Source organism: Felis catus, chromosome A1, assembly GCF_018350175.1.
Source record: "Felis catus isolate Fca126 chromosome A1, F.catus_Fca126_mat1.0, whole genome shotgun sequence".
Taxonomy (NCBI): Eukaryota; Metazoa; Chordata; class Mammalia; order Carnivora; family Felidae; genus Felis; species Felis catus.
Window position 1 is genome coordinate 49,917,276 of NC_058368.1, and position 1,117,732 is coordinate 51,035,007.

Sequence of the window (1,117,732 nt, forward strand, 5' to 3'; positions counted from 1 at the left end):
AATCATATAGAAACAGCGCAATAAACAAATAGAAGAAAGTATATCAGGCATAGATAAGTGAAAATAAAGCCAGGGTAGTGGTTTCAATATCAAATTAAATAGAAAGTAAACTAATGAAGGGGGTCACAAAGAAAATTTTGCCAGTGAAAGTACTAAGAAGATACTATTTTTTAACACATAGACACTAAGGAAATTGATTCCAAATACATAAAACAAATAAAAGACTGACAGGAAACATAAATACATCAACACTTTTAGTTGATGACTTTAACAAATCATTCTCAGATACAGTAAAATTAAATAAACTAATAATAATCAAATTTATAAGTTTGATGAGTAGAGAATGCAAAATTTTTATAGAGTACCTGTGAAAGAAACAAAAATTGGCAGTGCATCGTGTCACACAAGAAACCCATAAATTCCAAAGAATTGCAATCATATAGATCATGTTTTCTGACTATTATTCAAGGCAAATCAAAAACAAAAACATAGGTTTTAAAAATCATTATGTCTGAAGAGTAAAAACATAATGTTGGATAATCCTGATCAAAAAGAAAATTATGAAAGAAAATTCTATTATATGGAATTAAGTGATAAAATGATTTTATGCCAAAACTTGTCAAATACAGGTAAATGTATTGATTAACACAATAAATAATAATAATAAATAAATAATAAATATTAATAAATAAATAAGTAAAAATAAAACTAAAATAATAAATAATAATAAATAAAATAAATAATAATAAAACTAAAATTTAAAAAAAAGAATGAATGAAAGTAAATTAACTAAAAATTCAACTTAAAAAAGTAGAAAAACTGTCATGGGGAAGCCCAAAGAAATAATTAGAGATAATAGAGATCAATTTAGATATTAGGAAAATAAAAAATGGGAAAATAATAGAAATTGATAGCAAATAACAATCTCTTCATGTCTATGAATCATCTGTATTTCTCCTTGAAGTATTTGGTGCTCATATCTTTGCATTTTTTTTCTTAATGTTTTATTTATTTATTTATTTATTTATTTATTTATTTATTTATTGAGAGGGAGAGAGACAGAGAATCCAAAGCAGACTCCACACTGTGAGCACAGAGCCCAATGTGGGGCTCGAACTCACAAAAGAACCCGCAAACCATGAGATCATGTCCTGAAGTTGAACACTTAACCAACTGAGCCACCCTGGCACCCCGCCCACCACTTTTGGTTAAGTCTGGGTCAAATTACAAAATTATCCTGTATGTGGGCATTAAGGATAATAACATTTTGTCCAAAATATATTTCGTATGTTTTTCCCAGTTTATCATTTATCTCTTTTGAACATAACAAAAAGAAAGAATACAGATTTTTTTTGTTTCAAACATTCATGGAATATTCAAAGACATTAACCACACCTTACCTTTTGACATTAAGATGTCTTGACAAAAATGTAGGTAATTATTCATTTACGTCAGCCCACACCTCAAATACAGGCATTACTTATTAGCACTCTTGACAGATAAATGAGTGGTAAGAATAGAAAAGTGCCATTTTTTTTAAGTTAGGAAACTGAAGCACAAGCTAAGTAGGTAATGAGAGTAATGTGGTAGAATACGAATGGAACGCATGGCGACTGATGGCCAATCAAATGCACAGTCCTTTTGCACACAGAAGGTGATCAATAAATGTCTAGTGGATGAATGGATTTACAGCTCTCTCAAATACTAAAGAACAGAATCAGTTAGTTCCAGAAGTTAAATTTTTACAACGGAAACAGATTTTTCTTCTACCATAAGGCTGGGATAATTTTACAATAGCTATTTTTGTCTTACTGTGTAATTCAGAAGTGCCTCAAGTGGTCTGAAAAATTCTGTTGTCATAAAACCTGCTTGAGGGGTAAAAGGAAACAGTTAAAAAGAACATTTATTGGGGCACCTGGGTGGCTCAGTCAGTTGAGCGTCCAACTTTGGTTCAGGTCATGATCTTGCAGTTTGTGAGTTGAAGCCCCTTGTCGGGCTCTGTGCTGACAACTCAGAACCTAGAGCCTGCTTCACATTCTGTGTCTCCCTCTCTCTCTACCCCTCCCCTACTCATAGTCTCTCTCTCTCTCTCTCTCTCTCTCTCTCTCTCTCTCTCTCTCAAAAATAAATAAACATTTAAAAAAATTTTTAAAAAGAACATTTATTTAGTGCATGCTTTCAGGTCAGCTTCACCTCAACCAAGGGTATGAAATCAACCACAGGTTTTGAAGTACTATATATTTGAGTGACGATATTAGTATAGTGAGATTAAACATTTTCCCCACTAGACACTCCTTTATCACTGAATGAAATTTCACATTTATGCTCTTCAGAATTATGTAGGTGTACATTGATTTAATTGACTATTTCCTCTTGGACTTTGTGAATTTTTTTTGCAACCAAAAGCATATTAATACTGAAAAAAACTGTCCACCTGTAAAAATCTTCTTGTTTAATTACTATTTCTAATGGTCTCTAACAAGATTAAAAAGAAATCTATTTTAAGTCTGTCATAAATGAACTAGTTCGTATTTTCCTTGCAGATTTTACTTTTTAATGTTTATTTATTTTGAGAGAGATAGAGACAGCATAAGTAGAGGAGGGGCAGAGAGAGAGGGAAAGAGAGAATCCCAAGCACAGAGCCTGATGTGGGGCTCGAACCCACAAACTGTGAGATCATGACCTGAGCCAAAACCAAGACTCAGACGCTTAACTGACTGAGCCACCCAGGTGTCCCCATTTCCTTGCTGATTTTAAAATGGATCATTCAAGCTTCTAATACAATAGAGATTAACATGAACAAAGATATAAGTAGTATTTTTAAAACCTATAATTCTTTGGAATAGGCAATATATGTAGATGGTAGAAAATTCAAAAGTTACAAGAAATATAAATACAGCTAAATACAAGCTTACCTTCCACTCCTTTGCCCAGCAACCCATTTTCTTTCTGGAAGCAGCCATTTTTACAGGTTACTATGCATGGATCTGAAAATGAGATAATAATAATGGCCCCCATTTGTTGAATACTTACCTACTCTGCATGAAGGATTTTCACAACAATCATCTAGGATAAGCAGTACTATTTTTTTTTTCCTTTTTTACTAAGGAGATGTATGCCATTTTTGATGTAGCCTCTTCTCTATGATTGGCTGTGGAGAGTCTATTCTGCCAGTCTTTGGGTCATTTTCTGGGCTATTTACACTGATACGGATGTTGTCTAAGTGTATCTGTGGAATGAGGTGATCTTAAAACCCTCCTCTTCTGCCATGTTATCTAGAAGCCCCAGATAAGTAGTACTACTATTCTCATTTTATAGGTGAGAAAATAGTCATACAGGCATTAAGAATCATTTTAAGGGTCACACTTTGTATGTAGGATTTGGTTCAAACAAGGGCCACTGCACATATTTGTACAGATTGTATCAAATAGGTAGTATAATAAAGACAACAGTTAAGAAGAAACTAGCTGACAGGTCGTGATCTCATGGGTTGTGAGTTCGAGCCCTGCATCAGGCTCTGCACTGACAGCACGGAGCCTGCTTGGATTCTCTCTCTCTCCCTCTCTCTCTGCCCCTCCTTCTCTCTCTGTCTCTCTCTCTTTCTCTCAAAAATAAATACATAAATAAACATTAAAAAAAGAAAAGAAGAAAGTAGCTGAACTAGAGTAACAGTTTCTATGCTAATAGAGATTTGATAAAACTTACAATGATGCCCTAAAAGCCTCTTTAGCTATTAAGAGTTACTTTTTTACTTATAGGTGATATTTATTGGATACCTACTGTGGTCCAGGCATTGGAAACATACTTGCCAGCTCCATGGTGTTTGTCCAGTGAAGGTTGCAGATGAGCGAAATGGGGCCATGGGAGGATGCCATAACAAAACTCTAAAATATGTGACTTTGATTCCAGGACCAGGTGGCACATAGGAAGGAAACTGTTAGTGGAGGTTGGAAAAATACCAAAATAATTATTTCTGGAGACTGGAGAAATGGTGAGAAAACTGTTATAGAAGCTTAAAAAATAGTGACTCATGTTATGTAGCAGGCATTCCCTGCTGTAACTTGAAAGATAGTGTCTTGATGGACTTTGGGGTCTGAGCAGAGATTTCTAAGCAGAAAACTGAGAGTATCAGCCAGTTTATACTAGCTGAAGTATAAGGAGCTTCAAGAAAAAAATGGACTTAGAAAAGAACTGGCCAATTTGTAAGCAGAATCTAGAGATTCAGAGAGGCTAGAACCTGCCAGTCTGGAATATAAATTATCTCTTATTTACAGCTTCTCAAGCAAGTAAGATTCTCAAATTAAGACACAGCCCAAGGATAAAGGTCAAATCAAAAGTATGGATGTAAGACACTTTTTAAAGGCTTCTAAGGAATTAAAAAAAAATTTTTTTTGAATGTTTACTCATTTTTTGAGAGAGTGAGCCTGAGTCGGGGAGGGGCAGAGAGAGAGGGAGACACCAAATCTGAAGCAGGCTCCAGGCTCTGAGCTGTCAGCACAGAGCCTCATGTGGGGCTTGAACTCACAAACCGTGAGATCATGAGCTGGCTGAAGTGGGGCGCTTAACCAGCTGAGCCACTCAGGTGCCCCAAGGCTTCTAGGGAATTTAAATTGGTACTTTATCAGCTAAACAAAACGGTTTCTTGAAAGCTTAAAGATGTAGTCCCACAGAAGCCTGATCCCAAAGTAGCAGTAAATCAGTCTAAAAGGAGAAAACTGTCTTGAAAACAACTGTGGCTTTGGCTTCTAAAGCATGGAGTGGGATTTGATCTGATATATAGAAAGCCCCCAAAGTTCTTTAGGGAATTGTATTAGCAAAAGTATTGCCAGCCTAGACTCATAGAGACCATGACTATTCAGATTGTAAAGAGGTTTCTGGGCCCCTAACTTTACACAGACAGGAACAGCAGGAAAGTTGTTCAAAGGGCATTTGGGGGGATGCAATGGAATTGGGCATTTGGATTTTAAGTAACTGTGGGATTTCAGAGCAGAGAAATCAGAGGATATTCGAGCAGAGAAATCATACAGTTCTGAACCCTGAGAGACAGATCTGGGCTACATATATAAATTTGAGAGTCATTAGCACATAGCAAAAATACAAAAGTACAAATCCAAGCTTTCAGCCTTGGTTGAAGTATAGGTGAAATCTTGGGACCCCATATCACATTATTCAATGAGAATCCTAATAGAAGCAGAAAATGGCTGACACAAGTGAGAATGCATGGCACTGGTTTAGTTATACAACACTATCCTATCAGGCAGGTGTTTGGAAAGAAAAAAAAATCACCCAAAGTGAGTTCAAATTAAGACGTGAATGAAAGGAGTAACAAAGGTGTGGGCAGATATGATGGAAAAAACAGAATATCAAGGCATGGAGAGACTTGCAACAATGGGAAACCATTATTACACCTAGAACCAAAAAGTCAATAGTAAAAAATGTCAATGGAACCTCACAGGAGGCACAGCCCAGAGGAGCCTTTAGTTGGGGAGCCACACAGCTACTGCTAGAGATATGACACTGAGCAGGGAAGGGGCAGAGGAGAAATACTCTGACCTTGCTGGCCTCCTGGTTTGCATCTCCTGCTGGTATACCTCCCATGGGACAAGCCCAAGGAGCACAGGTGATATAAAGGACAACATTCCAGGGCATAAGGCAAAGAAGAGAAGGGCAATGTATCCAATACACAAATGCAGAATAATAAGCACAGGATTTAGGGTAAAGGTGAAGATTTAATAATACTTATAAATCACATATCACCAACCCGCTAAGGATATGTAGCAGTAGCCAGGAGGGAAGGCAGCTATGTTCAATGTACATATACAGGTTCTGTCCCTTATAAATATGAATTACTGAAGGCACCTGGGTGGCTCAGCCGGTTAGGTGTCAGACTTTGGCTTAGGTCATGATCTCATGGTCCATGAGTTCAAGCCTCATGTCAGGTGTGGACAGGTTGGAGCCTGGAGCCTACTTCAGATTCTATGTCTCCCTTTCTCTCTGCCCCTTCCCCGCTTGTGCGCTCTCTCTCTCTCTCTCTCTCTCTCTCTCTCTCTCTCTCTAAAAAATGGATGAACATTAAAAAAATTTAAATATGAATCACTGGACAGTTTGCTGAGAACAACAAAAAGAACCTTTTTTGTGTGATAGTCTACTTTTTCATTACAAAAGGATCATCATCATCTTCTTTGGAATGCAGCATTAACTCAAGACAATAAATACTGCAAAGTTTGTTTTTCATTTTGTTGTGATAATGTGTTAATGCACCACATCAATGTTGCCTGAAACTTCATTGTTGTAACAGTTGACTCCACACAGCTACGTTGTAAAATATCCCCAGCATTGTGATGACTAAGATACTACTATAAACCTAGTAACTTTCTTCTGTCACTCCACTGGTATTTAATTGGCATGAAATAGATTGTTCATCAGGGTTCGTTAACAGATTTATTTTTTCCTTCCCCTTATAGAATTATTTAAACAAAACAGTCTTTGAGATTCCAGCAGCTTCATGTCAAGACAATGTCAAGTATCTTTCTTACTTGACTTGGATGATAATTACAGTCTCAGGAGCTGATGACATCAACCATAGTGTGCTGACAAAGAGAAGGCAAGACTGCCGAGGAAACCCTGAGGAACATCAACACTTAAAGGAAATACAGACCAAAAAGCCTGGGAAGGATGCACCAGAGACATAGGGGGAATGTGGTATCAGGGACGCCCTGTTTAAGAAGTGGTCCACATATTTATTTTTTTTTTAATTTTTTTTTCAACGTTTATTTATTTTTGGGACAGAGAGAGACAGAGCATGAACGAGGGAGGGGCAGAGAGAGAGGGAGACACAGAATCGGAAACAGGCTCCAGGCTCCGAGCCATCAGCCCAGAGCCCGACGCGGGGCTCGAACTCACAGACCACGAGATGGTGACCTGGCTGAAGTCAGACGCTTAACCGACTGCACCACCCAGGCACCCCCAGAAGTGGTCCACATATTTAAATGTGGCATCCAGATCAGACCAAGTGAGAACTGAAGTGGTTCCATTCAGTGTAGCCACAGGCTGGTTTTTGATGACCACAGCAAAAGCCCTCTTACTAGAGCCATAACAGCAGAAGCTAAAATGCTGTAGATCGCAGAATGAATGTGACATGCAGACATGAAAACACTGAGTATGGATGGTGTTTTAGGGATGTTTGGCTTTGAAGAGAAGATAGGGTAGTCGCTGAAGAAGGGGGCATGGTGAAAGGAGGGATTTTTTTCTTTTTCGGTTGGTTTGGTTTAGTTGGTTTTTCGATGGGAGAGAACGTTGAGCATGGTTAAATGCTATTGAGAGAAGTTGAATCCACAACAGAGAGAGGAGCTGATCAATGGATGGAGCATCATGTCTGTTACAGACTGGGTGCTCAGTGTTTATTAAATAAATGACAAATCCCTTGAGAAGCAGGGAGGCATTCAATCCAGAAACCAGGTGAAAGGCTTATCTGTAGACAAGAGGTAAGATATCTCTTCCATCAGAAAAGCAAACAAGAGGAAATAAGTGGAGATGCAGATCCTTTGGTAGATGTGGTATGAAGAACTAGAGAAATTTCCAACAGTTTCTTGAGTGTCTCTTGATTTCGGCTCAGATCATGATCCCAGGGTCATGGCATCAAGCCCTGTGTTGGGCTCCACACTGAATGTGGAACCTGCTTAAGATTTTCTCTCTCCCTCGGCCCCTCTCCCCTACTCGTGCATTCTCTCTCTGGAAAATAAACTAAAAACATTTCCATCAGATGACTTCTATTTTCTCTATTAAATGAAAGATGGGATCATCCGAGGGAAATAAAAGTATATTGGAACCACTGAGAATAATGAAAAAGGCCTGTGAAATACTTTCATGCTCTGGAGAGATGCTTCAGAGGAATGCCCCTTTAAGCAACTGCCAGCCTCTGCAGTATATAGTGGATCATGAAAAGGGTTGCCCTGCATATACTCCCGGTACTGGGCCTCGGTATTGAATCCGGTCATCTGGCACCTTTACCTTTTCCTCTCTCACTTGAAACTCTAGACCACAAACTTCAATAATTGCTCTCTCCTTTATTTTCCTGATAGTGCTCCACCAGATTTGAAACATGATGGCTCCTGGGAGCCCATGGCCTTCCACAGTTCTGCCTCCCCTCCCCCAGAAAGTGTTACATCGTTCCACCTTGAGGGCATTTCTTACAGTTCATTATGGTACTGAGACCTGCCTACCCAGATACCCACCCAGCCATCAGGGCACCCACCAGCCTTCAAAGGAGCAAACTGAGCATAACGTATAAGAAGTAGGGTAGGCCCACTTCATTGTCCACATAGTCCCTTCCCACAGAACTTGAGTCGTCTTTGGGCAGAGTTACAAGGGCCATAGAAACTTCCCCATAACCCCCTGCTCTAGCCTCCCAAGGGCTTAAACCCTCTACTGTTTCCTGTGGCTGATGGTGGAAAGGACTTCTCTAAGAAGAGACCCTGCTCAAAAGCTACAGCACTATGATCTTAGCCCATGGCGTCAAAGGAAACCCGATCAGGATATTCACAGAAAACCTAACAGCCCCCTGAAAGAGAACATAGTCATAAGATGAGTGGTTTTGTTACACAATCAGAGGAACTGCCAAATCTATATAAGGATAAATATTATAACCCAGCATGAAAATGGAACAGAAGATTCAGTAAACTATATGTTAATTTGCAGTCCTTACCTAACCAATAAACAACATGTGTATAATGCATTTGCTTACAAATTTTAGGGAATCTTAAATCAGTTCTCAAAATTTAGCTTCATAGAAAACTTGGCCAAAATAGCTGATTAACTAGCAGTGAGATTACTGAAGAGAAAATACTGAAAAAGGTGGCCTAGAAAATTCATTTTTAAGCATATGGATTGAAGGACAGGATGAAAGAAATAAAAACTGATGGCTGAGGAGTTAAAAACAAAACACTCCAGGGAAGCAGTGGGATTTCTTCTGGATTAGTTACTAACTTTCCTCGTCAATTTGCTCTAATATGTGTGGAATAGGTTATTTAGATGAGGCAATATTTTTTATGGTTATGGCTACAGCTCTAGAGTAGAATTATTAATCTGTTTTGGATCACTAAACTCTGTACGTACCTTTTATTAAAATTCCACTCCCTTCTCAGCTACCCATTATGATATTCCATTTTAAAGTAATTCTCCTTGGGACATCTGGAGATGTCCAGTCAGTTAAGCTTCTGACTTGGGCTCAGGTCACCATCTCCCAGTTCATGAGCTCGAGCCCCACGTTGGGCTCTGTGCTTATAGCTCAGAGCCTGGAGCCTGCTTCAGATTCTGTGTCTCCCTCTCTCTCTCTCTCTCTCTCTCTCTCTCTCTCTCTGCCCCTCCCCTGCTCACGCTCTGTTTCTCTCTGTTTCTCAAAAATAAAGATTAAAATAAAATAAAGTAATTCTCCTTTGTTAAGTGATCCATTGCTTTCCTCAAAAAAAAAAAAAAAAAAGGCAGTGAGAGGCAGATCTCTAAAAGAGATCTTCCTTTTTCCTCTTCTCCTTTTCCTTCTTCTTCTTACTTTGCAATAACAGAAGGATTCCTGGAATAGGGATGCTAGAAAATCTATCTTTTTGGAGTTCCCCCATTATAAAAGTGTGGGAAAACTGATTTCATTTTCCAAACAAGCAGTAGAAAAGAATTGTGGCCAAATTTCATGCAAAAAAATATTATGAGAAAAGAAGAAATAAGGAGACTAAAACCCACACACACAATGATGAAAACTCTTCAGAAAGATATGCAAACACATTGTGAAACTGTAAAATCTAATATTTCCAAATAAGCTAAAAAATTTTAAGAAAATATAGCAGCCATTAAAAAAAGACCCACATAAATTAGCATTAGGAAAACTCAAAAACTGCAAAACAAGAACCTGGGGTTCTAAAGCGGGAAACCAAGATTTCTGCTAATCTTCTTTCATCTGTCCCTTCAAAGACCAACTGGAACCCATTCATCTCTGGGCTAGCTTGGCCTTTGCCATGGCCCTCAGCAATATAGATATGTCATAGCAGATTAAGCACATGATAGCCTTCATTGAACAGGAAGACAATGAGAAAGGAAAAGAGGCAAAGGCAATGCAAAACATTAGAAAGGTGCAATCTCGTGCAAACAAAAAGACTGAACGTTACAGAATATTATGAAAGGGAAAATGCAGGTTGTGTAGCAGAAGGAAATTTAAATGTCCAACTTGAATCAAGAAAATTTAAAAGTCCTCTGAGCCAGAAGTGACCTTCTTACTGACCCAAGAAAAGCAAAATAGATGCTCAGTAAGGTGGTAAAAGATACAACCAGACACTGAGTGTTGGAAACACTGGTCGTCAAGGGTTTATACCAGTTGCTATAGCTTCTAATGACTGTTTGCTGCAGGAATCAGGATCTCCTTCCATTAAAGGCGGCTGAAGTGCAAAAACTTAGCCCTGTAGACAAAATCCCACGAAAAAGATGCTGAGGTCTAAATTGATCAGAGGCCTACTTGTCTGACTAAATAGCTGGCAGTGTTGAAATCCATGATGAGGTCACAAAATAAAGGTTTCCAATACCCTAAAAAGCCAGCTGGATCTCTTAGGTTCAGGAATGATGCCAGAAATACGGTGAGCCTTGTTTGGCATGAATAGCAACAGAAAGGTTTTGGATTAAGCCTTTGGGAGGTGGAGCTTTCTCCACTGCATGTAACTATAATAATAAAGCATCTGATATTTGAAAAAAACAGGATTTTCTAGGTCACTTCCTTTTTGATGTTCTGATATAGTTCTCTATTCATTAGTGGAATACCTCTTCCATAGCTATTGCCTTTGTTCTAATCATTAACATGGGGAGAAAGATGCCCTTGAAATACAGGAACATGCCTCCAATTCTAGAAGTAATGCAACTTTCAGGGGTTCTGAGCATGAGGTAGAGGAGATCAGACAATGGTTGTATGACTTTCATCCAGTTTTCTGCCCTTTTTCTACTTCCAGAGATCTAATTCAGAGAATTTTACGTGAGACAGACCAGGGACTAGACTTGAGTCCCCTCAGTCCTGACCACAAAATCCAGTGTTCCTGGACAGCTGAAACCCTATGCCTGTTGAGTAGCATGTTTGCAGATACGCAGAAGCAGGCTGCTTCCCAAAGAAGGGATTCTACTAGGAAGACTGGCAAAGACCCAAGCAAACCAGTCTGCACGAAGGTGGACTCCAGTGCTGCCCTTTCACCTATTTGTTCCCTCATTACAATACAAAAAATCACTCCCAGAGGTGGGGATTTAACACGCTAATGAGACATGTGGTACATGATGAAGCATGTTTTGTCCGCTGTACCTACATGCTTAGATGTCACTCCTTTCCCACATCAGTTTCTTTAAAACCTTGCCTCAGCCTTTGTTTGGAGAGGCAGCATGAAGGACCCTTTTGTTTGTGCTATGTCCCTTGCAGGGGAGCCCAAGCCCTAATAAAAGCCTTGCCTGGACTCTGGGCTGATGGCTCGGAGCCTGGAGCCTGTTTCCGATTCTGTGTCTCCCTCTCTCTCTGCCCCTCCCCCGTTCATGCTCTGTCTCTCTCTGTCCCCCAAAAAATAAATAAAAAAAAATAAAAAAATAAAAAAAGCCTTGCCTGGAAACTCCAGCTTGGCCTCTAGTAAATTTCTATTGCTTGGAGAGCCCAAGGTCCTGAGTGGGTGACATAAGTACCTTTAAGTCTCTGCTCTTTTGATTTAAAATGCATGTGGCAAGCATTCATTATTGCAGTAGTAGCTTCGCTGTTATTTGGGCCTAGTAGTTTTCCTCATAAGTAAATGTGAAACAGGTTTATGTGAGGAGAAAAATGAAAAAACTCAGGACATAACTAAATATTTCTTAACAAAGCATAAACAAGAAGGAACATAGAGCATATAAAAGCAACAAATAGTATCTTAACAGAAATAGAACTATAAGAGAAGAAAAATGCTAAAAATCAAACAGAAATGAAGGAAAGGGTGAAAAGGATTTGAAAGTAACAGATAAAGAAGACAAAGAAAGTTCCTACATATGTATATCCAGAAATACCCAAAGAAGAGAACCACAGCAATAGAACAGAACAAATGTGAAAATAATCTAAGAAACTTTTCCTGACCAAAAAAAAAAAAAAAAAAAAACAAAACCCAAAAAGAAACCTGGAAAATCTATTGAAAAGCAAATCATGTGCCTGAAAAAACTGACCCCAAAATGGCCGACATCAAGAATTATTCTAGTAAGATGAATGAATTTTAAATGCTTATTTATTTATTTTGAGAGAGAGAGAGAGAGAGAGAGAGAGAGAGCCAGCAGGGGAGGAGCAGAGACAGAGAGGTAGAGAGAGAGAATCCCAAGCAGGCTCTGTACTGTCAGCAAAGAGCCTGACACGGGGCTCAATCCCATGAACCATGAGATCATTACCTGAGCCAAAATCAAGTCAGATGCTTAACTGACTGAACGACTTATACACCCCACTAATGAATTTTAAAGAATAACTTTAAATATTTTTTTATATCAAGGAAAAAAACCCAAAAACAAAAATGCAATCACTTATAAGAGAAATGATATCAATTGCCAGATCTTTCTACCTCAACCCTTTATGGGTTAAAGATAGTGACATATTTAACACACTCAAGGCAAGAAAATGTGACCTAAGGGTTCTGTACCATGCAAACTTATATTCAAGTATAAAGACCATAGACAAATTGTTATGAACATTCGTGAACTAAAGAAATATTGTTTCCATGCCCCTTCCTAAGATATCTACCGGAGAATAAGCTTCCAACAACCAAAATGACTAGACAGACATCAACATCAGGACTGGTGGGAACCATTACATATATATTGACTTATGGAACTAAGACAAAATAATGGATACAAAGGACAGGGTATAATATGTTATTGGTCATATGCTCTAATGAGGTGGAGAGTACAATTATCAAACATAGGAGGAGGGGGTGTGAAATGGGGAGAACATATGAAAAGTAGAACAGGCAAGCTGACTGCCTTATAGTTATTACCTGAAAATAAGAAGATATTACTTCACATCAGATGCTGGGATAGAGTAAGAGGAGGAAGGAAGAAAAGGTGGTCAACCAATTTTGATTATTTCTCATAGTAGATAATAGAAAATTACTAAGGGTACAACATAATGGTATTAGTATACAAGCAGCCATCCAAGCAAAACCAAAAATTTTACCAGTAAAAGAAAAGCTGGGGGGGGGGGGGATGGAAGGGGAGAGGAAACAAAGATTATTTGTACAGAGCGCTTAATATGTATCTATTAATATAATATAAAGATAATATGGCAGTATGAGAGCCCTTGCCAGAGCAATTAGGCAAGAAATCGAAATGAAAGCCATCAAAAATTGGAAGGAAAGAAGTAAAACTGTTATTTGCAGATTAAATGATATTATACATAGAAAATCCTAAAGACTCCATCAAAAAACTATTTGAACTAATAAAAGAATTCAGTAACATTGCAGGATACAAAAGTAATATACAAAACTCTGTTGCATTTTTATGCACTAATAATGAACTATCAGAAAAAGAAATTAAGAAAACAATCTCATTTGCAGTTTCTTCAAAAAAGAATCAAATACCTAGGGATAAATTTAACCAAGGAGGTGATAAACTTATACATTGAAAACTGTAAGACATTAATGAAAGAAGTTGAAGAAAGCATAAATAAATGGGAAGATATTCCATGCTCAAGGATTAGAATAATTAATATTGTTAAAATGTAATACTGACCAAAGCAATCTACAGATTCAGTGCAATTTTTATCGAAATTCCAACAGCATTTTTCACAGAAATACACAAACAATCCTAAAATTTGATATGGAACCACAAAAGATCCTGAACAGTCAAAACAATCTTGAGAAAGAACACATCATGCCCCTTGATTTCAAACTACTACAAAGCTATAGTAATCAAAACAGCATGGTATTGGCATAAAAACAGATATGAAGATCAATGGAACAGAATAGGGACACCAGAAATAAACCCACATCCATATGGTCAATTAACAAAGGAGGCAAGAATATAAAATGGGAAAGGGACAATCTCTTCAATACATGGTACTGGGAAAACTGGACAGCCACATGAACAAAGAATAAAGCTGGACCAGAATCTTACACCATACACAAAAATGAACTCATAATGGATTAAAGATTTGAACCTAAGACCCATAACCATAAACCTAACACCCCTAGAAGAAAACATAGATGGTAAGCTTCTGCAGTTCTTTTCTTGATAGTAACAGTTTTTTAAAAAGGCACATCTTAAATATTCCTTTGCCCTTTCCCCTGGCATAGGAATGTGAAATACAATAAGACATGTAAGTGCTTTTCTTTCATCAGTGTTCCTCATGTGCTGAAATAGTAACTAGCCAAAGACGAATAGCTACTTTCTTCTAGGGGCACTTGTAATTCAAAAGAACATAAATCAAAGTCAAGTTAATCAAGCTATGCAATCCATTATATTTAGTATTTCTTTGTGCTATGAAATAGTGGTTAAATCCACAGCTGGAATACCCCCTTATCAAATAAAGACCCTAGTAAAATCAGCGTACTTGTTTGAGAATGACACATGAAATTATAAAATTCCATTTAACCTATTTCACACGTAAGAAGTTTCTTATTCAAATTCGAAAACGTAATATTTAAGTTCCGAAGTTCTTGATCAGTGAATTCTTAATCAGTATAGTAGAGTATATAGGCTAAATTTACACTAGCATCATTCATTACTTGAGAACTAATAAAATTAATGAACTAGCACTAAAGCAGGTAGATTATTTCTTTAGGCAAATATATAAGGAGCTTTATAATAAGTTATTTCCAGAGTGTTTAGATAAGTTTAATTATCTGGGTGTGGAAAAAAAGTTAACATAGCAGTCCTAACTGCTTATACTTTAAAAATCCTTCTTGGGGACACCTGGGTCACATAGTCAGTTAAGCTTCCGACTTTGGCTCAGGTCATGATCTCACTATCTTTGAGTTTGAGCCCTGCATCAGGCTCTCTGCTGAGAGCTCAGAGCCTGGAGCCTGCTTCAGATTCTGTGTCTCCCTCTCTCTTTGCCCCTTCCCCACTCACGCTCTGTTTCTCTCTCCAAAAAATAAAGAATAAAAACATTTAAAAAATTAAAAATCCTCCTTATAGTGTTGGCCCTTAGTTGGCATCTGGGCACATGGATTTCAAGAAGCTTCCTACCACTAACTGGTATGAGTGGTTCAGTGTCTAAACTGTTTGTACAAACAAGATCATCTTCTGCTTTTCTTCTAAGAGATTGAAATTTAGGTATGTGCAAGACAGGGAGTAATATGATCAGACCCCAATAGAAACCCTGGGTGTTCAATCTCTAATGAGTTTCCCTGATTGGCAACATTTCCCACAATTTGTCCCACCTTGTTGTTTGAAGAATTAAGCTCATCCTGTGTGACTCCACTGGAAAAGGAATCTTGAAAGTTTACATCTGGTTTACTTAGCCCCATGTCCCTTTTCTCTTTGCTGGTTATGCTCTGTATCCTTTCACTATAATAAATCATAACCATGAGTATAACTACACGCTGAGTCCTGGGAGTTCTCCTAAGGAATTACCAAAACTCAGAATGATCTTGAGGACTCCCAACACAATCCCCTAATCTACTTTTACAAGAATCATTCAATTTGATGATTAGTTGTGTATACCTCAATATAGGAAATGACTTCTACAGGCATTACTAATGAAAATGTAGGGATTCCCTAAGCACTACAAATCAAGAAATCTACACAATTGATTTTAATTGTAACTTAAGAGTTTGGTTACAGTGGTGTAACCAATGTTATGAACCATTGGTAAGAAATTCTCTTTCAGCTGTTGTCAGGATGTTATCTAAGATGACATCCTGACATTCTAGAGTGCCCTCTATTAGGTGGGAGCCCAGGGCAAAATTCAGATCTCTTTTGACTAAATTATGCTTACCTTGAACTGTATGTTTTGCTTTTATTATATAGCGACTCTAATGAGTGGTTGAGGGTTTTTTGTTGTTTTTTTTTTAAACTAGAAAACTAATAGTCAAATTACAATCCAGTCTAAACCACTGTACAAGATAGTATCTTATACATATTTCTCTGCACTAAACTCAGCTATACTATTTTCTGACTCGTATTTTTTTTAAGTTTATTTATTTTGAGAAAGAGAGAGAGAGAGAGACAGTGCAAGTGGGGGAAGGGCAGAGAGAGAGAGAGGTAGAGAGAATCCCAAGCAGACTCTACACTGCCTGCACAGAGCCTGACGTGGGACTCGAACCCATAAATCATGACATCATGACCTGAGCCGAAACCAAGAGTCAGATGCTTAACCGACTGAGCCACCCAGGCGCCCCTGTTTTCTGACTCGTATTTTTAACATGACCTAAATTCCTCAGTATTTTTCTAACTCCTTTACTGTTTATATTACTGCCAGACATTTCAAAACTTTTCAGATGAGGCATGCAGGAAGGAACTTTTCAGATAAGCTGTACAGGAAGGGAGAAAAGAAGTACTGAATCTGTAAAACATCCAAAGAAAGATTAGTGGGAAAAAAACGGCAAGCAGTTAACACTGGAAAATGGGAACCAAAGACTGAAAATTCTAAGTGATTAAACACTTTTAAAATCAAGGCAGCATGTTGGAAGTTTCATTTCCTTTAAATAAATATGACTATTTTACCTTTTTTCCTCATAAATCTGATACTTATGTTAACTTGTCAACAGCAGAATATATGAAGACACTTGGGTTTATGCTTGAACTCAAGGCAATTCCCTTTTGGAAACTAAAAGTTCATTAATACATATTCCAACTTAAGAATACATTTTCTTTTTCTCAAAAGTTTACATACATTTAAGAGCAAGTGTTTGAAACTTGGAACACATTTTTCCACAGAAATGTTATTACAAACAGTGGTTAATTCCCAGGCATCCCAGTAAACTCAATAAACTCATAAAGAACAAAAGTAGACATTTGTAATGAAAATGGTATAAACATGAAAAGATGCTCAACGTCACTCCTCATCAGGGAAATACAAATCAAAACCACACTGAGATACCACCTCACCCCAGTCAGAGTGGCTAAAATGAACAAATCAGGAGACTATAGATGCTGGAGAGGATGTGGAGAAACGGGAACCCTCTTGCACTGTTGGTGGGAATGCAAATTGGTGCAGCCACTCTGGAAAACGGTGTGAAGGTTCCTCACAAAATTAAAAATAGACCTACCCTATGACCCAGCAATAGCACTGCTAGGAATTTACCCAAGGGTTACAGCAGTGCTGATGCATAGGGGCACTTGTACCCCAATGTTGATAGCAGCACTTTCAACAAGAGCCAAATTATGGAAAGAGCCTAAATGTCCATCAACTGATGAACGGATAAAGATGTGGTTTATATATACAATGGAATACTACTTGGCAATGAGAAAGAATGAAATCTGACCATTTGTAGCAACGTGGATGGAACTGGAGAGTATTAATGCTAAGTGAAATATGTCAGGCAGAGAAAGATAACATATTTTTTCACTCATATGTGGATCCTGAGAAACTTAACAGAAGACCAGGGGGGAGTGAAAGGGGGGGAAAAAAGTTACAGAGAGGGAAGGAGGCACACCATAAGGGACTCTTAAATACTGAGAACAAACTGAGGGTTGATGGGGGATGGGGGAGAGGGGAAAGTGGGTGATGGGCATTGAGGGCACCTGTTGGGATGAGCACTGGGTGTTGTATGGAAACCAATTTGACAATAAATTATATATAAAAAAATAAATGAACACTTAAAAAATAAACGTTAAAAAATAGTGTAAAACCCTACTATGAAAGAAACCTTGCCTTTTAAATTCAAAAGTTAAAATTAAACATGCAATTTAAATTGAAAATAGCATAACCAATGTTACACAGTGAGCAGGGCCTCACTTTGGGCTTCTGCATATCCTTAAACATTGCAAATGGGGAGGGAGAAGTGGAAGATTTTGAACTCAGGTGGGTGGGCCTTGGAGAGACCCTATGCACAGTCTGGAAAGGAAAGTACGTTGTATTTACCCAGACTGGGGTGGGGGTGGTTTCTACTCTGATTTCTGGGAGTACAATGATGTTGGTACACCATAGGAGAGTAAAAGGGATGGAAAGGGGATTTTGGCTTCTCAAAATCCTAGAATCATTAACATGCTACTATCTAGAGCCGGGGTAACAGGGTGTATCTCTGGGCTGCTGGTAAGCATGAATGACCAGTTGGCTAACTCTTCAAGCAGGGGGGACCTAAGTACCCAGGTGGGTAGCCGCAGGCTGTGGATCTGGGCATCTCTAGCAGAGAAGCAACGTGGATTCACACAGGAGACCTGTGAAAATGCTGACGGTGTGAAGAAGACATAAATAACCAACATGGAAGATCAGAAGAGGAGACAAAAGTGTAAGAGGTGTTTCCTGCGTGGCGCCAGCCGACGTTAGCCCCAACTGGGCTCAACGTCTCTAAAACATGGCTAGGCCTGTGTTTGATGTATTTCAGGTTTGTCTATCCTGGTTTGGGGAGGCACTTCACAAGTAATCCTCATTCTAAACACTACACATTTGTTAAATTAAAATAAGAAAATATTATACCATAAAAAGAATTATAAGAATTTTTCAAAAGCATATTTAAAACAAATATTTTTAAAACTCCTGTATTTTTGGGGCACCTGGGTGGCACAGTCGGCTAAGCGTCTGACTCTTGATTTTGGCTCAGGTCATAGTCTCATAGTTCATGAGTTCAAGCCCTGCGTCAGGCTCTGTGCAGACAGCATGGAGGCTGCTTGGGATTCTTTGTCTCTCTGCCCTGCCCCGCCACCTCTCTCAAAAATAAACATTTTTTTTAAAAATCTTATGTTTTCAAGTATTTAAAAAAATTTTTTTAATGTTTATTTTTGAGAGAGACAGCATGAGTGGGGAAGGGGCAGAGAGAGGGAGACACAGAATCCAAAGCAGGCTCCAGGCTCTGAGCTGTCAGCACAGAGCCCCACGTGGGGCTCAAACTCACGAACCGCGATAGCATGACCTGAGCCCAAGTCGGACACTTAACTGACTGAACCACCCAGGTGCCCCTCCAGTATTTTTTTTTAAACCATACTTATTTATCATGAACCATAAACTTAAACAAAATAAATTTTTTAACTTGCTCTTTCTCCCCCTCTCCAGACACCCTCTCCACTAATGCATACAAGCTGGTAGACATCCTTCTGTACGTTTGTAATTTTCCACTAAGTATTCAAATACATATGAATTTGAATAATTCATTTTTTATGACACAAAAATATGTACTAATAATATCTCAAAAGCAAATCTTAGTAGATGTATGATATGCCATATAGCATAGGGAGGCCAAATTTATTTAACCATTCATTTATTGACAGGTATTCACTTTTTTCCTTTGTTTTGCATTTTTGCCACTGGAAATACTACAAGAAAATTCTTTATACATGTATTTTCTGTTATTCAAGTTTATGCTCACTCACCCCAAATATCTCACCAGCTTATGACAATAAAAGTTGGCTTCTGGTTCCCACCACTGCCTAACTCAAGGTGGGCTATTATTACGAGGCATTTGCCTCCAGTAGTGATTCAGGGATCCATCTTACGGTTTTGCTATCTTAGAGTCCTTCATTTCCAGCAGGAAGGATGTGAGAGAACTTGGAAGATGAGAAGGATTTTTTTAACTAAAATTCTTTATTTCAGTGTACTGACACAATGTTACATTAGTTTCAGGCGTCGAACATAGTGACTTGACAAGTCTGTATGCTACGCCATTTTCACAAGTGTAGCTACCATCTGTCACCATACGATCTCATTGACTATTCCTTATGTTGTGCCTTTTATTCCTGTGACTTAATCATTCTGTAACGAGAAGCCTGTATCTTCCACTCCCCTTCCCCCATTTTGCCCATCACCACCTTCCCTCTCCTCTAGCAGCCATCAGATAGTTCCTTGTATTTACAGGTCTGATTCTGCTGTTTATTCATCTGTTATGCTTTTTAGGTTCCACATCTGAATGAAATCATATATTTGTCTTTTTCAGTCTTATTTCACTTAGCAGAATACCCTCTAGGACCATCCATTGTTGTCACAAATGGCACAATCTCCTATTTTATGGCTGCATAATATTCACACACACACACACACACACACACACACACACACACACACACACACACTTTATCCATTTGTCTACTGACAGACACTTGGGTTGCTTCCATATTTTGACTATTGTAAATCATGCTGAAATAAACATAGGGGTGCGTATATCTTTTCAAATTAATGTTTTCATTTTCTGTGGGTAAATACCCAGAATTATTGCATTATATGGTGTTCCTATCTTAAATTTTTTGAGGAATTTCCATACCGTTTTCCACAGTGGTCATCCCAGTTTATATTCCTACCAGTGGTGAGTGGGAGTTCCTTCTTCACATCTTCATCACTTGTTATTGTCTTTTTGATGTTAGTCTTTCTGACAGGTGTGATATCTCGTTGTGATTTTGATTTGCATTTCCCTGATGATTACCAATTTTGAGCATTTTTCATATATCTGTTGGCCAGAAGATGAGGATTTATGAGGAAAACTGGATGTGGCTTAGTATGCTTCTGCCCAGATTCCATTGGCTACAACCCAGTCATGAGATCCTTACCTAATTGCAAAGGGAGGCTGGAAAATGCAGTCTGCCTGTGAGGGCAAACAGCGGAAATGAATGAGCATTCAACCACTTTTGCCAAATACCCCTTTACATACTCGTAACTTTATTTCAAACGGTTTATTTCTGGACTGACATTTCTGGACTATGAAATTGCTACATCGTGTGCATGATCACTTTGCAAAAGACCATAATAACTCCTATTTCTGTCAGCGGAGTAAAAATGCTCAGCACCATTCTTCCTGTTCTAAATCTCCCCTCTTAAAGTGCTAAAAGACTAGAAACTGAATTGACTAGATTCTTATGTCAACAGGGTCCTGGTTTACCTTCCACCAATGAGAGGCATTCTTGCTGTAACATTAGGAAGGGCAAAGAAAGCAAGCAGCTTTTATTTCATTGCACACGTGGACAGCAGAAATGGCACATGCACCGGCTTCCAAGTAATGTTCTGCATTGTGCAGTTTATTGGCAACGGTTTGGCCTGAAATTCCTGCACCACTGGATTTCTAGAAGCCAGGAGGAACTTCTACTGACTTGTTTCCTTAGTCTGATGGTTTAGGGAGCATATCATTTCTTATATAAAATCTCTTCCTACTTGAAATATTTAAAGTAATTTGTTTTCCAGACCAAGAAGTAACTTCTACATCAACCCAGCATGTCTTTTGTCTTTAATGACTTTTTTTTCCACATATAATTTTTTACTTCTTGTATTTTAGATGTATCTATGTTGTACATTATAGTTGTGGAGTTGTTTACCTTAGTTAACATAAATATTTTGTAAAACTTCTAAATTTTATAATTTAAAGTCATTTAATCTATCTGGAATTTACTTTTATCCACATTGTGACAGCTAGTATAATTTATTAAATAAATCACATTTTCCCATCCAACTGAAATACCATCCATGTCCCAAATGCCTTGATCGATTTCTAGGCCACCTAGTATATTCTAGTGGTGTAGTTGTTTATTCCTAAGCAATGCCATATAGTGCTGATTGCTTTGGCTTTATGAAATATTTTCACAACTGCTTTATAAATTTAAATTCAACAGAAATCATCTAACACAGTAATCTGTGCTACCAGGTTAACTCAGTTATATAAAGAGCTCAAAATAAAACTTATTTTTCTATCTCTGAGCATGTACTTGAACTTCCTATAAATGTTAATAACAAACGACTGTTTTAAGGCAGCAATGGTCATTCCTAACCTGATCTAAATGCCTGAGAGGGAGCAGGCTCACTATTCTCACCGATTGCTGTTATTATAAGTGAATACTGAAAAACTGAATTTGAAATGTTATAATAATCAAATACTACCTTTTAAAAAATTTATACATATTTTATATATAGGACTCCATAAAAGATTTTGTTTATAAAATGGGTAGCATTATTAATAAAATTTAAAACTCTTGGTCTAGGGGCACCTGGGTGGCTCAGTCAGTTAAGTGTCCGACTTCAGCTTAGGTCATGATCTCACAGTCCATGAGTTCGAGCCCTGCATCAGGCTCTGTGCTGACAGCTCGGAGCCTGGTGTCTGCTTCAGATTCTGTGTCTCCCTCTCTCTGACCCTCCTCCATTCATGTTCTGTCTCTCTCTGTCTCAAAAATAAAAAAATATCAAAAAAAAATTTAATAAATAAAAAATAAATAAATAAATAATAAAACTATTGGTCTAATACATAAACTTGTGTTGCCTTCAAAATCAATCATTTAACTCTGATTTTTTATTGAGATATAGTTTACAAAACAGAGTTTACCCTTTAAAGTGTTCAATTGAGTAGCTTTTAGTATATTCACAAAGTTTTGCATTGACCACCACTATCTAATTCCTGTTTGTGTGATTTTTTATTATTAAAAAATAGAAAAACAAAAGTACAATTTTCAGTCAATAAATATCATTGGATCCATATACAGTTTGTTACAGAAAGTGAAGTCCACGATTTTAGAATGATGGCCATAACTTATCAACCAAGTAATCAGTTTTCACACAGTTTCAATAACTGCAGCAATTTCCTTGAACTGTCTGTAGAAATTCTGCAGAGAAAAAAGGAAAATATTAACTTTGCTTTTAGAGGATAGGTTAAGTAGTTATTTTACTTATATCTGACCACTAGAGGCTATAGGACATATTAAGTTTGTATGTTAATGTCTATATCACAATTATTATTAGAAAGTTATACAAAACAAACAAATGCAATTTGCAAATTGCAAGCAAAATTACTATTGTAGGGTTGGATAATTAGCTCATGATTAAACTTTTCAGAGGAGCACCTGGAAGGCTCAGTCAGTTAAGCGTCAGACTCTTGATTTTCAGCTCAGTTCATGATCTTAGGGTCATGAGATTGAGCCCCCCATTGGGCTCCATGCTGGGTATGGAGCCTGTTTACAATTCTCTCTCTCTCCCTCCACTGCTCATGCTCTCTCTCTAAAAAATAATAATAAATAATAAAAATAAAATAAAGCACAAAACAAAATTCTTTTGAGATTATACCAGAAAGCGTTATTAAATACCCAACATTGTACTAGGCAATGAAGACAAAAACAAAAATGAGTTTGGGGGGCACCTAGCTGCCTCAGTCAGTACAATATACAACTCCTGATCTCGGGGTTATGAGTCTGAGCCCCATATTGGGTGTAGAAATTATTTAAAAATAGAATCTTTGAAAAAAATGACAGTTTGGTTTCCAGGCTTCAAACCACTTTAAATTTAGTGAAAGACTGTATTTCAGAATGATAGGAGCTGCCTTGTTTAAGATATGGGTTTAGTTACAATAAGAGAAACCCAACAATGACAATGGTTTAAATGGTAGAAGTGTATTTCCCTTTCATTTAAAAATTAAGATGGTGGGGCGCCTGGGTGGCTCAGTTGGTTGAGCGTCCAACTTCGGCTCAGGTCACGATCTCACCACTCGTGAGTTCGAGCCCCGTGTCAGGCTCTGTACTGACAGCTCGGAGCCTGAAGCCTGCTTCGGATTCTGTGTCTCCCTCTCTCTCTCTGCCCCTAACCCACTCACATTCTGTCTCTGTCTCTCTCAAAAATAAATTAACATTAAAAAAAATTAAAAATTAAGCTGGCATGGTTGTTCTCCCATAAAAGTCATCTTTTTTTTCCATCTCCCAAATCTCCAATAAGAGAGGGAGCAAGCAAATTCTTTTCCTTTCTTCTCCTCTACCCACCAGGAAGCTAAGAGGCAAATTTGAAACTTAACCTCATCAATTAGGATACTCTCTAATGACTTACATATTTTCATTTTCCTTCTTATTTGGTCTTAATTCTCTATTTTACTACTTAAGAGTATATATATTTCGTTTTAATTTATATGTAAACTCATTATGGAAAGAAGTTGGATGTCACTATTTCCTTTTTTTTTTTTAAGTTTATTTATTTATTTTGAGAGAGGAAGAGAGAGAGAGTGCAAGTGGGGAAGGGGCAGAGAGAGAGAGGGAGAAAGAGAATCCCAAGTAGGCATGAAGCCTATTTCAAAGTTAAGATTCATTTAGCTTATCATTCTTGAAATTAAGCCTAAAAAGAATAAGAATAAAACAGTTAAATGCAAAGTAAGTATCCTACCAGAGAAGACGAAAACGTCCTAAATATATTCACAGAGGAGCACTGTGAAAGTGATCAAATGTGACGGTACACAAATTCAGCATTATATTGAAAGTACTGAAATTTATCAAGTTCCCAAAGAAAAAAAATTTAGATCTTTTGTGTGTACTAATAAATACACATCAAAACAACTGCAAATACAAACAATTAAAATTTTCCCTCAAGAAAGATTGCATGTTTAAGTAGCAATTACAGAATCAGGAACTACAATTGAATGAGTGAAATCACAAACCTGAAACTGTGGAATGGTCATTTCAAAGGACTTGTTCTTCACTTGGCCTGAATGATCCATCACCTTCAGCAACACTGCAACGTAAGGATACTTGAGAGATCTGCAACTGTCTGAGCTCACTGCCATCCCCAGTTTCCACTGAAAATCTACAAGCTGTAATGAAACATTACAGAACAATACATTGGTAATAAATAACAATGCCATGAATGCAGATATTTATTCAGTTTTACTGCTCTCACATTGAACTTTTAGTTTCAATGCTGGTCAGAGAAAAAGAAAATACCTTCATTTAATACTGTTATGGGAACAATAATCAAATGAAAATGGAGAGAGGCAATAAGGGATATAAAGAGCTGGAAAACAATACTGTCATAATTACAACAGTAAACACACACACGCACACACACACACAAATCTTCACCAGGTATAAAATGGAGGTAGAAGGAAGATGTGGTATTCCTAGGTTTCCTTTCATTTTGCTCTGGCGTTTAAGGGGACTCCCAATGCCTTGTGGCCTCTCTTACCTTACTTTCCTGTTCCACATATGCTTTCTCCCATCCCACAACCCAAAAGTCCTGAAGTGGAAGGTGAATTAAATACCATCTCCTTATGTGACTGAGACTCACATGGGAATCATTCCAGTTTCCTTCTTCATGAGGATCCTCAGCCTAAAGCCTTACACTGACATAAACACTGGGTGATAAGGTGGTTTTAGATTTCATCACTGAGGATGATGAACACTTGCCAGGTGAGGTCCTATGTAGTTTACATGTATTCAATGCCTCACTGAATCATCATAACATCATAGGCTATTATTTCTATTTTGCAGATGACAAAACTGAATTTCAGAGAGCTTAGATAACGTGTGCAAGGTCACACATTTCTGTGATCAGAACTGAAACCAAAGTCTGTTTGACTCCAAAGATTACTGCTTATTGACTACTAGCTGTCTTTGCTTTTAATCTATTTTCTATCAATGACTGCTCAGTGTTGCTGTGGCATAAAACAAGATTGGATAAATGCAGCTCTTAAAACTGACTCTAAAACAGCAGACTGTGAGTAGAGGAATTCTGTTTCTTGTTTTCAAAGCTTAGACAAGTAAATGATACACAGCAGGCACTCACAAAAAATACTTGTTGACTACTTTTTTTGAGAGAGAGAGAAGGCAAGTATGCATGTGCACATGAACAAGCACTCGTGTCGGCGGGGGGAGGGGCAAAGGAAGAGGCAAACAGAGACTCTTCAGCAGGCTCCGCGCACAGCACAGAGCCTGATGCGGGGCTCAGTCTCATGACTGTGAGATCATGACCTGTGCCGAAATCAAGAGTTGGATGCTTAACCAACTAAGCCACCCAGGTAACCCTTGAATGATACTTTTTGCTACCAAATTAATGCTGATAGGACAAAAAGCTTTCCTTGTTAATAAATCTCTTTTTATAAAATTTGGGATCTTTTATAAACAAGATTTATCTGTATACCGCCTAGACGAGACATGCTCCAGAGGTAAGAAGGCAAACAGAGTGAAAATGAAGGATGGAAAAAGAATTTCCATGCAGATAGAAACCAAAGAAAGCTGAGGTAGCTATGCTTAATACCAGACAAATAGACTTTAAAACAAAGACTGTAATAAGAAACAAAAAGGAAGTTACATAATGATAAAGCAGTCAATCCAACAAGAAGATATAACGTGTAAATATTTATGCATCCAACATAGGAATACTAGATATACAGTGCAAATATTAACAGACCTAGAAGGAGAAACAGACAGCAATATGATAGTAGGAGACTTTAATACCCTTCTTATATCAATGGATAGAACATCCAAATGGAAAATCAATAAAGAAACATCAGCTTTAAATAACACGTTAGCCCAAATGGACTTAACAGTTATTTACAGAACATTCCATCCAAAGGCAACAGAATACATATTCTTCTCAAGTGCACATGGAACATTTGCTAGGATCGATATCCTCTGAGGCATTTCTTCCAACCACAATGGTATGAAACTAGACATCAATTACAAGAAAAAATCTAGAATATCCACAAATATGTGGAGACATAACAACATGCTACTAAATAATCAACGGGTCAAAGAAGAAATGAAAAGAGAAATCTAAAAAAATACCTTGAGACAAAGCAAAATGCAAATGTAGCATGCCAAATTGTGTGGGATGCAGCAAAAGCAGTTCTAAAATAGAAGTTCATGGTGATAAATGCCTACATCAAGAAACAAGAAAAATCTCAAATAAATAAGCTAACTTTACACTTCAAGAAAACAGAAAAGGAACAGAGATGCCCACAGTCAGCAGAAGAAAGGATATAACAAAGATTAGAGTAGAAATAAATGAAATAGAGACTAAAAAGACAATAGAAAATATGAAGAAAACTAAAAACTGGTTCTGCAAAAGACAAAATTGAGCATTTTAACTTAAAGATTAAACAAAAATTAAGGCTTTAGCTAGACTTACCAAGAAAAAAGAGGAAAATAAAATCCAAAATGAAAGAGGAGATGTTATAAGTGATTCCACAGAAATACATAGGATCATAAGATACCACTGTAAACACTTACATACCAACAAATTGAACAACCTAGAAGAAATGGAAAAATTCCTAGCAACATACAAACCACCAAGCATGAATCATGATGAATTAGGAAATATGAACAGACCAACTACTAGCAAGGAGAGTGAATCAGTAATCAAAGACTTCGCAACGAACAGAAGTCAGAGACCAGATGGCTTCACTGATGAATTCTACCAAACATTAAAACAAGAATTAATATGAATCCTTCTCAAACTTGCCACAAAACAAGCAAAACAAAACAAAAAACCAGGGAGAACTTTTCCAAATAAACTTATGAAGCCAACATTACCCTGATACTAAAAGGAGACAGGTAAGCCACAAGAACAGAAAATTACAGGCCAATATTCGTGATGCACATAAATGCAAAATTCTCAAAAAAAATTAGCAAACTGAATTCAACAGTATATTAATAGGACCATATACCATGATCAAATCAGTTATTCCAGGGATGCAAGGTTGGTTCAACATCTATAAATCAGTCAATGTGATACACATTTTAAAAAAATAATAAAAAATAAATAAATAAAATAAAAAGATAAAAGATAAAAATCATATATAATCATCTCAATAGAAGCAGAAAAAAGCATCTGACAAACTTCAATATCCATACATAAAAAACAACAACCTCTCAACAAAGCAGCTATAGAGGGAATATACCTTAACATAATAAAGGCTATATATATGTATATGTGTGTGTGTGTATATATATATATATACGTATATATATGTATATATATATGACAAATATATGACAAGCTTACAACTAACATGATACTCAATAATGAAAAGCTAAAAGCTTTTCCTTTCAGATCAGGAACATGAAGATGATGTCCACCCTCACCAATTTTATTCAACATAGAATCAGAAGTCCTAGTCAGAGCAATTAGGCAAGAAAAACAAGTAAAAGGCATCCAAACTGGAGGGAAAGAAGTAAAACTGTCACTATTTGCAGATGACATACAAAGGAAACCTTAAGGATTTCATTAAGAAAGAATAAATAAAAAATAAAAATTAAAAAAAAACTGGTAGAACTAATAAATTCAATAAAGTTGTAGGGTATAAAAGGAATACATAAAAATCTGTTGCATTTTTATGCACTAATAATGAACTATCTGAAAGAGAAATGTTTTCTCAATTTCTCTTTCAGATAGCTCATTACAAAATAATACCATTTATGATTGCATCAAAAAGAATAAAATACCTAGGAATAAATTTAACCAAGGAGGTGAAAGACCTATACACTGAAAACTACAAGACATTAATGAAAGAAATTGAAGACACAAATAAATGGAAAGATATCCTGTGCTCATGGATTGGAAGAATTAATGTTGTCCTTACTACCCAAAGCAATCTACAGATTCAATGCAATCCCTATCAAAATCCCAATGATAATTTTCACAGAAATAGAAAAAACTCCTAAAATAAGTATGAAAGCACAGAAGACCCCAAAGAGCCAAAGCAATTTTAGAAAGAACAAAGCTGGAGGCATCACACTTTCTGGTTTCAAACTGTATTACAAAGGTATAGTAGTTTTAAAAGTACGGTATTGGCATGAAAAAAGACACACAGGTCAAATGCAACATAATCGAGAGCTCACAGAAATAAACCCATGCATATAAGGTTATTTAGCTTATGACAAAAGAGGTAAGAATATACAGCAGTGAAAGGACAGTATCTTCAATAAATAATACTGGGAAAACTGAACAGCCACATGCAAAAGAAGGAAACTTGACCACTATCTTATACCATACATAAAAATCTACTCAAAATGGTTAACGACTTGAAAGTAAGACCTGAAACCATAAAATTCCTAGAAGAAAATGTAGGCAGTAAGCTCCCTGACACAGAAGTCTTGGCGATGATTTTTTGAGTTTGACACCGAAAGCAAAAGCAGCAAAAGCAAAAGTATACAAGTGGGACTACATTAAATTAAAAAGCTTCCGCACAGCAAAGGAAACCACCGGCAAAATGAAAAGGTGGGGTGCCTGGCTGGCTCAGTCACTTGAGTGCTGGACATCAGGTCAGGTTATGATCTCATGGTTCCTCGGTTCAAGCCCTGCATTGGGCTCCCACTGACAGTGCCGAACCTGCTTGGGATTTCTCTATCTGCCCCTCTCCCACTCTCTCTCTCTCAATAAATAAATAAACTAGCAAACAAACCTTACCAAAAAGGCAACCTACTGAATGGGAGAATATAACTGCAAATCATAAATGACAAGGGGTTAATATCCAAAAAATGTAAAGAACTCATACAACTCCATACAAACAAACAAAAATCGGACTTAAAAATGAGCAGAAGCGGGGGTGCCTGGGTGGCTCAGTCAATTGAATGACCGACTCTTGGTTTTGGCTCAAGTCATGATCTCACAGTTTATAGATTTGAGCCCCACGTCGGGCTCTGCTGTCAGTGTACAGCCTGCTCAGAATTCTCTCTCTCCATCTCTCTCTGCCCCTTGCCTGCTCATTCCTCTCTCTCTCTCTCTCTCTCTCTCTCTCTCTCTCTCTCTCTCTCTCTCATTAAATAAACTTAAAAAAAAAAATGAGAACACTAAATAGACATTGTCCCAAAAAAAGACACCTAAATCTCCAACAGGTACATGAAAAGATGCTCAACATCATTAATCATCAGGGAAATATGTGTCAAAATCATAATATCACCCCACACCTGTCAGAAATGCTATTATAAAAAAAAACAAGAAATAAGCATTTATGAGAATGTAGAGAAAAGGGAACCCTCATGCACTGTTGGTAGGAATAAAGATTGGTGCAGCCACCATGAAAAACAGTATGAAGCTTCCTCAAAAAATTAAAAATATAACTGCCAAATGATCTAGCATTCCCACTTCTGGGTAGTTATCTGAAGAAAATGAAAACACTAATTCAAAAAGATATCTGCATTCCCATGTTCATTGTAGCATTGTTACACTAACCAAGATATGGAAACAACCTAAGTGTCCATCAGTGGATGAATGGATAAGGAAAATGTAGTATATACGAACAACGGAATATTATTCAGCCATAAAAAAGAATATGCAACAACATAGCTAGACCTTGAGAACATTATGCTAAGTGAAAAAGAACAGAAAAAGACAAATACCGTATGATCTCTTACATGTGGAATCTACAAAAGAAAACTAAGCACATAAAACAGAGCAGGCTGGTGGTTGCAAGAGGGGGTTGGGGGAGTGGGAGAAATGGGTGAACTTTTTTATTAGTTTAAATAAACTGAACTTTTAAAAATTTAAATTTAAAATTAAAGGAGGGATTGGTGGAGACCAAAATTTTCTCCCATCTCAGAGGCACTTTGGGCTACTCTGTTAATATAATAAAGCCAGGCTAGTGCTATAGAAGGTTAACATCTTTAATAGGTACAAAGATTGTGTAATTCCATTTTAAATAAAAGTTTTCTATGTAAAAATAAAGAAGATAACAGAAGAACTACAAATGGTTAAAAAACTTATGGAAAGGTACTCACCTTCATTAGGAAACAGAGAAATGCAAATTTGAACCACAATAAGATACCACCACACACCTACCAAAATGGCAAAATCTTTAATCTGCCAATTCCAAGTACTGGCAATGAAGTATGTGTCACATGCTATCGATGGAAGTCTAAATTGGGCTAATGTTTTGGAGTATTGGTTTTATCTAGTAAAACCAAAGTTACGTATACCTCTGATCCAGCAACTCAATTACTAGAGATATATCCTAGAAAAACTTGTGCATATGTACACACAATACATGTATGTTCTGAGCAACTATATCCCTAATAGCCCTAAACTGAAACCACCCAAATATTCATCAGTAGTAAGATGGATAAATGAAGTATGTGCAGCAATGAACTTCAGCTACACTTAACACCAAAAATGTTGAAAGAAACGAAGTCAAAAGTTATGTGATTCCATTCACTTAAACTTGAGAAATAGGAAGTATAATAGTAAGGTTGCATACACAGGTGGGAAAACTATACATAAAGGTCAGAACATGATTATCACAAAAGGATCATCATTACCTCTAGGGAGGAGGGAAGGGAGGGGTTTGATTGGGGAAGGGCATGTGGTGGGTTTTTGGGATACTGGTAATGCTCCATTTCTTGAATTTGATTGTGGTTACAAAGGTGTTCACTTTAAAATTATTCATTAAGCTGTCCACGATAATGCACTTTTTTTGCCTATGCTATCTTGTAGGTATCAGGTGTGGGAAGTGAATATAAATCAGTGAGTTTCACATTTCTGGTTGAAAGGAAAATTTTATTGTACAATACAGTGACCAAGGGAATGCTTTACAGAGGGCATAAGCTTTCAGCTCAGTTTTGAAGATTAAATACAACTGAATATGAGAGGAAAATGTGTTTTCTTTATATATTCCATAAATATACATGTAACAAAAAAAATAAATGTTTAATAATATTTAGCTGAACCAACTAGAGATGGAGATAGTCAGTATCTGGTATAAGAGAGAGCACTGGGCGCCTGGGTGGCTCAGTCGGTTAAGCGTCTTAACTTCGGCTCAGGTCATGATCTCACAGTTCGTGAGTTCAAGCCCCACATCAGGCTCTGTGCTGACAGCTCGGAGCCCAGAGCCTGCTTCAAGTTCTATTTCTCCCTCTCTGCCCCTTCCTCTCTCATGCTCTGCCTCTTTCTCTCAAAAATAAATAAAAATTAAAAAGAGAGAGAGAGAGAGAGAGAGAGAGAGAGAGAGAGAGAAAGCATTTACGTGCCTTACAGGGGAAGGCTCCTATAAGTATGGAATATAAAGCTGACAAAAGAAGTCAAGAAGCCAATAAATCTTTTCGAATTCTGAGTTTTCAAAGGTTTTCAAAGTATTCTCGAATACTTGATCTCATAGGAAATATATCATATTAAGTCATTTAAATGTTTCCTGTATGCAGAGGGGACTCACTGAAACTTTTCAGTAAAAGGAATGATATGAAAGTATTGATTAAAAAACATTCATCTGGTGGCAGCAGAATACAATAATCCAGGTGCCTGATTATTTTAAGTGCCTGAACTGAGGTGGTAAAGGTAGGGTTAAGCTGATCCTTAAAGAATGAATCAGTAGGCCTTGATTATTTTCCTCATAATTATGGGAGAGATCCAAGACAACTATGAAAATCCGAGTGCGGATGATGAGAATTCTGATATCATGTATCAATTAGGACTCTATATATCCAGTCCAAAGGTATTATCAAGTGGTGATAGAGGATATTTAAATAGCAATGTTCAGTAAGTGGCTAAAAATCCAGGAACAGAATTTGAGTTCATGATTAGACATACAGTTTTTATATTAGATCAATGGTGATACTCATTCTTAAACTTATTCAGCCTGTACAATTCCTTGTTGCTTTCCTGTATACAGGAAAATGGTACAGAAAATCATTACCTATTTGACTTTGTCTGAAATAAAACTCTGGATTATTTAGACCATTTCAAACCAAAAAGCAATTAAGAAATACAATGTTGGAATCCACTGATCATTGCAACGGTGGAATGGGCAGGTGAGGAAATATGAAGAACTTACTGTGCAAAATGAGTATTCCTAAATAAAAAAAAGCTGGGGTTAGGTTTATGAGATGAGAATTTTTCAAATCGTAACCTGAACATTTAAGTGCAAATTAAAAGCAAATTATAGGGGCGCCTGGATGGCTCAGTTGGTTAAGCATCCAACTTCGGCTCAGGTCATGATCTCACAATTCATGAGTTTGGGCCCTGTGTCGGGCTCTGTGCTGACAGCAGCCTGGAGCCTGCTTTAGATTCTGTGTTTCCCTCTCTCCCTGCCCCTCCCCTGCTCATGCTCTGTCTCTCTCTCTCTCTCTCTCTCAAAAATGAATAAATGTAAACAAAAAAAAAATTTTAAAGCAAACCTTCTAATAAATGTGGTTTAGCCTTAAATAGGAATTAACTGTATCAAGGATTTTAATAAGAAAAGAACAAAAGAGAAAAATCAGAACAGAACATGCTTCCATTAGGGAGAATATTAAGAATGAAGTAATATAGCCCAAAAACTCTTGTAGAATTACGAACGTGAATTAAAAATGAAAATGTACAAACTAGTACATGAGTAGTGAAAAAAATATGAGAACATCCCAAAGTAAAATGAATACAAAGAAAAAAAAATCACAAAACAAATATAGATATTGAAAGATAAACGAAGACATTAGCTGTAGTCAGTCACACTTAAAATTGATATGGTAGCTGCAATTACTTACACAAAACATCATAGAAAAATTGTCCATAAAGAAAAAATATCGATAAAGACCACTTCGGTTTAAATTTAATTTTTATTTTGTCAAAATACGACATAAAATACTAGAAAAACAATCATGTATAACTCCATCCTAGAAACTATTTTCTTATTCCTGTATCCCCATTTCTAGTCCTCATATGTAATTTTTACAGAGTCATAAAATACACACTTCTATGGCCTCTCCTTTTTTAAGTGAAAGTTTGCCAAAGGAAGGAATGCTAACTATTCTGCACACATTAATCTCTCTCAAAAGTATTGAAAGCAAAAGACTGGTCAAACAACTCATCCAATGATCTCAAACTAATATAGCTGTTATTCCAACCCTAATTTGTCTGATGCCATATTCTATCCAGTTTTCATTATGCCTAGCTGCAACATGATTACTATCTGGAATTAAATTAAGTTGTAGTAGGTCAAGAAAGTAAATTGGTCTAGGGTGGCATGAAAACATTTGTCACCTTCTAAATGCTAAACCTGAGCTGTCCAATACAGCAGGCATTAGCCAAATGTGACTATTTAAATTAATAAAATAAAAATCGTTTTCAGTTCCTCAGTTGTGCTAGCCACATAGCAAGTGCTCCACGGCCACATATGGCTACTGCTCCCATACTGGACAGTGCCAACCAACACAGAACATTTCTGCCATCATAGAAGTTCTATTGGACAGCGCTATGCCACACCCTGTGTTTACATGTGTAAAGTGATTAAGGCAGGAGTTATTAGCAAATTTCTACTTAAGAATTCATATTACTCTAGTCCAAGTATACATTTTCCAAGTCATTAGTCTTCCTCATTTTCTTAAAGGATTTTTTTTAAGTTTATTTGTTTATTTAGAGAGAGAGAGAGAGAGAGAGAGAGAGAGAGAGAGGACATACACACAAGCGGAGGGAGGGACAGAGAGAGGAGAGCGAGAATCCCAAGTGGGGATTTGGTTGCAGTGACAGCGCATAGCCTGAACCTGAACTGGGGCTGGATCTCACAAACTGGGAGGTCATGACATGAGCTGAAATCAAGAGTCTGACGCTTAACCGACTAAGCCACCCAGGCTCCCCCTTCCTCATCTTGTTTACAGGCACCTTCACCCATACTCCTTTTAATGTTCTCAGTAGCACTCATCATTATCTGAAATTATCACATTTCCTTATTTATCACCTGTCTCCCCAAAAAATGCAAACTTCCTAAGAGAAAGAACATTATCCATCTAGTTTACTACTGAATCTACTAGAACAGTATGTGGTACAAAGTGAATGTTCAAATAAGTATTTGTTGAACTAATATGTTTGGAAATGCTCAGGCATGTGGTAACTGGTCTCTAAAGATGGCTTCCAACAATTAGTGTCACCCCTCCCTGTACGTACATGTCATTCCTCATATTAAGTGGAGCTTATTCTCCCCCTGCAGCCATCTGAGTTGTCCCTGTGATTGCTTTAAGCAACAGAATATGACAGAAGAGGCTTTCTGGAATCTTTGAGCCTAGACCTTAGGAGAACTGAAAGTGTCTGCCTCCTTCTTCATGGAAGGCTGGCTCTTGGGCCTCTCCCTCTTGGAACCCAGCTACCCTAATTTGAGCAGCCATGTAGGAAGAATCAAGTCACTCCAATTATTAGCTCTGGCTGAGCTCTTAGCCGAAGTTATCACTAGCCATGTGAGCCCCCTTCGTTTCTGGCTCAATCACACTCCTAAATGACGGGGAGTAGAAGCTAGCTAAGTCCAGGTAACCCCCAGAGTCTTGGAAGATCATTAAACTGTTGTTTCAAGTCACTGAGTTTTCGGTAGTTTGTTACACAGCAATGATAACTAAAGCAGTGTAAACATAATCAGCTGAGAATAACTTTGTCAATAAACTTAACATTTATTCGTTAATGACATCGAAAATTCATTCTCATGGGCAGAAGACATGAACAGGCATTTTTCCAAAGACATCCAGATGGCTAACAGACACATGAAAAGATGCTCACTCACCATCAGGGAAATAACAAATCAAAACCACGAGGAGATTCCACCTCACACCTGTCAGAATGGCTAAAATTAACAACACAATAAACAACAGCTGTTGGTAAGGAAGTGTAGAAAAGGGAACCCTTTTGCACTGTTGATGGGAATGCAAACTGGTGCAGCCACTCTGGAAAACAGTATGGAGGGTCCCCAAAAAGTTAAAAATAGAACTACCCTACAATCCAGCAGCTGCACTACTGGATATTTACCCAAAGGATACAAAAATAAAGATTCAAAGGGGTACATGCGCCCTGATGTTTACAGCAGCACTACCAACAATAGCCAAACTATGCAGAGTCCAAGTGTCCAATGACTAATAAATGAATAAAGAAGTTGTGGTATATATGTATAATGGAATATTACTCAGCCATCAAAAAGGAGGAAATCTTGTCATTTGCCACAAAGTGGATGCAGACAGAGTGTATTATGCTAAGTGAAATAAGTCAGAGAAAGACAAATAGCATGTGATTTCACTCATATGTGGAATTAAAGAAACAAAACAGATGAACAAATAGGAGGGGGGAGAAAAGAGAGTGTGAAACAAACCATCAGAGACTCTTAAAGATAGACAACAAACTGAGAGTTGATGGAGGCAGGTGGAGGTGGGATGGACTAGACAGGTGACGGGTATTAGGAGGGCACCTGTTGTGATGAGCACTGGGTATTGTATGCTAGTGATAAATCACTGACTTCTACTCCTGAAACCAATATTGCACTTCATGTTAACTAACTAGAATTTAAATAAAAATTTGAAAAAAAAATTCTCATAATCATATAAATCTGAAATATATTAGTTTCTAGAAATTTTGACAAAAACAGCTAAAAGATATTTCATATTTGGTTAGTGAAACCTGTTATTTACCTCTGAGAGACGCTAATACCTCCAATAAAAATAATACAGAAGAACAAAGCCTTTGCCATTAAGCACGTTCACTACTAATAAATTCATAGTACATATGCCCTCCAACACCAGGTACACATCATCTTCCCTCAAAAGTGTTTTTCATCCTCATTTCATGTCTACTGATGAATGCCATTCCCATAGTGTCACGGGTTTGAAATGGCGGTAAACTGATTTTTCTCTCTCTTACTCAAAATATGTAAGAATTGATAGGTATTCAAATTTTATTTCAGAGAATGCCAACATTTATTCCCTTCTTCCGAGTCTCACTGCTATAGACCTACACAAAGTTGTTTTTGTTTTTTTTAATCTTGCCTTAAATTTTACCATAGCCTCCTAATTAGTTTCTCGCCTACAGTCTTTGTTGGCTCTAATCCAGATTAGAGTCTCCAAATACTGTTTATAGATGAACCAAATCTAATAACACAGGTCAAAACCTGTAAAGTCTACTGTCTCACGAGTTAGTTACCAACCGGGCACTTGAGTCATTGCCCGAAACAATCCCAGTTTTCCCACCCATATCCAAAAGGGACGGCCTCCCTTCTTCAGATTCTCATTCAGTCTTTACACTTATGCTCATACTGCTCATCCTTCTTGCAACAGAATTCTCAAACATCTACTTCAAACTCCTCTCAAAGTCTACCTGCTCCATGAAGTCTTCCCTGGGTTTACTCAACCTTTTTTTTTTTTTTTTTAATTTTTTTTTTCAACGTTTATTTATTTTTGGGACAGAGAGAGACAGAGCATGAACGGGGGAGGGGCAGAGAGAGAGGGAGACACAGAATCGGAAACAGGCTCCAGGCTCTGAGCCATCAGCCCAGACTCTGACGCGGGGCTCGAACTCACGGACCGCGAGATCGTGACCTGGCTGAAGTCGGACGCTTAAACGACCGCGCCACCCAGGCGCCCCTTTACTCAACCTTTCTATGAATATTCCTGTCATTTCTTACACTCGACCATTTAGAACATTCTACCTCGTACAGGAGTCATTTGTGGATTTGTCTCCCACCTCTACATCCACTAGACTGTAAACTTCTTAAGGGCAGTTCATACATCCAACACAATACACAAAAGAACAAAAACAGTCATACATTTATGAACCACTTTATAAAATGCACAATAGTTTAAGTCACTATGTCTCATATATGGGAAGAGGGAAAGTAACACAACATATTATGTGTCAATAAAACATCTTACATTGATTTATACCATACAACTGGTAAGAAAGAAAGCGATAACATGTGGCAGCAGTAGGACTAATCATTCATCTGTGAGGAAGAGTTCTAATTAGACATCTAAAGGAAAATCATGAACTACTTCGAAACACTATCAAAATGTGTAAAAATGGATAATCTGAGACCTCTGGTGCTGGGTCATATGTAGCACTATGACTTGTTAGATTTAACAAACAGATTCTGAAGCCAGACAGACCTGAATTTGAATCTCAGCTCTGCTACCTTCTAACAATGTAGCTTTGGATAAGTTACTATGTCTTTATGCTCTAACATTCAATAAGAATTTACTGAAGAATACGATTTTCTAAGCACTGGGGATATAAAAAAAGAATAAAACAAAGTTCCTGACCTCAGGACCTTAACTTCCAGTGGGGAAGGCAGACAATAAACAAATAAATATTAACAACAAGAAATAAATATAAAAAGTGTAAAAAAAAATGCAGAGTAAGGGGATAGAATGACTGGGAAGGTTAATTAGGTAGAGCGTGGGGGAGACTTCTCTGAGGAGTGGCTTTTGAGTAGAAAGGGAACAGAATAAAGGAAAGGAAAAAGCACATGGACCTCTGGAAGAGAGAGCATTCTGGACAGAGGGAGAAGCATGCCTGACACAACTAGGGAACAACAATGGGGCCCAGGTAGCTCGAGCGGCATGAGCTACAAGAGATGAGAGATCAGTTTTTGAATGGCCCCGCAGAACATGGTCAATATATAAGACTTTTTTTCTGGTGTGACAGGTATCACTTAAAAGACTGAGCAGGGTAAAGACCTGGTCTAACTTAAATTGCAAAAGGCTCACCCAAATTGCTGGATAGGGCATTATGTTTAAGAAGGAAAGCTAGGAGACTCAATTAGGAGCCTATTGTAGTAGTCTAGACAAGAGGATGAAGGCTTGGCACAGGTGGTGGCAGGGGAAGATGCCTTTAGAGTATATTTTAAAGATGGAGAGAACAGTATGCTGATGGCTGATAGACAGTATGGGGGGGGTACGTGAACTCTCACTGGAGGTGTGATCCCAATTAACCTGACTAATTCATACATTGGTGAGAAATATTTAAAGAACAAGAAAAGGTATTATAGCTCAAGCCTAAATATTAGCTATATCTGGTGCATTTTAAAAAGCATATACTACAAACATAAATGACTGAGAGCTGGGTAATGGATTCTTCTTCCTTCAATGATATTCTTGAATAATCTACCCCCCTGGCCGAGCATTATGTTTAGAACCACATCATAAACTAGGAATTAAAAAGTTCAATTTAGGAGTTCCTGGAGGTGAAACTCACAGAAGTGTGAGGGTGCCCCCCACCCATGACTGGATCCCTGAGATTCTAATTCTCAGACTTGTCCACACTGAGCCTCTAGCAACTTATCAATTATAGTTTGGATGTTCCCACCCTGGCACTGGTTTCCACAGAGATTTCCATTCCGGTAAATTGTAATTCTCTGTATTCACCTCACTGTCTCTCCAGTTTGGGGGCAGCAGTTTGTCCTGTGACCTCACTTCTCTGACGGATCTAAGACTTGTTCATTCTTTGGTTTGTTTCGCTTCTTACTCATGGTTAGGATGAAGTGACGACTTCCATATTCTGAGCTCCATACATGCCAGACTAGAAACTGACAGTCTAGCACTCATCATAATTTTCTTCATAAAGGTTTTAAACATCTTTTGTTAGATATATCGCAAAGTACTTTATAATTTATGTTGTAAATGATGTCTCTTATAAAAATATTTTTCGGCTCTGTGTCTGAATTAAACAATTGAATCATCTTGCTAAAGTCTCATACTAATTCTAATGTTTGTGCATTATCTTGGCTTTTTCTATGTAAACGATCATATAACCTGTGAATGATTGCACAAAAGGAATGAGGAGTAGGCTGAAAACAGCCCCCTCCCCTGACCAAATGTCTGCATTCTAATCCCCAAAACCTGTGAATACGTCATCCTATATGACAAAACAGACTTTACAGACAGGACGAAATTAAAGATCTTGAGATTGGGAGAGTTTCCTGAATTATCCAGGTGGGCCCAACATAGTCATAAGGAGGCAAAAGGCTCAGAGTCACAGGAAAGAGTTGTGGTGATGGCAGCAGAGGTAGGAATGCTGTGCCTTCAAGACAGAAGTAAAAGCCACAAGCCAAGGAGTGTAGACAGCCTCTAGAAACCGGAAAAGAAAAGGAAATAAAATCTTCCCTAGAGCTCCCACAAGGAACACAGCCCAGCCAACACCTTGACTTGAGCCCCACAAAACTAATTTCAGACTTCCACCTTCCAGAACCATTATAAATCTGTGTTGTTTTAAACACTACCCCCCCAAAGAGGTTCAATTTATTAAAGCCCTATAATCAATATAATTCAGCTTCAGCACATCTTACTCAACTAAACATATGATTTGGTGTAAGTGAATGGATACAATAATTTATAAAAGACTGAATCAAAGTACACTAACCCAATAACTCAGAGCAAAGCCAGATAAGGGGGTTGATTAATCTTTCTGAGTGCCCCCTACTTCCCAGGAATCCTCGGAAGCAATAGCATTTGGAGACAGATGACAGAGAGCAGTCAATGGACATCCCTCTGCCCTTTTATTTCTTATCTCATCCCTTTCTTACATTTTGTTTGGGCCTGGGAAACTCCTGACCTAAAATGCTCTAGTTTTAGTACTGTTCCTCTGGGAAATGTGTTATTAGGCTATCTGCCTAAAAATAATTTATTACCTGGAACAGGACAGGAACACTTAGAACAAAGAGGCATAAAAATATTTTAAAATTCAAATTCTTATTTCTGGCATAAAAAAGGTAGACATTGAAAGGTTAAAGGCGGTATACTTTCCAGCTACAAAGTAACTTTTTTAAAGACTTCGAACATGTTTGCAGCTTTACCTTTGTATACTTTAACAATTTCTTCTCTTTATATAGCACACGCCACAATACTGTGTACCTGGCTTTGAATACACTCTCAGCACGAACAGTAATTGCTCTGTCCGCTTTGGGCTGGAGTGGGTGGTGCAGGTTCAATTACAATGGCAGCAGCTACTGCGTCCGGGGCAAAGTGGAAAGAGCAATTCTAGGTGTCGGGACGAAAGTCACAGACTCGCAGACACAGGCCTTGGACTAGGGGGACAGCTGAGGAAGGCTCACGGGGGCTTGGTCCCAGGCTGACGGAGGCAGGAGGAAGGCCAGGTGCTACCGCCAGCCCCTTGCCCAGCTGACGCCGGCAGAGGGCGGGGCCGCCCATTCACTCACCTGGTTGGTGACCTGAAATGGAAGCAGAGAACACAATTTAGGGAAAGATCCCTCTAGCTCCAGAGCCCCGCTGCCCCGGCTCGTCTGAGGACAGGACTTACCTTGGACTTGGCATCCAGTTGCGGCTCGCCGCAGTCCTCCATACCAAACCGCTAGGGCTCACACCACCAACCGATCAGGTGGTCTGTCCCCGGGCGCCAGCACTTCCGCTTCCTCCTCCCGCCCCTCGCGGACCGGCGCACGCAGCGGAAGTAGGGGGACTTGAAACAAACATATTTGTGTAACTCACCCTGAGTGTTAATTAAATATTAGTTTCAAGGAGACACTCAGCAGCAAGGAAATTTCTATGGGGGAAAGGTCCTAAGATTTTGGAGATACCTTATGAAGTGATGGATAGATTAACTTCAGTATGCCTCCTTCCCCTTCTGACCTGGAGACGTGGACTCTTCCGGTCTGGGCCCACAGCGCTTTTTGCGCGCGTGAGCTGGCGGGCGCGCGACTAATGTATCTCCACAAAGTTCAAGAACAGCTGGATCACCACACCCTTTCCTCCCACAGAAGTCTTTGGGCTGGGAGATCCCAGTGGTAACTATAGTTATATGATTAGCTTTTGTCACTCGGATTTACTGCACTGGCCCAGCTGCGGTGGGATGGGGATGCTATTCTTTATCACGCTGCCACTGACCTACTCCAGCCCTCTACGTGACCGTGGGAATAGCCTTCTCATCTGGTCTTCTTTCCTCTACGCAGCTCACATCCATTCTACCCAGTAGCTAAAGCGACTTCTCTTTCTCGCCAAATTTTTATTTTAAAAAACGCAAATTTTTGGAGAAAAGTTGCAAAAGCAGTTCAATGAACATCTCTATACCCTTCATCTAGATTCACCAACTTAACATTTTAACCATTTGCTTTACCTTTAGCTCCATACACGGTAATGATGGCACCTCATCTCTAAATACTTGAGCCTGTGGCGCATTTCCTAAGTCATCACAATACTACCACAATACTACTACACAGATTTAACACTGACAAAATACTGGGATCTAACACGTCGGGCAAGTTCAAATTTCTCCAGTGGTCTCAACGACATTCTTTAAAACTTTCCAACCCTACCCACCCCCAGAATCTAATCAAGAACTACTTGTTGAATTTAGTTATTGTGTCTGCTCCGTCTCTTCAAATCTAGAACTGCACTATTGAAGGGTCCATCGGACTGCAGTGGTTTTTCACTGGACCCTCTGAGGGAGAATCTGTTCCTGGTTGTTGCCAGAACTCAGTTCAATGAAGGTCCCACTTCCTTGCTAGCTTTTGGATGGGGGTTCTCAGTGTCTAAAGGACATCAGCATTCTTTGGCTTGTGGCCCTTTTCCTCTGTCTTCAAAGCCATTAATGGCAGGTCAAGTCCTCCTCACACTTTGAATCATTCTGACCTCCCCTTCTGCATCATCTCTCCTTTCTTGTCTTCTTTCACCAATCTCTGACTCCAGCTTGAGCAGCTTCTGTCTTTAAGGTCTCAAATGATTAGACTGAGCATACTCAGATAATCCAAGATAATCTCTACATCTCAAGGTCCACAACCTTAAATAACCTACACAATCCTTTCAGAGCAGTACCCAGATTAGTGCCTGATTCAATAACCAGGGGAGGGGACCCTTACGGGGAGGGGCATCTTTAAAATTCTGCCTACTGCAAACAGTCATAGGATTGTTGGAGAATTACATTAGTTAACACATGTAAAACCCCTAGAATTGTGCCTGGCATGTAACACTGAGAATCTGTGCCAAACAGCCACTGACTCAAGGTTATTGGACATGATTAAAAGTCCTAACTGGCTTGGGAACATAGCGCTGAATTAATCCAGTGGTTTCTTTCCTATAAAGGAAACTCTGGATAGGACACTGGTGATGCATCCCACTGGTATGTGCATCAATTCTGTTTGTAAGGGAATATTTCTCTGAAGTTCTTGGTTGCCATCATATTATGATCCATGTCAAGATTATGCTCCTTGGAGGGCTGCATGCCTGCACACACGCATACACACACATACACACATACACACACTCAAACACTTCTTAATTACATAAAAATGCTTCCAAAAGGTGAAAAGATGATATAAAGAAGTTAATTTTTGTGTTTTTCACACAAAAAGGTTTTTTTGTATGTTTTTTTGTTTTGTTTTGTTTTTTTAGACATAAGTGTCCCTTTTCAAAAATCTATTGATAAAATTTGGGGAGAGTAAGATGTCAGTAGAGTTCAGGCCAATCTTGGCCCATCGTTAATCTTGTTCTTGCGCTCTTGACACTTCATCAGCACATAGGATCAAGTGCTTTTTTTTAAGACCTCCATCTTATAAAAGATCAGAATGTATGCAAGCTTCAGACTTGAAAAACACAGATTTTGTGAATAGAGTCAAGAAAAATGCTAAAATTAAAGATGTATAGGCATAACTTCTGCTTCATTTATATTTATTTTTTGTGATTATGTGTAAATAAGACATAAATAAGAAAACGTTTTTTTGGAACTGTTTTTTAAAAATTATTTTACTTATTTTTTTTAAATTTTTTTCAATGTTTTTTTATTTATTTTTGGGACAGAGAGAGACAGAGCATGAACAGGGGAGGGGCAGAGAGAGAGGGAGACACAGAATCGGAAACAGGCTCCAGGCTCCGAGCCATCAGCCCAGAGCCTGACGCGGGGCTCAAACTCATGGACCGCGAGATCGTGACCTGGCTGAAGTCGGACGCTTAACCGACTGCGCCACCCAGGCGCCCCATTTTACTTATTTTTGAGAGAGAGAGAGAGAGAAAGAGAGAGAGAGAGAGAGAGAGTGTGTGTGTGTGTGTGTGTAAGCAGGGGAGGGGCAGAGAGAGAGGGAGACACAAAATCCAAAGCAGTCTCCATACTCTGACCTGTTAGCACAGAGCCGGACACAGGCCTCAAACTCATGTACCATGAAATCACGACCTGAGCCGGAAGCAGAAGCTTAACCAACTGAGCCACCCAAGCCCCCCTTTTTTTGAGCTCTTAAACAAACAAACAAACAAACAAACAAAATGAGCACTGACCGATGTATAGGAGGATGTCCATAAAACTATGGCATGAACTCTGACCTCACAAGGGTTACAGTGTAATGGAGAAAATATAATTGACACACATGAAGAAGTAATACTTCAATCTAAGCTTTATTTTAGGGCTTTTTTTTGTGTGTGTGCCAAGTGGTATTAGCCCAGCTCAAACTAGCCTGAGAAAAATAGCAAAATCATCGTCTCATAGGCATGGCCTCTGAAATGTAAGGGTAGAGCCAACTGCAGGAATCTCATAGAATTATGAGACTTGAATAGCAAAGGGACCAAACTCTGTTTCTCAACTGTAATCTGACCTTCAATTTGTCTGTTGGCTTCATTCTCTTAGGCTTCTCCATATCTGCCTATGGACACATGACTTCTAGCATCTCTGAGGTCATAACCTGTGGTTTATAATCCAAAGGGAAAGAGAAAGCTGCTCTCCCATCTCAATTCTTAGAAAGGAGACCAATTTGCTTGTTTGGGTCGTCTGTTTACCCCTTGGACCAATACTGGATTTAGGGTGATGCAATACTATTCTTTCCCTATGTCCCGTGTTGTGGCCACAAGAGGTAGAATTGTATAATTGGCAGAGTCACTAGTAGCAAAAGGGATAAGAAGATGCACCCTAGGAGGTGCAGGTGAGGACAATGCCACAAAACTTGGATGAAAAGATACTGAAGGAACAAAAACAACAGATAACCACTAAATACATTTACTAATACTGTATTATACTATTCTACACAGTCAGTGGATGTGGTAGGCAGAATAATGGGCCCCCAAAGATGTGTTAAAAGATAAACTGAGGCCAATCAAAAATTTTAAGAGTTTATTTGAGCAAAAATCGATTCCAATTGGGCAGTGCCATACCAGAAGTCGGTTAGGAACACTCCACTGATGGGAGCTCAGACAGAGATTTCAGAGAGAAATGGTAGAAGCAAAGTAAGGAAAATATTGATTGGCGGTGGCTTAAGCCTAGTTGTCTAGTTATGATTTGGTTGCCCTTAGTATTTTGGTCCCATAACCTTGAGGCATTTGTAGGCACAGATTTTGGTTTGCTTACGTAGGCCACCACAGAGCCATCCCAGTCTGATGGCCTCCATGTTTAATTAATTTAACAAATATTCACTTCTAAATCCCCAGAATCTATGAAAATACTGTGTTACATAGCAAGGGAGCATTAAATTTACAGATGGAATTAAGTTTGCTAATCAGAGAATCTTTAAAAAGAATTTTTTTAAGTTTATTTATTTTGAGAGAGAGAAAGCACAAGTGGGGGAGGGGCAGAAAGAGAGGTGAGAGGGAGAATTCCAAGCAGGCTCCGTGCTGCCAGCACAGACAGAGCCCAATGTTGGGCTTGAACCCCTGAACTATGAGACTGTGACCTGAACCAAAGTTGGATGCTTAACCAACTGAGCCACCTAGGCTCTCCTCAGAGAATCTTTTTTTTTTTTTTAATTTTTTTTTCCAACATTTTTATTTATTTTTGGGACAGAGAGAGACAGAGCATGAACGGGGGAGGGGCAGAGAGAGAGGGAGACACAGAATTGGAAACAGGCCCCAGGCTCCGAGCCATCAGCCCAGAGCCTGACGCGGGGCTCAAACTCACGGACCGCGAGATCGTGACCTGGCTGAAGTCGGACGCTTAACCGACTGCGCCACCCAGGCGCCCCAAGAGAATCTTAAAATAAGGACATGTTCCCGGATTACTGAGGTGCCCAGTGTAATCACAATGGCCCTTATATGTAGAAGATGGTGACAGAGGAGTTAGAGTCAGAGAGAAAGTGTCAGTGGTGGAGGCCAAGAGCCAAGGAAGGCAGGCAGATTCTTGAAGCTGGAAAAGGAATGAAAATGAGTTCTCCCATCCAGGAGTCGAGCCTGCTAACACCTTGACTTTAGCCCAGTGAGACCAGTTTTAGACTTCTGACCTTCAGACTGTAAGATAACAAATTTCTGTTTTTCAAGTCACAGAGTTTGTGGAAATTTGTTCCAGCAGTAATAGGAAACCATGACAGTGCTGGAGGCTGTAGAGTCACTTAGGCCTGAATCTGAATCTAAATCATTTGACTTACACGGTTTTTATTAAACGTTAAATGGGATCACATATGTAAAGCACATAATTGGTTCCTATTATCACCATCATGCTATTCAGTCCTCAAAAGAAACCTATAAGCTATCTATATCATGCATCATCTCCATTTTAAAGATGAAAAAACTGAGGTTCAAGAATGTTAAGCAACATCACCTGGCTAATAGGGAAAACTTCCAATTCCGCTTTTAATTTACGGTCTGCAATCTAATTTCAGAGAACTCCAGAGGGACTCCCAGAGTAGGTGCCGAAATCCTTCTCAGCTGCCTTGTGCTAACTGAATGTTCTACTTATTCTCCAGGATATTCAAGAATATGAGTGATGGTGTGTGTGTGTGTGTGTGTGTGTGTGTGTGTGTGTGTGTGTGTGGTGGGGGTGGGAGGTTGGAGATAGCAGTAGTCATCAATGGTCAACATAAGCAAAGATGCAGAATTGGGAATAAACCATAATCACTGATCCTAGATTCATAGAGGTTTTAGAGTTTAAAGCAGATTACGCAAATTCTTAGCCTTTCAGCCAACCTGGCCTACCCATGTATTTAAAACCAAACAAGGAAAACAAAACAAACTATATCAAAAACTGAGTAAGAATGCATTTAGATACCTTTTAGATGTTACAGTGTGTCATTGTCCCCACATTCCTTTTTCATTTCACCCGGCCAATTGGCACATTTATCTGAAACTTGCAAGACACAGGTTTCAACTTTTGGCTGAAAGTGACCTTATAGAGTCTGTTATTTAAAATAAGACCTAAGTAGGTTAAGTGCCTGGCTTATAGAAACATGGCTAGATTATGGTAGTCATGACTTCTGATCAAATGGGGAGAATTATTAAGCTGTCCCACAGGCAGATGAGGCCAAATAATGTAAGGTTAGGATATGTTCTTAAGTACTGCAAAAACGTACGTTTTGCAATGGTGGTTTGGCAATGAGATGCAGGTTCAAGGCAGGTGATGACAGGATCCATATCCATACAGTAGGAAGACAGCTAGACATATTCCTATTTAGATAAATAATATAAGACAGTGAGTAGTCACAGTGGTACACCACAAATGAGTTACAGGTGTACAGAGAAATTGATCCCCATAGTTTTCTAGGGAAAACTGGGTGGCCCTGAGCCTAGAAGATTCCCTGGGCTGGTTAACACTGTGAGGACAACCTTATTTGATTGGCAGGTGTTATTACAAATGCTGCATTTTATCCATTGTTAGATTCCTATTTTTTCACATTTGACATCTCAGCAATCACAATGCACATTGCATCAGATGGCTTCTTATAGTGACAGGTAGCCAGGCAGCAGCTGTGACCCAGTTATTTTTGTCAGTGCATGCATGAACTTGGTCACAGCTGATCAGCACTTCTACTGAGTTATGGGTATTGTTGGCTGTATACTTACTATATTTAACCGCCATGTAAAGTGTCTTTAGAAAGATTATGCTTTGACTTGGCCTAACAAAAGTTACTAGGTATGGAAATAGAACAATGGGTATCAGTAAGGCAAATATGGCTCATTGGAGGAATGACCAAAAATCCATGTTTTCTTACAAAACAATCCAATAATTTACAGTTCCTAAAAATAGGTAGATGGCCTTGAGTAGATAAAACAAAAAGGTAGCTTATTCCGGTTTAAGGTTGGAATAATTGCCAAATCGCTCAGAATATAAAAATGAAACCTATAAGGATGAGAGAGCAGGTTTTGAGACACAACAACTTTTGTTAAGACATCAAACATCACTTTGTCAGAAACACCCTGCTATTTTTGAGTAGAAGTTACTGAATTTTCATCAGTGGCTGAGAAAATGAATTAGTGAGTTTAGTCAAGTAAGAAATGGTGACAAACCTTGATATTCTTTGACAACCATCGAAATCAATCTGTAAGTGTTAAAGTCAATAAAAGTGCATGGATTATTTGATATTGCTGATCTGTATCACGTGGGGAGAAAGGTTGGGAAACACTGGAATACATAATAAATTCTGCAGGGGCTTTAAGAAAGAATTTTAGGATGGATCAAGGGTGAAAAGATGTGAAATTTCAGCCAAAAATAACTTGAAAAATGTCCAGACTCATTCATGATCAATGAAAATAAAAAGATATTTTACAATGCACTAAGTTCTAGGATTTTTCTCTCTTTTAGACTCCTCTCTCATGCTCCTCACTTACCTCCTTTTTTTTTTCTTTTTATCCCCCTCCTTCTCATCCTCTGTCTCTCTCTCATTGTCCCCTTCCTTCTCCAACCCTCCTCACACTCTTCTCTCAGGAAGAGATGTGTAGTAACGATATGCTGTTGCTTGTTTTCCTGCCAACTTGGATGTCCCTGGGTCTCAGGGTGTGGAATTTTTCTGGATGGACAGTTCAGAGGAATGCTGGCACCTGCTGTTGTAACAATACTTTGTAGCCTCCTCCAATCCCCAGCCTATCTTCTGAGTACCCTTCTCTAACTGTCAGCATGTTCACTGCTCTTGTCTCTTTCCGGCTTTGAAAAGAATTCTAGATCTGGCTGCAGGAAATATAGGTTGAAGTCCCATTCTGCCACCTGTGAAACCTTGGGAAACAATTTAAACTCTCCAAGCGGTAGCTACTGTGTTTGTAATATGGTGACATCTCTCTCTCTCTCACCTGCCTGCTTGTCAGACTGTAGTGAGGATCAAACAAATGCGTGAGAAGGGTCAAAGTTTCTATGAAGAGTAAAGCCTGAATTAAGTCTGAATATATATTATTGTTTCATTGCTATAATAACATCTCACTTAGTTAACATAGTTGGACAGTTTACTAACAAATTAAATTGTATTAACATATACATTTAAAAATTTCTGGAGGTAAAACTACACATCTTTATTTGGCTATTAGAATTTGAGCAAGTGTATCAATTACCTATATTCCTTTTAATTTGATTATTTATAAAGTTTTGGCAGGTATAGTAATTAGTTGCTGCTAATTGGTTTGTTCTCACAAACTACCCCTTCCCCAACACACACAAATTCCCAATGTCCTACTACAAGCAAATATTTATTTAGCTTACATTTCTCAAGGGTTAGTGGTGGGTTGGCCAGTCTAGGCTGGGCTCAGCTGAGGTGGTTCCGCTGTGCTCCAAGTGTCTTTTGCTGTGTTTCTGGGACCAGCAGGCTAGCCCAAGCACATTCTTCTCAAGGCAGTGGCAGAAATGCAAGACAACACGCAGAAATACAAGCTCATTAAGGCCTAGACTTGGAACAGAAATGCAAGACAACACGCAGAAATACAAGCTCATTAAGGCCTAGACTTGGAACAGACTTATTTCTGCCCTACTTTATTGACTAAAACAAGTTACATGGCTGAACTAGGTGTCAAGGAGTGGAGAAATAACACACCTGATTTTCATTATTTGTGGTAGTTATGGTCTGTAAAGTCACCATGAATACTGCTTTAGTAAATACAGAACCACTGCTCCCAGGGGAAATATCAGTTAGGTTCCTGTGAGCCTCTGATAACATTTGCATCAACAGATCGATATATAACCTTGTTTTATGTGTTTCTTTTTAAAGACACCTCACCTGATATACATTGTTGAATCATTAACATCAAACTCCTGGCCGACAGCACCATAACTCATGCCTGAAGGAACAAATCTAACACATGTATTTTTGGTATAAGGCACATCACAGTGCTCTTGTGTTTGGGAACATCAGACAGAATGTCTGCACAATGCTTGGGGCCATATATACACTGAAATCATCAATAAAAAGTGCAAAAATGCAAAAAAAAAATATATGGCACTAAATAGAGTGCAAAAAGGACACTTGTTTCTAGGATGAGACCTGAAACAAGGCAGAATATTGCCTGTTCACTCTCAGCTGGGAACTCAAGTTTTTTTGCCACTACACATGTCTGCAAATAACTGTGGGAGAATTAATTTGGGGGACACAAATAATGTTAGCAGGTAGGCAGATTCAAAGTGCAGAATCCATGAATAATGGGGATCAACGCTACTTTGTCCTTTAGTGGAAAAATTTTAAAGGAGGTAGATGGAGAGTTAAAAAAAATAGGGCCTATAATGCCTAATCTTGAGATCCATCTCAGATGTATTGAATCAAATCTGCATTTCAGACCCCCAGATGTTTTTGTATGCGCATTCAAGTCTGAAAAGTACTTCCCTTTAATATGATGATAGGTACATTCATGCCAGAGAGTGGTAGTTAAACCCTACAAAAGTTAGGGCCCTAGTGCAGAATTGTTATGAGTCTAAAAGTTTGGGGCATACAGGAACAATCTTTTTAAGGTGAAGAGTAACTTATTTCATCTTGCAACTCCTATAATGGAAAAGAGGCAGAGTAATTGGGCCTCTTTGGCTTTTCGAGAGCAGCATATGTGACCCTGGAAATTACAGCTATAACACATTTATTGGGTAACATGGACGGCTGACGGTTTGAGGGGGTCCCTGAGCAAGACAGTGCTCTGCAGCAAGTCCGTGCAGAAAGGCCAGCTGCCTTGCTGTTTGGCCCTATGTCTCAACAGATCCAGGGGTACTAGAGATGTCCATGGTGAGTGAGTAAGGGTGTATGTGGAGTCTTAGGTAACCCTAACAGGAGAATCACAGGGAAGAACCTCAGGGCTCTGGAGCAAGGCCATTCACTAACAGCAGGCCATTTGAAAAGCAGCCTTGGCACACCACTGAAAGCCTGGCCATAAAACTCAAGTATGATGCAACTATAGCTGCTTATCATGAGCTGGACATTTCAGACTTACCAACTCACTCTAGGGGGGTTTAACAGCAATCTGTCAGATGGATCAGGAGAAAGAGGAATCAAAGTTCTGGAAATTCCTTGGAGGTCAAACATCGGTGGCCAGAATATGAGTGGGAAAGTTGGAAGTTCTTCGAGAAAGGCAAACTCAGCGCAATAAAATTATCCTTTTTTTTTTTCACCCGTAAAAGCTCCTCTCCCTGAATGCCTTCTATTGGGAGCAGAGTGGTAAATGCACTCTACCCCAAGTCAGATCTCTGAAGTTATCATTGACAATTTAGGCTCACCAAAGGGATATCCTATTAAAATGGTTTCTATTTAATTTGTGCCTCCTTCTCCATCTCCGTGGTTTATTGCCTTAATTCTCTCATCATTTCACCCTTGCAAATATCCTACATTATTGACAAATTAAGTTTCTGCATATCTGATGATTCTCTTCATTCCTCAAGTATTTATCGAGCATCTATTATGTATCAGGCACTGGGGTAGGCTTTGGGGAAACAGTGTGAAGAATTTAAAAAGACACTCCTGCAAGCCTCATGGAATTTACAGGCTGGTGGAAGAGAGATATGAAAATCCTGCTTAAAAGCCTTCAGTGGTTCCCTGCTGTTTACAGAGTGAAGCCCAGATGTCTTGATGGGACTGTCCCTCCTTACCCCTCCAGCATCACCTCCAACCAAAGCCCTTCAACCTTGCAGGCTCTGCAGCCACAGTGCACACTTCACTTCTTCTGAGCATAATCAGATATGCAGAAACTTAATTTGTCAATAATGTAGGAAATTGCAAGAGTGAAATGATAGAATTAAGGCAATAACCATGGAGATGGAGAACGAGGCACAGATTAAACAGAAACCGTTTTAAGAGGGTATCCCTTTGGTGAGCTGAAATTGTCAATGACAACTCCAGAGATTTGACCTGGGGTAGAGTGCATATTACATTTCAAGGGCCCTCTCCAGCTTTACACCTTTTGCAGGGAACCTCTGGACACACCTCCCCTCTTTAGCTGCACGTCTCTTCAGTTCTACATCTCATGCTACCACTATCATATATGTATCATACTTCGTTGCAATTTTTCATTCTTCTGCCCACCTCTTCTACTCTACGGTGAGTGCAGTGTCTGATTCATAATAGGTGCTTGACATTTTTTTCATAAATAACTAAATAGGTATATAGAGAGCAACCCCCCTCCCCCCTCCCCCCGACACACACACACACACACACACACACACACACACACACAGACACACACACACACTCTGCAATAGCAGATGAGGCTGACATATCACCTCTGCACCGTGGCAAAGGAGCTTTTGGGACTTGACTCCTGGGCATTCACTGGCCTTCAGGCCTCCTGATGCATGGCAATCCCGTTGTTCGCTCTTAGAATAGGACTCAGTGGCGCGCCCCCTAGCGCCTCCAGCTGAAGCTGCAGGAACGGGAGGGCGCCCGCGAGCATGAGGTCCCAGGCCCGCGCAAGGCGCAGGCGTAGCACGCGAGCGCTAGGCTCGGATGGGAACAGTCCAAGTGAGAGGGGAGCTAGCTGTGGATTCAGATTCTTTTTCCTTTTTCAGTACGGAGATGGCTTATCTTGTCTTCTCCGATTGTATCTTAATTTAAAATGTAAGACTTGAGTGTGGCTCTGCAGGGAAGGAGAAAAGCACTAGAGTGTTTTGTCAAGCTGTTTTTCGTTCTTCAGCACCCCTCCCTGGGGGGGGGGGGTGGAGGAGGGTTGGACGGTCCCAGGTCAGAGCGCGCGGGGGCGGAAGCGGCGGCGGCTGCTGCTGTCAGAGCTGGAGAGGGGCCGGGCGGAGCGGCCATGGAGGGTCAGCGTTGGCTGCCGCTGGAGGCCAATCCCGAGGTGTGCGCTGCTTGGATCTCGGCTTGAGGCCGCGGGCATGGGCGGAGGGAAGCGGGATGCCGCGGCTAGTCCAGAGCAGTTTGTTTCTATAAATTGTGTTCTCTGTTCCGTTTTCAGGTCACCAACCAGGTGAGTGAGGTGTCTGTCGCTGGGGACCCCGGAGCCCTCCCTGCCTGCCTGCACCTCTGATCTTCCTAGGAATCTGGAATTAGATTCAGTGAGGGCCCCTCTTGCTTTGCTTCATACGGGTGTGCCCCCTTTACGGCCGTATCCCTACCACCTAATTCCTGGAGATGCTCCCGGCTATTTCAGCCCTTCCTCTGGGGCCATTCCCCTGTCATCCTGGGGTCTGGGTCTGAGGCTTGTGGCACATTGACCCTGTATTCCTATTTCTCTTCCCTCTTCGTTTTGCCTCCTGCTAGTGCCAATTCCATAATTTCCCAACTCCTGTACCTTCTGGGTGACTAATTTGTCTACACTACCTGACTCCAAGCTTTGAAAACTCGCCCACCCAGTCCTTGTAATTTCATCCACCGCCTGCACTATGAAATCATCTTCCAATCATCTTCTCTTGCTCCATCAAGTCACTTGTCTTCCCCGCCACGCCCCCTTTCTCTTCCAGTCCCTTAAAACTGGAATTTAGTTGTTTCTATACCATAGAAAGCTCAGTATAATAGTTCCCACGCCATTCTTGGCCCACCTACAAACACTTCAAGTTCGTCTGGGTATTGAAGGTTCAAGTTTGGGGTGGGAAACATCTCCCAGCCACTCCATTAAAAGTTATTGTGCTACCAGGTATAAACTTTTGATTTGCTCAGGTGTATTTTATCTTAACCTGTTTTAAATTCTCATCAGCTCATTTACTTTTTATGGCCCTTTTAGCTTGTCATCTGATGTACGTTCCCGCCCCCCCCCCCATAATTTTCCTTTTCATCATCAAGGAATAATGATTCATCACATACTTGATTTTTGATTTTCAAAGCTTGTAGAAAAATTCCTTATATACAGAAAGTAGATAGAAACGCTTGATCTTAATGTTGACAGTAAATCTTTCATCTTATGCAGTTTATTGTATGTTTTTGAAATGACTCTGGAACTCTTGTCTCTTTAGTAATCCTGAGATGTACAAAACTTAAAACCCTGCATATATCTTTTATATTGTGCTTTAGATGGCATTCTCTATATGCATGCTAATTTTCTTTTGTTTCCCCCTTTTGAAATTTGCTGTTCATTTTTTCCTTAAAATAGTTTCACCCCTTTGTAAAGAGAGAAAAATCTTTAGGCTGAAGAAATCATTTGCACCTTCTGATTTAGTCCATAGGGGAGACCTAAGCCAAAGCTATTTTTATACCTTTGTGAAAAATCAATTTACCATATATCTGAACTTTGTTCTTTTCCATTGATCTTTGTGTCTGTTCTTTTCCCGATACCACATTGTTTTGATTATTGTAGTTTGGTAGTAAATCTTGAAATCAAATAGTATGAATCCTCCCACTTTGTTCATTTTTGAAATTGTTTTAGTTACTTTGCCTTCCCATATAAATTTTAGAATCGACTTGTCAAGTTGTACAAAAAAATCATGGTTTTGATGGTAAATGTGTCTAAATATATAGATTTAGTTTGGGGAAAACTAACATCTTAACAATATTGAGTCTTGTATTCCATTAAGATAGTATATCTCATCATTTGCTTAGGTCTTTGATTTCACTCAACAGTGTTTTGTAGTTTCAGCGTATAGTTCTTGCATGTATTTTGTTAGATTTATACCTAAATATTTGTTACTATTGTAAATGACACTGTTTTAAAATTACAATTTCTAATTGTCCATTGCTATGTGTAGAAATATAGTTGATTTTTATATGACGGCTTGTATCCTACTACTCTGCCAAATGCGCTTATTCTGGTGGCTTTTTTGTCGATGTTTTGGGATTTTTGTATATAGACAATCATATTCTGTGTGAATAGACTGTTTTTTACTTCTTCCTTTTCAATCTGTGTGCTTTTTATTTCTTTTTCTTTTTTGCATTCGTTGGGACCTTTAATACAAAGTTTTCCGCCTTCGGTGGAAAACATTTGATCTTTCATCATTAAATATGTTAATTGTAGGGCTTCGGTAAATGCTTTTTGTCAGATAAAGAAGTTTCTTTCTTTTCCTAGTTTACTGAGAGTTTTTATCATGAATCCATGTTTAATTTTCTTAAATGGCTTTTCTGCAACCCTTGAGATACTCTTTTAAGAAATAATATCAATTGTATATAAACATAGAAGAGGAGGGACACTTACCAATTCATTTTATGGCCAGCATTACCAGACAAGCCATAATAAGAGTAACTGCAGACCAGTATCCTTCATGGGATCTAAAAATCTTTAGCAAAATATTAGCAAATTGAGTGTAGCAATGTATAAAAAGAATACTATTTCATGACTAAGAGCAGTTTATCCAGGGATCGCACAGCTGGGTTCACCATTCAAAAGTCAATCAATGTAATTAGCCATATCAAGAGACAAAACTATTTTTGGTGATATTATTTGTTAATAAGATATAAATTTATTTAACTGGAAACATACATATTGTGATCCAGCTGCCAATGGACCTTGTTCCTAGGTAATCTTAATATTAACTATAAAACACATTCACTTTCAAGAGACACAAACAAACACACATGCACATTTACTTATTCACATAGATTAAATGGTATTTACGGAGCACCTTTTCTAATCCAGGTATCTGAGAAGGAGCTGGTTATTCTTTGGTGATTAAAATATTCATGGTTTTCTGCTTTTCAGTGGGAAGATAGACAATAAACAAGTAAGCAAACAATTAGCAATTGTTTTAAGTGCAATGAAAAAAATTAATAGGGCACTGTGATCAAAACCATCAGGAGAAACATAATAGGTTAGTTGGTGACAGGAGGCCAGTCTGAGGTGGCGTAAACAGGGAAAAAGATGTTATTTAGTGTATGATTTGACACTATTTCTGGCTTGTTTTGGCAGGGTTCAGTTTGTTTTAAATTTATTAAAGAAGTAATGTGATTTTAGGGCAGAATGAGCAAATATTTTAGAAGTGATTGGTTTTAACCAAAATTTTTGTGGTTGGTTTTAATTCTTTATACGTTAGTGACAAAACTGAGACTAGAAAATGAACAGAAATTTGATAACTGACTTAGAATTTGGAGAATAAATTAAGCCACAGATAAACCCGAACAATATCCATCCCCACACTATTTCTTCAACTTAATGGAATCTTAGGTATTTTACTTGTTACAATTTGGTAGTTGCATACGTTATTATACTCTTAGTTTTATGTTCTAATGATGCCTAGTTTGTAGGAAAATGGTTGACATATTTATTATATAGAGATCATTATTAGCTGTTAGACATTAACTAGTAACCATGTGTCTCAGTAGATGTGGTAAGCAGTGATTTTTCTTGTTGATTAATGTGCTGTCAATCCATTCTAAGGATATTTTATCATGTTACAGGTAGGACTTACCCGGAATAAAATCAGTTAGGTGATAAAAAAAAATTATTCTCATTTAACTTCTAGTTACTGTCTACTTCTTCTAGCAATTACTGCTTATATATATTTATTAGTAGTAATATCAAGTGCTAAATAAGCATAATTTCTGTTACAATCTAAATCATTAACAAATGCGTAATAAGGTGGAGTCTGTCACTGCCCTGAGCATGCCATTAAAGACCAGAAAAAGTGGCTTAAAACAAATTTGAAAGGAAAGTGAATGTTATTTTTCTGTTTTCTTAAATTTACAAAATCAGAGTTTTTATTTGACTGTCATCTAAAAAGGAAGAATTCATTGTAAGTTAGGGGCAGAGGGTAACAGTTTTTCAGGTAGAGAAGTCTAGTTTGTGTGCAAAGACCTGGAGGGAAGAGGTGGTTATAGACTCTTTGTTCATTGTGGCTAAAGTTAGAGAACACCGTATAAAAGAAGATACTTCAGTGAAAGAAAAGTAAATAGGGATGAGAGCAGCCTGGAGCTTTGCGCGTGGGTTCTGGCCATGTGAATTTGAACAATGCTATAATCTCTCAGACTCCGTTTTCTCATTGGTAAAAGGATCTAATAAAAGCTACCTTGCTCCTTGCAGTAAAGGTGAAGTATATTAAAGCTTCTAGCATGCTTTCTGATACATGACACTTTTTAAAAATATTTACAAATAATTTTAAATGGTGTTTATTTGGTGGAAAAATTTATCATTGGACCATAGAATTAAAAAAAAAAAGTTGCCTCATATTTTAAGGGCACATATCCTAAATTACTCATTTTTCTTGATTGGACAAAATTACAGTGGCATTGTGAAAATTTAGTGGGCTAATCGGTCAGAACTTTGTTATTACCCAATGTTTAGAAAGGCCAGATTGGTATTAGGTTGTAAGTCCTTTTATCCCGCTTGATGCAAACTGCATGCTTCTATTGTGTAGAGATGGCTTTGGAAATGCATATACGGAATACTCTGTGGGTAGTCTGGAGAAATTTTTTTGGAATAGTTTTAAGGTCATTACTTTGAGTTTTTCTCCCAGTTTTGTAAATTTAACTAAAACATGTGTATCAGTTCTATAGATTTTTATAACTTACAAACTACATATAACTATTATAAAAATAACACATTTTTTAAAACTGGAAAATAAGTTGAGTTCACATCACCCAAGCTAACTGCAGTCAATATTTTTATGTATGTATGTATGTATGTATGTATTTTTAAGCAGTCAATATTTTAGAGAACTTCCTTCCAATCATTCTCTATTTACGTAGGATAATTTTAAACACAGATGCGTTTGTTTAATTATCAAAGTAGGACAGCTTCATGATTAAAAAAAAAGAGAGAGAAAAGTAAACGTTGAAGACCTTCCCCACCCTTTCTCCACTTCCCAGAGGTAGTGACTATTAGTAGCTGCTTTTGTCTTTTCATTCATAGATGACTTCCTGTGTGAATCTTACAGCAATCCGGAATCAGAGGATGCAACAAATGTACTTGATAGATATTGATTGGCCTTTTTATGTCAATCTCTTTGAGATTAGCAGTATGAGTAAAAATTTAAGTGTGATTCCAGTTAAAATGTAGCCATTTTTATGTTAATGTAGTCATTCATTCCTCAGTTACTAATCATTCTTTCTACAGTGGCTGCCTTGGATCTTAGTATTTTTCATCCTTAATAGCTTTGGCTGACCTGAAGTAAGACTGTCCCTAAAATGTTTCACTGTTACTTCCAGTTTGCAGCACAGATGTGTTTCTCTGTTACGTGTACCATGCTGTTTTATAATTTTATGACAGTATGACTTTTTGGGGTGTATAAAATTAACAAATTTAAATCCTCTTATCAGGATTTATGATTCTTTTCCCTTTAGAGCTTTCAATCCTAGGCAGATAGTATTCTCCTATCCAGGTTCTAACCAGGTTCAACCCTCCCTAGCTTCCAAGGTCAGAGGAGACCAGGGCACCTTCAGGGTGGTATGGCTATAGACTGGGCAGGCAGTGTTCTGTGTTGATTAAATGAATGCCTGGTTTTCGATTAGAAGCCAAATATATCTTTCCTCCTTATTTAACATGACATAAATACAAATGAATATATTTTAAATTTTTAAAAAAATATTTATTTACATTTTGAGAGAGAGAGAGGGGGACAGAATCCGAAGCCTGCTCGAGCTGACAGCAGTGAGCCTGATGCGGGGCTCGAACTCATGAACCATGAGATCATGACCTGAGCAGAAGTTGGACACTCAACCGACTGAGCCACCAAATGAATATGTTTTAAATATTCATGATAAATACAGCTTAATGGACATCCATAGACATACAGATGGCAAGATTATCTGTTAAAATAGGGATGTGATCTTCAGTTCAACAAATAAAACTTGAGTGTCTTTGGGTTAACCAGGTACAGTGCTAGGCGATGGGATTAAAAAGATGATTAAGACACAGTTCCTTCTCTTGACTTGTGGGTCAGTTTTAATTCTTTCTGGTTTCTAGATCAAATTGAATATAGAGAAGGGCATAGACTAAGGATTTTGGAGAAAGTGGAGAACAGAGAGGGAAGTAGTTTGGAGTACTTGAGTGACCTTTATTAAAAGTGTAGAATCAGATGAAGAATAGGTATGCTATAGAAGAGTCCATTGATTTCTGTGGCCTCAGACTTTGGAAAGCATGTGACTTAAACTCATAGGTGTTGAGTACATTCTACCAAGAGTCTTTTAATTCAATATATTTCTTTTTTATTTTTTTTTATTTTTTTTTTCAACGTTTATTTATTTTTGGGACAGAGAGAGACAGAGCATGAACGGGGGAGGGGCAGAGAGAGAGGGAGACACAGAATCCGAAGCAGGCTCCAGGCTCTGAGCCATCAGCCCAGAGCCTGAAGCGGGGCTCGAACTCACGGACCGCGAGATCGTGACCTGGCTGAAGTCGGACGCTTAACCGACTGCGCCACCCAGGCGACCCTCAATATATTTCTTATTAAACCTATCTAGGACCTTATTTTTGACCAACCATATTATCGTTAGAGTTTCTTTGCCAGGCCGAGAAGCAGAGTGATGGAAAGTAGCCCTTTAACTGGGAAAGTCTTTTCTTACAGAACCTGACTGTGTGAGATTAATGGCACGGTTCATGTGACATAACATGCTTTCTGTTGGTTTTATAAGATCTCAATTGATGGTCTAGGAACATGTGATCATTCTTCAAGGAGAAATACTCAAGGCACCTTAGTTTCAAACTTCAGATAGTGTTAGACTGGTAGATAACTTATAATATATTCTTGAGGTAAGGAATAATGATGCATTTTTTTTTTAACGTTTTATTTATTTTTGAGACAGAGACAGAGCATGAACGGGGGAGGGGCATAGAGAGAGGGAGACACAGAATCGGAAGCAGGCTCCAGGCTCTGAGCCATCAGCCCAGAGCCTGACGCGGGGCTCGAACTCACGGACCGCGAGATCGTGACCTGAGCTGAAGTCGGAAGCCCAACCGACTGAGCCACCCAGGCGCCCCAAATGATGCATTTTTAATACATTTTTTTTCCTCTCCTCCTTTTTTTCCCCCTCTCACCTAAAACTTATTTTGTGATGGTGTACTTTTGTAAATCATCAGCTTCATTCAACACAAACATATATTAAGACTTTATTGGGAAATTGACATTATTCACATTACTTTTTCTTTTTCCCTCTGCAGTAGATTAGGGTCTGACATTTTATTTTCCTGTGAAATCTTAAGAGTTTAAAAAAATACTAATCTTCTGTTATACTCGTTTTACCAGGTATGAGAGACAGTGGAGTCGAGTGGGTTTCATTGTGTACTAGAGGTCAGGAAGCCAGTTTACTTCTAGCATTTTCTGGCATTCATATAATCACTTGGACTCTTTTGGCTTTATGTACTTTTTGCTCATTGATGTAATTTGTGATATCTGTCTATCTTTAAACCTCAGGCGTCATTTTTGGTAAGTAGGATAAACTGTGTTGATCATCTAATATAATTGTTTATTTGAGAGAACTTAAAATACATCTTCCTAAAAGTCATTGTAGTGAAAATGAGTTTAACATATCAACCAAGCTAAGCTGTATGTGTTTGGTGAAGTCCTGGCTTATTATGTTTAATCCCAAAGTAATGGATTTTGAAAAGGATTTTGCTTAATATAAACTTTTAATGTTTGTTAATTGATATAAATAAATTGCTATCTCTTCTCACCCTATTCGTGGAAAACCTTTACTTTTCTTGCTGAACATTAGTAATAAGTATACCTTGCATTCACTTTATTTATTAGATGTGCAGTAATACATGTTATTTCCCTGTTAATGTTGCAATGTTTGTTTGTTTTCAACTTTTACCAGTTTCTCAAACAATTAGGTCTACATCCTAACTGGCAGTTTGTTGATGTATATGGAATGGATCCTGAACTTCTTAGCATGGTACCAAGACCAGTGTGTGCAGTGTTACTTCTCTTCCCTATTACAGAAAAGGTACTTGTTAACTGAGATGAAGTCTCTGGTAAATGTAATGTTCTCTTTCAATGTTGAGTTAAAAACATGGTCTGCTTTAAGAATAAATGACTCCCTTCTTGCATTAAATGAGGAAATCTAGGGGCCCCTGGGTGGCTCAGTCGGTTGAGCGTCCAACTTTGGCTCAGGTCATGATCTCATGGTTTGTGAGTTCAGGCCCCGCGTCAGGCTCTGTGCTAACAGCTCGGAGCCTGGAACCTGCTTTGGATTCTGTGTCTCCATCTCTCTCCCCCTTCCCTGCTTGGGCTCTGTCTCTCTCTCTCAAAAGTAAATAAACATTTTTACAATTTTTAAAAAATATGAGGAAATCTAAAAGACATCTTAGGGGCACCTGGGTGGCTCAGTTGGTTGACTGTCCAGCTCTTGGTTTCAGCTCAGGTCATGATCCCAGGGTCCTTGGATCAAGCCCTACATTGGGCTGAGTGTGGAGCCTGCTTGGGATTCTCTCTCTCTCTCTCTCTCTCTCTCTCTCCCTCCCTCTCCCTCTCCCTCTCCCTCTCCCTCTCCCTCTCCCTCTCCCTCTCCCTCTCCCTCACCCTCTCCCTCTCCCTCTCCCTCTCCCTCTCCCTCTCCCTCTCCCTCTCCCTCTCCCACTCCCTCTCCCTCTCCCTCTCCCTCTTTCCCTTTCCCCCACTCACATGCTCTCTCTCTCTAAAATTAAAAACATAAAGGACATCTTAGAAACTTAGTTTTATTAAAGAGCTGATATTTAGATTTTGATTTATAAATTCACAATAAAGCCCTGAATTAGACTTTTAAACTTGGGTAGTTTTCTTCTTTTATAAAATATGATTAGTTTGCCTCAGTGTGTTTCGGTATCACATTTAGTCACATTTTGATGTATATACTTTAGGAATGTTAAGTACTAGAATAATCTTAAATCTGTCTTAGAGAAGGTATAAATAAATAATATTCACATTTTAAGTATATGTGTAATTGTTTCCAATCCATAATTAAAAACAAGTCTTTAAGGAGGAAGGTATAATTAATGATAGGGGTTACATTATTTTCAGAATAAACTTGATATGTGTGGAAATCATTAAGTTTAAACAGCTTAATTGGCAGGTTTAGGATGTGTTGGGGATTATAATTATCTATTTTTAGAGTTTGATATTTAATTTCAAATCTCCATATTTCAGCCTTTTCTTAGAATGTCATATAGATATATGTATTTTGAAACCAACATTTTTAAGTTCATTGTGAAACAGCTTTTGAGACTATATCCTTCTGATTTCTATTTTTAAACTTAACAATAGGATGAACTTAGTAGCTGTGAAAGATGAAGAAGTGAATGTTTGGGAAGATGTGAGAGAAGTGTTGGTGACTTTGTCATATACATGCTCAGGCCATGTTATTTTTCAGGAATAAATGGAGCCAAGTCTCATAGAAATTAAGAATTAGGCTTTGTTCAGTCCTAGAAATTTCTGGATAATTTTCTTTATGCCATAACTAAGTAGCCTCAGTTTAATATAAACAAAAAATACTGAAATAGTTCTCTTTTCTAGTTAAAGTTCTACCAAACAAATTATTTAATTAAAGAAGGGGTATTTCTTGGGGCATCTGGGCGGCTCAGTCCGTTAAGCGTCTGACTCTTGATTTTGGCTTATGTCTTGATCTCATGGTTTCATGAGTTCAAGCCCCATGCCACGTCAGGCTCTGCGTTGGTGGTACAGAGCCTGCTTGGGATTCTCTGTCTTCCTCTCTCTATCCCTCCCCCTCTCGCACTATCTCTGTCTCTGTCAAATAAATAAAATTTAAAAAATTTTTAAAAAGAAGGGATATTTCTTCATATTTGCTGTTTGTAATATAGAATTCAAAGTTATTAATTTCTTAGTGATTATCCATTATTAGACCAAACTACTTTTAATGGTGAGGTTGTAATTATTCTGAAATTTGAGGAGGGGTTAGGACACTTAAGTTTACTCTCTTAGTCCAATGTTATTCTCATTTTTCTTTTTTTTTTTTGTTACTAAAGTAAGCCAATAGCTATCCCAGGACCCCAACTGTAAAGAATAATAAAAAGAAAAGAAAAAAAAAAGCTTAAAGCTTAGGCTTTCTTAGTTGGTGTTATACAAATGTGAGTTTATGGTCCAAGTTGGAAATTTCCCAAAGCATTGAGATGTAGACCTACCTTTTTTTTTTTTTCCTTATTAAAGAATAAATTGGATTTGGTCTCCTTCATGTAGTGGGTCATCAGTTTTTAAAAAAGCATGTTGTCCTTATCAAGCATGTTGTCTTCATTTAGTGGATAACCTGTACTGAAAAGGTCATTGGACCCATTGTTAGAAAAAAAACACAATTCTAAAATATTAAAGCGAAGAATATAATGGCATCTGCCATGTTTGGTTGTTTCTTATAATTTGGCATATTTCCATTTCAGTTCATAAGGGACATATTAAAGTCACTCAAAGGGTATCTAGTGGATGTTTTAGGAGATACAAAGTGTTTCAGTCTTCTGTGTTCTGATTTAGAAAGTGATTATGTAATTGCACATGGCTAAAGCATACTAATACCAAAAGAACTGACATGGATACTTCGTTACTCTTTAAAGAAAGTCAGTTATGGTGATTTAAATGTGTGCCAATGAATTGCAAGGGAAGAGGCTATAAATTTCTCTCTGATATTTTTGTCTCTTGACCCTGTGTTTTCACTTTAGTCTGCTATTAATAACTTTTTCTCCTATGCTTGCTCTGTGTCATTTTAGGATTTTTCTTCTTAAATATTAAATCTTGAGAAGTTGCCATTTTGCTTTGTCAGCAAAGAACACTGATATTAAACAACGGTAAACTAAGCTGTAGGACCATATAAACATTTCAGCATAAGCTTACTATATTGAATCTTTTACAGTTTTTATCAGTTAAAGTCATATGAATGAATTAATGATTCAGAATTTATTCTGAAAATGTAAATTAAAAATTTGATTTTGAAGCAAATTCATAAAAATTATTATTTTTATTAATGTTTATTATTATTATTATTTTTTTTTTTTGAGAGAGAGAGAGAGAGAGAGACAGAGCACAAGTGGGAGAGGGGCAGAGAGAGAGGGAGACACAGAATCCAAAGCAGGCTCCAGGCTCGGAGCTGTCAGCACGGAGCCCGACACGGGGCTCAAACTCATGAGTCATGAGATCACGACCTGAGCTGAAGTCAGATGCTTAATTGGCTGAGCCACTCAAGTGCCCCCATAAAAATGATGTTTTAAGGCATATATACATTTGTTGTTAGAGGCAGTTTCTGAATTATGGGTTTAGTGTAGACATCATTTGTCTCCTTAATTGCAAGGATCAGCCATCTTTTTCTGTGGAGGGCCAGATAATGAAGATTTTCAACTTTGCAGGCCTACAGAGTCTGTGGTAAAACTATCGTACTTTGCTTTTTAGTGTGAAAACAGCCATAGACAATACAAAAATAAAACTTTTCTTATGAGAACAGGCAGCGGGCCAGATTTGGCCACTAGGCTATAGTTTGCAGATTTCCTACTTTATTGGATTCTGAACATTATAGAACAAAACAATAAAATCATCTTTCTACTCTCTCCCTCCTCCTTCTCATCACTCGTTTTTTAACCTCTTTATTATTTTTTAACCTTTTTTTTACAATTAGGAAAATGAGACACAGAGTCATTAAGTAACTTGTGAAGTAATAATCACACAGCAAGTAATAATGGAGCCAGGATGTGGGCTTAGGCAGTCAGGTGTAGAGCACACACTTCTGACATTTATTATTCCCATATTGTTTTTAAATCAGTTATTAGAGATAATGGTGAACGTTTGTTATGAATACAATATGCTAAGAATTTGTTAGTACAGTATAATTTAACAATATAGAAATGTAAAGAAAAGAGTGTTTTATTCTAAAGATGAGATAAAAGTCCTCCAGTAATCTATGGTCGCAGAGATAACCTGTTACATTTTTGTATACTCTTTCAGATTTTTCAATGCATACATAAAGTATATTTTTTAAAAACATAAATGAGAACCATGGTAATATATATTGACCTAGAACCACCCTATAATCATGGACAGATTTCTGAGTCAGAATATATAAATCTATTTTATTCTTTTCTAAGTGCTTTATAGGATTCCATTAAGATATGCTGTAGTATGTTAACCAAATGCCCATTAATGGGTATTTAGAAGTTTCCTGGTTTTTTGTTTGAGTACTTTTTAACGTATTGTTTTCATAAGTAGACTATTGACTTTTTTTTAATAGTATGAAGTATTCAGAACGGAGGAGGAGGAAAAAATAAAGTCTCAGGGACAAGATGTTACGTCATCAGTATATTTCATGAAGCAAACAATCAGCAATGCCTGCGGAACAATTGGACTCATCCATGCTATTGCCAACAATAAAGACAAGATGCACTTTGGTAAATAATTTTTTATTACTGCTTGTCCATCACCTCCCCCCAACCCCAGCCACCAGAAGTCATGAGTTGACTTATTGAGCAGTAGGTGGTGCTGTGGTTCTTTCTTTTAAAGTATCAAATAAAGCATTTTCCTTTCTTTTTCTTCTTTTTTTCCCCTAGTGGGAATGTATATACTGTTAGAAGAAATATTAATCTTTCCCATTCTTTTATAATGTTGATAAAAAGAGGTTTCACAAAAAACTTAAAGCCTATCATTTATCCCAGTATTCTTATATTCCCAACTTAGCAGTGAAAGGGTTTTTATCTAAAAAAAAAAGAGCATGCTTCTAGTATTTTCATATATCAGTGTCTTTGAGATAACAAACCTTCTCAATTTTATCTTCTTTAATATTCTCAGAATCTGGATCAACCTTGAAAAAATTCCTAGAGGAGTCTGTGTCAATGAGCCCCGAAGAACGAGCCAGATACCTAGAGAACTATGACGTCGGTACCTTCTTTCTGTCTCGATCTCATTTACGGGCAGTTTTGTGGGATTGTAGATACTTTTGGGATGTTTGTCTTGAAACTTTAGTTTTGAGCAATTATGGATTTTATTGTGTCCGTTAAAAAAGACCTTCTGTACTTCATGTAACATTACCTGAAATATCCAGAAATGTTGATGAATTGCCACTTCTTTTCTACATCTAGAGCTGAATGACAGAAAAAAAGTTTGATTTACAAATTTTTAAAATATTTTATGATTGACTGTTCCTTACCACTCCCTCCCCATAGTAAATAGATGCCTGCCAATGCCCTGTGTGTGTTTCACTGGGAATTTGGAACAAGGCTGAAGACCAGTGGAAAAAACAAAGGCTTAAGGCTAGATGTCAGATCATATGTTAGCTATTCTATCAGCTTAGTAATGTTTTTGCCTGTGTGAAGACATAATCTACTTGTACCATTTCATAGAATTGTTTTAGAGTGACATTTAAATCTTACTGGTTTTGGACTCTTATTTTTCTTTTGAAGGACTTTTTAACTTTAATTAACACTACTAGGTAGATGTTAAGTTCTTTGGAATTAGAAGGAGTATAATGTACAGATTATTTGGCTAGAAAAATGCCTTATACAGAGTTTGTGTCCAATAGATTCATTGATTTCATCATGTTTTAGCATTCTTACCTACTTTGACTATCTTAAATTGTTTTTTCTTTAAAAAACCTGCAGATCATAAAACATCTTTATTTTACACAAAAGTAAATTAAACAACATAAAAGTCACCAGTAATCCTACCAATAAGAAGTAGCTGCCATTATTAATATTTTTATAGGGAGTATATATGTATATACACAAGTTTTTAAAACAAAAAGTTGATCACACTGTAATATTGTTTTATAACTTGCTTTTTTCACTTAACTTATCACAAACGTATACCATACCAGTAAGTATATATTTGACATCATCATTTAATGGCTGCATAGCTTTCCATTGTACAGTATTTTATTTTACCAATAAATTATTGTTGGTAATTTAATACTTTTCCTCTTTATTCACTATTTAAAGAAATACTACAAGGTATATTATTGTAGCTAAATCTTTGAAAATGTCCTTAATTATATATACTTATGTACAGTTATATGTAAATACGTAAACTCCCAGAAGAGAAATTGCTGGATCAAACAATTTGCATGTTTTTAAGGCTTTGATACTTATTGCCAAATTGCCATTCATAAAGGTTGTACTTTTCACCCGAAAATGACTACTTTTGCCCATTTTCTTCATGTTTGCTAATAGTGGGTACTGTAAGGGCATTTTTTTTTTTTTCTTAAGTTCAGAAAACTGAAATCTCTAGCTTCTGATAAATGCATGCTTTTTGCTCCACATTTTTAAACTGCTGACTGAAGCTGCATGATTAAGCATAACTACAGCCAGAGCCGCAGAGGAGCATGTAACCTGGAGAAACAGATGAGATCAGCTTTTTCAGTCTCTATCTGTGAGATGCTTACTTTATTCTAGTACCAGTTGAATAAAGTGTTAAGTGTTAGTTCTAACAGATAATTTAAATGACTCCCACTTAACACCTGGAAATTACAAATAATCAAATATTCAGTTTCCTAAGTCTTCAGGGATTTGTGGGTTAGAAAGTACAGCAATTCATTTGGTTACTCAGAAATCATTCTTAAATATGTAATGCTAAACTGTTCCTAAACTTTCTTCCGATTTGTTGTTTCTTAACAAAGCTTTAGATGTTAAAACTTAGCATTGTTGTTTTCTTTTAGAAAGTTGGACACGGTCATTTTTTCCTGTTAATTCCTTGTGTTCTCATTACAGGCTATCCGAGTCACTCATGAGACCAGTGCCCATGAAGGTCAGACTGAGGTATTTCCCATTTTTCAAAACTTTCCTTGCCATGTGTAAGTCTAACCACAGTGTTCTCATATGGCATGTAGTTTTAGAAAACCACTTGGACTTTTTTTTCCTTTGAAGGAATCTGCTTATGTAAAAGTCGTCATGAAGTAGCACAAGAACGTATATTGGTAAACTATTAGTAGGCACTTTGATATCAGCTGTCTCAGTCTGTCTAATCATTTAGACAGATTGCAGGCTGTGGGCTGTTTGCGTTCCCTATTAGAGTCCTCTGATTTGTGCAAGTGTTTCGAGAAAAATACCTGTGCTATAGTATGAGCAGATGAGCCTGTATGATTTTCAAGACTCTATCATGCCCAACTTGTGGCAAAAAGCTGCGTCCTTCTCTTTGCTCGGTAAATCTGTTCCAGGGCAATATGATGGTTTTTTACCATTTTCACCCGGGTAGCTAGTTCCTCACCTGGCTCACCTCTCCTCTCCTTCTCTTGCCTCTTTTTTTCTTTCTCTTGGTTGTCTTCATTCCCTCTTCCATTTCTTTTCCTTCCCTCTAAGCCTTGTGCTCCTGCTCGTGGGAGGGGTGTCAAAAGGTATTTCAGCAAGATGAATTAGAGTTCAATTGAAGTTGTTTGGTGAATTCATAGCACATCTGAGTGTTAACACCAGAGAATTATAGATTTTCTTTCTTATCCATCTAGGACTTGAAACCATAGTTTTTCGTGTACAAAGATCATATTACCTTTATGCATTAAGAGTACTTGAAAACACATTTGAAAAATACCTGATTTAAAAATATTGGTCTTAAATATTTGCACTATCTGCAAAAAAATTTAAGGAGAAAACAATTTGATACTATGGTATGACTGCAGTTTTTCATAGATTGAACTGGATAACTGAGTGTTTATAATAAAACCATCTAAGAATTTGAACACTAATTCCCCCTATAATTATATCTTCTTGGTTGGTCTCAGGTTCTACTTTCAGAGGTGTGGACTATTGTTTTTTGACCAAGTTTGCACAAACACACACACACACACACACACACACACACACACACACACACACTATCTCCAGATGGCTATAACACCAGATTGTGGATTAATCAAACACTCCCTTTTTTTTATTGCTTTGTATGATCCTAAGCATGTTCTTAATCTTCACTCTGCTTTGCTTGTTTGTTTGTACATTTATAGTGTTAGAATTAGCAATGACGATAATCAGCATGAGATTGTTATAAAATACGAAGATAGCTATTTGTAATGAAGCAATTGTGTAATAAAGCAACATTAATACATGTTTACTTCAAAAATTTGTCTTTGCGTTACCTTATCTTGCCTTTTTTTGGTGGCTTTATCCATATTATGGCTTCAGTAACTCCTTTTATTTTATTAAAAACATTTTTTTAATGTTTATTTAGTTTTGAGAGAGAGAGAGAGAGAGAGAGAGAGAGCAAGCAGGAGAGGGACAGAGAGAGAGAGAGAGGGAGACACAGAATCTGAAGCAGGCTCCGGGCTCTGAGCTGTCAGCACAGAGCCTGAGATGGGGCTTGAACCCTCCTGAGCTGAAGTTGGAGGCTTAACCAACTGAGCCACCCAGGCGCCCCTTCAATAACTCTTTTTAGATGATGTTCACAGCTCTTTCCAGACCTGACTCCGCTTTTTCTAATCTTGGATGTATTTTAGACATCACCTGAATGACCCCCAGTATTTTGGAATACACTTGTCCTTGTTTGAGCTTATTATATTGTATTTTAAACTTTTCTTTCCTTTATTTTTTTCTGTTTCTTGTAATAGTTTCATCATACGTTTTCCCCACTGTCACTAATTTAATAGAAATTTGTTTAACTTCTTCCTGGAAGATCAGCTTCTTATGTAGATTGTCAATCCTTAATCTTTATTCTAATACTCATTCATTTTTACACAGTTCTCCTGGATTACCTTTCCTGAAATGTAACTTGAATTATTTTGGGTACTCGGATTTTTCTGAAGTGTTTTAGTGTATAGAAAACAGTGATTTTCAAGGCAAGGTAGAGGTAGAAGTTAGGATTTTCTGAATAGCTTTTTCTAAATTTACTTTCAGAAGAATTAATCCCTTTTGTTCATTTTGCATCTTTCATAGTTGAGAATCCTTGCTAGAGTGAACCCTATTTTTTTGTGTATTATAGCCCTAAAGTGTATTAGGGTAAAAAAAAAAAAAAAAAGAAATGTGTTTGAGAACCATTTCCCAGGCATATACAATAAATTTCAGGCTCTTTAGCCTAGCTCTAGTCAAGCTTTTCCTAACTCTTGTCTTTCTAACTTTTCAACAGTGTTCTCTCGTTAAATATTTCTCTCTTGCTTTCCTTCACTTAACTGTTGCTAGGCTTTACCTCTTGCAGTTTACTTTTCTAAAATTATTCCTTCTGTTCATCTCTGCTCTTCCTACTTCTACCCATCCTTCAAGATCTGGCTTAAATACTACCTTCTGCATGAAGCAATCCATTCCCTTTATGGACTCTTTATATGACTTCTATTATTTGCATTTAGCTATTTTCATATTCTTTTTCATTTATTTAAGATGTATATATTTTCACCTTTTAACAGCTCTGAAATTAGGATGTATTTTTGCAGTTAATGTCGTAATTTACTCTTTAGTATCCCCTGATTAGTTGTGTATAAAGTGACATATCTTATAGCCACTGGTCCCTTAGCTTTGACGAAATGTGGTGTCATGTCTACCTTACTGTGGCACTTAGACCTAGGATTGGTGTCTGATTCATTTGGACATGCTCCAAAATATCCACACTATTCCTTGCACATGAGCACAGTACATATTTATTATTTCACCAAAATTCCCTCAGAACTATCCTTAGTGGTGTAAGAACTTAAAAAAAAAAAATTGTTTTTTTCCATAGTCCTCTAGGTAAACAGGACATACCCATTACCCGTTGTTCTTCAATACCGCACTATTAACATTTTGGGAAGGGTTCAGTTCTTTGTTGTATGGGCTGTTTTGTGCATTCCAAAGTGGAATATATATTACTATAGTCCAGGGGCACCCAGTTGGCTCAGACGATTAAGTGTCCAACTCTTGATTTCAGCTCAGGCCGTGGTCTCACAGTCATAGGATTAAGCCCCACATCAGGCTCTGTGCTGAGTGTGGAGCCTGCTTGGAATTCTCTTTCCCCTCTCTCTGCCCTTCCTCAGTTCACGCTCTCTCTTTCTCTCTCAAAAAAAAAAATTACTATATTATACTCACTATTTTATTGACTCTCAGTCACTGAGAGAACAAAACTTAATAGCATTTTTTTTTTCCAACGTTTATTTATTTTTGGGACAGAGAGAGACAGAGCATGAACGGGGGAGGGGCAGAGAGAGAGGGAGACACAGAATCGGAAACAGGCTCCAGGCTCCGAGCCATCAGCCCAGAGCCCGACGCGGGGCTCGAACCCACGGACCGCGAGATCGTGACCTGGCTGAAGTCGGACGCTTAACCGACTGCGCCACCCAGGCACCCAATAGCATATATTTTCAAATCTAGTATGAACCAGCTTAAAACTTTTGCACCAGGTACTGTTTTTGTGATCATCTTATTTCAGGTTCATCTACCATCTATGGGCTGAAGAGTCTTTGACATATTATTACCTCCATTGCTCTCTATATTCTAAGCACACTGGTTTTTGTCAGTTCCTGGGAAACACCTAAGTCTTTCCAGTTTGTTTTTGTTTGCTTGGGCTGCCATAACAAAATATCACAGACTGGATGACTTAAAGAACAGAAATTTATTTTCTCACAGTTTGGAGGCTAGAAGTCAATATGGTACCATCAGGGTTGGTTTCTGGTGAGCCTCTCTTCCTGGCTTGTAGATGGATGCTTTCTCACTGTGTCCTCACATGGCCTTTTCTCTGTGTGCATGTGGAGAGAGGGAGAGAGAGAGAAAGATATATATATATATATATATAGAGAGAGAGAGAGAGAGAGAGAGAGAGGGATCAATCGATCAATATCTTGTATCTCCTCTTCTTCTTCTAAAGACACCAGTCCTATCCAAGGTAGAGCATTACCATTATTAACCTTATTTACCTCCTTGAAGACCCTATCTCCAAATATAGTCACATTGGGGGTTAGGGCTTCAACATTAGAATTTGGGGGGAACACAGTTCAATGTATAACACCACCTGACTCAGTCCTCTCCTGGAAATGTCCCTCCTGTTTGCATGGACCTCTCATCCATGGGGTCACTCCTTAAAAGTCATTTTTTCAGAGGTGTTTCTTTTATCACTCTCATATACATCCACCTCTGAATTTTCTGTCACAAAATCCTGTTTATTTTCTTCCTGGCACTTTTAAATGATTTATAATAAGGTTTTTTGCTTGTTTGTTTCTTCTGTTTATTTATTAGACTGTAAGTGCCATGAGCTTTGTCCCATTCACCTTGAATCCCCAAGACAATGCTTGGCATGTGTAGGAATTTATGAGAAATTACATATACAAAGGTAAGGAGCACAAGATGTAGGTTTGTATGCTCCACTACTTAGCAGCTTAGGCAAGATACTTTCCTCAGTGTAAAATGGAGACAGCAGCATCTACCTTATGGGATTGTTGTGAAGATTGATGAGCTAATCATATAAAGTCCCTGGCATATAATGGACCTTCAATAAATTTTAGGTGGTAATTTTATTTTATAAGCATTCAGAAAAATGAATATGAATGGCAGAGGATGAGGCTATAAGAAGGTGAGGATGAGGCAGAGGAGGAAGTTAACAAGGTGAAGCCAGACAAGGAGGGGGCCTGGATTTTATAGGCAACAGGAAGCCACCAAGGATGGTGTGTTTAGTTTAGTTCATGGGTCATCTGTGTGGAAGTTGGATATGGAGCCTCACGCTATGGGGAGATAGCTGAAATCTTTTGTATTTGGGTAGTAGTTAGAGCCTTGAGAATTCTATAGAGGGGGAGTGGTGGTGGGCCACAATAAATCCCTGGGGCATGTTGGTGTTTACAGAGTGGGTAGAGGGGGAAGAGAAGCCAGTAATAACAGTGTCATAGCAATGGCAGTTGTCAGGGACATCTTTGTTACTCTGTCAGAACATGTCCATGGGAGTAGAGCAGCCCAGAGCCTTAGTGCATGCAGAGATTTATAGCCTGAATGAGAAATCAGTAAGTTGAGTCACCCAAATACAGTGGTATTTTCAGAAGACTGGCTTACTTAATAGGTTTCTGTAGACCAGTTGTCTGTTTACTCATGTCGTTTTCCCATCCCATCATCCCACCATGATCGTCAGGCAGCCTTTGGCTAATCCAGAAATTTGGACAGTAGCCCCACTTCACTTAAGTTTCATTAACCCAAACTGAAAATTATTGCTTTCGTTTTTCACTTAAGATAAAAGAACAATGGGATATGAGGAACTTAAATTGTGTGTTGTTAAAATTGTGAACAAGTGTCAGTGATACAGTCAGTAATGGAAGCAATCTGCCAAGTCCAAGGTGAAGAAAAGAAAAAAAAATCCAGAAAGGTTTAATTTGCCTTTAAACTCTACTTTTACTTCATTGATGCTTACCTAAAAAGCAGTTTCTCCCAAAATATTTGAAAAATTAAAAAAAAAAAAAAAGCAATTTTAAAAGTTTGTCTTTTGTCCATGTTAGTCTAGGAGCTAGTCCAGATAGGAGTAGAGCTCTCCTGATGATTTATTGTTTATTTAACTTTTTACAAAATAATACATTTATCATACTTTTCAGAGCCTTCCATTCAAGTTTATCACAACCGTGAAAAGTAATAGAAATGGCACTACTGTTTTATTTATGGTTTTAAATAAACATGCCAAAGTGGAAAGTGCTTTTTGACTTACATATATTCACTTCCAATCTTTTTAAAAAATTTTATCTTTAAAATAGTTAAGATCAAAGAATTTTGTGGGAATTTTTTTCTTTACATTTTATCATGAGCATTTTCTTGTTTCATCAAGACCTCTTCATAAAAAATTCTATGTGGCTATCTACTGTTATGTGAATGAACCATAATTTACTTTCCAGGTTTTTTTTTTTAACTTTTGATGTTTGTATTGTTTTCAGTTTTTCAAGTTAAAATGGTAACTTTACTGAATGTCTTTCTTTATCCAAGTATTTATTCTACGTTCTCTTTTTAAAGATAGTTTCCTATATGTAGAATTACTGAATCAAAGGGCTGAATATTTCTAAGTTTCTTATTATATAAAATAAAATTGTCTTTCTTTCATTTGATCAACTAAGTAACCTGTTTGAGTACCTGTAGTACCAGGCACTGGGCTAGGAGATGTACGTACAAAGGTGAATAATATGTAGTTTGTGTCTTTCAGGATCTCTTACTTCAGTGGAGATAATCTCAAAAGTAACCCTTACCGGTGTTGAATTCTGTTTTTAAATTTTACCATGTGTGATAGAGGGAATATGTTTGATTGCTAAAGATAGTTCAGAATTCTTTACTAAAAGTTTATAGAAGGAATTTAAATCATGACATTGAATTATAATTTATTTATAATGAAATACGTAATAATGTGTTTTGCTTAGTGTTGTCCATTAAGTGGGAGTTTATTTGTTAGGTAAGCAGTAGATAAATTGTGATTTTAAGTATGTGTTCATATATGTATACACAGAGATAAAGTGTGTGTGTGTGTATGCATGCGTGTGTGCGTGTGCATGCATGTATGTGTATCTGGTTGGCTTGGCCCTATCAATGCAGACTGTCAGTGGAGGAAAACAGTGTCAAGTCTCATTTTAATTCAGTGTATAAATATACTTTGCATGGCTTCATTTTGCTCTTCAATACAGTTTTGAGTGATTTTGATTATGTTAGAGTAAATTAAAGTGCTTACATTTATTTCTCTTCTTTAAGGATTTATTTTCTTCTTTCCCATGTTTGAAAGAAGCTAAACCTGTTAGGAAGAAACTTACTTCTTATACAACATAAAGTTTAAGTTTCTAATATTCTTAGAAGAATCAGATGGAAACAAATGGAACTCTGATGCAAAGTATGCTTTTTAAACCATATGGCCTGCTTTTGTTAGGAAATCTGAAATTGCACTTTCTGACTTTTTTTTTCCATTTACTTTCCATGCCTCATTTTCTTTGTTTCATTCCAGTAAGACTTAAGGTAAATCTTTTTTTGGGCAGCTTCATTTAATTTCATTCTTAAAATTGAGAAATTCTCTGGAACTCCTGGTTCTTTATACTTTTGCCTCTGTTTCTCTTATTTTTCTTTTTTATTGTTGTCATTCCTTCTTAATATTATTACCCAGAGAAAGGCATGTTTTGAAAGTATATGTAAAGTTGAATGGGGGAGCTGAGTTGGAAGGAGGGAATACAAATTAGAATTAGTCACATTTGGGAAAATGTTATTGGAATGGTTCTTTTTGTTCCTGTATTTTCAAGCACTGACACCATGTCTCCAAGCATGTAATCAGTTCTTTAATATCACTAGAAAAAAATGTATAGATAGATTAAATTAGTTGTTGAAAGGTAAGAAATGTAAATACTACTCCATCCTGATTATACTTTTTTCCCCCTTTCTTAGGTTAAGTGCTTTGTCCTAAAATGGATCAAGATATTCTTATCTTTCTTCTTCGTCATCTTTTTAACTTATTTATTATTTTTTTGGTACGCTGAGGGTTTTGGAAATAGCAATATTAAACTATTACTTATTTTGAAGGAAAATTCTTAGACTGAATTAATGAGTATACTCTTTTAGATCTGACTAAATGTAACCCTTCTGTGTAAAAATGTCTTCAGTAATAAACATAGAATCAAGATTAGGTTTGAAGATGGTGAGGTTTTTGTTTGTTTTGTTTAAAACCATAGCTTTCCAAAATGAAGGGGGTGATGCTAGGATTTAAGATTCTTTCATTTGTAATAAATGAGAACCTGTTCTCACGTTGTTAAAAAAAAAAAAAATCTGGGAATTAGCTTGACCAGCTTAACAATGGTAAGCTTGAATTTAATGTAACATGTACAGATATGTCATTATATTGATAGAGATTTCTGACATGGAGAATTGTAAATTGAAGTGAGGAAACACAGTTGTTAAATTAGTAGAGGAAAAGTCTTTCAAGAATGTCTTGAAATCTGTGGGCATCTTGATTTATTAGATGAACAAACTGAATACATTTGCCATCGTGCAGATTTTCCATGGAATATGTAGTGATATTTTGTGTATTTTGATATGTAGCCCATGTTTCACTTTGACTTCTTTGCCAGCTGAACATGGACACTCTGTAGGAAAGTTTGTATCTTTTGCATGAATATGGTTTTACTTTCCTATTTTAAATTTGGACCTTACCTTTAGTGCAATCCGATATATTGTACTGAGCTTTCCAAAAAAATCTACAGAAATCCATTTAGAATTAATTTATAGTTGTGATTTTAAACTTTTCAAGTTTTACGTATATGGGCATATTCCCATGCATGTGCATATACATACTCATACATGAATGCACACACATTTACAATTTAACTTCTTTTCATAGCATTTGGCAGCCCTAGAGAAGTTCCTCATACTTTTTCTTTCCATGTGCCATTTTAAACTCAGCGATATTGCTGAGGTCTGAAAGGACATATACATTCAGGAAATAACTGTTAAATTTAATTGTGATCAAATACATATTTTATCAACAGGTCAATAAAAGGAGTCATGATTTCCAATGATCATATAAAGAAGCTAAAATTATTTTTTAAAGTGGAATTTGAATTTTTTACAGCATTTTATTCTCATTTCTACCCTGTAGAAGGAAAGGAGATATTATAAAGGAAATGCACATTGTTTTCTACTAGAGGTGCACAAATATCGTAGGTTCTCAAGCCAGAAAACTCTCACTCTGAGATGACTGGGGATGCTTGGAGACATTAGGCGTCACTTTGGGTGCCACAGTGTCAATTGAGGAAGTTTTCTTTGTACTCTTAGTGTCATTTATGGTTGAAAGTAATGGAAATTGAGGTGCTTATTAGCTTCCAAATATTCTCATCTTAATCCTCACTGCTTTTGAAACCATGTTTGTCATCTTCCTTTAATGATGGTTACATTTACTGAATGCATCTTACATGGTGGGCATTATACTATAGGACAGGTGTCCCCTATTCTAATCTTCTAAATTCCTTAAGATCTATGTTACCCCATTTTACAGATGGTAAGACTAAGAAGTAACTCATCCAAGGTCACATAGCTAGTAAGTACTGACCATGCTATCAAGGCAGAAAAACAAAATAACTCAAAATTGCTAAAACAAAAAAAGAAGAAAGGGAGGATTTTTCATTTTAAATTTTTGTTTTTATCCTAAGAGCAAAGTTAAACACAGCTAATAATTTAATGCAAATATGTAATGCATCACAAGCGACCATTCTTAGTTGTACTGAATACTTTTATTCTTTGTTACCCTTATATCTAAGTTAGCTCTTAGTAGATTTTTCCTTATATTAAACATAAAATCTTCCCCTTAAACTAACCACAGTCTTTTGGTTATCATATTGTGTATATTTCAGAAAACAGTAATTATTTTAAGTATCTACCAGCTAATGATCCCTTCGTGTTCAGAAAATTACATGGTTATAATGATATTTTTCTTAATAACAGGATGCCTATTAAAATGAGAAAATGTTTTGGGTGTAAGCCAAAATCACTTAGTTTATTTTCGCATTTTAGAATAATTCAGATTTAAGCACTTACAACAACCTTCCAAACACTTGATTTCTTAATAGACAAGCATTTTTTAGGCAGACCCTTGGCCCCCTTTTTAAAAATGTGTGTATCATTTCTTTTTAGCCTTTACAGTATTTTTAATTCATTGGTTAAACAGTTTAAAGAGTAATCTTGTCATTTACATACACACAGGGACATGTACATTAATGGAAAGAAGGTTTTAAACAGACACACATCCTTTTTAAACAGGCACACAACCTCCACCTTTTAATTAAAGGTTTAGATCATTTCTTTGTAGCCTTCATGATATTTCTAATTTTTTTTTTATTGTTATTAAACAGTTTAAAGAGTAGTTGACTCATTTTCTCACATACAAAGTGACATGCACATTAACTGTGAAGGAAAAATAATTTGGCTTTGTAGGACCTGGGTATTTTATTTTTGTTTTATTTGTTTATTCTGAACTAGCTATAAGTGTTTAAAAACAGAAACATTTGAATTGTGTTTGAGGAATACAAATAGAGATAGTAATAGATTTCCCTCTATGAATCAGCTAAATTAATTGACAGTTGACGGGTGAGTGGCTCTGTATGCAATGAAAACACTGAAATTAGAGTCAGGAGTCATGTGTTCTGCCTCTGGTTTTGACTGTTACTAGTTGAATGCTTTGGGCAAGTCAGCTAAGTCCTTGTGCTTCTAAATATTAAAAAACAAAAAACCAGCTCCCCCCCCCCCAAAAAAAAAAACCACTGTCCTAATAAACCCACTCTGTGTTAGTATTTTATTTTATTATTTTTTATTTTTTTGTCTTTTATTTTTGACTCTAACAGGATTTAAGTTAGAATCAGAATGCTTGAAAATCTCTGAAAATGAGTATTTATGCCTAAATCTTTCATGCAACAATAATTTATTAAATTCCTAAGGGTTCTTTGTGAAGAGCAAAACATTTAAGCTGCTTTTGAAATGCCTGGGGTTCTGAAAAGTCTATTCTAGATTTTCCTGAATATTATGTAATGAAGAGATAGATTTGTTATTACATGTGAAGTGTTCTATATGAAGTCACCCTATACTGCTGCATTGCCTACACAGCAGAGGGGATGTAGAGTCAATGGTAAAGTCTGGCACATGTTGATATTTTTAATAATTTTAATGAAGTAAGTAATTTTTTAAGCAATTTTGGATTCTAAAAGACTATAAAATCACCATAAGCAGTCCCAAAAGGGAAGCTCTCATTCACTCCACCAGCCTCACTGATACTTATGAGATAGACTAGGGACAAGACTAGAGAGAGCTCTAAGGTGCAAACCTGGGGAAGGGAGCAGTTTCTACTTTGGTTATGGCACCAAGTCTGGATTCTTCTCTACAGAGCAAAACCTAAAGATGCTAGGACAAAAAAACCTTCTTTGGGGAAGGGAATAGATAAAAACCACCCCTTGGGGGAGGGGCAGAAATCTATGAGACAAATCACTGGAGGAGGAAAGCCTGATTCTTGATATTCAGGGACAAACAGCCTACCTATAATGGTAGAGCCAATGGCTAAACCAGAACAATAAAGAATGTCTCTATCATCTCACCATTAAAGACCAGCATGCACCAATAAATGTCAAAAGTTTGAGAGTGAGCAAGAACAAGGAGAAAAACCTCTGAGCACAGGCTCTGAGAAAAATCCTCTATCTGTCAGTGGAACAAGAACATTGAAAAAGAAAGCGTCAAACAACCCAGCTGCTACCCTAAGCACAGGGTAATGGTAGATGAATTTTAAGGTGGTAGGTTGGTAAGGTTAACCATAGCCAAATAAAACCCAAACAGCTCAACTCCTGACTAGATTGATTCAGTTCCACACATTAAGGCCTACCAGAAGGGACATGCCCATTCTCAGGCATAAGTACTATTTATCTCAGTTTGCTCTTCCACAAGATGTATAGCTTTTAACCAAAAATTATAAGACAAGAAACAAGAAAAATAACAGTACACTGTTATAAGACAAAGCAGTCAAAAACCAGAGTCAGATATGATTTGGATATTGGAACTGTCAGATGCAGCTTGAAATAACTATAATTAACATATTAAAGGCTCATGTGAAAAAGGTAGACATGTACTAACAAATAGGGAATATCAGCAGAGAGTTTGAAAGTACAAGAAAGAATCAAATGGAAATGATAGTAATGAAAAATATGGTACCAGAGATGAAGAATGCCCTTAATGGGCTCACCAACCAATAGAATTGACAAAATTGAGGAGAGAATCAGTAAATTTGAGGGCACATCACTAAAAATTGCTCATACTGAACCACAAAAGTAAAATACACTGTGGTAGTGGTTTTAGGGGACCCAGGGCATCTCAGAGTTGTGGAGCAATCTCAAATGATCTGATACATGACAGTAGAATCCCAGAAGGAAAAGAGAGAGGTGGGGGCTAGATGGAGACATAGACAGTAAAAATATTTCAAGATCTAATGGCTGTTTTTCAAAGAATAATTAAAGACATCAAAGCACAGCTTCAAGAATCTCAACACTAAATACCTCTATGCTCCCAAAACCAAACACACATAGACACGGAGATATATAATATTCAAACTGCAGAATATGAAAGCTCAATAGAAAATGTTCAAGGCAGCCAGAAGAAAAAGACACATTGGATACAGAGGAACAAAGATAAGAGTTACATCAAGCCTCTCAGATATTATACAAGCCAGAACACCATGGAATGATATTTTTGAAGATGAAAAAATTAAAATGAAACAAAAATATCTTTTAAAACTAAAGGACACATAAAGAGATTAAAACAAAAACAGAGAATTCATTAGCAGGTTACCTGCACTACGATTTGGTACTACACAAAGATTTGTGGAGTGCTGAAAATGGAACAAGTGAAAGTAAATATAAATACTGTTCTTTTTTTTAATGTTTATTATTTATTTTTGAGAGAGAGAGACAGAGTGCAAGCAGGGGAGGGTTAGAGAGAGAGACAGACACAGAATCCGAAGCAGGATCCAGGCTCTGAGCTGTTAGCACAGAGCCCAATGCGGGCAGGACTCGAATCCACAAACTGTGAGATTATTACCTGAGCTGAAGTCAGATGCTCAACTGAGTGAGCCACCAGGCGCCCCTATTGTTCTTTTTAAAAATTGTTTTAGAAGACAATTGACTATCAAAATAAAAAATGATAATCATGTATTGTAAATTTATAGCATATATAAAAATAAAATGTGTGACATTAGCACAAAGGATGGAAGAAAGAATTTGGAATACTGCTGTAAGATTTTTAGATGACTTACGATGTGGTATAATATTACTTGAAGGTACACTGTGACTAAAGATATGTATTTTAAACCCAAGCACAATTACTGAAAAAGTTAGAAGTATAAACAATAAGACAATAGTACATATTAAATGGAATCATAGAAATAATTCAAAAAAAAGGCAGACAAGGAACAAAGAACAAATGGAGAAAGTAGAGAACTGACAAGATGATAGATTTTATTTTATTTTTTTTTTCAACGTTTATTTTATTTATTTTTGAGACAGAGAGAGACAGAGCATGAACGGGGGAGGGGCAGAGAGAGAGGGAGACACAGAATCGGAAACAGGCTCCAGGCTCTGAGCCATCAGCCCAGAGCCTGACGCGGGGCTCGAACTCACGGGCCGCGAGATCGTGACCTGGCTGAAGTCGGACGCTTAACCGACTGCGCCACCCAGGCGCCCCCAAGATGATAGATTTTAATTCAACCATGTTAATAGTTACATGAAATTAATAAAATATAAATGGACTAAATGTGAACAAACAAATTGAAAGAAAGATTATCACATTAGTAAAAAAGCAAAACTCAATTATGTGTATCTACAGGAAAGTCACTTTAAATATAAAGACATGGAAATATTAAAATAATTGGGAAAGATACACAATGAAAACATCAAACAAAAGAAAGCTGGGATAACTGTATTGAAATTAGGTGAAGTAGACTTCAGAACCAGGAATATTACCAATGATAAGGACATTATAAGAATAAAGAGATCAATTCACCATACCTAAAGTTTGTGTATGTAGCTAAAAATAGAACCTCTAAACATATGAGATGAACACTGACAAAACTGAAGAGAGTAATAGACAAATCCACAAATACAGTTGGATATTTCAACACTCCTCTCAGTAATCAGTAGAACAAGTAGACCCAGAAAATTAGTAAGTATATAGAAGACCTTAACAGCATTATTATACAACTTGGCCCTACTAACAGTTGTGGAACATTCCATCCCAAAACAGCTGAATATACATTCTTTTCAAGTACACATGGGATGTTCACCAGGACGTACCATATCCTGGACCAGGAAATTAACAATTTTTTAAAACGTTGAAATCATACAATGAATGCTTACTAGCCATAATGGAATTAAATTAGAAATCATTAACAGAAAAAATATCTGGAAAGTTACCAAATATTTAGACTTGAAACACTATACTTTTAAATAGTTCATGGATCAAAGAGGAAGTCACAAAGGAAATTAGAAAATATTTTGAATAAAAATTTAAAAAATCCAAATTCAAAAGCAGGGATTAGAGAGAAGTCGCTAACTTTAAATGCTTATAGTAGAAAAGAAAAACAGGAGTTACAGAAAAATCTATAGCATTGAATGCATAAAGTAGAAAAGAAAAAACATGGATTCTAGAGAATTGATAGTATTAAATGCTATGATAGAAAAGAAAAGAGGCTTCAAGTCAGTGATTTAAAGTTTTACCTTAAGGTGGTAAAAGGAGCAAATTAAACTGAAACCAAGCAGAAGGAAGAAATGATAAAAGCAGAAATCAATGAAATTCATTATTGTATTAAAGGTCCTTGCCAATGCAATAAGGCAAGAAGAAAGAAAAGGCATATGGATTAGGAAAGAAGAAATAAAAGTGTCTGTATCCATAGTGAGCATGTTTTTTTTATGTAGAAAATTATTTATATAAAAATGTCAACTAGCAAAATATGGGCAGTCTAGATGAGATATTATAACAATATAGAATCATGAAGGTGATAACTACACTGCTGTTATGCAAGAGAGTTCTCTTGGTTATAGGAAATACTGAAGTATTTAGGGGTAAAGGACCAAGTATGTAACTTACCTTAAACCCTCAAATGGTTCAGGAAGAACATTACATAGAGCATAAATGCAGAGGACAAAGCAAATGGGGGGTAGGATGTCATAGGCATACATTTCAGTGTTTCCTGTACTTTCTGCTTTTATAACTCTATAAATGTGAATTAAGAGTTTTTAAAGGGTTTTTTCAAAAATGGCAAAAAAAGAGGGCCATTAAACTTCAAGTCGGAAATTACTTACAGTAAGCAAACATGAGGGATTAGGTAATATCTGCCTGTAGGAAAGAGTATGCTTGCTTACTGCGTGCTATAAAACATGTTTCCCCAAACTGAGTGTTTCTCTCCTGTAACACAGCTCACATGTGTGCAGCCATCCTTCTGGGCCCTCTGTGTTGCCTTGATGTGAGTGGATGCAAACATATAGATGATCATGCTCCTGGCTGTGCTATAAGTAAAGTCCTGTTTCTCTGACCCAGGAGTCTCATGTCTTCTCCCAGGATCAACTTTTTCAATTGAAAGGGTGAAATCAAATCTCAGACCTAATGGTCTAGTGCTGTGAACATTTCCTACTTGTCCCTATTTCTCTTCTTTTTCTCACACTGAATTCTTTGCCAGGAATCCCTTTCCCATTTCACCTGCCCAAACCTTACACATTCTTTCAATGTACACCCTTCAGTTCTGCTTCTAGCTTAGTGATCACTCCCTCCCAGATTCTTTTTTTTTTTTAATTTTTTTCAACGTTTTTATTTATTTTTGGGACAGAGAGAGACAGAGCATGAACGGGGGAGGGGCAGAGAGAGAGGGAGACACAGAATTGGAAACAGGCTCCAGGCTCTGAGCCATCAGCCCAGAGCCCGACGCGGGGCTCGAACCCACGGACCGCGAGATCGTGACCTGGCTGAAGTCGGACGCTTAACCGACTGCGCCACCCAGGCGCCCCGACTCCCTCCCAGATTCTTAGAAGATTTTTGTTTTATTCCACTGCTCAGTCATCTTTCCTTCCCTTTCCTTTTTTACTCCATTTTCTTTTCCCTCTTCATCCATTTTTCTTCTCTTCCCCATTCGCTCCTCTCTTTTTCCTATTGAAATGTAATTGGATTGAATATGACAAACTTCTGATTAGACTATGTGAGAGCAGTTTATTCCTGTATACAGCCAAGTATAGGTTTTTTTAATGTATTTCTTTTTTTTTAAGTTTTTTTTTTTTAATGTTTTATTTATTTTTGAGAGACAGCGTGAACCGGAGGAGGAGAGGGACAGAGAGAGAGGAAGACACAGAATCCAAAGCAGGCACCAGGCTCTGAGCTGTCTGCACAGAGCCCAAGGCAGGGCTCAAACTCACCAGCTGTGAGATCATGACCTGAACCCAAGTCAGACATTCAACTGACTGAGCCACCCAGGCACCCTTATTTATGTATTTCTGATTGACTGGTTCTTATTAAGAGCCACTGAAGTGTTCACAAACATGTTTTTTAAACCCTCATCACAGAGATAGCTTTATTTTAGGTTAGTGTATTGTTTATATAGATTGAAAGTACTAAGTAGGATCATAAAATTTTCAGGGTTCAGAGAGTCCTAGAAATCATTCAGGGAAAAACATGTCATTTTCCTGAAGAGAATAAGGTCATGGTTAGTGAAATTATTGCTTCCCAAGGACTCATATTACTATTCTTATTGCTGCTTCTCACTATGGTTATAAATGATTATAGTTTTTTCATACTGCTTTAAATCAATTTTTTTTATTTCATGTACTGGTTGTATTTATTGGAAGTAGCAATCATAAAATTATCATTTGGATTACCATTAATAAGTTAGGTATTGTAATGTGCATTTTGTGGAAAACTGTTGGACCAGATTCAACGTTTGTGGTATAATTATGTTTGAAAGTTTCCACTCTCAAAATATCTAATTTTAAGAGGATTATACTTCTTGTTATTAGAATCTAGTCTAATAAATTAGTAATAAAATCTTTCTTGTGGACAGTTGGGCAATACATCAAGGTGATTCTACACATTGCATTCCAGAACCAGATTTCCTGTATTTGAATCCCATCCCTGCCACTTGCTAGCACTGTGGCCTTTATATTGGTTATATCGGTTGTATTCATTAACCTCTATGTGCTCTGATTCCTCATTTGCAAAATGGGAATATAGTACCTATCTCATGGGTTACTGGGAGATTAATGAATTCATATATGTAAAGTGCTTAAAGGAGTGCCCAGGACAAAATAAGTGGTACATATTTTAACTAACACTGTTGATTACTAAAAGATGGCTAGTAGGCTGTGATAGTTTCTATTTGTCAGCCTAAGTAAGAGGGTAGTTTATGCAAGCCATCAGCTTCAGAGGGGTTAAATTTCACTCCTCTTTATATTCTGAAGGGGGTTTTTCCCCCCTTAGAGCTTATTCTCGCTAAGGAATTCTTTTCACCAGTGCCTCTGTCACCATTCAGTTTTCTTCTACACATTATTTTTTGTTTTGTATGTGTAACATATTGTGTGTTCTCCGTGTGTGTGTGTGTGTGCCTGTTTTTTAAACCATTTGATGTAATAATTCCATTTTAGTGGCTTTTAAAGAATTCCATGAGTCTGTGTTATGCAAATGAGGATAGGTAAACATTTTAGATGGGTACTTACAGAAGCTATGGCATATAACCTGATACTTGGTTATATATTTCCACTTTATCTAGTTTTAACCAATATTCATATATAATTCTTTCTGGATTATGGTTGGTTAAAGTACTAGACCATATAAATACAAATATGACCATACGTTGCTTTGAAAAAATAAATGATCGCCCAGTAACGTGGTCTAAGTATAATGTTCTCTTTTTTAATTATGTAGTCCTCCTCGCCATCCTCATCACAGCCTCATTCTAGCCACTGCAGAACGAAGGCCTCATCATTGTGTCACCATGCATCCCTGCCCTGGGTCAAACGTAACCATGTAGGCCCTGCAAAGGCTACCAGTCCATCTCTCCGTCTTCGTCGCTGGCGACCCTTCTTACGCCTACCATCTATGGGTCTCCATTCTGTTGTAAGTGTAGTCAATCTTCCATCTCTTCTTCCAGTGACAAGGATAGTCCATTTTTTTTCCCTACACTTCTTCAGTCTTCAAAGTGCTTTTCTCTTGGTTCACTCAACCATTAGCTTTTTCTCCCCCAATAAGATTGCAAGCATACCTCTATGCTTTGCAGTCTAGCTTGACTTTCACCAGTGCCTCGGTGAACATTCATCTTCCCACTCCATATCCCGCCAACATAAGGATGCCTGCCTTTTGATGAGTACTGATTGACGTTCATGATAATGTTTAAGTTCCTGTCAGTTGTTAAAGTGAATATGTATTCTCTTACCCTTCATCTTTATGATTTCATTTAGTTGACTTAGGTCAACAAATGCTATGTACCTTCTGAGTTCTTTGCCATCTCTTTGGTTTTTTTTTTTTTTTTTTTTTTTCATGTTTCTGAGCATGACTATAGTCTCTTGTCATGCTCTGGGGTCACTTTACTTACTCTATCCTTAACCTAATCCTTCCATGGTGTAGGGTGTTTCATCTAAGCTATTTTATTCCCTGAGGTGTCTCAGGTACTTGGTTTAATCTTGATCCAATCTTCCCTGCCTATTCAGTTTCTAAAGATCTTTTCCAAGTAGGAGGTGAAGATTTTCTCCTTGTGAATTGATGTAGGCTTCCCACAAGTTTTATGATTTCTCCTTCTTAGGTTGATAATATTAGCAAACTATTAAAAAGTGCATTCTTTCTTTTAATCTTGCTAATTATCTTAAATGTTGAGGTTGATGGTGGAATTCTAATAATTCTCATAATTGACATCAACTGCAGGGTTAGGCAACTCCAGCTCTATCTTTCTGCTGTTTTAGACTTATATAGCAATGACTTTCATTTGGCAGAGCCTACCTAGAAATGCTACCTCTGAAAGATTTGGTGTATGCCATCCATTTATGAAAAACTTCATGCTTCTGGAAATCATCATGACTTTTGAAGCTAGAGGAAGTCTCATTCCTCATACATTTAATGCTTCAATAAATTGAAAGTTGATGTCAAACATTCTTTCTTCCCCTTTATGTACTCTTTTAGAGCTATGCTCAAACTGTGAAGCAGAGTTTTGACAGTTTTCCTAAAATATGTACATCCCCCAAATATCAGTATGGTCATAAAATAGCCTTTCATTTGTGCTGAGTATCAAGCAACAAACTGGTGTCTATTTCATTTTCCTCATTGGATCACAACATGCATTTGCCATTTTTATTCATTTACCTGTTTAATATTTTTTGCTTCCCTACTGTGCCACACATTGGCATAGTAGGAGATATAAGGTGAATTATAGGACCAGAGTAAAACCCTAATTTTGTAAATTCTAACTTGGGCACAATTGATTCTAAATATTCCTTTGTACTTTTAAAATATTCTGAATATAAATGAACATATCATAAAGTTGGTGTTTCCAGTTTTATATGATTTTATATAAGTTTGATCTTTGCTTTCCATATTAATTCTGTTGCTTTATCGCTTCATAAATATTTTCATAGCATAGCGTGGATTCTGGAACTACCCTGCCTGAGTTTGAAACCAGATTCCATCACTTCCTAGCTGTATAACAGTTTTCTTGAGTACAAATGAGTGTATTACCTGCCTCATAGAGTTTATATGATGATTCATTGGTCAGTACTTTAAGTACATAAACATATACCAGTGCCTGGTATATATTAAGTATCAGATAATTACAAATTAAATTTAAACTATATTTTCTACAATTTGAAATTTATATTTAATATTTAATTTCTAATTGATTTATTATGTGACTTTTTAATTGTTTGAGATAATAATAAGTGTTATAAATTAGGGAACTTTGTAAAAAATAATATATAAAAAATAGGCAAAATATGATCCAATCTATAGTTTCTGGTTTCTTCCTTCTTGGTCATTTTTTGAAATTGAAGACTTTGCCTTTTCTTTTATTGTTCTTGTTTTTAGTGGAATAGTTTTTAAGCATTTGGGATAATTGCAAATTTCAGACTAATGAAGTTGACCAAAGGGAAAGGCTCCTAGTAGGTACTGAGGTTTTGTGGAAGGCTTAGAAATTTCGAGCTTTACTTACCTTTTATAACAATTTGAAGGCTTCTCATACCCTCTTTGGAGTTTTATATTTTTAGTACACACTTTTGGATAAAAGGTGTAATGACTCACAATTATGAGTCACTAGCTTGAGTGATTTCTTTTATTTGTGATAATGGAGTATTAATATTTTTAACATTACGTAATGCTTTTATAGCACTTAACAATTTACAAAGTACTTTCATGCATCTCACTTCAACTTTAAAACAGATAAGAAACCCAGTGCGTACAGGGATTGGGTACATATTCAGGTCTAGAACTCCAGTTGTACTACTTTACCTCTAGAATGGTTGTATGTACTGACAGATTATGAAAAATAGAAGCTATAAGATGTATTATTCTTAAGAGATGGGGTTAAAATAATTTATACTTTTTGAAAATACAATAGTTCTAAACATTTAAAGTACTTGATATCTTGTTGGGAGAATTGTCTTAAAATGAGTAAAGACCACTTTCTAGTTGGATAAAAAATCATTTCTAGTATTTGTTGTTATAGAACTGAATGTATAGTTTGTAGAATTGCTTAGGTGTAGCCTTGAAAAATTGGAATTTTCTTTTGGTCATTAGTAAAACGAGGATATTGGATTGAGTGATCACTAATATTTTTTGATTCTCTGACCAGGAAAATAAGGGAACTCAATATCACTGTCTTTAAATATCTGAAGAAATACCATGTTCAAGAGGGGCTAGACTTTTTCTAACATAATGGAAAATAGTGGGAGACATATATTAGCCTCAGATGAAGGATAACTCCAACAAATGGTCCAAGATGGAATGGACTCCCTCCTAATCCATTCTCATAGAGGCCACTGCAAGACGGGGGTTGAGAGGAGTCTACTATTGGAGCAATAGTAAAAGTAGATAATTCTGATTACTACCAACAGTGGAATTCTTCATTCTAAATTGAAATTAAGAAGAACTAGTTTGCCACATTAATGTTACATTGAGGTTCTCCCATTCATAATTAGGGGGAAATAGTCTCTGAAGAATAATGTGAATTTAGATGAGTCACACTATCTGTAAATGTTTTAGAAGCATTCAGTAAATCCAAAATAATGTTTATTCTATAAATTTCAATTTTTGCATCTGAAAACTTCTTATTAAAACTATTTTAAAATTATAAAATTACCTGAAGGTGAAAAAAAAATTTTGCAGTTCAGATAGTGTTGTGCTACTTACAGGATGTTAATATGAGATGTAATTTGATTTATGCCTCTTTAAAACGTTTGCCTCTAAAATTTGTACTTGCATTTAACAGTGATTGCATTTTCTTTCAGACTATTTAGATTTGATATATAGCTAACACATAGTAGTGTTAAACTGTACAGCTTACTCGGTATCATAGACAGTGCCAGTTAATCATGTATTGACCTTGGGTAATTTATTTAAATTTCTAAGAAATGTAGCAGATATTACTTAATGAAAATTGAATTCAGTGAACTAAAACACACACACACACACACACACAAAACAAGAAACAAGTAGACGTAATTTTAATTTCAAATAGTTTACTAAGAAAGCCGGAGAAAAATCATAGGTTATAGTTAATTGTATTTTAATTTGCTTTTATCTTTTTTTCCCCCTTTACTCTTTTGGGCTATTTTCCTGAATTTATTCATTTTTAAACCTTTTGATCTGTGATGAATAATGAGAGTTATTTTATTCTAAGACTATTTATATTACATTGTTCAAAAACTGAGATTATCAAGTTCAAATCATGAAGGAAATAATTCACTTTCTTGATGTCTTAAAATTTAGCTTGAAAAGTTTCTTTTAACTTTATGCTATTACTTTTTTTAAAAACATTCTTATTTCAAATTTCAAAAATTAGACAAATCAGTTCACGCACTCATGTCATTCAGCAGGTATGCATCGTGCATCCACTAGACACCCAGCTTGTACTAGGTACTGGGCCTTCCAGGGTTGGACAATACTAAAGGTTTTTAGATCTGTTGAGATTAAGAAAGATGTGCTTTAGTCGATGTTTTCCTGGTGGATGTTTTTCAGTGTTTCCACATTGTCATAAATGTGGTCATGTTCATTCTTTGTCCACCATATCAAAGATTAATAAGCCTTGAATTATGTTGGATAAATGTTCTCTCATGCCATTTCATATTTGTATGTGTTTACAATGTACTTGATTGACTACTAACATGTATAATATATATTTTTCCCTCCTATTTCAGGCACCAAGTATAGATGAAAAAGTAGATCTTCATTTTATTGCATTAGTTCATGTAGATGGGCATCTCTATGAATTAGGTAAGATCTATTTAAATTTATTCTGGGGAAGGAAATGATAAATGGGAAAGTATTTATGATTAACAGGATTGTTGACATTTACTGTATTTACTTGAGTTGGCATAAGGACAGTTTTCCATTTAAGATTTTTTACTAGAAAAAAATAATTTTTTTGACGTTTAAGCAACTTAAAATTCAAGAAAGTGTGCATACCACCTTTGCATCTCAAGCAAAGCACAGAAGTAAAAATCATAGAAAACTCCTATAAATCACTTCAGCATTCTTAACTAAATTACTAAGTTAGTTATCATTATCTGGATGAACTATCTTGATCCTGAAACAACTTTTAAAACACCATGTAATATTCATAATGACTAATTTTTGTATTCAGTAATGGGTATTACTAGTTTCAGGCTTTTGTACTATCTCTTTGTGTTGCCTCTGATTTTTTAACTTTACAGGAGTTTGTGTTTTCTGGCAGCCATTCCTTAAGACGTATGTCAAAGTAACTGTGATTAATTATTTGGCATTCTGGCCTATAGCTGCACTTATTTTCTAGAAATTACCTGTAGGTGGACTACTTCAGGGAGTGGTGGAGGAGATCCTCATAGTGTTAATTGATCCATTCAAACATAACACACCTCTTAACGATTCTTTAATAGTTGGTATATAGTACTTATTGTGAGTCCTTCTTGTCTCCGCCATGACACCTTCTTGGGCTAAAAAAAAGACCAAATACAAAAGAGAAGTCTTTTCAATTTCTAGACACCATAATTTTTAGTTATCTTTCTTCTCATTTGCCATCTACATATTAACTTGCAACTTATTTAAAGGTGGAAGAGTTCTGAAAGAACTCCTGTGACTGTAAATGTGGTCCATAAAATTTAGGTAGATTTTATGTTTGGAAAATAGTAACAGAATAATATACTTGATTAAAAAGAATGGCTCTATTAAAGGGGTGAGGAAAGGAAAGAACACAATTGTATAGATACCTGTACCCCTGAGGGTTGTTTACAATAGTAGAGTGTTTTGAGTTAGAATCAAGCTGAAGGGAAGTCATTGTCACGGGAGTGTGTGACAGACCCGCATGGCTGCGTGAAGACAAGCTTTGCTAACTCAGTCTACCAAGTCTGTATAGAGATAAGATGTAGCAGTGATTGGGGATCACATGTCTGGTTGCTGGAAGCTGAGTTTCTACTCTGAAGCTTAAATAATGAAGAATAGCTAGTGGAAATGGAAGTAAAGAGAGTGCTATGACTTACCAGACACATTTTGTTGACTTCAAGAAAGTAGACTTAGGAAAGGCCAGAGAAATAACAACTATGAGCCATAACCAAAACCATGAAAGTGATGATGACTTTCCTAATGAGAGAATTATCATTAGAACGAAAAATAACATCTAAGAAATATTTAGGGAAAAGAAATCTCTGATCATCTCAATAGGAAGGAGTTGACTAAAAAACTCTATTTGGTTAGCTAGCTCTATGAGCTCAAAGGCCAAAAAAGACAGAAGGAAAGATGTGTATCAAAGGGTAAGCTACATATGAAGAATGGTTTTCTTTTGTAGCATGCCAAGATCAGCACAAAAGGATTTTAAAATCGGTTTGAACACCAGAAAAGGAAGAACATCAGAAAAGAAAGGCACAACTACTGAGGTCTTGTTTGGTTAGGTGTTCTTTAGCAAGAAGAATGATCATGGCTAATAGAGAATTAGAGCCCTCTGGGGATTACTTTCTTTAAATGTGTTTAAAGAATTTCAGAGTTCTAAAGAATAGCAGTAATCTTTTAGATGTCATAGAGAAGAGGGATAAGTACAAAACAAATGAAAATGGGCAGTTGCTGATTCACTGCAAGGGAAACTGGCAGCAAAACCCTGTTGAGAATTCCTAATAAATGTAAAAGGAATGTTGAGGGAGAAGACTATGGAGTCAGTGAATAGAAAACAGTGATTAAGAGAACAGCATGTGGTTTTTAAGGAAAAAAAATCATTTTGAAGTAATCTTATTTTTAAAAATTAGGCTATCAGGGACTCCTGGGTGGGTGGCTCAGTCGGTTAAGTGTCCAACTTTGGCTCAGGTCATGACCTCACAGTTCAGGAGCTTGAGCCCCCTGTTAGGCTTTATGCTGACAGCTCAGAGCCTGGAGCCTGCTTCAGATTCTGTTTCTCCGTCTCTCTCTGCCTGTTCCCTGTTCACGCTCTGTCTGTCTCTCAAAAAATAAATAAACATTAAAAAAAATTAAAAATTAAATAAAAATAAGACTATCAGAGTGTAGACATAGTGCAAGTTAATTTCTACACGGTAATTATTCAACAAAGGATAGTGGTCATCTTGAATACTATCATTCTCTACTAAATTGTAAGTTTAGCTGATGAAAGGAATGGAATTATTCATATTTTTCTTATCACATCTTCCTTTTCCATAGGGCTTCATGTCATTCCTGCATATGTAGGGTGAGGAAGAAGTACATATTTTTAAATAGATGTAATTAGTCTTTATGGATACATTAGAATAATGAAGTTTGAAAGTGGATTTAGAACTGATTGAACCAGCAGATTTGAAAACTGTTAACCAGAAAATTATTGTCTACCTAGAGTAACAAGAATACTAGTTGATCATTTAAAACATTTTAACATTTAAAACATTTAAAACATTAAAACATTTTAATTTTGAAATCATATTAATTTTATATAAAAATGTATAGAAATTATATGAGTTCCCATAAACTCTTAGATTTCCCAGATTCAGTTAGTATGTCTGAACTATTTGAAAATAAGGTGCAGACATGGTGCCCCATTATTCTGTAATATTTATGTATTTCTTCAAAACAGATGGATGCTCCCTTACATAACTACAGTGTAACTATCAAAATCAGGAATTAACACTGATCCATATTATCATTGAATTCGCGGATCCTAGTAAAATTTTTCTGATGTTTACAATATCCTCTGTAGGTCCAGAGTCTAGTCAGTCCAGGGTTGTGTGTTGTATTTAGTTGTCATATTTGTCTCCTTTAATCTGGAATGGCTCCTCAATCTATTCTTCTTTTTTTTTTTTTTTTAATTTTTTTTTTCAACGTTTATTTTTTTATTTATTTTTGGGACAGAGAGAGACAGAGCATGAACAGGGGAGGGGCAGAGAGAGAGGGAGACACAGAATCGGAAACAGGCTCCAGGCTCCGAGCCATCAGCCCAGAGCCTGACGCGGGGCTCGAACTCACGGACCGCGAGATCGTGACCTGGCTGAAGTTGGAGGCTTAACCGACTGCGCCACCCAGGCGCCCCTCCTCAATCTATTCTTAACTCTCATGTCTTTCACATTAATTTTTAAGCATATAGGGCAGTTACTTTGATATTATTTTCCAATTTGGGTTGTCTGATAATTTTCTCATAATTTGTACATTTTTAGCACATGTACCGTAGAAGTGGTGCTGTGGAGCATCATTTCAGGAGGCTCATGATGTTGATTTGTCCCATTATTGGTGATGATAACCTTTATCATTTGGTTTAGATGGTATATGCCTGGTTTCTCCACTATAAAGTTAACAAGTATGTTAAATATTAATATGTTAATATGTTATACTTATTAGTTAGGAAGTGATGAATAAATATTCAGGAGATACTTCAAGCCTATGTAAATGTACAGTTTCTCTTTAAGCCTTTATCAGATTTAGCATCCATTGATGATTCTTAACTGAATTATCACTATGATGGTTGCCAAATGGTGATTTGAAAAAAAAATTCCTCCAGCATTAGCAACGTTCCTTTTTTTTCCCTTCATTCATTCAATGTCAGAATGGACTCCTGGGTTCATATTTTACTCAGGAGGTTACAGTCCATTACCATAATTTATTTTCATCCTCAGATTTTCCCAGACTTGGCCTTGAAGGGAACCCTTTCAAGCTGGCTCTTTTGTCCTTTTGATATGTTTCTGTCATTCTTCAAGCACTTTCTACCTATCACGTAGAATAAGATGTTCTAGGCTCATCTTTTATTTTCTGTGCCCCAGCCCTCTCTTCAGTTGCTTTTTCATAGAGCCCTGGTTCTTTTTAGCAGAAAATAGTATTTAGAACCAACATCTGGGCTGTAAGTGTGCTCATTGCTACCAGGCCCTCTCAGCAGACAAAGCTATATTTGTGTGTATTATAAAAATACGCTCACATATGTATATGTACATATGAGTATAGATGTACCCACAATTATATGTTTATATAGTTAAAAGCATTCATTTACATTAATACTTCTAAATCTAATCTAATACCATACAGTTTATTCTAGTGTTCTTCTCCATTACTCTTTGTGTATTTCTTGATTTACCCAATCGTCTTGTACATAAATGAGCTCTTGGCCACCCCAAGCCTAAAACTCAGACCCAGACACACTGCTCCCTGCCCCACCTGGCACGCTGATCCTGGCCCAGACAAAGAGCAACAGCTCTGCAAAGTGGGGAGCTACTTTCTCTCTGATGTTGTGCAAATTCCTGAACTCTGCTCTTGTTCTGCTCAGTCTCCTCATTAAGGCGATTGTGCTCTACTTGGGTTTCCCATTATGGACTTGGCAGGAAGCTACTATTACTCTTGGGCTTTCATACAGGCTACCTATTTTCTAATGTCTAAGAACAACTGTTTCAGCTATTTCGTCCAGTTTTTTAAGTTGTTTCTGGTGGGAGGCCTCGTCTGGTACCAGTTACTCCATCCTGGCTGGAGGTGGAAGTGGCCAAAGTATTATTTCTTCACTCCCCATGAGGAAAAGAATTTACTTCTCCTGTGTCACCCTTGTTCCTTACCCACCCTCCCAATCACAAAATAGATTATTTCCTTTCTCTTCTTCTAGTTCTGTTGTAGTTGTTTGTATTATTGTAACCACAGAAATATTATTCTAAGCTGAGCCATAATTAATGCACTTTTTAAAAAACTTTTTATTTCTCCAGACTTAGTATTTGTCTCATTTTGCCTTTCAGTTTGTTTGGTTAATCTTCCCTCATATTTTTCTTCCAAAGTGGTTTCTATCGGTCCAACTCTTATCATTGTATATGCATATGGATTCAAACATTTTTATTACATTTGGAAGCCAGGAATTATAAAAGGGATTGTGTTTTATGAATTGAACTTGACGTGCCACTTATAAGACATCTGAGATTTAGATTTGGATAGAGTATCAATTAACTTTTGGTTAGGATGAGTTTATATAATACTGGACTTTTTCCTTTTTTCATAGCATTCATGAAGGAGTAGTTTGTTCAAGATGTTTATATTTGTGTTTAATTAATTTTGGTGATCCGTGAAATGACCCTCAGTTGTTTAGACTGCTGCTCTGTACTCCTGCCTTGGTGGTACACAATTATTGGTGGTAATAAAGAAATCTTGTGGTGGCTCCCTTTCATTGGTGTAAGCATGTCAGTCTCACTTAGGAGCCTTCTGATTCAGCTTTTAAAATGAAGCAATACATTTTTCATATTTATGAGAGTAGAAACTAGGATTTTAACTTTTTATTTATTTTTTATTTTTTTATTAAAAAAATTTTTTTTTCAACATTTATTTATTTTTGGGACAGAGAGACAGAGCGTGAACAGGGGAGGGGCAGAGAGAGAGGGAGACACAGAATCGGAAACAGGCTCCAGGCTCTGAGCCATCAGCCCAGAGCCCGACGTGGGGCTCGAACCCACGGACCGCGAGATCGTGACCTGGCTGAAGTCGGACACTTAACCGACTGCGCCACCCAGGCGCCCCTAGGATTTTAACTTTTTAAAAACTGGCTTACTAGTTTTGCTTTTCTTAGGGAAATTAAAACTGTGTATGTTTCTAAATCTTCTGTTTATGAAGCTAATTTAGACTTTCAAACATGGAAGCAAGGTTCTAATAACATTTAATGTAGAAAAATATTGATAGCACATTTGAAATCGTTTTTATAGGATATATCATTTCCATTATCTTTTAACTTTGCCTCCCTGTGGGAGGAGGAAGATGCAAGCTGGAAGTACATTGTCCTGTATAAGCAGCTAAACGTTTAACTGTTTCTTAATTTTCCACAGATGGACGGAAACCATTTCCAATTAACCATGGGGAAACTAGTGATGAAACTTTATTAGAGGTAACAACAAAACTTGTTGGCCACGTTAAGTGTTATTAATGTTCTTGTTATCCTTAAAATACCTCTAAAGATCACTTGTATAACATTTTCTCTGTATTTGGGTGCTTCCATGTCTTTCTTTTTTGAGAAAATCCAAAAAGAAAACTCTGAATTCGTGTTAAAAATCTACAGCAAATGAAGAGGTTTTCAGAGCTCTTTGTGTGAACAAGTATCAAATTTGAAAAAGAACAAGAACAGTATTGAAAGAGGTGCACATCCTATCCCGTATTTCACTGAATCAAAGATACCATCATTTGTGTCTTGATCCTCATTTAGAGATTTTTAAATTGATGAACAAATTGTGTGGCTGATAATCAACAAAATATGTATCTTATAGTTTTGTACTAAGCAAATTAGGCCACCAACCATTCACTCTTCTGGTATGCTTAAAGTTATTTTGCATTGGGAAAAAAGAGGGCTGCAATATAAAATTAGTATGAATTAGGAAAATATGAAACACTTATTTATCATTTAGTAATAAAATGCATGTTTATAAACTGAAAAATTACCCGTTTTTGTCCCTATAGGATGCCATAGAAGTTTGCAAGAAGTTTATGGAACGTGACCCTGATGAATTGAGGTTCAATGCAATTGCTCTATCTGCAGCATAGCTTGTCAGTAATGGAAACACCAAATACTGTATTATTTGCAACAAAAATTAAGTTTCTGCTGCCATACACTAACTGAGAAATTTTGATATTTTCATTAACTTGACTGATTAAACTTTATGTGAATTAAACTTTGACTTAATCTGCGTTTTATTTTTGCCCCACATTACAGCTGCAGTTCTTTTCTTACCTTTCTTTCTTGTGAAAGACTTACCTTGTTTGCGGACTGGCAATAGCTTTCTTATTCTCTTTTTAATTTCGTGGGAGATTTTGTACGGGGACACAGGCACAATTTCCATCTGCGTAGTATGAATATATGTTGTATCATAAATTTTGACATTTATTTAACGACCATTTGTTGCACATCTACTTAGAATGAGCTGGACAGTGTTCTAGGTGCAGAAGTTACAGCAGTGAACACCATCCACAGGTTCCACAGTCATGGGGCTTATGCTCTTGTGAGAAGAGACAAATAACAAACACATCAATAAGAAATATACCAACGATAGGTACTATGCACACAAAGTCGAATTTGTTTTAGAAGATGACTGAGTGGGGACTTTAGATTTTGTAGTCAGGGAAGGCTCCCATGAGGAAGTAACTTTGAAGTTGAGATCGGAACAGCAGAAAAATAGCCAGTCAGAGAAAGGTGAATAATTAATGCAGAGTCCCTGAAGTAGGAAAATCTCACTGTGTTGTAGGGCCAGAAAGAAGGTCCATATGGCCAATGACCAGAGCATAGAAAGTAATGGGGAAATTAGCAAGAGCTGAGGTTAGAGAAGGAGGGGCTTAGTGATACAGGACAACAGAAAAAGGCGTTTGGATTTATTGCAAATGTGACGGTAAGCCTTGGAAGATTTTAAGCAGGAGAATGACCAGATTTGATTTATAATTTTTGAAGATCACTCTGAGTCCTCTGTGAATAATATATTGGGGGGGCTAAGAATGGAGGTAGAGAGGTTTGTGAGGAGATCACTGCAATTAGTTCGGTGACGGTGGTGGCTCGGTCTTAAAAAGAAGTAGTAATTTAGATAGAGGTATGTGTGTGAATTTGATGTGTGTTTTGAAGAAGGAAGGGCTTCAGCTGAGTCCTCAAGGATAGGTGAAAGGCGGAGGAAAGGTGGAAGGGTATTTATAAACCTGGGTCAAAACACAGGGTTGGTGTGATGGCAATGTCCCATATCTTTGGGGGAGGGCATTGGTTACACAGGTGTATGCAATGATCAAATCTGTACTTCACTGCGTATACATTTTACCTCAGGGGAAAAAGATGCAGAGGTGGGTTGGAATGAGCATAGCAGTTAGGAGAAAGACCACATTGGTCTTGAATGAAGTTCTGGACCAATAACTGATTGCCAGTGTGTACACGCGATCCACAGAGTTCACCTAGATTCCTGAGGCAGTGACGAGATCAGTATTTTAGGAAGAGTAATGGGGCAATGGCTTACAGAATGGGTTAGATCTATGTTATCCAAAGTGTGGTTGTATCAGTATTACCTGAGAGCTTGTTAAAAAAGAAGAATTTCAGACCCCAGTCTAGACCTACCAAATCAGAACTTACATTTCCACAAGATCTCTGGGTAATTCAGTTGCATATTAAGTTTGGGAAACGCTGGATTAGAAAAGATAGACTATAATGAGGAGAGTCACTTTGGAAAAATCTTAAGTTCTTTTTGTGGTGAAGAGGGCCTGAATGAAGTGATGGCAATAGGGCTGAAGAAATAATCTGAAACAACTGAGAGTGTTAGCAGATGGTGCCTCTGTCCTGCCAATAACAACCAACCAAGTGTCTCTTTTTTTTACATCAGTTGCATTTTGTACTCACGTCTATCTTGTATATTATCTTAGAATTTTAAGTATTCCTCAATAGTTTTCGCTGAATTTCTCCTAACATAGAATTTATTACTAAAATTTTACATCATTTCTCAAAGATTGCTGTGAGGAGTACTAATTTTTCAGACACTTAATATGCAAGAAGGGTTTGAAGTCAAGTATCGTGAAAATATCGGCTTAAAGTTTTGGTTTTTTTTTAATTACAGTTATATGGGCGGGGGCAACTGCAGAACTCAGAGCTTTTTAAAAAATAATCTGTATTATGGATGTCATTTTATAGACATTTTATGGAGCAACATTTTAGGGCTGGCATTCTTTTGCACACACATTAGGATGCTGGTCCCTTGTGAAACTCTTTTCTCTTAGGTTTATGCCTAGAATTTCAGTCCTACTGTATTAACTACAATACGTGGGTCACTTTCTTAAAATTTAGCACTTGGAGAAGAAATTGATGGTTAATTTTGTGTAGAAACTTCCAGAGAGACACACTAAGGGTGGTCGAGTCATGGGTCACTTCTGGAAATTGTTGTTAATGATTGATATACAAGTGGAACTGAATAGAACTAACACCTTAAATGTTTTTTGCTTGGACTTTCGGGAATTGACGAAACATCACCTTTCAGTGGTTGTAATGGTTTGCTTTCAAGTACTGAAATGGTTTATGATATCCATATTTAACCTCTAATATTCTCCATGTTCATTTGTGACTAAAATAGGGATTTTCTGTATTCCGTGGTGAATCCATTTTAATATGTCTTAAGTGAAAACTATCTTTAATACTGTATAAAAATTGTTTACGCCTGATTTAAATTTAGTTCATTCCATCTTAGATTTGTGTACAGTTCTTATTAGGTAAGCTTGGTATTGGGTTATGTATAACCTATAACTTGCTTGTTTCATTTTGAAAACAATATAAATTTTCAGCTATTGTCTGTGTACTATAATATCTTTCAAAGTAGCATCTATAAGCTTATTCCTGTACTGGAGCTTGTAAAAGAAAACTGCTAAAATTAATATTTTCATCACTTAAAATTTTTTTCTATTTATAGAAATTCATTTCTTTTAGAGAAAGCTTACATATATGTCTATATATATTTGTACCTATATATATTTTTATATATATGCATTATTTGAGAACTAACAAATATATAGATATGTTTGTTCATGCATATATATGTGTAAACACATGCACACATGTTCACACATTCATACTTTGAATAGGCAAATAATGGGTCTAAATTCTCTGTGGATTATTTAAATCCTTGGCTGAAATTAAAGTAAAACCACTCTGAAAACTATATAATCATTGTAGAAGGTTTAGAGCTAATTTAAAGTACACATATAAAGTTTAATAGTTAATGTCTTTATTAACATTCTCTGGTAATGGGGCGCCTGGGTGGCTCAGTTGGTTAAGCATCGAACTTTGGCTCAGGTCATGATCTCAGGGTTTGTGGGTTTGAGCCCCGCATTGGGCTCTGTGCTGATGGCTCAGAGCCTGGACCCTGCTTTGGATTCTTTGTCTCCCTCTCTGCTCCTCCCCCACTCACACTGTGTCTCTCTCAAAAATAAATAAACGTTAGAAAAAAATTTAAAAAAAATTCTCTGGTAAGATCTTAAAACGAGGTTCCTTGTGCTGTCAACAAAATTAATACTAAAATCCAAGTGTGGAATATATTGAGTTTTCAGGTAGCCGAAAGTAAGTTTCGTCATTTCTTTTGATTTCAAAATATGGCCTGCAGAAACTATTGTGATGTAGAAGATCCAGTGTCATGAAGAACATTTGTCTAAGTGCTAGTGGCACTAGCTGATCAGACAAATCCCCATGCCTGGTTTCCTGTATATTTTTACTTGTTTTGCTTTTGAATAAAAGTTATTCTAAATCTTTCTCTTGATTTCTTTGTTTAGGATAGTGGTTCTGAACCTGTCTGTTCCTTCCACCTACTTGATAGGTGAGAGTCCCCAGTATGACATTTCCATAGTCCACACCTAGGTGATACATGGGAAGTTATGTAGACAATAAAGGCCATATATTGTGAGCATTACCTTATTGTGTAACTGTTGGAGTGATGGGAATCCGTGGTTTAGGGCATTAAGTGGACATAACCTATACTAAAAGCTATTTTGCAAAATCAATTATTTAAATGGCTTGGAAAAAGATAACAAAGCCTTCCTACTCTATAAGACAGCTATGAATATAAACTGAATTATTTAGAATAAAAATCCATGTGGTCAAGAATAAATCCCAAAGAATGTGAATGACATATTTTAGTGTCAAAATGTGTCATTCAAAATGTGTCCTTTATCAACATGTAAACATAGTTGGTATTTATTATTTATTTTACAAAGTCATCCATTTATTTGCTCTGCCACCCTATTATAACTACAGTTAGTAATATGTCACCCTTTTATTATATGCTTGGTGTGTTATTACATCCATGATCCTACCCACTCATACACTTTCATATCCTGCTTTATTATTTATAGACTTCCTTATGTTTTCCATTCTATTCATTACTAATTTTCAATGAGTACACAATGTACCATTCATTGGATACCATGGCTATATATGTTTATTGACTATTTCCCTATACCGGGGGTTGGCAAACTTGGCTCTGCATTTGTAAATAAAGTTTTATTGGAACACAGCCAGGCCCATTTACTTACATATTGTCTATGGTTATTTTTGTACTACAGACACCACATTTGAGAAGTTTTAAGAGAGACTATATGGCTTGCAAAGCCTAAAATATTTCCTTTCTGGCCATTTACAGAAAAAGTTTGCTGACCCCTCCCTTAAACTTTTAAGTGGTTTATAATTAGGGCCATTACAACTAATACCACTTAGGATATCTTTGTGCATATAATTTTGTATACTCTAGGCACCATAATTGGGAGGTATTAACAAAAGTGGAATAACTGGGTCTACTTAACAAAGATGTTTCTAAGGCTGACACTGTCCTCACCATCTCTCTAATATTCTTGCCAGGATACAATAAGGGCAGTGGTAAGAATAGAAAGCAAGGCCCCATGCTCTTATAGGCGGCACTATTAATCTACACGTGTATGTACTTTTACAGTCAGAATGAGCATATTTTTACTTTTGATTTAAAGTTAACAGTAATTGCCACAAAAACCAACTGAAAGAAAACTTTTACTTTCTATTGGGGATTTCAATAAGTTATGTTCAATAGGGTATCCTTTTAGAGCTACAGGATACACTGTCCTGCACATGTTTTGGGAGGACAAGATGGAAACAAACTGCTTGAGGCCGTATTTGTATCCTAAACATGAAAGACTTGAAACACATGCAAAAGTTGCAAATTAGACTATATTTAAAAGTGTCCTAAAACCTGTCTGTGAAAAAGTTGCATTGCCTACAGAGAGTTTAACTACCTGTAGTAGAAGATGACGGTATGACAAAAGTTTACATTTCTATTTTCCTTTAGGGCTAAGCAGTAGTAAGAAGTTATTTTTTCTTTATTCTTCCTGGAATACAAAGTCTTTGGAACCAGAAGTTCCTCCTGTCCTTCATCACCGCTAAAGAACTACACGCATTTGATAATAGCATGGACAGTTAATGGGGATGTGACATTGTTCACTGTTCACGACCAAAGTGTGATATTTCATGGTCTGAGTATAATTTAAAAGATGCATTCTTCTAAAAAATTGATTTATTTTAGAAACAAAATACAAGTCCTGAAATATTTCTTCATTTTAATGTTGTAAATATAATTGCTCTTATAGCCACAGTCCAGTATGGCTTGATAATCTAGTACGTATGAAGGATTCAAGATAACAGCATAATTGTACTTACTGATTTTATTTTTAAGAACTTTAGAAAATATTGCTTGTGGGCAACATAAAGACAGAAGGAATATTTAAAAACTGTTTTAGTTTTTACCTTGTTGTCCATTTTCAGGAGACAGGAGCATGGATCTCAGTTGCTAAAAATATTCCAGGGAAGACTTAGTTTTTCAGGGCTAGTAGCCAACTATTTCCAACTAGTTCAGTTGGTTTCCTGACTGTGCATGAAATGCCTAGAGAAAGTTTCATCTTTAGCTAAATTAATAAAACATAGGGTAGACATGCTTAGGCCAATTTATTCATATCCCTCTGATATTACTTGTATAGTTGATAGCTACAGAGTTCAGTGATTTGTTGAGCAACTAAGCTGGTTTTCAAATGGGATCTAGTTGTTCTCAAACTTTTCAGTCTCGGGAGCCCCATTACATTCGTAAAAATTATTGAGGAGCCCAGAGAGAGATTTTATAGCGATGACATCTGTTGATCTACAAATATTAGACATTAAAACACTTTCACAATATTTATTCATTTTAAAATTAAAAATAACCCCATAATGTTAGCATAAAAAATTTTTATGAAAATAACTATTTTGGGGGTGCCTGGGTGGCTCTCTCGGTTAAATATTCGACTTCAGCTCAGGTCATGATGTCAGGGTTCATGGGTTTGAGCCCCACATCGGGCTTCACACTGGTGGAGTGCAGCCTGCTTGGGATTCTCTCTCTCTCTCTCTCTCTCTCTCTCTCTCTGCCCTTCTCCCACACTCTCTCTCAAAATAAAAACACTTAAAAAATAACTATTTTCCTTAAAAAGGTAGGGAGAAGAGTAGCAGTATTTTACATTTTTCCAAAATCTCTTCAACCTCTGACTTATGGAAGACAGTTGAATCCTCTTACCTGATAATGAACGAAAAGTGGAATTGGCAATTTAGAGAGTCAGTTGGTTATCGATGTCAAAGCAATTTCAGAGACAGTCATTTGAGGACAAGAACTGTGTCTCTTGCACAACCAGTTTATCCTCAGAGTCTGGTACAGTGTTTGGCATAGAGTAGAGGGCCAGATGATGTTCGGTGGGTGATTATGCTGCAGCAGGTTGAGACGTGAACAAGAGGCAAGATGTAGATTCGGGGAGTACAGACAGCTCCTTCAAGGCACTTGGTTGAGAAAAGAGAAATGACGCGGGATGCACGGAGACAGCAGAGGACTTTTAAAGGAGTATTTCTGTGTGAGGGTAAACAAGACAAAAAACAGCAGAGAGAAATTGAAAACACAGGTAAGAAAGGGGATGATTGAGGATCTAAGGAGGTGGGAGATAAGAAAATGCATCATCTAGTAGAGCATTTCAAACTTTAGTGAACATACAAGGTGCCAGATCTTGTCAAAATGCAGATTCCAATTCAGCCATTAGGTGTAGGGCCTGAGATTATACGTTTCTAACAAGGACCCAATCTGATGGTCTGAGGACCCACTTTGAGTAGGGAGATTCTAGAACTCAGTTGAAGAGGTAAACCACCTCTGTAGGATTAAACACCTCTTCTATTCAATTTGGAGATCCTGGCTGATGGAACTTTTTTAAAACAGAATTTCCCCCCCTAATGTCCAGTTGGTACTCTTTCTCACTAAATGGATATCTTGTGAGAATTGCTTCACTAGAAAATTTCTAGCCTTGGTGGGTTAGAATCTCCGTATTCTCACAATGCTTGATTGATGACATGATACTGAGGTTATGGCATAAAATACAGTGGTTCTACAAAAAAAATTATCTAAATGTCATTGATTCAGGAACACAACTTAGACTTTTGTGTTAGACATGGTTTGATTCTTGGTTCTTCTGTCTCTGTGTGGTCTTGAGCAAATGAACACATTAGATAAATGACTGATGTGGGTCTTTTGTGAGAATTATAAATCTAGTACATAAAAGCCGGCGCTCAAAAATGATAGCTATTATTATCATAATCACCCCCAAGAGTGCAACAAGCTATACTGAACATAATTTTAAAGTTCGTTTCATGAATCATCAGACTCACCTAATTTTCTAAAGAATTTAAATAAGATGGAATGAATAGATAACATTTCGTTTCCAGGCACAAGGGAACTGTGCATACTTCTTCTGTAACTCAGAAACGGTTTAACTTTAAAAAAAATCTCAAAATAGCTGAAGTTAGCAAACATGCAATTTAGCAAGGACGATTGGAATTTTGGTCTTTCCTGTAATAATACTATACCAGAGCATACTGCTCATTAGGAAAACATTTTTATCTGAATCTTTTACTCTGGAGGGCCAAGAATGCTGTTTTTCTTTTTGACAGCTATGTTTACAGAATCTAAATCACCCTGAGTAATTAATTCAACATTTCAAGTTAGTATTACTGTCCATGCTTCGTTTATAAGCTATTTGAATTTTGATGAATTCCAACATGGTGCTAGAATGACAAAACAAGGTCAGATAAGTTCAATATATATATGGTTGTGACAAAACCTATTTTAATTTTTATTACAACAGCTGTTAAGAAAATTCGGATATTCAATATTTCCACTTTTCACAGTTGGACTTCTTATGCTGAGGACAGACCTCTGAGCACTGGAAATTTGGAGGCAACTGGTCAATGCCTACATCCGGCTACATGTGGGTTGGCTATAACCCATGGAGGGAGTCAGCATCATGGAAGGTAATAGTTCTTTGACTCCTTCTATATTGTTGCTTTGAAAGCTCGAAGGTGTGTCTCCATTTGGCTTTCTTCCAGAACACGTGCAGATGGAAAAAAGGAAGTCAGAAGGAGGTTAGGAAGTAAATACTACAATTGAGATAAAGTTGTCCATTTTGCAGACTATCCCCAGGCATATTCAATCTGAAATTTCATTGTCAGTAGCAAGAATACTGCAAATATTTAGCCCCCTCCTAAAAATTTTATACAATCATTATTGATCTCTTGCACTGGCAGAGTATGTCTGGGTGGTGGAGGATATTAAGGTAGCATAAAGCATGTTGTAGTTTGTAAGGTGCTATCCCATACAAGGTGTTAAGGGCATGCAGAAATGTCAACCAAGCTACTCAAAGCCAGTTTTAGTTTAGATTTGTGGGCCCAGTGTTATTAAGATCCTTCTGGACTTAGCTTTGAAAAGTTTTTCTCCTTTTTCTAAATCTGGTAATTGTCTGTAACTACTACCTTCGTAATTGATGCTCCCACTCTAGCCATGCTTTTAAGAGTTTTAAGAATTATAAGCCCAAAGACTCCTTTCAAAAGAACCAAACTAGAAATGGATACTTAAGGCAGGTGACATGTTGATTTATGGTCACGGTCCTAACCTGACATTAGATCTATTCAACTGATAGGACAATAAACATAGACACTACTAATGTCTGATTCTGAAAAATCTAGTTATGTGGGAGAAGAGTTTATTTTCTCTTCATGGTTTTAGTTGGATATGTCAATTAAAAACAGGTCAAAAACAAATCCTGCTCTTTTGGTTTAGTATACAATAAATTTTTCCCTGGCCACGAGGGCTTAATGAACAAAGCACCTCTTTGGCAAATAATTTTTCTGGCATGAAATAGTACTGTAAATTTATTTTGTTGTACAGATTAAAACAAAAGATTAATTTTACATTGCCAATATATCTTGCAAAGAATTTTTCCTGTCTACAACAAACAGCCCTCTATATTATACACAGCAAAGTTTTAGGCCTTTCTCCCCATATTCTTCTATTTATCTAGATCGTGCCTGGAGGCCTATCTCTGCAAGAATAAAATACAGTCCATTATAATACTTCCTAAAGTAACAAAGCCATATGGCCCTAATCACTACATCTCATTATTCAAAGAACCAGCAGAAGAAGATATATGTGTGTGTAATCTGTGGAGGAGTGTGCATGTGTGTGTATACATGTGTGTGTAGCCTTGATCCATATCAAAGTCTAATTTATTGTCTCGGTAAGCAGAAATGGAGTAGATAATTGTCTTCTTTCTCTGTCCTGAGAAAGCCCCAATGTCATGTTTTTGTTTTTATTTTTTAATTGAGTTATATAGGATTGAAATAGTTTGGCCTGACTGGTCTATTTCTGTCCACAGCAACCAGAGAAATTTATCATAGACTCATGGATGGAGCATTCCTCCAGGGGACTTGGGTGATTTATCTCAGAGGCCACTTGCTTTCATTGCTGATTCTCAGGAGCATTCTAAACTGAGGTCCACCTTCAAGGGAACTCCTTTACCTCATTTCGTATGGAAGCTGCTGCTCCTCCTGCTTCTTCTTCTTTTTTTAATGTTTGTTTGTTTATTTATTTATTTATTTATTTATTTATTTATTTATTTGAGAGAGAGAGACAGAGACAGAGAATCCCAAACAGGCCCCACAGCTGTCAGTGCAGAGCCCAATGTGGGGCTCATACTCACAAACAGTGAGATCATGACCTGAGCTGAAAGCAAGAGTCAGATGCTTAACCAACTGAGCCACTCAGGTGCCCCACTCTATGGAAGCTTCTGATGGAGCTGAGTGCAAGACTGGCCTCTTCTGTGACTATTTCTAATCCTTGAGGGAGCATCAGACCTGTGTCAGCACAGACAGATTTCATGGCCATACTGGAACTCTGAAGAACAGTCAAAGGCTTCTTTTCATTGCTGTTTGTAGTTTCTTTACATCGCATGAAAGTAAGAGTGAGCTTTGTTAGAAATCTGTCATCTTACGACTGAGGCCTGACTAAGTACTAGTGGTAAGCCTAGGAGCCCAACTTGGGTCTCGTTTCCCAAGCCAGTTTATTTTGTGGTTTTTGAATCCTTTCCTTTCCTTTTTTTTTTTTTTAAGTTTATTTATTTTTGAGAGAGAGAGAGAGAGACCGCGCACAAGGGGGGCAGGGGCAGAGAGAGAAGGAGACAAAGAATCCCAAGCAGGCTCCTTGCTGTCAGCACAGAGCCCAACACAGGGCTCCAACTCACAAACTGGCAGATCATGACCTGAGCCAAAGTCCAGAGTCAGACGCTTAAGCCACTCAGCTCCCCAAATCCTTTCGTTTTTGCAGCTAATATATTATCAATACCCAGCCAGTTCTCATACAATAGGGAGAATGAAAGGGTTATTAAAAAATTCTTTCCTATAATTATATAAAATTAAGTTTCCTATAACAGATGAGCTGTTTCTTCTGTGGGTTCAATATCAAAATGTAAACAATGGTTATTACAATTCTAAAGTATTAATAATATAGTAAACACCATGCTTAATTTTTTCCCTCTGGCTTTTTAGCAGAACAATTTGAACAGGTAGTATGGCTGTTGCTCTTTTTTAGTTAATTTTTTCAATGTTTATTTTTGAGAGACAGAGCGTGAGCAGGGGATGGTCAGAGAGAGGGAGACACAGAATCAGAGTCAGGCTCCAGGCTCTGAGCTTTCAGCACAGAGCTCTATGTGGGCTCGAACTCACAGACTGCGAGATCATGACCTGAGCCAAAGTCTGATGCTCAACCAACAGAGCCACCCAGGCACCCCTCTTTTTTTAGTAAACTTAATGAGAGGCCAGGAAAATCTTTTCTACCAAAACATAAAAACACAAAGAAAAAAATAAATGTATTTTAAGGAAATCTGGACTTCACAATTTTTATCTGATGCTAGTTATTAAAGATATCCTTTTAAGGAAAATACAGTTTATTTTACTCATCTTACTGGGCTTCCAGAAGAGAAGTGTAGTAAACACACATTCTCTCCTTTCCCAGAAGCCCCAATAGTTTATTTTAAAGCTAATTCTAGGGTAAGTTCTTTTGATCTCGCTGCTATCACTCAGAGAATTATAGTGTGGTTTTGCAATTCTGCCTAGAATGAGGATGCAGGACCTTAACAACAACAAGAAGTCCTAGATTTTATGTTAAATGATTTGAGTTCAATGATAGGAAACTGTTCTACATGTTAAAACAAACAAACCAAAAACCCCCAACAACTCTCCCCCCCCCCCGCCCCAAACTTCAAGCCCTTAAGATCTTTACAGTAGGAAGAAATAATCAACTGTTCTTCATGTTATGGGCTTGGTCGCATGGACCAAAGTTACCATCTGCATCGACCTCTTGATGAGAGGTCTGTGAACACAGGGGAATATTGATAAGGACCAAGGGCTTCTCATCTGTCTCTTCTCAGTTAACCATCCAGCAGATTCAGAAGACAAGTGTAGGACCCTTGCCTTCATCCATTGGGCAGAGCCCTCATCTCATCCTAAGGCTGCACTGAAAGCCTTCTCAAGGTTTGTCTACATTTTAGGGGGAATGATCATATATGGGTTTACCTTGATTGTCCCCTTCTGGCTCCTGGCACATCTCTATCTCCACCCTGCCTCCCCCCAACTTCCCCCCGCCCACCCCCACCTTATCTTTCTTTCTTTTCTTTCTTTCTTTCTTTCTTTCTTTCTTTCTTTCTTTCTTTCTTTCTTTCTTTCTTTTCTTTCTTTTTCTTTCTTTTTTTTTAATTTTTAAAAAATGTTCATTTATTTTTGAGATGGAGACAGAGCGCGAGTGGGGGAGGAGCAGAGAGAGAGTGAGACACAGAATCTGAAGCAGGCTCCAGGCTCTGAGCTGCCAACACAGCCGGATGCGGGGCTCAAACCCACGAACCGTTTGATCATGATCTGAGCCGAAGTCGGACGCTTAGCTGACTGAGCCACTCAGGCACCCCTGCCTTGTCTTTATTTCTTAACTATTATCTGTTTTTCTTTTTTTTTCTTTAGTTTCCAATTCCAAGTACAGAATCGAACCTACTTGTCTGAATGTCATTCTGTAAGTACTGACATCATAATCTTCTAATTACTAACACTATTGGATATATTTTTGTGGGTAAAGGTGGGATAATTGGGACTTTATCATTATATATGTGTGTACTTTTTATTTACATGAACTTTATTTTTTCCAGTTTTGAGATATAACTGCCATACAACATTACGTAAGTTTAGTGTGCACAACATGATTTGATAGACACATAGTTGTGAAATGATTACAATAAGGTTAACACCTCCATCACCTCACAAAATTAACATTTTTTTCTTTTTATTGTGTTAATAACACTTAAGATTTACTGTTAGTAACTTTCAAGTGTATAATACAGTATTGTTAACTATAGTCCCCATACTGTGCCTTAACATCCTAGAATTTATTCATCTTATACCTGGGGAGTTTGCACCTTTTGACCAAATCTGCTCATTCTATGCCCCACCTCCCCCCGCCCCCCAAGCCCTTGGCAACCACCATTCTTGTCTCTATTTCTATGGGTTTGGTTTCTTTAGACTCCACATGTAGGTAAGAATATACAGTATTTGTCTTTCTCTGTCTGACTTATTTTCCTTAGCATAATACCCTCAAGGTCCATCCATGTTGTCCCAAAAGGCAGGATTTCCTTATTCTTTTTTTTTTTTTATGGCTGAATATTTCATTTTGTATGTGCATGTGTGTGCAAGCGTGTGTTTAGATTTTTCATCTATTGATGGATACTTGGGTTGTTTCCATGACTTGGCTATTGTGAATAATGCTGCAATGAACATGGGGTTGCAGATTTAGTGATTATGTTTCCTTTGGATATATACCCAGAAGTAGAACTGCTGGATCATAGTTTTATTGTTAATTTTCTGAGGAAACTCCATATTTATTTTCACAGTGGCTGCACCAATACCATTTGCCACCACAGCGCACAAGTGCTCCCTTTCCCCCACATCCTTGCCAAGACTTGTTATTTTTTTGTCTTTTTGATACTAGCCGTTCTGACAGGTATAGGGTGACACGTCATTGTGGTTTTGATTTGCATTTCTCTAATGATTAGTGATGAGCATCTTTTCTTGTACCTGTTGGCCATTTGTATATCTTCTTTGGAAAAAATGTCTATTCAGGTCCTCTGGCCATTTTCTTTTCTTTTTTTGTTTTTTAATTTTTTTTTTTTAATGTTTGTTTATTTTTGAGAGACAGAGAGACAGAGCACGAGCCAGGGAAGGAGAGAGAGAGAGGGACAAAGAGAATCTGAAGCAGGCTCCAGGCTCTGAGCTGTCAACACAGATCTGATGCTGGGCTCAAATTCATAAGCCATGTGATCATGACCTGAGCAGAAGTTGGACGCTTAACCGACTGAGCCACCCAGGTGCCCCATCCTCTACCCATTTTCAAGTCATATTTCTTCTTTCTTTCTTTCTTTCTTTCTTTCTTTCTTTCTTTCTTTCATTTTGCCTTTGAATTATATGGATTATATATATATATATATATATATATATATATATATATATATATAAAACTGATATTAACTCCTTATCGGATAGGCGGTTGCAAATATTTTTTCCCATTATGTAGGTTGTCTTCTCATTTTGTTGATTGTTTCCATTGTTGTGCAGGAGCGTTTAATTTGATGTAGAACCACTTCTTTATTTTTGCTTTTGTTGCTTGTGCTTAGTGTCATATCCAAAAAATCATTGCTAATCCTCATGTCAAGGAGTTTTTCTCCTATGTTTTCCTTTGGTAGTTTTATAGTTTCAGGTATCACAATCCATTTCAGGTTAACTTTTGTAAATGGTGAAAAATAGGGGTCCAATTTCATTCTTTTGTGCATGACTATCCAATTTTCCTAACACCATTTATTGAAGAGAATATCCTCTCCAATGAATGTTCTTGATAGGGATTGTACTGAACTCATAGACGGCTTTGGGTACTATGGACATTTTAACAATATTAATTCTTCCAACCCATTAATACGAATATCTTTCCATTTAATTTGTGTCTTTGATTTCCTTCATAAATGTCTTGTAATTTTCAGGGTACAGATCTTTCACCTTCTTTGTTAAATTTATTATTTAAGTATTTTATTTTACTTTTTGAAGATGTTATAAATGTTGTTCTTTATTTCTTTTTCAGATAGTTTGTTGTTAGTATGTAGAAATGCAACTGATTTTTGTATGTTGATTTTGTATTCTGTGGCAATTTTACTGAAATCATTCATTAGTTTTAAGTTTTTTGGTGGAGTCTTTGGAATTTTCTCTATGCAAGACCATATTGTCTGCAAACAGGAACAATTTTCATGTTTTATATAATGGAATGTATTTATATATTTATGAAATATATTGAAATATTTTATAAAATATATTATGTTTTGAAATATATTCATATACATACATTTTTTCCATATATTTTATATATATGTTTATCTACCTTGTAGAGGTGAATCTTCCTGTTAATAAAGATATTCTATAAGCATGAGAAATATACAATCCAGATGTTGGCTATCTTGGAACTCATAAGGGCTAGTACTTTTTGAACCATAACCAACGACAGTATAAATTCAGTTCTTTTATTAGAAGCATTTCCACTGTGCCTGTCTCTTCTCGCAGACCTTTCCAGTCACCAGATCCCTTTCCTTTTAGAGTCTTTGCCCCAGGCACCATTCAGTCCAGTTCTCTCTTGCCCCTTCCCCCATTAGAACACAGAATAGCCTTTTTCCTATGGTTCACGCTATCTCTTCTCTACCCCTACCACTTGTTTCAAGAAACCCGGGCTGGAGTTACACTTCATAGTGCCAAAGCATTAGCTATCAAAGCCAGTCACCTCCTGTATAGCAGTGGTTCTCACCTGAGGTGATCTTGTTCTCAACTGAGGGGACATCTGGCAATCCCTGGAGACATTTTTGGTTGTTGAATTTTCAGGGATGCTCCTAGTACCTAGTGGTTAGAGACTGGCGATGCTGCTAAACATCCTACAATGCACAGGACAATTCCCCATAGTAAAGAATTATCTAGCCCAAGGCATTAATTGTACTTCTGTTTAGAAACCCTGCTGTAAAGAAACTCTTGTATTAGCTGCAGTAATCAGCAGTACTTTCTACTCTGCTCTCAATGTTTTATTTTTTCTGTGCATTAAGAGTGATAGTATATTGGGGCACCTGGGTGGCTCAGTCGGTTAAGTGTCCAACTTCGGCTCAGGTCATGATCTCACTGCTCGTGAGTTTGAGTGCCATGTCGGGCTCTGTGCTGACAGCTCAGAGCCTGGAGCCTGCTTTGGATTCTGTGTCTCCCTCTTTCTCTGCCCCTCCCCTGCTCATGCTCTCTCTCTCTCTCTCTCTCAAAAGGAAATAAACATTAAAAAAAGTGATAGTATATTAATTATATATATGTGTATATATGTATATGTATATGTGTGTGTGTATATCTATATATATGTGTATATATGTATATGTATATGTGTGTGTGTATATCTATATATCTATATATAGATATACACACACACATATACATATACACACCCACACCCACATACATGTCGATCAATAAACAGTTGTTGAACACCAGATGTGTGTCACACACTCCTATTGCTCATGGTTCAATGAGAAAAATAGACAATAGAAATATAATACTTCATGAAAGGGGCAAAGACTACATAAAGAAGAGATAACTAACCTAGCCCAGGATGATCTGCAAAGATGTTTTAAAACTGAGATGCAAGAGACCTGAATTGAGCCTGGTAGAATAAGGAGGAGAAAGCCAGGCAAGGAGAGAGAGAAGCACATTTCCCACAAGGGGAGAAATATGGGTCCAAACAGGTGGTTAGAGATGTGGGCAGGCGCAAATTCTGAAGGATGCCACTTAATGTTCTAGAAATCATCAATGGCCCTTGAAGGCAACTGGGAGTCATTGAAGGAGTAAAGGGAGGTGGGATGTTTTGGTAGTGTGGTAAGATTTACATTTTAGAAAGGTCATATGATTTGTGAAATCTAGCTGAGAGCTAATGAGGGCCAGACCTAAGGTACTGGAAATGGGGATGGAGAAGAGGGGCCAATTGGAGAGATATTTAAGAAATAAATGGAAAGGAGTAGTATTGGGGTAGACATGGGGGTGAGAGACAAGAAGTCCAGCACAGTTCCCAAATTTTAGGCATGGTACTATTTACCAAGTCAGAGAAGGCAGGAGGAAGCTGAAGTTTGTGGGATGAGATAGTCAAAAAAGATATTTGGACGTCTCCTTTCTCGTTTATAAAAGTAACATATATGTCTCTTGCTAAAAAAAAAATTGTAAAAGAGAGAGAAGTACCATATCTTCATTTAAAAATAGCTGGCATTAAAATTTAAGTGGAGTTTTTTTCTAGTTTGTTCTATGTGAGAAAATAAGCATTTTAAAAATATAATCACAAATTAGGGTGCTTTATACATTGCTATTTTACCCACTTCACTATATACCTTTAAACATCCCCCTGTGTCACTGAATAGGCTTTTACATTAAAAAACAAATTTTTTTAACGTTTATTCACTTTTGAGAGACACAGAGAGACACAATGTGAGTGGGGGATAGACAGAGATAGAGGGAGGCACAGAATCCGAAGCAGGCTCCAGGCTCTGAGCTGTCAGCACAGAGCCCGACACGGGGCTCAAACCCACTGACCGTGAGATCATGACTTGAGCTGAAGTCAGACACTTAGTGGACTGAGCCACCCAGGTGCCCTGCCTTTTACATTTTTAAAAAGTTTATTTACTTATTTTGAGAGAGACAGAGACAGCATGAGAGGAGGAGGGGAAGAGAGAGAGAGAGAGAGAGAGAGAGAGAGAGAGAGAGAGAATCCCAAGCAGTTCTGTGCTATCAGCACAGAGCCAGAGGCAGGGCTCGAACTCACAAAGCCGTGAGATCATGGCCTGAGCCAAAACCAAGAGTCCAACGCTCAACCTACTGAGCTATCCAGGTGCCCAAGCCTTTTACATTTTTTTTTAAGTTTATTTTGAGAGAGAGAGAGAGAGAGACAGAGAGACAGAGACAGAGAGACAGAGACAGAGACAGAGACAGCAAGTGTGGTTGGGGCAGAGAGAGAGGGGAGAGAGCGAATTCCAAGCAGGCTCTGCACAGTCAGTGCAGAACCCAATGTGGGGCTTAAACTCACAAACCGTGAGATCATGACCTGAGCCGAAATCAAGAGTTGTACCCTTAACCGACTGAGCCACCCAGGTGCCCCCCGCCTTTTACATTTTTAATGACTGTGTAATATCTCACTGTATGGAAGAAACGTGATTTACTCCACTGTCCCTGTTGTTGTTGGCTTAGATTGTTTTGGGATTTTCATTTTTAATGAATGCTTCTTGCCATCAAAGGTTTAGTCCTCCAGAAATGGCATTAGAAGAGCAGGTATTTATTAGCGATTGACCCCTGTGCAATGAAGAGGAAAGAACAAGGGAGAAGCTGAACTGTGACACTGGCCTCATGTTTATGGGAAGAACCTATCAGAGGTACTCAACTCACTTAGGTGGAGATGACTGAGCTTTTCTAAGTACAGTCACTCAATCACCAGATGAGAGCCACTCTGGGAGGACTATGACCTCAGAAGAGGTCTGCAGCTAAGGCCGACCTCAAGGAGCTGGCAGATGCAGGCTGGCTGCTGACCACAGTCCTCCTCTAAAGGGAGGTTTGGCTAGTGTATCTGTGTCCACCACACATGCTCATTTTGCACATAGATCTTCCTTCATATCCTTAGGATAAATTCCCAGAAGTGAAATTGCTGCAACAGAGCACAGATAGTTAAAAAACTTTTTAATATTTATTGCCCAATTACCTTCCAGAAAGATTGTACCACTTTCTCCCACCAACAGTTCATCGGTAACATATAACACATGACAGTTGTACTGTTTTTAAATAATGAAAGTATCTCCAATTCTCCTGGAAAATGAGTAATATTTTTGATGTTTTATTGTTGTGAATTTAATTGTAAACTCCTCAGGTAGGTTACTTTTCTTTATAGGGCTGATTCAATCTTTCCAGAAGGTTAAAACGCTCACTCTCATGCCTGATAGAAGGCAAAGATTTGGATTTGGGTTTTCTGACTTGCAAATTTGCATCATTAAAGAGACAGAAATGGCTGCTGCCTGAGCTGATTTGAAACCAAATTGGCAATGGGAATACTTGAGCAAATAAATGAAATCCCCATTTATAAGGAAAAAATCCATATTTGACACACTACTGTTAAAGAGACTAATGGGAAATAACCATTATTTACTTAGTGTCCTCCTATGCCAAGCAGTGCCCTAGGCTTTTACATACACCATCCTATTTAATTTTCACAACCTTATTTACTTTGAAGTAGTAATTATCAGCACAATTTTCAGACGAGGAAATTGAAGCTCAGCGTGTCTGGTGACTTGGTAACTTCAGTCATTCATATTCGTGTCTATGTGCTTCTTACCAACCTGGGCTGTTACCCCCATAGCTTTAGGTCAAGTTACAGAGCAGTAGCTTTAAACAGTGTAGTATATGTACATAGTAACTGTAGTAACAATAACTCTTATGAAGCTTGGGGAATGTCTGTCCTTCTCCTGGACTAGAAGTACATAGGAGTCTGTCTAACAAGACAATGCCATTCTTAAAAAAAAAAAAAGCAGGAATTTGAGAAACAAAACAAACAAGCAAAGGGGGAAAGAATGAACGAGAGAGAGGCAAATCAAGAAACAGACTCTTCAATACAGAAAACTGATGGTTATGAGAGGGGAGGGGTGTGTGGGGATGGGTTAAATAGGTGCTGGGGATTAAGGAGGGCACTTGTCCTGATGAGCACAGGGTGATGTATGGAAGTGTTGAAAAACTACATTGTATACCTGAAACTAATATAACATTGTATGTTAACTGGAATTAAAATAAAAACTTAAAAAAATTCAGTAATAAAAAATAAAAAAGCGGGTTGGGGGCATTGAAAGAGGAAGCCATTCTAGGTTAAAAAAAGATGTAACCAAATGCAACGTGTGGTCATTGTTTGGATTCTGTTCTGAGTAAGACAGCTGTAAAAGACATTTTGGGATCAGTGGGGGAATTTGAGTCCGGATTGGGTATAAATTGACACTGGGTAATTGTTAGCTTTGGTTAGAGGTGAAAATGGTAATATGATTTTGTAGACAAGTGTCCTTTAAAAAAAAAGAGATTCATATTGTACTATTTTGGGGTGAAGTATAATAATATCTATCTTTAAGCAGGAAATGAAGGTGATAAGCAAATAAGGCAAAATGCAAACGATTGTTAACTATAGGCGCTAGGTTTTAGCTTTTCATTACACTAGACTCCCTGCTCCTTACTTGTTTACTCTTTATGATGAAAAACGACATCAATCAACCGGAAAAACGAAAGTAAGGGGTTATTTACGGGAGTAAGAACCGATCTTTATCTTCCTCCAAAGGTGACGCCATCAACATGTGGCCTAAACAGGGTTTCAGGAGTTTCAAGCGAGGTCCCAGGGAGACTAGACCAACGAACACATTCCTTTCCGAAGACCTGACTTTCGTGTGAACAGAGACCTCACGTAAGCCTTGAGCCTCCGAGCCTCCAGCCCCGGACCTACCCAGGACCGCTGCGGCCACTGAATAACCTGTCACCCTACCGACCGACGCTCGGGGTAAGCGCGGGAGAAACTCAGGTGGCCACCCGCTCGCATCCTTTGCGACGCGATCCAGGTCCCTTCCACCTCACCCACCTGGAAGCGGGGAGGAGCGGGGCCGGCTTAGTGTGGGGGGAAATGGGCGGCACGCGCTCGGGCCACTACCCCCACCTGCCGCCAGGAGGGCCCGGGCGGCACAAGGGGGCGGAGAACTTGGGGTGGGGAAGGCCGCGCACCTGGCTGCGGGGCTGCGCGCAGCGGGACGGCGGGCTCCGGCCGCAGGTGAGGGCGGCGGGCTGGGCGGCTGCGCGTCGCGGAGGGCCGCGCTCCTCCACCGGGGAAGTTTCTTGGCCCGGAAAGGTGCAATTGTGTGCAGCTATTTCTGGTATGTCAGGCGGGCCGGGCGGCCGAAAGCCGAGGGGGCGCCTCTTACCGGGGCCCCGGGACATGGAAGGCGGCCAGGCGGGCAGAGGCTGGAAGGATGCGGGCGTGGGGGCGCCGTCCCTCGGGGCGGAGCCGCGGTCTGGGCGGGCAGCGCGGGAGCGGGAGCGTGGTCTCGGCCACGGCCTCCTGGCGGCCGGTGGCATCCCCTGGCCCAGACAGTCTGACCACAAAGGCGGCTGCGGCCGGGAGCCCCGGGGAGCCGCAGGGGGGGCGGACGGAAGCGGCGACTCTGCGGCTCGCGGTGGGCGGCGGGGTGGGCTGGGGCGGGGCCATTCCGGGGAGGGCGGCGGCTGCGGCGTTGCGACTTTTGAAGTCCAAACAGTTGCCCGGCTGGTGAGACGCGCCGCCTCTAGTCCCCCGTCCACCTCCCGCGCCCTGTCCGGCTGCCCGGAGCCCCGGGGTTGTTTTCAGGAGTTGAGAGGAAGCCACGTCTTCAGGTTCTCGTGGGTTCGAAACTTTAGCGAACTGCAGAGAGCAACAAAGGGAAAGAGAACCCGGGAGCCTCGCAGCTTGAGCAGAGGCCGGGCGCCGGGGCCAGACGCGCGCGGGACCCCCCGCCCCTCCGTGCACTCACCGCGTCTCTCTCTCTCCCTCTTACCCTAGTCCTGGAAGGGATGGAGGAGGCCGGGGCCGACTGCGCCCTGGCGTTCGCCGAGGCCCAGAGATGGGTGGAGGTGAGTGCCTTTACCATTTTCCGCACGAGTTTGCGGCCTCGAGGCCGCTCCCGCCGATCTGCGCCCCAGCCTCCTCCCGGGACCTGCGCCGGCGCGTGGCAGCTGGTTGGCTTTGCAGTTTGGGGGACTTTGCAAGTCCTGCTTCTCTGATCTTTTAACGTCCAGCTGAGCTTAGTGCTGCGCTCCCCACGACAGCCTCGCTGGCTTCCCCAGAGCTCCTCTGCCAGGGCTCAGTGCAGAGCCGAGCGTTCGCCCTCTTGGGTTCGGGGACCGCGCATCCTTGTGAGCCAGACCACGTCAGCACAGGGGCAGAGTCGACCCCGCGTCCTCCGGAGCGGTTCTTTGCGGTGGTTACAGTGGGGATGCCCGACACTTACCTGCGCAGGGTATTTCGTGTGTGTGGTGTGGGAGGGTGAGTGGAGGAGGTTGGACGCTAAAGTCGCATCCGGAGAGATATTTTCTCGCGCGCGGCATCTGGAGTCAAGGTTTTTACTTATTCAAAGTCGGCGTTGATGAGACTAAGATCTCCTGGGGTCACTCACTGACCCCGGTTGTGCCTTAGGGACAAGATCTTCCATTCCCTTTTCCCCCCGTCGAAATGGAGATGGTCTCTAGGAGGTTTCTTCGTCAACACCTAAGGTTGCACTTATCTGTAAAAAAGTTAACACCAGGACTTGCACCCGCTATTCTGCTGGATGAAAAAGGTGACTTTTTAAATGATGCTAAGGCAGTCTTCAGAACAGATGTGAGCCAGGAACAACCGCTTGTTAGAAAATTGTTGCCTACACCAGCCTTGCAGTTATTTAGGAGTTATAGATGCCACGTGCTGGCTTACTCAAGGTATTTAAAAATGCAGATTAGGTTTAAAGGTTATTCCAGCGGGGGGGGGGGGGGGGGGGGAGGAACCAGCATATTTAGGAATTCCCAAAGCACACAATGTTTAAGAAGAATTAATTTGTCCTTAAGAAAACAAATGTATATATGGGGGGAAAGAAGAGAATAAACTTTCAGTGTTCCATTTCTAACAGTAAATAAAGGAATGTGAAATGTGAGTAGGGGGGTCAAGAAATCAGCTGTTGATGTCCTTTTTTGGACTGAAACTTTGAGCTAGTCTGAAGGTGACTTAGAAGGTTGGGGTGGGGGGAAGGTGTGAGGGGAGGGTATGCAGAGGTTGAGAGAAGAATAAACAGTGTATTTTGAATTGAAATGAGAGTTGGGAAAATTCCAGCAGTGCCGTTGAGAGAAATGACTTCCCTCATTCATAAACTTTGAAAGACCAGGGCATCCAAAGGTAATTTTCCATTAGTAGGATTTGTTCTTCATAATTTTAGAAAAGAAATTAAAGTTGCCTTTTTGGTTTTGAGTGTTAGGGCCGGAGGGAGAGAGAAGGGAAGAACTATGGGGACACTTTTGGTCATACGTGATTCCTATAAGGTGTTTGTATCTGCGTGCTCTGTATTTGCACAGGAAATCTATGAATATGGATGATTTCACACTTTCCTTGTTTAGTATACAGATTTTTGAAGTCTAAAAAATTCCTTGTTTGTTTTAGCTTGCTCATGACGGTGTAGGCTTTCTGTGAGAAATTTGCATCTAACAAACCCTAGGGAAGTGTGTTGCAGTAAAAGATATCATAGTGCAGGGTATACGTGCTCACCTTCCCACTCTCAAACGTCCCCTCTAAACGCGTTTTTTTCATCTTTAGCAGAGAGACCATTTTTTTTTACATTTTTTTTAGTGTTTATTTTTGAGAGAGTGAATGAGAGAGAACGTGCGCGAGTGGAGGAGGGGCAGAGAGAGAGGGAGACACAGAATTGGAAGCCAGCTCCAGGCTCTGAGCTGTCCACACAGAGCCCAACTTGGGGCTCGACTCATAGACCGTGAGATCATGACCTGAGCCGAAGTCGGACGTTTAACCCACTGAGCCACCCAGGCGCCCCAAACCTATTGGTCTTCTTTTCTCCAAAATCATTTCCAATACCACCCATCACTGTTTTGCTTCCTACTACCAACACATTCAAAGAAGGCCTGTCTCTTCAAGTACAAGAGCAGAGCTTACCTTGCCATCAGTAAATAAGGGTCAAACATAAGTAATACATGGTAGGACCCAAAACAATCCCAATAAGCTATATAAGTATAGTCATTTTTGAAATCCATTAAAAAAAACAGGGTATAAAAAAAACCCAACTAAATGAACAAAACTCTAGAAAATAACAAGCTCATAAAAAAGAAACAACCCATAGCTGCTGTCATCTCTGAAATAGGGAACGATCTGCCACTGATAAAAGTAATGAGGACCAGTCTACCTTTTTTTTTTTTTTTTTAATGTTTATTTGCTTTTGAGAGACAGAGACAGACTGCAAGTGGGGGAGGAGCAGAGAGAGAGGGAGACACAGAATCCGAGGCAGACTCCAGGCTCTGAGCTGTCAGCACAGAGCCCGATGCAGGGCTTGAACCCACAGGCTGTGAGATGATGACTGAAGCCGAAGTTGGACACTCAACCGGCTGAGCCACCCAGGCGCCCCAAGAGACAATTTTTCTAAAGGCTTTGCCATATCATTATAATATAGTTAATGAAATTAACATTCAAGTCATTTTTTTTTTCCCCCTCCTGCCACTGGGAGCAAGGCAGTATGCTCATTGAAGATATGTGAACGCTTTACATATTCATGTACACTTTGGGCATGCTCTGGGCATTCAGAGTGACAGCAGTGTGCCTACTGTTAGGTTTACTTTATTTCTCCAGTTAGTGTCCAAATTTGTTTGTCTCCTTAGCTTTGCCTTTACAACTAACTAAAGCACATAGTTTAAAACACTGTTCTTGCCAAAAGAAGCAGAATGGGTGACTCCTTTGTTGCCACAATCGCCTCTGAATTCCGAGAACCCCTAATTTAAAGATAAAATATCGATTCCAAAGTGTATCTTATAACATATTTTGGCAAGTGAAGAAGATTATGGTGTAAGTCTTTCTTTTGCCATGCTAATGTTCTTGCTCCTGCTCCATTTTCTCTACCGTACTTTTCTCGACATATATTGAGACATATGTGGGTTATTCATATATATAAACATATATGTATTATATGGCATACTTTGCTGCCTTTATTCTCAGCTGCAGCTTTGACTAACCCAAGGTTGAGGAACTCCAATAACCTTGTAAAATTTTGAGTGACGGCCAGTGTCCATGTTAGTATGTTCTTTGTCATTTCCATTCTTTTGTGATAGCTAATACATTATTTCCCACAACCAGAGTTAAAGTTTTATTTATTTTATTTTGAGAGGGGAAGGTGAAAGGGTGGGGCAAGGGCCAGTGATTGTTATTCTACCAACTAAAATTTTATGGCTATTTTAAATTGTGCTTAAATGGTTAAGAGTGTATGTATTTTTGGGGGGCTAGCTTAACATTTAAATTTAAAGCAAATGTAGGAATGTGCACTCTTTAATCCAACATAATGATATTGGATTATTATCTGGTTGGAAATGCTGTTTGGAATATTAATAATGTAGCAGAGCTGGTTTATGATTAAACACTGGTTTAAAACCAAATAACATAGTAGTTTAAAGGCAAAGGCAGAGAGGAAGTTTAATTCCGGCAAGGTCATGGAGTAGGTGATGAAGTAGAAAGTGCTGTCCAGACCCTCTAATTTTAAACTTTTTCTGGAGCACCTTCTAATTTTCTACACCTAATAGTTGCCTCTGTCTCTCTGTTTTGGGACATTAAAAAGTCTTTGTAGTGAACAGACAAAATACCAATGAGATTGAAAACTGGATGTATCACTCATTGCATTGGTTGGTGGCCAGTTTCCATTCTCTGGGTTAATGTTGCTCTTTAGGTTGAAGTTTATATACGGTAGTAATTTTCATGGCTGGAGAACAGACTAACTTAATTTACCACCTCCTTGCTTACCTGTGCTTCCTGTTATCTCGGAGTTTGATTCTTTCAGTATCACCATCATCCTGTAGAAGGACCTAAGGATGCCAAGTTGAGCTCATTGCCAGACCTGGCACCAGAATATAACTCCTTCCTCAGTTACGTCCAATTAGTCTGTTTCTCCATGCACCTCCAAATCTTTCTAAGTGGTTTCCCTCTTTCTCTGTAAACTGCATCCTTTCTGCTAATGGTTCCCAACCTGTGATCTGGTTTGAAAGGGTTTGCCTGGGATATACGTGTCCTCAGTGCACACCAGCGTTATCTATGGACTAAATGAAGGTTTCATGGATTTGTACTATTGCTTTGCAAATGTATGTGGAATGATGTAAACATTCACTTGAAAATGTCCCTAAATTCATAGAAGAATTTTTGGTAATTTCGTATAATTTCAAGGAACAGTGTTAAACCTGGACATACTATGATGGTAAAAATTTATTTAAAAATTTAAATGTTGGAGGCACCTGGGTGGCTCAGTCAGTTGGGTGTCCGACTTCGGCTCAGATCATGATTTCACAGTTTGTGAGTTTGAGTCCCGCTTCCGGCTCTGCTGACAGCTCAGAGCCTGGAGTCTGTTTCAGATTCTGTGTGTGTCTGTCTCTCTGCCCCTCCCCCACTCATGCTATTTCTCTCTCTCTCTCAAAAATAAATAAACATTTAAAATTTTTAAAAAAATTTAATTGTTAAGAAGCAATTCTTATACTAGCTGTTGTAGCCAAAATTATTTTTTCAAAATAAAAACCTGATTTTGTTAGTTCCTTCTTTTCTGGGGAGTCATGAATAGATTTCACTTGTTTTTTTCTGATTTTTTATTTTTAAAAAGTGTTTATTTATATTTGAGAGAGCGAGCCAGAGACAGAGATAGAGAATGTACCAGCAGGGGGAGGGGCAGAGAGAGAGGAAAGAGAGAATCCCAAGCAGGCTCCCTGTTGACTTGAGATCATGACCTGAGCTGAAATCAAGAGTCAGATGCTTAACTGGCTGGCCACCCAGGCGCTCCAAGATTTTAAAGTCTATCACCTTCACATCTTCGCAGTGTGAAGCATACCATAACATTTACAGCTGTTTACAATCTCATCTCTGCCTATATATCTATTTTTTTAAGTCTTTTCTCTGTAACTGTTTGCCTATGTGCCAGGTGGCATAGAGATTAAGAGCACTGTTTTGAAAATTTTTTTTAGCATTTATTTAGTTTTGAGAGAGAGAGAGAGCGAGCGCATACGTTGGGGAAGGGCAGAGAGAGAGAGGGAGATACAGAATCTGAAGCAGGCTCCAGGCTTTGAGCTGTCAGTACTGAGCCTGAGGCAGGGCTTGAACTCTTGAACTGCGAGATCGTGACCTGAGCCAAAGTCGGACGCTCAACCGACTGAGCCACCCAGGTGCCCCATAAGAGCACTGTTTTGTACACTACATACCCAGTACTTATTTGTCTTATAATTGGAAATTCATACTTTTTGACCACTTTATCCAATTCCTGATGACTGTGGTTAACACTGCCGTATGGTATATTTGAAAATTGCTAGGAGAATATAGATCCTAAAATTTCTCATCACAAGGAAAAAACTATTTTTGTAACTATATTGTAACTTCCTGTGGCAAGCATTTTACAATATATGTATGTGAAGTCATTATGTGTTACACTTTTTAACTTATACTGAACTCTGTGTCAATTATATCTCAATGAAATTGGAAAAAAAAAAAAAAAGAAAAGAAAAGAAAAGAAAAAGCCCTCACTGGTTTGGGAACAAATCATGGTTCATGTCCTGGTTCTGCTGCTTAATTAAACCCACTAGGTCTCTGTTTTCTTCCTTGACCTCCCATGGTGGCTGTGTTGGTTAAGTGACATACTTACCAAAAAGCAATTATTGTTCCTAATCTTTGCTTGAGTTTGCCCACACACAGGAAGCTGTTTTCTCACCTCTAGGTTATCATGTGTGGAATATGCCTTATTCCTTGTTTAAAAAGGAAGGAGAAGGTAAAAGGAGCCAGTTAGTCTCGTCTTTGTGTGCCTGATACCCATTACTCCTCTTCAGTCCTCTATGCTTGGGCTAAAACTAGCTTTTATGTGGGGCCTTTTCTCAACTACCACACTTGTACTGTACCCATTCCTTCCTCCCCTCTATCCTCATGTAGATCTCTTTTTGCACTCATGCTATAATTCTATCCATTTTTTCCATATTAGATTATAAGCTGAGGGAAGGAACAATATATTTTTTTTTATGTTTATTTTTGAGAGAGATATAGAGTGCGAGTTGGGGGAGGGGCAGAAAGAGGGAGACACAGAGTACGACACAGGGCTTGAACGCACGAACTGCGAGATCATGACCCAAGCCGAAGTCAGTTGCTTACTGACGGAGCCACCCAGGTGCCCCCAGGATAATATCTTTATTTCAGGGATTTGGCATGGTTCCTGGTAAGTGCTTGTTGAATGGAAGTATAATCTGAAGGCTACAGCTTTAACAAAACTTAAAAATAGGGTTTTAAGGACCAGAACTTATTTCTTCTCCCAGCAGAAACTTGCTTCAGGGTCTAAAGCTGAGTTCATTGCTTGCGCAGTTAGTTGCTTGGTCAGGACCAGCTAGCTACAAGATATGCCTTCATCTGAGTAGCCGTGTGTACTTGCCTGTTTACCTCACATTTTCTCTTCTGTTCCAGCCCTGCTCCTGAGTCATGGCACTCTCTTCCTGCCTTCTGATTAATGCTGTCCCTCATGGGGACTTGCATTCAGTCAATGTGTTATCCAGAGATTGCCTATTACGTGCTTACTCTGTACTGGACACTTGCTGGGCTTATTGATTCAAATGCCACCTTCTGAGCCTCTTTCCTGGACCTCCAGACGGAGGCATGCCCCACAAGGAGCAGACATGCAAACACACCCAGCAGCACTGTCAGATAAGTGCTGTAGTAGTAGAAATTTGCACAGTTTGTAGTGATGGCACTGAGGGGGCAGCCTGAGTCAGCCTGGGGAGTCAGGTCAGCTCACAGAGAGGCAGCATTTGCATCAAGCTGCAGTGGGGCTAACACATTTGCCCACTTTGTGACTTTATAACTTGGCGTAAGAGCTTCAAGTTCTCTACAGCACAACTTTTAGACGTTGCTGAGAGTAGTTTATTTTTACTCAGGTAATCTTTACATGCAGAGAAATGCACCGATTTTTAATGTACGGTTGTGGGAATTTTGTCAAATGTTTTTATACCCGTGTACCCAGAAATTTAATCAACTTATAGAACATTTTTGTCACTCAACAAAGTTCCCTTCCGGAAGGGCACTTGAGTCTCTCCCTCTTACAGGCAACCACCTTTTTGATTTCTAACATCTTAGATTTCTTCGTGTAGTTTTGAACAGCCAAGCAATATCATGATTGTCAAGTTGTTCCTTTTTTCTTCATGTAGCATTTTACTATTACTTGAACACACTATCTTTATTTGAAAATAAAAAAAATTCTGTGACAGGAAGGATGGCAAGAGATGAGTGTGTACTCACAAAATCCTCTTGAGAAGGAACTGATTCATACAAATAGAAACCAGGGCAGGGATGCCATTAAAATAGCCTGACCCTAGGAGGTATAAGCACACACATGTCTTGGCGTTTCCTGGGCAACTAGGAGGATTCCAGTATAGTGTTATTCTGGATCTTTTCAACGTACCTGTGTACTGAAAGCTAGAAATATGCCTTGTCTTAACATGAGGGGAAGTGCAAGAACTTGTACCTTTAATAAAATGGAGTGTCCTCAAACTAGTTAGAGAAGTGCACTCACTGGGTCAAGGGAAATGAATGATTTCTTGGCTCTTGACACCTCACCAAGTTACCCTGTGAAAGCTTTGTGCTAGTTTGCAACCATGAGTGGAGGTTTATACATTCTGGTATATATAAATGACTATATTAATGCTCTCCAAATTCTGGCCAGAATTGGAAATTGTCATTTGTGTTTTTTCTCTAAATGGATGAAACATGCATGATGTTCTCCCTCTTCTCAGATCCCTGGTGATGCTAAACATTTATGTAACAGATAATACATTGGGTTTCCTCCAATGAGAAAGGATGGCCCTGGAACACGGAGGGTTCTGGCTCCTCTGCATGCAGTCACAAAAGGCTCAGAGGGCCCCTGGCCTGCTAAAGCACATCTCCAAGGTCATGGGCATGGTGGGGGTCCTTAAGGAAGTGCCTCCTGAGTTGTCTTGGGTTTTTTTTTGGGCTGTTTGGAGATAGACGCTTTGAATTCTCAACAAAATTATGAAGAATGGAATGTTTGTCCATTTTGAGGAGTGGAGCACCTCGATATTCCTTCAGCCCTTGATAAAACACAGGAATCCTCTCTTAGGCTGAGAGGAATAACGCCCCAAGTGTGTGGCAGGGAGCGTGTTGCTTCATCTGGTTCATTTGGGTCTCGTTCTGTGTAGGGCTCTAGCAGGCTCCCTCTCTGGATGCCAAGAGTGCTTTGGCTAGTAAGGGACTCCTGTGGAGACAACTGGCTCCTTTTACCTCCTCCTTCACTTTTAAACTGCTGGCGAACATAACGGCATTTGAGTTAAAAGTACTAGTTTTGAGAATGTTAGTTAAGAAAAACAAAGCAACATTAATAACTTTTGTCCAACCTTTTTAGTTTGGAGAAAATGGATGTTGTGGGAAGACAATCTCATGTATTACCATCTGTAGACTGAGTTGTTTCTATTGTTCTGTAGCCTATAATTCCTGGCAGAAAGTTCTCAAATGCTTGTTGAAGGAATGACTGTTTTGTGTCCTGTCAAAAGATTGGCTTATTTACTTAATGCTTGCAGATCTCCTTAAAACTGTTAACTGTCAAAGAGTATATTACAGCTTGAGGAGAGTGATAAAATATGTGCACTTCTACTTAGTCTTCAGTTTCGGAAGGTAATTATTGGGTGTGTGTGTGTGTTTTCTTAAAACATTTCTGATGTACTCAAAGCTCTTAATAAGGAAAAGAGTTGTCATCTGTGCACGACTTTGGGAACAGAGATTTAATACACTCAATCTGCCACTTTTCTCTAAGTAGACGGGCATTAGCAAATTCTACAGATGAATCATGACACAGTCCCATAAACAGTCTTTCCAAAGATTTTAATATCCTCCCTGATAGGGTCCTCGAAGACCGGTTCTCATTTCTGTGTAGAGGAGGATCAGTTTGGTGCTTGCGTGCATTAGATGATGGTGCACAGACATTATGTCTGTCTTTAAGTACAGTGGGGATTGTCATAAGGACAGAGGTTAGAAAAATTCTATGTGGGTTCAAAGGGCAATACTAGTAATAACTGTTCGGGTACAGTGAGACCTTAGTATCAAGTATTTTGAAGATGTTTCTATAAACAAAGGGCTGTCCTATGCCAGAATAGGCTGACTTGAATAGGCTGTGAAGGTTTTACACGAGAAGGTGAGTAACTGACAATTAAAGCAACTAGTACTTCCTTCTACATGTGCAAGACATGGGGCAAGTGTATTGTCCCTGCATACCTTAATAATGAAGGACTGTTAGGACCAGGGGTGTTCTCTCCAATGAGGAAAAAAGAGGACTGAGAAGTCAAATAATTTTCTCAGGAAACACTGAAACTACTAAGTGGTGGTTGGGGACTTGAACCCAGGCAATTTGACTCCACAGCCTGCCCTCTTAATCACTACACTCTTCTGTCTCAGAGAAACACTGGTCAGACAGTGCTCATTCTATCTGAAGCTGTAAGATAAACTATTTTCTGTTTATGGTAAGTCCTTCACACTAGAACGTAGCTTCTGTCTTGTGATGTTGGTGCCTGGAAAGCACATGGTGATCAAATATTTTATAAACTATAGAATTGCTGATAGACATTCCTGAACAATTGCACACTTTAGATTTATGTGTTCTGCTATATCTAAGTGACCAGATTAATGCTCAGTAAACCATTTAAAGTGTTGTAAAAGGGAAGCATTTTTATATGATGACATTGAATTTACTTTGAGCTACAACAGGAGATAAATTATATCTATTAGGTTCTTCTATAAGACTGTTTACAAAAAGTATCAATTTCTTTGTTTTCTTAATATTTATTTATTTTGAGAGAGAAAGCAAGAAAGGGAACATGTGTGTGAATGCATACAAGCCGGGGAGGGACAGAGAGAGAGAGAGAGAGAGAGAGAGAGAGAGAGAGAGAGAGGAAGAGAGGGAATCCTAAGCAGGCTCCTCACTGTCAGCACAGAGCCTGACATGGAGCTCAGTCTCATGATCCATGAGATCGTGACCTGAACTGAAATCGAGTCGGACACTTAACCAACTGAGCCACTCAGGCACCCCCAAAAGTATCAATTTCTTATTGACCTACATTTCAGTAGTCCATGGCATACTAGAAATTTCTTGTAGTACTAGAAATTCAGTACTAGTAAGTACTGGAAAAAAGACCACGATGAAAGATTTTTTCTTCTTGACAAGGTTGAAATTTGATCTAGATGTCTGAGCTGGGAAGGAGAGATCTTGTTTTGTTATACCACAATTTCATAATATTCAAGGAAGGACACTCATTGCCTTCCTTATTATAAACTTTGATTCTGGAATTCTTTCTTACTAGAGTTTAAAGTCTTTCATTCTACCACAGGAAGGAGAAAATAAGCAAACATTTTGCCTTCTTGAGTGGTATGCAATCAATTTGGAACTTACTTTAGTGTCCGAAGAAAGTATTGTCAATCTATCAAAAGCATTAGACACAGACACATCTTCCTTCTTGAAACATTTCCTTCAACTCTTCTCTGGATTTTTCTCCCATTTTACTTGATGTTTCTGATTTTCCTTTGCTTAATCCTCCTGATTACTTGATCAGTAAGTATTAGAGTATCCCTGGGTTCATCTTCCCATGCCTTCTCTGTCTATAATTCTTCCCTAGCAGATATTATCAAATCCATAGCTTTATATACCTTCTATATGCTGATGACTTCGTTTTTGTATTCCTGGCACTGACAGTGTCTCCCTTTTCCTCTCTCCCTGCCCTATGTGTGTGACACACATACATGTATACACACATACACTGAAGATTTCCAATTGTAGATCAAGTAGGCACATCCCACTTTGTTCCAAAAAAAACCTCTGAGTTTCTCCCCCTTCCTATCACCTGCCTACTCATCTCTCCCAGTGTTTCCCATCTTTGTACATGGCACCACTCTCAACCCATTTGCTTAGGTCCCCAGCTTTGAGTCATTATTGACTCTTGGTTGTTGTTGTTGTTTTTTCACACTCCACATCTCGTCTATAAAGAGATTCAATTGGCTGTATCTTCAAATATATCCAGAATCTGACCACTTCTTACCATAGCCACCATCCTCCCTGCTTCAAATATAATAGCCAGATTCCTCTTTAAAAGTGTAAGCTAGAAATAAGACATACAAATGGCCAACAGACTCATGAAAAGATGCTTAGCATCACTATTCATCAGGGAGATGCAAATCAAAACTGCACTGAGATATCACCTTATACCAGTCAAAATGGCTAGACCCCAAAAGACAAGAAATAATAAGTGTGGTTGAGGATATGGAGAAAAAGGAACCCTCATGCACTGTTTCTGGGAATGCAAATTGGTGCAGCCACTGTGGAAAACAAAATGGAGCTTCCTCAAAAAATTAAAAATAGAATTATCATATGATCCAGTAATACCACTACTAGGTATTTAGCCAAGGAAAACAAAAACTCTGATTTGAAAAGATGTATGCAGCCCTATGTTTATTGTAGCCTTATTTACAATAGCCAAACTGTGGAAGCAACCCACATGTCCACCAGTAGATGAATTAATAAAGAAGATATGGCATACATACAATGGAATATTATACAGCCATAAAAAGAATGAAATCTTGTCATTTGTAACAACATGGATGGACCTAGAAGGTATAATGTTAAGTGAAACAAATCAGAGAAAGACATATACTATATGATTTCACTCATACAGAATTTAAGAAATAAAATGACCAAACTTAAAGACAAACAAAACAAAACCCGACTGTTAAATACAGAGAACAGACTGGGTATGCCACGGGGGAGGTGGATGGGGGAAATGGGTGAAATAGGTGAAGGGAACCAAAAGTACACTTACTGTGATGAACACTGAGTAATGCAAAGAATTGTTGAATCATTATATTGTACCCCTGAAGCTAATATAACACTGCACGTTAATTATACTTCAATAAAAAAAAGTAAACCAGAGATCGCATTTCCAACTCTTCCATCTCCTCCCCCCACAATGGCTATCTATTATATTTTGAATAAAATCTGCATTTTTGTTTAAAAAACTTTTTTTTTAATAAAATAGTCCCACTTGCCCATGTCATCTGCTGTCGCTGTGTGTCTTCCCATGCTCTAGTCATACTGACCTCCTGCTATTCCTCAGATGTGCAGAGGTTTTTTATTTTAGGGCCTTGGTGTTGCTGTTCCTCCTGCGTGAGTACATTTCTTTCACTTATTCAGGTCTCAGCTCAAATGATACCTCCTCCTCCCTTTCCTCCCCTTCCTCTCTGTAGAATAACAATCTCTTGTCAGTCCACACTCAAATTTTGTAGCACTTATCGTTTGCTTTCATAGGCTATATTTTTTTTGGATTGGCTGTAACCGTCACTAGAATCTGTAAGTGCCTTATGTGCAAAGGTGTACCTTGTTTTCAAGCCTTAAATAGTGCCAGGTATTTGCTAGATGCCAGTAAATGTTTGTTGGATAAATAAATGGACGAATCAACAAATGTCTTACCTGACACGTTGTTAATCCTGTGACTTGACTGACTCTGGCTGTGCTTCACTGAATGAAACAAGCTGTTTTGTTCTGTTAAGTTTTTTGTTTGTTTGCTTTTCTTAAACTTCGGTTCCATATTGAGTAAGTTCAAAGCAAGTTTTTAAAAAAGCAGGTTTGAAGCATGGGAAATTGACCTTGTTCAACCAATGGTAAAGATGCCTAAATGCAAATAAGTATCATAAGATAAAACAGAACATTTGAAAGTGAGCTGCCTTAGCTGAATATCCTGGACTGGGGACAGTACTTTACCAGGCAACTTTGGGGCATTTGTCATGAAAAAAATCTCACAACTCACCGAATAGTATCCTCCAGCTTGAGTAGGAACCCAGAGACTAATTTGAGACAATGAAGCATAACACAACTTTACCCTTTTAGAAATAAATGAAAATAATTCAAAGAATTTGAGAATAGGAATGTTTTTTCTCTGCCCCACTCAAACACCAGAGGCCTACCTCATGCTTCCAAAATGCTGTAATTTTGTGTGTTTTTTTTTTGTTTTTGTTTTTTTCTGGGTTTTTTTTTAGGAATCATTCTGAAATGGCACATAAAACTGAGGAGTGGAAGTTTTCTAAAGAGCTTTTTTTCAGAAATGAGGGAAAAAGGAAGCTGAAACTAATTGTCTGTTTTGATGCAAACTGACTTTTTCTTAACGTGTTTTTTAAAAAAAAACATTATTCCTCCTAGGTGTCATATGAATTATGAGATATTGTTCTTTTTATAAATATAATTTCCTGGGGGGGCACCTGGGTGGCTTAGTCAGTTAACTGTCCGACTTTTGATCTCAGGGTTGTGAGTTCAAGCCCTGCATTGGGCTCCGTTCTGGGTATGAAGCCTACGTTAAAAAAATAAAAATAAATTAAAAATTTATAAATATAACTTTTTAACAGATGAGAAAAGATTAAAGAAGTGAAGTTGCTTTCCCAGCACCATGCAGCTGATACTGATAGAACCAGTATTTGAAGTTAGATTTTTTTTCTAACAGAAAAACTCAAGCTGAACTGCTTCATTCACTTTCCTCTGTTTCCTTCTGTTATAGTTGTATGTGCGGTTTTGGCACGTATATACCCTTTTGTGCTATTAGCTATTCCATAGATAGTCCATGTGTGTGCCTCTGTCTTTCTCTCTCTCTCTCTCTCTCTTTTTTTTGTATTTCAAGATTGGAGCTAAGTTAAAAAGCATAGGAAAGTTCTCAGACTTAGTATAAAATGTGTAAATTCACAGTAAGATGTGAACAACTTCCTGCTGTTGGAATGTGATGGGTTTAGAGGCAGGGTGTGTGTGGAGAGGGGGGAATGGTGAGGGTACGTGCTATCGTGGTTCTTTCCGGGGCTTGCCCTGACAAGGAGGAGATAAGCCCAAGAACAGCATGGGAATAAATGTGACCATGTTAGACAGCAAATCTGCAGGGATTTTGAGGATAGGAAAAGCATTTGGAAGCTAATAGAGAAAGTCCTTCTTGAGCTTGACCAGGAAGATGGCCAGGGTCCATTGGATTGCCCTGTTGGTAGGGCAATGAAACTAGTAGTCCACTGGTTGTGGAAGGTGCTTATCTGAAGGTAGTGAGAATTACAAGGCCAATTTGTGGATACAGACTTTGAATTTTTTCTTGAAATGCTCTATCAGGTGATGGTGGAATTCTGGGGACAGAATGGGTCAGTGGAGGGGAAAGACCATATCACAGAGAGCGTCAAGGACTGGGCCTTAGGATATGTCTTCTCTTAAGTGGAAAGGAAGCGGAAGGGGAGGTCATGTTCAAAAAGCTAGGCAGAAAACCAGGAATGTGTCAGAAATCTCAAGGAAACATTGTTTTCCTGAAAGAAAGGAAGAGGAGTATCAACAGTGCTCTGGATTAGAAGAAGTGATCGTGGGAAAAGAAAGTGGGAACAAAGGCCATTGCATCTGACAAGAGAGTAGTTAGTCTCTCACTTGTTGAGAGTATAGCTGGACAGTGTTAGTGTGGGAACCACATGAAGCTTCAGAAAATCCTTCTGGAAAGTCTTAATGTAGGGGCAAGAGTGCCATGAGAGAAGAGGGAGGAAGAGCTACCAAGAAACCAACATTGTGTCAAACAAGCTATTAACTTGTGTTCGCAAAACCGTCCCCTAAGCGCAGTTGGTATCACTGTATCTGTCAGAGGTACAAAGCCTTCGTACTTAGGGGAAGTATGTTGTCGGACAACGGGTCTGAAGGAATCATTGCGGTCTGCTATATAAAGTACTCTTACTGTGTTGAACATCATCAGGAATTCACTTTAGTCTTCTGAATTTAGTTTCCTCTTCCATAAACTGGGAAAAATGTCTCTCCTGTCCCCAGGGATTTTAGCTGACAATAATTTGGGGAAGATATTTTGTTTCAAATGTTCAGAAAAAAAGTATCTTCATAGTTTCGATTTAGCGACCCTAAGAAAATTAAAATCATGTTAATCTGAAAACAGAAGGTGATCAGGAGATAAAGCATTTCTCTTAAATATACACACAAAATAGTTATCATGCAGATGAACGTTTTCGGAATGCTGTGTCTTTGTTTCTTCTCTTTGGTCCAGCATGGCGTAGTGGCAAGAGTGGCAGGGTTTGGGGCAATACTGACTAGGTTTATCTGGCATATAGCAGCTGCTGCAGTAAAATGTGTGACCGTGGACAGAATATAAAGCTTCTCTAAACCCAAATTCCCAGAACTATAAAATGAGGATTGCAAGGTGGTGATGGGTTTAGAAGAAAAGATGTGGAATATGTGTAGGCACTCAACATGTGGTAGGTGTCCTTATTATTATTATTATTATTATTATTATTATTATTATTATACTTGACTCTGTATATAATCCGAAATGAGGACCAATTGATGACTTTTTTTTTTTGCCTTTCCTAGAATGGCTTATTTTTTTATTATTTTTTATGTTTTAATGTTTATTTATTTTTGAGAGAGACAGAGACAGAGTGTGAGCAGCCGGGGGGCAGAGAGAGAGGGAGACACAGAATCTGAAACAGGCTTCTGGCTCTGAGCTGACAGCACAGAGCCCCACGTGGGGCTGAGCCCTCGAACCAGGAGATCATGACCTGAGCCGAAGTCAGACACTTAACCGACTGAGCCACCCAGGAACCCCTAGAATGGCTTATTTTTAAGGGTGTGTGTGTGTGTGTGTGTGTGTGTGTGTGTGTGTGTGTGTGTGTGTATCCATCCCAAAATGCACTTAGATAACTTGATGTTTTTCCTAACCTCTGATTTGTGAATATGGGTTTTTATTGAGCCCTTTTTATATTGTTCTTAAGCTGCGATAATGCTTTATGAGAACTTGAGGTTGGAATGAACAAATGCCTTAAGAGTAATGAATTCTGTTTCTTTATGGTACTTCTGTCATTGTCTTCTCTCTGGGGATCCACATGTGCATGTGAGCCATTTTAGCACCTCTTTGCTATTAATTCTGTCAGTGGACTAATAAATCTAAGACTAGTCAACTTGCCTGAGACTTTTCAAGTTGGAGAATTCCATATTTATTGCTCTGTTGAAAACACTGCCATATGTTCTTATACTCCCTGCTTCCTTCCACTTAGCTCCTGTCTGTTTGAAGTTCAAGATTAGACTCTAGGGTATGTAGATTCCATGCATTAAGCTGCTTCTTCTCATATGTATTGTACATAAATTGTTTTTTCAAGTCTCCATACATTTCTGTTATCTCAATTGTTCTTAATGCTTTACTTTTTCATGTTTTGTGTGTGTGTGTGTGTGTGTCTTTGAGTCATCTTATTAATTTAGTTTTCCTGCTGTATTCCATTTGGAAGATGCACTTGTGAGATCTTTCCAAGGACATTTTATGATGTCTTACTAAAAATGAGCCTAATGAGCTATTTTGGTGAAGAGAAGCTTTTATAGTTTCCATGAAGAAAGGAAATACAGTTTTAGGTGTTTTATTCAAAGGATAAAGTTTATACTGCCTGTTTTTAAGCCAATTTGCAAACATTTTTAGACGTGGAAAATTTAAGTCCTAAAAGGTATAGCTTGCCAAATAGCTGATATTTTTGAAATTTGGCCTCCGATCTGGTAAAAGAATGTGGTTGACAGTCACACTGCAATTTACAGTAATCCTTTTTGTGTAAGGAAATGAATCTACTTTGGCTTAATAAATTCCAGATGAGTTTCTGGCTCCTTGATTATTACCAAATCATTTAAAATTCAGGTTTCATTTTTCACTCTAGTTAACAGCAACCCTCTCTGTCCTCATCATGGCCAATGTGATGTTAAAATCCTTCGCAGAACTGAAATAATTTGGGGGATAATTGCATTTTGGGGTGAGTTAATTTGGGACACAAGTTTATGATGTGGCCAGCGGCTCTGCATTTGGCATGACCTGGGACTAAAAAGTGTCAAGCATCTGTGCTTGTGGCTAGTCTAGGCCATGAGGAGATCAAGGTGAAGACCCATAAGGAAATTCTGCTAGTGGCACAAAGGAGAACTTTCTTGGAGTCCCAGCTAAATATTTCTAGTTACTTTTCATTGGTCACCATTATCTGCAAGGGAGTCTGGAAAATGTTTCTAGCTGGACATCTCACTGTCTCCAATAATATGGGGTTTCTGTTACTAAGGAAGAACAGGTTGACAATGTTGGGTTGACACTAAAGTCCTGCTACAGATATTTGCCAATGGTTCCTTTCATGTACCATTTTGCTTTATTATGGCAATCCAGTGATTGGAGAGAGAGGGAGACACAGAATCCAAAGCAGGCTCCAGGCTCTGAGCTGTCAGCACAGAGCCCGACGTGGGGCTGAGCCCTCGAACCATGAGATCATGACCTGAGCTGAAGTCTGACGCTTAACCCACTGAGCCACCCAGGCACCCCCAGGTTCTTTTTTTAGTTAATAAAACTGTAATCTTTTATGTTTTCCCAGTGTTGAGATATAATTGACCTATAACTTTATTAGTTGAAAATGTATAAAATAATATGTGTATATATTGTAACATGATGACTACAGTGTTTAGTTAACATCCATCACCTCACATAATTACAAACCTTTTCTTTTTGTGTTGAGAACTTTCAAGATATATTCTCTTAAGCTTTCAAATATCCAATACATTATTATGCTAACGATAGTTATTAACTACAGTCATCATGCTGTATACATTATGCCTCAAGCTTCTTAAGAACAGGTGCCAACCACCCAGGACAGTGCCTGAAGCTTGGATGATGGCTCAATAGAAATTTCCTGAAAGAAAAATGTTGAATGAATCCAGTGCTTTATATGTACTATACATTCTTATTGAAGGAGACCTGAGCCTTAGATAGTGACTTAGATGTGTAGCTTCTGGAAGGAAGAAATGCTGAGTGAGACAAGGATAGCCATCAGTACAACCGGAAGCAGTCTGTAATGGCTCAGGTATTTTGTGACTTCTGGGAGTATAGTCCACATCTCTGATAACAGATGCTAATAAATAGTTTTCTGTTATTCTTGTGAATTTAGATTTGTAATTCTGGCATCATTAGTCAACAGATAATTCACAGCCTGATACCATAAATGTGAGGTGTTTATATGTTACTCAGGTACAAACTTAGGTGAGATTGCATGGATCACTTAATGTATAGTGATCTTAATTTGTTTAGTTATCATCTCATGTCTTTGTACCTCCTTTTGTTTGCATTTAGGTTTCCTACTGCTGTTCCTCAAATCTTTTCATGTTTTCTGTCCCTAGGTAGTTTTGCTCTGTGGCTGATATTTTTTTGAGGCTTCTAAACTTGTTAGTACCAATGCTTCTTCAGCTCATGTGCTATTTTTTTTAAGTTCATGCAATATACACATAGTTACAAAAAACTGCAGGTATGTGGTTATTTTTCTTTGTCTCCTTGTTGCAGCTCAGGTCCCGCTTCTGGGCCACCTTATGCGGGGGAGGCTCAGTGGTTTCTGTCCATGTGGCAGGCAGTGGTTCTGCAGGCAGGTTCTTGTTCTATCTGGAGACACCAACAGGAAACTCCTCTGCTCCTGGGTTTCTTTACGCTCTTGTACCCTTGCATAGAGGGGTCACATCCCTACTGGCTCTGATCCTGGGGCCATGGAAACTGCTACTGTTATTCCCTTGGGGATCCAGGTCTGTTTGTGCATCACTTCTTCCTAGAAGCCACTGTGGTCACAGGCTTACCTGGGGCTCTTCCACTGCTGGTCCCCAGTTCTCTCCTACTGAAAGGAGATAGTCCTGTGACAGCTCTCTTGTTTTCTCTCTGGGGGTCTTCTTGCTTGTAATGCTGAATCCAGGAGAGATAGATGGGTTTAAAGTTGAGAGAGAAAGGAAGGCTGTATTTAATATACTACCACTTCCTGGTGTATGTAAAAATGTTTTAGGCTTTCTCTAGATGCACTATTAACATTTATAATGTTTTTGACCATCTTTCCAGCAATTCAGAATGATTATTCACCTTTGGGATAGATTTAAAATTTTTTTTTTTTAATTTCAGCATATTTAATGCATAAAGCTGTTTTATATTTCAAAACCTAGACTGTAACATTTTGTCTTATATTACGACTTTGGAATAAATGTAGGCATCTTTTGTATACTGAGAGATTGTCCTAGTTAGGGTTTCTGAGAGGCCATGTTTAGCCTGTGGTCAGTAGACTATAGAACATTTATAGTTAGAGCCAGTGGAGAGAAACCCCAGCCAACAAGTTTTATTTGGATGTAAAATATGGGTTCTTGGAAAGGTTACAGCAGTTGGGTTGGCTGTGAAAAAGCTTAGTTCAGGACGGCCACACTGGCAGTGTGAGGACCTGCCTTGTGAAGATTAGACATCAGGATCCTCCTTTTCTCTTCCCTTCTTGAGTCAACAGTCTATACATGAACCCAGCAACAGTCTTTTTTTTTTTCTTGATTTTTTTTTAATGTTTGTTTATTTGAGAGAGAGAGAAAGAGAGAGAGAAAGAAAGTGAGCGAGCAGGGGAGGGGCAGAGAGAGAGGGAGACCCAGAATCTGAAGCAGGCTCCGTCCAGGTTCAGAGCTGTCAGCGCAGAGCCTGACGGGCTCGAACTCACAAACTCTGAGATCATGACCTGAGCTGAAGTTGGATGCTTAACCGACCGAGCCACCCAGGCACCCCTTAGCATCACTCTTTAATATTACATTGTTCGGGTGAATTTTGGACCAAAATGATAGTCTTATTTTTCTGGAGTATTGGTTCTCACTGGGGGTGATTTTGTCCCCTAGGTGATGTTTCAGAATATCTGAAGACATTTTTGGTTGTCACAGCTGTAGTAGGGAGTGCCTCTGACTCCTAGTGGGCAGAGATTAGGGATTTTGGGAACCATCCTCCAGTGCACATGGCCTGAATATCAAAGATTTATCAGACCCCAAATGCCAGTAGTGCAGAAGTTGAGCAACCCTGTCCTTGAGTCTAGACTCTTCTCCCAAGTATTTTTTGGTGCAATATGTTCTTTAAAAAATTTTTACTTACTTACTTACTTACTTACTTACTTACTTACTTATTTATTTATTTAGAGATTCTCTACTGTTTGTCTGTTGCTGTACCAGTATCACTGTGTTTTTTATTTTAGTTGACTTTGAGCTATGTGAAATATTAGATAGTATGAATCCCTTCTTTTTGCAGTATTTCAAAGTTGACTTAGCTTATTTGTAAACTTGCATTTTTTTCAAACAAACTTTGGAATTTGTTTAGAGAGTTCTTCCAGCAATCCAGTATATGCTTGAAATTGCCTGAGTTTCTAGATGAGTTTGGGGGGGAATTGGCATCTTAATAATTTTATCCCATCTGTGAACAGGGTTATTTCTTTATTTTTCAAGTCTTTTAACATATTCCTTTAATATGTTTTTAAAATTACCGATGAAGTCCTTATTATCAGGTTAAATCTGGGAACTTCATAGTTTCTTGCTGTCCTGTATGGTATTTGATTCAATGACTCCTTCTAATTTAGTGGTTAGTGTTGACAAATACAACTCAGAAGTTTATCTTCAATTTGGAAACTCATCTCTCCCATTGATTTTTCTCTGCACATAATCAGATCATCTCCAAATAACGACAACTTTATCTCATTCTCTCCAATCTTGGATATTTTTTTTTCTTTTTACATTGGTCAGGACCTTCAGCATGATGTGGTATGTTTGACTCGTTCCTGTCTTAGAGGAATGTATAGAAGTTTCCTCCTTTCTACTATCCTGTGTGGTCTAGTTTGGGGTATATAGCATCAAAAATCAATTGAGCTCACTCTTCTATTTCTGGCTTTGAGAGTATTTATCATAATTATGTGTGGAATTTCATCACATACATTTTTGGCATCTTTTAAATTTATGTGTTTTTTTTTCCCCTTCATTTATGTGGTGAAATATACTGATAGATGTTCTAATATTAAGCTAACCTTGCTTTCTTGGAATAAACTTTTTGTGATGATGATTATAAAAAATACTCTTGTTAACTTTTTTACTTGATATTTTTCTAAGATTTTTCTCATTTATATTCCTAAGGAATTAGCCCTGTAGTTTTCTTTTTTTGGCTTAAGATTTGGAATTAAGATTTTATTAGCCTCATAAAAATGAATCGTGTTACTTCTTCTCTTATTCTGTCATGTGTAAAAACATTTAAGTGGGTTTATTTCAGGGAAGGACTGATTAAAAATTTATTCCTTCTTGCATTTATTTTGGTACTTCATATGATTTCAGAAATCTATCCATTCTGTTTAGATTTTCAAATTGTAGTTAATAGTTTATAATGTTCTCTTAAACAAACAAAAAAGCCTGTGTATTCATTGAAAACAATGAATCGAGTGTCACTGAGCACTTACTGTATTCCAGACAGTATAGTCAGTGAGGACACAGCAACAAACGGGTAGATCAAGGTCCCTAGCCTCATGGGACTTAAATTTTGGTGAGCCACCAGGGGGTGTCTGATGGGTGCCGCGCCTTAAGTCACTGCCCTGGGAGACTCCCTGCATCTTGCCTTTTCTCTCCTCTCAGTGTCTTTTCTCTTACTATAATGGGCAGGGAAGGGGCAGAGAGAGAGAGGGAGAGAGGATCCCAAGCAGGCTCTGCATTGTCAGCACAGAGGCCAACAAGGGGCTCCATCTCATGAACTGTGCGATCATGACCTGAGCCTAATCAAGAGTTGGACACTTAATCGATTAAGTCACCCATGCGCCCCCTCAGTGTGCACTTATTCTGAGAAATTTTGATTATTCTTTCTAGGAGCAATTCTTCTATGTATTATTCTACTGCTTGATTTTCACCTCTGGTGTATATATCCCTTTCTTTTAAAATAGTTTTGCTTTGCTGTTTGCCATCCTTATGTGGGAACACTTAAAGGGCTGAGACCCTGGCTTTTTCATCTTTGTGTTTCCCATAGTACTGGGTATACATAGTAGGTGCCAAAAAAACAAAACAAAACAAAACAAAACTTGTGGTGTGTTAACCAAATATCGTCAAATGTTAATTTTAGAAAAGGTGGCTTCTTAACATTGGACAGTCAAGAATAAAATCTCCTGTGTATATATGAAAGTGGTTTGTAAACTATTGAATGTGACCATGAGCAAGTTACTGAACCTCTCTGTGCTTTAGTTTTCTTATTGTACAATGGTTGTAAAACCTGTTTCATGGTGTTTGGAGGATGAGATGAGGCATGTAAGAAGCTGTTTCAACCAGAACAACAGAGGAATGCAGAATATGTGGACACCAGAAGGAAGGAAAAGGGTGAGATTCCAGAAAAGATCAGAAGACACCATCGAGTGCCCAAAGGGTGCCTAGTAACTAGACCCATCTTCCAACCACTGCCGCCTCCTCTCCTGGTGGTGAATCCAGGAGGCACGGGATGTCCCTGTGCAGGACTCTCACATTCAGAATGCATCTGCACTTGAAGCCCATGATTCCCATCTCTTTCTATGCTTTATTTTTATTTATATTTTCACAACTTTGTTGAGTATAACTTACATCTCATAAAATCCTGTGCTTTATTGAAAATTCTTAAGTATCCCCCCACAACAACATTGTTGTAATAATATAGGGTTACTTTTATAGGTGAATAGTCTTTTTTTCCCCCCTCTTCAAATGGGTGTGCTTTCCTGCCACTAGAAATCATAAATGTTTTGTATATGGAATTTATAACTTCTTATTCTCCTGCCATTTTAAATTTTCTTTTGTTTTAAAAATTCTTTTCTCCTTGCCATTTTAATGTTAAGTAAAAAGTGATAGTTTTTTCTTTTTTCTTTTTGGTTTTTAAAATTAAATTAGTGTCAGGGTCCAACATACGGATTCAACGAGTCTAAACATGCTGTGCTCACAAGAGTAGCTACCTTCTGTCACTGTACAATGCTGTTACTGTGCCCTTGACCATGTTCCCTATGCTGTGCCTTTCACCGCATGACTTATTCATTCTGTTACTACTGGAAGCCTGTATCTCCCACAGCCCTTCCCCCATGTCACCCATTCCCCCCCACCCCCTCCCCTCTGCTAACCACCAGTTTGTAAAAGTGACACAGTCTAACTGAATGGCTACTCATGCCTGACCTTGACTCACCCTTAATCATGTGTTAAACTAGATTTCTTAATGTTCCAAAAGTTCTTTGGTGTGGTACTCATGGCATTTTTAGAAACTGATCATTTAACAAGCACTATATAATTTTGAGCTGTTTCTTTGCTTTCTTATTTACCTTTACATTCTTCAAGTATTAGAACATTTTCACAATTACCCTGTGAAGGCCAGCGAGGAGATAATGATTAACCGTTGGAAGAGGACTGGGTGGGCAAAGATGTTGATTTAAGTGTCCCAAGTTCACATCTCTCAAGTTGATGTTCGTGCTTTTGGGCTTCTACTGCCCTGTGTGTTCTCATCTGATCCTTCCGGAACCCCTCTCCACTACGAGTGCCAGGTGAAGTTACCATTTTACAGATAAGGAAACTGAAGCCCACTGAAGGGACCTCTACACAGCACCCAAATGGTGGAGCTGAGGGTCTCCGATTTTGATCCTGATGTCATTTATGGATTGAATATATTCTCCTCCAGGTTATTCTATTTCTTAATTACAAGTAGAAGTAAAGTTTTTATTTTTTAACGTTTATTTATTTTTGAGAGAGAGAGAGAGACAGACTGTGAGTGGGAGAGGAGGAGGGGTAGAGAGAGAGGGAAACACAGAATCCAAAGCAGGCTCCAGGCTCTGTGCTGTCAGCACAGAGACCCATGCAGGGCCCGAACCCACAAATGGCAAGATCATGACCTGAGCTGAAGTCGGACGCCCAACGAACTGAGCCACCCAGGCGCCCCTGAAATTTTTTAATTGTCAATTTTAACTAAGTATTGATTGATTTTCTGGTATATGCCTAGGAGAAAGAAATTACCCTTGTTGGAAACCAGTTGGTTTTGGGGAATAAAAGCAAGCCCTGACCCTGTTCATAAAGAAGGGAAACCTCTTATTAAATCCCTTTAATTACCCCCCACCCCCACCCTTTTTTTTTTCCTTTTGGAAATTTTCTGCTTTTGATTAATGCTAAGAGTTTTAAGGAGTGCTTGTAGCATCTTCTGGTTAAGTAGTGTCTTTAAAGTGACCAGTGTGCCAAGTTTTCCATTTGCTTTCAATGCTGATAGTAACTGAGATGACTATTATAGAGGGGACAAGAATATTGATGATTACTAAGGAGCTTTTGAGATCTCCTTCATGACCGTGTGTAGCGTTTACTTGATCAGAGCAAATGTCATGAGTTTGTTCTCGTTGTTAAATATGAGACTTAGCTATCGAAGGATTTTCTCTGAGATACCTGTATTTTAAATTCAGATTTGTAAAATAGAGTTCAGCCATAATTTTTATTTCTTTATATATTACATGCTTCTTTAACTTAAAGTACAGTTTGGGATTTACATTTTGGAGCTTTAATATGTTTTGAACTGTCAGTCAAACGCTAATTGTAAGATAAAATGGGTTTAGATTTACCTTTAATTATCTTTACACGAACCATTTACAAAATGTTATGCTGAGGAACACAAGATAAAGACACTGCATACCGTTGGAAGGTATGCAGCAACAAAGCAACAAAACAGCAACAAGACCGATGGCATCAACAGCAATTCTTCCTGAGGTATGCTGAAAAAAAAGTGACAGAATTTATTGTGTTACAAATTTAATTACTGCTTGTTTTGTCTTTAAGAAGCAAAATAGAACTTCTAAATATTTAAGTGAGAACCTTTTAAGTTTCAAAATCTTGTGAAGCATCAGTACTAGTGATGAATAGTGGTGTATTTTAGTTTTGGGGCCAATTCTTGTCTTTATGTCAAATGTTTAAAGATCTAAAACGTTACTGTATCCCTTGTTCCAAAAATAGAAAAATTTACACGTAGGAGATTTTTTTTATATAAGCTAAGTCAAGGGATGACCAGGTGGCTGAGTTGGTGGTGTTTGACTCTTGATTTCGGCTAAGATCATGACCCCAGGGTTGTGGGATTGAGCCCCATGTCAGTCCATGCTCAGTGTGGAGCCTGCTGAAGATTCTCTCTCTCCCTCTGCCCCTCTCCCCCACTTACATTCTCTCTCTCTCAAATAATAAATAAACAAACAAAGTCAAGTAACATAATGAATAAGGAAGAATTAATATCTTTGTCCCTTTGCGTTCAAATCTAGAACTTAATGTTTGCCAAAGGAAAAGTTTGGACTTTCTTTCTTTTTCTTGTTTCTTTCTTTCTTTCTTTTCTTTCTTTCTTTCTTTCTTTCTTTCTTTCTTTCTTTCTTTCTTTCTTTCTTTCTTTCTCTTTCTTTCTCTTTCTTTCTTTCTTTCTTTCTTTCTTTCTTTCTTTCTTTCTTTCTTTCTTTCTACTAACTCTGCATGATTTGATACATTTAGAATCCAATAACAAAGTTGATTTTAATTTAGATAACTTCTGGTCCTTGAAAGGATCTTTCTAAATATCTTTGTAAGGCAACAATAGAGGGATTATATGTGTTTTTGCTCATAAGATTTTGGGAAAAATTTGTTTCATGGTTGAAGTTGATCACTGAGAAATATTTCCAACTAGAAAAAAGAACTTACATGTCTCATTTTTGTTTAGTGATTTTGGAAATTTAAAAGTATAACTTTTAATTCTTATTGAATTCAGCATGCTGTATTAAATGAGCACTCCAAATTAGACATAGTGGTAGGTAGAGTAAAATAAGTTTATCTCCTTTGAAAATATATAGGGTTGACTATTTCCTGACTAGCTTCTTTACAGAAATTCTGTTATAGTCTTCCCTATACCAAGAATCCTTTTCTAGTACTGTTTTCTGTGATATTTTCTCTCTCCAGTGGTGCCTTAGATTTTTTTTTGTTGCTGTTGATTTTTATATTTGGTAAAAAGGATTTTGGCATAGAGAAGATGAATGTAAGAAGTCTGTCAATGAATTCTTAAATATTTTTTTTAATCAAAAAAGTTGCTTTGATTTTAATTTTACTCTTCAGGTTGGCTAAGAGAATAAATGACTGTGACCTCTTCTCAAGTTGGACTTCTTGCTTGCTATAGTATTACAAAGAAACGCTTTCTAGACTTTAATTCCACCTTAATATAGTTAAGCATTTAGAGTGGATTATGTACTTATTGACCTCATAATCCCCATCTTTTATGCATTCTGCATTCATAGTATAAAATTAGTGTAAGAAAATTTTTCTGTAGCCAACTTAGCAAGCCTTGTTTATATGATCATACCTGAGGAGTCCTACAGCTGGCATTACCCCCATTTAAATGAGCATAATGATATCAAGGTCAGGTATGTGTGTAGAATGAAAATTTTAAAATATTGTTTGTTTTTGAGGAAATAGAATAGTTATTGTGAGTTATAACAAATGTTTCATAATTTTAAATTTGTTTTCATGCTCTTATTCTTGGGTAGAATATGCTATTAGATTTTTTAGTAATTTCTTTAGAAATTTAAAGCTTTCAGAAATTTTCAAAATTTTTTTTTTAATATATGAAATTTATTGTCAAATTGGTTTCCATACAACACCCAGTGCTCATCCAAAAAGGTGCCCTCCTCAATACCCATCACCCACCCTCCCCTCCCTCCCACCCCCCATCAACCCTCAGTTTGTTCTCAGTTTTTAACAGTCTCTTATGCTTTGGCTCTCTCCCACTCTAACCTCTAATTTTCAAAATTTTTAATATGAACTTTAGATCGAGTTAAAAGTTCAGGAACAAATCTGTAAGGATAGTGTCTTTTTTCATAGTATAGTAATTTTTCCTTATATATTTTGGATATTTGGAAGTAGTCATTTATTTTTTTTAAAGCATTTTTTTTTTTTTTACTGTTTATTCATTTTTGAGAGACAGAGACAGAGCGAGTGGGGGAGGGGCAGAGAGAGAGGGAGACACAGAATCTGAAGAAGGCTCCAGGCTCTGAGCTGTCAGCACAGAGCTCGATGCAGGGCTTGAACTCATGAACTGTGAGATCATGACCTGAGCTGAAGTCGGATACTTAACTAACTGAGCCACCCAGTCACCTCTGGAAGTAGTCATTTAGATATTTTGTAAACTTAGTATGATCACATTTACTTTTGGATCGTTATTTTTATAAATTATTTTATTTTATTTATTTTATATTTTTATTACTGTATTAAATAAAATTTTATTCCGAATGTATTAAATAACTTGATGAGAGTTCTGATTCAGAGGCAATTTGTATCTACTTTGCCTATATTTTATATGTTCTATAGCTATTCAGTGTTGGAAGTTAGAAACCAGAAGTCAGTATGGTAGGGATTTCTGTAAGTGTTGATCGTTACTCAACCCTATGTATGATTTTATTTTAAGATTCTATTTTCTATGTAATGAAAAGTGAGGATGTTTAGATTAAAAAATCATAAAATATTGGAATTTTTTTCCCAATAATGTTTGGTATAAAAATATTCTAATGTGTTTCTGTCTTAGTTTGGAGTCAAAACTTAAAAAACTTTTTTTAGGTTGGAAATTTTTTTGTTATTGATATAAGCCATGCTTATAGTTTACAGTGAAATACATTTTTAAAATTGACAATAAACTGGTTTATATTTAGAAGATGGATATTACTGTGAATAATTTGTGATTTTTATTTTTCAAAATGAGATTTCCCCAGTGTCTTAATTCTTTTATGTGTCAGGATTTAGAAACTTCAAAAAGTAGAAATCCTCCTAAGGTGTTCACAATTCTGCTGTTAATTCTAGAGTGAGACGGTTAATATTCTTGATGACCTAAGAAAGTGTAAAATTGTTGATGCTTCCCTCTGACTTTACTGGCCAGCATTCCCCGCTGATGGAAAGGAAGTAGACTTGCTTTTTCTCCCCTCTTCCTATTCATTCACTGAGTGGTCTGGAGTTAAGAGAGGACTCACATGTAAGATATTTTACTCACCATTCCTGGGGACTGTACCTTTCTGTAGCTGCCCTCCTTGACAAACAAGTGGTGACATTTATCAGCCTGCTGCAGGTTTCTCAATTTTTCTTACTTATTTTTCATTACTTATTTTGTAACTTATGTGAAAAACAGCCAATCGGAGCACTCTTATTTCTCTGTGGGAATTAGGCCTTCGTAGTTCCTCATATATCATCCAGGAATGTGTTCCTGGTGACTCAACATGGTTACTAGGTATTTTGATAGCTGTTTCTTCATCATTGGAAATGATTCCTGTCATTCATCACTTTCTTCCTTTTCTTCACTTTATTTGAACCCTAATAGGTCCAAAATTCTCAGTCTTTAGAACTGAAATTCTATTATAAAGGAGACCCTCCTAATCATTTTAATGTTGAGAAATGAGTTGAGTAGCTTGTTTATAGCCTAACAGACCAGGTTGTTACTTCTGTATTTACAATTTGGGGGAATGACGGACTTTATTTCTTTATGAGATCTGTAACCATTAAGGATCATGTATTTGTGTTGAATGTGTACATAAAATTCTGGGCCTTAATTCTGGGTTAAAGAGATGAGTAACCCCCGTTATATTTCTTGGTTTAGTTGTCTGATAATGCCATGATTCAGGGAGGCAGAGGGAGCTATGGGAGAGGAGAGAAGGAACATGAAAATCAAACTGTATCAGAAAGTTTAGGAAATGCTTTCTGAAGAAGCAATATTCAAAGTCTTGGGAATGAGTAGGTGCTAGCTGGGAAATCTGGAACTGAAAGACTTTTCTTCTAAGGAGAGGTGCAGAGCACAAAGAAAGTGGTGTGCTCAGGGAATTGCCAGAAGCTTGGGCTAGCTGAACCTTTCACGGGCAGCTGGGCGCCGGAGGGAGTCCTGTAAAGCAGCAGTTCTCAAGGTGTGCTCTCTGAGAACCCTGTAGGCCCCTGAGGTCCCTTTTTGGAAGGTCTACAAGTTCAAAACTATTTTTAAAATTATACTAAGATTTCATTTGCCTTTTCCTCTGGATTCTCTTGAGAACATGCTAAGAATTTTAGAGGCGACATGATACATGATGACATCATTGCTATCATGGTTAATGGGATATGTACTTATGGATTCTTTTATCTGAAAAATTTCTCACTTTAAGTTTCCTTTTTTTTTAATTTAAATTTTTTAAATGTTTATTTATTTTTGAGAGACAGAGAGAGACAGAGTGTGAGTGGGGAAGAGGTAGAGAGAGGGAGACACAGAATCCGAAGCAGGCTCCAGGGTCTGAGCTGTCAGCACAGAGCCCGACGCGGGACTCGAACTCACGGACCGTGAGATCATGACCTGAGCCGAAGTGGGACGCTTAACCGACTGAGCCACCCAGGTGCCTCTAAATTTCTTTCCTTTTTAAAAAAAGCTTTTTAAAAAGATTTTATATGTATTTTTAAATCTAGTTTTTTAAACATTTATTGATTTTTGAGAGACAGAGACACAGCACGAGCAGGGGAGAGGCAGAGAGAGAGGGAGACAGAGAATCAGAAGCAGGCTCCAGGCTCTGAGCTGTCAGCACAGACCCTGACGCAGGGCTCAAACTTATGGACTGTGAGATCATGACTTGAGCTGAAGTCAGACGCTTAACCAACTGAGCTACCCAGGCACCCCACTTATATATTTGTTTTCAAGTTTATTTATTTTGAGAGAGAGAGAGAGAGAGAGAGAGAGAATCCCAAGCAGGCTCTGTGCTGCTGTCAGTGCAGAGCCAGACTGGGGGCTCGATCCCACAAACTGAGAGATCATGACCTGAGCTAAAATCAAGAGTCAGACGCTCAGTTGGCTGAGCCACCCAGGTGTGCCCCAATTTTATTTTTTAAGCAATCTCTACACCCAACATGGGGCTCAAACTCACAACCTCGAGGTCGAGAGTTGCACACTCCCACCTACTAAGCCAGCCAGGTGCCCCTCCCTTTAAATTTGTAAAACAGTAAACACTGAGGGATAAGCCTACATAAACAAAGGTTTTTGGGACCTTCAATAATTAAGTGTATAAAGGGATCCTGAAACTCAGAACTCTTAGAATGTTGTTCTAAAGACTTTGGATTTTATCTTGAGTGTAGTAGGGGGTCGTTGAATGACTTTTGCAAGAGGTTGATATAATCTGTATTCTTAGCATGACTTGTGATGTGAAACACAGTGTATAGGGGCCAGAGAGACTAGGTAAACAACTATTGCTGCAATTCTGGAGAGACATGAGGGCTCAAGCCACTTTTTTTTTTTTTGAGATAGATATGGTATGGTGCAGATATACCTAAATGAGGTAGAATCAGTAGTCCTGAGAGCAGGTGAATATGAGGAAGAAGTCCAGCTCACTCCGGGTTTTTGATGTGGGATGCTGGCAGCCAGTGGTATTATAAGCTGAGTGGACTCATTATTTTCGTTCAGCATTTTAAAGGTAATGTGTGTGTGTGTGTGTGTGTGTGTGTGTGTGTGTGTGCGCGCGCGTGCGCGCGTGTGTGTCTGCCCACCCCTCTGACCTTGCAAAGATGAATAAATAAATGAATGCACTAATGTCCCACTGTCTTCTGGCTTTCATTGCCCCTGATGAGAAGTAACTTGTAATTGAAATCAGTGTACTCCTCCATGTGAGGTCTCCTTTCTTCTCTGCTTTCAAGATGTTCTGGTTCTATTTAGTTTTAGCAGTTTGGCTCTGATGTGCCCATGTGGCATGTTCTTTGTACCTATCCTGCTTGGGGTTCGCTTATCTTCTTGAATTGCTTTGGTTGGTAAGCCTCCTGGAAGCTTCCCTGGAGTAATCTGAAATTGGTCCCTATATTCAGAGGGCAGGGAGGGGCCAAAGAAAGAGGCCACCTCCAGGTTAGTAGGGGGTAGTCTCAATAAGCACAGAGAGCTTATATGTGAGTCTTGTACAGGGCAGCAGCAAGACGAGTGGATCCGTGCATCCATCTCCCAAATTGTAAAGGCCTCTTCAGAGGCCCTAACTGGGTTCAGCCATGTACACTGTGCAGGTTTTCTTAACACCAAATCACAATCTCAAGACTGTACCCTTGGAGCAGTCTCTGGGAGCAGGAAAGGCAAGCAGCAGCCACATTCCAAGGACAAGGGAGGGGCTGAGGAGCCTCTGAGTGCCCAGGTCCAGCTCATGGGTCACTTGGTGGTCAGGTCTTTTAAAAGATCTTTTTTTTGATGTTTATTTACTTTTGAGAGACAGAGAGAGAGAGAGAGAGAGAGAGAGAGAGGGAGGGAGGGAGAGAGGGAGAGACAGTGTGAGCGCAGGGGAGGGGCAGAGAGGGAGGGAGACAACAAAATCCTAAGTAGGTTCTGGGCTCCCAACTATAAGCACAGAGCCTGACCCGGGGCTCAAACCCACAAACCTTGAGATCATGACTTGAGCCAAAGTCAGACACTTAACTGACTGAGCCACCCAGGTGCCCTGGTGGTCCCCTCTTTCTGATGCACTCTTCAGCAATCACTAAATGCCTTTCCCAATTTTTGAGGCATTCCCATTATCTTGTCAAATGATTTTTCTGCTCCATTCTCTCTCTCCCTTTTTCTGGGAACTCAATCGCAATTGTTACCCAGTTGTGTTAGACATTTTAATGTTACCCCACGGATGCCTATAAATCACTTTGCAATCTTTCATCTTTCTGTTCTCTAGATTGAGTAACTTTTATTGATGTGTCTCTAATATGTCTTCGGTATCTTCAAAGAGTTCACTGACTTCTCTTTGTCATCTCCACTCTGCTGCAGATCCCACCCAGTGAAATCTTTATCTCAGATACTTTATTTTCGGTCCCTGAATTTTCATTTGGCTCATTTAACATCATTGTTACTCAGTTTCATAGTTTATATTTCTCTGCTGAGTTTTTCTTTCAGGATTATGAGCATTTTTGCTTTCTATGCCCGAATGTTGGAATGAGAGCTGCTTCAGAATACTTGCTTGCTAATTAAAACATCTGGAACATCTTGGAGTCTCCCTTGACTGTCTTTTCCCTTGTGAATAAGCCCCCTGTTGCATGGTTCTTTTATGTCAAGTAATTTGGATTGTATCCTGGACATTATAAATAAATTTTGGGTACTCTCAATTATGTTATATTTTGCCAAAAAATGTTTGTTGTTGTTGTTGTTAAACCAGGCACTAATTCGGCTGCAAATTCAGTTTTCCCGCAGTGATGGCAACTTAAATCTTTGTTCTCGCCATAGCTGCGGTGCTTGGAGTCAACTGGTAATCTGTGGTCAGAGGCCATGTAGAGATTTGATATTTGTTCTCTCTAGCCCTCTCTTGCCTGGCATTTTGTTTCATTTACCAGTGACTGCCGTTGCCCTGGACTCTGTTCTCTAGTTCTGAAGCCCAATGAGACTGTGGGTTTTGTACCAGAATTTTTGGCACTTGCATGGTATGTACTGGGCCTTTCTTCGGGCTATAAATCCTAAAAACTGAAAATTCATTTAGTGCAGCTCCCTCTTTCAGTTGACTGAAGTCAACTCACCTTCAGTAATTGCCTTTTTCATCTGCTCTCCAGTGCATTCTGAACTGTTTTTTTTTGTTTTTTTTTTTAATATTTATTATTCTTGGGGCACTTGGGTGGCTCAGTCACTTAAGCATCTGGCTTTGGCTCAGGTCATGATCTCAAGGTTTGTTGGTTCGAGCCGTGTCGGGCTCTGTCCTAACAGCTCAGAGCCTGGAGCCTGCTTCAGATTCTGTGTCTCCCTCTCTCTCTGCCCCTCCCCACTCACTCTCTCTGTCTCTCTCTCTCTCTCAAAAAAAAAAAAAACATTAAAAAAATTTAAATATATATTAGTCTTGAATTTATATTTCTTTGTATGTGGGAGAGTTGGTCTGATAGGAGCTACTTGGCCATCCCAGAAGTGGAATCATATTGTGTTGGCATTCTTAGTGAGAGATTATAGAAAGACAACCTAATTCACTGAATTTAATTTTGGCCATGTTGAGTATGATGTTAGCCAAAGTGGAGTTATCCACCAAGTGGTAGTTATGGAGGCATGAATCTTAGAAGTGTAGTTCGGTCTGCAGATACAGATTTAGAACTTCTAAGCACACTGATATGACTGAGGTCATGAGAATAGATGAGCAAGAGGGAGTGTTTTGAATGAGAGGCTCAACCTGAATTCATAACCATGTTTAAGAGGTAGGCGCAGGAAGAGGACCGCAGGAAGGAGGTTAAAAATGTAAATGGAGTAATTTGTAAAGAAAAGTTGCAAAAACTGAGCAAGTGGTCAGCGGTTCTTAACCTGGAATCTGTTGACTGAGTTGGTTTACGATGAAGTTTCAGGAGGTTTCTGGATTCTCTGCACAGTGTATGTGTGTATGAATCTTCCGGAGAGAAATTCTGTAGCATTCATCAGATTTCCAAAAAGGTCTGTGACCCACAAATAGTTAAACATTGAAATGAACAGTATCAAAGTTCAGAAAAATGAGTGGAAGCCACTAGTGGCTTCATTATAGCAATTTCAGAGTGAAGGTGGAAAACAAAGTGGAGTACACCGTGAAGTAAATCGGAGATGCAGAGGTGGTGATACGGAGTGTAGAATTCTCTTTCAGGAAGTCTGGATGATAAGGTGAGGAGAGATTACACGATAGAGGGGAATAAGATTAAGAAAAGCGTAGCAATGCCCAGGCTGGCCTCATCTGTCACAGGCCACTTGCCATACTAACCCTTTGGTGCTTATGTACTCAGCTCTTTAGTTTGTGAAAGCTGTGCTGTTGTGAAAACGAGAGACCACTTGTGTGGGCTGGCATGCACGCGTTCACAGCTTTGGATCCCGAAGAGGTTATGAGCTCCATGACAACAAGGACTTATTTTTTCTGTATTTTGGGTGTTCTTTCCCTATACCACTTTTTATTATACTCTGCTTAAAGACTTAATGTGCTTCACTGGCACAGGTTTCAGGATATGGGATAGGGCCACGATCTGGTGGAAAGGGTTGTCTGTGCCAAGGGTGTAGAGAACGTCTCTGGTACAAGGTTTCCCTTACAGCTCTGCCTGGATATTCTCAGGTCCCTGGAGAGATTGCAGACTGCTGTACATTGTAGGCTTGGCTTCCTAAAGTTTACCCATTTAGAGGCCCTTAGAACAGGGAAAGACCTTGACACTTTGTCTAGGAGAGGTAGGGAAAATATGGAATATATACAGTCCCCACCTCTTTTGGGGGCTCACTTCTTAATAGGACAGAAGTGTCGATTAGATGGGGAAACACTTGGCTGAACTAATATGGAAATCAGAAAGGTAGCCTGAAGTAGGGAAATTGAGATTTAATAGCTTTAGGCACTCATCCTGATGGCCTTAAGTTAAGAGACAGCTGCAAAATAACTACTGTGGCTCATTTCTGTTACTTCATTTTCTGCTATCCTGCTTCCCAGGGTCTTGCCCACACCCAATTCACCATGGATTCTTCTTCTTTTTAAAATTTTTTAGTTTTAATTTTTTTAAATGTTTATTTTTGAGATAGAGTGTGTGCAAGCCAGGGAGAGGAGACAGAGGGGGGGGGGGGGGGGGACAGAGGATCCAAAGCAGGCCCTGTGCTGACAGCAGAGAGCCAGATGTGGGGCTCAGACTCACAAACTGTGAGCTTATGACCTGAACCAAAGTTGAATGCTTAACAAACTGAGTCACCCAGGCACCCCATTCTTCCTTTCTTAAAAAATTTTTTTTTTAATTTATTTTTGAAGAGAGAGAGAATGAGTGAGCATGAGTGGGGGAAGGGCAGAGAGCAGGGGAGAGAGAGAATCCCAAGCAGGCTCCGCACTCAGCCTGGAGCCCAACAGGGGGCTCAGACTCACTCGTGAACCGTGAGATTATGACCTGAGCCAACATGAAGAGTCAAATGCTTAAACTACTGAGCCACCCAGGTGTCCCATTATCCTTCTAGCCCGAATGAAGCTCTCAAGTGTCATTCTGCTTCTCTTAAATGCAAGCTAATCCTCCACCAACATTCAATTATAGTAGAAAGTTGTTAAAAAATAAATCTCTAGGGGCACCTGGGTGTTTCAGTCGTTTAAGTGTCCGACTTCAGCCCTGGTCATGATCTCATGGTTCCTGAGTTTGAGCCCCATGTCAGGCTCTGTGCTGACAGCTCAGAGAGTGGAGCCTACTTCAGATTCTGTGTCTCCCTCTCTCTGTCCCTGCCCCACCCGCACTCTATCTCTTTCTCAAAAAAAAAATAAACACACACAAAAAATTAAAAAAATAAATCTCTAGTTGCCTCCATTTGTGGTAAGAACATTTTGGACCTCACCCTTTTTAGGCACTCTTTCTTTCTAAGGAGTGAAATATATCATAATCAGCTTTGGTGTTCTGGTCCCACAGCCAGCCTCCTGCCTTCCTCACCTCTGTGAAAACTCTGTCTCACCTTGAGTTGCCACTGTTTGGTGGGAGCATGCAGTTCAACTCCACATAGTAAATGAAAAAGAAAACCAAATGCTTCTGAGAAATAGAAGTACTTTAGATAGCCTGCAAATTTCATATATGACTTAATTTTTAGGTATACAAATGGAAACATATACACTCAACAGTTTTTGGTGCCTAACAACACAGCTTGGCTACACTTGTACATTGGCACAAAAGGTTAAAAAAATTCTTTACAGTTGCAAAATCTAGTATTTGTCATTATTGTATTCCATTGACTGGAATTTATTTAGCCTGTCCTCTTTTGATAGATACTGAAGTTTCTTCTGATATTTGTAATTATAAGCAATGCTTCAGTGACTAAGATTGGGCCTAGGTCGTTTTGCATAATTGTAGGATTGTTCCCAGCTGCTGAATGTTGGTTTTCCTTTCTAGAGGGTCAGTTTACACTCCCACTAACTAGGTAGGAGAGGGTCTGTTACACCTGTTGTTATTCTTAGAAAGATGAAGATCAGATCTTGTAGTTTTGATTTTGTATTTATCTGATAAGTGAATTTGATCATCTTAATATGTTTAAGGGCAATTTGTGTCTTTTCTATGAACTCCTGATATCTCCTTCCTCCTTTTTTAGGAGCTCTTTACTTATTAAGGAATTTGTTTCTTTGTCTAGCATGTGAGCTACAAATATTTGTGTGTGTATGTGGTGGTGGTGGGGGGGGGTGGTTGTGTTTTGATTGTGTTTTGGTTTTCTATGAAAAGCTCTTTTTTTTTTAATATGTAATTGAGTTAATTCGTCATTTCTTTTATGGTTTCTGAGTTTTATATCACAGGAACTTTTCTCATTTCTGGAGCATAAAAATTCTCCCAGTTCTATTTAGCTTATTTTGTGGGCTCATCTTGCATGCTTTAAAATCATTGATTTACTTGGAATTAACTTATATGTAAGGCATGAGCTATGGATCTAACTTTATTTTTCCCCTCAGATGGCTACTCAGGTGAATTCACTTTTTTAAAAACATGATCTAGGGGTGCCTGGGTGGCTTAGTCAGTTGAGCATCCAACTTTGGCTCAGGTCTTGATTTCATGATTCATGAGTTCAGGCCCCTCGTCCACCTCACTGCTGTGGCATGGAGCCTGCTTTGGATCCTCTGTCCCCCTCTCTCTGCCCCTCCCCTGCTCACACTCTCTGTCTTTCTCAAAAATAAATAAACATTTAAAAACTATGATATACCTATGGCAGACATTACCAGTTATCTACTTGATAGCCATTCTTCCCTCTTCATCATCTGAACCCTGATGTTTGTAAGAATGTTAGTAAATCCTGATGAAAAGATTTGTCTTCTTTTTTATTAAAAAAAATTTTTTTTTTCAACGTTTTTATTTATTTTTGGGACAGAGAGAGACAGAGCATGAACGGGGGAGGGGCAGAGAGAGAGGGAGACACACAATCGGAAACAGGCTCCAGGCTCCGAGCCATCAGCCCAGAGGCTGATGCGGGGCTCGAACTCACGGACTGCGAGATCGTGACCTGGCTGAAGTCGGACGCTTAACCAACTGTGCCACCCAGGCACCCCGAAAAGATTTGTCTTCTTGGATATCTTTGTGCTTAGTGTGGCCTTGCATCATGGAGGACTATGCAGTGGGACTTCCAGAAGAGCCATTCTCCTTGCTGACAAAGAGGGACAGACTGATGGCATAACCCTTTGGTCTTACCTTTTCTCTCTTTTCCTGTTGGAATGAGGGCATAAAGGGCAGATGCCCAGCATTCATGGGCCATTAAGGAATTCACTGTGAATTTCACTTTGAGAGAGAATCCTATGGATGCTGTGAGCATCATGGAAAAATGTAATGGAAATAAAGACACTTGTGGGAAAAGTTCCATTCTCTGGCAGTAGAGGTCAGAGTGCTTCTGTGCATGTGTGCGTGGGCAAACTCAAGGCAGAGGGTGAAGAACAGTGGAAAAAGACAACTACACAGAACGAAGGACTGAATTCTTAGTTTTTAGTCCTAATATGTTGGCCTTCCTCAAATTCAATTTGAGAATTGGGGGATACACAAAACTACTCTGAAATATGATGGCATCTCAGACCAACTATGTTGGTATTCTCACTGGGTTTTTTTCCTGGGTTTTTTTTTTGTTTGTTTGTTTTTAAAGTTCATTTATTGTTTTGAGAAAGAGAGAGCACATGTGTGCACGCACACACAGGGTGTAGGCAGAGAGAGAGGAGGAGAGAGAATCCCAAGCAGGCTTTGCATGGTCAGTACAGAGCCTGACGTGGGGCTCAATCTCATGACTGTGAGATCATGACCTGAGGTGAAACCAAGAGTCAGATGTTCAACCAGCTGAGCCACCCAAGCACCCTGTAGCCTAGGTTTTGAGAGGCAGAGAAAACCCATTCAAAGAAAATGACCTACTGGGTTTCAACATAAGGGCGGTACCTTGATTAGAGTAGTGGAGTAAGTAGTATGTACTTTTTAAAGAATAGAGATTTAAGGGCACCTGGGTGGCTCAGTCGGTTGAGCGTCTGACTTTGGCTCGGGTCATGATCTTATGGTCTGTGGGTTCAAGCCCCGCGTTGGGCTCTGTGCTGACAGCTCAGAGCCTGGAGCCTGCTTCGGATTCTGTGTCTCCCTCTCTCTCTGAACCTCCCCCGTTCATGCTCTGTCTCTCTCTGTCTCAAAAATAAATAAACATTTAAAAAAAATAAAGAATAGAGATTTCATTGTAAAGAAAATGTAAGGAACAATTTGTTGATATTACTGGATTAAATCTGCTAGCAACAATAAATAGTAGTGAGTAGATGGTACCTGAGTTAATTTCAACTCCCTCTCCCTGTTATTTATAATTTTATGTATACTTTGTAACAGAAGTATGTTCAAACGTATTTGTATCCTATATTTCCTTTCAGTTATAAAATGTTTTGTAAGCCAAAATAAGCGAGGTCCATGACTGTAAAGTAAGTACTTTCATGAAATAATACTTAAATAAGCTTATTAGGAAATTGGGCTTTATTTTTGCAGATCTACACACTTTCCCTCCCCCATCCTACTGCCAGCATTTTCTTGTTGTTCCCCAAAATAACTAAACACTCTCTTTTGGAAGATATTCTCTCTTCTGTGGTCTTAGAAGCCTGAACCAGCAGCAAGACAAATCCGAAGACATCTTTGTTGTTAGGGGCAAACTCTGAAGTGGTGGGTGAGCTTTCTGAGAAAGAGCTCTGTATCTAAATGTTACCCCGCCAGTCATTGCTGGAATGCTATTCTTTAAACAGACAAAGAATGAGTTATTAGCTTGGTTGAAGAAGGTGGTCAATGAGAAGTGATACTTGTAACATAAAAAATTGAAGAACATTTTATAAATTGGCTTCCCTGTTCCTAAATGTCTCCTCTTGTACAACACACACAGACACAAATGGGTGTCATTTACATAGTGCTTCCTAGAAGAAGCAAAGTAATAATTAAAATATTATTGAGCCACCCAGGCACAAGGGAGTGGTGCCTGGGTGGCTCAGTCAGTTAAGTATCTGACTCTTGATTTTAGCTCAGGTCATGATCTCGTGGTTCGGTAGTTCGAACCCCTCGTTGGGCTCTGTGCTGACAGTGCAGAGCCTGCTTGAAATTCTCTCTCTCCCTTTTTCTCTGCCCCTCCCCTGGTTAGTGACACATGTGCTCTCTTTCTCTCTCTCTCAAAATATACAAATAAACTTGAAAAAATGCATGGGAAAATTTACAGCATTTCCCTAAAACTGCACACATTTGGGAAAGACTGCATATACAAAATCAGGTCACTAATATATATGCACTGTTAGATGTAGTCACATTCCTGTTGAAAGTATCTTTAGCGTCCCACTGGAGCATAGTAAATGATCAGTAAGTGGTGGAATGGATGAATAAAATTATGTTGTCAAGTACAGCATATTAATTTTTAAGTATGTGCCTTTCTCCAGACTGAATATTTGACTGACTTGATGAAATGGTGGCTGTTGCTACTCATTAATTTTTATGATTGTTAATGTAATTACAGTTGTCAAAAAAAAAAAAAAAGATTTTTCAGATCTTGCCTTTTTTCTATCTGAATTACACACAAAGAAACCAAACCTTCCAAGCTGGCTTCTTTGCATTCGGATGAATACCTTCTAAGTGTTTTTGACTGGAGGGGGAAATGAGCCTGGAAGAAATGTAGCAGGTAATGTAACACCCAGGTGGGGGAGTAAGAATTTGTTAGGTGTTGATTCTCTTTTCAGTTCTGTGAATGTTCTTCTCTTTGTATCAATCCACACCTGAAGATTAGCTTTGTTCTGCTCTGGATAAAACATTCCTTATTTAATGCATTCCACAGCAGCTACCAATTGAATGTGAAACTCAAACCTTGTGTCACTAGCTAACAAAGATGAGAAGGCATTGCATTATTAAAGCTTTTAGCCACTTAGAGGGGTGCTGGGTAAAGAAGCTGAGGACAACCCCCTGCCATTGTTTTTCAAAGAAAAACTACTCTCCAAGGGTAGTGCTTTTCTATAGCAAGGTGGTAGTTCTTTGAAGGCTGCATACAAATTTTTCTTAAAAAGCTTTTCACCTATTAGTGTTTAAAATTGTAGTGTGGACTTCTACTTTAGGTCTGTAATTGAAGCTTTTAATATAAAAGTGGTGAAGTTTTGCTTTTGGATCAAATTCTGGTAGTACAACTTTTATTTTTAGGTCTGAGAGAAGAACAACTTATCTTTCTTTTTTAGAAAAAACTGTAAGACCAGGGCGCCTGGATGGCTCAGTTGGTTAAGCGGCCAACTTTGGCTGAGGTCATGATCTCGTGGTCCATGGGTTCAAGCCCCCTGTCAATCTCTGTGTTAACAGCGCAGAGCCTGGAGCCCCCTTCGGACTGTGTCTCCCTCTCTCTCTGCTCCTCCCCTGCTCATGCTCTCTCTCTCAAAAATAAATAAACATTTAAAAAAATTGAGAAAAAGCTTTTAAGACCTAATTTATGGTATAGAATGAGCCCAAGTATTTTTTTTTTCCTGGATTTGTTTTTCAAGATTTTGCTGAATTCAGAAGAGACATAGCTAAGAATATATATACACCACACAACAAGAAAGATGCACAATTAGAGTGACAGCATGGCCACTGGTGGGAGATAGAGACCATGGAAGGTCCTCTCTACAAAAATCTACTCTAATACCTTTGACTAATTAGAGATGCATTTGCTTAAAGATTTTTTTAAAATTGGAATTATCCTCTGGGAAATTTAACCATTATCATTTAATTCTTGCCAGTATGTATAATCGTATTTTCAGTATACTGGGGGTTATGTTTTATATTGATGTTTATAAGCCACTTTATGTTTTGATATTCATTCAAAAATATTTGAGTACCTACTATGAGTCATAGAACTTTCTATGTGTTTGGGATGTAATAGTGAATAAACCAGACAAACATACAGAGTAATAAGTGTTAAGTTTAATAAGTGTTAAGTCAGCCAGGCTTATTGAATTTGCTGAAAAATTTTTGGTAGAAATTAGCCAGATTTCTTTTATGTCCTAATAAAAGGCTATGCATTTATTCTTGGAACCTTATTTTTTGAGGATGTTGTCTAATGTTGTTCCACAGAGCAGAGCTCTCAATGATGACTTTTTGGGAGATGGGGTGGGGATGGGATTTAGAGAGTATATAGCTTTTCAGTGATGCTCAGAATCTTCTCCCACTTTATTAGACCAGCTGTACTCCTGTGAGTTTACACAGGGGAATTTAGCATGGTATTTCTCTAAAAAAAAAAATATTCTACTTTAGGTTATAAATGGAGTAGATGAGTGTTAGAAAATGGAGATATTTTCTCCATTAAATTTTTTTTTAATGTTTATTTATTTTTGAGAGAGAAAGAGAGAGAGAAAGTGTGAGCAGGGGAGGGGCAGAGAGAGAGGGTGACACAGAACCCCGAAACAGGCTCCAGGCTCCAAGCTGTCAGCACAGAGCCTGACGTGGGGCTGGAACTCACAAACCCTAAGATCATGACCTGAGCTGAAGTCAGACGCTTAACTGACTGAGCCACCCGGGTGACCCTTATCTTTTCCATTTGAAGCTTGCCTTAAACACAGAGAAATTGTTGGTTTGGATGTTCTTTGGTCATGTGGTCCATGTTTGGACCAAAGGTCCAACCTTTGTGGTCATGTTCCATGTTCACCTGTCAATTTCATTTCCTTATTGTCTTTCCAGCTTGGTAAAACCATTCAGGAACACTAAGCAGGTGATTTTCTGAAATCCATAACTCTCTTAGAATTTAAAGTTTGGGAAAGACTCTGTACAGCATTTTGTATTTGATTATGTTTATTATGCCCACACCCTCCAGTGAGAAAGCCCTGTTCCCTCTATTTACAGTTGTTTCTGCCTTTGTAACATCCTGGGTCACATGCAGAACAGCTGGAGTTGCTGAACTTTGGAAACTAATAAGGCTTATTCAGAGGAAGAAATGATGGAAGGGTATTTGTATCAGCCTTTGCCTTGATACTACTGTGGAACAAGCTCAAAGTGTAGTCTTTGGATCACCTGCGTCAAAGTAATCTAGGATGTTTGTTAATGCTGCAGATTCCCAGCTCCCACCCCCCAACTCAGGCATGGAGGCAGAGGTGGAAATCTGTAATATTAGTAAACAGTCCTGTGATCCCTAATTCTCCGTACAAGAATCATTGTATTTTAGCTTGGATAATGGCAACATTTCTGACAACTGATTTTGCATTGTTGTCTTTTTTTAAATTGAGGTATGATTGACAATGAAATCCTGTTTTTAATTTATTTTTTAAATGTTTTTTATTAAAAAAATTTTTTATGTTTATTTTTGGGAGAGACAGAGACAGTGTGTGAGCAAGGGAGGGGCAGAGAGAGAGGAAGACACAGAATCCGAAGCAGGCTCCAGGCTCTGAGCTGTCAGCACAGAGCCTGATGCGGGGCTGGAATGCATGGTCTGTGAGATCATGTCCTGAGCCGAGGTCAGACGCTTAACCGACTGAGTCACCCAGGACCCCGAAATTCATCCTTTCTAATATACTGATTTCTGAGAAATGCACACAGTGGCATGAGTGCCACCTCAGTCACGATTTAGCATTTCATCCCCCACCCCCCACCAAATTTTGTTGTGTACCATTTGTAGTCCCTTTGCTCCTCATCCCCTGTCCCTGGCAACTGCTGATGGGTTTTCCGTCTTTGCTGGTTATTATGGTTTTGTCATTTCAGTAATGTCCTATAAGTGGAATTATCCTATTTGTAGCCTTTTGAGTCCAGCTGTTTTCTACTTAGCATAATGCATTCAAGACTTATCAGTATTGTTGGCTGTATCAGTACTTAAGTCCTTTTTATAGTTGAGTAGCTTCCCTGGAATGTGGATATACCATGGTTTATTGATTTTCATTTGAAGGACATTTGGGTTCTTTCTAGTTTGGGGCAGTTATCAAGTCACTGTGAATATTCATGACAGGCTTTTTATTTCACTTGAGTAAGTGCTGAGAACGGGATTGATGGGTCTTATAAGTGTGTTTAACTTTATCAAAAATTAACGCTGTTTTCCACCTTGGCTGTACCATTTTGCACTTCCACCAGCAGTGTGAGAGAGTTCCAGTTCTTTGACACACTTGTCAATGCTTGTTAATGGGAGTTCTTAAAATTTTAGCCATTTTACAATATAGTAGTAGTATGTTTGTAGGCATGCATCATATACTGGTTTTAATCTGCATTTTCCTAATGCCTTGAGCACCCAGCATCTTCTGCTGGGCACTTCTGCTGGGCTCCCCTCTCCCCCAGGAATTTGTGGATGTCGGGACCAATGACACACAGCCATCAGTGGATGTGAAATCAAATTTATCACTCATATAGTGAATAGCAAGAAGACTTACTAAGGAGAAGAGCTTAAGTTTTGTCAGGAGCTAAACATGGTAAAGAAGAGTTTGGTAGATTGGGACTTTTACTGTAGTTGAGGGATGGAGCCTGGATGAACCCCCCCTTTTTTTCAGCCAGGCTTGTATTTTCTCAGCAGGTTTGAAAATTCCATTGGTCCCAGTGGACAGATCGTGCATATGGGTTTTCTTATCAGGTTTTCCAGATGTGGGGTGAAGGGAAAGAGGAGGGCTGAGGGCTTGAAAGCTGTAGAAACCAAACATCAAAACTTTAGTTTTTCTCTTTACTATCTACTGATATTGAGCTCGTCTTTGCTTGTTATCATCCATACATCTTCTCTGATGAAGTGTTGAGATTATTTGCCCATCTGTTAAATTGGATTGTTTTCTAGAGTTTGTATATTCTAGAAAGAAGTCCTTTATCAGTTATGTTTTGCAAAAAATTTCTCAGTGGCATGAGTTTGGTTTTTTTTTTTAACTCTCTTAACAGTGTCTTTCAAAGAGTAGAAGTTGTGTCCCAGCACTAATTGTCATTTAAGGCAGTCATATGAGTCTGTTTTTCTTAACAGATTCCTGTTCAGCTATTCTTCTCCAGTACTTTTTTTGTCTGTTTTGTTTTTAATGTTTATTTATTTTTGAGAGAGACAGAGACAGAATGCGAGTGGGGTGGGGCAGAGAGAGGGGGAGGCACAGAATCTGAAGCAGGCTCCAGGCTCTGAGCTGTCAGCACAGAGCCTGACGCGGGGCTCAAACTCACAAGCTGTGAGATCGTGACCTGAGCTGAAGTCCGACGCTCAACCGACGGAGCCACCCAGGCGCCCCTCTTCTCCAGTACTTTTAAACCCATGAGCAAGATCTTAAATTTATCCAGTGGCCGCATGCAGTAGTGGAAAAGAGTATTTTTCGTGTATCCAAACTTTTGAAATTCTTGGCCATTTTTTTTTTTCCTTAAAAAAAATTTTACCATGGAAGGCAGAAAGTCTTGTGGGTAGGGCATGAGATTAGCTAATCTTCTTATGAAAATGTGGTTCAATATGAGAGGAAAAGAGAGGATTAGACACTCTCACATAGCCATGGGCGGCAGAGCCTGAAGGGGACAACAGGTGTGTCTAAGCCAAAGCTTGCGCTCATTGCCACATACTGTCTGTTTTCCAGTAACCATTTTACTTCATCTCTTTCAGTGAAGAGACTTAGTTTTCTCTTCTTGCGTATAGTGATTTACAGTTTACAGAGAGCTTTGGATGTCAGCTATTAGGAAATCTTAGAGGCCTCTTCAAGGCTTCATCTTCAAGGACATTGGGCTTTATTGGATTAGCTCTGGTAAATTCCACTTCAGCTATTTTTAAATTATTGTGTAAGAGCAATAGTGGAAATTGTAAGCATGTTTTCCATAACTTCGCAGTCCTTTATCCTACAGGTAATTTCCCCAGAATTTGTTAGATAACGGGAAAAGGTTTTGCCTCTGAGTATCATTTGGTTTCGATTTTCCGTGGAATTTGCCTTTATTTCATTTTGCATAGACTTGGTAAACATCCTGTAAAAGGCAGATGTGAACTCGATGCAACCTGGGTTTGCAGTTTCTGTGAACCCTGCTGGCCACTGGGAACGAGGCCACCACACCACATATTTGAGCGTCTTTCCACTGTATAGCTAGAGTTGACTCCTGTTTGTACAAAGTGGAAGGAAACTAAAGCCTCATCCCACACTATTGTCTTCCAACAGAATGCCAAAGAAAGAGACCAATTAAAAGATGAAAGCCAGGCAGTGTATTTTAATCTTCTCATCTGCCTGTCCTGGGTGGCCTCCAGGCCCTGTCAAGGAGAGGAAGCAGAAGAGCCTGTGGAATATTTACTTTGATTTATCTTATGGAAACTAACTCAGTACTCAGCTGTTCATGGTTTGTGCCAAATGGCTCATGAAGAACACGTTGAAATAAAAGCCGTGCTTTCAGGCTTCCTTTGACTCTCCACAGAAGGGGATCCCTCCCCTCCGTGCCCACTCTGTTTTATGTCCCTCAGTTCGCATACATGCACCTCTGTCCCGCCAAGCTGTCTCCCTCCACGTGTGGAGATTTTTCTGTCACTCCCCAGAAGGAATTCCTGGGTGTTCCAAGTGTTCTGTCCTCAATACAGCTGTGTTTGAGGGACAAGAGAAATCCTGGTTCCCCTACGTCTCCTCCATCTTAACCCCCACCCCCCCTCAGGCTTACCTTTGAATGTATAGCTCTGTGGAGGCCTGTGGTGGTGGCTGACTGATGCAAACATTGAAGAATGAGAAAAGATAGAGGAAGTTTTTTACAGCTTAGATGTAGAGGAAGTATATGTGAGCCATGTCAAATGACAAAACATAATACAATTTAGTAATGAGTTTATCATTTTTTCAAGGGAAAACAATCCATGGGTTGGGGGAATACAGTGCCTAACAAGACTAACAAGAAGGGGAGCATCGTTCCTGAGGGATTTGGACTAAGAGTGAGTTTTATAGAGAATTAGAAGCAACAACATGGAAACAGGGCGTGATTGGCTTGGAGGTCAAGGATTTCCTGGTAAGGCTAGCAGGTCTTATTTTCTAGGGTAAAGTGAGGTGACTAAAGCTGAGTCGGTGGATTGTGAGTAGTGTATGTTAGGTTTCCTCGATCAGTGTTTCCTGAAAGTGCAGGTTTTCCTAGGCTTACATTTGTGACATGGGCAGAACACTGGGGTGGCTTCCATTCTGTGGGTCATGATATGGCCGTTAACTTTATCAGCCATAATTATGTGTATGAAATAATGGGTGAAAAATAACAAGAAATTGGAGACTCAGTTCTGTCAATGAGGAAATGAGGAAGGGAAAATGAGGCTTCATCAAACCCTCCCCTCACCCCCCAGGGATAAAATACATTGAAGTTGGCTTTGTGTGAGGGGTTTTAGATATGACAGACTAATAGAATGTGTACAGAAGGATCTAGGCAAAATTTGTGCAAACAATATCAAAAACAAATCCTTACTGAGAAAGAACTGGAAGAACATTTAGGAGAAGGCAGTACATGTGCAATTAGTTATCCTGTGGGGGGAATGAGGGACATACTACAGGTTCTGCCAGCATGAAGGGTATTGTTCCCATTCTGGATTTATTATTAGTGACTCTTTATAGGATATGTTTATATAAAGTGACCGTTGGTTTTATGGGAGGGCTAATACTTGGCTGTGTTAGGATCTGTTTTGTCAGAAATATTAGGTCACATTGTTATTATCAGTCTTAAGTGACTGGAATAAAGCATGGGTAAGTTTTGAAGGAAAAGGACTTGGGAAAGTTCCAGAACAGTTTCAGTAATTTGGGTGAAAGCCCTTATGGGGGATAGTGCTTCTGAGCCACCAGAGGGCAGTATTCATTCAACAAATACTTGTTAAACTCCATGTTTCAGAGTACCACAGAGAATTGTGGGAAAGGAGCATGGCCTCTGGAGTGAACACAGCTTTGTTCTGATTTTATGTGCTTTCCCCCTTTTCTCTCCCTAACTCCAACAAAATGGCCTTTTTTCCCCCTGGAACTTTTTCTTTCTCCCCAAGCAGAGTTATTCTACATCTTTTAGTGCATAGGTCTATGTGGCACTTACGTTTTATTTTATTTTTCTTTAATTGAAATATATGTGAAGGAATGTAAAATGTAATTGCTATTCCTATTTATTTTACCGTATGACTGAAATATTAACCCCACTGCCTCCCAGTTAAAGATTTAATGGTTACTTTTATAACATTAAAATAATTATGTCATCTGCAAAGACATTATCAATTGAGACCCTCTTGGCACTTACGACTGATTCATCAAAACAAACACTAATTTTAAAATTCCAGGATAGCATTGTTAAGCTGAAATAAAGTATAGGAGGCTCATGGGCTATGCTCTGCCAAATGGATGAAAACTGAAATGGATTTTATACTGTAGGTCTATATAAGTGTTAAAAATCATGGGGCGCCTGGGTGGCTCAGTTGGTTAAGCGGCCACCTTTGGCTCAGGTCACGATCTCAGGGTCCGTGAATTCGAGCCCCGCGTCAGGCTCTGTGCTGACGGCTCAGAGCCTGGAGCCTGTTTCAGATTCTGTGTCTCCCTCTCTCTGACCCTCCCCCGTTCATGCTTTGTCTCTCACTGTCTCAAAAATAAATAAATGTTAAAAAAATTAAAAAAAAAATCCTAGTGTATGCTTATATTTCTTGACAAATAATAGCACTATTTCATTCATTTCACTAGGATAAACTCCTTAGAAAAAGACTGAAAAGTTTCCATAGTTAGCTCCCAGTTTTTATGCTTGCTTTTTGCTACTTCTGTCAATTTCATGACACACTAAATATAAGCAAGAAGATCTTTTCAGTAAATTGAGCACTTGGAGCTCCCAGCTAGATTGAAAAGTCCCAAATCCCATTTTGCTTTGGTTTCCTATCTATTCTTTGCTTCAAATCTCCATACGCATTTATTCTTTTCTTAAACAACCTGTGAATTCTCAGCCTCCTTTTTGGCTCTTACACAGTTGGGGCTAGCAACTGCTCTGACAGTTTTTACACCAAGCTCTCTGGTAACTAGCTGGTTGCTGAGTTCCTAGGTCTTCTCCTTGTTCTACTTGTCCACAGCCTGGTCTATGCTCTCGAAGGCCTGACTTACCAATTCTTTTTTTTTCTTCAAACCTATCACTGACTCCAAAAATTTGAATACACTTCTTCCCCTGGCTTAAAGATTGCCCTTCATTCTTCAACTTGTATTTTCTCCCCTCCCCTGAGTCTTGAGGTTGGGGTTTTATGCTTGGAATGTTTTTTTGCAATTCTTGAAATTGATTCCACATATTTAAGGAAATTCCAGAAGGGCATGCTTCATATGCATTTACATTTTCTTCTGTTTTGGTTTTTGCTCCGTCTATAAAGAAATCTGAGATTTGGTTTTCTAATTACCCAACCTTTCTCTTCCTGTGAGTTCAGGCTTCATCTTTAGAGTTCAAGGCAACATCATTTCACTTAGGCCAAGAGGAAGTAGTCCACGCCACATCTTCTCTTAAAGTTCAAATCTTGAAGAAGACAGCTCTAGAAAGGTATACTTTCTCTGCCTGGTGGCTTTACTACACCTAGAAGTCTATAACTCCAGGGGCAGATTTTCACTTCGGTCCCAGGCACAGGACAAAATGCTCAGGTCCCAGATGTGATTTCTAGCCTGTTGACACTTCCTTGAACTGTAGGTGTTTTCCAGAATAGAATGATTGTAAACATGGTCCATTTTCACAGTGGGGAGCATCCTTACTCTTCTCACTTTGGTTGGGTTGGGATCGAGCAACCCTTTCCCACCAAAGTCCTGGGAAGGTGCTGAGTTACCCTTTCTGTGGGAAGTGTGGGCCTGGCTGGGGTCTTCCATGGCCCACTCTGCCTATGCTGGGCCTCTTGGCAGGCCCTCTGGAACTGTCACCAGGAGCCAATGCCTGTATTTTATTGTTTATTTTGTCCTGTATTTGAAATATACTCAGCGCATGCTGTCTTTCCTGTACATTTGTATCTGTCCCAGCATTTTGGCACTAATGTATTTGAATGAATAAATGAAATCCTTGGTCATTTGTCAATAACAAAAGTTGGCAAACTTTTTCTGTAATGAGCCGAACAGTAAATATTTTAGGCTTTATGGACCATACTTTTCTGTTAGGACTACTCAGTTTTCTCTGCCCATTGTAGTGAGAAATCTCATTGCTACTGATTGGAATCTGTGTTCCAGTAAAACTTTACAAATACAGATGGTGGGTCTCAGTTTGGCCACGAGGCTCTAGTTTGCCTATCCCCGGTTTAAGATGTACTTTTCCAAAAAATTCGGTTTGCAAATTATTTTATCTCCTATATTGCTTTAACATAGGACTAAGAAAATGCACAGAGTGATTTGGTGAATGGATGGCTAAACAATTATTTTCTAATGACTGAATAATAATTAAAATATTTTATTTCTTTTAAAAATTGTTTTTAATGTTTATTTATTTTAGAGACAGCGAGTGAGAGTGGGGGTGGGGCAGAGAGAGAGGGAGACACAGAATCTGAAGCAGGCTCCAGACTCTGAGCTGTCAGAACAGAGCATGACACAGGGCTTGAACTCACGAACCGTGAGATCATGACCTGAGCCGAAGTCTGACGCTTAACTGACTGAGCCACCTAGGTGCCCCTATGATGACTTTTTCTGATAATACTTCATATGTAAGGGATTGTCTGTATGTTGCATTTGTGAGTATTTACTTTAAAATTACACTTAAAACTGGATGTTTAATTTTAGTAAATGAAAAGTTTTGATAAGTCTGTTTGACATGTGCTCTTTAAGCGAAACTAGGAGGTTTTTCTAAGCCAAACTGTGACTGAGAAGAATGTTTTTAAGAAGCTTTAAAAAATTAGTTTTGCTTCAGGTAATGTGAAAATAGCCAAAATATCTCACTGTTTATGACCCAATGACCCAATGTTTGAAGCATTATTCATCCCATCAGTCTCCAGGGTGTGTGTTGGGTAGAGGATGTTTGTTCAGTTTAGTTTCAAAATGTGGAATGGTTTATCACAAGAAAAAATGCATGATTTGTTCGGTCTTGGCCTGACTCACTGTTAAATGTAATAGGAAATGTTTCATATCATGTAGAGGTCATCTTTGTAGCCAGCTGACCTCCATGTCCTCCTGTTAGCTTTTGTTACTGCCCAAGATGGAGGAATTTTGGTCATGGTGCTCAGTACTTGGTCTCCTGGACTGGTGCCCATACTTCCTCCCAGACCTTTCCACTCTGCCCTCTGGAACAATTCTGTGGTATCAACTTCTGTCCCTTCCTCAGCCTTCTCTTTGCTTCCTTTTCATGTGAGACCTAGTCCTCTTTTTCTCCTGTAGCCTTCCCCAGTACACTTTGCTCTTTCTCACACCCTGCATACTCCCCGGGCTGGAAGCAGTGGCCACTTCCAGGCGAACTGAAAAGTGTACATAGAAATATCTATGCCTTATACCACGGGCTTACCTATCCAGTACCCTCCTCCTCATTACTATGCTGACTTATTTTTGTTCCTCTTTATTCAGTGAGGCCTTGAGCTGCTGCCTCACTATTTTTATTCCACCCTAACCCTGCCATATAGATACACTGTGGACCAGGAGGGAGGGCTGATCAAGTCCTCTCACCTCCAAAACCATGTCTTTTCACTTCTACTCCAGCCTCTTTTTTTGATGTCCTAATCCTGGATGTTGTTATTTCGTGAGAGACCTTCACTTTTGCATTGCTACATCCCAGCGTCTCACTCTGCAGCCTGCTCGGTGTCTTACCTTGCAGCTTCAGCTAAACCTACTTAGTCAACACCTCTTTACTTTCTTCCTTCTTACCAGCCTCCTGTCTTTCCCTCCCTTGTTTGCTTAGCATAGTCTGCACAGTCTAAAGTAAGCCCCTTTCTTGACCGTGCCTTCAAACCTGCTGTGTTGTCCTCTCACACCTACCTGGGAAAACCCAGCTGTTGACAGTCTGCTCAGGTCTGCTTGGTCTGCACTAGCTGTGGACCACCTGGACCCTTGTTCTTTGGAGTGGCTCATAAGCCAACAGACACCAGCAAATTTCAGGGCTGTTAGCCCACTCAGTGTCTCTTATTTAAAAGGTTACTTACCTGTGGCCTGCAGGAGTTCTACAATCACCTAATTCTTCTCTAGTTGCTTTAGGGTCCGGCATGCGTGCATATAGCTATTCATGTTCCCTCTGGTTAGCCAGGCAATTTTAGCTCTTTTGACCTGGAGTTTCACTTCATCCCAGATATCAAATGGCTGTGCCTTTCCAAATAATGTCTTCCTGGGGAATAACCTCTCTCCAGGCGATTGAATGCATTTTGTCAAGGCTTAAAGAAGGCAGGTAACACTGGTAACCTTCAGTCTTATCTTGACTTCAGACTTTGATTAGATCATTAAAGAGGGCCTTTTAGGCAAATGTGAAGTAGATCAGAGCATTTCTCCCAGACAAGCTAGAGTTAATAAGGCACTGTGGGCACTCTTGTGTAATCTGGTCTGCTCATTCTGAGGGTTAAGCATACATTTTTATAGTAGCTGTAACTTTGCTTAATTTCTCATGTAGAGATGCTAGGAACTGGCATGTACAAGTCTTCCTCATTCATAGCCAGAGCTATCATTTTGGGTCAAGTGCATGGGTAGCTGAATTACCTGGTCTTTTGTGGTTATTAATACAGTCATCTGGAGAATCAGCTTACGGTTCAAAAAAGTAACATTCATTTTCATGTCATAGACAGTGGTCATTCTCATCGGCAAAAGCACTTATTAAACAACCACATTTTGAAAAATGTACAAATACAGCTGGGTAAATAATGAAGGCAATTTTAAGTCTTTTTTTGTGTAGTACTGACATTTGTTCTATTATTAGCTTGTTTGTGGAAAAGAGGCTTTCATTGTGTGGCCATTAAGGAATTCATCAAAATTTCATATCGCCTATGTGTGTCCCCATTGTCTGTGGCTGCCATCTGGCTCTGCTTTTGATGGGGGATGATAATTATTTCATACAGCACTGCCAGTCCTCCTGACTACCTTCACTGAGTCTGTTTGCCTTCTCCTCCAGCTTTTCCATCTTCTGACTCCATTCCCTGTTCCAGGTTGTAGACTAGCTATCGTCCTCTGTTAGGGGAGGCAAAGGGTAGTTGATGCTGGCTCTTGGCTTTTCCCTTTTCCCTCAAGATATTGGGTAGGCCTCTCAGGCACTCCGAGTGTTTTCCACATCATAGGTACCACCTGTCTGATCTGGGACTCTTCTTTCTGAGTTGTGGCCTGAGAGTCAGTGAGGCTGGCTGGCTTGCCCAGCCTCTCCTTTTCCTGGCTGCCTTCTGTGGATGTCAGGCAGTAGCCTGGTCTTGCCCGTCTCATCATCCCTAACTTTTTTTTTTTTTCAGAAAGTCAAAGTCTTTTTCCCGAGCTGTGCTCTGAAAAAAAATTTTTTTTTAATTTAATGTTTGTTTATTTTGAGAGAGAGAGAGAGAGAGAGAGAGAGAGAGAGCGAGCGAGCATGAGCAGGGGAGAGGCAGAGAGAGAGGAAGACACAGAATATGAAGCAGGCTCCAGGCTCTGAGCTGTCAGCACAGAGCCTGATGTGGGGCTTGAACTCACGAGCTGTGCCATCATGACCTGAGCCAAAGTTGGACACTTAACCGACTAAGCCACCAAGGCACCCCTGGGGTGTGCTCTTTTAGTCTCTGAATCTGAATTAACCGTTCTCTATAATACCTCAAGCAACAGTTTCTCTTTTCTTTTAACCTTTGGCTTTAGAGGAAGTTAATTATTTCTTATTACTTACAAGTACTGGTGTTCAGTGGGAAGGGAGAGAGAAGATGTGTAGAACCTTGACGTCAGTTGCTCACTTCAGTAAAGTTTCTGTGTAGCACAGAAGAAAAGTAACTACATAATGACAGAATGGCTCAACTCTGAGTTAGTGGATCAGAAAATCAGTGTCACAAAGATGTAGAGGTAGAAGGAATCTTTGTGGAGCAGTAGTGTTTGGGGAAGACATTTTACTTTAATGGAGGGATGAACATATTGGAGGACATGGAATTTTTGTGTTCAGGCAGAATCAAGGATTTCTGTGTGAGAATCCAGGGGAGAAAGGCTGAAGGCAGATAGGAAGGCCTTATTCTATAGACCAAATGGACCTTTGGAAGATTTTGAGCAGTGTTTTTTTTGTGACAAAAAGCTTATTTTGATTTTTAAGGAGCAATAGGCAGGCATTGAAGGAGAGTGGATGCAAAGGAGGTTAATTTAGGCAGTGCAGTCAGTATGAGATAGTGAAATGTTACATCTGCCAGACAAGAAGGCTAGACCTTGGTGGAGAGAAGTACACAGACCTGGATGGACAGGGAAGGTACATTCTGATGCTTTGAGTCTGGGCATCTGGGAGAATGTTGGTATCATGATTTCAATAGTGAATTGAGGTGTGGCAGTTGAGTGTTGGGTGAGAGGGTGAGGTCTATTTTACATGCTGGCTCTGTGGTGATATAAGCGTGCTCAAGAGGAAATGCTCAACTGGGAGCCATGAATGTGGGGCCGGAGGGACGTCCCAGGTAGGACCTGAGTTGTACACGTAGGACGACCTGCTTGGAGTTTATATTGGAATGAACAAAGTTTAGAAGGTGGAGGAAGAGCTCTGAGTAGGTGAGCTGAAGAAGAATTTGAAGGAGGGAGTGGTTGGCAGGTTAAGCTTCACAGTTTCGAGGAGGGTGAAGTAATCATGAGAAAGCTTCCAGATTAACCATGCTTGCCTGCCTCCCACACATCCTGTCACACCCAACTGCTCTCTGCTATGGATCCTCCTGAGTTTTGCCTGAACACCCAGGCAGAGATCTTCAGTTTGTTATGATTGGCTGTCAGCCTGTATTATCTCCCTTCTGGAGTGTAGTTCTAGGCTTGGAGAGCAGAATCCATCTGTAAACTAAACCCAGAAGTCTCATAGGACCCAGATTCTTGTGCTCCCTGGTACGATGTGCTCCCTGGTACGATACCAGAGTAGAGAGTAGACATCCTGACCATTGAGAGGAGGAATCATGGAAATCTCACCCAATCAAGGTGAATTACATATGTTTGGCCTAGAACATTTTCTGTATCTGGGGTTTGCTTTCTCCAGAAGCGCAGATAAGTCCATTCTGGAGCATTTTATTGTGGTAGAAATTTGTTCCATGAGTAGGCCCCAAATCTACAGTTATACAGACTGCATACTTTAATGTGCAAATATTTCCACTAAAAGTCTCAGCATGTATTTGTGCGTTTCAAAGTCAGTTTTATAGAAACACATCCAGAAGCTCTTATAGAATTAACAAAGGAGACAACCTTGTGATATTAACATTTAAAAAACAATCAGCTTTATTGAGGTATAATTGATAAATAAAATTATAAGGTATTTATTTTTCCTTTTCACCAAATGTATCTTGGTTTTGTGTTAAAGTATTTTGTTGTATTTTTTATGTACTTGGATCTAGCCATTAAAAATAGAGGACACTGGGGGCGCCTGGGTGGCCCAGTCGGTTAAGTGGCTGACTTTGGTTCAGGTCATGAACTTGCAGTTTGTGGGTTTGAACCCTGTGTTGGGCTCTGTGCTGACAGCTCAAAGCCTGGAGACTGCTTCGGATTCTGTATATCCCTCTCTCTCTGCCCCTACCCCACTCGCACTCCGTCTCTCAAAAAAAAAAAAAAAAAAAAAAACCAACCAAAAAAACCCTATTAAAACAGTGAAAAAAAGAGGACAGTATTTCCAGGGCTGGTTTATACCTTTACCCTACCAAGAACATGCCAGCAGGGGGTAGCAGAGAACAGGAACTAATTTCCCACTTGTTTTCCTTAGACTTCTAATAAAGAGCCAAAGCATTTGGAGCTGGGAGACGCTGTGGTGATTTATTACAAATGCTTTTTCTTCTCTTATCTATTCTTTTCTTTTTTAAAGTTTATTTATTTATTTATTTTGAGAGAGAGAAAGAACACAAGTGGGGAGTGGCAGAGGGAGAGAGAGGGAGAGAAAGGATCCCAAGCCGACTCTGTGCTATCAGCATAGAGCCTGATGTGGGGCTGGAACTCATGAACCATGAGATCATGACCTGAGCTGAAATCAAGAATGGGATGCTTAACCCACTGAGCCACCCAGTGCACCCTCATTCTTTTTCTTATAAGGAAATCAAGACTCATAAGAACCCCATGGTTTAATAGTAAAACCATGTTTATCTGAGACCATTCTTGGCAAGACACAGTAAAGGTGCTTCTAAAAATGGTGAACTTCTGGGTGTCAACGCTGGCAGTTTGAATCAGGACCTCTTAGAGAAAGGCCTGGGTTGTTCTATAAGCACCATAGGTGATTCTTCTACACGCTAAATTCTGAGTCCACAAGCAAGAGTCCTTCCTACAGGGCAGGAGTTGTCCTAGGCCTTGAGGATAAAGTGAAAAACCTCACATAGTTTCGAAGGGACATGCCTGCAGGGGCCAGCCAGGTTGTGTATATGAACGAGAAAGGGCAAGGGTCAGCTGATATGGCAGCATAGGGTTGTCACTGTCTGGAGAGTGTGTACTCCCCCCGGCCTGTCATGGACTCAGGGGCAGCCTGTTGGGGCTGTGAGGTAATGCATGCCCAGTGTGGTCAGATGGTTTCTTTTTTAAAGAGAAGTTAGCAATCTAGAACTTAGTTTTCTGTTTCCCAACTTGAACATGTTGTGTGGGCCAAACAAAACATGTCTACAGGTTGGAGTCAGCTTATGGGCTTTGATAATCTCCTTTAGGAACTTAGGCTGGTAGGTGAGTCATAAATGTGAATACACATTTGCCATTAGGTGCTGTGAATGTCAGGAGGTAAACGGGGCAGTGGGGCAGAAGGAGCCATCAATACTGCTTGAGGGAAGTCATGCTGACTTCCTGAGGTCCAGTTCTCAAGATTACCGATAATTTTTTTGAGTAAAACAATCTCATTCATTCTTTGGGGCAGAGTCTTCCCTCTGTTTCCCTAAAAGGGAACACACATACCACTCTTTTTATGTCTCAATATATCAGAATAGCGTTAAAAAATTATTCTCAGTGCTTCAGCCTTTGTAGCCTTGAAACACAGGATTCCAATAAAGAGAAATGAAATTATTAGCCAAGGACTTTCTTTTTTCTTTTTTTTTTTTAAGGTTTATTTATTTTTGAGAGAGAGAGAAAGAAAGAGAGAGTGCACAAGCAGGGGAGAGGCAGAGAGAGGGGGAGAAACAGAATCCGAAGCAAGCTCCAGGCTCCCAGCTGTGAGCTCAGAGCCTGATGTGGGGCTCAAACTCATGAACGGTGAGATCATGACAACCAAAGTTGGACGCTTAACTGACTATGCCACCCAGGCGCTCCAGTCAAGGACTTTTTATTTATTTATTTATTTTTTATTTTATTATTATTATTTTTTTAATTTTTCTTTAACATTTATTTATTTTTGAGACAGAGAGAGACAGAGCATGAACGGGGGAGGGGCAGAGAGAGAGGGAGACACAGAATCGGAAACAGGCTCCAGTCTCTGAGCAGTCAGCCCAGAGCCCGACGCGGGGCTCAAACTCACGGACCGCGAGATCGTGACCTGGCTGAAGTCGGACGCTTAACCGACTGCGCCACCCAGGCGCCCCCAGCCAAGGACTTTTTAAATGAATAAGTAGGTGTATTATGGAGCCATCAGAATATCTACTTTTTAAAACTTTACTTTGGGGGCAGGGATGGGCAGAGAGAGAGGGAGAGAGAGAGAATCCCAAGCAGGCTCCGAGCTGTCAGCACCGAGCCCGATGCAGGGCCTGATCCTCAGAGCTGTGAGATCAGAACCTGAGCAGAAACCAAGAGTTGGGCACTTAATCAACTGAGGCGCCCCAGCATATTTACTTTTGACATGAATAAACTGGAAGCTTTGTTAAGATCTGTTAAGGCCATGGAGAGAATCTAGGGGAAACTTTGTTCCTGCAGGTTGTTTGAGGAAAACTGATTTCCTAACCATTCTGTTGTTGGGACTGTAATTACTTTACAGCAGGAGTTAATGTGGAAGTGTATAAGCTCATTTTCTGTGGCCCTCTTTGTTGCACTCTAAGTGTGTGTTCTGCTTTGAAACCATATAAGTAAAGCAAATGATCTAAAAAGGGCATAGATGCACATAAGAAAACTTAGGGTTGTGGCATTATTTAGATACAATGCAAAGATGACACATTTAAAAACCAGAAGATAGATACTATTATATAAGAGGAAAAATCATAATTTAATACTCGAACATGTCTGTGTCAGGTAGAGGAAACTCCACTTTGGAAGCTTAGATTTATTTCTGTGAAATTACATGTAACTTTTTAAGGGAGGTGGGCATTTAGAGTACAGAAATTACTTTATTGGCTTAACTCATATTGATTGTCTTTTGTGTATGCGGTATGGATAGTGTCTAAGGCCTTTTAGAACCATCTTTTTAAAAGTCATCTGTATTAACTTTCAGTAAAATGCACAAATGTCTAGGTGTACAATTTTTTTAAAGAGCATATTTATTGAGCTATAATTCATATACAATTCACTTTTTAAAGTATACAATTCGTTGTTGTTGTTACTGTTTTTTGGTGTATTCACAGAGTTGTGCAACCATCACCACTGTTTAATTTCAGAATATTGTCATCCTTCCAAAAGAAACCTTATACACATTAACGGTCACTCCCCATTCTTCTCTTCCCCTAACCTTCTGGCAACCGCTAATCTACTTTCTGTCTCTCTGGATTTGCCTATTCTGGACATTTCGCATAAAATGGAATCACACAATATGTAATTTTTTTGTGTCTGGCTCTTTTCCTTTAGCTCTGTGTTTTTCAGGGTTTCTCCATGTTGTATCATGTATTAGTACTTTGTTCCATTTTATGGCTGAATGATACTCCACTGTATGGTTATGCTGTATTCTATTTATTCATTCATCCATTGGTGAACATTTGGATTTTTTTATTCTTTGGCTAATATAAGTAATGCTGCTGTGAACATTCATATATAAGATTTTGTGTGGGCATGTTTTTATTTCTCTTGGGTATATGCTTAGGAATATATTATAACTGTCTCTTGTTTCCTAGAAATTCATTGCTGAGTGGAAGGAAGATTGACAAGTGGGTCAGAAGGACTGAAGTGTTAGCTTGCCATAGGAATCCATCAAGAATCATTTAGGGAACTCCTGTGTTAGTGCTCACCTCAGCTCCATTCCTTAATACCAAACTTACACAGGCGACTAAAGCATATCATTGGTGCCAGGGGATGTAACTATCAATTTGAAGTTCATATAAAAGAAGTAGTGACTCTTACCTGTAATATAGACACACTATTTCCCCAAATGAATGTTTCCCACAGTGATGACTCTCATAGTAATTCTCTGGGAGATAAGCAGATAATTGTTGAGACTTGCTAATGTGTATGTGAGACATTTCTGGAAAAAAGAACATCTCTTGACTCTTGACAACCCATGATTATATTAAGCATTTGAACTATACTTAAAATATCCTGATAATGGATGTTCACATCTACGTGTGCCTTGTGTGCTAGTTATTTGAAAACTCCTTGATCTGGAAAAAACTAATAATTTATATACTAGGCTAGGCTTTTTGTAGACTTTTTTTCCCCTTGGAATATTTTCCTTATTGTCTGCAACAGCATAAATTGGAGTATGAACCTGTATCTATAGACAAAATGTACTTTATACTTTACCCTTTGGAAGTAGTTTTTGTGATTGGTAACTGAACAAAGTATAGCTGTAAAACCTGAGCACATGTGTGATGTTTTCAGTGAACTTAACTAGCTGCTGACAGGTTCTCTTGGATTTGGTATCTAGATGAAACCTGGCACATAAATGGTCAGCCCTGAAGCAAATCTTCCTCTTCCCTTGCTTTTATTTAGTTCTTTCCAGTTGCTTTTCATTTTTGGCTTATTAATAATTGGTTAAGCCAAGATTATTTGAGACTGTATGCTAAGAGTTAGTAATCGTATAGGGAAGTGGCCACTTCTGGAGCAGAAATTATGTTTAAACTCATTTTTTTTGCACTTCTAAATCTGAGTATAGTTGACATTTGGCCTGATGATGATTGAGTGAGAATTTTGAGTGTTTATAATGATAGTTGGCTCTTAATTATCTGGGAATGCAACTGGGAGCTTTGCATTTTGCTCTTTTTCCTTCCTGGCTTTATGAGGACCTGTGGGCCCTTCCCAAGAGAAGGTGAAGTGGGAGGTGTAACTTATGTGAACCACTGAGACTCAGGGCTTAAGGGAACCATGGGGGTAGGAAAAAGGTTTAGATTTTTGACCATTCAGAGACTTTTGGATTCCATTTAGAATTCGGTGATCTGTGCAATTCTGATTACCACTATTTTGGAAGACTGAGATTTAGCTTTGGATTGGCTATCAAGTGATATTAGTATTGGCAAAAACAGTCCTAGTATACTCCAGGATATTATGTAGTACAATGCCAAATCTTAAGAGAGGCCAGTGACTTGAGAATTATGTTGCTTAAAGCAATATTATTTGCTGAATATACAATATAAGTTAACCAAGAACATGCTGTAATTCAGAGGGTTAATCACATTTTAGAGAGATGCCCCGGCTTAAAATAGCATTTGGGGTATGCATTTCAAAACAGGGTTAGATTTTTAAAGAGGGATTTCCGAGAATTGCTTCATCTCAACTTTTTATATTCCTAGTGCCAAGCGCCACGCCAGGTATGTGCATAGCAACTGTCATTACATGATTTTTGAGTGAATAACTGGGTACTTTCTTAGTATCTCTGTTAAAATTAAGAAATAGTTTAAATGGAAAGTTAAATTAAAACATATTGTTTAGTCTGGATAAAATTTCAGGTAGCAAATCCGTAGTGGTGACAAGTTCTCAATTTTTAACATTTCGTCCAGGAATATTCCCTTTAAATTTTTTTTTTTTTTTTTTTTTAAATTCTCAGGTTAGTTAACATACAGTGTAATCTTGGCTTCAGGAGTAGAATCCAATGATTCAGTACTTACATATAACACCTAATGCTTATCCCAACAAGCGCCCTCCTTAATGCCTATCGCCCACTTTCCCCACCCAACCTACTCTGCCACCCCCATCAAACCTTCTAGTTTGTTCCCTGGATTTAAGAATCTCTAATGGTTTGCCTCCCTCTCTGCTTTTATCTTGTTTTTTTCTTTCCCTTCCCCTATGATCATCTGATAAGTTTCTCAAATTCTACATATGAGTGAAATCATGTGATATCTGTCTTTCTGATTGACTTATTTCGCTTAGCGTAACATCCTCCAGTTCCATTTATGTTATGGCAAATGGCAAGATCTCATTCTTTTTCATCGCCGAGTAGTATTCCATTATATACGTACACCACATGTTCTTAATCCATTCATCAGTTGATGGACATTTGGGCTCTTCCCATAATTTGGCTATTGTTGATAGCGCTGCTATAAACATTGGGGTGCATGTGCCCCTTCAAGTCAGCACTCCTGTACAGGAATATTCCCTTTTGAAAAGGTGTATCACTAGAGTGATATGTTTTCATAGATCCCTGTGTTTATCCTTCAACTATTGACAAAACTAGAATGGGTTAGCTCTTGTGCAGTAGAAGGCTACTTTAATAAAGTGATATCAGGAATTGAGGTAGGTTCTTCCTCCAAAACACTCCCCACCCCCCTCCCATCACCCCCTACCCTACACACTTGAAATGTAACCATCTGTTTGTTTTTGTTTTGTTTTGGTCTTGTTCTGTTTTGCTTAAAATGTTCGTAGTGTAAATACTCAAAGGAAGAGTAATAATTAAATTTCACATAAGTGACTAGTATGTGTACACTGTATTTCAACCAATGGGAAGTTGGGTAAGACAGTTCTGCCCTGGAGACTGTGCAGTGTAGACTGGCATGGCCAGGGCATAGGTTCCCGATTACATTGTAGAGTTCACTCCATGCTGTGATAAATGATAGACATTGGGACTTGATTCTCAACTCCTGTTAGGTAGGGAGCTACTTACTGACCTGGATCTCAACCCAAGCAACCATATTGTAACTTAGTTTCCTCATGTAAAAATGGGCTAAAAGCTCCTACCACATAGGGTTACTGAGCCAATGAAGGGAGATTGTGCACGAAGTAAGCAGAGTAAGTGTTGGCTGTCAAAATCCGGGTACCTGATTCACAGCAGAGAAGACTGAGGCCTGGGGACAATCAGAGACTCACTCTTGATTATACAAAGGAGCCTAAGGTTCCAGTCTCATCTTCTTTGTCTCCAAGTTCCTTTCTATTTGGGACACAGTATTAGGGTAGTTTCAAAAGAACAGGGCCCATCCTTTTAGGAAGAACTGGCTTCTCTAACAATGTGAATAACCTTTTCAATAATTTTACTCCAGGAAAGGAGCTAGGAGGTAGACATTTGTTTTATTTAAATTATGTTTAGTTTCTACCTAAAGCTTTTGATTGTGCACCTCAGTCCTTGTGTTTGTAAGTTTTTGGCATGTGTGACCAGTAAGATCTGTCAAAGTTATTGTATCATTAACCATGATAGAGACAACTAATGGGATATAAAAATTGGACCTGTATTGTGGAGTTGTCGGGATCATGTAGCAGTTGCTTCAAAAATGAATTAAAAAATTTTTTTATGTTTATTTATTTTTGAGACAGAGAGAGACACAGCACGGGCAGGGGAAGGGAAGAGAGAGAGGGAGACACAGAATTGGAAGCAGGCTCCAGGCTCTGAGCTGTCAGCACAGAGCCCGACACGGGGCTCGAACTCATGAACTGTAAGTTCATGACCTGAGCTGAAGTCGGACGCTTAACCGACTAAGCCATCCAGGTGCCCCCCTTCAAAAATGAATTGTAATGGGAGTGCCTGGGTGGCTCAGTCGGTTAAGCGTTCGACTTCTGCTCAGGTCATGATCTTGCGGTTTGTGGGTTTGAGTCTCGTGTCAGGCTCTGTGCTGACAGCTCAGAGCCTGGAGCCTGCTTCAGATTCTGTGTGTGACTCTCTCTCTCTCTGCCCCTCTCCTGCTCACGGTGTCTCTGTCTCTCTCTCTCTCAAAAATAAACATCAAAAAAATTAAAAAACTCGATTTTTAATGGAAGAGAGGAGAGAGAGGTGTTTTTAATTCTTTGACAGCTTTAGAAATTGACTGAAAAGCGGGACAGGTCCTTGATGTGTGCTGGCCTGGGGCTTCTGGCTGTGGAAACAATGCCTGATATGGGCTCTCTCATTTGAAGGCGAACACTCAGTCATTCCCTTGAATGGAAAAATTAGGGCAGACCCATCTTTTGTGAATTGTTTCATGATGTGTGTCCTGTGTTCCACAGTGACTTTTGGTGGTAAATGTTCCTTGGGTTTTGTTTTTGTTCTGTTTTGTTTTGTTTTTTGCGTTACTTAGGTTGAAATGATTGGCATGATGATGATCATATGTGTATCTTAAATATGATCTAGTAGTTGATCAACCAGTTAATATGTAACTCCATTTGGAACCAGTTATGAGACCATTGGAAGCTCATGGCCTAGTTTTTGTTGCAAACATCACTTTCCCTCTTTTAAAACAACTTAAATGGGCACTATGTTTTTATACTGTGATTCACACAAAAATATGATTGAGAGACATTTTTGGATTCTAAACATCTTTTACATGGCTGCTTGAAAGGAATTGAAAAATTTAAACGAGATGAGTGTCTGCTGACTTGCATTAGTGGATGTTTTGCTGATAACCAGTCTGGTATGAAGTGGTCTTTGAGAAGTTCCCAGAATGTTTGGGATTTAAGTCATGTGGATTATGTGGTCAGGATTGGAATGGAGAGATGATGGAGCGTTAGAGAAGCGTGTTGCTCACATTTTGTGGGAAATCTCATCCAGCCGTAGGATTAAAATAAAACCATAAAGGAGACAATAGAGGGTGTGAAGGTAGCTCCCATTTGTTTATTAAATTAATACATTTCATAGCAAAAGAAATGACTTTTTTTGAAATTTGTGAACTTGTACTTATTGCCTGTATACTTAGCTGATATTTTCTTTCACAAAATATGCCCTTTGAAAACTTCCTATCATGGGCTTCTCTGGAGGCTATGGGTGGTAAGACAGGTTTGGCAGTGGTGTTTATGCGGAGTCTGCTTTTGGCCTGTCTCTCCACCCTTAATATGCTCTGGAGAGTAATTAACTTCATAGGAAGCTTCTCACCCAAGAGCTTCCTGCTTGGTCCTGTTTCTTCTTAGCTACTTTCCAATAGGATGGCCAGTCAGCACACGGGACGCACGCTGGAAGAGGCGCTAGCCTGGACTCTAGTGTGTAGTCTTTTTGTTTGTTTGGGTTTTTTTGTTGTTGTTGTTTGTTTGTTTTTTAGAGGGCTCATGTATTTCTACATATCATTTGTGTGCTGTGAAGTAGATAGGGCAAGTATCAGTGTTTTTTGTTTTTGTTTCAATCAGGGGACTGAGCAGTGGCTTGTCAGAAGTGTGTCCATTGAGATGGGTCCAGGGTTAAACCCCAGCCCTTGTTGTCTGATGTACCTCTCAGGTTAGTTCAGGTAATGGTTTTATTTAGCTGCATTAGGGAAATATGGAAAGGGGCACAAAAAAGTAGAAAAAACCCAAGTTTTTATAGAAGGCAAGGTGTGACTGTAACTACGCAGTGATTATTACTCGTTTGTGTTGACTTCTGTTAGCTTATGAGGGAAACACGTAGTCTTTATTTTTTTAGCTCCTATGAATCACAACCTCATTACGTAAAATGTATCACACCTCAAATAATTTACTAATGAGTAAGGTTCAAAATTTTTGAACACAATAGTAATTGTTAGATTAGAACTTCTAGTTTGTTCTTTCAAAATTCTGGAATTTCTGCGCACTGAATCTTTCTTAAAATAAGGATGGGTTTATATTTTAAAGTATGATTTAATTGTTTTAACAAGCTGCCTTCACTGTATTTTGAGTTCCTTTACAGGTTTCTACAATATTTACGCTTTCCAGGATACAGAAGGTAGTCTAGTGGATTTTTATAATGTAGTAAATCAGTCTCTTCCTTTAATTAAAGGATGTCATGTCTGGCAAAACAGACTTTTGTTTGTTGGATAAGATGAAACTTCTTGTCTTCATTGTACAGATGGATGGTAATGGCTAATTACACTAGCTAACGTTTGTCAGTGTTCCTCCTGAGGCAAGGGTTGAGTGTTTCATATATTTTATCTCATTTAATTCTCAGTCGCCCTATGAGGGAGGGTACCTTGTGTCTCCATGGCACAGATGAGAACATTAACAAAGTTAATCTGGCTTGTCCAGAGTTACAGGTAGAAAATGGCAGGGCAGGGATTCCTGAGCTGGCCTCACTGGGAACGGTAGATACCATATTGTATGTTTCTTAAGGAATGTGGCCCAGGTAGTCCTGTAGACCAAACATCCCTGCTATAAATTTACGCTTTCTTTTTGTGGTTTCAAACACTAGGAAAAACTTTTTTGTTTTAGTCCCCTAGGATGGGTCTTAGATGACTTTATATTTACATGGATATATAATTTGCTAATTAAAAATTTGTACTTTACAATAAACAGATGTTTTGAATTACTGAGGTTGGGGTAGCTAGCATATGTAGTATGAATAATTTCTAATGTTCATGAAAATATCCAGGGAATCTCTTAAACCACTTAAAGATAATTTTTCATTTTTCATTTCAAGTACCGTATTTGCTTTCTTTGTCTCTCTCGCACACATAATCATTATATATTAAGACTCAGTTTTCTTTTATCCAGGAACATAATAAAAAAATTAATGGAACATTTTTAACTTACAGAGTTACCTATTACACCCAGAAGAGTGGAGGATTATCTTAAAGGGCATATTACATGGTGAAATACACTAATTTAGATTAAAAAAAATCTAAATATAGATTGGAAGACAAGTTAATTTTTTTAGTTTAGGAATATTTGGTGTATGATGCAGTTGGAATACTTTCTTGCTGAGTACTTACAAAATGCTGTAGGTTTTTGGTTGCATGTGGATGGTTCTGTAATTTTCTAGGAAGTTGTAATTAATACATTAAGTATTCTTTTTTATATTAAATTAAAATTTTTTTAAATTTTAGAGACAAAGCATGTGAGTGGGGCAGGGGTTGGAGGCAGGGAAGGAAGGAGAGACACACACAGAGAGAGACAGAGAGAGAGAGAATGAATCTTAAGAAGGCTCCATGCTCAGTGCAGAGCATCATGTGGGGCTTGATCCCATGACCCTGGGATCATGACCTGAGCTGAAATCAAGAGTTGGAAGCTTAACCAACTGAGCCACCCAGGTGCCCCTACATTAAGTATTCTTTACAAGTGATCTACTTTCATGACATGAGTTTAAATTTCATGTAGTTTTCTGTTTTGTGGTTATATCCTAATTTAAAAAAATTCTTATTGGCCATTTAGGATGTTTATAATTGTTGCTGTTACACATAATGCTGTGAAACAATCCTGTCATGTCTTTGTGTTCTTGTCCTGCTGTTGTAGTATAAATTCCTGGATCTGCACTTGGTGTGCCTCAGAGTATGCATATTTAAGACTTCAAATACATATCCCAAGTTGCCTTCTAGAATGGTGGTATGGTTTTATAATACCTTCAGTAATGTACAGAGAATGCCAGATTCCCATGTCCTTAATCTATGGACTCTTACTTAAAAATCTTTGTTTATCTTTTATATTCTGTTTTCTTTATAAATACAGTATAAAATGGAGTCTGGTTTTATATTATCAATATTTAGATTTTGAAAATATTATAGATATACACACACACATATATATATATATATATATATATATATATATATATATATACACAAGAGTACACTAATATCTTGACATGGATGGGTGTGGTCTGAAATCTACATACCATGAATTTTGCCTTTCTGTAGTCTTTGTGGGGAAATAAACCATTCTGGATAGTTGGGTTTTCTGAATATGTCTGTATATTTTATTATTTCTACTTAATATTCTGAATGTTACTAAGCTTTCTGTATGGTGCAGAGATATTCCTTTGAGGGTTAATTATCAGAGTGTGTTGTCAGAGTGCTAACTTGCAGGTCAGTGCCTGTAAAGAGGTTAAGCTTCATGGCTGTTAGCTACCCTCAAGTATTTGATTGCACAGCGTCTTGGCCATTATAAGCTAATAAGTAGGTGCTATTTTCCTTGTTTGAGATGAGTAGACGGGTTTAGAAAGGTTATTTAACTTGCTTAAGGTCACACAGCTCTTAGGTAATGAAAGTGGGATATGAACATACTTTTGTCTGACATGAGCCCTTTCTCTTTCCATTCCATCATTTGCTGCCATGCCCTCTTGATTGGCCCCATCCAGGACTGTTGAGTGTCTTCACTGCTATCGATGTGTCAGTACGAACAACCTTTCTTTCTTGTAACTTACTGCTTCTAATCTGGGTTAATTTGGGAACCTCAGTCACCAGATTGTGTCAGTGGTGGATAATCAAGTATTGGTGGCTCTGAGGGGCTGTCCTATGACTAGACAGAATAGACTTTGACATCCGTTTTGGATGTTCTTGGGACTTTTTTATGCCTTTTTGGCTTTGGAGAGGAGTTTTCAGGTAAATGAGATGTTACTGTGTTTTTCCTTGTTGGGATCAATGCTTATCTTGAGTTTGTTTTGGATCTATTTGGGGGAAATTCAAGAGAGTTTGTGCTACATGGGGTACCTGGGATAATCCATGGGCCACTTAAGGTTTTCCCCCAAAAGGAATGTATCAATCTGTTTAGATATGTTTTATTGCATTTTTATACTTTGTGTTTACTTATGTGACTGTGAGGTCTTTAAGGGAAGAGCTTCTTGTATTTTTTTTTTCTTTAGATCTCGACCCAGTATCCAGGTAAGTGTCTGTAACAGAGACACTCAGCACATGTTTAATTCATGCAGCAATGTAGCCTTCTGTAGATTAATGCTGTGTATAGGAAAGGATCTACTTCTTGTGTTTGAGCGTATTACCTCCTGGCCCAGGCTCCCATCCATATTTATAGAACCAGCTTATGAGAAACTAACTTTTATTCTAAAAACAACTTGTTTTGCATTTAACGGATAATATGTCTAGCTATAGCAATGTTGGGCATTATGGAAAAGATGCGGAAGGCATACAGGGGCTCTAGGTGGGCTGAAAACCTAGCAGCGGTGAGTAAGGACAGCAGGAGCCTTATAGCTCACTTAGGGTTTAAGGTTAGGGACTTCCCGAGTCAGATTTCCAAGATGGCGTTTTCCCCTGCAGTGGCAGGTGGAGTGAGGGCCCTTGCTTTCAGGTGACGGCTGCACCTCTAGGGCTGCTGGCATCACTGCCATTGTAGTGTACTCTTCCCGCACCGTTAGCTAGGGAGCCAGTTTTGGGAGTTGTTCTTGGACCAGCTTTTTCCCACCGTGGCCTCCATTTTCTCTGCTTCTATATCCTCTGTAAGATCCACTTTCCTCCCAACTACTCCACCCTCAAGAGACCAGATCTGTAGACATTTTTCCAGGTGGTTTCGCTAAGGAACATTGGTTGTGGTGACTGTAGGTGGCCTGTTCATATGTTATAGCCTTAAGGGAGGAATTGTCTGTTTAAAATATGTACCATCTTCCATGTCTTTCTTTTGTCTCTCTGTGTTGGGATTTAATAGCCTTCTCCCTACGATGTTTCAGTAAAGAGCTCATGATGCAAGTCAGGACCATTTCGTAAATCTGTTTCAGGAGAGTCATGCCCTCTGCTGTTTTGCTTTGCCATGAAACTTGAGGAATTTAAGGATGGGACTGAAATTAGTGATATGCATCTATAGTTGGTATTTCAAACTTATATCTTAATCTATTTTTATTTATTCTTGGTAAACTAGGTTGCCCATAGGATTTTTACAGAAAACATATTGGAAATTTAGCTTCTAACTTTTGGTGATCAGCCATTAGATAGTAACATTACAGAAAACTCTCATTATGGTTTTTTTTTTCTTTTTATATTTGCTCATACTAAAATGGTTAATCTCTCTCTTTGTAACTTAAAACTACATGTAATTTCCTAAATGGAACGACTTTTGGTGATATATGCAATTCTTTCAAGTAAAACATTAGATGCATATTAATTAATCTTGTGCTGAATTTGACTTGTGTATTAACCCCGATTGAGAGAACATTAATACCTAACTCTGTCTTTCAGGCAGTAACAGAGAAGAATTTTGAGACAAAGGATTTTCGAGCTTCTCTAGAGAATGGTGTTCTGTTGTGTGAGTAAGTATTTAAAGCACTGAAAACATTCTTCAAAAGCAAAGGTGTGTATGTGTGTGTTGTGAGTTGTCATCATGGCCACCTTAGTCACAGATCTGTTTTCTTGGTAACAAGTGAGATTTGATCTCTGCAAATTGATACCCCTACAGTACCAGACAGCAGGAAGGGATTATCAGTCTCTGCATCTAAAGATAGCATTAGTGAAATATATATTATTTTAAATTAGTAAACAAGAAAGATTCTGTTATTTCTTGATGGGCCAGTAGGGGTGGGTGGTTGAGGAGGAAGCTGTATTACATTGCACCAGCTCTCCCTTACTCTGAGTATTCTAACATATGGAATTGCCTGGCTTAGAAGTTAATATAAGTTTTTTCTTTTTTTCATCAATAAAGAGTGATGCTTGTAGAACAAATTTAAGCAGTAGCAAATTTTTCTTTTAAGCTTTAAGTGGAGTCATTACATTACTGCAATCACGTTGAGTTATGCATGGCCCATTCACATTTAGCTAATATATTGTCGAAAATCGTGTCCCAGATTTTGGTTATCATAAGTAAACTAGGCTTCTGGCATGATTGATGGTATGAGGCCTACATCATATGTTTGGTATACTGCTTTGTCCTTCTGTGGATCAGAGTGCAGTTAGCCAGGTATGTGACCTTTGGGGGTAAGGGAGAGGTAGGGCTGTGGGATGTAAAGATGAAGTCTTGGGTGAGGGTGCAGGTTGCAGAAGTGAGCAAATAAATTATAAGAATGTACTTGAGTATGCACCCACGTTTTTGAAAGGGCTTAAGTACTCCAACCTAGACACTTATCACGTCGGTATTTACGGAATCTGTCCCAAAGCAAACACTGGGAGTATATGCACTTGTATTTAGATGACTTAGATTATCCTTTTAAAGGAAGGTTGTCTGCAGCAAATATCAGGAGTCAAAGGGCTTAGGTTTGATTTCTTGCCCCATTACTTTTGGACATTTGAGCAATTGATTTAACATCTGAGCCTTATTTTCTCATCCATGAAGTGGAAATCAGCATATCTGATCTGCCTAACTCACAGGGTTGCAAAGTTCCATAATATATATATATTAAGGTTTTTATAAACTATCAAACTTTGCATAAATATAAGTTCTTGCTAGGAAGATGGCCATGTATATGACAGCCTATATCTCATCAGCTCTTTTGATAGATGTTCACACTTTTTTTTTTTGTCTTAGAGCAATGTTGTTAAGTTGAACCAGCTGAAGTTATTGATATTCAAGCATTTGTGACTTATAGAAATGTCAATTTCATGTGTTTCTACCTGATATACAGTAGAACAGGCATATGAAGAAGGGCCAAATAAAGTTTAAGGGGTGTTAGTTGTCCTCTTCTGATGTCACATTTAGAAGTGCCATTGCCAAATAATGTTTAAACTAATTCTTGTAAACCATGTGGTCACTCTAATTGGCCAATGTTAGGAAATTATATTAATTTGAAAACTGTAAAATTTAAATGTGTTCTAAATCATTCAGAAAATGGAGGGGGGAAATGATGGTTAGATGTATGTGATCTTAAAGCTACTCAAGCTAGGAGTATGGACTATCTAGAGGTTTGCAGTGAAATAACTTTGTCCGTTGTAAGCTCCACAAGTCAGGATAAACATTAGGTAGGAAGTGTGCCTATGAAGTACTGAATGGTTTGTAGAGATGTGAGAGCATTTAGCCCAAACAAATGATCTTAAAAAAAAAAATTGTTTTTAATGTTTATTTATTTTTGAGAGAGAGAGAAAGAGAGCGGAGTGAGCAGGGAGGGGCAGGGAGAGAGGGAGACACAGAATCCAAAGCAGGCTCCAGGCTCCAAGCTATCAGCACAGACCCCAGTGTGGGGCTAGAACTCATGAACCATGAGACCAAGGCCTGAGCTGAAGTTGGATGCTCAACTGACTAAGCCACCCAGGCGCTCTGGTGATCTTTTCAAAGAAGTCACTTTGTGGGTTTATACTACCAGTGATGAGCTATTACTTAAATCCTTTTTAGGGTTCCTCCTTTTGGGGCATTGCCTGCATAACAAGGTCATTAAACATGCTGGAGAGACTCTTAGAGTTTTTAATTTAAAATGCAGTTTATGCACCAACTGGTCCCTGAATGATTTGAGGTGATTTCTAAAAACTATACCCAATCTGAGAGGATGAGCATATTGTTACCACTGAGGATATGCAGAGTTGATGAAAAACTGTTTGGACCACAAGCAGTATTATTAGATTAAACACAGCAAGCATTTGGATGCATGTTTAGAGATCTATTGGCTTTAAAAAAGTCACTTTAATTCACAACTTCCAAAAGTCATGCTCAGATTGTTTCCTAGCTGGAATAACACCCGTTGGGGGTTTTGTGCATTACCAGAGAAGTCTAATCAATGTGTTTGGTGCCCAGTATTCTTCAAATGAATGTTTTCCAAAAGTAGCGTAAGTAAATATTAAGCTGTGGTAATCAGCAATTGTAGTTTATTGAGGGACATCAAAGTATTGCATGTTTGTGTTAAAAAAAAATCTTTCTCTTAATTGTGAGTCACATTGTTTACAGCCACTGGTCAATGAAGCATTTAATCTAAAAGGTGTAATCCTGGGGGGGGGGGGGGAAGCCTAGGTAACTATATTCTGTATAAATCCGTAAATAAGAAAAGCCTAGCTGGTTGGTCTGTGAAATGATTAAGCAGGGATCACTGTTTGATCACCTCCACCTGAGTTATAATGCCTATGAGGAAAGCAAAATCCGCTGTTCAGAGTCTAGTATTAGAAGTCCTGACTCTTAAATTAATGGTAAATATAGTAAGCTTTGAGAATATTTTACCCATAAGAGATTTCAAGTGTTAGATGAAATATGATTAGGATATTTTAAAATTCTAATTCATTTTCTTACAGAAGAAGGCTGACTTCTGCTTGGTTCGCTGCCAGAAAAATGGATTCATGTGAAATACAGGATCTGCTTGTTGCCTATTAAAAATCTCCAGGCATCCTAGTTCGTTATCATTAGAGTTTTGTTATTACTTCATCTAATTTCAGCAGTCTTTTATTCATTAGTTGCAGTTTATCCTTTTTGAGCTGGATTGTGAAATATCAAAGTCAAGAGTTAGAGGAAGTGAGCTTATTTATAGCTTCCACCCAACTGGCAGTGTTCTGACATTTCAGATAGTCTAAATTGGGCATAAACTCTGTGCTGAGGCTTCAGACGAGATAGACACCTGAGTAATGAGGATAATGTGCCCCTAAATCTGATGGACTATTGAAGTTAGTATCGCCTGTTAATCATTTTAGTATCATTTAGTGTTTACTGACTGTGAGATCTAATTGAGCTGAGGGCTAAAGAATACTGTCCTGGTTAAAGCCTGTTGTAGTAATTCTTTTACTGTATACCCTACACATGTAATCTCTCTTGGCTTTACTAAACAGTGAGATGGAAACAAAATCTAATTTGGGAATTTTTCCAATTAGTAAAAGGATTGACAAGAGTCTGTAAAGTGGCTTCAACTCCTTGTTATTTATTGACGGTATTCATTAGGGGAATAATTAGTCCCCTAACTTCAGTGTTTATTAGTGTTCATGAGGACTACCTTACTGTATATTTTTAAAAATATGAGATTTGCCACCTACATAAATATCCATAGCCTCTCTTGCTCTGTGGTTCTAGCAGAATTATTTCTCTTCTCTAAACATATTTGGTAGAGGCATATATAGCTAGTGATATGAGTTAGTAATTTCACAGTTACTCATCTTATGATAGCAATCTTGGAAATACTAAAACGAAAACATTCTTTATTCTCTTTATGAAGTAAGATCATTTGAAGATAATTTTATTGGGTGTGTCTCTGGTTAGTCAGTTTTATTTCCCATCCCTGGAATATTGCCAGTCTTTGCTCTATCTCAAATCAGGCATGCCCCAGAAGTTTATATCTCTTTGAACTTGGCTCAAATGATTGAGAAAACTCTTCTCACATTGTTACCAGGCCTTCTTTCCATGGCTTGCAGTTTGGAAAGAGTGAATCAAGATGTTCACCCGTTTGGTTTGAGACATCTTGTTTCTATTTATGTCTGTCATGTGACCACTACACTGTCTACCTAAAAGTAACATGATGTTTTGTTAAAGATGCATTCAATAGAAGGAGAAGGTTTATTAAAAAAAATGCTATTAATTTTCTATGGGATACTCAGTTGATTGTTCTAAGACATAGGACAAGGTAAAGAACTTTGTCACTTCTCATTCGCACAAGAGAGCACTGTCTTTTGTGAGGGTTGGAGACCCTAACACATTGAATGACAGTGACATCAGTGGGCCTTTGGGCTTCTATGCAGTGTTCCATGTGAAGCCCAGAGGCCCTTCTTTAATAATAAAGACTTTTTCTTAGAGTTCTTTCTGGTTTTGAATTTTCTGAAGAGGACACTTGCTTCCATAGAGCTCTCTAGCATGCCAACACTATCCATTGATTCTCATACATATTATAGCCATTTATAATTTAAGTAATAAAACAATTTTTCTTCATTTCACTTTTTTGAAGTTTCTATATTGTTTGATAATCCAGCAGTAGGTAAAGATGCAAATATTCAAGTTCATAAAGACAATTTAAAAATTTTAAACTGCTTTATCTTCATGGCAGTAATTAATGATTGCCAATCTGTATGTTCTCTTTTTAAGATTCACAATCCATTTTTTTTGTAATTCGTTATCTATATATAACAAAACATTATTTTAAGAAAATAGTTTGTTAAGTTGAAGGCTAGCTTATTAAACATCAATTTAAAAATGCACTTCTGGGGCGCCTGGGTGGTTCAGTTGGTTGAGCGTCTGACTTCGGCTTGGGTCATGATCTCGTGGTTTGTGGGTTCAAGCCCCGCCTTGGGTTCTGTGCTGATAGCTTGGAGCCTGGAGCCTGCTTCAGATTCTGTGTCTCCCTCTCTCTCTGCTCCTGCCCCACTCACGCTCTGTCTCTCTGTCTCTCTGTCTCTCTCTCAAAAAAAAATTAAAAAATTAAAAAAAATTCACTTCTGTTATAGTAGTCATATTATATGGACTCACTGCAAATTTTGCAGATGGTTTTTTGTATTGTGGCCTCAGACTTGAAGTTAGAAAGCTTCAGTCCTGTTTCATGAACCAGCATGCATCATCTACAGGATTTTTCCACCATAAACATAATTACTGAGAGGAGAACATACGACATTTCAGTGGTAAGACCTCTGGAAAGAAATGAGAATGATGGTTTACTAAAAATAAAAGGAAGTAGTATGTATGCTTAGATGTATGAGATGTAAGCAATTTTATTAAAGTTGATCAGTAAGAAGTTATTCCTGAAGTCAGTTTTATTGTAATAAAGGTACTTAGGTAGGCACATGGAAAGCAGTGTGTTGGCCATTAAATATCCAAAGTACAATAATTCTAGTCAGTGTATTGAGAAGTAAATTAAATAATGGATATTGTAAAAAGAACAAATATATAATGGTGTCACATTAATTAAAAGTAGAACATTTTCCTTATATGAGAGAATCTCTAGAATTTTTATATACTGACAGTCATCGGTCAGAAAATTAGGTGAGATCTAAGGTGACAAAAGCAATAGTGACAAAGTTTAGAACACTGTTTACTGTAGAGAAATGTGTGAGACTTTCATCTTGGATGTTGAAAATGTAATGGTAAACTCTAAGATTTAAGAAATGAAATGATAATTATATTTCTACATAGGGTAATAGATGTCAGTTAATTTATAATTTTAGTCCAATATTCATATTAAATCTAGCCAGGATTTTTTTTTAAATTTTTTAAAGTTTATCTTTGAGAGAGAGTGTGAGTAGGGGAGGGGCAGAGAGAGGGGGAACAAAGGATCCAAAGTGGGCTGTATGCTGACAGCAGGGAGCCCTACACAGGGCTCAAACTTACAAACTGTGAGATTATGACCTGAGCCGAAGTCTGATGCTCAACCAACTGAGCCACCCAACGGCCCTAGTCAGGCATTTCTTAATGAGTATTATTTTAACATTCACATGGAAGAATAAACAGGTGAGAATAGAAAAAATTCTAAAAGTAAAAGTTTCTGCGAAATGAGGTTGTCCCAACATAGGAACATGTGACAAATGTGCAAGGTAATTAAAAATTATGGGTTGCTTTATAAATGTACATACTGGGGCGCCTGGGTGGCTCAGTCGGGTAAGTGTCCAACTTTGGCTCAGGTCATGGTCTCACAGTTCGTGGGTTCGAGCCCCACATCAGGCTCATTGCTGTCAGCCTGTCAGTGCAGAGCCTGGAGCCTGCTTCAGATTCTGTGTCTCCCTCTCTCTCTGCCCCTCTCCTGCTCACTCCATCTCTGTCTCTCAAAAATGAATAAATGTTAAAAAAAATATATAAATGTACATATTAATATAGGGGCAGGGTGCAAAATACATTCTTACCCATAGATATTTGTGATAAAGGAGATATGAAAACATGGAGAACAGATGAATCACTCAATTCATTGTATTGGGATAAATAATTGGTTAAGAATGAATTTATTAACCCACCGAATATCCTAGATTAAGATAATAAAAAGGTGAAAAAATAAAATTTTAGAGTTAAAATCTTTGGAGGCAGTTTAAAATTCTAACCTGTGAAGGAATGAGGAAATAAGAACAAAAAATAGATTTAAAACTATATGTAAATAGTTATTCTGACAAATAACATTCTGAGAAAAATGTATGAAGCAAAATGACTTAATCATTAATCAAATAAATTGGTGAGATATACATTTGAAAACCTTAATAGACAAATAAGCAAAGGATGTGACTAAATACTTTACAAATGAAGAAATACTACTGGAAATAAACAGTAAAATCTCTGCCTTCATTACTAAATAATTGTGCTAAAAGAAGATACTGTGTGTGTGTGTGTGTGTGTGTGTGTGTGTGTGTGTGTGTTTTACAGATTATTCATTTATTTTGAGAGAGAGCACAGGTTGGGGAAGGGCAGAGAGGGAGAGAGAAAGAATCCCATGCACTGTCAGTGCTGAGCCTGACACAGGGCTTAAACTCCCAAACCATGAGATCATGACCTGAGCTGAAGTCTGATGCTTAACTGACTGAGCCACCTAGGTGCCCCACAAGATACTATTTTCTAATCGAAGCCAGTAAATAATTTGAAATCTTACAAAATGTTGGCATATTATGGTGAAATGGTATATACTCAAAATGCCCAATTGAATATAAACTGGTACAGTTCTAAAAAACAATGTGGCAATATCTATCAAAGTAATTATGTGCTAGTTTTTAAATTAATATGAACATGTATTTACTTACCATACAAATTATAGGACTTTTCTTAATAATCCTTGCTTTTGGGAATCGTAAAGAAAAAGACTGCAAGATGGGGAAAATACATATAAAGCTTCTTCATAGTGGAAAATATCAAAAACAACTTAAATATCTATAATGTGATAGATAAAGTTGGGGAAATGTTGTGCATGCCTTAAGAGTGTGGTTGTGAAGGATGCAGCTCTGTGGAAGATCACGTAGCAGGGAGCTGAACTCAGCGCAGAGGAAGGTGCTGCTGTATCCCGCCGTGAGGTGAGCACAGGAACACTGCCTTCTGGTGCAAAAGTAAATTGATTCACATTGTCAAATTCCTTTCCAGACATGTATCAAAAGCGTTGATGAGTTTATTTTTAGAAACAGAACATAAGAAACGGTAAGGCGCACAGGCGAAGGTATGCACACAGACCTGCACTGGAAGAATTTTCACGATGGCGAATATTGGAGCGAACCCAAGTCCCTCCCACAAGAGAAGAGCGAATCACTGTCATTTACATGAAGGGGTGGAGAGGACTTTAGAGATGTTACTTAATGGTAAACGCAAGAATCAGGACAGGAACTCAGAGAGCCCTTGCTCTGGGACATGTCTCATCACCCAGCGATATCTATCTGTTAGTGCTGTAACTGTCAAGGCTGCTTAAAATAAGGGAAATCTGCTGTCAGACCACTCAAGCTTTTCTTGACTCACTTCAGAGATCCTTTGCGCATAACAATGAGGCTAAATAAGAAGGTCCTATCATAATAAAATTATAATTATCAGGTGTATTGATACTGATGTGTTGCTCTTACACTTTCCCATCTTTGCATTTATTGTTAACTATTTGTGTTGTATTCTAACTCAGCCATATTCAAAGTTACTACCATGGGAATTCTAGAAATTAAACTGAGATTAATTTTACTACCAGTCTTTGAAAATATTAAGGTGACCATACTGTTTATATTGCATGCTTTTAAAGTTAAATGTATTTTGTTTGACGTTTATTCATTTTTGGAGACAGAGACAGAGTGCATGCAGGGGTGGGGCAGAGAGAGAGAGACCATGTATCCCACGGTGAGGGATCCCACTATGTATCCCACACAGAATTTGAAGCAGGCTCCAGGCTCCGAGCTGTCATCACAAAGCCTGGCATGGGGCTCGAACGCACAAACTGTGAAATCATGACCTGAGCCGAAGTCAGATGCCTAACACCAGCTGAGCCACCCAGGCACCCCTAAACTTTAAAATTTTAAATTACATATGCTTATTACTTTACCCAAGGAAATGTGATCACTAACTTCTCAGTGTGGTTTTTATTTTAAAGATATTATAGCTTATGAATTTAGATGGGGGCAATTAATGGAAAATATCAGTTAGAAATTTACTTAGGATAACCTGTCCAAAGTAATATATCTGATAGAGAGTTTATTCTCTTGATCAACATTTGACAACTGGGAACCAACATCAAGGTTTGATTTGTCTGGCAACAGAAAACCTAACAGAGGGCAGGTGTCCTTTTTGGGAAAAGCCAAAAACCATTTCTCACATTTGAGTGAAACTAAAGGTAAATTTTTTCTAAATTTATTTTTGTAAAGAACAGAGAGGTTTTCAACCACAGAAAAATATCTGTATTACAAGTTAGTGGGTTTTTGCAGACATTTTTAAAGCACCTTCACAATACCAGGTACCTTGCTAAGTGCCAGATGTTAGCAATGAGAGAATGTCCTTGTACTTGATATCTTCACTGTCTCCTTAGCACAGTGCTCTGTCTTTAGTAAGCATTCAAATGTTTGTTGCCAGAGTTTGCATCTAGAACAAACTAGGCAAATAAAGATGTGCCAAATAGCAGATAAAACAAAAGTCATTTTCCTTTAATTTGTAAGGAAATATATAATATTTTTATTTTGTCTTCTAAAAATTTATCAATAGGAAAATTTCACTAATGTGGGGGTAGATATTTAGAAAATGTAGTCAACAGAAAGATAATAGAAATATGTATGTGCGACTGACTGACCATAGGTTAGCAAGTTCACTCTCAATGTATTGATATGCTGTTTGAGGTCAGTGTCTCTAGTGCATTTAGAAAAAACATCTTTGGAATAGGAAGTTGAAACATGTCTCTAAATTTTCCACCTCTACTGAAGGGCTTTCTGGTAAAGGGGAAAATAAGGTTTGGCATTTAGAACTAGTTTCTGGAGACTAAGAACACCAAGTTCTATCTCTCATTAAAACTGTTTATAACCAAGCTAGATGTTACATTGAACTTTATGTACAGTTTTCCTGGTGTTATATTTAAAGTCAGGTCACATTCACTGGTGACAAAGTTGCAGAACAAAGACAGCTTTCTAGAATCTGTTATGTAACTCAGCTCTCTCGGAGGGAGTGGGCAGGATGTTTTGGAGAAGAGAAGAAAAAGAATTAGACAACAGTACAGGGATGAGCTGAGGGAGAGGGGTTGCAGGCTTTAGCCAATGTGGTCTACCACAGGAGGTAGCAAATGACTAGGTGTTTTCTGTCCCGGTTTTAATCTTAACCAAAAGAGCAAACCTCTGATGTGCTAAAAAGCACATAATCAGATTTATGCCATGGCCTGAGGGAAGACTTGGGGGGGTAGAGGTATAATTCTGCGTAGGATTAGAGGAATGGTCTGCTTGCAGGCAGTTAAAATGGTCCCTTGACTGCCTTTAGTTCCTTGTGCACAGAGGCCATCTGGAAGATTATCATGTTATATGATTCTTAAATAGAGCCAGTGACCAGAGGTGAGTGTTGCCTTTTTGAATTTCACATGTGTAATTGAAGAACCTTTTTTTTTTTAAGTTTATTTATTTATTTTGAGAGAGAGAGAGAGGGCAGAGAGAGAGGGAGAGCAAGAATCCCAAGCAGGCTCCGTGTTGTCAGCACAGAGCCTGATGCGGGCTCGATCTCACAAATCCTGAGTTCATGACCTGAGCCAAACCCAAGAGTTGGATGCTTAACCAAGGAACTACCCAGGTGCCCTGAGGAAACTTTATTATGCAAAGAAGTTCTATTTGTAAAAGAGAATAGTATCTCCCTAGTGTGGCTTTTTTATTTGATTTGATGTTAAGACTCTACCCCTCTTGGGGTGCCTGGGTGGCACAGTCGGTTAAGTGTCCGACTTCAGCCAGGTCACGATCTCGTGGTCCGTGAGTTCGAGCCCCGCGTCAGGCTCTGGGCTGATGGCTCAGAGCCTGGAGCCTGTTTCCGATTCTGTGTCTCCCTCTCTCTCTGCCCCTCCCCCATTCATGCTCTGTCTCTCTCTGTCCCAAAAATAAAAAAATAAAAAAAAAATGTTGAAAAAAAGACTCTACCCCTCTTTTTTTAGATATCCTTAAATTTCACAGAAGTTTAGGGTCACCTGAGTGGCTCAGTTGGTTAAGCATTGACGTCACCTCAGGTCATGATCTCATGGTTTGTTGGTTTGAGCCCCGCACCAGGCTCTGCACTGACAGCTCAGACCTGGAGCTTTCTTCAGATTCTGTGTCTCCCTTTCTCTCTGTCTCACTCCAGCTCACGCTTTGTCTCCGTCTCTCAAAAATGAATCAACGTTAAAAAAATTTTTTTTAATTTCACAGAAGTTTAGATTTAATGAAATCTATGTTTCTCCCTAGAAGAAATATCCTAAAAGTTTTTCCTTTAATTGTATATGAAAATAATTATTCATGATTCACAATCTGATTGGATGTTCAGTTTTTGCCAAAACCGTATGTGCATTTTCTCCATATTCTAGTGCTTAGAACAAATACCATTTTAACATTTGACAAAATAAAACAATGTTTTCTCCTAGTGACGCAACTTTTAGAAGGTCGTTTGTATGTTATGCGGAGTGTTGTTTTTGCCTGGTGGCTATTTCCATGTTTCTACACGTGCTAGGAGACTCAGGAGTCAAGAAAGAAGCTAATCCACTGTGCTGTGTGTTGCTTCTAGGTAATAGCTGTGGAATCTTATGATGAGGGAGGAGTCAACTCATTTTTGGGAGACATCATTTAACTGTGCTGTTTCTTTACTTCCATCCCTTACTTCCTTTTGCTGACTGAATTGAATGCAGGCCGTGTTATTATTCATTCCAGAAACTGTTTTTAAAAAATGCTTGTGATGTTACTAACACTGTAATATAAGAATGATAAATGCAGTAAACAAGTAAATACAGTGATCTGGCCAAAGTCATCAGTGACTCAAATGGGTGGAGGAAGACTTTATGACATTCTTCTGCTAATGAAGACAACTGATGCTAGGCTTTCCTGACATTTGATAAGTTGACCCAGCTCATTTTAGTCTTTAACTTTTTACACCACCATAGGATTACATTTTAAGATCCAAGTTACTGTAGGAAAGTCACTGCCAAGTTAATGGCCAACAACTCTATGAATTTCTTGATTTATACTATGCCAGAATAATGTTCCTATTAAGTAATGTTGCATTTATTAGTTCTTCTATGCATTGCAAGATGCCACTGGTAATAGAATTTAATAAATACCTGGTTAATAGGGAACAGCTAGAAGAATTAATTTGGAACTGTCATTTCTTATAAACCTGTTCAATTCCTTTTCTAGCTCCTCAGCTAGTGATTAAAGAAAAATAATTCAGCTATGAAGGGAGAAAGCCTTCCTTCCTACATAGCTTTCTTTGTACAAATAAGAAATTAGGAATCAAAGAGTAACAGTTCTAGAAAATGCTTGAAGTTGAGGGGGTGATTTTATTATGTATATTGTCTAAAGATCTTTGTGTGAAGAAACTAGGAAAACAGAAAACAGCTCACCAGACTAAATCTTCATAAGCCATTGTTTTGTAATTTTGATTCCCGTTCAACAACATTCTGAAGGTTATTAAGTTGAGACTTTTGTCTTCTTTATTTTTAGCACATTCAAGTGTATATATAAATCTCTGGAATGTTGAAGGAGTGACATTCCACAAGTGTCAGATTTTTTTTTTTTTTCTGTTGCCCATTGTGAAGAGGAGACCAGTAAATTAAGAATGTTTGATTCTTTCTCCTATATCTGCTTTCCTTTTGCAGCTCTGTTTACAGAATAAAGAATTGCTTTTTGTACCCAGATTATTGAATAGGAAAATCACTGTTTTAAATTGCTGTTTTCTGACAGTGACTAATGATTAATTACCCAAGCTAGCATTAGTAGAAAAGCATTACTATAGTATTAAATTTCTACATGGCTTAACACTGTATTGGTGAAAAACAACAACAACAAATAACATACAATTGATGATAACTACATTTAGAACCAAAAATTGTACTCTTAAGTTATAGTTTTTAAAGATGGCTTCTTTTTTTTTGTTGTTCTGGAATGTAGCGACTTATACATATCTTTGCAGATTCTGTCAAAGCAACTTAAATGTGTTCAGTATTAGATTCTGAGGTAACTGTTGCCTTGTTTGGGGGAGTTCTGGCGCATTTAATATTTATCTAGTCATTCTGCTATGGTAACAAAGCAGTTGGTTACATATTTGAAAGAGTTAACAATAAGAACTTGCTGGCCATTTGGATGAGTTCCACTGACCCTTTAAATCTGGCAAAATACATTTGTGACAACATGGATGGACTTAGAGGGTCTTATGCTTAAGTGAAATAAATCAGACGGAAAGACAAATGCTGCATGATTTCATTTACATGTAGAATCTAAAAAACCAAGCAGAGCAAACAAACAGAAATCGATTCATAAATACAGAGAACAAACTGGTAGTTGCCAGAGGAGAGGGATAGGGAAAATGGGTGAAGTAGGTGCGGGGGATTAAGAGGTATAAACTCTGGTTATAAAATAAAGTCATGGAGGTGTAAAATACGGCATAGGGAATATAGTCAGTTATATTATAAACATTTTGTATGAGGACAGATGGTAACTAGACTGATAATGGTGATCATTTCATAGTGTATATAAATGTCAAATCCCTATGTTACACCACTAAAACTAATATTGTATGTTATAACTCTGGCAAAATTATATGGTTCGAATCTACTTTTCAAAATAAAGATCAGTTTGAGAAAAAAATAATATGATTGATAGAAAAAATTATTCTTAGGTCCAAGAGAACTAAATTATAATGAAAGAGATTCTTACACTGCCTCTTGGAACAGAATCAAATGTTACCTTTAATAAATGTGGAACTATTTTTAGGGACATGGCTTTGAAGATAGTGTCTGTATGGTCTAAGAAGATCCTTACTATTGTTTGCTGTGCCGTTCTTCCTACTGTGTTTCTTGACTTGTTTGCTTGGTTGTTTGCCTTTTATTGGGCTCTTGGCTCTGAACCACATGTGGGGGATGGAGTAGTGACATACATGATTTAATACTAAACTGATATCGGCATTCTTGTAATTGCATGTGTTATTTCTTTATTTTCAGTTTGATTAATAAACTTAAACCTGGTGTCATTAAGAAGATTAATAGACTGTCCACACCAATAGCAGGTTTGGTAAGTAAAAAATTATCTTCAAAACTAGATTTCTTTGTTTTTGAAGTGTAAAAAGATGGGTGTAGACCGGTACTCTTATCTGGATCTGGAACTATCATAGAAATTAGGTTTGGAGTTTTTTGCTCAAGAAAAGTGTTTTTAGTGACGTTCTCCTTACACTTTTAGTTCTTTCCTTTCCCTTCTGCCAGGAGGCTTTTATTTTTTTACTTTCTGTTTGCTTTGCTTTTTGTGCCCTCAAACTTCATATATCCCCTTTCTCGGCTTATTTCTTCCACAGATTGCATTGTTTATGATCATGTTCTTTCTGAAGTTCAGCCCTGCATACTTTGTTTGCTAGTTGACCACAGTTTAGGGAAACTGTAGATGTTCACCAGTTGTTACATATCTGTTGCTTCTGCTTAGGGATGACTCTCACTTAGCACACTTCGATCTTGGAGAGTATTTCCAACACTTTTGCTTTATATAGTAGATTTCCTACTAGTGTTCTGTGTGATATTGGGTAGGTCACTGTTTTCTTTGCCTCAGTAATACTACCCATGAAACAACTATGGGATAAGTCTTTAGATTCCTTCTAGCTTTAAATTTAGATTCTGTGTGTGAAAAATACCCTACACTGTCATTACATAGATACTCTGGTGGGTCAATAATAATTGAAAGACCAATAACAAGGTGGGGCTGTATCTTTGAAAGAAATAATTTATAATTAAGTACACATGATGGGTTATTTTCAAAATGTTAGCAACTCCTAAGATTCAAGGCTGATCATAGAAGTCAGTTTAACAAAACTAATTTTATGGGGCACTGGGTGGCTCAGTCAGATAAGTATCTGACTTCAGCTTAGGTCATGATCTTGCAGTCCGTGAGTTCGAACCCCACATCGGGCTCTATGCTGACAGCTCAGAGCCTGGAGCCTGCTTCAGATTCTGTGTCTCCTTCTCTCTCTGCTCCTCCCCTGCTCATGCTCTGTCTCTCTCTGTCTCTCAAAAATAAATAAACGTTAAAAAAATTAAAAAAAAAACTAATTTTATAATACACTGAAGTTTAAGACAGCTAATAACCTGGAATTTAGATAGATAGATAGATAGATAGATAGATAGATAGATAGATAGATAGATAAAATCATCTTTGCAATAGTCAAGCTGCTTATTATATTCAAGAACTTTTTTTTTTGGCCAACCATTTGTTTGCAGATGTCAGAGGCATGAAGGATTAAAGGGTAACAGCATCAAAATTTCTGGATTTGCAGCTGGTATGAAAATCTCATTACAGTTTTATAGGAATAAGTTAGTCACACATTGTGTATTATTGGAAAATAACTGTCTAGGAGAGAAGGAAAGAAGAGTTTTAGAGCTTTCTTTTTTCTTTGAAAGATCAATTATAATTTTCTTTTGAAACATAGAATATATGTAAAGTTCTCAGAGCAGCTGGGCTCAAATATGAATTACTTCTTTCTTACCAAGTTAATTCTATTCCATTTCTATCATGACATGATTTCTATCATGACGTGATATTTTTATTGGTCTCAAATTTGGTTAGGTAAAAAACCTATCAGGCATGCATATATTGCTATATATTGAAGATATGTATATGAATGTATAGCAATATACATATATGTATGAATTACTTCTAGTAATTTATAGTCAGTAATTCATAGTCAGAAGGTATTATTTAAGGAATAAAATTAAAGAAGTTTGTTTTTTTTATTAAAAAAATTTTTTAAATGTTTATTTTTGAGAGAGAGAGTGAGAGAGACAGCATGAGCAGGGCAGGGGCAGAGAGAGAGGGAGACACAGGATCTGAAACAAGCTCAAGGCTCTGAGCTGTCAGCACAGAGCCTGATGCAGGTCTTGAACCCATGAACCTCGAGATCATGACCTGAGCTGAAGTCAGATGCTTAACCAACTGAGCCACCCAGATTCCCCAAAGAAATTTGGTTTTTGAAGTCTTTCTAGGAAGAGACATTCAGTTTAATAAAAATAACTAAGTCTTATATGAAAATCATTTTTATGAAATAATTTCTGTGAAAATTAAAAGTTTGAATTATATTGAAAATCTTAAGTGTCTCCAGTTTTTCTTACTTTAATATTTACATTGTGAATTGTCATTTCTTGGATCAATTATACACATTTTAAATGAAATTAGCCTTTGATTTCAAACACCCTGCATATTTGGAATTCTTGAATTGTGGTGGTTTGTTGTTACTGGTCACTAGAGGTTTTATTCAATCTTCTGATTCTATGATTAGATATAAGCCAAATGTTTTTTATATTTAAATACAACAATCTCTCTAAGTATTTCTCCTTCAAGCATGAAAATTCTATCTAGTTTGGATTTTATCTCTAGAAACTAAAATGAGATGCATTTCCAGAATATTAAATGGGATGATTTCCCAAGTATAGGACACTGAACACTTTTAGTGGGGTGTAGGAGCATAAGAATCACCACAGTTGTAGAATTGACTACAGTTGGTTTGAAGTTGTTATCATGCCACATGGACTCCTTCTTTCCATGCTTGTATGTCAGGATGGTTATGTCAAAACTTCTTGAAGCCTCAGTTTGAAGTGTGCATTAGAGCTCCAGCATCTATCTGGTAGGGTTGTCATATGTGGACAGAAAGGGATTATATAGTGTGACATACAGGTCCTTTTGTAGCACATTCATTTTTTTAACAAATAGTTGAGTGCCTACTAGGTCAAGAATGTTTCTGGTTTGTAGGGATATATTGGAGGAATAAAGACAGAGAAGGACTTTATCCCCAAAGAGCTTAATGTTGTAGTGGTGGAGCAGGATCTGGAAAATAAATTAGTAAATGGGCAAGAAAACACCAGATATATAAATGTGCTGCAATGAATTATAATAGCCTGACATTTATTGAACACACATGAGGAATCGTAGTTGGACTATGAAGTTTGACCTCGAAGAACTCCTCAAGAAAACGTATGTTAGAAGCCTTCATTTTCGATGTGTATAGAAGAAAGATAAAAAGTCTGAGCCAGACTTTTTATACTAGAAATTTTTTTTTGTTCACAGCAACATAATGATTGATATTTATGGGAGGCAAAAATTTTTTTTGAATGAATAAATGAAAAAGGGTTCAGTCGTGAAAAATAGTAAGCTCCAGAATTAGGTCTTTGAAGGAAGAGTGTTATAGGTTGAATTGTGTTCCCCCTCTACCCCTACTCACCAAAACATAACATATTGAAGTCCTAAACCCCAGTACCTCAGGGTGTGACATTATTTGTGAATAAGGTTGGTGAAGATGGGGTCATAATTGGTGGGGCGGGGGGGGAAACTGGTCTACTATGACTGTTGTCCTTATAAAAAGATGGCTATGTGAGTACAGATACACCCAGGAGGAATGCCATGTGACAACTGAGGACTGAAGTGATGCATCTACAGGCAAGGAACACTAAAGATTGCCAGCAAACCACAAGAAACTAGGAAGAGGCAAGGAATAATTTCTTTACAGGTTTTATAGAGCCCATGGCTTTGTGGACACCTTGATTTTGGACTTTTAGCCTCCAGAACTGTGAGACAATAAATCTTTGTTTTTTTCAGCTACCCAGTTTATGGGTAGGAAACTAGGAAACTAATACAGCTAGGTAGTATTTTTTATCTGATACTTGCTTTTTAAAAAATTTTTTGAGATAAATATAGTTTCATGGGAAGTTGGAAAAAAAACAGTACAAAGAGGTCCTCTGTGACCTTCACCCAGTTTCTCTCATGGTAATATTTTGCATAATTGTGATATAGTATTAAAGCCAGGAAATTGACATTGGTATGTCCAAAGACCTTAATCTGATTCACCAATTTTATATGCAGTTATGCTTTTTTTAGTAATAAAAAGAGCATAGATGCTTTCAAGCTAAGTGAGATGAAGTGTTTTATTTTCAGGATTTTTCAGAGGACTCTGTCATTAATTCAGTGTTCAGTCATAAATATGGCAGCCACATTCCACATGATTACTTTTTTCTACCCCATTGCAAATAGGAAATGGTGTCTCTCAGTCGAGGGTCCCAAGAGAAGAGTCTGAATGAATCAAATTACCTTGTCTTTCCAGGCTGCAAATATCATAGGTCACTGGCCAGCTGACGGATGTGTTCCTTGAGAAGGGAGTCATCTTGGCAAAATGGGTTGTAGTCAGGCTGGTAGCCTTTGGCTCACTGAGTTCAGGTGTGTGGGTTAAAGAGGATTCTGTGAATGAGGTTTCTCTAGGGTAGATACACCATATTAAATTAAATATAGTAAAAATTATACAATTTCTGTGCTCCAAGCCCTGTTTTCTATCATTCCATTCTTATTCTCTTTCCTTCAGCTATAACTTCCATCCACTTCATGTCAGCTACTCTGTGTATTTAGCTTTGAAGCCAAGACGATGTGTTTACTGTTTGTAGGTAGACCTGTGTGGAACACATGAATATCCTCTGAGCAATGACAATATGGAGAGAGGTGTTTAGCTGATTTGGAAATATATTGAATGCTTTGCTTGAAACATTCATATGATTTTACGATTTTTTCTTTCCCTTTTGGAGAAACGTTAACCATGTTCTCATAGATCTAGAGATATGGCTTTTCTCACTTAATACTAAGTTCTAATTTTTCAAGAAATAGATTTTCCCTATCTTTTCTATTTTTTTATATTCTTCACAAAGCGATGCCCCCCAAAAATCTAACCAGTCTGAATTTTCCAAAAAATTAGCTGCTGTTAAATGTGGGTATGTTCAATTCATTGAAACTCAAAACTAAAACTTTATTTGGGAATTAAAAAACTCAATCTCAGAACAAAACCATGAGAAACAGGCAAGATATTCTGATGGTGAAAAGAGTCATTGAACCAGAATAATGTTTACCATCTGATGTCTTAGTGTGCCTGAAATACAATATGTGCAGAGAACATCAAGGAAGTTATTAATCCCAAGACTTATAGTAGTCTTGGACCCCTGATGATTTAGTTGTATTTACTAAAGCAAGGTTTCTCAACCTTGGCACCACTATTGACATTTTGGGCCAGATCATTCTTTGTTTAGGGGGTGGTCTTTCCTGTGCATTGTAGAATGTTTAGCAACTTCCCTAGGTTTTACTTACTACATGCTGGTAACACCATGCTCCCCAGCCCCAAAGGATGACCACTAAAAATGTCTTCTGACATTGCCAATGACCCCTATGGAGTAAAATCATGCCTGGCTGAGAGCCATGGAGATAAAGAGTTGAGAAAATAAACGCTACCCCTTTGCATGGGCTGGTTTGTTGACTGAGTATAGATTTGAGTGATCTACTCATGCCTGCTATTTCAATTGCAGTTTCTCTGAGAAAAGGAATCGTATTCTAGAAAATTTGGTTTGAGGGGCCCCTGGGTGGCTCAGTTGGCTAAGCATGCAACTGACTCTTGATCTCAGCTCAGGTTTTGATCTCACATTTGTGAGTTCAAGCCCCACATTGGGCTCTGCACTGGGCATGAAATCTACTTTAAAAAAAAAGAATATTTGGTTTGAATCATTTTTTGTTTGAAAGTTTGTGTCTGTCAGTGTGCTTAATTTAAAAATCTTCACTATATCCACACTTGCTTGAAAAATATGGGCCAAATTTGAATATCCTTCCTCTAAAGGGTTATTCTTTCAGATTATTTTCAAGAGTGGAATATATAAGGTGTGACCATAGAGACTGGGAAGGTTGTCTCCTGATTTAGGGATGCTGTAGAATGCAGGAAATGAAAAGATGCCAGCTAGCTTAAGCTGTTGGATGTCAGTCAGATTCTCTTCTCTTCATAATAGCTACTTCAAGAAATCACACAAGTCTATGGGTCCATTCTTACTGCCATTTTTCAAAAGGTTGTTAGTGACTAATGTTCTTGTGTCTGTAAAATTATTTCTGATTCATCTTCACTCTCCTCTATACTTGGGCACATCAGCAAGGTAGTGCAACCTAGTCTGTGCCAAGGTCACTATTGAAACATCTAGTTGTTCCCTTTCAGCAGTAATAGAAAATGCACCCGAGGAATCAGCTGTAAAATTTAAATATGCTTGTCCAGGTTTTATCATGTACTTTTTAAAACCCACTCTCAGGCAGTGACTCTATGTATCCCACTCTTTTTCCAAGGGGAAGGGGACCCAGGGGGTTGGGAGAGGGAGGTTTATGGGACACTAAGCTTCTGAGCTCTTTTACAAATAAAACCAATAGAGGCCGCGGAGGTTAATGATATCAATAAACTTGATTAAAATTGCTCAATTGTGATTTTATGATTAAAACTACACTAAAGAAATCTTTTAATTTCAAAGGGACGGTGAACCACTATTACAAGTTGTATAATTATGCCTCGAACAATAAAATTTAAACTATTTTTATTTTTCTAGCTTGTCAATCTATTTTCTTTAAAAACAAACACTAATAACTAAAACATGGAGTGCTTTTTCTTCTTAATAGAGTTATAGGAGAGTACTATAGTGTTACTGCTTACAGTGTTATTTAATGTATTGTTACGCTTAGGTAAGATATTATAGCATAAAGGCTGGCCATTTACTAAAAATAAGGCCACCTTATGCATTGAAAATGACATTTTCTGTGGTTGTATTTTAATTTAAATAATTTCTTTTCTAATGTATATTTTCCTGGAATTTCTGTGATCGGCAGTATTTTGAAATACTTTAGCATTATACAATAATCAAGTCTAAGAAAACAGACTGAATGGAGATTGTGCATTGGCTGTTTTCAAGGTAACAAATATTAGATATTTAATACCTCGGCCTTAATACCTCCATATAAATGGCCTATAAATAACTCCATGATAATTGAGTTATTTATAAAGAAATTTTAGGTGATTTCGTCAAGAATCTCCTTATCTCCTTACTTTTCTCCAACTCCCAGTTAAAGATAAGTATCACCAAAAATGAAAACATAAAAACTTAGTGTCAACATTGAAGTTGTTTCCAATACCCTCATAATGATACAGCACTGTAAATCAGGAAATTCCTGTTTTATTTCGGGCCATAATTTGTTAGTCATGGCACCGGCACAAGATAGGAGCATTTCCCTAGAGTTCCAAAACGTACTTGTTTATAAATCTAAGATGAACGTATGCCAACGTTTAGCCTTGAGGGCAACATCTTAAAAAAACATTAATGAATTAGAATTCCTAAAGCAACACCATGATTAGCTTGTAAAGTTAAAGAAAAATTCATTCATAGTAGGATTATGTCATACAGGACAGTTTTATTCAGATATGAAAATGCTCAGAATGTCTCTCTTTAAGCACCTTTTGTTATGTAGAAATTGGAAACAGTAGAGCAAATGAAGTTAATAAGAAATAGAACCCAGGTCTAAGACTGGTATGAACACATCAGTTATTTGATAGGTTTTAGGCCCATGACTATCCCTCCCTTCCTAAAAGTATTTATTGAACACCTACTATGTGCCAGGCACTATTCTTGGAACTTGGAACAAAGCCACAAGTAAGGCAGAGAAAGTTCCTCCCTAATGGAGCATGGTCAGCAGGTCAGTAATAACTTACCAAGTACTAATAGTTACCATGCAGAATATGTAATACCTCGTCAGTTGACAATAATTACACTGGGAAAAATAAAGTGAATGGATAGCGAATGATTGAGTATGAGAAGTGTTTCAGAGAAAGTGCTTAGGGACATCTTGTTTCTGGAGTTGACATGTGATCGGGGACCTGAATAAACTGAAGGAGGGTAATGTACGGGGATCATGAGACTTTTCCAGACAGAAGGAAACGAGGGGGGATCAAGGCAGGATCAAGCTGGGCCAGCAAGGACTGTGGATCTGGAACTGAGTAAGGTGGAGAGGTAGGCCAGCAAAGATGTATGTGGCTCTATCAGCTTTGGTGGTAGATCACATTTTACTTCTAGCATGATGAGAAGCCACTGGGGACCTTTGAGAGGAATTTAATTTGTTGTTAGAGATCTTTGGTTGCCTGTGGTAAAGGATGTACATGTATCTGTGAACATACCGAAAACCATTGAATCACACACTTTAAATTCATGACTTGTATGTGAATTATATCTCAATAAAATGTAAAAGTAAGAAAATCACAAATTGGTATGTGATGAGTAGACTGAAGGAAATTAAGAAGAAAAGCAGGAAGGGCAGCCGAAAAACAGTTTTGATAGTTGTAATGACTAGTTTTGTGTGTCAACTTGACTGGCCATGGAGTGTCCGGATAATTGGTTAGACAGTATTACATTATTCTTAGGCAGTTTGCATAAGATTGCAGATTTGCAAATGTCAGAGTGATCAGTGTCAGTCTTAGATATTGTTCCCTGATAACATGATGGAAAAGATGATTAAAGGGATGGATGGTTTGTGATTATTTAACAAGAAAGTAACATTAGAAGCCAGCCTTGTCCACCACAAATGCTCTAAAGAAAAATATTACCGGGTTGGTACCATGGTGAGTTCAGGAGACCAGCAAGAGGTCATGAAATGGCTCATGATGAGTTTTGTTTGACTTAAACCATTTTTGCTTGTTTTTAAAATTGGAGCCAACATTTGCAGACCCTCAGGTTTCATTTAAAATCCTCATCTCCGGCTTCACAAGGAATGTGGCAATAACAGGCCTGCATGCCCCCAAAGCAACCATTGTGTGGGGGTGTCCTGTGGAAAAGATGGGAGTCTCTGCATTCCTTGTTGTCTGATCATTTCCCTGACATGATGCTCATTTTATTCATTTATGGTTTATTCAGTCATTTTACCACCCCTCCCCTTTTAGACATGTCTTAATTCCTGCCAACTGTCTGTTGTGGCCTTGTTGTAGTCAAGATGGAGAAAAGTAGACCAGATAATATCTGTAGGTGAAATCTTAAGTAGTTGAGTAAAAAAGCTCAATTTTAAGGAGCTAAATGTAAATCCATATAAACTTGGAGAGAAGTTTCTACAGTTTGCCTTAGGGCTTTGTACTTGCGCTATTTTCATTTTTTAAAAAAAGGATGGAATAAAAACATGGGGATTATGCTTAGTCTTGTTTGTAGATGTTGGAACAATCAGACATAGTTAATGTACTGAATATCAAAATCTGCAATTTAACATGATCTAGATGGCTGCAAGTCTCCAAAAGGATATTTATCACGAATAGATTTGGTTTTTTCGGGGAAAAAAAATCACAAGAAAGCAGTGGTTTTGTATTATCTGCAAACTTAATCGTGCACTTTATGCCTTTATCCATAAAACCTCACTTGATAGAATCCTATGATTTGCATTTCAGATTCTTTATATCCACCTTAGTTTATGCTAAATTTCACTAGCCTCCTGGTCCATTAAAGTCCACAGGTCATCTTCCTGTGAATTATCTTGTCCCTGTGAACTGGTTGCTGCCAGTGTACATCTCAGTTAGCCAACAGCATCATATAGATGCCACAAGGCAAAGCACCTGTGGCCTGTAACGAGAAGTAAGGTCCATTTATTGGCTACTTACTATACTCCTAGAAACTGCCAATCAATCACCTGTTTCCTCACTAAATCTTCAAAATCACTGTCATTTGCATTTTATAAGAGGACAATTATTAGTGACCCATCAAATGATGACTTTGATAATTAACCACACCTGGAGTCCTGTTTTGAGTTACATATGCTTCATTTTGAGAAGGAAATTGTCTATAAGGAACAGTGATGGTTGTCATAGAAAGAATGGCTCCCAATAATGTTCATGCTCTAATGCAGTGAACCTGCCAATGTCTTGTAAGAGGAGGTTAAGCATTGGGTTCCGGGTAGAATTGAGGTTGCTAGCCAGTTGACTTTGAGATGAAGAAAGGATCCCGGATCATCTAGGTGGGCCCAGGATAATCCCAAGAGTCCTATTAAGTAGAAGAGAGCAAGAACTAGTCAGATGGTGGTACAATAGAGACTCAGGCTGGTGCTGCTGGTTTCGAACGTGGAGGAGAGGGCCTCTGGAAGATGGAAAAGAAATGGATTTTCTCCTAGATCTTCCGAAAGAAATGCAGCCCTGCCAACACCTTGATTTTTACCACAATGAGACTGATTTTGGACTTCTGACCTCCAGAGCTATAGGGTAATAAACTGGTCTTGTTTTCAGCCACCGATGCAGTGATTTGTTATAGCATTAATGGGAAATCAATATCGTGGTTAAGAGCACAGACTCAGGAATTGAACTGTTTGCTTTGAATCCTCACTCCACCACTTACTGGATGACCTGGGGTAAGTCACACGTTTCTTAGCCTCAGTTTCCTCATGTGTAAAATGGGTACAATAAGACTTCCTAAGCTTTTTTAGTGTGAATTTGACATAGTTTGTGTAAAGGGCCTCAGAATGCTGCCTGGCATACGATAAGAGTTCAGTGGATGTTAACTCGAGAAAATCAGCGATTCAGCGAAGGGCTGGTTGGGATGACATGAGAACTGAAAACTGTCACAGAGGGCCAAGGGGCACTGAGAAAACTGGGGATATTTGAAGAGAAGATGTGAGGTTGGGGGAATGTGTGGAGGGTAGGAGGCAGCAGAACTAAGTAGCTAAGGGGCTCTCGTAGGAGTTAGTTCATATTAAGCAGTCAGATTTAGGATTGGTGTTTTACAATTACAGCGAGGGAGTCTTTGGACTTTTTTTGACATAGAAATGACTAAAAGAGAATCAGTCTCATAAAGCAAGGAGTCCCTGAGGCTGGAAAAGCAAATACAAGGGCTGATGATCCAGACACATCACCTGTAAAAGTGACTCTCGGAAGGAGGGGTAGGAGCAGTTATACTGAAGGAGCGTGAATTCCCAGCTAGCTCTTAAGTTTTACTGTGTTGTTTTCCTTCATTAAACGTGCTTTACTGCTTCCCAAAATGTGTTTTGGTATCATTATGATGTGTTTCTTTAAGCAATTACGTATCTGTTTTACTTTGGAATGTAGAACATGGATAATTTGACGACAGAACATTTTTCTTTTGTTCCCCATGTTGGTCTCAGAAGTTCTTAAGCCTCTATTTCAGCATTTTCTTTTCTTGCTTTCAAAACAGTAAGTATGTTTGAGAACTCCTTCATTTTTGATGTAAATTTCACCTGAACACCATGGAAGACCGTACCTTAATGCACGGTGCAATGTGACAGCCTGTCACCGCTTCTGTGTAGTTCATTGTCACCCGGGGTTGATGAAGCATTTCAGTGACCACCCTTTTACCAGAGCACAGCCCTCTGCTTGCCCTTCCCCTGCTCGCCAGTGCTTGGTTCTGCCTCTCGGTATGGTCTTTGCTCCTCCTCTGCCAAGCAGTGCTGGAGAAAACTACGCCAGCAGCTTGGTGGTTTATCATCTATAATCCCCTGGGCCCTCAGTGTCACTTGGCCATTCCTTTTAAGCATTCCTAGCTGGTTCTTATTCCCATCTCCACTCCACATGTGACAAAACCTTATTACTCTCCTCGTCCCCCAATCCTTTGCTATCTATCAGCACATGACTGAGGCTTTCTCTTGGCAGACAGATAAGAACCGAAGGAAAACGTACTGCTTACTTTCCTCAAATAAGTACCGAAGTTGGATCTGTAGGTTTACCTACATATTGTAATCATAACATGTAGGTATTAGTAACACAGCTTACATTTCTTCACTAAGCCATAAAATAGAGGATGAAGTCTCTAAAATAATAATAAAACTAGTGCCCCTGACGAAAATTGCAACCACACCACTTTCTTAATGGAAACTATATAATTAAAATGCACACTTGGATATATTGTAGTCACTTTGCTGCTTGGGAATTGCTTTCGAATACTTGCGATTGATCACAATTAGTACATCACCAGAATGGAATGTGAGTACTTTTGGAGGTGGTGCATTGGTGAGCTCCACAGTCCCTAGGTGACTTGTGCTCAGACTTTCCTTATTTTGTTACTTGCCAGAAAACTTATGTCTACAAAGACTCAAATCACCTGAGTGATTCTCTTAGCATGTGGGTTCTGATTGAGTGGGTCCAGGGTGGAGCTAGAGTCTGCATGTCTCACAGGCTCCCAAGTGATGGTGCTGGTGTGTGGACCCCGTGTTGAGTGGCCAGAGGCTGGGTCGGCTGTTGTCTAGCGTGTGCATCAGCATCACCTGTGTGGTGACTGTGTGCTCCCTCTAGAGATTCTGACGTGGCTGGCTAGGGACTGTTATTCTAACGTAGAGATTTAGTTCAGTTTCTCTGCCTCAAACAGTGGATACAACCTCTTGATGGCTGGCAAATACTTTCTAACTTTTGACACTGTCAATGCCAGGGAAAGAGGAGACAGGGGCTTTGGTACCATATCATAAATGGAAAAGGAGTTGAGGTCACCAAGTCTCTTGGCCTTCCAATAAATTGATCCACACCGTCATGTTCCCAGGTTCAGAGGAATTGGATAATGTGCTCTCTTTTTTAATAAAAAAAAAAATCTTGCTCAAAGTAGGCCTAGAAACTTACTGGGAGTGACAGGGCACAGGTGAGCACACGAGGAGCACTTGGCTCATTGATGAGGGAATACTCTCAGGTGATGTCATTCTAGCTAGGTTTTGTTTATGGGTGTTGACTATATGGCCCTTGTTGTCTGTACGGCTATAGCCCTGAGCACAGACCATTTTACTCTTTTTCAGAATTAGGATCTTGATCTTATTCAGGGCTTCTGTAATAAATCTCTTTGTCTTTATGTAAAGAATCCATTTTTATTGATGACACTTCTGACCCTGTATACTTTTGCAGAAGTGGGTCTAACTGGTTTGACATTATGAATAGACATTCTCCATTTGTTGTCACATTAAGGTTTCTTGATACAAAGTATTCCCTCTAGAAGTTGGAAGTCTTGAAAGTATATCATTAAAGATATATTTCAAAGAAATGTATGAAAGATACGTTTTTTTAAGTTCCTCCAAGTGAAAATGAAAATGACTTTGGTCAGTGTAAGAGCCTAGGGAGGTATAGTATAGACTTTAATGAGGATTGAGACTTTTGTGTAACAAAATGGTTGAAGCTCTAAGACAAAAATGCGGACCATAATGCCATTTATGTAAATGAGATACATAAGTGAATCAACACTTTAAAGGACATTTACATTTTTAAGCACATTAGAGAAGACACTCCTTCAAAAAATTTATGGAGGTGAAATTTACATAACAAATACGGCCATTTCAAGGTGGACAATTCAGTGGCATATGGTATATTCACTGTGTTGTGCGGTCACCAAACATTTCCATCCCTCCCCAGTGAAACCTCTTACCTATTAGGTCACTTCCTATTTCATACTGTCCCTTACCAAACTCCTCTGTCAACAACCAATCTGCATTCTTTCTCTTAAGGATCTATCTATTCGGGATGTTTCATATAAATGGAATATGTAAATGTGTGTGTTTAGCTTTTACTTAGCATAATGTTTTGGTGGTCCATCCATGCTGTAAAATGTATCAGTTCTTCATTTTTTTTTAAATGGGTGACTAATATGCCTTTGTGTGAATATATCACAGTTTGTTTATCCATTGCTGTAAATGTACATTTTAGCTCTTTCTACCTTTTGACTATTGTGAATAGTGCTGCTATTAATGTGCATGTACATGTACTTGTTTGGGAAACTCTATAATTCTTGAGGTATATTCTTTCTTTCTTTTCTTTTTTTTAAATCTTTTAAACTTTTTTTTTTTTTTTTTTTTTTTTTTTTTTAGAGAGAATCCCAAGCAGGTTCCACGGTCAGCACAGAGTCTGACTTGGGCCTTGATCCCATGACCCTGGGATCATGATCTGAGCTGAAATCAAGACTCAGATGCTCAGTTGACCAAGCCAGAAAGCACCTTTTAGTGAAGAGGAGTGGGAGTGAATGGGGGCTTGGGACAAAGAGAAAAAAGTACTGAGAGAGCCCTTATATTGACTGATAGCAGCTTGCTAAAATATATTCATTCAACTCTGGTCCCCTGATACTCTCCTCAACTCCCATCGCTGATAAGAAAGCAAAGTAATCTGCTGAAGTGACATGAGTCTGTGTTACTGGATAAGTGCTTTGAGAAGGAAAGTGGGGTGAAAGGCTCTGAAAGAGTTCATGTCGCCAAAGACCCATGTTACCTCTGCGTCTAGTGTGAGAATATTCATTTTGGCCTCACGTTATCCTTCTTGTGACTCTTCAGGATGTATAATGGAGACAGAGAGGAGTTAAGATTCCATAGAAATGTATAATATATGATTGTGTTCAAGTACCGTAGCCATCTTCTAACGTGGTCCCGATGATTCTCTCCCTTGTACCTATACATTGTACCTAATTAGGTGTTCTAGCTGAGACCTCCAGGTGGTGTGCTGAAGTGCTGCCTGGCGTCCTCTTGCTGATCATAAGTAAAATGTGGGACAGCCGATAACATGATAAACAAGAGGGGCACAGGAATTGCTGGTTTTGAAAATTGTCAGCCTCTTTAGTCAGTAAAGGAGGCTAACATTGAGAAATGGCTTTCAGGCCAACATCAAATTAAGTGCACACTAGCAGGAAGACAAGGTCTGAAGATGAAGCTGAGCGTGTGGCTGTAAAATCCTTGAAGATCTTGGAAAGATCCAAAGTAGTGCCTCGGAAGTCCATCCAAATGACAGGGCTTCTAAGAAGCATAAAGGTGATGTCCCTCTGTCATTTCAGTGGACTAAGAGGAGGGCTGCTGTTCCCCCTTGAAGGGATTTGTGGGTGCAGCTTTTATCTAATGAAAGTAAGGGCCAATAGGATTCATAAAAGATGGTATTGAGGGAATTCTATTTAGAAGCTGTAAACATAGACTGAAAAGGACAGAAGGTTACAAAATTAGTCCCCCAAACTTTTTTAGGCAGAAAGCAGACTGAGAAAGCTACATACCTGCAGACACAAACTGCTTTTTAAGGAAGCAAATGATGACTTTAAGGGGGAATCAAGAATCCGGAGGATGAAGCAAAAACCATGACGAATTCACTGGCCTTGAAGACTAATGAAAGACCTACCAATCTATGCCTTGCAGGATTTCAGAGTTCCTGAGGTGTAGGGACTCCTGTGTGCCCTCATTTCTCCACATTTGAGCTGGAATATATCTAGAGGTTACCCTACACCACTGTGTTGGGTATGTGGGGACAAGTAACTTGTTGCTTTAGCTCACTGGTATTCGTGTTGAGAGGAACTGTATTCGAGGGCTGTCCTTAAGGATATCCACCTGAGGAGCCTCATGTAAAGCCAGAATTGGTTTAGATGAAATTATGAACTTGGAGCTCACCTTGTATAGGGGTGAACATTTCTAGGGCTTTGGGAAGGGATTAGTGTATTTTGCATATGGGAAGGACATGAACCATTAGGGCTCAAGAGTGAACTGTGGTAACTGGTCCCCAGTGATCCCGCCTCCTGCCATTTATGTTCTTGCGTAGTCCTCCCTGCATTGAATGGGGCTGACCTAGTCCATCAGCAGGATACTGAGGAAATATTGTGTGACTTGAAAAGATAGGCCACGAGACCCTGCAGCCTCTATCTTGCTTTCCTTTGGATCATTCACTCTGTCAGGCAGCCGATGGAGATGTCCATTTGATCCAGAACTAAGGCTTCCTGCCGACAACCAGCCCCAACTTGCCACCTACAAGTGCACCTCTTTGGAAGCGGCTCCTTCAAGCCACAGGAAGGTCTTCAGGTGACTGCAGTCTGGCCTGATGTCTACAGCCTGCTCAGGGACCTCCATGCCAGAACAATCCAACTTGGGTCACTCCTGAATTCCTGACCTTCAGAAACTGTATCAGTCTGTATTGTTTTAAGCTGCTAAGTTTTGGGATAACTAGCTATGTAGTGGTAGATAATCAGTAGAGTTACTGCACTGTGCTACTATAAACCTGGGAATATTGGTAAATTTTTATGGAGTCCTCATCTTGCTTCAGGTGTTAGCAGGTACTGTTCCTGACTCCTTAATCTCTCTCTAATTTACCCTGTTATGATTGCCCTTATAACTGATTCAAGGCAAAGGGATGGAGAGGCTCTGGGGAAGAATGTGAAAATCTTGAGCCATCCCACCTTGTCTGTTTATAGTGTCTGCTTTTATTCCTACCTTAGAAGAACAACACTGAAAGGGGCTATTGCAGATCATCCGGGATCCTCATTTTGTTTTGTTTTTGTGAAGCCACTTTCCGTCCTCAACGTGTGGGAATTGCAGATGCTTAGTGGTGGCTTTTGCCATGAAGTCTTTTCTGAAAGTTGGGCTATGCAATACTCGTGTGAAGGGTTGAGCTGGGGGGGGGCCGGGCTTCTCTCCGCTGGCACAGAGGTGTGTGCCCTTGGGAATGGGGTACGGATCCAGAAACTGCCCATTTCACAGAGGCGGACAATAGGGCCAGAAAGGCTGATACATTAATAATGTTAGAAACGTTATTTCTAAAGTTAGTGGCAGAGCTACTGGGCTCTGTCCTGGCTCACAGTCCAATGAGAAGATGTTTTCACGTTTGTCCTTTGTTTTTACTTTATCTTTGCTAGTTTCCAGGGAAAATGATTCCATTAATGAAGACTAAACGCTTCCCTTTTAATATGTTGAGTGGGGTGTGGTCTCTTGATGGTTCAACAGACATTAAAATTTCATTTGATAATTCTGTATCTTCCCTGAGGGAACTCTCTGCCTAGGTCCTTTGAAATTGCAAAAAATAAATTACCCGTGGGCTCAAGTCCAGTAAGCTGGATTTAGGTTACAACTGTGATCTTAATACAACCTGTTCCTGCTGCATAGGCCATGTGCAGCCTCGTTTGTAAAGTCAACTTGAGTGTCATTGAACTATTTAAGAGAAACTCTGCTTTTTCATGTAAAGGCTTTATTTAAAACTAGAATTTAATCATATTCTATTTTTCCCTTCATCTCTAATTAGCTATAATCACTTTGATTTTAAGTGGTTTCTTTCTAAATAATTGGGTGGGTTTTGAGGCATATGTAGTTTTGTTCTTAGCAATCCGTATATATATTTGTCAACTGGATGACTGCTATTATGTTTTTAGAAAACACATGAAGGACTATTTTGGCAGTCAGTGCAATCGGCTTACTTTCTGTACTTACTTTCTGTTTAACTGTGTCATAATGTTTTATAACATTTTAAACATTCAACCAAATTGAGTTTGTGGGAAGACTTCTTGTGTGTGTGTGTGTGTGTGTGTGTGTGTGTGTGTGTGTGTGTGTGTGTATGTGTTGGGAAGACTTCTAATGGTTTTTTTCTTCCTCTTTTGAAACGTACGTTTCTTCCTGTGGGATTTGGAGTACTGAAACACCAAACCATTCGTTCTTGTCTGCTTCTCTGAAGGCCAGTTTTAGAACCGTTAATTTGAATCATTGGGTAATGAGATTGTATGGGTTTTTTTTTAATTATGTGAGCTTAACAAAATGATCACTGTTGCTCCTTCCGGAATATTGCCAATATGTGATTTCCCCCTTTTGTTTTTTTCCACCAAGTCAGATTTATCATCTTCCATTGAGCCGTTCAACTTTGGAATTATAAATTCTTTTGCTCTTTGACCTCTTACTTAAAGTGAGCATGGATTTTAGCTTTCAGCCAGGTAGTTCACGCTGCCTTTTACTGATAGTGCACTAGAATAACCCCCCTCCCCCCACACACAAATATTTTGTTTTGAATGTCTCTTAGTCCCTAGTAGTTGGTGTGGCTTTTCTCTTGCTGTGCATTTGCTCACCTTTTCCCTAAATCCCCTCACTCTCCAGGAATCCATGCTGCTAAAATTAGCTTCTTCCTCCTTGCTTCTGTATCTTTCCTTCCCACTTTGCTAGGCCACCCTGCCTTTTCTTGTGGGGCTTGGCTTCTCAGCATGGGAAAAGAGTAATTGTCTTTTTCCAAGTGGCAGGCTATCTTCTGGTTCCTCAGAGCCAGCTGTTAGGGAGGTGAGGTTTCAGGGAGGCCCTCTTAAACTACAGATGTGGTGTAAGAGCACTGGCATGTGCACGTGGACAAATGTGTGTTGGCATGCTAGCAGGCTGTTCTCTTCCTTGAGAGTCCTAACCAAGAGAAGGTAGAGTCCCCACGCGATCTTCCCAAGCTCAACCTCGTAAAGGAGAAGAGGGAAACTCCAGCTAATTCTGCCCACCAAATGTGTATCTGTAGTAGTCCATGTTTGGGCAGCAGTTTACATGAATGGAAAGCATTGGTTTGTGAAAGGAGGATTTTGGTTTGTGAAATTAGCCAGGAGGGCAACCTAGATTTCCTTTTTTTTTTTTTTTTTTTTTTTTTTGGCGGCAGTTCCTGAAGCAGGTGCAGGGCGTGTGTGAATAATGTACCACACCTAAACTATGCGATTTAGCCAATGAACGTTAGGCTTCTCCTGGGTCCTGTAGTATGGTTTCCCTGTCTGTCAAGAGCCAGCTCAGCAACCAAACCCAGATTCCAGGTGTGGTATTCCACGGTCGTTCTGTAATTTGTAATCATAGAAACAGAATGTTCCTCCTCTTATTTCTTCCCTGCCAACAGTTTCTGGGTGGGTGACTGTCAGTAGCTGGAGTTATTTTTAAAGAGGAGAGGTGAGGCTTGTCGTGCAAAGCTGGGAAGAGGGCGTTTGTTTGCAGAGCAGAGCTGACATCAAAGTGTAGATTACTGCTCAGTGGCTAGGCACTTGTCCTGTAACAGGTAATGTTTAACGTGCCGGTCACAAAGATCACAGAACAGTGTATGCCCAGGCATAAGCTAGCGCTACCGTGAATGCTCTGGAAGACTGAAAGGCTATACATGCCCATGTAATTAAAAAAAAATGTATGCACTAGTCTTGCTGCCTCATTTTTTGCTGGCTGTAATTGGACTTTGAAGCTTAGAAGTTCTATCATAAAAACGTGTACCCTTTGTTTGAGAGAGAGATCGGCTAAGCAATCACTTTCCACTTCTTTTCACAGGATAATATAAACGTTTTTTTGAAAGCTTGTGAACAGATTGGATTGAAAGAAGCCCAGCTTTTCCATCCTGGGGATCTACAGGATTTATCAAACCGAGTCACTGTCAGGTAAGTTTCACTGGTTTGTTATATGTTTTTTAAGCTTAGGGCTTGTGGCTCAAGTGCAAAGAATTTCTGAGATTTTATGATGACTGAAAAATTGTTCCTCTGTCTTCCTCTGTTCTCATTCCAAAACAGATTATTTAAAAAATAGCTGAGGCACTGTGAATCGAAGCTGTCTGTAATTGAGATCATGGCATGTTGTTATTTTAAATCTCTCTACTAACTGAAATGGTAGTTTATATTTTAATGCTTGTCCAACGTGGTAGTGTTTGGTTTCTAATGGGGAGAATGGCCATTATGCTTATAAAACAAACTTAGAGGTTATATTTATAGAGTAAACAGAATTATTTTCATATGGTCTTTATGTATTTGGAATTAAGACTTGCTGACAAAAATGAGACTGGGACAGTGGTTAAAGAGACTTTCTTTTGTAATCTGGAAGGCAGCAATGCCTGGCGGAATGCTAATGACCTTGTCAGTTGTGGAGGATTTCTAAAAATGAACAGTTTTTCACTATTTTAATAGTGTGGATGAGAAAGTGAAAGTAGGGGTGAAAATGTGCACAGGTGTCTCTGTTGTGTTTTAGATGGAAAATGGTGTCATGTAGGAGTATATGGTTTCAGGAAATCTGGTTTTAAGCCCCTGTGAGATTTTTTTTCCTATAAATCTAATTTGCTTTCAGTGAATCGGAATAAACTTTTGTTACCAGATAATGGTGACAGAAAAATGATTTAATTTTGTGATAATGACTACCTCTTTATCACGACTCTTAAACCTAATTAACGTTTTTTTTCAAAAGGAGAGAATATTATTCTAACTGTAGGAGTAATAGAAATGGGAAAATTAGTTTCTACCATTTTAGACCAAGATTTAGTTTATATGGTTGATTTCCCTGTTGTGGTAGCTTTAAAAGTTATTTAAAATTGATGATAAAATCTTAAAAATGGCCAATATTTTTTTCCTAAAGAAAAATAACTCTCTATGTAAGTTTCATAGTACACATGGTCTTTTAGCAGTAAAACCTAAAATCTCAGATAGAATTCATCTTTTCAAAGCCTAACAATACATATTTTTAAACAAACAGTCCATTTTGAACTTACGTGCTTCTACTTCTGTTGAATTAGCATTTCTAAACTACACAACCTTGATAAGTGCATAGCAGGGAGGGGTCTGTCTGCATTTCTGATTAATCGGAAGATAGTTTGTTCCCAAGTTTCATCACCAAAATGGCACGTTGACTTCTGCAGTATTGCGAGGACATGCTTGATATCCATGAAAAATTACTGCATGGATGAATTTGTTTTATTTTTACTAATCAGCAATCTCTCCAGACACCTATCTGATGGGCAAAGAAAGTTTTCACTTACAAAGTGTTTTATTCTTAATGAACAGCAACAACTTAAGGAAAAAACACACCCCCCCCCCCCACCCTACCCCAGTCATACCATTTTGAAACCCTGTAGCAGATGTTTGAGTAGGCTACCGATTAGGCAAAACATGTTTGTTGGCTTCTAATTCCAAGAATGCTCTGAGCAAAACTTGCCTGGAGCCTGTTTTATGAGATGTTGGGTCTACGGTGTTCAGGAAAAAAGTCAGTACCTGGGCACAGCCTTGAGTGAAATTAAATCCCTGACGAACTGAAACTGGGAGGTCACGTAGTTACAGCTGTAGTAGGAAGTATGCAGAACAACTTGTCTCAGTGGAGACCGCAAGTCCATAAAGGCGTGCCCAGGTAGTACTAGTGAGAATGCCTGAGAGCCTCAACTCTGCTCAGGAACATTTCCCCTGAGAATTCTGTCTTCTTGGCCCAAAGAACACAGGGCTTGACCCTGGGTCTGCTGCAGTGGAAGCATGGGAGCCTCCCGATTATGAGACTTGAGGAAGCTGGCAAGTGGCTTATTTAAAAATTTTGGCCACAGCTCTTCTGCCCCGAGATTGCATTTTTATAAAAGGAAGCAGGTATATAGGAAAGCAAATTATTGGCTAGTAAATATCCATGCATTTCATAGGTTTTAGTCGTTGTTCTTACATAACGTGGAGATTTCTGTAGGTCAAATCTTGTCCTTTCTTTATTGTAGATAGAAGGACTTGGTGTTGGTTAGACCAGTGGTTTTCACCTGGGGGCAGTTTTGTCCCTCCAAGGGATATTTGGCAAGGTTTAGGGATAGTTTTGTCGATATAACTGGGCTGGGAGTGCTTCTGGCATCTAGTGGGTCAAGAATGCTGCTAAAAACCCTTTCATGAACAGGATGGTCCTCATAACAAAGAATTTTCCAACCCGAAATATCAGTAGTGCTGAGGTTGAGAAACCCTGACCTAGACGTAAAATTCCTTACTTATTTCAATGGTGCCAGCAAGACAATCATGTGGAAATGAAGGCTACTGACCAACAGACTGCACTTTCTGCTAAAATATAACTTTCTACTCATTAATATAATAATTTAGTATAATAACTTACATTTCTCTGTGGTAGTATGTTTGCCCACTTTAAAAGGAAATCTTATTATAATTTGAGTCTGCAGTAATGTGTCAGTACATTATTATTTTGCTCTTCTGTGTACATTAAAACTAGCAAAAATGGGGCAAAATACTTAATTATTTTAAATGCTCTATCAGAGCTCAGCTGCTAAGACTGCACAGTTGATAGATGGGCTGCAAGTGCGATCTAAGATCCATGTTTGCATGACGCATGGAAAGCTAATAGGAAAGGCCAGTGGATGCCCTCCATGTTGGCAAATGTGAGGTATTTTTTGTTAGAGGACAGCAGTCGTAAAAAACATGGATGGTGCACGGAGCCTAGGAGAGTGGTGTGTGGGTAGGAAGGAGTAGCAGGAGCAGAGGCTGCCGATTTAAAGAGCCGTTGATATTTCAATCATCCAGGCCCTAAGTACAAATATTTATCTTCCAGCAGTTCCATCCAGATTTACAATTTAATTTGCAATAATAACTTTTCACTGATCAAACAGAATTAGGTTACTCTATAATTCTATAATTATACATATTAATATGTTATGTACATTTTCTAACAATTGCTTCTTGCAGGAAGTAGCTTGAATTTTTCCAAGTGTGTTTGAGTCACTCATTTATTTTGGGACTGCATATATTGTTATCAGTTACTATTTAAAATTTCTTTTTAGATATGTATTTATTTTTGAGAGAGAGGGAGAGGGTGAGTGGGGGAGGGGCAGAGAGAGAGGGAGACAGAAGATCCGAGTGGGCTTTCCCTGATAGCAGAGAGCCTGATGTGGGGCTCAAACTCACAAACCATGAGATCATGGCCTGAGCCGAAGTCAGACGCTTAACCGACTGAGCCATCCAGGCACCCCTCAGTTAATACTTTTAACTTTGACATTCCTGACTTTAATGGGTAGGATCCATCTTGCCCCCCCCCCTTTTTTTTTTGCCCTGAAAGGCTAATGAGCAAATTTGTGAGTTCACCTTCATGAATGGTAGATTGAGGTTGAACTTACCCTACTTGAGATGTTTACTGAGGCCATGAAATTTGGCTTCTGTAGCAGTGAATAAGGACACCATTGTTATTAACCATTTGCTAAATGCCCATACTGAGCTCAGAGCCACAGCCCACAGAGAAGAGGTGCTGTGACTCCTGGAGCCAAGCAAGCACAGTGACCACCACATCACGTCACAGCACACTGGAGAGCCCCCATAGCAAATCTCCTGGTCTGGTCATTAGGCGGCACAGGGCAAGTGCTTGTTGTAGAAAGCAACTCAGCAGAGTGGTTCGGAGGTCATCCTGTTTTAGAGGAATCAAAGTTGGCAGAGAGGGGGAGTTGAATTATTAAAGGTTTTAATTTTATACATTTAGCAGTTTGACTCAGAAACAAAGTCATATATTTAACCATTGCTCTAACGAATTATATATTGAAATTTTTAAGCTGAGAATGTGAGCAGATTGTAAGCATGTTTCTTCTTTCTGCTCCCTTATCATTCCAGTCCAATTTTTAGCACTTCCTCCTTAGATGCATTCTGTTCATAACACAATTACAGGATGGCCATGCTTTTGAACACAGTATTTCAGTCATGCAAAGAAAAAAAAATTATTTTCTAATTCAGTCTTACTCTCCCATTTAGGATATTAATATTTTAGGTATAAATTGTAACTTCAAATGTTTCAGTTTTTAAAAAATGTCTTATCAAAATGGAGGGTGCAGAAATCAATTTTTTTTACACATGGTAGGTGCCAAAGGAACAGTAGTTAGAAACAAAATTAGTGTTAACATATTTCCCGCATGAAAATAAAGGAGGCTCAAAATGATATTTAAGGATTTAGCTGTTCTGTACAGCTTCAAAAGGGTGCTTGATTTTATGGCAATACTGTAAAGTCATTTCTCTGGAATCTGGTTCCCAGATGGCACGCTAAACAGTCTGCCAAATTGGGTGTGGGATATGAATGTGTATATGAGTATTTATTTAAGATTTTAATTCATGTAAGTAAAAATATACCTACTCTGAAGTAATTTTCATCATTTGCTGACTTAAACCTGCTTTTACTTTTTTTCGTGTCTTTCAAATGAGTTTCTCAACATCAATCTGTGGTTTTTTTGTTTGTTTTTGTTTTTTTTAATAATGATATCCAAACTTGGATCAGTAACTTGATCATGGTGACTTCCACCTGTCAATTCATGTTACTATTTTAAAATGTTCTCTTCCTACCAAGCAATTAGAAGAGAATGAAACAGAAAAGAAGTTTGCGCTGCACACGTTTCTGTCCTGTTCAGTTATTCTCTGGTGGTAGGTAATTCCTGAAAGGGGACATTAGTTCTTTTGGGTTGCCAAGACTCTGTTTAAGGCCAGCAGCAAAAATGTACGGACAGTTTTCAAATGTTGTTTGATCGCAAGGTTAGATTATTGAAGAGCATGTTTAGTCGCAGAGAAAGGTTGTGGAATAGGAGGTAGGTCTGACTCTGGACAAGCTATAAAATACCTGAAGTTTTATCTACTATTAGTTTCTCTCCATTTCTAGTTGCTGGTAAGTTCTTGGAGAGATAAATAAGTTTCTGAAAGCCAGCTCTCCATCCTCAGCTCTTCACTCCCTTAAATCCCCAGAGTCACAGGGCCTGATTGTGTGTCTTGGCTTGCTGGGTCGGGCTTGAATGCTTTGGACTTTTCTGGCCAGGGTCTTTGTATTCAAAAGTAACCCCATCGATGCTCATTGCCTCAGAGTCTCATTTGGCGGCTCATCTGCTTAGCAGCTACCTTGAGTTTCTGTAGGAGTGATAGAATTTACTTCCCTTGACCAGCTAGCATTTGTTTTATAATGAGATCCTTCAAAGGGTTAAACCAAAGAAATAGATTTTTCTTGAAGAGATTCTTCTGTCTTTCAAATTATTACCTGTGGGGTTGCATATGTTGAATTAACCAAACCTTTGACATGACTTGCACCATAGTATGGATAGCCCTGTCAGTCACTTTTGAAAATGAGAGCTTTACCACTAACTCGAGGTGTTAAGCATTGCTTTTTTTTTGAATTTTTTGCTATCTTGTGGTATGATTTACCTGATCATTTGTGTGAGGGTGTATGTGTGGGCTGTGTGTGTTTTTACATCTACTTCTGGCGCTAGAGTAGAAAACAGCACTTAATTCAGTAAGGGGAGACTTTGGGGGCAAGAGTCACTCACTTGTTTGTCACACATCAGGCATTGATTGGGCATTTTCTCTGTAGCATCTAAGTATCAGATTCCCAGATGCCACTCTTAACAGTCAAAAAGTACAGAGCCCTGCCCTTAGTGGGGTTCAAGTTATAATTAAGGACATGTCTTCTTAAGTTCACAGAGTACATTGTTTTGAGATAAATGCACAGGGTTCTCAGAGTATATAGAGATGAGAAGCCATTTCAACTTTTTAATCAGGAAGACACTTAATTGGAGGTGACACTGATTTCTCATCTGGGCTTTCAAAGCACTTTTGTCTTCATCTACATCTAATTTTTCCCTAGACTTAAGACCATTTGAAGACAGAAACAATTACATTATTCCTTATTTCCTTAGTTCCCGACATCTTAAGTGTTAAGTGTTTATTTGAAAATTAAATTTTAGTTATTTTGACTTCCTGGATGTTTTAAAGCCATGGCTTTAAAGATGGAAACTTATTTTTTCCTCTTTGTCAAGTTTTTCTTTTTATTACCCTCTTTCAAAATTGCAAAACAGTTCAGGCAAAGCAGCCGTTGATCCTTTGGTTTCTATTGCCTTTCACTTATCATTCCGGAATAATAATATGGCATATTACAACATAGTCTAAATGGATACAATTGAAAAGAAGAATGTGTCTTCACCTCAGTGTATAATACACTAAAATGGGAACTTTAGACCATGTGCCTTTCAAAGTAGTTGTTGGAAGTCTTAATCTTTATGCTAACGTGAAAATGACAACCCCTAATGTTTAATGGACATTTGAAGGATATTCTGTGCTTATAAGAAGTTTTAGAAAAATTTTAATGTTTTCATGTCATGATCACAAATCCCTTCATCTTGTGAAATAAATTGAAATGTATGTTTAATGTATGTGTGTATGTATGTATGTATGTTTAATGAATGTATGTATCTTTTTGGTGGAAAAATATGGTGGCTATATAGGTGCTGAAGTATCTTGTAGAAGTTCAAGGGCAACAAATAGAAATTTTTGAAAGCTAAGACCAATATTGGAGGTAACTTCTTAAAGGAGTCCTGAAAATTACTTTAAGAAATGTTGCCAGCAAGTTTCTAAGTAAGCCTCATTCCTTCCAAAGCCAGGCTAGCTGCATTGGTACATCTTACCTTTGCCTAGCATTAAACATCAAAGCCAGTAAGAAAAAAGTCACAAATTACCTTTGACTTTGATATGATAACTTTGACTATGACATGTAACCATTTGAAGAATATGAGCACACAGAAACTTGAAAATTTCTTGACATTTCATTTGAACTATTTCTACTACACCTTGGGCTGCGTTTCTGTCACCTTCCCCCAGGATGGAACAAGTTCAGTCATTTGTGCCTCAGTTGTCATGGACAGATCTAAGATGAGCATCGAAGATGTGGGCAGGGATTTAGGTGTCCCCTGGCATGGGTTTAATCCCATCCCATTCAGTCACTTGGTAGCTGAACGGCCTTAGGTTAAGTTTCCTCCCTGTGATCACTTTGCTTCTTCTTGAACAAGATGGATGTTACTGCTACTCTCTTGGAACTTAGTAAGACATTTGGGGGCTATCCTTACCTCACATGTTGTAATGATTACAGATCAGGGATGTAAAGTATAAAGTATTTGGCATATACTAGTGCTCAATAAATGGTGTTGACTTACAACTGTGATCATTTTCATAATTTGTCTTTCCCTTCTTGACCCTCTGAAGATACATGTTCCCTGTGGAAGAACATGAAGGAAACAAATCTGGCCCCTGGGTCCTTAAATTGTGACAATTAGCTATAGGCTTTATATTTTCTTATGAGAATTTAGGTCTTTTGAGACTTATCCCTTCTTTCAATTGGGAGCAGATATTAAAACAGGTGTGTTTTTCTTACATTTATGTCTAGTCAACTTTTTACAATTTATTTTGTTAGAATAGCAAAGCTGAAACCAGAGAACAACAGAGAGCTATTTGCTCTTGTCCTTGTATATGTGGGACCAAAACAATTCTGTTACCTTCTATGAGAACTCAACCAACTTTTTTTTTTTTTAATGTTTATTTATTTTTTTTTTTGAGAGAGACAGACAGAGTGTGAGTGGGGGATGGTCAGAGAGAGGGAGACACAGAATCGGAAGCAGGCTCTAGGCTCTGAGCTCTCAGCACAGAGCCGACGCAGGGCTCGAACTCATGGACCATGAGATCATGACCTGAGCTGGTCAGATGCCCAACCGACTGAGCCATCCAGGCACCCCTCAACCAACTTTTTATTAAATTTTCTGAATTGTGAATGTTAGTTTGATTTGAATCTTTTAAAAAAGTTTTGTTGCCACATTTTAAAAACAAAATGTACATAAAAACCAGAATCGGTCTATCATACAAATCCAAATCTAAAACTTTATTGTTTCATTTTAATCATCCCATTTCCCCTCTCATTTTTGTGAAAAGTGTGTCATTTTGGCCACGAGGAGAGGAAGTTATCCTTTGGATGGGCAGGGCTAGACACTATTCTCCAAAAGGCTTTTGCAGGGCTTGTGAGTTTCTTTTGAAAAGGTGTTCATGGGGCGCCTGGGTGGCACAGTCGGTTAAGCGTCCGACTTCAGCCAGGTCACGATCTCGCGGTCCGTGAGTTCGAGCCCCGCATCAGGCTCTGGGCTGATGGCTCGGAGCCTGGAGCCTGTTTCTGATTCTGTGTCTCCCTCTCTCTCTGCCCCTCCCCCGTTCATGCTCTGTCTCTCTCTGTCCCAAAAATAAATAAATGTTGAAAAAAAAAATTTAAAAAAAAAAAAGAAAAGGTGTTCATAATCTTTAGGGAACTCAAATGCATATGCTAGTCCTGTTTTCCACCAGACAGAAAACTTAGCTGCCACTTTGGGGCATCTCCCCTCTGTTTTGTCCGTCAAAAGTCTGCTATACTAACAGCATAAAATCTTGATTATATTATCCAAAATATTTATGGTTTTTGCTCTAGACACTAAAAAAGTGACAGCAGTAGGCACTGTGTGGGTGGTCAAAAGTCTCGCTGCTTACTTCCACTTGTACCCAATGGAAGAAAGTCAAGAAACTAGGAAACATACTTTTGTGTTAATGCTCTTTGACATAATGTAACTTGATTTTTTACAAGATAACGTAACTTGATTTTACTATCAAAAATGTTAAAAAGAGTGGGTATTATTTATTGACCTTATTGGTTATTTTTCAGAGTTTAGGTTAATGGGGTAGCGATGTTCTAGGGTAACTGCCCAGGTATAATTTGTCATGCTGAGCAGCTGTCCCAGGTGGGATTGGCTGCTGGTCAATGGAGACCTACCTTTTTGAGGATCCTTCCTGACCTGAGTATCCCAACTAAACTGTGAGGCAGGGTGAGGTGTTCTCTCTTTTTCTTAAGAGCCTAGTACCATTGCTTCAGACACCACTGACCAGTGAGCCCAGTAAACCTAAGAAAGCATGTTTCTAAAGGATTACTGAAAAGTCTTGAATTTTAAGGAAACAAAGTATACTTGCCATCTAAATGTAAGTAACCCACATTAAGCGTAAGTGACAGTGTAATAAAACTCCATTAAAAAAAAAGATTAAAAACATGCTTGGAACACACTTCATGTAAACCAGTTATTATTATTATTATTTTAAGTTTTTATTATTTACTTCTTTAAAAGCATGAGTAGGGGAGAGGCAGAGAGAGTGGGAGAGAGAGAATCCCAAGCAGGCTCTATCCTGTCAGTGGGAGGTCTGTGATTTGGGGCTCAAACCTATGAGCTGTGAGATCATGACCTATGCTGAAGTCAGCTGCTTAACTGGCTGGACCACGTGGACACCCTTCAACCAGCTTTTCTTAAGCTAAAAAGGGGGGGAAAGTAGGGGATCTTGCTGGCCTGGGAGAAGCAGCTGCTGTGAATTAACTGCATTAACCACTATCAATTTAACCAGGATTTTCTCTGTGTGCTTTGTGCAGGTTGGGGGAGAAATCTCTAAATAAATATCAGGTATCACTGTCATTACATTTTGCTATTTCATTACATTACAGTAACATTGCTGGTAGATTTTTTGAAATGCTTTTGTTCTGTATCTTTTCTTTTTAGTTGACTGAGGTATGGAAATAATCTTCAAAAGAATCACTGTATCTGGGTAAACAGTTTGGCTAACATGTTACTAGAGTACTTTGGGCTTAATACCAAGAAGGAAAAATGTGTAGTGGGTAGTTATTTCATGCTCTGTTTTGTGTATACTAGTGTGTATTCACCTATAAAATGTGCAATAGAGCATACACACACACTCACAATAAGAATATATATGAAAATTTGTGTGAGGCTTCAAAGACTGAGACACCAGATCCTGAGTGTCTCCAGATTTTTGTTTATTTTGGTGATGAATTCATTTTACAAAGGGGCTTGGTCTCTGTCTTGGAGGAGAAACAGCAATAGTACGACAATGACTTATGGGTATCTGGAGCAAGATGATTAAGAAATCGAGCTGTATTCCATTAATATACAATGGAATACTACTTGGCAATGAGAAAGAATGAAATCTGGCCATTTGCAGCAATGTGGGTGGAACTGGAGGGTATTCTGCTAAGTGAAGTAAGTCAGTCAGAGAAAGACATACCATATGTTTTCACTCATATATGGATCTTGAGAAACTTAAGACCATGGGGGAGGGGAAGGGGGGGAGTTATAAACATGGAGGGAGGGAGGCAAACCATAAGACTCTTAAATACAGAGAACAAACTGAGGGTTGATTGGGGGGTGGGGGAGAGGGGAAAGTGGGTGATGGGCAATGAGGAGGACACTTGTTGGAATGAGCACTGGGTATTGTATGGAAGCCAATTTGACAATAAAGTATATTAAAAAAAGAAATAGAGCTGATATCTTTTCTCATGTTTTCCATTCTCCATTGAATTCATCTTGCAAGAAAGAGGCAGGAAAACAAATCTTTTTATTAAAGACTGTGAAAACAAATCTCTTTATTAAAGACTGTGACATCCATGGGTATAAGCCTTGGGCTGCTGGAGCCAGCGAAGGCTGCTCTAGGGAAGCTAGAAGCTGCATAGTCCTGATGGGCTGATGAGGGTGGGTGGGTATTGGGTCCTCTCACCTGCAGGCCTTCTATCTTGTGGCCTGTCAGCCACATCCATTAGGTGTTTCATATTCATTGTGTACAGATCCTGGACCCTGGGTGGTAGAAGAAAAGCAAATCCTACTCCTTTTCTACCTCAATCTTAAGACCGATAGTGGAGAAGATGAAATGCATTCTAAAATCTTAATGTATGCTTTTGTGTCTCAGGGAGCATTGGCATGATATAAGGGAAAACACTGGGTTTGGAGGGATGAATAACAACTAGGTAAGGAAATCACTGTGCTAGAGTGTCCAGAGTATTTCAAATACTCAATCAGATTTAGACAACCCCAATCAGAGCTCTCAGGCACATTAATTATCCCGAACCTAGTAACAGCCCAGCTAGGTGTTACCATTTTGCTTCTGTTTTGCTTCTGATGGGTGAAGTAAAATGAGTCCGAAGAGTAACTTGTTTAGCTGTATGACATTGGGCAAATAACAGAGCTAGAAGTTAAATTCAGGGGCTGTCTTTGCCTACATAGCTTGGACTCCTTCCACTATATTGTCAAAACAATTAAAAAAAAAAAAACCCTAGTATTTCTAGCGCTATATGACTGAAATTGTCTTTTGAGTTGTTTTTTTAACTAGGCCAGCTATACCCAAAGTAGATTTGTGTATATGATTGGTATTGCCACATTTGATACGTGGCAAATATCCTTTCATTATGGTTGAAATTGTTTTTCCTTCTTTGTGAGCTATGTAACATCAAGTGGCTATAGTGCTATACAATATGCCATCAAATATAAGATCATCCATAAGACCTCCTAATCTTAGGAGTGTTGAGTGAACCCATGTGTGCCTTGAAATAGAAGAAATATGCTACATGTGTGGTCTTACCACTGGCTGGTTGGAAAACGGTGGGGTCTTTGGATTTTACTGATATGTGCACATGAATGCTTTTATAAGCTTTATGACTGACCCACAGATACGTATGAAAGTTCAGTTGTATTTGCCATGATAATGCAACATTCCTGTTAAAGGCTGTGGATTGTAAAACCTTACTAATCTAAATTGCTCAAGATCATGCTACCACACTTTGACCTTTATAACACTGGCATGGAAAATATCTTTTAAAATAGAACTGGTAAATAATTTATTTATGATAATTTCTTACCAATATTTGATGCTGTATTTTACTTGTTAAAACCAAGCTAAATTATGAGTCCCTCCTCCAAACATTCTTAGTTGGAAATAAGTGCTTATTAAAAATATGTAAGATGGAAAAAAATATATATATGATGAAATATTTTTATTATAGTTTAGGTCATTGTATATTAAATCTCATAAAAAGCCCTAATGATAAATAATTTGAAGTCTTGTTGGAAAGCCCAATCTATAAGCAAAAAGATGAATTACAGTCATGTTACCTAGTGTAATGGATTAAAGGAAGATTACGTCAGAGCACTGCCCGAAGTCCTGCTACCAGTGTAGCCATTGGGGGGTTAGAAACAGGTGGTGAGCACAGAGCATCAAGTGTAACAATAAATAGCACAGTCTAATTCCCGTAAGATGAAACTCCTTTCTCATTGCAGAGAAGAGTACGGGATCAGATAGTGACTCGGAAAAGCAAAGGCCAAGAAATGACTCAAGGACAGAAGCACTTTTAAAATTCCTTTACCAAGACTTACGATAAATGGAGTAATCACTTCTTTTCCTACCAAGTTATTAAAAATTGCTTCTTGCTGGTTGTTAAACATAAAACATCAGGCATAATTGCCTTTCATTAGTAGGAAGAAATATTTACTAAACTCCTATTTTGTGAATGTAATGTTTTAGACTACCAGAAACAGATGAAACTATTAGTAGCTCATGATAAATACAGAAGAATACAAAGAAATTTTTCCTTTTATTTTTTTAAAATGTGTATTTTTTTTGAGAGAGAGAGTGAGCAAGCGAGCATGGGCAGGGGAGGGGCAGAGAGAGAGGGAGACACAGAATCTGAAGCAGGCTCCAGGCTCTGAGCTGTCCACAGAGCCGACGTGCAGCTCGAACCCATGAACCGTGAGATCATGACCTGAGCCCAAGTCGGATGCTTAACCGACTGAGCCCCCCAGGTGTCCCAAAAATTTTCCTTTTAAATAAATGGTAGGATGGGTTGGATGCAATAATAGAAAACACTTGATTTTTAAGGCTATTAAATATGTAAAGAGGAAAAGTACTGCTTGTGAGAGAGGAGGTGGAGTAGAGTAGAAAGAAAATAACATTTGAATGTTTTAGTTAATGCCTTGTGTGATCTTATAACTGCTTTGTAAGATAGGGTGGTTGCCTGATTTTACAGATACGGAAACCGAGAAGTTCAGTGGCTGGCTCAAGGTCACATGCTTAGTTCAAATGGGAACCCTCATTACAACTCCTGACCCGGTGTTCTTTCCACTATAAAATTCTGCCTCTAAAGTATGCCTTAATGAAAGATATAAAGATTGAATGAAGGACTTCTTTAAATGTGTTAATATATATCTGTCAGACATGACCTCCGTGAAGTTGGTTGGGTAGGAAGGAAGTTTTGGAGCTATGGAGGAATTTGTAATTTTTAGAAGCTATGGGTAAGAAATTACCTAGACTTTATTAGAGGTACAGTGCTTTACACAAGTGCTTCTCAAATTTCAATGTGCTTGTAAAACACCTTAGGAACTGGCTCAAATGCAGATTCTGATTCATGAGGTCCAGGCAGGGCTGAGATTTTGTATCTCTACCAAGCTCTCAGGTCATGACAACGAGGACCACACTTTGAGTAACAAGGATTTTGGCATCAGATGCTGGTGGTCATACACCAGAGTGAGGGTTTAACAGAGGTCCTGGGGGAGATGTAACGCTTGAGCGTGGATCTAAAAGGTGAGTGGGATTTGAGTGAGAGGTAGGAGGGAACTGCAAGAAGACTAGCACATTGGTATAAAGTTCTAATCAAACATTTTCCAGAGCCTTTGGGATTTAAAGTAATGAGTGAAGAAAAACAAGATCTCTTCTTTTGAGGCCCTTGTTTTTGGGGAGATGGAGAATGGGAAGCACATGGAATGAATGCATCTCTAGGCTGGCAGATTGGAGGCAGGATGAATGAAAGGTTGGGCCCAGCTTGAGTGGCACCGTGAGTATCCTGGCTGGGGAGTTTAAGTGTTACCTCCTAGGTGATGAGATCATCTCCAAAAGCTTTTGAGCGGAAGGTTCTGATGTTCAAAGCAGAGATGGAGATCAGTGGGCTCCTGAAGTCCTATGTGACACGGAATGAACTGAGCACGACGAGGCTGGAGGTTTGGAGAGGTGTTTGGAGATTGTCTCCGTTTGTGGCTGTTTTGATAAGGATGACAAGTGCTCAAAGCCATGAAAATGTAAATGAGGAGAAATGCCAAAGATGTTTCACGTAAGGCAGGATGGGGGGTTGATTAGTATGATGGAGCTAGAAGAATCTGCTTTTGAGCTGTGCAACCATTAGCAGAAACAGGAAAGGCAGCCGACTCTGCAGCAAGATGCAAGTCAGGCCTCAGCACACCGCATTGGACACAGCAGAAGAGCATCCACACGGAAATGGAGTCGTCATGGTATTTGTTCAGAAATTCTGGCTGGATGTGTCGATTTGACAGTCCTCAGTGAAGAGCTAACAGGCATTTGTAGAGAAGAAAAGCCACGCTTTGAGGAAGTGAGGGTAGAGAGGAAGTGTAGTGGCTAAGCACTCCTCTTCATGTTCTCTGCGCCCTCCATTATCTGCGTAAGTGTGCATCTACTTTGGAGTCCCCTGTGCCACTGACCTAACTTCCTGCCTCTACTGCCCATGGTCTTGATAACTATAGCTTTAACCATTGTCTTTCCTTCTTTTAAACACAAATAAAAATTTCTCTTTTTGTTAAAGTTCAACATTGTTTTCTGTAGACCTTCTGGAAACGTGAGGCCTGAGTTCTTGTCCTAGGAATTACTTTGCTTTGGAAAAACTGGCACTGGGTGCCTTCAAGACAAGCACCATGGGCCTGTCCTTTTGACCCAGTGGGATGTTCAAATCAGTACAGAATCCAATATCCCTGTATGTCCTGGCTTTGGGGTCCTTAAATTGGGGCTCTCACTGTTTGTGTGGTATTCACAGCATGGGCCAGTGTCAGCTGTACCTAACCCCACTCATTTACTCTGTGGATTCTGCTATAGAATGAGCAAACGTTGTTGCTTGCTTGCTTTTCTTTTCTGTCCTCTTTTTTAAAACCCAAACTCCATGTTTCTCATATACAACTATTCAAAAAAGAATATATACAACTCCTGACAGAGTATTTTCAGGCACATTGCACTTAAATTCATGCAACAAAACGTACTTATCTTCCTGTTCCCCCTCCTTGGAAACCCTACTCCCAAACAACAGCACTGAAAACAAACCCACGAAGTTGACAAAATGATATCTGATTCAGCCTGGCACAATTTTTTATAACCAAAAAACTACTTCTGTTTCTATCTATCGAGGTTGAAGAACAAAAAATACAAAAATATTTTAAGGCATGTGTGATACCAGGGTATTTGATTCTATCACTGTATAAATGGATGGATGGATGAGTTCAACAAACATTTATTGAGCTCCTGCCATGTGCCCAGCACTATTCCAGGTATTAGGGATTCCGTTTCATGGTGAAAAGGACAGGGTCCTATCATTCCTAGGCATATATCCTAATAGAGAGGGCAGATAATGAATAAATAAGACAATGTGAGATGGTGATAGGGCTATGAAAAAACAGGAGAGGGCATGTCTGGAAGGTTCTTTTGGATAGAATGTTTTTAGTGTATGCTGAAATAAAATTTTACATGCACTAGGTTTGAAAGTACTAATACAATAAAAGCACTGGAACTGATGTTTTATTTTTAACAGTATCGTAAATAGTTTTTGTCAAATTATCTCTTAAGAAAAGTTCATGGAATTGATGGTTTAGTGTCCTTTAAGAATCAGAAAGGAGTACACCTAAAACTAATATCATGTTTCAACTATACTCAGATACATTTTTTTTTACATCAGAAAGTCACACTAACTTCTGAAGGTTGGGGCCCATTTGTGTGTGTACAGGAGTCCTTTTCTCCTCTGTTCCTGTACTCCCAACCTGATGAGCTGCTGCTGGCCCTGATCAGATGATTAGATGCTCATGATATGCATCATGCTTATGGATTTTCATAAAGAGATTTGGTATTGTCCATTGCTTTCCTCACATCTTGTGTGAACTTGAACTGCGCATTCACTATGAACCCACCATGGCTACTTGTCTAACATGACAATTCCAAGCACACCCCACAGACTTTCAAGGTGTTTTGCCTTCTGATTACTTTTTGCTTGTATACCTGCATTTATTCCCCTTTGTCAATTAAGCCAGCTTCCTCTCTTTTGCCTCCTGAAGACAGCCATTCTTGGAGGCCAGGCTCCATCTGGCCTCATCCATGAAGCCCACCCTCACTAGGAGAAGAAGCCAGACGATGACTAGTCTCAGTTCAGCCAATACTGCCTGTGTGGGCTTTGGCCAGTTCCTGTGTCTCTTTGTCCTTCAATTTCTTTACCTGTAAAATGGGGAAAAACACTAATACTTGCTGCATAGGGACCATTGTGAGGATTAAATTTGTTATTAGATGTAAAGAATTTAGACGCCTGACGTTTAGTAAATATGTTAGCTATCTAATTATTACTATTGATACTTTTTTTATGGTAAAATTTTATACTGCTCTTTGATCTCTGGACTCCTGTGGTTTGTATGATCTACATGACGACCTTTTTTTTTTTTTTAACATTTTTTTAAAGTTTATTTATTTTTAGAGAGAGAGAGTGCACGTGCCAGTGAGTGGAGGAGGGGCAGAGAGAGAGAGCGAGATGGAGAGAGAGAGGATTCCAAGCAGGCTCTGCACTGTCAATATGAATCTTGACACAGGGCTCGAACTCCTAAACCATGAGATCATGACCTGAGCTGAAATCAAGAGTCAGTCACTTAACTGACCGAGCCATGTAGGTGCTCCCTACATGACAACTTTTATCTTTCTCTTGTTTTTTTACCTGTATGGTAAATACTAAACTGGTATATCTAGAGCTTGGTGGAATTAAAAAATACTTGATGAATGATGATAGGGTAGGTAAGAGTGTGAACACTGGCAGGCACAAAGAATTCTTAGGGATGGATCTTAACCACTTGCATGAAATGTGAGAGGAGGGATGGACCCAGTTGCTGCTCTGTTTTGACTCTTAGATTAATTTATTATTAATTAATTTATGGATTTTCTCATGGTAGTATTCTTTATTGTGGTCTGAATACTTAGCATGAGAACTACCCTCTTAAGTAATTTTTAATTGCACACACAATACAGTGTTAACTTTAGGCACAATCTTGTACACCAGATTTCCCAGAACTTATTTAACTTGCACAACTGAAACTACATACCTGAGCGGCAGTAGGCCATTTTCCCCTTCCCCCAGTCCTTGGCAACTACCATGATACTGTTTCTGTGATGAACAGTATCTACATGGTAGATACCTCATGTAAATGGAATCATGCAGTGTTTGTAAACGCTTTTGTGACTGGTTTATTTCACTTAGTCTACTGATTTCCACTTCTGGGTATATATCCAAAAGAACTGAAATCAGAATCTCAAAGAGCTAACTCTACCCCCATGTTCATTGCAGCATTATTCACAGGAGTCAAAATATGCAAACCTAAATGTCCACTGATGGATGAGTGGATAAAGAGAATGTGGTGTATACCTATGATGGAATATTTTTCAGCCTCATAGTATTCTTAATTTTGTATGTCCACCTCAGTTTAAATCCTTAGTCTCTGATTCCCTAGAGTTTCTTAATAAAGATGCGGGTAAAAAAAAAAAAAAAACTTTGTGGTTAATAGCTTGACTGAGTCTTAAGAAAGGATTGAAAGGGTGCATTTTAAATGAACTAAGCAATTTGATTTCATCCTTGGAAGAATAAGAAAGGAAAGTAAGGCATTTATCCATAGGAAGAGAAAGAAGAGGGAAAAACCTTTCCAGGAGACATCGGCAGGTGTGGGGGAAGGAGAGGTCTGGTAGAGGGACTAGAGCAGTTTCCTTTGCTTGGAGAAGATGGTATGACCCAGGGGACGTTCCCACAGTCTCCATCTATGCAACACACTAGAATGGGAGAGGAAGGGACTCTAAATACTCTTGACCTTATATATAAAAACATTTTTTTATTTGATATTTAGACTAAGAACTGTAAGCCAATTAAATCTAAATCTTAAGGAATGGAAGGATTTAGGACTATCTGATGATCACTGTATATTCTTTGGATATTTGGATTGTCATGACAATAGTTGTAAATGTCTGGCTTCATTATAACTGATAATATTCAACAGTGTTCTTCGAAAGAAAAAGGTGAAAGTGAAAACGTTTGTATCTGCATCCTAAATGTAAAATGCCTAAAAGTATTGGATAGCCCACTAACAATTTATTTTTGTTTTAATCTAGAATATTATTAGGAATGATTATTTTTACTATTTCCTTAATTACTTACTTTTAAATAGATTCTTTTGTCCTCCTAATTTTAGTGACGGTGGTATTAAAGTATAGAAGTAGGAAGAGCAGCATTTTCCCAAGATGTCAGTAGCAAATCATCTTGGCTAAGTGTCTAAAGTCTTGTTTGAAAATCAATTCATTAATAAAATGATGGGAATTATGGAATCAGGAAGGACCTATCTTAGGTACACTTTGGACTTTTAAATATTCAGCCTCCACTCCCAAATATATTGGTCATGATTCTCTTCCTCCTCCCCCACTCCTAAGTAAATAATTTGACAGTTTGATGTTTCTCTTATGGTCTGTTGAAACTTCAAGAAGAAATTTGGGATGCCTGGGTGGCTCAGTGGGTTAAGCGTCCAACTCTTGATTTCGGCTCAGGTCATGATCTCTCCATTGGTGAGATTGAGTTCCAAGTCCAGCTACACACTGAGCCTGAGCCTGCTTGGGATTCCCTCTCTCCTCTCTCTCTGCCCCTCCCCTGCTCACATGTACGTTCTTTCTCTCTCTCTCTCATAAATAAACTTTCTAAAAAAAAAGGAATAAACTTGGGGTTACATCATTTGAAAGCTTATTTTTTTATGTCTAAAGAGTGCTTTTTTGGAATGACTTTGATAACCTACTAATTATCAGTTACCTCGATTGTGATTTTAAAAGCATTTTTAGTTTCATAAGACTTAAAAATTGAGGTAGATTTTCAAGGAGGTAAATATTCAGAGTTCTCAGCCTTCAAATCTGGAGCACATTATCCCACAATTACAATCAAAGTAACATATGAGGACATCTATTTATATTAGTTTGGAATGCTTAGTCATGTCATACAGTTGACAAGTGTTCTTTGTCTGATTTGAACTTACCAAAAAGGCCCTCTCACCAGACCAGTAAGTCTTTATATTGCCTTTCATGTCAATTTTAAATTTGCAGTGGGAATTGTTAATTTCAGAAACTGTACTTTTGATGAATATTCCTTTGTAAGAGGTAAAAATCAGAGTTTCAGAGCCAGAAGGTACTAAAGAGAATCTTCATTTAATGTGTTTTTTCACAAAAAAGAAAGTGGCTCAGAAGAAGTCAGGTGGCTTTTGCAGGGCCACCTGCAGGACTAGTGTCCTGACTTCATTCCCCCTTCTTGCTTTGGGTGTAGTTATTTCTGCTGTGCCTCACTCCCTGCTTTACTACAGAAGCAAAAGACTTGAACAAGGGTAATATTTCATTTTATGGGGTGTTAATCTTATTCATTTCAATGACCGGCTGTCCATATTGGTACTTAATCTACATTTTAATGTATTATTTACTCTATTTTAGATTTAGTAAACTGAATAAGAGCTAGAATGAAGTTTTGAAGGAAACTACCTGCTTGAACCAGCAGACCAGAATATGTTCACATTATTTCAAATTTTAAAATACAAAGCAAGGAGTTTACCAATGGAAATTTAGTTTTTTTGGTGCAGCCACTATTCGTTTTTCTTTATGCATGTTTTGTACCTCTTTGCAACAAGTTCTCTTTTTATGTTTTAAATCTAATACCTTATAGCTCTACCTACTCATGACTGTTTTTACACAAACTACTTTGGTATTGTAACTTTCTGTGTAGGATTTTATAATGCTCATTTAATCTTTTATCACAGTCAGATGAATTATTCCAGCATTATTTAATTCAGACTTCCTTACTGGGGCAAACAAATTAGAGATTAGGCAATGGGAAAACATGTCTAGGCTGGTTTCTTACCACTTACTCTTCTTTGCAGACTTAAAATAGGAATGCATGATATGAGGAAATTATAAGATGAATGCAACAAAAAGGAACTAACTAGAACCTCCTGAATAGTATTCCTTTAAAGCCAGAAGTGGTTGACTTTTCAGCAAATCACTTCTGTGGTTCTTGCTTCTTGAAACATTCTGTTCTGTGGACTCGATGCATGATTTTTATGCTTAGATGTTCTCTTCTGGATCCCTTGGAGTGTTGGTGCTTATGGAGTGTTAAGTAATAAACTCAATGACTTTCCCCGTCCTTTAGATTCCTGCACCAAGACCCCCTGAGAGCCAGCTTAGTGTGCAGTGACAGCATCAAATCAAGTGCATTTTTATGGTGCCCTCTTCAGCATGCCTAAGCACAGTGAAGCATGTGAGGTTTTTTTTCTGCCCACACTTGAAAATTGTTGGCAGGAGTTTCTGGCTTTTCACTTAATTTTGAGTTTCTCTGTGCTTTTTGTTTTAAATTCTAGTTGGGTAAGTCTAGAGGAATTAGGTTTCATTTTAACTTCCTTTTTCAAGAGAGGTAGCTAAACTAGTCGAAGCTGTAGTTTCAGTTAAGATGTAGTTTTAACTTTTGTATATTTTTAGGGCACTGGCTCTCCATCATCAGCACACATTGGGATCACTTGGAGGGTTCAGTAAGCCACATTACTAGACCCCTAACTCCACAGTTGCTGATTCCAGAGGTATGGAGTAAGGCCTGAGATTTTTTATTTCCAACAATTTCTGAGGTACTGTGGATGCTGCTGGTCTGGAGACCATGCCTTGAGAACTTCAATTATAGGGAATAAACCAATGGGAAATACTCTAAAGAGAAGGTATGTGAAATTGTTATCCTAAGCATATTTTCTACTTAAGTTTATAGACTTAACAAAACCTGTTATATGAATAATTATTCATATTAAGTTTATAAACTTAATAAATAAATAAAATGAATAAATAAATAATAAAAATAATATAAAAATATATAAATATTATATAAATATATATTTATATTTATATAATATTTATATAAACTATATAAATTTATATAAATTATATAAATATTTATATAAAATTTATATAATTATATATAAATATATAATATATATAAATATAAAATAAATAAATAAATAAAATTACGTTTATAGACTTAACAAAACCTGTTATATGAATAATGTCTATAACAAGAAAAAGATTAGTCCTCAGAGTTCCTTTGGTGGTGGTGGTACAAGAACACAAGTATTAACATTAGTAATATATACATGTGGAAGAATAATGGTATGGCTTCATATTCCTGTAACTACTATCCATATATACCCAATAGCTCTCTAGAGTGATGGTATTTTCAGTTATATGACATTTTCTTGTGGGACTTTACTGGAAATTGACATTTAAGAATTAAATATGTGACAGATTCTGGCATTTTAGGCTGAAGGAATGGCATGTTTGGCTCTGCAGTGAGAATTAACAGCTCCTCTTGTGTTGGACTTTCTTGACTGAAATTGGAGTATAGTATGGGATACAACAGGAAATGGCTGAAAGATGGAAATGGGGCATGTAACTAAAAATAACTTCAATAGTAAGGCCTAGGGAACCATAAATTTTAATGGAGATGAGAGGGAGTAAATGATTTAGTTAACATGTCCCCTCAAAAATAGTTCTGGATACTTGGATAGAGTTTTAGAGTGAAGAAGCTGAAGACTAATCTGTTCTGCCCGCTAATATTTTTTTGTCTTTTTTGAATACTGAGCCAGAGATGAACAGCATTCTGTCTCTGAATTCATGGCATTCACAGTCTAGTGGAAGAGACTCGGGAGACATCCATGGTACATCACAGTATAATGGAATGCTCTAAAAGCAGTCTACATTGGTTATACGTGGGCTTACATGGGAGAGGCCTCTAGGAGAATATAGGAAGTCTTCAGAGGCAGGTGAAATCTGAGCTTAATCTGAAAGAATGAGTAGCTCAAAGGAAGGGGAGAACAGTCAGGAGACTTCTAGAAAGAGAAAACCTCCTGTTGTTTCCCATGTAGAGATGGGAGTCCCATGTAGGACTGTTGAGAATAATCTAAGGATGCTTTATGGAAAGAATGTTGGGTTTGTGCTGGGGCAGGACAAGAAATGAGGTCACTAAAAGTGACCACAGCATGAATGCAAATGACACGTTTGTATTTTACTCAAGGGAAATAAGCCATAAAATATAAGGATTTTAAGGGAGAAGACATAGCACTCCAGTTTAGGAAGATTCTTGAGTCACCTCTGTGAAGGAGGACGAGGTTGAGGTATGGGTAAAGACTGAAGACAGGAAATCGGTCTGAGAAGGAAGAGGTGAACATAAGAGATATTTAGGAGCTAGAATTGATAGGACTTGGTTGGTAGGGAGGTGAGTTTGAATGAGAGGAATTTGTTTGGGTTAATTAGGCTTTAGCTTTCAGGCTCTGAAACTTAACCCTTCATCAGGACAGAACACATGGAAGGATGAACAGGATTGGGGATTAGATGATACCTGCACTGGACAAGAACTTATTAAATTGTGCATTCTAAGCTGAGATAACGCTAGTGGGAATGTAAAGGGCATGTCTGAGAAAAGTTGTCCGGGAAATATTAGTTGAATTTGGTTTGGACTAAATATGGTGAAGGAGGGGGAAGAAGAAAGAGCTCATTAATTTCGTTAGTCTCAGAAGTTTCAAAAAAGTATTCAGAAATGAAATGGGAAAATTGAAGTTGACTGCAATAAATGCTTGCTAGTCTGAAGGATATCCAGATTGAATGTATATTGACCTTGAAAGTTAATTGAAAGGCATGGTTATGTTAATATGCATTTGAAAGCCAATTATGTTATTCCTTTGAAGCGTGTCCATTCTTTCTCAGTGGTTTATATAGGATTATTGGTGATACTTTGGTGATATTCTGAAATTTCAAGTGTTATATGGAAGGCTAAATAGGAAATGGAAAATCTGTCACAGGTGGTATATGTAAATGGAAAAGTTTTAAATAATGCATGATGTTGGTTTTCTAATAAAAGGCAGATAGCTTTATACAAATTGCAACAACACCTGCAAAATCCCTTTTACCATGCAAGATAACATTTGCAGATTCCAGGGATTAGGATGTGAATATTTTGGGGGAAGGCAATGTTTGTTATTCAGCCTACGATAGTAGTCAAATTATCAATATTGTGAACAAAAAGAATTAGACATGGAATATTTGTGTTTGAACTAGGAAAATCCATGATAATACACTATGAAATAACAATATACGATATATTTTGTATACAGATGTATGTACACACATATACACGTACAGACACACACACGTATATATATAATTATTAGATAATGGCTTAGAGTTTAATTGGAGGACCATCTAAGTTGATCAGACTTTATAAGATATAATTTAATAGGACTGTGATAGAAAAAAATGAAGATCTGATGCATTATTTCTTACCACTTTAAATATGAAGGATAAGCAAGCTGGAATGCATTTTTGCAGGGTAATGAGAACACAACTCCTGGCTTATACTAGGTTGTTGTAATTCTTCAAGCATTTAGTATATATTTGCTGAATGTCAAGTGATGATGTAGGCACTGAGTTAAGTCTTGCCCTTTGATCTAATAGTATGTTTTCTATGAACTCTTCAGGTGTGTAGTCACTGCTTGGCTATTTGTTTTGTTCACAGATTTGATCTGTTTTTCTAGATTGCCATCATTAAATGACCCTTTCCACTAATTTTCAGCCGATGGGCGTGCTTTATTTGGTTAAGAAGAGTTAGTTAAATTCTTAGATCCTCTACAACTGTGGTTCTCAACTATGGGCAATTTTGCCTTCCACGGGGCGTTTGGCAATGTCTGGAGACATTTCTGATTGTCATAGCAAGTGTGAACAGAGTGCTTCTGGTAGCCAGTGGATAAGGCCAGGAATGCTGTTAACCCCCTGCGATGCACAGTATAACTCCCCCACAGTGAGGAACTGTACAGTTCAAAAATTTTAATGCTGGGGTGCCTGGGTGGCTCAGTCAGTTGAGTGTCTGACTCTTGATTTCATTTCAGATCATGATCTCATGGTTTGTGAATTTGAGCCCTGCATTGGGCTCTACGCTGGTGGTTCAGAGGCTGCTTGGGATTCTCTATCTCCCTCTCTCTCTGCCTCTCCCCTGCTCATGCGTTTCTCTCTCCCTCTCCCTCTCTCTTTCTCTCTCTACCCCTTCCTCCTTCCCTCCCTCCTTCAAAAATAAATGAATAAACAAATTTAAAAAACCCAACAAAATATTAATGCTGCCAAGGTTGAGAAACCCTTCCTGGGCTAAATTTATATTGCCTCTGTGAACCTTTGGATTAAATAAAATTGTGAAAACTTTAGGGTTTTTTTTCTACCTTGGAATTGCTCTGGTAAATATTAAAGTGAGGCTTATCTAGAATGGTAAAATTTAGGACTGAAATGATAAAATTGGGGTAGGGATTTTTTTGAGGGGGGAAGGAGTACTAATTTTTCCCATAGTGGAAATTACAACTTTGAAACAAGTATTAGAGGCAAGAGAGAATAATTTACTTCTGAGCAATATGGGGACTTTTGAATGTGTAACATGAACAAACAGTTTAGTATGTAACACTTTGACAATACGGGATTTATATTCTACACACACATGGCACATTTAATATTAATTATAGCTGAGGAATTAGCAGAGTGATAACTTACTGATAACAATTTATATCCTCTTATGCTTTGCTGCAAAGAATTTTCATGTGTATCAGGAAGTAGGTAAGTTTTTACATGCTAGGCACCTGAAATATATCTTAATTTTCACAAACCTAAATGTAGATAATAGCTTTTTATATATATAAGAAAATGTCCTTTATGAAACTAACTAAAAAATTTTCCCATTTCATCTTGTGATTAATTTATAATCTTATTAATTTATAGTTGATGGGTACTTGTCTTACAGAAACCATACTCATAAAGGCTTAGCAGTGGTGACGTGGGGAATCTACACTTTGTAGTTGTTCTCTCACTCTGAGAGTTATTGTGATGTATTTCATTTACGTAGAAGTCTCCTAAAACGCGTTTTGGCAATTTTCCATCTGTGGAATACCAAAATGGGTTGTATGTTCAAGATAGTGGAACATATGTCTAAACTTTTCCAGAAAAGATGGTTATGGGGAGCTTCTGACATTGTCTCTAGGAGACAGGTTTACACAAGACATGGCTACTGCCATAGGTAGGTTTTTGAGCCAACACTTTGAGAAAATATTGAGCGACCTATTTCAGGATAATGTAGAGAGTTAATGGTTCTTTTCAGAATCAAAAAAGAAGTAAGTTATTTAAAAATAGATATGATGGTGAAAAGTGCGACTGCACTAATGCTAAAACACAGTCTTAGTATGGATTTTAGTCTATGGAAAGTATGGGTCACATCAAGTCTTAATAGTTTTATGACTCTGGGAAAGTTTTAAGCTTTTGGAGTCTGAGTTACCTAATTGGTAATCATTAGATGACTGTGGTGATTAAAGGAGATAATACACAGTAGTCAATATAATGGTTAATAGTAAGTGCTTTATAAAGGCAATTATTTTAATATGCATTGTATAATTAAGCATAAAGTGAGCTTAAAACAGAACACAATTGTAAAATACTTCAATACTATCAGTGTCTTTTAAGAGTTTAGTAGGGGCGCCTGGGTGGCTCAGTTGGTTGGGCGTCCAACTTCAGCTCAGGTCATGATCTCGCTGTTGGTGGGTTCGAGCCCTGCGTCGGGCTCTGTGCTGACAGTTCAGAGTGTGGAGCCTGCTTCAAATTCTGTGTCTCCTCCTCTGTCTGCCCCTCCCATGCTCATGCTGTGTCTTGCTCTGTCTCTCAATAATAAATAAAACATTTTAAAAAATACAAAAAAAAGATTTTAGTAACAGTTGTGCCAAAAATATGAAAAAAAAATTCAAACTCTAAGTAAAATGGATTTCTTATTGTAGGACTTCTCAGAACTTTAATTTGCTATTGTGTATATTTAAGAAGAAAATACACACCACTACACAAAAAATTTCTACCTTAAATCCCATTAAAATTTTGCTAGCTTCTCGTGTTCTGTGGCACATAGTTTGAGAAACACTGACTTTGAAAGTACCTCGCTTAGCATGTTCCAATATCATGATGCTAGAAGACTTAGGCTAATAGTTGAACTTCATACTGACTTGGAAAATGGGCTACAGCATCTCGAAGGACACCTGAGCTATGTAGTTCAGTATTCTCATAAATTGTGTCTTTAGGACACCAGTGGTTTTGACAAGATTTTTGTTGATAATTCATTCTTTTTCCTCCTTTGAGGAGGAGAAGCAGCCAGTAATTTAATAATTATGTGTACATGTGTAAGATATTATAAGAGTTTAAAAAACAATCCAATAATAACTCTTCAGCTCTCTTCTTAACAGCATGTTTTGACCCTGTTGGCCCCTCCATCTTCTTCCCTTCCATCTGGTGTGCCACTCTTCCCATCACACTGGGTGGTCCTCTGTCTGCTTTGCTGGTTTCTTCTCTCTTTTTTAATTTTTTTTAACGTTTTTTTTTGAGACAGAGAGAGACAGAGAGAGACAGAGCATGAACAGGGGAGGGTCAGAGAGAGGGAGACACAGAATCTGAAACAGTCTCCAGGCTCTGAGCTGTCAGCACAGAGCCCGACGCGGGGCTCGAACTCACGGACCGCGAGATCATGACCTGAGCCGAAGTCGGCCGCCCAACCGACTGAGCCACCCAGGCGCCCTTCTTCTCTATTTCTTAAACCTTACATGTTGGGTTTTCCAGAGCTCAGTCCCTACATCTCTTCTCTATTTAGCCTTATTTTCTAGGTGATACTATTTTAGCATTATGACCTTACATTTCGTCTCTATGATGACAGTTCCCCAAATTATATCTCCAACCTAGATTCCTAGCTTGACCATCTCACTTGTGTGTCTAATTACCAATTCACATTTCTATTGTATCTGTTAATTGTCTCAACCTTAACATGTCTGAAACCAAAACCCGCTATTTCCATTGCTGCTGCTACCTAGCATTGTTACCTGTGGAAGTAAAACTACGGCTCAGCCTGTCATTGACATCCTCTCTAGCTTCTCCCCAGTACATTTGATACAGTTGAGTGTATAATTCCATTTAGTACACAGCAGACATAACGGGTACTAAATCTTGTGTTGAGAATTGCCTGTTGTCTGTTTTGGGGTTTGGGGTTGCAATATAATAGGGAATATATATGTGTGAGTCTCCAGTGCGTAATCGGTTTCATGTAATAGCAAGCACTTGCTCCACGAAGTAAAAGAGAATTACAGAGAATCTGTAGTTGAGAGAGAGTGAAAACCCATCTTTTAGCTTCTGTTTCAGTTTTTTAGTGGAACTGTGTGCCAGTCAGCGTCTTTGGATGCATGTTGTTTTCTTCCTTTCTCTTTAAGTAAAACTTGGCTATTCTTAGTAGTATGTGGGAGGGTGTGAAATTTAATAAATTATTTTTAACAAGAGGTACTTATTTGATTGAGGAAGCATTTTATGTTGCTAGGGCAAAAACTGTTGAATTTCCAAGAGTTTTTTCTCACATAGGTAAATTCAGAAATCATCAAGTTTATCTATTTGTGCTCACTAATTACCTCCAGGTTTAATGTTATTTTCTCAAGTGTCATTTTTACAGCTTCCACACTCAGGTAGAGCTGAATTTTGCAGCAGTGGTGGATTACAATCTATGAGTCATGGGTTTCTGACATTACTGAAAGATTGTCCAATGAAATACAGTTTCATTTTTAGGGATGAAGGTGGGAGGAAAGGAAGAATTTCATTTTTTTAAATGCAGCTTGCTTTTGAGAGAAAGAATAAGTGCAGTATTCTAAGAATTCACCTTGAAACTGTTATTCACATATCTCTTTCTCCTATCTAACAGTCATTAGAGACAGGTGGTGATATTTGTTCTATATTAAATAATGCAATGGGATGAGATTCCATTAATAGAAAAATAGAGCTTCTGTTTATAGAAAAAAGGAGTCATTATTTGATCTATTCCTAAGTTGCTTCTTTGATTCCTGCATTTGGAAAAAAAGCAAGCCATTTCCTCAGAAAGTAGCGGTAGAAATTATTTTCTTGCTATGTTTCTGAAAATTTCACTTGGTATCTTTAGGGTTGCTCATAATTCCTTTTTTTCTTCGCATTTGGAGGTGACGGTCTTGTTTCACATGTAAAAATGATAGTACTCTTGTCATGAGAAGGACATCTGCTCAGAACTATCTCCACTGTCTCCTACTACCACAAATGTTCCTCCCCGCTTACCCCATACAGGTCTAACAGATTTAAAGCAGATGCTGTCCACACACTTCTACTTGTGACTGCTTATGAAATCATGACTCAGGACCTCATTTCTTGAAATATTTTTAAAGTTGTGAACAGGTGGCTAGACTTCATAAGCAACAACTGGAGGGCCGAGATTACTTAGTGGCTTGGAGAGGGACCAAGTATCTTGTGAGCCCAGTTTCTCTAACATCAGCCTGGTTTCTGAAGAGGCAATATCCAGGTCAGCTGGTGCCATGCAGGGCAGGGCAGACTAACTCTAGAAGGGTTGAGCCCCTAGGAGGAATCCCCGCCTTACTCATTCTGGGAAGTTACCTCAGGAAGTGAATGCCAGGGGACAGAATCACCCAGTGAGTTGCAGTTGTTCTGAGGAACAAAAGTGGAAGCTTATTCAGGGTCAAGAAAGGGGGACCTTAGGGCTGTAGGATTAGGGGCCAAGAGAAGAATGAGTGCATGTGGCAGGGCAGACATGGGTGGGTAGGAAGCTATAGTTGAGCCCCATATAGAATTTCAGATTCCTTGTTAGCCAGAGAAGCTTTGGGGAGTGGCAGGTGGGACCACACTTCTCATCTTTCCTAGTACGATGTAGGGAAGTCTTCCACCATGGTAACTGGAGCAAAAATAATGCCACTCTAGAAGATGTTCCAGCTCGAGTTTTTAATCATGTTTCCTTGATGGTAGAGTAAGACAACTGTATTTGATCTTTACCGATTGGTAAAGGTTTGACAGGATGGGAGCTGAGATTTATGGAGGAAAGATGATTTTGAAGCATGGAGAATTCATTTCTTAGGGGGTTATGATATTGTGGCAGAGCATGAAAAGATTGAACCTTTCACTGTTGCAAATGAGGAAGTTGATTCCTTGAGGAAAAGGGGTATCAAGATATAGGAGAGGAATAGAAAAAGAGAAGTGGGTTTATGCTTAAAACTATGAAGTTTTACCTAATTTGGGGGAAAATTCCCTCCATCTCTTCGTCCTTCATTTTCTGGACTGGCTCTATGAGTGGCTTTAGGTAACTTCTACATGAACGTATTGAGTGCAGGCCTGTGGCTGATTCCAGAGATACATCCATGAGTCAGGTGTGGCCCCAGCTCTCTGCACTCTACCAGAAGAGACTATAGGCTGTAGTGGGTGCATGTGTGTGGACCTGAGGTCAGGTCTTCAGATTAATAGAAGGTATTTAGAAATATAGTAAATTGGATTGTGAATAACTTGTTCTGTGAGTGTTCCACAAGATGAGCAAACATTTCTAATAAATTTTAACTTGATAAACGAGGGATGTCTTGCACGAGTAGTACATGACACCGAATGTCACATGATTACAACTAAGCCAATGGTTCTTGAAATTTGCTTTGATATACAAGTGCTTTGGATTACAAGCATGTTTCTGGAACAAATTATGCTTGCAAACCAAGGTTTTACTGTGCTTTTGATGAAGCCCTAGAACACAACTGGCTACACCAAACTATAATAAAACTATAATGTCATCCTTTGTGTCCAAACTGTGCTATCAGATATTAGGGAGACAGATTTTTGGCCATGTAAGCAGGTTTTTTTTTCCTCCAGTTTTGAGCTTTTGGAGAATTTACAGGGTTGGCCAAGGCAGTTTACAGTAGAAAAAGGATGGATGATGAGGGTTTGATGCAAATATGGATGTTTGGCCAGTGATGGTAATACCCCACCAGTTTGCTTTGCCCTTTGTTTGACTGTATTCTAGAGATCATTAACTGTTCAAAACTTTCCATGACGTGAGAGTGTCTTGAATTATGCTTCACAGAAATGTCTTTTCTGAGGAAGGACTTTGTGTGTAGGGAAACTTGACTGTCCTCTGGCCACTTCTCTTCCCCACATTATTTGGTTGAGATGGATAATTAGAGGATAGTTTTGAAATGTCTCCTTTACTTGATCTGCTTCCGTTAAGCACTTCTTAAATGTCTTATTTAAGCCCAGCAAGACCTGGTGTGTTGTTCCTAGGTAAGACTATGAGAGTTCAGTAATATGACCAAGTTCTCACGACTAGTAAAAGTGGAGCCAGAATTCACACCCAGAGGTGTGACCTCAGAGCCTACCCTCTTAGCTATGCTGGCTCTTCCTGGAAGAACCTGGCATGGGTATCTCTGGAAGAGAGCTAGAACATCTGCATGGAATTTATTTCCCTTTGTTTAAAGATGGTATTTCTTATAAAGGAGGAATCAGACCTAGGACTTCCTGGTTCAAAGGATACCTAAAAGCTATTAGGATAAGGTAGTTACAGAAGGATGTGTTCACTGATGGGCTCACTTGAGAGTTTATGCCTCTTTTCTTCCTGACCTCTAGTAGAAGGTTCAGAGGTCTGTGATGGGCATGTTTTTTGGCCCTTTGTCAGGTAGCAAAGAAATTACCAGAGCTATTTCATATAACAGTGGAGGATTATATCTATGTTTTACTTGTGATTTTTTGGATATTAAACACAATATTCAAAAATTAGTGTATGACACACAGAGAAGACTAGCAACATATTCAATATAGTCATTTATTGACATTATTAATGTTTCACCTCTACCCCCTTTGATGGTGAATTTGGGTTTCAAGGAAAGTTTGGATTCTTTTGGCTTTTGTCTTTCAGAGCTCTGATGGGAAGTTCTTCATTGCAGGGACTAAAACCTTATCTTTGTACTTAGCACTCTTAAGTTGGTCTTTGTTTTTGAAGCTCTACCTTTTTGGACTCACTGATGTACAGTTGTAAAGAATTCCCTTTTATTGCAATTTTAGAAATAGTATTTAAAAAAAGAAACCCAATTATGGGTATCAATACAATTTGAATCAATTGGATATGTTTTAAGCAAGGTAATGCAATTTAACTGTTCGTTGACATCATGAATATTTATTAGGACTCTCCTGAGCTATTATCATTTTAGGCTTTCTCTTGCTAAGTTACATTTTTGTAAGCTAAATAAATGTGTTCAGTCAATATTTGAGAGCATCTGTGTGCCATGCACTGTGCTAGGCATTGTTAATAAAATATTATGTGGTTGCCAAGTGGTAAACCTGTCTTAAGACACCTGAGATATGACAATAAACAAAACCACAAAAATCCTTTTGGAATCTGGTGCAGGAGAGCCGTAATGAATGCATGCATGCAGTAGATGGTTAGAAGTACAGAAATAAAGCAGGGATGAGTGGTGGGGAGTATCAAACAGGCTGGTTGCAATTTTATTTTATTATTTTTTTTTCAACGTTTATTTATTTTTGGGACAGAGAGAGACAGAGCATGAATGGGGGAGGGGCAGAGAGAGAGGGAGACACAGAATCGGAAACAGGCTCCAGGCTCTGAGCCATCAGCCCAGAGCCTGATGCGGGGCTCGAACTCACGGACCGCGAGATCGTGACCTGGCTGAAGTCGGACGCTTAACCGACTGCGCCACCCAGGCGCCCCTCTTTTTTTTTTTTTTTCAACATTTATTTATTTTAACAATTTTAAATATCTGGGTCCAGCATGGCTTCAGTAGGAAGCATTTGTACAGAGCTTGGTGAATAAATGGGCTCTGCCCTCTCTAGCTTATAGTCTAATGATAATGTTCCTTGATGAACACTTACCATGACAGTAGGGATTCTGCTAAGTACCTGCATACATTTCCTCCTCATCTACTGAACTGGGGACCATTATCCCCAGTTTCATAAGAAGGAAACTGAGGCTTTGAGAGTCAAATTGCTCAGAAGGACATAGTACAATCCAGATCTGACCCAAAGCCCATCCTCTTACACATGGTATTACACCATGTCAACTCTTGAAGTATTTGTGGAGGAATTAGCTAACTTTGTAGATAGGGCTGCCTTATTTTTGGTTCTGTTGTGTTGGGCAGTAACTTGGTTGGCTCACGGAAAGTCTTTGTTACCATGAGCTTCCCTTTGAGCCTGTTCTATTTAAAAGGCTTTGGGATTGTGCCCGGTGGCCACAGAAGGCAAGGAAGCCACCTAGTTACTGACTTCCATGCGGTGGATTGTGTTTGCTATGTGTCAGAGAGTGGCCTCAATTGACTCCAGTAAATCATTGACTACTTGAATTCCTGGCATTACATTTCAGTGATAGGATACTAATTTGACTGGACTACATATCATTGTGTCCAAGAATGCATTATAAATGCTCATACATAGAAGAGAATGTAAAGTGCGTGGAAGGTTATGGTGCCAAGGTTACTGCTTATTATGTTTGTTACAGAATAGACCCATACCTCGCATTTATAGCGTTTGCTTTATTGTAATAAAAAGTAAATGGCAAAGGAGTGTGTTGGAATAGAAACCTCCATGAGGGGAAGTGGAAAGGAGGTCAGGGGTTCAAGAGAGCTTTCTTCCTTCTGCCCTCAGTGTGCTTAAGAGAATATTCCACTCAAAGCATCCCATTTTAATTGGATGGCAGTTTTCAGTGTAGCCTATGCTTTGTGTTGAATATTAATAGTTCTTTTGTGCTTAATTTCTGGGGTGTATATGTTGATCATGGTAAAAAGAAGCTCTATATTTTACAACTCTATGTGCTATTTTTTTAATGATCAGCTTTTAGTGACCCCCCTCCATTAACTGCTTCTAATAACTAAATGTTTTTGATTTTTACAAGATGATTTTCTTTTACTTAGGAGATAAGCTATGATTTGAGCACTTAGGCTGTACAATTTATTCTTTTCATTTACCTCTTTGAAGTATAATAGAAATATATAAAAGGATATGTATTATAAGTGTACAATTCAAAGACCTCAGAGAAAGAGAACCCTTAGGTAGCCAGCTTCTAGATCAAAATAAAGGGAAATACCAGTGTCCCCCTTCTTTTTCTAATCATTCCACCATCCTTCTCCACAAGGGTAACCGGTCTCTTGACTTCTCCCATTATATCTGTGTTTTTGTACTTGCTATGAATAGTCTGTACTGTTTGTGTTTGGCTGCTTTTGCTTCTCATTGCTAGACTGAATCATGTGGTTGCATGCAGTTGCAGATTGCCCGCTCTTGTGGTCATATAATATTTCATTGTGGGTATCCTGTAATTTGTCCATCCTATTGTTAAAGACATATGTGCAGCTTCCAGTTTATTCTGTCATGAAAGGTGCTTCCGTAAACCTCATAAATGACTTTTGGTGAATATATGTAGGCATTTCTGTCCAGTAGACACCTAGGGGTGGAATTGCTGGGCCATAGAATATGCATAGACTTGGCTTGAATAGTTACTACCAAATGGATTAAAAATTAAAAAGTAGTTGATCAGTTTATATTTCTGCAATAGTGTGGGAACTTGTGGATTCTATTTTTGTCCTGTGCTGGGATGGGTGGGAGGTGCATGTTATTCTAGGGTCCATTTCACTTCATGTTTGTTTTACGGAAAGGAATGGCCATAGCTGTCTCATTGATTCTTTGAAAGCTAAGTTAAATATTTGTGTGCTCATTCTCTCCCCTTTTTCCTTTCTGTATACATGTCTTCTATGTTAGATATGTGTTTTATATATCTCCTATGTACACAGGACATATATGTATATACATTTTATTTGGCAAATATACATCACTTACAGACTTCAGGCTAGAAAGCCGCCTTAGAGGTCACCTAGTTCTGGCTTCTCCAGTCTGAATTAGCAACAATCCTGCTTATAAGTGTGTCTAATGACAGGAAGTGCATTAGTTTAGGGTAACCCTTTGTTAATGAAGGGTTCCTTCTTCAACATTGTGCTGACATCTGCCTCCTTTTAACTTCTCCCATAAATATCATGCCCTTTTACAGGTGAGGGAGAAAACTCATGATTCTTGTGACAAAGTAAAATCGCTTCAAGCAGAGATTCATGGCCATTTTTTAAATTGTACTTCTCAACATCTGTAGGACCTTGATCTCTAAGCATTTGCTCTGAGTAACTTGGATGAAAAACCCATGGACGATAGAAAAGAAAACTCTGCAAAAATGCTTTTTCTCCCCCTCTTTTTTTTTCTCAATTTTTGTTGCATGAGCACACTGATTCCTGCTTCCTGCTCTCCCCACTTTTTGAATGGTTTTAAACATTGTTTAAAATGAAAATACAAAAAATGCCAGTAGTACACTTAAAAAATCTATAATGAAAAAAATGAGAAAAAGACAAACTTGCTTATAGATAACGGACCATTCTATTTCATGAAATCAGCGAATGTTGAAAAATTCTGATGGATAATATGCAGTCTAAGGTTTTTGAATGTCCAGGTGGTATTAATATTCATTTAGAATAAAAGAATTTTTAGAATAAAAGACCTTTTTCTACTTAATAATTGAAGGCTCATAGATGTTACTTAATAGGCATTTTCTCTTTTCTTTACAGGCAAGAAGAAACTGATAGGAGAGTGAAAAATGTAAGCTATATTTAAGGGAACATTATTAATGGTTTTTTACTTACATGTTCTGTAATAAGACAGTGGTATCTAAAAATATCTGATACACTCTGAATCCTTTTTCTAATGGAATTTCTGACAGTAGCCAACAAGTCAGGAACTCTAAATATGTTTAAATAAGGTTAAGCCATATGTTCTCTGACATCAGAGTGTAGGAGGGTAGGTGAAACCTGGGAAGTGGCATCTTATATGTGAGTAAGGGTGGGAAAGGCAAAAAACACACTTCAGGATCTTTAGAGGTGTAAGTCAAACCACAAGATCAGACTTTAAGGAAAAACACTGAATGTGTAAGAACTCCGGGTAATTGCTCGGTGTACACTTCTATCCTTAACATTCTGCATATTAGAAGAGTTTCTAAAACTGTGACAGCTTTAGTTAAAAAAAATACAAGAGTTCAAGATCCTTATTAAGGAAGCTGAGAATTCCTGATTTTAAGAGTTTAAGCTGTAAATTTGTTGGAAAAATTTATTGCTTTGGAAGTTTAATTTGCTTTCTTCATAAATGTTTTCCTTCAGATGAACTAGTAGATTATACAAATGCCTATTGACATCTGAGCTTTTGGTCTGAGAATGTGCTCGGAGACAGAAATCTAAGAATAATTAACATTTTTAATGGCCCTTCTCCTTCACATAATTTAAAAGAAAACCTACTTTTCAACCGTAGATAAATACACTATCTTCTGTCTGGAGTGCTCAGCTGCATTTGAACTTGCAACTAGTTACTAACTAGACTGATGTTGTTTCATGGCATTTTTCAAGGTTTTGATAACATTGTACTGGTTGGGAAGAAAAGCACAAAGTAACCCCTACTATAATGGACCCTATCTTAATTTGAAAGCATTTGAGAATCTTTTAGGACAAGCTCTGACTAAGGTAAGGAAACTACATCTGGATTCAATGAATACTGTTCCTTATACTACTGCTTTGTCCTCCTCCCCACTCCCTGTATTCCTTTCCTTCCACTTCCCTTTTTCGTTCTTCCCCTCTTCTAACAAATATGGCAGCTCCTATTATCTTTACTCCACTCTGGATTGTGCTGGGTAGAAAGCATTGTTATTTATTTGCTGGCTTTGTATGCCACCGCAAAGCAGTGAGGGAGTCTAGGTATTTATTTCTTAATTTTAGGTAATTCAATGACCGACATATCTGCTTCCTTTCTAAGGCACTGGATATAAGTTAACTCTTTCTATATTAGGAAATTCAACCTGTATTAGAGAGGTGCTGCAGGATAGCTACCGTGTGTTGAAGTTACTCAGTTTCTCTATCTTAATATCTTGTCATGTTTCATTAGATCTCTATGCCCATACTCCATCCTCCCCATAATTCTGTCATATTGCTTGTGTTTCCTAGACAGCAGTAAATGCTGTTACAGGAAACATGATATGGGGCTTAAATTAGAATCTTTTGTTTTAAACACATTTCCAGTCCTTTATGTCCTGAAGTCAGTGTTGTAGCTTTTGAATGCTCAAGGATTCCTTGAGGAGGGTCAAGTGCCAGGACTGACCATAGTTCTGCCAAATTTTCATTTATAGGATCCAAATGGGGAAATTAAGTTCTCTAGGGGGATATTTTTCCAGGGGAATTTACAGTGCTCAGAAGAAAATAGGTAGTTAAAATAATATACCATCATCTGATTCATAGTAGTTGCTCCATGGGTTTTTATGGTGATTAAATGGTACTGTACCAATAAGGCATTTAACATTAGTCTCTGGCACATTGTAAGGATGTAATAAATGTTAGTTACCATGATTGGAAGATAGAAATTTAGGCCAGGATGAAAATGAGCACCTTGCCTAACATCTACTTTGATCTTGAAATCCTTTTGCTTGAGTCTGAGCACATATACTGTAGAAATATGAGATTATAGAGCAAAGAAGATTAAAGTATTCCTTCTTGATTTTTATTTTTGAATTGTAGGGAGTGGATGGTACTTCACCCAAATTCTTTGAAACAGTTAATTCAGGCTATAGAGCATTGTTCTAGATGTTGGAAAAACAGTCACGAAAGGCCCATCATCCTAGAGCACCAGTGTCTGATGGAGACAGATGAACAGGTCACGGAAGTTGAAGAAGATAAGGCTGTGATGGATGAATGTGCAGGTGGCCTGGGGCATGAGCAGAACCTTGCCTTACAGTTATGTCAGCTAAGAAAACGTCCAGTTAAAAATAACGTGGGGCTTTGGCTCCTGCATCAGTGCTCTCTTCACAGCCTTTGGTTCTTTTTATGGCAGTCTGACTCAGGTTGAATAACCCTACTACAGCATTTGTGCTGGGAATGCTTTATTAAAAGCTGTTTCCTGTCACCAGTGTCACAACCAGAATAGGTAAAAAAAAAAATTGATCAAACCTCAGTTGTTGCCATTCCATTATTATGGAGTGGGGATAGCAGTAAGAAGTGTGTAAATACATATGATCTCTGTTGTGCATCTGTTCTGTTCCACTCAAAGTCATTGTGTTCAGATGTTTCCCACTGAAGTAGATAATGCTTAATGGCCAATCCAGAATGTAATTAAAAAACAAAAAAAAATTTGTGAGCTGTTGCACCTGAGTCATCATATAATCGGAGATGACTCATTTTAGATGACTTGTCAGAGGGAAGTCCTCGTAAAAACCAGGCACCAAGGCCAGACTCAGGTTCTTTTATAACTGAGGTGACCCATCATCAATAACTTTAAGATAACTTTTTATGAGGTCAAAAATCATCTCACTGTATGTTGAGGACTCTGATACTTCCACAAGTGCATGTCTAAGAAACCTGAAAGAGCTAAAGATATATTTTAAAAAATTGTAATCTTTTTATATTTTGAGAATTAGTTGGGTGGTACCAGCACTAGGCCCAGCTTCCCCATCTCCTTGAAAATAAGGTACAAGGTAGGTGCTGACATTTTTACGATAGGATATCAATGCTAATGCCAGGGTGTCTGGCATCGAAAGTATATGAAAGCTCACGTAAATCCACTAGATCTTATTGGTGCTTCATACATTTGTCCAACAGTTGAACCATGAGTTGACAGAGTCTCAGCCGAAAGTGTGCCCGGGACAGCTGCTAATGATGCATTGTAAACATTCTTTTTTCAACTTTATCCATATGTTGAAAATGTTCATAATTATAAAAGTTGAAAGAATACTACAACAAATACCCAAATATGTACTGTCTGGTTCAATTGTTAAAAACTTCCCATACTGGCTTTACCCATGTGTCTATCCATTCATCTGTTTTTACTTAACCATTTCAAGGTAAATTGTAGATTTCTTATGTCTAAAAACTCAGCATGCATCTCTTGAGAGTAAGCATATTCTAGGGGCACCTGGGTGGCTCAGTCGGTTAAGCGTCCGACTTCAGCCAGGTCACGATCTCGTGGTCCGTGAGTTCGAGCCCCGCGTCGGGCTCTGGGCTGATGGCTCGGAGCCTGGAGCCTGGAGCCTGTTTCCGATTCTGTGTCTCCCTCTCTCTCTGCCCCTCCCCCATTCATGCTCTGTCTCTCTCTGTCCCAAAAATAAATAAACGTTGAAAAAAAAATTAAAAAAAAAAAAGAGTAAGCATATTCTTCCATATAGCTACAATGTCTATTATGTTGAAGGAAATTATTAAATGTTCCCTACTATCTATTACCTAGTCCGTATTCAGAATTTCCCAATTGTCTCCCAGCTTTCTTTCATGGCTCATTTTATCTGAATTCTGAGTAATCAAGATTCACATATTACATCTGGGTGTTAGGAATTCCTACGTTCTTTAAACTGTCTCTGTAGTTTGCTCATCTGAGACTAGCATTTCTGATTTATATGCTAATGACATTGTATGAAAAAATTAGTCATTAGATGTTCTTTGATTACTATGTATCAGGACAAGGCTAAGGGCTTTATAATTTTACTTAAATCCTAATTTTAAAAAGTCCAGTTTTGGGGCACCTGGGTAGCTCAGTCAGTTGAACATCTGACTCTTGATTTTGGCCCAGGTCCCGATGCCAGGATCATGAGGTCGAGCCCCACGTGAGACTGCTTAAGATTTTGATTTTTCTCTTTCTGTCCCTCTGCCCTTCACCCCAGCTCGTGCTCTCTCTCTGTCTCTCAAAAAAAAAAAAAAAAAAGTCCAGTTTTATTTTGCTATTAGCTTTTTCATAAAGGAATGTTATTCAAAATAATGCTTATATATGTATTATATATATTTGTATAATGTATATAAATTTTAAAAGATTTTACCTTTAATCTCTACACCCAACATGGGACTTGAACTCATAACCCTGAGATCAAGAGTCGCATGCTCTACTGACTAAGCCAACCAGGTACTCTCAAAAGGATACTTGTAATAAGTTCTATATAATTTACAAACCTATGGCTAATCACATTTGTTATCTGTCTATTTATCTCTCATGTGAGCCAAACAAATAAATGCTTACTAAGATTGAGGGAAAGTAAATTTTGAATATCTGCAGACAAGTCTACTTTCCTTGGCTCAGATCTAGGTGTTGTGATCAGTGGAAATGAATGAACTCTGTGGTGTATGCCTGCTGTCCTTGCCCTTTTATCTGTTTTTAAAGTTTTATCTTAAGAAACTATGAGTTAAAGTTACTTTATTCTAAACACTGCAAATATTTCCTGGAGGGTAGGCTGACTAGAATCATGTTAACTTACCTCCTTTGGAACATGGAAATTAAGGTTGACTTTTTGCTTTGACTCCTTTCATGTTTATTGCTAGATACCTGTAGTCACTGGTTTTTAGCATTTGAATCTATTATTAGCTTCTCTTTTATTAAAATGCCCCCTCCCACTTATTTTTAGATAAACTGTAGTCTTTTATTAAATACTATTGAATACCTCCTCATTGTTACCTAAGTGCCAAATACTGTGGGAAAACATTTACAGATTTATACTCTGATTTTTGTCAGATTTTTTTTAATGTTTAACAGAGAAATCTCATTGCCACACCTATCAAATATAGCACAACTTGAGCTATACAAACAAGTAATGACTGATTACATTTTTGGAAGTTTATGCTGACTCACTCTTCTTTAAAAACTTTTCCTTTAGGCTCTTGAAGACTCCAGGTGCCTGAAAAGGAGTGGCAGGGACAGTGGTTACGGTGATATCTGGTGTGCTGAACGCGGAGAATTTCCTACTCCTCCAGGCAACCATAAGAGAGAAGATTCGTTTGAAAGCTTGGACTCTTTGGGGTCTAGGTCATTCACAAGCTGCTCCTCTGATATCACGCTGAGAGGGGGACGTGAGGGTGAGTTGCATCTTTGACTGTCAGTGTATTTTGTGCTTGTTTGCATTATTAAGAGAAAATTGGAAATAGGAGAGAGTAGGAAAATGGAGCAAAAACATTTGGGGCAAAAATTTTACAAAGATGTGATTTCCATGGAGACTAAAACATTGGAGGTTTCTTTCTCGTTTTTCATTTCTTTTTTTTTTTTTCTTCTTTCTTTCTTTTCCTTTCTCATTGCTTCCTCACTGTATTACCACTAGAGTGATCATTGTTTCATTGTTGTTCATTCCATGGTTAGAAGAGAGTGGGGAGGAGACCATTAACTGTGACCTGTTCTATCAATGATGACCTGTCCTGATTCTCTTCTGTCCAGATGCAGGTTTGATAATCTGTGCTATGAGGCCTATTTACCAACGTACCTAAACATAAAAAAGAAAGCCTCTATAAAATTCTGCTCTAGTTTCTGAATACTTTTCATTCCAAAAGATAAAAAAATTTCTCTTAAGGAAAAGGAGGAAACATATCCCTGTAATTCTGTCCAAAAAAAAATGATTGATATCTACCAGAATAGATTATTATGCTAAACTTTGATAAATTAAGTAGCCATACTAGCATGGTGTTAGGAAACCTCTTTTGTTTTTATTAGGGTCAGAGCAAATCCAGGACAGAGTGAGAAAAGAACATAAAATGAAAGTTACTTTGTTACGAGTTTCAAAATCCTAATATTATGGCCACATCAGTTACTTAAATGCATGTCTTCTAACAATGGCTATTGGATGGGGTCAGAAATTCCCGACTGTGTACCTTTAACAATTCAAATTCGGATGGATCAAAACCACAAGTAAAGTTTCTGTGCTTCTAGCATCGACATGAAAAAATGGAGAGTTCTGGTTGTGAGTTGGTGCTAAATTGTTAGGGATTTTACTTTGCTGGTTATTTTGATAATTACTTTTATATTTTTACTTGTTTTTCTTAATGTTCTTATCAAAAAGCATTTAAAACCTCAACAAAGTTGAAAGAATTTTACAGTGAATACTCATGTTCCAAGCCCTAGTTCTTACCATAACATTTTACTGGGCTTGCTTTACCACATATCTTCCCCTCCCTCTATATACATTAATTATCCATCTTGGTGTTTGAGGCACTTCAGAGTACATTAGACTTTGCCTAAATACTTTAGCACACAGTGCTCAACTACAATTCAATCTTTGTTGTTGTTCTGATGTAAATTTATAAAAAAGCAATGGGTGTACAATGGATTTGGTTTTGAAAAATAATCAACAAATTAAGTGAAACACAACCCCATCTCTTTAGGTTTTAGAGTAGTAGTGGCATTTGAAATTTTAAAAAAAATGAGTAGCTATCAAAGAGTTACCCTTTATGATTATTGTTGCATGTGTTGGTGGCTGCTATCCAGGTATGACATTTTCATGGCCCAGATGACTAGTACAGGGTTAAGGAAATGAATCTGAGTTTATAGTTCATCTGAGTGATTAAAACCGTAAAAGCAGAGGCTGACGTTCTTAATGAGCTATATTCCTTTGTCCTGACTGGATAACCTAAAACATTCAGTGTTTAAATTTATATCTGGCCAACAAAGAATAACAGGGGCAAAGACTGAAGGCATGTGGGAATATACAGACTTCCGTCGGTTCAGTATAGTCGTCCCGAGTGTGGAATTAAAGTCCTCTCCTCAGATACTTGGTGGACTGGATGCCTGGTATGTGTGACAGAAAGCAGACGGCCACTGTCACACTGCTTCCTGATCTTGGGAAAGGGGTTGCAGAGCTTGTGTGAAGAGTGCGGAAGGGAAGATGTGGTACTTACAAGTGAGGAAGAAGAGAAAAGCCTGAGGGCCACCCGGATGATCAAACTTTTTTGCAATCAGCATGTTGAAATTCTGCTGCCTGCCTGGTTGAGGTCCCAAACTGATCCCCACCCTCCCCCCCTTAGGATAATATTTTTAAGTTAACAAACTGAAAAGTCAAATTCCTTAGTTTTATACGAACTCCCTTTCCATATCAAGAATATTTGCTTACTCTGCGGGAACTTCACTGCACTCAAAAATAAAAAGATTTTAGCTTTAAAACTTCCAAAGTAGAAAATCTCCCTGTGTGTTTAAAATTCCACATGTACACATTCGGGCAAGAACCTCTAAGACCTTTCTTATTTGCAACAAAATGGGATATTCAGGAGGTGGTAAAAATGGAAGCACCTGATGATTGACCATTAACCCTCCCCGTGTAGCTGCTCATTCTTCCTCCCTTTTTGCCTTTTCTCCTTTACCCTGTTCCAGCCTCACGGTCTCCCAGGGTGTGTGAAACCACTTCCTGTAGGCCATTCTCATTGTTATTTACTGTAGATTTCTGCCAGGCAGGAGGGAGGAGACAAGATGGCCTTGAGCACAGGTTGACCTGCCCTGAGTTCGCTGTGCCCAGAGGCTGCAGCTGTCAGGTACCGTGCACAGCTATCCTCTGAAGGAACCCTGGCGGGAAGGGGGCAACCTCTACAAACTTTCTTTGCAAATACACGGAGGCAGAAAGAACAAAAGGGCAGAAAAGGGAGACAACTCAGCGTGGATCTGTAGTAGTATTTTGTAGTCTCTTTTCTTCCTGTGTCTTTACAAGAGTAGACTTATTTATTTAAGAGAACACATCAGCATTTGTGTGTATCTGACCTTGAGGTGTATCACAGTGTATTCTTTTGAATTTGTGTTTAAATGATTTGATTTGATTTTGGAATCAAAATACAAGGTTCCCAGTATTTTCGTGGCCACCCTGAGAAAGATCCTTGAGTTGTGTGTGTTCATTTAGACATGAGGCTTGATATTCCTTTGGACCAAATGATTACTGAAGTTCCAACCTCCTGTTTAATGTGTGACCCTTGCCTATAGGGATCTCACAACGATGTAGCCAACCCCTTCCTGATACTATGCTTTCTACTGCTTTTTCCATGTCCTCCCTTATCTCTCTTGCCCTCACAGAAATTTGAGACAATGGTGTGCTTTATTTTAAATTACAGACTTTTCCTTGAATGACTCTTTGATCTAGTTTTCGGTGTCTTTGACTCAATTGCTATATTTTACTCATATGTATTCCAGCAATAAATTTTATGTACAGTCACAGGGTCAAGGAGGATTGGGAAGAGAAGAAGTTCAGTGGTTAATGGGGACATTTTCTGTTTAGAATGTTCAACAGTAAAAGAATGTAGCGCATGTGCCTCCAGTATGCAAAGCAAGTTCCTCCTAATGGATCTTATCACAACTTCATGACAAATTTCTAAAAATATTCCCCAGAGTTAGCAGAAGAGCCCTGGGTTTCCAAGGGAAAGACAAAGCAGGCATGCTGTGTGGGTTCAGTTAGACAAATGATCTGGAGAGTAAAGCAAATTCTCATGCTTTTTTTATAGGTTGCGAAAGCGACACAGATTCTGAATTTTCATCCAAGATGCAGGATTATAATAAAGACGATATGTCCTATCGAAGGATTTCAGCTATTGAACCAAAATCTGCTTTACCATTCAATCGTTTTTTACCCAACAAAAGTAGACAGCCATCCTATGTGCCAGCGCCGTTGAGGAAGAAAAAGCCGGACAAATACGAGGATAACAGAAGAAGTTGGGCAAGCCCGGTCTATGCAGAAGCGGATGGAACATTTCCAAGGTACTGGGATGCGAGCTGATGGTGGAATTTTAAGATTCAGTGCACTTTGTGAATTTGCAGGGATATTTAAATGTGGGAAAAGGAATAGTTCTTAAAATGTATTTCATAGCCCAAAAATTTCACTAATGAAAGTGCATTTTTTTTCTTACTATTATCTTTAGTCATGCATATCCTGAAGGTGTTTCTTCCCTTTTAGGATGTCAGCCTATGGTGTGTTGGTTCTTTTTTTAGATACATGCCTTTAGCTTATTGACATCTTTCAGCATATTGGATGACTTCTGCTTTTCACTGTGAGCTGTTGTTTTCTTCCATTTTTTCCCTGTTTGATTGATCTCAGTGGACACACAGAGAATCCTTTAATTTCCCATCAAATTAGCAAAGCAGAGTGGGATTTTTCCAATGCAGCTTCCTGTCAGAAGGAGGTGTACGGTTCTGAAAGTGGTTCGGACTCCGAGGATGAACGAAGGTTGCCTGATGTAGTTTTGGATGACTTAGCCAACCGTAGATTCCAAGTGAAAAAGAGGCCTGAGTGTTTCATCTCGAAAACCACCTCTCCTAGCTCTTATTCGCAAAGGTTTTCTCCTGCTGACCCATTAGCCACTGGGCTGTACGAGTTGACGAGGTCAGAAAAATTCTCCTAGATCAGAATGTCTGTTATGTTGATTTTAATATATAACACCCCAGATTGTTTGCAATTTTATCTCTTTTTAACACATCTTATAATTATCTTTGGCCCTTGCATATCATGCTATCCTCTGATTAAAATGAGATGCTGTTATCATGCCTTAACTTTGTTCTAGGAGCTGTCATGATAGAGTGGCAACTAATTTGTCTCATTCAGTGATATAAACTTTGTGAGCCAGAAAGCATGCCTTTTGTGTTCTGTGTCACAAACTGCTCATTCAGTATCTTAACTGGTTGGATGTTTTGAACAGTAATGAGAGGAGAACTTGGGGTACCAATGTGGAGAATTGGCCAACAATACAAGAAACTTCAAACTCCTCTTGTTACTTGGAAGAGAAAGAAGCAAAGACAAGTACACCCAACACCGTAAAGGATGATCTTTATGTGCGAAAGCTAAGTCCAATCATGCCAAACCCAGGGCATGCTTTTGATCAGTTTCTTCCCAAATGTTGGATCCCAGAAGATGTGAACTGGAAAAGAATAAAAAGAGAAACTTACAAACCATGGTATAAAGAATTTCAGGGATTCAGGTTTGTCTCTGTGCATGTTTCTGTTGTTCTAATGTTCATTCGGCACCCTGGCTGGGTGTCTTCTGTGTGTGCTTTTTACGAGAGGGAAAGAGAAAGGTTCCTTTTCCCTTTAATACCCATAGGACCTCTATCACTGAAAAAAAAATGCTGTTTAAGTTTAAACCTTAGGATCTGGATCTTAAAAAGCCTTCTGCACGGCAGTATTTTCAGTAGTTCTAGTTTTCTCCAACTCTTTCTCCTTTCCTCCCTCCTTTCTCTGTATCACTCTACAGTAGGAGGAATTCAGATTCTGAGGATGAGGATTCAGGCTCTCACAGAAGCTCCTCCATTTTTAGTAGAATCCAAAAAGCAAAGCATAGGCTAGACAGCAACTGCCAAAGACGTTCACTCTTGCTGGAACTGGCTACCAGAGGGGCCAAGAACTCCTGGGACACCCATGCAGCCAGGGGAGCCAGTGGTGCCGCGGACGAGCCCAGGTGTACCTGTGTGCATGAGCCTGCCTGCTTTGAGTCTGGCCTGGGACATCTGTGCCAGTTTCTGCTGCTACTTTAATCTCTGACCATGATGCGCTGGGTCATGAAACCTTATAACATTTAGCATAAAAGCATAATGTATAACGTATTGCTTTCTATGGGAACATATGAGCTTGGAAGTCTATGGAATTAAATATTCTTCACAGTAATGTACAAGATAGTACATGTGGCATCGTCTGTGCTTTTGGAAAATTATTTCTAAAAAGCTTTTGTGAAAGTTGACCTAATTCTGTGGTTTTGCTATGTAAGGAGATGTGGAGAAAGGAAATAACTTTTTTTAAAAAGTTTTTATTTAAAAATTTTCTTTGAATGTTTATTTTTGAGAGACAGAGAGAGACAGAGCACAAACAGGGGAGGGGCAGAAAGAGAGAGGGAGAAACTGAATCTGAAACAGGCTCCAGGCTCTGAGCTGTCAGCACAGAGCCTGACGCGGGGCTCAAACTCAGACCCTGAGATCATGACCTGAGCCAAAATCAGACGCTTAACCAACTGAGCCACCCAGGCGCTCCAGAAAATAACTTTTAGATAGACACCAGGGCGCACAAGTCTAGTGGGAAAATGCAGAGAAAAGATTTTTTTTTAAAGTTTATTTATTTATTTTGAGAAAGAGAGGGAGCTGTGCATGCACGAGCAGGGGAGAGTCAGAAAGAGAGGGAAAGAGAGAGAGAATTCCAAGCAGGGTCCACGCTGTCAATGTGCAGCCCGACTCTGGGCTCGACTGCACGAACCATGAGACCATGACCTGAGCCGAAATCTATAGTCGGACACCTAACCGACTGAGCCACCGAGGTGCCCCCATTGGGGTCTTTTTGAATGCTTCACAGCATTTTATTTTTTTAATTCTGCTGACTACCTGTGCCTATTGCATAAAGTGCTTAATGACCGACTCTTCAAAATCTGCAAGATCGCTGCTTCGCTGGGATGGGGGCTGTATCACTGTGGGTGACAGAATACGGGCAGGGTAAAAGCAAGTATGTATTCATCAGGGAGGTGTGTGCTGTCTACGTTTTAGCCCCATCAGTTGGCCTGGACAGCACCCACCTTTCTTGAGAAGCACACGCTGCATTTGCTTATTTAAATGGTATCCAAGAAAGTCACGGGTGATGGCATTAAAGGCTAGTCTTTCTCCCAAGCAAGAATCCCTCCTGTGACTCCATGACATATTTCACCCGTGGTAACTGACTAGTTGGTCTGCTGCCTAATTACCTGTTCTACCTGAGCTTAATAAGATTCTCCCTTCCTTTTTCTTTTCTGTGCTTCAGTCAGTTTTTATTACTTCAGGCCCTCCAAACATATTCTGATGACATCTTGTCTTCTGAAACAAATACCAAAATTGATCCCACTGCCGGCCCCAGGCTCATAACACGCAGAAAGAATCTCTTTTCTGCACCAGGGTATAAAAGAGATGACCTCGAGATGTCAACCCTAGACCCTGATTTAGAGAATGATGATTTCTTTGTCAGAAAGACTGGCGCTTTCCATGCAAATCCGTATGTTCTCCGGGCTTTCGAAGATCTTAGGAGGTTTTCTGAGCAAGATGATCCTGTCGAGCGAGATATAATTCTGCAGTGTAGAGAAGGTGAACTTGTACTTCCGGATCTAGAAAAAGATGATATGGTTGTTCGCCGACTTCCAGCACAGAAAAAAGAGGTGCCTCTGTCAGGGGCCCCAGACAGATACCAGCCAGTTCCTTTCCCTGAACCCTGGACTCTTCCTCCAGAAATTCAAGCCAAGTTTCTGTGTGTGCTTGAAAGAACACACCCATCCAAAGAAAAAAGAAAGAGCTGTAGAGTGTTAGTGCCTTCCTACCGGCAGAAGAAAGATGACCTGTTGACTCGCAAGATCCAGTCCTGGCAGCTGGGGACGACCGTGCCTCCCGTCAGCTTCATCCCTGGCCCCTGCAGTGAGGCAGACCTGCAGAGGTGGGAAGCCATCCGGGAGGCCAGCAGACTTAGGCACAAGAAACGGCTCATGGTCGAGAGGTCAGAGTGTGTTTCTGCAAGGATGTGGCTTGTAATGGATGGTCTTGTATAACTTTTCTGTGTGAGAAAGTGGCATTGTGTTGCCCAACTCTGCATGTCACAAGCCATTTGGAAGCATCCTGCAAAAAGTTGTGTTGTTTTGAGGAACCTGTAGTGATTTCATGGAAAAAGTGCAATTCCATATTTGCACATCTCTAAATCAGCTAGCTGAGGCCTGTTTAAAAAAGGTGTGTACATAAGCCTTGCCTTTGGCCTTAAGGAAGACTATGGTACTATTTGCAACATGATGTTTCATGAAAATGTTACATTTACAGACTTTATAGTCTCATGTCCAGGCATTTCTGAAACAGTCTGGTTGTAGTTTAGTTTTCTGTGTTTCTCATAATTTGGAATGTATGATTTCTGTGTAACCATGTCCCTTGAAATATGGCATTGCAAATTTCATTTAACTTGATTATAATTTTTGTTTTTGACCTAGGTTCCTTGGATTGTCAATATGTGACTTTTTAAATTTCTAGTTTAAAATTGAGTGCAGACTTTATTAAATGCATGAATGTTATTTGCTGTCTGCTAAATTTTACATGTATGTAATTATGGCCATAAGGTGTCTGCATTTATGTGTTATGCAACTTGCCATTTTGATGTTCAACTTGTTCAACTTTGGGATGGACAAATGTAAGGCTGATTAAAATCACGAGATCCAAATGCAACATTTTATTCTTGACAACAGGAAGTTTTCTGTTATGGATTTGTTGGTTCAAGGTAAATTAGGAGACTGTTTATCTTGCTTAATTTGATTCCTTGAGATATGAGATCAATTAGAATTTGAGACATTAAAACGTGATAAAACTTTTTGAGTTTTGTCCATCTCAGGTTAGAATCTTAAAGTTATTGAACATTTAGAAACTAACATAACCGAAAAATGACTTTTAATTTTTGGTTTTCTGATTTCTTAGACTCTTTCAAAAGATTTATGGTGAGAATGGGTAAGTTTTTTAGTTTACCGTAAAAGAAAAAAATCTTTGCATATTGTTTGTCCTTTGTATAACATGTCGTCGCACTTCTGTCCTGGCATGTCACTAAATGCGGATGCTGTGTGCTGTGCATGTAACTTTTTAAAATGGGGATTTTTTTTCTTAATTTTACAGCTTAATGATGATAATTCTGTATCCAAGTGTGCAGTGCATGAAGTGCTATATGACTGCAGTAGGTTTTGTGTTTATTAGAAGTTTAAAATCCAAGTTTTTTTTTTTTTTTTTTTAAATTTAAGGAGTCGATTAAAGGTAACACAATTACTTGCCTAAGATTAGATATATTTGGTTTGGTATTTGATTGCCATATAGACCAAAATTCTCACTGCTGGATGTTGAAGCCCTAATAAAGGTGTTTTAGAAAAATCTATGATGGAAAGGAATATTAGCATTTACCTTGAAGTTGGAATTCATACAGGTGGTATTATCTATACACTCCTAGCTTATGGAGAGGTTCATTAGTCAGGGTGGTGAATGACATTAATATTCCCTTAGTAGAATTTGGAAGTATTTTCATGATTCCTGATTAGGGTAAAAAGTTATAATATGGCTATGTTACAGCGCCAAATCAGCTTTCCAAATCTGCAAAAATTAAAATCTTTTAAACTCTTCTGGAAATGTTTTCCTTTTCTGGAGCAATGGAGAGTTAAGAGCAAATGCTGCCATACTTTTACTGCACACTGGAGAATCATTTGTGCTCAGGGCAGGATAACCAGGTGGCTGCATCTCAGTATTTTCCATCAGACTTGCAGTAATTTTGTGAATCTAACTGCTAATAGTTTTTTCCAACAAGAAGAAAATTTAAGTATGTCAAATATTTTAATCTGCCTAAGCCTTAGTAACTAAGTATATTCCCCTACTGGGATTTATGTCATCTCTAAAAATCTCCAGTTTTGATAGCATTGAATAATTTTTAGAGTGTAGGAATTTTGGAACTTGCTAAAATTACTGTTTAAAGCAATATAACCATTCTAGGTGTCAAAAGTGTAATTGAGCCCCGGGCAACTAATTGCAAGTACTTCTCAGCCACTGATTTTAAAAATCAGGCTTCCAGCATGCTTTCAATGGGCCATGCAAAGGCACATTATTCCCTATCCAGCTCAAGTGCTTAAAGATTTCTCACTGGTGAGGGTGAACAAGGCAATTGTCAGCATGAAGCTTAAGCATCTGCTAATCTCAGTTCACCATGGGAAAGCTGTTTTAACTGATAAAAAATCTCTGCAGCTTCAAGCATTTTGAATGAAAACTTTCAGAATTTTCATTGCTAATAAGGCTTTATAATCTAAACAGTTTGTTTTTCTGAGTATAAGAACTTGATACGAATATAAACATGTGCAGCCATTTCAATGACTGTACATGTTCCTCCTTAGGGATACCCTGTATGACTGGGTTAAGAAAAAAGAAATGAAACCCAAATACCAAGTTTAGAAAGCTAAGGATTTTTCTGGTCTAGAGGTAGCTAGCAGCAGCAAATACCTTCTGTAGACTATTTCAAGATTGTTGCTTGTGTGGTACAGTATTTGTTTTAAAAGCCTGTTCTTCTTACAGTTTAGCGCCAAGGTTAACACAAATAAAGCAAGATTGTCTGTAAATTGAGATTGATGAAAGTAATGTGAATATGTCTTCAGAAAACTAGAGTGTGCTTTATGCCACTTGTAATCAAAATCTTTTACATGGGATTTTTTTCCCCCATGTTCTATCGGTTACCAATAATTTCCTTAAACTGATTTGCTGCGATGAAAAGAAAAAATTGGATTGAGTATAGGCATTTAATCTAGAACTTGTTTCCTGTGGATAAACATGTTTGTAAATGTTTATCCACAGGAAACTAGGGATATTTCTTCATGATATTTCTTGGACGACATGTATGTGGTTGAACTTAGAATACTTACCTGGAAAATCATTATTGCTCACCATCCTGTGATTGAAAAATGCCTGCCTGTAGCATGAATGCTTTCCTTTTGGTAAGGACCAGGTGAAAGAGAAATGTACATTCCCTTTTGAAGTCTTAGAGTGTTCACTTTTGGCTTGCTTTTATTTGGCGCTTAACATCTGTCACTTTATTTTTACTCTGATGCTTTATATGTGGCGGTCATTTCCTCATGTGTGCTTTTGTGTTGCATGGATTTGTCTGTATGGTTCCATGACATTTGAAAACATGGTTATGATGCCTCTTGGTCAAAGCTGTTAATGACAAAGTTATTGTAAGGGTATATAGCTATAATTTGTGATATGACTGAGCCATTAAATCTTCTGCCAGGATCAACAGGAAATGAAAACTGATTCAAGGTGAAGTTGTAATCAAAGGCAACTGAGGGATACATATTTCACCTATGGGTTTTGGCCAAAAGATTCTATAGAACTGTAAGGACACCTAAGAAAACAAAAAGGAAAGGACAATAAAGTTGATGCAAGTTTCTGGGGATTTTGTCCCTAGGGGACGTTCAGCAGTGTCTGCAGACATTTCTGATGAGTTACATTGGATGGGTTGGGGATGGAGGTTTGCCACCAGCACCTAGTGCTTTTATATCCTGGGATCCTGCTAAATTGTCCTGCCAGATGCAGGACAGCCTCTTACAGTAAATAATTCTCTAGCCCAAACTATCAATAGTGCTGCTATAGGGAAACCCTGATTTAGACTATCAACCTAAAAATGAAAAGTTTCTTATATTATCATTCTAGTTTGTGGCCGTTCTAAAGCCTATTATCCAGGTTTTAGTACTGATTATGCTTCAGAGAATTCCCACAGCACCTAATGGGAATATATTTAAAAGTGCATAAGTAAGTGTATTCCTCTCTTTCCTTGAAAGTTCAGGACTCCGGGGACCCCAAACTTAGTATCATGGAATTTCTACTTGCTGTTTAAGGCAATCAGTGATTTTATATTTAGTAAATTTTGCTACATGTTAGTCCTTTTTGATCCCTTGCTTCTTAGATATTACTTCTTAGACTATCTCTGGTCCTTAATCTCAATTCTATGAGGTAAAGAGGTTGGTATTAGTTGCATTGTAGAGACATGAAGAGACACAGCTATTGCAGCTTTCCTGAGGACATACATACAGCTAGTGAGTGGTAGAACCAGACTAGGACATCATTTAATAAGATAATCCATGCAGACCACTTGCCAGTGTTGCTGGCACATAGTAAGCCCTCTGAAGTTTAATGTTATGCTGTTAACTCTGATAAGGAAGGAAAGAATTCTTCATGATCTGGCTGAAAGACTTCTTTACTCAAAAAGTTCTAGATTTTATCAGTGTGGCCTGGGGTGACCTCTCTAGTCTGAAGCTGTTTGGGGAGTTAGTTTTCAAGAGATCCCATGCAGCCATGTTTGCCTTAATAAGGATCATTGGTGTGTAGCACCTGATGGTTTTAAAATACGATCAGTATAACCTTCCCCTTTTCTCATAATAATCCCATTCTGGCTTAAGTGATGAGGACCTGAGGCTCAGAGAAACTAAGTGATGTTAGGTTAGGGTGAAAATTGGTGCCACTTCCAGGCCTGGAACCCTCACCGCAGTCTCCGGTGCTTGGTTCAGCCTGCATGGAATGTGCTCAGGCTTTATTTAGGTAACTTGACATCCTAGGGAACAAAGGGAACTCCCATTTCTGCCTTACGGAGGGATTAGTCTCCTCTACTCTGTTTGGCTCACTTGGTTCATACTGGGGGCCTCCTGGGGGCCAGGCTCTGTCTCTTAGCTCCCAGGAGGACGATGTAGCATCTGCTCATGGTGAATGTGTTTTCTGAAAAGACACCTGTTAAGGGTTTATAGTGCAGGAGGATGAAAGCTCAAAGAACGTACATGGCCATTTCTGGGCCAGCTGAGACCATCCACCTTCCCTCCCACTGGAAGATTATTAAAGTATTAGCATATCCATGTTTCTTCTGGAACATACATAACCTTATGTGTTGGGTATCCAGATTCCTCTCATGCCTTGGTCCTGAAAATTTTTTTCTTGCCTCTTTTTAGTGAGTCTTTTAAAGTATTAGCACAAAAAGTCTTATTCTTTGCAGTTATAACTTAATTCATACTATCAAATTCACATAAATCTGGTTTATATCTAGTCATACCTAGTTAGGTATATATTTTTAAAGATGCAATATATATAATTATATATGTATTCTGTATGTAATTCCTTAATACTCTTTAGTAGATCCTACAATGTTTTCTTTATAAAACTTTGGGGAGGGATCTTAATTTGTTATACACATAAGAAACATTTCAAGGTTGTTTTTTTTGCTTGATTAAATATGATAAAACTTTCCTCATTCTTGCCATCGATGTTAAATGTGTGTATCCTGTGTGCCTTGTTACACATCAATGTGTTTTTCTCCAAATAACATGTGGACTCATGAGGGAGATAAGCTAAGCGCGCACACACACACACACACACCATACGCACTATAATGCTGAGTGTTAATGCCAGGAGGAACGTATAGCTAAAGCACTAGAGGAGTAGAGAGAAGGGACAGGCCACCTTTAGCATGGAAGAGGTAGGAATCATTATCAAAGTGGTAGAATATTCTGTAGAATAACACATATATGAGCACCTACCATGGGCTGGGCACTCTGCTAGGTGTAGGTGATATAGAAGCTGACAGACTAAATCCTTGCTTTATAATCTTACAGGATGAGGCAGGTGATTTGTAAATAAACTTTTCAAATGACAGTAAATGCTATACGGAGAAATACTATGAGGAGAAATGGTGAGGAATAAGGTGACCAAGGGAGAGGGGCATTTGCTCTTTTTTATAGGGTGGTTAGGGAGGGAAATGCTGAGGTAACATTCAAACAGATGACTGGAAGTGAGAGGTAAGCCATATGGTTGGTTGAAGAGCTTTCTGGGTGGGTTGAAGAGCAAGTAGAAAAGCAAGAGGTTGAGCAAGGAAACCAGTTGGCTGGAGCAAGGTGAATGAAGGGGAACACGGTGGGAGATGAGCACAGAGAGGTGGGCAAAATCCAGGCAATGTCCTAGATCTTAGAACAATCTGCTTTTAACTCGTGTGAGGTGGAAAGGAACAGATGGGTGCAGTGTACATGGATGTCGTGATCTGAGTGTAATTTTGAGAACATCCCTCTGGCTGTGGTATTGAGCATGTGCTATTTGGGCAGGAAGGTGTAGAAACAGGAAGATTGATTATTGTAATAATCCAGGTGGGAGATATAATGGCTTGGATCAGGGTGGTAATGGCGGAGGTGGTGAGAAGTGGTTGTATCCTCATTATATTTAGAAAGTAGACAGGATTTAATGATGGAATCAGTTATGATGTATTAGAGAAAGAGAGGAATCTGGGATGACTGAAAGAATTTTGGCCTATAATCTGGAGGATGGAGTTGAATTTTACCGATGAGTAGATTGTGGGGTGAATAATCATGGTTTTGGTCTGTTACAAGTCAAGTTTGAGTTGTCTGTTAGACTTTCAAGTGGAGAATGAATAGGAAGTTGCTTACACCCATCCAAAATGGAGTGTATCAGGGATCTTGAGGAATGAGTGGCATTTAAAAAAGGCATATATACTGGTGAAGGGCTTTCATGTTGGAACAGTTAAAGAAAGACTCACTGGATCTGGAGGCTGGGTGATAATTTAAGCTACTTTAAAAGTCTAGCTAAGAGCTGGCTGTGTTCTGATCTAGGGTGTTGGCAATAGAAGTGGAAAGAAAAAGACACTGAATAAGAGGACTTGATAACTAATTGAAAGTAGGGAGAAGGGAGAGGCAAAGGTGAAAAATAGTTCTTAGGTTTCAAATGTGGATGATTGGAAGCAGGTTACACCATTAACAGCCACAAGCAGAAAAGCAGGTTTGGGGACAAGATTCAGTTTGGCTACACCAACAATAACCATGTGTTTAGTGAGTTATAGTTTACAAAATCCTTCCTGGATATTATTTCAATTGGTCCTTTTACAATTGAGGTGCCTAGGGGATATCCATGTAGGTAACTTATTCAACAAGTAATTGGAATTGAGTAAAGGGAGGATCTGGCCCTGGGCTGTGGATTGGGAGTCATTTGCATAGAAACTAGTTGAATTCCTGAGCTAACTAAGGGCAAGTATGTTACAAAAGAAATGTGGTGATAACAAAATCTTGGGGAAGGCAAAGTTTAAAGGCCCAAGAGGATGTGGAGTTACTTAAATAACTAAAAGTAGAGTCTGTTTTAATGAAATAAAATCCAAAGTGCATTATGAAAGATCTGTGGGAAAGCACATTTTGTTTTTTTGTTTTTTTGTTTTTTTTAATTTTTTTTTCAACGTTTATTTATTTTTGGGACAGAGAGAGACAGAGCATGAACGGGGGAGGGGCAGAGAGAGAGGGAGACACAGAATCAGAAACAGGCTCCAGGCTCTGAGCCATCAGCCCAGAGCCTGATGCGGGGCTCAAACTCACGGACCGCGAGATCGTGACCTGGCTGAAGTCGGACACTTAACCGACTGCGCCACCCAGGCGCCCCATGGGAAAGCACATTTTGAATACCCCACCTTCAAAAGCTCTGTCTTCTGTCTTTGATTCCAACAATATTCATACTGGACTCCTCTCACTACCCCACTTTCCAGTGTAATTTACCATCCATTCTGTGTGTGTGTAGACAGCACACATATGCCTGTGTCTAACACCCCACTCTGTTCATTGTTTCCAATCTAGAGTGAACTGAGAGCTAATCCACAGTACATACCCATGGCAGGAATCCATATTGGGAGACCTGAAATCTGCCAAAATAAAACACAGGGCTATAGAAGTCATTCTATTATAATTGGCTGTTAGAAACTACCTGTGGTGCTTTGAGAACAAGTCCAGGGCAGTGGTAGGGTGGATCTTAGAGAATCCTTGAGAAGAAGCAACACATTTATTCAAGGTATTGAATTTGAGGAGAAAATATCAGGTAATCATTAAATTATTTAATAAGTGCCCAGAAAAGGCAGCCAAACCTTAAAAGATTATCTTTGGGGAAGACAGAAAATTACAGATGAGTGTAGTAAATATTTCTTTCTAAAGTAATCCCTTTATGCACGGGCAACTCCAAATATGAACATTGGATTATTTTTTAGACTCATGCAGGGTTCATTTAGCCATTTTGTAAAAGAATTCACACTTGAGTTGAGTGTTAGGCTCTTGTTTCTCGTTTTGGAAAAACACCCATTTATCTCTGTAGTGCTATTTCTGTGATATTATCAGTAAAACGTCTAGGTCGTACAGCAGAAATTTAGATGGAATTTCCAAATAAAAGCCCAACCTTCCAGTTTTAACCCTAATCCGGTCATGTGAACCTTGGTTACCATGGGTATTTTTGTCGTAGGAGCAAGTCCATGAGTGATGTCAGCGCAGACGATGTTCAGAACTTGCGTCAGCTGCGTTATGAGGAGATGCAGAAAATAAAATCACAATTAAAAGAACAAGATCAGAAATGGCAAGATGTGAGTACGTTTTATACTGGGAGATGGGAAGACTGGGAGAATGTATTTATTTGACTCTTCCTTGCTTCTCTTAAATGAAAATCAGTATACTTGAAATGATTTTCCTTGATACAGAATTCAGTTCTATAGAAAATGTGATCGACTTCCTTTAAAAAGATTTTACCTTTTTGACCTATTACTGTTGCCTATTTTAAAGGTCACTGTGAAAAATACAATAGGAGGTTTATTTTCTCATATTTGCTATGAGTTCTAAAAAATGTGAACCTGCTTCCTTATAGCATGGTTAACTTGTTAACTTGCTTTGGTTGGTTGAATTTGGAGTATGACTGTTATTGAAGCTTGTGAAGAGAAGAGACTTAGCTCAAAGTTTAGGGGTAGCAGAAGAGTAGGGGTCCAGAACAGTCTTGGCATTAGCAGGGAGAGATGAAGGGGGCTCTGAGAGTTAATAGAGATTTGGGGAGAAATAAGAAATGTAACTAGGAGTACTATTTGGGTTGGAAAAGTAGCTGATATGAATCAAAATCAGATGTTTTCACAGAGCTGACCTATATCCAGATGTTTATATGGATATAGATGTAATATTTAGCTTTGTTCCTGCAGGAAAAAAGCTTGACCTTTTTTTTGAAAGAGGTAATTGTTACAAACCAAAGGAGTGTCTAGAAATACACAATAGATAATTTAAACAGAGCAAACTCAAAGGAGTTTGAGGGCAACTTTATGGGAAGGGCAGAGTGTTAAAATGAACAAGAGGGCCAGAGATAGTAAATCTTCATTTTCAGAGAGATTAGAGTCTATGAAATGAAGAAGAACCCTCTGCCTTGGCTGACACTAAATCCCAGTGTCTCTTTTAGTTGGGAACTCGATTTAATTATCAAGAAACAGTAATTCAATGTCACTTTGCCAAAATACATGGTGGTGGTTTGGGTATGAAAATAACTATTGAGGGGTTATCCATTAAGTCAAGTCAGATGAAAATTCATGCTGATTATCTTGTAGGACTAAATGTACACTGCTTTTGTTCTTTTTGGAAGTAGTTTGTATTGGCTTCAGGCTGTTTTTAAACAGGAGTGGCCCTGTCTACTCTTAAAGGTATAAAGCAAATTTAGTTTAGTCTGAGACCTTGTATGTGCTTCTGTTTGGACTGAAATGCCGCTAGTAATTCTTAACATGGCATTTCTCTATTTTGGAGACATAGAAAAATGTCTTAAACTCCTGAGTGTGACAACCAGCTTAGGCTGCTAGGGCTAATTTAGAAGGAAAATTAAGTTGATTGTCCTGGGGTCAGCCAGCTAGGTTAGACTTCTATTCCTGGGAATATGGGAAACAGATACACTTGTTCCTGTGTGGTCTTCCTTATTGCCCTGTCAGTAGGGGGAGTTTACTGGCTTTGAAATCATGTACTCAAGCCTGACCTCCCCAGGAAAGCCTTTCCAACCTCTGTCCTCCCCTGCCTCAGGTACAATTGACCACTCCCTCTCCTTCAAACCCCCACCATCCTGTGCAATCCAATCATCACATTCACTGTTGAACTTTTATTGACAAGTCTCTTTCCCTTCAAGACCAAGAGTTCCTTGAGGGGACCCACATCTTCTGCGTCTGCATGTTTGTGGTCTTCTGGATTGAGCTGGGCGTACGTTAGATGAAAGAGCGTGCAGTCCTGCTTAACCATTGCAATCCTAGCTCTGTCCCAGTTGTAGTCGTGAAATCTGCCATTTCACATGACAGATTATTGGAGTGACATAAGAATAAATTTGAAACAGTTCCTGATATTTCTGACCTGGCACCCAATTACAAGCACTTAGCGTTCTTTGTGAAATGATCAGGGAGGCAGGAGAAACAGTAATGGGGTCTATCTTACTAGGTCAGGTTTTTTAGACAGACACATGAGATAAAGGTTGGTACAGAAACGCCAGCTATAAAAAGCAAAATTAGGGCACCTTGGCATCAAGTTGGAGTGAATAGTTTCAGCGATGTAATGGGATACTCTGGCAGTCTCCCACTGCTAGAAAGGGTGTGTATGAATTCAGGTATGCCTGTGCTGATGTGATTTTCTTCTGTTAGGACCTTGCAAAATGGAAAGATCGTCGAAAAAGCTACACTTCAGATCTACAGAAGAAAAAAGAAGAGAGGGAAGAAATTGAAAAGCAGGCACTTGAGAAGTCTGAGAGAGGCTCGAAGACATTTAAGGAAATGCTGCAGGACAGGTAAGAAAGCTGAGTGCATCTCATGGTTGCAGATACCAGTGTTAGAAATCCATATTTTATGTAAGTGTAGTGTGATGGAAGGTGTATGCCAATATTAAACCATAAACAGATAGACATTCAAGTCTCAGTATGTTGCTCTGTAAAGCAAAAGCAAAGTATTGGATTAACAAAAGAAATGGGCGCTTAATATAGTGTGCTTTACTTCCTGATTTTTACATTGTATATTCACATGTGATACTGGATGGTGTTGGCTATAATTGGTGCCGAAAATAAACTACTTTTCCTCCTTTTAAAGTGAATTTAGGAATGGAGTGGCCAAATAAAACCAGGTCCCACTCTTCCAAATTGTGTAAAATATGAAGTTCCTTTTCACGTTTTAGTGGTGCGATTAAAATTATATTTTAAAAGAAGACAATATAAACGTAAATGGGAGGGGGTGTATTTTTGGCGTTGCAACGTGACAAGATAAAGGTCCAATTTAAACTTTCCTGTAGAGCAGTTGCTGTGAGAAACCTTGGAATATTTCTAGGTCATGGGGAAGGCAAATATGCTTTATGGATAATGTCAAAAAGGAAATGTGCTGTCAGGTGAAATTAAACAAAACTCCTTTGTGCCCTAGAAGCCAATGGTAAACACCGTTTCTTTCACTTAAAGGCAATGCAGTTTGAAAGGTATTCCCTACTAAACAGGAGTGACAAGGATGTTTCATGAAGTTCTCTATAAATATGAATGGTGTCTTTAATCTGTAACAATTGTCCATGTGAGTTCTCTCAAGCCGTGTGAAATCATATCCTAACTTGATCTTCCTGAAGTCTGAGTCCTTTGTGGAAATCATTTATTTTTACTAAATTGTTTAAAATTGTGTACAGGGAAAAAAAAAAGCTCATAATCTTGTACAGGAAGCCACATTTTTGGAAGGTTCAGATTGGTTGTAAGTTAGTTATGTCTACAGTGTGCTAATTTGGGAAGATTTATGAACTTGTGGGTAAAGCTTTGTGAAGAATCCCTTATTAAATATCTTAATTTTCTTATTAACAACTCTTTACAATTAAAAAAAAAATCCCTCTCCAGTATTTGGAAGTATTTGAGAACCTGCTTAAAAAAAAAAAAAAAGTCCAGTTCTTACAATTTTTAAGTGTGGCACTAAAAAAATCACGTGTATTTATTCTATTACCATTGTATTGGTTATTGTGTGAAGTCGGTAGCCTTTTTATTCTTTGTCTTACGTTCTTGCCAAAGTAACCCGTGTGTCTCTACCTCCTTGTGCTAAATGCATAACTTTATGGTTACGGTGTGCTTCTTTCTGCTAAGGGAATCCCGAAATCAAACATCTGCAGTTGTATCAAGAAGGAGGTTGCATTCTTCTGATGATATCTTGCATGAAGAAAAGCTTTCCCCTAGACTGACCACGTCAGAAGCAAGTTACCAGAGTGAAAGAGTAGAAGAGAAGGAAACAACGTATTCTGCAGAAGTTCCTAAGCAAGATTCTACAACTTTTGCAAAAAGAGAGGACGCTGCAGCAGCTGAAATTCAGCTATCTTCTCAGAGCCCCATGGAAGAACAACACCCAGACGCTTTGTCTTCTCAGCATTCACCGAGTACACAAACCGAGTCGACTCGAATTTCAGCCTCTCTCCCCAGAAGTTACCAGAAAACTGATACAGCCAGGTTAACATCTGTGGTCACGCCTAGACCTTTTGGCTCTCAGGCAAGGGGAATCTCATCACTCCCGAGATCCTACACGGTAAAAAAAAAAAAAAAAAATGTGTTCCCAGTTCATTTAGTCTGTTCTCAGGAGCACAGTGCTGGTAAACTTATGCAGAAGTTTGAGCTCCATTTACTTGATGTATAAAATGTACATAACTTATGTATAAAGAAATTCCAGCCGGTTTAGATTCAAAAGACATTCAATGCTTAAAATATAACAACTCTGTGGAACTATTTTAAACTTTAAAGTCAATGAAAGTAAGGCTGATAACATTTTAAAGAATGAATGAGCTCTTTCTAAGGCAGAGCATTTTTTTAGTGTTATGTTTTCTCAAATACAGCTTTTGTAAAGTATTAGGTTGAACTATGTGAAGATGCAAATAGTTCTTTTTGACCTACAAAACAGCAATTTCATATGGTTTAACCTGAATATTTTCAGGTGCCTTATGAACAGCTTTCTAGTTTCCTCTGAGTACCCACTTTATTAGAATTTACTATGCTTGAAAGTGGTTATTAAAATGTATTTCATGGTTCTATTTATATTGGGATTTTTAAGAATATAGAAAATGAAGTTGTTTGCCCTGAGAATGAAGCAGTAATGCATACCTGAAAGTGGATGTATTAATTTTAACTCTGTGTCTTGAGATCAGTGTTCAAATTCTTTCTACTTCTGCCAATATTGTATCCTAAAAGCTAAGAAAAAGCTTGAAAGAAATATTTAAGGTAAGGAAAACCTGCATAAACTAGCCAGGGAACTCCTAATCATTATATTAAGTAAAATAGAGATATATTTGGTAGCATAAAAATCAAATATATATGACTCATTACTAACATATCAAAAGACAATTTAGAGAGTCAGAAAAATGTTAGATGAATTCTAGATGTAGGGTTAACATCAGTAAGATTTAATATGCTCCTACAAATGGGTAAGAAAAGATAAGCACTAGAAAAGCACAAAAAAGATAAGCACTCATGTGGAAATGAGTAACCAGTTTAAGGAAGAAGGAATTCAGATGGCTGATGACATAAAACACATTGAAGCATGTTCAACTTCATTAGAGCAAGAATGAAATGTACAGCTTTCAGTCATCAGACCGACAAAAGATTTAAAACATTAAAAACGTCTGGTGTTGGCAAGGGTGTAGAGACACAGCCATTCTTGTACATTACATTAGGAGTGCACTGCTATAATTTTTTGAGAAGATATATATATATAGATAGATAGATAGATATACACACACACATATATATACATATAATTTATATATTACATTAGGTTTTGTAATACTGCATTTATTATACATAAAGTATCTTTTGGTCAACAAGTATACTTTTGGAAACCTATGAAAATAAATATTCCAATTGTAATAATATGTAGGTACTTGTTGCAATAATTTTGGAGGTTACAGAAAACTTGAAACGACATTAAATACATATCAAGTGACTAATTTGTAGATATCCCTACTATACAGCATTCAGTAATTAAAAAGTCTAGTCTAGAGATCTATTAAACCCATCAGAATGATGTAAATGAGCAAAGAAAGTTTCAGAAGTCCGTTTTAATATCAACACTTTTGTAAAAACAAGTCCTCCTCCCAAAACATCATTTGTCTATCCGTTAGCATGAAAGAACGTGCTCCAAGCTTTTAGCATTGGTTGCTGTGGGAGGTACGTTACTTTTATAGTTTTAAAGTATTTAGTGTATGTATTTTTTAAACAGAAATCTAACAAGGCCAAGCTTAATATGATGTTTTATTTTTAGATGGATGATGGCTGGAAGTATAACGGAGATGTCGAATATGTGAAGAGAACTCAGAGCAGTTTGGTCAGCACCTCTGTGCACAAACCTGACACGAGCCAGCTTGCTACCAGCAAGTCCAGTGAGAGAGAGGGAGTAGCAGTGGGAGAAGGTGTGATGCAGCTGCCCTCCCCTACCCCCTCCTTCTCATCGCTTTCCCAGGAAGAGGCTGCCACTTCTAAAGCCACACTGTCTTCACCATCTGGCCCTGACTTAATGTCTGAGCTTGGAGAAGGGGGAAGCTCACCACAGACAGAGGTCTCCAGATCCTCACAGGTGAATTTGGGGAGGTTCCTCGTCACCCACTGCTCTGAAACATAAGTATTTCAATCTGCAAACCATGCTTCTGACCTCTAGGCATTATTATCTGGGCTGATAATGTGGAAAACAATATTGCATTTTATTTTTAGCACATCTTGGGAAGAAGGAGGCCTCTTCCACCTTTGAGTTTATGGATCCAGATTACCCTTATGATGTGTGTGAATCGAGGCTTGCTGGACGAGTCTCTTTAGGGTTTGGCTGGTTTTACTCTCTACTCCTCATTTCAGCAACTGCTGCCTTATACTTCTAGTACTCAGCAGTCCCTGGTTCAGCTGTGGGGGTCACTTGGAAGGTTATAGATTCAGGCCTAACAGGTAAATGAGTAATAAAAGCCCTTTCTCAGGGAAATTAACTGACCACAAGGGGAAATTGGTACACATGCTACATGCTGGTCTCTAGGGGCTTGGCATTTCTTTCCTTGTATAAACCATCTAGATTTAGAAAATTTAGATTTAGAAAATTGTAGATTTAGAAAATCTACAATTTTGTCCCGTTTCTTGTATCTTAAAGGGAATATTGAGGCTTAGTTACAGTAGGACAGTTGTGTTCTGTAACATTTGGAGTCCAAACAAGGTATGCCATCAGATGAAGAATGACTGGAGGCCATTTATAGTTTTTCCTAATTAAAATCACCAAGAGAATTACTAGGTAATGAATGCAGTATGTTTTACACGTAAGTTAAAAGTTGTTGGTTGTCCAGAGAACAGAAAGCTTTTCTTTAAAAAAAGAAAACAAAACAACACCTTTGTTAAACAGTTTGATAGCTATATGAACCCCTTGGCATGGAGGAGCTTGTGTGATTCTTTGACTTGTCAGACATTCTGTGGTGCTTTACCGGAATAGATGTGTTTTCCAAGGCACAGCATCAAGTATATAACTTGGCTTAAGTTATAGTAACGAAATAACTATGTGCAATAATTGGGCCTGGTATATTTACTACAGAAAAGCTTTACAAGTTTATGTCTTCTTTTGATTTTGGAGTCCTTTGTTCTTGAGAAAATTTGGGAATGCGGGAAAGTATACATGATGAAAGCCACTGGTTGTCCCATCATTTAGAGGTAGTTGTTGTTAACATTTAGGCATATGTCTTTGTTGTTCCCATGCATGTTTACAAACATAGATCTAAAAATATTTCTTCAGCTTACAAAAATCACAAGTTGTAAATTTTTTGCTTCATTTTTAAAGAATGGGAAAGATATCATTAGCATCATAAGTTTGAGTGGATCAGAACAATCGCCTGTGGTATATGCTCGGAGAACATAAGGTATTGGTGGGTGAATAATAAAAACAGAAACAAGGTGTCTTTTGTTTTACGGACTTGGGACTTGCGTGTTTGCCTTCACCTTTTCAAATAGCAAACCGAACAGAACGGCCTCATTAATGTATTGTGCATGAGGGGGTAGTCACTCCCTCGGGGTGGCAGCTGCCTAGCTACATCCAGGGATTAAGAACAAGAGGCTAAGTGTGGTGTGGGGGTGTGTTCCAGGTTATTGCAGTTCAGAGGAACCTGAATTAACGTGGCATGGATCCAGGTTTCATCATTAATGGATTTATGCTCCTTTGTCTCCAAGCTTGAAATGGTATCCTACCAAGCAAAATTAGGCTTTCCCAAATAAAGCAGTTGGAACGCTTGAACACATGTATATGTCATACGGTGACTTACCTGTCTCTGAGTTGCTTGCACTATGAAGAAAACATCTCGGGTACCGTCACCTGCTCTTGTCACTGAGAAGGAGCTTGCTTGCCTTGGGAATAGGACAGCCAATGACTAATAAGTCAGAGGTGTTTGCAACACCCTTCCAAATGTTTGTCCAAACTCTGTAATATAGGTGTTCAGAGAATAGAAAAATCACAGATAATATGTGGGTGAACATCTAGATGTTTTGGTAGCTTTGTAAGTGTTCTTCAGGGCTTCTTTCTCCTTCTTACTCATGCTTTCACTAGTAATGTCCTTTCATTTCTTTGTTCCAGCATCTCCCACGATGTTCTTTTCTATCTTTGTTTCCACTACCCTGATTCTCAGGCCCTTTCGCCATCAGTGCAAATATTTTGTAAATAGTCACACGTATTTGTACATTCTATGCAAGCCTGATGTTAGATTGACTTGCAGGAGGCCAGGCTGCCCTTGGTAATTTCTCTGCTGCAAAGCCTCCAGTGGCACTCTGTGGTCTGTTCGGTGAAGTTCAAAGCACTCAGGAGAGCACTGTGGTCCCTCAACACTGGTCCCCAACTCCCTTTATAGTGCTGTAACAGCTGTTTATTGAGTGCTTACCATGTGCCAGACAGGCTTCTCAAGCTATTTCTTAGTCCTCAGTGATCCTTGTATCCCTGTTATGCTGTTGTGGAATTTGAGGCGTGGAGTGGTCATGTTCCTTGTCCAAAGCCATACAGGGTAGTGAGCGGTAGAGTCAGGGTTTGAAACCAGGCAATCTGACTCAAGGTCGCCCGCACCACACTATGTTGTGGAAAAAAGAATTGGAAATAGATGACCTGGCCATACCACACCGCTTGCTTTTTCTTGAATACCTAGTATGCTTTCTTAAACACATCACAGATACTCGTTCTTATTGTTCACACATTCTAAAATGCTCATTTTACCCATGTTTGTCTTGTGAAGTCCTCCTGTTCTTTCAAAGCCCAGGAGGGTCACTTCCTTTGTAAATCAGGACCTCTTCTTCCCCTAGTTGGAATTGAACTTTTCACCTTTGAAAGTGTCATTTGCTGAATTCGTCCTTGTTCTAAGTGTTCACCGTTTCTCCTTCACTGGTATTCTTTGTACCCTCCACAGCCTTTACACACAGTTGGCATTTTTGTATTTACTGACTCGAATTGCAGTCAAGGCCTTGATCACCAAACCGAAGTATGAACTTGGTCCAGCAGGTAATTTAGGTCCTTATAGGTTCTTTCCCATCTCCACTGCCAAGCAGGGGTTTCATTCCTCTCCACTCCCTTTTCTCCTGTACTTCTCTTAGGGTATTGTTTCTTTTCCTACCTCTTTTTCTGATCCAGGCTTCCAGGGCAATCCTGAGGGTGACCCTGAGGCGAGGGGAGAGAGTGTGACTCCCAGATTCACTTTGATAACTTTCCCCTTGATTGGTCATCCATAGGGTTTTGTTTCCTGTTCTTTCTTGTCAGAGACCTCTTCTCCCAAACTCCACCCAGATCCACATTTCAGAACCACTGCCCCAGATTTTTTAAAGTTGTACCCAGAAGCCAGATGATACACCTGGAAGGAAGGATGCTTTTTTCATGTTTGCTTCTTAATCAGCAAGCCTGTGATAGTGCCCCTTTAGAATAGTATCCAGGGCTGACCGTGTCATAGCTGCCTCCCATGCACTGTGCTTACTTGTCACCTTCGCTAGACTCTTCTCTCTGGGAGGGCAGGAAGAAGCCTGTCCTGATCACTGTTAGCACAGTGCCTGGATCTACATTAGTTGAATGCTGACTGAGTTCTATTGGCTTCAGAGCTAAGTACGTGAGCATTAAATAGGATTCTCTTTAGTTGATCTGGAAACTGCTTAACCAGCATTTATACACATATATAACGTTGTTTCCATGGGGAACAGAAAATAATTATGGCACAGCAGCCATGCACCTCGGTACCTCTTAAATGTTTCACTTAATCCTCCCAATGACTGCAAATTAGGTGATATTATCCCCACTTTTACTGATGAAATACTTGAGATCTGAAAGTTACATAACTTGCTTTGGGTTGGTTAAGTGCTTAGGCCACAAATGTAATTTCTCTGACCCTAATTTTTTTTGAAATATGAGAAGCTCCAATTTGAGAACTGCCTTATGTGAAGTTAAGTCTCCAAATGTTAAGTCATGTTAACTTTGTTGTATCTCTAGAATTTTAGAGCCAACAGGGACTGAAATATCTTCTGTTTCATAAAGTCATTCTTCAAATTGCTTTTGAGGGAAGCTGTATGGTTATCTGAAATGTAGAATTTCTGAAAGGTAGAGTTTGAAATCTCCTCAATAGGTAGTAAGTAGCTACCAGCAATTTTAAATGGCATACAGTAATAATAATTGGCATATTCTGTGACTGAAATTCTGGTAGCTGTGTAGAAGATGGAGGGAAAGAACGGCAGGGGCAGGATAGCCGATGACAAGCTGGCTGCGTTAGTTTGGGCTGTGGTCTCCCCTCTAAATTAAGATGGTAACCTGAAGAGCAATGAAAGAATGGGACGATTCAGGATAGATTTATGGACTGAGGACTTGGGAGCACTTTTCATGAAGGCATGGGTGTGGTGGAGAGTGGGGGCTGTTGTGTGCAGCTGAGGTGGGAAGGGAAGGAGGAGGAGCCCCTGGTGTTGCTAACTTGGGCATCTGGTCAGGTCGTGATGTAACTGACCAAAGTCGAGAAACAAGAGGTGGAAAAGAGTAGGTTCGGGAAGAGGTCGTGAATTTAATTTTGGGTATCATGGGCTGAGGCAGTAGCTGAAGACACAGCAGGGAAAGAGGTTAACTCAGGAAAGCTTGTAGTCAGAAAGATGGGAGGCTGGCTAGGGAAGAACAAGAAGTGAACGTAGGAGAGCAGGCAGAAGAGCACACTAGTGAAAGTGAGAGGCGGCCAGACAGATGGAGGACAAGACGGGGGGGAAATGGGAGAGTGGATGACAGAGAAGACCGTTTCTGAAAGCAGGAATCGGTGGTAGTGCCTGGTGGAAGGAGGATCGAAAACAGATTCGGTAGGAAAGAGATAAACTTGAAATGAGTTGAGTTAAAGCCATAGAGCTGGAAACACCACCTGCCTCTTGGAATGGAGAAGTGGAGCCAGTAGGTATAGATGTGCCTCTGGCAAAAGAGAGTGGCTCTGGTGCCAGAATGGTGCCACGATTTGGGGCCACCCACCTACGTTCTCACCCTACTCAGACCCTGAAAAAATGATGCAAAAGAATCATGTGTACAAAAATCAAAGTTGATACATTTCCTCTGTTACTTATCACTATAGAGTGTTTTAATTTTGTCAGTTTCAGTGAGGCTTCCCTTAAGTCAACACATTTATCTAATTGAAAAATTGGGGAGAGGGGCGCCTGGGTGGCTCAGTCGGTTGAGCGGCCAGCTTCGGCTCAGGTCATGATCTTGCGGTCTGTGAGTTCGAGCCCCGCGTTGGGCTCTGTGCTGACAGCCCAGAGCCTGGACCCTGTTTCAGATTCTGTGTCTCCCTCTCTCTGGCCCTCCCCCGTTCATGCTCTCTGTCTCAAAAATAAATAAACGTTAAAAAAAAAATTAAAAAAAATAAATAATAAAAACAATGAAAAAATTTAAAAAAAAAGAAAAATTGGGGAGAATAGCTTTCTGACCTGTTAGTACATAAGACTGACCCTATTTTCTACCACTTCTCATCTTTGGTGAGAGGAAACTCTTAATTAATCAGATATCCTAAAATTAAATGTGGTCATTGCTACTGTAGATAGATCATCATATTGTTGTCTAAAAAGCTCAGCTTTCAGTGTATATTTCTGTTTGAATTGTATCTAATTTGAGGGAAATTATTTTTAAATGGTGATATGTTCATAACCATACTCATATCTTTTCCTGCGTAGACAACTGGAACCACTTGACGTGGTTCTTTATCAGTCATCAAGAATCTAGATTCCCCCCAAGAATTTATATTTCTGGTTCTATCTAGTTCCAGCAGTAATAATTCCCTTATCATCATCTTCTGAAGCATGAAAAGCATGGACTGTTTGTGGAATATTCACATGGCATGTGTCTTGCAGAGATAAGTAGGGAAGTAGAAATCCTAACTGAAATCACTGCTGAATAGTTTATGCCAAACTGTAATTATAGGTATGTTCCCCTGCTCATCTAATTCAAGGAGCGAGGATTCCACAGCAATGCCTATGGGACTGCCATAGTGGGCAGGCCATGCCACTGAAATTACAGCTTGAAACTGAAATTACAGCTACTTTTATGGATTGGTTTGGGAGGGAAGTGGTCTACATAAGATTTTCATTTGAAAACAGGGTTTTGCAAAAACAAAAAGCTTGCAAATTAACATCATTATGAGAGAGAAGTTCCTGCTAGAGTCAGGGACAGGCCAGAGGTCACCTGGTTATTGATAGAAAAACACCTGTAATTGCTCCGGGGGTTCTTTCCTCCTTTGCCTGTATATAGTCCTAGGGACCCACACACTTACAGTCTGTCAGGCTGCTGGCAGCCGCAGTGAGGCTGTTCCCTGTTAACTGTTTCTGAGAGGTGGTTATCTGCCCTTGTATTTAATATGTTCAGGTAGAGGCTTCTTTCCAAGGTAAGAATATCCTTTTGTGAGACCGTTCTTCTTGTCTAATAAAATTGTGAGGCTCTTTCATCTTTAGCTTCAGCTCATTCTCTTTTATCCTATTTTTGGTAGAAAAGGATAATGTTCACTTGCTGTCTCCCACAAAGTATTCTTTTTATGTAGTTTGAGACTATTTATTTGAACTCCATCATATCTTTTATTTTTCAAGATAAAAAACATCAGTTAGTATCTTGAATATCTAATGTATCATTTGTCTCTGTGCCCTTTTATAGCAATAGATTCTGTAGATGGCTGTAAGTCGAATTATTATTATTTTTTTTTGGACGGTTAAGTGTGGTGATGACCGCTTGTTTTCACTGAGTCATCTCTAATGTAAGTGTATGGTAGTTTCGGTTAAGGACTGGAACTAACCAGTAATTTTTTCTATTCATAGCAGAGCTTTATTCTGGAGATTGGTGTTCATCAGGCTGATTATTAATGTGTTCTCACTACCTACATCTGGGTTCCTGTATTTAAACTGCTTTACAAGCTTTCTGATGAAGACTTTTCTATATCATTAGCTACAGATTTTTAAAAAATAATTCCATACCCAACTCTTGAAGAGTCAATAATTATTTTTCAAGAGCCAGGACCATGCCTCATCCATCTTTATTTCCCAAGAACTAGGCACTGTGTTTTATACAGAATAGACGTACAATAAGTGTATGTTGAACAAACGATAAGTAAATGTTAAAGCACTTCTGTGTCCATAGAATGTAGTAAGTTCTTGGTTCAGTGTCTTCCTTGCCTTCTATTTCAATTCTTATATAATATCAGTTTTTCTCAGAATATACTCACATGGATTTTAAACTTGTTTTAGAGATGGAAAAACTTCGGCATAAAGCTTTATGAATTGCCCAGTTGGCCCTAGATTTGGTTTTCACGGCCACATTGTACTGGAGAATGTGTAGGGTTTTTTTTTTTTTTTCTGGAAAATTAAGTGACTTTAGGAATAACTTTTTCTTTTAGTCTAAGTTCTTAATTATTTGGAATCAAAGACTGAAACTAGTCTGGGAATGGTAAGTTAAAATTCATATCTGCTGTTGACCCAAAATGAAACACATAAATTATGAAAGATAACTGAAATGTTCACAGACATTGTATATTTTAAAACTTAAAACATTTGTTTTGGGAATGGCTGTGAGTCTGTGGCCCCGAGAATTTGCTGCCGTGGGGTATGGTGGTGGAGGCTGGCTGTTGTCCCGGAGGCCGTCGTTCTTGGGCTCACTGACTGTTGTTACTTTAAGGAGGTTGTGACTTGTTGCTCAGCGTGTCTCAGCAGGGGCCCTCTTGGCATCTGACCTGTGGTTCCTCTGAGGTGCCATCGCTCCATGTCCCACAGCTGTGCGGAGGCTCTGCCCTCATCACTGATCTTCGCGTGGCTGTGGGGCAAACAACACCTTCCCAAAGCTTCAGGCTCTCTTTAGGGGGTGGTGTCAGTCCCACAGGCGCCCCACAGCTAGCTGATTGTGTGTCAATGAACCCCTTGAAATGATGCAGCTATGTTAAATGTCAGAGACACTTTTTCTAGAAGTACGGTGGCATTTTTAAAATGGTTAACAATTTTTTTGCTATTGTCAAAAATGCCATTTGATTAAAATGTATGTTCTGTAACATTGTATACATTTAAGGTATATAGTTAGTATATTAATTTGACACATTTATATATTGTAATATGATTGCCATTGTAGTGATAATTAGCACCTCGATCACCTTACATAATTTTCTTTTTAGTGGTTGAAATAATTAAGTTATAGTCTCTTAGCGAGTTTGATCATAATACAGTGTTGTCTGTATTCACTGTTCTGTGCATTACATCTCAAGGGCTCATTTACTGATTGCCAGTTTGTACCCTTAAACAGCACACAGTCTATGTTCTTACTCTTTTCCTATTTGGGTAATAGCAAATGGTCTATAAAGTAAACCCAGTTGTATGGTGAGCATATGCCCAAGATTTATTAATGTCCAACTGATTTAAAGTATTGGTGTGAAGAAAAATATCTATTAATGTGAAGTTTTCCTTTATTTTATCAGAAAAGCTAACTCACTGATATTTATATAAATGAAGGTTTTACTAAACCCAAGTTAAAAAGATGGATGCTCCTGGTCTATTATGAAATAATTCAAGTGTACCTTGAATATAGCCTCCCTCCTTTCATGGATAGACTTTCCTCCTTGCGGGTGCCAGCAACACCTGATCCCACTGGTTCATATTTGTTTTCAGGATCAGTTCAGTGATATGAGAATCAGCATACACCAGACGCCTGGGAGCGGTCTTGACTTTGGGTTTACAGTAAAATGGGTGTTTTCTGGGATCTTCGTTGCATCAATTGAAGCAGGTAAATCATTGATTTAGCTCTACTGAACTTTCTTCCCCTTGTTATCCTATGCTGTTCACAACCCCCTCCAGAAATTAGTGTGTTTGCTGTAGGAGGAGAAAATACATGTGAAAAGTGCAGCAGTAAAGCCAGGAGGTGCATCCTCTTCCCCGAGACTTCCCTGAGAATGATAGTGTTTTTTCTCTTTGCCTAATTAATTTGAGTTTTGTGGGGTCTTAGTTTTGTGACCTTTACAGAATTCGTCTGTCAAAATTTTAGGTTTGATATTTGGAAATGCTACCAAACAACACCTCACTGGAAATTCAAAAAGAACTTTCCATGATTGGCTGTGTCTGTGGTGGATATTTAAGTGCTGTATAATAAATTGATGTTTTCTGAGCATCCTAATATATCTGTTGTCCGTGGAGTGTCCTCAGGATGCTTCAGGACTTTTACAAAAGTCCTTCCCCATCTGGGGTTATATCAAGTCAGTCCCAGGCAGTCTTCAGCAAAATATCACCACAAGGCCTAAAATTTAAATGAAAGTTACTGTTGTTAAGAGGAGTTCCTCACTTACATGTTTTAGCTATATAAAAGTGCATGCTAACACTGTTTTTTTTTTTTTAAGAAAGTTCTTAAAAAAGACTTTAATTAGATAATGGCAAGTGGCAATTGTAAGCAGTTTTAAGTGGCCTTGCTTTTTTCCTTTTCCTTTTTCTTTAAAAAAAAAAATCCATTCCAGGGTACATTTGGTTTTGGAAGCTCAATTCAAGTACAATATATTTCACATTTTTAATTTAAAAATAATTAAAAATTTTTCTTTGTTCCTAGGAAGGTAATAAATTTTATTGAATAGATGAGCTTATTTCTCCTTTGCATGTTAATGATGATGCTTACTGTGGAGTGAAAAATGCCTTTGCTGCTTTGTATATTGTGGATACCCAAATATTTGATAACGTAAAAAAAACCTCATGGATCTACCCTAACTGAAAAATATAAGAGATGGTTAGTTGACATTAAGAAGGCATTTTTTTTCTTTAAGTAAGCAATTGGTAGAACATGGATTTTGTTGTTGTTGTTGTTGTTGTTTGTTTACTTAGAATTTTTTATTATTGGTTCCTTAATTGATTTTGCTTTATTTAGGTAGCCCAGCAGAATTTTCTCAGCTACAGGTAGATGATGAAATTATTGCTGTTAACAACACCAAGTTTTCATATAAGGACACAAAAGAGTGGGAGGCGACCATGGCTAATGCTCAAGAAACTGGAAACCTAGTAATGGATATCAGGCGCTATGGAAAGTCTGGTAAGTTGGTTTTACCACCGTCTGGCTTTCTAAATCGGGAACTGGTTTTTGGCAAGTGGTTCTAACAGCTTGCTTCAATAACGTCTTCCTCCGTTTTTAAAAATTTTTTGGCTTCAAGATGTTTTGCGGTTATGCTGTCACAAGTCTTGAATGATACTTCCTTGACTATTCTGTCTGAAGACTTTTCACTAGCAAATTTACTGAATTTACATTATTTATCGACTGATTTACATGCTAGACTGACTTTGAATGCAAATATTAACTGGAAGCTATTGTAATTGCATCTGCATTTGGGAGTCATATAATAATGCTGAGTATTAAGAATTACGCTATGATTTTGCTTTCTCTACAGCACCATAACTAACTGGTATGAGAGAGAACATGGTAGGTCATTGGTCATGTTGCTGTTGTTCATGCTCAAGGAACTTTCAGTATATATTCTATTATTGTGTTTCTTAGCTGTTGAGGTTAGATGGAGAAGGGCATTAAGCCTCCCCCTGCCTGTTAAGGTATGATATCAAAATATGATACTCTATCCTGGCTTACAGAAAGATTCAGCAAATTTGCTAGTCTTTACATTATTAACATCATCTAACCCTTGTGTTTTTGGAAGGTGATCTGTTGGTCAGAACACGGAACTCTTGACTTCTTTCACACACTACCTGATTTGTTTGTATGTCTTCTACATGTTCATTTTGTATATGTACATTCAGTAACTTTGTTCTTTCCACTTCAACATTTATGTGTACTCATTTCTTGATCACCATGTGCCAATCAGACTGGGGCAGAGACCAACCTTCCCTGCCATTTACACGGCATAAAACCCTCAATCTCACCAGTATGGCTACCAAAATTATAGGTTCACCTGAAACAAAGTGGATTGATACAACTTCTGGAATTTACAACTCAGACAAATCTTCAAATCTGTCAGTAACGACTGATTTCTCGGAAAGCCTCCAGCATTCTGTAAGTATTTTGAGAAGTGGGAGTATTTGTGTAGAGCAAAGTATCTGTAGGAAGTCTGTGTGGGTGGGGAAAAGGATTTATTTGAACAATTTTGATGCTACTTTAAAAACCATTAGTTGAATAAGATAATTTATAGGAACGAGAGTAAATCCTATGGCATTACTATTAATAGAATAATAGTTACATAATGGTAAAATCAAAAGATCCTGTACTGTTGTTTTACGGGTATTTCTTACCAATCTTCATCATTATGCCCATTCCTCAGATCTTTGTGGATATGAAGTAGTAATAATGTAGAATTATACACTGTAATTTGTCTATGCTTTCTTTAGTCTTTACAGGTAAATTGTACACAATTACTATACTTATTTTAAAACCTCATGAAGCATGTTTAGTTTCTTATGTAGGTGAATTTGATGGTTAGACTTCATGTGTGGTTAAAAGATATTCAGTGACATTAATTGATGAAAAATAATTACAGTCTAGGCATTTTCCTAAGTATCAGTTAAATTTAAAATTTCAAATAAATGCTTATATCGACTCCCTAGATATAGTTGTTGTTATCTAAGATACTCTTTTAGCCAATAAGGAGTTCCAGCTACATTGTGTAAGAAATGCTTAAATGCTGAAGAATCTTATGTGCTTATGTTGCTTAGTCATAAATACAAGCTAAGTGAACTAATTATTTGGCATATCATGTTTCTTGGAAAAGGAATGACTGAATTTAAAGTCATTCATGCTTATCGATAGATGGTCATTAATCCTTCCACAAATATTAAAGAATAATGAAAATTTTTTTCTATTTATGTAAAAGGCTGTAAGAAATACATAAATATCCTGAAAAACTCACCTTATTAAGATATTTTCACCAATGGGATATGCATCATTTAAACCCAAAGTCCAGTTGAGGAAATAGATGCTAACTGGCATTTTATCCTTTCCAGAATACTGAATCCAAGGAAATAAATGGAATTCGTGATGAAAGTAATACTTTTGAATCAAAAGGTAAACATCACCATTGTAACTATATTTATAATATAGAAGCGCTAGCATTCAAGTTTTGCTATTATAAAAATTAATGTCAGAATAGAGGCAAAGAAAAACTGATCCCAATGCAAGTTGAAACTAAAAGGTTAGCACGCAGATCCAGTTGCAGCCAGGTGGAAAGGCATTCAGTTCCAGGGTTTGAATAGTTCAGGAACTGCAAACAACGCTTTGGCAGCATGCCCAGCAGCTTTGAGTGCCTGTGTGTCTAAGCCAAATAAGAAAGACTGGTTTCCCGAGGCCATTAGCCTTCTTGCAATGGTATGTTGGCAGAGGGAATCTTCGTTAAATCTGAAACGATGAATGAAGTTTCCTGCTCCCCTTTATTGTGGTGAAAAGGACAAGTTCATAGGCAGCTAGTCTTAGTAGAGCAATGGCAATAACAGTTATTAGTGAAAAGTACCCATTTGTAATGACAAGGCAGGCGTAGTATCTAGGGAGATCTTGTTTTAGGGAGTTAGTTACTGCTCTCTTCCTCCTTCTGTCTGTTCATAAGTAATTGTCACCACATGCTATGTGCTATTCCTTAAGCATACAAAATAAGGAAGAAAGATCTGGTTCACATAGGCAGGGAGAGAGAGACCCAAAGGAGATAAAACTCCTTTTACCATGAAGCTAAGCTCTGGTTGGGCTGGGTCTTCATAGCAGTTTGATGGCTTTGCACCTGCATTTGCCAGTTCATAATGGTCAAAGCCAAACCAAGTTTGTAAATTTCCCTTTATTGATGACTTATTTTGGTGTTAAATTTCTGATGGTTACAAGTGACTGTGTTTTAATTGTCTGATACTGCATTCTTAATCAAAGAAGTTTTGTAAGCAAACCTAACATTTTTTTTAAGTTTATTTATTTTGAGAGACATAGAGAGGGTGCGTGCCCACACGTGCAAGCCAGCACGAGTGTGGGAGGGGCAGAGAGGGAGAGAGAATCCCAAGTAGGCTCTGCGCTGCGTGGACACGGGGCTCCATGCCACGACCCGTGAGATCATGATCTCAACCGAAATCGGGAATCGGATGCTTAGCCAACAGAACCACCCAGGTGCCCCTAACCTGACTTATTTTTGATTTATGATGTTAAATCCAAGATGCCCAGGTCCTATTCTACCAGTTATTCAGGCAGAGCAAACAGATAATAAGACACTGAACTTGTCATTAGTGACTGGCACTGTATGCTGGCCTGTCATTTGAGGGGTATGTTAAGAGAAGTAAGCACCGACTAGTGTCAAGTAATAATTTCATTTACATTTTATGAATAAACAGAAGTGTAATGATCATTTGCCATGACCTTGCAACAGATCTGTAGAAGTCAGAATGTATCTTTTCATCCTCTCTCTCTTTTTTTTTTTTTTTTTTAATCGGACTGAACTCCATTTACTTGAAGTTAGTGGATGTTACTAGGGCAAAATACAAGAATATTTTAATTTGGGCATTTGTTTTTATTTTGTCTTTCTCTGGGTATTAATTTATTTTCTTGTCTTCCTCCCCACTATTTTTCAGTTCATTTTTTACTTAATACTGTGAAAACTTTAGTTGCAAACAATTCTCTTTGGACTTCTAGACTTTGGATTGATTAACCTAGCAAAACATATTAATGTCCATTTCTCTAAAGCTGTGTGATCTAGCATGGGGCTTCTGTGAAACTATGATGCTATCTGCTAGAATTTATTAATGAAATAATTAGTTCCTCTACTAATCCGAATGTAGTATAGACTTCTAAAAATATGTGTCTCTGTACATTGAAATAATCCATATCTTCCATGGCCATCAGTTTTGTCATTTTGAAACTAGTGCTGCAGACATTAGTCAAATGTTTTCCAGTGGTGAGAGATTAAAATGAATGACATGGTATTGATTTTTTTTTTTTTGTATTTTTCAACTAGCATCTGAACCTATTTCTTTGAAAAACTTAAAAAGGCGATCACAATTTTTTGAACAAGGTAAACTACCAAACTAACAATTCATGCACTTTCATCGACTTGTTCCCATTCTCCACTCTTTCCTAGTCGTCTGTGGTGCTGGGCACTGAGCCTTTCAATTGGCTGTCATGACCAAGCAACATAACCCATTTCCATTCTTTTCCTAGGGTCGTCAGGTTTTTCTTACAGTTCATGGGTCTACCTCTGTGGTAATGGGTCTTTGCGTGTCTTTGTATACCTGTGAATTTTTTTTGGTTTTCTAATTAAAAGATTGAGATGCTGTTAAACACACACTTATTTCTTTCCACTGGGTGACAGTAAGAAATGAGGAACTTCACTTACGCCTTACTGCTTCCTACAAATTGCATACTACTAGATTACACCAACATACAATTGTTGAACATTTATAAAAACTCTAATTTTTGATTATGGACCGTGCTCTTAATAAAGAGCAGAGTTGTTTATTAGTATTGGGGTGATGGCTCTGGAGTGTTACTAGGAGTGCTCTGTGGATTCTAAAGCAAATCAAATGTAAATTTTGGTTGTACTTCCAACAACGTGCATCTTGAGAATCACTGTGTTGGTGTAGTTGAGCAGCTCTGCCTTATGTGCTATGCGTGTGGCATTTCTTACCCCTGTCACGTCTGTCTAACGCCCTGTCTCACGAATGCATTCCCAGCTGTGCTGTGCTATCAAGAACTTAAAAGTAATAGCCAACATTTGAGATGCAATGGCACGGAGAGTAGTGTGCTGTTGGTGTCTAAATGTTGTTGTTTCTTGCTTTTAAGATGATCAAAAATCCTTTACACACTTGTCTTACAGTATACTTCCTGGACTCATGGATTTTTTTTTTTTTTTTTTAGATCTGCTAGCCTTCCTTTGGCAAGTTAAGGTTTCTTTTTGACCATAAATAAGAATAGCTTATCAGCCATGCATGTGCAAGGTCTATTTGTGTCAGTATCCTTCGTGTTTTTGACATTTTTGTTAAATTCCTGTGTTTCTGTGGTAATTTAATTGAAACAGTGTGATACTCCTAGCCCAAACTGGCTAAACTGAAACAATTCCTTTTCTTGCTCTGTTCTAATGTTCACTTACTTTTCTTCAACAGGCTATTTTAGGGAAGAACTTTTTCCTAAGTCTCAAAGCAGCTTTCTTAAAAAAAATGTGCGAGTGAATAAATTTACCAGACAGCTGAGGTTTCAGGAAAATTAAATAAATACTGTATGATAATGCATTTCATGAAACTTGCTTACTTGTTTATAATCCTTGTCCTACATACAGACCCACATTTATGTAGTCCTCCTACGAATAAAAAGAGTGATACTAGGCCCATAGCCTTACACATGAAGTTGAATATCTGTGCTTCAAGTAATAGGAGAGGGAAGGGAAGGATTTCTTGAACATGTTTTTGTGGGGTCTTATTTAAGGAAAGTTGCTTATTAGCAAGGAGACTTGGAAAATGTGATTGGGAGCTGTCACATCGTAATTGAACAGTGGCAAGTAAAATTTTTGATTTGTAGATGTTGTAACACTTGAAATTCTTTTTTTTCCCCCCTATTAGGCTGAGCTGTGAGATACTACCAAGTCTATTCATAAAAGAACCCCAAAACCTCTTTAGAACACACCATCAGTTCAGCTCTAGAAACGGGAGCTAGGGTTCACCTTTGGCATCCACAGTTTCTCTCTCTCTCTCTCTCTCTCTCTTTTTAAATGACTTTGACTTTGGGAGGTAAAAAACAAGCAGATGAAATTAAAGAGAAAAACTAAGATACTGCTGTGGTTTAAAAAAAATCGTTGATGTCCCTTAGTATACTGGCATACAAACAGCTGGTAAGACTTTCTGAAAAGAATTATTTCACAGAAATGAAAAAACTTATTGTCTTTTTCCTTTCCCACATGCTGCAATACAGGAAGCTCCGATTCTGTGGTTCCTGATGTAAGTAGTGTTCATTTGTTTTTGGAATAAATAAGGTGACCTTGGTGGGACCGAATTAGCACCGAGTAGCATCGCTTATTTTCAGTTGCATAAGAATTTATCAAGGAGCAGTCTTTCCAAGTTGGAAAGACCTATTTTGAGATGAAAAGCCAAGCCTCCTCTGGTACTGCTTTGGCAAAGGGTGGTATGAATAATTCATGTTAGCGAGAATGCTTCAGTAGACGACTCAATGATGTCACATGTTCTTCCTTGTTTGCACATCTTCTCTTCTGACTGGTTAGCTTCCAGTTCCAACCCTCAGTGCCCCGAGTCGCTGGGCATGGGATCAAGAGGAGGAGCGGAAGCGGCAGGAGCGGTGGCAGAAGGAGCAGGACCGCCTTCTGCAGGTAGAGCAGAAATATATGGGCTCCCAGGAACTGGTCCCTGTCAACCAGCATTGTGAAGCAAATTAAAAAAAAAAAAAAACGTTAAAAGCTAATAACCTCATAATTAACAAATCTTTTGATAGGTAGCCCATCTTGTGTTAATTACATTTCTATTTTGAAACTTTCCCAGCCCTCTTTTTAAATAATTATTTACCCCGTGTATGTTTTAGAATGAGGCACTACAGTTTTGTGGAATTCTTACATGTGGGAAGTAAGGACTTAACACCCTTTACGCTGTGTGCTTATTCTGTTGCAGAGAAATCCAGCCCCCTTGCTAGCAAGGGGCTCTAATCAATTACAGCTGTGGTAGAGGGTGGCTATAGATTCAATTCTGAGTATCTACCCTTCCCTCAGACTGTGTTTTAATTTGATATAAGCTATTTGTTTAAGTTTATTTATTGCGAGGGGAGAGAGAGAGACAGAGGGAGAATCCCGAGTAGAATCCATGCTGTCAGCGCAGAGCTTGACGTGGGGCTCGATCCCACAAACCATGAGATCATGAGCTGAGCCAAAATCTGGAGTCAGACGCTTACCCAACTGAGCCATCCAGACACCCCAATGTAATAAGCTATTTTGTACTTTAGGGATGGAAGTCCTATTGGTTAAAATAATATCACTGCCTTTAAAGATTGAGATGAATGGTAGAGCTAGAAAAAAATGCTAGTAAAACAGATTCTGTTTAACATCATTAACCTGTCAATTAACTAATTAACTAACATGCTGTCTCTTCTTATAGGAAAAATATCAACGTGAGCAGGAGAAACTCAGGGAAGAGTGGCAAAGGGCTAAGCAGGAAGCTGAGAGAGAGAATTACAAGTACTTGAATGAGGTAGTGTTGGAGTATGCTGTGTTCTCTGTCTTGGTGAAATTAGCTGAAAAACGGAAGATACTATATTTCACCTGGCTTTGGCCACATATTCACTTAACACAAGCTCTTTGGAAAATACAGTGAGCTTTGATTTGTCAGAATTTTGCTTTGATGTTTCAACCTTTCCCTTAGTTTCTCTAGAGTATCATTAAATAATTGTGTTAATCATCTCTAACTGCATCTTTGTCTTCTTCTGTCTCTGTCACCCATGTGTGGCTTTGTTGGCAGTGAAACTTTTACCATCATTCCAAGTGGAATTCCAGGCCAACTGCAATAAAGTCTCTAAAACTGACTATAGATCTGTCTTTATGACATCATAGAAAGACACAGATTTGGACGGGTTTCTTGTTCTCCCTGGTCACCTAGGAACTGATGGTCCTGAACTCAAACAGCATTTCTCTGACTGCACGGGAGCCTGCCGTTGCCAGCTGGGAAGCCACCTGGGGTGAGGGGTCCAAGTCCTCCGACCGGGAAGGAACCCGAGCAGGAGAAGAGGAGAGGAGCCAGCAGCAAAAGGAGGGTGCGGACGAGGACCAGAGAAAGAAGCTGCAGGAGCAACTAACTCTTGAGAAAGAGAGGACACCGGAGGAGCCACAGTATCAGGAAGGGCAGGAGCAGAAGAGGCATCCGGCGGAGGCCGAGGAGCGCAAGCACCAGGCAGAGAGAGAGAGGGAAACTTCAGTCAGAATATACCAGTATAGAAGGTTTGTCCCACAGCCGAAGGGCACTGTTGTATTTTAAATTGGCTTGGCTTAGTTGTATCCGTTTCCCGCTCCAGAGGCACTATGTTGATCCCTACCATCCATTCTGTACACAGGCAGCCCAGTGGAAACCCTTTACATTGTATACCTGATCCTGTCACCTTACTTCCCTGCTTACATCTATTCAGATGGCTCTCTATTGTGTTAGACCACCCAAGTCCTCGTAGTAACCTAGAAGGCTTGCACGAGCTGGGTCTTGACCCTGTGGTCTACCTAGCTTCCTACTACTCTTCCCTTCACTCTGTCTGTTCCAGACACACTGGCCTCCTTTTCCATTCTTGAAACTCTCTGATGCATCCTGCCCCAGGACTTCTGCATTTCTCAGTCCCTGTGCTTGGAGACGTCTTCCCTCACATATTTGTTTGTCTTACCCATTTTCTTTAAGTCTCTGCTCAAATGTCACCTTCTCAGACTTTCCGGAATACCTCATCTAAAATATGTGTCTTTTCCCCACCCCTTCTCCTGACATACCATGCTTTATGTTAAGTGTTTGTGGCCTTCCTGCCCACTGAAACATAAGAATTACATTTAATACTTCTTTGTTTTGTTTGCTTCTCTAGCCCAGCCCTAGAACAGTAGCAGGTATACATCTGTGGGATGAATAAATTGCAAAATATGCTATTAGTAGCTCTGCTTTCTGCAGTGCTTGATTGAAATACTTGTGTTTCGTTTTTAATCCAGAGGCCGTCTCATAAAGAGGCTAGAATAACGTTGTTTTGGTATCAATTCCTCAAGCTCAGGAAAGGCATTGAAGTCTGATAGTTTTACCGTAAACTCCTCTATCTTTTTAGGCCAATTGATTCCTATGATCTACCAAAGAGAGAGGAAAAATCCCCAGGGTTGCTTCCTAGTGACAGGTATGTAGGACATCTCATTGTAATATGGTTGGAATGATTGGTTTAAATGAATATTTGAGGGCTTGCCTAGATGTTTTGTAGGACTACTTTAACTTTTTCTGTGTGTGTGTGTGGGGGGGGGGGGTGGATACAAAGATCTTGCTGGTTGATCTTTGTACGGACTAGCTTTTGCTGTGTAACCAGCTACCCCTAAACTTAGTGATTTAACATGGTTTTGTGGGTATTTTGGGGCTGATTCTAATTGGCAGTTCTCCTAATTGATTGGGCTCCTCATACATCTGCTACTGGTTTACTAGGCAGCTCTGCTTTGGGGAGTTGGCTGACTGTCAGCTGGGATGGTGAGGCTAACTAGGCCATGTGCCTTTCAAGACCCAGCAAGCCAGTGCAGTCTTACGTATGTGGTGGCTGAGCAGAGAGAGGGAAGCGAAGAAGCATGCAAGGCTCCTTGCAGTCTAGGTTCTGAACGAGCCCGCCAACACTTCTGCCACATTCCATTACCTAAAGTCACAGGCCAGCCCAAGTTCACAGAAGAGAGAAAAACTCTACCTCTTTCCATGTAGGAGGAGCCACAATGCCAGGGGAATGGACGCTGGGTAGAAGTGTGTTCATCTTCGGCAATCTACCTTAATTTTTGTTTTAAAGAGGTTACAAGCAATGGCCGAAGCTTACTCGAAGTCATGTGTGGACATCTGAAATGAGAATTGCGGCCTTCTCTTAGGCTGATTAGAACTACCAGTCAATTCCAGTAAATGTTATATATGTCTTAAAATTCCCTGAAATGTTAAACTTAATGTTTGAAAGTAACTTTAAAATGCTTTGCAGTTCTGAAACCATTAAGGACTTCTGGGTAGAACTCTGTCTATAAATACCCAGTGTATGACCATTAATTTGTGTTTTCAGAGGTGACATTTCTTCTTTAGGAAGTTTGCCTTAGAAATATGGAAAGAGTCATCTCTATGGGCAATGAGGATGACTGAGTAGGACTCCAAGTCGATAGGGAACATTAATATATAGGTAGTAATGGGCTGACATGAAGCTAGAAAATGTTTTAGCGATGGATGACCTTATTTATAGTGAAGGTTTCTGGGTAATTGTGGATCATTAAAATGTGTATCTCTCTTTTTTAAAGATATGCATTTACTTATATATTTTAATAACCTTTATTTATGTGGCTTATTACCTTGAGAAAATAATTAGATTGCAGAGGCAAAATCAGTAACTCCTGGAAGTATAAAACACTGCTAGGCATTTATGATGCAGCATGGGCTGAGAGGCATTAAGAGGTGTGGCTGGACACCTCGTAATAAAAGTATTTTCTATGTCAATACAAATGAAACCGTCATGAAAGTTGCTAACAGTTGTGATACATTATTATGTCCTACACATTATTATATGTTGTATATATGCACATGTATGCTCTATGCATACGTTATGTGTATGTATGATAACATATATTATTCGTTATTACCACTATCATTTGGAGTTCTCGTGCTTAAAGAGTGAGAATGAGAACAGCATGGGTTGATACAGAAACCTAAATGTTGCCATTTCAAAGTCAGGTAACTTCATAGGTTCCCTATGCCAGCACGGGTGAATACCTCTTTGCACTGCCAAGATAGCATTGGTCAGTGGCTGTTTCGGAGTAAGTACCCTAGTGCCCAGAAAGTCAACTTCTTGACCCTTGGGCAGCATGAAGGAAGTGGGGGACAGTATGATGTTAGGTAATCTGATGACAGATGTCTGGTATAGCCTGTGAGATCGAGATCTGGAAGAGAATCAAAGTACACAGATTGGTCAAAAATCATAGGCTTAATCATCCTACAAACTGGAGAGGACCTTCACATTTATATCTGCTTCAAGCATCAAGCTGTTTTCTCATTTAGAGACATCGCTGTTTTCTGCTACCTTGTACAACATGAAAAATTCCTTAGTATGAAAATAAATGTTGCTCTCAACAGACATAGGAAATAAATCAACTGCTTTAAAAAGCAATCTTTTTGGTGTTCTTACATCACAAATGTAAAAAAGATGTTCCTAATGAGACGTCTGTAACATGTTGTGTTTTGTGTTGTAGGAATAAATCCAGATCCACTACTGAACTGGATGATTACCCTACAAATAAAAATGGTAAATGTGAATTTCCCCCCCAAATTCCTCAGCACAGTTGCTTGTTTATGCTATCACACGCTATGATCGGTATTTTTAAAGTCAATATATTTCAGAGTCATTAAGATTACATAATTAAAATACCAAGTATTTTTAGCATTTGTGTATAAAAACAAAACTATCTTGTGGTTATTCTGGCTTTACTTTATAATGGAGGGGGTACTGGGAGATTAAAATGGTTTTAAATAGCTAATGAAATATGGGCATTTTTCAGTGCTGCTGATGGTTTTGTGTAGATTTCATCTTGCAGCCAAGGAAATGGGACAGAGAAGTTTTCTGCAGAATACCAGGGGACTTAAAAATTGTTTATAAACTTGAAATTGTACATTTAAGTGCCAAGTGTCCCAAAGTCCGAAATGATAATCATTTCACTAACTTAGCAAAAATGAGCTGGAACCTGATATTATTAGTATAAAGTGTGCTTTTAGAAATGCATGTGGGGCGCCTGGGTGGCTCAGTCAGTTGAGCATCTGACTTCGGCTCAGGTCATGATCTCATGGTTTGTGGGTTTGAGTCCTGTGTCAGGCTCTGTGCTGACAGCTCAGAGTTTGCTTCAGATTCTGTCTCCTTCTCTCTCTGCCCTCCCCCTTTCATGCTCTTGCTCTCTCTCTCTCTCTCTCAAAAAGAAATAAACATTAAAAAATTAACTAAAATATTAATAAAAGGAATGCATGTGACTGAAATTATATAACTAAGCAGGGGGGAACCCCAAGCATAAAGCATCATTTTAGAACAGGGTTTATATATCAGTCTTTGGGTAAGCAGGGTGTTGGCCGGTTATATGAATGAATCGAAGTTCCAGGTGAGGATTGAGATGAATTTGGTGGACATGCCCACTGATGGATAGCTGCTTCCAGCTCCAGCCTGGTGTGGCATTGTGGGAGAATGCAAGCCTGTGAGGGTCAACTGTTTCTGTTGTAAAAGAGAAGTTAATGAAAATCCACATTTTTAAAAAATCTTTTTTTTTTTAATTTTTTTTTCAACATTTATTTATTTTTGGGACAGAGAGAGACAGAGCATGAACGGGGGAGGGGCAGAGAGAGAGGGAGACACAGAATCGGAAACAGGCTCCAGGCTCTGAGCCATCAGCCCAGAGCCCGACGCGGGGCTCGAACTCACGGACCGCGAGATCGTGACCTGGCTGAAGTTGGACGCTTAACCGACCGCGCCACCAGGCGCCCCTAAAAAATCTTTTAAGTGCTGACAAGGATAAACAAAATTTAAAACCCTCTGTGAGCCAAACAACACATCTATAGCCCTAATTGGTCTAGTTTGTAACCTCTGGTTAAAGCTCATAGAATTTAGTTTGTTAGGTTCTATGATCACCTCCTTCTCCTTAACACATAGGACCTTCCATTGTCTGGTCCTAGTGTAAATTTCCAGCTGTTATGCTGTCTTTCCTGGCAGGAACCCTTATCTTAAACCAAATTTTTTTCTTTCCCAGTTCCCAGTATCACATGCTTTCTGATCTTGTTCCTCTGGTCTTACTTGTTTGGATCTCTGAGTTTCTTTCCCCCCTGAATTTGCCCTAGCCACAATTAAAATCAAACTTTAAGTACTTCAATCTTCAATGTTTGCTTTCTTCCCTTTACTAACTGTAAAGCTCCTGAGTAGCAGGCAGTGGAACTAATGAAATGAAGTATTTTATTGAAAGACCCAGTTATGCCAATAAGGCACTTCTAAAATAGAAAATGTTTAATTTAAAATCTGACCAGGGGTGCCTGGGTGGCTCAGTCAGTTAAGAGTCTGACTTTGGCTCAGGTCATGGTCTCACAGGTTTGTGGGTTCAAGCCCCACGTCAGGCTCTGTGCTAACAACTCAGAGCCTGGAGCCTGCTTCGGATCTGTGCCTCCTTCTGTTTCTGCCCCTCCCTTTCTCTCTATCTCTCTCTCTCTCTTTCAAAAATAAAAAAAAAAAAAAAAAAAAAAACCAAAAAAAACCTGACCAAATTGATAAGCTGTATGCATACACAAATGTAAATGTAGGTATGTATGAGAAAACTTTGGCCTTTTTCACTGCTCACTAATGCAGAGAGGCGCCATGAATTTTGAAAAAAATGACAACAGCAGTAAATGTGGAGAGTGAAACAAAACAAATCCTGAGATGAAATTTCCTAATCCAAGTTGAAAGGGGGAAAATACTTCAAAGTTATGGATGTTTTACCCAAATTAGAAATTAATCAGCTTATCCAATGAGACAAAGCCTTCAGGATAAAACCTCACTGAATTGTCATTCATATATTCAGCATCCAAATTCTGGCTTTGTCAGTTTCTTAGAGGACAAACAAATCTGATAACATTCCTCGGTTAGCATTTGGGTTACTTGACTATTTTTCAATATCACAAAAGCTATTTCAGTGATAGAATGTGCTCTTATTCCTACAATTTGGCCATGACTTATTCTAGAACTTACACTCAGGAAGACTTGAGTCATGTCAGCTGGAGATGCAGGCATACATATCTTCCTCCCCCCAGGGAGAGTGTATGTTTTTTGAAAGCGTGTCACAGCAAGCTTTCGACGAGCATGTGTTTGATTGATTTAATTTCATGAGGAAAGAGAAGCGGAAGAGAAAGTATTTCTAGATGATCATTTTGAAGCTTACTAGCACTGAAATCAATGCTGGTTGTTTCCTTTTTGGGAAGCCTGCTTAAGTCTTTCAGGGTGCACCTGTGACGTGCCTCTGGGTGTGGAACTGGAATTCGCAGGAATAGCGGACTTACTTCTGTGTTCCCATGCAGCAGTCTTACTGAGAATTGATGTTACCATATGTGCACAATGTCATATTTTTTGCTACATTGTATTTGGAAATTTATCCACTATCCAACCTCATTTTTTTTTTTAAATAATAGCTAATCCTGCAGTCTTTGATATGTTTTTAATTTAGGAAGCAGTAAATATTTAGACCGAATTGGGAGCACTAGCTCATCACAGAGGAGCTCCAAGAAGGAACAGGTGCCGTCAGAAGCAGAGTTAGAGAGACAGCAAATCCTTCAAGAAATGAGGAAGAGAACATCTCTTCACAATGACAACAGCTGGATCCGACAGCGCAGTTCCAGTGTCAACAAGGAGCCCATCTGTCTGCCTGGGATTATGAGAAGGTGCGAGAGTTTTTAGGAGTTATTTCCTCTTCTGTACTGTGAGGCAGATATTTAATTTCTGGACAGGTGGGTGACTTTGGACAGGAGAGTTGTCGTACTATTTTTTCTTATCTAAAATTCAGTGGAGAAAGGGCAGCACAGTGAATGTGACTGGGCGCATGTTCGAGGGCTTATTTGAGGGCCAGACATATGCCAGTTACTTTGTTTACCTCATCTGACTTCCTCTGGGGAAAATGTTTTGAGGCAAGGATGGTGATTCTGTTCTTCCATGTAAAGAAACCGTGGCTCAAGCTGGGAATACACTTGGACAAAAACACATGGCTAACAGGTTGCAAAGGTGGATGTGAAATTCTGAAGTAACGATTCAGTCACTTAAAAAATTTATGCTGCTCTTTGTCCTTCCTTGGCTGCTGAACTGAGAAAATTAAGCCTGTTTGTTTATAATGAGCTAATGGTTCATTTGGAATCATAATAGTGTTTACACAGTGTGAAACCTAATTTTTATAACTTTAAGGAAAACATATAGATATACATTAATTGAAAATGAGAAGATGAACATTTTGAAAGATGTTGATAAATGAATACTGAAGCTACTTTTATTAAGTGTTTTGCCAGGTGACAAACTGAGGAAAATTTGGAACATGTTACAAGGGCTAATTATCTCACTATACAAGGAACTTTCATAAATCAATAAATAAACCGTGACAACTTTATAGGAACATAGACAGGTGGTATGAACAGACAGTTCACAGAAAAAGAAAGTAAACATATAAAAGGTTAATGCTACTCCTAAGATAACAATGATGTATCTCCTTAGAAGATTTGTAGAGGCTTAAATATTGACTAATTCAATCTAGTCTTAGCAGTGGTATAAGGAAACAGGAATTATTTCTCCCAGTTGAGTGGAAAGTTTTTCAGTATTTATTCAGCAGAAGCTTTTATGTCTGTACCCATGTGAGCTACCTAGTTCCTGGCACTTTATCTTCTGAATGTATTTGGATAAATATGCAAAAGAGAGACCAAAGGATATATACTTAAGTATTATTGGCAATAGGTAAAAAGAAAAGAATCAGAATATCTGTGAATGGGAGTGTACTCAGTTCTTGCTAAACAACTAATGGCACATTGATGAACCCCAGTTTTTAGGTGGTATATGATACAGCAACGTCTCTTTCGTTCTTTCAGAGTTGTGTAATATTCTACATTATCACAATTCTTATCACAACTGACTGGGCAGCACTTTGGATGATGTTGGTTGGGGCACTCGGACAGCCCTTTTGAGCTGGTGTTGGCAAAAAAAAAAGTTACTTTCTCTTTTGATAAAGGATGAGATAGTACATCACTTTGACTTTGTAGGCCACATCAGTGTCTGTCACATATTCTTTGTTGTTTTTTTTATGACTGTTTGAAAATAAAAAATATCCTTAGCTCATGATTTGTGCATATCCTGATGGTGGGCTGTAATTTGCTGACCTCTGATGTAGTTGCTGCACTGAGAGCTCATCTGGAGCTCTTGGTGAGGAGCCTCTGTTCCTGCATGGGCCTCTCCCATAGCTGCTTGAGCTGCCTCATGACATGGTACCTGGATTCAGAGAGGAAACCTTTCAGGAGGATAAGCCCTCATGTGCAGGTGTGTCATGTGGCCAAGCAGAGAATCAGTGGGAGGGGACCACGCATGTCACGTGGCCAAGGAGAGAATCAGTGGGAGGGGACCATGTAATGGCCTGGATGCCAAGAGGATGAGTCACGGGGGGCCTCTCAAGTACGGTCTACACATGAACCGGCGTGAAGATGGTTCTAATATAATACATACTCCATGGAATAAAGTGAGTTATGAAGAGTATGCATTGTGGAATAATCCCAGTTGGTTAAGAAAGTTAAAACCATGAACACATTACATACGTGTATAGATATGGCTGTACTTACGTAAATTTGTATCTGTTTGTAACTCTGTAAACAGGAGAAGTCTAGAAGTTAACAGTGGTTACCTCTGGGAATTAGGGCAGGTAAATTGTGGTAAGTGAGGGTGGTCGGGGGGACTATATTCATCCCTCAGATACCCCTCTATACCGCTTGGGTCCTTTTCATCATGATGATGTAGTATTTCTCTAATTATAAAAGAAAAAAATGCATATTTTACACTTGGGATAAAAGATCAAGTTTTAAATGTAGTAACAAAATTGACCTGTTAGAAAGTAACCATTTATAATTTGGAGTCGACCTTTGTAGATCAGAATTTATGTAAGCACTTGACTTTGTTTAAGAGAGGTTTTCCAGAAGTTGTATTTAATTCAGTTTGTGAGCTAAGTTCTATATTAAGTGCATATTCACTTTAAGGGAAGTGGCTGGTGAATGCTTCCACAAGATAGACATTGAAGAGTTGACTAAATTCAGGGTTTGGGGTGGTGAGTGAATGAGGACTGCATAGTAGGAATGGTCTGGATTACCCTGGAATCAGACAGACACTGTTGAAAGCCAGTTCTACCTAGCTCTTTTTCCTATGGAGAAGTTAGCATCTGTGAGATATAAAAAAATTGTATATAGTGTGTGAAAAATAAAAATTTTGGCTATGTTTAGTCTAACACCTGATATATATAAGTGCCTAAAATGATATTTTTTGGTTCAATTTTAAAAATTAAGGTATGTCTATTCAGCTGAATATTTAAAGGAAGAATGTAGTAGTTTATTTTTAAAAAAATAATATTTTCCACTTTGGTGTTTTTTATTTTATCTAAGCACCAAGTAAATAAAAATAAATGAAGATTACTTGAATATGAAACATCATGATTCTGATGAAAAGAAACTTTGGTTATTAGTGGCAACTTTATATGTAACGGGACTCGCTAGATTAATACCTACTTACAAAATACAGAAGGTAGATATTTTAGTGACTGTAATGATAGATTCTAGTTGAATGTATTATATAACCTTAATTAACCCTTTCTGTGTTCAGAGGCGAATCTCTAGATAACCTGGATTCCCCAAGATCCAATTCCTGGAAACCATCCCCTTGGCTCAATCAGTCTTCAGGAGTCCATGCTTCCTCCTCCGTTCAAGACTTCAGTCGCCCACCACCTCAGCTGGTGTCCACGTCAAACCGTGCCTACATGCGGAATCCATCCTCCAGCGTTCCCCCTCCTTCCACTGGTTCTGTGAAGACCACCACCGCGCCTTCTCCCGCACCACGCAGCCATTCTCCTTCAGCATCACAGCTGGGCTCCCAGCTACGCAACAGGTGAGAACCCTAGTCTTGGGGTATTTTTTCATTAAAATTTCCCCAGAGTCTTGTCCAAGTTTTCTGGTGAAAACCAAAACCAAGCCTTTTGGAATCTGTCAAATTCAGCGTTCCTTTACCAACATTAATTAAGGCTTTCTTAATAGCTTTCCATGCTGCCCTAAGAGCATCTACGGATGTCTTGTGAAGCCATCGGAGACTTTTGAAACATGTGCTTCATTGCCACTGTCCCGTTTGCTTGTGGTCTGTGCACATGTACTTGTGTAGTTCTCAACGTGGAAGCATAAAAATATACAGTAATTTGTGAATGCATTTGAAATTTATGAGTAAGAGCAGTATTGTAAATGACTTTTATTGAGACTATATGCAAACTCTTTTTTTAATAGGAACTGAGTGTAAAAGGAAAGCATTATAACCCAGCTCCATTGTCTGTGCAACTTTTAACAAGCTGGAGAAAAAATGTTAAGTAGTTAGATACTGCTTTTTTTGTTTTTGATTTTCAAACCATTGCTGGCTACTTATGTAGTTTGCCAATATTTTGTTCAGACTACAGAACCCAGTTCTGTAGGTTATATGATGCAGGAACTGGTTAGAGTCGTATCCATAGACCTTGACTCAGCTTGTCTTCTGATGTGGAGTAAAACTCAGACATCAGCCTGTGTTAGGTTGTGAGGTTTGTTAGCCTCTGCACAGACCCAGTGCTTCAAGAAGCCGTGTGTATACTCCGAAGGGAGTTCTAGGAATATAGTACTTTCCATTGCAATGAAATACTGAAGAGTAAAAACACGGTGATTAATATTGGAATTTTTTTTTAGCTATCAAATGAGGGATTTGTTAAGAAGACATAGCCATCTAAAATAATGTTACTTGTTCCAGGATCTCTAAAGTGTGTATCATGGAGTTTTGAATTAAGAAGGGATACGAATTTGTGGTAATTGTGGGGAGAGATGAAGGCTATGGAGTTGGAGGAAGGCAGAGGACAGAGTGTGCACTTACTTATCTGAGAGCTCTGCCCTATAAGAGCAGATAGGAGACGGGCTGTTGACTTTTTTGCCCTGGAAATGTCTCTCTCAAGGAGGCAGCATGGGCAGTGATACACTGTCAGTGTCACTACTGTGCTAGTACGATGGGATGCAATGGTAAGAAGTGACCTTTACCTTCCCACCTGGGACAGGAGAGACATACATCCAGGGGAGAGTAGAACCCCTCCTTACCTATGTAAATGGTAGCTGTCAGCCAACTGTCACCCAGAGGCATCCTGGAAGCCAGAGGCACCGTCCGGAACACTGGGACTTCTGGGTAACTAGAATAGCAAGTGAGTGAGAAAGAGGCTGGGAAAACAAGGTTGAGATGGTAGAGGAGATGTGATCTAAGGACAGTAACGTCAGGAGGTACAGAATGGACGAATTACACTGAAATTGTTCATTTGTACAAATAGGTGTCAAGGGTTTCGGAACCACCATGGAGATCTTTCAAGGTACAACATAGCATACTTTGATTGTCTGGTGACCACTCTCCTCCCACAGATACATACTTTCTTAAGTAGTTATTAATGTTAATGCCAGAGTGTGATTTTAAGTAACCTTGATTTGAGCAGATGAAAGCCTCCCTTCCATTCTTGTTCCGCGTCTAGGTCAGTCAGTGGGAAGCGCATGTGCTCCTACTGTAATAACATTCTGGGCAAAGGAGCCGCCATGATCATCGAGTCCCTGGGTCTTTGTTATCATTTGCATTGTTTTAAGGTGAGACGGAGACAGACAGCCTGTAGGCCCGCAAAGCTTTGCTTGGAGAGCGCATGGCTTCTTTGCGCGCTGGGTGTGGATGTGTCACTAACAAAACTCCGTGCTACATGCGTCAGTCTGTGCTGCACTTTGAATCACAAATTGCCTGTTCTCAAATCTTAAACTAGTTTCAAAAATTAAGTCCAGAAACACTATGTACTGCCAGCCTCCAATCTGTTAAGATTCTAGAAGTCAAATTTACAGCCTATAAATGCTTCATCTAACATGCTGTCATAGGCATACCTGAAATAAAATTTACCAGTGTTATTAAGAGCATGGGGACATGCAATTCCAAGTGTCTGAAAGCTTAGCTTTACTAGGGAGAGTATGTGAAGAAGAACATTGTAAATATTTTTATAGCTGCAAAGCCTGCTTACACCTGGTGGGTTTCTGCCCATAGGAACGAAGCCTGTAATTACTTTTTTTTTTCTTCAATATCTATCTTTAGGGACACATCTATGTGATTCTAGAACTTGCATTGGGCCAGAAAGAGACTTTGGTTCTTATTCCTGGAGTCTCGCAGACCACAGCTTGTTTAAGCCTGTGTGTTGCTGGCTTGAGTGGTTCCTGGGCAGAACAGAACGAGTCCAAGTAATTAGTGTTTGAACATGTGGAACCGATATATGTTGCCTTGAAGTGAAAGTGCCGTGTCCAAACGCTTGCCAGGCTGGTGCAGTGGGGACACTAGGTGTTGCCCACCCCAGAGGAAAGTGCCAGAAACCCACTCCTCATTTACCTTACTAGTTCATGCAATGCCTTATCCTCTCACATTCCCCTACAAGAAACGAAGACTGAATTCTTTCAAGCTAATCAGCAAATCATTTTTACTCTTTTGGTATATTTAGAATGATAATTTTGACTCTTAAAATTGGACTTAAGAATTCTTTAATGTCTCATCTGGCAGGCTTGATTTTCATCTACTAATTATCTTTTGGGCTTTTCCCCCCCCCTTTGCTGAAATGTATTTAAGAGCTTAGAAGCTGCATTCTGCTCAATCTTTTCTTGTTTTTACCTAAGAGTGCCCCAAGACTTCCTGAGCTGACTGACTGTGGTGGTTCTTTCTCATTCCTCAGTGCATTGCCTGTGAGCGTGACCTCGGAGGCTCCTCCTCAGGAGCTGAAGTCAGAATCAGAAACCACCAACTGTACTGCAATGACTGCTATCTCAGATACAAATGTAAGAGAGCAAATCAGGGAGAAAATTTCTTGTCTTCTAAGGAGACCACGGGTTCCCGGGCATTTCCCTGAACCTGCATCCACATTCCCCTCAACCTCCCTGCCTTAGATGCCAGGCTTTAGGAATCTTAGTGTGTCCCCCTCAAAGAGGCTGCGGTGAGTGGGTCAGTGCTCCAATGCCAGCCACACTCTGGTGGCTCAGGGGTGGAGAGTGAGGAATTGGAAAGGGACGTATGGCTGAAGCAGGACAGCATTCTGTGCTGTCTGCTCAGTGTTTGGAGAAACTTCTAATGACGAGGATATCAACAAACCAAAACAGACAGCTAAAATGATCCTTCTGGGTAGACTGTAAGCTGTTTTTTGGCAAAGAGTTGGTCCCTCATCATTAGCTGATTCCTATTAGCTAACAGTGGGCTTTGATTATGTGATTCAGAACATGACCAACTTTAAAACCTATGATTTAAAAAAGTAATAAAGAATAGTTTATGCTTTGTTGCTATACAATCGTATATCCGTATATACAATATTTTAAAAAGGAGAACGTTTATTCTGATTATATGGTGTTTCAGTGTCATTTTTGGAAAAACTGAGTTTTTTAAAAACTTCACATGCTGGTTTGTGTCTAAGCACGTTTTTGTTTGTGTGTTAATAAAACATAAGATAGCACAAATAGATTGCATATTGTTTATAGCCACATAAAGACAACTATTACTGCTGTTTATATTTTGAACCTTGATGCTGGTAACATGTGTTTCTTCCTTATTGTGAAAGGGTGTTACAAGTGGTATCAGCAAAACCATTTGCTTTTGAACTCTGAGGTATTTATATGGCCCTTTATGTGAAGAGTGCTTTGAAAATGGTTTCAGCTCAGTCAACTCTCTCTTATCTGTCAGCGGGTTGTGAACCTTCTCTCCCCAGCATCCCGTCCTTTGGATGCGACCACTGAGGTTGGAGAGTGGCAAGGCTGGGCATGTAATGGCGGGAGTGTGTGTATGTGTGTGCGCTTTTCTCTCTTTAATCAAATTCCCAAGCCAAATATATTTGATCTTTGGAATCTTCAGGGGAAAATTGCCCATGCCTTTTCTCTCCTCCAGTACAAATAATAGAGAGTTGAGTGTAATTTCTATATTAGCAGTTTATTTTTATAAATAAAGAATTTTAGAAACGAGGCTGTGATTTGCCTAGCTTTACCCTAAGTGAGTGACAAGGTCACGCTTTCTACCTCATGGGGCCATTCTCTGAGTGATTACCACTATGTATCCCAGGCAGCGATACTCAAGTATTTCTCAGGCCTAAGTACTTTTCTTTTTTTCTCCTTGCCCGATCAGCTGGACGGCCAACCGCCATGTGATGTAAGCCTCCCTGCGAAAGCACTGTTGCAGATAGAAGAAGAGGTGGTTGCTGCTGATGTAGATCTATAAATACATGTTGGATTTCTTTTGTGCTCTTTTTTAAAAAGGATAACACTTTTTTTTTTTTTTTTTTTTGCCTCTCTAGATTACATCAGAGCATTATAGTCTTGGTAGAACGTGTATTTTTGTTGTTGTTGTTTATTTATAAGAAGGTAATTCTGTATGGGGGGAAAAGTGCAGTATTTACTTTTTGAAGTCAGCATCTTAAAAAGCACAAGGGAAAAATAAGAACTTCAAAGTATTTTTGGAGCTGATAATGATCTAGTTTGACTTTCTAGTGGTGTTTTGAAGAGGGTTATTTTATTGTTTCTTTTTTAAAAAGGTTCTGAAACATTATTTGAAATAGTTAATATAAATATATGATTGCATTTGCTGTTTATTGTAATGTATACCAAATTAATACAGAACCGTATAGAGAATGTCACTAAAATCTACCCACAAATTTGCCTTCTGTATCCTTCTTTTCATCTATGTAATATTGTGCTTTTTTTTTTAAGAAAAACTTTTAGCATACGTGACATTTTATTTGCTTGATGAAGAGATCTCTATTTTCTTCAGAATTGTCGCTAAGCAGTTCTCAATAGAAAGCTGCTGTTTTTCATTAATACAAAATCATCAGGGTTTGTATACCAAAAGTTTTCTCCAGGAACTAACAAGCCTTTCTGTTCATTGCATTTGTAAATAAACTTGCTGTTGCATTAAGGAATGGTTCTCCTTTTTCTTCTCTGTGTGTGTGTTTGTCTACCTCCCAAACCTTTTAATCCTATTTCAGTATGTGGCTTTTCTTGATATTTTTTTATTTAGCGTCTTTACTGAGATATAAACTAACATATAATCAACTTCATATATTTAAACTGTACAATATGACAAGTTAAATATGTGTGAATACCTATGAAATTATCACCATACTCTTGATGATGTTTTATGTGGAAAACTTTCACTAGGAACTTTATTTTAGAGGGAAGGTTATTTCTGAATGCAGTACACTTCGATAGTAAGAGGTGAAATGGATAGTACATTGTTGAATCATTTGGTTAAAATCTTCATTCTTCTTCCCCAATGATAAAAGAAAATAGTGGTTTAGAAAAACCTTCATATGTTTTCAGTCATATGTGGATTTTGAGAAACTTAACAGAAGACCATGGGAGAAGAGAAGAAAAAAAGATAGTTACAGAGAGGGAAGCAAACCATTAGAAACTCCTAAATACAGAGAACAAACTGAGGGTTGATCGGGGTGGAGAAGCCAGGGGTGGGAGGGGGAGGCAATGGGTGATGGGCATTGAGGAGGGCACTTGTTGGAATGAGCACCGGGTATTGTATGTAAGTGATGTATCACGGGAATCTACTCCTGAAGCCAAGAGCACACTGTATAGTATGTTACCTAACTTGACAATAAATTTTATATATTAAAAAAATCTATGTAGAAAAAAACACATGTACTTTGTTTTAGAAATCTGGAATGGCAATGTAAGAATAGAAAACTAGCATGTTTTGAGCAAAAATATCAACTTGCACGAATCTTTTGTAACAAAGTAGATAATTCTAGGGTATGAGAACTGTATTCGGAATAGGTTAGAAATAAGCTCTAATATGGGAGAAAATTTAAAATTTAGTTTGCTCTTATTTTTTAGTACTTATTTTATTTAATCTAAAATAAAGAATGTGCTTCCTGGGGCACCTGGTTGGCTCAGTTGGTAGAGCATGATTCTTGATCTCAGAGTTGTAAGCTTAAGCCCCACGTTGGGTGTAGAGATTACTTAAAAATAAAATCTTAAAAAAATGTGCTTATTGATGAAAATTTATCAAATGCCTCAAAGCATAAATTTCTCAATTCCCAAACTCCAATGACAAGAGCTCTGTTTGGATTCATTCTGTATACATTTACCCTACATTCTTGGTTAACACTGGATTGTGAATTTTTCTGTGTTCTTAAAATCGTTTCTATTTATCTTTATTAATGGTTAATATTTAGTTGATGATTCTAATGGGCATATTTCAGTTGTTTCTAGTAAGCATTTTAATATATGCAATGATTACATATTTACATATAAATGTATTTCTAGCTTAAATCCTGTAATGGACTCTTTGATCATTTTCTTTTTTCTTTTTTTAAAGTTTATTTTGAGAGAAAGAGCACAGGGAGGGAGGAGCAGAGAGAGGGAGAGAGAAAATCCCAAGCAGGTTCTGTGTTGCCAGTGCAGAGCCCAGCATGGGGCTTATCTTACCAACTGTGAGATCATGGCCTAAGCCAAGATCAACAGTTGGACGCTTAACTGATTTAGCCACCCCAGTGCCCCCATTTTATCTCTTTATGTTGTCATAGATATGAATTTACTGACCCAGAATATAAGCGCATGCTTAAAATATGCATTTTAAGACTGTCACAATATATATTGCCAAAGTGGTTTCTGGAAAGATGCTACCAGCTTAGATCCCATGAGCAGCACATGGGCTTGTCCATTTCACCGCATGCTTGCCAAAATGAGTTTCTATTGCCTTGTTGTCTGCCTGACACGCAGTAGCCCTCAATATGTAGTAGCTGCAGAAATTAATAAACTGCTTCAATTTGTCATGTTAATTCTGCTGCTTCTTGCCTGTAGCACGAACTTTAGTTCTTACATCATGATTTTAGTTTTCTGATCTGACATTTTTTCTGTTACTCCTTTTCATCTAAGTCTCTTGTGTTTTCATCTTTTTTTTTTAACGTTTATTTATTTTTGAGAGAGAGAGAGACAGAGCATGAGCAGGGGAGGGTGGGAGAGAGAGGAAAACACAGAATCTGAAACAGGCTCCAGGCTTTGAGCTGTCAGCACAGAGCCCAACGCGGGGCTCGAACTCATGGACCGTGAGATCATGACCTGAGCCGAAGTTGGACGCTTAACCGACTGAGCCACCCAGGTGCTCCAGTCTTGTGTTTTCACCTTATCTGTTCACTTTTCATCTCATTATGTTCTTACGACTTTTTTCTCATGTTTCTCACGTTATCTTGCTTAGTGATATCAATTTTGTTAGTATAAATTGTTAAGACGGTTTTCAGAGGTTTTCTTCTAAGACACTGGTTCTAGATACCTTTGTAGAAGCACATGAGTATGTGTTACTTCATCTAGGAACAAGGAAAGATTCAGTCATTCAGTATTTTTTAATTGTACTTTATGTCCCAGGTAGTTTTGGGCACTGTAGATAGAGCAACAAATCAATACAAAGTCTTGCTTCTGATTGGGCTTAGATTTCAAGTGGGGGGAGAGAAAGGATAAATGCAGGAAAATGTAACTTATAATAAGGGCATCGAAAAACAAATGACCCAAGGTATAAGGAGGATCGACTAAGTGTGAAAATGAGAGTTTGACCATGCATTTTGTTTGTTTGCTTGTTTTTTGTTGTTTTGTTTTGTTTTGTTTTGTTTTGTTTTGTAAGGGTTGTCAGAGACTGCCTCTTTGACCTTTGAGCCAAGCCCTGAAGGAATGAGGGAGCAAACCTTACAGGTACTTGAGAGGAAAGCATTCCAGACACAGAGGTGAGCAAGTGCAAAAGTCTTGAGGTAGGAGAATACATGCTGTGTTCACGAAACAACCATGGGGTTGGAACAGAATGAAAGGGAGGTAGGAGATGTGGAGAGGGAAGGCACAGGTCAGCGGGCTGTTATAGGACTTTGGACCTTACTTTGAGACAAAGAGATGTCGGAGGGTTGAGCAGAGGAGTGAAATAAATTACGGTTTATAAGGACTACAGACCACTGTGTGAACTAGAGATTGGAGGAGGGCAAAGGTAAAAGCAAGGAGACGAGTTTGGATTCTATTGAAATGGTCCAAGCAGAAGACGGTTTTCTTCAACAGGGTAGGGGCAGGGGAGGGAAGGAGGAGTAGGCAGATTATATGGCGTGTGGATGGGTCTTGGAGGTGAAGCTGACAATTCGATGATGGACTGCATGGACCGGGAGAGAAAGGGAAGAGTCAAAGTCTATAGTATTGTCTTGAGGAACTGAAAAATGGAATCTTCATTTCTTGGAAGGGGTCAGGTTGTGGGTAAAGCACATTTGTGGTAGTGGGGCAGGGAGATCAGAGGTTTGGTTTTTAAACAGGGTAAAGGTTGAACAGTCTATAGATCATGAAATGACAGTGTCGAGTAAGCAGCTGGCTAGGCACGTCTGGAGTTCAAGGGTTCAGAGATGAATGTGGAGCCCATCAATATATAGCTAAAACTAAAGCCAAGAACCAGGAAGACTCATCTGGGTTCTGAGTAAATAGAGAAGGTGTCCAAGGACAGCGCTAACTTCAGAAAGGAAAGTAGGATGAAAGTTTGTTGTATTCAAGAATGTAAACTTGGCATTTTACCTAATTTTCATTTATATCACAGGGTGAGAACTAGCCAAACAAATTAGAAACTATCTGGATTCCAATGAAGAGAAACAGAATAATAAGGACTGCCGGTTAGAATTGAGGGATGTGTCTAAAAGGGTATGTCAGGGTTGGGATTCAACTTGTTTTATTTAGCACTTTAACATCCATCCCTGCAATCTGAAAGAAGGATTAAAGGCATGCTAACGCAAGTCCCAGTTCATACCAGTAAAAATTGCATTAAAAAAACCCTAATTTGTGTTTAAAATTCATGTGTATGGGACAGGAAAAACCAACTTCCAGATTCTTGCCATAAAACACATAGGTGCTGGAAGTATATTTGATGAAGACAAAGCAATCCTTATTCTCGTATGGAGGAGACAGGCACACCCCCACAAGATTCTAGTACATGGTATAAGAGGCCAGGGAAATAGAGTGTGTGAGAATCTGTGTGTCCTTTACACTAAGGGAGTAGAAGTGACTTCACTGCAGAGTTGCTATTTGAACAGCATCTTTAAGAGCAGATCTGTAAATGTTGCAGAGTCAACCACAACGTGTACCATAGTTGTTAGCCTTTATGAATGCTCTGGAAAATTGAGTATTTGCATTGTGCAAGACTCTGTCTTGCTTTCATAATCAACACCTTGTCAGTGAGGTTTTTTTTTTAATGTTTGTTTTTGAGAGAGACAGTGCAAGTGGGGGAGGGGCAAAGATGGGGGGGGGGGCGGACACACAACGTGAAGCAGGCTCCAGGCTCTGAGCTGTCAGCACAGAGCCTAACGCAGGGCTCGAACTCATGAACAGTGAGATCATGACCTGAGCCAGAGTCGGACGCTCAACCGACTGAGCCACCCAGGTGCCCCTTTGCCAGTGAGTTTCTTAAAGAACAACATAGAACAGGAGAAGGAATGAGAATATTTTATCATATCCAACAAGGAAAGGACCATGTGAGGGAGTAGTTGCTAGAATAGTTAATATGTTCAAGCAAATAAAGATCAACTCATGGTGGTGATGAGGGGAAAAATTGGGAAATGATAGTTTATGAATACTTTGTGAATATGAATGTACAAAACAGTCATACCTTTTCAGGTTTCTTATATAAAAATTCATAAAAACATATCAAGGGTTAAATACTCATCTCTTTATGACTAAATTTTAAACTTCTTAAGATTTTGGAATTTATATGTTATAATCCCATGATATTGTTTAACACATTCAGTTGACCCCATAACTCTCAAAGATCTGTTTGACAACTCTCTGTGAAGCTTTTTAAAAAATGTTTACTTAGTTTTGAGAGAGAGAGCCTGGGGGAAGAGCAGAGACAGAGGGGGAGAGAGAATCCTAAGCAGGCTCTGCGTTGTCAGCACAGAGCCTGATGTGGGGCTCAAACTCATGAACCATGAAATTGTAACCTGAGCCAAAGTCAGACGCTTAACTGACTAAGCCACCCAGGCACCCCTGTGTGAAAATCTTTAGTGCTTACGCTATCAAGATCCTCAAAGCTCTTCTTCAATAGTATTTCAACACCAATTTTAGAATACAATCTTTGGAAGGTTATTAAAACTTCTTGGTATTAAAATTAAAGAAAAAATAAGATTTATTTAACATTCCATAGGAGCATAGGAGAGGCCTGGCAGAAATCAGGAAAATGATTTAATGTAGCAGTGTTGTCTAGATTACATTCAGACTTTTAGCTTGCATATTTTTGTGTGCCACTTGCTGCTACATTTTTTTTTTTTTAAGCTAAAATGCCTTGTTAGATCCATAATGAATTCGGTGTCACAGACTTGCATGTGAGGCATTGATCTGCCAGTTGCCACTTCAGGCTAAATAGAGAGTTCCTCTTACATTTGTCGGAGGCTCATTCACCTTTTCAACCTGTTCTATGGTGTCAGGAAAACAGCCCTCAAAGATGGCCAGCGGACGTCTGTGGGTGCTCTCAAATCCATTTCTTCCTCCAGATCAAACGAGCTCCCTCTGATCACAAGTCATAAAATGCTCAGTTTGTGGCAGTTTCAAGTTCAGAGGTATAGTGAGGTTTCAGACATCCTTGATGCCTTCATTCTGAATATGTGTAAACTGTAGTCTGGGGAGTGTAGCCCCAAGCCGAAGAGGAGGCCAGGTGAAGTGGATAGGAGAGAGAGAGAGAGGAAAGAGCCTCTCCCTGGTTCACCTTCACAAATGTTTATTGATTGCTTGCCATGTGCCAGGTTAATTAGGGGCATGATAGCAAGTGTATTTTCATACTATGAAGTTCAGCTATGAAAATGACTTTTGTCATTGAAATTAATATCTACTTACAGCCCCGGTCCATCTGAAGGCAGAAAACTCAAATCTAGTCCATTTCTTCTCTCCAACTTTTTCAGATTTAGATCCCATCAAATCAGGATTTTCCCTAGGGTGGCACCTGGCCTTTGGCCTTGTTTACCTTGGGGCAGAGTCGTGGCCCTGTGGAGGGTCTGTGGAAGCACTTTGTTCTCCCCGGTTTCTGTGCCGATGTTCACTGCAGTCCTATTGTCCTCTCTGATCTTTCGACTTGGTCAGCCCTACTTGATAGCATCCACTGGGGTGTCCCCTTTCCCATCTGATCAATGGCTTGGAGGTCTGTGCAGTACAACTTATCCAGGATGCCTCTCCAGCATCCATCCCTTCACTTCAAATATGCCGCTCCCTGGATCAAGAGGTCTGCTGTGTGTGTGTGTGTGTGTGTGTGTGTGTGTGTGTGTGTGTGTGTGTGTGAAACCCAAGCAGACTGGAAGGTAGTTGTTAGCTCTGGAGGTCAGGATCAGTCCAGCCAGATGGAGGGAAGGATGGGCAGGAGGCTGGGATAATGGGAACACAGGCCGGAAACTAACTTCGTGGGAAGAACCTTGGGTGGGAAGGAGGTTTCCAGAGCCATGTTGTGGTTGAAAAGACAGCAGTCAGGAGCAGTGGGGAGCCAGACAGGACTGGGGGTGTCCTCTGTTCAGGGCTCTGCCTCTCCACCTGGAGCCAGCTGGCCTCAAAGCTTAGGATATGAAGCAAGACCATAGAGTCTGCTGGTAGTTTGAATTCTTTCTTTCTTGTGGAAAGGGGGATCCACCCCTAGATCCTTAATCACATCTGCAAAGCCCCTTTTTCATAGAACGTAACATTTCACAGGTTCCAGAGATGAGGATGGGCCCTTCGTTAGCATTCCACAGTCACCTTGGTATTTACCAACCACGCACAGGAATTCATACCCTCCCCTCATGCCTCTTTAAAAGGAGTAAATTAGGATGATTCTGACTAAAAATATTTTTCTCAAATTGTATTTATAAATATGTGCTCATCGCTAAGAGATGCAGTAAAATAGCATTTATAATTCCAGGAGACTTAATTTTCAGTGGGATGGTGGTGGTTCCAATGACCTGGACATTGCCTGCTTTTCCAGTTCACAACGCATTTCTTGTGGGAGTGCTCTCCAAAATGAGGTGCAAGCAAGATGATCCATTGTGTTGTAGGAAGAATATATTACATTTATTTATGTTTTATGTTAAAACTAAAAAAAATTTAATGTTTATTTTTGAGAGAGGGGGAGAGAGAGAGAGGCAGAGCACGAGCGGGAGAGGGGCAGAGAGAGAGGGAGACACAGAATCTGAAGCAGGTTCCAGGCTCCAAGCTGTCAGCACAGAGCCCAACATTGAGCTTGAACCCACAAACCTCGAGATCATGACCTGAGCCAAAGTCAGACACTTAACCAACTGAACCACCCAGGTGCCCCCATTTAAAAAAATTTTTTTTAATGTGTATTTATTTTTGAGAGAGCACATATGTTTCAAAAAAATTAAGCTTTTCTCATATTTCATACAAAGGTTGACACACACATGCCTGTCTTTATGTGTGTTAGTCACTTGTGGCACAGACGACACAAGGTACCCTGAAGGCTAAGTGGGAATTCCATACCGTGGAGGGGTTGACAACGGTGCCCTCATTTGGCATGTTGTGACGTATTACAATTTACTTGTGACATCACGTTGCAAGGTTAAAAAAAGACTAAGCGTGAAGAGCATGAAGAAGAACCTCTAGGGGCGCCTGGGTGGCTCAGTGGGTTAAGCTTCCTACTTGGGCTCAGGTCATGATTTCCTGGTTCATGAGTTTGAGCCCCGCACGGGACTCTGTGCTCAGAGCCTGGAGCCTGCTCTGAGTTCTGTGTCTCCCTCTCTTTCTGCCCCTCCCCTGCTCGCACTCTCTCTGTCTCTCTCAAAAATAAATACACATTTAAAAAAAAAAAAAGCAGAACCTCTACAAATTTTTCAGTGCTGTTTAAAATCAAGATTTAATCTGTCCTTCACATACCACATATCACGATAAATGTTTACAAGTGTCTCTTGCAGATAGTAGAAAGACAAATAGTCTTGTTCTTCCTGCTGAGGTTAAAAAAGCTGAAATAATGCCAAAGGATGGAACCTGACACGCATGTATTTCTTTGGCAACTGGTATTATAGGGAGAGGCATAGAAAATATTGCTGAAGTCCAGAAGAAACAAGTATGAAAACAATTCCTTGGAGGAGGTTTGCTGCTACTACAGGTATTTCCATCATATCTTAGTATGTGGTATTTGCTAAATTCTGTTTCAGTGATGAAATACAAGAAGAACTATTTCTTTATGAGCCGTCAGCGGGAAAACATTCCGGAAGACAAATTCAACATAAATTATTATTTTTTCTTTTTTAAAGAGTTACGCTTTCTACGACTGTGCCAGCCAGTTTATTTATTTATTTTGAGAGAGGCGGACACAGTGCAAGTGGGGGAGGGACAGAGAGGGGGAGAGAGAGAATCCCAAGCAGGCTCTGCGCTGCCCGTGCGGAGCCCGACGCCCGATGTGGGGCTCGAGCCCCTGAAGCCGTGAGATCATGACCTGAGCTGAAACCGAGAGTCAGACACTTAACCAACTGAGCCACGCAGAAGTCCTGTAAATGATTTCTGTATTAAAAATTATTTATGGTGGGGGTACTGGATCAGGACCTGATCTCAGTGCTCAGGAGTTTGAGCCCTGCGTTGAGCTTTCTGCTGTCAGCACAGAGCCCCCTTTTGATCTTCTGTCCTCCTCTCTCTCTGCCCTTCCCCCCTCACCTGCTCACATGCACTCTACTTCTCAAACATTTAAGAAGTTATTTATGGTAAAACTGTGCATGTGTACACCTTGATGAAACAGTATTTTGGAATAAAAAGGAGATTCCAGGATATAGTTACAGAGCGTCTCACATATTATATCATTATATATAATCATCATATATCATATCATTATATCTCACATAATATTATCATTATTATTATGCTATTTTGCCTCATCAATTGCAAGTTTTAGCTTTAAATTATAGCCAGAAATTCACAAATGTCAAGTTTATAAAAATCTTTTCTCAGCTATTTGATGCACATATACATTGTGAAAGGAGTCCTGCGATCGAGTCGAGTAACCTATCCATCACCCCACATACAGCGGTGCCCCCTTACCCTGGCTTTTGCTTTCTGTGGTTTCAGTTACTATTCCCCTCCAACCCACCCCCCCGCCCAACCATCACTCAACCAAGATCCAGAAGCAGGTGATCCTCCTTCTGATATATGGTTAAGAAATCACTAAGAAATCAATAGTAGCCTAACTACCTCATGATGTTTATGTCATTCACCTCTTCTTCTCATTACGTAGGCATTTGGTCATCTCACATCAATACAAGTAAAAGGGTGAGTACAGTAAGGTATTTTGAGGGACCACATTCAAATAATTTTTATGACTATATTATTATTTATTATTAATCACTGCTAATCTCTTACTGTGCCTAATTTATAAATTAAGCATTATCTTACATATGTGTGCATAGGAAAAAACAGAGTATATGTAGGGTTCCATACTATCCATGGTTTCAGGCATCCACTTAGGGGGCTTAGAACGTATTTCCTGAGGATAAGGGGGAGACTGCTGTATTTCTTCCCTTTTTTTGGTAAGAACATTTAAATTCTACTTTCAGCAAATTTCAAGTATACAATACATTGTTATCAACTAAAGTCACCATTGTTATCAACTAAAGTCACCATGTTATACATCAGATCCTCACACCTTATTCATCTTGTAGCAGAGTTTATACCTTTTTATCAAGTGTCCCTATTTCCCCCCAGCCCCTGGGAACCACTTTTCTACTCTTTATAAACAAGATCTTTACCAGACTAGAATACCACTTTGTAATGAAATAGAGAATGACTATGAAAATCATGTGGTGTTTTCTTTGCTATACTTGATGGCAACAATGTTCGATGGCTTTGTTTTCATTACTTTGGCAGTTGTTGAACTTGAAGATGTTATGCATTTTTTCCTTTGCAAAATAGTGTCCCAAATTTGTTGACCTTTTCCTTTTCCTTGGCTGTCCTTAGTTTTTCTGGTAGATATTTAAAGTACAAAAACAAACTCCATAATCTTCGTATACAATAAAGGTGATAAATTAAAAAAATGAATAAGAAATAACTCCTTTTGAAAAAAGCATAGGCCATAGAGTATTTTGAAGATTAATGTTTGAAAAGTTCCCATTGTTAATATGGTTTTGTTGCAAAAAAAAGTAAATATTTCATGCATAACAATTTTCATTGGAAACTAGTATGTTTAAAAATATTTTCAAATGATATATTTTAGAGTTTGAAGCAATATGTTTAAGTTTACACCAACGGAACATTCAGTGAGTAAATATAGCAGGATGAAAATTTACCAACTCATTTTTTTAAGTTTTTATTTTAATTCCAGTTTACTAGCTCATTTTTAACAAAACTTCTGCCTAAACGGTAGGTAGCATTGAGCAATGAGTGTCAGGACTTAGGACCAGCCAAGGACAAACTTTCCACCTGCCTCTGTGTGACAGCATGCAGACCAAGGATGTCCGTACATAAGCCCACACCCAAATCTTCTAATCCTTTGTTTTCTTCCAATATATATATTTTTATCAACAACCAAGATATTTTATAAAATTAGGGAATTTTCATTCATAATTGTGTTTATAAAAACATCTAGAAAAATAACAATTTTGAGGAGGATAGTTTTATACCAATAAATAAATAGTTTAAAATTCTGCTTTTTATGTTGATCTTTTTTTACCTTCTATTTTTAGCATTTTTGATTGTATACAACTTACTATAGTGCTTGTGTGCGATTATACATAAATATTAATAAAAGGGGTGATGTTTTTTCTAAACCAAAGTGGTACATGATTTTCAGAGGTGGGATTAAAAATGTTTACGGTCCTGGCAACTGAAACCCAAAGAAGCAAATTGAATTGATTCAGGGGTCTCAGACCAGAACTGGAACTTAGGTCTGTCTTTTCCTATGTGGGTTTTTTTCCATCTTACACCCTTCTAATGTATTTTTATTGCCCTAGGTGAAGAGGATTGTGTTGAAACACATTTACATCTGCTGGAGAATTGGAGCATGAGCAGTGGGACTCACTCTTTTGTTTGGTTATGATACAGCTGGTGGTAGAAACCTGAACTCTCAGAGATACTCATCTCCATAGGAAAAGCAGTGGGTGATGGGATAAAACATTAGGTCTCAAACCTGAGTTTCGCTTTTTCCATAAAGAACTGTATTTTTTTGTCCCTTAACTCCTTGCTGGTTGGATGCAAGTTTTCTAATTATTTTGTGTCGCCTTCATGGTGATTAGCACTGGGCAGGATGGTCTAATGGTTAAGAAAATAGTGACTGTTGAGAGTCACAGGGTCTGTGGTACGGCTGTCTACTAGAGGTATAAACTTGACTGATGGCCTTTCCATGCCTTGCTTTTCTCATGTGTAAAACAGAAGTAATAAGTGGGTTACTAATAGACTATATCTCATGAGCTTCTTGTGACCAAGAACTGAGTTAATTCATGTAAAGCTCTTAGAAAAGCGGCTGACAGATAGAATGGTGATAGCTGAGTTTTGGAAGAAAGGATAAAGAAACTATCTTCTAGAACCTTTGTTTCAGCTTTTGAGATGAAAGAGGATTGGAATAATCTTAGCAGATTGACAGCATACAGTGCAACTGTGTTCCTAATTCTGGTCTTGATGAGGATTTTGACTTTTATGTATTTATAAATACATACAATTATAAAAAGAATGTCTTTTATGTGTTTATAACACTAGGTGGCAGTGTTAGCACAAGATGGGAAATCCAGAGTAGTTTTTGTTTGTTTTTTTCTTTTTTCTTCTCTTGCCTCTCCCAGATTTATAACTTTCTAGTCAGCTTTTGAATCTCTGATCAGTCCAGTATTAGTAGTCTTAGCACATCCCAGAGCTGATTCCTACCAGAGAACGGCTAAAGGATTAACAGGAAATTTAAATGATCATTGTCTCCTATGGGCTTGTAGCATTGTGGAAAAGTTAAGGTGGCTTTTCTACTGTGCAGGAATGGATTAGGGAAGGCTTTAGTGCAGTAAGCAGTGGCCTGGAGAGACTGTGCCTCTCCCCCAGTACGCCAGCTTTGAGAGGCTGTCATGTTTCAGGAATCTCCATGCTTCTTCTGCTAATGAGCCACGTACACTTAGCAGTGAGGATTCTGCTGCGGCCATTTCTTGCTGACTCTCTCTGTGGGGGAGGCAAGTCTTTATTTGCTAGAACACTTGGGTCTTGATTTTAAAACTGCCAGTGTTTTAAATAAATTTTTTATTCGTTTTAGATTGTTTACCCGGGGCTCCTTCAAGAAAACAGTAAGCAGACTGCTGGAATTATCACCTGTTAAAATGAAATATGCAGCTGGCCCAAGTGGGCAAAGGCATGAGGACCACAGGGACGTGAGGGCTGCTCTTGCTCCTTCTTTGAACTGCATGTTCACAGTGTTAATTGAGCCCAAAGAGTTCTCATTAGGCAGATCAACCCTTCATTGGATTTCAGCATCTCTTTCTCTCTCTCCATGCACACACACATATTTTTGTTCATTCAAACCACAAATATTGAGTGCCCACTATGAGCCAGGCACTGATATCAAAAATGCAGATAAAGCAGTGAACGAAACAAGTGATGACACCTCTCTTACAGAGTTTATATCACGGTATGAGACGCACAAATATGGTAGGTGGTAAGTGTTGTAAAGTAAAGTGGTATAAATGGGTAGTAATGGGAAATAAAGGGGATTCCATTTTAGAGTGACCAAGGAAGGATTCTTGGCTATGGTGAAGTCTAAGCAGACACCTGAATTGCTAAAGACTGAATGGTCCACGACCCCCCATTCATATGTTAAATCCTAATGCTCATTGTGGTGGTATTTGGAGGTGGGGTTTTGGGGAGGTGATTAGGTCATGGGAGTGGAGCCCTCAAGAATGAGATTAGTGTTCTTATAATTGAGGTCTTAGCTGTCTTTTCCACCATGTGAGGGCATAGCGAAATGACATCCATCTAATAACTAGGAAGGGGTATTTCACCAGACACTGAAGCAGTGCCCTGATCTAGGACTTCCCAGCCTCCAAAACTATGAGTAATAAAGCTGTATATAAGCTACCAACACATGGTATTCTCTTACAACAACAGCCTGAGGGGACTAAGACATGAATGAAATGAGGTAGTGAATGTGTAGTTTATTAGGGTAAGAACATTTCAGAGGGAGGTGCATACAAATGGTCTGAGGAAATTGGGGGGTGAGGCACTGAGGCAGGAGGGGCAGATACAAACTGATGGGGCCTCAAGCTTGTGAAAATTAGTCACCCTCTTTAAGAGGGAATGCAAAAATAAATACAAGAGTAAATATTTACGAAAGAAAATCCCAAGAAATTACAAAATAGAAAAAGCTGACAAGTTTTTTCAAGCATCAGAGTCTAGTTAGGGCATTTTACCCATTAACTGCCCGACACCCTGTAGAATGATTTTCCCTTACAGTTTTGGCTGTGCACTCTTTGATTACTTCTTCATTCAACTTTGATGGTGTAATACATGTTTATGGAGACAATGGATAATTTAGTCTTTCCTTTAGCATCATTGAGCAAAATATTACTGATGGTTTATACATTTCTTGCAGCTTCATACCTTTTTTTTTTGTTTCTGCCATGTGAATTTCCAAAGTTCTCAAAATTGGAAAATCTCACAAATTTCTTTCAAATATGAACTATAAGATTTGAAAGATTTTTCCACAAAATGGCTTTCAGTTTTATTCATTTCTATGCTTGTTTTTTTAACCTCTGACCAAATATTTCTAAAGCTGGATGTTGTGGGACCACATTCACATCTCATTTGACTTTTGTCTTCACTGTCACATCATGACATTGTACAATGGGTCAGCATGGAGGAGGACAGCCATTTCCTGGAAGTCCTTCCTATGCCAAGATAGCTAACAACATGCAGAAGTAACAAGGCACGGGGACATATCACACAAATAAAATCCTGGAATCAACTTCTTTTTAGCTAGATCCTCAAAATGCCCAGGGCCGCTCCACAGCCGTCTGATAAGAGGAGGGACACTAATGGAGGGAAAATAGGACTGGAAAGAGACAGAGGTCTTAACTGATTGTGGTTAAAATATTTCTCTTTTTTAAACTTTACCAAATCTTAGGACTATGTCAACACATCACTATACCAGTAAGGGGCCTGAATCTTATGCTTTATTAATTTCATGGTAAAACTGTCTCTTCCAGGGTAGGAAGATACCCCTGCCCCACTGTTAGGTCATTAAAGGGAGAGTAGGTCCAAGAGCGTGGGATTTGTCGAGGACAGTGATATGACAAAGTTCCAGAACATACCCAACAGGCCATGGCAGACAGATTTCCCATCTTGTACAGTTGTGCTTCTCCCCAGAGGACATGAGACTGTGGGATAAACATGGGAGGGTCATTTTACTGGATGGGTGGTGATGGTGGTGGGTGAAGGGGAGGTGGGGTTAGGCCATTTCACTGTTAGTTACCATTTTCATATGAAATATTTAAAAAATGTCAATCCCGCTTATAAAGTATATTGATCACATGTGAATTTTTAGGTCGAAATAATCTTCCAGAAGAATGTTTCCCTTTAAGTGGCCTGTGTTAGGGACATGGCCATGACCTTTCCACAGTTAGGGCTTTCTTGGTAGGAAATTCAGAGAAGTGTATTTTGACTAAAAGTTCCATCTTATAATGGCCTATGGTCTCTTGTCCACCAGTGTGACACTGCTGATGTCACTGGAACTGATAGGTTTTTATTTGTTTTTTTCATAGTTGTGGTTCTTCACACAACCTTTTTGTATGGATAAGGAATATGGCATAGAGGTTAAGAGTGAAGGTCTTTTTTTGTAATGCTTATTTATTTATTCTGAGAGAGAGTGTGTGAAAGGGGGAAGGGCAGAGGGGGAGGGAGACAGAGGATCTAAAGAGATTTGAAGCAGGCCCTGCTGTCAGCACAGAGCCTGATATAGGGCTTGAACCGTGAGATCGTGACCTGAGCCAAAGTCAGATGCTTAACCGACTGAGTCCCCCAGATGCCCCACAAGTGCAGATTTTGGTGCCAAAATGTGGCTTTTCCTTGGGCTCCACTACTCACTTTCTGGATGCCTCACCGTTCTGTTTCCCCCTCTGTAAAATGGGGATCATGAATCATGCAGTTATTATGAGCATTAACTGAATTAATCTTCGGCATGAGTCAGTGCCTGGCACAAAGTACGTATGCTATTTGTCATGTCAGCTACTTGAATGATGTCTCCGTGTGTGACTCCTACGCGGCCTCTTCCCTTTACTTATTATCCATCCTCGCTGAGAGACAAGTTGTTGGCGTTCATGCTGCCACTTCTGAAACGTGTTGGAAGGCCCAGCTAATCAGGATGAGGCTCGCCACCAGGCCTCAAGAGGGCCATGCTCCACTCCCATCATATTTTGAGCAGGTGTCTTATGGCCGAAACTTTTCACTCCGAATAAAATCATGTAAAATGTGGCTGCTTAGTTTAAATCAGAGATGGGACGTCCAGAAGCCCACCTATTTGTGCCCCGTCTGTAGTACTGTCCCCAATTTATCCTCCTACAAATCCACAGAGTCATAATCCTGTGTGCCAACCGACCTTTTAGCCAAATTGTCAGTCGGAATGATTTGAGTTTCTTCTCTGGGTCCTGCCCTGTGTATTTTACAGTTTTAGGTGGAAGAAAATTGAGGGCTGGCTGTCCTCATTTTAGATTCAACTACCACTTCTTGAACATCTAAACATCATGCCACAAACTCTCATTATTAACCTGAAAAGTGTGCATTGTATTTTCAGATGCATCTAGTAAGCCTCAGAGAGTTAAGATCCTTGCTCACAACAGAACCATCATGACTTCGAAACACTTCTTAAAATGCTCTAGACTTTATGCCCACCTTTTAGTGCAACTGAAATCGGTCTCAACTTACATTTATATAAAACTCTGTTATGTAAAAAATTCTTTTACTTTTGAAATGTTGGCATTTGGTACTCAAATATCATTTTTTTCTCCTCAAGTATTTGTTCTCAAACTAGGCTTTTCCAGTTGACAAAATTGAGTCTCTGAAGATTAGTTGAAGACCACAGAACAAGTGAGAGACATAACTGGGATTCCAACCAGGTCATCTGGCCTCAAGCCCAGGGTACCCAGCCCACCATGACTCAGGTGAAGGTGAGAGGACTTCTTTCCTTCTGTCCCACCGTGGCCAGTTTCCTGGTAGAAAACATTCTTGGTGACCCCCACATCAGGATTTTCTTTCTTTTTTTTTTAAAATTTGTCTTTTACATTTATTCATTTTTGAGAGACAGAGAGAGACAGAGCAGAAGCGGGGGAGGGACAGAGAAAGAGGGAGACACAGAATGAAAAGCAGGCTCCAGGCTCTGAGCTGTCAGCACAGAGCCCGACGCGGGGCTCAAACTCACTAGCTGTGAGATCATGACCTGAGCCGAAGTCAGACGCCTAACCGACTGAGCCACCCAGGGGCCCTAGGATTTTCTTAATATGGTTCAACTTAGCTCTTTCTGCCCATGGGAGCCTAGCCCTGATCACAAGCATCTAGAGCCTTCCTTTTGTTTCCCCACAACCATTTGTACCTGGCACCATGGGAGGTTAGCCGGGTGGTGAAGAGCCTTGCAACGTAATCCCCTTCATTATTCAAGGAAAATGGCCTTGTTGCTTAAGTGAGGTGAAATAAAGGGATATCTGTACTTGGTATCCATTAAACGTCCTGCTTAAACTTCCCTCTGCTCTCTACAGTTGATAGAACAAAACATAAAGAGGAGTTATGCGGTTTGCATTCCAATTCTGCCTCTTAAAACACTGTGACCTTGGGGAAGTCGTTTTACCTCTCCAGGCCTCTGGTTTTTAATCCACAAAAGGATAGTTCACCTGTCTGAAATGGGCTTGTGTTACCACTAGGGGGCAGACAAACACAACCCCTGAGGGGCTTCGTAGCTGCCACACAAGAGCAAAGGATGAAAAGTTTTAATACGAATAACGCAAATATAAATAAATTCAAAGAACATTTTTTAATGAGATAAAATGTAGACTTTCTGATTGGGTCTTTGAGGACTCCCGATTCCGGGTTGCACTCTTAATGTTGTTCGGGTTCAGATCAACCTGCACTGTAGGTTACAATACTGTCTAGCATTTACTGAGTGCTTACTGTATGTGATGTACATGTTCCCTTTAATCTGAACAACAAATTGTTTAACGTGGGCAACGTCCACGCTTTTCCTAGAAGGACCCTGAAGCTCAGCGAGGTTAGGTGACTTGCCCAATGTCACTCAGCTGGCAGCTGGCAAAGCTAGGATCCCATGTTTTTCCAGTTGCTCCCAGGCAGACCCTGCTTTTATTCCCCTAGTGCCCCCCTCTCAAAGGTTCCTGTATATGTGTGTGTGGCCCGCTGCACCACTGCAGTCACCCAAGGGCACGGTGATGTCACAGAAACACTTTTCCCTTTGTATGAGTGATTCTAATTTCATAAAGCCATAGACATTTCTAGTATGTAAAAGATTAAGTCATGACAGTATTTCTGGAACATTATTGGATTCACCTGTTCTGTCTCCATTCATCCCACACAGGTCTAAATCCACACCGCACTTTCCCATACAGGCTGCTGCTTCTCAGAGGCCCTCCGCCTTCTCCAGATCCTCTGCTGTTGTATGTCCTCATGGCACACAAAGGAGAGTCCATTGTAAGTTGCAAGTGCCCCATAAGATTCATCATAATTCTTCCTCTGGCTGTCACTGGTCTTCATCCTCCCCACCCACCCCATCTCACCTTAGCTAGGGTTTTGCATGGACCTGCTAATTTGCATGATTTCCATCCAATGTAAATCAATGTTTGTTTCCTAACAACATCTAGCATTGGAAACATCCTTTTCTCTTAACCCCACACTTATCTGTTACTTCTCATTTTTCACGTCAAGTTCAAAATGTCTCCTCTACAATGCTTTCCTGAGATATCACTACTCAACTTGGAATGTGTCTGTTTAATTTTTATTTTCTATTTTATTAATTCTGTCACTTTGTGTATTGGTTCTCAGATCACCGGTTTTGTATGTTTGTAATATGTTCCTGTCTGGACTGCAAGTTTCTTAAAATCACTGGCATTTGATTTTTCCAAGTATTTAATTGAGTATTAATAATAATATATACTCACTGAACTGATCCTTATTTATGAAGCAGGGATCAGATCCAGAGCATGATTTCACTAGCTCAGTGGATCATCAGAATGCCCGCTGGGTGGCATTCATGAGCACCTATGATGTTCCCCATTCTGTGTTTTGTATTCTAATGCATAGTCTGCTATCATCTTCTCAGTAACCCAGTGACGAAGATACCATTACAATTTCCAGTGAGCAAATGACATATGTAATGGTAAGTAGTCTTGTCCAGAGGTACAGTGCTGACTAGGGTGGGATTTGAATTGGGGGAGTCTGACTCCAGAGCTCTATGTACCTTATGTCCAGACTTTGGTACTGCTTGGTCTTGAGGTTTCAGAGCTGGGGATGTGGGAGAGAGGACAAGAGTAACGATGGCAAGAACGAGAAAAGTGGAGTGGGGTAGCTGGTGGAAGTCTTCGTATTCTCCAGTCTTCCTATAACCCTGAACACTTTGAATACGTTCTACCCAAAGTCATGAAATATTTGAGACCAGAGTTCTTACAGAAACTCTGAAGCTGGTAAGTAGCTCCAGAAGATGCAGAAATCTTGGTAGAATACATATCTCTGAAAGAAATAGGTACCTCAGCTAATTCGGAACAAAAGTTACTATTTTGGCCACTAATCTCTAAAACGAAACCCAAACCAACAACAAAAAAACATATATCACTTTGAACTAAAATGATTCAACTCAATGCCAAGTAAAACTCGGTCCCCAGTTGAGATTCACTAGGCTTTTGTGATCCTCCCAAGCCTTCTCTTGATACTGTCACTGCTGTGTGGTCACCGTGGGGATAGCTCTTAGCATTGGGAGTGCAGTCAAGAGGGGAAAAGCAAAGGCTGGAGCTCCCCCTTACCCTTCCGTCTGCTTCTTTGAATCTGTTGTAGCTGCTGCAGAATAGAGGCCTAACACTCAAAATGGCCATAAGTCTCTTACTCTTTGGTTAGTACTGGTGTTAACATTGAAAACTTTGAACCAGTGGACTGGCCCAGATAATGGTCATCAGATGAAGATTATAAACAACTTGGCTAGAGAGTATCAACTAAATATTGGATATGGTTAGTCCAAGCTTGTGCTTTACTGTTTCTCTGCTAGCGAACAAGGAGGAGGTGGTGAAATTAGCTTTTAGCTGGGCTTCAGGTAGTAGGGAAGACTGGGATTAAGTGCTGCATTGGCAATTCTGGTGGGTGCTCAGGAACATATTAGGGGGTGATGAAATTGGATGTGGTATCCAAGAACAGAACATCAGGTAAGTGGTACCCAAATCTGGCTAATTATTGACGCTATCCTATGGGTTAAAAAAATACAGACGCTAGGAGCACCTGGGTGGCTCAGTCAGTTAAGCATCTGACTTCGGCTCAGGTCATAATCTCACAGTTTGTGAATTCCAGCCCCGCGTTGGGCTCTGTGCTGAGAGTTCAGAGCCTGGAGCCTGCTTTGAATTCTGTGTCTCCCTCTCTCTCTCTGCCCCTCCCCCACTCGCTCTGTCTGTCTGTCTGTCTCTCAAAAATAAATAAAAACATTTAAAAAGTTTTTAAAAATACAAATGCTAGATGCTGCACAGGACTGTTGAACCTTTTTAACCATGAGGGATGAACAGCTGCATTCAAAAAATAAAAATTCCCCAGGAGATTTTGATCATCAGTTTGAGAAATAACATATTTGAGGAAGTATTCCACTATTGTTCTTTACTTTTTCTTGACACTTCTTCCTCATTTCCTGGTTGAGATCCAGGATTGTTTCTCTGATTACAAAGATCAATTATCTGAGCAAAGGGATACGTGGATAGAACATTCAGAAGGATTTATGCCATCCTTTGTGTGTGTGTGTGTGTGTGTGTGTGTGTGTGTGTGCACGCATGCATATATGCATTTGAAATGACTTCATAATTAAACCTAACAAAAATGTGCTATTTTAAATCTTGGTTTCATTATGTGCAATATGATAATGGTTATAATAAAAGTGATGATACATTTAAACCATCCCAACAGCGTCAACTGTGAATCACTGCCCTGTCCATGGCTGCTGTAGGTAGACTTTGGCCTAATCCCACAAGAGAGTTATGATTTATTCTCTTCTGAACTTTTAGTCTCTCATAGACTTCCCAACAATAGAACAAGATCAGTACAATGCCCTTAATGACAACTTCCCTTTTCTCAGGCTTTCTATTGCAGGGCAGTGGTTTTCAACTCAATAGATTGGCCAGTGGGAAGTCTATAGTGAAATCAGAGTTGTGCCTGTAAGTTTGCTTGGGGATTACCTCAATAAACTCTAGGAACTAGAACTCTTTCTGCAGAAGAATCAATAATACTTACCTGCCTTGGGGCCAGTTCTGAAACAAAGGACTATGTCACTGATTATAGTTCTATTTCTAAATTAAGGGATGCAGAATGTTTTTAATTACCAGAACCTGATAAAAATGAATATGGTGATTAAATACCCATTGTGTTTATCAGAGAAAGCAGAAAACCAGTGTTGGAGATTCTGTGATTTGCTATATATAGAAATAAACTAAAAAAAAAAAAAAATCAAAGCTACAATTCCCAATCAGGTGTCTCCAAAATAAATAATGAGTAGGGAAAAGAGACTTTTTGTTTAAAAAATTTTAAATCCTAATAAAAGGGCGTATGACTTCTATGAAAAGACCAAATAATAAATTAATATTTCTTGGGAATCAAAACATTTTAAAGATTGGGCATGTGAAGGTATAGAAGGAAATAATAAATGTAGAAAGGGTGAAATTTTGCTTCAAGGTATTCATTACTCAAAAAGAGACCGAGTTCCTTGTATCCCATTATATTTTTAATATAGACTTGAGCATTCTTATTTAGGATAGTGGATCCCAACTGCTTAGTTGCTTAAAACTTCACTTTTCCCCAATACACTCTGTGAAATAGCATTTGTAGTTTCATCTCATAATAATTGGGGTGATGCATATTTACAAGGCCACAATTAATTTAATAGTATTTCAAATCGTTGGTGTTTGATAAACCGGGCAGTATAGATAAGCTATATATGATTAAAAATAGTAGCCACTAGGGGCACCTGGGTGGCTCGGCCGGTTGAGTGTCCAACTTCGGCTCAGGTCATGATCTTGCGGTTTGTGAGTTCGAGCCCTGCATCGGGTTCTGGGCTTATAGTTCAGAGCCTGGAGCCTGCTTCAGATTCTGTCTCCCTCTCTCTCTACCCCTCCCCTGCTCACGCTCTATTCTCTCTGTCTTTCAAAAATGAATAAATGTGAAAAAAAAAATAGTAGCCACTCTATGTGCAAGAAAATTTGTACAATCTATGGACAAGATTTGAGGATGTATGTTTTGAAAATATGGATTCTTCTACCCTCTTTATGTTATCTCCAAATTTCCAGGTGATCCATGGTCCACATATCTGGCATCACTACTTTACAGAGTGAAAGTAAGAATAGTGGATGGTTTGTTAACCTTTTCCTGAGACACACTATCAAACGTCTCTTGGCCGAAATGTATTCTCTCCTACCTGTGTCTGTGTTGACCACCACTTATATCTGGTAGAGTGCATCTTGTTGATTGCAATCCTAACAACTCTAGTATGCGATTCAACAGTATGATGTGGGACTAGAAAAGCAGAACCAGGGGAGAGCGCCCAGTTTCTAGTGTTGGATTGGGACCTGGGGTTAATCATTTTGTCTCCCTTTTTAGGTCCAACGTGAAGACAGTAATGCTCCTGTTATTAACCCAGCTCACAAGGGACCAAGAGGAATGAAGTTAATAAGAAGGAACAATCTGAAAGCTCTGGCTGAAAGGTATTATTTAAGCCACTGGAGAAAACTATCCAATTATGGATAAGGGAGTAGAACTGATGTAAACTTGTGGGTTTTTTCCATTTATGTAAATTAATGGTAAGAGGTCTAGAACATACAATTTTCTTACTTACATTTTATTCTTTTGCTGGTAGATAGAAATAAAGGCACCCAGCTGCAAAAGAAAGTTGAGAATAGTGGGACTGAAATAGCTATTCTTCTTGTTTCCTTGCCCTGTAGCTAGCCCGGTCTGTTATTCATGCTGCACGTTCTGGCGGTGGCTTGCCCCCCCTCAACCCCCCCCCCCCCCCCCGCACGCACCCCGCCTCCCACACCAAGCAATACCCAGTGCTCAGTGCGGTGTAAAGATTCTTTGGAAGTTGTTTAGGTGAATACATAATAATTTTTCATACATTCAAAATACTGTTTATTCCTTGAACTCACAAGAGAGAAACTCTAATCATGGCAATATTAAGTACTATAATGAACCACAGGATAGCAGATGGGCCCTGGGGTAAACCTTTTCTGTACTATTGATTTACTTATTTGGTTTCCTTGTAAAATGTCCATGACCTGAACCATTGCTGCAGAATACAAATACAAGTTTCTGACCCAAGCAAAACATTAAGATTTTTTCTTTAAAACAATCTGAGGGTTTTCTGGAAAGCAAAAAGAAGGCTGGTTAGTGTCTTGGGCCCTGGAAATCAGAGTTTTGCAGTTTTGTCAGCTTTGTGAGGATGAATTCTCCATAGAGAGTACCACAGCTTCTTCTTTTTTTCTTAACTTATTTATTTATTTTGAGAGAGAGAGAGAGAGAGAGAGAGAAAGAAAGAAAGAGAGAGAATGAGAGGAGGAGGGGCAGAGATCTCACAAACCGTGAGATCATGACCTGAGCCGAGTCGTCTGAGTCAGATGCTTAACCGACTGAGCCACCCAGGGGCCCCAAGTGTACCACAACAGCTATCATCATACCACCAATATGATTTCATTTCCAGAAACCTCTATTTAGAGCTCAATATGTGTTTGGCATTCTGTTGTAAACTGTCATGACATGAGGATATGAAGATATGATTTTTGTCCTCAAAGAAATATGTTATATTTATAACATTTTTTACAATTTATTAGAGTTCGCAGAAGACATATAAATATATCAGATGCAAACTTAATGCCTTAAGGGCCACATAGACCGTGTCATTGTGTGGGGCTATTATAAGACCTTAGGGAGCAGTGGAGACTGTGGCCAACTGGGAATGTATTACCCTCTTAAGTTCAAATTCACATTAAAAAACCTGCTCTATTGTTCAAATGAAATACATAGTTGGGCTGTATTTACCTACACCCTTTTCAGATACACAAACTCTTATTTGAGCTTCTAACAACGATTTGAAGTTGACTTCATTGCAAATGAAGAGACAGAAGCTCTGTGAGAGGAAAGTCTTGGACAAGGTAACTTAGCTAAAAACTGGGAGGGCAGGGATAAGAAATTGAAGTTCTATGGCCTCATGCCCAGCTGTTTTTATTAAAAACTTGTAGGTCAGGAAGAGGCAGAAATTGCTAACAATTTTGGTATTTCCTCTTTTATCTAAGTCATCATCCAAGGGCTCCTCCTCTGCTTCTGATAGCCACTCTCCCCATATTTTCACACAACAAAGAATGCAGCATGTGTATGCAATGCCTTACAGTTAACATGCTTCTGGTACGTCGGAGGTCTCTGAGTTGCTTTCAATACATTGATTGGCTCTCGGAAGATGAGAAGTGGCCGAGGAAAATAGCTTGATGCAAAGGGGAGCTGCTGCCTTCCCAGCAGGCTGGTCTATCCACAGTGGACCCAACAGAGAGATTCAGACCTCACCAGGGCTGTCTGGGTAGGGTGTTCCAGAGGATGGATACAAATCAGAGAGCACTTGAGGTGCTATCTTTAGGCCACACTCAAGTACCAAGATATGGGCTTCTGAGTCAGAAGGAATTGGATGCAAAATGTCTTTTCCTGGGCAACCTTGAACAACTGGTTAAACCCTCAATATCGATTTTGTTGTTTGAAAATGGAGAAAAATTATTATGAGGACCAAGTAAGTAAATATATTTAAGCCAGGTGTTAAGGGCACAGTTACTGAATAGTAGGTGCTCAGTAAAGGGTGGTTCTCCTCTCTCCCTCTTTGTTTCTCCTTCGTGCCCAGTGGAGGAGGCTTGTGGCCATGCTGATAAAAGGAGCAGTTGGGAGTTGTGTCCTGAGTGCTGAAAGACCACAGTCCTCACTGGCACAACCAGTACAGTGTTGACAGGGACAATATCTGCCTTGGGATGCTCCAAATATCGTGTCACTCTTAAGGGACAGTGAACAGGAAATAAGTTGTGAAAAACAAAGTGGAATTTCTGGAAACGGCTGGCATAAAAGCTCTTGAAGGGGTCACATGCAGATTAGCATAATTTTTATTACATGTTCTATTTTTGTCCTGTGAGATACTTATTTGGATTTCATTGTGCCCATTGTGAGGCTTTTGTTCTGAGGCTGTGAGTTTAATTATTTAGTTATTTATGAGTGCATCTGGGCATAAGTGCCACAGTTTTATTTCAGTGACAAATTTATGGTCAGTGAATTTTAGTAATTAATGAATAAATTATTTCTCCTTCATAAATGCCTCTGCAATTTGTGATTTCCATAACAATTCATAATACTTAAGAAAGGTTCTTTATTAGTTGAAAAATCCAGTGCTAATGGAATCAGGAGAGGGAGATTTTAAATTGCTTTAATTAACTGTGTTAATTAATACCCAACATGTGTAAGATATTGGATTGGCTTTGGCTGGCTTGATTAGAAATTAGTTGCCTAAAATCTGCCTAATATATAAATGTACTTTGTTAAAAGAAGCAAATGACAGGAATAAAAGGGCTTCCTCTTTTATAATCTTTGATTCCTGGCTTACCCCTGAAATTTTCAAAAAAAAAAAAAAAAATCAGCCCATGCAAACAAATGCACATTTTGACTTTCCAAAAAAAAAAAAAAAAAAAAAACCTTAAAGACACTCTATGATGTGATTTCAAGGAATTAGGGCAGCTTATAAGAGTTTGTATGTTTCAAATCTTTTTCAAGATAATCAATACAAAAAATGTAAATAAACCTTATTCTCCACAAATCACTGCACTAAGTGGACTGGGGCAAAAAAAGATAAATAAGAATAATCCTTACCTCTGTAGAGCTCACAGTTGAGTGAATATGGAAGACACACAGGTATTTAAATGGGAAGTTGAGAAGAGTTTGGACAGGAAGAAATGCTGAGTATTCAGCATTCATCCAGTATTCTGGGTGCAGAAGACAGTACACAGCCCAACAGACTATTTCCTTGAGGTTGATGAAAACTTAGTTTTAGATCCTCCCAGGGCTAGCATATGGGTCTTCAGTGGAAAATACCAAGAATTATTGTTGATTTCTGTTTTCCCTCACACCCACACCTATGTCATCAACAATGCCTGTCAGCTCTACTTTCAAAATATGTATTGAATCTGGACACTTATCACTTCTACAAATACTACATAGTCTAAGCCCCTTCCCAGACTCCCTGTTTCCACCTTGACACTCTCCAATCAATTCTTCACCCAGTAGCCAGAGCATTTCCTGCTCTGATCTAGTCACGTGGGCTTCTTGTTTCTCCAACAGGCTAACTTATTCCTGGCCCAGGGCCTTTGCATTTGCTGAGATTATTCCCTCTTTTGGAATAATTTCCCTCCATACTCTGAGGCCTGATTTAGTCCCTCATTCAGATCTCTGTTCAAATGTTACGTCCTTACAGAGACATATCCGACTACCCTATTTAAAATAATCTCCTCCTGGGAAGGCAAGCTGGTGCAGTCACTCTGGAAACAGTATGGAGGTTCCTCCAAAAACTAAAAATAGAACTACCCTACGACCCAGCAATTGCACTACGAGGCATTTATCCATGGGATACAGGTGTGCTGTTTTGAAGGGACACATGTACCCCCATGTTTATAGCAGCACTATCAACAATAGCCAAAGTATGGAAAGAGCCCAAATGTCCATCGATGGATGAATGGATAAAGAAGATGTGGTATATATATACAATGGAGAATTACTTGGCAATCAAAAAGAATGAAATCTTGCCATTTGCAACTACGTGGATGGAACTGGAGGGTATTATGCTAAGTGAAATTAGTCAGAGAAGGGCAAATATCATAGGACTTCACTCATATGAGGACTTTAAGAGACAAAACAGATGAACATAAGGGAAGGGAAACAAAAATAATATAAAAACAGGGAGGGGGACAAAATAGAAGAGACTCATAAATATGGAGAACAAACAGAGGGTTACGGGAGGGGTTGTGGGAGGGGGAGATGGGCTAAATGGGTAAGGGGCACTAAGGAATCTACTCCCGATATCATTGTTGCACTGTATGCTAATTTGGATGTAAGTTTTAAAAAATAAAAAAATAAAATTAAAAAAAAATCTCCTATGCCCCACTGACCTTTTTTTTTTTTTCAATCATAGCATCTGTATCAATCAGGGTTCAAGCAGAGAAATACACATGATATCTACATGTGTTGCCAGAGTTTGATGTTCATACTACCATAGTCAGGAGGGGAAGGTAGATGTGGAGAGGACAGATCAAGGACTGCCTGGGACCCCACAAGGACAGACTGAAACCTGTGTCTAATGTTTGGCCTCTGACCTTGCTGACAAGGAAGGGTATCCTGCAGAAACCAAAGCCTTTCATCAGGGAGCCACACACACACCTAGCCCAGGACTCAACCTGGCCTAGGTATCAAAGAAGCAGAGGGAGGTCAGGAAAGGTAGTCCCAGCTACCACTTCACGCCAGGGGTATGAGTTAACTCAGCAGATCATCAACAGTATGTGTGAGCTACACAGGAAAGGCTGCTGGTCCCCTTCAACTCTCTACACCTTCCAAGACTCCTCCTCTGGTCTAACAGGAAAGACGTGAGAAGTAGAAATGTAGTTCAGCCCAGCCAAATAGACACATGACAAACCCATCACAGTCCCTATGGTACCTAACACTGTGCTGTATATTTATTTGTTCCACGAAAGTGGGTATTTTTTCCTTGTTTTCAATAGAGTGGTACTTGGCACATAGTTGATACTCAATGAATATTTATAGAGTGAATATAGTAAACATCTAAAGGTGAATATCCAGGTGAATATAAGGTCAACATACTCCTAGGTCTAAGACAGGAGTAAGGGTCAAAGGAAGAGGTTGGGAGGGCAGGTTAACTGAACTGGTGACCGATTTATTGAGTGAGCTGGACCTTACGTGGAGACCGTGAGCAGGAAGTAAATCCATTTTTCTCCCTGCCCATTCAAAGACACTCTGGGCTCAGACTTTTCCACTCTTGGACAAAATTTTAGGCAATCCCCAAAGCATTTATGAACTTTGCAGTTAACTTGGGGTCATTTGACCAAGGTCTGTCTAATAGAATATGGACTGAAGAGATGCTGCTTTTCTTTTCAAGACCAGAACTCAAAGGGATCCAAGTAGCTAATGATAATCAGAACTTGGACACCAGAGCCAGGAGCTGAGGCACAAGCTCCTGAGTGTCCATCGAATTACAGATCCTAGTAAGTGTGTTTGTCCGTGTGGGTCCTTGAAGAAACAGTGCGTCTTTGATGGGGGAGGGAGAACTATAAATTCTGAGAGGCTGATCTTAGCTGGAGAAAAGAGGACGGAACTGAGGTGGCAAATCACACGACATAAGCTTCCATATCTTGTATAGACTATGCTGGAGCGGAAGAGCTGATGAGACAGAAAACAGAGACCTTTGTGGTTTTGAAAAAGAACCGCCACAAGAAATGTGGTGTCGAAAATGAGCGGATCTGGAGAGGCAAGCACAGGATGTGAGAGTTAAATTGTGAGATGAAAGATTTTTTTTTTTTTAAATCAGTGGATACAGAGAAAGAGATAGATCAAGAGAAGCTTTGAAGGAAATAAAACAACTAAAGCTGGTGACAGTTAACTTTAGGGATGGGAGGGAGATGAGTCAAAGTAACTCAGTTATTTCAAGGCTCCAAAATTTGGGAAATGACATTAATGTCACTGGCCGTGACAGGAAATATTTGGGGAGAGGGATCATTTTTCATGGAAACGTGATGAATTTTGTTTTGAATAGGTTGAGTTGCAGTGACTTTGAGACACCCAGAAACATCCAGTAAACAGTTGATCAAGTTCTTCTCAATCAGGCCAACAACTTCCCTTTTTCTTCCAAGTGTAGAATAGTTAGGCTTCTGATTATTGGAGTCTTTCAAATGAATTTTGGGGGTGTCAAACCTGAAGGCAGAATAATAGTTTTCAAGCACTGGATATATATCTTGGGATGATGGAGATATTTAATTCCTCCACCGTTTTGTTATCTTTTATTCTATCTCCCACACCACCATGATAATTAAGGAGTCTACACTTTGTTCACATTGCTAATATATTTATAAGCGTGGCCCACCTGCTCTTTCATGCCCTTGCTAGTTGCAATTTATTTTCCGACTTGACCTTTCTGACTTGGCCTCTGCATGTGTCAAGTTGTCTTATACACGTCCTTGATCTTTTGCCCTGCTAACATTTTGCATGTGATTACATTTTAGAGTTTGGAGTCTTCAATCATGCAGTAAACAGAGATGCTGCATTAATTTTAAATTCAAGAGGTTGAAAAAGAGGTCAACTTGGAGCTAGAGACAAACTGGATTTCTGCAAGAGGCAGCATGCCTTGAAAGCCTGTATTTCAGCCAGATGATTGGTGAATGACCCTTGTGGCTGATATGCAGGGAGAGAAATAAATGATTTGGAGGTGACAGCCGAGTTAATGCATCACTGCTGGTCAGTTTCCTGTTCCCCTGGGAGACCTAATGCTAAAAAATATCAAGGATTGTTAAGACCAGAAAGACATGGGGGTTTGGGTGCCTGTGAGATCTCCAGGCTGTGCCAGGAGAAGCACGTCTGTCCTGATGAGTCAGTTAGTGCCTTTTCATTTCCATACATATGGCAGGAATATTTGGAAACAGCTCCCTTCTCTCTGAAGCTGTGATACAGCCAATCTCACTAGCCAGTTCTTTCTTCCCTTCAATGCCTTACGCAGACACAGTGTAGGTCCAACTATCCTACCTGTCACTGAGTGTGGTGATTGTCAGGGAGGTGGGGGAAATATCACTTTGACAGATATATTTGACATGCTTATTCAAATATGCCCTCTGTCCACTGCTGCTTGTGGAACGACCTCTTGCAAAGGCTGGCCTCTTTGCTTCTGCACGGGAGGCAGAAGTGTGTTTTTCCGTCACGTCCCCATTTCAAATCTTGTCAAAGCAGACATAGACATGAAGGTTTTCTCTTTTCTCATTTCTCAGGCCAACTCTGTGTGCTGATAATGCTATTGCCTTGGATCGTATAGGTTAAAAAAAAGAGATAAAATGATGATTAGTACTAATAAGTGTAGGGTGAAATAATATATGCCTGCAGTGTGAGCGGAGCTGTGCACAAATAAGTGTGCAATAAGGTTTTTCAGTTTATCTCTGTGGACAGGGGGTGCATCAGAATAGGAAGGCTGTTTCAAAAATGCCCACCGAGGTTACATTTTCATTACCTCCATGACAAGCAATGACTGATGATACAGCTAAAAATTCACCGTGAATTTGACCAGCATAGAGGAGAAAAAGGTTGAGCACCAAGTCCTGTGTGATTGATTAGAATAAGGAGGGGAATCATTGTTCAGATTGAAGTCTTTACTGATAGCAGATCAGAAGCTGAATATGAAAACCAGACCAAATACACTGCTATAGCTCAACATTAACTTAGAATTAGATTAGACTTCTTTATGCCTGAGGCTTAATAAGATTAGAAAATCATGTTGCAATTATGCATGTTTTGGTGATTCAAATCATGGAGGGGAGCTCTGAAGCCTGGAGAAGTGAAGATTGCCCATGGTCCATGCGGTGTAAGGGCAAAAACCTAGGCTTTGTGAGCACAAGAATCTGAGTTTGATTTCTTGACCGGCCACTTGACCTTCAGGGAGTTTCTTAACTTTGCTTAGCCATGGTTCCTTATTAGCAAAATCAGAAGGTTAATACCTGTCAGTCAAATTTATGGTAGACAGTAAATAAACTAATCTGCAAAACAGTGTCAGGCATGTCGCAATCACTGAACAAATGGGGCTGCCAGTATTAAATATTCTTAGAAAAGAATGACTTAGGAATAAAAGCTGTACCCGCATTCAAGAATACAGCTTTTATGTTATTATTATTATTATTTTCTTTACATCATATAGCTCCTAAATCAAGTTCCCCACTAACAAGAACTAGCATCTGTAGAGAGTTTGCACACATTTTCAAATCTGCTATTCAGGACAAAAAGGAGGGATCCAGTGTTGCAATCCAGGTGGAATGGTAGGGGACATTGACTTTGAGAGGTTAAATGACTTGCTCAATAATGCTAATAAGAAATAGAGTTGGGACTGAATCCAAACTCAAGGTTCTCTTGCTCCAACCCGCTCCAGCTTTATTCTTTTATAATCAAGATTTTATGAGTCACCATTTCCTCACTCTCTAATTAAAGGGGAAGTATTAGTGCTCCCCAAACATACTCTCTTTCTTATTCCATACACATCCATACATTTCTGATACGGAAATGTAACTGGTATACTGAATCCACTGAACTCTATAGGGTACAAATGGAGAGCCAGTTTACCATTTTCATTATAGTCCTTTCAAACATTGTGGATATTTATTCCTATAACTGGGATGAAATCTTAACCAGCTTTTGATGCCTCCAGGCGATCTTAGATAATAAAGTGTCAACTGACCTTCCAGCCATGACAATAACTGGTACTTGACTACCTCTCCTAACATAAACAACTATCAAGCTAGGCAAATATATATGGAGCAACTATTTTCAGATGACGGACGACAGGCAGTAATAGACTGCAATCTCTACAAGAAGGAAAACACATGAGCCAGTGACTACCCCAGATTGCTGACTGGAGGCACGTTTAGACCATGGCACAGGAATCTGAAATCCAAGCAAAGCACAACAATCTCACTGCACTGAGGTGGCAGAGTTTGGGGCTGCTAAGGTCAGAACTTGCAGGGACGGATACCTGGAAGGAGAAAACTGGGCAGAAAAAGAGCTCCATAAATCTGCACATGCAACCCTTGAATCTTTGGCCAAATAGCTGCATGTGTAGAGAGAAATTCTGCAAGGCCTGGAAGCAAACAACTACTTAGGGAACTGTGAGCTGACTTGAAATTTTGGAGATCACAGAGTTCAGGGTGGCATTAAAATTCAGATCAATCAAAATAGATCTTGCTGAAACTTCAGGCATTTAATTGAAACTCCAGAAAGGCCACAACTCAAGATACTTGGCTACTCTGGCTTATGAAAAGAAGTAGCAAAATGTGCTCTACAATCATTAGATAAAATAATCAATGGCAACAGACCCAGAGATTACAGAGACATTGGAATCAACAGAAAAGAACTTAAATAGCTATTAGAAACATATTCAGTTATTTAAAGAAAATATTGTCATAATTGGTGAACAGTTGGGTAATCTCAGCAGAGAAATTAGAATTATAAAACAAGAACTAAATGGAACTGAAAAACATGATGTATATGAAATGGAAAATTACCTGGATGAGTTTAGCAGAAGATTGAATACTGTAGAAGAAAAGATCAGTAAACTATCCAAATAGAATCAGAGAAGAAGAGCCTGAGAAAAAGAAAGGGCTTCAGAGATTTTGGGAGCAACATCAGTCAGTGTAGCTTGTGTATAATTGAAGTCCCTGAAATAAGGAACAGTGAGATTGAAGCAAAAACAAACAAACAAACCAACAAAACCAAGGAAAAAATAATTACCAAAAAATTTCAAGTTTGACCCCAAAATTTGAGAACAAGCAATCCTAAAACTATTTTTCAGCATTGTATTGGAGGTATACAGTATATTAACATATAACAAGTAAATCTATCTAGCAAGGTTTCAGAATTCAAGATCAATGTATAAAAACCATTGCGTTCCCACATGCAATATAGCAAAAAATAATTGGAAAATGAAATTAAAAGTCAATTCCACTGCCAGTAGCATCAAAAATTATAAAATACCTAGGAATAAGTTTGATAAAAGATGTGTAAATTCTCTACGTGAAACATGACAAAACAATGCTGAGAATATAGAAAGACCTAAATACATGGAGAAATATGCCACTTATGGATTGAAACTATTACCACTTTCAATAGCATTAAGAATAGTATTAAGAAATCAACTCTTCCCAAATTGTTCCATGGATTCAATATGATGCCAGTTAAAATTCAAGCAGGTATGGAAATGTGGACTTAGAGTGGTCAAAACAATTTAAAAAATAAGGAACCTACACTGCTCAATTTCAAGGTTTATTTTAAATTATAATAATCAAAATATTATTTTTGATGTAAGGATAGGTGAATATCAATAAAACAAACAAACAAAAAAAGTGTGTGAATAGACCCCACACATATGATGTTATGGTTTTAAAGATGACAAATTCTCAGATACCTCTCTGATCAGGATGTGGGGTTCTCTGGAATCTGGATGGGCCTGTGACTGCTTTGACCAGAAGAATATGATGGAAGTGACACTGTATCATTTCTGAGAGTAGGCCATGAAAGGTTATGCACCTTCTGCAGTTTCTCTTGGGACATTTCTTTTGGGAGAAGCCAGTCATTGTGTAAGATTGACTACCCAATGATTGCCATACTGGAGAGGTCAGATGTAGATATTTTAATTGCTACTCTCAGCGGGGCTCACAGTAGACCGCCAACACTCCAGTCATGTGAGTGTGCTCCATCTAACGCCCAGCTAATTGAGCCTTCAGATTGCTGTAATCCCATGCATCTCAGTGTATTCATATGAGAAACTCCAAGAGCTGCCCAGCAGAGCCTTTCTCAAATTCCTGACCCACCAAATAGTGACCAAACTAAAAGACCTGTTCTAAACCACTCATTTCTGTGGCAGTTTGTTATGTAGCAGCAGTAATTGGATAATTTAATGGGCAAATGAGAGTCTTTTCAAGAAATGGTGCAGGAACAACTAGATATCTATATGGGAAAAAAAAGGAACTTCAATTCATACTTCACACCATACATAAAACATTAGTTTGAATTGGAGGATAGACTCTAATGTAAAAGGAAAACATATAGAGCTTCTAGATAAGCACATCGAACTATAATTATTCAATGGCATATACTCAGCAATAAGAAAGAAAAATAACCTACTGATAACATGCAACATCGTGGATGTGTCTCAAAAACATCATTCTGAGCAAAATAAGCCAGACATGAAACAGGACATACTATATGAACCCATTTACAGGAAATTCTAGGACAGGTAAAACTAATCTATAGTAGCAGTGAACCATAGTTGTCTCTGCACAGGGGTGAAATCCTGGCACTGGTGCCCTCTGTTCATGGCAGGTCTCTAACGCCGATTATTTTCTTTCAGGTGCTTTTGTGGTTTCCACAGAAATACCCCTGTTGGGTTCTCTAATTGTAATTCTCATACTTTGAGTCTAAGCCTCTGTGTATCCAACAGCTCATCCCATACTAACTCTCTCTTTTGGGTTCTATCATATACTTCGGGAATCGCCTGAGCAAATTCCACTGGAAGGCAGCTCCGGGTCAGTTTCCTTCCCAATGTGGCCCATATCTCACTGCAAAAACACTCACAAACCCTTATCCCACCGTGAATTGTAGTTTGTTTCCAGTGTAGGCTTTTACTCTGTAGTCACAAGCTTCAGCTTTTTGCCTCAGACTTCTTCCAGCATTGGTCTGACATCTGTCTTTGGACCTCACATATGCTAAGCAATCAAAGTTAGATGCTCTTAGCCATTTGCTAGATGCTTCTGTTACTTGCCCTTTTTCCCCTCTAGGAAGGGCAGAGAAAATATTATAGCCCTCCATATCTTGTAATTTTTTCGAGTAATTTTTCTCTGCAATCCCTTTAACTTTCATCTTTTTTATACCTCAAGAGAGTTGATGAAAAATCATGGCAACACTGATTTCTTAGCATTCACTTTGCAAGTTCTGCAGAGGCGATCATGCCCTGCACTTTGTAAAGCAGGGGTACTTAGTACCTATTGTTTGCTTTCTCCAGCTTTAGACTAAGGCATAAAGAGTCCAATTTTAACATCTTGTTACAAAAAGGGGTCATTTCAATGCCCTGGAAGCTGACCTTTAGCTGACATTCTTGGTGTTCCAAAGCAGAGCACTTTTACTAAATTACTGGCTGCAGAAAATCTGTCAGAAGATTCAGTTTGTCCACAATTAACATTAATGTCAAGTGTGACAGCTAATTCTATGACGCTTTCAGCAGTGAAAATTCTCTTGTCTCACCAGTCTTTCTGCCACCCACAAATAAAAAAAGGCTGACAGTCGGTGGATATAACTAGTTCTTCTCCTCCATTAATTAATTCTCTGTTCTCACATTAGAATTTTATTTATTTTTTTTAATTTTTTTTTTTAGAATTTTATTTTTAAATAAAACAAAATCAATGCAGTCAATACTATATGGGATAAGTCACAGTCTCATTGCAGTTAAAAGAAAACTTTAGTTTATTTTTTGTGTTGTTCTTAGCTTTATTGAGGTATAATTGATACACAAAAAATCCACACATGTAATGTATACATCTTGAGAAATTTGGACCTGTGCATATACCTGGGATACCATCACCACAACCAAGATACCAGGAATTTCCTTCACCTCCAAAAGTGTTGTCATATTCTTGTGTGTGTGGGGTGGGGAGTGTGATGGGAAGAATATGTAACATCAAATGGATCCTCATATTTTACAGTGCATATACTGTATTGTTACTATGGGTACCATGTTATACAGAAATATCTGGAACTTATTCACTTTGTATAACTGAAACTTTATACACATTGATAAATAATTCCCTATTTCCCCCTCCCCCCAACACCTGGAAATTATTATTCTATTTTCTGCTTCTATGAGTTAAAACTTCTGTCCACTGCTAGCATCTATTGAGATGACAAATACCTGGGATTGAAGTAACATGACCTCCTTGTTAACAAGTTATGCCAGACAAGATGATTTAGTCATGGATTTCCTGATAAAAATAGTAACTAGAGTGAAAAGCCAACCAATACCCGAGAGTGTGTACTGACTCTTGTGGGTTTCTTTGTGAAGAATAGATTTTCTACTGGAAAGTGAAATTTCTTCTTCTTCTTCCTTTCTTTTTATTGATCTCTGTCATTTTTAGTTACAAAATTGGTTCTCTCTTGAGATCTAGTAATTTCCGTTCTGAAGACAATGATACCAAATTGTGATGTCCCTCTTCCCCTTTTGGCTTGTCCAAAAGCGGCAAGAATGAGAAATGGAAACCTAATATCTGTCTCCAGTAGAAGTGAGAGATAACATATATTTGGAACAACAAAGCAGGTGAAGTATTATAATGGTGGGGGTGATCTACCCATGGGTGGGGGTGGAATCAAAGAGATGTCCATGTGAGTAGATCCCAGAAACCTGTGTGCTTTTCTATGGTAGAGTTTCACCTAGAGGATAAAGCTCTTGGAGGAAATTGGGAACAAGGTTCACGGCTGGCATAGATGTCTTCCCTCTGCTTGGTATTGTTCTGTGAAATGAAGGATAAGACCAAAGGAAGAATTACATAGGTAAAACAATTTGCAAGAAGCTTTCTGTCCTTGTGATCATGGGTGGAACTCTGGGAGTCTTTACGTTATAAACCTCTCTACAGCTGATGAACTCCACGGCTAGGGAAAAGTAAATTCTCAAAAAGCTCATAGATACTCCCATGGGACACGAGGAACCACGTCCTGGCTCCTTTCCCACATGACCCTCATATATACAATTTGTTCATGAAAAACTTACCTCATTCAAATGATGGAAAAAAATCATAAATACATACAGTTATTAGTAGAAGAAGAAAAGGAAAACAAGTTGCTGATAGTGAATGCTCACTAGAAATAAATTGCAGATGAATATTATACCCAGATACTCACCAGTCATTAAAAAAAAAATTAAAGAGGCTATTTCTCTAACACAGAAAAGAGACAAAGCAGAAATATAAGGCATCAAGGGGAGCTGGTTGGAGAGTACAAAGATAGACTGTAAGCTGGCAGAGTTCAGGAAAAAGTCAAAGCCAAATAGAAATAAAAAAGAAAGAAAAACTGCTATAGAACTAAAGCAAAACTATTAGCAGCAAAACAGAAACCAGACATTGATGAAAATACAATAAGGGGCATGATAAAAATGAGCATGCTGAAATAGAAGCAAAAAGTTAGAAAGAATAGTCAAAAATGATATGCATTAGTTGTGTCCTAAAGAGGAAAAATGGAGATAATGAATCAGAAAAATAGGTGATTTGGTGGATGAAAGAAAAATCTACAGTTTGAAAGAGCATGCTATTTCCCGGAAACCTTTTACCCAGAATGATACATGCAAACCTCAAGTAAAAGAGAAAAATTCCAGCCAAACACAGTAATCTAGACTTAGGCTTCTTCACAGAAAATACTGGGCAGCACTTAAGAATTTCATACCCAGCCAAAATATTATGCCTGTATTAGCATGACAGACATTTTGTAATATGTTAGAATGCAGGGAATTTTTGACCCCTTCTTTAAAAAACTATGAGAGGATAAACCTCAGCTAATCAGGAGATAAATGGCAAATACAGAAAAATGGTGGTGTGCACTGAGTCTATTTCATTGCACAAAAACAAATATGGCCACAGAACACAGTATGAATGGTATAAACCCTGACAAATATTAGAAAGGCATGAATGCAAGCTGGTGCAGCCACTCTGGAAACAGTATGGAGGTTCCTCCAAAAACTAAAAATAGAACTACCCTACAACCAGCAATTGCACTACGAGGCATTTATCCACGGGATACAGGTGTGGTGTTTCGAAGGGACACATGCACCCCCATGTTTATAGCAGCACTATCAACAATAGCCAAAGTATGGAAAGAGACCAAATGTCCATCGATGGATGAATGGATAAAGAAGATGTGGTATATATATACAATGGAGTATTACTCGGCAATCAAAAAGAATGAAATCTTGCCATTTGCAACCACGTGGATGGAACTGGAGGGTATTATGCTAAGTGAGACTAGTCAGTCAGAGAAAGGCAAATATCATAGGACTTCACTCATTTGAGGACTTTAAGAGACAAAACAGATGAACATAAGGGAAGGGAAACAAAAATAATATAAAAACAGAGAGGGGGACAAAACAGAAGAGACTCATAAACATGGAGAACAAACTGAGGGTTACTGGAGGGGTTGTGGGAGGGGGGATGGGCTAACTGGGTAAGGGGCACTAAGGAATCTACTCCTGAAATCATTGTTGCACTATATGCTAACTAATCTGGATGTAAATTAAAAAAAAAAAAAAAGAAAGAAATCACTCAATAATTGTTTGATTATAGTAACTTAAAAAAAATAAAAGCATGAAGAGACAACAATTTATGATCATTTTGTTGGTTTTCTCATCGTTTACAGTGAAGCATTAAAAGATATTCTATAAAGCTGATAAAACAACTGAGAGACATGGAAAAGGGTATGTAGCAGTGGGACTGGTGTCTCCTTATGAGGAAGAATATTTTATCACTGACATGTATTACTGGTGCAATGTGGGTAATAGTGACCGACTGACTTGTAGTTGGTTTTATTTTTGTTTTAAAATTTTCTAGTGAACAATGCGCATTCTTACTGCTAGTACTGGGCACAGGCTGTTCCCGCAGGCTTGTTCTTGGTAATCCTCCAGATAAAGGCACAAGTATACTTTCCGTTACAAAGGCGAACACTAAAATGATAATATCATCAGCTCAATGGGGCAGCAGAGTAGAGGGAGGTGAAAGGAAAGGAAAAATATATGGGCTAATTTCATCATTGGTCAAAGCATAAAGTTAATTGGTACTGCAAAAATACACCCCTGTGACTTTGAGTAGGCAAGGATTTATTAAATAAGGATCCCTGCAGCACAAACCATAAAGGAATGATTTTTAACCTATAATAATTCTAAAAAACCTCTCCTCCTTAAAAGAAACAGAGGATTAAATATATTATGTAAAGTCATAGATAGGAATGTAATCGCTAGAAAAAAAGTCTTCCAAATTTTTGGAAAAATTCAAATACAAAACTAATGTAAAAAAAAAAAAAGGGCCACACAGGGAAAGCTTTTTTAAAAAGGAAAATAAAGAAAGTATACTTTTTTTTAAAGGCTTATTTTTGAGAGAGAGACAGAGTGTGAGCGGGGGAGGAGCAGAGAGAGAGGGAGACACAGAATCCGAAGCAGGCTCCAGGCTCTGAGCTGTCAGCACAGAGCCGGACGTGGGGCTGGAACTCAGAAACTGTGAGGTCATGACCTGAGCCAAAGTCGGAAGCTTAACTTACTGAGCCTTCTGGGCACCCCAAGAAAATATACTTTTTTTCTTCAGAAAATGAGATGTTTCTTTCTCTTCCAGATGTCACGGTCTCTTTACTTCCTGACTCACCTGTCTCATTTTGTTCTTTTCCCCCCTCCACCTCCTGCCTGCAGAAGACATGAAAAAAAAATCACCTTTCGCTTTTGAAAAGGCTTGTGGTCGGGGGTATGTGCTGGTAGTGGAGCAGAGAAACCCAGGCTTTTATAATCATAACTATCATCAACTGTTACCGTTACTTGGGCTACCTTTCATTATGCCCAGGAGTTGGTAAGGCTTAGAACAAAAGCCTAGCTGTGAGTGTCACTGAAGGGAGGGTCAGCATGTAGTGAGGCAAGAGCGTAGGTTCTGGAGAATGGTTCTTTTGAATTTAAAATGTAGCTTTGCCATTTACTCTCCGTGCAGCCTCCTCACTTCTCCAGGCTTGGCTTCATCCTTTCGAATATTGGAATAAGATACACTTGGCAGAGCTCTCATATAGGTAATAACAAGTAACGTTTGTGCCAAGATTTTTAAAGCATCTTACCTTGTGTTAACTCATTAAATTCTCACACTTATTTGATGAGGCAGGTACTGCTATCATTCCCATTTTACAGATAAATAAACTGATGTGTGGGAGCATGAAGCTGCTAATTCAAAGCCACACAACTAGCTAATGGAGAAACTGGGATTATGAGCCGAGGCAGACTGATTCTAAGGCCTGTGTCCTTAACCTCTTTGTGCTATCGCCTGTTGAATTCACAGGATTAGAGGTAAAATGTGTTGTGTGTCTCACAACAGTTAGTAGGTGTGAAAGAATAAAACGGATCCCAAGGTGAGCTGGCCTCATCGGTGTTTCAGGTCAGGGCATGGCTGGGGTTCAAACCACCATGAGAAGCAGTTGAAATTTCAGGAAAAATGAAGAGACAGGAGGCTAGTGGACATTCTGGATAAGTAGTAGTTCACCTTTGGAAGCTGGAACAACGAGCAGAAAGTTTGGAGCAGATTGTCCCTGGCAACAGCAGAGTTACTCCTAAAGAAGAGAAGGTGTCAGTCTTGAAAAAGGCTCCGAGGGAGGAGCCTGGAATATCCTGGGGAATGGCTGTAAAGCCATTTTGTGGGGCACCAGGCAGATTGAAGGGCTTCTGTTACTCTCTGGAAACTCAAGGGGTGTCAGTCGGTTCGTCTATAATGAGTGCAGTTAACAGTCGTTGATCTCAAGGTGAAAGTTTCAGTGCTTCATCAGTGAGGAGAATAGATCAGCTCCCTGACTACAGTAAAAAGAGTGGGAGTATGCCCACAAACTCATGCTCACACACGTATATACACATTCACATGCTTGCATACCTACACACACACACACACACACACCCATGACCTTTTCAGGCTGTGAGTCCCAAAGTCCTCCAATCTATTTAATTGACTTCTGTCTGAGGTGAAAACTCCATTGATCTGCCCGAGTGGACACCTCCTTCTCTCTGTGTGAATTCTGCCTTTCAAAGAGAGATTGCAAAGTTCTACAGGGACCACAGGAGCTGACTTGAAATGGAAAGCAAATGTTCAGAAGAAAGGAAGTTACTAAATGCATCACACCTTGAATGCAAAGGCCTCTTTTTGACTTTGGAGATAGAGCCCTTTAATCCCCTCCCTCTGCCTCAGCCCAGAGCCCAGGTGCTTGCTGGTGGCACATCCATCTGGCTGTGGGCAGGGAGCAAAGACCTTGGCCTTCCTGTGCCTCCAGTTTTTCAAAGCTTCCCAGAAGGAAAAGAGCCTTTTTCAGTCCTGCAGAGCATGAGCCATTCCCTTCGCCTCATTCTCTGCTGCCATCCATCATCTCTTGATGTTACGACTCTTGATTTCCAAAGTCCAAGTAACTTATTTGTGTTGCTCAGGCACTACTGTGTCCCTACACGGTGACAGCAGTTATTGTACTATTTGCCAAAAATATTTATCTCCAGTCACGCTGCCTTGCTGAGCTGGCGAAACAGATGCATTCATAATGCCTGCTTTATGCGAGGAGGCTCTTTGCTCTTTGGCTCTCACAGAGACTAACCCGGCAGGGGTGCGAGGCCAGACCAGCTGAAGGGAAAGATTCGGGGTTCCTTCCCCACCTGGCATCCCAAATGTGCAGGCAGACGGGAGCACAGCCGCTTCTGGGCACTAAGGGGATGCAGGCTCATGACCACCCCCACTGGCCTCCACTCCTCTGTTTTCCTTAAGACAGCGGATGGGAGGGAGTTGTTAAAAGACTGTCCTGTGCCGCCAGAGCCCATAGGGAGGCGCAGCATTTTGCCTTAATTACTCTGTGCACCACCGTGCTGTTTAGCAGGGACGCTTGGCTATTTGGATGAAATGAGACCCCCAATTTAAAGCCACATGGGCATGAAATTGTGTGCTAACTGGGCCACGGGATTGCAGATAGACCCTGCCACCTCTGTTCCTCAGGCCACCAGAGGAAGATGCTACTGATATTCCAGGGTTGTTTCTGGAGTCTGAGTTAGAAAAGCTCTAAAATACAATGTCATGGTTAAACTGAAAACCTTGAAAACCTTGGTAAGAGGAGGCCAGTGGGTACCGGCAGGGCTTGGACCCTTCCAAATGTTTCTGTGCAGTTGGCAATATTTCTTTTTCAGGTGACGGTGAATGTATTGTAAGTGTGGGTGAAGCAGATGTGTCCTGTTTTTAAATAGCTGTGATTTAAGAAATGTAGAGATAAAGAAGGAAATGAATTAAATCAAGTAAATAAAAAAATCAATCAGATGAGATTGGATCTGTGCAGAGTGCTATGTATTGCATGATTCCACTTATATGAGGTATCCGTAGTAGTCAAGTTCATAGAATCAAAAAGTGAAATGGTGGTTTCCAGAGCTGGGGGTGGGGCAGGGGTGGTGGTGGAGAAACTGGGGAGTTGCTAAATCAACTGGCTTTAAACTGTAAGATTTCAGTCTGGCAAGATGACAAAGTTCTAGAGATCTGCTGTACAACGTTGTGCCCATAGTCTACCATAGTGTGTTGTATACTTAGAAACTTGGTAAGGGGACACATTTCATGTGCTTTTACTAAAATAAAATAAAATAAAATAAAATAAAATAAAATAAAATAAAATAAAATAAAATAAAAATAATAAAACCAAATATAAAATAAAAATCTGAGAAGCCTGGGTGGCTCAGTTGGTTGAGCTTCTGACTTCGGCTCAGGTCGTGATCTTGCACTTTGTGAGTTCGAGCCCCGTGTTGGGTTTCTGTGCTGACAGCTCAGAGCCTGGAGCCTGCTTCAGATTCAGTGTCTCCCTCTCTCTCTGCCCCTCCCGCGCTCACGCTCTGTCTCTCTCTCTCTCTCAAAAACAAATAAACTTAAAAATAAAATAAAATAAAATAAAATAAAATAAAATAAAATATAAAAAAAAAGCAATCTAAGAAAAGTGCCAGAGGAACATGAGGAGAGAGAACATGAGATCAAAGATGACGTTTTCTACAAGTGTTGGCCTCACTGCTTTTTGGTGAGTGAAGTCTGAGTGTCGGGGCTTCATAAACATGCTCTGCTTGTCATCAGCGTCAGTGCAAGGGAGGTAAGGGTGACGCTGTCCTTTTCACCATTGTATCTGTCTTACCTAGAGATGCTCAATAAATATTTGTTGAAAGCACATGTCAGTGGAATTGCCCTCTGCTGAAAATAAAAGCAGTGGATTATTTTCTCTCAAAAACGCACATGACCTCATGGATTTCTGAGTCAGCAGGGGACCGGTACTCCCTCTGTGTCAGGGAGAAGCAATGGCAGTTGCCCACTGATTTTCTGGCTCTCCACATACGAGTGCGGATGTTGGACTGACCTCTTCCCTGCAGACTGCCAGAGTTCTTAGTCTACTCACAAGGAGGAGAGAGCCTCTCCAAGAATATTCCTGCTCCCCTGATAAGAAGAACCTTGAGCTGGCTTTGGTACACACTATTCAACAGCAGAGATGTGCCAACGCTTATGTCCAAGTCTCTGCAGGAGTTTACTATATTCACATATAGAAATAAATTCATAAACTCATGACTTTGCAGCTGATACAAAGGCACTGATTCAGTAAGAAGGTCCTGGGACTCAAAAACAAAGTTTCCAACATGGATAGCACAGGACAAGAACCATATGAGACACAGATGAGAATCCAGCCTAAAGCCAGACTAAAAAAAATTAATATTATCTTTTAGAGTGAGGAGAAATTATTAACTAATATAAAAATCTACCTCATACCCTGTGAGATTCATGTTTTATAATTATGAACAGTAAAATATACGTCTCAGAGATGTGGACTGTTATTGTCAGTCAACTTTTAGAACAGCTGAATTTAAGAAACCCTCCTGGTTTTGTTATAAACGGACCCCTGGGTCTCGTGGCAGCCTGCAAGGTTCTGAGTGGGCCAAGCGAGGCAAGCTAGTGTCCTTAACAGAAATTTATCTCGAAACTGCTTTTTTTCTGGCATGTTGTGGTGCCCATCAGTTTATGGATGGCGGAAGTAAAAGCAGTGTTCTGATTCTCACATGTTGTTTATCTGCACTTCTTTCAGACTGATGGCACGGTAGCAATTCTTCGGAGGTTGGCAAAGACCTTAACATTTCTGGGAGGAAGTGGAGCGGGTTTGGTTGGGATAGGGAGGTCTTTGCTGTCTCTCAGGGGATATGGTTTTGGAGGGAGGCTGGTGGATTCTCCCATGGCCTCTTTTACTCTGTAGTTTGGTCAAAGAGGAGTCAAGTGATACCAACAACAAAAATAATACTCGGTGTTTATTGAGTGTCCACTATGTTTTGGGGGCTGTGTTAAGTATTTTACATATATTGTTACTTTTTAAATGGTGAGTACAACGCTATCAGTTCAATGGTACTACATTCATTAGGTGGATGGGAAAATTGAGCCACAAAGAGATTTAGAAACTTGGCTGTAGCTAGTCAGAGAGAAGTCCTCCTGTGGAGGTATCACCAGGAGGGATGCAAGGACCCCAGGCGAGGAGACGGAAGAAACTGGAGATAAACTCTGCAGACCTTGCTGGCTCTGCACCTGCCCTGACTGTGTTCCACAGACTGGATTTTCCAGGCACTGTGTGTGTGTATGCGTGTGCGTGCGTGCACACGCGTGTGTGTTTATAATACCAGATTGTAGTTTTAAGCACATTTGGGCCAAGCGAGGATACATTACAGAGGCTAAGTGGGGTGATGCACAAGTGGAAATAAAGGATTCAGGGGTCATTTCCTATCTAAAAACCTATCAAATAAAAGTGATTCGTGCTGCCCACTGCAATGCTGGAGTAACAAATGGATAATAATATCTGACACTTGCTTCACAGAGTCCTACTTTTCCAGAATGATTCCCTGAAACCAACATTATAACGATCTTCTTTTAAGTCCACCTCCCTAAAGTTAGACTCTTTTGATGTCAGAATCAGCAGTGGAAGTGGTTACCAGCTTCCTTTGCTCTTTAGCCACGTTGCCTAGTGTTTTTCCATGTTTTCTGAACTTTTCCTGATTGTGGAAGTGGAAGGGAAGTGGAAGGCAGGAGAAGAGTGAAGGATGGACAAAGCAGAAATACATCCTCTTTTAGAAACATTTATTCTAGTGGTTCAATTTCTTTTCAGCTTCACTAAAGCAGATCAATGTATACCCATGATAGTCTGGGTTTAAAAAGAGAGAGCGAGAGAGAGAGAGAAAGAGAAAGCGTAACAAGATAAAAGTTTCCTCACCAGGACTTCTCTCAGGGGAGGGAGAATTTTGTTGTGTGTGGCGGGGAGAACTTCATTAAGTTGCTTGGGTTGGAGAGTAAGACCCAAAGGGCATGCCCGGGAAGGAAAAGAGAGTCCCCTAATCACAAGATAGGACAAGAAAGGAAATGTATGTGCATAACAGGTAGATACAAAAGAATGGGGGTGGTGGGATGATCCGGAGTGAAAGCTCCGGGAACAGCATGGCTTTAGGAAATTTGGGGGGAAGAAAAATGTGCTCCATGAATTTTTAAGTTGGTTTTTGTCTGTGCTCTGGCAGTTACTCTTCTCTGCTTCTGTTCTTCAAGTCCTAGCAGAATAATCTTCGTTGCAATAGACGTTTCTCACTCTTTTTGGGGGGATAAAAGTGGATTCTTTTGAGAAAACTTGACGATGCTTTTCCTGTGTTTGGGGCAAATGGGTAGCAGGTGGGAACACATCGGGCAGCTAACGTGTGCATGACAGAGTGATGAAGGATAGTAATTTATATTGAATGGCAACTGTCATATTTTTGTAATTGAGAATATCTCATTTTATATAGAGAGCATTTAGTTTAATTTTGTTTTGCTTATGATTTTATCTTTTCCTTTTTGTGTAGTATTTCGTATGGCTCCCTCCAGGAAAGCTAAGGTGGTCGATTACCCGTTGGCGGATAATGCCACTTGTGGGTGATCTGTTGCTTTCTCTAATGAATTATATGTTTTGTGACTTTTTTCAAGGCACATTCCATGGCTTGGCAAGCTGTCGAATACAATAATAGTTCCTTTATTTGTGGTTTTGCTTTCTGCTGTCTCAGTTACTGATGGTCACCCATGGTCTGGAAGCAGATGGTCCTCGTTTTGATGAACCGTGAGAAGGTCCAGAGTAGCCACATGCTACGTGCCTGTGTCGTTCCCCTCACATGATCTCAGCATGTGGGCGTTTTAGCATCTTATATCGTCACAAGAAGACAGGTGAATACAACACAATAAGATATTTTGAGAGAGAGAGAGAGCAACAGCTATATAACTTTTATTACAGTATATTGTTATTAACTATCCTATTTTTATTATTGTTATTAATCTCTTACTGTGCCTGACTTAAAAATTAAGCTTTATGCTTAAGAGACTGTTAAAAACTGAGAACAAACTGAGGGTTGATGGGGGGTGGGAGGGAGGAGAGGGTGGGTGATGGGTATTGAGGAGGGCACCTTTTGGGATGAGCACTGGGTGTTGTATGGAAACCAATTTGACAATAAATTTCATATATTAAAAAAATAATAATAAATAAAAAAAAATAAGCTTTATTATAGGTATGTATGCACAGGAAAAAACATGCAGAGATGCCATACACTCTCCTGGAGAGCTAGTTCTGAGTTGCAAAAATAAGAAAATAAAATTGTAAGAAAGAAGGCATTGTTCATGGTGAGTGAAAATAAATGCACAGGCAGATGGGAATGAAGAGCTGTTTGCCCTGCCTGAAGGAAAGCACTAGAGACTTTTGAAGATAATATCCTTAACATTTATATGGCTCTTCATATTTTTAAAGTGCTTCCTGGTAATTAAGAGTCATTAATCAGATATTAGCTGCAGGTTATTCAATGAAATAGTTGTTGATTTCAACTCAGAGCTGTATATAATTTTGCAGACTAGAACTGATTCCTTTTACATTTCACAAAAATCTTGACTTTCTTGTGCACATTGAGAGTGTCGCTACGTGTGAGTTTTCATTATGCATACCAAGATGTACTTACTATTATATGAATTCACATTTATATACCAGTTTGTGATTTGTTGGCTTGATACAGTGATCCCTCCTTATCCATGGTTTCACTTCCTGCAGTTTCAGTTACTTACAATCCAGAAGCAGATAATCCCCCTTCTGCCGGTTCTGGATTCTGCCAGAATCCCCCAGTTCTGCCGAACTGCCAGATCGGTAGTAGCCTAATGCTCTATCACATTGGCTACGTCATTCACCTCAAGTCATTTCATCACACAGACGTTTTATCATCTCACGTCAAAACAAGAAGAAGGATAAGTACGGTACAATGAGATATTTTGAGAGAGAGAGAGAGAGAGAGAGAGACTACACTCATGTAACTATTATAGTGTGTTGTTATAATTGTTCTATTTTATTATTATTATTGTTAATGTCTTACTGAACCTAATTTATAAATTAAATTTTGTCATAGGTATATATATATATATATATGTAAATATATATATATATATATATATATATATATATATATATAAACCCAATACATATAGGATTTGGTACTATGTGTGGTTTCAGGCATCCGGTGAGGGTCTTGAGACATACCTTCCATAGATAAGAGAAGACAACTGCATTTACAACATGTATGGAGACAAGACTATATAGGGAAACTCAAGTTTTAGAAGTATCACAGTGTAATTCATCACTGAATGCTCTTGCGTAACACAGGGGGACATGCTGGCTTGGAGTGGCCAGTAAAAATCCAAAATAGAGTCTCCTTTCTTCTATAGTTTGAATGTTGCCACTTGGATGCACCAAAAGATTTTCACTGCAAGTGGATGCCTTATCTACTTGGCTATTTCTAGGAATAATAACTTAGTTTACCTCCAATCTAAGCTGAAATAAATTATACATGTTAGACTGAGATTTATTTGGCACATTTGTATCTAGATAGCAAGAAACACTTGTTTCCCATTTGTATTTCTGCATACCTGTTCTTCAACCAATTATCACAGGTAATTGAGGTCTGAGGGAAGCCATAGGTCCTTGGAGTTGAGCTTTTCAGAAATTAATGGGGACTCCTTTGGCTTTGATGTTTGAATATATTAATATCACTATAATTCTCATTGGTTTTCCTATAAAGGCTATGAAACTGTGGTTATTTCTCCCCACAGAGCCTCCACATTTCTCTTCCTCCTATAATCATAAACTTTGTCATAGGTCTCTGCAGTCTGCAGCCAGATGGCCTGGTTTTGAATCCTATTCTCTGACTTACCAGCTGTGTGACCTTGGACAGATTACTTTGCTTCTCTGACACTTGGTTTACTTATCTGCAAAATAAGTATCTCCTGCCATCAGTTGTTAGAGGGTTAAGTGAGTAAATATTTATAAAGCGCTTGGAACAGTGTCTGGCACATTTGTACTACTACATAATTATCTGTTAAACCTATTAAAGGTTTCACATTTCAAAAATACCTTGTTGAGCTGAATGTAGAAGATATTCTATTAATGTTTGCTGAGTCTTTTTTTTATAATTCACATTTTGAAATACTTTGCCAAAAAATGCGTTCAGATTTCTTCACTTAGCAAAAAAGAAATTATACTTTGCTATGGGTAAATTTTAAGGGACAAAAATTGGCTCAATTTCCACTGCCAAGAACTGCTTGAAGACTGGGCAAAGAATATTTGGTGGTGGTTATTAAACATTGTGGACATGTTGGCAAGAAAGAGAAGGGCTGGGTTAGCGTTAGCTTCTCATGCTCGTGCTCATTGGTGAGTTCGAGGCAGGAAGCTTGGGAGGGCTTGGAAAATCTTCCTTGTAGTTCTTCAGCTTTACTCACACCCTATTTCACTGCTACGTAGGTTAAGAAAAAGTCACAAAGCAAGCCAACAGCCAGAAAAAAAGGGAGTGATTTGTTCCAGGAATGTTTAAGAATTCCCCCAGATTCTCAAATGAAACAATTTTCATTAAGTAAAAATATTTTAATGTTATGCAACAAACTTTTAGAAGGGTGAATTTTGTGAACAACAACAACAAACAGATACAGAATAATGGACCATTAAAATTCCTGAAAGATTGCATTACATTTAGAACATTTTTCTTGGAAGTATAAATTTCAGGGTACTCTTAGGATCATACAGATGAGGTCAGGAAACTGATGTTCCAGCCCCAAATCCATCATAGAAACAGTTGCTCTTATCTATATTTCAAGAGCTAGTACAGATTCCCAATATTGACTCTATAGTTCCTTTTTTTTCCATAATGTTGATTCAGGTTAGGCAGATGATTAAGTTATGATAGGCTAAATTGTAGTTCAATAACAGGTGACCCTACCTCTGACTGGTAACAAAACTGTGTTTTGTATTCCTACAGTACTCTGAAGCCAAGTAACCCTCCCTCCCCTCAAGGTTATTTATTCCTCCTCAGCCCTGCCTCTCCTCTAGCTAAAGATGCCTACTGCTTACTCAGTGCAAGACTCTTAGTGGGGACTGGAAGGACCTCCCTCTCCCTCAGGGACTCTGCGTCTACCTCTCCCTGAGAAACAGATTTTACATGGTCCCTGGGGGTAGGAATATTTCCTATCCCTCCCATGCCACTTCAAATTTTTGTTCTAAGCTGGTAGCTGGTAGACCACATTTGGCCTTTGAAAAGTCATTAAAATTGTAGCTGTTTTCTTTTTCTTCTTCTTCTTCTTTTTCTTACCTGCTTTTATGGTGGTCCACTTTTCTTCCCAGCCTTTTCCAAAGGTGATAGTCCTATGACCTTCCTCCTCTGAGGAGCTTGGTACCATTTGTACTTTGTTTGATGCCTTGTAACCTCAACTCCCTGATGGCCTCAAGAAAAATTATGATTTTGTAGACTATCTGACTTTTTCTAGTTGTTAGGGGGGAGCGATGTTCTCTTGCAGCTTTATGCATTTTAAGCAGAAGCTGAATTGATTTTGAAGCCTTCATCAGAAGGTAATTGTGTATGCTTCTATAGCCCAGCCAGGAGATGCAGAAAGACAAGAGTTCCAGAAATTCAGCGGAACAGCTACATTTGACCCAGCCAAAGGAGCATATTCTTGTTCATCTTTCTAATGATGCAGAGAAGTGGGAACTCAGTATGTCCTGTTCAAAATGTCTACCTCGGTAATCCTTTCATGTGGAATTAATCATAATCTCTGTATCTTATAGTCAAGGCCACTTCACTTTGGTCCCCAAAGGCTTTTCTCAACATCTCCCGGCGTGCTCAGCTGCACCTGTGATTCAGTCACATGAGTTGATAGACCTCAGAGAGGGGTCAGACCTCCTTCACTGGAATCCAGAGTACGTCACTTACTAGTTCTGTGACCCGGGGCTAGCTGCTGAAACTCTCCATGGCTCAGTTTCTTCATTGGTAAAATGGAGAAAGTAGTAATACATACTTGCACCATAGATTTGTTATGAGATGCCCAACTTATTCTAGACTATTTCCATTTCTCTGAGAACCTCTTGTGCAAAACTAGAGTATATAAAACTCTAATGTTCAGCTCAGATTCAAATTGGTATCACATTTCCCCTTTGCTGTTCTTAAGATTGCTTTTGTGAGCACGTAAGAAATGTGAGCCTACTTCATTCATGTAGAAAAGTAGGAGGTCCTTCTAAACGTAGGGCAATGGGTGAAGACACCTAGTTTGATGAGTTCTAAATCATTCCCAAGCCTTTTCTCTTATTATCCTGTTTAGCTTACAATCTTGTTATTCCTACTAAAAGAGTATTAAGATTGAATAATAATTGATTTGAAGTTCTAGCTATCAGTGGAGTTTTAAAAAACCACTTTAGTTCTCTGGAATGTGGCTCTACCAACTGTTCTTGCACTAGGAGCCAAGGAAGGAGAGAGCAATGTGTTGTTGAGACCATCTGGAGGATATATGTGGCTGAACCCTGTTAGAACCTCTCTATAAACTTTTAAGAGTCTGGCAGGCAGGTGTGTGGATTTACTCATTTGTAGTCACCAAAGGTGAAAGCCTCATGAGTTCCCTTGCTTGTTAAAACTGCCGCCCATGAGTCTGGGGTGGCCGGCTTCTGTCTTCTCTCTCTCCTTGGCTCTGTGTCTGCGGGCCAGTTGCCAATTTCACCCAGGGAGCTCCTAAGGTTTTGAACCGACAGAGGGAGAACGTTCCCTCCCTGAAACATAATTCCTGAGTCCTTTCCCAGACACCATACACGTGTATATATTCAGTGCCCACAGAAAATCAGCCTCTGTATATATGCTATGTGGTAGACACTTTGTTAGCCCTGCTCTAATGAGTTCAGACCCTTTAGATGTACTTTACTGAGTTTATTGAGTGAGGAAAATGGATTACATAATGTTCCTGACACTGCTTTGTTTACTGAGATGAAGTAATTTGCCAAAACAAACAAACAAACAAACAAGCAAACAAAAAAAACCAAAGCAAAACAAAAAACCCTTCAAGGTTATGTTATAGCATATGCAAAAGCCATAAAATTAGCCTCTAATGTCTCAAATTGCAGCGAGGTACAGTGTAGAGGTAGGAAATTTTCTGAGATGGAGAATGTTCACTATGCTTAGTTTTAAATCCCTTATCCAGTCCATCCCTGTGCTGGGCACATAGTAGGTCTGTTGGGTGACATAGCACATACTGAACAAACGCGTGTTGCATGATTGATGCATAGAAGAGCTGGCGTACTTTGTCACACACACACATACACACAAAGGCACCATAGGCTTTGAAAATGAAGATCATAGTCTAAGCAGGTAGTTGTCCTTTATGGAGAACCCACCATGTGCCTGTCTCTGTGCTAAGGATTTTATCTAGGCGAATTCACTTACTCTCAGAAGAACCTGCAAAGGTAGACTTTATAGCATGAGGCATCAGTGATAGAATTGGAGCTGGTGTTCTGATGAGGTCTAGAAGACAGGGAACAGAAAGAGAGGTAGAGTGTTCTTAACCTTCTGTTATATCACCGCTGCTCTCCTCTTCATCCTGAGATGGGATGAGGGCTCCCATACCTGATGTAGAAGACTGATGTAGGTGTATGTAAAATCAAGGAATTGATAAACATCTTCAGCTTGCTGAGCCATAATTAATTCCTATGCCATGTTCCCTATTTTTAATGACTAAAAAGATCATAATTTCACAACTTCCTCTGTCTGACCATCATTCATTAGAACTATTGTTAGCCTAACAAATCCCCTGGTTCTCATTCTAAATCATCTCTTCATTTAATTTTACCCCGTTTGTTACTCTTAATCCTTTCTGAATAATATCTCATTCTGTTTTTTGGACTGGTTCGAACTTCTCACTCTTTCCCTGTGGATTTTGCTTGTCCAACATACTTATTTCACTCTTGTTAAATTTCCTTATTAGGCAGCTCTTCCACTTCTTAAATTGTTTTGTGTTTCATTCTGAATGATTTCTGACATTTAAATTATTTATGGTTAGGAATGTTGCAGAACCAAATGCAGTATCTTCCAGAATTATGCAGAATGTGCCTGGGGGAAAAGCCTAAGTGTGAGTCCATCATGTCTAACGTCTTCTTTAGGGATTTTTGTGAATGAATTGTGTCCCACAAAAAGCTATGTTGAAGTCCTAACCCTCAGTGCCTATAAATGTGACCTTACTTGGCAATATGGCATTTGCAGATTTAATTAAGTTAACATGATATCATAGTTAAATAAGGATAGGCCTTTAATCCAATGTGATTGGTATTCTTATGTGAAGAGAAGACACACAGAGAAAAACACGTAGCAGGAATGCCCTGTGATAACAGAGACAGAGATCGGAGTGATGTGTCTACAAGCCAAGGAGCAGGAGGGATTGATGGCGACTCCAAAAATTAAGGAAGGTATGGAATAGATTCTCCCTTCTAGAGCCTTCAGAAAGAGCATGGCCATACCAACTCCTTGATTTCAGACTTTTGGTCTCCAGAACTGTGAGACAACAAATTTCTGTTATTTTAAGCCACAAGGTTTGTAGTAATTTGTTACGGCAGCCTATGAAACCAATACAGGGACTAAACCATTTCCTGATTTATCATCATCCTCACCTTAGTTGTAATAATGTCAATATACTGGGCATCAGTGTGTTCCTGGAAATGGGCTAAGTGTAAGCATGTCATATCTGATTGAATCCTCATAGCCCCTCGATTTATTTTTCCTGATATACAGATTAAGAGACTGAGTATTGGTGAAGTTGAATACATTCTAGTAAGAGGTGGATCTTGAAATGGATCCAAATGGATCAACTCCAAAACCAGTGCTTTGAATCACTATGCTTTTCTGCCATCCACGGAAGCAGTATGATCATTTTCTTTTACTGATTTAACATTTGAGGATTATATTCTATATATAGCATTCTAGCTTCATTTTTTAACAGGATAAAGTCATTGTTATTTCCCTCCCCCCCCCCCCCATATTCCATTACATTTCTAATTCTTCTAGCATCCTCTGTTCTCATTATTACTACTCACTTTCCTTCTTTAAATAGATTTTAGTCACTAGTAAAGTAAGGAATCAGCTCAGGAGAAACTTGATTATTATTTGTTTATGTCTCTGAGGAAAAGTATAGGTCAAAACAACTTCTCTGAAGCTTGCAATTCAAGGAGATGAGTGTCTAACTATTAGCACACAAATATGCTGTGTCTGCCTTTCCTTCACGTTATAATTTGGTTAAAAAACTATTCTTGGCTGAAACAAGGAGCAATAATCAAAGATTCCTTGGCTTCATGCTCTGAGGAAATGTTTTGAAAAGCTTCTAAAGTGACCCAAAACCTTTTGGCATGGTTGAGAGAAAAGTCTGGAAAGGAGAAGCCCCAGTAACTATTCTCTCTTTCATTTGGTTACTCGATTTACTTTATTTTTAGCTTATTTGTTACTAAAAATGCCTTAGAGTTTTATCTTATTATCCATAAAGCTCTTTCATTTATATTATTCAGTTGATTCACACAACATTTTTGAGATACAAGCAGGACAGATATTATTACTCTCATTTTAAAGATGACATGTAGAGATGACATGTTTTGCTTAGGGTCATACAGGCAGTAAATGGAAGTGGTATTAGACCCAGAGATTGTGATTTCTAACATCCAGTTGTATTTTCATAAACCAATGCAAATTAATAACAAAAATTAGCATCTATATTGTATATTTAATCTCAGAATCCTCATAGCCACATTATAAAGTAGATTTCTAAAATTGCTATTTCAAAAACCCGTGGACAAAGACCTAAAAGAGAAGCTTAAGAGGGTTGAGTAATGCAACAGAGGATTTGAACCTACGACAAAACACACACCTTTGCTATTTTACTGCACATCGTCCCCAAAGCAAGCATTTGTTAATGTTAAAATTAACGTTTGTTAATATTAACCAAGAAATGGTCCACAAGGTGATGATACACCAGGAAGGTCAATCCCAGCCTGGAATCAGGCGACTTGGAGAATAGTGTAATTTGAATGAAAAGGCATCCAGTAGTCCTCCCTCATCCGCAGTTTCGTTACTTCCGACAGGACGCAGACGATTCTCCTGACGAATCATCAGAGGGTCAACAGTAGCCTAGCGCTGCGTCACAGTGTCTGCGTCATTTTCTTCGCTTCATCTCATCACATAGGTATTTTACCGTCTCACATCGTCATAAGAAAAGGGGTGAGTATAGTGCAATAAGATATTTAGAGAGAAAGAGGGAGACTACATTCACGTAACTTTTATTACAGTACATTTTTGTGATGGCTTCCCGGCCGCTTGGCTAAGGTCAAGTGTAGTATTATAGTACATTGTTATAATTGTTCTGTTTTATTATTAGTTGTTATTATTAATCTCTTACTGTGCCTAATTTATAAATTAAGTGTATTGTAAGTATGTACATATGTATAGGAAAAAAGCATAGTATATATAGGGTTCAGTACTATCCGCGGTTTCAGGCATCCATGGTGGGGGTTGGGGGTGGAACAGATCTGTGGATAACGGGGGACTGCTATATATTTCTTTTACATTGAAACTTCAGTGGAGTCCAGATTCCCTTGATTCCCAATTCACATCACATCTGCCTATTCTGACAGAGCATTTAAATAATTTACTTGACTTTTAAAACATGTACTCATAGGGTTTCTTCCCTGTCAGCGTTTGCTCAGGTACCCTGATGAGACGTGTAGTTGAAATCCTTGAGTGATGACGGCTCTGTGCTATTAGGTGACAGGTTTCAGCACCTGACAGACAGTCTAATTGGTTTAACAGTGATCAGACTTTTGAGAAGTTAAACCCACCTTCGAATCACAATGACATATAATGGGAGAGTTTGGAAAAAAACCCACACACAACAGCCTCCAATTTTTTTCCCCTGCACTTTATTGTTACATGTACAGACCACATTTTTTTTTTGCAGTTAAATCTTAGAGACAAACATTTTTTTCTTTTCAGAAAGAAGGCTGGGTTAGGAGCTTTATCAGAATGTTTTATATTGAGCAAATTTCTTTGGACTCATTTGAAAAAATAGAAATCTCTTATTTAAAAGAGATGTGTGATGGAAAATCTTTGTACACTAACCATTGAATTATTGACTTCTCTGTATACTTAGATTGGAGGATATTGGAAGATTTTCTTTAAATTATTCATTGAATGGCTTTAAAGTAAATTTAATCCCCAGAAATATTCAGAGCCTTTATTTTGAATGAGGAAAGACAATCAATTCACTGAGAATTGTTTGTGTCCAAATATCAATGTATCTGAGTTATGTTTACTTTCACATGTGCCATCTAATGAAATATTCAGAGTGGCTTTTCATTTTCCAGAGTCAAGTCATCTTAAATAATTTATTCATCTATAGAATCAGGCTAGCATTAAATCACTTCCCAGGATATTGACAGAAATCTGTTTTCCTCCCAATTTCAACACATACTAAAACCCAAAATGAATTCAACATTGGAGTAAGTGATTAATCTAATTTGTACTTTATGCAGTTAAAAAGCCTAATATAAAAAGCCTATATAATTTTTTCTTTAAAATTTTAATGACTTAACCTTTAGGTTGTGTGTTGATATTATTGGTTGTTTTAGCAACCTGCTGTCCACTTATGCTGGATTGACAGAACATATCTAATACATTGTTTTTAACAGTCAACTTCAGTGCCATCAGAGGCAGTGTCATAGCACCTCTTTATACTAAAGAATTTATCAGCCATTACTCTATTGTGAGGGGTTTTCTATGTCTGGGTTTCTATGTCTGGGATTCAGTCTACTTGTAGACAGAGGGCCAATTTAATGGAGAGATACACCTTTCTGTTTCAGCAGTGATATTCTACAGCTGAAGAGTAACAAAAAGCAAATCAGGATGTTGACATTAAAACTGCAACTATATTCTGACATTTTCATGGGACTCCTTTTATGATGTGTAATTTTCCTAGGTTTTTTCCTGTTACGTAATTTTTTTCTAGATCTTTTTTATGGAAAGCGAATTCAATGTCACATTTATCAGTCTAGTTTCCTTGCTTAACATGAGAATCTTTGGTTTCTTAGGGTTATTCCTTAAGATACCATTGATATATCAGAGGGCCTTAGTATTCTTTAGTAAAAATTTAGAGGAAAACAATTTGGAACTTTTGCCAAGGCTCTGAATCGCTGAGTTTGGACACTTCTCTGTTGTCCATGCAATGCTGGTGGTGCTTTCTAGGGACTACAAATGCTCACTCTAAACCGAGTCACTGCCATGCAAGCAATACTTCCTAGTGACTCTAGGCAGAGGCTTGATCATGATATTGATCATGTGTGTAACTGTAACTAGTGTGACCTTGGGCAAGGTGATTGCTTTACCCTTTAAGCCTGGGTCTCCTCATCTACAAAATAACAATAATGATAAAACAGTATTTGCTTCATAAAGAGGTCATGAGGATGGAATTATCTAGCAATATACTTTGATATAATAGGTGCTCAAGAAAAAGTACTCGTGTCATTCCTGTATTAGCTAAAGGGGCAGAGGGGTATAATAGGAAGACTGAAGGTAATCAGCTAAAATTTTATTCGTCCTTAAATGAGGTTCCACTGCTCCAGGAACTGAGTTAGGCAGTTGAACATACATATATGGGACAAAGACAGGAAGGAAATATGGCTAAGTGGTATTTCATGCATGGTAGAATAAGAAGTGCTATTTTTTTTTCTTCCTTATACTTTTCTGTGCTTTCTGCATTTTGTACCATAAAGATGAGTTACTTTTTTAATCCTAAAATTTACATTTAAGGAATAATATGGAACTATGCTGCCCTTTGTAATTTTTCTTCCTGTTAACCCAGCTCCAGGAACCTTTGAATTGAGTCCTTTGGAGAGATTTTGCAGGATGATATTTGCCATTGGTGTTGCAATAGGGTCCGAGATGTGGGCGACCCTCAGAAAGCTGGAAACACAGGTTGAGAGTCAGGCAAAGCTGGGCCTGAGTCCATCCACACTCTATCAGTAACAAGCTGTGCAGTCTTGAGAATGTTACTTCATCTCTCTGAGTCTCTTTCCTGATCTGTAAAATGAAGGTGACAATCTCCTTTGCAAGATTGTAGTGATGATTAAATCAAGTGAGAATTCCTATGTAGTGCACTTAGCATAGTCCGAACCATAAAAGTAGTCATATAATGGTGGCTATTATTATTCAGTGAAAGATTATTGAAGGTCAACTTCTTTTTTTTCATGAAGCAACTGAAGCATATGGAAATTACATGACTTCTCTGATATCTTCCTGATAGTAAATGACAGAATGTCAGGTTTACTAACATCAGTACGGCACTCTTTCCAGTAGACAGGTGTTTCAAAATGTGTGTTATTGAATACGATCTTCAAAATTTTTCCATATAAACATAAAACCCTGGTATTATTTGCTTAATACTCTTCTTTATGTTTACTTAAATAACTTCTTCACTTATGTAAATTTGTTTAGAAATTGCCATTATTTTATTTTATTAAAAATTTTTTTTCAACGTTTATTTATTTATTTTGGGACAGAGAGAGACAGAGCATGAACAGGGGAGGGGCAGAGAGAGAGGGAGACACAGAATCGGAAACAGGCTCCAGGCTCCGAGCCATCAGCCCAGAGCCTGACGCGGGGCTCGAACTCCCGGACCGCGAGATCGTGACCTGGCTGAAGTCGGACGCTTAACCGACTGCGCCACCCAGGCGCCCCTCTGCCATTATTTTAAATATAAATCAGTATCACTTCCCGTGTCATAAACAAAAGGTGATTATGAAATAAATTCAATAATGCAAAATAATTTTATTACATTTTAGCTAGATAGTATTAGAAGCGAGTTAAATGTCAGTTTTAAAAGCCTAGAACACTTCATGACATGAAGGAATTGGTGCCCTAATAAGTAAGAAATGAAAAAGCAGAAAGATGTTATGGTACCTGGCTGTAAGAGACTAGCCATTTGCACTTGGTTTCAGAATGGATCAGAATGGGTGATGATAATGTGCAAAGACTGGTCATGGAGTGAGTGCATAACCAGAGTAGAATGTCATTTCTGTTTCAGAAAGGTCTGAAACCATCTCATACTACTCATCAGATTTCCTAAAAGGATATTACTTGTTTAAGAACCTACCTAGTTTATTCTAACTGATTCCTCAGCCATCTATCCCACTTTCATGTAGTTTCTGACTTTCCACGATGGTTTTATATCAGCTGTTGCTGTTACTCTTATGCTAATGCATGGAACATGAGTTTTATAGCAATGAGGCAATCCATTTTCAGTGACAGGTTGTAATGAACTGAGAGGGTTGTACTATGAACTTTATTGTGGTGGGAGAGATGGCAGTACAACATATACATCAGTCAAATTGCCAAAAAATGTCCTTCTGCAAAAATGCCAGTTGGGGATGTAATAATGTGACCATGTTCAGAACAGGTGGGGGTAAGGCAGGTCGGCAGAACACCTCACCAGAAGCTAAACTTCCAGAGTTTTCATCAGTAATGTGTGAGTCATTTCTCTCTGTCTCAGTCAACATTTTAGGAATGTAAATACTAAAGTACACGCGTGAGAATGGCACTATAGTTCTTGAAATGAGGAGGAAGTAAAGAAAGTCATACAAATGACGAAGAAATTAGCAGGGAAACCCCTCTCCTTCAATGAAAAAACCTTTCTGTCCTAATTCTCCCACTTTGATTCTCTTCCTCACTTTTCTTTATGTCTTTGTGTTTTTCTCTCTGACATACTATCCTTCAATTTTTCAAGTAACTTAACTCTGACCCCTTCTAATTTCAGCTTATTATTTTTTTAAGAAGGTCTACAAAGGAGATATGTCCAGTTTGGGAAAATAAACTCTTGAGGAGATTGTAATCAAAGCACATGAAATATATGAAGAGGGTAAAGATAAAACAGGTCATCACCAAAGTCTAATATAAGATTTTTTTCTGTGAAACTTAGAAATGGTAGATAGAAGATACAGAAAAAATGTCAGGTAACTGACATTTAAGGGATCTATCCTGAGATTTTTCAAGAGTCTTTCAAATTATAAATATCAATGAAGTATAAAATATCTCAAATAAAACTGAAGAAAATATACTGAAATATATGTGTGTTTCTTCTAGACTGTTAATGAATCCTTACATTATAAACTGATACCAGACTATGACAGTGGATGATTGGTTGGTTGCTGAAATTAGGATGAGCAGTTTGATAAAGAAGCAGTTTGCCAACTTTTCTGTGAAGGACTTGGTGGTAAATGCGTTGATGAAGCTACTCAAACAATCTTTAATTTTATCTCTTGGGTGATGGTAATTTTCCCACCAGTTGGAACACTAGCCAGAACATTGTCATATGTTGCTTTCTTTCCATTTCTTTATTATGGATTTATTCACTTTATAGCTATGAACACTGCTGAAATAGACATTCTTTAATTTATTGAAGAATTCTATGTTAAGCTATATTGAGTATGTGAACCATCACTTTCTTAACCTTAAAATTCTATTAACAGCACTATTATTGGCCTTTTATTTTGAGAATGACTTTTTCTGTAGGAAATGTGTGTGTGTGTGTGTGTGTGTGTGTGTGTGTGTGTTTTAAATAACATTCAGAATACTACTCTGTTGTTTCTAGAAAATTGTCCAGACCACACACATTTGTGTCTTCTGGGTCTGGTACATATTGTGGTGCAATGAATCTGAATTTCTCCACATGTCTTTTATTTGCAGATGACATAATAGCATACTTGAAAAATTCTAGAGAATCGAAGTAAAGCTAACTCAAACAATAAAAAAATTCAGCCTAGTAGCAAGATATAAAATTAATATGCAAAAATCAATAGCAGACATGTACATGAGTAGCTAGTTAGAAGTTATACTGGGATAAAAATCCCATTTACAGTAATGACAGAAAGGTAATGCATGGAAGAATAAATTTAATAATAAATCATTCTGTTTTGAGAATCAAATGAGAATAGCTTGTAAAATAGGATAGTGTACTATCAATATAGCGTTAGTATACCTGGCATTATGTTGGCTATTAGTAGATGGTGAGTCACTTGAAGACAAGAGTCATAGCTTAGCTCCGTTTTCTGCAGCGCCAACCAACACACGGGTCATGCGTTAGTACTCCCTGTGTGTTTGTTGCAAGCAGTGGAAAGCACACAATTGATGGCCATTGGGAATTCCCAGGGAAGAGGTAGAAATGCTCCTTCCTGATTTTGTGTGGTGGCTAAGGGCTCCTGGGATGGAGCTCTGTTTATTTTGTGCATGATCCTTGCAGAAAAGTTCCATCATAGTCTCTGGGGAAAAGAATAGTGGGAGCTGGACTGGAAGCCCCATTATCTGGGGAGCTTTGCATGCTGATGGTGGTGCTGTATTGGGTCTGCCAAGTTTGTCCACTGGGGCTCCTGGAAGGAAACTGTATGTACATTCACAAAGCAAACATAAGGAACAAAATTATTTCTATGAAAAATTTAAAATTACCTTCCACTCTGTTAAATAGGATGACTAGTATTCAGTATCTTTCTGGCAGTTCTAGTCAACATAAAATGGGAGGAAAAAGTGATAAGCTGGGGCGCCTGGGTGGCTCAGTCAGTTAAGCTACCTACTTTGGCTCAGGTCATGATCTCACAGTTCGTGAGTTTGAGCACAGGGCAGAGCCTGGAGCCTGCTTCGGATTCTGTGTCTCCGTCTCTCTCTGCCCCTCCCCGCTCACACTCTGTTTCTCTCTGTCTCTCAAAAATAAATAAATGTTAACAAAATGAAAAAAAAAGAAAAAGTGATAAGCTATATGTATTGTAACAAAGGAGATAACTTTTTAATGACAGGAGAATTAACTATTTTTATGAGTTAATAAAATAACTTTTATTACAGATGGTATAAAAACCATTAGAAATAAAAAGGTAAATATTGTAAATATAAGATCATATTTATAAATATATTTATAAATATAAAAAGTAAATATTAGTAAATATAGTAAATATATAAATATAGTAAATATATAAATATATTTATAAATATAAAATGTAAATCGTAGTAAATATAAGATTAACGTATAAAAACCAATAGCATTTCCTTATACCAGAAGTAACTTATTAGAAAATATAATAAAAAATTCTAACCCATGATAGAAAAAGCTTGGGAATAATAAATAATAATAAATAATAAAACCCAGCAGGCTTTGAATTTGATGTCATCTGCCCCCTTTACTTTGAGACCAGATAAAGGCCCCTTGTTGCGGAAGCTGCTTCTTGGTACCAAGCCTCAGTAGCTCTAGGATCCCACCTCAGGGTGCAACCATAGACAGGCAACTCTGGTGGTGAGAACATAGTCCAGAGGGAGGCTGCCTAGATTTGAAACCCATCTACATCAAGATGTAATAGGCATATCACTGGCAAGGACAGGTCCTAATTGTTTCATCTGTTAAATGGGGCTAATAACTCTATGTAATGGGGTTGTGAATATTCAATGAGTTACTACATATAAAGCAGCATCTGGCACATATAGTTGTGACACAAGTGTGAGTTCCCACTAGGATCATCACTGTGTATCCTGCTTGACATCGTCCACTGTGTGGTCCTACAGAACTTAGTTCCCCTTTAAGGCCCTGCCTTAACAGTTATAATGAAGTGAATTTCATTTCCAAAATGTTAACAGGAAAAAGATGCTTACATGGCAAAGATGGGTCAGACTCCAAGTTTCAGAGGATTTAGGCATGTTCTCCTGAATGTGCATTCTATCTTCCTACCTTACGAAACTATAAAACCTCCCCAATGGTTTCATAAAACTGTAAAAACCTTCTAATGGAGAGACATGCTATATCTCAGATGAGATTCAATATTATGGATGTGTCAATTCTTCCCAAACTAATTTATACACTTAATTCCAGTGTAATAAACTCTCTCTGCACGTTTTTCCTAACTTAGCAAGTTCATTTTAAACTTTTATTGGAAGACTAACTGCATCAGAAAAGAAAAAACAAATTAAAAATAAAAGGAGAATAATGATGCTGTTTGCTTTACTATAAATCTAACAAAAATACAGCTCTAGTGATAGAAGTGGTCTAGTGCTGGTATCTAGTACACTATGAAATATGGTAGCTGTTAACTAGACATGGCTATTTACATACAAATTAATTAAAACTAAAAATTAAGATGAAAAATTTAGTTTTTCATCATACCACATTTCCAATGTTCAATAGCCACACATGGCTACTGCATCAGACAGCACAGACATAGAACATTTCCTTTCGCACAAAGAGTTCTATTGAACAGTGCAACTCCAAAAACAGATATACGATAATCTAGTATAGGATAAAGATGGCAATTCAAATAAGTGGGCAGAAGTGGATTTTTTCAGGAAGCCATTTAATTTTTTTTCTCATTGGAAAAGTCTATGAAAAATGATAAAATATTCTGAAGCCATGAAGAAAAATAAAGCAAATAATACTACATCAAAAAGGAAACTTTCTGTAAGAAAAATATAAAGAGAATAAATGATAGATGACAACTGGGAGAATTTTGTAACCTATTGACAAAAGGACTATTTAAAGAACTCCTGAAGATTAATTAAAAAAAAAAAAAAAAGTAAAGCTTCAGTAGGGAAGTGAATAAAGTATATCAAAGGTCAATTCAAAGGAGAAAGAATGCCATGGCTATCCAACTTATGAGTAGATGGTCAATTTCTTTAGTTAAAAAAATGCAATTAAAACAACATTGAGATACGATTTTTTTTACCTGTCATACTGTCAAAGTTTAAGAATGAATAGACATCAGGCTTTCTCCATACTATTAAATGGAATAGAGATGGCTGCCATATGTTTGGTGAGAAATTTGGCAAGCATATAAAAATTTAAAACATGCTGACCTCTTTTTAAAAACTTTTAATTTTTTTATTTTAGAGAGAAAGAGGGGGGAAAGGGACATATGGGGGAAAGGGGTGGAGGGAGAGAGGGAGAGAATCTTAAGCAGAATGCAAGCTGAGTGCAGGGAGCCCAAGGCAGGGCTCTACCCAACAACCCCGGGATCTGATGTCCAGTGGACTGAGCCACCCAGGCTCCTTGACACATGTTTACTTCTTTACTGGGCAATGCCACCTTACATAAAGATGTACTTGTATGTAAAGGATTAATTGCAGGACTATTTATAATTCACTACAAATGGAAACAGTACAAATGTCTATCTGTAGTGGATTTAATTATGCCATATATATAGGGTGTATATATGTGCACATACTTATGTACATGTGTAACAAAATATGTACAAAATATGTACATGTATAACAGAAATACTACATAGCCATTAGTACAATGAGGTAACTCTGTATGTTCCAGTATGGGCAAATACCCTCAATGTACACTGAAGTAAAAAAGAAAGAGTATTACTTGTAAATAGATACCATGCATCTTATAAATTTATAATATAATTAAATAATTGCCTTACAGAATTATTTATAAATAAAGCAAAAACTATTATATAGGATATTACCAAATTTTAAAATGCATATTTCCCTCTCTCTCTTTCTCGAACATGTATATTTTTCATATGCTTAGAAATAAGTCTGGAAGACTTAAAACTATTTATAACATGCTTTTAAAAATAAAAATATTCATATGGTAAAATGAGAGACTAGAGCTACCAGATGCAAAGAAGACTTTCTGGGTAACCCAGGAAAGAGGGCTTAAAAGTTTTCAGAAAATAATCTACACTGGTCAGACTGAGGTAAGTATTACATAGTAGGTAGAAAATATACTATGGAGGTCCACACGGAGGTGCAATTAATTCTAATTTAGGGGAGGTAGAATAGGGGAAGGGGTCCCAGAGGATATTTGACTTGATTCTGAAAAGAATAGGATTTTATTGTTCCTCCTTTTTCACATCAAAGAATCAGGGGGTTAGAATAAACACTTAAAACCTTGGATTGTGAGTGACCTGTTCTGCGAGTGTTCCTCAGACAAGCAAACATTTCTAATAAATATTAACTTGATAAATGAGTGATGTCTTGCAATATGAGTAGTGAGTAGTACATGATACTCCATGTCACATGATTACAATTGAGCCAATGGTTCTTCTCTCTCTCTCTCTCTCTCTCTCTCTGCGGGATTGTGGGTGATTGCCTCCCATACTTGGATGCTCAGTCTCAGGCTGCAGTGTTTGGGAAAAATCAGTGATTTTTCATAACTTTGGAAGGTGCCCACAACTGGCACTAGTGTATTTTTGTCACTTCAAAGCTCCTATGGACTTTGCTCTTCCATACAAGAGTGAGCTTAGGAATGCTTTGCTTCTCTCTAGGTCAGGCTGCTGCAAATATCTCTTTCTTCTGTTGCCTTATTGCCAGTTACATTTAATACAGTATATGAAAAGAGTGTATTAATACCGTAGTCAACATCCGTGCGAGTGTATACAATGACCCCCCAAGTAGAAAAAGGTTGAAAAGAAAGGTGGTAAGAGGAAGGTGCTGATTACCATGGAGGTTAAGAAGGAAATCGTCAAGAAGTGTGAATGAGGTGTGTGAGTGGCTGAAATTGCATGATTTTTTAAGAAGTTTACGTCTGCATCTCTTCCACAGAGGAGGAGGAGGCAAAGGCAGAGGAATCCCTCACTTGAAGTGAGGTTAGGGAGATGTATAAAATGTGGGAAACAGTGCAAAATTTTGTAGAAGAGCCCCGCCCGAATCAGGCTGTAGCAGTGTGAGGGATGTATCTGTTTAATGACAATGTAATGTCACATTTTCGCAAAATCCTCAAAAGGAGGCAAAAGCAAGTGTCATTGGATAGGTTCCTTGTTAAAGTTGCACGAAAAGAAAAAGATTCCATTGAACCAATAGATAGCAGTGATTCCGTTAGTGATAGTGAAAGGCATCCTACACAATCCTCTCTCTAATCTCCCTCACACCAGCCCACGAAGGTTTTCAAAGGAAAGTACAGGTTATTTAGTTCATTTTCCCATATATTTTGTATTTTCTTTATTATTTGGTATTATATTGCAGTATTGTAATCATTTTTATATGAATATTTTTGGGTTGTGGAATGAATCATCTGAGTTTCCGTTATTTCTTACAGGGAAATCTGCTTTGATATACAAGTGCTTTGGATTGCAAGCATGTTTCCAGAACAAATTATGTTCACAAACCAAGGTTTGGCTGTATAGAACAATATAGTGCTTGCTAACGAGTTTTGACTGTATCCTACAACTAAGCACAACTAAGCAATAGAGAACTAGTCAAGGGTTTTGAAGAGTGGTGGAGTAAGATCAGACATGTGTTCTGGAACGATAAGTTTGATGGCAGGATGAAGGATGACCTGGAGAAAGAGACTAGAGGCTCCTAGGGTATCGTGTGTTCACACCAAGAATGATGTGATCCAGAACAAAGGTATTGGGAGTGGAATGTGAAGGAGAGAGTAGGCAGGAGAGAACCTACAGGTATCTGCAGAGGTTACATGTATGCCACCCACCTCACAAGATGTTTTGGCTACTCCCAGGGTATTTCACACCATCCTTCCCTGTCATGGGTTTTGTCTATTTCCCTTCTGCCAGGTTTCTCTTTCTTGAGCTGCCTGCCAGCTATTGAGGCTAATGTGCCTTTTTGAAATACCATAAGGCCTGGAAGCACTATTGACTTAAACATTAATTAATTAGTGAGGCAGCCCTCCTAAAGCAGATCCTTTTTGGCCAGGGAAAGCTAAATGTCTAAATGTAGAGTATAAATATGACTGTAGTTCACTGTAATTGTGAAGAGTGTGAAACAATTTACCTAATGGTTTAGGGCAGGTTTAAAGTGGGTTTAATTAGCAACTCATTGCTGTGCAACTCAGTCATTTGATCAGCATTGCCCTTGTCTTTTTAAATAAAAGGAACTGGAGAGTACAAACAAGGGCTCTGAAGGCTAAGTGATTCATCAGCTTCTTCTAGGCAGCACTGCTCCAGGAATCATATGGAGATAGCTTTCTCTTCCTCTAAATTCTCTGTGCTGTCTTGTGGACTTTGTTGATAAGGAATCTGGCCAGGATTGAATGCACATGGGAAGAGAAATTGAAGATGGGCTGGTGTCTGGCCATTTTCCTTTCTGGGACTCGCCAGATCTTTAGCCCTTTACTAGGAAACTCCACGGTGATAATTTCTGCTGGAGTGACTGCCTCCCATAGCTCTTGTATTCACAGAGGTTTCCTTGCATACGACACTAGGCTTGGTGCTGTATGAGGGAAGCCAAAAGATTGAGACTTATGCTGGGCCTTAGGGAGCTTGCAGTTTAAGTGATGAAATAAGACTAACAAATGGGAAACAGAGAACTCGGTGCAAAACTGTCAGAGGAGTGGCTGTCCATATTGTTAACAGGGGACTAAAGACATTTTATCATCAGAGATCACATAGTCTTCAGTCTACATTTGGTTCTTGGGGTACTGGAAAACCCCTGTCTTCTCACAATGGATTGCTCAGCCAGTATGTCACTGACCCCGGGTTGCAGCAACTGAATGAGAGAATTCCTTGTGTGATCCAAGTTGCATTCATCTTAAGGCATTTGGAAGGTGGAGAGATTGATACAGGCCGAGAAGCCTTTGATGCAAAGGTGGCACAGAAGGATGGATGTGTCAGAACAGGCAAGATCTGAGGAACTTTACATCTTCTTTACTTTCAAGTCTAGGAATTCAGAGGCTGATGTGATGCTATTCAGGCCCTTAAAACAAAGCACAATTCTGAAGGGAGCAGGACATGCCAACAGTATTTGTCAACACACACATACTGAGAAAACTGTTCTGTAATAGCTGCTGAGCCAAGCAGAGGGGAAACAGGATGAGAAAGACATGACTTCTGCCCTGGAAAAGCTTCTTGGATGAAGGTGGAAAAAGATCAGACTTAATATCTTTATATTTCCTGCATCTGTTGGAAGACAACAGCATCCGGTACATCCGGCAAAAGGCTGTTTTCTCTATCCAGGTGAAACTGGAGCGAAACACATGGAATGTCACTTAACTGATCAAGTCTTGCTCTCATTACCCCTTTCCCCATATTCACCAAACAACTCGAATGTTACTTTACTGCAGTGATCATGAAGTCTGAAGAATAACGGTGGGAATATATATTGATGTTTGAATACTTACATTTATAAAATGTGCTCCATTGGGAAAAATACTTAAATTCATCTGCATGCTTAATATTTACATGTTTAAAGAGATTCAGAATTACTATCATATTTCTACATTTATGGTGGTGAAAAAAACTGTTGTTACAATGATTTGTTTGATTTCTGTTCATAATTCAGCAATAGTATAATCCTGAAGTCATTCATCATCTTTTTTGTATGCTCTTCTCCCAGTCTGTTTGTCCTCCTACTTTCTACCCTGTCTCTGATCAAGGCATTCAGCACCCTTCCTGTACTCAGCAAGAATTTGAATACTGGGGCCCTTTTTGGCTTCACCCCTTCTTTTACCTGTAGATCTACTTACTGGTCCAATTATGTCTTGCCATGTTGCCTTTCCCAAGTGTGTTCTCTTCTATTACCTCTAGGTTTTAATAGCCTTTAATGGATGTGCAAAATAAAGACTACATCTCCCAGTATTTCCTTACAGCTGAACGTGTTTCTCTGTCTCTACCCTGACAAACGAGATAGGTAGTAATGCTGTGCAGCAACTTCTAGGAAGCTTCGTAAGAGACAATATGTGTGCCATTTGTCATATTATTTTTTGTCTGTGTGCTCCCTGGCTGGAGGTGAGGCAGCCTTTTTTTTTCTTTTAAAGAGAAGTTTTTAATTTTGAAGGTCAATTTTTCCATTTCTTTTTCTTAATGGATTTTTCTTTTGGTGTGCTATCTAGTTGCAGACAGGATAACCAAGGTCACAAAAATTTTTTATGTTTATTTTTCCTAGAATTTTTATAACTTTAGCTCTTATTTAGGTCTGCAATCCATTTTGAGTTAATTTTTATGCATGGTGTTAGGTAAGGATGCATAATCGTTTCCTAGGGCTGCAAGCAGCCCTTTTGAAATATGACGCAACAATACCAAGCATAGCGGAGTATCAGGATAACAGAATGGGGGTCTGCCAGTGTGAAGCTGCTCTCCCACGTCTGGACTGCTTAACTCTGAATTTCTTTCATGTGAGAGAAACATTTCTGTCTTTCAGAAAACACCACTGTTTTCGGTTCTCTCTTACATGACTCTGATCTAATCCTGATTAATACATGTCTGCTGCTGTCTGTTTCTTGCTCTCCTCACTATTGTTATTAATCTCACAGGAGACTGATAAACATAATGTAAGCCATGTAGTGGAAGGCTTAGCAGCACAGGCTCCGGAATATTCTTGTGTGGGTCTCTGCTTTCTATATAGCTGTGCATCTCTTTTCCTCAGTTTTTTCATTGTTAAATGGGGACCACATAAGTTTATTGACAGAAACAAATGAGATAATGCCGATGAAAAACCAGATGCGTGGAGTCCAGTGGCAAGTGCTCCATAAAAGGTAGCTTCCCTTGATATTATCATATTGCATAGTTTTATCTGAGAGAGAGATCTTAGAATAAATGCCGCCAGACACGATACACTGATACAATGATTTACTAAATAGTAACCTGCCAGTCATACTCTTCTCAGCTAAGTCATTTTTATGTTTATACCAAAATTTTATATTTGGCATATTTATGTTTACATTTAAACTCAAGGTGCCCAAATTTATAGGACATATTAAGTCACAGGCTTGCGCTGACTGATCTGTACATGTTGATGTGCCGTATTTCTCAAAATAATTTTCTGGCATCATCTTTTATACTGTCTTCTTTGGCAGTGGAGCCTCTCGTACCCAGGTTTTGTAATATCTTCTATAATATTTACCACACCTGGAGGATTATTCTGATTATTTTTTGCCCTAGGCTTTCTTTATGCAAACATAAAACTGTGAAACAGAATGTTTTCCAGACAATTTCAGCAACCACCTGATTAAATTTCAGACATTCAGTCAAACACTTCTGCCAAATCTCACACTCCATCTTTTTCTTTTCAGGGATCCTTTAAAAACAAAATTTTTAAAAAGTTGATTGGATGTATGTATCCCAATAGTGTTTGTGACCTGGCTGTAATCTGCAACATTTTTAAATAGTCTTATTCTTAAACAGGATAATGTATTTTATTTTGAAATCATTGTTCACTCAGCAATACAATTATTGATGCCTAGTCTGTAACTGTAGCCCGACGACTGTAGCAGATTTCCCCGTTACTCTAGTCCAAGTGCTCTTCTCTCCTGCCTTTCCCAGGTCACTTCCTGAATCCTCCTACACATCGCTGCACAGAACTCAATCAAGTCACTCTCTTGCTCAGTAGCTTTGGTTCACTTTCTCAGTGAACTCAATCAAGTCACTCTCTTGCTCAGTAGCTTTGGTTAGCTTTCTCACCTGTCTCTCTATTATATTTTCTTTAAAAATTTAATGTTTATTTATTTTTGAGAGAGGGAGACAGAGTGTGAGCAGGGGAGGGGCAGAGAGAGAAAGATACAGAAACCGAAGCAGGCTCCAGGCTCCGAGCTGTCAGTACAGAGCCTGATGTGGGGCTCGAACCCATGAACCGAGAGATCATGACCTGAGCCAAAGTCGGATGCTTCACTGAATGAGCCACCCAGGAACCTCTGTCTATACCATTTCCTATTCTTCCAGACATATGCCACCAACTCCATGAAACCTGATACCTGCAGCCAAACATGATATTTCATTCTTCTGCCTTCCCAGGAAGGGGAAAATTCCCACCAAATCATATATCTTGTAGAATTATTATGTTTTGCCTCAAATTATTCAACTTTATTATTCATGACTGCCAAAACTGAACATGGGTGGGCTAGGCTTCCCTTGGCCTCTGTCATGTTGATTTTTTTTTCTCCAAAGGAGTTTGGTAGGGCAGGAGGTTAGAAATCCAGGACCCAAAGATGTGAGCAGAGGCAGAATTCGTGAACAGCAAAACTGGGGAAGTCAGAGAAAGAAACTGAAATAGGAGTTGACCCAGAGCTTAAATCTTGTTGGATTAATGACCAAGTGAGTTGGAAACAAGCAAAGCTGAAGGAAATTGATAATGCGTTTTGGGAAATCAACTTTGATTTCTAGCCAAAGTTTATGCGTTTCTGTCTTGGACTGGCAGGACCAGTGAAAGGTAGATGGGATGGAATTGCTGGATGGGAGAAGTGGAAGTGGAAATCCAATGGGACCAATTAGCTCTGTATCTTTAAATGGCCTTAAAATGTATTTTTTTTTTCATTTTTTTTTCAAAGTAGGGTGGGCGGTATGACATTATTAGAAGGAGAGGCAGATGGTGTCACTAATTTGGATTGTCTCCCAAATGATGCCTCTTGGCTCTGCTCTTTGGATTCTAGATCACATACTGTATTGTGTTTGGTGGCCAACAGCCTCTTCAAACAATAACAAGGTAGAAGTGGGCTGAGCGGGGAGCTAGAAGTAGAAGACCTTGTTGATATGGAATGGTGGAAATATGCAGAATTAGTATCATGAAAATGGGATTTGAGCTAAGCTCATTATTAGCACTGCTGCAAACTGCAAGTTGTAGATGTCTCTGCAGAGTTAATGCTGTGTGTTAAACTGGGGGATTTTCATGGGCCACCTATGGATTTCTATTGAAGGCGAGGCTAAAGATCCTGTGGTGGTTTTTGTGAATGGTCACCTTACCTCCTGGGAGCTGTAAGTGTTGTAATCCCCTAGTGCTCCCATATTTTAGTGGTACTCTGTGTGTGTGTGTGTGTGTGTGTGTGTGTGTGTGTGTGTGTGCGCGCGCGCGCGCGCGCAACTCTTTCAACAAAGGATTCAAAGCAATTTGGACTCTCCCTCCATAGTTCTTCCTGATCTCTCACTGAAACTCTTCTAATATCTCCTAATTGATATACATCTAGCTCCAGCCTTACATCCCTGCAGTGCTTCATTTGTATTGCTGGGAAATCTTTGTGGAACACAAAGCTAATGGTTTCTCATTGCCTGAAGTAATTTGGCCACATATCTAAAGGTGGCATTCACCTACACATCCTGTAGAAAGCAGTCTTTTTGTTGTACAGACATGGCCTTCCACATCCTGGCTTTTCACTGTCTCCTGCCTTACACTGCTGTAATCCTTTGCTCTACTCATGCCTCTCGGCATGCAGTTTACTCACACTCCAGATTGTTTCTTGTCCATGTGCCTTTCCCACAGTACTGTGTGTACTCATGGATCATGCTATTTTTGATGGAATACTGGATGGTGTATATAAAATATGTAACCAATTTTGAAATCTAGGATGATGTTATTACCTACCAGAAATAATATATATGTATGTCTGAGAGGAGGATTTAGCAACCTGATTCTCAGCTCCTCTTTTGTTGGAAATGTGGTCTCAAATGCCAGTCTCACCAGCCTGGGTTTATTTCTACTGCTAGATAGTCTTTACTGACTTAGTACTCTAATGATTTCATATATATATATATATATATATATATATATATATATATATATATAAAACATATGGTGGTTGGTCCATGATTACCAGAAGTGGAAGTATGAATAAGTAATTTTAATACTTTTAATACCCTGGGAAAATTACATCAAATCCTCCAAAGTGGAGAACACAAACGTCTCTTATTCTTGGTGAAGAGGGGTCATAAAGAAATATATGTAGATTATTCCTGGCTCCGCTCTTAATCCAGTTATTTGCCAACAATTTATAGAGTTAGACTAGTTATTTTGATTTTCCATTTGGCAAGTTGTGTATATGAACATGGGTTACTATATTTTTCCATTCTCTTAAGTACTCTTCTTGCTATATATGTTTTTCCTGAGAAAACTATATTTCTAATCCTAATCAAAATTTTTTTAATTATTTAGTTACGACATTTTGTCTCAAAGTAATACTTATGAATTAAAATGTTCTGCCTAAGCACTGTTAGTAACTGGAAGTGTAGGAGGGTGTTTTGGCTGATACTCATAGAGGCACATGAATTTTCTTATCACACTCCCCCAGAGCATCTCTGTTTCCTCTGGGAAGACAAGACCTTGAACTGTCAAGAAGTTCTCATAGGAAAGGCTCTAGCCATTCCTTGATTTACTAGGGCCCTGAATTTAATTAGAGTTTAGAAATATATAAACATGGTTGAAAGACTGAGATGGTCCACCAAAAGCCATGTGCAAGGATGGCCAACACAGTTAGTTCTTGAGATCTTGAGAGAAAAATCATATGAAGGTACAAGGAATCCAAATACGGTGGGCCAGAACAAACTTGATTCCAAATGCAGTGGAAGGCTGTCCTTTGGCCACCCTGCAGTGCAGCACTACCAGATTGCTATTCCTCGTGGTAGTATGATAAAGAAGATCTGTGGACAGGCATCCATGTTTCTCTGCGGTGGGATTCTCCCTTCCCAAGGCTGAATATCTGCCAAAGGTGGTTCTTTATGCCTGAGCACCAAGTGAAAACTGAAGACTTGGCAAAAGATGGTGGAAAGTCCAATGTATTAGCATTGGAGAGTGAAGATAATTTATTTCCCGAGGGACATTAGTGGTTCAGGGAAGAGCAGAGCCTTTGACAGAGAGAGGCATTGCTGAGTAGAGTAAAGGTTAGAAAATGGGACAGATACACAGGGATAATTTTAGTCAAAATAGAGGAACTGTAGAACCACAATTCAGAGACTTTATTCTATGTAAGATACTTCATTTCTCAACTGTTGGGGACTGTTATAGAGTGAGTGCTTGTGCCCCTCCAAATTTATATGTTGAACTCTACCCTCAGTGTGATGGTGTTAGGAAGTGGGGCCTGTGGAGGTAATTAAGATTATATAAGTTCATGAAGGTAGGGCCTTCGTGAATGAGATTAGTGCCCTTGTAAGAGTCACAAGAGAGGTTTCATCCTCTCTCTGCTCTCTGCTCTGTGAGGACATAATGAAAAATCAGCAGTCTGCAACCCAGAAGAGGGTCACACCAGAACCCAACCCTGCTGGTACCTGCTCTCAGACTTCCAGCCTCCAGAACTGTAAGAAATAAGTGTCGGTTGTTTATAAGCCACCCAGTCTGTGGTATTCTGTAATAGCAGTCAGAACTAACTAACATGGGGACTCTTAGTATGACTTAAAAAGAAAGGGATGCCTGGGTAGCTCAGTCAGTTAAGGGACTGACTCTTGATTTCAGCTCAGGTCATGATCTCATGGTTTTTGAGATTGAGCCCTGCATCTGGCTCTGTGCTGACAGTGTAGAGCCTGCTTGGGATTCTCTCTCTCCCCGTCTTTCTGCCCCTCCCCGGCTCATGCTCTCTTTCTCTCAAAATAAATATTAAAAAGGGGGGATGGAGATTCTGTTATTTAAAAGGTGAGAATCCTTAATGTCACTTTTAAGACTACTAAGAGTCTTTAATGAAGATTTCTGAGTAGGCAGAGCATGAGGGACATTTGTATTACATAGATAAGTAACCCTGAGGACATTCAGATCCAGGGGAAATTAATCCTTGGAAAAATCAGGACTTCTTGAAAACCAAGTAAGTGGTGATTCGGAATATGTCTGAACACTGGCTAAAGAAGCTTGAGCCCTTTGTAGTGCAGAATATTAAAAATATATTTATCCTCCTGAAAAACTCTTTACCTTTAACTCCAGAAAATACGTTGAATATAGACAATTAAACTGTGAATTTTGATCTGTCTACAAAAACTAGTTTCTCTAATATCCATGAGCTGTTGTTTATCAGGGGGGATGGCATTTAGAATTTTCACAAAGAGAAGTAGATAATTCTTACTACAAAGATGCCATTTTTTTCCTGAGTAAAATGTATATTGGTAAAAATTATTTTATGAACTAAGACATTTATAGAGTCCTTTTGGAAAGAAATTGCACAGCTGTTTATACATTCATCTTGGTCTTTCAGTGAGTGTGAGGTCACAGCAAGTGACCAAACACCACTGGAATGGCTTATCTGCAGAGTCAAGGGACTGCGGTCCATTCAGGAAATACTCTTTCTGGGATGTGGTAAAAGAACCTGTTGGTTTTCTTGAGCCCATACCTAATCTTCTCAAATCCTGATTTTATTACCAGTGATAGACAATGTTCATATAGGACTCTACATGATTATAGTCAACCTGCAGGTAAAATTGGGGATTTCTCTTCTTTCACCTCAGAAAGAAGCTATGTTAGTACTAGGTAGCCCAGAATGGTAAAAAGAAAAAAAAAGTGCCTAGAACTTGCAGAGTCTCAACCCTAGAGACGAAGAAGTCAGACAATGATACAATCATGGCAGGTTTAGGAGGAATAACTGAAGAGTTCACCAAGATCATGACAGCAGCTTTCTGGTGCCACCATAGCCTGGGTGCCAGGAGCAGCAGGAGGGAAACTGGCAGGAGGAGGGCTAGAGAACGGTAGTGTGCTGTGTTGGGGGGCTCTGCAGTTAGGCACATCTGAGCCATGCTACTGCTTCTTTCTACCTCTCTTATCTTTGCAAAGCAGTTCAGTTCGGTAAGCCTTAGTTTCTTTATTAGCAAAGTTGGAATAATATTAAGACTTTCTTTGTATTATATTAAATAATATATGAAAAGCGTATGATTTATTATCTGGCACATAGTTGGCATTCAACAACAGCAATAATAATTATTCACATAGAGACTTCCCTAAAATTTGCTCTTGTTTATACATTAAAAAAATATTTTTAAATGTTTTTTTGAGAGAAGGAAAGAGTGAGCATGACAGGGGAGGGACAGAGAGAGAGGTGGACAGAGGATCTGAAGTGGGCTCCACTCTGACAGCAGAGAACCCAGTGCAGGGCTTGAACTCATGAACAGCAAGATTATGACCTGAGCTGAAGTCAGACGCTCAACCAACTGAGCCACCCAGTCGCCCCTAAAATTTGATTTTCTAAGAGGAAAAGAAGAATGCCGGTCATCATTGTTGAAGTACTTCAGGGTAAGGAGTAGGGAAAAGGAAGGAATTGTATGAAGGAAGCCATTTTGGAAGATGAGAACAATACTTCGATATTTACTAGATAATTTATGAGAAATAGTACGTCAGAATATTGTGATGGGATCTTGAGTCAGAGATAGAATTTGTGAACTTTAATGTCTTGCAGATAATTAATGTCCCAGGAGGAAGATTATAGTGATAAAGAACTGGAAGTCTGTTGCCAGAAGGTACCTAGGGATGTGCAAGATTATTCTACTGTTACAAACGTGAAATGGTGGATGTAAGAAATGACCCCTGGCAAAAAAGAGATGGCCTGAAAATGCACTTTGAAAAAAGAAGATTTCCCAAAAGAAGCTAAGAAATAACATTCTTGAACATATTTTTTGACACAACTATATTTGTAAATGCAGTAGTTTCTTATTTTGCACAAACGGAACAAAAAATGTGTCAAACATTTGCACTATGGATGCTAGGGCTTGGCCTCTTAATGCAGAGGAGGACATAGCATCTGCTCTGAAGGAGCACATAAAAAAAATCATTTTATACCCAACAGTGCATTGCCGTGGAGGTATATTTGTCTGAAAAAGCCATAAATGCAACCGGACTAGAAATGCCATTTTCATGCTTGGAAACATAATCTAACTTCATACTAATTTGGAAGTCTATATGTTATCTGTTCTCTGATTTGGAAGTTTGTCAAAAAGCAATGTAATTCTGATCTGACCACATATTTAAGGCATGAGAACATCCATCTGTAACAGTTTGTATTATTTTCATCATAGAATGTGGAATAAAATGTCTGATAACAGAAGACACCATATAGATACACGGTCATTTTGCTGTAAAAGACCATCTGCCTACCTCTGTACAACATGGTCAGAGAAGCATAAAATGAAGACCCAAATCCCTTTATATTCTTGAAGACCAGATGCCTTATGACATGACTGATAGTAGGGAGAGCTCCACCCCATTGTCTATCCAGAGGGTAGACGTTAGGTAATAGGCAAACGAACCAGCTGTCAGGAATTGGAAGCGCCATGGCATTTTAGAATTTCATCTTTAAAATTTAGGATCAAGCTTACATGTTCAGATTAGCAATTTTATGAGCTACCTTAGGAAAATAATGGCATTGCAGAATAGGCAAAATGTAGCTGTTTGGTGTCTTACACTAGCTATGGCCAGTACTTTAAAAATGCTATATTCTTGAGTTTTGAAATAAGTTCAATGCTTCTTTTCTTGGGAAATCATGAATTTAATGTTAAGTGTAATGCAGTGGATCAGGAACTGAAGTGTGAGCCATTTGAATCCTGTGTCCGGATGGGGAATGCTCTGGAAACCTGGGCACTGGGAAGCAGAAACATGTTCCAAAACACTTCCTCCCAAGGCAGAAAAATTTTATAATACTTGTCAGGGCATTGGGTGTAAAGTGAAAATTAATAACAATGATTCTTTTTTCAGAGATGAGCCTCTCACTTTTGCTGAAGTATTTTAATATGCTGCCTGATTAGAGACAATATGAGAAATGAGCCTCTCTGATTCTCATTTTTGGCTAAAAGTCTTGGCTGGCTGTTGGGACAATCTGTTATTGCTGGCTATTGCTCTGGGGGTGGGTTAATGCCAGCTATTCAGATGCTCACTAAAATCTATATTCACGTGGAATGATGGTTTTCTGCTTCCAAGTGATCAGCTTGCCATTTTTTTGCAGCACAAGCAAAAAAGACTGCCTTTCTGCCCCTTGGCCTTGCGGGAGTTTAGGGCCTGCAGCTCATATTCTCTGTACTTGCTCAAGCTCGTTAGTCAGTTTACAGCCATCTGTCTTTATACCATTAACCCACTTGATTGGACACCATACTGTTGTTTTCTGTGTCTGTTCTGGTAAATTATGTGCATCCTGAGTTGTCCTAATGACATGCTGTTCTAATGACAGCTCCCTCAGAGGGGATCTGGGTAGAGAATACCTCTGTGAGAATCTCAAACTGTGGCAGATTTTGGTCCTGGAGGGGGTGGGGAGCAAAAGGAGGGATCCAATAAGGGCAGTCCTTGATTCTGCTATAGGAACAATGAAACAATGGAAAAATGTCATCTTTTACTGTCCATTGGGCATGGCTAGAATACAGGGAAGCATAAGAGAAAACCAAATGGAGACTGAAGCACTTTTCCAGCGTTGGTAGAAAACAATGCACGAGAGAGAATGACAACATGCAAACAGTTAGCAGTGGGAGCCTCAGGTTTCTCCTCTTCTTTCTTTAACTTGTCCCATTCCTGCCACATCCTGGATCATCTCCCTAAATTCTGCTCATGCTGCTTGAATAGGATAGAGATAAAGAGATAAAATCAGCCTGTGGTTCCCCAGAAGACCTTGCACAGTTTGAGAAGCAGAGCTCATACCCATCATAAGGAGAGAAGGCAGGATTCTGGGAGCAGAGCTAAAATAAATTTTTCTGTTGCCTCTCCAGAATTCTATAGCAGAATTTTAAGAAATGCTGCGAGTTGACAGTACCTCAAGATATTGCGTGCCGTCTCAGGAAAGAAAGAAATGAAAGTGACAGTGGTTGTATGGGAAGCAAGGAAGAGATGTACCTTTTTCCCATTTATTAATTTATTAAAAATTTAAGCTATAAATATAGATTTATGGATATTTATTTTATCATATGGGTTTTAATCCAGTTTTATTATTATTTATTTTATTGCTCAGAATTTTCTATTTTGCACCTAGGCTTATATTTTCCCTTTCCAATCTACTGCTTCTGTAAGGGGTCCTGGTTTCCCTTACTGGAGAATGATATTTAAAAACCAACATTTGGGAGCCAGACAGGTTAGTTGCTATTATGATGTCATTGCTTCCAGGCCCTTTCAGTGGACAAAACTAGGAACTATATGTATGCATATCCACTCATGCATATATATATATATATATATATATATATATATATATATATATATGCATCTATAATTATTTCCGTACCTGTTTGAAAAAATATCAAAATTCAGGTTATACTGTTACTCTCATTCTAATCCAACACAAGAAAATCCTTCGGTCTTTTCTTTTTTGTAACTGCCTCTCCTAATGGTAAGAACCTTGGCTTCCATTATTGACAATATATTTATTTATTTGTTCAATCCTAGTATGCATATAAGGTGGTTTCAGAATTGCTAACTCATGCTTCTGTGAGAAACACATTTACTGACTAGAATACTGTACTTATATATAGGGGTTTTTTTTGTCTTTAGGATCTAGGTTTATTTTGGTAATACATTTTATTTCCTTAAATTTAGTTTTCAAGGTGACCTTCTTCAATATGAGCTATAGGGAGATACTTATCACTCAAATAGATTTTTGGTGGTACAGGTTATCACTAGTGCACAGCAATGTGCAAACTGTTTGAAGATAACAGAGATACTTGTAATCTAAAAGAAAAAAAATTCACCCAAGTTTGCTTATTTCATAATTAGAAGTAGACACTTTGGTATAACTTTACCATTTTCCTAGTATCAGCTCAAACATCAATATTTCTGTGAAGTCTCAGAGCAACATGCTAAATTAAAGTAAGAGGGGAAGTCCATTCCATCACACAAAGTTTTGATTTCAGTTGTGGTATTAACGAATCAAAAAGACTCAAATGCTCCGTGCAGCTGTCCTGTTGAACAGAACTTAGCTTGTTCAGAGGATTTCAAAATAGTGGATATTAATCCATATTATGTCTGTGTGTCTATATCTCTATATATAATGTGGTACCTTCCTATAAGTTATTTGCACAATTTATAACCTCCAAGACTGATTTTTTTCCAACTTCATATTTAGTGGTAATTTTTCAAATCCGAAGGATACACAAGCAGTTCTTTAAAATTCCATCAGAAAATTAAAGTAAGAACACCTTGACATTTATACCTATTAGTATAGCAAAAGTTAAATAATGACAATGAATGAAAGTAATCCATTCATTCAATGCATATTAATTGAGTCTCTTTATATGCTAGATGTTGGGAAAACAGTTGCAATTAAAACAGACAAATCTCTGTCTTCACAAACTCATATTCCAGTGGAAGAAAGATGGACAATTAACAAAATAAGTATGTTGTATAGTATTGGAAAATGGCAAATGAGGTGGAGCAGAGAAAGCAGGAAAGGTGGGTAGGAAGTGTTAGGGTCTGGTTAGATCAATTTCATTAGGATGGCCAGGGAAGGTGTTATTGAAAAATAGACAATTAGGTAAAGACTTTAAAGGACGGGAGGGGAGAATCTGGGGGGACCATCAGCCTGCAGACCTCAAGGCATGAATGCATTCCGAAGAGCAGCACAGAGGTCAGGATGGCTCAAGTGGAATGAATTAGAGGGTGTTTTAAGAGATGAGGATGGAAAGGTAATGAGGTGGGGTGTAGGGACAAACAGTGAGAAGCAGGCTGGGAGTAGAGTGTCTGAAGCTAACATTAGGGATGTAGCCTTTATTTTATTTGCAGAGGCAAGCACGGGAGGCTGTTGATCAGATGTGAGATGTGATGAAGATCTTGTCATTGCCAACTAACTATATAACCTTCCGCAAACTCAGTTTCATGCAGCCGACTCTGTCATTACCACCTCTTATCTTTTCATTTTACTTTCTCTAGAAACCCAGCTTCAGTGATTCTTTGATCCTGCCAGAACCTCCAGTCCGTTGATAACAGCTCCTTTCTCTTCTCCTTTATCCCTTGATATCTTCTCCCTACTTCTCAGCCTGGTGAAATTCTATGGTCAGGCAGTCATTATGATCATGCCATTGACTGCACCCATAATTCCCTTGCTCTTCTTTCTTTATTTTGTAGTTGTTTGGTAAAATCATAACCCTGGTTAAATTTGGCTCCCCATATTTTACACGTCAACTGGTGCAGCTAAATGAGGCAGGAGGGAAATCACATCTCCAGGACTGGTCTTACTTTGAATTCAAGACCATAAACCTCAGATACACTCTGAGTGTCTCCAAGAAATCATGCCAGGCTTTACATCCCCATTCATACTCCCACCCTACAAGATTATTGATCACTTCCTTGTCCTGCCTGAAACCTGCAACACATTCTCTTCATCTTTCCCATCTTGCTTCCTGTCTTACTAAAATAATTAGAAAATCAGAAGAGGGGTGCCTGGGTGGCTCAGTTGGTTAAGCCTCCAACTCTTGATTTCAGCTTAGGTCATGATCCCACATTTCGTAGGTTTGAGTCTCACATCAGGCTCTGCGCTGATAGTGCAGAGCCTGCTTGGGATTCTCTTGCTCCCTCTCTCTCTGCCTCTGCCTTGCTCACTCTTCCTCTCTCTTTCTCTCAAAAGTAAATAAATAAACAACAACAAGAAAAGAACATCAGAAGAAACCTTCCACAGAGTTTCACACCTATCTACCCATCATCAGTATCTGCCTGATACCTTGTGCTTTCTTGCCCACAACAAGAAATAAACTTTAATGCTACTGTCCAAAGCTTATTTCTCTACCTTGGGCACTGGATCCCATTTTTCACTGTTTACTTAAGCACATCACTCCTTTCATCCCACAGTATCAATTCTTTTACTCCCTTCTGGAACACACTCATTAATATGTGGGTGTTCCTTTCATTAAAACAACAATAACAAAAATTAAAAAAGAACAGTGAAAACATCTCCTTCAACCCTAGTTCCCTCACCAATCCATTCTTTGCTTTGCATTAGAGCAAAATTCTGCAAAAATGTCTCTGCTTATTGATTGTATTCTCTTTTAATTCTCTCTTACATTTATCTCCATCAGGGTTTCATCTTGACCATAACCACTAAAATTGTTGTTGTCAAGGTCTCAAGGTCACCTTTCCAAATCCCCTGCTCAATTCTTAGTCTTACATTACTTGATCTATCAACAGTATTTGTTTTTTTATTTATTTTATTTTTTTTAACGTTTATTTATTTTTGAGAGAGGGAGAGAGAGAGTGGGGGAGGGACAGAGAGAGAGGGAGACACAGAATATGAAGTAGGCTTTAGTTTTTGAGCTGTCAGCACAGAGCCTGATGTGGGGCTCAAACCCACAAACCGTGAGATCATGACCCGAGCCGAAGTTGGACGCTTAACTGACTGAGCCACCCAGGCATGCCTATCGACAGTATTTGTTAACAGTCAGTCCCTCACTCCTTTTCTTCACTGGCTTCCAGGACGCCAGACTCACCTGGTTTTCTTTTCACCATGGTTGTGGCTCCTCCTCAGACTCCTTTGCTGACTCCTTCACTGTTCCCTGCATCCTAATAATGGGGTGCCCGGAAGCTTAGCTCTTGTTTCTTTGTTTTGTTGACACTCATTTTCTTGGATCTTACCTAGTCTCATGGTTCTAAATACTCATATATCAACAACTCCCAAATTTATATCTCCAACAAAGACCATTCTCTTACACCTCACTTCCATTCATTAGAGTATTACTGTCTCTGTATCTTGAAAATATATTCAGTATACTTAGAATCTGATCACTTACCATTAATTCTGTTACTGTCACCCTGATGTATAGTCACCATTATTTCCTACTGAATTATCACAGTGGCCTCATAATTGGTCTTTCAGATTCAGACCTCCTATACACTTTGTCAGCATAGTGGACAGCAGACAAAATGAGAATAGACTCTATGAGGTACTAGTGTGAAAGCAGGAAAGCTGAAGAGAAGTTAGCAGTAGAGGTGGTGAGAAGTAGTCAGATTCTGAATACATGTTGAAGGTTGATCCAATAGGATTTGTTGATTAGAGAGTCAGAATGCCTTCGAGGTTTTTGCCTTGAGCAATTGAGTGCATGGAGTTTGGTGAAAGAAGGGGGCTTCTACACTACAAATAACTCTAAAAATTTTCATTTTTTGAAAAGCCATATGGCAACTTGTAAGCCTTTTATATTCATACTTTTTGAACCACTGGTCCTATCTTGATTTTTTCAATAAAAGGAAAAGGCTCTGCGTATAAAAATGGTTATTATAATATCATTTACAGTGGTACAAAAATAACATGGAAAATATGTATAATATAACATTAAGTGAAAACATGATATGATATGTTCACTAATAGAATACTATATAATATTAATGGAAGTGGATAAATCAAAATCAGAATTTCCAGTAATAAATCAGTTAATTATGCTAGACCAGTGAGAAAATGAGGTATTCGTTTTAAGTTCAAATATTCTTACTGTTTTCTGTTTGCCTTTTTGTTTCTTATTTGGCAGATTCATAACTAAGACCAAAGTTGGCTGTTTTAGTCTTTATGACGTGTGTGTTTGCATTCTGTATATTCATAATGGTTGAAGCCAGTAACCTAGGATTTTGCTTTGTCACAGTTTACCTGTAATCCATCAGCAAATCCTGTTGCCTCTCCCTTGTAAAAAAAACATTACTAAAATAATTTCTCATCACCTTCACTGTTGCTACTGGCCGAGTCACTATCGTCTCTTGCTTGAATTACCATGGTACCTTTTAAATTCATCTCCCTGCTTCTGACTCTCTGTAGTCTATTCTCTATACAATGGTACTTTAAAAATAATATCAAATCACATCACTCCTCTGCTCAAAACCCTACAATAGCTTTCATCTTACTGAGAGTAAAAGCCAGAATCTCTACAGTAGTTCGTAAGACCCTACATGATGCAGTCTCCGAAGATTGAACTCCTACTCTCTCCTTTTTCTTATTTGTCCCTGGCACACTGGCGTTCAGACTATTATTTGTTTATTTTTTATTTATTTTTTACCTTTTGACCCTCTTCATCCATTCCCCTGCCCTTACCTACTGCCTCTGGGAATCACAAATCTGTTTCTTATATCTATGAGCTTATTTTTTTTCTTATTTTTTGTTTTAAATCTTCTACATATAAGAGGAATTATATGGAATTTGTCTTTCTCTTTTTTTTTTCCACTTAGCTTTATGCCCTTGAGGTCCATCCACATTGTCACAAATGGCAACATTTTATTCTTTTTTGTGGCTGTACTAGTCCCTTCTCTACATACATACATCATATTCTTTAACCATTCATCCATTGATGGACACTTACTAGTCAGTCTCCTTACTAGTATGGTTCTGTTCAGGTTTTCTATTTCAACATGACTCAATCTTGGTAGGTTGTTTATTTCTAGGAATTTATCCATTTCAATGGGTTGTTCAGTTTGTTGGCATATCATTATAATCTTTATGATCCTTTGCATTTCTGTGGTATCAGTTGTCACATCTTCTTCATTTCCAATTTTATTTATTTGAATCCTCTCTCATCTCCCCCCACCTCCTTGGTGAATTATGTCAGTTTCATTTATCTTTCCAAAGAACCAGCTCTTAGTATCATTGATCTTCTTATTGTCTTTTTAGTCTCTATTTTATTTATTTCTGCTCTAGTCTTTGTTATGATTTCAGTACTTTTAAATTTATTATGACTTGTTTGTGGCCTATGATTTTTCCTGGAATTTTCCATGTGCACCCGGGAAGAATGTATATTCTGCTACTTTTAGATGGACTTTTCTGTGTATATCTAATAAGTCCATCTGGTCTAATGTGTTATTGAAGGCTTATTTTTATTTTTTATATTTTATTTTTATTATATATATTGCATATGTATACATATATACGTATAAATATTTATATCTAAAATTCTCAGTAGTTAACATACAGTGGAGTTTTGGCTTCAGGAGTAGAATCCAGTGATTCATCACTTACATATAACACCCAGTGCTCATCAACAAGTGTCCTCCTAATGTCCATCACACATTTTCCCCGCTCCTTACCCCCATCAACCCTCAGTTTGTTCTCTGTATTTAAAAATCTCTTATGGTATGCCTCCCTCTCTGATATCTTATTTTTCCTTCCCTTCCCCTATAATCATCTCTTAAGTTTCTCAAATTCCACATATGAGTGAAATCATGTGATATCTGTCTTTCTCTGAATGACTTATTTTGCTTAGCACAATACCCTCCAATTCCATCCACGTTGTTGCAAATGGCAACTTTTCATTCTTTTTCATCACCAAGTAATATTCCATCATATCTACATACCACATCTTCTTAATCCATTTGTCTCAGTTGGTGAATATTTGGGCTCTTCCCACAATGTGGCTATTGTTATTGGTGCTGCTATAAACATTGGGGTACATGTGCCCCTTCAAATCAACATTTTTGTATCCTTTGGATAAATTCCTACTAGTGTAATTGCTGGGTTGTAGGGTAGTTTTATTTTTAATTTTTTGAGGAACTTCCACACTGTTTTCCAGAGTGGCTGCACAAGTTTGCATTTCCACCAACAGTGCAAGAGGGTTCCCCTTTCTCCACATCCTTGCCAACATCTGTTATTTCCTGAGTAGTTAATTTTAGCCACTCTGATGGTGTAAGGTGGTATCTTATCGTGGTTTTGATTTGTATTTCCCTGATAGAGTGACGTTGAGCAGCTTTTCATATGTCTGTTTGGAAGGCTTATTTTTAAAATTGGATGACTAATCCATTGGTGTAAGTGGGATATTAAAATTCCCTAATATTGTATTGCTATCTGTTTCTCCCTTTAGGTCTGTTAACAATTGCTTTATGTATATATAGGTGGTTCTATAATGGGCACAAAAATATTTACAAATGTTATATTCTCTTGTTGGATTGATCCCTTTATCATTATATAACACCTTTTTTGGTCTCTTATTGGAGTCTATGTTTTAAGATTTATTTTTTCTAAGTATAACTATTCTAATCTTCTTTTAATTTCCATTTGTTAGCATATTTTTTTTGTCATTTCACTTTAAGCCTGTGTATGTCCCTATATCTAAGGTGAGTCTATAATAGGCAGCATATAGATGGATTCTTTTTTTAAAAAAAAATCCATTCAGCCACTCTATATCTCCTGATTGGATAACTTAGTTCATTTATATTTAAAGTAATTATCAATAGGCAGTACTTATTGCCATTTTGTTAGTTGTTTACTGGCTGTTTTTATAGTTCCTCTCTATTCCTTTCTTTACTTGGTTCCTTCCTTTGTGTTTTAATCACTTTCTTTGGTGGTATACTTACACTCCTTTCTCTTTATCTTTTGTGTATTTGCTATAAATTTTTGCATTGTGGTTATCATGAGCTTTAGCTTTTGCTTGTTTCCATCTCTCCTTCAATTCTTTTTTTTTCCTCCTTCAATTATGAATGACAACTTTACCAGATAGAGTATTCTTGGTTGGCATTTTTTTTCCTTTAGCACTTTGTGTATATATTTGTACCATTTCTTTCTGGCTGGCAAAGTTTCTGCCAAAAAATTTGCTGATAGTGTTATGGGGATTCACCTGTACATAACAAGTTGTTTTCCACTTGCTGCTTTTAACATTCTTTCTTCATCTTTAACTTTTGACATTTTAATTATAATGTCTCTTGGACTCATTTTGTTTGCAACTCTCTTGGCTTCCTGGATCTAGATGTTGTTTCTTTTTCAACTGTTCTGCTAATGAACCCCTCTAGTGTGTTTTTCAGTTCAGTGTTGTATTCTTTAGCTCTGTTACTTGTATTTGGTAATCTATTATATTTTTCATCTGTTTGCTGAAGAGTCTTACTATGTTCATCCATTCTTCTCCCCAGTTCAGTAAGCATCTTTATGATTTATTACATTGAACTCTTTTTTTTTTTTAAATTTTTTTAAAAGATTTTTTTTAACGTTTTATTTATTTTTGAGACAGGGAGAGACAGAGCATGAACAGGGGAGGGTCAGAGAGAGGGAGACACAGAATCTGAAACAGGCTCCAGGCTCTGAGCCATCAGCCCAGAGCCCGACGCGGGGCTCGAACTCACGGACCGCGAGATCGTGACCTGGCTGAAGTCGGACGCTTAACCGACTGCGCCACCCAGGCGCCCCTACATTGAACTCTTTATCAGCTAAACTACTTCTCTTTCATTGAAGTTTTTTTTTTTTTCTGAAGTTTTATTGTTTCATTTGGGACATATTCCTCAGTTTCTTCATTTTGCTTGGATCTTTGTGTTGGTGCCTATATAGTAGATGAAACAACTACTTTTCCAAGTTCTTGAAGGAGGTGAATCTTGTTGTTGAACCCTGCCCCAGCTCTTTGTCATCTCCCAAACCATTGTGCTCATCCAAGTAGTCTATCATATTTTTTAAAATCTCCCAGTTTGTGAAGATGTGCCAGGCCCTGTTGGTGTCCCAGAAAGGAGGATCTCAGCACCTAGCCCTGTTGGCCAGAGGTTCTGGTGTTGTCCCTCAGGCTGTAGTCACAAAAATTGGAGCTCTAGATGAGTATATAGACTTTTTTCTGGGAGATACAAGCTGGAGCAAGGTAGAGAGAGAGTGCCAAAATGGTGTCCACAGCCTATGTTCTTTGAGAGTAGCCTTATAGTCTACCAGATGTGTGTCAAACCTAAAGCCAGCCTTCAGGCTGAAGCAGCAGAACTGGAAAAGAGACCTCCTTCACAGAAATACTGGAGTGTGTGTCTCCTTCTGCTGTCTGCACAGGGCCCTGGGTTGAGGGGGGCAGTCTGCCAAAAACTGTCTCTCTAATTGCCATAGTCCTGTGGTACCCAAGAATATAAGGCTGCCTAGTTACCGGAGCCAAGTGATCAAGGGGCATCCCCTGGGCAGCAGCTGCCAAAACAGGGGCATCAGATATAAAAACCAAGGCACCAGCCGTGATGTAAATCTCACGCAGACACTGGTGTTCTGGGGTGTGGCAGAGAGAGAGGAAAAAGATAGTGCCCTCCCTCCAAAGTCTCTCTAAGGATTATAGTCAGCTCCTAGATGTGTGTTGAATTCGAAAATGTGCCACTGCCATGGTGATTAACTAGTAGGTCTCCTTTACAGAAAGACTAAGCTCCCAAGTATATTGCCTCTTATTGTGCTCTGGCTGTGGTAGCTATTTAAGAGCTCTTTCTCCATCGCTTACAGTCCTTTGGGCCCGGTGAGCAAAAACCCCACTGGCCACCAGAGTCAAGCTACATAGAGGTATTCCCTCACAGCAGTCACAAAAACTGGGGCACCAGACAGGGGTATGAGCTCCTTTCTCTGTGATACCAATTATTATAGCCACATGGGACCAGGAATTCAAGCTCCTTGGCCTCCAGAGCTAGGTAGTCAAGAGATGTTCCTTGGGTGGCAGCCACAAAAACTGGGGGATAAGATGCATGTAAATGCTCCTTTCCTGTAGACAGTGGTGCTCTGAAGAACAGCAAAGGAGGAGTGTGAAGATGTTGCCCACCAGTCTCCATCCCTGGAGAGTGTTCCAGGAGGCTCTCAGATGTGTGTGTTAAATTAGATGCCTGACTCTCGGGCTGACACTTTAATATAACCAGGTGAGTCTCCGTCACTTTAGGTCTGGACCCCTTTGGCTTCCCTGGATCTTGGTCTGGGTCAAGTGAATCTGAGTACCGGGCCCTGTAAGAGCAGTCCTCTGGGTCTTTACAATCTTGTGGGTCTCCTTGGTTTTTATAGTTAGATGTTTTGGAGGCTTGTGTCTCAGGTGCAGGTCCTACAAGTCTTGGTTCTTGTTGTGCCCTTCACTCCTTGGGGAGGAGTTCCAGGTGCTAAGTCTTCTGGTTGTGGATTGCTACACTGGGGGTAAGGTTTATAGTGAGATTGTATCCCAAACGATCCATGTGCTTTTCTTCTCATTTTCTGATGTGTAGTCACCACCCAGCCGGCCTGTAGGTTGTTGTCAGAGGAAATTATTCCACGTGTCGCTGTGAACTCGGTGTGCCCATGGGAGGAGGTGAGTTCAAGAACTTCTGCACTTCCATCCTGATCTGGAACTCTTGTTTTGAAATATTTTTATATTTATAAAAGGGAAATATGATAAAAAATGTAATTTAGTGTCCTCTTTTTTAAAACAATTTTTGAACATTTATTCATTTTTGACAGACAGGGAGAGAGCGTGCAAGCAGGGGTAGGGCAAAGAAAGAGGGAGACAGAATCTGAAGCAGGTTCCAGGCTCTGAGCTGGCAACACAGAGCCCAATGCGAGCTCGAACCCACAAACCACGAGATCATGACCTGAGCCGAACTTGGAAACTTAACGGACTGAGCCATCCAGGTGCCCCAGTGTCATCTCTTTAATATATACAATAGCTGTATCCTTTTATACATTTTTTTTCTGGAAGGCATTTACTTTTATCAAGTGGTGAAATCAATTCGTTATCTAAGTTCACAAAGGGTTTTTAATGTTTATTTTTGAGAGAGAGAGAGAGCAGGGAGGGGCAGAGAGAGAGAAGGAGACACAATTCGAGGCAGGCTCCAGGCTCTAGGCTCTGAGCTATCAGCACAGAGCAGGACCCAGGGCTTGATCCCATGAACCATGAGATCATGACCTGAGCTGAAATCAGGAGTCAGACACAACCAACTGAGCCACCCAGACACCCCGAGTTTACAAATATTTTTAATGGCTATTTATAAATAAGCTCTCAAAGACTTCTACCCTAAGAGTTCTGTTTTACTGCAACAACCTTGTACTAGAATGCAAAATCAAGGGATTTGATTTCAAGGCCCAGCTCTGTCAGTTTTTCACTGTGTGATTATGAATGAGGTAGGTAACTTGAATCAGGATTTGTGTTTGCAAAATGGGGATATCAATCTCTTTTCTTTATCCTTGATGGAGCAGTTGTGAAGATCAAAAGAAATAATGTATCTGAAAATGCCTGGAAAACTATAAATCGCTACAGAATGTGAGTGGTAATTTAGGTTGAGATCGCTTGTGCTTCATCCTGAATATTTTATCCTTAGGTCTTAATTATCATCTTCTCCCAAAAGTAATGCTTCCCTTTGAATGCAAGTCAATTATTTTTAAGAGACTAAGTACTAATGGAAACATATCTTTTCAAAGTAAGAGCAAAACCATAGGATGTTAATAAATTATGTGATTATTTCACAAAGAGAAGTAAAAAAATAGAAATAGGCATAATTTGTTGGATGATCTTATGCATTCTAAGTGTGCTCTTAACCTAAAAAAAAAAAACACTAGCAAAAGTTACACAAAATTTTAAGCACTTGACAAAAGGAAGTAGCAGACTACTCAGTCATCTTATCTGTTGTTTGAATAGGTCTTTCTGAGCAGGTGAAATATGAAATTAGTTTATTAACAAAAGATTAAAATTTCCATCTGGCCAAAAGTCTATGGGAAGGTGTCACATACACAGAATCTCAGCGTGCAGACTGGTGTCTTATCATAAATCACCAGCACTTTCTTGAGGAGGAAGATTCACAAAGACAGTAATTCAGGTAGAACTGAAGAATGAGAAAAATATCAGTTTTAAAATATAAAAAGTTGAAATCATGGTCCTTTAAGAGAAAGATTTATGCAGCACGTGTTCAACAATCACAAACAAAAGGCAAATGAAAGGGTTTATTGGTCTGCAACAAATCTTTGCATTCTCTCCAAAGCTGCATATATGTTATGGGTGATACAATTCATCAGGATAAAAATAGGATGCATTGTAAAATGAGAGAAGCCAATTATTATTTTTGAAAGGACAACAAAAATTTGCCCAAAGTTTATAGCTACTGCTGCAAAGCTATACAATAAAAGCAATGTGATTATACAGTAGTTTAGCTAAAAGTAAATCATCTGATGCCAGAGTAAATGGACAGAAATAAACTACAAAGTATATTTTGCTCATGAAAATGGGGATCAGTTTTGGCCTCGATCCAAGCTGAACTACATATAAAAAAAAGGGGGGTAAGGCATGCTTTAAGAAGTTTCCTTCACTCCAGACTGCAGCCTTATTCCTTCCTAACTATATGCATCCAACTTACTCTGTGGTGAGTAGAAGCGGGCTGTGTCTGCCAAGAAAGTAGGTGACTTAACCATTTTGAATCTCAGTTCTGTCATCTATAAAATGAGAAAGTAAAAGATCTCTAAATTCCTTTCCAACTCTTTAAAAAAGAATACTTCATGTTTCCAGTTTTAATGTCATCCAACCTTAAACGCCAATTTTAGGAGGGTGGGCTTCAAGTATTTTTGCTGCAAACTACTAACAAAATTGATTGTTCTCTAGGACTACTTGACATTTTAGTTTTCTTTATTTTCCCTTGTATTGGATTCTCTGTGTCCTTTACTCCACATTCTCTTCTGTTGTTCTTTTCCTTGGCCTAGTCCCTCATTTTGTTGGAACATAATCTCCAGGATGCCCTGATGAACAAAAAAATGCAGGGGAGGTGACAATTGAATTCCTGCATGTATGAAAATGACTCTTTGTGTCCTCACTCTTACCTAATCGACGGGTTTCAGAGTTCTGGGTTGAAATGCATTGGTCTCTCAGAATTTTGAAAGCAATGCTTCTATCGTCCTTTAGGGCCTATGGTGCTACTGATAACGCCAAGTGCCATTCTGATCGTTGTGTCTTTGTGTATGAGCATTTTTCTCTCTGAAAGTTTTTGAGATCTTCTCCTTATTTACAGAGTTCTGAAAAATGTGCTGTGGGGTGTTTTTAAACATTTATTGATTTATTTTTTTAATTGTACCTGTTGAACTGGATGTTCATTCTCTTCCGTTCTTTTTATTTTATTTTGAACTTTACAACTTTTATCCCCTGTTCTCCCTAATCTCTCTTTCTGGAATACCTATCAATTAGATGATTGATTTTCTAATTTTCTTATATTTTGTCTCCCATTTTCCTTCTCTGTTTGTTTTACTTTATGAGATGTTATCCTCAACTCTTCTAATCATGGTATTAAATTTTTTATTTTTGTCATCAAATTGCTCATATCCAAGAGTTCTATTTTGTTCCATGAAAGTTCTCTCTTGGACTATCCTGTCCTTTTTGTCTTTCTGGAGACCATAATTTAATTTTTTGTTTTACTGGGATTTTTCTTTGACTTTTCCTTTTCTTTTGAGTTCCTTATTGCTATTAGTTTGTCTTGGTCCTTCTCATTTATACTGGAGACTTTCCTAAAATGTCCAGTAAACCTTGGATGTCAACTCATATTTAAGATAGAGGCCTTAAAAACCAGTTGGAAGCTATTCATTTATTGGTAGGACTTATTGAGAGTTGTTTTGTGGTTGCTTCAAACCTGAATATTCCCGTGAGGAACCCACAATTGTTAGTACATTTGAGGACCCTCTCTTGACCAGTGATCAGCTCCCTCTCTTTGACTTCTTTTTTTTTTTTTAATTTTTTTTTCAACGTTTTTATTTATTTTTGGGACAGAGAGAGACAGAGCATGAACGGGGGAGGGGCAGAGAGAGAGAGGGAGACACAGAATCGGAAACCGGCTCCAGGGTCTGAGCCATCAGCCCAGAGCCTGACGCGGGGCTCGAACTCATGGACCGTGAGATCGTGACCTGGCTGAAGTCGGACGCTTAACCGACTGCGCCACCCAGGCGCCCCGACTTCTAATTCTCATGGGGTCAGGTACCTGGAGGCAAATGTGGCCACCATTTGTTCCTCAGAAACTGAGTCAGAGAAAGGAGCTTAGGTGGCAGGAGGGGGTATCACTGTTTAATTCTGTTTTAAGAATGGCATCTCCCCTTCACATACCTCGATGTGTGTGTCTTCTGAATCCTTAGCGATGATGCATGGTTTCTGCCTAAGTTAGAGAGCAGCAGGTGGACTGTGTGGGGCTCAAGAGGTCCAACTGCTCTTTATAGATTTCGGTAAACTCTTCTGTCGTCAGTCTTCTATATCCATCTGCATTTACAATCTTTGGTCTCCAATTCCTAAATCTATCTAATGTTCTATGGCATTAATTTTCCTGATGATTCATTAGCTTTCCTAAGTTAGATATTTTATGGTTTTCCAAATATCACTGATATCACTTTACTTCTGTCATTTGTTTTGTTCTCTATGTGTTTATGTTTACTTTTCCTTTTCCTGTTATTTTAGTTGTATTTATTTTTTGGGGGTAACAGAGTGAATCTGTATATATTTTTTCATATAGAAATATAAATTATGGTTAGCAAATTCTATATAATAAAACAAACTAACCTTCTATTCTCTAGATTTTAGTGATTAACACAGTAGAAGTTGATTTTTCTTTTATGTAAATTGCTCAGGTGTGTGTTCTTGATGGTTGTGTATCTTTCCTCCATGTGATAATCCAGGGATCAGGCAGCTCCCATTTTATAACTCATCTATCCCCTGGGAGCTCTTTGTCTTTGAATCAAGCTGGCTAAACCAAAAGAAAGCCTGCTTCTTCAAAACCTTGGTCTGCAAGTCATAGGCATTATTTTTTTTTCTCATTCCATTAATAAGAAATTGCCACATGGCCACATAAAATGGAGGGAACAGGAGGTATTGGCTGTTGGGGAAACACAATATTTTGCTTGCCAGATAACCATCTTTGCTAGAGTCTGGCTACCAATGTCCATTTGTACCCTTTTTATTCTTTTTTTTTTTTTTTTTTTTGAGAGAGAGAAAGAGAGAGAGAGGAGAAAGAGAAAGAGAAAGAAAGAGAACAAGAATGAGAACAAGAATGAGAAAGAGAAAAAGAGAATCTTAAGCAGGCTCCGTACTCAGCACAGAACCTGACCTGGGACTTATCCCATGATCCTGGGATCATGACCTGCGCCCAAATCAAGAGTCGGACATTCAACTTACTGAGCCACCCAGGTGCCCCTCTACCCTCTATTTTTCTCTATATATAGAACCATTTTACTCTGTCCTCAATAGAGATAGCCTAAATTCCCAATTTTATTCCTTGAAACATTTCAAAATCCAGTGTCCCCAGAAAATGTCAATCACTTGTATCAGATCTAGATATGGCTCTTGAAAGTTTAACAACTTACAGACTAAAAGACAAATTCCTTTATTTCCTGACACCTTTCTATGCACACACATGTACAATGTACAATGATGGAGAAGAGGCACCCCATCTAGAAAGAGAAGAACTGAGAAACACAATAATTACTGGCTTGGAGCGGTGATAGAATCCTGATGACAGGATTCTGTCTAAAGAGAAATTTCCTTATTTAGGAACTTGATTTAACTCTGGGAGAAACTTTTGTTCATTGCTTTCCAAAGCCACTAGCACTATCTTCTTGTCCATTATCTTCCATGGGCACACTTGAAGCGGGTGTTGGTGAATATATCATACTTTGTATTTGCTTATGTTTTCCAGCAAACATCTGCCTATTTAAGTTTGCAAGGGGGAGCCCTTAGAATTGTTTGAAAATCTTAAAAGTCAAAATCTTTTTGACGATATGCTGTGATGTCTTTGACCAAATATCTGTTATGAGGTCAGACCTTATAAACTTTTCTGCCTTGCTCATAAACCAGCTAACTTTTGCCTGAGCTTATCTCTTTCTTATAATGTCTTGCTAAATCTAGTATTTATTATCCCAACAATATCTTATTCTGGATTTTTAAAATTCTTCTACAATCAAATTCTGGATTAGTTCTATCTGCTGTGATAAATAAAAGCCCAAATTTAATGGCTTACCACAAGCAAAAGCTTATTTCTTATTCATGTAACAGCTCCTGGCTGGTGGGAGACTTTCTTCCATAAGCAGTTTCAAAAATCTTGGCTCCTTCCATTGGTCCTGCCATTTCCCAGAACCGGCCAACAGAAAGGAAAGGGCCCAGGGAGAAGCTTATGTGCTCATGTGCTATACAGACTTTCAAAAGTCTGTATAGATAGTAACACATACATTCCACTCACTGTCTATTGGGAAAAGTTACAGACATGGGCCCCCTCTAGATAGTTGCAAGTGCCCCTGGGAAACATAGTATATGGTTATGCATGGGCTTCCTCACAACAATTCTGTAATGTGGAAGGGGAAGGAAAAATTTTGGTAGACAGTTGCCTCTCTCTACCACATTTGTGAGGAAGCAGAGATAAATTATCTGCCACACTGGGCTATTTTGCTATTTCTTCATTTCAGCTTTAGTCAAAAAATGTTTATTTCAGAATTCTTTCTGTCTTTAAAAGTCTTCTCATTGACTGGAACCAAGGAAGATGTTTTCATTTCTCTTTTCTTTTTAATTCTTTGTGTTGTCTCTAACTCAATAAATAGAGCAGTTATTCGGGGTCCTATTTTATTAGTTGTAAAAAATGAAACTTGTTTTAGTGCTGAGAACCTAATTGTAGAAGACCCTTTTAAAAAGCTCATGATGCTTTCTCCTCTCTTTGGGAAAGTTTTCTAATATAAGACCCTGGTCCTTGGTCAAGGGTACTAATACAAACTGAGCTACACATTCTCTTTTTTAAAAAATTGAAATATAAAAACAGTGAGACCTAGTGTTTATGATTGATAAGAGCTGAGTCACTTGAGTGGTAGTTTTCTAGCAATAAATGTGTCCTTGAAATCCTGTGCTGAGATTCTTGGAGCTGCCTTATTTTCTTCCTTTCTTGACCTTTTTTGTTCAACTGCTTCTGTAACATCTTGATAAATAGCAACACTCTTCCCATAAATTCTCTTTTGTATTTAATCTAGCAAGAGTGTCTATTGCCTGTTGACTACAACCCAGAGACCCTTAATTAGTATCCCAGGGAAGCATATTTATTCTGGGATCTTCAATATCTGTCCAATATCCATTGGCATTTTGAAGATTTTTTTTCTCATTAATTCTCACATTAATGGCTTAGATTGACTGTGTTATACCATGGGCTATATGTCTTTTCAGAAGCCCAAGAAGTGATTTCTTAGAACTAGATGGATGTCAGCTACTCTGTTCAATAGTGTGAAGTTCACTCATATTCTGCCTGTCTTTTCGTTAATAACATCATGATCATAGGAAAATAGGTAACAACGCTTTTTTGGGGATAGTGGCATTAGAGAGAGTAAATATATTGCTCAAGGCCATATAATAGGTAACTGATAGAGATGGTATTTTAATCCTTATCTGCAAAACTTCAAAGCCAAAGTTCAAGACCTCTAGATATAGCCTTTTACATGCCATACATTTAAATAGATGCTAGGAGATTGAAGATACAATTTTTAAAAACTCTGCTCTTTGTTCTTTAAAGTCCTATGGTTTATCAGTAATTAGGCGATATCAATATAATATGGTAGGTAAAGGAGAGAATTACCCTGAGGACTATGGAATGTGGAAGAGGAAACTAGCATCCCCATGGGTGGGTGTATATGCTATCTTATTAACTACTTTCTGGTTGTTTTGTAGTTCCATTGTCCTTTTCTGTTTCTCTTGCTGCCTACTTTTGTTAATTGGTGGTTTTCTGTGGTTATACCCTCTGATTCCCTTCTCTTTATTTTTTGCTTTGTGGTTACCATGAGGCTTACATAAAATATCTTATCAGTCCATTTTACACTGATAGCAATTTAACATTGATCACATATAAAAACTTTACTCTCTTTGCTCCTCCCTCTTATATATTTAATGTCACAATGTACCTCTTTTTATATTGTGTATTCATTAAAAATTATACTAGTGATAGCTATATTTAATACCTTAACCTTTGTAATATAGTTAGGTGTTAACACACCATCATATTATAGAATCTGACTATGTATTTACTTTTACGAGCGTGTTGTATAATTTTGTATGTTTTCATGTTATTAATTAGTGTCTTTTCATTTCAGTTTGAAGAATTCCTTTCAGTATTTCTTGTAAGGCAGTGTTACTGCCAATGAAGTCCCTCAGCTTTTGTTTGTCCTAACTTCTGGGTAGAATATTGGCTGGCAATTTTTTTTTCCCTTCAATACTTTGAGTATATTATCCCATTCTCTCCTGACCTGTAAGGTTTCTGCTGAGAAATGTGCTGATTGCCTATGGGGAGTTTCTTCATAGGTTACAATCTTTTTTTCTCTTGCTGGTTTTAGGATTCTCTCTTTGTCTTTGATTTTTGACAGTTTCATTCTAATGTGTCTTAGAGAAGATCATTTTGAATTGAAATAATGGGTGCTCTAGTAGCTTCATAAACTTGGATGTCGAAGTCTCTTCCCAGGTTTGGCAAGTTCTGAGCCATCATTTCTTCAAGTAAGCTTTGTGTCTTCTTTTCTCTCTTCTCCTTCTGGAACTCCAGGGATTCTGATATTGCTTCTTTTGATGGTGTTCCATAGACTATTCAGGGTTTTTGTTTTGTTTTGTTTTGTTTTGTTTTCTTTGTTTTTGCTTTTTCACTTTTTTTTGTCTGTTCTCCTCTGAGTGGGTTATTTCAATGTTCCAATTCTCTAACTTGCTAATTCTGTCTTCTGCCTAATCTATTCTGATATTGACGTTTTCTATTACATTCTTCGTTTCATTCATTGATTCTTCAGCTCCAGAATTTCTATTTGGTTCTTTCTCTATTTCTATCTCTTTGCTAAATTCCTCATTTTGTTTGTGTATTGTTTTCCTGATTTTGTTGAATTGTCTTTCTATGTTTTATTGTAGCTCATCGAATTTCCACAAAACAGCTATTTTGAGTTCTTTATCGGGTAAATCACAGATGTCTGTTTCTTTGGGTTTGGTTGTTGGAGGATTATTATGATCTTTTGTTGATGTCATGTTTCCTTGATTCTTCATGTTCTTTGATGTTTTACATTGTTGTTTTCACATTTAGCAATGTGAAATCAAATGGCAGTCACCTCCTCTGATCTTTACTATCTGCCTTCAGCTGAAAGATCCCTTTTGTCCGTCCTGCTTATGTGCTGGGGCTTTCTTTGACCTTGTATGGATACACCTGCTACACTATTCTTGCTCTCTCTTACAGTGGAATTTTAAAGCTTGCAGAGCTTCTTTCGGTTTTACAAGCCACCAGGCTGGCTGTTGGTAACTTCTTTTGTTTTCCCAAAAGTGGTGTTACAGCTCAGGATTGTGGTTTCTCCCTTGCCTGCAGATCTTGGCTTGTTTTCTGTGTGCCCTCCTTGTCTATCTGAGCTTACTCTCACCACACCCTCAGGGGCCCACATAAAGACCTGGCTGCAGAGTTGAAGGAGGTATGGGTTTGGCACTTAGGGCCTTAGGTGTCTCCACGACCAGATGGGGAGATCCTTGGGGGAGAGTTTCCTAGCAGCTCATGGGCAGGTTTCCTGCCAGAGTCTAGAACACTTCAGCAGGATCCATGTCCGGTTAGTGTCATCTGATAATCTTATCTACCCATTTTCCTATCTCCTCCATCCTTCCAGTCATAGAGCTCTTACTTTAATGCTCTGGGCCTTTCAAGAACAGAATGAGTTTCTTTAGTAGCATCCTGTATGGCTGGGTGCTCACTCACCATCCTTCCCTTTTTTCCCCATAGGAGGGAACCCTGGCCTCTTTCTGTAAACTGTGCCACCTTTGTAGGGAGGGATGCTATAGGCAAAGTTTCTCTTACCACTCCAATGGAGTGTTGAAACTTCTCCAGAAAATTGGATTTCCACAAATGCTCTTGTCTGTGGGTATCTGCCCAAGTCAGTGTTTCCAGGTGCTTCTGGAGTATAACCGAGAGGGTCCAGAGCCAGCTCACAGGCTGCTAGTTCCAGCCCATACTGGGATCTGTCTGCTTATTACCCAATTCACAGGTGGACTCCTCCTGGGTCCCTTAGTGTTCTGGATCCCACAGCTTTCACAGAGACACTTTTATTCATGCCTAGATGCTGAGTTTTAGATGTTAAAGAAGGAACAAAAATGAAGGACGTCTTCTACCACCATGATGCTGACATCACCTCTCTCCATATTTTTGATTATTGCTTTAAGAAATAATCTTGGGGCACCTGGGTGGCTAAGTCAGTTGAGTGTCCAACCTCAGCTCAGGTCATGATCTCATGGTTTGTGGGTTCTAGCCCCGCATTGGGCTCTGAGCTGACAACTCAGAGCCTGGAGCCCACTTCAGATTCTGTGTCTTCCTCTCTCTCTCTGCCCCTCCCTCACTTGTGCTCTCTCTCTCTCTCTCTCTCTCTCAAAAATAAATAAACATTCAAAAAAAGAGAAATAACCTTCGGGTGCATGGGTGATCACTTGTTAAATGTCTGATTCTTAATTTCAGCTCAGGTCATGATCTCACAGTTCTGTGAGTTCGAGCCCTACATTGGGCTCTGTGCTGATAGTGTGGAGCCTCCTTGGGATTCTCTCTCTCTCTCTCTCTCTCTCTCTCTCTCTCTCTCTCTCCCCCTCCCTCCCTCCCTCCCTTTCTCTCTGTCCCTCCCCTGCTCATGCTTGCTCTCTCTTTCAAAATAAATAAATAAACATTAAAAAAAGAAATAATCTAAAAGTGGGATAATTAAATCTAAGAGAATAATGTAGTTTCACCCTTTTGTTTATTTGGTATTTTTATTTTCTTTCCAAGTAGACTGTATGCTCCTTGATGATAATTCCAAGTCTTGTTTGTAGATGAGTCCTCTTCATCATTGAAAGAATAGCTTGCACTTAGCAGGCAGAGGAGCCATCACTTCAATGTTCTCCATGTTAACTCCATTTCTCCATGGAAGAAATTGATAATTTATATATCTACATCTAGAGCAGTACATGGTCTATGGTAGATGCTCAAAATCTGTTGAATGAATGAATAATTCTAACTTAAGACTTGGATTAGACTGTTTATTGATGGGTGAGGTCACTGTGTGATCAGAAGCATGACCCTATGCCCTTCTTCTCTTCAACGTGATTGTTTCTGGGAGCTGGAGGTGTATATATTGAGTCAGGCAAAACTTTTGGCAATAGGCTAATTATTTAAATTTCCTCTCTTTTTTGAAGCCTGCCTGACTTAGCTGCTCATCATCCTAAGTTTATTTATCATGAGACTGGCCAAGTAATTTGGATTCTGATTTAGGACAAGGTAAAAGACATGCTTTAGAATCTGGCCAGAACTGTGGCCACTAAGCTTTTTTTTACCATGTCATTCTGTGTTAGGGGATTATGTTATGACTCAGATTATGACAAAATTGTGGGTTCCCCCTCCCCAACATTGGTCAGTGTGTATGTGTGTGTTTCCACATGTCTCAGGAACCATGAGGAGGGAGAGGAGAGATTTTGTGGAGAAAGATTCAGGCATTCTTAGGCATTGGCTGCAATACAAGAAATCTTGTTTTTAACAGTAATCATGCAAAATCATTTTCGACTTTAATACATTTGAATCCTGACAAGTTTAGGATCAGAATAAATTAGACACCACTGTGAATCAGTTTGGAGGGTTATGTAGGGTAGATGCAAACCTAAGCAAAAAGTTATTTTAGAACGAGTTTTGTCTTAGCATGTTTTGGAGAATATCCAAGTTTGAGTGAAAAACAAAATGCTGAAGTAAATTAGTGCTGAAATTGAACAGTTTATATGTCAATTATCATCAAAATAATCCTTCAGCCTTTTTCTTTTTAAATTCTTCCATTGGTAACTTAAAATTTCACACTTAGATCTCCTCAGACCGTTTGCTCTGAGTAGATCTTTGGATGACTTTGTCTTTTTACAAGATTTCAGGCACTATGGAGTCTGCCTTGAACACAGTTGGATACCCCCACCTTTTTTTTTTTTTTTGCATCAATCGTATAAGAGAATGTTCCTCTCAACTTAGAAGGATTAATAACTTTCTGCATTCTACCTTTGTTTATAGAAAGAGTAGATTAGAAAAAATAAAACCAGATTGAACTGCAAGAGACTGGCCTATTTCAGCTCCCATGACTTTCTCTATGGTTGTCCCCATTTCAACTGGACCCTCAAGGCTAATATTGGTCAACCTTGAAGTACATCAGGCAAGGACAGAGGGGCTTTGAGAATGGGTCCAAAGGAGCTCAGAAGTTAGCTTGAGCATTAAAAGAGGAGTACTAAAAGATTGGAGAGGAAATGATATGATATTCTGAAGGAAATTGCACTTCCGTTTCTCTCTTTTTGCTTTGTGACCTTGGGTAAGTGGGGTGTGGGAGATAAGAAAATACTGCGGCAACGTTAGATTTTTATTATTAAATTTAAAAGTTTTGAAAATATTACCCTGAGGATAAAATTCTGATCTAACTTTCTCTACTTTAACATAGGAATTTTCCAGTTCCCCTTTTTACAGTCAGAATGTTTCAGGTGATTTTTTTTTTAATAGACGATACTATTTATTTATTTAATACAATTTATTGTCAAATTGGCTAACATACAGTTGTAAAGTGTGCTCTTAGTTTTTGGGTTAGATTTCTGTGGTTCATCATTTACATACAACACTCAGTGCTCATCCCAACAAGTGCCCTCCTCAATCCCCATCACCCATTTTCCCCTCTCCCCAACCCTCCCATCTACCCTCAGTTTGTTCTCAGTTTGTTCTCTGTATTTAAGAGTATTTTATCGTTTGCCTCCCTCTCTTTCTGTTTGTAACTATTTTTCCCCCTTCCCTTCCTCCATGGTCTTCTGTTAAGTTTTTCAAGATCCATATATGAGTGAAAACATGTGATATCTGTCTTTCTGTGATTGACTTATTTCACTCAGCACAATACCTTCCAATTCCATCCACATTGCTGCGAATGGCATGATTTCATTCTTTCTCATTGCCAGGTAGTATTCCATTGTATATATGAACCACATCTTCTTTATCCATTCATCAGCTGATGGACATTTAGGCTCTTTCCATAATTTGGCTATTGTTGAAAGCGCTGCTATAAACATTGGGATACATGTGCCCCTATGCATCAGCACTCCTGTATCCTTTGAATAAATTCCTAGCAGTGCTATTGCTGTATCGTAGGGTAGTTCTATTTTTAATTTTTTGAGGAACCTCCACACTGCTTTCCAGAGCAGCTGCACCAGTTTGCATTCCCACCAGCAGTGCAAGAATGTTCCCATTTCTCCACATCCTTGCCAACATCTGTTGTTTCCTGAGTTGTTCATTTTAGCCACTCTGACCAGTGTGAGTGACACTGAGATATACTAGTATCTCAGTGTGGTTTTGATTTGTATTTCCCTGATGAGGAGTGACATTGAGCATCTTTTCATGTGTCTGTTGGCCATCTGGATGTCTTCTTTGGAAAAGTGTCTATTCATGTCTTCTGCCATTTCTTCACTGGATTATTTGTTTCTAGGGTGTTGAGTTTGGTAATTTCTTTGTAGATTTTGGATACTAACCCTCTATCTGATATGTCATTTGCAAATATCTTTTCCCATTCTGTCGGTTGCTTTTTAGTTTTGTTGATTGTTTCCTTTGCAGTGCAGAAGTGTTTATCTTGATGAAGTCCCAGTGGTTTATTTTTGCTTTTAATTCCCTTGCCTTTCGAGATGTGTTGAGCAAGAAATTGCTGCAGCTGAGGTTAAAGAGGTTGTTACCTGCTTTCTCCTCTAGGGTTTTGATGGTTTCCTGTCTCACATTTAGGTCTTTCATCCATTTTGAGTTTATTTTTGTGTGTGGTGTAAGAAAGTTGTGTAGTTTCATTCTTCTGCCTGTTGCTGCCCAGTTCTCCCATGTGCTTATTTTGGTAAAGTATTGAAAGTTTATTCTTACCAATAAGCACAATAAAGATAGGTAGATTATATACTTTTGTTTTTAAATGCTATTTTGGTATTAACAAATTCTGAAATCTGTGATGCTTACCAATAAGGAACATAGGTATAGTAACAGTTTTCTCATCTTTTAGTCCATGATGCACAAGAATTTTGACATAAACATGTAGATCTTTCAATAGGTGTGCATTTTAGAAGATCATATAGAATAAACCTTATAATAAATCTTATATAAGCTAAAGGGCATTTCCAAATCCATTTAAGTTACCTTGAAAATGGACACATCTCATTTTACTCAATAATGAAACACCAAGAATAGCATATTGCTGTGTGTGAGAGTGTTACATATTTCTTTTTTTTTTTTTAACTTTATTTAACATTTGTTTTTGAGAGGCAGAGACAGAGTGTGAGTGGGAGAGGGGCAGAGAGAGAGGGAGACACAGAATTGGAAGCAGGCTCCAGGCTCTGAGCTGTCAGCACAAAGCCCTATGTGGGGCTTGAACCCATGAGTGGTGAGATCATGACCTGAGCTGAAGTCAGATGCTTAACCGACTGAGCCACCCAAGCTCCCCCAAAGAGTGTTAAGATATTTCAATAAATGGAGATACAATGGTTTGCTGAATTCTATCTTAAGTGATAGCTAGATAAAAATCTAAATGAACTGAGAAAAAATTAGTGCAATTAATCAGACCCTGAGAAAAAGTTTTAATAGAATCCATTTTCCCTCATTTAGCCAAACAACTTTTTGTGAGGAACACCATATACAAGGTGCTATGGCTAGAAGCTGTGTCACAAATCCAACTCTCAATGTGTTTACTCTCAAATTAGGATTACTGACAGATTTGCATATAACTAATTTTTCATTTTATTCATTTTTTTTCTAGAAGGCCTAATAGCATATCTGTATTTATTGAATATATTTCTTGGGATATAGTTCAAATATAATACATAATAATAAACAAAATGCATATTTTTGATTTAATAATTTGGATTGACTTGTCTAATAATTTGGAATTTCCATTGGGAAGTGAAATGTTATTACCCCCTCCCCCCCCCCCCCCAAAAAAAAAGCCTACAATAGATTTCATCAACCTTTTGGATCAATTTTTTTGACTGAATGAAACAAAATGTTTTGACTATCTTAAGTTAAAGTCATCTAGTAACTTAGAGTTTATGTATTAAACAAGAATTTTTGAGCCCCTATTAAATAAATAATAAGGCTAGATATTGAGGATGAAGTTAGAAATGCTTTCAAAAGAACCCTAGAAAAGTGTTTAGTCAACACAACTTGTTTAAATTTCATATTAAATTACTCAAGTGTCAGTGAGATTCTAATAATAAATAATCATCTAAAATATTTATGTAGGTTTGTATACTAGTCCTTTCAGGCATGTCTAGCCTATGAACAGCCATTGCCTATGTTTGTAAATTGAGGGGTCCCCAGTTGTAAATAAATATCTTTTTTACTGTCCTACCAAAACTCATTGTCTGCCATTAAAGCCATATTACTTTCCGTTATTGGTTTAATTTCACACGTATTTACTGAATTCCAATTATGTACCAGCCACTGTGCTAGATATGTAGACGACCTAGAGATTACTTAAGACTACAAGAAAATTATTAAGCTTTGTGAATCCTTGGAGTGAACACACTCCTCCTGGGAGGATGCACTGACTTTCATCTGAGAGCAAGAGGGAGAAGAGAGTTGTGCCACAGATGTTAGGAGGAAGGTGTGATAGTTGAATCAGAAACCCGGAGGGGGTTTTTAGGATACTAAGCTAAATTTAATATTTGAAAGAAAATATTGTTAAGTATCTCATTTCATTTAATGTAGTGATTTAGTATATTTAAGAGTTCAATAATTTGCAAATTGAAGAAACTGTAAAAAATTCTCTCCTGTCTTTGATAGTTCTAATATGATTTACAAACTTAAAAAATTTACAAACTTTAAAAATTAAATGCAGTCTAATTTTTTATTAATTGTTAATGTTTTATTATTTATTTTTGAGAGAGAGAGAGACAGAGCGTGAGTAGGGGAGGGGTAAAGAGAGAGGGAGACACAGAATCCAGAGCTCTGAGCTGTCAGTGCAGAACCCAACATGGGCCCGAACCCATGGACCACGAGATCATGACCTGAGCTGAAGTCAGACGCTTAACTGAGTCACCCAGGCACCCCACAATTGAATTTTTTAATTGAAAAAGAATAAAGTTTCTTGGTATTTAAATATATAATAATCAAATAGCTCATTACAATGTGAACAGAATAAAAACTGTCTCTTAACAACATGATGCCACTACTAAATTTCTTTTGCAAATAATAGACTATTTAGAGATAATGTGATTCAAATGCATTGAATTTGACATTGAATTTATAGTTAGCTTGTAACAGTAAGATCATTCTCACTCCATTTCCATTTGTTTCTATGAACTCTTGTTGCATAACTTCTAGTTCATCTTAAAGTCATCAGTTCTATATATTAAAAAAATTGAAAGTCATATTTCAGGAACAGTACAGTTATATTAGATATTCTGACTTTTTGTTGTTTACATTATAAGAAAACCCATCAATTTCTCTGAATTGTGTCAGCCAAATTGAAAAGTCTAAAGGTATTAAAAATGGAGAGACAAAAGCTCCCTGCTTATATTGAAGTTTTAGCTCTCAAATTAATAATATTCTGTTTTCTTTTCTTGAAAGCAAAAGAAATCTGGACATATAAATGCACAGATAAGTTATCCTCCTGTTGGGTGATTAATGTGCATTTTATTAGCTCTATAAATATGAACTTACATAATAGATGCTAATGGTTTTGAATAAGTTGTTAAGGCCCAACAGGTCAGTGATCCATGGTGTCTAAATTCCTTAAACACATATTTGCATAATTTACCTTTCAAAAATTTCATAAATGCATATTTATAGGATAGACTAGGGTTTAATATTTATTGCCAATTCTATGCTTCATAGTATAGAAACCACATTAGTTTATTGGTTCTTGCACACAAACTCCAGGGACATTTTTGACTGTATTAAAATTTTAATCAATCAGAAGCCAACTAACTGGAAAACTTCAGATATTTAGATTCTCCCGTTAAGGTGCATGTTGTGCATAATAATTGTATAAGAGGCACTTCAGTAAATATGTATCTCATATCTACATACTTGCTACGTACACTGTGTTGGAAACTGTAGTTACAAATTGAATAAGGCATTGACTCTTGGCTGAGCTCTCATTTTGTTGGTTAAGTTAGATAGGTGAGCTGATAATCTAATATAGTTTCATTTTTCTGAAGTTCAATTTAAGAGCAAGAGAGAGGTATAGAATAAATATTTTGGGATAGAGTCTTTATTTAAAAGTTAGTGTCTACACTATGTTCTAGCATCACCAAAACTTTTGTCCTTTCCTGGACTCTGCTTGCATTTCCATCTACACTACTCCACTGTGAAAATTACCAGCCAGAGCAGTATGTTCTCTCTCACTGGTGGCTGTGACCCTGGCTCATCTCATTTTCCTTTTCACATTGTTAAAAAAATCTCTCATCATTTTCTCATAAATTGAGAGTTTAAAAGCATTGCTAAATTCCTAGGGATGTTAATTCAAATCACTTCACTTCAATTCAGTGCCGTGGCATATAGTGTGGTTCTGATTAGTGCAGTTCACATCAACTCCCCAAATGGTTTACAGTGAGTAGTGATTGGCCTTCAGTCTTCTGTCCATTTTTTTCTCTTGTGATCATGGTGGAAAACCAGGGAAAACTGGCATGCACATCTGTAAATATATTGGCTTCATGATATGTGGTATGTTTGATATAGGTAACCACTGACCTTGTCTTTCTTTACAGCATTCAGTTTTTGTGGAATTTTCTTCATTAAGACAGTGGTCTAGAAATTTTTACATCTTAAAATTTTATATCTTAAAATTATACCTAAAACTATACCTTAAAATTATATATCTATATCTACATGAGTCTTTAAATATATTTAAATATATTCAAATAGAAACATATTCAAATATATTCATATATACGTGTACACACATATATGTATATATACAGACACACATCTATATCTCAGTCTCTGAACAAAGCACATTATAATCAACATAACTTAAAAATATTTTTTATTCACTGGTTTCTTTTTAATCCTTCAACTCCACTCACTCCCAAATGCTCCCAATTTCTTGGTCCCTCATACTCTCCCCACCACCACCCTCATTTTCAAATTCTAATTCTTTCTGCAAGTGGAAACTTCCAGTGTTTTAATGTTATTGATAAGTTCCTGGTAAACAAATTCTACTGTAAAGATTTTTATTTCAAACTTTGTTAAATGTGTGCAGTTCAATTCACCTCAACAAATGTTGTTCTATTGTTTCCTCATTAGTAAGAAAAATACCATAAATATTGGGTTTTTAAACATAATTTAAATTATTGAGCTTCTGTGTCTTCACTGGCGAAGATGTGAAGAAAGACACACCAGGAAGATATAGAAAATGTCAGCTCCCTTTCTTCATTGCAGAATTTGAAATTCTGTGCCTGCAAATTTTTGACTTAGAAATGACAGGGTTGAAAATTTTAAGGTTGGGAAGTCTTTCAGGAAAAATAAGGCATTTGTTTGATAGTGTCATACTAAGTTTTAAATCGTAATTCCATGCTTCTGTCCTGGTTTCTAGCAACTTGGATGGAGGGTGAATTTGGATAGGAGGGCTGTCAGCAGCATGCAGAATAGGAGATTCCTGAATAAGACCTAGAGTACAGGCCATGATTCCAAGTTTCTTGTCTAGCCAAGGCCAGGTTAGATTCACAGCAGCAGCCTCCTTCATTTTCCTGACTGCTCAGAATTGTCATGAAAATCAATGTCTGCTTCTTTTTTTTACGTTTATCTATTTTAGAGAGAGAGAGAGACAGAGACAGAACACAAGTGGGGGAGGGCAGAGAGAGAGAGAGAGAGAGAGAGAGAGAGGAGACACAGAATCCGAAGCAGGCTCCAGGCTCTGAGTGGTCAGCACAAAGTCTGACACAGGGCTTATACCCACAAACTGTGACATCATGACCGAGCTGAAGTCAGATGCTCAGCTGACTGAGCCACCAAGGTGCCCCTCAGTGTCTGTTTCTTATGGAAGAACCCACACAAACTTGCTGAGATTTTCTTGCTTATTGTATTTTGCAATATTTACTCTCTATTTTTTTCTTATTGCTTTCACTGTCTAATCTAGAAATGACAAGACATTGACAGGTGATGCAGTGACACCTTTTAATCTTCTTCTGTCACTCTTTAAACTGTTATTTCAAGATTATTTTATTCACCTGCCATTCACCTTCTCATCTAAATTTCAGCTTCTTTCCACATATTTAATGCACCATTTTTCAGAGGAAAGCATTTATGAGGGATCCTTTCAGATAGCCAACATATGAAATTTCTTTTGAATTGAAATACTTTTAGGTTGTTTTATGCACTTCCCACCCCTCCCTCGGCAGACCATCAGTGACTGGGAAATCAAATAAGAGCAAAAGAATAAAGTTAATCAAGAAAATTCTGAACCAACTATCCAATTGAAGGTCATCTATTGTATTTAGTTATCATGTTTTCTTTTTAGTTTTTTCAATCTGGAATAGTTCTTTAGTCTTTTTTCCCCCCATGACCTTGACATTTTGAACAGAGGACAGATATTTTGTGGAATTTGCCTAAAATTGGGTTTGTCTGATATTTCCTCAATATTGGATTTAGGTTATGTACTTTCTGGGGGCTAGGGATAATACAGAAATATACAACATTTTCTTTCTCACTGAAGAATATCAACTGGCACATGAAGTTGAATTGCCCTCCTATTGACGATGTTACTTCAGTCTCTTGGTTAAGGTGATGTCCGTCAGGTTTCTTCACTGTAAAGTTACCACTTTTCTCTATGTAAATTTAAGTATCTTGTAGACTATACATTAAGTTATATAATGTCCTGCTTGTCGTCAAACTTTTACCCATTGGTTTTAGTATCCAAATTGGTAACATTTGAATAAAGACTATTAATTAGGTAATATTATTATAATGTTAATTTATTGACTTTGATAAGTATACTGTATTTATGTCAGAGTATGTGTATCTCAGAACAAAACAATGAAACACTTATAATGAAGCAGATATATAATTACTAATTATCTGAAAAACTTCAAAGGAGGTGAACAGGTTGTAGTATTGGAGAATAATAAGAAATCTACTTATATAGAATAGTCATGGAAGGCTTCTCTAAGGACGTGATATATAAGCCAAGTTCAGTATGACACTGAGTAAGTTAGCCAAATAGAAAGATTAAACTGATATCATATAAATAATATCTACTGAATTTAATGACACATTAAAAAATCATTCACTATAAATGGTTTATCCCAAATGCAATGACAGTTTTCTATTAGGAAATCTATTAATGTAATTGATCACATCTATATATCCATTAAAAACAAAGATATTTAAATAAGGGGTATAGCTTTTAGAAAGGAAGATTCAAATTATTATTTCAATTGGCATGATTGTATGTAATTGGAAATTCCAAGAGAATGAACTAAAACCTCTTACCAATAATAAAGGAGCCAGAGATAATAGAAAGACATAGAGAAATATAAGAAATATCAATATCTATACTATTTAGAAGCAATATCCAGCTACATGATAAAATGGTAAACATTTCTATGCTGATAGCAATGAAAAATCTTAACTAAAAAAATCCTGATAAGACATGCGCAGAAGTTATTGAAATAAAGTATAAAATTTTATTAAGAAAAATAAGTAATATTGGAGTAAACAGGTCTACTGTTTAGTACTGTCATACTAAAGCAATAGTATTTTATCCTTCAGGCCAGAACTTACAAACTTGTAATTCCTATGGATAAAGAGTGAAGAGTTACAAAGGGAATTTCACATTCTTTTTTTAAAAATTTTTTTAATGTTTATTTTTGAGAGAGAGACAGAATGTGAGCCAGGAAGGAGCAGAGAGAGAGGGAGACACAGAATCTGAAGCAGGCTGCATGCTCTGAGCTGTCAGCACAGAGCCCGATGCAGGGCTGGAACTCACAAACTGTGAGATCATGACCTGAGCTGAAGTTAGATGCTCAACTGACTGAGCCACCCAGGTGCCCTGGGAATTTCACATTCTTTTTTTTTTTTTTAGGTGAATTTTATTTATTTATTTATTTATTTATTTATTTATTTATTAAATATATGAAATTTATTGTCAAATTGGTTTCCGTACAACACCCAGGGCTCATCCCAACAGGTGCCCTCCTCAATACCCATCACCCACCCTCCTCTCCCTTCCACCCCCCATCAGCTCTCAGTTTGTTCTCAGTTTTTAAGAGTCTCTTATGCTTTGGCTCTCTCCCACTCTTTTTTTTTTCCTTCCCCACCCCCATGGGTTCCTGTTAAGTTTCTCAGGATCCACATAAGAGTGAACACATATGGTTATCTGTCTTTCTCTGTATGGCTTATTTCACTTAGCATAACACTCTCCAGTTCCATCCACGTTGCTACAAAGGGCCATATTTCATTCTTTCTCATTGCCACATTCTTTAAAATTATATTCCAAGAATCAACAGTCTGAGCACTGTAATTAACATCATCTGGTTGGGAGGACAAAGGAGAGTGGTGTGGAATATAGCCACATAGAAATATGCATTCCTTTGAAAGACAGCAGTGTTACTTAGCTCCTGCTGAGTTGATTCCATACGGGAATTGAAGTACAATTCAGTTTCAATGTTGTCAGATATACTTTTTATTTCCAAGAGATTCCACAAATTAATTCATTGTTTTTTTAAAAGGTTATATGTTTGTTTTGAGAGAGAGAGAGAGAGAGAAAGCATGAGTCTGGGAGGGGCAGACAGAGAGAGAAGAAAGTGAGAATCCCAAGCAGGCTCTGTACTGTCAGTGCAGAGCCCAAGATGTGACTCAAACCCACCAATCGTGAGATCATGACCTGAGATCATTCAACTGACTTAGCACCCAAGCGCCCCTAGAGATTCTGCAAATTTAAAAATGTATATGAAGTGATCTGATCTGTGAAATTTGTCAACCATTTCAACTGTTTAAAAGAGTATTTATATACACCAATACTGCAAAGACCAAAGAAAATACATCTGCAGACTGCATCTAGCTGGAGGGACACATATTTGTGGGCCTCTTTTAAGCAATGGGAAGAATAAATGTCTACAAAAATATCACATCATTAATAGTTCATATCTGGTTTGAGGCCTGGACACTGATCAAAGGGTTGAAATAAAATACAGTTGGTTATTACATTGTAATATAATATGAATTCCCTATTACCTTTGATGATTCGGAACACTTTAGTGTTTGGTGAAGCTCCAGTTATAATTATGATAACTGAATTTAGTTTTTCTATAGAACAGAAGTACAACTGGTTTTACAAAGTGTCAATTAATAAAATGTGATATATCATCTTTTTATTCACTAATTTAAAAATTTTTTGAGTACCTACTATTGTCAGATACTATTTGAGGCATAGGGGACAGGGCACTGACAAGTATACCAAAACTATCTGCCCTCAGGGAGCTTTCATTTGACAGTGCCTTTCTAAGTAGATGAAGTAATCATTTCTGTATCACATAGTTATATGCTGTAAAATAGTAATGGTCCCTTCAAGTGTTCCTGTTTTGAAAGATAATTACATTCTATTGGACTTTCATTAGCTTCTTCTAATGGTGTCCTTGGCCCCAGTGCTCAGTTCATTAGCTTGTGTTAATTAGAATTCCAGAAATATATTTGAAATGCCATAACCTTAATTTTAAAAATGAAATTATTGGTTACATGTTTGAACATTAGATACTACACATAATTTATGCATGGCCCCTGTGAGGTGGTCTATACTTAGATGTGATTGCGGGAATTTGTACTATATTTGCAAATCATTAATGCCAACTTAACTTTACCTATATAATTCTCAAATTAAAAGGCGACTAAGTTTTACATAAACATTTTTTCTGTAATATAGCTAATATAGATTGGAAATAGGGAGAATATATGGAATAATTGCTACTGGGGGCATAACAGGGCAAAATACTGAACATGGAACAGTGATATGGACACATTCCCTTTTTAAATATTTGCATAAACTTTCAGAAGTTTCTTAAATACATTTCTTTCAGACCAGTTGTACTCTGATATTCTTATATGGTACTTGCAGTCTTTAGGGAAGAAAAATGAATGAAGAGTAATACTCATAGGTCTATAAGATACATAAATAATTAAGGCATGCCACAGACATGAAACACACCTGTCGATAAGTGAAATGAATTTAGAACCATTTTGGATAGCTTGGGACCACAAGTCATATAAATGGGTAAAAATCTTGATCAGATTTTCTATAGTATCACTTCTAGAATTGGGTCTGGACACAGGACCCAAGAATTGGGACACAGGAGCCAAGGGAATTGGCCTGGAGCTAGAGTGTGGTAGCAGTAAGTAAAGAAAGAAGCAAGGCAACAGGGCCAATGATTTGACCTGGAAAAGCAACAGATGAACATGATTTTCCAAATGTCATACAGTACTGAGAGACATAGGCCCTTGTCTCGCCTCCTTCCACTACTAGTCCTGCTTCCCCAAAGCAACTATATATACATATAATTATATATATAATACATATACGCATGTACATACGTATGTATATACATATATACATATACGTAGTACATATACATATAATATACATATATACATATAATTATATGTATATATAGTTGAATTAGTAGCAGCTAATGTTTAAATTATGCCTAGATCAGCCAATATGCTGTTGAGCTAATTGACTCACTGTGATATTCCATTTTCTTTTTTTTTCTTTCTTAGAGTTAATATAAATATTTGCATTTTTCATTTGGACATGTTTCAGTGTTCTCTGTTATTAATATATTTTCAAAATGCTCAACAAACCTGATATGGCCAAGCATAATTATTAGCTGCATTCGTTTCTTGGAAGGCTTCCTTCTGGAGCCAGCTCTCCTCTTGCCTCTATGAAGGTTGGCAAATCTCTGGGTCTGTTGGCCAGTAGAACCCTGGTATTCCCTTTCACTACTTCCTGGACCTCATGTATTTTTCTTTTGTGGTTTTCATCCTTGTTTTGTTGGAGAACATCCTCTTATAGCTTCCTAAAAAACCTGTGACCATTAATGGAAAGTTTCAGTTTATAGAATGTGGAACAAACTTTCATTCATTTATTCACTCATTCACTCATCCAACAAATATCTTTTGAGCACTAGCCATATACCAAACTATTCAATAATTTCTCAGGAGAGGCTATATTAAGGATATTAATGAGATTATGCCACCCATTTGTTTGAAACCCTTTGGTTGCTTCTCTTTAGCCTTAAAATAAATTCCATACTGGCTCCTGAATGATTTGACTCCACTTCTCTGGCCACCCACATTTCATGTCACTCTGGCAATCTCTGATTCTAGGAACACAACTGGCTGTTTAGCAGCATGACCTCTTCCGTTGTATATGTTGCTCTTGCCCTAGATGTTTACATGCCTGGTGTCTCATCATTCAGAACATAGCTTAACTGTTATTTCCTTAGAAGCCTCTCTGAGCTCTTTCTAAAAAGTCTCCTACCCCTTTTCATCTTTATCATAGTTCCTTGTTTAATTCCTTTGTGGCAATAATAAACATTTTAATAAATGCATTAATTTATTGACTTGCCTATTGCCTATCTCCTTCATTAGAATGTAAACTTGATCAGGGCAGGGACTTCGGCTTGTTCATCATTGTATTCTTGCAGACTAGTACAGTATAGGGAATGGAATCACTTTTAAAGAAATATTTGTTGATGCATTAATCAGTTTGAAAAATTAACTGAAATGACTGGTTCATAGACTCTACTGTTTAGGGCAAAGTGTTGGGAGAAATGGACTGCTGTTTACCTGGTTTCTGGGTACTACTCTGATTTCTTCTCTCAGTACTCGGCTTTGTGGGTTTCAGCTGCATTGAGCTTGCCAGAGTTTCTTGAATAAGCCACTTGCTCTCCCTCCTTTGGTCTGTAGCACAGTGCTGTATCCTCTGATATGCCTTATGTTCTCTACTCTCCTGTGCCTGACTTATCTCCACTTGGTCCCCAGGCATCCCACCAAATTTCAGCTCCTCTGTGGAAATCAATGCTGACAATTCTAAGACTGAATCTGGTAGTTGTTTTATAAGTTACTATACTCTTTGTATTCAGCCTTTAATAGCACTTTGCATATGGTCAGAATTGGCCCTTTTACTTTTCTGTTATTCACATAAGAAATAAACTCCTAGAAAGCAGAGAGACTGAAACTTGTTCACTCTTTTCTCAGCATGCACAATGGATGTTTCAAAATAGGTACTCAGTTTATAATTGTTAAATGAAAAACTTGTGTAAGTAAATGAATACTGATAGAGAATATACTGCACAGGAAATAATATCTTTAGAAAAATGTTTTGGAGATGGAATGGGCAAACAGCAATCTGTAGAGAGAACTTTTTTTTTTTTTTTTAATGAGGTGATAGACCGTAAGAACATAGCCTGAGGAAAATGGCAAAAATAATTTTATGTTAGCACATCAGAAATGAGGGACTACATCAATGCCAAGGCCACTGTAGGAAGAGTGTTTTAGTGGAGGGTGACAGAATTCTGATTGTAATGCAGGAAGAGATACTGGCTATCAAATGAGGAGGTAGGGTTGATGAACGCAGATATATGTCACACAGTGATGACAACTAACATACAGTGGGAAATTTGATGCAATTATTATTACTCTAATATGTGCTGGGTATTGTATTCATGTGCTTTCTATACATCATCTCTACCCGAACAATAACCTATGTTATTTCTACTTTAGAGATAAAGATAGCCATCTATGGCAGCCTTCAAAACTGGTGTTCTTTTCTTCAGTTCCATTACTCGACACTGTGAATAAACAAACCAAGAAAACAGAGTCGCATGAGTTTTAACATTGAAACAACAAGGTTTCTTAAGTCCTCATCTGGCTTAAAAATATTGAAATGAAGTTCTTGATTTATAAATCTACGTAGTTGTAGAGAACGATGTGTATGCTCAGAGTCTTAACTCCACACACTTTGATGAAAATATTATTCATGGAGTTTTAATAGCTTGAATTTTAGTATGGAAGTTTGGATTTTAAAAAATTATAAAACTATTCATTGAATTATAAAATGCAAACTGAAAAAGCAAAGAAATTATAAGTGTGCAATTGGATTAATTTTTATAAATTAAACACATGTATGACTGTCCTAAAAATGTAGATGTTGAATATAATAGGGCAAAGTCAATATGGCAGTAGGAAGAAAAAGAGAGGAGGCTTGGGAGGAAGCCCATACTCACAGGTTCTAGAGGTAGGGGTCACCATGTGCTACGCAGAGCCACAGGGGAAGCACCAGAGAGTGGTTAGGTGACAAAAGACAGGTGACAGGGGAGAGTCTAGACCAGAGACTGTATTGGGTTTTCCACAGGAAGGCAAGGCAAGGCAGAGTAAATAGTAAACTTATTGATTTAAATTCTTTAATGATATAGGTCTATTGAGATTGTCTCTTTCTTCTTGTGTGAGTTTTGGCAGATTGTCTCTTTCAAGGAAGTGGTGAATGGTATCTAGGTTATCAGATTTATTGGCATTGAGTGTTCATAGTATTCCTTGATTATCCTGTTAATATCAGTGGGATTGGAGTAATGTCCCTCTTTAATTTTTAAATCAGTAATTTGTTTTCTCCATTTTTTTTCTCTGTTTTCCTGGCTAGAGGCTTATTGATTTGGTTGATCTTATCAAAGAATCAGATTTTGATTTTGCTGTTTTTCTCTATTGATTTTTTGTTTTTCAATTTCATTGATTTGTGTTTTAATGTTATTATTTCTTTTCTTTGCTTCCTTTGGATTTAATTTTCTCTTTATTTTCTAGTTTCCTAAGGTGGAAGCTTAGATGATTCATTTTAGATCTTTTCTTCTTTTTAAAAATATATTCATTCATTGCTATAAATTTCATACTTAGTATTGATTTCACTGTATCCCACAAATTTTGATAAATTATGTTTCCATTTTCATTTAGTTCAAAATATTTTAAAACTCTCTTATTTTTTCATTGATTCATGTAATATTTAGATGCCTGTTGTTTAAGCTCTAAATATTTTGGGGTTTTCTACCTATCATCTGTTACTGATTTCTAGTTTAGTTCCATTGTCATTTGAGAGCAGACATTGTATGATTTCTATTAATTTTATTAATGTGTATTTTATGGCCCAGAATGTGGGCTATCTTGGTGAGTATTCCATGATATTTTGAGAAGAATGTGTATCCTGCTACTGCTGTATCACATAGTCTGTAGATGTCCATTATATCCAATTGATTTATGGTATTATTGAGTTCAAATATGTCCTTAATGATTTTATGTCTGCTGGATCTTTCCATATCTGAAAGGGGTGATGTAGTCTGCAACTATCAGTGGATTCATGTATTTCTCCTTGGAGCTTTTGATGCTCTGTTGCTAGGCATATACACAGGATCATTATATCTTCTTGGGGAATTGACCCCTTTATCATATATAATGCTACTCTTTATCCATTATAAATTTCCTTGCATTAAAGTTGGCTTTGCTGAAAGTAGTATAGTTACTCCCACTTTCTTTTGATTAGTGTTAGCATGGCATATGTTTTTTTCATCCATTTACTTTTATTCTATATATGTCTTCATATTTAAGTTAATTTTTCTTGTAGAAAACATATGGTTGTGTCTTGTTTTTGTTTTTTCTCTTTTAAAAAATTTTAATTCCAGTATAGTTAACATAGAGTGTTATATTACTTTCAAGTATACAGTATAGTGATTCAACAATTCCACATATTACCCAGTGCTTATCAAGACAAGTGCACTCCTTAATCCCTATCACCTATTTCACCCATCCTGCCACCCACCTGCCCTCTGGTAGCCATCAGTTTGTTCTCTATGGTTAAGTGTCAGCTTCTTGGTTTCTCTCTCTCTCTCTCTCTCTCTCTCTCTCTCTCTCTCGTTTTTTGCCTTTGCTTATTTGTTTTCTTTCTTAAATTCCACATCTGAGTGAAATCCTATGGTATTTGTCTTTCTCTGACTGAATTATTTCACTTAGCATTATACTCTCTAGCTCCATCCATGTTGTCACAATTGGCAAGATTTTCATTCTTTTTTTATGACTGAGTAATGTGTGTGTGTGTGTGTGTGTGTGTGTACACAATTTGGCTATTGTAAATAATGCTGCTATAAACATAGGGGTACATGTATCCCTTTGAGTTAGTGTTTTTGTATTTTTTGGGTAAAGAGGTTGCATCTTATTTTTTGATTCACTCTAATAATCTGTTTTGTACTTCTATACTTTTTCAGCTTTTTGTACTTTTAATTGAGAATATTGTATGATTTCATTTTCTCCCCTTTCTTATCAGTTTTACTTTTTTACTTATTTTAATGGTTTTCCTAGAGTTTACAATATACATTCATAACCAATCCTTGTCCAATTTCATATAATATGGTACTGCTACATGGGTAGTACAAGTACTTTATAATAACAGAATAATAGTAATTCCTCTTTCCTGTCTCTTGTATCATTACTGTCATTCATTTTACTTAGATTACTGCATATATAGAGTTGACCCCTGCACAACACATGGTTAAAGGTGCTACCTACCCTTGCACTTGAAAATCCACATATACATATAACTTTTGGCTTTAAAAACTTAACTACTAATATCCTGCTGTTGAACAGAAGTCTTACTGATAACATAAACAGTCAATTAACAATGCTTTGTATGTTATGTGTATTATATACTGTATTCTTTCAATAAAGTAAGCTAGAGAAAAAATGTTATAAGAAAATCATAAGGAAGAGAAAATGTTTTTATAGTACTGTACTGTATTTATTTTAGTTCTTTAAATATTTGTTTATTTTGAGAGACAGTGAGAGAGAAAAAGCACAAGTGGAGAAGGGGCAGAGGAAGAGGGAGAAAGAGAATCCCAAGCAGACTCAGTGCTGCCAGTGCAGAGCCAGACACAGGGCTTGATCCCATGAACTGCAAGATCATGACCTAAGCTGAAATTAAGAGTCAGATGCTTCATTTACTGAGATACATACCCAAGCACCCCTGTACTGTATTTATTGAAAAATATGTGTATAAGTGGACCTGCACATTTCAAACCTGTGTTGTTCAAGGGTCAACTATATATATGAGATAACCATATACAGTATGTATATATACATAATTGAATAACTTGTTGCTATGATTTTGGACAAACTGTCATATGTTAGAGTAATTAAGAAAAAGAAAAGTTTTGGGGCACCTGGGTGGCGCAGTCGGTTAAGCGTCCAACTTCAGCCAGGTCACGATCTCGCGGTCCGTGAGTTCGAGCCCCACGTCGGGCTCTGGGCTGATGGCTCAGAGCCTGGAGCCTGTTTCCGATTCTGTGTCTCCATCTCTCTCTGCCCCTCGCCCGTTCATGCTCTGTCTCTCTCTGTCCCCAAAATAAAAATAAACGTTGAAAAAAAAAGAAAAAGAAAAGTTTTAATTTTATTTTTACCTATTCCTTCCCTAATGCTCTTCCTTTCTTAAGAACAGAAATTGATCTACATTGTTTACCTCCTCTCTGAAGAACTTTTTTTAATGTTTATTTATTTATTTGAGAGAGAGAGCATGTGCACAGGGCAGAGAGAGAGGGAGACAAAGAATCCAGAGTAGGCTCTGAGCTGTCAGCACAGAGCCCAATGCAGGGCTTGAACCCACAAACCATGAGATCATGACCTGAACTGAATTCAGACACTTAACTGACTGAGTCGCCCATGTGCTCCAAGAACTTCTTTTAACATTTCTTTCAAGGAAGGTCTACTGGCAACAAACTCTAATTTTTTGTTTGCTGTGAAAGTCTTTATTTCTCCTTCATTTTTGAAGGATAATTTCACAGGGTACAGAATTCTAGATTGATGTTTTTACCCTCTTAATACTTCAAATATTTCAATCCATTTTCTTCTTGCTACATGATTTATGAGAAGTCAGATGTAATTCTTATATTTTCTCCTCTTTTGAGAAGGGTTTTCCCCCTGATTTTTTTTTCAGGATTTTTTTCTTTATCTTTGATTTTCTGAAGTTAAAAATGGTATGCTTAAGTGTAGTTTTGTGTGTGTGTGTGTGTGTGTGTGTGTGTGTGTGTGTCTGTGTATGTGTGTGTGATATCTTACTTGGTCTTCCTTGAGCTCTGTGGACCTGAGATTTGGTATCAGACATTAATTTTGGGGAAATTCTCTGTCATTAGTGCTTCAAATGTTTTTTCTGTTCCTGTCTGTTTCTTCTCCTTTGGGTATTCCCAATACATGTATGTTCCATCTTTTGTAGTTGTCCCACAATTCTTGGATATGCTGTTCTGTGTTTTTTTTTCCGTCTTTTTTCTCTTTACTTTTTAGTTTTGAATGTTTCCAGTGAGAGATCCTCAGACCTGGGGTTTCTTTCCTCAGCCATTTCTAGTCTAGTAATAAGCCCATCAAAGGTATTTTTCACTTTTGTTACAGTATTTTTGAACTGTAGCACTTCTGTTTGGTTCTTGGGATTTCCATGTCTCTGCTTACATTGCCTGTCTCTTCTTGTATGTTGTCTACTTTATCCAACAGATCACTTAGCGTATTAATCATAGCTGTGTGTTTTAAATTTTAGTTTTGGTAATTCCAACATCCTTGCCATATCTGTGTCTGATTTTGATGACTGTGTTGTCTCTTCAAACCATCTTTTGCTTTTCAGTATGTTTTGTAATTTTTTTCTTGATAGCCAGGCATGATAAACTGGGCAAAAGGAGATGCTTTAAAATAGTAATATGTAAGTTGTCAGTAGTAATAGTAAGATGTCAGAGTAAGAGAAGCATAGTCCTGTGATTAGGTGCCACTCTTTTTGTGCACTTGTACCTCTAGATGGGGACCTTTTACATGATTCTCAGTTCCTCCTCCCACTTAGGTGGGAAAGGATGGAGGGAGCTGGAGTGGGGTATTTCCCTTCACCTAATGGAAAACTATACCCAGCTGGAGTCAGTTATTAGGCTCTGATGAAACTCTAGCAGGTTAGTTTCTCCTGAGGGCAGACCTTATTAAGAACAGATGTTCTAAGGTATTTCAAAATGGTTCCTTTTTCACGTCACCTACCAGAGGCACAGGGCAGTTTTCTCCAACGTTTACTGTTAGATAGAGCTGCTGGAGTTAAAACTCACAAAAAATGCAGCATCCCTGATGATTGGGTTACCCTGGAGTTTTCATCTCTCAGATTGTCCACTCTGAGCTTCCAGGAATTTATCAGTTATAGTTCAGGCTTCCTTACCTTGCACTGTTCCTGTGGAAGTTGCTGTTCCTGGATTTCTGCTCAGGTAATTTGTGAGCCTCTGTATTCCCCTGTGAATACATCTTTAATTTTGGTGGTAGCACTTTGCTCTGTAATCTTCTACAGATCTAGGAAGAGTTGTTGCTTTTCCTGTTTGTTGCGCTTTCTACTTGTTAGGATGGAGTGGGAAATTGCTGTCTGCTTATATGTTGGGCTGGAAACTCCTCATACAACTTTGATATTAATCTCTCATCAGCCTTTGATATCACTAATGCTTTCTCCCATTTCATGAACTTCCTTCATTGAATAGAAACTTTGATTTAAAAAATTATGGTACAATACATATAATGTTTACCATCTAAGTCATTTTTAGGTGTATAGTTCAGCAGTGTTAAGCACATTCACATTGTTGAACTTTTTCATCTTGAAAAGTAGAAATTCTATACCTGTAAACAACAGTTCTCAATTCTCCCCTCCCCCAGTTCCTGGAAACCATTATTCTACTTTCCCACTCTGTGAATTTGGTACTTCATATAAGTGTAGTCATACAGTATTTGTGTGTGTGTGTGTGTGTGTGTGTGTGTGTGTGTGTGTGTGTGTGTGACTGGCTTATTTCATTTAGTTTAATGTCCTCACTTTGCCCATAGAAACTTTTAATTTTGATATATTCAAATCATTGAGTTTTGCCTTACTGATTATATAATTGAGATTTTAAGGGGACTTTTTCTTAGGTCACAAAATCACTCCTACAGTTCTGGAACTATAGAGAGCTACATATATGACAATTTTGCAAAGATACATTATTAGTTTTACATTATACATTTCGATATTTATTTCAACAGGGGTCCAACTTCAAATGTTTATATGGTTTTAAACAGGTATTCAGTTTTATCTTCTCCAGTGAGCCAGCTATTCCAATATCATCTTTTTTTCTTCTTTTTTGAGAGAGAGGCAGAGAGAGAGGAAGGAGAGGATCTTTTCTTTTTTTTAATATTTATTTATTTTTGAGACAGAGAGAGTGAGAGCATGAGCAGGGGAGGGGCAGAGGGAGAGGGAGACACAGAATCTGAAGCAGGCTCCAGGCTCCAAGCTGTCAGCACAGAGTGGGGCTCAAATTCACAAACTGTGAGATCATGACCTGAGCTGAGGTCAGACATCCATCCAACTGAGCCACCCAGGAGCTCCAAGGGAGAGAATCTTAAGGAGGCTCTATGCTCAGCCTGGGGCCTGACTCATGGCTCAGTCTGTGAAATCATGATCTGAACCAAAATCAAGAGTCCGATGGTCAACTGACTGAACCACCCAGGTGCCCCCCAAAGCCATTTATTGAACGATTCTTTCTTCTACTAGTGTTTGTAGCCTCATGTGTATCATTTTCTCATGTGTTGTCTGTCTGTAACTTGTATTTTGTTCCACTGGTCTGCCCGTCTGTTACTGTACCAAAACTGGATTGCTTTTTCTTAAAAAAAAAATGACTATTCGTGTTCCTTTATTGTTCCAAATAAATGTTATAGTAAGTTTATCAATTTTCTCAAAATAATCAGTTAGAATTTTGCTTAGGATTTCTTTAATAGTATAGATTAATTTGAGTCATCCTATTCAAGAGCATGGGGTATCTTTCCATTAATTCAGATCATCTTCTGTGTTGATTGATACAGTTTTAGCATTTTTTCCATAGAGACTTTATAAATTCTTGTTAGTTCCTGGATACTTTGCAGATTTTACTGCAAGAGTAATCAATTTTAAATTTTGTTTTCTAGCTGAGTATTGTAGGTGCATAGAAAATTAACTTTTATATGTCACTAACCCTCATGTGTTAAGTCTTCTGTATTTATTATGGCTAGCTACAACCTTGAAGACTTTGTGACCAATTCAGCTAAATTAAGGGCTTAAATTGATCAGAGTGGTTCAAGGCATACATTATACCGAATTCCTCTTGCACACTGCCCTGTGTCCTTTCTGCCTTATCTCTGATTCCAGCCAATATTTCTACACAGGATTTGATCAACTTTATGCAGACAGCATGCTAATTCAAGTGTGTATGCTGGTCTTTTGTTTCCTGTCCTGGAGGTTCTCTGCCTTAGGGAATGGAATGATTGTGGGAGCATACATGACATCCAGAGTAACCAACTCAACTACTGGTGGTCAATTTTGAGATGCATTCCTCAGGTTTCACATTTGATCAAGCACCAGCTATCCACACTGGTTTATAACTTAATAACATGCCTTTACATTGTCTTGAGTCCCATTTCTTTTTATTCTCTGTATTAGTCCAGTTCTCCAGAGATACAGAACCAATTGCATTTATTACAAGGAGTAAGTGCACATGATCCTTTAGCATGAGTTGGCAGGCTCAAGACATAGAAGTCTATGCTTCAGTTTGAGTGCAAAGGCAGCAAAAAGCTGATATCCCAGTTTGAAGGCAGTTAAGGAGGAGGAATTCTTGCTTACCTGGTGGAGGGTCAACCATTTTGTTTTATTTGGGCCTTCAACTGATTGGATGAGCTCGCACTGGAGAGAGCAAACTGCATTATTTAGTGTACTGACTTAAATATTAACCTCCTCCAAAAGCAGCCACCAAAACACCCAGAAAAATGTTGACCAGACATCTGGGCATCCCATAGCTCTATTAAGTTAACACGTAAAATTTACGTGGACGTGCCCATGCCCTCTTCTCTAGTCCTTCACTCCTACTCCTTGGCATCACCTATGAAGTAATCCACCTGCATACCAACCCCGTCTTGTTTTCAGGTAAGACCTGAGCTCAGACATCCATGTAGTATTTAGGATGTGGAGTAAGACTTTCATTATGGGTGCTAATACTGGTGCAAGAGATATTTATGATTGTTGTAATTGCTGTTTAAGTTACTGAGCAATAATAAAATAATGTTGTATATGCATATATATTTCCTTCTGTTCTTTTGAATTCCTTTGACATTTAGAACTGTGTTATGCAAAATATAATTCTAACATTTTTCCAGCATTAAAGCTGGGTGCTCATTTGAACACATCGATACTCTTTTTAAAGGGAAGGATAGCACCCAAGATAGTTTCCAATTTTCTGTGATCAATGCTTTCGCAAAGTAAAGAACAGCAGAGAAGTCATTATAATGTGAGAAGAAGAAGAAAACATATCAAATTCTTGCTCTAATTTGACATGCTGAGTTTAGCTAAATTTATCCTAAGAATAGCTGCAAAATGCTCATTGCTAATAAGACCCATCATTACCATTAATGGCTTGAAGAGTCAAATTCACTTTTATTTATTGAATGGAAGAAAACTGTTAAAATCTTTGAATAACTCAACATGGTCTAAAGATTTAAGAAAATTGTACGACTTAGCATGTTTGCATTAGAAAAGAATTTATTTTTCCTGATTGACAGTGGTTATATGTATGTATTTGTTTTAGCTTCATATGAATTAAAAAACAGATCTAATTTTCTGATATTGTATAGCCTTACTACAATAAGGCTTCATAACAAGTGATATTTATTATATAGAGGAAGTATTGGAATAATGCAAAAAGGATTATATACGGCTTTTGCGTACACCTGACCTTTTAAGCTGCCTATCCATTGGAAGGATTTTTAGCTGTTAGCAATACTGACAGTCCTTTTTTTGTAGGTGACTGTTGGGAAATGTAGCAAAATCATCGACACCATTTAACCTCTGATATTTTCCTTTAAATCATGCAGTGTTATTGTCTGTTGAGTGAAGGCAATTCATTTTTATTTCCCAGACTCTTGGTTCTGTCCAGCGAATCATGCTTTCAGTGGTATTTAAAATGAAGAGAGGGAAGCTGTGCTAAGTTCTGCTGAATTTCAGGTTTGCCCTGGAGATTTCTGAAGATATTCTACACAAACCAATGGTTGCTCTGTCACTAAATAGAAGTCTATTCAAAGAGGAGAGAGTGGCGCTCCCAGAGGGTGGACAGCCAATTGTCTCTTGCTTTCACATTGCTGACCCTCAGTGTAGAGGATTCTTTTCTACTAGAAGTTAAGGAGAAAGACTATCAAGCCTCTGAAATTTAAAATTTACTTTGTAAATGCTTAGAATCTGAATAGTACGGTATCAAGTCCAAGATGGTCTTTTCAGGGAGAATAGAAAAGGAAATAAATCTGTTAGTGACTCAGTTCAGTCTTGTTGAAAGCCAGTTTAAAATCTAACCTAGACTTGGTTAAAAGTAAGAGCAAGCAATATGATTGCTAAAAACAATAACATTAACTCACATGAGCTCTCTTTTTACTTATTGCTGGTTGTCTGTTACACAGATGTTAATTATCCAATGTTGTCAAGAATTTTTGTGTTTACTCTATGAACAGTTTTTGTAGCTGAATGATAGAAGGGTTAGTAGGTTCTGGATTCCCAGATTCTGGATTCAGTTACATCTGTATTAAAATTCTGACCCTGTAATTTATCACCTGTGTAACGTGGGTATATTATTTAATTTACATGAGTTTTATTTTCTACATTAATATAAAGGGAATTAACAGACATACCTCCCAAGATCACTGTCACAATTAGAATCAGTATATATGTAGGGGTGCCTGAGTACCTCAGTTGGTTAAGTGTCCAACTCTTAATTTCAGCTAAGGTCATGATCTCATGGTGGTGGAATTGAGTCCACATTGGGCTCCACACTCAGTGTGGAGCCTGCTTAGGATTCTCTCTCTCTCCCTCTGCCTCACTCCCTCGCTTGTGTTCTCTGTCTCTCTCTCAAAAAAGTAGTAAATGCAAAAGAGCTGGCACAAAGTAAGTGCTCCATTATTAGTAGCAATTCCTAGGTTTATCATTCAAAGGTTAGACATTCTGTGTGTCTCGTGCAGAGCTGAGAAACAGAATGGTCTCTCTACTACATCTTTGTCCTGGATTTCAGTTTCATTATTAGCTGCACTCTCTCTAGTCATGATCATGTCTATACTCAGATGAGGGACATCCCTGGATGGGCTTTCAGACAGCAAGCAGGAAGACTGAGATACCCTTAGACCTAAGTCATGGGTATCATTCTAGCAAGTGTAAAATCCTTTAATGTTTGGTTTATAGTTTTCTCTGCTATCTTTGTAAGTGATCTTATGTATTAGTATTTATTGAAGCTTTGCTTTTTTATTGACTTACAAGTTATATGTATGTTTGGTTATTCTTTGTGAAATAGCTCTTACCAATAAAAGAATATAAAGAATGATCACGCAGCAAACACTTATAGCTACCATGGAGCTTAAAAAATAGAAAACAATAGTTATATACCTGAAGTTCCCTGTATTCATCCTCAATCTGTGTCATTCTTTAAACTAGCCTTAGTCTTATTTTTGGATTGATGATTATTCTTTTCTAAAAATAATGTTACCATATACAAATATACCTATGAAGAATAGCTATGCTACTTGCTTTTGGAAATGTATTACAGCTTACGGGGCGCCTGGGTGGTGCAGTCAGTTAAGCGTCCGACTTCAGCCAGGTCACGATCTCGCGGTCCGTGAGTTTGAGGCCCGCGTCGGGCTCTGGGCTGATGGCTCAGAGCCTGGAGCCTGTTTCCGATTCTGTGTCTCCCTCTCTCTCTGCCCCTCCCCCGTTCATGCTCTGTCTCTCTCTGTCCCAAAAATAAATAAAAACGTTGAAAAAAAAATTAAAAAAAAAAGTATTACAGCTTAAAAAATTTTTTTTAACCATTTATTTGAGAGAGAAAGAGAGAGATAAAGAAAGAGAGGGAGACAGAGGATCCAAAGCAGCTTTGTGCTGTGAGCGCAGAACCTGATGGGGGCCGAACCCAAGAACCCTGATATCATGACCTGAGCCAAAATCAAGAGTTGACCACTTAACTGACTGAGTCATGCAGGTGCCCTAATTTATTAAAGCTTCATAAATATAATCACAAATATGTAGTCACTTTTAGCAGTTGCTTCAGAAAATTCATTGAGATAGTTAAGATCATACTCCTTTAATTTCTTAAGTTGGTGAATTATATTAAGAGATTTTCTAATGTCAAACCAAGCTTCCATGTTTTGATATAAAGTTAGCTGTGATATGTTATCCTATATGTGTGTGTGTGTGTATGTATATGTGTGTGTATATATATATATATATAGAGAGAGAGAGAGAGAGAGAGTTAGTTGCATTTGATTTGTTCATATTTTGTTTTAGAATTATCAATATTCATGGTTTAGATTGACTCACAAATTTTCTTTCTTACACAGTTCTTACCTGTCTACAAAATCAAGGCTGTTAGCTTCTTTGAAGGATATGGAGAATGTTTCCTCTTTTCTCTTCTCTGGAATTGTTTGTATAAATTGGATTTTATTTCTCTGAAGTTTAATAGAATTTACCCGCAAAACCACATTTTATTTGTGGGGGATATGCAGTTGCTGATTACATTACTTTAATAAATATGGAACTTTTCAGATGAGGTTAACTTTTCTAGAAACATTTTTATAATATTTTCTGGGAATTTGTCCATTTTATCTAAGTTTTCACAGTCATACATTGTTAACAATTAATATGACAAATCTGTAGTTCTGTTTACTTTCTGATTTCTAATATTATTGATTTGAAAATTTTGTTTATCTTTTATGATGGCTAAACCAGCCTTTATTTTTTTTATGAAAAAAGTTTTTTTTAAACATTTATTTATTTTTGAGAGACAGAGAGAGACAGAGCACAAGCAGGAGAGGGGCAGAGAGAGAGGGAGAGGCAGAGTCCAAAGAAGGCTCCAGGCTCTGAGCTGTCAGCACAGAGCCCCACGTGGGGCTCACACCCATGAACTGTGAAATTATGACTGAGCCAAAGTCGGATGCTCAGCTGACTGAGCCAACTCAGGCACCCTGGTTGAAACTGTCTTTAAATCTTTTTCTTCTGTTTTTATTAATTTTGACCCTTATAATTTTTCTTAACTTTGTCTAGTCTATTTGGGTTTATTTTGTCTTTGTTCTGTATTTTTCTTTTTTTTTTTTTAATTTTTTTTTCAACGTTTATTTATTTTTTGGGGGACAGAGAGAGACAGAGCATGAACGGGGGAGGGGCAGAGAGAGGGAGACACAGAATCGGAAACAGGCTCCAGGCTCTGAGCCATCAGCCCAGAGCCTGACGCGGGGCTCGAACTCACGGACCGCGAGGTCGTGACCTGGCTGAAGTCGGACGCTTAACCGACTGCGCCACCCAGGTGCCCCTGTTCTGTATTTTTCTAAAGCTAGATATTTAGTTTATTCATTTCTAGCATTTCTCACTTTCCAATTTACATATTTAAGGCTCCAAATTTCTAAGTTTATAGATCCTCTAAGTTTATAGTCCGTATTGTCTCCTTTTATTTCTAAGTATTTTCAAGTGGCCATTTTAGTTGTTTTTTGACCCATAAAATATTTAGAAGTGTGGCTCTAGGGCCACCTGAGTGGCTCAGTTGGTTGAGCAACTGAACTCTTGATTTTGGCTCAGGTCATGATCTCATGGTTCATGGGATCCAGTCCCAAGTTGGGCTCTGTGCTTAAAACATGGACCCTGTTTGGGATTCTGTCTCCCTCTCTCTGCCCCTCCTCCACTCATGTGTGCCTGCTCTCTCTCTCTCAAAATAAGTAAATAAAAACTAAACAAACAAAAAAAACCTTTGCTTTTCTAAATGTAGGAGGTGTTGAGTTTGTGAGTTTGTGTTTTTCTTGTTGGTATCTAAATTAACTACATGGAGGTCAGAAAACAATCTTTAGTACTTTTTGGAATGTTCCTGAGAATTGATTTATGGCACATGGAATTTTCCTAATGTCCCTTGTATGATGAAAAGTATGTGATTTTTCCAGTTTTTATTATTTAAAATTTTTTTTCTTTTTCATGTTTATTTATTTTTGAGAGAGACAGAGATAGAATGCGAGTGGGGTGGGGCAGAGAGAGGGGGAGGCACAGAATCTGAAGCAGGCTCCAGGCTCCGAGCTGACAGCACAGAGCCTAACATGGGGTTCGAACTCACAAGCTGTGAGATCGTGACCTGAGCTGAAGTCGGATGCTGAACCAACTGAGCAACCCAGGCACCCCTGATTTTTGGTTTTTAAATGCAGGATTCCTCATATGTCTCTTGAACCAAACTCATTAATTTTAGTTTTAATATTTTTTCCTACTTTATCCATTGATTATTGAATGAAGAATGTAAAAATATTCTACTTTCACAGTGGACTTGATAACTTTTCTTCATGTTTACACGTTTTAACATTCATTCTACCTAGAAATGAATGCTAGAAATGAATACACATTTCAAAGAGGCTAGGTTTTTACATGCGTACAATTTAAAATTATATCTTTTTGGAATAAAATTTTATTAATGTATAATAACTCCTTTAATCTCTAGCAATATATATATTTTTTGTGATGTCTATTTGGTCTGATTTTAATACAGTTCAAGCTTTTGTATGACTAGTACTGGCTTGGCATGTATCTTCTAAATGTTTGTTTTCAATTTTTAAATATTTCATGTTTTAGGTTGGCAAGTTGAGAGTTTCATCCCTTTATACTGATTTGAATTACTTGTTAGTTGTAATCCTTATATTTATTGTGTTAACGATTTTCTTTAATTTTTTTTTAATGTTTATTTTTGAGAGGGAGTAAGAGAGAGAGAGAGAGCACACGAGCTGGGAGGGGTAGAGAGAGAGAGAAAGAGGGAGACACAGAATCCGAAGCAGGCTTCAGGCTCTGAGCTGTCATCACAGAGCCCTATGTGGGGCTTGAACTCACAAACTGTGAGATCATGACCTGAGTTAAAGTTGGTAGCTTAACTGACTGAGCCACCCAGGTGCCCTATTGTGTTAACTGTTATTTATAATTGTTTAGTGTGCTTCTTTTGTAGTTCTCCTTTTACTCCTTCTGACTTTTTCTTGAAAGATTTGTAGTTTTCTTTTTTTCTTATTTTTCTCTTTTTTCCCATCAATACTAGTTTGGATATCACTTTATTTCTGATTTTTAGTACAAAGTTTAACATGCATTTTTAAATAGCTTCATTGAGATATAACTTACACACCATACAATTCACTTTTTTTTAAAATTTTTTTTAACGTTTATTTATTTTTGAGACAGAGAGAGACAGAGCATGAATGGGGGAGGGTCAGAGAGAGGCAGACACAGAATCTGAAACAGGCTCCAGGCTCTGAGCTGTCAGCACAGAGCCCGACGCGGGGCTTGAACTCACGGACAGTGAGATCATGACCTGAGCCGAAGTTGGACGCTTTACCGACCAAGCCACCCAGGCGCCCCTACAATTCACTCTTTAAAGTGTACAATGGTTTTTATATAGAATACCGAATTGTGCAACTGTCACCACAATTTGAAACTATTTTCATTACTCTAGAAATAAATCCAATATTGATCAGTTGTAACGGCTCTTGTCCCCCCAACCCTAGCAACACTTGAGCAACAATTATTCTACTGTCTTTCTCTATCAATTTTCTTTTTGGACAATTAAATGCAATACATGGAACACAATATGTTTTCTTTTAAGACTGATCTCTTTCACTTAGCATAATATCGCAAGGTTCACCCATGTTGTAGCATTGTTAGTTCATCATCTTTTTTTTTGTCCAAATAACATTCCATTGTGTGATTATACCATATTCCATTTATTCATCACTTGCCAGACATTTGGGTCGTTTACATTTTTTAGCTGTTATGAATAATGCTGTTATGAACATTTATGTACTAGTTTTCATGTGGACTTGTGTTTTCATCTCCGGTGGATATATACCTAAAGGAGGAATTGCAAGATCATATGGTTTATTCTATGTTTACATTTCTGAGAACTGCCAGTTTTCCAGTTTAGCATTTTTCTGATGGCTAAGGATGTGTAACATGTTTTCATGTGCTTATTGAGCATTTACATATCTTCTTTGAAGGAATGTCTATTCAGATCCTTTGCGCATTTTTAAATTGGGTTATGTGTGTCTTTTTATTATTGAGTGGTAAAATTTCTTTATGTATCCTGAGTGCAAGTCCCTTGTTAGATACACGTTTGCAAATATTTTCTCTTACGGGTGGGCTGTCTTTTCACTTTCCTGATGGTGTCCTTGATGTACACTTTTTATTTTGATGAAGACTAACTTACCCATATTTTCTTTCGGGACATAGAGGAGCTTTCTTACAGCTGTAATAGTAGTTGAGCTAGGATCTGGGAATTTAGGATTTTCAACAAATCTCTTTTCTTCAAGACACAACTGTTAATGGGGGTAAATGCAAATAAATATCTCACACGCCCTATACCTTAGTAGTTTACAATCTACCTAGGTAGAAAAATAAGTGCAATAAAATGTCAAATAAGGCTTACAATTATTTAAGCCTTTAATATTGGCTCCAGACTCCTTGAAAGCTACTCTTTAAAATCCTTCCTGTCACGACCAGCCGTAATTAATAGTTTATTTATATCTAATTCAGGACCTGCCTGAACCTTTTTCAGAAGTATTTTTCCCAGTTTTAAAATGCCTACTTTTAAGTTTTTTAATTGTAAAAGGGATGGCAAATTAGATTTGCATTACTGAAAAGTTAACATCATCTGTCTTTCTTTGAGTCTTATGGTTTGGTTAAAATAAACACAAAATTGGCTGATATCATTTTCATTTTTTAAAGTTTCTAAATTTATTTTGTAAAGAATTCTAATATCTATCAAAATGCTGAAGTGTAGGAATAGCCAAGGGAAATGAGAGAAGTGCCTGACCTGGAGAGATAATGACTATCTAAGCAAGCCCAGGGATATTTTTGAAGAGCTAAAAAAAGAGTGGGTTCCTAGGATAGTTCTACAGAGCATGAAAGTAGATATTTCCTTTTAATGCTTGTGTGCGTGTGTGTGTGTGTGCACGTGTGTGCGTGCGCGTGCATGTGATTTCAAAATTAAATGATTCCCGTGGCTGGGTTGGCCTTCAGGAAGATAATCAGGCATTGTTAATCCAGTGTTGACATAACATGGGATGCTTCTCTGATCACTGTCGTGTGTAACTGGTATTTGGCATTTATAGTATTGTACAATTCCATTGAACAAGAGTTATTAGATATTCTGGAGTCCAAGGCACGGAGATAAATAAAACACATTTTTCCCTTCTAAGCTGAAATAGTAGAGTAGAAAAATGAGACATTTAAAAAATTCCAGTTTAATATACCGTGATAAGCACTAAAAAAGTCTGTCTTGGGTCTTTTAAGACAGTCTTAGCATAATATAAAGTAACCATGAGAGTGACATCCCATGACCTTTGACATACTCTATTGGTTAGAAGCAAGTCACAATTTCTCCCTATACTTAACAAGAGAAGATGATGCAAAGACATGTCCCACTGTTGTTTTTAGTGCAGATTTTAGTGTTCTAGGTTCTGCAATACACAGATTGGAAGAGATGTTGAGAAAGTCAGTCTGTTGTACCTAAACCATTATGTTTCAAGACAGGCAAGTGGTCCATTGTGGCTGAAGCCTAGGACCCTGGGAACAGTTCAGTACAGATGAAGCTGGAGAGACAGATGAACCCAAGTTATAAAGGTCTGATGTGTCATGATAGGGGTAAGGATAGTTCACTGTCTTTCTACAAGGGAAACAGTGAAGCCTCCAAGCAAGGAAATGATATAATCAAATCAGAATTTTAGAAAGATTTAAACAAATCTAAGTTTAAATTTAAAGAGAGTGTATTAGGTTTTTATTGCTATGTAATAAATGAAATAAGTTGATAATAAATGAAATAAAATATATTTATATTGCTATGTAACACAAACTTAGTAGCTTAAAACAAAATACATTTACTAGCACACATTTTTGTAGGACAGAAGTCTGGGTGTGCTATCTGGTTAGGTTCTCCACCTACAGTCCCACGAGGCCAAAATGAAGACGTTGATGGGGCTGGTTTCTTACCTGGGGGCCCTAGGGAAAAATCTACTTCCAAGCTTTGGGTTGTTGGCTGACTTCTGTTTCTTGTGGTTGTTGGGACTGTGGTCCTCATTTTCTTACTGCCTGTCAGTAGGGGGCCTGTATCAGCTCCAGACCTGGTGCATGGTCCCTTTTATCTCAGCAGTGGAAAATCTCCCTTCTATCAAATCCTTCTCATGCTTTGAGTCTCTCTGGAACACCCTCCACTACCAACTAGAAAAATCTTTTTGCTTTTAAAGAGTTCATGTGGTTAAATTAGGCCCATGAAGATAATCCCCTATCTTCAGGTTAACAAATTAGCAAGCAACCTTAATTACATCTGCAAGACCCCTTTGTGAAATTTGGAAACATGATCACTAGAATGATATTTCATCATATTTATAGATTCTGCACATACTAGAGGAAGGGATTATATAAGGATGATGATCACTGGGATCATTCTTAGAATTCTACCTCCTACATATGGGAAATAAAAAGGGATTGGAGGCTGCTGGCCAGTTAGGGCTTCCTCCTCTCACTGGAGTCTTAAGTAACAGGCTGGTTACTCGTGGTTCTTTTAGATCCATGTATCAGCATATAATGATATCTGAAGGGGATTCTCACTTAGCATTTCAGGAAGATAATGCAACAGAAAAAAATTTCTGCACATGCCTGAGCTCAAGCTCCATAATGCAAAATCATACACAACTCTCTACAAATGGTATGTGGTGTAATTCTATTTAGTGTCTAACTCAGTGTCACTAATTAGTCAGTGACTACTATCTGTGTAGCTGAGAAAACTGTCTTTGATCTGATTTTCAGTTGTGCATCCCCAATGCTTCTCTGCTCCTCCTTTCAGCTATTTGTTCTGGATGGCTAGATTCTTATTTCTGGGCCCTTATTATCAAATCATGGGCTTACTTCTGCATTTGTTCAAAACAACATCTTTAAGCATCAAATCTCAGGGATTTTTTTTCCTGTATCCAATATGCTCTGCTGTCGTAGACTCTAAGTCTAAAGTTCTCTCTTCGCCAGCAAGACAGCGGGATGTAGGATGAAAAGCAAGAGATGGCTAATGTCTGGGAAAAGACAGGAGCCCCAAATAAGGGTCCTTGCCTCATTTTTCATAGGATCAGAAGGCTTACAAACATGGTGATGGATGTGCACCAAGAGACAAGGAACCTGTGAACATTAACTTGGAGATGTGAGGGAATGGGAGTCTTGAAGATATTCGGGGTTAGGTGTTTGGGTTAATACAAAACAAAATCCTGGTGCCGGACAGTCGAGTGGAAGGTTGTTTACAGGGAACTTGAGGCACCACCTCTGTTTATTTTAGCTAGCCTAGGGGATGAAACAGGTAGGACACGTGACCTCAGGGTTGACAAGGCACCTTTTCTTTTGTTAATCATCTCTGCTCAGGGCAGTTTCTATTTACCTGTTGACCTAACTTGATCCTTCCCTCCTGTGAAAGCAGCTTTCTGCTATAGTACTAAATTGGGGGGCGTTTTTGCCTTGAACGCCTAACCTTGCTTACCTCATATACCTTTGTATTGGGTGCCTTTGCACCACCCCCCCATTGGGGTCCTGATCTTGTTTACCCAAACTTGGGTGTGAGCATCCTATGGCTTTGTACTTCTTTATGCCTTGTTAACCCATTGGTGTAAGCCTGGGGGATTCTTAAGCTTATTCCCCACACTCTGCAAAGTTGTAGCTGCCTCTTTATATCTTAAAAACAAAACCAGAAAAAAACAAAACCCCTCTTTATTGCACCCAATAGTGATGGTTAAAGAAAAAAAACCTGAAAATACACACCATAAAGAGAAATGAGCTAGACAATGAGATAAGAGATGGAAAAATAACTTTAACATATTTGTTAAAGTTATATATATATATATATTTTTTTTTTTTCAATCTGCTTTTTATTCTGGAGAGTCTCCTTTTGTGTGCTCAGTTTTGTGACTGTTCCTTTTATTTATTTATATTGCATACACAGCCCTTCTGCAGACCTTGGAGATCTGCTTGTTGTTTCTGTCAACTGTGATTCATAGTGGCTTGCACTGTGACCTTAGTTTTAATTGTGAACTCATTCCTTGGGGCATCTGTGTGGCTCAGTCAGTTAAGAATCAGACTCTTGATTTCAGCTCAAGTCATGATCTCACGGTTTGTAAGTTTGAGCCCTGCATCTGGCTCTATGCAAACAGTGAGGTTTCTGCTTAGGATTCTTTCTCTCTCTCTCTCTCTCTCTCTGCCCCTCCCCTGCACATGCAGTCTCTCTCTCTCTGTCTCAAAATAAATAAATAAACTTAAAAAATATTTTTAACTCATTCCTTCCGTGGGCCTGACTCAAGCTTTTGTTTAATCCATTTATGCCCCTGCTATTATAAATGGCCACCAACCTGCCTTTGTCCTCCTCAAGGATACTGACTCAGTAGGAGAGAACTCAGACTGCAGCTCACTTTTCTTTTCTCTTTTGAAGGAATGGGAGAGGGAGTCCTTCGGGAGACCCCTCTCCTCCAGTATGGAGAACTTTGGTTGCTGTGGATGGCAAGGAATTTCTAGCACCTCACTGGCCATCATACTGCATCAGAATCAGATGTAGAATTGTTCAGACACAAGAGAAAGATTACATTTTGTTTGTGATACTATTAATTTTTTTTTCCTGGCTAAAACAACTCAATTTTTTTTTTTCACTTCTCACTTCATGCCCATTGATTTTGGGTAATGGGCAGTGTTATATGATTACTAAGTGAATGTTGATCAAACCATTGAGGCTAGTGGGGCTTCTTGAAATAGTTGAATATATATTTCATTTTACTTTTAATAAGAAATAGGATAGTCATTTATAACAGAAACACTTTGTACTTATTAGTAACAAAGTCCTTTTATTCATGGCAAATGACATTTCTAGAAAAGTATTCCACTAGGAATAATTATTTGGACTTTGATTTTCTGTAGAAGCAATGCTATATGATGAATAGAACTTCATATCTGGTATTTAAAAATGTTCCTCAATTATGTACATAAGTGCACCTAATATATTGAGGCTGGAATTTGATTCCCCTCTTTTGTGATTGTCTCAGCACCTTGTGCATTATTAAAGTAATTGTGTACAAGTCTGTCCCTAATTGAAGAATCATCTCTGAGGGCATGGGCTATATTTTATTCATCTGCATGTCCCCAGAAGGTCACAATGCCTGGCATACAATAGTTATGCAGTAGTTGTTTGTTAAATAAAAAGCTAGAGAAATATCTCATTAGAAAAACTTTTCTGAAAGAAAACAAAGCTTATTATTAAAAATGAAGGAATTCATTAGTACAAGACACTTTTTTCTTAAATAACAAAATTATCTTTTTATACTATTACTTGCTTATCTTCGGTCATTATAGTTCTGATTATGAATGTAATGAATTTCAAAGGGGAAGTTTAATCTTGAGGGAATAGAACTATTCTGAGAAGTAGAAAAAAATTTTAAAGTTCAACTAGAGTTGTATGAGTAAATGAGTAAATAAAAACAGAAAAAGAATGCTGACATAATTTTGATATTTTTTCTTTTTTTTTTAAATTTTGCTATTTTTTTGTTAACATAAGTTTTAGTTACCTCATTAAAAAGTTGTGGCCAGTGGAGGACGAACCAAGAGCTGAACCAAGTATCCGTTGTGGAACTTTTATCATATCTCAGAAATCAAGACTTTTGTTTTTGTAATTATTAGGGACCCATGAAGCATTTTTAAAATTCCTGGGGTGTTCACAGTCTTGCTATTTTCTGGTTTTGTGTCAATGGAAAAGTGTCTCAAATTTTCCACTGTGAAGAATATTTACCCAATTGCTGTCAATCTTCTGTATTTTTGCTTCTCATTTTCAGCTACACGTACCCAAGCACACAATCTGAGCTCCAGAGTCCTCCTTTTGTGTGTTTGCAGGACATGGTTTCTGCACAAAGAATGTAATTTCAGAGACTCGCTTGGTAGAGCAGAATGATATCCAGGGTGGGGGAAAATGGTTAAATGTGGTTTTGTTTTTGAAGAAACACTAGTTGCTAGGCAGATACATAGCTGCTGCTATAATTAAGTCACTAGAACAATTGCAAAAACTATTAATTCTTTATCTTCTTAAGTAATTTTATAACAACAGAGTTCTTGGAGTAGTGTTTAGAAGGCACTTGGAGTTGTGTATACTTTGTACAATATTCACCCTATCTGAAACCCTCAAGTATTCTATCCCAGAAGAAAGCGCTCTGGGTAATTTTATTTCCCAAGCATGAAGTACTCTGCTTGATAAATGATCTTGGTCAAATATGTTTTCTCCTTTTCTTTTTAAACTCTTTTGCCACTTTTCCTTATTAATTCATTGAACACAGGAGTTGGAAGGAATCTTATCTGGATGATCATACCATCTAGATTCTCAGGAAATGCAGACTTTGCCCTAGCACAACTCTGACAACCTCTGCTTTACACAATAATAAAAGTAATATCCACCCTTAATCTAGTCCTATAAAAACATTATCATTAATAATTGAAAATACATCTAAGTAGTAACTGTAACATGCCCTCCCCAACTCTCACCTAGGTATTCTATTTGTGCTTTGTATGCTGAAGCTATTTGTGAACTTTCTCTTTGATCGCTTTATATAATCATCTAATTTTACCCCTCATTCCTGAACATTCACATACTGTTGGTTCTACTGACACTTCTCATAAAATATGTAAGCCAAGGTGGTATGTCAGCTGCAAAGTGATCTCTGAATGGAAGTTATTGTTCATCAACATTATTAACATAGAATAAGCAATCCTCCTCTTTAATCTTGAGATTTATACTATGAACTTTTAGTCTCCTTACCCTTTATCTTCTTAGTTATTAGAAACAGATGAGCAGTTATTACTTTTGCTGTTTGTCTATAAGATCAAAGGACTTCAAAGGACTCTTGTTGGTAGGAAGTAAAAAAGCCTAAATATTTTAGTAGTGTTTTAGTTTTCTGCACCTAAGTTATACTTATACAAACATAAGCATAGTATTAGCATATTAGAAATAGGTCTTTTCCCCTAGTTTTTTTTTCCAATTTATTTTTTACTTATTTACAAGCTCAAAAAAAATATTGAGAAAACAAGACCAGGGGCAAAAAAATCACAATTTTTAATTCTCAAAACAACTTTAACTAGATCTTTTTGTTTCCATTTTATAGAGGAGGAAACCTATTTTCAGGGGAGGTACTAAATTTGCCCAAGTTTACGCCTAATAAGTGCCCTTAAAAATCCTTATATATAGAAAAAGGAGCAGTACAACTAGAAATCCTATAAAACAACACAAAGAATACACTCAGGTCTCCCATTTTAATAGGTCTTAGGGAAAGAGGCAAATCTAGGATAAGGTAAAGGAAAGAAATATTCATGATTATGAAGCTATAATAATTATTCAGGTAAAAATAAATCAATAATTATTTCCAGAAGATTCCAGAAAAGAAAAATAATGGGAAAAGGTAGAAGAGAGCCATCTTGAATGTTGAACTTTATGAAATGGCTTAGGAAGAATAGAAGATAATGATAGTAATACTTAATAATAATATTGCATTATATATAAAAATAACATACCTAATACCTGTATCTTGATTTATAATTTATAGATTTGTTTCTCATATATTTCATTTATTGATGAAGATAATCATCCCAAATAAACATGAGAATTTAAAGTAGATGAAGCAAAGTTGGTCAAGTACCGCATGTATGATTCTGGATATAGGGATGTGTGTCCAGTCTTCTCCCATGACTCACGAGGTAGACATTCTGGTGACTGATAGCAAGTGTAGAACTAGAAAATAATTCAAGAAAATATTTAAAGAAATTTAAGAGACTCTGATAGATTCTCTTTATATATTATAAAAAAAATGTGTGTGTATACCATATCATAACAATAGGAATAACCTGCCCAACTTAGGCAAGAGCATGAATTTGAAGTCAAGGAGGTTTGGCTTCTGATCTTAACTCACTTTTTTAAATGATGGAAACTGTCACTTGAATTCTTTGGTCTCTATTTCTTTATCTGTAAAATAAGAGGTTTGGATAAAATCCGTGGTTCTTAGCTGTGGGTGCACTGCCCTCAAGGTGTTTTACGAATTGTGGGCATTTTCTTGTAGAGGACTCTCAAGTAGTCACGCTATGGCATGGTGACACATTGGCTCTGTAAATGCCCCAAAGGGCTCTTACTGGGATTCATGCTACTTACATCCACTTGTTTAGGAGTTACTATTCATCTTTACTGATTCACCTACTGAAGGAGGACACCACCAAACAGGTTTTAGTCAGGAAAATGCTAATTTTTTTTCTAAGTTTAAGAAAGTTAGATTCCTTTAAGGAAATACTTTAAATACTCAGATGCTTGATTCAAAGGGAAGATACTCTATAGCTGCACTGTGAGACATTCCAGTGACTTTAAAGGAAGAATCTAAGCACAAATAGGACCAGACTGCTGAAGTCAGTCCTGCCTGAATAATCTTAGGAGAATAATCCAAGCTACCTGGCCATGGTCAGGTTAAACTCAGGCTAAACCTGAGTGATCAGTTTTCTGTTGTTATTTTGTTTTATCAATTTCTATTTAAGATTACTGAACCAAACCATTCAGCCTTGACATAACCTTCCTTAGGAGAAACTCAAAGTGTTTTCAAGGGCCATTGAGTTTTACTTGAGTTTTTCAAGCAAAACTGTTTACTAAGAATTAAACACTTTATTTATACTCTCAGTGGATAGTTTAGCTTCAATTGAAGATGCTGGAAAATTCTCAGGAAGTGAGGCATGCCTCATAAAATGAGACATTTTTCTCTATTTTAGGATTATTGCTGAAGTCACAAAGCATCATGGTTTTTGAGTTTGGAATGTTTCCTGTGCTTTTATACTTTCTGCAGCACATCAAACAGAAATGATAAAGAAAGGCACTTCAGCATTGCTCTGACCTGCAGCAGTATCTCTGGAGAAATTTTGGTGGATGAAGATTTCTTCTTCAACTTTGGAAAAGCAAAAGTTAATTTGGGATAAGTCAAGATAAGCATCTAGCCTTGGTAGAAGTCTGTATGACCCAGAATATCAACTTCTGGGAACCTTACCCTTTGCTAATCTTAGCCAGCAGATTTCTGCAAGGTCGATATAACTCAGTGGAGAAGCAGCCATTATGTATGTGAGACTTGAGGAAAGAAAGTTTCATAGATTGAAAAGTGATTGGTTGTGGTGGAACATGAAGTATCTGAAAGAAAAAGTGAAATTAAAAAAGTCTGCTCCCTCCTAGATTTTGCATGAGGATTTTGAGAGCAATAGATAATCACCGTGTAATTGATTTCATTCTCAGGTAACTTGAAATACTAGTATGAAAAACACAATTAACTTTATTTTATTTTATTTAAAAAAATTTTTTAAAAAATGTTTGTATTTATTTTTGAGACAAAGAGAGACAGAGCATGAGCAGGGGAGGGGCAGAGAGAGAGGGAGACACAGAATCCGAAACAGGCTCCAGGTTCTGAGCTGTCAGCACAGAGCCCGACGTGGGGCTTGAACTCACAGACTGTGAGATCATGACCTGAGCTGAAGTTGGACGCTTAACCGACGGAGCCACCCAGGTGCCCCAACTTTATTTTTAGAAGTGAATGTTTCTTGCAGTGGTTTGAAGAGGTTTCTTACAGATTGGATGCAAATTATAACTGTAAAATGAGGTGAAAACAGTGATTTACCAGCAACGTTTTTCCTCAGCTGCACCTGTGCTTAGTCATAAATAGTATAAGGGATCCCAGGAAGTACCATCTACTTATCACCACAGTGGAAGATAAACAGGGCAGTCCTTGGGCAAAATTAGGAAGCAGAGAATGTAAGATTTAAAAATATCTCAGGGGCGTCTGGGTGGCTCAGTCAGTTAAGCATTGACTTCAGCTTAGGTCATGATCTTGCGGTATGGTTTACAGGTTCCAGTCCTGGACTCTGTGCTAACAGCTCAGAGGCTGGAGCCTTCTTCAGATTCTGTGTCTTTCTCTCTGCCCCTCCCCCATTCATGCTCTGTCTCTCTTTCTCCAAAATGAATAAACACTAAAATGAAAGCAAATAAGATAATCTCAAACTTCTTTTTGTATATTGGATATATATTTTATATATATTTATTTTATTTTTTTAATGTTTATTTTTGAGAGAGACAGACAGACAGACAGAATGTGAGCAGGGTAGGGGCAGAGAAAGTGGGAGACATGGAATCCAAAGTGGGCTCCAGGCTCTGAGCTGTCAGCACAGATCCACATGTGGGGCTCAAACCCACAAACCGTGAGATCACGACCTTAGCTAAAGCCGGATGCTTAACCACCTGAGCCACCCAGGCGCCCCTGGAAGGATCTTTTTGAAAAACAACATTCTCCCCATTATCAAGGCTCTCTCTCCTCCTTAAAAAATACCCTGAGGCGTTCTTACACCTGCTCTCCTAATTTGCTATTTTTAATTTAATGTAAATGAATGTGAATTTCTCTTAGTGTATAATGTATTTGTATCTGTAACTATTTATCTAAGCCTTTGTTTTCCCATTAGAATATAAGCACCACTAGGATAGGTGGTATTTTTTAGCTTTTGTTTTGCTGATGTATTTCCCCAGAGATATGCACATAGTTGGTGCTCTAAAAGCATTTGCTGAGTGGATTTGAATCCAGGATCAAATTATTCAGAGGTAGAATGCCTGACTTTGGTGTGTAATTTGGTTTGGCCATTTTAGAATTTGGGGTGAAGCTCAAAAAAATTGAGGTGGGCCATCTTAGATGACTTTGCAACTAGATAAAGTGATATCAACGCCATAAATTGTTAAGTTAGAGGTGGAATGGTTCTGCCACACAGCCTTAGTTTATTGAGATGGGAAAGAAAAGCTGTGGGCGCCACCTGGTGGTAAGTGTGCCGCTAGTCTCAGGGGCTCTCTATCACCTGGTGGAGGGGCCTATGATATGGGCCACTGGAGAGCAGAATAGTGAGATGCACACTATCTGAGCTGTTTTGGTGTTACACCTCACTCCTGAAACCTGGAGGTACCCAAGGTGAGAAATTCCTCACAGCTGTTCATTCGAGGCCCCTCCTTTGCCCTTCTCTTCATGTTCTCCACTCCCATTTACATTCTTTTCCCTGTTCTTTCAAGGATCTTGCCTTCTTTCTGCGTGTCTCTCCTTCCTTTCTTCTGCTGCGAGGCCCCCAGGGTTGGGAAACAAGAATATGATCTCATTGCCATCTATATATCGAATATTTTATATCTTTCTGCCATAACATAGGCCTCAGACCTTTCAGCACTATCTATCGCATATGGTGAAATTTATGGTAACTTCTGTTCCTTGAACACTGACTTCATGAGAAATACGATGAGTTCCATCCTAGAAACATGCTTGCAAGATCAGCATTTTTATTAACAGTTGAGGAAATTCGGACAGAGAGAACTTGCTGGTTATAATCTAAACTATTTAAGTGTGACATGAGTATTCAGAGTTATTTCTAGTCTAGCAGGGTTTGCTCAGTCCTTGCACTAAATAGAAGAAACATTATTGAGAAAACTTTTTTTTTTTAATGTGTAAGAGAATTGGTTTGGTTTCTTATGAAGAGTTAATTCTGCAGACCAAAGAAATGGAATTAATTGATTTTTTTATTTTTGATCTAACATACTTAAGTTGGGCTAGATAAGTTTAGAATATATGTAAAAAGCAGAAATTCTTCCTTTTCAGAAACTTGTATTTGATTATAAAGAGGAACGATTGACTTCTATCTCTTTCAGCTCTGTATTTCTATCCCTTTTCCTATGTTCATGTCCTGTGCCAGCTCAAGTGTTTAAAAATCACTTACTCGGTGAGGCAGGGCTTCCGTGTCAGTCCCACACTGCTCTGTTGTCACAGTCTACATTCCATCCTGTTCATTCATTCCATTACTCTATCCCACAGGGGCCTAGTTGAAGTAGTTGAAACCAGAGATTATAAATCGGGGGCCGAGGGGAGTGCATCTGGCCCTGAGATGTGTTTTATTTCACCCACATATCAAATTTTTTTAAAAAATTGAGCCAGCATTTAAATATTAGGAGAGTTCTCATAAAATCCTGATTTCTAGATTATTTAAAAAAATAAGGACGCAGGTAACAATTAGCTGGAAATGAGTATCTACTGACCTGTTAATTCAGGCACATTCTTTCCAATCAGCCATCGTCTCCATCACTCCATATTATATTCCTGACTCGGAGACTAAAGTGTTCATTCACAGTGGTGAAGAGTGAATATGATGACATTACAATGTTAGAATCCTCGTGCGAGGTCCACTCCATTCCACTCCACCTGTTACTTTATAGAAACCAAAGTCTGCAGACTCTGTTATAACAATCTCTACCTCTGGAAAGTGGTTGATTTGGGTAGTCCTTGTCATTTACTAACCCAAGAAGCCCTTCTGAAATGCATCTCACCATACCCAGTAATCTGGTGACTTTCACTAAGAGAAAAGGTATTTCTTAGGAATAAGATTTGAAGCCACTCTATTCCAGTGATGCAAGATCAAATCTCTAAAGGAGCCGCATTTGCCTTAGAGATATGAATTCTGCCTATTTTCCACAGTCTCTAGATCTCAGGAACCTCAGGGGTGGCTCAGGATGGTGTGTGAGTTTCTTCATACTTAGGTTAAGAACCTTGCTCAAGGTCACACAGTTAATGAAAGGCAGGACCAGCATTCAACTTCAGGTCACCAACACTCGAAATCACTGTTCCTGGAGTTCCAGTAGTATTTGTCAACTGCACACATGAATCTGTAAGATAGTATATAACATTATCCATACCATACAATTATAAAGATTCAGTTGGAATCTCAGAAATTAGAAAATTGCCTTGATTTCGTTGTCTTCTCATCACCCTGACTACTTGATTTTGTTTTCATGAAGTATCTCGATCTGTCCATTCCTCCATGTGCACGGTCACCACCTGAGTCCAAGCAGTGACTATCTCTGGGTGGCCTGGTTTAATGGTATACCTGTGCTTCTGCGCCCTCTGCCGCCTATTCTCCACATTGCAGCTACAGTGCACTTCATACTATCTCAACCATAAATGAAATCTTGTCATTTCTCTGCTTAAAACCCTTCTGTCAATTCTTAGGGCTCCCAGGAAAAATTCCAGAATCCTTAATGTGGCCAGAAATACCCTGACTGCGCTGCCTCTGCCTCGTCTCCATCATCACCTAGCATGGTGCTGAACTTGCCTTACAGCAGCTCTTCTGTTTCAGGGCCTTCCTAGACTTTGCCTGGGATATTCTTTTTTTTTTTTTCTTTCCTTCAAGTTTCTATTTAAATTCCAGCTGGCATACAGTGCTATATGAGTTTCAGGTGTAGAATTTAGTGACTCAACACTTACATACAACACCCAGTGCTCATCATTGCCTTGGATATTCTTATCCCTCTTTTTTTTTTTTGTATACTTAGCCCAAATTGATCCTTTCCAAAATTCCTTAGATTCTTCATCACTCTACTTTAGGTCTTTGGGACATGTGTACACATACATGCACACACACATTTTCTCATCATGCTTTGCATTTCCTTCATATTACTTCTTATTCTTTGTAGCTATGTAACTAATTAATTGTATTACTATTTGATTGTCAAACTCTGGATGGGGACGTGTCTCTAACTATCAGTGCCCCAGTGCTGAGCACAGATGACATTCTTAACAAACATTCCTTCAGTTGAATTCTACAAGGTACGTACTGGGATGTGGGCTTTCCCTGAAGGCTGACAAGGAAGAGGCAGAGAGGTGTTAAGGGACCCTCTTGCAGACTCTAATTCTCCTTCCTCCAGATAAGGATGTGGCTGTGCTGATTCTGAGTTACAACATTTCCTTTAATGGATGTACTTGATAATTAGCAGAGAGTCTCCCAGAATGATGTAAGCTCTGACTGGAAAAGACTGTGGCACAGTAAAATTGGGCAAATTCTTGGATCAGACAAGTGTCATTGCATATTGAGGGAAGTGGAAACATTTGAGGAAATACATCAGAATTCGTGTGGGATTGGTTGTAGGACTGAGAGTGCTAACCAAAGCTGATTCTCTTGGGTTCTCTCAGGTCATTTTCATGCTTCCTTGTCATAGATAATATTATCCTTACTTTATAGTACAAGTACAATACAGGTATCTCCAGCAGCCGTACTTTCCATTGGAGAACTAGTAGCTGGGGAAGACCCCACTGAGCTGGGTTCTTTCTGCTCTGTGTGCTCCACTCACTTCTGAGAAGTTTTTATGTTCCCTTGGCTAATTAAGATGGGAACTTAATTCAACCTGCAGGGCATGTGAGAGGTGAGCTAGGTAGAAGAGTGGGATTGTCTTCTTTAGCTATTCTATGACCTTTGGAAGCATTGAAGTACAAACAAATAAAAAATAGTTGTTTGAGATAGAATAAAAGTTTAAAATTAACTACAATTATTAGGTTGTATACTTCTCATAGTGATAGTACCCCAGTCTTAGAAGTATTTGCTATGGGCACCTGGGTGGCTCGGGGGGGGTTAAGCATCTGAGTTCAGCTCAGGTCACAATCTCGCAGTTTGTGAGTTTGAGCCCTGTATCAGAGCCTGCTTGGGATTCACTGTCTCTCTCTCTACCCCTGTCTTGCTCACTCTTTTTTAAGATAAATAAACTTAAAAAAAAGAAAGTATTTGCTAAAATACACATATCATGAAATTGTTTTTCTTTATCCTTATCCACATAGAGCTGTGAGGTATTAGGTGGCTTTGAACATTGACATTTCCCTTCTGTTCTATTGGCACATTATAATTTAAACTGTTGCCATGCCCCAAATGACTACTAGTTGACTTTGGTTATGTGCATACAATGAAGTGAAAGAGATTTGAGGCTTACTCTCATCAGAATTCTTATGGACTCCATGAGGTTCCTTGTAAGTGTCTTGATTTGTTTGAAAGTCGTTAAGAGTGAATGTGTAGTCTTCGCTAAAAGAATAACACACACAAAGTTAAGAATATTTGAAGATGCCATTGTTAACTTCTAGCAAACACTAGATTTAGCAACAGTAGAATGAAAAAGTTCATAAATAGTTACCTGTGACCACATATGATAAATCTAACTAGTGAGACTGGAATAAAATAAAACTTTTCTTCATAGGTATTTATAAGTGAAACAAAAGCTTTTTGGTTATGTCATTTCTTTTTTTTTAATTTTTTTTAATGTTTATTCATTTTTGAGACAGAGAGACACAGCATGAACGGGGGAGGGGCAGAGAGAGAGGGAGACACAGAATCAGAAGCAGGCTCCAGGCTCTGAGCCATCAGCCCAGAGCCCGACGCGGGGCTCGAACTCACGGACCGCGAGATCGTGACCTGAGCTGAAGTCGGACACTTAACCGACTGAGCCACCCAGGCGCCCCTGGTTATGTCATTTCTGTATGTACATCAAGTTTCTGAAATGATCATCTTCATATTAGAAATTGGAGTCTGTGGATCCTTGAAACAAATTCGCTTGGGAATGTATATATGTCTTGTGTGTGTGTGTGTGTGTGTGTGTGTGTGTGTATGTGTGTGTATTACCAAATCAATTTTATATTCTGAGTAAACACACACACACACACACACACACACACTGAGTTGACTGACATCCTGTCAAGATAGCTTGCACGTAGCTTGACACAGTCTGCATCCAAATCTTCAATGGGCCTCACCAACATTGCTGATTGTGTTCATTGAGTTGTGTGCATATGGCCTACAGATACAAGTAGCACCAGTACAGGCTTCATGTAGTCATCTGGAGGCATTCTTACATGTCGTATAAAAATCATGAATATTCAGGGTGCAAATTTTCTCGTGATCATTCTTAAGGGAACATATTGTGGATGAAAATCAAAACTAAGTGAAGCAGAAATGATAGACACTTTTTAAAAAAGGGTTCATTCAAACAGTGACAAAATTTGGCTCGATCCTTATGTTTTCTCCCCATTGAAAGCATCTCTTAGTGGGATTGCTATCTTTTAAATGGTGTTCATGGAAAGCTATAATCATTTTTTTATTATAAAAAAAGATAATAGGATAAAATGGAAAGTTGGAAAATAATGATGTGAGAAGAAAAATGTAAGGAAAGCAGATGAATAAAACAATCATTTGTTCTGAAGCTGGTTATTTATCTACTGATCAAAAGGGCTTTAAAAATATATTGAATAGAACTTCACTCATGGGTTCACCTAGATTTCTTCTGAATCAGTCACAAAAAAGAAGGGAATTTTTATATAGTACTTTCTATGGTATACTATCTTTTTCATGGGAAAAAACAACCTTTAAAATCCACAGGTCTACCTTTTGAAGTTTAACCCTATTCTGCTGAACCTGTAGAATGCCCAGGCTTTGGCCACTTGGGAATTAGAATTATATTGTGATCATCCGAGAGCCCAGTTGCATGAAATATGCTGTGAGAGGTAGAAAAGGAATAGAAGATATGGTCCTTGTTCTCAAAAAGCTCACAATTTAATTTGAGAGAAATTGCCTCATTGTTGCATGCATATGCTCTTGAGCTATCCTTGAATCAGGGACTAATTATTTATCTAGGGTTTACTAGGGAATAAAAAACTTCTTACACATTTCTATATTCTGAAAATCCAACAAATCAGGAATTACAGAATGTCAGAAGGGAAAGGGACATTAAGAATCGTTCAAGTCTGTCCTCTGGAAGTGCCAATTGGGGCAATTGTTTCTTTGAAACATTGTGAAGGAAAATTTTAGAGCATTTTTTGAAATATAAATTAACAAGTTATCTAGGGTACTAATTGATTTTACTTAAGCAGGTTTGAAGTGACCAAATGTCGAAGCCAATCTGAATGCCAAGGACAAGCCGAGGTTTTTAATCAAAGGAACTTATGTCTTTGACCTTATTTTTCTGAGCACAGGAGAGGAGACTAGAGAATTAACCTTAGAGTAACATGAGTAGGGATTATATATGTACATTTTTCTGAAGACTTTAGTCCATAAAATTTGACTGAAGAACTGCCATAATTGACACCTTAAATTAGGAAGTTATAAAAGAACTTGTATTCCATTTTATATATGAATCCAGAAATACCGCCTTTTCCTGGAGTGAAAATTTTTAACTTTTAACAACCCAGTGGTGTGATGTGCGCATCAGTACTGCAATGTGCTATTGTTATTGTGCTGATTAGGACAAGGAGTCTCACAGATGTTAAATAATTCTCAAGGTTACAGAACTTCTTAGAGGCACAGCTGTCATTTGAAACTAAATCTATCTGATCACCAAAGCCAGGGCTCAGGGTACTGACTACAGCCAGCTTGTTCCTAAGCAGCTAAGGGGCAACATCTGAAAATGGCCTTGGACACCCAGGTTTATAGGAAAAACAGCAGAGGACTTCTCCCTCTGCTTCTGTGTGTGGGGTGACCTCGTTAGTTGCCCACTTCAGGGTCCCTGGCTACCCTGAATCCTGACTGGGGGATGTGAGGAGAAAAAAAGTGATCAGCTCACCACAGGTTTGGTGGTGCTTTGAACTCTGGTGTTCCTTTTCAATCCACCTGCTATTCTTTTTAGAGCCCCCAATACCTGTTCACATTGTGACATTGTAGGTGCATTCAGTGAGAGAGAAAATATGGAGTGTGCTTACTCCATCTTGCGCAGAAGCAAACCTTCTTATACAAATTAAAAATATATATTATTTAAGAAGGGGGAAAGACTTGGGAAATAGTATGGTCGAACCACGTGCCTTTACACTGCAGAATCACAAGACTTTCAGACCAGGAGCTTCTTCCCTCTTAGCAATCTATAAAGAAGGATTCTCCTTGTTCCTTCCAGTGTCGGATCACCCTGTTGGTCAGAAAATTTCATAGATGAGGATGGAATCTTCTTTATTGATAAAGGGAATTCTTATTTAACATTTCACTTAATAAAATTCACCAAACATTGAGTACCTACGATAGTTGGAAAGCTGGTATTTTGAGAAATGAACATTCTGTTTGTCAGTCTCCCTCTGCTCTTCCCCAGTAGGTATCATTACTTATTCCTCAGCGTTAAGCTGGACAAGCTAATTTGGCTTCTCTCTGGAGAATTTGCTCTGGTAATGTAGTCCCTCAAGAGAAGTTTCCTCACCTGTCCTCAGCACCGAGCAGGACATAGGTCCAATAAGTACTCCTAAATGGATGAATTGTCCTGAGGCTGGAGCCTTTAGAAGTGAGGTGCCAAATTTAAAGAAACTTAGGGAACATTAACATTTTTAAAGAAAGTATAAGTCAGAGAAAGACAAATACCATGTGATTTCACTCATATGTGGAATTGAAGAAACAAAACAGATAAACAGGGGAAGGGAACAAAGAATAAGATAAAAACAGAGGGAGACAAACCATAAGAGACTCTTAAATACAGAGAACAAACTGAGGGTCGCTGGAGAGGAGGTGGGTGGAAGAATGGGCTAAATGGGCGATGGGCATTAAGGAGGGCACTTGTCAGGATGAGCATTGGGTGTTGTATGTAAGTGATGAATCACTGGGTTCTACTCCTGAAACCAATACTAGACTGTAAGTTAACTAAGTTGAATTTAAATAAATAAATTAAAAAAAATGAGTGGGGGCTTTTCCACTGTCCTTCCAGATGCAAATTCCAGTCTGAAAACCTAGTCTGTTCATCAGAATTTCCCTCACTCTAATTTTCTGAAGGCATAGATATTTTGTGTTTCCATGTTTTGCTGCAGACTTGTCCCTTGGGCACTGCATTTCTCTACTGTTAGGAAGAGTCTGTAGATAGACTGAACTCTTAATTTTTAGCAATACCTATAGCTCTGAATAGTGTCACCTTCTTTCTTTCTCACAGCCTGGTTCAATAATGCTTAACAATTCCAGGGGTAATAATGTCAGCCCAGGTTGACCTGTCAACATGGAGAGAATAACAGGGACACAAAAATGATGTGGTTTGGTGTGATGATGGTGTGGGAAATAACTTTAGATTCCACTGATATGCTATTTACAACCTAATCTAGTCTCATCCTCTTTATTATTCCTGTTCTTTCTTGCACCTTTCATCTTTTTGCCCGAGTGGGGAGAACCTACCATCTACCTATATGGGTGGGAATGCTTCTGCATATAAAGTCTCTGATTTTTTCACTGATCAAGGCAAAAACATGCATCCCGTTGTTTAGTTATACAATCTAAATGTAAGCATAAAGAAAAAAAAGCAATGCACACCATGGAGAGGCATGCTAAACTGCTGTTTGTCAGCGTTTTCCAGAACAATGTGTAAAATCTGGAAATTGCCTGTCAGTAATTTGTTCTACTTGGACATTGCATGGAGACCTTAATATTGAAACTGTACTTCACTTCTGTTCAATCTGAAGACTTGGGCCTATGGAAAATAGGTGAAAAGAAAATTGTAGTTTAGATTGCTAGGAATAAGGACCCATGTCCTCTTTAAAGAATGACAAGAAAAGTCAGCCATTGATGGGTCAAATTTATTTCTTAAGATCTTAAACCAAATTCCATATTTGTACATGGGAAAGTATTTTCTTTCTGCTCAATTAAAAAAAAAAAACTACTTGAGTTGCCAATAAGTAACGGTGAGTCACTGGATTCATTTACTACCAATCTGAAAACTAAGTTGGGGGAAAAGAAAACTGCAACTAATAGCTACGCAGTAGATTTGTGGAAGCACTGTATAATTACAGCACTCACACAACAGATAATGAGTGTTATGGGTTGAATATTTGTGTCCCCTCAAAATTAATTGGTAGCAGCCCTAACTCTCCAATGTGGCAGTGTTTGGAGGGGGGTCTTCAGGAGATAATTTGCTTTAAATGTGGTCATGAGGGATGGGATTATGAAAAAGGAAGAGAGACCATATTTTTCTCTTTCTGCCATGTGAGGATACAGCAAGGAAGAGAGTCCTTATCAGGAACCGAATCAGCTGACACCTCGAATCTTCATAATTCTGAGGAAAAATAGTTGATAGACATTGAATTACAGATCATTACTGGCTACTGTTAAGCTTTTGACTTTCAAATAAAATCTCAGATAGACTAAAACCTCAAAGAAATGTAGAATAAATTAATTTTTCAATTTAGTCTTTTTTTTTCAGAGTTTTGTGTAAGGTACTTTTATAGCATTGGTAATTTTCCAATCACTTTGATATAGATTGTTAGAAATTGTTATTTCAGCTGAAAGTAAAAGGAAGAGCATGACATTGAAGAAAAAACACAAAGATCTTTTTTATTCCAAAATATAGTAATGTATTTTAGGTATGTATAATTCAAACAAAGAATGGATAGAGAAGTATGTGGAATTGGAAACTCAGAAATGTTTGTTTGTTTGTTTGTTTGTTTGTTTATTTGTTAAGTAGGCTTCATGCCTAGTGTGGAGTGAAGGATCTCAAGACCCTGAGATCAAGACCTGAGCTGAGATCAAGAGTAAGATACTTAACTGACTGAGCCACCCAGGCACCCCGGAAATATCTTCTAAATCAACTTACCTTAGAGACCTTACATTGCATTCATATCTGAAAAATTCAAGATTTTCCAAAATAAGAACTTAAAACATTTCTCAGGTTAGTGTTGAGTATGTCCTTCACCTTTTCTTCCCTAACCATTCTTACTCCTTAGGCAAAATCTCATCAACTTCCCTGGTTTTAGATAATATCCATAAGTTTCCGACTTCCAGATTTTTATCTCTAGATCTCATTTCTCCCCAGAGCTCACACTTGTGTATTCAACTTGCTATTTCACACTTATATTAGGAACTTCAATTCTAATTGGCCCACAGATAATATTTCTTCTCTAATATCTCTAATATTTCTTCTCCAGCTTACTCCTCCTCTGTCTTCTTGAACCCAGTATTTAGCACATTATTTTTCCATTGCTCAGGACAAAACTGTTGGCCTGCCTTTTCTTGACCGCCCTTTTTTCCCCATATTTTCAAGACCTATTGATTCTACTTTCAAAATATATCTTGACCCAACCTATTTCACTTATTCATCTTTGTGCAACACTATTCCAGATCCATTGAGATAGTTTATACTCTTGAAGTTTTAATTTTTCCTTTTCATTTAGGTCTCTGGGCCTCTGAAATTTGTGTACCTAGTGTGAGGTTGGATTGTATTTTTTCCCCTCTTTCTCCTTTTATATTTAACAAGTTTTCTGTTGCTTTCAATTTTTTTCCATGCTGATATTGTGAACGTTGAGAATCCAGTCACAGAGCTAGCAATTGGCTTCTCTCAGTTTCTGGTTTTGAGGCTGTATCTTTGTCACTCTACCTCCTGAGGTTCAGAACTTCTAGTAAAGTAATTGCTCCAGGTTGACGAATGGTCAGCCTCTCCTCACGAAGGTGAGTTTTATGGAGTTTTAGTTGTAAGTAGTTCGCATGAGTCTTGTTCCGTCTTATATAGAGATCTTTTAGCCCATAACCCCCCAGAAACTCAGTCTTCTTTACTATCACCTACTTCCTGTCCAGGAGTCCATGGAGCTTGGATTTAAGGTCCACTGTTTCTGTTTTATATTTGATCCACTGATTCTGAGCCTAATTTTGTCTCATTATTTTTATCTGTTAATATTTTATCTGTCTTTGTCATTTGTTCAAGCAGGAGAGTTGGGTTAAGGCACAGACACAGTTATGTGGAAGTCAAGGATTGTAAATCCTTCCACAGGATTGGAAGTCAAGGATTGACCTTTGGTGATAATCTTTGACTGCAGTGTTTTAATCCAAACAAGTACTTCCAAAGGTGGCATTTCTAGTCTCCAAGGTAGACTGATAGAGGAGGTGTTTTGAGCCAAGAGTAGCTTTACATATCCCTCATATCTCATCATGTCTGCCAGTACCATCAAGAGAACTTGGGAGCAGTTACGTGACTTGAGAGAGGGAAGCAGAGGACATTCTCTTCTACAACTACATGTCTGGAAATATTATTAATGATATAAAACAACCACAGGATGAGTGACTTCACATTGAGTGTTAGCACATTATTACTTTAGCACAGTAGCATAATTTTGTATGCCCCCAAAATTGTTTCTAAAATATCAATGAAAATGTATAGAACAGTAATTGTGTGTCATAACTAAGTGTGATAGATGTTTTCACACATTACATATTTTTATCCCCATTTTATAAATGAAATCTCAAAGGGTTATATTACTTACACAGTTGGAGTAGTTTGGATGTGAGCTCCAGAGTCCAATATGTTTCATATTGCTATACTTTTATAGATGAGATGAGAAGCAGTGGGCCCCAAGAGAAAAGATGACTAATGAGACTGATATTAATATCTTTTCCATTTCAATTTAGTTCCCCTTATAAATCTTGGCTGCCACCATTCCAGCATTCCTCATTCATTCATTCATTCATTCATTCATTCATTCAGTATTCTGTGTCTGCAGTATGCTAGACGTGGTTCTACAAAGTCGAACAAGTCATGGTAATTTACTGTAACTCACTAGAAACACTTCTTCTTCCTGTCTAGCATCCCTTAATAACTCTGAAATACTTTACATATGGCAATAAAATATGTACATATTTTCATCCTTGAATCATTTACAAAATATATCCACTGTTTTTCATATAATTGGCTAATGACTTAAGGAACAGATAAAAACCTCTTTCAGACATTTACTTTTCTTTTTTTTTTAGAGTTTATTTATTTTGAGAGAGAGGGGCAGAGAGAAAGAGAGAGCTGGGAGGGGCAGAGGAAGGGGTGTGGAGAGAGAATCCCAATCAGGCTCTGCACTGTCAGTTCAGAGCCTGATGCGAGGCTCAATCCCACAAATGGTGAGATCATGACCTGAGCTGAAATCAAGTGTTGGATACTTGACCGACTGAGCCACCCAGGCATCTCCAGATGTATACTTTTTTTTTTAAAATTTTTTTCTTAATGTTTTTATTTATTTTTGAGAGAGAGAGAGACAGAGCATGAGCAGGGAAGGGGCAGAGAGAGAGGGAGACACAGAATCGGAAGCAGGCTCCAGGCTCTGAGCCATCAGCACAGAGCTCGATATGGGGCTCGAACTCACAGACTGTGAGATCATGACCTGAGCCAAAGTCGGACGCTCAACTGACTGAGCCACCCAGGTGCCCCAGATGTATACTTTTTGATGGAACTATTTGTTGAAGAAAACAACTTTGTATGTAACGCTGAAGGTCTACATTAAGAATATTTTTATGATCTGGTCAGAGAAAAGTTCTGCACTTGCAAATAAGGCATTATAATAAATATTAAAAATTCTCTACAGCAAGGTACATTGCAGAATACTAAATACTAAAATAAATAGCATGGCTCCTGTGCACACAAATTCATGAATTTCTTTTCCCCCTACTACTTGCAAGTGCCTTAAGCACAGATTATGTCTCACCTGTCATTTTTTTTCCCACTGGCAATTTGGCACCTGGTGGATGCTCAAAACATATTTGTAGAATGCATTATTTATCGGATGGATGGATATTCTTTGTTATTGGTTGAGTGGATGTACTGTAAGGAAGAACGAATGAATGAAATGATGGCTGTATTTATATGCAACACTCTGTAAGATATTTGATACTTCACCATGTGTCTTTAGAAAAGAAAGCCTGATAGTGTTTTGGGGGACATGTAAAAAAAAGGCCTGATAGTATTTTGGGAAGTGTGTATTTAGTATTTGGCTTTTATTCCCAGGTTTCAGAAGCATGGGACTACAAATAAATGCCAACTTCCTCTTTTGTATCTTACTGCCAGACAATTTCTGTTATTCCAAATTTGAAAGCATCATCCAAAATCTATATTTTTTCTGTATTTATCTACTTACCTATTGCTTAGATACACAGACTATCAATAAAAGCTTGAAATTATTTTCTTGTACATAGAATTTCATTACAGTGGTACTCACTGTAATGGGCTATTCTGCGATAGAGTAAGTTGTTTTTAATTGTTGGATTAATGTAAGTAATAAAGAGATGCCATATAGCTTTCTACTTTACGATGTTTTTTTTAAATTATATTTGTATATATCACTTAAAACTGACAATCCCAAAAGAAGCTACTTTTTTTTTTGTTATAATTTGTACTTGGGAAAATGAAACTCAGAGAAGTGAAATGACTTGTCTATTTCACAGTCATGCCAGACATTCTTCTGGGTAGGAAGAGACAATCACTACCTTAAGAGACCTTACAGTTTTGGGGAGTGGGAGGACAAATAAAGAGATAATTACATTATAGTAAGTGGAATTATATTTAATGCATGTACAGGGTGCTGTGAATATGTGTGGGATGTATATATCAATTTGTTCAGAAGTCTGTGGAACTTCAACCAAGTGTATGGTTCCAAGTGCAAGGCTTATTCTACCATAGCCAACCTTTCTCTTCTTTATCTTTTTTTTAATGCTTATTTATTTTGAGGAAGAGAGAGAATCCCAAGCAGGCTCCATGCTCAGCAGTGTAGGGCCTAACATAGAGCTCAATCTCTCAATCGAGAGGTCATGATCTGAGTCCAAATCAAGAATGGGATGATTAACCAACTGAGCCACCTAGGTGCCCCTCCCTCCCTTCTCTTTGATTCAGTCTTAGACCTAGTGGAAGTTGGTTAACAGAAGTAAATGTGACAAGTGAGAAATTAAACTTCAAATGAGGAAAAAGCTGGGTCTTGACAGTGTTGCATTTTGGTATTTTAGAGACTTCTAGAGAAGGTTACTGAATGAAATGGGGGAGTGGGCAAGGAGGGACAAGAAAGCAGGACTTCTTAGCAGAAATACTAGTAAACAATTGACTTTAAACTCTAGGCCTGTCTCAGTTGCTTGCTCAGGGAAACCTATCCAGTCTTCCAACACACACATAAGACTTTGTGACTAAGAAAGGGTGAGTTGCATACTTAATGGTACCCTTAAAACTGAGTAGATGATTATGAAGATTTTTTTTTTCTGCTTCTTAATTCACAGCAACTCCTGGTTGAACTAGAGATGACTTTACTTTCCAGTATCTCTTGACTGAGAATAGAATATTCACGATAATGAAATTCTAGACAACAGAAAATGGATGTACTGTGGAGTTCCTTGGTAATGAGATTTGAAAATAGAATTTTAACTGGAGACTAATATTAGAATATTCCTGAGTAATATCTGACCTTTATGGCTTGGAGCACCAGAGCTTCCTTCCCTTGCGTATTTGCATTTCTAATATCCTGAAGTCATTTCCTGTGTGTCAGTTTTATCACTGCCCCACTGTTTAACTGTGCTGCCTATACCCTCCCTCAAATGTCTGTTCTTTCACCACGAATTTAGGACTGCAGAAATGACGTCAACTTCAGGGTAATTTAAATTCCAGTGATCAAATTTTCTGGTTTCCTGACCACTAGCCTTTCTTTCCTTGTTTCTTCTTGTTCCCATTATTTTTTTAGGAGCTGAAAGTTTCTTGATATATAAATATTCCCAGCCCCACTCTTTTTATCTTGTACCTAATTCCCCAAAGGGGTTGCTGCAATGATTCTCGCCTCTTTCCATTATTTCCCTTAAGTCATGGCTGAAGTTTTTGTCCCATCTTAAGAATATGGATTTTCAGCAAAATTGAAAAATATAATGGAAGAGTTCCAGCTTCAATTAAATATTTACTATTTTATTTGTGAGTCTGTGGATTGTTTCTGCATAATTGTTATCTGATATAATCTTTCCTCATCAAAGTTATAATTTCTTAATTTGTTAAAATCTATATAACATACAAAAATATTTGGTTTTCAGGGGACCTGGCTGAAAGCTGAAGTTTTTTTTAGTATAATATGTATTTTAAAAATAGCTTTATTGAGGCGTAAGTGTATGTATGTTGTAAAATACACACATTTTAAGAATAGAGTACATGAGTTTTGATAAATACATGAATGCAATTACCACCAAAGTCAAGATTTAGAACACATTCATCATCCCTAAAAGTAATCTCTTTTTCCTTTTCAAAGTTCACATTCTATGCACAAACCATGGAACCTCTGAACTACTTTTTTTCCACTATATTTTTTTTGTTTTCTATAATGTCATGCAGTTGGAATTGTATAGCATTGCCTACCTGCCCCCCCCCCCCCCCGCCTTCTAACATGGTTTCCAAGGTTTCATTTCTCTAGCATTCTCTATTTTACAGATAAATAACTTGGAGAACAGTAATACAAATACTACAAGAAATTTTGCTGAAGATAGATATGGTTTTACAGAAGTCAGTAGACATTTACATAAGGATCTGTATATACGTGTGTGTGTGTGTGTGTGTGTGTGTGTGTGTGTGTGTCTGGAAATGGGGCAATACTGACCCACCCATGTATGTGATTTATTCTTGGAACAGTCTTGCCAGCTAATTTCAGCAAAAGTTAGTGCTGCAAAGCATTGTTCTAGTCTTGTATAGGATTAAAAGAGTAACAAAACACAGTATTTGTTCTTATAAAAATTATGGTATAAACATAATTCCATAAGACAAGTAGGGTAGGTGTAATAAGGTAGTACAAAGAAAGTGTGTTGAGTACTTAAAAGAGGTGGGAGGAATTTGTTTGAGATATTAGCACAGGCTTCATTAAAATGATGGTCTTTGGATAGATGGCCTTTGTGGGTGAATAGAGGTTTGGTGAGTAAAGACGGTGAAAACTGACATGCCAGGCAGAGAAAAACTACATGAGAAAAGCCAAAGGGTAGGAATTAGAAAAGTGGAGAACACTTGGGGGAAAAGCTTGGCTCAATAAATATTTGTTGAGTGAATGAAAATTTAATATCCTATTCCCAAAGTTAGTGCTAATAAAGTAAAATTTAAGTGGATCTGTAATTAATAATCATGTTGGAGGAGTGTGTTGAAATGTAATGGTAAAAAAACCTCACTTCACAGCCTGCACGTGTGGCTCCTTGCCTGACTCCAAAGGGCCTCCCTGACCCATGCCTCCTTCCTGTCCTGATAGCTGCTTTTTTATCCTTCAAGGTTGAATTTCCTTTCTGTCTTCCCAGGAAGCCTTCCTTGACTTTCCTCTCCAGAGTCAGCTGCTCCATCGCTGTGCCTGCTGTTATTATAGTACTTACACTGAAACCATTCAATTATGTGTAGATCTCCACCACTGAACTGTGAGAAGCTCAAGGGCAGAAATTTTGTTTCACTTGTCTGTGCATAACCAGTTCTTGGATCTGGTAGGTGCTCAACACCGTCTAGTTGCAGGACAGAAACATGCTTAGCTGAGTACTGAGTTGATAGTTTTCTCTTCTGCCTTTATGTTATTCCTTCCTTCAGTCTCAGTGTGTAGTTCTTAGTCTCCAGCTGGAAACTGAGCTGTCTATACACATTTCACAGCTCTGTGCTTTTCCATGTCCCCTCAGCCCCTCATGGCCTTAGCCAGTGTCTCCATGGACCTAAATTCTAAACATCTCTTTAGCTGGAGCTCAAAGGCCTCCTTTATCAGAGTGCTTCTCTGATGTCCAGCCAAAGTGTTTTGCCTTCTCTGAATTTACGTGATAATTTTCTTTTTTTTTTTTTAAATTTTGTTTTTCAACGTTTATTTATTTTTGGGACAGAGAGAGACAGAGCATGAACGGGGGAGGGGCAGAGAGAGAGGGAGACACAGAATCGGAAACAGGCTCCAGGCTCCGAGCCATCAGCCCAGAGCCTGACGCGGGGCTCGAACTCCCGGACCGCGAGATCGTGACCTGGCTGAAGTCGGACGCTTAACCGACTGCGCCACCCAGGCGCCCCTACGTGATAATTTTCTATACCACTTTCATGATGTTTTCTATTTTCTAGACCCAAAGTCAGAACCTGAATTTTGTATACTTCGAATCCCCAAAAGGCTACAAGGTGCCCTCAGAATAGACACATATTCAAGTTGCATTCAGTGTTTTTTTTAATTGAGCACAATTTGTCAGGCCCTACGTTGGTGGCTAGCTATTCAATAAATATTTACTAAACAAATGGTTCACTCATCACTTGCTTTGGGGGTAAACTGCAGAGCAACACAGGCTAAGTGAAAATGTAATTTGGAGGCAGAAAAAGAGAAAGGAACAAATCAGAAATATATCCTGTAGCAAATTACAGAATTTCACAAAACCATTTGAAATCTTGCTTTGCTTATGAAAATCTCCACAAAAATCTAGCAACCCTGAGAGCAGTTTGAAAAAAATGATAACCTGGAAGGAGTTTTAGAGAGTTTTGTAGTTTCTTTTGTAGTTATGAACGTGTCTTTTCAGTAATTACATGGTGACTAATTTTACATTCAAGCTAACCACTTAACTTTAAATGTATTTGATTCTATAGATCAAGTATAGACTTGGAAGCTTTGAATAGAAAGCTAAGTATGGGTTATAACAATAAGGAAATAAAATTAATCTACTTGGAGTTCTTTTCTTTTATCTAAACAAATAATCAGCTTTTATGATTTCAGGGCCATTCATTCCTCTTTCTTTCCTTATAAAAGCATTCACTCTGGTCACAATTTTCTTTGTCTCTTTTGATTACCTTGGGGACTCAGGCTAACACACCAGGTCTTACTCTCACTAACTTCATGATTCTTTTTCCCTACAAAGCTGAATGTAGTTGAGGACCTTAGCGTAGCACATCCAAATGCGTTCTGCTTCCATAGCAAAGGACTTTCATGTTCAATTTCACCAGGATTTAAAAAGTGAAATATAAATATTTCATTTTAGAATTATTAAATGTTAACTGAACATTTCGAGAAACAACATCATCTTGTTTGCCCCAGAGGGTCTCAGCCACCCTGCAGACTACCCACCTCCAGATTAGGGCACCTGAGTCAAAGCTATCCCCAGGATGAATAAGCAAGGCTCTGGAGAAAATGATCAGTTGGGGGCCAATTCACTTTAGAACAGCAATGATGATGCTCTTATTCATAGGTGTTGAAGGAATGGTGATACTTGGCTGGCAGAGTCTTTGTTTACTGATTTATTTCTCCCTCTTTTCTAGGAGATACAGCAAAAGCTCATACTGTCTGTATAATGCTTCCACAAGCACAGTGAGTAGATACATTACTATTTTCTCATTAACTTGTCTAATATTTTGTGTCCCTTTAGCCAATGCCTACTTCTTCTGCATTCCTCACTGAGACCTTTTTCTTGTCTCTAATGTCCCTCTCAAAAATGGAAGCAGCTTTCTATGTCAAGTATCTACTATTTTCCTTTTTTTTTTTTTTTTTTTTGATTGCTCGTGGTTGCTCTACTTTCTAAGCTCATTTTTAAATGGCAGAGAACATGGGGGATTTTCTCGGAACTCTTCAAGATTGACAAAACCAGCACTTTGTAAATAGTTTTATCTTGTGTATACTTGGAAAACTTCTGCACTTGCATCGGAGCCCACCACATGCCCTGGGAAAAATTTCAGAAAGAGCTTGCCTTGTGCTGTAGATGTGCTCTGAACGGGGAAGGATCAGTGAATGTTTGTTGAATGAACGAGTGAGTGAATAAGGAACACAAATGAGAGCTAGCCCTACTGAACACACAGGAAGGCCATTCATGTTTTAGAACAGAATCTAAGATTGTAAATACTATGACCGTCTGGCAGACTGTGTCCTGATTATGTTAACATAGTCTTAGCCACAGCGGTTTGAAGATAGAGCTTGTTCTGAACATGTGGTCAACTGGGAATATGATTCTTAGTGAAAGGATATCGTGTGATTTTAGATCTCCTCTACAGTCTTCTTTTATTTATTTTTAACGTTCTAATTTTTTTGTTTTTGAGAGAGAAGGAAAAAAGAGAGTGAGATAAAGTATGTGAGAGAGCAGGGGAAGGGCAGAGGGAGAGATAGAGAGAATCTCAAGCAGTGGGGCTTGATTCTATGATTTGGGATCGTGACCTGAGCTAGAATCAAGTCTGAAGTTCAACCAACTGAGCCACCAGGTGCCCCCTACAGTCTTCTGTCAAAACAACTCGATTTTATGTGTTTGATTATTGTAAACTTAATTTTTTATAAGTAGGTTACAAATATACTGTAAATAATAACATAAAAATGCAGGAAGACTAAAGAAACACTACCTTTTACATAGTGAAATACAGTCAAGCTGATTAACGTGCCATCTGCTGACTTTGTTACTATTTTTTTTGTGTGTTATGAGAACATCTGGAATCTACTGTCTTAGCAAATTTTCAATATTTAATAAGTATTATTAACTGTAGTCATCACGCTGTATATTTAATCTGTACACTTAACTCATCCTGTGTAACTGCAACTTTGACCAACATCTCCCCATTTCCTCTACCTCTCCTTTCTCTGGTAACCATGGTTCTACTCTCTGCTTCTCTGTATTCAACTTTTTTAGATTCCACATAGAAGTGAGATTTCTGTGTCTGGCTCATTTCACTTTGCAGTCATCATTTCACTGTGTATGTGTGTATGCTCATCATGTTTTACAACTTAAACATACGCAATTCTTATTTTAAAAAGCTCTATATTTTACGAGTCCCTTTATATGAAAAATTAGAAAAGGTGAAGGTTTAATGACAGAAAGCACATCACTGGTCACCAAGGCCAGGAAGTGGAGGAAGGGATTGATGACAAACGAATATGAGTGAACTTTTCGGAGTGATGGAAATGTTTGATATTACGATGGTGGTGGTCTTGACACCATGCACATTTAAGGCTGTACACATAAAATTAGTGAATTTTATTATATGTTAATTTTACCCCATCACAACTAATTAATAAAGTGAAAAACAAAGGAAATAAATAAACAAATACATCTTTGTTGTTTGGAAAAAAATAAGAAAAAATAAACACTGACTGTGGAGGTTGGCACTGGAGGAGAATCTCATGGTGGAGCTGCCCTCTGAGGCTTTCACCATCACCTTGGGATTATTTGCTGTCTCCATTATAGCCTCCAGGGACCCCGCTTATCCTTCAACTTTCTGGTCCCAATTTAGAGAAATGACCTTGCTCTTGCTTTACTAATAGCTTAACTGAGACATGGTAGAATATTTTTTAAATATTGATTATGAAAAAAATCAGGAATGAAAAGGAAAACAATCACAGAGCAACACTTTGAATCTTCTCGATAGTAACATACTTGCATCTTGTTCTCTGCATCAGAGGATGGAAAATTTTTTCTGTAAAGGACCAGGTCGTAGTAAATATGTTTGGCTGTGGACCATGCTATCTCTGTTGGGACTGCTCAGCTTTGCAGTGGTAGTGTGAAACCAGCCGTAGACAATGTATCAATAAATGGACTCCAACAAGGTATTAGGAGATCAGGCAGGGCCAAATTTTGCTTGCATGCAAAATATATATTTGGTTTGAGGTTCTGTCTTTTCTTTGGTTCAATGACATGAAATATTCAGGGTGCCCCTGAATATCACTTTCTACAGTCTGAATTGTGCCCTACCTTTGTAAATGTAAAAAAAATATCATAATCTTGTCAAAAAATGATACAAGAACTGAAACATCATTGGAAGATGCAAACACATCTAGTTAAGAACCAGAGACTCATTTCCTCATGAAATTTTTAGAAACCTAATACAATTATTCTTGTTACTATTAGATCTGTTGTTTATTCAAGACAGAGCATGCACATATGGGTGCATATTTGCTTTGGGTTTCTCAGGGAATCTTGTATAATGTAGAAATAGTTTACTGCTGAAGTCAGAATCATGTATGGTATAGAAGGCCGGAAGGGCCGGATTAAGGTTCGGGAAATGGGGGTTTATAAATCACCTCTGTATGTATTGTACCTACATTCCCACATCAGCTGTTACTGAGACTGTTGTACACAAAGTCAGTCCTAAGCAGATCGCTTTTTTAACAGAACAAACAAGAACCCAATCCACCTCTACTATTACTCTGAGCTTTCACTCCAAGTCAAAAGCTTAGGTCAATGTAGAATGAAAGCCTCTGATTCTTCTCTGTGCCTTTTGTAGTTAAAACTGACTTAGCAGCGGTGGTGTCCCAACAACTTTCAGAACGGTTCCTGCAGCAGGTGTGTGTACCCGTCTTATTCCAGATAAGCAGTCATCAGGTTAGCTCACTGGAAGTTGTATGCCCACATCATTTCATAGATCTGCACATCAGATGTGGTCTCATGAATCTGTGCATCTGGTCGCCTCTTGTCTCTGCATGTCTGATGCCTGCCTGTGTTCCTCTGACACATCTCCATCATTGTGATTATTATTATTTGAGGGGAGGGCACTTTCTTACTCTCTGTCACCATAAGATGCTCCAGGCTCATCTTGTATATTTACTGTCTCAGTCCATGAAACTGCTATTTCCCTTTCATTCCAAGGAGCCTTGGTTCATTTTATGGGATTATGTGGATGTATTTCACAATATCTGGATGCAAGGTGTGACAAATAGCATTTTTCACTTAGGACTAAAAATGGTGTGTGTGGGGGGCTCCCTCTTGAAACCTTCTGTTGAGCACTGTCTTTCCAACACTTGTGTTAAGGATGGAGGTTGGTGGTGGGAGGAAAGTATGTACTCACAAGTTTTCAGGTTTTCCCAAAGAGGCACCACTGGTGTTGAGGAAATGCCTTGCCATTTAAAATTTCTCATCACTGTGTATAAATGAAAGAAAAGGAAGGACAGTAACCCTGCGATCTCTACCATCTGCTCCCACCCCTGACCTCTGAGCTTAGCAGGCTCACCAGATACGACAGTGGATGATGAGAGCTGCTTCATGAGACAACTTGGACTTGGAGTCTTTAAACTGAGATGCTAAGGGCAGCCTAGCAGGGTTTTATATACTATTAATTGTTGTCTGCATTTTGTACTCTACAGGGTGTAGGCTGGGGCTGGTGACTGGATTCAGTCTCCTGATTTGGTGGTTAGTGTTGTGATTCTTTATAGGAACGAGAGGAATAAAGGGTATAATAATATTATGGGAAAGGACTTGATGACTTACCACATGTGGGATAAATGGGGAAGGGAAGAATGAAAAACAGACCTTTTCTGGCTAACTGTGGTTGGTGATACTTGAATAAAAATGGGGACCTTAGGCATTGTTGTAGGGTCTACCAGAAGTTTGGAAATGTATATTTGAAACTCAAAGAGGTCTGTTTGAATGGATTCAGGAGCCATTTTTATGGGCACCATGGTGAATTCTTTTCTTCCAGGGGTCTGACACATGCCTTGAAAATTTTAGTATGTGTGCTGGAAATAGTAATATATGGATGGATTTTACTTCAAAAGGGATACATGAGTTGAATATGAAGATACTTTAAAGAATAAAACTCAATTTATTCACTCATTTCTTTTTAGAATATATGAGTGTTAAAATCAGGATGTAAATTGCAGCAGCAACAACAAAAAAGATTGGTTCAATGAACTGCCAGCTACAAAGTTATGAGCATGTGCTCTCTGCTCATGTGAGAATTACTGTGATTATAGGAGCTATTAGTAAATTGCATATTTTAAAAAGTATAAATTACTTTTTCTTGATAAATGTGGAAGTTATTTCAGGGTTATATTTATATTTCATTTACAAGTTACTTTTCTTGAGAGATGTAACTCTTATTTTGCAGTTTTATTTTTGTTTCATTGAACAGATAGTAATAGTCAACAGTTTATAACTATAAACTATTAGTGCTTCTGGTAAGTGGCATGAATTAACTGCTGTAATTATATCTATGCTGATTGTTCCTGTCAGTTCAACTCACTGAACTGAAGAGAAAAGCCTTTTCTGTATCATTTGTACAAAATGTTGGAGGATAGTTTCAGTATAAATCTATAAAGGAGACAACTGAGAAGTTAAATTAGAAATTGTACTTCGTCTAAAGGAGATTTAAAAATAAGTCCTACATTCATGGGCAGGAAGCTCCAAGATGACTTTTATTTTTCTGTAAGGTGTCCCTGAACAGGCTCGAGGATAAGGTGTGTAATTAAGTGTACTACACCCACAATGCAAGGAAATGGGTTGTTCTACTCTTTCTGTGCCCACCAACACCATTTCCATCACGCCTTTTGCTGATTATTGACAATGGCACAGAGATATGACAAATGTGTAGCTATGGCTCTTCTCTCCTGGACAGATGACAGACATGGCCTAACGATCATTGTAGCTCTGATGTTTTCCACTGTTGGCTCAGAATTCTTCTACACATAGTGGTCCAAATGATTTGAATTGAAACACATAACAGAACCTAGTAGCTATCTTTGTTCAAGAAGAAACACAAACTCATAAGAACACCAGTGGATTTGGGAACCACAATTGGATTTATCCAAAACAGGAATAGTCGAGAACTGGATGAGTTTCCAGAGCAGGCATTTTCTGATTGTGCCCTTGATTCAGTTATTGTAAATTTATCTTTTTTTTTTCAAAATTTAAAATGTTTATTTTATTTTTGAGAGAAAGAGAGAGTGGGAGTAGGGGAGGGGCAGAGGGAAAGGAGGCACAGAATTCGAAGCAGGCTCCAGGCTCTGAGCTGTCAGCACAGAGCCCAAGGCAGGTCTCGAACCCACAAGCAGTGAGATAATGATGCTTAACGGACTGAGCCACCCAGGTGCCCTGTATAATTTATCTTTCTGCTATTAAGTACTCCTTTTAAATATCAGCACTTCAGAATTTAAAGTTCATTAAGATTTTACGAATTTTTATTTTTATTATTTTAGTGAGAGCCCAAGTTGGGGAGGGGAAGAGAGAGGCGGGGGACAGAGGATCCCAAGTCGGCTCGGAGCTGACAGCTTCAGCACTGAAAGCAGTGAGCCGGATGCAGGGCTCAAACTCATGAACTGCTGAAGCTCAACCAACTGAGCCACCCAGGTGCTCCTTGCCAAAATCTTTTTAATAAGCTTTGTATCATTGCCACTTTCGACAGGATTCCATTCAAATCTGTTTTGGTCACGCTTAGCAGCAAGTTGGCCAAATCTTAAGCCCTAAGACAAAATCAACCAGAATCTCTCAGGACATTATTTATACTTTTCATGTCAATGAAGTCTTACACCCAAAGAAAGAAGAGAGGAAAAAATGGCAGTTTGGCAGTGTTCTCCACTCCATGGATTCAACATCCTTTTTCTCTCTATCCCAAATGAACAATGTTCTCTGGCTGTTGACTGGGAGAGGCCTGAGGCACAGTGCCAAAGGGATCTAGAAGATTCTGTCTTTCCAAAAGTGGGTTAATAGTAAGCAGAGGTCCAATGGCCTGAGTTTCAGTCTTTAGTCTTGGTCTTGCCATTAACCAGGTTTTATGTGCTTGACTTTATCTGTAAAATAAAAGAATGTTATAAAAAACATCTTAAATACATAATTTTTACTTCTGAATTCCTTTAGCTTCCTTTTCCTGCTCTCTCTGTTAAATAGAGCATAAGCTTTGAACCACACAGAATTGGCCAAGTTTTAAATCGAGGGACAGTATGAAGCCTCTCCATACCCTTCCTTTGTATTCTTTACAGAATTGTAAAGAATTGGTATTGTTTTTATTTTTTTCCACCTTTAAGCAGTACAGAAAAAGGTGAATACCCTTAGGTAAAGAAAAGACAAACACAAGAAAGCAAATTTTCTAAAGACTAAGAAAAGGGCATGAACAAAAAACTTATAGAAGAATAAATATACTTGGACAGACATGTGGGAATATATTGAAGCTCAGTGGTAATACCAATTCATAAAATAATTTTTCAAGCACCAAACTAATGTACATTTTAAAAGATAATAGTTTGATTAATGCTGGAGTTCCTGGGTGGCTCACTTGATTGAGTGTCTGACTCTTGATCTCAGCTCAGGTGTTGATCTCAGGGTTGTGAGTTCGAGCCCTACTTTGGGCTCCTTGCTGGGGGTGGAGCCTACTTAAAGCAAATAGTATGCTTAATGCTGATGAGATAGGGGTGAGATTTATATTTGCTAGTCAGTGTAAATTAGTAGAATCTGTATGGAAAATAATTTAGTAATATGTAACAAGGGTCTGTTGGGCCCATTGTTTTCCCCTTTTAAGATTTATATTAAGCATTCATTCAGAATGTTGAATAAATATTTCTGTTAAAATATTAGTAAGAGTGAAATACTGAAAGCATAATAAATATGCAGCAACAGAGAGTTAAATAAATTGTGTCAATGGGATACCATATAACATGGTCATTTGAAATGACATTAAAGAATAGTTAATGTTAACTGAACAAAATTGCTCCACAGTAGAGTCTATCAAAACCATATTATTTTAATTATATATATAACATATATAAATGGAAGATAATATATTAACATTAATCACTGTTAAGTGATTTTCTCTGAGGGATGTAGAAATGTTTTCACATTTCTCCTTTAACTTCATTCTGTGTTCTTTAGTGTAGAAATGAAAATGTGTGTCTTCAATAAGAACACTAAAATATAGTAAAAAGTAATATGTAGGATTTTTAAATACAATTTTTAATTTTTAAATTGGTAATATGCCAAATTATAATATACCTAACAATTTCAGTGAACATATTGTGTCAGAAAATTTCCAAATTCCAACTGCACGAGCACAAAATATGATTTGTTACTACCAATTATAAAGAATTAAGAGGAGATATTCTGGGGAGAGGAGGAAATTTAAAATGTAAACAAAAAACATTGCTATTTCTATCCAGAAAACAAATGAAAAGATGGCAAAAAAGATACTCTCTGTATTTTCCCTGGTATAGTTTTCTCTCTGGGAGTGAATTATTTTGTCAGCAGCCTTAATTCTCTAAGTCAGTTGGGATGACTTTTCATTGTCCTTTAGTGAAATACTGGTCCAGTGATCTAAAAAGAGATACAGCAGTATCCAGTGTGCCTCACTAAGAAGCTTTGATATTCCTTCATATAGTTTCTTAGGAGGAGCAGCAATATTACTTGGGGCCTGTCAACTTTTCCTTATTTTTAAAAATAAATATTAAAATAAATTTTAAGTATTTTTAAACTAATGTTTTCAATCAAAACTGCCCCAATACTGTAAAATTTCACAAGTAAATTCTTAAAAGAAAGGTTTATCACTTTGTGTTGATTTCCAATGAAGCTCAGATTTGAAATGTAAATACTGTTTTTAAAGACATTACAAGTAGATTGGGGATTTTACCCCACATCCCTTTCAATCATAGGAAGTTGCTTCTTCCAGTTTTACAGTGACTCATTTTAACTCACAACTAAATAAAACAAAGAATGCTGTAGATCTGAACTATAGCGACCTAATCTTGAAATTATTAAAAATACATGAACCAGATGGCAACCCTCCAGGGTACATCATCTGACGCAGATATCAGATTAGAAGTTTTCTTTCATAAGCAGACTGTTTAATACCACACTTTATTTAGATCTCCATTAAAGAACTGTGCCTTGAATGTGAAATTGTCTAGAGGCCAATTACTTAAGGGCTTGACCCAAACTATAGGAAATAAAAAATGTATTAGCCAATCTGTAACAAACAAAAGTGCTCATTAAATTAATAATAGTACAAAAACAATACACAGTACCATCCATAAAATATGCATTGGCTTGTGAAGGCATCATGTTACCTCATTGGAAGGCTTTTAAAAACAATGCATTTTGAGCAGCTGCTGTATTTTGGATGTGAATATTTCAGCCTAACAGGCTTATTAAGGAACTCACGTGTTGTAACAAATCTATAAGGTAGCTGGAAGATATTTCAAGAGATTTGGGCTCTGTTTAAGCTGTTTTGCGGGGGTAGGGTGGAGGAGAGGGAACTAAGGCTACAAACTGAGTCCTTTGCAAAAATCACGGATTGTAGCAGAGTGGCATGAAAACTTGCCTCCTGACTTAATTCTTTTCTGACACACCACATTATCCCAACTAACACTCAAGTTCCTCTTTGTGAATGAGCAACAGTCATGTTAGTCAGGGAGCCTTGGATTCAACCTGAGGATTATCTGTTCTACCCAGTGTTTGTTAGTTTGCTTCCCTTTGTGGGTCTGTTGTTATTCAACAGCTTTCTTTTGGCCCTAAAACAAGGAATTGTGACTGAACATACTCATCTTCTGTCTGTTGGTGCTGCCCAAACACAATGAGAATATGTAGCCTTTCTTTTACACACTGCCCAGACACTTAAAAAAAAAAATCAATTAGAACTGCATCAGCAATGTCAGGTTTATTCACATTCAAGAGAAAGCAGTCTGCTCAAATTTCTCTAATTTTTTTTTTAACAAATTAGTTTTTTGTTTAAGTTCATTTAATTATTTTGAGAGAGAAACAGACAGCATGAGTGAGGGAGGGGCAGAGAGAGAGGGAGAGCCAGAGAATCCCAAGCAGGCTCCCTGCTGCCAGCACAGAGCCTGACATGGGGCTCAAACTCACAAAACTGTGAGATCATGACCTGAGCTGAAATCAAGAGTCGGACACGACTGACTGAGCCACCTAGGTGCCCCAAATTTCTCTAATTTTTACAGTTGGCTAGGAAATATCTTTTCAGTTAGTAATTGTTTCTTTAATATTTTATAAAATGAATGCTTATTGTAAAAATCTGGAAAGAGGAAAAACATCCATGTCATACAGTTGTTAACCCTTTGATAAATTTCATTTAATCCTTTAAGTATGTATATATACTTGTTGGCCTGGTTTATTCAAGTGATTAAAAAACATGTCCTGATCATGGACAATGTGCTACACATTTGAGAAAGACTGAATAATGTGTATGTGTCTGTGTCTACAAGCACACTATCCTCCAATGACTTAAGTTTAGTGAAGATATGTAGTACAGAAAATTCTATTTGGGTAATAACACTACATATATAATAAATAGTTATATAATAGATATGTATCTTGCTTTCTTCACAGTAAAACATAGTGAGCATTTTCCCACTTCATTAAAATTTTGTGACACTATCATGTAAAAGTTTATAATATACTATGTGTGTTTTTTGTTTTATTAGACATTTCCCTGATAATAAATATATAAGTTTTTTTATTTTTATAAATTATTAAGAAATGAAATTTGGTACTTACATTGTTCTTTTCTTTGCATTTTAGAATAAGTTTTTAAAAGGTGACTTTATGGTTCAAAGCTCAGAAAATTTCAAAGTTTAACACAACTGATTCACTATTTTTCAGAAAGCTTATGAAAACTTATAATATTGTCAGAGTGTATTAGAGTGGCAATCATAGTACTTCTCCACCAACTTTGTTATTTAAAAAAATTATTGCTAACACTTTTTGTTGAAAATAGTAAATCCTTATAATAATTTACATTATTAGTAACTTTATTTAAAATGTGTAGCACATATATAAGTATATAAATTTATATTTTGTATATATATATATATATACAATTTGTGTTTGATTTTAGCAGATTATTAGTTGATGCTTTTGCTTAATATTTTTTTGGAATCCATTTCATTGCAAATGGCAAGATTTCATTCTTTTTAATGGCTGCATAATATTCCTATATATATATATATTTTTTTTTTTTTTTTCTTTTTTAATGGCATCCTTTTTATCCATTCATCAATTGATGGACACTTGGGTTGCTTCCATATCTTGGCTATTGTCAGTAATGCTGCTATAAACATAGGGGTGCACGTATCCCTTTGAATTAGTGTTTTTTCATTTGGGTAAATACCCAGTAGTGCAACTTCTTAGGGTACTTCTATTTTTAAGTTTTTGAGGATACGCCATACTGTTTTACACAGTGGAACAGTTTGCATTCCCACCAACAGTACACAAGGATTCCTTTTTCTCTACATCCTCACCAACAACTGTTCTTTCCTGTGTTTTTAATTTTAGCCATTCTGACAAGTGTGAAGTGATATATCATTGTAGTTTTGAGTTGTGTTTCTCTGGTAATAAGTGATGATGGGCATCTTTTCATGCATCTGTTGGCCATGTGTATGTCTTCTTTGGAGAAATATTTGTTCATCTGTCCATTTTTTAAATTGGATTACTTGGACTTTTTGTTGTTGAGTTTTATAAGTTATTTATATATTTGCACACTAACTCTTTACTGGATATATCATTTACAAATATTTTCTCCCATTCCATAGGTTGCCTTTTAGTTTTGTTGATTGTTTCCTTCACTTTGTAGAAGCTTTTTATTTTGATATAGTTTCAATAGTTTATTTTTGCTTTTGTTTCCCGTATCTCAGGAGATAAATCTAGAAAGAAGTTGCTATGGCCAATGTCAAAGAAGTTATTGCCTCTGTTCTCTTCTAGGATTTTTATGGCTTCAGGTTTTTAATCCATTTTGAATTTATTTCTGTGTATGGTGTAAGGAAGTGGTCCAGTTTCATTCTTTTGCATGTTGCTGTCCAGTTTTCCCAGCACCATTTGTTGAAGACACTTTTTTCCATCGGATATTCTTTCCTGATTTGTCACAGATAAATTGACCATATAATTGTGTTTTTTCCCTGTATTTTCTATGCTATTCCATGATCTGTGTGTCTGTTTTTGTGCCAGTACCATACTATTCTGATTACTATAGCTTTATAATGTAACTTGAAGTCCAGAATTGTGATGCCTCCAGATTTGCTTTTTTTTTTTTTTTTTTTTTAAAGATTGCTTTGGCGAGTTGGGGTCATTTGTCGTTCTATACAAATTTTAAGATTTTTCCAGCTCTTTAAAAACTGTTGTTGGTATTTTGATAAGGATTTTTAACCACTGAACAGTTATTTTGGAGGATAGGGTTGAGGGGCATGAAATGATGATCATGATTAATGAGAAATCTCAAGGCTCTGAATATTTCTAGTTAAACATTCACTCAGCAAATAGGGAGCCCATCATTAAGTCTGGGAGAGTAAATTGTAATGCATGAAATGAAATAATAACTTTTGATATTCAGTGGTTTTTAATATCTAATTTTTATTTTGTTTTGGTTGAGGAAATATCTCATGTAGCCATCAGTTTCCTTATGACTTCAAAGAAATAAATGAACTTTCTTTTGTAATGTTGCTGATTTAAAGAGACAATATACTTTTCTAGCTGTTGACATTTGGTTATTACCACTGTGCACATACTGCATTTTAGAAACCACTTTTCTTCTTTTCTGTTTTTGAGACTGAAGAGAAATTGCATTTGCCCACATTCCCACACTGTGACCAGAAAAAAGAGAAACAAATATAAAATGTTTATCTAAACTCACGTTTGGAGAAAGTGGTTTTTTAGACACAAACAGAGAAAGATTTTTTTCACTGGCTAATATGACACAGGGCAGGATAATTCTGTAATATATTAATAATGTATTTTTTACTTACTTTTCTAGCACAAAATCTTGTAGATTATTTAACCAAACAAAAAACGTTCTCTTCAGTAGAGCATAGATTTTATTTTTCCATTTTTTGGTCTGTCTCTTTCTCTCTCTAAGGATTCTCTGGTTCTTCAGAAATTCAGACCAAAAAGCAGGTTTCCAGTGATAAGAGCTGAAGTCCAAGCGGAACAATAATGTATCCTTAATATTCTGAAAAGTAGGCCCTTTGCCATATGTTGTCACTTCCATGGAAGCAAATAAAATGATACAAATTGTTATTATAAAATTCTTGAGTTTTATTCTAAGATTAGGATCATGATAGATTATTAAAGTGAAATGTACGTTAATATTAAATAGTTCCATATGGTATGCATCAGTCACAATAGAGATGATACCTTTTTATTCTATGCATTTCTATATTTAAATACAAATTTGTTAAACATATTCAAACAATACTTACAAGTAAAGTAAAAATATAGTATTATTTTAACTTTTTACCTTACCTCCATTCACTTCCTTCTCTAGATGTAACCATTGTTAAAATTTAGCACATATGCTAGAACTTTTTCATATCATATAGGCAAAGAGGAAGAGATAAATACACCTATATATAGTTCTAGGATTTTAAAAGAATATGAGATCATACCATATCTATTTTTCTGTAAAAATTATTTTTTTACTTAAAATATGTCTTGATATTTGCTAATATAGACATTTTAAGTGCTCGTGGTTCTTTTTAAGGATTACCGTTTTTATTGAAGCCATCCCCTGCTAGAGTAGACACCTGCGTACACAGCCTCTGCGAGGAATTGGGATACAGAGAAGCATGAGTTGAATAGAAGCAGCAGCCAACTCCACGCTACAGAGCCCTGAAGAGGCTTTGAAGCCTACTCTCTGTGGAGATGTATTCTTGTTTCATATTTTAGCAATCCTTATTCCTTTCTTTGAACATCCTCTGAAATCATAACTTGTCTGCTGTCCTGTTTTCTTCCAGATACGTTCCGTAACATATTTGGTCAGCTGTCCCAGGCTGCAGTGATTTTTATGATGTCCCTCCTTCTGTCAGAGGACTTTCACAAATCCCAAATGATCTGTTAGTCTTTACCTTCTGGAGCTGCTTTTTCATTTCCAGAAGGCCACTCGAGTCATGATAAACCTTGCCCTTTTCACACCCAGCCTGTTGCATTTCCTTCTTTCTCTTTGAAGGAGGTCCAGCATTCTCACTTGCGTACTTTTGATATCCAGTAGTGTTGATACTGTTTGCCAGAACACAAAGTAAATGGCAGGAAAAGAGGCCACAGCTGAGTAAACAACACTTGTTGTGGAATATACTCGACACTGGGCAAAATGATAGAGTACTCTTGGCTGCGACGCTTAGGATTTTGGCTGGGATCCTCTGTAGAATATGGCTCACCAGTTCTCACTGACTGAGAACTCAAGGCATGGGAAAAACACAAAAACGCATTCAGTGACACATACATATTGTTTACCATAAAGGGTTATGATACACAAACACGTCATATACACATATTTATGTATTACATATCAGTAAGATACTTCAAAGATAAAATTAGCACACATTAGTGTTGTGTGGGCATGGTCGGTGTACTCACATATACATGTGTGTATGTATCTTTGCGTGTACGTGTGGATATGTTTGTAGCACACATTTTTGAGTGAGAATGCTGGGTAAGAGGTGATGAGGGACTTGCCAGATTGGTATTGCACAAATAGAAACTAATCTTTTTATTGCTCACTTCACTAATTCTGGGGATATTAACATTATAAGCTAGCTTGTTATAAACCTACTCTCTCAGAGAGACTACCCAGAAAATATAGACAAAATTAAAGGAAAATATCTGTCAGAAAGTCTCAGAGGGCTACCCAGTCAGCAAGGACTCAAGGGGCTGAGAGCAGACATTTGGTGCTGCTTTTCCTTTCAGAGCATTTGCCCATTCTCATGGGGTTTGTGAGACTCTTAGAAACTGAGAAAACCTTTTTGTCGGTCTTGGGGTCTCTAGGGCCAGAAACTAGAGTCCAGGGACTACCAAGAAGGAAGGGCCTGGTATACACCCAAGTCTTCCGCTTGGTATTGGTGAGGGACCATACCCTCAGAGTCAGAGTGACCCTTTTTATTTATTTATTTAAAAAAAAATTTTTTTTTAACGTTTATTTTTGAGACAGAGAGACAGAGCATGAACGGGGGAGGGGCAGAGAGAGAGGGAGACACAGAATCCGAAGCAGGTTCCAGGCTCTGAGCCATCAGCCCAGAGCCCGACGTGGGGCTCGAACTCACGGACCGCGAGATCGTGACCTGGCTGAAGTCGGACGCTTAACTGACTGCACCACCCAGGCGCCCCAGAGTGACCCTTTTTAATGTCAGGAACAGGTTTCACAGACCCTGAAGCCTTGCTCTGAAGCATCTCGATTATCAGATGGATTATGCCTCATAACTGCCTGTGAGGCACCCATCCAGAGACTTGGCTCCATGGTCTTTTATATGAAGTTTCAGGCTCACAGTCACAAATGACTAAACATAGGAAGAAATGAAATTACATGATCAAAATCTATGGAAAACAGACATGGATCCGCAGGAGATCCAGACATTAAAATTAATGAACAAGGACGTGAAGATATTGTGGTTATTGCAGTTATTGTGGTTACCTGCTTCACTAGGGCATGGACGCAAGCTTACGCAGCGAGAGTCACTAGTTCCTGTCACCACCTGGTGGTCTCTCACAAGCCACTTGAGCTTACTTTTTTTTGCTTTGGCTGCCATTGTCTCCATGAGAATTTCCACTTAAAATGACACTTTTTCCTTTCTTTTGCATGCATGTTTATACCTTGCACCTGAAAACACCTTTCTGAAAACTGACAATTCATCCCCAATTCTTCATTTCCCAGCACTCTCAGATGACTTCCTTCCAAATCTCTAATCCCTTTTCTCCCATTAAAATTGTGGAATCAGCAGGGATCTTAAGGCAGATGGATACTGCCACCATTTTAATTGGAAATAGCCTTGGGGATTTCTGGGTGTCATATATAAAACTGTAGAAAAGTAGAGACTGGGTATCTTGTATACTTTTCAAGTTTATTTCTTGGTAATAAGTTTGTCATATTTGGACAGTGATCCCCAGTCCCTAACACAGCTGGGAATTAAAGCAGGTGATCTTTTTTCTATAGACCATGGTGTTGGACACCTTTGCTACTTTTCTGAACCCATTTTAAGTTGAGGATTTAAGGGTCCTGTTGGTGAATGGTTGAACTTGTCTCCTCAAATGGGGAGCATCATGCTATTTTCACTTATGCAAGTGTTACAGACAACTAAGACTTATTTTAAAATGTCCATAATCTTCACAGAGTTCCTTATTTAGAGGTCTATTGGTAGTAGGAAGTGGAGATATACAAGTCACTTTTATAAGAGAAACCATGTACTTGATGTATATATTTTAGTGTATAATGGGCTTTCCCCTCTTTGGTATCAGTAATGCCCCATTCCCATTCCTGTTCCCTCATTGTTTTAATGAAGTGGTAAATAAAACTATCTTGTTGTTACAGCCAAAGGAATAGACTTATGGCCCAGGGCTGGTCAAAGCTGGGTCAGTTTGAGTTCCCTTTTATAGATACATCATCCCCCCCCCCCCCCACACACACACACATACCACTGAAGTAGGAAGAGGTAACAGAAATTTTCTTTTTTTGATTGTGGAGTTTGTAACTGGGATTGTTTGCAGCCATATTTTGCCTCCTGTTCATCTTATGGATGGAGACAGAGAGGCCATTTGGTTATTCGACCTCTGACTCTAGGTTTGGCTGAGACCAGTTCTAGATCTGACTCCCCAGTTATGTGAACCAGCACATTACTTTTCTTCATTGGGCAGGTTTGAATTGTGTTTTTGAAACTTCAACTTGAGAATAGCCCAAATATGAGAATGGATGGAAATTACCCTAAATGAAGAACTATTTAAAAAGGAGAACCTTCTCTGATTTAGGCAACAATGAAAAAGTTCATCAAATTTGAAGTAGCTCTAACACATCTGAAGTAGAGTTGGATTCTAGGGTCTTTACCATGATCCTGCTAACTTCGTATATATGATGCTTAGAAAATATTATACATATTCTTTACAAGTATAACTTTAAAAGTCCTTTTTCTCTTGTCCCTTTTAAAGAAGAAGAATCCATAAGAAACTCTTAATTGTAGAGAACAAACTAAGGGTTGCTAGAGGGGAAGTGGTGGGGGGTGGGGGGGGGTAATGGACCAAATGTGTGATGGATGTTAAGGATGGCACTTGTGATGAGCAATGGGTGATACATGTAAATGATGAATCACTAAATCCTAGTCCTGAAACCAATATTATACTCTATGTTAACTAACTTGAATTTAAATAAAATCTTGGAAAGAAAAAAAAAATTCAGAATAAAAATGGAGCTCAAGAAATAGGTCATTCTTTAAGGATGACTTAAAGTCCTGTATCAAACAGTGAATAGTTTATGTTAAAATGGTTTATTATTATTAAAATTTATTATATAATAGGTTTTGTTTAAGTACATTTTTGAGGCATTACAATATTTATTTGTACCCTTTTATATATCAGTTCTTATAAATTGTTTAAAAGAATGAAGCTGTGGGGCTCCTGGGTGGTTCAGTCAGTGAAACGTGAGGTGATGGTCTCACAGCTTGTGGGTTCAAGCCCCACGTCGGGCTCTGTGCTGACAGCTCAGAGCCTGGAGCCTGCTTCGAATTCTGTGTCTCCTTCTCTCTCTGCCCCTCCCCCGCTCACAGTCTGTCTCTCTCTCAAAAAATAAATAAACATTAAAAAAAAAAGAATGAAGCTGAATTTCTTTAGAAATATTGGACAGTTGAAAAGTTCATACCATACTGAACTTTTCTTCATTATTTGGAAGTAGAGGAATTTTACTGCTATATATTTCAATAATGTTTCTCTGTTTTCAGCTTTTGAGGTTAGATGTTTTTAATACCAGAGATCTTTCTTATACTCATGGCACTTGAAAAATGCAATCTTGACTGAAATGAGTTAATCTGTAACTGTGGAACAGTTATTCATTTATTTGTCAAGATCAAGATGTGACATGTTAATTTATTTAGAACATAGGAGGGCTATCCCTATATGCAGTAAAACAAATTCGGAGGATTATTAGAAATTAACAAAATTTGATTAAAATGTTTCCAAAATTAATTAAATATAATATGTTAAACTGAATAGTTTGAATTTCTCTCCTATTCTCAAACAGTCAATACCTTTTGGTTGACCACAGATATCATTGTAATTATCCATTACTGCATAATAGGTTGATGTTCTCTATTTCTTTCTAGATATATCAATTCATTTGCCCCAATTACACATTTTTAATGTTTATTTATTTTTGAGACAGAGAGAGAGAGCAGGTGCATGGGGAGGGTGGAGAGAGGGGAGGACAAAGAATAGGGCTCGAACCCACAAGCCATGAGATCATGACTTGAGCTGAAATTTTTCAGACTGCTGTGTGTTTGAGGTGTTCACTTCCAGAATTTTCTCCTTCATCACTGTCAAAGTCCCAGCTGTCCTTTCTACTTCTGTCTCTATGCTGGCCTTCAGCAATCTCTCCGTTCCTTCTTGTTCCCATCTCTCTCATCATTCTGTAGGTCTCACATGAACATGGTAACATCTATCTTGGCCACCCAGTAGTTTCTTTGGCTGATTTCCTGATTTTGGAATGTGAGACTGGCGGACACTAACCCCTGAACAAATCAAAGGACCATTCACTTTCCTTTTAATGATGAAAAACCTGCTACCTGTTTTCAGATAGCTAAACCTGGCTATTAGAGGCTTCTGATAATGTTGAAAAATATATTCAGATCAGTGGGAAAGAGAATATTTCAACATATTGTGGAAATAGAAGACATTCTCAGTAATTTTTCTTCAAATAAAGGTAGACTTTTAGAGAGTTCCTTTATTCTTTTTTCGTTGTGATTTGAAAGGTCCTAAAACTAAGGGCGGGCTTGTTTGTTGTATTTGTAAAAGGTTAAAAGCACATGAACATTTCCCCCAAATGGAGTCATCAATAATTCAAGAACAAAGTACAGAGGTTTATAGAATGTATAAAATTGCCAAGCCAAAGGATAACTCAATCTGGAAACTCACCAGGGAAAAACTAAGATGACAAATTTGGTTTATCACCACCTTGCAAATGTGCAGTGTTAGTGAACACTTGACTTCATTTTTCTGAAAGATAAATAGTGTTTTAGTTAGCTGAAGACTTGACATATGGAAGGTGTTTGGGAATTTATGCCAGTTGAATAATTATTTAATAAATTATTGAACAAGTTATTATTGGACACTGACTATATCCACAGCACATCCCAGGTGGTGTGGGGGAAGTAGTCGTCAAGCTACATCATGTTGTTGCTATGCCCATGGGACATCCTGCCATTAAATTACAACTGTTTCCTGTCAAAGGAAAAGGTACCACACTTTAAAATGATGGTAATGTATTTTTTTTCAATTTCTAAATGGAGCACTAGAGATAGTAGGAAGAAGCAGGACAGTGGTATAGCAATGTACACAAAGACAAAGAATTTCTCTAGAGTGAGTCTGATGAAAAGAAATCTTAGTAGAAAAAGAGTTTGAGTTCTAGGTGATCAGAGAAAGCCAAGAGGATTTTTAGATTTGCCTTTGGTTTAAAATAGCAAAATGTCTTATTTTTCATATAATAGAGAGAGCGGGATAATGAGTAGAAATAAAAGAAATTATTCACTTTCTGCTCTTTTTTTTATTGGTTGTGCTTGACTAGCCTCTCATATGAAGGTGTGTATTTGTAGTCAGAAGGTGATTTCTCTGCAAGAACAACTGGTTCTGATCAGCACATGTTCAAAGGGTCAGGTGTCCTCAGAGATTCTTCTGGGTAAGAAAAATATGAAAAAAGGAAGATTCAATATAAGAAAGTAATATTTGATATATTTTCAGTAATGCCAGGTGGGTTAAATATCCTAAAACAGCTTTAATACAAAATACATGAAAATGTTGGATGATACATAATCTACATTCTTTAAATGCAAAATTGAGCCCAGAAGAAATACATGAGGTTTACAGGGGTCAATTTCATTCTTGAAAATGAAAAGAGGAAAAAAAAATCTCTGAATAGAGGCTGTTCTGCTGGGTTTGTGGGGAGCATTGTAGATCTTAACAATCAAGAGACCTGAGCCATAATGGCTACCTGAAGGGGGTTACATAAGACTTGGGGCTCTTATAAAAAGGGGTGTTCAAATTATAACCTCCAAAGTTTTAGGTTTTTTAAGGGCTTACATCCTTCCATCAAGCATCTGCTCCTGGCTCAGTAAGATGACAGGCAAACTTGCCTGTCTTGGCTTTTCCTTTGGATGGATTTTAAGAAAATCTGTGATAATTTGTCACTTTAGTTCTGTCTTCACATGGATTTGGACTTGGATTTATGTACTCATGTGATCTTGGCAAAAAAGTAAGTACTAATATTTAAAAATGGCTCTTGATTGACAATACTCTCAGGATACCTAGCAGAAGCAAATATAAAATCTCTTAGGGAATTCACTCTAATTCAGGTCCCTCAAGTTGCCCACTGATGAAATTTCATCAAACATGAGTGTATAATCTGAAATTAAATATATAAAAAGAAACTCATTAATTAGCCATAAGCATTGGAGGCAACAAGTTGCATATATAGAACACTAAGAACTTAAAGTAATGGGTACTTTTGGATTATCACTTATGAAGTAAGTAAGTTTAAAATCATGAAAATGACCATAGATATAATAAACATGAAACAGAAAACACCAACAGAAGTCCTCCAGATTTGCAGAAGAATAGTAGTGATTTTAGAAATTTGACACAATTACTGAGCCTGATTTAATAGTCCTGTATAAAACAGTGTATCCAACAATTGGAGAATATATACATTTTCCCCATGTACACATGAAATATTGGCAAAAACTGACCACACTACTGTATATAAGACAAGTTTCAATGAATTTCACATAATTTGTATTAGACAAGCAACATTATTTAACAGCAATACAATTAAGGTAGAAATCAGTATGATAAAGACTAAATGCTAATGGACCATGAGTTCCTAAATGGGGAGAGGCAGGAAGACATGGCTCGTGGCACGAGGCAGATTTGCTTTCCTACATGGACTTGCTTCATGTCTCTGCTGCCCAGTTTGTGAATTTTCACATAAGGGCTCTTGGAAAGTTATGTCACTGTTTGAATGACTTCTTTTTTGATATAATTAGGTTTTCACCCAAAATCATATTAAATAATTATACTATAAGAGGGATGTTTCCACAGTATAGCTTCTAAAACACAATCACCAGTTTATTCCATACAACAGCCTCTTGTTAGAGAATATTGTAGGAGAGAAATTTGAATTGTGCACCATGTTTGGGTGACCCTAAACATTTTGAGTATGTTCATTTAGCAACAGAGTGTAGACCGTCAACTATTCCAGTAGTGAAGGATAATAAAACAAGGAAACAGAGTGCGATTTCCCTTGTTGTAGTTTACCTTACACTCCCCACTTTCCATACTGTTTTATTAATTAATATAACGTTGGATGATTCTGTCAAGTCTTCTAGAAATGCAATCATGTCAGTGGCAAATGTATTTTTGTCTTTTTCTTTCCTGCATGAACTTCATTTTTGCTTCATGTCTTATGGTACTGATCCTTGCTTCAAAACAATATTAATAATGATACAAAGCATTATTACTTATGAATTTAATGACCATGTTTGTAGTGAAACAATTTTAGGAAGAGATATTTGAAATGCCCTCAGCTTAGTCATCAGTTGTCTTTTTGTATGCCTGTGTGTATGTCTGTGTTTTCTTTAATTATGAACTATTTCCAACATATAGAACAGTAAAGTGAATAACATATATTCCCACTATCCAGTGGGAATCTTAATGTTTTACCACATTTGTCTCATAACATTTTTAAGCAAAACATTTCAGCCACACCTGCAGCCCTGTCTACCTTGCCCTACAACACTAGATACTACCATACTCAAAGTGATGTTTTCTTTTCTAAGTCATCTTAGACTCTTACAACATATTCATGTAGCCATACATTATTGATAGCATTGTTACGCATATTTTCAAGGTTGATTCTGCCTGTCAGTTTGCAGCTTGCTTTTTTCATCCATATTGTGGCAGATGCTAGACTCTCTCTGTCTCTCTGTATGTGTGTGTGTGTGTGTGTGTGTGTGTGTGTGTATATATATGATATTTAATTCTATCTTATTCTTTTAATTGGTATCTATACTTCTTACATATTTTTATACTTCCAAAATACTTATTTATCTCCTTTTTTTTAATATGAAATTTATTGTCAAATTGGTTTCCATACAACACCCAGTGCTCATCCCAATAGGTGCCCTCCTCAATGCCCATCACCCACCCTCCCCTCCTTCCCACCCCCCATTAACCCTCAGTTTATTCTCAGTTTTTAAGAGTCTATTATGGTTTAGCTCTTTCCCTCTCTTTTTTTTTTCCTTCCCCTCCCCCATGGTCTTCTGTTAAGTTTCTCAGGATCCACATAAGAATGAAAACATATGATATCTGTCTTTCTCTGTATGATTTATTTCACTTAGCATAACACTCTCCAGTTCCATCCACGTTGCTACAAAAGGCCATATTTCATTCTTTCTCATTCACCACCCTGAGATACCACCTCATGCCAGTCAGAGTGGCTAAAATGAACAAATCAGGAGACTATAGATGCTGGAGAGGATGTGGAGAAACGGGAACCCTCTTGCACTGTTGGTGGGAATGCAAACTGCTGCAGCGGCTCTGGAAAACAGTGTGAAGGTTCCTCAAAAAATTAAAAATAGATCTACCCTATGACCCAGCAATAGCACTGCTAGGAATTTACCCAAGGGATACAGGAGTGCTGATGCATAGGGGCACTTGTACCCCAATGTTTATAGAAGCACTTTCAACAATAGCCAAATTATGGAAAGAACCTAAATGTCCATCAACTGATGAATGGATAAAGAAATTGTGGTGTAGGGGCGCCTGGGTGGCTCAGTCAGTTGAGCATCTGACTTCTGCTCAGGTCATGATTTCACAGTTTGTGGATTTGAGCCCCGCGTAGGGCTCTGTGCTGACAGCTCAGAGCCTGGAGCCTCCTTCTGCTTCTGTGTCTCCCTCTCTCTCTGCCCCTGACCCACTCTCATTCTGTCTCTGTCTCTCTCAAAAATAAATAAACATTAAAAAAAAAAAGAAATTGTGGTTTATATACACAATGGAATACTACTTATTTATCTCTTTCTTGATGAACCTCTCACTTGTTTCCTCTCTTTGCTATTATAATCAATGCTGATGTGAATATATATGGTATGTATATGGGGGAGTTTCTCCAGAGTGTATGTCTAGAATACTGGAGCAAAGTGTGAGCATCTTCACCTGCACTTGATATTGCTAAATTTCTCTTCAAAGTGGCTGTGCAATTTAGATCTCCCCAGCAGAATATGGGAGTTTCCTCCTTCCTGTCTTTGAAAACTGTAGGTATTGCCCCGCTTACACATTTTTGTCTGTTTAATGGGTGAAGAATGGTGCCTTAATTTACATGGATCAGATTACTAGTGAACTGAGAATCTTTTCCTGTATTAATTGGCCATCTAGGTCTCTTATTCTGTGAATTTGTATTTGCTCCCCATATGTTGTCTTCTTACCAACGTGCAGGCATTATTTATCAATTTTAGGTATGACTCCTTTTCAGACATAAACATTAATTTTGTATTTTCCCAATCTATGGCTAGTGTTTTTCCTTTTTTTATAGCATTGAGCAAAAGTTTTAAAGTTTAATGGAATCAAATTGAACTTCCTATTCTCTCTGTGTTTTGTAATTTTAGTATCTGGCTTAGGAAATCCTTCCTTACTATTGTCTTTATAAGGATGTTCTTCTATATTTTCTTCTAAAAGTGCTTTAAGCATTAAGGTTTTTTTTTTATAGCCTGGAATTAACTTCTGTGTAGACTATGACTTAGGAATCCATACTTTTCTATACAGACAACTAATTAGTAATTATTATTGATGAATCCACATTTCTCTCAATGTGTATAGCCATTTCTGACCTATTTCAGGTCTCTATATTTGAGTGGGTTGTTTTTGAGCTCTCTAATTTATTACATTGGCCTGTTATCTGTCCCTGTGCTATTGGTACCCTACTGTCTTTATTATTATAATGTGATCATAACTTCTGATATGTTGAGTATAAAGTCTTCCCACTTGGTTCTTCAAATTTTCTTAGATGTTCTTTAGCCAGTGCTCTCCCACATGAACCTAGGGTGAATTATGTTAATTCTTTAGAAAAACAGTGTTGGGATCATCAGCTGTCTTTTGATTTCTACTTCATTCTTAGTCAGCATTGGCAATTTATTTTTAGTAAATCCTTCACTGTATAATGACAATTTTAAAACATTGTTTTTTTGTAATGTTTTATCTTCCATTATAAGATCATAGAGTTTGTTTTTGTTCTTGATTGATTTGCCTATAGTTTCAGCATTTTATTAAATTTTCAAAGGACTAGCACTTAGTTTTTAATTCCACTGTGTGTATTTCTGCTGTAGTTTTTAGAAATTCTTTCCCCTGGTTTCCATTAAGATTGATTCGTTGTATCTTTATGAAATTTGAAGTTGAAAGCTGAGTTCATTGTATTCTTCTACTTCACCCCTCAACAATAAATACTTGTAATTCATATATACATATACACACATACATATATTTTTATTTTTATTTATTTTTTTTTGAGAGAGCACCACTAGGGAAGAGGCGGGGGAGAGAGAGGGAGAGAATCTTAAGTACCCCTGACCTGGGGCCCAATCTCACTACTGTAAGATCATTACCTGAGCCCAAATCAAGAGTCAGATGCTTGAACGACTGAGCCACCCAGGCACCCTGTCTCAAGCCACTTTAATAAAAATAATCATTAAATATTAATACTGATATTCACTTAATTTGATTTTGGTTAGTAGTGCACATTGCAGAGAAGAAGCTGCATGAGTTGTGGGTACCCAAGGAACTGGAATTTGAGTTACTAATATTATAAAGTAGTAAGATTGACTCCTGTGTATAGTTTGAAAAATTCTATAAAGATAATAGCAAGGGATCACATTCAATTGTATTTGAACAGTGGTAGCATTTCTGGGATAATTTTCCAAGATGAGTCATTACAAATTACAGATTATTAGTTCTGTGAAAAAAATAGCAAGTTAAACCAAGAAAATGATTCCTGGGTATAGTTCCAGCACTTCCAATGTATAGAATAGCTCTCTGTTTAATAATTAGTTGTGTATCTATTCTTTCCAATTACATAGTAAATAAAGTTGATGTTTCTATTTATGTACTTCATGTATTTTCCCAGTGTCAGAGTACATCTTGAAAAATAATTTTTTTATTAGAGGATACAATTTTTTTTTATTAGATACTGGACAGCAGGAGAAAGGCAGGCATGTTCATGTAGGTAACTACTTAATATCTTAACTATAAGATTAAGTGGGTCTGGTGTTATGAGAATTTATCCATATGTCTAAAGGAAAGGGAAAGAGAGCTCCAAATTCCTGAAATGAAAAATCATTGACATGCTCACTGATGTTCACATAAAAATGGATATTTTTCTTTAAAAAAAAATGTTTATAGGGAGGGAGGGGGAGAGAGAGAGAGAGAGAGAGAGAGACAGGGACGAGAGAGAGAGAGAGAGAGAGAGAGAGAGAGAGAGAGAGAGAGAGAGAGAAGGCATGGGGGAGGGGCAGAAAGAGAGGGAGAAAGGGAATCCCAAGCAGGCTCTATGCTGTGAGCACAGAGTCAGATGCGGAGCTTGAACTCATGAACTGAGATCATAATCTGAGCTGAAATCAAGAGTCAGACCCTTAACCGACTGAGCCACCAACGTGCCCCAAATGGATATTTTTCTTAATAATTATGGAAAGAGCCTAAATGTCCATCAACTGACAAATGGATAAAGAAGATGTGGTTTATATATACAATGGAATACTACTTGGCAATGAGGAAGAATGAAATCTGACCATTTGCAGCAATGTGGATGGAACTGGAAGGTATTATGCTAAGTTAAATAAGTCAGTCAGAGAAAGACATACCATATGTTTTCACTCATAGGTGGATCTTGAGAAACTTAACAGAGGACCATAGGGGAGGGGTAGGGGAAAAAAAAGTTACAGAGAGGGTGGGAGGCAAACCACAAGAGACTCTTGGATACTAAGAATAAACTGAGGGTTGATGGGAGGTGGAGGAGAAGGGAAAGTGGGCGATGGGCATTGAGGAGGGCACCTGTTGGGATGAGTACTGGGTGTTGTATGGAAACCAATTTGTCAAATTATTAAAAATAATTTGAAAATTATTTTAATGGGTATCAAAATATCATTTCTAACCATAAAGGACTCTAAAGTAATCATATATTTATTTAATATTTGTTGGGAACTTACATGGACCAAATGCTAATGGAGAGATGCAAAGATGAAAAAGACATGATCCATGCCTTCAAAGTGTTCACAAAGAGTGACAGAAACAAGCACATCAAAAGCACACAGAAAGAAGCATATCTTTATCAAAATATGGCATAAATTCAATAATACACAACCCATGTACGGTGGAAACATGAACGTAACGTCTATAATAATTATAATAATACCAGAATAGGTATTATTCTGAGCCTGGGTGGTTCAGTTGGTTAAGTGTCTGACTCTTGGTTTCAGCACAGGTCATGATCTCGCAGTTTCTGAGATTGAGCCCTGCATCTGGCTCTGCACTGACAGTGTGGAGCCTGCTTGGGATTCTCTATCTCTCTCTGCTCCTATCGCACTGTGCACACGTTCTCTTAAAATAAATAAATAAACATTAAAAAATGCCAGAATAACTTTAACTGTTACTTATGAATTATAATTGTATTGCATCATAAAGTTCATATATGCATGCTTTTTCCCCAGAAAGACCAATCCAGTGAAAATTTTAGAGATCGTTTTTCTTCCAGTAATGCACTGTCCACATGCATTATAACTAGGTTCATAAAATTATTGAGTTTGCTGTAGAACTATATAATGGATTATTATGTAAAATATTTAGAAATAGAAAGATGTTTTTGTAATATATTTTGACAATTTGGATGTGTGAGGAATTCTAGAGTTAGCTAAATAACTGCTTACTAAGATAGACCCTTTCATGTAGTTTAAGATTCTGCAGTTATCTATGGTGGTTTATTTCACATCTTACCATTTATTCATTACCTGTGTTGCCTTGGATACCATATCAGTCCTAAAGCCTTTATAATAAGCTGAAAAGTGTTTCACTTTAGGATTGTCATTTTGCAGAAGGTTTCCCACTTCCCCTAAATTCATTCTTTAGTTTGAAATAAAACACAATGAGTCATAGACTATTTGCAAAGGAACCCTAGGATTTCCTGGCTTTTAGTGATTGTAATAGTTGCCTAGAATCTGTAATCAGTGGGATTAAATCACACTTTTGGTCTTTGTGGTGTTAGACCATAAATGCTTTCCACTTTGTTGAAACATTTATGACCTGTTTTCATTTTCTAATATTTTTCCCCACGATGTACAATTTGAGATGTTTTAGTATAATTTTAAGTATCCATATTGAATTCTGTTAATTTTTTTCTGAAAATTTTAAGAAACTGTTAGTACCAAATTACGAGGCCCTTTGCTATTTCCTTATATGAAATTTAGCTGTCATAAAAATTAACAAAATTCTGATTTTGTATATAAAAGAAAGTGACTTGTAATATGTCATACTTCCAGTGTTCATCTTTCATCAGAAAACATCTCATATTCTAGTGTAAAATACTGTCACAGTTTGGCAGGTAATTACATATATATGTGTGTATATATAGGCATATTTTTTGATTAGGAATTTAATTCTCAGGATACCCACGTAACACAGTATTAAAGGGAATAGGAACCTTCTTAGAAAACAATCACATATGACTTCTTTTTCCCATCCTAAAGGATTTTGAATGTTTGCTTCTTAAACGTTTAGTGAAGAAAAGAGACATATAAATATTCCTTCAGTTAACTCTATCAAAGGCAGTAATGAGAAGTAATTATTGGATCATGAAATACTGATGTTTTAAAAAATTATTTTTTTTAATTTCTTTTTTTAATGTTTGTTTATTTTTGAGAGAGGGGGAGAGAGAGACAGAGAGAGTGTATGAGCGGGGCGGGGGGGGGGGGGGTGGGCAGAGAGCGAGGGAGACACAGAATTCAAAGCAGGCTCCAGGCTCTGAGCTGTCAGCACAGAGCCCCACACGGGACTCGCAACTCCTGAACTGCGAGATCATGACCTGAGCTGAAGTCGGATGCTCAACCTAGTGAGCCACCCAGGCACCCCTGAAAAAATTCTTTAAGGAACAAAGTCCTTGGGCCATTTGAGAAGTAGCAATAACAGCATGACCTCTGACATTTTCTACTGAGACTTTCAAATCCTAGTTCTTTTTTATTTTTTATTTATTTTGAGCATAGGGAGAAGCAGAGAGGGAGAGAGGGAGAGAGAAAATCCCAAGCAGGCTCCATGCTGTCCACATAGAACCCAATAAGGTGCTTGATCTCCCGACCCTGAGATCATGACCTGAGCTGAAATTAAGAGTCAGATGCTTAACCGACTGAGCCACCTAGGTGCCCCTCAAATCCTGTTTTTTTGTGACGTTACTACTAGTGTGATTCGAGGACCAGCAGCAGCAGCCTAATGGGAGCTTCTAAGGAATGTAAAATCTCAGGCCACACCCCAGACCTACTGGATTAGTCTACACTTTAACAATGTTTCTGGGTGTTCTGCAAGCAAGCACATTTAAGTTGGAAAAGGATTCTTTAGTTGGTAGTCTTAAGTAGGGCATCGTCCCTGAAAGAGAAAATAAAATAAACAAAGGCTGGTCTCTTATTATTACATCTAAATACGTTTTTCATTATTTCTTTATATTGTTTTACATAAAAAACAGTGTTTTTTAAGGTCTGAGAAAATAAAACCAAGGCATTGTAGGTAGCTGCTTTAGATTCTTGGTCTCAATTCCAGAATTTGGGTCATCTGGGTATTGATATCTCTTGATTGTCTTTTTCTTGGAGAACTGGTCATGTTTTCCTGGATCTTTGTACATTTAGTAAATTTGGATTGCATCCTGAACAGTTGAAAATTATGCTGTGACTCTGGCTTCTGCTAAATTCCTCTGTGGAGTGTGTGTGTGTGTGTGTGTGTGTGTGTGTGTGTGTTGTGTCTTATTAAGCAATCAACTTAGTTTCAGAACACATTTTGTCAAGCTTTCCATGGGCAATATTTCCAATATGAATTTAGTTCTTACAGTCTTTGCTCTGCTGTTCGGGTCTGTCCTGCAATTCAGGGTATGAGCATTGGTTTATATTATAAATTAGTTTTCAGAGACTTTGGTCTACTGCTTTGTATCTGGTCAATGAGCTAGGACCTGTGCCAGTTTTTAGACCTAGGCAATCCTCTTCACCAGCTCTTTCCTCCCTAGAATTTTCTCTGTGCTCTCCAGTTCCAAGGGACACAATTTTACCATCCTATGGCTACAAAACTGAAGTTTCACTCAGAATTTTAGTTTCCGGCACTTTCCCGCAGTTTTGTATGACTTTACTTTTGGGAGAAAATGACAAGAAAAAGAAAAGTAGGAGGAACTTCCCCCATGCTCTGTGGAACACAGGGACGCTTGGTTTTTCTGGCCAGAGTGATGTTTTTGTCCTTGGGGTTTTTAGGTGTCTGTTGCTATAGTAACAGTGCAGCTTTGTGAGTGGGGCAGGCTTCAGGCAGTGCTAAAGGGAAAGAATAAATAAAACAAACAAAGAAAAAACATGTGGGGGGATTGCCCCTACGCTCCCTGAGTCACAGAGGTTCTCTTTCTCAAAGGGGAATTTCTTTCAGAATTTTCACAGTCTTTACCTGTTGTACGTTTTTTTCCCTCCAACAGATAAAGGAGGAAGAGAGAGGCAATCTGTGAACTCACTGCATACTAGTGGTTGTTCTTCAAGTTTTGACTTATCTTTCAAATTGTACTGCTATTGTTTGCTTTTCCAATCCTCCATGTAGTTCCTTTTTCTATACTGTCCAGATCTTTTAGTTGAATGGTTGGAAGAGATTAGATTTAGCAGACTTACTCCATCTTGACTGAAACCAAAAATCCATGGGAAATGCTGAAATTCCTGACTAATTCCCTTCAGATAAATCTTTGTAGTTAATTATTCTAGTGTTTTCAGGCTTCAGAAATTTTTGTCAAGATGTCATCTGTAAGACTTTTTTATTGTTCTTTTGAATGAAATGTGTCTTTTTTTTCATTGGCTACTATTAAGATTTTTGTCTTTGAATTTTTTTCCCACCAGTTCAATTATGATATTGCATTATGTATTTTTCTTTGCTACCACTCTGTATTTCATAGTATTTCTCACATCTGTGTCCCTTTGTCTTTATTTTTGGAAAATCCTCAGAAATGGACTCTTCAAATATGGCTTCTGGTCTGTACTCTCTCTCCACTCTTCTTTCTGGATATCCGCTTCACATATGTTAGACCTACTTACCTTATCCCATATGTCTTTTAAGCTCTTTTCCTTCTATTTTTGTATTTGCACTTTCTTTGAATTTCAGAAGGGTGTTTTTTTTTTTTTTTTAATGACTTATCTTCCAGCTCACCACCAATCTTCTCTTCAGCTGTGTTTAATCAGCTGGGAAATTCACCTATTGAGTACTTATTTTCAGCTGGTTATTTTTATGTTCAAGAATTTTCACTTGATTGTTTTAAGAATTACAGTTCTTTGGTAAAATTTTCTATGTTCTCATTTACTTTATTGCATATATTTATTGCATTTAAATGCAATAACTCTCATAACTGAAAAACTTCTTAGACCCTTTCTATAAACCCTTTTTCCTCCTCTTCCAGTATTCTGGATATTCTTGGTATTCTGGTAATTTTTTTTATTAAATACCAGTCAAATGTGTAAAAATTGTCCAGGTTTTGGATGATGCTATCTATTTCTGTAGGTCATTTCCTTTAGATTTTAGTAGAGGAGAGGATCACCATACTCACTTGGATTGAATTAATTCAACTTGACTTTCAGTATTTGTGAGGCTTGGTATATTTATGATTTATAAATAAGGTACTGTTCTTTATGAGTTCCAACTTAAAGCTGGAGTATTTACTGAGGCTATTCTACCTTATTAGGCTCTACCAGTATATTTTTCCCCCAATCTTTGACATTGCTGATAGCTCAGTTTCTGCTGTTGAAATAAGGAGAAAAATAATGCGGGTTATTATTATGTCAATGAGTTTCTCTTTTCATCAGGAGGCTATCCTGCCTGATTTTATTCGTGTGTGTGTGTATGTGTGTGTGTGTGTGTGTGTGTGTGTAAGGATTGTTCTATCATAAATTGGTCTATCTCTGCCAGAAATAGAAATTCTATAAAGGATTTTATTTTGATAATTTTGTATTATGTCTTGCTCTATAATAAACACATTAGTGTGGACATGTGTATTTGGATAGATGTATAATTGTCTATGGATATGTGCATGTTTGTGTTATTGATATATTTTATGTTCTAATGCCAAAATGGGTTATATTCTTTTCAACTTTTTATATATACTTTACTCTCTGTGAATTTAATAAACCATTCATCAGAGAAACACTTGTCCCTTAAGGAGCTCTTGCTTAGTATCCTCAAAATCGCATTCTTCCACATGAGCTTGGCAATAGGCATAAAGGCACAAAAGTTTCAGGACCCATCGGAGCAATGTTATGAGATTGTCCACATGAGATTACTCATCAGAATTACTTTCATTTACCCTAATTACTATACCCAATATTTATTTTCTTTAATGATTCTAGTACTTTTATAGATCCTGATTCTTTCTTAGACATTTCCTTTGTCATTTTTGTGATTGGTCTGTAATCAATATCAGCTTGTTTCTATACCATTTGATATTTTTCCTCAGCCAAAATATGTTGACTGAAAAAGATATGTTGGGCCATCCAGTATGCACCTCTCAGTCCTGCATTGTATTGGCAGAGGTGGTGAATGTTCTGATACTCAATTTTATTTGTGATGACCTTCTTTGTAATTCAACCAATCACAGAATTCATGGGCAACCAAAGTCAGACACAGATTGTGCCCAGGAAAATACCACACCTGTGGCCATCATTGCAGCTAGTCAGATATTTTTAAATTAAGAGTTTAAATTATTTTTCCTTTAAATATTTTGTTGTCAGGAGAGATGGGCAGTAGAGTCTCACCTATGTTTTATTTTTCCAAACTTTATTGAAGTGTGGAAAATAAAAATTGTATATATTTAGATTGCATGATGTGATTTTTTAAAGGTGTACAATGTGATTATTTAATACATACATATATATATATACATATATGTATGTATATATAGTAAAATTGTTACCACAATCAAGTTAATTAATTAACACAATGATCACTTCACATAATTACCTTTTTTTGTGGTGAGATCACTTAAGATCTACTGTCTTAATCCCTATCACAGTTCCAAAGGCATTTTTCACAGAAATAGAAGAAACAATCCTGAAGGTCTTGCGGAATCTGAAAAGACCTCAAATAGCCAAAAAGTTTCACCTGTGTTTTAGAATGAAGCAATGGTGATGATGTATAATTAGACATGTTATAATTTAAGCAAATTCTTCCAAGTTTCTGTTGATATTGGATAAAATTAAGTTGAAGAAATGAATATAATGTTGGTATAGTTTTTGAATATTATGCATCATACACTGAAGAAATGCATTCAGTATTTTGAATGTATGCCAAATATGTAAATGAGTAACCACTAAACTTATCTGAATATATTTGTCAGAGTCATATTTTTTTTTATAAGAGTAGCCTTTATGGTTATTTTCTCCAATGGTTATTTTTGATTCTGTGTCTCCTACTCACAGCTGTGCCATTATCAATTGGAATCCGTACATAAACTTAGTGTATATCCATGCTTGTGATGACAGAGTAAATCTGTCATCCAAGTTTATGTTGTTAGGCAAATGTCATTGTCTTACTGTTGAGAATGACACATAATGGATCTATGAGCTTTATTCCTTTTGAAGGTCACCGTTTGGAGAAAATATGTTTAGTGACATTTATCGAGGCAACAAAAACTTCAAAGTGATGCACAGTCTTTGTGTCAGCTAGACTGGTATGGAGGTTAATGAATCACTGGACAGAGGAAGAAAGGCTTTGGTAGAAGAAGGGTATCCTGGGAAAACAATGGGAGAAATTTTGGAGAATGGAATTATATATTGATGATTGGTCCTCTGGCAAGACCATGGTCTTGATGATGGTCCTCCTTCATTAAGTTGGATCTAAGCCCTGGGGAGAGAGAGAGACCATGCGTAGATGCTGAAAGAGTGGTTGGTATACATAATCCTTGTGAAAATTGGAGGTGCAAGGTGGCACTTTGTGACAAACGGTGAAACCTAAGGTGGTGTGGCTGGAAGAGATTTGTAGAATGAATTCTCAAATCAGTAGTCAACTTCAATGTCATGAGATACAGTCACCCACATTAAAAGGGGGCAATCAAGGTGGAAAATAGTACAATAGTGAAGACTGCCTTTACCTAACCTCAAGGACAATATCTAGAAAATTAACCTGGAGCAAAAAATGAGGCAAAATAGTAGACCACCTGTGACTTCCTAGAACCATAGACTTGACCTCATTTCTTTGTAGATTGTTACTAGTAGATATGTTTCAACTGCAGGGGTAAAACTATACTTGAATTAATTCTAGGAAAAGTAGGGATATTATTGTTTCACACAGATGCAGAAAGGCAGGTGTGTTTGGCTTCAAGGGAGCTCTGAATGACCTCTGTATCCAGTAACTGAAAAAGTTGCTTTTTTCAACCCCTCTCTACCCTCTCCATTCTTATCTCTACCTTCATGTATTTCCTTATATTTTTGAAAAATAATATGTTAATGTTTTAAAATTTTTTGTATATGTTTATTTATATTTGAGAGAGAGAAAGACAGAACGTGAATGGGGGTGGGCCAGAGGGAGAGAGGGAGACGCAGAATCTAAAGCTGGCTCCAGGGTCTGGGGTTGTCAGCACATAGCCTGATGCAGGGCTTGAACTCATAAACTGTGAGATCATGACCTGAGCTGAAGTCAGGCGCTTAATCAACTGAACCACCCAGCCATCCCTGTTAATGTTTTTTAAATAAAATAATACATATATGTCTTTCAGCAGTTTCACTTTTAGGAAGCTATTTTATAGAAATAAATGAATGGACAATAAAGAACACACACATGTTTATGCATATAATGTGAATGCATTAAAAAATGTGTGTGCATATGTACTTACATACGCCTAAAAAAATGTCCTAGAAGGTTATATACGTGAAACTATTAATGGCAGCTACACTGGTAAAGCAGTGGCTTGGTGTGGGCAGGAAGAGAGGAACGTTCCTTTTTTATGTTTTATAGTTCTGCTTTGCTTAATTGTATTACAACAAAATAAATTTTCTACTCTATGGTGCAATTTTAAATTGTAAAAAAGAGAAAACATAATGAAAGTGATTTAAGAAGGGAGTACCATTTATAATTCAAAAATTGCATTCCATGAACATTTCCAGGTCAAGTTTTTATCAAACATATACTGTAAAAACTGTAGATGAGTACCAAATAGCTTTACTGGTTGTCATGGCGACATTATCTAATTTGTTTCATATTCTCTGTTCAACTAATCACTGATGCTACATGAGACTTGCCTGTAGCTTGTTTGTTTGGGCTTTGGGAAGTGATTGAAAGACAAATTCTTGGAGGGCTAAATGCATACAGAAATAAGATAGAATTCCTGCTCTCCCATCATTTTTCTTCTTCCTTTTAGTCATTGTTAAGAAGGATTAACTTGGTCTATGATGATAGAGACATCTGTGGCTTCCCAAAAGCCTACTTAACACGTTGTTTTAAAATGATAAGCATGAGTGGAAAGTACATGGCTCTAGGAATTAGGTGACCTCATTTTAGTCCTGATTCTTACACTTATAAAGTGTGTATCATTTTATCATTCACCTAGAACTCTACAGTTTACAAACTGCTTTAAAATAAACTGTTCTATTTAATCCTCATAACAACTCTGTGAGATGCATGGTACTGTCACCCCCTTTTAAAGATAAGTGATCTCATTCTAGAAAGGTTAAATTACTAGCCTAGGGTGAAAATTGTTTATAATTGAAATTGCAAGAGAAATGACACAAACCTTGTTTTCTAGACCCCAAGCCCAAAGCTTGTTTTAGGATACCATTGCCTAGCAAGCCATGCCTTTTACAAACAACACTTAAAATAATATACAATGGTAAAGAGTAATAGGGTGGATATGTAAGATATTGACATAGATAAAAATAAGATATAGACCAAAGTAGAATTCAAGACAAACATATCAAATGGGACAGAGGATAGTAAGACATTTAAAGTGGAAGTCCTGTTTAAAAAAATAAATCAATTTATAAATACAGAAAAGTTCTTTATTGGAAATAGAAGGCTGCTTTCATAACTGGAGAATATCTAAAGTTATAGACTATTATTGTATGTAAAATGAGACACTGAAAACATTCTAATTAAACTCACATAGAAGAGGAGGGTTTCTGCTGTGGCTGCTGTCGCCTAAAATTATCCTGGAAGGTCCTGACCAGTGATATTTCAGCTCAACACTCAGTTGTCATTGTGTGCTCTGATAATCAGGAGAGCTTTTTCCAATACTAGTGCTTGGGTCCAAACACAGGAATCCTGATAAAATTGTTCTTACCAACTGGCACTGGTGAGCTACCAAGGTGTGGAATGAAGAGGAAACCAGACAGATGAACACTGTGGAACTTTTTTCTCACCTTTTTTGTGGGGGAAGATACTGGCTTAATATAAGATAAAATCTTAGTCACAATTTTATGGAAACATCTTTCGTTTGTGGGATTTTTATCAATTTTTAAACATTTGAGGCAATATCATCACATTTTATTCTTACTACACTCTAAATAGGTTAATTATGCCCCAATTTTACATACACTGGCACAGTATCCTCTTCTCCAAACTTAGTTAAAAATGGTTTTGCAACATTTTATGGATGTAAGTCTTAGCTGAGACGATGAAAAGCATTCATTTGTAGCAATAATGCTACCATCTAGCGTTGGAGAACAGCAACCAAAAAACGGAAGATAAAAGCAAAAGAAAAAGTCAATAACTAGTTATAATTAGTTATGAAAAAATAGAAATTACTGGTTTCACAGATCTGAGGTACAGTTTCATTAGTTTCTTATTTTGCACATTTAAATTTAATATTACTGTTACTCATTGCCTAGAAACCACAGAGATATTGCCAAACATTAGATTCACAACAAATGGTGAGACTTCATGAAAAGACAGGGAAATACGGCTGCAGAACTAAGACTTGGAGAAAATGGAAAGCTACAAGTTAAACATGATCTCCCTGCAAGAGCGTAAAGTGACTGCAATAGAAAAAACATTTCAGAGTGGATATTAAAAAATCTTGCTGGGGCGCCTGGGTGGGTCAGTCAGTTAAGTGTCCGACTTCAGCATAGGTCATGATCTCACAGCTCTTCGGTTTGAGCCCTGCATCAGGCTCTGTGCTGACAGCTCAGTCAGAGCCTGGAGCCTGCTTCAGATTTGGTGTCTCCTTCTCTCTCTGCCCCTCTCCTGATCACATTCTGTCTGTCTCTCTCTCAAAAATAAACATTAAATTTTTTTTTTAAATCTTGCCAATTTCAATTTGCCAGTTAAGACTGCAAGCAAAGCACCAGAATATTGACTTTCTTTCTTCTCTTTTATCAACACCATGACCCTCTAAATGGTAATAAATAATCTAATATGTATATGGAAAAGAACAAGGATAGCAAGAAATTGCCAGTCTTGTTCCCGCATCCATTGGAGACTCATGGATGAACTTTTTATGAGAACATGGGACCACTATAAACTCACTTCACTCTGATTCCAGGAGGTTATAAGTCTGTGCAACCTTTAAGCATAAAGGCTTTGTATTTAAAGGGTTCAGATGAAGTTGTAGAATTGGTGGTTTTGAAAGTGGCATTGACGGGGAGGAGAAACCTACATCTCTAAGTTAAAACTTCATGAGATGTTGCAAAATAAGGGACAAGGAGAAGTTGTCTCAGAAATGTGCAAACAATAATGCCCTTCTTGACACTGAACAGACTTTATTGTTTGAATAGAGATGTCTCTGTTTCTAATAATGCGGATGCCAACAATAAAGGTAATTGATGAGATTTAAGCAGAGACATCGGAATATGAGGTTTGAGGAATAACGAGTTACCTGGCTTTGGTGATGGCAATTTCTAGGTTCTGAGATTGAAGATTGCTGTAAAGCCATTGTAACAGATACATCTTTACATTTTTCCTTCTTCCTATATAGTGATATTTTATCAAAAGAGCAGTATTTATTAGAATGCATTTGTATTTTTGTGTTGACTGTCGTATATTAATATTAAAAGAAATATAAAATATTTACTCTTAGTGCATGCTGCAGCATGAATTAGAAATCTTACACATTTGTTATGTCATATGTGCTTTGTACAATTTTTACCAAACCATTTGTTTGTATGCATGTTCTATGGTTATCTGAATAGAAATTAATTAAAATCGTGACCTGCTTTTTACTCAATTTCAGTACTCTTTTGTTTTACAGGACCCTAGTTATGAATTTTTCTAAGAAAGTATTGTTTCGCTTTTACTATGTACCAATATTTACTGACATCTGTGTATTTGCTTTTGTATACAATTGATTCTCATGACTCATATAGTGTTCTGATCTGTAAAATCAGCTCAAACACTGAATGGGTTCTAGGGTAGATAAAGACTTAGGAGCTGTGAGCCTCTTTTCACATTTTCATCAACTTATCAGTACATAAATTTGTTTTTCCTTTGTGTATGTTTCTGTGTAAGGACACTTTATTTAACGTGTATTGTTTTTTTCCCAGCTTTATTAGGATATAATTGAAAAATAACATTGTGTAAGTTTAAGGTGTACAATATGATTTAATGTATGTATATACAGTAAAACCTTGGATTAGGAATAACTTGTCCTGTGAGTGTTCTGCAAGGTGAGCAAAGATTTGTAATAAATTTTAACTTAATAAATGAGTAATGTCTTGCAATGTGAGTAGTATGTGACACCAGATGTCACATGATCACAACTAAGTCAGTGGTTCTTGAAATTCGCTTTGATATACAAGTGCTTTGGATTACAAGCATGTTTCCAGAATGAATTATGCTCACAAACCAAGGTTTTACTGTATTGTGAAATGATTACCACAATAAAATGAGTTAACACATCCATCTGCTCACATAGTTATCTTTTGTGTGTGTGCATGTGTGGTGTAGAACATTTAAGATCTGCTCTCTTAGTAAATTTCAAGTATACAATATAGTATTGTTCATTATAGTCACCATGCTGTATATTACACGCCCAGAAAATTTTCATCTTATAACTGAAAATTTGTACCTTTCAACCAACCTCTCCCTGTTTCCCCATCACCCAGTAGATTGATAACCTCAATCTACTCTCTGTTTCTATGAGTTTGACATTTTTTTGATTACACATAGAAGTGTGTCCATGTAGTATTTGTCTTCCTCTGTCTGATTTATTTCACTTAGCAAAGTGGCCTCAAGTTTCATTCATGTTGTTGAGAATGGCAGGATTTCATTTTTTATTTTTTATTTTTTCCTGTATCAATTCTTCTGTTGTTGGACACTTAGGTTGTTTTCATGTCTTGGCTATTGTGAATAATGCTGAATGAACATGGGGTGAAGTTATCTCTTTGACATAGTGATTTTGTTTCCTTCAGATTTATACCCTGAGATGAAATTGCTGGATCAAATGGCAGTTTTGTTTTATTTTATTTTATTTTATTTTATTTTATTTTATTCTATTTTTTAAATTTCATCTTATTTTATTTCATTTCCTATTTCATTTCATTTATTTTTCCTTCCTTTCCAATATTTTATTTAAATTCAAGTTAGTTAACACATAGTATAGTATTGGTTTTAGGAGTAAATGTGCCCCCTTTGAATCAGTATTTTTGTATCCTTTGGATAAATACCTGGTAGTGCAATTGCTGGATTGTAGGGTAGATCTATTTTTAAGTTTCTGAGGAAACTCTACACTGTTTTCCAGAGTGGCAGCACCAGTTTGCATTCCCACTAGCAGTGCACAAGGGTTCTTTTTTTTCCACATTCTTTAATATATATTGTTGATTCATTAAGACTGAACTTATGGTCAACATTATAAGTCATTCCTGAATGAAGCGTGCCTAACATAGACATTTTCTCCATGAAGTATATCAGTCTTCTTGCACTTAGGAACACTAAATATACTTCAGTGCCACATTTGGAAGCCATTTCAAATAGCAATTCATCCAAGAAAAGCACAAAAAGGCTAAAACATGACACCAAATAGACCAAGAAAAGGATGTCGGTTTAGCATATGAGAGCTGAAACACAAAGGCAGAACGTCACCTTGTTCTACCTCAGCCAGGAATGTGTACGTGAGGTGACTGAAATTTTTGCCACCTTGTGCATGACCATTAATGACCAAGAAAACACCATGAGTTTTGATTTGAGGATTACAAATAAATTTTAGCATGGAGGTGAATTCCCAAATATGGAATATGTAAGTAAGGAAGATTGACTGTACGTCATTTGGTACTTGAAAAAATAGTGGAATATTATTGCATATCCAGAATTCATTACCCAACAAATCCACTCTTAGTTCTTTTTAACTGAGGTGAAATTTATATAACATACAATTTATCAAGTTAAAGTCATAAGCCATTAGTACATTCACAGTATTTTGTACCATTACTTCTGCCTAGTTTCAAAACATTTTCAGTACAATAAAGCCCTGCATTCATTAAGTAGTAACTCTTTATTCTTTTCCTCCCCGACCCTTGGCAACCACTAATCTGCTTTATGTCACTATGGATTACCCATTCCAGTGTTTGATATAAATGGAATCACGCAATATATGACCTTTGTGACTGACTTCTTTTATTTTGCATAGAATTTTCAAGGTTCATCCATGTTGTAGCATGTATCAGTACTTGGTAATTTTTTTAATTTTTTATTTTTACTTATTTTTGAGAGACAGAGACAGAGTGCAAGCAGGGGAAGGGTCAGAGAGGGAAGGAGACACAGAATCTGAAGCAGGCTCCAGGCTCTGAGCTGTCAGCATAGAGCCCAACGCAAGGCTCGAACTCATGAACCATGAGATTGTGACCTGAGCCAAAGTCAGATGCTTAACCAACTGAGCCACCCAGGTACCCCAGTACTTGATTACTTTTTATGGCTGAATAATATTTCATAATATTCCAAATCCATTCCTAACTATCAATATGCTGTGATGAAAAGTACTTCTCTCTTTTTTTTTCCAAAAAATACTATATGTTTTTCAGACTCTTGGACAGAAGGGATTCCATTAAAAAATTTGAGATTTTAAGATATTTTCAATTTAATTGCTAGGACCTAAAAGACCAAGACATCAGATGGAAGAGTCAAGTTAGGAAAACCCTTTTGAAGAATATATTTTCAAAGTCTAGGGAAAAAACTTGCTCTTGTTTGCATATTCTCCTGGAAAGCCTGTCAATTTTTCTTTCCTATTAGGTGTTTCTGGTTGCTTAATATTTGGTTATTTTCAGTTTTTTTCTTTGGCTGCTCAGATGGTCCTTTTTAGGATTTCCATAGTGAGTCTTCTGGTCTAACTGTCTTCAATAAGTTTAAGTGGTGTGATTTTTTGTCTCTACCTGAAGCTCCACATGCTGGAATTTTGAAAACAAAGGTCACAAACAAGAAATATATATGTGGTTTTAAAAATTAAGGTTGTAGCATAAAAATGTCCTGTTAAAATTTCTTCCAGGTAACAAAATCTAAATCAAACAAGGCCAAAGTTCCTAGAAGATCATAATATCAAAGCAGAGATTCATATGGAGAAATGTCTTGCTTTTGCTCAAATCCATAAAATTAACTGGTAGGAGAAATATGAGTTGCAGTTTTTTTATGTTGATATAAAATAGATATTTCTCTTTGGAAGTTCATTAGGTTGTGGTGAATTTACAGTGATATTTTGAGAATAGAAGCCAGCCAGGAATAATTACTCAAATTATTTGACACAAACATACAATCTGTGGAATTGAATTCCTCTACCTGACACAGGGAGAACAGGTTAATATTAATATATTATGTGGGGCTATATTATAAGGAAATGGTGGCCGCCTTCTGTGACCACACAAAGGAAATAGCAGTGAATCTACTAATAGATGTTTGACTTCTTAAAGCATTTATTTTATTTTATTTTATTTTATTTTATTTTACTATCTTAAATGTTTATTATTTTTAGAGAGAGAGAGGACGGGGGGAGAGGGAGACAGAGGATCTGAAGTGGACTCTATACTGACAGCAGAAAGCCTGATGTGGGGCTCTAACCCACAAACCATGAGATCGTGACCTATGCCAAAGCTTAATCACCTGAGCCATCCAGGCACCCCTATTTTTTATTTTAGAGAGAAAGCATGCATGAGTTGGGGACAGGTACAGAGGGAAAGGAATAGAATCTCAAACAGTGTCCACGCTCATCGCAGAGCCCAGTGCAGGGCTTGATCCCATGACCCGGGGATGATGACTTGAGCCGAAATCAAGAGTTGGGTGCTCAAGCCACTGAGCCACCCAAGCACCCCAGATGTTTGACTTTTTGACTTGTGCAAGCAGTGGTCTACCTAGGGTGAAAGTGATTAGTAAGGAAGTAGGGAGAGGAGCCTAAAACTTTATACTTAATTTTATTCTCTGTATTAAGAGTTAGAATGCTTTTCTCCCTCCTTTTGAGTCACTGCCTCCACATATACATCTGTTCTGATTATTCCAAAGATAAACACTTAATAAAATATACCCCATTTCTAAATTTCTCATGAGTGGTTACCCAACATCATTGGTAAACGTTGTTAGGATATTTTCTAGTAATAAATCTCAGTGATGTAAGTCAAATACAAAACATTACCTATGTCTTCCTTATGTCCAGAGAAATTGAAGGTAATGTTTTTGTTCTGTAAAAGCCCAAATCTGTGTGCACAAACAGCCATTCCCAGCAGCTAACTTTAATTGCATTATGGTACATGTCAGCAGCATTTGGAAAATGCATTTTATCAAAGATAACTTGTACAAAGACATCTTGAATGTGACAAAAACAATCAAGTTTCAAAAGCTGAGAATGTGAGAAAATACTAATGGGCACTAATGTTGACTTTTTTCCACTTATCATTTTGGCAACAATTTGAGGTAATTAATTTAATATGAGGAGTGGGAAAGAGATTTGGAGGGGAGGGGACTGACACTAGTTACTAGGAAATTTTAAAAAATCTTTGTGTGGGTGGGTGTGTACACACATGTGCTCTTTGGCAGAAATGGGAAATAGGCTAGTTTTATGAAATCTGGAACTAATTTTCTCCACTATTTAAAAATTTAATTATGGTATATGGAGTGAAAGTGGTTTAGATTGCATATTATTGTAACTTCCTCTTGACAGTATCCTGGAGAACTGTTGTTGACTCTTTCCTTGGACCATCAACTGAAAAGGGGATAATCAGCATGCCACATGAACCCATTCCTTTCACTGGATAGTTCTCAATGATAAAAGGTTCTCAGATTCTTACATATTTTAGTTTTCATTTTGATTTTTTTGGAGCAACAGGAACAAATGGTCTCCTGCTTGGTATCCTTATATATTTGAAATAATTATGTTAATCTCCCTGTGGCCCCCTCTTTCACCCAGTAGAGTTCCTAGCTCCTTCAATTGTTTCTCTTAATCAAAGATTTCCGTATCCCTCATCAACCTGATAGAATGTTCTGAGAGAACATACTTTCCTTGTGCCTTATAAAATGATGCTCAGAATTGACAAGAATGCTCTAATATGATATAAACAGATCAAAGCAGAGTGAGAGTCTTCTCTACCATGATTTGGACACTGTAATTCTATTCATGTAGCTCAAAATTAAAACAACATTATAGTATCCATTCCACTGTTGGCTCATGTGAAGCTTGTGGTCAACAGTGTTAGTTGAAGTACTGGAAAACTGGATCATTCCCCTCTCTCCCTGTCTACTTAAAAGTTTATCTTGTTTTGCATCCTTTTGGATGGCTACTATCAAAATAATGGAAAATAGTAAGTGTTGGCGAAGATGCAGAGAAATTGGAATCCTTAGGCACTGTGGCTGGGAATGTAAAATGGTGCATAATGGTGCAACCATTATGTAAAACAGTATGAAGTTCCTCAAAAAGCTAAAAATAGAATTATCTTATGGCCCAGAAATCTTGTTTCTTGGCACATAGCCAAAATAATTCAAAGCAGGATCTCAAAGAGATATTTGCACACCCATGTTCATTGTAGCATTATGCACAAGAGCCAAGGAGTGGAAGCAGCCCAAAGGTCCATAAACAGATGAATGGAAAAAGGAAATGTGGTATATGCATACAAAAGAGTCTTTTTTTTTTAGCCTTAAAAAGGAAACATTCTCACACATGCTATAACATGGAGGAACCTCAAAGATATTATGCTTAATCAAATAAGCTGGTCACAAAAGACAAATACTGTGTGATTCCACTTACATGAGGTATCCAGAGTAGTTGAACCTCTAGAAACTGAGAGGATGAGAAATGAAAAATTAAATTAATTTTGGACTCATGTTTTAGCTGTTAGAAAATGATGACTTTTTTTTTACTTGAAATGTGCTTTATTTACACTTCAGTTTCCTTGAATGAAGAAAATCTCTCCTCTCATATGCCTCTACACACATGCTTACAAAAATATACCTAAATGAAAAAATAGGGTGCCTGGTGGCTCAGTCAATTAAGTGTCTGACTTCAGCTCAGGTCATAATCTCGGTCCGTGAGTTTGAACCCCATATCAGGCTCTGTGCTAACAGCTCAGAGCCTAGAGCCTGCTTCACATTCTGTCTCCCTCTCTCTGCCCGCCCCCCCGCCTCCCCGTGCTTGCACTCTCACTCTTTCTCTCTCTCTCTCAAAAATAAAAAATAAATTTTAAATGAAAAACTATATTAGTAGAAACAATGACATTTTAATTTTTAAAAAACTTAAAACATCTATCCTTTAAACCTAATATTGAGTTAAAAGAATTGCATACTAGTAAGTAATGAGAGACTTCTTAAAGGGGGGAAATGCAGTTCTGTATACAAAAAAGAACATATCAAGGGTACATTTGCTCTATCTTGTGATAGTTACTAATTAGTTTCTAGATGATTTTTAGAAGTATATTAAAATTCTGGATTTAAAATAATTTATATGATATCTCTATTCTTTATGTTTATCATTCTTAAAAAGAAAACAAATTATAAATTTTAATGTTTTATTTGGGTGTGTTTAATGACCCAATTTTCTTGTCATTAATGTGATGCCGATAATGACCAGCTGTTTAGATGATGATGGACTGCTCAAAGAATAGGGAGAGTCAGATCCAAAGATTAGTTAGGTAGGTTATCTTTATAATGTTTACCAGGCATATTGGCTGCTTATTGACTGTGTCTGGCTAAAGCATTTTTTTCAGCCTGCAGATTTTCAGATGGTTGAAAGTGAAACTCAGGGTCTTAGAATATTTAACTTTTGCAGATGTTTTTCCTCATGAATTCACTTAGGAACCATAGATCATCATGATAACTTAATACGTAATACCTTTCTAATTTGCAAAATCAAATCACTTGAGATCTAGAAACCATTATGCTATATAATCAGTGTGAGATCTCGCTTACATAGGTAATCATTAAAACAGCTGAAGTTGAAGTTTGGCTTTATCTCCAGTTCCCAAAGTTTAATATCAGGAAAGGTAAGAATTACATTATTTTCTATAAGGAACTATAGTCTTGTCCTCTTTATTATACAAATGGTTCATATGAGTTAAAGAAATTCATACTAAAAGTGTATAATAGGGTTTTGGTTTTTAAAGAGAATGTGAAACTTATTATGCAGGATTTTGATACAGAAGTTGTAATTTAAAAATGTGAAAGGGAGAAGTGTGATATTGTACATTTCAAGATAAAACCTGAAGAGGAGGCAGAGAATGTCATGGAGGGTCTTCATCTATTCTACCTGCCAAACCACTGGCTCATAGACAATGAGAGAGTGACAAGTCAAAACTAAGCAAACATTAAAAATTTCCTTGATGGTTTCAATGTTAGTTCATTAATTTGGAATTTTACAATATATTGGGAAGACCCTCTATGAATTTGTTTATTCAAGTTTAAGTTATAGGTATGATGTCCAACATGCTCCACATTTGTTGTGAATCTCTGCTAATAAAAATGAGTTGAAAGTTGTTTATAAATATAAATGATAGATAAAATTATTTGCGTTCAGTTAACCCATCAAAAAAGTCTAGTACCAAATGTGTGTCCTGTCCTCCATACTTGGATAGATACATCTATCTGACCCCCAGTGGGATTGTGAAATGGACTGATTGTGTCTTAAGCTCTGGTTTTCCCAGTCTCTGTTATTTTTCAGTCCTCGGTGGTGCCCTCATACATTTTCTAGCCCCTTGAAATGCTCTCTGCTCTATCAAACATGCTTTTACATAACTCACAAACTTACGTGGTCCCTGACTTTAGTTGGAAGGAAAACTTTAAGTTAAACAAACGTAATTAAAACCAGTGGGTAAATTAGGATTTGGAGGAGTCTTCTGTACCCTCTGAAATCATCTCATGAAGGCAGTGGTCCTGTTTTGTAGAAAGATAAAATATCCAGAGAACACTTTGTAATGCAACATTGCCCCAGAAGATACCGATTTTAAGTACAGCATCTAGGCACTAAGGAGATGACATGTAGCCTATACCATTAGCCTAAATTGTCTGAAGAAGCTCTAGTTATACATATTCTTTTACTTTATCCCCCTAAGCCCACTTTATCTCATAAGGAAATGTGTTAAAATTTTGTTTTATAATTTTGGAATATCTGTTCCCCACTAACTTTGTTAAATGGTTAGTTGGTCTCAGCATCAAAAATAAAACCAGAGGCCAAATAGTGACTATTTCTCAATCCCATTCCAACAAAGAAATTTTTTACAAACATATTTTTGTAATTACTTTTCATCTAATTAGCTAAGACAAAGTAACAGTCCATCATTGTCTTACAACTTTCTTGCTATATGACTGAGTACACAGTCAGCTATAGTGAAGTAGATTAGAATCAATCACTCATCACAATTTGTGCTGAATTTACTTAATTATGCCAATGTGACGTTCAAGTTTTGATACAATAAACTTATCACTTAGAAATGAGATTTTATGAAGATTAATTAACATAAGAAAGTTAAGAACAAATAATACATTTATTTGCATTTGACTCAGACTGACTGAATGATAGTTAACATCTTGGTCTATGTGTGTGATCTGTCACAAATTGCTGTTATTTTCCATAAAACATTTATGTAGGCCCTCTAAAATGAACATAGGTTTCAATATTAAAAATCATTGAAGTTCTTTCATTGAAGCATGGAGTAGATTGGTGGTTGGCAGGGGCTGGAGGGTGGAGGAACCGGGGAGATGTTAGTCTAAGTTTATATACTCTCAGCTATAAGATGAATAAGTTCTGGAGATATTATGTACAGCATAGTGACTATAGTTGATAATACCATCAACTGTTGTATACTTGAAATTTGCTAAGAGAGTAGAATTGGAATGTTCTAACCACACCAAAAATGGTATCTATCTGAAATGATAAGTGTATTAATTAACTTGATTACAGAAATCACTTCACAATGTATACATATATCAAATCATTATATTGTTCACCTTGAATGTATATATAATATTTATTTGTCAGTTGTGCATCAGTAAAGTTAGAAAAATGTTTGATGTTCTTAGTATAAATTCTTAGGAGTCATACTTTGGAAAACTGTTCTAATGGTAATACATAGCTCATATATGAAGAACAAATATGCTAATTTTTCAGTGAAAAAATTTTTTGAAATTCTAAGTATACCGCATTTTGCTAGAACATTTGATAAAAATTCCAAAACAAAAGGGGATACTCAGCAAAACCATTTCATCAACATGAAGTATTGACTTAAGATGACTCAAGGACAGATAACCAGTGTGATAATAAATGATTAGCCACCAGCTTTAATAAATTCTATGAGTTAAAGTGAGTACACATCAGGTCAATAAATTTGAGACATCTATCTATGGTCTTAGGAGAGCATAGCCTGGCCATGCATAGAAGAGTGAGAAATTACAAAAGGACCATCAACAAAGTGCACTGATTAATGATTAATGACAAATTATCCTGTTGAATGATAATTGGTGGGATGAGAAGAGAAATTCCTTAAAATTCCTTATTTCCCATTATTTTTAATTATGGATAATTATCTGTAGGATTAATCCCCAAGATAATATTGAAATCTGTGTGATCCTTGTTTAAACTAAGGACAATTTTCCCTCCCATGGGACATTTGACAATATCTAGAGATGTTTTCTGTTGTCAGAAAGGAGAGGAGTGCTAATAGCATCTAGTGGGTGGAGGCCAGGTGTGCTGCTAAATATCTTACAATGCACAGGACAGCCCCTGCCACAAATTGGCTGGCCTCAACTGTCATGAGTACTGAGATAAGACTCCTGCTTTAGATCAAACAAAACCTCTGCAGGATGGGCAGAGAAATGGAACAAATAAATGTGAGGGCAAAGTGGAGTTTTTAAGAAAATCTGATTTTGAATCACTGCATCTGTAAAATGAACCAAAAGGGAAGATGGGAAGGCAGACAGAATTGCTGTCAGATACTAAATAGCTGTTAGCAATGAAACCTCAAAGGTAAAGGAGGACCAGAAGCCAGGTGAATTCAATGTGCTTTGAATATAAAATGATTACAGACTATAAGCCAGAGGAGTTTGGAATGAGATCATGTCAGGGCAAAAATAGTGGGGGGACTGCTAAGACCTTGTCAGAGAGTTCAGATGCAGAGCCCTTTTGCCTTCCACAAAAGCCCATGTAGGAACATGATTTTCCATCCTGTTGCACTGTCCTGTGATAACATGAGTCTGACATCCTTTACTCTGCCTTTCTTAGGTCATGGTCCTACTTGCTTTTCTGATGCCAATATTTTTTGGAATGGGCTGCTTGAGAATGCAACCACTTGCCTCCAAAGATGCTACAACTGAAGTCTAAACTGAAGGGAGTGATGTGGCTGGGGAAGACACAGTGTGACTAAGAGCAGAACCATTCTGTGGGAAGTCTCAGGTTCCTTAGTCATGGTCTTGTTCCCACTTTGCTCTTCCTTTTCTCCTTTCCTTCTCTCTCCTTCTCTTCATTCCTTTTTCCGTTTCTTTCCTTGAACTATTTGTACACTTTAGCTCATTGTACTTTATTATTTGTTCCTTTTTGTTTGTTTTAGTCTTCTCCATCCTGGTTCTCATTCCAATCCAAACCCCACCATGGGTTACATACCGTCTTTGATACAGGCTCTTAAATGTGCCTTTACCTTATAAACTCAGCAGTAGCAGTTTTGATTGCGTAATAAATTCTACAGAAACTCAGGGGCCCTCTACCTGAAATTCCTAGGGGTTCAGTGGTGTGGGGCATATCGCAATATTCCTTCTAAGATAAAGGACAAATTATTGCATCTGGCCCCTCCTGCAGCTGAGAGAGTCACATTGCCCAGTAGGTCTCTACATTTTGGAGGTAACGTATTCTTCATTTAGGTGTTTTACTACAGTACATTTACCAAGTGATGGAAAATGCTGCTAATTTTGGGTGGGGCCCAGAACACAGAAGATCCAGGCTGCTGTGCAAGCTTCTCTGTCCTTTGAGCCATATGCTCCAGTGGATCCAATGGTGTTTGAAACATCAGTGGCATATAAGAATGCTTTTTGCAGCCTTTGGCAGGCCCCTATAGGTAAATCACAATATAGCCCATTAGGATTTTGGAATACAGCTCTACAATCCAGACAACTACTCTCCTTTTAAGAAATAAACCTTGGCCTACTACTGAGCCTTAGTAAAGACAGAATATTTAGTATTTATTTTTTTTTTAAGATTTTTTTTAACATTTATTTATCCTTGAGAGACAGAGACCGAGTGCGAATGGGGGAGGGGAAGAGAGAGAGGGAGAGAGAGGATTCCAAGCAGGCTCTGCACTGTCAGTGCAGAGCCCAACATGGGGCTGAACTCACAAAATGTGAGATCATGACCTGAGCTGACATCAAGAGTTGGCCGCTTAATGGACTGAGCCACCCAGGCGCCCCTGAATGAGATTATTTGAATAGGCAAACTGAGTAAAACAGATTACCCTTCCCAATGTGGATGGGTCTCATCCAATCCATGACGGCCTGAATCGAATAAAAAGGCTGAATAAGGGAGAACTGGCTCTCTCTTTCTGCCTGTCATTGAGCTGGGACATCAGCTTTCTGCTTTCAGACTCTGACTCAGAAGGAGCTATACCATTGGTCTCCTGGGACTCCAGTTTATTAACTTTAGATCTTGGGACTTCTCAGCCTCCATAACCACACGAGCCAATTCCTGTTGGTTCTGTTTCTCTGGAGAAACCTAATACATCTCCTTTTTCTCTCCCTTACATTTATTTCCTTCATTTTTCCTTTCCTCCTTCCTTTTCTTTCCTACTTTTCCTTCTTCCCTTTCTTCTTTCCTTCCTTCCCTCCCTCCCTCCCCTTTCCCTTCTTTCCTTTATCCCTTGCTTACTTTCTTTACTTGACCTAGTTGTATGCTTTAGTTCATAGTACACTATAATTTGCCCTTTTGATTGATTTATTTATTTACTTTCATTTATTTACTTATTTTTTGTTTTAAGTTTTTATTTAAATTCTTGTTAGTTAACATATAGTGTAATAGTGGTTTCAGGAGTAGACTTTAGTGGTTCATCACTTACATACCCCAGTGCTCACTGCAAGTGCTCTCCTTAATACCCATCACACATTTAGCCCATTCCCCACCCACCTCCCCTCCATCACCCCTCAATTTGTTCTTAATAGTTAAGAGTCTCCATGGGTGCCTGGGTGGCTCAGTCATTTAGGTGTCTGGCTTAGGTCGTGATCTCATGGTTCATGAGTTCAAGACCCTCATTGGGCTTTTGTGCGGACATCTCAGAGCCTGGAGCCTGCTTTGGATTCTATGTCTCCCTCTCTCTATACCCCTCCCCTGCTCACACACTCTTTCTCAAAAATAAATAAACATCAAAAAGTTAAAAAAAAGGTTTGTTTCCCTCTCTCTTTTCCCCCCTTCCCCTATGTTCGTCTATTTTGTTTCTTATTCCACATATGAGTGACATAATATGGTATTTGTATCTGACTTATTTCGCTTAGCATGATACACTCTAGCTCCATCCATATCTTTGCAAATGGCAAGCCATCTTTTTCGATGGCTCAGTAGTATTCCATATATACATATATATATTTGTGTGTGTGTGTGTGTGTGTGTGTGTGTGTACATATATATATAAACATCTGTCATTTCCTGTGTTGTTAATTTTTGCCATTCTGACAGGAGTGAGGTGGCATCTCATCATGGTTTTGATTTGTATTTACCTCATGATAAGTGATGTTGGGCGTCTTTTCATGTATCTGTTGCCCATCTGGATGTCTTCTTTGGAAAAAAACCTATTCATGTCTTCTGTCCACTTCTAAACTGGATTATTTGTTTTTTGGGTGTTGAGTTTGATCAGCTCTTTATAGATCTTGGATACTAACTCTTTGTCAGATATGTCACTTGTAAATATCTTTTCCCATTCCATAGGCTGTCATTTGGTTTCGTTGATTGTTTTCTTTGCTGTTCAGAAGATTTTATCTTGATGAAGTCCCAGTAGTTCATTTCTGCTTTTGTTTCCCTTGCTTCTAGAGACATGTCTAGTAAGAAGTTGCTACAGCCAATATCAAGGAGGTTGCTACCTGTGTTCTCCTCTAGGATTTTGATAGTTTCCTGTCCCACATTTAGGTCTTTCATCCATTTTGAATTTATTTTTGTCTGTGGTGTAAGAAAGTGGTCCAGTTTCATTCTTCTGCATGTTGCTGTCCAGTTTTCCCAACCCATTTGTTGAAGAGACTGTCTTTTTTTCTATTGGATATTCTTTCCTGGTTTGTCAAAGATTAGTTGACCATATAGTTGTGGGTCCATTTCTGGGTTCTCTATTCTGTTCCATTGATATGAGTGTCTGTTTTTGTGGCAGTACATACTGTCCTGATGACTACAGCTTTGTAATATTGCTTGAAGTCCAGAATTGTGTTGCCTCCAGCTTTGCTTTTCTTTTTGAAGATTTCTTTGGTTATTCGGAGTCTTGTGGTTCCATATAAATTTTAGAATTGTTTGTTCTAGCTCTGTGAAAAATGATGGTGGTATTTTGTAGGGGTTGAATTAAATATTTGATTGCTTTGGGTAGTATAGATATTTTAACAATATTTTTTCTTCCAATCCATGAGCATGGAATGCTTTTCCATTTCTTTGTGTTCTCTTCAGTTGCTTTCATAAGTGTTCTATAGTTTTCAGAGTACATATATTTTGCCTCTTTGGTTAGGTTTATTCTAGGTATTTTATTGGTTTTGGTGAAATTGTAAATAGGGTAGATTCCTTGATTTCTCTTCTGCTTCTTCATTATTGGTGTATAGAAATGCAACATATTTCTGTACATTGATTTTATACTCTGTGACTGAATTCGTGTATCAGTTCTAGCAATTTTTTGGTGGAGTTTTTGGGTTTTCTATATAGAGTATCATGTCATCTGAGAATAGTGAAAGTTTGACTTCTTCCTTACCGATTTGGATGCCGTTTATTTCCTTTTGTTGTGTGCTGAGGCTGAAGACTTCAAGTACTATGTTAAATAACAATGGTGAGAGTGGACTTTCCTGTCTTGTTCCTGACTATAGAGGAGTAGCTTTCAGTTTTTCTCCATTGAGGATAATATTAATTGTGGGTCTTTTGTATATGGCCTTTATGATGTTGAGGTATGTTCCCTCAATCTCTACTTTGTTGAAGGTTTTTATCAAGAAAGGCTGTTGTATTTTGTCAAATGCTTTTTCTGCATCTATTCAGAGGATCATATGCTTCTTATCATTTTTTTTATTAATGTGGTGTATCACGTTGACTGATTTGTGAATATTGAACCACTCTTGCAAGCCAGGAATAAATCGCACTTGATTGTGGTGAATAATTCTTTTAATTTACTGTTGGATTCAATTTGCTAGTATCTTGCTCAGAACTTTTTGTTTGTTTCAATTTTCTCCATCTCTGATTCTCATTTCAATCCAATCCTCACCATAGGTGGGGTTAACACATGTTGATATGGGCTCTTAAATATGCCTTTATCTTATAAACTCATTAGTAGTTTTGACTGTATATATGTTTTAATTTGTATTTATTTTAATGTTTTTATTACAGTAAAACCACATAACGTAAAATTTACCTCCTCAATCATTTTTAAGTGTACATTTCAGTATAAGTATATTCACACCATTGTGACACATATCTCCAGAAGTCTTTTGTCTTGCAAATCTGAAACTTTATACCCTTTAAAACAACTCCCTTTCTCTCCTTACCCCTAGCCCCTGATAATTTCCATTCTTCTTTCTGTTTCCATGTTTGGTAACTTTAGATTTTGTATATGTGTTTGGAATTAACATAAATTATATTGTCCTACAAAGCTTCTTCTATTCCTTTATTCATTTAACATTGTTGGTAAAATGTGTGTGTCTCTATATAATTGCTTCTAACTGCTATATTTCATATTCAAATTTTTTTTTCAACGTTTATTTATTTTTGGGACAGAGAGAGACAGAGCACGAACGGGGGATGGGCAGAGAGAGAGGGAGACACAGAATCGGAAACAGGCTCCAGGCTCTGAGCCATCAGCCCAGAGCCTGACGCGGGGCTTGAACTCACGGACAGCGAGATCGTGACCTGGCTGAAGTCGGACGCTTAACCAACTGTGCCACCCAGGCACCCCTATATTTCATATTCATAGTTTGCTTGGTATTTCAGTGTTGAGTCCAGTTAATTTTTTTTCCTGCACTGAGGTATACCAAGGTCTCAAACTCTCTGTTACCCCACAATTACCCAATAAACATCCTTAGACATGTCCTGCTATGGATACCCAGGAATGCGATCATGCCTACATTTGATACTTAATTTTATCAGATTGATCTCCAAAATGACTATACCCAGATTTTATTTTGTTCAGCAGTGCATAAATGTCCTCTTCCCCCCAAATCTTCACCAAAAATTTGGTGTTACCGGCTTTCTAATTTTTCTAGTTGTAAACAGATATTTCTTTGTACTTTTAATGACATCTTGGATTACTAATGAATTTGAGTACTACTAGATATTTAGACTTAGCTTTTTGTGAATTGATTATTTGTGGCTTTTGCTCATTTTTAAAAATGAGCTTATTGTTTTTTTTATTGTTTTTTATCAGAATTCTTTGTATAACTTAGATATCAACTTTATGGTTGATTTTAGGCTTTTAAGATATCCTCTTTCTGGCTACTGTTTTTCTGCTTACTCTGTCTGTGGGATCCTTCATTAAACAGGAAACCTTATTTTTTATTTATGCAATATGTATCACTTGGCTTTCTGTATTGTGCTTTTGGAATCTCTGTGTTTAAGCAATCTTTCCAATGTTTAATTCACAAAGATATTCTCTTATATTTTTCTTCAGTTACATTTGTATTTATGTCTTCACATTAGGTCTGTATTCCATTTGTTTTCCATCTTTGTATGGAGTGTGCAATAAGGAAACAACCTTGTTTCCCTTCATAGAATGAGCAACTTTTCCTAATATAGCCTACCAAATTATCATCATTTCCCCTCATTGTGTTGAGGTGCCATCACTACTATATTTGAATTCCTCCTGGGCCTAGTTCTGGACTTCATATTCTCTTCTACTTTTTGTCTTCTATTTGCCTATTGTTGTGGCAGCATCACACTTATGAGAAATGCTGTGGCTCTGGTCCTCATGAGTAAATTGGGGGAAGGAGCCAACAGACAATTCTTGGTCACCATCTTGTCAGGAACACAGCATGCTTTTCTTAAGGCTCTAGACAGGCACTATAGGCAAGAGGAAAGTCAAAAATAAAAGATATTATGAGAAGAGAGTGGCAATTCTTAGTGACTTATAATAATCCAGGCTTGAGATTCATAAGTGGGGTTAACTTTCTTTTGATGACAAAAAAATACTTTTCTTGAGGTAGATCTCTGACTTAGTAAATTAAGCTCTTCTTGGATAGATACAGTTTACTCACAGTGTCTCTCACGTCTATAATGTCATTTCTATTCCTACCATTATAGCACTGGTTCTCACCCCTAGGACCCATAACTTGATCTTATAATAGCCACTTACACACCTCTTGGCCCAATTTTACCCTCTAAACTATTATTAGATTGATTTGCAACAAATGTTGGATGGTATGGGATATATTCACTGGATCTCCATGGACTACTATGTACAATCCCAGTTCCTACACCAGCATTCAAATGCCATATGGCCTTAATCAATTCTTCCAATCTCATTTCTCACTGCCTGTGTATATCTATTAGTCTTCATATAAGTGATACTCCTTGCTGTTCTCTAATTATGTTGTGTGGCTTCCCATCTCTGGGTTTTAAACATCATAGAATTTTAGAATTTAAAGCAAACTTGGAGATCCTCTAGTTTAACCCTCATTATACAGAAAGGGACTGTTAGTCCCCTGTGATTTTTAGTAGGTGAAGGGCTTGCACCCACACATGCATCCCAGACTCCCAGTCCGTGCTATTTCCACTACGTTAAATCTGCCTTGCTCATGCCCTTTCTTCTGCCTCTGATGCTTTCCCCAACAACCCCTCCCTCCCTCATCTCCTGTCAAAACTCTGCCCTTCCTGAAGGGACTGGATGTTACTTCTCCATCAAAACTTTCCCTGATCTTAATTAAAGTGAACTCTTCCTTCTCCGATTTAATATGAAACTCTGCCCCTGTCTTCATGAGCTTATACTCAGCCCTGTACTGTGGTATGTGTGTCATGCCGTCTCCCTCCTCCTAAAATCTGTGTGTTTTGCAAGAAGGAGCTATGCCATCCTTTTGCTGCTTATCACATTGAAATCACTCAAATAATATTTGAGTGAAGGCACAGAAGTGACTGAATAATGAGTCACTCAAGAGTGATTGACAGCCTGTCTTTCCCAAGTATATGTATGCTGGGGTGAAAGGGAGAGGCCTGGAATAATTTATCTTTTTTCTTTAGCCCAAAATAAACATCTTGAAAGTTTAGCCATAGGTTTCCACTTGCGTTAATTGACAACTAACCTTGCATCATCATAAAATGAGAGTGGCAACAGCTCATTGTCTTTTTTCCAAATGTTAAACTAATCATACAGCTATTAGAGGAATCATCAGAAAGAACCTATTGAGAATCAGAAAAGCTGAAGAGTCATTTGATATTTCTTCATTTTCTTGCTCCCCCCCCCGCCGCCCAAATCAGTGTCTGTGGATGGGTGATGTCAAGGTGTGTTGATGTGAGTGTCAGGTATTAGAGTGCTAAGTGGGGGAAATGATTTTGGAAAAAAAAAATTTGATTATTAGGTTTATTAAAGAAAAAAACAGATTGTATGGTAGTGAATATTAGAAGATTCTAGATAGAATAGAAAGCAAAAGTAGTTAAAAGACATTTATAGAACTCTAAGTAAAACTGCCACAAAATGAAGACGTATTCTCTATGTATGATGTGCTGGCTGGAGGGCCAGCAGGATGCTTAAGGCTGGTCCTGAAGCAGCAACAGCTAGCACTAGTTTTTAAGGGAAAAACAATTATTTTTGGGTGTATTCTAGGCTCCGGTCTTTCTGGGGGAAAAACACTGGATGAATTAGTTACTTTTTTCCTCAAGTTAGTTAACATACAGTGTAGTCTTGGCTTCAGGAGTGGAACCCAGTGATTCCAGATGAATTAGTTATTAAGGAGAGATACATTCAGTAACTTAAGAATTTTAACTTGTTAGAATTTGGGGAATGGGTAAAATGTGAATCACTCTCTTCCTGACTTATAGGAGGTTGCCACAACGTGAATCAGGACAGAAAACACTATAGCAGGTTTGGTTTCTTTGAATGTTTCTTTTTTCTTATTGGGTGAAATGCCATTGAGTTAATAATGGATTTGTTTTGCTGATGTTTAGGAAAAAAGATAACAAATTTCAGTGAATCAGTATAACTTTCACGTGCTGCCTTGGCCAAAACTCAGTACATTTAATGGCAGTGCCACTGTTGTTGTTTGTTGTACTGTTGCATCTTTGAAAAAGAAAAACATAATACATTTCTAGATATGTTTTCTACTCAGAATCAAATACTGTTGTTATATCTACTTAGTGGAGAAAACGTAACCTTAAAAAAAAGTTACATCCAGATTTTCTAAAAGAAACCAATTAAAATCACATTTCAAGGCTAAGAGTTTACTTTATGGAATTAGTGAGATCTTGGATGAACTCCTAATTCAGTATCTATTCTGCTTGAAGTCAAGAAGGTCTCTCTTAATCACTCTAAGATTGTTTACTCATCTATAAAATGGACACTGTATGGGGTTCTTATAAGGATTAAATGTGATATATAATACAAAGCATTCAGTATGGTGTCTGCAAAATGCTAAATTCTTAATAAATGGTACGTACTGTTAGCAGTGGTACCATTAAATCATCATTGTTGTCATCCACAGGATTACAGTAGTCAAAGCTTAGGACAGACAAAAATTAAGGTGATTCATGTTGATGCCCTGTCTAGACATAATTGGTTCCAGCAATCACTGAGATTATGCATGGATGATCCACCCATTTTAATGTCCAAATCATACAGATTTGTGCACAATTAAATTTCTTCTAAAAATATAATCAAGTTTTAGCTGTAAATAATAAAGTATCCAGCAGCTACTTTTAGAAATGCAAATCTGATTTTGTTTCCTCTCCTGTTTTAAAGCCCTCCAATGACTTCCAGTGTACTTTGAATAAATTCAGACACTTTAAAATACCTTTAAAGGCTCTACAGGGATCTGGCTCCTGCCTCATTTCCTTCCCTTTTTCCCTTTTCCCTCGCTCACTCTATTTACCCAATACACTTGCCTTTTGTTTGTAGGAGATCAATAAATATTTAATGAATTAATAAATAAATGTGTAAATGAAATCTGCTGAGATTTGCTCAGTTCATTTGTACCCTAATTTGTACCTTAACCTTAAAAGACCTTACCCCTTATATTAAGAAAACCAAAGTTATTATTTATAGGTAGTATTTATTTTTCTCTTCTATACATTTGACCCTTCAGACATGGGTTTGAACTGCTTATATGTAGATTTTTTACAGTATAGTACTGTAAAAATATTTTCCTTATGATTTTCTTAACATTTTCTTTTTTTAGTTTTTTTTATTGTAAGAATACAGTATATAATATATATATATGTGTATATATATATATATATATATATATATATATATATACAACATACAAAATGCGTGTCAATTGACTATTTGTTATCAGTAAGGCTTCTGGTCAACAGTAGGCTATTAGAAGTTGTTTTTGGGGGTGTCAGAAATTATATATGGTATTTTGACTATGGGGGGTTAGGGCCTCTAACCTCCACATTGTTCAAGGGCCAACTGTATTTTCTACTTACAAATTTATTTTAATATGCAAATTAATTGTAAAATTATTGTAGGAAAAGACCTGTTTTGTACACACTTCTGCATGTACCTAAATATCTAAGAAGTTGATCATGAAGCCTTTTCTAAGGTCAAAGTTGTTATGCATGCAGGCCTGGGGATAGGTTCTAACAGCATGTTTTATAAAGCTAATCTCACAATAGTTTGATAATTCAAGGCACAGTGTCTATTTGTATTCTTCTCTTCTAAAATACTAGAGATTTACACTGCATATAGTTTGGAGCATAGCAGCAGAATATGTATTTCCATAAATTGGTCCACTTGAGGGACTTTAGAACTTACTTTCTTACCTTTTCTATATTGCTGGTTTCAGAGGGTCAAAAGATTCAGAGTTCAAAACACTGATCTCCTGGGAGCTATGGATTTGTTACCATGGCAACAAGCACACTAAATCAGTAAACAAGGACAGAAGGAAAGATTGTCTCTTGTTTCCAAGCGAGAAAGGTATCAACAAAACTCAAGTCTTTCAAAGCGGATCTATAATTCTATTGCAAAGGTGACTAACAGTTGTGAGTTTCATAATTTCTGACATTTTTTTCCTGACCTAAAAATTGAAACAGTTAGATGATAGAATATTAGTTTTGAGGAAGATGATTATTTAACTGCTGTAAATTGCAATACTATCTATTCATACCAGTTTCTAACCTTTAATATACAAATTATTCAAGGTCAGAGTAAGTATGAGTGAAGGTTAATTACTTTTCATCTATGTAGGTTGAAGCATAGGAAATGGAAGAGACATTTAAATTAACAAATAGAAAGGTCAGAGTATCTTTAGAAAGGTTTTTGCATTTGAGTAGTCAGTGAATAAATCTCAGAAGTATGATCACCTGGATGAAGAATCTTTACCTCCTGGAAACTAGAAGCAAAGCAGCAAGGAGTTGTGAATTCTGCCTATCTGTTCATTAAGACGCCTCCTGCTGAGGGCCACTGAGGGGCTGAGCCTGAGTGGCTCAGTTTAGTGACTTCCTGGTTCATAGGTTCAAACACTGCATCAGGCTCTGTGCTAATAGCTCAGAGCTTGGAGCCTGCTTAAGATTCTGTCTCCCCCTCTCTCTGCCCATCCCCCACTGGTGCTATATCTCTGTCTTCAAAAATAAATAAAACACTTAAAAAAAAAAAGCCCCTTGCTGATGTTGGGATTGGACTGCCTCACAAGTACACAGGAAACCTGAACTATCCAAGCAGAGCTGAGGCATGTGACAGGGAGGAGACTGGAATAACTGTTGGCATTAGAGCTCAGAGGAGCACTTAGTGCATTGCACGGTAATGTACGGTTTACATTTTGCTGCCTCAGTCTAGACTGTGAGGTCCATATGGGAGGAGACTGGATATTGTTGTCTTTTTAATAGTAAACGCCCAGTCACAGTGCCTAGTATTTTGAAGTGGCCAAAAATATCTTGTGGAATAGATGGGAAAAAAATGACTGAAAAAATAAATTCTATCCTGGATTCAGCATTCTGTCCACTTCTGCCCAGTCTTCTATCTTTGATGATAACACCAAAGGGCAAGGTATGAAAGTATATGGATTTGTCTTTAATGAGTCAAACTAGTTTAGAATGGTTTATAAAAATATTTTGTTTTTCTTGTGAGCCTGGGTGGCTCAGTCGGTTAAGAGTCTGACTTCAGCTTGGTCATGATCTTCTGGTTTGTGGGTTTGAGTCCTGTGTCTGGCTCTGTGCTGACAGCTTGGAGCCTGGAGCCTGCTTTAGATCCTCTCTCTCTCTCTCTCTCTCTCTCTCTCTCTCTCTCTCTCTCTCTCTCTTTTTCTCTTTTTGTCCCTCTCTCTCTCCCCCTCCCTCACTTGTGCTTTGTCTCTCTCCCTCAAAAATAAATAAACATTAAAAAAAATAAAAAAAATACTTTGATTTTCTGAACACTTTTTCTCTAAATTTGACATGCATCAGTTAGGCTGATAATTCTCTTAGGTGACAGTTGTCAAAGAAAACTTGCACCTGATGGAGTTAAACAGGCAGGGAATACTTAATTCAAGACTTTTGCAATAAGGGAGAGAAATTGATACTAACTCTCTTGAAACAAAAGACAAGAGAGTTAAACACCTTTGTGAGCTAATGGAAAAGCAGGAGAATGTTAGGTGACTGGTTGGTCAGTGTGATCAGGCCATCTGTGTTTGCTAATTGACACTTACTGTACCACAGAAACTAGCATAGAAGGGCTTTATGTTTTCTGATGATTACATTTCAAAGGGATCCCTCCCAAGTCCTTGGGAAAGGCAGTGCTAGGTTGTAAGACTGGCATGAAGCTGGGAGAAGCTTTACATCTTAAAGGGGCAGAAAAAGGATTTAAAATTGCGTGTTTTTAAAGTAAAAGCTTTAAGCAAAGGGTGGTCAGGGGCCTGTTGTCAGGAAGAAAACCCTCAAAAGTTTTGTCAAGATGAGTGGAACATTTATACCATTTTGGCCAACTGTACATTATAATTTAGTGGAAAAAATTTAACCACATATCAAAAATTTTATTCATCTTGATTTTACTATTTTTAAATTTTGAGGGATTTTCAAAAATAATAGTACACCAAAATTTGTTATATGGACTTGAATTCACTTAACATATAATCTCTTGAATTTTTATAGATTAAGCTTTGTCTTTACAATCTTAATTTATTTAGTTTTTTTTCTTTTTTGAAGAATCTCATCTTCCTTCTGAAGGCAAAAACTTGATCATTATAATTGCTTTTAATTATAACTTCTTTAGCTTTGGTGTGCTTTTTTATGAGAAGGAACAGCCAGAATGATACTCAAAATCCCAAGTATGATTGCAGCAAAGTTCCATTCACAGATTTGAATAATTTGTTATGTGTTAATCCAACTTCTCTATATTTGAGCCATTGCCTAACGTGCTGTGGGAAGAAAGAAGTGAGAATCTGTTACTCCTGAGGATCTTTCCGTTTGCCAGAGGGTATAGAAAATGTTCTCTAGTATCCATGTAGTAAGTGTAATAAAAGACATAGGAAATTACTGTGTATGTATACTTGTCTGAGGGAGATACCACTTTTGACATGATTTTGTAAAGAAGATGATATTTCAATGGGAGCTGAAAAGATCAACATGTTTGTTTGGGGAAGACACTTATTCCAGATGAAGCATATGTTTGGGGCTGAGGTGTAGAGGAAGGAAAGTGAAAGTGTGTTGGATATTTGCTGAGTTTGCAAGAAGAAAAATAAATTTATTTAAACTCTTAGTTATGTTTCTTGAGCTATAAGAGGTTGGGATGTTATATCACTGAAAGTATATTCTATTACTCCATCAGCCCTACAGGCAGGTCTCAAACCCGTCTTTGCTTTTCCTTGCAAGGTGCAATTGAGCTCATCTCAGTTTACTCAATTTCTCTTTTCTTCTCCATTCTATATGTCTCCTACCATGGTTCCACTGGTCTTTGATTGATTTATTCTGCCAGATTGATGGTCCTTTTTTCTCTCATTCTTTTATCAGGCTTGGATTGGTTCACCCAGAAGCAGAGGGATTTAGAGTAGGAGATGGAGTTGGGGTGGGAAGGGTCATTTCAGGTCAAGTAAATAGGAGATTGGGGTGAAGAAAAGAAGCACGTTATAATTTCAGCCTCAGAATGAAGAGCCTACAGCCTTAAATTCTTTCTGCTGCTAAGATTGGCAATCTCTAATGGTATAACATCTAGAATTCCAGATTATTGTAAGGTAAATGAATCTCTCTTTGCTTTTCTGCCCCTACTTTGACTTTCTAAGTTTAGTTTGGGACATAATTCCATAAAGGGTTGGTGATATGTCCCACCTCAAGATGAGGGTGCATGTGTAGGAGGAGTCAAAGGCTGGAGAAGGAAAACCCTATATGGCATTAGTGCAGTGTCCAACTGAGAATGGAGGTTAACACCAGCTGGTGGAGATCTGTGGCAGATTGTATTTTTCCAAAATGACAACAACCATATTTGTGGTGCTCATGCTTCCAGAACTTTGCCATTCCCCACCAAGAGGTAGATTCTATTTCTTTTTGGACTTGAGTGGGCTTGAAACTATTCCAGCCAATGGAAAACTGTGCAAGTGATGCTATGTGATTTCTGAGACTAGTTCATAAAAAAAATAGAGCTCTGGCATGCTTGGATGGCTCTGTTGGTTGAACATCTGACTTTGACTCAGGTCATGATCTCATGGGTCATGAGTTTGAGCCCCACAATGGCATCAGGCTCAGTGGTCTCAGTGCAGAGCCCGCTTCAGATCCTCTGTCCCTCTCTCTCTGCCTGCCCCTTCCCTGCTCATGCTCTCTCTCTCAATAATAAATTAAACGTTAAAAAAAAAGAAAAAAGAAAAGAGTTTCTGCTTGTCTCTTTTGCTTGTGACTCTTGCCCTTGGAATTCATCCATCAACCTGTGATGAAACCCAAACTAGTCCATGCAAAGACCCAATGAAAAGGTCAACTTAAGGAGGTGGTTAGCACCAATTGCTAAACCTGTGACTGACTGAGCTTCAAATGAATCCAGTTCACAACTTTGAAATCTTCCAGATTAGGCACTCAATGTTGTGGAGCAGAGATAAGATATTCCTGTTATGCCTTGTTCAGATTCCTAACCCAGTTATTTAATGACACTAAGTTTTGGGGTAAGTTGTTATGTACACAAACCAGGTCTATGAATGACAGGTGGAGTCTGATCTTTATTTGAACTATTGAAACTTTTTGGTGAAGGAAACATAATCTGAGCTATGTTGAAGGATGTCAACTTTGATAACAAGACAGCAGAGGTATTGAAGGGGAAGGAAGGGGGAAGAGACCATGTTAATAAGGATCTAGGGTTCAATCATGGCAGCAGAAGTAAATAGGAAAAGGTGGATGCGAATAGCACTGTGAAAAACAAACCCACTATATTTGAGTGCTGCTTGGCCATAACAAAAAAGATTTATGGAAAGGGAAAAGTCAAAGAGAATTGAAAAAAAAATTGAGAATTTTTAGGAGCTGATGTAGTTGGGGTAAAATACCTTGTTTGAGAACACTGAGTTGAATATGTCAGTGCAGCATCCAAGAAGGATTCAGCAGCTGCTGCAGATACATAGTTTTCGATGGCATACTTTTCACTGAGCCAATAAATGAAAATTATAGGAATCCATGAAGAGAGTATTGAAAGGAAGATCAATGGATAAAGATGAGGGGGCACTGGCAATTAAGGGACGAGAGCATGAAAGGAATGGGAAGAATAGTTGGAGAAAAAAACAACAACAAAAAACACCCCTCAAAAATTTAGAAGGATCCAGTGAAAGGCAATATTTCATGATGTCAAGGAAGCAGATTTTTTTTCATGAAAAGCTAGTTTGTCAATAATGCGTAGGATGACAATGAGGACTTAGAAAACAACTGAATTTTATGATTAGAAGTTGACTTTATGGAGAGTAGCCTCAGGTGAGAATGAGACAAAAACCAATTTTCACAGGAAGTGGGTGGCAGGGATGGAACTTGAAGCAGGAGGAATATACCTAGTGAAATTTCTTAGTGAAATAAAGAAGAGAGGAAAATGATTGCTCAAAGATTGGGGGGAATTTGGGCATCTTTGAGGCAACAATGGAGAGGGAGACAGAAGGGTTCAAGTGCATGGAGTTGGGGAAGAATCATACAAAGATCATATGTTCAAGGATTAGTCTTAAATGGAGAGGGGACACTTCTATGAGTCAAAAGAAAACAAAGTGAAGTAGATGTAGAAATCAGAATTACATTCTTCCATTTTTTTCCTAACATTAGTATCAATATTGAACTCTTTTGCTGGGAAATAATGATGTTCTTATTGAAGATGCATAAAATGTTAGTTTGCCAAAACATAGGACTATGATCTATAGATTTGTGCAGTTAAATAACAAGAAATAGAAGACTTAATTTTAAATATACCTCTTGTATGTCATTTTTTGGCTTCCCAAATCCTCTGACAAGAAAATTTAAGAGCATTGTGTAATCTATTAGTTTTTGGTTATTGGTTATTACTGTCTTTTGATGTTTTGTCACACTTTGCTCATGTCTCTTGCCAGCATTTATTTCAATCTGTGTCCAACAAAGTACTCATAATCTCGGATATTTATATAAATTAGCACTTTAAAACTTCTGACAGGTGCCAGTGATATTTGGTCTATGCTTTGCCCTCGCTTCATGAGAATCTCTCTCTCTCTTCCTCCTCCTCCTCTTCCTATCTCCATTTCCATCCCCATCTCTATCATCTTCATCTCTAGGTAGACTTGGAGCTGGTTTAGTTGCCACTATGCATTCAGGCTCTGTCTAAAACTCCTTTTATTAAAAAAAAAAAACTTTAGATTAATTAGTATTACAGACGTGACATTATTTATCTCCTGAAAAGCCCCTGATCTGTGGGGTCATTAGGAAATCCTATCATAAATGTCAGGTCTGAAAATGTAAGAGAAAAATCTAATCCATCTATATATTATGGACGGGGCGCCTGGGTGGCGCAGTCGGTTAAGCGTCCGACTTCAGCCAGGTCACGATCTCGCGGTCCGTGAGTTCGAGCCCCGCGTCGGGCTCTGGGCTGATGGCTCAGAGCCTGGAGCTTGTTTCCGATTCTGTGTCTCCCTCTCTCTCTGCCCCTCGCCCGTTCATGCTCTGTCTCTCTCTGTCCCAAAAATAAAAATAAAATTAAAATTAAAAAAGAAATATATATTATGGTTATTGTGACACTACCCCAAAGCAGGAAAATGGAGACTTTCAGAAGAATCATACCATTCTTTTTTAATCAACTCACCCAAATAAAGTTTTAGATACATGAACATACCATTACATTTCTCTCTTAGATAAGTAAACCAAAAATATTGTGACAGTAGAGATTATATAGTATCTTTTCCTTTGCTCTAAAAATATCTATAAATGGAATCTGTTTATATAGTGTATTGATAAAAAAAAGCTTATGATAACAAAAATTAGGAATGAAAAATCCCAGGAGGCTGGAGATTTAGAGTTCACTTACCATCTGCAGTTATTACCCTTGTGATATTTGTGTACATGAAGATACAGATTGGATTTCAAAAGTTCATAGGAAGTACTTATGAAGCCAAGAACGGTCCTCTTGTTGCAATTCCTGACTTAACACAAAAGCACTTCAGAATAGCAGACAAGAGCACTTGAATTTTCCAATCATTTAAAGGCCACTTTGGGAGTCTAAATCCACATGGTTCAGTGCTTCTGGTTGTTAACATTTTGTACTGTCATTTGCCCATATTTGTTAAACAGTTTTTAATTGCTATTTTGCTTTTCTCCTTAAATAGTAGTCTTTGTAAATGAAACAAGAAATCCTGCAGAATGTGTTTTTTCTTCTTATTTTGCATTGAACATTTAAAATGAAAATTGTTACTGTGTTCTCAGCAACCATTTGAATTGGTCTGCTTCATGTGACACTGGCTTTTTGAAAGTGCCAACTATCACTTGACTCTTCATTATTAAATCATCACTATCTATACCTGTTGCCCTGGAGTAGGAGGCTCACTATATGATTTATTTCCTTAGCAAAAAATTTAAAAAGAGAGCTTGATTTAAGAGTTATACAATAAGGGTGCGTGGGTGGCTCAGTTTACTGAGCATACAACTTTGGCTCAGGTCCTAATCTCGCCTTCTGTGGGTTTGAGCCCCATGTTGGGCTCTGTGCTAACAGCTCAGAGCCTGGAGCCTGCTTCAGATTCTGTGTCTCCCTCTCTCTCTCTTCCCCTTCCCTGCTCATGCTCTGTCTCTTTCTAAAATGAATAAACATAAAAAGGAGCTATATAACATTATTTTAATAAGTATTTATGGAGATTTTAGAAGTTCAAAATTTAAAAACGGCTTAACAAAAAACAAAAGACAAGTGTTAATGCAGATGTGGAGAAATGAGAACACTCTCACACTGTTGGTGGAGATGTAAATGGTGAAGTCATTATAGAAAACAGTAAGGGGGGTCCTCAAAAGATCAAAAATATAATTACCATATCATTCAGCAATCCCACTTCTGGGTATTTATCCAAAAGAATTGAAAACAGGATCATGAACACACACTAGCCCTCTCATGTTCATCATAGCATTATTTACAATAGCCATGACATAGAAACAAGCTAAATGTCTGTCAACAGATGGATGGACAAAGAAAAGGTGATATATACAAAGGAATTTCATTCAGCCATTAAAAAAAGAAGGAAATTCTGCAACATGCAACAACATAGATGAACCTTAAGCACATTATGCTAAGTGAAATAAGCGAGGCACAGAAAAACCCTGCACGATTCCATTTACATAGGATATCTAATAGAGTCAAATTCATAGAATCAAAGCATGACATGGTGGTTGCCAGAGGCTGAGGGGATGGGGGAATGGAGAGTTACTAGTGAATGGGCATAAAGTTTCAGTTGAACAAGATGAATAAAATCTAGAGTACAACATAATAAACAGAGTACAACAGAATAAAATCTGCTGTACAACATTATACCTAGAGTCAACAATACTGTTATACACATCTACAAATTTGTTGAGAGGGTAAATCTCATGCTAATTGTTCTTACCATAATACAATTTTTAAAAATTAAATGAATAAAATATTTTGCTCCACACTGTCTTTAAGGTTTCATGTAATAGACACAGTATAGATTCGTTCTTACTATTCCAATTCCGTGTTTTTGTTAGTTCTTTGGAGTCACCTTTGCCTTTTCATGGACAATTAGGTGGAATTGAATTTTTCTTTGTCATTAAATTGCCATTTCACCTACAAGACTGAGGTTTTTCTAGGCAATTTAAATAGAATCCTGGCACTATTTTAAGTTATAAACTCATCTCAGAAGCACCGTGCACCTGCTGTATGTCAGGCTTTCTGCCAGGTGATGGCTACAAAGAAACAGTTTCCACCCTCATGGAGTTCCCACTGGAAAGGAGGAAGCCGGTGATGATCATATCAATACTTAAATTCCATGATTATCACCTGTGATAAGTACTCTGCAGGGAAAAGGCAGCGAGCAATGAGAGAAAATAACACCGGGGGACCTATTACCCTCACGATTATGGGAGAAAGTCTCCTCATAGACTGAGAAATGACTAGTGACCCGGGCAAGGAACAAGTAGTGTGATATTCAAGAGAGTGAGCTGTGCTCCTGGAGGCCTTGATGTGGGGAACAGCTTGGTGTATTTCTGGAACTGAGAAGAAGGTCCTAGTGCAATGGGACATGAAAAGAGGGGAAGATGAGTTGGAGGTGGGAAGTTTGAGTAGAGAGAGGCCAATTGATGCAGGGGTTTGTAGTTCATGACATAGGGTTTGTTTGTTTTGTGAAGTACAGTCGGAAACTGTTGGAAAATGTAAGTAGGAAAGTAGTAGGATCTAATGTATTTATTTAAATGATTAGCTTATAGAAGGTCAGGAATTAGAGAGTGAGGCAGAGTGCAGGGAATACTCCCTGTTGAAGAAATAAGTCAGGAAGTATATCTTTCTCTACTTTAACAAACACAGTTTGATTGTAAGAGCAATGGGTATTATAAACATCGGCAATTCTGTGTTCTGTGTATCTCGTTGTTAAAATTACTTACGTTTTTGTTTTGTAATGTTCATGTTTAAACGTTATGTTTAGTTTCTGCAGAGTCTTATTTGCTGTTTTCAGTTTCTTTAAAAAGTTGAGATCGTAATACCATACATATGGCCTTTATTCATTCAGCAAAATTTTACTGATCATATGCTATAAGAATTGTACAAGGTGAAGACGTTTACAACTGCCATCTGTCACCCTACCCTGTCCCTACTCGCACTCATACTTGCTGTCTTGCATCTGTGGATCACTAAGCTGTAGAATCAGTATTCACTATGCCATCTTCTCCTTACACTTGAAAAAATGTATATATCACTTCTTTCTATCTTTTATTAAATAACATCTTTCTTTAATTCAACTCCAGGGTGCTTGGCGCTGCTGATTCTGCTGGGCTTGAGCTAACGTTGAAGAGGTAGGTACGTTTCATCTCATGCTTTTATTATTAGGGCCCAGACTATCTAAATTTAATGCCGCTTCTGGAAACTCATAAGTAATTTTGACAACAAGAAAACTGAAAAATAATTCTTGAAAGTAAAAAACCAGCATCTCTCTTTGCTATCTCAAGAACATAATATACACACATCTAAAGAAGCTGTCTGTCCAATGCAGTTCTTAAAGAAACGAATGGAGTCTCCCAAATTAGAGTGCACTTGTGCATACTTAATGTTTTGGTTAGCTATTTATGCAAAGTGCAGGTTCTTCTCTCTTTTGAGAGATGAATGCACAAGTATGTAGCTTACCGATTTTTGTTTTGCTGCTGCCACAAATTGCACAAGACCTCGTTAAAGTTCTCTTGTCCATTTAAGGTTCACATTTTAGTCAGTCTTCAAAAATGCATTTCTTTGGTTATTGCTCAGAGTTAAGTGATGAATTCTCCATTGCTTTTAGAAAGAAACATAACACTTACCAAGTACTCTAGGGTTGAATTCTGTAAGTAAATTTCTGAGTTTCTGAGGTGATCTTTCTTCACTCTTTCCTTAGCACTTCTAGATTCTCTGTGTTGCATGTACTGAACTTTAGTGTTTAGTAAGCACACTAAATCTCTTGCACAAATTGTTATTAGAAAAGTTATTGAATTGAGGAAAATATGTTCAGAAGCAATAAACATTGAGAACTTTTGGTTGAAAATTTAGTTACATATATTTAAATATTCGTCATGGTAGTTATGAAAATGCCTACTTACCTTTGCAAATATAAAGTAATATGTTTTCTTTAATCTAGAGGCAAATATGATCAGTTGTTTTAGTAAACTATATGATATTCTTATAATGATAATGGTTAAATATTTCACTTGCATGCAGATGAAATGATCACTGATAACGTATACAGCTATCATGTAGATAATCTTTTTTCATTGCTTAGAAGATAGATAATATATGAGCAATATCCGTAACTTCTATCAATATCTATCAGTTTGTTCCTGAACACAGTCCTGAGAAAAAAAATAATATAATGAACATGTGTCCATATATGCTAGTCCATTGATTTGGGGAGTGGTTTTTTAGGACATATAAATAAGGAATGAAACTCAAATGAACAATGTAGAATTAAAATTCACTTCCCATTTTTTTTTCATGTGCAGCAATTCAGTCATTGGTTTCAGAGGTGAAAAAAAAAGCATTAGGTATTGGATACAAAGAATATAGGTAGAATTGACAGTCATTGATTTTAAAACAAAGGGAAATATTGTTATTTGAAAGAAGAGCTTACATTTCTAAAAATTTCACTTGCATAAAATTATCAGGCTTTAAGTGAGTCACATTTGAGCAGCTACTGTGTACCGTCCATTACAACAATTTTATCCTCCCCCCAGCCTTGACTTTTGCAAAGGAATTTTCCAGGGCAATAGGTAAGATTATCGTCTCTGAAAATGCTGATAGGAAGCTAACAACTTAAGTTCCTGTGTGTGAGAACCAGGGCTCCCTCTTTACTTGCGGAATGAACATGAAGGGTTGTTTTCCCCTAGTATGCTGTAACTATTCAAGACATGCTTGTTTGTTGTTGCCCATGGTAGTAAAAATGTTTAGTATTTGACCCGTCAACTCAAAATTAAGGTTTCTAGATGGTGGTAACCCTTTTTGTGTTTAGCTCCTCACTAATGCATGATGCCTAATTAACTCAAGTTTTGAGGGTAAGTTGCTTAGATGACAGCTGTTAACTGGTGGTGCCAACAGGATCAGGTTGAGGAGCTAAATGCTCAAGACCTGTCAACATGAAGGTCAGTGATTCTCAACACTGATTGCAGAATAGAATCACCTGGAAACTTAACTGGGTGGGATGATCGGGTTGGAAGTGCAGATTCATTTAATCAGAGCCAGAGGTAGAGGAAGCCTGGACAGAAATATTTTTTAAAAACTTCCCAGGGAGGGTTCCTATTGTGTAGACAGGATTGAGAAACTGGGGGGTGGCTCCTTTTCTGGCAGAAAGAGCAGAATTGAGCCACTGATTTCACCTGCCTTAAGAGAAGGTTTTGATTACAGACGTTTCAACATGATATTGTTTCTTCTGTTAGGTAGGAGGTTTCCAAAGTGGTCAGAAGACTGGTAACATCAGTGTCTGGGAACTAGTTAGCGATGCAAATTTTCAGACCTTCTAAAACAAAAACTCTGGAGATGGAGCATAGAGCACTGTGTTTTAAAAAGTCTTCAGTTGATTCTAATATACGTTAAGGTTTGAGAACCATCGTTTTCAGTAAAGTCTTGGCTAACATAGGTATTTAGAGGCCAACAATTGAAGCTCTCCACACTTATCACCCATTTAGAGTTCAGTTAAATGGAAAGTACCTGATCAATGAGACCTACATCTTACCTGGATGAATAAACAGCTTCATCATGAGAATATAGTAGTGGACCTAGATGACATTTTATTATTTTAAGAGCCTTGCAAGAGTAATGAGTTACATGGCATAAAGGTTCACATCCAAAAGTTAGTGCTCTTCCAAGGAATATGTTGTGAATATTTTTTTTATTCCTTCATTATTAAAATCCCTGAAGCAAAATGGCCTCTCCCAAAATTTGGAATACATTACATAACAAATCACTTCTCTGGTGGTCAAAATTAGACTCAGAGTAATAGATTCTCAAGTTGCTTCTTTTCCCATCTGAAGAACTAAATTGGTATCAAGGCAAGAAAACATATTTTATACTCTGTTGATGAGTTAAGCCCTCTAAGAGTTGTAAGGATAATTGGAGTTCTTCACTACTACAGCTTGACTCTCCAAGTATTTTATTTATTTAAGGAAAATGTCATCTATATTCTCTCTCTGGTCTGTAAGTTTCAAGGATTCTTGTTACTCTCACATTTGGTTTTCTTTTTGACACATAAATTTTTTCCTACCATATGTCTACTCTCAACTTTGAATCCCCATACAGTGCAGAGTGCCTTCCTTTTTCTATTGCATCTGTTTCTTTTTGATAAGCTGTGCCCTTTCACTGTTGCACATCATGAATCTCATCCCATCAAGTTTCAATAATATCTTTCTGTTCATGTGTACTTCTTTGGCTTTAAAATTGAGATAGAAATTTTAGCCTAGGATTTTGAATATTCAGCTATAATCACCCGGGTCTAATTACTAAAGAGTTAACTGCCAATTAAAATTCTCTTTCCATGTAGAGAATATAGTCAATGGTATCGCAGTATTATTGTGTGGTGACAGATGGTAGCTACACTTGTGGTGATCCTAGCATAACGTGTAGAGATGTCGAATCACTATGAAAATAATGTAACATCATTGTGTGTCAACTATAGCAAAATTTTTTTTTAAAATTCTCTTGCTGTTCATGGAATCACAGAAATACAGGATTAGAAGGAATTTTGAGTTTGCATGGAAACTCTCTGCTTTATGGTTTTTCTTTTCATGTAACAATCATTTTACCTAGTAATTAGAAATTTTAAATTTATTTTTTGTCTTTGCCTTTCAAACTGTAATTTATTTCTTACTAGAATATTTTTAATGTGTATTTATTTTTGAGAGACAGAGAGACAGAGACAGAGCATGAGTGGGGGAGGGGCAGAGAGAGAAGGAGACAGGCTCTGAGCTGTCAGCACAGAGCCTGACGCGGGGCTCGAACCCACCAGCTCCGAGATCATGACCTGAGCCAAAGTCGGATGCTTAACTGACTGAGCCACCCAGGTTCCCCCAAACTGTATTTTAAATACCTTTCCCGGGGCGCCTGGGTGGCTTCGTCCGTTAAGCGTCCGACTTCAGCTCAGGTCATGATCTCACGGATCATGCGTTCAAGCCCCGCCTTGGGCTCTGTACTGACAGCTCAGAGCCTGGAGCTTGCTTCACATTCTGTTTCCCTCTCTCCAGCTACAAATTTTACTTCTTCTTTACAGCACCTACACAATTTATAATTATATATTTAGTTGTGAGATACTTTTTAAGTGCTTACCGTCCTTATTAGATTATAACCCCATAAGGGAACAGGTGATATCTATTTCTTAATCTTTTGTCTCTGGTGATTAGCACTATACTTACAAAGTACCTGCTCAATAATTATTGCTTTTGAAAGAGTTTTACTAGTTACTCTGCTACAAAGGGAAGTGGGGAATGCTGGCATGTGTTATACAACAACCTGTATCCTTTTGTCTCACTTATAAAACATATGTCATTGCGGCAGAACATTTTGAAAATAACTTACTTTCTTCCTATTGGCCCCTAGACATTGGTAATGTGTTTTAGTTGACTAGAGTCCACCAATTCCACTTATATATATGGACTGTTGATCTCAGCTAAGAGAGCTGCAACTAAAGAAACACCTATGTCACCAACATAATAAATTGGTACACACAGACCTTTTTAAACTAATAACAATCAGTAATAGTAACTGATAGCGAGTTTTAGATAAATGCCAAGCTCTGAGTAAGCACGGTGTATATATTATCTCTTAAAAAATGTATATGAGATAAATACTCTTTTATTATCCTAATTTTCCCTGTGGACACAGGGAGAAAAAACATTACACCCAAAGTCACATATATTAAGTGGTTGATTCAGGGTTCTAACTTAGCTCTTTCTGAGTCAAATAAGCACAGGATTTTATCTATTTCTTTGACAAATAATGATAAGATTGATACTTTTTTACAAAAGTTTATTTATTTTGATAGAGAGCTGAGCAGGGGAGGGAGGGAGAGAGAGAGAGAGAGAGAGAGAGAGAGAGAGAGAGAGAAAATCCCAAGCGGGCTTCATGCTTGTCAACACAGAGCCCGATGTGGGCTCCATCTCATGTTTGGTGAGATGGTGACCTGAGCCACAATCAAGTCGGATGCTCAACCAACTGAGCCACCCAGGTGCCCCTGATTTTATTAAATTACAGTACAGTTGACATACAGTATTAGTTTCAGGTGTTCAACATAGTGATTTTACATTTATATATATTACAAAATTCTTACCACAAAAAGTATAGTTACCACCTGTCACCTTACAAAGTTATATTATTATTGGCTATATTCCCTATAGATTGACTTTTCTAAAGAAAGATATACTTGCTGGATTAGAGTAGATGATCATCATGTCCAGGCAAACTGCCTTTTGTAAATTAATTGAAGGGTACCTATTCACTTACAGAACTGAATTATATATTTAAATCATATGCACTATATATTATATGCACAGTAATATATATTACATATATTTATTTGCTAGTACATAAGAGTTAACATTTATCAAATGCTTACTGTGAGCCTAATTCTAAATTAAGTAGTGTTAAAAGAGGTGTTATCTCATTTAAAGATCATACCTTATGCAGTAGTACATTTGCCACTTAAAAAAAAGTGGCAAAAATTTATGGTTCATAAATTTGTGTGTCATCCTTGTGCAGGGACCTTGCTAATCTTCCCTGGATTGTTCCAATTTTAGTATATCTGTTGCTGAAGTGAGCACAATACTTTCCACTTTTTATAGGTGACAGAACTGAAGTGCAAAAAGAAATAAGGACACTTTTCCTGAGGTCATATCATTTATAAATGATGGAGCCAGGTTTGGAATACAAGACCATTTGACTCATAGGATACATTTATCATCTATGTCTTTCTTCTCAAATCTCTAAACTGACCAGGAATTAAAAGTTTTTAGCAGTATTTTTCACGTGTCTTCGGAGTATTTCTCTGTCATTCGGTACAGTTGGATATATGGAATATTCTCTGTCATGAGAATTTAGGGACTTGGAAATGTACTTAGTAAGTGCAGGCCACCTCAGGGTATTAATTTTTACACTAACTCCTGTTAGTGAGACCTTAGTAAATCCTAAAATGTTTCTCTTCCTTTAAAGAAAAACATTAGAACCTTTCTTCTCCCCAGTGTCTGACAGTCATAAAAGCTTGACCAGCCTAGGACAAAGAAGTCAACACTTCAATATCAAGTTGATATGAGAGCCTTTAGGATAATGACCATCACTTTTGTAGGTCTTATGCTGCAAACGTGTATAGCATTGCCTAATTAATTTTAGTGGATTGATTGACATGTGCAGTCACCTCATTCTTGTATTGCTACCTGAGACCATACTTTGGCTGGGGCCTCGTCTTACCACTTCCTAATTTGTATAAATTCCTCTAGCTCTCAGATACATTGATCTGCATTTGCTTAAGGTTGTGCCTTGTGGATTAGGAAACTTTAGAAACACTTGTAGTGGGGCGCCTGGGTGGCGCAGTTGGTTAAGCGTCCGACTTCAGCCAGGTCACGATCTCGCGGTCCGTGAGTTCGAGCCCCGCGTCGGGCTCTGGGCTGATGGCTTGGGGCCTGGAGCCTGTTTCCGATTCTGTGTCTCTCTCTCTCTCTGCCCCTCCCCCGTTCATGCTCTGTCTCTCTCTGTCCCAAAAATAAATAAACGTTGAAGAAACACTTGTAGAAACAATATTTTCCTGAAAACGTAAAACAGGGATTTGTATGTTATGTTTTCAGTTATTCACATATCTTGTCAGATCAAGAACAAAAACTTTGGGATTTAAAAAATTATGCAAATGCAGTAATTCAGCTTGCAAATGAACTATTAGTCATTTTTCTTAGCCTACAGATTTGATTTAATAACATGTTTAAATGTAGACAAGTCTCTTTTAAGTGTTTGATCATTCATGTTCTTCTCTCTGGAGAACTTCACTTGTGCTAGAACCAAGTTAGCATGTCTAGAAAATGATGTGAAGTAGAGAATTTTGACTATATGACATCAAACTGCACAACCTACAAGGGATGGATCAAATATTTGAAACATAAAACTTTTCAAAACTGAAGCAGGAAGAAATAGAAAATCTGAACAGACCAATTAAAAGTAACACAATTGATTCAAAAATCAAAAAAACTACAAAAAAAACCCCAAAAGTCCAGGATCAGATGGATTCACAAGTGAATTCTATCAGATATTTAAAGAAGAGTTAATACCTATTCTCCACAAACTATTCCAAAACATAGAAGAGGAAGGAAAGCTTCCAGATAACATTTTAAAATGACAACATTACCCAAACCAGAAAAAAGACCGCCCCCGCCCCCCATGCCATACACACACACACAAAACTACAGGTCAATATCCCTGATGAACTTATATACAAAAGTTCTCAATGAAATATTAGCAAACCACATACAAAAATACTTTAAAAATAATATTCACCATGATCAGGTGAGATTTATTCCAGGGATGCAGGGATGGTTCAGTATTCACTAATCAATTGTCATACACCACATCAACAAAATGCAGGAGAAAATCATCCTACACTGACAGTGTGGAGCCTGCTTGGGATTCTCTCTCTCTCTCCCTCTATCTCTTTCCTCTCCCATACTCTCTCTTTCTCTCTCTCTTAAAGTAAATAAATAAACTTAAAAAAAAATCAATCACCATGATCAAGTGAGATTTATTGCTGGGTTGCAAGAGTGGTTCAGTATTCGCAAATCAATCAAGGTGCCACATCACATCAACAAGAGAAAGGATAAATACCTTATCATTTCAATAGATGCTGAGAAGCATTTGATGATGTACAACACCCACTCATGATAAAAATCCTTAGCAAGGTAGGTTTAGAGGGAACATACCTCAACAAAATTAAGCCCATATATGAAAACACCCACAGATAATATCATATTCGATGGTGAAAAACTGGGAACTTTTCTTCTAAGGTCAGGAACAACACAAGGATGTCCATTCTCACCAGGTTTATTCAACATGGTACTGCAATAGTTAGCCACAGCATTCAGAAAAGAAAAAGGAATAAAAGGCATCCAAACTGGTAAGGAAGAAGTAAAACTTGTACTGTTCACAGATGACATGATACTGTATTTGGAAAACCCTAAAGACTCTACAAAAAACAAGTAAAACTGATAAATGATTTCAGTAAGATTGCAAGATACAAAATCAATATACAGAACTCCGCTCCATTTCTATACACTAATAACGAAGTAACAGAAAGAGAAATTAACAAAACAACCCCATTACAATTGTACCAAAGCTGATCAAATACCTAGGAATAAACTTAACAAAGGAGGTGAAATAACTGTACTCTGCAAAAATATAAAACATTGATGAAAGAAATTGAAGATGACACAAATTGAAAGATATTCGATGCTCATGGAACGGAAGACAAATATTGTTAAAATGTCCATACTACCTAAAGCAATCTACAAATTTAGTGCAATACCCATCAAATTACCAATAGCATTTTTCACTAAACTAGAATAATCCCAAAATCTGTACAGAACCACAAAAGACCCCAAATAGCCCCGAAAAACAAAACTAGAGGTATCATAATTCCAGATTTCAAGATATACTACAAAGTTATAGTAATCAAAACTATGGTACTAGCACAAAAAATAGACACATAGTTTAATAGAAAAGAATATAAAATCCAGGGGCGCCTGGGTGGCGCAGTCGGTTAAGCGTCCGACTTCAGCCAGGTCATGATCTCGCGGTCTGTGAGTTCGAGCCCTGCATCAGGCTCTGGGCTGATGGCTCAGAGCCTGGAGCCTGTTTCCGATTCTGTGTCTCCCTCTCTCTCTGCCCCTCCCCCGTTTATGCTCTGTCTCTCTCTGTCCCAAAAATAAATAAACGTTGAAAAAAAATTAAAAAAATAAAAGAATATAAAATCCAGAAGTAAACCCATGATTATATGGTCAATTAATCTTCAACACAGTCAAGAATATGCAATGGGGAAAAGGCAGTCTTTTCAACAAAACTGTGTTGGGAAAACTGGACAGCTACCTGCAAAAGAATAAAATTGGAACACTTTTTACCATATACACAAAAATAAACTCAGAATGGGTTAAAGATCTAAATGTGAGAACTGAAACCAAAAATTTTCTAAAAGAGACTGCAAGCAGTAATTTCTTTGATTTCAGCCACAATTTTCTAGATATGTCTCCTAAGGAAAGGGATGCAAAAGCAAAAATAAACTATTGGGACTACATCAAAATCAAAAAAAAAACCAAAAACCTTTGCACAGCAAAGGAAATAATCGACAAAACTAATGGACAGTTTACTGAATGGGAGAAGGTATTTGCAAATGACATATCCAATAAGGGATAGCATCCAAAATGCAACTCAACCCCAAAAAATAAACAATCCAATTAATAAATGGGCAGAAGACATGAACAGATATTTCTCCAAAGAAGACATACAGATGGCGAACAGACACATGAAAACATGCTCAACATCACTGACCATCAGAGAAATGCAAATCAAAACCACAATGAGATGTCACCTCACACCTGTCAGAATGTAAAGGAAAAAACACAAGAAAAAAAATGTTTGTGAGGAGGTGGATAAAATGGAACTCTTGTGCACTGTTGGTGGAGCTACTGTGGAAGAGAGTATGCAGGTTTCTCAGTAAATTAAAAATAGAGTTACCATATGATCCAGTAGTTCTATTACTGGGTATTTACCCAAAGAATATGAAAACAGTAATTGGAAAAGATATGTGTACCTATATGTTTATTGCAACATTATTTACAATAGCCCAGATATGGAAACAGCCCAAGTGTCCATCAGTAGATGAATAATTCCATTATATATAATGGAATATTATTCAGGTGCAAAAAAAGAATGAAATATTGCCATTTGCAACAAGATGGAGGGATCTAGAGGGCATAATGCTAAGTGAAATAAGTCAGTCAAAGAAAGACAAATACTATATGATTTCACTTGTATGTGAAATTTGAAGGAAAAAAACCCAAAAGAACAAAGAGAAAAAGAGACAAACCAGAAAAAAATAGGCTCTTCACTATGAGGAACAAACTGATGACTACCAGATAAGAGGTGGGGGGGGGGGGAGACAGGTGAAAAGGATTAAAAGTGTACTATCGTGATGAACACTGAGTAATACATAGAATTGTTGAATCACTGTAGTTTATACCTGAAGCTAATACAGCACTGTATATTAACTATACTGGAATTCAAATAAAATAAAAAAAATAGAGCATAAGAAATACTGTTTGTGATATTATAATAATGATATAATGGGACAGATGGTAGCTATACTTGTGGTGAGCATAAAAAAGTGATAAACTTGTCAAATCACTAAGTCATACACCTAAACTAAAGTTACAGTGTGTGTCAACTAAAACAAAACAAAACAAAACTTTTGGCGGTGTATGCCAGAAAGAAATAGAAATTCTATTTCTAAAGAAAAAAGAAATTCTTTTTTAACAGATGGAAAGAGTGATCAAATATACATGAAAGGTAGAGACAAAGACAGAGACAACCTCCATAGAAAAATGAAAAGAAAATATAGGCTCAGATGTCCTTTCACTGAAGCCAAGATTTCTTGCAAAGAGAGTGCTCTGAAATCTCAAATTTGTGGAAGAAACTCTCTCTGGCAATTAGTTACTTGTGGTTGGCAAGAGATTAAACTTCTTCACGATGTGTCAAATGTCTTCAGTTTCACTCAACTGCCACAGACACTACCCACACAACAGTAACTGGCTCTGGTTGGCTCAACAAAGATGCTCTTGTGAGTGAATTAAGACCAAAATAACTTTTCCTCTTCCTAGTCCTGCAGAAGAGAAACAATAGTGAGACTTACAATCAAATTTAGGCCATTCAAAAAGAAGAATGTGCTTTCTCATCTTCTGATTTGAAACATTCAGACACCACTTTTGGTAATACTCTTATTACTCTCAAGAGGACAAAAATGAGTAAACTGTTACAGAGTGAAAGCTGTACCTTTTTTTCTCAGAATAGACCACATGTTTAAGCATTTCTTTCAGTAGAAATTCCATGTGGTTACTAGGTGGCAAAAATGCTTCCAGTTTTGATTGGAGTCATAATTAGTGACTTTCCATTGGAGTCTAACTGGGAATAACTAATGTCGAAAAGAAGTCACAGATTAAAATGAAGCAAGATTTACTGAGGTTTGTCCTTCATAACCATGGAAAATTTAAAACATAAGGATATCAAATCCACTCTAGTCTGAATTGGATATTGACATACTTGCTGCATTGGGGTCTGTGGCAAGCAGGATTACTCATCCATATAGGCTATAAACCTAATTAAGGAGTTAATATATGATGGGGTAAGCTGAGATGCAAGTTGGAGAGGGATTATTATTTCTAGAAAACTTTGGTGATGAGTCTTAACTAAGAATATCACCTATGGACATGAAGGTATTTGCTCAAACATAAAGACATTTTCTCTGAGAGACTAAAAAGCAATTGCTTCTATTTGGAATAAAAACGCCATTTGGAATATTTGCTCCAAGTCTAGTTCTTTTCTCTTATATATTAGAAACGAGTAATTAAAATGATATATTAGGGATGCCTGGCTGGCTCAGTCAGTGGAGTGCATGACTCTTGATCTCAGAGTTGTCAGTTTGAGCCCCACGCTGCATGTAGAAAATATTTAAAAACAAAATCTTTAAAAATAAAATAAAATGAGATAATAATGTGCACATTGGTTTCCTTGGGCTGCATAGTGAAGTAACAAGAACTGGGTGGCTTAAAATTACAGAAATTTATTGTCTCCCTGTTCTGAATGCTAGAGGTTCAAAACTGGCGGGTTGATTCTCTCTGAGAACTGTACAAGGAAGTTTTTCTGTGTCTCCCCTGCAGCTTCTGATGGATCACTGACAATCTTTGGCTCGTAGACACGTAATTCCTATCTCCACTTTTACCTCACATAGTGTTCTCCCTGTGTTTCTTCTGTCTTTTCATATATTGTCGTTCTTTACTCATGTTTGTCTCTGTGTCCAAATGCCCCCTTTTTAAAAGGACACCAGTCATATTGGATTAGAGCCCAGCCTCATGACCCCATTATAAGTTGATTATCTCTGTCTGTAATGACTCTATTTTTAAATACGTTTATATTCTGAGGTGTTACCAGGTCACTGGGTTCTTGTCCCAGATACACCAAAGAACTGGAGACCCAAGACCAGAATGGGGAGATAGAGTTTATTGAATAGATAAGTATAGTGCATTTCAAGTGTGAAGGTGGAGCACTGCCGGAGCAAGAGTGGCAATGGCACCAAAAAACTCTAGCTGCATCCTTGTGAGCCTGCTTATTGCATATGTAAATTTGGGTTTGATTGACATTTTGATTGATAGCTCTTTGTTATATAACATTTTGGCCTCTGCGCATGTGCCTACCCATGATGCATTCTGTTATAATTGTAGTTATTTATGTATTGTATATTGATGAGTGTCTAATGAGCTGTTGTTGTGACCTTAAAGGTAGTTAAGGACAAGTTGGACCCTTTGTGTGCATGCTTAGCTCTTAGAAGTCCCCTGTGGCTTTTGGGCCAGTTCTGTGCTAGGCTTTTCCTGTGCTAGGCTCTTACGGGTGGCTCTGAAGGTGTGGCTGTTAACCTTCCAGGGTGGCTCCCAGGGGATGGCCAGGATTTCCTCGCTTCTGCCTAACTAACTGCCTGACAGAGGTGCTGGAGGTTAGGACTTCCAACATATCTTTTTTTGAGAGGCTGCAGTTCAGCCCATAACAATGTTTTATCAATAAAGCTCTTTTTTAAGGATATGTGATTCCTAATGTTTTATGCAGATACAGAAGTTGGCTTACAAATCTTATGCATGGAAACAGTGTAAATCTTCTACCTTGTGGAAGCTTTCTGAAACTATGGGCCCATGACACCTGAAACCTGCAGCAGTTACTATAGGTAGGTATTGGAGATGCTAATCACTTTGTAGAAAGTGAAACAGTAACATTTCATTCAAGGTAGCTTTTCCTAAAGAGATGCAAGCTAGAGAAACTCCATTAATGGGCAAGAGAAAGTAGACTGCTCCTTCTTTTATTTGTCTAAATTCAAAGGCAGCAGGAAGGAGACTCTTTGCTCCCCAGTGCTGTTCCCTGGATGGCATTATTTTAGCACGACGAACAAACAACTACCTACCACAATACTTCTTTTGAAGTTCACATTCAAGCTATCTTTCCAACAGTTGGCTAGCCTCTAGGGTTCATGCCCATGGACTCTAGTAATTAAACCACTACTAGCTCATAGTAGTTCTTTATACTCCTTTCCTGTTCCTACCACTATAACAGATTTTATGAGAACTATCCGAACTAGGCACAGGTCACTGATTTCTTCTATTCACTCTACCCTACACACACACACGCATACCACCCCCCCCCCCCCAATCAGTAGAGATATAACTGCTCATTCATGTATGGCAACAGTCAGTATTCAGCAAAAGTTCACTCCTTCACCCCAGATGGTGATGAGATCTCCTAGAAAAGTTCTTATACACTAATTCATGTTCTTCCTTTAACCCCATTAATGCTATGAAGTGCTTGCTTTGAACCAGGTTATTAATTGAAATTTATAATTATTAAACTGGAAGCAAGACTCTGGAAGGATGAGAAGAGGGAAAAATGCTAAGTAAGCAGCTGCCTCTGGTGTTACTCCTAAGTCACCCCACTCTTCTCTCAGGGACTTGATGTTTTTTGTCATTATTATTTTTTATTTTTTTAATGTTTATTTATTTTTGAGAGAGAGAGAGAGAGAGAGAGAGAGAGAGAGCATGAACAGGGGACAGGCAGATAGAGAGGGAGACACAGAATCTGAAGCAGGCTCCAGACTCTGAGCTGTCAGCACAGAGCCCAGTATGGGGCTTGAACTCATGAATGGTGATATCATGACCTGAACCAAAGTCAGATGCTTAACTGACTAAGCACCCATGCGCCCTAAGAGACGTGATTTTGATATCAAAGTAACTTGCTCATTGACTAACCTTAAAGTGTTTAAGAGATACTTTGACATTCTTAATTGGCTGATGACTTACAAAAATTTGAACTCCTGCTTTCCTAACAGCTGTTATAACAATGTTCTCAGCCATAAACATGATTCAAGTGTATTAAAAAAAAAAACTACCCTCATTTGATGAATAGCTTTAGAAGACTTTATACTGTATTTAAATTCCATTTCACCAATGCCTGTATTGAGAAAATATGGTCTTCTAGGCCATTTACTTTTTTAAAACAAGAAAAATGACAGGAATTTAATCAACCCTTATATAGGTACACTTTGGAGAGGAAAGAAAATAGGTGGATAATTTGACTTGGAGTATCAGAGGAGACAAACATGAAAGAAATAAAACTCTGAAGTTAGGGTTGGAAATCTGTAGCCAATTACAGTCAGACGATTTCTCGCGGTGTGAGAAGTGACTGCAATTGTGGGGCCCAAAGGGAGAGGAAACTCAACAGGGCATCTGTTAGCATCATCCTAGGCACTTTGGGAGCGTTAGGTCTGTTGTGCATATTGGAAGGCCCACATGTTCCCTACTTTGGTTTAAACACACTCAGCAATCAGCAGCTGGGTTTTATCTTATTATTTAATTTATGGGTATTCTTATGCCCTTAAAATAATCACAATTCCCAATACCCAATTTCTTTCTTCCAGCTTTGCCACCGATTCCACTGTGTTCTTGGACATTCAATCCCCTTTGTCATTCCTTGGTTTCCTCATTTGCAAGCACAGGGACATTACACTTGTCACTTCCTTCTCTCAGACCGCTGGGAAGATTAATGGCATAATATGCTTAAAGCCTGTTGGACTCTTTCGAAACAAGGTGCTACATATGCACAGTATTTCATCCTTATTGATCTCCACTTTGAGGGAAAATGAAGTAAAATGAACACAGCTGGGGTTTAGCTTAGAGTAGGATTCAGGGACTGAAACTATCATTTGGGAAAATAATTCCTCTTACTTTGGAAGAGGGTTTCTGTTCAAGAACCCTGAGAATGAGAGCCTGAACATTTTCCTTCCATAATTGATTCTCTGTGTGATGATTCTCTCTGAGGCTCATTGTCATCTCATTTCCTGGTAACATGCAAAGTTTGTGCTTTTCTCCATAATTTATAGAAACTGTGTCACAGAAAGTAGAAGTCGTCTTAAAAATAAAAAGTGGCAAGTTAAATTATGCAAGATGGGATTTCTATGAAAACAATGGGGAAAAAGTAAGTTCTATCATTTTTTTTTTTCTTCAAGAAATAAAGTTCAGATGTTAGAGTCTGGACTTTTGAAATTGTAGCCATAACTAACAGTATCAAAACAATTGCATTTCTCAGAGCAGAGACCAGGAAACATTTTCACATGGATCATTGGTGTGAGGGGACACATAGGATTCACAAGAGGGCCCCTCAAACCTTTGATCCCATGTACAGGGGATACCGAGGGCCACTAAAAACACTAACATCTTATTGAATATTTACAGGGTTCCTCACATTTCCATACAGTATCTTGGTTTTTTTTTCTATTATTATTTAAAGTTTACTTATTTTTGAGAGAGAGAGTGTGTGAGCAATCAGGAGAGGGGCAGAGAGGGAGATATATATATATATATATATATATATATATATATATATAGAGAGAGAGAGAGAGAGAGAGAGAGAGAGAGAGAGAGAGAGAGAATGTATCCTAAGAAGGCTCCACGATGTCAGTGCAGAGCCCGACATGGGGCTTGATGTCACAAACCTTGAGATCATGACCTGAGCCAAAATCAAGAGTTGGAGGCCTAACCGACTGAGCCACATACATTATCTTGTTTAATCTTCACAACAATTCTATTATTTTCCTCATTTCCAAAGTTAGGTGAAATAACTTGTCTGAGTTCACACAGCTAAGAAGTAGAAAAGCCTGGACTGAGAGTTATCTGGCATAAATCTGTGCCTACCATATTCTACTGTTTCTGAGAAGGAGTCCAAAAGCGGATCAGTGAGTGTCCTTTTGTTAAAACAAGTGTCTGATTCCTCCACTAGGTTGCAAGCTCTTTTGAGGGCATTGAATGTGTCATGTTCATATTGTGGGAAACCCAATCATAAGCCCAGTGTCTGTGCATAGGAAAGATATCTGCAAAGGAGATATTGTTATCTCCTTGATGTAGATAAGAAACCTGAGGCTTTAAGACATTAAGCAATGTGCCCATAATCCCATAGCTGGTAAGGAGCAAAGCCAGGATTGTCATTCAGGACTTCAGACTCTGGTCCATGGCTCTTCCCATGACACTGCAGCTACTTCTACTCTTTTTGTCCTCTGTGTTCCCAAGTTTCTAATTTTACAAGGTTCTTGGTCACATTTTAAGCTCTGTAAATAACTTAGGGAACATGCTATGTACGTTGAAACAATAGGTACCTTTAGCCTTCAAAAGACAGAGAGACAAGTAGACATTTACAGTTTCTGCAAGGTACCGTGCATGTTGCTAAGTATATTACTAATCCCATCTAATTTAATTTTCTTAACTATTCTATGACATAATAGTACTATGGTCCCATTTTACAGATGAGGAAACTGAGGAAAATAGAGGTTAAATTACCTGTCCAAGGTCACACAGTCATTTATACCCAGGTCAGCCTGACTCCAAAACCCAAATTCATGTAACTACACTACACTATGGTAACACAGTTCGGTGTCTCTCAAAGCTTTATTTTAATCTAATTGGACAGTGAATGACCAAGACGACTTCTGTTTCCCTTACTTAAGAGGCAGATTTCTTCGAGTCTTTTTGCAGTTCAGTGTCAAAACAGTATTTCCATTGAGATATTTCAGTGTGATTAGTACTTATTAATGAAGTGAGCTGAAAAAACGATGGAAGTTTATAACAGGAACAGTTCCTTCAGGGAGGGCTAGAATTCTTTGTCTGTGTTCTTCTGTCTTCTGCCAGGCTGCTTAGGGCACTCACCCACCGAGGGCCTTCAGCTGTATCAGAAGTGCTGGCCTTCTCATCAGCATCAGATAATCACTGGTTTCATGTTTCCACCCACCTGGCCTTCTTGTTGCAAATCGCTGACATTCTTTCTTTCAGGGAGAGCCAGGAGCCAGTAACTATAATCCCTTTCTGTCCTTTGCCTCAGCCTCCTCTTCTTTTTATCTATAGAGACTTTGTACCCACACTTAAGGGGAAAGCTGCTGTCAGGATGCAACCAAAAGCCTAGGCCAGTGACAGTTGGGCAGGAATGAGATTCCTGGCACACGTGCGAAGGAAGTGAGTTGGGGCAAAAGGAATGATGATGATAAATTAAAATAATGCTGAAGCAAAGTGGAATAGCAGCTGGTATGTGGAAAGTGCCATTAATGTTCTAAAGGGAACCTAAAGTCATTCTTGGAAATGTAATCTATAAGGGGAAACTACAACCCAAGAATTTGTTTTTATGGTCGTCTCGCTTCCCAATAAAGAGATGAGATGCCACATGGCAGCCAGGTTGTGAAAAAGTCAGAAATTTTGAACATTTGCCTCCTTGATTTTTGGATAGGGACAGTTGTATATCACATCCATGCATGTATCTGGCATGTCTTAAAGAATCAGTCTTACGTCCTGAAATGAATGCTCCAAGCTTCATGTCTCAGCCTTCAGGATCCCCCCGCCCCCGACATGCACTTTCACAGGTGTTTGGGTGTGGGGTAGAGGTGAGGGAATACTTCTAGCTCCTGCATCCCCTTACTGACACAGCACTTGGAGTATGCTTCTTGAACCTGGCAAAGGTCATACTGCCCCCAGAGACGGACCGTGAATAGCCCGCCAGGTTGTCGGATCTTCTGGCTGGGGAATTAGATTTGGGGCTTCCCACAGGAAGTCTGGCGGGACTTTTCTACCTGCTTAAGCTGGTGGCCTCCGGGATAGGGGGGACAACAGTAATCTATCATATTCTTCTGGTGCTATATTTGGTGCAGCACCATGCCCAAATTGCACTGAAATCTTTTGTGTGGTTAGAGATCTTTCACATCTTTCTTTTTCGTTAAAATGAAGATGTTTTTACTGAAATCAAGCATCATTATCCTGCCAAATCAATAAAACTGGGGCCGGATCATCTCTTCTTGCTCCCAACTTGTGAATTAAGGAGATTTTCTTTGTCTAACTCTTCTTCTGCAAAGGGTGATTCTCTTCACTAATGCTTCACTCGGTCAGAAAACTTTGTGAGGCTGGCAAGGCTCACACGTATCCAGAGCTCTCCTAACTTCCTAGCACCAGCAGCCCTTCTCCAGAGAGCCAGTTTGCTAGACGAAGACTGGCTCCAGACAGCAGCTGATATCCAATTGCCTCACAAACCAAAAACGTTTAGTGTGAAGTTAGGATGCAGGCTCTGGAGTCACTGCGGCTGGTTTCAAACCCTTCCGTGGTACTAGCTGTGTGACGTTGGCTGAGTTATTAAACTCTCTAAGCCCAGTTTGGAAACAGAGGCCCTAATTTCTATCCCATAGACTGTGGCAATGGAGGGTGTTAGGCTTTCAAAGTACCGTAGGTACGTGGTCCTCTCACTACAGACTGGAAGCCTTGGCTCCAGCTGCCACATGGCTGTGAATGTGGCCACCAGCAGCGTTACTACAAAGAGCTGAGCAGACAAGAACAAATGGGGTTAGCACACATATGAACTGGAAGATTTGTAAAACCCTAGCTATCCCTACTCAACCAAGCCAGCATCCTCTTATTGGAAATATTTGGGAGAAGTTTTAGTTGCCGGTAGAATGTAATGCAAATGAGGATGAAGCCAAATACCTACTGTCTTTTGACTATTACGAATGTTAGCTATTATGGTTTATACACCCAGGGCTGTTGTGGCCTATGAAACACCTGTTACATATCTATTTATCTGAGTCTATCCTTAGTTATTTTATGTACAGCCAGTGTTTCGGCCATAGAGCTCTTATAAAAAGGAAAGATTGGATAATTAAGTCAAATCGTATGATTTCCTGAAATTAACAATAGGCTTTCTATTTTGTATTCCTGTCTCTCCCTCTAGAATTTTCATTTTCACAGGTGAGATTGGTTCATCCTGAAATTTAAGTAGAATGAAGAACAGGCAAACTCAAATAGAAAAATAAATGCAGGTCATCCAAACTGAAATTGTATTCTGGGTCATCCACAAAATGTCTTTGACCTCCTTTTGTTTCCACAGCTGTAAAATGGAAAAATTACAGCCAATTCCATAATTTTAAGAGTAATGAACAAAGCACTAGAAAGTACTTTTAAAATTAAAGTCATGCCCATCTTAATTTCCAGCTTTAAGCACAAAGGTGACGCACAACAGGCAGTTAAATAGTCTGTCTCATGAGTAAAATAGTATTTTATGTGGTATATGGTTCTTTGTTTCCCTAGGAAATTCTATTATGGAGCAAAACAAAAAAACAAAACCAAAAACAACAGACAAACAAAAAAAAAACCCACCCCATTTAGTTGGGAGTCAGGAATCCTGGATTCTAGTTCCAGAATGACCTTGGATTAATGAGGTGACTTCCCATCTTGGAATTTTTATGTTCCTTATTTGCTACTTAAAGGAGTTGATGCTCTCTGGTTCCTCCTTTCATTGCCAACACACTAATGATTTTATTTAATCAATAATGTAGAACGATTATGGTATCAACAGTTCTCTTCTGAGATCTAGCAGAGGTCAAATGGTTCAGGAGAGTGGGGAAGGGAGAAGAGGAGGAGGGAGAGGAAGATGTGGGAGAAGAGGAAGAAATGGATAGGAAGAGGGGGAAGGAAAAGGAAGATTCCTTTAGATGCCATGGAGCAGTACTGGCCCCACATTGATACTATGAAATACCCATGGTTTATCTTTGTACTTTTCACCATTCTGTATTAATTCAGTTCCCAGCTCCCATACTCTCTACAGATATCCAGATGAACAGTGTCTAGCTGATGTTCTAATCTTCCCACCCTCCTTAGGTGTGCCCTCCCCTCAAGAGTCCCCATACCTGAAAATCTCCTCTCTTTCCTCACATATCTGAGTCCAGCTGCAAGTTGGGAGATACTTAACTAATTAATTAATGCCTAAATGAGAATGACTTAATCTCTAACCCTCCTCCAGATACTTAATCAATTATACTTTTTTTGAAAAGGGTGCCTGCAACTAGCCTGTTAGCAGAGAATGAAGTGAGGGGCAAATCCAAGAGGTTGGGGGCAGAGTTGGAAGAGTACCACCAGAGCCATGCATGCAGGTCCTGCGGGATTCTGCTCCCCATGATAGTTCCCCAGAAACACCTCCTGCTTCCTCGGCCCTTCTCATTCTTTTTGTCTAAACACAGAGATGCTAGGAAGTGAGCTCTTAATCACAATAGCTCCCTTGGGGCATCACAAATTCTTCATGAACTAAATCAGGATATAAACAAACAAACATAACCAAACAAATGAATAAATAATCCACAGCTGCTTGGTGATGACATTAGTGGCTGTGACTGTGCGAGTAGAAAGAGCAGAGCCTGGGTCTTCTCTCTCAAGTTGATACATGCCTAGATCCTAACAGCATCAAAATGATAATGGAGGGCAGTCCATGTTTACCTGGGATGAAGAATAAGTCAGGTAATTTCTTGGACAATCTGCTTTCCCCCAAAGCCTGTTCATTCCCAGCCAGGTATTAAATGTTAGAGTCAGAAACAGGGAACCAGAGTTTTTCCTTTTTGTGCTATAGCCTTCCTTACTGTTATAGCTGATTCTGTTATAGCTGCAACCAGAAGGCAAGGACCCCCGGTCCCTGACTGCATTAGAAGAAGGATCAGTTGTCTCCCAACAAATGAAGAATGTAGTAGCAGAGGAGAGTGGAGTCTAAGGAGTTACCAGGGCACTCAGCTATGACCATAAGGCTTGATCCCAATCCCTGATTTTACTGGGGAGTACTGGTACTTCCCTAATCATGCAGCTAAAAGCCAACAACACATGGACTGTATCTGATCTTGAGAGCCCAGACACCCCTCTCTGCTGCTCCGGAATGCAGTGGGCAGTGGAAGATACTTACATCTGCTTGTCTCTATGATTGTTCCCAGGGATATTGTTCTAGAAGGCTTTGTTTGTGTGCTGCCTGATCATTTTCCCTTTTTTATACAGCAGGATACAAAATAAGTATTTATCATCTAGTTTGTTGCTTCCTAAACTTTTTTTTATATTCCTGAGAAAAATTCCCATGTACAGTCATGGAAAAATCTCACCTACAATTCCCAGAGGTCTCTGGATGGGCTGAAGATGGGTTCAGTGGACCCCAGCTCAAGAACCCTGATAGAGGGAGCCATCCTTGCTCAAGAAAAGCAATGCGAGAGATACCAGGTATCTCTGATAGAGGTGTGTGTGGTATTGGAGCAGGGATAATCTAGAGGCAGGGATAATCTAAATTTCTCTACCCTTTCACTACTTCTTCTTCAGAAACACTTATTGTTATCAGATAAAAAGTGTCTTTAAAAATTTGGGAAGCATTGCCTATGCTTATTTTTAAAATATGTTAGTTATATTTTCAAATAATATGCTCAATATGTTTTCCTTCAAATTTTAAACACCCTTTCAGGTGATGTACTTTTGAATTTAAAGCAATGGTCTATTTGCTCATCTAAAAAAGGACAATGAAATATTTTTTTTTTATATTTCTAGACTTTTTGGGCAGTCTTAAGTGTGTGTATTATACTGCTAGGTAGTCCTGAGAACATCTCAGTCATAGGAAGGGGATTAAACGCATATTTGTATGGATGCGTGTTTATTTGATCTCATCATTAACATTAGTTATTACCTCCGTAATTATGATTGGAATGTATAATCTCAAGTCCCATTAAGTCTTTTTCTTCTAGTCTCAGCAGGCTCTTGTTTCAACTAATTAACACAAAGGTCATTGTTCTCATTTTTAGAATACCAACAGATTGTAAAAACACAACACTGATTATGCTGCCAGGTTGGGAAAGACACAGCATGAACAGAATCTTCTTCTGTTCCATGAGAAGGAGTGGGCTTTTCCTCCTCTTGTCTCTGCCTGGGTAGAATTGACCAAAGATCAAGAGGAAAGTTCCAATCAAAATCTCTCTGGATTGGGAACATTGTTGTGAGTGTACATCCAGCTGTTTGTGGAATCCTAATGATTTTCTTGAAGATGGTGGCCCTGGGTCTTTCTCAGCTGAGAGATGATTCAGTCAGCAAATATTGATCATGTTAGCAACGTGCTGGTGGCATAACATAATTGCTGGGAAGGGACTCTCAGTCTTTCAGTAGTTAAGTAAAAGTGGAGACAACAAGCTACTTAATTGGTATGTAAGGTGATATAAGGTAGAAGGTGATACATGCCAGAAAATAGGTATATATTGATCTATTACACATACAAAGGGAATAGAAGATGAAAGATACCGTCTAGCTGGAGAGGAATCAGAGAGGGCTTGACATGAGGAAAGCCACTGAGATGAGCCTAGAGAATGAGAAGGATTGGAATATGCAATGATGGAGGACAGTGGATTCTAACACCCTCGCAAAGGCATAACCCAGAGGACCTCGGGAACTCTAGCACAACGTTTGTGTGTTTGCCTTAGCTAAGGGGCATGTCATTTCTTCTGTCCTAACTCTGCTTCACTCATCTCTCTCAGTGATTAGCCCCAGATTGGCAATGCCAGCAGGGACCAAGGGGAATTCTTCATTAATGCAGACTGATGCTTCTAACTACTTTCCTGATAACTGCTGGAAAAAAACAGATTAATGAAGGCTCTACACTATCTCAGAAGCATAGCTTAGAATACAAATCAGTGTGGCATCCAGTTTTGGAGGAAATCTTTAAAAATCTGCAGTTAAGTAATAAGCTGACCACAGCTAAAGTTTTTCTGAGGAAAGCAAATAACAGTTGAACTAGCCAGACAGAAAGAATAGCTACTCTGAAAGAGTGATAGTTGAAAAAAAAAAAAGCTATTTTTCTTCCATCATAGCTGATGTATAAAGGAGATATCCCAGGAATAGCTCATATGTGAAACAAAATCGACGTGTTCAGAGAGCTGTTTCCAAAGACTTGACTTTGAACACCAGAAGAAACAGAAATAGTCTCTAATGGGGTAATAAATTGAAAGTGAATCCAGATTTTTGGTTCCCCTTCATCTTATTTGAAATTCAGTATACACCCTTACTAAATTTCTTTGTGTTTTTATCCATTTATGAAAACTAATTTCTGTATAAATATATCCCATGTGCACTTACATTGATTTAATGTGAAACATTTCATGTATTCATAAGTGTAATTTTTGCATGAGCTTTTTCAAGTGTAGTCCTTTGTCTTTCTTGTTCTTTTTATGTTGACTTCACCACCACCCAGTCTTCCTTCCACCTACGTAACCCAATACTCAAACTAATCCTTGTGAGCACCTAGTATGTGTAGACCCTATTTGCTGCAAGCTCATATAATCATAATTTGCATATGTACAAATATACCTGTACAGGGTGTTTTGCACTGGTTTATTGTACACAAAAACTAGCCTCATGCAAATCATACTTCTCGATCTCGTTTTTCCACTCATCATTTCTTTGTGGAAATCAGTCCAAGTCAAATGGTTTACCTCTCATCCTTTCCTTTTAATGACTGCATTGAGTTTCATGGTGTGGATAAAAAATTTGAGGTTATCATACTTTGCTTTATTCTTGGGAGGAATAGTTTTAAATGCCACCCAAATACTTATATTTCAGATGTCAACAAGCTAGGCTTATAAAAGCATGTTTTTACGTCAGCCATTGATATTAAGAAGCTAATTAGGGGCGCCTGGGTGACGCAGTCAGTTAAGCGTCCGACTTCAGCCAGGTCACAATCTGGCGGTCCGTGAGTTTGAGCTCCGCGTCAGGCTCTGGGCTGATGGCTCGGAGCCTGGAGCCTGCTTCCGATTCTGTGGCTCCCTCTCTCTCTGCCCCTCCCCATTCATGCTCTGTCTCTCTCTGTCCCAAAAAAATAAATAAAAAACGTTGAAAAAAAAAAAGAAGCTAATTAGATTTGCGCACACTACAGGGATCCACTAGAGACTCCCATTGTTCGTAGTTTACCTCCCCACCCCACCCCCCCAACCCCCTAGAAGTACTGGAAGCCTTCAGTTTCACCATCTGGCAGGAGAACAGGCAGATAAAGACCATGTTTAAGGGGTCATTCCAAGTGAAACTGGCTTTGGGCTGGTTTCTATTGCATATTCATTCAGTAACAACATTTCTGCCTTCTTGGCATTTCTCCTTTATATGGGCAGTTTTTGCCTCCAGCCTACTACTTCTGTCCACATCCTGTGTCACTCATCCCACCTTCTACATTACCCAAGTGCAAACCTCTTACTTGCCCTCTCTTCCTGTACTTTTCATATCTGTCTGGTTTGGTCATTCCTCCTTGCTGAGCTAATTTTCTTTCTTTGTGCCACACTTACGGAACGTTCCCTATTTTTCCACCTCAATATCTCTGGCTTATACCCCTCATCACATGTCCACAAAAACCACTCTTTGGATTAAGTTTGAATTGCAGGAATAGTTCTTTACTTGGCTTTCCTCTTTCACGAGCTTACTAACCCCCTGAGTACACTGTCTGTATCGTCTTACCTATCCTGTGGGCCCAGAACTCAGCACACTTCATGGGGCCTTCTGTGCAGCAAATGCTCAGAAGACATTTGTTGGGCTGACTTTGTTGCATTTGTATTCGTTGCATGGTGATTTTGGCTCCCAGAGTCTGTTATTTCTCACCATTGGCTCCATACATTCTTCAGTCACCAGCTGCCCATGAAACATCTCCTGCATTTATTTTTCTCCTTTTTCTCTGTCCCTTCCCCTCCCAACACTTCAGTTTAGCTCCTTATTATTTCTCCTCTGGGCTATTGTACAAAGGTTCTCTGAGTAGCCATCCTGTTTCCTGTATCTCTTCAGTCATATATATTAAATATAAACTTCACATATCTTAGCTCTCATTTTGTCATTTCCTTACAACAACTTCCAGTGCTTTCAGCCAAATGGATAAAACCTTAGGCTGGCTTTCAAATGTGCCCCATGCACTGGTACCAGGCTCTATGTCCAGGCTTATCCATACCACACTACATCGTCTTGTCATGGTCATCTTGGACTATTGTGTATTTTCATTTTCTGTATTTGAAAATTTTAGCTGTTTAGTGTGTGCCTTATTTATTTCCTTTTTTTGCACCTTAAATATGAACTCATCTCTATTGTTGATAATTTATCCATCTGGAAGGTCTTGAAGATCACTATCAGATCCCACAGCCTTTGTGAGAACTGCTTTGATTTCTTTCTACCAGATGTCATTCTTTCTGCACTAACTTCATCGTGTTTTGTTTATGCCACTCTTCCGGTTCTCTTTATTTTATATCTATCTATCTATCTATCTATATGATAATTAAAATAAAAGATAAAATAAAAGGTATTTAAAATAAAAGATAATTAAAATATACATCAAATGTATTTTCATTATCTTTTATTTATTATACTAAATATATTATCAAATTATATATTACTGTATAATTTATATACTATATATTTAATATATAATCATATATGTGTGTGTGTATATATATATATATATATATTTGTGGTTCCTTTTGTTATATATATCTGATTACTAGACTATAAATCTTTTAGGCTAAAGATCATGCCTTATTGATCTTTGTTTCTTGCACTATGTACTTTAAATAGGATTCTTGAACTTACATAAAAATTTTAAAGAACAATTTAACTGTTCCTTACAAAATCCCCAGTAACTTTGGGCCAGCTTCACAACCTTTAATAAGAGAACACTAAAGTGAGATCTTCTTGACTCAAAGTATAATATCATAAAATGTTTATTGTAAGAATGTTATAAATTGAAATAAAAAGTAATTTTTACCTATATATTTTAAGTAATACTCATGGGTATAGAATACTATTTCAATGAGTTATCCCCTATTAACTAATACCTAGAGCAATAAAGAATTTTGTAATATTTTTGGCACATTCAGAATCTTCTTAGATATACTAATCCATATGGCACCTCCATTATTGAAAGAGAAGATGTGTTATTTCTACTTACAGAGCACATAAATGCTGGGCCAAAGCATTTCTTTCCAATATTTTTAAAACACTTATTCTTTTTTCTCAAGTTTTAGTAAAAAATTACCTGCACTTTGACCTAAGTAAAACATGTGCTGTGTCTTTGTTGTGTACAATTATTATTTTTTTAAGGTAATTTCTTAAACAAATGATTCACCCAAAAATAAGGAATTTTCACTTCCACCAGACTTACTTGTTATAAGCAAGAATTTCTCTGGTCAAAATGAATCAAAGGACAGAAAAGAGCTCTCAAAATTATAGGGTTGGAAAAGTACTTTTACTTTCATACTGTAACAGGTTATATATATATATATGTGTATATATATATATATACACAGTATTATACAGTATATACATGTATATACATATTATACAGTATATACATATATATAGTATTAACAATTTTAATATATATACAAATATATATCACCATTTTTTGGCAACATTTATTATATAAAATTATACTAACAGATAACTTTTTGATTCCTGTATATTGATTTATTTGCTCATTTCAGGTATTGTCTTTGAAAAATAAAACAGAAGCAAAATAAATTGAGAACAAGGAACTCTACTAGATGATCTATTATTGTTCTTCTAAATTCCTGATATGTCTGGATCTGAGCCAAAGCAAACAAGGGCATCACTCACAAAGAATATGATGAGATATGCCTTTGTAAACTCTGGAGTCCTACTGCTCTCATTCTTATTCTTACAAAGAAAATTCTGGCAATTATTGAGTATCATATAGATACTAGAACAAGAAGCAGTATCGAGTCTTCCAAGCATGTCCTGTATATTTAAAACAGCTCAAGAAAAGGAAATGGTACAAGTTACCTAGATAGTTATGTTTTTAAAAATTAATTAAAAGGTCTTAGAGTTTTATTTTATTTTGGTTAAGAGACCAGAACTTAACTTTAGCATGCTTGGCTCTATGCTTTTTACCTGGATCAGAAAGCAAGGGCCTTCCTTTCTTACCTCTCTCTTTTATTTTTTCTTATTGCTCAGCATATATTTATTTTTTTCTTTAATGGCCTTCTGCCTTATTTTGACCAAGCAAAGCAAGCAAGCAAACAAATGAACACAAAAGCCCCAGGACACCTTGTACATGGAAAGATCAGTGTAATTCATAAGGAACAATCTTCTACAGCCTTTACTGAACTTTAAATATATGACTCACATGTAAATGTGTCAGTATCCCATCATCAGACTATGTATTAACACACTGAAAACCTGAATTAAAATGCAACTGTAGAACAAGTTTAAAATCGATATCAGACACACAGTCATTATATATTTAAGATACATTTAATCACACGTTCAAGCATATATTTTTCTACAGAACTAGGTTTAGGCTTGATTAGTAATTGCTTTTTGTTTAGATAGTCTTCTTAGAAAATGATTACAGTAATGGTTTATTTAGATGTCTCAAATTCTGTGGTATTTATGATCAATGTGTATTTTAATTATTGATAGATTTAGGAACCTTGCCATGTGTACCCTACCAGATGTGTTTCTATCGAGTCTGAGTTAGGAAATGAGCATAGAGAGAAGTGTTCAGTCTTGGCTCTGCCCTTAGTGGTTTTGTGACCTCAGGTCTCACTTTCTTCCTCTGCATTTATGAACGTCTATCAATCTATTTTATTTTTCCTAGGAATGTACGTGGAGAACAACTCCACCCCGGATTTGGTCCTCAGATAGTGTCTGATACCATTCTCTCATTTTAACTTTATCAATGAACATATCATACATTATATGTGCTGTATAGCAGGGACTTTCCAAACCCCACTGGGGGTTCAATTCCATTCTTATGATCTTGGAAAGTCTGAGGACCATGATATTGCTTTGATGACCTCTCCTAAGTATAGGTCCACAGTCGGTGACAGATCCCTGATTTCAGACAGACACAGTTCCACATGGAACTGTTTAACTGAGGTGTGAATGGACTTGGTACCAATCAGGGTGGTTTAATATTGCACAGACCCTGGAAGATTGGAGCAGATAAGTGACCAGTCCCACTAGCCAAAACTAAGACCTTCATTTGATAGTCTTAACATAGGTTATGTCCCAAAGTCTGTGACACTGGGAATGCTTATGATGTGACTTTGAATTACTGTGATACATACCCCCCTGCACACACACATAATTATTTCCATGTGATTTGATTTATTTAAATTTCAGTTTTGCTACATTTTAGCCACCAAGCTTCTAAGTAATGGGAGTTTATATTTAGCTACTACCACACAGCTGGATAGTAGCTCAAATTCATAGAAGTGTAACTCCTGAAACACTAGCCTGGGTCCCATTCAGTCTTTGCTATTTTGATTCTTTAACCTCTGGTATAAAGGGAAATCTTTGAAAAAGTTTACATGGAATCTAATTTTCTTCAGACAATTCACAGATTAGCTTCTGTTGCAAATTCCAAATTTTCCATCATAAAGGTATACTAATAAACAAAACAACACCTAAATACGAATTGTGCTTCCTCTAACAAACTAGAAATCACCTGCTTCTATAAACCATGGTTCTTTATTTTCCCTCTGACCTTGGGCTGCCTCTCAGGCCATTTTACTGTTTCCAGCCCTCTCTCTCAATTTCAGCTTATCCTTAGGTGCTAATTAAAATGGCAGGTGTTAAATTGATCATTAGCACGTTTCAGCTACTGCTCTGAGCACAAAAGTCCCTCAAGTGATTCTTTGTTTCTCCCAATATAATCCCTCTTCTCCAGACATCTCTGCTGCTTTTCCCTAGCAGCTCTAACTGCTTCTTAAAAGAGAAAGCAGATAACCTAGCATGTCTGCCCCAGCTGTTCTTCATTTATTTCTCAGGCTTGTTCCCTCTGAGTAAATGACACAAGCAGATTTTTTTTTTCTTTTAGTAATGGGCCAGCATCTTATTTAAGTATTTTGGAAAAATAAAACAAAGCAAACCTCCGTTAGACAGATTTTCTACATTCCACATTCAGACTCCCATGTACCCAAGTAGACAGCATATGGACACACTTCTTTCTTTAAAAAAAGTATTTTTGGGGGGGCGCCTGGGTGGCTCAGTCGGTTAAGCGTCTGGCTTCGGCTCAGGTCATGATCTCGCAGTTCATGAGTTCGAGCCCTGCGCCAGGCCTGTGCTGACAGCTCAGAGCCTGGAGCCTGCCTTGGGATTCTGTGTCTCCCTCTCTCTCTGCCCCTCCCCTGCTCATGCTCTGTCTCTCTCTGTCTCAAAAATAAAGAAAACATTAAAAAAATCTTTTAGAAAGTATTTTTTTGTGTGTGCTAAGAGCAGTTACCTTGAGATCGACCCTTTCAAAGCTTTTTAAGTGCATAATATAGTATTGTTAATACAGGCACTAATGTTATACAGCAAATGTCAGCATGTATTCATTTTGTGCAGCTTATTCATCCTGTATAGCTAAAACTTGAAACTGGTTGAACAGCAGCCCCCGTTTCTTTCTCCCTTCTGCCAGAGTCTGGCAACCACCATTCTACTCTGGGTCTGTTTGTCTATGTCTACTTATTTGACTATTAGATACCTCATACAAGTGGAATCATACAGTATTTGTCCTTCTGTGTCTGGTTTGTCTCACTGAGCATAAGATCCTCCAGGTTCATCCATGCGGTTGCAGGTGGCAGGGTTTCCTCCTTTTTAAGGCTGAATAATACTCCATTGTGTGTATATACCACACTTCTTTATCCATTCATCTGTTGATAGACCCTTAGGTGGTTTCCACATCCTATTGTGAATAGTGCTGCAGTGAGTCTGGGGGTGCGGATATCGCTTCAGATTCCCAATTTCAATTCTTTTGGATATCTACCAGGAGAGGGATTGCTGGATCATATGGTAGATCTGTTTTTAGTGTTTGAGGAACCTCCATAGTGTTTTCTCTCTGCCCTCCACCCCATGTTGCCACATCACTTTCTGCCTGCGCTGTGTTAGAAGTCTGAGGGAAGACATCACTGTTCCCAGTGTAGGCAGAACTAGTATTATTAGGGCTTCTCTGGACCCTGGAGGCACCAGGTAACTGGAGAGAATGCTGAAAGTGCTCTTCTTGAACCAGAGTTCTCTTTGACTATGGCTAAGGCACCCCAAGTTTAGCAATTCCTGAACTTTGAATGACAAAGCAATTTTGCCACGTTTGAATGGTCTTCTGGTTTGAACCATATCGCTTAATTTCTCTTAGGGCAGTGTTTCTCAAACTTGCCTGCACATCAGAATCATCCAGGGGCCTTTAAAAACCACTGATGCCTATGTTCCACCTGCAGAGACTGACTTAGTTCCTAAGTAACAGTGAATTACTTAATTGTGGAGTGGCCCTGGCTTTGGAATTATAAAGTTCCCCAGGAGAATCTAATATAAAGCAAATGTTGAGAAGCATAATTTTATCTCAGTTTATTCTGCCACTTACATGAAGCAGAAACCAGGGTAGGAATAAGACATTGGCAGCTTCTGCCTGAATGAGTTTCACTTTTGCACCTGGGTGCTGGAGATGAGCAACGCTTCAACCTCAGACTCTGCCATTAAGGTACAGTGATTCCGACCTCCAGTTAAATGGAACCAGTTGTTGCCTGGGTCTAACCAGTTAGTTTAGGAACCACTACTCCTGAGGAGAGGAGCTAGTAAGGTCCCCAAAGTGCTCCTCCAACAGCCATTCTGAGCCGGGGCAAGTGCGGAATCCCCTAGGGGCCAAGACAGAAATTTGGGGAAAATAGAGACACAAATAGCACCTGCCCCAATTAGTCCCACTTCATTCATCAAATTTATTCATTAATAAAGCATATGGAGGAAGCTCTGTATATTTGAATCCCATGGATTTAATAGTGCCATAGGCTATTTGCAGAAAAGACATGCTCTATTTGTTTCCATAAGATGGATTCATTGGGCTCTATTTCCAGACAAGGTAATTGGGATTACCTGGAATAAGCCAGAAGTCTTGGCAATCCTTTTGATGTTGGGGAGGAATCCTTCCTTCTGTGCCAAAGCAGTTAGATTGAGGTAGCAATTTCATTGCTAATAGTATCCACTATCTAACAGATTATTCATTGAGCCTATCTTCATGATGAGATACAAAGACAGGAGTCCTGTTCTGGAAGCATTTGCTGTCTTGCAGGTGGGGAGAAGATGGCAGATGCTATGGAAGAGAGTAGAGGGGACACCAAAGAGGAAGTGGTCACATTTATAATAATAACTGTCCTGTGTCAAATGCTTGCTGTTAGCTCATGAAGCCCATGTTCTTTTTATTTATATTTTACAGAAGAGGAAACTGAGGTACAGAGAGTATATGAATCTTAATGAGCACCACACAGCTTATTACAACTGCAGATAAACCAAGGCTATTGGGCCTCTGGGTTAGGTTTATGCTATTGGGCTCCAGTGCCTGATAATATGTATATGTGCAAGACTTCATGAGGAGATAGTCCTTTTTTCTGGATAATGTAAGTGACAGGTGCAATTCAGGAAGAAAAAGCTTCATGAAAAAGACAAAAGAGAATTAAGGCACTTTTTGGGGTTTTAGTCTGTTAGCAATTACACATGAATTAAGTGGAGAGCTACAGGTTGGTGGGAAAACACAGCAAGAAAACATAGCCATGATGGGAAATTGTATATACTGGTACTGAAATTGAATTTTAATCTGAAATGCACATACTTTGAACGAATCTAAGTAGGGCAGAGCTCAGTCTGTTTTGTGTCTTAGAAACGTAGAGGAATGAACTGCAGGGAGTTGCAATGGCATTAGAGAAATCAATTAGCAGAATCTTGAATTAAGGCACTTTGGAGAGAAGAGGTCTGAATTAAGGCCAGGATAGTGGAGAGGAAGAAGGGAAGATGGATAGAATATGCTCCATAACTAGAATTTATGGCTCAGACTCTCAGTGACAAATCAGATATGGGGATAGGGAAAAGATAGCAGTCTAGGATTATTGAGTAGATGGTGGAGATACTTACCTGTTCATACATACAGATATGTAATAGATATCTATCATGTGTGCTCATGTGACAGACCCTGTGTGAAGTGTTGGGATATGACACTGAACAGCCCAGGCAGAGTCTCTGTCTTTAGGGTCTCACATCCTAGAGAAGTTGGAAACAGCATGTAATGAAGTAAACAGATAATTCAATAATGGTTACAGCAGTGAGTGCCATTAAAGAAATAAACAGGATGAGAAAAGGGAGATTGTTTTAGTTTGGAGGGCAGGAACAAAGAAGAGCTATCTGGGGAGGGAATATTTAAGTTCAAAACTGAGTGATGAGAAGAACTCAGCCCTGCAAACACCCAGTGGAAGAGGGGTTGAGACAAAGCAAACAGTGAGCACCAAAGCCCTGGGGGAGGATGGATGCCTTGGTACAGAAATGGAATTTCTTTGAGGATGCTTAGAAATGGAATTTCTTTGAGGATGCTTAATGTGAGAAGAAGAGAAGATAAGATGTGATGAATCTAGGGACATATACAGGGACCTGGTCATACAGTCTTGTAGTCAAATGTAAGGAGTTTGGTTTTTGTTCCAATAACAATGAGAAAAACTTTGGAGGGTTTTAGGCCAGGTAGTGACATGATCCATCCAGTATAAGGGAACAGAGGGAGAGCAGTCAGTTTGGGGGAGGTACTCATCCTGGTTATGTTAAGTTTGATCAACCCATTGTACATTCAGAAAGATGTATTTAGTAGACAATGGGAATTGTGGGCCAGGTTAGGGGAGAATGACGTGGGACATGACATCAGACATGGGAGTGATCAATACATATGACATAGGACTGTGGGTGGAAAGAGAAGAGAGCCAATAATGAGTCCTGGAGGACAAGGAAGTGGAACCAGTTACGGTATCTTCATATAATAAAAATTACTCAGCCACAAAAAGACTTGTGTATATTGATATACACAACAGTGTACATAGGTCTCATAAATGATTATGATGAGTCCAAGAAGTCTGATAACAAAAGGTAACATATCATGTGATTTCAATAAAAGGAAATGTAAACTAATCTATCATTATAGAAAAAGTTCAGTGATTGTCTGAACATGAAGAAAAGAGGAAAATGAAGAAAGGGAAAGGAAAGGATTACCAAGGGACATGAAGAAACTTTGGTGGTAAAGGGCATGTTTATTATTTTGGTTATGGTTAAGATTTCCCAGGTGTGTATGTATGTTGAAGATTATCAAATTATATGCTTTACAGAAGTGCAGTTTATTGTGTCAATACATCAATAAACCTATCTTTTCTAAAGTCTCCAGAATACAGAAGAAAAAGAAAGACCCAAAAAAGTTAGATTTAGGTATACAACTAATATTTTTGTATAGGAACAGAGAAGGTGAAACAGAAAGTATATTCAAATACGTTTTAGGGGAAAAATAACTTTTTGATTTAAAAAACATGCAAAGCTTTTAATAGAAAAGTCTGTTAACTGAAGAATCCCTGGGTGGCTCAGGTGGTTAAGTGTCTGACACCTGATTTCAGCTCAGGTCATGCTGTCACGGTTCATGAGATTGAGTCCTACATGGGGCCCTGCGTTGACAGCACAGAGCCTGCTTGGGACTCTCTCTCCCAATCTCTCTGCCCCTCCCCCAATTGTGCTTACTTGCATGTACATGCTTTCTCTCTCTCCCTCAAAAGAAATAAATAAACTGACTTTTAAAAAGTCTATTAACTGAAAAATTTATAAAAATCAAATGATGTGTTAAAGGAAATGTTGTAATACACAAACGGTGAATATAATAGGATATGTTTATAATTTATTTTGCAGCGGCTAGTTAACATGGATGTTTCTTCTAATTGTATATGTAGTTAACATAATGATTTATACAATTATATATATATATTTTAAATTCATATTCTTGTACTTATTTCTATCTACATAAGCAGGAAATAATAAATAAACATAAAAACTGTGTGGTAGCCAAGCATCTGAGAAAATGCTTGTGTGAACAAACAAAAACTGCCTCTCTAGTAGGTAACAGAACTGCCAGTGGAAAACTTGTTCTATTTGTTCTCCTCTGTCCCCCATAGACTACACCAGTGGCCAATCTTTTATAATACAGAGTCTTCTGGAAAGAATGATTATTGCTTAATATTAGTATCCATCTCTTTAATCAGAGTAGAACCTTTTTTCATTGGAGTAAGGAATACCTATTGATAATGGGGAATGGAAAGGAAGGAGTGGTTGAACAGGAGAACATTCCATAACCAGAAGGAACATGAATACATATGGGTCAATAGAAAGAAGAAATTAAAAAAAAAATCAAAAAGGTTAGTGGTTAGACAACAAAGGTAGATTTTGCATACTTGGCTGGACTTTCTAGAATTTGTGAAAATCAATTTCCGAATTGATGATATTCTTCCTGAGGATATCAGGACAGTTCAGAAGATGGAAACCTCAACTTTCTCCAAATCAACTTAGTCCCCTAGTCTGGTCAAATTTCCTTAGTCCGACAGAATCTTGTCACATCCAGTTCTGCCCCATCTTTGGGAAAGAAGCCATAAAGAAGAAATTTACAAAAAGAGAAACTAGAGGTATCTTTATCCTACTTTCATTCATTCATCCTTTCTGATGTTAATGGTTATAAAATGTATGCCTTCTTTGAAAATTTATGGTTTTGTGTAAAAAGCAAGAACTTATTTCATGGCTTCTTATGACATTATTATATATCTAATTATTACTAGAAGCACACACTTATTTGGCACATAATATCATGGGAAATTTAAAGGCTTTGCCTTTGAAACAATTACAAACTATGTTGTGGGGAAGCAGGATGTATGCATGAAACATCCAGGGAAAAATTCATAGACAAATAAAGCAATGCATAGCCTGGCTGCTGAAATCCCCTGACCAACTTTTCCAATTATAAAATCCATTTCCTTATACTCAATAGCATTTTTTGTGAATCCATTTCTTTTGGATACAAGAAAATCCAATCTTTCAAAATCTTGAGCTAAGCTTACAATTTTTGCACTTAAAAAAATAATCTCATATTGCAACTATACCAACAATGATGATTTCTAACATTTCAAAATAAATGATCTCTTTCTGGTTCCAATCTGTTTTCTCAGTCTGGCTTTTGTTCTTCTGCAGAAACCAAACTTGGTCTAATTTTTGCAACTGAAATTTCCAGCCTTTTGGGACATATCTCAAAATGCCCTCTAGCCTCATCTATATCAACATTCTACCACTTATTGCCTAAATTCCACACCCTCCGTTAACTCTTCTCTACTCACACCACATGTAAATGATCACTTTTCTAAACATCATTTACTTATATGATCAAACAATATTTATTAAACATGTCACACATGTGTTAGAGATAAGCCCAAATTTCTAAGGGAACTCAGAATAGTTACCCTTTAGGGCTTGATGTAGGATAAAGCAGAAAGTGGATGCTGATAAGACTAGGGAGGTAGAAATATACAATATCATAAAGGATTTAGTATTCTTTGCTAAGGAATTTAGATTTTTATCCTGTGTGATACAGCTGTAAAATTTTATATTTTCTAAGGGATTATACTGTCTTATACTGAAATCACTGGGGTATATATATTTTACTTCTGAAATATACAGTCTTTAAGTAAAGACTTAATGTAAGTCCTTACAGAAATGGTGTTTCATTCATGCTGTACATTACTTTGAAAGGAGACCTAGGCCACACATTTTGTCAAATGGAGCATTATATCACGTGTTGAAATCCATAGAGACAACAAAGCTCTCCCTTGAGAATCTCATTAAAGTTTAAGAGAGCCAAAGGGTTCAATTGGTGAAGTAAACAACTTAAACTAATAGATCCAAATGAATTCATATGATTTTTTGTGGATTTTGCTTAATGTCAAACCAAGCAAGTCCAGAAAATATGATTGTTAAAGTTCCTCTAGCAGTGTGAACTCGCCCACATGGCACATGTATAGGATTTTCAACAGTTAGCATACTAAAAAGAGCCTTTAATATGGTAGAGTGTATTCGCTCTAATGTTGTCATGAGAAATGCTGCCTTTTTTATTTTCCTAAATGTAGTCTTTTCACTGAAACATTTACAGAATGTCCAAGTATTATTTTTCACAATACTCTTTGTATATGGGGGAGGTATTTCTGAATAGTCATAAGATAGAATGTCAATTTCATAGCCACATTATTTAGAAAGAGAATGAGACGATTGATATTTCCTTTGTGTTTGAAAAGTAAGGAGTTAAGGAGAGGTTAATATAAGAAAGTGAAAATCACTGTCCCCATCTGTGCCTGGGTGATCTCCAGTTCTGATGGCAAGAACAGTGGAGAAGAGAATGGCACCCACCCTGCCTGTGCTCCTGTCTGCATAAGGAAAGGCACGTAGGTTGGGTCAACCATTCCCTAAGCACTTTGAATATCAGTCTATTTAAATGGCTCATAATTATAGAGGAATATTTTTTTAAAATTTATTTATTTTGCCAGACAGAGATAATAGGGGAGGGACAGAGAGAGAGAGAGAGGGAGAGAGAGAATCCCAAGCAGGTTCTGCACTGTCAGTGCAAAGCCCAACATGGGACTCAAACTGCAAGGTCATGACCTAAGATCTTGAGTTGGTCGCTCAATCAACTGAGCCACCCAGGCTCCCCTCAAGGAATCTCTTAACTAAACATGTGTGCTTGGGATGGGATGAAAGATGAATTCTGATGGTGACCTGAGGATCTAGTCCTGCAATTAAACGTGTGCTAATCTGTGATTTCCTTGAGATATAGGAATTTGGCTTCAGACTACCTCCGCTGGGTGTATCTGCATCATTCAAGATGAGCTATTCTTTAAAAGGATTTAAAAATAAAAGATGCCACCAGGATAATAATCCTATACTTTTTTTTATAACCGATTACTGTGTTCAGTACAAGGAAGTTCAAGTTTAAAATAAATGCTGCACCTGAAGCCAATTAGAAGAGAGACATTATTATTTTCTTTCTGTTTGAATCCAATTTTTAAAGACCACAAAGGGGTTATTTAGATGGCAATAAATGCATTGTAAAGTCTTTTTTCAGTGACTACAAAAGCAATCTGTTGTGTTGGAAGTTAGACTAGCAAAACAATTCCGATGCTGACAAAGTAGCAGGGAAAATAAGGGTTGTTAGCGGCAGATTATCTAAATCAATATTATGCTATAGTCTAATTAATATGTACTTTGCTATTGCCAGGTAGGATTTATTAGCACAAAAGCATAATAATTCTATCACTCAAGCTTGTTAATAAAGTTAAATTAAAGACAGATGAACCTTGATAGTTATATACATTTTTCTGTGCATTTGCCAAGTTCTTGAGAAGTCAAGAGTATGATAACATTAACTATTTTAACCGTAAGAATGTGGTAAGATCCTAAAACAATGTGGCCCTTGAAACCTGACTGGCAGAAGTAGAATTTATTTTCTAGTATGAGTGTGAATTAGGGTGAGGGCATTCCTAGCATTGAACTGGGAGTAACGTGACCAAATCTTGGAAATGGGCCAATAATTCCCTGCCAGGAGGTTATGAGAGGACCCAAGCCTGGCCAGTGAGTATGGACAGGACCAGGCACAGACTGTGGAGAGCCGTAACTAAACAGGGTCGGTGTGCAGGTCTCAGGCAAAGGTGGAAAACCCATGGAAAGTCAGGAGGAATTTATGAGATACCAACCAGATGAGCTTGGGCTGGTACAAGTCAGTTTATTAGTTTAGACGTAAGACCTTTTTAGAGGGCCGATGGATCATATCCAATGGTAACTGTGACCCACTTGTTTAAAATGTAGTTGTAAATTTGGACCATTATTGCTCCTATTAGTTTTTTTTATTGTTGTCTTTTTAACACACATCAAACAGTACTGTGTCACTTAAGATGGAAAGTGTCCTAGTTTGGGTGCTATTTTTAAAAACTTTGCTTACTTAGTTAGGGCACCAAGATAATGACTCAATGTCCAGATCAAGCTCACCCGGCTAATATGATTGTCTTTAAGTAAACCTATAAAAAGTTCTTTTTGCCTTTAGATTTCACAAAGACATATATTAAAATAATTTAGTTAAAGGAACACAACCTGTATTATGAGATGCTTATTTGTTTATATTTACAGATCCTAACCCCGTAAGAACTCTGAGCTTCTTCCAGCTAAGTGAAAATAATATCCTGAGGTAACTATAATATAACTAGGTGTCCCTGATTGGGAAGCTAGGAGAGTAGCTAGACCCTTGGCGGTCAATGAGAGCCTGAGACCTTTCATATTTCAGATTTCCTATTCTCACCTTCAGAGCTCTGTACTGATGAAATAGAGATGAGTGATTCCATTTCCAGGACAAGTGCCCTTTCTATTTCCAATGATACTTGCACAATTCATCACAATACTACAAACAGGGTGAGGCTCTTTTGCACGATTCTTTGAAAGTAGTGAGATTCATTTTTAAAATCTGCTGTTTGTAAATTTGGACGTATCAACAAGAGTATTCATTAAGAAAAATAAAAACCGGGGCGCCTGGGTGGCGCAGTCGGTTAAGCGTCCGACTTCAGCCAGGTCACGATCTCACGGTCTGTGAGTTCGAGCCCCGCGTTGGGCTCTGGGCTGATGGCTCAGAGCCTGGAGCCTGTTTCCGATTCTGTGTCTCCCTCCCTCTCTGCCTCTCGCCCGTTCATGCTCTGTCTCTCTCTGTCCCAAAAATAAATAAACGTTGAAAAAAAAATTAAAATAAAAAAGAAAAAGAAAAACCTACTCTGTGTTCTAGTCAAGCTCAAATATGGCTGACCCTTTCAGCCTGACTCAAGCCCTTTCCTCTAAAGTGATAATAGCTGCTTTACTGGAGATGCAGATCGTCTTTTTTTTTTTTTTTTTTATCTGGGCAAGGTTTTGATGTTTAGTCATTAAATGCCCACTCTATGCCCTTCCCAGCTCAGCTCCCTAAGAGTACCTGTTTGCTGTACTTGGAACTGTTAATGAGGTATTGATCAATATAATTAATTAGCAAGCATAGAAACTTAATTGCATTTTAACTAGTTAATCAATGGCAATGCTCACTTTCATTCTGGATGTGAATACATATGTATAAGGCATAGCTCTAAGCTCATAATCAAATATTCTGTCCCTAAACATGCATTACAATGTGCTCAAGGTATAAATAATGACGTTTACTTTATTAAAATTGCTGTTAACAGTACCTATTGGATAATAAGATTATTTTTTAAATTTTTTAAGTTTATTTATTTTGAGAGAGAGAGAGCTTGCCAGCAGGGTTGGGGCAGAGAGAGGAGGTGGAAAGAAAGAGAATCCCAAGCAAGTTCTGCACTGTCAGCACAGAGCCTTATGTGGGGCTCGAACTCATGAACTGTGAGATCATGACTTGAGCGGAAATCAGAGTCAACCTACTAAACCACCCAGGTGCCCCAGTAATAAGATTCTTATTAAGCATTCTACTGTGAAATCTTGCTAGAGGCACAAGCATTGAATTACAAGTTGATGTCTGCAAATAGAATATGGATAAGTTAGGGGCTCTAGAAAATAGGGTATGGTATTTTCATGATCACCTTCTTCTTATATCTTCTCCTTAGTCACATTCAACTTTTCCTTTTTTCAGTATTTTCTTCACTCGGCGTTGGCTGTAGGCAGAAATGTGAATTGAACTCTTCTTCAGCCCCTTTCTCCTCCATTCTTACCTTAAATGAGCTCATCTGGGTGACCCCAGTTTTCAGGCTGCCTTCAATCTAGGGATCTACCCAAACATCATATCCTTGAGCTCAGGCCAACATCCTAGATGCTCACAGACTTTTAAAAGTTACTCATGCTCAATCTTATTCCCTCAGGGATCCCAATTCCTAGCAAACTGTGCTCCTGTGGCCGTGAGAATCTCTTTAACAGAAGCCTAAAGAGCATGCTCTTAGTAAAAGAAGTGAACCAAATGGTGAGAAGTGTAAATGTAGGCAGAAATTTACATATCTCATAGATGTACATTATGGCCTACATTTTCCAAATGAGTACCTCTCAGAGCCCTTTCTTCTCATACTTATAAAAGTTGCTGTTCCCATTTTTAAAAAGTTCATAAAAATAAGTATGAGGTTTTTACAAATAATAAACCCAAATTTTTTATTACTGGCTATGGAGTCCATGTCTAATTCTATATTTTACAAGCCCCCTTGGGGCCCCATGTGCTGAATGAGAGAAATGAAGGAGCTAGTTATCAGTACTAGCTACAGCTAGTTATTAGCTAGTTACAGCTATTTATGTAGTTGATAAAAAATAATTCCACACAATGTTGTACCTGCTGAACTTCCAGGCTGTTGTGCAAAGCACATCAGCACAATTCCTGTTGAGGTGCCATATGCTCATGAGTTTTGATGTGATTTTTTTAGCCAGGCAAAGGAAAACCAGTGATGTGGAGTGACGTCATGACCTCTGTGAGTTCTAAACCAAGGAACATCAGTGTGTCCTTGGCCATGCTTACCATAGGGTGCTTTCCAGCCAACAGCATTGTTATTGGAGTATGTTATTAGTAGTTATAGTTTTAACAGAAACTTCCAGTATCAGAGGTACTTGAAATTAATTGTTATGGTACACTTATATTTTATCCTAAGTATTGCATTAGCTGAAATTTATACAGCAATAAAATATACAGTGGAGTTTTCATGGAAAATTATTATAGTATTAAAACAATGATATTTCCTTACACTAAAAAATTGACTACTTATATTTTAGAACTGTCACTGTTTTTTGGTGGCAGGATATTTTAATCACAGTTCCAGAAATTTTATTACCTTTTATTGAGAAACTAGAACATAGCTTTTTTTTTTTCCAGTCTGTGGACTATATCAGTTGCTTATGTCTTAAGAGCATAATTGCTAATTAAAACCAGTGAAAATATGGAAACATTAGGAATGTTGCAGAATCAGTCAACAGAATGTGTCAAGATACTGATGCACATGAAGCAATAATCTAAGAAATAAGGAGAATCAGGCTTGAGAGTTAAATTGCTAAGACCCATTCTTAGTAGTGTCATTAGCCATCTTTAGAATAGACCCAGGATCTGTATAACACATGAGTGAAAAGATTGGGAACCCAAAATCAAGCTTATTAGGGTAAACAATCTTAAGGAAGCAAAACTGGATTGTAATTTCAATATGTTAAGGGAAAGACAAGTCAAAATCACTACAGAATTCAGAGAAAGACTATGGTCAATATAGATGAGAAAATTGGAACCTAGCTAAACGTCTAGTCAGTCATAGCTCATACTGGTAGGAACCTTTCATGAAGTCAGTCATTGAGGCTACATTAGCTTAGAGCTGCTAAATGTTCAAATAACACAGCAAAATCTTTTAAAACAAAAAATGTTGTTTTACTTACATTTTTATTTTCCATGTAGGTTGGAAATGCTCTATACTGACAAGGCAAGAATTCTTTAATTATTTACTCAACCACTTGCACTTCTATACAACAAATACTTATTTCCCAATTTTCCTGTATCCTTTTCTGGATTGCAGGGAAAGAAGCTATATCTCTATTTGCCAGAATCTCTTTCCTAATTTTTGGCTTAGTGTCTGCCAGTGAGACAGACTCTCATGAGATTTAGAAGGTGGTATAGAAGTCATAATTCTCCAGCAAATTACCAAGGACCTCACGGGTGCAAAGCAGAAGTCAAGTTCACAGAAACTCCAGTTGAACTGGTAAGGATCATCCACTTTGGTGCTGCAGGCATCCAGCATTGGTGGAAGTAACTTGACTAACACATTTGCTCCCTCAGTTCTTCCCAACAGTTTTGCATTAACATACCTTCTTATTGGAATCCTGATACAAGTGTCCAAAGTTCTTTTTTGTCATGTAAATGTATTATTTTCATTATCAATACAGAAACATGATGTAGGTCTAGGTAAAAATTGCATATGAACAGGGTGCCATTTCCTCTGAAATACTCACTTTAGCAGTTACCATAAAAACTAAACTACATGTCAAAGAGCAGCTAATAAAGGTCTTCCTCCCTCTTTTTTCTTCTTTCTCTTTCCTTCTTTCTCCTTTCTTTCTTTCTTTCTTTCTTTCTTTCTTTCTTTCTTTCTTTCTTTCTTTCTTTCTGTCTCAACCTCTTCTGTTTGTGACTTTTACAAACTCTAGTTGATTCACAATTTATCCATGACACTTAAGGGTTAGGGCATGTAAGGATGTAATAAATTTAGATTAGTGTTTATTTTGCTTTGACCTGTGCACTCTCTATTCCAAAAGAATAGAGAGCATTCCCTTGGGTATGTGATTTGTATAATTCTCTGCCACAAGCTGCAGAGAAGTTCCTATACTCCAGGAAATAGTTTCATATTCTCTTAGAGTCTAGAATTGTCTACCAAGTATAAACTTGTCTTTGTAATTTCAAGCTGTCTGCAGGCTTTTTTTTCCCCACCAGGTTCCAATGTCTGTCTGCCCAGTTTGGAGGTTTTATTGTTGTGGTGGTGGTGGCAGTTGTTTGTTTGGGGGAGAAGTTTGAAACTTTAATCTTTTTCCCCCTAAGGGATGATGGCAGCATAATCAGGCACTGCTATTACTCCAGACTCATTTCCCATATTTAGAGAGACCATGGATAGGATTAATGATGGTCATTTAGGAAAAGAGGTTGAAATAGACAAGATCTGAAGAGGATGTGATAATCAGAGTGTGCAGATGGATGGAAATTCAACAGGAGAAAACGCCCCATTAGCAGCTCAGCAATTAAAGTCATTTCTTTTAAGAGCAGATGTGCAGTGTTCTTTACGGAATATGCTACATGTTTGAAAGGACATGTAGAGAAGAGCAGTTGAGGATAGCTATCATTTTATAAGTCTATGGGACAATGAAATCATTAATTGTAAAAATAGATTTTGGAGTTTTCATTTTGTTCAAAGAAGGACTTAACCTCCAGTCTCCAGTATTTCTTGGCTCTCTCACTAAGATTAAAATAAGCTGTGCCATCAAAGCCCTTTTCTCACCTGAGCATAAAAAGAACGTTAGGAGCATGACCTTGCTGAAGTGGTTGACCAAATTATAATGAAGGGGCTCACAGGTCAGGAGAAGTCTTGCTCATAATCAAAAAGCCTCTTCAAGTTTTTAGTTCCAAACTCTTTGAAAATGCTAGCTCAAATATTAAGTTCACAGCACCTCCAAAATGTGTTGTCCTGGGGTGAACCAAGAAATTTCACTGCTGTCTGTCATGGTATCTTTCAAAGTAGTCACTTGCCATGTATGTTGCCACCATTCATTATGAATCTTCATTATTGTTTCTCTTCTGATGACTCAACATAGCACCATTACTCATGGGCTCCATATCCAGTTTGCCTCTATTCCAATTTAATGCTACTGTTGGTCTGGATTTTAAACAGCCTTGTCTGTAATTTCCAAACTCAAGCAGTCTGAGGAAGAAAACTGTTACTGATGTGCAAATGGTGTATTGCATTTCACTTTGCATTATTCATTTTCATTATTCACATCATGGTACATTCTGGGCAGAGAGCAGAGGATTTTGAAAAAGTACATTCCCAGTGCCATGGGTATCATTTAAGACATAAAGCAATTTTCCGCAATTTGATTTCATTAGGGCTCATCCAATTTCTGTCAGGTTTGGAGCTTGTTGACCTATGTAGATTTGCATAGCTAATAGTAAATCTAAGGTAAAAGAGCTCTTGCAGGCAATTCTCAAGAGATAAGGAACTAATCTAGAGACCATCGTGTGTTGAGGGCAAAATCTCAACTGTGGAATCAGTGCCTTTCATTGGCGAAAAATGATTACTATCTGGAATCCTCGATTGCTTCATCTCAGATTGAGACTCACTAGGTGAAGGTCTGACGTATGAGAATATTCCATAGGGTATACCTTTGCCTTCTAGTGGGCATGGGCCAATTCTTTGCTCAACAGATTTCCAAAGCTAAAATGGTCAAGCTTTTTGTTTTGCAGTTCTCAGAACTGATCTAAAACTTTTCATTTTCATGAAGCGTCTTAGTTAGGGACACACTTCCACTACAGAAATGCTACCATGTCTTTCCCAAATCAGCCCCACTGACTCTAATTAAGGTTCAGAAGAATCAATGCTGCACTTTTTTTTTTCTGTTGCAGAATTTCTATCTTGATGATGATTTCAGGATTGCCGTGGTTTTGAATGATCTAACTTTCCATAGTTCCCTTTGATTTTTCAGCTTCAGTGCAGAAAAGATCAATTTTCCCTCTTTGAGGGCTCATGTTTCCCTTGAGGGCACCTTAAAACACCTTTGGCTTTCACTTTAATCATGGCATATTTGCCTCTGTTAGTGCATTGCTTTTTCTCTTTTTTGGTGGATATTTATCATCTCTCAAATTATTGCAGGAATTCTGCCTAGTTTGTCATTTTACCTGTTTGCCTGAAGGAAAACAGCTGTACCCTCAGTGGAACATACTACATAGTAGTGGTCCCAGTTTAAGAGAATAAGAGAATGTACGCATTTCACTGAAAACAGTCAGCTTATACATGAGATGTATACGTCTTTGGGAGGTGATTTCATCCATTTAGCAAAAACATTTCTGGTATGTATTTTGGACCTGGCATTGTGTTAGATGCTGAGAAGCAAAGAAGAATAAAGCACTAGTTCTGTCAAAAGTTATAGTGAAGGGGTGCACCTGGGTGGCTCAGTGGGTTAAGCGTCTGACTTTGGCTCTGGTCATGATCTCGCAGTTTGTGAGTTTGAGCCCTGCCTCCAGCTCTGTGCTGACAGCTCGGAGCCTGCAGCCTGCTTCGAATTCTGTGTCTCCCTTTCTCTCTACCCCTCCTCTGCTCATACTCTGTCTATTTCTGTCTCTCAAAAATAAATAAATGTTTAAAAAAATTTTTTAAAAAGCTGTAGTGAAGAGAGAAAGGTACTAGAATGGAAGAGCACACAGCATAGTGGGTCTGCGGTAATAGTGTATGTATCGAGTACCCTAAGACTAGACCGAAGGCTGCTGTTGCCTGACATGCCCTTAATGGGATGGGTGGTGATGGTTAGACACTTTAACACTACAATTAAATAAGGCTGAAAATATGAATGACCAAAGTCACATGAATACAATTTTACTGAATCTAAGGGATAGGTGACGTAGATATAATTAGCTATTTGACCTATACCTATTTTCTTTAAGTAATGATGAGGCATGTGGACAACTGCTTTTAAAATGATATTCTATTTATAAAGTTCATTTGCTTAAACAAATTGTTATCCTCATCTCTAAAGACTAATTGAGAAAGAATATTGTATGTGCCATTGAAGACAAAAATAAGCAAGGCTCTAAGAGGTACGGAAGGCCCAAAAAATGAAGGCTTGGAAGAGGCACGTAACTATTTGTCACGTAAGGGTATGACGTCACTTTTGTTTTTTAAACAACAGCAATGACAAAACAGTGTCTTTATTAGATCCTTATTTGACACTAGGTTTATATGGAACAGTAGAGAAAGAAGGAAAGGAGAGAAGCTGAAAAACCTCAGGAGAAATTTACAGTTTTGCCTAGGTCCAACCCTGCCTTAGGGATGCCAAAGACTTGGCCATCATCCATTGTTGAGTGAAAGTGGCTCCTTTGTGTAATGGGATCCCGTTTAAATGAAACTGTGGAAACAGTATAAATGTATATACACTTTATGCAATTTCATTCTTAAATGTGATATAAAATATACATATCATAAAAATACATGAAGAGATGCCTAGGGGGCAATTCTCTAAAATATAACTGATTATTTTGTGTATTGGGATTTGAAAGCTTTTATTACATTGTTTTCTTTATTACTCTGTTTCGCTTTCCTTTAATTTAAAAAAAAATAATTCAAAAATGCAACAGTATATACCAGGCATTGTGTTATACCCTAAATATACAAAATAAGGCAAGAGCAGATTTAATTTTTCCCTCATTAACATGTATCATTTTCAATAACTGAGAATCATGAACAATAATGATTGTTTAACCTCAGAGAGATTCATTGTAATCTAGGGGCATTTAACAGAGAAATATTTAAGAGGCATAAGTCTGGCAGATGTGTTAGTATACTCCATATTGCATGAAGCCTGAACCCCTGAGAAATTAGAGTGGTCTTTCAGCATCATGATAAGCTTCTTCCCCCAAAATATTTAACCTATTTCTTTAGTTTGGAGATTTGTTCTGTGGCTAAACTATATTTCTGTCTGCCTGCAGATAAATTTTTGTTTATTTCTAGTTTTGCACCTTAGTTGGAAATTGGAGGTAGTTGGGCTGGAGAAAGTTTGTAGAGATGATAAGTTTTATGAAGCAACCGTAAGGTTAACTTAAGTGATATAAAAACCAGGGGGAGCTGGATTTGTATTGTTACAATGGGACAGAAAACAGAAAGATTGAATTAAAAGATGAAACACAAGAAACATGTCTGGGAAGTGAATTGTGTATTAGAATTATTTCCCCAGGGAAGACATGTAGCCTCAGCGCTAAGATTATATGCAAAGTAGATGCTTTCTTTACGAAACAAATCCTTTGAGAAATACTTTAAAACAGAATGTTTGTAGTGACATTCTCTGGCAAAGTGTGTGTGTGTGTGTGTGTGTGTGTGTGTGTGTGTGTGTGTGTGTATTGTGTGTATAATGTTTTAAAGGAATCAAAATTTATATCCTAAAATCATGTTAAGATTCGAGTTTTTTTTTAAGTTCTGGAATTATCAGCTTTGTTTATCTCAAATGTTTTAGGGTTATAGATTTGTTTCATTAAATGATAACAATGTGTGAATTAGGAGGAAAAAAACCAAACACAGGATGGTAAGCAGTGATAAGAAAGTGTGAGCTCAGAGTCTAGGAAAGCAGTATTGTAGGAAGTGTGTCGGCCTGAATATTTTTTTCTACAAAACATTTCCTGTAGTGAACACCCTATAATTATCTGAAGCCACTTATTCAGGATCAAGAGGACCAAGGTTTTGGTTAGAGAATGTCTTGGTCCTCCCTCTTAATATTTAATTAAATTTTTATTTTGAAATAATTTATATTTTTCGATTCACGAATAAAATAAACACAGGTAGATTTTACAGATGATAGTAATGCTCTAAAAACTTATTAGTATGCACATACAAATGTAAGAGTAGTTTGTCTGTAGAGGGCTAGTGGAGAGATTAAACATAATTATGAATAGCTTCTTGGAGGAGAAATAATTTAAGTAAATTTCTCAAGTTCTAGGACTACACAGGAATGTATCTCCCCACACTGAGTGAGAATCATATGTGTAGAGTTTACACTGAGCAGTTAGGACTCCTAGGATACAATCAGAATGCAAATTTATTTTTCCCCTCTTGACTGCTAAAACCTACTGTGGGAGACTGTTTTATTTCCCTCTCATATAACATTTTGGAGTGGTTTCATGACTTTTGGGGCTTCTTGAAAAATCAGAATCCTCTGGTCATGTGTGTTGTCAAAAAAGTCTCCATTTAGTAATTAAAATATGCAGTTCAGGGTGATAATTGAATATCTCAGCTTTATTCCAAGTTCAAGGTTCTCTCTGTCCTAACTATAGGGCTTGCTTCCAGTTGTATTCCTGCAAGGGAGAAAAAGGGCCTTGGTAAGCTTCTTTTCCAATTCTTTGCATCCCTACCTGTTGCTTCTGACTTTATTTGCCCAGCTTTTGGCTTCCCTGGGCTCCTTCTTGTTTGCAGTCTGGCAAAACAGATTACATTTGACTGAAACTCATGTATCCGGCGTTGAATGTCTTTGGCCATGGCTGATACTCGCCTTCTTGGTGAGCCTCTTCAGATTTCCCTCTTCATGTCTCTGACTACAATACTCTTGATATCAGGGTGCCATGCCTTGGCTGACATCAGAAGATGCCTACTCTTAATATTATGCCTCTTTTTGCCAAGGTCTTCTTGCCCTGTACAGGAAGCCCTCCTGGAGAGTATTATTGAAAACAATCCTCACCTGATATTCCTCCTGCGATTTATACAGCTGGTGAACACACACCTTAGCCTGACCATGTCGAAATGCACTTATTCCCAAATGGTGTCCTCTGCTCCAGTGCCACATAAGTCTTCAGCCAACACCGCACCCATGAACCAGACATCCTTCCATTGCATCCTCAAAATCCAGGCACCACATATCCTCTTCTCCGAGTGATTTCTTCAAAGGTTCCCTCACAATGTGTGAGATGAGATGAAAGTCTCCATCTTCCTCCCTATGTGGACACAAAACCCTGAGGACTCCCTCTAAAGTAAATTTCTCCTTAATTTCTCTCTTCTTCTTCTCTTCTGCTTTAGTGCTTAAATAGACTTAATGTGACTATAAGGGGCATGTCTCAGGAAATTAGAGTTTTTGATTGTTTTTGAATGTCCTTTTAAGGTAATTTAGCATAGGAGATTGTTGCTACCTGTTGTCTTATAGCTTTAGTTAAAACTGAGTCAGAAAGTTCTGTATTTTAGTATCCCATTATAAATATTTACATATATTGTTATATAATGTGTGCACATGTGTATGCTTGAGTGTATGCATATATGTGTGTGCATATGCCCCCTCTCTCTCTCACATACACATACACATACACATACACATACACACACAGACACAATTTGCTTTTTTTTTTCAACATTTATTTATTTTTAAGAGACAGAGCACAAGTGGGGGTGGGGCAGAGAGAGAGACACACACAGAATCTGAAGCAGCTGTCAGCACTGAGCCTGACGCCGGAGCTCCAACTCACCAACTGTGAGATCATGACGTGAGCCAAAGTCAGATGCTTAACCGACTGAGCCACCCAGGCACCTCCCCTCCCCCCACAGACACAATATGTGTCTTATTATACAGGCATTTTGGAGGTTTTCCCAATGTAAACCCTATTAGGTTCTGGCGATACAAAATTAGTAAGGCCATCTTTTTGCTGTAGGGGATCTCATTTTGGTCAGGGTGGTAGACATAAAAACAGATAAATACATTGTAAAATGAGACTTGCTACTTTCAACCTCTGTCAGCTACTTGAAGGACAAAGAGGATTAACTATAATGGAGTGGAGGATAGGACCAGTGATTGGTCAGGGTAGGGATCTTCAAGTTAATGGACAGTAATTAGAACTCCAGCCTATAAATAGCAGAACATTCCTGGAGCTATTGTAGAAAATATATGTGTGAGATCACTTTTGTGTCATTATATTGATCCAGCACTTAGGATTTCCTGCTTCTTGTCTATCCTCCTTCTACCTACTTTTAAGAGTGCAGTGCACTCTGGAAATGTCTCACTTGCCATATCCCATCAGAGAGGAGCCCGACTTTTAGAAACCAGCCTAATCAGACAGCTGTATCTGTTAATCAAGAATAATATTGTTCTCTAGGATACAGACTGTTTTTAGTAAAACTGGATTGTAGAGACAGTTTAGTTCAAGTTTCCACATAAAAACGTTTTGTTTTTCATCAAAATTCAGTAAAAAGGGAATCTGAGTTGTGTGTCTTATGACTGTGCAGATGAAAATATGCAGACTCCAAGAAATTTAGTCTTGAAAAATCAGTGCAATTGTAAGGAAAATGCTTATATGTTGAGAATCTACTCAAAAACTGAGCAAAATTCAGGGTCAAATAATTCTCTTGAGTAAATACAACAGTAATTTCTTAAAAAGGAAAGACGTGTTGTTCAGTTTCTACATGTCAAAGAAAGTGAGTCAAATTGTTTTCTCCAATACTTAAAAACATTGTTTTCCATGGGTTTAAAATAGAAATATTTTCCATGGACTGCACTACTTGAAAATATATTATATTTATTAATTAGAAAGGCCACTAACTCCTTAAATAGTTTTTACATGTGTATCTGTTAAATGATATTAACGCTTTAATGTCTGGTATTAATCTTTCCTTAAAGAATGTTATCCTGTGGTCCACCTTTTATTTGAAAGGCAATTGTCAGTGTTTCATATGGTAATGACATAACAAATTTGCAAGCTATGTTTTCTTATGTACTTCAGGTTTATAAGTGAATTTAGTGTGGTTATTGTCCTAACTTGAACTAGTTTGGTTGTCTGGGGACTTCCTGGAGAATTTACAGGACTTTTACAGATATTTTAGGGTTGACTTCAAATTGAAACCATATTTGTTTATATATCCTAAAGTACCTTTGAACAAGAGTTCCAAGAGAATAGTGTCAGTAAACCTGAAATATGTGGTTGTTTTTTTTTTAATGTTTATTTATTTCTGAGACAGAGAGAGACAGAGCATGAGTGGGGGAAGGGCAAGGAGAGAGAGACACACAGAATCTGAAGAGGCTCCAGGCTCTGAGCTGTCAGCACAGAGCCCGACATGGGGCTGGAACTCACAGACCGTGAGATCATGACCTGAGCCGAAGTCAGACGCTCAACCGACTGAGTCACCCAGGTGCCCCTGAAATATGTGAAGTTTTAAGACCAAATCTGACACCTGAGAAAGATGGAGCTTACAGACCCCAAACAAATTGGCTTTGTCTATTAACCCCTAATAATCTCCTTAGACCTTCTTCAGAATGTTATGCATCCAAGTTTGAATATTAGTATTCATGACAGTCTGAAAACTGGAGTTTATTGGGTTTTAATCCATAACTCAGACTATGTGATAGCATATGAAATACTAAAGAAATACAGCAGGGAACGGATATCTATGGCCTTCTGTCACCAGTTTATGCTGACATTTCAGAGCACCTCAGCAGGATTCATAAGGGAACACACACTGAACTCAGTGCCCCGAAACAAATGACAGCATCACTGTTTGCTGAGATGACATGGTCTGATGAAACTCAGCACCGGATTTCTAGACACCAGCACTATGGAAATCCACCTGGTCCCTAAGTGTGACAAGTCGTGGCTAATACAGTATGTCATAGCCAGCCTCATCACTCGTCTTTCTAATATAGGCTGATGATTTAGCTTTTGCAAAGGAAAGATCAGGAAAAAAAATGAAGATGGTGAGACTCTCAAATTATCCATCTACTTATTCAGTCACTCCTGACTGCTTAAAACCAGTTTCTTCTCACTTACCTTTTTTTTAAGTGTCCTTATTATCCCCTCAAACTCACCTTAGCCTTTTGGTTTGGTATCCCCCAACAGAGAGCCAAGTGTTAGTTTTTATGAAGCCATTCTCTTCTGAGACTTCTCCTGCCTCTGTTCATTTATTCCTACTTTTTCTCCCTGTTCCTTTGCATATCATTGAAATGTTCTTGTCCTTCAGCATTCTTCCCTTCTTTCTTGTCTCTCCCATGTCTGTGTGCTTTCCCATGTTGACCTTGTTTATTCTCATAACTGCCACTGCCTTCTCTATGCTGGGGATATTCAAATATATGACTCCATTGTGATGATCTCCTTTGAACACCAGTCCTGTTTATCCAGCTGCCTCCTAGACATCTCCACTTGGATGTCTCACGGGTGCCTCATCAGACTGTGTGTTAAATGAAAAGAACATTATTCCCTCTATACCTGCTCCCACTGTGTATTGCCAACTCTCCATCAGTCTGGAACCCACTGTCTGGTTACTAAGGAGACCCACTGAACTCTAAGTGCTTTGGTCAATATTCCCATTTCTCCCTTCATTGATATCTTCACTCCCAAAATTTGATGCTGGGACTTCGACATCCTTACTAATGATTTCTCCAATAAACTGGCTTCCAGGGGCGCCTGGGTGGCTCAGTCGGTTAAGCATCAGAGTTTGGCTCAGGTAATGATCTCGCAGCTTGTGAGTTCAAGCTCCACTTCAGGCTCTGTGCTGACAGCTCAGAGCCTGGAGCCTGCTTTGGATTCTGTGTCTCCCTCTCTCTGCCCTTCACCAGCTCATGCTCTGTCTCTCTTTCTCTCAAAAATAAATAAACATTAAAAAAAATTTAAACTGGCTTCCAGATCCTTGACTCTTTTGTCCAAACGTCTCATCCTCCACTCTGAGACATCCACTCCCATGATCAGCCTAGACCTTTCTAATCTTTAACACATACCTGTCATCCTTTTAGCTTTCTTCCTTTACTGCCCCAACTCCAGGGATTTCTCAAAGCCCTTAGTACCTTTTCACAAACTCCTGATCCTACCCTACCTTTCACTTTTCCTCATCTCTCTCATATTTTCAGTCACCTACTTAACCATTTTAATCCCCATGGCCAGTCATTACAAGTACGTCTCATGTATACCCCCAGCTCTTCCCTCCCTCTCACTGTGGACTAGCAAAAACAACCCAGTTAAATCTGGCCTTTCATGTACTCTGTACCTGCACCTGAGCAGATGACTATGAAGACAGAAAATCACACAACTGTTCTGACAGATCTTTAAATCTGCGATAATTCGCCTTAAGTCATCTGCCCAGGGTTACCTAAATAATTTTCTCCATTTCCCCATTATATTCACTCTCCTACTTTTATAGATCAATCATATATACCTTTTATCCTCTCTCTAATTTCCACCACATTTCCCTTGCTTTGATTCTTAGCTGGTAACTTTGTTTCTTATTTCAGAGAAAATAGACCCTACCACGCAAAAATGTCTACCTTCTCCTTCAAACAAATCCATCTGATCAGGCACTGGGGCTTCCCTCTGATAGCCAGCAAAGAAATGAAACCTCCTACCATGCTGAGAGAGCATTCTGGGGAAGTAGGCACGCCAGCTGCCCTCAGCCTTCCACAGTCTTGGCTGCCATCTTAACTATAACTTCATGTGAGACCTTGGACCAGGAGCACTGCCCTAAGCCACTCCCAGACTCCTTACTCTCAGAAATTGTGTCAGATAGCAAACATTTATTGTTTTAATCTGCTAAGTTTTGAGCTAATTTATATTACAAAAAATAAATAATACATCGTATTATTTTTGCCATAGGAGCTTAATTTAAATAAAATATAACCAGTGTGAAATTCACCTCCTTACTAAGATCTTACCCATTTTGTTGTAACAGATTCAAATGGTTTCAAAAAATTATATAGATTAACTTAAATTTAAGCGCATCTATAAAGTTATTTTTCTTTGCAAAATTACTTTGTAAGTAAAATAGCTGACTAGCAGATTAATTATAAAATACCTTGCACAGTCTCTTAATAGGGGTAAAAAATATGAGGGATAGTCAGGAAGTGGAAAAGAGGATCGTGTTTGCTGAGTGGGTGAATGTCAGCCTGTCTAGAGCAGAGGGTACAAAATGGGGACAACGTCAAGTAATCTGCCTCCAGACAATCAATTACTTTTGGAATTTGTTAAAAAAACACACCTCACAAAAGCGACCTTTAAGTTCAAATATTTATTGACCATTTACTATTTGCCAGGAATTGGGCTAAACATTCAAAGATAAGCAAAGCTAGGTCCATTTTCTGGAAGACTCTGGTGGGAGAGTGAGAGAATTTGGGGAAAACCACATCTAGGTGGTGTCAAGTGGAGGCACCTTTAGAACACCTGCAGGTTTCTTCTGGAACATTGCAGTAGGTCACACAAATAAGTGTTAGGATAGAAGGCATACTGAAGAAAGCGAGGTGAAATGTTCTTTCCACAGTTTTAAAAAATAGATTAAACATTCTCCCATTAAACTGTAGTAAATGATCCTTGTGGTTTTGTGGTTTCAGGTTTATCCTGAGGTTCCCCTGTCCCTTAAACATGAAGAATGACTTTCCCTTTCAACTTCAGGTGTTCCCTTCTCTATCCATGTAAACACTGAGGATCTGGTAGAAGAGATACATCATTTTGTTGGCCTTGAGGACAGAATCTCACCTTGATGACAGACCAGATTTATAAGCAGAGTGGTCAGATTAGGTTCATTAGCGGCACTGATACCTGCTGGCCGTGATGTTGGAAGACCACCTGAGCCCCCTCAAGGAGAGGAAGTTTGGGGTCATCTTCTAGCAACACCAAATGGAATCATCTAATGTCAAGCATTTGTTTTCCTTGCCTGATGTTCAACTGAATAATATTATGAGAAAAGGATGGAAGGGAGACAGAAAAAGACCAATAAACAAAGGGGGGGAGGGTGTGGGAAAGAGAAAAGGTAAAGAAATAATGGGAAGAAGGTTGCAGGTGCTTGAGCGAGAGCTAGAAATGCAGGGCCCTTGGGAAACATTTGAAAACTGTTTCCTTAGATAAAGAACTTCTGCTCTTTCAGCCTCAACCAGAATAATTGGTGAAACTCTTGCCTTCCCCAAGACAATTTTGTCTGCAGGAGGGTTCTTGTGGGGCTCAGGAATTATTCCTCAGGCAGCTGTCAACCCTGTTGACTATTTTCTTCATAGCTGTGAGCTGACAGTTGCGTATCATTCCTGTTTCCACATGATTCTCTTCTACCCTGCCAGACTGCTTCCCCTGTGGAACTGCTTGTGATGCAGAATGGGAAGCTGATGCTGTGTCCCCTGTGTAAGGCACGCCCCATTCTGTGGTCTCTGTGCCTGTGGCCTGGCCACTATACCACACGGGACAGACAGAGGCCTGGGCATGTGCTCCATGACAGGTCCTTCCTTACACTGCACACTCACTGCAGCATGGAAGCCAACACAACCTCTGGTGTTCTCACCTCCTCTCTGGCATTGTTCTAGTATAATAGCATGACCCATCTCTTGCAGTCTAAGCTGGCTGTTCTCAAACTGGATCATGCATCAGAATTACCTGCAAGGTTTGTTAACACAGACTGCTGGTCTTCACCCTCAGATATTCTCATTCAGTAGGTCTGAGGTAGGTTCAGTTGCCTAGGAGATGCTGAGACTCCAAATTCAGACCTTTAAATATAGCATTTCTCACTTTGAGAACCTCTGACCTAATCCATAGCATTGAGCTTGTCATTCTCTTTGCTTCAGCTTAATATCTTACAGCTTTCTTCTGTCTTCTGTGGGGGAGTGGGGAGAACAGTTGTGTGAGTGTCATAGCAGTCCAAGCCAAAGGGTGGTGACAGAAAAAATGGAAAGTGACCAGGATTAGGGATACGTTAGAGGTAGTGCCCACAGGACTTACTGGGGGAAGTGAATAAGGAATACAGGGGGAAAGAAATTATGGACATGGGCCGGAGCAACAATGAATGATGTTAATTTGCTGAATCGAGGACGTAAGTTAGCACAATGGGGAGTGGAGGTTGGATATCAGTTCTGTTTTGATATGTAATTTGAGATGTCCCTCCAACACCAGAGTGGAGATCTCAAGTAGAGGGTGGATATGTGAATCTTGAACTCAGGGAAGACACATAAGTTCTAGGATCCACAGAAATCAAATGATATTAATGCCATAGGTCTGGGAGAAATGTGTAGACTTGGGAAAAATAGCGGTGAGTACTCCAGGCACTGGGCCCTTTGGTTTCATTATCTCATACAAGGCCTCAATGTGCTCACATCTGAGATGAAAATAGAGATTTAGGAAAGAGGAAGCTTGACCTACAGTTTGTGATTGAGTAGGGTGAGAATTAGATCAACTGTGCTGAATAGTACAAAAGGCTATATAGTCTTAGCCACTATGCTACCCTGGGGAATGCCATTAATGTGATGGCTAAGTACGAATTTAAAATCTTTTTTAGACCTTCACATAAAATATATTTAAAAAGTAGAATTGGAAACATGGACTAATGACTTAAACAGTGAATACAACATGCTGTAATGTATTTTTACTTGATCCTTGATAAGTCTAAGCAGTAATAAGGATTATGTCATTTAGATCTTAAAAGATTTATCTTAAGACTTTGATAAATGCCGAGTCCATGATTGCAGTTATCTTAAAATAACTCACTCAATTAATTTTAAGTGTGTGTAGAGGGGGCAGGGTGTAGAAATGGGATCACTTTGTATGAATGATGGGTAGCTTTTGGCATGCTAACAAGAGCGATAAAGTAGGAATGGAGATGTCAGCAGGTGCACTCCCCAACACAGCTGCCACTTGCAAATTGGAAAGAAAAATAATATTAGGCCTAGTGTGAGCAGAGCTAAACCAGGATTTAAGAATTTCCGAAAGCCTAGAAAATCCTCAGAGGGAAAAGCAAGAAAGAAATGAACCAAGAACTAAATATTGAGGGCAGCATTCTGTGAAAAAAGAAAAAAATGCCTTAAAATAAGTATTTAAAAGACCTAAAAAATGGAAATAAAATATTGTTGTAAAATACTGAGCTTGACTATTGAGGGTGTCTGTTTGTGTCAGACAAAATCCAGACTCCAGACATGTCCCATTATCATATAACACATTCTAGCCAAAATTGTTCATTAAAAGCAGAGAAAGGTAGATTCCTACAGTAATCACATATTATTATCTAATATATTCACAGCCTCTCCCTAAGGCAAGATAAGGACAGCGGGAAATTTTTTATCATGCATGCATTTATTCTAGACAGAAGTCCTAGTTTCAATCTCTGCTCCTCCTGACCAGCTATGTAAACTTGGACAAAATAGTTAACCAAGCATCAGTTTCCACAAGTAAAAGGGAATAATAATAATACCACCTTGTCAACTTATTAAGAAATTAAAGGAGAAAATTCATGTGATCTGCTCTGCAACATGACTAGACACTCAACAAATAATTGCTTTTGCTATTAATCGTAGATCCTGATCTCTAAGATATATGATCAAGTAGAAAGAAAATTGAAATCCACCTCTAATATAAAGCAGAATAAGGTAAAGGTCAAGTGAATATAAATAATGATATAGAATAGTGTCTCTGTGTGCCCATAGTAGTCGGCCAAGGCTAGTGATTTAAGCCAGTCGTTGAGTCCAATTGCTCATAGAGGTTGGAAGTCTATCATTCCTGGCATTCAAAATCCTGAAGCAGGGGTAGATTGGAGGAGAACATAATTCAATTGTGGTTTGATTTGAGAAAGCTTTTGGAAAGTTTACTAGTTGGCATCATAGAAGCATTTCATAAAATCATGTATTTGTTTCTGAAGATAAGAAGCTGGATTTTGTTCCAGGGCTTTGTGAAAGTATTTTCCTTAGGAGCACCAATTCCAATGATCATTTTTGGGATTTTGTTTTTTTAAAATGCCTTCACACATTTTTTGGAGTATTCCAATTGGTACGGTATCCGTAGTATTTGAGAGAAGATTGATTTTTTCTTGGCCAAAATCCACCTGAACAAAATATTGAATTATATCACCTTTAAAATAATTTTGGCTAAAAGCTAAGTAGTTCTCTAATGACACGTGGCATTAAAAAAACAATTTGTACATTATCTGTCAAGTCACTATGTTTATTTGGATTGTGCGTATTTTGGCGTGTTAATTCATCCACTTATTACCATTACTTTATAGTCTCATTTTTATATATGTTTATGATGAGAAATTGATAGGTGTGATACAATTATTAGAGAACAAATATATCTAGAATGTTACATCCTGTGATTATTATAGGGGAGTGCTTTGTGATTCAAGAACTTTTTTGCCAAAGCTACAAAGAGTCTCTACTTCCTGCAAAGAGATTATGACCAAATTTATCACCACCAATGTGATCTACCATCCATCTTCTTCAGGTACCTTGTTTTCCCTGTTTCAGTCATCCTCAGCTAGCTCCTTGAAGACTATATTCCTGACAGCTCCCACAATTCACCAACACATCTGTCTCTGAGACAGTCCTGACATATTGATGCAATACCACATGTTCCCTATTCGATTTAAAATTTAAAATTTCAATATGAGGAAAGCTATCATACCACAATCACATTTAATTCTTTCAACAACCAGCAAATATGTTAACATATTTTAAAATCACAGGAGGTTAAAACTAGAACAAATTTGAGTAAATTGTAAAGGTGAGCAAGAACACTTTTGTCTGGTTCAAATTGTTGAATGTTTTCTTTCACTTCCTCAATTCTAGTTTAGTGAGTCTAAGACTTACAGTGTGTAAATATCACTATATATTATAGTTAATTTAAAGGACTTCCTAGGAGTAGATTTGAAGTAGATTTTATTTTGGCCTTAGCTCTGATTTTAGAGCCACCGCCTCTCTCTTCAACCCCTAGCCCCCTGCAAAGGTACACACGTAAGATTTACCTCCATCTTAACTCCCCATCTTCATATTGATGTGCCTCAGAAGTAGGTCATGCTCCTAGATCATTCCCCAAAAGCTCACCTTCCATTGTACCTTTTTATGCCACTGTGGAACTGATACATACCTTATTGCTCTGGTAACATTCTTTCCCTGTTAGTTCTGGGTCTCTGTCTAGTCCTGAGACCCTGTCTGAGCTGCCAGTAAGTGAACAGAGCCCTGCAGCATTGACTTAATTTTGTCCCCCTCCTTCCCTGGAATTAGAGCATTGACTCCACCACCCTGAGGGCCTCTCACTTGACTCTGATAAGGGAGTCCCACCTCAGCTCTTTTCTGTCTCTATACTAATATTCCACACCAGCACTGACCTGCCTACTTTTTTGGTTGTTACTATTGCTGACAGAATACCACCAGAGCCAGTTTTGTTTTCTGAGCTATTATAACTCCAGTGTTTATGTCTCATCCAAGAACCTAATTCCCTCCTGCTCTCTCAGTTTTGTAGGCTTTCAGTAAGAAAAGAAGAACTGTATTGCTGAATCTATGGATAAAATATACCAAGTTTTATAGAATGCAAGCCTTTTTGAATTGTGTAGTAAAGAAGACACTGGTTTAGTTCTCATCCTGACCAGGTTCTAACTTTACCACTGATTAGATTTATAATTGCAACAAGTAACCTATCTTCTCTCCCCTCAGTGTCCTCATCTGTTAGAGTTATTGTGATAATTAAATATGATCATATGTGAAAGGTGCCTAGCAGGGATTACACAGTTTATTTTCCAGTATGAAAAAAACTTATCTCCCCTTCCTTCATTTTAGGATATGAAAAAGGGGAGGAGGTATCACTTTCTTCTTGGGATGAGAATCCTCCTCATAAGTATGGATTTCCAACTTGAACTAGAATAGGAAAATCTTTAGAGCCCAGTTTGATTCCAACTTGGTTAATTCAAATTTGTTTTAACATTAGCCATTTGCTGCTCTCCAGAAGAATTTTTGCCAGCGTTATATCCATCTGACCTTCTGCAATGAAAGAGAATGGAATTGTAGTAACTAGGTACAAGAGGAGGGCATAAGCAGATGTAACTAATATGGTCGGTGAAAACTGGTGAGGTGAGCTGAAAAATAAGACACGTGGAGTTCATTTGCAGATTAGTTATTATTTTACTACAAAAAGAAGTGATGTGTATGACCCACAGCTAAAAAATAAATTCAGGCTTTTAAGACAAAGTGGCAGCTTAACTTTTACTGAATTTTTCTTTTCTGTCTCTTAGGAGATTCTGATATTTTCTTTATGTTGCAGCACTCAGTAACTTATATACTGACTTATAAATTAAGCATACAAGAGGTGGTGTAGTTTATATGTTAAATATTATTCTATATGTTGGAAGAGAGGTTTAAAAAAACCTATTGTGCCCTAAGACTTCTTTTTTTAAATTGCAAATTAAATTATTAGTAATAAATGTTACAAGGAAGGTATATAAATAGACATACAGCAAGTTGCCATTAGTCATACAGAGAAGCAGAGCAGAGCTGGAATCAAAACACACATTTCTCAACCAAGAATATGTAGGTAGCTGCCTACATGGTATAATTTGGTGGTGAGATTTTCCTACCCCAAAATATCTCTACTGAAATTTTATTACTTCTTTTGGTTAATCTGAGACCAACTAAATATTCTAGAAGGGTTATGACAGTAAAGAAGTTAACAGACCTTAATAAAAGCAGTCACAGAAATATAACACCTTAGAGTTAGAAGAGTTGTTTCATTGGCATTTAATTCAGTTCCTCACCCAATTCCTGTGAAGTTCCTCTTTGTTTCTTCTGACTGGTGGTCATCCAGGCAAAATGCTCTCAGTAAGTTCCTCTCCTCAGAGAGCAGACCATTCCACTGGTGGCCATCTCTTTTCCTTTTTCAGCTTTATTGAGATATAATTCACATAGCACATATGTTAACTTTGTGATGTACAGATTTTTTATTTGTTTTAGTTTTTTTTTTCCCAAGTGGGCTCCACACACAATGTGTGCTTGAACTCATGACCCTGAGAGCAGGAGTCTCATGCTCTACTGACTGAGTGAGCTAGGTGCCCCAAGGTATACAACGTTTTGATTTGATGATACAAGATGATGGTGATATCATTTTTTTGGTTCCTCCCTCTCCTTTGCTTCTCATATCAAATGAATTACAAAAATCCTGTTGGTTCTGCTAGCCTTCTCTTATGGTGAGAAGACTTTTTGGCACTGAGGCACAGTGATGAAGAGCAAAAGGCTGGACTGTGGAGTTGAAGACACGTGATTATTTATCTTGGTTCTGTCCTTTTCTACTTGTGTAAACTTGGCATGTATGGCAGATGGTTAGGACTTTAACTCATTCATCTAGAAAAGAGATAAAATGCCTACATCATAAAGTTGTTGGGGCTGATTGAAATAAGTTATATAATTGCTACATATAACACCTGGTAACGCCTCAAAACTTAAATGCTGTTTCCTTCTCTTTACTCATCCAAAGTGTCCCTCATGGTAACCTCTACTAATTAGTTTTAGGTCTGCTTTCTGGATCCACAAATTAGGTTTTGTTTCTCTCTTCATTTCTCTCTCCTTCTTCATTTCTCCCTCCCTGCCCCATTTTTCCTTACTTTCTATATTTAACAAGGAGAATGAATGGTGATCTCTTTCTCTGATTTATCAGTGTCATAAGCATGCGGAAAAAATAATGTGGTTGTTTTAACATAACTTCTTCCACCTAAAACTGATATTAATATCCTTAATTATTAATGTATTTTTTATTAGTACCCCAAATCCATCTGCTTGATCACCGATAACTAAACCAGACTTTTATGTAATGTCAAATGAACTATTTTTCCTTAAATTTTCTTTCTTCCTTTCAAAGTAAGGATACCACTTGCTCATATTCTTATATTTGACACAACTACTTTAATATTTAATATTGTCCATAGATAAAGTTTGAAATGTAATTGGACTACTGATAAAAATTCATCTAAAATATCTAGAAAGTCTTACCATTTACTGTTTGGTTTTCTAATCTATTTTATTTGGCTTATTGTTTCCAATTTGAAGATTTTTCTCTTAGGTAGAGAAAAGCTGAATTGTTTTGTCTTATTTTTATCATCTGTTAGTGTTAGACCATCTGTTCCAAGCACTGAGGCTATTCCTTTTTTATTCTTCTTGCCCAAACATATTTAAAATAAAGCCTTTTCAGTTCTGTGCCATTATTTTCAAGTCTTAGTTCATTCTGGGTTTTAACATTCCTGAGACAGAGCTTGGAAGTATCATAATACTCCTGTTTATTTATTCTTGATGTGGACTTTCCTTCTCATCTTTCGTCCATGTGCTTTAAAAACCACCACACTTAATAGAAGGCCCTCTGTGCTACTCTGACTTTCTCTTTTTCTTCATTTGTATTTGTATACTCAAAATTTAATATTTAAAACTTAAAATTAAATTCTCTTTTGAGAATTGGAAAATCTTCTTTGGATCTGAACATAGGATCGATCATACTTTCCTCTGATAGGCACCAAATTTTATGAATTAACTTGTTGGTAAGTTATACATCTGTGTGGTCATTTTATATACATCTGTTTCTCACACTGGACTCAAACTCCCTAAGGTCAGGAATCATGGCTTTTTTCTTAACATAGTTTTCTCAATGACTTACACAGGGTCTAGAGCATAAAAGGCATTCCGTGGGAACTCACTAAGTGCAATTATTTAATAAATATTAGCTTCAAGTATCTGTTTGTCCTCAGCTTTGCCCAGAGCTCAGGTGCTTGAATCTTCTGAGCAGACAAAAGGCTGAGAGCACAACACAATAAATAGATGGTTTTCGGGGTGCCTGGGTGGCTGAGTCGGTTAAGCGTCCGACTTCAGCTCAGGTCCTGATCTCAGGGTTTGTGAGTTTGAGCCCCGCATCGGGCTCTGTGCTGATGGCTCAGAGCCTGGAGCCTGCTTTGGATTCTGTGTCTCCTTCTCTCTATGCCCCTCCCCCAACTTGTGCTCTGTCCCACTCTGTTTCTCAAAAATAAATGTAAAAAAAAAAAAAATAGATGATTTTCCTTGTTAGGAACAGAGGAAGGTCCAACAAGCTGGCACAAGAATTGTTTCCCTTTTTTCATTCTTCCGCTGCTAAAAACTGCTGAAATTTTCACAAACTGCTGCTCTCAGACCAAGGTCACATAATACTTCCATTTCACTTACATATTCATGTTTTTAACCCATGAGTCATTTATTTCCAACCAACCCCAAAGCAGCAACATAAAGGCACATTCCAAGCTCATGGTATTTGTCTGACACTTCTGTGTTGACCAGGTAGATTTAGTCAAGTTTTAGTAAGACAGTGCCCGAAACCCAGCTCCCTGGATATTGTGTGGAAAAGGTCTAGATGTCGCTGACACATAATGATGAATTTGCAGCAGTCTGAGGACAGAAGAGCTGGAGCCATCATGACTTGGAGAGACCCCCTTAAGTTTCTCTTCTTATTTTTTTTTCTGACTTTTTAAATCAGGAGTGTTTTCAAAACTAAGGGGCAAAAAAAAAAAAGGAAGAAAAATATTGCTGACTATAATTTTAAAGTATTTCAATAGATTTTGAATAACTTTATCCATGTGGAAGGAATTGACATTTAATGCAGTAGAAGGTGAGGTGAAATAAAGATAAAATAGCTAACCTTTGAACTATAATAAATAGTTCTTGGAGAGTGGTGTGTTGAACTTAAAACTGTATTCACGGATCGCAAAGAATGGCAAGCTGAGCTAAAGCTTCCATCCAAAAACATGATATAGAGTAAAACAATTAAAAATTATGTATTTGAGCTCCAAAGGAAAGATATCCTCAGGACCCAGGACAGGAGAAAACCGACAGCTCTGTGGTGCAAGTCGGGAGTTTCTGACCTGGAATGAAGGTCCGACAGCCCATTCAGGTACCGGTTTTGGGGTCTGTTGTACAATGGATGCTACTCTGTATTACAGTTATTCTCTTCTTATCTCGAACCCTTCAGTAAAGGGTCTTTAAAAAGCCCCAGATTGGTTTTTGCTCTGCTTCAGGGAACAGGGAGAACAGGGCTTCCTCCCTGAGGCAATAGCAGGGCTTTGAGGCACTGGGGGCAGCTGAGCTGTGGCCACGTGAGAGGACTGAAGACTGAGGCACTGCCACAGAGCAGAAACACAGAGAGCCATGGTGAGCCAAGGGCTGGTGGGGGGACTTTGCAGGAAGGGCAAATTCTCATTATTTGACCACTTAGAGCTCCTGTCATAATAATACAAGTGTGGGAAAAGGTATTTCTTTATTTTGAAGCCAAAAACAAGTGAGACTTTTGATATGGGGCTCATATAAACTAGAATGGAAAGAGCCTTAGCATCTTTCTACCTTACACATAGTGGGACTGAGTACCACAAAGATTCCTATATGTTATGGAAAAGTTGATGTTATGAGCTAGGATTCTAGCTTCTGGTCCATAGACTTACCTCTATACTGCACTTCCTTTGTGGCAGGGATCAAAGAGGGATTCGGCATGGCATGAGAAGCGAAAAGACAGCGTTCTGGAACAAGTGAGCCTTAGTTTGAATCCAGGCCTCACCCTTAAAGAGTGACCCTAAGCAAGTCACTTAACTTCCAGTGCCTCAGTTTCCTCATCTGTAAAAAGGGGATAGTAACAATACTAAATTCATATGGATGTTACAAAAGTTAAATGAGGCTGACATGTGTACTTCAATGTAAATGTCATTAAGTATTCAGAAAATTGCAGCTACTACACTGAGCTATGCTGTGGCTCCAACCTACCTTCTCTGTCTTCTCTCTTCTACGTGCCCTTGCCCCTGTCATCCAGTGTGTTGCCATGTTGCCCTTCTTGCTCTTTCCAGAATGCCCACATGCTATTCTATCTGCCTGAAATGACTTTCTGCTTCCTTGTATATATCTCAGCTCTGAGATCAAATCTTTTACTTCAAAATCTTTCTCCAGACTTCTTACTCATCCTCACTCCTTTAATTAAATGCTCTGTCCTACCTGCTCCCAAGTACATTTTATTCGGAAAAGAGAGAGAGAACACATGAGTGGGGGAGAAGGCCTGAGGGAAGGGGGGGGGGAGAGACCGAGAAGAGTGGGGGGGAGAGAGAGAGCGAGGGAGAGAGAGGGAGAGGGAGAGAGAGAATCTCAAGCAGGTTCCACACTCAGTGCAAAGCCCAACGCAGGGCTCGATCCCATGACCCTGGGATAATAACAAGAGGTGAAATAGAGAGGCAGACACTCAACCAACTGAGCCATCCAGGTGCCTCCAGCTGCATTTTATAAATGTTTCCTTTAGCAGTTTCCACATCAGATTATTATCATGGTGTTGTGTCTCTGGTTTCCTATGTGACTGTGATGTCCTTAATGGTAGGCATATGGTTTAATCATCCTTTTAGTGTTAATATCTTGTTCCTAATAGTTTCTCAACAGTAGCTCATTTCAAAATACTGAGTATATGGCTGCCCACGCCACCTTTTTTAATTGAAAATACCTAACACACGCGCACGCGCGCACACACACACACACACACACACACACACACACACACAAAAGCACTACTCTGTCCTTGCCTGACTTTTCTGCTCAGCCTATATTCCCATTTAACATACTATGCCTTTTTATGTATGCACCTTATTTATTACAATAATTTTGTAAAATGCTTAGAATTCTGTACAGCAAACCTATCTAGTAAATGTTGCTCACTGTTGTCGTTATTGATATCACTATTAGTTGCTCTGCTATTTTGAACAGTGACAGTGTTATTTGTATTTACTATCCCTAGTATTATTACCCAGCTCCTGTCATTCTAAATGGTAAAAGAGAGCAGACCCTTCCTTGTGCTTTATTCTGTCCTATGCAAGCACAATTGATATATTTTGTCGGTAACCACAATTAAGCTGTTACTCTTTTACATAAAGATTTCTTATTTTCGAGTGAATGATTTGCAAAAATGCCAGACCCAGATTCCATCAGCTATATGACCTGGGGCAAGCTCCTTCATCTATCTTTAAAACAGACGGTTGGGAAAATCAAAGGAAGTTTGAATGTTGACTCCACTGTCATTTTCTAATGGCAATGCCCCTGAATTCCTTGACACACTCTTTCAGAGAAGTGAGTTTCTCCCACTCAGAGTTAGTGTGTGGTGTATGACCTCCCAGCCATCCTGACATGACGCACAGTCCCTTCCTGTTTCTTCATTCACTGTTTGACAGGTGAAGAAGACAGCCAAGAATTGTGTCCTTGTCCTCACTGAATCCACAGGCTCCCACTCATAACTTCTCATCAGATGCTCCTGGAATATTGTTTAGCACAACCCACTTTCTAAAACTGCCTGCCTGGCATTTTCTAGTCAGTGTGCTACAGGACTAGGGGTCAAGGCCACATCTGTCTCCTCCTCAAGGATATTACTCCCTAGAGGAAAACATGAAATTCTCTGTTCTTGTTTTTATAGACCCAGAGGCATACCAGTTCTCTCTGGGGTCTAGTGTGGTCGGGACAGTCTTTCTTATGAAAAAGAAATGCTTGGGTCCCTTCTTGGGTTATCTTCCAGGGAAGATAACTGGCTTCTTTCATCAAACCTCTGTTATGGAGGTGCTGTGAGATTAATGAGCTAATGTTTATGAAGTGCCTTGAGGAAAAAAAAGGAGATTAAAAAGAACAACTCACCAAAAACCCCTTCATCTAAAGTAAACCTTTTCTGACCTGCTCATTAGAGCTCATTTCCAGCACTGAGATTCTTGAAAGCCTGTATGAACCACTTGAAATTTACCAGAGGTTTTATTTTCATATTTGAGAACAGGGAATAGTGAGTTTTCTCTCTCTAGGTTTTTTTAATTTCAAATTTGTGCTTCCTTACAAGATTTCTTAATGTTTAGTGCCAATGGGGGATGGTAAAATAAAATGAATGTTTCAAGAGTGATAGCAAGCCAGGAATCACTCACTGCCACTACCAACAATGTAATAATAAGCAAACATTTTAATTAATTTCTTTCTTATCACAGAAGAACTGTATTTACCCAAAAGTTGAGAAAAATACAGTGGGGAAAGCCTTTCTTGAAGAAACTTTGGTAGCTTTGCAGAAACCTCTCATTCAGTTATAAGCTATTCTACTGAATTCAGTGAATCCTCACTCTTCCCTCAAATTAAATTTTGTGGGCACATCTGTTACATAATGTATTGTGATTACACATGACTGCTAAAATTGTTTACAGAGAGCTTTCACATCTGTTGGAATGGCTGTCTCACAGAGAAACTATGTGGAGAATTAGTTACAGTTTGTAAATGCTACAGCGGCACTAACTCCTTAGTATGATCATCATGAGTCTGGGGTTGCCAGGTGATCCTCTGATGGGAAACTTTCCAGAGGAAGTCTGGCCCAAGAAGGAACCTAGGCTAAGAATGTCTCTTTCCTTTAGCACTTAATTTAGCTGATTCACGGGTAGCTCCTGGTTCCTTCTTCTACCATATTGTCTCCTTCCCAATGTGAAAAATTATATATACACAGCCATTGGACTTTTAAAAGGCATTGTGTATGTGTAATAAAAGCTTCAAACATTACTGCGGGAAAAACTACCTTTAACCATAATTATCCTTATCCATAATAGTGTCATATATGACTATGTGTATATATATATATATATATTATATTAGCATTATATATATTTAATATACGCACACATACATGCACATACACACAGTACAAACATATCTATAAAACTTACTTATAAAACCATTATATATAATATATAATAATATAACTTATATAACTTACTTATAAAATATAACTTACTTATAAGTTATATAAATATAAGTTATATAACTTATAAGTTATATAAATATAAAATATGACTTACTTATAAAACCAGTATATATAATATATAATAATATAACAAACATATCTATAAAACTTACTTATAAAACCATTATATATAATAATTACATAATATTCATATGTATGTGCATATATGTATCAGTTGATCAAGATAGATAAATTGATTTACCCACATTTGAGTGACCTCTAAAAATGTCCCTAAAATAATCATCTGATAATGATTGATGAATTATATGTAACTCAATATGAAAAGGAAAATAACATGGTACATTCACTTCATATATGACTGTTTCCTTTGCACATGGTATTTCTGTCATGATATGGATGATTTAAAAATTAGAATAATTAGAGTAAATTCACATATCTAATAGTTTCTCAAAAAAGGAGGAGAAAGAGCACACATGCATAACTAACAATGTAGCAGATAACATAACTACAACCAGAGAACAAGGCCTTCTGAGTGTATAGGAGAACAGAGGTTGCTTTAGCTTGAAACAGAAAAGAGGAAGTTTCATGGAAGAGATATCATTGCACTGGATCTTGGATAATGGTTGAAATTTGATGGTGGAAATGCAAGGAATGGGAAGTCTAGCCAAAATGAACACCAAGGATAAGGTATGGAAACAGGAAACTTTCCGTATGTACGGTATTTAAAATGTGTTTTCAATGAGGTATAAAGAGTCAGCAAAGAGGTCGTGGGGGGTAATGTAGAAACATTATTTTTTTAAACGTAAACCATAGTTTTTTTTTACCTAAGAAATGAACTTAAAAATAGTTGTATCTATTTCATGAAATTGTAAGAGTTGATGCAGGGAACTTCTTAGTGCCAAACACATAGAAAGCACTTAATACATGGTAGCAACTGCTTCCACATTGCAAAATTTTGTACGTGAATTTGAAAGAATGTGTATTCTCTGTTCACACGGAGCTGTGGTCAATTTCTACCAATTAGATCAATCTTACTAGATTTTTCAGATCTTCTGTGTGCTTACTTAGTGGATCAATTGTGATCTAGGCAGGTGTTGGCAAATTTCAGACAGGATAAATCCACCAGCAGTCTGTTTTTGTAAATAAAGTATTACTGGAATAAAGCTTGTTTATTTACATAATGTGTCTGGCAGAGTTGCATATTTGCAACAGAAATGTGGCCTTCAAAGCCTAAAACGTGGCTTTCTGGCCCCTTACAAGAAAAGTTTGCTGATCCTTGGTCTAGAGAGAGGCACATTTGAAGAGTTTTGTTACTATTTTCTTTCTGAATTTCTCCTTGTACTTAGAGCAATTCTTAATTTTTTTTTTTTTTTTTTTTTTTACCGTTTATTCAGTTTTGAGAGAGAGAAACACGGTGAGCGGGGTAGGGACAGAGAGAGAGGGAGACACAGAATCTGAAGCAGGCTCCAGGCTGTGCTGACAGCTCAGAGCCTGACAGGGGGCTCAAACTCACAAGCCATGAGATCATGACCTGAGCTGAAGTTGGATGCTTAACCCACTGAGCCACCCAGGCACCCCAAAGAGCTTCTTGTTTTCTTTTCTTTTTCTTTTTTTTTAAATTTTTTCAAGTTTTATTTATTTCTGAGAGAGAGAGCATGAGTTGGGGAGAGGCAGAGAGAGAGGGAGACACAGAATGGAGCTCAGACTCCAGACTCTGAGCTGTCAGCACAGATCCCCATGCGGGGCTCGAACTCAGAGACTGTGAGGTCATGACCTGAGCTGAAGTCAGACACTTAACCGACTGAGCCACCTAGGCGCCCCTTAGAGAAATTTTTAGTATTGGTATTTTGGTTCTGTTATCTGACGCTTAAAGAGTCATCATGGCATTTAATTTTTATCATCTTGAAGTGTCACTATTTTTCTAATTTATGTTTTGCAATTAAAATTGTCTGATATCTATATTATCGACTTCTCATACCTCCCTTGTTTGCACTTAATATCTCTTTGTTTTCACTCTTTATCCTTTTAGAGTCACCTTTTTATGACTGCATATTTATTTTTAAAATCTAATATGATACAAGGTGAATTTATTCCACTCGCATATATTGTTAAAATTACTGTTCTTAATCTTAATTCCAACATTTTATTTTCTATTTTTTTTGCTTTGTACTAATCCATGGAATACATATGTATATGTGTGTCTGTATATGAGAGAGAGAAATGAAAGGGGAGGAGGAGGGTAGGGGAGAGGAGGGCGTGGAGAGGGAGAGAGGGAGAGAGATAGGATCACCTCCAGGTAGTTTAAGCAAAAGAGGATTTTCTACCAGGTACTTCAATGATTTGTGAAATTGTTGGAAAGGCTGGAAGAGCAGGCTCTGGGCACAGTTGCTTTCTATTAGGATTGCTCTGCTCGGCCATGATTGTGGTGGAGAAACCTGAGGGAATGTCTAAGGAAACTATTGAAACAGAAAGATGTGACCATGGCACTCAGTTTGTCACAATCAGGAAAACTGCCATTCCCCTTGTGGCTGTTGCTTTTTCCTGGGCCACACTGGTTCCATTGTGAACTCTGTCAGAAAATGAATGCTCTCTACTCCATTTCTCTCTCTCTCACTTCCGTGTTCAAATCTCAGTGAATGGATATGTCTGGTGGATGCTAACACATATCTGGAACCCTAGCACATGGAAGTCTGGGAAATGTAGATTTCAGCTCCCTGTTCTCTGTGATATAGAGAGGCATTAAAAACTATGTAAATGTGGAGCAAGCCAATCCACCCTATTCATCACCTAGTATTCTTTGCCACTTTAAATAATATGTATAGTTTTGAATAATATAAATGAGTCTAAATAATACATACACATTTCTATTTCTTGATTTATCCATATTATTTGGAATCTATTGCCTTTCAAATGTGAAATATTAAATATCAAACTCTGTCTCTGAAATATGGAAGATGAGACAATAAGCTAATTTCTACTCCCATGTTTTCCCCATCTTTGTCATGCTTTACATTAATCATATTATTGTTTTGAAGTGGTCGAAGTTTAAAGCATTTACATTCTGTCCTGGAACTGTAGTTCACCCAGTGATTGGAGTTAGTGCTACAGGTTTATAGATTTAATTATACTGACAAACTTTTCATACAATGGCTTTTCCCTTCTGACTAACTTAACTTGGTATATCTCATGCTTGACTATACTTCATTAGTGAGTTTGTCTACTTTGTAGCATATTAGTAAAAATTTGAAATAATATATATAGAATGGTGCCTAATAGGTGCTCAATGCAAGGCTATTCCTATTGTCATTTTTTTATTAACAAAGAGAAATGAATCAAAGGACCAAACTGAGAATATAAAGAAGATAATGGTAGAATACGATTCATGGCATGTAGTAAATAATGAATAAATTTTGAGTTGCATTTACTTCTGAGCATCAAGAATGCTAGATTTGAATCTTTCCTGTGACCCTCAACCATATTATGATATATACTAAACTAGAGAACTTGTCCAAGGCCACAGAGTCATTGATTTTCTGAAATATGACCCAAGAAATATTAAAGAGTCATCTGTGACTTTAGGCAAGTTATCTAGTTTAATGGGCCTCAGTTCAGCCATCTATAAATTGAAACAGCGTTCATAATCCCTTCAGCCTCTTACTTCTCTATATTGTATTTTCATGACCCTTGGTGGATTACTTGTAACTATTTTTAGAATCTAAGTTTGCCTCTTCCAGGTGCTCTGATGCTCCTTGACATATTTTCTGTGCTGTGAGTTGATGTGTGTAACAGGGAATGCCAACTAATTCTAATATTAATCTAAGAAAGCTATCATTAAAACAAAACTTCATGTCATATTTCTCAAAATCAGGGAGTGGAGATCTTTTGCTTATCTCTTGTCACAGGTCTTTTGTAATATGTAAATTAAAAATATTATTTTATTTGTATTCAAGTCCCAAGTAGTAGTTTTGGAAAATCTGGAGCCATTTTGGATATTTACTTTTTTAAACACCATGAGAATATATATATATATATATATATATATATATATATATATATATATATGTTTTTCTTCATGGCTTCCAACAGACTGAAAAGCTCATTAAAATGAGGAATATTGTTGAAATGAAAACAAAACAATAAATAAAGAAAAACCTCATGACCTAATAAATGATTTTGGTTATTATAATGATCCTGCAGTGGCCACAGTCTTCTAAAGCTGTGGTCTGGAACATTCTATTGCACTCATAACTGGATATCATGATATTGGTTTTCTGAAACACAATCCAAGAAAATTTAAAACACTTAAGAACTAACACAACAATGATTTTTCAAAACACTCGTATCACTGAAATTGGAGATGATAGGTAATATACCAGTAAAAGCAAAATATTAACATTTGGCAAGAAGACATTTTTTGAGTCTGCAACATGGTATGGGAATTTGATTAAGAGGTAACTTCACAGTGGCCAATCATAACCAAGGTTATTACAGAAAAGTTAAACTGTGTCTGCATATTCTCACTAAGTCTATGTTTAGTGTCTGGAATTCGTGTTAGTTCAAGCGACTATAAATAAAAAACTAGCTGCCACCCAGGCAGCTCTGACTTTGGAATCCCACAAAAGAAAGTGCTAACAAGAACCGATTTGCAAAATTTAAAAATGAATCCTGTATATTTTGCAGCACGGTAGATTTTGTGAATTGTTTTAGCACAAAGATAGCATCATAAACAATCATAGCAACCAGCTCAGAAAGGCCAGATCCCTGGACAACAGTTAAACCTCAGACAATGTTAGGTTCCTCCTCCTCCTCCCCTCTTCTCCTTCTTCCTCTTCCTCCTTTTCTCCTCCTCCTCTTCCCTTCCTCCTCCTCCTCCTCCTCCTCCTCCTCCTCCTCCTCCTCCTCCTTCTCCTCTTCCTCCTCCTCCGCCTCCTCCCTCTTCTAACTAGCGTCTGTATGATACTGACTTTGGGAGGAAAACTCTATAAATTATTTGTGTGTATGTTGGTTATTACACAGGCTCGTCCACCTATCAGCTATGTGACTTTGGGAAAGTCATTTCAACTCCTTGAACTATCTACTGTGGTCATTTTGAGATTTATAGGAAAAAAATTCATGGGAAATAATAAAAATCTGTGTGGATATAATATTATTGCATAATTGCATTTTGAAAAGAGTGGCATCACAAATTAATTAAACACATATCAATTAGTTAGAAAAAAGTTTTTTTAACTAAAAAGCAATATTTAAATCCAATGCAATACCTTGATACGTGAGCATTAACAATTCTCATCACTGTTTTCATAACTAAAGTTAACTTTTAATTATTCACAATGGATCACCTACATAGTAATTTATCAGCAGTGAGGTTTCATCCCCCCAACAGAAATATTGCACTGGGATATACTTTGATTACCTATCAGTGGGATTTTAATTAAAATACAATGTGAAATGCTGAAGGTATCTGCAAGGTAGAGCTGTTTTAGGTTTTCTCTATGTATCCTACCAAACCCAGAAAAGGATATTTAAGACATATTTCAGTTTTACCCAATCTCAACATCCTACAGACCATGAGAAAAGCATCATTGGAAAATTATTTGATAGTCATGTGTTGAATATCTACTGTTTGCAAGACATTGTGCTGTGGACTTTGAATAGTGGTTCTCAACTTTGATGAGCATGAGAATCACCTGGATCACTTACTAACCTATATGTAGCCGGGCCCCAGTCTGAGTTTCTAATTCAGTTGATCTGGAACAAGCATCAAAAATCTGCCTTCTTATCCAGTTCCCAGGTGATGTTGAGGTAGCAGATCTGCAAACCACAAGTTGAGAACAAATACTTAGATAAAGAGACATGGAATAAAAGAATTCAGACATGAATTCTTGTATGTATGTATTTATTTATTCATTTATTCATTCATCCGTTCATTCCAACATAACTAGCATAGAGGGTTATGTTAGTTTCAGGTGTAAAATATATGATATAGTGATTCAACAATTCTATACATTACTCAGTGCTCATCACTATTAAGTGTACTCTTAGTCCTGGTAGCCAATGCCTCCACCCACCTTCCTTCTGCTAACCACCAATCTCTTCTCTATATTTAAGAGTCTGTTCTTTTGTTTGTCTCTTTTTTCTTTTTCATTTATTTTATTCCTTAAATTCTATATATGACTGAAATCATACAGTATTTGTCTTTCTCTCACTTATTTCACATAACATTATACTCTCTACATCCATCCATGTTGCTGCAGATGGCAAGATTTCATTTTTTTATGGCCGAGTAATATTGTATATATAAACTCACCTCTTCATTATCAATTCATCTGTCAGTGGACACTTGGGCTGGTTCCATAATTTGGCTATTGTAAATAGTGCTGCAGTCAATGTAGGGATGCATATATCTTCTTGAATTAATGTTTTTGTATTCTTTGGGTAAATACTTAGTAGTGGAATGATTGGATAATATATGGTAATTCTATTTTAAAATTTTTGAAGAACCTCAAAACCTCACTGTGTTTTCCACCAGTTTGCATTCCCACCAGAAGTGCGAAAGGTTTCCTTTTGTTGCACATCTTTGCCAACATTTGTTGTTTCTTGCATTTTTTATTTTAGCCATTCTGACAGGTGTAAGGTGATATCTCCAGATTTTTCATTTGAATTTCCCTGCTTATGAGTGATGTTGATCATCTTTTCATGTCTGTTGGCCATCTGCATATCTTTTCTGGAGAAAATTTCCTGGAGAAATGCCTGGAAATGCCTACATTTCCTGGAGAATTGTCTGCTCTGTGTTCTGCCCATTTTAAAATTGGATTATTTGGGGGGGGGTTGGTATTGAGTTGCATATGTTCTTTATATATTTTGTATACTAATCCCTTATCACATATGTCACTTGCAAATATCTTCCCCCATTCTATAAGATTGCCTTTTAGTTTTGTTGATGGTTTCCTCTGATGTGTAGAAGCTTTTTATTTTGATGTAGTTCCAATAGTTTATTTTTGCTTTTGTTTCCCTTGCCTCAGGAGACGTATCTGGAAAATGTTGCCATGGCCAATGTCAGAGCAATTATTGCCTGTGCACTCTTCTGGGGGTTTCTGGTTTCAAGTCCCATATTTAGATCTTTAATCCATTTGAGTTTCTTTTTGTGTATAGTAAGAAAGTGGTCCAGTTTCATTCTTTGTCATGTAACTGTTCAGTTTTCCCAGCATCATTTGCTAAAGAGACTGTCTTTTTTCCCATTGCATATTCTTTCCTCCTTTGTCAAAGACTCATTGACCATACAATTGTGGGTTTATTTTTGGACTCTTTATTCAGTTCCATTGATCTATATGTCTGTTTTTGTGCCTGTACCATACTGTTTTGATTACTACACCTTTGGTGTATAACTTGAAATCTGGGATTGTGCTACCTCCAGCTTTGTTCTTGCTTCTCAAGATTGCTTTGGCTATTTGGAGTCTTGTGGTTCCATACAAATTTTAGGAATTTTTGTTTTAGTTCTGTGAAAATACTGTTGCTATTTTGGTAAGAATTGCATTGTATCTGTAGATTGCTTTGGGTAGTATGGACATTGTAACAATATCTGTTCTTCCAATCCATGAGCATGGAATATCTTTGTATTTGTGTCATCTTCAATCTCCTTCATCAGTATTTTATAATTTTCACAGTATAGGTTTTTCACCTCCTTGGTTAAGTTCATTTCTAGGTATTTTACTATTTTTGGTGTAAGTATAAATGGGATTATTTTCTTAATTTCTCTTTCTGCTACTTCATTATTAGTGTGTAGAAATGCGACAGATTACTGTATATTGATTTTGTATGCTGCAAACTCACTGAATTTATTTATCAAGTCTAGTAGTTTTTTGGTGGGGTCTTTAGGGTTTTCTATATATAGTATCGTGACTTCTGCAAACAGTGGAAGTTTTACCTCTTTCTTACCAATTTTAATGCTTTTTCTTATTTTTTTCTTGTCTGATTGCTGTGGCTAGGACTTCCAGAATTATGTTGAATAAAAGTAGTGAGAGTGGACATCCTTGTCTTGTTTCTGATGTTAGGGGGTAAGCTCAGTTTTTCACCATTGAGTATGATGTTAGCTGTGGGTTTTTCATATATGGCCTTCATTAAAAGTTGAGGCATGTTCCCTCTAAACCTATTTTGTTGAGGGTTTTTTTTTTTATCATGAATGGATGTTGTACTTTGTCAAATGCTTTTTCTGCATTTATTGAAATTGTTATATATTTTTTATCCTTTTCTCTTGTTGATGCAATGTGTCATGTTGATTGAGTTGTGACTATTGAACCAAACTTGCATCCCAAGAATAAAACCTACTTGATTGTGGTGAATGATTTTTTTCAGTGTGTTGATAAATTCGGTTTGCTAATATTTTGCTGAGTATTTTCACATCTTTGTTCATGAGAGATGTTGGGCCGTAGTTCGTTCTCTCTCTCTCTCTCTCTCTCTCTCTCTCTCTCTCTTTCTTTTGGTAGTGTCTTTATCTGGTTTTGGTATCAGGGTGATGCTGGACTCACAGAATGAATTTGGAAGCTTTCCTTCCTCTTCTATTTTTTTGAGTAATTTGAGGAGTATAGACATTAACTGTTCTTTAAATGTATGATAGAATTTACTTGTGAAGCCATTGGGTCTTGGATTTTTGTTTGTTGGAAGTTTTTTGGTTACTGATTTAATTTCATTGCTGATAACTGGTTTGTTCATATTTTCAATTTCTTCCTGATTCAGTTTTGGGAGGTTATATGCTTCTAGGAATTTATCCATTTCTTCTAGGTTGTCTATTTGGTAGCATGTAGTTTTTCATAATATCTTCTAATAATCCTTTGTATTTCTGTATTGTCAGTTTTTTTCTCCTCTTTCTGATTTTGTTTATTTGAATCCTCTCTCTTTTTGATGATTCTGACTAAAGATTTATCAATTTAGTTGATTTTTTCAAAGAACCAGCTCTTGATTTCATTGATCTGTTCTACTGGTCTTTTTTGGTTTCTATATAGTTTATTTCTGCTTAAATATTTATTATTTCCTTCCTTCTGCTGGTTTGGGGATTTTTTTGTCCTTCTTTTTCTAGTTCCTTGATGTTAATGTTTAGTTGTTTATTTGATATTTTTCTTGTCTCTTGAAGTAGGCCTGTATGCTATAAACTTTCTTCTTAGAACCACTTTTGCTACAGCCCAAAGATTTTGGGCCACTGTGTTATCATTTTCATTTGTCTCCATGTATTTTTTATTTGGATTTTTAATTATGACTTGGATTCTTAATTATGCTTTGGTAACAGATAACAATATGTCTGAGGTAAGCCATATAACCTCCACGAGATTCTGTTGGCTCATCAGGGTTTGGAAATGCCATTTCTGCTCCAGGTGGACCAGATTGTCCTGAGAGACCTATCTCCTTGGCTGATACAGGTAGACATAGACAAACTTCACTGACTCATCTCAGGCTAACCCCCTGCCTCTGTGTGAGATAATTCTGTGTGAGATTTGTTCTGTCTGTGCCTTCAGGCAGGAATCAGCATGCTATGACACACTCAGGTGCTGGCTCTTAAATGACTGCATTTCTTTCCTCTGTTCTTATCCCTTATGTGGTGATTTCTTAGAGTGACATCATTTCTCATCTTTCTAACTTCTTGAGGGCATTCCTCTTTTTACCCTAATATACTTCTGAGAATTTTTTTCTTTTTTATAAGCATGTTACTTTTTTTTATAAGAAAAGACTAACTCCTGTCCTTTTTGTATTGCATTGAGACAATAAAATGAGATAAGCTCTGTATAAAGGTTTATTAGCTACTATATAAGAAATAATAGATTCAAGAAAGGTATTTATAAGTTATTTATGTGGTAGAACAAAAATCAAATGAGTTTGGCTTATGTCAAAGAGCTAAATCTGGAACAACAATGGCAGCAACAACAAAAAGAACCAGGTAGGTTCAGGGGTTGTGGCTAAGTGGGGCACTGAAGGTTAATATGAGCTTAATGCCCTTTTGGGTGGACATGTCTTATAGCCCTTGGAGAATACAAGATTGAAAAGACTGGTTTTATACAGATGTACCTGCACCTCTTGGTAATCCAACAACCAACAGTATTATTTCAATAAATCTGTTTTTGTTTTATTTTATTTAAAAAAAAATTTTTTTTAATGTTTATTTATTTTTGAGACAGAGAGAGACAGAGCATGAACAGGGGAGGGGCAGAGAGAGAGGGAGACACAGAATTGGAAGCAGGCTCCAGGCTCTGAGCCATCAGCCCAGAGCCCAACGCAGGGCTCGAACTCACGGACTCACAGACCGTGAGATCGTGACCTGAGCTGAAGTCGGACGCTTAACCGACTGAGCCACCCAGGCGCCCCAATCTGTTTTTGTTTTAAATACTTCTTATTAATAATAAATAAGACTGATGATTACATTCTATGTGTCACAATGTGAGTTCCTCTGCTTACATTTTCAGTGGTGTTAAAAATTCAACTGTGCACATGTGTGATTACTGGCTAATAAGCTAGTGCTGGCTTCTCACCCTTCTCTCATTCTCTCTCACATCCCAATTCCCCTATTGCCAACTGAAATTTCTGCAAGAAGGGTACTCTTAACCTGAATCAAAGAAATATGATGGAGACAAATTAAAAATGATCTTAGAGCAACGAAAAGATTGAGAAGCAAAAAAAGAATCTTTCCATCATGAGATAATCACTCATGGAGGGGAAGACATTCTCCTCTCATGGTTCTAGTTTCATATGATTGGATTATGATAGTGGAACTTTGAGGAAACTACATGAACGAGAAAAATCCTGGTGATTTTTGAAGTATGGAAGAGACAGTTGGGTCACATTTCTCTCTCTCTCTGTTTTCACTCATCCTATGAGGTGCTAAGAACTGGGGCTGGCTGTGACTTATGGTTGAGAAACATTTTTACTCCTACAGGACTAAGGGACCAGGATGACCCAAGAGAAATTTTGAACTAACATTTAAGAGAAAGGAGAATGGATTTGAGAGTCTAATTAGTTGTATCCAAGTCTTATCTAGCCTTATTCAGCAAGGAAGAAAATCTAAAGGGGAATCAGGGGAAAATATTGCTGCATCTTCCAGCAGTGGCCCCTCTGGTGTATCTTTCAGGAATTTAAGTTCATAGATGAAATTATATAATTCCTGGACTTGCTTCAAAGCAATCCAGTGGAGGGTAGGAGGGATATGTGTGCATGAATATTCATGAATCCAGTTTTGCCATGTATTGTTTATTGTGGAAACTGGGGAAAAGGTTCATTTTACTATTCTACTCTCAAATTCTATGTTCAAATATTCCTAAAATGAAAAAAAAGAGAAATTACTGATTTGATGACTTATAGATACATCGTAAGAAAAGAAAACCTAATTTATCCAACTATATTTCAAAATAGTTTTCTTTAGGAAATTTTCAAAATATTATCTAAACTAAGTATCGATTCATATTGTAACATTGTCATTTTGTGATTGCAACAACAGCTTCTATTACAGGAATAACTAGAAGTTTGTATTTGATACTAACTTCTCAGCCACTATACCATTATTTTATGTCATTAGGATCCTGAAGTTATAAGTATAGGCTATCAGATGTGAAAATCAAATCTAAAAATAAGCTTGTCATTTAGATGTTTCTAAACATTCCATTATTTGACAAAATATGTATAAATCTATATTTCTAGAGAATTTTTTAAAATCCATGCACTGTTTGAAAATATGAAGAAACAACTAAGAAGATTTCCAGTGTAAATGACTAGACTGCTTGTTGCATTTGCAAAGACAAGTGAAGAACTGACAATTAAACATATAATTTGAGAAATTGAGCTTTTCATATAAATTACCTAGATTGAATCTTTATGTTATCTGAATTCTCTGGATAAAACTAGCTCTCCACTTTCTTTTACCTTTGTAAATACTGTCTCCCTTAATTTTGTGTGATAGAGATAAAGTGAGCCTTTTCTAGCACTAAGCTTCAGCTTAAAATAAGCACTAATTTCAAGTAAAAGTGTGGAGTAATTTGGGAACATTTCTTCTGCTGCTTGAAATGTGTGCAGACTGATTACATAATTATAAAAGCAGTCAGGTGGCTTAATTGGATGCAAGAGTGCTCACTGGGGCAAAACTAGGCGTCTGTACATGTCTATAATGCATTTCTACATTTTGTACAATATCCACGCATCCTCTTAAAGTGAATTCTTCATGATTCTTTTGCAGAGCTTATTAGTCCCCAAACTTTCCCTGCACATTAGTATTTTCTGGACCAAACATACCTACCACACCCTTACCGGTCACTAAAATTCAGGAAACATGGAACCCAGAGAAGTTCATCCCTGCTTATGTATCTGACCTCATTCTGTTCAATTTGAAACTAAAAACTTCTTCTACCTTAGGGTATTTGCATGGGGAATTCTCAGTCACACTTCGACTCCTAATTATTAGGTCTAAGCTTGGTACTGCCCTCTCAGAGAGGTCTTTTTGGACCATTTAATCTGTCTGTTTAATCTAATCTAAATCCAGCCCTTTTCACCCAGTCCTTCCCCCAATGAATCACCCAGTGTCATTTTCTTCAGTGTGTTTATCACTAGTGAAAATTGTCTTGTTTGATTATTTCTGTGTATTTTCTATCTCCCTTTACCAAAATGTAAGCTCGATTAGAACAGGGACATCATTTTTTTTTTTTTTTTTACCATGGTCTTTAGAACATTGCCTGACACATGGTTGGTGTTCAAAAAGATTTGTTGAATAAATAAATGATTGAATGAATGAATGAATGAATGAATGAAGTTCATGTAGGACTTCCTTGCTCATATTTACAAGGCATTGGTCATCAATAAAAAATGGCCACACTTTCACTGGGATGAGTTACTAAATAAGACTGTAGATTAAATCAGTCATTGAAACAAGGGCAAAGCTATGTAATTTATCACATAAATTTGAACTGTTTACAATAACAGCAAAAGCTCAAGTGCTTGATAATACACACAGTGCTTAGAGTTTCATCAGACAGTTTTAGAATCTAAATTATTGAGCATGTAGTTCTGCGTTTGCCCTGGAGATCAGCCTAGGAGGCTGCAGTATCAGGGGAGTGTTGAAATTAGAACCTATTACAGTAAATGTGGAAGGATGGCATTCTCAGACTTAACAATGGATTGTATGTGAGGAATGAGAACGTGATGACTCCACTGCTCAAAGATGGTGGATTCAAAAGGTGAGGTTACTCTTGGTGATGCAGAAGGTTAGACCCTGCTAGAGGAAACCATAAGCTATACGTATGGGATCTACTTTAATTCATATTACCCTAGGTGAACCAGTTCTGAGAGGTTGTTACCTCTTTATAGGGAACTCTGCTGGATACTTCAGAGATCTCTAAGCACTGGAGGTCTGTAATCTGCAGTTTCCTGGACAAAGATGAGGGTGTCTCCTTTGGCCATGCTTACTGATTGCCCCCCCAGGCACCCTTAGCTGCTCCATACAAATGTCCTTGTTAGTGGGTCTATCCCTGTATTTTTTCTCACAGTGCTATTCCTGTCAGGAATTCTCTGCTTGTCTTGTCCACACACATTCTTCATGTGTTAATTCTTATATTTATTAACTCTTTCATGAATACTTGTTGATGTGGCCACCTGAAGAAAAAAAAAAGAAAACTTTCTAATGGTAGAAAGTTTACTAAATCTGGCAGAAGAGTGAACGAGCTCTCTGGTGTCTCTTATAAAGATGCTAATCCTATTGGATCAGTGCCCTCTCCTTACGACCTCATTTAACCTTAATTATTTCCATGAAGGCTTTATCTTTAAATACCATTACATGGGTCTTCAACATATGAATATTGGGAGAATACAACATTCACTTCATAACAGACAAGGTGCATTGTTGGTAGTATTGGAACCAACTCACTCATATTTTATTTTGAATTTTTATAATTCTCATAATTAATATTAGTCAGCAATTTACTTTGTTATCTACTATTTATCAGGTTATGTACCAATATTATCCTTGATTCATAAAATGAATTTGAATGTTTTGGTCATTTATGTTATCACTGGTCTCTGTTTGATAGAATTATCTAGTGAACCCATTTGTCTCTGATATATTTTTCTGATGTAGTTCCTTTACAACTTCATTTATAATAGATAAAATAGATAATAGATAAAAATTTATCTATTTAAGCCTCCCAGCTTTACTGTGGTTAATTTTTGTAAACTGAATTTTCTCTTAAAGTTATCTATTTATTTATATAGAGATCTGCCTGAATTTCCCAACAGCCAGATTACTGAAGGCTGATCTAGATTTACTCTAATGTAGAAAAATAAAGACTAAATGCTAAGTTTAGAAAAATAAAGATACAGGATTTTGTCCTTATACTTAGGTATCAGGGAACATACGATCTTAATAATACCATTTTTTTTCATTTTAAAAAATTTAATTTTAATTTTAATTCCAGTGTAGTTAACATACAGTGTTATATTAGTTTCAGGGGTACAATATAGTGATTTGATAATTCCATACATCCCCCAGTGCTCATCAAGATAAATGTATACTCTTAATCCCAAATAACACTGTTTCTGTTCATTTGCATCTTATTTGTCATTTTTCTTTTTGAAGTAGGAATGTGGCTTTACTATTATCCAACCAGGAGAGTGATGGCAGGCTCCTCAAGGTCAGGAACTTATCTTCTGTTTATACTGCTATGATATAAAATACAGTGCAATACTCACAGTAGGTGTTCAACAAATATATATTATTATGAAAAGAAATATGGACCCTAATAGATGTTTGACATTTCATAATAATCTTCTAACAGCATATTATAATGGAGCCATACTGAGAACAAAAATTGATTTAAGGAAACACATTCTTATATAAAACTTTTAATAGAATAGTAGCTATACAGTTTTGCTATACTCTGAAAATAACTCTAAACAGTATACTTAGGCAGTAGCAATTGTCAAGAAGTATGAATAGGAAATGATAATTTGACATTTAAAAGAGTAAAAAGTTTTACACCATTAACCACAGAGAAATATATGAGAATAAAAAAAAAGTCTGTCAAAGGAAATATTTATGAACTAGTTGGAGTTCAAGGACAAATACATTTAACATCTAAAAGAATTTGGCTGTTTTTTATACACCCTTGCCAAAGATTGACTTTCACCTATTTTCTCTCAGAAAATGAGTGGCAGTTTGGCTGTTTACAGGGTAGGATTCCAGGGATCCATTAAAACTTTCAAAATATCATTAATGGCATAATCATATATTTTTATGGGAGGTAATCATTTCTTCAGGTGGATCTTGTTAGTGAATTTTCACACTCTGTATTAGCATCATTATTGAACAGGATAACAAGGCAGATGCATCACCATTAGAGTATCAAGTGAACACAAGCATAGCAGTTTTATGAGTCACTGATCTGCTGTCAGCAATGAGCAGTCTATCAGTGGGAAAGTGCCCTTGAAATGAACTTTATCTGTAATGTTTCATTCATTGTAGACTCCTCATTGTGGAAGGTATAAATTGTAGATTCCTTCACTGAAAACATCATAAATAATTTCACATAGCATCATTTAGGAGAAAAATATTCATTTGAAAATAATGAAGCATTTATTTTAATAGAAAGGAAGAATTTAGTCAGATTCTGCTAATTTAAATTTGATTTGTCTACTTTCACGGTGTTCTTGACTGCTGTATTTAAATAGTAACCAGACAGTTGAAAATACAATGCCATTACATTTCAAAGTTTCAGACACATTTTAATGTACAAGAAGATGAAATTTGCAAACTGACTTAGATTAACCAAGTTCAATTAAACCAAATGTAACAGATTACATTGAGCAAGCTTTTAAAAAATATTTCATTCAACATATTAGATCTCTTGCACTGAAATTCCCTTGCACTGAATTGCTGTATCCTTTGAGCCAAGAAAAGGAAAGCTTTCTACAGCCGTAGAATCATAGATGTGTGTACGATAGAGCAAGGACACATGAACACGCATTGTAGTTTAGACATATACACAAAAATACTTTAATCACCTATATTTCACATAGGCAGCATGAACATGAGAATAATAAACTACCTAGATAATTCACAAATATATTCAATAGATATTTCAAGAGTGTCGTCTGTTTGCCTATGGACTGTGGGCAACACTCAAGAAGAAAATTATCATACCTCTCCTTTTGTCTGAAATATTTTATAATTGAAGCAAGATGTTTGGGATTTGTTTTTCTCAGGTTTATTTCTTATATGTACAATTCTCAACTTTACTTTGCATATGTGGACTCAGCCTGAGGCAAATCATAGTCTGATAGTAGCTACGGATTATTGGACTGTGTCTGTAGTGCACTGATTTTATTGAGCTGAAATGTTCCATTGGGTCTAGTTACTATATTGAAGGTAAGATCCGTACATTACATACATATTATTTAGGTGATGTAGCTTTTAATACTTTGACCTTTACATAATAAATAGTAATTGAGTAGATTAAAATATATACAATTCTTTGCTTATCTTTTTTTTCAATCAGCTTGTCTGAAATACAAATATATTGGAAACTTTATGAACTGCTCTTCTTAGGGGCCAAATAGTGAAAACATTTAAGGTAAGATAGTGTTGTTATTCTAGCAGTAAAATCTTGGCAATTTGTTATGACTAAAATTGAACTCATTTCTCTTCCCCACCCCCCCCCCAAAAAAAAAAAACACAGTAATATTTGCTACCTATCTCAATTGTGAATTCACCAATCATCCATTCTCTCAAGGTAGAAATTCTGTTGTCATCCTTGATAGTTCCTCTTTCCGCAAATTTTATTCTCATCAATTTCTGTCAATTCAATCCCTGCAGTATCTTCCAAATCGCTCAACTCTATTCCTTCCTCAGTTTTAAAGATATCTTCACCTGCAGGTTTCATGTGCAATTCCTGAGACATCATTTGTCATGCCATGAAAGAACATTATAATGCAAGGGTAGAAAGATGTTATTAGCATGGAAACAACATTAACTCCATTGAAATTAATTAAAATGTATCTCAAAACTGATCATCGCACATCACTGGGTGTTGGCAGAGTAGTTGAGAAACCATATGCACTAAAAATATTCCACACTCTGTTCCAATTGTTAAAAATTATTTTGACCATGTCAGTCTCTTTCAAACAAACTTTACAAGTTCTGCATTGCTTGACACAGAACTCATTGACAAATCATACAAATTTTACCAACACAATCCTTTGTATATTGTAGGATATCTATCTATCCCCTGTGAGATATATAAATATATATATATCTTATACATACACATGCACGCATATATAACACACATATATACATACACATACATATATGTGAGATATATATATACACACACACATATATACACACACATATATATACACACACACATATATGTACACATTTTATGATATATATGTCATAAAGTATTAATGTATTGCAGTTAGTTTTATTGGCAGTGACCTAATAATTATCAGAAGTCAGCATGGAGCTGATTGCTATCCATTTTAGCTAGATCAGCATATCCATAAGAAAAATTGTGTCATATCCATTTTGGCTCTTTTTCTTTTTTAGTTTATTTCAGAGAGAGAGAGACAGAGAGAGAGAGAGCACAATCAAGGGAGGGGCAGAGAGAGAAGGAGAGAGAGAGAATCCCAAGGAGGCTCTGCTTTGCACTGTCAGCACAGAGCACAAAGTGGGGCTTGAATTTACAAACCACAAGATCATGAAAGAAAGAGCCAAAACCAAGAGTCGGATGTTTGACTGAGCTACCCAGGTGCCTCTGGTTTTTTTTCAACTGCAATAGGGGAGGATGTCTATCCACAAGGTAACTTATGAAACATTTTACTTTCAATCTAAATCTGTTTTGATCTTTATAAATCCTACTCTTACCTGACAACTTTTGTATTTCACTAATTTTAAAAAAAATGTCGGGGCATCTGGGTAGCTCATTTGGTTAAGCGTCCAACTTCAGTTCAGGTCATGATCTCACAATTTGTGAGTTTGAGCCCCGCATCGGGTTCTGTGCTCATAGCTCAGAGCTTGGACCCTGATTAGGATTTTGTGTCTCTCTCTCTCTCTGCCCCTCCCCTGCTCATGCTCTGCCTCTCTCTCTCTCTCTCTCTCTCTCTCTCTCTCTCTCTCTCTCAAAAATAAAAATAAATCTTAAAAAATGAAAAATAAAAATAAAAAAATGTGGAGACATCAACACCAAGTAATGGAATCAAGTTAAAAATTAGGGCAGAAAGGGATGCAAAAGACATTACAGAAATATTATCATTGTAATCTAAGGCATGCTGGCAGTAGACCCAACTTGCTATTCTGTTTTTTCTTCTTTAATACTTTTTCCAGCCAAAATACTTTCCCCAATTCCAATAAAATATTTGTTTTTAATAATGGAATACACTAAATTTTTTAAAAGGTAAATCGTACTTAAGTTAATTCAGTGATTTAGGAAAAGTGGTAGAGAGTAGTTAAGGGCTTGTATTCATTTTCTATTGCTGCATGACAAATCACCACAAAATTAGTGGCTTAAAATAACATATATTTATTATTTCCTTCACATTTTCCAGGGATCATGAATCTGGGTACAGCTTAATTGGATCTTTGGCTCAGGGTCTTAGTCTTACAAGTCCCTATTCATAATGTTGGCCAGTGTGCTCCTTCTGGGGCTAAGGTCTCATGATTTTTGGTAGATTTCAGTTCCTTATGCTTGCAGGACTGAAGTCCCCATTTTCTTGTTACCCAGGGCCACTCTCAGCTCCTAGATGCACCCATTCATAAGGCCTTCATACAGACTCTCTTGTAGTATGGTACCTGATTTCTTCAAAGCCAGCAAGAGTATCGCTCACTCCAGTCTGCTATGATGGAGCCTTATGTAATATATTTATAGAGTGACTATCTTACTGTCTTTGCCAGATTCTATTGGTTAGAAGCAAGTCACAGTTTCCACTGCACTTCAAGGGAGAGGATTATACAACTGCATGACTCATTGGTGATCACCACAGTGTGTTTCTGCCACAGAGTTCAATCATGTAAATCATGGTAAGGGATTTGGATTCATACTAAGTGAAATGGGATTTTGTGGAAGGAAAGGAAGAAAAGAGGAAGGAAGGAAGAGTTAAATTATGTCCCAGGAAATTAAGACAAAAGGAGAAGATGATTCTGTTTAAAGGCTTCGAGGTGATTCTTGGAGAAGGTGGCTCTAGGGTAACAGGCTGATGGATAAGTACAGAAAGAGATCGTATCAGAGGAAGATTGTATCTGTGCAAAAACTGCAGGTGGACAAGAGCAGGGTGTGACTGAGGGAGAGCAGGTAGCACATAGGTATGAAGTGTTTAGGATGCATAGGGTCAAAAGTAAATAGAAACCAAAAGGGTTTTAACGTAGTTGGTGATTTGAGATGGTCTTAAAAGAGATCTGTATTATCAGACACGCTAGTTTTAAAGATAACCCAGTGCAGACAATAGGGAGAATGAATTAGAGGAAGAACTCAAAATAGGTAAGGAGACCACTACATCCAGTAAAATTTAAACACATTTTGAATACATTTTGAAATCTTTGAACTGCACAACAAGCACCAGAACAACTTTCTTTCTTTTTTAACTGCTTTATTGGGGTATGATTGACATACAAAATACTGTAGGAATTTAATATACATGACTTGATTTATTTGGAGAAAAGTATATGCCCATGAAACCATTATCATTATCAATGACATAAACTTATTCATCACCTCCAAAAGTTTCCTCCTGCCAGCCCTCATTTTCTTTAGCACTTTTCTTTAAAAAGAGCTGCATCATAGTTAGTAATTGGAATAAAACTTTTCTTTAGTTTGCTTTCAAAGATTCTTTTGAAGGACCGTGGTTTTAAGGGCATCTCAAAAGAACTAGGTGCCCTGCCTTTAATTGGCAGTTTCCAGTTTCAGGTCATAAGAATTAGGGTAAGGAACTAGGGCTTGCAATCTGTATACCTGCTAAATAGAAGATTTTGAATTGCTTTAGGACTGGAAGCCTGGGCTGCATATTTTTGCATCCTCAGTCCCTGACACATACTAGATGCTTCAAAAATATTTTTAAATGGACAAATAAATGAATAGTCACGTCAAATAAATGTTCTTATTCCAGCTACCAGACCACTACTTCCATCCACCCTGTTCCCTATACTCATCCTTTCTTTTCCTTCCTCATGACCAAATTCATCATTAAGATTCAAGGCATATTCTAGTCTCAAACTCTCAATGCATTAATTTTTATCTTGTTTTGTGTTAGAGTGAAATTATGTAGATTCCCTCATCCACAGACCCTATGTAATGTGTGAAATCACTCGCAATATGGAAGGCAAGCTCATGCCAATTGTTTGAGTACTAATGGTGACCATACTTGAATTTGTCTTTTGAAACTAACTTTGGATGATTCCTCATCTCAAGATTTCTGTCTAATGCCAAACTGATCACTAAATTTTGGGCTATGGAGAATATGCCCTGAGATATTACTTCTGAGCTAATAAGTGATGATTGTAAGATAAGATAAAGGAGAAATCCATGTTTACTAGTGCATGATTAAAGGTATGCCTGATATTTAATTGAACACAAATTTTTAAATACTCTTTCTAGAATTTCCTTAATAAATAGCATATTAGCATTTAGAATTATTTAGATTGTGTATACTTCTTCATTCATATTCATTAATATTAAAGAGGAATGAGGCTATTTTCTTCACTTAATAGAATTCTGGCAAATAAGATGTTCTCTTCCATTAGCTCTGTGCTTGATACCTAGAAATCATAACAAATATTTGTTAAAAAATTTTAATCTTAAAAACTCAATGAAGCCATATTTATCTGTCACTGTTGTTTGAGTAAACTACTCAGAATTAATAGACTGCACCTCAACTGCTTTACTCTAGGTAATTTTAATATTAAGTGTTTTAATTTAATTTTAATTAATTTAATTTAATTTAATTTTAATAATAAGTGTTTTCAATACACAAATGAATATGTAATATCCAGTATTTGATAAATTATTTCCTTTGTCAAAAATATTAAGATCATATGTGAGAAAGATTATCTGTATAGGCTTCAGTTAAAATATGGCACATTTAGGATTTGAAAACCTTTGAGAATTTTCGAATGTGGGCTAGTGTACTACAAGTTTTGTCATTGTAAATGATGTTTACAGTATGAGCAAACCACAGAAAAGTGGAAGCAAACCCAAAGGCTGCCCGGGAGACACAGAAGAGCTTTAGCAGAGTCTGAACGTGTCTGACGTATGTGAGGTCTGTTCTACCGAGAATGACCTGCCATGCGTAAATTTTTGTGATGATATGCTGTGATTCTTTTTATTAAAAATAATGATTTCCTATCAGCAAAATAAGGCATTCTGATCATGAACAATTTGAACCATTCAAAAAAAACAATAATAGGAGGAAAATCCATCCCTAGCCTCACCATCCGGGAATAAACACTCATAACATTGTTCTCTTTATTTTCAGCATTTCTATGCATCCTTTTTTTTACCTAGCTGTGCTTATATATTACGTGCATATGTTTATAATAATTTAGAGGGAAACCTATAAAACTTGGAGAATATGGGAAGGATAAAGAAGAAAACATCCAGATTCCATGAACAGATATAAGATCTTAACATTTTAATGTGTTTTCTAAACTCCTTTTTCCTATGCATATTGACATCATTTTTATATTCTGACTGTGAAGGATAGTTATCAGGGGGATATTTTTGATGGAAGAAGATATATATTGGGGTTTGCTGAGAGAGGATGTTGCTACAATTAGGTTGATTTATTAGTTTTTCTCAATGAACAAAAACAATGAAATTTATTCAATGTAAGATTTAAAAATATGAAAAAGAATTTCTCAAGCACTTCGATAATTTTCTACACAATTATGATTTTGTGAAGAAGAGTCATCTTAGTGCCCCAAATATTTTAATGAAAGCAGTAGTTTGTAGGGTTTAATATAAAATCCATGTTCTGTGACTTAGAAGATAAGTGACCTTGGAAAAGTTATTTACTCTCTAGGTTTTGTGTTCACATTGATAAAATGGGGCTAGATGAATTTATGTGTGTGAATTGCTCAGAGGAGTGCCTATCACTTGGTAAATGCTATCTATATACAGGTTAGCCATGACTAATTAGTTCTGGAAAAGAACAGTAACTTCTTTACTGTTGAAAGGGGTTGTATGCGGCCATAGGCATCATATGAATTATGCACACAGTGACTACAAGGGAAAACACTTTATTGGGAACTAGCAAAGAAGCAAAAATAGGAAAGAAAGAGCTGAACCAAATTTTGACATCAGGCTACAATTAAGTAATCTGAACCTGATGTTACTATTCAGACAATGCAAGGAAATGGTTTAGCGTCATCATGACAATTGTGAGCTTAATTTCAAGCAAGACATTTATAAACTGTAGAAATCTTGGGGATTGTTCTGCTGCAGTTGTATTCACCGTAAATAGACAGATACAAGTATTTGTGTCAAAGGTATTAGTAAAGATGAGATAATTCACATCTAGTACTGGGTGCAAGCTGAGCACCCAATAAATGTTAACTGCTATTATTCTTAATTGTAATGGTAATATTAATAATAGTTCTTAATAATTCTAAAACTTTCTGTATCTTTTAATTCTTTAATTTGTCTCATCTCTAAGTCATCTAGAGTGGATATTAAATCTTTGGTTTCAAGCAAAGGTTTGTGATGGTGTTTTTTTGAGTTTTTATGTACTTGAGAACTCATTTCTGTTTCTTTTACTAATTAAAGATGACTTGGGTGCACAAGTATTTCCTCTAGTCCATCTCATTTTCTCAAAGGATCATAGACAGCTACATCTCCATGCTCCCCTTTAGAATAGGGAGAAATCTGAGGTTTGGTTTCTGTAAGGAAGCTGTTTGTCTGCCTGGAACTTGTAGGATTTTTTTTTTTACTTTTTTTTTTTTTTACTTTTTTTTTTTTTTTTTTTGCCCTAGTAAGGTATCATCTTTTTTTACTAATTTCACCCAGAACATTATGATTCTGTTCTAGATGTCCTTAATTTTTTCCAGTGGAGATATTTTTTCTTCAGCTGTGTCTTTCGATATTTCTTCCATTCCAAATGTTCACATTCCTCACTCTTCTCAACCCTCCTCAGAAGCCTGACCTTTTCCCACCTTTTCCTTTGTCTGCCCTTTTTATTTCCTCTAATAAGAGCTTTTCAAGTTGCTCCTCCGATGTATCTATTTGGTTTTTCTTAATGCCATTGCAAATTTAAATTTAGTTTGATATTATTAGTTTCCTTTTGACTCTTCAGTTTCTCACTCTTCTCCCTTCAAGTCCTCTATTTTCAACTAGGCTTATTATTTCCATATAACTTTTTATTCATTTTGCACTGAAGACGTTACGTCTTCTTGGTTTCTAATGTGGATGTCAAACTCTACAGCTTTTTTCTCCTAAACAATATAGTTATTTATTTGAAACTTTTTCTTTTTTCCTTTGTTTTTTGCCTAATGTGCCTCTTTATTTACATTTTTATTGAAGTATACTTAACATATATTTGGCTAGTTTCATGTGTACAGTATAGTGATTAAACAATTCTATACATCACTCAGTGCTCATCATGATAAGTGTACTCTTAGTCCCCTTCATCTATTTCACCATCCTCTCCTACATCTCTCCTCTGGCAACCACCAATTTGTTCTTTGTATTTACGAGTCTGTTTTTTGTTTGTCTCTTTTTTTGCTTTGTTCATTTGTTTTGTTTCTTACATTCTACATATGACCGAAATCATATAGTATTTGTCTTTCTCTGTCTGATTGATTTCACTTATCATTACACTCTCAGTATCCATCCATATTGTTGCAAATGGCAAGATCTCATTCTTTTTTATGGCTCAATAATATTCCAATAGATAGATAGATAGACAGATAGATAGATCACATCTAATTGGAAGCTTTTTTTTTTCTCTAAATAATGTAGTTACACTGATTCTGATTCTAAAGTATGGATTTTCTTTCCTTTTTTACTGCAGGAATTTTTTATAGGCCATATTTTATTTTCCCTGTTTCTCCTTAAATTTTTCAATAAACAGAATTCTATCCAGGTTTGGGATTGCCAACAGACAGAAACCATAGATTGATTTTGGCTCCACTCTCTATTTACTTAAAAGTTGGTCATATTGAACCATAAGCTAAGCTGATGTGCATGGCTGCACACCAGTCCTCACTGTGAAGCACTTTGTTTGTGTATGTAGTGCCCCCACCAAGTGAGGATCTGCTGGGTCAGCAGGACAGCCTCTATTCTTATAGGACCATATATTCATGTCCTATGATATGATCACATCCTATGATTCATACCCTATGAATATATGGTCCCCATGAAAAAAATGTAATCTTAATCTCTCTTGCTTCTTCCCTCTGCTTTCACCTATAGCACTTGCCTCCTTTTCTCCACTCTCTTCCCATTGTTCATACTACCAACCCAATTTACCCCATTTCTCTTTCCTATTGAAGATAAGGTAAAAAAGAAAAAAGAAAAAGGAAGAGGAGGAGAATTAAAATTGATTTTTTTAAACTTCCTCTTCTTGCTTTCACTTCAAACTGTGCAATGATAGTGATAAACTATAGGATGACCCTTTTAGATCCTACAGATGAATAAGTCTCTGCATAAACAAGTCTCTATGCCACCGAATGAGGTATCCCATGATGTGTTTGAGTGGGAAATAAGTTAAAAATACATATGTTTTCTTGTATTTATTTCAGATTTAAAGGGGACACAGTTTGCTTTGTATTACTTGATATCTGTAAAGAAATTTGTTTTTGTAAATCCATAAAGATCCTTTGTAGATCTTTATATAAACCTTCACTATAGCCTCATTTTTGTGTTTTTGTTTATTTACTTAAGAAGCATATCTTGCCTTATTTTGTGCTAAGGTGTTAGTTCATGGTGACTCTGTCAAGACCAGTTCTTAGTGATCCATATGAGTAAGTTTGATTGCCAGAAATTATATTTCTGTTTCCTGTTTTCCAGTAGTGGTTGACTGAAGCCATACCATGCGTAGATGCTAATTAAGTGGGGATACTTTGGAATAGCTGTGTATCAGACACGGCTCTTATGTATATGCTGAGTAATGTATATTGGGAATATTTGGAACAGGGCATTTTCAAATGCAAAAACTCTAGCTTAGTCAGCAGTTTAATCATAGTGCATGACAGGTAATACCATGTGCAGTTTTCTTTAATCCATGGGCACTATATAAAATTTGAAAAATAAGAGTGATAAGAAAGAGGCTACCAAGATTGGATTGTATCAGTGAAATTAAACATTTTATTAGAGATATTTCACCTCCATAGCTGTTCTTCAGACACATCCTTTGTTCTAGACAGTATGCCGGACCCAGGCTACATAGAAGTTATCAAAACAAGCAATTCCTTGAGGAAGACATAAATATAACAAATAATCCCACCCAATCCATTAGTATTGGGCTGAATGTTGTAAAACAAAATGTAGGATACTGAGACAGAATATATTAGAACTGATCTAACTGGGAATTTCTGACCTACCCTTGGGGGTGCCTGGGTGACTCAGTTGGTTAGGAGTCCCACTCTTGGGGCTATACTCAAGTCATGATCTCATAGTTCATGAGTTTGAGCCTCGTGTCAGGCTCTGTGCTGACAGTGGGGAGCCTGCTTGGGATTCTCTCTCTCCATCTCCCTTTGCCCCTCCCCCATAATATGTGCACATTCTAAAATTAAAGAAATAAAGAAATAAAAGAAATGCCCCCCTTTGAAGCAGTGGCATTTAAGGTGAGAGATGAAGGATGAGATAAGACATAGAGTCAGCATGTTGATGAGGCAGTTTGGTGTTGAGTGTGGGAAGGCCCTGACCTGAGGTGGGAGAGAAGACCTGTATATTTGCATGTGGTGAATGTAGGAATGCGGTGAAAATGGGACAAATCTCTGATAGGGTCCTGATGATGCTATCTCTTAGGTCATATTTTGAACTTGAAACCTAAGAGTGACAGGATTCCACTTTAGGTAAAAGGACCCTTCAGGAGTCGAGGGCAAGGTAGAGCTAGAATCATAAACATGCTCAGAAAAGTTAGAAATTCATTGCAGTAATTTAACCAAGAGATGTTGGAGACTTGGACTTAGTTGGTGGCAAACAGGGAAGAGGGAAGAACATAGATTAAAAAGCTGATGTTGTCAAGATGCAAGACTTTGTCTCATTTCATGATTGTTACATTTGTAGATACAAATGGAGAATTGTTGCATGTTAGAAGTCAGAAGTCCTGGTTGTCATAAGATCCTTCCTCTTCATTTATGGATAAAAATCAAGTTTCCCAGATTAATGAGAGTTTGGAGACAGAATTAGTGGGGAAAACCCCTAAAATCTAGATTGTGCTTATTTTACAATTCTAAAATCATCCTAATGTTTATATTTTAGCCTTATGAAGCACTGAGGTAGAGATGGGTATTTGCTGCTGCGCTATTGCAGAGAAGTCAAGATCTCAATATTCTGCTGTATTTTTGCAGCAACAGACTGCCTCAAATCAGAGATGGGATGTTAGGCTTAAGTGAATCTCAGGCTTTGCAGGAATCAAGATGTCAGTATTAAGGGGCGCCTGGGTGGTGCAGTCGGTTAAGAGTCCGACTTCAGCCAGGTCACGATCTCGTGGTCCGTGAGTTCGAGCCCCGCATCAGGCTCTGGGCTGATGGCTCAGAGCCTGGAGCCTGTTTCCGATTCTGTGTCTCCCTCTCTCTCTGCCCCACCCCCATTCATGCTCTGTCTCTCTCTGTCCCAAAAATAAATAAACGTTGAAAAAAAATTAAAAAAAGAAAAGATGTCAGTATTAAAATGCTTGTGTCCTTCCACTCACGTTTTAATTATCTCAAACAGGTTGACTTAAGGATTGTAGGAGTGTAAATTGACTACATTTTCCCCTAACATAGCTGCTAGAGAGATGGCTGGGATGTCTTGCAGATTAGTTGGAGACTCACCTTTTCCACCTTTGTTCTAAAATTTAATTAGCTAGCATTTCTGCTGAACTGATGTGATGAAACTCAAGAATCTGTGGCCCACATGAGTCTGGCCTGTGGAAAGAGTTCTCCGGGGGTAAATAGATTCACTTGACTTGAACTTCTCCCTTACCTCCAGAAACAAGCCTCACTAAATAGAAATAGAAGTCGTGAAATGTGCTGCGTATGAAACTATCACCCGCGAAGGAAGACCCTATAATTAAATGAGTAGAAGTGACTGAATCTGTGGAGCTAAAAATTAATCAATTTCTATGTGCACAGCCTGCCAACCTTAGCACACTGGTTGGGCATCTTGCCTGTTGGTCTTCGACCTAGGATGGGAGCATAAAAATTACCTCATCATTCAATTTAAAAAATCTGATTGACCCATTCCTTTACGTAGGATGGCTCCTGCCTTAGAATTAACCATGGATCTCCCTTTTAAATGAGTTTCGACTGGGGTATCACCTTTAATTCATATTTTTCACACTATATTTAGGTTGTATTGGGCAAAAGGATTCAGAATCTGTACATGACTAAATTGTTTTAAAAGCTAAACAGTGCCACAGGCCTGTGGCACTCAAACTTCTAAGTGTAAAACAGAAATGAGAGACTCACACATCACACATCTTCTCTGACAGCTCTGAATAACTGGCCAGGCTGTCTGCTGTGAATGAATCCTGGCTCCAATTTGGCTAGTCAGTCTTTTCTGTAGCAACCACTTTCAGGCCCAACACTACCATTTCTGACAGCATACATATGTATGGAAAAGCATGGGGACTATTGCATTATCCAGCAGGGGTAACATTGCCAACCTTTTGGTTTTCAACTTACATTGTTACTTGATTCCACGGTGGAGATGTGGGCAGGTGAGTTCAATATAGCTGATAGAATCACAATCCAGGCAGCAGGAAGGCAAACCCATGAACATTCTTCCTTTTCTACTGGATCATCCTGAAACTTTTACGGAAGCCAGTGGTGAATATACTGTTGATTCCATTTTATTCTTTCAGGGGGATCTGCAGTTATTTTTAATTTTTGGTTTCTCTATGGTAAGAAGGTTGGACTAGCCACAATTATCATACCTCCATCTCTTCTGGAGTGTTTTTTATTTCAGAGACCAAGTCCAGATGTAATGGGAGAACTAGATTGACTAATTAGGCTGGAAGAGATCTTAAAATGTATTATTTGGTAGAAACCCTTGGGTGTCCTGGGTAATCCAGTTATACGACACCAGGAAAAAAAACTCCTGACGTAGAAATTATAGGGGGCTTAAACCCAAAGGAAATAAATGTGTCTAACTTCACTGTTCTCTTCCATGTCTAATAATCCAGTTAAATGCAGATGTAGCATGCCACACAGTAGATCTCTTGAAATTGAGGCAATTCACAAAACTTGGTAAATGTCATACTAGCATTTTCCCTGACTCTGACACCTCAGGGCAACCGAGAGAAGTTACTTCCCATTGCCCAGTACCACACATCTCTCTTCATTTAGCAAGATGAAGAAAAGAATGGATGTAATCACAATATTCTTAGAAAGGTCATTAGGGTTTGACCATGAAAATGTGACCACCTGTCCTCCACTCTTTCATGGTTTTTTAATATATGTTGGTTATTTTCCCCCAAATTTTATAGATTATTTTTATCTAGGTTTGCTAGGAAGCAGATTTGGTAGAGAGCAAGAGGGAAGCACCATGTGCAGAATATTATAGGGTAAAGAATGGTGGAGCTTAGAGACTTGACATTAACCAATGCTGTGACCTAGGACAATACCCTTTCCTGCCCGATACCTCAGTGTCTCCATCTCTCAAATGTTTTGCCTGGGGAATATCTATAGACATTGATACCTTCAAAAATGCAATTCTATGCTTGCAGCTTTGTTTCTCTTTTTTCTTTTTCTTTCTTTCTTTCTTTCTTTCTTTCTTTCTTTCTTTCTTTCATTTTTTAAATTTATTTTGAGAGAGAGAGAGAGAGAGAGAGAGAGAGAGAGAGAGAGGAAAGCATGAGCAAGGGAGGGGCAGAGAGAGAGAGGAGAGAATGAGATCCCAAGTAGGCTCCACACTGTCAGCGAGGAACCCTATGTGGAGCTCCAACTCATGAACCATGAGATCATGACCTGAGCCAGAGTCAAGAGTTGGCCGCTTAACTGACCGAGCTACCCAGGCACCCCACACTCCACAGCTTTGTTTTTTGAGTAGCCTATTTTATTTCTTTTGTGGAGATATTAATGATGGTTTTTAAGGGCTTACTTAATGGCATTTTTTAAAAGCAGCTTTGGCAGAAACATTAAAAATGTATAGTAATGGTAGATGCTGTGATGTGTCACCCAGACCTCTAGCTGCCGTGAGTGCCACCAGCATCCGGATCTCAGTAATCAGCCTTCTTCAGAATTGCCTCATTGAGAAGAGCCACTCTGCCCAAAGTCATGCCCCCTTGACATGGAAATGTGAAGGCTCAGCCTCCTGACCTGAATTCTGAAAAACGTAAAGGGTCAGCCTTGGTTCAAAACTCCCCATATGGCTGGCGAAGCCTCCCTTGGGACTGCATCACAACCCAACATGTTCCCCTGCCAAATTCTGGCTTCCTTCCCTTCTTTCCCTTCTGCAGGTGCTGATCTCAGGAGTGTTCCCGAGTAATTCTCCCCCTGCTAATCCCCAGCTTAGAATCTGCTTCTCTGATTGCCTAACCTGTACCAGACAGTGTAGAATACTTCTCTTTTATTATCAAGTCATGTTTTACTTATCTTAGGTTCTAGGACAAGGTTCTTTCTGCTTTCCAATAATAAAAGCACTCTGATTGTGCTAGGGGGAGTAGTTTTCTAAGGATGCAGGTTATGGTCTCTTTCTTTTGTGCAGTATAACCCAAGCAAAATAGCTTGTCTACACTTTGCAGACTCATCAAATGCATTGACTATTCAAGAAAATTGAACTTGCTATTTATGGCCTCCTTAGATAAATGTACTTTAAAAAATTCAGTGTTTGTAAGTAATTTGAGTTCACTAGAAGGACTTTGACAGGTTATTTAAAAGGATATGGAATGTTGTGAAAAGATGGCATTATTTCAATTCCTTGATGTTTTAGCCAACCTTGTGAGGTCTTCTTATTGATGGGAACAGTGTAATTTTAAGCATTTTATATTTTATCTTTAAAAAGTGAATCATGAAAGAAAAAATTTTCAATTGCACTATCTTTAATTGGAAAAGAAAAGCTGACATCAAGTTATGAAAATTCATGAATAGAAGGATAGTGATAGACATTTTGAATGACTTTAACTTACATTTAATTATTCAACATTAAATGAAAAGTATGTAAACATGAACTGCAAAAGGATAGACTCTAAACCGAAAGGATATTTTCTCATTGAGAGTCTCTGAGGAACACTTCAGAGTAGATTTAACTCAATAAAATCTCAGTACGAGAAAGGGGGAAAAAAAAAGGACCATTGAGAAATTCATCATGGAAAACATCACAATGTAGAGATAGAAATATTTCTATAAAGAATATTTACTTAACATTTTAATATTTAGGTGGTGAAAGAATCCAAAATACAAACCAAGGATCAATTATCTAAACTAGGGGTAGTTTTTTGTTTTTGTTTTTGTTTAACAAGGATACTAATATTGAGGCAGCTTCCTCTCCTTACCTCTTGCCCCTGCCTCCAATTTCTGGAAGGCTTACATGATTTTTTTGGTACCAACTCTGTTTATCTCAAAGGTCTAGAAAGCAGGACAGTTTTCCTAGTTAGGTGTAAATGAGTTATAGAGTAGCATAAGGATCAAGCAAGCAGAAATGAGACCAGCTTCCTGGGCCACACATACTGTTTTGTTGCATTGAGATTTTGCATAGAAAGTATGTTGTCCTGTATCATATCACTATGCTTCAGGAGCATATGAAAATTTGTTATAAACCCAATGAGGGGAAAAATCACCTGAACATAAACAGGAAGGGATAATGGAAACTAACATGTATTGCTGATCTGTATCTGACACCATTCTAGACACTTTTATCTCAGTCTCCATAGAACCCATGATAGGGTTGAATTACCGAGCACACTTTACAGAGAGAGAAATTAGTAATTGAGCTAACATCACACAGTTAAGAAAAGGAGGAGTCTGGATTCAAAGCAAGATCAGTGAAACTCCAAAACCTTTGTATCAGCAGAAATGATTGTGTGCATCTGTGTACTACCCCAGACCCCTTCAGACCACTTATTCTCCCTCGCCATGTCCTCCCTTCTTCTCCTGATTTTCCTCCTGCTCCATTTTTTTTTAAATATCTGATTTGCTTGTCTATTTAATGAGGGCTTGGGATGTTAGCTATGAATTACAAGGATGTTTGAGGTAAGAAAGATGTAAAAGTTAATTGCTATCCAATGTTGGAATAATAACATAATGAAAAATTCAGCTTCAACTCACCTGAGCTCACTTCTCCTCTTCAAATAGCAAATAATCAAGCTGCAGAGGACTTTTTAAATTACAATGGGCAAAGGATGAATTCATCACATTGGCTTAGTGTGTGTGTACAAAACAAACCTATCACTATATCGCTATTTACCACATTTCTCGGATGAATGAGTTATGAAAAAAATGTGCAGTTTCAAAGAGACGTAAAATTATTTTTAACAATTAAGAAATAAACCAGATGTACGTAGATGAGTGGTTATTAACCAAGTTACATCATCCCCTATGGAAAATTTGGCAATGTCTAGAAACATTTTTAGTTGGCACAATGGAAGGAATTGCTTTTGGCCTCCAGTGAGTAAAGTCCAGTGCTGTTGCTAAATGTCCTATAATGCACAGAAAAGCCCTTTCCTTAAAAGAATTTCCTAGCCCCAAATCCCAATAGGGATGCCTATTGAGAAACACTCATTGAGGTGATGTGCAAATTTTTAACAATGGGACCATTTTTTCTCTTGTCAAAGACATTTTTTTTCTTCTCTCATACAGTCAAAAGTCATAGGTATTTTCTTGACTCAAACAATTATGCCTTTATTTAAAACTTTGATATTTTATTTATTTCAACATTTTTGCATTTATTTTTTAAAATATTTCATCAAAATATTATTTATTTTGACTGTTGAGTGTTTTGACACCCCACTGAGTTTGTGCCCAGGGCATATATCTCACCCACTCTACCCTAATCCTGTCTCTGTTCAAGATATAAAAAAGGAAACATAATATGGCATAGTGGTGAAGAATGAGGCTCTAGGGTCTAAATGTCTGGCTCAAATTACAGTTTTAGCACTTTTTAACTCTGTGTCTTTCTGACTTTATTTCCTCCCTCATCTGTAAAATGGATAAAGTAGTACCTATGCACCTTGGTTGTTTCAAGGGGTAAATTTATCATTTAGCAAAGAACTTGGCATAGATTCAGCGCATCTCAAACACTGGGTATTAAAACATAGCACTAAACTGGATGCACTTTCTGGTGTCATGAGTATGGATGAAGGAGAATGACTCTTTATTGGCTGGTCAAAAATTTTTTTTAATTTTTTTATGTTTATTTTTGAGAGAGAAAGAGAGAGTGTGAGTGGGGGAGGGGCAGAGAGAGAGGGAGACACAGAATCCAAAGCAGGGTTCAGGCTCTGAGCTGTCAGCACAGAGCCCAACACAGGGTTTGAACTCACAAACCACGCTATCATGACCTGAGCCGAAGTCTAATGCTTAACCGACTGAGCCACCCAGGCTCCCTGGCTACTCAAAATTTTTAAGGAATGACACCATGCAACCCATCTCTTTTTCTGTGCCTAGTTCTTTTTTTTTTTTTAATTTTTTTTCAACGTTTTTATTTATTTTTGGGACAGAGAGAGACAGAGCATGAACGGGGGAGGGGCAGAGAGAGAGGGAGACACAGAATCAGAAACAGGCTCCAGGCTCCGAGCCATCAGCCCAGAGCCTGACGCGGGGCTCGAACTCACGGAGTGCGAGATCGTGACCTGGCTGAAGTCGGACGCTTAACCGACTGTGCCACCCAGGCGCCCCTACCTAGTTCTAAGCTAAGAACCACACTCAAGGTCTCTCTTTTTGGTGGTCTTACACCTATTTCACTACAAAGACAATAGTATCTAATAGCCTAGAACAAACAAGAATCATTTTCTCCATTCTAGGACAGTAACAGAACTTTGAGTAATAATAGGACATTAAAACCAAAAGTCAAATCAATAACCTGAAATACAGGTGGAAAATAAGAAAAGCAAATCATGGAAAATAGGCCCTATTACCAGTAGCAGAGTGTGCATCATGTGAATGGAGGTCTCAGTTCTTGGATTCCCCATGAAAGATTTACCTGATGACCCATGCTGGAATAAAGAAAGGAAAATAGCAAGCAGAAAGCAGTTTATTAAGGACAGTACACTCTCAAGATGGGAGGGTGGGCAGGCCCAGAGGTAGCAACTTCCCTGAGGCTACAGGGTCGTTTCTTTTTATGTAAGCAAGGTCTTGGGTCATGGACCCATTGATCTCTAATGGAGTCTGTTCCCAACCAGTTGGGGGGACTCCTCCCACTGGTCAGGAGAGAGAGTTTTTGACCCTACAAGGTTTGTATCAGAACCATCATGGCAGTCTTCCCCCATGATGGCGGGGCAGGACACAAAACCGCAATGCACATGCATTACTACGAGTCTGGGGGTTATGCTGGAGCTTAGGTGAAAGAGGAGAGCTCATGTTCTATACCTGTGGTTCTTGGTATGTTAGCCCCAGGGTCTTGGAAGCCACTAGGCTAGGATGTTGAGGGGTAATGGAAGGCCTCAGGACAAAGTCAGGATGTTGTGCCCCCAGGCTTCTAATATGTAACCTATTTATCATTGCCCTTGCCTCCAGCTAATGTCTAACTGCCTCCTCTATCAGTTCCAAACAGTGTTTCTAAATGAAGCAAGTCTGGTTTACATATAAATCCTGGTCACAGTGCCATCCTGGTCATTGTCACCTGGCATAAGCAAACAAAGAATGAGATTTCCAGATTCCCTTCGTAGCTGTGGTCATGTGATAAGTGATGTTGACCACAGTGGAAACACACTGAAGTGTGTGATATTCTAGGAAGGCTGTTTATGGATTCAAATTATTTTGGAGAGAATTTTTTTTACTTTACTTTTGCATTGCATCTAGCCTGCATCAAAATGATCGCTGGAGCTCCAGCAGTTACTTTGAAACATGAGAACATCTTGGGTATAGCAGACATATGTTAAAACACTGAAATAGAAAAAAACAGGCGTCAGATTTCCTGATATCAATATGGAACTGCCACAGAGGCCCCAACCTGCCCACCTCTGGACCTCTTTTAAATGAGAAAGAAAAATAACCATCTCCTATTTCACTTGAGCCTCCATATTTATGTGTGTTATAAACAAATGTAATCTTAACTGATACAATTTCCTTTTCATGTGTCATTTTTCAAACTTCGGAGAGCTGACCAGCTTTCTTCCACCCACACTCACTTTGAATGTATGATTTGAATGTATATCCAATGTGCTTAACTTAGAAACAGCTTTTTAAAGCCTGAATTTCCATTTTGCCCTTATTTTCCACTTATTTTTCAAGTTATTGACTTGGCTTTCAGCTTTAATATTCTGTAACTCAAGTTTACTAATTGTGTATGTAGATAAGCTGCCCCTACTATTATTGACTGGCTTCCAGGAAAGAGTGCCTGCTTAACCATGAAACATATTTTGTTTTTCACATGTGACTTCTGTGACCATTAAAGGGAAGGTTGAATGTCCTTGCTTTTCCAAGCTGCTTGGTAAGCATTACTCTGACCTTAATTGATTGGGACTATTTCAGGATTTAAGAAAATGCACATTATGCTTCAAAGCGCAAGTTGTGTGGCTTGTTCCAGCTTGTGGCTTGTTGCCAAGGTAAATCACTGAACATTTCTAATAGGAGAGAGTAAAGATATTGTAATTTAATAATAATAATAAAGAAATTAATTGGCAAATGAGTAAAATCGCTGTCGTTCAGGTGATAGAACTGTCACATTCAGTTGATAGAAAAGCCTTCTGCTTGGAGGTCTCAAGCTCACCAATGTGAGTCTGTGAATCTGGACTGTATGATCCTACAAAGGTAGGAAGGAGGACAAAAGAGAATGGATGAATGAATAATAAAGAAAATCTACAGTTGTTTCTTTCTCTTCTTTTTAGATTTCTTCCTGATGCTTGAAAAAACTCTAACAATAAAATATTATTTGATAAAGTCATCAAATTCTACCTAAACTTTCTTTCTCTATTTTCTTTCTTTCTTCCTTTCTTTCTTTCTTCCTTTCTTCCTTCCTTCCTTCCTTCCTTCCTTCCTTCCTTCCTTCCTTCCTTCCTTCCTTCCTTCCTTCCTTTCTTTCTTTCTTTCTTTCTTTCTTTCTTTCTTTCTTTCTTTCTTTCTTTCTTTCTTTCTTTCTTTCTTTCTTTCTTTCTTTCTTATATACACCAAGTCTCCTGAAACGCATGTTATTGTAGCAGATACTGTAGTGCCTCTATTGCAATCGGCCTTACCAGTTCACAGAAGTTTCGCTGGCTGCCAGATCCTGCTCTTCCCTCAAATAGGACAGACCAAAAATGCCAAGGGACTAACATCCTTCTGGGGATAGCCCTCAACTAGTGACTGATGGAAGTCGGTGTATAAATAGCCTAGTTCCCTCTCCTACTGAGTGGGATAACTCTGAGATCCATCTTTTACACTTGCTCCCAGCATTCCCCAGTGTGATTAAGTTTAATAACCATACTTGTGCTGGCCTAGTAGCATACAGTTTTAATGAAAGATGATAATTTGTTGCTATGTAAGTCCAGAATTATCTAATTTCAGGCACTGTACCTACAATTACTAGCTTGATTGGAAAGAAGCTCAAGTGAGTCCAACTGATTGCCTTAATTGTGTATCTCCACAAGGATCGTCACATACATTGCCTGCCCTCCAGGTGCTTGACAGGGAGAAAATCCTGAAATGCTTGAGAGGAACAATATTTATAGAAATTCCTGAAAATCAAGCATTCATTCAACATTGAGCAAGTGTTTGCATGCCTACTGTGTGTCACATGCTTTGCTAGGAGCTGGGGATACAAGGTTGTTTTTGTACTTGTGAAGCTTAAATAGCCTAGAATGAAATGAAAGACTTAGTTATAAAATATGTTAAGTTCAAAGAAAAAAAAAAGTATACTTATTGCCTGTGCATCCCCTTTGCAATAAAATCTGTGAATTAAGCTAGACTCTCTGAGGGAATTCTCTGTGGACTGTAATATACAGTCCCTGGGTGAAATGGTTTTTACTGAACTGTGTTTTGCTGTAATGTCATCAGCTCACATAAAAGTATGTTATATGGAAATAGTACAATTACACCTCTCACCATGTTTATTTGAAGGATGGTGTGAAAGGTGTTCGTTAAATAAATCTCACAATATCTCTTTATAAGGGCACAGAGAGTAATTTCTCTTTTTTTCTCATTGAAATGGGTATCTGTGCTTGTCCTAATCAACTGGTCTGCTTTTAACTTATGGATACTATGATTCTGTTTCCGAAGTTCCTGATACGTGCTAGAAACCATGGGGCACAGAGGCACAGATCAGTGTTCCGGCCCATCTCCCATGAGCGTATAGTGTTTTACTGCCTATATTATTTGTGGCTATCACTCTGGGATTCATTTTATTGGTCTCTTCTTATTTTCCCCTTATTACATTTCTCTTTTTAATAAAAATTTATCTTTCCAGATTGCCTGCATCTTTGTAACCTGCCTAAAATCACTCCAGAATAAGACTGAGCAAAAATAAATCATCAAAAATAAAATGATTAGAATCTCACAAAGAAAATTTACTTAATTTCATCAATTTAAACTGACACTATTTAGATAATTTATTTATTTCACTGTAGTTCTTTATCTCAAGCAGTGATTAGAAAGTCTATATTATAAGTAATAAACACATTTTTGTTAAACTTGAATAATTTTGAATATATTCCAAATAAAACAGAAACACTTTTGGGGCACCTGGGTGGTTCAGTCAGTTGGGCGTCTGGCTCAGGTCATGATCTTGTGGTTTATGAGTTTGAGCCCCACGTCAGGCTCTGTGCTGACAGCTCAGAGCCTGGAGCCAGCTTTAGACTCTGTGTCTCCCTCTCTTTCTACCCCTCCCCTGCTTGTGCGCTCTTTCTCTCTCTCTCTCTCTCTCAAAAATAAAATAAACATTAAAAAATTTAACAAAAAGAAACACTTTTTGTGGATAGGAAGGAATAAAATGAAAACAATAAAGCTTTGTATTTTTACATTGAAAAGATTCACTTCTCTTGTCCTTCACACATCAACCTTCTGATAAGATTTTCAGGGGAAACTTTTGTTTTAGAACTCAGGAAAAGTTTTTTGATGGCAATGTTTGGAGCTGCAATACATCTACACTTAACTTTGAGGAAAAGAAAAATCATCTAGCCATTGAGAGACTATGCAGAGGACAGGCCAGAAATGCAGGGTGTTAGATGGCACTGAAATGTAGACACGCCTTGATCTTTTATAGTCTCACCAAGCAAAGTCCTGAGATTGAGCAGCCATGGAAATTTGGGTTCATAAAGTACATAGCCCCTTTTGTGGAAGGATGGTCACTCACAGCTTTCTATCCTTTCTGTACTATGGTTTGCAGAATATTTATGACTGTAACAATTTTTTATTTTTTAGTTTTTGAAATATCAACCTGAGACCATCTAATTATGGTTAGATGTGGTTCACATGGGTTAGATTGAACCTATATGTGTGATAGGTTGTTGGCTTTTTTTTTTAAGCTTGGTTCTTGTCTAATTAAATTCTTAGAAGGGCACAATTGGCAGAACTGATTAACCCATTTGTTTGTACAGAAACAGCAGAAAGTGATTTTTTTGAAAATATATAAATAGGCAAATACACACACACACACACACACACACACACACACACACACATGTAAATATATAAAGACTATAGGCAATATCAAATTCTTTATTTTTTCTAAATATTTGATTTGGTTTGATGCTTCACATGTCAATAATTTCCAGATAAATATTTATATCAATCTTCATTATTCCTGTTCTTTTCCTATTAGACTTTTTGTTTTTATAAGACCCCCACTGAGAACTGAGTTATATTAACTCCTTCAAAATACCATCTTGGTTCTGAGTTGTAGGACTTTGTGTTTCCTTACTTCCCTTAGTTTATAATCAAAAAATAGTCTCATACTTAAAAAAAAAAACAAAACAAAACTACAGAAACAGAAATGTTCTGCTTTTGAATACAATTGCTCCTATATCATAAGAACTCAAATTGATTGATACTGCAATATGAGTGGTAGTTGATATTAAATGAATAAAGAGGACAGCTGTGGTGGGGTGATGGACTGGTGGGGGACAGAACTCGTTCACTGTGAAAGTGCTTCATTCAAGTTGGAGAATGGAGGTTCCTGGGAATTCAGTTTCTTGGTGGGCCTTTGTGGTCAAGCAAGTCTGTTCTTTTATTCTGTGTCCTGAAATGATGAGGGATTTTATTCTCCAAGCCTGTCATTCCAGTACTTTTCACAGGCAAGTAATTGAATTTCCAAAAGCCTAGTACTAGAAGAGCCAAGCTCAACATCCTCTCTTGGCTTCCATTCTATGGCTTTTTTTCTGCTGAATAAGGCCCACTGAGAATGACTAGATTGTAGTTTATTATGTTGTCCTGATTATGAATCAGTGCAATTTACGAATGTTTTGCATTTGAAACCTGGAGTTGTTTTAGGCTCATTTGCTGACATATGTGAGTTTGCTAGAAAGGGGCAGGATCAAATGACATCCACCATCTGTGGAGGGTATTATGTCTAGAGCTAAGAACTGGGAACATGAAAGAGGTTTGCAAAGTGAATTCAACCTACTTGAGTCCAAAAGCAAAACCAAACATATATTCCTGCAAAGTATATCCAAAATCACTCAGTTTAGAATTATATATACTCTTGAATTATTTTAATGCATATATTAATGTCAATTTTTAAATCATGAAGAATATTAAGAATAAAATTAGGATCTGAGGGTAAATTTCTGTATAAGGGAAATTATTAGAAATTGTGAAATCAGTAAATTAAAAAAAGTGTCTTTTGTTCCCAAATAACCCTTCTTTATTATTACTTTAAGTTAAAGTGTCATATTTTCTTTCAAACCTATTCTCAAACATGGTCTTCTCTTATACTCCTTGTCAATGCCAGTTAAGATCAATAACTTTCCCAAGGTTGAATATTGTTTCAATCTTTAAAGGACTGATCCCTTTCCAGGGTATTTTGTTGGAAGGGGTGGTGGAGATTGGGATCAGAGAAAGATGAGATTATTTGAAATCATGTCTTATAGTAGACATAATCCATTACCTATATATCAGGTCATTCCTATTTTTTGGCAACTTATTTTAAAGGTATTTTTGTTAGCAAAGCTAGGTGGGTACCGCATTATATGGTGGTGAGTCTCATAGCAGTGTATAAACACCAGTGGAATGCAGAACATTTGTAATAATGAACAGTATCTCAAATCATAAGGCTCAATTATTCTATTCTTGGTGTTGAAATGACTTATCTTTCATTGACTTATTTATTTAGCAAATATCAAATAAATGTCTATGGTATACCAAGCACACTGCTACCAAATTTGGGTCTACAACAATCAAAAGAAAGAGACAAAATCTTTATTGTAATGATACCTACATTTTCGTAAGGAAAAGAGCAAATAAACAGCTAAATGTCTATGTCAGGTGGTAGTAAATGCCACAAAGAATAATCAGCCAGGGTAAGGGGAAAGAAAGAGATTTTAGATTGCATACTAGGTCAACAGGAAAGGACTTTCTGAGGAGATAACATTTGACCAGTACTTGAAGTAGAGACAGTTAATACAAAAACACTGGGAAGGGCAGAATGACCAGTGCAAAGACCCTACGGCGAGAGTGTGGTAAGTGTATCTGGAGAATAATAAAGATTCCAGTATGTTTGTTATGGAATATGCAAGGGAGAGAATAGTAAGAAAGGAAAGCACCTAGGTAGCACTGGGCCTTATGCGCCAAACCAAGGACCTTGGTACTTTTTTTTTTATCATGGTAAAAAGCACAAAATACCATTTAACTATAAGATGGTACAGATGTACTGTTTCAATGTACGCATCAATATCATTAAGTATGTTTACATTGTTGTAAAAACTATCTTTTGAACTTTTCATCTTGCAAATCTGAAACTCTAGACCCATTAAAGGATGCCTCTTTTCTCTCTGTCCCCAGCTCCTGGTAGCCACCATTTTACTTTCTTGATTCTGTGTGTTTACTTCACATAAGTGGAATAAGAGAGTATTTGCCTTTCTGTGACAGACTTATTTCACGTAACATGACATCTTCAAGCTTCATGTTGTAGTGTATGACAGGGTTTCCTTCCTTTTTAAGAAGGAATAATATTCCATCTTATGTATGTACCACATTTTGTTTATTTATCTATGAACATAAAATCTTAGAGTTATTCTTGACTCCCCCCCTTTTTTTTTGTATCACACTGTACATCCATCTGTATTCTGCAGGCATTCAAAAACATTTTGTTGTGTAAATATTACTCTCTTTGGTCATTTCCCTTTTCCATTCAAAACTTTATTGTCTTTTTCCCTCTTCTAAAACAAGCTCTGTCTGATCTAATCTTGCTCCTGGAACTGTTGTTGCCATGGTGTCTTCATTATATTCAATTTCATTACTGGCATTCATCACAGCTAAAATAAATTAGTATTTGTGTAACTGTTTCTTTTGTACCTTTCTTATACAGCTACAAACGAGCACTGAACAAATCTTAGAACAAGTGTGAGTGTGTGTTTAAATTTTGTTGAGCGAATGCTGAGAATCTGTCCTTTGCTTTTGTAGATTTCTCTAATTTATAACTAGCTCTCCGAGTAATGGAATAAATTCACCTCATAAAACTTCAATAACGTGAAGAGAGAAAAAATGCTTTTTAGGGAACTAGAAATATCACCGAGAGTACCAATTCATGCCAGATAAGGAACACAGCACAATATACATCATTTTATAAATAAAGTATCATGCACACATACCTATAAGGGGTGCAGCATGGTGCTGGTGTGTTAAATAACACCATCATTGATAGTGCCATAATAGAGATATATATTTACGGTCACTGAAGAAGAAAAGATAACTTTTAAGACAGAAGGTTTAAAATATCTCATGAATGACCTGAAATGAATGCATGCATTTAATTTTTGATGGGTAGAATTGGGAGGAAGAACATTTTAGGTAGAGGAACAACCTAAGCAAAGACGTGAAGGCACGAGATTACCAACAGACATGCAGATAAGACTTTGAATGAAATAGTTTGACATAAAGTTTGAGTATTTCAAGTATTCTGTAGGGGAGTATTGGAATATAAGGGAGGAGAGAAGGTAAGGAGAACGCTCTATGGTATTCCAGGCTAGGATGTCTGCATCTGATTCACTAGACAGGCAGTGGGAGGCTGTGGAAGTGTTTTGAGAAGATGAGTGCAACGATCTGAACATCCCTCCAGAAGGATGATCTGTTAACAGTGGAAGATTTGGGGGAGAAAATGCCTGCCCCCTGTTATTCAATAATCCCAGCAGTAGGTGACAAAAAGCAAGTGGCGAGTCAACAGTGAGGATGCGCAGCGAAGACGGGATGAATAGGCAATATATTTTAGAAATATACATTACCACATCAGGTGATTGAATGACTAGGAGGAATTAGAGAGGGAAAGGTGTGCTAGGCGAAGATTTGAGGGGCTGGAGAATATGACAGAAACACATCACCAGGGGATAGTAGGAATAGAGAAGGAGGAACAAATATGAATTCAATTTTGAATTTGTTATAACTTTTAGGGGTACATGAGTCACAGAAAAGAAGGGAAAACTATGGGGAGTACTATGGTGGAGCAGTAGGAATGTGACTACAAGTCAGCTGGTCCGGTAAAGGTGGGGCAGGGGGATATTGAGTCGTGGTTGCAGAAAATAGAAAATTAAAATAAAAATATTTATTAGGCATCTGCTAAGTATCAGGAATAAGGCTAAACTCCTCTATGCAATTTACAAAAACATATTCTTCACAACGGTTCCATGAGGGAAGAACTATTAGTTTGATTTTCTTGAAGAACAAATGAGTATGTTAAATAACTTGCCCAAGGATGCAGAGCTAGTAGGTGGCAAACCCAGGGTTAAGAGGCTGGTTCGTCTGACTTCAGAGGCCACTTGCATTAGTGGCACATCTCCTACTTTTTCCTAAACACTATGTCTTCCTATCCATGTCTTTGATAATGCAGTGTTTGAAATTTTATTTATGTTGCTGAGAAACAACTTGGGATATGTGTAGCTCTAAACACCCAGAACTAATAAAATTACATTGATCTGTAGCACGTCAAAATCACAGGGCAAAGCACTATCCAAAGTAATTCCAGCTACTTTTGCCAATTTAGCAGTAATTAGGTCTAGGGAGGCTCAGGAGTCCTGTGTTCCAAGCATATCGAGAAGATTATCTTTCACCACCAAGCTTCCAATTATATTTTGAAGATTGTTTTCATTACCATCCCAGGAAAGAGGCTGTTGTAACCTTGTTCTCTCCCCATTGTTCCAACCAGAATAAATCTGGCTTTATTTAAAGGAAAACAAACTAACAACTATCCCAAATACCTCAGACCAGAATATTTTATCTTTGTTTCTGGCATGAAAATGATGGTTGCTAAGAGATCCAGAGAAGTGAAAAAGGAAAATGAGACAAAGGAGGCTGAAATAATGTTTGCCTCGTTACTCAGAACAACATGCAGGTACTTTTCCTTTCTTTGCCTTCTTCCTACTTTTTAATGAATTGGCAACATTTTTTAAACTTCCTAGTGAATATAAATATCACCATTGTGCTACTGACCTATTTATATCCACTGGATATTTCTAACTGAATCATGACATTCAAAACATATTAAATTTGAAATGTTTCCAATATCAGCAAGAAGATATTCTCTTGCTTTCTTTTTTTAAAAAAGTACCACTTGGAAAAAGAACTTTGGCATTACTATTGAAACCTCCCATAGAGATATCTGATGAATGCAAATAAAGGAACTGATAAAAAAAAAATAACTGGTTCTACTTTGGGGATTGGTACGTGTTGTGTGTAATAATTACTGAGTTACACCTGCAGGCATGTACACCATCCAGTAACAATGGTTTGGTAATATAATAAATACTAGTGTGTATGTTTGGAAAACATTTGTATAAAGGGCTCCTTTTGAGGGCATAGTCTCTTTAAGGTCTTATATGCAAGACTAGTGGAGACCTCTAAGGGTCTTGAATGTCACTCAAGATCATGGCATCATTCAGTTTGAATATCTTAGATGTGTACAAACAAGTGATTTGATAAAATAATTGCTTTTATCAGATTCCAAACATTGGGAAATCAAGCCCAAGATACCACTGGACCAAGATTGTCTTCAAATCAAGACAGAAATTATTGTTTCATTTTCCTTAGTCAGGGGTAGACATATGAAAAATATTTTGGGGCCTTTTTTTTTTCAACGTTTTTATTTATTTTTGGGACAGAGAGAGACAGAGCATGAACGGGGGAGGGGCAGAGAGAGAGGGAGACACAGAATCGGAAACAGGCTCCAGGCTCTGAGCCATCAGCCCAGAGCCCGACGCGGGGCTCGAACTCACGGACCGCGAGATCGTGACCTGGCTGAAGTCGGACGCTTAACCGACTGCGCCACCCAGGCGCCCCTTTTGGGGCCTTTTAAAGCTAGTATTTAGGGTTTGCAAGTCATACATTTGCTACTGGTTTTTGCAGTACATTTACCTTATGATATAGTCATCATGGAGCTGACCACACTGGTACAGACAATTCTACATTTTTTCTTTTAAATAGAATTTCACATACTGCAAATTTAGAAAGAAACACTGTCCACTGCTGACCAGCCAAATTAATTATTCTGTATTGATTAAAAGCAAAACAGATTGATTAGTTGCCTGGTTGTTTTAAAGGAGGAATTAGCAACAAACTGTATTTTCAGAAAGACAAGTTTTGAGAATCAGGGTAACAAACAAACTCCCATTTAATAAAAAGCTAATGTCAGTACTGTTAAATTGTACTCTCCACACCAACTTCCTGTGCTTCCACAATAGAATTTTTTTCAAGGATTTAGGATCTCTCTACAGTTATTTACTCTGATATTTATCAATGGTTTTGGTAATTGGTTACGATATAGTTGGAAAATGACCTGTAAAAGACTGGAAAAGCCACTTTAATCAGTAATTTAGCTGAACATTTCACTCTTTCAGCTATATCAAAAGAGAAACAGATTTGAGAACTGACAGAAAATCTCTTGTAAGGATGTATTGATCCATGCCCCATTCTCACCTATGCAAGTATGATTGCCTAGTCCAAGATAAAACGGGCCAAGGACAACATTGAGTTTGCCATCGCTTACCATGTGCTACCCCACATGGTATAGAATTTATTGAAACTTGACTGAGGCAAGCATCAATATTTAGACATCCCTGAGAGCAATTAGAGTGTAAGTTTCATGAGGGCTAGAACTACAGTCATCACTGAATAATCCCTACTTTCCCATACATCACATGGCCTAGCCCACATAGGTACCCAACACGTACTGGGGAATGAATGAATGATTTATGAGAAATTTAGATATTTCTCATATCTACCTCTTCTCTACATACATTTTATTATCAGAGCCTAATTAAAATTTGAACCATCTTGGGCTTCTGTCTTCATTGCAAGGGCCCATCTGGGCTCATCAATCTCACCCTCTTCACCAAACAACTCGAGTCACACAACATATGTTTAGTAATTTATCACCTTAAAAAAAATAAAACTCTGCTAGGGAATAATTGCAGTCCAGAAAATCTCATTAGTGTAGTACAGCAAGTCCAATCCTCCTACCTAACTTTTCAACATTGCAAAAGAACAAATGCATGCCCAAATTCAAGAAATGATAGTATTTGTATGATCTGATTGCAATGGTGCACTGTTTATTATGGTATGGCTTTGGGATAGTTCAGTTCAAGAGCTGATGGAATCAACTTAGTGCTGTTTCCAAATATATATTTAAAAAAAAAGAAAAGAAATGGTGAGTGCCAAAGGTGGGAGGTTATTTTTATTTTTATTTTTTAAAAGAGCAAGTGGGGAGAGGGGCAAAGAGAGAGAGAGAGAGAATCCTCAGACTGGAGCCCAATGTGGGGCTCAGTTCTCAAGACTGAGAGATCATGACCTGAGCTGAAATCAAGAATTGGGCACTTAACCGACTAGGCCACCCAAGCACCCCCAAGAGGTTATTATTTTTAATTATATTCACAGAAACAATAATTCTGCTGCATAAGATTTTTGAATATGTATGTTTCATGGAGCCTTGACCTTTATACCCACTAGAAAAATCTATTTAGGCAATAACCTTAAATGTCGAATGACTTAATGTTTTTAACATTTTACTTAATACTTGACAATGTGGTATTATTTTTTAACTCTTGGAGTGGAATATCTTCGTATCCTACTCAAGTGTGTATTCTGCACGTGTCCAGCAGAACACAGTTGAGTCTACCAGAAGCTGTCTGAAGTGGTGAGAGCAAAAATGCTAGACAGTGGAGCAGAGAGTGCCTAAGGCCTGTGGGAAACAGTAGAATCACAAGTGACAAGTATGTGTTTGAGTGACAGACTTTTGAATCCTGACTTCCCTGACTATAACTTAACCTAAGTTTCTGTTTCTATCACATTACAGGGATAGTACATTCCTCAGAGAGATCTCATGGGATTCATTGACCTGATGCCTGTAAAGCACTTATGCAGAGCCAGGCACTTCTCGAAAGCACAATAAATCTCATCTACTATTACCCTGCCCCATAATTTCTGTGTGAGGAAGGGCAAGTAACGTTAATCCTCTGGCAACATTGCTTCATCTATAAAAAGGGATATTAATCATACTTGTCTGTATAGAGGTGAGGATCTGATGGTACAGTGGAAAGCTCTGTGTAAACCATGGCTAATATTTAGTAGTTACTCTTAGTATTATTAATTAAATGCTCAAAAATGAACTGTTAGTAATTCATTTACCTTAATATTTATTCAATGTGCATATGTCCCCCTTGATGTGTGTGAAGTGGGTCCCTTCCAAAAGTGTATTTCAATAAGTGAATTAATGATACTATAATATTCATTGAACATATATTTAATATTATATTATCATGTATGCACTTACTAATTGAAACACGGAGTTTCTATGCTGCACTAAGCACAGTTCTAGACGCTGGGGAATGGCAATGAATAACACTGATGGATTTCTCACTCTTATAGAGATTACTTTGAAGAGAGATAGGCAAGGAAATAAGTGAATATGTCAAGTGATGAATAGCTATAAGCAAATATAGGGTAAGGAGCCTAGAAAGAGAGTCCGAGAAGTTCTCTTCTAAGAATGTGGCGTTTAACCAGAGATCTGAAGGGAAGAGGAGTAAGTCATGCAGAGCCAAGAGCAAGTGCAAAGTTCCTCAGATGGGCAACCGCTTCTCATATTAAATAGAAAATAAAGGGGCCAGTGTGTCTAGAGAGGTGTGAGCAAGGGGAAGAATGGTGGATAGTGTTCGGTTACACCCTGAATGATATGGAAGATTTGAGTGGAGGACTAATGGGTTTAACTTATATTGTAAAAGACTGTCTTATTCTGTTATGGCTGAAGTAACAAAAATACCATAAACCGGTGGCTCACAAACAAATAGAAATTTGTCTCTCACAGCTCTGGATGCTGGGATGTCAAATATCAAGGCATCAGCAGATTCGGTGTCTTGCAGTGAGGGTCCACTTCCTGGTTCATAAACAGCTGTCTCTTTGTCGTGCCCTCATAGGGCAGAAGTGGGAAAGGGAGGTCTCTGGTGACTCTTTCCTAAGGACACTGATCCCAATCATGTGGGCTTTACCCTTATGACCTAATAACCTCCCAAATGCCCCACTTCCTAATACCATTATGTTGGAGATTAGGTTTCAGTATATGACTTTTGGGGGACACAGAGATTCAGTCTATAGAACTTACCCTGGGTGCTTTGTAGAGACCAGATTGCAAGTAGAGCAGGAGTAGGAGGGAGATTGGAGAGTAGGTAACTGTGACAGTCTCGGTGGGAAGCACAGTGAATTAGATTAGAAAGTGGCCATGGGGATATGAAGCAGTTACGATTCTGGAAATATTTAGAAGCAGAGCTGAGGGAAAATACTGATGGTTTGAAGGTGGGTGAGAAGAAAGGATAATGACCTTGAGAATGACACCAAGACTTCTGGCCAGAACTGCAAATGTAGAACAGAAATGCCATTAATTAAAGTTAGTTCCTACCTACTGGAGAAAGAGAAGATGTGAGAATAAATGAATTCAGCTTGGGACATGTGAAGTTTGAGCTACTTGTTATAAACCCAAATGGAGGTGAAAAGTAGAAAATAAAATGACCAAGTTCAGAGTTCACTGTTCACTGGTGCGGTCTAGCCCAGAGATGCAAACTTTGGGGTCATCAGCACATATGTGAGGTTTAAAACCCTGACACTGGAGTAGCTCACCTAAGGAGTGAGAGAGAAGTCCAAAAGGGAAGCCTGTGCCACTCCCACATTTATAGGATGGGAGTAAAGAAGTTGCTAAGGAAAAAATGTATATAGGTTTCCCTTTCTGCTACTAACAGATACTGACTACTGATCGGCCAGTGTTTTCCCAAAAAGAGCTTCTTGTATCATCTGCCTCAGAGATATCTGAGATGCTTATTAGTAATCTATAGGCCTGGTCCCACTACATGCTGACTGAATCAGAAACTCTGGGAGTGGGGCCTCAGAGTCTGTGTTTTAACAAGTTCCCCAGGTGAGGTTTGCACACACTAAAGTTTGAGAATTAGTGTTTCTGCAAAGTTTTCTCTCATAGCACATGTGGAAGATGATGCTATGTGTACAGCATATTGGGTAGATAGATAAAGGGCTGACGTGGTCAGACAGCATTGCCCTGGAACCCTGGCTTCCAGGCCTGCCTTATGGCCTGAGGGATCAATGTGCTGGTTGACTGGCAATCACTTCCGGTCAGATGAGAGTACTCTGGAAAAAAGCAGGGCAGCCCCAGTTCTGGCTGTCACACATACAATTCATTTGTAACAAAACTGTAGTTATATTTATACATTTACTCTAGTGAATATGGGAGCTATTGAGATGACTTAATCAGAGATTAAGCCATATCTTACTTAAGTTATCAGCCACAAAGGCAAATAATAGAAAAACATACAAAAGTATAAAATACAGATGATCTAACATCTAAAGGAATTCTCATAGTCTGGAAATTCATGGTACCAAATTAAAAAAAAAATAGAAAAGCTTCTTTAATTTCCTTATCACTAATGAGTTCTCTTCCTTGTTTTCCTCACACAGGCATTTAAAAATTAAAGGTTTTGTTTAACAGTTGTTTCTTTTTTTCTTTTATGCATTTAAGCTTAAGGCAATATTATGGTAACAGTTCCTAAAATCTGCTCAGTAAAATGTTAATGGTGCCATGGTTAATTTGGGACTAATTTATATCTTCTTGGTTGTTCACAATTCATATAATGTTATGAAGAAAGTGATTTAAGATGTAAAAAATGAACAAAAACCAGTTTGCTATTGCTCACACCAATATATCCCAGATGTATTTGATCAAAACAACTACTTTTTTCTGAAGAATTGTATGTCTCAAAGGTCATTTACTGTTTCTCAGAACCCAATCTGGCATTAAACTTGGTCAAGAAAACTGTCTACAGCATTGACAGGTAAACAAGTCCAAGGTAGTTTAGCAATTTGCATACAGATAACCAGCAGGAGAGAAGTGATGATGAGCCAGGTGATTAGTCTAAAGAGGCTCGTTAGAGCAGGTGAATCTTGGCAATAAGGAGGGATGTTAGTAGAAAAGAAATGACAAGGCAGAAGGGAAACAGAATTAGCTGAGATGAACTTGTGTTTAGAGTCTGGGAATACAGTGAAAGGGAGAATTTTTTTTTTGAGAAATTACTCATGGTGTCAAAACTCAAGCTTAGGAATTGAGATATGTGTATTCCTGAATAGTGTTGAGAAAGGTTTTTCATCAGGGTGGTGTCCTTACTGACATTGGGGGTGAGAACTAAGAGGACTATTGCAAAATAATGTAGCCCTTTCTGCATACCAGCCATTTAATTACATCATGATTCTGTAGGGCAGGAATTTGGACCAGATGTAGTTGAGTCTCCAGGTTTGGTGGACTTTTCATGGGTCTAGGTTCATTGGCTGGCCAACTAGATGACTCCCCTTCTGAGGTTTTACCAACCATCTGGTGGGGCAGTGAGGTCTCATTGGCCACATCTCTTTCATTTTCTAGAAGGTTAGCCTGAGTTTGGTCAGGTAGTTCACAGGATATCTTTAGCAGCAGGAGAGGAAAGTATCTTGGATGTATAGGCTGCAAATTTGTATAATATCACTGCCACTGGATGCTATCAGTCAAAGAAAGCGCAAGGCAGCCCTGATATAAGGGATGTAGAAATAGTCTCCACCTCTTGATGGAGGAAGCTAAATACTATTGTGTTCTTTTTCGCAGTCCACCATAGCAGGTGATGAAGACTGCATTGTGGAGATGTCTTGTGAAACAGTGAGGAAAACAGGAAACCAAGAGTCTTCTGGAAGGGGCACAGGCAGAAAGGGGAGTAAAGTAATATGCGATCATATAGACTGGCAGGATTTGTTATGGTTACTTTGTAGCTTTCTCTCAAATCCAGCCTTTGTAGTAATGATCAATACTCTGGCAAGGCTATCTTTAAACTCTGTCTCTTTAAACTTTATCTTCCTGGACCTATCTCTAGAATGATTCTAGGTCATACGCTCTCCAGGTATTTATGTTCAAACAGGGCTGCTCTCAGACTTGGTAGTAACAACTGCAGACAAAGGTAAATATGTCTCATGATATATTCTTCTTATTTATAGACCTTGCACTTTACAAAATTTAAAGATGTAGCCTTTGCTAACATGAAGCATAATGTTCTGAGTGTTTTTAATTTAAGGTTAATAATATTCCAGAACTGAAATTCCATATACTTTAAATGATAACCTGGGAAGAGGGAGAAAAATGGAGATGAATACAAGCAAGCTAAAAATCTTACATCATTTTTAGAGTTTGTAGATACAGATTTGTTCTTTTAAAATATTACTTTTCGGGTGCCTGGGTGGCTCAGTTGGTCAAGTGTCCAACGCGTGATTTTAGCTCAGGTCATGATCTCAGGGTTCGTGAAATCCAGCCCCACATTGGGCTCTGTGCTGAAGAGTGCAGAGCCTGCTTGGGATTCTCTGTCTCCCTTTCTCTCTGCCCCTCCCTCCTGCATGCATATGTGCATGTGTGTATGCTCTCTCAAAATAAAAATAAATTTAAAAACCTTAAAAAAATAAATATAGCAGCACTATCAACAATAGCCAAGTTGTGGAAAGAGCCCAAATGTCCACTGACTGATGAATGTATTAAGATGTGGTGTGTATATGTATATGTATATGTATACATATACACATACATACACACACAATGGAATATTACTCAGTGATCAAAAAGGAGGAAATCTTGCCATTTGCAAAAATGTAAATGGAACTAAAGTGTATTATGCTAAGCGAAATAAGTCAGACAGAGAAAGTTAGATACCATATGATTTCACTCATATGTGGAATTTAAGAAACAAAACACATGAACATAGGAGAAGGGAAGGAAACCTAGGATAAAAACAGAGAGGGAAGCAAACCATAAGAGACTCTTTTTTTTTTAATTTTTTTTTCAACATTTATTTATTTTTGGGACAGAGAGAGACAGAGCATGAATGGGGGAGGGGCAGAGAGAGAGGGAGACACAGAATCAGAAACAGGCTCCAGGCTCTGAGCCATCAGCCCAGAGCCTGACGCGGGGCTTGAACTCACGGACCGCGAGATCGTGACCTGGCTGAAGTCGGACGCTTAACCGACTGCGCCACCCAGGCGCCCCCATAAGAGACTCTTAAATACAGAGAACAAAATGAGAGTTGCTGGAGGGGAGGTGGGTGGGAAGGTGGGGAAAATGGGTGATGGGCATTAAGGAGGGCACTTGTTGGGATGAGCACCGGGTGTTATATGTAAGTGATGAATCACAAATTCTACTCCTGAAATCATTATTACACTATATGTTAACTAACTTGGACTTAAATAAAATGTTTAAACAAACAAACAAACAAACAAACAAATATCTTTTAACAGGTAATACATATACAACAACAAACAAAATTAAAAGTCCAAAGATTATATGATGAAAAGTTATCCTTCTCATTGCAGTTCCCTGGTCCACTAATTCTTCTCACTGGGTGAACCACTGCTACAGATTTCTTGTTTATTCTTATAGAACTAAATGCATCTTTTTCTTTCTTTCCACCTTCATCTTCCTTTTTTACTTAAGAGGTAGTCTACTACATTTCCTGTTCTACAGTCTTCTCTAGTTAACAAGTTATTCACAGATTATCTTGTAAGTCAGTCTGTTAGTAAACACCAAGTTGTCTCATTGTTTTAAACTGCTCTATTGGCCTCCAATTATGTACCAAAATTGGATTGGTCTTTTACTGAGGACAACAATTATGCTCTCCAATATTTTGCATCTTTAAACCATGCTAAAATGAATGTTCACATTTAATGACACATTTAAATGAATGACATGTCTTAAAAATGTGCCATTTGTTACACATGCCAGTGTATCTGTGGAAAGAATCCTAGGACTAGAGTTGCTGGCTTAAAAAAGGATATATACATTTGTCATTTTGAAAAGCATTGCCCAGTCAGGGCCTTTTCTGTGTGCAGCTTTTAAATCATTTTGTTATAATTTACAAAACCTTTTCCTTTGTGGTTTCTGCGTTATGTGTCATACTTAGGATATTTTTTTTCTGACTCAAGATTGTAAATCTCTCATTTCTTTCCAGAACTTTGTTGTCTTCTTATTTTTTTAATTTACTTTTATTACATACATTATTTAATGTTTTTGATTGTTTAATCTGCCTTTATTTTGTGTAAAGTGCAATGTAGAAATCCAATTTTTACTGCAGATAAAATCCACATATTGACTAAGATATACTTTGATTAGTGCTTTTAAGTAGTGTCTTTGTCATTGTGATTAATTGTTGGTGTTTTCTTTCTTGTCTCTTGTTTACTAATGAACACCTCATCTGTCTGTACTAAGTATCAAACACTAGTTTTGCACAAGAATCTGCAACTAAGTAAAAGAGGCAAGTGTCACAGTTTGGAAAGGTTGATGAGGAACAGTCTGAGTATGGATTTGCCACCGAAAGAAGTAGAAGGAAGAGCATTGAGCCCAGGGAAATGAGAAGGAAAGCAGTAGTTAAAGGGAGCTAGACAAAGAAAGTTATGTGTATCTGTCTAGGTGATATCATATAGATACCCACAAGTGTATACACATATAATGGGGGAGGGAAATGAGAAACCATAACCTTGTGGGAAGGGAAAGATAGAGAGGGATTTATGAGTAATATCAAATCCAAAAAAGGCCAGAGGGATAGGAATTAAGATGAGATTTATGCTTGGTATTGGGGTCTACAGTGCCCGCAATCAATAGCATCTCCCTTCTCTACTCAGGTTATGAAACAAAATTTTTCTTTTATTACTAATAGAGACAAGATTAGAAGACATGGCTTTATAGCCATTAACAAAGAGTGTTTGCTAATCCCAAACTCCAGAATTCTTTAGGCTTAACCACCTAGTGAAGGCTATACAAGCCTGTGGAAGCTTCCCTGGAGAAGAAGCACATCTCCAGGAGTAGCCGCAAAATTAGCACTTACTCCAGGCATCTTGCTCCCTAGAGGAATAAGGATGGAACAGAACAAAGCTCATCCAGATGTTTCCAAACAGGCACATTGCTCCAGATAACTCAAGCAGAAGTAGAATGACTAAAGGGTCAGAGAAAGGCAAAAACTATCCAAATCCCTCCTCTAGGAAACTGGGAGAAGGAAGTGTTCCCCCTAGCATTAGACTTGTAAGCCGAATGAATGATGACAGAAATGATCCCTGAAATAGAACAAGAAGGGCAGCAGTTACAGCATGCTGAACAATCAAATATCTGATCATATGAGTAAAGGAATGAGGATGATCAATTGGAGGCCTGCTGTTAGAAAACCACCAGCCAAGGTTTTGGTGTTGTAGAAATAGGAAAGCATTTACTGAGAAGTTTTAGGAGTAAGTAGGTAAAAACATACGGTTTAATGTCAATGACAACAAAGAAGAAAAGCATGATAAACACTTGTTTTATGGTTGTATCAAAAAGAAATCTATAATGATTATGTTAACAATACATCTTTATATATTAAAACTGTCCTTGTTGTGGGCAGTTCTCACACACACACAGTACTTTTACTGACCTATCTCTGTACCCCACAAGATAATCACTAACTATTATCCTTTTTTAAGTTTATATATTTATTTTGAGAGACAGACAGAGAGAGAGAGCAGGGGAGGGGCAGAGAGAGAAGGAAAAAGAGAATCACAAGCAATCTCCATGCTGTCAGCACAGAGCCCGACACAGGGCTTGATTTTGCAGTGAGATCGTGACCTGAGCCAAAATCAAGAGTCGGATGCTTAACGAACTGAGCCACCCAGGCGCCACACTATTATTCTTAATAACTGCCATAGTTCTGGAAATTTTGGAAGCTTGCTAAGCTTCAAATATGTAATTGACTTCTTGTAATAGTATTTGAATGGTTAATTCCAGAAATTAAATGAAAAGAAAAAGATGTCAACTACTTAGCAACAGAATTCTGGAGCTGGAAATGCACACAGTAATCACCAGGAGCACGATGTTCTTTTCTAGCTGTGCTGCCTATGCAAATTCTGATTGCTTTGAGCCTCTATGTAACATATATATATATATATATATATATATATATATATATATATATATATAAATGACACATGGGCCATTACTGTCTGGACCCACACCTACTTTATGCCCTACCTCTTCATCAGAACTCCCTACTCAAGGCACAGGTTAATAATAGAAGTGTTTTTAATCTTAATAATTTCCAAATAGGGGTGCCTGGGTGGCTTAGTGGGTTAAGTGTCCGACTTTGGCTCAGGTCATGATCTCGTGGTCCATGAGTTCGAGCCCCGCGTCGGGCCCTGTGCTGACAGCTCAGAGCCTGGAGCCTGTTTCAGATTCTGTGTCTCCCTCTCTCTCTGACCCTCCCCCATTCATGCTCTGTCTCTCTTGGTCTCAAAAATAAAAAAACATTAAAAAAATAAAAAAAAAGAATTTCCAAATAATGACATAGGACGTAAACCTGATTTCATTCTCATTTTGTATCACCCACCAGTTAATTTCATACAATATTTAATAATACTGAACTGAAGGATCAGTTAACTACAATTGTGGATTAAATAAATGACTTAATTCTGTTCTAAATTTTGGAATTCATATATTTATTAATTTAAAGTATAAAATATGCAAAAACTATAGGAGGAAGGCAGTTTGTAATGGTATCATTATATCACACATCTATTATCATGTCATAAATCAATATATTTGTGTAAATTACAAGACAAATACACTTTCTGGATGCCTGCCTTAAAGATGCTTGTGTATATGCTGCTCAAGCCAGCAGTATCAACCCCAACTTGGAAATTTAGTATGCAAAATTGAGCTCTAACCCCAGACCTGCTAAGTGAGAAATCTGAGGGTTGCGACCCAGAAATCTGTGTCACAGCTAGTTCTCCGGGTGATTCTGATGCATACTCAAGTTTGAGAACCACAACTGTATGGGAATCCACCCTGTCTATTCTAAAATTCTCTCCCTGAATAAGAGAAGCTGAAATTGGGTCACAATAAAACAATCATGCATTCCAGAGACATGGAAATAGTGAATTATAGTGTCATACTGAAAGTCTCTCTTAGGTAAATAAATATTTTGATGGGAATTTTTGTCCTTTTCTTGGTCTGGCAAAGATAGATTTAGGATTCAAGTGTTTATATAATACAGAATGAAAGGATGTCCATATAATTTACCACTTTACAACAAGACTAAAAGGCATAGCTATATCTCTTCAAATCCACTGAATATGACTCTGACATATTGTTCTTTCAATAAAAATGATTCTCATTCTCCAAAGATAAATTAGCTCACCAGTACTTTTACAGGAATATTTGCAGGATCATCTTGCCTTCAGCCCTTAGGACAGCCAAAGGAACAAAGAATGTCACCAAAAAGCAGCTTTAGGTTTTGCACAAAGCATTTAAACTTACAGTAACCACCAAGTGGTTCTGTTTGTGTAGATAAGGGAACACCTAGGTTTTCAGGTCTCTAAAGATTCTGCTAACTTATATGGCTTCCTGAGAATCAACTCAACATTGTTTGTATTACTAATCTAATGTTGTTCATAAGATTCTGTACTGTTGGTCTTCTTGTTACAGTGTGTAATAGTTTAGTCAATCGATTTCCTATTGTTCACATTATTTAGGATGTTATGAACATTGCTTTAACTAAAATCCTTATGCTTAGACACTTGTTTGATGATTTTTCCCTCAAGATGTATTTCTTTCAAGAGCATCTTTGTGCCAAAAGGCATGTATATTTTTAAAGCATTTGATACATATTGTTATACTGTCCCAGACACCTGATACTAAATAGCAATTCAATTTTCAAGGTATTCTTTTATTCATATGCATGTTAACATTAGATGGTAATGCTATTTTTCTTCTTTTATCTAGTTATCACATTACGTGTACATATTATTTTTTAATAAGATTTTCTTTGATTAATAGTGAGTTTCAGCATTTTAAAAATTTCTTACTAGCCAATAGTATTTCATCTTTTATTTATTTCATTTACCAACCTTCCTTTTGGATGGATTTTAAGAGCTTACTGATCTTAAGAGCTCTTTGTATAGTCATGATGTTATTCCATTAGTGATATTAATAAATACACTACATTTACTTCCTCAAGTATTCTGGTTTTTTTTTTTCCTTGGTTTTAATGAGATATAATTGACCTATAATATTAGGTAAGTTTCAAGTATACACTGTTGATTTGATCGTGTTTCTATTACTTCATGTGATAAGCTTAAACAAACAATGTTATCTATCCCAAAGTTATGTGGGCTCATATGTATTTTCTTCCAGTACTTTTCTTTTTTCATTTAAACCTGTAGTACATCTGCAGCTAGTTTTGATGTAAGTGTAAGAGTCATTTCTTCTAAAGAACTCCCCATTTCAAGGTCATATAAAATAGGAAAAAATGTGAAACTCTCAATACTAATTGACTAATTGAAAAGTTTAGAAAAATCCTGTCTTCTAATCTACAATTTGTTTAATGGCATTCTGTCATTGTGTTTCTTGTATGTCAGTGAATTGACTGGCAATTTACTGGTTGATGTGAGATAGAAAGCAAACGATTCACTAATTCAGAGCTTTCTCCAGTTAACTAGCTCCTTCTCAGATTTTTATCTGAGTTTAAGGACATTGCAGTGAGCTTTTCTTCTGACGACGATCCCAGTAAGCTATTTGTTTCAAAGCGTAGCTGTGATTATTCTGGAAAGTTGCAGCTCAAAACATACAAAGCTTTGTTCCCTTAGTCCCTCTCTATTACTCTCTGTTGTCAGCTGACATAATGTAAAGTCTGTTCCTAAGGCCAATCGCTGATTTTCCTCAGTATGTGTCTCCTTTCAGGGGAAACTGAACCATGTCTTTCATCCATGGAGGTCTGAGGCAAAGATAGCATTTCAGCGCCTCATGGACTCAGACATTCCATTTAGCTTTCAAAGTAGCTTTGAGCTGATCTTTTCTTATCAGACCCGTGCATTCCTCAGGGTGCCCTTCTGTAATCATAGAGCAGTATGTTGGGTACACTACAGACACTCGGGCCTGGTGGACTCCAAATAGAATTGCCCAACAGAGACTCCGATCTAATTCTTACTATGCCATTCATTAGCTTTCAATTCCTGCTAAACCTCCTTAATCTTAGTCTTTCAAATTTTGTATCTGCAGTGAGTGATAATAATGCTGATATATTCTACCAGGAGACTGCTAGGGATTAGCTAATTAATGGTCACAAAGAGCCTTTTAAGTAGGAAGTACCAAATATCTTCCCTGGCATAAAGCAAAATCATTTGCTTGTCTTTTCATCTGCCCTTTGTTGTCATCTGTCTTCTCTCCTCTGCTTTTGGAGTGCTTAGGCCCATCTACTTTTCAATTTAGTTCCTTCCAAAAGACCTTTAAATATAATCGAAACTACTTTAATTCCCAATTATGGGTAAGAGATCCTGCTTCTCTATAGCTTAGTTCCTGGGGAGTGTGAATTATAAAGTGCTTCTGATTCATGGGCCATCGGAATGTTTAAAATGTCCAAAACAAAAGCCCAACATATATAGCATAAGGAAATTTCATGAAATCAGAATCCATAGTACCAGAAACTTCACTTAACTGGAAAGCATTTTCCTGACAATTCAGCTTTCATGAAACAGAGAGATCATGCAATCATAAATATAGTATACACAAATATAAAAATATACACACAAATTCAAGGATGTTTCACACCCTGATCAGTCTCCTCTGGAGATGTATCTATGGACTAGATGGCTACATAACTTATCATTCAGGGTGCACCTGGGTGGCTCAGTTGGTTAAGTGTCTGACTTGGCTCAGGTCATGATCTCATGGTCTGTGAGTTCAAGCCCTGCATCGGGCTCTGTGCTGACAGCTCAGAGCCTGGAGCCTGCTTCAGATTCTGTGTGTCCTCTCTCTGTCTCTGACTCTCCCCGCTCACACTGTATCTCCTCTCTCCCTCTCTCTCTCAAAAGTAAATAAACATTAAAACAATATTTAAAATAATTCAAACCAGAACACTTTTGAGAGCAAAAGAGGCACTCTCCCTGATTCTGCCAGGTCAGGCTTATACCAGAGCCATTGCAGACAAACCAGGATGGATGGTCATCCTATCCATATGTCTATTGAATCATAACAATTGACATTTACATTAATGATACCGATTGATTCAGCCAGGATTTTCAGTTTCTCAGTTATTGACAAAAATAGAAACACAGAAAGGTTTTCTGTTTAAGCCTGTGTTAATTAATTTAATTAGAAATTTCTGTTTACTAATCATTCTAGCAACATTGAGTCCTCATAATTCAGAACCAGGGCAGTAATTAAACAAAACAATTGTCTGTTTTCAGGGCATCAATTTTATGCTTTCTGTTTTGTAATGGCCCCATCATATGCATGCCCATTCTGAACTCCTGCCCTCCAGGGATGTGTAGTGGAAGGGAGTTTGGGCTGTAGATGGGAACAGAATATGACACCTCAAAATGTGCCATATTCACATATGGATTATTTTGAGCTAAAGGTAATCAAGACCCAGGGGACTCAGCAAAAGCTTTTTACCTAACCATTATCTGCCTAAAAGAATTTAGAATGAGGGCCTGCAACAGAGGTAACATTTTTATCTGAGAGACTTATCTGTGTAGGAAGGCAGACATCTATTTACCAAACATTTCTTCTTTCTAACTTCCTGTGAATTGTCTTCCTCCCCTTTGAAGCTCCAGGCCCCTGTCCCTTTCCTTAGCTCAGTTTGGTACATAAGCCTCAATTGCCTGAATGCCTTTGAGTCTCCTATCTTTGTAGGACCCCCACATGCACACATGTGCATATGTAATTAAAATTGTTTGATTTTCTCTTGTTAATCTATTATGATGGGATAGGGTGGTCTTAGACAAGAACCTAGAAAGGTAGAGTAAAAATTATTTTTCCTCCCCAACAGCTGATGGGGCGCTAAGTCCTTTGACCTTGTCCAGGACTGCATTATCTTAGCAGACTGTCACTCCCTCCAGAAGGGCTCATATGAGCAGGTACTGGCTCCCCACTCTGTTGCTATGGCTCTAACCATTTCCAGCTATGAACTCAAGAGCCAAGAAAGAAGCTTTTTTTTTTTTTTCTGATTTCAGTGTGAGTAAAAATCACTAGCAGGAGTTACTGGGCCCCACCCTCAGAGATGCTGATTGCTCAAAACATCCCAGGTTATTTGAAACAAGTGGCCATGGACCCCTTTGCCCAACAGAATTGTTTCCAAAATTTAAACACCAAAATTTGAATGATACCCTATCTATGGTCCATAAATATGTTTTTCCCTGTATTTACATTGTAGCAGTTTTGACATTGATGGCTAAAACTTGAGATGCTAAACAATTCTAATATTTCCTGTAAAATAAGGAACAAGTAGGAAAACTTACATTACTTATAAATAATTTAACTTAAATCTTAAATCATTTAAAACTGTAAGTTAATTTAAGAACCCTTCCCCCCATGGGGCACCTGGTGGCTCAGTGGGTTAAGCTTCTGACTCTGGACTTTGGCTCAGGTCATGATCTCATGGTTTGTGAGTTCGAACCCTATGTCAGGCTCTGCGCTAACAGCATGGAGACTGTTTGGGATTCTTTCTCTCCCTCTCTCTCTGTCCCTCTCCCACTCATGCTCTTTGTCTCTCTCTCTCTCAAAATAAATAAATAAATAAATAAATAAATAAATAAATAAACAAACAGACAGACAGATAGATAGATTTAAAAAACAACAACATAAAAATAATCCTTTCCCCCAAACCATACTTCTTCAAATGCCTCTGGTTATTCTGAAGCAAATGGCCAGTGGGCATCATGCAAACTGAGAAACACTGTTATTAAAGCTCAAGATCAACTTAACTGACCATGTCAAGGCTTTATATTTCATGTCAGTGATTGTGTAGATGTATAAAATGGATCCTGCACCTTTAGGATATTATTATTGTTTTTTTTGTTTTTTTTTTTTTTTATCCAACAGACCATAAGAAAACATAATAGTGTTTTGGGAATGTTTTATAATTTAGTGGAGAAAATGGCCGTTCAAAGTATATTTTATTTCCCTGATTGTTTAGAAAATGTTTGGATACCTGTGTGTGTTTCTGGACTTAATCCATCTTCCCAATTAGGCTGAAAACATTCCAAGACATAAGTTGTTATTACATTCGCTAATAATAATAATAATAATAATAGCCAACAGTGATATGCTAAGTATATGCTAAGTGATATACGCATAAAGTCACTTAGTAGAGTTTATTCATTCTTTGATCAGTTAGTTCCATAACTATTTATTTGCCTTCTATGAAATGTTACGTTATGTAAGATGCTGTTGATTATAAATTGATCAAATTAGATCTTGAATGAAAAAAACATGCCATAACTCAATGCCTTTTTTCATAGGTTCATTTTTCAAGCTGAGTCCTCATAAAATGTAGTAAAACAACAAAAGAGCAATGTGGCAGATGTTTTGACATCAATAAGGAATAAAGTTTCAAGATTTTTTTTTCTGCAATGGGAAAATACTGGAGTTCTCTCTGTGTTCAGTTATTGGAACTCTCCAAAGGCCCATTGTGAAAGCCATTACAAATTCTTGCAGTAAGCCAAAAATACAGAACATTGAAACAAAAATACAATAAAATAACTGCAAAGATAGATATTATCTCTAACATTCACAATCCCTGAGCTAAATTAAAAAAAAATTAAACACCATAGCCATAGAAATGTTTCCTGAGAAAACAGTAATTCAAATCAGAGAATTTGGCTATTTACTAGTTATAAGCCATCATAACTGAATGATTGAACTAAGCCCCACTTGCTTCATCTATAATATGAAAGAAAATAATGCGTATTTTACAGAGCTGTTCTGAGTATTAAAGAGTTAATAAATTTCAAATAGCCCTGTGCATGGCACATAGTAAATGCTTGAGAAATATTGGCCATTAATTTGCCCTGTCAATTCATTTAATCCATTATTTCTCAGTTCTATTTTCTATAGTATAAGCACAATAGTGTATAATACTAGGGGCTGTGATGATTTCATGGGTATTTAGATCTCATAAGATGTCTGCAATCTTAAGGATAAAAATTAAATAACTAAGTCATTTTTCAAAATATAAGCAGAAGACCATTCATCTTATTCCTTAAAATTCACAATTCTAATTGTGCCTGATACCAGAGGCTTGAAGACAGCTTGCTTCTTTTATACTGATCTGGGGTTGTATATTAAGCACTCCTTGCCTCAGATTCTGTACCTTATAGGAGTATAATTGAGAGGCCTTCAATTACAGAGAAAAGAACTGATGAATTGGTAAACCGTTCCCCTTGTGGGAATAATGTCTCAGACTCAATACAAATACAAATTACATTGAGAACAAGCTTGACAACTGTTTCTGAGTTTCATTATACAGAACTTCTTACAACCCCACCAGCCCCACCCACCTCTGTATTTTTTCCTTTATTACCTTGTCATTTTATTACATATTTATAAGATCTCTCAAAAAATTCTTCGGAAAATTCAAGGAAGGCTTAAAGGCTTTAAGCCTTTAAAGGCTTAAAGTATGGTAGATGAGGTTGTGCTTTCAAAGGTGCAAATTTTGGTATATGAGAAATTTAGTCTGTAGGACTGATGTTTAAACTGTGTCTTCTCCTTGAGGCAACTCCCAAATGCCACTCTCCTCACCTGAGCACATTAAGGGAGCCCTTCGACATCTTCTGGATGGCTCTTGATCTCTATCTTGACCAACTGGAATTAAACATTACTTCCCAGGACAGACTGTTTGAACTCTAGCTAGGGACTATGCAGGTACCTACCTTGGCTTTTTCATCATGGAAATGTTTGATTTTTCTTCATTATTTAGCCACATATATACTGAAACATCAACATTGATTTTTCTATTCCATACCAAAACCTCTAAAGTAAGGGATAATATTTAGTCACACTCTATTTGGCTAAAAATGCTTGCTAATGACAATGCTTCATTATTTGCCATTATTAGAATAACCAGAACAAAGACTGAAATTTTTAGCTTAATGATTGATTTGGAGAGGAAAACGATTGATTCTTTCATCAAACAGGCAGAGGACTAAATAGGGTGGTTGCAAATGTCTTCACTTGCTTCTACCTCTTGTCAGCACCTACACATTCAAAATTTCATATTTCCTGTTTTATTCCAGTAATAAGGCAATCTAGTAGCCAGGTCTTAGAATGGGAAAAGGGGAGTGTTAAAAAGATTTTTTTTTGATAGCTGACATTCTTGATACATTTGAGTTCACACAACTGTACCAGGAAGAGAGAGTGTGTGTGTATGTGAGTAGGGGTAGCTCTTAACTTGGCTCACACAGAGTGATTTTCCTAGAAGATATTTTTTAAAGGAAATTGTATGTGTGAAGAAATGATGCAGTCATTATTCTCAGTTAAACTTTCCAAATATATGTGAATCTCATACATTCCACTGTTTTTTTTTATTTTCCATCCAAGATTTTAGAGCATCTTCTGCTAGTATCTCTCTCCCCACTCCTCAAATCTCATACATGATCCAAGACTGAAGTTTGGGCTCAGACAAATACACAAAATTACATGAAATATTTGAGAAAACTCCCTTTCTTCTTCCCTCCCTCCACTCCTCCCTTGTCCTTCTTCCTTCATCCAACCTTTGTCTTTTCTTCTTTTCTTCTCTTTTTGTCATTTTAAAGGGATTTTGGATTATAATTCATACCATCCCCAGGTCAAGTTAAAAAGCCGATCTCCTTGGGCACCTGGGTGGCTCAGTCGGTTAAGCATTCAACTTTGGCTCAGATCACGATCTCACAGTTCGTGAGTTGGAGCCCCGCATCGGGCTCTGTGCTGACAGCTCAGAGCCTGGAGCCTGCTTCAGATTCTGTATCTATCTCTCTCTGTCCCTCCCCCACTCATGTGCTCTCTCTCTCTCTCACTCTCTCTCTCTCTCTCTCTCTCAAAAATTAACTTTAAAAAAAGAGGCCAGTCCCTTGGGGTACCTGGGTGGCTCAGTGGGTTAAGCATCTGACTCTTGATTTTGGCTCAGGTCATGAACCCAGGGTCATGCGATCAACTCCCACATTGGGCTCTGTGTGGACCATGGAGCCTGCTTAAGGTTCTCTCTTTCCCTCTCTCTCTGTCTCTCCCCCAGTTGCTCATGTGTACGAGTGCACACTTCCTCTCTCTCTCAAAACTAAAAATAAAAAATTATAAGTAAAAAGCCAGTTTCCAGAAAGGGAACCACAGAGTCTTATTACCATTTAATGCAGCCTTCTGTTTCTCTTTAAGTTTGTTTCACTGACATTTAAGTATATACAGTGAAGAATTTAACACTAATAAAAATTTTGTCCCTTGATTTACCTTTTCAGACTATAAAGTTGGCATAATGTTTTGAAATAGTACCCAGTATTGATGGGCATAAGTTGAAAAATGGCATTCTCATAAACAAATGATTAAACCATATACTGTATACCACTAGGGAAAGCAATTGGCCGTAATCTCAAAAGTATTAAAAATACACATAAATTGTGATCCCGTAACTACATTTCTAGGAATCTATGCTAATAGGGCAATTCAACATATACACAAATGTTTTTAAGCAATTTTGTTTATTATTCATAATGTTAGAATATGAGAAATTTCTTGAGTATCCAACGATTAAAGAATAAATCAATCATAAATGGAGTTATGATAGCATTAAAATCATATTTGTTTTCAAAGAAAAAGTATGCTATCTCTGTGTTTTTCAAAAAGATTTAAAAAATATGCCTAGGCAATAATACTAAACTAGAAAAAGAAGTTTTAAAAGTGTGATCATGTATGATTACAATTCTGAAACTATATACATGTGTATATAATATATGTATGAAAATAATAGAATGGAGCAAAATCTTGGTGTTCTATTCAGTTACCTCTACATGGTGATATTATTAGAGGTTTTAATTCCTTTTTAGACTTTTCGGTATTGTCTACAATGTGCAAGTATAATTGCTTCAATCTGGATTAAGTTCATTTTTAAAATATCAAATCATTTTCCATCTGTTCCACTGTTCACAATGCACAGATTCTTACTGCTATTAATTTTGCTACTATCTTCATAATATATCTTCTCTGCACTATACACATTTAAGCTTCCCAAATGCTTCCATTAAATTTCTTACATTATCTTTGATTAATAAAGGTGACTGTTGCAAAATATAAAATATTTATCTAGATTGATTTTGTGAAAAAGATGACCTCATTTATAATGCCAGAATGAATACACTATTAATAGACAATGTGATTCAAAGAAACTGAGAATCTTACATGCATGTGAACCTTATTTAACAATATATTAGCAATAATAATATTCAGGGAATTGCTACAAATTAGTGAGATCTTATTATTGGCCTGTTTGTACTACAGCTCTCTGTTGGCAAGAGTAACAGGAATTTTCTAATGCCATGGTTTATACATAATGTCTTATGAAGAGCAATTTATCATTTATTTGATGAGGTTGGGACCAAATTTTATAAATGACACTATTATGCTTTTCTGAATGTTGTCAGGCCACTGGGTGGAAGTGCATCATATTAACTGAATTTCAGAAGGCGCTCGTGAAAAAAATTAAGCTTAATGTTCCAAATATGTTTTAATTTCAGATAATTTTCACCATTATTATATATCACAATCAGATGTAAATGTTAATGACATATTGGCATGCTGTGAGAGCTTTCAAAATACAATGAATGTGTCAGCTATTTTTCTTAAAAATCAAATAAAAAATCATGAATAGTCTTCTTAAACAGTGACACTTAAAGTGAGCTCCAAATAAACAATTGAAGCTTGGCAGAAGGAGAAATAGGCCAGTAGGAAAAGGGTCCAGAATACGGAAACTTCTAAGGCAAAAGGAAAGGTTGAAGAAAACTGCTTGGTAGAGGGGAAAACTTATAGTGGAAGGAGATTTATTTAACAAATGTTTGTAAATCATCTACTCAGTGCCATGCATGAATTAGTACTGGGGATTTGGTGATGAGCTAGAGAAGGAATGAGGCTGGGGAGTGGAGATGAAAAGCATGACATAAACACATATACATGTGCAGAGAGGACACCTCCATGTAATCTGGAAGACCTAACCCAAACTGGAAAAAAAGGAAAGACTTCTGGAGGAAGTAACCTAGAGCAGAGACCTGCGGGAGGAAATCCTAGCCAGATTGGTAGAGTCAGAGCATCAGATCTAGGCAGACATGGAGGCTGGAGGGTGTGAGAGCCCAAGACAGTAGAGAACTAGCCAGTCAGGGAGCTTAACAAGCTCCACTATGGCTGAGTGTGGAAAGCTTGGAGGAGAGGGATCCTAGTAATGGCTGAGCAGGGGGCGGGGTTAAACATGCAGGGTGTTTTCAAGTCAAGGACTAGGATCTCTTTGTTTTTTTGAAGTTAACTTTATTTTACTGTTGTGTTGTGTTTAAAAACACAATTGGTTAAGCCTCTGACTCTTGATTGGGGCTCAGGTTCTGATCTCATGGTTTGTGGGTTTGAGCCCCACATGGGGCTCTGCACTGACAGCATGGAGCCTGCTTGGGATTCTCTCTCTCCCTCTCTCTCTGCCCCTCCCCCACATGCATGCTGTCTTCTCTCTCTTTCTATCTCTTCCTCCCTTTCTCTCTCTCAGAATAAATAAATAAACTTTAAAAAAAGAGTTCTATAAATTAACTTAAGTTGTCTCAAATATTTTCTTTGGGTTAAATTCCAAGTTATGACATTAGACTGTGTACACAATATCAAAATCACTGGTTGGACAGTGCAGGATTGGTCAACTAGTTTTAATCTACTTTATTCTAAATGATTTAAATATAATAACAATTTTTTCAATTTCTTTAATGTTTATTTTTGAGAGAGAGAGAGAGAGAGAGAGAGAGAGAGAGAGAGAGACAGTGTGAGCGGGGGACGGGCAGAGAGCGAGGGAGATACAGAATCTGAAGCAGGCTCCAAGCTCTGAGTTGTCAGTACAGACCCTGACACAGGGCTTGAACTCACAAACTACGAGATCATGACCTGAGCTGAAGTCGGACACCCAACTGACTGAGCCACCCAGGCGCCCCAACAATATTTTTTAAAATAAATATAACCATGTTGAAACAGTGATTCACAAAATTATTGCTTTAGTACATTTCTGTATGATTGGGAGTTAATGAATTGTTTAGACACAGAACTTCTTACAGTTACATAAAACAGTTTGTTAGCATTTACACAAGACCTATTCTTTGCAAGTTCCAAACTTTACAAACATTAAGGTTGCAAATAAACCCCCCTGTAAAACTTCTGTTTTAAGGCCAAGAATCATTATTATAATTATTATTTTTTTTTTGTATGCATCACTAATTGTTGACTTTCTGCTTGGGGCTACTTTCCCCACATATGACTTTTTATCAGTTAAAATTATGTGAGGTTGACTGGAGAACACGTATGGCACTTGCAGAGGAGGCCCTTGAGTCCACTAGTTTACCTGCCATCTAAGTGGTCCTGAAGGTTGCTAGCCATGTGGGAGAGAGACAAATTATTGTATCATCAAACTTAAGGTCAATTCAGATAATAGCTTTCAATATAAAATCTAAGAATGCTGTACTATAGTATATGAAAAAAATCATATCTCTATATTTTTAACATACATATTTGGCAATATCTCTCTTTCCAAACAATACAAAGATCTTAGAAATAAGTCCATTCACCCCTTGCATCTTCCACGTTATTGTTTTCTAGTATTATTGTCCCCCTTCTTTTGTATCACTTTGCCTCATAATTAGTCATTAACATGTTTGTATCAAAATTGGTCATTAATGTGATTAGAAGGACTGTGATCTTTATTCTAAGAGCAGTGGGAAGCGTTTACTTCCAAAAAACAGAGAGATGACAAAATCAGATGTGCATTTTTAATTTTTTTAAAGTTTATTTATTTTTGAGAAACAGAAACAGAGCATGAGTGGTAGAGGGACAGAGAGGGAGAGAGAATCCCAAGCAGGCTCCAGGCTCCTAGCTGTCAGGACAGAGCATGACACAGGGCTTGAACACTTGAACCACAAGATCATGACCTGAGCCGAAGTCAGATACTTAATTGAGTGAGCCACCCAGGCACCCCTCAGATACGTGTTTTTACAAGGTCACTCTTAGAAGCATTGTAGGAAACGTTGGTTTGAAGGGAGCAGTTAGTAAAGGGAGACTGGTCAGGCAGCTAATACAGAACTTCAAAAATTAGGTAAAAGTGATTTGGGTGGCAGTTGTAGTAGAGACTAAGACTAGTTATAGAAAGACTAAAGTTTTTCTCCAGCATCTCCTCTCCTAATGACTGAGACTCTAGATGGGCAGTCAACCTACTCTCTTTAAAATATAAACCCCATATTTCCTTCTGACAGTGCAGAGAGGCAGAGCCTTTACTCTGCAATGATAGTGACTCCTCTGTTTTCTAAGTGTCCCCTGAGGCAGACATCATTACACCTTTTAAAAGATTCATTTAGGGGTGCCTGAGTGGCTCAGTTGGTTAAGCATCCGACTTTGGCTCAGGTCATGATCTCACCATTCATGAGTTCAAAGCCCTGCATCGTGCTCTGTGCTGTCAGCTTAGAGCCTGTAGCCTGCTTCAGATTCTGTGTCTCCCTCTCTCTCTGCCCCTCCCCGCCTCACACTCTATGCCTTTCTCTCTCAAAAATAAATAAGCATTAAAAAGAAAATTTAAAAAAGATGTTTAAAAAAATAAAAAAATGAAAGATTCATGTAATAATATCTACTTCATTGTTACAAAGTTTAAAAGGGATAGATTATTTGAAAGGTCTTTGGAAACTATAATCATTTTATTATGCTTATGAAACAGCAAAATGCACAAACCCTAACTAATATCCCTCCATCAATATTTATTCATCAAACACTTCCTTTGTGTTTGACCCTGTGCGGGGCATCATGGAAAAACTAAACGAAATTTGTGCACATATTAGTGTGTGATTTAAAGAAGTGTTTAAATGTAAATAAAATTAAGGGAACACTAAAAATAATGAGACGGATGTAGACCTTAGACTCCAAACATAGATCATGTTTCTGTTTTAAATCTTCGAGAACTGTGCTGAGTTAACCTTGAAATACAATTCATCTCCTCTTGATTTTTTATTTAGAAGTGTCGATTGCCCTAGGGAGTGAATTATCATCTTGTGAGTGAACTTGAGAAGTTTCTGGTAGAGATTTCCCAGCAGTTGGAACCCAGCTGATTACTATATCTGCCCAATGTCATGGCCAGATCCTCATGTTTATGTTTCATTGTAATCCAATTGGGTAAACACAATCTTAAAGGTTTACAGATAGCAGAGGTTCCAAGAGCCTTAATTTCTTTTTGTATGTTTCTTCCTGTAATGGAAGATTCTGCTCACAGGAAAAAATGAACAAATAGATTATATTCTCAGTAAAATCATTCCAAACTCATCTAAACTGTCTCTGGTTCCTTCTCATTTCTGCCACAGCCTTCCTAATCTAGACCAGGTTGTTACTGAGAGCGCATTTACTTGTCCTTTATGAAAACACTATTTGTATTATCACTGAGTCTGTGGTGCTGCAGTTAGGTCTGTGTTCCAGTGAATATAAAGGTCAAACTTCCATAAAGCAAATACATTTTTGGGGAAAAACTAAAGTAAACTTTTTGTTTCTCACTTATGGAATGTCAGACGATTTGTGAATAGAGTTGATTATATACACTCATCTTTATTTGACCTAAATTTCATTTTAGAATTTGCTAAAAGATAGAGTTCAGTCATGGTATAAAAGGTTATGGATTAATATTTTTGAAATTATCAAAAGAAATTTATGTGCAGAGAAGGTATCAGAAGATATGTATTTTAGTTCTTGTTTTTGTACAAATCCCAAATGTCTCAAAAACCTTAAAAAGACTATCAGGAATCATCCTGCAAAAACACTGGGACCATGCCTTGGGGTTTTGATTTTAGTCTAAAAGCAATTGTGAGCCCCTATAGACTTTTTTTTTAAATTTTTTTTCAATATATGAAGTTTATTGTCAAATTGGTTTCCATACAACACCCAGTGCTCATCCCAAAAGGTGCCCTCCTCAATACCCATCACCCACCCTCCCCTCCCTCCCACCCCCCATCAACCCTCAGTTTGTTCTCAGTTTTTAAGAGTCTCTTATGCTTTGGCTCTCTTCCACTTTAACCTCTTTTTTTTTTCCTTCCCCTCCCCCATGGGTTTCTGTTAAGTTTCTCAGGATCCACATAAGAGTGAAACCATATGGTATCTGTCTTTCTCTGTATGGCTTATTTCACTTAGCATCACACTCTCCAGTTCCATCCATGTTGCTACAAAGGGCACTGTTGGTGGGAATGCCCCTATAGACTTTTAAACAGAGGGAACATGTGATGAGATGCATTTTTTTAGAAAGACCACTTACTTTTTTAGTTCTGTGAAGGATAATTTGAAGCGATGAAACTAGAGCTCCATGGGTGAGCTGGGAATTTACTATGATAGTAACATAAGAAATGATGATTGTTCAACTAGGGCAATGAACTGAGATTAAGGAGTAGATTTAGGAGATAAAGGTGATAAAAATTCGGTGATCAGCTGGTTAGATGATAGAGAGAGGGAATGGATTATGATTTTAGCAATAGGAATGGAGAAGGGATGGAGATGAGAACATTTCAGAAAAACTGAAAGATGTTTTTTCTCCCAGTATAGCAAGGAAAATTCTGATCTCAACGAAATTATGGGCCTACTTGGGAAGACGTTTTGTTGTATGTGTTGTTCAAGAACCACAAATTATATGCCAGCAATTCCATAAACCGTTATATTTTCATTATATTTTATTGTACATATCACAGATACATATTCATTTTGATGGCAAACAAATGTTTCTGCATAAAAAATAATTTTATAACCTGTTGTAATTTTAGTGTAAAGGATAAAATTCCTCTGGTAGCTAAGTTGCAAAAAGTTTTGCTCTACAACATTAACGTTGTTGTTGTTGTTGTTGTTGTTGTTGTTGTTTTCAAATAAAGGAAAGGGAAAGGGAATCCAAATTTTCCATTCACACAAACAGAAGACAACTTTATCACAAACTACCCATTGAATTTATTTTTTCTTAAGTTTAAAAATTTGTCATTTGAATGTTAAAAAGAAAAGAGGGGCCATAGGGCTATTTTAGGAAGAAATTAGGAACTTTCCCGTTGCAGAAAATTACAAGGTCCCTGAAGGGTAGTTTTTGATATTTTTCTTTCTTCTGCTGCTAAGTACAATAGCTTGACAAAGCAAATGAATTCTTTTTCCATTGAAACCAGTAAGTCCCTACCATCTGCATTTCCATTAAGTGATTTGTCCAGACTCTGGTTATTTCACGAATAATCCACAATGAAATCCTTCTTTTACATCTTTTCTGTTATAAAAATTCCTTTTCTAAAGCATTACATGCCACTTCCCTAACACCTGCTCAGTATTATCCTGTGCTCTGTCCTAAGCAAAAGCTTTTGTTCTCTGTTTAAGAAATACCTACTTATGGCTAGCTCCCCACTTTCTAGTTCTTTGTTTTTTTCTCCAAAATTTTCTCTCAAGCTACTTTCTGCATTTGGTTCAAGATTCACTTGGACATCATCTCCTCCAAGCACCAATGCTTGGGCCTAATGCACCCACTTTGTGTGCTCCTTAGCACCCTGTGAATGGTTCTATCATTTTGCTTCACTCTCTTTTACTGAAATTATCTAAATAGACCTCCTTCCCATGGAACTGAAATTCTTTATGGCAAGTTGCTGTATAAAACCTGATACAAAACTGTACTGATACAAACGGTACTGGTATCACAGCATCAGCCTCTATCATTAATCATTAAGGTAAAGTCTGATAATGAAAAATCTTTTAGTTTTTCTTCATCTGAGAATGTTTTTATTACCCCTTAGTTCCCAAGGATAGTTTCACTAGGGATAAAACTCAAACTCATGATTGACTGTTCTTCTATTACAGCATTTAAACAAACATTGTGTCACTTCCTAATGGCCACCATAGACTCAGGTAAGCTGTAATTTTTTTTTTGACTCATTTTAAGATATTTTCTTTGCTTTAGTTTCAGAAGTTTAATTATGAAGTGTCTTGATGTGGATTTCCTCAACTTCATGAATCTGTAGGTTTGTTTCTTTTGCCAAATTTGAGATATTTTCAGACTTTATTTCTTTACTTTTTCATCTCTTATATCTTTTGCTGCTCAATGGGACTCCAAGGATAAGAATGTTGGATCTTGTGTTATTGTCTCACAAATCCCTGAAGATGTGCTCATTTTTGTTGTTGTTGTTGTTGTTTAGCCTATATTCTCTGTTGTTCAGACTGGCTGAGTCCTATTGTTCTGCCCTCAAACTCAGATCTATCTGCCATCATCTCCACTTTACTATTGAGCCCATCCATTGAGTTTTTAAAACTTATTGTATTTTTCAATTCTATAGTTTCCATTTGTTTTTTAATTCTAACTTCTGTTTCTTTTCTAAGGTTTTCTGTTTCTCATTTCAAGATATATCATAATTATTTGTTAACACATTTTTATGATGGTTACTTTAAAATCCTTGTGAGATAATTCCAACATTTTATTAATTTCACTGTTAGCATTAGTTGATTATCTTTTTGCATTCAGGTTGCAGTTCTCCCTGGTTCTAGATATGATGATGATTTTTTATTGTTATTTTGAACATTTTGGCTACTGTATATGAAGACTCTGTTTAAATTCTTTTATTTAAATTATTTTATTTTAACAGAAAGACACCCTGTTTAGGGTTGGCATGCAAGCCCTAGTCTTCTTTAACAATTCAGTTACATGTAATCTTAGCCAAAAGACTGAGAAGTGATAATGATTCAATTAAAGTCTAGTTTTCAGAAACTATGTGGTGCTATGTTGGTCTGTTGGTTTATTTCATGTCACTGGGGCTTTACTGGTCCCCAGTGATGCCACTTGAGAAATCTGAAGGAGCTTACCAGCCAGACTGCCTTTTCCTGCTAGACTGGTGAAAGGATTCTTGGGCCCATGAGACAAAACAGTGCTTCCTGAGCTGAGAGCTTGTAGTGGTGTGTTGCCCCCTGCATATGAAGGACAGAGAGGGTTTTCCAGGCAGAGTGTTTGTTGGGGAGTGATCCGCTATGTTGGTGCCCTCCAGCTGCACAGAGTCTTCAGATGGGAGAGGAGAATCTCAAGCCTGGCTGAAGAGATGAGAAACTCCTGGTCTGGGTACTTGTTGTGGTGCTAACCACCTTGCCATATCTCCTGGAAGCATGGTTTTTCTGGGAGGGAGATCAGAGTCATAGGACCAGTGGCAAAACGGAATACCTTCTTTAGCTGCTTATTAACAGTAGCACTTCCAGTTGATCCCTCTTGCTGGTTCTACTGGATGCACCTGGTGTTGTCAGAGGCCCTCTCATTGGATCTCCGGTAAGAATTAATTTATCTGGGATACCCTTTGTTGCTAGTTTGGAAATCAAGAAACACTAGGCGTACCTTCTTCTGGTGGCTGTGGGCTTACAAGATGTCCTGCTATTGTGCTGCTCTCTAGCCCTGGGATCTCTCACCAATTCATCTTCCTCTTCCAATTTTTAAAGTTCTTTGATTGTCTGTTGGTTTGTTTCCAGAGTTTATTGTTATATTTAGTGCAGAGGAGCAGGGAGAACCAAGTCTTCAACATGTCATAATGGGGAGTTCCATTATTACACATACAAATTCAAAATTTGATGGTCAAGTTTGGTGTGCCCTTACACATATACTATCTTTCTTCAGACTATGTGCAGAAATGTTCCACAGTTATGTAAGTAAGGCTTGGAACAGAGAGTGGGTAATTGGAATCCCTAAATGTCAGGAACATTCAGATGGTATCACTTGCAACTGTGTCCATCTGGGTGAAGGTTTATAGGATCCAGAAGTTTGCAGTGGGACCTGGAAAATGTTGTTATTTCACTGTAGTACATTCTGACTCTAGTACATACCTTCTGATTCCTTTAGATCAGGGTATTTTATTTGTTTTACCTATATAATTAGTCAAAACCAAAAATGGTAGCAAGTGAAAAATTCTTGAAGATTTTAGAGACCATTCAACGTCATTTTGTAGATGAGAAAAATTGAGGCCAAAGAGTTTTATCAGCTTTCTCCAGTAGAGCCAAACAGCAAGGGAACAGGATTCGATCTCAAGTTTTATGACTTTTGCTTAGTGCTTTTCTTAATATACCATAGAAATAAATAATAATGATTCAATGCACTTTCACTATCAAATGTATTATACTAACTTCTTCACAATCTTTTTCTGTACACATTTAATTTGCCTGCATATTTGGTTCTCTTGTGCCCTATAAAAAGCATACCTATTGTGTTATTTATGAGTAAAGCATAAACAAAAATTTTAAATGATGCCCAGTAATAAGAGATAATTTCTTAGTTTCCACCACTCATCCCAAGTAGTTTCCAGTCTGGTGAGAGATGCAGACATGTAAACTCACTATAATGTAAGACCTTGTGAAGCAACTGGTTAAAAAAAAGAGTTGTCAAAGTATTGTCAAAGAAGATTGGAAAAGTGGTAAAAATCCTAGGAATTCAGGGCCAAGGAACTAAGAGATGTCCTAATGGTTGAATAAGAATTAAACAGTTGGAGTAAAGCAAAGGCATCCCAGGCTGAAAAAAATGGGATGAAAGACATGGAAGCAAGAAACTTTATCCCAGCTTTTTTCTAAGTGTCAGGACATGAAGCCTCGCTCTGGTTCTAAACCCAGTAGGTCTAAAATGGACTTGATCATCTTAACAACCCTCAAATGTGTTTCTTCCTTTTTTCCTTCAACAATGTTCAGTCTCTTTGTCTGGTAATCTGTCTAAATGCAGTTCACACCCTTCTATTTTTGTTTTTCATCAGGTGACCACAAAACTCTTGCTAGGTCTCCGTCTCCCCATGATGTGTCTCCTGGATACTGTCATTGTTCTCCCTTTATTCAGTCCTAGTCTAGGCCCTTGTTATTGTTCATACAAACTAATGTACTTACTGCCCAAATAGTTTCTTCAACTCAAATCCCTCACTTTTTCCAGATCATCTTACTTGATTCTCCTTTGCCAGATTTACTTTTTCGAAAACAAGTGGCATTATATCATTTTCCTCATCAAAATCTTTGTTATTTATTTATTCATTTATTCACAATTGTTTAATTACATACTATATGCCAGACATTGTGTATTAATTGCCTACTGAATAAAATCCAAACACATGGATCAGCCTGTGTCATCTGACCCCAGACTCCCACCCATGTTCTGGATTCCATCTCTTCTGACTCCTCCTGGACTTTGTTCCCTTGGTTCTTCCTTCCCTTCATTTCCAAGCATTTTTACTTATAAACACACTCATGTCTCATCATTCAAAAATAACCTCTACACACACACACACACACACACACACACACACACACACACACTCCCCAAGTTTTATCACTATCTACCTTCTTGAAATATTAGTCTTCTTGTTTCTGTTTTCTCCATACAAGTTCCACATTTTTCAAATTTCCAGTATATATCAGTGAAAGTTTTTTAGCAGTGACGTGACATAATTAGACATGTATTTTATAGACTGTATATCTATACTATTAGAGACAGATTGAATAGGAGAAAGGATGCAGGTCTATTTCAATAACTATTGCAATTGGCAAGTTACATCTCTAGGCAAGAGATGATGGTGGCATGAATTTGGGTGGTAGTTGTGGGGGTAGAGACAGAATGTAATGATTTAAAAAAATTGAAAAAGATAAAAATCCAAAGAAATTGGCTACTGACCGGATATTATAGAAAGGAAAAGGAACAGTCAGGGGTGTCCTCCGGTAGTCTAGCATGAATAAGTCAGAGGAAAATCATTTGATATCGTAAAACCCTAGAAAATTAGCAAGGTGAGCTTTAGATATTACATATTAAGTCAGGATGCAAATGAGACATATCAAGGAAGATGTTGAGTAATGCAATATGTGTGAGTCTCACACTTGTGGTTGATTGGAAAAATGACCAATAATTATAGCTCCCCATCCATGACCTTTGGTAGTACTCAGCTGTACTCACTTTAGGCTGGCATTGATTTGGCCAATGGCACATTAGCAAGCATGATCCCAGCAGAAGTTTGAAAACCTCACATACAACGATGCTGACCCTCTTGCTATCCTTAGGAACTTTGTGATTGACCACAATATGATAAAACCCAGGATATCTTGCTGAATGATGAACCACTGGTTCAATCATCCCCATTGCTTGAGCCCACAGCATGTCAGGCATGAGATTGAAGCAATCCTAGTTCCTCCAGCCCCATCAAGCTTACTGCTGACAATAGTCACTAGCTCAGCAAAATTAACTGAACTGATCCAGATAAAACAATCACCCAGAAGGCCTACAGAATCCTATGCTAAATAAGCAGAAATTATTTTAAGCCAATATATTTTGTAATGATTTGTTATGCAGCAAATGCTAATTGACACAACCTTCTGGGGATATGGTAATAGTAGTTAAGATATAAAGAGCTCATTCTGTGTTAGCATAGTGTTGAACATATTACATGGGTAAACTAAACAACGTAAGTAAAACTTTCACATAAATAGAAGTTTGACGATGTTAAAATATAAAAATAAAGAGTTAAATTATTCATTTTATGAAGTTTAAAGTGTTAGTATTTAAAGAAGAGGAATTAAGTATTTACTCAAAGCTACTCAGTTACTACATGACAGAATTGGAAGAAATATGAGGATATCTAAACTATAAACTTTCTAAGTCTACAAATTGTGGAATTTCAAGAGTATATAGCTTTGGGTTTACTGGACACTCCGAAGTTATTGGTTATGGTAAAATGTTACTTTAGTTTGCAGCCTTTTAGACCTTTGGTTATTTGTATTAAATGTTCCACAGTGTCTGCCAAGGTATATTTTCTACCTTGGTATTCTTCAAAATGCTAATTCTATGCTTTATGCATGCTTCATGGGCAGCAAGAAAAATTTATAGCCTTCAGATAAAATTATAGGTGTGAAACATTCCACACATAGCAATAATTTACCATATCATTTGACTTTTTTTCTTAAAATATTGCATTCATGGAATTTTAAGTTACCAAATCAACAGGTTTTCTTAGTAAGAAGAATTATTTCATAACTGTCTTTTAAAAGGTTTTTTTAAGAAAAATAAATACAACCTGAACTTGTGAGATGAAGGTAATAATGGTTGTGCAGTATTTTGTAATCCTTGGTCATCACTCCTTTGCTGCATTTCTGATCTAAGGTCTACATGGATGCTCCAATTAGAGTGCGTTTTAAAGGAAGATAATTTAAAGATAAGCTAACAACTAGCATGGAAGCTACGTTACCAGAAATTTAATGACATAGGGAAGTATGAGTTTCCTATTGCTACTGCAGCAAATTACTAAAATTTAGTGCTTATAACAACATAGATTTTTTATAGTATAGTACCAGAGGTCAGCAGTCCAATATAGGTCTCACTAGATGTTTTTGTTAGCTAGGCTACCATAACAAAATACCACAGGGGTGCCTGGGTGGCTCAGCTGGTTAAGTATCTGACTCTGGATTTCAGCTCAGGTCATGATCTCACAGTTCATGACTTTGAGCCCTGCATTGGGCTCTGCATTGACAGCTGTGGGGCCTGTTTGGGATTCTCTCTCCATCTCTCTGCCCCTCTCCTGCTTGCTCTCTCTCTCTTTCTCTAAGTAAATAAATAAACTTTAAAAAATGTGCGATTGAAATATTAAAAAAAATATCACAGACTCTGTGACCTAAACAACAAAAATGTATTTTCTCACAGTTCTGGAGGCGGAAAAACCAAAGATCAAGGTGCTGGCCAGTTTGATTTCTGATGAGAGCTCTCTTCTTGACTACCTTCTCTTTGTGTCCTCAGATGGTATTGAAAGAGAGCGCACTTTTATGAGGGGTATCAGCCCTATGACTCCATCCTTATGAACTCATTTAACCTTTATCACCTCCCCACAGACCCTGTCTCTAAACACAGTCACACTGTGGGTTAGAACTTTGGCTTAAGTAGGTGCCTGGGTAGCTCAGTCAGTTAAGCATCTGACTCTTGGTTTCAGCTCAGGTCATGATCTCTTGAGTTCGTGAGGTGGAGCCTGGCATCGGGCTCTGTGCTGACAGCATGGAACCTGATTGGGATTCTCAATCTCCCTCCCTCTCTCTCTCTCTCTCTCTCTCTCTCTCTCTCTCTCTCAATCCCTCTATCCCTCCCCTACTTCTGTCCTACCTCTCTCTCCCTCAAAATAATACATAAACTTAAAAAAAAACATGTATTTGCGGGGGACACAAACATTTAGTCCATAACACAGAGCTAAAATCGAGGTGTCAGCAGGGCTGTATTCCTTTCTGCAGACTGTTGAGGAGAAGCCATTTCCTCTTCTTTTCCAACTCCTAGGGGCTGCCCACATTTATTGGCTCTCTGATCCCTTCCTTCTTGAAACCCGGTGTCTTAGTTTCCTAGAGCTGCCATAACAAAGAACCACAGTATGGGTGGCTCACAATAACAGCAGTGTATTGTCTTACGGTTCTAGAGGCTAGAAGTCTGACATCAAGATGTTTGCAGGTTTGATTCCTGCTGTGGTCTGTGAGGGAGAGTCAGTTCCATGCATCTCTCTGGCTTCTGATGGTTTGTTGGTAATTTTTGGTACTTCTTGGCTTGCATATGCAACTTCAATCTTCTACCTTCACATGGTGTTTTCCCTGTCCCTTCACATAGTCTTCCATCTGTGCATGTGTCTCTGTGTCCAAATATCCTCTTTTTATAAAGATGCCAGTCATTAGGGTGAGCCCTAATGACTCCATTTTAATTTGATTACCTTTTCAAAGACCATATTTCCCAATAATACCATATTCTGAGGTACTTGGTGTTAGGACTTGAACATATTTATTGGGGGCGGGGCACAATTAAACCTAGAGCAGTTAGCAATGGCTAATAAAGTTCATCTCACATTGTATCGCATCATTCTTACCTCCTCTTCTTCCTCCCTCTTCCACTTTTAAGGACCTGTGATTACACTGGGCCTACTAGATAACCCAGGATAGTCTCCTATTTGAAAATCAGCTTATTAGCAACCTTAATTCCGTCTACTACCTGAGTTCCTTTTTCTATGTAATATAATGTATTCACAGGTTCCAGGATTTAGGATGTGGACATTTTGAAGGGTTGTTATTCTGTCCACCACACAGAGAAATTGCCATTTGCTAAAACCTTCAGAAAGATTCTTGGATGTGGCTTCAAGGAAGAGTTAGAAAATGTACTTAGGCTTAAAGATATGCAAGTGATGTGACTCTGCATGGGCTGTGGTTGCTAAACTGCCTTCCAAGAAGCAGGGTTTTTGAGCTTTGAAAGAGCCAAGCACATCTGGTGCCAACATTAAAGTATTGGTAATAGAAGGATGGTTGAGCATTTCCACCAGCATTCTTGCATAGAACACACTTCAATCTTATACAAAGCACCAACTTTTCATTTAAATAAAGGTTCAACAGATCATAGGATTAAGTTTGAGTTAGTCTTATATTTTGTGCATAAATGTGTACTAAAATGATAAAAGTTCAATTTCAAAGAATAGCCTTTGGTTATAAGGGTATATATAGTCTTAGGGACACCTGGGTGGCTCAGTTGGTTAGGGACACCTGGGTGGCTCAGTTGGTAACTGTTGATTTTGGCTCAGGTCATGGTCTCATGGTTCATGGGGTTGAGCCCCATGTCAGGCTCTGGGCTGACAGTGTGGAGCCTGTTTGGGATTCTCTCCCTCCCTCTCTCTCTGCTCCTACCCCCGCTTACTCCCTCTCTCCCCACCCACACTCTCAAAATAAATAAATAAACATTTTAAAAAAGGATGTAGTCTTAGAATTACATGACAAAACCTCCTGTACCCTTACCTCATCCCTGAACACACACACACACACACACACACACACACACACACACACACACACAGTTCATTGCTACTCCATTGGTAAAACAAAGGAGAAAGAGAATAGGGCCCTTTATATTGCACTCACTTAAAACCTATTCCTCTTCCTGAATCAGGTGGATATTTGGAATTCTGGTATGGTTTTCTCCATACTCAAGCCTGTTCTCACCCTCATGGAGTATGTAGAATTTGCTTTATAGCTTCCCCATAATTCATACAGTTAATAATATTTATTTCATATCATCAAAATTTTATGAGACCTCTTATATTCATTCTGTAAATTTATTCAGGAAAACATAGATGCCAATTCCCTGAACTTGCAAACTGAATCGAGTATCCCATTTGGGATACCTGTAAAAGAAGAGGAATTATTTTAAAATATTGTGAATTCTTTCCAAGATCATCTCTAGAATCACTGTCAATTGCTGTAGATATTGGAATTTTCTTTCAAATTATAAAACAGAGGGGAGGGACACAACAAAGTGAAAGAACAAGTAAGCAAAACAATATACAGAGGAAAGAAAGGAAGAATAATGGAAATAAAAAAAGAGAAGAAATCTCCAGAGGCTGAAAAATTAAGAGAGATTATTGAACAGAGAAAGATTCTGAATCCTAAGAAAATACAGACCAGACTCTGGACAGAGGTATACAGAAAGAACTAAGGAAGGAAGTAATTACAAAGAATGGTAATTCTACTATAAAAATAAAGAGGAAATGGAAGAGAAATGAAAACAGGAGCAAGGAGAGAGGAAAGAGAGCATAACCTGCGGTTGAAGATATTCTTTATTACTCCATCATGTACATTTTTATTTCAGTGTAAAGGGAAGAAAAAAGAGAATGTATGATTAGTCTCTGAAAAAAAGTGAACAGATGATGGCAGCCAGAGAGCCAGAAGTTTCTCAGGCCACTTGGAGGATGCTGCATTCTGACTTTGAACATTGGCTGGAATTCATTCTTGCTAACGTGAATCCAGGGATGACAAATCTCGGGGTGCTTTGCACCAGCCTGAGACTCATTAATCACACAAAGACTCCACACATGGGCTTTTATCAGTGATTCTCCAGGCATAGTAATCATGGGCTATGCAGGAAGAAAAGTGGGATTGGGGCCTGCCAGGTCTTTCGCGGCAATTTTCCTGTGTGAAGTTGTCCTGTGTTTGGAGTACTGTCCCTTACTGAGGCACTGCCCATTTATCTGCCACAAGTTTGTAAAGGTTGTTGGATTTTTAAGTGATTTCCAAAGGTTTCAGCACATCGTTTTTAAAGAATTCTAGGAGAACTCACAAATTAACATTTCAACCCTATATAAAGATTTAATGACATGTGTGTTTAGGAGATGGACCAGAAAAAAAGTAGTAGAAATTGAAAATGTAAGCTCTGAATGTGTGACTATTCAACCACATGCCCCAGGGTCTTCTGTTTAAATTTGATTTTACTCTGACTCCAGAAACATGCAATCAATGTGTATGAATTTACAATTGAGTGGTGATCTGTATTGCAAAATCTCCTTGCTTTCCTAGGCAGGGTGTGTGTGTGTGTGCGTGTGTGTGCGTGCATGTGTGTGTCTGTGTGTGTCTGTGTGTGTGTGTCTGTGTGTGTGTGCATGTGTGTGTTCAAGATACTACCTAGACCTAAGATGGTTCTGATTTACTTACCACTAAGAAAGGAAGTCTTATAAACTACATGTATTTCCAAAGATATAGCCTTTTCAAATAAATATCTTTTCATTAAAATGTGTAAGTTAAGAAGTACTTGGCTATTCTAGATACCAAATTGGTGTAAAATAAACAGAAAGGGAGAATTTCTATTTCAGGCACTCCAGGATCATCTGTCAAGAAATCTTTTTAGCACAAAGTAAAAATAAATGAAGCTGGTGAACAAGACAATGTCTTACCAAATGAGTCAAGTTCCAAGTTAATGTTACACAAATATTGCCATTTTTGTTGTCGTTGTTATTAGTAGCAGTCGGTTGGATGTTTAGGCCTCTTCAGGAGCAATACAAAAGGATGAAAGCCAAAGAACCCAAAACAATTTAAAACAATTCAAATTCTGTGTTGCCACCAGGCAGCATTGCCACAACTGTGAGTCAAAGCATTGCATTATCTGGATCTGAGCCAAGAAAATATGACATCTGAAACCCATAGCTGGGAGTCTCTATAGAAATCCTTCTTTATTTAAAAATTTTTTAATGTTTACTTATTTTTGAGAGAGAGAGAGAAACAGTGGAAGCAGGGGAGGGACAGAGAGAGAGGGACACACAGTCTAAAGCAGGCTCCAGGCTCTGAGCTGCCAGAGCCCAGTGTGGGACTTGAATTCACAAACCATGAGATCATGACCTAAGCTGAAGTCAGACACTTCACCGAATGAGCCACCCAGGTGCCCCTAGAAATTCTTCTTTAAATGTTGAGTCATGGGGGAGAAAGTGCAGAGAAAACAGAAGTGGTGAAAGAAGGAAGGAGGCAGGAGACCTAAAATGAGTGCATTAAGTGCCGGATAAACATATTGCATAGTTGGTGTATGGTTATGAGTTTGGAGTAAAGAAATAATAAAAACCTCCATCACTTGCCTGGAATAAATAATTCCAGTTATTTAAAATACTTACTTGTCATATGCTTCTTATTAGATTACAAACAAACTGCCTTTGACAACTACCTTAAGAAATCTCTTTAAGTGTTTTCCTTTCCTTTTCATAATGGGACATCGTATCCATTACAGAAGCTACATTGCAAACAGACACTTCTTCCTTGAGATAAATATTAAAAACTGAAAAGCTGTAGAAGAAATCTCAAGTGTTACTCTAATTTATTATTTATTTAGTTAATTAATTTGAAACCCTGTGGTGGGAATGGCAAAAGATAAAACTGAGCTCTGGAATTCAGAATATTTTCAGATACCTTGAAACATTTCATATAATTTGGACACTGAGTATAATTTTCTTTGGTGTTATTTTTAAAAATTAATGGACTCTATTTCTTAAGCAGTTTTGCTGAGCAGAAAGCACAGAGAGTTTTCACTGACCGTCCTCCCCCAGTTTTTCCTATTATTAACATCTTGCATTAGTGTGGTACATTTGTTACAATTAATAGCCAAGAGTGATATGTTGTTATTATTAATTACAGTCCATCATTTACAGCAGGGTTCACTCTTTATGTTGTGTTATGTTTGTTATAAAAATAAATGGCAAGAGTAGAGCCCTGGTATTCCCAGAGGTTCTGTTGGTGGAAATAATGGAACTGCAGTAATGCTGTTACCATGTGGCCAGAAGAGAGTGACGTGAAGGAGTAAGTAGGAGAGGAAGGGCAGACAGAAGGAATGGGGAGCTAGTGAAGCCATTCAGCTCATCATGGAATCCACTGGAGGCGGCTGCCAATTAGTTACTTTGTATTTAGATATATGAGGCAGTGTGCTCTGCATTAGGCATCATCTAAGTAAGTACTTGTATCCTACTGTTTTCATCTTTACCGAGGTATCACTGACATATAACATTGTGTAAATTTAAGGTATCCGATGTGATGATTTGATATTCATATATATTGCAAAATGATTACCATAATAAGATTAGTTAATACATCAGTCAGTTCTTGCATCTTGAGTACATGCCCCTTGTAGAGATTTCCCCTCGACATTTGCTTGGAAGAAGTCTGTGGGAAAATATCAGTCTCTGGTATTTTCAACATTTCCAATGAAGTGATATACAGAATACACAATGAAAGCCCTGCGCTTAAAATTGAGCTCTTCAACAAAAAAATTTTAAGTTATTTTAAAGAATACATCCTCTTTGTTTTTATTAAATAGGGGCATTTAGCTATTAAAAACTCTGATGCCCAAGTATACTGTACCCTCCATATGTAACATCTTTTCATAGACCAATTGTTACTATTAGTATCTACCTTTTATTGAGCGCTGTAAGTGGAATGGATCCTGGAAAGAGAATAGGAATAAGCCCTCTGTGTTACGTTTTTCATTTTGTAGCAAAATTTAAAGGTATTTTTTTAGTTCTGTTCATTATTGGTATAGGTTGAATTATGTACACGCCCCAAATATAATAGTCCTAATCACAGTACTTCAGAATGTGACTTTATTTGAAAATAAGGTCTTTACAGAAGTAATCAAATTAAAATGATGTCATTAGGGCAGGCCCTAACCAAAGAGGACTGGTGTCTTTATAAAAAGGGGAAATGCAGACACAGAAAGAGACACTGCATATAGGAAAGACAATGTGAAGAGACACAGGTAGGGCCATCTATGGCCAAGGAGAGAGACCTAGAAAATATCCTTCATCACATACCCTAAGAAGGAATCAATCCTGCTGGCACCTTGATTTTTGGCTTCTAGCCCCCAGAACTATGCAAAAATAAATTTCTGTTGTTTAAGCCACCAAGTTTGTGGTATTTTTATGGCAGCCCTACAAAACTAATATAATTATGTTTTTTTTTTTTTATTTTTAGTGTGGTCTGTGTGTGTGTGCCATATGTAGAATTCTCATTTTAAATGTAAAATATTTTAGGTTGGTAAATATGATATCCCATGATTTGGACTTTTGAAAATTGTAATAGTAATTTCCATCCAAAGTATAATTTATGAAGCATGTGTTGCTATATATACGTAAGATATTTAATTTTATTCCAGAAGTTTTTAAAAAAGATTTTGAGTAGCAACTTTTTGGTGTAGAAGACACATATAAGGGTAATTTCACAAAGGACCAATGTACAGGCTGATTCAAGTCCATTCTTTTTTCTCTTGATTTTCCTCAAGGAAAATAGGCTCATACCTCTGAGATTGTGGGAAGCCCTGACCTTCAGATTTTCTGTTTTCTTCCATTTTTGGAGCCATATATCTATGTATTTAATGCATATTTGTATACCAAATATTCTTGTTCCTGCCTTGGGTGATAGGATGACCATCCTTTGTACCAAAAATAATGCAAATCGTCTTAACTATCCTATCGCAATACAGCTTTCAAAAGCAGCTAAATCTGTCGGGCAAATGATAACAAAAAAGAACACATTCTTACTTATACCCTTGTAAGGACCACAGTGAAATTTGTCATCTTTCCATACTCATCATTATCCAATGAACAAAACTTACGTCACCAATTCCAGTCATTGAGTCAGTATGGGGACAGATTTATGGTTGCTAAGGAGGCAACCTGACATACCATCAAGTACAAGATAGTGTTGGATTGGGTTCTTGTGTTATGAGAAGGACACTGGTGAACTCTAGCCATAAACATTCTCTAGCCCAAGCCCACTTCTTCCTTTTTCTGAGATGTGAAGTTTGGAGCTTTAACTAGGTCATAGTTCAGACTCTGGTGAGTAGATCTAAAGTTGTTTATTGAATAATGTTTTAGACTTGCCTGCTGGGTCTTTTTGCTTGTTTGTTTTTTGTTGTTGTTGTTTGTTTGTTTTTTTATAAATTACCTCTGTCTTCCCAAACAACATTCCTCTTAAATAATAAAGTATGAATTTTGGCATCTCTTTAGCTGGTTTATAGGAGACAAGTTTCTCCTTTCAATGTATTAAACAAAACACCTAAACTTCAGGCATTTGTTTGAATCTATACTCACAATAGGTTCAAAAGGCAAAGTCTAATGCAGTGGTTCTTAAACTTGACTCTGAGTTACATAAATCCAGGGGTATTTATAAAACTAAGAATTCTGGGCCAAATAAAAGTCGTGTGTTTGACCCTATAAGGTTTGTAGGTTAGGTTAAGTATCTTTAATAACCCACAAATGGTCTTCTGCAGTCAGTCTGGCACTGCTTCCGGCAGCCAGACTGGATGCAATAAGTTTTACCATTGGTAGAACCCTGAATATTCTGATGAGAGCACTGTAATTTTTATAACCTAAAATTTCTTAAAAACGAGGAAACTCCAAAAACAGGTGTTAGTGAAAAGAGATGGGCACCAGGCTCAAATAAACCTTCATCAAGTAACTGAACTTCTCTAAGTTTTCTTGTTTTTGAGTGGGGATAATAATACTTTTCTTGCAAATAGACTGGAGATGGTGTGTATTAAATGCCAGCCCAGGGCCAGGCACATACTGACTGCTCAATAACAAGAGAGTTCTTATTATTATAGAAGAGGTATGAACGAGTCCTCTAGGGGAGAGAAACTGTTAGATTTTCCTATCTTTCCCTGTATTCATGAGAAGAGCAGAAAATTAGATCCTTAAACTGTATTGTTTTCTATCTCTACGAAAACAGTTTCAGAGAATCATCATATAACAATATGCTTTTAATTTTTACTCAGTTGTATGAAAAAGAAAGCTATACAATTAATTCTGCACCTTGTGCTGAAACACTGAAAACATTGTGTATTGACTCAGTATAAAAGTTTACCCATTGGAGTTAAATACTAGGAAATATATCACTCATCTAACATACTAATATTCTTCCAATTATAGATAACGTTTGCTGTAGCCACCACTGCCAAGAAGCTAAATTCTGACTTAAAGTTTTTAACCTGTGTATTTATTTATTTATTTTTGAGAGAGACAGAGAGAGACACAGAGAGAGACAGAGAGAGAGAGGGAAAGTGCACAAGCGGGGAATGGGCAGAGAGAGGGAGACACAGAAACTGAAGCACACTCCAGGCTCTGAGCTGTCAACACAGAGCCTGACGTGAGGCTTGAACCCACAAACTGTGAGATCATGACCTGAGCCAAAGTCGGTCACTAAACTGACTGAGCCACACAGGCACCCCTCTGACTTAAATTTTTAATTTAATCTCAGTAATTGTTCTTATCCTGGGTATTTTTATATAATTATGTGCATAGATTCCTTTCTTTGCCCTTACTCCCCAACCTTTGTTATTCTTTCTGTGTCAATATTTTCATTGTTTCTTTTCCCCCAAGCTAATCTTTAACTGAAGAAGCAGAATTCTAATAAACTTTGGGCTTCACCTGGATAACTCAGTTGGTTAAGCATCCAACTCTTGATTTCAGCTCAGGTCATGATCTCACAGTTCATGGGTTCGAGCCCTGCACCAGGCTCTGTGCGGACCGCATGGAGCCTGCTTGGGATTCTCTCTCTCCGTCTCCCTCTGCCCTTCCCCCACTCATTCTCTCTCTTTCTCTCTCTCTCTCTCAAATAATTGTGACTACTAGCACAGTTGAGTAGTTCTGATTCATTGTGAGGAACCAAAAGTTTGCCCATCATTGCTTCTCATTGTTAGTGCAAATGTCAATATAGTACAAAAGGCAAATATCTTCATATTATTAAGGAAATAGCTCTGACCTCACGGATCCCCTAAGAGTCTCATGGAAACCCCCAAATAGCCCCAAACCAGACTTTCAGAACTGCCTATGAAAAAGATAAAATCACAACCTTTAGTTTCAAGTTATTTATTTCTTTGGGTATTGTCTTTTCTTCCTTAAAATGCAAACTCCAGCAAAACAGCTCTTGTGCCTGTCTGTTCTCTCTTGTATCTTAGAACCTACTACCATAGATGGATGACCTGGGTCTAATGAAACTATATAGATGTAGACATACATAAATATTTTAATACTAAAAATCAGGTGAACTATGTATTTTTAGAATGCTTGTGTTTGTATGGCATATACCTATACTAATATTTCTTTTATTTTAAAGTTTATTTATTCTGAGAAAGAGAGAGAGAGCATGAGAGGGGAAAAGGAAGAGAGAGAGGGAAAGAGAGAATCCTAAGGAGGCTTGTCAGTGTGGAGCCCGATGTGGGGCTCAATCCCACAAACCATGAGACCATGACCTGAGCTGAAACCAAGAGTCAAACACTTAACCAACTGAGCTACTGAGGTGCCCCTATGGTAAATATTCCTTAAAGCAAATAAACTATGTTTAAAGTTTTACATTATATATATTTTAACAATCAATAATAGTTAAAAAAAATTGAACCAAACATGTTAGAGGAAAGTTTATAATTTTTCTATTCTTTCTATATAGTCTTATAAAATCACTGCCATTTAAGAAATAATTAAAGATGCTATAACCAAAATATATAGAAAAAAATTTGGAGAGTTTGGAGAGTTTAGGCAGTTACCTCATTCAAATATTATGTTTTTTTTCTGAATTTTGTAATATTTTTCAGATTTAAAATTTTATATTTTTATTATCTTTTATTCTAAACAAAATTTTTAATAACTAATTTGATATTCTTGTTCTTAAAAACCTCACTACCACCACCAATTGCATAAGTTTTAAGGACTAAAATGTGAGTCCACTTTTTTTTTTTTAATTTTTTTTTCAACTTTTTTATTTATTTTTGGGACAGAGAGAGACAGAGCATGAACAGGGGAGGGGCAGAGAGACACAGAATCGGAAACAGGCTCCAGGCTCCAAGCCATCAGCCCAGAGCCTGACGCAGGGCTCGAACTCACGGACCGCGAGATCGTGACCTGGCTGAAGTCGGACGCTTAACCGACTGCGCCACCCAGGCGCCCCGAGTCCACTTTTATCTAAAGTAGTAGTACCTTATGCAGAATAAGTGTATCCTAAGTACGGGGACACCTGGGTGGCTCAGTGTCCAACTCTTGATTTCAGTTCAGGTCATGATCTCATGATTCATGAGTTTAAGCCCCCTGTCGGGCTCTGCTCTGTCAGCACAGAGCCTGCTTGAGATTCTCTCTGTGCCTCTCTTTGCCCCTCCCCCACACATGTTCATGCTCTCTCTCTTTCAAAAACAGACTTTAAGAAAAAAATAATAAACATATATTAAGTGTTGATTGTCTAACTGGATCTATTCAAGTATTGTAGTAGAGCCTAAACCTCTAATTGAGCTCTAAAAATTTTTATTTGGAACAAAGAGAAAGACAACTTATATAATGATGATGGATGAGAACATGCAAGATACACTCCATGTATTTCAAGACGGATGTTTATACCAAATATAGTACAATGTGTACTGAAAAGGGGCACCTGGCACCCAAGAGAGGTGGTAAAATGTACAGAACAAAGAACCGATTTACACATAGGGCTATTGCCATCCCTCTCTCAATCTCTATCTCTCCCTCTCTCCATAAGATCTGAATAACCTTACCTAATTTCCCTGAATTTGCTGACAACTCTTGATGCTTACAGTCCACATTCCCTCCACTGGAGACCAATTCTCCACTGATTTAACTTCACACACTTCAGTTTTATTAACAAAAATCTACATGTATTTCACTACACATAAGTTTTGATTTCTGAGATCATATTTTAGGAAACAAAGTGAAAGAATTTAAGTTGAAATGCCTAACAGGAGAGACATGAAATTATTTCTTACAAAAAAAAAAAAAAGACTAGAGCAACTGGCTTTTATTTTAAGGCAAACATATTCAGAAGACATGGAAAGGGGCAGGTAACCATGGATTACAAAAGATAACATAAATCTGTAGAGATAAGTTCAGGGAGACCAAGAGCCAAATGAAATGTGACCTGCTCCCAACTCCCAACATACCAAAGAGAATGTATGATACTCATCTTCATATACTCACTATGGAGATCAAGAGAGAGAGAGAGTGGCAAATGAGAAACTAATGTGTATGAAAGAGGACAGTGTCAAAGAGGATTAGATTTAAGTAAGCCAGAGGTTGGATTTGGAGCTGTGGTGAAAACGCTATACAAAAGTACAAAAGAAGGCCTTTTTTTTTTTCCTATTTCTCCCTTTTTGCATTTGATATTCTGACTTCAAAGTTAACATTAAAGGCATAAAGGAGAAATTTAAAATTACCTAAGTTATGCAAAATCTTGATCTCTATCCTATTTAGCTTTTTTATAATGCTTTATTTAAAATTTAAAAAATTACATTTATTCACCTATACTTTGCTTTATGGAGATATCAGAGGAGTCTTGGGGACTGGATGGGAAGTTGGACCATTTTATGTTAAAGACCCTTACCAAATTTTAGACTCCAGAAATCTTTTAAAATGTATTATGGGCTTTATTTGGTGCAGTGCTAAATACTATTAAATATTATGAAAGTTTTAAAGCAACCAATGAACATAGACGGGCATTTTTTAACATCTTTGGCTATTAAAATTCTTTATTATAATTATATGTACAAGATATCTAGATACCCACACACACTTTCATATATTCAGTCCATAGTTATCATAGCTGTTGAAATTACCAGAAGGCCAATGTTCTAGGAAAATAAGCTAGTGGACATTTTACAGAATGTCTCTGGAAGTTAAGTTTTTCGGGATGCAGGAGATCTGTCACATAGGAAAACCTTTTGGCGTTATCACTTTCTGTGTTTGACAGGTTTCAAAGTCTGTCATCTAAGCAAGTAGATCCAAGCCTCTCATGAGAAGATTTTGTCTCAGAAGAAAGTCTCTACCCTCCCATGGCAATGTCCACAATGCAGTTCTTCGTACTGCTATGCCTTCTTTTTCTCTCAGCTTACCAGTATAGCCATTATGTTTATGAACCATTGCTAAAAATGTTTTCACTTGGTAATATTCTTTTTTTTATTAAAATATCCCCTTTCTAACTGAATAACTTTTACGTACACTTGAGAGAAGAAAAGTTATCCATGAACATATACCTCTGTTCTCTTCCCCCCGTCCCACCAAATAATTCAGAGGTGTAGATCTCCGCAGAAAAACTGACAAATTCAGCTCTGCAGACAAAACTGTGCCAAAAAAAAAATGTATCCTCATCTAAATGCTAGCTCCATGACACTTGAGGGAAGAATGGATTTGATTTCAGTCTTGTCATTAACTTGTTCCTCACTTGAGACTGGTGTTCTGAAGAGTTATTTAAAACTCAATTGTACAAACCAAAGAGGCTTTCTGTGACTGCCACAGATATTTGTTCTTACATTCTCTTTCCATTTATCCTACTTTCTCTGTACTGGTTCAATTCCTTTCCCTGTAATTAATATATTTTGAAACCTGGTAGATATTACTCTTCTCAGGCCCTGTAATAATGCTTAGTAGCTTCAAACATTATGACTATCCAGACATTTCAAGACATATCCAGACATTTCAAGAAATCTACATTTTACTTGTTACCAGGGAGAAATTTTATAATTTAGATTAATAATTATCTATCATGGTGCATTGAGAACTTTTACTTAGAAATTATTTATCTAAATATAGATTAAGATTGTGAAAAAAAACCAGATAAATGTCCATACAATTGTAATTAGTACAGTCAGTGTGCAAGAATACCTGACTGGCAAGAAAGCATATAAACTTAGAGAATCTAAATGAACTTTAGAGAATTTGATTAAAATGTTTGCAGCTCAGAAAAAAGGAAAATAAGATATTTTTGAAGTAGTTCTTACATCAAGTACCATCTTTTCTTAATTTAGGGATTGTATTTTTATTTTCCTGTTACTAGTGACGAGGTTGCCTCCGACTTTAACATACTGTTGAGTCAGAACTAATCTAGTGTCAAAATTCACATTCACATTCACATTCTAATCCTATTTCTCCAGTGGGGCCTTGGCCAAATCCAAGACTCATTATTGTCAACTGAAATGTATGGGACTCTAGTAGGTGACGTGTAAGTGTCCTCCCACTCTACTGTTATAAGATTTTAAGAGGAGGGGCACCTGGGTGGCTCAGTTGGGTAAGCATCCAACTTCAGCTCAGGTCATGATCTCGCAGTTCGCGTGTTCGAGCCCCGCATTGGGCTCTGTGCTGACAGCCCGGAGCCTGGGGCCTGCTTTGGATTCTGTGACTCTCCTTCTCTGCCCCTCCCCTGCTCACATTCTCTCTGTCTCTCTCAAAAATAAACATTAAAAAAAATTTTTTTAAATAAAATAAAATAAAAAGATTTTAAGAAGAATCATCTATGGACAAAATTGGAAAACCAAGTGGGCTGATAATAATCATTGAATGAAGGAAGAAAGTGAAAAGAATGAAAGTAAGGATAGAGGAAATATGAGAATAAAATAATCTGAATAGCTAGAAAGGGCTTTTTATTTTAATTCCAGTTTAGTTAACATAAATTGTCCTATTATTTTTAGGTGTACGATACAGTGGTTCAACAATTCTACAAATTACTCAGTGCTCATTATGATAAGTGTACTTTTAATCCGCTTCACGTACTTCACCCATCCCTTCACCCACTTCCCCTCTGGTAACCATCAGTTGTTCTCTATAGATGAGAGTCTGTTTTTTTGGTTTATATCTTTTTTCTTTGTTCATTTGTTTTGCTTCTTTACTTACATATAGGAGTAAAATCATGGTATTTCTCTTCCTCTGACTGATTTATTTCACATAGTATTATACTCTCCAGATCCGTTTTGTTGCAAATGGCAAGATTTCATTTTATGTATGCATGTATGTACGTATACATTTTTAATTTCCAGTGAGTTAACATACAATGCAATATTACTTTCAGATATACAGTTTAGTGATTTGACACTTATATACAATACCCAGTGCTCACCATGACAGGTTCACTACTTAATTCCCATCACCTATTTAACCCATCTCCCCAACCACCTACCCTTTGGTAACCATCAGTGTGCTCTTTGTAGTTAAGAGTCTCTTCCTAGGTCTCTTTCTCTCTTTTTTCTCTTCTTTGTTTTGTTTCTTAAATTCCACGTATGAGTAAAATCATATGATGTTTGTCTTTCTGTCACTGACTTATTTTACTTAGTATTATGCTCTCCAGCTCCATCCATGTCATTGAAAATGGTACTATTTCATTCTTTTTATGGCTGAGTAAAATTCCATTCTCTCTATATATAATATCTTTATCCATTCATCTATCGGAATGGACACTGGGCTGCTTCCATAATTTTACTATTGTAAATAATACTGCAAAAAACATAGAGATGCATGTATCTTTTCAAATTAGAGTTTTTATATTCTTTGGGTAAATACCCAGTAATGGAATTACTAGATCATATGGTAATGCTGTTTTTATTTTTTTGACAAAACTCCATATTGTTTTCCACAGTGGCTATACCAGTTTGCATTCCCACAAACATTGCAAGAGGGTTCCTTTTTCTCCACATCCTTGTCACCACTTGTTGTTTCTTTTGTTTCTGATTTTAGCCATTCTGACAGGTGTGAGCTGATATCTCGTTGTAATTTTAATTTGCATTTCCCTGATGATGAATGATGAATTTTCATGTGTCTGTTGGCCACCTGTACATCTTTTTTGGAGAAATGTCTCTTCATAACTTCTGCTTATTTTTATTTGGGTTATTCGAGATTTTTGGTGTTGATTTGTATAAATTCTTTATATAGTTTGGATACTTTATGTATTTTGCACTTGTTTTTTCCCATTCAGTAGGTTATCTTCTAGGTTTGTTGACTGTTTACTCTGCTATGCAGAAGCTTTTAATTTTGATGCAGTCCCAATAATTTATATTTGCTTTTGTTTCCCATGCCTCAGGAGACATATCTAGAAAAATATTTCTATGGCCAGTGTCAGAGAAATTACTGCCTGTCCTCTCTGCTAGGATTTTTAAGGTGTCAGGTCTCACATTTAGGTCCTTAACCACTTGACTTTATTTTTGTGTATAGTATAAGAAAGTGATCCAGTTTCATTATTTTGCATGTAGCTGTTTAGTTTTTTCAACACCATTTGTTGAGGAGACTGTTTTTTTTTTTTTTTTCCATTGCATATTCTTTTCTTTTTGTCTCTTTTGTGGAAGTGTAATTGACAATATAATCATGGGTTTATTTCTGGGTTCTCTATTCTGTTCTGCTGATCTATGTGTTTGTTTTTGTGCCAGTACCATACTGCTTTGATTACTACAGATTTTCAGTGTAACTTGACATCTGGGATTGTGATACCTCCACAGTTTTTTTCTTTTCAAGGTTGCTTTGGCTATTCAGGGACTTTTTTTGGTTCCATACAAATTTTAGGATTATTTTTTCTAGGTCTGTGAAAAATGCTCTTGGTATTTTGATAGAAATTGTATCAGATCTGTTGATTGCTTTGGGTAGTATGGACATTTAAACAATATTTGTTCTTCCAATTCCACGAGCATGGAATATCTCTCCGTTTGTTTAAATGGAATATTTTTTTTATTTGATTTGTATAGTTTTCAGAATATAGGTCTTTCACCTCCTTGGTTAAGTTTATTCCTAGGTATTTTATTCTTTTTGGTGCAATTATAAATGGAATTGTTTTCTTAATTTCTCTTCCTGTAGGTCATTATTAGTGTATAGAAATACAACAGATTTCTGTATATTATTTTTTTTATCCTATGACATTACTGAATTCATTTATCAGTAGTCTTTTGGTGGTGTCTTTAGAGATTTCTATATATAGTATCATGTCATCTGCAAATAATGAAAGTTGTACTTCTTCCTTATCATTTTGGATATTTTTAATTTCTTGTCTGATTGCTATGGCTGAGACTTCTAGTACTATGTTGAATAAAAGTGGTGAGAGTGGAGATCCTGGTCTTATTCCTGACCTTAGGGGGAGAACTCTCAGTTTTTCACTATTTTTTAAGTTTATTTATTCATTCATTTATTTATTTAGAGAGCATGAGCAAGGGGCAGAGAGAAAGGGAGAGAGAAAATCCCAAGCAGGCTCCATGCTGTCAGCACAGAGCCTGACATGGTGCTCAATCCTATAAACTGTGAGATCATAACCTAAGCCAAAATCAAGAGTCAGTTGGTCACTCAACCAACTGAGCCACCCAGGCACCCCTGTTTTTCACTATTGAATATGATGTTATCTATGGGATTTTTATATATGGTTTCCTTATGTTGAGGTATGTTTCCTCTAAACCTACTTTGTTGAGGGTTTTTCTCATGAATTGGTGTTGTACTTTATCAAATGCTTTTTCTGCATCTATTGAAATGATCATATGGTTTTTTTATTTCTCTTGTTTATGTGACATATCAGACTGATTGAGTTGTGAATATTGAACCACCTTTGTATCTCAAGAATAAATCCCACTTGATAGTGGTTAATGATTATTATAATGTATTTTAGATTTGATTTGCTAATATTTTGCTGAGGATTTTTGCATCTATATTCATCAGGAATACAGTAAAATCTTGGTTTGAGAGCATAATTCATTCCAGAAACATGCTTGTAATACTTGTATTACACTTGTAACACTTGTATATCAAAGCAAATTTCAAGAACCATTGGCTCAGTTGTAATCATGTGACATTCAGCATCATGTACTACTCATATTGCAAGACGTCATTCATTTATCAAGTTAAAATTTTTTAGAAATGTTTGCTCATCTTGCAGAATACTTGCAGAACAAATTACTCACAATTGAAGGTTTTACTGTATTGGCTCGTAGTTCTCTTTTTTGTATATTTATCTGGTTTTGGTATCAGGGATATGCTGGCCCCATAGAATGAATTTGGAAGTTTCCCTTTGTATTCTATTTTTTTGAAAAGTTTGAGAAAAATAGCTATTGACTCTTTAAATGTTTGGTAGAATTCACTAGTGAAGCCATCTGTTCCTGGACTTTTGATTGTTGGGAGTTTTTACATTACTGATTCAATTTCATTGTTGGTAATCCTGTGTTCAGATTCTATTTCTTCCTGATTCAGTTTTGGGAAATTATATGTTTCTAGGAATTTACCCATTTCTTACAGGTTGTCCAATTTGTTGGCATATAACTTTTTTCATAATATTCTCGCATAATCCTTTGTCTTTCTGTGGTTTCAGTGGTTATTTTTCCTCTTTCGTTTCTGATTTTGTTTATTTATAAATTTTGTTGATCTTTTCAAAGAACCAGCTCCTGGTTTAATTGACTTGCTTTATTTTTTGTTTGTTTGTTTTTGTTTTTTGTTTCTATTTTGTTTATTTCTGCTCTAATATTTATTTATTACCTTCCTTCTACTGGTTTGGGGTTTTGTTTGTTCTTCTTTTTCTAGCTCCTTTTGGTGTAAACTTAGATTGTTTATTTAAAATTCTCTTGCATCTTGAGATAAGCCTGTATTACTATGAATGTCCTCTTAGAACACCTTTTGCGCATCCCAAAGATTTCTGTTTTCATTTCCATTTGTCTCCATGTATTTCTTGATTTCCTCTTTAATTTCTTGGTTGACTCATTATTGCTTAGTAGTTTGGTATTTAACTTCTGTGTATTTGTGTTCTATCTGGGTTTCTTCTTGTTGTTAATTTCTAGTTTAGTAGTTCTGTGGTAAGAAAAGATGCATGTATGACTTAAGTCTTTTTGAATTTGTTAAGACTTTTTTCATGGCCTAATATGTGATCTCTTATGGAGAATGTTCCATGTGCCCTTGAAAAGACTGTGTATTCTGCTGTTTTAGAATGGAATGTGCTAAGTGTATCTATTAAATCCAACTGCCCCAATTCAGGCCACTGTTTGCCTGTTGACTTTCCATTTGGATGATCTCTCCATTGATGTACTATAGGTTGTCAAAGTCCCTTACTATTATTTTATTAATATCAATTAGTTCCTTTATGTTTGTTATTAGGGGCTTTATGTATTTATGTGCCTCCATGTTGGGTGCATAAATCTTTACAAATGTATCTTGTTTGATTTTTCCCTCTTTGATTATATAATGGTCTTCTTTTTATCTTGTTATGGTCTTTGTCTTAAAGTCAATTTTGTTCCATACAAGTATTACTCCCTCAGGTTTTTTTTTCCACTTCCATTTGCATGATGAATGCTTTTCCATCCCTTCACTTTCAATCTGCATGTGTCTTTAGGTCTGAAATGAGTCTCTTGTAGGCAGCAGATAGATGAATCTTGCCTGTTTGTCCATTCTGTCACCCTGTATCTTTTGTTTGGAGAGTTTGGTTCATTTACATTCAAATTAATTATTATGTATACTTATTGACATTTTGATACTTGTTTTGTGGTTGTTTTTGTAGTTTTTCTCTGATCCTTTCTTCTCCTGCTCTCTTCTCTCACGGTTTGCTGGATTTTTTTAGTGATATTCTTGGACTCCTTTCTCGTTACGTTTTGTGTATATATCACTGGTTTTTGATTTGTGATTACCGTTAGGTTTGTATCTAATATCTTATACATTTAGCAGTGTATATTAAGTTGATGGTCCCTTAAGTTTAAATTCATTCATTAACCTCAACACCACCACATTTTTTATATATGCTATCATACTTTGCAAGCTTGTTTTGTGAATCCCTTGACTGATTTTTATAGATCACTTAATTTTACAGTTTTTGTGTTTCTACTATTCTTACTCCTACTTATGATCTTTCCTTTCCATTCAAAGAGCCACCTTTAATATTTCTTATAGGGCTGCTTTAGTAGTCACGAATTTCTTTAACTTTTATTTGTCTGGGAAACTCCTTATCTCTCCTATTTTGAATGATAGGCTTTCTGGGTAGAGTACTTTTGGTTGCAGGTTTTTTCTTTCAGCACTTTGAATATATCATGCCACTAAATATATTAATAAACTGAGTATATTGCTTCATTTATAGAGTCAGAACAAGAGTGAACAAACTTCAGCCTAAGCCAAATCTGACCCATGATCTATTTTTGTAAATAAAGTTTTACTGGAACATAGTTTCATTCATTTGCTTACATATGGTTCATGGCTGCTTTTGTCTTATAATAGCAAAGTTGATTAATCATGACAAAGCCTGGATAGTCTGCAAAGCAAAAAAAAAAAAAAAATTCATCTCTGGCCTTTAACAGAAAAAGTTTGCTTACCCCTGGTCTGAAATTATAAGCAAATCATGACTAATTAAAATAAGATGACTTAAATCAATAGTAAAAGCCTAACACTTGTATCCTTTGAACTTAGTTTTGTAAAGATCACAATATTATAAAAGAATCTTACTACAGTTAATAAAGAGGTTTCTCTTTTGTTATTTACAAGTCAAAACTTTAGCCTTTGTTTTTTCTGTGCATAACCATGGAAATTTTATGTTAAAAAATGCATTGCATTAATCTGGCTTCTGGAAATCTGTATCTCTCACACAAGTGATCCTTTTCATGTATTGTTTAAAGAAGTTTAATCTCCTCCCTGGTTTCAGTGAATTGACTGCGTGGTATCTGCTTGTGCACCCAGATGCCCATAAGCTTCTCACTGCCAGCAGCATCATGTTCAGCTTCTTGCTGCTTCTTCCATAATGATATTTCATGATTAATAAGAAAATTAAGTAAAAGTAACAGGAAATTGGCATTGCAAATGGGCTAAGATACAGAGAAGAAATCATGTGATATTTTCTTGCTTGGAAATCCCTAGACAGGTTTTAGGAACAGTAAACAACAACAGAATTAAGAAACTTGTCACATTTGAGGACCATGGTAAAGGTGGCCCAAATTTTGTTCCCACAATTTTTTTTGATTAAATGATTTAGAGGCACTTAGGAAGATGAATAAGGCAATGTCTTAAATACCAAAAGAAGATGAGAGAAGGATACTCAGAGCCCCTGGATGTTGGCCAGCATACCAGGCCAAACCATGGTGTCAGTGCTGGCTCTTTTGCTCTGTGTTCCTTCCACAAAATGTAACTCCTACATAATAGATGCTGGGAACTAATTAAGAAATCAAGGGTAAACATGTGGGAGTTGATGCTTACCAACATGAGCATCAAAAAAGCATAACCCTCTGCTTAAGTTTTTTGGGGAAAATTAACATAGAAAAAATGTATTTTGAAAAATATCCATAGCAAAAAGAGAACTGTGAAATGACTCTGAATAAATGCCCATTTATTAATGTCTTAGTAGGCTTCCTATTGAAATACCCTACAGATTCATTTTAGCTGTAGTTTACTACTTCTTCATAAAAGAAAAAGAAAAAGAAGCAGAGCAGTCTTAATATGTGTATCAAGTAAGTAAAATGATTAAGCTTATTTGTACCAGAAAAGTTCTTATCCAGGGGGTGTCTGGTGTTTAAGAAGAATTTTGAGGAGAATGCTTTGTATTAAAAATATAGTTGGAAACAACTTTACTGACTAAAAAGTCTGTTCTTAAAGGAGAGTCTCATATTTCTGATCATATTTTCTTTCTAATGAGGGATTTATATGCTTTTTTTTTGGCAAGGGGTACTTATATGTCTTTCTTCTACAAAGATTCAATGTATTTTCTCTGTAGATAAAAAATTACGTAAGATACTTTTTAAAATAAGAGTGATGTTTATATGTCTGTGTACATTTATTTTTGTGTTAGCTATCAAAAATATTTGTGAAAACATTGTCCTTTATATCACCTGGATCTCTCTCCATAATTTCCAGTGAGAGAGATCTAGCTTTTTGAGTTTAAAGAAATATTTGTATTCACTGTTATTTTATAAGGTTTGAGTAACTTTTTATATTTCTATACTTTTTATGTCTCCTGAAAACTCAAAGCTAAATTTTATGGTCAAATATGATAGCTGTTTTTTTTCCTTCTATTTGTCATGGTAGCTTTTATTTCTTTTCCAAACCTGATATTTCCCTTGTTCTCCTTCCCTCCTCCTCCGCTTCATTTTTTTAACTTAATTTTATTCTCCTGATTTTATAAGATGTTTTAAATCTTTTTTCTCTGTTAAAAAAAAGTTGATGAGTACTGGACCCAGACAAGCATCAATCAAATACCCTATGTATGCTATTTAAAAAAAAAAATTACTGTTTTCCATTCTGTGACACCCTTCCCCTTATGAGCCAAATGAATTCCTGCTCATCCTTCAGGCTGGGCTCAAGTGTCTCTCCTACTGTGTCTCCTGATCTCATCCAAAAAGCAGAGTGGATCCATTTGCAGCAACAGTTTATCTGCCTTTGTGGCCTCACTCATCACACAACACCCTTCTGTTTGCATCTGTCTCTATTCACATACTGTTAGGCTTTTTAGAGCAGCAGTTGCACTTTTCATGTTTCTATGCCTAATACCTAGTCTCCATGCCTGGCTTGCAGCCCAATACCAGGCAAAGAGTTGATATTAACCATTGTGTGTAGATGAGACAAATGAATTAATGAATTTGAAAATTATGAAAAAATACAGTATTTTGAAAGTGTTTATGAAGATAGTCAATGTATTGATTGCCAAGCTCCCATTGTGTTCCCTCTAAGTAACTAATACCAAGCTATGCACTATTAGAGGGTAGAGGGAGACCTATGAGGGAGATAAAACTCCAATATGTTATACCTTCAGGGGTTTGAGAAGTGGATAAAATTTAAGACTTGAAATGGTCTTAATGTTTAGCTAATTCTTTCAATCTGGGTAGTGTGTCAGAACAATGAACACGGCTTATTCAGGAAGGCCTGTATGAAGGACTTGAAGGGTAGGGGACAAAGATTAATAGACAATATGCTTACATAAGTAGTTGTGTGGGAGGATGGAAAGTAGGAGTCAGATTCTATGACAGTCTTAAAATTCTCAAAAAGCCATTGATATTTGATATGAATAAAAGCTGTAGTTCACTTTAGAACAAGAGAATGACAATGAAAAGTATTTGCAACAGTATAAATAATAAATTAGAGCAGTGTAAACCAGAGGCAGGATGATTATATAGGTGGCAGAAGTCCAGGCATGGGAAGGGGAGGACCGAGATGTTTGTAATGTTAATAGAAGCAAAAGTTTCTATAGGAAAATGTTTCAAGGCAAGAATCAGGAGCCTTATTACATGATACTGGGTGAGTGAAAAATGAGCCACAGGTTTTTAATTAGAATTAAAAATTTTACCACACAAATATTCAAAATGAACAAATTTTATATATGCTGTACTAGTGTTGAACTTTAAAATTATGAATCACTAGAAAGGATGTAATTCTCATGTAATGGAATCTATGATGATATTACACATTCATCTTTTCCTGAGGTAGTTCACCATGGATAATTCACATGCATTCTAATTTTAATGTTGATTATTTGTAAAGCTGTAGTTTATAAACTTTGCAAGTGACTATAACAGAATTATTAATCTGTGCATGACATTGCCACCCAGGAAAGCATTTGTATTAGCTTGGTAGGACTGACATAAGACAATAACACAGACTGAGTGGCTTAAACAGAAATTTATTTTCTCACAGTTCTGGAGGCTAGAAAGCCAAGATTCGGGTGTTGGCAGATTTAATTTCTTCTGAGACCTCTCTCTTTGGCTTGCAGATGGCCTCCTTCTCACCCCTCACTCCTGGTGTCTCTTTCTTGTAAAGGCACCCGTCCTGTCGTGTTAGGGCCCCACTTTAATGGCCTCATTTTAACTTATTCACCTCTTTAAAGATCTTATCTACAAATGTGGTTAAATTCTAAAGTACTGAGTGTTGGGACTTCAACATGAATTTGGGGGGAACACAATTCATCTGTAATAGGATTTTTGGCAGACATTTTCAACACAATAGTCTGTGTTTCATTTCTTCTTTGATGGCTCTAATACTTATTAAATGCTTCTTCATATGATATAAAATTGTTTTCAGAAACCCAAAAAACCTCAAAAATATGCTTATGTTACTCATCAGGAAAAAGAATTTTGCTCTTTTTCCTCCGCTATGGGAACTAAATTGAGTCTGTTGAATTTACAAATTTTGACCTCTAAATTGATACATACTTATCCTCTCCTTTATAGTAACTAAAAAAATAAGTAGTCTCATATTAATTAATGTTTTAGATTTTAATCATTTTCCCTCAAACTTTTTTTAACTTTAGAAAATCATTAAAATTTTTTTTCAATGTTTATTTTTGAGAGAGAGACAGAGCACAAGCTGGGGAGGGGCAGAGAGAGAGGAAAACACAGAATCCGAAGCAGGCTCCAGGCACTGAGCTGTCAGCACAGACCCCGATGTAGGGCTCGAATCCACGAAATGTGAGATCATGACCTGAGCTGAAGTCGGACACTTAACCAACTGAGCCACCCAGGAGCCCCTATAAAATCATTTTTGATTTTAAAAAAAGACTTCACAAAAGTCAGACTGGCCTCTCTGGATGTGTACATTTGGGCATCCTACTTAGTTTCTCTGTACCTCAGTTTTGTACTCTGTGAGATAAAAAATATTTACCTCTTAGGATTGTTGTGAAGCTAAGATACAGTGTGTGAATGTATATGCACAGGGTTTAACTCCTTTCTCATGTCATGTCCCAACCCACTCTTATTAAACCTAAGAACAAGAAACAAGACCTTTTCTCAAAAAATCAAAGTCTCAAGATCCCTGCTGAGAGCACTGATTATTTTACTGTATTATAATAATGATTCCTCATGCCTTTTGAGGTTTGTAGGGCTGTTTGTAGGACTGTTTGTTGCATAGAAATGTCCCAGGTTTCTATGCAATGTTTTCAATTTTATATTTGTTTTTAATTTTTCTCGTATTGCTTCCTGCACATCAGTTTACCAGCTGTCACTTTTTATCAAAATCAATGCAACTTCTTCTATCAGCCTCCCACGATTTAATTCGCTGTTTCAGATAACTTGTGAGGTGGAAAATCAGATGATCAAGCCTATTGGAATTGGGGGACATGTAGGAGAGTAGTAATTATCGAATCCCAACTCTGGACTCAGTTTTATGGTGGGTAATTGCTTGGTGCTGGCCTCAGCCTTTTGATAGTAATCCTATTGGCTAGAAATGCCTGGGGCCCTCACCTGGGCCTTGGTGAGCTTGCCACAGACAACTCCCCTTTCCAATCCAGTATTATGACTGCACTGACCTTTGTGTATCTTACTATGATTGTAAGGCACCCTTCAGCAACATTATCAAAATCTTTGATAAAATAAAGTTTTATTACTTCCAAGACCTGGAAATTACACAGCACACAATGGGAATGTGGGTACAGAAGTAGAGACAAAGAGAGAGCGCGCATGTGTTGCAGGGTTTTCACCTCAGTATCCAGGGTTCTTTGTCTCACTGCTTCAAAGAATGAAGAGGTGGACACAAAATGAGCAGCAGATGAAAGTTTATTAGATTATAAGATTAGAAAGTAAGAATAGTAGGAAAGCTGTCTTTACAGAGAGGGGACATTCAAAAGTGAATGCCCAAGAACTATAGACAAGGGTCCTTGTTTTAAAAGGTTCTGGTCACCTCTCCTTCTCCCTCCCCCTCCTTCCTTCTCAGGCCCTACCCTCATTGACTTGATAGATCTAGGTGCTGGGTTGACCATTCCTGATTGGTTTGTTTCCATTGTATGAGGGGTGATCTATGACCATATCATTCTAGTGAGTTATACATTTTATGGTCTAGTACTTATTTTTAGTTAGTCTTTTGTCAAATTTCTGAGGGAAACCTGAGGAGGAATAGGTGGGTTCTGTTACATTCTTAAGAAGAACCTTACACCTGAGGGGGTTTGTCTTGGTCAAACACTCCCAACATTGTTCCCAAATTTGTCTTTCCTCACCCAGGGACCTCAGGTCCTAATCCTTCCCTCTCTGCCTATTTTATCCTATCTTTTCCTATCTTACATAGGGCCTGGAGTTCTCCTTTTACTGGGTCAAGGGTCAGGGCTTAGTGTTTGGGAGCTCACTCTTTATTGTTGAATTTAAAGCATAAGGGGGGGGGGCAGTGGGTGCCTTGGTCCCTTGGGAATAGGACTTCAGCTGGGCCATGATCTCACGGTTTGTAGGTTCGAGTGCTGCATTGGGCTCTGTGCTGACAGCTCAGAGCCTGGAACCTTCTTCGGATTCCATGTCTACCTATGTCTTTGCCCTTCCCCACCCACCTCATGTTCTGTCTCTCCTTCAGAAATAAACATTAAAAAAATTTAAAAAAATTAACAAATTTTTTATTTTTGAGAGACAGAAACAGAGCATGAGTGGGGTGGGGCAGAGAGAGAGAAGGAGACACAGAATCTGAAGCAGGCTGCAGGCTCTGAGCAAGCTGTCAGCACAGAGCCTGATGCAGGGCTCAAACCCACAAACTGTGAGATCATGACCTGAGCCAAAGTCAGATGCTCAACCGACTGAGCCACCCAGGAGCCCCCCCAAAATTTTAAACAAATAAAAAATTAAAACATAAGAGCAGAGGAGTGTCAGTTGAGCATCTGATTATTTCTGCTCAGGTCATGATCCCAGGGTTGTGGGATGGAGTCTTGCACCTGGCTCCACACTGAGCATGGAGCCTGCTTAACATTCTTTCTCTTTCTCACTGCCCCTCTTCCCATCCTCTCTTTCTCTAAGATCAAAAAATTAAAAAATTTAAAAATTTAAAAAAAAAATAAGAGTGGGAATTTAAAGCAAGGGAAGAGAAAAGACAAGTAGCCCAAATGGTCAGTTATGAAAATCAACCAAGACCTCTAAAACAAAGGAGCTTCAGTAGGGGGATGTGGCCTGGCTCTTTCTCTAGTCCTATGGCCTGCAGTATGTTTATTGAGGTAGCTGTTTTTGAAGTGGATCCCCCTTTGAAATGGATGCCACAGCAGTCAAAACTTTAGCCAGGGGTGCCTGGGTGGCTCAGTGGGTTAAGTGTCTGACTTGGGCTCAGGTCATGATTTTTGTGGTTCGTGAGTTCGAACCCCATGTAGGGCTCTGCGCTGACAGCTCAGAGCCTGGACCCTGCTTCGGATTCTGTGTCTCCTTCTCTCTGCCCCTCGCCAGCTCACACTCTGTCTCTCTTTCAAAAGTAAATAAACATTATAAACAACAACAACTTCAATTAGGCGCTTGCATTACAAAAAAGAAAAGAAAAAACAAATCAGGGCTTCCACTACCATGATTTGCTAAATTGTAATATTTAATCCTTAGAATAACCCAGGAGGGAGGGGAAGTACTATTATTACTTTTCTTTTGTAGATGAGGAAACAAGACTGCAGGAAGTAATTTGTTCAAGGACAAATGTGTAGGAAGGAGTAGAGTCAACACCTGAAATCAGATCTTCCAACTCCAGCTTCAGTACATTCCCATCTCGTGCCCGCAAGTGAGATAATTCTATAAGGGATTACTAAGGGCCCAGATCTTGTTGCACTGTATTGATTTAGTTATGATTCTGTTTTATAGCACTTTTCTCAGTGGTCATAGGGACTTTTATGATATTTAATTAAACCCCATAGCATTTTAGCTCTACGCCAGTTTACATATGATAAAATTTAATCATGAGGTAAATCTTGGAAAATGAGGTCTTACTCAAGGAAATCTCTTATTCAACAATAATAACAATGAAGCAGCTGTTTATTGAGTGACTCCTACATGTCCATCTTCACGCTACGTTTTTTGTATGTACTTTACCTGGATTATCACATTTAACTTTCAAAAATAGTCTGTGAGGTAAATACTATTATTATGCCTATTTTGTAGGTGTGACACTAGTTTCAAGGATTTAAGTAATTGGCGACCCAGCCAGTAACCATTAGAGCTAGGATTCAAATTCAGGCAGCTGAGACCAGTAAGAGAGCCAAAACCAGAGATGGTGCTTTAGCACAGTGCTGAAAAAACAGAAGAGGGTTCCAATAGCATTACTAAATATTCGTTGATGTGGTGCAGATTCACTGAGCAGAAACATCTTACCTTGATGAAGTTCAGTCTTAGAAAACCAGGAGTAACCATTTAGGCTATAGGTAGAACTAGAAGACTGGCAAATGGAACTTACCTATTTTGTCGGTTTCATTAGGAAGTAACCCGGATGTACAGCTTCCTATGCTAACCTCCAAATTGTGTGTTGGCCCTAAATTTCTTTTCCCATGCTTTCCCTATCGAAGGGGTCTGGGGCTCATTGTATTTTGTGCACTCTGGATGCTTCCATCACTAATTTACTTTTTGTTTTGGTAAGTGGCTTTCCAACCATCTCCATAGCTACTCCCTTTCTTACTTTTGCCTTCTGCTTTCAAGGTATCACATCTTTGGCACCTTGGTCTCAGCCATCTTCTTTTTCCCACTTTCCCTCTACATCCTTCAGGACTCAACTTCTCAACTGAGGTTTTTAGCCATCCTCCACTAAACCTTGAGTTATATACAACTTTCTTAATTCCAAATCTGCAACCATAGTTCATTACCTTTCCCACTTTGTTATTACCTAATCCCCACTATATTGGATATCTGGAGTACATCTAAATTTTCTGCTTATTCTTTTTCTTTTAACCCCAAGGCCTATTTTAAACTAATGGCCAAACCCTTGAGTCCAGAGATCTCATTTGCATTAGAAGTAAATAAAACAGTAAAATTGCCATCAAGAAATGGGTCCTAAATGTGTAGAACATTAAACAGATAAATTGACCCAATAATTTTGCTTCCAATTATATGTGTAAAAAACTTAATGCATCCTTTAAATGGTACGCTTTTCTAAATTAAAGTCTAAAAGTCATCAAAATATCTTTTCATGTTTTGTTTTTGATCATAAAACGCATCTATAAAGTAGATACATAAAATTCTACCATATTATAAAATATCAGAGGGATGAAAGGATAATAGTAAAAGAAATTGGTTATGTATCACTGTCAATAAACTCACTGTTAGGCATATAATTTTTACTGAAATAAATGTACTAACAGCAATAGGGAATATACGTAGTATGAAAAGGAATTCTCTGTAAAATATTTAAGAGTTTAAAATTTGTTGTATTAAACTCACTGTAACCTTGTAACCAGAAAAAGAAGTTGGCATTTTCTTTCACAGCCATGGGAATGGTGATTCTCAGAAAAAAATCCATAATGGAGAACTTCAAGTAATTAATCATTAAAAAAATTATGAAGACAATTCCTTTTTAAAAAAATTTTTAATGTTTTTATTTATTTATGAGACAGAGAGAGACAGAACATGAGCAGAGGAGGGGCAGAGAGAGAGAGGGAGACACAGAATGTGAGGCAGGTTCCAGGCTCTGAGCTGTCAGCACAGAGCCCGATGCGGGACTCAAACTCACGGACTGTGAGATCATGACCTGAGCTGAAGTCGGATGCTTCACCGACTGAGCCACCCAGGTGCCCCTGAAGACAATTCTTTCTGAAGTAAAACACCTGAAAAAAAAAGTGTTAGTCTTTGGCAACCACAAAGAGCAGTAATTCCTGGTTTAAGAGCAAAGCAGAAACAGGAGGGAATTTTTGTTTGGTTTCTTTCATGTGAAACTGAACATAAAGTATAATCGCTATGAGCATCACCAAAAGGAAGAGGAACAGATACTAAGTGGCAAAAGCATTATTTCCACATCAATAAAGCAGGGAATTTTGAGTGATAAAATAAGAGAAGTATGTGGATATGTATGTGGGATATGCAGGACAGCAAAGGACGATGGTGCTTCCTTTGATAAGAATACTCTAGAATCATATAATAGGCAGCTTTCTAGCCTTGAGGTCCCAAAAGACCTCCATACTGAGAAGCAACAAGCAGGGTATTGCCCTGTATATGTAGTAGAAGGAAAACTATGACGTGGCCCATTGCACGTCAACTCAGTTTCCTGTCACTTGCAAAACAGTTACCTCCATCTACTTGCTTTCCACCCCAAATCCCAAATGGATTCTCCATTTCACTAGGAAATCTGAAAATTACTTGTATTGAGGAGGGAGTGGAAAGTTCAGGGAGAATTAGCTACTAAACTTAGAGAATGTTTTGAAGCATAGACAAGAGGATCTCCTCATGGGACAGGGAGTCTAGAAATTCAGACTAGATCCATTGAGGACTACCCCATCCCCTTGCCGGATGCACCTGTGGTACCAGGGAGGAGGTAATGGGGCACACACAGCTGCGTGAATGAGTGGAGAGGCAGGGAGACAATGTACCAGTATGGTAAAGTATGCCCTGGCCATTTCGTCAAATCACATTTGCAAGTGCCATAACCTCTCCTCTCTTGAATCTGTTGGAAGAAAAAGAAATACCATACCCTCTTCCCCCCAAATGAAATTGAGAGAATGATTGATAATGTGTTTTTCATGCTTGCAACTCAATTCTGAGAAAGTTTCCATATAAATAGAATTTATGATTATTATAATACTGGTTGCCCAGGTTTCTTAATAAAGTTCGGAAGTTCTGCTAGGAGCAAAACTGGGGTAAGGCAGTTATGAAAAGCATTGTGAATACTTCAGACTACCCATGGAGCAGGCTTTGGGAAATATTTTTATTTCCTCCTGTACTTTATTCATTTCCTTGACACTAAAATGAACTTTAAAAATGACAGCATTTGTTGTCTGCCCATGAAAAGACCAGACCTCAGATAATCTGTGAGACTTTTTGCTAAAATGAGATTTTGTTTGAAAACGTCTTCCTAAATGTAAAAAAAAAAAAAAAAAATCCCCTGAAAAGGTAAAAACCATAGTGAGGGACATCCTGGTGGCTAAAATTAGACCTGTTCCTATTAGCAAAGGCCAGGGCTCACAATGGGGAAATGTGGAGGCACCTTTGTTGAGAACATCTGAACCTTTTCATCATTGCTGGATTCCTAGGGAGCGACAGGCATTATATATCCTGCTTTCAATTATACTTTCTCATCTTCTGTGCTATCTTAATTTGATAGTTGGTAAGGCCATGAGAAAAAAACACTAACTGAGGTTTCTCTTTTAAGTATATCCTTCTAATGGGATTTTGAGATGAAAAATATAAATCCTGGTAATATTTTCTGTTAGTGTTTTTGTTTTTTTTTCTCTATCACAGCTAGAAATAAAAGTTTGGTGTTTCCCTCAGCCATTTTCTCTCACAAAACTGAAAATCTGAGGAAAATAATTTCTATGCTTTCTCATCTTCTCAAGGTTCAGGAAGCTGCAAAATCAGGAAAAAAGAGATTTTAGAATTAAACCACTTACGTATATAAAAAAAGAATCACTTTTAAAAAAAGTAATCCTTTTTTTTAGTAGAGTATCCAGACAGGGCTGAATAAAACCAATTTCTAACTTTCCCTCGATTTTTCCATGTCTTCAAAATAGAGAAAAATAAATAAAAATAACAGAAATGGCGTCACATGAAAACAAAGTTGGTAAAATGAACACAGTGGCCTTTAATGAAAGGCTTTCCAGCTTTCTCCTTAAAGATGTGGAAGTCTTTTTTTCCCCAGCTTTATGAAGGTCTGATCGATAAATACAAATTGTATGTATTTAAGGTATACAATGTGATGATTTGGTATACATATACATTGTGAAGTGATTACCACACTCAAGCTAATTAACATATCCATCACCTCACGTAGTTACCAGTTTTTGATATCCGTTTGTGGTGAGAACACCTGAGATCTACTCTCTTACCAAGTTTCAAGTGTCTGCAGTCACCATGCTGTACATCAGGCCTCGAGAAATTGCACATAATTGAAAGTTTACCCCTTGATCAATATCCCCCCATTTTCCCCAGGTGTGGTAGTGTTTCATGGGAAATAATTTTTGTCATACTATAGTAAGAAGAGAAAAAATAAGCATACCTGTAGCATATTTCTAAAAGCAGAAAATATCTCCAGGGAAGCAATCAATCTGCAGCCCTGCTGTGGGAGGAAAGCCAATGGTATTTATTTCATCAAGGCATCTTTATGAAGATGGAGAAATTCAGTTTGTGAATCATGGCAGCCTTTCCCAAATAATGAGAGTATTCTGTGAGGCTCTGAGTTACCCAGAGAGGGTTGCTAATCAAACATCTATTCCATTTGCAAATTCTAAATTGGAAATTTTAATAAGATTCAACCACCTGAATTGCTTTTCTTGGCAGTGTTTTCTTTTTTTGGAACCTAGGAATTGTGATTGCTACCATAGCCTCTTTACCGTAATAAAATCAGCCTTCGTTTGATTAACCCTGTGATAATCATATTAAATACTTTAATTTTAGTTTTATTTTAGTTATTTTATAGATGTCGACTTGGAAAATGTTTAGCAAAAGAGTGTATTTTGTTTTTTTAAGTGGCAGACCCCTGTCCCTTTCTGCTTCTGTTCTCTAACAAAAGGAACAAGAAACAGAAGCCAAACTAATAAATTGGAGATACTGGTAACCAGAACTACATTATATGTAGAAAGACTGTCAAATGCAGTGAAGGTCAGATAGAGATGAGGGAAGATGCTGAGAAAGCATGCCTAAAGCTAGAATTTCAAGCAATGGGACAGAACATAGTTCTGCAAAGTAGGTTTTATGAATTTAACCAAGTGAGCAGAGTTAATCCCAACAATAATGGCAAAAATGGACATCGTGGGCCTCTTGAGAAAAGCACACCACTATTCCTGCTCTCCCTTCCAAAAATCGCAGCCTGAAATTAATCATGAGGAAATAACCATACAGTGTAGACTGAGAGTATTATGGGCATCCAACAGAAATAACATGGACACTCACCCAGAATTTGGTACCCATACTGAGATTGATAATCTCTCTTTCTCTCTCTCTCTCTCTCTCTCTCTCTCTCTCTCTCTCTCTCTCTCTCACACACACACACACACACACACACACACACACACACACCAATGGTATGGAAAGGTTTATTACTCACATAATGAACTTTCTGGGTAAAGTGGGTGGCTCCCAAGCACATCCGAAAATAGAAAGGAACAAGAGACTGGCTTGGGGTTTTTATTGTGATTAGGAGTGTGGCAGAGGCAGGGTTCCTGCATAAGGGTAGGAGTTTACATTGTGTAAACCTCCAAATGCACCCAAAAATGGACTATCTGGGTTTTCTTATCAGCTGCCTACATATGGGACAGAAGGGGGAGAAGAGAGACTTAAAAGTTGTTAACAAAAATGAAAAAAAATTGTAAGACTCTGTTGCAAAGGGATGCTTTGCAAAAGAATTGGCTTAAGCTCTTATAAAATGTCAATATAAAGTGTAAAAGCATACAGAACTGTTCCCCATTACAGAACATTAAAAAGACATGACAACTAAATTCAATGTGTGATCTTGGATTGGAACCTGAACTAGAAAATAATGCTGTAAAATGCATTATTATGGCAATTGGTGAATTTTGAATATAAATGATATATTGTAGTTACCTGGTAGCAAAGTCAAATTTCTTCAATTATACTGTGATTTTCTAAAGTATGTTTTTGTTTTAGGATATACATAAAGTATTTATGGGTAAAGAATCATGAAGTCTGCAACTGATTCAGTAAATAATATTTATATACATAATTACAGGTATGTGTATACTTACACAGATAGAGAAAGCAAATGTATCAAATGTCATCAAATAATGAACGTTGTTAAGAAGTGTATATATACAAGTTTACCTTCTTGCAAATTTTCTGTAGTTTCAAATTTTTCCAAAATAAAAAAGATGAAATAAAGGTAGGGTGAAATCTTTTCACAGGAAATACAAAATGGGATTCACAGACTGACAGAAGGAAGTTTGTTGAGTCTTTTGAGTCACAAAGGAGAATATGAAGGGATCAGATGAATAAGGACACACACAGAGACTACTTTTGAAAGGTGAGAAGAGAGAATACTTTCAGAGCTACTACTTTTTGTTCAATGTAGACAAGAAAAAAAACTCATACGCTCACACACACCCTGGATCATATCAAAGAACTTCACTTCATACCAGGAAGAAAATCTACTAACCCAGATAATTTTCTTGCCCAATTTGAACATAATCTTGTGCCAACAGTAAGTTCACTTCATGTGATCACCATAGAGAAACCGACACTTTTTAGCCATGCAAATACACAATAACCAGTGTTTTTGAAGAGTCTCAGAGCTGTGGATGCAAATCTGAGCCTTCAGTCACTGTCTTCTTCAATCACTGCCTTCAGCTTTGCTGTGTCAAATTCCCTTTCCGGTTCCTTAAGGACACCTTGGGGAGATTCCATAAATTTTCAGTTATATTTAGCTATTAACACTTGAATCCCTTCTTACTATTTCAACCAGACATTCAAATTAAAATTCTCCTGCTTGTCAACACTTGTTCCTTCTTGTCTTCTTGATTTTAGCCATTCTGACAGGTGTTAAGGTTATAACTCATTGTGGTTTTGATTTGCATTTCCCTGACAGTTAGTAATGTGTAGCATCTTTTCATGTGTCTATTGGCCACCTAAATGTCTTCTTTGGAGAAATGTCTATTCAGGTCTTCTGCCCTTTGTTTAATTGGATTGTTTGTTTGTTGGTGTTGGACTGTTTAAAATATTGATACGTTTTGGATATGAACTCCTTATTGGATATACTATCTGCAAATATCTTCTCCCATTCAGTAGGCTGCAGTTTATTTCATTGATGGTTTCCTTTGCTGTGTAGACACTTTTTATTTTGATGTAGTTCCAACCATTTATTTTTGCTTTTGCTTCCCTTGCCTCAGGAGACATATCTAGAAAAATGTCGCTACAGCCAATGTCAGAGAAATTACTGCCTATGTTCTCTCCTCGATTTTTATGGTTTCAAATCTCACATTTAGGTATTTAATTCACTTTGAGTTTGTTTTTGTGTATGGTATAAGAAAGTCTTCCAGTTTCATTCCTTTGCATGTAGTTATTAAACTTTCCTGGGACACCTGGGTGGCTCAGTCAGTTAGGCGTCTGACTTGAGCTTAGGTCATGATCTCATAGTTTGTGAGTTCAAGCGCTGCATTGGGCTCTGTGCTGATAGCCCAGAGCCTGGAGTCTGCTTCAGATTCTGTGTCTCCTCCTGTCTCTACCCCTCCCATGCTAATGCTCTCTCTCTCTCCCTCTGTCTCTCAATAATAAATAAATGCTAAAAAAAAAAAAAAAAAACATTAAAAAAACTTTCTTGGAACCATTTACTGAAGAGATTATCTTCTCTTCATTGTAAATTCTTGCTTCCTTTGTCATAAATTAATTAACCATATAAGCATGGGTTTATTTCTGAGCTCTCTGTTCCGTTTGGCGTGTCTATTTTTGTGCCAGTACCATACTATTTTGATTACTGTAGCTTTGTGGTATATCTGGGAATCTGGGAGTTGCAATAACCCAGCTTTGTTTTTTTCAAGACTACTTTGGCTATTCAGGGACTTTGTGGTTCCATACAAATTTTAGGATTATTTGTTCTAGTTCTGTGAAAATTACTACTGGTATTTTGATAGCAATTGCATCAAATCTATGGATTGCTTTTAGTATGGACATTTTAACAATATTAAGTTTTCTAATCCATGTGCATGGAATGTCTTTCCATTTATTTGTATCATCTTCCATGTTTTTCAGCAATGTTTTAGTTTTCAGAGCACAGATATTTCACCTCTTTGGTTAAGTTTATTCCTAGGTATTGTATTCTTTTGGTGCAATTGTAAATGGAATTATTTTCTTAATTTCTCTTTCCACTACTTCATTATTAGTGTATAGAAATGCTACCAATTTCTGAGTATTAATGTTGCATCTTTCAACATTACTGAATTCATTTATTACTTCTAATAAATAAGTTTTTTGTAGAGTCTTTAGGGTTTTCTATGTTATGTATCATGTCATCTGCAAATAGTGATAGTTTAACTTCTTTACCAATGTGGATGCCTCTTATTTCTTTTTCTTGTCTGATTGCTGTGGCTAGGATTTATAGTACCATGTTGAATAAGGGTGACAAGAGTAGAATCCATGTCTTATTCCTAATCTTAGAGGGAAAGCTCTCAGGTCTTCACTATTGACTATGATGTTAGCTGTGGGTTTTTCACATATGGTCTTTATGATGTTAGGCATGTTCATGTAAACCCACTTTGTTGAGAGTTTTTATCATGAGTGGATGTTGAATTTTGTCAAAAGTTTTTTCTCCATCTATTGAGATGATCATATGATTTTTGTCTGTCATTTTGTTCATGTGAATTGGTACAGCCATTGTGGAAAACTGTATGGAGGCTCCTCAAAAATTAAAAATTCCACTACTGGGTATTTCCCCAAAGAAAATGAAAACATTAATTCAAAAAGATATATGCACCTCTATGTGTACTGCAGTGTTATTTACAATAGCCAAGATATGGAAGCAACCTAAATGCCATCAGTAGACTAATGGATGAGAAAGATGTGGTATATACACACAGTGAAATATTATACAGCCATAAAATGGATGACATCTCATCATTTACAACAACATGGATGGACCTAGAGAGTAAAAGGCAGACTAAGAAAGACAAATACCATATGATTTCACTCATATGTGGAATCTAAAACCAAAGTAAATGAGTAAACAAAAAGCAGAATCAGGCCTATAAATACAGGGAACAAGCTGATGGTTGCCAAAAAGAAGGGAAGTGCGGGAGGGGCAAAATGGGTCAAGAGAAGTGGGGGATAAAGGTTCCCAGTTATGTAATGAACAATTCAGGAGAATAAAAGACACAGCATAGGGAATATAGTCAATGATACTGTAATTGTTTTGTATGGTGACTGATAGTAGCTACACTTGTGGTGAGCATAGCATAACGTGTAGAGAAGTTGAATCACTATGTTGTACACATGAAACTAATGTAACATGGTGTGTCAACTACACTCAAATTAAAAAAAAATAAAAGTAAAAAAGTATTATCTAATAAAGCATCAAAAAATACAACAAAACAAACTAAAAAAAAAAAAAAGAAAGAAACAAAGCTCTCCTTCCCTTCTATCCAAAGTAGACCAGACTTCAAATGGAGGAACCTGAAGTGAGGAGGGTAAGGAAAAAAGACACTCTTCCACTTCTCCTCTCTCTCTTTCCTAGATCTAACTAATCCAGCACTAAGGGTAGAAAGAAGGGAAAAGGGGAAAAAGCACTTGCCATTTATTCATTGGGAGACAGAGGTAATCCTCACTATGTGTGTGCATGTATGTGTGTGTGTGTGTGTGTGTGTGTGTGTGTGTGTGTGTGTGGTGAGTCATTTCTGGCTAATACTGAGTGGTTATAGGTATCTTTGAGGTCTCAGGAGTCTATATGCTAGCTCATACATAAGCTCAAATCTGACTTTGGTTCAACTTCTACCACATCCTTTCGATAACATGGTATACTGAGCAGCTGTTGCTATTGGGTCGCCCTCAACCCAAAGACAGCTATCTTAGAGGGGTGATACTAGGCAAACACTGAAACCCAGCTACCTTCCAAGTACCCTGAACACACTGGACATCTTGCCTTCTTGTCACATCTAGTAGAGCAGCCTACTCTCCCATGAATCCCTCTTTCTACTCCACCGTCTTCCTCTGCTGCCTAAGCAAGTGGCCAACTAGGAAGGACAATGTCAATCTTCCCTATCACGTGATTCTCTGCTAGCATTGCCTAAAACGTGGCTTTAAATTGGGTTAGGAAATAGCTTCCCACCACCAGCATAAGCTGGTGACTCTTTATGGTGATTTTTTTTTCCTTCTCTCTGGTCAGATAGAAAATGGCATGAACTGTGTATAACAAAAATTGTGAAAGAAAGGGGAAAATAATGTAGATGACAGTGTTAAGTATTGTGTCTTTCATGTAAAGAACCAGGGAATAAGAGAAAAGATTTCAAGTTATTAATCAAGAATAGAGATGTTGGGGCATGTAGGTGGCCTGTTAGACATCTGACTCCTGATATAGGCTTAGATTGTGATCTCTTAGTCGTGAGATCAAGTTCTGCTTCAGGGCTGAGCATGGAGCCTCCTTGGGGTTCTGAATCCCTCTCTCTCTGCCCCTCTCCCACTCATGCTGAGCCCCTATATATATATATATATCTTTCTCAAAATAAATAAACATGAAAGAAGAATACAGATGTAAGTATATATAAAGATAAAAATGATAAATATCAAGAAAATGACAAAAAATGTAATATAAATAAAATATTAACTAGTGGAAGGAGGAAGGAGAACACAATAAAAATCATTTTGTCAATGTTCATAGTGGCTTTAGAAATAGAAGTTTAAATACATAAAATTATAGCTATAAAGTAATATTTAAAGTACAATAAAAATAGAAACATCCTGAATTAAAAACGGAAACATAACAGGTTAAGAAACTATATCATGTAATAAAACATGAAAAATAAAAGAAGCATTAAAAAAATTTAACATAATATATGAAGACTAACTGAAATAAGTATATCATATCGATTAATGTAAATGGGCTAAAACTCTTCCTTCTGAATAATAAAAGCCAAACCAAATATTTCCAAATATAGAATATTACTAGCTCCTAAGTCAGAAGGAGTCCAGAAAAGTTGAAAATGAAAAGATGAGCAAAAACAAACAAAACAGGCAAATATAAACACAAATAAGAACTGAGATCTTAATGCCAGATGAAATTGACAAAGTAATTTTATAATGATAAAGGGTACATTTTATGGTAAAAGTCAAATAATTATATAACTGTCTTTTTCAAATAAAATGAACATAAAAATGAAATCAGCTACAATTATAGAAATACAATGTGAAAATACTAATGATAGTAAAATCTAATTCACCTTTCTTGATCTATAAAAGTTTAAAAGATGAGAGACTTAAATAAAAAATATTTTCTGATAATTATGTAACTCTATATTCTAAAAACAAAAACATCTTTTCAAGTATCCATGGAACACTTATAAAAATTGATTACACATACAACAACAATGCAAACAAACATCATTAAATTTTAATACTCAGTGATCACAAAGCAGGAGAAAGAACCCTCAAAAAATTGGATGTAAAAATAAAGTGTAAGTTAGGATGCCTCGGTGGCTCAGTCGGTTAAGAATCCACCTCTTGATTTTAGCTCAGGTCATGATCTCATGGTCATAAGATCAGTCCCCATGTCAGGCTCCATGCTGAGCATGGAGCCTGCTTAAGATTCTCTCTCTCCCTCTCCCACTGACTCTTGTCTGGTCTCACTCTGTCTTCCTGTAAAAAATAAATAAATAAAAATAAATAAAGTATAAGTAAAAATAACCATAATAAAAAATCTCCCTATCAAAATATTTGAGAACAATTAAAAGCAGTGGTCAAAAAAAACATAGAAAAATCCACACATCAATTCATAGAATGAAAATCCATTAATTGTTGAACTAAAGAAATTAAGAAAATAACATAGCAAAGTATAAAAAAGCCTACAAAGAGGAGGAAAAGTAATAGGGATAACTAGCAGAAGTTTATCAATTATCATACAGAAAGATGGCAAAACCACTGAATAAATCACATGTGGATATTAGGAGAAAATATAATAAAAAAATAAAGAATTACCAAACTTTCTCGGGAAAAGGGTGAGAGGGCACGCATAATAAATAAGAAATAAGAATGCAGAAATAACCTCATGTGGCTAGAACATTAAAATATTCCTACAAGATCATGTTGTTCAACTCTGCACAAATGCATTTGAAAATATACGTGAAATAGATAATTTTCTAGGAAATTATAACTTTCCAAGCTTGCACAAGATGATAAAGAAAATCTAAAAGAACAACGCTGTATGAGATGCGGAGATGCCACGGTCTCCTCATAGTGATGGGCTTGCTATTTTAACTCTTCTGGAGTGTATAAGAAGAAAGCTTTCTAATTATTATTTAATGAAATGATCATGAAAGTAATATTAAAACCCGAGAGAGATAGCCCCCAAAGAAAACTGTAGACAACTCTCAATAATAAACAAAGAATTTAGCAACAAGTATCAATTAATTGAAAGACATCAATTAATGAAAGAAGTTACACCATGACCAGATGTGGTTTAGGAAATAAAATGCAAGGTTATTTGAATACTAGGAAATTTTTTTATCTAATTCACTGTGTTTACAATGTAAAAGAGAAAAATAATTTCTTAATATGTTGCTAAGACATTTAGGAAAATCCAACATTCAATCTTAAAAACAAGCTGACCAAAAAGCCTCAATAAAATAGGACTGGCTTGGTACCTCCTAAACACGGTATGTGTGTGTGTGTGTCCTTTTCTCTCTCTCTCTTTCTCATTATTCCCACAGGGAAACACTGAAAGCTTCTAGAGGGGTTTATAGGTGTGGCCCAAGAAGGGAATGTCAAGGCAGAAAGAAACAAATGGTGGAAAAATGATTTGTGTATGTATATAACTTCAACACAAATAATACAAGATAGATCAGGTTTATCATGTCATGTACTAGTTGACTATGAATTCCATTATGGAAAATAAGCTAAAATTTATTCCTATTTTTGTATTGAAGTGGTGGGGTTTGTATAAGGAGAGACTTAATTAGATGAGGTGCTTGATGGGAGCACCTACATCATTTAGAAGAAAATGATGAGATAAATACAAAAGGTTACTAATTACTGGCAGAACTCTCTCTCCTATAATGCAGATTAAAAGCAATGATATACCATGAAATTGCTTTACACATCTGTCAAAAGCAAACTAAAATGATTATATCCTATTTCATGCTGTTTTGAACATTGAGGTTATTTTTTAAATTCTAGAATCATAATCTTATTGCCATGACAGCATGATACCAAGTTCCACTTTAATGTAATGGGGAAAATAAAGAATAATATAAATGAGTTATCAAAAAAGAGAATTTTGTTCAGGTAATAAGATGAATTGGACAAGGATGAAAAGAGCTAAATAATAAAAATACAAGTGATGCCCTCATTCTGGTATCGTAAATTCACATACTGTCAGTATATGAGAATTCTTAGCATTGTGTGTCTGTTAGAAAGATGTCTCCTCCTAAGTAGTATATAAAGCACATTAACATCATGGTCACAGCTTAACAGTTTCATATGACTGAATACACCTTAGAAATAGTTAATATAACTATATACATGTTAAAAATAGTAAATATATATGAAATATTGTTTCTCCTTTAAAATTTCTATAGCACTAAATAATACTCTCCTAGGAAAAGCTCTGCTCCTAACTTATTTTCATCTAGAATTGGTGAACATAGAACTCTGTGAAATTACGACGGAATGGAAATAAATAAATTTGCTGAATTGTAAGAGATGCAGATTTGGTGCCAAATACAGAGTGCTGAAGTGGGAAAGGGAGCCCCCAGAGTATAGAATTGTACATCTGTATCTCCAAAGAGGGGTCAGTCCTTTTTCAATGATGGTCAGCAATGCATCAGTCAGAGGGAAACACAGGGCATTCCAGGCAAAGTGAACAGAAGCATGGAGGGGTGAAATGGGGCTGGCTTCTTGTCATGGGTGCTACAAGCAGTTCTGTATGACTGGAGTAAAGAGTCCAAGAAATTATACAAAGATAAGACTGAGGAGTAGATATGAATATCAGGGCTTCTGGTGCAATACCAAGAATTATGAACTTCCTTCAGACTAAAATGTGCAATAAAATTTTTAAACAGAAGAAGATGTTGAAGGTCATTTTGGTGATGGTATGGAGAGTAGATGGGGGTATGAGAGTAGAGGGAAAATAACTTAGCAGGAAATCATTCTAAGAGATGATGAACCCTTGAACTAAGACAATAGAAATAAAGATGCTGGGAAGACACAGATTATTTGTGATGCTGTGGATATAGAGTCTATAGAACTTGGTAATTGAGGGGCAATTATGAGAGTATCTAAGATACAGATGAATAATCTAGATTTCTGTCTTTGATGATTGGGTGAATGTTGGTCTTTTCACTGAAATAAGGAATGCAAGTAGGTTCTAGGGAAACATGGGTTTGTTTTTTTTTTTTGTTTGTTTGTTTGTTTTTAGAAGTAAGAAGAGAATGTGGGCATCCAGCAAAGCATTTGGAGCTCAATAAGAGATCAGGCTGAGAGAGAGAGATTCATGGAGTTGTTTTGTTTTGTTTTCCAGCGGTTGGGAGTTAACACAGAATTTATTAATAAGTCTTTTAATGATAGGTGTTGGTGAACAGCATTATTACTTTGAACTCACAGAGTACCAAGATCATACTGGTCTAAATGCAAACTCTTTACTGTATCTAGGATACCCTGATTAATATGCCCCATCTGTGTCTCCAACTTCATTTCTCCCAATTTTTCGTTTCTCACTCTGCTCCAGCGACAATAATATTTCTTCGGGTTTTCAAGCAATGTTTTTGGTAACAAAAATTTGTCCATTCCTTCTGCCTGAAATTTCCTGTCTTCCTACCCTCCTATCACCAACAAACAAACAAACTTAACCCTTTCTCATCCTCTCAGATACTTTATTTGATATCACAATCTAATATAGTTTCCTCCACGCTATTATTTCAGTCCCTTATTTTTTCATAATCTTATTACTTTATAAATACCTTTAAAATCTTTTTCCCACCTACCCAACCAGACAATAAACTGATGTCTTGTGTACTGTTTTATCTTGAAGTCCTCTAGCAGTGCTGGGCACATACAAGGAATTCAATAAATATTGTAGACTAGAAAAATGAAAAAACAGTCATGAATCTAATCATTATTGAGGGAAAAATAGTCCTTACAGATTATGAAATTATCTTGGCAGGATTTAGGTGTCTCTTTAGCAAGTATCTAAACTTCTCATTAGTACACCTCCATTTTTCTCTGTGCATACAGGCTGAACATACAGCCATCGGCAAGACTGGGAAAAAGCCACTCTCTTTCCTAGGTTCAGATACTGGAATTGAGATTATGTAACCTTGAACTAACTGCTTAACTTCTATAAGCCACAACCTCCTCATAATCACATATGGAAAATAATATCTATCCCATGGTTCTGTGCTACAGATTAAATGATAAAAGAATCCAATCCCTGTTGCAGAGATTTCCTCAGAGTACGCACTCAGGCAAAAGGACAATTATCATACTGCTCACACTCTTGAAGCAAAAACACCTGTCAAAACAGGTGACTGGGACTTTTATTTTTAACTACAAAAAAATTTCCAATTTAGGCAAAATCAGAGAAAATATGTGATAAATCACATGTACCTATCAAGACTTCAACAAATATATCCGCTCATGATCAAGGTTATTTCATCTATAACTCACCTACTTTACCTCTTTTACATTATTTGAAGTACCTCTCAAATATCAGATTATTTTATCCATGTTTCTATATATATGTTTAAAAATATTTCATACTGGGGCACCTGGGTGGCTCAGTGGGTTGAGCGGCCGACTTCGGCTCAGGTCATGCATGATCTTGCGGTCCGTGGGTTCGAGCCCCGTGTCGGGCTCTGTGCTGATAGCTCAGGGCCTGGAGCCTGTTTCGGATTCTGTGTCTCCCTCTCTCTGACCCTTCCCCATTCATGCTGTCTCTCTCTGTCTCAAAAAAAATAAATAAATAAATGTTAAAAAAAATTAAAAAAAATATTTCATACTTTTGGGGCACCTAGGTGGCTCAGTTGGTTAAGTGTCCAACATCGGCTCAGGTCATGATCTCATGATTTGTGTGTTCAAGCCCAGCGTCAGGCTCTGTGCTGACAGCTTGGAGCCTGGAGCCTATCTCAGATTCTGTGTCTCCCTCTCTGCCCTCCCCCACTTGTGTGCTCTCTCTCTCTCACAAAAATATTTTTAAACAAATTTTTAAAAAATAATAATTTTTTAAGGTCTTAAATGTTTTACTTAATTATTTTTGTGAGGGAGACAGCATGAGCAGGGGTGGGGGGGGGTAGAGAGAGAGGGGGACAGAGGACTTGAAGTGGGCTCAGCACTGACAGCAGAGAGCCCATGTGGTGCTCAAACTCAGGAGCCATGAGATCCTGATCTGAGCTGAAGTCAGACGCTCAGCCAACTGAGCCACCCAGGTGCCCCAACAATAATTTTTAACATTATCAAGTATTCAGTCAATATGGTCACTATTCAAATGTTCCCAGTGATGATACACATGCACTGCTAGTTGCTTCTGGGTGGAGAGCAAGCTTTCTTGAGAGGAGCAGTGGCCTTCAACTGAAGCACAAGTCCCCCTGATACAACCTTACAAGGAAGGAACCTGGGCTTTATGTAAATAATAGGGTAACCGTCCAACGCCCCTCTGATCTCCTGTGACAATTCCTCATTGGCTGAACCCAACTGGAGGCCAGAGGGCACGGAGACCTTGTTAATATAGTCAATGCAGGTCAACCACTCAAAGCTGAAAGGGGTGAAAAGTAGATCTGGAATGGTAAACAACAATTTCAGTATGTCAGTGATCCATGCGATCTTTCCAGAATTTACACCACACACACACACGCACACGCATGCACACACACACACTCACAATTATTTTACTAAATAATTTTTACTAAAGTATTTACTAAAGTATTACTGTTTCATAACAACACTGTTCTGAATCTGTACATTGACATAATGAAGGACTCAAGAGCACATGGATTAAAGCAGGTCAGAGGAAAAATTGGGAAGAAAGACCATGAGAGAGAGTTTGAAAAGTTAGAAAATAAACCATTTGCAATTCAGCTTCATCACCTCATTAACATGTGATTCCTTGCTACAGGCGACTAGATGACTGCTTTTGTTCTCTTTTTCCTTTCTCTGCTGTGAAGTCTGGAAACTGCAAATACTTGCTCATCCAGCTTCTCTTCCAGCTAGGCATGGCCACGTGACACAATTGTAGTCAGTGGGATGGAAGTAGCCGGCACTGGGAAAGAACTTTGGGAAACTTCTTAAACGGAGCAGACAACTCTAGCAGCATATTCTCTGACTTTCCCCCTTTCCTCCTTTATTCCCGCTGGCAGCGGGCACAATGCCTGAAGGGATGGCAAACACATCGCAAGCATTAGGGTGAAAACCACCCAGGGATGCTGGTAGAGCAGGAAGAACAGAGGAGCCTGTGCTGTGAATGACATCGTGGCAGCTTCACCACACTGAGGCTGCCACAGCTTCTTCTGAGGGAATAAGAGCCCTTATCCACTAAAACTGGTGGTAGGTCTACATTCTGGCATTTGAAATACAAATCCTTCCCAGATTAGGTGCTAGCCGATTTTCTTACTTTTAACAAGAACTGTCCATCAGAAAGTTAGGCTGTTGGTGGGTAGCCAGAGGACACTGGGATGCCTCCTAGAGTTTTTTTTATTCCTCTGAGATTCTGTTGGTTGCTCATTCTAGCTACCAGAGTTTTTACTACGATAAGCAGTGTGAGGTAATATGGTTTATTCACTCTGGATTCGTTCACTGAGAGAAAGTTTGGGCTCAGAACCAGATGGTTCTGCCTCTAACAACAAATATAACTATAGTTATAATGATTAAAACAGGTATCTGAGTTTCTTCCCAAAGTCTAGAGAGCTAGTTCATCAAAGAGAACACATCAGTACAATTCTATGCCACTTAGGGAAGTAGAGTTTCATATATGAAAGCAAAAAAAAATCACCTTTTAAGACGAGCTTTCAGATGTCTTTTTTGCCATCCACTTTATGCTCTCCTGATTTTGCTCAGTAATGTTAAAGGTACACTTCAGCAATCCAAGGCACTCCATGGGCCCAATGAAGAGCAATTACAGATTTTTCTAATTTAGTGCCTCATGCCAAGAGCCATCCTCCATCTGATTAAAGATGGTCCTTAAAGAAGTGGGATGCATTTTATGCTTAATACTTTAAAAAAAAAATTAAAATGTTTTAAAGTTGCTCAATTCTTAAGGCTGAAAATTTCGTATCATTTTGTCACTTTTATTTGCATTATTCACATTACCATTTTCATCAATTTTCACATATCTATAACTCCTTTTTCATACCACTGTTTTCTTAAAAATAAAATGGCACAAGAGAAAATCAGTAAATACTTGATTATAGACCCAGCTCTTCAGTGATCACCTTGGCCAAAGTGTAGCTGGCCTTGGCAGGGGATCTTTAGGAATGTTGCTTCTGAGAGGCATAGAAGCAGCAGTCTGGCTGGGAAGGGGAGATGGAAAATTTACTGGCACAATCCCTCAGTACCTTATGGTGTAGTTATTTTGGAGATTGGAGGAAGTGCTAAAGCCCTCCTCGTCTCCCTTTGCCCACCACTGACCCTCCGCATCTTTATTTCCTCATTTGTAAATTGCAGAGGCTGGCGTAAATATAAGCATTTTAAAATTCCAGTTCTACCTTGGGCTCTCTATTATTTCCTAATTTTCATCACATTCCTACCACTTACATACTTTTGATTCCAACTTTTACTTTCCTCTGGCAAAGTCACTATCAGTCTTTCCCTGACACATATAATCTGTACTATGTCATTACTGTGCCAAAGTCATATGTTCCTCAAAGCTTTTTTTATCTCCTGAGATTACTCTAGGCCAATTATACATATTTTATTTTTCATGATGTTTGATGAGTTCCAGAGAAGCTTGTCACAGAAGTATACTGTGCAATGGCTCTGACATATGAAGGTGGCCTGATTTTCAGAAATGAAAAACTCATTGAAACTTGTAGATCACTAAGTAACAAAAATGAGCATTTTTTAAGCTTTTTTTAATGGACCAGAGACTGTTCCCAGGTGGTTTTACATATATTATCTAGCTTAATGTTTTCATTACAAGTATTCTACTCGGTAGATATTATTCCCTTTTTCACAGGCGAGAAATCAGGGGCTTATTGGTTGCATATCTCATCTCAGTTGATATGCATAGTGAACAGAATCATCCTGATTCAAGCCCAGATCTCCTGGATAGCCTGGAGCCAGGATCTCCAATAGCCATCTCTTCCAGTCACAGGATTGCATTGCCCGCTAGGCTCTACCACTTTTTAAATTCATGTAACCATGCCAAATTATGGAAAGAGCCTAAATGTCCATCAACTAATGAATGGATAAAAAAATTGTGGTTTATATACACAATGGAGTACTACATGGCAATGAGAAAGAATGAAATATGGCCCTTTGTAGCAACATGGATGGAACTGGAGAGTGTGATGCTAAGTGAAATAAGCCATACAGAAAAAGACAGATACCATATGGTTTCACTCTTATGTGGATCCTGAGAAACTTAACAGAAACCCATGGGGGAGGCGAAGGAAAAAAAAAAAAAAAAGAGGTTAGAGTGGAAGAGAGCCAAAGCATAAGAGACTCTTAAAAACTGAGAACAAACTGAGAGCTGATGGGGGGTGGGAGGGAGGGGAGGGTGGGTGATGGGTATTGAGGAGGGCACCTTTTGGGATGAGCACTGGGTGTTGTATGGAAACCAATTTGACAATAAACTTCATATATTGAAAAAAAAATAAATTCATGTAACCAGCTCTGCTCACTTTTCTCCTTACTAGATCAAAACTCTAAACAGACACAGCATTAACCATCTACTCCTATACTTTATGACTATCCTACCAGAGAGTATACCATTTTTGAGATCAAGTCTTCACTCCATAGACAAAGTGTTTCCAAAAAAATCAAGGTGATAGTGTCCAAGTTCTCACTCTAACTTTGTGCTGTGATAAAGACCTCATGGCCCAGGGGCAGTGTGGATTGTAGCAGTGCTCACAGAGGCCTTAACAGGGAAAACAGTTTTATTATTGGATAGCTGATACAGAACAACAGACTATATACTCAGCATACTTCCTAGAAGTGATTTAGGGTGACTTCACATGAAAATGAACAGATACAATAAATTGCAAAAAAGAACACAGAGCTAATTCTTAAAATAAGTATAAGAGGTTCCACATACCATAAGGGAAATGGGAACATGGAGAGAAAAGTTGTGAGAGAAAAGATTTAGAGAGAAATTGCTGTAAGAAAGAGTAAAGCTTAATCCAAACATCTCTGAAAGCCCAGCTGGACAAGAAAACCTGATGTGATACAGCGACACTTCTCAAACTCGAATGTGCATGTGAATCGTCTGGAGATCTTGTTCAAATGCAGAATCTGATCCAGTAGAACTAGGGTGGGGCCAGAAACTGTGTGTTTAACAAGTTCCCGGATAATGCAGACTATAAATAGAAAAGAGCTACATTCATAGTCCAATAACCAAAAACCTAACCTAACAAAACAAAAACAAAAACAAAAACAGAATTTTATTGTTTATCTGAATGGTATGGGTTGAATTATATTATTCCCCTCCCCCACCACATTCATGGTTAAAGTCCTAACCCCAAGTACCTCAGAATGTTACCAAAGGGGCGCCTAGGTGGCTCAGTTGGTTGAGCATCTGAATTCGGCTCAGGTCTTGATCTCGCAGTTAGTGAGTTCGAGCCCCACATCGGGCTGTGTGCTGACAGCTCAGAGCCTGGAGCCTGCTTCAGATTCTGTGTCTCCCTCTGTCTCTCTCTGCCCCTCTCCCACTCGTGTTCTGCCTCTCTCCCTCTCTCTCAAAAAAATAAACATTAAAAATATTTTTAAAAAAAGATTGTTACCATATTTGAAAATAAGGTCATTGCAGATGTAATTAGTTAAGTTTAGGTTATTAGGGTGGGGAAATTTGGACACAAAGATACACACACAGAGCAAACACCATAGGAAGATGAAGGCAAAGATTGAAGTGATGCCTCGACAAGCTGAGGAATACCAAAAGTACCTAGTAAACCACCAAAAGCTAAGAAAGAGTATGGAATAGATTCCTAGGAGGCGCCAACTCTGCTGACATCTTTTTGTTCTTTAACATTTTTTAAAATTTTGATTTCACTATAGTTCACACAAAAGGTTATGTTAGTTTCAGGCATACAACATAGTGATTCTATAGTTTGTATGTTAGGCTCTGCTCACAAGTATAGCTGCTGTCTGTCACCATACAATGCTATTTCAGTCTCCGCTATTACAATATCATTGACTACATTCCCCATTTTGTGCCTTTTCTTCCTGTGACTTATTCATTCCTTAACTTGAAAGCCTGTATCTCCTATTCCTCTTCACCCATTTTGCCCATCCCCCCAAACCCCTCTCTTCTGGCAACTGTCAGTTTGTTCTCTGTATTTATAGGTCTGGTTCTGCCTTTTGTTTGAAAAAAATCCTAGAAGAGATAACACGGACAATAATTTCTCCGACATCAGCCATAGCAACATTTTTCTAGATATGTCTCCCAAGGCGAGTGACATCTTGATCTTGATCTTAGACTTCTAACACCTACAATTGTGTGATAATAAATTTCTGTTGTTTAAGCCACCCAGTTTGTTGTATTTGTTACAGAAGCCCTAGCAAACTAATACAGAAAGAAAATATATCTTTGTAGAAGGAATATTGCACCACATGTTATCCTTGACTGACTTAATGAGAACATCCTAAAGTGTCCCTGAGCTGTGGATATTTTGTCCTCTCCTCCTCAGGCATAGCTTTCTCTTGCAATCATTAGCATGCTTTTACTTTTCTGAGCTAGTTTCTGGGATATTCAGTCATCTGGGCACCAAGAATGATCAATGAATGGTATTCTGTTCTTTCCTGCCTGAATAGACTACTGTTGTGGTTTTCTGGGACCCAAGAAGAAAATGAGGCTGAAAAAAAAACTTGTCTCCCCACAATTACTTCCCCCAATGATTTCGAGCATAAAGAGCTCACCAATTTTGTGTTCTTCAAGATATGTGTATGGATATCTAACAAAGTCTTAGAGCTTGATTTTTTACTCTACCCTTTTTTCTTCTCCTATCATCAGAGAAGCAGACTGTAGAACTCATGTGTCCTTAGCTGTCACTGCCATTTTCATGGTCCTGTAGTTTCTTTGCCACTCCTATCCAGTTACTTAGTATGATGTCTGACTATGACCGATGGAGCTGATATCCTGTCCATCATCAGATCTACTGTACCATATAGCTAGTATATACTTTGCTCTAATATGTGATTAGCATAGTTGTTTCTCTTTTAGATAGATCACACATATGGTTTACTGCCCTTTTAGAAAGAAACACCAATATTAACAGAAGACCTATCCTAATCTGGATTCATATTTGAAAATAGATGAAATATGGGGCACATGGGTGGCTCAGTTGGTTAAGCATCCAACTTCATCTCAGGTCATGATATTGTGGTTCTGGAGTTTGAGCCCTGCATTGGACTCTGTGAGGATGGCTTAGAGCCTGGAGCATACTTTGGATTTGGTGTCTCCTTCTCTCTCTCTCTCTCAAAAAGAAATACACATAAAAAAAAGAAAAAAAAGAAAATAGATGAAATATAATAGAATACCACATGAGTGAATGTTTCTATAAAGTGCCCAGGACCTTGTATCAAAGCAAAAATTGTATTACACAATGTGAACAGTTGAGGAAGATTTTATTCAAGCCTATTGCAATAGAAGAGAGAGAACAGAACTTAGTCTGACCTCAACTCCACAGAAACAAAGAGCTGGAGAATTTTCTAGAACTGCCATGGAGGGATCATAGGATACCTATGTTTAGTAATTGTCCTTTGCAAAGGAAACCTAAACTTGCTCATATCTTCAGAACAAGAGTTAGTTTAACAACTTAGAGCAAGGAACCCTCAGAAATTAGGCTCCTCCCCTCCCACAGAGAATGGGAAAAGGGTACACTATGGTCCTTGATGGTTAATTACAAAGGGACGACTCCCATGTCCGTGAGAAAGACAGTTCAGGGTTGTAAAATTGGCAAAAAACTTTTTTAAAGATTTACATTTCAAATAGAAAAATAATTTACAATTACATGTTTTCTACCACAAATGCTCTAAGGAAAGGGAGGTCAAGACCTAAAGACAAAGAAAAGGCCTTGTCTAAAGTTTGGGCAGGCTGAGGGAAATGTTAACGCTGTCTCGGTCACCTGATACGCATGTGGGTAAGTGAAACATCTAGGAATATCTTGTAACTGCCTTTGCCCTGATGCAATTGAAAGCTCTCCTGTGTGGATCAGTAATTCCCAAAGGAGGTTGATCATCAAAACTATGTGAGAATTTTTCAAAGTACATATTCTCATATCCTGCTCCTGGATATTCTGATTTCATAAACTTGAGGGGGCTCCAAAGAACTTGAGTTGCCATGTAACATCCCAAGTTATGAACAATCCAATATGGTTGGGAACCAATGGTTGAAGTTAACATTGTGGTGACAACATGTCTCATGAGGCAATTGTGAGGTCTGATGCAGAATTTGTTCCTATCCATTCCAGTTTCCAGAATGATTTTTTTTAACATTAGTTGAATAAATTGATTTAACTAATTCAGACATGAGATAAAAATAGTTTATAGAAAAAAATGTATTGTCTACTATTTATAATTACTCTTACTGGCTTTTGGTTTCACATCCTAATATTTCCAAAATAAAATTTATCAAATAAACAAGAATATTGACCTTTTGGATTTGTTATAAATTTACTAGTATCTTTTTAAGCGGAGAGAATGAGTGACTTTGACCTGTCTGTCCAAACCACCCAGCCTGAGCCCTTTAGTTTGGTGAACAAACCAAAGACTGGCCCCTTCAGGGAAGGGCAGTGTTCCCAACTCTTCCCCAGAGCCTGAATACCATTAGTGTGAGACCTAAAACACATCTGTTTTTCCTTATGAAATTCAAACAATTGCCTAACCTCTTGACTCTTAAGTAAAATGTTCAAGGGCTCGCATGACAATACTTTGTCATATATAACAAATCTGTTGTGTATAATGAATCCGTTGTAATAATATAATCTGTTGTATATAAAGAAACTTAAACTGTTTTGCTAAAGAGGGGAAGAGGGGTATAAATAAATGCCTATAAAACATCTGGTTAGGATCTGCAGAAGGTTGCATTTTTTCCATGTCTCCAAAAGGTTTGTTCTATCTGTCACCCATTGCTTTGTTTGAGTTCCTGCAGGCAACAAAATCACATAGAAATACAGTGTCTGGAGTCTACTATGGCTTCCTGTTTGGCTGGAACTGTCATTGGTCTACGGACAGGCAGAAAGCAGCTGTGCAAGAATCTGTATTTAGAATAGTGTCGCTTGATAGAAACCAGTGCAACTCTCAGGTCTCTACAACACATCTCTGCTGCAATACTGTACAGTGTGCAAATTTGGTTTTCCAAGATTCAATTCTAGAAGTTTACTGGGGTTGTGTCAACAACAGAGGGAAAAGGTAAGGTGAAAAGATTCAGGGAAAAAAAACACCAGTGCTTTATAGTTTGCTCAGATGTAACTAATTACGTGCCAGAATGATTTATCTCGCTTTAATTTGATGCATGTGGGTGTATATGTGTGTGAAGAATTTAAAGGATGGAAACACTTCAGCCACTCAAAACTGAAAAACCTACGTATTTGGAGCGTGACACATTTTGAATTAATTACATGAAAATAAATTTCAGTTAGTTTCATCTCACAGATACTTTCTATACGTTTATCAGCACATGAAAGTGAATACTAACATATAGGGGAAAATACATAGTCAAGATGGCTTAAAATGCTCAATTTTAAGCAAGACCTTAGAGAACATACTTGAAGAATAATAATAGTAATAGCTTCGTTTCAAAGGTCATAAAAGTTTAGAAATTTAAGTTTTATAAGCCTGTATTTTCTTAACTAATATACATTGAACATTTACTATAAGTCAGGGTGCTTTGTGAGGATCAACTAATTTAAATTTCCCTGCATTGCATTATAATGGGATTATTCTACCCATTTTGTGGGTGAGGAAATCAAGGCTCAGAATGATTAATACCTTGAACAAAGTCAGCTTGTAAGTAACAGAGGATTCACCCTCCAGGCTTTTAACCTCTCTCTGTCCCTAAATTAATTCCAGTGTCTGAATTATGTAAATTCACTTCATTTTAAGTGTTTAAACCCCACCAGGCCACCTGAGAGGCAAAAATATGCTTGTACTTCATGCTCAGCACAAACCAGTACAGCTTTGACCTGTGTTCTCTCTACCCTGTGTCTATTAATATTGGTAGAAAATGAGTGGTGATTTTTAAAAAATCACATATTTTTGCATAACAAAATTTTTCTATGAAAAATTGTCAGGGAATGGATTTAACTATTTACTGAATGATTCAAATGGGAGCTATCTAAGTCATTGCATTCTAAATTAACATGCAAAGTGACGTTGATGCTTAGCGTGCCTAAAATTCAAAAAGAGGAAGGAAAAAATTCTTGATTAGATAGACATTTCAGTCAGTTATTCGAGTTGGCTGGATTTTTTTCATGAAATTGCTTTGTTGATTTATTATTTGTATTGGTGTGATGTAAACAGAGTATGTAATAATAGCTAAAATTTAATACAGCTTTAAATGTGTTAAACCACAGCAATATAAAGATGGAAGGGTTCTTATCAATCAGTGAACCTCACGCAACACAGGGGCCCCTGTACAATGATTTATAGTCTAATCATTAAATACATGAGGAACCCGAGCCTGAGCTCATTTAAGTGATTCAAGGTCAGAAAAGGGTTAGGCCTCCGTCTTCCCAACTCTCAGTCCACTGTTCTTAATGTAATTGTGTTTCCTCACAGTGGCCTCTGCTTTACTGAATTAATGTTGTATACAGTCAGCTACCGAATGGCACCAAAATATGAAAGGCAAAAATATCTGTATATGAAGTGAGATACAAGGTAGACTCTAAAGGGCATTCCATTTGGTATTCAAAAGTACTTAGTTTGAATCCCGTGTTCTCTATGACTTTACAACAGTACCCTTCTCCTGCCAAGCAGTGTGACACCCCCACATGTGTACAAACACGCAAATCACAAAACTAACCTCCCATCCTGTATTCACCCTGTTTGTAGCTCCCAATCCCCTGATGTAATCCCCCTACTGTACCCATTGTTTTTTCTACAAGCACAGTGGTGGCATTTCCAGGATCTTTAAAACTTTATTTTTGGGGCACCTGGGTGGCTCCGTCAGTTAAGCACCAGACTTTGGCTCAGGTCATGACCTCAAGGTTCATGGGTTTGAACCCCACGTGGGGCTCTGGGCTGACAGCTCAGAGCCTGGAGTCTCATGCTTCAGTTTCTGTGTCTCCTTCTCTCTGCCCCTCCCCCCCCCCAAATAAATAAACATTAAAAAAATGTTTAAACTTTATTTGCATCTCCCGGAAAGAAAGCAATCCTGGTCATAAGGAATAAATGGGTGCTATCAGGGTCAAGACAGTAAGCAGCAGATTCCATAAGACCCATGATCAGAAATAATGGGGTTGACCAGATGCACAGGCAACATAAGCCATGTTCCTAAAGCTGTGCGAATAGCAGGGATGGGCTCCAATACACAATTCAGAACTTCTCACAAATTCTGAGTCCCTCAATACTTGCTTCCAAATTCCATCCAGTTGAAGCTGTTACAATTTACTAAAACTCTATTTTATTCAATTCTTAAGTAATAAAAGTGATTTAATAAAGAAATATAAGCTCTTACACCCAAGTCCCTATCATTATTAGATTCTCATTCAAGTTAATGGCTTTGATTATTTGTGATGCAGAACAACCCATGTGGGAGTGAAGCTTAAATTGAGCTTGGTGTCATGTAGTTGTTCTTTGCAGTTGGAGATGCTGCTGATACTGGCATTGTTTCCTACGCTAAGCTTCTTACCATTAGCTGTATTTCTCCATGACCTGTTTTTTTAGCTGAACTTGGATGTATCTTTCAGCACTGTTTGCATTAACTTGTTACATTGGAGATTAATGACAACTTGAGTAAATGTTAGTCTGTAGCTAGAGGCATTTTAAGGTAATCATAGTTTCTAAAGCTGTATTTTCCCTAGGGTCTATGTCACAGTGAGGGTGTCATTAAGGGCATCATTCATATTAGCAGCGTTAGGGCTTTAAAGATATTATTGGCTGCCTTCTTGTTCCCTGAGTTCCCTTCTTGTTCCCTTCTGATTCCCTTCTTGTTCCCAAGGGTCTTCCTTGGGAACCAAGTCCACCATAAAGGGCGTGAGGCTATTAATTTTACTCTTTCCTCAGCTACCGTGAAAGCAAAGTACTGTCTGTTCTAAGGTATTATTTCTATCCTGCATGTGTTCACTTTCTTTAGAGTCATCTTTTAGATGTCAGTATTTTTTAAGCAGTTTTACACAGGATACTAGAGACAATTTAGTGGTTTCCTACTTCTGATAATTTCTGAAAATCTATGGTTGTAAATTGTTCATCAGGGGGCTCATTTAGAGTGTTTCAGATGGATTTCCCATACTTTCTTGTGCATCCTACAACTGACATAACTGGGAAATGTGCCACAGTGGATGGAAGAGGCCTGGATCTGGAAGCCAGCCACGATTGCCCAAGCTCTGCAGTGCTGCTCACTAGACCTGTGGCCCTAAGAATTCTACTGTACCCATTTGAGCTAAACTCCTCCACCTATTCAACCCATGTATCAAACACCAACTTCATAGGATGGTTGTGGGACTAGAATTGAACAACGCAGGTGAAAGTGCCTAGCACAAAGAAAGCATTTAATAATTGTGGCTAAACAAATAATGATGATATTTAAAAATACTTTAATTTACAGCCCACATTTATAAAGAGTCATTATATTGGTCCTTCTGCATCATTTGAGGCAGGTGGTTAACATTATGATTTCAACATTAGCCTGGGGAAAGCAAGTCTAAAAGGAATTAAAGGATATTAAATTCTTTATTAAATATGAAAGGAGTGAAATTCATAAGCACTCAAAACCAAGCCTTCTGATTTTCACCTTTACATTTGTTTGAGGTGTGACTCAAGTAAGCAACTAATAAGTGTTGACTGAATAGCCATATCTTTTTAAAAACTCTTTATTATAGAAAAATTCAAATGAACACAAGAGTAGATAGAATAATATAATGAATCTCCAAATACCTTTCACCTAAATTCAACAATTTTCAATATTTTTCCACTTGTTGCTGTGCGTTGCCCTGTTTATTTTTATTTTGGCTCTTTTAAAGAAATTTTCAGGCATAATTTCATTTCACTCATAAATACCTTAGTATGCACAATAACTTTTAAGGAATTTTTTATTGTATCCACCATTCCTGGATCTTGTCTGATAATTTTTTTTTAAAGCCTTGCTGTTGTTCAAATTTTGCTCATTTATCTCAATGAATTTTCTTTCATTTGGGTGATTTGTTTGAACTGAAATTAAAACAAAATCTACACATTGCATTTGTTTTTGTAACTGTTAAAGATCTTTTATTCTGTGAAATTTATCTTTCATTTTGATTTCATGTCATTGGTTTATTAGAGATACTTGGTTTTTTTTTATTCCAAGACATAGAGAATTGTGCACATTCTGAATTGAGCTGATTGCTTCCTAATGGTGCCATTTAACTTGCTCTTCTGTCAACCCAGTGTTCCCACTAACCACTGTTTAGATGCAGATTCTTGATTAGATTCTGATTCAGATTTTTAGGTGTCAGGGATGATTAACACCTCCTTGTTCTGAAGCTTGGTTTCTAGCCCCTCACTCCCCATATGCATTTCTTGTTGATTTCCACTGATTCATTTCTTATTTCATCCTGACTTCATCTATTGGTGGCTTTACTCCTTCTCAGAATATGACATTTCTACTTTAGTTCTCTAGTAGTGGCTCTCATGTTGCCAGTCCCTACTGCAGTTTTGCCTTTCTCTGGCTCTAGTTTGTAGCATATGCCATCCCCTTTTCTTCACAAAGCGTCTTGGAGGGTCTTCCTAGTATTTTCACCTAGGACCTTAATTATAATGGAACATACACAGGTGTCTGAATATTTAGAATATATTTAGAATCTATCCCTCAGGGGACATGTTTTATTCTGTTTGTCTCCCACATCTTACCCTCTACAAACTCCAGAAATTTCTCTATATAGTGCTCTCCTATCAACACCTTACCCTGAAAATTCTACCTGCCACGGTCTCCTTTGACACCCACCTCTATCTCCCCCATTCAGTGTGTTCATTGAACTCTGCCTGGATTTCCTCTCCCTGAACCATGGCCTGGAAACTCTCCAGGCAATAAGCTGATAGAATTGTAGAGCTCACTGAAATTGTTTCCCATCTCTAAGGAATTCTTATCCTTCCTTGTCAGTTATATTTAGTGTCTTAACAAGCATTGCATCATTCATTTTGTCTGTATCTTAGTTATCTGGTCTGTGTTACTCCAGATTTAAAGCAGAAGTCTCTAGTCTGTTATGGGAAGACTTTGGGATCAAGCTTTGTAATAATAAGGGGATATTTCACTGGTGATCTAAATCACTGAAGGAAATTCTGTTTTGCTTTATTTTAAACCATGAGAACAAGATGAGAAATGGCAAGGATAAATTGTAAAGCTGGGTAGAGTACTAGAATTTTCTGTTCCTATTTTGATAAGGTTGTGGTTGTTTTTCTTGTGTGCTTTATGACTCAGGCTAATGGTGGAATTTAAGTACAGTGTGAGGGACTTGACAGATGTGATAAAACTAACTGTGGCAACTGACTATTTGGAAACAGACAACACCAATGAGGACCAGGCAGAGACTGGACTGAGGTTCCCAACCTCAAGCCACAGCACAAAGGTTCTGGGAGCCCTTATGGGGCGGGGGCGGCTCCTTGCCTCATCTCCAAATGAATGCTGAAATGACATTTAGAATCATAACTGTGTTCTCCTCTATAGTCCCAACATTTGCTATTTTTCTCCATAGGAAAAAATATGTACACATTAAAAATTCATAGTTATATGAATTGTGAAACATAGCAATGATTTTATTTGTTTTGTAGCAGTGCAAAATAGACAAATACTTATAAAGATAGAAAATAAAATCACAAAAACAAACAAAAATGATGAACAATAACACAACTACCAATGATGCTTTAATTGCACCATCACATCCACATAAACCTGTTTATTCATTTCCATACCATACATCTTAGACATACTTTGTTTTTGCTTTCCTCTTTTCTTTAATATTTAGACATTTTATCTAGCTTGTTTCTAAATGTGATATACTTTCTAAACAGCTATAATTATTTGGAAACAAACAAAATCAGAAGCTTCTAATAAAAAAGTTCCTAGAAAATTAGGATACATGAATAAGTAATATATATTTGAAACTATTGCTTTTGGAGTCAAAACGAATTTTGCGATGGAACTGTTAGAGATAAATGATATTGCAGGCGCACCTGCGTGGCTCAGTGGGTTAAAGATCCTACTCTTGATTTTGGCTTAGGTCATGATCTCACAGTTCATGGGATCAAGCCCCACCCCAGGCTCTGCACTGACCACACGGAGCCTGCTTGGGATTCTCTCTCTCCCCGTCTCTGTCTGTCCCTTCCCCACTTGCTCTCAATCTCTCTCTCTCTCTCTCTCTCTCTCTCTCTCTCTCTCTCAAGATAAATAAACATTTTTTTTTAATGATCTTATTTCAGGGTTGCCTGGGTGGCTTAGTCAGTTAAGTATCCAACTTCAGCTCAGGTCATGATCTCACAGTTCGTGAGTTGGAGCCCCATGTCAGGCTCTGTGCTCACAGCTCAGAGCCTGGAGACTGCTTCAGATTCTGTGTCTTCCTCCCTCTCTGCCCCTCCCCTGCTTGCACTCTGTCTCTCTGTCTCTCTCAAAATTAAATAAAACATTAAAAAATGATTTAATTGCAAAAAACATATCCAAGGAGTTGGAAGAAACCTAAAATTCAGAGTTGAAAAATATTTGTTGGGAAATGGTGTTTACTGTTAAAAGAGTATGATGAGTCTATTTCATTTGTAAACAAAAGCACTTTTTTTCATTTGTTGGAAATGAGGGGTAAGAAAAAAATATTTTTATTTACAAGCTCACAGGTTGATTTGAACAATTTTCTAGGCAGAAAAATAATAGTATCCAAATAATACAGAATGTGTGAATGATTGTTTCCCTTACCTCAATAGAGTTCATGCAACAAACGACGGGGCAACAGTGGAATGGCTGTCAATTAGTATCAGAGGTTCTCATAAAGCATCGAAGATTATCTTAATTAAAGAGAGCATTTCAATTTTAGTTTTATTGGAAAGATGACTGAGACCAATCTCAACAGAGATACAAGATTTTATCTGCAGTAAATCATAGTTGATTTTAACATAATTGAGCAGGCAGAAATGTAATAGTACTGATAACACGAGTGGAACATTTAATAGTTTCCCCAAAGTTTATGAAGAGAGATAGAAGACCTTTATATATGCACTGCCATGATCACCATTTAATTTGGATGAGATTCTATCACCGAGTAGAACTCCAAAATTCTGTGAATATTGATAATTCTTTCAACAACAGTATTCAGATACCTGCAAAGAGATTGGCAATATTTCAATACATTATAAGCCAAGCAAACATAATATATTGAAGAACCTATGCAGCTTATAAAAATAGGTTGAACGGCATGTTAACAGACACTGCAGCCCTGTCTCAAAAATTTCAATATATATTGAAATATTGGAAGTGGCATCAATGAATATTTCAGATACACAGGTGGCTGGTGAATTAAATTGTTTGCTGAATTTGCTTTCCAAATGAGAAATTGTTAGATCTCTAAAGAAATTAGCACATGTTAAGTACAAGGGACTTCAAAATAAAGCTATTTTTATTTAAAACTGAAATAATTCTGTACTATTTATCATCTTAGAAAAATGGTGAATATTTCAAAACAATGTGTGACAGCAGATAAGAAACTATACTTTCTGACTTCCTTTGTATTTATTTATTTATATTTAATATGGAATTTATTGTCATGTTGGTTTCCATACAACACCCCAGTGCTCATCCCAACAGGTGCCTGCCTCAAAGCCTATCACCCACCCTCCCCTCCCTCCCACCCCCAATCAACCCTCAGTTTATTCTCAGTTTTTAAGAGTCTCTTATGGTATGGCTCCCTCCCTCTCTAACTTTTTTCTTTTTTTTCCCTTCCCCTCCCCCATGGTCCTCTGTTAAGTTTCTCAGGATCCACATAAGAGTGAAAACATATGGTATCTGTCTTTCTCTGTATGACTTATTTCACTTAGCATAACACTCTCCAGTTCCATCCACGTTGCAACAAAAGACCATATTTCATTCTTTCTCATTGCCAAGTAGTATTCCTTTGTGTATATAAACCACAATTTCTTTATCCATTCATCAGTTGATGGACATTTAGGCTCTTTCCATAATTTGGCTATTGTTGATAGTGCTGCTGTAAACATTGGGGTACAAGTGCCCCTATGCATCAGCACTCCTGTATCCCTTGGGTAAATTCTTAGCAGTGTTATTGCTGGGTCATAGGGTAGATCTATTTTTACTTTTTTGAGGAACCTCCACACTGTTTTCCAGAGTGGCTGCACCAGTTTGCATTCCCACCAACAGTGCAAGAGGGTTCCTGTTTCTCCACATCCTCGCCAGTATCTATAGTCTCCTGATTTGTTCATTTTAGCCAGCATCTATAGTCTCCTGATTTGTTCATTTTAGCCACTCTGACTGGTGTGAGGTGGTATCTCAGTGTGGTTTTGATTTGTATTTCCCTGATGAGGAGTGACATTGAGCATCTTTTCATGTGCCTGTTGGCCATTTGGATGTCTTCTTGAAAGAAGTGTCTATTCATGTTTTCTGCCCATTTCTTCACTTGATTATTTATTTATTTTTTTTTGCATGTGGAGTTTGGTGAATTCTTTATAGATTTTGGATACTAGCCCTTTGTCCGATATGTCATTTGCAAATATCTTTCCCCATTCCATCAGTTGTCTTTTAGTTTTGTTGATTGTTTCCTTTGCAGTACAGAAGCTTTGTATCTTCATGAGGTCCCAATAGTTCATCTGACTTCCTTTTTAAAGCCTTGTTTGAGATTTGAAAAAAAACTTCAAAAGGAATAACATTTCTAAAATATTCCACAATATTTTTTCTTACTTCATCAGAATATTATACAACACATATTCATATTTCTGAATGCTCTACATGGGATGAAAATGTAGTTTGAATAATAATCACATGTGTATAAAAACTGTATAGACTTCATGTCTTTTATAGACTTAAAAAAACTTATGTAAGTTTTGGCTTTTTCATGGGACATGATCAATGATGCTCTGTGCTTTTGAGAGCTGTTGCATGTTGTGTTGTCTTGATGAATCTCGACATCTGCACAAAATGTTCATTTTCTACTTTGTGTTGCAGAAAAATACTATTCCCCACTACAAAGACAGAGGAGAGGGTCAGTGGTCTGGAACTGAGGATTCTCGAGTAGAAATTGGCAACCAATTTATCTAGCTTGAACGGCTCTCTCTTCCTGGAGGAAAAAAATTGCAACATCAGTTTGGACAGGGATAATACAGTATTTTCCAAAACTTAATCATAAACATTTTACACCACATTTACTTCATATACTGTCCTATTTAAATTTCCAACTTTTAATGATAAGTTTGAAATCTTCTGCTCCATTTTTGGTTTTATGCAATGTTGGCTTTTTTCAAGACAATGTGCTGGAATTAACATGTTATTTCATGAAAATAATACATTATTATTCAAGATAATCAATTTGAAAAATTTCAACATAAAACTGCTCACAAAGCTACTTGCTTATTAGTGGTTATTCATGGAGAAATTTTTCTCTACCTGTCTGTATAATCTGCAATCTCAATTACCATTTCAATAATGCTACACTTTGGGTCTAATAATTAAAACTTTGGCAGCCCAAGCATTTTCAACTTCTGTATGCCATTTGTTCTGTTATGGACTAATTTGTGTCCCCTAGAAATTCGTACGTTGAAGCCCTAATCCCCAATGGGACTATATTGGAGGTAGGGCCTTTAAAGAAGTAACTAAGTTTGAATGAGGTAGTAACAGTGGGGCCCTAATCCAATATAGCTGGTGTCCTTAAGAGAAAGAGATACAAGGGGTGTGAGTGCACAGAGAAAAGGCCATCTGAGGACACAGTGAGAAGACAGCCAAAGAGAGAGGAGAGAGGAAGCCAAACAGAGAGGCCTCAGGAGAAACCAAACCTGCTAACACCTTGACCTTGGACTTCTAGCCTCTAGAACTATAAAAGAATAAACGTCTGTTATTTATGCCTCCTAGACTGATATTTTGTTATAGTAGCTCTAGCAAACTAATCCATGTCCCAACAAGTGCTAACCTCATTTTCTGTTCATTGGACTTCTATTACATGCCTGATTTATATAAGTAAATATTTCTTACCTATTTCTTATAGATATTCCCAACTGTAAAATGGGAATGCATACACCAAATAAGTGGGCTATTCATAAACTTAATAATTAGACATTTTGTCTCAATCTAGATAAATTATAATTGTTTTGAAATTAGTCTTCTTCAATCACTTCTTTTATTGCCTTAACTAGGTGTTACAGAATCAAAATCTATTCACCAAGTGTATATTTTCCCAACATATGGATTGAGTTCACAAGACATCTTGGACATCTCAGGCAAAAAAAAAATACTAAAAATGATTCTGAGTCTTGTTTTGTCTTGTATCTCTATCATGGAGTATATTTGAAGCAATTTCTATTGGTATTCCAATTTGGGATTTGTTATCTCTGAGCTAGCCGGAAGTATCTTCACATTTTTCTCTAATATGCCCATGTAGTTTCATTTCACAACACAAAGATAAAAAATAAGGGAAAGAACTTTATTTGATATACAGTACAGAGAAGGGAAACTACAGAAATACCTTCCTCTCACTCCCATTGATAAAGTTCAATTAATTTTTCCCATATTTGGTCCCAAAGCAGGCTACCCTTATGTCAATGGCACTTCCCCTCCTAAGATGGAAGTTGTCAATAATAGAGTTTTTTAAAAATGTTTATTTGAGAGAGAGAGGGGGGAGTAGAGAGAGGGGTGGGGGGAGAGAATCCCAAGCAGGCTCCATGCTGTCAGCACAGAGCCCGAGCAGGGCTCTATCTAATGAACTGTGAGAATACCTGAGCCAAGATCAACAGACACTAGGGGAGGAGACAAGATGGCAGAATAGCATGGAAGTTTTTTGTGTGTCGCACATCCATGAAATACAGCCAGACCAACACTAAACCATCCTGCACACCTACAAAACTGATCTGAGGATTAACACAACAATCTGCACAACATGAAACACAGAATTAAGCAGGTACATGGTGTGGAGAGGTGAACTTGGGGAGAGAGAAGCCACGGAGGGGAGGGAGCCACTTTTGTGTGCAGAGTGAGGACGGAGATGAGGAGGGAGGCGGGTGGAGAATACAGGAAATGCACCCCTCCCCAAAGGAGCTGGAGAGAAAGTGGAAAATTGGAAACAGCCACAGGGACTGAACTAAAAAGGGAGAAAGGAGAAACGAGACAGTTTAAATTCCATTAAGACTGTAAACAAGGGGGGCTCAGAGTCTGAAACTCTGCAGCTTGATACCTGGAGTTGCTCTGGTGGGAAGGGTGAATCTCCAGGAGCAGAGTGGGGTCTGGGAGGTTCTCAGGCCACACGGGAGAAGCGGTTCCACTGCTGGAAGGACATTAGGTGGAGGCTGTGAGGCCACCTGGTCCCAGCAGACCCCAGAGAATGGCCACATTTGCTGGTGCTGGAACAAGGTTGTTGGGGGTAAAGCCTGGTGCCAGATGTGCGTTGTGATTTTCCATAATCCCTGAGGCACTGCTGCTACACTGTCTTGTGAACTTTTTCTGGGGTGGGCTGGCACCTGGCCACAGTCTCTGGGCATCAGCAGCAGCATGGTCCCACAAGCGCTCATGGGTGCAATCTCAAATAGATACTGTGGTGTCAATGATGGATGAGCAGAACAGAGAATTAGCTATATAGAGGACAAACTTATGGAGAATAATGAAGCAGAAAAAAAGAGGGACATTAAGGCAAAAGAGCATGATTTAAGAATTAGAGAAATCAGTGACTCATGAAAAAGGAACAACATCAGAATCATAGGGGTTGAGAGAGAGAAATAGGGGTAGAAGGGTTATGTGAACAAATCATGGCAAAAAACTTCCCTAACCTGGGGAAAGACACAGACATCAAAATCCAGGAAGCACAGAGGACTCCCATTAGATTCAACAAAAACTGACCATCAACAAGGCATATCATAGTCAAATTCACAAAATACTCAGGCAAGGAGAGAATCATGAAAGCAGCAAGGGAAAATAAGTCCTTAACCTACAAGGGAAGACAGATCAGGTTTTCAGCAGACCTATCCACAGAAACTTGCAGTCAGAAAGGGGTGGCAGGATATATTCAATGTGCTGAATCAGAAAAATATGCAGCCAAGAATTCTTTATCCATCAAGGCTGTCATTCAAAATAAAAGGAGAGATAAAAAGTTTCCCAGACAAACAAAAATAAAGGAGTTTGTAACGACTAAACCAGCCCTGCAAGAAATTTTAAGGGGGACTCTCTGAGGGGAGAAAATACATATTTATATTTTTTATATATTTATACATTTATATATATATATACACCACATATTTATATATATAAATAAAATACTATATATATATATGTGTGTGTGTGTGTGTGTGTATATACACACACACACACACACACATATATATATATAGTATTTTATTTATATATATAAATATGTGGTGTATATATATATATATATATATATATATATATCAAAAGCAACAAAGATTGGAAAGGACCAGAGAATACCACCAGAAACTCCAACTCTACAAGCAACATAATGGCAATAAATTCATATCTTTCAGTACTCACTCTAAACGTCAATGGACTCAATGCTCCAATCAAAAGACATAGGGTAACATAATGGATGAGAAAACAAGATCCATCTATATGCTGTTTACAAGAGACACACTTTAGACCTAAAGACACCTTAAGGTTGAAAATAAGGGGATGGAGAACCATCTATCATGTTAATGGCCAACAAAAGAAAGTCAGAATAGCCATACTTATATCAGACAATCTAGACTTTAAAATAAATACTCTATCAAGAGATGAAGAAGGGCATTATATCATAATTAAGGGACTATCCACCAAGAAGACCTAACAATTGTAAACATTTATGTGCCAAATGTCAACACACCCAAATATATAAATCAATCACAAACATAAAGAAACTCATCGATAGTAATACCGTAATAGTAGAAGACTTCAACACCCCGTTCACAGCAATGGACAGATCATCTAATCAAAAAATCAACAAGGAAACAATGGCTTTGAATGACACATTGGACCAGATGGACTTAACAGATATATTCAGAACATTTCATCCTAAAGCAGCATAATATACATTCTTCTCCAGTGCACATGGAACATTCTCCAGAATAGACCACATACTGGGACACAAACCAGCCCTCAACAAGTAGAAAAAGATCGAGATCATACCATGCATATTTTCAGACCACAATTCTATGAAACTCAAAATCAACCACAAGAAAAAATTTGGAAAGGTAACAAATACTTGGAGACTAAAGACCATCCTACTAAAAAATGAATGGGCCAACCAGGGAGTTAAAGAGGAAATTAAAAAGTGTATGGAAGCCAATGAAAATGATAACACCACAACCCAAAACCTCTTGGATGCAGCAAAGGTGGCCATAAGAGGAAAGTAGATAGCAATCCAGGCCTTACTAAAGAAGGAAGAAAGATCTCAGATACACAACCTAACCTTACGCCTTAAACAGCTGGAAAAAGAACAGCAAATAAAACCCAAAACCAGCAGAAGACCGGAAATAATAAAGATTAGAGCAGAAATTAATGCTATTGAAACCAAAAAAACAGTAGAACAGATCGATGAAACCAGAAGCTGGCTATTTGAAAGAATTAACAAAATTGATAAACCACTAGCCAGTTTGATCAAAAAGAAAAGGGAAAGGACCCATATAAATAAAATCAAGAATGAAGAGGAGAAATCACAACCAACACGGCAGAAATAAAAACAGTAAGAGAATATTATGAGCAATTATATGCCAATAATATGGGCAATCTGGAGGCAGTGGACAAATTCCTAGAAACATGTACACTATCTTAACTGAAACAGGAAGAAATAGAAAATTTGAACAGACCCATAACCAGTAAAGATACCAAATTAGTAATCAAAAATCTCCCAAAAAACAAGAGTCCAGGGCCAGATGGCTTTCCACAGAATTCTACCAAACATTTAAGGAAGAGCTAACACCTATTCTCTTGAAGCTGTTCCAAAAAATAGAAGTGGAAGGAAAACTTCCCAACTCTTTCTATGAGGCCAGCATTACCTTGATTCCAAAACCAGACAGAGACCCCACTAAAAAGGAGAACTATAGACCAATTTCCCTGATGAACATGGATGCAAAAATCATCAACAAGATAATAGCCAACCAGATCCAACAATACATTAAAAAAATTATTCACCACAACCAAGTCCAATTTATACCTGGGATGCAGGTCTGGTTCAATATTTGCAAAACGATTAACATGATTCATCACATCAATAAAAGAAAGGACAAGAACCTTATGATCCTCTCAATAGATGCAGAGACAGCATTCGACAAAATACAGCATCCTTTCTTGATAAAAACCCTCAAGAAAGTAGGGATAGAAGGGGATAGAAGGATCATACTTCAAGATCATAAAAGCCATGTATGAATGACCCAATGCTAGCATCATCCTCAATGGGGAAAAACTGAGAGGTTTCCCCCTAAGGTCAGGAACAAGATAGGGATATCCACCCTCACCACTGTTATTCAACATAGTATTGGAAGTCTTGGCTTCTGCAATCAGACAACACAAGGAAATAAAAGGCATCCAAATTGGCCAGGAGGAGGTCAAACTTTCACTCTCTTCAGATGACATGATACTCTATATGGAAAACCCAAAAGATTCCACCAAAAAACTGCTAGATTCATGAATTCAGCAAAGTTGCAGGATATAAAATCAATGCAAAGAAATCAGTTGCATTCCTATCACCAACAATGAAGCAACAGAAAGAGAAATCAAGGAATCAATCGTATTTAAAATTACACCAAAACCCATAAAATACCTAGGAATAAATCTAACCAAAGAGGTGAAAAACCTATACACTGATAACTATAGAAAGCTTATTAAAGAAACTGAAGAAGACATACAAAAAAAGGAAAAAGATTCCATGCTCCTGGATAGGAAGAACAAATACTGTTAAAATGTCGATACTACCCAAAGCAATCTACATATTTAATGCAATCCCTATCAAAATAACACCAGCATTCTTTACAGAGCTAGAACAAATAATCCTAAAATTTGTATGGAAGCAGAAAAGACCCTGAATAGCCAAAGCAATCTTGAAAAAGAAAACCAAAGCAGGAGGGATCACAATCCCAGACTTCAAGCTATACTACAAAACTGTAATCATCAAGACAGTATGGTACTGGCACAAGAACAGACACTCAGATCAATGGAACAAAACAGAGAACCCAGAAATGGACCCACAAATGTATGGCCAACTAATCTTTGACAAAGCAGGAAAGAATATCCAATGGAATAGAGACAGTCTCTTCAGCAAGTCATGCTGGGAAAACTGGACAATGACATGCAGAAGAATGCAGAACCTGGACCACTTTCTTACACCATACACAAAAATAAACTCAAAATGGATGAAAGACCTCAATGTAAGACAGGAAGCCATCCAAATCCTCGAGGAGAAAGCAGCCAAAAACCCCTCTGATCTTGGCTGCAGCAACTTCCTACTCAACACGTCTCCAGAGGCAAGGGAAACAAAAGCAAAACTGAACTACTGGGACCTCATCAAAATAAAAATCCTCTGCACAGCGAAGGAAACAATCAGCAAAACTAAAAGCCAACCGACAGAATGGGAGAAGATATTTGCAAACGACATATCAGATGAAGGGTTGGTATCCAAAATATATAAAGAACTTATCAAACTCAACACCCAAAAAACAAATAATCCAGTGAAGAAATGGCAAAAGACATGAATAGACACTTCTCCAAAGAAGACATCCAGATTGCCAACTGACACATGAAAAAATGCTCAACATCACTCATCATCAGGGAAATGCAAATCAAAACCACCATGAGATACCGCCTCACACGTGTCAGAATGGCTAACGTTAACAACTCAGGCAACAACAGATGTTGGTGAGGATGCGGAGAAAGAGGATCTCTTTTGCATTGTTGGTGGGAATGCAAGCTGGTGCAGCCACTCTGGAAAACAGTATGGAGGTTCCTCAAAAAACTAAAAATAGAACTACCCTATGACCCAGCAATTGCACTACTAGGTATTTATCCAAGGGATACAGGTGTGCTGTTTCAAAGGGACACGTGCACCCCAATGTTTATAGCAGCACTATCAACAGTAGCCAAAGTATGGAAAGAGCCCAAAAGTCCATCGATGGATGAATGGATAAAGAAGATGTGGTATATATATATATATATATATATATATATATATATATATATACACACAACGGAGTATTACTTGGCAATCAAAAAGAATGAAATCTTGCCATTTGCAACTACATGGATGGAACTGGAGGATATTATGCTAAGTGAAATTAGAGAAAGACAAAAATCATATAACTTCACTCATATGAGGACTTTAAGAGACAAAACAGATTAACATAAGGGAAGGGAAACAAAAATAATATAAAAATAGGGAGGAGGACAAAACAGAAGAGACTCATATATATGGAAAACAAACAGGGTTACTGGAGGGGTTGTGGGAAGGGGGATGGACTAAATGGGTAAGGGGCATTAAGGAATCTACTCCTGCAATCACTGTTGCACTCTATGCAAACTAACTTGGATGGAAATTTAAAAAAATAAAATTTAAAAATTAAAAAGGAGTCAGACACTTAATTGACTGAGCCACCTAGGCACCCCTATAATGGACTTTTTACTAATGTTGCTTTTGTGTCATGACTTGACTAAGCCTCATCTTCCAATATGATTCTGTTCTAGAGCAAAAGTTAACACACTGCCCTGCAGATCATATCTGGCTGCTGCTTCCTTTTGTAAATACAGTTTTATGGGAACATAGAGCCATTCTTTTATGTTTTGCATGTGGCTATTTTCCTAGCACAGCGGCAGTGTTTAGTAATTGTGACAGAGACTTGGGCTTGCAAAGCTTAAAATGTATACTGTATGGCTTTTGAAATAGAAGTTTGCAGACCTCTGTTTTATGATGAAGATGGGAACTAGAAAGGAGTTGGAAGAATAGAATTGGTTCTCAGAGCATCATTCAAAAAAATGACTAGGCACCACCTGCAAATGACTTCTATAGAACACCACAAGACAGAACATGCAGGATCGGCCTCCCATTGGCCCTTCTACCCCCATATCCCCATATTACTGGTAGAGGCTTATTTCCTGTGAACACCCAGCCTGCCGAAAAAGAGCTCAATTTTTTATCGGTTTAATGACTTTCTCTTATTAGACACTAAGAGATTATTAATAACTTGACTTTAAAACAAGCTGAGCTCTTACTGAAAGTGCTTTTTAACTCAAATCTGAGTCTAAGCACAGACAATATGAATATCGAAACCTAAATATGATTCTGATTTCTTCCTTTACAAAATTAGAGGATTATAACAATACACTTTACAGAATTCACCTTACCTAGACTAATGTTTGTGTCCACTTTCTAACCAAGGGACCAATCTCAAAATTGTAAGAAGCTTCTCAGAAATCTACTGAATAAAATGACTGTACAAAATGGTTAGAATGCAGGGAAGGAAGCCAAGACTTCTGGGTGTTAGAGAAATAAAGCCACATTTGAATGAACTTGAGTTGTATGCATTTTTCTTTTCTACCTGCAATTCCAGTCTCCTTTCATGCCTGAAGCATTAATTTTGCATGCCATAAAGTTTTGAAAGAAAATCTTCGCGAAGCTAAGGGTGTTGAGTATTAATTCATTAAACATTCTGGAGATCACCTGTCCTTATCAAGTCATAAGCCAAGCAGTTCATAAATCTATTACAGTCCGGCAGAGCTAATCAATGAAATCCAAATTGACAATCCAAATTATTAACTCAGTCTATCAGAAGTCTGGGGTTTGTTTTGTGTTTTTCTTTCTTTCTTTCTTTCGTTTTTTTTTTTTTTTTTTGATGTTGTTTTGTACATGCTTGAACTTAAACACTTACTAAAATTGGCCAAATCTGTGGCAATCTGTAAAGAGGTTGCTGTGGTGGTAGAGTTTTAAATCTACATAAATTGTTACTGAAAACAGCCTGTAGAACAGAAATCTGAAAAGCTAGAGTTAGTATCTACAACAAAGTTAGGCAAAATATATCCCCATATTTTGGGAGAAAAGAGACTGGCATAACTCTGGAAATTATAGGGTCATAAATTTATTATCTTATGAACATATAATGAGAGGAATTTTAAAAGTGTCAAGGCTAGGAAAACTTTTCTGGTTCACCTTTCCTCCCAAGATTACCAAAAACAAACAAACAGACAAACAAACAAACAAAAAAGTTATTTCAGCTAAAAATCAGCAAACTCAAATATGGCTGTTGAAACTCATAACAAAGTTACTTTAGGAAAAACAGAAACTAAGGAGCAGAATAATCATTCTACAGTCAATGAAGGCAATGCAGAAAGAATATCCATTAACAAGTGAAAATAGCAACCTAATATATTACAAAACACTAAAAAAGAAAGTTAAAAAAATAATAATACAAGCAATGATAGAAGAATATAAACTGGAAACAAAACCCAAAAATGAGATAAGGAAAGAAAAGGAAGATTTGAAAAATACAGATTCCAGCGAACCTGGGTGGCTCAGTCAGTTAAGCATCCGTCTCTTGATTTTGGCTCAGGTCATGATCTCCCAATTCATGGGATGGAACCCAGCATCAGGCTCTGTGCTGACAGGGTGGAACCTGCTTGGAATTCTCTCTCTCTCTCTCTCTCTCTCTCTCTCTCTCTCTCTCCCCCCTCCCCTACACGCACTCTCTCCCAAAATAAATATAATTTTAAAAAGGGCAGATTTCTTAGAAACAGAGCCTGTTATTTGGATGGATATGATTTCATTGAGAACATGTTTTGTAGAAAAAATGAAATCCGTAAGAGAATAAGGGGAGGTGGGTCAGAAGAGGTAGAACTGTCTAAAATTTCCAAAGATATGATTAATATATGGAAACACAAAATAATCAATGGTAAAATTACAATAATAATGCAAGATTTTAAAATTAAACAGTATGCTACAAAATCATCTAACAAGAATGAATAACCTTTTAACTACAACAAAACTAATTAGAAGATATAAGGCATCATTTATGAGAACTAATGAAAAATACAAAATAGATAAGAACTATGTTAATCACTCTCGAAAGAGTCAAAAGTGGAGTTGACTAAAAAGAAAGGGGAAAATAAAGAAACTCACTGGAGTAGCCAACTCATTGTATAGAAAACTCTTTTTTTTTAAGTGGTAGCAGTGGTGCTGTCAGTTATTTATTCCTGCCATATCACAGGATACCTCAGTAGTTGATAAGGAATATATTTACCTTTATAGCATTTTCTATTTAAAAAAATGAATGACTCTTGTTCTTCTGTACATGCTGACTCATTTTTCTCTTTCTTTTTTCAATATTTTCCTTTTGTCTTTGGAGTTAAAAAGACAGACTATTATGAGTGAAAGTGTAGATCTCTTTTGTTTATCTTCTGTGGAATTTGTTGAGCTTTTGGATGTACCTGTCAATGTTTTCATCAAATTTGGGAAGTTTTTGGACATTATTTCCACTGTCTCCTATCTGTCTGAGACTTCTGCTATCCATATTCTTCCTCCTTCCTTCCCTCCCTCACCCCTGCCCTTTCTTTCCTCATTTCTACTTGCCTAGACTTAATCTTTAAAATCTGTCTCTTTTCCAGTATTTGGCCACTGATGTCTCTACATATATTTTTAAATTCTTATTTCTACTGTGTTAGCCTGGTTTTCTATGGTCCAACCTTCTGTCTGCAGAGCCAACTGGTTAGCTAATTTTGGGCAGACTTTGCACTTAAATATCTTGTACCTATTTGCCTTGCACTCTCTGTAGATTAATCTGTGTGGAGTCTGGAGAGTATGTTAAAGTTTTAATCCAGTTCTTAAGTTTGTCTTAGCTCTGACCTTTCCCTGGGCTGTCTGAGATCTCCCCAATGTACATGTACAATTCTCCAGTTTGCCAGGGATGCATGAAGAACTTATCTCAGCATTTCCATGGTTCTCTCATTTTCAGGATCATGTGACCTCTTGAGACCATAACCTCAATTAGCAAAGCTCTAGGTTTTTCCCATTCATTTCCTAACAAATTCACCACATTTAATTGACAAATCCTGGCCTCCAAATATAGCCCTCCCTTCCTAGGAGCAAATTTGTTGCTTTTTGTGGATAGATCCATGCTTGAAAGCTACAGTTCTCAAAGACCAACCACCAGGAAGAGGATAAGAACAACCACAGGCAAGAATGCATACTCCCACTGACTTTATTTAAACCTAGCAGGGTTTTTTTTAAGTTTATTTATTTATTTTGAGAGATATTGAGACAGTGCAAGTGGGGGAGGGACAGAAAGAGAGAGGGAGAGAGAGAATGTCAAGCAATCCCACCATGGGGCTCAAGCTCAGGAAACTGCAAGATCATGACCTGAGCCAAAAACCAAGAGTTGGATGCTTAACCATCTGAACCACCCAGGTGCCCCTAAGCCCTAGCAGTTTTTAGAGAATGAATGCTTCTTAATTTATTGCCTGCATTTGGTCAATGTCCATAGCTTGAAATAATTGTTTTTGGCAGTTTTGTTCAGTTTTATATTTGTTTGATTGGTTTATTGCAAAGAGGACTTGCCAATTCTTTATGGTGCCATTACCAGAATTCTTTTGTTGTTTTTTTTAACTGACTTTTAGGTGTGAAAATAATAGGATTTTAAAGAGTTGGTAGCAGTGTGAAATACATACTAAAATACTTATGATGAAATTATATGATACTAGTATTTCTTTAAAATAATTTGTGCCTGGAAGGGTAGGTGAGATATAGCTGGAACAAGACTGGATGCAAGTTAATAACTGTGGAAGCATAGTAATAGGTACCTGAAGATTCATCACAATTTTCTCTAGTTTTATATATGCTTGAAATTATTCAAGTAAAAACATTAAATTAGACAAGAATAATTAAATGCTCAGAATCATATTAGTTAGGTGCAGCATCAAAAACAGAATGAGACAAATATAACCTGTTCTAATGCCGTATTTTATAGTAGAGTACTACATAGGCAACTTGACTTCTCTTTGCATATTAATTAAAACTCCTTCAAAAGGCAAGCTATTGGCATACAGAGATGCAAAATGGATGACTAACAGCTCTACATTTGCTTTTCCCTTGTATCAAAAACTCTCATAAATATGATAGTTTTATTTATTGAGTGCTTACTTGTACCAGATACTGTTTTTATTTAGCTTTTAGCATATACTGTCAAAGGTCAAAGCTTGGGCTTCAGAGTTTCTGATAAACTTGTGGCTATTTCTTGCTCATATTCTTTCCTGGAGTTTAGAGAAAACAGCAGAAAATTTAAAACACAATAAGTTCAATTAATAATTGTGAGGGAAGGGTATGAGCACAGCCTGATGCCTGCCCTGTGTTCCAGGAAGAACCTTATGCTTTGTACAGGATGTGCTGGCGAGCTCACAAATTGCATTGCACATAACGAGTCAGACTTCAGCCAGCACACCCCTATTCCCTCTGTATCAAGGCACATGTATGTTTTTCTTGGAACTGCTCGGAACTGCGTACCTCAATGGTCCTCGAGTATGTCTCCAGCCTTCTATGTTTCAGGCCCCATGGGGGGAAGGTTGGGGTCCTTGTACTGTGGCACAAAGTGGGGGTCAGGGAGCCACACTGTCCACCTCAGCTATGGAAAGCATCTGTTAGCCATCAGGCACCACTGCATTGCAAGGGGCTGGATCCTATGTACTCTCTCTCTCCTCTTGCTGCAAATGAATACTGTACCCCTTCCATTTGCTGTGCATGTTTCCTGCTCTCAGCAGCCTTTAATTGTACACTCGCTTCTTCTCTGGATGATACTTTACCTACCTTTGGACCCTGACCATACGTGTGTCATATTCTATCCTACAGCATAGTCTGACCTCCTACTGAAACAATAATCTTACATTATATCTGTTGTATCCATTAAGGATATTTTTGGGAACTTTGCACTGTTATAGACTGGGACAGGGAAATAAAGTAGGGAAAATATTCTAATATCACTAGAGTGGAGGCCCAGAGATTGTTCTAACTTCCTAGAAGACCTCTGTTTTGAAGGGTTTTTCCAAAACTAAAATCAGGGCCACAGAAAAAAAATGTCCACAAAGATATAGGTCCTCAAGGCCTACCTCTGCCTCACTCTATGTATCTGGCTTAATCCTGGGAAACTCTAGGCCTGCGGTATAAAGCATGGTATCCAAGGTATGATGTAGACACTGCACGCCAAGAAAACAATTAGCTGTTTGCTGACTTCAGGGCAATACAGTGCTTTCAGCACCCATAGTGACATGACAGGAAGACTGGGGGACAGCTCTCATGATCACTCATTCATGTGCCAGTTGAATTTCTACCTCTTTCAAAAGAATTCTGCTTCATCAAAGTTCTAAATCTCTCACAACTGACTTTGGAAAGAGACATCTTAGAAAATCTTTTTCTCTGCTGACATGGAACATGATTCATCAGACTATATAAGGAGGTGTTGTTGACTTTGTGTGACTATCGTGACTTACAGTTTGACACCTCATGCATTGTGGAGTCATTTTAACATTATTACCTCTGCTCATACAGACCTGGGAATTTGTCCATGAAGTAAGCACTTGGATGAAGATATGCCTTTGTGCATCTGACAAGGTCATTCTAAAGAATGGTACCTAAAAGCATGTGAATGGAAGAGTAACGCAGGGAAAGGACTAGCTGGCCTTATCTGAGCAGGGAAACCAGAATCCAAGCCTTCTCCCTGTACGATAACTGATTACCTTTGTCATACTTCACAGAATGAACAAATACTTTCCAATAGCCTTGATGATCGATAATGTGAATTCTGGACTTCAGATGAGAGAGCACAGAGGAAAGTAAATGGAGGTCAGACCAGCTCAAATTCCTCAATAAATGTATAATCTGCTGCATTTATTTAACCTGGGCAACCTGGCACACTGAAATCTTATTATCTTTTTTCTTTTTTTAGTGGGAGAAGAGGATTTATCTTTAACTTCACAGTAATGGGAAGTTAATATCCTTTCTATCAGGGCTTCTGAATTTAAGATTTAACAATCTTTATCTTTTGAAGAGAAGATTATTTTGTTTTTGCTGTATAATCATCCCCAATCACACATTCTTGACTAAGAGCCATCTGAAAAGTTTAGGCTAGTTCGTATTTTTTTGATGGTACATGTTGGGCTAGTGGATGCTGTCCAAGAGAAATGAGAAGACATTCTCCACAAGGTGAAACCATTTTCTTTGCATACTGCTGAACAGTCATCATTGCATAAAATATTCAAGAAGAATGAAAATATTTACTTTACTTCTTAATCTATGATATATTCATAATGGGTAAAAATTTCTATTTGTAATATGAGGATCTACCAGCCTTACGTGTTATCTTTGGAGTTTACTTAGCTGCTTGAAATTAATGCCTCAAACTCTGTTTCTTCAGAGTTCTTTGAATTCTGAGCTGAAACAAAACCTCAATGAGGCTATCTGACAAACTTATCCCCTTACCTGCTCTCATTTTTCTTACAGAATTTGTCACTTTTTAAAAGATACATGGTTTATATAGATTTTAGCTTTATTGTTTATCATTGATTTTCTGCTCCTCTCTTAGAATGTAAATGTCATATGGGCAAGGATATTTGTCTGTTTTGTTCTCTGATATACCCTCTTTCCATAAAATAATATCAGGCACATAGTAGGTGCTCAATAAATAATTTTCAGTTATTGAAAGCATCCATGATGCAAATAGTACACAGGTGATTCTCTAATGTTCCACAGAGTTGGTTGGCTTTACATAGTAAATATACAAAAGCCACAAAATTTCGAAGTCCAGCTAACCTGACACCTTTAGATTTCCTTGGTATTTCTTATTCATACTAACTTACTCATACTAAGTTTTAAGAGAGAGAAAGAGAGCAGAGGAGGGGCACTGAAGGAGGGAGAGAGAATCCCAAGCAGGCTCCATGCTGTCGGCACAGAGCTGGATGCAGGGCTCGAACCCAAGAACCATGAGATCATGACCTGAGCCAAAATCAAGATTCAGATGCTTAACCGATGGAGCCACACATGCACCCCTTTGCTAACAAGACTTTAGACTCTAATTTCAAAAGTATCTCAGTAATGTTTGGATATCCACAGGGTTCTTGGACACATGTGCTTAAGAACAAATACACCCCTGTTCTCTCACTCTGACCCACTAGTTAAGATGCCTTATCACTGCTCTATGTGTCTTCCTGAGGAAACTTGAGAAGCTTGTTACCGTGGCCAACACGGCATCCCTAAACTGTGCCATGCTATGTGAGAAGGAAGGGGGTGGATTGCCCTCCTAAACACAAGGCGGAATGTTGCTATCTGTGCTCCAGAGAGGTATACCATTTGAGACCTAATCTCTAGAAACTTATATAAGCACAGCTGTGTAAAACCAACCTAGCATGTCAGACTGGGAATGTGGAATAGCAATATGTCTCACTGAGTCATCTCCATCTTTCTTATCTTTTGTACTCTCATGTATCCCAGATTGCTGAATAATACATTTTTCAGGAAAGAAACAAAAGGCCCCATGTTTACCTTTTGCATCACCATTTTGTAGTAGTTGCAAAAATTCCCATTGACCTTGAACTTCATTAAGGCATTAATTGAACTTCATTAGGCACATGTAGTTGGACACCCCTGCCTTCCCTATAGCCACCTGGTATGAAGTATGAGTTTAGTTTGGACATAGAGAACAATTTACAGAGGATGGAGGGATGTATTAGCTCAGGTTCCTATAACAGAATAATATAGTCTGTGTGGCTTACACAACATTTCTCACAGTTCTAGAGACTAGGAAGTCCAAGATCAAGGTGGCTGCAGATCTAGTGTCTGGTAAGAGCTCTCTTCCTGGCTTGGGGATGGCATCTCCTCATAGTATCCTCACCTGATGGAGAATAGACAGAGTCAATCCAAGCAGTTTTGTGTCTTTACAAGGGTACTCCTCTCACTCCTGAGAACTCCCCTCTTCTGATCTGATTACCTCTGAAAGGCCCCACCTCCTAATACCCTCATACCTGGGGTTAGGATTCCAACATGAATGGGGGGTGGGGGCATAAATATTGTCCACAGCAAGAGGTGTCAACCTACCAATCATAAGTGATGCCGAGCCAAAATATCGTTTTTTAAACCATCTTTTCTTCCTTCAATTCTTTAATTTTCAATAGACATTACAAGTTGTGAATGTCATGCCAAACCATGACACCTTTTAGCAAAAATTACTGAGTTAGTCATGGGTGTGCACCTATAGGAATGCGAGGCAATGCTAACAGGAACTTGACATACCAAAAACCTAAGACTAAATCATGGAACTCATTTATTGAATGCACACTCACTGAGTGCTTAATATGTGGTGAGGTACCAGACAATTTATGAGACAGTTTGTCCTTGCCCTCACCGATCTCTTTATGGAAGCAACTATGTGTTAGGCAGATAGTAGCTTGTATACATAATACATACGACAACAATCCTGAACGGCAAGAAATAATTCTTTGACCAGTTGTTACTTGGCAGACCCTGTACTAACCCTTTGGAAATAAAAATAAGAAAGAAAAGAATTAGCGATGGTCACTGTCCATGAAGTATAAATTATATTACACCATCTTCAGTAGTTACTAATAAGGCTGAATGGGTATCAGATTTCTTGACCAAACCCAAAAGTAGTGAATAGGCCTTTTAAAACAAAATTAAAATAAAATGGAAAGAAAAGAATATGGTTCTACAGGGGCGGCTGGGTGGCTCAGTAGGTTAAGTGACTTCAGCTCAGGTCATGATCTCATGGTTCATGGGTTTGAGCCCTGCATCTGGCTCTGTGCTGACAGCTCAGCCCTTGGAGCCTGCTCCAGATTCTGTGTCTTCCTCTCTCTGCTCCTCCCCCACTCAGGCTCTGTTTCTCTCTCTCTCTCTCTCTCTCTCTCTCTCTCTCTCTCTCTCTCTCTCAAAAATAAATAAACATACATACATACATACGTACATACATACATACATACGAAGTATGGTTCTATAAACTTAAAAACTTTGTCATTTTTTTTCCCTGTGAATGTTTTTGAAGCAAAAACAGAAGCTGCAAAGTAAGGCAGGTTGGTATGTGAGAGTCTGAAAAAGCCCTCAATGTTTCCTTTACAATCAGTCATTGAAACCATGAAAAAGCAGAAGTCCATCTTTTAAAGGCATAATAACTTAACTGGAATCGATCACTTAAGGAAGACAAAGTATCACTGAGCCCAAATGTGGCTCTCCACACTAGCTGAACTATCTCCAAAAAAATCCACAAAGGCAAAGGATGAAACTGAATGGATATATATATATATATATATATATATATATATATATATATATAGAACCCACAGTCACATGAATCTTCAATCTAGAGACAAAGAACAATTACACAGTCCTGTAAATTATTTAATCACCAGCCTGGAAAGGAAGTGAAGTACTAACCATGCTTCATAACTGAAAACAGAATTATTTAAGGAATAAATTTTTAAAGGGGGGTTGTGTAATTCATATTAGCCACAAACACTCAGTTGAAATGTTGTTGCAAGCTTAGGAATGAAAGTGATATGAGGGGCACCTGGGTGGCTCAGTTGGTTGAGCATCTATCTGGCTCTTGATTTCGGCTCAGGTGATGATCCCAGGGTTGTGGGATCAAGCCCCACGCTGGGCTCTGTACTGGAGCCTGCTTAAGATTCTCTGTCTCCCTCTGTCCCTCTCCCTTACTTGTGCTCTTTAAAATAAAAAATGAAAGAAAGAAAGAAAGAAAGAAAGAAAGAAAGAAAGAAAGAGAGGAAGGAAGAAAGAAAAGAAAGAAAGAAAGAGGAAGGAAGAAAAAGAGAAAGAAAGAAAGAAAGAAAGAAAGAAAGAAAGAAAGAAAGAAAGAAAGAAAGAAAGAAAGAGAAAGAAAGAAAAATGTTGAAAGGACATGAATTTAATATAAAGAAAGTTTGTGAAAGTGGCATTATTCTCATTATGATTGCTATTATTTTGTCAGAAACAGCTAATTCAAAAATGCCTTGAAAATGTGTTAGCTAAGGCAATTTTTAAGAATAGAAATGTGCGATATAATTTTTAAAAATATATAAATTATAAATATAAATTATCTTTCAAACCACAGAGAACAGTCAGTATTTAGAGGCTAATGAAGTCATTCTTAGTGAAGTCAGTGAAAACAGACACCCAGTCACTTTGGATAAATGCTCCTCCAGGCACTAGCGTGACTGATGTTTCTGCAGAATTCTCAGATATGTCACAAAAAGAAGCTCAATGGGCAGTGTGAGCTTTAAGCCAAGAACTAAAATAAATATGCTCAAGATTCTATGCTATTACTGATGTTTCCAAATCAAATATTTCTACGAAAACTGTGTAGGTTGTTGAACTGTCGGGACTCAAACATAAAAAGCAAGCACAAGGTGCGCAAGTCAGAATCACTTAAGCAAAACGGGGATGCTTGGTTCATACCACTTTAATCTACCTTCCGTATCTGGTACTTGTAATTCCGAAGCAAAGTCCGGCTTTAGATTCTTTTGTCAAAATGGCAGAGCCACTTTCACAGTGCATTGGGGACTAATTATAGAGCTGTGCACAGAAGTATGAAAGGTTCCATCTGGTCCTTTGAAAGGCCCTCTTGTCCTTGGGTCCGGCCCCCACGGTGAAGCAATGATTTGGTCAGGATTGGTCAAGGCTGGTAGAAAGTTCCCTGTGGGTCCCATTTGCAAGAAGCAGCAGCAGCAGCAGCAGCCATACTCACTAACCTGAAGCAGTACATACAGCAGAGTAGATAATGTATAAAAATAATGTATACACCCTCTATCATCAAACCATGAGATGAAACTAAATCTTCCATGCAAATGTTAAACAAGTGTCTGTTACTCCAGTGAACAAACTATGTGCTAACCACTTCATACAAAGTATCTAGTTTAAATTAATAAGCCTTACTTTAAATAAAATTAATAAGTCTCTACTTTAAATAATCCCAGTTCTTTTAAGATCCACTATGGCAACTATCTGATTCGTGGTCAGATAGTATACTGCTCCGTGTTCTCGAAAAGGACTAAGAGGATCTTACGACCTACCTAGGATGGATTAGATAACTTCCAACTATCTCTTCGGACAGCTAATGGGGTTTTAATATTGTACAAAAAGCAAGCTGTACCCTTTTAACAAAAGGGAACATTAAAAAATAAATATCAAAATCCTAGAACAGCCTCATTGACAGAGAAAGCTCTCAGAATCACGCTGACATCTCCCTCAGCTGTCAGAACATCACCAAGTGTCATGAGAGTCTTTTCTCCTTTTAAAAAGAATGCATCATCACAAAGGATTTAATGAAATTACTCTTTCTAAAATTTTATATCATGAAAGAGCCAGAATTTCTTTCATCTCTCTAAAAGAAAAAAAAAATCAGTATTCTTTAAAGCTTTCTTTGCTTTACTGGAATCTGTAGAGGAAATCTATCTATCTATCTATCTATCTATCTATCTATCTATCTATCTATCATCTGGTCATCTATGGAAAGAGAGAGAGAAAGAGAGTAAGGGAGGGAGGAGGAGGAGAAGGAGAAGAGAGAAAACAATGCTGTCTGGCTTCATCTACCATTTGCAGAAGCACAGGAATAGTAAGTCAAAGGGAATAAAAAAAAGTATTACCTGGAAGTTCCTAACATATGTTTCAACCAAGTTCCCCATTACATATAGACACTAGGAAAAAAGGTACAACTGAAAAATGCTTCACGATCAAGATTTGTGTATACAACCTTTCTTAACAGAACAGAACATCCATTTAAAGCTTCACACTGAAGGAATATTTTGAAACCTTGTTAATAAGAAATCTATAAATATCTATTAATGTATAAATATCTATACATTAAACAATATCTTTATTTACTCTATTTATGTATACATTTGTTTAATATACATTAAATAAAAATATCTTTAATGATGAAAAGAATGTCAAGTTTAGTCCATACCACAGGCAACAGTGTGGTGAGCTACCAGCTCAGGAAAGCCTCCTAGAGAAGAATCAGAAATAAATCTTGGTTTGTAGTTGAGTTTTTAACAGTTGGGAACTGAAGACAGAGATTATAGTTGAAGTTGTGCTTGTAGAATGGCAAAGTTTGCTTGTGGAATAATGTGTAAAGTTATCAAATTACTATGTTGTACAACTGAAACTAAAGTGACATGTGTCAGCTCTACTCAAATTAAAATAATAAAACTGAAAACAAAAACAAAACAAAAGTTTGCTTGTTGAGTTTATTAGACTTTCCTTGCTGTGCCATGAAAATGGAATTGGGCTGACTGAAATATACATTAGTAGCATTTCCTCGAGTGCATCTTAAAGAACCCAGTGGCCTGTTCATAAAAATGTGTTAATGGGGCATGTGGGTGGCTCAGTTGGTTAAGTGTCCAACTCTTTGTTTCAGCTCAGGTCATGATCTCACGGTTTGTGAGATTGAGCCCTGCATCAGGATCTGTGCTGACAGTGTGGAGCCTGCTTGGGAATTATCATTCTCTCTCTCTCTCTCTCTCTCTCTCTCTCTCTCTCTCTCTCCCTCTCTGCCCCTCCCTCTCTGTCTCTTTCTCAAAATAAATAAATATATAAGCTTAAAAAAAGATCATTTATTCATCTTCTAGTAAATGAAGGCACATCTTTACTGGATACATTCCATCAGATTTTTTGTATTGCTTGAATATGCAACCATTATCCATTCAATAAACAAAAAACAAAACAAAAAACCCTTCTCAAAGTCTGTCACTAAGAAAGTTTATGCTCCCTTTTATTACAAAAAGGAATATATATGTAATTCTTCACATTTCCCTTTATTGCTTATTCAGCTTACTCTTAATCACACTAATTAGAGTGATTACACTGTTTAGAGGAAGCACCTCTAAACAATCCCTTGCTCAACTACTGTGATTTGATAGATGCTTCTTGAGGTCCTAATGATTACAATTCCTTTATCTGCTTCCTGACTTAAATGATGTTGTTGGAAGTTTTATTTACCTCTCTTTTTAATCCCGCAAGACACAATTATTACTCTTTTATAAAACCAAGGTTCATCAAGATAAAACCAACATTGACTGCTTTACTCCCTCTTTCATCTCAGCCCTGGCATCTGAAATAATTTTTCTTCTGAAGCAATTCCTTGGGATTCATTAGGATTCTCCAGTCTTTTTAATTATTTATCCTTCTGAAACTATGACTATATGTGTACTGAACTCAATTTATTTTAATTCTATTTGTATTCTATCACTTTTCCTCACTATGTGACATTCTGGGTAGATTCTTCTGACCTATCTTCCAGCTCATGATTTTTTTTTTTATATTTCAAAATGGCTGACATATTTACCCATTTTATTTTTAATATTAGGTATAGTTTTCGTTTCCAGAATTTCTATCTAAAAAATTATATAATGTTTTCTTATAGATACAGGCTTGTTGCTTGCTTTTAGTTTTTGAATGTAGAAAAAAGATTTGTTTTATCTTTTTTTAACACTTCCAATATTGGAAGTGTTTTGTGTTTATTTCTGCTTCTATTGTTTCTATTGCTTCCCATGTGTGGTGCTTTGCTTCATTGTAGGTTCATAGCTTGAGAGGTTTCTTTGGCAAAAACTAGAAGATGTAAATATGGTCTGTGTATCTGTAGGAAGTATTTCTAGTGATTACAGCTTCCCAGTGATGATGTCCACCCACCCCACACTCCAGTCAGCTGGGTTCAGTGTCGAAGAGTCTTTCCTTCATGCCCAAAATACCACCGAAACTTAGTTTCAATCGTAAGATTTGACAGCATGTCCTCAGCACAAAAACTGTCCCCAAACCCCACTTTCATCCCACTTTCATTTAGATTTTGGCTTGATAATTCCTTACTCTATTGTCAGTTCTTCAATACCTTAAAAACTATTTAAAAATGTATTTTATGAAATATTTTTAATTGTTTTCTGTAGGTTGCTTTGTCTAAATAAGGTAGTTTACCATTAGATTGGAAGGGGAATTTCTAACACTGACATTATAAAAGCAATATGATAAAGACTAATTTTAGAACAACACACACTGAAGTTCTTATAGGCATTTTGCATTCATTTTCTACATGCCTTACAGTGTTCGATTTCACCAATTGAGATTATCAAGCAAAATAGATGTGTTATTTTTAGTCCTACCAAATAAATCAAAATACTCAAATTTATGAACACACAATTGATTATTTAGATAGTGAAAATATAATAATTTGTATACCATTGCTTGTATCAGATAAACAGAGCTATAATCTAAATTGAGAGGAGAAGGTGTCCTTCATACCGTAGTAGACACCCCTGTTTTTTAAATTAGCACAATTGAGAAATGAAAACATCGCAGGTATTTCACAAAAGAAATACTGACAAACCTAAAATTTAAGTTCTGGGTTCACCATACGATATGCTTAGATAAGCACATCTTTAAGTGAAACTTCACATTAATGTGGACCTTCTCACAGTAATCGTTACTAGATAATGCATAAGGTTATTCTATCCAGATCCCAGTGTGAAAGAAATAACCTAAGTCACTATGAGTTGAGCAGACAAATGCTCATCAGATTAATCATGCTCTGGGGCGCCTGGGTGGCGCAGTCGGTTAAGCGTCCGACTTCAGCCAGGTCACGATCTCGCGGTCCGTGAGTTCGAGCCCCGCGTCGGGCTCTGGGCTGATGGCTCGGAGCCTGGAGCCTGTTTCCGATTCTGTGTCTCCCTCTCTCTCTGCCCCTCCCCTGTTCACGCTCTGTCTCTCTCTGTCCCAAAAATAAAATAAATGTTGAAAAAAAAAATTAAAAAAAAAAAGATTAATCATGCTCATCAGACAGTAAGTGAGGTAGTAACAAATCTTGCCTTGACTTGGGATATTCATGATCATTATTTGGCATGTGATTAGGCTTTATCCAGAAAATTATAGCTCCCTATCAATTTAGTAAGGAAAACAGAATCTATTGAAAAGAGAAAAAATGGCAGAGGTTACCCTACAGAAAATATGAGAAAGACTATTTAATCCAGTAGTAGGCCAATTTATTTTAACTTTACAGCCCACTGTGCATTGTCTTGGAGAGAATTAAAAAAACATGGTTCCAACTCTGTTTTCTTAGTAATTAAGATAATTTCAGAGAATGATTAAATATGGTGTAAAGAAAATAAAAAAGAGCCCTGTTCGAGAGAGCCACAGAGGTAGGGAGACAGGGAGAAGGCTTGTGGATTTAGCTATAGGAATCGTGGAAAGTCTATCTAAAGAGGTAACATTTGGGCTGAGACTGCAGTGACATGGAGGAAACAGCCACACAGAAATTAACTTGGATATTAAACGGACACCACTTGCCCTAGGAACTTGCTTATGCTGCATAGACCTCTTTTTTCTAAGCCAGTGTCCCATGTCTCCCTGTCCTCTTAGATCACAGGAGAAAATAACACCTCAGGAGAACAATAGTGAGAGGAAGCCAGCGAAAGGAGAAGCCATTATTTTCACATATGCAACAGCCCATAGAAAAGTTAAATCCTTATGGGAGAGCACAGACTTGAAAAAGGAATACAAAAAGAGCTAGAAGCATTTTTAATAAGTCCTATGTAGAGAAGTAAAGGAACTAGAAATGTTAACCTTCTAAAGGTTTCCGAAGGCTGAAATACACTGTCAAGCAGGTATATAATACCAGCCGGAGTAGGATGGCCAGGTGTTCTCTTTATTTCGAAGGTACTTGTGTTTGCAGTGGTGCATGAGGGACAGACATGAGGACAAGTAACCTAGGTAGAGTCTGCCTAGATTTTTACAAATAAAAATACTTGTGTTTCTTTTTAAAACTTTTACCAGAATCCTCTCCAACTAAAAACTTTTAGCCATCTCTTTTAACATGTATTTTTATCCCAGGAGTTTGTGTCAAAAGTCATGAAGTTCTCTCTGACCTTTCTGAGGCCAGGCACAGAGGCTTCCTGTGAGAACACCGTGGTGAAATGGTGCTTTTAGATTCATTTTTAAAAGATGTACACAGAATTCAGGAATGGGCTAAACAGAGCCAGCTTCAAATGTAGGTTACATCAATTTCTATCTTGGTAACTTTGGGCAAGTTACTTAACCTCTCTGGGCTTCATTTTGTCATCTGAAAATGTGACTAGTAATAATACTTATTTCAAAAGCGTTTTCTGAAGTAAAGAGAAAATAATGCATATAAAAGCCCCTGCTTGTGGGGTATGCTATCATCCGCTAGGAAATAAATTAAACTTCCAGGAGAGACAAGACCATGAGAGAGGCTATCACATTTTAATCTGTTCAAATACTTTCATTAAAAAAGAGCAACTAGGGGTGCCTGAGTGGCTCAGTCAGTTGAGCTTCTGACTTCGGCTCAGGTCGTGATCTCAGCTCATGAGTTCGATCCCCATATTGGGTTGTGTGTTAACAGCTCGGAGACTGGAGCCTGCTTCAGACTCAGTCTCCATGTCTCTCTCTGCCCCTCCCCTGCCCATGCACTGTCTCTCTCTTTCTCTCAAAAATACGTAAACATTAAAAAAAAAATTAAAAATAGAGCAACTAGGATAGCAAAGGAAAATACCTATGGACATTTTCACCAAAATTAGATGAAAAATTTTCCCTAACCCCAGAGGACAAATTTGTGAGGACAATTTACTTGCATGGTTTAGCATCCACCAGGAGGAGGAAAAACAGGTTGCTCAAGAGCTCTGGAATCCAGAAATGGCCAGCAAGTACCCTAAAAAATGAGGAATCACCATGGGTTGAATTCTTAGCAAGTAGATCAAAGAACAAACTGAGAAACAGAGGGAAACATAAAGCTTTGAACGAATAATATTAATCAAAAACCAAAAAGCTTGGAAATGAGATTATTAAACAATAAGGCGGGGAGGGGGTTCCCTGGGTGGCTCAGTCAGTTAAGTGTCGACTTCAGCTCAGGTCATGTTCTCACGGTTCATGGGTTCGAGTCCGGCTTCAGGCTCTGTGCTGACAGCTCAGAGCCTGGAGCCTGCTTCAGATTCTGTGTTTCCTTCTCTCTCTCTGCCCACCCTCTCTCCCTCAAAAATAAACACTAAAAAAATAATTTAAAATAATAAGGGAATCATAAGGAGAGTTGACAAAACTTAGGAAAACCTTAAGAAGAGCAAACAAAGGAGAGGAATTGCATTCAGCAGTGAGTATAGAATTGCAAAAACAGACAAAAACACACCTTAGAAATATTCAAAGATTTATTTCCTTCCAGTGGGAAATCTGGACATAGGCTTGTAGAGCACTGCCATTGTATCCTTGGAAATCTAACTTCTTTCTGGTCCACTAGCTTTAGCAAAGGATTGTCATTCAAATTCAAGGTCATTTAAGTCATCTGGACTCTGAGGCTCCAGTCCCTGTCTTTATTTCAGGCTGAAAGTAGGGGAAGTGACAACTAGGTCCATAGTAACTGAATCTTCCCCATTTTAAAATTTTTCCCAGTGGGTGTTGTATGGAAACCAATTTGACGATAAATTATATTAAATTTTTTTTTTCCCAGAAGGTCGAGCCAACTTTTTTATTCATGTCTCACTGATCAGATCTTGGGTTATTTAACCACCCTATCTGCAAAGGAGTCTAGGAACGTCATTTTTTTTTTTTTTTTTTTTTATTGAGCTCATTGCTGTCCTCCCCCAACAAGCCAGAGTAAAGAAGTGGCAAAGTGACAAGAAACTAGCAGTGCTCAATTCTCAGCAAATGTCAACTCCTTTCTCAGGCAAGAACTACAGATCAATGCCTGACAGAGTAGTGGGTGGCTAATCCAGAAACCTATTTATTTTGTGGACTTGTGCTGGAAACCACAAGTATATCACAGACTTCCCAACCTGGTGAAGTAGCACTTGGGCAGAGTAGGAAAATGAATGTGCAGTTGACTTAGACTTAGATGCTGAACCGGGTCAGGTTTGTCCTGCAGTCCCTGCCTGTGTGCATTTTCTCTCATCCTTAGCTTCCTCGGGCAGTCAATCCTTAGTATTCGAAGATGCCATATTTGAGAATTTGCCTCAATTTTAACATTTATTTGCAACCCCAAAATTAATCCTTATGGGGCTTCCGTTAAGTTCATTCGCAGACATGTGCAGAGCAAAGTTCTAGTTACCTGACTTGCATGTTCACACCTGACTTTAAAAAGGTTGTCCTAGGGGCACCTGGGTGGCTCAGTCGGTTAAGCGTCCGACTTCGGCTCAGGTCACCATCTCACGGTATGTGGGTTCGAGCCCCGCGTCGGGCTCTGTGCTGACTGCTCAGAGCCTGGAGCCTGTTTCAGATTCTGTGTCTCCCTCTCTCTCTCTGACCCTCCCCCGTTCATGCTCTGTCTCTCTCTGTCTCAAAAATAAATAAATGTTAAAAAAAAATTAAAAAAAAAAACAAAAACAAGAAAGGTTGTCCTCTGCCATCTCATTTCAGCTTTCTCATAATATAAACATGTATCCACTTTTCGGTCTTTACTGCCACTTCTTTCTCATTTTTGTTGGTGTTTTGTTGTTTAAATGACTCCAACTATGCCGCTGAAGTGCTGTCTTGTGTTCCTAAGTGGAAAAGGGCTGCTATGTGCCTTATGGAGAAAATACCTCTGGCAGATAAGCTTCATTCAGGCATGACTTATAGAGTCATTGGCCATGGGTTCAATGTTAATGAGTCAACAATATATGTTAAATGGTGTCCTGATAAACAGAAACATGTAGAACAAGGTTATGGATTGCTTAGTTGATAAAAATGTTGTTACCAGAGGCTAGAAACTTAATCCTGTATGTCCCGGAGATGGCTCACTATTCACGAATTCAGTGTTTGTGGCAACTTTATAGGACATCAACTACCAAGAATAATGAGAATTGGCTGTATGTCTCTACCTCTTTACACTGTAACTTTGTGGAGAGAAGCTCAAAGGAACATTCTCAAGCCAGTCAGCAGACTCCACAGTAACATGTTACACTAAAGACTATTCAATATCCTATACAAATGCAAGGAACTATGGAGACACAAGATGACCAAAACCCATCACTTGCCCTTTAGAAGCTTACGGTTGTTGAAAGAGGCAAATACATACAGTTAAGTGAAAAGTAGACTGTGATAAAAGCTATGCTTTGAATGAAATAAACCTTTGCTTATTTAACAAATTGGCAAAAGTGGGGCTCGTACATCCCCTTTCATTTTGCCTTTAAAAATAAAAATGTTAAAGCCTTATTACATAACTTTAACAAAAATTAGTTCTTCTACAAGGTTCATACTGTCATCATTTATCTCTACAAGTAACAATGGGGCTCACCATTTAGGAAATATAATACAAGTGATATATTTCAATTTTTGGAATAATTCTGCCAGTGTATTTCAACAAAAATAAGCTCTTCGTTTAGTTAAATTTTGGTTCTGATATTGTCTTTGATTTATTCAAAATCTTCCCTCTATTATAACTTTACAGCATTTGTAACTCCTCAATATTTTCCTTTTTATCAGTAATTTAAGTCTGACTTATGACTTCCATTTGTTCCTACTTCCTTCTTATTCTTCCCTGGTCCATCTTCTCTAATACCGGAAGCTTATATCACCTCATGATATGAATCTAGTTATTCTAGTTATCCTCCAATCATTTCAGATGAAGTTGCCCTTGGCAACTTAATCTTTTACGTAACTGGCAAAATGTCATAAGACGTCCTTGACTGTGTGTCATAGTGAAGCACCTTAAATAGGACTCTGCATATAATGTTTGGAATGAATTTCAATTTTCAGCTCTTCAGTTTTTAGCTGAACCACTGAATTAAAATGTTTTTCTACATTTCTTCCATGATATTTTGAATTTAAATGAATCATTCTACTTTTTATTATATTATAATTGGAAGACAATCTTCAAGCAAAGGATTAGCCACTCTTGCTGTGTTTCAAAGATAAATTGCACTGGGATAAAAATTGCCCCCTAAAGAGTAAGTTTTGTTTTCTGAGATATGTTCTTGTTAATGTCTTCTAACCACATGAATGTCTAACTAAAGAGGGCATTGATCCACCATTAATAGTGTTTTCTATTTTACCTAGAGTACGGTCACCACTAAATAGGAATGACATCAGTGTAGTAAGGATGTAAATTGTGACCAAATTAAATGCCTTATTTTGCCTTCATTGTTGGAGACATGAACCAGATGGCCTCCATTCACATGTCTAGATTGATCAAATAGAAGACTGCAGTTTCCTTCAGACTGAGTCTTATTGACACTTAGATGTATAAAAGAGTTCTCAGAGCTTACAACAGAAACACAAAGACAAAGGATTCTAACACTGAGCTCTCCCTTAGCTAACAAGCACTGGTTTTGAAGCAGGAGCGTGAACTAAACTTCCTTCCAAATGAATCATAACAACTGGGTCTCTATTTTTGAAAGAGTACAATAATGCCTCCGTTGTTAAGCGTTATAGGAACCACATATTTCTTCCATGTCTTTCTCTTCTTCAGTGTGCAACTTTCTAGCCACTGTTGCTTCTTCTATGGGCTAGTCATGATTGAATTCTCTAAATGATGTATTTCAGTGTTATTGCTTAAAATTATACTGCACTTTCTGCTGTGTTTGAAACGCTATGTTTTGAAGAAGAACATGGGGAATAAGCTTGGACCTCTATGAATGTGATGATTATGTGCCACTGAAAGGCAAAGTTACCCTCAGCCTTCAACACACTAATAACACATTTAGTATCTCTGCTCCTCCTCTGCAGAGCTGAGACTGAGAGACAATGTGCAGAGGAATTGGAGGCCCATAGATCTCACAGAAGATGTGTCTCGCTATGGAACATTGACTCTATTCATTAGCCCAACTGTTTGAAAAGCACTTTTCCAGGGCCTCATACATGACAAGTCAAGGGCAAGGAGGGCAAGTTACGAAGAAGCAAAAGACATGATCCCTGTTCTTAGAAAAACTAAATATACATTAGGAGAATCAAAGATGCTAAAAAGGAATAAAAGGAAATGTTAAAATAAGGTTTGAATCTAGAATTGTGGGAGGAGACACTGGTTTTAAATGCAATCCCAGTGGCCCTCAAGGGAGAAAGGCAGGGAAAGATGGAAGAGACCTCAATGAAGCAGAAAGTCAGCTGTGTGTTTCCTTTATGTCTGTTTCGTTTTCAGTTGCCAAGTTTCTAGCCAGTGGCGCCTGTTCTACTGCCTCCTCTTCTGTTTTCCCATTTTTTTCCCTTTTCTTTTATTTTCCACCCGGCTAATTAGTATCCTTTGATGAATTTCTTTTTCCTTGACGAGGTCCGCCTACACAATGAAAATCCGAATTTGTCAGAGTTCTTGAAGGCCAACAGAAGAGCTCCTTCCTTCCCATAATACAGCAACAGGCATAAACTTGAGCATATTGAGTTGTTTCATACCCAGAGTTTTGTTTCCCCACATCAAACAGAAAATGTCTAGTTTTATCACTCTTTGAGTTTTTGACTTTGCAGAGAGCTGTCTTACAGATAACTGTATTACTGTTGACTTTCTGTTTTAAAAAAGAAAAAAAGAAAGGAAAGAAGGTTTTTTTAAACTTAACAGTAAAGGTAGTTGTACTTTAATTTGCAAGAAAAGTTAGTTCACAGTCAAATCTTGGCACTATTTTACTCATAAAAAGATTTACTTTTCCCCAAAGATTAAAGTTTTATATGTCTTTTTCAAATATTTTTAAAAACCATGTAGTGAAGAAAATATTCACTCATGATGCCATTATTAAAAATCAAACATTTTTATTTTAGTCATTGTGTGTGTGTGTGTGTGTGTGTGTGTGTGTGTGTGTGTGTGATGTCCTGTGATTAGCTAGCTATGCATTGCATTTTTATATAGTTGAAATTAAACAACCATCATTGTGTATTTTGCCCTTTTAAACAGCTTTATTTAGGAATATTAAACTTATAATGAACTACACATTAAAGGCGTACAATTGAAATATCTTGACAAATAGATATATTGGTAAACCCTCACCACAATCAAGATAATGAACGTATATATACATCACCTCCCCAAATTCCTCAGACCCTTTTATTATCCCTCCTACCTGAACTTCTAGGCTTCTACTATTATAAGACAACAGCTGATCTGCTTTCTGTCACTATACAACTTGCATTTTCTAAAGTCTGGTATAAATAGGATCATGCACTCTGTATTCTTTTGGTGGGTGGTGGGTCTGGCTTCTTTTGCCCAGGCATTTTAGTAAGTACGTGGTATTATCTTATTATGCCTTTCATTTGATTTTCCCTAATGGCTAAATGTATCAAGCATATGCTTTTATTATCATTGATCTCTCTGTTTGGGTGAAGTGTCTATGCAAACGGTCCATTTTGCAAATGGGTTGGTTTCTTATTATTGAGTTTTGAAGGTGATGTGGAACCACCAAGCAAATGGTCAAGAAAGAATTCTTGAAATGTTTTTGGTGCAAAAAGGTGCTTTTATTATAGCATGGGGACAAGACCAGTGGGCAGACAGAGCTGTGATTATGAGGTGTGCCTTATTATATATTTTTAGGGTGAGGGGAATAGAGATAAGGGAAGTCTCTAAAGGGATTTCCATACGTTAAAGAAGACTTACAATGTCCTGGAAGTCTGGCTGTTGTCAGGCTAAGGTTGTTTTTAGTCTCTAGCAAAACACCAAGAGTAATAAGGCAGCTATGAATTCCTTGAGGAATATGGAACTCTGCATGGTCTCAAGTATTTATCAATGGGCTGCAAGTTGTAAGGAAATTTAATTTTATCTACATTTCTCTTGCCTTTGTCCTCCTCCTCAGAAAGTTCTTTTTATACTTTGAATACAAGTCTTTTTACAGACATTTGATTTGCAAATATCTTCTCCAAGTATGTAGTTTACCTTTTCATTCTCTGAGCAGTGTCTTAAAAAGAAGTGGAATTTTTAATTTTGATGAACTCCAATTTAGCAGTTTTTTTTTTTTCATTTTAGATAGTGTTTTGGATGTTGTATTTAAGAAATCTTTGCCTAAGCCAAGGTCAAAATTTCTCTCCTATGTTTTCTTCTAAAAGTTTTATAGTTTTAGGTTTTCAGTATACGATCCATTTGGTGTTAATTTTAGTATATGGTACAAGATGTGGATTGAATTTCTTCTTGTGTTTTTGCACAGGCATGTACATTTGCTGAAAGATTACCCTTTCCCTCACTAAATTCCTTTGGCACCTTTGCTCAAAGCAGTTGTCCATGAGTGTGATCTAGTTCTCAATTTTCTATTCTATTTGATTGATCTATTTCTCTGTTTTAACACCATTACTACTTAATATTTATACATGAGATTGTTGATATTATTGCTTTAAAATTTACAGCCTTACTATTTGTCCTTAAAAAAAAAAATAAAGAGGGGCGCCTGGGTGGCGCAGTCGGTTAAGCGTCCAACTTCAGCCAGGTCACGATCTCGCGGTCCGTGAGTTCGAGCCCCGCGTCGGGCTCTGGGCTGATGGCTCAGAGCCTGGAGCCTGTTTCTGATTCTGTGTCTCCCTCTCTCTGCCCCTCCCCCGTTCATGGTCTGTCTCTCTCTGTCCCAAAAATAAATAAAAAACGTTGAAAAAAAAATTTAAAAAAAAAAAAATAAAGAAATCCCATATGTTTTTGTTTCGTGCTAGACTCCAATGCTATCTCTAGAAATGCCTGGGGGCACTCACCTGGGCCTCTGTGAGCTTCCCACAGACCTATCCTCTTTCCAAACCATTGCAATTGTTTCAACCCTTGTGGTTTATATTACGATTGCAAGACAAGATGACCATTAGGAAACTTTGAAGCTTTTTATTACTTACAACTTTGAAGCTTTTTATTACTTACAAGCCCTGGAGAATACAAAGGCTGCCAGGGGACACACAGCAAGGTAGCCACTAGAAAGAGAGTTCCCATTAGCTCTGGGGTTCTGTTTTTATTGGGGTTCAGAGAGGGTGCCTGGTAAATTTAAAACATAAAAGCGCATAATTGAAGCATGGGAAAAGAAAAAACAAGTGGCACAAATGGTCAGTGATTGAAATCGACCGGGATCTAGAAAACAAAGAAGCCTCAGTGGGGAAAGGCTGCCTGGCTCTTTATCTAGTCAGGACTGGCAACTTGTTAATTCCAGGTAGGCTTTGTTGAAGCAGATGTCTCTTTGAAGTGGATGCTTCCACAAGCAAAGCTTAGGTCAGGCACTTGCATTACGTAAAGAAGCCAACAGTCAGGTTTTAGGCTATAGTTCCTATTTTGTTTTTCCTCATTTTTCTTTTGCCTTTTTTGGTATGAATTGAGTATATTTTATGATTCCATTTTATTATATTTGTTGGCTCACCCAGCTATAAATCTTTCGATGTTATTTTAGTTTGTGGTTAATTATTTTTTTGTTTGCAGCATATCTGTTATCACTGGCTGCCCTCCAGTTCATTATACCGCTGCACAGGTAGTATAAGAACCTTGCAAAAATATACTTCCATTTCGCGTCTTCAAACCTATGTGATATAATTATCAGACATTTTATTCCTATGTGTTATAAACATCATAATACATTATCACCTTTTAACAATTAAAATTTTTAAAGATTTGGGGTGCCTGGTAGCTCAGTCAGTTAAGTATCCGACTCTTCATTTCGGTTCAGGTCATGATCTCCAGGTTCTTGAGATTGAGCCCCGCGCTGGGCTCCACACTGACAGCATTCTCTCTCTCTCTGCCTCTCCTCAACTCACACATGTGCTCTCTCTCTCTCAAAATAAATAAATTTAAATTTTTTTAAGGTTTAAATAAGAAAAAAAATTTCAATTTTAATTTTAATTATGGCTGTAGTAGTTACACTTTTGCTGCTCTGTCCTTCTTTGTGCAGATCTGTATTTCAATCTGGTATAATTTGTCTTCCGTGTGAATGACCTCCTTTAGCATTCTTCGTAACACGTTTCTGTTGTTGATGAATTCTTTAAAGGTTTTGCATGTTTGCATATAGCTTTCTGAATTAGCATCTTCATTTTCTTTGGGTAAATACCCAGTAGTTTAATTACTGGATCCTATGGTGATTCTGTTTTTAATTTTTTGAGGAACCTCCATAGTGTTATCCACAGTGGGTGCACCAGTTTGCATTCCCACCAACAGTGCACAAGGGTTCCCTTTTCTTCACCTCCTCACCAACACTTGTTGTTTCGTGTGTTTGATTTTAGCCATTTTGACAGGTGTGAGGTGATATCTTGTGGTTTTGATTTGTATTTGCCTGATGATGAGTGATTTTGAGCATCTTATCATGTGTCTGTTGGTCATCTGCATGCCTTCTTTGGAGAAATGTCTTCATGTCCTCTGCTCGTGTCTTAATTGGATTATTATTATTATTATTATTATTATTTGGTTTTCAGTTGTATACGATCTTTATGTATTTTGGAACTAACCCTTTTTTCGGATACGTCACCTGCAAATATCTTCTTCTGTTCAGTAACTTGTCTTTTAGTTGTTTTTTTTATTGTTTTCCTTCACTGTGTAGAGCTTTTTATTTTGATGTAGTCTCAATAGCTTATTTTTGCTTTTGTTTCCTTTGCCTCAGGAGACATATCTGGAAAAACGTTGCTACAGCTGATGTCAGAGAAATTACTGCCTGTGCTCTCTTCTAGAATTTTTATGGTTTCAGTTTTCCCATTGAGGTCTTTAATCTATTTGAGTCTATTTTTGTGTGTGGTGTAAAAAAGTGGTCCAGTTTCATTGTTTTACATGTAGCTCTATAATGTTCCCAACACTATTTGTTAAAGAGGTTGTCTTTTTCCTATTGCATACTTTTGCCTCCCTCTTCAAGATTAATTGACCATATAATCACGGGGTTATTTCTGAGCTCTGTATTCTGTTCCATTGATCTATGTGTCTGTTTTTGTGTCTGTACCACACTGTTTTGATTACCACAGCTGTGTACTATATCTTGAAACATGGGATTGTGATGCTTTCAGCTTTGCTTTTCTTTTTCAAGATTGCTTTAGCTATTCTGGTCCTTTGTGATTCCATACAAATTTTAGGATTATTTCTCCTAGCTCTGTGAAAAATGTTGGTATTTTGATCAGGATTGCATTAAATCTACAGACTGCTTTGGATAGTATGGACATTTTAATAATATTTGTTCCTCCAAACTATGAACCTGGAATATCCTTCTTTGTTTCTGTCATCTTCGATTACTTTCATCAATGCACAGTTTTCAGAGTATAGGTCTTTCACCCCCTGGTTAAGTTTATTCCTAGGTATATTATTATTTTTGGTACAATTGTAAATGAAATTATTTTCTTTTTTTTTTTTTAAGATTTTTTAAATGTAATCTCTACACCCTATGTAGGCTTGAACTCAACTCTGAAATCAAGAGTTGCATGCTCTATCATGTGAGCCAGCCAGGTGTCCCAGGATTGTTTTCTTAATTTGTCTTTCTGCTAGTTCATTATTAGTGTATGGAAGTGCAACAAATTTCTCTATATTGACTTTGTATCCTGTGACTTTACTGAATCCATTTATCACTTCTAGTAGTTTTTGGTAAAGTGTTTAGCCTTTCTATGTATAGTATACTGTCATCTGCAAGTAGTGAAAGTTGTATTTCTTCCTTACCAGTTTGTATGCCTTTTATTTCTTTTTCTTTTCTGATTTCTTTTCTTTTCTGATTTCTTTTCTTGTCTGATTGAATGTGTACAACTTCCAGTACTATGTTAAATAAAAGTGATAAGAGTAGGTATCTTTTTTTTCTGATCTTAGAGGAAAAACTCTCAGTTTTTCATTATTGAGTATGATGTTAGCTATGGGTTTTTCATATATGGCTTTCTTATGTTGACTGATGTATGTTCCCTCTAAACCTACTTTGTTGAGGGTTTTTATCATGAATGGATGTTTTACTTTGTCAAATGCTTTTTCTGCACCTCCTGAAATGATCACATGGCTTTTATCCTTTCTTTTGTTGATGTGATATATTATATTGATTGATTTGTGACTATTGAACTACCTTACAACCCATGAATGAATCCCATTTGATCATGGCAACTGATTTTTTAATATATTGTTGGATTTGGTTTGCTAATATTTTGTTGAAGACGTTTGCATCTATGTTCATCAGAGATATTGGCTTGTACTTTTCTCTTTCTGTAATGTATTTATATGGTTTTATATCAGGGTAATGCTCACCTTATACATGAATTTGGAAGCTTTCCTTTCTTTTCTATCTTTTGAAATAGTTTGAGAATAGGTATTAAATCTTTAAACGTTTGGTAGAATTCACCTGTGAAGGCATCTGGTCTTGGACTTTTGTTTGTTGGATGTTTTCTTTTGATTATGATTCAATTTCATTACTGGTAATTCCTCTGTTCAAATTTGTCTGCTTCTTCCTTATTCAGTTTTGGGAGGTTATATATTTTAGGACTGATCCATTTCTTCTAGGTTGTCCAATTTGTTGGCATATAATTTTTCATAATATTCTCATAATCCTTTGTATTCTGTGATGTTGGTTGTTATTTCTACTCTTTCATTTCTGATTTTTATTTGAGTCCTCTCTCTCTTTTTGATTCATCTAGCTAAATTTATCTATTTTGTAGATCTTTTCAAAGAATCAGCTTCTGGGTTCTTTGAACTATTGTATTGGTTTCAATTACTTTTTTTTGTTTCATTTTTTAAAATTTCTGCTCTAATCTTACTCATTCCCTTCCTTCTACTGGTTTTGGATTTTGCTAGCTTTTCTTTCTCCAGCTCCTTTAGGTGTAATGTTATGTTGTGTATTTGATATTTTTCTTGCTTCTTGAGGTGGACCTGTATTGCTTTACATTTTTTTCTTAGAACAGCTTTTGGTTCATCCCAGAGATTTTTGACTGCTGTGTTTTCATTTTCATTTGTCTCCATACATTTCTGACTTCCTCTTTGATTTCTTGGTTGACCAATACATTGTTTTGTAGCTTATTAAACCTCCATATGTGTTCTTTCCAGATTTTTTTTTCCTGTGGCTGATTTTTAGTTGCATAGCATTGTAATTGGAAAAATGCATGGTATGACTTCAATCTTTTTTTAACTTGTTGAGACTTGTTTTGTGGGCTAATATGGGACATATTCTGGAGTATGTTCCATGTGTACTGGAAAAAATTGTGCACTCTGCTGTTTGAGGATGGGATATTCCAAATATATTTGTTAAATCTATCTGGTCCAATGTGTCATTCAAAGCCACTGTTTGCTTATTGATTTTCTGTGTGGATAATATATCCATTGGTCTACCATGGGTGTCAAAGTCCCCTACTATCATTGTATTACTATTAATTAGTTCATTTATGTTGGTTCATAGCTTCTTTATGTATTTGTGTGCTTTCATGTTGGGTGCATACATATTTACAATTGCGTCCTCTTGTTGAATTGTTTCCTCTTTGATCACATAGTGGCCTTCTTTGTCTCTTGTTAGTCTTTGTTTTAAAGCCCATTTTGTTCCATATAACTGTTGCTACCCTGGCTTTTTTTTCCACTTCCACTAGCATGATAAATACTTTTCCATCCCTTCACTTTCAATCTGCATGTGTCTTTAGGTCTGAAATGAGTCTCATGTAGGCAGTCTATAGATGGGTCTTGCTTTTTTATCCATTCCATCATGCTATGTCTTTGATTGGAGTGTTTATATTCTGAGTAATTATTTGATAGGTATGTAGTTATTGCCATTTTGTTACTTATTTTGTGGTTTTTGTTTTTGGGGGTTTTTATTTGTTTGTTTTTTGTTTTTTTGTAGTTCTTCTCTGTTCTTTTCTTTGGTTCTCTTCTCTTATGGTTTGCTGGTTTTCCTTAGTGATATAGTTGGATTCCTTTCTCTTTATTTATTACTTATCTATTAGTAGTTTTAAATTTGTGATTACCATTGGATTTATATATAACATTTTATGAATATAGCAGTTTTATTAGGCTGATGGTCACTTATGTTTGAACCTTTTTGTTAGTCCTCTTCCCCCCACATTTTAGGATTGTGGTGACATACTTTACAGTCTTTGATTTTGTGATTCCCTTAGTTGATTTTTATAGATACACTTAATTCTATTGCTTTTGTGCTTCTACATTTCTTACTCCTACCAATGGTCTTTCCTTTCCACCTGAAGAGCCACCTCCAACATTTCTTATAGGGCTGATTTAGTGCTCATGAAATTCTTTAACTTTTGTTCATCTGAGAAGCTATTTATCTCTTTTTCTATTTTGAATAATAGCCTTGCTGGATAGAGTATACTTGGTTGCAGGTTTTTTCTTTCAGCACTTTGAATATATCATGACTCTCTCTCCTGGCCAGCCAACGTTCTGCTGAAAAATCAGCTGATATCTTTATGGGGTTTCCCTTGTATGTAACTGGTTTTTGTTTCTCTTGTTGCTTTTGAAATTCTCTCTTTATCACTACTTTTTGCCATTATAATTACTTTGTTTCTTGTCAGCCTCCTTGGGTTAATTTTGTTGGTTGCTCTTTGTGCCTCCTGATTCTGATTTTCTGTTTCCTTCCCAGATTCATAAAGTTTTTAGCCATTATATATTTAAATAAGTTTTCTGCTCCCTTTTCTCTCTTTTCTCCTTCTAGGATTCTCATAATCCAAATGTCATTACGCTTGATGGTATCAATGAATTTCATTTTTTTTAATTTCATTTTTTTTAATTCTCATTTTTTTAATTACTTTTTTCTCTCACCTGTTCCACTTGATTACTTTCCATCACTCTAACCTCCAGGTTTCTTATTCTTTCTTCTTCTTCTACTAGTCTACTATTTATTCCCTCTAGTGTGTTTTTTTATTTATTTATTTTTTACATTTATTCATTTTTGAGAGACAGAGAGAGACAGAGCACAAGCAGGGGAGGGGCAGAGAGAGAGAGGGAGACACAGAAGAAGCAGGCTCCAGGCTCCGAGTTATCAGCACAGAGCCCGACGTGGGGCTTGAACTCACAAACCGCCAGATCATGACCCGAGTTGAAGTCGGACGCACAACTGACTGAGCCACCCAGGCGCCCCTCCCTCTAGTGTGTTTTTAATTTCAGTTATTGAGCTCTTCATCTCTAGTTCTTTTGTTTGTTTTCTCTTTGTTAAGGGTATCACTGATGTCCTCTATTCTTTTCTCAAGTCCAGTCACTACCTGTATGTCCATTACTTTAAATTTTCTATCAGGAAGTTTATTTGTCTCCATTTCATTTAGGTCTCTTGCTATGATTTTTCCTGGTTTTACATTTGGGACATATTCCTCTGTCTCTTCAATTTGTCTAACTCCCTTTGTCTCTGTTTTTTAGGAAAGACAGCTATGTCTCCTGCATTGAGAATAGTGGCCTTATGAAGAAGAGGTCCCATAGTGCCCACTGTGTAGTGTCCCTTGTTCACCAGAACATGACGCTTTAGTGGTGTTTCCTATGTGTTGCATATGCCCTACTGTTGTGGTTGAGCCACTTTTGTGGTTCATCTTGTACAGCCATCTACAATGGCTCTCTTTGCCTCTTGTGGACAGAGTTTGATCCCTGTGTTATTAGTGGGCCAGTCTGGGGCTGCCTTGGGCTGGAGTTGAATCAGACAAAGTATTTGCCAGAGATACAGTGGCAGTGAAGTACAGGGTGCTTTTTCTGTGTTGTCCCCTGAGAAGCTTTTTTTAGTGAGCTGGGCCTGTAGTCAGACTGGATGTTGCCCCTAGTCCACCTCTGGGGCTGTAGTTGGACTGGTGTGTGTGGTTATCATTCTCTCTCCCCATGGAAGGAGTCACTTTGAAGTGGTGCTGACCCCTGTCGGAGCTGCTTGCACACTGGCAAGAGTTGTGGAACTACTATGGGTGGGCTCTGGCCAAGGTTGTATTTGAGGGGGCAGGTCCACAGGAGAACACAGGAGTGGGATGCACAGTGCCAGCAGAAGAACTGATATTAATCTTGGTCCTTTCCACCCTGAGTACTGCTTGGTTCTTTTCTCCAGCTACTGGAAGTTCCTCACATACATGAGCTTCTTAGGGCTCAACTGAACATTGAAAGGGACCATCTGTAAGTCTCAGAGCTGACTCTCTGTGCTGCTTTCTCCTCTACGGTACTCTGTACTGCACACACTATTTGCTTTGGCTTCCTGAAACTCCCAGTTTGGGCTCCTCAACTTAGAATGGCCTCCAGGTTCAGCCTGGGTTTTCCTTCCGTAAGCCATGGTCTGGAAACTTTCTCCATGTAGTGAGTTGGGGAAAAGCATAGGGCTTACCTCATGTGCTTCCCATCTTTTGGGGATCATCATTTTTCATTGCCTGCTATCCTGGATCTTGAGTATCACTGATTCATATGCTTTGTTTTAGTTGTTTTAGGCAGGAAAGTAAACCCGGACCATGTTATTCTATCTTGAGCAAAAGTGCAAGTCTCAGTGGTTTTTTTAACTTAATATTATAGAATAAGCTTTTCTCTGTGTCATTAAAAATTGCTCAAAAACATTTAAAATTTATTTATAATATTTTGGTGTGCAGATGTAGCATAGTTGTAAAAATTTTTGCTATTATGAATAATATTTCCATGGACTTTTTTATTCTACCTTTATTGGCATAGAATTATGTAGTTAGATTATTTTCATAGAAATGGAGTAACTTAGTCCAAAAGATTGAGCATTGTATTAGTTTTCTAGACTGCTTTAACAAAGTACCACAAATTGCATGGCTTAAATAATATATTTTGTTGCTTCAAAACAGAGGCTAGAAGTCTGAAATCAAGGTTTATGCAAGATTGGCTTTTTTCTGAGGGATATGAAGAAAGATGTTTTCCATGTTTTCCTACTTTCTGGTGATTTGCTATAAATCTTTGGCATTCCTTGGTTGATTTCTGTCTTCTGACCTTCATATAACATCTTTCTTAAGTGGGTGTCTGTGTCCAAATTTCCCCTTTTATAAACATATCAGTCATATTGATCTAAGAGTCTACCCTCCTCCATATGATCTTATCTTAACTAATTACCTCTGCACTGACTCTACTTTCAAGTAAGCTCACATTTTGAGGAACTGGGAATTAGGGTTTCAATATAGGTATTTTGGTGGGCCACAATTCAACCCATAACAAACATGCTGAAACTCTGTTATGTTACTTCCAAATTGAGTCTAGAAGGGTTATAACAAGAGATAGGTTGTATATTAAATACACCTTTTGTACAAGGATTTAAAGAACGTGCAAAAAAAATTAAAGAATTAAGTAATTTTTCACCATTTAAAGTACTGTAAATCAGCAGTTTATTGTTATATGTACTCATTCTTCTGTAACTATTTTATAAGCTTGAAAATATATTATAACACTTTGCCATTCCCCTTCTCTGAATTTGTTAGTCTCCCTATGGTTTCACTCTGAATTAGAAATATGTTTTCCTTTTCAATTTTCTACTGACTTTTCTTTCTAAGTGAACCTTTGTTTAGCTTACTTAATCTGTCTCTTTTTTCCAACCTGCTTTTATAGGTAAATGTTTAAAAAGCATGTGTGCCTCACCTAAATGAACTCTATCAGCAAATGTAGTGTGCAGTTTTCCTAAATTGAGTTGAACTCTATCACAAAATGTTATTTTTAAGAGTATTTGTCCTAATGTCTCTAAAATATTAGCAAACAAGGGAAGTAAGATTAAGTAAAATAACTACATATTCACTGAATATCTGACTCACAGATAGGTGTACAGGGTCCCAGTATATCCTGACCTGGAATTTAGAAATATCTGAATTTGCACAATTTCCTGGTGAGAAGAGCCACCAAGAACTGATTTACATAAAGATTTGTAACTGATATGAATGAAAGTGACAGTCCTGGTACTGGTGATGGGAACATAAGGGACAGGGATGACAAAATGGTAACATTCTCAGATAAGGTCTTCACCTTTCCTCTTTTACTTTAACCCTCCCAATAAATTGTCAGTTTATTAATGCTAGCATCATCCTATTACTGAGACTAACGAAAATTGGGTTACCAAGGTAACGAAAAATAACTCAGATTATTCATTCAAAAAAATTTAATATCTACTCTATACTCAGGACTGTGCTAGGTATTAAATACACAGTGGTGAAAAAAAAAGGCCTGGATTTCCCTGAATCTTAAAATCCAGTCAAGAGAGAAGCAATATGAAAAAAGAAAAAAAAAACAGAAATATATTACTAATTATTAATGAAAATAATAATGATTTATATGAAAACAGAAGCAACTTAAATCAGATTGGGAGATATGGTAAGGTCATCTTAAGAAGTAAACTGTAAGCTAATACCTGAGGAATGAGTAGGCATGTGCCAGGCACAAGTGGAAGGAAGGATCTTTCAGATAGAGAAAAAGAAGGGATGAACATACTGATGCAAGAAAGAGCTTAATGCATTCAAATAATTAAAAGACATCATAGCTAGAATATAATGATCAGGATTGATGAGATTGGGTTGGTGAAAACAGCAGGGATATGATAATGTAGAACATTGTTAGGGCATGTTTACAATTTTGGGTTTCATTGGGTAAAGTGAAAACATATGGTATCTGTCTTTCTCTGTATGACTTATTTCACTTAGCATAACACTCTCCAGTTCCATCCACGTTGCTACAAAAGGCCATATTTCATTCTTCCTCCTTGCCACGTAGTATTCCATTGTGTATATAAACCACAATTTATCCATTCATCAGTTGATGGACATTTAGGCTCTTTCCATAATTTGGCTATTGTTGAAAGTGCTGCTATAAACATTGGGGTAAAAGTACCCCTATGCATCAGCACTCCTGTATCCCTTGGGTAAATTCCTAGCAGTGCTACTGCTGGGTCATGGGGTAGATCTATTTTTACTTTGTTGAGGAACCTCCACACTGTTTTCCAGAGTGGCTGCACCAGTTTGCATTCCCCCCAACACTGCAAGAGGGCTCATGTTTCTCCACATCCTCTCCAGCATCTATAGTCTCCTGATTTGTTCATTTTAGCCACTCTGACTGGCATGAGGTGGTATCTCAGGGTAGTGAATGAGAAAGAATGAAATATGGCCTTTTGTAGCAACGTGGATGGAACTGGAGAGTGTTATGTTAAGTGAAATAAATCATACAGAGAAAGACAGATACAATATGTTTTCACTCTTATGTGGATCCTGAGAAACTTAACAGAAGACCATGGGGGAGGGGAAGGAAAAAAAAAAAAGAGAGGGAGAGAGCCAAACCATAAGAGACTCTTAAAAACTGAGAATAAACTGAGGGTTGATGGGGGGTGGGAGGGAGGGGAGGGTGGGTGATGGGCATTGATGAGGGCACCTATTGGGATGAGCACTGGGTGTTGTATGGAAACCAATTTGACAATAAATTTCATATTAAAAAAAAACTGAGAACAAACTGAGGGTTGATGGGGGGTGGGAGGGAAGGAAGGGTGGATGATGGGTATTGAAGAGGGGACCTGTTGGGATGAGCACTGGGTGTTGTATAGAAACCAATTTAAAAATAAATTTCATATTAAAAAAAAAGTGGGCTCGGGCGCCTGGGTGGCGCAGTCGGTTAAGCCTCCGACTTCAGCCAGGTCACGATCTCGCGGTCCATGAGTTCGAGCCCCGCATCAGGCTCTGGGCTGATGGCTCAGAGCCTGGAGCCTGTTTCCGATTCTGTGTCTCCCTCTCTCTCTGCCCCTCCCCTGTTCATGCTCTGTCTCTCTCTGTCCCAAAAATAAATAAAAACGTTGAAAAAAAAAATTAAAAAAAAAAAGTGGGTAAAGTAAGTGTAGGACATGGCTAATTTAATTATCATGAGTGGAATGGATGATAAAGGACAAAGGAAAAAGCAGTAAGTCAAGATGAAAGAGTGGTGGCAGTTGGGGTATTCCAGATGTAGTTTTGAGGAAGCACTGAAACCATCAGGAAAAAGAAGAGCTTTTTTTTTGTATGTGGGAAAGTCTGGAGAGGCAAAGAGAGATCTCAAAGATCTTCTACTTCTCTGGCATCAAGTTTGATGCCAATTACTTATAACAGGGGAACAAGTCTAAGGTCAAAATTGACTCAAAGATTGAGAGTTCGGTTTTACATATGTTAAGGAATTTAGGTTGCCCATTTGATAGTCATGAGATGTCCAGAAGAAGTCAACTATAAAAGTCTAGAGATCCCAAGAGTAGCCTGAGTTGGGAGCACATGTGTGAGAGTCACCACCACTGAAATGTTATTGAAGACCAAGAACATAGATAGGATCACCTAGTGAGAAAATCTAGTACAAAAACTTAAGACAGTCTGAGGCCAGCCTCTGTAGAACTCCAACATCTAACAACTGCTTGGAGCAAGAAGCCAGAGTTAATGGAACTGGAGAGGAGCATTTCAGAGGACAGAAGACAATAGTTAAGAAGATGTGGTATCTAGAAAACAAGAAAAAAGAGACAGAGTATGCTAATGGCTAAGAAGTCCATTGCATTTTGGCAGGTAGAGGCTTTTGCAGCTTTAGCAAGAGTTGTTTCTTTGAAAAAGTAAGGGGAGAATCCCTAATGATATGATTTAAAAAGGGAAAAGTAAGTAGTAAGGTAGAAACAGTAATAGCAGATGACACTTTTGAGATTCTGTATTATACAGAGAAACAGAAAAACAGAATAGGGCCAGAAAGGGATGTGGAATCAAGGAAAGTTTTGGCTTTGTCTTTTTAAAAAGATATGAATTATCAGAGCTAATTTGTAAGCTGTTAGGGAAGATCCTATTGATGAAAGAGACTGAATATGCAAGTGGAGAGGAAATACACAAAAAATAAACGCCAGAACTTAAGAGGCATTGGCATTTGCCAGGAGTTGGGCTTTCCCTTTGCCATAAAGAAGAGGAAGAGACTAAGATGGTCCACAAAGATGGAGACTTGGTAAAGCAAGATGAGATTATATAGAAAAGAATGAAGGCCAAAGATTTTCTAATATTTTTTAGGAAATATGATCTCATTAATTATAAAATATGTTAAAATAAACTTATTTACATAATTTATACATATGCACGTTATAGTTTCTATAAACAACAAATACAACAAGTAAACATATTATAGTTTCTATAAAAATAAACGACAAATACAGTTAAATATGCAGCAAATTAGGCAATGGAACTGTCCCCTTTTACATGTTGTCTTATAAAGTAGGTCTTATATCATCTAAAGGCCTTAAATTTTAAGGACAGAAATAAAAGTTCAACTTATGTGAATGTCTGAGAGTATATTTGATGAAATATGTTGCTAGAAACCATCAAAAGTTCGAGGGATTATGGCTCTAATATAAAGCCAGCTTTATTCCATCTGTAGGAATCTGGTAATACATGCAATAAAATGTAACAGTCTCAATAAAGGATGTTGTATTCCATTGTTTTCCTTCCCCCAATCTTACATTTGCAGAGGATTTTTTTAATGTTTTTTATTTATTTTTGAGAGAGAGAAAGAGAGAGAGTGCAAGCAGGGGGAGATGCAGAGAGAGAGGGAGACACAGAATCCAAAGCAGGCTCCAGACTGAGCTGTCAGCACAGCCTGATGCAGGACTTGAACCCATCAACTGTACGGTCCTGACCTGAGCTGAAGTTGGTAGCTTAACCAACTGAGCCACCCAGGCACCCCAAGCAGAGGACTTTTGTTTGGTCTCCTCTGATTAGGAAAATACATTAACAAGGAGCTATTACATAACATTTATTTTTCATGACAAGCAAAAAAAAGTAACTTCTTCCTACATTGTTTACTTTAATGATTTATTCTCAGCGCTTTTTTTTTTCATCTTTAGATTCTGACTGAAAAACTCAAATTCAGTTTTAGTTCCATTAAGGACAAAATGATTCATTTGGTGCTGTGATAGATTTCTCTCTCCCTCCCTCCCTTCTTCCTTCCTTCTTTCCTTTTCCTGCACTTTCCTTCCTTCTTTTTTCTCTCCTTTCCTTTCTTTATTCCTTCATTTCTTTGTGTGTTTTGTGACCAGCCATCCTGACTGAAGATTGGAAAATGAAAATATATTTATTCTAGAGGCACCTGGGTGGCTCAGTCAGTTAAGTTAAACATCTCACTCTTGATTTCGTCTCAGGTCATGATCTCATGGTTTCTGAGTTCGAGCCCTGCATGGGGCTCTGCACTGACAGCATGGAGCCTGCTTGGGATTTTCTCTCTCTCTCTCTCTCTCTCTCTCTCTCTCTCTCTGCCCCTCCCCCACTCACTCTCTCTCTCTCAAAAAAATTAATAAACATTTTTAAAGAGATGTGTATTCCAAAATATCATTCAGAAATTCAATTATTGCTGTATTGGCTACCTGAAAAGTGAGCATGAATATCTTCTAAGGCCACTTTTAATTCTCTGATTCAACATCATTCTAAAATGAACAATATTCTCATAAATAAGTATGGAACCAGGAAGAAGAGAAAACGTATCAGCAATTGTGTGTGTAATCCCATTAGCCAAGACAACCCTGTTACCTTCCAGTTGGATTTACTGTCTGGCATTGGTTCAGGATGTCCATACACTAGCCTTATTTTGGACTTGTGCTTGGAAAGCTGTCCATGGTAGAAATCCTAATTATAGATCCACTGGCAGTGGTAATAGATAGGTTTTAGGACAAGAGGCCAATGAGGCTTGTACTATGTTTACTAGTTTGGTACTTTAGGTAAAATTTAAAAAATAAGAACCTTTGAAGTATAGGAAGGAAAACTAGTATTTTTACAACCCAATTAATTAAACTTCAATACCAACTAATATCTAAAATAATTTCAAAAAGTTATCTGATCTCCTATTTTAAATATATTCATTAAACTATATACTCCTATGTAAATGGCAATTATATTCATAAATTGTTATCTATATTCTTAAACGTCTTCAGAAGTGATAATCATGCAAGCTCCTTGCCTTGTGCTCCTGAGATTCACAGTTGGGGTATTTCCCTACTGATATTTAGTGAGCATTACGTGTTACAACTTAAATTGACTTCTTCTTGTTCTGACTTTAATGAGGATTATCTTCCTTAAAAATTATGGCTCATTTTACAGAATTTCATCAGAACAAATCAAACCCAAGCCGAATTAGAAGAGTCAACATATTTTTGCAGAGGTGCAGAAGAGATTTTCTTAATGACTTTCTCAGCTTTTATACGAAATGTAACTCAATTGAATTTTCAGTAACTGTCAACATTGTTAAGGAAGAAATTATTACAACCTTATATGTATTTTATGATTTCTCTGAAATGAAATAATTTCAGACTTTAATATTTTTCTTGTCAATGAGCAACTTGGCATCCGGATTAAATACTGGCATAAATCTGCTGTTAGGGAGGCTAAGACTTTAGGAAGGAAGGGATGTTTGAGCTAGACTTTAGAGAATGAAAACAGTTCAGAAGGCAGAAATTCTGAAAGCCACTCTCAGTTCAAGGAACCACGATGATGTAGGGTCATTGTGAATATTTCTGAAAAATCCATTATTTTGCGTTGTTCCTGTTTTTGAATTATTACAATCTTCTTGTTACCCTGTTTCTGTTACATTTTCCCTGTTCTCACCATCAGCCAGCCTGCTTTCTCACTTCTACTTTTCATGGTGACTGAAATCAAGGAAATAATTTAGAAAGTTGTTGCAGTAAGAATCAGGATTTTGCCATTTGCCAATATCACATGACTATGTGGAGGTATGCATGAGGTAATGCAAGTATTTGCCACCAGAAGCAACTCATGTCATAGTTTCTCTTAAAAAAAGAAAAAGAAAAAACAAAGAAGATATAGAACTTGAAGAAATATACAGCTTCTTGCCACAGGAAGACTTGAATTAAGCACTTTTCTGAACATCTTCAAATCTTTTATTTTTATTCAAGTGAAATTAACATACAGTCTTATATTAATTTCAGGTGTCGAGTATACTGACTCAACAATTCTATACATTTCTCAGTGCTCATCACAATAAATGTACTCTCAATATCCTTTATCTATTTCACCCATCCCCCTACCTACCTATCTTCTGGAAACCACCAGTTTGTTCTTAGTAGTTAAGAGTCTCTTTTTCTGTTTTAGTTTTTTTTTTCTTTGTTTGTTCATTTGTTTTGTTTCCTAAATTCCATATTTGAGGGAAATGATATGGTATTTTTCTCTGGCTGGCATATTTCACTTAGCATTATACCTTCTAGGTCCATCCATGCTGTTGTAAGTGGCAAGATTTCATTCTTTTTTAAGGCTGAGTAATATTCCATTGCATGTCTATGCTACATATTCTTTATCCAATTATCTCAAATGTTATCTCAAATGTCATCTTTCTGGTAAGATGGGATTTCTATTAGTAGAACTAAATAGCACTATGTAGAATGTGAACAAGGTAGAAAATAACTTTATAGAAAAATGATTATATATATTTATATATAATTAGTTTTTGTATATAATGATACATATAATATAAATGGCTACATACACACACACAAAGGACTATATCTGGTGTGTATGCACAAGTGTGGATATTTCAAATGATAGTCTAAACAATTATTATTATAATTTTCTTTTTCGGAACACAAATATCTTCCTTTTAACTAGACACAAAAACAGAATTTTTTTTTTTCACTCTAAGCAGAAAGTAGTTCACAACTTCCCAGGAGAGAGTCTTACAAATGACAAGTCAAATCTAAGCCCACAGCAGATGACAGGTTTGTCAACAAACTGACTTTTGACCATTTATGTCACACTGTAAATGAAACGGCTGCTTGACTGACTCCCTGAGATGAAAACCAGCTGTGTGATGGTTGGTTACTCATTGCATTTTAATTGTTACTTGCCCTCCATAAGAGAGGATTAAAATTGTTATGTTTGCTAATGAACCAAAAAATATGGAAAGCATTTTATTCTTGGAAGCATTTTTGACAGAATGCATGTTGATATTAGAGGGGAAAAAGTCCCCTATGACAATGTCCTTGAGCTATTGCCTATTAAAACCTCAATTAACAATGTGAACTTGATCAGTACTAAATAGATACTCTGAATTTACTTATTTTTTTTACTCTGAGTTTAAATTACAGGATTACTTTTGTCATTTCCAATATATTTTGATGTTTCCAATGTGAAGACTTCCAGTTCATAACATCTCAGCAGAAAACGCTCAAATTGTTTAAACCATTTCACTGAGGAAGTAAACTTAAGCTTATGTGCAAAAGGAGCAACTTAACTGAAAGTTTGAGAGCCCAATATGTATATTAAAGGCAGTGATGAATTATATTATGGATGCTTTTGCATTGTAGAAACTGAGGAACAGCCCAGATCTATTTTTATTTATCAGGACTATCACATAGTAATTTGATAGTTCCAAACAATTAGCCATTAAATACTTTTGAAAGATATTTCCTCTCTTTTGTGTTTCAAACTGTGAAATGACTTGAAGAATATATTTGTGAAGAAAACACCCTAAGTGGAAAAGGGACTGAATTAAAGCTCAAGAAATCTGAATATACCCTTCTTTCTCTGACTTTGCTGTGGCTCATATGGAAAAGCCTTTTCATTTGCATTTGGATGTGATTTCCCCAGTAAAAAGCCAGATATGCTCTGTCCTAGTTTGGAGAAATGATTTGGGCCTTTAGGTCTGACTTAATTTAAGTGGAAAAGCCCTTTCCTAGGTAGAAATATCAGTAAAGTTAAATTCTCAATGTTTTGTGTTTTATGTTTTTATTTTCATTATTTCTATTCTATAGAAGTGCTTTTATATTTTCATTAGTATATGACCTCTTTAATTTGAAAAGGTCTACAATTTTCCTTCCATTTTTTATGTAATCTGTGTGAAATCAAAGGTGGATATGTATATGTGGATGGCTGAAGGCTGTATTAGCAAGAATGCAAGTTGATGTTTTGTTCAATTTTGCTTTGCTTCATTGAATCATAGAAAATTTGGACCCAGCTTGTTATGATGAGTGATCACTGGGTGTTATATGTACATGATGTATCACTAAATTCTACTCCTGAAACCAATATTACACTATATGTTAACTAACTAGAATTTAAATAAAAAAATTGAAACAAAACCAAACAACAACAACAACAAAATGAAAACAGAAAAAAGAAATTTGGACCCAAAGGATATAGTTCACATCTTTATATTACAAATGAGAAAATACACTCAGGAGATTTGATTGGCTTATCCAAGTAGATTCATAAAGATGGTGGACAGGTGACAATAGCCGAGAACATATTCTAATGGGTTTTCTACTACCCTACATTATTCTCCTGAAAGACTTCTTTGCTGATGCGAGTCTCTTTTGGTTCCAGCATGACCAAATTATTTTACTGAAGCTTTCAAATCCTGTGAATGCTCTGATACATGAATATTTGGACGCTCTCTCTGTAAAGTTTAGTTTCATGATAAGACTACAACCATCTGAAGTCAGCCCAAAGGCAGCTGAAATAATGGCTCTCATTGTAATTCTCAGAATGTTACCTCAGAAAGCCACTGGTTCAGAGAGGAGTCTATAAATAACTAGAATACAATGTCACAACTTTGAGAAGTGAGACATTCACTTATATTCAAACAGCTTTTCTCACAAAAGATAAAACCAGCTGGCATGTGAAGGGTGGATTTTGACTAGGCCGAATTTTAAATTGCAGCTGATGGATTAGATATTCACAAGATTTTAATAAATTTTCTCAATACTATGTTTGATCATTCAATAGGCATCACCAAAGTCTAGCAAAATATAGGGAGTAGCCAAAAATATTAGAAAATAAACATGTCATTCTGGATGACTTTTTTAAAAAAGTAATTCTTAACATCAAACTACCTCATCAGAGGGTTAACTATAATAAGCTTATGCCCTTTGAATATTTGATTATATGTAATGATTTTATCATACCAGACCAGTCTATCTTCTACTGTCAGTTTATGAAAGGAAACAGTGCTGTTATATCATTCATTTCTTGTGAGGATATTTGGCTATTTAATTTCCATTTAATACCTTACACTTTAAATTGTGACCCATGACACTTCTATGTTAAATAAGCAAATTTCTCTGCTTCTGACTTGAGTTTGAAAATACTGTTCGTGCCTCTTTTTTTCTTGTTTCTTTTTCCAGATCAAATAATTCACACAAACTGCTGTGATTTCTCTCATTACTTTTATTCACCATTGAAATCATTAGAATTTCAACAATTAATAATGAATTATTTCTGCTTAATGTATTAGGTATGTAATTGGAGTTCTATATATGGCACTCATATACATTTAAAAAATCTCTTTTAAATGGCTCATGTAAATTTTAAGTCTTAACTTAATTTGTGTTATTTAATATTTATTAATTATTTCTAATTTAGACCCTTAATACTTCTAGAAGTGATGGAAGACATCTTACAACCAAAGATGTATATAAAACATAACTATTAAAATATAACAATGAAAGTAATACAATGCCAGAGGGGAGAAATTAAATACTAAACACAAAACCAGGGGGGGAAGTATGACCAAAAAACTATTCCAAATGAATACTAAGTTTAATTTGGATTTTTACTCTGGGCAAAGTGAATGAGTATGCAGAACAATTCCATTCTGAGGGCTCTCCCACTAACATCCTCAGAAATGTGAAAAATTGGATGTTTTTCTAAGCACCTATAGACATGAAACAATTGCCAAGACACATTGTTCTGATGCCATCCCAGGCTGGAAATATCCAGGGGCAGATGCTCCTGCCTAAATGGGGACTCTGGGGTCTAAAAGTATGGCTTGGGAATGAGCCAAAGTAAAGCAGTATCATCCATAACACCAAGATGTGGCCTCACTCCAAGTCTATGTTAACAATATTTGAAAGGAAAAAGATGGAATCAAGGCCAGAAAAAACTAGTTATTGTCATCAATCATATTTTATGCTGCCATCCAGTTAAATGAGACTTATAATTCAGAGACTAACTTGATTTTTACTTAGGTCTACATTTGCATATGAAATTCTGGGTCAGCTTCATTTGCATATACATGAATAGACATATATATGCTACAAAAAATACCTCCTTGAAAATAATATAACTTTAAAACCTTCTCAAAAGTCATTGTTTAGTATGAAATAATAAAAAGCAGTCTTCCTTTATCTTAAGTAATACAGAAAAATCAACTCACAATGGATTAAAGACAAACATTAGACATGAGATGGTAAAACTCCTAGAAGAAAACATAAGGGGGAAAACTCCTTGACATCGATCTTGGCAATAATTTTTCAAATTTGACACCAAAAGCACAGGCAACAAAGCAAAAATAAGCAAGTGGGACTGTATTGACTAAGAAGTTTTCGCACAGCTAAGGAAACAATGAACAATATGAAAAGGCAATTTGTGGAATGCCAAAAATGGAAACCATATATCTAATAAGAGTTAATACCTAGAACATATAAAGAAGTCATACATCTCAACAGAAAAAAAATAACTCAAATAAAAGATGGACCAAAAACCTGAATAGACATTTTTCCAAAGATGTGCAAATGACCAATCCATATATGAAAAGAAGCTCATCATCACTAATCATCAGAGAAATGCAAATCAAAACCACAATGAGATATCACATCACACCTGTTAGAGTGGCTATTACCAAAAAGTGAAAAGATAACCAGTGCTGGTGAGGATGTAGAGGAAAAGGGAATCTTGTGCACTGTTGGTAGGAATATAAATTGGTGCAGTCACTATGGAAAACAGTATGAAGATTCCTCAAAAAAATTAAAAATGGAACTACCATATGATCCAGCAATCCCACTTCTTGGTACATATCCAAAAGAAACTAAATCATTATCTGGAAAAAATATCTGTACTCCCAAGTTTATTACAACATTATTCACAGTAGCCAAGACATGGAAACAACCTATCTATTGACAGATAAATGGATCAAGACAATTATATATATACATATTTATATACAATATTATTCAGCTCTGAGAACGAAGGAAATCCTGCCATTTGCCACAACTGGGATGAAACTTGGAGACATTATCCTAAGTGAAATAAACCAGAAACAGAATGACAAATATTGCATGTATATTTGTATGTGGAATATAAGAGAAAAAGTTGAACTCATAGTAACAAAGAGTTGAATCGTATGAGGAAAATGGGGAGATATTGATCACTTTCAGTTATAAGATGAGTAAGTTCTGGAGACCTAATGTCCAGCATGGTGACTATAGTTAAAAATAATTTACTGTAGACTTGAAATTTGCTAAGATCTCAAGTGTTCTCAACACGAAAAAGTCACTACGGGAGGTGATGGATATGTTAATTAGTTTGATTGTGGCAATCATTTCCAATGTATACATATTTCAAAATATCACATTATACACTTTATTTTCATCAAAAAGCATTTTTATTCATCAAAACATTTTTTAAATAAATACAAAATTAAAAACAGACTTTAAATTTCAAATGTCAGATCCATAAATTCTTAGCAAACGTTGGGCAACGTAATCAAATTTTGTGTCTCTATTTTCTCATCTGAAAATGACGATAATATCTACCTCATAGGAATCTCATAAGTGTAGTAGGAAGTTTCCAAAAGGACTCTTGGTATTCACACCCTTGTATAATCCTTTCCCTTTGAGTGTGGTTAGACCAAGCAATTTACTTCTACCAGAATATAGCAAATGTAATGGGATATTGCTTCATATATTAAAGTACAGGACTGTGAGTTCCACTTTGCTTATTCTCTCATTCTCTTACTTGCTCTGAGGGAAGCCAGCTACCATGTTGTTGGCCATCTTGTGGAGAGGCCCATGTGACAAGGACCTGAGGGAAGCCTCCATCCAACAGCCAGTGAACAGTTGAGACTTTCAGTCTAATGACTCATGAGAGACCAGGTCCAACCACATGAGTGTGTTTGGAGATTTGCGACTGCAGCCCCATCTGACACCTTGATTGCCTCCTTCTGAAAGACCATGAGCCACATGGCCCAGTTAAACCAGACCCAGATACATGATCCACAAAAACTGTGGAATAATAAATGTTTTGAGCCATTAATTTTAGGGTAATTTGTCACACTGCAATAAATATCTGACATAACAAAGTAATTTGTAGAGTTGCTGACATATAGTTCTGGAGCTTAGAAGAAACCAATGAAGTTAGAAAGCATCAAGAAATAGATACTGGGGCACCTGGGTGGCTCAGTTGATTGAGTGCCTGACACTTGATTTCTGCCCAGGTCATGATCTCAGGGTTGCTAAGTTTGAGGCCCATGTTGGGCTCCATGCTAGCAATGCAGAACCTGCTTGGGATTCTCCCTCTGCCCCTCCCCCACTTGCACTCTCTCTCAAAATAAATAAATAAAAACTTTAAGAAAATAGATTCTGCCTTTAATTTGGATACTTTTACATGATGATTGAGTAGAAAAGGGGGTAACACAAATTTTTGGAGATAATCAATATTTAAGAAAAATAAGATCCAGGGGCACCTAAGTGGCTCAGTCGGTTGAGTGTCCGACTTCGGCTCAGGTCATGATCTCACCGTTCGTGAGTTCGAGCCCCATATCAGGCTCTGTGCTGACAGCTCAGAGCCTGGAGCCTGCATTTGGTTCTGTGTCTCCCTCTCTCTCTGCCCGTCACCCAGTCACTGCTCTCTCTCTGTCTCTGTCTCTCTCAAAGATGAATAAACATTTAAAAAAATGTTTTAAGAAAAATAAGATCCGTCAGAGGAAAAGAAATCTATGGTGGAGGCCAAAAGGAACATAAAGTTGAGGTTAGAATTAGGAAACAGTGTATCATGGATGCCAAGTGAGGAGAGAATATCAAAATGGAAGTTAATACCAAAGTTAATTAACATTGGGGCAAAAGGACGAGGAGTAATATTTGTTAAAACTCATCATGAGATGGGCACTTACAGGTGTTTGGCAAGTGCTAACTTATTTTGGTCCTTAAAATGTTAGAACACAATTATTTTCATTTTACAGATAAGAAAGATGCTCAAAGGGGGGAAATACTTTGCCCCAAAGTCACATAGCTAGCATGCTGAAGCATCAGGATTCAAATCCAGATCTATCTAGCTCTGATCCCTTCCTTTTTCCCCCTAAGATATGATGACTCTGGGATTTGCACAAGATAACTTATAAAGCTCTCTTATATAACAAACCTACTTAGACTGATAGAAAATCTCTGTGAGATATTTAGGCAGTTCTTCATCCATTGGATTGTGCTCAGGCACATTTTATGTTCCTGAAGGAACCACGTTCTCTCAGAACCTTGCACATACTGGGAAGGCTGCTCTTCCCTCCTGCCTTTGACCCCCAGATATCCTTTAAGCATTACCTCCCCCAACAGGATTAACCTCCTATCAGGTGGATGGTGACTGGGAGCTCAGATACATACTTCCATTATGAGCACTTCCTATGATCTGTTTCATTTGTTGGTTTGTTTCTATTTCTTCCATCATAGGTTGCGTCTACACTTTCTGTCATAATTTCTATATCCCTGACTTACAACAGACAATAGATGTTTATCAGACATAGACTGAATGGATAAATGAATGGAAGGACACTGGTTAAATCCTAAAGGCTGAGTCAAATGAGAAAGGGAAAGGAATGACAAGCAGAAGCAAGAGCATGTATGAAAGTCTGAGAGCATAAAAGAACATGGGATATACAGAAGAAAAAATATTTCTGTATGGAAACTTAATGCTTACTTCATGACACATATACAAAATTCAGAACCATATGGTTATGGGATTTGCTAGGAAGTGGCAGACATAGAGGTGGGAAAGCTAAAGATTATAACAGACACTGTTGGATGCCATCTATTAGCCATTCCTCCCCTCCTCCTTCTAATGGAACTGAGTTCAGAAGTTCACCTGCTTTTAATCATGTGCTTCAGGAACTGCTTATCCCCAGGCTTACCAAGGAAGGGGGTAGACAATCCATATGGGTACATCCCCCTAGCCCAGGCTGATATGAGATAGGCCGATGTAATGCAACATACCCAGCCATGTTCTTATGACCAGCAGAAACTTCATTTATTTGTATTGATTAGTAACGGCCCACTAATCAGAGTAATCTCAGGCTATCATTATTGCCACATGGTAAAGATTATCATTTATCGAAGATGCTCTGTGCCAAATACTATATATAACAATTGCTTATATAGCTCAAGTACGAAAGAGCCCTGTGAGCAGTGTCTTTGCTGTGGTAAGGAATCAGGACTAACTTAATACCTAGACAACGTAACTTCAATTTTTATTAGCTAACCTGTTTTGTTCAATGGAATCAAGCACTCTTTGACCTCCGTGAGAAGAGAAGGAAAAGATCTATTACATATAGCGGATTAAAATGAGACAGGGGGTGTATGAAACAACCACCTTCCCCATCTCAACCCTGGTCATGAGGGAGAAGATTCCTTTATGACCACTCTTCTCTAGGTGGATGTGGTATTGATTTTAAGGAAACTACCACAGCAGGAGGCTTGACTGTTGTGGGACTTCCACGTCCATCACATGTTAATGCTTATGGATACACCATCAGGGTGGGAGGGAGTCTCAGCGCAGGATCTCAACATGGAAGACCCTCTTTCTGACCAGGCCTGGGAGCCCTTTCCTTTCAGGCCCTTCCACAGCAAGGCTAGGAGCTCACCAGTCCCTCTCCCTGAAAGTTATTTCACCCGAAACAAGGGGTTCATCATATATTGACTTGGCTACTATGTAAGCACCAAGACCTGCCTGCACTTTACAACCCAGCCAAGATTGTTCTCACTTCAGTCCGTTGTCCTCCATTCTCTCTGGAAGGCTCTCTTCTCCAACAAAGTCACATGACTCATTTCTTCATTTCTTTTAATTTACCTAAATTTTATGCTCTCAAGTAACCTGATGTCGCTACATATATACTTTAGTGGTCCTGTCAGTCTATCACCTTAGCTGAATGTGTTGCTATTTGACATGATATTTTTATTTTGGACTGCCCCGACTAGAATATCAATTTCCTAAGGGCCAGACTTTGTCATTTTGTTCCTTATTTCCTTGATGCCCAAAACAGTGCTTGGCACAAAGTTGGCATAATAAATATTCTCGCCTAAACAAATAAATCTTATTTATTGTATAGGCAGTATTTATTAAATGAAAAAAATCCTATTTTTAACAGATCAGTATATTTTTAAACAACTGGATCTTGAATATTAGTATTGTTTGCATGTTCCTTCTCAAGTGTATCTATGCTCAGGGAAGGAAGCATGTTCTTAAATACATTAGGCCTACTGTGGAAATCAGGAACTTGAGATTCACCATCTTTTTTAAGACCCATCTAGTACCACCCTCAGTCCCCCACATGCTACACTGCCTTTGGCACTTCCAAGATTTAAAGAGTGGAAAAGAGAGCTATGGTACAGAAAACACTTTATTTAATTGGAGCATTGACCTGTCATTGATAAAGGCATACCTTGGAGATATTGCAGGTTTACTGTCAGTCACTGGCATTCCTTGGCTAATCTGTGCCTTCATCTTCATATGGCATTCTCCCTATGTGTGTCTGGGTCCAAATCCCCCCTTTTATAAGGACATCAGTAATATTAACTTAGGGGCCCACCCTACTTCATATGACCTCATCTTAACTAGTCACTTCTGGAACAACCCCATTTTCAAGTTCACATTCTTTTTTTTTTTTTTTTAATGTTTATTTATTTTTGAGAGAGAAACAGAGTGCAAGCTGGGAAGAGAAAGAGAGAGAGGGAGACTTCATATGACCTCATCTTAACTAGTCACTTCTGGAACAACTCCATTTTCAAGTTCACATTCTTTTTTTTTTTTTAATGTTTATTTATTTTTGAGAGAGAAACAGAGTACAAGCTGGGAAGAGAAAGAGAGAGAGGGAGACACAGAATCCAAAGCAGTCTTCAGGCTCTGAGCTGTTAGCACAGAGCCTGACACGGGGTTCAAACTCATGAACTGTAAGATTATGACCTGAGCTGAAGTCAGATGCCCAACCAACTGAGCCAACCGGGCACCCCATCAAATTCACATTCTTGAAGTACTGGAGATTAAGGCTTGAACACATGGATTTTGGTAGGACACAATTCAACTTATAACAAACATATTTAAACTCCTTTATATTACTTCCAAATTGATTCTAGAAGGATTATAACAACAGACAAATGATAGGCATACCTCAGAGATATTGCAGGTTCAGTTCCAGACTACTGCAATAGTGTGAATATTAGAATAAAGCAAGTGAAATGAATTTTGTGTTTCCCAGTACATATAAAACTTATGTTTCCACTATACTGTAGTCTAGTAAGTGTACAACAACATTATGTCTAAAAACATAAAGTATATACCTCAATTTAAAAATATTTTATTGCTAAAAAATACTGATCATTATCAGAGCTTTCAGCAAATTGTAATCTTTTTGCTGGTGGAGAACTTGCCTCACTGTTGATGGCTGCTGAAGGTTGGGGGGCTGCAGCAATTTCTTTAAAACAACAATGAGGTTTTCTGCATTGATTGACTCTTTCACCAAAAATCTCTCTGTAGCACAGGATGCTGTTTGATAGCATTTCACCCACAGTAGAACTTTGGAAATTGGATTCAGTCTTCTCAAAATCTGCTGCTGCTTTATTAACCAAGTTTATGTACTACCCTAAACCCTTTGTTGTCATTGCAGCAATCTTTAAAGACAGCATCTTCACCAGGAGTAGATTCCATCTCAGCACTTTCTTTGCTTATCCATAAGAAGCAACTCCTCATCCATTAATGTTTTATCATGAGATTGCAGAAATTCAGCCCCATCTTCAGGCTCCACTTCTAGTTCTAGTTCTCCTACTGTTTCCACCACATTTGCATTTACTTCCTTCACTGAAGTCTTGAACCTCTCGAAGTCATCCCTGAGGGTTGGAATCAACTTCTTCCAAACTCCTGCCAATGTTGATATCTTGGTCTCTTCCCATGAATCACAAGTGTTCTTAATAGTATCCAGAATGGTAAACCCTTTCCAGAAGGTTTTCAATTTATTTTACCCAGATCCATTAGAGAAATCACTATCTACAGCAGCTCTACCTTATGAAATGTACTTCTTCAATTGTAGGACTTGAAAGTTGAAATTATTCCTTGATCCATGGCTATGGAGTGGGTGTTGTATTACTAGACATGAAAACAACATTCATCTCATATATCTCCATCAGATGTCTTGGGTTACCAGGTACCCTGTCAATGAGCAGTAATATTTTGAAAGGAGTCTTTTTCTTCTGAGCAGTAGGTCTCAATAGTGGGCTTAAAATATTCAGTAAACCATTTTGTAAACAGATGTGCTATCATCCATGTTTTGTTGTTCCATTTATAGAGTATAAGCAGCGTATATTGAGCATAATTTTTAAAGGCCTTGGGATTTGTGGAATGGTAAATAAGCACCGACTTCAATTTAAAGTCTCTAGCTACATTAGCCCCTAACAAGATACGTAGCCTGTCCTTTGAAGCTTTGATGCTAGGCATTGTCTTTTTCTCTCTAGCTAGGAAAGTCATAGATGGCATCTTTTTCTAATAGAAGACTGTTTTGTCTATGTTGAAAATGTGTTGTTTAGTGTAGCCACCTTCATTAATTCTCAGCCAGATCTTCTGGATAACTTGCTGTGACTTCCACGTCAGCATTTGCTGCTTCACCCTGCACTTTGATATTATGGACATGGCTTCTTTCCTTAAATCTCATGAGCCAATCTCAGCTAAACTCACTTTCCTTCTGCAGCTTCCTCACCTCTCTTAGCCTTCATAGAATTGAAGAGAGTTAGGGTCTTGCTCCAGATTAGGCTTTGGCTTAAGGTAAATCCAGACCACTAAAAATTTCTCTATATCAGCAATAAGGCTGTTTTGCTTTCTTACCATTCTTGTGTTTACTGGAGTAGCACTTTGAATTTCCTTAAAGAACTTTTCCTTTGCAGTCACAACTTGGCTAACTGCCTCAAGAGGCCTAGCTTTCAGCCTAACTTGGCTTTCTGCATGTCTCCCTCACTAAGCTAACTCATTTCTAACTTTTGATTTATAGTGAGAACTCTGCTACTCTTCCTTTCACTGGAACACTTAGAGGCCACTGTAGGGTTATTAATGAGCCTAATTTTAGGACTGTTGTATCTCTGGGAATAGGGAGGTTTGGGGAGGAGGGACGAGCATACAGCTGACCAGTGGAGCAGTCAGAACACACATGACATTTATCGATTAAGTTCAACATCTTGTATGGGTGCTCTGGGTGGTGCCCCAAAACAATTGCCATAATAACATCAGAGATCCTTGATCACAGATCACCATAACAATTATAGTAATTATTAAAAGGTTTGAAATGTCGTGAGAATTACCAAAATGTGACTCACAGACACGAAGCAAACAGTGTTAGAAAAATGGCATCCATAGACTTGATTGATGCAGAGTTGTCACAAATCTTCAGTCTGAAAAGAAAAGGAAAGAAAGAAAAGAAAAGAAAAGAAAAGAAAAGAAAAGAAAAGAAAAGAGAAAAGAAAAAAGAAAAGAAAAGAAAAGAAGAGAAGAGAAAAGAAAAAAGAAAAGAAAAGAAAAGAGAAAAGAAAAGAAAAGAAAAGAAAAGAAAAGAAAAGAAAAGAAAAGAAAAGAAAAGAAAAGAAAAAAGAAAAGAATAAAATGAGGTATGCCTATACTTTGTGGGCTGGGTAGATGTTTAAAACCGTTTCTTAGGAATGGTTATGGTTTCTTCAGACATCACTCTTTCATTGCTAGGGATCTATTTGCTGCAAAGTCTCCCCTGGACACCTCCTTGTCATTCCCAGCCTCTGGCTTCCTTGGTCCACTCCTCACAGAGTATCATCTAAATTAGGATCCTATTATCCTTCTAGGCAGCCTTCTTGAACCCTCCTCTTAATCACCTTTGCTCAGCCATCAGAATAAATAGCTACAGTCTCACTTTTAAGCTTTATCAAGCTTGGGACAAGTTTTCTTGCTTCAGACTCCAAATGACACAAGTAAAACTGTTTGACCACCCTCCTTGAAGCACTGTCCAAATCCACACCTGGGGAAAACGTGAAATATATTCTATATTTCTGAAAATTCCTGGTGTCTTGCTTTCTGTAGCCTTTCTGCTCTAAGTTCCATTTGTATTTGCCCTTGAACTGCACCTAACTGATTGAAAGAGTCGACTCATACCAAAGCTTTACTAAACCATGTAGACTTTATTCCAGATTTTGTAGGGGTGGAAGAGACAATATTGAAATCACACTGCTGACAGTAAATAACTCAGATCACATTGTGCACACAAATGCTTTTTTATCATGCAAAGTATTTCAGGTTCCTCTGACTCCTGCTCCCTAATTTGCCTACACAAGATCAAAATTTCCCAGCACAACAAAGGCCATTTCTATAAAAAGGATTCATCCTCAAAAGAAAGCAATCATGTTTATAAATATCAAAGTTTCTTTCTTGCATAAATGCGTATGTGTGTGTGTGTGTGCATTTGCCTTGACAGAAAGCACTACATGATGGATTTCCTTGCATTTTAATTTGAGTAATGCTGAATGTGCAAAAAAGTTAAGTTACTCACAAAGTCATTATTACTTTAAATATTTATTATGTGCATGTGTATACGCCCACATACGAAATCGGAAGCAGATGCCTCCCTCAGCTCCCACTATGTCTCAGATATGACCGTGTTAGCAGTTTGCTGTGTTACCAGGCTTCTTAGGCTAATGTAGACATTTGCATGTATGCATATAAACATGTGTAGTTTTTATACAAATATAATCATGTGAACCACATTGGTCTGCAGTGTTACATTTTCTCCCTTATTAATATATCATCAACATCTTTCTGGGCAGTAGGTACACCTGTTTGGTTTTTTTTGTTTTTGTTTTTGTTTTTGTTTTTGTTTTTTTATGGCTCCAGAGTATAGTAAAACCTTGGATTGTAAGTAATTTGTTCTGCAAGTTTTCGGCAAGAAAAGCAAACATTTCTTGGTTTTTTTAATGTTTATTTATTTATTTTTGAGATAAAGTGAGCACAAGCAGGGGAGGGGCAGAAAGAAAGGAAGACACAGAATCTGAAGCAGGCTCTAGTCTCTGAGCGGTCAGCAAGAGCCCAATGTGGAGCTCAAACTCAGGGACTGTGAGGTCATGACCTGAGCTGAAGTCAGACACTTAACCGACTGAGCCACAGAGGTGCCCCCAAGCAAACATTTCTAATAAATTTTAACTTGATAAATGAGCAATGTCTTGCAATATGGAGTGGTATGTGACACCCAATGTCACATGATCACAGCTGAGCCAATGGTTCTCTCCTCTCTTCTCTTGCTGAGAGATTGTGGGTGATCGTCTCCCATGCTCAGATGCTCAGTCTCGGGCCATGGTGTTTCACAGAAATCAGCGATTTTTCTGAACATTAGAAGGTGCCCACAACTGGCACCAGTGTATTTTTGTCACTTCAAAGCACCTATGGACAGCCCTTTACTTTTCCATACAAGAATAAGCTTAGGAATGCTTTGCTTCATTGTATGTCAGGCTACCTACAGATATAGACCCTTTCATCTGCTGCCTTATTACCAGTTACATTAAATACAGTATATGACCAGAGTATTAATACTGTACTGTAGTCAATATCCATGTGAGCATATACAATGGCAGAAGATTCCATTCAGCCAATAGATAGCAGTGATTCTGTTAGTGATAGTGAAAGTCGTCCTACACAATAACCTCCCTCTCTCGTTTCCCTCACACCAGCCATGAAGGTTTTCAAAGGAAAGTGCAGGTTCATTTGTTTATTTTTCTTTGTATTTTGTATTTTCTTTATTATTTTGTATTATATTACAGTTTTATAATCCTTTTCATATGAACATTTTTGGGTTGTGGAATGAATCATCTGAGTTTCCATTATTTCTTATGAGGAAATTCACTTTGATATGTAAGTGCTTTGGAGCATAAGCATGTTTCCAGAACGAATTGTGCTTGCAAACCAAGGTTTTACTGTATTTCCTTTCATGAATGCAGCGTAATTTGATTTAGGCTATTCTGGCCATACCTCCTCATTCTCCACAAAGTTTTCTAGTCCTGAATAGCATTTAATCTATGATGAGCACATCTTTTTCAAAATGTTATGACTATGTTGTCTTTGTTCTTCCACATGAACTTTAGAATAATTTTTGGAAGGTCAAAGAAAATCAAATGTCCCACTGAGAGTAGCATTATAGAAAATGTAGAAATTAACTGGAGGGTGAATTAGCATGTTAAAATATTGTCTTTCCATCCAGAAACATGACATGCTTTTGCATTCATTCACGTTCAGGTTGTTTGTTTGATTGATTTTATGTTCCCCAATAAAACTTTGTAGTTTTTTCTCAAATGTCACACATGAGCAATGATAAGTGGGTGCTAACATGTCGTCCAGAAGTTTGGCAATTGAACCTGGAACCTAATTTCTAGATAAAAAAATAAGAAATCTGCCTTGTGTTCCTGCTTCTCAAAAAATTTCAGTTTTTAACATTTTCAAGCTTCAAAGGCATGCTAACTTTTGTCATTGCCAGTTTCATTCAATAATGTAAATAATCTAAGTTGTAAGAATGAATTACTTTCCTCTTGGAGGCTGTATAAAGGTATTCAAAATATGTTTCCTAATATATATGTATGAGTTGATTCCATGCACTAACGTCTGCTTGTCAGTGTTAGAAGTCCCAAACATTTCTTTTAAATTGAGTCTTCTTAGTGAAGTATCCATGGGGTGCCAATCAGGGCAAAGATAAAAATGATAAAAAATAAATAAACAAACCCTGTATTTTCTATTGTTTATAGTAAATGCTTATTTGGAGAAGAAGCTGGCCATTCATCTCCTCACTTTGTGGCTGGATTTTTTTCCCCCCTTTGGGCCACTTATCTGGCATCTGGATCACTACTATGGGGTTTTTCTCTTGAAATGATCTTGACTGGAGAGAAAGAGGGAACTGCAAGCTTAAATTAAGGTTTTCTCTTTCTCTCCCCGCCCCCACCCCAGAAAATCCAGGTAAGTTGGATAATTTTGCCATATAATTAGATGAAATCATCAAATAACCTAGATAATTATTTCAGATCTTTTTTTTTAATTTTTTAAAAAAAATTTTTAACGTTTATTTATTTTTGAGACAGAGAGAGAGCATGAACAGGGGAGGGGCAGAGAGAGAGGGAGACACAGAATCTGAAACAGGCTCCAGGCTCTGAGCCGTCAGCACAGAGCCCGACGCGGGGCTGGAACTCACAGACCGCGAGATCATGACCTGAGCCGAAGTCAGATGCTTAACCGACCAAGCCACCCAGGCGCCCCAGATCATCTTTTTTTTAATGTTTATTTATTTTTGAGAGAGACAGAGTGCAAGCAGGGGAGGGGCAGAGACAGAGGGAGACACAGAATCCGAAGCAGGCTCCAGGCTCTGAGCTGTCAGCACAGAGTCCAAGGCAGGACTGTAACTCACGGACCCAAGATCATGACCTGAGCTGAAGTTGGACACTTAACCGACTGGGTCACCCAGGCGACCCTCAGATCATCTTTATCGTAATATTTTGTGTTTATATGGAATGCTTATCTCCAATACTCCTAGGAAGATATTATGTTATGTAACAGCTACGATTGTGCCACTGTTCATGCTCCTGGTCAACCATCAACAAAGTATACAAACTTATAAAAGAAATTGGCTTATATTTGAAACCGTGTGTGTATACCATACATGGATGCTAAGAATTCTATTACGTTACCCTAAGCATTTAAATCACATTTTGGTGGGAACACAGAAACTGCTCTACTTGCTTTAACAAGAAGGGAATAGAAAGAATAATAGAGGGAATTGGATACCTAAAATACGGATTGTAAGGCTGAGGAAATAAAGGTCAGGGTGTGCCACTGTTGACTTTTAGAAGTCTGAAAGTATGGGGATTCAAGAAAGTGTCAGTGAGCTCTCACTTGCCTCTAGCACCAAAGAAGGTGACTCACAGGAGCTGGCCTAGAAGATGCCGCAAAAACTTATGTCTACAGTGTGACAAGCATCCCATCTCATCTGTTACTGCTAGAAGACAAAAAATAATTTTTTTTAACTCAGTTCTCTCATTTACACCTCTCATGACTGAATCTTTCCTTGGAATGAAACAAATATCTTACAGCAAAGGAGTCTGGAAAATATAACTTTCAGGCATCAAACCATGAGGTATAGGGAGGATCTTAGTAGGACAGGGTTGGTATTCAATATCAAACAGACCATATCTCACCCAAATGTTCATTATCATGATTCCTAAGATTGTAGTTTCCCATTGGAGACCCATAATATGCACACTTATATCAAGTTTGGTGAACACCCTATAAATTTCAGCTTGATTTAAATTCATCTGGATGCTCTGATTCCCTACTTACAAAATCCTAAATTAATGATTTCTCAACAGCCAGCCCCTGTTGGCATTACCCACTTAGAAAACAGTATAGGATGTCGGGGTGTCTGGCTGGCTCAGTCAGTAGAGCATGTGACTCTTGATGTCGGGACTGTGAGTACAAGACCCACATTGGGCACTGATATTACTTAAAAATAAAATCTTGAAAAGAAGGAAAGGAAAGGAAAGGAAAGGAAAGGAAAGGAAAGGAAAGGAAAGGAAAGGAAAGGAAAGGAAAGGAAAGGAAGAAAGAAAGAGGAAGGGGAGGAAGGAAGGAAGGAAGGAAGGAAGGAAGGAAGGAAGGAAGGGAGAGAGAGAGGGAGGGAGGAAGAAAATGGTGTAAAAATCCCTTTCAGAAATGGCCCAGCAGAGTTTATTTATATCCTTTCCACTGTCAATTTCTTCCACTATGGCAGTGGTAGAATGAGTTATAAAACTTGGAGCTAGCCACATTTCTCCCAGCAACAAACCAAATTAATACAGCCCCATTTCTCTTGAGTCACATTTCTATACAAGATTAGTGTGTTTTCTAATCTCGCTAGGTGGTTTCAGATAACTTAAATTCTTGTCAGTTTTTTTGAATCATTCATGGAATTGATTTGAAACTTGGAGAGAGTGCTTTATATCTTTACATGCTTAATTTGATTATTCACAGATGGATTTCATGCATTTTTTAAGTTTGTATTTAAATTTCAGTTAATTAACAGAGGGTAATATTAGTTACAGGTGTGCAATGTAGTTATTTAACACTTCTATACAACAGCCAGTGCTCATCACAGCAAGTGCACTCCTTAATCTCCATCACCTATTTAACCCATCCTCACCCCCTCCCCACCCCTGGTTACCCTTTGGTAACCATCAGTTCATTCTCTATAGTTAAGAGTCTGTTTCTTGTTTTGCCTCTCTTTTTTTCCTCCTGCTCATTTGTTTTGTTTCTTAAATTCTACATATGTGTGAAATCATATGGTATTTGTCTTTCTCTGACTGACTTATTTTGTTTAGCATAAGACTCTCTAGCTCCATCCATGTCTTTGCAAATGGCAAGATTTCATTCTTTTTTATGGTTGAGTCAACCATTTTTTTAATTACTGATTCAATTTCTTTGCTGATTATTGGTCTGTTGAAGTTTTCTATTTGTTCCTGTTTCAGTTTTGGCAGTTTATATGTTTCTAAGTATTTATCCATTTCTCCCAGGTTGTCCAAGTTGTTGGCATATAGTTTTTTATAATATTCTCTTATAATTGTTTGTGTTTCTGTGTTGTTGGTTATTATTTCTTCTCTGTCATTTGTAATTTAATTTATTTGGGTTCTTTCTCTTTTCTTTTTGATAAGTCTGGCTAGAGGTTTATCAGTTTTATCAATTTTTTCAAAGAACCAGCTCCTAGTTTCATTGATCTGTTCTACTGTGATTTTTTAGTTTCCATATCATTTATTTTTGCTCTAATCTTTATTATTTCCTTCCTTCTGCTGACGTTAGGCTTCATTTGTTGTTATTTTTCTTACTCCTTTAGGTGTAAGTTTAGGTTGTTTATTTGATTTTTCTTGCTTATTTGAGTTTTTTCTTGCTTCTTGATGTCAGCTTGTATTGCTATATATTTCCTTCTTGGAACCACTTTTGCTGCATCCCAAAGATTTTGGACTGTTGTGTTTTCATTTTATTTATTTCCATGTATTTTTTTATTTTCTTCTTTGATTTTCTGGTTGAACCATTCATTGTTTAGTAGCATGTTGTGGTCTTTCCAAATATTTCCTTGTGGTTGACTTCTAGTTTCATAGTTTTGTAGTCAGAAGAGGTGCATGGTATGCAATTTCTGAAATATGTTATCCATCTCCATTTCAATGAGTCTGGAAGTTTGTATAATCCTGGGTAGGTTCCAGCAACATCATTCTGAGTCACTATGATAATCAAGATCCAAAAACTTCGGGCAGCAAATTTCCATTGATAGCCCCTAATTTTTAGCTTCAGGCTCCAATAAAATGGCTTCATATAAATTCTAAATATTTGTTAACATCAAGATCTCCACTATAATCAAAAATATCCTATCCCTAGATTATTTTTCTCTTCTGTATATAGAAAAGAGTAACAAATAATTTAAGCAAATTGCTGGCATGAAAAATCCAGAAATGCTGACATAAACTAAAATGAAAAGATCACAGTGTTATTCTATTGAATAATTTAAAGTTCCAATTAAATCATCAATTATCTAGCTTTTAATTTCCTAGAATAACAATTGTCTGAATTTGTTTGATATACAAGAATATATTCTGTCTCTATCTGAATTGTTCGTGGTCAAAACTGTGGTTTCAACTATAGAAAATATTAATAATACAAAAATCATCTCTGGCACATTAATATGGAAAACAGATTTCAAATGAATATATTCTGATCTCATTTTTTAAAAAAGGTAAAATGATGAATTCTATTCTTAAACCATTAGTTATCACTGGCCAGTGATATTAGGATTGATTCTAATATTTCTGTTTATTTTCTTCCTTTTTCTATATAACTTTTGTTATTAAACATATTTATTTTCATATAAAAGAATCAGCCTTCCTCAGAAGATCAAATAACCTTCTCCCCTTTGAATTTACATATTATAACTGATTTTCGACAAAAGTACAATGACATTTCTGTGAAAAGGAATCATCTTTCTAACAAATTGTGCTGTAACAATTGTATATACAGAGGCAAAAAAGTGAAATTGATGAATACTTTACACTGTATGCAAAATTAACTCAAAGTGGAATTTAGATATTAAACCTACGGTTATAACACTTTTAGAAGACAACATTTGAAAAAACAAATCTTTGTGACCTTGGGTTGGGAAAAAATTACTTTGATGTGATATCAAAAGCATAATCTGTTAAAAAAAACAAATTGTTAAGTGGACTTCATCAAAATTTAAAACTTCTGCTTGTTGAAGACACCATGAAAGGAATAAAAAGCTAAGTCACAAATTGAAAGGGAACATTTGCAAATCCTATGTCTAATTTTTTTTTATTCTTACAATATTAAACATATATTTATCATATAAGCCAGCCATTTTCCCTGCCAGGTATTTATTGAAAGGAAAAGAAAGCATATATGCATTAAATATTTGTACATAAATATTCAAGGGAGCTTTATGTGCAATAGCCCAAAACTATAAACAACCCAAGTGCCCATCAAACATGAATGGATAAACAGATTGTGGTGTATTCAATACTGTATATAAAATGTATTAGTACCTAGCAATAAAGTTAAAGTAAATATTGACACATACAACGACATGAGTGAATCCCGAAATAATTATTGAGTTAATGCAACCAAACAAAAACAGTACATGCTGTTTAATTCTACTTATACAGAATCCTAGAAAATTCAAACTTATCTGAAAGTCATCTGTAGCATCAGAAAGAAGTGGTTTCCTCAATATAAGTAAGCTGGGTGGGTCAAGGAGGAGAGAACCAAAGGGCATGAGCAACTTTCAGGGAGAATGCTGGGTATGCTTATTATCTTGATTTTAATGGCAGTTTACAGATAACATATATAGATTATTGCATATATCATTATATTATCATATATTATTAATACATATTTTATATATAATATATTATTATATATCTTTTATATACATATTTATAATATATATGTATATTATATATTATTAATACATATTACACATTATTTTTATATCTATATTATATATATTAATTTATCAAATTATATACTTTATTTTTTATTTTTTTTATTAAAAAAATTTTTTTTTCAACGTTTATTTATTTTTGGGACAGAGAGAGACAGAGCATGAACGGGGGAGGGGCAGAGAGAGAGGGAGACAAAGAATTGGAAACAGGCTCCAGGCTCTGAGCCATCAGCCCAGAGCCTGACGCGGGGCTCGAACTCACGGACCGCGAGATCGTGACCTGGCTGAAGTCGGACGCTTAACCGACTGCGCCACCCATGCGCCCCTCAAATTATATACTTTAAATATGTGCATTTTATCATACTCCAATTATACCTGAGTACACTCTTTTATATATATTGCCATCAAAAATTGAAAAGTGCTCTATTAGTTATCTATTACTATATAACAAATTTCCTTCTAGCAACCACCAATTTGTTCTCTGTATTATGATTCTGTTTCTGATTTTGTTGTTGTTTGCTGTTTTATTTATTACTCATTTGTTTTATATTTTTAGATTGTACATATAAGTGAGATCATATGATATTTGTCTTTTTTTCTTCCTTTTTTTTAATTTTTTTCAACGTTTATTTATTTTTGAGATAGAGACAGAGCATGATTGGGGTAGGGTCAGAGAGAGAGAGGGAGACACAGAATCCGAAACAGGTTCCGGGCTCTGAGCCGTCAGCACAGAGCCCGAGGTGGGGCTCGAACTCATGGACCGCGAGATCATGACCTGAGCCGAAGTCAGACACTTAACCGACTGAGCCACCCAGGCACCCCTGTCTTTTTCTTTCTTACTTGTTTCACTAGCATAATATCTCTAGGTCCATCCATGTTGTCACAAATGACAAGATCTCATTCCTTTTTTTATTGAAGAATGATTGGAATATAATGTTGTGTTCATTTCAGGTGTACAACTTATTGATTCAACAATTCTATATGTTACTTAGTGCTCACCATGATAAGCGTAGTCAACATCTGTCACCATACAATGTTATTACAATATTATTAACTATATTCCCCGTGTTGTACTTTTCATCTCCAGGACTTATTTATTTTACGGCTGGAAGTTTATACCTCTTAATCCCCTTTATCTAAAGATTTTATTATTTTTTATGGCTGAGTAATATTCTTTATCCATTCATCTTCTTTATTCATTCATCTGTGGATGAACACTTGGGCTGCCTCTGTATCTTGACTGTTGTAAATCATGCTGCAATAAACTTAGGGGTACATATATCTTTTCAAATTAGCGTTTTCATTTTCTTTGGCTAAATATCCAGTAGTATAATTATTGGATCATATGGTATTTTTATTTTTAATTTTTTAAGAAATGTCCATCTTGTTTTCCACAGTGTTTGTTCCAATTTATATTCCCACCAACAGTGCACGAGAGTTCCTTTTGCTCTATATCCTCACCAACACTTGTTGTTTCTTGTCTGTTTGACACTAGCCATTTTGACAGGTATGAGGTAATAATCTTATTGTGGTTTTGATTTGCATTTCCCTGATGATTAGTGATGTTGACCATCTTTTCATGTCTGCTGGCCATCTGTAGCTATGCATTAGACTTACCATTTTATTTCTGGTCATCTAATGACTTTCATGGGTTCCTTTGCTTTGATGGGAGATTTTGGAGATTACACATTGGGGGAATTTGAGATAGACAAAGGATAGTAAGTAACTGCAACTTCAAGGAAGGATTAAACAAGGGGAAAAATCTTTGGTCTATTATATCCCTACACACAATGCAAGCATCTGGCAACGAGATATTTTTATAGTAATCATTCTCACTAATAGTATTTATTTAGCCTTTAGGGTATTTGAGGTAATCTTATAAAAATGTTAAGTTTTTAACATGATATCTTGCATACTATTATTTGAATACAGACAAAAATATTTAACTTCAGTATTATTTCTTGTATACAGTATTCATTATAAATAAGCCACAAACAGTAAACTTTTCTAAAAATAGACCAAAGGGAGTATGAATTTGGAAAAGTAGCTTAATCTTTCTAGTCCTTCTATTATTTCAGCTACAAAATGGGAGTGACAAAATGTTTTAAGATTTAAATTTAATATTTCTAAATTAAATATTTATAAAATCTTTCACTGTATTATTTGTGATTTAATTCATTATAACACAATGTTGCTTTTATAAATACTCCCTTGGAGGGGTGCCTGGGTGGCTCAGTTGGTTGGGCGACTGACTTCGGCTCGGGTCATGGTCTCATGGTTCATGGGTTCGAGCCCCGTATCATGCTCTGTGCTGACAGCTCAGAGCCTGGAGCCTGCTTCCGATTCTGTGTCTCCCTCTCTCTGCACCTCCCCTGCTCATGCTCTGTCTCTCTCTGACTCTCAAAAAATGAATAAATGTTAATAAAAAATTTAAAAAAAATAGTCCCTTGGAGACTAAATTGGTCAAAAATACACAGTTTCATCAAAACACTCTTCAGACCAATACGGAGTATTAAAAGCTCCATGAAGGGGAGGCTTACCACTCTACCACCATGATCTGACATACTTCAGGTGCTAAGGAAATAAGGATTCAAGGAACAAAGGTTAGGGCATCTGGATATCAAGCATAACTCAAAAGCAAATAAGCTGTGTGTTAATTTAGGCAAATCACTTGACATTTCAGCCCTCATATTCCTTGTTTATAAAATGGAGTGTTTCTGATTGATCATTTTAATTGGGACTTTCAATGGCAATAGAAATTCACATCAAACTGGCCACCCCTCTCCCCACTAAAAAAGATGATTTGGAGCAGAAATTATTGACACAAGAGATCTTACTGCTCTACATATTGAAAGTACTCAGATGTCTATCTTCCTCACCTGGGACTTCCCGAAAAAGTCCTAAAAATAACACTGCTTTTGTCACGTCTTTCCACAAACAGTCACTGTGGCCCGAGATGTGTAGTCTTCAGCTAGATGAGGCCTATGTCATTTGTCTGCCCCTTAATGCTGGTTTGGCCATGGAATTGGAGGCGAGGGATCACTCCATCCAAATCCCATAGAAAGGTTTTACTTAGAAAAAGAGCTTTTCTTACAAAAAAGAAAGAAAGAAAGAAAGAAAGAAAGAAAGAAAGAAAGAAAGAAAGAAAGAAAGAAAGAAAGAAAGAAAAAGAAAAAAGAAAAAGGAAGCTGGACACATAAAACAGTGTATGTTCATTGAATCATGGAATAAATCATGGATCATAGACTAAATACCCTGCCATATTTTTTAAATGATGAAATGCCTGGTCCTGTTTTCAGAACTTAACACCTACTAAATAATCCTTATTAAGTAATCCTTTTCCGTTAGGACTGCATATCTTAAATGCGAAGGTCAATCGTGTCAGAATACCATGGGCTGCTATTAATCATTTTATGGCATGATATTTTCTAACTGAAGAAAAGAAAAACTTTGAAATACCGGTATGCTTTCAGGAAAGCTTAAAGAAACTTGCTTTTGGCATAATTCCTCTTCTCCCAGATGCAATCCCCAAGAATGTGCTCTCAACTGGACTTGATTAAATCTGCACTTTTACTGTTTCTTTATTTAGCTCACACTAACCACACTGGCACACTTAGGGCTGCCTCCAAACAGGGTCTTTGGCAGTAACACTCATGTCTACACCGTCTGTTCTCCAAATTGGGACCATACAAAAGAGTAAATTCAGCCCTGGAGACCGATGTTTACGTTTTCATAAAACCAAAGTTAGTCAGTAATCACTTTTGAATTACCATGGTATCTGCTTTAGTTAATTTAGAGTAAAGCTTTATTTTTTTAAGGTTTATATGTTTTGAGTATGCAAGTGCTAACCATTGTAAGGGAGGTTTACAGAGCGTGACTGAAGTACACGCCTAGTTAAAAAAATAGTCTAGCCAGAAAGGAGAAAAGATGAGAGAATTCTGAAAGCTTCAATTCAATCATGTTCTGCTGAGAGAAATATGCTTGGAACCCAATCTAAAAATCATTTCAGAAGGATTTTTGTCAGCATTGTTTAGGCTGGAAAAGGAAAACTTGGAGTTGCTTTATCACTGACTTCAAGTATATGAAGGGTTTCTATGAAATTGAAACTTAGCGCTGTTTCCCTTTCCATGGTGAACTGAATGAAACAAAATAGCATTAAGTCAGAGGCAATGTAGGTTGGACATGATGAGGAACTTCTTGGCCGTCAGAATTGGAACAGCAGAATACCTCAAAGGGAAGGCCAGGAACCCTTTGTTCTTCTTGGTCATCAAAAACAAAAAAAGGGGGGGGGGTGCCTGGGTGGCTCAATCAACTAAGACTCTGACTCTTGATTTCGCTCAGGTCATGATCCCAGGGTCATGGGATCAAGCCCCATGTAGGGCTCCGTGCTGAGAGCATGATGAGCCTGCTTGGGATTCTCTCTTTCCCTCTGTCCCTCCCCTGCTTGTGCACTCTCTCTTTTTCTAATAGCAATAAATTAATTTAAACAGAGAGAGAGAGCTTTTTGCAGTTCTCTTAGCTGAAATGGTTGTATGAATGTGCTCCACGGTTAATTGGTGTGACTTCTATTGCGTTGTCACTCTCGCCCTTTGTCTTGTCTTTAACGAGGGATCCTGTGCTTTAGCTTTGACCACAAGATGTTTAAACTATTGCCAAGGAGAGGTTGATAATACACGGAATAGAGCTTGGAGCTTGGAGCAGTGCATCCCGGGCTGTTGATTTCTCACATGTGGTATATAACTTAATAACAGAAACCGGGACATGTGGTGAAGCCAGACAATTGTATAATTTAGGAATCACATGGCCTCACTGTGTCCTTCTGTGTCCTTCTGTATCCTTCTGTATGGAGTGAAAGTAATACCTGCATAGGAAATTAGGATATCGGAGGAGGAAACATGTCTCTCCTTTCCCTGGGACTAGGGTCTGAATTGCCCGGATAGCAAGGCATAGACATGGTTAGAGTACTCCTGAGGTTATAGGATTGTAGGATTGGCTGGAACAGCATTCATCAAAGAGAGAAGTGGCCCAGGAGACACTGCCCAGGCCTGGTTATAAATGTCCCTTGCTGTTTTAAGGCACTCCACCAGAAGTTAGGTTCTGGAAATATGCACGAACATGGCTGAAGCCTCAAACATTGGTCCCTGTGCTATCCTGAAACGAGCTGAGAATAGAAGCAGCAATCACACAAGGAAAAAGAGAGCAGGAATCGACATAACAGTGACGAGAGCTGGCAACAAATCTTTGAAGACGAAACGTAGATTGGGAAATGGGAAGTGACCTAACAGAGTAGAGAAAGCTGAAACCCAAGGTCAAGAGGTGAATACTGACGACAAACAAGACGATTCACTTCTGGAGTACTAAGGGTTGTGGGCAGAAAGTGCTATGCAAAGTGGGGTAAGGCCTGAGACACTGAACACAGGATCGGCTGACACTTTATGTACGCAACAATCAAAGGGACTGGTCCGCATTCAACAAAAGCAGTAGCCTCTCCGATAGCCCTGCAAGAAAGGGGGGATTTACTCTCTGCAGAAACCGTGCCAGAAGGGCTCTGGCTCAGGGACAGCAGGCACAGACGTGGCTGAGAGAGGTTAGATCACACATGCCAAAGAGTGAGTGCTCTTCACCCATCCGTGAGCTGATGATCTGCTCATCAAGGCAGAAGACTAGGAACCTTCTCTAAGGAAATAAGAAAACTACAGATCTGGGGATCCCTCACTGTTACAGCTTTACACACAGCTTTACTGCCTCACTTTCAAGCTGGTCAGGGATCAACAGACATTTGGGGAAAGCTTCTACTCTACTGAGAAGACTCACAAGAAGACACCACCAAACACAGTGAAAAGAGGCAATGTCTGAAAGTAAAAGAAACAAAGCAGGAAGGGAAAAAAAAAACTTTAAACAACTAAAATTATTATTCTTAGAAAAAAATTAAATACGAAATTTATTTCATGAAATAAATATACCATTTCCTTTTTAAAATTTTTTTTAACCTTTATTTATTTTTGAGAGACAGAGACAGAGCATGAGCAGGGAAGAGTCAGAGAGAGAGGGAGACACAGAATCGGAAGCAGGCTCCAGGCTCTGAGCTGTTAGCACAGAGCCCAACGCAGGGCTCAAACTCACAAGTTGTGAGATCGTGACCTGAACCGAAGTCAGATACTTGACAGACTATACCACCCAGGTGCCCCAAATATATGCCACTTTCAGGAAAATAGTTCAACAGTGTGGAAAGATTACATATAATAAGTGGAAATTAAAAATTTCAAAGATTGAGAAGGTAAAGTTAAGGAAGCCACATAAAGGATAAAAAGACAACGATAAACAGCAGAACAATAATAAGTATTTTGAACATTGATCGAATTTGCTAATCCAGAGTGGTTACCATTTATTTCTAGCATCCTACCTTTTTTAGTTGCTTTGGATTTAAGGAGTACCGGCATAGTGGAAAGAAAACAAATATAATCCAGACCAGTATCATCTTTAGGTCACTCAGTCACATGTGATATAGGCTGCTCAAAAGCTACTTTTGGCTTAAGACATCTCAGGTAGCCCCTCTATGAGCACTGTGTTATACTGGCTTCTGTCATATGCAGCCCCTTCTGAACACAATGTAGTCACCACCCACCTTCAGGGAACATTATAGAATTGGTATACAGCAACTTACAACTGATGTCATTCATTCCTTGCCTTCCATTTTGTCCTTCTGAACTCTAGGAATCTTATGATTCTCATTCTCTTCAAGTCAAGAGGCAAATTTCATAGTCATCCTAAACCCTTGGGTTATTTCTCCCTGACTATGTTAGAAAGCAGAATTATGTACATACTACATGCATACCAGGAAAAAGATGGAAAGTATTCTAAGATGAGGGAAGTGAATAGAAGTTACTCACTAGATGGCTCTGTTTAGTAGATAAGGAAATTGTGGGTGTAAAGCTGTAACATTTCTTATTTATGGAGTAGTTATACTTTTCTTTTTTCTAAATGACACGCCCGGAAGAATCATACCTCCCCAGCAAAGGGTTTGGGACAACTCTCTGAGGAATGGATATATTCCTGTAATCCAAATCCAGCATTTCTAAACGGCTAGCACCAAAGTTGACCATTTGACTCCCTTGCTGTATTAATCATTTTCTCTCTGTTGATCCGTTTTTCTCGTAAATGCATTATTCATTATTATATATTAAATACAGTCAAGCAAGTCTTAATTGAGACAATATAAATCACAGCGGGTACCTACCTCTGTTTCCCTTATTTCCAAATTGTTGGAGAAACCATCTACATGTGTAAGTGTAAGTTCTCTTTAGCACTTGTAATATTTATGCTAACTTGTTCTTTGGTTAGAAATACTAATTATGATTTGTCTAAAGAGGTTTTATCCAGTATAAATTTTCATCCCTCTTAAAAGTTTCAAAAATTAAAAATGACATGATGTGACACAATACTTTTAAACTAAAGGCATTGAAAAGGTTTTAATCCTAGAAAGGTTTTAATTTTTACTTATGGACAGGAGAAAAGCCATATAGGAATGTTTGCAGAGCAGAAGGTTAGTAGGAGCCTTTATTTTTCTTTCTTAAATTGCAATATTGAATCTGCATTGATTTATCCATGGCATTAGTTTTGCATGAACATTAAGACTGTATTTTAATCAACTGAGAATGACCCCCATAATCAAATAAAATATTTAAATATTGAGGATCATAGTATAAGCAAGATTTATGGAGTTTTATGATCTCAACATGCATATCTTAAAAACCTGAGCCTGATCTTTATGCTGTTAAATTCTGCATTACACTTTCTTTCGACTTGAGAGAAACTTGAGAAAATTTCATAACTTGTTTTTTTCCCCCAATTCATCTCTGTGCCTCATTGAACGACTCCTTCGAAAATTAGAAACTTGGCATTGTTCTTTGTATTTCTGAAAAGGATTCTCCCTCCCACAATTGTTCTTTGGTTAGAAATGCTGATTATAATTTCTCCAAAGGGGTTCTATTAGATGTATCTTTTCATAGCTTTTAAAAGATTCCAAAATAAAAATAACATGATTTGATACAATAATTTTTAAATAAGGGCATTTAAAAAGTTTTACTTGCGGGATTTTTGAAGACTGTTAAACTCTTGCCAGGCGTGTTACTTACTGTGTTCCACGTGGGAGCCGTCAATCACAGTGGAGGCTCATTTCTCCCGAACTTCTCTGTCCACCAACCATTAATATGCCTGATTTCTTATTTACTTAGTCTACTTTGCACACTGGAACAATCCTCCGCCCCTCTCCCCCACTTCAAGAGCACTATACATTTTATTGACTGAAAACCTGGGACTGTCTCCTCCAAGGACTCTGCCCAATTTTATGAGATATTAACCACTGAGGTGCAAGAATATAAAGTCCATTAGCTAACTTACAGCCTAGAATTCTGTTACAAAAGGGTCATTTTGATCTTTTGACTGGAAATCTTAACACTTTGAAATGTATGTGGTTACACTCATCTGTATGTTTATATTCACATGGAACTACAAATACTGTAAATGTCCTGCAGTAGAGAACTGTTTATGTAGTGTGTTACATTCATGTGTGATGAGCCATTATGAGCCATTAAAATAATGTGAAGGATGAATATTAAATGACAGAGAAAGATGTTTGGAATATGGAGTTAAATTTTAAAATAATGCAAGTACTAAAACTATAGGCAAAAGCATCCCATTTTTGTGAAAAGTGATATGAATGTGTAGGAATAGTGCGTGTGGCAGAAAAAAAATAATGGGGAATTAAACACTAAAAAAAATTTACAGTGATAAGGGAAAATTTTCTTTTCTTTTTCCTGTATGATGTGCTTTCTAATGTTTTTCAACGTGTACATATTAGTTTGTAATAAAATTGGAAAGCAATTTATAACCAAGAGGTTCTGTATGTCTTCATTAGAGGTTTGCTATTTGCTTGTTTTGCCTTAGGGTAAGAGCAGAGAGGTTTCTGTGTGCAGAGTTTGATAAAGACCTGTCTAAAAATAGTAGGAGTGACAGGCAGACCCGAAGATCCTGGAGGGAGTGCTTCAACTCACACAGATGCCTCCTTGTTCTGCATTTCCAAGCGGAGAAGAGTTCAACTACACCGACCGGCAAGCATTCAGTCTGGTGTTCTTCCCATCATCCGTTACAATGGCCAACTCCCTTTCAGTTGAGGGAACCACTAACTGGGATGACATCTAAACAGGAAAAAGGAAAGGGGGGGGGGCGGGGGAATAACGGAACTGGAGAGAAGAGCTCCATTGCTACAGACTGGCTCGGCTATTCTCCAGTGGTGGCACAATCTCATCCCTGACAAAAGACACAAAATGTTTCCTCCCTCAGGCCGCTTCTCCTGTGCCCTAGGCCCTAGTAAACTTTTACGGTGCCACATGTGTGCCCGTGTAGGGATTCAAGTGTGACCACCCAAAGCTTTGTCAGTGTCCAAGTGTCCAAGTCCAAAATATCAAAGTTTCCTGGTGCCACTCTCTGCTTGTGTTAGAAGCACCTCGGTACCAAACCCAGAGCCCCTACTACACCTGCTTATATCATTGCACTCAAGTGTTTGTAGCTTCCTTTAAGGATGCGTCTGATGCACCTTGGTGTGCCCAATGATGCTTTTCTCACAACTTTATTCATCATAAGTGTTCAGGAGTTTTGTGTTGGAGGATAGCCAGACAGATATGGATAATGGTTACTTATTCAGTATAAGTTGGTATAAGCCTTCTCGTAGGCTAAAAGAAGAGAGTATTTTTTATTTGTATTTGAGGTATTGGAGTTGTGCAACACATGACATTCCTTTCTCCAACATATGTTGGGACTTACTGAAGGAAGCTAAGAAAATGAATGTAAAGACATGTTGGAGGACCTGGATGGCCGCAAAGAACATCTTAATAAAGCACTCCCAGGCCAGGCAGACTTCTCACGGGCCTAGTGAGGCAGTTTATGCTAAAGTCTTCTAAATCAGTGATTCTCAAACTTCACTTTGTTTAAGAAACACCTGGAAAGCTTGTTTAAAAATCAAATTGGCAGGTTCTTATTGCTGAGAGATTCTGCTTCAGTGATCTGGATGGAGCCAGTCTTCTGTCCACTTTGAGATATGGCTCCAAATTCTATCAGAGAGCAGAATTGTTATCATAAGGTACCAAACACTGCAGCTGAGCAAACAGTATTCTCTGTCTTCATAGGGTGCGGTTGTCTCTTCTAAGAGCAAAAGCACATGCAAAATTCAATAAGCAATTTGTAAAAATAAACTAATCATTACTAGTTGGCAGAGATGAATACATAGCCAGCCAGTCAAGTTCAGACTGCTTCTCAAGGAATTTTATCATGCTAAGTGGCAGGCAGACTACACTGCTTGGCTGGAAAAGCAAGCATATGCATCAGGACATCCTGGGGGCACAGATGTGTGCTTTGGCTTGAGAAACACTGAACCCTGTCAGATGCTTTCTCTTATGTGGCCATAATAAGAACACTGTATCCAGACAAATCTAACTGGGCTTTTTTTAGAGAAAAAGAATTTATTTTTCATCCTAAAAAAAAATAGCCATCTTATTTAGGAAATACTAGTTAGATGAAAGTAAAGTCTTAATTTCCTCAAGCTTCCCAAACGAGAAGGTTGATTTAAAAAAAAAAAAAAAACAGAAATTTATTTTCTCACACTTCCTTGGTTGCAAATGCCTAACTCAAATCTCTGCCTTTATTAGTACATAATGTTCTCCCTGCATCTGTCTTCACATGGCATCAAAAAGATTGAATTAAAATTTTTTTTCACGTTTACTTGTTTATTTTGAGAGGAAGAAAGAGTGTGTGTGTAAGCGGGGAAGTAGGAGAGAGAAGAGAAAGAGAATCCCAAGCAGGCTCTATGCAGTCAGTGCAGAGACTGATATGGGGCTCGATCCCACGGATTGTGAGGTCATGACCTAGGCCCAAATCAAGAATCGATCTCTTAACTGACTGAGCCACCCAGGTGCCCTACAAAGGCCAAATTTTAGGAAACTAGCTTTTATTGTGTCGAGTTCCTATTTTGTACAGGTATGGTTATGATCCACTGAAGAAAATGAAGAGTTAAATAAATATCCCAGTATTCATTGGGACAATCAATTATACTGATTTTAACAAGGTAGCAATTTGCTGATTTTTTTTTCCCTGTAGACGTTAGTCATGCCATAGTGGCTAACCTTTAAATTAGCTGGCAAATGTTTCCCTTCATAATTATTCCCATTAAAGATAAAATGCTGGCTAATTTCAATAGGAGGAAAATGCAATTAGAAAATTAAAAAATTTTTCTCTTCATACTTCCATCAAAAACTCTGTTAGTTCAACTAATGTTTTATGCTTTGATCAAAGCTATTAGCAGATGGCTCTATTTTATGAAAGACGAGAGTACATCTAAAGTGCCAACACATTTATGAAATCTAATTCCAAGTTGCATTAATTAATGCCTATTAATAAGGTATAAATTTTCAGTTAAATGCTTACTTGATCTGTACAAAAATGATTATTAATTTAGACCTTGTCAATGCTCTTTTGGTTATGGTAGCAGAAATCCATTTCCAACTAGCAGAAGCAAAAGGAAGTTTGGGGAGAGACAGTGGGGCTATAATTTCATACTGTTTCCTGAATTGGCTGGTTTTCTCTACCATGGGTGCTTGGGCACAGCACAATGCTGCTCCTGCCCCCAACATGCCCTCTCAGTTCTAACATCAACCTTAAGTTGTAACACTTCTGTGTTACAAATTCATTTTAATGGCAAAGAGAAGCTTTTGAGTCCACCGGGGGTCAACTGCCTGCTTCATAGTCCAATTGGGACTTCATTAAATGAAGCTATAGTTTCTCTGGAAAGAGAACTATAGCAGCCATTAGAGACTCTAGCAGCCATTAGAGTTGTCACTAAGTGATAACAATGACCATGTGTCACTCAGTCTCATGGCTTCAGGATAATCCCACCTGCAGAATCAACAGGTTAGATCATTTCCAAAAATCCCTTTAAATCACTATCTTCAGCACTCTAAATAATGTATCTGAAAGAATGTCTTCCAAGTCAATGATAAAGGACATTACAGATGCATGTTATATGGATCCTCTGAGGGCTACCTCAGTTGTTAGCTTAAAAAAAAAAAAAAAAAAAAAAAAAAATCGAAGGGTAATCATAATCATAATTGGCTTATTTTAATATTTTATTATAACAAACTATTTCATTATTTTTGTATTGAGTGAAAAATAATATCAGCTAGCATTTATAACATGCTAATATAACCAAGAACTGTACTGAACATATTTTTGAAACATATCAAATGTGGTTTTTCTTTATCATTTTCTTTGTTTCTTTTTAATGTTTTATTTATTTTTTTGACAGAGAAAGACAGTGTGTGAGCAGGGGAGGGACAGAGAGAGGGAGACACAGAATCTGAAGCAGGCCTTGAGCTGTCAGCACAGAGCCCAAAGCGGGGTTCGAACCTATGATCTGCAAGGTCATGACCTGAGCTGAAGTCGGACGCTTAACTGACTGAGCCACCTTGGTACCCCATTTTATTTTTTTCATCATAATAAGTGTACTCTTTAATCCCCATTCTCCATTGCCCCCATCCTTCCACCCACCTCCACTCTGGTAACCTTCATTTTTTTCTCTATAGTTAAGAGTCTGTTTCTTGGTTTATCTCTCTTTTTTTCCTTTGTTCATTTGTTTTTCTTAAATTCCACATATGAATGAGGTCATGTGGCATTTGTCATTCTCTGACTGACTTACTTCACTTAGCTTTATACTCTCTAGTTCTGTCCATGTTGTTGCAAATGACAAGATTACATTCTTTTTATGGCTGAATAATATTCTACTTTATATATATATATACAATATCTTTCTTATCTGTTCATCGATCCATAGACACTTAGGCTGCTCCCATAATTTGGCTATAATAAATAATGCAGTAATAAACATAGAGGTGCATGTATCCCTTTGAATTAGTGGGGGTAAATACCCAGTAGTGCAATTACTGAATGTAGTTCTATTTTTAATTTCTTGAGGAACCTCCATACTGTTTTCCACAGTGGCTGCACCAGTTTACATTCCCACCAATAGTGTAAGAGAATTCCTTTCTCTCCACCTCCTCACCAACACTTGTTGTTTTGTACTGAACATTTTTAAATGTACTAACAAATTTAATTCTCACATTTATATTTAAAGTTGGCATCATTACACTCTTTTGGAGGTAAAGAAATTTTAAAATTGGGTTCAATAACCCACTCAAAGTCAAACAGCTCTGAAGCAGTACATTTACAAATCAGTTCTGAATCTGAAATTTTTGCCACGCTGTCATCTGCTGGACTTTCATTTGACATGAGTTTGCTTCTCTCCAGTGCTTGTGTGGGATACTGGATAAAGGAGCTGCAGATCTGATTTCCAACTGGTTCTCATATACTGTTCCACCACTCATGTATGACTCTATGACCCAGTGCTACATTTCCAGGGCATATGCAGAAAGGGGAGGAAGTGAACAGGAAATGTCAAGGTACACTGGGATGCTTTGTGTTTGTGAGACACCAAAGGACGGGTGACAACCTTCAAAAAAGTCACCCCAATGCATTTGACTTTTTGTCTCCCCATCATCTTATTCCACACCCCTTCATCAAATTATGGATTCTAGTATATTCTATGCTACATACTAATGAGTCATTTTAATTCAGACTGATCCCAGGTGAGCCTGTCTAGTCAATCAAAGGAAAAACAGCACAGAATCTTGATAATTCTCTGAAGAAATAACCAGTCCTTGAATTAATAAGAGATGACATGATGCTCATTGGGTTTATTTTTGAATCAGTACCAATGGAGGGAAGAAAAATTTCTCAATTCAATACCCTTAGAATACTAACTACTGATATGTAATGCACAATAAATGCATATACCCAATACCATCTTAGAATGGAACAAAAAATATTCCACCTGGTTTAACATATCTTATAAAACTGAGAACATGAAAAAGCATGAGTCCCCAGAGAAGCCAACATTAAGGCAGAAATAGGACAGGAAATAGACATAAGGAATGCAAGACTCTAAGAATGATATCTTCTTCATATATTTCATTTTCTTTGTCATCAGTAAAGTCTTTGTCTTTTATTCATTCATTCAACAAATATTTATTAACATAGACCACAAAATGTGCTAGGTCCCTGGGAATTCAGGGGTAGAAAAGTTGAAATGGCTGCTTCCTTCATGGAATTTAGATACCACATTCTTCATTTCCTATCAAACCCATGGACATTCCTGGTTGACTTGAAGCATACATAACATGCAGCTCATCTTTAGATAGATGTCTCCTTTGCCTTTGTTTGGTCATTTCGTACCTTCTGTGCCTGTTTTTTGTTTTTTGTTTTTTTAATCTAGAAACCACTCAAGCTGTTCAAGTCTCATTTTCTTGAGAAAATATAGAAAAGGGGAAGAGAAGGAAAAAGAAAAAAGGAAAAAGAGAGAAAGCACAGCATTCTCATTCATTCTCTACAGCTCTCCCCTCTGGATTTACAAATGTGTATTTCGCACTTTCTGTGATGGGAGTGAGATTAGAATGAGTTATTCTAAGAGTTATGTCAGGGTGCGGGGAGAGGAAGCTGTCAGCTTTTCAATACATGTAAGTGTCCACTTTTGGTGCTTCCTTTAGCTATGAATATGTTTAAGTTCCTTTGGCTATGTATATATGTTTTCTCCCTTCATATCTAGCACTAATCTTCAGAGTAAGCCTTCATTCCTACAAGCAATTTTCAACTTTTTCTTCTTGAATGCAGCAGTAACATGAATAAAAACCACAAGTAGGGAATTATAGGCATCTGTTGTCTGTTTGTTCATTACTGCATCCCTGGCACCAAGAAGAGTCCTTTGTACACAGAAAGTGCTCCATAATCTTTACCACAGGAATGAGTGGATGGATTCTGGATTCATCTACATATAACTAGTGAAACATCCCTTGCTAACCTCCCACTATCTGAATAGCTCTATCAAATCCCCTGGCTCCAACTGATTTTCTATCCCATTTCTGTTCCTCTGTCTGGTTCCCATGTCTTTTGTTGTTGTTGTTGTTGTGTGTTCCGAGACACATAATATACAAGTTAAAGTACTAGCTGGATTCTTCTGTGTGTGTTGTATCTATTTAATCTCCAACCTCTACTGATTGGGACCTTTGTGAGGTTTTTGTGGTGGTTTTATTTTTTTTTTTCTATGAAGTTTGTTTGTTTTTTTTTTTATTCTGCTAGGATTCCCTCTGATTTTCTTCCTCTCTTACTTAGATTCTTCTAATGATATCCCCTTTTAAGCCATTAGCAATTAACCTTTTAATGTTAAAGCCTATATATATATATATATATATATATATATATATATATATATGCTAGATTCACAGTAAATCATACCATAGATGTAATACGGAAAATCGAATGAAGGAGAGTGAGGTTCAAAAATGTTATTTGTTCACTATCAGAGTATGGCAGAATGACACATACATGCACACATACGTACCGCCTCTTTTTTAATCCATTCGTCTATCGATGGACACTTGGACTGTTGAATTTGGCTATTGTAAATAATGCTGCAATAAGCATAGGGGTACATATATCCTTGCAAGTTAGTGTTTTCATATTCTTTGGGCAAATGTGCAGTAGTGCAATTACTGGTAGTTCTATTTTTAATTTTTTGAGGAACCTCCATACCGTTACCTACAGTGGCTGTCCCAGTTTGCATCGCCACCAACGGTACAAGAGGGTTCCTTTTCCTCACCCTCCTCACCAGCACTTGTTGCTTCTTGTTTCCTTTTTTAGACACTCTGACAGCTGTGAGATGATATCTCACTGTGCTTTTGATTTGCATTTCCCTGATGATGAGTGATGTTGGGCATTTTTTCGTGTATCTGTTGCCATCTGTACGTCTTCCTTAGAGAAATGTCTGTTCATGTCTTCCTCACATTGTTTAACTGGATTACTTCGTTTTTTTGGTGTTGAGTTTTATAAATTCCTCATATATTTTGGATAGTAACCCTTCATCAGATATGTCATTTGCAAAAATATCTTCTCCCATTCAGTAGATTGTCTTTTAGTTTTGTTGATAGTTCCTGTTGCTATGCAGAAGTTTTTTATTTTGATGCAGTTCCAATAGTTTATTTTTGCTTTTGTTTCCCTTGCCTCAGGAGACATGTCTAGAAAAATGCTGTTATGGCCAATGTCAAAGAAATTACTGCCTGTGCTCTTTTCTAGGATATTTATGGTTTAAGGTCTCACATTTTGTTCCTTAATCACATGGCTAAAATATTTAACATTTCCATTAGACTTTTTCTTTTCTTTTTTGAACATGCATAGGAGACAGAACTGTGTCTTTGCCATTGCTTCATTCCATCCCCAAAGTTCTCTTGCTATTCTGCCTTTACATTTGAAAGACTTTGGGTCACGAATTAAAGGGCAAGTTGAAATGTAATAAGCTCTTCCATTTACTCACAGTATATTGCCTTCTCCCAAATGATCTCCTTTATCCCTCCTCTCCTAAAACTCTGTCTTAGCTTTGCCATTTTCTTTGCGTATATGCTTAACAAATATTTATGGCTCCCCATCTGAAAGTACTCTTCGCTTTAAGTAGAGTTGAGTCTGCATATTTAAAGGCAAAATTTAATCATATATTTGGAGAGTATTTTTATCCAGACCTCAAAATTATTACTCTGGCACATGAAATGTTCCCAAGGAAAATGCAAATAGTCTGCCAAAATTTGGCTTCTTTATGTGCATAAGTTAACTGTGGTAGGCACAGAGACACTGAAATTCTTTATTCAGCATGAGGCTAGTCTTGGTGGATGAAACATACTCTGGGCATGAAAATCTGATTTCAATTGTTGATTGAATCCTCTTGGTTTCCTTTAGTAGCTTTTATTGGTGCTTTCAGACTTTAAATTTTATTAAAAAAACTTTAGCTAATTAAAGGTGAGCTAACCCACACTATGTATGCACTTTATTCAAGTTTCAAGACAGAGTGTGATTCTCATGTTAATTTGAAAATCTTCTAAGTAAAGTTGGTAGACTCCTGGCAGGATTTTCTTTATCATCATATTTCTCTGCTTGGTCGAATGCATTTCCTTCATGTCCCAAGCCAGGGCCGATGTCGCACTGTTTTGCCACATCTTTAATAGAATTACCCTTACTTTGTATCAGAACCCACACACAGACTGCAGAAAAGTCTCAGGTTCATTGCAATTGTTTAGGCCTGAAAGAGTTATCTTTAATGGTTTTCTGTTGTTTTTGCTGCTTCTGTTTATATTTCTCACTCTACAGAATGGTACTTCTCTCCTGTGCACGTGTTATCAAATACGTCTTTGGGAGACCCTGGGGAGAGCAGAATTGGGGGGTTGGGGCAGGATGGGCATGAGGAGTAGGGGACAGAAATGCCAATCACTTTCGATTTTTGAAGGCAGAGGATAACTTCCCAGCTAAGCTCTACTTCAAGATGCATTTGCATTGTTAAGACAAATGAAACAAAAACCTAACAATAATCTAAGAGTGTGGCATAGGTACGATCTTACCCTGCACAGAAACCATGTTCAGACTAAATAACCCATTAACTCCTTATGCTCAGTCTGGAATCAGCTCCACATGCAAAACCTTTATGGAACCCACTATCAACTTTGGGCACCTAAATGGTCAGTGTGAAAGCAGCCCCTAAAAAAACAACAAAAGCTGGCAACTGGCAATTGGGGTGATTTAGACTAATCAGGATAAAAGGGTAGGAACAGATGAGCAGTTTAACGTTGAAACCATTTAAACATTTCAATGTTCACATATTTCATCTAAATTAATAGCAAGATATCTACATGGAAATGGCAGTCTTTTTTGATCTTAGGATGGGCTACCTGGGAATCCCAAATCAATTCTCTAAAATTCTGGAACTTCTCAAGTTTATCTAAATGAAGAAGAATAAAACCAGCAGCCTGTTAGTTGGTCTGTGCTTTCAATTCGCATGCTAGGGGGTAACATTCATCCAACATCCTACTCTTTATATACCTTGGATGTACTGTGGTGGCGCTTCTTCTGAGCTGTCACAGTGCCTAAGATTAAGCCTCCTGTTGTATTTTATGACCAATAAAGCTTTGTAACAAGAAAGAGACAGCAAAATTGTCTGTTCATTCTGGACTAATGAAGGAAACCACGCATCGTCCACTTTTTATTGCCCTCTAAACCAATATATCTTGCTCACTTTGTCTACTCCAATCTAGGAGAAATTCTTCTTACTGGCCTACTGTCTACATAATATCCTTAATCTGTATTGGCATTGAATTAGATTATTGAATTACACAGAAATCAGAAATCTGAAGAACATTGCTGTTATCCCAGTGCAATGTAGTAATAAATCTTTGTAAAACACACCGCATCATGAGATGTAGCCATCGGGCTTTGTAATCCATGCCTCCTGGACAACAGCGAGAGCATGGGTGCTCTTATTTCAGGGGATTTCACAACATACTTCTGATTAACTTCATGTATTTTTCAGGAAAGAAAAACAGGCAGGCGGCCTATAAAGATATACGTAAATGGTGTTCCAAAAAAAAAAAACGATGGCTAAAAGAAAATGATTATAATCCCAAGGAACACCAAAACATGGATTCAACCAACCCAAAAATAAATGCAAATATGTTTAATGAGATTGAAACAATAGCCTATAATAATTATGTTTCTCTTTGCCTTGAAAATTCAAATATCTCTTTCTCTGAGACTGCTGGTATGCCGTAATTGGTTCATTTAAAACAAAAACCGGCAGCCTATTGATGGTTTCCAGAATGGACATTACTCTCATCTGGACCTCAAAGACAAGAGTCCCAGTTTATTAGAGCCGGAAGGCATTTGGAGGTCATCGAGTCAGACTCCGCATATCACGGTCACTTCTCCAGGGAGGATAAGTGACTTGTCCAGCTATTTTGTAAGAGCGGCTGATCTGTCACAAGCAGAAATACAGGCTCCCAGGCCAGTGTTCTCATGGGGGTCATTTTTCAATATTTTTAATCCCTCACACATAGGGCAAAACGAAATAAGTCACAGCATCACTGGAAGGAACAGAACACTAAAGGAAAACTGAAAAATTTACATGTAGTGATGACTAAGTTTCAACAAAGTGCATCTATGCCTCACACTTGACATCTAGACACACTGATTCCAGGACTGGACCTGCATGAATATGCTTAGTTTAAAAAAACAAAACAAAACAAAAACAAAAAGAAACCATACCCTGTGTGTACTCGCCTCTAGCAATACTTCACAGCGTGCTCTCTCCTGCCCACTGTGCTGGTTTCCTATCTCCGCATAATATAGTGTGAAGTCACATGTGTCTGTCTGTTTTTCTTTCTAATATGTCATTTCCTCAGCAAATACATTTGAGTGAAAGAAAACACATTAAGCCCCTTAAAATATACGATAGAGAAGGACAGGCTCAGCTAAGTCTCACTCAACCCCATTTCTTTAGTAAGATATGAGCACAAGTAGTGATTTGGAGACGTATGCAAGGGCACTGAGAGAAAAAAAAAAGATAGATTTTCCAGCCATTCCTTTCCAACCATGCCTCCCTGGCTCGGCCTACCTTTCCATACAGAAATTGACCCAGTTCATTGAGGGTCTTCAAAGTGTATTCTAAAAAAGTTTACTCCCTCACTATTTACATGGTCCAGGTAAGCAACATCATCTATCTGTGAGAGTGTCATTTAGTTTCCTAATTGATCTTACTTTTCCTTTTATCTTCTTACCATATGTTCATCAAAGAGCAGTCTGATTCCTTTCTTTCACACACAAATTGAACCTATTCCTGCTTGGTTAAAACCTTCCAAAGGCTTCTAAACACACTCAGAATAAAATTCAAAACCCTTAACCTAATTGGGACAGTTGCAATACTCCAAACTGAGTTGGAAGGACTAATTGATTAAGGGAGGGAGAGAGAGAGAGAGGGAAACTGCTCCTCATCTCCTTTGTTCTTGGGATCTATCTTGGATAAAATAAAGTTTGTGATCCTGGAAAATCAACCCTATCTTGTAAGAAATATTATCGAGCATCATAAAATGCCTAGGCTTATTTCCCCTTTGTGATTTCAACTCTTGTTTAGGAACTGTGGATTCAGTTCTAAGATACCAATGGAAAGATCATTTTTTACCGTTAATTTTGGAAGACTAAAAGAAAATGTTACCCCCCTTTGAGCCAAGCATGAGAGAAGTGGTAATTTGCAGGAGACTCCACCCACCCACCCCTAAAATTCCTGTATATCCGAGATAGAATCCGAACTGTGTTCTAACCATAACTAATGACTTTAGTGCAAATACTAAGAGCTTAGTTAAGAGAGAAACATTTTCTTGTTTGAGTGAATACTGAAATCACTGACTTAAGTTAAAAGCATGGGAACAACTTCAATTAGACAGTCAGAGAAAAAGAGACTAATCAGAGGTCTTTGTGGACCAACTTACAGCAGAGGCAAGTCTAATGAACTTCAACTTAGTGGATATTCCCTACAAGTTAGAATATGAGTCCTTAGGGGACCTCAGGAAAATAGTCCAGGCTGTTTCACCCTTTTTCCTATCATGTGACTAGAGAGTATGAACCAAATATCCCCAGATAAGCATATTTTCACAGTTCCCTAAGGGCCACCCATGGGAAAGGACCTCATCTTGAGGAAAATTTCTACCCTTCTTTCTCTCTTCTTACCTGTTTCTATGCGTGAGAATAACCAGTAGCATTTAGAAACTACACATGCCCCAGCCACCCCGCAAAGATTATGATTCAGAACTCCTTAGACCATTCTTTTGTGCAGTCCCAGCTGAGGACCTCAACCCAGCAAAAATGGAGGAAGTGAGCAAGACTACCCATCTTTATCTGGTAGAACAAAGTCCAGGTCTCCAGATCCTACAGCCTCTGCTGCCCCCTGGTGGTAACTACTAAACTTACCTTACCCCTCTCTGGAGTCCTAGGTCTCCAATAAAATCAAGAACCATTTACTGGGAACCAACCGTGTCAAAAGTATTGCATATGGAGCTGTGGCACAATGCAGTAAGATATATTTCTTTATTCACATTTTAGCGTTCAAGAAAAATAGTCATCTTCCTTGAAAGACAATTCCAGATACCTAACCAAACACTTATATATCAAATTGCCACAAAAATTTTGATTACAAATGCAGAGTGAGTAAAATGAATCTGTTCTAATATCAGGCATTTAAGACAAATGCAAATAATCAATATAAATATAAAGTAAAATGACTCATTTCATTTTCTTATAAATACTAATATCCCCCTCTTTTGGAACCACATACTATTTAATTGCTTAATTTTTTAAGTAAAAGTCTGTTTTGGTGCTTCTAACCAACCAAAAGTAAACATACTAAGGTTTGAAACCAAACTAAAAAGGATGAAATCTAAGCCTTCTTTCAAGTGTCTAATCTTTTCATCAACCATTTCTTGTTGTTCATCAAAATGTTCGCAAAAAAATAAATTATAAGTGAAATGCAAAGTTTTTTTTTCAAGCATCCCGGAAAAATGACTCTAAATTGCTAGTTTCTACTTCTTTTTTTGAAAAATTTTCAACGTTTTTATTCATTTTTTGAGAGACAAAGAGAGACAGACTGTGAGCAGGGAAAGGGCAGAGAGAGAGGGAGACACAGAATCCACAGCTGGCTCCAGGCTCTGAGCTGTCAGCACAGAGCCTGACACAGGGCTTCTAACCATGAACCTTGAGATCATGACCTAGGCCAAAGTTGGCCCCTTAACCGACTGAGCCACCAGGCGCTCTGCTGATTTCCTCTTCTGAAATATGAATAGCATGACATATTTTTCACCTTATCTAAACATTTCTTCTCCATTGACTGGGAGTCCACTAGAAAATCATTTTTGCCATCGTGTGTTTTGTTTAAAGAAACATTTACTAATATCATTTTCTCTGTGTGGCCAGACATCTGTTCCCAATTCAATGTCTGGAAGGCAGGCAGAATTCTGAGCAACTCACAATTATTTGACAGTTCTCCATCTTTGTTTCCACGGGTAAAAACAGCCTTCTTAAATGTTCCATTCTTTCAAATGAATTAATACTATCTTTAATTTACGTTCACGTCTAATCTAATGTTCCCAAACTGGGACAATTTCTAGTCAAAGACTTACCGACAGCTGCTTTGTAGGACAAGGTGTTCTGTACATTATTTTTTTATGTGGCTGCATATCATTATAAACATAGAAACCACATTTTAATGTATCTAAATCTGTCTTCCTTTGATACTCGTAAATTGAATATGCACTCAGGGCCATGTGGGTGTTTTTTTCACTGTAATAAACTGTGGTGAAATCTGAGGAGTTATGATGTATAACCTTGGGCTATAAGGGGGTACTTTTGACACATGAATGTCTCTAGGATGCTGGAAAATTCAATTTATTTTATTGCCTCTCTTGAGAAGTTCTAAAAGTTTTGGAGAATTTTAAAACTGTCCTGCATAATTCGTAGAAATTCTAAGATCTGTGCTGAGAATGAAAATGTCTAGAATTTGCACAACATATAGAGACGGTAAGCATAGATTACTTAGAATTGGAACCAAGTAAATAAGACTGGCACCGTCACAGACAAAAAAAAAAAAAAAAAAAAGCCAAGTCTCTGATTGTTTTGAGGTCAGTGCAAGTTAAGGAAGGATCAAGTTCCCCCAGGCGCCGAATGGATTAACTGTTATTTTTATTTTTTGACTGTCAGTGTAAGTATATTTTCAGGACTGGATCTTTCTTTGTGTAATGAAATGTAATTAATTCTTCTTGTGAAATAACCATATAGCTCCTTCTGCTTAGAATGCTCTACCCTCTTAAAGGCTCCCCTATACAGCTATGAGCCCCATTCTGCCACCCACTTGATAAATCCCTAATTATTTCTAAGACAACTGAAACACACCTCATCTGTGAATTGCTCACTAATCGAAACCCAGTTATTAGTGACAGAATTTTGCTTGACTTGATCAGACTGAACTAGATGACGACGACTACTCACTTTTCTATCATCCCAGTGAGAAACTTGCTGGCACAGACTTTGTTTAATTTTTAAATCCCCAGCACCAGAAATTGTGCCTCCCATATAACTAGAGCTAAAAAAAAAAAATTATATTGGTTTAATGAATACAGATAACACACTGTAAACACAGAGTCAGTTCCTCTACATAGAAAATTAAAGATTATTCTTATGAAGTTTAGGTATTGTTACAAAAAGGAAGAATGCCTCTTGTTTACTTTTAAATGTTTAATTCTGGGAGGAGTTGTGTTTATGGAAATATTTGGCTCTCTTGTCAAACTCTAGCTGAGGCAATTTTTATTATCTATAATGGAAACACAAAATATAACTTCTGGTAGAAAAGTGAGTTAAATAGATTTGAGTATTTTTTTTTATTTTTTACTTGTAACATGTCTAACCCCAATTAATAGTTTCTGATCTATTGTTTTTACTAAACTTAGTTCTCAGAACTTATCTCCTTAATTAAGGAGTGCAAACATGTATTAACTATGTAGGATTAAGGTAATAGAAAAGAATAGCTCAGATAAATTAATTCATTGCTGCCTCATCTATGGCGAATTCTACCTTTACTGGTTCTTTATTAGATGAAAGTCCCCAGTACCAAATCTTATAAATTTTGATTGATGGCCCTTCTGTAATATTACCTAGCCTCCAAATTCCTGTGAGACAGACCACTAGAATCTAACATTCAAGTCTTGCTTGCCTGCCTAGAGGCCCACATTCATCAACGGTAGTAAGGACATAAAGTAGATGAAAATAAACTCCACTACAGCACAGGGTTTAAAATCTGACTTTTCTACACACACGATCCTGATTCTCATCTTCCTTCCCGCTTCTGGAAATTCAAGATACCTAAACCAAGATGAGGTGGAGAAAGGACAACAAGGGGAGGGAAAGGGTTTCCAGAGTATTTTTCAGAGGGCCATTTGGCTTTTAGGAGTAGAAAAACACTCACTTTCTCTAAGAGCAGTGATTAGAGGTGGGCGACCATTTTATAATACAGTGGACCTCAAGGTGACTCTTTGTTTCAAACTCTTGTCGCTAACCCAAATGAGAATAGCCATTGCCTGTGCTCCAGGAGTGGAATCGGATTCTCTTTCCTGGATCTGTGGGACCTGGAATAGTAAAACACAGGGCACGAACTTCCCTCGTACTGACTTGTATTGAAGGCTGTACCTCAGAGAGAAAGTCCAGGTTTCTGCTAGTGGGTATTTGGGGTGGTTCCATTTTTTGCCTTTATGAAGGGGGTAAGTGTACCAGTTTGCTAGGGCTCCCGTAACAAAATACCTCAGCCTGGGTGGCTTCAATAGCAGAAATTTATTTTCTCACGGTTCTGGAGGCTTTAAGTCCAAGGTCAAGGGGTCGTTAGGTTTGGTTTCTCTGGAGCCCTTTCTCCTTGACTTGCAGATGGCCACCTTCTCACTGTGTCCTCATATGGCCTTTTCTCTGTGTACATGTACCCCTGGTGTCTCTGTGCATCCTAATGTCCTCTTCTGATGAGGATACATTATATTGGATTAGGGGCCACCCTAATAGCCTCATTTTAACTTAATTACCTTTTAAAGTCCCTATTTCTAAATATAATCACATTAGAGGTTCTGGGAGTTAAGGCTTCAGTATATGAATCTGGTTGCTCTTGGGTGGGGGATGTCACACAATTTCATCAATAATGGTAAGCATGCACATTTGTGTTCGCGCCCAAAATAGTTTTGGATATTATAAGAGTGTTCTTGCACTTGCCTCCTAGTGCACGTGAGAAGCATTTCTTTGGATATATACCTAGAGTGGATGCTGTATTGTTGGGTACTCTCTTGCTCCTCATCCTTAGCAGTGCTTACAATTTTTAGAATTTTTAACATTTCCCAGTCAATACAAAGTATATATTCTGGATACTGATATAATTAATCAGCTATACATGCTGCAAATATCTTCTCTCAGTTTTGTTGTTTCACTTCAATGATGTCTTACCAAATAGATGTCATTTTTATTAAAAAAAATAACATCGGTATTTTCCTTGATGTTGTTTCTTTGCTGTGTTATTGCTTTTGGAATCTTAGTTAAAAAATTCTTCCCTATTACAAAATCTTAAAATAGCCACCCATATATTTTCTTCACATGCTTTATAGTTTTGCCTTTCATATTTGAGTCTTTAATCCATCTTGAATTTATTTTAGTACATGGTACAAGGTAGGAATCCAATTTTGCTTTTTTCCATAGGGATAAACAAATGTCCTGGCCCCATTTATTGTTTAGTCTATTTTTCCCTGGTGGTTTACAATATATAAGTGTCGTATATAATTTCAATATATCACAGACTGTTTCTAGTCTCTCTTTTAGGGTCAGTTAGACAGCATGTCTCTTCCTGGGGCAATATGATGGCTCTATAATGAGTCTGAATATGAAAGGGGATATTCGCATGTTATTATTCTTTTTCAAAAAACTCCAGACTATATTTCAGTTTTTCCATTCCAAAGAGATATTAGAATCTGTTTGTTGATATTCAAAAATAAAACCTGTTCGGATTTTGACTGTAGTTTCCCTGAACCAGTAGAATTAAACTGTGAAGGATGGACATCTTGATGATCCTGAATTTCCCTTATGTGAATATGGCATTCTTCTCTATTCAGCCATCTTTAATAGTAAATAGTTTTGGGATTTTTTGCACCAAATGAGTACATATAAAAATAAACAAATTTTGCTTTTTTCACAGTTTTAAAAGATATATTCTGTGTTACTCTTGATATTTTGATAATTTTGATATTAATGTAACCACACATTTTTTATTTGTTGGCTTTATATCTTACTGACAACTTCACATACATTTTTCCAACCATTGGTTTTAAAATTTCTATGCCTTGGGGCACCGGGTGGCTCAGTTGGTTAAGCGTCCAACTTTGGCTCAGGTCATGATCTCGTGGTTTGTGGGTTTGAGCCTCATGTCAGGCTCTGTGCTGACAGCTCAGAGCCTGGAGCCTGCTTCAGATTCTGTGTCTCCCTCTCTCTCTGCCCTTCTCCTGCTTGTACTCCCCCCCCACCCACTCTCTCTATTTCTCAAAAACAAATAAACATTTAAAAAACAGTTTTTAAAAAGAAGTAAGTGGTGCTACTGTCAGAGCAGTAGGCTGTCTTTAAAAATAATAAAATAAAATAAAATAAAATAAAATAAAATAAAATAAAATATCTATGCCTTTATATCGTATTTGTGTTTTCTATAGTTTGATTTGATTTATTTTATCCAAACTAGCAATCTCTGTCTTTTCACCAGCAAATTTATTCTTCTTGTATTTAACGTGTTACTGATACACCAGAACTGATTTCTACCTTATTTCACTATGCTTTCTAATTGACCCACTTTTGCATGCTTCTTAAATCTTCCTTATATTTTCTATGATTAATTTTTTGGCTTCTCTGTTTTTCTATACAATTCATAATTTACATAATCTATTCTGATTTTTTAATGGGTTACCATCACAGTATTGCCATGGGCACAAAACTATAAATTATTTTGCTCTCTTCCTGAAAAATTAAGAGTTAGAACAATTTAACTCTGATCATGTCTCTTCCAGTGAGCATTTCATCCTTTAATTTTGCTTTTCTTTTCAAAATTGGCACATCATTATTGTTATGTTATGCAGACAGTGTTTGGCTGTAACTACATGTGTATATGTTTGTATAATTCTTCTCACATTGAATCATGACTGACCAATATGACTAACAGAATACACTATAAACAGTAGGGTGTGGCGTAGGCTAAGTCATAATGGCACCTTAGTTATTTCACTTCTACCTTGGTGTCTTGTATCACTCGTTCTGGGAGAATCTGACCACCATTCTATGAGGACACCCAAGAACTGTTATAGATATTTGGTACCTGCACCAACTTGTGAGCCGTGCAAGTGAGCACCTTAGAAGTGTATCCTCTGGGGCACCTGGGTGGCTTAGTCGGTTGAGCATCCGACTTCAGCTCAGGTCATGATCTCCTGGTCTGTGAGTTTGAGCCCCACGTCCAGCTCTATGCTGACAGCTCAGAGCATGCAGGCTGCTTCGGATTCTGTGTCTCCCCCTCTCTCTCTCTCTGCCCCTCCCCCATTGTTCTCTCTCTCTCTCTCTCTCTCTCTCTCTCAAAATAAATAAGTTACAAAAAAAAAGTGTATTTTTCAGTTATGCCTTCACAGGACTGCAACCCCAGCTGATGTATGATGGCAATCCCAGTTAACATAGGATGACAACCGCATGAGAGACCCTAGACCAGAACCATCTATCCAAGTTACTCCCAAATTCCTTATCCACAGAAACTATAAGAGATGAATAATGGTTATTGTTGTTTTAAGCCACTAAGTTTTGGGCTTCTTTGTTACTCAGCATTAGATAGCTAAACAGCATACTTAGACCAATTTCTTTTCTCACAATTCTGTTTTGCATTTTCGTGGTGGGATTATTTTTTTAGGGAAGCTGATTAGTGGTAAATACACCCAGATTTTCTTTATATGAAAATATATTCATATCAACCCTTTTCTTTTCTTTTGAAAGACAAGTTTGCTGGATATTCAATTCTAATTGACAGCTATTTCTTATGAACACTTTGATAATTCTGCTATCATCTGACTTCCAATTTTTCTGTTTAGAAGTCTGGTGACAAAATGTCATTCTTTGTAACTAATTTGTTCTTTCTGGCTACTTCCTCCTGCTACCACCAGACTTTCTACAGATTTATTAGGTCTATTTTCATTTTTTAATTATCCTGCTTTGAATATGTGTTGCTCTCTGTGTCAGAATCTGTACTGTTCTTCAGCTCTGGCAAATTATCAGCCAATAATTTTCTGAATGTTGCACCTTCTTCATTCTATTTCTTCTTCTGGGACAGTGATGGGATATATTTGTTAGACTGTCCCATTCAATCTTCCAGACCCCATATTATCATGTTCATACCTTCCATCTTTTTGTTTTTCTGTGTCGCAGCCTAGGTAATTTCCTTACATCTATATTTCAGTTTATTAATTATTTCCTCATTTATGTTTGTGTTGTTGAATCCATTCATTACATTTTTTTTATTTCAATCATTAATGTTTCCTTATAAATTTCTATTAGGCTTGTTTCCTATATGCTGCTTACTTTGATTTCAAATATTAAGTTGAAGTGTTTGCCCCTCTGGTTTTTTTTTTTTATTTTCAGGGAGAACAAAATTATTATTTCCTATTTTACTCTTTGGTATGAGTCTCTATTGGAGGCATCTAGACTAGCTAACAGTTATCTTTTGGGGAAATTTTAAATTGGATGTATATTTAACAAGTGTAGAATTATAAAGATTTTCTATTTTTATGGATGTTTTGGTAAGTTGTATCATTCTATAAATATGCCTATTTTACTGGATATATTGGATTATTTCTTTACCAATTTCTTGTTGGACTTTTCTAATTTATTTAATGTTTCCTTTTTAATTTCTGACATTGATTATTTTTGTTTTCTCTCTTTTCTTTCTTATTCAATCTCACCAAACATATATCAATTTATTAATCTTTTTATATTTCTTTATTTACTAACCTTTAGAGTGTTTCTTCTATTCTACTTTCATGTCACTTTATTTGCCTTTCTGGTTCCAATTCTTGTGATAAAGATTTAGATAACTGACTTTCATCTTATCTGGTATATGCATTTTTAAGAATGCATGTTTTTCTGTAAGCATATTTTAACAGAAAGCTACAAGTTTTGAAAGCAGTATTTTATTTTCAATTCAGTTAAAAATATTTCCTCTTTGCCATTGATTCTGTTCATGACCATGAGTAACTTAGAAGTATATTTGTCAGTTTTCAATGTGTGAGGATTTTTCAAATAGATCTTTTTTTTTTCAGATTTCTAGATTAATTATATCATTCTTAGAGAAGACAGCCTATACTGTTTCAATTCTTTGATATTTATTGAAGCATGATTTTTGAGGAAGTGTATGATAGATCTTTTTAATTGCCACATTTATCCTTGGAAAATGTAATGTGCAGTTATTAGGTAGAAGGTGTGTGTGTGTGGTTAGGTCTATATCAATGAGTAGTTCAAATTTTAATTTTTTACTTAGTTGTTCTTCAACTATTATTTAAAGACTTGTTTGAAAAACGTCCCATTATCATTTTGAATTTGTCCATTTCTCATTTTAGTTCTGTCAATGTTTGTTCCAAATATTTTGAGGTCATGTATATTTTGAGGTTGATACAAATTATGTATAATGATATCTTCCCGAATTTTTAGCGTTGTGAATGTCTTTCTTTAGTAATGCTTCCTGATAGCTATACCAACTTTCTTTTGGTGACTGTCTGTGTGGTACATCTTCTTCTACTTTTGTTGGCTTCACCCTTCACCTGGACGTTGGCCCCGGAATCCTTGGCTGCTTTTGGTTCTCTCATTCCTTTACGCTGAGTGACATACAAACTTACACGCACACACCCACCCACACGTCCTCCTTTACTGCTTCTCCTTTCCAGAATAGTTGACCCAAATCATCTAAATAGCCCTTTTCCCTTTTTCTTGATTACTTTTGTATGTATTTTACTTCTTAAACATTTCGTACACCACTACTTTATATTTTTACGTAGTAATTCCAAAATATGAAGTGTGTGGACCTAAATATTTTTGTTGCATTTTTTGACTCTCACATATGGTAAATTATTTTCTTGAACATTATGTAATTTTTAGATCTATGTTCATATTTAGTTGAACTTTTTTCATGAATTCCTAAGAAACTAATTTCAGAATGTTTTCTTCTGGAAAGAATTTACACTTATTTCTCCCTAAAGTTACTTGAGTCCCTCTGAGGGTTCCAGTTTATGTTGAATGTCAGAATCACCTTCACTCCTTGACATTGGTCCTAATATCTCCCTTCTTCATTCTGTTGTTGGTTTGGGCATTTGACTCCAGAGCTACTCCTTTTTTTATGGGTGTTTGTTCCTCGCTGCTCATTCATGAAGTTTCTAACTTCCTCAAGAGTCTAGACACCTGCATATTAAACATGTAAATATTTTATCATAATTTATGCATGATTTGGTTTTATCAAGCAGGTGCATTCTTTAGAACCAGCCATGTGTTTTACCACTTGGAACCTAATCCCTCCACTTTCAGTCCTCCAGCACCAACTCCCTGTGCATTATGCTGGATAGATGCATATTTCGTGGAGAATTCTCATTAAAAGGATTTACAGATCTTTCTCGACTTGCGATGGGGTTACATCCTGATAAACTCATACTAAGTTGAAAATAGTGTAAGTGGAAAATGCATTTAATACACCTAACCTACCAAACATCATAACTTAGTCCAGCCTACTTAAATGTGTTCCCGACACTTACACTAGCCTACAGGTGAGCACTATCACCTAACATAAAGCCTATTTCAGAATAAAGTGTTGAGTATCTCATGTAATTTACTGAATACTGTACTGAAGTTGAAACGCAGAGTGGTTGTATGGGTACAGAATGCTTGTAAGTGTATCAGTTGTTTACCCCCGTGATTGTGTGGTTGAGGGGGAGCGGTGGCTCCCAGCTGCTGCCCAACATCAGGAAAGTATTGTACTACATATCACCAGCCCAGGAAAAAATCAAAATTCAAAGTATGATTTCTACTGCATGCATATGGCTTTTGCACCATTGTAAAGTTGAAAAATTGTAAGTCAAAATATTGTAAGTCAGGAACTGTCTCTATTGCAAAAAGTCTCTTAAGAAATTCATTCCAAAAAGTGCCCAGGAATTTCCACTTACCACCTTCGAAATCACTCAAAAGCCCACTTATACTGTTTCGTGCAAAGAGCTCAGGTTCTTTCCCTTCCCATTTAATGCATCACCGACTGATTATACACTCTAAGAGTGGGAGGGGTCATCATTAAGATGTGGCAAAGGTTCCATATTGGAGGATAGGTTCCATATATCAGAGGGGTGCAACAAAAAGAGCAGGTCAGGAAGCTCATGTATAAGTTGAATGCAGAGTCTATTTTATATAATAGTATGAAATAATATGAAGTAATCCTCTAGCAGGAGGATGAATTGTTCAAAACATATGAATGACTTGGTAAGATCGTCTTCAAAGGAGAATGACCACCATGATCATCTGCTTTGAAATCTGCATGAGCACTAGAAGCGTGATTTGGGCCAGTACACCCTGGATTCCAAACTCTCCCAGTGAAGGGAGGCTCCTTGTACATCTTATCTCCTTGCATACATAGAATGTAGCCTCAGCTCTGAGTAACGGGCTCTGGGCGGTTTTCGGCAAAAAAAGAAAGCTAGTCAAGACCATTTTTGCAGAAGAGGTCTTCTCATTAGTAACCAGCCTCACTGCAGAGCTTATTTATGTCTGTCTTCTGAGTGCCTGGAACAGAATTCCAACCTAATACCATTTCTGCTTTCAAAGGACCCTATCTTCTAGACCTCATTTAGCATGAGGATAGAGAAACACAGATAAATGTCTTATCGGGCAAAAAAGTAATTTCATGTTCTTGCAGTTCTTTTCTCTGTCTATTCAAATGCTAGATGCCCTTTCATCTCCTACAAATGATTTTCTCTTAATCCGCAAGAAACTAGTTCATTCTTTCTAACAACATCATTATATTTTGAGTGAATTATCATAGAACAATTAAGAGCTGCTCTCATGTGACACACTTATCTTTGGCTGTTTGTTTCAAAATTTGATTCAGCTGTGCCCTCCGCTATTTCCTCATTTTGTCGAATGCCTTTGTCAGCTCAGAGGAAAGAAAATAACACAGCAGGGGGCAGGGCAGAAGTCACGTATTGTAAGACATCATTGCCTTTGGAAACAATGTTCTCCATTATAGCTCAATGAGCTAATAACAATGCATTATTTTGTTAAAAGGCAGTTGTTACTATAGTGGCAGCAAAACATCCTATAATATTAACTAAGCTATTACTCTGACATTTTTGGATAAATGAGGGAAAAAAACTTTTTTCGTGAAATTTTATTTTGTCATGCATTACACTTTCGTGCTTTCCTTTAGCAATTTTGTGTTCTGTGAGAGGCATACCACACACAAAAGGATGGTGGCTTTGCAGTCAGGCAGCCCTGAGACTGAATCCTTACTCTAGTGTTTGCAACTGCTATGACTTTACCTAACACAAGTTCTCTAATGCGTAACTTTTCCATCTACAGAATGGGGGTTTGTGAAGTTTATTATTTATGTAAGTAATGTGGCTAGCTCAGGGCTTCGCACCCGGAACCACTCAAAAAGGGGGAGGTATTATTACGACCATTAAACAATCTTAACTGACATTTACTTTTCTGCTCCAAATTCCATTAAACCGTGGCAATAACCAACTAAATTCAGCTCTGCTAGATGCTTGTTTCAAAGGCTCACTTGGTATCAGAGGAGTGAAATTTCTCTTTTCATCTCTTCTTAGCAGAGGCCTTGTGCAGTATAGCTGTATATAGAACATTTTCTGACATCCTTTGAGAAAGCTCTGCCCGTTCAGATGTTCTCTGATGCTTCTGACATGGTGGCATGAAGCATCTCTGATCTCCTTTTCTGACAACTTTTAGGTTCAGGCAGTGGACACTAAAAGACATGAAGTCAGCTATCCTAGCACAGAGACGAAAGTCCCATCTTCATGTTACCGAGCAGAGCCCTAATCTGGCTTTGTGGTCACGGCTAAGTAACATAGTGCAGAAAAGTCCTCTTCACAATAGTGGAGAGTTAGATCAGATTCTGTGCACTAATTCATTTGCACTTCTTTCGCAAGTGCCTGCTTTGAGTCAGAAACTGAATGAAACACCAAACACACAAAGTACCACATGGCCCTTATGCTTCAGCTGTCTGAGTTTAGTGGAGGAGACGTACACACTGGCAGATAGAGATTCCTACTCTGGACAAGCGGGTGTAAGATGCATTCCTTCCAGCTTCTCTTCGCCAAGTACAATGATAAACCCTGAAAATAATGCAAGAGGCAACATGAGGAGAACTCTTGAATGATGGATAGAGGAAGGCAAACTGGTTAGTGTTCCCAAGACTGAAGGAAAAACAGTGGCAACATCTTCCAACCCTCCACCCGACAGCAAAAGGTGACCCCGGTCCTGCACACTGGATTTCCCATCTAGCTAAAGAGGGCAGGCCAACTTGACTCATTCCTCCCCTGGATCTAACAGGAGTCCTGTCAACAACACCAGGCAAACAACGTATGCAAGAGGGAAAGATCAAGACCCACAGTGAATATCAGTCGGCAAGGGAAATGATCTCATCGGGCCCGAGACTCCCCTCCACCACCTAGAGAAACTGGGTGGCCTGGTGACACCAACAATGGGGAGCCACAGAAGCAGCCTTGCTGAGAAGCCTCTTTGTTCCTGCAGGTCAGAGACTGCCCTCCCTCACCAAGAGACCAGGTGAGTGGGGCAAAAGAGATCCGGGCAGAGAGATCGGGCAGAGGTGGCAAAAGAGATCCAACTCCACTAAGAGTCTCTTCACCAGCAGCCTTTGTCTTTTGGGGAGAGGGGGAGATTCCCAACACCTACAGCCAGGACTTAAGTGCTGATTCTAGGGAGGTGACTGCCCTCTAAAATAAGAGATGTTCAATACGACTTAGAGTCTCCTAACATAATGGTCAGAGTGTTGAAGAGACAATTAAAAGTGACCCATCACACCAAGCCAAGACAATCCATTGATGCCAACACCAAGAGGAATCAGAGACCGGGAAGATGTGACAAAGATTTGAAAGCAACCTTCACAAAAATGCTGCAACAAGAGACGACAGATTCATTTGAAACTGATGAGAAATAGAAAATCTTAGCAAAGAAACCCAATCTGTCACAAAGATATTTAAGAACGTAGCAACTGATCTTAACTCTGGGAAGTAAAGCAAAGAGTAAAGAGAGATGCTAACTTTTCACCCTAGAATTTTGGGTATGCTTTGAATTCTTTTCAATGAGCATGACATTTTTAAAATAGAATTAAAATCCAAATTCTATAAAATTAGCTAAATTCTATTTTGAGAAGTAAGAGAAACAGCTTCTCTGTGCTCTGCTATTAAAATTTCTTTTCTGGGTAAGTAGCTAAGATAATTTTTTAGTGGATTTATATTGAAATCAGTGAGTTAGTACCTTCGAAAAATGAGTTGGTGGCTTTCCTTATATATAAAAAAGTTTTTGAACGATAATTTTTATTTTTTTTTAATTTTTTTCATGTTTATTTTACTTTTGAGAGAGAGAGAGAGAGAGAGAGAGAGAGCATGAGCAGGGGAAGGGCAGAGAGAGTGAGACACAGAATCCGAAGCAGGCTCCAGGCTCTGAGCTGTCAGCACAGAGCCCAATGTGGGGCCGGAACCCATGAATGGTGAGATCATGACCTGAGCCGAAGTCAGATGCTTCACGGACAGAGCCACCCAGGCGCCCCTCAATGATAATTTTTAAAAAAGAGAAAAAAGTGCACCAATTCCTACAAATTTTAACTATCACCATTACAACACTCTTTGCACACATGTTATTGCTAAATTCAGCTTTAAGAAATTATGTTTTGTTTTTTGTTTTTTTTTTAAGATCACCACAACTTGGGAACAATTACAATCTAGTTAATGATGTGCAGCTCAAAATAGAAAATGTGGCTAGAAATGATTGGTGCTTACCCCAGTCTTCCTCCTATAAGGTTGGATGCTTGAGTTCTGCTCTTTGACTTAAATAAGCAGAGTGGACTGAAACCAGTGCTCCTGGAGAATGAAAGGATAACAGGAAGGGCACACCCTCCCATACATTTTGTTTTTGTTTTCTCGTTTGTATTTGCTACTCTCAGACCTTCCAAAATTCTCACCAAACAAGGTGGGATATTGTGACTTCTAATAAGAAATATATACTTGGTTCTCCACCCTGTTCCGACACCAAGCTCCTAAAACCCTTCAAATTTTCTAAGTGATAAGAGCAATTAAGGTGTCTTTTTTAATGTTAATGAGGTAACTTTTGGAAAACCCAAAAGGATGAGGGCTGGGAGTCAACCGGGAGATGAGAGGTTGGGAACTTTCAGAGGATTTAGAAGCTCTATGCCACTTCCGCATACCTTGTCCTACACATCTCTCCCATCTGGCTGTCCCTGAGTTATATCCTTTTATAATAATGCAGTCATCTAGTAAGTAGAATGTTTCCCTGAGCTCTGTGAGCCGCTCTAACAAATTAATGGAACCCAAAGTGGGGATTGTGAGATCCTTGGATTTATAGCCAGTTGTGAGGGAAGCAGTCTTGTAGGACTGAGCCCTAAACCTGTGGAATCTGATGCTGTCTCAGGGTAGGTAATATCCGAATTGGGCTGAGTGGTAAAACACCCAGCTGCTGCCATAGACTCACTTGGTGGCGTGGGGGTGGGGGGTGGCGAAAGCCCTACACATCCGAACTGGGTGCAGAATTGTGCACGGTTATCAGAAAAGTCACTCGCCTAGTTAGTGGTACCTGTAGTTACACCGTTAGGAACCGAACTACCAGGTTCAGCAGTTAGACCACATAGAAAGGCAACATTTCCCCTCTTACTTTACTAGGAATCAACAGAGGAAACAATACTGTGAAATCTATTTTTCTGCCAACCCTTTCTGCAGAAAGCAAAGGACTAGGGGAAAAGTATGATGCATGCAATGCCAAAACAGAGTGGTTCATGGTCAGACTGCTGCCCCTCCTGCAGAGGCGTCCATCCTTTCTTTACTGTGGCAGCAAGAGCCTCTGCTTATGCCAAAAACATCCTAGCTGTGACATGCACGTACCGATTTCAATATTCCTGTCAGAAGAACTACAAATACAGGAATTAACCCCAGAAGGGATTTGTCACCATCAGTGAGCACGAATATTTCAATTTCTGGATCCATCATTTTCCAGGAAGACACATGGTATCTCGGAACAAATAAGTTATTCCTGAATAATTGTCTCAGTCTAAAGTGACAGGGGTAAGAATAGTTGCCCTTTTTGGGAAAAAAAAAAATCTATGAAAGAAAATCTTGATTACGGTTATAAAATTGATTCAAACAACACAGAAGAGTTGGAAGTAATACTGTCTCTTGCCATCTCCCTTCCCACTCAGTTGTTATTCCTCACATTTAACTGTATCAACAGTTTCATGTCTACATGGCCAAAGAAATATGCATACGTTATATGTAAATGACACTTTTATTTACACGAAGATTTGTGTTTTATAATTTTCTTATGAACTAATGTATTGATCAACTTTCCATTTAAGTAGCTAAATCTCATTTCTAATCAGCTGCAAAAATAGCACATTGTGTGGATATTATTAATACTTTTCCGATTGATAAACATTGGTGTGTTTTCTGGATTTGGGCATTGATGAACATCTTTGCACTTAAGCAAAATGGTTAAATAAATTCCTTTGGGATTCAAGATCACAAGAAATCTTAATATTTTCAAATTGTCCTTCAACACGATTGGAGAGCCCTTGTTTATTGTAGCCAACAGTGGATATTATGAAACATTTTAGCGTTTCCTCCAAGATAGGAAAAAAATGGTGTTTCATTGTTTATTTGAATTTGCATATGTGGTTATGAGTGAATTTTAGCATCTTACCATATGGCTGGCTATTTGCTATTTGCAATATTTTTCTGTGAAACGTTGCTTCAAGTCTTTATTCATTTTCTATTGTGAGAACTCTGTGTGGCAAGGCAATATGACATTTGTCTGGCATACATTTTATGTTTTGCATATATTTTCCATAGTTGTCATTTTTCTTATGACATTGTGAAATTTCCCTGCAGTGCAAAAGTTCTACTTTTTTATGCAGTCTAACTTGAGACTTTTTCCCTCTCAGTTTTTGACTTTGAACAAGTCTTTTCCACTCCAAAGTTTTTAAAAAATAAAGTTATTTCTTCTGGTGCTTTTAGAATTTCTCTTTTTATATTTAAAAGCTTGCATTTCTGGTGTTTACTTGAGAATAAAGTTTCTAGTAATGATTCAGCTTCATCTTTTTCAAAAGGTCTAGTCAAATGGCCCAAAAGAATTTGTGAATAATCTGTCAGAACCTCAATTGTTTTAACTATCCTCTTTCCCAATTTTTTTATTATATTTACGAGTCTATTTCTAACTTACTTTCAGTTTCCTTGATCTATTTATGCAGTAATAACAATGATTTTAATACTCCCTAACACTTTTTAAACCTATAAAAAGGACTTCCTGCTAATTACTTTTCTACATCAGAAGATTTCAAGATGTTTTCACATGCTGATTATTTTATATGAATTGTTGCCAAGGTAAAAAAAAAAAAAGAGTCTGTTCTTATTTAAGTTGAGGTATGAATGAGTTAATTGATTTGAGGGAAACTGTCAGTAGGGATTCTGGTTTTCTATACAAAAACAGGATACAGCTTTCTGTTTGTTTAGAGCTTACTTCATGTCTTTTAGTGAAGTATTAACATTCTCCTCATATAGTGTCTGAGTATTTATTTAATTGGGGTTTATTCTTAGATATTTTGTATCTGTTGTTTTGATGGTGATAGTCTTTGCCAAAGTGCTGATACAAGGAAAGTGGAGAAGATACGATTTGTGAACTTGAGACACTCAGAGTTGAATCAGGAGTTCACAAGATGTAAGATGCAATAGTATTGAGAAAACAGACATATGCACAAAGTGATGTGGGGGTTCAGAGGAGATAGTATCCATCTCTGCAAAATCAGTTTCCTAATACAATGCAACATGTGATCTGGGTGTTGAAGAACGAGTGGAGTCTCTAGGGCAAGAGAAGAGGCAAGAGCTTTGCAAGTAGCAGGAGGGGAAATGCAAAGACAGGGCAGGGAAAGAAAAGCCGTGTATCACGGGAGGCTCCCGCTGGACTTTTTACATGGCTGCAGGTAGAAAACATGTGAAAGGAGGTTAGATTTTCACTCCCAGGGAAAGAGTCTTTTGTTTCAAGGTAAGGAATCTGGAATAGATGAAGTGTGTTTTTAATTGCAAGGTAATTTAGGTAGCCGTGAACAGCTTTATCCCAAATGAGGAGAGACAAGCGGCAGAGAGTGCCAACAAGGGAAAGAAAGGTCGGGTGTAGATAGAGAAGCTGAGGTCCTGGCAGCACATCCCAATGGTAGCAAAGCTCTAACATAAAGAAGATACGCATTAAACATTGAGAGAATTAATGAAAAGACGAAATGAAAAGGCAAGGGGTATTCGAAGGCAGTTCTGTCCAGAAGTGCACAATGTGTAATAGTTTCATGTCAAGCTTTAAACCACTCATTGTTCTCAACCCCCAGACTTCCATAGAGGTGTAGCACTTCGCCTGGTAAGTGGGGCAACATTACGGAACAAGAATCTGGAACACAGCTCTGTTCTGAAACACAGCAGTGATTAAATAAATGAATTAATGGTTTCAAAGCCCTTGGGACAGTGCTTTGCACAAACTAAGTGCTGTTTAACTGATAAAACTGTTTGTTAAGTAAATAACGAAGCAAGGACCCTGGATAAAACTGTAGACCTCAGTTGTCGCTTTCTTAAGTACCTTCCTCTCCCTCTAGTTGCCCCATGAATTCTCCACATCCCTTCTTCCTAAATTCCAAACATCTCCATCAATCTGCCTTTTGTTCCAAACCACCTCACAAAAGTGATATATTTACTGCAAGAATCTGTGCCGGAAGAGAGGAAGAAGGAGCCTGTGTCATTTGACAAGGAAGGGAACAGGTGGACCATGGTGAGCAAGACAGAGGACGAGGTTCATGCCATTTGTAGCTGCCACTTTTAAGGAGTTTGGGCTTCATCCCAAGAGCAATGGGAAGCCCATAAAAGGATTTAACAAGAGAATTACGTGCTTATGCTTTCATTTTTAAATGTTCCTTCCAATTCACAGCAGAGAATAGATTTGAAGAAATCAAAAACAAATGTGGGGTGGCTATTCCTTTAGTCAAAGTAAGAGAGAGACGACAGTGGTTTAGACTATAGTAGTAGCTGTGGAAAAGAGATCACCAGGAGGTGGGAGTGGGGATCAATTCAAATGAAGAAATAAAGAGAAGTATGTGAAGGGTGTTGACTACGTTTTGTACCTTGAAGATCTGGGTACCATTTATCAAGGCAGGAGATTTTGGAGGAAGTTCAGGTTGGGGTGGGGGGGAGAACATGTGCTTAACTGGGTAAATGGGTCTGGAGCTCAGTGAAGTCTGGGCTAGAGCAAACCGTGGGAGGGCCTCTTTCCATCTTTTCAGCCCCACCTGTTACTCCAGTCAAAGCTGCTACAATATAATAACCACTGGTGTCCTCTCCCAGATGTTTGCAGATCTAAAAAAAGAGAGAAGAGAGAAAGTGAAGTCAGAGAAGCCGCAAGAAGGGAATACTGAAGGAGGAAGCAGCAGTTTTGTCAAATCTTTTAAGCCTGAGAAACATGAAGACCGGAAGCTTGGCACCATGGAGGTCAAAGATGCCCGTAGCTGGGACCAGGCTTTTCTTTTAACAGAACGCATGGAACTGCAATCAAAGACATTCTCAGACTGAAACTCTAGGCATTAAGAAGCTGCACAAACAGATAAGCAAGGGGGTTTTAACCCCCGAGGAATCACACCATGTTGGGGACTTTCTATTTGTGACATCAGTTGTCCAGGACAACTTTTGGTAGCACCATGCTCGGCCCCTGCTATGAGGCACTTAGGAGCGTGGGCTGCGAGCCTGCTGGTGATTTCCACATTTCTCAGGATATATTCACCAACATCTGGACCAAGTTATCAATTTTTAACTCAGTTATCATCTCTGATCTTGTAAACGTATGATATGAATAAGATCTCACCCTGAAATTGAATCTGCAGTGCTGTCTTAGCTGTTAAAAGCATTTTGTGGGAATTTACCAGGTATTTAAACCATTCCCCCATTTTATGGGATTGTCGATACCAAACTCTTTCTATGAGTGAGAAAAAAAATTGTCTAGAATTCCTCCATCCATGTGCTTCATAGCTAGGGTCACTTAAAATTCTAGCCTGGCCCCACCACAAAAATGCCAACCTTTCTTTCCTAACAAAGTCCTTCTGAATCCTGTGTCAAACTGTTAATAGTAATTTTTTGCAGACTCCCACACACAGCTGGCAAAGTACTTGGATGAAAGGCTCAAAGAAATGTAGAAAAATTTTGAAAAACAAGATTTCTCCGTGTCCAAGCTGAGAAGGAGAGTTCAGACTTGTATTCAAAAACTATGGTTATAACTTTCGATAAAATATAATACTAATAAAGAAAAACAAGGTTTGAAGAAAGAGAAATTGCTTTTATATTTCCTATGAAAATGTCCATAATGTTACTCGGCTCTTGAATTCAAGTGCTTTGGTCCCGCGCTGAAGTATATATCAGGATGATGGCACATACTTAATGAGAATGGCTACCATTCACTGTGTGCCAGGCATGGTTTTGATGCTTTCTGTGCACTATGTCTCAATCTTTTGAACAACTACATGAAGTAGGTGTCATTATCTCTACTTCATTACTAGGGAAAGTGAGATATAGAAGTTTAAGTAACTTGTCCAGGTTAAGCCAACAAGGGGTGGCAGCAAGATCCAAATGCTAACCTTGCCTCAAGTCCATGTCCCTAAGCCCTTAGAGTAAGAATGTTCTAGAAACATAAGTAAGCACCCAGGCCATATAATTCCTCCTTTACTTATGTGAGCTTTTCCGTGTAAGCTTTTCATAGTCTTACAGGACCAATTCAGTCAAACGTAAGAGAAGTTCAGAAACCAGTCTGAAGAAGCCCATCACTGAAAGTATGGGACAGGTCACCGCATGTGACTACTGACTGATGTTTAATGGCAGCTAATATCAAATCAGTAACTTGAGAAATCAGACTCTGTAACCCACACTGAGCCCTTTCTTTGTGTCATTCTTCAATGGATTCCAAAGCTTCTGGTGAGAGGCAAAATCTAGACAGAAGAGGAGAAATGGCCAGGCGCGAAGAGTCCTGTTTGTTTGTGACAGTTCAGCAAGGCTGCTGCCAGCAGTCCTAGAGGAGACCGTCGGCCAGAGCCACCCTCCCGCCCCTCCCGCCCCCTCCCCACCCCACTGGCAGCAGAGCCTCTTGCTTGCATTTGACTTGACTTCTTGCAATAATATGAATTCTAGAAGACTATTAGACTACCAGCCTAAATTTAAGGGTAGTTTCCAACAGTTCGAGTTTGTCGATGCTGAAGTTAAAAAATGAGGGGAAAAAACATTTTGCACTAAAAAAAAAAACATATATTACAAAGAAGGGTTAACTCAGCACAAAATCAGCTGCGTCTCAGTTCTGGGAAAAATCATCATATTGAGTATCTCCACTGACTTTCCTGCCCTTTACAAGGCCAGAGATTTCTAAAATAAAATGTCATATTCTTCCTCACCTTCAAAATCAGTTCCTTAGAGCTGCTTTCCTGGGATGCCACCATGATCCTCCAAGGGGTTTAAAGGTAGGTATGCTGATCTTGAGGTATAGACATGAATTCAAATCCCCACTAGACATGTGTGCTGACATCGCATTTCAGACAACAATTTGAGCTTCAGTTTCCTTACACGCAAAAAAAAAATGACAGGGGTGCCTGGGTGACTCAGTCAACTCTTGATTTCTGCTCAGATTTTGATCTCACCATGATGACATCCAGCCCCACGTTGGGCTGTGGGCTGAGAGTACAGCCTGCTTCAGATTCTTTCTCCCTCTCCCTCTGCCCCTCCCCTGCTCACGCACGCTCTCTCTCTCTCTCCCCCTCCAAAAATTAAATAGGTAAATAAATGTAAAAATAGAAATAACAGCACTGACTTTATGAAGTAATTATGAAAATGCTTCCATAATGACTGGCACGTAGAGGGACTTAAAAATAGTGATTACATCTCAGACTCAGTCCTTCCCACACCAATTCATCCATTTCAATAAATTATTGTGTCATTAAAAACTGCTCGTTCAGTGACCCTCATGGGGCAGCAAAGCACTGTGGAGACTCTCAGGAATAACTGAAATCGATGGGTCCTGAGTTTTCTAAGTGCCCCACTTGCACCAGGCAGCAGTGAAGAGAATTATCTGTTTAAGATGCTTTCCTTGGCATGAAATGCCAGTTTAATGGTCACAGAGGGATGTAAGAATTCCATTGGCAGGTGGGCAAGGATATCCTTCATCTTCTGAATGTTCCAGAGTTTTGGAAAGATGATTCCTCCTCTAAATATCCTGTGTGCCTTATTGTGTGCCTGTTGGTGTCTTTATAGAGCAGATCCGATTCCAGGAAGGGGCCTTGATAAATGAATACAATCTCCTCAGGCCATTGGGGACAGCCTGAAGGGGGTGTCCCCAGGGCACCTGACCCACAGGCTCAGGACTGGGCTGAAACCTACTGTCTCTAAGCATGCAGGAGGCAATCCTTACAGAATGGGTGGGGCTTCAAAATGTTAAGATGATTCTGTTTTTATTTCTATTTATATAGAAAATAGTCGTGGGGGTCCCAACCATTCTGAAGCCATCGTATTAATTCCATTGTGTTGAGCCTTTGGTATGGAGATAATAAGAGATCCATTTAGTTTATAAAAAAAAAAAACCACATACAAAATGAACAGTTCTCCATTTTCAACTGGTTTTTGGAGTGGTCCACTCTAAAAATTGCATTTTATATCTCAGCCAAAAAAAAAAAAATACAAGGCAAATAAAAAACTTGTGTGTGACTATCTCCTATCATGCACTTTCTGTGTGGCTCAGTAATCTCAGCTGGCATGAGAGGAAGGTCAAGTTTATTAAAGTATCATCCTAGAAAGGAGATGATTTCATCAGATACAGACACTATTTCTTGGGACTTAGATTTTTCTCATAAATATCTATTCAACATTCAGTGTGTATGTGTGCATCAGAACCTAAGTATCTACAACTTGCATGTGTCACCTTGATGACCTTGGAATAAAGTTAAGAACAGAGCAAGATTAAAAGAAGGAAGAGATGTGCTACAATTTCTGCACTGAGATATGTGGGATAACTGGTTCTGTCCCCTCAACATCTCAGGGGATGTATTATATATATATAATACAGGCTTGCTGTATATATATATATATATATATATATATATATATATATATACAGGCTTGCTTGAGCGCATTTAATTAGTTATCTAGTTGATGCCACGAATAAACCATAGCCAGTTTTGATTAGCCACTGTGCTAAGGACTTTACACATTACCTGGTTTAATCTACTTTGCAGCCTTTTGAAGTGACGCTATCACTGTGCCCATTTTAGAGAAAGGAAAACCAAGGCACAGAGAAGAGGGATGGCTAGCGTGTCACGTGGAGGGAGACAGACGCTAAGTTCTGAGGCCTTAAGAACATCATTGAGCCTCCTTGCGATGAGTTTACCACATCTTGCAAGTGGCGGTAGCACTGGGCTGCAAACACAGGCCATGTGACCATGAAACACAAGTTTTTAACCATTGAGGTGCATCTATGTGCTAAATCCATATAGCATCACCCCAAGGTTTTGAAATAAAAATTCAAGTCGGTAAATCTCCAGTTGATTATTGTTTTGGCATCGTTTCCATTTGCCACCATGGTTTCCTTTCTAAGTGAAAGCAAGCATCGGATTCAAAAACTCTTAGCTGGGGTTTGAATTTATGATTCGTGAATTTATGATCCCTGGTTCCAAGAGGCAATAAATGCCACATTTGTTTATTTCTCTACCTTAATTCATCTCTGAGCACCCACTTGCCATGAGCTGTGAGGAGTCCAGCATCATTCACTGGCTGTGGTGCCCTGCTTTGCTTTGGGCAGCACCAGGACTCCTGTGACACAGAGGCCCAGGAAAGCCTCCAGTCTTTAGCTCCCAGGGAAGCTGGCATCACTGCTATGCAGGCAGATTCCCAATGTCAGAGTCAAGCACTGGTGTCCTGCCGTCTGTCACATGACCAAGCCAGGCAGGCCTCAAGGACGCCCCTCTTAGCTGCCTCCCACTGTCTGGGAGAGTCCTGTGCGCTGCTCCCAAGACCAGCATGCTGAGTGACCAGCCTCCCCAGGCCCCCACACCGCCATTGACCTGCTTAGTGTGCGAACTCCAATCTCTTCCTTCTCTTAACAAATGTGTACGGAACACTCAATATGTCCTAGGCACCATTCTAAAGGTTAGGGATAGGGGCACGTGGGTGGCTCACTTCAGTGAGACGTCCGACTCTTAGTTTCAGCTCAGGTCATGATCTCACGGTTCATGTAAATACATTTAAACAATTTTTTTTTTAATGTTAGGGATAAAAACTATCCACTAGGCAAAAAAAAAAAGGCCCAACTGTTAATAGTGTAGTGGGTAGACAGACAGGAGATAAGTATAATGAAACTATCAAGGCACGATATAATGTATTAAGTGCTAAGAAGAAAACTAAAGCCAGGTAAGGAGACAGAGTAAGGCATGAGAAAAAGACTCTGAGGTTGGAATATTTGTGCAGAGATAAGAATGAAGCGACAAAGTGAGGCTTGAGGACTTCTAGGGCCAAAGGTCTCTGGGAAGAGAGAAAAACAACTTGTTTGAGGAACACCAAGGAGGACCATTCATTGTATTTGAGTAAGGGGGTGAGTGGGAGGCGATGGGGTTGAAGACTTAGGATCTTACAGGGCATTACAGGCCACGGAGTGAATTTTTAATATTATTTATTTATTTATTTATTTTAAGAGAGAAAGCACAAGTGGGGGAGGAACAGAGAGAGGGAGACAGAGAATCCCAAGCAGGCTCCACACTGTCAGCACTGAGCCCGATGCGGGGCTCGATCCCATGAACTGTGAGATCATGACCTGAACCAAAGTCAGACAGTTAACCAAATGAGCCACCACCCAGTCGCCCCTAATTTTATTCTGAGTCTGATAGTATCTTTGTTTTCTATTTCTCCATAACACTTTATCTCAAACTGAGTATTTTGAAAAGACACACGAGTCCAGCACGTGTTAGCTGGGGCGTAAGATTTCTCGAGGCTAAAATCAGAGTGTCAGCTGGCTGCATCCTCATCAGGAGGGTTGACTGGGGAAAGATGTGTCATCCTACGCTCCTTCAAGTTGTTTGCAGTATGCATTTCCTGCAGATGTATGACTGACGTCCCCATTTTCTCGCCAGCTTACAAGATCACTCTTGGCTCCTTGAGTCCCCTCTCAGGTCCTTGCCATGTGGCCTGCTCAGTGACATGGCAGTTGGCTTCTTCCAGGCCAGCAGGAGCATCTCTCCCTGTACATCTCTCTGCCATCTTCCAAGGACTCACAGAGAGGCATCAAAAAAGGCATGGTCTACGTGAACTCTGCCTCTCGCAGATGCCTCCGTCCCTCTCCTCCACTTGTCTTTTCCACACAGTGCTTATTACCCAGCTGTGCCACACCACTCTCCTCCAGGAGTTGCACACTTTTTCACAGGAGGACGTGGAGGTTCATATACCACAACTCTCTCCAAAGGAGGGTGGGGAATAGCACTAGGCTCATGAGAGACCACTGTTGGGGCTTCTGGAGGCAGCCAGACTCTTAATGAGAGAAAGCTGATGCTGATTGCAGTCTTGGACTCTTGAAAATGAGGTCTCTCTGTGAGGGGATAATTTGTGGTTTCCCCGGGGTGCCCCATTTGGGAACAGATCTCACCTCCTAGTATTTTTTCATCCTACCTTGTGTGGGACAGGGTATAACCAGGCATACTCACGGTTGAGAGGCGTTCTTGAAGATTTCTTCTTTAAACCTGATTTGTATGGTAAAGTTACAAAAGCCTCTCCCTTACCCACCCAGGATGGCTGGGGTCATTTTCAATTACATACTTTCCAATTCTGTTGCCACCAGGGTAAAAAGAGGAAGGCAGATAAAGCTAGGGGTTGGTGTCACTTCATTTTACAACATAATCTATAGTCTTCATAGTGCAGCTTAACTTCCATTTCCTCTCTCTGTAATACAATAGTCACCATCTGCAGTTACTTTTTTAAATGTGAAAATTGCCATAAAATTGGTCCTTTGCTTCCCCCATCTCAATCACAGCCATTTCTTTAATTCATCTTCATATCTCCTGTTTTGAAAGTATGTAATTTTCCTACTAGTTCTTAGGAACTTATAGCATGCTGGATTCCTGAAAATACCACTAAAACAAACTGTGGACAGGATGAGGCTGATTTTATAGGTTTCCAAAGTGAAGGAAAGCATTTATCTTGATAGAATCTCAGTAGCTTCTTAGAGAGTGGAGGGCAAACTTGTAATATTTATGATGTTTGGACGCATGATTTAAGATGGGACGCTGAGTACAATTGGATAAGGGCCACACTATAATACTTTAGGTTTGATGAACACCACAAGGTGGAGATTTTTTTAGGCAAGGGATTCTAGGAGTAACATCAAGAATTGAGTAGTTAGAGAGACCAAAAAAAAGTAGCTATTGAAAAGGTAAATGTCTGATGTTGATTTAGATGATTTTTTTTTTTGAGAATGAGGGGGATTTTCCTGAAACAAAAAATACAGCTATGTGCAACTTTTGCCTTCCTGAGCAAAAGGTTCCTGGAATAGTCATATTAGTGAAGTCTGCTCAATGGTACAATTTTCCAAAGATAGATAGTAAAGCTATATGGGTATAGATGGCTTGGGTTCTCACATACATCAAAGTTTTAAGAATCTTGATTCAATTAGGACTAAGGATTCCAATATTGGCTTAATGACTAAGACTTAAAGAAATTACATGACGTGTGTAAGTCCAGTTATTTTCAGAGCAGGTATTTTCACCCAGTTACTTCTACTTCATGTTGCTCCCTCTGTAGAAATTCTTGCTCTGGTCTAGCTCTGTGGGTTAGACTGACATGTCCCAACTCACGGATAAATTCATCATGATATTTTTTATATACTCTGGCACAACTAACTTTGTAAAATATCATGCTTGGATAGTAGAGTAACCTGGCTAGTGGAATCCTGACATACTTATTTATGAAAAATAACCGACCCAACTCCAAAAAGCAACTCAAAATTTCTAACTTACTGCATAATAGCTTGTGGAGAGAGCCTTGTGACGATTTATTTTGAATCACCAGAGTCTCGTATGGCAATTTGTACATGCTAGGATGGATTGATAGGAATATGTTAAAATACTTTTAAGACTTAAGGAATTAAAGATAATAGATAGATATTAGAAGAAATAGAAATAGAAATAATTTCTATGATTTACTTGTTTAGTAAATGAGTGATGAATTCAGAAGACTATTCTAGATGGTACAGTATCAATGAGAATTCATCACAACATCAGTCATAAGTACTGCACATTTATAAATCTCCATTATAATTTCTTGCTACACATAACTTACTTTTAACTTAATTGACAATACTGGTGATTTAGCACTGAGAAACAGTTTGCCATCACATTTGCATATGGCTAGGATTGCTCTAACTTGTATTTGCGAAGTTCATTTTTTCTTCCACTGCTATGCACATCTTTATTATTACTGAGTGATGTGCACCTCACCTTAGATTTCCTGAGGAAATTATGATAAATATGATAAATTATGATAATTATGATTAATGATGGTGCTTTATTTCAGAATTCTGTTCTCCAGAATGCATCTATCCTCTGTTAAATTAATGAAGAAAATAGATCATGAAATTCTGGATGAATCCATTTTATAAATACTCTTTCAAAACTTGCAGGAAATTACTGTGGTTGAGTTTCCAGACAGAATAAAGTTGGGAAGAAGGGGGAAAACTCCATTTTGGAGACTATGATTTCTCATATCTGTGGCTTACTTTTTATTACCACTTTCATGTTAATTTCCCTCTCATTTTCTATAGCTCCTCTTTGAAAACTCATATTGCCTTCCCAGGGAAGACATTTCCTTCTTCTCAGGTTCTGAGAACAGCAGTTTCTAAATCCATTTATATAAATACCCCAAACCTTAATTTCTAACTATCACTGCATCCTTTTCTTATTACTTTGCCAATATAATCTCTTCCTGATAAATATGTTTTTCCCTCTATCTATATTCTCTCACTTTTAGAGTTAATTTATTTCTTTGGGAAAAAAATACTTTCTTATTGATCCTATTTCTTCTTGAATCTATTAGAGAAAATCCTTGGTAAGTAAAACTTACAGACTCTTTTCTTCAAGAATCAGTAGCTCCAGAAATGGTCCTGGATGTAGGAAGAGTAAGGAGAATTCCCTCAGGATTTGTTCCTTTCCATAAGTCCATCAACACTACTATCCTACAAGCCAGAGTCATTTTTGCATTTTAAAAATGAATTCCACTTCTGCCCAAGGAATGAATGGTGGTGAGATTACAGTTTTCTTTTTTGATTCATATACCCCGGACTGGGCTCTAGAGAAGCCAGAAGAGTGGAAACACTCACAGGCAGAGACAAAAACAAAATAAAAGTAAGACACTGAGAGTAGAGTGTTGTTTCTAGCCAAAGATCCAAGAAATGGCAGGCTAGCAAGTCAGAACACTTCTAGACAATAATTGCTCTTCTTCAGCCAAATGTCAGGGAAAAAAAACAAACAAACCCAACTGTGTCCCAGTGTGGAAATTAGATTTCCACACTGAGCAGGCTATAATAATGTGCCCCAACACCCTGCAGAGTTGTGTCACAAAAAGCCAAGCTAGGAGCCTTGACTTACATCCTCCCCAGGTAGTAACAGGGTGGCCCTACCTTGAGATGGTGTCAGAGGATGCCTGATGGAGCATCAGGGCTTTCATTGCCACTCGGTGGTAATGTGATAATTGGAGATTATTATCAGTGATAATGAGGCAATAGTCTCCACTGGTTTTAGCGAGACCACATGGGGAACAGTACAGAGTGGTATCAACCCAGGACTGGTGGGGTGAGGGGGAGCCTGAACTCCCAGCCCCGCCCCACAGTAATGAGAAGCCTCTTTCCTGCCACTACACCTGAGTCACAGGCTGAGTGGGAAACCCGAACTTTCACGCCTTCTTGGCAATAATGAGGCAGAACACAACCCCTGCCGGAGCGATTTCAGACAAGACCTGCTAAAACACAAAATTTAAATAAGACACAGAGTCTTATAATGCCTTAAATGTCCAAGTTTCAACACGAAGATGATACAGATGTTAGAATTCATCTGGCAAGAATTTTGTTTAATATTTATTTATTTATTATGTTTTAGATATATAGAGAGAGTACGAGTAAGGGAGAGGGGCAGAGGGGGAGAGAGAGAGAGAGAGAGAGGATCTTAAGAAGGCTCCACACACAGTGTAGAGCCTGATGTGGGGCTCAATCCCATGACCCTGGGATCATGATGTGAGCTGAAAGCAAGAGTCTGATGCTCAACTGACTGAGCCAACCAGACACCCCTATCTGACAAAATTTTTAAAGCATACATCATAAAAATGTTCCACTGAGGAATTATGAACACACTTGGAACAGATAGAAAAATAGAAAATCACAGGAAAGGACTATGGAAATCACAGGAAAGGACTATGACAAAACGTAAAGGAGAACCAAGTAGAAATTTTGAACTGAAAATTTAATAACCTAAATAAAAAAAAGCTGAATAGATGAGCTCAATAGTAGAATAGAGAGGATTGGGGTGGGGAAGATCAGTGAACTTGAAGATAGAATATAATGACCTAATCTGCAAAACAGAGAGAAAAAAGTCTGGGGGAGAAAAAAACTTGAACAGACATGGAGAACTGTGAGACTATAACAAAAGATCTGACATTTGTGTCATCAGAGTCCCAGAAAAAGTGGAGAAAGAAGGCAGAGGTAAAAGGGTGCTTAAACTTTTCAAATTTGGCAAAAGACATAAACCAACAGATTTGAGGTGAGTAAACCCCAAAAGTAAAAATACAAAGGAATCCACACCAAAGCAAACCAGTTAAGCTTCTGAAAACTAGAATCAGAACAACACAAATCTTGAAAATAGCAAGAGAGAAATGATCCCTTACCATGGAAGAAAAACAGTTGGAATGAAAGGGCATTTCTCTTCAAAAGCCACAGAGGCCATCTCGATGTTTTCAAGAGCTGAAAGAAAATATCTGTTCACACAGATTCCTATAGCTGGCAACAATGTTCTTCAGAAATAAAGCATTCTCGGATGAGGATACGAAAGGATTTGTCACCCAGTAGACGACCATAAAAAATGACTAAAGTAAGATCTCTAAGCAGAAAGAAAATGGTAAAAGAAGGAATCATGAAGGAAGAGAAGGGATGGAAGAATAATGGAGAGAGAAAAAATATGGGTAAATACAGTAGACATTCTTCTTTCTCTTGAGTTTTCTCAATAATATTTCACAATTAAAGCAAAAATTGTAACAGTCTGATACAGTTCTCAATTAATACAGAGAAAACCTTTAGAATGATTCTATTACTCAAATTACAGAAATGTGATAAGGTTGTGTAGAAATAAATACACACAGACACAAGTGCATATAAAAGTTGGAAAATCTGAATAAGATTAAAATTAGATCAATATTAATTACCTGTCTGTGATGTACTATCAGTTATACAAGATGTTATTGTTGAGGGAAACTGGGTGAAGGATACGAGACATCTCTCTGTAGTATTTATTATTATCCCAATGGCATATGAATCTACAATTATCCCCAAATAAAATTTTTTTCATAAAAAATGCCTTCCTGAGGGGTGCCTGGGTGACTCAGTCAGTTGAGCATGCGACTCTTGAGCTGAGATCAAGTGTGCTAGTGTGCTAAGTTGGACCAGAAATAAAAGCATCACTTAGAAAAGACAGCTAGAAACTTGGGAAGGATCTTGTAAGGTAGTCACAATCTTGCTTACTTCCCAGACTCAGTGATAGAGTCTGATGTTGGCAAGTTCAGAATCTGGATTTTAATTAAAGCATCCAGAATTTATCCATCTCTGCAGACTAAGATCAAGCTAACTCACAAGAGACAAATGTTTGCATGAACAAGAAAAAGTAGATATTCTTTCTTGCTGACCCTCTCTCTTCTATCTGCCTCTTTTTCTGGGTGTTCCTCTTCCAAGGCCCTCAAAAAAGTATCCTGTCTTTATTTGGGAAACATATCTCACCAGTTCCTGCTTGAATTCTGTGAGATGAATGCTTCCAACTGAACATTAATGGAGCTTAATGTACTTCACTCGTCCCTAAAGGAGAAAATTGAACTGCAATCCTATGGAGAGAACAAAACAGGTAAAAAATCTGGTTTTAATTTGGTTTAAACTGGACTATAATTTCCATTATAACTGAACTGTAAACTTAAAGTTTAGTACTTATTTCTTCATTAGGAAATAAGTACACCCCGCCCACGTGCACATTCATTTTCTTCAAAGACCATACACTCGAGTTTTATATGAGGAAAGGAAAATTTCTCCCACTAATTTGATTTTGACTTTGCCCGTTAAAAAAACAGCAACCTTTGCACTACTCTTGTTAAGAACATCTGTTTCCTTCCTAGAACTGACTTGTGTTGTGAAGTCTGCAACATTTTATAAATAGCTCCCTCTTTGGCATATGGTGCAAGCCCAATAGGTACTTTATTCTTAATTTCATAGAAAATGGAAGAGATGTGGAAGAAGGATGTATCAAGGGGTACTGGGGTGGCTCAGTCAGTTAAGCATCTGACTCTTAGTTTCAGCTCAGGTCATTATCTCATGGTTTTGTGAGTCTGAGCTCCGTGCTGGGCTCTGAGCTGGCAGCACAGAGCCTACTTGGGATTCTCTCTCTCTCTCTCTCTCTCTCTCTCTCTCTCTCTCTCTCTCTCCCTCTATCTCTGCCTTTCCCCCACTAGTGCTATCTCTGTCTCTCTCAAAATAAATAATCTTAAAAAAGATAATGTATCCAATTATGTGACCCTCAGACATCCATTGTTCCTTCATTTGTGAAGCTTACCACAGCTTTAATTCTTACCCTATACAAGTATTCCTTTTATGTTCTTTTCATTATTGCAATTAATTAGTTAGGTGTGGAATAATTATTCTAATTATACTATGCTGGATTACATGCTGGGCCCTAAGATCCTTGAGGGCAGGGACCATGTCTTGCATATCCATCTGTTCCCAATGCATATCACAGGCAAATAGTAGGAACTCAATAAATATTTGTCAGATGGATGGATGGATGGATGGATAGTTGGATGGATGGTTGGATAGAGAAAAACATGACAAATGACTTATACTTTCTGTGCCTCAGTGATCCTATATGTAAAACAGAGTAGTTCTGAAGATTAAACGTGCTACCATAATGCACATAGAAGAATATAGACTTCCTTCCTTCCTTCCTTCCTCCCTTCCTTCCGCCTTTCCTTTCCTTTCCTCTTTCCTTTCCTTTCCCTTCCTTTCCTTTCCCTTCCTTTCCTCCTTCCTTCCTCCTATCCATTCATTTATCTATTCATCTATCCATCATACAGCTATATATTTAATCTGCATCATAAAATGCAGGGGGATAATTAAGGTCTAGTGAATGTTAAAAGTAACCAGATTCTATGATTATAAAAAAGTCTTATCATAGCTTGTATAAAACAGTGATAACATGCTTATCATAGTGAACTCATAAAAAGAATGAAGAAGAACCAAAGAATTGCCCATGCTACCAAAGCAATTGCTAATAGATTTCTATCAAGCCTTTATCTATGAATAAGTTGAGTAAAGTATCAAATGGAAAGACCATTAAAAAAGCAAGGTCTAAAATAAGCCCTCAAGTAGCTTATTAAAATAAACTCTAAGTAGATGATTAAATTTATCTTAAAGTATCTACTAGTGGTAATATATTTTAATAGTACTTTCCAATTATAAAAGTGATCTCTGTTATGATAGGGCATTTGGAAAATAAAGAAAAGTTAAAAAAAAAGAAAAAATATTTCATAATTCACTGCAACTTTTTTCTGTGCTTCCATTTTAACACTGTTTCAGATGTACATTGTAAATACTACATTTTCCAAAGTATATAAAATGTTTAATATTTATTATAATCTAAGTATAAGTATAATACATATCGTTGCAAATAGTACCCCAGCTACTAAACATTTCTGAAATCATTTTATTTGAAGATCTACTCTGTGAACATGGTGTAATTCAGATATCTATTTTATATTGTTAAATTTGTAGCTTTTATATAATTTTTTACTTTCAAAGTTTAAGGGTAAACTTTGATTTAGGCTTTTTTTGTCTCTGATTTTTTCCTTAAATGAAACACTTATACTTTGAATTATAGATCACAGTGTATGAACTATCTTTTTACCCTGGCTTATAAAAATAAATGGTTTTTATAAGTTTAGATATTACAGATGTGTATAAAGTAGAAGGTCTTCCTGTAATTTTACCCCACAGCTTTCAAAGCTAACCACTGTTAATAATTTGGTATGTGTCCTTTTAGATTTTATGTGGGAGTTTGCTTTTCATTTTATTTGTAACTGATTCCTCCTTCACACCAAAATAGAAGGGTAAGTCACCAAGGTATTGCAAAAGTCTTGGGGTGCAGGATATATATATATATATATATATATATATATATATATATATATTTACATATAAAAAGTGTATTCATATATACATACTCTTCTTATATTAATAGTAAAAGTATTTACTCCCTTAGCTATGAAGACTAATGATTTGATTTTATTCTTTATACACACTTTCAGAGACTTTTTTTTAGCATTAACACTATTGTTGAATTGGTTTTTTTTTCATGGGAGATTGTGTCCTGGCTACACGAAGTAGGAAAAAGACTAAGATAGTAAGATTATTTTCTTCCTTATTCAAAATATGAGTATATACTATTATAAGATATTCTTCATTGTCAAAATAATTCAGTGTAAGTTTTTAAATTAAAAAAATAATTTTAATGTTTTTATTTATTAATTTTTTTTTTGAGACCTAGACAGAGCATTAGCAGGGAAGGGGCAGAGAGAGAGGGAGACAGAGAATCAGAAGCAGGCTCCAGGCTCTGAGCTGTCAGCACAGAGCCTGACATGGGGCTCAAACTCACAGACTGTGAGATCATGACCTGAGCTGAAGTCGGATGCCTAACCGACGGAGCTACGCAGGCACCCCTAATTCAGTGTAAGTTTTTATTGAGCAAGAGATTACCTTCACAAAAGCATGTCTTCTGTCAGTGTCTACAGTTCTAATTTCTGTCATTAGCTGCATATTAAAGAAATAATATTTAAAATATCACCTCTTCTCTAATTATATATCGTATAGTTTATTTCTCATTAATGATGTTATGTGTTTATATTTTTCTCCTTAATTTTTTCCTCTTAGTCATAATGATTAAAAGATTGATCTATTTGTTTGTTCATTCCAGAGAATCTGGACTGTGTGGATTTGTTATGGTGGCAAGCAATGAGTTTTTCTTACCTAATTTATTAGTTTTTGCTTTTATCTTCACCTTTTTATCTTTACTATTTCCTTCTTTTATCTCTTTTGTCATCTTTTTAAATTTATAGATCTAACTTTTAGTTCAATTGTTTTAAATATTTCCTATTCATTAATACAAATTTTAAAACCATAAAGTTTCCTCTGGGTTATAGATTTGCAATGCCCTGAAGGTTTTTGGACATACAGCATTTTCACTGGGGTTCATTCCAAAAGGTCTTTTATTTAATTTCTATTTCCCCTTTAATTGAAGAATTAGCTTAGAGAGTGGTTGGTTTGTCATTATTGTTTCCAACAATTATATTTATAGGACTCTCTTGTCACTGCAACATGTAGGGTTTTTTACTATGAATTTACTGGGTTTTCTCCTTCTACAGTATATGATCAGTTTTTTGTGTACTTTCCATGAATATTTAAAAATACATATTTCTTGGGGAGGCTGGGTGGCTCAGTCAGTTAAGCATCTGACACTTGACCTTAGCTCAGGTCTTGAACTCAACGGCTTCCTGGGTTCAAGCCCCATATCAGGCTCTGTGCTGACAGCATGGAGCCTGGAGCCTGCTTGGGATTCTCTGTCTCCCTCTCTCTCTGCCCCTCCCCCATGTGCGCTGTCTCTGTCTCTCTCAGAATAAATAAATAAATAAATAAATAAATAAATAAATAAATAAATAAAAATACTATTTCTTGGGTTTGGATTACAGTGTGACTATATTAAAACTACTCTTCCCCTCCCATATTTGTCAACTTTAGTCATTATATTCTGAAAGAGATGTATTAAATCTTTCACTTCCTAAGAAAATGTGTATTAGATAGATGATAGATACTACCAGTGGATATATACCTCAGTTATTATGACCTGTGTTTATAAGAACAAACATCTTTATGTGACTTAAACCATCACCTTCCACTTTTCTGAACCATCACTCTGTTTTTCATATTTGGCAGAGGACCTAGGTTCAAGTTCTGGCTTCTCTGTTGTCATTAGGACTGCAGGCTATTTGATTAAATTCTTTGAGGGGCGCCTGGGTGGCTCAGTTGGTTGAGCGTCCGACTTCAGCCCAGGTCACGATCTCGCGGTCCGTGAGTTCGAGCCCCACATTAGGCTCTGGGCCGATGGCTCGGAGCCTGGAGCCTGCCTCCGATTCTGTGTCTCCCTCTCTCTCTGCCCCTCCCCCGTTCATGCTCTGTCTCTCTGTGTCTCAAAAATAAATAAATGTAAAAAAAAAATTTTTTTATAAATTCTTTGAGCTTGCGTTTCCTAACTTGTAGAATCAAGATAATAATAGTCCTTCCTACCTTAGTAGATTAATATAAGTGGCAAATGAAAGTCAATAATGTAAAAGTTGTTTAAAGTAGAGTTTTTAAAATATAAAACATTATTTTTATTATTATTACTTTGTAAATATCAGACCTGTGGTTGATATTTCTCTAAGACTGCAATTGGCTGGCTTACACTGGTAAAATATTAAGTTTGGGAAAATTCTACCAAATTTATTCTGAGGAATGAAATATTTGCTGTGAACCTGGACCAAATTTGTTAAAGCCATTTTTATATAACTTTTCATTAAAAACTCACCTATAATGGATGCTAACTTTTTAGCTTTCTTAAAGAAGTTATTTTATTTATTAAACTGTTTTATTCACCAGAGTATTATGGAAGAAGAGATTAAATGTCACTCTTGAGTTTAAGAACAAATTCTGCTAGTTTTTACAACTAGGGTATTGAATGTGAATCCTCTCCAAAGTTCATTTTATCCCCTAAATTAACTTTAGTGTGTTTGTTTTAGAACATTATGCTCTTATATGTGAGTCAAGGGGCATATGGTCTCTTTATTAGAAAATAAAGAACAGATGTGTGGTTTAGATAAGTACACATAAACATGTGAAGGTCAATGGCAGGTGACTCATCATTTTTACCATATTGTGGAAGGGATATGAATAATTTCCTTAGAGGAAATTTAATCCTTGATACAGTGACATCAAAGAAGCCATTATTTTATTTATTTTACTAGATAAGCATAAAAAGATCTAACAAAAATACCATTTCTTCTTTGAGTTGTTAATAGTTCTCTGGACGTCCAGATGATGGATTTAAGAAAATGCGCTGAAAGCCAATCCAAGTACCGAATGTGCATGTCAAAGGAGGCCCATATTAACTAAGACCAGAAGCCTCTTAAAGATACCTTCCTTTTAATTTCTTCGAATATTCAATTCACTGTACTTGAGAAGATAGTGGATAACTTGGCTTAGTAGGATGTTTTATTTATTTTGTCTTTAAATATCAAAACCTTTTATTGAACTTCCTTGAAATCCAAAGGAAAAAAGAACTAGCTTTTAATAGAAAAAAAAAAAATGAAGCCATAAGTTCTTGAAAACTCTTGAAATCCCTCTTAATTTTTTTTGCCTTTCTTTGCTAGAAATTTCCATTCTGATCATTTCAAGAGTCTTCTGGATGACAGAACAAGTCTTAAAAAACTGAAAGTTTGCACTCATTTCACCTTTGGAGAGGATCACACTTATGCTTTCCCAATCAAGGCCAGGTCTTTTCTGGGTCCACAATTATTTCCACAGCTGTTAGGAAACCAGTTAAGACTCTAAATCTTTCAGCCTGGACTCAAGAAACATCCTCCTTATTAGTTTCCTTAGAACCAATTTTTAAGTACATCTAGATAGATAGGTAGATAGATAGACAGATATAGATACAGATATAGATAGATAGATAGATGGATGTAGCAAGAACCACTTCCTTAGACTATTCATCTATTCATTTACCTCTCATTAATGTATGCATTTATTAATTTAATAATCCACCACTTATTTATATGTTAAGGGCCCTGATTGGTACCTAGAGAAATGGGGTTATTGTTTAAAAGACGTGCTTGGGAGCCCTAGAGGATCTCCAGTTTATAGTGCTGGAGAGAGATGTAAACAAACTATTACAAAAGAACATGATAAGGAGTGAAATGGATGTATTCCCAGGGATTAGGAGAGTCCCGTACAAGAAATACAGACTTGTACCTGCTTTGGTCACCATTATATTCCAGCACCTGGAACACTGTCTGAGAATGGGGGCATTTGGCAAATATATGGTGAATGCATGGATGGGTGGATGAATGGTAGGGTCAAAGATGGCTCTTTACAAGAAAAATAAATTCATTTGTAGATTGAAGACTATCAAAGTATATATGAAACAGATACTCCCATGTGGATAGCTCAGTATAGACAAATGAAATAGCAGCGTATTCAGGGCACAGGCAAGTAAGTCAGTATGATAGAAAGAGCTTTTGGTGAAATAGCAAGAAATGAGATGGGGAGGTTAAAAAAAACCTAGAACATACATCGCTAAGAAATACGGTCTTGGCGAGTAATAAAAAGCACAAAGGTTTTAAGCAGGAATTGACATGATCTGATTTGCTAAGTGAGAGGATGAAGCCACAGGGAAGCAAAGACTTTGGGAGTGGCAACAGAGTGGTTGAAATTACAGACTCTTGGATCCAGATTGGTAAAGTATACGCTTTCTCCTTTTAGAATTCCATAGGGATTGGAATAACCTTGAAAGGAATTACAGCACAGTGGCTAAGATCAATCATACTGAAGCCAGACCGCATAGGCTTAAATCCTCCCTCTGCCACTTACTGGCTGTGTGACCTTGAACATGTCGCGGAACCTCTCTGGGCCTCAGTTTTCTCATCTGAAAATGGAGATGACAATCATGGTGCTTGCATCATAAAGTCGTTTATTATGAGGATTAAATGAGTTAGTTTGTAAAGTGCTTAGAAAAGTGGCAATAGTGTTCGTTAAATTAAAACCTTATATATTGATTCACAACTATTTTGTCTAAAATTATGCATACGTGTTTTAATTTTCTGTCTTCATTTCTGTAAAACTGTACATATATACTCTTTATTTTCTGTGAATTGAAAGTTTTCTAATTTTCCCTCTAAGATGATAAATATTTGATTCTAAAGTGATAAACCAGTAACGATAAATCAGCCAATAGAACTTGCAAAACTTTGGAGTCTGAAAATCGTATTAAATACTTCCTCCTCACCACACATGTCAAAGATCTAGAGAGAATTTGTGAGAAAGATCTCGTGGAAAGTGTTAGTGCTGTGCAGCGAATTACCCACCACCATCCAGGAGGAGGAATGGGGTGAGCTACCTCCTTTTCCTCAACTTCCACGGGACCACCTGGAGAGCTTCGACTGTGTTCCCTACAGTTGACAGATTTCACTAACTTCTTGAGTTTGGATCCTTCCCGAGAATTGGAAAGAGACAGAAGACAGGCTGGCCGGCTCTGCTAGCAGCAGAAGTGAGCAAAGGGGCTGTGATCTTGAGTTCGAAGAATGGGTCAGGGCAAAGGCAAGATGACTAGTTCCCAGGCTCAGGACAGAGGCCACAGATAGGAAAGGGCCACAGTGGAGCCTCTGCAGAGGGAAGCTCAAGTTTCCTAGCAACTGTGGAAGGAGAGAAAATGAGGAGACAGAGCAGTGTTCCTCCTGTGCATCTGGGAAACTGCCAGTAAAAGATCTCTGGCAAAGGGGAGGGGGCCCCTTTCTAACCCACAAAGTGAGTTTGAACCTAGGCCTGTCTCAGACCTGGCATGAAGATGGTTTATGGGAACAAGAACTTGCCCATCCCCCATACAGTCCCTCGCTCCACACATTCTAACTCGGCTGGATATGGACATGGGGTTACTGAGATGGGGAAGAGAATCAAGTGGGAGGTAGCCCATGTCCCCCCTTCCCACCCAGCAGAAGTTGGAAGCATTAACTACTAGATATAAGACTGGACATTTTAAGCACCAAAATGAGACAATTTTGTTACATAAAGTGATCTTAATCATTGGCAGGTATTCTGCAAAGTCCTGTAACTGTCCTGTTTCATGCACAGGCAGGGGAAAGATCTAGCTCATGCAGCACGAGACCAGGGAGAGATGGGAGTATATTTGCTCTGTGAACTGAATCCTACAAACTGAACTTCTTCAGGGTACTGGGTACAATTTTTTTGATTCTGTCTTGTGTTTTAGCCATTCGCACATTGCACTCCAGACCAACCAACTCACTCTATCCGCCAGTCAGTGATTTTATTTCTAGACATTTTCTCATGCGTTCTCTCCCAATGGACATGAAAGCACTCATCACATTCAGGACTTCTAACAAATACCCCATTATTCTAGTGTTGCCAACAAACCCTGAGATCAGTGGTTCTCCACCTACCACCTTGGATAGATTTCAGAGAGTCTGAAATTGTCCCCCAATAGTTGGATGAATGTGCAGCTGTACATATTTTCTGGTGGCAGAATTGATAGCTTTTGCCAAATTCTCAAACAAAGACTAGAAGGAAAACAGAAGGTAGAGAAAATCTGTCTTCATTCATACTTCTCTTATAGCTAAGTTAGAGATATTCGTGTCCGGGTCTGCACAAAATTATGAAGGAAGTACAGTTTACTTCTCTGAACTTACTATCACTAAGCGTTCACTGTTCTTTCTTCCTGCTTTTTGTCTCTCTAGTAAGTATTAGTACGGGGCATATATTCCTTAAGTTACTGATGTACCTCTTCCCCAGAAATCTCACGTAAGCATTTGGTTCTCACAGATCACGTTTATGATGTAGTACACAGGAGGGGCACCTGGGCAGCTCAGTCGGTTGGGCATCCAACTTTGGCTCAGGTCTTGACCTCACGGTTCTAGGGTTCAAGTCCCGTGTCAGGCTCTGCACTGGCAACTCAGAGCCTGGAGCCTGCTTCAGATTCTGTGTCTCCCTCTCTCTCTGCCCCTCCCTGCTCGTGCTCTCTCTCCCTCTCTCTTCCAAAAATAAATAAATAAACATTAAAAAAAATATGTAGTATGCAGGAGGGGAAACTTTCTTGGGTGCTGGTGGAGATTTCTTAACCCCTGACATCACATTATGCAGACTGTGTGTAATGGCAATGTACAAAATATATTTATATTTCAGGTGTTATTACAAACACACATGCACATCAAGTTTTTAAATTTATATGTGTTCTTGTCCATTTCCTCAAGAATCATACATGGTGTTCAGTACAGAGTTTCTGAGTAAATGCTTGATTATGGGGATGGTGGTTCGTTTCCAGAAATTGAGCCTAATGAATGGCAGTGATTGATCCCCACTGGTGATGGATCCCTCCATTTCTCCCTCTCTCCTGGTTCCTTTACTTATTTTTTAATGTTTATTTTTGAGAGAGACAGAGACAGAGCACCAGTGGGGAGGGGCAGAGAGAAAGGGAGACACAGAATCCGAGGCAGGTCCAGGCTTGGAGCTATCAGCACAGAGTCCGACGCAGGGCTCAAACCCATAAACCGGGAGATCGTGACCCGAGCCAAACTCAGATGCTCAACCAAGTGAGCCACCCAGGTATCCCTCTCCTGGTTCCTTTAAGTTGTTATTCTGAAACTTCCTTCCTCTCTTCTTCATTTTGCCCTTCTCTACGATTCTAATTGTTTTTCAGAGTTGGCAGCTCTCATCCGTGGTGGCCTTTGGCTGTAAATCAAAATTATAACAGTGCTCAAGGTGCTTCATGCTCAATTTCTGACCCTTTTCCCCCACAGAAAAACAAAAGAGGTGACTTCCTCTCATTTAATAAGCACCATCTGAATCTCTTAGCTTCAATTCATAATTTTACATTAATGCCAATAAATATCTGTTAATGTGGGTGAGGGTTTCTGGAGGGAACAGAGTAGAAATCTCAAGTGATTATTTATAGATTTCCAGATGTTTTTCTGACTCCTTGGCCTCCTTGCGGGGTGTAAGGTTACAGCACTGATGTGGCCCACTTCCCAGTAGTACAGGTCCCCTCCTCTCATGGAGAAAAATATCCCTTCTGCTCCACTGAAGATTCCTTCCAAATCCACAAATCGATGTTTCACACGGACAAGGTATGGAGAAAATGGAGAAAGAAAAGAAACCAGGAAGAAAGTAGAGAAAAGTTGGATTTGAATTGTGAATCAAATTCTGAGTCCTCAACTTAATTTGTAGAAAGTGTCCCTTTGATCTGTTAAAATCAATGTTTTAAAAATGGTAACTGGAGGAAGTGCAGGAATTAGTATCTTATCACTAGCTAGGTAACAGATTGATAGGATTGGTTTGCGGACCACAAGACTGAGTGAACAGAAGTGGTAAAACCAAGACTTTCACCCTGACTCAATGTCCTATAGGACTTGGCGTATTGGAGAAGTGCGGCCACTGAGGTATATGGCTGTGCGCAGCCCCACAGCTGGGGTCAGGCTCTGTCTTTTTCCCCGGCCCCCTGCTTTTTGGTTGGTATAGACCTTTTCCTTGCCTCTGGGGGAGAGCCCTTAGTGCAAATCGGCCTGGTCTCCTCCCTGCCTGGCCTCTAGACTGATCATCTTTCTATACTTTCTGAATACTTGAACTCTGGACTAGTTTTCTTTCTGTCTAAATGGTATTTTTATACACGGTGTTGGCTAAGGTTCAAGGATTCATTTTTTCCTATAAAGATACCTAGTTGTTCAACCACAATGGTTGAAAGAGAAGCTCTTGTTTTCCCAAAAGGAATATACATGTTTTGCTTTTAGTTTCAATAATACATGAACTTTGCACAAAATTCAGTGCTATAGAGAAAGTTGACCCCCTAACATCTGTCTTGCAAGAGATAGCCACTGTCAATGTTTTTCATATATGCTACAGACTGCATTATTTATATATTTATTTATATAATGCGTGTACACAAACACACACATAGGCACACACATGCGCACACACACATACACACACATGCAAGACAATATTGCCTAGTGGTTATAGAATCCAGAGACAAGTTGTTCAGATTCAAATCTCACCTGTAAACTTGCAAGTAACTTAATCTCCCTGAGCTTCTCTTTTCCTATCTGTCATCGAGAAAATAATACCTACTTCCTAAGGTTGTTTTTAGGAAAAGCCCTTTGGAAATGCCTAATACATGGTAAAGAATGTGTTAGTATTAGCTATTATGCTATAAGATGTTCTTTAACTGCTTTGTCACTTATTAATAATTCGTAGAACTCTTCCCATAATATTTTAGGGGTATTTGTCTTATTTTTTAAAATACCTATTCTGTCCTATATCTTACCCTATTCTATTTCTTCTAAAAAGCCTATTCCATATTTTATTCAGGGTCCATCTCTAGCATTTAGGTGCAGCATCGAGAGCAACACCATATTGTCTTAATTACTATGCCTTTTTACGATGTTTTAATACCACACATTTTTTTTAACATTTAAGTATTCTAATATAGTATTTCTTTCCTTTGCAATTGTGTTCATCATTTTTCTTTTTAGTGATTATATCCTAGGCAAAGATTTGGTAAATATTAATTAATATTTTCTTCATTATGAGAATACATTTTAAGTTTATTAGGAAAAATGTATACCAGCATTAAGTTTCTAAATATTCCAACTACATACTATTTGAAAGAAGTACCTAAAACCAAATGCTTCAGAAATTTAAAAATAAAAGGAAAGAAGAATGTATGTTTTTGTTTTGTTTTGTTTTGTTTTTTAATTAGCAGAGGGGCACCTGGGTGGCTCAGTCAGTTGAGCATCCAACTCTTGATTTCAGCTCAGGTCATGATGCCAGGATTGTGGGATCAAGCCCTGCATCAGACCCTGCGCTGAGCATGGAGCCTGCTTAGGATTCTCTCTCTCTCCCCATCTCTCTCTTTCCCTCTGCCCCTCTCCCCTGCTCATGCTCTCTCTTTCTCTTTCTAAAAAAATAATAAATAAACAGATAGATAGATAGATAGATAGATAGATATTAGCAGTGAATAAAGTGAAATTGATGCTGAATTCATTGAGTAGGATGAAGAGAATAATTTTATGTCAATAAATGCCTCTAATATACAATAAGAGTAAAATAAATTGGATCATGTGGAGCACTTATATAGAGATGGAAAAAGAAAACAATTCTCCAAAGGGAAGGAAGGGGGGTAGTAAATATATGGCCACTGAAAGAATCAGTATGAGTTTTCTAGCCAGTTGAATTGGTGCCTAATCATGATAGCTACTTCACATGTTACCAGAATTCAAGGCGGGAATGTGCTGTTGCGAAGAGTAACGTGATGTATAAAATCCCCAATCACTATTCCTCCCTGTGTGATATTCTTGGAAATTAAAAAAAAAATACACACACTCAGGAAAAGATTTCAGAAGAGAGAAGAAGACTGCTTTGCCTGGGAAAAAAAAAAATGGAGCTGCTTTTCTATAATTCCTTGTGATTTGAGAGCAAATCACCAGCTGTTCAAAGTCTGAAAATGAAGAACCTCCAGGAATGTCCTCGGCCTGTCGGGAGGATGATGGCTCAGCAGTGCTGCTCGCAGACCAGGAGACCTCTGTCTGCTTTGCAACCTTCCCCAAAGTCTAGAAATGGTATGAACATAAAACCAGTGACAGCACATGGTCAGGCCTTTACTGAGGAAATGTGGGTGTGCGTACTAGCTGGTGTTCTTGGTAACTAAATGTCTTTGGAAATCATTCCCCAAGAGTTCTAAGAAGAGATTGGGTCATTCTCTTATCTTTTCCATGTGGCAACATTCCCAAGGGTGCTATGAGAGAAGAAGTATTATAGTAAAAGTAATTTTCTAAACAATACTCTGAAGGACATCAGGGCAAGGGCATACTTAACAAAAGTGTTTCTTGCCTTCTAATGTAAAGTTGAAATTTAGGCCTATATTTTCAGGATGGCTTAATAGGGAAAGACCTATAGTCTTACAGAGTACAGAATGCACTCAAATGTCCTCCCCCCCCCCCCCTTTCCAATAAGAAAGCAAAACTCCAGCCTGATGGAACAGTTAAATTTGAAAACAGACTATTTTTAAATGGAGCTTTCCTTCTTCATTACCCTGCTAATGAAAAACAGTAAGCAGAGGTAACCACAATTTGTATGTAGAAGATAATTAAAATGTTCATGGACTCATACTACATCCAGTAAATATGCTTTTAAATATTTTACTTATTTCTTTCTCTCTCTCTCTCTCTATCTCTCTCTCTCTCTCTCTTTTGCCTTTCTCCTTTGGAAAAAATCAATTTCCAATTACTGAACCCATATTTAGGAAAATTCAATTAATCTATATATAGTTTGGATGCAGTAGGAGAACCCCCACCCTGGAGAGATTTGAATGCTAAAGCCATTTAGGAGAAAAGTCTCCATTTAGTTTCTCTTTAAATATAAGTCTTTATGTTTACCATGACTGATGAGCTTTTTATTGAAAAGGCGGGTGCTTCCAGGTAAGGAAATTCCACATAAAGTCACAGAAATCTGAGAAGGGAGGTTGAAAGCAGGGAACTGAATGAGGAAGGTAATATCAGAGTCCCCTACTGATGAAAACGTGCCCAGGAATCACCTGTTTAGATGCTCAGAATCCCGCAACCCTGGAGTGTCCCGGGAGCAACAGTTACAAATCCAGTCCAAAACAGAGTAAATTAGTAACCCTTAGTGCAAATAACGCCAGCGGAAGAATTAACATAACTTGAGCCAAACTGTTGTGCTTTCAGCAAACTGGCAAAAATCAAGACTGCCCCTCACATGCAAACCAGACAACTTCCTCTTGCCTCTTGATAAATGTGCAATAACTTAAAGCTCACAAAACCACATATCAGTATTGAGATAAGCAAACTTTCTAACCTAAAGTGTCTACAGTTGCACCTTTAAAGACAGACTTCAAGATTTGCTGGGGTTTTTCCCCCCCTTTTTTAGTTATCACTATGAAACAGAAAACGTTTGCTGAGTTAAAGGTACTGTATGTGACTTCATCTCATTAGTCATCTCAGCACCTGCCTCATCCGATGTCAGCACAGGATTCTGCTCTTCCTCGCCCTTTCATCTGCGCCAGAATTTCAGCCAACAATCAAGAACACAACGTGGTTCTTGGCAACCCCAAGGCCCAGATGCTGAATAATTTTTTTACAGTTAACTCATTACTAATGGTATTCTCATACCCACACTTTTGAGGCAGCCTGTGACCGTGAAACCCGCTCACAGATAGTTAATTATTGTCTTTCCAAATTCATAAAGTTGCAGCAGAAGTAGCTGCATGCAGGAAGAGTTGAGATCACGCTGACTACGGAGCTTACATGGTGAGACTCCCAACTCGGTGCTTTTATGGCAAACAGGTGATTATTTCTCAAGTACGTATGCCATGAGCACTCATGTAAGCAATGCTCTGCTTCTTGAGAGAAATAAAATATTTTCTCTAGAACTGAAACTTCTTTAGAACAGCAAGTAAAAAGCAATCATGTTTTTGAGCTATCGTTCCTCGTTTGTTTATTCTTCTAACTGGGTTTACGATGCTACCTTAAGCGAGTGAATTAAAATGCTTTATGCTTCCATAATACCTTCGTTTCAATGACTTTAAAGTGGGAACATACTGTGCCCTGACAACCTACAGAGGCAGAGTAATATAAGTAAATGATTACTCGGTCTGAAAGGCAAACTGAGGCAAAGGGAGAATTTAATCAGTGCTACACATTAACTTGGAGGACTCTTCATAATTATTGCAATTAAGACATTTTACCCTCCCAACAAGATGACAAATACTGTAGTAACTGCTGATAACTCAGTGCAGCCTCTCTCCCTTTGGTGTCTGGAATGCAGCACCAGAACTCTCCACAGCACAGCCCCCGGGGCACCGACGCAGCCCCAACAAGCCACGGGACCTGGCAATTGCACCGGGACCTATTTGCTCTCTCCCTGTCGTGTTCGTGCCCACAAAAAAGGAGGGTGCCATGATTTTCAATTGTTCAGACACCTGTTTATGATCGGCCACTAGACAATACCTATGAATTGACACTCATCCATGATGTTTATTTTTTAATTGATTTGAGGGATCTGAAAACAATTGAATTGTTGGAACTGTCAGATATAACATAAGTGATATATTCCCAATGTCTCTGTGACCAAGATCAAAACAGAGCCAAGGAGCCTTTTCTTCTGTTGTGACTTAAAGCATTTAATGGTTCAAATGGTGAGTCTTAAGTGACTCTCTCGTTACTGCTTTCTTTCTCTTTTATGACTGTCAGTGTCCCAGAAATAATTGAGCAGATCATTGGATGAATTCGATGAGCTCCCTTAGTTGTGTAGTGCATCAGAATAGCTTCTACCTCCCTCTTCCTTGCTTATCCCAATTTAGCATCATCAATATTTTTAATAGTGAGTCTGTGAGTAACTCTATAGAGCTATTACTTCAAAGTCTCGGGCTATGATAGTAGTATGGTCTAGGGCAGCCTCCAGGACCCGACTACTTGGGTCTGAATTCTGCTGTCGCTTAACAGCTGTGTAAACAAATTACCTAATGGAGATAATAATAGTACACATCTTGTTGGGTTGTTCTGAGAATTAATTGTATTAATATGTGTAAAGAGTTTCGAAGAGCCTGGCACATAGTAAGCACCACGGAAGTGCTAGCTATTATTAGTTTGCACCTCTAATTCCACTCACTTCTAGCCTCTCACCAGAGAACCACCAATCGTAAGGAACAGTTGCTCACACTCAAGGAGAATGTGGAAATGGATCAATGATGAAAATAAATCCACCCCCACTTGCAGAACAATAGAATAACCTATTTAGTGATGGTGACCTGAAGCATTGCCATTACTTGCACATGTACGTTTGCACACTTACATTAATCGTGCATATGTATGTTCACATTTTGATGAAGATAGAACTTGACAAGTAGGAGCTAAAATGCCAATTAAATTTTTTAAACATCTGTCTTCATAGAAAAATTTTTTAAATCTATCTTTTTTAGAAGTTTATTTATTTATTGAGAGAGAGAGAGAGAGAGAGAGAGAGAGAGAGAGCATGAATGGGGGAGGGGCAGAGAGAATCCCAAGAAGGCTCCACGCTATCAGCACAGAGCCTGACACAGGGCTCAAATTCACAAACTGTGAGATCAAGACCTGAGCTGAAGTCCAGAGTCCGTTGCTTAACCAACTGAGCCACCCAGACGTCCCAACAATTCTAACTTTTAAATCTGGGTAGAAAAACCATTTTTAAAATGGTTTGCATTTTTGCATATGTGCAAGTGATATATTTTGCATGTATACATTTATATGTATGCAAAATATTTGCATCGTCTTTGTACATGTCACAGTAATCATGATTCTTTCAATGTAATTTCATCAACATTTTTGGAATTAAACTTTTCAGTTTAAAATTTTCACTGAACTGAATTGTTTGTGAAATTATAGTCTGAATTTATGATTTATATAGCCTAGCCTCTTAAGAGCAACATCAAATTAGGAAGTGAAATAATACAATCTTTTTGAAATATACATAATCCACAAATGAAAGAAGAATTAAGGTTACAATGCCCGAATTGAAACAATATATACCATCCAGTTAACGTTTAGGAAAACTGGCTCACTTCACAACTAGTTATAATTCTACGAGGGAATTGGTGACCCTATTTGATTTTCAAAATAGCCCTTGACCTAATTCCATTTATTTTAAACTACATTTTGAAAAGGGGACATTCTGAACAAAAAGAATTAGCATTACACTATTTTCTAAAAGAAAAACAAACTACTGAAACAGTGATTTTTTTTTCCACACATGTACCAGTTTTTCAAAATTTAAGGTGTTTTTTAATACTACATTTCCTAGTTAAAATGAATTCCATTAGTTTTGGGAAACGTAATGCCAAACTTAAAAATTATACAAGCATTATTCATCCAAGCCACCAAAGATAGGTTAAAAAGAGGGGGCGCCTGTGTAACTCAGTTGGTTGAGTGTCCAACTTCAGCTCAGGTCATGATCTCATGCTTCATGAGTTTGAGCCCCGCGTCGGGCTCTGTGCTGACAGCTCAGAGCCTAGAGCCTGCTTTGGATTCTCTGTCTCCCTCTTTCTCTGCTCCTAACCCACTTGCATTCTGTCTCTGTCTGTCTCAAAAATAAATAAACATTAAAGAAATTAAAAAATAAAAAAAAGAAATAACGAACCTAAAATGGAAGTCACTTGTGCTAAGCCCAAGATTTAATACGTATCCTAACTTCAGAATCAACCTTCCTCAGAAATGCAGTTCTCACCCATCAGTCTGCAATTTTCTGATTGGGACCAATGCTGTAATCTGCCACACAAGTCCATTGATCCCCCAAAGGAAGATGTGGTAATCCCACTAACAGACTCTTTGGTCCCACCAAGGAAGATGACTTCACCCAAAACAATTCTTTTTTTGTGACTTCCTTGTCCTACCTTTAAAAATCTTTCCCTTTCTGTAACCATTTAGAGTGGTTTTGTATTTCTAGGTGAGATGCTGCCTGATTCACAAATCCTTCAATAAAGTAATTAGATCTTTAAATTTAATTTCATTGCATTTTTGTTATTTAACATATTTATACATAAAATTGTACAATATGGAGATTAAGTTTACTTTCCGTTATTTTAATTCTTCTAGTTACAGTTTTCATACACATTTAGAAGTACTTTCTTTGGGGGCGCCTGGATGGCTCAGTTGGTTAAGTGTCTGACTCTTGATTTTGGCTCAGGTCATGATCCCATGGTTCCTGAGATCAAGCCATCACGTCAGGCTCTGTGCCGACAGACAGGGGCTCTGCCCCTCCCCTGTTCATGCTCTCTCTCTCCCTCTCAAAATAAATAAACATTAAAAAAAGAAATATTTACTTTGTTCTAATTCACATATTATCAGGAAGGAAGAATTTCCTCAGCTTTTCCAGGTCCTTTTGGCAAGACTAAGAATCAAATTGACATGAGAAAGATTAACAAGAGAAAATCAAATTTAATTTTGTATGTACATGGAATTCACACAGACATGAAAATTCCTAAGACAGTCAGGCAAAATGAGGTATCAATGAGATTATCCTATAGTTTTCATCAACTAAAAACCTTTCAAACTATATGATCTTTATCAGAAATAGACATATTTCTATTAGTCATGCAGTCATACATGTATTTCAATTAAACAGAAATATATTTTATAAAAGCATTATACAATTTCACTTCTAGTTGGGGTGTTTTAATTTTGGAGGTTGTATTTAATGGGTTAATCTAATTTGTGATTTTTCCACTATCGCACCAAATAATCTGCATTCATTCATTTGATAGCTACAAACTAGGGTCATTGTTTTTCAACCTTGAGGTGGCAAAACAGCAGGACAACCAATTATTTTTCAAATGAAAAGTGCCTCATTAAATTAATATATCATAAAAGAATTCAAGTGCAAAGTGGATTTTTACAAACATGTCATATATATTTAAAACCAAGACACCAAGTCATTTAGAGCATTCTGACAAACTAGAAAAATAAAATCTTTAAAAAACTGCTCATAGGATTTTCATACTTAAAATTAGGTTTCAAAGGCTTTTCATTTATCACTGTTTAGGTTGAAATACAGTGATTCCTTTGACTACAGTCTTAAAGTGAACTAATTGGCAATTCCTTGGTTGGAGGCGAATGCCATGTTCTTAATCTCCCTATTCCTCAAGAGCCAGAGTTTGTTGGGAGTCCTTCTCCCTACAAACTTATCCTAAACCAGAAAACATTTACACAGCACCCAACTTCTTCCGATTTGACTTCATCTTCTTCATAACCTGTCAAATCACACTGTTGCCCAAAATGCAACTTTCTGTAATATCATTGTTCACATACTGGTCATTCTACCCACCTTGCCTCGTCTTTAAATTGTATTATCATACCATTAAAAATTGGTATGAAATGGAGAGAGATCTGTCCATGCCAGCTCAACACTCTTGAAAAGTCCCTCCCTACACCAGGCTTAGATTTCTTATGTTCTTGATATAAAAAGCTGCTACATTCAGGCGCTCAGGAAGATTTTTGAAGGTCCATATCTCTTTCTATTCAGAAGCCCATAGGGCCGGTCTGATTACCCTTCGTTTCTATACTATTGCCTCATGATTGATTCTCTCTCTCCACACACGTATTCTGCAGCCTCGACTCTCCCTCATCCCTGCTTCCATAATGCAATATTATGATTTATAAATCACATGACAAAATATATGTCTCTTCTATATTTGGACTTTGTCCACGGTTCCTGGCTCACAGCTCCCAAAACCCTTGAACTTTCCTGAACAATACGAGCAATGGAAGCATCTAGCATCTTTTGTTATATATGGTCTCTGGTCCTCAGTTCTTGAAAACTTCAGAACCATATAGGTGAAACGAATGTCTTGTTACTCATAACAACCCTTTCTACCACAACTGGGTCTATGTTAATGAAAGTGACTTTTCAAAGCATCTAAGGATGGGGGCTGTTTGCCGGGGGAACCGACCACAAGTACAGAGTACAAATTTTCAGTCCCATCCTTGATTCCTGGGGAGGGGAGAGGACCCAGAGGTTGAATCCCTCACTAATGGACAACGAGCTAATCAATCATGCTGATGTAATGAAGCCTCCATAAAAACCCAAAAGGAAAGTCCAGAGAGCTTCCAGTTTGAGAAACCAGAATGCTTCCACATGTCACTGTGCTGGTCCCCAAACTCCACAAAGACAACAGCTCCTTTGTTTGGGATCTTGCCCTATGTATCTCTTCACCTGGCTGTTGATTTAATATCCGTTGCAATAAATTGTTAATCTAGTGAGTATGTGGGTTTCCTGGGTTCTGTGAGTCGTTCTAGCAAATTAACTGTTCCCACAGAGAGGGTTGTGGCATACCTCTGGTATAGACAGCTGGTAGGAAACACAGGTAATAACCCGGACTTGGAATTGGCATCTTTAGTTGGAGGAAATTGTTGGAACCTCCAGTGTGTTGACAGTTGTTCAGAATCACAGGTAACCTGGGTCTGTGATTAGCATCTGAATTGGAAAGGAGTATTGTGGGACTGAACCCTTTACTGGTGTGATCCGACTCTATCTCCAGGTAGATAGTGTCAGAATTGGGCTGAAGTCTGGGGCACCAGCTGGTATCCAAGCATTTTGTTGTTATAGAGAAGCCTGCACACAAACATGTTGGGATTGGGTTCAGGAACCTAATTTATACAAGTACATTGGATTATCTATCATTTCCCGAGTTTTGTGGGGATCAAGCAAGGTAAATCAGGTCATTTCTTGACCTTTTTTGTATAAACTTGGGAATTAGATTTCTTGCTTCTGCTGAATTAGTGCTTTTGCGAGACTTTCCAGTTTCTCATTTTTTTTGTTTTTGTTTTTTTTTTCTCCTGTCCCATTGCTTCATGGTACAAGCAACCCAGGGCTGTTATAACAAGATACCATAAATGTGGTAGCTTAAAACACCAGAAACTCATTCCCTCACAGTTTTGAAAGCTAGAAATTCGAGATTAAGTTGTTAACAGTGGCATTCTCTCCCCGAAACCTCCAGGGGAGGGTTTTTCCTTGACTCTTCCGGTTTCTGTTGGTCCTGGGAAGTCCTCAGTTTGTAGCTGTATCACAGCAACCTCAGCCTACAGCTTTTGGTGGCGTCTCCCTGTGTGTGTCTTCACATGGCCATCTTCTCTCCATGTCTCTGTCTTCTTAAAAGGACACCAGTCATACTAGACTAAGGGCCCACCTTATCCCAGTATCACTTCATGTTAAATAATCACATTGACAATGACCTTATTTCCAAGTAAGATTATTTTGGAAGCTACTGGAGGTGAGGACTTCAATATATCTTCTTTAGAGGACACAATTCAACCTGTAACGTTCTTCCTAGTCTGCTTATGCTTTCAAAAAAAATGTTCTTTACTCTAGGTTTAGTGCAGTTTTAGGAGAAAACAAACGTCTTATATGACCACTTGATGGTGTGATTGAATAACAGCAGTGCTCTCTTGAACTCAGAACTCTCTTGAGCCCATAAACTAAAAATGTATAGCTTTTTATTGAATTCCAGTCTCCTAAACATCTTCTCCTCCCTACTTCTACCTATAACATCAGCTCTCAAAATATTGTTCGTTATACATAATTGTTACGGGCACTTGGATTTCATTCCATTAATGTTGATTTGTACTCATACAGAAGTGGAACAACAACTAACATAACATAGAGTCATACCGAATTTTTCAAATTGATTTTATCACCACTCTTTCCAAAGAAAATGTTTGAGATGGCCATAATGTAGCACAGACTCCAAGTTTTCAGAGGGAAGACAAATTTTGTATTAATGTAATAGAATTTTGATCTAGCCAATCACTGACTTAAATGCTGCTCTTGTTGTATGCCCCTCTCTTAGTCTAGGTAGTGAGAAGGACTGGTCTCTAAGTAATGATACATAACAGAGGCATGGGAGAAGTAATAGCACTAAAGTGCTCACATTATAAAGAAGATTTAACATCAAATAGATGTGATGGAAAAGATATTTAAGCACACCGTGAGTATAAATGCTGCTAATGATGGGTCACTTCTTCAATGGCTCTATTCCAAAGTGTATCACCGTATTAATCAAATACTTGGTATTATCTGCACACTGATTATTACTAAGAGACTAGTATGTCAAAATAAGATCTTACTGTAGTCATTAATGAATCTCCTGGCTAAAGTGGCACTTAAGTAAATTACCTCTGAGAAGTAAGGCTATAGTCGAAGAAGACTCATGGCTGCCGCAGCGCCAGCTCCTTGGTGACATTTGGGAAGATAGCTCACAAATGTTATAAAGATTAGATATTTACACAAAATAACATATATAAAACTGGCTGGCGTGTTGCCTACATGAAATAAGTGCTCATTAAGAGCTATCACTTTAGGGGCACCTGGGTGACTCCATTTGTTGAGTGTCCAACTCCTGATTTCAGCTCAGGTCGTTATCCCAGGGTTGTGGGATGGAGTCCCACATCAGGCTCGGCGCGGAGAGTGGAGCCTGATTGGTATTCTCTCTGTCTTTCCCTCTGTCCCTCTCGCCTACTTGTGCTTTCTTTCTCTCTCTAAAACAAAAACTAAAATAAACTAAAAGAGCTATCACTTTTTATAACACTCAGCTGAGTGCCAGGCACAGTTCTATGCACTTTTCTGAATACTTTTGTATATTTAATTTTTTTATCCTTTGTATACCACATATGTTCACATTCAAAGTGATCAAACTGAAACTACCACTACATGCATCATTTTGAGAAATTTATAATTATATATTTTAGATACATGTAAATGAAATAATTGTAAATAGCATTAGTCCAACTACATCTTGAAAAGATTTTTGCCAAAGTATTATATATATATATTATATATATATTTGCCAAAGTAGTATATATATTTATATAATATATATATATATATTAGAGAGAGAGAGAGAGAGAGAGAGAGAGAGAGAAAGTTGTCTTTCTTACTTTTAAGGGATGTCAGAAAAAGTGATGTTTCTTTAGCAATGTTCTATTGATTCGTGATTCTTAATCTTTAGCATGCATCAGAATCACCTGGAGGGCTTGTTAAAATAGTTTCTATTTCATTAGCTCTACAGTAGGGCTCAAAAAACTGTATTTTTAGTAAGATCTCATAACACGTTCCCAAATGAAGCTGTTGGTCTAATGACAGCAATTTAAGAATCATTGCTTATAGGTCAATGATTATCAGGAGGCAAGGAATTCTTCCTTAATTCTAAATGTCTCTCTGACTCATGTTCTAAACTTATATCTAAGAAAAAAACAATACGTTTGAATGACTCTCACCTGTAAGCTCTCTGATTTATTTTGAAATATTGAAACTAAAATCTGTATGGCTATTGAGGAAAGCCTGAAACTCGATGACAATTCCCATTCCCAAAGTATGGAAGATCTCAATACAGGCCCAATTATAAATAGTCCCATGACATGAATTTTGAACATCAAGGGAAGGAAGAAGTTCTTTGCAGCCAAGAAGAATCAATCCTGCTTTGTTCTGGATAGACAGTACATCCATTCAGGAACGTTATCCCTGAACATATTAGTATTTGATTTACAACTGATACCAGCAGGTACATTTGGATCATCCCAGGCGAATCATCTAAATTAAAGCTGTACAAATCCCATTGTGTACTTTTAAAATTTGTTCTCAGTAACATATGGATTACTTTCTTGTAAAGAATATGTTTTACTAGGGGCGCCTGGGTGGCACAGTCTGTTAGGCATCTGGCTTTGGCTCAGGTCATGATCTCACAGTTGGTGAGTTCGAGCCCCGTGTTGGGCTCTGTGCTGACAGCTCAGAGACTGGAGCCTGCTTCCGATTCTGTGTCTCCGTCTCTCTCTGACCCTCCCCCATCACACTCTGTCTCTGTCTGTCTCTCTCTCAAGAATAAAGATTTTTAAAAAGTTTAGAAAGAATATGTTTTACTATTCAAAAAACTTAGGCTGTAATTGATTCATCATCGTACACAAAATATATTCTTCACTGAAGTAGAGTCAAATTTCAAAGCTTTTTTATTTTCTAACCCCAAATTTGATAAGATAGAGGTAAAAAAAGAGAAGGCACAGTATTTGTCTTTGCCAAGAAGTGAAGCATTCAGCTTAGGACCATCACTGAAAGAGCCGGCAGCCACACATCACATGCATGAAGCAAATTTTCTGTTCTAAAAAAATTGACATTTTTATCTGTAAGGGTAGAATAGGATGAAAATTCACATATGGTAAGAGTGCAAAGAACAAAAAGTTCCTTTTCCCTATTGTTCAAAACATATTTCATTTTGTTCCTGAGTGCCTTTCCCTCTGATGACAGGCTTAGAAGAATGATTTAACTTCATAACTAAAACGAACTTGCTCTCTTTTGGCTAAATATGGGGCCAGGTCAAAGTTTAATCTCCCTCCCAGGCTCTTTCTCCTCAAGGGGTCTCCCAGCCCTGCCTGGCAGAGGAAAGCTAGTGTTCTCATGGCCTGGGATTATCAGAGGTTCAGATGCTCTCCTGAATGAACTTGTCTTGCCAGCCTTGTCTCTGGGCCCCTGCTCACAACCCCTAATAACAGCATGTCTGTGGCTGATATAAATTGTGAATGACTTCCGTGGCCAGGAAATGGCAGGCTAACTGCCTCCAAAGGCATCAACCCCCTCTCGTTGTTGGCCAGCCTCCCCTCACTGGCACTGCAGAATTCATCACATGTAGCCACAACTGTTTTGTAGCAGCTTTCAGCCTCATTTTATCCTCCTTGATCTTGTATAAAGGCCTCAGGCTATGAAGGCGTCTGTGGAAGCGACACATTTCACTGAGAGCCGAGATTCACTCGGTGCATCATCTCGAATCCTCCTCTCTCCTAAACATGCCACACCACCGCTTCCTTCGCCTACAGAAGCTCTGAGTGGGATGCCGGAGAGGAGGCTCCCTGAGCGGCTAACCTCCTCCCTGAGATTCCTAACTGCTCCCCGGACTTTCTCCTTAAACAGGGCTGTGAGGGCTGCTGCTTTCCTGAGGGGCAAGAAACAGGTGCATCTTGTCCTCATTTTCTCTGAGTCTTGGCCTTCTCCACACTTCACCGTTACAAAAACTCCTCGTGAACATTGGCTAAGAGTAGAACTTAAGTGTTCTCACCAAACGAAAACATGCAATTTTTAAAAAATGATTTTTTTCTCCTTTTTTTAAAGTGTATTTATCTATTTCAAGGGGAGGCGGGGGAGAGAGAGAGGGAGAGAGAGAATCCCAAGCAGGCTCCGTGCTGTCAGGGGCTCAATCCCATGAACCGTGAGATCATGTCCTGAGCTGAAACCAAGAGTGGGGCGCTTAACCGACTGAGCCAGCAGGTGCCCCTATTTTCTCTTCTTTTTTAAAAAGACACTTCATGTTTAACCTGGGTATATCTTGAGTTCTGACTAGCTATGGCTTAAAATCTCAGTTCAGGTCACCATCTTTTTCTCTTGATATGCAAAGGAAAGCTTTTAAAATTTAGGCAAATTTTTTCTTCTAACACAGCAAGACTCAGAACTATTGCCTGTTGTTGGGCTGTAAGATCCTCTTTTGTCAGTTTGAAGTTGAAATTAACTATTTTTGCCTTCACTAATTATTATGATCCTTAGCTTCCTGAGATAATAGATACCTCTGGCTGAAAGGGGGGAAAAAGATCAAATTCAAATGGGTATGAAAAGAAAAAGTGCATTAATTTTTTAAATTCCCTATTGAACTGACAATGTTGTAGGAATATTTTATTAAAAAACAATGAGGCTAGGGACACACAGAGGTAGGATCACCATCATCTGAAGACTGCTTTTAGCCCTTCAGGGTAAGAAATTTTTAATTGCATTAGTTTACTCAAAGACATCCAGAATTCATAAATTAATTCTCACAATTTAAACCCATAAAAAGCTCACTTTGAAACCATAAAGCTGATGTTATTATTCATAATGTGATACACATCTTCTTTGTCACCCACCACCTGCAATCTTAAGAGGAAGGGTCCACAGAGACGAAAACTACACAAGTAGATAACTATTTATAATAGATTTACAGCAAAATCTGATATTTTTAACTTTAGATTTGTCATTATCTGAACACTTTTAATATATACACAATATGTGACTAAGCAATAAGATTTAAGTAATGTTGAATAATAGATATAACTATGGATATGCCCTGAAATGTTATTGTTTATGAATCAGGAAGCTAAATCAGCTCTCAGGCATTTTTCTATTCCATTCCTATAAATATAAATTACTATCAAGAAATCTGATATTCTTGGGGCACCTGGGTGGCTCAGTTGAGCATCCAACTCTTGATTTTGGCTCATGATCCCAGGGTCATGGGATTGAGCCTCACATCTGCTTAAGATTCTCTCTCTCCCCCTTCTCCCTTCCCCCCACCCCGCTCTCTCTTAAAAAAAAAGTTTAAAAGAAATCTGATGTCCTATTTCATACTATTAAATATGTTACTTAATTTTATATTAAACAATTTTTAATGTTTGGGGATATTCACTGCAGTAAAGTAAAAGAAAAGTAGTATCTCAGCCTATACACAATTACTTAATGGTAGATCTGTGATTACATGCTACTCTGATATTGCTTATTATCTTCATTTTTTTAATTGAATACATTTATTAAGAAAAGGAAATAAGGCGAGTATCTCTGCTCTTACCACTCCTATTCAATGTTGTACTAGAGATCCTAATCATTGCATTAAGGCAAGGGGGGAAAAGGCATAAAAATGGGAAGGGAAGGGGCGCCTGGGTGACTCGGTTAAGCATCTGACTTCCGCTCAGGTCATGATCGCTCAGTTTGTGAGTTCGAGGTTCGCATGGGGCTATGTGCTGACAGCTTAGAGCCTAGAGTCCGCTTCAGATTCTGTCTCCCTCCCTCTCTGCCCCTTCCCCATTCGTGCCCTGTCTCTCTCTCAAAAATGAATAAACATTCTTAAAAAATGGGAAGTGAAGAAATTAACAGCTTTTAGTCACAGATGACACAATCATTTAAATAGAAAGTCCCAAGTGATCTACAAAAAAGGTAATAACTTGGGGCACCTGGGTGGCTTAGTTGGTTGGGCGTCGGACTTCGGCTCAGGTCATGATCTCACGGTCAGTGGGTTCGAGCCCCGCATTGGGCTCTGTGCTGTCAGTTCAGAAACTGGAGCCTCCTTCAGATTCTGTGTCTCCCTCTCTCTCTCTCTGCCCCTCCCCCACTCACTCTCTGTCTCTCAAAAAATGAATAAACGTTTAAAAAAAAAGGTAATAACTAGAACTGATAAGTGAATTTAGCAATGTTGAATAATAAAGGTCAAAATGCAAAAATCAAATGTTTTGCATATACTGCCAAGGCATACTTAGAAACTAAAAATTTTTTAAATAGTGCCACTTACAGTAAGATCATAAAATATGGAATTCTAAGGTATAACCTAACGGAATAATTTCAAAGTCTGCAAACTGATGAAAATTATAAAAATTAATGGGAAAATTTTAGAAAAGAAAATCTTTTTACATTGGGTTACAGAAAAAGTCCTTAGAAACAAAAAAGCATGTGCCATTAAAGAGAACAAAACTTAATAAATTGGACTTCAACAATATGAACATTTCCTCCTTTTTAAGAATACTGTTAAGAAAATGAAAAGACACCACAGCCTGGGAGAAAATATTTGCAAAATACACATGACAGCAGCCAAAGAGCGGTAGGATTGTGAGGTCATAGATCTGGCTAGTGAAGAGGGAAGACAAAAAGGAAGTGAAGAGTGATCAAAAGATTAAAAAGGTAGAATAAGTGGGTAGGGTTAGCTAGCAAGGTGGCACTTTATGTATGCTAAATGCAGAGCTGCAAGGTCATGCTTCTCTTTCCAGCTTACACTGGTGTCTTTTTCTGTCATAGATTCAGGGATGACTGGCAGCTCATTATCTTCAGGTGAAGAGAGTTGTGTCATGGCTACTGAGAAAAGTTAGTGGGAAAGCATTATATAAAGTCTGTAGAGGTAAAAGTCACAAACATTTTATGGTTACCTTATAGTCAATAGACATGTTTTTACTTACAAAACAGGTAGTGAGTAGAAGGGAAATCTACACGTTTATAGCATGGTATAACAAAATAGAAAGGCATATGGATCTGAACATTTGATTCAGCACAAATGAAATGCGGAAAACATGACTGACCAGATTCGACGTGGTTCTCGTGACCTAGTTAACTTAGAAAAGCACACTCGTATTCAGGAAGGATCTTTAATCCTTTCTTCCCTTAACTTATTTAAAAAGTAACTGTATAAAACAATATGTACAGGGGCACCTGGGGGGCTCAGTTGGTTAAGCGTCTGACTTGATTTCAGCTCAGGTTATGATCTCGTGGTTCATGAGTTCAAGCCTGGCATTGAGCTCCAAGCTGACCGTGCAGATTCTGGCCTGCTTGGATTCTCTCTCCCTCTCTCTGCCTCTCTCTCTTTCTCTCTCTCTCTCTGTGTCCCAAAATAAATAAGTAAACTTTAAAACAATATGTATATCATTGTACTCTTGAGGCTTTAACATATGGAACTATAATATATTTGAAAATAACTCGAAAGAAAGAGGGCAAAGGCAAAGCTATATTGAAGTAAGAAAATCACACTACATGACTCCACAGTAACAAATGAAAAGAACCAGAAAAAGTAAACAGGTAGGTTAATATTATTCAATAAAATGAACATGTTGGCTCAGCCATTTCAGCTCAAAAGAAAGGTAGTAATTACAGTGAAGTTTGGGCACTGCGTTGGACACTGCAGATAGAATGTTGATTAAGACCAAATCCCATCTCACTGGTATACAAATAAACAGTCGCTTAATAATGTGGTGTTTCTGTAACAGAGCATGTGCAGCATGATCTACTTCAAGTGGAAAAGTTTTTATACTCGTTCCTTTTCTAGGATAAGCATGAGATAATAATTAGTTTTCTTTCTCAGAGAGGAATAGAAAATGAATTTTCTAGGTCATGAATTTGTTTAATGACAAAGCATGTTCTCTCTAATATTGTATGTTTATTCCAAAAGAACTCTTATCAAAAGTCTTTCTTCTTTATAAAAATAGATGCTCCATGTTGAATGAGTCCATATCATTGTTCGGAGCATTTATCTAACGAGGTCAATTAATTTCACTCTTTTTACCAGTCTCATACTATACACTTCTTCTCTAACCCCCATCTTAAAGCAAAATTTTGTATAAGCCCGGAACCACTGCTAAAAAGTCAAGTCAGACGTCTCAATAGAGACTTAGTACGGTCAACTTGAATCAGAAGAATCAGGAACATATAAGAGAGTGAAGGAGACTTACTTGCTGATTGTCATTTGTTACCAGTGCTATGATTAGATCAGAAGTTAGTTTCACATATTCAACACGCTTAGTTGAATCTTACTGACTCAGCTGGCTCAGGTTGTGTGAATGACCTCCAATGTTTTGATGTTGCATCTCATTATTAACCTTCTATTACGTTTATGAATTCAAAATTTATTAAATATGTGCTCCGTGAAGTAATGTATCCAGCAATGAGAAAACCATACATATTTATTTAATGCCTATTATGTCTATTCATTTATTTCACACAAAATTTTGACTGTCTACTTTGTAACAGACACCATTTGAGTCTCTAGATACTTATTGATGATGACAACAGTTCTTTCTTTCATAAAACTTATCAACTGGGAAGTTGGGAAGGATAATTAAAAGCTGTAACAGAAAACAAATCAGCATGGATGGATAGTATTCTGTAATAACAATAAGTGAGACTGGTTCCGTGTCTGCTTCCCCTTCTATTTCATCATCTTTAAGAAGCAGCAGGCTCTGGGAGCGTTTGGGTGGCTCAGTTGGTGAAGCATCCCACTGCAGCTCAGGTCATGATCTCGCGGTCCATGAGTTCTAACCCTGCGTTGGGCTCTGTGTTGATAGCTCAGAGCCTGAAGCTTGCTAAGAATTCTGTGTCTCCCTCTCTTTCTGCCCCTCCCCAACTCATACTCTGTCTCAAAAATAAACGAACATTAAAAAAATTAAAAAAAAAAAAAGAAGCCGCAGGCTCTGTGTTCCTTAATTGATGGGAGGTTTGAGGCAAAGTAGAAGTATATTACAAAACCTTTTGGACTTTATTCCAAAAGCCTATGCCCACTAATGGTATTTAAAATTAAGTAAAGGAGATTCTGCGCTCAAAATCAATAGGTAGTTTTCCCAGACTAGGCAGGAAGACAATGATTTAAGGATTTTAGAATGGAGAGTACAAATCACTATTCTACAGCCGCACTCCAAGGATTTGGTCAGACTTGGAGGAGGTGGTAACCTCCTAGTGAAATTAGGGTTTTTAGACTCACCATGTGCCCTGTGCATGACATAAAATGTAGGAGCCACCACATTTCAAGGGACCACAATAGGCTTGGATGGACTGATGTTTACAGGCTTGCTCCCTGTCTTTCCCAAGTGTCACGTAAGGCTCATAGGTTCTACCATGAAATAGAAAGGGAAAAAAACTTAGTTATGACCGAGATGGAATTTCTTGCCAAGCAGGTGGGATGTGATAGAGGCTCAATGTCAAAATTAGGATGATTTAAAGGAAATACGAAAAGTGAGTTTGATGAGTGAGTTATATGCTCACTGCATAAGAGGCTAAGATATAAATACACAATACACATTTTGATTACAAAATACAAAGGGGAATGACCAGGATGTGTTGGGATCATCCAACAAGGATTCCTACTAATGGAAAGAAACTTCTGGTACAGGGAAGAGCCTAAGTGAGGAGTCAAACACGGGAAAGCACAAAGCAAGATATTGGAAGAAACCTAGCACAAGGTGTATGAGTCACATAAGATATGGTAGGACAATGACAGGGGAGGCAGATCCTTCAGGGCTTCATAAGTCATAGTAAGATGCTCATAAATGTAATGGAAAATCAAAGACGGATTTAGCAGTAGAGCCACTTAACCAACTTAGATTTTTTTAAAGTCACTCTGCTCAATCCAACCCAACACCCAAAACACAAATAATCCAATTTAAAAGTGAGCAGAAGAAATGAACAGACACTTCTCCAAAGAAGACATATAAAGAAACAACAAGTGTTGGGGAGGATGTGGAGAAAAAGGAAGCCTCTTGCATTATTGGTGGGAATACAAACTGGTGCAACTGTTGTGGAAAACAGTATGGGATTTCCTCAAAAAATGAAAAATGGGACTATCCTATAATCCAGTAATTGCACTACTGGGCATTTAACCCCCAAATGCAAAAACACTAATTTAAAGGGATACGTGCACCTTTATGTTTATTACAGCATTATTTACAATAGACAGACTATGGAAACAGCCCACCCAAGTGTCCATCAATTGATGAAGGGATAAAAAAGATGTGGTATGTACACACACACACACACACACACACACACAGATATACACTGGAATATTATTCAGCCATAAAAAAGAATGAAATCTTGCCATTTGCAACAACATGGATGGAGCTAGAGAGTATAATGCTAAGCAAAATAAGTCAGAGAAAGAAAAATACCATATCATCTCACTCATATGTGGCATTTAAGAAACAAAACAAATGAGCAAAGGAAAAAAGAGAGAAAGAGAGACCAAGAAACAAACTCTTAACTATAGAGAACAAACTGATGGTTACAGAGGGAAGGTGAGTGGAGGGGTGGGGGGAATGGGGGTTGGGGATTAAAGAGTACACTTCATGGTGAAAAAAAAAATTTTTTTATTTAGAAAAAGTTACCCTGGGGCACCTGGGTGGCTCAGTTAAGTGCTGGACTTCAGCTCAGGTCATGATCTCATGGTTTGGGGGTTCAAGCCCCGCGTCAGGCTCTGTGCTGACAGCCCAGAGCCTGGAGCCTGCTTCGGATTCTGTGTCTCCCTTTCTCTCTGCCCCTCCCCCGCTAATGCTCTCTCTCTCTCTCTCTCTCTCTCTCTCAAAAATAATAAGTAGACATTTAAAAACATTTTTAATAAAAAAAGTTACTCTGTTCAGTGATAAATAATCTGGATGGGGCAAAATTGAAAGAGGAGAGCAGTCGGATTTTCAAAAGTCCAGGTGAGAGATGATGGTTACCCTGATTAAGGAATGGTGGCAGTAGAACTGGAGGAAAGTGGGCCAGTATTACATATATATGCAAGCACATGCACACTTACAATTGGGTGTATATAAAACTGTACTACCTTCAATATGAAGATGACTTAGAATCAATTGAAGAAGACAATATTTTACACAAAATTAAAAAAAAATGTAACAGCATATGAAAGATTCAATCTTAGACATATGGACAATGTAGTGTTATTAATTACAGGGAAGGCGGGGGGGGGGGTGGTTAAAATGCTGTAGGATGTAAAGAACTTTACAATGTAAACAACCAATTTCAAATGTACTGCTACTCAAAATGGAACATCCCATCCCCAAAGAAGAAATTGACAAATTAAATAGATACTATTCCACGAAATTAAGACAGCTTCTTCTTTTTTTAAAAATTTTTGAATATTTATTTAGTTGAGAGAGAGAGCGAGTGAGCAGAGGAGGGCAGAGAGAGGTTGACAGAGGATTTGAAGCAGGCTCCAGGCTCCGTACTGATAGCAGAGAGCCCAATGCTGGGCTTGAACTCCTGAAACACAAGATCATGACCTGAGCTGAGGTCAGTTTCTTAACTGACTGAGCCATACAGGTGCCCCAAGACAGCTTGTTAACTTAATCTTGTGTGTGTGTGTGTGTGTGTGTGTGCGTGCGCACCAACATATATTGCTTTATAACCTTGCAAAAACTGGATCTCAGCTCCTTCAAACAAAACTCCTTCTTAAAAAATGGAATGTGTGTATTTATACCAATTTGACCTTATAACTCTCTTGAGATCTCAACACCATTAAACAAAACCCACCTTTGAAAGAGACACATTGTGAAACTTCGCTCTGAGGTTAAAGTTAACAGGACACTGAATGTTTACGCTGAAACCCTCAATCAGGCGCATTCTGTGTCAAACAAAGGTTCAAAGAGAATAACTCATATAATCATTCCTTTATTAGATTTTTGGTAAACACCCACCATGTAACAGAAAATGTTCTAAAATTATTTTCAGAAGCAGAGAAGAGCTAAGGCAGCATTTCAGTGGACATACATAAGAAAAGCTGACTTAGGTAGGTTCTAGACCTTTGTGAGTCCACATCACTTCCTCGTTAGACCTGGATGCTCCTGCTGCTGGAGAGGGATGCCCAGGCCGGGGGAGTTCCTCGAGACCACTTCCGGTTCTAAGACCCATGACAATCATTGCTATTACTGGGCATCATCTTACTGGGCAGTACTTTCAAGTACTGACATGTGTGAACTCATTAAATCCTTGCAACCTCAGAGAGAGTCCTACAAATTTTCCTAGTGAGGAGGCTGAAGCACAGAGCAATACGCCCAAGGATATCCCACTTCCATGTTAATCCAGCCCACTCGTCCTCCGTCTCATCTTCAACTAGAAATCTGATTCCCCCTGAAATCGTGGAAGATATTTTAATGTGTTTTTAAGTTTATTTATTTATTTTGAGAGAGGGGGAGGAAGGGCGGGCCAGAGAAAGGGCGGAAGGAGAGAGAGAATCCCAAGGAGGCTCTGCACTGTCAGCCCATTTGGGGCTGGATCTCACAAACTGTGAGATTATGAACTGAGACAAAACCAAGAATTGGCCGCTTAATCCCCTGAGCCACCCAGGTGCCCCTAATGTTGTTTCTAACTTGTAAAACATCAAGAAAGAAAGTCTATATCTCGTCAGCTCTACACATGTAGTCATGAATGTTGGTTTCTTCACCTACAAATGCAAAGAACAACTCATTGCACAGGTAGTATGTTCCATTTGCCCACATAATTGCATGAGTGCAAACGTCTTTATTCGTCCTTCAGTGAGTGTGCTATATAATGAATGCAAAATCTTCTTACAGGAAAAAATAGTCTTGCGGTGTTTTTCTGGTGACATCTCCATTATAGAATATCAGCATGGAGTTAAATATTTTAATTAATGATTTTATCATACTAATTCCCAGGACTTTTATTTTTGTACTTTTTTGTACAGTGAATTTTGAAAGTTTTCACAAATAAATTTGTCGCTCCCAAAGCAACCACATATAAATATGCCAAAAATTATCCTGAGAGAGTCATTATTTGAGATTATAATCAAATGGCATCTCAGTTCATACACATGAGGCCATAAAACTTTTTTATCTTTAATGATATTGTTCAGATGTCAGTGCGCCCATCCTTTCACAGCATTTCCTCCATCATGAATGGAGTGTTAACAATGTAGTCTAAAGGGGCGCCTGGGTGGCGCAGTCGGTTAAGCGTCCGACTTCAGCCAGGTCACGATCTCATGGTCCGTGAGTTCGAGCCCCACGTCAGGCTCTGGGCTGATGGCTCAGAGCCTGGAGCCTGTTTCCAATTCTGTGTCTCCCTCTCTCTCTGCCCCTCCCCCGTTCATGCTCTGTCTCTCTCTGTCCCAAAAATAAATAAACGTTGAAAAAAAAAAAAACAATGTAGTCTAAAACATCCAATCAAATTGCACACCATTTCGAAGCTTTAACAAGTCCTCTTTTCTTGAGAACTGATATTGTAATACAAATGAGGAGTTGAAAACATGTCTTTCCCATTTGATGTTTTAAAAACAACCACATATACAATTTTATATATAATATTATATATATATATATATATATATATATATATATACACATTAATTAAGTTTGGACGTGGTTGAACTTCTGTCCCTGGTAATTTAAAACCCAAACTCATAATCCCCTGGATCAGGCAGACATGTAGATAATTAGAAACGGTCATATATAGGGTGGGCATTTTATTTAAGTAATGTGAAAAGGTAAAACTTCAGTTATCTAATTTCTGATAGGATGATAGAAAGGTTCTCCCTTTTTTCCAACTTGTGGCCACTTCACCAGAATCTGCAAATCTTAGGGATGGAGAGGAACCTGAAACTAGGTATTTTTAACAAGTTTCTCTGGTGACTCTTAAGGCTCAGCAAGCTTGGAAATCATCCATTAGACTATTTGACAATCACAGTTCAGGATTTTGTTAGTGATCTCTTCCACTCTATCACGGATATTTCAAATTCCTACTGTTACTCTGCAAAATATTGCTGAATGGAGGCGCACAGTGATGGGCTATGATTTCTTAAAAATCATACAGGGTCTGGTTGGAAGGTAATTTAAAGGTCATTTTATCTAATCTTAAGTGATTTCCTGATATTTTTAATTTTTTCAAATCAAGCCTGACCCTCAGGTTATCATGTACTGCTCATCAATCCCTCCTACAGGTTGGTGCATGAGTCAAACATATGACACTCACCTAATTCAATTAGAGAAGGTAATATATTTTAAAGAAAGCAGTACATTTCAATAGATTCTACAATCGCCAGCCAGTCATTTTTGGCCTACCTTCCTCACGAATATTTTTGGATTGACAGGTGACTATGGTGATTCATGTCTAATTTATATGCTTATTCATTCCCTGAGGCATAAAATAAGCCAAGCTAAGGCTGCAGAATTACAGTGGTTTAGTTATTATCATCAGGGGTTATCCAACATACCATGTCTACAAAAAAAAAAAAAACCCAAAAAACAAAAAACCTGGAGATAACTATGAAAACTTAATTGGTTAAAGCGATGGCTATTTAAGTAGACAGTTCACATCAGTCTTCAAAATTGCATTTGCTACTAAACATTATTGCTATTATTGATGGATTTTAGGGCAAAACCAACTCTGAATGATTTAGTCTGTGATTGAATTGCACAGTATAACTTCATTGTGTTTCAACAAAAATTTTCCTGTAATTCAGAGTCTGAGAGACATTAAGAAGTTATGTATTGATTCTTCTTTTCCCCTCAAGTAATCAATTCAGGACTTGTGGCCTTTATTTCCCCAACGACTGCAATATCCATAAAAAGATTATTTCTGTGAGTATGAAATTCTGTATACTACAAAATGTCATCAGACATTTTTGAGGACCATCTGTACTATTGTCGCTCCAGCAACAGAGGTGGTAAAGAGAATTGACTAGCAGAAACACCAGAAACAAACAAACAAAAAGCCTTGCTGAAAATAAGATGTCTCAGTAAGTCTTCAAAACAGGTGGAATCAATTGGATTCCACATTTCTTTTCTAAATAGGGTAAAACAGGGTTTTTTTATGTTTATTTATTTTTTGAGAGAGTGAGAGAGAGTGTGAGCGGGGAAGGGGCAGAGAGAGAGGGAGACACTGAATCTGAAGCAGGGTCCAGGCTCCGAGCAGTCAGCACAGAGCTGGACACGGGGCTCAAACTCACGAACCGTGAGATCGTGACCTGAGCTGAAGTGGGACGCTTAACCAACTGAGCCACCCAGGCGCCCCTAAAACAGTTTGTTTTAATCTTTTTTATTGGCTGGTCCTTTGTTCTTTACCACAGGGGACTGTAAAATGTTATTGGTGAAGGACTCACAGATTATCTAGTCTTAAATCAATGAAGAAATTATAGGCTACCTGATATTGATAGCTCATTCAACAATAAATATTTATTAAGGGGTTACTATGTGCCAGTCAGTGTGCAGGACACTGGAAACAGAGAAATGAACAAAATAAACAAGTCCCTTTTATCCTCATGGGCTTACACTCTAGTGGGAGCAGATAGATAATGAACAAACATGTGATAAGTACCATGAAGCAAAATAAAGTCAGATAGGAGGATATTTGAGCAAGTTCTGGATGAAATGAAGGGGAAGGCCATGTAGAAGTGTACATGTCTCTGCCCCTCAACTAGGATTGATGTGTCTTGAGGGCAGAGGCAAAGCATTAGATGTCTTTGCTCTCCTTTCCCCTCCTCTTAAGACCTTGCATGATAGGGATCCAAAAATATTTTTACTGCTTTGAAAGTGATTTCAGTGGACACCCTGACGGTCACTAGCATTTCTTTCCAGCCCATAAAGCGGAGACACAACTACTAACTTCATGAGGCAGCAGTACAAATCCTATCAGGCAAGAATGGCTTCCCAGCAATTCTAGTTAGCTCCACCCATAGGAGAAATTTTATAAAATGAAACAACAAGCCCACATTGACAAACTGGAAAGAAATTCATTTTTCATTGTCTTCAATATCAGATATCAGTTCACTGACTTATCAGCTCCAGGGAGGGACAAATCCCTAGTGTTTTAGTAGTCACAATCTTACTGAAACCTGCATAAAAATAATGTAGGGGTGCCTGGGTGGCTCAATCGTTTGAGCATCCGACTCTGGATTTTGGCTCAGGTAATGATCTCAGCATGGGGCTCGCACTGATCATGGAGCCTGCTTAAGATCCTCTCTCACTCTCTCTCTCTCTCTCCCTCTGCCCATCTCCCCCGTTTGTACTCTCTATCTAAAAATAAAATAATAATAATAATATTGCATATAAGAGTGGTAACACCTACTTGTAAATGGCTTCAATCTGGCAAAACTATGCTATATTTTAAATTCATCCATCAAACACTTGCTGCACACTTTTGATGTGACAGACACTGGAGATGTAATGCAGAAGAGGGCCCTTGCCCTCAACGAGTTTATTTGCAGGTGCGTTTCAGATATAACTTAGTCTCTTCCTCTGGAGGGGCTGATTCTTAGGGGCCTGGTACCACTGCCACCTAGCATTGTTTGAAGGAATAAAAAGTGCTCGGGTAAGAGCCTAGTAAAAGGATTCCCCAAGCTCCAGTATTTCACTGTCCCAAAGGACAGCAGTTTCCTTTATTTGGCAGTTCCTGCTCACGCGTCTCTTTGGAATCAGAGACAAAGGCATTCAGAACTGATTCCCTTACTGAGCTAAAGGTCCTAGGCAAAGGCCAAACACAGACAGGTGCAGATACACACATCTGGAGATGCAGGGCAGTGGCCACACCCTACCCACCATTATCACTCACGTGCCAGAGTTGGCTTCACCGCCTCTAATACTGGGCTTTCTCTGCCCGAAGTCTTTCCATGACGTACAGGCAATCTTTGGACCACTGACTTCTGGATGGGCCATTAAGAGACCTCTGCTCCTCCAGGAGCCTGAGTGGCTCAGGCAGTTAAGTGTCTAACTCTTTACTTCAGCTCAGGTCATGATCTTGTGGTACATGAGATCAAGCCCCACGTCTGGCTCTGTGCTGATACTGTAGACCCTGCTTGGGATTCTCTCTCTCCCTCTCTCTCTGTCCCTCCCCTGCTTGTGTGCCCTCTCTCTTTCTCTCTCTCTCTCTCTCTCTCTCTCAAAATAAGTAAACTTAATTTTTTTTTTAAATACTAAAAAAAAGTTTAAAGATGAGACCCCTGCTCTGGAAAAATCAAGAAGCATTTGGGTGCAGAGGAAAAATAGCCATGCGAATTGTTCTGACATATTCAAATTAGCAAGTTTCAGCTACAGCTCTAGATAAGAGTTTGAGTAATCCCTTATTTTATAAAGAAAAGGAGAAAAGCTAGCATTATCTGCATCTTCTGTCTTATACTGGCTCTTACATTTCTTAGACCACCCCTGAGTCAGGATAGTTAGGGCTGGGGCTGGTCTCCTGTTATTTTAGAACCTCCCTGGTCTGTGGTAAAAGTCTTTAATTGGACACATTTTCCATCTCGTTTGTCCTTTTTGCCCTTTGCTTTGACTGTTTCATTCAGGGAACCAACATTATTTTTAGTACCTCCCAACTTGACACTTCACAAGTACAGATGTGTCAGCCGCTATCTGATCTTTCCATGGTCACATGGCTCTCCTGTCCAGATCTGATGGGAAATCTGACACAGTCTGTGATCATGCTGTAATTTTGACGAAGGAAATCTAGCATAAAACACCATTGTCTCCACGCAAATAACCGAGAATGTCCCCCTCTCTTCCATCCATAAAAAACGGTTATGCCCACTTGAGATGTAGAGCCTTAGAGAGGATGATGCATTATGCTGGCAGCTAGAACAATGGGAAACTTGTACTTTATCTGGTCAGGACAGCGACCTTCGGGCACACAAACTTCTATCTCTTATCATAGTATATACATTTGCATTTTCTTAAGATACATAATTTTTATTGTTTTCTAACAATAGAAAGTACATAATATTTTTTACAACCGGCAAACTGAAAGTCTGGGACTGGAAGAAAAGAACTGGTGCTGAGTTTTAGGATTTAAGGCTTCAGAAAATAAAGAGTGAGGGAAGGGGCACCTGGGTGGCTCAGTCGGTTGAGCGTCTGATTTCGGCTCTAGTCATGATCTCATGGCTTGTGGGTTCCAGCCCCGTGTCGGGCTCTGTGCTGACAGCTCAGAGCCTGGAGCCTGCTTCGGATTCTGTGTCTCCCTCTCCCTCTGCCCCTCTTCAGCTCACATTCTCTCTCTCTCTCAAAAATAAATAAGAAAACATTAAAAAAATTTAAGAGTGAAAGGAAAACCATCAATAGAATTGTAGACGGGCTGATATGGTATTTCCTTTGCTCCACAGTTGTAAAGATTCCATAATTTCACAATCTGGTCAACGATCTTTTTTTTCCTGAAATGGCCACTCTAACATGGGCATATGGGGAGTTTGGAATTAATCACTGTAGCTTAAAAAAAAAAAATACGCAGTATTTATCTTTTGAGTACTTTTTTCTAAACATTCTTTAAAAAAAAAATGAAGTATCTGCCTTTTATTCTTGATACAGCACAGCTTTTTGTGTATACTCAAGATCACCTTGGAAAACTTGTTAGATTATACTTAATGAAACTTTGTGAAGAATGACAGAGTTAAAATGTCTCAATTCTTTCATTTTTATCAATAGAAAAGCACAGTTTATTCCAGCCCATTCACTTCACAGTTCCAGAACCTTCTGTTTATACATCATTCACTTTATTAAGGGCTTTGCAATCAATCCCTTGTTCACAAAGTGAATATGCCCTATTCTACCACCCTCAGACTGAAAGTCAGCAACTGAAAATTTTGTACTGGTGTTTCTTATTATAGAATATACGTTTGTGTTGTCCTACAAGAATATCACACTCACTGATTTCTTTTCAATTAAGTGACAAAAAGTATATAATATTCTTATAAAAACTTTTATTAAACAAAAAAAATTACTAAATAATAAGAGTTGTGGTTAAAACAAATCTTTCAATGAGAAAGAAAAGTTTAGATAACTGGTCTATAAGAAGAAACTTATTAAGACTTTAGGTGTAACCTGGGAACTGCTCCCTAGTGGTTTGGGAAGAATGGCAAAGTGACAGGAGCGTAAGATTTTTAAGAAGAAAACCTTAATTATAGGTTGTGATTATTATTATTATAGTATGACCATGTTAGCCATTTGCATTACCTCACCTTCATTTCTCATATTTAAAAATATTTATCTACCTACAAGGATAGAATAAAAGTGAGAGCATATATATTAAGTCCAAATAAAGCATCATAAACAGTCAAGTTTCCTGAATTCCTTTTGTGGTATTACAAAACAAAATATCTTACAAACAGAAACACAATATCGGGTTCCATTTCTAAACTCACGTATCTCCCAAGAAATGTGTATATAATGTATATATGCGTGTATATAATGTGTATATAATGTATGTATGTGTGTATATAATGTATGTATAATGTGTATGTATATCACTTCCGGGTAGGAAGGGAATCTTCGAATATGACACAGTAGAAGGGAGGCTGTTTATTGAGTCTAAGGCACCAGAACCTTGCCAGTTGGGATTCATCTGGTTCAGATACAGATCCACAATGACACACGAACTTCTTTAGTAAATGAATGTACCAAGACACCAAGGACGGAACCGATAACAACAGACCCCACGTTCTGAAATGTACAACAGTAGACATCTTAGTATACAATCAACAACAGCGTCGGCGATTACAACTATCAGTGATCCGAAGTGGTGCTCCATCATTAACTTCCTCCCCGACCTCTACTCACTGAAAAATTAATGGGGCAGGGGGAATATTTTTTATGTTCTATGTTTCCATCTTTCTGACTTAATGATCTTCTTGTGTCCTCCTTGCTCTTGTCCCAGTCTGCTTTGCACTGAAGCAATTGCACCCATATGTCTTTTCCCTTAAACCAAATAGAAAAAATTCCAAGTCTCTCTGGAATTGTTCAAAGTTCAGACTTCAAAGAGCAAAGTCCTCATTAACTCTATTGCTAAGGAGATTGCTTCCTCCAACAGATTCAGAAAAATGCCACTGCCGTTTACTTCGATTTAGAGTGATTTCTCCCCCCATTTGCCCTGCAATGAAACTTTCTCTATTTCTGTTCTTCGTTCGGCTCTTGGAGGCTATTACACTGTGACACGCGAATCGTTGTTTTGTTTTTGTTTTTGTTTTGTTTTAAATTCTTGCCTTTGGGAGCAGGGGAAAAAAATCCTTATTAGTCTCATCTGCAAAGGCTCTCCCTTTGGGCAGAAAAAGGATGCCAAGACACCCCTAACTGCAGCAGCCTAAGGCTGTATTATTTACCTCTTCATGCCTTCTGTCAAAAAGGGTACATAAGTCTAATTTTTAAGAGACAAGAATTCTAATGCTTGACAAAAAAAAATTGTCATCAAACCATTGAAAATAAAATTTATAATAATAATCATACTTAACCCAACTAGACTGTTAGAAGTTCGAGTGCCGTAAAGAAAAAGAAAATATTTAGATACTCTCATACTATTAAAAAAATAAATGTTGGGGCGCCTGGGTGGCGCAGTCGCAGTCGGTTAAACGTGCGACTTCAGCCAGGTCACGATCTCGCGGTCCGTGAGTTCGAGCCCCGCGTCAGGCTCTGGGCTGATGGCTCGGAGCCTGGAGCCTGTTTCCGATGCTGTGTCTCCCTCTCTCTCTGCCCGTCCCCCGTTCATGCCCTGTCTCTCTCTGTCCCAAAAATAAATAAACGTTGAAAAAAAAAAATGTAAAATAAATAAATAAATAAATAAATGTTAAACAAAATCAAAAGAAAAAATTAAGAAAAACTTTGTTGGAGAATGTCTTTTTTTTTAAGGCCAATTTTATAGCTATCTCTCCAATAAAGCACCTTATGATTAGCATTGGCCAAATGCAAGGCCAATATCTATTTTATAAAAATCAATTATTAACAGCTGTTTCATTTCGCTTTGGTTCAGGCCAAGAACACAGCATTCTACTTTGCAGCTTCTGTTTCAACTTGAGGTTTTGTTATGTCCTGTTCCCATCTTAATGTCTTATTAAATTGCATCTATTTACCTCATATGTTTCTTCTGTACCCAGTATATTGACAACTAAGCTATTTGCCATTCTTGCCCAAGACTACAAAAAGTTACATACTATTTAAAGGCTTTAAGAACCTTCAAGATTAAAGCCTAGCAGAAAACTCCTCTCTCCAGATTTGCATTTTATAATCCATTATTTATTATCGTTGCTTGCCCTCTCAGAACATTGTTCTTTATGTACCGCTGTGAGCAATATACATAGTCCAAACTCATTATCTTTCTCCTTTTGTCTATTCAAACCTAAACCCAAGAGAAGACTCTCATTTTCCATACTTGAGATGATGCCTGTGTGACCAGCTGAACAGCAGACCTGTTTCTAAGTACCCAACTTGTAGAAGTTGTTATATCTAACGTATATAGATGTATGTCATTCATTGCAATTCACACATAAGCCATTTCTGCTTCTGATCCCTCCAGCAGCCCAGTTTTTGAATGAGTTGTCCCAGAGAGAAAATAATAAATGAAACATCAGACAAACTGCTTCCCCACTTTCTTGGCTCATACCAATCTTTACTGCTCCAGATACTCTCAATATATATTTACCGAATCAGATTCAGGACACAGAGCTCTCCATAACGTTAACCACAAAGAAGACTTTCTCCCTTTTGCTATTTCTAAAAGTAACATGTTTTCCCTCTAAGTTTATTTTATTTATTGTTGGGGGAATCACAGACAACTAACTGTCTTTTCCAAACCATGAAATGCGTATTGCCCAACAGCCTGAAAAATAAGAAAACGAAAATAAAGGTCACAAGATAGAAAGGGAACACACAAAAAATCGATTCGAGTAACATAGAGTACATCATTTTAATCTGCTTTACTCAGCTACTGGCCAGAATTACTAGATGTCTATCTTACCAAGTTATACAATCTTCCAAATACCATTTTGAATAGGGAATTGCTACTATACTTTCTCTTTAAGCTAAAAAAGCTGTGGTTCAGTTTTAAAAAACCAGTCATAGTAGAGCTGATACAGCTGCCAAAAGTAGAATGTTAAATTTAAAATTAACTTTTAGGATTTAAGGTTTAAGATACTTTAAAGACAAATGTATCTGCCCAGATAGTGAGTTTAGGAAATGAATATTATGAATAAAATTATTACCCATAAAAATAAAATATTTTGGCCCCGCAATAAAAGTTATACCATTATCTGAATAGCGTACTGTGCCTGGAACAGAACTCAGTAAAATAAAGCTTTTTGTACATTATCTTGAATATGAATGTCTGTCATCACTCTGCTATTTTTTAATAAAAAATAAAATTATATATGAAAGATAAAGTTATATAAAATCCAGTTGAAAATTAAAATAATTATAGTTTCTTTCTATAAAATACACTCAACAGAAACCTTTAATTAACTGGACAATTAAATACCAGAGACAAAGCCAGATTAAATAAACCAAAATTGAAATGAAATCGACAGCAATCTTTGATGCTCCTGTATTAGTGGTTCAGTTATTTTTTAATACATTATATTGAAAAATACGTTATAATAACCCAAGTCTGTTTTTGCTTTGAGACTCAGAAACTTAAATAGAAACATTTGGTTATACATTCATTCATATATTCATTCAACATCTCTCTTTCTCCTTTTTCTCTTCTCTTGCTATCTAGCAAAATCCTAGTTGCTCGTAATGATGTTTAATACATATATTTGCCCTCTAAATTAGTTTCCAAGTAGTGGGCATTTTCTATAAGAAAGTATAGTTAATACAACTCTGTTTTTTAAACTAAAACTACAACTGTCATGATCATTTTTTTTTTTTTCGGTGCTGACCACTTACTGAGCATTTCTTATAGACCAGGCACCATGCTAATCACTTTACTAATATTTGCTCCATTTAATGTTCACAGTTACTTGATGCCATAGATAGTACTATTAAGAACATTGAAACCTATGGGGTGCCTGGGTGGCTCAGTGGGTTAAGCATCTGACTTCAGCTCAGGTCATGATCTCACAGTCTGCGAGTTCAAGCCCTGCATCAGGCTCTGTGCTGACAGCTCGGATCCTGGAACCTGTTTTGGATTCTGTGTCTCTCTCTCTCTCTCTGACCCTCCCCTGTTCATGCTCTGTTTCAAAAATAAATAAACGTTAAAAAAAATTTTTTAAATGAATATTGAAACCTAGAGAGGTTTAATGACTTAGAGGTAATAAGCCCCAGAACTAGAAATGAAACACATTTTTTTTTTCTGACTCAAGATGAAGTTTTAGCAACCAAGGTTAAGGAAACTAAAGCAGTACCTGGAAAAGGAAAGAAGACTCCAGAGCAGTGTGGAGAAGGAGGGGGGAATTGGATGATGATTTTCTTTGGTATCCTTGTGCCTTCCTTATGCAACTCCTTCCTCCACCAAAAGAAGGTCATCCACTTAGCCCCAATAACTCTGTGTAATAAAACTACCCCCAAAACTCATTGATTTAAACTAATACGTACTTATTCAGCTCATGCATGAATTTACAAGATTAACAGTTTGGATGAGGTTGGACAGAGCGGTTCTTGTGTTCACCGGGTTCCTGCACGTGTTAAGTGCTCTGCTGACTACTGGCTGGGGCAGCACGGTGATGGAGCCGCGTGTCTTCAAAATGGTGAACTCAGAGAAATAAGCCCTCTTCGAGGTTCTGCTTTGTCCTATCTGCTAATATCCCATCGGATGAAGCAGGTCACATGGCTCATACAGAGTCAAAGTGAACGGGCACAACAAAACTACATGGCAAAGGGTTTGGATGCACGAGGTTGAAGAATTAGGTCCATTAGTGCAATGTCCCATAAGCTGTAACTTCAAACCTTCTGAGATTCTCTTTCACCTTTGGCATTCTAAAGCTATGATTCCACAAACAAAAAGAGATCTACCGTAAAAAATAGATGATGTACCTATTTAAAAATGGCCCTCAGTACTACCACAGCTCCATCAGGAAAGAAGCATTTATTATTTGCTACTCAAAAGGGGTTGCTGGACCAGCAGTATCAACACCTTGCAGCACCTTGTTAGAAATTCAGAATCTTGGGCCACACCCAGGCCTGCTGAACCATAACGTACGTTTTAACAGGATATCCAGGTGACTTGTATTAACATTAAAGTTGGAAAAAACATTATTGGATTTGTGAATCTGCTCTTAAATTTGTTCTCAATTGTGTTTGCTAGGGAAACAAACTAATATAATTATAAGGATTTCTTTTTAAGTTTATTTATTTTGAAAGAGAGAAAGAGAGAAGGAGACAGAGGGAGGGGTAGAAAGAGGAGAGAGAGAATTCCAAGCAGGCTCCACAGTGTCTGCACAGAGCCCAACACAGGGCTCGATCTCACTAACCCTGAGATCATGACCTGAGCCAAAATCAAGAGTCAGATGCTTAACTGACTGAGCCACTCAGGTGCCCCAGAAGGATTTTTAACTGTAAGAATGGGAACCAAAAAAGGGCTTTGACTGTCTAGTAATAACCTAATTTTTAACATAGGCAAAACTTGGCACTTTAGCAAAGAATGTATACAAATAACCTATAAGCACATGCAAAGATGGCCATTACCTTTAGTTATTAGGGAAAGGCAAGTGAAAACCATACTGAGACCCACCAGCATGGCTGAAATTCAAGAGGCTGGAAAAATTTGCCAGGATGGCACCTGGTGTTCTCGTAAAACTACCTTGGGAAGTGGCTTAACGGTTTCTTATAAAGGTAAACTTGTACCTACCCTATGACCTGGAAATTCTGCTTTGAGTATATACCCAAAGGAAATGAAAGTATATATCCACAAAATAACATGTACAAGAATGTTTATAGTCATTTTATTCATAATAGCTAAAACTGGAAATAGCCCAAATATCATTAACAGGAGCATGGATAAACAAAATATGGTATATTCATGCAATGAAATACTCCTCAGCAATAAAATGGAATGATAAGCAAAACAGAGATGCATCTTGCTGACATTACATTAGCGAAAGAAGCCAACTACAAGAGAACACAGAGTGTATGATCCCATTTATCTGACATTCAAGGACAGGGGAAAATGAATGTATGGTTATAGAAAGCAGAATGGTGGTCTCCTGCATGGCTGTGGAGGCTGTGCTGTGGATTAATCATAAAAGAATAGGATCTTTCTACAGTAACGATCAGCTTTTGTGTCTTGCTTTGGCTATTGGTTATGCAGGTATATATATTTGTCAAAATGTATTGAACTTTGCACATTTCATTATTGATAAATCAACCATCAATAAAGAAGTGTGTATCCCTTCACAGTTTCAAATCATATACAGTATTTGCATATATCATCTCATTTGCAACAACCCATGGGACCAATATGGCGGGTATTATTAGGGACTTTACCGATGAGAACATTAAAGCTCAGAGAGCTCACTTGCTAAAGTCTCTTGAGTGCCTGTAGGTCTCTGGCCACTGTCATTTTTTTCTTTTTTATGCTACATTTCCACTTTCCCCGGTAGCAAATGGGAGCAGGGCCACTGAAATAGAAGGAGTTGATGGATTCCAAAGTGCAGAGAAGAAGTTTTCTGCTGGGATAGCACTTTCTGAATATTAAGCATAGTCTTTGCATATCACGTACACTTTTGTCTCTCGCCTGCTGTTATAGAACATGGGCAAGCTTTGCAAAGAGGGAACTGGAGAAGACCCCGGAGAAAAGAGACTGTTGTTCTAGGGGAGTGGGCCTCCTTGTTTGGCTGGTAGCTGTTCTTTCCTATGGTTCATCAGAACCATGAGGGGAAGATAAACATTTTGGACCAGTACTGAGAGACTAGAGGAAAACCACAAAGGCCTGCATCACAGCCAACCTGAAAAGAGATAACTGAAGAAAAGCTATTGTTGGAGCCTTGGGTCAGGCTAGCCAGGGTGTTTGGTGATTTCTATAGCCACGGTGTCAGCAAGAAAACAAAAGCAATAGACAAAAATGTGGCCTGATTGTCAGAGGTCAAGACAAGGCAGGTCAGCTTTGGACAGGACAGATTCTTTAGGCTCACAGGTGGCCTCAGACACCCGTATCCATTTCTATTCCACTAGCTGAGCATCTAGACCCACAGCCTTGAAGCTAAGGGAATGGTTTATTTGCTGGTGCTTCTAATATACACACACACACACACACACACACACACATATATACGTATATATACATGTATATACGTATATATATATGTATATATATGTATATATATATACGTATATACACACACGTCTATATATATACGTGTATATATATGTGTGTGTGTGTGTATGTATGTACATATATATGTGTGTGTATGTGTGTACATATGTATATACACACTTATATAATTGACTATTTATATATTAAACTGCCCCTTGCAGGAGAGATGCTGATTAAACAAGAAGGCATCCTTGAATACTTACCACAATTAGGTTTTTGTAGTAAATCTGTATATTGTTCACTCACAGTGAAATCCACATTGGTGCCAGCTAGAGAAAACACATGTATATACAGGGAGAGGAAAGGTGTGAAGAGATGTGTTTCCTGTGATAACTGAAGGGTGGAAATAAATGAGCTCAGTGGTTCTCTATCCTGGATTCATACCGGTGTCATATCTGGAGCTTTAAATGGAACCCCACCATGCCTGGGTCCCATGTCCCAGAGATTATAATTTAATTGGTCTGAGGAGATGGAAAAGGGAGAGAAGCGTGACTTACAAAAAGCTCCACAGATGGGTATGATGTGCTGTCCGGAGTTGAGGACTTCTGAGTTAGGCAGAGGAGAGTGGATGGGTCTTCAAAATGAAGGCCGAGTGCATAGACCAGCTCTCCAGGATGGCTAGGTGCCAACAACTCCTACAGAAAGAAGAAAAGCAATCAAACAGGTTGTCCCACTTTCAAGTCTGAGGGAGATCAAAGGGAGAGACACCAGAGAACCCAAGGCCAAGAAAGTATCCCAAAGGAAAAAAAAAAAATGGGCCCAGCAAGGGCTGCCATTACTTCGGTACTTTGCTCCTAGCACATCTCAGTCTGCTGCCACTTCTTGTGGGAAATATACACCAACACTCAAGCTGGTGGTACGGAATCCCTGAGTTCATTATTGCCACACATCCCACTTCATCTTAGAAAATGTAAACAACTCTCCCACTCGGAGTCACCTTGATCCAAGTTATCCACATAAGCCTCGAGTACCATACTAAAAACATGCACTTCACTGATGCTTCTGTACTGGAAAGTTGCATACTCCTATCCTGCTAGAAATCAAAGAAATATAAATTGTAATAAGACATTCTTAGAATAAGATTAGAGAAGATTAACTAACATAATACCCAGCACTGGCAACAATAAGAGAAAGAGGCTTTTTCATACTCCGCTGTTAGAAATCTAAATTTGTAAACTCTCCTGGAGGACAATTTTATTTTTTAATCTTGAGAAAAAACTTAAAAGTTCAGGAAACACTTAATCCAATGTCCCCCTCTGGAAATTTATTCTAAGGAACTAATTATGAATACATACAAATACTTACCTATCAGGATGATCGTAACATTAGAACAACCTAAATATTAGTAAAGGATTAAGTAATTAAATCACTAAGTCTATTCCATAAAAAAATGTGAAATGATATATAAAAGAGTATTTATAGAATTAATCTATGATTAGACAAATAGTAGGTCATAAAGCAGACTGTACAATAGAATCTTATTTTTCATAAATATATACACACAGAAAAATGAGTGGGGGTTGACAGCAAACTCTTGGCAGTGACTCTCTGGGTGAAGAAGTACTTTCTCCTTCTCTGCTATACGTTTCTGTTATATTTTATAACTTGAATTTTATTTTGTGTTCCTTATGTAATTAAGACAAATGCATAAGCACAGATAAAGACTGAAAGCCTGTGTGACAAAATATTAATAGTTGAGATGCAATCTTTGCTACTCTGTATTTTCAAGATTGATGACAATGAATATGCATTACTTTTATAATGAAAAATGTCCCCAAGTAATTTTAATTGAACATTTACTAATCTAAGGCATTTCAGATTCTTCAAATAATTCAACTGTTATGGCTATTTCATCTTTGTTGAGCCCCAAATTATCTTTTTTAATTAACTGCAAGCAAAAATACTATGCATTAACACAAGCCTATTTCAGTTTAAGGGAGGAATAATCCCATCTTCCACTACTGACAGACTGTTTGGGTTTGGAAAACTGTCCTTGCCATTATGTATGGCTTTACAACCTCAGAGCAGAAGCCGCTTGGACTTTTGTTCCGCTTGGGTATTTCCTTTTTTTTTTTTTTTTTTTTTCAGATTTCATTCTTAATTTAGAAGCAAAAGGAACTTTGCTAACAACTTTGTTCACTACGCCTTTTTCACTCGTGTTTTTATTTATTTTTTCCCACATCGAACTGCCCTAGGTCTTGATAACCCAGCCCCTATTAGGATCAAGCAATATTCTAACTGTTTTCTGTCTGTACATCTTCAGGTACCATTTAGTGCAAGAAATCACATCAAGACATTCCCCTTCAAATTTCACATTCAGAAAAAGAAAAAAAATATTTCAAGATTTCCAAACCTATCACCTTGAGGTGCCAAAGGCATGTCTACTGAGAAAATTTTCATCAGCTATAGTCTGAGAATATTGCTTACGTAGAAAGTTAACACTCCCTCCTCACTTCCTTCTGTGGAAGAACAAGATATAATTTCCTGCACCAGTTACCTGAGATGTCTGCCTCTAAACTGGAAACATGTCTGCAGCCCTCAGACTCACATGCTGGTATAAGACGTGGCATTGCAATATTGGAACTTTCTTATTCCTAAGAAAGAATCTGCTGCCAGTCATTTATCTGTTATGGTGGCCTTATTTTTGTTTTCACTCCACCTCAAATACTGTGCAAATTCTTTGTATGAAGGTTTATTCTCTGTAAAGAATTCCATGAAAATTCATCCACCCATCCATCCATCCATCCATCCACCCATCCATCAATTTACATTTTTATTCACTTGCCCTGCAGGTATGATCGAACACTTCTGTATGTCTGGTACTGAGAACACAACGGGGAATAAGTTTTAGTGTCTGCTCTCAGGGAGCCTGCAGAGAGTGATGTCATCGCCTCTCTGGCCGGCTGTCTTGGGTGGACCCAGGAGTTCTTCCTGAGATACCCTTTTATTCACCTGGATGATGCCTAGGTCCCACTGTAAAATATTTCTAATTGGGAGCGTGATTTAAATGCAGACTAACATAGGTCCTAGTTTAGACGAAGGGCATCTAAAACTCTGCTAGACACGCCACAATCTTTCTGGCCTAAAGAATTTGAGGACAGAGTTTGAGATAATCGTAGCCACCGGAAAGTATGTGTGTACGTGTGGTGTTTGGTGGTCGTGGTGCAGAAAGGAAGGGTGAATCCTGGAAAGGTGAGGGCTAAAACAGGAGAACCCCAAATTTGGTTATAAATTCCACCCAGATTTCTAGCTGGTCTCAGAAGCATGCGTGTACAAGACAGTCACACCAAAGATAAAATAACTAAACTGATACAGATTTACTGCCTAATATACAAAGTTTGCAGTTTTAGACCCTTCATTTAACTGCCCGCTGAAACAATAAAATCAGTACTGTTCATAGACTACAACAGAATCCAGACACTCTAACACAATGATCAGTAAGTCTAGGATACAATCCTAAATTGCTAGACATATGGAAAAATAGCAAATTTTCAAGAATTTTCCATTCTCGAGAGAACATGTAATCAACAGATATTGACTCAAGATGACTCAGATGTTAGAATTAGCAAAAAAAGAGTGGCCATTATAGCTATGTTCAATAATGTAAAGGATGCTGTAACTTAACACAAACTTGGCTTTCATGGGTATGTTAGGAGAAATAATCACTCTTTTCTCTTAGTCTATTATCAGATAGTATATAATATAGCCCACTCTTTTCTGGAAAATATATCTATTTGTGTGGTTTATCATTTCTTTCCCTCACTAAAAGGGATTTCTGATCCCAATACTCCAGTCCTCTGGTAACAGGTAGGTCCATGGATGGTCATGTGATCCAGGCTAGGCCAACCTAAGTCTCTGCCTATGATTTTTCATACCGAGCTTTAGAATAGAGATTCTGAGATGACAGACTTAAAAGCTGTTAACAGCATCTTCCACACAATGGAGAAAAAGTTGCTCTACAGTAGAAGCAGACCAGATGAAGCTCCCTCTAGACAAAAGCAGAGCCCACAGCACATGAGAATCTTGACAGTACTTGAATCCTGGTTCCAGTTGTCTCTGAGTCCAGATGTACCCACCAGTTATATGAGCCAACAACTTTTCTCATTTTTGTTTAATTAAATCAAATTTGGATTCTAATAATCAAAAACTAAATGTTTTTTTTAAAATACAGACCTAGAAAGCAGAAGATGGGCAAAGAAAAAATCACAACGTCAGGGTAACTGGGACAAAGGGTAGCTTAAGAGAGATGCCAGAAAGCACAATGAAAAGACTTGGTTAGCACTTGCAGAAGACCTGTTCTTTCCACTTCCACTGTACTTGAGATAAAACACTGAAGTGGGCAGGGAGCAGCAGTAGGAAGTGAGAAGTGTTCAGGAAGTTGCCAAGGAGACACTCATTCATTGCTAAAGACTTACCATCATGGAAGGAGTATATAGGTTGCTAAGGATGAGCAAAATAGACAGGGCTTCTCCTCACGGAGCTTCAGCCTAATGGTGTGTTACTTTTGAGAAGGAACACTATTACTGTGGCACATCTTGAGCCAAGAAAGGTGTCAACTTAACGCCAAAAATCACAAGATCCCTATGGCATGTGAAACCAGGCCATATGCTAGGTAAGAAGTTACTGGTACAGCGTCCCAAAAAAAGAGATTTCCAGAAAGATCAGCAAACAGCCATATTAACACATTGAATCTCATGACACGTGTTGATAAGGGGGAAGAGATATGCCTCAATGAACAGGAACATAAGGGAGGGAAATTGGGAGGATATTGATGGTGCTAAAAGGCATGTTTCTCCAGGGATATCAAAGAAACTGTCTCCACTCTTCTCTCTACCATGATAGGAGAAGAGGGGTGGTCTACAGCTGGGCGCACAACATCTTTAGGGTCCATCGAAGACATTGATACACTGGTCAGCTCACAGTTATGGAGAGCATGTAATTAGAATTTAGAGGCCTTGAAGGCAGAATTCTGTAATGGTTTGAAGGATCCTTCCTTTTCCACAAGATAGTTAAAAGCACTGCCTCTCATAGCCAAACTGAATAGTTCTGTGGCTGCGTTTTACAAGTAAATGAAATCTCACGGCTATCCCATGGTGTCAGCTGTCACCCAAGCCATCACATTCTGCCTGGCAGCCGGGGAAATGAGGTGGGGAACAACACATTCAGGTTTCACCGATGAACACTAGCTCTCGGGCTCATCAGTCAGCCTTGGTCTACTACAAAGTGTTCCCAGAGGGACTTGCAGCACCGATGTGTTTTCTGAAGGCACAATTCTATACGAATGGTGGAGAAAGTATCTTGATTTTATTTATGAGTCAGATGCCTTAAGATCATCCAAATTGCCAGTATTGCTAATAAGCCCTGTCTTCTGTCAAGATCATCTACCCAGGCATATCCTCAGCAGTCCTCAGAGTCTACGAACTCTAAGGTAAATTAACCTCAACCAAAAAACACCCCGAAATTATCTATCATCTAATCTATTTATCTATCATCTGTGTATCTATCATCAATCTATCGAGGGAGAGAGAGAGAGAAAAGGAAAAGCAGCATTGTATTGAAATGAAAGTAGGGTATAGAGAAAATCAGTAAACTTTGGGGTCATTGCTATGAGCTTCAATACCAACTTCACAGAAGGCACTACAGAAATATGCTCCAGATACATGTAAGCAAGTGTATGGGTGGCTGAAAAACAGATTTGAGCTACACAGGTCTTACTGCTACACAAACAGGAAGTTATGGTTTATTGATAGGATGAATGTTGTCCAAACATGAAATACCATGTTTTGAAAAACTTAATAGTGAAATATGCTTCTTATACAAAGTTAGGTTTAAAAAGCATTCATTTAAAGTAAGTTCATTTAAAATAGCATGCTAGGGGCGCCTGGGTGGCTCAGTTGATTAAGCGTTGGCTCAGATCATGATCTTGAGGCTCGTGGGTTCGAGCCCTGTGTGGGGCTCTGTGCTGACAGCTCAGAGCCTGAAGCCTGCTTCAGATTCTGTCTCCCTCTCTCTTCCCCTCCCCTGCTCATACTTCGTCTCTCTCTCTCTCTCTCTCTCTCTCTCTCAAAGATAAATGAACATTAAAAAAATTTTAAATAGCATGCTAATTTTGAAAGTACACACTCATACACACACATCTACATGTGTATATGCATTTTTTCTGTACTCGACACATATGTGTAAGTATTATTTATATATCTATGCATGTTTACAGGTTTTAAAGGATTTATGCACCAAAATATTAATTCTGTTTTTTTTTCCTGGCAGATGTAGCACTAATTGATTCTTCATTTCTTAACAATCTTCTACATATCTAAAATTCCATGTAATGAACATGTGTTATTTCATAATCAGAAAAATATTACCTTCTTCTACCATCCCTTGGCTTCAGCTTGACAAGGAGTTTGAATTTGTAATTAATTGGAGAAAGGGAAATGAAACTTCATGAAACTTTCTGGTTCATGAAACTTGCAAAATGAATGGAAAATGAATACTTTCCATAACATTTATGAAATGCTGATCTCTCTACTTTAGATCCCCAGTTTGTTAAGTTGGAAGTCCATGAAAATAATTCATCACCTATTTCAACTACCTCTTTCCAATGCTCGTTCAGAAATTTTTTGAAATAACTTAAGCTGGCAATATGAAACTCCAAAGGACAGCACACATATGAGAGTAAGTTAACAGGTTGTTTTCCTTGCAATGGGGAAATTGACATTCATGAACACACAAATAAATTTAAACTGTGACTTTGAGAAATGTCCCTAAAGAGGAGAGGCAGCATAAATGAGGAGTTTAAAAAGTATGGACTCGGGAGCCTGTGGCCCAGGATTGGTCCCATCTGCCATGTACAACTATGTGACTTTGGGCAAGTTACTTAACCTCTCTGTCCTCAGTTTCCTGATATGTAAAATGGACATTTAAAAAGTATCCATTTCATAAGATTGTTATAAATATCAATTGATTTAATATTTAAAGAGCTTATAACAGTGTCTGACACATAGTAATCTCTAGTTGAATGTTTAATGAATAAATAAGGTAGGGTACATGTATTGAGAACCCTTCACAGGGAGACATGACCGAGGTTATCAGAGAAGGCTTTCCTGTATAACTGGTGTCTGAATGGCCAAAGCTACCTATGTGAAGGTCATGGAGTGTGGGAGCTGTATAAGATAGTGGAAAACAGAAAAGTGAGGACAGATAACGAAGGGCTTCTTTGGCCACATTAAATATTTGGGGTTTTATTTTATTAAACTGTTTTATGGGCAGTATGACTTGATGAGGTTCTTGTTCAGAGTGGAAAAAGTTACTATAGAGTCTAGAAAACTGGAAGGGTACAACTGAAAATAAGGAAGAGTTTGTTGGGAAGCTATTACATAATCTAGGTGAGAGATTGATTGGCTTAAGTAAGGGCAGAGGCAGTAAAGAAGAAAAAGGGCAGGTTTGAAAAGCACTGGGCGGGGGGGGGGGGGATCAGATATTGAGGATGAGAGAGAGATAGGTCAAGATTAATGCCTGAGATTTTGAACCACTGAGACAGGGACCTCTGGAGAAAAAGACTACATGTGGCAGGCTGAGCAAGACTTTGAATCTAAATAAGTTGAGTTTGAGATGACTTTCAATCATTCGAGTAAAAATGTTAAGTAGGTAGTTATATCTGGTCCTCAAGGGGACTGCAAGATTGGAATAAGATATCAAATGCTGTTGAGAAACCAGTGAAGACTGCCTACAACATGTCCGGATTTAGCAACACGGAGGTCATTCTTGACCTTAGAAACAGATTTTTTTTCATTACCTGATGGGACATTCATTTAAACTAAACTGGAAAAATGTTCATTATGGGGTGGGACAGTGTAAAGGGATAAAAACAAGTGTAGATGGAAATGGTGGGTAAAAGAAGGATTACTGGCTTTGTTTTAATGGAGAAAATGGTTAAGAAACATCTATTTTAGAGGAAGGTGTTAAATATACAAAACACAGTATAATCAATATCGCAAGACTTCTGAGTAGGCAAATAAGTGAGTTAATCTTAAAGGAGGGGAAGACTTCTATTGAAATGAAGAGAGAAGTAGGATAGCATGGATCCAGATATCGGCCCCCAGGGTATAATCACCTCGAGCTCATCCTGCCCAATCAGCGTATTAACATAAAGGATCAATGTGATGTTCTATGGGCTACCCGAACCATCCAGATTTCTCTATATCCTATTAGGAGAGGAGGAGGAGTTAACATAGCCCAGGTAGGGCAAGCCTATTAAGAAATGTTTTTGTCCATTCCATGAAAATATTAACTATTTCTGATCCTCTTTTCTTATCGGACTACAAAAAATGCGTTCTCCAAATTAACGTCCCAAGGTCATGTACCTGAGGCTTCACGTATCTCCTCTAACGGCAATGAAACTTGAGGCATCTGCAAACAGGGCAACTGGAGTTTGAGCCAGCAGTGACTGACAGTTCCTCCAAGGATGTATCAGTGCCAGAGGAGGCCAGGCTAACAAACTAAGAGGAAATAAGGAAATGATAGGAGCCACTGACCCACTAATCTCTGCCACACTCTTACCACACACTTTTCCCGCAGTGCGTTAACCAGCAAGGGAATTTCCAGCATGGGGGCAACTTCAGAGGTTTCTCTTTGGCCTCCCCCACATATTACTCTTTACCTAAGAGGCAAGGGCCCAGTGAAAGAATTATTCTGACTATCAAATATGTCCATCACAGTCCTACATTCGGGAAATGACCACTGATGCAATGGACCCATTGGAGACTGGATTTTAGCCAGAACTCCATTTATTATCTAACCTTCATAATCCATCACCCTAAGAGGGGAGCCACAATGATGCTTTGGAATGCCAGCTCTGCACCAGACAGAGCATGGAACCAGACAAAGTCTCTGTCTTCAAAGTGTTTATGTTCTTGTTTGGAGAGAACATAAATAAATTTATGTTGTTTAAATAAATTTATTTATTTAAAATGTAACAAAATTCATTGCAATTAAAAGATTGTGCCTTCAAAAGATTATTTCTCTCAACAGAATGCTAGACATCAAATTATGTGTTTATGGAATCAGTAAGTTATTTAAAAATGGAGCCAGTGGACAGAGACTGCCACTGTAAAGGAATCACATAGAAAATAGCAGGTAAAAGGAAGATACAAGTGTGTTCATTGGACGAAAGAAATGGAAACCATGCTTGAAGATGTGAAATCAAGAGAATAATTAATGGAATGAGTCCTGCAAAAGGGACGGGATTGTGAGAGTAGAGTAAACCATAAGCCTTGAGAAGGAAAAGGGATCTTCTTTCTCGTTTATAAGAATTGAGAATTTAGAATAATTAAGAACAAGATGACAGGCGAAAGTACAAAGAAAATGTAAAGTGGGAAATACCTGAGAGAAAGGAGTTGGGCTTTTTTCAGATAGTGTTATTCAGCTTGGTGAAGATAAAAAGAGCTATGGATAGGTTTTTAGGTGTGAAGAGAAGGGCAAAAAAATATTTGGAGTCACAACTCTGGGGACTATGACTCTGAATCATAGCAGGTGGTTCACAGGGTTTGCTGAGGGCTCATCAAAGGTTATGTGCCATGAATTTTTAGAGCACCTAAGCAGCGTGACTTTCTCCAGCAATCCAGGAGCAGAGAACATAGAAAATTCAGACTGGAAAGCAAACTGAAGTAAAAATAAATAAATAAACACATAAAAAATAGATGGAAAATATGATGGAAAGCCAGGGTTTTTTATATACAAAAGTGTTATTGAAATGGATGATGACATGGTCAGATATAGGCAGAAAATTCAGAATCTGGAAGAGAAGCCATGGTCGGTTCATCATAAAATGTCAAGCTGATGCAGAACAAAGCAGCTGAAAAGATAGGAAATAGGACAATTGTAGACATGAAGGAATTGCAGAATCTAGGATACAGGGTCACAGAAGTTCCTGGAAATACTATAGTCAGGATGAGGCATTCGGCCTTAAAGTATTGTGTACGGTAAGGGTTTCAAAAATACTTTTCAAATTTCAATGCACCATTTATTACAGATCTGTACGTGAAACCCTAAGGTGCTAATTAAAGCCTTTATAAACATTTGCACATGGTGATTTCACAATTCTTTGAGGAGATATGAAGAAGCACTTCATCTTTGGAACACAGTCTATTTTTGCAAGTAGTTGTTATCAGTGTGAAGTTATAAAAAGGAAACTTCAGATGCCTTCTCTGTGCTGTTGGCAACAGTCTCTTTTTGGCCAGAAAAGGAGGATTATGTGATTGGATTATAGACTAGAAAATTCCTAAATGTGCCTCATGCTATATTTATGATGATTGAATTAAATTCCATTACCCCCAGGGTTTGGTGATCAACTTGGAGAACAAACAAAAGCTAAAGAAACAGAAAAGAACATTTTCTCCTAATGTTCTGCTTCTTAGTAGAGAAAATGAATTTTTAAGAGCTGTATTATTTAGACTAGAAGAAATAACTCTGGCAAGGCAGCAGGTGGTTATCGTTTTGAAACAAACAAAAAATAATAAATGCAAATTCCCACACCTTTAAGTTCAAAAGGAGATTTTGAACTTAGTCCAACTGAGTATCAGTGTCTCCTGAGTATTGATGTCTACGGGTGAGCTCTGAAATGCTAATACAATAAGTGACTTCATCCCTCTGGACCATATTCAAAGTCCTAAATACAGGAAAAAAACAGAGTAACTTAACCCCCCTCTGAGCCTATAAGAGACACATTTCTGAAAGCATCATCCAAGGGGGAAACCCCACCCTCGGCCCCCCAAATGCTGAAGTGATGAAAGAACCGAAACATTTGGTTGTATCAACTCCCTAAGAACAATTTTACATCGCCTGAGTAGCACACACAGTACGCTGAGGTCTCCCCAGAATAATCTGCCTGTTTTAGATGAATTACAGAATATCAAACTGACTACATTGCTTGGTCCAATTTGGTCACATCTCTAACAGATAATTTGTTTAATTTGTTTTCTTCTACTATGGAAGAGTTTTTTTTTCTCCTCTTTTCTGGAATGCAGGGAGAAAATTCAGGGTCTTCATATGGCTTGGAAGTTCTGCAAAATACTCAATGGTCTGCTTTGATAGATGTAAAATGGAAGCGGTTGGATTAATTCTCCAAAATACACAACACGAGGAGACAGCATTCTTGCAGAGCACCGTACTGTATCCCATGTGGTGTCATTCACATTGCATTCTGTGTTGTGCAACGTGGTGGCCCTATGGAGAGCATACCAGGTAAATGTGCAAGAGCAAATATTTACAGGCACGACAGGTTGTCTCTTCACCATGCAGATAATAGTAGACTAACACTTACATAGTACCGACTTTTACCCGGCACTCTTCTAGCCCCGTGGAAAAGCTAACTTTATTATCTCATTTGACACGCGAGGAAACGGAGTTAAAGAGAGATTACATGCCTTGTCCTTGGTCATAACACATTTAATCCTGGTAGTCTGCCTCCAGAATCTGGGTTGGTCTGTTTTTCAAATAGAGAAAACAACAACCACATAGTCCTTGAGATCTGTGATGAAAGAAATATTTGGTAGAGCACTTAATTTATTACCTAGGCTGGGTCTTTCAAAAGCAAGCATTGGATATATTTTCTAGTAACTTATAAAAATAGAAAACAAAACGAATTGACAATGGCATCTAAGAAAGCAAATTTAATTATGTAGCAATTATTCCTTTCCTCTTAATATAATATCAAATCTGCACACGCAAAAAGTAAAGAAACCAGGTTTCTTTAGAGGGGATTATCATGCTGGATTCTCTATTGTTCTTTTTTTTTTTTTAATGGAACATAGTGAAAGAAAAGTAATAGCTTTCTTTTTCCATATTCTTCTTTACCTTTCATGTAATAAGGTGAAAGTTAACAAATGATGAAAATCTATATTTATAAAGAATTAACAAAATATCCTAATGTTATGGAACCAGGCTGGAACGCTGGCGGAAAAACCAAGCGGCACTCGGAGATCTTGGTGGACCGGAGATTTATTTAACACCGGTGGGCTCAGAGGAGACCGTTTCTCCAAAGATCTGAGCTCCGAATGAAGGGGGGAAGGGTAATTTATAGTCGTCAGCTTCCATATCTGTGGCGGACAAACAGGGCAAGAAGAACCTGGAAGAGGGGTCTCCAAGCCAGAGACCAGAGCTTGTTTTAGTCCCGTCAGCCGTCTTATGCTGTAAAACTTTATTCATTTTCCCAACACGAAGAGGAAGGCAATGCTGCTGCAGTTATTTTTCTGTTGGTTTTATTCTTGTGCTTCCTGATGATGCTGTTTCTGATTTTTATATGATCATGTCTAATTAAAGTAAACTTTTCAGGAACGAGAGAGAACTTCTCACAGCATGTTATATAAAATTGTTTAAATATAATTTGGTTTTATCAAACACAGAAACTATTATCCTTGGCTTGAAACAAAGCATCACCGATTTAAATGTGCCAGGCAACCACATAATATAGTTTCTTTCCACAAGATGTATCTTCTGCTTGACAATGTTCATACATCATTCTCAGATCCTGACAGATAACATGATTGTAAAGATTTTATAACCAAGCTAGTAAAGTATGCCAAGGTTCACATAAAAGAAACTGGCAATTGGTAGAAGGTTTCTCAATAAAATGGAACATGCTTACACCCAAAAGAGCTGTTGTTAAAGATTGAGAGATAAAGACATTTGGATGGAAATTGCTTGGCAAAGTCAAAAGTAGGCGCTCCACTTGGTTCGGCACCTGAAAATGAAGGTTTCAAACATGAGTAGACATTATCCTTGGAGAGCAGGGATGAAAATTCCCATTCTAAACATTTTTAAGAATTAAAAAAAAAATGGTTCCCATCTCGGTTTGAAAGTGCCCCAAAGTAAACACATTAGAGAAAACTAAAATTATTTCAAGAAAATTTTCTTGGATTTTTCTGGAGTTTGAACAGAGTATTAGAGCCACCTTCTTGGAAAGCTGAAAAACCACATGATTGTTTCTATTGATCAGGAAGAAAAGCTGAGGCTGCATGCAATTTATTTTGCCATTTCCATGAGAGCACAGGAATATTGCACTCAAGAGTGTTGAAAATAATATGCCGATTCTTTAGGAGGGAGCGACAGCAGGCTCCAGTTGTGAGGCAGAGTATCCCCTGCACCTGCAGCTGCATTTGGTTCTCTAACCCAAATAGCTAGGAGAATTTTCACTTAAGACTGGAGAGTCAATGTGAGAAGCAAAAAAATAAAAAATAAAAAAGGAGTGTGTGTGTGTGTGTGTGTGTGTGTACTTACTCTGCTTATCTTTCTATTTGTCTAGCTAAGCCTGGGAGAATGAGAGATGCATGACTTAATAAAGGGATGTAATATCAGTAAGAGCTTTTGCTCATCCTCTGTTCTAGCTGGATTTGAAGGTCAGTGTGATTTTACCAACAAATGCTGCCTATGAGAGTCCATGGCAGAAAACAAAGATTAGCAACAAGGCACAAACAAAATAGGCAATGGAGTGGGCAGCTCTCGCCCCTCCTCCCTTGGCCCTCCTCCCACCTCCCAACCTGAGCCTCCCTGCCTGAATCTTGTGGGCCAACAACAGATGTTAGAGCTTTGTTCTTTTGTTTTCTTTTTTCTGTTTTTTTAATATTAAATATAATGTATTTTCAGATTGGTTTCCATACACACCCAGTGCTCATCCCAACAGGTGCCCTCCTCAATTGTTCTTTTGTTTTCAAATAGCAAAGAGCTCCCTGAGTTAACTCACCTGGGGCAGGGGTGGAGGTGGGGGGGGCGGCCATGAAGGGCTTGATTATACAAATGCTCATTTGAAGACTTGAATCTGCAGTACAAACTATTCCTTCCCTTTCCTTTTGCCTCTCTTCATCCCTGGTCCACCACGCACATTTCTCTTTTAGGCCCTCTACCCATTTAGATCTTGTCCGCTCCTTTATAATTTCAGTTTGTTCATGGCTTTGGCTAGTCACAGTCCTTATCCATGGCTCTTTTTCAAAAAAGAAAATTCTGTTTTGCTTTGATTTCAGATTCCCAAGATAGACATTGTGGTTAGCTCAATTCATTCTTTTGTGTCTGGTCATAGTTCATTAAATATTTGGTCACTGTTATAGCTTGAATTGTGTCCCCTTAAAAAAATATATCGAGGGGCGCCTGGGTGGCTCAGTCGGTTAAGCGTCCGACTTCGGCTCAGGTCATGATCTCGTGGTCCGTGAGTTCGAGCCCCACATCGGGCTCCGTGCTGACCGCTCAGAGCCTGGAGCCTGTTTCAGATTCTGTGTCTCCCTCTCTCTGACCCTCCCCCATTCATGCTTTGTCTCTCTGTCTCAAAAATAAATAAATGTTAAAAAAAAATTAAAAAAAGAAAAGATATGTCGATGTCCTTACCCTCCCGGTACTTGTGAATGTGACTTTATTTGGAAATAGAGTCTCTGCAGATGTATTCAAGTTAAGATGCGGCTACTGGGGTGGGCCCTTAATCCATTACAACCAGTATCCTTAAAAGAAGAGGGAAATTTGGACGCAGGCACAGAGGAAAGATGCACATACAGGCTGAGTCAGAGATTGGGATAATACTTCCATAAAGGAAGGAATGCTGGAGCTACCAGAAGCTGGAAGGGACAAGGAGGGATCCTCCCTCCCTTATAGTCTCCTTCTAACACCTTAATTTTGGACTTTCGGCCTCCAGAACTGTGAGGGAATATATTTCTGTTACTTGAATCCACTCAGTTTGTGGTATTTCATTACAGTAGCCCTAGAAAACTAATAGTCACCTTAGTCAATTGTCCAACCTTGATCCGCATATTTGGATGCCCAAAGTATGACATTTTTGCACATTAGCTGAGCTTGTGGGAACATATTTTTCCCTTAGAAATTGTGGGAATAAATAACTGATGTCCACGTCTCTTGTCAAGAACATACCTGGTGGGGTATCAGAGTGGCTGTTGATTAACCATCCAGCTCTTGATTTCAGCTCAGGTCATGATCCCAGGGTCATGAGATTGAGCCCCGCATTGGACTCTGCACTGGGTGTGGAGCCTGCTTGAGATTTTCTCTCCCTCTCCCTCCCCCACTCCCATGCATGTACGTGTGTGCGCACTCTCTCACACTCTCTCTCTCTCTCTCTCTCTCTGTCTCTCGAAAGAAAGAAAAAGAACATACGTGGTGACTCTTGTTAAATAAAAAGGGGGGGGTGAGTCTGTTTTTTTTTTTTTTTCCGTCAGAGGTGCATGGTTTATTCTCCAATTTCTAGGAAGGGAAATTTTTTCAAAAGGAAGAAAAAATCAGTTCTTTCTTCTAAAACTGAAACTAATGAAGTTCTTTGAAAATATCTCCCTCCCTCCCCCACTCCCGCCATGTTCTCATACTTTTCAAGAGAAAATCTAAATATAGGAAAGATTCCATACTTAACACCGACCATCATTCTTTATGTTTTTTAATTCTTCTCTTCTCATTAGTGTTGCGAGAGGTACTATAACCTGAAATAAAGCCCAAGAAAGAAACAGCCACAATGTGCTAGCCAACATACCACAGTTAGTCCCTTTTATTTTTATGTAGTGAGATGTAATTGATATATAACATTGTGTAAGCTTAAGGTGTACAACATGTTGATTTGGTAAATTTATATATGGCAATACTATCACCAAGGTAGCATTAGCTAACATCTCTATCATGCTACTTGGTTGCCAACATGGCAGCAGAGAAATGGGGAAGTGAAGATATGGGGCAGTTGGAGAAGGGAAACAGGAGGGACCCTGAAACAGCTCTTTAAGGGGCCAGGTAGTAGAGGCTGTTGGCTTTGCAGGCCGTTCAGTGTCGGCCACAAGTTTTAGCACAAAAGCTACCATAGGTAGCAAGCAAATGAATGGGCATATCCCATTGCAGTAAAATTTTGCAAGAGTTGGGAGAGGGGTTGGATTTGGCCTGCAGGCCATGGTTTGCCAACCCCGTTCTAGAGGATCAGTGCCAACACCTGTGGTTGCTGATGAGCTTCTTCCCTGGTCGGCACCCAGCATGGAAGCGTATGACATCATAATCAGGAGGACGCTGCTCCTCATGACCTCTTTGCCTGTATCGCCAAAGATGGGTCTCAGCTCCAGTCAGTTACAGTGTATAGGAACACATGCAGTCAGTGAGAGTGCCTTCAAGGCATTACCCCCAAGGAGCTCCTTAAAGATGTGTTAGGACCTTCCTCTGCCCCTTGAGACATTTGAGACAATCTCAGAATTTCAGTGTCTGTTTTGTCATTTGTTGGCATCCTGCCATACGAATACTCTATCTCAGACACAATAGCAGCATGATGGGCAAAAGAAATCCTTACCACGATTTTACCAAGAGGCAGAAACTCATACAGGTGTACAGTCCCACAGCAGCTAATACACGCAGCCTGATGTTACCACTGAACAAATGCTTAATTAAAGTAGAGTGCATATGAGTGCCTCCTCATGTCCCTCGAAGCAAAAAACTAAATTGGTCCTCCATTCTACAAGGACAGAACACAATATATACTGCCACTGGCCACAGAGAGACATAAGATGATGCCATCCTGGCCAATTCTCAGAGCCATTCACGTGATCGATTAAAATTACAATGGCCTTGAACCCACAAACACATGCTCAGAATGTTACTAGTTGCAACAGCTCCTGTGTAAGGTCAAAGGCAGACCCAAGATGCCACAGTATCCTGACCTCTCAGCATCCAAATATCTCTAAGACCCTGTATCATGAGATGGAATCTCAGACCTAAAACACTTCCATTTATAGTGGAAAATCCCATCATAGGAAGAAAAAAAAAAAAAAAAAACAGCAAACAACAACAGAAAACCTAGAAAACAGAGAACATTTTGCAGCCCCTTTCCTTCTAATGATGTGATGTGTTGGATTTGGTTTATACCAGCTTGTCAGCACTAAATGTCAAATTTTCAGAAATTTTGTGAGCCAATTGACATCACATTGTAGTTTAAAATCAGCCATCTTGGGAATATTTATTTCACAAACATCAGCAAATCTACACATTTTTCCATGGAGACTGATCTTAAACATTTACCAGAACATCACTGACCCTGTTCCTGCCTTAATGCGCTAGCCAGAATGTCCTTATTTTTTGATCAGGTGTTTCACCTTGAGCTGTCCAGCCTACTTGACCACCATGATTCAGCCTCTCAATGCCTTCCACTTTGGAATCTACCTGTTTCATTATCCTCCCCGTCACAAAACAAGAAAGAAAGGAAGTCAGCTGTTATTTCTCCCAGCGACAACACATCTGGTCCACACATCAAGAATCCATCTCATAATCCCTCACGATACTCCTACAGCAGTAACAGCTGTTAGCACCAAGATCATTCTGCGACCCAACCCCTCCACCCCTAAATCCTCCAAAAGGGTGTATAAAATACTTTTAAAAGATCAAATTTAAAAGTGAGCAATCGATGAAACTAAGGTAACACTGCGTGCCAATGATACTTCAACAAAAGAAATAAATAAAAGTGAGCATTGCAAAATATTTAGCGATAAATATTTTAATTTCAGATTACGTCAAAAGGAGCACATCCCCCATAAGAAATACAGAGTAAGACTCACTCTTCAGACAGGCTGCTTCTGCAAAGTTGAGAAGAAAGAGCAGCTGTGAATTTTGGCTCCAGTCCAGTTTGATAAGTTAGAGATGGTCTGCGGCTGTTCATGGAAATTTTAATGTTCACAACTCCACTCTTTAAGATCCATAACAGGGATTGTTTATCCCTTGCGGTTTGCAATTGATTTCTCTCCCACAGAAGGGGAAATAAGCTTTGTTCTAACAGTAAACTCTTCTAGACTGCAATAATAACATAAGATGATGAATCCTATTCTTTCATTATTTTTATAACTGTGCTCCTCCTGCCCTCCCCTCTATGTTTCTGGCGCCTAATGAGACAGAAAAAAATACCGATGTAAATGGCCAATTTATAGATCATTCCTGAGAATTTATACATAAAATGCTATTCTGACTAAAAAGAATCATCCTCATTAGTCAGTCATAATGTATATATCTCTACCATTAGAGATTCATTCCTTTGGCTTAAAAATTGCTATATTAGGGGCGCCTGGGTGGCTCGGTCAGTTAAGCATCCAACTTCGGCTCAGATCATGATCTCTCAGTTTGTGAGTTTGAGCCCCACATTGGGCTCTCTGCTGTCAGCACAGAGCCACCTCTTGCCCCTCTGGCTGCCCTTCCCCCACTCATGCTCTCTCTCTAAAATAAATAAACATTTTAAAAAGTTATAAAAAATTACTATATTAAACCATTCACATTTCAGTACAAGCCCAATTATCCAAAACTGGAAAAACTTATATTCTTCACACTGAATCTTTGGGTGCCTGGAGTTAATGAGGAATTAACTGCATTAAATAAATAAATAAACTGCATTAAAGGAATACATATATGAGCTTAGACTTGACCAAAAGAGAACTTGATGAAGGAAATATAGTTTCTTTGAGGTGTGCCTGAAAACAGTACCAGCACATGTTTATCTCCACATCGCAGGGTAAGATGTCAGGTAATATACCCAGGATCACAGCATTAGTAGGTAGTAGAACTAAGAGTTGAGAGCCAGACCTGACTTCAAGACTCTAGTCTTTTTCTTGGGTTGCTCAGGGGAGTAGAAATAAGGCTTTCAGCATTATGGCATGTTTTTATCCTGAATGACAACTACCATAGTCTATGGCAGTGTTAACCGGTCTGTGGCAAAAATCTTTGGCCAAAGCATGATCTAAGGATTTCATTTTCTGTTACTTAAAACCCAGTAATGGAAAGGTAACACTAGAGTTTTCATTTAGTAGTGCTTGTATTTGTTTTCCGGGGCTGCTCTAACAGATTATCACAAACTGTGTGGCTTAAAACAACAGAAATTTATTTTCTCACGGTGCTGGGACGAAAGTTCAAAATCAAGGTGTCAGCAGGGCCACGCTCGCCCCGGAGGCTACAGCGGGGAGCCCTCTTCTTTACTCTTCCAGCTGCTGGCAGCTGCAGGCGTTCCTTGGCTGGTGGCCGCAGCCCTGTCTCCACATAGCCTTCTCGTCTGCTCGTCTGTGTCACTTCCTTGCCTCTCTACGACAAAGGTATTTGTGATGACATTGAGGAGCCATCCAGATAATCCAGAGTAATTGCCTTATCTCGAAATCCTTAACCTAACTGCACCTGCAAATACCCCTTTTCCAATGAAAAGGAATTACCAGTTTTAAGGATTGGTACTTACTCCCTTTGGGTCATAATTATTCAACCTACTGTAATATACTTGGTGAAATCTATTTTTCACTCACATACAGGAGAACTACATGTAGTGGTAGTTAGGTTATCAATCTATATTTGCTTCTTTGGACAGAATAGACAAGATACTACTCTTTATCCCTTCTCGTCCCTATTATCTTCCACACCACCTTCATCCCCTGCTAAACTGGGTCATGTTTAGAGGAATCTGTTCCTGGAGTACAGGTGGGCCATAGGCCGTAACACTGCCTTTAAACAGTAGTTTAAGTAGCCTAGGGGCTACCAGAGCCCCTGCTATGGGTCCTGTACTTTCAAGGCGCTCACTCCGGCCTCACTACCGGCTGCACCCCTCCCTACAAGGCAAAGTGTCCACGGTTCAGGAGAGTGCCTACCTAGAGTTCATTCCCTCCCTTTCCCATTCTAGATCACATTCTGGGAACCTGCAATGTTAAGAGATTGCCCAAAGATGGGGCGCCTGGGGGGCTCAGTCAGTTAAGTGTCCGACTTCAGCTCACATCACGATCTCATGGTTTGTGGGTTCAAGCCCCACATCATGCTCTGTGCTGACAGCTCAGATTCTGTGTCTCCCTCTCTCTCTCTCTCTGCCCCTCCCCTGTTCGTGTTCTGTCTCTCAAAAATAAGTAACTGTTAAAAAATTTTTTTAAAAACATATTGCCCAAAGACCCCTATGTGTTTCCTCCCAAAGATGGACAGGACTGCTCACATGGACACTCCCAGCCCTGAGAGATGCCCAAGATGAAGCTATTTCAGGTGTGGATTCACGTGGATGAAGAGACTGGGACATCTATACACATGCACTCCAGGCCAGAGCCAGGTGTGGGAAATGAAGGCTGAGAGCATCTATTCACTCTGTGACCCAAAGCCCTGAAAATGTTACAGGTGGGTCTGGTGGTGAAGATGGGGATTAAGGCAAAACCAGGCGTGGCTAAGAACCGCTCATCATGACAGGGTAGGAGACAGGAGAATACTAGATCATTTTGAATGGCCAAGTAACTACTCTGCTGATTTATTATCTACCAAATGCTATAGATGATAGATGATAGATAGATAGATAGATGATAGAGAGATAGAGATAGAGATAGAGATAGAGAGATATGATTGCTTTAATATGTTAATGGGCTTAATAATGTTCCTACCCTTTGACTCAATAATTTTACTTCCTAAAATCTAATCCCTGAAAATATTTCAAAATACAGAAAAGGATTCATAGACAGATTTTCATCACCCTATTTTTTAAGATAGTAAAAAGGGAAGCATCCGAACTGCCCGGTAACAGATGGCTAAATAAGCTGTGATATATTGAAATAAATATAACGGAGCTTATAAAAACAATGTTTACAAACTGTTGTACAAGGTATAAAATATGTATAATTTTGAATAAAAAATAAAATATATATGGTCCAAAATGAGTACTGTAAAAGGGTCCCACCTGTGTAAAAACAAATCCTAGGAAAAAAAATGACTTCAAGGAAATAACCAAAATATTAGTTACCTACAGAAAGTAGGATTCTGGATTACTTTTGTTACACTTCATAATCTAATTAACAAATTGTCTGCAATAACACACATTACTTGTACAACCAGATTTTGAGAAGCAACACTAAAAGTAAAATACCGATACTACTTACACATGGTGTTAATCAGTTTCTTCCCCAAAGCACACAAGATAGCAGTTGAAAGACTGCAGGGTGTGGGGATGTGGACTGTGTATAAAAAGGAAAGAAAGAAAGGGAAGAAAGAAGAAGGAAGGAAGGAAGGAAGGAAGGAAAGAAGGAAGGAAGGAGAAAGAGAAAGAAAGAAAGAAAGAAAGAAAGAAAGAAAGAAAGAAAGAAAGAAAGAAAAAAGAAAGAAAGAAAGAAGAAAGAAAAGGAAAGAAAGAAAGAAAGAAGAAAGAAAAGGAAAGAAGAAAGAAGGGAAGAAAGAAAAGGAAGGAAGGAAGGAAGGAAGGAAGGAGAGAGAAGAAAGAAAGAAAGAAAGAAAGAAAGAAAAAGAAAGAAAAGGAAAGAAGAAAGAAGGGAAGAAAGAAAAGGAAGGAAGGAAGGAGAAAGAAAGAAGACAACAGCAAAACAACTTTGGAAACTAGAAAGCGGTGGATAAGATGTCATTGATGATGTAAAGCTGAGAAAAGCAACCTCACTACCAGCAGCATGGGAAGACAGGCTGATCCGCAGAAAAACTCAGGAATTGGAGGAACCCTATTATGTAAAAGCAGGAATACAAATGGGCAATGGAAACTAGAGGATCAATTGAAAATCTGCACAGACTACAGAACCCCAGAAGTCTCTCCCACTCCAACAGAAGACAGGGCGACTCTCCAAAAAGTGCACCAAAGAGATTCTGAGCTGAACGCAGGGGGCAGAACTGAGGGTCAGTGTATAGTATTGAGAATAGGGGCATTAAGTACATGGTGAGATCTCTTCTTGCTTCCTCCAGAACGCTGGTAGATAGGCTTACCCCTTTCAGATAGGGAACTGACCAAACCAAGAGAAAAGACATCTATGGACCAGGGGTCCCTCAGTAAAAAAAGCCATCCATTGACAAAATTTCCCCATACACGTAGTTATCTGTCACCCTTTGGTTGCCTCAGTCTTAAAAAATGAGCAGAAGCCAAGGATCATAAGTCATTTGAGAAAAGTCCCCAACATGAAAGAGAGAAGCTAAGACATCTAAAAAAGTAAAAAAAATGACTCAGGGGAAACAAAAATATTGCAGTAAACAGAGACTTTGAAAAAAACTATAATGGAAACCTTCAGTGAGGTAAGAAAGTATACTTAATCCATAAAATAAAACCACAAGCCTATAAACCTAAGAATATTGAGGGGGGGGGGAAGATCTTTGCACTTTAAAAATACTATGATAGCAAAATGAAAATCTAAAAGAAAACAAAAAAAAAAAAAGGAAAGAGAAAGGCTTGGAAGCAAAGTTAACCATTGCCGTGGTAGAGCTGATCCTCAAACCTAAGCTCCCCCTTCTTCGCCTTTCCTCCCATCAATGCCTGCCCTCCAGTGCGTTCTCATGGATGGCAGCTGTGGTTTAGAGAATTTGTAGCATTCTAAGCCTCCCTTAGAACCGTTATATCAAAACACTCTCACTTCACGAGCAATAAAACTTTATTGCCAGATTCTGCCATTTATCTGGAAATAGAAATATAGGTCTCCCCTACCCCCTGTTTCTCTCTTCATTCTTAAGTGCATTCTGTGCAATGATTGTATAATACCAATTGCCCACTGGGTGTTTTACTTTATTTTTCCAGGCAGCCCACACAAAATAGACTGTCCTTTATAGCCTTTAGAAATAGTAACTTGAATTAGCAAGAAGAATTGACATGCTCACAGAGGCAACTTCCACCAACACCAGCGAGCTCCCTCCTCAAATGCAGCCCCACCCTGAACCTTTCCTCGCTCAGCCCTCCCATCTCTGAGATCATTAATTACCTACTCCTTCAGCACATTTGTGCTCTACTCCTAGGTGCTGACAACACAAGCCTGTCTCCTTTTACATGGTTGTCTGAAACTTTCACAGCAGGCAAGGCTCAGATTTAATCATTTGATTCTGATGCACATTCTTTAACAACTTAGAGCAGCATTTAAGTACAGTATGACAGATCTGGGACTATCACAACCCTCTTCATCAGAGTTATTCCCACAGCCAGGGGTCCATCCTTGTGAAAAGTTAAATGCCTGGTTTTAAAAAGCTTTTAGACTTTTCATTTGGTTGTGCTGAAAGCTTCCACTTGTTTTTGTTGTCATCTGATATATATTGGAGTTCTAGGAAGACCAAATACACGATGATTAAACCGGTTTCTAGTTTCACTGAATCATAAGCATTATATAAAACAGAAGTCCATTCAAATAAATGTGCTTTGGGCGCCTGAGTGGCTCAATGGGTTGAGCGACCGACTTCGGCCTAGGTCATGATCTCACAGTTTGTGAGTTTGAGCCCCGTGTCGGGCTTTGTGCTGACAGCTCAGAGCCTGGAGCCTGCTTCCGATTCTGTGTCTCCCTCTCTCTCTCTGCCCCTCCCCACTCATGCTCTGTCTCTCTCTGTCTCAGAAATAAATAAACATTAAAAAAATTAAAAACAAAAACAAATAGATGTACTTTAAACAGTGTGTCCTGCTATGAGAAAGTTCAATACCTGTACCCGTAAAACAAATGTGTTTGAGGAAGTCATTTACACCAGTAAGATGTCTAATCAATTAGAATTTGCCAAAAATGAAATCTCTTGGTCCTCCTAAACCACACACACACACACACACACACACACACACACACAAACACACACACTTTCAATTTATGAACTATGTACTTTGGAACACATACATTTATCTTTACAAGAGCTGTAATATTTGTCAGAATTCCCCAAATAATTTTGCATATAATTATCTCATTTGATCCCATTTGTGACCCTGTTAAAGATGCACAGCAGCTCTAGGGGCGCCTGGGTGGCGCAGTCGGTTAAGCGTCCGACTTCAGCCAGGTCACGATCTCGCACTCTGTGAGTTCGAGCCCCGTGTCAGGCTCTGGGCTGATGGCTCAGAGCCTGGAACCTGTTTCCGATTCTGTGTCTCCCTCTCTCTCTGCCCCTCCCCCGTTCATGCTCTGTCTCTCTCTGTCCCAAAAATAAATAAACGTTGAAAAAAAATTAAAAAAAAAAAAAAGATGCACAGCAGCTCTTGTCTCCAATTTGTAGATGGTGAAATAACTTGTTAGAATGAGTGAAAATGGGCTTCCTTCAAATAAATGTTCCTCCTTTGCATATACCAATGCTTTCCAGCAGTAGCTAAAAGCTAGTAGGAGCTCAGTAAATATTCTTGGGGGGGGGGGACACAAAAACCTCAAGAAGATGTTTATTATCTGGGGTGCCTGGGTGGCCCAGTCGGTTAAGCATCCGACTTCGGCTCAGGTCATGATCTCACAGTTCATGAGTTTGAGCCCCGCATCAGGCTCTGTGCTGACAGCTCAGAGCCTGGAGCCTGCTTCAGATTCTGTGTCTCCTTCTATCTCTGCCCCTCCCCGACTTGTGCTCTGTCTCTCCCTGTCTCTCAAAAATAAGTAAATGTAAAAAAAAATGTTAAAGAAAAAATTAATTATCAAAGCTATATCTTAAGGGATTTCAAAGGACAAAGTTTGCAAGAATAACAGATATGGTGAAATACTGATTCAGCAAGGGCATTGATTCCCCAACTTCCTGAAAGAGACAAAAGGTCTCTTGACTCATCCTCTTAACCTAAGTCATCCCTTGGATGATATGTCAGCCTGGCTGGCTGTCTCTTTTACAATATCCCTGGCTCAGAGGTGAACAAGGTAAATAAGGTAAAATCGAAATAATGTTGGGCTACTTGGCAAATGGCTACTAAAGAAATAAAGTTAGTCCTGCTGTTTTGAATTACATGAAGCAACTCAAAGAATGTCAACAATATGGCATTTCATGGAGAAGTAAATAAAATGCGTTATTAGCAAATAGAGTGCTTCTTACAATGGTTGCTTTGTGTGCCCTGTGACAGAGGCGACCACGTTGTCTGGTGATCATGGGTTTCCATATATAACCATCTCTACCTCCTACCCCTGGGATAGGGTCTAGATCTTATTAATCTTGGTCCTGCCAGAGCCTGTCTGGTCCAAGTCTTTTAGGGACCCAATGAATGTTTGATGAGGAAGTTAATTAATGAATAAATAAACTGCTGTGAAAGGTGATTGGATGCATCCTGGCAGAGAAAATAGCATAGGCTAGAGAGTCAGAAAAATTTAGGTTCACTTTCCAGCTCATCCAAACAGAAGCTGCACGATCATAACTTTCTCAACTGCTGAGTCCCTCTTGTCTCAATTGTAAAAGTAGCCTAACACTGGGAAATAATGCCTACAGTAGAAGTCTTCTCTGATCAGGAAATGAGGGAATGAGGTAAGCATTTAACTGTTTTCCCTGACACCTTGGATGCCCTATAAATTCACTTAACTATGAAAATTTTTTTACCAGGGAAGTTAAACTTCAGATCTCAAAATAGCATAGCCCCCAATAACCGAGTCCTGAAACACAGTTCAACTAAATTCACTATCCTCTTTCAATACACAAGACAGGGGATGATTAATTTATTATTTTTTTAATGTTTATTCATTTTTGAGAGAGAGAGAGAGACAGAACGTGAGGGGCAGGGAGAGAGGGAAACACAGAATCCAAAGCAGGCTCCAGGCTCCGAGCTGCCGACACAGAGCCCGATGTGGGGCTCAAACCTACAAACAGTGAGATCATGACCTGAGCCAAAGTTGGACGCTTAACTGACTGAGCCACCCAGGCACCCCAGGAATGATCATTTAAAGTGCATACCAGTGGCCAGCAATGAAAATAACAAAATGAATGGTGCATATGTTACCATCCACTAAAACATGTCCATGAATATGGCTTTGATGTTAGTTTAATTATTGATTTTATTGAGAATGAATATTTATATGACTGCTTTAAGATTAATACATTTGTCCCAGTAATTTGTTGGAATTTGGATCCCGAGGTGATTTAGCAACAGCAATTTCTACGTAGGAAATGCATGGTTCATGAAATAGCTTGGAAACCAAGATTAAGGCCAAAAATGATTGAAAGAAACAAAAAAATATTTCTAAAACCTCTGTGGGAATTCCCTCCTTCCTTTGCTGCAGAGCAAGAAAACTTAGCCTCGTGTGATTTCTAATTCTCTGTAAGCCTTTCCACAATGCAAATGTCACAGTGAAAAATTTGGCAATTGCTTTCGGGGAAGGTAAGTTGCCCAGATCACTAGAAAATGTTTTGACATTTAAGTGACCCTTCCATTCTGTTTTACAAAAGAAGTTCCAATTAAGCTCAAAGCACTCTTCTTATTTACTATCCTGGCCCTAGAAATGAAGGCCACGTAAAGTTGAATGCTATCTTTGCTGTGGGAGCAGGGCTGAATGCTCTGTGAGGGAGAATAAGAACTCTCAGCCACCCCCCCAAGAAGATAAGAGCTGATGAAAATTACTTTTTGCCTTGAAATTTATCACCATTTCCCCACAGCATTGTTTTTTCCCTTGGCCGTAGCCCAACACAGATGCTCAATTCAGCTGGTAGGACACAGGGAACAGTCTCGTTTTGGAAGGTTCTGGTCCTGGTTTTGCTACAAATTTGTCATGTAATGTTGAATAAGCCTCTTCATCCCTCAGGACCTCTGTTTTCCTATTAAATGAGGGAGGTGCAGCAGATAATTTCTGAGGCCTCTTCCAGCTCCAGTTGTATGGTGTGTGCATTTGTGGTCAGAAGCAGGAGGAAAAAGGTGGAGTTTGTGTAACAATGGGCTTCCCCCAATGTGGTCAGCCATCCCCTGCTTCCAGTGGAAACCCAAAAGTTAAAATGGAACAACCGAAGTGATCTGAGGCCAGGGGTGGGACTCCACAGTTGCTCAAATGAAGAGTCTGGAAATGAGACACAGACCCCAGCAGGTACAGGTGGCTCTGGCAATCCAGACAGTTTGATTTACAGACTTGAAATAATACTGGACAAAAGGCACTCCTATTTTCTCTGTAGCGCTAATTAGTATTCTTTCCTTGCAGGTTGTAGGAATCATACCAAAGTAGCTTGAGGAAAAAAGGTGCAAATGGTTATATGAATAAAGTCCAGACCTAGAGAAAAACTGGAACTGTAAATCCTTCAGGAACCTAGGAGATACTCTCCTGCTTACTGTCTCTTGTCACTGCTTCCTCCTCCATACTGGTTTTTCCCACCGTCCTCCTCTTCCTCCTCCTTCCCCTCCCCCTTCTTCTTTGTCTCCTCCTCTTATCCCTCCCCAGAAGGCTTTCTCCACTGTCCATCACATAAATATGCACCACTGCTCCTGACTTTCGATATTACAGTTCTACTCATGCCTAGAGAAGAACAGCCCCTTCTGACTCCATTTCCAATTTCCCTGGACAGAAGTGCTGAATGAACCACGTATCTGTCTATGTCTTGTCCAACTGTGGCCAAACACTGTTGGCAGGGCTCTGGCGACAGTGGGTGGGGGTTGGTCCTGGGGGCCATGTGAATAGACAACATTTCTAAAACTCCAATGATAAGGTCTGTCTTGTTAAGCCTTCCTCAGATATACAGCAAACTTTGATCACTGGTTCCATTTGTCCACTTGAAATTGGTTATATGAATGTTCAACCTCACTCAACTTCATGATGTAGCTGATGGCCAAAATAGTTTTTAACAGTTGATATTGATATTATTTTTTTAAGTAGTGCTACACAATTAAGCATAATCATATTTAAAACGAGAGGTCTTTTTTTTTTTAAATGTTTATTTATTTTTGAGACAGAGAGAGACAGAACATGAGTAGGGGAGGGGCAGAGAGAGAGGCAGACACAGAATCCAAAGCAGGCTCCAGGCTCCAAGCTTTCAGCACAGAGCCTGACACAGGGCTCGAACTCACGGACTGTGAGATCACAATCTGAGCCGAAGTCAGATGCTTAACCGACCAAGCCACTCAGGCACCCCTAAACAAGAGGTCTTTAAATGCCTTTCAAAATCTCACTTAATTTAGTTGTATCCAGTTGTTGTTACTTGGTTCACATAATTCAGAATATTGGACTACAGAGATGATTTCATCTGAAATTTCTTCTTGAAATAATTTACTTAGTCCAAATGGAACACTGTGCTTGAGTTCCCTGACGGGTTATGTTTATAGCTTACATTATATGAAGATTCCAAGCTGATGTCAGGACACTGAGGATAGCTTCGGGAATTGCAAAAATGGAAGAAAGACATGGCCAGAGATATTTGAACATTTCTTTCCTCAAGTAGCATCAAAGAAGTAATTGCTAGTTCCTATGAGAGATTTATAGAGGCCTTCCTTTCTTAGCTACCACAACATATCAATTTATTTCTACTTACTCATTTATTCACCCAGCAAATAGATATTTGTTGTCTACTCTGCAAAAATAATAATTTGCTAGATTGTTTTTTCCACACGCAACCAGGCTAGTCTTTTGTTACCGAGAGAAAAATGTGTTCCACCATGCTCAATTATGAGTCACTTAAGAGTCATTAAACATCCACCATAAATACATTTTCACAGTTTTGTGAGTTTTTTTATTCCTGGGTAAAAAAGCACATGTTGTAAAAAAAAAAATTTTCAAATGATACAGAAATAAAGCAGAAGCTAGAAGTCTCCTGTAAGCCATCCCTTCCTCTGTTAACAGTTTGCTTATAAATTGTGATAGATTTTTTCCTATGCATATACTGATACAAATTATATGTGCGTGTGACTAACAACCATATGAATGCACTTAAGATACATATACACATTTTTATTTATTTCTTTATCTTTTATTTTTAAATTTTATTTCAGAGAGAGAGAGAGCACACACGCAAGTGGGGGAGAGAGTCAAAGGGAGAGAGTGAGTGAGTGAGTGAGAATCCTAAGCAGGCTCCACACTCAGCATGGAGCCCAGCACAGGGATCGATCCCATGACCCTGGGATCATGACTTGAGCTGAAATCAAGAGTTAGACGTTCAGCTGACTGAGCCACCTAGGCATCCCTACACATGATCACTTGTCAGTGTATTATAAGTACTTGCTCTTAGCTACCTCAACCTTCTAAAAGGCAACGTAGTAACCCATTATTTGAATATAGGAAATACCTTTCAAACTGTCTCCTAATTATACTCATTTTAGGTTGTTTCCAAGGTTATTTCCCTTTTTTTTTTTTCTGTACAAACATTGCCACAATAAACATTCTTATCTACATATTTCTCTTCGCTTGAGTCAGCATTTCCAAAGAATGAAATCCTAGAACTGGAATCACTACATCAAAGAGTATATATATATATATATACAGTCACCATTTAAGTAATAGCTGCCAAATTGCTTTCCAGAAACCTTTTACCAAATTATACCCTCACCTGGAATTCATGGCAATGCCCGTTCTCTACACCCTGGCCAGTGCTAAGTGTCTAATAAATCACTGCTCCTTGTCCAGATGAAGAAAGGTTATTTTAATGTTTTAATTTGCATGTCTTAGCGGCACATATTTACCTGTTTCTTGTATTTCTCCTGACAGTACCAATTTATTTTTATTTGGTCACTTTCTATTGGATTGGCCTTTTTATGCTGATTTTAGTGTGCTTCCTATGGCGTTGCTGTTAACCCTTTGTGGTCTGCACATTCATTGCCTTTTGTAAAAACCTTTCTGAGTTTTCAATTGCTTTGCAGCAAGTCTACGATCTGAAACTAATACAAAAAGTTAAACACTTTATGTAATCAAAATATCAATTTTTCCCCTTTGTTTCCTGGTTTCCACCTCATATCTTCTTGTATTAGCTTTCTATGCTGTTGTAACAAATCACACAAATTTATGGTTTAAGACAGCACACAATTATTGGCTCACAGTTCTGGAGCTTGGAAGTCTTACAACAAGATGTGTTCCTTCTGTGCGTTCTAGGGAAGAACCCATTTCCTCTCCTCTTCCAGCTTCTAAAGGCTGCCTGCATTCTTTGGCTCATCACCCTATGCTCCTTCATCTTTCAATCTAGCAGTGTGGCATTTTCAAATCTCTCTCTCCCTCATCTGCTTCCTTCATTACATCTCCTATCTCAGTCTCTGAGGCTGACCCTCCCGCTTCCCCCTTATTAAGACCCTTGTGACTACATTGCACCCACCGGATAATCTAGATTAATTCAGCATGCTTACTTTAATCAATCTGCAAAATCCTCTGGTTAGTAAAGTGACATGTTAACCGGCTTCAAAAAGTAGGACGTGGACTACTTTGAGGGGCTTTTATTCTGTCTACCACATTTCTCAATCAAAGGATTATAAATATTACTCCTTATATTATCTTCTACTATACTGTGATTTTGGGGTTGTTTTCATAATTACAAAAACCTAGGTTTTATTTCAGTATAGTATGCCATTTATTTAAACCTCATAAAAATAAATAAACTTGCTTCTCTTGTATTTCTAGCGCTTTCCTTATTTTTCTATTTAGACTATAAGCTTGCTAAGGGCCCACACATTGGACCAACAAACAAATAAATAAACAAAAAGCCCTCTTGACCTTGTAGCTTTCTAGTTACTGCCCACCCCACCCCCCTTTGCTTCCCAGCTGCACTGCTCTGGGCACTAGCCTGGGCTCCTCATAACACAACCTCAGTTTTCACTCACATCTTCTGTCACTGAATTTCCCAAGTGCCCCAAGTGTCTTTCCGGCATCAGTCTCATTCTCCGTCCTCATTGCTGCTGCCAGAATGTTCTTCCCAAAATCCAAACCAACCATGTCACTTCCTGGCTTGAAACCCATCAAAATTCCCCCATTGCCTGCAGGGTGCAATGCAAACTTTGGGGTGAGGTGTATGTGACCCTGCAGGTTTGGACCAGTGAGGACCTCTCCAGGTCTCTGCCAACGCCCTGTGCTCTCGTCACACTGAACAAAGTATGGTCCTGAAGGTTCCCAATGTCTTCTCTTCAGGTTTCTGAGCCTTGTGCTCCTCTACCTGGAATACCCCACAGTTCCCCGTGTCTGCCAACAAAGGGCCACCATCTCCCAAGACCCAACTCCAGAGCTGCTGCTTCTGTGGAGTCTTCCCTGACCAGCCCCCCTACTTCCCAACCCACACCTCATAGACCAGCCTTACTATTACCTTATCAGTTTCTTTGTTATTCTCTCTAGCTTACAGAGACTAGGGAGAGGGTACAAGGGTTGTTTGGGATGGTTTTTACAGTCTCTCAACCTTGATGTGCTTCTCCACCCTAAGCCAGTCAAAATAAACACATGATTATAGAAACCCAAGGTGCTTGCCATGCAAATGACTTCTCCAGATAAGTTCAGAGGAATGTGTTCAAAAGAGCCAGGTCCTCTCCCTAAACCTCTTTATCTCTGTTAGCCTTGAGGGCAGGAAACAGATTCTACTCTATGTATATAAATGAGAAAGGGATTGATTACAAGAATTAAGTGCTTATAAAATTGTTGGAAGGGCTGCAGGAGAAGGAACCAGGAAGTGTCCTGGGAACTACCTGGTTCAAGAACACTCTACCATAGGACTCAGGCAGACACTGCCATCAACCCAAGTGGTACAGGCACTAGGAATCCCACAGTGCAAGTGACAGATTGACTTCAGCTGCTGTAACTGCCTCTCAACACTCTCTACTCTGAGCCCAGCTTATCAATACGAGTGTCAGGAAGATAGACTCTTCTAATTTCCAAGTCTTGTGCAAATGCATCGATTTGGTAGAACCTATTTTACATGGGGAATATTAGCTGCAAGGGAGTCATGGAAAATTAGACTTCTGCTCTCTAGCCTTTTGCAACACAAGAGAGGACAACGGAAAGAGGTGAAGATGTTTAGAGGCGGAGATGTTTAGAACCAACTGACCATACCAAATTGCCCCTCAATAAATATTTTAGAGCCACCACTGCTCTGTACACATCTATTCGAGTACTTGGAATATTTTCCCGAGGATGTTTAGCGTCTGTCTCCCCTTACAAGACCTTGAGGATGGGGACAGTGTTGGCTTCATCTCTATCTCACAGGACCTCAAGACTAATTGGCAAGCGGTGCACACAACGGTGCATTAATCAATGTGCAGACAGAGCCAGACGATCTTGTATACATGCCCTTCTGGCCTCAATACACACCCCTGTTGTACTTCCCTTCAAGATGCATGCACAGAGCAAGAGAAGAAATCAAGAGCACAGATTTTGGAGTTAGAAAGGTCTGTGTTCAAGTCTAGGTCCTGTGTGATTTTGAGAATATATTCTCTCTGGACCTCAGTTTCCTTACCTTTCCTTCTTTGAGGGGCTTGTTAGAAATATTGAATAAGGCACTGCATGCAAAGCACAGGATGTGACTAGTTTTTTGCCTCCCACCGCTGAATCTACACTATCTGTGCCCCTTCGGACATCTTATGTATGTGCAGTAGGGAAGATAAGAAGGAAGAATAACATAATGTGAAACACGCTGCATAGAACGGCAATTTAAACTTTTTTCTGCTGGAACTAATCGTCTTAATTATTTTGCCCCTTTAGACTCTTTTATCTGAATATTTCAAAGGATGTTACAAGGACGAATTATGATACATAATTGATAACTAGATAGCTAGCTGAGGCATACAGGCTGAGTGATTTGTCAGTCCTCTTGTGAACCTCATAAAACCAGCAGCCTATTGGGGTTTTTGCTTTGTTTTTTTTTTCTTTTCCTTTCTTCTTTTCTTCATAGTAGTACTAGTATTATTTAGTTGTTGCTATTTCAAAGCTGATTAACTGCAAATCCTTTTTAATGATGGATTGTTATTGTCGAGTGTTCTGACCAAAATTACATGTTTAAGGGCAGAGAAGAATAAGAACTAGAAGGCAGGAACCAAACTACTAAATCACTCTTTCTGTTTCTAACCTGTAAAATTTAGGGATCGTTTTGCATTTTATTATATATTTTATTTTTTCCTCAAATTCCTGAAGCAGATTAACTTTAGCACATTAACATGGTATAGGGGTTCACAGACCCAGTTATATATTCAACCGCACCTCTAGTCAGTTCTGGGACTGGATTGAGGAAGTCAGAATCCCCAGGTTTTGATTCCTCCTGTCTAAACTTATTGAACCGAGCAATGTCCATTCCAGCTCAATGGTTCTGTGAGCCTTTGTACACAACTCCGAGGGAGGGCTGTGGACAGTGAGGAACCAACAACACTTTTCATCAGTGGCATACAGGAAGCCAAAAATACAGTCTCTTTGCCTTCCTTTCTGAGTAGAAGCAGCGGCAGGTAGCAAAGAAGAGCGAATCCTGACTTGCCCTTCCAGGGCCAGGGCAAAGAAACCACAGGGTTGGGAGCTGAGAGTGGCCTGCAGGGGCCGAGCCAAGCTGGGGAGGAAACTGAGAAGGCAGCTTGCAGCTGAGAAGCCGAGGTGTTCCGGAGAGCTGCACACCCCCCAGTCTGGCAGGCCCCCAAAACCACTGAGCTATTATTGATGGTTCTGTTTAGTGATGCAATCTGCATTTCTTCACTCTAATAAAATGCCAAATACTTGAAATGGGATTTTTCCACCAGGGCCTTCCATATAATGACTTGGGCCCTCTTATGACTACATCGAAACTGTGTGGGCATCCAAACTAAAGAAAAATGTAAAATTAAAAAAAAAAATCAGAACATAATTACACTAAAAAAGAGACCTTTGAAAATGAGTAATCCAAGGGTACCTGGGTGGCTCAGTAGGTTAAGCGGCCGACTTTGGCTCGGGCCATGATCTCACAATTTGTGGGTTCAAGCCCTGGGTTGGGCTTGTGCCGACAGCTCTGAGCCTGGAGCCTGCCTCAGATTCTGTGTCTCCCTCTCTCTGCCCCTCCCCCACTTGTGTTCTCTCTCTCTCTCTCTCTCTCTCTATCTCTCTCTTTCAAAAATAAATAAATATTAAAACAAATTAGAAAAAAAAAAAGAAAATGAGTAATCCAACTCTTATCCACCCTTATCCCCCTTCCTTTTTATGGGTAATAAAAATGAGAATGAGAAAAGAAATCAATGATTTGCTCAAGGTCATCCAGCTTATCAGAATTTCAGTTAACTTAAGCCATGTGATTCCTCGATCAAATCCACCTGAAGTGTAGGCTGTATTTGTATATGCCTTTGTGAATTATACTTGGCTACTTCTAGATTCAGCTGGAATGACAAAAAAAAAATATCAGAAAAATCAGAAAAAAATTAGTGTGCCACTTCAAAGTATATATTCAGCCTGGACTTAACCCAGCAGTTGTCCATCTGTCCATCTGTCCATCTGCCCCAGGAGGTCCAGGCTGGAAGTGCCAGGGGCCCCAGGGATTCCTATGGTGAAATCCTCGAGCCCATTGTCTTCTTTGGTCTTTCATCAGTTGTTTTCCACAAGTGCCTCTTACCTTTCAAGCTCTGCCCATGAAGTTTCTGACCCTGTAAAGGGGAAATCAGACATTTCTAAGTCAGATTTCATTTAGTAATAATATTAAAGAAAAAAAAAACACCTTGAAAACCCCAGTGTCTTACCTGACAACAAGTATTTATTTCTCACGTATGAGTCTGGAGGTCAGCTGGGACGCTGCCTGTCTTTGTTCTGTGTGCGCTCTCATTCTGGGACATGACACGAGCTGAGAGCATAGCCCCATCAAGGTCCTGTTCTCACGGCGGACTGAGAGAACAAGAGCAAAAGGCTGAAGCAAACCTCATGGTAAATGTAAGTTGCTACTTGAAAGGGCATAAATCATTCCCACATAAATCCACCCTCATTCTACCAGCCAAAGAAAGTTGCAAGGCTCATCCTGACTATGGGACATAAAAGCACCATCTACTTGGAGTCATGGCAAGGGTGGAAAAGAAGAAGCAGGTAGTTGGAAACAATAGTGAAACATACCACAGCATATAAATGCTGGCTTGTGAATGATGCTTTCTTGAAGCATAATAAAAGGCAACCAGCTGTACCTGGGGCAGATCAGTTAAAGAGTCTGAAAAACATAAAAACTTGCTCCAAGGCCTTTGCAAGGTGAATAGGAGTTTTCCAGACGCAAAAGATTGAAAAAGCATTCTACACAGGAAAAACACTGTGAGCATTAGTATGAATGCATTAAATGATGTATTTTGTTCAGAAAACTGTGAACAATCTTATAAGAATGAGTCACATTTGTTTTCCTTTCATCCTAGCTAGATAAGATTCTTCAGAGAATAAAACACACACACACACATACACACACTTATGATTCAAGGGGAATCACAGGAGAAAGGTAAGGTTGAGGAAATGGTGTTGCTTACCTAGATTCCCTAAAACGTTCTCAAAAACGTTTGAGACATGACTTAGTGGCTCGGGATTCAAAAAACCACAGAGTAAAGGAAGAGAGGGTGTAGCTTAGCCAAAACTTGGCACTAAAGGTTCTGAAAGGCAAGGAAAGAGAAACTGTTACTTACATGGGTCACTATGCTCAGAATATAAAAACAAACCATAAGAGGGTTCAGTTCTGGGTAAAATGGAGTAACACTCACCACCCTGTCTCTCCCACTGAATGCAGCTATAAAATCTGGACAGAATGCAGCTATTTAAAGACTTTGAAAAGTAGCAGGTAGATTAGGAAAATGGACCAAACTCCAAAGTATGACAGTGTTTACCATTGTTTTTCTCCAGTAGCTCCGGCCAGGACTTGGAGGAAACACTGGGAAAAGCAGGCATCAAAGTGGGAAGAGAGAGCCCCAGAAGAGGCCACTAGTTCAGCTCAGTGAGGGGGAAAGAAGTCTACTGGCACCGACAGCAGCAGCACTTGGAAGAGCAAGCATCTAAAACTCTCCAGAAGGAGGAACTTCTTTCCTGATTGGAGGAGCTGTGGTCCCAAAGGAATGGGGGGAGCCTCTGTTGCTTTTTTCCTTTCCCTGTCCTTCCACCTGTTGGCCCCAGACACGAGTGCATTCATGGGAGTGCATGGCAGTGCGTGGTAAATAAAGTCCTAAGTTTCTGACTGAAAGTCTCTGCCTGGAGACTAAAAGAATGTCTCCAAAGAACTGGAAAGCACCAGGAAGGTCCCTGAGAGGGAAGAACACAGGAAACGGATTCCATAAGGTAACTTATGACCACTGAGACTCACCTTGAGCTGGACATGGGTGGATCTAATCCTAAACAGCAAACTAAAGACTTTAAGGACTGAACCAAGATATACACCACCACGAAGGACCTAGAACTGGCCACTGGGTGATGCACATGTGAGATGGATATGAATAGCACTAAAAAGTCTTTGAAAATGGAAGAATATTTAAGTCACATCCAACAGAGGATTGGTAAAAATGTGCAGCCTAAACCCAACTGGGCTGATTGTCTGCTAAAACAAAAAGTCAACACTCTCCCTTGGACTAAAATAATATGTACAGTTTCATAGTACTCAAAACATCCAGAATACCACCCAAATCTACCCAATATACAAAGAACCAGGAAAATCTAAACTCACATGTGAAAAGAAAACACAGATGTCACCCCAAGGTGACACACATGCTGAAATTATCTGACAAAGACTTGAAAGCAGCTACTATAAATTTTACTCCTGAAACTAATATTACATGATGTGTTAACTAACTGGAATTGAAATAAAAACTGGAAACAAACAAACAAACAAACAAATGCACCAGTAAGAAATTGCAAACACAGTTGGAACAAATGGAGAGATAGAAAATTTGGGCAAATAAATGGAAGATGGAAATAAGAACCAAATAGAAATTTTAGGACAGAAAAAGTATAGTATCCAAAATAAAAATCTTACCGCATAGGCTAAATAGTGAAATGGAGATGACAGAGGGAAGATTCAATGAACTTGAACTTGAAAATAGATCAATAGAAATTATCCAGTTTAAACAACACAGAGGAAAACTGTTTTTTTAAAAAATAAATAGCGCCTAAAGGACCTATGGGACAATACCAGAAGAGCTAATATTTATGGCATAAGAAGTCCAGAATAAAAGGAAAGAGCATAATATAGAACAAAGTATTTTTTTAAACAAATGGGTGAAAACTTCCTAAATTTTATGAAATACATAAAGTACAGTGAACCCCAAATAGGATATATTATATGTGTGTGTGTGTGTGTGTATAAATTCATGCCCAGATACATGAAAACCAAACCACTGAAAACCAAACACAAGAAAATCTCTTGAAAGCATCCAGAGAAAAATGATGCATTGCTTATATGGGAACAATGCTTTTAATTACTATGTATTTCTCATTAGAAACCATGGAGGCCAGAAGAAGGGAGTGCATCTATAGAATATTCCTCCTGGCAACAGCAGAATACACATTATTTTTTAAATGCCCACAGATATAGCAAGATAGACCATATCCTGGACCATTATAAAATCTTCAACAAATTTAAAAGAATTTAATTCATTCTAGAGTCCTCCAGAAAAAATATATCCACGTTCTTATGGTTGCACGAGTGAATTCCATCAAACATTTAAAAAAGAACATCAATTCTAAATAATCTTTTCCAGATAACAGAAGAGAAGGAAACACATATCATTTTAGAAAGCCAGCATGACTCTCATACCAAAACCAAAAGACTGAACAAGAAAGACAACCACAGATGTAAAAATCCTCAACAAAATAGCAGCAAATCAAATCCAGCAATATATAAAAAGTATGACACATTACAAGTACAAAGCTGATTTAACATTTGAAAATCAATCCATGTATCTACAATATTTTAACACTCTATGGGAGGAAAAGCACATGTTCATATCAATTGACGCAGAGAAGACATTTGACAAAATTCAGCATCCATCATGACAAAAACTCTAAGCAACATAGGAACAGAAGAGAATGTCCTCAGACTGATAAAGGACATCGACAAGAAACCCACATCAACATCGTACTGTGTAGTCAAGTCTAAATACTTCCCTCCTAAGATAAGGAATGCAGAAAGTCCACCTTCCCACTTCTGGTCAAAATGACACAGAATTCTTAGGACAAGGCAAGAACAAAAACTAAAATCCATACACACTGGAAAGAGAGAGATAAAATTTTCTCTGTGGAAAGATGGCATGATTATCTGCATAGAAAATCCCAATGAATCCACAATAAATATACTAAGGCAAATATATGAATTTAGCAAGGATGTAGGATACAAAGTCAACACACAAAATGAATCGTATTGATATTAGTAATAAACAATTAGAAAATGAAATCTTTAAAATATACCATTTATAATAGCTCCATAAGTATGAAATATTTAGGTATAAATCTAACCAAACATATACAGAATTTTTATACCAAAAATTACAAAATGCTGAAGAAATATATCAAAGACCTTGACAAATAGTCATATCATGTTTGTAGACTTGCAGACACTGTATTTTTAAGATGCCAATTCTCTCCAAACTAGATTTAACCTAATTTTAGTCAAAAATTTTGCAGGGTTTTTGGTAGATACAGACAGGCTAATTCTAAAATTTATATGGAAGGCAAAGGAATTAAAATAGTCGATGTGATTTTGAAAACTAAGAATAAAGTTGGAGTAATACCACCACCCCATTTTGTCTTAATATAAAGTTATAGTATCAAGACAGTATATAATATTGGGAAAAGGAGAGACCTGGAGATCAATAGAACCAAATAGAGAGTTCATAAACAGAATCACACAAATATGGCCCGTTCGTTTCTGACATGTGCAAATGCTACTCGTTTTAACAAAAGGCACAGAGAAATTGGTCACTCATAGAGAAAAAAATGAACCTCAACCAAAATTTCACCCCTTATGCAAAAATTAACTCAAAATGGATTTCAGATTTAAATACAGACTCAGAAGTATAAAACTTTCAGACAAGAAGAAGAGCAATTTTATGATGTTTTCAGTGGCAAAAGCAAAAATGGGCCAAAAGTTCTTAGATATAATGGGGGAAAAAATGAGTCAATCGAACAAATCAGCATTAAGCATGTTTGCTCTGTGAAAGATGCTGTGAACGAGGAAAGACAAGCCACAGACTGGGAGAAAATGTTTACAAATCACATATTCAACAAAGAACTTTTATCCAAAATGGGTCAAGAACTTTCAAAACTCAGCAGGAGGAAAATAAACAACCCAAGTTTTTAAGAAGGAGCGAAAGATTTGAAGGCCTCGTGAGGGAGGATACAGAAGGCAATCAGCACCTGAGAAGACGCTGAATGTCGTTAGCTACCAAACAATTGCAGATGAAATTGCAGATGAAAGCTGAGCTGAGACACTACAGCATATCTATTAGAATGCCCAAAGCAAAATGGACGGACAATGAGAGGCGTGGCCAGCATGCAGGGCGAGGGGGGGGGGGGGGGGGGGTGACTCACAGAGGTTGCTGGCTGGTGGATAAAGAAATTGTGGTTTATATACACAATAGAGTACTACATGGCAATGAGAAAGAATGAAATATGGCCTTTTGTAGCAACGTGGATGGAACTGGAGAGTGTGATGCTAAGTGAAATAAGCCGTACAGAGAAAGACAGATACCATATGTTTTCACTCTTATGTGGATCCTGAGAAACTTAACAGAAACCCATGGGGGAGGCGAAGGAAAAAAAAAAAGGGGGGGGGGGGGTTAGAGTGGAAGAGAGCCAAAGTATAAGAGACTCTTAAAAACTGAGAACAGGCGTGCCTGGGTGGCGCAGTCCGTTAAGCGTCTGACTTCAGCCAGGTCACGATCTCATCGTCCGTGAGTTCGAGCCCCGCGTCAGGCTCTGGGCTGATGGCTCAGAGCCTGGAGCCTGTCTCCGATTCTGTGCCTCCCTCTCTCTCTGCCCCTCCCCCGTTCATGCTCTGTCTCTCTCTGTCCCAAAAATAAATAAACGTTGAAAAAAAAATTTTTTTTAAAAATTAAAAAAAAAAAAACTGAGAACAAACTGAGGGTTGATGGGGGGTGGGAGGGAGGAGAGGGTGGGTGATGGGTATTGAGGAGGGCACCTTTTGGGATGAGCACTGGGTATTGTATGGAAACCAATTTGACAATAAATTTCATATATTGAAAATAAATAAATAAATAAATAAATAAATAAATAAATAAGTAAATAAAACAGTGCAACCGCTGGAGAAAACAGCTTGGCAGTTCATTAGAAACATACCTTTGCCGTGTGGTGCCCACATTCTCACTCCTAGTTATTTCCTCCGAGAAACAAGAAACATGCCCCCATAAAAAAAAAAAAAAAAAGCTGTGTAAATGACCATAGCAGTTTTCTTCATAATAGCTAAAAACTGGAAACAACTCAGATGTCCTTCAAAGGGCGAGGAGATAAACAGTGTTACATCCACATAATGGAACACTATTCAGCTGTTAAAAAAGGAATTAATTAATGATACACACAGCTTGGATGATCCCAACGGCATCGTGCCGAATGGAAGAAGCCAGTCTCAAAAGGGTACATATTGTCTGATTTTATTTACGTGACATCGTCGAAAAGACAAAGCTGTAGCGACTAAGAACAGATCGGTGATTGGGGATTAGGAAGTTGGTGGGGAGGTAGAACTACAAAATTAAAGCACAAGGGAGTTTGGGAGGGTGATGGAACTGTTCTGTATCCTCTTATGGTGACGCTTACCTGAAAATAGACATAGGTTAAAATTTTACTGTGCCCCTACTGACCGTACATTCTACTGACTGTACACCTCCCCAAGAGGTAAATTTTACTTTGTGTTAATCTTTAAAATAAAATGTAAAAAAGTACTGGTAAAATGCCTCTAATCTTAGTACTGAGTCCTATGTAAAATTTCTCTCATATAATATAATTTCTCTCATAATAACTGGAGTGTAACGGACAGTAATGAATACCAAATATCCTAAGGGTGAACCTATAAAGTTATTTATTCATTAGTTTATTCATTCATTTACTCATTTACTCAACAAATTCTTACTGAGCGCTCACTATTTTTCAAGACACTACCAGTCACAGGATTTAGCCACATGTATTATAAGACTTCAGTTTGAAACATCTTCCAGTGTGGGCTAAGGGCACAACGACAAAACACAAATTATAAAAGCAGTCCTGCATAAGCTGAACTAATACCATCTGGGTACTCCGCTATCCTTTGCCCTGACTTACATTTAGGATGGATTTTAGAAGATGGAGAGGAATAAATGGGTTGCAATATGTAAGTATTAGTTCTCTAGACCGAGCTTTTAATAAACGGTAAGTGGCAGAGAGTTTGAGATAATATCCCTGCTAAGTACCTGGAGCGCATTACTCTATCATTTCAGTTAAGTCCAGAGCCACTTGCTGGGGGCAATCAGCCCAGCTGGGGTGGAACCACTCACAAAAGCTGAAAAGTCTGATAAGTGCTCCAGCCCTTCGAGAAAGACAATCTGCTGGGGGAAGCAGAAATGGGAGAGGTCAGGAAAAATCTTTATAAGGGACTCAGAAACTATAACTTTGAACGATATAAATTTTAGATATATCCCACAGAATTTACTGTATCAAATGTTGAACCATATGCCAGCTCAGTATTGGGAACTGACCACCAAAAATTATTATTTGGGTTTGGGATTTTAAAACAGTTAATTTGTAATTTGTGAAAGGTAAGGCCACTTGATGAACTGAATTTTGTGCCCCCCTCCAACCAAAAAAAAAGTCATATGTTGAAGCCCTAACCCCCAGGGTGATGGTATTTGGAAATGGGCCTCTGGGAGGTAATTAGGTTTAGATGTGGTTATGAGGATAGGACCTCCATGATGGAATTAGTGCCCTTACAAGAGAAGACACCAAAGCTTCCTGTCTCTTGCTCTCTCGCTCTCCCTCTCACTCTCCCCACTCCTGCATTCTCTCTCTCTCTTTCTGTGTGTGTGTGTGTGTGTGTGTGTGTGTGTGTGTGATTTGAGGACACAGTTAGAAGGGAACCAGGAAGTGGGCTCTCACCAGAAGCCGACCGTGTAGACACCTTGATCTCAGACTTCCAATCTCCAAAACTGAGAGACATAAATCTGTTTATACCACTCAGTCTGTGGTAGTTTGTTGTGGAAACTGAGCTGAGTAACATCCCACTCCTAGGTCATGACAAGAGTAAAAATCATTATAATTGCTAAAATATACTGAGTGCTTAAGACACAACATATCATTTCACCCAATCATCACAACATCCTTATAAATTAAGTACTATCATCATCCCCACTTCACAAATGGTGGAATATCTTTCCAAAGTCACCCATCTAGTAATGGCAGGTATGGGGAGTAGGCTAGACCCTGAAAGTGCTACACTTGTCCAATGCAAACTGACATAAGAACCATCTAAAATCTTTACTATTGACCCTGCATTAAGGTGCAAGTTCTAAGTAAGTGCCAATAACTGGGTGCGAGTGGTCTCTGTGGAGATCATTATAGTTAATCCATAAACTATTCCTATCAGTGGCAGCCACAAATAACGTTCTATGATTCCCAGAAGATTTCTCCCAGATAATAAAGTATATAACTAAAAGAGGTTAATGGTGGAATACGGTGTACTTAAATCTTTCCTCTAGTTGAATAACTGAAGTTTGTCAGTGCCCTCCAGGCAAAATCAATGAGGAACGCATCTATATTTAAACACCTTAGACTCTTGCCCAATGCAATAAAGGAGACCACACACCCCGAGGAACCACGGACATCTCAGTAAGAGGATGTCAAAAAGAACTTATAACAGATATCGGGATTGCATTAGGTGACTTTGCGGAAATTTCAGGAGGTTTTGCTCTGGATTGGATCCTTCCAGGAAGCAGGAGTAATTCTATAATTCTAGAATCATATTTTAGGTAGAAGGCAAGAAGTACAAAGTCAGGCTGGAGCTGGGAGTGATAAAGAAGCAGCAGTCACTCAAAGCAGGCAGGATAGGGAAATATTCAGGATTTGGGGTTTGGCCCAGTGACCGTGTTTTGTAGACAAAATTACAGAGTGGTTTTGTTTTATGTCTCACTTCTTCATGGTCACAGAATGACCTTGTCCGATGGTGCTCTGGAAGGTTCTTGTTCCAGAGGACAGCACTAAGTCCTTGCTGTGAGACTCAGACCAGCTCCTAGAGACACCGATGCCCGCTGACAGGGCCAGGCCCACTCCCAGTTGGCCGGGGCTGCTTTTCTCTTTCTCAACCTAAACCTTTCCTTTCGTTCTCATAAAATATGGCCCTGGGAAAATGAAGTTTGCAATATATCAATTAGGTAATTGGCATCGAGTTGCCTTTCAGATGGAGTGTCTAAGAAACTAATTAGCATGTAATTGTAAGGGAATAGTGTTGTCTTTTAACAAAAATGTGATAGATCACTCTCTGAATCAACAAGCTACATATTATGTAGCAGTGGGTGCCCTTTCAAAAATAACAAAACCCCTTTTAGCATTCTTCTTTGGCACACAGATTAGAAAATCATTTCTCGTGTTATCAAAATGCATCTAAATGTTTTCTTAGTGTCCACTGAGTCTTTCCAAGGAAAAAAAGGAAAGAGGTCACAGAGGCTAAGGAAATATTTGGATTTCAGTAGAAGGGATTTCCCAGTGGCAAGTATAAAGGAAAGAGTGTGGGTTTTGGAGTTAGATTATTTTTGTCCAAAGCAATGGCTGGACCACATGGCATGTGTGACCTTGAGCTTGTCATTTAAACTTTCTGTAAAATGGACATAACAACTATACCTGGCATCACAGGTTAAAGATAATTGAGATAGAAAATAAAACACTCTGTAATATCCAAAAGCATTCTAAATACTGGTCACATTGTTACCACGCATATAAAATACAGTGCTATTGATTTTAAACACATCACTGATTTCTTCAAAAGACGGATAATGATGTAAAAAAATAAATTGATCATATCAGGGTATCCCTTTAAATTAGGCACAGAATTTTTTTGATTTCTAAAAAATTCTCTGAAATTCAAAGCCAGTTTATATAAGATGTTTACCTCAGAAAAGTTAAAAAAGATTCTCTGAGAGTCATATTATCTCCTATCTAACTGGCTCAAAGCCATTAATGTAAAATAAATGACCCACAGTATCATATTGATTTATTATTTCATCTTGTAAAAAATATTCCAGTCCTCGGGGCTCTGAGGGCATATAATTTTCAAAGACGAATAAATAGTGAGACTAACTTGAAATTAAAGGCACAGAAAATGGCTATGTTCTGTGAAAGCGGGTTAAATAGGAAGTTCAATCCATATGCATGTATAAACAGAGAATTGGAAGTAGGAGTCTCTGCCTGGCTCTTTAGGTGCAAAACCTTAAGGAAGAAAAGAAACAACTTAGTGAATAAACGATAGACTTGAAAGAACATGTGATGAGCAAGGGTCTGAATGAAATTCATTGGGTTGTCTGGAGGAGGCAGAAATAGAACACATGGAGACTGGTGGAGCTCAGGACAAGAGGTCCCACCATGAAGACACTGTGCATATTGAAGCCAAGTCAGGACGCAGCGATGGCCCAGCCTCCACCAGGCAGTCCAGGCCATTGCTAACGCCCAGAAGCACCATGGGTGCAGAGTCAAAGCCCATACACCAGCCAGTCTCCTGCTGCCTACACCACAGAGCTACACCAGCTATCCTCCCCATTGGAGTTCAGCAAGGACTATCCTTTGACAGCAGCCAGCATTGACCAATGGCCATTGACCAACCAATAGAAGTGACACCCATGAGAGTTCCCAAGGCTCTGCTTGGTCTCTATCAACCCGACTTTTGTGTAAAGTCCCCTTGTCCCGAGAAATTCACAAACTCCAGGTCTGTATGGGGATGTGAAGCATGACATCTGGTGAAGTGGTCAGGGTGCAAGAGAAACCCCACATTAGCTGCAACTGAGCAAACCCAATCCAAGATGCCCCTCTCCAGGTAAAAATGTATGTCGAATTAATGAGATAAAAAAACAGAATTCCCATCCTCCTCCAAATATCCTTGAGGATCCCAAACTTCCAAGATAGTTGTTAGACCAAAGAGATTACCACACCGTCCTAGTCATTTCTGATCCTTACTGAGTCCCTTGATAAAGAAGTCAAGTTTTATTTGGGAAAAGTAGAGCAAATAAAGTAGACTTTCAATCAGCATTTGTCAATAATTAATTTTTTTCATGTTTTTATTTATTTTTGAGACAGAGAGAGGCAGAGCATGAGCAGGGGAGGGGCAGAGAGAGAGGGAGACACAGAATCCGAAGCAGGCTTGAGGCTCTGAGCTGTCAGCACAGAGCCTGACGCAGAGCTCGAACTCACGGACCAGACCATGAGATCATGACCTGAGCTGAAGTCGGACACTCAACCGGCTGAGCCACCTGGGTGCCCCTAACCGATAATTAATTTTTGTGAACAGATACACATTTAATGGACTGCCCTGTGCGCACTCTACCCTTCCTCACTGCGCATCACCAGCAGAGTTTAGAGGCTTGACCCTGCTCCAGGGTGAGCACTAAGCAGACTGTACCAACAACGGAAATGTCTTCACCCATGCGAGCATCAAGAAGCCCTCCAAAGCCAACAGCTCATGGCATTTCCGAGGAAACAGCCATCAGTTCAGGAAGAGGCGTGTGACTCAGATCACGTCAAAGAGATATCAGGGGAAACTTTCCTGAGAGAGAGAGTCACCGGTAGAAATGTTTTCTCTCTCTTCTGCCACAATTGTTGAGAAAGCAGATAGCTTCAGGATTGAGGATTGTACCTTGAGGATTGTCAGAGATCCAGGTTTAGCCTGAAGCCTCCACTGGAAACAGCAGACAAAATGAAAAAAATCTGGATCCTTTATTGCACCCTATGCCGCTGGATCAACCTACCCTGATGCCAGCCCTGCTTCTGTTAAGTGACCGTATATAGTTCCTCAACAATTTAAGCCAGTTAAGTTTCTGTGACTTGTGACCAAAAGCAACCTAATTGATACATATGGCTATGATGCCAGTTTAAGGAAATTCTATATCTGTGGCTTTAGAGGCCAAGCCATTTCCTATACATAGAGCCAATTTTCACCTGAAAATGCATCCTGTTCTGGCATTTTCCCAAACAATGGCTTGTCCCTCAGATTAAAAACCAAAAAGAATTAGAAGGCCTCAGGAGAGGATCAGAGTTAAAACACCCTTTCTTGGCCCTGTTGCAAAGAGACCAAGTGAAGAAAGGTATTTTCTGGAAACAGAAGTGAAATGTAGTTGGGAAGCTGGGACATGAGGGAATCTAGCTGAGATGTTCTTTTAGGAGCAATGGTCAGGTTAGCTATAGCTATAGCTATAATATTGTATATACTGGCTGTAATTTTCTGCCTATAACTTCTGTATTTTATGCCTTTGCTTACCTAAAGTACTTTAAAATGTCCACTTTGAAAGCTCTAGTCCATCTCTGCTGTTCTAAGAGAAAATTGAAGACCTTTTAAGGGATTGAGTGTGTATCCATAATGGTATAGGAATTCAAGCGGGAAGACTCTAAGAAAAAGGAGAAAAATTAGAGCACTGGATGCTGACTACTCCCCTTTGGAGATTCTCCTCCAGGGCTTGACCCAAGAGGTCCTAGGTTTTATTTTGCTGATGAACATCACGTCCCTTTGTGGCACTCTGCTGACCTTGGGGGGTATGTTGGATTATAAATGGACCAGACTCAGCATCTAGATGGCCCGAGCAGTCATCTTGGTGACAGGTGTATAGTCCCTGTGTAGTGTTTCTCCCCTCAAGAATGCCCAGGTTACCAGAGTTGCTGTCTAGGGTGCTCATAAAATCCTCAGGCATGAAGCACACCCAGTCTGCAGGGTGAACTCGCTTCCTCTCACGAGGCACACGCAGCTTGAAAAAGGAGGTTCTCTGAATCAGTACCAGAACACCACTTTATAGACGTTAAGACCCTGCCCATCCATTTTAGAGGATCTTGCACATTCTAATTTCAACAGAAAATCAATATATGGAAAATAATTCATGTATCAGCACAATCAACAGTACACAAAGCAGAGACTAGTAAAGTAAGCTTTTTTATTTTCTTTTTTTTTTTTTTTTTTTTTTTTTTTTTTACTATTTGGAGTAAAAAATGTTATGGCAATTTTTTTTTCTCCCAGTTGCTCAGCAAAAGAAAATACAGTTTTCAGATGCCCACCTTTACTGGCTGGCTGTAGATCTATTTGACTTTAATTGCCTCTTTTTTGTAGCAATTTTAATCTGCTATATGAATGCACCAGGCTTAGTTACTAAAAAAGCTGCAGAACCATTTCATGGGGAAAACAACAAAGTCCCTGAAAGAAAACAAACCTAACAAACAAAATGCCATAGAAATTCTTAGCAATGTAATTAATGTTTTTTTTTTTAATTTGATTGGATTTTTCCGCGTGTCTCCGAGCAATTGCACACATTATCAGTTGCTTCTTGTGCAATTTTAATTCAGAGCGACAAAACTATTTTTCAATTCTAAATAGACTTTTAGAATTAGCTTACTGTTTCACTTTTACAACTTATTTCAATCCCAAATACATGTTTTATTTGAGCTTTTTAAAAAAATTATGCCATGGTATGAAATAGTCAATCTTTGCCCTCAAGTTTTGGTCCATGGTTATATTTTTCTTGTTTTAAAGTGAGAAAGCACTCAAGAGAGACACAGCAGCACTCTCCTTTAGAATGTCTCAGCTATGTACTGTATTTGAACATGATTGATATTATGTAATGTTTTTGAGTTCTTTTGAAAACAGAAAGTCCAAGACATCAAAGAAAATCTCTTAGATATGTACCACTCCTTTGGTTAAAAATGGAAAGCTAATCTTTGGAGCAGGAATTTGTAGTGACGCCAGATCTCTGCTTTGGGTTATTATTATTTTTGTTATTGTTCAGTAACTGATTCATAGGCAGTAAAATATAGGACACCCCGAGACCCATTTTCAGCACAGCAAGCGTTATGGGATTTTGCCAGGCAACTTGCAATAACCTTACTGTGCAATGAGAGATGTGTTTCCACCCACCATGCTGAAATTGATGCCAGTAGGACTGTACTCAGAATACAGTAAAACTGAAACCAATAGGCTACACCATCTCTGGCTGGGCAGGTAAAGCACAAAGACAGCTGAAGATTTGGTAGGGATCAGTTAATTTGGACAAGGGATACTGTCCTACCGAAATCATTTAAGTCCTAATTAAGGTCTAGGAACAACTCTTCTCAATGATCAAATTAATTACATAATTGTCAGATATTGCTTGCAAGTGTAGACAGGTCTGTTTGCATAAGGCACAAATAAATGTGATTCAGATACCCAGAAGTTCTGACTTACCAAGGTTGCCAAGATGGTCTGTGAAGAGTGGATGAGGCAGTTCACTTCCCTGATCTTTCTAAGGCCATTAGATGACAACTAAATACAGCTAACAGAGTCATTGGTTACATCTCATTCCTTGAGGAAGGTACAGACTTTTGAGGTTACGCATTCACACATCCTCTTATTCTTCCCACAAACGTGTAGTGGGACCATATGAACAAGGCACTGTTGTAGAGGCAGACACAAGCCTGCTGTCCCGTGGCTGTCCACAAGAGGAGGAGTGACATGGACCAGGCAGCTGTCCATTCTATTTCTACTGTAATCACGGCACGACCTTCAGAGCCAGACAGACCTGGAGCACAATCTGGGCTCAAATCTCAAATACTTAACCCTTGTGTGCCTTTGGGCAAGTCACTTAATTTCTCTGAGAGTTGATTCTCTTATATGTAAAAAGGCTATAGTAATACCTTCCTCACAGAGAATTTTAGGATTCAGATAATCTTGGAAAATAACAAGGAAAGTGCTCAAGTGACAGTTCTCATTCAAATGATGACAATGACAACGATGATGATGATGATGGTGATGGTGATGACAAGTCTTAAATGGGTAAGGAAGATAATTACTAGAACTTTAAACAGCTATAGTTGACTATATGTATAACTTAAAGGATATCAGAAACACTCTAGCACTAACTTCCAATGGAAATATACCCCATCTTGAAGTCTATTCTTTAGGAATTAATGCCTTTGAATCAGGACCTTGTGCCCTGTTAAAATGCAAAAGCAAGGAAGCAGGAACACACATAGATATTTTCAGTGATTAACATCTTAGGACGAATTATTTCATTATGTCCTAAATGGAGGACCCACTTGACAAGGCTTTCACTTGTGGGGAAGAGGAGGAGTAGGTCCAGAGTATAGGGTATTGTCATCATGCATATATGGGCCTGCACTGTTAAGAGTATGAAGACCCAGTACATGTGGTCAAAAAAGAGAAAGGGAGAAGGAGAAATGACAGGAAGTGGAAAGGCGGGAAATTTTTAAATAATGGCTAACATATGACAAAGACTATTCTGAAGACCTTCTATTCTGAAGAGTCTCACAATAATCTTTAAGGTATATACTATTCATAATCCCAGTTTACAGCCGAGAAATTTGAAGCAAATCAATGTTAAGTAACTTCCCCAAGATATACAGGTAATGTGAGTGGCAAAGCCAAGATCCATGCTCCAACAGCCTGTCTCCAGAGCCTTCTAATAACTGTCCCCAAAAGGCTCTTTCAGCTCTTTGGTCACATGACTGGTTTGAACTTTGTGACATTTAGCCAGTGTATTAGGGTTCTCCCGAGCAGAACCAAGAGGGCATATATACGTATTATACATAAGTATATAGAAGTATTATAAGGGATTGGCTCATATGATTACGGAGGCTGAGAAGTCCCATGATCTGTCATCTTCAAGCTGGAGGTCCAGGACAGCCAGTGCAAACCTGAAGGTCTAAGAACCTAGGGAGCCAATGGTGTAAATTCTCGGTCCAAATCCAAAGGCCCAAGAACCCAGAGCACCAATGTCTGAGAACAGGAGAAGATGATATCCCAGCCTAAGCAGAGAGAAAATCTATCCTTCCTGTCTGCCTTTTTGTTCTACTCAGGCACTCAATAGATGGGGCCCACCCCCATAGCCAAGGGCTATCTTATCTCCTTCACTCAGTCCACCAACACAAACGCTAATCTATTACAGAAACACCCTCACAGACACATCTAGAAATAATGTTTTGCCACCTATCTGGGCATCCCTGAGCCTGGTTAAGTTGACACAGAAACTTAACCATTTCAGCCAAGATTCTCAACATCCTTGGTATGTTGAAGTCCACCCTCAGAAGCAATGAGAAGGCCCATTTTGATATCAGGAAATTTCTGAGCGTACAACACAAGGGTGGAAAATAGCAATAAGACCAAAGGATTCTTGTGTCCTAATACTTTGATGGACAATGTCTGAAGAGAGTACAATATGTGCTGACCTACAGGTAAGGCATTTTGAAATCTCTTTATAAAGAAGGGATAATAGCTTACCTTTGAGCACAGCTGTTAAAGTGTAGTAAAAAGAGAAAGGGAGTGTTTTTTTAGACAAGGCAAGACATTGATACTTAACAAAACAGGGCTCCTATATCCATCTCTGTGGTAATAGATGGAGCAGGAACACTACAACTTTTACTTTCTGGCAGTAAGTGCAGCTGTGATTGTATTTGACATTGGAAGCCCAAAGCTCTGCAGAAATTTCTGTAATGCAGGAGTTTGGGAACATGGGCAGGGGGTGGAGGGACAAGGAGCATGTGAAATTTCTTAGCTAAAAACAGGGACAGCTGAGGAACATCTTGTGGGGTGGGGTTTGACTCTTTTGCTCCCAATCTATGATAGTTCTCAGGGGGTTGGCTTGAATTAAAACTAAAATGAATTCCTCACCCTGGAGACCAGCGTGTCCTTTATAGTTTCCGGCTTTAGCTTGGGACAACTTCTAAGTCTTATTACTAATGTTCCTCTTTGCCATCTCAGCTCAGCTGGCAGAAATAGGATGTTAGCTCCCCTACTGAGGAGGATTACGAATGAAAGTCAAGGATCAAAACGTGGGAGAGGCCTTTTTCCTCCCCATAGACTAATGTTATCTTTTAATTTTCATCAGTGTTATAACTGTGGAGGAGGGTATAAAATCAAGAAAAAGAATGGAGGAAGCTGGCACTTCTAAAATGACTTCCAGACCTATTAAGAAATCAAAGCCAAAATATTCCCCCGGGTATGATAACAGTTTTAAAGGAAGACATTTCAAGAAATGTTTTTCTTCATATTCACAAAACCTAAGCTTCCCCTCCCCATAGAATTCTATGGTTTTGCAACTTGTAAAGACTTCAAAGAAAAAAAGTAAAAATATAAGCATATATTGTTTTTAGATTGCATTTTAGATTATATATAAGGTTCTATGTTTAGATTTTTTATAAATATATAGTATATAACATTACATATACAATATATGTAATCTAAAACACAACCTTTTTTTAATGCTTATTTACTTATTTATTTTGAGAGAGAGAGAGAGAGAGCAGGGGTACAGGGGCAGAGGGAGAGAAGGAGAGAATTCCAAGCAGGCTCCACACTTACCATGGAGCCCAACACGGAGCTCGATCTCACGACTGTGAGATCATGACCCGAGCTGAAGTCGAGAGCCAGATGCTTAACCGACTGAGCCACCCAGGCGCCCCTAAAACACAATCTTTAATCATTCACTATCCCTCCAGTCTTATTCAGTAGGGACAGAATAAAAGTTGAAGTTATCAAGCATATTAAAATAGATGAAGAACACTTCTTCAGGACTATTCTTTATGGAAATATTTTTTATTGTCACAAAAAATGTTTCTAACCACTAGAACACAAAAAAACGTGCAGATATATAAAAGCTATAAAAGTTTCTGAGAACTTGTAGTTAAGAGGAAATCTACCTCTAGAAAAACACACACCTCTTTTTAAGTATATAGCTCTGTGTGAATCACTTTGAAATAGGAAGAACACAATGATACAGTAAAAATCAAACCTGATTTTAATCAACTTTTTCATGCATAATAAGGTTATTAGGATATGCAGTTTTGAGCTCTTGGTAGATTTATATGTGCTTGCCTGAAGTTTTTACACTAGAAAACCCAGTCATCAAATATCTCAACTTTGTTGGGAGAGTTTGCTAGTCAAAGCTCACTGCAGCTCTCACAGGAATGGGGAAATGCTCTCTCTACCAGCATCCCCTAGCAGGAATGGAGGATTTCCATCCTCACCAAGGATCCATTTGTGCCCTCTGCAGCAGGCAGTGGGAGGTACCTAAGTCTATTCCATATTCTAAGGCCTATGTGAGACTAGAAATCATGCAAGCCAAGTGGTCAGGAAAACTCCTCGTATTGTACGTTTCGTCTTATTGTCCCCAGATAGACACATACTGGTCAGACCATGTGTACTGATTTTTCATGCAAGAAATATGGTCACCATATGTTCAGATTTCTATGTTTTACCAAGTCTATTTCCTCCTCCCCCCCCCACTTTCTTTAGCAGTTTATGGTTTCTTTTCACTGACAAATTGCCAATTCTTAATTTATAAAACAGACTAAGTGTAAAGTAACCATAGTGAGGAAACCAAAACAAAGAAAAAATAAAGCAAAATGAAATAAGAGATCAAAATATTTCCCATCACAGAGGTATGATCTGTTCAACCTTGGAGCCTCAAGGGGAGCAAAAACTACTCAGAGGTGGCCCAACTATGATGCTCTATGTTTTATATCTGTTTGGCTGGGGTGGAGGAAGGGGGTGGGGAGACTTGTTCAATTTGCAAACAAGCCAGCTTCCTCAAACAAGTGCAAAGGAACTGAGAGGTTATTGAGCATTTTGAGAGAACACATTTTCTTAGTCTGACTTTGTTGACATAAAAACAAAATATTTTGGATTAGGACACCTCAAGAAACTCCCCAATCTGCTGTAGTAGTTAAAAGTGTCTTAGTAGGATCTCATGAAAGTAGTAAGCAAGTACCTTTCATCTGAGGTTCTCTCCTCTCCTTCAACTCCTCAGATACTTGGAGCTCTCTCCCAGACTGTCTTGTTAAGTCTGACATCAGTTAGAATCCCCCATCCCAAGGCCAAGTCACTGCCCTGATTGAGGATTACAGATTCTCTGTTCAAGATTAAATACCTGCCTATTCTCACATGCTAAAACTTCAGTTATTCGTCTAAATCCCACCCCTCTCCAAATTGAAGACAGACTTGATCAGAGAATAAAAGGAGTGAAAATGCTTCCCGTATCATAAGGAATGTTCTCCTTTCCTCTAGCTTACCAGTGGTATTAACCTACCCAAGAATGTTTGCTTGAAAGGAGATGGCCAGAATGAGGATATGGAATAGAATTTGCACAAGTGACCTTTGCTGTGTATGCCTAACATGGTGTAGGAGAGACAGATGTTGTCACTTCCTGCTGTGGAAGCTTGTAATTTATCAGCTCTCAGGTTGCAGGGATGAGGAGAGACTACCCTCTCTGCTTCCAAGCTACTTTTTATCCTCACACTGTCTCCAGGCTCACAAGTTACTTTGATGTCTTGATTATCTTCCCCAGCAGCTTTGTGCTTGGGATAGTGTCCCAAACAAGGGCCATAAGCACTGGAAAGGAATGCTCCCCTCTCCCAGGTTTAATTTCTACTGCCAGTCCCCATGGCTGGCTGATGGTGTTTTGATTGGTGTTAGTTCATCTCTGAGAGTCTCTTCATCTCTGGAAGCACTAGTAATGACAAAGTCCCTGAGCTGCAGAAATAACAATCGGTTCTCACTTCAATATCTTCACCAAGGCTGGGATACGTGAAGAAAAGAAACCCATTGGTGAAGAGTCAGTGGTCAATAACACATTTTGGCCTCACAGAACACTTTTGTTCCAAGGTCAATGAACTGTGTTCAATCCACCTTAGATAATCTCTTCTCTCCTTGCTTTACCCTTCCTTCCTTTGATCCTCAAGGCTATTCACCATTCCCCTAAACTGCTAAGAACATTCATGTCTCTATCTTTTCCTCAAACTGTTCTGTCTAGAATTCCTTATGACAAACTATGTCTGAAAAGAAAGCCAAAGAGAGCTTTTGAAGATAACTCCAATGGTGCCCAGTCCAGATAGACAGAAGGAAAGTGGTAGCATTAAGTGAATTAAGATGCAGACACAGTGAGGGACAGATCTGGGAGGTAAGGGGATAGAGGAGATAATAAACTTGAGGACCTGTTTAAGGTATCTGAGGACCCATCTTTAAGGTATCTATGAAACATTTCAGAAGAGAGATCTATGTAGCAAGTAATTCAGGCGGAGGTTGGGGATGGTGATAGATACATGAGAATCGTTAAAGCAATGATAGATTAAGAGATTTTTAAAGGAATGATAGTAGAGAGAGAAAATAAATAAGATGAATGGAGACAGCACCTTGGTAAATGCATGAAAATAAGCACAAAAAATGTAAACAGTGTAATAAAATTCCCCCAAAATGAAGCAGACAGGTAGAAGAACCAGAAGACTCCTTGGTCACAGAAGCCAAGGAAGGAGCAACAGTGTCAAGTAATAACAAGATGCTAAACAACAAAAGAACTGAAAAAAAAATCATTAGATATGGTAATTAAAAGATCAAGCAAACCTTGAGTGGGAGGCACCCAGTTAACTTTGGCATCGGACTGCCTAGGTTTGCACCCTAGCTGAAACTCTGTGACCTTGGGCAGATTATTTATTCCCGCCTCTGCGTCCACATTTATAAAATGGGGATAATGATAGCGCCTACTTTGGAGAGTTGGCATGAAGATCATGAAGACATGATCATGAGTTAACATGTTTCAAGTGCTGAAACCACTGCCTGACACAAGCTCTACATGGATGTTTGCTACTTATTCATTATTATAAGATTTCAAGGAGTCAGAAAGCAACACATAGATGGTCTAGCATATTAATCTTTGAAGAAGCGTGGCAATAAATTGAAAGGCAGAAATAGGGCACTATCTTCAGTAGGAAAAAGAGTACAGGCACTTTACCTTTTGACTTTTCCCCACAACAATATCAAAAGTAAAAGAAAAGAATATCAAACTCATGGATAGTTACAACATAAATACTAGTAACAGAGAAACTGAAGTTCTTGTCAAATACTAGAAAATAGCACCAAAGTCCAATGGGCATTCCTAATCTGACTTTTTTAAAACGTGGTGGTCAACACCTATTGGTTTCATTTGCCAAAGGTATATTTTTATTTTCACCAACTCTGTGATTATTTACCTTGGCAAATCAAGTATCTATCAAGTTTAATCCTTAGTCTCATTGTCTCTAGTATGGTTTCAAGAAGCACATGTTGCATTAAAATAGATTTATAAATAAAGCAATTCACTCTTTCCAAAGAAACATTAAGGAATAACTAATCTAAACAGCACATGTTATTACTTTAAGTAAGAACAAATGGAACACTTGGGTGACTTGGTTGGTTAAGCGATGGACTCTGGATATCAGCTCAGGTCATAATCCCTCAGTCATGGGATCAAGCCCCACGTTGGGCTCCACACTGAGCGTGGAGTCTGCTTAGGCTTCTTGCTCTCCCTCTCTCTCTCTGTCCTTCTCCTGCTCTCACTCTCAGTCTCTCTCAAAAACAAATAAATGAACTTAAAAAAAAAAAAAGAACAGATTTTATGCTTCCCCAAATAATTTTACCTTAACTCTGGGCATCAATCATCTCATAAGGAGTAAACAAAATAATTCTTCTCTTAAATTATGTAAATCCTTAATTACATCTGTGAGTGAAAAGTAGGAAATAAAGTAAGGATTTGTTATGAGGAATATAAGGTACATTTTTCAAATTAAAAAATGACTATAGTTTTTTAGTTTTCCCAGGATTCGGTGTCCTTTTGCTAAAACAGTATTCCGTTGTATTCTTATTCCTTACCCTTACAAAGCTTCCATTCACATCAAAAGTATGTTCAAGACCCTGACCTTGATCATGAAAGTTCTCTTTGTCTTCATGATTACATCTGGTAGAACTTAGCTGGCCACCTGCTATCACTTATTTTATTTAGTATCATACAATAGTTTGACCTGTTCCACAGAGCCTTTCAAGTAAAGTTTTGTTGGGATATTTTTGTTATGCTTCTTTGTCTTTTTTTTTTCTTTTTGAAGTAAGAGAAACTAAGATCACAGGAAAAGATTTTTAATTTTTAACCCAATTAATGAGTCACATTTGGAAAGCAAAACAACCAGGGTTTTCACAAGCAAGTTATCAACTGACCATATAGAGACCAGCAGAGCCTGGCAGATGTGCATGATTTGTCAATGTACCTACGCCATGGGCCACCAATGACTCTAACAAAGAATCTTAGTCCTACAGCAGGTTCCTTTTTGAAAGGACATTTTTCAGTTTCTGAGAATTTGCAAGGACACAAGCTTGACTTGGGAAGCAAAACTCATGAACAGGGATTGATTAAATATAAGCAGAGTGTCAAGCATTGGGAAACTGTAAGGGCAGTCAGAGTTGGGGAAGAAAGGACATCAACAGTAAGGAACAGAAGTGAACATCCACCTAACTGGAAAGGTAGTAAGGATGAGGAAGCTTTCCGGGTAGCAAAACTGCAGGCAGGAAAAATCCCAGCAGCCACTTCTGCCCAAGAAGAGCAAACACTGGCACCTGGAAGGGTCCCCAGTAACAGCTCAAACGTACACCTTCCTTTAGATGTGCCACGTTCAGTCACACACTTCTTTTTTTAATTATTTTTTTAAGTGAGCAGGGGAGGGGCAGAGAGAGAGAGAAAGGAGAGAGAAAGAATCCCAAGCAGTCTCCACACTGTCAGCGCAGAGCCAGATGCAGACCCATGACACCACGAGATCATGACCTGAGCTGAAACCGAGAGATGGAGACTTAACCAACTGAGCCCCGCCGGGCGCCCCACATACACTTCTCTTTTTATCCGGAACAACAGAGGTTAGTTATAACTTGACATTTTATATCTCTTATAACTCTCCTAAATTTGTAAATTATAACAGAAATGTCTCATATGGCAACCTAACCACTAGACTGAAAAACAGAAAAATGGAAACTTAAAAATGTGTGCCCCCCTCCTCCAGAAAGAAATTCCTGGGTTTTTTTTTTATGGTTTATTATGTATGGTTACAGATAATTTTCCAAAAATGTTTGTGCTTCAGGTTTTCTTTCCCCCAGAATTGTGCTGCTGCACATGACACTGAGCCCTGTGTGACCCCAGTCACGGTCTCCCCGGTGACCACGGTCTCCCCGGTGAAGAGTAAGCAAGACAGCTGCTGCCTGCATACGCTGGTCTGGGAAACAGACCTGATCGTGGCTGTGGGTACTGGCCACAGATCTGAAGGGACATCCACCCTCCGGGAAACTGTTATGGCTTACTGCAGGGTGTTTAATTCTATTGATAAATTGACTTTAAAATGACATAGCTGATTAAGCCATTTCAAAAAAATAGCATGGGTTTAGACTGAGCATTGCACTAAAAAAAACCTGGTACTCTGCCTCACTGCCAAATTTGCCAATTGACTTGTTTTGTTGGGGGGGAGGGGTAGTCAGCCCAATGGCCACTCACCAGTTTTCTGGATCATTGATATGTCTGTACAGTTTCCCTCATGCTCCTCAAGCCTGTGACCGCTAACTCCACAACTAGACATGCAAGGACCTTGAAGGACACTTGATAAACCATATTCTATCCCCCATCAGGTACCAGGGTTGATCCAAGCTGCTACTTTTTGGTTGCTGCTTATTCCAATTTTCTACTCAGTCTTTCATTCTCTGACCCAACTGACGAGTCAGCAGAAATTGCACAACTAAATCCTGTAACACTTGAATGTATGTTGCCAAATTCAGCGAAGAATATTGAACAAGTGCTTAATGTGTTTCCTATAGTTAGCTGCCACACAATAGTAGTCATTTTTAAAAGGTAAGAGGGAGAAGGGGGCTGTTGATTGAAATTCTGTTCCTTGATGCAGAACAGACAGTAATAACTTACCAGAAAAATATCCGATCCTTGCACAGGTAGCTCAGGTTCCTTTAAATAAATAGGCATGTCAACCGTGTTACCTTTTTATCTCAACAGTGGTACCAGGAAATAACCTTTCGAATCAAGGAAGACCAGAAATTTGAAGTATGCCAATAAAATCTAGATTTCTGGCTAAACTTATTAATATGCCTCATTACCAGACTACAGCAAATGACAATATATTTTACATTACTGAAAATACTGAATGTTTCATTAAGAAAATATTGTATGTTTACATTATTCATCAGTAAATGTGGGGGTCAAAATGCCTCATAGTCAATATGTAATATATACATATATTACATATATATATTATATAATATATGTAATTATGGCATCATTGTATAAGAAAAATAACAGAAAACAAGGAATTATTTCATATAATTCTAATCTTGGCTCTTCCTCAATATGATGTTAGCTTAATACTTAGTCTTTTCAAGTCCACTTTCAAATTCTGAAAAAGAGATTAGAATAGATGCTTGCTTAGACTTCCCATAGATGTAAAATACCATTGAGTTTAGACTCAAAACGCATAAATATCTAAAATATGTAAATAAAAAGCAAAGCACAAAAAATACGGTCAATAAGGGGTGCCTGGGTGGCTCAGTCGGTTGAGCGGCCGACTTTGGCTCAGGTCATGATCTCGCGGTCCATGAGTTCGAGCCCCGTGTCGGGCTCTGTGCTGACAGCTCAGAGCCTGGAGCCTGTTTCGGATTCTGTGTCTCCCTCTCGGTCTGCACTTCTCTCTCTCTCTCTCTCTCTCTCTCTCTCTCTCTCTCTCTCAAAACTAAATAAACATAAAAAAATTAAAAAATAAATACAGTCAATAATATTGTAACAGTGATGTAATGAACAGGGGGTAGCTATACTGGTGGTGAACACAGCACAATCTAGACACTTGTCACATCACTAGTGCCGTACACCTGAAGTTAAGGTACTGTTGTGTGTCAACTATACCCAAATAAAAACAACAATTAAAAAAAAAACCGTAAATATCTAGACAAGGTAACTTATGCTGAGTGTTGAATCACTGTAGACATGAAGTGTAAAGTGGGATGGGAGTAGAAGTCGATCACGGCAGCCTGGCCAGGGAAGATGCCCAGAAGGAACTAGGCACAAAGCAGACTAGGTCTGAAGGGTTGAAGCCGGACAGGCTGACTGGAGACCTGAACCCGCCCACTGAGCTGGAGTGGCACAGAGCTACATTCAGGTGCTGGAACCGGGCTCGTTGCACGGAGGCGACCAAAGACACCACCTGAGGGAGAGAAGAATACAGAAGCTGAGACCAAGCAGTTATTAAGGCTGTTTCCTTCCCATCGTGTTGACTGCTTAAGTCACTCGTGCATAATTTTTAACTGAAAATAAATAAAAAGTCAAATTCTATCTCACAACAGAGCATATATCCTTCCCTTTCTATTGAAATAGTTACACTGGGTTCTTCTTCTTATGTAAAAGACAAAAATACTTCATTCAGGGAAGATAGTGATTTTGAAATTAGATAAAGGATCTAAGGAAATCAGCATGAATGTATTCCTTTCCTAAACCCAAATAATCCCCCAAGAAATTGAGAATATGAATATCTATTGCTTCTCAGCCTTTTGGCTGAGATCAAGTGGAGAATATGAATATCAGGTTCAATTCACTGATAGGAGATTTCATCCAAGATTTCTGGGTCTCTAGACACATAAGGTCAGTCCATGTGTCCAAGCTCCTCCTCAAAAGTCGGGATTGAAGATTTCCATGCTACTTGCTCAACCCTAGCTAGCTTTAATATGACATTTGTAGGAGCTTTAGCCCCGCCCTTACTCTCACTGCCCTGTGGATGTTGTCCACTTTGTCCCAAGTGAACCCTGAAAGATCTGCTTGCCCCCAAGCTTCATGTTTATGTCTGAGCCCTATCGTGTGTGCACCATTCACATGTTACGGCTTCTTTTCTTATTCCTAGTTGCTTCTTGAGCTCCGCTAGTGACTCTGAACTGCAGTCTGCTTGTCTTGGGCTATACTTACCTATTTTGTGTCAATCCCCTATTTCAGAAGAAATAATATAAAAGACCAGAATATTTCAATTAAAACGGTCTCCATTGCTTCCAGTGAGAGCCTCTGTCAATGTTTATTCTGGCACTTCCAGGAAGCAACCCTTAGCAGGGCTCACCCATGGTTTCAGATGCCCATTAATAGCACAGAAAGTTCTTGAATTGTCCCTTAGCTCCAAGCAGATTCCACGATCTATTTGCACTGTTAGTTGTAGTCTGTCCCCAAAATTTGATGGTATCAACAGGTCATTTAAGGTAGGGGAAACTAAATGTCATTTAAGAATGGTTCTGGATCCTACTACGCTCTTATAGGAACCCTAGAGAGGAATTTATAGCACTCTGTACCTTACTGGGTTTTTTTCTTTTTTACTATTGTATAAAAATTACCATAAACTTAGTGACTGAAAATAACATCCATTTATCTCACAGTTCTGTAGGTCAGAAGCTCTGTAGCTTAGCTCTTTCATGGAACTGAAGTCAAGATATTGACTGAGCTGACTCTTATCAGAACACTCACAGGAAGAACTCACTTTCAAAACCATTCTGGTTGTCAGCAGAACTCTCCATTCCCTGCAGCTCTCAGTCTGAGGTCCCTCTCCTTGCTGGCTACTAACCAGAGTCCACCCTCAGATTCTAGAAGGAACCCACCTCCCTTGATCCGTGGCCCTCTCCATCTTCAAGCCAGCAATGGTACATCAAATCCCACTCATGCTTCCAATCTGACTGCTTCTTGCCACCAAACAAAGAAAGTTCTCTAATTTTAAAGGTTCACGTGATTATATTTAAGCCCACCTAATCTTCCTTTGCTAAGGTCAATTATGTTTACGTTATGGGTTCAGGTGTGTCCCTCCCAAAAAAGATATGATCAAGTCCTATCCCACAGTATGCCATAGTGTGACCTAATTTGGAAATCGTGTCTTTAAATAGAGGTAATCAAGTTAAAACCAGATAGGGTATACCCTAATCCAATATAACTGATGTTCTTATAAAAAGGGAAAATTCAGACATACAGACTGGCACAGAAAGAAGAGGATGTGAAGACACTTCGGGAGAATGTCATGTAAAGACAGAAGCAGAGATGGGACTGAGGCAGCTGCAAACCAAGAACACCAAGGATTGCCCTCCACCACCAGCAGCCAGGAAGGGACAAAGAAGGATTCTACCCAGAGTCTCAGAGGGAACACGGCCCTGCCCACACCTTGATTCAGACATCTATGATGAGGGAGCATAAGGCAAGCTGAGGGCAAAGCACAGCTACTATATCCTGCCCGGACACATGGGATATGTGATATTCCTCAGGCACACCTGGCTGCCCAAGAACAAAGGAAAGGACAGAAAACAAATGGTTGAACTGATAAATACCACAAGATTTGAGTCTCCATCAGTTTACACATCTGTTAGTAAATTACAAGAAAAAAAGCAATCTTATCAATAGCCTAATCTCCAGAAACCTATAGCCCCCAACATCACCCTCCCCTCCATAGTGATGTGGGAAACAAAGACCAGAAGGAAATATAGATCCAGAAACTCCCTACCCTCCTAATGGTAATGTCTTACTAGAGGGGAAAACAACCTTAGCTTGACAATAGCTAGGGCTCCAATAATCTGTGAGTCTTCTTTAGCATATGGAAATCCCTTTAAGAAACTTCCTCATGACTTTACCTCCACCAGCTCCATAGTATATAACCAGTCACTCTTCACAACCCCAGTGCAGCTCTTTCTGCCCATGAATCCTGTTCCCGTGCTTTAATAAAATTACCTTTTTGCACCAAAGATGTCTTCAAGAATTCCTTCTTGGCCGTCAACTCCGAACCCCCACCACCACTCCAAAACTCTAACAATCTAGATTCCAGAACTGTGACTTTCTGTTATATTAAGCCAGTCATTTGTGGCGATTTGTTACAGCAGTCTCAACAAACTGATACACCATGTAACATAACACAGTCAAAGAAGTGATAACTCATTACATTCCCAGGTTCCAGGGATTAGGGTGGGTGTGATGTTGAAGACCTTTCCAAGAAGCTCCCTACCATACTTACTCTATAGTTCTTTTAAAGAATGTGGAGATCTTGTGTTCTGAGTTCCCTTAGTATCCTCTTCTCAAAACACATTCCGTTTTGCTCCCAAGGCAGAATGTAGACCCACTGATTTTCTTCAACTCTTTATTGAACTGTAACTGATACACAAAAACTATACATTTTTAATGTATCAATTTGATGAGTTTGTGCATATGCAAATACCTGTGAAATCATCATTACAATCAAAGTAATAGATCTATCCATCACCTCCAAAAGTTGCCTGTGTCCCTTTGTTTTCTTTTGTGTGTGTGCACGGTAAAAACATTTAACATGAGATTTACCTTCTTAACAAAAGTTTAAGGGCACAATACAGCATTGTTTTTTTTTTACTTTTAAAAGTTTTGTTGTATTTTTTTTTCAATATATGAAGTTTATTGTCAAATTGGTTTCCATACAGCATTGGTAACTGTAGAGAGTATGCTACACAGCAGATCTCTGGAACATATTCATCTCGCACAACTGAAATTTTATGCCCATTAAATTCTTCCTTGGTTCAGAGTAGTTTTTCTTTTTAACTTCCTTAAAAGAACTTCCTTTTAGTATACTGAACTGGGGCTATTAGTCTCTCCTCACAAAGCCCTGAGACACCTAGGCCCCTAAATTCTTTTTCAGGGGTTCCATCACCGGAAGTTGGAAAGACAGTTATATAATTCAAATACCAGGAGCACTTTAGGTAGTTCCAAAGTGCTCAAAGTAGCTTTGTGAATGGTGACTCTGGATTACACAAGAGGCACACATGCACAGCCGGTGCATTAGGGAACTTCTCTGTAGTCTACCCTTTGCATAGCTGCTGCATTTGCTAAACGCAACGTATTCATCAAAGCAAGTTGTTCGTGTTGACCTCACTTGTTTAGAATGAAAACTCTGAGGTCTGAGCATTTTTTCTTTCCAAATTCTGAGCCCTCCCAAAGAAAGGGGAGTGATTTCCCTGCAGCCACTTAAGCCCCTGGCGTGAACTGCACAGACTTTTTCTGAGAAAGCTAGGACTTCTGAAGCACCTCTTGATCTCCAGATGCTCTGTCCGGTCATTTCCTGTCTAAACACAGATTGTGCTTCTTTTGCCTCTTTTTACAATTTTCCTATCACTTAACAACACTGCCCTCTCTGCCTTCTACATGAGAGTCTCTGCCAAACGTTTTCCCCATACGTAGGCAATGCATCATACTTTCTGAGAGCCACAATATCCATTAATAAGCAGGAATTATTGTGGGCTTGGGGCCCAGAGATGAGCCTTGACCCAAATGCCTTTCTCAACAGGCAAGAGGGAGAGAGCTGGCAGCCTCTGTCGGGTAGGAGGCTGGAGAAGCCAGCCAAACACAGCCATTCTGAACCAGCATGCACAGGACCTGAGCAGGTCTTTCCGGGGACTCAGACTGCAAAACATACTGCAGGCAGGAGGAGAAACTGAAGGGGTCACCCAGGGAAGAGGGGATAAGCCTCAGTCGTGACACAGAAGAAGGCATGACTGAATAGAAGCCACAGGAAAAGTAAATAAAGGTAGTGTGAGAGTGGAAAGGAGGGAAAAGCAGAGACAGAGAAACAGAGATGGCAGAGTGGTAAGGTAGCCAGAAGAGGAAGCGAGGGGTTCCACCTCTGAGGGCAGAGTCCAGAGGTCTTTAACCTCTAGAGCAACCCCTGCAGCAGTCATGATGGGCAGTGCAGCTGTGCCGGGGGGCGTGCAGAGGGAGCTTCCTTAAAATCATTCCCCACCACCTAAGGTTATGGAACATTTGACTTCATTTTTTTAAATGGTATTTTCTTCCATGGTTCATACCCTCAAATGGACTCTGGCTCCATTATATAGGTTAAACTCAAGTTATTACACTTCAGATAAAGAATATTTACATACCACCACAAATTGTCCTCTTAATGGAAACACTACTGATTTTCTAAGGCAGACTTCAATTTTATATGTAAAAGCCAAGTTCCTATGAGCAGGTTCAAAGTGTTTAACCAAAAATTTACAGTACATGAAAGGGAAGGGTATCCTCCTAATGATCTCCAACTATTTAGGGAATGTATGTGGCCCAAAGTTATGGCAATCACTTCTTTTAAACACTTTTCATAATATATATATAAGACTCTAATAGAAAACTGCACCCCAAGAAATATCACAAAGTGAAAACCTACATAACCATTACCAAAGTCAAGAAACGGAACATATTTTTCATGTTCTCCCTCAGTAACTGCTTCCTTCTTCCTCCTGAAAGGTAACTGCTACCTGTAATTCTTCTTCTGGTCCACACTTACCTTCCGTCCCCTTGGTCCTATGTAGCTGCCAAAGTGCTGCTGTGTTTCTTAGCAGATATCCCTGGGGAAAAACTGACCCAAATACTGGACTTACCCTTCTGGACTTCCTTTTCCATCCATATCTTCGCTCTATAATTCTTTACCACCTTGTTAACTCACTAATGCTTTCAAGCAGATATTTTTGGTTTATTTTTCCACCTTTCATAGCTATCTTCTATGTTATAGTTGGACTGAATTACTTTATCAGCCATACCAGAAGTGGAAATCCCAGGCAGATGAAACCTGCAGTCACTCTTTTAACCTCTTTCTGCTCAGCTACAAAGAGCATGAGAGTATTTTCATGGCTCGGCATGCAGACATAGAGTAGTGAACTTGACCCCAGTATTTTATCTTCTTTTATATTAGCCTACAGTCTTCTTCTAGACATAGTACATAACACTTTGACAGCATCTGAACTTATTTTTAACACTAACTTATTTTTAACCACTTAACTGAAGGATTCTAGTGCTTATCCATTCAACACTTGTCTAACCAAAATGCTGGTTTGCATTCACTTATAAATTCATTCAAATATTTATTGATGGTTTCTATGTGCCAAACATTGTTCTAGGAACTAGAATGAGATGGGCAAGAGTTTTGCCTAGGAAACCAAACAAATACTTGAATGAGTCAGAAAATTGACAGAGAGTGGAAGAAAAATGATTATGTATTAAGAAACGTTATGTGAAGAATTGATATAGACTGAGGTGAGAGAGTGAACAATAATCACTTTACCATGCAAATCCTGAAAGGCTTTTCTGAGGAGATGCTACTAAAGCTCAGATCTGAATGATAAGAAGGAACCACAGTGTGAGGTCAGAGAGAAAAGCACTCTAGGTAGAGCATAGAGTTTGTGCAAAACCTCTGAGGCCAGAACAAGCCTGATTCATTCAAAGAATAGAACACAGGCCAGCATGGCTGAGTGTAATGAACGAAAGGTAAGGTGATATAAATGAGACAAGAGTCACAAACTGGACCCAGATTATGGTAGGTTTTGTCAACCAGTATAAGCAGTTGATATTTTATTCTCATTGTCATAAGTTTGGGGAAGATTTAAGTGAGTTTGGGAAGGGAGAAGAAAGGTGGAGCTGACACGATCTAGGTTACATTTTTAAAATGATTTCACCTGGGTATCTCAGTCGGTTAAGCATCTGACTCTTGATTTCATGTCCTGTCATGATCTCAGGGTTGTGAGATTGAGTCCTGTGTCAGGCTCTGTGCTGACAGCATGGAGCCTCCTTGGGATTTTCTCTCTCCCTCTCTGCTCCTCCACCACTCACGCACTATCTCTCTCTCTCTCTTTCAAAATAAATAAGTAAACTTTAAAAAATATAAACATAGGGGCGCCTGGATGGCGCAGTCGGTTAAGCGTCCGACTTCAACCAGGTCACGATCTCGCGGTCCATGAGCTCGAGCCCCGCGTCGGGCTCTGGGCTGATGGCTCAGAGCCTGGAGCCTGTTTCCGATTCTGTGTCTCCCTCTCTCTCTGCCCCTTGCCCGTTCATGCTTTGTCTCTCTCTGTCCCAAAAATAAATAAACGTTGAAAAAAAAATTAAAAAATAAATATATAAACATAAATATAATGATATCTCTGGCTGCCATGTTGTGATTATATTGTGTAGGAGTATATTAATTAGGGTTAAATAAAAAAATGTTTAAAAAATTACTTAGTGTCTTTTAAACAAAGGCTATTTAGTACTAGGAATTTGTGACACAGCTAATAGAAGACCTAGGAGTTCAAACAGGGTATGGTGAAGCAACTTGAGATTCACCATGGCCTCTACTACTTCCAGGACAAAAGAAACCAAGAGAGGTAGCATGACCAGGGTCTAGATGCTGGAGGCATTCTACCCACATTATCGTGGCAGGGGCCTCCTGGTAGAGGTAGGTCTACAGAAGATGGGACTATCTGGAGCAGCCAGAGCCACAGAAAAGATGTGGTATGTGAGCCATCACAGCAAGCAATCTCCCACTAATTCCTTCTACTAGGCAAGTCTACTCAGAAGCCAGAGGGCAAGGGAGGCTGGAAAGTTCAGTTCTCTGGGGCACAGAGCTGAAGAAGAGATCAGAGAACAAAACTACAGTGGGCCAGCCCAGGGGACAAAAGTAGAAACAAGGAAACCAAGAGGAGGCTGCTGCAGCAGGCCAAATGAAAATTAGAGTAGACTGGACCAGGAGAGTAGAAGTGGAAATGAACATAAATGAATGGAGTCAATCTATTTGAAATGTGGTCAACAAAACTCATTTGGAGAGTGGATGTAGCAAGTGAGATAAAGTGTAAACTTAGGGGTAACTCAGAGTTTTTACTTGAGCAACTGAAGGGATAATACCATCTACAAAGATGAAAAAGACTTTAAAAAATCAGTGGACTTCAGATGTGCTAGAGTTAAAAATTCTGTTCTGGCCATGTTAAATTCAAAGTTTCAGATCTCTATGTGGAGATTTCTAGTAGGCATTGGATATATGAATCTAGAATTATGGGCAAATATCAGGACTCAAGATATAGACTTGGGAGTCATTGGTATATACGTTGTTTAAAAAAAATGGGATGCATGAAATTACCAAAGGAAAATACATAGACAGAGAGAAGAGGCCCAAGAGTCTTCCAGTACTGAATGCTGTTGACAAGTCAACAAGAATAAAAACAGAGACATGACCATTGTATTGGCAACACAAAGATCATTTATGATTTTGACAGTAGCCACCCAGTTTAGTTGAGAGCATAGAAGCCAAATTAGAACTGGTTGATGAGAGAATATAAATATCAAGGGGGGGGAGGGGACTATTTTGAAGAAAGTTTCTCCCAATGAGGAGCAGAGAAATAGAGCTATAGCCACAAAGGAGTGAGTTTTTTTCATCTTTTTAAAGATAGGATACTTAAGACAGGGGAGAAATTTGATTAGATATTGATGGAAATTATCCAGTAGGGGGATACAGAAGATATAAGAGACAGAGGAGGAAAATTGATAGAGCCAAGACCTTAAAAAGTTAAGAAAAATATGATGCAAAGCAAACAAATTGAGGGGTTTGGCCCTTGACAGGGACACTCCATCCACAGCAACGGAGGACAAATCAGAGTTGGCCTCAGAGGCGAGTAGGCTGGTAGTTGGGGATCTTGGAGAGATTCTGTTTGATTACATCTGTTTCAATAGTGAAACATGAGACAAGGTCATCAGCAAAGTGTGAGGGAGTAGAGTATGTAAGAGTTTAAGGAGAGTTTGAGAGGGTTTGAAATTGTTTTGGAAAATGAAAAATAAAATATGCAAGGGATGTACATTGTCCTCTATGACAGCATCATTGGAGTAGATGACTAGCAGAGTTTAACTAGGCAAGTGCAACAGAGAAATGAAGGACTTGAGGGAAGTTATGGGTTTATGATGGTGAACTATAGAAACAAAGTTGAGTCATTGGGAAATGAGTGGCTAGCTCTCCCCTATGTGGATGTATAACATACCTAGCTAATCACCTACATGACAGCACGCAATGCAATTTTCTTTCATTATGACAGAATGTGTGTATATGGCAGAACATCTGCTCAAAGCCAAGAATTACCAACCTGACCAAATCAAGGAATAGAATCCAAGGGTTTTCAATGAAAAACTATGAGTGTCTTCTACTTTGGGAGTTCATTCTTAATTCCTTACAAAATAAATAGTTGTATCATTCAATTATCTCTTCACATGATATAACTAGAGGGGGAGGGTATTAGTATCTTTATCTACTCACTGTGTGTGTATCTACTATTGTGTGTGTGTGTGTGTGTGTGTGTGTCTGTGTGTGTGTCTGTGTGTGTGTGTGTGTGTGTGTGTGTTTAATTTTGGTATTGAGATCCCTATGTGAACTCTGTAAACTCTACTAAGCTTGGTCAAATAAATCAGATTCTGACTTAAACAAAGATCCCCTTATTGTACAGACTGGCTTATTTCACCAAAATATGAAGCAGCCATACATTAGGAACATTTTTAGAAACCAGAAAACAGATCATAAGAAGCTCGGGGAGAAAAATCATTTTAAAACCATTTTATAGACTGTTACAAACAGACAGGATACCCAAGAAGTTAGGACTTAGGACTAAATTAATTGGATTATATATCATTATGTAGACGTAACCATAGTAATGGGAGTCTTCTTTTTTCTTTCAGCAATTTAAGCAACTGAAAAATTTTCAGAAGCTGCATAAATATGGGCAATATTCAACCTTTCAGGGCCTCATCTTCCTGTACTGTGAAATTAAGGGTTACTCTCATATAATCTCAATTTTTTTTAATTTTATGATTCTGTAACTATGACCAAGGATCAGAGGCTAAATGTTTTTAATAAAAGAATCCACAGCTGGGAGTAAAAGTAAGCCCCAAAGTGATCAAACCAGTATGGTAATGGCACAAAAATAGACCCACACATCAATGAAACAGAATAGAAAACCCAGAAATGAACCCACAACTATATGGTCGATTAATCTTCGACAAAGCAGGAAAGAATATCCAGTGGAGAAGAAGTCTCTTCAACAAATGATGTGGAGAAAACTGGACACCAACATGCAAAAGAATGAAACTGAACCATTTTCTTACACCAAACACAAAAATAAATTTCAAATGGATTAAAGACCTAAATGTGAGATCTGTAACCATAAAAATACTAGAGGGGAACACAGGCAGTAACCTCTTTGACGTCAGCCAAATGTGTTTCTTTCCAAGCAGGACAGAGAAAACGAACAGAGAATGGATTAAGATGAAAGTGTCAAATGGAGAATAACCACCACAGATATCAAGATCATTAACAGATCTTAAGATGTGGTTGGTCTGTTGTGAAGACTGCTTACTGTGACCTTAACTCAAGTGACTTGAATTCACATTTTAAAATATCATACCATGAAACTGGATCACTTTTTTTTTCACCATACAGAAAAATAAACTCAAAATGGATGAAAGACCTAAATGTGAAACGTGAAACCATAAAAATCCATGAAGAGAGCACAGGCAATAATTTCTCTGACATCAGCCAAAGCAACTTCTTTCTACTGATATGTCTCCTGAGGCAAGGGAAACAAAAGCCAAAATAAACTATTGGGACTTCATCAGAATAAAAACTTCTGCACAGTGAAGGAAAAAATCAACAAAACTAAAAAGGCAACCTACAAAATGGGGGAAGATATTTGCAAATGTCATATCTTATAAAGGGTTAGTATCCAAAATCTATAAAGAACTTAAAAAACTCGGAGAGAGACTGGAAGATAGTGGCATAGGAGGATGCTCGGCTCACCGCATCCTGCTGATCACTTAGATTCCACCCACATCTGTCTAAATAACCCAGAAAACCGTGGAAGACTAGCTGAACAGACTCTCTGGAGCCAAGCATAGACAAGAGGCCCATGGAAGAGGGTAGGAAGGGCAGAGAGGCCGTGCATGCTACACGGACTGGCAGGAGGGAGCTGGGGTGGTGGAGGGGCAGCCCACCAGGCAAGGCAGAGCCTCTGAAGTCTGGCTTGCAAAAGCAGAGGGGCTGGACTGGGTGAGTTCTGACATCCAGCGGGACTTAACATCTGGAATGTTAAAAGTCAACAGCTCTGCTCTCAGAGAGCGGCAAGGGTGAGAGGATGCCGGGAGGGAGAGTTGTCGAGCCCGGGAAGACAGAGCTGAGCTTGGCAGGAAGACAAAGTCACTAGCAAGCGCCATCTCCCTCTCCCATCCCCCCAGCCGAAATTCCAAAGGAAACCAGTTCCCATCCCCGAACTTGCTTGCACCTCGAAAACACCCAAGGTTGTGCTTCTGTGGATCCATCCCTCCGACGGGCCTGCCTCCCTCCTGTTGCTGCAGGGCCCCTCCTGCAAGGGACCACCTACAGCAAAGCGAGCTAAGCCTGCCCCTCCTGCCCCTGTGCACCTTACAGATTCACCCCAGCTAATACGCCCTTGGTCAGATCCCATCAAAGCACCACCACAAGCCTGGAAGTGTGCAAGTAGCCCAGACAGGGGCCACACCACTCCACAGTGACTCCTGACCGTGGGAAAGGGGAAGATAAGGTACACACCAGTCTGACTATGGCCCCAGCAGTGGGCTGGGGACAGACATCAGGTCTGACTGCAGCCCCACCCACCAACACAAGTTACTCCAGACAGCACAGGGGAAGTGCCCTGCAGTTCTGTGCCACTCCAGGGACTACCCAAAATGATGAAATGGAAGAATTCTACTCAAAAGAAACTCCAGGAAGTAGCAACTGCTAGTGAATTGATCTAAAACGATTTAGGCAATATAACAGAACAAGAATTTAGAATAAGAGTCATAAAATTAATCGCTGGGCTTGAAAAAAGTATAGAGGACAGCAGAGAATCTATTGCTACAGAGATCAAGGGATTAAGAAATAGTCACCAGGAGCTAAAAAATGCTATAAATGAGGTGCAAAATAAAATGGAGGCGATCACAGCATGGATTGAAGAGGCAGAAGAAAGAATAGGTGAACTAGAAGATAAAATTATGGAAAAAGAGGAAACTGAGAAAAAGAGAGATAAAAAAGTCCAGGAATATGAGAGGAGAATTAGAGAACTAAGTGACACAATTAAACGTAATAATATATGCATAATTGGGATTCCAGAGGAGGAAGAGAGAGGGAAAGGTGCTGAACATGTACTTGAAGAAATAGCTGAGAACTTCTCTGATCTGGGGAAGGAAAAAGGCATTGAAATCCAAGAAGCACAGAGAACTCCCTTCAGACTTAACTTGAATTGACCTTCTGCACGACATATCATAGTGAAACTGGCAAAATACAAGGATAAAAAGAAAATTCTGAAAGCAGCTAGGGATAAACAAGCTCTAACCTACAAAGGGAGACCCATAAGACTAGTGGCAGACCTATCTACTGAAACTTGGCAGGCCAGAAAGGAATGGCAGGAAATCTTCAATATGATGAACAGAAAAAATATGCAGCTGAGAACCCTTTATCCAGCAAGTCTGTCACTCAGAACAGAAGGAGACATAAAGGTTTTCCCAAACAAACAAAAACTGAAGGAATTCATCACCACTAAACCAGCCCTACAAGACATCCTAAGGGGGCCTCTGTGAGTGAAATGTTGCAAGAACCACAAAGTACCAGAGATATCACTACAAGCATGAAACCTGGAGACACCACAAAGACTCTAAACCCATATCTTTCAATAATAACACTGAATGTAAATGGACTAAATGCTCCAACCAAAAGACATAGGGTATCACAATGGACAAAAAACCAAGACCCATCTATTTGCTATCTACAAGAGACACATTTTAGACCTGAGGACACCTTCAGATTGAAAGTGAGGAGGTGGAGAAGTATCTATCATGCTACTGCAAGTCAAAAGAAAGCTGGAAGAGTCATACTATCAGACAAACTAGACTTTAAAGGTTGTAACAAGAGATAAAGAAGGGCATAATATAATAACTACAGGGTGTATCCAACAGGAGGAGCTAACAATTATAAATGTCTATGCACCAAATTCAGGGCACCCAAATATATAAAACAATCACAAACATAAGCAACCTTATTGATAAGAATGTGGTAATTGCAGGGGACTTTAATACCCCACTTACAACAATGGATAGATTATCTAGACACAGGATCAATAAAGAAACAAGGGCCCTGAATGATACATTGGATCAGATGGACTTGGCAGATATATTTAGAACTCTGCATCCCAAAGCAACAGAATATACTTTCTTCTCGAGTGCACATGGAACATTCTCCAAGATAGATCACATACTGGGTCACAAAACAACCCTTCATAAGTATAAAAGAACTGAGACATACCATGTACACTTTCAGACCACAATGCTATGAAACTTGAAATCAACCACAGGAAAAAGTCTGGAAAACCTCCAAAAGCATGGAGGTTAAAGAACACCCTACTAAAGAATGAATGGGTCAACCAGGCAATTAGAGAAGAAATTTAAAAATATATGGAAACAAAATGAAGATGAAAATACAACAATCCAAATGGTTTGGGATGCAGCGAAGGCAGTCCTGAGAGGAAAATACATTGCAATCCAGGCCTATCTCAAGAAACAAGAAAAATCCCAAATACAAAATCTATCAGTACACCTAAAGGAAATAGCAGAACAGCAAAGGCAGCCTAAACCCAGCAGAAGAAGAGAAATAATAAAGATCAGAGCAGAAAGAAACAATATAGAATCTAAAAAAAAACTGTAGAGCAGATCAATGAAACCAAGAGTTGTTTTTTTTAAAAATAAACAAAATTGATAAACCTCTAGCCAAGCTTCTCAAAAAAGAAAAGGGAGATGACCCAAATAGATAAAATCATGAATTAAAATGGAATTATTACAAACAATCCCTCAGAAATACAAGCAATAATCAGGGAACACTATGAAAAATTATATGCCAACTGGACAACCTGGAAGAAATGGACAAATTCCTAAGCACCCACACACTTCCAAAACCCAAACAGGAAGAAATAAAAAACTTGAAGAGACCCATAACCAGCAAAGAAATTGAATCAGTTATCAAAAATCTCCCAACAAATAAGAGTCCAGGACCAGATGGCTTCCCTGGGGAATTCTACCAGACATTTAAAGCAGAGGTAATACCTATTCTTCTCAAGCTGTTCCAAAAAATAGAAAGGGAAGGAAAACTTCCAGACTCATTCTATGAAGCCAGCATTACTTTGATTCCCAAGCCAGACAGAGACCCCGCAAAAAAAGAGAACTACAGGCCAATATCCTTGATGAATATGGATGGAAAAATTCTCAACAGGATATTAGCAAATCGAATTCAGCAGCATATAAAAAGAATTATTCACCATGATCAAATGGGATTAATTCCTGGGCTGCAGAGCTGGTTCAACATTCACAAATCAATCAATGTGATACCTCACATTAATAAAAGAAAAGAAAAGAACCATATGATCCTGTCAATCGATGCAGAAAAAGCATTTGACAAAATTCAGCATCCTTTCTTAATAAAAACCCTCAAGAAAGTTGGGATAGAAGGAACATACTTAAACATCATAAAGGCCATTTATGAAAAGCCTACAGCTAATATCATCCTTAATGGCAAAAACTGAGAGCTTTCCCCCTGAAATCAGGAACACGACAGGGAGGTCCACTTTCACCGCTGTTGTTTAACATAGTGTTGGAAGTGCTAGCATCAGCAATCAGACAACAAAAGGAAATCAAAGGCATCAAAATTGGCAAATATGAAGTCAAGCTTTCACTTTTTGCAGATGACATGATATTATACATGGAAAACCCGATAGACTCCACCAGAAGTCTGCTAGAACTGATACATGAATTCAGCAAAGTCACAGGATACAAAATCAATGTACAGAAATCAGTTGCATTCTTATACACTAATAATGAAGCAACAGAAAGATAAATAAATAAAATGATCCCATTCACAATTGCACTAAGAATCATAAAATACCTAGGAACAAACCTAACCAAAGATGTAAAAGATCTGTATGCTGAAAACTATAGAAAGCTTATGAAGCAAATTGAAGAAGATATAAAGAAATAGAAAAACATTCCGTGCTCATGGATTGGAAGAATAAATATTGTTAAAATGTCAATACTACCCAAAGCTATCTACACATTCAATGCAATCCCAATCAAAATTACACCAGCATTCTTTTCAAAGCTAGAACAAGCAATCCTAAAATTTGTATGGAATCACAAAAGACCCCGAATAGCCAAAGTAATATTGAGGGAGAGACCAAAGCGGGAGGCATCACAATCTCAGACTTTAGCCTCTACCACAAAGCTATAATCATCAAGACAGCATGGTATTGGCACAAAAACAGACACATAGACCAATGGAATAGAATAGAGATTCCAGAATTAGACCCACAAAAGTATGGCCAACTAATCTTTGACAAAGCAGGAAAGAATATCCAATGGAAAAAAGACAGTCTCTTTAACAAATGGCGCTGGGAGAGCTGGACAGCAACATGCAGAAGAATGAAATTAGACCACTTTCTTACACCATTCAAAAAATAAACTCAAAATTGATAAAGGACCTGAGTGTGAGACAGGGAACCATCAAAACCCTGGAGGAGAAAGCAGGCAAAAACCTCTCTGACCTCAGCCACAGTGATTTGTTACTTGACACATCACCAAAGGCAAGGGAGTTAAAAGCAAAAATAAACTATTGAGACCTCATGAAGATAAAAATATTCTGCACTGCAAAGGAAACAATCAACAAAACTAAAAGGCAACCAACGGAATGGGAAAAGATATTTGCAAATGAATATCGGACAAAGGGCTAGTATCCAAAATCCATAAAGAACTCACCAAACTCCACACCCCAAAAACAAATAATCCGGTGAAGAAATGGGCAGAAAACATGAATAGACACTTCTCTAAAGAAGACATCCAGATGGCCAACAGGCACATGAAAAGATGCTCAACGTTGCTCCTCATCAGGGAAATACAAATCAAAACCACACTGAGAGATCACCTCACGCCAGAGGGTGGCTAAAATGAACACATCAGGAGACTGTAGATGCTGGCGAGGACGTGGAGAAACAGGAACCCTCTTGCACTGTTGGTGGGAATGCAAATTAGTGCAGCCACTCTGGAAAACAGTGTGGAGGTTCCTCAAAAAATTAAAAATAGATCTACCCTATGACCCAGCAATAGCACTGCTAGGAACTTACCCAAGGGATACAGGAGTGCTGATGCATAGGGCACTTGTGCCCCAATGTTTATAGCAGCACTTTCAACAATAGCCAAATTATGGAAAGAGCCTAAATGTCCATCAACTGATGAGTGGATAAAAAAATTGTGGTTTATATACACAACGGAATACTACGTGGCAATGAGAAAGAATGAAATATGGCCTTTTGTAGCAATGCAGATGTAACTGGAGAGTGTTATGCTAAGTGAAATAAGTCATACAGAGAAAGACATATACCATATGTTTTCACTCTTATGTGGATCCTGAGAAGCTTAACAGAAGACCATGGAGGAGGGAAAGGATAAAAAAAGAGAGAGAGAGAGGGAGAGAGGGGGAGGGAGCCAAACCATAAGAGACTCTTAAAAACTGAGAACAATCTGAGGGTTGATGGGGGGTGGGAGGGTGGGGAGGGTGGGTGATGGGTACTGAGGAGGGCACCTGTTGGGATGAGTACTGGGTGTTGTATAGAAACCAATTTGACAATAAATTTCATATTTAAAAAAAAGAACTTATAAAACTCAACACTCAAGAAATAAATAATCCAATTTAAAAATGTGCCGAAACATGAATAGACATTTTTCCAAAGAAGACATCCAGATGGCCAATAAACCAATGAGAAGATTGGCCAAAGAAAAGATTCCCAGCATCACTGATCATCAGGGAAATACAAATTAAAACTACAATGGGATATCACCTCACACCTGTCAGAACGGCTTAAATTAATAACACAAGAAACAACAGATGTTGGTGAGGATGTAGAGAAAGGGGAATCCTCTTGCACTGTTGGTGGGAATGCATACTGGGGCAGCCTCTGTGGTTTTCCACATGGAAGTTCCTCAAAAAGTTAAAAATAGAACTACCCTATGACTCAGCAATTGCAGTACTAAGTATATACCCAAAGAATACAAAAATACTAATTCAAAAGGATACATGCACCCCATTGTTTGCAGCAGCATTATCTACAATAGCCAAGTATTATGGAAACAGCTCAAGTGTCCATTGACTAATGAGTGGATAAAGAAGAAGTTTTATATATACACAATGGAATATTAGGCAGCCACACAAAAGAATGAAATCTTGCCATCTGCATTGACATGGGTGGAGCTAGAGAGTATTGCACTATGTGAAGTAAGTCAGGCAGGAAAAGACAAATACTATATGATTTCACTCATATGTGGGATTTAAGAAACAAAACAAATGAGCAAAGAAGAAAAAAGAAGAGAGAGAGACAAACCGAGAAACAGACTCTTAACTACAGAGTTGCTAGTTACCTGAGGGGAGGTTGGTGGGGAGATGGGTTAAACAGGTAATGGGGATTAAGAAGTACACTTGCAAAAAAAAAAAAAAAAAAAAAAAAACAGGGCTGGACCTGCCATGCCCCTCCTGCTTTAGTGGCCGTCTAGGGGCAACGTCCCCAAGCAGTGGCTCTTGGAGACGTGGGTTTGCTGCTCTGTGCAGGGTAGCTGACTCATCTAGCCCTTTATGGAAAAAAAAAAAAAAAAAAAAGAAGTACACTTGCTGTGATGAGCACTGGGTGATGTATGGAAGTGTTAAATCACTCTATTGTATGCCTGAAACTAATAATACACTGTATGTTAACTAACTGGAATTTAATTTTTTTTTTAAGGAAAGAGTAAGTCCATTTAAAGGCCTTATCCTGTGTATCTATGCCATTATCAAGAAAGGCTATGGCCTTGTTTGCAGGAGGTGGGCTTAATACAAGTAAAACAGAATGCAAATAACTCTAACAGAATATAATATAGGTGGGGAAAATATATGCAGATGACTAGGAAAGGGGAAGCTTTTTTAATTTGATGGACAAAGCAGCGCTCTCGCTACTTCATCTATAACCAACCTAATACAGTAAGCATAATGGACAAGTTTCATATTCAGAGTTAACATGTTGTTTTTTAATTTTTTTAAGTGTTTACTTATTTATTTTGAGAGACAGAGATAGAGCGCAAGCAGGGGAAGGGAAGAGAGAGAGGGAGACACAGAATCGGAAGCAAGCTCCAGGCTCACAGCTGTCAGCATAGAGCCCAATGCAGGGCTCAAACTCACAAACCGCAAGATCATGACCTGAGCTGAAGTCGGTCACTTAACCCACTGAGCCACCCAGGCGCCCTACAGAGTTAACATATTTAAACAGTGCTGTGTTATACGCCATACCTGAGACTCAGTGAAAAAACAAAGGCTTTGTAGTCACAGGGCTGAGATCACCCCCCAGCTCCTCCTCTTACCGTGTGGCCTTGACCAAACTATATAACCTTGCTGATTTTTAGCATCCATGTCCCTCAAAGGGCAATATTCTTTTAAATGTTGTAAGATGTAATGATGTTGGATATTGTAGAGTACATGGGACAGTGTCTGGAACTTAGTAAAATTGAATAGATGATAGCTATTATCAGAAATAATAAACAGTACAGTGAACCCTGTCTGCTAAAGTGCTCCAAATTCTATTAGCATAGAAAATAGAAAAGGAGTCATATAGGAAGGGAGTCAAGGAGTCATATAAACACATTGCAAACAGGTGCCACGCATATCAAAGATGAAATTTCAGCTATTCCTGGTTGTGGCCTCCTACACCCAGGAATCCAAACTCCCAGCAAGCCCATGGAAGCATTTCATTTGAAGCCTTCTAATATAAACGGTGAGAAGAAGCTGGGAGGCTATAATACTTTTTCTCTATCATAGACAATTCTGCTTGGTAAACTGACAGTGCCAGTGATGACTCAATAATTCAGCCCATATAAAACTTGCTCCAAAAGAGTCCTAAAATACAACATTAGGATTCCTAGTGAATGGAAAGTTATTGACTCTAAGGGAATGATTTCTTGAGCCACTGGAAGGCTGTTGAAAGATTTCCTTTGGTTTGTACAAAGTGGCTTGATCAAATTGGATTTTGATGCCTAAATTCTTTCTGAAACCAGAAAAATAATTTCTTCTTCTGAAGTTTCTGAGATCACATTGCAAAACATTCCATCTTGGAATCAGAAATGTGACAAAATAGTCTTTGTTTTACTCTAGGTAGACAATAAATACAATGCAGTGATTTAATATAATTGCATGAATTTCTTTCTCTTTTACTGATGTGACATAGGCATCATTTTTAATCTATCATTGTGGCTGCTACTATATATATACTGATTTTGTACTCTTTAAGATAAACCAGTTGACATCATTTGTATGATATACACATGCAAGACAAATTTGACACAAACACCAAATAACTACATACAATTTTCTATTGCAGGAGTCCATTTGGAGACCTAAATTTCTAATGAAGAACGTTAATCAATGTATAATCCTGATACATTGAAATTATAAAGGATCTCAGAGTCATCTAGACCATCTAGACCAATCTCATCATCTAAAAAATAAGGAAACTGAATCCCAGAAAGGACAAATGTTTTATATAGGGTCACAAAACTACTTAAAAGCAGAACAGGAACAAAAACCCAGACCTCCTGACTCCACAGATGGTGCCCAAAACACTGGGCTGGTGATCAATTTAAAGTAGATAGACCACTCCAAGAAATAACAGATCCACTGAAAAACATCTTTATGTAAAGTATCAGGCAGCTCTGTAAGCAAATAGTAAGAATCTTAATAAAATCAGGGTAAGATTAATGAAAATTAAGAAACCAGCCTGATGAAGACAGGCAAAAATTATTAAACAGAGTTAACATATTTAATTTCTCCCACTTACTTTGTGTTGGCTTACTGGGGACTTTAACATTGCATGAGAGCTATATACAGATGTCTTATATCTTTTATTCTAGTCTTAAAGGATCTAGAAAGGAACCGCAAATGCCAAGAAGCAGGAGGAACAAAGGTAAATATAAATGGGCAACCATATTAATTTGAGAAATTTCAGGCAAGAGTCCATGCACCAAAATGAATTTGAGGACTAGGTGTTCTACAAACAGAAAGAATTTAGGCATCAAAATCCAATTCGATCAAACCATTCTTTCAAACCAAAGGAGATTGTTTGCAATGAGGTTGTCTGTCATTTCTGAGAGAAAGGTTTTATATTCAGACAAGATCCATAGATGAAATCATGCAAGTATGATGATGTTGTCAAAGGATATAGCTGTAAACTCATCGCATATACCACGGTAAAGATTTGTTTAATTTAAATATTGACAAACAGTTTAAAATGTGAATTGTAGTTTTTAAATTTTTAAATCCAGTGGGACTATGGCTGCAATAAAAGAAATTAAGCCTATGACTATCTGAATTCAGGCACCAGGTACCACCAGGAGAGAAACCCAACCTATAAGTTTCAGTCTTAGAGGTCAGTAACAAATTCCCTAGCCAAACTGATTGTGGGTGAACAACGTATATCCCTAAGAGAATCAATAAAACTTTTTCAGCATTGTAATGATCTGTATACATTTTAATCTCACAGTCACAACCTACAAAACCAAGACCTATAATGATACATGAAATTTTAAAACTCAATATACGCTTTCTCTCAAGAAAGACAACACTAAGATTGTATCTGATACACCAAAATCTTGAAAATCAGCCGTTAGCTATGAATATTAATTCCTATCTTCAGAGATCAACAATTCCTATGTTTTTAAATAATTTCTTACCTAAGAAATAATGTGTTCATTATAGAAAATTAGAAAATACATACATAAAGAAAAAGACAATAAAAATAAATTACAAGTGATACACAATGAATACAAGGCAAGGATGTCTGCTCCCTCTATCTCTATATAATACTATATCTGAGGTCCTAGCCAGTCTTGTGGTAAATCAAGAAAAAGAGAAGACATTCCAATTGGAAAGAAAGAAGTGAAACTTGGCTTACTCACGATGACATAATTTTATACACAGTAAATATTAATGAATCTACAAAACAAGCTATCAGAACTAATAAATATAACACAGTCAAAGGATACAAGGTAAATGTGAAAAAATCAATCATATTTCTATAAACCAACAATGTTTATGTTCCAATAAACAATTGGAAATTTAAAAAATTGTAAATGCCATGGCAATAGTATTAACAAATGAAATACTGGGGATAAATTTAAACACAAATACAAGATCTCCACACTGAAAACCCCAAACATTGCTGAGAAAATTAATGGAGACCTAAGTAAGCAGAGAAACGTACCATGTCCATGGAATGATTAATTCAAGGTTAAGATATCAATTCTCCCCAAACTGATCTATAGATTCAATGCAATTTCGATAAAAAGCCCATGAAGCTTTGTTTGTTTGTTTGTTTGTTTGTTTTAATTGACAAACTGACTCTAAAAATCATGTGGAAATGGAAGGGACCGAATATAGCTGAAACAATTTTGAATATGAAGAACAAACTTTGGAGATGTAAACTACCTGATTTTAAGACTTCTTATATAAGGCTACAATTGTCAAGACAGTGTAATAGTAGCATAAAAATAGATGTACCAAAAAATGGAACGAAATAGAGAACCCAAATATAGCTTCACATATATCACTCAATTTGGGGTCTTTAATGTTTTTCTTGGTGTGGATTGGTTTGGTTTTTGTTTTTTGGCTTTCCAAAAAAAAAAAAAAAAAAAAATGTTTCAGTAATCTCTCTGCCCAGTGTGGGGCTTAAACTCAAGACTCCAAGATCAAGAGTTGCATGGGTGTGGGTAGAGCCTACTTAAAAAAATAAAAAATAAAAAAGTTTTTGACTTAAAAAAAAAAAAACAAAATCCCCAAGGTAATCTGGGGAGGGGGAAAAATGTGTTTTCAACAAATGTAACTGAACAACTGGATATCAGTGTGGAAAAAAAGATAAACTTTGACCTCTGCTTCATAATGCATACAAAAATCAACTCCAAATGGATCATCAGCCTAAATATATACCTTAAAACTATAATATTTCTTTTAAAAAAACAGGAAAAAGAAGAACCCTTTGAAGCTTTGAGGGAGGCAAAGATTTCATAAAGAGAACACACAAAAATGAATCATTTTTAAGGAGATGATTAATTGGACTTTAGAAAAATTTAAAACTTTTGCTCCTGAAAAAACACCACTAAGAAGGTGGAAATTCCTAGTCAAAGACCAAGAAGGGTTTTTGCAATACAGATACTTGGCAAAGGACTTATATCCAGAATAATACAATACAACTCAATTGGAAGACAACCCGTTATTAAAAAGTAATGTGAGCAAAAGATTTGTACACTTCACAAAAAAGACATATGTATGGCTAATAAGTATATGGAAGGGTGTTCAACATCTTTAGTCATCAGGGAAATACTAATTAAATCAAGATATTCCACAAGCCCACTAAAATTGTTAACATTAAAACACTGATAGTATCAACTGTTGACATGAATGTAGAGTAAATGAGAGTCATATTCATTACTCATGGCCGTGTAAAATGGTGCACTCATACTGAAGAATATTTTGACCCAGAAATTGCACTTAGATATTTACCAATGAAAATGTGTATTTATAAAAAGTCTTGACATAAATTCACAGACGCTTTATTAATAATAGCCAATAAATGGAACAACCCAAATGTCCATCAAAAAATAAAAGGATTCCAGGAGGCGGGCGAGGGGTGGCGGGGCCCTGGTGGCGGGGGAGGTCGCCCACGGAGGCCCCGGCACCCGGGCGGTGGGGGGGGGCGGTGGCAGCGGCGACTCCCAACACGAGCTGGGCCCTTCCAAAAAAAATAAAAATAAGAATAAAAAATAAAAGGATGAACAAAGGGTGGTATATGTATACAACGGGGTGCTGCTCAGCAATAAAAAGAAATGAACTACCGATACATAAAACAACATAACTAAAATCTCAAAATCATTATGCTAAGCCAAAGAAACAGAATCAAACAATATATACTGCAGTACTCTATTTATATAAAATTGTAGAATGTCTAAAACTTACCCATAGTGACTGGAAAAAAAGATAGTGGCTGCATGGGGTGAGGAGTCAGGTGTTTGTGGAGAGCATGAGGAAAATTTGGGGGGTGATGAAAATGTTCCATATTTGTATTATGGTAGTAGTTTTACACATCTGTCAAAACTGGAAAGCATAATAGAACTTCCACATTGACAAACAAACAAAAAGGAGAGAAGGAAATTTTGGCAAGCCAACAAAAGTAGGGAAAAGGGGGAGGGAAAAATAAATAGCAAATATCAAGAAGGTATAAAATCAAGTATATCACATGACCTGTCCTAATTTTAAAGGTCATTCTGACCTCTGTTTTAAGAAGAGGCTGAGAAGATAGAAGGAAGTGTTCTTCTAAATATTCCCTCTACAAAGAAGTTTTCCTGGCTCCCTGACCTAAAACAGTCACACACATCCCATTTTTAATGATATACGATTATAATATATAGAAAAATGCAAAAATGAAGAGAAAAATGACTAGAATTAATGTGATATTAGTAAGAGTCCTGGATACAAAAATCAATATATAAAAATCAATTTTGTTTCTATAGAATAGACAAATAATTATAAAATATTTTAAAACAGCACTTAGAATAGCATCAATATATCAAATACCTAGGAATCAATACATTATAAAATATTACTGAGAGAAATTAAATAAGACCTAAATAAAAGGAGGCATATAATCATTCTCATGAATTGGAAAATTCAGTGTTGTAAAGATGTCAACTCTAAAATTTATGGATTCAAAATTTGTCTGTGGATGAAAATTTCTATGGCTTTTGATAGAAAGTGGCAATCTAAACTCCATATTAAAATGCAAAAATAAGCCAAGTAAAGAACAAAATAAGACGATTACTTAACTACATATACAAGTGTAGTAACTTAAACAGCTTGGTATTGCCTCAAGGATAGACAAGTTAGTAAATACACTATGAAAGAGTCCAGAAAGAAACTTACACATATTTGATGATTTGATTTATGATGAAGATAACATTGCAGAAGAGGAAGGGAAAGGAGACTACTTCAATAAATGGCCAATTGAATATTCAATTCAAAAATAAATGAAACTAGATCTCTACTTCATATTATACAGAAAAATCAAGTTTAGGTGGATTGAAGACTTAAATGTGAAATGCCAAATAAAGTTCCTAGATGGAAATGTTGGCATATATCTTTAGGATCTTAAAGTAGTTTCAACTGAATATAAAAGTCCTAATGATAGGGAATGAGACTGACATATTAGATTACAGTGAAATTAAGAAACTCTACTGAAAGATTCAATATGAAAAAGTAAATAGGCAAGTGAGAGGATTGGAGAAGATATTTGCAACACTTATAACCAACAAAGGGCCCAAACACGGACTGAAAAGCTACTACAGATCATCTTTAAGGAGACAGCTCTACACACTTGAATAGGATAACCAAAAGGTCCAGAAAGGATAACCAAATGGTCAATAAAGTTATGAAAACTGTCCGACCTCAATAGTAATCAAGGAAACACAATCTAATATCATAAATAAGTATCACTAGAAACCCATGAGAATGACAGAAATTTAAAATCCTGATACTATCATGGTGATAATTCACTAACCTATGTATTTATGATTTGTATGTATAGTGTCCTTCTCAATAAAAGTTACAACTGTTAACAAATAAACAGTTGGGTGATCAATATTAGAAATTCATCTAAGAAAGCTAATAAAATATTCTGAAGATTGCCCAAATACCTAAACAATACTTATAAAAAGTAAGAGCTTTTGTCAAAAATTTAGTTCACCCAATATTAATTTAATGCAATTTCAGTTAGAATCCTAATTTTGATGATCCTGTTGAGGTTTTTTGTGGGGAAGAAGATGGATAAAATTGTTTTAGGGTTCAGAAGATAAAAGAAATGTCAATGATGAAAAAGAAGATTGTGAACAAAGAAAAACAGTAAGGGGCATATATATCTTATTAGATATTTATATTTACTATAAAGTCACTATAATCCCTGGCACTGACACAGAAATAGATAAATATATTTGTGGAACAAAATAGAGTCCAGAAATAAATCCACAAAAGTGACATTTTAATTCAGTGGGAAATAATTGGTTTATTAATAAATGATCCTGGCATAATTGGCTATCTGTCTACAAGAAAACAAGCTAGATCTACCTCGTGCCATATGCCGAAATGAATTCCAGATGGATAAAATTTTAATGCAAAAATATTTCTGAAGTTTTTAAAAGTTAAGAAATTTTAAAAAACTGGAGGTAGGAAAAAACTTTCTATGAAAAACATAATTGTTTGAAGTGATAAAAGACATATTTTGACTTCATAATATTAAAACATACATAGATGTTAGGGGCGCCTGGGTGGCTCAGTCGGTTGGGCGTCCGACTTCAGCCAGGTCACGATCTCGCGGTCCGTGAGTTCGAGCCCCGCGTCGGGCTCTGGGCTGATGGCTCAGAGCCTGGAGCCTGTTTCCGATTCTGTGTCTCCCTCTCTCTCTGCCCCTCCCCCGTTCATGCTCTGTCTCTCTCTGTCCCAAAAATAAATAAACGTTGAAAAAACAATTAAAAAATAAAAAAAATAAAATAAAAACAAAACATACATAGATGTCAAATCCACTGTAAACAAAGTCACAATAAAAAAAGATAAACTAGGAAAACATTGGCAGTTCATACGACAAAGGACTACTATATCTAACAAGCAAAAAGAATGCCTCTAATTTGAAAAATAAAGAAGAATTGAAAGAAAAATGGACAGAAGCTACAAACAGGCAACTTATAGAAGATGAAACCCAATTGGCCAATAAATGTGACAAGATGCTCAGCTTCACAACTATCTAGAGAAGTAGAAACTAACACACAAAGTGGCATTTTTCACCCATATGGGCAAAAATAAGATGTATGGAATTTGGTGCTGATGAAGATGTGGGGAAAGGAGAATCCTCACATTTTATTGCTGGGACTCAAGCTCCTGGTAAGCTAACGTTAAGAGGTTGAGCAATTGGTATAAACATTCAAAATACACATACCTTTTGACCAAACAATTTCACTTTAGAAAATCCACCCTACAGAGACAAAAGCACCGGTGTGTGATGATAAATACAAGGCTGATCATTGCAACAATTTTGTTGCAGTAGCAACAAAAAAAGGAAAAATAAAAAACCCTGAAAATAAATGAATGTCATCAATACAGAAATAGTGAAATACATTGCAGGATATCCATTCTGCAGATGCGGCTTTTGAAAAAAAGGGAGAAGGGAAGAGGGGAGACGGGGGGGGGGGGTGTTGGTTGCTAATCAATGGGTATAAAGTTGCAGTAAGATGCATAAATTCTAGAGAAGGGCTGTGCAACATTGTGCCTCTAGATAACATTGTATTGTAATCTAAAAATATGTTAAGAGGGTAGATCTCTTGTTAAGTGTGCTTACTACAATAAAATAAAATTTGTAAATGACGAAAGAAAGGAAAAAAGACTTAGATCAGTATCTATGCACTTATTGGATATCGAAGATGCATTGCTGATTTGCATGTGATTAAGTATAGTATGACAACTTTTTGTTAGAGAACAAATGAGATCCTGTAGATGTGTATACATTTGTTTATGTAAGCACTGAGAAAGTCAGGGAACTTGACATGCATAGCAGTTTGAAACACCTGGGGACAGAGGGAATGAGAAAAAACTCTCTCTTAATACATCTTTGCAATGTTTCACCAATTTCAATGAACACATATCTCGTAATTACAGATTTTTACTAGATACTTTTTATGGAATGCTTGTTGACTAAAAACGGACATTTGACCCTATTCTAGTATAAACTCACACATTCTAATTAATATAAATTCTTTGTCTTTACTTGTATATCACTCCTCTCTTGGATTGACTTTTGCCCTCTCTCCCCTAGCTTCCTTCTTAGCACCTTTTTCTCACTCATTCTTGAAATAAATCATTTCTGATCATCTCTTCTCATAGACATTTCTTTCCTGTGTGTTTATGGTCTTTAATTCACTTATTCATGGTCCCAAATCCCCACGAATTCAGAGAAATGTAGGAGACAGATAAGGAAATCAAAAAATTAAAATAGGCTGAGATAATCTCTTAATGTAACATACATTGAACTCCTAGAGAGAAGTACACAGAAGTACATTTGGAAACACCAGAAAGTTACCAACCACCTGGGGGCAAGCCTTTGGAGCAGAATCCTGAAGAAAGAGAACTTGGCTTTGCCAGATGAACGCGGAAGAGGGCCGGCATTCCCGACATCGCAAACAGTGGGTGTATGTTGCCATTCATTGATTCTTCCCCCCCCCCCCCCCCCCCCACCAAGCAACATTCAGTTTTTGGATCAACCACATGAATTATAGAAGACTGCCTACTGGACTACACGTGTGCTAAAAATAAATTTCCTGTTCTGAAAAATGTAGAGAAATAAAGACGTTGCCAGGCTAGTAAGATAGGCCAATAAAAAAGTATCCGTTTGGAATTCAAATTCCGGAGGAGAAATAAGAATCTTGCAAATGCTATCCTCTTCTCCTCTAAGCTTCCGGCATTTATATTTTCACTACGTCTACAAGACAAATGCAGTCCCCAGCCTCACAGAGCCATGCAGGCATGACGAGTGCAAACATAAAAACAGCGCAGGGTGCTGTGGCAGGTGCATACACTTGTCAGCGTTTTGTTTGAGTAATTAATTATAAAATATTTTGTTATATACGTTGATTCACGTGGTTGTGGGGGTAGTTTTTCTTTAAGGTGAAAGGAAGATGTTTGAACTGGGGAGGGGAGTGGACGGAGGCACTGAAACATGACTGCTACCTGCCAAGGGCAGTGCTGAAATAAAAAAGAACCTGGAAGAATCAGGGTGTAGCTCTACTGATTTCTCCTCTTCTTGTCACATGACCGCTACCCAAACGGGAACCGAAGACAGGGGAGAATGTGTCAGAATCGGGCAAACACGCCTCCTCTGCTCTCTGCCTGGATCCTCTTCCAGAACACAGAAGCATATTCGCTCAACAATGCGGAAGAGAATTTCGCCATCGCGAGAACTTGCCTTGTGTGTAGCAGAATCGTACACCTGTAGAGAGGATGAGTGGAAGCTATCTTAGAAATATCTATCTCAGCTCTTTTTATAAAGTCAGAGCAGAGCAGTTGTAGATGTTCCAGACCTCACAGCGTCTTTCCTCTAATTCCGCCTGCCTCAGACAAGTCCTTTGCATAAGAAGCAAGCAAATATTTCTTGAATTTCTGCAAGTATCAGCTAAGATCTTTTTGCAACTTTCTCCAGTAAGGATGCTTCTTTAAGTGTACAAAGGAAATTTGCCATTAAAAGAAACTGAAATGAATTATTTTGAGTGAAATAAATCTCCTTTCATCAATATGGGGTTTCAGTTTTTAAAGACTACTGTATTTTTCTGAGAAGGAAGCAGGGCATTATATTCTTAAACTGTAACAAGAAACAATTAATGCTCTAGCTCTTGTCACAATAGCTAGAGAAAGTATTGCAATGATCCCATCAACTCCACCATTAGATAGTTACTGAGAAATGTCTTATGTTTCTATTCCACTCGATAATGTGCCCAAGTGTTTTTAAAAATAAAGGATATCTCAAGATTGTCCAGTTAGAATAAGATCAGCACATCTATTCGTCCCTCAGCCCCAGAAGTTCTGTTAATTCTGACTTGCCTTTTGCTTCTCTGCCTCCCTCCTGTAGACTTTTTTTCCCTGGCATTTTAATTTTTTTATTACACATTTTTTATCAGCTGCAGGGCACCACCTGTTTCTAAGCACTTGGCATTCATGTCTAATAAATTGTTCTATAAATACCTTGGAGCCTTTCTTTATAGTCCTTGTCAACCTTTCCCTACTATATTTCAATCTTCAGTGATTTGCAATCATACTTTAAATAAAAGAAAAAATATTCAGTTATGGTCTAGGAGAAGGCACAAAGTTTGTAAAGGAGGGTAAGTGAAATCGTGTCTATCTTAGAAAATGGACGCGACATACCACAGCATATTCTCTTCCTCCTTATCGTCATCCAAATGTTGCTTTTCCTTTTAGCGCTTCCACACTCACACCAATGCAGCATTTCAGTTCAACAAATATTTCAGTGCCCAGTGTGTTGGAGGCACTGGAGCATCACAGACAAATGAAACGTGGCCCATGCACTGGGAGTACACAGTCCCACGAAGAAGAGAGAGTGTCCAGTTACTATACTACAAGGTGATTAGTGCTATGTAATAGAGGTATTATCAGGCAGTAGAAACTTTTAAGTTGTTCTTAAAATGGATATACGGAGTAAAGTATATGAATTATGTGTACATGAGAAATTGGAATCCAAGAGGATGACTAACACAGGAAAATGTAGCTTAGAAGACTCCAGTTGTGGCTCTTCGGTCGCTGGAGACTAGCTTATTCTGGAATTAGGTCCTCTCTCCCTGAACATGGCAAAGTGTTTGGATTCTCTTTCAAATTCCAACCTATGCCTGCCCCTTCCACCAGCCAGGCACAGTCCACCTCACCTGGGGGCTCTGTGAGATATTTACACATATACCTAATCTAGTCTCCAACTTCTTTGCCTGTCCCAAGGCTTCTTTCCCCCTGGCTATTCCCACCACAGAGTGTTTTGTTTTGTCTTGTTTCCATTTCCTACAGATTGTAATTCCTCACCCTCATCTCTAAATAGTCATCTGGTGACTAGAACTAACTTTAGAATGAGGCACTAGAATCGATCACTGTTTTGGGAAGCCCCAAAGAATCTCTTGCTCCCACCGCAAACAATAACTGACATTAGCAGAGATAAGACATCAGCCATGAGAGATCACAAACTCGAGGATATGAAACCAGACAAAAGTAAAGATGAAAGAGATAATAAAAAGAGCCAAAGCCTATCAATACAGGGCAGAAACTAGATTTTAAACAGAATAGCAAAATCTGACTGGGAAGATTTTCAGGGGGTTCTCCAAGGTCAACAGGTTGATTCCTTCCTTTTCTCCTGATTTGCAGTTTTTGTTTGGGATTTTTGTCTTGTTTTGTTTTGTTTTGTTTTGTTTTGTTTTGTTTTGTTTTGTTTTGAATGCTTCCAATAGTTTCTTCCCACATCTTGATGGCCCAAGAGGAAAACTATAGTTTTCTCATCATCCAAATGCCACAGTTAGCCACTCCAACCCACACTTAAAGCACCAAGAATTCAGTCTGGAGAACTGAGCGGCAAGAAAAAGGTAAGGGCTCTGGTTCATCTGGATTCAATCAGTCCCAATCTTCCAGTGAGCACTTAAAAAAAGGAGGCTTTTAAGCCTCAAAATACTTTGAAGAAATTCTTGTAGCTTCAAAGGAACCTTCCCAGAGCATATTTTCTAGCCGATCTGTGATCTCTCGGCTAAAACTCTTGAGGTTTGGAACCCACTGTCTACAGGTTCCCCCATTTAAGCCCAACCCGTGGGACACACAACCTGGACTCTTTCTGTGGAAGAAGCTGATTCTTTCCTGCTTGGTTTGGACTTCTGTCTGGCTACCTCCTGCCTTTCTTGAAACTATAACATCTTTGGGCAAAGAATCTCCACATGTTTTCTAAGCAAGGGCTTACGCTTAGGTATTATCTAAGGGCAAGTTCCCCAGGGCTGCTTCTCACACAAGATGTCGTGTTTTCAAACATCATCCGGTAATTCTTCATCATGATAATATTTCTTGTGTAAACTTGTGCCATGAAAATGTTACTCCATAAATATTGAATAATAAATGTGGAAAGATAAAACTCTTCAGCATTTCCTCAGAAAACCTTAACATCTTGAATAATTTCAATGTATTTACTTGAAAATGCTTCTTTGAATCCTATTCATTTCAGACCAAATGTAGACTGGTGTTGGCCCAAAAGTTTCTTGTAAATTATTGAGGATGCAGTGAGTTTCTTCATGGAGACAATCATATAAAAGATGCTTATATGATGGTACCAATCCTCATTAGCACATCTGATTCCATTTGATACTAACCGTACCACCCTTTGTAATAGATCTCCCCACACACTGGAGAATTCCAGAAGATATCACACACTCCGCCAAATCTACTCCTCACACACAGCTTTCCTTGTTCTACCTCCAGAACTACATAAAAGGGAAGAATAAAACTAATGTTTGTCCAGCAACTACTAAGTGCTGCCATGGGGTAATGTATTAAGTCTTACTTAATTTCCTATCAACTAGATTGAAAATCCAGTCACAGGAAGTCTGATAGGAGCTATAATTATATAATCATATGTTAATGTTGCAATATTTCCAACTGCAGACCTACGGTATTCCTCTGTGCAGCAGGGGACCATGCTTGGTGATAGTGTAAAGAGGGAAAGAATGGTTTTTAAAGAAGAATGGGCAAACAGCTAAACAGGTAATGCCCTTACCACCATATTGCTCTCATCCTGCATCTATCTTCATCAGAAGCATGGGCCTAATAATACTGGACCAAGAGGTATGGAGTCAGAAATAGCTGTGCAAAATAGTTTTGCTAAGTATTAACCCTGGCACTCTAATGCATCATGAAACCTAACTCCTACCACTGCCGTGAGGTTTCATGGCGACACATGAAAACCATGACTTGCAGGGCCCTAGGTGAAATAAGAACTTTAAAAAATGCTGGCATTCTTCCCTGCCCCCCCCCTTGATATTTCACATTATACATAGAATTTTAAAACACTTTTTTAAAAAATGAAATTCCAGGTTTCTGAACCACAGAGGAAACTGTCCAAAGCTAGGAGCATAACTGCTGCCATGTTGGGCAGCCTACACAGTAATTGGATCTTTCTGGTGTCTTAACTTCTTCCACCGTAAACAGTTTTCCCCGTCCAAAGAGCCATGGGATGTGGGTCATCTCTACAGGATGGGTGTCTCGTGATCACTTAGCGCTGACCCCAACTTGCTTTGGAGTGGAATCCTGCACATGATGGCAAAGGCTGCATTCCTACAAAAGGACATATTTCTAAGCTGAGGCAGTATCATTGTTTAGAAATAAACATCTATTATTTCCCTTTATCTTCTTGTTTAGTAGGTGTCCCTTTGTTCAGAGTGACCTGGCAAAGTGTGATTAACAGGAACTTGCAGCAAATTTTTAAAAATCCATTCAGAAGTCTCAGTTGAGGGAGGGGAAAATGGAGAGCCTAAAAACATTTGAGAAAATGCCAGGGGGTTGTTCAGAACTTGCTTATTAAACCTCAGACCTAGTTAGTAAGTTCTTCTCTTTTAGGTGAATAAGGAATGATCTCGAAGGTGCCTTCTAGCTCTAAATTTCTATGATTTAAAGTGAGCAGGTTTCCTTAAGAGAGCAAGCTTTTTAATGATATGAGCGGTAGATCTGAACCCTTAAGCTCTTCTTCAGAAATTCATTTCAAGGGACTGATTTCTGCTTTCAGTATTCATCAAAGCCCAAGCCTGTACTTACTCCATGGAGGCGAACTTCTTTAGAGGAGCGCGTCTTTATGTGATGTGCCCTGCCAAAGCAGCATGCATTTTTAACCTAGGTTGCACAGGATTGGGGGAAGTCCACAGAATGTTTGGAGCTGATGAAACATTCTCTAACCTCTTCGCTCCAGCCTGGGAGTGAGGAACGAAATACAATGTTCTGTGAATTTTAGTTTTCATTTTAATTAAAATTCTTATTTTCCCTCAGTCTAAATTCTTAATCTCGGTTCATCTTCAATTCTGTCCAACACAGACTCCTGAGCTGCTGTAGACAACCCAATACACACAAAAATTACCATTCAGGTCTGGACAGTCTTCTCTAAGAGGCCCATTTAAAAGGAAGAAACTAAGCTGAGGGACGCTAAGAACAGCTAACGTGCCCTGCATTCAGCTGAGGCCTTACATCAATTCATTCCATCTTTGTCATTACCCTATGAGGTAGGAACAATATATTATAACTAGGGAAAATGGAAGTATAATAAGTTTCCCAAAGATACATAGATATTAAGTGATAGAGACAGGTTACAAATCCAGGGGCCAAGCACTGTGTTACAAGGGGTTCGTGTGAGAGATTTCCTCGGCTTGATCCTCAGAGATTGTATTCATTTTTGGAGAGTGGGATGGGATGGTGGAGGAGGCAGTGGATGCCAGGGCAGCACCTGCCGGCTCACAAACCGACCACCACCCCCACTCCCCACCCCACAGAGCTGCTTGTTGACCACAGCGGCACCTTGCTGGATGGAGACCAGGGATCAGTATTTTTTTCAAATGTTTATTTATTTTTGAGGGAGAGAGACAGAGTGTGTGTGAGCAGGGGAGAGGCAGAGAGAGAGGGAGACACAGAATCCGAAGCAGGCTCCAGGTTCCGAGCTGTCAGCACAGAGCCCGATGCGGGGCTCGAACCCACAAACCATGAGATCATGACCTGAGCCGAAGTCAGCGGCTTAGCCGACTGAGTCACCCAGGTGCCCCCAGAGATCGGTATTTTTTTTTTTAACTCTTCGGATAATTTTTACATGCAGGCGGGGTTGAAAACTACTCCTCACAGACTGCTAGCTCTAGTTTCTGCGAGGAGTGAAATCAGAGAGAGAAGGCACTTTTCGCTACATGAAGTGTCTGAGGAAGCATGCATTTTATAAAATGAGTCACAAAATTTAAAGAAACCAATAAGGAAATAGCATTGTCGAGTCTGCTTCTGTCTTTTACTCGCAGATATAGAAATATCAGTCAGCGTCATGCTTTGGTCTTGGTAACGGGATGAAGACAGCAGGTAACGAAGAAAGGTTACCACTGCCTACCCAGGAAAGTCAAGAGCAGCGAGGCAGTGCTGTGAACGGCCAAGAGCAGATTCTCAGCAGACAGAGCACGGTTCCAGGGAAGAGACACGGGGTGTTGACAGGTAGGAAGGGAAGATCAAGGAAACTAAGCAGAAAGGTCTGACACCAAAGAACTGGAGTCCAGTTCCGATGCCTGGGCTTGAAACACAAGAGAAGAGTTCGTACCTGACAAGATTGGCAAGAACCAGGGTAAACTTTGGTCACAGAGGAACTTGGTTCCTAGGCAGGCCACCCAGTTGTAAAAACAGTATGGAGAAGTGACACTGGGGCACGGTTCCTGAAAGACTGGTTAACTAGGCCAAGGTTCTGAGAGGACCAGAAATAAAGCCGGCCTGACTATGAGCCCCTACCTGAACTTGCTAAATGCCCAGGGCCTTGGCCATGTTTTTGCCACATCCATCGAAACCAAAGCGAACTGCCTCCTGGAACTGAAATTCTGCAGGGCAGTGAGCCAACAAATTTGATATATACAATGTCACTTCAGTGACACTCTGTGAATTACAGTTTTCCTTGCTATGCAACTTCACTTACATAGGCTGAAAATAAATAAATAATAAAACCAGATGCCACTGCGATTGATCCACATAATGAGGTCACTCCATCCCCTTTACAGAATTTCTTAGGTAGCACAAATTCTTCATCTAGGTCTAGCCTCGTGATTTTTAGCAAAACACCACATAGTGTAGTAAAAGTGAATAATAAGTAGAAAGAGTAGGTATCAACAGAGCAGCATAGATGTGAAACATTCGGGATGTGTGTCACAAAAAAGCCAAAATATAGAGCAGAAGACATGGCCCCATTATGTTCACATAATGATGAAGTTATCCTTACATTTCAAGCAACACAAGAGAGGAAAACTTTGAGAATGAAAAATGGCTCCAAGGGCTGCCACTAAGAAATATGCAGGTGTCATACCGCATACCTTAACCTTACACAGTTATGTATGTTGATTATTTCTCAATAAAACTGGAAAAAAAGAAATACATGGACAGACAAGAAATGTATTGGCACAATTTTCTCAGCAACTTCATTCAGATGCGTTCTTTGAAAACAGTATCATCCTTTCGCTGTGACCCATTTGTTTAGAGGTGATGATGATAGATCACACACGTACATTGCTGTCCACAAAACCTCAAATTCTTCGAGGTCTTGGGGCAGAAACTCTAGTGGTGCCTAACACATAATAGATACTCAATAGATATTTATTGAATTGAAAGGATGGTATAAAATGGTCTCAGTATTGCCTATCACTGGGGCAGATCTGAGGTGGCAAGGGTAGATGTTCCAGAAGGAATTTAGGTGATCCACCAGAATGCATTCCTGATGAAGGCTTTTTAGTCACTAACTGGAGTAAAATAGGGGTTTTATTGGTTACATTTACTAGGATGATACATGCTACAGACATTTAGCCTTTTTTTTTTGAGAGAGAGAGAGAGAGAGAGCGCACAAACAGGAGAGAGAGGCAGAGAGAGAGAGAGAGAGAGAGAGAGAGAGAGAGAGAGAGAGACTCTCAAGCAGGCTCCAAGCTCAGTGTGTAGACCAATGAGGGGCTCAATCCCACAACCCCAGGATCACGACCCTGGGATCATGACCTGAACCAAAAGACGGTCGCCTGACTGACTGAGCCCCTACAGTATTTTAAATATTAGAATTACATCATACCACATATGGGAATGCATGGACTCATTTCCTTATCTATCTCTTTAATGGCATATTTATCTAAAATCCATTTTTATCATAATTTATCATTTTATCTATGCTAGTTTAGTGTAATTCCTCCTGACATTTTTTTGGTCTATCCCTTTAGTTTTCTATTTTGACAAACTAAACTTCAAAAACCTCTTTAGCCAACCTGGAGACATTCCGTTTTAATTTATTTTGAAAAAGAATTCAATAGGTTAACAGCACTTTCTATATGTTAGCATGTTCTCAGCCTCTTTGACATTCTGTCATCCTTTCTAAGTTATCTTTTCCTATTTTGCTCATATTAAGGATTTGTGTTTGTCTAATTTGTTTAAGACAACTTTCATTTTGTTTAAATTTTTGTTGGGCATTTAGTTCTGTGGCTATGCCAAGATGCTCAGCCTTGGAAACTTCGAAGATACACAGCCAAAGAGGCATGAATCACTTCTTTTCACCTAATAGTCTCAAATTTGTTGGTGAGTAAACTCCACTGGAAATAGATGCTTTGGCAAGGAGCTCAAGTTGTTAGACAGTGAGGCAGAGGCAGAAAAGAAGAGTTATCTGAGGTATTCTGCCCAAGGCTCTCCACTCACCCCACTCTCCACCCCAGAGAAGGTGTCCATTCTATAGGAAGCCAGGGGCAACTCAGACCTCTTTTTTTTTTTTTTTAACGTTTATTTATTTTTGAGACAGAGAGAGACGGAGCATGAACGGGGGAGGGTCAGAGAGAGGGAGACACAGAATCTGAAACAGGCTCCGGGCTCTGAGCTGTCAGCACAGGGGCCCAATGCGGGGCTCGAACTCAGGAACGCGAGATCGTGACCTGAGCCGAAGTCGGCGCTCAACCGACTGAGCCACCCAGGCGCCCCGACTCAGACCTCTTTTAAGGACATCACCATGTGCAGTAATTTCCTGACTGCTGTCACAAAGTGGCACGCATTTGGTGGTCTAAACACTTACTTATTCTCACAACTGCAGGCACCAAAAGTCCAAAATGGTTTCACTAAACTGAAACCGGGTATAGGCAGGCCCATGCTCTAGAGGAAAATCCATTCCTTTGTCTTTCCCAGTTTCTAGAGCTGCATTCCTTGCATTGCGGCTCTGGCTCCATCTTGCTTCTTCAAAACCATCATCATAGAATCTTACTCCGGTGGGGATTACTTTCTTTGTATCAAAGCTCCCTTTGCCTCCCTTTTTGTAAAGACACTCGTGATTGCATTTAAATGTCCCCTACATAATCCAGAATAACTGTATCAAAATCCTTAATTTAATCATATCTGAAAAATCTCTTTTATCGTAGAAGAAAATATTCACAGCTTCCAGGGATTAGGAATTGGATATACTCTGGAGCCATTATTCAACATATCATAGTGTGTTATCTTTTCCATATTTTAACTTGTTGTACTAACCTTACGTTTGTGTATGTTTTTAAACCTTTGTACCTCAATAACAAAACTTTGTTTTCCTCATTTATTATATATTTTCATTCGTTCACTCTTTCCATTTAAAGTGAAGGACCTACTTTTCTCCAGACAAAGCAATAAGCAAACCAGACAGATATGGCACAAATGTTGAAGTGATTAGATGGGAAATATAAGATAACTATGACTAATATATGAAAAGCTCTAATAGAACAAGTAGGCAACGTGTGAAAATAAATGGGTAAGGTGGGGAGAAAGAAACTATATGAAATAATTAAAGAGAAAGACTATAAATCAAAAACACTAGCAGAAATGAAGAATGTCTTTGATGGGCTCATTAGTAGGCTGGAACACAGTAAGGAAAGAATCAGTGAGCTTGCATATAGGTCAATAGAAACTTCCTGAAGTGAAATCAAAGAAAAATGAGAATTTTAAAAAATAGAGCAGATCATTCGAGGACTGTGTAACAATATAAAAGATATAAATATACTTATTTGGAATATCAGAAGGAAATGAGAGAAAGAATGAGGCAGAAGAAATATTTTAAGTAATATTGACCAAGAAATTCCAACCTTAATGACGGACACCAAACCACAAATCCAGGAAACTCAGAGAACACTAAATAGGATTATTTTAAAAGTCATCTTAAACCTACGCATATTCTTCAAACTGCAGAAAATTAGACACAAGAAAAAATCTTGAAAGAAGCCACCTTACTTCTAGAGACACAAGCATAAGAATGTACTTTGTGCTAGAAACCATGCAAGCAAGAAGAGAATGGAGCAAAACAGGTAAAGTATTGAAAAGGACTCCCCAACCTAGAATTCTCTATATAGCAAAATTATCTTTAAAAAGTGAAAGAGAAATACTTTCCACAATTTTCTTTTCAGACAAATAAAAGCATGGAATTTATCACCAGCAGAAGTGCTGGCAGAAGGAAAAGGATATGGTCAGAAAACTCAGTCTACATTAAGAAAGGAAGAGTATCAGAGAAGGAACAAATGAAGGCGTGAAGGTCAGTTTTATGTGTCCACTTGGCTGAGCCACAGTCTTCATTTAGCCAATCAAGCACTAATCTAGGTGTTGCTATGATGGTATTTTGTAGATTTGATTAAAGTCCATAATCAGCTGGCTTTAAGTAAGTGAGATTATCCTAGATAATCTGAGTGGATTGATTCAGTCCGTACACTTCACATGTGGACGGTCGCTGCAGTTTTAGTAGCCCAAAAGTTCCAGCCTGCCCTTCCTAAGAGCCTGCCTTTCCTGACAGCCTGCCCTATGGACTCCTGACTTGCCCAGCCAGTATGAAATACATATATTATATATGTATGTATATATATATGTGCATATAAATCACTGGAATTTCAATTTGAATGTCTTTGTAAGTGAAAGTGATTCTTTTTTCGTATGTTCAACTCTTGTTTTACAAAGCTAGCTTTTCTTTGAAAATTAGTTCTTTGTGAGCAGAAAGAGGGGAAAAGGAAGGAAGGAAGAAAGGAGGCAAGAAGGAAAGAAGGAAGACAGGGATAAGGAACACTGAAACAGAGACAGGATTTCTCATTTTCACATGTTTAATTCATTTTATTTATTTTATTCCTAAATTTGCTTTAAAATTTTGTCTGGTTTTTAAAACTTTTACTTTTAGTCTTTGTAGTTTTTAATTTTTGTTTAATGTTTATTTATTTGACAGAGAGAGAGCTCAAGCAGCGTAGGGGCAGAGGCGGGGTGGGGGTCGGGGGGGGGGGGTACAGAGGATCCAAAATGGGCTCTGTGCTGACAGCAGAGAGACTGACGCGGGGCTCAAACTCACAAACCTGAGATCGTGACCTGAGCCAAAGTCAGACACTTAAAGGACTGAGCCACCCAGGTGCCCCCTTTTTTCTTTAAAATTTTTAATGTTTATTTAAATGACCATTCTTAGCCTTTTATCTGCCCCCCCCCCCCCGAATTCCATTTGCATTTCCTCTTCGTTTATACAAACTTAATCCCTTGACTGTGTTTCTGAGGAAGCCTGTTCTCACTTCAGGGGAAAAAGCCAGCAAATATAAGAGGTGGGGAAATGACCCTGCTGCCTGTATTATCTGCTGCTGCATAATAATCTCCCCAAAATGTAGCGGCTCAAACAACAATAGATATTTCTTACCTCTCCTGATTTCTGTGGGTCAGGAATTCATACAAGATGCCTGAGAGCAGCTTGCCTCTACTGCAATATGTCTGGGGCCTCAGCTGGAAGATTTACAGGCTGGCACCTGGAATCATCTGAAGGCTTTTTCACTCACAAGTCTGGCATTTGATTTCAGCTGTCAGCTGAGGCCTGAGCTAGGGCAATTGGCCGGGACACGTACACATGGCCTCACCATGCAGCCTGGGCTTCTGCACACCATGGTGGCTGAGTTCTAAAAGAGAGCAAGCTGAGAGAGAGAGAGAAAGAGAGCAAGGTAGAATCATACTCCCTAATTATAACCTAGACTGGAAAGTCACGCAGCATCCCTTCTGCCACATTCCCTCGGTCAAGGCAGATGCAAACACGTGTCTAGTTTTAATGCAGAAAGAATATTGTTCGTGTCACATTCTCTGAAGAGCATATGGAATGGGATATATATTGGTGAACCCATATTTAGAAAATATAATTTTCTAGAGTGCCAGATGCATCTGAAACAATCCTTCTAGTTCTTCCTAAATGAAACCTCACACCTACCAAGTTTGGCTACAGAAATAAATAAATAAATAAATAAATAAATAAATAAATAAATAAATAAATAAATGCAGAAACCAATGAAGGAATGAATGAATTGCCTCACCTAGTTAACTTAGAATGATTTGCAGCAATACATTTCTCTGCCTTCCATTTGATTCACTGAAGATCGTTTCTCTCAGATATTGTCAACCACTCACACATTCTACAAATATCTTATAGAGTGCCTGTCATGTCTCAGTCACTGTGCTAGGATCTGGAGAAATAATGATAACATTATAGAATCTCTGCCCTTAATAAGCTACAGTTTTGTGGACAGTACAGAGAATACATTAGAAATTACAATCAAATGTGTTTTGTATGAGAACAATGGTAAGTACAGGGTTATATGGAAGAACCTGGGAGACACTCATTACCTAAGCCTAGGAATTGGGAACAACTTCCCAAGGGAAGCAGTATCTGACCTAAAAAGAATGAATAAGAAGGAGTTGGCTGGGAAATATGTATCCAAGATGCAGGAAGGAGGGGGGCAGAATTATTCAAAAATGAAGGAAGATCATGTTCACAGTTCCAGAGGCAAGAGAAAGTATGTCTCAGTCATAAACGAGTAAATAAATAGTTTATTATGGCTAGAATGTTTGTTTGGAAAATAGTCATTGAGATAGTTGGAGGCTAAATTGTTAAGAGCTAGAGAAGGAATGTATTTTAAGTCATATTAAGGAAATTGGGTGTACCCCTTCAGTCAGATGTTTTAACCCCCAGCTGTTCCACCCAGGGGCAAAGCAGTTGGGGCTACACTCCCTAGTACAAAGGCTCCTTCAGGCTCTACTCTATCTTCTACTGAATGCTTATAAACCACATAAGTAGATGTGCTAGGTTTACAGGTTTAGTATGCCTAAACCTGTGCCTAGTGTATGCATCCTGTTGCAATAAATATTTGTTGAATAAATAAATTTCTTTTACCTTATCTTTGTCTTATGACTTCATACATGGAAACTCCCCTCCCCAATCCCTGACTATTCACGTTGGATGAAGACACCAGTAGACAGTCTTGCTGTCAGTCAGCTTCCGCCTTGGATATCGCCTTTTGATTCATGCTCACCTCCATAAACTGATCCTGAAAAAAGAGACCTGCCCTCCTAGACTTCCCAGCCACTATGCCAAGCCAGGCCAGCAACCAGAGCTACTGCTCCTCGGAAAGTTCTGTCAAGCATTTATAGGGAATGGAGCCCTTGAAAATCCATGGTCTCCAACATCTTCAAAATTTATCAGAAGCCATGGCAATAGACCTGGGAGTCGGTTATGCCCAGGGAATGACAAAGCTCACACAAATACACTGGCCTCCCTTGATAGGAAACTAAGTAGTGCTGAACCTCCTGATGTACACGCATGCAAGATGGCTCAACAGAAGGGCTACAACCATATCACCGGGCTTATTGCATCAGCCTTGACCTATGAGGCTCATCTAGGGTTTGGTTCATTTATCTGTCCCCTATGTCAACAGTATTATTGAAAACATTATGGAAACTCCAATAACAACCACCTGGTTCTCTTTTTTCTGTTTCATTCATCACACTGCCTGGAATTAGAGCATTTTATAACAGCAGGGAATTGCAAGTTCAGAGTTTCTTTGGACCGCTTCCACAAGTGATTTAATGAGATCATGGAAGCAAGGACTGCCAACATATTGGCTGGTTAGATTTTAATGACCCGAGTTCTGGCCATGAAAACTGGCAAAGGAAAAAATTTTAAGAAAATATTTATCTATGTTAGGAATATGATAAATCACACTGTGGAAGTTAGGATCCTGATTTTTACCTGGGAAATTCCTTCCTGGAAGCAATGTAAACCAAGACTACTTGCTTCAAAGTGTGTTAAGTCCTTGGCTCTATATGTCTGGGTCTGGCTATGTTCCTTTCTCATAAGTGACCTTACCTAACATGCTCAAGTTGGATAAAACATTCACTAATAATGCCCTGTATGATAGAATTTCAACATGTAAAAAACACATAAGGATATTATTTTGCAAGATATATAATGCATGTATATCTACTTACAAGTGAGGTCAGATACTGACAATAACTCAGAAACATGACCTGCTCACAAGACTGATTTGTTATACTGATAAAATAGGGTGGAAATCTACCCTGTTAAAAGTACAAATGCCAGGATGCCAGAAATACTGCCAATATTTATTTATCTATCTATCTATTTATCATCTATCTATCTATCTATCTATCTATCTATCTATTTGCCTTCCATGGACTAAGAGGGGGGCCCAAGAGCATATTTTTGAGCCAAATACAGTGGCCCAAGGTGCCCTCTGTACACTCAAGGTTCTGATAGAAATCCTGGAATTTCCTAGCACCTAGTCAGTAGGTCAGTGTAAGAAAACACACAGGGCTGGAAACTGCAGCTTTGGGTTGGTTAGATACTTTCTTCTAAAGGTTTCTCTTCATGTTCTAGTTCTCATTCAACTCTGGTGTTAGTTCATCAAAAATATAAAATATTATTCATCTGAAAGACAATTCCTTCATAGTAGCTACTTTTCTCATCTTCTCCATTTGTAGATGTCTTAATGGTCCTCTCATTTTTGTTTAATATAAAATGTGTATGTTAGATCCATACATAGGGAAAAGCCTTCCCTTGATAGCCTCAGTTTTCCAACTGTTAGTGTTTTATAAGGTCACTGTCCCAAATATTTGTCTCCACCTTTAGGAACTCAACTGGTCTCAGAGAAATAATTGGGTCAGCAAAGTTTATCCTTAGTATCCACCTTGCCTACTATACACACCTTCTCTCCTCCAGAGGAGCGCCATTCCAGACATGGGGAAATCAGCCCCCTCACCAAGCTTCTCCCAGCCTCTCAGCCACAACTCGTTTGTCCTTGTTCCTTTCCCCAAATCCCTGACCTGCCTTCAGGTAACAAGGGAAAGGGGAAAGGGTGGGCAATGGGGTAGGGGGTAGAAAGTGTGCTGAATATGTTGCCCTACTCTTTGGACATACTTGTATTTCATTGAGGCATTTTAGAGAAAGATTTGTCCCAAAGAAGTAATAACAACAGTGGCAATTTTAGGCATGCCAGCAGTATGTTACTGAGAGCGATGGTCGATGATGGGGAGAGACATTGTTTGGACAAGAGAACTTTTCTGCACCTTACAAATCCTATTACAGGTCTCAAGAGTAGCCTATCAATTGCAGAGGGTCAGGTAAGACTTCTCCAGTATTCCCAAGCCTTGCTGGGGCCTCTTCTCCGTGCTCTCATACCATCCTGTGAGTGTTCCGATCAGAGCACATACTATTTATATACACACACACACACACACACACACACACACACATATACATATATATATGTGTATATATATATATATATATACACACACACACACACATATATACGTATATATATGTGTATATATATAAAACATATTTCTATGTGTATGTTGGTCTCCCCCAAGGTCAAAGTAACTTGGCCAAGAGTAACAGCCAGTAGATAATGAAGACAGGATTTGAACCTGGGCCTCTGTGATATCAGAGCCCATGATCTTTTGAATTCTATTTTGCATCTTCTTATCTGAAAATGCATACGCAAAAAAGTTGCTAAAAGAGTAGATCTTAAATGTTCTTACCACACACAAAAAAAATATTATAATTATATTAGGTGATGAATGAATGATCTCACCATCACACTGTGCACCTTATTGTACATAATGTCATGTATGTCATGTTTTCAATAGAGTTGAAAAAAGTTCTAATTTTAAAAATCCCCTATACAGTCTTGATGTGCAGTAGGAAGAATGAATGTGGAAAGATTTCTAGATGAGAAGTAGCAGGTGGTTCAGGAAAGTGTAGTGAGCTCTACCATTAACTTACATAAGTCACTTTGCTTCCTCTGAGTCTCAGCTTCATTTCTGTCAAATGAAGAGAGTGATTGGTCCTTTAATCGGAAACCCTAGTGTTGAGGGGCACCTGGGTGGCTCAGCTGGTTAAGTGTTCCACTCATGATTTCTGCTCAAGTCATGATGTCACAGTTCATGAGTTTGAGCCCCACATCCGGCTCTGCACTGATAGTGCGAATCCCGCTTGGGATTTCTCTCTCTCTCTCTCTCTCTCTCTCTCAAAAATAAATAAACTTAAAAAAAAAAAAAGAAAAGAAACCCTAGTGTGAATAATTTGCTGCTAGCCCTATAACTTTAAATCCAGCACACATATTTTTTTTCCTCACAAGGAACATGTTTCTTTAGAAGAGTCCAATTGTGGAACTATAGAAAGAGAGAAATATTCTACTTGCTCAGCATATCAGTTTTTACAAAAATAAGAGACTCAGAAAACACTAAAGCTTAATAAAGTATTTTAAATACCTAAAGTGAAAATAATATGTATATGCTAAAACCCTGAAAGCCAAGAATGAACTTCTTCTGATAAGTGACAGCCCCAGAAAAGGGTGATAGATTACACCTTTGCCTGTTTGGATTTCCATTTATATTCTATTCAGTGCTGTAAGATTTAGGACATCATGAAAATGTTGCAGCTCTTAGGAAAGAAAAAAAGAAAAGGAATAATAAAGTTAATCCTTGGATTAAATGAAAAAAAATTAAAGGAAAATGAAAAATCTCAGAATATAATGAAAACAGATACCTTCTAAGATATCTTCTTCCTAAGGGTAAGTGGGTAAATGCAAGCTTAATAAGAAGAAAGATAAATTTATAGTAGATTTACCACATTGCTGCAGCATACAACTAAACACCAGGGCTTCACGCTATAGATTTAAATACATAATTGTTTCATAGTCCTGCTAAGTCAATTCAAACCTATAATTGTTTAAGTTCCTATTGTAAGCAAAGTTTTGCACTTTCAAATACATTCAGAAAAAAATTGCTACACTCAGCTGTGGCTTGAAAACAATCAAAAGACATTCAATAGCATTTCTCAAGTTATAAGAAAATATTCAAGTATGGTTTATTCTAATTTAGACCAGCATCCAATTAAACCTAAATCTTGCACAGTTCTTCATTTAAACATGAAAACTTACTTTTTTAAAATGCTTATTTATTTTGAGAGAGAGGGGGAGGAGAGAGAGATAAAGAAAGAAAGTGCAAGCTGGGAAAGGGCAAAGAGAGAGGGAGAGAGAGAGAGAGAGAGAGAGAGAGAGAGAGAGAGAGAGAGAGAGAGAATCCCAAGCAGGCTCCGCAATGTCAGCACAGAACCCAACCTGGAGCTCTGACCTCAGGAACCATGAGATCATGACCTGGGCAGAAATCAAGAGTCAGATGCTTACCTGACTGAGTCACTCAGGCACCCCAAAACTTACTTTTATTAAAAACTTTAAAAAATATTCTTTTGCATTTTCTTCAATATTCTCAGCTAGATGTGTTATCTGTAGTGAATTTATTATTCAATATAGCAATACCAAGTGGTCCTAGAGGCTTAATGAGGATTTGACTATGAGTTCAGGGGGAAAAAGGGAAAAATTGCTATGAAGATATCTCCATTCTGGACACCTAGCTCTCTATTTGTCTCCATATGCTACCTTTTAGCTAAAATTTCATCTTCTCCCTAACAGAGACCAGGCTGAAATAACAGGGCTTATCCACATCGACTGGACAGAGGTGTGTTGCAATTTTACTTTGGCCCCATTTTCCCAGACCATATCCACTGTAAATGAAGAAGTTAGACAGATTATGTCCAGAGATGAGTCTATAGATAAACAGGCAGGCTACATCCAAATGGTTCCAGATGGGTTACTGTGCCATGAAGTAAAGTTTTTAAGATAATTTTAAAGGAAGAGAGGCTATAAAAAGGAAAGAGGAGTGGATTTTTTGCAGCTGATGTTTGAGAAAGGAGAGTTAATGTAGTCAAATATGATATGTGTTTGATAAGGCACCATCTTGCCAAAGTGACAAGTTACTTTAGAAGGTAATCCCCTCTGAATTAGACTAGAAAAACATGTGACCAGCTGTTATCACTTAAAAATTTTTGGTTTTAAAAAATATAAGGAGAGAAACACTGATAGCCCAGTGACCTTCCATTCTCCCCTAGCTTCTCTATTTCTGCATATATTTATCTTTTTTGCTATGATCCCCAACTGCTATACAAGGAAGTGAAGCCTCCTTTGTTCTGTTGAGTACTTTTATGAGTTTAGGGTATGCCAGTTTTTTTTGGAGGGGGTGAGATGTTGGGGGAAAGGGATGAGAATAGCTTTGTAAAACACAGGAAAATGATTTTACACTTTGTGGTTGACGTGGGAAGAAGAGAGGCAGAAAAATAGAAAAATAGAGGACTATATGAGTGAAAGCCCCAACAATTAACAGAAATCATGAGGCAACTTTTAGACTCTCAAATCCATAATTTTAGCAAATTCTTAGAAAATAATATTTGGTTATGAGGTGCATGAGAAGCTTTATTCACATCTAGATTACACAGCAATATATGCAATGGAGCATAGAGGAGTCTGAATATAGAGATTGAAATCACCAGCACTGAACAAGGTCGGTTGGAATTCATCATGGCAAAAGGTCATTGAGACTTTGGTCTTGAAGACATCTCTGAAGTCATTTAGTTCATTCCCCCAGTTGCAGCTGGACCCATTCAAACCACTACAATCAAACAACATTCCTTCAACACACTTCCTTGCATCTGAAGAGTCCACTGCCTCCCCCAACAATATCTCCCATTTTTCACGTTTCCGGAAATATTTACCAAAGATCTACACAACTGAATGGCTCCCTGGAGCTTAGAGATTTACCTACCACTTAACATCAGTAGAATTTGTCAGATTTAATGAATTAATCCATTTTCCTAAGAAATATTTTAATAATGTAGCTGGAAGATTAATAATAGAAGGTATTGCTAAAACTATAGCTAATACGTTTCCCAGAAGGAACCGGCAATTACCTCAAGACTTTCAAATACCTCTTTACCTAAGGTATGATTTCAAATTTGGTTTCTCCTAGAGTGAAGAAATACTCTATGAAAATGTACTGGCAGAGAAGTAACTTGTCAGAGTTGTTTACAGTTAATTGGAATAGAATCACTGTCAATTGAAATGGTCTGCCATGCCCTACTAGGCCAAAACAGCCAAGAGGCTAACATGAGCAATTCAGCACATCATTAAAATTTAGTGACACTCAGGGTTGGGAAGTGGCCTTAACAAATGAGGAGACAAGGCCAAGATGGGTGACCAAAATGTATTTCGAACAACATTATTTCATTTAGCCATCACGGCTAGTTTGTTCTTTTTTAATCTTTAATGTGTATTTTCTCTGGTGAAGTAACCAAAATGAAGGCAGGTTTTAAAAAAGAGAAAAAGGAGCCAAGTTAATTAATAAACTCAGCACACATGTTGAATAATGCAACATTTACCATAATAGAAATAGCCCACTTTTTTGTTTTAAAAATGATTGGTTCTTTTTAAATTAAAACTAGACACATGAGTGCTACCACAAAAGGAGTATAGGGGCACCTGGGTAGTTCAGTCAGTTGAGCATCTGACTCTTGACGTCAGCTTGGGTCATGATCCTAGGGTCATAGGATAGAGCCCTGCATTGGACTGAGCATGGGGCCTGCTTAAGATTCTCTCCCTCTGTCCCTCCCTCCAACTTGCTCTCTCTAAAATAAAAAAATAAATAAATAAAATAAAATAAAATAAAATAAAATAAAATAAAATAAAATAAAATATAAAATAAAATAAAATAAAATAAAATAAAATAAAATAAAAAACAGTAGACAATTATGAGGCCATAAATTTTTCTTTCATTCACCAAAATGAAAGAGATAACAAAGTTTGGTTTTTGTGTACACATAACATTCATAAAAATATAAATAATACTACATTTAAATAATGATCTATTTTAATCATAGCTGAAAAGAAACATTTTTATTCTCTTTTTTTTTTTACACATTACTGGGAAATGTGTGAAATACATAATCAGAATACTCTGATTAATTTTATGTCAGTACTTGTCTTCCTACATATTTGTGCAGACAATGCACCCCATAATAAAGACATTGATTGCCTAAAAAGCCCTTCCAGCAACTGTTGTGGAGATGAACTTGTTAATTTTGGTTGTAATCAAAGCATTGATAAAATCCAAAACAAATTTGGAATGAAAAGGAGTTCAAGGTGAAAATAGAAAAACAAAAACAAACAAACAAACCTACTTTTCCAATGTATTCAAACAGGTAAATGTTGGTACAAGGCCACATCTTTATCCATCTGGGTTTAGTTTCTAGATGTTGGTTCATCTCCCTGGGCCATTCATAAAGGAATCCTCCCAACTAAGTCCACAGACAGAGAAGGACCTACAAGTGTTTCCAATGGAGTTAACGGAGCACCAGCCACAAATGGAGGCCATAAGAAAACTCAGTACCATTTAATTTAATTCATTTAGAAAGTTATTCTTAGATTACAATAACATAATTTAATAGAAATAAATTTATTTATGATAGAAAGTGCCTGGTCTCAGATGTCTTAAAATATTCAATTATCCTAGATTTTTGTTGATGCTGATGCTGTTATCTTATCCTGAACTGTATATATTGGGTTGACCCATTTCCAATTGATTGTGCCCTTCTGTCCTTGAAAAGCCCTATTTGGAAGTTGGTAATTCTGTTTGCTTCTGAAGAGTGGTTTCTGTTTTTCCTTTTCGCTTGTTTTCATTAGATTGGATTATAACTTTGTTCACATCCGTCCTTGATTTACTTCATAATCTTCAGATTTTCTGGTATGTTAGTGGCTTCATGTCTTTAAAATACAGTCTTTTTTGTACGAAATTCTATGAAGCCACAAGAAGTCAAGAGGAAATTAAATACCAAACTGTTATTTGTTTTAATTTGGTAGGAGAATGGGTTTCCTTGCATATAAATAAATGCTCTCTAAGACTGACCCAGGCAGAGATTCATTGCTCTGTCCACAAATGTATCATTGTCAAGGAAAGATTCAAACTCAAGATTTTTAATCTTGCCTTAGTTCAGCCGATCATTTATAATCAACAAACATTTGAGAGGCAGAGTCAACGTGGTGGAGAAGTAGGGGGACCAAAGTTCCCTTCTTCCTCAAACACAGCAGGATTGAGGCCAGAAGACTTTGAATTCCAGAAATCTGGGCTACAGTGTGACAGAAACATCTCCAGGGGGCCACGGGGATTATTTTGCAGGCCATAGGTGCATGATTGAGAATTGGGAGAGAGAAAACAGGCAGTATAGGCATGGAGGGGAGGAATTTCCTTCTGTGCAGAGACAAAGGGAAGAGAAAGAGAGGCAGTGGACGTGTAGGGTTGAATTCAGACAAGAGAAAAACCACAGACCAGGGAACAGAAAAAAAGGAGAAAGAACCAATTTTTACGTCATTCTAGGGTTGCAGGGCTTTCTCCAGGCTGGGCCCTGCTGCCTTATGCTCACTCCTGGGGAGGAGGGTTGACAGCCCTGGGCTCTGTAGCCAACTCAGAGGCACAGTTGGAGAGAGCAATCCTCTCCTTTCAGTGCTGTGGGAAGAAGGCATTTGGCCTCTAAGGACAAAAGACTCTGCAGGCACCTGCCAGCCAGAGGCCCTTTGTTGACTGGCTGGGTGGAGTGGAACTTCCCTGGAACCAGGGAACATGGAGGGAGATTAGGACATCAGGGTGGTGTGGGAGACTGTGGAGCAGGACAAACTGGAGTGCTCATGCTCAGGTGGCACTGTGAGGATGATCTAAACAGAGTGGTTTGGGACATTCTGTGGGGGAGGTAGACTGGGGTGTCGCCATTTTTCTCCCCATCACCACAAGGTGGGACTTCAGGGACCAGAGAGTGGGCCTATAGTGGAGGTGGGACCCGCCTACACCAAACCACGTCCCTCTGTGCCTGTAACTGTGTATCTACAGGAGCAAGATTGACACTGACCAGATGAGACAGGCTCTCTTCCAGACCAGCACAGCCAATGGTTCCAAGGCACCACCAGATATCAGTCCAGCAGTTTTGCATTTTCTGATTTGATTCTTGGTCAATTCTTATTATATATATGTATTTTTTTTCTTCTTCCTTTTCTTCTGCTTATTCCTCCCCTACTCTATTCTGGTTGTTGGTTTGTTTATTTCTTAAAAAATTTTTTAACATTTATTAATGAGAGACACAGAGAGACAGAGCATGAGCATGGGAGGGGCAGAGAGAGGAGAAGACGCAGAATCTGAAGAAGGCTCCAGGCTCTGAGCTGTTCTGTATCTCCTTCTTCTTTATTTTCCTCTCTCTCCCTCTCTGGATTAAGCTGTATAGTTTCTCTGATTCTCTGCTTGGTCAATTTTTTGTCTTTTCTTTTTCCCTACCCCTGTCATTTCTCTCTTTGTATATGGTAAGTCTTCTTCCACCACCCCACCACCCTTTTTAAATTTTTTTCAGGGCTACTTCAACAGACAAATCAAAGCACACCTGGTGGAAGGCCCAAACCACCACTACGAGTAGAGAGATGAAGCAACCAAAGTCACAAAAACAGAGAGCACACGACACACTCCAAAAACACCTCCAAAGGGCCAGGCCCTGGACAGTGTATAATAGTGCTAGCAGGTGCAGGACACATAATAAGCTATTAAAATACCTAAGGGACAGAAAACTGGCCAAAATGATGAAACAGAAGAATTCTCCTCAAAAGAAATTCCAGGAAGAAATGAGAGCTAGAGAATTGCTCACAACAAATGTAAATAATACATCTGAGAAAGAATTTAGAATAATAGTCATAAGATTAATAGCTGCACTTGAAAAAAGCATAGAAGACAGCAGAGAATCTATTGCTGTAGAGATCAAGGAACTAAGAAATGGTCGCAACAAATTAAGAAATGTTGTAAATGAGGTGCAAGATAAACTAGATGCAGTGACATCAGGGATGGAGGAAGCAGAAGGGAGAATAAGTGAAATAGAAGATAAAATTATGGAAAACGATGAAGCCAAGAAAAGGAGAGATAAGAAAATACTCGATCACAAGGGGAGAATTAGAGAACTAAGTGATTCAATGAAACATAATAATATCCATATCATAGTAGTTACAGAAGAAGAGAAAGGGGCAGAAGGTTTACTTGAAAAAATTATAGCTGAGAACTTCCCTAATTTGGGGAAAGGGGCAGACATCCAAATCCAGGAGGCACAGAAAACTCACTTCAGATGTAACAAGAATGGGTCTTCTCCACAGCATATCACAGTGAAACTGGCAAAATACACAGATAAAGAGAATTCTGAAAGCAGCTAGGGACAAACAGGCCTTAACCTACAAGGATAGACACATAAGGGTAGCAGCAGACCTGTACACTGAAACATGGCAGGCCAGAAAGGAGTGGCAGGAAATATTCAATGTGCTGAATAGAAAAAATATGCAGCCAAGAATCCTTTATCCAGCAAAGCTGTCATTCAGAATAGAAGGAGAGATAAAGGCTTTCCCAGATAAACAAAAACTGAAGGAGTTCATGACCACTAAACAAGCCCTGCAAGAGATCCTAAAGGTGACTCTGTAAGTGGAACGCTACAAAGACTACAAAGGACCAGAGACATCACCACAAGCATGAAAGCTACAGATAACACAATGACACTAAATCCAAATCTTTCAATATAATCAACAAACATTTCCTGAATCCTAAAATACTTAGGCACTAGAACACGTGGAAGATGTATCACTTTTTAAACATTTTTTAAAGTTTATTTACTTAGAGAGAGAGAGAGAGAGAGAGAGAGAGAGAGAGAACAAGTTGGGGAGGGATAGAGAAAGATGCAGAGAGAGAATTCCAAGCAGGTTCCCAGCAGAGCCTGACTCAGGGCTCAAACTCACAAACTGTGAGATCATGACCTGAGCCAAAACCAAGAGTCAGACTCTTAACCGACTCAGCCACCCAGTTGCCCTGGAAGATGTGTCATTTACCTTAAAAAGTATATTCTCTAGTTAAGGAGACAGAACATCAAGGAAAACAATGAGCACATAATGCATAATATAATGTAAAGATTGAGGGTCAGTGTCAGAAGGATGATAAGTACAGTCACTTTATCTTTCTATCCCGTGGTTACATTTATGAAATAAAGACATTTACATTTTTTCTGCCTTCCTACAGGGGCATATTAAGGAGCAGATCAAACCAGTGTGAAATATTCAGGCAAATTAAATTGGAATTATTTAATTTAAAAATTGATAATGAAGAATCAGTATTTTACTAACTATCCTATTTTAAATGTGTCCAGTGCTAAAATTCCATTTTGAACTTCTTCATTCTATAAAAAGTAGGAAAATTAGGAAAATTTAAAATCATCCTAAGGGTTAACAAGGAACACTTATTTCTTCGTGTTTTCCCTCAGTGATGTCAATGCAACATGTGTCCCAAAAGTACAGACCACTCTTTACTACTCTTAACACCAAGCTCAGGTCTGGTCTGATGTAAGAGAAGGGTCTCTTACATCACTGAGGCTGTCTGCATAATCTTGGGAAATTCACTTCTTCTCTTAGAAAAAGCTAACCCCATCTTCACATCCAGAGGTGTACTTTATTAATCTAAAGGGAATGTCACTTCCTTTATTAGTGATTGGTTCATTAACAAGCTTATGACTCAACTCAGACCAAAGAAAAGTGTAAAGATGCTTTCTTGGGAGCTTCTGGGAAAAGTACCCCTGCATAGGGGAGCTGCTGGATGGAATAGCATGTCTTGTTCTGGATTTTTTTCAAGTCTGGAAACTGCTATAGCATATCACTATCTGCACATGAAGTCACCACTAAGAATTGCAGATCACAGATGGAAAGAATGTGGATCTCTGTAACATTACTGAGGTATGGACACAAGCCTCCCTAAAGGGTGGTAACCAGTTTCCTCCTTCTGGTATTATAAGAAATGAAACTTCATTAGTGTTTAAGTCAGTTTGAGTCAGAATTTCTGTTACTTTCAGATGAAAGGACTCTAAATGATGTCACATACTTAATCACATTTATTTAGTGCTTACTGTGAACAAGACCACATGATAAACACTGCATATATTATTTCATTTTATACTCGAAACACTTTCATTTAGAGATGAGGAAATCAAGGCCCTGAAAATTAAATGACTTGTCTCAAATTACACAGAGCCAGGTCTGAAGCCCAGGCAGTGTGCCTCCAGAGCACCCCCTAGCCCTTTTATTTACAAAAAAAAAAAAAAAAAAAAAATGGCATGTAAGCCAATTTGACAAATTACATTTAAAAAAAAAAAAATAAATAAAAAATTAAAATAAAAACAAAATATTTCCTTCTAGAGTATTTTAATAATCCCCTATACAAACCAAGTAAAAAAACACTATTCTTTAAAAATGCACCTGATGAACCAAACATATAATAGAATATTACACTCTTTTCCGATTTTTTATCCACTTCACTAGTATGACTAGCTCAAAGTTTGTTTAGAGACCCTACTTCTGTCAGACTCTCATGAGCTTCCCCAAAAGATGAGAGAAATAATACAACTAACTTTGTGCAGAAGCCAGTGGACTATATATTTTTTAATGAATAATTTGTAGTTAATATTAACCCACAATTTTAAAACAGAATTATAATAGCACATTACATCTAGAGCCCCTAACCAGAAAGCAGAAGTCTTATACTTGTTTTGTTTAAAGAACATAGAAATGGTCAAACGATATATGACTTTTGTCCTCTTGAAGGGACTACTGATCTAACTCAAACATGTTGATGATCAAGTACTTGGTTGGGATCAGGATTGGATTCTCGGGGCTTGTATGGGAACAGTGGAGGCTGTAAACACTCAGAGCCACAGGGACAACTAGACCAAAGACCACAGGGACAAAATGAAGTTCAAAGGTACAAGAGACAGAAGCCAAGTCTAATCCTGTAAGACAAATCTAAGGGTAAAAGATAAGAATCAATACAAGGGCCAAAAAGCGAGATGTTCTTGAAAGTCAAAATTCAAGCTAATTAGAAGCAGCCCAACAAAACATTGGTGTACAGGAGAACTATCTCCATTACTTCCAGATAGTCATGCTCCCTTGAAGGAACCAGCAGGTGTAGGATGCTTGGGAAGATGAAAATGCCTTCAAAGGCTAAGGCCGGGCAGACGGCCAAGGGTCTCAAAATTAAAACCAAGTCTTAAGCCCTTAAGTGTGGATAACTATAAGGGCATGAAGCAAAGTATTTGTTGCTGTGGTGAAAATCTGAAAGCAGAACTTTTCTCTTGGTGCAGCAAAGGATCTCTGGTGAGAAATAACACAATTATAAAGATAATTATAAAGGTCAATAATTCTCAAGCACATTTGAGGATATTAGAGTTCTAATAATGCTCCATCATTGAGAAAGAGTAGGGATCAAGCATCTTTTGCATAATCCTTCCACCAAAAGACTTCAAGATTAACTGAAATTTTGGCCTGGACTGTAGGACAGCCATCTGGAAAATAATACTTCAGAAGTACTGCACGGCAAGTCGGTCCGGTCCGTCTGCAAAAATGAAATAAACTGCAGCCTGCTGGAGATGATGTTATGGATTGAGGGCCATACCAACGGGCACATTCAAACGACTGTCAATATTCAAACTTGAATAATTTCAGTGATAGGAATAAACATTAAATATTTACCAGCCAATGCTCCACTGGATCAATGAACTCCTCTCCCTCCCTCAAGTACACACAATAATAAATGAATAGATTTGGACTTCCATGAGCAAGAATGGTTTGACATAAAATTGGAAATCAATGATACCTCTATGGTTACGTGAATAGGTTAAGCAATAAATGCAGGCTGCTGTCATTTTTTTAGAAACTACTATACTAACGAGAGAAACACAAGGTAAAGGGAGATTTTCCTTATATTTGCTTTATTTCTTTTGAATTTTTTAAATGAATTCTTACAGAAGTCCCAGGCTCTCTGTACTTTTTAAAACAACATATTGTCCCAAACTAACAATGTCTCCTAATACTAAATCAAGTTCCTGTCAATCTGTCCCTAAAAATATTTTCAGTTCAGATTCTCAGTTCATGTCTATGCTAAGAAAAAGCATGACAACTAAACATCTTGAGGAGAAATGGGAGATGGAGTTGCAATAAATAGTGTCATAGGAAGACAGATCTGTGTGTTTTCTTTTAATCTGTATTTTATTCTATTAAATCTCCTGCCTTATAAGTTCTGCTGAGCCAAAAAAGGTCTCAAGTCACGACTTAGCATGGAAAATTCTGGTGTTAATGTTGTCTCTCAGAAATAATGACAGCGGCTCTCAGAGCAGATTTCACTAGTCCCATCAGTTTCTTTGAGGAAATGGTTAATAGTAAGATTGGGACTGAAATACAGCATCCGGTCAGCAGACCTAGTGAGGTTTTCCAGCTGCAAGACAATGACACCTTCCTGGCCTTCATTCTCTTTGTCCCAAATCACGTGGCTAAGAGACAAAAGCTGATGGAAGACATGCCTGAGAAAACGCCCCGGCACACGAGCCAGAAGCTGACCATCCATGACGAGAGCATCCTAACCTGAACCCAAGAGTTGATCCCAGTCAACTCCAAGGATGAGGCAACAATGACAGATGATACTATGGGGACACATGGGTACAATCAGAAAATATGTCTCATCTCTGAGAAGAGAATTGGCACTAACTAAAGGGAAATATAAATTCCAATTTATTACAAGCCAGGAGCCCTACAAAGTAGAAAGCCACTTCAGGGGCCTAAAAATACTCTGTTTCTTCTGTTGCTATTTTGAATGTCGCTTTTCCCTGTATGACTACATTCAGTAGGCTTCAAAATATTGGAAATGAACAAAAAGACTTATTAGCTCTTTTCTTTATCATAAAGCCTATTCTTTACCATTTTACATATTCTGTTTATCTATTTTCTTATGCACAAAATTTTAAAAAGCGCTCTAAAAAGTTAGATGATTTTCTTACAGAATTTATCTTTTTGTGAAAATTCCAAAGCCTATAAAGCATGCTTATAAAATGATGTGAAAACACACATAGGTCAAAAGTAGGAGTTATTTAGGTCAAAATGTCCCTATTACTAATCACTTAAATTGTCAATAGGTAGATTCATTCGGATTAGTTGTCCTTCTTTTTGTTAGTTTTGTTTTTTTTTTTCTTTGTTCCTCCCATCTGTGCAGATTCTGTGAGCCCTCTGGGGAAAAGGCCCAGTCACTGAATGTTTCTTGCAGCTTCTGTATCAAACCAAACTAAACATGTGAATACCAATACGCCACCCCTTATCAAAATGGTAATTTCCTTTAATAAACAGTCAATATTCATTTATTGAACCTCTAGTATGTGCTACTACTGCCCAGAGAGACGATGAGGAGACCAGTCCTCAATCTGGCAGCCAATCATGTAATCCCCAGGATTTTCCAATTGTGTACCGTTCACATGTGAAAATGTGCACTTAAAAACAATGGAGACAGAAAATGCTTCAGTTACCAAAATTCTGCTTGGTGTAAGTATTGTATATTTTTGGAGAATAAAATGCTGCAAAAGAGTCATTGGAGTGAGAGGTGAGATCCCAGAGGATGATCTCAAGTAGAAGGCTTTCGTTACAAAGCAGAGGACAATTAAATGTGGTGGCAAGTTCCTAGGTCACGTGATGGAGGAGAGGTGAGCCCGAGGTAGAAGTAGAGAGAGAGAGACGCATGGCACTGTGTAATAGAGGGCAAAGGAACTTGAAGACCTCTGGGGAAATTCAAAAGAACAAAAGAGCATCCAGACAAGGGGGAGTAAGGAAAAAGAAAGTAACAGTCACAGAGACTTGGTAGAGGCAAGGCCAAGAAAGAATTCCAATGAACATAAATCATCTAGTGTGATACTTTTTTAAGATGCTTTGTTACATAATGTAGGATTCCCCCTCCTACTCAGTTTTGCCCCCCCACTTCTCCTCTGCCCCACCAGGTCTCCCCACTCAATGTCTTCAGTAAACAGTACCAAAAAAAAAAAATACACCTACAGAAATCCTTGGTGTTTATTGGATTTCTTGTGAAAACCATTGAATGTACAATGTTCCAAATCTGGGTTGATGCAGCCTGCAAGAGAATCAGGATGTGGCTGAGGGAATAGTTGATACTGGGCAGGTTACATACCCAGAATCCATAAGCAGGGCAGATCCAGGTTTTCTTGGGCCTAAAGTAACATTGAGGGGATTAGCATTTAAGAAAAAAATTTCACAGGGGCATCTGGGAGGCTCAGTTGGGTAAGTATCTGACTTTTGATCTCAGCTCAGGCCTTGATCTCAGGGTTGTGAGTTCAAGCCCTGCATTGGACTCCACACTGGGCACGGAGCCTACTTAAAGAAAAAGAAAAAGAAAGAAATTCCACAAAAACGCGAAGTTAGCTACAGAGGCTTGGAAGGAGCTCATACAAATAAGGGTTAACAAAACTAAAGCTTCGTTTGCTTCAAAGTAAACCTCTCTCTGCCTATAAATCAAATTGTGGGGCGTTTTCCTAAAAGAAATACAATATTATTTGAGACTCTTCTTCATATAAGGCAAGAACCTTAGAACGCTGGATAGAGTAGAGAAGGGATGGAAATATATAAAAAGAAAGTTGTTTTTAAAGTCAAAGTCATGGGGTGCCTGGGTGGCTCAGTCAGTTAAGTGTCTGACTTCTGCTCAGGTCATGATCTCACGGTTTGTGGGTTCGAGCCCCGCATCGGGCTCTGTGCTGAATGCTTGCTCAGAGCCTGGAGCCTGTTTTGGATTCTGTGTCTCCTTCTCTCTCTGACCCTCCTCCACTCTCTGTCTCTCAAAAATAAATAAATGTAAAAAGTTTAAAAAAATAAAGTCAAAGTCAGTGTTTATCATTAATTATCTAAATCATTTCTTATATGCCCATCACTGATACATTCTTCTAATTAAATGCATGTCTGATATTGGAATCACCTCATCATGTAACTATAATCAGATAGGAGCAGTTTATGTCATTATATTTAAATACATGTTAATTCCCAGTGTCAAAGTAAGTATATATAGAATGTTGATTGCACTGGTTTCCAGTTACTCTTATTAAGATTTGTGAATAATCTGCATGAATTATAGAACCTGTTATTATTATAATTATAGGTGTAAGATAAACAGAAAGTTTACTGTGCTTGTTTTTTAAAATTCTCCTGGCGATAAGGAATGCGCGTCTAAGAAAGAGAAAGAGGTGTCTTCTCCGCCAGCAGGCTTTGACCACCCCGCTCTCCTAATCTGTGCCTTTCCTTCAGCTCAATGCCTTGCCTACCAGAATTTTCCACCAAGAAGCCGCATAAAAACATCAGAAGAAGAACAGTAAAAGCACGTCAAAGATGCATACCTTTCATCAGAATGTTGTCTTTCTACCTGCATTCATGCTGACTTTGTGCTAGACAATAAGACTTCAGGGACAGCAGGAAATAAAATTCCATTTGATGGCTCTGCTTTGGCACTGAACAGGTGATGCTGGCCTAGTCTCCCTTCCTCCTTCTTGGGAACAACCTCAGCTTTCCCTTTAAAGGACCATACTCCTTCCCGTTCCTCTGGTCCCACTGGACTCTCTCAAGGGCATTGAAGGGACGGCATGTGACCAGGTCAGACCAACTGGACTCTCTTTTTTGGGAGGCTGCATCTCTCTATAACAGCATGAAAAGCAGATGGAAGCCATTGGGGCTGAGTTCTTCCAAGGGCACTGTCCGGAGAAGACACTGCAGTGAATTTGCTAATAGTCCCCTGGAGCTGTTCCAGCTCCCGCCCTCCCACAGGCTTGGTGACTCAGCAATTCCTTGGGATCTGTAAGCTCTCTAGAATCATTCCTGCAAAGTCCTTGCAGGATGCTTCAGTCAGAAAGAGCTGGTCTCTGTTGCTAGCAACCAATGTGCCTAACACAGGAAGGGAGGTGTTCACCTCCACAAACAGGGCGGTCTATCATTAAGTTAATAGCATCTCAATTTCTGATTTTCCAGTCATGTTCATTTCTCACTGTAATGTCACTGTAATTACATTTGAAGGAAATCTGAAAGCAGTCTGAAAAGTAAACATCCCTCCCCATCCTGAAAAATAAAAACCAATAAAAATTTAAAAACATTAGTGCCTTTCATACTTCACCAAATCTACCACACCCTGTCTAAAAATAGGAATAAGACACAATATGAGAATGGTAGGGTCTTCTATGGAAATTGCCCAAAGACAAAATGGGTTATTTTTCCCCAAAAGCTTATGAGGCTAAATGAATTTGGGGGGTTAAAAAAATGATCTTTTGTGGTCTGAGGCTGCACTGAGACTTTTCTTTAAACCCTCTTTAAGGGGCACGTGGGTGGCACAGTCTGTTAAGTATCTGACTCTTGGTTTGGGCTCACGTCATGATCTCACAGCTTATGAGTTGGGGCCCTACTGCTTGGGATTCTCTCTCTCCCTCTCTCTCTCTGCCCCTCCCCTGCTCATTCTCTCTCTCTTGCTCTCTCAAAAGTAAATAAATAAACTTTGAAAAAAATCTTTAAGCCCTTTTTAAGACCTAATTTGCAACCTTACCTTCACTCTTGGGGGACTTTAAAAATAGTTTTAAAATGGTTAACTAATTTTTAAATTTGTCAAAAATATTTTTGGAAGATTTGTATTTGTGTGTACCTTTGGATAACTCAAAAGAGATTGATTTTGACAACTTGAAATTAGAAAGCCAGTTACCTCTAATAGCAGCCTAATTGCTTTATCTACTTAAACAACAAGTAGATAAAGTCAATTTTCCAAGCACAGCATTTTCCTAATGTTTTCACCACCAGCCTAAGAGGTTACCAGAAGATATTCAAATATGCACGAAGGAAGTAAGCCCTCTTTGGAATCACTCAGAAGAGATCCCCAATTACCTTCCTATATCAGATCCTGCGGGAGGTGGGCCTTTTCTCTTAAGACAGTACTTCAAGGCAGCAGCTGCACGGGTTTCTGCTCTAATGTCTTCATGGAAGTTTTCCAGAGTTGGGCCAAGTGTATTTCTAGACTTGTACCTGAAAGCACCTATAAAACAGCGAAGTAAATTTATGTCCCGTGTAGCAGTACGCTAAATATTCATAACTTCTAGTAGTTACACAATAACCTTCGACTTTTTCTGCCTATGTTGTGGATCATTCAAAATGAGGACAAGCTGTGTCAAGAAGCAGTCTATCTTGGGGCGCCTGGGTGGCTCAGTCGGTTAAGCGGCCGACTTCAGCTCAGGTCATGATCTCGCGGTCCATAAGTTCCAGCCCTGCGTCGGGCTCTGTGCTGACAGCTCAGAGCCTGGAGCCTGTTTCAGATTCTGTGTCTCCCTCTCTCTGACCCTCCCCGTTCATGCTCTGTCTCTCTCTGTCTCAAAAATAAATAAACGTTAAAAAAAATTTTTTTTAAAAGAAGCAGTCTATCTGGGGGTACCTGGGTGGCTCAGGGGGCTCAGCATCTGAGTCTTGATTTCGGATCAGGTCATGAACTCGCAGTTCATGAGTTTTAGCCCCGCGTCGGGCTCTGTGCTGACAGCTCAGAGCCTGGAGCCTGCTTCGGATTCTGTGTCTCCCTCTCTCTCTCTGTTCTTCCCCTGATTGCACTCTGTCTCTCTGTCTCTCTCTCAAAAAATAAATAATTTAAAAAAATTTTTTTAATTAAAAAAAAAAAAAGAAGTCTATCTGATCTTACCAACCATACTTCAAGCCCGGGTAAGGGAGTGGAAACTACAGTTTTGGTAACAGCTATAAATCTCTAGGTAATATTTGCTGATACTAAGATTATGGAGATAATGTGTACTTCAGTGTCAAAGAGAAATGCAAATGATGAAAGTCTTGGTAACACCGATATTTTGGGTCCTTTCTAGAAATCAAAGTTGAAGTAGAATATTAATTGAGTTTCATTATAATAACAATGCAATTAAGGGATAGGGACTCCACCACAGAAAATGTCATTTTGTGGCTCATATAGCAGGGATGATACACATGGCCATGTTTCCACATGCCGCATCTCTGGGAAGGAATCTCATGTTGTCTCTCCTCAGTTTCCCCCAAGTTAAGGTGTTAAGGTTTTATTTTCCATGTCCCACGTTGCCCTGAGCGTCAAAGGCCCCCATTTTCGCTTTTGCACTCTGTAGGTAGGGTTGGGAGTGACATTGGAACGTGCAAGTGTTCTGGGTCGCTATGAGGAGGACATTCACACTAAGGGGTTCAGACAGAGCTGAACGAGCATCACTTTTGCCCATCACATCAGCTCTCGATGGAGGTCCCCACTAGATATCCCCTAGAAAAACAGCTGCGATGACTCCTGGATGGGGACGGACCACGGTGACTGGGGCCGCCACGACCTCAGCAGTGTCCACACGGCAGAAGCCCCAGAGTCTCAGGCCTTCTCTGGTCTCCTTCCTGCGGTCGCTCCAAGCCTGTGCCTCTCATTGCATGGCCCGCTGACTGCCTTGACCGTCACAGTCCGCGCATACCCCTCTGGCACAGCCTCCCGACGCTGACCTCCCTAAACTAGTCTGCCTAGGCTCTTTAGCCGTTCTCTTCCATAATTGTGTGTGTGCGCACGCACACGTGCTGTGTGTCTCACCCTGGTTCATTTCACTCCTAGCAAAATTTTGCATTCCTACGAATGACATCTTAGTGCACCCCACAAACCTGCCCTTCCCAGAAGGTGGCAACACAGCGAACGTCCAGAATCTGATTCTTCAGAGTATGCACTAGGCTATCCAAGAGCATGTAGGTGGGCCCTAAATCCTGGTGAAGTGCTCATTTTTCCACTAGGGAATCACTGTTTGTTTTCTCAGGATGCTCTTTTTTCTCCCAGTATCACTGAGCTCACCCACTCCACCCAACCCAGATTGCTCAGCCTTAGATGTAGGCGTGGCTTCCCTTGACAGCCAGGGGGGTTTCCAAGTTTCCAGTAGACTTTGCTCAACAAGGGCCAGCAGCTGTCCTTATCTAAGCACAGAGAACAGTTTTGGGTAAAATATCAACCTGATCTCCTGTAGTCCCTCCCCTCCCCAGAGCCACTGAGTCTGTGAGGTGTGGTCACCTAGTGTGAGAGATAGTTTCTGTTCCACCTTCTGGACCTTCTCTCACTTCCCCAATGAGATCTCCCAAGCCTGCTTTAATGCCCCAATTCCTAACTTTAAAATCTCTTCCCTTGTTATGCAGCCAGTCCCTCCCTTCCAAGTGAAGACCCTCCTAAGATATGCTCCAGGCCTCCACGCTTCTCAGCTAACATGGTACAGCATTCCTTCCTCAAAAAGACATTCAACACTTTCAGCACCTTGGGATCTGAAGTTGGGGTCTTTCCAGGCCCGGCCCTTTCTGAGATACACTCTCAGTCATGAGCTTATGACAGCCTCTGCTCGCAAGTCAGCAGGGATTTCTGAGAATTTACTTCTTTGCCACACACCATTATTCTCACAGGGACACACCTCTGGTTTCAAGCTGACTTGTTCCAATTCTCACCTAGGATTATGTATTTGAGTTTGCAGAGCAGATGTGCTTCAAACAAAGACTCTTCAGAATTCCAGACAAGATTCCCCGTGGAAGGGATATGAATTTCAACAGTCACAAAAGATGAGTGTGTCAAAGTAGAGATTTCTTTCTATCTTCATAACTAAACACATCCCATTCACATCTGTTTTTTCCTGCTGATGATGCAAACATAATCATTCCAGGAGTGCCTGGGTGGCTCAGTCGGTTAAGCGCCCGACTTCGGCTCAGGTCATGATCTCACTGCTCGTGGGTTCAAGCCCTACATTGGGCTCTGTGCTGACAGCTCAGAACCGGGAGCCTGCTTCAGACTCTGTGTCTCCCCCTCTCTCTACCCTCCCCTGCTCATGCTCTCTCTCTCTCTCTCTCAAATATAAAACATTAACAAAAATTTTAAAAACCTAATCATTCCAAATGGATATTAAAGAATGTTAAAATAGAATGTTTCAGTTTGAGTTGTGGCTGAAGCTTCAAAATAATAGATGCCAGCTATTCCCACATTTAACTGCCTATGGTGGGGGTAGTGGGAAAAAAGACCAGTTATGTGACCATTGGCCCCTAACCCACTAGTGAGGATACCTCTAGTCAAGTGAGAAGAACTTCAATGGGACCACTGACAAGCTTTCCATGCACAGATGGGATTAAAGAATTCAATTAAATTGTGTTCTTCTCTCACAACCTTCTTTGCATAATCATTCAGCATGGAAAGAGAAGACTTATTCTTACTACTTTAGGTGAACAGTAGCGCAGGCCCCATAGGTTATCTGACTGTTCTCAGGTGACATCCTCCAGTCACGTCAGAACTGCCTCAAATAGACTTGCTTTAGCAATTAATATGTGTTTAAATGTAATAAACAGAAACCCAAATTTCATTCAGCATTAAAGCTTCCACCTCCCCTAGCTCAAGCCTGTAGCTAGTGGGAAGCCAGAGGTGGAAAAGAAGGGAGAAGGCAGATTCCTCCTTTTTTCCTTCTGTTGGCATCTCCACGAACATGGCCCCACATACTGGCTATAGCTTCTGACCCCTCAGGGCCTGGGGCGTGGAAAGCAAGAGTTGTTAAAGGCAGGAAAAAATACTGCTCAACCGGCACTAATCTGGAATTGGTTTCCACACAGATTGGCAGGTGTTTAAAACGGGTTCTTTCTCCCGTGGGTGTTTCTTCACCGGCTCTTTGGCAGCATGGCTGATGCCTGTCCTACGTCTGTTTGCTCTCAGATCCATCCTTCACCCCACCTGCTCTGTATTTCAGCAGAGCTGGCTTCTCTGGGTTTGGCTAGTTGGAGGCACTGAATGGGGAATAGAAAGTGGGAAGGGAGGATGAAACCCGAGTACTACTTTTCATCTCATTTCACCTCTGGTGGCCTCTCCAGCTCCTCAGAAGCTCAGCTCCTACTGAAGATCTCCACTCTGATTCCAGCGTCCTCCAGTGGTCCCAGTCCATGGGCTCCAGTCACACCACCTCTCACTTTGTCTTCCAGCCTAAGGATGTAGGGGCTTCCTGCTCTTGCCAATCTCTGGATTACCTCCCCATTCCCTATCTGGTTCTCAGTTCCTCTGTCATCTGTATAAACAATTCCCTGCAGTAAATTTCCACCACTGTCTACACTTGAAGGTGCTTCTGTTTTCTTAGCCAGGCTCTCACGATGTGCTCCTACACACATACACACCACTCCCCCATTACTAGCTGCCTCACTTTCAATCCCCTGACAAGGGAGTGTGGTCTGGCCCGCCACTGGCAGCTCTTCCCTCAATTCCTGGTCATTGGGAACAACCTGAGCATCTGTCAGTTGAAGACTCCTTTCCCTGCCAATGGCCATCATGGATAGAATATAAGATGAACCAACTGCACTTTTCATAGATCTGGTCCTCAGGGAAAAATGCACCATAGAAACTATCAGTGGAAATCTAATTATTTCCTGTTTTACCCAGGCTTCCCCCAAAAGGAGACTCTGAATCAAGGGCTTCTGTATGAGCACTTAATTTGGGATTGTGATCCCAAGCAACAGGAGTGAAGAATGAGGGGATGAAATGGGGATGTGGTATTAGTTTCATGTGACTGCTATGTCTTAAAAGAGTACAGATTTATCTTCCTATAGTCCTGGGAGGTCGGAAATTTGAAATGTGTCTTAAGGGCTGAAATCACAGGGTTGGTAGAGCTGGTTTCTTTTGAAGTCTCTGAAAATAAAATCCATTCCCTTGGTTTTTGTTTCACATTCTAGAGAATGCCAGAATTCCTGAGCTTGTGACCCCTTTCTCACATCACTCCAACCTCTTGATTCCAACGTCACACCTTGTACTATCCCTAACTGTACTGCGTTTTTCTCATAAGACCTTTGTGATGATATTTGGCCCGTCCAGATAACCCAGTATACTCTACCTATCTCGAAATCCTTAATCACATCTAGAAAGTCTCTTGTGCCATATACGATAACATATTTACAGATCCCAGGGTAAGAATGGGACCATCTTCAAGCTGTCACAGACACACTGGCCACTGCTATGGACACTTCACTCCTGCAGAACATTCTAAGCAGTCCTACAATATTCATCTCAGAACTAGCCACTTAGGGGAAGAAAGAGAGACAAGTTATCTGGCAGCACCCAGCCCCTGTTGAGCAAGATTGTCTCCAGGGCGTTAACTCCCACAAGCCACATCTCATGAGGGGTATTGGAGTGAGGAAAGAGAAAACCTTTAAAAAGCCTAAAAAGGAAAAATCAGAATTCATCTCTAATGACTACTAGAAGGAACTGATACAGAAAGAAAGAAGCTCCAAAGACTGGACTAAAACACCAAGAAAGGCAGTTAAGGAAATTATTCTCTGCATACCTAGAATCAGTTCTTACTGAGAGTTCAAACTCTTCTCCGAACACAGGAGGGATAGAACATTTGAGTCCTGACCTAGCATATTTCTAAAATGCCACCAGAGTGATAGAATCAGGAGGTAAACAACATAAGTTATTGAGGTCATTCATGTTCCCAAGGACAACCACGCTTTAACGTGCAGGCACCTGGACTTGTAGAAAACATTAGGGCTGACTTCACTTTTCCACCATAACAGAAATGGAAGAAAAGTGGGGCGTCTGGGTGGCTCAGTCAGTTGAGCGACCAACTTCGGCTCAGGTCATGATCTCACAGTTCGTGGGTTTGAGCTCCGTGTCGGTCTCTGTGCTGACAGCTCAGAGCCTGGAGGCTGCTTCTGATTCTGTGTCTCCCTCTCTCTCTGCCCCTCCTCCACTCATGTTCTGTCTCTTTCTGTCTCAGAAATAAATAAACCTTAAGAGAAATTTTAAATAAAAAATAAAGAAAAGAAATGGAAGAAAAGTAACTGTGTCTGGAGCTGGTTAGTAGTGCAAAGAGCAACATTGCCTCACTGATAATCAAGAGTATAAACCAAGAATTATGCTGTCTCACTTATCAGACAGGCAAAGATTAAAAGGAGAAAACAGATACAGTTTTGGAGAGAGGATGAGAAAATAAGCATTCTGACAATTTCTTGGGAAGCATGAATTGATAGTTTTCTGAGGGGGAATCTGGCCTTATCTATCAAAATATATAACAGGTGTGGGCCTTTTCTTGGAAAAAATAGCTTACAGAAATAAATAAATGAGCAAAAAAAAGTATATGAAAGCATGTTTATTACAACATTGCTTTGAATTGGAAATCATCTAAGAAGTTGTTCTAGAAAAAAAGAAAAAGAATGAGTTAGTTCTTTATGCAAGAGGTTCCTGATACATAGAGAAACGAGCAAGTTGCAAAATAGTGGGTGCGGTGTGATCCCGTTTATATTTTACAAAATAGTATTTGCACGCGTGAAAGCTTAGTATGATTTGACTATCATGTCGCATCTCTGCTACATTATGGAACCGCCTTGCATGACATCATACCTCTCCCGGGGCCACCGTGGGGTTCACAGAAGAGAAGCTTTTGCAGCTGAGCTGCTTCCTTTGTGTGACTCCCTCCTTTGCTGATGAGTAAAATGGGTGCTGAAGATGAGGAATGAATATGAGATATGTGTTAAGAGTGTGGAGAGCAATAGGAAAACCCATTCTCTTGAACAAAGCAGCATATAATCAAACGTTACATGTGCCTCATGATGTTTAGGCTTTGTTGCTATTCTTTTTTTTTTTTTTTTAACGTTTATTTATTTTTGAGACAGAGAGAGACAGAGCATGAATGGGGGAGGGGCAGAGAGAGAGGGAGGCACAGAATCGGAAACAGGCTCCAGGCTCTGAGCCGTCAGCCCAGAGCCTGACGCGGGGCTCGAACCCACGGACCGCGAGATCGTGACCTGGTTGAAGTCGGACGCTTAACCGACTGCGCCACCCAGGCGCCCCGGTAACTCTTTTAAGAACAGCAACAGGCGCGCCTGTGTGGCTCAGTCGGTTAAGCGTCCGACTTCGGCCCGGGTCACGATCTCGCGGTCAGTAAGTTCGAGCCCCGCGTCGGGCTCTGGGCTGACGGCTCAGAGCCTGGAGCCTGCTTCCGATTCTGTGTCTCCCTCTCTCTCTGCCCCTCCCCCATTCATGCTCTGTCTCTCTCTGTCCCAAAAATAAATAAACGTTGAAAAAAAAAAAAAAGTTACTGAAACCCCATAGGTAAAAAAAAAAAAAAAAAAAAAAAAAAATTTGCTTTAAAATTCTAGCCTCTGTAGTTCTTCTAAACCCCTTTTCTATTAAAATATTATGTGATTTTTTTAAGACAAAATTCCTGAGGAAGACAATTACTGAACTATAGCAGGACAATTTATATACACAGTCCTAAAAACCTCAAAGGTCTGACAACTTCAGGCTAAATATGGCAGATGTTGCTGTCTTGAAAAGCCCCACTAAAATAAGACTGGAGGAATCAAACCAATATATAAACCCATAAGGATGAAGAGAAGGTAAGAGGATACAGTAGTGAATGAAAAAGAGGTGTCAACACATTTTTGGAAGATGGAAAAGTGTTAAGGAACCGAGAACAAGTGCCCCTGTTTGGGGGGTGGGGGGCGGGGGGAAGGCTAACAGGAAGTATATCACTTCACTCAACAAAACCCAGAAAGTCTCAGGCACCGGGGACATGGTTGACTCAAAAGGTTAAGCAAGGGATTGATTGCACATTGTTGCACTATATGCTAACTAACTTGGATGTAAATTAAAAAATAAAAATAAAAATAAAAGTTAAGCAAGGGATTGCAAACAGGAGCATCTGCAGGCCTGTGCTGGGGAGTCAGACCTCTAGCCTGCATGCTCATTGGACACATGCAGGCCATTGCTGCTGATCAGAGCTCAGAGCATGCTGCAGCTTCCTCTATGGCTCTCCTGGACACTAGGTATTGAACTCCTCCTATAAGGGAGTTAAGGGGAAGATATTCTCTGCAGGGAGAAAAACAAAAGGCTTAGGACTGCCACTGCTTCTTCGTGATCCTGGGAAAACTGCCACTATCCCAGTAGGAAGTAGGAGGAATCCAAGAGCGTGGAAAGGGCAGAGGAAAGGCTTGCCGCAACCTTCTATGGGGGAGGCCAAAGCCTTCTCCAGGGGAACGAGAATGTGGCTCCAAGACTGAGAAAGTAAAGCTGTTTCATGGGCATTATGCTAGATGATATAATGTCCCTTTGCAACTGGTTTTGTCCCAAAGCACATCCCACAGTTTTGAGAGCACTGAAAAAAGAGAAAGAGGAAAAAAAGACGATTGTCTATACCCTGGCAGAGGGGAGAAAATGTTTTGTTTTAATCTAAGATGGCTGAACACATCAAATTTAAATTCCAGACTTATACCCACTGCAGTCAGCAGAAAGCCCTACCAAAACCGACAGCTTATTTGGGAAATACCCAAAGCAGCAAAATCCCACAGCAAGCATGCATAGATGCCTTGTCCTTGGAATCAGCAAGAAAGAAATCTGGAGATATATGGTAGTGACCACGCTTCAGTCAATATGCACAAGCCAATGAGAGCACGGGAAAAACTGCACCCAAAACCTGTCAGAGTCATAGGAGAAATATTTTCTAAGTATGAGTTTTCTATTCAAATTTACTGAGCTCAAGAGAGGTGGACCCTATAAGAAGTGTTCCCTAAACCTGGGTAAAAAGTCTAAGACTAGTCCCAAGAAGACTCACAATCTGCAAAATTTAGTAAATTTAACTGAACTTGTTAGTGACCGTGAACCCTGAGTCACTGGACGGCCAATATCAGGATCCATCCTGAGCCAGCTGTATTGGTTACCTATCACCACCATGCTGTTGCATAAACACCACCACAAACCCCTAGTGGCTCACTGTAATAAATATTTATTTTGCTCACAAATCTATAGGCCATCTGGGTAGTCCCGCTGCTCTGGGACAGGATTAGCTGATCTTGGCTGGACTCACCCATGGATGTGCAGCCAGCTGGGGCCTGGTTCTCTAGTGTGCCCTCAGTACTCACTTGGGGTAGTTCCCATCTAATTCATGCAGTCCCTCAACCCAGCAGGCTAGCCCAGCCTTATTCTTATGAAGAAGGCTGGTGTCCAAGAGAGAAAACAGCACCCAAGGCCTCTCATGGCCAAGGCTCAGAATGGGCACATCTTCATATCTGCTGCCTTTTATTGGCCAAAGCAATTCACAACCCAGCCCAGATTCAAGGGGGGAGAGGGGAGAAGTAGACCACCTTTTCATAGGAGGTGCTAAAATGTCACATTGCAGGGAGCATGGGAACAGAGGTGGTGATAAATGAAGGCCGTTAGGGCAATTAATCTAGTACACCAACATCTTGACATAAGAAAATTAATTCTGTGAGTAAATCGAAAGAACTTGGTCAAAGGCAATATGATATCTTGGAAGAAAAAAAGGATATTAGTGAGAAAACTGCTAAAATATGAATAAAGTCTGTATGTTAGTTAATAGTAATATTAATTTCCTCGTTCTGACAAGTTCATCATGGCTATAAGGTGTTAACAAGAGGAGAAGCGAAGTGAAGAACACGTGGAAACTGTACTGCCTTTGCAACTTTTCGGTAGAACTAAAATTAATTCAAAATGAATTTATATTTTTTAATGTTTATTTATTGTGTGTGTGAGAGAGAGAGAGCATGTGCAAGTGGGGAGGGGCACAGAGAGAGAGAGAGAGAGAGAGAGAGAGAGAGAATCCCAAGCAGTCTCCGCAAGTTGTCAACACAGAGCCTAGGACGCCAGGCTGGATCTCATGTACAATGAGATCATCACCTGAGCCAAAATCAAGAGTGCGACGCTTAACTGACTGAGCCACCCAGGTGCCCCAAAATAATTTTTAAAGGAGCATTATAAAAAGAATGTGGAGCACAGGCCATTTTGGGGTGCAGCACCCGAAACCGGGTGTACCACCAAGTCACAGAAAACGTTCCATCCTGTGTTCAGAAACCCCTGTGGCCTGGGAAAATTTGGCAGCATGCAATGCATGAAAAGCCTGAGCAGGTGGCTTGGCCAGGGCCACGTCTCTGCAGACTTCCCAGGCAATAGCCACGCTGAGCCTCGGGCTTCGGCAGGGGAGGCGCCAGGCTCAGCGGGGCAAGTGGCTGTGCCAGCCACCTCCTCCATGTGACTGACGGGTGCAGACCCAGCTGGTGGTGGCAGTGGGAGCCAATGCCACATGGCCACAGGGCTGCAGTGTCCTTTTTAAGTGAGTGAAATCTAGACTTGGCCACCTCCTGCTGACTGCGAGAGGGACAAATTACAATCTTCTTTGGTATGCTTGGCTCTGAGTCTAATGTGGAGACCAAATGAGACATACAAACATGTGATTATGGTACAACATGATGAGGGCCATGGAGCCGGCCAGTTCCTCACCTGTTGTGCTCCCTTCCTTCAGGAAACCCCAGCCTTCTTCCAGGACGGTTAAGTTATAGGTGTCTTCCCCACTCCCACTTCTCTGTGCCCCAGAGGCAAGCACATGACATCTGACCCAGACCTGGTTACCCAGAGCAACCCATCCCTCTGGGCGCTGAAAGTGGTCAAGGGAGAGGCTTTCCCCCAGGTGTGCTAATCAGACCCTGTCTGTCATATTTGAGATGGGGCCTCTGGGAAAAGAAGGGTCTTTCTTTCTCTGATACTAGAAGCCGTTATAAAAAATACAGACTGGGGGCGCCTGGGTGGCGCAGTCGGTTAAGCGTCCGACTTCAGCCAGGTCACGATCTCGCGGTCTGTGAGTTCGAGCCCCGCGTCAGGCTCTGGGCTGATGGCTCGGAGCCTGGAGCCTGTTTCCGATTCTGTGTCTCCCTCTCTCTCTGACCCTCCCCCGTTCATGCTCTGTCTCTCTCTGTCCCAAAAATAAATAAAAACGTTAAAAGAAAAAAAAAATTTTAAAAAAAAAAATACAGACTGTCTGAAGCTAAAAACTACCAGCGGGAAGAACCAAGATACGGAGAGAGAAAATCATCACAATGTAGCTTGAACCCCTGTATACAGCCAAGCCTGAAGCCAGGGATACCTCTTGGACTTCCATATTTGTGGCCATATTCTACTTTGGGTTGGGTATTCTCTCACTTGCATCCACAAGAGCCCTGACTAATGCACAGATGAGTCCCTGCAAGTGGGGCTTGGAATTGGCAGGCAATACAATGAGGGTTTGGCTGAGAACAGAGGAGATGCCAGACAATGAAAGTGGCCTTTCATTTTCTCAGAGGACAACAGGGCTTGGTAAGTGGTAACAAAGAAGCTGGGCAGATTTTTCCTATTTGTGTTTTGGGACTCAATCCAGTTCATTTCTGTGTGTCGGGGGAATCAAATGTGATGCAGTTAAAGTGCATTGACCATATTTCACAGCCTTTGGGACAGTCCCTAAGAGTCTCAGACCACGCTAACTCTCTGACAGCAGAAAGGGAAAGTTCCACATAGCCTCACCAAAGAGATGACTTCTTCCCCCAGCAATCTTTATGAAGATACAAAAACTGATCTTTCCATTTTAAAAGGAAGTAATATTGGGATGCCAGAAGAGCTAGAGCTCGGGGGAATCCCTATTTCCCAGGTCTTTATCAAACACCTCTGCCTATATACTCCCTTCCACCAAAAAGCTGTCATTTCCCTCTATTTAAAAAGACGTCCATTAAATTAAAAAAAAATGGGGCGCCTGGGTAGTGCAGTCAGTTAAGCGTCCGACTTTAGCCAGGTCACGATCTCGTGGTCCGTGAGTTCGAGCCCCGCGTCAGGCTCTGGGCTGATGGCTCAGAGCCTGGAGCCTGTTTCCGATTCTGTGTCTCCCTCTCTCTCTGCCCCTCCCCCGCTCATGCTCTGTCTCTCTCTGTCCCAAAAATAAATAAACGTTGAAAAAAAATTTTTTAAAAATAAAAAATAAAAAGACGTCCCTTACAATGAACCCCACACCATCATCCCAGCCTACGATTCCAAGGACAGGGACCACAAAGCATGCTAAGAGACTTACTACCAAGAGACAGAAACTTCAAAACGAGGTTGGACTCAAGAACCATGCCACTGTATGATGGCTGGTCTTAGTAGCCAGGTCACTGAATTCCCAGAAATTGAATAGGCTGGCCTCCCTCTGAGATTTCAAGGCAGTGCTATTTCCACAGATTCACCAAGCCCTGCAAACAGGCTTGTGATTGATTGTTCAACCCCTAAGGCAATCCCCAGGCCCCCAAACTTGCACTAAAAGAAAATGGGCTACAGTTCTCCAGCACTTCTTCCTGAACTTTATGGGTAAATTCAAGGGAAAGATTACAGGAAGTCACATTTCAGCCTGCCTCTAGCCCAAGCCCCAATGCAGCATGATCAGCAATAAATCGGATACTGCATTTTCATCCCCATCTGGCTTGTGTCTAACCCACAACTGATTCAGAATTTGGAAGAAGGTAGGTAATTAAGCTCTGCCTCAAACCCCAATACCAGGGAGTTGGTACTTTATCCTTCAGGCTTTAGGGAACAGTAGGGACTAATCACCAGCTTCAAGTAGGTTTAAGGCAGATAAAACCTGGTGAGGGTTTTGTGAAGGGGACTGCGACAGCACGGTGGATCGGTAGGAAAAGGGCTAAGACTGCAAAAGTGAATGAAAAATTAGTTAGCAACAGCAACAGGAAAGCTCATAAAAGCTTGAACAACAGAGCTGCAACGAATATGAAGAAGCACTGAGGGACACTGAGGTTGTGCAGATGAAAATCTCACCAGTATAGGAAATACCGCAAAAGGCGTACATCCTGTAAGAGAGCACCGAGATTAAACTTTGTGGACTGTGAATGGATACAAGTCCCTCGTTTTGTTTTTGTTGGAGGGAAGGAAGAAGCAGACAGCTGGAATTCTATCTGAAACAGAAGGAAAGGTTTTTTAAATCCCTGTTTGTTTTACACTTGAAAAGGATTTGTCCTGAAAATTGCCAAGCTGTATAGATACTCTTAAGGGATTTTGACATGATATACACAAAAGATGCCTTGGTTAGCTTCCTGAAACGCAGCCCCCTGGGATGCAAGACTGAAGCAGGCGCTCAGGAGACACCAGGTCCACTGCACAAGGTTTTAGGTTAGATAATGAGGCTAATTGCATTCTTTCTGGGTTCTTTTTCACCTGGATGACAGCACAGTGCTAAGCAAGCCAAAAAGGATTCACCTGGCTATGGAAATATACAGACCAGAAAGACCTGAAACACACTCGTGATTTATAGAAGCTAGAAGCGATTATTACTTGCCCAAAGGAGTTTAACATCGGTCCACTTCCTTCAATATCCCTTCCCTGGCTGGGATTCTATGGAACACTGCATTCCTCTCCACACTTTCTCTCCCCACCTTTGTCACAACCTCATGGAAGTCTCTAAGGAGCTCTACCAGGGTGCTGAATAAACACCCACTGCTCTCTCAGGCAAATGCAAATAGATTGGGCTTAGCAGTTTTAGTTTGTCTGTCACATAGGGTCTATGGGAGGATTAAATGAAATCTTGCGGGGGTACGTGCTTAGTTTAGATCCTGGCATATAATGAGCAGTCACATATGGTGGCTAGCCCCTGCTCCATATAGCATTGAAAAATCTGGCTTTAGCTACAAAAGAACTTAGCAAGAAAACACTTTGTTGTTACAAGTATCTGGTAACCTACCCCTAATTTCACTCTAGTCTGTACTTTTCCTCTGTTGATGCTTCTCCAGAATTTATATGTGAGAAGAATTTAGGCACATAGGTGCTTAAATTAAAAACAAAAACAAACAAACAAACAAAACCTTGATGATAAGCAAAACACCACCCAAGCATGCGTTGGTTAAGCCCAAGATTATTATTCACTAGTAAACTTAGGCTTCCAACCCTCTACAAAGGGTAGAAATTATTTCTCATCATCAGTAGGAAGACTTAAAGTTCTTTCCCAGAAACAGCTTAGAGTTCTTTCCCCGACTTGGCCAGCTGCACTTGAATTCAGGGTTTCCGCCCTAGAAAGAATGTGATTGTGTCCAAGTGGAATGAGTCACTGAATTCTAAGCAGAGAAGCTGTCATCTCTCTAAGAGGAGCAGTGGAGAGTTCCATTTTTATCGTAAAATAGTGCTCAAAGTGGACCAGGAAGACAGCCATCCCATATCACGTCCTCTCCTCCAGGCCTTGCAGCTCAGAGAGGAAGGGAAGCACTGACCAGAAAGAAAGAACATTTGAACATTGGCAACAGGCCACTTGGCCTCGTGGATCTACCAAGTAATCCTGGCCAAGAGAAAAGTCCTTGAGTAATGGTGTGGAACATGGAGCCCCTCGGGAATGTGCATGAAATGCTTGTTGGCTGTCTGTTGAGAGCCCGAAGCCGCACCAAGGCCTACGGCCCTGCCTGCCGCTGACAGCCTACTTCCACCTTCTTGGGACACAATCTATAAACTATGCTCTTGCTTCTGAGACTCTTCACCATCTCCCCAGCATCCGCCACGTGAAAATGGGTTTCTGTTGAGTAGTTTGTTGGAAGACTGAAGTTTTCAGATGGACTTTTGAATATGTGAATCACCTAAGCTTTTTTTTTTTTTTTAATATCATCACTGAGGATGAGCCCATTTAATTTTGTCAATTTAATTTTAGTTATGGGCTTCCACATAATACTTCATCGAATCATCATACCTACCTTGAGAAAGGTCAAGTCAATCATAGTAACTCCATTGGATGAAATCATATAACAGGCATGTGAAGAACACCCTCTGGAATGCAAGCTGCCCTGCCGGGTGCTTTGGGAAATAGAAAGCTGAGTAACACGTGGTCTCCACTCTCTAGCAGCTTTTAATCAAGAGGAAAGACAAAGCAAAGTGGGTTATGAAAAGCTTTGGGTTATGTTCCGTACACTAATGGAAAAATATTGGAGGATTGTATACAGAAGCAGGACACAATCGTAACTGAATTTTAGAGAGCACCCCCTGCCTGCACGATGGAGAATGGATTTAAAGGGAGCAAGCAAGTCAAAAAAACGTTAGGCTACTACAATAGTCCAGGCAAGATACAAAGGAGTCTCAACCTAGTGCACAGAATACAGAGGGAATGCAGAGAATGCATTAAAAGATTTTAATCAGGGAAAATTAGTAGGACTGATGGCAAATGATCGATTGATGAGGAATGCTGAAGGAATGTGAAAAGGAACATCACACCTAAGCCTTCAGCAGCTGGGCGGGAAGCAGTGACATTCACCATAGGAGAACATGGCAGAAATAGACAGGGGCACAGAGGCTGGGCCAGAATAAAGGAGTGTGGGAAGCCCTCAAGGAACAATGACACAATGAAGGAGGGTAGACTACACACAGCAGCATTATAGCGGACAAGGTTGGGAAAGCAGACTAGGACTGTGAATGCCAAGCATGGAGTTTAGACTTAATTCAATGAGCAATGGAGGCTTTTTAGCAGTAGAACAAGATTATAGCAGTTCTGTTGGAAAACTAAACTGCTCAACGAAAAGACTCAGATTCCCAAAGGTTAAATAGTAAACACCTAGTTAGCATCAGCCATGAATCTAATATGCAGGTGTTTGGACTCCTGGTCCGTACCTTCAGAGGAGGAAGTTTTCTGGCTTCTCAAAATTCTAAGTACACACTCCTCTCCCCACGAAGTCTTTGCCCTTATTGACTCCTCCAGCCTTTACATTCAGCAGGCCAAGAGGATGGATGGTTACTTCCACTATTTCTTTAGTCCACTATTTATTAGATTGTTCTAATCACAAATACTCAAAAAATACCCATAATTGCTAAATGTAGATAATGGTCATGCTCTTTAAGACTCCTTCAAAGGTAGGAATCTAATGGGAATTAAAAGCATGTGGAGTATTGTGGAAACAACAAAATGACTTCCAAACACAAGTTAGTATTATAATAAGAAAACAAGAGTAAGAAATAGATTTTACTAAAGTTTTATGCTGTGCTAGCAATTATTTCAGACATCATTTTGTCTTCACAAACAGCTACCTGATAGGTAAGGAGACTCAACAAACCTAGTCTCCTCACAGACACATGGCACAGTCAGAATTTAAGGACAGATCCAACTCCAGACATTCAGCTTTTAAATAGTCTGCTATTCTTGGGGCAGGGGAGGGCGCCTGGGTGGCTCAGTCACCTAAGTGTCTGACTTCAGCTCAGGTCATGCTCTCATGGTTCATGAGTTTGGGCCCCCAATCGGTCTCTCTGCTGTCAATGCACAGAGCCTGCTCCAGATCCTCTGTCCCCATCTCTCTCTGCCCCTCCTTCACTAGGGCGCTCTCTCTCTCTCTCTCTCTCTCTCTCTCTCTCAAAAATAAATAAAAACATTTAAATAGTCTGCTATTCTGCCCTTGTCAATCATTTGCTAGAGAAAGTTCAAAAGAAGCTAGAAAGAGCAAGCTAGAAATAAGCTACAGAAATACAGCTTATTTCTGTACAAGGACGACGAGCAGTGATTTTCTTGTGGCTGTGGAGGCCATTATAGCAGATAGTTGCCTGTTACCCAGAGCCACAGTGAGGACCCACCACCTCTGATAACGTTCTCACTGCAATCTTCCCTGCTATCTGGAAGAACAAGATTCTGTTACACTGGAAATAAAGATCTCGGAGGAGAACAGAATGAGAGGGGAGTGGGCTGCCATTCGTGTCGCTTATTTTAAATAAGCACTTTGATGAGGCGCCTGGGCGGCTCAGTCAGTTGAACATCGTCTGACTCTTGTTTTTGGCTCAGGTCACGATCTCACTGTTTGTGGGACTGAGACCTGCGTCGGGACAACCTGCTTGGGATTCTCTCTCTCCCTCTCTCAAAATAAATAAAGAAACTTTAAAATAAATAAATAAATAAATAAACAAACAAACAAACAAACACTGTGAGGAACAAAGATAAGCGGGAAACTCAAGTCAACAAACGTCCACTGAGCGCACGTGCTTTATGCACACCTGGGCTTGCGTGCATGTATGTGCTGGCACAGAACTTGGGAAGGGCTGGAAAAGCAAATGGCCAGAGTCAACACGAAGCAGTGGGCTTTCCTGTTAACTTCTCAGGGCTGTTATATTCATGACACCAAATGCTGTGTGTTGGCTCTTTCATTTTACCAAGGCCCTTGGGTAGATTTTTTTTCTTCATGAATGGCATTATTTGCTAAAGCAAATTTAGTCGAGAAGTTCCCATGGGAGCAAAATGATGAGCTTTTTAAGCGCACATTTTGTAATTTAACTTTGCCCCTACATCTCTCTTTACCATGTTCATTCATGACCAGGCAATGAACTTTAAATCCACTCCTTTCATAATCCATCTCTAGAGAGGAATGAAGGTTGGGTTTAATGAGAGGTAAGGCTCAAAGGAGAAAGCTCCTCCACTGGATTAAGCATTCATGCTAGCTGGGAAGGAATTATGGAGAAAAGGAGCCATAAGAAATACCTAATCAAGCAGGGCGCCTAGCTGGCTCAGTCGGTTGAGCGTCTGACTTCGGCTCAGGTTCATGAGTTCGAGCCCTGCATCAGGCTCTGTGCTGACAGCTCGGAGCCTGGAGCCAGCTTCTGATTCTGTGTCTCCCTATCTCTCTGCTCCTCCCTGTTCATGCTCTCGCTCTCTCTCTTTCCCTCTCTCAAAAATAAACAAACACTTAAAAAAATAATAAAATTAAAAAAACTAAAGCAACATGATAATCCCAACAATGTGCCAATCCTTAGAATATTTTTTTTTTTAGGTGGAGATGAAGACTTAAAGGTAGCTTATTCCAGGATACTCAAACCTAAAAGAAAAATTATTTATTGACACAACAGAATTATCTAAGATCATATGAACAATGTTCATTTTTTTAAGTGAGACAAAGATCTTTAACAGAAAAATGAAAGAATTATTATCATTAGTATGTCAAATGAGTTGTTAAAGAAAATAAAAAACACTCGGTCTAGGAATCACCAAAGATACTATAAAAAATGATTTACAATACCTCTTCCTTCCCTGCTTTTTCTATAAATAGTACTTTTACATTGGAAAGTTGGAAGGATTTACTATAGAATCATAGATCTGGAAAGAACCTGTCTAAAAATCCACTTTCTTCTAAACAGTAATGATTGCAGACCAGGCAAAACTCATTCCTATTTAACCTTTTCTTAGGAGACTCAGAAAAGGAGATACTACAGTCTTGAAGATGCCTATCAGTCTATTCCCAACAACCTTGAAAGATCATTTTTAACTCTAGCGTGAGACCATTAAAAACTCAATAATCAGCTTTCAGAAAAGACATTTTTCCTAAATATTATCTTTGGAAAATATATTATTTTCTACCTTCCTCTTCCGGTTTAAAAAATACAAATTAAGGTATTTGTAACCTATTTTTCTGAAGCAAAAAGAAAAAAAAATTTTAGGTAAGTAAAGAGGCCAGCCAGTCCAAAGAAGAGCTTGAGAAAGACTCAGACAAGCATCAGTCTGGCTCCAAGGAGAACCCTGTGTCTGCAGGAAGCAAATTAGGAAAGGACTAACTCACCTGGTGAGTCACCACAGCTAATCTGCATCTGGAAATGGCAATGCAGGAATACTTAACACTCCTGTGCCTGATCTACAGTCAGGACCTTCAGCCTTAGACTTGAAAAAGATCCTCCACAGCCCAGCTTCTTTGCATCGGAGAAGAAGAAACACGAAGAGAAACCTCCCACTCTTCAGTGCCTCAGTGTGAGGCGATGCATGTTCGCTAAACTTAGTGTGTGTCATTTCGCGATATGCACTTCTATCAAATCATTATGTCGGATGCATGAAACGAAGACAGTGGTACGTGTCAATTACATCGCAATGAATAAACAAATAAATAAATAGAACTACGCTTAACCAAAATAGGTATTTCAAGAATCTTAACAATAGAAAAATTATAATATGAATAATAATTCTTAAAAAACCAGAAGACAGGGAAAGCTGGAGGACACGTGCTTGTTTTCTAATCTGCAGAGCCTGGAATCCATCAATATGGTCTAAAATTTGACTCTGTAGTTTTAAAAAATGACTACATTCAATTTTTTTTTTTTTTTAGCAAGTTTCCCTGAGAGCCAATTTTCCTTACAGTAAACATTTATCTCAGCTCCTGCCCCACTTCCCGTGCCCGCTGTCTCTGCCGGTGCGAGAAGCTTGGCAGGCTGCAAGTCGCCCCAGAAGGAGCCCTCAGTGAACGAGGGGCAGGGGCCGGTGGATAATACTGGGCAGAAGGAAGATTCTCAGTTGTGTCCGCAGTCTTTCAGAACCTGCTCGATTTCTCACAGTCCCGGTCCACTCGTTCTGCATGTTTCATTGGTTTTTCTGCCTCCTTGCCTCCTTTCCCCCACTGTCTCCCCATGCTCCTGGGATCATACCTCAAAAAAACTACTTGTGCTCAGAGTGTCTGGGTGGCTCAGTCAGTTAAGTGTCCGACTTCAGCTCAGGTCATGATCTCACGGTTCAGTTCGTGAGTTTGGACCCCACGTCCAGTCTGGCACTGTTGTTGGCAGCTCAGAGCCTGGAGCCTGCTTTGGATTCTGTGTCTCCCTCTCCCTCTCCCTCTGCCCCTTCCCCACTTGTTCTCTCTCTCTCTCTCTCTCTCTCTCTCTCAAAAATAAAAAATAAAAAAATAAAACTTAAAAAAAAAAACCCTACTTGTACTCAAACCCTTGTCTCAGGTTCAGCTTTTGGGAGAAGCCACCTGTATGGATCTGCTCAGGTGGCCACAACAAAATAACTACAGACTGGGGTGGCTTCAACAACAGAAATTTACTTTCTCACAGCTCTGGAGGCTAGAAGTCCAAGATCAAGGTGCCATGAGGGTTGGTTGTTGGAAAGGCTTTTTTTCCTGGCTTGAAGATGGCTGCCTTCCTACTGTGTCCTCACATGGCCTCTGCTCTGTGCACAGGGAGAGAAAGAAATCTTTTGTGTCTCTTCCTCTTCTTAAAAGGACATTAGTCCTATTGGATTAAGGCTTCACCCTTATGACCTTATTCAACTTCCTCACAGACTTCATTTCCAAATATAGTCACATTGAGGGTTAGAGTTTGAATATATGAATTAGGGTTTGGAGAAGGCACAGTTCAATCCCTAACCACATTCTAAGACAGGATCTCACAGGGAGGAGACATGTGCTCCATGCTGCTCCCACAGGAACTCTCCATCATAAGTAAAAGAGCTGCTTAACTTGAATTGGTAGAGGGTCAGGTGAGATGTCCCACTGTCCGCCTACAAGGCTTACCCGAGCTTCCTCAGAGATCATCTTCAGGAGCCACAGGTGAAGACTCAGGATGGCAGGGCACCATGGCTTACAGATCTCCAGCACTTCTTACCATCTCAGTGAGAGGAGTAGCATCCAGGGAGTGACAATGACAGGAATAACAGGCTATCAATGTACTCTCACCGAAGAGACGAGGTGGCAATTTCTCAAAAGAAAGCCAAGAATAGAAACTTAGGCTTCAATCCAAGCTCCAAATACCCAATAAATGGAGGATATAGTTAAAAAAATCATGGTACCTATATATTCTTTTTCTCCTATGTGACAAAGTCACATTTTCCTCTTTTGCATAACACAAATAATGACACGTAATTTCGAGGTTCTGGTGAATACATGAGATTGCAGCTATAAGTGCTTGGTCCAGTTCCTGAGCTGGGGGGCGTCACTCAACAAGCATGACTTCTCTTTCCCCTTCCACAAAGATGGGTATCCTTCTCCCCCACTGCACAGGAAACCGGGACTGAGACTGGTCTCTGGCTTAGCCTGAATATCTCATTCACAGGTATTTTATTGTTGTCACTACCAGTTTTTAAAAACCACCTCTAGGTTCTTGTGTTTCAGATCAAATTTTGTCAAAATGAAAACAAATGAAATGAAAAATGTCCTTTCCCATGGACTTCTTAAATTTTTTGATTTCTACTAAAATGAAATTTGGGATACAAAGCTATCCTTTATCTGATTTGGGGGAGAAATCAAGTCTACTTCAAGTGTGTTATCAGTGTGATTGCCCTACCTGGGTCCTGGATTGAACCAAGGGCTGTGTCTACTTTCAGACCTTAGGGTGGGGGTGGGTCAGGTAACACCTGTCATCAGAGGAGAGCCCTGCTTCACAGGGAAGATGAGGCACAGAAAGAAGAGAGGCTGACTCCTATTTTAGATGGAACAGAATTATCTCTACTGCTTCTCCTCTAACTTAGTTAATAGGGATCTCTGTTTCTATAAGTCAATCTCATTTTCTTTCTTCTTTCTTTCTTTCTTTCTTTCTTTCTTTCTTTCTTTCTTTCTTTCTTTCTTTCTTTTAGAGAGAGAGAGAGAGAGAGCGGGGGGGGCACAGGGAGAGGGAGAGAGAGATTCCCAGGCAGGCTCCACACCCAGCTCAGAGCCCAACACGGGGCTCGATCTCATGACCCTGGGATCATGACCTGAGCCAAAATCCAGAGTCAGATGCTTAACTGACTGAGCCACCCAGGCGCCCTAGTCAATCTCATTTTTTAGTTGATCTGTTAGCATCCAAAGAATGTCTACTTTTCCTTTCCTATTTCCATGCTTCAAATTCCCATCCCACAGTGATTTCTCTCCTCCACCTCCCCATACATCCATGTATTTCTCATACATCGCTCTCACTCTCCGAAGCCCACACTTGCCTTTTCTTTTCTTCCTATCGGCTTTGCTACACCAAAGCCATTCCAGGACTAGGCTGTCTCTGTGATGCCTTAGTGACAATATAGTGAAAATCTCCATGACAGCTGACTCCCTGGATGACACACAGATCTTAACTGATGTTTGGTATTCCATTCACACTGTGCTTGGGGCCTCACTGAAAGGGTCTCTAGCTTTTAGAAGAGAGTTCTTTGGCAATCTCCACAAACACCTTGAACTTTCACCCTCCTCACTTCTCTAAAATGAGCAAGAGGAAACTCTTGTGATCCTAATGGAAGAATAACTTAGGCCTGCTAACGATAAACAAATTCCCCGCATCGTCTGACCAGACAAAATATGCGACCCTGACTTGCGAGAGTAGCCTGGGTGCTCCTGGCTCCTAGCAGCCCCCTCCCCCGGTGCCTGCTTGCTGACTTCCCTGGCTGTGAACTGGGACCACACCCTCACAGCTCACAGCAAACCGGAAGCAAGGGGAACCACTATGTGAAATGGGGTGAGAGCCCCACGCCACCAGAAAGTCTCAACGCCAGACTGCCAGCTTCGGCCCCGATGACATCCTGTGCTTTTGTCCACTGGGTGACTTGAGTTCTCTCCATGTCTAATGGACGGACCACAGATACCATCTGCCCCATGCTCTCACCCAGTGAAAGAATTCTGCATGAACATTCCAGAAGCTTAGTCACCCAACTTCTGCTAGACTATTTCTAGAAGGCCTTGAGGGACAATGGGGACAGAGCCCGCTCCCTTTTTCACATCTCATTTTGATCTCTTCTTCTGCAAGCTGAACAAATAGACGTGGGTCTTTCCCTCACTCCAAGGTATACATGTTTTGTGAGTCCTGAACTCCTGGTTGCTCTATTCTTATTACCCTTGGGTTTCAAAGCTAGTTTCAAAACCAAAGGTGTTCACAACTCCAGCTAATATTATTGATAATATTACCGATACAATATTACGGATACATTATTATTTGTCTCCATAGTGACAGGCAAACTCCAGGGGTTTTACAAGTGATTATTGACTATTCCTCATCACACACTGGGACACACGTTAGCCCCTATTTAGCTTCCACTTTCTGATTTTTCTCAAATAGCTGGGCAGGGACTGAAAAAAAAGTCACACTCATTTTCTTGCAAAATCAAAACACGCCTTAAAAATGTCAGATTTCCCAGGAACTGTGTTTTTTTTGTTTTGTTTTGTTTTAATTTACTATTACACCATTCCTGAAAAAGAATCATCAGCAAGAACTAAGGAGCACTGAAATTTAATTCAACAAGGACTGGAGGGAAATACACGTTAAAATATGTGGAAAAATCTGTGTGACACAATGAGTCAGACACTACCAAGAATCACACTGAGTGGAGTAAACATGGAAACCAAACATTTTTAGAAGTTTGATTCTGTGTCCATGAGCTAAAATGCAGCTACACAAGTTGATCTTAACGAAAGCAGCAGACCTAAGCCCGTGTCGTGCTTCCTATATTAAGTGGGCAAATACTGGACTCTGGGACGTCTTTATACCCTAGAACCACTGCATAGCAGGCTGAGAATGGGAGGGGCGGGGGCGGAGGCAAGAAGGAAGGAAAAATAGGAAGGATTAAAATCAGCCACAGAACTAACCAGACCTGCTTGCCTCATACAAATGGCATTTCTGCCAAGAGAACAGAAAATGATGATAGAGCGTTTCCTTTTCGATAATCCATCTATCAACTGCCTCTGTTGTGTAGCCACTGTAATGATTTATGCTGTAATTAGTAAAACCTTCCCTAGCTATATTCTCTAATGTGAATTTGCAACAAAGAACATAATGTAAATACCCTAAAATAAGAAGGTTCTATGAGACGTAAGCACACGGCCAAAGTTACCATTGGGCACAGAGAAATAAAAAGACAGAAGAACCACTGTTTTCTCACTTCAGAGCGTGCAGGTTTTACACACGGAGGGAGGGAGAGTGATCTGTGGGTTTGTGCTGTTTTTGTTTTGTTTTGTTTTCCAGAAGATAGCATCTGCTGAGAGCCTTTTAAAAATGGGAAGGAAAGCCAGAGCAGGTTTAGCCCGGACAACATGAAGAGCCGTTTTTCCTGAATCACAAACAGCAGCAGATAAAAAGGAGAAAAGTAACTAAAGGTCATCGCACACTCACGACCTTCTGAGTTTGAGGCTTTCCTTTTTCCTTTGGCCACTACGCGGAGACCCATTTACATGTTGTTTTCTTTGTCGAATCAAGAAAAACAGGCAAGCGAAAAGCGATGATTTTCCAGAAGCCCTGCTTGTTTAGTGTCATGGGAATTTGAGGTTGTTGTCTGGTACATTTGGAATGATCTTTAGGGTAACAGTAAAACCTCTACAGTGTTTACGAATTTTATTTTCTAGTTTGGTGTTTCTACCATCCTCACTCTTCCAGATGACTTTCAGGCACACCTGGCCCCCTTCCCTGCTTACATGAAAGTATAATGTTCTAATGTTCTAATGTTCACTGTCCAGGATGCAGCCTTGCATTAATCCGAGAATCCTATGAGCAGAGAAATTTTAAAACATAAAGGAAGCAGGGTTTTTCTCAAAGTCTTATTAATCATATTTTGAAAGGAGTCACCTGGGTGGCTCAGTCGGTTGTGCATCTGACTTCAGCTCAGGTCATGATCTCAGGGTTCTTGAGATTGAGCTCTGTATCAGGCTCTCTGCTGTCAGCCAGGAGCCCATTTTGGATCCTCTGTCCCCCTCTCTCTCTGCCCCTCCCCCATTCATGCGCGCGCGAGCACGCGCGCGCGCGCGCTCTCTCTCTCTCTCTGTCTCAAAAATAAAAAACTAAACATTTTAATTAAAAATTGTATTTGGTTTTTTTTGTTTTTTTTTTAATTTTTTTTTCAACGTTTATTTATTTTTGGGACAGAGAGACACAGAGCATGAACGGGGGAGGGGCAGAGAGAGAGGGAGACACAGAATCGGAAACAGGCTCCAGGCTCTGAGCCATCAGCCCAGAGCCCCACGCGGGGCTCGAACTCACGGACCGCGAGATCGTGAGCTGGCTGAAGTCGGACGCCTAAGGGACTGCGCCACCCAGGCGCCCCAAAAATTGTATTTTGAAAGGGATAACAGACTTGGCAAAATTTTCTTATTTTCTGGTCAAGTAAAAGGTAGGTCTTCGAAACATCAGATAAAATGTATTCAATTTACATCTACTGTGTGCCCAGAACTATAACCAGGCACTGTAAGAGAGGTGGCCTTTTAAAACTACAAGACATGGTCTTTGCTCCTACATAGTTAAAAATGTAACTGAAAAAAAATTGTAGAATAATGAAAAGGCAGCAGGAAGAAGGGAAGTCTCAGGAGGAATAGAAAGTCCAGCAAGACCTTGAACCATTAGGATTCCTGGACAGCTACAGAGAGGGCTGTGGCCTGGGAACAGCGCGATTAAAAGCCGGAGGGAGGGAACGCTGTGAGTTTTCTGGAGTGCCCGGTAAAGCTAAGAGGAAGCAAGCAGAGATAGACAATTCACATGTTAAAAGACAGCTTCAATTACTTTAATTCCAGGAAGGTGTCATTCTTCTGCTCACTAAGGCATCAGATGCTTTGAATAGATGTTTTCTCTATTTTTTTTCTCATTTACCTCAAGTTCTATTTCCTTTAAGGTACAAATTCTTGGGGTGGGGGCGTTGTTTGGTTGGCTGGTTGGGTTTGGGATGGCAAACTGCCTGCAGGACCAGCAGTAGAGCTTCCTCATAAGCAAAGTGCGACCTCTTTTCCTGCGGAAACCACATGTGAGCAGCACAGGTCCTCACACTGCCCGCCTGCCCACCCTTACTGCCCTGGGGAACCATTATCGGGAGGTGGGGGGAGGGCTAAGACAGCGTGAGAGCCAGATGGACTGGGTTTGAATTTTTCCATTTTAGGGATTTGGTGGGGATTTGCTTGTTAGGATTTTATAAAAGGTAATGTTCTATGAATAACTTCAACTCCATTGGAAATGGAAATAGTGCCAAAACCCATACCTGGAGAGAAGGACAATATTTAGTTCATTAAGCTTTGATAACATCCGTGGAACAGTCTCCTTTCTTAAGGCAGTTTATCTCTGAGGAGGCATCCTGCTTTTCTGTGTTCAAGTAAGAGCCTGCAGATTATGGCAACACTGTTGCTTCTGCTACTCGGCTTTGAAATTCAAATTCCCTTTCAACTCTCTTCCTTCAGTGGAGCCAATGTTCAGGTACAGCTGTGAAACAACCTGAAGACAAACAAGGGGGAGGGATTTCTAAATGACAATAGATACTATTTACTGTCCTTCTGTGTCAGATCTCTGCCTGTGCTTTACCTGCATTATCTCATTTAATCCTGCCCACCACCCTAGGAGGTAGGCATTACAATCCTCACTTTATAAATGAGGAAACTGACAATTCTGGAGAGGGTGGATGTTTTCCAAAGTCACATTGTAGCAAATGGTGGAGCTAAGATTCAAGGCCTGCCCTAGGCCACCATGCCAATTTCAATATGGAGGGTGGGGGAAGGAAAAGGCAAGAAGGGCCCCAGGGGGTGTGAAATTGACACTTAAGGGAGGCGCTGAAAAGGTGGCACTGGTGTGAAAACAGGTGGCTGAAGAAGAATTACAATCAGAGTTTACAACTGTGAGAGATACAGTAACAGACAAATGATACCCAGAAAGTTAAATGCTTGGTGTCAGCCAGAAATCATTTGGGCCCCTAAATTCTCTACTCTTATAAATTATCTGAGTGGGATCTGCTCTGCATGGCTACAGATGAGCTGGGGAGAGAGGCCTTCTCAGAGAAGCCAAAAGACTAGAAGCCGAGGGTGTTGCCCAAGAAGGAGAAATTGTCTCTATTTTTACACGGGGGTGGAGACAACCTCCTATGTGGAAGTAAGATCACTAGAAGAACCAAGGAGCAGACCATCTTTAAAGCACATTAAATATCTGGAATATGTTGTCATTTTTTAGACCAACAGTATTGAGAAGAAACCATTTAGAAAGATGATAATTTAAATGTAACAGCATGCTTTTTTGGTACATTAAACTGGGATGGTGCTGGGCCAGCATGTGGATTTAGGCAACTCTCCTGAAGTACTTACGGTCTTTCCTAAAACCCTAAGAAGTATCTTTCACCATCATAGGATGTTCAGGGACATGCAAAAAGGTTCTAGCCACATTTCCGTAAGAAAGGATTTGAACAGTGACAACGATATTCATGTACATTAAAAATGTCTGCTGGAGAAGTCCAGAGAAAAACAGATGCTTTAGAGAAAAGCACTGTAAATGAAAGGCTGGTGTGATGAGCGAGACTTAGCACAAGACCTGACTACCCAAAGGGAAGGTGCCAGCAGGTACAGTGCAAGGCAATAAACTGACACCCACCCTTTAAAACTCAGTCTCTGGGGGCGCCTGGGTGGCTCAGTCGGTTAAGCGTCCGACTTCAGCTTGGGTCATGATCTCACGGTCCGTGAGTTCGAGCCCCGCGTCCGGGTCTGGGCTGACAGCCTGGAGCCTGTTTCAGATTCTGTGTCTCCCTCTCTCTCTGCCCCTCCCCTGTTCATGCTCTGTCTCAAAAATAAATAAACGTTAAAAAATAAATAAATAAATAAATAAATAAATAAATAAATAAATAAATAAAACTCCATCTCTGGATGGCACGTAAGGCCTTGAACCCAAGCGAAAGGAATTCAGTAAAGAACATCTGGGTATCTCTGTCTCTTGGGATCCAGGACTCAGAATTTCAGCACAATCCATAGTCTTAGATATCTGCTCTCATTACTAATGCCATTCAAACCCCAGGGAAACTTCACATTCTGGCCCTGTCTTTGAAAGACACAACAACTGTATCCAAGTGCCATGAAGGTTGTATGGTCTATGCCACTGCCAGTTTCAGTGATTGACAATGCTTCAGAGCACAGGGAGGATTCAAGCAGCCCAAATATTTAAGTAAGTGAAAAACAAATTAAAAAACGTGTCATAATCCTCTCTGATACTATGAAATAATGGATTCTTGCATAATAAAGCATATCATTTCCCATTGCTACTAAGCATCCGTTGTCTTCCTTTTCTTCATGTTCCAAATTGAGGTTCTAGAGACACTGGCAAATTAGCACACCACCATTCACAACAGTTGCATGTGGAAGATTAGGGACTTCCTTCTGTATTCAATAGTTCGTTACTCTTAAATTATGCATATTTAAGTTTATACTCTTAAGCTATACATAGAGATCCAGACATGACATGCATGAAGCAAAATATCATTTCTTTATGCCCAGCAAGTAGATGGACATTGAACACTGGAAGTAATAATAGTTTTATTTTTATGGTCATATTTAAATGATTTAATTTATATTCAGAAAATTTTAATACCAGCTCTATTTAAAAGATTCACTGCAATGTATGATAGCCATTAATTCCAATTTGAATTTTATCTCCTAATTTCAGTACATCTTTTTTAATATTTCAGAAAAAAATTGTCCTTTTGAAAATATGAAAAGAGTTTTTTCAGGGTTTACGTTTATTTTCATTTATTTTTTAAATGTGTTCAAATCTTTTCCATTGTTAGTAAAACTATATTTTATCTTTTTATACTTTAGATCACCGAGGTTCAAAACAAGCTAAAATCATGATAGAAAATATAAAACAAATTCAGAAACATTAAAAGGCTGAAATTTAAAATAGAAGATTTGTTGTAATAAAGAGACATTTGTCAAAATAAAAGGATAAGAGGGACGCCTGGGGGGCTCAAGTCAGTTAAGCATCCGACTCTTGACTTCGGCTCAGGTCATGATCTCATGGTTCATGAGTTTGAGCCCCAAGTCCAGCTCTGCTCAGACAGTGTGGACTCTGCTTGGGATTCTCCATCTCTCTCTCTCTCTCTCTCTCTCTCTCTCTCTCTGCCCCTCTCCCACGTGTGCTCATGCCACTCTCTCTCTCTCTTTCTCTCAAAATAAATAAATAAAAACTTTAATATAAAATAAAAGGATAAGATACATTTTATATAACATGTTCACTTGATTTATACTCTTAAGTCTTTAGACTTCTATATGTTAGTCTCCATTTTTACTCTTCCTCTGGGCCACAAAAATGATGGGAGCAGGACTGCTATGCACCCTAAAAAGGAGAGAAATAGAAAGACTTTTTTTTTTAATATTTTTTTCAACGTTTATTTATTTTTAGGACAGAGAGAGAACAGAACATGAACGGGGGAGGGGCAGAGAGAGAGGGGGACACAGAATCGGAAACAGGCTCCAGGCTCCGAGCCATCAGCCCAGAGCCTGATGCGGGGCTCGAACTCACGGACCGCAAGATCATGACCTGGCTGAAGTCGGACGCTTAACCGACTGCGCCACCCAGGCGCCCCAAGGGGAAGCTTATCTTTAAAATGTTTTTTTTTTAATTTTTTTAAACATTTATTTATCTTTGAGACAGAGAGAGACAGAGTATGAATGGGGGAGGGTCAGACAGAGAGGGAGACACAGAATCAGAAACTGGCTCCAGGCTCTGAGCCATCAGCCCAGAGCCTGATGCGGGGCTCGAACTCACGGACCGTGAGATCATGACCTGGCTGAAGTCGGACGCTTAACCGACTGTGCCACCCAGGCACCCCAAGACTTTTTTTTTAATGTGCAGAGTTGTATTTCTAAGACCCTAAGCCTCTCTGCTGTGCAAATTTTGCCAGAAGAACTTAGTAAAATAATGGAAATAGCTGTATCTCTTGGAGTCTCTCTCATGAGACCGCTCCCACACACCCGCATGGCCAAGAACGGAGGGAGGGGCTCTAGAAGGAAGGGCCTTTTACTGTTGACCAAAGGGTGAGATGACCAAGCCCCAGGGGTCAGGAGGCAGAATTCCCGGCCATGGCAACTCCAAGGATAAATGCTCCAGCTCATGAGAGGTCAAGGCCAAGTCTTGCATGCCAAGTAGAGACACAGAGGCCACTCTACTGGACCAGAGAGGCCAGGACAGCTGGATTCCCAGCAACAGCTGGGACTGGCAGCAGGCAGAGCACAAGGACAACAGCCCCCCAGGCAGTGACTGTATTACAAAGGTCCCTCTCCTCCTCTGTCTTCTGGACGATTCCCTGAGCAACACAATAATCATGACACATCATGGCTGGCCTCTTGAAAGAAGTGGCTGTTAATCCATAGCACCAGAGGATTACTACCAGGAAAGCCACCTGGGTCAGGTGACTCCCATAAGCTGGTGAAATCTAGGAAATATTCAGGTTCTATAGACACAGATGAAACTATTTTACATTAAATGTTATTAATATATCACAATATCCCAAGGCTGGTCCTCAAGTAATGTAAAACTTAAAAATAAAGACATTATTAAGCAAGATTAATCCATTAAAATTTTTTCCTGAATAAAATAAAATACTATTTTGAGATACATTGTTAAAAATCTGGGCTTTTCAACTTTTTAAAATATATTTTATTAAGAAATCAAAAAGTCTCCAAAGACAATTTGGTTGGTTAGGTTTTTTAAGACATGACAGATATGTTTTACTCTTTTAGGCTGTAAACGTCACAGGCACTACTTAACCAAAAGGAATAAACACACTTGAGAGAGATGCTGCATGCTCTAAATCAAACACAGCAAAGAAAAAGCAATGGGAAAGGATCCTTCCCCAGAGAACCATAAAATGTGTTATGCCTTGTCAGGGCAGGGGCTGGGGGCGGGGGTGATTCTCTTCGTTTGCACCATTCCCTTAAAAATAAACTGGGAACTTCTCTCTCTGCCTGGGATTTTTGCCTCTGGGAGACAATTCCAGTTGAGAACTTGTGTCCAGTCATGAATGAAAGTGTGAGAACTTTCTAGAATAATATGTTCTGTCATTTCCATTTCACAAAGAAGCTTTAACTCCCTCAGCCACATTTAGGTCTGTCCAGTGACGCTGGAGGTCCATGAAGGAGGTGGCTTTTCCCAGATGGGTCCACCCTAAGCACATGAAGGGAACTGAAATAGACACAATCAGTGGAACTGTCTGCATGGTTACTATTTCTCCCCTGTTACAAAGGAATATTTTCGTCAGATCATTTAAATAGGCATAATATTTATCACACGTTAGCTCTCCAAGAACATTTTAAAAGGACTCTTCCAACTGACCTCCTTTAAACAATGATGCCTCTCTACCTAATCCTTAAGAGACAGAAAACAGAGATCCAGAGACATTGCCATATACTCAGGGTAGGCTAATAAATCCCAGTCTGCAAATACAAACAAGCCATCTGTCACCCGTGAGAGCTGGAAGCCAAAGGGACATGAGCTATCACAATCCACTGACGTTAAAGTCCAAACCACAAGGCAGCCTGAGTAAATTGGGGACTCAAGGCCACCCTGGAAGGGCAGCCACACTTGAAGCCCAGGTGACATTTCCTCCAACAGCGTCAGAAACACACGCTGAAGTCTCCACTGAGGATCCAGTAGGGTTCTGTATTAGGGCTCTCCAGAGAAACGAAACCAACAGCTACACACACACGCGCACACACACACACACACAGAGCAATTCATTTTAAGTCATTGGCTCAAGTGATGGTAGGAACTGGCAGGTCCAGGACGGACTGGGAAGTTCCAGCAGGAGTTGATATTGCAGTCTCGAGGTCACAGACAGACTGCCAGCAGAATTCCTTTCTCTTCCAGGACCTCGGTGCTTTCTCAAAAGCCCTTCAATTAATTGAACGAGGCCCACCCATATCGTGGAGGTTAATCTGCCTTACTCTAAGTGCACTGATCGAAATGTGAATCACATCTAAAGGATACTTTCACAGCCAGTATTTAGACTCGTGTTTGGCCAAACAACTGGGCCCCATGTAGGCAGGTTGACACACAAAATTAAACTCCACAGGTTCCAGCAAGCCTGGGCTCCCCGCCAAGATGCTCCAAGCTCTGCAACCCATTTGCCAGGTCACTTAGCAAGGGAGCTAATCCATCCTGCACAAGGACAAAGTCACCCCCCACGCCCCCTGGCACCATCCCAAACACAGGCAAGGATCCCAGAGCCCCAGACAGTGCTCAGCCACCTCAAATCCCAAGGGTAGGTTTCTCCTCCTCAGAGCACAACACCCTGTCTGAACATGGAAAATGGGGTTCTTCTATCCCGTACCCACGCACGGACCCCAACAGGAGACTCTCCCTTCACAACTGCCTGGAACAAGAGTTGAACTGAACAATCAATGCAGTCACACAATCTACCCATCACTTTTAGTCTCTCAAACGTCCAAACAAGACAGTCTTAAACATTTATAAAGCACCCAGATCCCTGGATTGCTTAAAAACTGAGCACTTTCAGCATCCCAACACTTACACATACTAGCAAATATGCTCACTTACTCTCTAAGCCTACTCTAAGTTTTAGAAGTCAAGCCTTTCCCTACTGTTTTTGATAACAGAAATTATAGCAGAGTGAAAACACTGATAGAAGAAGATCCATCTCAGGCTTAGAAGCCACCGTGTGAAACGGGTCCAGGCAGCCACAGGGCTCATCAGGAGGCAGAGAACAAAAAACAAAACAAGAGGGAAAGCACAGAGCTCTCATCGCCTTAGAGCCGGAATCACTTTCACACACACAGGCTTCATGAAGAGTTCTGGAGGCTAAGGGAGAGGAATGTTGGTCAGCAGAGTGAAAAAAAAATATGAACAGCATCACCACAAGGGATTACATTTTCCAACTTCTTAGTCATTCTCCAGCAAGACAACTGCAAGCCACTGTAGCATCATAATATGAGTTATTGCAGATCCTGGTAGCACGAGAGAAATTAAATTAGTCCCTCCATTCTTAGCACAATAGATTATTCACAGGGTAATGGACAGTTGCATCACCCAAGGAGCCTTGTTTTAAACAGGGAAGTGGCCATCATTTCTGCTTCTTGCTGTCTCTCCCCTAAGAGGGAAGCTGAACAGCAGGAACAGCTAATGTTGTGCACCTTGTTATCATCATCGGTAACTAACGTCTACCGAGCATTAAGGGGACGCTAAGTGCCTAGCAGAGACTAACGCGGCCAAGAGGGCCCTCGCCCTAATTTTGGCCCCCAAACATCAGCAAAGACCAACCACCGAAATCCATAGCAAAAGGATACAGCAGACTTGCCTCATCAAACCGAAAACTGCCTGATTACACAACAGGAAAAAGAAGTGGCCAGAAAAGAACTTGAAAGAGGAAAGCTGATTTTTAGAAATGTGTCATTTCTTTCCTTTACCCATTGACCTCTGCTGTAGGACGTTTTTAACAAAGGGATAATTATTTACAAAAATGGCCCAAGGCATGCTAGCGAAAAGACCTGAAAATTATTAAAGATTCCTTGCGGGACAGAGGAGGTTTTGATTTCTGACGAAGGAAAAAGTTCTTCATCGTTCAAGTTGTAGTTAGAGTCCCTCGTAAAACCGAAAACTTCTAATAACCCTGTTGCCACATCTTGAATTTGACAAACAAAGGAAATTTCCCTAAAACAAACAGGAAATCCGCATTCCTGTTTTATAGTGGATCATTTTGGCCTGAGTCAAATCCCTTTTATACTAACCATGTGACTTTAAACAACTCACTTAACTTTTGTGTCTCAGTTTCCTCATTTGTAACATGGAGATAACAATGAAACCAGACTCGAAGTGTTACTGGGAGGGTTGCATGAAATCACACAACTGCCTAGCCCAGAACCTGGCATGTAGTAGGTACTCAGTGAATGTTAACCATAATTGTATCGGAAAAGAGCGCTTTGCAAGCTGTCAGGTACGACACAAATGCGGGTTACCTTCCATGGCATGAACGGTCACAGAATCAGCTTGTAACTGCTTCCAAATTACATGTTTCCCTTCTGTAAACAGACCCACGGGACAAAATGCGTCCCATCCTGGTGAGTTTCCTGTCTGGCCAGAGGAGGCTGAAGTAACAAGGGGGCAAGGGGGCACCCTCCAAAGCCGGGGAGGAAGGTGAGGCAAGAGTGCAGCTTCCAAACTCCCTGCATCGTTGTAACGGAGTTGAAGGCCCATAACCCCTGGAAAGTCATTCTGTCCTGGCTGAATGACATTGCTGGTACAGCTGGAAGTTTCATCTTGCACTGGTTATTAACCCTTAAAGTTTTCAGCCAGTCAACTGACAGAGAGGATAACTTGCTGGTAGCATTAGGTACTTGGGAGCCTACCATGGAACAGCAAGAATGATGGACTCAACATTCAGCCATCTTTCCCCTTTCTCCCCTCAATACACACACTCTGCGCAAGGCTGTCAGTCCTATACACAGGGAGGCAACCTGCTGTGATACTGAAGGGAAGGCCCATGGCCAGACTACATGGATTCAAATGCTGTGTGACTTTGAGAAAGTTACCTCACTTCTCTGAACCACAGGTATAAGCAAATCATGGAAATGCTTATACCAGAGGGTTGTGATGATTAAATGTGATAATATATTTTTTTAAATGTAGGTGATCAATAAACATTGGCTATTAGAATCACCATCCTCATCACCATCATCTTCAATCATCATCTGCATGGTTATTACACACGTTCCTCCTTCCTGTCAGGGCATCCACCCGCAAGTCTGACAGTCCAGCCTCCTCTCTGCAAAACTACCAAATCTTCCGTGGCAACCAGTAACACTAAGTAACGACAGAATAGGAGGCCAGGTGCAGACGGGTCACAAATGCATTACACCAGAGGCCTGGATTAGGACAGGTCACATGCATGCAAAAGGCCTCTAGCACTTGGGCATCCAGGAGGAATGAAATACCATAGCCTTCAAGGCACTAAGGTTTAACACACAGCACAAGAGAACATTCCTTGGGAATGACTAATCTGAGCCTGTTTCACAGATGAGCAAAGTAGGGTGCAGAGGTAAAGGACCTGCCCAATGGGTTTGCATCAGAGACAGGAACCCAAGCCTCCCGAGGTCTGTCTAGCCCAGGGCTCTTCCATCACTCCCCACCAGCTTACTGACAAGTTGTACAAACTCTGATCCAGGTTTAGGCAGCCGAGAAAGGCAGGTTCAGTGCTGAGCCTCACCCCCTGGGGACTCTCGAAGCTACATCTACCAGTAAGCTGACTTTCTTCCCCTCCCTCCCTGTTTCAGGTCAGTTCCGCTTTCCCTCTGAGGTTCCAGACAGCCTTGCAACGAGATGCAGCTGGAACACAGCTTTTGCAATAAAACGCGGGGCCGAGGTCAAAACCTACTCCCACCCGTCTCTTCTCGTCCTTACTCACCCACGTTTCCTCTCCACTCTGGTCCTCACATTGGGGCCTTTTGACCACAAGCCCTACAGACTCTCCCAGGGAGCCCTTATTTCCCTACTTCTGTCTCCTTCTGCCCCATCATCTTTGTTCTCACCTTCTGCATGAATGCCTTTCTAACCCCCACCCCAGGCTCGCCACTTGGGTATCCCTCCCTTTTCTGGTAAATCTCAATACCAGCATCCTGAGCTCAGCCTCCTTCTGAATCACTTCCACCCACTGCCCAGATGGGATTCAAGTACCTCCCTTGCTGGTTCCCAAATGTGTATTTCCAGCCTTGCTTTTTTGCACTCGCCACGCTTTTCACATTTCTGCTTGCACAGTACCTACAGCTCTTCGAGGGCAGTGACCATCTGCTGTCACATCCCTGGGACATAGCACAGTGCCTGGATTCTCAATAAATATTTGTTTGAGTGAATGTAACACAAGTAAAAATATCTCGACTCTTTCATTTAGCTAAAACGGCCATTGTTTGCATGTTAGTGGCTTAAACCCCTTTCACGTTCCTTCACTGATGAAATACGCAACTGTTCTTTTTCCTGTTCGCCTATGATTTCCATACCTCCCCTCATGAGGCATGGTCTCTTCTCCCTTTTTCTCTCCTCCAAAATCCATGATTTCAAAATTAACCTCTCAGCTCAAAGAATAAAGAGAGACACAAGGTCACAAGTGTTGCAGGATGTAGAATCTTTGACTACACGGGAAGTACAGCCCTTGCGACGACAGATACATGGCAATAACGGTAGAAGGATCTCACTGCATACAGCGTCCGCGCTGTGGCTGAACAAAGGTGCGCTTGAAAGCCCCACGGCCACACTCAGGATCACCCACCCTAACAGGCACTCCGTGCTGCCCAAGAAGCATGCAAGTCTCCTCTGGGGCGCCCCTCCTGGCTCTCCTTCCCACTTTCCCCTTTTTCCTCAAACGTCCAGCCCCACCTACCCACTCTCACCCTCAGCTGCTGTGGCCTTGCCTACTCTTCCACTGGAAAGACAGGGTCCACCGCAAGAGAACTCCTGTGAGCTCGCACCTCCGCACGCTGCCCCGCCTATCTATGTCTGTACCCTCGAACCCTCCTTCTCTCCCGAGAAAGGCCAGGGCTTCCACCTGTGCGCTAGATCCCAGGCTTTCCTGCCTCTCCTCGGGCATTTCTTCAGCTGTTCTTTCCTCTCTCGTGCAGCATCCATTTTTCCTTCTTAAACTAGATGCCTCCGTCAGACACGACATACCCTTTCCTTCCCATCTTAAAAAAGGAAAAATTTTAAAAACCCAGACCTCTCCTTAGTTACTTCCACATTTTCTCCTTCCCTTTCTAGCAAAGTTTCCCCAGAAGTTTTCACAAGCGGTGAACTTAACCCTTTGCGTCGTGACTTGAATCTATGCCACTCATATTTTTACCCTCAAAGCTCCATCAAGGTCCCCGATGCCTGCCACGTCGCTAAAACTATGGTTTTGTCTTTGTCGCATTGACATTTCAGCAGTTTTTGTGACAGGCTTTAACTATCTTTTTTTAACTCCTCTTCACTGGCTCTTCTCCAGTTTTTCTCCTACGTGTCCGGACAGTCCATCCTGATCTTCCTTCCCGGTTGCCCTTCATCTCCCAAATCTCTAAATGTTGGAGTATCCCAAGCCCGGCCCTAAATGCTCCGTACTCACTCCCTTGGTAATCTCCTCTGGATTTGTATTTCGAAATACCATTTCCGTGCTAATGATTTCCAAAGATGTCAAATAGGCATCTTAAATTTATCATGACTAAAACTAAACTCTTGATACATAACCCCAAATTAGCCCCTTTACGGTTAATTGCGACTGCATTCTTCAGTTGCTGAGGCCAAAACTCTTGGAGTAATCTTTAGATCCTTTTTCCATTTACCCTACATCAGCTTGGTCAGCAAACTCTGTTGACTCTGCTTATTTTTTGCCTTCGTCAGCATCTTCTATTATTATTAAAGGGCTCTACGCCTCACACAACTTCGGAAATTGAAAAGGAACCACGAATGCTATCAAGAATGCCAAAGAATGCAGAAGACCCCACGAAAGAACCACAACTCTGCCTGACCCTCGGAACCCTCTTCATTCCCTGCCTCCCCTGATGGTTCTCCCCACATCTGCTAACAATATTGCTTAACTTTTTGTTCTGAAGAAATTATATATTCACAGGAAGTTGCAAAGATAGTACAGAGATCCCACGTGCTCTTCACCCAGTTTGCGTTGAGGTTGCATCTTACGGATGACTATAGCACAACATCAAAACCAGGAAATCAACGTTGGGGTACACGTACCATGCCAGTTAGTAAAAAATGTGGGTTCCTGTAAGCACCACTGCAAGCGAGATACAGAGCTGGTCTATTGTCACAAAGGACTTCCCCATGCCACCACTTTATAATCACATCCACCTCCCCCCATGCCTCCCCCCTGCAGAGTACTAATCTGTTTTCCATCCCTTTAATTGTGTCATTTGGATAAAGTCGTGTAAATGGAGCCACACAACATGTGATCCTTTGGGACTGGCTGTTTTTCACTCAGCGTTACCCATGAAGTCCTTAGAAGTTATTGTATGTATCAGGGCGCCTGGGTGGCTCAGTCAGTTGAGCGTCCGACTTCTGCTCAGGTCATGATCTCATGGTTCATGGGTTCAAGCCCTGCATTGGGCTCTGTGCTGACAACTCAGAGCCTGGAGCCTGCTTCAGATTCTGTGTCTCCCTCTCTTTCTGCCCCTCCCCTGCTTGCTCTCACTCTGTCTCTCTCTCTCTCCCTGTCAAAAGTAAATAAACATTAAAAGAGTTTAAGAAATTATTGTATGTATCACTAATTTCTTCCTTTTTAGTTGCTGAATAGTATTCTATGGTATGGATGTCCCACAGTTGTTTAACCATGTACTTATTGAAGGACCTTGTGGTTGCTTCCGGTTTTTCACTATTACATAGGAAAATGCTATGAATAACCCTGTATAGGTTTTTGTGTAAACATAAGTATTCATTTCTCTGAGATAACTGCCCAGGAGTGCAATTGCTAGGCTGCATGATAAGTGTATATTTAGGGTTTTGTGTTTGTTTGTTGTTGGGGGGGGGGGGTTGTTTTTGTTTTTGTTTTTTAGAAACCGCCAAACCACTTTTCAGAGCGACTGTATGTACCATTTTTACATTCTGGGATATTTCCAGAATCCAACCACTTCTCACCACCAGGCCAGAATCCCGATCCAAGTCATAGTCCTCCCTCCCCGGATCATGTTAGGAGTGCCCTAACAGTCCTCTCTACTTTGACCTGTGTTGTCTCCCTACCCCTTCTGTCTATTTTCACTCAGCTGCATGAGCGATCCCAGGAAGGTGAAAATCAGGCTCTGTACTCCTCTGTCTGAGACCAAGCACTAGCTTCCCATGCCACCCTGAGTAAAGTCAAATTCCTTACCATGATATCCTTTGGTTTTCCCTGTTCTCTGGCTCTATTCCCCCGTCACTGCCCATCACTCACTCCCCTGCAGCTATGGCAATGGCCTTCCTGCTCTGCCTACATGTGCCACACACTCTCTTGTCAGCACAGAGCCCAATCTGCTGTTTCCTTTTCCTGAAAGGCTCTTCCACACAGCTCATTCCCAAACTCCTCCAAGTCTTTGTTCAAGCACCCCTCTCAGTTATGCTTTCCTAGCCATTCTACCTCCCTCCCAGCCTTCTGTGCATTATCACCGCATACGTAACTGACCTTGGCTATTCTCTCTCACCCTTCCCTAGAACGCAAGCACCTTGAAGGCAAGGATTTGACACTGCTGAATTCCCAGTGTCCGAAATGATTCCTGGCACACAATAGATGCTCAATAAATATGTTGTAAGTGGATGGATAGATGAGTAAACAATCACTGACTAGAAAAATATGATTGCCAGCATTTCATGTTTGCTCTCAATGTCCCTGTGTACAATGCCATTCAGAGCACATTGAAATGGAGGTGAAAACTGGGGCATCTGGGTGACTCAGTCAGTTGAGCACCGACTCTTGGTTTTGGCTCCAGTCATGATCTCTCGGTTCATGAGTTTAATCCTTGCATGGGGCTCTGGGCTGGGATGCAGAGCTTGCTTGGGATTCTCTCTCTCTCCCTCTCTCTCTGCCCCTCCCCTTTTTCCTCCCTCTCTCTCTCTATCTCAAAATAAATAAATAAGATTTTAAAAAAATTTTTAAAAAGGCACCAAGAGCATTTACAGATATTTCCAGGAAATAGTGACAAATACATATTGGTAAATGGATACATCAACAGTGCCTGGGGATACCTGGCTAGATTCCTTGCATTTCTGCATCTCTAGAACAAAACTCTGGAACAAAACTCTGAAGTGTCACATCAGAACACACAGCTCAGGAAGCCGCAAACCCATTCCCTGATAACCTAGAGAACAAGGCACATACAATTCACTTCCACCCTTTGGTTGTCAATCCAAACCCAAGGACAGAATCTTTCATTCCTATGATGATTGTTTCTCAAAGCCTAAAAGAATGAAATGTCACCTCATTACCCACTGTATTACACTTTGAACTAACATTATGCTTAGTAAGGGAGAATGTAACCAAAACAACAGGCAAAGAGTTCGCAGCAGGTGTAAGAAAGTTTAGGGGCGCCTGGGTGGCGCAGTCGGTTGAGCGTCCGACTTCAGCCAGGTCACGATCTCGCGGTCCGTGAGTTCGAGCCCCGCATCGGGCTCTGGGCTGATGATGGCTCAGAGCCTGGAGCCTGTTTCCGATTCTGTGTCTCCCTCTCTCTCTGCTCCTCCCCCGTTCATGCTCTGTCTCTCTCTGTCCCAAAAATAAATAAACGTTGAAAAAAAAAATTTAAAAAAAAAAAAAAAGTTCAAAGCCAATAAGGAGAGCTTGTTAATAGGCTGACAGGTACCATTAAAAGGCATGGATGTGCTAGAAAATAATCTAAATAGGCTAATTTATACTTTGCTTACTGATGTCAATTGTTATTTTTTTTTGAGTGCTTGCTATGGAAATAGCCATATTATTATGTGCCGAGGTCATATTAATTCAACCAATCCCCCTGGATACTATGAGGAGGTAGACACTGTAATGGGTCCCAGATTACAGAGAGCTCTAGCAACATGTCCAAAGACACACTGCCAACGAATGAGGCCCCGAGCCTCCCAAGCCCCGGCAGCCTGGCTCTGGATTGTGTTCTGCACTTTGGCTCTTCATCTTGTGTTAACATCTGAGCTAAAATATGTTACCCTCAGCATCTTGTTAAAAATTTAAGACCATCCAAGAGGTAAAGGAAGAGAGAACTTAAGAGCTGAACTAAGTAACCTACAAAGTGGTAAAGATGGTTTCCAACTCAGGGGCCTGACCCTTTTTTTTTTTTTTAACGTTTATTTATTTTTGAGAGAGACAGAGACAGAGAGCGAGCAGGGGAGGGGCAGGAGAGAGAGAGGGGAACACAGAATCTGAGGCAGGCTCCAGGCTCTGAGCCATCAGCACAGAGCCCGATGCGGGGCTCGAGCTCACAACTGCGAGATCATGACCTGAGCCGAAGTCAGACACTTAACCAACTCAGGGGCCTGACTCTTAAAGCCCATTTACTGGCCTCTTCTGGCCTCTCCTTCTACCTTTCCTACACCATCCCCGGGGAGGGAAGGGTGCTATCCACCGGCTGCCCACCTTCATTGCCTTCTCCCCACCCTGCAAGGCCCCCCCCCCACACTACCTAGCTTCCTTTTCCTCCTTCCTTCAAAACACCTTTCCTTCAGTCATGTAGGAAAAGAAACAGATTCATCTATTGAGACTTTCCCTTCAACACAGGCTATTACTTACCTCAAATGAAGTTTTTATCTGTCAGTCTTCAGATGTCAAGATACGAATCTCAGAGAGCATCACGGAAATATTTTTGACTGGGGTAGGGGTGAGAGGTCTCTTTCTGGTAGACCACAAATCACATCCTCTGAACACTTGTCTTTGTCTACATGCAAAGCTGGCAAAACCATAGTAGGCCACACCGCCTGTGTGATCTCTGACAAGTCCTGTCATCTCTCTGTACCTCAGTTTCCTACACACAAAAGAAGATAAAAACAGAGCTATGTCGTGGGGGTGTGGGAGGCTTCACTGACCTGCATACAGATAATACTGCTCAGAAAGTTCTTGGCACAAAATGAGCGCTATGTAAATGTTTATTATCATTACCACTCTTATTAAATGCCCTGTGCACTGTCCTGGTGTGGAGTAAGGAGGCTTTCTTCCCTCCTCCGTTCCCAAACTCCTCTCGTCTAAAAAATACTTCCTGCCACTGGTTTGCAAGAAAGCTTGTTTTCTGCCTCTTGGAGTGGAGAATTGGGTTGACTTAATATTCCTTGCTATTCATACGGTGTGTTTCTTCCTTTAAAGCCCTCTTTGCTACCAACACTACTTTGCATGAGACTACACAAAGAAAGATTCTTGAAAAGGAAGGTTTTGAAAGAAATGTTTTGGGCCTCGTTTTCAGGAATGGCCAAGCTGGTTGAAGTCTGCTTATTGTGAGAAATGTGACACAACCTACCACAAAACAAGAATTTCCACAGTACAAGGAAATGTACTTGGTTCAAATGCAAAAAAAAAAAAAAAAAAAAAAAAAAAAAAAAGGCTATTTTAGATTTATCAGCACTTGAGAGTAAATTTGCATTATTCTGAATGCTTTGCATGCTGCTCCTTAGGCTTCTTTTAAAAGAAATTTAAGAGAAGGAAAAGAAAAAAGAACAGTGCAATAAAAAAAGGGGGGGGGGCCCTCCTTTGCTTATATAACTCCCGCTATGGAGGCTTAGCGAAAATCAACTGCTAAGCAATGTTATCCCATCTCATTGCACAATCCACTGATAATCTTCACCTCACTTGATGGAAACTTCTATGCTTCCTCCTACTTTTTCATGGGACTGTTCATCTTCCTCATTCAGAATCTATTTCTCAAACCATGAATTTTAAATTATTCTCATTTAACTCTTGCCTCACTCTGTACTCCGAGAAAAGCTCTGAGACTTATAGACAAGAAACACATCCCGTTCTCTATTCCCTTCCCGAATATACGCTTCCATTAAGTCACTGCAGTAACTCCCACACTATAATACACGTAGCAACTTCGTGTGAAAGGATTTGCTCAGGAAATTATGAAAGAAGCCAGATAAAAGGTTAAATATCTGCATGGTTGGGGATGAAGAGGTTTTCCTAAACAAGGTATCCTACGACACTCTGCTTCCTGTGAGCTTGAGGACAAGAACTCCTGCTCTCCGAGCAGAGGGATCAGTACCTGGCCAACAGTGACTCCCTTCAACTTGCACCAGTATGATTAAAAGATCAGCTTTTGTGCCTCCACACCTTTCTGCTCCCTTGTCTGGCCTGTACTTGACATAAAGACACTAGACTAAGTACTGTTGGAGCCCTGTGATTCTGCCCCACAAGTAAGACATGCTTAGCTGATGGCCCCATCTCAAATGATAAGTCAGTACGGTCTGATCGGAGCCACCACCTCCTCCTTGGCAATGGCTCTCCCACATACCCTTGGTTGTTCCTTCTGCCTGCTTCAGTAGACTGCCCTCCTTCAGCCAACAAAGCACCAATTGCTTTGACATCTTGTTATCACACATCCTGTTCACAAGCACAGAGAAGAGGAACTGGGTCCAAATAAGCAGAGTGCTGTTGCATTCTCTTCATTAGATTGAGTGATTCAGTTACCTAATTAGGTGTCCTTAAGTCCATGGTGGCCAGATCTACACAGTTGAGCAGGATTTGTGTTGCTGGTTGAATCCAGAGAAAACATATGCTAATTTTGAGTGTTGCATTTATTTTATCCCTGTAGTTCTCCTTGGTTCCAAGAGTTCTCTTTGAAGTCAGCACACTGGTGTTGATCATTAGTGCACTGTTTTAATAACATCGGAGTCATTAACCTGCCTATTTGTCAATTAATGTCACTCAGTTCCATGGCACAGACTGCACTAGTTCTAGTCAATTGTCTCAGAAATAACAATAGGTTACCAAAAAGACCAACTTAAGAAAAAGTGGCTAGATCAGCATAAATCCACCATCCCAAGAGCTAAAACAGTTCAAAGACACCGTCCTCCAAAAAAAGGGGGGAGGGTCATTTTTCTTGTGTAAGCAGTTGCATTGCATATAGAAGTGTTCCTTCAGAGTGCCGCTCACTCAGTATTTATAGGAAGCCATAGACCAGCACCTGTACTAACACCTAGTATGTGTAATTAAATACTACAGTGTCAAAAGTGCAGAGTCTAATGGTCACACAAGTACTGACATCACTATAACCAAAGCAGCTGTGGATTTTGTCTATGGTCTTGAAGCATAAAATGCAATGAAACTGGCTGTGCCCCCAGAATAATTGTGACAAAGGTAGCATACCATCAGAATCTATTATATTAATAAACTAGGTATAAAGGCTCTTCACCAATATAGATCATATTTGACATGAAAATATAGAGCCTGAAGTTGATAGTCCTCATATCAAAATGGCCATAAGGGTGGATATGCTGGCCCAAGTGCATGGCCCATCCTGTCCCAGAGGCAGATATATCCATATCGTGAAGATGAATTAATCAAGGTCCCTTTGCCCAACGCCATGGATTACTCAAATCCTGCAACCAAATTCCCTGGTTCTAAGAATCTTTGTACCTTGCCTATAGTTGTGAGATTCACTTGCTGCTGATACCAGCACTCATTTATTAACTGAATTCAATAAATAGGCCTTAACTATCTAGTTCAAATTGGGAACCCAGTATCCTCCTGAAGCTTAAATTTTAGACAGCCATTGGTCAAAGAATTATATACACACATATGAAATCCCACTTGTGATAAATGCTATGAATGAAAGGTATATAGTCCTAAAAGAGCAGAAAATAATCTGAAAATAACAGTATCGTTATTACAGTCATCAGGTAGAAATCAATCTAACACATAAGTTTCAGAATCCTTGTGGGGATTAAATTTGATATATACAAAAACATATTTTTAACCTCCACATACTTAGATAAAACTAAGGATCATTTTACTATCAGCTAAGCTAGGTCGCAGAATAAGTAATAAATGAAATCTTGATAACTAAATACATCAAAGATTCTCACTAAAGGCAAAAGCACCAGCAGGTGTGGCAGCCCTCCAGTGCAGCTCCCTCCAAGCAGTGATTCATCTTAGAATCCAGAGCATCTCAAGGTGTGGCTCCTAGATCACTATGGCAACAAAGTCCCATAAGGGTGAGGGACTTCAGAGTCTTGCGTTGGCTCTCCTATGCTCCACCATAAGGGCGCTAACAAATGTGGGGCGACGTGGATGTTCAGTAAATACTTCTGCCATGAGAGGGAGAAGCATGGCTCTTGAATGTGCGATCTAACTTTTTTGAGACCATTTCCCACTGATCAAGTGGAAAGGGTCGTTCGAGCTATCTCAAAAAGTTAAGAGGATTCATGTGAAGCCCTTATTTGCTGCAAGGAGCCATAGAAAAGGCTGTGACTCCTATTTTTACTACAACCACCAATGATACCAACACCAAAGAGAAGAATAAAAATTGAATTGAAGCGTGACAGCCTGGACTAGTTTCTGCCAATGGAACAGGCCAGCCGTTCTGGCTGGGCACCTAGGAATGCGCAGCACCCTGGCAACCATGTCCCTTGGGGACACAGTAGGGTAGCTAGAAACAGCACCCGAAGCAAACAGGTACAGACCCTGGCCCTTCCCTAACCTCTTGGAAAGCACAATTTCACTTCTAGGTCCCTGCACATTTACTTAGTGAGCTAGTCTAAAATTGCCTAACTGGGCCAACAGACCCAGTTCCAAAAAAAGCTAAATATACCTAGTTACCTAAGTATTTTCTGATTCTAAATAATATTATCCTGGGTCAGAGATGAGCTATATTACTTGTTTAACTGCCATTATTGGTCCCTGTTTGACCATCATGGAACCAATGGCCCTGATCTCAATTACAGACCCTTCTTTACCCAACCGAAAACCAAGAAACCCATAAAGAAGCAATTCCTGGTTCTCGTTATGGCTCCCAATCGTCTTTGGTAAGATCGAAACTCAGGTGGTGTTTATCTATTTGAGAAATACTGTATTTACTTGTACTCTCCTAAGGATTGATCCTCAGCACCAATATGTCTGCTTAATATGCTTCGCGTATTGCTTTGGTGATGCATACAACCATTAGGTGCACAGCATGACAAATGTATATTTGGGTTTGTGGAAATGATGTCAGGCTTTTTATCGTGAATTTTAGTTGTCTGTCTGCATGTGCAGCTACTCACGGCCAGAGCAAAGAATCAGAAGAAGCAGTGTGCGAGAATGTGAAAGGCAATACTGAAATAAGGAAAAGAACGCTCCTAGAAAAAACAAGTAGGAGTGCAAGAGAATGAAATGAAAGTCATTGATTAGAAGAAAAAGTCTCAGAGATTCCAAAGATCAAAGGTTTAAAAAACCCAAAGGCTTGGAAGATTAATCTAAGCACTACCAAACTGCGAAAAACAATCTACAAGACCAATTGAAAACCAAACGGCTGTCCCAGAAAATAGAGTAAAATTGAGAATGCTGAGAAGCTAGAAATGATATGGTAAACAACAGTGGATTTATTTATTTTAAAAAGGTTTATAGCCACAATGTATATCATTGTTAAAAAGCACTACGATGACCCAAAGCAAATTAAAAAATAAAAACAAAAAAACAGAAACACTATATGCCCGTTGTCTATCAAGAGAAGTTTTAAAACCTTGTAGGCTTTCCTACAAAAAAAAAAGCTTGAGAAATCACACAAATAAAAGAGATTCACTATGTGGCCTTTTTACTGTTATTGGTAGAGATTCATTCTTAACTAAGCCATAGGTTATCTGGCTGTTTTTAGCTTATTTTATGAAAACTGTCTATTAATATTATGTCATATTATGAAAATAAATAGGCTGAGGTGTTTCAAAATGTGCTTGTGCATGAGTGTTTTTGTATATATGTATGGGGGGAGGTGTGAGCAGTGTATGTGACTGCTTGTATGTGCACAGTGTGTTTATGCACATCTGTGTAACTGGAGAGTGTGCAGGTATGCGGTTGTGCATGAGCGTGTGCGTGTGCTGTGGTGTGTGTGTGAATATGCGAGTATATGTGACTGCATGCGTGAGTGCCTGTGGGGTGTGTGATTGTGAATATGTGCAAGTCGATGCAAGTATGTACGAGCGTATGTGTGAGTATGTCTGTAAGTGGGTATGTCATGATGTGTGAAAGAGTGTACGAGTGTAAATGTGAGCGTGGGTGTGAATATATGTGTGCACACGGGCACATGGAAGCATATGTAGGAGGCTGTTGCTAACGGCAGAACACTTCTAATAAGCAGAAGGAGTGAGGCCTTTCCATGGCCTAGAAGGAGACCAAGTGTACAGATATCTAACGGGTAAATAGCATAGCAACTTGTTTCTTATGAGATCACTCAGACCAGAACCACATTCACCAAGAAAGTCATTTCCTAAATAGTCCCCTAGAGGCTGAGGCCTTCCTTCCATCTGTCCACTCACTGCTCTTTTAATCCTTTATTGCCAAGAAGGCAAAAAAGATCTCCAGGAGTAGCCCTTATGAGCTCCCAGCAGGTCTTTCTCATTTCCAGGCAGCTGGCCACCTCTCCCTGTTCACTCAGGCCCAAGACTTCTTCCAAGCCCTGATTAAAAACACTTTCATCCAAGAAACCTTCCCTACCCAACCTCCTCCCACACTGATCTCTCCCTCAGCTCTTAAGAATAACGTTCACTGGGGCGCCTGGGTGGTGCAGTCGGTTGAGCATCCGACTTCAGCCAGGTCACGATCTCGCGGTCCGTGGGTTCGAGCCCCGCATCAGGCTCTGGGCTGATGGCTCGGAGCCTGGAGCCTGTTTCCATTCTGTGTCTCCCTCTCTCTGCTCCTCCCCCGTTCATGCTCTGTCTCTCTCTGTCCCAAAAATAAATAAAAAAACGTTGAAAAAAAAATTTAAAGAATAACGTTCACATCTTGAATGACATATCGAACTGAATTAACCGTACAAAGAGATGAAATCACATGGCTACCTACACCGGCTGATTTTAATAATTGTAACAGTTAAGTTTCATTAAGAACTTACTATGTGCCAGGCACTCTACTAAATAAACCTTTTATATACATCTCAATTAATTGTCACAACATTCCTTTGACATAGCTACTGTATGGCTTTCATTTTAAAGATAGGAAATCCAGACAGTTTAAGTAAGTTGTCTGAGGTCTGTCTCTCTCTCTCTCCGTGTGTGTGTGTGTGTGTGTGTGTGTGTTTGTGTGTGTGTGTGTGTGTGTGTGTGTGTTCTCTGTGGTTCATATTGAGTAAATTCTATTGCTCTGTCCTCAAATTCACTGATTTTAGCCTGTCTTCTCTACTCTACTATTGAGCCCATTCAATGAGTTTTTCCTTTGATTATTATATTTTTCAGTTCTATAATCTCCATTTGGTTCTTTTTTTATAACTTCTATTTTTTTTTTTTTTGCTCAGATTTTCTGACTTTCCATTTGTTTCAAGCGAATTCATAATTCCTTGTGAAACATTTTTATGAGGCTGCTTTAAGTTGTGAGATCATTTCAAAATCTGATTCATCTCAGTGTTGGCATCTGTTGATTATCTTTTCCCATTCATGTTTTGATTTTTCCGGTTCTTGGTATGGCAAGTGACTCTCTATAGTGTGCTGGGCATTTGGAAAGCGGGACGCTAACTCCTACACGCTGGACTCTGCTGCCCACAGGGGAACGGAGGAGGGGTCAGGGCAAGTGCCAACTAGCCCTGCCTCCCACCATCTGATTCTGTCTTGTTGCTACTAGATGGAGTGGAGGTTCAGCTCCCCACTCAGCCCAGTGACCCCGGGGAAAGCAAAATGCTCACTAGCCCCAACACTGGTGAAGAGGAAGTCTCAAGTCAGCACTGGGTCCTACGGACACCACACTGACAGATCTGCACTGACTGGTTTCCACTGGGCAGGGTACGGAAGATCAGCTGGCCACTTGGTCCTGCCAACACCACCCAGTGGGAGGATGAATCAAAGCACTGCCTGCTTCCGCCACGCACAGGACAGAAGGTTATCTTCCCGCTCAGCCCTGCTGATGCCTCCCTATGGGGTGACCAGGGCGTGCTGCCTGCTCCCACTCAGCAAAGGGGTGGAAGATAGAGGGGTCATTTTCCACTGGTGTTTGACATTTGGCTAGAGTAGGCTAAGTGTTTTCAAAATGCTTCCTGGCCCTTTGCCTAAGGGGAGCAGGCTCTTTTTGGAAGTTTTCGTGGCTGTGCCTATGGGTGGTTCTGGTTTAGAAGCTTCTGAAGTGCCTGTACAAAATATAAGACGGCAAGAAAGTGTCCCAGGAACTCACCACATGTCATTCCTCAAGTCCTGTGGTCCGGGCAGCCCTTCTTCCCTTACATTTCGGAGACTTCCTATGCTTGTTTATTGTATTGTGTCTGGAGATGTTTTGTTGTAATGGTGGGAAGGAGGGTAGAAAGCTTGTAGAAATGAGGTTACTCCCTCTTGGCGGAACTAGAACTACTCAAGGTATTGTAAACTCACAAATGGTGAGCCCAGAATTTGAACCATATTCCCAAGGAGAAGCTGGTATTCAACCACTGGCTAAGTTCACTTCAACTCTGACTTCCCCCAGGATCTCCCTTTGTTTCTGGAATGGATAGTCCCAACATCCCTGGAACCACATTTCTTGGCCTCAGAATTCACATTTATTAATTAAAAAAGGAAAGTGCAAGATTATATACATTTTAACACATTCTCTCAGGTTTGTCAAAATGGAAAGAGGACTAAACCCTCTCTTTATCTCCTTGCAGGGACTTCATATTCTCAGACTTCACAGGACAGACTATCTCCTTAATATCTGACTTTCAGAGAACAAATCGTTGAAACACATAGCAGGCCACTCAATGCTATGACTATTTTTACTTTGAGCCTGCACATTTATATGGCATATGTCCTTATTCTTAAACTATGGATTTCATGAAGCAAGGCGAATTCTGAGCACATTCTAAATACCTAAAATAAATGAGTTAATTATTGGCTCTGTGACCAACACAAGGATTTTGCATCACTACCAACCTGGTTTTCACAGATAACATTGTAGCTGGTGTCCCAAGCCACGCTGTGGCCATAAAGAAATGCTCCCGCTTACTTTGCACTGAATCTACAAAGCACACATATTTTTGCCTGCCTAGCATTGAAGCCTTTCCTCCCGTGTCAGAGTTATGAATTCTGTAGTACCGACGGCATTCCACCACACCAAGTAAACAGTTAGTTGTGGTAGATGATTAGCAAGGGAATATTGCAGGTCCCATAGAAAAACTAGAAAAATTAAAAAGTCAAAAACCGGTCTCTTGGACACTCCTGTGGGTTCTCCCTGTGGACCAATTAACCAACACATTCAGATGTTGGCATTCCTTATTTCCAGAACCGCTGGCCCAATTACTGGGCTCCAAACGGTTACATTTTATGGCTGAAATGATTTAGAGCCAATGTTTTCATTGCCCAGTACGTGTTCCTCTCTATGAAAACAAAACTTCCCAGAGAAGGACCACAACCGAGGCTGGGAAAGGGGAGGCAACGCACGCAAAGGATCAAACGCAAAAGCCAAATGCAAATTAGAGAAAGAACAGCAGTCTTTGGACTCCAGCCCTTATTCTTTTGGATTCAGTGCCAAATGTGTATTTAAAGACACCCTGAAATATCACCAATTTAGAATTTGTTTTTTGCCTTTGTTGAGAATGCTGCTCTGCCATAGGGTTTGTTGAACAATAAGTCTAATTCAATTACCAGAGGCCAAAAAGTAGCAGTCCAATATTTTGCTTTCTTAATGACTAAGTCAGATAGACTATCAGAGACCCTAGTCATTGTTTAATGCTCAACCATTAAAAATATCTGGAGTGAAGGGTGGGAGGGAGGTAGGTTTCAAATTTTAACACAGATGTGGACGAAGCCTCAAACCTGTGTCAAGCCACCCGCTGAGGAGGAGAGTTCACCCGCTCTCACAAGTTTCGACCTATTTGGTTTAAATAAAGGAGACATCTACCTTCTTGATGTGATTGCCCCAAACCATTCTTCCATGAACAATGTCTTATAAATGAGTTTTCTGTTCAAAGTTCCATCTTGGGTAGTTAAGAAATGACAAGTGATAAAAAGGGAACCTAACTCCAAGAGTGGGACAGGTGCAACTGTTGTAAAAGCATTGTTCTCAGTGGTTTTCAGGGTGGGGAGAGAGGGATATTGCCCTCCGGGGATCATTGACAATGTCTGGACACAGTGGGTTGCTACAACTAGAGTGAAGGGTGCCACTGGTATCTAGTGGGTAGAGACCAGAGACCTAGTTAAAGATCCTTCAAGGCACAGGACAGCTGCCCACAATAAAGAATTATCCAGTCCAAAATGTCAATAGTGCCAAGGTTGAGAAAAGCCATTTTATACTTTCATACAAATTAACAATCAGATCCTTTCAAAAGTTGAGCAGAGAGCAGGTTTCTATAAGGTTTTATCTCATCTGAACAATGTGCCTAGGGTGGGAAGGAATTAAGAAAAGGGCAGGAGGTAGCTCAGAGGGCGAGCAGAAAACTATAAAGAGCAGTGACTGGAGTTGAACACAAAACCTCCCTACATTTCAGTTGGGCTTAAAAACTAATTATGTCCTGAAGCCTTATTAATAATCAGTCTTGTTACCTCGTCTCTGTTCTAAGAGATAACTCGGCCTCAATCCTGCTCCCACAGGTGTTCAAATTCTCCATTAACTTCTTTACATGAGGAAACAAATTTCCCTTCTTTCTCACCCTCTTGGGGCTTCTTTCTGGACATTTACATCCTAGAATTCAGCTTTTGATATTCCAGACAGAAAATAGACCTTGTTTATAACAACCTTTGAGTATTCTATTTCAAAGTCAATTTCACATTCATCACCCCAAATTCTATATATTTTGTCTATGAAACAACACTGGGAGGGACATGTCAGCCAACTTCGAGAATTCTCATGATATAATGGGTACAGCCTGTCTCGGTTCTTTATTTTTTATTTTTTTTTTAATTTTTTTTTCAACGTTTATTTACTTTTTGGGACAGAGAGAGACAGAGCATGAACGGGGGAGGGGCAGAGAGAGAGGGAGACACAGAATCGGAAACAGGCTCCAGGCTCCGAGCCATCAGCCCAGAGCCTGACGCGGGGCTCGAACTCACGGACCGCGAGATCGTGACCTGGCTGAAGTCGGACCCTTGACCGACTGCGCCACCCAGGCACCCCAGTCTCGGTTCTTTAAAAGTATTGATACACATCTCTATCTGTCAGATCAGAATTCCCCATATCGTATTTCCTGAGAAGAGTAATCTCTCATGTGTTGCCTCCAGAGTCATGCATTCAAATAAAATAATGATGTTATACTAAAAACGAGTAACTGAGTGTGGACTCTGGTCCTGGCACTCTGCCAAATGTCGTACGTAACATTATATTATTTTCTGTCCACAATAAGCCTATGAGGTTAAACTCATTTTTCCCATTGCTCTGATGGTGCACGGAAGATTCCCATCGTACAGGGAAGTAACTTGCCTAAATTTCATGGCTACTAGTGAGCCTGGGATTTCAGTACAAGTCTTTGTTCAAAGCCGGTGCTCTTAATTAATATGGCCTACTAGTGGGTAAAACAGAGTTTAAGGAAGAATTCTTTACTGTAGAATTTCTCAGACCCTTTAATCTGCCATGTCTAATCACAAGCGCTACATTTGTCTCCCAGACTAATTTGTCCCATGCCCCCTTTTTCACCAGGAAGCATCCTGCATGACCAATTCTGCACAGAACCTGTTTAGAACTACACCATGTTCCCCACCTGGAAGAGGCTGATCAGAAAAAAAAATCTAAAGAGAAGCTCACACAAGTGAGTTGTTCATTAAGGGACTGGTGACCACAGAATCACCACCAAAAAGCTTTGTGAGGCAGTACAGGTGTCACAGAACTGATGAGAGAAGATCATTTCCCGAAAGAGGAGGCTAAAGAGAGTCGGAGGGCTTTCATAGAGTCTCTTTTTTAGAATTTAAATGAAGCACCCCCCACCCCAGTCTTCATCAGGGTAATACAAATCAAAGCCACACTGAGATACCACCTCACGCCGGTCAGAGTGGCTAAAATGAACAAATCAAGAGACCATAGATGCTGGAGAGGATGTGGAGAAACAGGAACCCTCTTGCACTGTTGGTGGGAATGCAGACTGGTGCAGCCGCTCTGGAAAACAGTGTAGAGGTTCCTCAAAAAATTAAAAATAGATCTACCCTATGACCCAGCAATAGCACTGCTAGGAATTTACCCAAGGGTTACAGGAGTGCTGACGCATAGGGGCACTTGTACCCCAATGTTTATAGAGGCGCTTTCAACAGTAGCCAAATTATGGAAAGAGCCTAAATGTCCATCAACTGATGAATCGATAAAGAAGATGTGGTTTGTATATACAATGGAATACTACTTGGCAATGAGAAAGAATGAAATCTGGCCATTTGCAGCAATGTGCATGGAACTGGAGGGTATTATGCTAAGTGAAATAAGTCAGGCAGAGAAAGACAGATACCATATGTTTTCACTCATATGTGGATCTTAAGAAACTGAACAGAAGACCATGAGGGAGGGGAAGGGGAAAAAAATAGTTACAAACAGAGAGGGATGGAGGAAAACGATAAGAGACTTAAATATAGAGAACAAACTGAGGTTGATGGGGGGTGGAGGAGAGGAGAATGTAGGTGATGGGCATTGAGGGGGGCATTTGTTGGGATGAGCACTGGGTATTGTATGTGAGCCAATCTGACAACAAATTATATTAAAAAAATAAAAAGAAAATTCTTTAAAACTCGAGAAATTTTAACCCCAAAGGACAATAAAACATTTCTTTTATATTTAAAAATAAAAATATAAAATATAAACGAAGCACAATTTTCACCCTTTGAGCCTTGTGTTGAGGTCTTTACCAATGAACAGCTGGAGAGCATTAAAAGCTTTGTGAATATTTTCTTACCTTCTAGAACAAAAGATGTTAAACTGCCAAGGGAGGTTTGGTGACTTATGAAGTATCCTGCATCATGATTGGTTCATCACTGGTTCATCAGCTGCAAAACTGGTTCATAAAGGCCAAAAATGAAGTGTTACTATTGAATGAATTTCCACATTTTCATAATAACGTTGTTAACTTGTCATGCTTTTCAAAACTTGCCTCTGCGTTCCTCACTTTTATAGTCAATATTTAAGCGGGATCATAATTCTGGGAGGATTCAGACTCTGGGGAACAAGGGAAAATCGGGTAAAGAGCATTATATCCCATAAGTCACATATACTTTAGGGAAGCCAAGAGGAGAGACAGTCAGCAAAATAAAACCAGATGTGAATTTGATATGATGATACCAGGCCTTCCAATAGGAAGAGCACTTTCAAATACACATTTTTTTTTCTTGGAATCAGTTGCATCACGGAATAAGTGAAACACTGAGCATCTCTTGCCCAAAAAGAATTACATGAAGCCCACACAGGGCTTTTGAAAATTCATTTACATTTGAATGATGCAAATTGTAATTTAGTATAATAAAGTCTGGAACTGAGAGAGAGAAATCATAGGAACAACTTGACTTCCAGTCAAATCTAATCCTAGTCCTCATCTGAACATGCTACCTTCAGTCAACATGTCCCATCAGAGATGTTTTTTCTGTAAAACAAGTCATATCCTTCCTAATCCTGCCACACCCGCCCATCAGTGATAGGATCAAATGTGGTCTACAGATGTGGTTATTTCCACATAAGGTATTCTCAGAGATTCCTCGTGAACAACAGATGTTTCTGTCTGAGGCTTCTTTGGTACGACAGATACAGCATAATCATGCCACAATAAGAGTGAAGCTCTCTACGATATGTTCAGGTTCTGATATAGAATTAGCAGAGTAACAAGTCTGTATCAACAAAAGACCGTATCTTTGCTGGACGAAACACTGTTCACCAGTTGTAGACTGGTAGACTACAAACAACTATAAACACACCTCCCTACTTTCAAATACAAATAGCATAACAGCGCAAGAAAGGTTGTCTGATCTTTCCTCAGAATAGTTAACTCGTGTAATTGCTAAGCCTGAATATGACAACGTAGGGAGGAGGACTAAGGCATCACAATGTGGGGAGAGCATGAAGGGGAAACGCCATTTTTCTTCACTGTGCATGTACGTTCGGTCACTGCAGCAGGGTACTGCCCCCTGAAGCTGAACTTACATTTGAAAAAACACTTCAATAAAAAGTATGATTTTATAGTCTCTTTATCAACTTTCAGACTTCAGAGAGTCTTAGATGTCACCTAGCATAACCACCCAGCGCCCTCCAGTCATGACTTGGGTCTTAGCTGGTGGGCAGCACGGCTCCCTCTGACAGAGAGGCAGCTAAGGATGCATTGAAGTAATTATATCCTGTGTTGTGTTCCTACTCTATGAAAATACTCCCATGAACGAAAGCAGAATTGGACTTCCACAAAGTTCCTCGGGAGCAGCACAAACTGAATCTAGTCTTTCTTTAAAAAGACTGAAAGGCACACTACTCCACCCTGGAAAGGAGCTGTTCCCCTCAGAGCCAAAGTTGGTCCATTCACGCAACCTTTCCTCACGCGATGGCTGTGGAGACTAAGCATCCTGGCCTACCCTCTCTCTGATACACCCACCTCCCAACCTCTGGTTCCTCCACCCACCCTTTCGTGTTTGGGTTTTCTCATGTTCCTTCCTTCCCTCCTTTCTCTTCTCAAACCACATGCTCCCAGATGTCGCATAGATGAACACTACTCATTCTGAATCTTCAGTGCAGATTTCTGTTTCCAGCTCAAGTCCTAACCGAACCACGTGCACAGATCAGACACGTCTCAATCTCCAAGTGCCAAAGCGGCATCTTTCCTCTGCAGCCGCTACCTCAATGAATGGAATTTACACTTTTGAGTCCTAATAAACAAACTTCCCCGTCAATACGCCCTTCCAATAAATCCATTTCCTAGAACATCCTCGAATTCTCTTCCCTCTTCTCCATCCTCCCCCTGCCACTTTCACTCAGGTCATTGCCATTTCTGGCCCATTTCCCTCACTGTGGCCGGAGCGATCTTCCCAAAACCCAAGCATATCCCGTCATCTTAATCACACAAAAGAAACCATATCTAACTAAACTCCCTTTCATGTCATGTAAAAGTACACTTACCGACCATATTTTATAGACAAAAAATATGCATATAAATGGCATTCTTTTTTTTTTAATTGAAGTATGATTGATATACAATGTTAGATTAGTTTCAGGTGTGCAACATAGTGATTCAACATTTACACACATTACAAAATGATCACGATGATAAGTCTAGTTACCATCTGTCACCATGCAAAATTGTTATAGTACTGACCATATTCTCTATGCTGTACTTTACATCCCTATGACTTATTTATTTTATAACTGGAAGTTTGTACCTCCTAATTTCCTTCACCGATTTCACCCATCCCCCCCACACTCCTCTCCTCTGGCAACCACCAGTTTGTTCTCCATATTTATGAGTCTATTTCTGTTTTGTTTTGTTTGTTCACTTGTTTTGCAAATTCCACATATAAACACCATACGGTGTTTGTCTTTCTCTGACTTCTTTCACTTAGCGTTAATACCCTCTATGTCCATCAATGTTGTCACTACATTGTATTCTTTTCAAGAAGAGGTTTGAGTTAAACAAAAGAAACAGTTGTCAGAAAGGAAGAGAGGCAGCTTTACAAAACATTTCCACACAGCTCATCAGTTCTAAGCTGTTAGTTGACGGTAAACATATGGGAGGAAACTACAATATAAGACAGAGATTTAAGAGCCCCATAAAAAAATACCCATATTTTAAATAAGACACTTCCCAGACCCTCATACCTGGGTAAAATCAAAGGACATGTTCTGAGATGCCTTTCAGTTTTTAAGAAAGAAGTTAATCTTCCATTTCCCCCATCAATAATAACTCTGTGGTACTTTTACACCTGTCCACTCACACACATTACAGGGGGGTTCAGATCGAGTTCTCTAGCAGGGATAAATGCTCTGGGTTGAAGAGTTTGAAACGATTGTGATTCAATCACAGAAACAGAAAACTACCTTACATCCTCTTCATGAGGAAGGTTAACTTCTGTATTGTATGAATTGTCCATCATGAAGAGCTTCTCATGAGAAATGAAAGTGGATTCTGTTAACGGAATTAAACACAAAGCAGAGTGATTTAATTATACATTCGTAGGCTCCGCAAATTGGCTCTGTCTTTTCTTGGCTCTTCCAGTTTTCAATAAATACACACTAAGAGTCACAACTTTGGAGTTTCTTGACAATTCCCAAACAAAATATTTAGATTCATTCATTTCTCTAAATTTACTTAGAGAAAAATGTTTAAAGGATGATGATGGACTGGACCTAGCCACATTCCAGGTAAGCAGGATATCTCAAATTTTCAAATTCACTTATTTATTTTTGACAAAATCCACAGTATATTCTCATTTACAGTAGTGTAAAATTAAAGGAAAAGTTCTTTTTTAGTATTGGTATTTGACCTTGAAGGTTAATAAACTCTCTAAAAACAAAAACAAGGGGCGCCGGGTGGCTCAGTTGGTTAAGCGTCCGACCTTGGCTCAGGTCATGATCTCCCAGTCCATGAGTTCAAGCCCCGTGTCGGGCTCTGTGCTGACAGCTCAGAGCCTGGAGCCTGCTTCAGATTCTGTGTCTCCCTCTCACTCTCTCTGCCCCTCCATCACTCTCTCTCTCTAAATAAATAAATAAACTTTAAAGAAAGCAGAAATATTTTGATTGAGATTTTTATTTTTCATTGTCCTTCCATGCTTTGGAATCTTATCAAGATCCTGTTATAAATCTGCAAACTCACAGGTGTTGCCAGCAGCCCCTTAGATAGGTTGATCTTTGCTAAGCATAATTTTAAAGAATCGTTTTTAAAATGGGCCCATTAGCAGATCTTATTTGAATTCAATTTTCATAGTTCTGTTAATAATCAGAACACATGCTTTGGTTGCCATATCTCAAGCTCTTCAACCTCCCCAGAGACTCGTAAGGGTGGATACATTTATGGCCAAGTCACTACCCTGCCTGGCTACCCAAACAAGATGATTTGGGCCAAAAGCATATAGAAAAATGAGGTTTGGTTCTCTTTCAAAAAAGGAAAATTAATCGCTATACTTTTTGTTCTAATTATGGCCATAACATGATTTCTTTTTATCCTCACCAGGAACTTGGAGACTATTTCAGATGCGACAGAAAACTTGAAGAAAAAAAAAATGCAATAGGAGAGCCATCCTGAAACATGACATTAGTACAACGTCAATTCTCTACCTAAATGCAACCAAAAAGATGAGGACAATATCTTTCTACGGTGGATAAAAATAAATAAATAAAACTAGTGAGTGAAAAGGAAAGCACTCCGAGAAGATGCGTTTACAGAGGATTAACCTCTGCAAGGCTAATAAGATAGGGAAGGAAATGATAAGGAATTAAGACTGCATTTCTCCCTGCTGAGCCAGAGATAACTGCATCACCGCCAAGAATTTGTGTATGTGTTGCCTTCTATGAAAATCTATAGATATTTTTGCCCTATTTTTATGCATGTAGAATATGAACATTTTAAACACCACAAAACAGCTTTAATTGCAGATATTTTATTTAACTTTAACCTTTTAACAGGATCCATACTCATTAAGATTTCATCTCTATATTTCAGCTCTCCGTTTAAGGCCCCTGGTACGTATGTCAATCCACGGCTATCTAGAGCATTAACTGAAAATGTCAAAAGTGTAATTCTTCATTACAGCAGAAATAGAATTATAAAAATTAGATCTTCCAATTACAAATGACATTTACCACTCCAATCGAGGTTAGCCTTACATGTGGTTGGGGTCAGAGGGCGAAGGAGAATCAGCCTGTACTCCAAAATAACTCCAGCACAGGTCTACCATTGAGGTTTTGTTTCTACCTTTAGTAAATTCTTCCATCATCTTGGTTCTGAGTCATAGTAGCCACAATAATAGCTGTACTTTATTTCAGATTTTCTGTGCACCAAATACTGTGTTCAGCTCTTAACAATTGACCTAAAGGAGTCCTGAAGTCTGGACTAAAATCAGACTGGACTCCACGTATTTGAACCCTGGCTCTTGGGAAAACTCCCTAACCTTGCTAAACTTCTGTTTTCTCAAGTGTGAAATGGGTTTGATTGTATCTATATCGTAAGATTGCTGTAAAAACGATGAGAGATGACCAAGAAAATTAAGGATTTTTCCTAAGATCACACTCAACTAAAGAAATGGAAGAATCCAATTCAAACCTAGTTCTGACAGCTCCAAATTTCCAAGTTCCCATAACTTTCCACTGTATCACACCACCGCTGAGGGTGGCCAGGATGTCATACAGACAGAAGGTACTGAAGAGGAGCAAGATACCAACACGAGCAGTATTTCTATTCCTGAGAGGAAATCCAGACCTGTGAGGTCCTGGGACAACCTAAAGCAGACAGACCCTGTTTGATGCTCAAACTATAGGAACTTCTATTGGTGACATGTTGTTGGGTTGTACATACCACGGGGGTGGAGGAGTTTCTGACCAACAGTGCCTGACACACCATAGGAAATACACACACACACACATAGGATTGAGGGTAAATAATGAGTCAACTAATGAACTCTAAGAAATTCTATATAAGAAAGAGAAATACTCCTTCTTGCAGTGAAACATTTCACATCCCTTTCTCAACCTCAGCACCCTTCAAACACCCGGATACCTACATTTTATGACAGAAGATGAGGGGTACAATTGAAGCTGGGATGAGTTATGGTTCCTCTTGATTGTAAGCTCCATCAAGGTGGGATGATCATCAGTTTTTGTGACCACCGTACTCATACCAGCCAGCACATGCTGAGTTAACACTCAGTCAGTACTTCTTGAATTGAATTGGATTGAATTGAATTGAATCAAATTGCTACTGTGATCTTCCTCCACAGCACACAGATATTTGACCCTCTTGTTTTGTCTTGAACTCTCAACGTCTAGCAGTATGTAATTTGACATACATTTGGATCCTATCCACATTAAGCATCTGCAAGGCAAAGACCCAAAGCCACACAGATCAGACATATCAACTCAGGGAAAATGGAAACATCCCACATCAAAGGCATGTGCATTCGTTTAAATGGCTCTGTTTAATATATAAGATAATGCAACTTGACTGGGGAGGTGTGATATTACATGATACTAATCTGGATTTAAATTTTTTTAATGCTTATTTTTATTTTTGAGAGAGACAGAGAGCAGGAGCAGGGGAGGGGCAGAAAGAGAGGGGGACACAGAATCTGAAGCAGGCTCCAGGCTCCCAGCTATCAGCACAGAGCCTGATGCGGGGCTTGAATCATGAACCTGAGATCACGACCTGAGCCGAAGTCGGACACTTAACTGACTGAGCCACGTAGGCACCCCGGTACTAATCTGGATTTAAGATAGACTTTCCTCCTTCATGAAATCCAGAAAGAGTCTCACAGTGGTTTTTTTCTTTGTAAGACATCACAGTCATCTGAAGACTTGACTGGGACAAAGGATTCATTTTCAAGGTGGTTTACTCACAAGCTGGTTCTCTTTGTCAGGGTCAGTTTCTCCAGAGGTGCAGGCCCCCTTATCATGGTGCCTGGTTTCCTCTGGCTTTACGTGGTCCAAAAGAGCAAGGTGGGAGCTGTGATCTTGTATGACTGAGCCCCAAAGCCACATGCCATCACTTTGCATCTTTGATACCATTTGGCAGGTTACCTACCACAGCTTTTCTCCCTAAAGTTAAGTTGAGGAAGCCAAAATCACATCGTTCATATGGCTATATAATTTCTGTAAAGCTTTTTAGAAATACACATCAAAAACCTTAACAATGTTTATATTCTTTGATGGAATAATTCCGCCTCTCAGGATCCATCCCAAAGAAATAGTCACAAATGCCAAGAAACACTTGTATTATGAGAGAAAAAAGGTTTTGTTGTTGTTGTTGTTGTTGTTTTTATAAATACATAAAAGTTATAAATAAAAGACCCAGAATAACAAAATGGTTAATTAAATTCAGGTGCATCCCTTGATGCTAAGATTCACCTTTTCCCACATTTTCACATCTCTGAACTTGGAATATGTCTTAGAGTAGTCAGCACCTTATTATCCCCAGCAGACACGCAGTAGGCAAAGAGTAGCTGTCAGTGCCATGAACTTGGTCACAGATGTTCATCTTCTCATTACCTCAGCTGAATCATGTACTTTGTTGGTACCACACATGTTGATTTCACTGCTACTTAAAACATCTTCCAAGTAACACTTTGATTCAGCATTGAGATGAAAAGTTTTGTGTACACAAAAAGGCATGTAAACAGAAGGGCAGGGGGTCAGGTTTCTTATTAATGAGGCAAATATTCATCACAGGAGGAATGATCACTTCCAGATTTTGTTCCAAAGCAAGCAAATCATGTAGGTACTTAATAAAACATAGGTAGACGAAACTGTGTACATTTTGTTTTGTGAGGCATGCACTGTGTATATATCTTCCATATGCCACACAACGCAACTGAAGGCAAAAAATTGCCAAATCCCTGGATGAGATCAAAGAAATATTAAAGCTTTAAAAGGCTGGTGTGACCAACAAATGTTTCGTGTAAGACGATCATTAAGGATTTGTGTCACAGCTTAATTCCAAACAATTTGGGGGCGTTTGGGTGGCTCAGTTGGTTAACCGTCCAACTCTTGACTTAGGCTCAGATCACGATCTCACGGTTCATGAGACCGAGCGCCATATCAGGCTATGCACTGAGTGTGGAGCCTACTTAGAATTCTCTCTCTCCTTCTCTCTCTGTCCCTCCCCCATTTACTCTCTCTCTCTCTCTCAAAATAAATAAACATTTTTAAAAATAATGATGATATTTACAAATATTAAAAACAGAGATGGAACTGTACCCTCCCAGCACTTATAACTTCCTTTGTGACCCGTTGCTGTTATCTACCTAAACCTTTTTTTTAATCCGTTTGTATTTCATATCTTTCTTCTTCTGTGAGAAGTACATTCTCTAGATTCACAAGCTTCAAGTTCTCCCTCCTGCAGCATGGTGCTCGCGGGATCGGGCCAGTGCATGTCAATGCAACCTATATTCTTCACACTTTTGTGATCTGTAATAAACCTTTTGCAGGCTTTGCTATTCCAGCCACAAATGCTGGTTTATTAGTTTTTTTCTCCAAATATTGAAACTCTTTCAGAAAACTTAAGGACCTTTCCAGTACTTAATCATTATTCTGACCTCCCCACCCTAAGCCATTCTGAGAGCAGGTCTACAGCAAGCCAAGTATATGCCCAACTTATTTTTCCAGTTGTGACATCTTTCCATGTTTTTCCTATATGACAGAAACTAAGAGGAATAAAAGAGTAAATACATCTTTTCCTGGGCATTTGAGTGATCAAAGGGCCTTTTACCTGGCATAGTTTGCAACCATGGGCTTTTGGATAGTAACTTTAACTTAATCTTTCTCTCTGCCTTGGATCTTTCTAAGTTTTATTGCATTTGCAAAATCCAGCTTTTTCTTCTTTTCTCCCTCTCACTCTTCTTCTACAGCCAAAACAAATTGTGATCAATTGCCAGAGGCAATCTTGGATTGCAAACAGGAAGCAGGATGGATCCCCACTTGCCATGTTTGGGCTCTTCATCATCAACGCTGACAGAAGACTTCCCCCAAAGCAGCATATCCATTTGTCTCTGCAGTTAGCAAGTTTCCACCCTTGTGCCTCATACATTCTTCTGTCACTTACCAAATCTGATGTGATCCCGCTGAAGATGTGGTAAGGGTATCAGAGTATCACCCATCAATTCTACCGTCAAGGCCACCATGCCCCAAACTACGCTCTCCCACTGGCACCACCGATCAGCCAAGTCCCTAAATCCAAAGTTATTACCAGAAGTTGTTTACATTTACTTTCTCCTACAGGTAAATTCATCTGACAGTATAATTTCAACCCATTTACGCATTTAACCTGCAGCCCATAAGCACGTTCGACTGCCTGTCTGTGTCCTACTCCCATCCCCAACGAGTTCAAATAATAAATACATAAAATCAGGCTTTCATGCTACACATTTACACCTAATAATAACTATGTCTGAATTGGTCTGAGATTGAAGTTCAAGACTTATTTTGCTGGAGCTAGACTTTTCCCAGACACTTGGACACAGAGGCACAGCGGAGTAAGACGAGACGCAGGGGCGCCACAGTAATAGAGAGCTCATTTCAAATCAGAGACACAGCACATCTGCTTGGTGCAGGGAGAGGCTCATCCAGGACACAGATTTGGGGGAGGAGGCAGAAGGGTCTGCTAGAAGTGTCTCGTCACCATTACATTAAGACCTAGACTTTGTAAAGTCAGAATTTGCCAAAAATAGTCATAGAAGGATATATTTCATTGCTCTGTCATGTGTGAGACGTTCATTAGCATTTCATGCAGGCAGGCAGAAAATTTCTGGAGAAGCGGAGAAATCACATTCCCAGCTCATTCCCCACGAAGCACGGCAAATTTGGCATTTCTGCGCAGGAGGAAACCATACCCTGCTGGCAACAGACTCATCATCAACCCAACTCACAATGAAAACACAAAGAAAGCAAAACACCCCTGCATCTTTATTGCTCTCAGTACCTGGTGAGTATTTATCAGACTCAGGAACATTTCCTGGAATCATTACATCAAGTCTCTTTTCACCTGAAGTACCATGCTCCCTACCTGAATTCCGTGCAATTCATTGGAACAGAGGTATAATTAGCTTCTTTAATGATCAACATACCAGGAATCTGAAAAAGTGGGGAAGGAGAGGAGGAATGGCCTTATTGTGGCCAGAGCCCCGGGGGGAGGCTGGATGTCATCTGTGCCTCGGCCCCATTCGCTCCACCCTTTTCCAGAGTGGGGTCCTCTCTAACCTAACAGGCTAAGCTGCCACCCAGCACCAAGTGATAAACAGCCTTGATGCTGAATTTGACTTGCACCTTTGAGGTTATGTTGGTGCTCCTTGCTCTGCAAGTCTCTCGATCATCTATGGCAACACAGAACTGATGAAGTGCATGAAGGCCAGCACTTCAAATATTTGACCTCACTTTCCATCATACCTTTTAGCAGAACTGATTAACAAGGAACAAAGTGGGCAGTTTTAAACTTTACCTCTTCCTCCTTTAATGGCCCTGCTTCTGGTGGAAGAGTAATAAACAGCGGCGATCTAAAGGCCGTGTGTCCAAGGGGACAGGCTGGATAATCAACGTCTGAATTCTGAGGAGTCCGTTATGCACCTGCACCCACCCGGAAGGGGAAGGCTTTGTCTCTTCGCGGCCTGGAAGGGCCAGTCTGTGGCCTGAACAGTGCTTTGCATTACAAATTTATGCCGATAGAGAGGACAAAATAAAAAACTATTACACTGTCTTAAGTGCATGTCTTTGAATTGACTTTCTGTCACCTGCCTCTCAGCGACCTCATGTTGCAGCTGGCAGAAGACTGACTGCCACTGTCACCGTTCCCTCCACGCTGACATCTCAGATCATTGCGCCAAACCTCACCACCCTGTCTTTTAATTCTGTGTCAGGATTTATTCTGCCTCATCCAGTCCTAATGGTTCATCACTGAAAACAATAAAAATCAAAACGAACGACCCGAGAATATTAGTTATCTAAAAATCAAGTTTTTTACAGAACATTCAGTGACATGGGGAAATGCTCATATATAATGTTAAGTGAAAAAACCAGGAGACAAAATTATGTATATGCAACACGATCTGATTTGATTATATGTATATGCATGTGTGTATAATTCCACAATATTAATCTATTTTTAAGTGTTGGTTTATTTATTTTTATTTTTTATTTTTAAATGTTTATTTATTTTTGAGAGAGCACGAGCAGGGGAGGGGCAGAGAGAGAGGGAGACAGAGGATCCAAAGTGGGCTCTGAGCTCAAACCGGAACCGTGAGACCATGACCTGAGCTGAAGTCGAACACTCAATGACTGAGCCGCCCAGGCGTCCCCACAATATTAATCTTGATCATTTCTTGACAATGTCGTTAAAAGAAATTTTAATTTCCTTCCTTATGCTTTCAAAACTTTACTAAATTGTGCATGTATTATTTTTATAAGCAGAAAGAAAATAATCTTTTCAAACTGCTCTGCAGATGTAAACTATTCCTCAGCTTAACCCTGTATTTTTATTGTTGATTCATACTATATTCTACTGCACTAACTTCACAACCCCATCAGCTAGATTCCCAAAGTTCCACCCGCATGGCTCAACTCTGTAGCATCCAGAATGCACAGGAAGCGAGCAGCTGACTTATGGGTGACTTCTCAAGACGTCATGTGTCAGGAAGCAGAATGAGCCAGAAGAACTGGCTTCTAGTCCCCATCCTTCCCCTAATAGTAATGCAAGGACCTTGGAAATCCCTCTGAGCCAACTTCTCCCATATATGAACTGAAAGGTTGAGCTGGATGACCCAAGGGCCCATCTTGCTTGAAATTTCTGCTTTTCATGAGCTGCCGGACCTAACTGCCGCAGAAAGTTCCAGTCACCATGAGTGTGAGGTTACTGCAAAGAAGCTCATGAGGCAAATGATTCTCATTCAACAGGAAGTGGTGAAAGCCAAGAGTCATAAATATCCAAATATATGTGCTGTTTTATCTCAGAACAAATCTCTCAGGCAAAACAAATCTATTTTGCCTGAGAATCATTTGCCTCAAGAGCAAAACTTTGCAGTAACCTCACACTCATGGTGACTATTTACATTTACAGATGTAAATACAGCCCAAATATCTACAGTAGTGGAAATGGAGGGTGAAGGAGGGGTTCAGAAAAGAGATCAGTAAGGCAGTCTTTCAAAAACATCAAATTATATAATGTCCCAAACATAGACAAGGAGTTCACTGCACACCCAAAATTTAAGTATAATAAAGTCTGAATTCACCTGGATCATGAAGTGACTCAAGGATAAATACCAGGAATGATTACAATAACCTGAATCTGGACATTTAGTCATAGAAAAGATAACCTTTAACTTGGATGAGATTACTGACATGTTAATTTCTCTTTTTTTTTATGTTAATTTCTTAAAATTATGCAAGTCACACATAAATTCACCGTAATATAAAATTCAAACAACATAGATGAACACAGGATAAGAACATGAAAGTTCCCCTCTGGTCTTACCTTCTGGCATCCCACATCTCTGCCCACAGATGACCTACATTGTAGACCCTTTCTGTTTTAAATCTTCACACGGTTCTTACCTATCTCTCCCAAAGCACTACAAGAATATCTATAAATATCAGATGTCTTTGTTCTGTCACATTTAACCAAAAACTTGACAAATTTCTTATTAAAATGAAATCGTTCCTTTTCAAAGAAGAATCCATTCTTTGGATTCTACAATGGATTCTAACCATTTTTCCCTATCTGTTAATCTTCTTATCTGTAAAATAACAAACAAATCAACATGGATATTAAAGGAAGAAATGCTACTGGGACAGCAAAAACAGCACAGAAGCCTCTCTGTGTGCACAGCTTCTGACCTCCCAGACACATATGCAGACCTTCACTAGCTCAGACTCTTAAAGCTCCAAAGATGCCCCCAGCTTAGTTACCATCTGAAAACACATCCAGTCTGTGGGAGCTTCTGGAAAACAGTATCACAGCCCTTCCTTCTCCACCCTTCTTCTCAGTCTCAACTCTTCCTTCTCTGCAAAACTACTCCCAGGCAGAGCTGCAGTACAAGAAAAATCAGGTATTCTGGAGGAGCAAGAAGCCCAGAGATGCCTCTCAGATTAGAGATCAGTCCCGAAGCTCTCATTATTTAAATGCTGACATGGAAAATGTATTACTGGAAGCCCAAGTTTGTGGAAAATCTGAAACTCGATGAAGGTTTGAAACTGAAACTCGATTGCTTATGTGTGGAGACAATAGAAAATGAAATAATTTAAAAAATGAAATATAGTTAACCAAACAGCACACATCCAAAACATTATTGAGCTCGGAGAAGGGAAATGATGGGAATGATGCTTTTTTCTTAACACAGAGGAAATATGCTGTATCTACTAATAAGAAATATTTATTGAGTGCTTATTATCCTAAGCATTTTACATAAGTTAAACACTTTAATTTCACAACAAACCTACAGGAAAGTATTATTATCATCTCTATTTTAAAGATGAGGAAACTAAAGAACAGAGAGCTAGTAAGCTTCGTCTCACAGGATCTGGGCTCTCCCTCCCAGTAGCAAAATGGCTGCAGCAGTGTCAGCCCTCACATCTCCTCCCTCTACCATCCAGAGGAAGAGAAGGTCTCTTCTAGAATTCACACTCTCATTGGCCTGATGGTGTCACATGCTCTTCCCATGTGGACAGGGAGACTGGGATATGCCAATGAGACTAAGCCTAACAGAGCCACCTGAATAGGTAACTGGAGGCAGGGTCAATGTCACCGAAACTTCCTGGCTGAAAATGGAGGTAGTAGGAAAAGGGAGATAATGGATCCTGGAGAAGTGGCCTTCTCTGAAATGTCTACCATAGTATTCATCAACCAGAAAAAGCAGCACAGAAAATTTCTCCAATGGCACCATTATAAACATCCTCCAACTTGAAACTATTAACTCTTATTGGCACTATTTGTTCTGGAACAGTATGTCCTCCAGCAATTACTTTTTAAACAAAAGTCAAATTTTTATTCTATCCTTTGTTCCCCAGAATCAATTTCTCCCAGAGACAAAGGTAGATTTGTAACACATGCTGGGCACTCTCAGGAACACAGGTGATAATACTTTATCGGAAAATTTGATAGTGCAGAACCAGAACTACCTTATACCTTTCGATTAGAGGAAAAGGATGATTTCAAATAAGAAGATTCTTTCTACCTAGTCGTCTTTTATGCATGTGTTATTTCACCCCTGAGTTAAGGAGTTAGTGCTTTGCTTACACACAAGCAAAGCACACAACTGAAATCAAGAACTGTATGAGTCCTTATGAAGTACTCAGAACTATCTCTGCTTTTATTCTAAACAGATAATTAGCTACCCAATTTCAAAGATGTTCTCAAATGAAGATGCCACCGTGTTCCTCGGGAACACATTTTAAAGTTTAATGATCTTTACTATCAGCAGGAGACCCGTATTGAAACTACCATTGAATTCAATTTAATACAATGAATATTTGTTGACTATGGAGTACCTACTACGTGACCATCCTGAGGCTCCCACCCGTGTCTCAGCAGAAAACATCCTCCCCATTAGCCTTCACAAACCAGAAGACCAGGGCCAGCTGTCCACAAGTTAATCAACATATACGCATTTGAGTAGCCGTGCTAGGAAAAGTGACACGCAAACAAGCGTAAACATTGTCTTCAACCTCACCTCCCCAGGATACTTGTTTGCATTTCATTTTCCTGGTCCTCCTGTTTCCATGGCTTTCCTCTGAACCTCCTGCTGGTTTTCCACTGCTGTGATAAATAGATATCTCACAATTGAACTCGGAAGCAACCAAATGGATCCTAGGAAAAAAAAACAGTGGCTTATTTGGGGAAACAGATTCCCAACCACAACCCTTTTACATTAAGTTGTGCTTAAATGCAAAAGAAAAATAAATACAAAACACTGAAAGAGTAAACATAACAGATATCAACTAATAATCCAGGGAGCAACACTCCATATCATTAGTACCAGGCATGACTACTCTGATAAAGCCCTCAGCTCACACCAGCTGTCCATAATCAGAATAGACTAGCAACCATTCCCAGGCCTACAGTGGGCACACAAGCTGCTGAGAAGGGCTGATTCTATCAAAGCCTAAGCAGCTCCAAAGTTCATTCGGTTCTGCTCCTGGACAAGCTTCAAAACCATTTTAGACCTCTCCAAGGGGCGGTAAAGCTCCAGAGCAGGTGTATTAGGGAGTGATTGAAGTCATCTCATTTAATGCGAGAATCCCTTTACAACCATGGCCAGCCATTGATCCAGCACGGCGGAGCCGGGCAGGGCCGCGCCTGTGACCTTGGCCATGTTCCCAGTACTGGGAAGCCGTCCCCACCACAGTGTGTCCAACCCTCCTTCCGGTGACAGGGCTTCAAACAGAGGAAGACCGCTCTCATGGTCCCTAAGTCACAGCTCCCGCTGTCTTCTTCATAGAATATCTGACAGGCTGCATACAGTTTGCATCTCTCTCTCCTTGTCACTTTGGCTAAGCAAGGTCTGTGATACAAAATCTAGACTTTTTGCAAAAACTTACCTACTTCCTTTTCTGTCATATTCCTTGTGTGAAAGGTGTTTATATTTACTTTGTACTCACTCCGAGTTGAACGAGTGAGTGAACCAGTATACATCATAAGAAGTCTTTAACCTGAGGATGTCCTTTTCGTCATGAATCAACATTTATGCTGCTTTGTGCCTATTTAAACTATGCTCTGCCCATTTCCTCTTCCTTTGAGTCTCTCTGTATTTAGTCTTCTCCACTCAGCCCTTCTTGCCCTGTGGATTAAGGTCAGGTAGCAAATGCCTCTCTTCTACATCATCTAATTGATCGTGCTGGTGTGACATTTCAATCTCTGCTTCATCGGGAGAAGCAGCTTCATGTGACATGGCAATGCTGTGGGGGAAAAAACAGAAATAGAGAAAGCCTATTAACCTTCAGAAAATGATAGTACATTTTGTGCTTCTTTTACCACCTGATTATTTTCTAAGCAGTAAAACTTTCAATTCATTAAGCCCTAGGTGGGTAAGTGATGCTTTATCCAACAGAGAACATGAGATACCACTTTTAAGTGATTTTCTGACATTCACACACACTGGGAGAGATTGGACTGATGACCAACTATGAAAACCACAGACCTGAGTTCCCAACACCGAGGTGCTCCGTCTACACGTTTCGACATTGACATTTACGCAAAGAACAGCAACGTGTAACCGCAAAAGGCAAAATTCAGACCTCATCTGAAAGACCTGGGATTATAACCCAAAGTACCCAATATAGACTCAGTTTCTACTGTGTGTGGCAGCTTTACTTAACTCACTTATCCTTACAAACATCCTGTCAACATCTGGAAGATGGGCTCCATTTTACAGGTGAGATCCTTGAGGTGTGGACACCTGTGACTTGTTGGAGCTTACGTGTGCAATGGAACTAAATTAAAAACAAATCGGTCACTGAATCAGCATAACACATCAAGTGTTTCTCATAATCCCTCCTCTCTGAGATCTAATATTACAAAATGAACTTCTGCTTTTACCTACCCGAGATTTTGACAAGCAATTAAAAGCAATAATCACGGGGCGGGCTGGGTGGCTCAGCGGGTTAAGCGTCCGACATCCGACGTCAGCTCATGGTCTCGTGGTTCAGGACTTTCGAGCCCTGCTTCAGACTCTGTGCTGACAGCTCGAGCCTGGAGCCTGCTTCGGAGTCTGTGTCTCCCTCTCTCCCTGGCCCTCCCCTACTTACACTCTGTCTCTGACTCTCTCAAAGATTAAACATTTTTTAAAAAAATTTTTTTAAAGAAAAAAGAAAAGAAAAGAAACAGGGGAATAAGGATTCCAAGAAGGCTGCCAACATATGCTCTGAAGGATAGGTCATGAGGACACTGCCTTGCAGCCAGCCCTGACCTGGGCCTCAGTGGCTTGAGGGCAAGAGAGAAGCCATCATGTTCTGCTCTTCATGCAGGAACGCACCACAGGGCTGTCGTAGCATCTGCTGGTGGCCACCGGTCCGGCCGCTGCTCGCTGCAGAGACCTGACTCCAAAGACCTCTCTCCACTGCGAATATAGGACCATCCGAAATATGGAAGCCCCAAGACAGTATCCAATTTTCCGGTATCTCTGGGTTGAGGTATGAAAGCCCATTCTTTTAAAAATGTACCAGGGAGGGGCGCCTGGGTGGCGCAGTCGGTTGAGCGTCCGACTTCAGCCAGGTCACGATCTCGCGGTCCGTAAGTTCGAGCCCCGCGTCGGGCTCTGGGCTGATGGCTCAGAGCCTGGAGCCTGTTTCCGATTCTGTGTCTCCCTCTCTCTCTGCCCCTCCCCCATTCATGCTCTGTCTCTCTCTGTCCCAAAAATAAATAAACGTTGAAAAAAAAATTAAAAAAAAAAAAAATGTTCCAGGGAGAGGGAGAGACATTTTTTTTTCTTTCTGGTTTTCTGAGAGGATTGAGAAGTTTCTCTCTGAAATTTTTGTCAAAAAAAAAAAAAAAAAAGATGAAGAGGAGGAAATCCTTGGGGTGGGGATGCTATTGTCCTTCTGAAATTCTGTGGGTGGTTTCGAACCTTCACACCACTTGCTCCCGTATTGATCACATGAACATCGTGAACCTTTTTTAGGTAATCAAGCACAGAACAATTTTCTAATCTGTGCTTTGCCATTTTCTTTATAATTGTAGGCTAGTGACATATGTTCTCTCATCTGTAAAATGGTGATAATATTAGCCTACTCCAGGGAGATTTTGTGAGAATCATAGAAGAAAAGCCTTTAAACCCAGTTATAGCAACCACCCCCATAGACAAAAGTTGCTAAGGGATTGGGGAGTGGTGGGAGGGAGCACAAAGGGAGTAGGATGATAGGAGGAAACTCCGAGAAAGCAGCCCAGCCCACTTCTCCCCCAGCGATAGCATCCCAGCTTATTTTCCCCTAATACAAACTCTCTTTTACGATCTCGGTCTTCTGACCCAGCAGTTTCTCCATCAGACCTCCTCCAGGTCCCAGAGACTATTATTTCCACATTAAGTGCCCTTGCTGAAGATTTTGTTTGAGATTCTCACATTTCTATATATGCCTTGCTGCTTTCCAGACTACACAAAATATGCTAATGCCACGGTTAAAGATCCTTTCATTAAGAAAATTATAGTGGGGCGCCTGGGTGGCGCAGTGGGTTAAGCGTCCGACTTCAGCCAGGTCACGATCTCGCGGTCCGTGAGTTCGAGCCCCGCGTGGGGCTCTGGGCTGATGGCTCAGAGCCTGGAGCCTGTTTCCGATTCTGTGTCTCCCTCTCTCTCTGCCCCTCGCCCGTTCATGCTCTGTGTCTCTCTGTCCCAAAAATAAATAAACATTGAAAAAAAAAAAGAAAAAAAAAAGAAAATTATAGTAACGTGGAATCTGTTGATTTTTCACCTTGGGCATCAATTATATTACTGTCCATTTCCTGTTTCAGTTTTACAATGGTTGACAAGCTCCTAAGCCCCATATCAGTAGTAAAGGCAAAGCTGGTCTACAGGGCTGACCATCTGGTAATTCCTTTACAGCCAGCCAGCCTCAGAGGTAAAAGTATTATCCAACATTGGAGAGCTAAGGAAAACAAAACAAACCTCTGAACCCCAATATGGCAGAATTTTGAAAAAATAAAACCACACCTTGGTTGGATCCTTTTTTTAATGTTTATTTATTTTTGAGACAGAGAGAGACAGAATTTGAGCAGGGCAGGGAGTGGGGGGTGGGGGGCGCAGAGAATCCGAAGCAGGCTCCAGGCTCTGACCTGTCAGCACAGAGCCCATCACAGGGCTCAAACCCACGAACCATGAGATCGTGACCTGAGCCAAAGTCGGACACTTAACCGACTGAGCCACCCAGGCGCCCCTTGGTTGGATTTAAAAGGAAATTACCTAAGGGAGCCTGAGTGGCTCAGTCAATTAAGCATCCGACTCCATTCAGCTCAGGTCATGATCTCACAGTTCCTGAGATCAAGCCCAGTGTTAGGCCCCACCCGGAGAGTTTGGAGCCTGCTTAGGATTTTTCTCTCCTCTCTCTCTCTGCCTGTCCCCCTGCTGTGCACACACACTCTTTCTCTCTCTCTCTCTTAAAATAAATAAACATTTTTAAAAAGAAAAAGAAAAAAATGAAAAGAAATCACCTAAAGAAAAGAATATTTCTTTCGGTCCACTCAAATTAATAACATCTAACTACTGAAAGCACTTAGTTTGCAGTGAATGTGTATCAGTGATTATAGGTCAAGCCATTAACAGAAACTCAGGATTCAAATGTAACAACTTAGAATTTGCTTTTTTTTTTTTTACCATAAATGTCAGTGTTTTCATAGAAACAAAAACAAGACAAACAAAACAAACGTCAGGGTTTTCAAACTATTGGAATATGTTTTAATAGAAATCGCTCTAAAAAAAGTTAACTGTATTTGTATATGAATTGAATGTGTATTAGGGGAATTAACTGTATTTGTATATGAATTGAATGTGATTACCCCACTTTTTAATTAAATTTTAGTATCTATGGTGAATTTGATCAAGATTTTTAACCATAAATATAGCTAAATAACAACTATTTCTAGAAACAAACCCAAGACAAAAGATATACTCCTCAAGTACAAAATCTGGTAATTTTTTAGTTTAGCTTTGCAAGCCTCAAAAAATGACCTAGACTGGATAATTATATATTCATTCCCCTCTTCCTTTCCAACTACCTACCTGCCTTGTGTCACAAGCCAGACTCTTCTACACTTGTGACCCTTTTCCTTTCAAAAGACCGGTGGTCCTACAGTAATTTCAACCCCTCCCTCTCTCTGCATTTCCATCCACCTTTTCAACAAGTATCAAATTAATGATCTGTTCATCTCTAAGTCACCATTGAGGCACCCCATAAATCAACAGATGTGCTTTTGATTCAATACATTACCCTCTCTCCTTCTCTGCTAGATGTAAAAAAGAAATCATTCAGACTAGGGAAATTATTTCCAGAAGAGAATCATCAAAACGGTGTTTCGCAGCATTCAAAGTCCACATCAAGTCTGTAAAACTTTGGTGTTAAAGTATTGGTTAAGTGCTACCATTGCAAGATACTATTTAAAAGTAGCATAGTCCTATGTATATACACAAATGCATATAATATGTGTATTATAATATAATATATTATGCATTACTTGCATATGCATATACAATAACTTAAATCAAATGTAAAGACACAAATATAAACGATGGCAGTAGAGATTTACATGCGTGTGTATTTAATATTTTTGGCAGCTCAGTATTCCCATCTCCTTCCTGTAGGACACACATTTTCTTTTGGAGAATTACTTCTTTCTCATTATATTGTATTGGCAGAACAGTAAATCCAGTGCCTCAATCCCACTGAGAATGTCACATTAACCAGCTTTCCCCACACTTCCTTGGAAAAGCCAGAGGCCCAGAATATCAGCTGTTGTCTTCTAGGATTTGCATCTTATGTGAGAGACACTGAGATGGAAGAAGCTGTTGGAATTCCATAGTTCTCACCCATGGTGCCTGGACATGATTGTTCCTGGTCTGGAAACGCTCCCAGCACCCAGAGCAGCCTTAAGTAATGACTTACCAAGCCTGAGTCTCAGCTTTCCAGTTGATGTGCTGAGTTCCTGATAAATTTCCCTTCTTAAATTGTCCAAAGTCATCTTCTGTTGTCTGCAACCCAAGGACCCCAATCATTACAGTTACAAAACAAACACTGAGTAAGAACACACATTAAATATATTATTTACATTTGGGGTGATTAGTATATATGTATAGATGCATTTTGTTGATCAATGAGTAAAGAGGATCAGGGAAGTTGAATTTTCAGGCAGGAAGGTTGTCATGAGCTCTCTCCAGGAGAATAAAAGCTGAGAAAATATCTCTCTCTCTCTCTCTCTCTCTCTCTCTCTCTCTCTCTCTCTCTCTGTGTGTGTGTGTGTGTGTGTGTTTCAGATACCATACATATATATAACCAGTGGTATGTTCTGAAATTTTATTAATACCTTCAATGGAACAACAATTAAAGTTGGCAGCAAGGATGTTCAGTGAGAACTCCACTAGCAAAAAAGTCAGTTGCCTTTCTGTGTTGAAAAATTCTGTATTTTATGCAGCCAGTTAAAAGAACATCTCATCCAACTATTCAATATATGTGAGTTTATTGTGCACAAATGGCTACGGATATTTATCATCCGCCCTTTGCGATCTTTTTTAACAGCTACTAACTATCCTGATGCGCCCATATCACCCCGTTAGGAGATTTCTTCGCTTTGTTGATGCAGAGCATTAACTTAATGTTGCAGAATTTAAGGTCTTCTCTTTTATAAACTTATCATATCCTTTTTCTCCCTGTGCAATTAAGTCTGGTTTAATTATCTCCCAGAAATCAGTAAAGGTACTGTTTTTGCCTTTGCTTGCCCTTAATCCTTATCTGATTAAAGTGTCACACTCTTAATTGGGCTGTGTGTACCTCAGCCTCTTCAATTCCAAATATCGAGGGTGGCAGCGGGACCCCTAGGACTGGCAAACGGCTCACAGATAAGCAGCAAATGCGAGTAGTGCACAAAATACCAGTCCCTCTTCTTGGTGCCACCCTGCACTGCCACACCCCCCCCCCCCCCCCGCACCTCTTCTCTTTCGCCCGTCCAGCAAGGAAAGAGGAGAGATTTTCAGAAATGGAGAGGGTGTTTGACACCTATTACTCTCTGTTCAACAGGCTGGAATCTTTTCAATCTTGCAAGTCTTTGAAAAGAGTTCAAGTGCTATTTGATTGAAGCCTTGCAGTACTGACAAGACAGGGCTCGCTAAAAACCTCAGCACCTGAAAAGGAAAAAGAAAAACATAGGCCCCTCTCAACACATATTTTTTAAGAAAGTATGGATATCATTGTGATCCTTTTACCAGTGAGTGAACTTTGAAGATGCCAACAGAGAGAAGGGGGGAGGAAGGAGGAATGAGAAGGAGAGGGTAGGGGCAGGGAGAGAGAGAATTTCTCTTGCGTCCAAGTGGGAACAATATTCCATCAAAGTTCTTTTCCCACCAGTAGGTATATCCGGGGCCTCCATGACAAAAGGCACAACTGTGACATAAAGTTGGTGGAGGAGATGACTGGTTTCAACATTACCCTCAGAGCTGGTTTCCTGTGGGGCCATCATAACAAAGCACCACAAAATGGGTAGCTTAAAACAACAGACATTTTTTCTCTCAGTGTGGAGGCTGGAAGTCTGAAGTCAAGGTGTTGGCAGGGCTGGTTCCTTCTGGAAGCTCTGAGGGAGAATCCATCCCAAGCCTTTCTCCTCACTTGCCAACAGCCCCTGGCATTCTGTGGCTCACAGCTGATTCATTCCAATCTGTGCCTCTGTCATCACATAGCACTCTCCCTGTGTGTCTATGTGCACAAATGTGCTTCTTCTTACAAGCACACCAGTGAATTAGGACCCACTGTAATCCAGGATGACCTCAACTGAACTTGACTACATAAGCAAAGGCCTTATTTCCAAATAAAGCCACATTCACAGGTACTAGAAGTTAGGTTTCAACATATCTCTTTGGGAAACACAAATGAACCCACAATACCCTCCAAAAAGAAGGTAACCTTATGCTATTTCCAAGCTATTCCGTGTTCATCTTTGTATGTTCAACCGTTTCTAGAACCCACAATGGTCCACAGTCAGTGGTAACTACTTATGATGTGCGCTTGCATGGGTGTGCTGCCATAATTTAATTTAAACGTTATAGAGTAGAGGACGACGTACTGTGAATAAGAGGTAAGGAACATAATTCATCTGGATCCAAATAAAGGTGTTTGTTCACTAGAACCCATAAGAATTTTTGCCTTGTGGGTATATCAGAGGAGTTCAGGGCAATCAATCAGTCTACCAAAGTGGACACTACCGGGGCAAACTGGTGAGCAGTGTGGGGGTGGAGAAGAATGTTATACACACAGGAGGCATGATTATCCTGTGACAGAAACTGCACTGTTACTGTTATGCTGTTCTGAGACTCTCAATCTCTTCCAGTGTGCCATCAAATCTATTGATGCCAAACACCTTAAGAACCTCTGTTTTCAATTGGAAGTGTAGATCAAATGTTCCAATGTCATCATCTCTCCCACTAAATAATATCTTCGTAATTTACCTATTGCTTAACTCAGTTGCATTGTCTGAAAACAAAAATCTCAGACTTAAAAGGGAAATTATTTGTGGCAGCTGAGAACTTTTTCAGATTTATCCAGTGATTTGTTTAATGGTTATAGGAAAATGGACCCCACTCAGGGCTTGGATAAAATCACCCAAATTCACCAGAAAAACATTGTTCTCAAGAATATACATCTCAAGGATACATCTACAGCTTCTAAAGAGCCCCTAGGAGGATCTTCCCAGGATACAACCTCCAGAAATTGTTGGGGAATCAGAAATCCCATCAACAAGGATTTGTTCTGAAGATGAGTGAAGAGAAATCTGACACAATGGAAATACTCACCCCACACAAAAGTGAAGATCTTATAGAGATTCCTTTATCAGGTATTTTTCCAACCAAGAGAGCTAGAAGTAAGCTCAGGAAGGGCACCTGCTGGAAAAACACAAAATGAAAGGCAAAGGTACCCAATAATGTCACCTCCTTCATATCTGTCCTGGAGGGCGGCCCTGTGACTCTTCTCCCCATGGAGCTTCTGGAGAGCATGTTCCTCAATGACATTTTACATAACATGGATGATGGAGGGGACCCAGGAGGGAGGATGTCTGCACAAATACCCTCTTAGAGGGAAAAGTTACATTCAGTGAAGGGAAATGAGGGAAAGAGTAGAGATCAAGAGAAAAGAAAAGTGTTCTGCTTTTGCCCCAATGGTCAGCTTCTCTGTCTCTCTTCCACCCTCTTCTCTAACCTGCTGACTGCTGAGTCTTATGTGTTTGATCCTGCAGGCCAAGTGAACATTGGGTCGAAAAATGGGAGCCCAAGGCCCAGTGGCCTTCCACCCCTGTCCACAGTCCACGACAAAGCTGTGAAGAAGATGTGCCCGGTGCCCTGCTGAGACTCTGGGTCAGGTGCAGAGATTTCACCAAAAGCCAACCTATGAGACACATAAGTTTACAGAAGGGAGAAGGACCCCAGACATGTGAACAGTGCTGAAGCTCTCTCTCCTGACCACGCCTTTACTTCTCTGTCCTTCAGAAACCTGCTCCTATTTTGCTCCACAAAATACTCTAGCCAGAACTTTCAGGCCATTTTGCTGAGGCTATACCCCAAATAACACATCCCCTCTCACAGGACACTCTAATGCTGCCAAATTAGTTGTGCTTTTCAACATAGAGGTGCAGCAAAGCCATCTTGGGGTCAAGACCGCTGGCCACATTCCTAGTCTTTCCTAGACACACACTTGGACCTCTCACATCCAGTTCCCTTGGAGCTATATAGCTACAACACTGAACTCTAACAAGGGGATTATAAGGGATGTGTACCACTCATAGGTCTGGTCCGTGGAACTTCTGTGCACAGTAATCTGTGCTCTTTCCACATCCACTGTCCTCATGCAACAAACGAAACCACTTTGGAAGCCACACAGAGAGGATGGCAGAGCCACATGGCAGAGCGACAGGGTACAAGGAGGCTGGGTCTCTGAATCACCACTATGAAACTCTGATTAAAGAACACCTTTTTGGGGGTGCCTGGGTGGCTCAGTCCATTAAGCATCCAACTCTTGGTTTTAGCTCAAGTCATGATCTCATAGTTCATGGGTTCAAGCCCCACAACAGGCTCTGCGCTGATGGCACAGAGCCTGCTTGGGATTCTTCCTCCCTCCCTCTCTCTCTCTCTCTCTCCCCCCCTTCCCCCACTCATGCTATCTCTGCCTCTCTCAAAATAAATAAACAACAACAAAAAGACACCTTTAAGGGTATTATGTAAGCAAGTAATAAACTATTATGTGTGAGCCATTATACATTCTTCACTCCAATTTGTTTATTACTGCAATGAGTCTACCTTCATTAACATGCACCTTCTTTCTGAGATGCCTACCACAGAAGCTGTGTGCTTTCTGACACTGTTTTTCACTAAAGCATTTCATTGGGCAATTGTGCTTCTTAAAACACTGCAGATGGTATAAGAAAGTCTTCCCCTATTGATAATAAAACTTTGTTAAATAATAGATGTCTATATTATCGTGCAGAGGAAACAGGGCAAGCTGTAGAGTCAGACTGAGTTTGATCTCTTTTCCACAATATTCTGCCCAGGTGATTAAATATCAACTCACTTTATCTTTCTGATCCTAAACCCTTCTGTGTAATTGGGACAACTAATTATCCCAATTAATTATTAGGATAGAGTTGCAAAGAGTAGAGTTTAAGGAGTAGATGGGGCGCCTGGGTGGCTCAGTCGGTTGAGTGTCCGATTTCGGCTCAGGTCACAATCTCGCGGTCCGTGAGTTCGAGCCCCGCGTCCGGCTCTGGGCTGATGGCTCAGAGCCTGGAGCCTGCTTCCGATTCTGTGTCTCCCTCTCTCTCTGCCCCTCCCCCGTTCATGCTCTGTCTCTCTCTGTCTTAAAAATAAATAAACGTTAAAAAAAATTAAAAAAAAAAGGAGTAGAATCAAGGCACTTAATACGGTGCCTGGTACACAGTAGATTCTCAACAAATAGAAGCTATTCTTATCACTATTAACTATATTTACTAGTATTGACTCAATTGTACCCTTTAGGTACAGGAACAGTATCTGATTCATCCTTTTAACTCAGCATAAGTATGAGTTCCTAGAAGACACAGGTTATATCTCATTTATCTTTGTATCCCTACATCTAAAACAGTGACGGTTACTTCTGAAGGCAAGCTACTCTTAGTATAAACATTATTATTCACTGTTACCTCCAAAGCATGGACTGCATCTATAAATCTGTCTCTGGAATCTGTAAGGGTGAACTGCACATGATAGGCCCTCGACAATAGTAATTAGTAAACTGATTTCTCCAAAAAATAAAAATAGATTAAATAAATAAATAGACTTATTTCTCTCTGGTAGGTAGTTACTGTGATTCTGGTCACGGGGACTGGTGGGAGGCAATGGTCTCTATAGAGCAGGTGGGTCTGTGAGGGCATCTGGATTCCAAGTCATTAGCATTCTGGAGTTCCCAAGCCCCCTGTACCACATATGTGGCATTTCTCCCCACAACCACCAGAACATTCTTTCAGAGTGGAGCATTCTCGGGGCACCTGGGTGGCTCAGTCAGTTGAGCATCCGACTTCAGCTCAGGTCACGATCTTGCAGTCCATGGTTCAAGCCCCACGTCGGGCTCTGTGCTGACAGCTCAGAGCCTGGAGCCTGCTTCGGATTCTGTATCTCCCTCTCTCTCTGCTCCTTCCCAACTCACGCTCTGTCTCTGTCTCTCAAAAATGAATAAGAACGTTAAAAAAAAAAAAAAAAAGAAAACAAAAAACAACCAAATGCAGCATTCTCCAGTTCCTACTGTGTCATTACCTCAGCCTACCTCAAAAACTTGTCATGAAATTCATCCAGTGCAAAAACAACTTACCGAATTCAAGTTTTTCTGGAAAATGAGTCATATTGCTGTATCACCAATGTACCTTACATAACAACTGACAAATAGTTATTTTCCCCCTAATTTCCAGAATCATAAGTAGAAATCATGCCTGTATTTTTGAAGTTCTAATTTAAAAATACTGCACTATATAATTTTTTAAAATTTTTATTAAAAAGTAAAAACAGTACTAAAACCAAGTTTATGTGAAGTGATAGACACATATGGAGGGATGTTGTTACGGTTATTGTTATCACAAAAATCATTTCCAGTCTTCTTCGTTGTCAGCACTCTTGTGTTTTTTATCCTTTTCCCTCATCTGGTGGGGGATCCTGTGTCACATTCCTTCCTTGTGTGAGGCACGGCCATGTTTTACTTCAAAACATTATTATTCAGACAAATACTCCTTTATATTACACAAATACTACTTTATATTACATGATAAAAACAAATATCTTACATAAAGACAAATATTTGTATTATTATATTGTCTGGGTGTTTCTTGGAAACACACTCAGAAATGACTCATTTCTTAGAAAATAAGGTAATAAAGCATTCCACTTTGTCCAAGACAAGACTGTATCACACACGAGTAAGGCTAGCACGTAATAAGTCACATTTCACTTTCTCAAGATTGTTTCAGCAATGAGTAGACTCATAAACTGCCTTTGCAATGAAAAACAGGAACTGGGAGGAGAAGGCAGGGCAAGAGCTTAAATGAGAAAAATAGGTTGAAATTAAACTTTGACGTAGCTGGGGGAAATGTAGTTCAATTACACTGCATATAAATAATTGCCCTGGTTACATATGTAAAGAAATTTGAAAGAAGGCACAGGTCCCGTTAGAAGTGTCACCAGGAGGTACTGCCTTAAGGCTTAAGGTCAAATGATCCTCAAACTGACATTTACCTTGAGGCTTTCTCCCTTAGACAAGGCCAGTCCTCCCCTTTGTAGGCTGTGATATTTCACGTTGTCAGCACAGTGAATTCGGCTCTTAAGGATTTAAGCTCAGGGGAGATCGAGGGACAAACAAGAAAGCCAACATACCCGTTTACACTGAGCCGTGCAGTTTTCAGGACCCTCTCGAGGGTCTCCTCCGGCCAGCCCAGGGACACTGCCTGAGAGCCGTGCATTTTGTGAGCCTGGCTTCAGAGCCAGTTACATGACTTTTAGTCCTTTCATCGCCACAGCAGAACACAACTGCCTTTAGGACTCAATGCATTAAGTTGCGGGGAGATGGGGGTCTTCTGCCTTCCTAGTGTGCCAACCTTGACCTCTCAGTCTGTCGTCTTCCTGCCTCCCACATGGCACTTGTCCTTACTCCCCCATCTCTTCCTGGATGGCACATTCTTTCTCCTCCTTCATCATATTGATCTGGTCAAACAAGGTTCTTGAGCTTCCTGTTGATAGCATGTGAAATGCTTTATTTTCTAAGGTGAATCTTGCCAATATTTGATCTCAAGGACCACGTGATGCTTTTATTCAAGTTTTCAACTCTGCTAGTAAGAAGTAGTGTTACTTTTCCCCAGGGAAGAATATATGTGGCCTGCTTTTTGATAGTATCATCTCCAAATCCTTAGCTTTCAACTTCCATCTGAGGGACAAATATTCTTACTTAAATTGGCTTCATAAGCACAAATTTCTTGCAAGGGAAGTCTGGAATAGGAGATTTTATAACTAAAGGGACATCTGGTACCCGGGGCACAAGAAGGTTGTTGAAATAACAATAGACTAGAATTTGAAGCGCCTGGTTCTCAACCCTATTCAGCTTCAAGAGCTCTGGCTCTCCCTCTCCTTCCCCCCCTCTCTCTCCCTCTCCCTCCTCTACCCCCTCTGCTCAGGTGAGGACAGCCAGAAGGCAGCTAGTATCCACCAGCCAGGCATCAAGCCCCCACCAGGAACCAAATCAGCCAGCATCATGATCTTGGATTCCCAGCCTCCAGGGCTATGAGAGATAAACGTTTGTTGTTTAAGCCGCATAGTCTATGATGGAATCTTTTAGGACCCTGAGATACCCAAAGCCCTATAGTTACTACCAGATTCAAACCCTGTGCTAAAAATAGATGCCAAATGAAATTACAAAAATGTCTGAAGAAATTGCCCGCAGGGCAGCCTACTAAATGCCAATAGTCCCAGATCTTGGGTGCTGCCACTCTGAAGGCAGAATTAAAAATTAATTTGTATTAGTAATACCAGCCCTCCTCCCGAAAACGTAACAATTACCTAGAGGGTCTGATTCAAAGGACGGGCACTCCAAAGGGCACCCTGTGCAATAGCAATCTCCCCGGCCCTGCTGGGCCACCATTCACAGGTTTGTTCTTCTGGAATAAGTACTGCTTTCCTCCTGAGGCTCTTTCAAACAGCAGATTTCACTGAGTTGGGAGGCAGAAGCTCATTGGTCCAAGCTGATCGGTCTGATGCAGCTGCCAAACCAAGAGAGCCCCAGAGGCCTGGAGAGAGAGTGGGGGTTGGGGTTGGGGTGCTGAAAAGAGGGAAGGGAGTAGAGGAGGGCCACCACCGACTTCTTCCTGTGCTGACACTAATCCTACAGTAGAGAATTCCGCTCCTGGCTTGAGCTGGGGTGCTAAAGCCATTATTTATAGCTTACAGCCTCCCAAATCAGGCGGCACTGCTTACACGGGAAGGCAACCAGAAGAAGCAGGGGGCCCATCATGGTGGAGACATTACTACAGCAGATGGTGGCCATGCGAGCTGTGGTGGCAGCTTGTTCAGTGTAAATTCTGTTCTGCTTTAATGGCGTCTGTTTCCAAGCTAGGCTGAACCTCCGGATGCTGACACTGCTGCTCCTGAATCCAAGTCGGTCACCGGCTCAGCATCCGGACCCCTCAGCCTTCAGGCAGACTGCACTGAGCTCCGGCAGAAAATGGAATCTCCCCTTCCTGCGTCGTTAAAAGAGCCATCCAAGTTCACGGCTCCAACAGGAACAATTTGGGCTGAATTTAGTCTTGGGCAGCGATGAGCAAAGGCAACAAATTCCATGAGCCTCCATTGTGTCTCAGTAAGAAATGCACTGGAGGAAGAAAAAAAATCTCTGCACGTGTCCTTACTCCCATGGGGAATATGCAACTCCATCTGCTACTTTCCACGCTAAGTGCTATGGATGGCAGTCATTTCTAAGAAACCATAAAATTTTTTTTTTTACAGACCACACTTGGCATTTTTACCTCCATTGAGCATATCACGGGGCACCAGGCAGAGAATACTATGGGTCACAAAATCTCATTGTCTTTAGATGTATCTATATTCAGGAAGCAAGCCATTCTGCAGGTTCCGTCTGGAATATCCAGATAATGAAGGTACTGCATTGATGAGATGTTTCTTATAACATCTCTTTTATTTTAATCTGTTTACTTCATTTCCCATGTGTTGACCCACCTTTCATTTCAGCTTCTTTGGCTCCATCTTGGGCATGAGATTTTGTTCAAGCGTGGACTGGGAGGAGGAAACTCTAAGAGTGAGATCATAAGTTTCACTAAACCCCACTGCCCCCAAACACAATGAGCCACTTCTGGCAGCCTGGCCAGTTGGACAGGAAGACCAGCGGCTGAGGAACAGTGCCAAGCTTTAGCTGAGTGCTCAGTGTTGAAAGGTTTCATGCAAAAATCCTGGAGCAGAGAAGAGAAATTTTCAGGAACCAGAGCCCCTCGACTCCATCCTGGACTAGTGTTTACTGGATGGTCTCTGGCTTCCAGCAACCCAGTCTCAATTTCCATCAGGCACATAGAAATGAGCACAACTTTCCGCCACCCCATCCTCCCCACCCTCCCAAAACGACCCAGGCTTGCAACAGGCTCTTATTTCTCTCACTTCCTTTCTGAGCTCGAGCCCCCAGCACCCTCTTTTCCACACACAAGGTAGGTGACAAACAGCCAGGCTCTGGGGCTGTCAGGGAAGCAGAGACACAAACAACAGACCCCTGGGCGTGTGGGCCACCATGGGGAGAATGAAGGGGACATTCTACGTGCCCTTGGAGTTTAAGGTCCAGGCACTACAACGTAAGAGGGACCTCTGTCCACCTTGGCCATTTACTGACAGAAACCCTAGCCTAGATTGGGTAATGGGAACCCAGGATGACACAGAACTAGAATTCAGCTCTGCTGCAACTCTCTGCCTACTACTCTTCACTGACTTCTTGTGCATGGGATAAGAAGAGAAAGGAAGACGATCTTGGAGCAGGAAAGTTTGAGAACCTCCAGCCCCAGGGTTATCTGAATCAGAAATTGTGCACTTTTAATCTGTTCTGCCCACACTCCAAACGAGGCATCTGGTGGGCTGCTCCAAAGACATGTCCTCATCTTGCTGAGCCAACTTGGAATGCAGTGCGGCGGGAACAGAACTCAGCTTACCTCTGGACCCCAGGGCCTCTCCTCTTGCAGCCTGGGCAGGCTGAGGCTACCAAGGAAGCATGTGGAAACTTATAAAAAGGAAGCTGTGGTTCAGCATTAGCAGGCAGCATACAGAGACGCAGTGCTGAGGGCTTGAAGTTTACCCACAGCTGGGATCCCTGTCCTACCACCTCCAAAGCCACTGTTCAGAAATGCTGGTGTGAAATAAGGTAGATTTCTCTGCCTCTCCCTATAGGGTTTTGAGAGCTTTAAAGCAAAACAAAACAAAACACAAAAAACAAACAAACAAAAAAAACAGTTTCATCTTCTTTAGATTGTGGATCTACTTATAGCACAAAACCTAGATTTTAACCCAGGGCCATGCCACCTTTAGGAAATGCAAAGTCATGGTGAAATCCAGCCTTCCAGAATTTTTCATGTGGGTCCTCCAGATGTTGTTACTTACTTCAGCCTTCTATGTACAAAGACAGCAGTAATTACTCTTTGAGATCCATGCCAGGGATCTCAAACACATATGGCAAAGTAGATGTTATTATTCCCATTTTATCGTCAGATTAAAGAGGATAAAAATGGCTGGTTGCGTGATCTGCCCCAGGTCCTACAGCTGGTAACAGGGCTGTGATTCAAAGCCAGGTCCGAGTCTGGAACCTGGTTTCTTTCTGGGGTGATGCTCTGTCCACACACCTCCAGTACCACTGGTCAGAACTCACTCAACTCCTGATTCCTCCCCATAAAGCCAAGCACAGAGAACCCCCAGAACACCCACCCACCCCCAACTCTCTTTGACCACTGAGACTCAGCAAAGGGGAGCTCTGCTGGCACCATGCCCCCAAAATACCAACCAGAGAGAGGCAAAGTGCTCCTTTTCCTTGAACTACCCCAGTTACCTACATACCTCCTTCTCATATGTCAGTCAGAATGAGCTCCCCTTGCTGGCTGCTATCAAGCTGGTTTCATCTTTCTGTAATATTTATAAATTTACACCGTAGGCTATTATGTTTACCCTAAGTTACAATCCCAGACAGAGGAAATACAGACTGCTTAATGTTTGCTTCAGTATCAGGCAGAAAATCACACAGAATTAGGCACTTAATGAAGATGATGGTAATGATCTTGATGGAGGAGGAGGAGGAGGAGGAGGAGGAGGAGGAGGAGGAGGAGTGGGGGGGTGGGAGGAGGAGGAGAAGGACGAGAAGGAGAAGGAGGAGAAGAAGGAAGAAAGAAGGTGATAATGAGATGAAGGCCTGGAACGCTCTGTCCTGGTAATAATACATCACCAAATTATCCATAAAGATTTCCTAACAGGCTGCAGCACAGGACTCAGTAGACACGGGCATCAGAGTCTGTGGACGGGTTTTCCCTGGCAGTACCAGATAAGCGTTTGGCATCTCCCTCTCCCTCTCCCTCAGGGCACTGAACGAGGGGGCCGAGAGGCTCAGAGGCTGCAGGAGGCAGCTACCTCAGGAAGAGGGCCTGTTAGCAAACAGAAGCATCACCTGCTCCCCGCAACAGGGAACCACACATCTCTGAGTCATAATTCACCAAGCTCAGAGCCAAGCTGACAGGAAGCTTGGCTGGAGGAAGAAACCAACAAACCTTCACATCAGGTGCAAGGACTACGGGTCTCCCTCCTAACATGCTGGGCATGGCTCTAAGTGGGAGAAGCTAGGGCAGAGAGCCCAGTCCCCCCGTGAGCCAGCTGCTTGTCCCGCCTTCCCAGAGAAGGCTCTGCGTCCCAGTGCCTGGCCCACGGAGTGGGATCAGTGCCACAGTACAGGGTCTCACCCACTGCACAGCAACAGCTAGAGCTGTTCACACAGGATGGGACTTCTTCCGGAAGGCGCTCAGAGCCTAGCTGGGGATATCTTTTAAAATGTTCAGAAACTTTCCCCCAGGTTTTCTGAGCAAGTCAAAAATCACCTTGATCTTCTAAAGCAATTAGACTTACGTGATTGTAAATAAAGAGTCCACAGAGGTCATACACCGAGTCAATATATCACTTATGCCAGACTAACTGCCGTTGCCCTGATTACATCTTGCATTTAGGACATTTGCTCTATATTGCACCCGTGGCTTGCTGAGTGGTTTCAGGGAGAATAAATAAGACTTTGAAGGAATAGCACAGGAAATTTACAAATTGGAAGCCTTTTTTACTTTTAAAATAATTTTACACTTAGAAGCAATTGTATGTCAATGGCTTGTAGTCTTTTTAAGAAGCTGTACATTTTTGGAAAGGAAATCTACTTTAATATGAACACTTCCTTGTTTGCTTTAGAAACAGGACACGAAAATCAATCTACAGACGTATTTCAACTATTTCTTGTCATTTTTGTTACTCTATTCCACAGCTTATAGAGATGAGGACTGGAAAAGGATAAAAATGTGCCATTTGACTCATCCTTATTCTGTTTTAATTGCAGGCAAAGATGAGAGTTATAGTGAGGACATTTTATTACGATTCAGAAAGAAAAAGGTTGAGTGAGTTATGAGCTGCATGGGATGGGAGCACGGAAAGATTCATGATGGTTCGGTTCAGAAATACCCATCATTTCTCTGTATGTGGTATTGCAACAGATAGATAACCCTCATGTCAGTGATTTCATCTGCTCAAACAAATAGCATTGGCTTGCTATAAATATTGAATATTGTCCTTTATATTAGAGGAAGCATTAGTATTGATACCCCTTTCTCTGCATTTGAGGTCAAATGAAAAGATTAGTGTGCCAGGTCCCAAGATGAGGAACTCTGACCATTCCTTCTCTCTAGCACCCACATCCAGGTCCCAAGCCCGCCATGTGAGGTTAGGAGTGGGAGAGAAGAGGAAAGAACACACGGTCGGGAGCCAGCCTGAGCCCAAATCCCGACTGTCCCACGTACTGGCACTAAGACCTTGATGAGCTGCTCAGTCTCTCGCTCTGTGCCTCATTCTCCTCCTCTGGAAAGTGGAGCAGAAATACGGCCTGTTGTGTGGATTGACTGAGTTACACGGAAAGCACTTAGAACAGTGGCTGGCACATAATAAATGCTAAATAAGCATCAGCCCTTGTGATGACAATGATTTTTTTTTCATATTGGTGCCTTCTTGAGTACTGCTATTTCTGTTCCTCTCCACACCTACTTCCCACCCCCTATCCCACCTCACCCACTTTGGTCAACTGCAACAAGTAGGATCCTAGCTAGGCTGCCTGCTTTCTGCATACCCACCTTGCACACCCCCAGTTCAAGTCTAATATTCCCTCCTTAATGGCTCACCCAGTAAACATATCCATCACAGCACCCACTACACTTTTTATTTTCTTCATCTCTCTATATTAATGTGTAGTGGGGCTGAAAAAGATGTGTGTGTGTGTGTGTGTGTGTGTGTGTGTGTGTGTGTGTGTGTGTTCTTGAGAAAGAGAGAGAGGGTGAGGGGCAAAGAGAAAGGGAGACAGAGGATCTGAAGCAGGCTCTGTGCTGACAGCAGAGAGACTGATATGGGGTTCAGACTCACAAACCATGAGATCATGACCCGAGCTGAAGTCAGACATTTAACTGAGTCACCCAGGCACCCTAAAACACATATTTTTTATTTTTATTTTTTTTATAAAATTTTTTTAACGTTTATTTATTTTTGAGACAGAGAGAGACAGAGCATGAACGGAGGAGGGTCAGAGAGAGGGAGACACAGAATCTGAAACAGGCTCCAGGCTCTGAGCTGTCAGCACAGAGCCCGACGTGGGGCTTGAACTCACGGACCGCGAGATCATGACCTGAGCCGAAGTCGGCCGCTTAACCAACTAAGCCACCCAGGCGCCCCAACACATATTTTTTAAAGGCTGATATCAGAAGCCCACTTAGATTCTAAGTGGAAAATTATCTTCATTCAGGATAGCCCTTAATAAGCAAACTTTGGGAAGAAAGATGAGTCCCAAAGACTCTAAGGAAAGACTAACTCCTCCACGTGAGAGGTACACAGACATTTGGGGACTGAGGAGAATGGTGCAAAATAAGTTCGATGAATGGAGAAAGGTCAAAACGATTTCAACTTGCAAAAAAAAAGTTGCCAGTGAGAGATCCCTGGTGGCAGGGCCTGAGGGGTATTTAAAACAAGAATTAGCCCTCTTTAAGTTCAAATTGTTTGCATTTCCGAGATGTGAAGAAAAGCCAAAACTGAAGTAAAGCCTGATACACACAGAGCTTGTTTGTGGTAAGTAAGATGGGACCAAATCAAGGGAAAAAAGCTGAGTTCCATGTAGGAGCTGAGATGACATAGAGGAAAGAGAGGAGCCATGGAAAGGAAACAGAACTGAATGTTGGGAGTTCAGGGGCTTGCAACTCAGAGCCAGAAAGAAAATATAAACCTTTGAGAATTTGCAGAAATCTTGGTGATGAGTTTGGGCATCCAGAGATATGTACATTAAAAGGCTCAAGGCTGTATTATTTAAAATCCCAAAACCCAGGTACATTGGCTCAGGTCCTCCAAGAAATGCACAGGATTGGATGTCTAAGAGGGTTACCAGGGAAACACCTGTGAAGAAGTCAGGGAAGAAAATTCAGAGAGATACTGATCTGACTGGTGCAGAAGGGGAGGGTGGAGGGGAGGAAAATTGGATAGAGAGAACCTCAGATCATAGAGAGTTCTAAGAAAGATCCTATCAGGCTGATGGAAAGCCCTTGAGTCAAAGTCACCGTTGGAGGAGTCCGGCATCTCACAGTCGGTGATAGTACCCCCACTGTGCCAACGACAGCCCGCTCACAGTGTGTGCTCAGTGCAAACATGATGGTAGATCCAGAGGACAACATCCGGGGCTGTCAGTCAGTCATGGTCCCAGAGGAGGGGACCGGAGCTCCACAACTCCCCTCGCCACCACGTAGGGTTACCTCAGCTAACAGGAGTCATGTCTGACTCGTGACTTGAGGCTCAACTGCTCCATAAGTGTTTGTTGAGTTAATACATTGATCCATATGCTACACACCACATAATCATCCTAAACAACCACTGGCATCGAATGTGGTACACGTGAGAATTCATTTCCCTAGTCTTTCTATTGTATTGCATTTAAATTTCCCTTCATAAGAAGGTTTATGAAAATGTTTTCTATAATTTATTTTTTTTATTTAAAATCAAGTTAGTTAACATATAGTGCAAGAATGATTTCACGAATAGAATTGAGGGATTCATCACTTACATGCAACACCCAGTACTCATCCCAACAAGCGCCCTCCTTCATGCCCATCGCCCGTTTAGCCCATCCCCCCACCCAACACCCCTCAGCAACCCTCAGTTTGTTCTCTGTACTTAAGAGTTTCTCATGGTTTGTCTCCCTCTCTGTTTTTATCTTACTTTTGCTTCCCTCTCCCTATGTTCATCTGTTTTGTTTCTTAAATTGCACATAGGAGTGAGATCGTGTATTTGTCTATCTCTGACTGCCTTATTTCACTTAGCATAATACACTCTAGTTCCATCCACATTGTTGCAAATGGCAAGATTTCATTCTTCTTGATCACTCAGTAATATACCATTGTATACATATGCCCCATCTTCTTTATCCATTCATCACTCCTGTGGCGGTTCCTCAAAAAATTAAATACAAAAAAATTAAATATAGAATTCCCAGCAGTTCCACTTCTGAGTATATACCCAAAAGAATTGAGAGCAGGGACCCAAACAGAAATCTACGTTCCCATGTTCACAGCAGCACTATTCGTAATAGCCAAAAAGTGGAAACAAGCAAAATGCCCATCAACTGAAGAATGGATAAACAAAACGTGGTATACACATACAACAGAATATTATTCAGCCCTAAAAGAGAAGGGAATTCTGACACATGCCACAGCGTAGATGAGCCCTGAGGATCATTATGCTAAGTAAAATAAGCCAGGTACAAAAAGACAAATACTGTATGACTCCACTTATATGAGGTAACTAGAGTGGTTTCAAACTCACAGATACCAAAAGGAGAATGGAGGTGACCAAGGACTAGGAGGAGGGGAGAATAGGGAGATAGGGTTTAATGGGTAGAGTTTCCCAAAGGGGCCATGGATGGTGGTGATGGTTGCACAGCTTAGTGCCACCAAAGTGCACGTCTAAAAATGGTTAAAATGGTAAAAATGCATATCTTGCTACAATAAAAATAAAAATTGTTTAGAGATTATATGTGATAAGGAAGAAAACTACAGTTGGGAAACTTTGTGCTACCATGTGTTCTTAGGCTTCAGGCTGTGATTCTCTGCCTCCAGATCCCCAGTGAGGTCAGTGCAGCTATGACTTCTCCCGGACCAGCCATTTGGCTGGTGGGCTGGTTCCAGGGCTTTCTCTAATTGTCTTCCCCCCAAAGTCTGCTTAGGGCAACTTCTCAGACTCCACCCAGGAGCTTCCTCTTAGAGCAGCCATTCCCAGACAGCCGTTCCCACAAAAGGTCACAATGCCCAGGTCAGCTCATTAAACCCCAGATGCTGGCCCTGTCCTTTGCCCACCCCCCCTTAATTGAGATTTCTCTGTTTAAAAATAAAAGTAGACTCATTTTGGTAAAAGTAGTCAGATGACGTTTCTTTCTCTGAAAGACTTCTGTCAGGATGATGGCGTGAGAAAGAAAAGCCTAGTGAGACATTAACTGAATCTCTGGCAAGAGTGTGGTCGTGGGCTGCCCCCCCAACCCCCCCGGGGGCTCGCACTCTGGGTTAACAACGAAGAGGATCAAAGGAGGGCAGACCTGCCTGCCTTTCGTGCCTGCTTCCCACGCTTCTGCTTTTCTCCTTCTGGCTTTTCTGATCCTTCCAGCTTTCTACTCTGCTTCAGGCACTAAATGATTACAGATACCTTGTCATTCTCTCCACCTTCCTCCCTGCGTATCTTTCCACTCATTCTATTACTTTTATCATCCAAGTAGTTCCAATCATCAGGAACCCTGAGTTCGGGGCACCTGGGTGGCTCAGTCAGTTAAGTGTCTGACTCTTGATTTCAGCTCAGGTCAGGTGGTTTGTGGGTTTGAGCCCCGCATCGGGCTCTGCGCTGACAGTTCAGAGCCTGCTTGGGATTCTCTCTCTCCATCTCTCTCTGCCCCTCCCATGCTTCCTCTCTCTCTCTCTCTCTCTCTCTCTCTCTCTTTCAAAATAAATAAATAAATAAACTTTTTAAAAAATCATAATAAAGGAACCCAGAGTTCAAAGTTGGGGCTCCACATACTTTGTGTTCAAGTCACCACATCAAATGTGTCAAACAAGGAAACATGCATTCAGTAGGAGCTGTGGGAGCACTGATCACCCATGCTTATAAAGGATGCAAGACAACTGACCCGTGCTGCCAAAGGGCCTAGATCTACAGATTGTGCAGAAGGTCAGGCGAAGGGGGACTGAGAGGGCATAGGATGTTTAAATAAAGGATGCAAAAAGTATAGCTGTTTCCTACAGTGATGGCAAAACACTCAGAGTGCCTGGCCCCCTGTCTTCCTGAGCAGTTTCTCATGTCCTTTTTTTTTTAGGGAACTCAAAAGCAATTCTAAATAGTTTAATATATATTAATATATAATAATAATATATTAATAGTTATATATATATATATATATATATTATTTAAAGGAGATTAGCTCACAGGACCTTTAGAAGAGCCCATCAGTAGGCTTGGAAGCTAAACAGCCAATAAAATTCCAAATCACATTCGTCCAGCCCTGTGGCTCCAGAGAGCTGGGCCCACACAGCCGGCTCCACCAACGTGGGCCCACCAGGCTGCTCTGGGCCCTCTGCCACAGGGTCTCCAGAAGCTGGATGCTCTTACCACTGCGCTAGCTACAACCATCTCACACCGTCCCCAGCTTCACTGGCTTCTAATTCAAAGTCTTATTAGTAGGACCATGCCTGCACCCCAACTGGAGGGATGCTGGGCAAGAATCTGGGGAACTGGTAGGTCTCCTGGTTGGGAAAGTCTCCAATCATGGGCACAATACTCATCGGTTCTACTTATAAATATTAGGCAGCCAGAAAGAATGGAACACACCCCTTGGAGGCTCTGCTGCTTCTGCTGCTCTGAGGCGACACTTCAGATAAGGCTTTGCCGCCCAGAAAACTGGATTCTATCTTTGCTAAGAGAATAAGGAAGGCCAATTATGCAGACTCGAAAACCCTTAATAGTGCCAGAAGTATCCCACTGCCTTCAGAAAAAAGAGCAGACTCCACAGAGCACCATTCAAAGTTTCCCACAGCAGGCTCCAATCTGCCTTCATCACATTTCTCTACTTACCTTGCCCAACCCTCTCCCCTACTACAGGCACGCTGGCTGGCTCCAACTCCCCATCCAGTCCCAGCACCTCGGGCAACACTGCTCATGTCATATCTCTGCAGGGCCATCTGCCATCCACTGTGCCTCCCCACATCCCACCTCCTGAAACACACAGCTCTAATCCCACATCCATCACCTTCCATAGCTCCTAAATGGGAGGACTGTCCTCCAAACCTCCACGGTAGCTATTTTCTTCGTAATGCATCTGTCAGCAGATCATGTACCATGAGACATCACTTCTGGCATTGTCTTAAGCTCTTACCTGTGTCTTTGTTATTTATGTATTTATTTATTTTTCCATAAATATGTCTTATCTCCCCACTTAGCTGCTATAGTTCTTTTTTTTTTCCTTTTTTTTTTTAAGTTTATTTATTTTTGAGAGAGAGCATGCAGGGAGGAGCAGAGAGAGAGGGAAAGGAAATTCCAAGCAGGCTCCACACTGTCAGCGCAGAGCCCAACTTGGGGTTTGATCTCTCGATCTCACGAACCATGAGATCACGACCTGAGCCCAAATCAAGAGTCGGATGCTTAACCGACCAAGCCACTCAGGTGCCCTGCCTCTATAGTTCTTGACGGCACGGGCTCTTTGTTGGACTTCTTGGAATGTACATAGCATGTCACATAAGAATCTGCACATTATAGGTAGTCTGTAATAATATGTGACTTTAAATGTTCTCTACTCCACAGAATTTTTATCTATCCAACTGAGTGTGGATGCCTTTGCTTATTAGCATGGCCCTGCCCCACAGGCTGACACTTATTAATTTTCTTAAGTAGGACATCTTTCCTGGGGAGCAGGGGAAGAAGTCAGCAGATGATCCTTCTCCAGCAAGCATGCTGGACAGAAACAGAGATAACCCTTCAGCGGCTCCCATTAATCTGGGAACACTGGGATAATACTTATCTGGATAAGGCTGGTACCTCCTGAGAGTTTACAAATCCTTATGGCAACTCCAATGAATAAATGCCATTATTCCCATTTTACAGATGGGAAGCTTGTGTAATTCAACCAAGGTCATGCAACGCATAAGGGACAGACCCAGGACTGAACTCAGGCAACTGGCTCCAGAGGCAGTGTTCCTCACCACCAGCTACTGACCAAGATACTCTGTTTATACAGCACACTTAATCATGGTGTCTCCAGAAAGAGTACATTCTAAGAATTTTTAAAGTAAATTTTCAAAAGCCGTTCAATTTTAACATGGCGAATGGTTTCACAGAAGAAAGCTTACCAATGTTTCTCTGTGTCTCGCTGTATTTGAGGGGTGTCGGATTCTCACCCTCCTGAAAGAGTCAAGTCAGATAAGGCAGGTCAGAGAAACATCTGTGTTTTTTTGTGGTGCAGAAATTCACACAGAAACATCTCATAAATGCAAAAGCTTCTGTGAAGGAGCCAAACTTTCCCTTTCCTCTTCATTTAATGGTGTGCTAATCATACTATCTGAGGCCTTCCTGAGAATAAAGTCCAAAAGCTGTGGTTTTCAAAAAAATACCGAGAGTCTAATATAGATGAGTATCTACATCCTAGAAATCAAATTCTTTCATTTGAATATTTATAACAAGAAGTTACATGGCAAGGTTAAGATTTCCTAGTGGCCCAAGTCACTGGAAAGTCACTTTCATTGCTTCCATTTTATTATGCTGTGTTCAACCAAAGAGAGGTATTTTAGGAACCTGGCTAAGTTCTCAGCTTTTTTTTTTCTCTTATCAGAAATATACAATCGACTTTACTTTCATATATCTTAATGTTTCCTTAGTATGATAAGCTTCTAAATACCAGTGTCTGATAAATAGTAAGATTTCAGTAAATACGTTAAGTGTTCAGCTTTCACTGAGGAAAACTATAAAATTATAAGAAATTCATTTTGGGTAGATGTCACTTTGGGAATTTTGTGCCCTCCATTTTCCAGTGTTTTCCCAGAAGCAGGTATCACATGAGAAATTTCTTCTAAATTTTTGTTCTAGAAAATTTTTTGCCTCACCTGAAGAGTTGAAATTATTTATCTTATAAAAAATGAAAACTAGTCATGTTTCTCATTTTACTTTGGCCACCAGGAAACTCAGTGCCAATTCACAGGCCAATTATGTTTGGATCCATTAATTTCCATTCTAGTCGAAGCTATTAGAATTCTATGGCTCAGTATGACAGTTACCAACTTACTGCCTCTCTGCTCCAAATTCATTCTTTGTGTCTGCTGTGTAAAAATGGATATGGTTCCTTTAAATGTTTTTCCTTTGCCAGCTGGCCCTGTGTTAACCTTTGGCAGTACAGTGCTCTGAAGAGACATTCTGGGAGGAAAAGGTTTTGTTTCCTGGTTCTGGTGCTTAATCTCCAGGCTCCCGCAGGGCTCATAACTTCTTGAGGGGCCTCTTACAGCACATGTGGCTTCCCCAAGGCCCAGCACTTGCCGCACAAACAGCTTCTCCGTTGCCAGACTCCTGCAGGGCACAGTGGTCAGTATCACGGAGCCAGCAGCTCTCCCAGCATCCCTTTGGGCAGATTTGCAGCAGAGTTTGTCTGGTAAGACACCTCCCTGTGAGCAGCTCTCTCCAACCCCCGGGAGGGCAGGCTTCCAGCAAGTTCCTAAGGGCGAATTCTAGATAATTCCAACAACACAGCATCACACTGGCATCTATCTCTGCTATCCAGTCAGCCTCAGCTGTATCCTCTCCAATGAAGTCTGGGTCTCGGCCCTGGGGTGGTGGCTGTTCCATCTCTGCCATTCTGTACTCTATGGAGTTCTCTTTACTTCTTCCCGGGCAACCCCTTGTTGCTTCAATTACCTGGTACAGTCAGTAATTCTTTATATTAAAGTTTCCATGTTCAAATGACTGTGTGGTTTTCTCTTCTGATCAGATCCAGACTGATACGCTTAGCATATGTGCATTTTCCATTCTCTTCCTATCCTGACATCTACACAAACATGTTTTGCCCCTTGATTCTCTTATTTTTAAAATTCAGAGTTCACCACTCTGTTGTGTACATACTTTCTTTAGTCTACTCTAAAATGGTTTACGGAATGTAAAGACCAACAATTAATTGAAATGTATATGCAAGTGAGGGTCATGCCTATTTAACTTGCTGCTCACCTTTCCAGAAAACAACCAGTCTCAATGCAGTAAACCAATTCTTTCTGATGAAGCTAATGAGACTAATGATCCCAGGCACGTCCCTCCCAGGTTAGACTTTTCTCCAGCTGAAATAGGACCCCTAGAAGTTTAGATGTTAGTGCCAGAAATAACAAACCAATAGACCCGAGATAATAATAGTTCATCATCGTGCTTCTCAAATCAAAAGTTTCTTTTCCTACATATTTCCTGAAATTCATGTGACCTGCCCCAGGCTAGGAGCTGATTCAGGAGATACTAAGCACAAAGAGATGGGTTGAGATGGATGTGGAAAATTGTGCGAGATAGAACAGAGATTTTCAGACTGGTGTGACGGAGCAGAGGATGGCAATTTCTGACAGACGTAGGAAAGGCCGGTGAGCACTGTGACAGTTAAGGAGCAGCGTCTCAGACCAAACTCCCAGGGGAGGAGGGGCCCCCAAACTGCGAACCTCCCCGGGTTAACCATCAATTCCATCACCGCTGCCCCTGGGACTGAGAGCTGGGGCAGAGGAGCTGGCTTCTGTGAACGCCCAGGCTCCACTGAGTACTAGTTATAAGCCCTCAAGCAACTCCTTAACCTCATAGGGTAACAGTGCCTACCTCCCAGGGCTGCCAGGAGGATAAAAAGAAGCACTAATTATGAACAACCTCATCACAGTGCCTGGCACATTCGAAGTCTTAGCAGATGTGATTAACTGCTCCCCTTCTATTCGTTGCCTAGTGCCGCTCTAGCAAGTACCACAAGCTGGGTGACTTAGCGCAACAGAAACATATTGTCTCACAGTTCTGCAGGTGAGGAGCCCAAAATCAAGATGGCAGCTTGACCCTGTATTGTCTGAAATCTGTAGGGGAAGGATCCTTCCTTGCCTCTTCCGGCCTCTGGTAACCGCAAACATCCCTTGCATTGTGGCAGCACAATTCTGATCTCTGTCCCCATCCTCACTTGGCCTTTTCCCTGTGTCCTCCCACCTCGTCTTCCCTGTGCAGACCTATCTCTGTGTCCAAATTTCCTGTCAGATTAGATTAGGGCCCATCCTTAAATGAGGGTCACTAGAACCTCATTTTAACCTGATTAACTCTCTGAAGACTCTATTTCTAAATAAGGTCACATTTGGAGGTACTAGAGATTAGGAGTTTAACACATCGTCTTGGGGGGGCACAACTCACCCCTCCTTAGTTTCCTGGCAAGAGGTGGCAGCCTAATATCTCCCTCTATAATGAACTATCAGTTAGCTATTCAGAGTACAGGTTCTACTTTATCAGTTTCTTGAACACGGGCCAACTTTAATACACCCGTGGAGGCAAAGCATGGGTAAGTTCATCACTTAGAAACCTCCTACTCTTCTCTACCACTCCCAATCTGGGCACTGGCCATGAGGCGCCCTGCAGCCTTCCCTGGGCTCTAACCTCCTGCCCCTGCCTCACTTAGCCAGCCCTGCACTCACCAGATACTGTTCCTTTTTCCTCCCTCTTAATCAGACTCCATACCCCAAAAACCTATAACCAAATATCAGGTATATTCAAATCTTGATTTTCTGCCAAATAGACGTAATCTATAAGAAACAGCAGAGATGGTAAGAGGGACATTTTAGTTGATCTGAAGGAAAACTTATGTCGAAGCCCATGTCCTTATTTGAAAT

The 1,117,732-nt window shown here is 38.5% G+C and overlaps 3 protein-coding genes, 5 long non-coding RNA genes, 1 other non-coding gene and 2 pseudogenes across 36 annotated transcripts; 5 read left to right on the forward strand and 6 right to left on the reverse strand.

Annotated features, from left to right (window-relative positions):
* The first annotated feature begins 9,383 nt into the window (after positions 1–9,383).
* LOC123384526 lies at positions 9,384–12,336 on the forward strand (annotated as a pseudogene).
* A 10,145-nt stretch (positions 12,337–22,481) lies between these two features.
* COMMD6 (COMM domain containing 6) lies at positions 22,482–40,945 on the reverse strand. The gene is made up of 4 exons (XM_003980446.4): positions 40,802–40,945; positions 40,701–40,712; positions 24,498–24,650; positions 22,482–22,689 (listed from the first exon to the last, which is right to left on the reverse strand). Exons 1-4 carry the CDS (start codon positions 40,841–40,843, stop codon positions 22,639–22,641), a joined length of 258 nt encoding a protein of 85 aa, XP_003980495.1. The 5' UTR covers positions 40,844–40,945; the 3' UTR covers positions 22,482–22,638.
* An 11,335-nt stretch (positions 40,946–52,280) lies between these two features.
* UCHL3 (ubiquitin C-terminal hydrolase L3) lies at positions 52,281–96,095 on the forward strand. Of its 2 annotated transcripts, XM_019828102.2 has the most exons (10): positions 52,281–52,425; positions 52,543–52,554; positions 60,261–60,389; positions 64,641–64,797; positions 65,195–65,280; positions 67,108–67,155; positions 84,703–84,894; positions 89,175–89,250; positions 95,259–95,317; positions 95,884–96,095. In XM_019828102.2, exons 1-10 carry the CDS (start codon positions 52,384–52,386, stop codon positions 95,965–95,967), a joined length of 885 nt encoding a protein of 294 aa, XP_019683661.1. In that variant the 5' UTR covers positions 52,281–52,383; the 3' UTR covers positions 95,968–96,095. The 2 variants fall into 2 exon arrangements, with proteins under 2 accessions (XP_019683661.1, XP_003980496.1); XM_003980447.6 differs by lacking the exon at positions 84,703–84,894.
* A 19,389-nt stretch (positions 96,096–115,484) lies between these two features.
* LMO7 (LIM domain 7) lies at positions 115,485–311,502 on the forward strand. Of its 23 annotated transcripts, none has more exons than XM_045054447.1 (34): positions 115,485–115,949; positions 116,979–117,049; positions 184,889–184,959; positions 198,607–198,676; positions 217,466–217,572; positions 252,120–252,150; positions 252,948–253,061; positions 257,216–257,414; positions 260,802–261,054; positions 261,392–261,676; positions 261,990–262,268; positions 262,541–262,744; positions 264,064–264,783; positions 265,740–265,769; positions 273,105–273,222; positions 275,284–275,426; positions 276,738–277,170; positions 278,896–279,207; positions 287,766–287,880; positions 289,003–289,164; positions 289,943–290,130; positions 291,075–291,135; positions 293,051–293,107; positions 294,997–295,022; positions 295,304–295,408; positions 296,184–296,276; positions 296,682–297,019; positions 297,868–297,933; positions 300,008–300,060; positions 302,984–303,197; positions 306,151–306,432; positions 308,066–308,174; positions 309,287–309,389; positions 310,717–311,502. In XM_045054447.1, exons 2-34 carry the CDS (start codon positions 116,990–116,992, stop codon positions 310,737–310,739), a joined length of 5,424 nt encoding a protein of 1,807 aa, XP_044910382.1. In that variant the 5' UTR covers positions 115,485–115,949; positions 116,979–116,989; the 3' UTR covers positions 310,740–311,502. The 23 variants fall into 23 exon arrangements, with proteins under 23 accessions (XP_044910382.1, XP_044910366.1, XP_019683566.2 ...); XM_019828007.3 differs by lacking the exon at positions 115,485–115,949 and adding an exon at positions 116,275–116,316 and having other exon boundaries at positions 276,738–277,134; XM_045054411.1 differs by lacking the exon at positions 115,485–115,949 and adding an exon at positions 116,279–116,316.
* Positions 164,727–165,281, reverse strand: LOC109498529 (annotated as a pseudogene).
* Positions 311,503–319,975: 8,473 nt separating the features above from the next.
* On the forward strand, positions 319,976–848,618 carry LOC109498550. 5 transcript variants are annotated; one of them, XR_006595728.1, is made up of 13 exons: positions 319,976–327,688; positions 329,101–329,213; positions 329,842–329,898; positions 333,357–333,460; positions 356,401–356,557; positions 364,791–364,926; positions 397,704–397,848; positions 398,182–398,264; positions 467,841–467,889; positions 534,600–534,647; positions 615,602–615,656; positions 617,520–617,594; positions 619,919–623,964. It is a non-coding gene; the product is annotated as an uncharacterized LOC109498550 (long non-coding RNA). The 5 variants fall into 5 exon arrangements; XR_006595729.1 differs by lacking the exons at positions 397,704–397,848; positions 398,182–398,264; positions 615,602–615,656; positions 617,520–617,594; positions 619,919–623,964 and adding exons at positions 671,811–671,858; positions 844,941–848,618 and having other exon boundaries at positions 534,600–534,651; XR_006595727.1 differs by lacking the exons at positions 397,704–397,848; positions 398,182–398,264; positions 615,602–615,656; positions 617,520–617,594; positions 619,919–623,964 and adding exons at positions 671,811–671,858; positions 844,941–848,618.
* On the forward strand, positions 337,852–347,590 carry LOC123384529. The gene is made up of 2 exons (XR_006595732.1): positions 337,852–346,887; positions 346,993–347,590. It is a non-coding gene; the product is annotated as an uncharacterized LOC123384529 (long non-coding RNA).
* LOC109498606 lies at positions 473,427–481,199 on the reverse strand. The gene is made up of 3 exons (XR_002155438.3): positions 480,744–481,199; positions 480,004–480,238; positions 473,427–474,057 (listed from the first exon to the last, which is right to left on the reverse strand). It is a non-coding gene; the product is annotated as an uncharacterized LOC109498606 (long non-coding RNA).
* On the reverse strand, positions 540,016–540,121 carry LOC111556749. Its single transcript, XR_002736477.1, has one exon. It is a non-coding gene; the product is annotated as a U6 spliceosomal RNA (small nuclear RNA).
* An 88,548-nt stretch (positions 848,619–937,166) lies between the features above and the next one.
* On the reverse strand, positions 937,167–939,875 carry LOC111560078. Its single transcript, XR_002741582.2, has 3 exons — positions 938,558–939,875; positions 937,799–937,940; positions 937,167–937,705 (listed from the first exon to the last, which is right to left on the reverse strand). It is a non-coding gene; the product is annotated as an uncharacterized LOC111560078 (long non-coding RNA).
* Positions 939,876–1,045,967: 106,092 nt separating this feature from the next.
* On the reverse strand, positions 1,045,968–1,098,546 carry LOC111559858. The gene is made up of 7 exons (XR_002741259.2): positions 1,097,316–1,098,546; positions 1,095,461–1,095,653; positions 1,094,422–1,094,507; positions 1,089,373–1,089,729; positions 1,088,505–1,088,641; positions 1,074,074–1,074,172; positions 1,045,968–1,047,098 (listed from the first exon to the last, which is right to left on the reverse strand). It is a non-coding gene; the product is annotated as an uncharacterized LOC111559858 (long non-coding RNA).
* Positions 1,098,547–1,117,732: the final 19,186 nt, after the last annotated feature.

Excerpts from the sequence above, each read along its gene's own strand:
- COMMD6 (XM_003980446.4), bottom strand. The coding sequence starts at position 40,843 with ATGGAGGACTGCGGCGAGCCGCAACTGGATGCCAAGTCCAAG. Across the intron at positions 22,690-24,497 it reads TGACCATTCCACAGTTTCAG|AATTTCTACAGACAGTTCAA; the intron begins GTTTGTGATTTC and ends TTTTCTCTGCAG.
- UCHL3 (XM_019828102.2), top strand. The coding sequence starts at position 52,384 with ATGGAGGGTCAGCGTTGGCTGCCGCTGGAGGCCAATCCCGAG. Across the intron at positions 67,156-84,702 it reads CCCATGAAGGTCAGACTGAG|TCCTCCTCGCCATCCTCATC; the intron begins GTATTTCCCATT and ends TTAATTATGTAG. Across the intron at positions 84,895-89,174 it reads CTATGGGTCTCCATTCTGTT|GCACCAAGTATAGATGAAAA; the intron begins GTAAGTGTAGTC and ends CTCCTATTTCAG.
- LMO7 (XM_045054447.1), top strand. The coding sequence starts at position 116,990 with ATGGAGGAGGCCGGGGCCGACTGCGCCCTGGCGTTCGCCGAGGCCCAG. Across the intron at positions 198,677-217,465 it reads CCACACCAATAGCAGGTTTG|GATAATATAAACGTTTTTTT; the intron begins GTAAGTAAAAAA and ends TTCTTTTCACAG. Across the intron at positions 262,745-264,063 it reads GGTGCCGCGGACGAGCCCAG|TCAGTTTTTATTACTTCAGG; the intron begins GTGTACCTGTGT and ends TCTGTGCTTCAG.